The 1,131,517-nt window shown below is 41.4% G+C and overlaps 5 protein-coding genes and 2 pseudogenes across 11 annotated transcripts; 1 reads left to right on the top strand and 6 right to left on the bottom strand.

The window, feature by feature from the left end:
• Nucleotides 1–60,669: 60,669 nt before the first annotated feature.
• NELL1 (neural EGFL like 1) lies at nt 60,670–763,561 on the bottom strand. 2 transcript variants are annotated; one of them, XM_081098633.1, is made up of 20 exons: nt 763,326–763,561; nt 754,477–754,605; nt 703,004–703,154; nt 669,299–669,469; nt 628,909–629,005; nt 612,658–612,730; nt 611,376–611,458; nt 604,406–604,540; nt 603,361–603,463; nt 594,563–594,636; nt 587,903–588,002; nt 582,075–582,203; nt 425,789–425,914; nt 342,918–343,040; nt 238,814–238,909; nt 105,640–105,780; nt 84,705–84,898; nt 65,912–66,088; nt 63,499–63,723; nt 60,670–61,664 (listed from the first exon to the last, which is right to left on the bottom strand). In XM_081098633.1, the coding sequence occupies exons 1-20, from the start codon at nt 763,378–763,380 to the stop codon at nt 61,614–61,616; spliced, it is 2,433 nt and encodes an 810-aa protein (XP_080954759.1). In that variant the 5' UTR covers nt 763,381–763,561; the 3' UTR covers nt 60,670–61,613. The 2 variants fall into 2 exon arrangements, with proteins under 2 accessions (XP_080954759.1, XP_080954760.1); XM_081098634.1 differs by lacking the exon at nt 105,640–105,780 and having other exon boundaries at nt 763,326–763,523.
• Nucleotides 763,562–778,828: 15,267 nt separating this feature from the next.
• SLC6A5 (solute carrier family 6 member 5) lies at nt 778,829–821,064 on the bottom strand (the record flags this gene model as incomplete). Its single annotated transcript, XM_081099349.1, has 15 exons — nt 820,546–821,064; nt 817,744–817,882; nt 815,102–815,233; nt 814,597–814,770; nt 808,986–809,127; nt 806,497–806,629; nt 800,609–800,743; nt 798,845–798,948; nt 795,638–795,762; nt 790,310–790,422; nt 789,445–789,576; nt 788,486–788,585; nt 785,829–785,929; nt 781,611–781,778; nt 778,829–778,984 (listed from the first exon to the last, which is right to left on the bottom strand). Exons 1-15 carry the CDS (start codon nt 821,047–821,049, stop codon nt 778,829–778,831), a joined length of 2,358 nt encoding a protein of 785 aa, XP_080955475.1. The 5' UTR covers nt 821,050–821,064.
• A 47,650-nt stretch (nt 821,065–868,714) lies between these two features.
• PRMT3 (protein arginine methyltransferase 3) lies at nt 868,715–967,710 on the bottom strand. Its single transcript, XM_081098635.1, has 16 exons — nt 967,581–967,710; nt 967,192–967,327; nt 964,296–964,378; nt 962,015–962,064; nt 961,086–961,188; nt 959,790–959,949; nt 958,088–958,232; nt 954,422–954,487; nt 946,165–946,286; nt 937,381–937,480; nt 924,137–924,215; nt 914,697–914,884; nt 911,162–911,248; nt 881,980–882,030; nt 881,696–881,783; nt 868,715–870,267 (listed from the first exon to the last, which is right to left on the bottom strand). The coding sequence occupies exons 1-16, from the start codon at nt 967,606–967,608 to the stop codon at nt 870,158–870,160; spliced, it is 1,596 nt and encodes a 531-aa protein (XP_080954761.1). The 5' UTR covers nt 967,609–967,710; the 3' UTR covers nt 868,715–870,157.
• On the bottom strand, nt 897,809–897,963 carry LOC308524197 (small ribosomal subunit protein eS27-like; annotated as a pseudogene). Its single transcript has one exon. The product of its transcript is annotated as a small ribosomal subunit protein eS27-like (transcript).
• LOC308524678 (ATP-dependent RNA helicase DDX18-like) lies at nt 897,999–900,505 on the bottom strand (annotated as a pseudogene). Its single transcript has 2 exons — nt 900,502–900,505; nt 897,999–900,396 (listed from the first exon to the last, which is right to left on the bottom strand). The product of its transcript is annotated as an ATP-dependent RNA helicase DDX18-like (transcript).
• A 4,489-nt stretch (nt 967,711–972,199) lies between the features above and the next one.
• On the bottom strand, nt 972,200–988,661 carry HTATIP2 (HIV-1 Tat interactive protein 2). 4 transcript variants are annotated; one of them, XM_081098072.1, is made up of 6 exons: nt 988,612–988,661; nt 987,903–988,159; nt 986,092–986,199; nt 977,214–977,351; nt 974,189–974,250; nt 972,200–973,405 (listed from the first exon to the last, which is right to left on the bottom strand). In XM_081098072.1, exons 2-6 carry the CDS (start codon nt 988,095–988,097, stop codon nt 973,180–973,182), a joined length of 729 nt encoding a protein of 242 aa, XP_080954198.1. In that variant the 5' UTR covers nt 988,098–988,159; nt 988,612–988,661; the 3' UTR covers nt 972,200–973,179. The 4 variants fall into 4 exon arrangements, with proteins under 4 accessions (XP_080954198.1, XP_080954200.1, XP_080954197.1 ...); XM_081098074.1 differs by having other exon boundaries at nt 987,903–988,098; nt 988,612–988,651; XM_081098071.1 differs by having other exon boundaries at nt 987,903–988,098; nt 988,397–988,621.
• A 125,181-nt stretch (nt 988,662–1,113,842) lies between these two features.
• Nucleotides 1,113,843–1,117,917, top strand: DBX1 (developing brain homeobox 1; the record flags this gene model as incomplete). The annotated part of the gene is made up of 4 exons (XM_081098830.1): nt 1,113,843–1,114,209; nt 1,114,867–1,114,968; nt 1,116,922–1,117,124; nt 1,117,555–1,117,917. 4 exons carry the CDS (start codon nt 1,113,843–1,113,845, stop codon nt 1,117,915–1,117,917), a joined length of 1,035 nt encoding a protein of 344 aa, XP_080954956.1.
• Between the last annotated feature and the right edge of the window lie 13,600 nt (nt 1,117,918–1,131,517).

Consider the following 1,131,517-nt stretch of genomic DNA (forward strand, 5'->3'; position numbering starts at 1 on the left):
AATCACCATGTTAATATCTTTGGCATATGTTTTAAGATGATTCAGATTATACAAATGGAATTCAAATTAAATTAAATCCTCAAAAATGTTTCTCAAAAATCCTCAAAAAGAGTGTGGCTTTTCTCAAAGAGCACCCAGCTCCATTGCCTGTATTTTAGGTCTCATTAGGATATATCATTACCCTGCAAAGAGATATGGGCAACAGTTACCTAGTGATGACAGAGGCAGAGAAGGAATAAGAGAGCACACACTATCAAACTAAAACACTTAGATTTGAATCCTGGAGTTACAATTGTTAGCTATATGACATTGGGAATTTATTCAATCTTTAGTGTTCAGTTTCCTCACCTGTAATATAGGAGTAACTAGAGGCCCAATGCACAAAATTTGTGCAAGGACCTTGGCCCTCACAGCCTCTTGCAGCCCTGGCTTCATCCAGAGGGTCATCTGGATGGTTATTCTGCTATTTGGTCTAATTAGCATATTAGCTCTTTATTATGTAACTAGTGGCCCAGTGCATGAAATTCGTGCACAGGGGGTAATCCCCTCAGCCCAGCCTGCACCCTCTCCAATCTGGGACTCCTTGAGGGATGTCCGACTGCGGGTTTAGGCCCGACAGTCAGGCATCCCTCTCACACTCCAGGACCACTGGCTCCTGACTGTTCACCTACCTGCCTGATTGCCCCTAACCACCTCTGCCTCCAATCTGATCACCCCTTACTGCCCCCCTCTGCCGGTCTGGTTGCCCCTCACTGTGCCCCCTGCCAGCCTGGTCACCCCTAGAAGCCTGCTGGTCAATCATTTGGTCATCCTTCACTAACCCCCCTGCCAGCCTTGTCGCCCCACTCAGCCTGTTCGATCGTCCATTCAGTTGTTTCGGATGTGACAGCCTCTGGCTCTTTATATATATAGATAATATAACTCAACTCATAGTTTTCTTGAAAGGTTTTTAAAAAGTATTTAAAATAGTGTCATATATACTAAGAACTTAATAAATATTAGTGCATATGATGACATAAGCCAAAGTACTTGGATCATTCACTATCATTTTGAGCCCCAATAATTTGGTAGACATACACCAGAGAAGAAAACATTGTCCTTATAAACAACAAATTTAATCCCATCATAATAAACATGAGGAATCTGAAACCTAGAGTTTGACATTCCCCAAACTCCCCAAATTTGTCATAGAGCTGGGATAAAAATTCACAAGTTTTGACTTTGGTAATGCCCATTTACTAACATTTTTACATTTGTGGACTCTAACCGTTTTTCTTTAAGTGAAACAAACCTACCCAATTTTAGTATACTCATTCACAAATTAAGACATATCACAGTCACTTAACTTGTGTTCACAGAAATTACTCAGGACTCCCCTGGCTTGACAAATTATTTAAAATACTGAAGGTTTACATGTGCTTTTGAATAAAATAAATGTAGGTAAGAATCCTAGATTTTCTATGTAAGAGCTGCATGATCTTTAGTCAACTTATTTAGTTTCTCTAATTTCTGATTTCCTCAACCATGAATTGGTCAATCAATTGACCATGAATTGGTCAATCCTATTATATATGTGGCTCATTAATTTTCTCATAGAATTGACATATGCTAATATATGTAAGTATTTAACATAACAACAGCATGAAAAATTGCTTTTTGATTTTTTAAACCTATTTCTGAATGTGTCTATTTTTTGTTTGTTTCGTAGTCCTGTTACAATCTCATTCTGACTTTAGACTCAGTGCTTGCAATTGATATTCACTCTCAACTTTTTTTACATATATTTTTATTGATTTCAAAGAGGAAAGGAGAGGAAGAGAGAGATCAAAATATCAATGATGACAGAGAATCATTGATCAGCTGCCACATACACACCCACGCTCAGGATTAAGCCCACAACCTGGGAATACCAGGTTTGGTATGCTCTAACTAGAAATCAAACTGTGACATTCTGGTTCATAGATCAAAGCTCAACTGCTGAGCCACACTGGCTGGGCTCAACTTCCTTTAAAAACTTTGGGGCAGTTTTAGTTTTTCTACTGTCTTCCCTCTGGCTCATCTTCCAACCTCCCTGAGATAATCCATTCTCCAACATGATCCATTCACGCACTCCCAGCCACTTGTACAAAAATGACATCATGGAGAAATCAAGTCACCAATCACACAATCAAACACTTTTTTTTTCTTCATTGAGTTTATGAAAACAGAGATCATTGTCACATTGGGTGGTCTCCATTCATGTTATTCATGAAGCACTTCTTCACAATGCTTTTGTTTCCCATGTTCATCTCATAAAATTAAATTGAATTTCACTCCTTTTCTCCAATCAGTGGTAGTGCAGATGGTCTGTTTAATTCCAATTACTTTTTTTCCCAGGGAGATGTTTGGTTAGATTTCAGCTGTTTCCAGTGTAATTAAAAGCACTTTCTCCTTTTTTCATGCTTCTCTTCTAAATAACTGGCTTGGTCATGACCAAGAGTCACTCCTCCTAAATGCATGTCTACCTGCATTGCATGTGATGTAATTTTCAGGTAGGAGGACTTGATTGCTCAAGGTTTCCTTATTAGCTATGATTCTTGGAGCTGGAGAGAGTATGCTGGAGAATGAGTTTAATTTTTATATGCCATTTAAAAATAAACTCAAGTAAAACAGTTTCTAATTCAGAACCAATGGCTATTCCATTCCTAACTAGGTTAAACCCAGAGAACTTCAAAGATCAGTTGGGATTTTAAAAATTAAATAAATAAAGACCTTCATTTTGCCAGGTCAGATTTCCAAAAAAGTAACTCCCAGACATAAACTTGTAGAAAGCAAGGAGAAAGATTATTGAGCAAGCCTGAAATATACAGGCTGCTGATTGGGGTGTTCCTTGTGGTAGCCAACTTAACTGCACACATCTGGATCCCACATTCCTACACAAATTAAATACATATGATGGTTTAGTTTAATCATAAATAACTAAATATTCAAATTATTGAGGGCAGATCCTTGATGGTGATGGAGGTAAAATCTCTGAGAAGTAGGAAAGATTGAGTAATAAGTGAATGTTTTCAGAGAATCAAAACTTTAGTGAAATTTAAAATTCAAATATATAATTGAATTCTTTCACCAGAGATAAAAGAATCTCCAAGGAGAAGAAATGATCATTTCAAACATTAAGGCAAAATTAAATAGGGAGGGAGAAAGAAGAGACACATCAACTTGATATTCCACTTATTCATTGATCGATTGATTGTTGTATGTACCCTGTCTGCGGATCGAACCTGCAACCCTAGTGTATCTGGATGATGTTCTAACCAACTGAGCTACCAGGCCAGGGCATGGTCTAACTCACTTTAAACATGGGTAAGAGTGAGGGAAAATAGATATAAGCAAAGGGAGTACTCTCAGAAGTTTACTTTTGGACATGTTAATTAATTAATGTTAACAAAATTAGAGTTGTACAGGATGTATGAGGGTCTAAAGGGAAAATACTTATTTCTTGGTCAGAAAAAGCAAACTTAAGGTGGTAATCATCTTAATATTAGTATATCATCATAAGCAAAACTCACTCTTAGTTTTCAGATTCCATCAAACCTTCTTTTTACTGTGCCACATCCTAGCCAATCTGACTTCCACATTTTATTCAGGGACTTTCGTAGAAAACCATCCTCCATTATCTCTTCTTCTGAATCCCCAGAAAACCACCCTTCACTTTGCAACTCTTAGGACACACAATCCAGAACTCAATTTGAACCTTCCTTGCTGGTATGTGTTTTATTAGACTTTTCTCTGGTGTTTTCTTGTACCCTACATTAAACTTCCGACCTGACTCCTTCGGAGCAAGAGCATGTATCCAGCATGTTTTCTCCTTTCCTGGGGCCCCTTTGTTGTCTTCTTGTCACTGGTTTTGCTTAACATAAGGCATCTAGCATGTGTCACAAATGTAAAGAGAATGAAAAAGGACACAGCTTTCTCAGAGTTTCTTGGGCAGCTTCATATTTATCTTTCCCCTGCCTTGGCTATTTTTGGCTGCCTCTGAGCTTCAATAGAGGCACTACATACTGGACATTTTGCTCATTTACACAAGGGCAACCAGTTGCTGATTAGAGTCTTCAGTTTCTCCTGCCATGCTCACCCCACAGTGTGTGGGATCTGACTGCCACTTACCATGTAGCTGGATGATGCAAGCCTAAAATGCAGGGCAAATGACTCCCTGAAATGAAATTTTAACCAATGAGAGATAGGAGATGGGAAGACCCAGGGAGATAAATTCTCTTTCTCTTCCCCCTCTAATGAACTGTTTTGTGTTTTCTCAGCACAACATTCCAGAAATCATTCCAAGTAGCCTGATGGATGTAGTGGCCAAGAGATCAGTTGATTTTCTTATAATGCTAAACTATGATATGTGTCAATACTTTACAGGTTCTGAGGAACTTGGCCTTACAAAACCCATTTAATCTTATATATCTTAGAAACTCCCAAATGTATAGGACCACTGGACTGTGGAAAGCATTATTTGTCTCATGACATTTAATATCATCCTGGAGCACAGTTGGGGAAATTGTGCTTTAACTTCTGAGTCAGTCTAGCCAGCTGAGAGGAGCAGCCTGGAGTCTCCATCACCCTCCTGAGTTCTTAGCTTTACCTCCCCTTGTTGCAGTCTGCCCAGCAGCAGCTCTGCAGGAGAATGAGAGGTGGGAAGCAGAAAGATGGGTCATGAGTCTTGCAAAGTCTGCACTGAAGCAAAGTGCTTGCAGGCAACATTGCCTGGGAGAAAAGGGTGGATTGTTAGACCTGATTTACATGCTTCTGACAGATAGTTGCTGTGTTTAGAGACATTATTCACGGAGTAGTTTTTTAAATTTCTGGGTATAAATGAAGATTCTGCTAGTTTATTGGAACAATTCTGGACTTTCACTCCAACCGTTCTGAACAGATGGATGTGAAAGAATGTGGTGTTCGTGGGGGATCCAAAAAAGAATTATGGCACCTTTGACCTTTTTCTGTGTAACATCCAGTGTGGATCACTTTTCACATTGCTGCTTACCCTGGTTGACAGTCTGCAGCTCCCACCTGCAATACATGAATACAGGTGAGCTTCTGCCACAAAGAACAGAGGAAACCCCTTTCTATTAGATCATGGATTCCTCTAATAACCACCAGTGTTTCCCATGAGGGCAATGACTTGTAGAAGAACCATTCATCGATGAGAAAGCATTTCTTAATTATTCTATCACAACCACTTTTACTCACCTTTGTGGGACTGCTCCACTAAACATTTGGCCCCTCATTGGAAGTAGAGACATACTTTTTATGAACCTCTGGATTTGAAAACATTAAATTTTCTTCTTTAGTTCTCAGGCATCTATGTTAAACCATGAATGGGTTTTAAGGACATTTTAAATCTTCTGATCACAGCATGATGGAGGGTGTACGGCTTGTAGCATAGTACAGAGAGAATATTATAGCAGGTTCTACCACAGAATGTTTTCAAATAATTACATAAATAAAACATTAATTGAGAAAACAGAAACATTTTTAATGTCTGTCTCACAAGAGACAGAAATCTGTAGAAGTCATCCTATATGCTTAGCTATTTCTTAACAGTATTGGAATAGTAATACATCAGTGGTAATATGTGCAGAGCACTGACTTAAAAGCTATACAAGTGTGTTCTTATTTGTTCTCTCAAGCAATAATAATCAATGTTTATTTTGTCTTTGCTTCGTGGCACTGCCTGGACTACTAGACACAGGGAAACTCATGTAATTCCCACGGTAGTCTCATGAGATGCCATAATTATCCTTAATGTGCAGATTAGGAAACTAAGCCACTAAGAAGTCAGTGTCATACTAAGAAGTTGTAGAGTGAGAATTCAAATCCAAGAGCCTCCTTACCTATGATGCCAAACAGCCTTCTAAGTAGCTGTGAGTAGCTTTTTACAACATACAATACACTTAATATTCAGCAGCTCTGACGGTTTTATGAGGTTGGGCATGGGTACTATTTTCTCCATTTTACATAGGAAGATTCAAGTGTAATTAAATGACCAGCTCCAGCTTGCATAAGTAGTAAGAGGTTAAAGTCAAACAAACTCTGGTCTTCTTATGTGAAACCCCATTCACTTCCTGGCATGCCATTCTGCCTCTTTTTCTTCTCTAATCTTTCTAGTTCTTAAATTCCTGTCAAATAGAGGATCAGGGTTATCATGGACCCCACTACCCTTAACCCTATTCCAGGGCCACAGGAGTTATTATTTTAAAAATATGTTTTTATTGATTTCAGAGAGGAACGGAGAAGGAGAGAGAGAGAGATAGAAACATCAATGATGAGAGAGAATCACTGATCGGCTGCCTTCTGCACACCTCCTACTGGAGATTGAGCCACAATCCAGGCATGTGTCCTTGACTGGAATCAAACTCGGGACCCTTCAATCTGCAGGCTGATGCTCTATCCACTGAACCAAACCAGCTAGGGCAGGAATTCTTTAATGTACAGCCAAGATAGATGACCTGCCTCAGCCTGGAGAAAAATATTGAGGGCAGATACCATATCAAATATATCATTGGATGAAATAGGAAAATCTAGTGCTAGAAGCAGCGAGGACCCCAAGATACTAGTAAACTAAATGCCATAATATGGCAGAGAAAATAATATGCTACAGAATTTTTAAAAAGAGAAGGTCTTTGTGAGCAAAGGTGACCAAGAATGAATTCACATGAGAAACATCAACTGATATGTAAAGTTCATACTGAATGATGAGGAGTGGAAAGGAGTAGCATTCCATCTGAAAGCTCATGTTTGCCATTTTACGTGTCCAGGCTGAGATAGCTTGTCCACATATTCTCCCAGAATGCTATGGAACCAGTCACTATGGTTTAATTTATGCTCAAACTCCCCAGTACTTAATAGTTGGTTGGCCCCCTCTACCTTCCTCATCTTCCCCCACCCACATTCTCTTCCAGTAACCACCATTCTGTACACAGATTACATATTATAAAATTGTACACCTGAAACTTATAGAATATTGTTATTAACCAATATTAACCCAATACATTTAATTAAAATTTAAAATTAGAAAAAAAAAAAGCTGGTAGGGGCAGCTCTGAACATAGCTTTAAATATTCCTACTGCGGATGAAACCAATACTAACACTTTTTGTCAGGTAAAGGGTGCCAGTCTGGGTCATGGGCCACAGCTTTCATGATAGTACAATAATTAACCTCTTGGCGTTTCATTTAAATAGGCCCTTTCCCATTGCGTGTTAAGCATTATTTCATATTCTATTATCGGTGTCTGTTTGCATTTGGTGCAGTTGTTTCATTATTAATGTACAGGAGCAATTCAGAATTTCATGATTAATTTTAATGTAGATCTTTCTTCTGTAAATAATTGATGAGAAATATGATCACAGCACTACCAAAGCAGAAGCTGATATTCTTTCCGTCAACTCCTATCTTCTCAGTTGCACGCATCTTCAAATCCCCTTTGAGCACCTTCATTTGGTTGCAGATGTTTTGTATTCCCTGACTTCCTGTCACTTAGTTCTTTGGTTATATGCCTACAAATCCTATGATCACTTCATAAAGAAAATAAAACACTATTTCCCCCCATTTTACTCCAACAATTTATAGGAAGAAAACCCGAGGCAGCAGAAATCAAGTTATTTCTATCCTCCTGGGGTGTTGAGACCAGTGGCAAATGAGTTAGGAGAAATCCGAGAGGAAAAACAACTTACATCTCTATAGCCCATTACACAGTGCTTTTAAAATTAAAAACCGAGGTGCCAAGGCTCATAGCTCAGTAGATTGTAGGTTGTTTCTTTCACTCTTCCTCTCTTCGAGGGCCATTCTCCCCTCCCTGTTGAATTGGTAGTCACTGGCATGGGTTCTTTGCCTGAAAAATCTTGTGTGCGCCCCAAGCATTGCTATAAGGAAAGAGAAATTACCAGCCTCTCTGCTGCTGGGCACAGCATCCTTCAAAAGCACACTGTCATTTTCTGTTACAGATTGAAATGGCTAAGAAGTCAGGAACTGTACTCCTTAGGTGCAATGATTGAATGACCTGAGAGGTACGTAAAGGACAACTTCCACATCCCCCTCTGGGCTGACCCAGGGCAGCTCTTCCTCCCACATGCCGCTGGAGCAGGTCTTGGGCTCCTGGGGCTTCCTGGTTCTCACACTTGGATGTTAGTTCTACTTGGCTATCTGCCTCTCCTTGTCCCAATTACAGTAAAGCAGGAATAAAAAGGAAAAATTAGGTTTATGGAAATTATACATTGAAATTGGTGCTGAACAGGGAAAATGAGTTATAGAGTGGGGGAGAGACCTCATTTGTCTCTGGCTTCAGATCTGTTTGCAACAATTAGTTATCCCTCTCTCTTCCACCCTTGTCTCTTTATTCATCTGGACCTACTCACGTTATGTGTGAGGAGTTCAGCTCCAGGCCAACATCCTTTCTGTGATCCTTCAGGCCTGGCCACAGCCTGTTACAAGGCTTAGTCTGGCCCACCTCACGGGGACGCTGCCCTCCCCACACCAAACGTGGTGCATAGCTTTTTTTGGAGGGAGTTGCAATGGTTGACTCAGCCCCCTGGGCACTCCCTCCCAGGCCAGCAGTGCTCATAGGAATGGAATATCTGCCTTCCTAACTCAGGCACCTCCATTTAGGAAACTCTCTGTTAGGGGCCATGGCTCAGGCTTTATTTTTAAATGTCCTATAGTTTTCTAAGTACAGGTCTTTTACCTCCTTGGTTAAGTTCATTCCTAGGTATCTTACCTTTTTTGTTGTTGCAATGGTAAATGGGATTGCTTTTGCACCTCCTCATCAGGGACCTTGACCAAGGCACTTTTCTCCTCTCTGATCAGTACTTTTTCCATTCCTAGCTTGTTACTCTGTCCAACTCCTGTCACCTGGATTCCTAAAAGCCTGAGGCCTTCTGTGTGATGTTCCTTAGTGATGGGCAGTGAGAGAATCCCCAGCTGCTCTGCATGACATCTGGCCCTTGTTCAGTGTTTTATTGTGGAGAAAAATGGACCCCTGAGGAGCAGTGCCTTCTCTCTGTCTTTTGTCTGCCTTGCCACACTAAGGGGGGAAAGGCTTGATTATTCCTTTCAGTTGACTCCTTGTCCTAATTGACAAATGAGCAAGGTAAGCAGGTGGTCATTGAGCACCATGCCATTTTGGAAGTGCAATAAGCTTGAGGGTTTCTCAGAGCACTTTGCCGGTGGAGCCCAGGGAGTGCTAGCAGATTGTGTACAAGCACCTGTCAGGGTACAGAGGCACCGCTGGCCCTTCTCTCTAATCCACAACAACCTGGCTGAGCTCACCCAGTAGATCTAATCACAAATCCAACAAAGGGGCTCTAAGAAAAGTAGGCAGCACTTTCCTCACCATTGCCCATGATTCTCTGACTAGGAGACCAGATATCATTGGAGGCCTTTAGCTGAGATGTGCCCAATAATTCTAAGCAGTTCCCTGAGTGTGAGTAGCCATAGAAGCTCATAAGGAAAAGAGGTTTGGGACAGCCACAAGGTATAGAATGGGCCAAGTGGGAAGGGGGATGGGATGTTGTCAACTCAGAGCCAGAATTACCCACCCAGACAGATGTGAGACTAGCATGCTACTTGCCGAAGCCGCCCCAGTTATTCTTGTCTGCTGTTGCCTAAGGTTTGCACAACCACCAGCACTTATAATCCCCATGCCATATGACTAAGTGAGGAAGACTCCACCAAGTCGTGCTCGTGCAGAACACTATGCAGCTTTGATAACACAGCTTTCACTGAAACACCAGAAGAGGGTCTCACACAGAGTAGGTTCTATACAGAGTTGCAAATGTTTGTTAAAGAAGAAATGAGTAAGCAAAATGATTAAAAGCCTGAGACCAAAAATAATAACTGAGAGACTATCAGGAAGGATGTTTCTCAATGGAATGGAATAGTAGTCTCAGTGAAAGTTGAGAGAGAGAGAGAGAGAGAGAGAGAGAGAGAGAGAGAGAGAGAGAACTGAATTAACTGGTATTGGGGGATAACTAACGCTGGATTAAATAAAATTCAACATATTTTTGTTGTAAAATTTTTTGAAAATCTAAATTATACATTATATAGTGTTTTCCAATCTTATTAAAACAACAACAAACCACTAGCCTCATTTCAAAGAGTAGATTAAGAGGATACTGATATACAGAGCACAAATTGCTTAATTTTTAAAGCTCGGTCCTCTAGATTAGTGTCTTCCATGTATAATCGTGTATATGAATGCATGCATGCATATAAGCCTAACAATGGACACAGGCAACAGGGGGGTGAGGGCATGAGTGGGGAGTTGGGAGGGGGTAATGGGGAATAAGGACACATATGTAATACCTTAATCAATAAAGAAATTAAAAAAGATAAAGTTTTTGTTAAAATGCAGATTCTGGTTAAGTAGGTCTGGCCTAAGATTCTGCATGACTAACAAGCTCCCCAGTGGTGCTAATGCTATGATGCTCAGGAAGTCAATTTCTCCTCTGAATAGTCTAAGGGGAGTGGAAAAGTACAATCAAGAATCTCCATCAGGTTTGGACTTGAACAATTGGGTCAATGTTGGTGCCATTCATTGAGATGGAAAATCCAGATAGAGGAATTGGTGTAAAGAGGGAAATAGATTTTTTTTTTTTTACTTTGAACATATTGAGTTGGCCATAAGGTACTCAAGTGAGACTTTGTGATGTTGATTAGATATATAACTCAGTGAGACCAGGTTTGGGTGTATGAATTCAAGAGTCGATGGCATTGAGATGATACTAAACCATGCGACTGAATGGTGTCATCCACGAATAAAATGTAAATCAGCAAGAGCTTTGAAAACTAAGGGGTCTGACTTCTACAGTGTGAGGTAGCAGCTATCCTATACAACAAAAGCCTAATATGCAAATTGTCCCCTCCACCAGGAATTCAAACACTTGCCGTGAAGTGTGCTGACTACCGGGCAGCTGCGCGGAACATGGCGGGCGTCGGTAATGCACTGCGACCTCTTGCCGGCTACCTGAGAGTAGGGATGATGGGGACACAGGTGCGGTGAGAATGTGGGGTGTCCACCGAGTTCGCTCTCACTCCCCCTGCTACCCCCTGGGATTCCAGAGCTCACATGCTGGAGAAGCCCCCATGCTCAGGTGCCGGGCACCCCGAGGAGCCTGCCCACGCAATGTCTTCCGGGTGAGCTGGGCTGCAGCTGCTGGGACCACAGGGGCCAGTTGGGCTCCCCGTGGGTTCACACACAAGCAGGTCTACGAGGCTGGCTGGGAGAGAGCACACTGCCCGCCCTGCTTCCGTGCGGTGCTGCTGGGTGGCCCAGAGGCTCACACTGTGCCTAGGGCCACAGTGTCCAGCCATGCTCAGTGCATCTTTGTGTGGAGACTTGGGCACCATGACTCAGGTGGAGGGGGGCATGTCGGGGTCCGGGGGCCCAAGTGCTGCCCAGGGCCCAGAGGTCAGCTGGGACCTGCCCTTCCATGACAGATGCTCACGCTTTGATCGCCAAGCCAAGCCTAGGGACTGCACCCTTGCACAATTTTGTGCACCGGTCCTCTAATGAAAAATAAGAGCCAATAAAAGAGGTAGAAGGAAAACCAGGATACTGAGATGTCCTGAAATCCAAGAGATGAAAGCATCTCAAGTAAGGAGAGATCAATTGTCTCAAATACTGCTGAGGACAAATGATCATTGAATTTGGCAAGATTGAAGATGTTGGTAATTGTATTAGTTATTTATCACCAGATAACAAAGTACCCTAAAAATGAACAGCTTAAAACAACAAGCATTTATTATTTGAACATAGTTTCCCGGGGTCAGCAAACTGAGGGCTGTTCAACTGGGTTGTTCTTACTCAAGGTGTTTCTTGAGGTTGTAGTTTAGATATTGGCGAGGGCTGTAGTCTTCTGAAGGTTCTCTCAGAAAGACCTGATGTCATGCTCACTTGTGTGGTCACTGGCAGGCCTTTGTTCCTTGCTACCTGTTGGCCTGAATCATCCGGTTCCTCACCATGTTGGTGGCTTTCCTGTAGGCTGACAGCCGAGCAATCCCAGAGATAGAGAACACACACATCCAACATGAAACCTGCAAGCTTTATAACCCAATCTCTGAAGTGCTATGTCACTATATGTTATCAGTCACACAAACCAAACTTGGTACAATGCAGAAGGGGGCACAGAGACTAAATAGCAGGGTGTGGGGATCACGGGTGTCATTTCAGAGGCTGGCTACCATGGTGACTTTTCCAGACCTGTTTAGTATAGTGTCAGGGGCTATAGTCCATCTAGGTTACGATGAATAAAGAATGAGAGGTGAGGAAGTAGAGACTAATGACATGGATAGATCTCTTATGAAGTTCTATAAACGAGGGAGCAGAATAGTGGGACAGTAGCTGAAGGAAGATATGGAATTGAAAGAAATTTTTGTCTTCCTCTTTCTTAAGCATCCTCAGTGGGACTTATCCAGTAGAGCAAGTATGGGAGGTTAGAGGTTAGGGGAATGAATCACATGTTTCTGAGAGTGATTTGATTAATTGTTAACAGAGGTGGGCTCTAGTTCTTGGCCCATCACTAGCTCAGTAACCTTAGGCAAATTACTTCACTTCTTGAAAGTTAGTTAAAAATCTGCTAAAATATAAGTGCGAATATACCTACATGAAATGACCTTATAAGGCTTAATTGCTGTTATGTATGTGAAAGTGCTTGATGAATAGGAAAGAGCTCTCCTAATGTGAGGGAAAATAGCAGCTATTCATCCATTAGCTTTTATCAATAGTCATTTACCCAAGAGAAATCAGGTTTTATCCATAGGTGCTCTCTCTGCACAGAACTATCTTGATCATCCAGTTTTAGATAAAAACAGTTCTTGCACATGGCTCTTTATTCATCTTGCAATATAATTAGATGTACTTCTGGTACTTTTTATAGAGTAAAATTTCAGAGCCATCATGGCTCATTTTGCAAAATGTGGTTAAAAGGCACTATTGATGGGGCACTGACCAAAGGCTCTGCTGTTCATTAACTCTTCTCAATCATTGCTGGAAACACATTAGACTCATCTGAGAAACTTTTGAAAAAAAATACCTTTCTGTGGTAGTCACCTACAGAGGTTATGATTTAATTTATTGGGAATGGCATGTGTTCATTAGTACATTTTAGTGCACAGTTGGGGCAAGAACCATTGATCTAAATTATATTTTATCTACTTCTGCTCTCAGCTGGATCTTCAGAATTTCATTCTTGTGCTGCATTATATCACTCAAGCTCCTATACTCTCTGGTAAATTATAAGTGGTTTAATGTATTTATAATTGGATTTATGGCTGCTAGCCTATATTGAGAGCAGTTATTTGAAACTCTTTCTGTATTTAGAATAAAGACTTTGCTCATTATGTAACAAGGTATCCTTTCATTAAAAAATACCTGGGAGGAGCCTGGCCAGTGTAGTTCAGTGGTTGAGCATCGACCTATAAACGAGGAGGTCACAGTTTGATTCCCAGTCAGGGCACATACCTGGGTTACGGGCTTGATCCCCAGGAGGTGGCAAATTGATGATTCTCTCTCATCATTGGTGTTTCGATCTCTCTCTCCCTCTCCCTTCCACTTTGAAATCAATAAAAACACATTTTTAAAACCACATGGGAGGAAATATCTTCTTTTGATAACAGGTAAAAGTTGTTTTTCTAAAGTCACTGGTTCATTTTCCATCTTTTGGTCACTCTGAATCATGCAGACAGTAATGTTTCTCTATGACTTTTGGTTGCTAGAAAGCTTGAAGACAACTTTGCTCTCTACCTAATGCAAGTTGAGAAGTGAACAGTTACTGTTTCCAGCTGAGTTTTGATCCCAACTTAATTCTTTACCCTCCATTTCCATCTGCTTCAATTTTCTTCTCTATTTCAAGTTTCTAAATCTACTAAATTGTAGGCATTGCTTTAACTATCCTAAATCCTTTCGACAACAAGGTAGGCTGTTTTCAAACCAACTGATAAAACACACCAAGAAATAGTATAAACAAGAGGCTCTATTGTTTGGGTTATGAATTAAAATATCTGGTCTGACACTCTTTGTATAAATATGATGATCTGCCCTCCAATTTCACAAAGAAATTGCATCCCTTTCCCATGGAAGTTTCCTCTTTTGAAAATGTGTTTTACATATTGAATAGGACTGAATATTGTAAGCAAGAAATAAGCCTAATGGAGATATAAATCTCTTATTTCACAAACACTTAGTACATCTTCTGTCAGAAGTTTACTCTCAGAAGTGAATTTTTAAATCTAATCCTTATCTACTTCAGTCAGGCCTTCTGGAAGCCTTGGGCTAAGTCTGTTCCATGTTAACATGGAGAAATAACTGGCTTATCACCAGGTTTCCAAGCAAAGTTGACCATATGGAGAACAGTGGGTTGATTTTAGACCATCTATATGTATAAAAAGCCAGGGGCCAGAACACTGTAACAACTGGAACAACCGGTTGCTATGACTCCCACTGCAGCTAGTGAACTAACCAATGGGGCAGCTCACCAACCTCCCATGGCCCCTACCCCCCAGCCACCCCATCCCTGATTGGCCTCTCCCACCCCAATTGAGGGTGGGGCAGTTGGTCAACCCCCTGCAGCCCCTCCCCCTGGCTGGCCCCGCCCCTGATTGCCCCCACCACCCCAAGAGGGGGTAGGGTCGGCCAACCTCTTGCAGCCCCTCCCCGAGGCCGCTGGTCCCCTTTCAGCTCCCCTCCCCAATCTGGGGTGGAGCCCACTGGCCAATTGCCCACAGCTCCTTCCTTCCAGCTGGCCGGGCCCTGATTTGGCCCCGATTGGGGCAGGCAGGCCAGCCAACCTTCTGCTGTCTCCTCCTCCCATAGACTCAGCCTCAATCTACCCTGACTGGGGCCAGTCCGGCTGGATGCCACCCATACACAAATTCATGCACTGGACCTCTAGTTTAATTATAAAGCATAGCAAATGTGTGGTGGTGGGCAGTGGTTGGCAAAGGGCTAGGCTAGCACTTTCAGTATAGTATCATCATTTTACTACATGTCACTGGAATGACCTACGCTCCAAAGAGAACAAAATGACACTGCAGGCAGGGAAGTTTAGCATCTGTGTTTATGGAACATGTCTCTGTGGCATGCTGAGTTGAATCTTAGGAGTTGTAGGAAAGGCATTTCATAGCCTTATGCCCTACAAATCTTCCAGAATTTAGGGTGAAAATTTCTCACTCTGCATTTTTTTCTGGCTTTCTGGCAGGAGAGATGGCTGCCTGGCTGAGCAGTTGGGCCTAGCCCTAGGGACTGAACAGGGAATCTCTTTTCATGGATCATCTAACTGGTATCTGCCAAGAAAGCTGTGCTTTCCTTTTCTAATTACCAACCTTTTCTTGTTCCTCTCTGCCTTTTAATACTCCCAGCCTCCCCCAGCTGTGTCAATAGCAGGATTTCCAATGCTCTCAACCACTGTGGTATCACCTAGGTGCCTGATGAGCATCTAAAAGGGCTTCCGGGGACCCCTGAGGAGTGCTAGGGGCTTCCTGACAGTGTCAGGAACTGCCAGGACCAAGGCACAAGGAGATATTCTACCTTATAATTCCATCATCTTTCTGGTTAATACTAATCCACTAATGTCCATTTTTTTCTAATATAAATATTAAAGGAGCAGCCACAAATTCATCTGTTTGTTCGCTTTTCATATCTGTACTGTTATAATATAGGGTAGCTAATTCTAAGTGCTTTTTGGTAACAATTTACCATTTTAAAGGCTCCTTTGCCTGTAAAAATACCTAATTTTTCCATACTTTCCTATGTGTTATTTATTGCTTTTAACTCTTCATTTTACTTTTGAAATTGCACAGATCTTATAGAAATCTAACAAATGCTAATTCTACACATTTATATGTGCAAAAAACAATCCTATTGAGAATAATTCTATTCTGGCAGATTTTCTACACATATTAAGTTTATAAAGATCTGATGAGCGGAGGATAGGGAGAGGTAAAGGAGAGCATAAGGGGGGGTAAATGGTAATGGAAGGAAACTTGACTGGGGCTGGTGAATACACAATACAATATACAGATGATGTAATATAGAATTGTACACCTGATACCTATATGCTTTTATTAACCAATACCATCCTGATAAATTAAATAGAAAGTAAACTAAAATAAAAAGATAAGATGAGCATTATTGATTTAAGTATGCTATTTATTGATCATCTGCTCCCCCAAATCATGTTCTAATTGTAAAAAAAAAAATACATAAAGTGACAGAACACTTGCCTGAAACTAAGTAGCTGTTCAGTTATTTAAACATTGATATAGAATATTATGTTCCCTTGACTGTAATCTATTTGAAATATTATTATTTTAATATTTTCTCAGTTCATTTGATTGATATTCAAGTATCAAGATGCTGGCCACCTTTCCCACATAGGCATAGTAGTTGTCTGGTCAGGGAAGGACTTTGAAAAAAGTGACATTAGAGCTAGATACTGAATAATGAAGCCAGACACTCAAAGGCCAGGGTAAATTTCATTTCAGCTGGAAGGAATACTAGGCCCTTTAGTGGGGTAGAGATTCCTCCCATGAGAGTCAGAAGTAAGCAAAGGGGTGATGTAGAGGAGACAGCATTGGAAAAGGACTAGAGAAAAGCCAGGGAACAGTGTTTGGATTTTATTCTAAGAGCCAAGGTAAGTCCTAGGCAGATAAAATATTCTATTTAAGAAACCCAAGAGATAAAGTCTATTATTTAGGGTCCCATCAGAAGGCAGAAATATTCAATAGGCATGACACCACCAGGTAGTGCAGGTGACAATTTGATTAATTGTGATGCCACTGCCTGTCATGCATTGCTAGCACCCCACTTCTCTCTGGCCAGGTGCTCAGCTCTGCATTCAAATTCAAGGACATTTCCAAACTAATCTACAATATTGTCTTGGATGGTCTATTTTATGGTATCAATTTCTTTAGATGTGAGAAGAGTTAGAAATCACACCGGCAATTTTAATGGGGAAAATTTTACTATAAGGAATGGTTAACTAGATATACAGCTAACTGGGTGAGTGAAAGGGTAAAAAATAATTCTAAGATAATGATTGCAAGAAGCAGATAATCTGCTAGGATTGGGGAACAAAAGCAAGATGTTAGACTAAAATGACTGAAGGAGGGACTAGTTGGAGCTGAAAATCAGTACTTTGAGGACTTTTCCTTGGCATGTGCTGGGTTCCAAACTTCTGAGGTGGGAGGAAGTCCAGGTAGCTGCTGTGGATGTGTGGGAGAGGGCTCGAGGAGGCTGTGAAAGATTGCAAACCAGATTCAATCTGGTTCCGAGGCTGTGAGGGCGGAGAAAGATTGATGGACTGATCACCAGAAGGACGGAAAACAGAAAGAAAGGAGCAAGTCTATTCTTCTCACTCCTGCAAAAATGTGGTTTGCACACCAAAGTCTGTGATGAAAGATAGAAACTTTCATTAGCTGCCCAGGACTGTGATACAGGAAAACTCAAGCAGCAGATGAAGGACTTGTAGATTTTGGCAAAAGCTAAGCTCTGTTTCCCAAGACCTTCTTCACTATATGGCTCCAGGTTAGAGCCAGCCAAAGAGGAAACTGCTTGGGATTAGGAAGGTGAAGGGAAGCAGGAGCCAGTACTTTCTGAAGACTGCCATGAGCAGACCTGGTGATGGGTGAGTGTGGAAATCCCTGGCACTTTCAGCTCGCCCTCTCTGTCCTTCATGCCACAGCTAACTCATTTTACCAGCTGGCCCTGACAACCAACAGTGACACACCCTACAATCAGGCACTTGGCTGTGGACTCACAATAGCAATAGCTACACAGAGGCAGCAGTTTCCCATAGAGCCACCACATTGCAGCCTTACTTCAATGGCCACTTGTGCTTGGCCCCTTACACTTATGTGCAAGCTTGATTTTTCCATCCATATCAGTCTTTCAGGCTGACTGGGTAGTAATGATTTCTCTGATCCCCTCTAAACCTCATCTTCCAGACTTTTATGTTTTTCATATTTGTGTAAGGTTTCATTCGCATAGCAAATGCCTTAATAGTTTAATACTTATAATAACTCTGTTTTCTCATTTTAGCCTTAACTAATTAGGATATCTGTTTGGATGAGGTTGTAAATAACAAAACTTGGCATAAAGTAATGGCACAATAGATGGTACCTGTGATTATTATTATCTAAATGTTGTTATATATCTTACACTTATGGTGTTTCTTTTTGGGCTTCTGCCAACTGTCATTTTTATAACTTCAGCTTGTAAATGGTGTTTAGTGGATGCATTAAGCAAAATCTACTTTAGGAAAAATTGAGCTTCCGCAAACAAATGGTGTTTTGGTCTCTGAGTGTAGCCAATTCCAAGTTCCTAAGAGAGCCATCCGTCTTTATGCAACTGGACTCTATCAACAAGAATCACAAATTACCTGGTCCTCTGAACTAGCATGAAAATAGGCAGATCCCGGTTGCTGGACATAACCAACTTGAATACAAACTCTAGTACAGGAGGTCCTTGAAAAACATTCTTTCATTCAGTGTCAGTGTCATTTCATTATAACATTAATGAGATTCCATAGGAACTTAAGTCTTGTTTATATCAATTGGCAAGTGGAAAAATTGGTTTCATTATATGTCATTTCATGTAATGTTGCGGAACCTATCAAGGATGTTAGATGAGGACTTATTGTATATGATAGCATTCCATTTTCTTACAAAGCAGACAAGCAATATAAAGCAAGCATCCTCCAGATTTTATGCAAAACAATGTGAAAGAGAAACTAAATTAAAAGTGTGACCAGTAGAGAAAATGATGCTTAGGTAGGCTATCTCATAGAGCTGATAAATTCTTATTTTCTCATATTTTTTATTAAGGTATAATTTGCACCCAGTGAAATTAGAGTATAGTTTGATGAGCTTTGACAATTGCACACACAGGTATTCAGTGGTATGCTGGAACCAGCATTTAAATACTAATTATTAAATTTCTAAAAGCTTTGCAAGTCATCTATTAAACCATTTGTGGTTTAAAAGCAGCCATAATGGGGGTATTTATATCAAAAGAAAAATCTAAAATGCCACAAATGAGGACTATTTGTTGCTGAAAGTCAGTTTGTCAGCATACCCCTGTAAATTCTAGATCTTATCAAGGTAGCAAACATACCTTCATACTAGAAAGATCCTCTTGCTCCTTCCCTTTCTAGTCCAACACCCCAGATTCAACTACTGGACTGATTTTCTTCCCTTACATTATTTTAACCTTTTCTAGACATTTACATAAATGTAATAATGCAGGTATGGCTGGTTTTGCTCAATATTTGAGATTGTGTTTGCTCAAGGTTTTTAAGATTTGTCTATGCTGTTCCAAGTAACAGTGGTGCATATCTTTTTGTTGCTATGTAGCATTTCACTTTTATAAATACACCAACAATTTTTAACTAATATCTCGTTGCTAGACACTTGGGTTTCTTCCAGTCTTTACTTATTATGAGTAAAACTGCTATTAACATTCTTGTACAATTTGTTTTGTGAACATATGCTTTTATTTCTCTTGGAATCTATCTAGAACTTGAACTACTGTCTCATAGGACAGGAACATGCTTATCTTTATGAAATATTGTTAGACTTATTGCCAAAGATGTTGGATGATTTTTTCTTTATCCTCACTTGAGGATGTATTTATTGATTTTAGAGAAAGAGAAGGGAGAGAGAAACATCAGTTGCCTCCCATATGCACCCCGACCAGGGAGAATCAAACCCACAACCTTTTGGTATATGGGACAATGCTCCAAGCAACTAAGCCACCCAGCCAGGATGAGGTTGGATAATTTTACACTCATGCCAGTAACGTATGGATGTTCGAGTTGCTCCCATCCTTGCCAGTATCTGTCATTGTTTGTCTTTATTTTAACAATTCTGCTTGATGTGTAATGGTATTTCACTGTGTTTTTAATTTTTGCTTCCCTGGTGACTAATGATACTGAGCACTTTTTTATTTTCTCAGTGGCCATTTACATATATTCCTTTGTTAAGTAACTAAGTATTCTGCCCATTTTTATTGGGTTGTTTGTCTTTATTATAAAATTATAAGATTTTAGTTATATATGCTGAATACGTGTAATTTGTCAGACATATGTATTGTGAATCTTTTTTCCCAGCCGTGGCTCACTTATTCATTGTATTAATGTATTTTAATGAGCATACATTTTTTTATTTTGATAAAATGAATTTTATAAACTTTTTACTTTTATGATAAGTCTTATTTATATATTTATATCCTGCTTATAAAATATTTTCTTATCCCCAAAGTCACAAAATTTTTCTCCTATGTCTTCTTCTGGATGCTTAATATTTTAAATGTTCGTGTTTACTTCTACATTCTTTTATACATACTAGAGGCCTGATGCATGAAATTCATGCATGGGGTGGGGTCCCCTCAACCCAGGCTGCACCATCTCCAATCTGGGACCCCTTGGGGGATGTCCAACTGCCGGTTTAGGTCCAATACTGCGGATCAGGCCTAAACCAGCAGTCAGACATCCCTCTCACAATCCGGGACTGCTGGCTTCTAACTACTCAACTGCCTACCTTATCGCCCCTAACTGCTCTCCCCCCTGCCAGCCTGATCACCCCTAACCACCTCTGCCTGCCAGCCTGATCACCCCTCATTGCCCCCCTTGCTGGCCAGGTCGCCCCCAACTGCCCCCCTGCCGGCCTGGTCACCCTACACAGCCTGCTGTTCAGTTGTTTGGTCATCCCTCACTAACCCCCCTGCTGACTTGGTTGCCCACACAGCCTGCTATTTGGTCATTTGTTTGTCCCTCACTAACCACTCAGCCAGCTTGGTAGCCCCACGCAGCCGGCTGTTCAGTCGCCTGTCTGATTGTTTCAGTTGTGATGGCCCCTGGCTTTTTATATATTAGGATACTAGGGGCCCAATGCATGAAATTCATGCATTGGAGGGGGGTGGGGGCTGTCGTTCAGCCTGGCTTGCTCCCTCTCGCAATCCATGACCCCTTGCTCCTAACCACCCGCCTGCTCATTCCTAACCACCCGCCTGCAAACTCCTCACTGCTTGGCTCGCTGCTCCTTAGCACTGCCGCATAGGTGGGAGAGTCTCCCACCACCACTGCTGTGCTCACCAGTTGTGAGCCCCGCTTTTGGCTGAGCAGTGCTCCCACTGTGGGAGTGCACTGACCACCAGGGGGCAGCTCCTGAGTTGAGCGTCTGCCCCTGGTGGTCAGTGCGCATCATAGTGACCAATCGTGCTGGTCATTCTGCCATAATTGTCGCTGGGCTTTTATATATATACTAGAGGCCTGGTGCACAAAAACTTGTGCACTCGGGGGTAGGGGGGTGGTCCCTCAGCCCGGCCTGTGCCCTCTCGCAGTCTGGGACCCCTCAGGAGATAACGAACTGCTGGCTTAGGCCTGATCCCAGGTGGCAGAGGGCAGGCCCAATCCCTAGGTGCAGCCCCTGGTTGGGCTCAGAGCAGGGCCGATTGGGGAGTTGGGGTGCAACCCCCTGTCATGCACAGAGCAGGGCCAATCAGGAGGTTGGAGCGCTGCCCCCTGTCACTCACAGAGCAGGGCCCATCAGGGGGTTGGGGCTCCGTACCCTGTCATGCACAAAGCAAGGTCGATGAGGGGGTTGGGGAGCTCCCCCCTGTCACACACAGAGCAGGGCCCATCAGGGGGTTGGGGAGCGCCCCCCTGTCACTCACAGAGTAGGGCCGATAGGGGAGTTGGGGCATCGGCCCCTGTCACACACAGAGCAGGGCGGATCAGGAGGTTGGGGCGCCGCACCCTGTCACACTCAGGGCAGGGCTGATGGGGAGGTTATGGCTCTACCCCATCACACACAGAGCAGGGCCCGTGGGGGCTGGTTGGGGCGCCATCCTCTATCACCGACAGAGCAAGGCCAATCAGGGGGTTGGGGCGCCACCACTGTCACACTCAGGGCAGGGCCGATGGGGAGGTTATGGCTCTACCCCGTCACACACAGACAGGGCCTGTGGGGGGGGGGTTGGGGTGTCGCACCCTGTCACACACAGAGCCGCAGGGTGATCAGGGGGTTGGGGCGCCTTCCCCTGTCACGAACAGAGCAGGGCGAATAGGGAGGTTGTGGCCCCGCCTTCTGTCACACACAGAGCCGCAGGGCGATCAAGGGGTTTGGGCGCTGCCCCCTATTATGCTGATCCCGGTGCCGGGAGGACTCGCGGCTCCACTGATCCCGGTGCTGGAAGGCATATTACCCTTTTACTATATAGGGTAGAGGCCTGGTGCACGGGTGGGTGCCGGCTGGTTTGCCCTGAAGGGTGTCCTGGATCAGGGTGGGGGTTCCCACTTGGGTGCCTGGCCAGCCTGGGTGAGGGGATGATGGCTGTTTGCAGCTAGTCACATACCCTTGAGGGTGTGGGTCCCCACTGGGGTGCCTGGCCAGTCTGGGTGAGGGGCTGAGGGCTGTTTTCAGGCTGGCGGGTGACTGAAGCTCCCAGTTGCTCCTTTTTTTCTTTTTTTTTTATTCTGGGCCAGCTTTAGCTCTGAGGCTTGGCTCCAGCTCTGAGGCCTCGGCTGCTGAAAGCAGGTATCTGGTTTGTTTGGGTTCTATAATCGAAACACTGTTTCAACTCCAGCTCTGAGATCCCAACTGGCTGAAAGCAGGTTTCTGGGGTTTTGTTTAGCTTCTATATTTGTAACAATGTTTCAAACTGCAAGCTCAGAGGCCGGCAGTGGCAGGTGGAATGTTGGAGTCCTCTGTCACTGAAGCAAGCAAGCCTCATGTTCGCTTCAAGCTGCCTGGCTGCCGGCCACCATCTTGGCTGGCAATTAATTTGCATATTGCCCTGATTAGCCAATGGGAAGGGTAGCGGATGTAAGGCTAATTACCATGTTTCTCTTTTATTAGATAGGACTAGTATGCCGGTGCATAAAAATTTGTGCACTCGGGGGTGAGGGTGAGGGGTGGGGACAGACCCCTCAGCCCTACCTACACCCTCTGTCATGTTCTGGGACCCCAGCCACTCCTGCCCTAGGCACAGGCCTACGGGCTGGGGCAGCCTAGCTCCCGAGGCCCCATTTTATCAAGAGAACAAAGTCGGCATTAGTTACAGCCCTCACCGAACCCAGTACACTGCATCTGTGCATACAACTTCCTTGTTCATGTGCCTGCTTCACCCTACTGAATTACTAACATCTTGAGGACATAGCTCTGTCTTATCCTGCTTCACCTTCAGTGCCTGGCCTGGTGCCAGGGACCTGAGAGGGTTTGCTGAGTGAGTGAATAATAAGTGTGTGAATGAGTGAATGAATTAGCGAGTAAGTGAATGAGCAAGCAGCTAAGGGGCGGGAACTTCTGCCGCGTTGCCATGACAACACGGCAGAAGTTCCAGCCCCACTCCTGGCTGCCTGAAGCCCACCCCAGGAAAGTTCCAGCCGTGCTCCCAGCGTCCTGGCGCCCCCCTCCTGGCTGCATACTGAATTACTAACATCTTGAGGACATAGCTCTGTCTTATCCTGCTTCAACTTCAGTGCCTGGCCTGGTGCCAGGGACCTGAGAGGGTTTGCTGAGTGAGTGAATGAGTGAATTAATGAGCAAGTAAGTGAATGAGCAAGCCGCTACCGGTCAGGATAGTTCTCACTCCACTCTGGGCTGCCTGATGCTAACCCCGGGCAGTTCCCGCCCTGCTCCCTGCAGCCCCACTCCCCTTTCCCAGCTGCATAGTTTGCACAGGGCAAAGGCAGCCCCGGTGTGTATGTTGGCAGATCGGTGCATTAGCACCTGCCAGCCTCGGATCCCCAAGGGAGGGCCGTTTGTGGGCGTGGCCAGTGGCGGATCTGTGCTTAGCACCCGCCAGCCTGGGATCCCCACAGGAGGGCCATTTGTGGGCGTGGTCGGTGGCAGATTGGTGTATTAGCACCCGCCAGCCCGGGATCTCCGCGTGAGGGCCATTTGTGGGCGTGGCCAGTGGTGGATCTGTGCAGGAGGGCCGTTTGTGGGCATGGCCAGTAGCAGATCACTGTGGTCCTGCCCGCCAGCCCTGGGTCGGGTCCCATACGGGCCGCTGGGGTCGCAGATAGCAGGCTCAGATGGCAGCAGGGCAGGCAGGATGGCGCTGTCCTGCCCTGCTTGCAGTATGCAAATTAGCCGCCATCTTTGTTGGTAGTTAACCGCCATCTTGGTCGGCAATTAATTTGCATACCGTCCTGATTAGCCAATGGGAAGTGTATCAGAGGTACAGTTAATTACCCTATTTGTCTTTTATTAGATAGGACTAGAGGCCCAATGCACCCTCTCCAATCCGGGACCCCTTGCGGGATGTTTGATTGCCAGTAGTCGGACATCCCTCTCGCAATCTGGGACTGCTAGCTCTTAACTGCTCACCTGCCTGCCGGCCTGATAGCCTCTAGCTGCCCTCCCATGCTGGCCTGGTCGCCCCTAACCACCACTGCCTCAGCCCCCACCATCGTGGCTTTGTGCGGAAAGACATCCAGATGGGTGTCTAGAAGATGTCTGGTCTAATTAGCATATTACCTTTTATTAGTATAGATTATACAACATAAGTTTTAAGGTAAAACTGCATTAGTAGAAATAAAGAGACATTTCATTAAAAAATGTATATTGTTTTGATATGATTCAAATCCACTTGTTTATGACAAAAATCCAGTCTTTAAGAATAGGATTGCTTGCCCTACCTGGTTTGGCTCAGTGGCTAGAATTTCAGCCTGAGAACTGAAGGGTTCCAGGTTTGATTCTGGTCAAGGGCACTTGCTTGGGTTGCAGGCTAGATCCCCAGTAGGGTGCATGCAGGAAGCAGCCGATCAATGATTCTCTCTCATCATGGATGTTTCTCTCTCCCTCTCCCTTTCTCTCTGAACTCAATAAAAATCTATTTAAAAAATAAAAGAATAAGATTGCTTTGCTATCAAAGCCAAGTAAGGTGTGTCATTCGTTGTCCCTGATGAAGTCTGAGCAGCTCAGTTGCTAAGTGAATTGGCTGGGTTCTTATAAAATAAAATCCCCGGAGAAGCAACTAAACCCACCATGCATTTAGGCTATAAAGACCGAAAGTTGCAGAGGACAGAGTGTTTCTGGGGTAGGAGACAATGAGGGTCAGTGGCTGGGAGTCAGGGAAGATGCAGAAATGCCCAGTGCCTGGAAGTACCAGAGGGTCTGGGATATGCAAATCTGCTGGGGGCAGGGTCAGGCCCTGTGCTCCCAGAGGACCTGTCGGGAGGGAGGGCAGGGGTGCGGTTCCAGGGAATCCCCTTCCTGCAAAGCTCCTCCTCCTCCCCTTAACCCCCTAACCCAGTGGTTCTCAACCTTGGCTGCACATTAGAACCACCTGGGAATCTTTTTTTTTTAAAAATCCTGATTTCTGGGCCTCATCCTCTGGAAATTCTGTTTCTTTGTTACTAATGTTGTGGCCTCACCCATAACAAAGAAATAGAATTTCTGGAGGAAGAGGCCTGGAAATCAGGATTTTAAAAAGATTCCCAGGTGATTCTAATGTGCAGCCAAGGTTGAGAACCATTGCCCTAACCTGTCCATTTGGATAAAGTGGGTGGGAAGCAGGTACCAATGCCTGGGTGGGACGCCCCTCAGTCCCAGATCTCTCCGGGGCAGGGGAGGGGTTTATTTGATTCTTCTTACACGTTGAAGTGGGTGGCAGGGGAGTGTCTGCCAGACATGGTTTCCTTCTGCTTGCTCGCCAGAGCTGCACCGCGTGATGCCTTTTCCCTTCCTTCCCCGCTGCCCCGAGCTACCATGCATGAGATGGCCAGGGACGAAACTGGGGCCCCCGTTGTATTGTGTGGAGATGGCACTCCACAGGACCCTGCCTGATCCAGGGAGGCTTGGCGTCATTCACTGCTGGAAAGGCTCGATTTAAACCAAGCCTCTACTTGCCACCGCTTAGACAGGCACTGACTGAGCCATTTGCAGAGGGTTTATTATCCCTTCTGGCTGTTTCCTTGGAAACCACAAACTCAAGATAGCAGAGTCTCCTCAGTCAGCTGCTGAATTTACTTAAAAGATGTAGAATAATTTGTAAATGATACTAAAGTGTGTACAATTAGGTCAGAGCATTATGCAATTGTTTCCTATTAATTTGCATGATTGAGGGTCCTGAGTGTTTGAGGATGTCAGCTCTCACAGACCATAGTGATTTTAACTATTGAATTTAACAAAGGTATCCAATGACTCTTTCAGCCAGGTGGCCTCCAGGCCAGGCGCAGCGAGCCTGCTCGCACTGGTGGCCACTTCCGCTGGGGGCTGCTCCTGACTGGTTGTGACTATTATGCTAATTAGCCCAGATAATTAGCATAGCTGGTCTAATTAGCATATCCTTCTTTTATTATATAGGATGTGTGTGTGTGTGTGTGTGTATATATATATATATATATATATTATATATAATCATATATATATATATATATATGATTTCAGAGAGGAAAGGAGAGGGAGAGAGAGATAGAAATATCAATGATGAGAGAGAATCATTGCTAGGCTGCCTCCTCCACATCCCATACTGGGGATGGAGCCCACAACCCAGGCATGTGCCCTTGACCGGAATCTAACCCAGGACCTTTTAGTCTGCAGGCCAATGCTCTATCCACTGAGCCAAACTGGCTGGGGCTCTACATTCTTTTTAAATAAATTTTTGGATATGGTTTGGGATATGAGTCAAATTTTCCTTCTTTGATAACATAGCCAATTGTTTCAGCACCATTTTGTGCAAAAATGCTTTACTTTCCCTTCTGATATGCTTTATGGTCTTAATGAAATAACAAATGAATTTTTATGGTCAAAAGTGGTCTATTTCTGGGCTCTCTATTCTTTTCCATTGCTCTATTTTTCAATCTGTATGCAAGTACCATGCTTTCTTAATTACCATATTTTTTATATAAAACCTAGAAGTAAGATAAGTGCTTCAATTTTTGATGATTTGGTTTACAATTATTTTGGCTTTTTCACATCCTATCTAATAAAGAGGGAATATGCTAATTGACTGTCACACCCTCAAAGATGGCGGTGCCCACAGCCAATAAGGAGGGAATATGCTAATTGAATGCCATGCCCTCAAAGATGGCGGCGCCCACTGCCACAAGATGGCAGCGCCCAATCCCCTCAGCCCCATGTGCCTGCCTCCAGAATCCCCCCAGTCACCTCAGACCCCCGAGCCACCCAGGGCTGCCCGAGGCCTAGGTAACCAGGGCTGCCCGAGGCTCAGGTAACCAGGGCTGGCCGAGGCTTGCACTGCCGGCAGTGGCAGCAGCAGAGGTGTGATGGGGTATCACCTTCCCCTGATCACCGGGTTGCCTCCTGCTCCTGAGGGCTCCCGGACTTTGAGAGGGGGCAGGCCAGGCTGAGGGATCCCCCCTCCAGTGCATGAATTTTTATGCACCAGGCCTCTAGTTTTAGAATAAGCTTGCCAACTTTCACAATAAGAAAAACTTGCAAGGACTTTTATTGGGATTATGCTGAATCTAGAGATGGAGATGAATTTGGGATAATTTGATATCTTAAAATACTGAAGCTCACAATTCATAAAAATTGTATATTGCTTTACTTAAGTCCTATTTAATGTTTTATATCGCTCAGCATCTCACACATATTTTGTAAAGCTTATTTCTAAGTCATGCATGTATTTTGAATCCACTGCAATTTTTTAAATGTCATTTTTTAAATTTTTGTTGTTGCTATTATACAAGAATACAATAGATTGCACATGTTGACCTTGTCTCCTGCCAGGGCCTGCTACATAATTTGCAGAACACAGTGTCTTTCTCTGTATGACTTATTTCACTAAGCATAATACCTTTTAAGTTCATCCATGTTGTCACAAATGACAAGATTCAATCTTTTTATGGATGAGTATTCCATTGTACATTTGTACCACTTCTTCTTGTGTACTCCTCTATGAATGGACACCGAGGTTGATTCCAAATCTTAAGCATTGTAAATAATGGTGCAGTGAACATAGGGATGCATAGATCTTTTCAATTAGGGTTTTTTATTTATTTGGATAAATATCCAGAATTGGAATTACTGAGTCATATGATATTCTATTTTTAGTTTTTGAGAAAACTCCACACTGTTTTCCATAGTGGTTGCTCCAGTCTGCATTCCCATCAACAGTGTATGAAGGTTCCTTTTCTCCACATCCTAGCCAACACATCTTTGTTGTTTTATTGATGATAGCCATTCTGACAGGTGTGAGGTCATATCTCATTGTGGTTTTAATTTGTGTTTCTTTGATGATTAGTGTGCTGTTGAAAATCTTTTCATATGTCTTTAGTCAACTGTATATCCTTTTTGGGGAAATGTCTATTTGAGGCCTCTGACCATTTTTAAATGTAATTATTTGGGGGTTTTTTTTGGGTTAATTTGGGTTAAAAGTCCTAAAAATATTATGTTCACCTATTCTAATGTGTCGTTGAAGGCAACTGGTTTTTGTTTGGTTGGTTGGTTTTCACTATTATTTTTTAATATTTTTCTGTCTAAATTACCTCCCCATTGATGTCATGTGGTGTTGAAGACCCCTATTATGACTTTCAATTACTGTCAATCTCTCCCTTTATGTCCATCAACATTTGCTTTATATATTTAAATGCTCCTATGTTGAGTGCATAGATGTTTATGAGAGTTATATTCTCTTGTTGGATTGATTTTTTTAAAAAATGTCCTTTTTTGTCTCTGGTTACAGTTGTTTTAAAGTCAGTTTTGTCTGATATAAGTATTGCTATGCCGGCTTTATTGTTGTTTGTTTCTATTTGCATAAAATATCTTTTCCACCCTTTACTTTCCGTCTCTGTGTGTGTTTTGATCTGCAGTGATTCTCTGGAAGACAGTATATGTAAGGATCTTGTTTTTTGATCCTCTCAGCCATCCTATGTATTTGATTTGAGCATTTAGTCTATTGACATTTAAAATAATTATTGGTAGGTATGTAATCACTGCCACTTTGTTAATTTTCTTCTCTTGTATATCTCTTGTATATTTTTGGTTTGTGGTTACCATGTACTTCCTATATACCAAGCTAGGTTTATAGCAGTCTATTTTAGGTTAATGGTCACGTAAGTTTGAACATATTACAAAATCACTAAAGTTTTTACTCTTACCCTCTAAATTTATGTTTTGCTCATTATTTTAAACTTCTTTCATGTGTGTGTCCATTAATTTGTTCTAATTACACACAGTTTTCCTACTTTTGCTGTTTTACTATTGTACTACATTTCTAGTTGTTTGATCCACTGTTTTTATGAAGTGTTTTACCTTTGTCAGTGAGCTCGTTTTTCTTTCAGATACAATCCTAGCTAGCTTTCACAGCCATATGTTATGGGGACTCCTCTTCCTGGCACTGGTGCCCCAGGCTGGGGAGCTCAGTCTGGGGTTAGGGCCTTGCTCCTCAGGGGAAACCTCTGAAGGCATGATCTCCCTCTTGATTCTTAATCACCACACTGTGGGTAAGGCCCTGCCTGTTCCACATCTCCATCCCCTCCTACCAGTCTCAACTTGATTTCTTTACATCCTTAGTTATAGGACTTCTGTTCATGGATCTCAGTGATGTTTGTTCTAAAATTTAGTTATAATTTTGATGTGGTCAGGGGAGAGGCAAGCACAGCATTTACCTACTCTGCCATCATGACTGGGAATCCTCTGGATTTTATTTTCAAAGATTGCTCTGTGTATATTTAGAAGACCATATGTTTGCCCCCTCCCCCCATTTTTTTTCACTGAGTGATTTTCAAATGTGAAACTAATCTTGCATTCTTGGAATAAGCCCTACTTATTCATGATGCATTTGCTTTTTATATATCCTGGCATTTCCTACATAATTTGTTTAAGAATTTTTGTGTCTATGTTTTAACTTTTTGAAATGAATGCTTATTGATTTTTATTTGTTATTCTTTTCTAATATATGTACGTAAAGCTTAAATTTCACAGTAGGTTCTGCTTATACTAACACTAGAGGCCCGGTGCACAAAAATTTGTGCACTGGCAGTGGGGGTGGTGTCCCTCATCCCCACTTGTGCCCTCTCACAGTCTGGGACCTCTCGGGAGATAATGACCTGCTGGCTTAGGCCTACTCCCGGGTGGCAGAGGGAAGGCCCAATCCCTAGGTGCCTGCCCCGCAGGCTCAGAGCAGGGCTGATTGGGGAATTGGGGCGCCTCCCCCTGTCATGCACAGAGCAGGGTGGATCGGGAGGTTGCGATGCCACCCCCAGTCATGCTCAGGGAAGGGCCGATTAGGGGGTTGCTCTTCAATTAGGTTATTAACTGGAAGACCAGTGAAAATGTTTACAACCATGACTTACAAGATGAGTGTTTATATTATGAGCTAGAGCAGATCTCTTATTCTCAGACATTTCTTTGTGATGGGTGGCTGTCCTGTGCATTTGGCAGTCTGCTTGGCTTCCAACAATTGCCTAATGTCCTCTGGTGGTTAAATCACCTCTAGTTAAGGACAACTGACAAAGAAACACGCTTTTATAAAACATACATATGTTACAATAAACAATCGGGCTTTTATTGTAAAAGCATGGCTGTATGTTCAACAATAGTTACTCTTTGTGATGGAAGACATGTACAATAGTACTTGCTTAGCAAACAAAGTAATAAACAATTGTAATATATTTTAATTAAAACCAATTTCTGTAACATGAAGCTCTAGAATTCAAGGTAATGTACAAATTAAAGAGGAATGACCATCAATATCCAAATGAAAAATAAATGCTTTAAAACAGCCCCCAGAGAAAGAGAGAATATATCTAAACATGCAGTGCATTTCTCCACTTCAGGTTAGCCTGAAGCATTTAGGAGTCTGTAAACATTCATGATGAGTTTATGAAAAGTTTGATTGTACTAGCTAATACATGTGGTTACAAAGACTATAACAAGTTCTTAATTATTAAGCAATATCTGTATCATCTTGGTACCATGTCCTAAGCCCTCCTTCTGGAAGTCTTGCACTAGAAAAGGGAGTATGTGATTTCAATACAAAATGTTGATTAGATGATATGCAACATATAACAATGCTCCAACAACTGTAAAATTTCAAACAGATGCAAAGTATTCTTACATGTCATGGTTGGGAACCATGAGATGCACTCTATTCCATTCTCCATGCTTTAGCAGATGCCATGATTCAACATGACACTGCTTTCCCACTGAGGCCAGGTGTGTCCCCAGAATCCTTTTCAACAAAAGAACCCTGATGTTACCACCAATAGATCAGAGTGAGGAACTCTTTGTCATCCTTGCATATAGCCTTTAGATTCTTCTCTTCATATTCCACTTCCACCCATTCATTCAATGATCTTCACGAGGAATAGAGGGTAAAGGGCCACCATTTGCTCTCTAAAACAGCACAAACTCTCTGTTTGAGGTTATGTGGACCACCAGGTTGACACAAAGGGTTTGGGAACCCTATTCCGAACAGTGAAATAGTGACAACACTGGGGAATAAACTGATTTTTCAATACAAATCCACTCTTCTGGTTAGAGATGGAAATATTTTACCACCTTCAAAAATAACATTCCAATAATGTGAGTTGTGACTATCAATTGTGGAAACGCTTGTCTTGGCACAAACAGATTGTATAGTCCTGCAACACTCAAAATCATCCTGCTTACAAATAGTGTGCAGACTCGCCCTGACAGGTTTGACTCAGTGGATAGAGCATCGGCCTGCAGACTGAAGGGTCCCAGGTTTGATTCTGGTCAAGGGCATGTACCTTGCTTGTGGGCACATCCCCCGGTAGGCTGTGTGCAGGAGGCAGCTGATCGATGAATGTTTCTCTCTCATCGATGTTTCTAACTCTCTATCCCTCTCCTTTCCTCTCTGTAAAAAAAATCAATAAAATATATTAGAAAAAAAAGTATGCAGTCTCATGGCACCTCCAACAGGCAGAGAGAAAATGTTGAAGAAGTGGCTCAGAGAGGAGTGTATCTCTCTAGCTTCCCCTGACAGAATGCCAAGAGTGTAAGAGGGAAGAGTAAGAGGAAAACCACCATTAAAGAAGAGAGACAGAGTGAAACACAAGTTTTGCTCTAAATCAGCACAAACTCTTTATTCAAGAATTATTTTAAAACTGCATTCCTGTATCTTGATACTCCTTCCTATTATTTTGCTAGGCATCCTTTTTCCCCCAAGAAATGTAAGCCCAGAAAATAACATATTTTGTCACAGAAATGACAAATTGATAAGAACCCCAGAGTACTTCTTGAGTATTGTGAGGTGAAAAACAATTCTACATTATTCCAAAATAACTCTAGCAGCTAAGAGTTGAGGAAGTAATACCTCAATAATGTTGGAAAAGAAACGAGGAGAATTGTGAACTTTTTAATAGGGAGTTTTCAGCCTGAGCTCAGATATAAATATCAGCAAATGTTTCACAGTGCTTCATTGCATTCCTCCAGCGCGATTTGTTTAGTGCTTCGAGATATGAGACAGCCATATATTTTACTCTCACTGCTAGTAGCCAATTTGCAAGAAAGCAAGCAATATAAAAATGGCTATTTACTCTGTTACAAGTGGTACAGTCCATTATCACTCTCCACTGATGCCGTTACAAGGATAGCAAATCAATAATCAGTTCTCATTCCCTCACTCCGTATACCATCTGCTTCCATTATTGTAAACCATGCTCAGTTTGGATCCAACCTTTACTGCTGTGCCAGAAGCTGATTCATTTGCGAAGACCACAAACATCACCACAGGAAAATTATTCCTTAATTACCTTTCTTCAAAATTTAAACAGTTAAGGGCAAGAGAATTTCTTTGCAATAGGAGAAACCCAAATTATAAGACATCCTAAATATATCTGCTAAGAGAAACACATTGTCTGCATTGTCATATTACATAGTCCATCTTGCGCAGCTTTTTCTGAATTAAGATTGCTCAAGTAAATATTGTTTCTGCATGGGGAACCTCAGTTAGACATTTTATCCCAGCCTGTAGGACATAGCTTCCAAGCAGCCATTGAAATCAAGTACACACAGTTCTGAAAACTGAGATGGAAATTGATGAATACATTGCAGGTAAAAAAGCTAACAGCCCCTGCTCAGCCAGCGTTTCTCAGTGGTTGAACATCAACCTATGAACCAGGAGGTCATGATTTGAGTCCCAGTCAGGGCATGTACCCATTGCAGGCTCCATCTCCAGTGTGGGGCTTGCAGGAGGCGGCTGATCAATAATTCTTTATCATCATCATCATCATCATCATCATCATCATCTCTCTCTTTCTCTCTCTCTTCCTTCCTTTCTGAAATCAATAAAAATATATATTTTAAAAAGTTAATGGCCCCAAGCCCAAGTGTATGAAATAATTTCTTTGTTTTATATAATAGTTTAATTAGTGATGTCAGCCTGATTCAGAAAATGTCAACCAGTAACTTCCAAGCAGATTCACTAAAATTCTGTTTTCTTAGTCAATTCACATTTTAAATTCTGTCACTGCCTCTTTCCAAGCCCACTCTTCCCCATCCTCTTGCCAGGGTTCAAAACTAAGTTCTGAAGAAGCTAACACCAATGTGGGAGGAGGGCCTCACTTCCAATCTTATCTATTTGTTTAAACTAGCAAATTTTGAGCTGCTACATGCCCCATCTTATCTCAAGTGTGTCCCCTTTGTCACACAACTAATGCATCAAAATAGAGATACAAAGGCACAGAGATGGGTGAACCTTTTGTGATTTCTTGTCAAGTTCCATGTTCTGAGCCTTCCGGTCTGCAGGCTCCCTCTTTGGGCTAACTTCTGTGCCCCTTCCACAGGCAGGGGAAGAATCAGCTGCAGTTTTGTGTCACCTTGAAACTATAGGTGGATCCGGAGCAAACATACATCCTGGAAATCAATTTTATGAAACCCATAGTAAGTAGCACCCACATCATATCCTCCAAATAGTTCTATTTAACATTTTTTAAAATCTCTCCATTCTTTTTCTTCACTTTTGCTCAATTGCTTCTAAACTCAGGCAGGAAACAGGAGTGCTCATTTATGAGGGCTATTTTTACTGATAGGCATTATCAGTCCTAAGGTATCTCTTTCAATCAGGATTTTCACAATGACAGGAACTATGGGTTTCTATAAAAACAAAATCAGACATTGAGAGCCCAGGGAGGAAAGGAAAATAGGTTTCTGTTTCAGAAATTCAGACAATTTACTTACTATGTAAGCTTTTTCTTACTTCATTGCTATGTCAAATGTTCTCAGGCTGTCTACACAGGCAAAATGAAATATGGAGAAGCTGTAACAGCTCAGCAAATTTAGACTTTTAGAGAAAAAGATGCCACATTAAGATGTCCTGGAACAAATTACTGTTCTGGTTTGAGTTCTAGATTATCCTTAGAAACAGTTTACATTCTTTTGTTGTTGGTGGTGGTGTTAATCCTCACCAGAGGATATTTTTCCATTGATTTTTAGAGAGAGTGAAAAGGAGGGGGAGAGACAGAGAGACAGATAGACACATTAATTGGTTGCCCTCCACACACCCTGACCAGGACCTGTGATCAAACGGCAACCAAGGTATGTGCCCTTGACCGGAATCAAACTCAGGACCCTTCAGTCTGAGGGCCAACACCCTATCCATGGAGCCAATCTGGCTGCCATAGTTGGCAAACTGTGGCTCGCGAGCCACATGCGGCTCTTTGGCCCCTTGAGTGTGGCTCTTCCTAAGCCTTAGGAGTACCTTAATTAAGTTAATAACAATGTACCTATAGAGTTTAAGTTTAAAAAATTTGGCTCTCAAAAGAAATTTCAATCATTGTACTGTTGATCTTTGGCTCTGTTGACGAATGAGTTTGCCAACCACTGGAAAAACAACCTATATTCTTAAGTGTGGTATCCTTCATAGAGGCTTCTGACCAACTGGATTGGAGACTAGTGAACTCAGTCTTTCAAGATGTGCTATTCTATAGCAGTTTGGATGCACATAACCAGAAATGAAAGTTCCTGAAAGTAAAATTGAATGAATAGCATCAGGTCATGATCCAGGATAATGCAACGCTAATAAGGAAGCTTGGTAGGAGGGCTACTTTGTGCATTTTTTAAAAAAAATCAGGACTTTTAGTGACAGCAATACCACCAGCCACAATCAAAAGTGTAAAAGTAGCCAAGCACTAAATTTTTCAGGAGGGTGAGAAAGGGGCCCTTTTATTGAGTCTTATCTCAGACATTCTGAGGTCTCTGAATTACTGCAGAAGGTGACTACTACAAGAAAGTAACTGACTGTCTGTCAAAAGGCTTTAATATACTGTCTATTATCCAATAGTTCCTTTAACTCTCATACATTCACTTTATTTTCCTTATCAAATATTTGCCCATATGAAATGTTGCATGAAAGAATATTTTGTCTTTTTTCCCCCCAAAATAAAAAATATATAAATCAGTTCTGCTATAAATAGTGCTGTCTTTTGGGAACTCCTTTAAAAGTTATTAGGGGGTGAAATACATTAAGAAGTTAATGACCTACTATATCTAACTGTGGTATTGAAAGTGAGACCTAACTTCCTTAGGTCATTAAATTCCAAGGAAGGTACCATTTTCTTTTCTAACTTCTCTCAATGCCATGTGTCACTGGCTACCATCCAAGGGAAAGATGATCGTTTCCCTCAATAGTGCACATATCTGTATTCTGTGTCACCAACCCTATCTTTGAAAATAGATGCTTGACTTTCACCATTTATGAGCAAACAATATCTTTGGTTTGATTGTTAAAATGGGCTCCTCGGGCAATTGCCCACCAGCCATTTGCAGATTTATTCTCATATTTCCTCCAGTCCGTTCCCTGTTCTATTATATTTTCCAAACTTCCTATCCCCTTTCTCTTAGCTAGGAGAAAAGGAAGGAGCCAGTAGAATACTAGAAGGTAGAAGGAGGGAAGAGGCCAGGGTGTTTCTCTTGTCTCTCTGCCTTGGGCAATGTCCTCAACAGTGCCTGTTTTTTCTGTGACTCCCACTCTCTCCCAGCAAACTTGCTCTTCGTGGTCCCTACCCAACAGAGTGGCTCTCACCTTGTTTCTAGCTTCTGCTGGTTGGCCATGGTTCATGGCCACCAGGACCTTACTGGAAAAGTCAACACTGAAACATCTTTTCCCCATTTTTAACTTTCATATTAGATGATCAAATGATTTTTCCTGCTCCATGTCTAATTGCTCCATATATTGACATATAAATCTCTCCAAAACTTGACTCCTGCTTCCTCTTCAAATGTCCTTATCACTTTCCTCTATGTTCCATTTCACACTTCTATCCCTGCAGTATGGAAGTACTTATAGATGCTACCATATCACTTGTAAGGCAAAATGGTTTCTGGTGTTTGACTGGATTGATGCCATCTTAAGAAGCAAATTGCGGGAGGAGCAAGATGGCGGCGGTATAGGCAGACGCGTCCCAGGTCCTGTCCCGGAGCAAATGGAGTGAGCAGCTGAAACTAGTAACATTCACCCCGAATTGGCGAAATTGCTCAGCTGGTGAGACGGTTTGCAGCCGGGAAGAGCAGAACTCCCCTGGAAAGCAGATCCAAGAAACAGCAACCTCCTGAGCACCAACACCCTCTGCTGAGGAACAGAAGCTGTACGTGAAACATCGCCCCACCAGCCAGAAGAGCCACCACAGCTGTGAACAGCACCCACCAGAGGAGCTGCTGCCAACTGAAGAGCAGGTGCTACCGCAACCGCCCGAAGAGCAACCACAGACCAAGGAGTCACTGCCACCAAGGGAGCAACCACTGAACGACTCAACGTCTAGATATGTCAGTGAGATCAAACATGGGTAGACAAAGAAACCCCCAAAGGAAAGAGAAGGAGGACTCTCCAGAAAAGCAGCTAAGTAATACAGAGGCATGCAACATGACAGAAAAAGAATTCAGAATAAGGATCCTAGAGTGCATAAACCGGATGGAGGAAAAAATCGACAACCTCTGCAAGAAGCTAGAAGAAACAGATGAAAAAATCAACAACTTAACTAAGACCCAAGAAGAAATGAAGAGTGATATAGCTGCAATGAAAAACTCCATTGAAAGTATCAACAGTAGACTAGGAGAAGTGGAGGACCGAATTACTGAATTAGAAGACAAGGAAGCAAAACACACCCAAACTGAACTGCAATTGGAGAAAACAATTAAAAGACAGGAGGAGAGCCTAAGGGAGCTTTGGGACAACATGAAACGAAACAACATACGAATAATAGGGGTACCAGAACAACAGAAGGATGAACAAGGATTAGAAAACCTATTAGAAGAAATAATATCAGAAAACTTCCCTGAGGTGGGGAAGAAAAAAGTCACACAAGCCCAGAGAGTCCCAAACAAGGTGAACCCGAAAAGACCCACACCAAGACACATCATAATTACCATGGCAAACGTTCAGGACAAAGAGAGAATCTTACAGGCTGCAAGAGAGAGACGGAAAGTTACATACAAGGGATCCCCCATTAGATTGTCAAATGATTTCTCAACAGAAACACATCAGGCCAGAAAAGAATGGACGGAAATTTACAAAGTGATGCAAAGCAAAGGACTGAATCCAAGAATACTCTATCCAGCAAGGTTATCATTCAAACTTGAAGGGGAAATAAGAAGCTTCAAAGACAAAAAAAGGCTAAGGGAGTTTATCACCACCAAGCCAGCAATGCAAGGAATGCTAAAAGGACTGGTATAAAAATAAGAAATAAAAAGCTCAGAAAGAAAACAGCCACACAAAAACAGAAATGGCTACAAACAAGTACCTTTCAATAATAACTTAAAACGTAAATGGACTAAATGCTCCAAACAAAAGACATCGAGTGGCTGAATGGATAAAAAAACATGACCCATACATCTGCTGTCTACAAGAAACCCACCTCATTAGAAGGGACTCACACAGACTGAAAGTGAAAGGATGGAAAAATATCTTTCAGGCAAATGGAAAGGAAAAGAAAGCTGGGGTAGCAATACTTATATCAGACAAAATAGACCTCAAAGTGAAGGCCATAACAAGAGATAAGGAAGGCCACTTCATAATACTAAAGGGATCAATACAACAAGAAGATATAACTCTGGTAAACATATATGCACCCAATGCAGGAGCACCCAAATTCATAAAAAAACTCCTGGAAGATATCAAAGGAGAGATCGACAACAACACAATCATAGTAGGGGACTTTAATACACCACTGACAACACTGGATAAGCCCTCTAGACAAACAATCAGCAAAGATACAGCAATCCTAAATGACTCACTAGATCAGATGGACTTAATAGACATCTTCAGAACACTTCACCCCAAAGCCAGGGAATATACATTCTACTCAAATGCTCATAAGACATATTCAAAAATAGACCATATATTGGGTCACAAGCAAAGTATCCCCAAATTCAAGAAGATTGAAATCATAAAAAGCGTCTTCACAGACCATGATGGCATAATATTAGAAATAAACTACAATAAAAACAACCCAAAATACTCAAACACTTGGAAGCTGAATAGCATGCTATTAAATATTGATTGGGTTACCAATGAAATCAAAGAAGAAATTCAAAACATCCTGGAAACGAATGACAATGAAAACACAACAATCCAAAACCTATGGGACACAATGAAAGCAGTCCTGAGAGGGAAGTTTATAGCTCTACAGGCCTATCTCAAAAAACAAGAAAAAATGGTAGTAAATCAGCTAACTCTACAACTCAAAGAATTAGAAAGAGAGCAACAAGAAAACCCCAGAGTGAGCAGAAGGAAGGAGATAATAAAGATTAGAGCAGAAATAAATGACATAGAGACCAAAAAAACAATACAGAAAATCAATGAAACCAAGAGCTGGTTCTTTGAAAGGATAAACAAGATTGACAAACCTCTAGCCAGACTCACCAAGAAGCAAAGAGAGAGGACCCAAATAAACAAAATCAGAAATGATAGAGGCGAAATAACAACAGACCCCACAGAAATACAAATGATTGTTAGAAAATACTATGGACAGCTCTACTCCAACAAACTAGACAACCTGGAGGAAATGGACAAATTCCTAGAAAAATACAACATTCCAAAACTCAATCAGGAAGAATCTAAAAATCTCAACAGGCCAATAACTATGGAAGAAATTGAAGCAGTCATCAAAAAGCTTCCAGCAAACAAAAGCCCAGGACCAGACGGCTTCACAGGGGAGTTTTACCAAACATTCAAGGAAGAACTAAAACCTATCCTCCTCAGACTACTACAAAAAATTCAAGAGGAAGGAACACTTCCAAGCTCATTCTATGAAGCCAGCATCACCCTAATACCAAAACCAGGTAAAGACAACACAATGAAAGAGAATTACAGGCCAATATCCCTCATGAACATAGATGCCAAAATCCTCAACAAAATCTTAGCAAATCGGATCCAGCAGTACATCAGAAAGATCATACACGATGACCAAGTAGGATTTATCCCAGGGATGCAAGGATGGTACAATATCCGCAAATCAATAAATGTGATACATCACATAAACAAATTGAAAGAAAAAAACCACATGGTCATATCAATTGATGCAGAAAAAGCATTTGACAAAATTCAACACCCATTTTTGATAAAAGCTCTCAGCAAGGTGGGAGTAGAAGGATCATACCTCAACATAATAAAAGCCATATATGACAGGCCCACAGCCAACATCATACTCAATGGACAAAAACTAACACCATTTCCCCTAAGAACAGGAACAAGACAGGGATGCCCCCTCTCACCACTCCTGTTCAACATAGTACTGGAAGTGTTAGCCATTGCAATTCGGCAAGAAGAAGAAATAGAAGGCATCCAAATTGGAAAAGAGGAAGTAAAACTGTCCTTATTTGCAGACGACATGATATTATACATACAAAACCCTAGAGACTCCATCAAAAAGCTACTAGACTTAATACATGAATTTGGCAATGTAGCAGGATACAAAATTAACCCCAAGAAATCTGAGGCATTTCTATACACCAATAGTGAACTTTCAGAAAGAGAGATTATAAAAACAATCCCCTTTACCATCGCACCAAAAAAATTAAGCTACCTAGGAATAAACTTAACTAAAGAGGTAAAAGACCTCTACTCAGAAAACTACAGGACGTTGAAAAAAGATATAGAGGAAGACATAAACAGATGGAAGAACATACCGTGTTCATGGATTGGTAGAATCAACATCATTAAAATGTCCATACTACCCAAAGCAATCTATAAATTCAATGCACTTCCCATTAAAATACCAACGGCATACTTCAGAGATCTAGAACGAACTCTCCAAAAATTCATCTGGAATAAAAAAAGACCCCGGATAGCTACAGCAATCCTGAAAAAGACCAAAGTAGGTGGGATCTCAATACCAGATATCAAGTTGTATTACAAAGCCGCTGTTCTCAAAACTGCCTGGTACTGGCACAAGAATAGGCATATAGATCAATGGAATAGAATAGAGAGCCCAGAAATCGGCCCGAACCAATATGCTCAATTAATATTTGACCAAGGAGGCAAGAACATACAATGGAGCCAAGATAGTCTCTTCAATAAATGGTGTTGGGAAAATTGGACAGATATATGCAAGAAAATGAAACTAGACCACCAACTTACACCATACACAAAAATAAACTCAAAATGGATAAAGGACTTAAATGTACGACAGGAAACCATAAAAATTCTAGAAGAATTCAAAGGCAACAAAATCTCAGACATATGCCGAAGCAATTTCTTCACTGATACAGCTCCTAGGGCACTTGAAACTAAAGAGAAAATGAACAAATGGGACTACATCAAAATAAAAAGCTTCTGCACAGCAAAAGAAACCATCAACAAAACAACGAGAAAACCCACTGTGTGGGAAAACATATTTGCCAATGTCATATCTGATAAGGGCCTAATCTCCAAAATTTATAGGGAACTCATACAACTCAACAAAAGGAAGATAAACAATCCAATCAAAAAATGGGCAAAGGACCTAAATAGACACCTTTCAAAAGAGGACATTCAGAAAGCCAAGAGACATATGAAAACATGCTCAAAGTCACTAATCATCCGAGAGATGCAAATCAAAACAACAATGAGGTACCATCTCACACCTGTCAGACTGGCTATCATCAACAAATCAACAAACGACAAGTGCTGGAGAGGATGTGGAGAAAAAGGAACACTTGTGCACTGCTGGTGGGAATGCAGACTGGTGCAGCCACTATGGAAGACAGTATGGAGTTTCCTCAAAAAACTTCAAATGGAACTCCCATTTGACCCTGTGATCCCACTTCTAGGAATATATCCCAAGAAACCAGAAACACCAATCAGAAAGGATATATGCACCCCTATGTTCATAGCAGCACAATTCACCATAGCTAAGATCTGGAAACAGCCTAAGTGCCCATCAGTAGATGAATGGATTAGAAAACTGTGGTACATCTACACGATGGAATACTATGCTGCTCTAAAAAGGAAGGAACTCTTACCATTTGCAACGTCATGGATGGAACTGGAGAGCATTATGCTAAGTGAAATAAGCCAGTCAATGAAGGAAAAATACCACATGATCTCACTCATTCATGGATAATAGAGACCATTATAAACTTTTGAACAATAATAGATACAGAGGCAGAGCTGCCTCAAACAGATTGTCAAACTGCAGCGGGAAGGCCGGGGAGGGTTGGGGGGCAGGAGGTAGGGGGGTAAGAGATCAACTAAAGGACTTGTATGCATGCATATAAGCATAACCAGTGGACATAAGACATTGGGGGATAGGGGAGGCTAGGGGACTGTCTAGGGCAGGGGGATAAAATGGACACATATGTAATACCCTTTGTAATACTTTAAGCAATAAATAAAAAAAAAATAAAAAAAAGAAGCAAATTGCTCTCAGTGAATGCCAGTTCATACCCAGATAAGTAGGCCCATTAAATTATTTACTGCTTTGGAAAACACAGCTTTTAACAAGCACATGCCACTTGGCTTGTCCTGCTGCAGCCTGACTCCTCTTAGATCTATAGTTCCCTTAACAAACTCAGTGTTTAAGTTGGAGTTGTCAGCTTCTTTCCTGAGTATCCTGGCCCTATCTTCCTTTGGAGGTCAGTTCCAATACATCTCAGGACATTTTTCCAACAATGACTTCTCCGTGAATTTCCTACGGTTGTTCTCATCTCTTGAATATTTCCAACTCAGTTCAGTCCTCTTGGGACCTTCCCTGACAACTTTCCCCCAAAAGGATGAGTTAGATGCTCCTCCTTTTCATTTCTTAACATCTTATGTTTATCTCCATCAGAACCTTACCACATTGCTTTTAAATTTACCTATATATATAGAAGCCTAAGCAACCAGATGACTAAACAACCAGTTGACTGGTTGCTATGACGTGCACTGACCACCAGGGGCAGATGCTCAACACACAGGATCGGGCTCCCTCCTGTCTGGATTGGGCCTGCGGGGATCAGGCCCAAACGGGCTATCCGACATCCCCCGATGGGTCCTGGATTGCGAGAGGTCACAGGCCAATCCAAGGGACCCCATCAGTGCATGAATCTGTGCACCGGGCCTCTAGTATTCTATAACTACTTATAAGTTTTAAGCTCCTCAAAGATAAGGGTCAGTATTATTTCATTCTTTTCCTTTCTTGATTGACACACAATGTATAACAAACACTTTTGCTGAAAAACAGGTCAAAACATGTGTCCCAAAAATTTTAATCCCAGGGTTTCAATATTCTCCTACAATCTAACTATTTAAGCAATTGCTTTGGTTGTCTTTTCCTTAAATTGTCAAAATAATTGGATGTGAAAGGGATAATTATAATATCTCATGCCTGCTTTTTGAATACTACGTGAGTCACTTCCTTTTCATGAAAACAATATGATAATGTTCACATTTTATCTAATTCTATCCCTGGGAAAAAGTCATTTGTTGATTCTTTCTTTGCCTTATGACAGTGAGTATTAGAATCTGTGTGGGATAGGAAATGACTCACCCGTTTCAGTCACTCATCTGCCATCTTTGAAAAACCAAGGCTTTATTCTCAATACCTGGCTCTTGTTTTAAATATCCTCATGTAATACAGTTCATTAAATAGTGGTTGATCTGGTTGATGGATAAATCTATAGAGAGCACTTGGCAGCCCTCATGGTCTTGAACACATGGTGGAACCTGGGAGTGGATTTGTTGAAGCCGTCAAAATAGCAGAAATTTGAGTCAATCTACGCAAAGACTTCTGTGTAATTTAAAAAGCTCTTTTTGTCCTTTATTATTTGAAAAGTGTCACCCAGTGTATTGTTTCTTCTGAAATTCCCTCCATTTCTTAATTTTGCGGAGGAATAGGGTGCTCTGCATGTAGCTTTAAAGGTAAAATGTTTCTTCCCTAACCCGTTTTCCAAGGGAAACAATACCCAGCTTTTTCAGCACCATAATGTTTATCAGATCAAATGACTTCAAATTACCCAACTGCTCTTTACAGTTGGGTGTTTGGTCCTCTGGCCAGTAGGTAATCATTTCCAATCATTACCTACTTGCTTGCAACCACTTATCTGTAATACACCCCTTTATCATCGTGCCACTTCCCCACACAGCTTGACAGCAGAATTCAACTGCTGAGCAGTTGCAGGATTTACCTGGCTTGTTAGCAGTTTGTCATGCTTTTAGAATATTTTGCCTGAAAGCAACTTTGGATGTTGAAGTTACTCATTCATTTCCTTGGAGGGGAAGAAAACAAATAGGATAAGCTGTGTATTTTCTTGGTGACTCATTAGTACAGCTCAGAGGTTTTGAACTCTGAAGAAGACCATGGCCTAAACCCTGACCAGTTATTTTGTAATTGCCTAAGAGGAGGAGGCAAAAGGGGGCAGGGCATAGGAAGGGGTCAGTATGATAAAGCATCAAAGACAATTCCAATAATTTTATTCACTGAGGATCTGTAAAGTTTATGGACTTCATGAAGTATTTCTTAATCTAATGAAACCTCCTCAAGGTATGTGGTATTAATGTCTTTAAAAACACACACAAGGATGCTGCTATTTAGGCAAAATAGTAACTTGTTCAGTCATCTCAACTCAGTAATGAAACTGGGATTCAAACCCAGGTCTGCCTGGTTCAAAGATGTGTGCACTTTCTACTTTATCTAGTTTATTCTCATTCTTCTTTCACTTGCCACTTTGCTTTCTATTGTCTATGGTGCAAGTAGCTTCATTCAGATGTCTCACTATGGCATCTGAGTCTTATTCTGTGACGTCCTCTCCATGCTCACAGCTAGACACCTCCTACATGAAAACTGTGTAAATCTGGCCAGGTGTCAGAAAATAGGCAGATCTCAGACGCTGACACCAACCCCCTACAAACCTGCTGGCTGTCCTCTGATTATACTCCAGATCTCAGGATTGCTGGCCTAGTCCCAGTCCCCTGTACTCTGACACCACAGCCAGCCACTGCTGAGACCCTCCTTCTTACAGTGCCTTCAAAATAGCCCACATGGCTTTTGTTCTAAACATTAGCACTTGAATGCCAGCCTTAGGAGCTTTTATATACAGAAATGTTTTCTTTCTCAGTGGGAGGCTGTGTAATTACATGCCTTTATCTGGGTGCATCATCTCTTTCTTCTGAATGCCAGTAATATATTTTTTTTCTGTACCTTGTTTGTATTTATCCCTGTTTTCCTAAATAACACTGTCCAAAATAAGTGTTCAGTAAAATAAGTATTCAATACCTAACCTAAATATAAGTTCATAAATGATTGAAAGAATAAGTATGAACCATAGGCAGTTGGTTTCTTTACAATAAAGAGAGCTCTTTGAACCAAGATGTATGTATGTGATTGGGGGACACTCTCAGGACATCTACTGCAATTCCCACTGTCTTCATTTTGGGCTCCAAAGCTTGAGCTAAATACAATGACTTGTAATATTACCTTTTAAGCTACCACATACTGCCTGTTTCAGACTGTTGCAATTGTGCATTTTGTGGGCTGTTCACAAAGGCCAGTCAAATCTTTTTCTCTTGTTCTGAGTTCCTGAGCTTTACGGTTAAATTTTGTCTTACAATATGTCATTTTTTTGTGTGTTTCAAAGAATGGGCATTTTTAGTAGTTTTGCCCATTGTGGAGTGAGAATGATTTCTGGTATTTTCTAAGATTGCTATGTAAAGTGACTAGAAAGATAAATCTCCCCACTGGAAAGCCGTGTGATTGAACCATCAAGATCCAGAGCAAAGAGGCAGATGATAAACAAGCTTCTGTCAGGACTGGACAGAAGCATGCGTTTCACAGCTCACATTGCAGTCCTCCTCATAGAACAAAGGAAGAGTGACGGTCTGCAAAAAGCAGTAGTGGGATGGCTACAGACAGCTGAATGTAACTGCTAACCTCACCCAGAATGAGAAAGTGAAAATTAACATCCATTGAATCATGGGGTAAGAGGGCTCTTCTAAGCATACATGTGCTGGGTACATACTTAAAAAAAAATCAGATGTAGTGTAGCAAAGTCCTACTGAGAATTATAGTAAAAATGGAAGTTCTACAAGAATCAGAGTGAATCTCAGGTCCTGTGCAACCCATCCAAACCACTCAGCCTTCCATAAAAGATCTGCTCTAATCTTTACTCATGTCACATTACTCTCAGTGCCTACTCTTCTCTGAATAATTATTTCATTTTCCTGTCATTATTCTGGAAAACCCTCCTTGTTCTAATTCTTCAAGACAACTTAAGATTTCCTCTTTAAGTGTTTCTTGGTTACTCCATATGGCTTGTTAGCTTTAAAACCACAGAACCTCTACTCACAGCAGTGTTATATGTCAAGGTCATATCTTCATTTCTTCATTAGTAAAATGTGGATCATTATCCCCAGCTTTCAGGATTAGTTTAGGTATGAAATGAGATAACATCTGTGTAATGCTTAGTATAGTCTTTGTCAGGTAGTAAATTAATTCTAGATTCGACTTCTTCTGTCAGCTCCAGAGTTATAGAGCTTGGGTAAGTTGTCCATTAAACACTGATTTGATATTAACTGAAGTGGATTTGTTAGCTCATAGTCTACTTTCTGAGTACAAAATGTCCACATTTCTTCAAATTCCCAGAGATGGATTCTTTCAAATTACCTTTGAACTTAATGAAAAGAAAAATTTATAAGCTATTTTGATTGTAATTTAATATACTCCATTGTATAATCCAAAGATACAATATAGTGCCATTAAGTATTCTAGAGAGATTTATTTTTATCTTGATGGGCAAAGGGAGATATTTGCAATACATACTCATATACAAAGCTTAAAGAGCATTGGTCTCAATCTTTATCTGAATTATTATCCTATCTAATAATAGACAACCATGGTAATTAACTGTACCTCTGACATGCTTCCCATTGGCTAATCAGGGTGATATGCAAATTAACTGCCAACCAAGATGGCGGCCGGCAGCCAGGCAGCTGAAGCAAACAGGAGGCTTGCTTGCTCCAGTGATGGAGGAAGCCAAGCTTCCCCGCCTGCCGCTGCCGGCCTCTGAGCTGCAACTCTAAGCAACTATGTTGCAATTACAGAACCTAAACAAACCCCAGAAACCTGCTTTCAGCCAGCCAGGCTTCAGCCAACAGGATCGCAACAGTGTTACAATTATAGAACCCAAACAAACCCAGATCCCTGCTTTCAGCAGCCCAGGTCTCAGAGCTCAAGCCAAGCCTCAGAGCTAAAGCTGGCTCTCAGCTCCAGTGACAGCCATAGAAGGTAAATAAATCCCAGAATAAAAAAGAAAAAAAGAAAAAAAGGAGAGGTTGGGAACTTCAGTTGCTTGCCAGCCTGAAAACAGCCATCATCCCCTCACCCAGACTGGCCAGGCACCCCAGTGGGGACCCCCACCCTGAAGGGGGTGTGACCAGCTGCACACAGCCATCATCCCCTCACCCAGACTGGCCAGGCACCCCAGTGGGGACCCCCACCCTGAAGCAACAAGATGGTAGCTAATTTGCATACTGAAGGCAGGCGGCAGTGGGCAAGGCTGTCCCCGGTCCGGGACCTGGATCTGTGACTCTGCCGGGCAGGGGGGGGCACCGCGGGAGGCTGTCCGCGGTCCGGACCCGTATCCGTGACCTGACAGGCGGGTGGCAGCGCTTGAGGCTGTCCGCGGTCCCGGGACCCAGATCTGTGACCCTGTCGGGCAGGTGGCAGTGCTTGAGGCTGTCAATGGGACCAAGACATGGATCTGTGACCCTGCCAGGTGGGGGGCAGCGCTTGAGGCTGTCTGCGGTCCTGGGACCCAGATCCGTGACCCTTCCCGGCGGGACAGCAGGTCGCACAGGGGCAGATTGGCCGGGGTTGGGCAGGGCAGGACGCCTGGCTTCTGCCCAGCCCCAGTCACTCTGGGCAGGTGAGCAGAGGGCGGCCTGTACTCCCCACGTGGCGGTGGTGACAGCTGTGAGCACACCAAGTGTAGCCTGCAGGCTGAGCTGAAATAGCGCCTGCAGGCCATCAACACCCAGGAGTGGCTGCGCAAGATCCGCCTCCTGGCCCAGAAGGTGCAGGATCACAGGGACAGCCACCATGCGTAATGGACAGCCACCATTAGTAGAATACCTACTAATTCCAGACTGACGTCCTCCTGGCCGCACCATGGGGGTTGCAGATCTGCAAAGCCAGAGGCCTCTGGTGTGCACATCCCCCCTGGCATGCGAACATCCCCCAGCACACTGTCACCCTCCCACGCCTGCAACAGTTGCAAACCAAGGCGTGCACAAGTTCCCCCCGCCTCTCCACCGCACTTTCATCAACCTGGCATGCCTGACACCCCCACAGGATGTGCACACATCTCCTCTGATGTGCTCACGTCCTTTGGAGAGTATCTGGGTGTTCTGGATGCTGAGGGTGGGTGCCTCTGAGATGACAGTGAGAGGGCGGAGTGGTGATGTCCTGTTCCCATGGAGGCCAGTGCAGCTATGAGATCACCTCTGGGGGGTTAATGCAGGTGCTGAGGCAGGAGCAGGTGCAGACAGACACACCTGGTGGGCACAGACGGCCCTCACTGAGGTGCCTTTGGTCAGCGTTCAAGATCAAGAACCTAGAGGCGGAGAGGAATTCCGTCCTCTTAGTGAAACAGTGGGATAGTCAGGGCAACTGTAGAGGAGGAATGTGCACTTTGGGTGCCAGCACCCATGAGCGAAGGCTGCCCTGACTGAGCCTCGCTTGCTTGGGGCCTAGTGCACTCCTGCCGGGCAGCCGATGACAGGACGTGCTTTTCTGAATTAATGAGAGAAAACGTTGATTCTCCTGCTGCCCACAAAGGTGGAAAGTGAAGTGGGGAGACATGTGGGGAGTGAGCGAGGTTCCCTGTCTGGGGGTTCCAAATCTGCTGTTGGTTTCTTTCACCGCTGACGAGAGATATACAGGGTGTCCCCCCAAAATGTATACACACTTTGAATACCTACTAATTCCAATGGTTCTAAGCATAAGAAACAACAATGGAGCTGTTATCTGTTAAAAGTGTTGGCACAAACAGGTAGTTGGACATTCCCTGAGGAGTCTCAGATTGGAGAGGGTGAAGGGCAGACTGAGGGGCCCCTTTCCCCGCTTACCCCAGTGCATGGATTTCGTGCACTGGGCTACTAGTCTATATATAAAAGCCTAAGCAACCGAACAATGGAATGACTGGTTGCTATGATGCACACTGACCATGTCAGTGTGCTCCCACAGCCAACATCCTGTGGCCGGCCAATCTTCTGTGGTCCCAAACCCTCCCACCCCCTGACCAGCCAACTTCCCGTGGCTCCCTCCACCCCCCACCAGCCAACCTCCCTCGGTCCCTCACCCTGGCAAGCCAGCCCCAATCGGCCTGATTGCTGGCCAAGTGGAGGGAACCCACCTGTGCATGAATTCATGTACCAGGCCTCTAGTCAAGTATAAGGGAAAAACTTGAAATTGACTTCACAAGAGAATTAATGAAGCTATTAGGGTCAGCTTGAAATTCCAGATAAATATCTGATAGACTATTGGTTGTTGTGTGGTCATGGGTCTTTTTTAAAAAGAAAAAGGAGCAGTTAGCTCAATTTTTCATTTTTGAATTTTTGTGATGCCTGTCATGAACTGTGAATGGACACCAAGTACTATTGACTATAGTGTCTTATGTGAAAATGAAGTAGCAATGACCTCCTTACCTCCTTTTTAGCTTTTATAATTGCCCCCTTAACTCCATCCAGGGTTTTAACCCTTCAAGACCTTAAATTTAAGATTCTCCTGAAAACAATTGTGGACAATAGAAGTTCTAGTCTATGGGTCTTTGTAAAAATTTGGATGGAAGGGCATCTTCTCTATACATAGTGAAGTCATGTATCTACTACAGTGCATAAAAAATGAGGAATATCACAACTCAACACATAAAGGGATTAAATCAAGATTTTTTTTAAAAAGCCTTTAGTCAATGTATAGTAAAACAAATCACCATTTGTTATATTCACACCTTAGAATAGCCCCAGAGCCTGGTATTGGTTTCTTATTTGAAAAGACTAGTCTTGGAGAATGCAATTAAGTTAATGATCTTAAAATGAGATTATCCTGAATTGCTGGGTGAACTCTAAATCCAATGACAAGTGTCCCTATAAGAGACACATAAACTAGAGACACAGAGAAAAGAGGAGGCAATGTAACCACGGTGGTGGAGACTGGAGTGTTGTGGCCACAAACCAAAGACCAAGTAGAGTCATCTGAAGCTGGAGAAGGCAAGGAAGGATTTTCCTGTAGAATCTCTGGCAGGAGTATGGCCCTGCTTACATTTTGATTTCAGACTTTTGGTCTGAAAGACTATGAGAAAACAAACTTCTGTTATTTTAAGATAGTAGGTATGTGATAATTTGTTACAGCAGCCACAGGCATCTAGTACACAAGGCTAGTTTATTTTTTATTATTATTTTCTGAGAGAGGAAGGAAGAGGGAAACAGAGTCAGAAAAATCAATGATGAGAGAATCATCTATAAGCTGCCTCCTCCACACCTCCTGCTATGGATTGGGCCCTTAACCTGGGCATGTGCCTTGACTGGGAATCAAACCATAACCTCTTAGTTCCTGGGTCAACAATCACTGAGCCACACGAACTGGGCCACAAGGCTAGTTTTACTTCTAATACTCTTCAATATAATATGGGGTCCCGTTTTTACTCTCTTCAATTATAAAAAAGTTCCAGCCTGCTTTATTTTTATTTATTCTCTGCATTTTTCTTCTCTGCTGAATAACAGAAAGGAATGCCAAACATTGTTTTCTCAGATGTACTGCAGCTGCCAAGATGCTCTGCCATTGCTAATGAGAAGGTGTTGTGTTTCCCTTTCTGCATCTCTGCAGATGCCACTCCAAGCTCCTGCCAGCAGGTCACAAGCTTCCTGTTGTCTTATCCTACCTGGGCTTCCCTGGTCTGCTGCATTCTATCTGCTTGTGAATCAGAGTAAGGTTGGATCCTGGGTCCCACTGTCTTGTTGTTCCCCTAATCTAACACATCACATTTAGTCATCATTACGACACTGTGTGAGTTAATCCTTATCTGTTGTCTTGGCAATGAGCACTTTTGATAAAGAATAAGAAATTATGAGTTAAAGCCTTCTGAATGAGGACTTCCTATGAGAGAAACAAATATTTATGGTGACTGATGATAGCCTTCTAAAAGTTAGGTAGGATGCTGATGTTCCCCTCACCTAAGAAAGGTTTCCAGTTCCAATAGAATTGAACTAATCAATAGGAAAATCAATGCATATACTTCGCAAAAACATGTACAGAACATAACTGAGGAAATTCTGGGGTTTAGGCACCAATAAATTAAATGTGATTAAAGTGAATGATAAATAGGAGGATGATATTAAGGTGTGAAGAAAAGTGATTCACTGACCTATAAACTTGGAAGGAGTAATAGGTAACTTCTAGCATTCCCTGTGGTTCTAAACCAGAGGTCTGTGGCGAATTGATTCTATAGGTCAGATCATTTCACAAACACATTTAGTGTGGCCTGAATGTATTATTTTAAACTTGAATGCAGAACTTAAGACTCATAGTATCACGCATTAAAATCCAAGTTTGTGGCTCCTCTTATAAAATGGAAATGTCTGGGAATACCTAGCCCACAACTTCAACTGACAACAATTGGGTGATAGTCTACTGAGACGTATGAGATACACGCAACTGACACCACTGCAATTCTCATGATTCCCTCCCTCTGACTCTGTGTACTTCTATAAATGACTTTGTCTCTTATAACATTTGATATTTTAAAATCTGTTTCAAGCTGCTGTGACCCAGATTTCTAGTTTAGTGACTCATTCCTTTAATAAGTCATTTTCAAATTTTCTATGTGAAATTAAGAAAATTTCTTTCCTGGGAGTCCACAACAGGATCATCTCAGCTCTGTTCCACATGCATGATTGAAGGCAATACTTCACCATTTGTATTATTTTTTCAAGTACTTTATTGATCTTAGAGAGAGAGAAAGGGAGAGGGAGAGAGAGGAACATCAATGAGAGAGATACATCCATCAGCAGCCTCCTGCACACCCCCTACTGGGGATTGAGCCTGCAACCTGGGTATGTGCCCTGACCAGGAATCGAACCTGTGATCTCTTAGTGCATGGGACAATGTTCAACCCACTGAGAAACAGCGGCCAGGGCTACTGCACCATTTTTAAACATCACAGCATGTAGTACCCCCAGATTTTTGTTTTATTTTCTTTACAGTGTCTTCAAGTTCCCCAAGTTAAGTTAGTGTTTTATGTTTTTGATCAAAAGTATATGTTTTTATTTTGCATTTAAAAAAAGACTTCCCACTTCCCACCTTCACCTTCATTTGGTTCTTTATGTTTTTTTCGCCGTTTAAAAATTATAGTTGCATGCAATATTGTATTAGTTTCAGATATACAACATACCGATTCAACATTTATATATCTTATGTGATCACCACACTAAGTCTAGCAACCATCTGTCACTGTGCAAAGCTATCCAACTGACTGGTTATATTCTCCTGTATCTTTTCCATCCATTTCTCTACCCCCACCACTCTGTGGCAACCATCAGTTGGTTCTTTGTTTCTGAGTTTGTTTTTTGTTTTGTTGTTCTGATTTCTTTAATTCCACATATAAAATGAAATCATGCAGCATTTGTCTCTGAATTATTTCATTTAGTGGAGTACACTGTAGGTCCATCCATGCTGTTGCAAATGGCAGGATTTCATTCTTTTTTATTGCTGAGTAATATTGTTGAGTATAATTCTTTGTTTGAAAGTCTAATTTGTCTGATATGAGTATTGCTACCCCAACTTTCTTTTTGTTTCTAATTGCATGAAATATCTTTTCCCATCCCTTTCCTTTCAGACTATGTGTGTGTATGTCTTTCAATCTAAAGTAAATCTCTGTGGGCAACATATAGATGGGTCTTGTACTTTTTTCCGTTAAGCCAGCCTGTCTTTTGTTTGGAGCATTTAATCCATTTACATTTAAAGAAATTATTGATAGGTCTGAGCTTATAATTTTGTTAATGTTATTTTTGTTATTTTTATAGCTCTTCTCTGTTTCTTTTCTTCTCTTACTTTTTTTTTTTTTCCTTTTGATTTGCTGGTTTTCTTTAGTTTTTGTTCAGGTTGCTTTGTCTTTATTTTTTGTAGGGTTTTTTGTTTCTTTGTTTTGTGTTGGTTTTTTTTGTAGGTGTTTGGTTTGAGGCTCATAGATATTCATCTATTTCAATAGCAGTGTGTTTTGAGCTGATAGGTATTTAAGTTCAAATGTATTATAAGATAAAACAAATTTACTCTCTCCACTGCATTTTGCTTTTAATGTCATATTTTATATCTTCTTGTTTGTGTATTTCTATTATTTATTGTAGTTGTAGCTAATTTTGTATTTTAACCGTTATTTTAGCTTTTTAAGTAGTTTCACTGTGTTGATTATATATTTGCTTTTATCAGTGGTATTTTCCCCTTTACTTTCTTATTTCTGATTATGGCATTTTCTTTTCCTTTTAATATTTCTCGTAAAGCCTGTTTAGTGGTGGTGAACTCCTTTAGTTTTTCCTTGTCTGAGAAACTATACTTCCATTCTGAATGATACCTATCCAAAGTGAGATTAATCAGTTCCCCTCCAGTTTAACACTTTGCCTTTTTTTCTTCTTCTTCCTGGCACTAATGTAGTCTGTAGTGATATTGCTCACTTAATTATTTTCTTGTTTTTCAGTCATATTTTTTATATGAAGCTACAAATGCCATGAAAATAGAGACCAATTTTGTCTAGTCATTTCTATATTTGCAGAGCCTGCCACAGTAATGTTTATTTAATGGGAGATAAATGGGTGAATGAATAACGTTATCAGAAAATAGACCACATACAGGATTACCTTTCAATATCAGATTTCATTATATTCTGAGGTGTGTGTGTTTGGGGGGGGGTGTTTAATCTTAAGAAAGGGAATTACTGTATTTTTAATTTTCCTGCAGTTATTTTTCTATAAAGCATGAGACTGGGGGATTGGATAAAGGACTTATTGCTATTATGGGTTTAGATATGCTGTCTGGGCTTTTAATCTGAACATTTCTTAGTTCCTATTATCATAATTTTTATAAAACAATATCACAATCAGGAGGGATATGTAACAAAGAGACAATAAACAGATATTACAGCTCATCCATGATTGTCTTTTACTGTCACTCATTAAGAAGTAGTAAGAAAAGCTCATTTGAAATTGAAATGTGGAAAAACATTTGGAATCTTTAGAAGGATGGCACAGGGGAAAACTGTGGTTTGGGTGGTAGTTCTAGGTCTATGACTAATTAGTATGAACTTTGGGCAAGTAACTTAACCTCTCTGAGTGCTGGTTTTATTTGCAGAAGTGAAGGGGAGGCATTGGGTCAATGACTTTCAGGTTGTGTTTGGTTAAAGTCTGTGAGTTGTGGTGGGATGTGTAAAGGAACTCTGGTTCTACAACCCCTGTCCAAGCAGAGAAACTCTGCTGTAATCTGATTTTTATATTAGAGCACTGAATGCATTTTTATTTTAAAACAGGTATTACTACTTAAGAACATTTGAAAGCCACTAGAGTTGTTTCCACTATTCCATGATAACTTTGACACTATCATAGAAAATGAATTCAATTTTAAAAATAATTAATTGAAAACCCACACTATGCAAAGCTTTATGCTGGATGCTAGTAGAATTAGATTGTACATAGCCATATCACTTAGCCTATTATAACCATAATACAAGGACAATGTTTATTAAAAGTCCATAAAACTGACGTAAACACTGAACTATAAAGCTCAGAGGAGGGGAAGCTCTGGGATATCCTATATAATCAAAGGCTAATATGCAAATTGTTCCCTTAGGATTTCAACCAACCAGGAGTTCTACCACTCGCTATGACATGTGCTGACCACCAGGGGGCAGTGCAGAACAAAGGAAGGCCCCAGCTGGCATCTAGCGGTAGGGAGGACTGGGGGGGGGGGGGGGGGAGGGGAGGGGAAGGAAGGCCCTGATCACCTGCCAGGCCTAGGGACCCTACCTGTGCATGAATTCTGTGCAGCAGACCTCTAGTATTAACATATATTAATTATACATAATTAACACATATGCATTATAAATTATACAGGGGTATGCAAAAGTAGATTTACTGTGCCATTGTGATTCTTTTGAGTTACTAAAGCCATTGTAATAATCATAACCTGCATATCTTACATACAAATAACTCTAAGCCTACTTTTCCCATCCCTGCATATATTATATATTGATATATCTGTAAAGTGTGTGTGTATATATATTTGCATTTATATATTTTATATTAATAGAGAAGGAAAGAATGAGGCAAAATGTGTATATATTTTTTTGTTAATCCTCACGTTTATTTTCCATTGACTTTTTTCTAGAGAGAGTGAAGGGAGGAGAGACAGAGAGAAAGAAACATCTGAAACAGTCACATTGATTGGTTGCTTCCTGCAGCCCCCCTGATTGAGCCTGTATGAGATAGATGCCCTTCACTGGAATCGAACCCACAATCCTTCAGTCCAAGGGTCAATGCTCTATCCATTGAGTCAAACCAGCTAGGGCACAAAATTTCTATTTACTAGGTGTATCTAGTTAACAAGTATGGCTTTCATCTCTCATATTCTATTCTTCTGAAACATAATGCTATCTGACTATTGATAATTGGAGGGTAGCTATGTATTTGCTTATGTATTCATCATTGTTTCTTCTCAATGCATACATTAGCATCTTTATACTTGTGATGGTGCAGACAGTGGTTATGATCTGTAAGGAGATAGATTTGTCAAATACTGCTTTGGTTCATTAAGTTGACATTCTTTGAAATATGATCATAAATTGGCCATAAATACATCCTAAAAAAATTGACATTATTTTTACACGGCAAATTGCAGCATAAGAGTTAAACAGATTGCATCAGGAGATTTATCACATTATTTTAAAAGTAACTCTTTTTTCAGTGTCTGAATCAAGAAGGTATTTCAAGCAGTAATTTATTTCAATAGGATCTTCTAATGGATTCAGAGATTGTCAGTACTGTCTAAAAGTGATCTTTTTACAGTAAAGACTATTTTGTTCATCCTATTTCCCTGGCAGAGTACCTCATGTATAGAGCACTCAATAGTTTTTAATGAGAAAATGTCACCAATTATTTTATAGGAAGTAAACCCCTTATTGATAGGAGCTGGCAGTAGTTTAAAGTGTGCTAAATATCAATTCCATTTTGTCATTGAGTTAGCAAAGATTAAATTTACCCCACAGGCTCTAATGAAAAGAAGAAAATAATGAGTCTTATGCTTGTCCTTGTAAAATACCAGCATGGCTCTGCAGTGTAGTATAAACATATACATATATTGGATATTAGCCCCTTATTGGAAGGATTGTGTGCAAATATCTATCTTCTCCTATTTGGTTGGTTGTTGATGGTTCTTTTTCAGTGCAGAAGCTTTTAAGTTTAATGGAGTCCCATTCGTTAATTTTTTTTTTTTATGTTACTTTGCTTGCCTTTGAGGCTAGTTCACAAAAACTCCTTGAGAACAAGGCCTGTAAGAGTAGTGCCTGTTTTCTTCTATGTATTTTATTGTTTTATATCTTACATGAAAATATTTCATACATTTTATGTTAGTTTTTGTGTATGGTGTCAAGTAGCAGCCAACTTTCATTCTTTTATATGTTGCATTTCAGTTTTCTAAACAGCATTTATTAAAGACTTTACTTTCTCCATTGTATGTCTTTGGCTCCTTTGTCAAAAATTAGTTACCCACATATGTGTGGCTTTATTTCTGAACTTTTAGTTCTGTTCCATAGGTCTGTGTCTGGTTTTCTGCTCAGACTCGAATGTTTTGATTATTGCAGCTTTGTAGCATAGTTTGAAGCTGGAGAGTGTGATAACTCTGGATTTGTTCTTTTTTCTTAAGCTTGTGTAGGCTCTTCCAGGTCTTGTGGTTGCATACATTTTGAGGTGTTTGTTGTTGTTGTTCTACTTCTATTAAAAATGCCATTAGGACTTTGTTGGGGGTTACATTAAATTTGTATATTATATTAGGTAATATGGCCATCTAATGTTAATTCTTCCAGTCCATGGACACAGATTATCTTTCCATTTCTTTATGTATTTAGTTTCTTTCAATGATGTCTTACAGTTTTCCATGTACAGGTCCATTTCCTCCTTTGTTAATTCCCAGGTATTTTATCCTTTTTATTGTAATTGCAAATGATATTGTTTTGTTTTCTTTTCTGATATTCATTGTTCTTATATAAAAACATCACAGTTTTTTTGTAGATTGATTTGGTATCCTGCAACTTTATTGTATTTGTTTATGGATTCTAATAGCCTTTTGGTGGGGTCTTTAGGGTTTTTTATATATATAGAATCATATCGTCTATAAAAATAACAGTTTTACTTCTTCATTTCTAATTTGGACACCTTTTATTTCTTTACTAGGGGTCCAGTGCACAAATTCATGCACCCTGAAAGGAACTGTGGGCCGCAAGGCTACAGTGGGCACAGGGGTGGGTCTCGGCATCCTTCGCACCCCCTCTGGCCCCTCCTGGCGCAGTCCCTGGTCCCCTCTCTGCCGGCAGCCCCGCTCCTGCTGCCACCACTCCCACACGCTGAAGGCACCAGCCCTGTTCACACCTGCCGATGGCGCACAATGATTGGGGCTGGCACCAGCAGTGGATACAAGCAGGGCTGGCGCCGTCAGTGGGTGTGAGTAGTGACTGCTGCCCTGATCACCCCTCAGGAGCGAAGGGAGGCAGAGACGTCCTGAAGGGCGATCAGGGCTAGCAGCTCCATTCGCACCTGCTGACAGTGCCCAGTGATTGGGTCTGGCACTGAGCACCAGCAGTGGGTGTGAGCAGCGGCTCCAGCGCTGGCTGCAGGTGCAAGCGGGGCCAGCGCTGACAGTGGGTGCAAGCACCGGGCAGGACTGCAGCACGCAGGAGCAAAGAATTTTTAGTAACTACCAGAGGCTCACCCAATAACAGCAACCTGCACCTTGCCTTAATCTGGAGCCCCCTGCTCACCTGCTCCACCATCCCGCCGTTGCTGATGCCCACCATATTCTGCGCACACACTCCCGGGTGGTCAGCGCATGTCAAAGTGACCAGTTGTTTGGTTGTTCAGTTGTTCTGGTCATTCTGCTGTTTGGTCTATTTGCATATTAGCCTTTTATTATATTGGATTGGGCTTGATTGTTCTAGCTAGGGTTTCCAGTACTATGATAAATAACAGTGGCAAGAGCAGGCATGCTTGTCTTGTTACTGATCTGAGGAAAAAAGTTTTCAGCTTTTCACCATTGAGTATGATATTAGGTAAGGGTTTGTCTTATGTGGTCTTATAGGTTGAGGTACTTTCTTTCTATGACCACTTCACTGAGTGTTAATCATATAGGGATGTTGGATTTTGTCAAATGCTTTTCTCTGAATCTATTGATATGATCATACAATTTTTACTTTTATTTGGCATTTCACATCTATTTGTGTGTTTTGCCATCTTTGCATCCCTGGAATGAACTTACTTGATCATGATGTATAATCCTTTTAATACATTATTTGATTTCTGAATGCTTTGTTTATGATTTTTGTGTCTCTGTTCATCAAATATTGGCCTGTAATTTTCTTTTTTTATGTTGTCCTTGCCTGGTTTTGGTATCAAGGTATTGTTGATACCAGCCTCCTGAAATGAGTTAGGAAATATTCCCTATTGGTTCAGTGTTTTGAAAGATTTTGAGAAGAATAGACAATGTTCTTTGAATGTTTGGTAAAATTGACCAGTGAAGCCATCTGGCCCTGGACTTTCATTTCAATTTCCTTACTAGTGATCTATTTAGGTTATTCAATTTTTCATTATTCAATATAGGAAGGTTATATATTTCTATGACTTTTTCCATTATCAAATTTGGTGTCATATAGGCTTCAGATTATTCTTGCATAATCTTTTGTATCTCTACAGTGTCATTGTATCTTCTCTTCTGTTTCTGATTTTACTTATTTGCATCTTTTCTTTTTTCCTTTAGTAAGTCTGGCCAGAGTTTTGTCAATTTTATTTATCTTTTCAAATGTTTCATTCATTTTTCTATTATTTTTTTATACTCTATTTCATTTCTTTTTTCCTACTCTGATTTTTATTTACACCTTTCTACTGATTGGGCTTTGTTTCTTCCTCTTTTTCTTGTTCTTTAAGGTACAAAGTTAGGTTATTTATTTGAGATTTTTTTATTTCTTAAGTTAGGTCTTCCTGTTTTGTTTTGTTTTTAATTTTTTTAATGGGGTGAATTTAATTACTCACATATGCTTTGGTGATAGGAGTTCTCACTGGACGCTGGATAACTTTATTTTAAGACTTTTATTTTAGAGCAAGTTTTAGGAACACTGCAAAATTGAGAGGAAGGTATAGAGATCTCATATACCACCATTCCTCACACATGCAGAGCCTCCCTCATTATCAACATACCCCACCAGCCTTGTACATTTATTATAATTGATGAACCCACATTGATACATCGTGGATATTCAAAGTCCATAGTTTCAATTACAACCCACTCTATGTGTTGTGTTTGCTATAGGTTTGGACAAATGTTTAATGACATATACCCACCATTATAGTATCACAGAGTATATTCACTGCCCTAAAAACCCTCTATGCTCCACCTTTTAATTTCTTCTGCCAACCTCTGATCTTTAAGACTTTTAAAAATTATATTAATTGGGATGACATTAATAACAATTATGTACATTTTAAGTGTACAATTCTATAATACATCATCTGAATATTGTATGTGTGCTCACCACCCAGAGTCTAGTCTCCTTCTGTCAGCATACATTTGATCCCTTTTGCTTTCTTCATCCTCCTCCCAACCCTCTTCCCCTCTGGTAATAACCCTTATGTTGTCTGTGTCTATGAGTCTGTTACTTTCTGTTTTATATTCCACATATGAGTGAAACCATATGGTTCTTATTCTTTGTGTCTGACTTATTTTACTTAGCACAATATTTTCTAGGTTCACTCTTCTTATACAAATGGATGCATTTCTTTCTTTCTTATGGTTAAGTAGTATCCCATTATATATATGGAGGTAGGCCTTTAATGCCATAAACTTCTCTCTTAATATTGTCTTTGCAGCATCCCCAAAATATTGGCATGCCAGACATTCATTTTCCTGTGTCTTTATGTATTTTCAGATCTCTTTTTTTTTCTTTGACCCAATAGTTGTTCAGTAGCATGTTGTTTCATCTCCATATATTTGTGGTTTTCCAGCATTATTCTTATAGTTAATTTCTAGTGTTATACCATTATGATCAGAAAATACGCTTGTGTGATTTCAATCTTCTTTTATTTATTGATACTAGTTTGTGCCCAACTTATGGTCTCTTCTTGAGAATGTTCCATATGCAGTGAAAATAATGTGTATTCTATTGCTTTGGGTAGAAAGTTCTTACATTATAAATTAAGTCGATTTTTGTCTAATGCATCATTTAAAGTTAATATTTCCTCATTGATTTTTCTGTTTGGATGATCTACCCCTTGCTGTCAATGAGGTATTCAGACCCCTACTATAGTTGTATTTTTGTCAGTTTCTCCCTTTAAGTTTGTTAGTAATTGCTTTATACATTGTGATGTTCCCAATTGGGTGCATATATATGAAGTTGATGATTTGTTCCATTATCATTATAAAATGTTAATCTTTGTATCTTATTACAAAGCAAATGTTTGTCTTTTGAGTTCAGACGAGTCTCCTACAGGTTTATATAGTTGTGTCTTATTTTTTAAATCCAGCCCCACTATTCTGTGTTTTTGATTGGTGAGTTCTGTCCATGTAGCATGATAATTGATATATGAGGACTTAACTACAGTCATTTTATCTTTCATTTTCTGGTTGCTGTGCTATGTATCTCCACTGGTTTTTCCCCCACACTTGTGTGCTATTTTAGTTTGGCAGTTTTCTGTGACTTTTTCTTCTTTTCCTCTTTTTTCATGTTTTGCTTCTCAGCTCTTTTTTTATTTTTTATTTTTTTTTAAATATATTCTATTGATTTTCCACAGAGAGGAAAGGAGAGAGACAGAGAGCCAGAAACATCGATGAGAGAGAAACACCGATCAGCCGCCTCCCGCACATCTCCCACTGGGGATATGCCCGCAACCCAGGCACACGCCCCTGACCGGAATCGAACCCGGGACCCCCCAGTCCGCAGGCCGACGCTCCATCCACTGAGCCAAACCGGCTTCGGCTGCTTCTCAGCTCTTAATTTTTGTTTTGTGGTTACCATGAGGTTTGCATAAAATGTCTCACACATACAACTGTCCTTTTTCTTCTGATTGCCTCTTATCCCTCTTATCTCCATTCATATGTACCCATTCCATCCTCTCCATATCTGTTTTTATGATTTTTTATGCAATAGTTATAATTATTTTAATTCCTTCTCTCCACCTTAAAGTTTATGTCATAAAAGTCCCTTGTAAGTTATCAAACATTATATAAAACTGATGCACACAGACTTTCTCTTTCAATGCCAAAAAAATGCATTGCTGTTTCTAAACTGACTTAAGATTTTGTTTCACTTTATCTGGTAGAGGGAGTAGGAAGTTCTTTTTATATTAATTATTTAATTATGTGTGGTCTTTATTATAATTGCTTTCAGCTTGTTTTAGCTGAATGACAGGGCATCTAAGTGTGTTCAATAGTTTGAAATATTAGTAGGATGCAATTAGACTCTACATGCATATTTATCAATACATTTCACAGGGATCTCAATATGAAGTATGGAGTGGATGGGACAATTTCACAACAGGCAACTTTATTTGTAGAATTTGTTCCAAAAATTAAAAATAAATAAATAAATGGAGCAGAGTCTCTATTATGTTAGTACACAAAATAAACCAACAACAACAAAAAATACATCAACGTTTACCATGGGATCATTTAAATGTATTTGCAAATGATCTGATTAGGGAAACGTGATTTACAACACGGGCAACTTCTTTAACAACCATGGACTGAAATGCACTGTACTGTAGGTCACCTAGACTAGTTAGCAAGAATGAGCAAAGTGTCAGGTCCAAGAGGCAACCCCAAACAACTTCCTTAGATGGAGACTTTGGTAACTGTCTGTGGTAAAAATCACACCAACTCCCATTCTTCATCATGTTGGATGGGCATTTGTCCATTTTTCTCCCACAATGATGAGTCCATTTTAAATACTTCAGTTATTATGGAGACACTCCAAATCCACCGAACAGCAGACACTTCCATTCTGTGCAGCAAGACACAAGCATTAGCCAGTTGAGACACAGGGTATAAATAAATTAGCAGGATATACTTTTGTATTCAAAATAAGCATCTACATTTTGAGACAAACTCCATGAATGCTTTGGAAAAAATTACTATGGAAAGAGCAGGAAGGAAGAATGTCTGAGCTCAAAGCATATTTGGGACTTTCCCCCTTGTTTCCAAATTATTCACTAGACTTATTCCAAATGAGATTGTGTGCAAAAACAATTTTCTGAAAGATAATAATTTACCATTAACAATGCTATCCAAAAGTACCTGAAGGGTTCCAAAAAGGTTGGCATATTAGGAAAAATAAACAGTCTCTCATGGTGACAATGAAAGGCAGAGTACGTATTTAGGTATAAAACTGATAAAAAAAAAATCATTAAATACAACCGCTGTAAGTAAATCTCAGACCTAATCTCATAGAAATAATAATCTATAAAAATAAAAGGGTAATATGCTAATTAGAGCAGACGTCTTCTGGATGACCTTCTGGATGTCCATCCTAACAAAGCTAGGCCTGGGTGAAGTTGCCCACCTGGGATCCTGGGCGCCAGTGCCTGAGGTGGCTGCAGCCCAGGAGAGGGAGAAAAGTCACCTGCCCATGGTCCCCTGCAGCTGCGGCTGGCCTGGGCAAAGCTGGCCCAGGTCCCAGGTGCCTGCTGCTGGCCAGAGGGAGGGAAGCCCCAGTCCCGGGTGCCTGCAGCTGGCCAGAGGAGAGAATCCTGGGTCCCAGGTGTGGGGCTGAGTCAGAGGCAGTTAGGGGTGATCAGGCCAGCAAGGGAGCAGTTAGGGGCAATCAGGCAGGCAGAGGTGGTTAGGGTGATCAGGCAGGCAGTTAGGAGCCAGCAGTCCTGGATTATGAGAGACATTCCCCGAGTAGCCCTGGATTGGAGAGGCCGGGCTGAGGGACTCCACCCCCGCCCCATGCACAGATTTCGTGCACTGGGCCTCTAAATAATAAATCTCCTGTCATTTTGTTTGCTGGGCCACAGGTACACATGGAACCATGGCCCTTTGGCTACATAAAGGTTGATGGGGCTGTACCTTAAGATGATATTTTCTGGAAAAAAGGGAAAAATAAATCCACATTTATAAGACCATAAAAAAAACAAGCTGGGAACCTTCCACTGGTGCTGAGGCAGGACTTGATAAAAGCAAATTGACTAGTATAGTTAATAGGCTTAATCATGGGAATTTTAAACAGATGTTTTGGCAGCAATTTGACACTGCCTCACCCCTCCTTCAGGTCACAGCTCTTCAAGAGCTTTGAAGGGAGGAAGGAATGAGTGTTTAATTTTAAAGACATAGGAGGATACCTCTTGGGAACTCCTCCAAAGAGAGAAAAACAATTAAATCCTGCAGCAGAGGGTCACGTCCCAGCATTAAGCACCGTGATAATTAAACAAAGCAAACAACTTCAGAGAGTGCTTTTTTCCTAACTGTGACAGTTTCATGAAAGAGCTGGTAATATTTTCCAGGATGAAATGTCTTTTTGTTCCATTCTTCCTTTTTAATATATAGGTCAAAATAGCTTAAGTCAGCCATCATTGGGACTAGTGTCAATTGTTAAAATTCTGTAATTTAAAGGCAAGGGAGAGGACTATTCTATTCCATGTTCATTTGGAATTTGCCTGAATACACAGTGCAGCTATGACCCATTCAGACATAGACCTCTTGTGAGAGGTCTATGCTACCTCTGTTTCCACCATGGCCCTTGGCACCTGTGCATTCAGAAACCTCAGGCCTTGACCTCCTGCGAGTGTTCTCTGGCAATTGTGGGAGGCATGGTTATCCCCAGGACATCCAGTTACCTTGCACTTGCAGGTTGTGCAGGGAGATCCAGCCATTGTCCATACTGAGCCGCTAAGCCTTGAAACGCCAGAGCTATCCAGGCAAGTTTTCCTGATGTCGTAGGTGATGCTATCAGCCAGGCAGGGGTCACTGACGCAGCGAGGACAACACTCCCCTTCCAAGGTGGCTGAGTACTCACAGCTCAAAGTGGGGCATGCGAGCGGCCAGCAATCTACCTCCCCTTCCTGTAGAGAGAAAGCCAAATATGCCTCATCATTGTTCGTAGGCACAATTCTGTTGCTAACGTCCCAGAGAGGGAAAGAGGCACAATAATTCTCATCATTGTTCTCACTGAATGTTCCCACTTTAGCACCATTATGGGTATAATGTGTCTCTTCCAGGGAACTTTTGATGAACATCTATATTGCAGTCCCAGAAGAGTTAGGTCCCATGTCTGGGTCAATGGCAGCCTGTAATTATTTTGTATCATGATAATTATCATCATTAGCAATACAATTCCACAGTAAGTGTTGAGCTTTCAGGTTGTGGGCTTAGCTCAGTTTTGGTCAAATAAATGCTAATCAAATAAATGAATTGATGGTAAGGTACTGGCTAGTGTGTAAAGAGAAATTCCTTTCTTTGATGGTCAAAGGGAAACCCAAAGCCTTGCAATATTTCAACCATGTTATAAACTGAGTTGTTAGTATCAAATTTAAAGTTAAGGTTGGGCAAATTCAGGTGAACACTTTCACAATGGTTTTAAATGTGCCATGTTAACTAGCAGACTTCCTGTATTACACTTCAAATGGAGTGTTCACGTGTCTCACAGTCTGGTCACTGGGGCTCCACTGGCCCATAGTAGAACCGTTTCTCTAGGTAGCTGCTGCTTCTGTTATCATGGCACTCGTGTCTAATTACTTGGTCAGCTTCACAAGGCTATGGCCTTTGATTAGCCTCATGATGGACTGTGCTCACCATCCAGAGTCTGGCACAGGCAAATACTTCAATGAATATTTCCTAAATCTGACCCACATTATTCTTCAGTAATTATTTGTTCAATAGCTTCAATTTTTTCCCTAAAATAGTAAACTTAGGGCTAGGGATGGAAGAGGAGACATTTCTAAAATTTTGCAAAAATTTCATGTCTAAAACTAGTACCAATTCTTCTGAATGCCTGATGATTGGCATCTTGAAAAGAAAATGGAATTTTCCAGACTGATTTGCAAGCTCGTTCTCTAGTTGTGTTGGGTTTGTTCCTGGATGCAAGTGTGAAAAAATGGCTATGGTTTGAATTTAGCTGAGTTATACTCTTCAGTAGTAGGAATGATTAAGAAGGATGTGTTCTATTAAAATTATCTGTACATTCACCAGGATTGTGGTGGTTCCATGGTGTAATGGTTAGCACTCTGGACTCTGTACATTCACCAGGAGATTTTAGACAACCCAATAGAAATTTGAAGCATAATTTCTTCAAATACTTGTTTCCATATAGTATCCATAGAGTGAATCAAATAATTAACTCTGGAACACAGCTAATAGTTTCCATTAAATTTGACTTAGTTACGACTTAGCTCCAATGGTTATGTATGACTCCACACAGAGGAAACATCATTACTTAGATAATAAAGTATCCCAACAGTCTTTACATTCTTGGAAATCTTTGTTTAAAGTATAATTTAAAACAGAAATTAAGCGTTTTCTCTGGACTATCTCAAATCTGATTATACCATTATTATCACTATATTAAAATCCAAATTAGCATTTTTTTTCTACATGAAGGTTTAGCATCTGAAACACATGTTTTCAAACTAGGAAATATGAACAATAGGAATTATTGTGCAGTAGGTACCTTCTATGTGACAAATATTATATTCCCCCTTCACCTATTCTCTAATATTCATAACAGCCCTACAAAATAGGTAATGTTCCTCCATTTTCGTACATTGACATTTGTAAGAATTGATTAGTGAAATGCTAACACTTGCCCAAGTTAATCACACAGAGCTAACACAAGGGAGAACCAGGGTTGGATTCTCAGCCTCATGACTCAATCCCTGACATTTATGTTCTCTCCCATATTGGAACTTTAATGGGTATGTCCCAAGGAATGAAAGATTTGGCTCTATAAGAACGATAAGTCAATGTTTTGAAACTTTTTATCAAAAAGGGATTTTTCATGATATGGATTTGATAAAAAGTAGCAGTTGTGAGCTAACATAATAACTTGGGTCAAATGTGTCCCATAATTATGTTATTTTTGTCTTGCACAGTGTTTTAAATAGTGGAATCTAAGTGTCTCAGGCAGAGCACGTACTCCTTAGTTAGCGACAGAACCCACAACTCCCTGCGCAGATTGCAAACAGCAGGAAACTAAAGCCCACGGGCCACCCTCAAGAGGAACAGGCTAACCCCCTCGGAAGGAAGCTGACATACCAGGCACCGGCACTGCTGGCAGCTGTGCGTCCAGTTGTCTCCACTTCGATAGAGTTTGTGTCCATTTTGATCTAAACATTGACTCGTGACCCTGGTGTCACACTCCGGGCAACAGAAAAGGTCCACGCTTGGATTCTGGCAATCACAAGCTGTCCGTCGGCAGAATATCTTCCCGTCCTGTTCAGAAATGAGGTTAAGGAGGTTTCATCATGAGGGCTGCAAGATGAAAATCAAACCTCAGGCTTTAGAGAGCTCATAGGAAGCATTTCTTACAGTCACGGTGTGCCCCTGGCTGCCTCCTGATTTTCAAAACAGATACACAGGTGCGTCTTTCATACACATGCCCTTTTCTTTCCCTGACCTTGCCTGCAAAGTGGCGTGAGTGAAAATGGAGACATTGGCAACTTTAAAAAAAGGTCAGTATATTTTTTGAAACCTTTTTGTAAGTGTTCTTTAGTAATCATATTTCTAGAAGTATCATTTCTAAGAACAGTTAGGGAAAAAAAGAGTTTCAAAAAAATAAACAGATAAGAATGCAAATATGAGCAAGAATTCATTTGAGTTCAAAATCATGATATTGTACTTTTCCCAGTTCATAATGATACTGACTAACACTTTCAAATGCATTCATCTAATTTTATCTCTGCCTCAACTCTGGGAGGAAGTCTGACCATCCCTTTTTACAGGAGAAGCAACTGAGGCCCAGAGGGGTTAAATGTCATTCAGTATCACAGAGGTAGTGATTCTCTATGCAGTACCAGGTCTTCTGATTTCATAACAACCTGTCTTCTACAAGACAGTCTTTAGGTTATTGCTGGAGGCCATAATCGGGTGCCACCTTAACGCAGTTAGGTCCCCAAATTATAAACACAGTAAAATTTCTGCAGTAATAGCTCTGGAATTATAAAGGTACTTTATAATGATACTTTTAAAGAACTGCAAGTCAACAGCGCTCAAATATTAAGACTGAACAATTTTCAGCATATCTCTTTTATGTCTGTTGTTCATAGTAACTTTTCACCTCATACAAGGAAGCAGAAAATGTGAGACCTGTGGTCAACCATTTATGATTATAACTGCTTTGCTGGGTATTTATAAAACCATAGAGTCTCAGGGCCAAGGGTACCTTAAAGGACACATAATGAAAACTCTGACCTATCCTTTAATCCTTCCTAAGGCAAAAATATTCAAAAGTCATCAAGCCTGTGCTTGAACCTCTCCAGTCTCCAGGAACTCACTGTTATGGAAGCCATTTAAAGTATATGTCTCTGTACATGTCCGAATGATAAAAATTGGACTTTTTGTTGCCTGTAATCATTGGTCCTTGTTCATAGCCTTGGTAATCATAGAACTACCAACCCATCTGTTACATTTCAACTCTTCTGTTTTTAAAAGAAAGCATTTATGTATCCACTGAATGATCTCATCTCTGGATTAAAGATCTCCAATGTTTTGACCAGTTCCCATAATTTTGAAATCTTTTATAGTTGCCTTCTTCAACAATTTTGAGTATTTCCAATAATATTACTAATGTACCATTACTTATTTTGTAAGTAATGTATCAACACTTATTTTGTATCACACATTGTGCTATCTTTTCTATGCATTATACCATTTAATCCTAATAATTAAATGTAATAATTAATCCTAATAATTATGTATAGTAGAAATTTATATCTCCATTTCTCAAAAAAAGTAGCTCAATTAGAGAACTAAAAAAAAATTCTTCAGTAATGGTCTGACCAACACGGAGTGAAGTGGGATTCATGGTCCTCTTATTTTAAGTGCTGTACTTTCTTACTTACTCTGGTTTGTCACAGTGTTGACTTATATTGAGCTTAATGAAGACTGAAACCCCAGTAAGCCCTATCCCATCTTGCGCAGTTGGTTGTTTGGAGGCAGAAAGTGTAAGACTTGATGTTTATCCATATTGTATTTCACCTTGTTAGATCCATTTCATCTCTGCTGCCTGTCACAATGATTTCTAAATGTTGTTTCTGTCATCCACCATATTTTGTCCTTCACAGCTTAGTGACATCTGTAAACTTGATGGACCTTCCCTCAGGGTCTTCATTTACTTCATCAATAACAGTGTTGAATAAGATAGGACTTACCGATATAAGCTTACAGTCAACTAGAGTGGAAATCTTTAAATGCTTTACACTCTTTATGGAGAATGAAAAGGAAATATGCTAGCTACATATATAATAACTTAACAGGTTGAAAAATGCTCTCTCAAATTCTATGCACCGGATCTATTATATAAGAGATCGTAAGAAATAGGGAGTGACATCAGCATCACAGCAGAATGAGACTCCATTGTTCCTTCCCTTAAATTTACAATTTGGATAACTTTAGCACAAACACACCTGAGAGATCTATGCCTCAGGGAATCTAAAGATGGGTGTATTGAACAGATGGAGGGCAGTGATGATGCCTACCATGGCTTCAGTGAGTGCAGCAGTGGGAGAGGAGTTGGCTACAGCCCTTACACTATGGTCTGGAGTGTAAAAAGGGCAGAAGCAGTCTCCATCTCCCTTCCTGTCCTCCTCATCATATAGGAACTGGGTAAACATGGATGGGAAGCTTTAAACAAAAAGGTGGAGACAAAAGCCATAACCCAAAGAGGGTAGAGCCACTAGATCGTGAACCTGCCTCTTCTTCCCCAAAGGCCTTGGCAAAGCCAAAAACAGCTGCAAAAGAAGGTAGCTCTGGGAGTTAGCAAATCAGTTCTTCACCACCTTCCATATTCCCCCACCACAATGGTGGTGCCCCATAACTGAGTTGAGCTGGTCACAGACAGTACACAAACCATCAAGGTGAATATGAGGCACTCTTCTTAACCAAAGCAAAGCAGCTACACCAAGATCCAAGAAACACAAAAACGTGTGCTATAATAACACCCACTAAAAACCAATAAAGCACTCTCCTTACCAACCTGCTGAATTATTGAGCAAACCAGTATTTACACAAGAAAAGAGAGCACTACCTCCAAATGCACTGACAGTGAAGCAATCCATCAAATACCGAGAACAACCAAGGTTATACTGGAGTAATGTAAGAAAATAAAAAGTGTCTAGAAACCAAGCTCAGAGGCATGAGCTACTGTGGTTTAAATAACAGAGAACTCAAGATTGCAGTCACAAAGAAACTCAACGATATATGAGAAATGAAGGCTTTCCAGGTAAAAGAATTAGCCACCACAAGAACTCCATTACAAGATATGTTGAGAGGAGCTCTCTTACTAGAAACCAAAGACAAAATTATTGGAAACTGCAAATCTACTTCAAAATAAATTACTAAACAATTACAACATAAAGGTTAAAGTGGGAAAGAACATTAAAAATGTAACTGCAGTAATTTGATAATGAATACACAACATAAAAAGGGATAATCTGTGACAAAATCATCAAAGGGGTGGAGGAAAAGGACTGAACAGGTACAGGTGAATGAAGATACACAGAAATTAGAAGAGAAAGGATTATTGTATGTATGAGACATTTTACACAAACATAATGGCAACAAAACAAAATTCCAGAGCTAAGACACAAAACACACAGAAAAAATGAGAGAAAAACCATCAAATTACAATAGAAGACAGAATCACTAGAGAAAAAAAAATAGAGATACAGAGCAACCAGAAAACAAAAGATAAAATAGCTATAGTAAGTCCTCATATATCAACAATTATCCTAAATGTAAATGAACTAAGTTCATCAATCAAAAGGCACAGAACTAAGTTCATCTATCAAGAGGCACAGAGTAGCAAGATAGATTAAAAAAACAAGATCTAATTATGTCACCAACAGGACACTCATCTCAGCTCCAAAGACAAACATAGGTTCAACAAAGTGAAGTCATGGAAGATACTTTAAGCAAATAGCTTCCAGAGAAAAGTGGGTGTGGGGGTACTTAGACAAAGTAGATTTCAAGATACAAACAAAAAGTAACAAGAGACAAAAATAGGCAGTTTATAATGATAAAGATGACAATTCATCTAGATGACATAACATCAATATATTTGCACCCAACTTGGGAGTATCACAATATATTAAAAAAATTACTAAAGAGAGAAAGTGAAAAAAAACACAATTATAGTAGAGGACCTGAATATCCCAATGACAGCAATGGATAGATCACCTAAAAGACAGTCATTAAGGAAATATTGATCTTACATGACATATTAGACCAAATTGACTTAATCGATACTTTTGTTGTTGATGTTAATCCTCACCTGAGAATATTTTTTCCACTGATTTTTCTTTGGAAATGGTGGGAGGGAAGGGAAAGATAGAGACACAGACTGGTGGCCTCCGTTTAGATAAGGAACAAGACAAGATGCCCACTCTTTCCACTGTTATTTATCATAGTGCTGGAAGTCCTAGCTAGAACAATCAGGCCACAGAAAGAAAGAAAAGGCACCCAAATTGGAAATGAGTAAGTAAAACTGTCACTTTTTGCAGAAGATGCAATTATAAATATAGAATATTAAAAACTATTAGAATCTAATAAGTAGCTAATATGCAAAATATATAAAGAACACATACATTTCAACAATAAAATAAAACAATCCGATTAAAAAATAATTGTTTTATTTTGTTGTTGAGATGTATGAGTTCTTTATTATATATTTTCATTAACCAATGTCACTCTGTTAAATTTAAATTTTAAAAAAATGAAAAAAAATAAAAAATGAGCAAAGGACCTGAAGAGACAATTTTCTAAGGAGGACATACAGATGGCCAACAAATATATGAAAAGATGCTCAACTAATTATAAGGGAAATGCAAATCAAAACCATAATGAGATATCACCTGTCAGAATGGCTATCCTAAATAATAAAACCCTAATATGCAAATCAGCTGAACGGCAGAATGACTGTTGCTATTACACACACTAACCATCAGGGGCCAGATGCTCAATGCAGGAGCTGCCCTCTGGTGTTCAGTGCGCTCCCACAGGGGGAGCACTGCTCAGCCAGAAGCCCGGCTTATGGCTGGCGAGAGCAGTGGCAGTGGTGGGAGCCTCTCCAGTGTCTGCTGAAGGCAGGAGGTAAGGAGTGGGGTGTCCAGGACTACAAGAGCCCTGGACTGTGAGAGGGATGTCTGACTGCTGGCTTAGGCCCGATCCCTGGAGGTATCCGGCTTAAGCTGGCAGGTGGACATCCCCCGAGGGGTCCCGGACTGAGAGAGGGCACAAACTGGGCTGAGGGACCCCACCTCCAGTGCACGAATTTCATGCACCAGGCCTCTAGTCTATATATATAAAAGCCTAAGCGACCGGATGACCAGCCAGTAGCTAGGACACACACTGACCACCAGGGGTCAGATGCTCAATGCAGGAACTGCCCCCTGGTGGTCAGTGTGCTCCGACAGCAGGAGTGCCACTCAGCTGACAGACGGGCGCCAGACTCCAGGCTGATGGCTGGCAAGCGCCGCTGCACACCCGATGAACAGGAGCAGTGCAGCACCCAGCCTGGGCTCAAGCTCCTCCCAGCTGCCTGCAAATTCGACACAGACAATGGGCTGGAGCCCGATGAGGTGGTGGGTAAGGCAGGGCTTGCAGGCCAGGCCAAGGGACCCCTGGTTATCAATAAGATAAGAAATGAGTGTTGGTGAGGATGTAGAGAAAAGGGAATCCTTGCACTGCACACTGCTGGTGGAAATGTAAATTGGTGTAGCCACTATGGAAAACAGTATGCTGGTTCCTCAAAAAATTAAGTATATTGCTACCATATTAACCAGCAAGCTCTCTTCTTGGCATCTATCAGAACAATTGGAAAACATCTGTTATATATATATATACTCCTATGTTCATTGCAGGTTTATTAACAATAGCCATGATATGGAAACAATTTCAGTGTCCTTTGATGGAGGGATGAATGAAGAAAAAAATGGTACATATATTCAATAAAATACTACTTAGACAGAAGAAAGAAGAAATATTGCCATGTGTGACAAAATAGATGGATCTTAGAGTATCATGGTAAGTGAAATAAGTCATATGGAAAAGAGCAAGAGCCATATTATTTCAGTCATATCTACACTAACAAAAGAGAAAAATGGTAATTGGCGTACAATGATACCCTTTTCATTGGCTAATCAGGGCTATATGCAAATTAACTGCCAACTAAGATTGGCAGTTAACTGCCAACAAGATGGCGGTTAATTTGCATATGTAGGCACAATGCAGGGAGGCGAAAGGGAAAGCAGGAAGAAGCCCCCTGCCACTGACAGTGATTGGAAACCCAGGGGGGAGCTAAGAGGTGGGGGGCAGGGCAAAGGCGGCCCTGGGGCCACCTTTGCCCTGCTCCCCAGCCATGATCGGAGAATCAGGCACCTTTGCCGCCCTGGCCAGTGATAGCAGGAAGTAGGGGTGGAGCCAGCGATGGGAGCTGGGCACGGTTGAAGCTGGCAGTCCCGGGAGCTAGGGGTCCCTTGCCTGGGCCTAAAGTGAAGCCCACGATCGCGGGGCCGCTGCAGCTGCAGGTCCCCGCTGCCCGGGCCGGACGCCTAGGCCAGAGGCGTTAGGCCTGGGCAGGGGCGGAGCCTGCAACCACGGGGAGCTGGGGGTCCCCTGCCCAGGCCTGACACCTCTGCCGGAGGCCTCAGGCCTGGTCAAGGGGCCGATCCGGTGATTGGTGATCGGAGGGTGATGGGGGTCTACGCCTCTGGCCGAGGCATCAGGCCTGGGCAAGGGGCGGAGCCAGCAATCAGAGGGGTCTGGGGGTCCCCTGCTCAGGCCTGATGCCTGGGCCAGAGGCATCAGGCCTGGGCTGGAGGCAGAACCAGTGATGGGGGGAAATGAGGGTCCCCTGCCCAGGCCTGACGCCTCTGTCAGAGGCGTCAGGCCTGGGCAAGGGGCCGATCCTGCGATTGGAGGGTGATGGGGGTCAACGCCTGAGGGCTCCCAGTATGTGAGAGGGGGCAGGCTGGGCTGAGGGACACCCCCCCCCACACACACACACACCCAGTGCACGAATTTCGTGCACCGGGCCCCTAGTATGGTATATAAAACAAAAAGCCACAAAGGAACAAACAAAAAAACTTCATAGATACAGACAGCAATATGTTGATTACCTGAGAAGGGGGTAGGGGAAGGACAAAGAGGGTAAAGGGAGTTAAACACATGGTGACAGGAGACCAGACTTCAGTTGGTAAGCACACAATAGAATATACAGATGATATGTTATAAAGTTGTAAGCCTGAAATTTATGTAATGTTATTAATCAATGTTACTCCAATAAATTAAAATAAAAATGTCAAGAAATCATAATGTTCCAAAATATTACAGGATACAAGATTTATACGTAAGTGGTAGAAAGATCATTCCATGCTGTGACCACTGTCTGAGCACAGCCAGACCTGCCACCTGGATCCGGGCAGAATACAGATTGTTTCCCTTAAATCCCCACAAAGACAGCCTGATTGACCCCTCCCTGTGCCCCACAGGGTGCTGGTTCCTGCAACAGTCTTTTGCCTTACCCTGGGAAAGCATGGAAGGTGTTTTTCCTCTTATCTGAGGTGAGTGACACCCCAGTACCCCACCCATCCTGCCCTGTCCTCTTAGAACATTCTGCAGTGGTGCAGCTGATATCTATGTCATCTTGTCACCAAGTAAGATGAACTTATGTATATTCTCTTAAGAAACTTATAATGTAATGCTGGAGTTGACAGCCCCTTTCTGGTCTCTTGGCCCCTGGGAAATTTCACATAATAACATATATAAATGCACATGCCTATATACACATATTCATGTATATGTGTTGGTGGAAAGAGAGCAAGAGACTCTAGTTAAGCAATCAGAATTAAGCTAGTCTGAACAAAGAAGTGTCTATCCTAGGAATCTTCCAATAGAGTAATAGCTTATAGCTTATATACCATTATTTTTAGCTCACTAATATATTTTGTTCATGTACCCATTGTCTAAATTACTCCCTAAGGGTTTACTTTAATCAACAGAAGCTAAGAAAAGCAATAATAGCTATGACATGATACGATGTGGTCAGCTCAGCGGGCACAATATTACTCTCCCTCAAATACAGAAGGACCAGGCTTCAGGACCCTGCATGGCTATATCCATGAGTACCAGGAACACAGAAATAGATTCTTTTAGAAGTGGCTGCTATACAATAGGCAATGAGACCCAATCAGAGTGTCAGGATTCTCCCAATGTGCAGACTAAAAGGAAGAATAAGAGTAAGCGAATAGCCTCCAGCTTAGTGTAAAATAAAGCAATTTCACATCTCATCAATTATGTGAAAATGCCAAATGGGCCCCTCTTGGTCTCTAACATGCTCAGAACAATGGCTATGTTCACTTTGGCTTTAAATTACAGGGTAACTGTCAAGAAAATCATTTTTAATAATGAAAATGTCACAGGTGACTTCATTAATTCAATGAGAAAGCCATTATAAAACCTCAGCTCACAGAGCACAATTGCACTAGAATCCAAATTTGGCAAGAGAATGGCTCCAACTGAGGGTGAGTAATTCTTCTTGCCATGATCCCTGGGGTCATTCTCAGAGCTTGACCTTTACCCCAGCTGGAGTGGCCAGAACAATCCCCACTTAAATGCCAAAGATGTATTTTCCAATCCTTCTACCATAGCATCTAAATGCGTGTATGCAGTTTTATACTGAAAGTTCTGCTATAAACAACTAATAAGTATTGTAATATTTAAATTACTTCTGAATTTTAAAAAGCAGGAACACACACTTCCCTAGCAAATAAAAAACTAATTTATTCTTACTCTGTATCAGAAAATTACAGATTTTATTATGTAAATTACACATTTTATTACTGAATAGTCCACACATTGATACACTTACTTCAGATTGCATAATTATTACTAGTTTTCTTTCTGCCAGAGTTTCAGAACTTTTAAATCAAGAAGGTGGACTTAGGTAAAATTATTTATGTAAATTGAATAATAATATAAAGCAGGGTTTGGCAAAGTTGCCACCCAGAGTCCAAATTTAGACAGTCACCTGATTCAATGATAAAGTTTTATTGGAACATAGCCTCCCTTATTCATTTACATACTGACTGTAGCTGCTTTCACACAACAATGTCAGAATTGAATATTTGAGACAGAAACCTTACAGTAAGCAAAGCTTATCTGGCCCTTCACAGAAAAAGTGATTTGACCCCTAATATAAAGTATACAATTAGGCATGGTACTATTGACACATCTGTTCTACCTCCTCAGATATAAATTTATTAAACTGTGATATCCAAATGATTTATAAAATATTAATTATTCCTTCAGGTTACTCCCACAAACTAATCTGTTAGTCCTCTTTAATTAGCTCATAGGGTTGAAAACCTTTAGCCATCATTTAATCCAACTGTCTCACTCTAATGAAGAGGGAACCAGGCCCAGAGAGAGGAAATGACTGTCCCATGCAATAACAAAACAGGAACTAGATCCCAACCTGGAATTTTATAATAATGATTTCATACCATAAGGAGGCGAGAGGGTAGGAAAAAATGATTTCAGACAAACTGAGATAAGAAGGGTTCTTGGGGCTTGGTTCCCAAAGTGCAGTCCTCTCACCAGCACCATTAGAATCTCCCAGGAGCTAGTCAGAAAAGCAAACTGTGCCCCAACCCGGACCTACTGAATCACAGTGTCTGAGAGTAGGTCAGTGATCAATGTTTCACCAGCCCTCCAGGTCATTCTGGTAAGGGAAAGTTTGAGAATCACTGATGGAGAACCAAAGTGTCCAATCAATTAGGGAATTAGCATGGTGTAACCCTCAAGCTCCTGCGATGAAAAGAAAGGATTTGAGACAGCACAGTAGGAAGATGGAGTTGGGGGAATAGACATGGAGACCCTGTTTCCTGACGAAACTAGAGTTTTAAGGGCAGAACTAAAATAGGCAATATGTTCATCTTTCAAAGAAAAGAAAATAATCTTAGAGCTCATATAGCCAACTTCTACCATCAAGAACACCCTAGCCAGGAAGGTACTGACAATGCTGCATGTTAGGCTTAGAGAACAAAGAAAAGCATTTTTCTTTTAATGAGTAGGTTGTAGGATTCCAGAAAGCTAACCTCTACCATGGCCCCAGGCACAATCTGACTCATCCCTGTGCTTTACTCTATGAGTGTGGAGAATGGAAGGACTATATTACTCCTTGCAGACAGGGTTATTCTCTCCTTGCCTGAAGGAAGTGAAGGAGCCCTACCATGGCCATCTTCTTCAGTTGCAGGGCAAAGACTTATATGAGGGCAGGTGAAATGGCCAGCATTCTAGACAATCTTGTGTCAAAGGTCTTCCTCACTTTGCTTCCCCCCTTCTGTGTTGCCACAGCAATTTGGCCCTGACTTTATTATGATGTGATGGGTGAATGGTTATTTATGGTATGCATTTACCTACCTACCCATCTCTGGAATTCCCAGAAAAATTCAAGACCTGGTATTGCTCAGGTCTTCAGTATTATATTTTGTTTTGGGATGGGTGCTATTCACTTCTCTTTTTAATTAAAAAAACACTGCACAAAGCACAGAAATGAAATCTGGTCTTAGTATATTGTTCTCTTTCTCCCACTGGATTTTCCAGTTACTAATGATAGCAGTGGGGAAAGGTGTAGGTGTGAGAGTAAATGTAGGTACTAGAATACCTAACATTTATCGAGTGCATGCAAGCCTAAAGGGCAAACCCTGGCTCTTTCTCTTGTCCGTGGCACCTGAACTCTTTTCCCCTAGGAAAAAGGGCAGCTAAGTCTCAGCGGTGCCACTCTGAAGCTTTCTCTGTGCTCACAGAATGAAGGCACACATCATGACAGAGGCTGAGTGTCTGACATCATCACCCATCAGGACCCGTCATTTCATTTCTGCATTATATTTCATGTGACCTTACCTCTCTCTTCATCTTTCGGGTTCTTTTCTTTACTCTCCTGAGCCTTTACTTCAGCCTATGTGATATCTCTCCATTTAGATTTGAGCTCTTTGGTGTTTCCCTCATGATGTCAATCAGGCTTTGATTGGGCCATGCCAATCCTAAATGAAAACACTCTCATGATCCTCTGCTTCCCATAGGATAAAGCCTAAATTCCATGGCCCGACACTGTCCTGCCAGCCTTTATCTCCAGGCTCATCACCAATTACATCTTTCTCAGACTTTACTTGCTCCTGATATTCTAATCTCATCATTCACTTCAGATTTCCCTTAGCACAACAGATATTGTTATGCTTTTGTATCTTTCTTCTTGCTGTTTTTTCTGTTTGAGATTCACTTTCCTACATCTCTAATTGGTTAAATTTCTTATCTGTTAAGGTCTTACTCAAAGGTCACCTTCTCTGTGAAGTCATTCCCTATTCCATTCTGCATCCTCCCAGAATAGAGCCTACTTCCCCACCCTATGTTCCCACAGCAAACTGTTCATAACTTTACCATGGCACGACAGTTGGTTAATTGTGTTTCCATTTGACTAATCATCTCTGTGATCTCCAATATAAAAACACTGCATTTCCTGGAATCTAATGAATCTAAGATCTCTCCATTTTCCCATGTGGAAAATAAAGATGTCTTCCTAAGGCCATGGATAAATTTTTGAATAAAAGAGCCACACATGGGTATCTATGAAAAGAAGTTGAACTGTAACTAAGATTTAAGAATCAAGCTCAGAGAAGGACCATTTTTCAATCTGGGTTTCTGTGGTATGGGTAATGCTGGAGAAGCATGGGTTCTAAACAATACAGCAATCATTCTGTGCCTAATCAATTACATGGCCAAAAGGTGCACAAAATCATTGTCCCTGCCAAGGAGGCACAAAGCATCTAAATAAAAGCCCAAATCCACTGTGTCAGCATACCTTTATCTTTGAACTCCATTCAGCATTGGACATATTTCAAGAACTTTTTTTCAATCAACATGAAACACTAATCTGGTATGTTGACTCTCAAGGGGAAAGTGGCCTTTGAAAAGAATGCTGACCCTGTTTTATTTGTTTTTTTGTTTGTTTGTTTGTTTTTTAGTAAGCATTGACCCTGTGTTGGCTTGTGTGATTTGGTTTTACTTGAATTTGATACGATTAAAACGCCAGTATTTTATATCCCAACCTTGATTTTATTTCTTAGCCTCCAAAATAGTCAATTTGGCTGATTAAGTACTGGAGATTTTTTTAAATGTATTTTATTGATTTTTTTACAGAGAGGAAGGGAGAGGGTTAGAGAGTTAGAAACATCAATGAAAGAGAAACATCGATCAGCTGCCTCCTGCACACTCCCTACTGGGTATGTGCCTGCAACCAAGGTACATGCCCTTGACCAGAATCAAACCTGGGACCCTTCAGTCCTCAGGCCGATGCTCTATCCACTGAGCCAAACCGGTCAGGGCAATGGAGATTTTTTTTTTTCTTATCAAATTAGAATAGAACTGAACAACACCTACTACTTCCAGCAGAATACATATACTGCCTATGAGAGACCCACTTCAGATAAAAAGGAACACACAGACTGGAAGTAAAAGGATGGAAAAAATCTTTTATGCAACTAGAAATGAAAAAAAAATAAGCTGGGGTAGGGGTAGCAATACTTATGGGACAAAATAGACTTTTAAAAGGGGCTGTAACAGACAAAGAATGGCATTTCATAATGATAAAGGGATCAAGCCAACAAAAGGATATAACTCCCATAAACATTTGCACACCCAATGTAGGAGCACCTGAATATATAAAGCAAATATTGACAGACATAAAGGGAGAGATAGGCAGTAATAGAAAGATACATTAGGGAACTTTAACATACCATAGTTATCAATGGATAGATCATCCAAACAGAAAATCAAGAAGAAAGCAGTAGCCTTATTGACACAAATAGAACCTATGCACATAATTGATATTTTTACATCACTTCACCCAAAAGAATACATTTTTTTCAAACGCACATAGAACATTTTTCAGGTAAAACCACATGTTAGGCCACAAAACAAGTCTCAATAAATTTAAGAAGAATGAAGTCCTACCAAGCATCTTCTCTCGTCACAATGGTATGAAATTAGAAATCAGTTCTAGGAAGAAAGATGAAACACACACAAATATGTGAAGGCTAAATAAAATGCTACTAAATGTTGAATGGGTAAACAATGAGATCAAGGGAGAAATCAAAAGATATCTTGATACAAATGAAAATGAAAACAAAACCACCCCAAATATATGGGACACAGCAGAAGAAAGGGACATTTATAATAATACAGGCCTATCTCAAGAAACAAGAGAAATCTCTAATGTACATCTAAAGAACTATCAAAAATAAAAAAGAACAAACAAAGCCCAAAATGAGTAGAAAGAAGGAAGTAATAAAGATTGGCAAAATAAACAACAACAAACAAACCACAATAGAAATATTAATGAAACCATGAATTGGTTCTTTGAAAAGATAAAACTGATAAAACTTTAGTCAGATTCATCAAGAAAAAAAAAGAGAGGGCCAGAGTAAGTAAAATAAGAAATAAAAGATAAGTGACAACTATCACAACAGAAATGCAATGAATTATGAGGAAATACAAACAATTACTAGTATATGTCAACAAATTGAAAAACCTGGAAAAATTTATAAATTTCTAGAAACATACCAATCTTTCAAAGATGAATCAGGAAGAACAAAAATCTGAAGAGAATGATAACTTTAATAAAATTAAATCCGTAATAAAAAAAACTCCCAACAAATAAAAGATACAGACCACATGGCTTCACAGGTGAATTTTACCAAACATTTAAAGAAGAATTAATACCTATTCTTCTCAAACTATTCCAAAAAATTGAGATGGAAGGAAAAATACCAAGCTCATTTTACAAAGCTAGCATTATACAGATTAAAACACACACACACACACACACACACACACAAACAAAAACAAACAAACAAAAAAAACACTACAAAAATTTTCAGAACAATGTCCATGATGAACATAGATGCAAAAATCCTCAACAAAATATCAGCAAATCAAATTCAACAATACATGAAAAAGATCATATATCGTGATCAAGTAGGACTTATTCCTGGGATGTCAGCCAGGATCAATATCTACAAATTGATTAAGATGATACAACACATAAATAAAATGAAGGATAAATATCATATAATCCCATCCATAGATGCAGAATTTAACATTTGACAGAATCCAATACCGATTTATAATGAAAACTCTTAGGAAAGTGGGAATAAGCAGAATATAACTCAATGTAATAAAGGCCATAAATGCCAAACACACAGCTAACATCATATTCAACAGTGGAAAGCCAAAAGCTTTTTCTTTAAAGCTAGGAACAAGAAAAGGGATATCTTTTATTTAACAAGATATTGGAAGTTCTAGCCATAGCAATCAGACAACAATAAAAATAAATAAGTAGCCGAAACCGGTTTGGCTCAGTGGATAGAGCGTCGGCCTACGGACTGAAAGGTCCCAGGTTCGATTCCGGTCAAGGGCATGTATCTGGGTTGCGGGCATATCCCCAGTAGGAGATGTGCAGGAGGCAGCTGATCGATGTTTCTCTCTCATCGATGTTTCTAACTCTCTATCTCTCTCCCTTCCTCTCTGTAAAAAATCAATAAAATATATTTTTTAAAAAAATAAAATAAAATAAATAAGTAATAGACATTCGAATTGAAAAGGAAAAAGTAAAACTGTCATTATTTGCAGATGACATGATATTATCTATAGAGAATCCCAAAGAATCCACACAAAGAAATATTAGAATAAATGAATTCAGTAAAATAGCAGGACACAAAATTAATATTTGGAAATCAGTTGCATTTATATGCACCAATAATCAACTATCAGAAAAAGACTTTAAGAAAACAATCCAATTTACAATTGTATCAAGAGAAATAAAATACCTAAGAATAAATTTAACCAAGGTGGTAAAAGACCTATACTTAGAAAATTATAAGACACTGAAGAAAGAAATTGAAAAAGAATAAAATAAGTGGAAGGGTATACTATGCTTATGGATAGGAAGAATTAAAATGTCTATACTTCCCAAAGCAATACTGATTCAATAAAATCCCTGTCAAAATACTAATGACATTTTTCACAAAAGTGGAACAAATAATCCTAAAAATTATATGGAGCCGTAAAAAAAACCAAATACTCAAAACAATCTTCAGAAAAAAGGACAAAGTTGGAGGTATCACACCATTTGATATCAAACTACTACAAGTCTGTAGTAGTCAAAACAGAACAGGAAAGGCATAAAAAAAATGACCCATGGGTCAATGCAGAATAGAGAAGGCAGAAAATAAACCCATGCCTATATGATCAATAAATCTATGAAAAAGGAAACAAGAATATACAATGGGGTAAAGCCAGTCTCTTCAATAAATGATGCTGAGAAAATGCACAGATACATGCAAAATAATAAAACTGGATCACTTTCTTATACTGTATACAAGAATAAACTCAAAGTGGACCAAAGACTTAAATGTAAGGCTCAAAACCATAAAATTCCTAAAAGAGAACATTGGCAGTACACTCTTTGACATTGCTCTTAGCAATATTTTTTTTGGATATGTTTCCTTGGGCAAGGGAAACAAAAGGAAAATAAACAAATAGGACTATATGAAACTAAAAAGTTTTACACAGCCAAGGATTCCATCAAACAACCTACTTAATGGACAAAAATATTTGCCAATATTTGCCATTTGCAACATGGATGGACCTAGAGGGTATTGTACTATTAAATCAGACAGATAAAGACAAATAACATATTATTTTACTTATTGTGGAATAAAAAAACCAATATAAATAAACTAAAAACAGATGGTTGTCTGATAGGAGGGAATTTGGAGGATAGATGAAAAAGGAGAAAGGATTAAGAAATACAAATTGCCAGTTATAAAGATAATCACAGGGATTTAAAGTACAGCACAGGGAGTATCCTATATAATAAAAGGGTAATATGCAAATAGACCAAATGGCAGAACAACCAATCAATCAAATCGTGATATGCTAATGATATGCTAAGGCTGCTCAACCACTTGCTATGATGTGCACTGACTACCAAGGGGCAGATGCTCCGACCAGACCAGTAGGTTCACTTGCTGCTGGTGTCTGGCCAATTGGAACTGAGCGAGATGGACTGGACACGTTCTGGAGCCCTCCTGCAGTCCCTTCCCAGCCCAATCGTGCACCGGTGGGGTCCCTCAGCCTGGCCTGTGCCCTCTCACAATCTGAGACCCCTCAGGAGATGTTGGAGAGCCAGTTTCAGCACATCCTGCAGGCCACTCCCCTTGGGAGGGTGCCAGACCTAGGGCTGGCAAGCACTGATGCAGCAGCATGAGCAGCTCCTAATTGATGGGACTGATTGGGCTTGAGCAGGTTTGAGCCCACAGCAGGTACAGTGGGGCCTGGGATGAGCAGGTGAGGCAGGTAGGAGCTTCAGGCAGTATTGGACTGTGGGTTTCAGCCCAATCCCTGCAGGCCACTCAGAGGGACCCCACCCATGCATGAATTCGTGCACCAGGCCTCTAGTACTCAATAATAGTGTAATCACTATGTATGGTGTCAGATGAGTTCTAGACTTACCAGGGCAATCACTTCATGAGTTATATAAATGTTTAATCACTGTTATATACCTGAATCTAATATAGTATTGCATATAAACTGTAATTGAAAAACAATTTAAAAAATCATAATGGAACACCTTCAACTATAAATAATGAAAACAAACAAGAAGAGTCACAAATAAATTCTTTTTTGATGATTATTTATAGAATTTGATTTAAGGATCTTTATTCAGCTCATTAAATAAGACTTTCTTTATCCTCCACAACCTCCTGAAAGATATACTATTAATGAATAATAAATCCAACTAGAAAGAAAAAATATGTATGAAAAGAAATCTGCCTAGTACTTTATAAAGGAGACAGTGGCGATGGGGCTGGCATTATATTAACAAAATAAGATTAAAAATACTGTGGCAACTTCAGTCTAATTCTCTTAAGACTTAAAAGGAACTCTACAAGTGAAAATTAGAATAAATCAACTTAGGCTGGTTGGGTTGTTAGCACAGTTAATGAAGCTTTGGAAAACTTTAAATGATTGATAAGTCCCATGCTTTATCATGGACTTAAATAAAACAAAAACTGAAAAAGAAATGTTGGTTTTACCCTAATCAAGATTCAACTAAAATGTTTTGCCGATTCCAGGGCCTGGGGATCTAGAGGGCATCAAATAAAGATGGGGTCAGGTTGTGATCATCCTCTACAGTTTAGAAAAACAATATTTTCTAGAATAGATCTAGTATAGGAAATTTTCTACATTTTGCTTGCAGGGAGACCTAAGAGCCAATCCCTTCCATAAGCCATACTCAGCTCGTCCAATGCACAACAAGCTTCTCTTCTCTTAAAAATGTTTTGCTTTTGAATCAGTGCCACATGGTTTAATATTTGTACTTAATAACTTGAAAACTTCTTAATGGAAAATGTCCCATACATTCATTAATTTAGTACTGAATTGGGAGTTTGAGCTCAGGCAAGTTGGAGTGACTGATTGCTTAATTGGTTTTACATATGCCAATTACATCACCATATCATCTGTAGAGTGTTATAGGACATAAGGCAAGATGAGAAAACTATGAAATTGGGGGGCAAGCAAGTGGAATTCAACTCCCAGCTTAAACATTTATATCTTGTGATATTTAGGACACATTATTTGCCTGGTGACTTAGAAACTCAGTTTTCTCATCTTTCAAAGTTGAGCTATATTAAACATGATACTGTTTTTAAATTACAGATTGCTTGGAACATGGGTGGTGCTCCATAAGTGGGGGCAGTAGACCTAAGTTTGAATGTACTAAACTAGGTTTATTAATAAGGGGAAAAATGGGTGTTGTGGGTAACGACCTAAAGACTTGATAATAGGTATAGCTCTCCTAAGTAGGTGTCCCAGGTCTCTTGGAGGTATGACCGATTAGAAGGCAGGTAAAAGAATTGCAGCTTTTCAAGATCTTTTTAAACTGTTTCTAGGGAGCAGTTGGAATTTCTCAGGAGACCAGCTCTCTGAGGCTACTCAGCAAGTAATTTATTGTGGTTCCCATGCCCATAAAGCCCAAGATTAAACAGGCTCATCCCAAAAGACATAACTATACAATGCAAGAGCTACAGCAAAGGAAACTGAATCGGCAAGATCAACAAAAACTGAAATAACGCATAAGGAAATCAAACACTTGATAGGCTCATTTTACAAAAGCATAAAGCAAAACCAGTTGATGACAGAATTTTATTTCTATAAGCATTAAAGTCACTTCTGAACAACTTAATGTAAGGAACAGCATGGCGCTGAGAACAACAAGGAATGTATCATTTAAGATGAGGCCTCCATATTATCATTATCATTTGTTCAGCATGGAGGTGGGGCCTGTCTCTGACCACTGGAGGCATGTCTCTGAGCCTCGCTTTTCTGGTTAATGTCACCACGGAAGGGAGCAAGTTCATACGGGTGATCATTTCAGGCAAAGACTAGTTCTAATTAGCAAGTCTGTGTAAGTGTGGGATGAGGGCCCATTAAAGCTCTCAGCCGACCAACCTGAAAGGCACTGCAGGCCCTCATTGGGAGGATTAACTGCCTTCTCGGCCCTGCAGCCCCTTCTCAAGCTCACACCTCACTTTTCCTTAAGAGCAGGTATGCCTGCCACCCAGCATCATCATTAGCTGTTGGGTGGATTAGAAGAGGAGAAGCCTTTTCAGGAACCACAGGACACCCATGGGTCAAGAGGCTGGAGGAAGCAGTGGGGAGGAAGAGAAAAAAGTACCATCACAAGTTCTGCAGTATACATCCATCTTACCTTGCAGGAGCAGACAGAACACCTATCTTCTTTCAGGGTCCACACCTGCCCATTGTGCTTCACTCCTCCTCCATGGGTGCAGTCACCAGAGCAGGAGGGCCCAGAGGGACAGAGGCAGTCAAAGCCTCCTGCCAGGTTGATACAGGCAGAATCGTTCCAGCAGGTATGGGTTCGTAAGGCACATTCATCAATGTCTGCAATAAAGAAAGCATAGAGCTTTTGAATCCAGCCAATTATTAGAAAATACTAATTACTTACAATAACATCAATTAACATTACTGAGCATTTACCTTGTGCCAGGTACTGTGCCAAGCTGCTCACATGCATAATCTCATTTATGCTGCCAGGCAGCTTTGTGGTGGAGGATCTGTTCTTATCTCTATTTTGCAAATAATGGAGCTGAGGTTCATCACCGGAGTTAATTATCATGCCCACTGTCATTTAGCTAATAAGTGGCAGGTCTGAGATTTAAACTTGCAACTATTGCACTCCAATTACTAAATTATCTGGTAGTGGCTCTGTACTAACTTTAGAATAGTTTCAAGAACTATACCATCCTTAACAGTGTAGATGCACCCTATGGAGAATTGGGTCTTTTAGAAAAGATGTGAATAGATTGATTACACCTGAGTTGGAACAAGTGGGTAATTAGGGAAACCCTGAACCAGTAGACTTCAAGCAGATCCTGGGGCCAAGGATGAATGAAGAGGAACAGTTCTTGGGAGGAGCTTTCCTAATCAAGCCTCACCATCATAATGGCCAGCAGCACGTTACCAAGTGAGAAAACATCTCAGAGCTACCGTAGGGAATGTTGTGGATGGTGATGAAAGACACACATTTATTTTGCTTTTTTTTTCATTGATATCCAGGTATGGAAGGAAAGCATAAATCCAGTCAGCCCTCCCCACATTCAAAGCTCAGGTGACCTTAACAATAATCCAGGGAGTTGTTCAGCCCCAGCGGGCAATCTATTACCTCACAAGGTAACCAATTCCATCACTGAATTACTCTTACAAATGTCTTCCTTAAATTGAAATGAAATATATTAAGCAGTAGCTTCTACTTCTTGGTACTAGTTCTGAGACCATCCAAGGAAAGCCTTTTTCTTATTTATGATATTATTTATGCTAGTTGAAGACATTGGTCATTTGTCTATCAGAGTATTCTACTCCACTGATCAGTCTACTGTCATGACCTTCAATTATCCTTCAAATGACAACATTGATTCCAACAAATTGTTGCCAAACGTTTGCTATGCATAAGATTCTTTGCATATATAAGACATTGTCCTCATGAGACGATAAGGAGAAACACAAGTTAGAATAAGGACAATGTAAATTAACTTATTCTACACCCCAAATTTCATATTAAATATGTATAAGGTTGCAAGCACTTGATTATGGGCTAAATTAAAAAAAAATTGTCATTGGTATTAGGGTCACCAAAGGAGGGACACGCAAAGCCAAAGTGGTGAGGGATTATAAATGGATTAGGTCATCTGGATAGCAGATGGGCTGTGCACCAAAATGGCACCAGCCCCAAAAGATAGGAAGTGGGAGGTTTTAAAAGTTCTCTAGGCAGGCTTTTTCTGGGCAGAGAATTCTCTTTGCAAGTCCAGATTCTGGAAACTCCAGAGGCAAGAGATTATGGTCTTAGCAAGTGGAATGTGGTCTAAGCAAGTGGAATATTCCTTGTGAAGTGGCCTAAAGGTTAGTTCCCAAGGGAGAGGGTATCAATTCAATTATTTGATCAGACCTAACAGCTGGCACTTTCCCCTAAAGTGCTCAAAGCAATAAAATGCTCAAAAGCATCAAATAAATTTAACTGCCGCCATTTTTTATATATTGCTTCAAAGTATTTCAAAACCTTTTTTCTCATGAATTATGCCATATAATTAATTGCAAGATGAAAGAGTTATTCACATGATACAAAAGAAGAAACTAAAGTGCAGAGATGGCTAACTGGTCACACAGCTAGCACACGTCAGAGCAAGGATTGTGTCCTGGAGCTTCTGATAGGTGCACTAGAGTTCTTCCCACTATACCATGTCAACTCAAGATCCAAAAGTCTGTGCCACCTTTCAGTGTATTTTCTGGTTTGTCTACTTTCAATGATTTACCCTCTGGACATTGCAACTCATTTTCAAGGATAAGAGCTTATGTGAATCTTCTTCAGTTTAGTTAAAATTTTGAGAATGATACAATAAGTGAAAGTTTGCTAGAATTTTGAAACTACTGTAACTTAAAAATAACGAGAGAGACATGACCTATCTTTTCTGCCTGAAGGCAGGCACTGTATTGGTATAATACTTGGCTTCACAGCACAGGTACAAAGTAGAAGATGTTAAGAAATTCCAATAATATTTCTAGAAGCTAATTCATTCTGAGGTTTAGTTTTTTATTTTGTTCCACCAACTGCAGCCTCAGTCAAGACATTTAGTTGATGAATAATGATTTCTTCTTTGAAAACTGTGGAGATGATCCCAAATTAAGATGCCTAGATTCCAGGTTAACTATAAGACCGCAATTACTCCTCATTGTTCCTGGTCATGCCCATGTCATTGCCAAAGCATTTTACTAGATGATGTTCCTGCCTAAAACCTCTCGCATCTTCCACTACTCCAAATCCTCCTAATTAAAAGTGTGGGAGTCATATTTGAAAGCAAGATCTTTCATTTAATTGAGTGCATACTATAAATATTTTCATACAAGTCATTTGACATATCACACTATGTGCTCTTGATCATATTATCGAGCCTCTTTGACCCCCATTTATCTCTTGTATAAAACCATATCCACTTAATCTAAGGTTGTTTGAAAATAAAAATGTAGATAACATAATAAAGTCTGGCTAAATATTTGGATTTGATTTATTAAATATAAATATTTTAGACAAAATTCAAGCCCCACCTCCTCAGCTAAGTATCTCACAATATGAAGCAAATTCATATTAACCATTCACATCCGAATTCCCACTGTAATGGCATTAAGTGGAATAATACTAAAGTGATCCATTGCATTACTCTGACTCCCAAGTTTTTACTGAAAGAAACAATTAAATTATTTAATCTTATACTTCTCTCATCACATTTATAGTTGAGTTTATATGTTTAGGAGATATAGATAGAGAGTAAATTGATAGCTAGACCAATGGCTCATTACATACATAATCATAACAAATAAAATTTAGATTTTCTCAAACTCTCTATTTGCTCAGATCAACATTCTTATCACTGGGACTATTTCATTAGCCTCCTTTCTGGTCTCCCTGACTTTAGTCACTTCTCACTCTTATTCTTGGAGTTTCAATTGTGGGCCCAATCAAAAGAATTTAGGGAACCTTGAAAAAGTACTGGTGGACAATTCCCACTACTACAGAATGATTTAATTGGTATAAAGTAGCATGCAGACATCTTGGCTCTGTTCAGCCAGATGAGGATCATTGCTCTAAACACTTTCCACATGGGAGTGGTGTTTGCTCTAAAAGCAAATGTGTCCATGTCACTCCTTTGCTGTACACCTCTCAGTGGTTCTCTGGTGCTTAGAATAAAAGGTTCAAACTCCTAGCAAATCCTATAAGCCCCAATCTTACACTTTAATAGTTACCTTCTGCCTTTCTCCCTTTCCACTCAAAAGCCATAGGTGATACACAGACCATGTTGTTTCCTCAGTCTGTGACTTTTCTTATTTGAGCACTCCCCCTTTTCCTAACTCTACTTTTTCTCAGCCCATTTGTAATGGGGGGCGTATAAGTAATTCATTGAAAAGGTAAGCACTTCCCTTCCTGTGGTATCTTAACTGCCATGTATTCATCAAAATTGTGACCAGATATCACCACCCCTCATTCTGCAAGACAGTCACTATTCACATTTTGCTTTCTCTGTACTTCATATACCATGATGTTCCTGCATTCATCTCTCAGGAGTTACATGTTTAATATACCCACCTCCCTAGATAACTAGTAAGCTCATTGAGTGCAGAGACTAAATATTTTTGTTTTTCTTGCCTCAGTGCCAACTACAATGTAATACACTGAGGATGTTTGATGTATTTATTTAAATTACTTAAATTCAAGAAATTTACAGGCTGACACTATTATAGAGCCAAAATTCATTCTCTGGGTTGTTCACTAAGCCTAAGACATAACCACAACCCTCTTCTTTAGGGAATACATTTAATTGTGAAGTTTTTGTGTGGAAAAGTCCTTGGGTTTGGTTCAAAGTATGATAAACACAGCAAAATAGGAACACACTCAAATAGCAAGGCAACTTACCCTCCTCCCTCCCATCCCAGTTTCTTGTCAAATGTTTGAATATAAATACAGAGGAAGGCCCATTAACAAATCACTAAATAAATTGTCTGGGAGAGTAATTTCAACAGATCCACAAACAGTGGCTACAGAAGGATATTTAATTTATGGTCTCCTCTAAAATCTCTAAAGTGGCATTTAATGCCCAACTATAGTATGCTTTCTCAACATTTTGCATCACAAAGTTGCACACATATTGGCAGTGTTTTCCTCTCATAAATTAAGACACCTGAGCATAAAGATGAACACACCTAGTGTGAGCACTAAAAACAAAGTGCAAAACCTGGATTTGCCTTTGTCGTTCCAGAATCAAAGGATTTCAGACTTGAATATAAGACCACATTGCCTACAGAGCTCCATGTAATTGCTGTACTGATGACACAGAAATCTCATTCTGCTTCCATGCAATTTAACAGATTTATGGAAAGCCAGATGTTAGCAATTATGGAAACTGACATTATTCATATTCTTGGTAATACAGACCTGTTTGCTCTGCACAAAACTAAATCTATTATACATGTCCCAAGGCATCCAAATGGAGGAGGCACCCTATTTACATATAGCAACTGTTCTCTGCTGAGCAAACACAAAGACATTCACCCATGATATTTACCCACATCATCAGACCAATGACAAAGGGGTGATGAAACAAAAATCAGGCAAGATATTCCACACTCAGATCTATAATCATTAAAGTATACTTGTTTTTTTTTTCTTATTGTAAGTCATGGCTTTCTGTAATTTTCTTGTTTTTCACTTTGTACATTCACTATTTAAATGGTCCATGCTCAGATAAAGTTTTTTTTCAATAAAATTCCACTGCTAAGCTTACATTAGAGTTAATTTTCTTGCATTGACATTTTCACAATTTCTGAAAGCTATCATTGTACTCAGATTTGCTTTCAAAAAAGTCTGCTTGTGCCTACGACTACTAGATCTGCTTTGTTCTTTAATTTGAGGTTGTTAGATTACTTGAGCATGTAAGAAAATACAATTCAGAGCTATTTATACCAGCAGCAAGTAAACCAAGCCCAGCCTAGCCCCAAACAATCTCCCCACACTTCTAGAAAAAAAAAAAAGTGGCTTTGCAGAAGTTTGAATAACATAACAACTGTAATGGTACCTGCCTCAGGAGCTGAAACTTCTACGAGTTCATTTCAGAGATCCAGGGAAATATTTGTCCTCCAAGTGGTTTGGTAGCGGTTAGGTCAAAGGAGAGAACTTCTTTATTACCCCCTTTCCTTTCTCTTGAGAACTTCTCACAACAAATCTAGTTTTACTTTCAAACTCAAAACAGGTGATATGTCAGAAAACAAAATTGAACGTGGGGTTTGACTATACAGCTGTGTGTTCTGACTTGGAAAGCATTATCAGACATTAGTAGCTTAGAAATGAGCACAGAGCTGGGGGGCTTAGAAACGATAAATAAGACAGAGCACAGGGGCCTTGCCCACAGTTAAAGCAGAATCAGTACTGTTTCCCTTACTGGCAGAGAGAAAATTTCAGAAAAAAAATATATACAGGCTGCACATGAGCAAAGTTAAGTGAAAGAAACAGTAGAGAAATCTGAGGTCTGACGGGGCTTGCAAAATGCAAGGCTGATGAAATTTCAAGCTCCAGAGTATGTTTCAGGTCAGAACAAGAGAGGTTATAGCTGAGCTCTATGTGTGCTAGTCTTACCCCACTTGAATGTCTTATAAGCCTTTTAGAGAAAATTCTATTAGGAGTGGGCTGACACACTTTGGATACATCAGAAGAGACTTACCAGCAAAGTGAGGGGCTCAAACTCATCTTGCTTTAATGACACTGAGGAGTTCTGCCCGAAAAGGCAAAGCCTGAAAGATTAGTGAACTACAGCTTCATCTACTTGAGATGCTATCATGTATCTCTCAGGAGGAAGGTCCAATGCCCCTCCGGTGTTGACTCTACAGTTACTGCCTCTAGTCTCTCTGGAGTAGGAAGGAACCCTGTCCTGTGGCCTTCCTCTTACTGCCCAGTGTGTAATTTTGTTATTCTCCAGTGAGTCATCCCCTTTTCCTTTAACTAAGTAGACTTTCTTGGGCAAAGAAAACACCTTGCTTAGGCTCACTCTTTTTAAAATATATATTTTTGTTGATTTCAGAGAGGAAAGGAAAGGGAGAGAGAGATAGAAACATCAACAATGAGAATCATTGACCAACTGCCTCCTGCATGCCCCCTCTTCCCCCCCCCCCCCCGATTGAGGATGGAGCCCGAAACCCAGGCATGTGTCCTGACTGGGAATTGAACCATGACAACCTGGTTCATAGGTCAATGTTTAACTACTGAGCCACACTGGCCAGGCTTGGGCTCACTCTTACCTGATCCACTCCCTAGATGCAGGTCTTATTTCCGGTGTCTACAACAAGCAGCTACCCACATGGACGCGTCTATCCTCTCCCAACTGTTTGTGACCCTCTCTTCAAAGCCCAAATACTGAAGGTTCTCATGACCATTAGTTTGCACAGTCAGCACCCATCACTTAACAGATATTGTTGTTAATTATTTCAGTTTAAGAGCTGGCTTCTTGACCCTTCCAGGATATAATACTGCCCTATTTATCCTCTTATTTCTTCATTCATCCAGTCACTAGTAATCAATTACCAGTCAATTAACTAATTACACATATATTTATTGAACATCTACCCTGTCTTAGACATTGTGCTATGGACTGGGGATAAAATGGGCAAAGGATACAGACATGATCCTTTAAGTATGGACCTGGTAGTCTTCTCCCATTTTTTAGGTCAGTAACATTTCCTAAGGTTCCATCTCTGGTTTTGGTTCACTTCTCCTCAGTGGAAGCAGTATTACATACCAATTCAAAACTTAGGGTTTGGAACCCAGCAGTTATGGGTGCCAGTTAATGTGACCTGATGTTCCAGTTTTCCTGGGACTGTGGGGAGTGGCGGGTGTTCCTGAGATAGATGACTTTCACAGCTAAAATCAGACAAAGGGGACAAATGAGTCAACTGCATCAGTCCTATCCCTGCAACTTATTGTGTGTATGACTATGGAAAACTTGCCTAATATCTCTAAGCATTGGTCCTATCATCTGAAAAATGTTGATAAAAATCCCCCCTGGGATAATCTGGTAATTTCAGTAAGTACATGAGTATCTTACAATAATGGCTCAAAATGATTAGCTGCTGTTCTTGTTCTTGTTTGTATGGTCTGTATACTTTCCCTCTCATCTCACGAATGCCAAGGTCGCATCTCTTCAGGATATCTTCAAACCTGCACCATTAGCCCTGAGCTCTGTGTATGCAGCCAACCCCACCGCTGCCCGCTAACTGGGGATTGCCACTTGAATTCTGAATTCCCACACAAATTTCCAAGGATTTGATCAGTACTTTGGATAGCCCAGCCCAAGAATGCTGACACTCCACCTTTCTCATGAGCCTCAGTCAGTAGACCTGGGCTCATATTACATGACTCATATTGAAAGAATATAGTTTGCTGACCCTCCATGAACTTGCCTTGGTCACTGACTACATTTTACTTGTAGGCTGTACACATTTAGGTGTTTTACTGCAGATGGAGAAAAGTTTCTTCTAGGCAGGAAAATGAGAGTAAAATAAAAGCAGAGCAGCCTTCTGAACTAACCATTAGTCTACTTTCTGCCATGAACAAATCATGTTTAAGTGATAAAAAATTGTTTAAAATCAATTCAATTCTGACCAATGAGAGAATAAATTTTAAAAAATCTATAAATATAGAAATACCTGATATCCAAAGAGAATTTTACTGTATAGAGGCTACAGTATTGATGCCAAAGATTTTAGATTTATTCATTTTTATAGCTGCTGATAGGTGGGAGGGGGGTTGTATTATTACTGCATCTATATCACAGAGAAGTAGAACAGATATGTTTTTATAAACTAATCAATGCCTAACCCTGGGTTATATGCATTCTGTTGTTATATTCATTGTGTTGTTAATCTCTTTAACAAAAGATCACCCTCAACTGAAAAGAATTATCCCTCCTACTTTTATTTTGTTATTATATATCTTTATGTTGCCTTGTGTACTTAGCTGTGAACATACTGTTCTATTTTTCTTATTCATTCAAAAGTAATATTCTGGTTTATTTATCTTTGTGTCCCCGACCACATGTTTTTAAGAGAGAGAGAATGGAAGGGAGGGGTAGAGACAGAGAGAAACATCAATGTGAGAGAGACATCAATAGGTTGCCTCCTACACATGCCACCAACCAAGACTGGTGATCAAGCCTACAGCCAAGGTACATGTCCTTGACTGGAATCAAACCCAGGACCTTTCTGCCTACAGGGTGATGCTCTGTCCACTGAGTCAAACCAGCTAGGGCTCACCATTCCTTTTACAGTATATTTTACCTACTAAGAAATGGGGAAACATGTATTGAATTTGAATCTGGTTGAGCTGTGATTTAAGAAGGAACCCTGTCCTTTGGATCCTCAGTGTTTTCTTTACATGAGTACTTCTCACCTTTGCAGTACTGAGCTAGAACAGGAGTGGTGACAGATGAAGAGCAGGGTAGAGGTGAATGGCAGAATCCAGCTTCAGGATAACAAAGAGCTTTCCGAGAATTAAATAGCCTTCTCGGACATTCCATATTAATGGAAACATCCACAGTCTCTCTAAGCGAGTATTTACCAGCAGGTGCCAAAGAGAGAAAGCCTGGCATGGAGCAGCGTGGTTTCCTGGTCTGCACTGCAGTGTGGTTAGCGGAATCCTTAGTGACAAATATGCATGGGGAGTCCAGCCAGGGGGAAACCAGAACTAACTCTGGTGTTTTTTTAATACATTTTTATTTATTTCAGAGAAGAAGGGAGAGATGCAGAGAGATAGAAACATCAATGATGAGAGAGAATCACTGATCAGATGCCTCCTGCATGCCCCCTACTGGGGATCGAGCTCACAACCTGGGCATGCACCCTGGACCAGAATCAAACCCTTCAGTCCACAGGCCAATGCTCTATCCACTGAGCCAAATCAGCTAGGGCAGAACTAACTCTGTTTTGACAAATCATTCTCTCAAGCAAGTTGTCAGATGAGAAATAATTTCTTCTCTCTCCCACACCAAGGAAAGGTTTTAGGCACACAGAGGTCACCAAGGAATTTCATTTACTACCAGAAACACCCTGCAACCTACACAGAAAGCAAAGGTGGAAAAACACTGTTAGAGGTGCAATTCTAAAATCATGTCTCAATGAAAATAACAAGAGGGTCACATTATAACCCCCAAGAATTCAAAGACCTTCCATGGCTATTATTTATTGTTTCTTTTCACCACTTCATTTTGGCCCCTGACTTCCAGGAAGTGACAAACCTCTTCCAGAAACTATCCCCAGGTAAGGAGAGTTATGGCATTGATCAAGAACAATAATTGGGACTCCCACAGCCAAGAAGGGCAGTCCCTACAGAGAAGACCGAGGAGCTACAAATAAATCTTAATGGGAATCTCATTATCTCAAAGATTTTTTAGCAGGAAAATGACCCAGTTTGAGTTGCTACAAGGTCATGTATCTAGGGATTGGCGGAATCTTATGTTGGAACCCATATTTTACTTATATGTGTCCCCACTAATGGCTTTAGTAAGCCATATCACAATTTCTCAGCTGTGTGGCAAAAGAAAATTCAGACTGTACTGTTCTTCAAGTTTATGCATCTATAAAATGGGGGATCATAACAAATAGCTGTTATGAGAACTATAGGACAAATTGTTAGCACATACTAGTTTCTTAATGATGATCACAGTCAATAGCTGGCTAATTTTAATGGCTTCCCTTTTATTTTTTTTAAGAAAGGCATTTCAAGCAAAAGGAATCAGAGAACAAATTTGTGCAGGTATACAGAAAATCACATCAATACAAACAGAGGGTAGGAAATTTTGTCAGAGACACTACTATATCTATACAGCTATATTTTATACTAAAAATAGCTTCACACACATATATATAAAAAAGTACCAACATGTTTTCACAACAAAATAAATGTTTCAACAATGTTGAGAAACACTAACATTATGAAATAGGATTCACAACTTTCAAATCATCCTAGAATATAGGGATCTTTATAACCTGGTCTCTATTTCCATATTCAGGGTTCTTTTTTGTCACTCCCCACCCACAACACACCATGTACTAGTATATCAGGAACTTCACCTCCACTGAAGTCTCGCCATCCCTGGGGCACATTCTGATTTCCTTCCTGACTCTGTTCAATCCCAGTGCTATTCCTGCCTGAAATGCTTACTTTAATGCCTGTTTTTCCTTCTCCTCCAATAGACTCAGTGAAAATACATTTTCTGTGAAAGAGTCTCAGACACATTGCCATCCCCACAGGCCCCAACCCCAAGAGGAGTTAGTCACTTTTTTCTTAAAGTCTTTTCGTTTTATTTATTTTATGTACCTAGCTACTCTACAGCTCCACCTGCCCTACCTCCTCTCGCCCCATTCTAGACTGGAAGGATATTCTTCTCTGTGTGCCTTAGGCTCCCACATCGATGAGCACAGACAAGAACCTCTCAAGAAATGCTCGCTGAACAAGTGAACGATGACTTTATGCTCAGAGTGCTTTGTTTGGTCTGAGTACAGCAGGTTAAAATCCCCTACTCATAAACCCACAGGTAAATATTTCAGAGAAACATGAGTAACCTCAACTAAAACAAACAAATCAATATTCATTTCAAAGATGTTGTAGATGCTGATCTTTGAGTTGCTGCAGAGACAGGGTTTTGGTTCTAAGACACTCAAGCCAGACATCTCTCTAATGAAATACTTGCTCACACTGTGCTTCAAGGAGGCAGGAGGCTGACAACTACATGGAATTCATTACCAAGAAGCGCTCAGAAACAAGAAAGCAGGTAACTCTCCCTTGAGACTGAATTGTAGATCCCTAGGTGGAAAACACAGAGAAATTAGGTCACAGTTGTGACTGGAAACACAGAATCTGGATCCTGATATTTCAATAGTAGTTTCTGCATCATTGGGGTCAGTGTCATTCTGAGATCCCAGTGACAACTGGTTCTGCTTCCTCCCAAAGATGCATATACACACATATACAGGGCATTCATGGACACCTCTGAAGGCTTTTAAATAGCCCAAGTAAGTGGTTTTCAAATTTGAGTCCACAATAGAATCAGCTGAAGGGGGCTTGTGGGAAAAAAACCAACCAACGAACCAACCAACAAACAAACAAACACACATCTCTAAGCCTGACCCTCAGATTTGCTGATTCAGTAGGTCTGGGGTAGGGTAGAGAATGTCCATTTCTAACAAATTCCCAAGGGATGCTGGTGCTGAGGGTCTGAGAATCACACTTTGAGAATTATTGCCCTAACCTCCACAGAACACTGAGTTCATAGGCACTAATGTTCAGACAACTATTTTTTTTTCTTAGGAATACCCTACTCATTCTGTTTTCACTCAGTTGTAACTGCCAACTACTCAGGAAAAAAATTAAAGAATAAAGTCATTTAAAACCTATAAATAAGATTTTGCAGGGTAAACGCTTCAAGACGCTGTGCAGAAAAAAAAAAAAAATCAATGTGCTACTATTGTTGCTTGATCTTTCCAAAAATGTCAAGTTCATAGTGAAAAGGAGGCCTTAAAGCAAACCATAACCACAATGCAAAGAACCTTTTAGGGAAAAATGTCAGTCATTTCCTGTGTATCAGCCACATTATTCCTCTAGTGTGCAGTCCACCCCTCCAATAAAGCCTTCCTACAGCGCCCATCTCTTCTTGCTTCCTTTTCCCAGAACTCCCACTGGGCCCGTTCCCACAATACAAAACTGTCATGAGTCCCCCTTACACCCCTAGAGTCTGAATAAGCAACTGGCTTCCAATGACTGTGTCTGAGTTGCTGTGGCCTGAAATATAACATTACCAAGTCTTCACTTACCACAATGAAAAGGAGAGCAGTCGTCAAAATATTATTAAATAATAAGAGGGTAGGCTGGCAAATGAAAAGGAGACAGAATATCTATTCAAAAGAGAATCAAAAACATAGGGAATGACACCATTTAGCTTAGAAACAAAGCAGCTATTCATACCGAAAAAGCCTTTAGAAAAATCACTCAGTACAGTATGGAAGAGTTGAGTGGATTACATTTTTTAATTACAGCAAAAATGAAAGTAACAGATAAAAATTCCCATGTTAATAAGTTCCTTACACCAAAATGAAATGGTATTGTAAAAATTGCTGGCAATGAAAGGACAAGTAGTGTGCTTAATAACTTTTTGTTGCAGAAAAGCACATGCAAAACGTCCTTTGAGCAGCTCATAATTCCATAATACTGAACAAAGAAGGTTTTCTAGAAATCCCTAGAGTAGGCTCTATTCATTCATAAGTTTTCAGTTAATGTATATTGTAGAGTGCCAAGTCCAAAAGGCGCCCGCCAGAAAAAAAGGGTTTTTAAGCCCAATAAATTGGGACACTAACAATGCATCATAAAGGCTCTGAAACTGCAGTTAATAAACTAGCTAAATTCCATTAATTTAGAATATCCCACATATATTTCCTCATAGAACCCATTGTTGAAAAATACCCCAGCATTAGTGTCCTAAGATCCAGAGTTTAATAAATGCTCTGTTGGAGTCACTGCCCCAGCTGGGCTTTTACCACTGATGCCGACTATAAGGCAAAGAACAGGCTTCAATTAGTCAAAATCTCTCTGTTGTTGCTCTCTCTTTGCTAAGCAGAAGCCAGACTCCACTCAAAAATATGTGGCCTGCAGTGCAGAGCTGTGCTTCTTAGTTCCCTGCAGCTGGGGACAGGAGGCAGTGACCACTCAGACCTCAGCTGCGGAGCACAGGTGAGCAAGCTTCCTCACCTGCCTGCCAGGTATGCCTGTCTTTTTGACTCATAAGCTTTTGATCCCCATGATGGTGACTGGACATCATCCCGTAGCAATATTAGACATTCCCATCATCTTGAGGCTGCTTTTCCTAGGGAACATGCTGATGTACTCAAGTGACCTCTTAGATGGCCATCAATCTAGGTCATTTGTTCAGTTATGGGACGGCCCCAGAGGCATAGGCATGAAGCAAAACTTGAATTCCTCTGCACACACACACACATACACACACACACAATAAACTAAATAAGGAGATCAAGCACTTTGTACTAGGGTGTATGTACAAGAACACAATGAAGTAGAAAATGAGGCAATTAACTGAATAATCATCACTGTTTACACCTTAATTTAATCCTTTCATAAGTTATCTCCAGTTAATAAACAACCAGCTGAGGCAATTGTGGGAATGGAAAGATACACGGCTCTCTCACACATGGCTGTGCCACCGGATGTTTCTCCTCATTGGCTACCTATCTCACACGGAGGGTTTGGCTCTTGTATTATCACTGGTACAGCAAGACCTGAGCAGATAATAAAGAAAGAAATATTCCTGTTGCTTAATATTTCAAAAATCGTAAACATGTCTACAGTCCTTAGGAAGGATGTTGAATACCATTTCCTGGAAGAAGAAATCTACATGATTACACCTGATATACTGGACATTTCCCTGCCTCATTGTCTTTGCCCCATAAACAGATATTATAACAGCTCCCACCTGGTGGCCATGTTCTGAGGATAAAAGGAGTTAGAAAGTGCACAACTCTTAGAAGAGTGCCTAGAACATGAAGTAATTGTTTTTTCTTAGCTAGCATTAACATTTATTTTTATAACTATTATATACCTAAACCCTCCCATCCTTCAGGTCTAATCCCCATGCAGTCTGGAAAGACTGCTCTTTAGTGCTCTCTCTTCCCTAATTACCTCCATATTTTACAAGGTGGACAGTTTCACAGTTAATTACAATCATATCAGAGTGCTACTGGTCAGTATGTGCATGTTGATTTTTGTCTCCAACTTGGTGTTTTACACTCCCTGAGGGATGAATTCTCTGCATCCTCCATACCATCTAGATTAGTGGTAAGACCACAGAAGATTTATTTTTATGAATAAAATACATATAACAACATCATGATTATTATGAAGAGTTTTGTTTTAATAGTGTTCTAATTCTCCTCCTCTTTGTTATCACCCACGTTAGTGTCACCTAGACTAGACCGGAGGTCTCCTGGCTCCCCACACACGGAGCACTGCTTCCGAGGCCAAACCTGTTCCCTCTGCTCCAGGGCTGAGCATGACTGCTATTCAAAAGATGTTTGAACAACAGGGAAATTGTCATTGGAAATTTACTAAACAGGGCTGGGCGTGGCCTCCAGAATAGACTCTATAGTTGTTTAATGTTCTGTTAGAATAAGTCCCCAAAATGTCTAGTTTTAGATCCAAAGTTCAAGTGGAGACTAGCACACAGGCCAGGCTGTGTCAGCTGGACAGGCTGAGGGTGAACAAGAACCGTGGGATTGTGACTGAGTTTAGTGAAATGAACTCTTTCCGTTATCATTTTGTGAAGTGTTTACCACCGAACTTGAGGGTGTACATTGACCCTCCCTTAGAAGTCCCAGAATATATCCAGTTTATCCTACATGCTGAGTATCTCCAGGTGCATGTGTGTATGCCTGCACTTGAAGGGGAGCAGAAAGCTCCTAGAGAGTCTCATGGGACAACATCTGCAACGTGTGCTCATGACCACTGTCCCTTTTCTACTCTGGATTCATATCACCCGATGTGCAGGGAAGGTACTGACATCAGTGGATAGCCAGGTGATGTTATTGTCAAGGCTAAGGTGAGATCAGATTAACTGTTAAGAACCTGCTGCCTTGACATCCTGCCCCAGCCCCAAAGCCTGCCCCTGAGTTCAGTGGATAAAGTAACTCCCCAATGCTCTTAGACCAGACTGGATTGAGTATCTCTCCATCTGGGTCACACTCATTTTCTCTCATTCTATCCTTGCCTTATCTCATTGACTTCCAGCTGCTCTATGTAGAGTAGGGTACATAACTCTAGTGGTGGGTTCATCACTGATCTTACTTCCATTAGCATATTAAAAGCAGAAGCTTTGGGATCAAACACACCCAGATTATGGCCTGTGTGCCATTTATGGGCTTTGGAATTTGGAACAAGTCATCTTAATCCTTGGACCCTTTTCTCATCTTTAAAATGGAAATAGTAAGGGGGCTTCCTTCCTACGGTAGTTGTGAGAATTCAAGTAGACAATGCATGCAATTCCCTGGCAGAGTGTCAGGCTCCTACCACAGGGGGCTCAGTGGGTGAGGATGGCTAACATTATGGGGCACTTAGAATGCAAGTGCTGAACCTGCTCTTCTCATGCTAGCTTATTTAATCCTCTCAATTCTGCTGGAGCAATTATGAGGATGGCACTTTTGTGAATTGCTTAGAGCAGTGCCTGGCACAAAGTTAGCTCTCAGTGTTAGCTCTCATAACTATTACTGTTCCTGTCTTCATTTGACAGATGAGGGAGTTGAGGTGAAGGGGGGTTCAATGTTGACTATTAGTACCTACTACTTGCCAGGACATTTGCATAAAGAATACTTATAGCAGGAAACATTTCACCAGCACCTATTACTTTAATCATTGTACGGTAAGGACATGAAGGCTTAGGAAGTTAAATATCTTGCCAAATGCTGCTCAGTTAGAATGTGGCAGAGTTGGGATTTGAACCTATGTGGACTTACCACCTGCCTCTCCACTATACTTCACTGTTATCTCTAAGGCTTCATTGCCCCCCAACCCACCTCCTCAGTGAGGTTAGCCAAGGGAGCATTTCCAGGTTCCAGCCATTTTCATCTCCACTCCTATGAGAACCACACTCTGGACAGGAACAGCAGGACCAAATTCTTCTCAGGCTATTTCAATCAACCCTGACACATCAACACGTTAAAACTGACATCTTCTGGAGACATTCCCTTGCAACCTCTCCTGGCTGGTCTATGTGGCTGTGCATGTTGATGCCAGTTGCTCAGCTACTCTGACCACACTATCCTCACTGAGTCGGTTACAGGCACCAGAGAGCAGGCTCCAGCGTCTGGGAACTGGCTTCCCACAATCCAGTTCTGTGGAGGAGGCAGTACTAGGAGGCCAAGAGGGGCTGTGTCCCATAAGAATAGCTACTGACCAATAAAATGGGGTTTACTTGGATTTGAAAATTTTCTTTGATGCCCAAATTGTAGGACCAATATAATTTAATTCAATACAAGGTTATAAAGGATAGCAAAAGGCCTAAACTGCACTCTGGGCTATTGAGAACTGATGGAAAAGACAAGCCTGATATGTAAGTTTCATAAAAGAGGTACAAACATATAACTGTGGGGATATATAAGAGGGAGGCACTTTTTCATTATTAGAGAAAATCTACACCAGTGATTCTCTACATTAGCTGAATACTCTTTCTAATCATTTGGAGACTAAACAAAAACAATGACCTTCATCTAAATCCTACAATAGATCAATTGAACTAGAATCCCAGATGTGATGTCCCACTGCAGGTATTTTTGAAAAGCTACTCAGGGGAACCCATTGTAAAGCAGGTGTGAACATCACTAGTTTAGGGGAAGGCCCTCATCAGGAATTTGACAAGTGGAAATGGGGATAGAGGGGTGGTCAGGGAAAAGCAGGCAAGAAAAGAAGTATAGAACAGAGAGTACAGGGTTTGGAAAGAGTGCACGATGTATTTGAGTAGGCTTGATGATCCACACAGAGAATGAGGGGGCGCAGAGGAGAACAAAAGATTCATGCACACAAGAAAGATCGTGGAGACAGACTGACATCCGAGGGAGTTGGAATTTATTTTTAAAATATGTAAAAATCCTGCTCTTTATACATGCCACTGTTAACTATATATCAGTTTTCATTGCCAAATGACCCAGATAATTATCTATAATAATAAAGGCATGATATGCAAATTGAACAGCGGAACGACCCTCTGGATTATCTTCTGGACAAAGCCTGGGCTGCTACAAGGGCCCAGGCAGCAGCCAGGGAGGCTGTGAGGGCCTACCCTTGCATGAATTTCATGCATCGGGCTTCTAGTGCCAATATAAAAACGCAATTTCTCACCACTTCTGTTAAAATAAGAACCATTGATCCCCACCATTGTGTCCAAACACAGAGTGCACTGTACCCTAAGGAACAATGAGTCACTGTCATCCTCTTTTGCAAATACCACTTGGCTAATTTTTGTGTGCCCCTCTTTTCTGGAATTATAAAGATACACTAAAAAATGACGAGAGAGAGAGAGAGAGAGAGAGAGGAAGAGACACTTTGCTTAATCTTCAAGAACTCCGATTCTGTCTGTCTAAGACTAGTCATTTGTTCAATAATGTGATCTACTTTAGGAGAAATAGGCAAATCTTAAACACTTTTAGTCACGAAAGAGTAAACCTTGCGTGGTGCTGTTCTTTATGGCATCAATAACATTTGATGCTTACAGTAACTGATGAAGTCAACAGAGCTGGTGTTATTATCCTCATCTAACAAAAAATGGCACGGAGTGCATTCCACTGTTCTCCTAAAAGCCTACAACTGCCACATTTTAGTTTCTACCGTATGCCATTCCTGCTATTATCTGGGGGAAAAGCATAGCTGAGTACATATTGCTAAAACATTTAAAACTAGTTTTAAGGATTGTTTTAGTTGCTATTTTTTAATGTAAGTACTAGTAGCTGATGTTATTAAGGGCTTATTCTGATGTGATAACATTCAGTGCCATTAAGATATGCTCTTGTAATTCATAATACTTCTGGTCATAAATTCCTTAAGAATGAGATCTTACCTCTTTCACACCCATATTCCCAAAGACTGTGCTGATGCAACCGTTATTCTCAATAAATATTTTTTCTGAATGTCAATACTCACATGATTTTGTGATATTTGACATCCTGTGTATGTATCACACTCTATAAAGTGAGTTACGTTAAACGAAATAGAAAATAAACCTGACCTTAATGTGGTTTAGATTGTCTATTCCTCAATCATTTGTGCCTCAAATGCCTACTACTGCATGCCCACAGTGGTCTCGTGGTTGGAGGTGCAGTGGTGAAGGACAGGCAAGGTCTCTGGCCTCAGGGAATTTGCATGTTTGTGGCAGAAGACAATCACACACAGGCATATGCACAATAAACTTGAGCACAGAAAATGGTATAGAAAATGTGGAGGAGAGTGAGTGATACAATGGAAGTGACCGGGGAAGGACTACTTTAGACAAAATGTTTTTTCAAGGGACCATCTCCTTGAAAAGGTGGAACTGTAGCCAAGAATTAAATTTAAAGAACAAAGTCATGTGATAAGACAGGAGTCGAGTGTTCCAGACACAGCGAACAGCAAAGGTCCTGAAAATGGGTGAGTTGACTGTCATGTCCAAGGTGTGAAAAGATAAAAAGGCTAACATACATAGGGCATGAGTCCAAGAGTTAGCCCTGGAGGCCATGTGAAAAAGTTGATAATTTATCTTATATTCAGTGGGAAGGTAATAGAAGGCAGAAACAAGACAGATACATGATCTGATTTATAAACCTCTTTCACCAAGAAATAATTCTGAACCAACAGAGTTCCCTGGACTACCAAAGAAACACTAAATGATGCTCATATTTCTGTTCTTATTAAGACTCATTTAGAAAGATATTTCTAAAAGTGTGGAAATGAAGGGGGATTCAGATGAACAATTAACCAAGTTAGAAATGCCACTAATAAAAACAACTCTGTTCCCTTGGCAAGGAATCCTGTTTGTGAGGTTTTCCTGGAAGATCAGGGATCAGTTCATGGATGAACAAAGTGCCCCCCAGGGATGCAGGAGCTTCTGACCCCACCCTCCATGCCCCAGGCATGCCCCTCAGCAGAGCAGAGAGAAACCAGCAGGTGAGGCCACATGACATCTGTCATCCTATCAGGGACATTTATGAGTGTGACAGGGAACACACTGATGCAATGGATAGTTACATAAGAACAACAGGTGTAAGCAGGGACTGCCCTTGGGACCTGGGCTGCTGAGTCACTCTTGACCCAGGCTTGAGTCTCCACTTGTGTGACAACAGCAATGGGCCAGGGGGCAAGGTGTCATCCTTTCTGTGACTGTGTTTCTTTACCAGCACTTGATGTGGTTGCATTTTTTGCGTTTATTGAACACCGACTACCAAAGGGTGTCATGGGAGAGACAGAAGCATAAAAGCCTATTTCATGCTCACAGTATAGTCTGAGAGCACAAACATTGTGTGGTGGTATAATAAGTCAAGATGTAGAAACACACGCCAGAAACAGCTCTAGTTAGCAGAGGGGAGGAGTGATGACTCCTCTGAAGACATCTAAGAATGCTTCCTTGGGGTGCGGTGGTACACGAGCTGCTTGAACTTGATCTAGTCCTATTCACAGAACACCTGTTTACTAGTATACTGAGCTGCACATTCCAAGCTGTATGTAAAGTAGGAATATGAAGACCCAGTATAAATGCAAACCGCTCCCTGAGGTTACATTAACAATAAAGAATCATGGATAGAGCATGGGGCAGAATATGCAGGAACATTTAAGATCATAATAACTAACGTTTATTGAACATTTAACAGATATGAATACAATTAATTCTCACAACACTCCTATGAGGTACAGACTTGCTAAGACCTTGCCCAGAGTAACCTACTTAGAAGAGGCAGAGCTGGAATATGACTGCGGGGAATCTGGCTCAAGGGTCCACGCTTTTAACAAGGACACTGCAGGCTTCTCAACAGCACCTCTAAACTGTGCTAGATAATTCATGCTGTTGCCTCTTGGCCCCTAATTCATCTTTGCTTTAAGGCAATCTCAGGGGAGAAGTTAAAAAAAACACACAAGTAGATCCCTGTAGCGACCTTTACAAAAAGAGATATGCAATGAGCAGAGACAATGAATTCTAACTCAGCCACCTTGGCTTTGGGAACCCATGGTCAGAATGCCTGCCTGCTGGGTCTGTCCAAATCAGCCTTAAGAATCAGCTGAGTCCACATGACATAAAAGAACTGAACCATCCACAGCTCTCATATCAACAATTACATTTTTTATCAGCTGTTTGGATTTCAGGAAAGTAGTGAGGTCCTGAAGGTGATGAACTCCATTGCTAACTTCCTCCATTCAGTATTTAATAGAAGCGCAAGCAGGGCAGTGATTAAAGGGGACCTTGCAAGGATGGTGGTGGCATTAACAATAATAAGGTTAATGTCACTATATGTTCGTGCATTGATTCAAGCATATCATCTTTAAATATACAGTATCCAATTTAATCCTAACCATGCATGAGTATTACTATTCACATTTTTGCATATTTACAGATGAAGGTTCAGAGAGGCACCGTGACTTTTCCAGTACAAAAGCTCCAATTCAAAAGAAACTTCCAAAGTTCAGCTACAGTTCCTTCTCTCTCACAACTGTGTCTCTAACAGTTAAACATTCCAGCAAGCCGCCCTGATGTCCTTTGGAAAGAACTAAATGCCTTAGCATACAGACCCAGACTCTGCCCTCTGACTCCTCCTGTTTCTGTTTAAAAATTCGAAAACCCCTCACTGCCTAATTCCCAGCCTAATCCCTGAATTGCCGAGGAAGGGAGTTTGAAAACAGATGGGTTTAACCAGCGAGCGGTCATATTTTAACACCAGGAGCTGAAGAGAGTACCAGAGCTGGCTGCCCCTCCTGCAAAGGCCCTGAAGGATGGAGGGCAAGGCTGAAAGCTGCTTACCAACACAGGACTCCCCGGACAGTGAATAGGTCCCATCGTCATGGAAACCGCTTCTGCACTCACAGTGGTACCACCCTGGCAGGTTAACGCAGCGGGAATGGTGGTGGCACTCAATGATTCCCTCTGTACATTCATCAATATCTGCCTCAGAGAAAAACACAAGCCCACCAGGACATTAATTCTTTTGGCACTGACCCTTCAGCAAACACCTAAATATGCTCATGTCAACAAAGCAATTACAACTGCTCAATGACCTAAAATGCAAGTTACAGGAAGAACCAAATCCCATTTTCTCCAGAATCCAAATTGAAAGCTTCATTTGCAGATGCTTTCTCATTTATGGACCAAGGAAGGGGAGCTGATGGCCATGGAGACAGTCCCAACTGCAAGTGCTGTGTAGGCTTCAGAGACACCAAAAACTAAACTGAGGATGTCTGGCCCAGCTCTGTTACTGCATAGGTCTTTTCTCTGATTCAGTAACTCCAAAGTAGTCATTCCAAATATTATTTGGGATTTTCTTATCATATTCATGGACAAATAAGTTGAGGAAACTCTGGATTCACTAGTGTTAAACCAATGTTTCTTATAGTACGGTCTTAGAGGCTTAACACATTTACATGCCCGGCACAGCTTCGAGAGGAGAATAATATAAATGCCCTGTTTCCCAACCACATTTGGCTGGGGGAAGCTTTTCTTTTGGGGGGGATTCCTTAATATCTTGGAAACTGGTGTTCTGGGGAGCAGGGTTTGGAAACTACTGTTCTCATTATTTTAAACCTTCTGATTCACTAGAGGACTTGATTTATGACCGTCAATCAGAGATGCTCATTCTCAGTCATTCCTGACAAAGGAAAGTCCCTTGGGCTGTGTCTGCTCAGCGCTAAGGACCACAGTTTTTAGCCCAGCAAACTCCTGGAGCCGTGCATAGGCTCTCCAGCCCAAAGGCTGTCTCCGGGCTGGAGGGCCTGACCTTTGCAGAAAGAGGAGCTGTCAATAATGAAGCCAAGTGTCAGTTCATTCCCGCCATGTAATTATTTCTTGGAATACAGCCACTATTGGCTGGGAATCATCCCCTCGTTCTCCTGGAAATATCTGAACCTTGGCAGTGTTATAGGAATAGAAATCTAATTAATATTTGGATATAGCACATCATGATTAAAACCCTCTTTGCGGTCTTTTTTAACACTTCCCTGCTGTCAGTGTCAGCTCGGGGCAATCAGCCACCAGTGGTCCTATTATCTAGACAAGTTCTGTACTGTGTGAGGAGCTGTAAATGCAGCTTGAAACCTGTCACTCTCATCATGCCATTTCAGCCAAGAAAAGAGAGAAAAGGGTAGTCTTTATTCCAGGCAACTCTGGCTTTAAGTTTAGCTTTAGCTTTTCCCCACCAACTGCCCTCTTCTTCCTTTATGGCTTTTACCTGGTATGAAGGGTCCGTGCAGTCTTTTGACATACAGTATCTCTTAGGTGTCTAAGATCAGTCTGCCCTCAGGACCCAGGGCTTCTATGGCACCTTCGGCAACTGCAGCCAGGGTGTGTGTACATGTATTATAAATCTCCACAGAATGAATTTGCAATGTCTACTTTGTCATTTCTAAAATTGTACAGGTGTACAGCTTTATAGGACACACCTTGGGTCACTAAAAACTTCAAAAATTGAAACAGAGAAGTGACTGGAGGCGATGTTTCACCAAGAGGCAGGGCTGACCCTAGACTATGGAGGCAGTTCTGTATTTTTAAATATGGGTTACCCAGGGACACACATAACCAGAAGACCGATTTTCAAAGGTAACATCTCTACATTCAGTTCAAAATACTCTCTGCAGCAACAAATTCTACCTCAGGCATTAATTTCCAAAGCTCCTAGGAAGGCAGTCTGGATGCCCACAGACCCTGTCACTTCTAGATCACCAAGAGTGTTTCAGTAGCAACCATCTAGCCATGGTGAGTGTGGTGGGGAACCAGGAGATACCAAAGCAAAGCTTCTTAAATAAACAAAACAAGGCTATGTCCTAGCTGGCCAGAGACAGGCCTCGTTCACATCTGCTGCCCTTTCACACTCAAAACCATCCCCGTGTGGAGGAAAAATCATTGGAAAATGTTACCAATAATTCCTCCAGGCTTCGATTTCAAAGGCAATTCCTAGGAGGAGGAATGGTGGTGAATGATGTGCAAATGTTGAAAAAAAAATGTGGAGATAGTTTTATTCCCAAAATGGAATGATAAGAGAGAGCAGGAGAAGCTTCCGTGGCCCAGCGAGACCGAAGCTTTCTGGGCAGGGCTCTCTCAGGGAGTGAAGAACATTACAGGAACACACCTATGATTTCCCCCAAGACAAGCGATCCCTGCGTGGCATTGAACATGAGATAAGCATGGAGCTGTCCCTTATCTGTGAGCTACATGGCCAGGGACTCGCTGGGAGTAGTAGCCAGAGCTCATCGCACACTGGCACCTGGCAATAAGGCTGCGTGTTGCTGATGTGGGTGCAAAATTTATACCTGAAGCCAAACATTTCATTCCCCATGCAACCAGACTCCTTGAGAGGCGCTCACATTTTCATCGTGCTCCTAAAACCGCCTGTTTCTTCTGCATAGTCACAGCAGGGTGAAAAGCAACCACCACAGACTCCAATCCAGAACACACTCAAAGGCTTTTTGGCAACATTATGGGGGCTTTAGACATTATAAATGGCTGTGGCTGCCTTTGTCCTCAGAGATCCGTTTCTCCTAGCTGGCACTTGCCACAGGCAAACAAACAAGACAGATGCTCTGGGAACGAGGTCTTGGTGAGTTCACTGTGGAATCCAACTCTGTCTCTCAAGGATTTCTGATAAATTACAGTGAGCCTGACTCATCACACAGGTTGTCAGCCATCCCAAGGGAAAGGGACAAACAAAAATAACCATGTTTCCTTCCTATACCAAGTCCTAGGATTGTGTTTAAATTTCAGTTTAATCCAGCACAGACCTGAAAATGTGGCAGAGGAAACAAGAGATCCTGGGGCCTTGAGAGTGGAACCTGTAGTATTCATTTCTGGGCCCTCAGTGCCAAGTGTCGGCAACATAAAAACTCACATTACAACCCAGGTCAAAGGGCTAACAAAAGGTGACACCGGGTTCAGAGTGAGACAGGACCTACATTTGTCACTAGTCTATCAAGAAAGAAAGTTGATCCATCAAGAAAGGAAGTTTTACAAAAGATAACTCTTATTCAAGTCATATTAATTGAATGTGCCAAGGATGGTTTTTGTGCCGTGGTGGCTGGAAAGGTGATAGACACATGATTCCTGAAACCCAAGAACACCCAATCAAGGGGAGGGGGTATACACACTCATCCTTCAAATCCCAGCCAATATCACCTTCCCCAACTCCTCCAGGTACACAGTCCGCCATCCCCAGGGATTCTATATACACACACATCCATGTCAGCATACATCTTACTCTATATCACACCTATTTTCCGTTTGTGCCCATTTTGCAAATGTAAATTTCTCAAAAACCTAAGAGACATCTTAGGTTGACATTTCTTGTGATATTGAGTATCAAGAATATGAAGGTGCCCCCAAAATGTTTGTGGGAATGAATGAATGACAAAATAAATGACAATGAACTAAATGAAAGGAACAATGAAAAAGAGCTATCCCAGAGACTCAAAGGGCCACAAGATTTCCTGGTGTTTGCAAATCACAAAGATGTAATGTCAATTCACAAAACTAAATGTAATGGGGTTAGTTTAATCTTTATATGTTATTTACCGTTAAAAGACGCCATGTGGTTTTATTTAATACTTGCTTCTATGTCTAACCTTTAGAGATTTTTAAGGAGGCACAATAGGCAACAAAAAGACATAGTTATAATTGCCTTCAAGGAAGGATCCTGCCTATACCTGGAGTTTTTTTTTTTATCAATATCGAAAAACAGATGACTACCCAAGGTTTTTTCATAGGATGTGCCCTAAGCAACACACTTAATCCTATTTGGAATGTACAGTGAATTTGCTCCCAAAAGCCATTTGCAAACAAATCCTTCGATTCTTGCAAAATGCTAGTGTCTTGAATTGGATGAACATCTTCCTTTACCTGATATCCTGCCCTCTCAGATTTGCTACTTGACAATTTATAAAAGCAGCCAAGTTTTTCTTAAAGCTTATTTCCAAGGAGATATTTTTTGTATTTCATATTAATTGGTTCACAGTGAAGTACAGGCTTAAGTTGCATTTGAAATATATATTTTATCAGGATTTATGAGGAGGTGGCATCATAAGAAAAACTTTTGATACGTTCATTCATTCAACAAAAGCTTATTGAGCACACATGTATAAAGGATTGGACTACACCCTGTGATACCGAGATGAAAAGGTAAGTTTCCTGTGCTCCTTACACTCAGAGTCTATTAGGGCAACCTGAACTGTAAAAAAATAACTGTGGCTAAGAACATGGGCTTTGGAGACAAACATGACTTCAATTTCCCACTCACCACCACAGGAATACATTGTTTAGATTTTTTCAAATCTTTGTTTTCTCATCTGTAGATTGACGAGAATAAAAATAAACTTCACAGACTTATGAACAAAGAAGACTTTTAAGCAAAATCTATTATGTTTCTTCTTTTGTATAGAATATTCACTTTGGACTCCTTATTGCTGCTAACAATGAGCAGATGGGCAAAAATAACTCATATTAATTTGTAACCAGGAAACTGGTAGGGATTGCAAGATGACTTCTGGATCTTTAAAAACATTCACTTTGCCCTAACCCAGTGGTTGGCAAACTCATTAGTCAACAGAGCCAAATATCAACAGTACAACGATTGAAATTTCTTTGGAGAGCCAAATTTTTTAAACTTAAACTATATAGGTAGGTACATTGGTATTAACTTAATTAGGGTACTCCTAAGGCTTAGGAAGAGCCACACTGAAGGGGACAAAGAGCCGCATGTGGTTCGCGAGCCACAGTTTGCCGACCATGGCCCTAACCGGTTTGACTCAGTGAATAGAGCATCCGCCTGCGAACTGAAAGGTCCCAGGTTTGATTCTGGTCAGGGGCATGTACCTTGGTTGTGGGCACATCCCCAGTTGGGGGTGTGCAGGAGGCAGCTGATCAATGTTTCTCTCTCATCGATGTTTCTAACTCTCTATCCCTCTCCCTTCCTCTCTGTAAAAAATCAATAAAATATATTAAAAAAAACATTCACTTGTATTTTGAGATAATTATAATATTGTAAAACATTCAGGAATAGAATCAATGAATCTATTATATATGCCCCCATTAAAATGTGAATTATCTCCTCCCAAAAGGGGCACAAGTACACTGAACACAAACCTAATTATTATCGAATATTTGCAGAATGCCAGGATTGTACTCAACAAAACATGCATCAGAATGTTTGTGGGAAACTAAAAAGACAAATAAATGAGAGAGAGAGAGAGAGAGAGAGAGAGAGAGAGAGAGAGAGAGAGAGAGAAACTCTGTGGTAGAAAGAGATTAGCTTTCCCATCTCCTCCTCTTCTTGGGCTCCCAAGGCTGTGTCTTGAGCACACCTCCTTTGCCAATGGGTGAGGCCATGTGAGTAAGCCAGGAATAATGTAATTCAGCATGGCTCACAAAAAAAACCCTCCTATGAGCCTCTGCACTGTTTCCACCTGCCCACAGGGGCTAAGGTGCAGGGAACCTTGAAGCCACTTGTTAAAAAATGGCAGTGTCTCTGTCTGCCTGGCTTCCTGCAAGACTGCAGCGCAGACCGGGCCCTGTCATGGACTATTTATGCTATTTATACGAGCAAGAATACATTTCTGTTTTACTGGGCCAGGACACAGTTTGGGGTGCCTTATTGCTACAGCCAGCATTTTCTGTTTGGATAGACTCCTTTCCCTTTCCATAGTCAGGGGAAAGACTGTGCTCTGGTCAGAACTCACACAGACACAAACAAGCAATCTCTGAAAAGAAAACAAGAAAACAAGAAAAGTGGCTCCGCACCAATCACTGACTATTATACTTAAGTCAAAGGCCAGATAACAACATGCAAACAAGACCACACTTTGTAGTCAGCTATGGTTGAGTTTGAGTCCTGGCTCTGTTCCTTCCTGGCGGGGGGTGACTCTGAGCAAGTGATTTATCTTTTTTCAGCTTCACTTTCCTCCGCTCTTAAATGAGGATGCTATTCCCTAGCTCATAGTGTTGTTTTAGGGATTGAATGAGATCAGTGTAGAGCCACTCTACAAAGCAAGGCAGGAAATCATTAGGTATGCGGAAATGAACATTCTCTAGTTTCTGTGTCCATGTCAAGACAGTCCAAGTGTTGGGGCTTCAATTCCCTACATATAAAATGGAAGGATCGTGCTACAGCATACTCCAGTCCTCTCTAAGCTCTAATACCCTAGGACGGGAGACATAGGCTGTGGGCTTATGCCTCCATCTGCTACTGACCAGCTCAATGGCTGCTATAAGGTTTAGGTGGCCTCTTTGAACATTGATTTCTTCATTAGCCAAGTTGTAAGTTAAAAAAAAAAAACACCAGCATGCTTTGTCTGTTTCACAAAGGAAACTCTTGATAAGGTATGAAGCAGCTCTGGAAGTCAATTGACTGCTACACAAAGTATATGGTGATATCATTATTACTGTGTCTTCTTTATAAGTCCTGATTAGCCACTAGCCTTGGCCCATTAAGCTGAAAGGTGCTCGTTATGAATGACAGTGGCAATGGCATGGTTATAGGACTGTCTGCCTTTTGTACATCTTTTTCTTTACTCAGTTGGCATGAGAGACTCAGTCTCTTCTTGGTGTTGCCCTTTTTGTGTTATCTCTAAAGTCTTCCTTTTTTGTCTGTCTATTTTCTAAACACAGCATTGCCAAATCCTTCCAAAGAGGACCAATTTATTTGCACTTCAACTCTTTTCTCTAGTCTGCAGGCTCAATGATAAACATCTCTAAACTGACCTCTAACATAAGTTTGTATACAAACTTGTATCACCTAAGAATTCGCTAATCTCAGAGGCCTCTTCATTTTAAACTCCTTCTGCCCAAACACACAGGGTGGGGCAAAAGTAGGCTTACAGTTGTGAGTATGCAAAACATAGAGTCTCCTCTTGTATTATTTATTAATTATTGTATTATTTTCAATACAAACAACTGCACACCTAATTTTGCCCCACTCTGTGTATCTTTCTATATATCAAACTAATTTTCCTCCCAGCACTGTTCCCTAGCTCTCCTTCCTCATAATCAATGTATTAAAGGTTAAAGTTTCTATAATGGCTTACGTCTTACCTGATCTGCCTTCTCTTATCTCTTTGAATTCATCAAACATTGTTTCTTCGCCTTACCCAGGACACTACACTGACTTTCTAGCTATTCCCCAGGCATATCAGGCATGCTGAGGTCTTGGCATGTGTTTGCATATGCTGTTCCCTCTTAGAATGTTCTCTCAGATGTTCCCATGGCTTTATCTCTCAACTTCCAAGTCTTTACTTGCCTATCCATCTTCTCTGCAAGTCCTTGCCCTGGCTACCATGTCTAAAATTGCCACATACCTACCCACTTCAGCACAAAAATTCCTCATCCTTTTTCTGTTTTTATCCTCTTTGTATGCACTGCCACCTAACATACTTTACATCTTACATGCATATCATATCTTGTGTCTTCTTCCCCTTTCTAGAATTTAAGCCCGATGAGGTGATATGAGAACAAAACAGGACCTGGGACTTGGAGGGCACAGAGTAATTTGAGGGATGAAGGAAAGACAGAGGAAGGGGAGGAAAATACACTGGAAATTCTATCTTTGACATCCATTCTCTAGATCTGTTGCCCACACCCTGCTCCAGTTTCACTTTTTCTGAAACCTGAATGAACACAGTATCTCCAGGCTGGCCTTTCAGCCACTGTCCCCTCCAACCCATAGAAATATTTGGCTACTGTTCCCAAAACCAATTACTCAAAAAATTTAATTAAAGTAACACCAGCTATTCTGGCACTCAGTAGCGAATTCAGCTTGGGGATGTCACTTTCCAACTTTATATTTTAATTATATAATTTCTATATTAAGAAAAAGTTAAATTAGATCTGTATTTTTCATCCTGTACTCTACAGAGCACTCTTTGGTAGAACAAGTGAATCTCAAGACGCACCTACTTGCAGTGACCATGGAGCAACTGAATGTTTCTGTGGCATAGATCAAGTACAGTTTCAACTCTAGGAACCTTGATGATTTTAAAAGCACTGATATAGATCATATTCAACCCCAGCCTGAAAATGCTAAGATTCTGCAATGTTATTACACTGTGCTTCTCTACTACTTACAAATGATCCTTATTATAAAAGTCTTCCACCACGCAAAGTCAGAAATGACAGAATTCCTGACATACTCCTGCTGTTTAGCAAGCTGGATGGAAGGCTTGATGACTGGAGGTGCAGCCAACTTGGTACCATGGGGGAAATCCAATCAAATCACAGACACACAAACTGGCCTTCTGATAACAGTGCGCTACTGAACCAACCCTGCCGCCAGATTTTTTATCATGAGGTAATTTAGGATTTTATAAGTAACTCACAATCACTTGAGTTTCCTGGTCCTTGCGACCAAAAGCAATTCTAATTAGCAGGATATTCTTATCCCTATACTTCAGATAAGGCACCCTGTCCCTAAGAGAGCACATCACTTCCATCTGGTACACAGTATGGTAGATTGAAACTTGTTTTTCTCTGATTCCAAATCATCAATAGGTTAGTCTACCTTTCAATAGGTCACACTGTCACTCTTAACAAAGTTGATCCCTGTGGCCTGATGTGTTCAGGGTACTGAACTGGCTAAGCTTTACTTTTCCCTCTCATGCCATCCTATTGAACCCTGAGAACATTAATCCTTGATTAAGACAGTGGTGAAGCCATCTTGAACAATGCTTTGTTTTCCTGCTTAAAAGGAGGAATGCAAGTTTGTTTTAAATTTATTCTTGCAGAATGTTAAACCTATCCCTTTAAGACAGGTCCACTTTTTTTTTTTTTTTTTACTTTGAGTATTTCAAAAGCCTGCATTATTTGTAATGGAGGTATTTATGCAGACACAATAAATACGATAATTTACCTGCAAATAAAACGGAGAGCTTCAACCCCCAGTGAGAAATGGAGAATTTAAATAAGCCCTTTAGAAACCGTTACCATATTTCTGTCACCATCTGATTATACTGAGAGAAAAATTATTTCATGTTGCGTAATGGCAGACAAGCAACAATTATAATGAAAAAGTTCTTTGGAAAAAAATAAAAGCTTTTATTTGTCACATTCACAAAGTTCTGTGATTTTTTTTTTTTGAAAGAAAGAAAATTATCTTTTTTCCTCTCTTCTGTGAGTTGGGGGGGAAAACATCAAAACAGAAAAGTGAAGTGCACTCTTAGACAGAGGGCCCTGGGTTTAAGATTCCCAAAGGCACGTAGGCTGGTTTGTCTGGCCGTAGCTCCTCAGCATCCTAGATGCCTTTGGTTTGAAAATGTCTTTGCAGGACTGATGCCGCTCACATGCGATCCAGAGACAGGAGTGGCCCCATGAGTCAACCTCAGAATCTTGGTAACTTGAGGAGCTCAGAGCCAGGACCAAGTAACTACAAGAGGAAACAAGGTGTATAAACAATTTCCCTTTGAACAAACAACCACTCAAATCGAGAAAGCTCTTAGGCATCTAGAGAAGACAGGCTACTAAGAGTGTAGATGACATGGGGTGAGGATCACTCAGAAATGAATTAGAGGATGTTATCATTGCCTGTGGTCATGTGCCTTATGTCCTTTCTTAGTGCTTATAAAGAAACAATAGCTCCTTTGAATTGTGTGATTTAGCCATTGTAATGCCTGTGATAACTAAGAAAGTCTAAATTCTATGTGATTAGAAAGCATTGAATCATAGAGGAACAGAGGAATGGAATTTTTATATGCTACCATAGTCAAGGTCATACACTCCAAGGATTAGAGGCTCCCAGCAGGCAGTCTAGTGGATGATATAGCTCAGGCTTCAGTAAACTGGGCAGAGAACATGCCCTGCCATGGGGAGCAGCTAGTACTTAGCTGCAGGAAATGTCCCCACCCCAGGCCATGTTGGAATCCCAGCAAAGACCATTCCTTCATGCAGTTGACGGTTCACTGGCTAATTCTGACTATATGGTTGGTTTTATTACTATTATTATTTTAAATACCAGTAAGGACAACATAGGGCAGGACACATGAAAAGTTATTTTCTTTGAACTTGAGCCTCTGTTGGCAAATGTTGAATCCTATTACCATCCTTTTATACATAGAAAATGTGAAGCTCAATGTAAGAAGTGATTTACCTAAGGTCCTCTACTTGGTAAAAAAAATACCTAATAATATACAGCATGAATCAGTTCAACAATTGTGTTTAAAGTAGTGATTCCAAACTGCTAGACATACTTGGAAGGCACATTCTCTCTCTCTCTCTCTCTCTCTCTCACACACACACACACACAAAGAGAGAGAAATTTATCACCTCACATGTGCCCATAAAGTTTTCTAGATGATGAAACATAAATAAGAGAATGAACATTACTTCGATGTCTATTAAGTGCCCAGGCACTATGATTCGGTCTCCATGGCAGCCCTAAGAAGTACCACTTATTCTCCCCATTTTACAGTTAAGAAAACCAAGAACCCATGTCACTCTCCCAAGGCCACAGGACAGTCCATGAAGGAGCTGAGATTCAAGTGCAGGGTGACTAATATGAAATACTCCTTTTCCTGCTATGCAATACTACCTCTTCATGGTGCCTTCTGTGGAATCTTAGGTAAGCGTACATGAGTACATGGACTCTTTCTTTGAGAACCTCACAGCCTATTGAGGGAAACAGACTTAGAAACAAACATCTCTCTGGCAGAAGCCCTATGCTAACTACACGGAGAAACTACATAATTTTTTGGGGGGGCACACCCAGCACCAGGTCTGCAGGAAGCTACTCACTCAGCTCAGTCAAGCTTCACTTGCTCCTCCCTCACCAACCTGCAATGAAACAAAGTGGAGATGCCAACCTACTCCCTGTAATTTCTAGAGAATGTTCCGGCTTCCCAATCAAACTCAGACCATGAGTTCCTAAGGTGTGTTTTTGCTGTGAAATGCTGTAGGCTTGGCAGCAAGAATGACCCCTTTGGCAGGTGCAGTGTGGCACCATGTCCAATGTGCTGTCAGGTGCCGTATTTTGTTTGATCCTCACACTCCCACAGTGAGCTGGGCGCTTTGGGATTCAGACACTCCCTTCAAACATGATGAAAAGAGGCTGCGAAAGAAACTGCTCAAGGTGGAGAGCCCTGCAGACAAGTTCCGCCTCCTGGATCAGCGTTATCTGTAGCCTTACATGCTGACTATTTAGGCACTTGGTGATAGAGGAGAAAGGATATTAGAGGAAGGAAACGGAAGGAAGTTCCCCCAGAGAGAATTCACTAACATGTTGCAGTGGAATTTGATTGCTGTCAGTGGTATTTCTATAACCTCCTTCATCTCCTGAGCTTCCACTTTTATTGCATCTTTTTGGTTTCAGTAATTTTCTATCAGCTACTCGCATTTCTTTTCCTTGGTTTGCACCAAACACAGAGAATTTCAGAAAGAAGGACAAACACAATAGCCATCAAATCCCCTGACTGTTTAGGTTGAGGACACTGAAGGTCAATACTGTAAAAATGATGCAAATGTCTAAAAACAAACAGGAAAGAAGAATGAGTAAATAACTTAAGCATCCACTCATGATTGCTCAGGAAAAGTAAAGTCATCCTTCATCAGAGCGTTTCACTATTGTTGTTTTTTATCCTCACCCAAGGATATGTTTTTGTGTGTGCTTTTTAATTGATTGCTTCAGAGTGAGGAAGAGAGAGAGAGAGAGAGAGAGAGAGAGAGAGAGAGAGAGAGAGAGAGGAGAGAAACAACAACAACAAAAACACATGTGAGAGAGAAACATTGATCAGTACCTCCTGTACCTGCCCCAACTGGGATCAAACCTGCAACCCAGGCTTGTGCCCTGACCAGGAATTGAACCTGCAACCTTTTGGAGTACAGGACTATGCTCCAACCATCTGATCCACCCTGCCAGGGCTCACCATTTTTTATTATTGCTATTGATTTATCCTCAGTCCTATTCCATCTTTAAGCTACAGGAGAACTTCCTTCTAAGAATGTTTCCATCATCCATTACCATCACCCTGACCATTGGGTTCACCTTCATCTCCTAATTCCTGGCTTCTCAAGAATGAATGACATTGCCAAAGGAACAAATGCATTGAAAGTCGGTCTTCAACAAAATGAACAGGAATGAAACTGTACAAAGAATAGTTTCCCATTTCCTAGGGCAGGGCTTTCTTGTCACAAAGCACAGACCTCTGAGCCAGATCTATTCTGTAGTCTCAGGACAAACGACCCAAACAGTCAGCCCTGGGAACAGAAACAGCCCATGCACACCACGTGCTTTTGCTTGGCATGCAGAGAGTTATATTTAACGACTAACCCAGGTGCCAACAGAAAGAATCTGGAGATTTCGCATACAAATTTTGGATGCCTGGCATCTCTAAAAAAATCTGATCTAGCAACATTGGACCCACATTGCCACATGGCAACCACTGGTTGGAGATGAGCAGCGGCTGCTACCTTTAAAGAGGCCTTAGTTTCTCCATGCAGAGCAGTCCATACATGGTTCATTTTACTCATGCTTGACAGGTGTCAACATCTCAATTTACGGCACCTGCCAGAAGAGGCTGCCCTCATGCTGACAAAGGCAACAAAATTTTTACACTTTCTGTATGGTGCACATCTGATATTACAAATATTCTTAGTATACAATCTCTATGGAGGCATTTTGATATACCAAATAAACACAAGAGTTAAACTAAAATCATAAAGAAATATTTAAAATTAATATAAATTAATGTGCTCAGGATTTCAAGTCAGTGGATCTGGTGAGATGGAATATAATTGGGCTTTGTTGGTCTACATCTGTTGCAAATATTTCTTTCATGATCATGTAGCTTATGTTTTCAGATGGTTTGGGGTTGAATTCATAGACCTGTCCTTTCCTTATTGTGTGGTTTTGGATTCTTTCTCCTCATCTTCCTTACCTTTAAAATAGAGATAATAATTCTTGCCTTGAGATTGTTGTAACTATTAACTGAGAGAACTACTGTTTGTAGCAGGTGAATAAACATGCTGGTTTCCTTTTCCCCCACACCTTTGTTACCAAGGTTACAAAGTAGAATTTGATCTATTCCTGCCTTTTAGGAGAAACATACATATACAACTAAAATATATGACAATAATATAATATAGTTATAAATCAAATACAGTTAACTACAAAATCAGAGCTACCACATTATTCTCTCTAGCAGTAAAATCCTGGGATGGCATACTCCCTGGTAACATGAATTCAAAGATAGTATAGTTTCTGAGCGGACATTACTTCTCATTCTCTGCCTAGCCCTCATGATCAAACATAGGTGAAACAAAGTGTTTATCTTTTGGGGAGATAGAAAGAGAAGAGAAGGTGAGGCCAACAGTAAACAGCAGACAACCTTGTTTCAAGAATGAGAATGTGCCCCATTTGCCCAATATTCTTGTGGGATCCTTTCAACCAAGAGGTTACCAACTTAGTAGGACATTTCAGAAAAACAGCAGCATAAACCAGCCAGGACAAGGAACTAGAACCATCCATCCTCAATGTGAGAGTGAGGTCTGAGGACGATCACCACCAGGTGGCACCAAATAGCAGCTTGGCTTGGGTGAATGTGGATCCTAGAACTGGCTCATCTGGCCAGGCTCATTCCACCCTGTTTCCTCAATTTTGTTATGAAGTATCCTTGCATTTCACACAATTTAACATTTTAGGCCCATTTTCTCTTATGCATGGTTGTTACTGTATTTGGATTTTAATACGACTTGGACTCTATTACCATTCCCTGTAAGATCTGGATGCTCCTTACCTCCTTACTCATCACACCACTTTTCCCTGAGCTCCCCACACTCCAGACACTCTGCCTTTCTCAAATCCATACTGAAGACTGCACTAGCTGTTTCCTCTTCCTATGTTCTTAATACCCACAGCCTGCTTCTTCTATTATTTAGGTCGCAGCTCAAATGCCACCATCACAAATAATCCTTCCTAGACCACCTTTTGAAATAGCTTCACCTCTCTAGTTGCTCCCTGCTCCATCACACTGTGTCTCTTCTTCAACGACACAGGTGAGACTTTGACATCTGGTATATACGTTGGTGTATTACCTCTTTTCCTCCCCTGGCTATAGGCCCACCAGGGCAGGGACTTTTCTGTCTTGCTTACCGCCATGTCCCCCCGGATCACTCTAAATAATTGTTGGTGGGGAGGCAAGCTCAGTGAAAGGCTTCTCTGGGTTACTGCCTGGGCTCTAGGTTAAGCAAATAGATTAAGCCAATTAGTAACCCTAGAGGAAAAGTACAAATAGGGAAGTTTCAGGAAACTAAGCTGGGTTGGAGGATGTAAGAGAGTATTCCAGTGAGTACAGCTGCTGGAATGTATAGGAGCTAACATTTTAATAATAATAGTGATAACAACAACTAGTATACATTGAGGGCTTACTTTGCCAAGCACTCTTCTAAGTCCTTTTCAGGTCTCAACTCATTCAATCCTCTCAAAAACCTGATGGTATAGATATTCTTGTTATTCCTAGTTTACAGATGAGGATACAGAGGTTCAGAGAAATTATGTCACTTGTCCAAGATCACACAGCTAGAAAATGGAGATGAGACCTATTCCACAGTCATCTGTTTGCATTCTCTTAACTGAAACTACCATTTCAAACCAAATCATAAAAATGCCTAACACTCATCAAAGTTATTATTAAAAGAAAGGGAAAGAATAGCCAAGGAGCTAGGAGAGATGGGTCCAAGAGTCTAGTCAACATGAAAGTAGGTCACATAATAAAGAGGAAGATCACATGTACAGTGGGCAAAAGAACAATAAATATGAGGCAATAGGGGTTGGGGATGATTACCAAACTGCTGAGAAGGCTCAAAAGCTCAGTTTGGAAAAAATGTGTTCACACCACAGGTTGATCTTTTCATGCTCCAGGAATTCACACCATCATTTAAACATGCATTTGCCAGGCTGTATCGTGACATTTGGGCAGATTTGGACAAGAGCGAATGCCTTACAATATGTCCTCTCGAGTTATATGTAAGTTTAGCCCTTAACATATGCTCATATTTTATATCATCTATATCTACCAATCAGACAATGTGAGAAGGGAAAGACATCAAGAAAAAAAAAACTAGATTCAACTTTCCTTAGTGTTTCTACACAATTCAATTACCGGGCAAAAATGGGAATTTTCCCAGTTCTGCTTTAAGAAAATGCTGTTCAGATTCCATCGAGCATATCTAAATTGCATTTGGATTCCGTGTTCCACTCCAGCATGGTTATTTATGGTGTTTATTGAATACAGCCACTATTCTCTGCCTCTCTGCACATTTATAAATACAACGTCTAAAAGGCATCCATTAAGCTTTATGATCTATAATTGCAAACAAGATGTGACCAGTCATGCATTCACCAACATTACAGAATCATGTAAAGTCAGCCTGGCCTACTCAGAAAGGGCTGGAGAGGTCTTGTCATTCAACACAAGTGCCCCTGATGTTAATGAGGTCTCAGCCCCTGGACTTTTCAAAAAGACTTCCAGTTCATGGGTTATCACTGTGTACATGCATTCCCTGCCTCTCCTAATAGATCAAACACAAGGATCAACGATATAATCAACAGCAGTAATCCTCAGCAGTTTTGGAATTAATTTTAATCACCATGAAGGCATTGAGAATACTAGTACTCTTTATTGCTCACCTGTCGTTTTTATAAAATACTAAAGTAATTAAAATGATAAAAGATAATACAATAAAAGGATCAATATCCACCACCAAGTTAAGAAGATAGATCATTACTAATAATGTTGACAACACCTCTGTATGCCTACCTCCCTGATGACATTTTCCTAGAATTAACAAACATTTTCATTGCAGTTTTTCCATTCCCATCTATTCTTTTTTTTTAAAGATATTTTATTGATTTTTACAGAGTGAGGAAGGGAGAGGAAGAGAGAAAGAGAAACATTAATGTGAGAAGAAAACATTCATCAGATGCCTCCTGTATGCCCTTGACCAGACATGTGCCCTGACCAGGTTGGCAATCTTTTGGTGCACAGCACGATGCCCAACCAACTGAGCCACACCAGCCAGGGCCCATATATTCTTTTATATATAACTGATTTTTTTTTTTTTTTTTTTTTTTTTTACAGAGAGTAAGAGAGAGGGATAGAGAGTTAGAAACATCCATGAGACAGAAACATTGATCAGCTGCCTCCTGCACGCCACCTGCTGGGGATGTGCCTGAAACCAAGGTATATGCCCTCGACCAGAATCTAACTTGGGACCCTTCAGTCTGCAGGCTCCACTGAGACAAACTGGTTAGGGTAAGGGCCCATATATTCTTTATGTATAAATCCCAACACAATGTATTGCATTTTGAAAATGATATAAATGGCATCAGGCTGCACACGTATTTTGGTAACTTGCTTTTTTTCACTCAAAATTGCTTTGACATTTACGCACATTGAGAGGAGTAAGCCTAATTTGTTCATTTTCTGTGCTATTATTTTTCCTTAATAAGAATTTAGTTCTCAGAATCCTAATATATATAAAGAGCTAGGTGCTGTCATGACCGAAAGGGCGACCAGTCACCTTGAAGTGCATGGAGCACCTCTCGGTCCTCCCCTCCCCCAGCCCCCCCGAGCCGCTCACCATGAGGCAGGTGCTGGCGGTGGGGTGGGACTGGGGACTGTTGAGCGGCGGTGGCGGGCTGCTTTGCAGGGTGGCCGTGAGCTTAGTGGAAGAGTCACCTGGGCAGCAGTGAGTTTTGCAGAGCAGTGGCAGGGCAGGGGGAGTTTCACGTAGCGTCCAGCAGCAAGCTTCTCAGGGTGGCAGCAAGCTTCAGGGAGCAGTTGAGGGGCAGGGGGAGCTTCACATAGCGTCGCAGGGAGGCAAAGGCCATGCGATGGAGGCCAGGCTAGGCCTGGGGACCATAACTGCGCACGATTTCGTGTGCGCTGGGCCTCTAGTTTTGCAATAATAACCAATGAAGCTATGAACATTCCTGTAGATGTATTCTGGTGTACATGTGCAAGAGTGTCTCCCGTATATTTCTATAGGTAGAATTGTTAGGTTCCAGAGCCTGGGCACAGTCACCTTTATTTATTTATTTATTTATTTATTTATTTATTTATTTATTTATTTATTTATTTTTACATACAAACTTTTATTCAAAGGTAATTCCAGAAAGACATGTTTTGGTCATTTTTAAAGTGAGATTAATTGAAGACCTCAGAAAAATGGCTACTCGCAGAAAGTTCTCTCTTCTGTTAATAGCAGCTAAATTTATACACACGGAAAAAATTCTTAAGACCATGCAAATTCAGTTGAATTCCATACATTCATTATATTCATCAAAGACCTGCAGTAATGATCATGCCAAAGTGTTACTTTAAGAAAAAAATTAAAAATACACACCAAAACATGACCAAAATTAAACCAAAGGAAGGAAATAATAAATAAGCATACTTTACATTTTATTTTTAAAAAGTTTGGCATCACACATATTCAAGTGTGTTACACCATGTTCATTCCTCAGAAGTGGCATTTTAAAGTATTAAGCATTGTTAAATATCAAAAAATACAACTCTGTTTTACAATGTAGTACTGGCATAATTCAAAGTACGGGCACAGTCACCTTAATTAAAGTACAAAACAATTTGCCAAAGTGCTTATAAATTTACATAAATATGTGCTGCAGCTAAAAGTGTGGAATTTTTCCTGTTGCTTAATTTCTTTCTCAACACTTGGGATTATTATAAGTTTTGTTACCACAATAGCTGTGAAATAGCAGCTCACTGTGTCTACATTCCCCTGATTACTAGTGAAATAACATCTTTCCACATGGCTTATTGATTTTTCTTGTTTCTGTAAATTATCTGTTTATAATTTTCCTACATTGTTTGCCTTTTTCATATAGATTTTAAAAGTTATTTATATGTTCTACATAAAACCTTTGTTGGTTTATTTCTATTACACATATCTGGTCTCCAGGCATGCAGCTTTATAATTTCACTTTTTCCAGGAGATGGTTTCTTTGATGAACAGAAGTTAATTTTGGCTCATATGAAATGATTTTCAATCTTTTGCTTTATTGTGTTTTTTAAGGGGTAGTTTCTATTGATTCACCATTAAATTTGAGGCTTGATATAGGTTTTAGTATAGGTCCCATATTTCAGTTGCTAAGATTTTCTTTCTATAACACAGTAAATAAATTTTATTGAAAGCTTTTTCTATTTGACATGATCCAATATATTTCTCTCCCTGTCTCATTTAATATAATGAATTGTATTGATATGTTAGGTATTGCTAAACCAATCTTGAATTTGTAAGATAAAAGCAACCTGTCCATGATGTTTTTAAAACACAATCTATATTGAGGTTGTTTTCCTTATATTTGTTCTCAAAAGAATTTTTCATCAAAGTGATATTGAACTGACTATGATTTTCCTTTACTAAATTGATTCTTACTAGTTTGTGAATACATATATACTATATGTATTAAGTGAAAGTGCAAATTTTACCCCTTTTGTATTACCTGGAATATTTTGTAAATATCAGTATTATATATTTCCTGGATGTTCAACTGACTTTGTTGTATAATGTTTATTCTTAGGTTGCAATATCTATGTGGATAGTTTTAACTAGTTGAACAATTTAATTGTTATATATCTACTCAATTTTTACATTTCTGCTTGACTAATTTTGGTAAATTATATTATTCTAAAATATGTACATTTCATCAAAGTTTACAAATTTTAACAGAAACATTTTTTTATTTGCCATTTACACAATGGACTACTACTTGGCCATAAAAAAATAACAAAACCCTACCTTTTGCTATAGCATGGGTGGATCTGGAAATTATTAGCTAAGTGAAATAAGCCAGTCTTGAAAAGACAAATATCATATCATCCCACTTAAATGTGGAATATAATTAGCAAAATGATGTAACATACAAAATAGAATCAGAACTATAAATACATAGAACAGGCTGACAGCTGTCAGAGGGGAGGGAGTTTGATGGGCTGGGTGAAAAATAGGTCAAGAGATTAAGAAAAAAACATATATATAATAAAAGCATAATATGCTAATTAGACCAGACAGCTGGACAACCTGGATGAAGCTGGGGCTGTGAGGGCCAAGCCCCTTGCACAAATTTTGTTCATTGGACCTCTAGTTGTCTATATATAGACAACTACAGTAATAGCCAGAGGGAAAGGGGTGGGGGGTGATGAAAGAGGACAAAGGGGGAATCAAAGGGGTTGGAAAGATACTTTACTTTGAGTGGTGAGTGCATGATGCAGTGTGCAGATGATGTTTTATGGAGCTGTCCATTTGAAACATGTATGGTTTTATTAACCAATGTCACTTAATAAATTCCATTTTAAAAAGAAAATGTATCTAAAATATTGTGTTTTTATTTTTAGAAATAAGTTGTTGTATCAGTGCTTACACTCAAGTCCCCCTTTTATTCCTAATAATGACTGTCGGTGCCTGGTCTCCTTCTCCTTGATTAGTGCCATGAGGGTTTTGTTTACATAACGGATCTTTTCTAAGAAATAACTTTAGCTTTGGATGATCCTCCCTTTTCATTTCTAGTTTTACTTACTTTGGCTATCTTTATTATTTTCCGCTTTGATTTCCTCATTGTTTTTCATTCTGTGGTTCTTTTTGCTAACTTCAGAAGTTGTATACTTTTATCATTAATTTTAGCCTTCCTTCTGTTCTCAGAAAAGATGTGAGGCACCTTAAAAAACATCTAAGCTGAATCCAACAAATTTACTACCATGTTTTAATGCCTGAAATATCTGTTGGGTTCCAAGAGTTCTCTTTTTTGAAACCCTTGAGCAAGTTATTGAGTTTATTATTTTTCTGACTCCCATTCATATTATTTAGAGATTTTTGAGTTGGACGATTGTGTTCAATGGAGCTACACCTATGAGAACCCGGTAAGACCTGAGTTCCTCCAGAAAGAATGAGCCTTTGTTTCTGCCATATGTCCCAAGAGGATAAAAATTTTTTAAAAACATCAATTTTTCAGATTCAGGTTCTCCCCATTCAAAAAAGTAATATAAATCCAAACTTTTATTGTAATATGCTTTTCTTTTATATGAAGGGAAGATATTCAATGAAGAAGAAAAAAAAAACTGCTTAAAAAACTGAAGATACATTTTGATCAGGATGTCCCAGGCATTGTGAATTGATGGAAAGAATTTAGCAGTCCTGAGTTTGAATCCTGACTTTGCTTCCTCCAAATTATGACCTTGAACAAGTTTTTAAAAAATCTTTACTATTGAAAGTATTACTTATGTCCCTTTATTTTTTCTCCATTGACCCCTTATAACCCGCTGAACAAGTCTTTTAGATGTGTAAGAGTATGATCCTGATTCTTTATGTTTAAAGTATGGGGAATATATTACATCAATAGAATGAAGATTACATACACATAGTATAATCCCACCTAACAGAGTACCTAGAAAATAATACATGTTTAATACATGATGTGATAAGCCCTGTCCTTTCTTCTTGCTTTTCTTTCTTGGGCAAGATAGACTGACAGCCGAGTAAATGAAAGGACCCTAGTCTATTGTCTGCCTAGCCATAATCCTAAAACCATGGCATCTATTCCAGCAGTCACCAACCCATGGTCCACGGACCACTGGTGGTCCATGAGGTCTGAAAAGTTGGCAACCGCTGACAACTACTTATTGACTTCATCCATGCTAGGCTATAAAGGATATGGTTACATGGTAGGAAATATTAGAGTGGATCTAACCTCTCTCTCTAGAGCTTCAGATTTTAATGGACTTAAGTTGCAAGATGTTTTGAGGAAATCACTGTGTGCGTGCTTTGCATATATTATCTTCTCAAATCCCCCCCCCCCACCAACCTCATAAAGTGTTTTTCTCATTCCTGATGAGAAACAGAAGTCCCAAATCACACAGTGAGAACACATCAAAGCCGGAGGAAAGCCCAGGCAATTTTACTCCAGATTCTACATCAACTGTCTTAAATAGTGGCTCCTACTAAAAGCATAAGTCATAATGTCACATTGTTTTCTTAAGTGTCTTAGGACCAATTAGGCCAGAAAATCAAAGACACATCATCCCAACCATACTGAGTGCCATGACATTGGGTGAGTGTAGACCTATGAATTGTTGGGGGACCCAGGGGCATTACATTGCTGAACAACAGCCACACTGATATTCTGAGTGTCTGGATCACAATGATCAGGCTGCCTTCAGTATTCTGAGAATGTTGGAGAATAAACTTGTCAATTAGAAAATGACAACCAAATTGACAATTCTTTAAAGGATAATAATCCAACCCTCTTTGGGTGTTGACCTTTCTAAAAAATATTATTTTAAGACAGCACGCTGCACTAACAACACATATTTTAACACATGCACCAGCGTGATTTTTTAAATTAGTTTTCAACCTGTCTCATCATATTAGGATATTTGTATTATGAGATTCTGACATACTGATGGCCCTGAACTAACCAGATGGTGTTGAGATTTTGATGTATCCACTTAGGAAAAGACTCAGAATTCCAACTTTCATTCAGTCATCAATCATTTACTGAAAGGCTACTGTGAGTGAGAAGAAAGCACAAAAGACATACAGAGAAAAGACATGGTCCCCAAATAGAAATTTCATAGTCCAGTGGAGGAGAAATAGACAAATAATTACAACATATTTGAAATCTTAAAGTTGAGGAGATGATGCAAGATGTTTTCAAAGAGATGAAGGGGAGCTACCTGTGGGATAGAGATGAAAATTAGAGAAATGGCATAGATGAGACATCTAAGCAGGGCCTTGAAAGGCAAATAGAGTTTTACCTGATGGAGATAAAAGAGCATGACAAGGCCCAGGAAATGCCATGTGTAAAACACCTGGATGCAGGATAAAGTGCACAGTATTTAGGAAACACCAGGTGGTCAAGGCAGATGGAATGCAGGGCTTATGGAGGAGTGAGAGGAATAGATGAGCTTATAAGGTCCATGGAATTCCTCAATGAAAGACCTTGATTTAAATCCTATGTAATGTTAGTCACCATCACATAGATAGTGGGAAATCATCCAAAGGCTTTTCAGCAAGAGCCTGTCATAATCACATTTCTATTTTGGAAAGCTCACATTGGAGACACAGGATAGCAAAGACTGGAGAAGGATTGGTCACAAACAGGAAAATCATTCAGGAGGCCTTAGAAGACAGATAGTCCTAAAAGGTCATGTCCTAATGTCAGTATGACAAGGAGGTCTTATCCCATTTCTTTTTAAAAAATATATATTTTTATTGATTTCAGAGAGAAAGGGAGAGGGAGAGAGGGACAGAAACATCAATGATGAGAGAAAATCAATGATCAGCTGCCTCCTGCATGCCCCACACTGGGGATAGAGCCAGCAACCCAGGCATGTGCCCTGACCTGAAGGTGACAGCCATAGAGTCTGCAGAGAGGAGAGATTTAAGAGGGGAATCAGTAGTATCTGGTGGCAGCCTGGGGATGAAACAAAGATAATCATGACTTTGGAATTTCTGCTATGAGCTAGTGGAAGGATAAGTTTAAAATAAATAAAAACTCATTCGAATAAAAATTAGAGTAGTATATATGCTCTCTGACAGTCAGAGGAAAAGCAGAAAAATGATCAAACCTACCTGACTAGGGAAAAGATAAAAAAAGAGAGAATCAGAACATTTGAAAATCAAGCTTCCCAATACCTATTACTGGTACATCATGATGAGAATCAAGTTCATTAAGACAAGAATTACAAAGGCACCCTGCAAGTTCATTCACTTAGGCACAAAAATTGGAGTCAGACAGGGGGAGAAGCTGTAGAAGTTGAAAAAAGTAAACAGGCCTTGTGATCAAAAGACATGAGCTCCTGCTGTTTACTCACCTCTCTGAGCTTCTGCCCCTACATCCGAGAACATGAAATAATAGTCCCTGCATGGAGCTCAGGGGAGAATCAATGGATCTGAATGTATTTATAATCTGCAAAGCCCTTGACAAATAGGAGGTATTATTCCGATGGTATTATCACAAGAAAAGTTAAATGCACTTGGGTAAAAGCACCCTAACTTCCAGTTACTCTGTCAAAATATTTATTGGACATTTATGTGCCAGCCTGCTGCTCTAAACCCTGGAGGATGCACAGGTCCCTGTTCTCACAAAGCTCTCATGGAACAAGCATGCTCACAATTTAAAAAAAAACAAAGTCAGAAGTTAGGGTATTCGTGAATTCAATATGGCTTTGGCAAGAGAAAAATTCAGCTAAATGCTTCCTGGATCCAGCATCAGGCAAGGGATGCAGACATGTCTCCCAGTGATGAGACAGTGTTCATTATACTAGTATTCAAGTTGAAGTCAAAGAAAAATTTGGAGGTAAGGAGGGTTCAAAGAGCAATTGCTGGATGTCAAAAATAGGAGCCCTGGCCAGTTGGTTGGAGCATCGTCCCATACACCCAAAGGTTGCGGGTTCAGTTCTCGATCAGGGCACATACCTAAGTTGTGGTTTGATCCCCAGCTTGGGACAAAAGGAGGACAACCAATAGATGTTTCTCTCTCACATAGAATCAGTGATTTTCTCTCTCTTCCTTTCTCTCTCTCTAAAAATCAACAATAAAAAAACAAAACACCTGGGTGAAGATTAAAAAAAAAACGGAAAAAAAAGAGCCAAGTGCTATAGCCATGAAAGAAAATCCAAAATTTAGAACTAGATTGGGTAAGTGAAGAACTAATATATAGAGACTCAGAGAAGCAGAGACACCATCTGAAGTAGACATTATTTGCAGGGTCTACCTGGCTGAAAATAGTAGATTTTACACGACTGGATTTATACTCAAGTTGTAAATGCTGTCTGCTACCCGAGAGCCCCTCAGGAAGGACCGGGGCACAGTAAGGGACGAACTCCAGCCTTGTCATAAACACAGCACAGCTTGCCTGGCCTAACCTTCCTGCAACTCTCCAGACAGCTGTGCAGCTGTCCTCCGGGCTGCAGATGTCAGCCTTGGTGTGGAAGCAGCTCCTGTTCTGTCTAGAGTAGCACTGTCCAAAAGAAATATAACATGAGCCATGTGCAAAGTTTCCAATTTCCTAGAAGACACATGAAAAAAGTTTAAAAAAAGAGGAGTTAATTTCACTGGGCTGGCATGGCTCAGTGGTTGAGTGTCGACCTATGAACCAGAAGGTCATGGTTAGATTCCTGGTCAGGGCACATGCTCCGGTTGCAGGCTCAATCACCAGTGTGGGGTATGCAAGAGGAGGCAATCAATGATCCTCTCTCATCATGATGTTTCTATCTCCCTCTCCATTCCTCTCCAAAATCAATAATATTTTTAATTGAGTTAATTTCCATGCTATATTTTAACTCAAGTATCTAAAATACTATCATTTCAACATGCACTCAATATGGAACAATTATTAATGAGATACTGAGACGGATGATAAGAAGTCAACAGTCACCCTACAACACTGATAATGTCTTACTTAACATAATGTGATGGTTGAAGTGAAGTGCAGTCCTACCAAAACAAAGTTGGGCCAAAGGAAAATATCAAATATTTTTGACATTTTAATTAAAAACTTAAAATTTATAGAAATAAAAAGTTGCTCGTCCGCACTAGTCATATTTCAAATGCTTACCTAGTGGTCATTACTCTGGACAGCACAGATCTAGGGTTTAGAAAGAGTATTAGGACTTCAAGGGAACTTAAGGATCATCAGATTGTACTTTAATACTAGGAGAATTTTTATACCCATTTCCCAGATGAGAAAATTCAGGCTTACACCAATAGGAGGGTTTACCTAAGACACATGGCAACAGTGTGATACACACAAGTCACATCCAGAATTCCTGATTGTTCCTTATTTGATTTTTGTTTTAACATTAGTATATCCATGTGTCTTGATCCTACATCTCAAATGATATGTGGTTTATATGGGGAGTTTCAACTTACTCTTTGGAAAAAAAAATAGCATAAACCTGAGCCTCTATTCATACTCATTCCTGTTTCTATCAATTTCCTATTTATCACTCAAGATATGCTGTGTGTGATCTCTCTTTGAGAACAAAGCACAGAAAATGAATTATTCTATAAACATTAGAAATAGCAGCCAGCTTTCCAATAACCTGCTCGAGGAGGAAAACCATGAACAGTTGTTATATCGGTTTTAGTCCTTCCTTTCATAGCCACCATGTGGATATATAACCAGAAAGGGCCAGCGCGATTTATCTGCTCACTGAGCGAATCCTAAAGCTCAAAACTCTCTGAAAGGCAAGAAACCATAATGAAGACTGTGAAAAACATGATAGAAACAGGGAACAGATATATTATTGACATCACTTCCTTCAAAATCCAATTGAAGAGGATTCTGATGACTCAGGCTGCAGAAACCCCAGGAGTGCTTAAGTCCCCCAGGCCATGTGGTAAATGTGGGTGATAATATAGATGCCAGAGTTAGGCAGAGACAGTGGAAAACGATCAGAGTTGGAATAAACGCGATAACCAGTTTTGTTTAAAGAAAACCTGCACTTTTACGGCAGTATTTTGCAATAAAAGATTGTGGATTTTGGAGCCAGAAGCTCTACTTGAATCCTAACACTCCCGTGTCCTGTGGCCTCTCTATTCTTCAGTTTTCCCATTTAACCCTTGTCAGGAAATCAATAGCAGTCCCTCAACAAAGACTAGTCACTTATCCAGTATCGCACCCTCCTATGCTAAACCGATCATTTTTATTCGCCTCTCCATTCTTTTTGAGTTTTCATGTTACCATCCCCTACTCCATAATTAATAATATTATCAATAAGAAATCAATGCTGTGGCACATGGAGGACATTTGTCAACTCTAAGTCATCAGAGGCCTCCACCATCTGCCTTCTAAGCCATCAGCGAGTTCTTTCCTGGGAGAGAGTTGGCAACATGCATCAGTAAGGACAGAATTTCAAAGCTATGGTCACTGTTTGCCAAAGACCAAAGGCAAGAGTGGTGCTGAGCCTTGTCCAGGGCAGGTGTTAGAACAGATTGAACTATTGGGTCTCGGAAGAAAAGTACAAAATATTGGAGAAGGAGGAAGTGCAGTAAGAAGAGCTATAAAACATAAACATGTTGGCTCCCAGACACTCTTTGTACATAAGACTTACTCTAGTTAGTCCAATTTGACGCCATCACAAGCAGATCGTCAGTCATGTAAATGGTGAACTAAGGGCACACAGAGGAGAACCTGACCTACTCTATAACATCATTGGCTGAAAAATAGCTGTCAATATTCTTTTGTCATTTAGGACAGATTTGTAATAATTAGAGCAGATGGAATAAACCTGTTTAAATCCCAATAATGCACACATTAGTGCCCATAATTGATTACACATTCTTTTGTCTAGTTCATTGGGAGTGACTCGAATAGTGGGGTTTCCTGCTTCTTTGCCTTACAGCATATGCAGATGAGTAGAAATAGTAGTTCTTACAATGTTCTCAATGTTAACAAATACCAAAAAGAAAAGGCAAGCCCTACAAGGTAATTGCTCATGTGAGATTTTAAACACAGTATCCAGGAAGTGTGAGCCAAACTCTAGACAACATCTGGTAAGGTGAGACAACTGCCCCAGCAATTTCCCAGTACAAAATCACACATCTGCCCTAACCGGTTTGGCTCAGGGGATAGAGCGTCGGCCTATGGACTGAAAGTTCCCAGGTTCAATTCCAGTCAAGGGCATGTACCTTGGTTGCGGGCACATACCCAGTAGGAGGTGTGCAGGAGGCAGCTGATCAATGTTTCTCTCTCATTGATGTTTCTAACTCCCTATCCCTCTCCCTTCCTCTCTGTAAAAAATCAATAAAATATATTTTTAAAAAATCAGACATCTGCAGTCACTTTACAGATTGAATAAGAAAAAAAAATTATAGGGAAACTAAACAAGTCTTTATTGAATTGTCAAACTCAGAGACAAAAATGTTTCTCTTCCTTATAAAAGTGTGTGAGATAACTTTAGTAGTAAAAAAAAATTACTGAGTTCTCTCTCTCCTTCTCTCTCTCTCTCTCTCTCTCTCTCTCTCTCTCTCTCTCTCTCACACACACACACACACACACACACACCACACTTAAAAATGCACAGTTTATGCATGTCAAAGTCATCCTTACTTTCAGGGCCTATTTATATTAAAAAACTAGAGGCCTGATGCATGAAAATTCATGCAAAAATGGGCCTTCCTTCCCCTGGCTGCCGTCACCGCCTTCACTCCAGCCCAGAGCCGCGTTTCTGCCTTCGTTCTGGCCCGGAGCCACCTTTCCGCCTTCCCACGCTGCCCAGAGGCCCGGAGAGGCTGCGGCGGTGCAGAATGCCCCTGGCAGCTCAGCACCTGCATATGCAAATTGACCTGTCATCTTTGTCGGGTTAATTTGCATACTCACTCCTGATTGGCTGGTGGGCATCGTGAAGGTACAGTCAAGTTGCATCTTTCTCTTTTATTAGTGTAGATTCTTCCATGACAACATTCATAGACAGCAAACAGTATAAAACACATCTACAAACATCAGGGCCATCATTGGCAAAAATTAATCCTTTACAGTGGTTAAAATATTTAAATGCTCTGGATTTTAAAATCTAACAAAGGGTAGGGGAAGTACTCAACGAAAGTCAGAAAATATAAGTTTTAGTCCTCTCTTACATTTAATAACTTTAAGGATGATGTTGGAGCTCAGTTTCCTCTTATAATGGCGAAAATACTGCCTTCTTTGCAGAGTAGAAAGCAAGTTCATATGAGATTGCACATCAAAAAACACATAGTCAGCAAACTTGCACAAGTTTTCAAACACAACTAAACATTCAACAATACTGAGAAACATAGGATTATGCCACTGTTAACAATAAGGATATATTGTAACAGATGTAAACATTTAAATGAAAGCTTTTGTCTTCTTCTTAAGAAATGAAAAATAATTATTAAATTAAACCAGAAATCAGGAAGATAGAATCAATTTAAAGGCCAAAACTTGTGAATTATAAATAAAAAGATAAGAACAAAAATACTGGATCTATTAAAAGCATAAGAAATGCAAAGGAGGAAAAAAAGAGCAATACAAGTAGGAATGGGAAAAGGCATAATCATAGATACTAAAATATTAAAATAATTACATGGGACACTATAAGTAATATGTATAAATCCTCAGGAAATGTATAATTCTTCAAAACATTAATTACTATAATTGTGCATAAAAGAAGTAAAAATATTTTTAAAAATCTATACTTAGCAGAATTTGGACAAGTAAAAAAAAAATCTGTATTTTCAAAGGCTTCAAGATCACTTGACTTTATAGTCAAGTTTATCTAATTTTTATAAAGCCTATAATCTTATATGTTTTCACATTGGAGTAAAAAAAAAAAAAAGACAGCTCCCAAATATATTTTATAAAGTAGCATTACTAGATATAGATAATAGACAAATAACAAAAGCATCATTCAACTCATGTGAGAACATATGAAAATTCTAAATAAGTATTATAATACGCTAAATACATCAAGGAAAAATAAAACCCAATTTAAAAATGGGCAGAGGACCTGAATAAACATTTCTGCAGAGAAGATACACAAATGGCAAACAAGCACACAGAAAGATGCTCAATATCATCAGCCATCTGAAAAATGCAAACTCAACCCAAAAAAACGTGATACACCTGAAAACCCAGCATTAGATACATAAATCCACATATTATATGATTTGATTAATATGAAGTATCCAGAAAAGGCAAACCCATAGAGACAGAAAGTAGCTTAGTATTTGCCAAAGGTTGAGGAGAAAGAATTACTGGGAGTGACTGCTTAATGGATACAGGTGTTGTTGTTTTTCTTTAGGTGATAAAAATATTCAAAAATTAGTTATTGGTAATGGATGCATAACTCTGTGATTATATTAAAAAACACTGACTTACATACTTTATATGAGGAATTTTATGGCATCTGAATTATATATCAGTAAGATATTATTAATTTAAAAAAGAATAGCAATTGAATACTACACTATGACCAAGTGGGATTTATTTAAAACATAAAAAAGATGTTTCAACTACACTAATAAAACAATCAAAATGATTCTTGATCGATCTCAATATATTATTATAGGAGCAGAGACAATGGATACAGCCTTTTTATGACGCTTTTTTCCCAATAAAATTATATTTAAAAGACTCATCCATATTACCAGAAATACCTAGTGTTCATTTATTTTGTAACAATCTATAATATTACATTGTGTGAATATACCATAATATACTCACCTAGTCTGTTATTGAACATTCAGATCCTTTTCAGATAAGTGCCATTATACACAGTGCTGATGATTAGACATGACTCCTGTACACATATTTATGAGCATCTCTTTGGTGTATATCTAAGAGTAGAATTTCAATGTTGTAAGGGGTGGACATATTTATTTCCCAAAATATATAGAATAATGCCATTTTTATAAAGCTCAAAAACCAGTAAAAATATATAACATTTGTTTAAGTAGATGCTTTGTGTGTGTTGAAATTAAATATATTAAAATGTAAGGGAATAATGAATATGCAATTCTAGAAAGATTTTTGCACGTAAGAATAAGGGACAAAAAGGATAGTGAACAACGGTAATATAAATTCAAATTATGGGTAATGTTTCTTATTTTTAAGTGATTTTATTCATGAGTTTTCACACTATATGCCTCCTAACATGTTTATGAATTACAAATGCTATTTTATTAGAATAATATTCTAACACAATAGATGCTTAAAAGATATCTGACAATTTGTAGTAACTATTCCAAATAACAGATTTACATAAACTAGAAAGATGAGAAAATTAGTGAACTATCTAAAGTCTGACAAAAAACAGCAGGGCCAATATCAATGGATAAACCCTAAAGTTAGTTGTTAAAAAAATCAAGAAAAAGGCAAACATAATCACTATCATCTTTATTATTATTATTCAGGGATGTAAGAAAAATTTTAGCCTAAGACAAGACAAATTGAAAAGTTTTGCAAATATCAAAAATATTATTAAAATATGTCTTTGTTAAAAGTATATGCAAATGCTTCTGTTAAAATCTATATCCTAACAAAAATATATTCTTCATATATAAGAGCATTTGTTATCCAGAATATATATAAAATGATGATTACTGAGGTATTATTGGTTCTGAGAACAACAACAAAATGTTTATCAATAAAGAAAAGGTTCAGTAAATTGAGGTTTCTCCAAACCATCGAATATCATTTTCCAATTTTAAAATCAATGAGTCTGTTGACTTTACACTTGATCTTAGCCAAAAGGCCGAGAAGCGATAGAGTCTGTTGACTTTAAATTGATATTTTTTATACCAAAAGCAGCTGAATATTAGCCATTTCATTTTGTTATTATGACTTTGCATATATTCATACAAATCTGTATAATATGCAGTATATATATATACAGATAATATACACTTACATATGTATACATGGACACATAACTGCTACATACATGTATACCTATGTATATACATAATATAAACATATATGTAAGCACAAGCCTAGACATACATAGTCTTGAAGTGTGTATTTTTAAATTTGTATATTAGATGATTACATGGAGAATAGGTCAAATTACAGGTAGAAGTGGAAGAAAAGAAAAAAGAAAGGAGCAAAATCTAATTAAAAAATTTGCATGCCATAAAGTATTATAAATGCCTTTTAAATAACTGTATAAGAACATGTCTAGTCCTAACCGGTTTGGCTCAGTGGATAGAGCATCGGCCAGCAGACTCAAGGGTCCCAGGTTTGATTCCAGTCAAGGGCATGTACCTTGGTTGCAGGCACATCCCCAGTGGGGAGTGCGCAGGAGGCAACTGATCAATGTTTCTCTCTCATCAATGTTTCTAACTCTCTAGCCCTCTCCTTTCCTCTCTGTAAAAAATCAATAAAGTATATATTTTTTAAAAAAAGAACATGTCTATATGCAAAAAAAATTAATGCTAATGAAAATGATCACCAAAATAATGGCTTCTCAGGGTGTGCAGAGATGGATTTTATTGCATGCTATGTTTGAATTTGTTGTATTGGCAAGTGTTTTTGTTGTTTTAGGAAAAAAAGCAATAAGGCTATTTTCGTCATAGAAGAAAAAGAAATACTATGGAAAACTTGCAAATTTATATAAAAATAAAACGGGGGAAAATTACTCTTAAATTTCACTACCCAAGACAACCACTATGAGCATCTGTATGCATTTTTTTTTTTTTGTACAATGAAAGTATATACTATATACACCATTTGATATGTTCCTTTTGTTATTTAACATTACGTCAAAATATAATAATGGCACAATATTCCATTATTTAGATATCCTAATTTACTTAATCATAGCCCATACTAAACACTTGGTATTTATAAATACTAGTTTACATGTTTCCCTAGGAAATCCTGACTCCAAATGGAATACTGACTCCAGAGGTGTGAAGATATTTGAACATTTCAATACTTACTGCAGATTGCTTTACCAGGAGTTTTACACAGCAGCTAAAGCACTAGGCTAATTACTTCCAAAAGCAGTACCTCTGCCTCAGACATGATATTAAAATCATTGTACTCATGAGATCCAAAGATGCCTAGGTGGGTAGCCATAAATAACCCTGTCTAAGGATTCACTCAGCTTGTTAAAGATGTACTTTGTAGGACGCAAACTGTGGCATGTACTTCAAATGAGAAATTTTTGTTTCCTTTCTTTGGGGTAATGGGGTTCGTGCAGACAACATTGGCTTTGCTAGATGCAACCTTCCAACCACACTTATGCTACAGTGATCCGGCCTCTGAGTAATTAAACAAGTGAAGCTCTTAATCATTAAAAAAAGATTTGATCTATTTTCAGGCACTTGAATCTGGCTTTTAGTTGGGCCATTGATAGGGAACAGCTATACCAACAGGTACCCGTTAGAATTACCTAGAACACTTAATTAATGTCAAAAAGTGCGGTTCTGAATGTTATTTTTCTATAAAGATTATAGACACCTAACAATAAACATTATGGAGTCAATAACTATTTATCAAATGTGGTCTAGAAATCCAGAGGAATCCTGAAATGAATTTCCCAATGTTTAAAAATTCTATAATAATTTTGTTTTCATTTTTTTAATATATTTTTACTGGACGCCTGGTGCACAGATTTGTGCACTGGTGGGGTACCTCCCTCGGCGTGGCCTGCAGGGATTGGGCTGAAACTGACAGTCCTATGCTGCCTGCAACTCCGGCCTGCTGCTCCTGCCTGCCACTTATGTCTGTCACTCCTGCTTTTCCCAGCCCTGCTGTACCTGTCACCACCACTCGGTAGGCTCACTGCTCCTCAGCTGAGGTCTCTGGGCTATTGCTGCCAGCCATGAGCCCTGCACCTGGCGCCAGTAGTTCAGCTGAGTGGGACTCCCGCTGTGGGAGCACACTGACCACCAGGGAGCAGTTCCTGTGTTGAGCGCCTGCCCCCTTGTGGTCAGTGAGTGTCATAGCAACCGGTCAACTAGTCGTTCAGTTAGTCATCACTTAGGCTTTTATATATATACTAGAGGCCCGGTGCACAAAAATTTGTGCACTTGGGGGGGGGGGCCCTCAGCCCACTCTGTGCCCTCTCGCAGTCTGGGACCCCTTGGGGGATAACCACCTGCTGGCTTATCCACAGGAGGTCCCCGATAGCAGCAGGGCGGGCGACGGCTCACGCTGTCCTGCCCGACCACCTCGGGTCACACACAGGAGGCCCGGATGGAGGCAGAGTGGGCAACGGCTTGCACTGTCCTGCCCTGCCACCCCACCCCGCTGCCCCGGGTCGCAGATGGCAGGCCCGGATGGTGGAGGGGCAGGCGGCGGCTCACACTATCCTGCCACGTATGCAGTATGCAAATTTAACAGTCATCTTTGTTGGGTTAATTTGTATACTCTTCTGATTGGCTGATGGGCATAGTGAAGGTACGATCAATTAGCATTTTTATCTTTTATTAGTGTAGATAGATTGATATCAGAGAGAAAGGGAGAGGGAGAGAGAGATAGAAACACCAATGATAAGAGAGAATCATTGATTGGCTGCCTCCTGCATGCCCCCTACTGGGGATCGAGCCTGCAACCTGGGCATGTACCCTTGACTGGAATCAAACCTGGGGCCCTTCAGTCCACAAGCTGAGGCTCTAGGCACTGAGCCAGACTGGCTAGGGCTGTCTTCATTTTTAAAACGCCATGTTCCATAGGTAAAAAGACACTACACTGTCTCTCAGTGGTAAACTGTAACTGAGCAATATTTTTCCTAGCAGCAGAATTTGATTCTTAAGTGTGGAGCTTGGCCATGGCCTAAGGAAATATGAAAACAACAGGAATGAAAGAATACCTTCACATTTCCTCTTCACTGCCAGGATTTGATAATTCCTTTAAGATAGGATGATCTGAATGCCAGAGCTACATGCAGGCTTCTTTCCCCCTTTTCCTATTATTCTAGCTAATTATTTGGAATATCCAGTGTGAGACTGTGTATTTGTCAAATGTTCACACTTTAAGATTCTCCAGATATTGATCACCCAAACATAACATTATGGTCTATAAACTTTTCTTGCCCTAGTAGAAATTCAGATTCCTCTTTGGCATGTAAATTTAGAAAATGCAAAACCTTCTACATTAGATGCTGGCGCTGGCTCTAGAAAATAAGAGATATTAACGGTTGGTTTCTGTTGGGGATGTTTGTCCTAAAAGTCAAGAAGAATGTATAACTTTGCAATAGATGGGTGTCAGAAGCCTTCCTTCCTTACACGTTTGAAAGAAGCAGGTTCTATTATCTACATGAGAGATGAGTAAAAATATTAGAGATTGTAAAACATTTAGACACCAGCTTGAATCTTCTTGTGCCCCTTTTCCATGAGGTTCAATGTTAGGAGGATAAAAAAAATTCCAATGTCATCTAAATAAATTCTACTTTTATTCTTTTCAAGATGATTCTGGAACTTTCAGGACAGGTGCATACTAGCCATGTGTCCTCTATTCTCTTAGTTCTAGTCCTGCATTCAGCTGGAATACTGACTCAAACACCTGGTTGCACCTTGTAAAAATGGCAGTGCCCACGTGCCATACCCAGAGGTTGGAATTCAAATCATTTGGTCTGAGTGCCTGGACTCCGTATTTTTTTTAATGCTTCCTTGCAAATTCTAATGTGCAGTCATCATTTAGAGTCACTGACATCATTGGAGAGTTAGCAATCCCCCCTAAAGGAGATCAAAATTAGAGGAAGATAGAAGTTATCCAGAACCAGACCCTCCTGCACAATTTCTCCTAATACTGCACCACTGCCATAGTTTTTATTAAGGAAACTAGCATTCGTCATGTTAGAATATGTCATGTGCATCAACCATAATGGTAGAATTTTACCTCCATTTTGCGAAAGATAAAAGTCTTTAGCAGGCCTTGTCACACATTCACTGTGAGTCGGGCTCTGTTTGGGTACTAGGGTTCTACCTCAGGTCAAGAGGCAAGACCACAGTCTGTAGGCAGAACTCAGGAAACTGCCTGAAGTCCAAGAGGCAGAGCATTCTCCAAAATGTGCAGCTTCCAGCAGCCCAGATCCTGCCTCTGACAAGTACCCAGGTGGGGGTTTCTTCTTGATTCCAGCATCAGTATCTGTTGTCCTTAGCAATAGGAGCCTTTTTCCACCTGCCTGTGCTCTTAGGAGATATCTAGCAGGTCTTGGGCAAATGGTAAGTATGTGTTTCTACTTTAATGCAACCCTTCCATTACTCTTTCAGTTACTTACATCAATCATGCTTGAAGACCATTATTAAGTTATGCTGTAATCTTCACTTGCCCAGATTAAAGAACCAGTCTCATCTAACCTTTTCCTGGAGGAATGACTCCATGAACTTTTTATTGTATTCACTGCTCTTTTCTGAGCTCTCTTCAACAGTCATTAAGTCTTGTCTGAATAGAAATCATGAATAATACGTATAAACCCTTTAGGAAGGTGCCTTTGTGGGCTTGCCCTATAGGCTCTTTGAATCAGAATTGACATTACCTGTGAGGCATTCCTATTAAAGAAACATGATTTAATATTTCATAATTCTAATTCTGATTTGAACACCATATATTGAGCAGTTACTTATGTGCTGGGCAGTATCCTATGGGACTTTCCCATGTCATCTTACTGATACTTACAATGGCCTTTGGGGGAAGGCATTGTGAATTCCCATTTTATTGAGGAACTAAGGCTCAAAGAGGTTAAGTGACTAGTGATCCGTCTAAGACCATAAAGCCAGGAGCCAGAAAAGAGGCTGGGAAGAAGAAGTAAAAGGCAGCAAGCCACAACAGTAAAATTCAATTCAAGGGATATACTCCCACCCATGCATCCCACTTAATCTAGGAGGGAAATGCTATAGAAAAAAATTAAAACAAACTCTTTTGAGAGGAACAGAATGCCATCTACACTAATAAAAGAGAAATATGAAAATTAACTGTACCTTCACGACGCCCACCAGCCAGTCAGGAGTGAGTATGCAAATTAACCCAACAAAGATGGAAGGTTAATTTGCATACACAGGCACCAAGCGGCCAGGGGCAGGATGCTGGCGCCAGAGCGACGACACCAGTGTCCTGCACCCAGGCTGCAGGGGAAGGGCGGGCTGCGGACACAACACGGGGCTACTGAACTGGGGGCATGCCCCCATGGTGGCTTCCTTTGCATGGAGGTGGTGACGAAGCCCCCATGCCTGGCAAATAGAGAGCGGACAGCAGGGTGTGGTGGCTTCATCACCAAGGCAGCAGCGAAGCCCCCAGGTCTGGCAGACAAAGACAGAGAGTGGACGGCAGGGTGTGGTGTCTTCGTTCATGCAGTGGTGGTGGTGGCAGTGAAGCCCTCAGGCCTCGCAGACAGAGGGCAGCAGGGCAAAGCAGCCAGGCCCCACAGAGAGCAGAGAACCATGGGGAGTGGGCCTAAGGCATCAGTAGAACATCCCCTACTGATTGGAGAGGGTGCAGGTTGGGCTGAGGGACACCCCCCCACCCCGCATGAATTTCATGCACTGGACCTCTAGTAACATTATAATTGGCTGAACTGCCTAATTCCCCTCTCCAGTGCTATTAGTTAGGCACATGTATATGCTAATAAGCAATTTCTGGAGGTGAGAAGATCAGTCTCCTTCCCATTACACACACAGGAACTTTAATCAGGTGTTCTAAAGATCAGTTCACATAGTTTCCCTGTAGACAGAGGTCTAAAAGCTCTTTTCACTCAAAGAAGGAATTTTCTGTGTAGAATTTTCTGTAAGCGACGTGTGGCAATTTAGCACGTCTGTGCTGACATTGTCAAGCCAAACGGACAGTCTAATAGCTTCACTTACAAAGGAGCCTGCCAGGTTGTGTGACATCCAGACTTAAAACTGCCCTTCTTCCTCACCCTGTTTGACCAGGTCCCGCTGCTAGTACAACCTTACACTTGACTGATTTGCATTTCTTCTTGAATGTGAACTAGGGGCAATGTGTAGCAACAGCAGCCCTGGTCTCTTCTTGGTAACTGAACAGTTAAAACAAAAGTAGCCCCTGGGCTTAGAGTGGCTTCAAGTTTCGCTGATTCCCAAACTCATAGTAAAAGCATCAGGAATACTTCTTCTCATGATACTTCAGAAAGGGAAGGGTTTTTGTATTTAGACCAAAGAGAGTTGATCATTAGTCATTTGTTGTTTTCTGAAGTCTCCCATTGTGTACCAATTAAATTTGAGAGACAGGGGGAAAAACGTGAATTTTATACTAGTAGTTTTCAGACAAATACAATTGTTCACACATGAGAAAAATTTTATTTGTTCTCACTTCTGCACCAGAGGGAGGGAACTTGACAGAAGGAGCCTAGCCACAGCCCTAAACCACTCTTTATTGATTTATCTTTCCCTCTTCCTGGTAACAAGGAGTAGGACTCAATTATCTAAGACCTCCTAATAATTTTTGTTAAAAAAAAGAGAGAAAAAGGCCCACAACTGTTGGAATAGAGCACAGCTGGAATTAATAATGTTTCATTTCTATAGTTTGTGTATTTATCAGATGACCTTTGCTTTAAAGCAAGCAACTGAAACCTTTTTGGCAGTGATAACAAGTAGCCTTGTTAATTAATTTATTTAAGGCTTGAATTAAAGAGGAATTATAGGTAATTAATTACACAAGTGCAATTCAGTATCTTTACAATATCACTCCAATAAGATAAGTTCCATGAATGCTTAAGTAGTTGGCTAGATAGCTTCTTGTGGGTAGAGATTTTCAGGCAGTGGCGTGATGGCTGCTTTGTTATATTTTAGAGTTCCATACAGAACTCAATGGTCTCTGATGAATCTTCAACCTTGAGATTTTATAATTCTTTCCTTTCCTTTCCTTGAAACTCTATTATTCAGCTTGTGCTACACTAACAAACAAACACATTTCCCAGTGAATCACAACAAAAACAAAAACAAAACATTTGTTTTTTTGCTCATGCTAATAAGGCTGCCAGTCAGCTCCAGCTCTGTTCCAGGTCTACTATGAATTTGCTCCACATATCTTCCTTTGTGGACAACAGGAAGAGAGAGCAGCCCCTTTGTAAAGCACCTGCCTGGAAGCAATCTACATCCTATTCACTCTCATGCTAACAGCCAAAGCAAGTCCCATGGCCTACAGGGAACACTGGAAGTGATGTGACAAAGGATGCAGATGTATATCCTCATTTAAGGGTGGGAGTAACAGATAGCTATGAATGACACTGCAATTTACCACAGAACCATTCAGGCAGGGGACATGTGGATCATAATTAAAATTTTCCCAGTAGGGCACAACGTCAGACATCAATACATCCAATTAAAATGACACTGAGATCTAGACCTGCCATGTCTTCACATAATTAAAAAAGCATAGATAAAATGAATATAAGAGCTTTCGAGGAAGTTGAGTTATAACAAATGTTAGCACGAGGTAAAGGAAACATTTAAGGCATTAAGATAGATTTAGTTTTTAGTTTTTATCCCTCCTTTTGTGTTTTGCATAGGCAGGTTGTAAGGCTGCTGGCCATGTCAAAAGGAACATGGATACTCACTGCAGGGACACACAAGACCACAGAAAGAATCCCTTTCCACTCTGGTTCTCTCCCTAAGATGTCTTCCAGCTCTGATATTCTTTGAACTGAGATAAGAGATGTGAAAAAAGCTTTGTCAAATAATGGGAGGGAGGGAAAGAGGGATGAATCATCATTAATGTTAGTTGTGTTAGCTAAAGTTAATATACTTTGTGCATTAATCAATGACTACCATGTGTTATTCTACAGAAGATGATAACCCAGATTAGGCTTTATTGAAATGGGAAGTGAGAAAAACAAATACCCAATTATAACAGAGGTATTGTAGAAGGAATGTGGTGTTTACCTCAACCTCTAACAAGAGCTGGGGAGGGTTCACTACAGTGAGCACTTTCAAGGTCTTTTGGAGTACAGGGTTAGAAGCATTCTGGTTTCATTCCCAGCTGTCAGTTACTACCTTGGAATCTTGAGTAAGTTTCCAGTCTCTATTGACCACAATGTGTTCCTCTAAAACAGGGACAGCAATATTTACCAAAAATTTAGTATATTTTGATGAACTGCCCATTATGTGCTGGGCATTGTTCTAGGCTTTGGGTATTCAGTTGTAAGCAAAGCAGAAATCTCTGTTCTATTGATGTTTACAATGTAGAGAGAAACCCAGATTATAAATAAATGTATTAGTATATACCATAATGTTAGGTGGTATTACTTAGGATGGAGAAAACTAAATTGGATGGAAAGCAGCCAAGATCAGTGGTAGAAGTTCTATGTTGCAGCAGGCAGTTAGGGAAGGTCTGTTGGTGCAGAAACCAGAATAAAGAAAGAGTGAGAACCACAGGCTCCTTTTTTTGGGGCGGGGGGTGAGGGGCAGGGTGGGGAATGACCACTCCAGACAGAAGATACACAAAGTGCAAAAACCTTAAAGAAGACATGAAGTTATTATATGAAATAATAACTTGAAGTCAACATGACTAAAGCAATTTAATGGAGGAGACGAGAAGAAAGAGGTCAGTGGAGGCCAGATTATACAGTTTCATAGGCCCAGGCTGAGACTACATGTTGATATGGATGGGATGATATGTCAGGAGACAGCTTTGTAAAGAAGTAACAGCTTTGAAATAGTACATGGTACATAATGTTATTTAGGAAAAACTCTATTTTCTGTCGCTTATCCCTCACATAGTAAAGTAGAGCATCCCACAACTTTGAACCACAAGATTTGGAACAGAGATTTGTGCAATTTTAAGGGATATTTTGTTATCATTAATGCAGAGTTAGTAGAAGAGTTGACTTCTAAGCCTGGTTGGACTAATATATTACAGGTTGCCCATGAAAATATCATAATTTTCCCCTAACTCATTTGTCTGCTCCTCCTCCAAATAGTACTGGTTACATGCAAACTATCTTGTCCGCAAAATCCAGACCTGCTCCAGGTTTTCCTGTGCCAGGTGACATTCAACAAATGAAATGCCAAGTTAGCTATGAAGACAGTCATCTCTCTAACATGGGGCAAAATTAAAAGTATTCCCACCTTCTTAAAAAATATACTCTGATAATCTAATCCTATATGAGTAGAATTTGAGGTCATGTCTCAGAAATTCCTTCTTAAAATATGAACAAGTAACCTCAAATGAATAATATAGTAGACCAATGATATTTTCATGTAGAAAAGTCAATAGATTAGCCAGTTGGTCACCTAAAAGGCCCTAAATATCCTTCTAACACACAGCAAATGAATTTGACCTTGTAAAATAAATAAAAAAGAGTCTGAAAAGGTTAGGGCTCCAGGATTGCTGGCCCAGAGGCCCAGAGTCATGGAGCAGAAATGAGGAAACTAATGCAAACATGATATTTCTCATCTCTCTACTGTTCTATATTCCTCCACCTGGAATGTTGCCCCCATCCCCAACACTCATATGTCTTTTTTTCTGAGTCCGGTTCAAAGGCTGCCACAGTCACGGAGATTCCCTGATTCCCCAGCAGGAAGAATCTCTCATCTGAACTTCCACAGGCCTACCTGTGTCTCTCTATGGCACTGAGCACTTCCAAAGTAGGCATCCCATAACTAGTAATAACACAGATGGTTTAAGTGGAAGGAAGGGAGGAAGGGAACAAGGAAGGAAGGAAGGAAGGAAGGAAGGAAGGAAGGAAGGGAGGGAGGGAGGGAGGGAGGGAGGGAGGGAGGGAGGGAGGGAGGAAAGGAAAGGAAGGGAAGGAAGAAAGGAGGGAGGGGGAACTTCTACTAACATTTCCTATTTGATTGTCTCCTCTTGGACATTCCTGTCACTCATCAGACATCAACAACACAGATTCCACAGATTATCCAAGTAAAGCAGAGCTGTGTCATTTCTTTCTAGGTATCGCTCCCTAATTTTTCATTCCAACCCACCTGCTTTGATTCAAATACTACACTGATCCTTCTCCTCCTCTCAGTATAATGAGAAAACAAGACGTAGCAAGTAGAGGAAATTTTTATTTTCCGAGAGGCATTTCAGAATGTGTTATTAGTAGCTAACAGCAAACCTGGCAGTGGGTAAAGGCCAGGGAGTAATTTATGATTCAATAATAATCAAAGGAGTTATGTACTCAGTGGCAGGAGTTAAAATAACGTAAAGCTTCAAAGCTTTAAAGTTCAACAATTTTCATTAAGGGAAAGCAAGTTGTACTTGATAAGCAGTATCTCCTATATCTGAATGTACAATCACACTAATGATGAACCGAGCTGGAGTCAGGAAGGGGGTTTGCTAATCAGGGAAAGGAGTGAATTGAATTTTTCCAGTGACTGGAGGTGTTAACTGAACAGCCAGCCACCGCTGAGCAAAGTTTCAAAAAAAATACAGAGAGTGAATGTTGTGTAATTTTTTAATACTCTACTTGCAGCTTCATATACTCAGGAGTCTATATCCACTGCTTTCACTCATACATGAAGATGAACATGTCTGTATGTGTATGTGTTTGTTCAGAGAAGTGATGAAGAGCATGAACTTGACAGTCATATAAAATTAGTGAGGTGTCTCATTATACTTTTTAATTTTGGACAAATCCTAAGATGTACAAGCCTCAGTTTCTTTATTCCTATAAGGAGAATAATGATGTATAATTCCTTGTTGAATTGTTGTGATGACTGAATATAATAAGAGATGGAAAAGAAAGTCCTTATCACAACAGGCAAACAATAGATGGTAGTTATTATACTGTTATATCACATTCATCTAATGTTTGCAATTATTTTCAGTTCCTTAAAATCTATATTAAGGGCAATATCATGCTTCCGCAATTTATTTGCCAACATTTCTAGCTCACCAGCTAGGAAACATGGCTCTGTGAATTGGAAAGACCGAGAATAAATCAGAAAAAAAAACACACAGACTGAAATAGTTTTATTACCGAGTGTCCTAGTGTGCAAAACTGATAAATTTATCTTGGGTTCAATTTTATTCATATTCCCCAGGTTACTTTCCCTCAACTTTCTGAATTCATTTCCAAGTCTATAGTCTTTTCTCAGACATAGAGAAAGAGATGATCAAAGAGTAAAAAACGAGTGATACACAATGTGATCCATGTACAGAGGCATTTCCCCATAGTTTCTTGACTATAAGGATTGACAAACACTAGCAAATGGCAGGGAAGGAAATGTGGGAAAAATTTCTCTGAAGGTTTTGTAGTCTTAATCAGATATGCTTTTATATTGGTTTGGGTATGATCTTTTCTAAATATAACGATGAGAACCAATGACCATGAATGTTTCTAAGGGACAATCATGTACAAAAAAACTTGCTATGTATTTAACTTTCATCATTGTGTTTAATTTCCATAACCACCATGGTAAAGATAGTCCTATTTTTGATCATTTCACAAATGAGAACATTGAGACTCAAAGAGTTGAAATCATTTGTCCAGGTGACATAGCAGTGACTGGGAATGCAGGATCTGAAATCTAGAGTTAGAACTCCTAACTGCTGCCCAGCACAACCTCTAGATCAGGACCTTTTAACCAATGTGTCCCGAACATCCACTCTGCTCTACTGTGCCAGATGCTGGCACTATCAAAATGTCCCTGAGGCATTCACAGGCTAGTAAATAAGAGAAACACTTAAGTGAATGTCGATGCAGTGTGGTAACCTCTGGCTATAAAGATGCATACACTGCCAGATACATATACGTAGGATAGGTACCACCGGTGGCCTGAATCTAGCAGAAAATATCCTAGAAGGGGTGACATTGAAGCTAAGTCTTCAAAGAATAGGTAAATAAGAAGTTGGTATCAGGCAATTTAAAATGCTGAGGACAAAAATATAAAAAGAGGTATATTTGGAGATTATATACATATAATATATATACATATGGCTGAAATATATAGTTAGAGGCAAGAGAAAGCAAGAAATGAGAGTGGTGATGTGACCAGATCATAGAGAATCTAAGATAGCACAAGGGGCACTGGATGTTACCCTCTTGATTGTAGGCAAAGGGAGCCATTGAGGCTTTTAGTCAGGAGAGTGATACTATTATATTTGAATTTTAGATGCATGATGACTTTACTAGTAGATGAATCTTGGGTTTGTCTGGGTTAGAGTAAAGCCTCAGTAATGGTTAGGTGTTATTTATTTTTATGAATGGAGGTTAGAAAGCCTTAACTAAGTTCTGTTTTTCATTATACTCTTCAGGTAAAGAATCCAAAGAAGGATGCTAAGTGGCATCATTGGGAATATTTGCATTCAGAAAGGCCTATTGTGTGTCCCAATTCAATTTAAAAAGGGGAGAAATCTGGCTCTCTGGATGCATAGAGATAGATCTAATCTTTCTCTAAACACTTGTAGAGGTACTTATGCTTTGACAATGGCTGTGAATTCAAAGTGCTGAGAACTGACACCCTTTATTTCCATAGTGCACCTTACTATCTCAAACACAGTGCCACCTCATTGCATCATCATGGGACTCACTTGCCTATACCAGGAAGACCCTGGATTCTGACCAACCTGAAACCAGGTTCTCAACCTTTGCATCCAAGGTGAAGAGATTAGCAAAGAACATACATGCATAATCCTTGGACACAGACTACAGCGTGGTGATGGCCAGAGGGGTGGGCAGCTGGGTGGAGGTAGGCAAAGGGGGGATGGGAATGGGGTACATCTATAATAGTGTCAACAATAAAAATAAAGTAAAAAAACAAACAACTAGGTATATGCATAATCTTGAAAAAAATGAACATAAATTCTAAATTTAAGATACAAAAAAGTATGCATAATAAAATAATACATACTCAGTATATAAGAGGCTGGGCATGGCTACCCTAGGAAACATACTAAGGCAGTTGGATGCTTACTCCTGATAAGTTATGATTTAAGTGAAATAGGACAACAGTCAATGATTGATTGTAATGCTTTTTTTCTCATAGTTGATACTTTTAAAGTAGACTTAAATATATATATATTCATACTCATATCATAACCATCAGGAATACAGCTGGGTCTGCAGAACAATGCAGGTATGACTATATCAGAACCACAGACCACATAAATTGCATTGCTGGAGTGACACGATTTCCAAGATCAAGTCACAGCACTAATGTTATACCAGGAAGTGCTCTAAGTACATGCCTTATTGGCTCATTTAATTCTCACAACATTTTAGTATGCACTGTTATTCTCTCCATTTATAGCTAATAAAACAGACATAGAATGGTTAAGCACCTTGGCCAAACTCACACACACAGCTCAGAAGTGTAAGTCTGGGATTAAAAGCCAGGCAGGCTGGCTCCAGAATCCTTTACTTTAACCCTTCTTTCATGTCCCTTAGTGAGCAATTCCCAGTGAAGCACTTAAGAAAACAAAAAAGTACACTCTTCCTCCAAGTACCCCAGTTGTAGCATTTCTGCAAAATGCAGTGCATGTTAAAATTGTATAATAAAATGCTACTTGTCATATGTTAAACAGTGTTGGGTTCTAGGCCCAGTTACTTACAAATTACTTTTTCACATACATAACTGTCTGGGGGATATTCATATAAATCATGGAAGACATGGGGCAAGTCTTCAACATCAGTAACTATCCTCCACTTTGCAAGGCATCTGACATCCCTGGCCACCACCCACTAAATAACAACAGCATCCCCTCTGATCACTATGGAAACCCACAGTACCACCAGAGACTTCCAAAACTCCTCCTAGTGCCAACAGTCTTCCCTGATCATTAGTATCCGAACTTGGCTGACGGGAGCCTCAGAAATGGACATCTATTCTCTCCCCAAAGTCACCCAAAGCAGCTCTGCTTTTATCCGTTTTATTCATTGGAGTTCCAGGTAAGATTTTGTCTTAAAAAAAGTCTTCAAACTACTGCCTCAGACTAGGACTCATTTCTCATCCATTTTCACTGGCCATAATAGAAACACCTGTCTGCAGTCCCTACCATCTGCACCCGTCTTATCTATTTTTTTTTCCAGATGAGCACACTGCTAATGCCCCAATCACTTGTCATAACAAAGATTTACAGTGACAGACTGCTGGCACAGCTAGAGAATGCCGTCCCTGATGCTGCTAGCAGTGCTTCTGTACAGACGCCCACTAGATCTTTGTGACGCTCCAGGCCGGTGTGCGCTCTTGACTTCAGCTAGTTGTGTGCCTTGACTGGTCCAATCATAGGACATCCATGGTCTCCTGGGGTATCGGGAGCCAACGCCTCCACCAGGGTTTCATCTGGAGGGAACTGCGTTAGGCTGGAAACAAAAATACACTTGCTATTGCTGATGGAGCCCTGGACCGGGGATGAGGAAACAAGGTTCTCTGCCACTAATTAGCTCTGTGGACTTAAGCATATGACTCCCTGTCTCAGGGTTTTGATCTCTCCCTGGGTAAAATAAGACTGGATTTCAAGATTCCAGAGTCCTTTCATCTCTGCCCCATTCTGCTTCTCTGATGCACGCAGTAGACTGTAGGTAGAAAGAGAGTGTGCGCAGCTCCAGGGCAAGGTCGGCTGAACAACCAGCTAAAGATGAGCAAGAAAAAACTTTTCTGGGGCTATGGCTTGCATTTTTGACATGCTAACAAGCTACCAGGGTTATTCTGCCACTTTACAAAATCAGCAAGAGATGGCAGCTCACGGAAATGGCTGGAATGGGATGAACAATAGCAATGATAACAATGCTTTAAGGAAAATGTTTTAGAATGAGCTTTTGCCTAGATTGTATTGTCTACTTAGTCACTGCATCCTCCTTGCCCCTTTCCTCTTTATACCAGAACATAACTTGTCTGTGAGGCTGTCCAAGGAACTAAAATGTGAATGAATGAGGTTCAGGGAAGAGGAGAAAAAACTGGGGCCGGAGGAAATTCTATGAGGTGATGATTGAAATGTCAAGAGTGGCTGGTCAGAAACAATCGGAAAGTGCTGTGTTAAGTTCTGGACAGTTGCTAAATGAGATTGTCAGGAGGTGGACAGGGGAACTTCACAGCAAACAGAAGCCAATTTGCCAGGGAATCATTAGCATGTTGCATATTCAAAACAGGTCAGGCCTTGGAGTGGGAAGCTTCCAGTTGGAATGCCAGCTTAGTTTTTAACTAATTGGGTGACTTTGGGCAAATTACATAATGACTTGGGGCTTCAGTTTCCTCATTGATAAACATGATTATTGCCAATATTTTCTATTACTAGCTGCTGATATTCTGTATCAGTAGAACTCCTTTCAAAATTTAAATCTTAATAAGAATCCTAATCTATACTAATAAAAGGGTAATAAGCTAATTAGACCGGGAGACCTTCTGTGGCCAAGGCAGAGGTGGTTAGGAGTGATCAGGCCGGCGGGGTGGGGGATGGGGGGTGGGGGCAGGCAGTTGGGGGCTATCAGGCTGGCAGGCAGAGTGGTTAGGGGTGATCAGGCAGGCAGACAGGTGAGCAGTTAGGAGCCAGCAGTCAGGATTGCAAGAGGGATGTCCAACTATCGACAGTCGGATATCCCCCGAGGAGTCCCTGATTGGAGAGGGTGTAGGCCAGGCTGAGGGACAACCCCCAGCCCCTGTGCACGAATTTTGTGCACTGGGCCACTAGTATCTGAAATAAACAAAAGAGGAGCTGCCCTAGGGCCCCAGCTACTTCCTCTCCACCTATCCCAAAGGTGACTTCTAAATCACCTCTTCAAGAACCTCAGAATGTTTGAAACCCATCAGATGGCATGCTCCCTAAGATCTCTTCTATTCTAAAGTATTCTGTCATGTATTCAACAAGCATTTATTGTGAGCCTCAGCTATAAGAGATACTGCTAGGCACTGAGTATGTAAGATAATCATGACATCATACCTGCCTTCCAGGGTTTTGTCCAATACTTACAAATAGTTTTCTAATTATTAGTTGCTTTGTCATACAGAATGCCTCCAGGGATAGACTGAGAAAGCCAGTGAATGGAAGTATCCCTAGCTAGTGTAGCTCTTCATAAAAATTAGTAAACTTGTATCTTATATACACATAGTCTCCTGAAACTAGCTTCATGTGATCTCATCACCAAAAGCACGTAATAACCAATACTGAATTTCAGATTTTCAAGACTGTGGAGAAGACAGAGCTCAGATGACAGTTAAAATCCCGTCTGCAAGATCTTGTAGCAGCCATACTCCATACCCATGTTTAATATTTCCCTTTTAGGATGTGGTCCACTGGTCCCAACATTTTGTGGTAAATATTTTCAGAGGCAGCAAAACCTCTGTCAAATTTGGAGACAACTAAAATGCATCCCATGAAGTCCAGTGATCAAAACAGCTGATGAAGCTAGGGAATGTCCTTTGGCATCCAAAGAGAAGAATGGCTACAAATTGATGATGCTGGTGTTCTCTGGAGCCTCCCAAACTGGCCCTGAGCCATGACCCTGAGATATTTTTGAGCCATGAATATGTGTCTAGGTCCAAAGTAGATTGTAATAAATAAGCCATATCTATTTGGAGATTACTGGGATCTGTTGAAAAGGAAGTCTCATTACTTTGTGTTGCTGGTCACCAAATGTGGCAGTTTTAAAACATACTTTCCTATAAGAGGTGGGAGTGTATTGTTATCTACTCTTGATTTTGGGCAGGCTATGACGACTTCAACTTTTGGAGTATGAACAGACATGAATATGTGATATTGAAATCGAGATCACAAAGACCATGCAGCTTCTCTCTTGCTTACTGAAACACATGAATTTGGATATCTGCATATCATGGAAGAGATCCTACTACCCTTAAGCCACCATGCTGTGTGAAAGCCCAAGTCCCATGAAGATGCCATGTGTAGTTGTCCTGGTAGACATGTCTCAACTGAGCCCAGCCTTAAAGTCAGCCCAGCCTAGACTCCATTATGTACATAATGGAGCCTTCAAATTATTCCAGACCCAGCCATTCAAGTCACACCTGTCTTTAGAATCTTTCCAGTTGAGGCCCTACAAATCATGGAATAGAGATAAGCCACTTCTGCTTGGCCTTATCTGAAGAACTGACCCAATAATCCATGGGCATCATTAAAGTGTCATTGTTTTATGCCGCTAAGTGGTGGGGTGGTTTGTTAGCAGCAATAGATAAACAGAGCAGAGGAGGTCTGAGTTAGGTATTCTCTCAGGGACAGATAGAGTTCTCAACCCTTGGGAATGAAAAAGACAGATCTTCCTGGGGCAGACTCTCTGCCAAACTAGAGATGACAGATCTGATCTGGAAATTAAAAACCTTCCCCAAACTGTCCACGACTGAGGTACTCAGCCCCCGAGGACTGGAAAGGATAACTTTAGGTTGAAATAAGGAGTCCAGAGCTGTAAAACACAGAGGAGGAGGACCCACATTCATCCGCACTGTTCTGTGATCCTCACTAATGAGGCAGGTTGGTGTGAAGCTCTACTTCAATGTAGCCATACATGAATTTACTACAAATCAATTCATTAAAAATCAAACCACCAAGTGAGCAATTCTCCAAACACCATCCAAGACTTATACCAGGTCTTGGATTGCTTGCCACTCTCATTTCACTACAGAGTAGGAAGTAATAGCTAACTATTGCCCAAATGACAGAAAAGGGTGTTCCTCTTTTGGCACATTCATACTTTATTTTCTCTGCTGGATGGAGATCCACCACCATGCCTTGGAAAGGCAGGCAGAAGAGAGGTTCCTAGACCAGGACTCTGTAGTTAAGATCATTTTGGATAGGTTGTACAGGATTACTCAGCGAGTGTATCCCCATTGAATTAGATCAAGAAACCTATATTGAATCTACGATGCATTCCTAGCCACACTTTTTCTGCATTAGTCCCTCTATCTCATCCAGTCCATCTTAAATGGTATCCAGATCGTGCCTGCACTAGGTGTTTGGTTGCAATTTTGGAGAGTTTTGTTCTTTGGCAACTTTGCTGAGTTTTTCTATGGGGTCAGGAAGGGAGCAGAAGCATCCAACTCTCAAAACTGTGTTGAGTTTGGGTCACAGGGAATGTACAACTTGCCTAAGGTAGCAGATGAGGACAGCTTCATGGATGCATATGAGCACAGGAGTTTGGAGGGGAGGCCGCGCTTAAGTCTGAAAAGTCATCAACTTTGAGAACTCAGCTTCTGACAGTTTGTACATGATGAACAAGGGGTCAAAAAGAAACCAGTACAGGGCAGGTACATTGGCCTTGGGGTGAGAAGGGATGATGGATTGCTTCCTGTCCAAATGTCCTTCTCTAAACCATATGAAACCCTTTGTAAGATGAATAAATTATAAACCCCATTGTTTTACCACTCATATGGTTCCCATATCCCAAAAGGGAAGCCTTCTTAACCCCAGAGAGAATGCCTGGTCTTAAAAATGTATCCATTTTAACATTCTTCTGTAAATTCACAAAGCCATAAACACTGCTAAAATAGGACATGGAAGTTAGCTGTTAGGGTTAAGCTGAGGAGCAGACATGCTCACCCATCACGATGCAGTAAGAAGATTCCTTCACATGAAAGAATTTTTAAACTCCAAATGGAACATAGCAATGACTGCTGCCTTCCTAGATATATTTATTTGACCCAGTATGCTTCCCCTTTATTTAATTCTAATTGTATGAATCTTCACATTGAATAGAGTTCCATGGCCTGATTTAATGAAATTCTCCCATTGAACCAAAATGTCCTCCCTTTCATTGGACTTTTAAACGCAGCAGGCTTGCCCACACACAAGACCATGACTGACAGATAAAAGCAAACCACAGACAGCATGCAGCAGCCCAGAAAAACGCCCCACACTCCTCTCAGTTTATTCTCAGCTCACTGCTCCTGCTTCCGGCTCTGCTTTCATGGTTCCCTAACTCTTTGCCCTGGCTCCCACATTGTCTCTGGCCCTTAGGAATATGCCACTGCAGGGGGCTCTCTCTCTGGTTTCTTGGTCTTCAATTTCCTCGTGGCATCCACTGAACCACATTAGCTGATTGAATCCCCAGATTCGCACTGCGGTCACAGAAACTGTCTGTCTTCAAATCATCTTCCTCTGCTTCTTTGTTGTGTTACCTTAGGCAAGCTGCTGGAATTCTCTGTGCCCTTGTCACATCTGTTACAGGATGGCGATGGTAACAGTACTAACCCCCCAAAAAGACTGTAAGAATTAAGGGAGACTTTATAGTTAAAAATCCGTAAGACAGAACCTAGTTCATAGTGATCCCTTAATAAACATTAATCGGCTACTGCTGTTAACTCCAACTCATGAACGACAGGAGGGGGATTGAAACCTTACAGCAGTGTTTCATAAACTGTTCTGAAGAACTCTGATTCCTTAAGAATTTAATAGGTTTTAAGGGGCAGAAAGGTCTGGCATTGAATCTATTGGGAAATGTTAGGTTAAATAAAGTTAAATTGATTTCTGAAATTCAGGGCTATCCAGAGAAACTTTATTGAAAAGTAGGTTGTCCTTGATCCTCAAAGCAGAAATGTAAGGGTTTAAAGAAAAGCTGAATTATCTTGAGGCTGAACAATCAGTGGATATTGGATACTGATAATAGGGCTGAGTTGTATTACACATATTAACTTAAGTGAATTAATGAGAACTTGCTTGGTGCCAGGCATTGTGCATTGTTCATCCAAATTTTCTCATTTATTTTTCATATCTACCCTGTGAAGCTAAACATTACTTTTGTCCTATAGAAGAGGAAACTAAGGCTAAAGTAGATAGATGCCATCTCCATGCTAGAAAGTGGTGCATCGCAATCCAAACCCAAGGCTTCTACCTCTGACTCAGCCTTCATGCCCCGGACTACCAAACTTCCTGTCACCGAGCACATCTAAGTATTTGGAGGGTTCTGTTCTCTGAACTAGTCAGTGAGCTCTGAGTTGTTTCTGTGTCTCAGAAGTGACTGATATCAATTATGGAATTATTAACAACGCTTCCCATCTGCCTCCAGTTTCCAGCTAAGAATGTTAATTAAAACACAAATCCATCCAAGAAGTTGGGGAATTTATGACTGAAGATGTTTACCAATGATTCTGGTAAAAACACCCAGCATGTGTTCAGTAAATAATACAGATATTGATTTCACAATTCACTAGATGTCGATAATTCTTCCTTTAGAAAATTATATTACCTCCAGGACAATGTGAGGGAGCTGTGGGTGTTCCTCTCCTCCATGATTCATCTAGTTCACCCATCTGCCTCAGAACTACTATATATTACCATGTTTTTATATGCACCATAGTGACATATCAGCTACAGAAAAGAGGTTATATAACCTCAGAGGCTCTCCCCAAATTGTTAAAGCAGGACAATAGAACCAGGCGAGTAACAGAACTTGAGGCTTCAGGCTTTTAGCAACCAGATATCTACCTCTACATCACTGAGGACTAAGGCAATGGAGAAAATAGCAAATTCATCCTCAGCCACATAAAAAAGAACTCTACTGTGCTGGCTAGTTTGCTCAGTGGTTAGATTGTCAGCCTGCAGCAGACTAAGGGGTTGTAGGTTCGATTACCAGTCAAGAGCACATACCTGGGTTGCAGGTTTGATCCCTGGCCTTGGTTAGGGTGGGTTCAGGAGGCAATCAATCTTTCTCTCCCCTCCCTCTCCATCCCCCTCCCTCCCACTCTCTCTCTCAAAAAAAAAAAAAAAAAAAAAAAAAGCTGAGCTCTACTTAAGGGTAGTTTCATCCAAGCTGCTCTATGATACCTAATTCTTGCAAAAAAAAACAACAAAACAAAAAAACAAAAACAAAAAAACCTGTCTGATAGCTACTTCAAGCCAATGATTCCTCTGGGAATGGAGAAGTTTACAGGCCTGCTAATCATTTCCAATAACCAAGGCAGAATTATTATTATTACTAGAGGCGCAATGCATGAATTTTGTGCATGAGTAGGGTCCCTAGGCCTGGCTGGCAATCAGGGCCAATCTGTGGGGTGACTGACAGGGCAATCGGGGGGCGGGGACGGAGAGGGCCGAATGGTACCCGCCTTGGCTGGCCTGGGGCTTGCGGGCTGGGGGTAGCTCCTGCGTTGAGCATCTGCTCCCTGGTGGTCAGTGTGTGTCAGAATGACCAGTTGTTCCATTGTTGGGTCGATTTGCATATTAGCCTTTTATTATATAGGATTATTTTTTGTTAATCCTCACCCGAGAATATTTTTCCATTGATTTTAGGGAGAGTGGAAGAGAAAGGGAAAGACAGAAAGAAACATCAATGTGAGAGAAACACATCGATTGGTTGCCTCCTGCACAAATCCTGACCAGGACCTGGGCTGGGGAGGAGCCTGCAACTGAGGTACATGCCCTTGACTGGAATAGAACCCGGGACCCTTTGGCTTCCAGGCTATGGCTTATCTTTTAAAAAAAACATCATAAAAGTTTGTCCATATATTGCTATTTCAATACTGAGCCGGCTGCTGGCTTTTACCATTCTTAGCTTCTCAGATTACTTAGGTTTCAGCCATCCCAGTTTTATGGACCTCAGAACAGTCAGTGGAAGGCACATCCTTTATGCCAACTATCCCCAGTCACAAGCCAGAACACCAGTCCTTCCAATGAACAGCCTCTATATGACTCACATCCATCATTCTGTGCATTTTCCCACCGTGTTCTTTCATCCATTTCAGGTTTTCTTTACATTTGCTTTCCATTATGACCTCTGGAACCCCCTCTTTCAAGGAAAACAGCCTCTATCATTACATCCTCAACTCTTCTCAGAATCCCTCTATCTCCTGGTGTGGACCACTAATTTTTGTTAAGTCATTTGTCTATATAAGGAGAAAGAGTTTGCATTCAGCATTAATTGTGCATCAGGCCATGTTCCAAGCATGAGACTATAACCTTCTTCAAAGTGGAAATCCTTCTCCTTATACCACAAGGCTACAAAGTCCAGGATCATTCTCTTACTCCTCTTTGCTGACGTTAGGTCTTTATTTCATTGATTTCCATGCACAACCCTTTAATTCTTTCAAGCTGATGACATCCCACTTTCCCACCTTTGCTCAACCTCCCATTTTTATCATCTAGAGGGCTTCTGTCACTCCATTTCATCTACTACGCATTTTAAAACATGCCTCAGTGTCTGTATCTTCATTCTTTGATTTCTACATCATAGCAATGATGTAAGTACTCATTTTTTCCCACAGGAGCTTGGGCAGTTCATCTAACTATATAACCACATAACTTCAAAGTCTTTAATGTTCTTTATACCAAAAAAAAAACTGTATCAGCTTTCCACCTCAGCCCTTTACACTTTATCCCTGACCCACCTCAAGTACTACAGTCCTTCCTTCCATTTCCCTTTGCTCTCATCCCCTATAAAATTCCTGTAGATCCCATTCAGCTTCATTTATTGCTAACACCCTCTCTTTCCCTTGAAATGTCCTACTAAATCATAATTTTCAATTAATCCAATTTTCTTTTTTAAAATATATTTTTATTGATTTCAGAGAGGGAGAGCAAAAAAGAGACAGAAACATCAATGATGACAGAGAATCACTGATTGGCTCCTTTCTGAATGCCCCCTATTGGGGATCGAGCCTGCAACCCAGGCATGTGCCCTTGACTGGAATGGAAACTGGAACCCTTCAGTTTGCAGGCCAACGCTCTCCACTGAGACAAACCAGCTAGGGCAATCCAATCTTCTTTCTTCCCCTCTCCTACATCAAAGCATGTAATTGCATGTGGAGAAAAGAAATATAATGTTGTGACCTGGTGGCATTTCAAACAGATGATCTTAAGAAGACCCTGAGTACCATTCAGCCCTTTCTTTTCTTGTTGTCTCTAGTTAGAGCCCTTCGATTTCCCACAGTTATGATTATGTAAATTTTTAATAGATTTTTATTAATTTCAGAGAGAAAGTTAGAGGGAGAGAGAGATAGAAACATCAATGATGAGAGAGAATAATTTATGGGCTATCTCCTACACACCCCCTATTGGAGATCAAGCCTACAACCCAGGCATGTGCCAGGCCTGACCTGGAATTGAACTGTGACCTCCTGGTTCATAGGTTGATGCTCAACCACTGAGGCAGGCAGGCCTGGCTGTAAGTTTTAAGTCTCTCCTTATCAAGGTTGCCCAACTCCTCTTTCAGCAGAAAGCTCTGAACTAGACTGTGGAGACACGTAGACCTAGGTATGAATCTCAACTTCACCATTTCTGAATGTGTGTAACTTCTTACTTTCTTGATGCCTTGGTTTACTTATCTTTAATAGTAGCTACTGTGAATATTAAAATATATAAAATACAAACTGTGTCACAATTAGTCAGCTATATGTTACTGATTATTGTGGGATTGTGATGAAAAAGGAAGGATTTTCCTCTCATTTAATGGAAAAAAATTAATTTCCTTTCCCACATCTACAAATATTCTATTTTCCCATTTAAGTAGCAGGGTATCTCTACCTAAAACTAACCCTTAGGTAACTGTTGTGATCCAGCCTCTTTAAGGTCTATGCGAAACATTGCTCAGTTTCCTAGTTTTTCCTACTCATTTATATACTTTACCTTTTAAGTTTTACATTTCAATTTTCAATATTTGGGATTACTCTCTATATCCAGCTTTTTTATTTTTGTTTTTCATTTTTCACTCAACAGTGTATTGCAAGAGCATTTCTCCCCTAATAATTTCAAAGCTTTTGAAAACAGGATGTCAATGGTTGTGCAATACTCTAAGAATACACTATAATTTAGATAACTATGCCTTATTTGTTGGACATAAAAATTGTTTCCATTTTTCATTACTAAAATTATGCTGTGATTATTACCTTTGTACATAAACCTTCATCTACATCTATGATTCTACCCACAGGGTAGAATTTCATAAGTGAACTTACATGGTCCAAAGCTATATTTTTAAGGCTCTTTACACACATTTTCAAATTGCTTTTCAAGAAGATTATATGAATTTGTACACCCTCCAGCTGTGTATGAAAGATATGGTCTCACCATACCCTCACTGTCATTAAGAATATTTCCTGTTAAATTTCCCACCTCTCTCTCTACTAGTTCTTACAACAACGGCTAAAAATATATTCAAGTGTTGTGCCTCCTAAAAATAATAATTTTCTCCCCAGTGCCTCACTTTGCAGGCCATCTTATTCTATTCGCAGCCGGGTTTCCTGGCAAGTGATCAGTCTTCAGCCTCGGTCTCTGTCACATGATCGTCCTATTGTCATCTTAATGAGACCCTCACCCCTCCACTAGCAAATATTTCCAGAGACCTCCTAATTACTCAGTCTCGCAGATTGTTCTTGCCATTTACTACACATTAAATGTAAGCACATGACACTGCTAACCTTTTTCTAGAAATTCTTGATTCCTTGGCTTCTGAGACACAATTTTCTTCTGTTTTTCTCTCATTTGTCCTTAAACTTTCTTTTCCAGGGCTAACTACTTTGTAGGATGTCTTCCATTTCTCTTTACATTTCCTCCAGCTTACTTAATATATACTCATGGCTTTGGCAACAACCTATTGCTGATAAATCCCAAATCTTCACCTTTAGTCCAACTTCTTCAATAAACCATAATAAGGACATTACATTTAAATGTGCATTGAATTTATTTAAGTAGATATCCATAGGAACTTAGTCTGAAATTAAATTAATCCTCCCCTCAAGCTCCCAACTCTTTTATTGACTATATTGGTGAAGTGCACCACTATCTACGCCTATCTTTAAGAAGAACATCTAAAAGTAATGGATTTACCTCATGGTTCTTAACCAATAGTCAATAAAATCTTACAAAATAATGTTCAACCCCACACAAATGACCCTTGCAACTGTATCTCTAACACTATTCATCTCCATTGCATTCTGGATTTTCTGCATTTCAAACTTCTCCTAGATTACAGAGCACAACAATATGACACATGTCTCTAAGACTTTTCCATTTTCTCCTACAATGTTCCACCCACATAACACATTATACCAATCTATGCAACAAAGATATATTCAATTTTAAATTAGCACCAAGAAAAATTCCTTAATCAAGACTTCCTGCTTGCTCAGCTAGGTTTGGCCTTTTCTTCCCCTGTGCTTTAAATTGAACACTTGCATATCTCTTCCTATTCAGACCAGAACACTTCCTTAAATTTGCTTATTTATACATTTTTCCTCTGTTCAATTGCCTACCCCTTAAGGTATGCACCATTTCTGTTTATCTTTGTAACCTTAGTTTATGGAATTTATCGAGAGTCTACAGAAATGATCTTGGCACTGTGAAGTCAATATATCAGGTTGAAGAAACTATCTTAAAAATCGCCTTCTTCAAAACATATTTTGGTCTCTGCATCTCATGGAAAACAGGTGTATTTCTTCCTCTGTACCTCCTACATATTTCTGATGAAATTTCCACTATGCTTCTTCCACAAACCCCACCTTATTTTAGAGCATTTTTGATTTACATAGTTATCTTGCTTTTTAAGGATAGACCCAGATTCTTATTCATTTTTTTTTGTTTCTATAAAGCCTATAGAAATAGATTCCCAATAAATATCTGTTTATACAGGTGAAAGTCAAAAGTGATAAGATCAATATGAAGAAAATATCAAAAGCTACTGAGGGACTACTTTTACTCTACCCTAAAAAGAAATGCAATCCTGCATTTAAAAAATAGAAAACTAAATATATATATATATTTACAAAATAAGTCTCTTAGACTATTGAGAATAGGCAGTACAGGGCAGTGATCCCTAAGAAAAAACAGGAAAGCCATATAATTTCCCCTAGCATAATGCCCAGTATCCAGGGCACAGTGCAGAGACAGATAACGCCAAACAGCAGGTTAAACTTTGCAGATGATAAGTCAATAAAACTGAAGACATAACAATAGAATATATGCACAAAGAGAGAAAAACAATGAACAAAGTCTGATTGACCTACGGGAGAATATCAAGCAGTCTAAGACACAAATTACTGAGTTCCGAAAAGAAAAAAAGGATGGAAGAGTATCAGAAAGTAACTTATTTTAAGAAACAATGGCTAAACTCATGGCCATAATTTTTCCAAAGTTGATGAGAACCATAACATTACATACCCAAAAAATTCAACAAACCCTAAGTAGAAGGATATAAATAAAATCTCACGGAGGTTTTATTAATCAAATGGATGAAAACCAGGGATAAAAAACATCTTAGAAAGCCACCAGATTAAAAAAATAATACATTATGTAAAAGAGAGTAATGATAAAATGATCACATATGTCTCTTAAAAAAACAAACAACATTCAAACCAGAAAAACACAGTAACTTTTTAAAGGATTGAAAGGAAAAACTGTCAACCTATAATTCTACATTCAGTGAAAACATCTTTAAATAATGAAAGTATAAGGCATTCTTAGACAAACAAAAGCTGAGAGAATCAATCACCAACCAACTGCAGTGCACTGAATATTTAAGAAAACCCACATAAAGATGAAAGAGCTCTAGAAATGGTAAACATATGAGTAAATATAAAGGGCACTTTTTTCATTTCTTTGAGTTGGCCTTAAAGACCTAATATTTATCTATTTTAGAGTTTACAGCACATGTAGATATACAATTTATGACTAAAATCGCACAAGGGATCAAAAGGAAGGAATAAAAATTTAATGTTACATAAGATATAAAAAAACTGTGAAAAGGTGCTTGTTCTATATGTGAAATAATTTAATATTATCTGAAGGTAGATTGTGATAAGTTAAAGATGTGTATTGTAAACCCTGGAGCAATATCTAAAAGAAATAAAACAGAGAGTTATAGCTAACAAGCCAAAAGTGAAGATAAAATGGAATCATAAAAAACAATCCTAAAGAAGCTGGGAAAAGAGAGGGGGAAAGAAATAAAGAAAAGATGGTATAAATAAAATACAAATAGCAACATGATAGATGAAAAGCCAACCATAAAAATAAATGTTTTAAATGAAGATATCCCGACTATTCTAATATAAAGGTAGAGATTGTGAGATTGGATTTAAAAAATAAGACCCAATTATACGCTACCAAAGTAAGTAATTGAAATATAAAGACATTGATCTAATCTAATAAAAGAGAAACATGCAAATTGATGGCACCTCCGCTACACTACCAAGCCACACCCACCAGCCAATCAGAGTGACTATATGCAAATTAACCCAAACAAGATGGAGGCCAGCGGCCACGGAGCTGGAGCAAGGAGGAGGATTGGTTGCTCGGGTGATGGAGGAAGCCAAGCTTCCCTTCACTCAAGGCAACAAAGTTTCAATTATAGAAGATAAAAAATACAAGATACCTGCTTCCAGCCAGCCTCCACTGGGAGCTTGGGTGGCTGGGGGCCATGGCCAGCCTGCAAACAGCCATCAGTCCCTCACCCAGGATGGCCACACCCTCATGGGGTGAGGGTCCCCGCTCGGGGCCTTGGCCAGCCTGCAAACAGCCATCAGCCCCTCACCCAGGCTGGCCAGCCACCCCAGCAGGACCCCCCTCCCTGAAGGGGGTGTGGCCAGCCTGAAAATGGCCCTCAGCCCTTCACCCAGGCTGGCCAGGCACTCCAGTGGGGACCCCCACCCTGAAGGGGGTGTGGCCAGTCTGAAAATGGCCCTCAGCCCCTCACCCAGGCTAGGCAGGCACCCCAGCGGGATCCCCACCCTGATCTGGGACACCCTTCAGGGCAAACCAGTCAGCCCCCACCCATGCACCAGGCCTCTATCCTATATAACAAAAGGGTAATATGCGAATTGACCCTAACAGCAGAAAGACTGGGAATGACTGGTCACTATGACACACACTGACCACCGGGGGGCAGACGCTCCATGCAGGAGCTGCCCTCTGGTGGCCAGTGTGCTCCCACAGGGGAGCTCTGCTCAGCCACAAGCCAGGCTGATGGCTGCCAGTATAGCGGTGGTGGTGGGAGCCTCTCCTGTCTCCTTTGCAGCACTAAGGATGTCTGACTACAGCTTAGGCCTGCTCCATGCTGGCAAGTGGACATCCACCAAGGGCTCCAGGGTTTCCAGAGGGATGTCTGACTGCCAGCTTAGGCCCACGCCCCAGAGAATGGGCCTAAGCCAGCAGGTGGTCATCCCTCAAGGGGTCCCAGACTGCAAGAGGGCACAGGTCAGAGGGACCCCCCGAGTGTACAAATTTTTGTCCACTGGGCCTCTAGTACTAGTATAAAAAGATATACCATGCACACACAGCAATAAAAATAAATCTAGGCAGAAGATCGGTGGCAGGCAAGAGCTGGGGGGCGGGCAAAGGCAGCCCACAGGGCCGCCTTTGCCCATCCCCCAGCCAGTGATCGCCATCAGAAAGCCGGGCAGCAGGCAAGGTGACACCCCCAGGCTGGGGGTGCCGGCTTGGCCTGCGGCCAGTGATCCCCACGGCGATTAGAGGGAGAAAGAGCCAAGGGCATGCCAGGCGGAACCCCCAGAACCCCGGGGGCCAGGGGTGCCGGCTTGCCTGCGACCAGTGATCGCATGGCAATAGGAGGGAGAGAGAGCTGCATTGCCATCGGAGAGCCTCAGTGCAGGCAAGTTGGCACCCCAGGCCTGTGTGCCGCCTTGCCTGCGCCCCGTGTTTGCCATCAGCACTGAGGCTGCTTCCCCCCCCCCCCCCCCCCCTTGGACTGGCTCCCTTGGCAGTCCTGCAGGTTGAATCTGAAGAGGACAGGCCAGGCACCAAGGGACCAGCGCGGCCAGCACTTGAATGTGAGCAGACAGAAGGAAGAAAGACCTTGAAGGCCTGTCCAAGGCGGTTTGCGTTTAAAACCAAGCGGGGTGGTCCGGAGCTGCAGGCACTGACAACCATGGCCCTGCGGCTGCTTCCCCTCCTAGACGCTCCACAAGGTCACTTGAGCCCGCCCTGCTCCAGATGAAGTGTGATCACTGCACACGGAAGCAATGTAGTAAAAAAATAAAAACCGATGACCAAGGGCCCACCTCCATGAGCTCACGGGAGCCTCTGAACAGTGGGCACACCGACTATGTTAGGGGCTTCAGGTGAGCTGGGGACACAGAAGGGTCAGGAAACCTCCCGGGAGGTCCGGCGGTAGGTCTGATGGCGGATCCATCCGCCCTGCTGTCTGCCAACAGCTGCCTCCTCCGCGGAGAATGGGAGAACAAAGGGAGGGGGAGATTCTGCAAACCCCAGAGAGAATCCAGGGTCCCAGGTACTCTGCCCCACCCGCTGACACTGGCTATGAGGGCACTGCAGCAGCCAACCAGCCTCATCCTCCTCCCCGCCACCCCACAACACACACACACCCCTACTGGTCGCAGACGCAGGGAGTGCCCTTTCTGAGGGGAGAGGCCCACCAGGTATACAGAAGGTATACAGAAGGCGCTCAGCGAGAAGTCTTCACAGGTTGTGTTTTCACCTTCATGCTGTCCCCCCCCCCCCCCTGCAATGCCGAAGGAAGCCTGATTCAGGAACACCCCCCTGTTGACCACCCACATGGAAAACAGCGTGTGATAAACATGTCCCCCCAAGCGCCTGAATCCACCTCAAAAGGAAGACCCTACAAACCCGGAGCAGGAAGATGGGGACTGAGACAGAAGGTCTGGGAAAAGCAGGGCTGCCCCACCTGCTCTCCGTCCCCCTCCCTGTGTGAAGAGCCTGCAATGCCGCCCTTGGACGGAGGCCTGGGAAGGAGTGAAGAACTGTGGCTATGCCTGTGCCTGCTGTCGTGGATAAGCAGGAAACACATTTACGTGCCAAAATCTAAAACCATCTTTATCGGTAACAGAGCAAATAATGCAAGACCCACACGTGTTTCTAAACAGGAGTCTGTCTCGCTGGGTGTGAACCCAGATCGAAGGCCTGCTCTCCACTGAGGAGGCTGCAAAGGCTGCTCCTCTCTCCAACAAAGGCAACCTAGAGGTTTAAAGGGAAAAGGAGATATAAATAAAACAAAACAGAAACAAGCTCTGAAGCCGCTGCTGTCAAATCCACCCCGCGGTGGTGACGTCAGAGCCTGTCTCCCCGCGCTTGGGGCTCAGACAGCCAAGCTGCTGACACTTGCCAGGTCGACTGGCACCGGCCTCATCTACCCACGGCCACTTTCAACCTCCCGCCTGCTCCTGGAGCCCGTGGGCTTGCGGATGGAGGCTTCTGTGTTAAAGCAACCCTATTGGTGGAGCACAGACACGTGTGAGCTTTTTAGTGAGAACCCCTAGCATCACTTCACAAACCTGTTTTTAACTATTCTGAAATCATGCTCCCAGCCTTGGCAACTTTCAAATAGGCCTCAGCGATTCCACTTGCCCGATGCAAAGACTGACCCGGGTTTCATGGAGATGGAACCCTCGGTCTGGAAAAGACCGGGAGAAAAAAACAGGGTCTGATCGCAGCCCCATGGCAGTCAGTGCTGGGTCGGTGTGGTGGAAGTCAATCCTGCAGTCATTGAACATGGGGTCAATTAATATTAAGTGACATAGGGTCAATTAATATCTCTTTGAGAGGAGTTGAGAATATAAAGTACAGTGTAGAGCAATTACTTATATTATTTCACATAAAACTCTTTTCAACTAAGATATTTTTCTTTATTTAAAATGTATCTTTATTGTTGAAAGTATTACAGATGTCCCTTTGTTTTAGGTGTTTTCTTTCCCCATTGATCTCCTCCACCCTGCACCCACCCCTTCCAGGCCTTAGCCAGACTACTGTCTCTGTCCATGGGCTATTCCTAATACATAAAATTCTAGAAAGATTTAGAGAAAATAAAATAAAAGATATGCCAGGTAAATATTGAACAGAAGCGCTGAAGTTGCTGCATGAATACTTGCAGGCTTGAAGCCAAAACACAACTCATTAGATAAAGTTAGTCATTGTAACATAACAAAAGGTTCCTTTCACTAAAGAGATAAGATGGCTCCCAATACTTATACACATAATAGAACAGTGTATGGGTTCAAAATGAGCCTCACCAAGATGTGTCTCAGTGGTATGCAGATTTTTGAGCTAAGGGCAATTTTAGCTTCAGGCTCAAGTGAAAATTCTGCCCTCCCTTTAACTACCTAAAAAAATTTGAATTAGAGGCCTTGCCAATAATAAGACATTATCCTATACAACAAAAGGCTAATATGCAGATCAACAGAACAGCAGAACAACCGGTTGCTACAACACGCACTGACCACCATGGGGCAGATGCTCAATGCAGGAGCTGTCCCCTGGTGGACAGTATGCCCCTGCAGGGGGAGCGCCGCTCAGCCAGAAGCTGGGCTCATGGCTGGCTAGAGCAGTAGCGGTGGTGGGAGCCTCTCTTGCCTCCACAGCAGCACTAAGGATGTCTGACTGATGGCTTAGTCCTGCTCCCCACTGGCAAGTGGACATCCCCCAAGGGCTCCCGGACTGCCAGAGGGATGTCTGACTGCCAGCTTAGGCCCAATCCCCTGGGAAGCGGGCCTAAGCCAGCAGCTGGTCATCCCCCAAGGGGTCCCAGACTGTGAGAGGGCACAGGCCAGGCTGAGGGACCCCCCCAAGTGCACAAATTTTTGTGCACCGGGGCTCTAGTATATATATAAAAGCCTAATATGCTAAGTGTCGAATTGATCAGTTGACTTATATTGAACACCAGGGGACAGACACTCCAACTGGTAGAGTTGCTGCTGGGGTCCAGTGGATCGGGACTGGGTGAGACATCCTGGATACTCACCTTGGAGCCCTCCCACGATCCATCTCCAGCCAGCCAGCTGGCCTCTATCGGCCTGATTGGCACTGGACATAATAGCCCCCGCTAGGCTTCGATCACCTGCCAGGCCGAGGGACCCCACCCATGCATGAATTCGTGCACCAGGCCTCTAGTATTATATAATGCTCAAAAGTGTCAATTAATCAATAAGATATAATGATCCTAAATGTGTATGCACATACTAATTGAGATTCAAAGTACATGAAGAAATACTGATAGACTTAAAGTTAAAACAGAATAATATATAATTATTGTTTGATATATCAAGACTAGTCTCTCTCAAAGAGAAACCAAGATGGCGGCATAGGTAAACACTGGAGATTGCTGTTGCGCACAACCACTTCAAAAATACAACTAAAAGACAGAACAGACATCATCCAGAACCACAGGAAGGCTGGCTGAGTGGAAATTCTACAACTAGAAGGAAAGAGAAAAGCATACCGATACTCAGAGGAGGTGTGGTGCGGAAGTAAAATACAGAGGTACAGAGGTGCATGCGGAGAGGGAAGGCAGCTGAGGACACGGTTGTCTTTTTCAACCGGGAGGGAGACTCAAGCTCTGAGCTCCAGTTCCCAGTGAGTCTCTGGGGACCCAGACTCATACGGGAGAAACTGGACTGTCTGGCATCGGTTGGAACTCGAGGGCAGCTTTCTCTCGGAGGTGCTTGCAGTGATTGCTGGGACACTGAGAAGCAGGGCCTCTGAAGGCAGGACTGAGAGCATCCATAACTGCTCGCTCTGCCCTTTGATCCCCTGGGACCCTGCCCCGCCCAAGCCTTGCACAGAGGCTTTTGCATATGAAAGGCCTGGCCTTTTGCAATCTGATAATTACCTAACAAACTAAAGCTGGCCCAAGGCCCCAGGGAAACTTGCATTGCATCACAGTTGGCTCCTGCTGGATAGCCTCAGGCAGAGGATAGATTAGCACCTCCTTAGAGATCCAGGAGCCAGTGTGCCTGGTGGTCAGAGTGGGACCATCCAGATTGCAGCTCCTCAGATCCATAAAGGACACACTCAGGGGGCAGACTCAGTGAGCACCAAAGCCCCACTGAAGCAAGTCTTGCCCCAGAGGGGTGTCTCCAGCACAGAAGTTTTCCCACTGCAGACACGGCTGATTCTCACAGCCAATTGGCCTGCAGGTCAATCCCTCCCAGTGTTACCTACAACAATCAAGGCTTAACAACAACAAGACTGTGCACAAAGCCCACAAGGGGTTGCACCAAGAGTGTCTACCTCAGGTAATTGGGGAGGCTGAGCCACTGGGCCCTATAGGACACCTAGCACAGAAAGCCACTCTATCAACACAGCGAAGCATAAAAAAAATGCGGAGACAAAAAAAAGTACACAAATGACAGAAATGGAGGAAAGCAAACTACTGGATATAGACTTCAAAACCACACTTTTAAGGTTTTTCAAGAATCTTCTAGAAACTGCCGATAAACTTAATGAGACCCTCAAGAAATCTAGTGAGACCCTCGAGGTTATGATAAAGGACCAACTAGAAATTAAGCATACACTGATTGAAATAAAGAATATTATACAGACTCCCAACAGCAGACTAGAGGATCACAAGAATCAAGTCAAAGATTTGAAATATGAAGAAGCAAAAAACACCCAACCGGAAAAGCAAAATGAAAAAAGAATCCAAAAATATGAAGATAGTGTGAGGAGACTCTGGGACAGCTTCAAGCATACCAACATCAGAATTATAGGGGTGCCAGAAGAAGAGAGAGAGCAAGATATTGAAAACCTATTTGAAGAAATAATGACAGAAAACTTCCCCTACCTGGTGAAAGAAATAGACTTACAAGTCCAGGAAGCGCAGAGAACCCCAAACAAAAGGAATCCAAAGAGGACCACACCAAGACACATCATCATTAAAATGCCAAGAGCAAAAGACAAAGAGAGAATCTTAAAAGTAGCAAGAGAAAGATAGTCAGTTACCTACAAGGGAGTACCCATACAACTGTCAGCTGATTTCTCAACAGAAACTTTGCAGGCCAGAAGGGAGTGGCAAGAAATATTCAAAGTGATGAATACCAAGAACCTACAACCAAGATTACTTTATCCAGCAAAGCTATCATTCAGAAGTGAAGGCCAGATAAAGCGCTTCACAGATAAGAAAAAGCTAAAGTAGTTCATCACCACTAAACCAGTATTATATGAAATGCTGAAAGGTATCCTTTAAGAAGCGGAAGAAGAAGAAAAAGGTAAAGATACACATTATGAACAACAAATACGCATCTATCAACAAGTGAATCTAAAAATCAAGTGAATAAATAATCTGATGAACAGAATAAACTGGTGATTATAATAGAATCAGGGGCATAGAAAGGGAATAAACTGACTATTCTTGGGGGGGAAAGGGGTGTGGGGATGTGGGAAGAGACTGAACAAAAATCGTGCACCTGTGGATGAGGACAGTGGGTGGGGGGTGAGGGCGGAGGGTGGGGTGGGAACCGGGTGGAGGGGAGCTATGGGGGGAAAAAGAGGAACAACTGTAATAATCTGAACAATAAAGATTTAATTTTTTAAAAAAAGACTAGTCTCTCAAAATTAACAGAAAAATCATATATAATAAGAGGGTAATATGCAAATTGACTGAACTGGTTGCTATGATGCATACTGATTACCAGGGGGCAGACGCTCAATGCAGGAGCTGTTCCCTGGTGTTCAGTGCGCTCCCACAGGGGGAGCCGCTCAGCCACAAGCCCGGCTGATGTTTGGTGAGCACAGCTGCAGTGGCTGGAGCCTCTCCCGCCCTCACGGCAGTGCTAAGGATGTCTGACTGCAGCTTAGGCTGACTCCCCACGAATGTCCTGCACTCAGCCTCTAGTTAGACAATATATTAATAATGACAGAAGATTTGAACAACACTATCAACCAACTTTACCTAACTCACATTTATAAAATCCTCCACCTAAAATTCATTTTAAGAGCATATGAAACAAAAAGTTAGATTATATGCTGGACTATTTAACAATTTTAATAGATTTAAAAATACAAATTATAGTGACTTAAGTAATTTTTATTGCAAAGCCAAAATTAAAATAGAACTAAATAATAAAATATATTTGAAATATTCTCAAATATTTAAGAAATTTAAAATGCACAGACACATATAGGGGCTGGCAAATGTAGGTTTGCTATTGTTCATATAAAAAATAATACAAGAATTAATCAACAACAATACAAAAATAAATTCTGTGTTCATGTACTCACAACTGTAAGCCTCCTTCTGCCCCGCCCTATATATCCATGGGTCAAAGAGAAAGTTACAAGTAAAATTGTAACACTGTTTGAATTATATTAAAAGAAAAACAGAAAATACAAAAATTTGTGATATGCTGATAAAGCAGTGATTAAAGGAAGATAGCACTGAATACATAAATACATGAAAAGAAGAAAGATTTCAAATCAATGACCTACAATTGCATGCTAAAATTTTAAAAACAAACAAACTATACTCAGAGTAAACAAAAGGGAGAAAATAATAAAGATAAGCGCAGCAATAGATAATATAAGAAAAGGATAACCAATAGAGGAAAAGCAATAAATCCAAAATCTGGTTCTTTGAATAGCTCAATAAAGCTATTAAACCTTTAGACAGAATTATTAAAAGAAAAACAAAAATGATAACTACAAATTTTAGAGATGTACAATTGATGCCCAGAGAAAATTATGAACCATAAATAAGGGGGGTATCTGCAATACATTCAACAGTAAAGATAAATAAATGAAAAATTATTTGAAAGCACCAACTATCAAGGTCATTGAAGAAAAAAATAGGAGACTTCCACTCTGGCAAAATATAAATTAGGGACTAGTGTTATCCACATGATACCATAAAATTCTCTAGGAAAATACATAACATAACTTGTTTTCATGACATTAGGCATCAGACAATGAATGACAACAAATATTCTGTGCTTTGTATTTTTCATCTCTCAGATAAAAGAAACTTCTTACCTGAGACATAGTGTGAGGAGCAAATGAGGTTGTATATGTAAAACTCTCTAGCAAAACAACACAAAGGTCAGTAAATGCTTCTTTCTTTCCCCACTTCCCCTTTTGTTTCCAGGCATTACTAAACTTCTGCATGCCAAAATAATTTAAAGGCAATTATGTGTGTTACTGTGGAAGCTCTCCCCAGAACACTTCAGGTCCAAAGCAAATTCTAGGTAAAATTAAATACCACTTTTAGATGATGTTATCCTATCTCATACAAATACACAGACACACGTGTGTGCACATGTGTGCCTACATATGCGCAATAAAGAAATTAATTAAGGAACTTCCTAAAAAATTGTGTCCCTTAGAAGAGAAAAATTAGTCTCCCTAACACTTTTGTTAGCTCTAAACATTTTAGCATCTGTCAGGCTGAATTAAACACATATCATACTCTTTTAGTTACCAGATGTCACTTACTGTGAATTCCTGATCCTACTTTCCCAGAATCTTTTATATCTCTTTTAGTGGGCTCAACATAAAAGGAATTACCAAATCAGGAGTCTGAATGTAGCCTCTTAAAAACAGCCTCTTTATTAACTGGCTTGCAGAGATTTTATAATAGTCAATATATTTGAATAATTGTGTAGGAAGAGCATGGGCTTTGGAATCATAAAATCCTGAGACTAAATTCCAGCTTCTCACACTTAACTAGTTTTCTGAGTTCTAAACCCATCTTAGCCTTAATTTCATATTCACTAAAAGGAATATCAGCATTCTGGGGTAAAAGAATTAAATCAGAAGATACAAATGAAATGTCTGGCACAGTGTATGGCACAAAACTTCTGTTCATTCCCCATATATATATATATATACTAGAGGCCCGGTGCACAAAAATTTGTGCACTCGGGGGGAGGGGGGTCCCTCAGCCCGGCTTGTGCCCTCTCACAGTCTGGGACCCCTTGGGAGATAACAACCTGCTGGCTTAGGCCTGCTCCCAGGTGGCAGAGGGCAGGCCCAATCCCTAGGTGCAGCCCCTGGTTGGGCTCAGAGCAGGGCCGATTGGGGAGTTGGGGCGCTGTCCCCTATCATGCACAGAGCAGGGCGGATCGGGAGGTTGTGATGCCACCTTCAGTCATGCTCAGGGTAGGGCCGATTGGGGGGTTGGGGCACCGCCCCCTGTCACACTCAAGGCAGGGTTGATGGGGAGGTTGGGGCACCACCCCCTGTCAAGCACAGAGCAGGGCCAATCAGGGGGTTGGGGCGCTGCCCCTTGTCTCTCACAGAGCAGGGCCCATCAGGGGGGTTGGGGCTCTGTACCCTGTCATGCACAGAGCAGGGTCGATCAAGGGTTGGGGAGCTCCCCCCTGTCACGCACAGAGCAGGGCTGATCAGGGGGTTGAGGAGCTCCTCCCTGTCACAGAGTAGGACCGATAGGGGAGTTGGGGCACTGCCCCCTGTCACACACAGAGCAGGGCGGATCAGGGGATTGGGGTGCCGCACCCTGTCACACTCAGGGCAGGGCCAATGGGGAGGTTATGGCTCTACCCCATCATACACAGAGCAGGGCCTGTGTGTGTGTGTGTGGGGGGGGGGGGGATGGGGCGCTGCACCCTGTCACACACAGAGCAAGGCTAATCAGGGGGTTGGGGCGCCGCACCCTGTTACACACAAAGCCGCAGGGTGATCAGGCAGTTGGGGAGCTCCCCCCTATCAGGCACAAAGCAGGGCTGATCAGGGGGTTGGGGAGCCTTCCCCTGTCACGAACAGAGCAGGGCGGATAGGGAGGTTGTGGCCCCGCCCCCTGTCACACACAGAACTGCAGGGCGATCAGGGGGTTTGGGCGCTGCCCCCTGTCACGCTGATCCCGGTGCTGGCAGGCATATTACCCTTTTACTATATAGGATAGAGGCCTGGTGCACGGGTGGGGGCCGGCTGGTTTGCCCTGATGGGTGTCTTGGATCAGGGTGGGGGTCCCGCTTGGGTGCCTGGCCAGCCTGGATGAGGGGATGATGGCTGTTTGCAGCTGGTCACGCACCCTTCAGGGTGGGGGTCCCCACTGGGGTGCCTGGCCAGTCTGGGTGAGGGGCTGAGAGCTGTTTTCAGGCTGGCGGGTGAGTGAAGCTCCCAACTGCTCCTTTTTTTCTTTTTTTTTTTTATTCTGGGCCAGCTTTAGCTCTGAGGCTTGACTCTAGCTCTAAAGCCTCTGCTGCTGAAAGCAGGTATCTGGTTTGTTTGGGTTCTATAATCAAAACACTGTTTCAACTCCAGCTCTGAGATCCCGGCTGGCTGAAAGAAGGTTTCTGGAGTTTGTTTAGATTCTATATTTGTAACAATGTTTCAAACTGCAAGCTCAGAGGCCGGCAAGGCAGGCGGGGAACGTTGGATTCCTCCGTCACTGAAGCAAGCAAGCCTCATGTTCGCTTCAAGCTGCCTGGCTGCCTGCCGCCATCTTGGCTAGCAGTTAATTTGCATATTGCCCTGATTAGCCAATGGGATGGGTAGCGGATGTATGGCTAATTACCATGTTTCTCTTTTATTAGATAGGATACACACACACACACACACACACACACACATTGTAGAGGCCCAGTGCATGAAATTTGTGCACTGGGGGTTGGGGGTCCCTCAGCCCAATCTGTCCCCTCTCAGAGTCCAGGAGAGCTCAGGGGATGTCCTACTGAGGGCATCCCTTCAGTAGGACATCCCCTACTGGGGAGTGGGCCTAAGCCGCACTCTGGCTGCCAAGGCTCGGAGCAGGAGCCGTGTGTGTGTGTGTGTGTGTGTGTGTGTGTGTGTGTCCGCTGGAGGCCTTCCCCAAGCCATGCCGCAGAGGCTCGGAGTAGGCACCCCATGTGTGTATGTCTGAGTGTGTGTCCGCTAGGGGCCTGCCCCCAGCTGCACCGTGGAGGCTCGGAGCAGGCACCCCTCTGTGTTGATCTCTCAGGCTCAGGGCCGTGCCTGTGTGTTGCTCTCTCAGGCTCAGGGCCACCCCAGCCCCTCCTCCCTAGCTGGTCATGACTGTTATGGGGTCCCAACCTCATTTGCATATTATATATATAAAGCTACATATAGATATATAGATATATAGATAGGTATATAGATATATGGTTATATAATAAAACATATGCATTTCAGTAATAAATCTATTCTAAATAAAATAACATGAAATATTGCTGTAACATGAATTACAAAGAATGGAACTATTCAAAATATTTTATAAGCAATGAGAGATGTAGAAGTGACCCCCAGTGCGTACAGTTCCACCCTTTCTTTTCCTGTGTATAGACATTTTGCTTTCTTCCAGATAAGTCAGTCAACATACAGCCTTTTTCCAAACTCATCAGGTAGACTTGAAATGAACATGATGGAGTTTCAGGAGGGAATTTGGGTCTTTTAGTGACTTTGTGCAAAAGTAACATTTTCTATTTTCCATTGTGCTTTTGAAGTTGTTGGGATTTCTGAGACACAACTCCATCATTTCTCATTTCATCCAGATTGCAATTACTATCATTATAGACATATGATTTACAGCATAAATAATATTTCTATCTATAGCTACAAATATAAATGTTCATAACTGTGAAGCATTTTAAAATATTGCAGACTGAGTCCAGAAGTCTTCTCCATTTAAATTAACAGTGTTTTTTATTGTTTGTTTTCTTCTTCGTTAAGGCTTTGCAGAGAATTCATTGGACATCCCCCAGATTTTTCCCGCAGGGTTATAACAATAAAGTTGTAAGGAAAAAGAGGACACATATGGCATATATATTTTTAATTATACTATCAAGTCAAAATAATCTTTTCACTCTTGGATGAATACTTTATTTTTAAAAAATCAAGTAAACAATAATAGTATGGAAATAAATTTCTACTTTTTTTTCTGACCTTCCAGAAGTAAGCTACAGATGTATCATAACTATTCATTTTCATTAGTGTTAACAGGTCACCAAAAAAGCAAATTGAAATGTTTTGATAGCTTTAAAAAGGATGAAATAATTTTGAAAAAGATGAAGGTTTAACTCTATCTTATTCTAGGATTTATTATCAAGCTACAATGGTAAGTTCACATGGTGATGGTTTAAAGAAAGACCAATAGATCAATGGGAAAGACTAGAATCCAAAAATAGACTTAAGGCACTTCCACAGAGAAAGGGTAATCTTTTCAACAAATGATGATGGAATAATGGGTGTCCATATGAAAAACTAACAAACTTTGATCCATACGTTTCCTCTTTTAAAAAATTAACTCAAAATGTACCATGGACATAAATATAAAACCTACTAAAACATTAAAATTTCCAGGGGAATACATTGGAGAAAATCTTTGTGACATGGCTTAGCCAAACTTTTGTTAGATGCAACGCAATCCATCGAAGAACAAATTGTATTTTATTAAAATTAAAAACTTCTCTTCAAAGAAACTGTTAAAAGAATGAGAAGGCCATCCACACACTAGGAGAAAATATTTGCAAAGCATATATCAGAAAAGGGATTTTATCCAAGCATATAAGAACCTCTAAAAGAAAGAAAGAAAGAAAGAAAGAAAGAAAGAAAGAAAGAAAGAAAGAGAGAAAGAAAGAAAGAAAGAAGCCCATTTTTTAAAAATGGGTAGAACAGTTGAACAGAAAATTCAAAATAAGATACATTTGACCCACTTGGAAGTATGGAAGTATGCAAAACATTATTAATAGTTAGGGAAATACACACACACACACACACACACACACATGATATACCGCTAGTCACCTTAAATAAGTATCCATTGATTGCAAAGTCTAAAAAACTAATATAGAGTGAGTGAAAGCAGATAAGTAGTTTGGTTGCAGGGAAGGCAGAGAAGAGTGAAAAATAAATTACAAAGACAAATGAGGAAACTTTAGGATTGATCAATATTTTCCCCACAGGGATTGCAGTAATGGTTTTGTGGGTACATAACTACATAAAACTTATCAAATTGTAAACTTGAAACAGGTGCTATTTTTTTCTATGTCAATTAGACCTCAATAAAGTGTTAAAAAGAACATATGCACATGTTAAAAAGAATATATACACACAGGGTAGGACAAAAGCAGGTTTACGGTTGTAAGTATGCAAAACACAGTTGATTCTTGTATTATTTATTTGTTATTGTATTATTTTCCACACAAACAGCTGTAAACTTATTTTTGCCCCACCCTGTATCTACATGAACTTAGTACATTATTTGATCAATTTTATGCAACACTTAATATAATAATTATTAATAAATTATAATGACACAGGGAATTCTTAAGATAAGATTTTAAGACAGATTACCAGGTTTTTAAAAAAATGAAAATATTGTACATACGTACTGGGTAGAATAAAATGTGAGCAAAATGAAAAGAAGATATAAGAAACTATAATCAACAGATAGCAGCAAATTTTCTAAGGTCAACAGGATGGGTTATTTTATAATTAGAAACATTATTTTTATCTAATTTCAAAGGTCACATTAACAAAGACTCAAAATAATGACAATAGACAATGTTGGTAAAGTAATAAAATGCCATTCTCTTACCCAGCTGATGGGAGTATTAATGAATATATCACTTATGGAGAACAATTTGTGTAATAGGACCCTTAAACTTGTGTATGCCAGGGAACAATTCCACTTCCAGAAATTTTATCTGAGGACTGATGTGCAAAAAATGTGCAAAGAGAAAATACATAAGTGATCATGGCAGTTCTTATGCTAGAGAACCACCAAGTTTCCCTTTGCTGGTCATCCGTACGGAGCAGCTTAGGGTGACAACATTGTAGGTCTGTCCTCTAAAAATATGCTCATGATATTCTGTGAAGGGGAAAGGTTTGAAATTCTACATAGCATGATCTGTGTATCAGTTTATATGCATTGGAAGGGTGCTCTTGGGAGGAGTGTGTAGGTTCATATATAGATAGAACATGTCTGTAATTATACATAAAATATTAATGTGGGTTATTTGCCAGTTGGAGAAGCAAACAGTGATTATTACTTTTTCCTTTTATGATTTCATATTATCTGCATAATCTACAATAAAACTGCAGCATATTTTAAAATCGGGGGGGAAAAAAACACTTCCATTTTAAATGAAATAAGAACCAGAAAACCCTTCCATTTCCATTTTGAATGGAAAGAAAAGGACAAACGATCCTTCAGTTTCATGACTATCACGTTTTGCTTCTCACCATGATGTCTAAACAACTGAAGTTGCTCAATAATATGAACACTGAAAATCATTCATTAGCCATCCCTCTAAAAGTGTAGAATGAAAATAAATAAAAAGAAGATAAGCACTTCTGCTTACAGGGAGGAGTAAAACTAACAGTGGCCAATTTCCCCTTCAGAGTGTGAATAAAAAAGGGGCCACATCCTCACGCTGACAAATGCAGGAGATGCCTGCATGGCAGGCCTTACAAACTCAGAGACCAAAAGAAACTGCATAGGACGGTCTCAACATAGACATTCCTAACTAATAGTGAGTCACATTCTAGGCCTGTAGCTTCCCTGACAAAGGTCAGTCTTTACATTAACTGAACCTCTCTATTGTCTTTTTGCATGGAAGATAACATATCCTTGGAATGTCAGAGTAATTCCCTTTTCCAGACCCCTCAGGACATAAGCTTCCATCAAAGCAGGAAACCATGGGACCCCCTCACTGTTATCTTGTCCCCCAAAACCCATCTTTATATGCTGCAAATATTAATTAACTATCCTATACTCGCTAACGTAAAAGAAGTATTTGTCTCTCCATTTTATTCTTTATCCAATCTCAGGGATTTCCCCTCTTTGTTTTTTCCTGCCTCCTTAATTTATCACCAATGAATTTCATGTAATTCCCTTTATGTCTCCTCCTTTAATGGTAATCCTAATATATAAAGAGCCAGGGTCTGTCACAACCTAAATGACCAGATGGACGACCAGCGTGGTGGGAGTCAGTCTGGGTCCCGGCCGCCCGTGGTGTAGCAGCAGGAGGGAGCTGTGGGAACAGAACCATACTGCCATCAGACTGGCCTCTTGGTCCCTCCCCCACCCGCAGGCTCTGGGGAACCAGAGCCATGCTGTGATCTGGGAATCTTGGTCCCTCTCCCCCAGCCTGCAGGCCTAGGGAACCAGAGCCATGCTGTGATGGGACTGGACCCTACCTGAGGGGTCCTGGATTGTGAGAGCCTGCAAGCTGGGCTGAGAGACCCCCCACTCTGAGTGCACGAATTTTCATGCACTGGGCCTCTAGTGTATCAAATGAATGCAAAACTGCAAATCTCCAGAGCATTTTTTCAATCCACTGAGATTTTGCTTCCCAGCAATTATTGTCAGTTTGACTCAAATAAACTCATAAAAATTCTCTACAAGTTTGAATGTTTTTTTTTAAATCAACAAGGGTCTTCAATTATTAGTGTTCTCATCCACTTCCACTTTGTTTACACTGTTGGCCTTTACTCTCACTTAGGCAAGCTCTCAACATACCTGATGCTGAGGTTTCAATGTCAAGTTGTACCTCAGCTCCAGTGCTCTGTTATAGACCAGCTTCTTGCAATCCTGTGTTGAGTGCACATTAGTATTATGGATCTCTGAAGACATGAGATGATTCTACTGAACCTATCAGCGGTCTATGCACATAATGGGGGCCTAATTAATATAGGTAAAATAAGTCAATAGGCTTCACATTTGAGGGACCATATTTAAACGCCCCTCCCCAAATTTAATTGAAGTACTTGACACAAATGGATGACCCTGAATAATTTACTTCCATGTTTATTAAAGCTAACTTTGTTCAGCTTCCTTCCTGTTGACCCATCACTTACTGACTTCAAACAAGTGCTTATGGAGTGGCTCCTCTGAGGGGGTCATCGTGCAACGTGGTGGGTGATCATCCCAGATGGAGATGAACAGGAACCATGCAATCATAAATCTTAGTCTCCATTGTTAGATACAGAGGAATCAGGAAGTATTTGGCCAGGGTTAATACCAGGCTCTGAATCACAACCCTAGGCAATCAGAACAAGCTTCTTATCATATATTTATTTTAATTGACACCTGAAGAATAAATAGACATTAACCAAGTAAACAAAGTGACAAGGTGAAACTGTAAATCATTTTAAAAACCAATGTATTTTCTCCTCCAGTTTAGTAAGTGAAACAAAATAAGTCTTTTCTGATGACTTAGGTCAGAGTAAAGAACCTGAAGATGAAGTTATGTAATAGGAATCTGTACATATTCTTTGTTTTGCTAGTTATTTAAATTAAATCATTTATGTGCATCATTAAAATATCTAAGGGATGATAAAAGTAGCAAAGTAAAGTTACTGGTTAAATATGCATTACATTAACTCAGGCTCTTTTTAATCAAGTTTTCATTGTGTATCCAATAAAAAAACAATGTCAAAATAAATTGAATACAGGGCTATCTGTTTAGCCAAGACATTAATGAAACATCTTGAAGATGTATTGCCTACTAATGCCAGATCTGATCAATCAAACAACTGATGAGGCAAGATAACTAAATTTATAAATAAACTAAATTACCCAACTCTTATTATACATTATTGGCATTTTCATAGCTGCTCTGTAATGCAGGTATTTTTATCCCAATTTTATAGCTGGAAAACTGTGGTTTGAGAGTTATGATTTAAATCCAGATTTGTCTAAAGCAAAAGTTACAACATCACACGGACTTCAATGATTGTGCATATGATATCAGTGCAGAATACTGTGAAAATACAAAGTACAAGGCAGCATCCTGACTCCAGAGTACTATGCAATACAGGTGGGAGGATAAAACAGAATGAAAGACAATTCAGAACATAACAAAGTATGCCAAGTGACAAGTGAGTGTACACCTCCCCCCAAAAATTGAGTGATGGCATGGTGGTTCAGGGTTGTCTTGAAAAACATTATAAATATAGAGATTTCAAAGATAGGCAACTTTCTGAAAGGCAAACCAGGGAGAACATTTGAGAAAGAAGAAATAACATGAGTCAAAGTTTGGTTTGGGAAAACTGTATTTTGGAGAATAGAGCCTGTTCAACGTTGGTTTGGAACTAATACTAGTAGGCAAGATGTGGGTGTAAGAAGAAAAAGATTTAACAATAAAGGAGTTTGGAATATTTGCAAAAACACAGCAGGCTCTGTGGAGTTGTGAACTAAGTATAAATAACACCTATAATCCTGCCTTTCATAAACTTTACAGACTTCAACATTCATTCAGGTAAATGTGACTGTCAGAGGGAAAGCCTTTAACATAACTCTGGTCTATAAGAAATGAAAGAGCTGCAGCCTTATTAGGAAGGCAAATAGTCATGGGACCCCAAAACTCTTAAGGCACCAACATCATTGTTCTCCCCAGATCCCAGGACCTTTTTCTCCTTCTCAACCCCTTTGATTGTGCAGTTCTGGATGCTGCCTATCACTCCTCCTTATTTTTTTTCCCTTTTTTAAAATATATTTTTCATTGATTTCAGAGGGGAAGAGAGAGGGAGAGAAAGACAGAAACATCAATGATAAGATAGAATCATTGATTGGCTGCCTCCCGCATGCCTCAAAATAGGGATCCAGACCATAACCTGGGCATGTGCCCTAGCCGGGAATCAAACCCATGACCTCCTTGTTTATAGGTTGATGATCAACCACTGAACCACGCTGTCTGAGTGACTCTTTCTTGACACACAAATTCCTCAGCTTCCAAGACACGTTACTAGTGAATCCATAAACATTTTCCCACCTACTATGTTCCAGACACTAACAATGTTCTTTCCCTGCTCTCTATTCTCCTTTATTTTTGTCATGCCTCTCTTTGGGAAAATGAAAGCTCCTTGAAGGAAAACATTATATCACATTTTTTCTTTCCCAAGAATGCCCAGCTTTGTGCTCTAAATATTGCTTTATTCATCCGTGTGTAAGGCAGCTGAACAGTGCGAAATAAGAAGAGATTGACAACATGGGTAGTGTCTATTGCTAGAAATGAGCGTAGAGCTTTCTATTTTCACAGGTATCTTTAGGGACCACATGAGAGCATCTGCTTTCACAGTGGTTAAAACCAGCCAACCAGGGTACTTCAAGGTGAGAGAATCATTTAGTAAATAGGCATAGCAGAAAGGTCTGAAGCCTGGATGGTCCTTACACTCAAGAAATGTATAGCACACTACTGTCTGCTGGTTGTAGAGTTTTTAGACAAAGTGGTTAAGAGTCCTCAGTTTTCTGATTTACATAAAATAGAAAACGATGTTCACAAGAATTCAGGACATTCTCATTATTCATAAAATGCTATAAAATGTATATATTTGATTAAAATCATAAAAGAATCATCTTTAGTCAAAACAAATACAACTTTAAACTACCCCCAACATGTCAAAATATAGGAGAATAACCAAAGAGATGAAAGAATGGTCAAAAGTGTTGGATTTCAAGTAAGCTCTTAGTTGGATAGGTTGGTCAGAGATTATTTTAACAGGAAGCATAACAAGGCAGGTGTTATGTTTAGTTGTGATACCAAAAGCGTAACATCTTTGTCTTACATGCACTTGCTTCATGGACTTATATTATCTGCCAGATACCACAAAGCAGGCCTAATACCTGTTGAAACGGATGGAAGGAGAGCATGTGACAAGTGTCTGATATGTTCCAAGCATGGCATAGAAGGTTGCTATTTTATTTCATCTGCGCTACCACTCTTTAAGGTAGACAGATGTTATTCTTATCATTTTTCAGATCAACAAATCAAAGGATCAAGGTAGGTAAGTCCTAGGATCCTTCCTGCCTCTAAAGAGGAGGTACCCCTCTGAGGTTTTAGGGTTCCTGGCAAAGAGACTCTGAAATATTGTGAACCCATATCCCAGGCTGGTCAATTTACCTTACAGACAGATACTGCCTCTTCTTACTATTAAATATGCAAAGGCTTTGCCATCAACCCAGTCTGACAAGGGAGAGTACATCATAGTATATGTTCCTCCTCAAAGAAGGTGAAGAGAGTAGCCAAAGCGCATATATGCATAGCCTATGGACACAGACAACAGAGTGGTGAAGGCCAGGGAAGGGGGCTGCAGGGCTGGGTGCAGGTGGGCAACGGAGGAGAAAGGGGGACATAGTGCCAACAATGAAATATAAGTAAACAGAGAAGAAAAAAAACAAAAGGATTTATAAATTATCTGGTACTTGAATTTCAAAGATGCAGCATTTCAGAATGTGTGGGTTTAGAATATCAAACTTGCTTGGAATAGCAAGTCATACTTTTGCTGGGCATTGCACTGAAATTGGGTTATATACTGTCAATACAGGATCAAAGCCCCTTTGCCTGCGATGGTTTCCATGCCTACAACACACTAGCTTCCACATTCATATGCCAGTTCTAATAAAATCAAAAATTTCCCCTTTATCACTTTAATAGCTAAAATAAGAGTCTCAGATTCAAGCACTGGATTGGAAATCAGTTAAGACATATGAATCATCTTTCATTCCGTCTAACTTGTCAGTGTTACTTTACTATTTAAGCCCAAGAGTTTTATCTAATTGTCTTAAAGATGTTTTAAAACATTTTTGACTTTTCAGTTTAATATTAAGTGTTTTTAAATCACTATTTCGGTGAACAAAGCAATCAAATTGTTAAACCAATTTCTTTTCTGCACGAGCAAATGAAAAACAGTACTTGTGAATGCAAAAGTGGAATCCACATCAGTGCTTTAAAAATTCAATGTCATTAGGAATAATAGGACCAGAGCAACAAAATGAATTGGTCTGGGACCTAGTGTTGGCTGTGAATCAGACACTGCAACATGGAGGCTTATAATGGAAGTGGCCATGAGGCTCTTATTACCCACATACAAAATGCCAGTAGCAATGCTTAGCAGGTCTAGAGGCCCCATGTGATCATCCATAGATTTTTCACAGATGATCACAGCCAAGCAAGTCACTGGTGCTGCTGCCTTTCACACCTCTCAGAACTCCTAGATCAAGTGCATGTGCTTTAATAACCTCTGGGCCATATTTTATCATTTGTGAAGTAGACACATTTTTCTTCTCTCCCTTCCTTCCTCAGCACTTTCCCCCAGAGATCACCAAGTCTCTCCTCAACAGTGGCAGGTCAGCTAGGACGGGAGGTCATTAGAGTTCCTTTAAGAAAGTAGAAGGTTCCTAAGCCTTAAATCTTGTGAAAATAAATGCCCCGCGGAGGTTTTCCTTTTAAGTAAATCAGGACAATTCTTGCTTTTCTATCTGAAACATTCTATCAGACAAAAATAAATAAGAAAGTTGGAGGGGAGTAAAAAATCACTATTTTAAAAATGTTTAAAAAGCAGTAACTGAATCCAAAGCCTTTGCCTAGAATAAAAATAATAACTTGATCAGAAATTCCTAAAATGAATTAATGAGTTCAGAGTACTTAAATTGGTTAAGAATGCCATGAAAAACACACTTCTGTTTCACTCCTTTGCCAGGAAACTATTCGCATTAATGATACTCTCCATAAAAGACCTTAGCTCTGGCTCTACGAAGGACTCTAGGAAAACAGAGCACAAAAGATATTCCCCTGCAGGTTTTCCCTGGAGCTCAGAATATAATACTAGCCCTCATTAATGCTCCCTTCCTTCTTTCTCAAGTAAATTTAAACTAGAAAGTTTTTCCAAAGCCAATTGCTTGAAATACCCTATCTGTTCACTGAAAATCTATATCATTTTATCTTCAAGACAACAGTTCTACTTTTGATTGTAGGTACCTCAGGCTTTTCTACCTAGCTTCAGCACCCAGCTTCTTGAAAGCATAAACCAGGTCAAATTCATCAGGGTAACTACCATCCCCCCCACTTTTTTCTCTCCCCACCCCCACTTCTTCTGACTCCCATCTACCACTTTACTAGACCTTAATTGACCAGCTCTTTCCACATGGGTATAAGATCAATTTATTATACCAAAACCCTTATTGCCATAATACTTATAATAGCTCAGTTATCCAATTCAATCCTGACTGATATATACCCCATTGATGTTGGACTTGGCTACATGCTTTGCCCAATAAAAGATTAGACTAAAACACAAGCAAAGAATTTAAATGTTCTTGCAGAGTCGGCTTAGCTCTGTGATTCCGCCACCACCATGGGTAAGAACATGTCGAATAGCTGAAAATTCAAAGGGAATGAATAGATATCTGGAATATATCTAAGCCCAATCAGTACCTGAAGTTAATTCCAGCCATTTTTTTTTTTTTGTGTGTGTGAACAAAACAGAGCCCTAGCCATCCTGCTAGCCAGAAGAAAAGAAATGTTTGCTATTGTAAGCCACTGCTTTTTGTGTTTGTGTTTGGGGTTTTTTTTGGACTTATTAAATAGACTATTGCAACAATAATTGACAAACACACTCACAGAAGTTAATAAGAGATTTATAAAGATGCGATTTGATTCTAGGTTTTCAGAACCAAGTCCAGGATGCCTTTGCTCTGTCTTGGTATCCAATGGCTTGGTAATACTAATCACTGAGAGAGGGGGTAAATATAAATTATTTTTAAAGTATTTTATAATTGCTCTAATAGACTAAAATAGCTGTAATCATCATAAACAGTTTCATATCACTGCCACTTGGCAATTGTTGTGAGGAATGTATCACAACTGAAGACAGGGAAGTCAACTCCAGATAGCTGGTAGTGTGATGCATATCATGGTTAGAGACTGACTGAGATGACCATAGTGATTCAGCTGTGGACTCAACCTACTCAATGCAGTATGAAGGGACATTGTTAAAAGTGTACATAATTATATAATACACTTAAAAGTTTTGAAGGTGAAACAATGTATGTGCCTGTATAGATATAAACACATTTCCTCAAATATGTTTCAAATACTCAATTTTCATGCAAAATCTTTCAAAGTATCTTCTTTCTCATATTAACCTGTGATTTATGATGCTCATAAAATAACAATAATGGTTATGCATTCACTCATTTTTTAGCCAGAATTTCATTTATTCAACCAATACATATTGCTGCCTTGAACTTTTACTAGATTCTGGGATAAGTTGATGAATGGGACCCAGAACTCAGCCCAAGTAGATATGTGCCACTGCTGTCACTGTGCTGGTACTACAGAAGCAGAGCTCAGGGACCAGTGCAGGGAACAGTCCCATGGACATAACATTATGATGTGTGGCATCCAATGGAAAACTCAATTTCAAGGAAAAGTAGAATTATTTAAAAAAAATAGAAATGTGTGGCACATCTACACAATGGAATACTATGCTACTGTAAAAAAAGAAAGAATCTTACCATTCGCAACAGCATGGATGGACATGAAAAGCATTATGCTAAGCAAAATACTATAAGCCAGTCAGAGAAAGATAAATATCACATGATCTCACTCATTTTTGGAATATAATCAACAGCATAAACTTATGAACAATAGATCCAGAGACAGAGAAGCATCGAAGAGACCATCAAACTTCAGAAGGAATGCAGTGGAGGGGGTTTGATAAGAGAGCAACCAAAGGACTTGTATGCATGCATATAAGCATATCCAATGGACACAGACACTAGGAGTGTGAGGGCATGTGCTGGGGCATGGGGGTGGCTGGAGAGAGGTCAATGGGGGAAAAATGAGACCTATGTAATACTTTAAACAATAAAGAATAAAAAAATAGAAATGGACTCTACTTTTGAAAAAAGGGTTTTCTCCTATCCTATCTCATCTCTTTCTATTTCTTTGTGTGTATTTATCGGCCTATATAATCTATAAACAGGCTTTAAAAGTATCAAGTCTTTCTTACTTCTGACTTCCAGTTTCCAAAGGCAAGCATATTCTTCCCCTTTAGCTATGTATACTGTTATTTATGCCCATATTTGCCCATATTTAGAGATAGCTTGCTTTTAATTCCCATTTCTTGATTTTTCTAATGTTGAACTTTTTAAATTGACTTCCTTGTTTGGAAGATGAGGTCACCTTGTGCTCTCTGCTACTTGCACGTCCCAACATAGTTATTACAAATTTTGTCTGCCAATATTCAGTGCTTACATTATGAATATGAAAACACTATCTATGGTTGGCCCAAGTTGATCTTATAATTATGTATCCTATCTTTTAAAATTTTCTCCTGCATATAGATGCTCACTTTGCCAAATTCCCACATATTCCATGATTACCAGCCTCGGTTTTGAGGAGCACATCTCCAGTAGCTTCCTAAGAAAGCAAGCATGGAAGCATTTTGGGGAACTGGCATCAACACCTATACTTGTCTTTATCTTCATAACAGAGTAATATTTAAGTAGCTGCAGAAATGTAGACTATAAATAACTTCTCTCAAAAATGTCTTTATCTTTGTATTAGTTCCCAGTTGCTTCTGTAGCAAATGACCACAAACGTAAAACAACACAAATTTATCATCTTATGGTGCTAAGAGATCAGAAATCTATAATATCTGAGGGGACTGTGCCCCCTCTGGAAGCTCTAGGGGAGGATCCATTGCCTTCCCTTTTCCAGGTAAAGGCTGCCTGCATTCCTGGGTTCACTGCCCCCTTCTGGCAATGACATCACTCAAGCCTTTCCTTCCTTCAGTGTTCAAATCTCCTTATCTGACTCTGAGCCTCCTGCCTCCCTCTTATAAGAATGATGTGATTACATTAGGCCCAACCTGATAATCCAGGATGATGTCTCCTCATCTTAAAATCATTAATTTAATAACATGCGCAAATTCCCTTTTGCTATGGAAAGTAGCCTATTTATAGGTTCAGAGAATTAGGACATGGATATCCTTGGGGAACATTAGTCTGTCTACAACAATCTTCATAACTTACTGATGTTTAGCTGGCTATAGAATTGTAGGCTCTAATTCTCTTAAGATTTTGGACACCTTTTTCTATGGTCTTCCAGTTTCCAATTCCAGTGGTGGGAAGTACATACCATTCAGATTCTATATCCTTGATATGTGTGACCTGTTGTCCCTTCTCTTCTGGAATCATTTAGACCCCTCCCCTTTCCTCTGCTATTTAAAATTTTACAATAATGTGATTTTTAAAAAATTTTACCTAGATATCTAGTGAGTTATTCATGTATGGCAACTCATGTCTGTGAGCTCTGGAAAATTTTATTCATTAAATCTTTGAAAGTGGTTTTCTAATTTATTATGCTTTCTTTCTGAAATTTCTATTGTGCAGAATTAACCTTCTGAATATGCTCTCCGATTTGTTTATTTTTCTCCTTTATTTCCTCCTTATCTTTTTCTTTTTGGCTTTTATTCTCCATTCTTCAGATATCCTCAACTTGACCTTTTAACTAGTGTAATAAACTTCTGTATTTCTATCACACTTTTCTAATTTCCAAAACTTTTTATTTTGGATGTTCTGTTTTATAGCACCATGGTATTGTTTCAGAAAGGCAATGTCTTTTTCCCTTTCTGCAAATATCACAGACTTTCCCTTGGTGTTTTCTTCTATTTTCTCATTCTCTGTGGGTTTCCTTTATCCATTTTGATTGTTTTGTCTCTACCTTTCATCTTTTAGACTTTCCTGGCTACTCTGCTGCAAGACATTAAAATTCCAGTATACCAAAGGGGCTTTTCTTTCGGGGTGGTCAGTGTTTTTAGAGAGGGATTCCCTAATCATCATTTTGAGTAGTAAATAGGAGAGGAAACGGAGTGGGAATGCTGTAATTTTGGAGGTTTCCTTTGATTCTCCTTCTACAACTTCACCTTACCCATTGCTGTGCCTGGTCATCCTGTGTGAGATGTTTTTTCCTAAGAGAAAAACTTCATATTCTGATGGGAGAAAAAAAGATATAGCCTTTGTCTGCAAAAGGGAGGGGAGGGGACCTGGGCATCTAATTGCTCCTCAGACAAGTTTTCATCCAATCATCTGTTCAGCCCATGCTTGATCTTCATCTTCAGAGGTAGCTTGTGGTATCAATAGGAATTGCATGTACAAAGTCAAAGCAATGAGAAAGAAGTTCATATAAGCACATAAGCAACGGGAATGAGAGACATTTTTTAATTGTGATGTGATCTGTATGTGATGAAAGAATTTCTCCTAGGCTGACTGGTCTTTATCATCTTCTAAAATTGTATATTTGCTATCACTTATGTGTACCCTTACTTACATCTTTCAGTTTTTGTCTTCATCAAAGTGACAACCTCAGTGTAGATCCCTTCCCCCTCCCCCAGTACTTAGGTAAAGTTATATTCTGGAGTCACATGATAAATACGTGCATCAGACTAACTGCTTCAGGGAAAACTTCTTCCTTGGGACTAGCAAGAGAGAAAATTCAGAGAAGTGTCAGGTTTCTGAGAGAATTTCAGCACATGCCTTTGATGACAATGGTAGCTGCAAAGATGTATGAGAAAAACTGAATTCATGACTAATTGGGACTCTATTTCTGTGACCCATCAAAGGCTCTTCCTCTGCAACATAGCAGTTTCTCTCTACTAACACCCAGGTTAATATTTATCTCAGCATTATAAAGAAAAAAAAAGGTGATGGATTCCATGACAACTGATAGAAAAACTTAGCTGGTAAGATTTTTCCCCTAATTTTATGTGGCAATTTCAGAACTCTCAAAATTGGCTTTGCAAGATTATAAGAAATCATTTGGAGCTTTTTCTTCATAAAGACCCTTTCTCTCAATTGCTTTTTCCTTTACCAGGATTTGCTGCCTCTATTTTATACTTTTTGGTAGTAAGATAAGCTCTCCAAGTATGAGGACCTTGGTCAGAGGTATTATATTACAGTGTGATGTAACCAGGGGAACATACTATCCACCTGTACCTCAATCCTCTTTACTCATCCAGACTTCCGGGAAGAGGCCAATGTGAGCAGGGGTCATTAAGAGGAAGAATGGGTGGGGATATTCTCTGTCTGCTTTTGGGAATTATATTGGTTATCTCAGGCTAGACATGCTACAGTAATAAACAACTCTAATAACACCTCTGTTTCTACAGCAGTGGTTTAATTCTCACTCACTGCACATGTGTGTTCAAGTGGCCACAGCTCTGCTCTAACCCTTTTCACTCTGGAATCCAGACAGAACAAACAACCTATATTTTGGACATGCCATCCTCATGGCAGAGAGAAAAAAAAAGAGATAGCTGAACCATGCAATGGGTTTTCAAGCTTCTGATCAGAGGTAACACAAGTTCCTCCCATTTATATTCCATTGGCTAAATAAAGTCATATGGCTCAGTTGGATGCCATCAGGGTGGGCATATACTTCTGCCATGGAGAGGAACCCAATAAGGAATAGTTTAGCAACCTGGAAGGAAAAAAAAAGACTAAACAAACATTTTAAACAATAATATAATCTACTTCGGGGAAGAAGGTACTGTTTTTCACTTTGCAGCCCTGGGTCCTCACTGATTTTCTGGCTCAGAAGAGCCCTTATCCTGATGAAAAGATTCTCCCTTTCCATTAATAAGACAATGAGACTTGGGTCTCTGATCCCAACTACAGGATTTAGCAAATATAGTCTGAAAGTTGGCTACTTACAATTGGTGTCCCTGTCCCAGACTAAATCCCTTGAGAGAAGCTGATGGTTTCTTATTCATCCTCGTAATCTACGGTATTACACTCAGTACATGCTGCAATTCAATATTTATTGAACTGAACTGAATTGAACTGAATTGCATGATACTGACCAGAGAAGACATAAATTCTACTACATCTTTATTCATGAATTTATTTATGTAAACATCATTTATTTAAAGGCCACTGAATACCTACTATGCATAAATAAAGACACAGCATCTGCCTTTATGGACCATATAGGCTAGGAGAATCAAACTTATTTTATTTCCTCTAAAGTGTGTCAAACGTTTTATGATTTTTGTGAACAGATATACTGCTCACATTTACCATGGAAAGGTGGCCTCAGGATGAGAGCCTGCAGGTAAACTTCAATTATTAAGTCTGAATTAAGTACATAAACACATATCAAAGTGCCTCTCTTTTGTAAAGTAATAAAGGAAAGCTAGTTGTTTATATATTTACTAGAGGTCCAGTGCACGAAATTTGTGCACAGGGGATGTGGAGGGGGGAATTCCCTCTGCGGAGCCTGCACACTCTCCAATCCGGGACATCCCTCTTACAATCCTGGACCACTGGCTCCTAATTGCTTGCCTGCCTGCCTGGTCTCCCCTAACTGCCCCCTCCCCTGCCAGCCTGATAGCCCCTAACTGCACCCCTGCCAGTCTGGTTGCCCCTAACTGCCCCCCATGCTGGCCTGGTTGCCCCTCATGGCCTACCCGCTGGCCCGGTCACCCTACACAGCCTGCTGTTCAGTCGTTTGTTCATCCCTCACTAACCCCCCTGCTGGCCTGGTTGCCCCATGCAGCCTGCTTGTTTAGTCATTTGGTTATCCTTCACTAACCCCCCCTGCCAGCCTGGTCGTAGGCAGCCATCTTGTGAGGGCATGAGGATTAATTTGCATATTATCTCTTTATTATATAGGATATTCTCCTATTAGACTAAGAGGTAAGGGTAGGGACCTGATTTTCTTCATCTATGTGTCACCAGCGATTTGCACTGTTTTAATACGTGTTTAATTCATGTGTGCAGTGGGATGAATGGTACCCTGCCTCCCCAATTCCATTCACACCTACACTTTGTATTCTGATTTATTCATTTCTATTGGTTCCTCAATTGTTGTAGAGACCATAATGTGACACTAGCTGCAATTAGTAGATAACAGGGCCAAAGTCACACAGTTAGTCACTGGGATCTGAAACTGGCTACTTGGTTTCAAAGGCTATTCCTTCCATAGCTCCCTATAGTGTCCATCTACTTCACTTTCCTAAGTGTTAATAACATATTCATTTGCACGATTGCTTCATGTCCTTCACATTCTTCCCCAGGAGCAGAAACCCTGACTATTTTGTTCCCTCTTGTATATCTAGCATACCTCCCAACATAAGTAGATGCTTAATAAATGTCTGTTGAATACATTAAAGACCAACCAACTGGTTAGAGTGAAGAAAGATATCAGTATATCTCATCAGTAAGAAAATAACAATGCCTAGCTCATCCAAAATTGGGAGGATTAACTGAGGAAATGTATGCAAAAAATCAGCATAGTGTTAGAGAGATAGCAGGCCACTAAATGCACAGTGATTAGAAAGAAGAAAACTCTTAGGAGAAGGTATAGTTGAACAGCTGGGGTTTGGAGAGGACAGACATGTTTTGTTTTGTTATTTCAGAGAAAATAAGGTATTCTATGTGAGGTGCAACAAAGAAGGAGTAGAGGGGGCATTTAGGAATTGGGTCTGAATCTGGTTAGAAATCAAAGGGTCAGATGCAGTTACCCTTGGTAATGATGGAATCCTGAGATAACTAATCAAGCATTTCTAACCCATCAACTCTTTTATTCAACTTTAAAAGGCTTAACATAGGAATGCAATGTGGTAAAAGTCTGATTTAGAACAACTCTAATAGGAACATCAGAGATAATTTATTATCTGAACAGTCATGTTTGAGAGGTGAGCATATTATCCTCTTTTGGTTATGGAAGCTCCTTAAACAAGGATTCTGAGTTCTGTAAAAACCATGAACAATGCTAATGTAAAAATCACCAAATACATGAAAAAATGTGAAACTTTCAATAATGAATGGGAACCTCTCAGTAACTTCTGAGTAAATGTCACAAAGAAGGTACTAAATACAGCAACTTATTTAATGGACAATTGTTTCTGATATGCCACATGGTTAAAATAAATATAGTAATAATTATTATATAGTGATGGAGCATTAGGAGGAGGAGGAGGAGGAGGAGAAAGAGAAAAGGAGGAAGAAGTAGAAGAAGAAGGAAGAGAAAATAAGGAGGTGGGGAAGGGTTGGGGGGGGAGGGAGGAAAATAAGAAGAACCTGCAGAAACAGAAAATACTCATATAACATATCCTACACTATAGGCTCTGTTCCAAGTCCTTTACACATATTAACTCTTTCAATAGTAAGAGGCAGTATGTCAGCCTGTTGAGGTGCATGGACTTGGGGGCATGCTGCCTGGATTTGTGTCTTCACCCTGCCACTTCCCAGCTATGACTCTTTGGAAATTATATAATTTCTTACTGCCTTATTTTCCTGATCCATAAAAAGAGATAAGCTCATAATTTTTTTGTGAGGATTATATACATTAAATATATCACCAGTATGAAATATGAGACAGAATATAAATGAACTAAAATGCAATTTACCCAACTGTTGTTGGGATGCAACTAAATATTGAAAGAAAACAAAGGACTTAGAATTTACTCCAAATGTGTCCCAGCAGGTGAAGATCAATGAGTCAAGTCACCCCCAAGTTGCTTCCAGTGCCATTTCCTGTCAGTAGTCCCCCAGTTTAGATATATGATTGAAGAGCCAATTCCCCATTGTAAAAATCACCGCATTACATTAACATCTTCCAGTTTAAAGCTGGGAAGATAGGAAATCCATTTATCTTGCTCTCATCTCAACTTTCTTCAAAGAATTCCGGCCTGATTATGTGAAATTTAAAGGAGATATTTACAATTAAGAGTCAATTTCACCCCCCCTTTTCTCTTCATTTTTCTTTGCAAATGACCGATTAATGCGGGGAGTAGAGGCACAGAGGCAAAGTGACATTTGAAGGGGAAGTGAATGCCCATAGTGGCCACCATTTGTGAAACCAGCCACTAATTAGTAGGCAAGTGGCCTCACCACAGAGTCAGAAACACTAACTAAACTGTCCTATCCAAGGCAATACTCATTTTAGCATATTACCCAGCAATGAGTACCCATTTTAAGCTCTGGCTTTTCTGAACTGACTCCCAAGCCTGAAATACACAGAAAAACTACAGTCAAGGGGTAAGGGTAGAGAGCAGACAATAATCTTGGTCTTCAGCAGAGAATCAGCATGCACTTGGAAACATCTCGCATGGAGTTTTATTTTCTCTCTGAAGGAATATACTGGCTCCCCGGAGTGTTGTAGCAACAGGGCCTCCAGGAGACCAAAACATTGCATAGCTCAATTGTTGCAAGAGGCATAATTTCTTTGCAGGCACACAGCATCAGAAGTTGGTTTACCAAAAGGCGGCCCTCCCAACTTTCCCATCTCTCCTGCATCTGGAGAGCATGCTGAATTTTAAGGAGTGTGGAAATACCAGTTCCTGGTGGATGGAACCTAATTAGTGACAACTAAAATGTCACCATGGCTCTACTTTTTTTCCAAGTGTTTGTGACAAAGAATAGAAAAACCCTCCCCTCCAACCACTCTCCTTTTACTTAACCTTATTTTCAGTAGAGCAACTGGAAGCAAAGGTTTAGGCAACCCTCTTTTAGAGAGTCAGGGCTTACAAGCCTCAGCCTGGGTGCTCAGTTGTCATCAAAAGGAGGGACATCATAGTGACACAGTGACTGCCCTGGACCATTGTTGTAAAATATAGAAAAATTGGGAATAAAATGAAAGAAAAGGAATACGGAGCCAAACAAACACAAGAAACAGAGATCAATAAATCCAGTATCATCGTTATATTTTTTTATCTCTACATGCCCAGATTCAACATGAAGAGAGTCTTGTCAATCTGCTAAAAACAAACAAACAAACAAAAAACCCAAGATGGTCTGGTGTTATCAACCTCCAATCCTTTATAAATCCTTTATAAATCCCATCCCATCTAAATAATTTGTTCCCCTCCAGAGCAACTGGCTTTAAGGCAGCCACAGACTGAGCGCCTCTGAACACGGCCGACAAGCAAAGGCACATTTACCTGTCTTTTTTCTAATGGCTCTGGCCTTCCCTTCCATAAAATTGCTGAGAGCAAGGGCAAAGGAAGGTGGAGGAAATGATACTGTAATTGTGCTTTCAGGGATAACAGTTTATCTGGCAAATCCAGCTTCCTCTGTCAGAGCTCCCGCTTCGTCTAGTTTCAGAGAGTTCTCCCAGCCCCGAGGAGTGAATGGCACTGCCTTGGCATGGTTAACGGTGTGATTCGGGAGGTACTTTAGAGATTACCTCAGCCCTCTGATTTTCTTCATTTCCTGCTGATGCCTTTCTTTGGGGCATTCCTTCATTCTTTAATGCCTCTTCTGAGGCTAAACAAGGGAGAGGAGAAGATGGAAACTGCTCCCAGTAAATGTAGTTGTCCATTAGAAACTCAGGAGGGGAGGGGAAAACTGTGCATTGACAAAGACAGAAGCTATTCCAGACTGATCGGTGGAGTCTGTTCACCCAAAGTAACCCATATCAAGAGGGTTGATAACCAACGTCCCATTTCCAAATAGCCCCAATCCCACTCCATTAAATGCCCCTTAACATCTAAAAGATGCAGTGAAAAACAACAACATATGGGAAGAAAGGAACAGTGTATTTAGAAAAGGTATGGAGATTTTTCTCATTAAAGAAAAAGAGCTTGGGAGAAGAGAAAGGTTTCTCAGGCCAGTCACACCTGGGTTTGTCTTTTGCTGCATCCATGATTCTTAGGCTGTGGTCCATGGATGCCTAATGTCAGTGGATTGACTTTAATCAGTCACCAAAATCTTTTTCTCATTCTCAAACATGTATACAAATATTTCTGGAGATATTATTTATAAGCTCCCATCAACTTCCCAAAGTGGTGAGTATATGTGTGCATCAAAAAGGTTAAACAAACAAACAAAAAACGCTCTGCATACACTATTCCCACCAGTTCTTGCTTCCTTGACCCACCACCCTGTCACCCACCCCTCCTCCATAAAAATATTCAAATTAGCTTGATTTCCAGAGACCCTTCGCCAGAGCCAGTGGCACAGAACTCTCACGCATCTTCCACCTGCTTCAAGCTCATTAAACACATTAATTAGTCTCTGTGGATGAGCACCACGGTTGCTCAAGTTCATGAATTTCTTTTTCCCTAATCTCTAATTCTGTGTAGGTTTGTGTAGCAAGGCTTCCAAAAGACCAGCCTGTCATTAAATGAAGGGCTGTAAAGATTTTACTACCATCATGAGCAACACAAGCCTTGATCATACTGTTACTGCCTCCATAAAGGAACATAAACCAAAATGCCTTTTCCATGTTCCCACTGAGGCCCCCTACCTCCTGACAGCTGATGAAATATGTCCTGCATTTTGCCTCCAGAGGGACTGATTCAAATTGTGACACGTCATGAGAGGAAATAAGTGTTGCTATCTTGCCATAGCCTCAAAAATGTTTTTGTTTTTGTTTGTTTTTCCTACATCAGAGCAATTGCCCTGTGATTCCTCACAGATAACAAACAACGAAGGTTTGAGGAGGATGGGTGAGAAGGCCGTTCAGGTGCCTTGGACAGGTATGCAGACACATCCAGGCCGCAGTAAGGAGAAAACCTGAAGCCAGAAGTCAGAAGATTCAGGTTCCCATTTAGTGGAGTTAGTAACCCAGGGTGAGTCCCTAGGTAATGGGATTTGATTAAAGATTTATTTAAGCTTCTCTTCATAAGCAGTGTTTTTTTTTTCTTCAAATCTAACCTTATATAGGAGCCTAATGCATGGAACCATAATAGTGAAGCTTCTCTGATTGACCTTGGGATAGCTGCTGAAAGCCCATTACCACATCCATTCCACCCCCAGCCACCGCGTATGATCGTGGGTCAGGGTGTCTCTCCTATCTCATCTCTGGGAATGACAGCCGGCTCAGCAATCCTGAATAGCTGTCAAATGGTAATACTCATCCTTAAAACAGTGACAAGAAGCCACTGAAAGGGTTGGAGGTGCCCTCTGAATTGGCAATCAGAGTCTTACTGGATTTAATAATGTTTCTCATGTGAGTTGTTACTGCCCACATTTTTATTAGCCTATGTACTAGATTATCCAGAATACTACATTCCATATACATGGGAGAGCAGGGAGAGTGTACTATGATCAGCGGCCAGGACCACTGCCCAGTAGGTCTGCAGAACTAGAGATTTACTTCCCACACCTGTGAAACCTCCTAGTTGGCTAAAGGTTGCAAAGTGACACAGAAGCAATAGCCAGGCTCATGCAGGTAGGGCAGGTGAGACTCGGGGGAAGACACAGAACCAGACCCAAACACTGTTCACTCAGGCCTCTGGTCTGGCCCTACATGCCCTTCCTCCCCCATGTCACACACCCTCTCATCAGGAGTCACACTGAAAAGGGTCATATTCCATCCACTGTGTTTCTAGAAGGTTACTTTTGTTTTTTTCTATGTCTGGAAACTTTTCAAAGGAGGTAAACATTTCTGAGGTTGATACCATTTTTCTTCCTGATATTTCATTTTCTGTGAACTCATTTGCCTCTAAATAAAAAGTAGAGATTCTCAAGACTCAATCCTTCCCTTACTTAATACACATGAACATCAGAATTAGGTGCAACCGGGGCTCAAATCCTACCTGTCACTAACTGACTGGGTGATCTTGAACTCAACTTCTCAGGACCTCAATTTCTTTACTTGTATATGACCCATGTTGTGGAGCTCATCTGAGCATTAAAGCCCATAAAGATGAAATGCATTTGGTTCCTTGATTGGTATAGCATAGCCAGGGGTGGGCAAACTTTTTGACTCGAGGGCCACAATGGGTTCTTAAACTGGACCAGAGGGCCGGAACAAAAGCATGGATGGAGTGTTTGTGTGAACTAATATACATTCAAAGTAAACATCATTACATAAAAGGGTACGGTCTTTTTTTTCAATAGTTTTATTCATTTCAAATGGGCCGGATCTGGTTCGTGGGCCGTAGTTTGCCCACGGCTGGCATAGGCACTTAGAAATGATAACTGTTATTATTTATTAAAAATAACATTAATTTCTATTTATCTACAAATTTACAGAATACAACCCAAACAAAATTAACAAGTTTCTAATACCTAGATTTAGAAGAGGAAAACCTCTTTCTCCCGAACACAATTTTAAAAAATGTTTTTATTAATTTCAGAGAGGAAGGGAGAGAGAGAGAGAAATAGAAACTTCAATGATGAGAGAGAATCATTGATCAACTGCCTCCTGCATATCCTCCACTGCAGATCAAGCCAGCAACCTGGGCATGTGCCCCCGACTGGTTCATAGGTCAAGGCTCAACCACTGAGCCATGCCGGGCAGACTGAACATAATTTTTGGTAACTATAAACTCACAGAAAATAAGTAACTAGACAAAAAGCTGCTATTATTTTCCATCAACCAAACTGTTTTGACAATATAAATTAATACTTTCCTTGTATGTGAAAAATGCAAACTTGCTAACATTGTACTAGAAAATTAGTTACCATTAAGTTTCCCTCTCCCACTATGGCGTCTGGTTAAGGTTCCTCACACAAGAAAATCTAGATGGCCACATATTCCTGTTATTGAAAACCAATGGGATAAAAAAGAACATCAATATAAGATAAGCCCCACATTATACTGATAGTCAAAGTCATTGAGTCAAGTTTGTCAAACTGCTTCTTCTTCAAAATCTCCCAACCAACATTTAAAATCTCCAAAAGGAACTAGTTTATAAACTTCATACTTCCATTGACCTTCATACCAGCATTTTCCAACCCATCTCACTTACTGTACCCGAATCCCACTTCTGTTACATGCTTTCTTTATTAGAAACCTGGTATTTTGTTCATAGATTTTTTATATTAATTTCAATTTTAAAACTGCATTAGAATATTATTTCCTTCATTATTGAGGTTTTTGGCAACCTCTTGAATTTTGCATCTCAATTGAGTGCTTCCCCACCTTGCCCTAGTTTCAGTGATGTTATAGAACCCAAATAAAATTTTAACACCAGACTCCACTATTTGTACTCTCTGCTACCTCAACTAAGGTTCATCATTATTTATTGTTATTGATAGGTGCATATTCATGTACATGTGTGAACATTAAAGCCATTGCATGGAAATAAACATTCCTCAAGGTTATGGCTGCAAAAAAGGAATTCCTGAGATCTGTACAACAGAGCAAAGCCCACAAACTGGTTTACAAAACTCAATAAAACTATAAAGCGTCTCTGAGTGCTCATTTCCTCTTCCCCATCCTTCCCCTTTATAGCAGGATAGCAACACTTTTTCCTAAATGCCTACTATATGACAGATAGTACGCCTGGGCATTTTCCAAGTATTGCATTTAATTCTCTCAACCTTGTAAATTAGATATTATTTTCTTCACTTCCAGATGAGCAAATTGAAAAGCAAAAAGTACTCTATTACCCCTGAGGTTATGATACTAATTCATGAGGAAACCAGTATTTGAACTTGGGTAATCTGACTTTCAAATTGGTGCTATCTCTAGCACATTAGGTATAGCAAGAGGGGAAAAAATGGCCAGGTTATATTCTCTTCAAAAGATATCAAAGTATATGCCATCTGTTGGAGTGGGGGGAGGTTGAAGGGGAGCAGAAATTTTTGGTTTGTATTAAACTAATCCCTCCATAACTACATTGCTTTGATCAGCTTCCAGCTATAGCTTCTGTAATCCCACAGATCTGTGCATGCCATATGCTCTGGTGCAGGGTGGGAGCTCACCAGGCACACGACACCACGGGGACTTCATGGTAGGCACACTTGTATCAAATATTCTCTCCACTGAGATAAGGAAGAAGCAAATCATTTTTGTGATCAAACAGCATGAGGCTTTTAAATGGGTAGAGATTACATATTATATCTTATTGCTAAAAATCTCAATAAAGATACCATAAACAGAAATCCACACATATAACAAATCACACTTAACTGCGACTGGTATCTGATTTATGTTAGGTGGTAAATTATTGAATCATGTGAATATACTGCTGGAATGGATCCCAGAACAGGAAATGTGAAAAGGAATTTTAAAAAAAAATAAGGTGGAGAAAAAAATTTATCTCTTTTCTCTCCTCTCTGTTCCTCTCCCTACCCCACTTCCTCTCTGTTTTAAAGCAAAATCCGATGGAATCTGAAATTTACTCAGAATGTATTTCCCCAGTTGGCAATGCACTTTCCAAAATAACTGAAGGTTTCCCAGTTTACTGTGGAATGGAAATGAAATGAATGACATAAGCAGTGCATACACGCTGCACCTCAGATATTAATCATCTTGTTCTCTCACACAGGTTTGTTTTCTTGTATCTACGGGATAGAACAATGGAAGAGAAAGAGCAATCGACATGTCCAGCGTACCAGAAGAGCAAAACCAGCCCCACGTAGAGAAGAAGGGGGATGCCATGCAATGTAGAAAGAAGAGTCATCAAGCAAGCTCTTTTCTAAACAAAACAAAATACAAAATATTCATCTGAAATATGTAATTATTTAAATTACTTTCAACATAAATGAATTCTTAGTGAAATGATTGCATGTCCTAAAATTAAAAGTTCAAAGCCCATTTGAATGGTGCTATCTTTTCCTGACTTGGATTCATTTTTCTCGAATTCTTTCCTTCTTTGTGTGCTCATTGTCATGAGTGTATGCTGATAGTGGCTTCCTGGAGTGTTATGTTAAAAAGGATTCTGAGGTAGTTATTACCTGGGATTTCAGAAAAGAGAGCTGTGGTGAACTCATGGTACCCATCATCGGCGCAATAATAGTATACATGCCAAGTACTTGCCACCCTATTATGTGCAATTAATAACTCTGTGACACAAGCAAAGGAAGGGGGATGGAGGAAGCTACATTAGAAGCATGTAAGAAACATATTCTAAGGGTTCCAGAAGGAAGAGAGACAGAGAGAGCGAGAGCGAGAGCGAGAGCGAGAGCGAGAGAGAGAGAGAGAGAGAGAGAGAGAAGAGTATCCAATGTGAAGAATCAGAAAATACTTTATGGAGGAGAGGGCATTTGAAATGGACCATAGATAGTAAATAAAACTGACTGGTAAAGAAAAGGAGAGGTCTTTGGGGTATAGGAAAATAGAAACAAAGTACCCAACAGCAATGCATAAGGACTCTTTGGAGAAATAATGAGTAGCTTCCTTTATAGGAGGGAGATGAATGCATGAGAGGGATGAGACATGAGGTAGGAAGGGGAATTTGGGGAGATCCTGGATAAGGCATTGACTGCTGGTATGAAAGTATATTATCAATCTTGGCAGGTGATGAGATCTACTGAAGAATGCTAAGGAGGAGAGTCCTGTAATTAAAGTCCGGCTTTGTAACAATGATCTGGAAAACAATTCAGAGGGGGAAAACATGACTGAGACCTTCACAGAAAACAGAGAGACCAGCCACTGCAACACTGTGGACTAGAAGTGTTGGGAGCCTGAGCTAAAGACAGAATTCTCTCAATTCAACAGAGAATTCAGAGAATTTATTTGATGTCAATGATCAAAATAAGTAATTAAAAAAGATTCATCTTTTGAGCCCAAGTGATAAAAGTAGCATTAACAGAAATAAGGAGACAATTTAGTGAGATGGCTAATTGCCTAATTATGAAATCAGATAGTTTAAAATGACCTTGGACAAGAAGCTTGTTTCCCTAAGCCTCATTTCCTCATCTGTACAAAGTATAATCCTGCTCACATCAGGGTGTTTTGAAATTGAGAAGTTAATGAAGATAAAGTACTGAGTAGTACCATAACTGGAAAAAATCAGTCAATAATCTTCTTCTTGTGGTAATTATTATTATTTAAAACTTCAGGAAAAGAAATGCCTTATATGGGAATAATTTGGTTGCCAGATATAAAACATCACTTAAATTTAAGGGAAAGTATGATTATTTAAAAACATATAGAGGACCTTCAATGAACCCAGTGACAGAAAGTGGTGCTGATCTTGCCAGGAGCTAGATAATTTCAAAAATGGACTGTTCCACCCTGGCCATTGTGGTCCCGTGGTTTAGCATAAAACTATGAACTAGGAGGTCACCATTCAATTCCCGGTCAGGGTACATGCCTGGGTTGTGGGCTCGATCCCCAGTAGGGGGTGGGAAGAAGGCAGCCAATCAATGATTCTCCCTCATCATTGATGTTTCTATCTCCCTCTCTCTCTCCCTTCCTTTCTGAAATCAATAAAGATATATTTTAAAAAATTTACTTTTCCCAATCTATTTAAGCAACTTCTTTCTGCTCCTGCTGAAGACTGGCTTACAGTACTCTTATTAATGCTTGCCTATAAGTTTAGTTTTCCTAGTACCAACTCTGCTTCTCAGAGCATCTATCTAATCCAGTGGTCAGCAAACTCATTAGTCAACAGAGCCAAATATCAATAGTATAATGATTGAAATTTCTTTTGAGAGCCAAATGTTTTAAACTTAAACTATATAGGTAGGTACATTGTTATTAACTTAATTAGGGTACTCCGAAGACTTAGGAAGAGCCACACTCAAGGGGCCAAAGACCCACATGTGGCTCGCGAGCCGCAGTTTGCCGACCACAGATCTAATCTAATAAAAGAGAAACATGCAAATTGACTGCACCTCTGCTATACCCCAAGCCATACCCACCAGCCAATCAGAGCAACTATATGCAAATTAACCCAACCAAGATGGTGGCTGGCAGCCATGGAGCTAGAGCAAGCAAGAGGCTTGGTTGCCCTGGCGATGGAGGAAGCCAAGCTTCCCGCCTTCCCTGGTTGGCTGTGGCCTCAGCTCAAGGCAACAAAGTTTCAATTATAGAAGATAAATAAATCCCAGATACCTGCTTCCAGCCAGCCTCCACTGGGAGCTTGGGTGGCTGTGAGCCATGGACAGCCTGCATACAGCCATCAGTCCCTCATCCAGGCTGGCCAGGCACCCCAGCAGGACCCCCCTCCCTGAAGGGGGTGTGGCCAGCCTGAAAATAGCCCTCAGTCCCTCACCCATGCTGGCCAGGCACCCCAGCGGGACCCCCACCCTGATCTGGGACACCTTTCAGGGCAAACCAGCTGGACCCCCCATGCACCAGGGCTCTATCCTATATAATAAAAGGGTAATATGCAAATTGACCCTAACAGCAGAACGACTGAGAATGACACACACTGACCACCAGGGGGCAGACGTTCAATGCAGGAGCTGCCCCCTGGTGGTCAGTGCGCTCCCACAGGGGGAGCTCTGCTCAGCCACAGCCAGGCTGACGACTGCCAGTACAGCGGTGGTGGTGGGAGCCTCTCCCGCCTACTCAGCAGCACTAAGGATGTCTGACTGCAGCTTAGGCCTGCTCCCCGCTGGCAAGTGGACATCCCCCGAGGGCTCCCGGGCCACCAGAGGGATGTCTGACTGCCAGCTTAGGCCCAATCCCCCAGGGATCGGGCCTAAGCCAACAGTTGGTCATCCCCCAAGGGGTCCCAGACTGCGAGTGGGCACAGGCTGGGGTGAGGGACCCCCAAGTGCACAAATTTTTGTGCACCGGGCCTCTAATCTAATCTAATAATAGGGTAATATGCAAATTAGCCATCACTCCATGACAAAGATGGCTGTGCCTATAGTGTCCTGCATCCTGAGCAGCAGCAACAGAGAGATACCAGTGGCGGTGGGTGTGGTGGCCGCGCTGCCCGGCAGCTGGCTTGGGTGGGCTGTACCCCTCGATGCTGGGGCCTGTGCTGAGGTGACTGGTGGTGCGGGCAACTGCGGGGCGCACCGAGGCTGGGGTGCTGGGAGACACTGGACTGCAGCCCAGGAGGCGAGGCGCCAGAGGACCTGGCCACCACCACCCCGGCTTTGAAGCTGCCTCCTACGAGATGTATCCTAGCCTAGGTATGTGGGAAGAAGGTTCAGGGAACCTCTTCCTTTGTAGCACCTAGAGCCTGGCTCAGAGAAATGTGGCAGGGAAAGGCCATGTTTGTTGATCAGGACCAGCAAACCTGCCCTAGGCCGCTTCTCCTTGGGAATTTGGAGAAGACCCACTTCCAGTCCAGAGGCTGACGTGAACGTTGGGTGCGGTTTGAAGAATGATTGTTTTGCTTGGGAATATGGTTTGTCTGTAGAAGGCTGGGAAAGAACAAAATCTGTTACCAGTCCTCCTCCAAACAAACACCCTCTGGAGCTGAAAGCCTCAATAGCAAGCGCCCTCATGCCCCCATCTCTGGTCCTACCAGTGTCCGAGGTGGATCTGGTGAGTTGGAGGCCACCCTGCCTGTCTTCAGTCCGAGGGAGGCATGTCTGGGTGTAGTGAGAAGGGGCATCGTCTAAAAGAAGCTTCTCTGTCATTAACCGTTTCATAAACTTCTCCACTTTGGTAACAAGACATTTACTTTTTATATATTCAGAAGTAGGATACTTCCCACATGCTCCAATCAGTAGTATGCAGCCCCTTGCTCTGCACCAGTCACAGCTGAAAAAAGATGTCCATTAACCATATAACCTTTCCCCACAAACTTCAAAAATTTGGGGGCCCCAGATACACTGGACCTGGTTGCTGTGGAGGAATCTACCTGCTCAAATGACAGGGACAGGATGAGACAGAGGATGTATTTGAGTTTTGTACTGTTTTTTTCCAAAATTTCCTGTTACAAACACTTCTGCAGTAATCCTCAATTGTACTCAAAGCACTGTATTTCCTCCATTTATATGCATACTCCTTTCTACAAATTTTAACATTTTTGAAACCAGATACATTTTAACAGAGAGGTTAAAAGGACTTCCTAGCTGCTAGGCATCTACGTAGAGAATATATATATATATATATATATATATATATATATATATATATTCACTTTGCATAATATATATATTATGCAAAGTGTCCCTTGGGAGTTTGACCAGGAGATCAGGAGTTTGATCAGTTGCTATAACATGCGCTGACCACCATGGGGCAGTGTGGAACAAAGGAATGTTTTAGCTGGCAGCCAGAAGGCCCTGATTGGCCCTGATTGCTAGTCAGGCCTACGGACCCTACCCGTGCATGAATTTCATGCACTGGGCCTCTATTAGGACCATATAATTCCTGTGGCCAGTACAACCTTCCTCACTCAGTCACTGCATTCTGTTTTGGAATCCCTGGAAGACAGAATCCAGTTGGCTCAACATGTGTTCAGGGTCCATCCTGGCCCACTAAGCATCTTCTTAGGTGTCAGAACTTAATTTGGTTATAGGTCCCTCATTCCTGGCAGACTTGCAAAAAAAGGTGTGTGGGTGGGTGGGGAGGAGAGAAGGGCATGGTGGAAAGAAAATTAATAGAAATTTTTAGCAGAAGGAATTACTTGAGGACAAGAAAAGTTACTATGTCCATTTTTGACCAGTTCAAGGGTTCAACAAATTGAGAAACCAATTTCAAAGCAGCATGTGGATCTGCAGTTTGGAAAGGATTAGGCCCAGGAACACAGATTGGTGAGTCATCTGCTTAGAGAGTGATAATTGATGCTGCAGAGGTAGTAATGAAAATTCTACAGAAGCAAATAGTACATGGGGAGAACAGTTTGTTTCGGCCAATTTTCTCATGGCCCAGAATCTAATTTCTCGTATTATCTTCACTGGAAACATTTCCACTGACCTCAATTACTTCAGGCCATAGACCTTCATGTTCCGTTAGTACAGAACATGATGACAGGTCTGAAATAATAAGTACAGCACAAACACACAAGAATTAGAATCTTCTTTCTTTTAAAAAACGAAAGTATAAAAAAACCTAACCAAAGACAAGATAATCTTATATCCTTTACACAATTAGGTTGGGGCCGTCGATTATAGTCATTGTTGGGATACTAAACAAGTCACTGTTAAAATGAGTGATGGTGTTAGTCACGAGGAAGGCATGAAGAAGCAAGGCGGGTGCAGCAATGTGGTAGTGTGATCGAAGAGGAGCTTGGCAGGCCCCGAGGGTCTCAGGGTAGAACCACACAGCCACCAGAAGCCCTTAGAGATCAAGAGACTCGGCCTCTTCCTGGATCCTTCTGCAAAACCTTACTCCATATGTAAGCTTGCTTAACATGCTCTGTCTAAAACAGGAAAAGGCAGAGCAGCTCTGGCTGGAGTCGGAGCGGAGGACTCAGTATTGGCTGATTGGCTCCCATCTCATCCCCAGTAAGTAGTAAGCTGACTCTTTTGAAACCCTGATGGCTCTAAGAAGCAGAATTTGAAAAACATTGACAGAGACTATAGATCATCTGGGCCACCTAGGAAAGTCCCCTGACTGAGATTCAGGAGACCCAGATAGAGATCAATCCCAGCTCTGGGGCATACCAGCTACATTTTGAGTGCCTAAGATTTCTAATCTGCACCATTATTGTTTCCATTTTACATGAGGCTATTGTGATGACTTAGTAGTAAAAAGTATCACCCTATCATGCCAGTGCCTGGCATCACTGCAAGCCCCCAAGAGAGGGGAGTTATAAGCATTCTACCATTTTGAACAAGTCACAGTATGTTTGGTCTTAAATTTGCCTATAAAATGATAGTTAGGACAAGAGTTTCTAGGGGCCTGTGAAGCGGAACTGGACAAGAAATTTTAAATAAGAAAATCTGGTCTTACTTTAATTGCTCTAGTATGGGCCACATACTCCAAAGTTGCCGATAAAGCCTTTGCACTGTAGTATCTGCCCCCTAAATGCTATATGAGAAAAACTACTTGAAAAATGACAAGAATTAAGCCAATAAGCCAGTCCATCCTGAATGTGTGACCTACTGAGGATCAAGAAAAGGATAACGTGAGTATAAAGCAAAAGTATGGAAATATTTGTGGTCTCTTTCTTATATTTTTTCATTCATTCCTTCCAGGAGTAGCCAGGCTCCTGCTACATTTCAGACCTGACAATAAAGTGTCTTGCAGGTCACATTCCTTTTGTGAAAACGAAGTACCACAATGAGATGGAACTAACATGTCTCCAGGGGGAGGAGCCCCGTGCTTTTGATCGCAGAGGTGGGAGCAAGAGGAAGAGGGCTCTTTTCTACAACACCCAGAAAAGGAGGGAGGAAGATGCCTTCCACAGGTAGTGGAAGCCTATGTCCCTCCTTCTCAACACCCCCCCTCCCCTCCCCCAAAAAAAACACAAAAAAAACCCACAAAACCAAAGCTGGAATTAGCAAGATAGTTGAATAGTAAAAGACAACTCTAAAAACTGGGCTCCCAGCTTTGGAAAGACTTCCATTTTCAGTGCTCAGGTAGATACTGGTTGTTTTTGAATGACCACCATCTATTCCCTAGCCTATCTAATAAAGACAGAATATGCAAATTTACCATCACTTTGCAATAAAGATGGTGGCACCCACAGCCAATAAGGAGGGAATATGCAAATTGATGCAACAAAGATGGCAGCGGCCGGGCCAGGGATGCTTGCATTGTCCCCATGGTGATGATGCAGGCATTCTGCCCCACCCCGGCCACTGGAGGCCTCTGGGCAGCGCACAAAGACAGAAACGCAGCTCCAGGCAGAAAGGCGGCTCTGGCCGGAGTGAAGGTGGTGCCGGCAGCCAGGGGAAGGAAGGCCTATTGTTGCAAGAATCTTTGTGCATTGGGCCTCTAGTTCTTTCTATAAGATTCTTGACTTGTTTAGGGACTTCTCTCTCCCTCAGTCCCTGTGATTTGTGCAGAATAACCTATCAACACCCCTTAGTCCAAACAGTGCAATGAGAGCCAATGAAGGTTACCACATTGGTTGGAAGAGCTATTAGGATAACCAGCATGTGAGAATGGGTACCTTGAGTGGCAGGCAGCCAACATTTCACCATGAAGAGCCTGCTGATAATGAAACTAGTCCAGATGAAGACATATATGCGAGAAAGATAATTCACATTCATTGTTTGAGCACCTTTATCTTGCTCTGCCCCGAGACCAGAATCTTCTTTGGGGTTTTCAATAGTATGGAAAACATTTCCCATTTATGAGTAAGGATAGTTAGGTTGGATTTGTGTCACTTGTAAAGCCTCCAATGTTAAAATGTGGTCAGTGAGCATCCCAGCACTGACCACTGTACACTATACGATATGCTCATGTTTTGGGCCTCCTGAGACTTCCTAAGACTCTCAAAAGAAACCCTCTTCAATATGGTAAATAATGAATTCCCACACGTCTAGGAAATGGGGGCTCAGAAAAGAACTATAAATTAATATAATAGGAGAACCAAGATGGCGGCATAGGTTAACGCCGGAGTTTGCTGCTTTGAACAACTACTTCAAAAGTGAAACTAAAAGACAGAACGGACATCACCCAAAACCACTGGAACGCTGGCTGAATGGAAGTCCTACAACTAGGAGGAAAGAGAAACGCATACGGACACTCAGAGGAGGCGCAGTGCTGAAGTCAAATTCTGAGGTGCGGAGTGCGCGCGCGGAGCGGGCTGGCGGCGGAGGGCGCGGTTGGCGTTTTCAATCGGGAGGGAGTCGCAGACTCTGAGCTCCAGATCCGGGCGAGTCTTTAGGGACCCAGACTCAAACGGGAGAAGCGGGACTGCCTGGCTTCGGTCAGAGCGAGTGCAGCTTTCTCTCCGAGCTTTGCAGCGGGTGCTGGGACTCTGAGAGGCAGAGCCCCTGGGGACAGGACTGAGAGCCGCCATAACTGCTCTCTCCGGTCCACCCTGTTGATCCTGTGCGACCCGCCCCGCCCAAGCCCTGCACACAGGCATTCGCCGGATAGCCTCAGGCAAACGCCAGATTAGCACCTCCCTAGAGGACAGAAGTTCTCTCACTACTGACACAGCTGATTCTCATAGCCACTTGGCCTGGAGGTCAAACCCACCCTGGAATTAGCTACAAGATTTAACTATAAGACTGCGCACAAAGACCACTAGGGGGTGCACCAAGGAAGCATAACAAAATGCGGAGACAAAGAAACAGGACAAAATTGTCAATGGAAGATCTAGAGTTCAGAACCACACTTTTAAGGTCTCTCAAGAACTGTTTAGAAGCCGCCGATAAACTTAATGAGATCTACAAGAAAACTAATGAGACCCTCGATGTTATATTGGGGAATCAACTAGAAATTAAGCATACACTGACTGAAATAAAGAATATTATACAGACTCCCGACAGCAGAACAGAGGAGCGCAAGAATCAAGTCAATGATTTGAAATGCGAGGAAGCAAAAAACACCCAACCGGAAAAGCAAAATGAAAAAAGAATCCAAAAATGCGAGGATAGTGTAAGGAGCCTCTGGGACAGCTTCAGGCGTACCAACATCAGAATTATAGGGGTGCCAGAAGATGAGAGAGAGCAAGATATTAAAAACCTATTTGAAGAAATAATGACAGAAAACTTCCCTCACCTGGTGAAAGAAATGGACTTACAGGTCCAAGAAGCGCGGAGAACCCCAAACAAAAGGAATCCAAAGAGGACCACACCAAGACACATCATCATTAAAATGCCAAGAGCAAAAGATAAAGAGAGAATCTTAAAAACAGCAAGAGAAAGAAACTCAGTTACCTACAAGGGAATACCCATACGACTGTCAGCTGATTTCTCAACAGAAACTTTGCAGGCCAGAAGGGAGTGGCAAGAAATATTCAAAGTGATGAATACCAAGAACCTACAACCAAGATTACTTTATCCAGCAAAGCTATCATTCAGAATTGAAGGTCAGATAAAGAGCTTCACAGATAAGGAAAAGCTAAAGGAGTTCATCACCACCAAATCAGGATTATATGAAATGCTGAAAGGTATCCTTTAAGAAGAGGAAGAGGAAGAAAAAGGTAAAGATACAAATTATGAACAACAAATATGCATCTATCAACAAGTGAATCTAAGAATCAAGTGAATAAATAATCCGATGAACAGAATGAACTGGTGATTATAATAGAATGAGGGACATAGAAAGGGAATGGACTGACTATTCTTGGGGGGGAAAGGGGTGTCGGAGATGCGGGAAGAGACTGGACAAAAATCGTGCACCTATGGATGAGGACAGTGGGTGGGGAGTGATTGCGGATGGTGGGGCGGGAACTGGGAGGAGGGGAGTTATGGGGGGAAAAAAGAGGAACAAATGTAATAATCTGAACAATAAAGATTTAATTAAAAAAAAAATTAATATAATAAAAATAGAGTATGCAGCTTTTTGTGTACACCTGAATCTTTGTAGAATAATTTCAGCAGCAAACAGTGGCCCCCACAGGAGGCCAGCTACCTCTTACTTGATCCTGTCAGTACTCCCCTGTAGATACTGATAACTGAGTCACTGCTCAAGTCTTCAGACATTAGCCAGTATCAATAGGTCCAGATAACTCTTGGCTGCTCTCACCTCTGCATCATTATCCAATTCAAACCAAGAGTTGTAATGCTCAGCTCTATTTCAGGGTGACTTTAGAAGTGAATGGGAGGAGTTTAGTTACATGTGCTGCTGATGGAAGACTAAGGAAGACCTTTCTTTCAGATGCTCTCTTATGTTATAGAATTGTAGTTAAACTACCCCTCACATGATGGGAGATAAAGCCTATATATTTACTCTTTAGTAAGTGGTAGAGACCAAGGTACTAAGAACATACATCTAGATTAAAAGGTAAATTACTGAAAATACAATCATTAAAAAAGAATGTAGATTTCCATCATGCATTAGATTAGGGTACTCTGTAGCTGCAATTCTTCTTCTTAATTCTGCCATTTTTCCCCAGATGAGCACAGTTGGCAACCTGATAACAGAGCGAAGAGGCTACATTTTAGGAATACCCAGATGCCTGGGTCATGGCTGACACTACGTACATTTGTGACACTGTACGAGATTACATCATCAGAACACTGCTATTTCATGCCAAAATTGTAATCACTTGTCAAATTCAAATATTGTGGATGGATATCTTGCCTAAAGTCTTAAATATTTTCCAGTAGATGATATTATAAGGTTACTGTCTTCCCCAAGTAGGAAGAGGATGAGGAAAGGAGACTGCAAGAAGTATGGGAAGAGACAAAACAAAACACTGTTCTAGAGTTTAGTTGTCAAACTCATCTGTATAAAAATTTTAGTATGATTGACACCAAGAAACTCAGATGAGAAGCCAAGCATTACAGTGGCCAATTCTTGACAACTGGAAGGACTGATGAGAAGACAGATTGAATTATATGAGCCTGCATATGTTCTTTGAGATTCTAGGTATAAATATTTAAAGATGGTATCAGAATTGAACATCCTTTCTAACATTTAAGTAGTAATATAACTCTTTTCCTGTTCAAAACATTTAAATCAAAAAAGGGATAGAAATTATATCTAAAACTATGCTACGGTTCAAGGCATTGTTGCAATTACTAATCACTGCAAATTTGTGAAGTAGAAGTTATTATCCCCCTTTTGTACTTTAAGTTTTAAAAGCTCATATGAGTTTGCATATATCACAAGTTTATTGGCAGGTGGAGATCAGGTGTACATCCAGGATGTAGGAATTGAATCTCACATTTCTGTTCTAGTATGTTGTCTGCTGTGAGGTCAAACTTGCCTCATGTCCTTAAATCAGAGGCGCTAAGGAGCCTGCCTTGCTCTCTCTGACAGTTCAAACTTGCTACAAGCCCTTTCCTTAAGTGCAGTGAGGCATATTGCCCTGCAGCCTAACATCCTTGGGACAATGCTGAGGTTATGAACGAAGCCTGCCTCCAGCAGGAACTCAGAATAAATATGCAGGTCAGTCTGCACCGTATGGGTCATGTCACCACAGGGGACAGAGTATAACCTGCCTAAATTGCTGACTTCAGTAGGATGCCGGATGCCCGAGTGTGACAGTCCTTCATAGTCTTCATTTAGGCCTTGGTTTGCCAGGTAAGCATTTTGCATTTAAGAATTTGGAAAAAAAGATGCCATTTTTAAATCTGTCAAAGTAACAAAGTCTTCCAATTGCTCCTTTTAATGATCTGTTTCTTATCTTGTATCCTGGACAGCTTTCCGGTTCACAGGTGACTTACACTGTTTAAAATATTCCCCCCCCCCCTCCTCCCAAGGACATCTGGCTGAAGATTTATATCATCATTCCAATAATTTTTATTTTTACATTTGCACTGAAAAGACACTTGTATGTTCTATTAAGACTGCTTCACAGCAAGGAGTCTTTCAGCGTTAACTGTCAATGTTACAGAAAGGGTGGTATAATTTAACGTAGAAAGGAAGGCATAGAGATGGAATGAGGTGCTTTTCTTTGCCATATCCTGTCTATAACTCTGCAACATTCAAAGACACACTGTGAAATTTGTCACTGTGGCCATTACTGGGGTCTGAAATGTGTTATTTTCTGTATGACTGACACAGGGCCTTTCAAAGTCTCTCTCTCTCTCTCTCTCTCTCTCTCTCTCTCTCTCTCTCTCTCTCTCACACACACACACACACACACACACACACACCCCTCTCCTCTTACATTCTCTCTCTTTCTATGACTTCTACATTTAGTGCTTCTCCCTGGCAGGGATGTGGACAGGAGTCATTAACTATGAAACAAGTGGACAGCCAGATAGAGAAGAGCTGAAATCAGTGCAATCATATAGGAAGGTAGGTGCTAAAAGGTGACAAAGTAATGAAACTGATAGTTTAATTTTTTTCCTGTGTTTGTGGTACAGACAAGACATAATACATGATGATTTTCCTTTATAATCTGGTTGATTTTGGCAGAGCAGAAATGAAAGTTTCCCTCAACTCAAAAAATGGAGAGAGAGACAGAGGGTATGACACGTTTATAAACTTTATAGAGAAAATGAAACTGGGAGGCAGACTGTGAGGACACAGGATAGCAGAATTATGACCCAATATGCACGTGACAGCCTGGAGCCGTAGGTCTAATCCAAAAGGGAAGTTAAGTGAGAATAAATTTAAGATATGCCACTTAGCTACTGGGAAGCTGTTACATGGAAGGAGTTAATTTCCTAATTGGTTCCAAGATGGAAAAGTAGGACGAACAGCTAAATTATACAAAAGCTGAGTTATATGAAGACAGATTTTTTTACCTGAATGTAGAAATGACTATAAATATTTGATGAAACGTGCTGCTTTAGTGGGAGTGAGTTCCTTTTCCAGAAAACAGACAAACAACCACCACCACAACAAACAGACTAGAATGAGTTCATAAGAAAACAAGCTCTGGGTGCAGCATGGGGAATGGGGTAGGGATTGAACAAGAGAAAATGATGCTCATCCCCCATTTTGAGATGCTAGGAAAAATTATGTGACCCCAATGAGGGTTTTATTAAAGTTGAAGAAGTGTGAAAATGAGGAGGAAAGAGACACACAGAGCTAGATGTTGTGTTAAAGTCCTATGGAACCTCAGAGTAGGCTACCAGGAATGTGTACAGAAATAATATTCCATCTGTGAGATTCCACACCAGTAGACCAGGAGAAAGAAACTTGCCCAGACTAAGGGCGCTAGTAATGCTCTTTCCTTGAGTTAGCACCGCTGTCTCTGTCAACCTCCATTATCAGTATCACCATTACCTTCCATCAGCAGCATCACCATCATTTCCCATCAGCAGCATCAGGGCTTTCACAGAGGACACATTACCGCACAGGAACAGACAGAAGAGTGCAGTGTCTGTGAACCAGGTTGATTCCAACACGGGTCCACAAGGGGACAGCGCAGGGGCTGTTAATAACAAGGGCTGTGGTCAAGGGGAATTGCAGCTGCCTGGGTTTATTCTGGAGGGAAAATGTACAAGAAAAACCTGATGGAAGCACACTTAGAATACACACTTAGAATACTGCACCATGCAGCATTGCCAATCTGAGTACGTGGACTTTAGGGCAATCAATCTTAATTTTAAATTTATATAAAGATGCTAATTATTTGAGCCCAACAGGAGAGCCGATCCCTGCTCTCTCCCTTCAACTTCCTCTCTGATTTGCAACTAATTCAAATCAGAGCTGAAGCATAATTGTATTTGCTCTTGTTATCCATACAGCATTTAAAATAACCTGTTCTTGATAATTAATAAAAGGGATATTTACTAATCCATTCTAAATGGTACAGCCATAGATTAAATTCTGGTTTTACTCAAAATATAAATAAAGATGCTAAGTTTTTAAAAGGGACGAATCATAGTAAAATGTACAGCGTTATAACATTTAAATAAATTAAAAATGTAAAAAATGCAAAACAAAAAAGAAACTCAACAAATAAATTCACATGGAAAGGAACACATATACGTAAAGAAACACATTAAATCATTATCTGTGAGGTGGAATGAGGCAGGAGAGTAGTGAGCAGTGAGAGAGAGAAAGGATTAAATAAACAAGAGAGAGCATACAATGATAGCATGACAGTGTGCAACAACAGAGAGACATGGCTAACTCATCCTTCTGCATCTAAGCTAAATGCAAAAGTATAATCCCAACTCCCTTGCAAACTAGATTGCTCAACTTTCCCAAGCGGTTTCTGTAATTTCACATTGCAAAATTTTGTACATGCCATTCTCTATGTCTGGAAGGCTGCTTCTCCACTTTGAGTTGGATGTGTCTGAACCATTCTTTAAAGCGCCATCCAAATGCTGTCACGCATGGCCATTTTCTTGATCTCTCCTCTATTCCCCCCAAACAGAAGTAATATCTCTGATCTAAAATTCTACCAAAGCTTTTTATGGCTCTCTTACAGAATGTATCATTTTAAAAACCTGAATTAATAATTATTATGTGGCTCTCATATCCCCTGGTAGCTCATGATCTGGATTTATTTTAAATCATTTCTGTACATAGCAAGTATTTGGGAACCATTGGCCAAATGAGTACATGTGAATTCTGCAATTCACATGAGGCCCTAGAGGCCGGGTCATTGTCTTTTGTTAGTCCTTTCTTTAGAAAGCCGTTGTTTCACTGGGATGAAGTCTGTTTAGGCTCTTGTTTCTAACATTCTGAAACCAATTCTTATTTTCTGGGTGAATTACAGATCATTTTATAATTTTGTATGTGTGAATGAGTTAAGCAATTCTATAAATGGGGGTCATTTCCTTAGCTGACATTGGAAAATCGCTTTAGGAAACATTTGCACCCAACACTTGCTTCTCACAAGCTGCAGTTTCCTATAGATTTCTCTCTTTAGGAAAAAGGTAACACTACAGGTGATGAGCAAAGTCACAGGTTATGATCCATTTAATTACTAATGCTTCTATGACAAGCACTGGGGAAAAAAAATCAATTTATGTGGTGAAGGAAGTCTCATCATCAGATACGTGCAGGTGAACACTGCTTCTGCCATAACTTGCAACTGCGTGGTCCTGGAACTGAAGACCATGGCAAAAAGGCATTTGAAGTCTGCACCAATTGACCTGGTCTCTCTAGGTCAGCTAGTGTTTGGTTTTTCTTTTCCCCTAAATCAATAAATTCTCCTACTTGGTTGATTTTGAGGATTGATGTTTCTTTTTTAATATGTTTTCAGGCTGTTTCATTTTTTTGAGACTTCGATTCAGGTGTTATGTTCAGAGAGGCCAATGTAATTTCTACTGATGTCAAAAAGTAGAATTGTGCTCTTAATATTTCATGCTTTCCAAGGCTGGCTCTATGTGGTAACATGACCTGTGGTATCTCCCATACAGTGTTAAGTAAAGGCGAAATTACTATTACTATAATAATAGAAGGGATTCTATACTCTGCCTGAAGAAATTTCTCCACAATCACTAATGCCATTTTAGTGGGTGAAGTGAGCCCCAGAAACTGAATGAGTCATTTAAGTAATAGTTAGAAAGAAATATATCTTAGGTCTCTTGCCCCAGGGAACAAAACCGGTTTTCTTTCCATGTGCTTTATCTAGCCAAATATAGAGTCAAAAGTTAGGAAGAATAGTCTTGTTACCAGTGCACTAAAGTCATTTCATAACCTGCTTGATCTCTCCCAGCGGGGACACCTGACTTTCCTAAATGTGATTAACTTTGAATTCAGACCACCTCACCTTTATTACAAATACAGAAGCCTCAGGAATTCTGATTAGTTTCAAAGAGGGCAGACATAGAGCCTAAAGCTATCAGTCACCCTAGACATCTCTTCCCACTGATAATCTTCTGGATTTCCCCTCACATCTTGCTCACTTTCCAGTAAAGCTGCCTACAGTTTATCCTTCCATTTGCCCATTTTTTTAGTGTTTTTTGGTACATTTTTCATGGGGAAACTTTCTCATTTTAACTGCTTCCAAATTAAATCATAAAGTGTATCTTAATTCTCTGAAATCTACTGAATTTTTCTTATATTCTGCAGATATCTTCATCAGCTCTAAACAAACCCGCATCATCAGGGTATAGACATTATGAAAAAGAGACTCCTTCACAAATTAAAATACGTAGAGCTGCCATACATTTCAGGCATTTCACTTCTGGGTATTTATCTGAAGATAATGAAAACACTAAAAAAGTAATTCAAAAAAATACATACACTCTTATATGCATTGCAACATTACTATTAATAGCCAAGATATGGAAGAAACATAGATGTCCCTCAATAGATGAATGGATAAAGATGTGTTATATGTATACAATGGGATATTATTTAATAATAACAAAGAATGAAATATTGTCATTTGCAACAACATAAATGAACCTAGTAATGCTAATAAGTCAGAGACAAACACTATATGTATGATCTCTTATTTGTGGAATTTAAAAACAAAAAATAAATGAATAAGCAAAAAAAAAGCACAAACAGACCCATAAATATAGAGAAGACAAACTGATGCCTGCCCAAGAGGGAGCAGGATAAAAATTCACTCAATAAAATAATAATAATAATAATAATAATAATAATAATAATAATACCAATAATAATATAATGGGGGAATAAAATAAAATTGGTGGTCTAGTAGCCTATACACAAGAAATTGGTCATTATTTTTCCTTCTGAGTAGGGAAACTTGTACCTGAAGGACAGATAGACTTTTAATGGATCTCCTTAATTAAGCTTGTAGAATATGTGAATATTCTAACAAGTATTACCTCTTAAAATATTAATTAATACATTTTAAAACATGGTGACTCTTAGGAGTCTATCTAGATGACAACAGTAGGGAATGGCATTGATTATGTAATTTCTGCTACACGTTAATTAGTTAATGCATCTTCCCTCCCTAGACACATAATCAATTAACTCAGGTACAAATCGTTCTTTCTTTAAAATGATTTTGGGTCAGAAATTACAGAGGGAGTTCTGCTCACACACTTTATATACAAGATCAGCTCTGCCAATGAGAGTTGCAGAATAAAAAATGTTTCTCTGCTTAGAACAAGTACCTAAAACTCTGAAGACCAGACAAAATGTATACACACATGAGTTCTGCATATATTATTTATGCTAATATTCTATGAGAGATGGTATAACACAGTTGAAAAGAGAACCATATATAAATCTTAGAAGCAGGCATCACTTGGTTTGAATTCCAATTTCCCTATACTTATTAGGGAAAATTTAACCTTAGGTGAAATTCTTACATTTTTCATGCTTCAGTTTTCTTGAGTGCAAATTGGGGATGAGAATAATGTCTAATTCTGTAGGGTGAGTGTGAGAATTAAAGGAGTTAATTTATGTAAAGTGCTTGGAACAATCTTGACACAGGTGAGGTACTTGATAAATGCTTAACATCTTTTCTACGTGTGTCTTTGCATAGAGATGATTTTCATTCATGATATAATTTAACCCAGGCTACTCTCCAGCCCCCAGATCTTGGTGAGATACTATTCTGTTGACATTGCCACTGAAATCAGACAAGCTATTTCAACACCCAGATCTGAGAGTCTTCCTACCTTGAGTATTACAGGGACAGCATATAAAATTACCCACCAATCTTCTCAACTTTCCATTACATTAACACAAAGAGTCCACATTTGAAAGTTAAACTCAACTACTTTATAGTGTGTCCATTCTCAGTGGTCCCTCCCATGTCATATCATCCTCCCCATCACTTTTTTATCTTGACCTCATTGATCCATTATATATGCATTCTACCTTACTAGAATGTAAGTATATCTGAGAGTTAGAGTAACTCTTACTTGTATTTGTAAAGCCAGCCTGTAACTAAATGTTTTGTGAATATTAGGCATACAATTATACTTAAAAGTGCGTTTTAAAATGAATGTTTTTCTAGAGCCACCAAGCTCTGTTCTTGTTTAAATAACTTACTCATCCGATACAAAATTTCTTTTAGCTTTACTATTTTCTAATCAGCATTAATTGTTTGCAGTTTAACTTCTATTTTTTTCATTGAACAAAGTGTATCTATTGTAATTACCCTCCTCAAGTTTAATTTTATTCTTCTGTGCTCAGAGCTATCAAAGCTCTTGACCCCCAGGTCTTTCTATATTATTTCTCAGTTCTCCCTGGTATTTGTAACTTCCACTAAGGACCATCTGTTGACTTAATTAACTTGTTGAATCCTCCTTCTTCCAGATCATTAATGAAGTTGTTAAATAAGTCTGAGGCCAGTGCTCATCTCTGTGGTATCTAGATGGTCCTACAACCCCAATTATGTACTACATTTCCCTTTATCTTTTCTTGTTATTTATATTCCCTTGATCATTTCCAAAGTCATTGAAAGGCTCACTTCCAAATCATTTGAAATTATATTTTAAATAAAAGTTATGTGAAATAGCTCTTGATTTGTCTTTAAACTGACTTAACTATTCTTGGGAGAATGTCAATTTATAGTCCCAATTTCCCATTATGTCCTACAAATGTAAAGGAATAATTCAGGTAGTTACATCTTAAATAATGCTCTATTGGGCTTTGAAATTAGATAGATACTCTATTTCCAAGTGGGAAATGTCTATTTTCCCCCCAGAAAATATATTCTAATTTTTTTATAAAGGATAATTGTCATGGGATAATTACAAAATAAAACTGTATCCTTTCTTCCAATCATCTTTCTTTAAAAAATACATTTTATGTAATTTGATTTCACAGTCCATTATACAACTATTATTGTATGTACATTTTCATGTTACCCAGGGTTCCTTATGACTTTTCATCTATGGGTTAGAAGATATTTTTAAACGGAGCGGATAGCTTCCAGTTAAAAACACTAGACTAAATACTCACATTTGCCTCTACTTTCTTCACCAAATGCTAAAAGAATAATATTCAAGACAATTATAAAGTCATAAACCTTCAAAGAAAAAGCACATTGGAGAGGAGACAAGAGCAACATAATTTTGGAAATTTGAAAAGAGATATGTGAGTGTTAACTCACTCAGAAGACATGAAAGAAAATGATTCATAGCCCACAGTGAAGAAAGACAAGGATCAACTTGATTTACACCACAGAACTTAGGAATTGGCAGCATCAGCTATCTCTGGAACTGTGGGGAATAGTGAAGCTAAAAGAAAAACTAATTGGAAATTAGATAAAGAAGCAGTTAAGATTCCTTAGAACTGCTCTCTCAACCCAGCCAAACTCCTGCCTTTACCCTGCTCCTGCAAAGACTGGAGGCTTATTCTCAGCAGAAGGTACCATTAAAAACTGAAAGACAGTTGACTGCCTAGTTCCCATACTAAAAACAAGAAAGGTAAGTGAACATTTACATACTGAATTTTGAAAACCCTTGCTTTGTACTCCCCCCTCCCACAACTTGGCTCTCTCAGAATGCTAGAAAACAAGTTTAATTCTCCCAGAAATTTAAATAATTCCTTCCATTAGATTAGAAGAATCTTCTCTGCAAGAACTCTGAATATCTCAAAAGAATGAACCTAAAATCATTTACATCAACATCCCACTTAGGTAAACTAGGTTTTCAACAAATCTTTTGAGGTCTCAGTCATAACAGTGAATAGATAGCCAAGGCTACTTAGATGTTTGACAAAAAAACAAAGACAAAAACAAAGTAGCAGAAAAAAATCAACTTAGATAAAATGAACTCTATTAAGCAATAAGAAAACTTTAAAAAATTCTTATTTTATACACAGAAACATCAAAAAGAGATATACTATCTATAAGAACTGGAAATAATAAAAAAAGAATATTCAGAAAACAATAATAAAATCAGATATCAGAAATGAGTAACAAAATTTAGGATGAAAACATTGATAAAATATCTCTAAATATTCTGAAAAAGAACCAAAAAAAAAAAAAAAGGAAAGATGAAAAATGAGGGAGAAGTAATCAAACAACTAAAAGGCCAGCCTAAAGATCTGACAGCCAAATAATAAGAAATAAAAATCAAAAGATATAAAAACATGCAGGGTTTGCCGAGGCCGCTTTGGCTCAGTGGATAGAGCATCAGCCTGCGGACTGAAAGGTCCCAGGTTCGATTCTGGTCAAGGGCATGTACCTGGGTTGCGGGCACATCCCCAGTAGGAGATGTGCAAGAGGCGGCCGATTGATGTTTCTCTCCCATTGATATTTCTAACTCTTTATCTTTCTCCCTTCCTCTCTGTAGAAAATCAATAAAATATATATTAAAAACAAACAAACAAAAAAACAAACAAACAAAAAACATGCAGGGTAATAGATTATCCAGGGATTTTTTCTAATTCCCGAAATGAAAGCAGTAAATTCCAAATTGAAAGGTTCTTCAATGTGGCCAGAACAGTGTTTTTGGTGTTTTTTAAAAAAATATATTTTATTGATTTTTTACAGAGAGGAAGGGAGAGGGATAGAGAATTAGAAACATCGATGAGAGAGAAACATGGATCGGTTGCCTTATGCACACCCCCCACTGGGGATGTGCCTGCAACTAAGGTACATGCCCTTGACCGGAATCGAACCTGGGACCTTTCAGTCCTCAGGCCAATGTTCTATCCACTGAGCCAAACCGGTTAGGGCGGAATAGTGTTCTAATAACAGACCCTCACAAAGGTACCACATCATCAAATATTATAACACTATGGTTTAAAAAAAAGAGGTTTAATGTTCCGGAAAAAGTAAAGTAGGTGTCATGCAAATGATCAAGAAGAAAATGGCACTGCATTTCTCAAAATTTACATTACAAAATATTACAATCATGTTATTCCTACAACATCCTGAAGAATAATTTTAATTAGCCTACGATTCTGTACCCAACCAAACTATCAATCCTATCTAATAATAGAGAAACATGGTAATTAACTGTAACTTCGCTACTCTTCCCATTGGCTAATCAGCAAGATATGCAAATTAACTGCCAACCAAGATGGCGGCCAGCAGCCAGGCAGCTGAATTGAACAGGAGGCTTGCTTGCTCCAGTGAAGGAGGAAGCCAAGGTTCCCTGCCTGCCACTGCTAGGCTCTGAGCTTGCACTCTAAGAAACAATGTAGCAATTATAGAAGCTAAACAAACCCCAGAAACCTGCTTTCAGCTGTCAGAGCTGGAGCTGCAATAGTGTTTCAATTATAGAAGCCAAACAAACCCAGATACCTGCTTTCAGCAGCCGAGGTCTCAGAGCTGGAGCCGAGCCTCAGAGCTAAAGCCAGCTCTCAGCTCCAGTGACAGCCATAGAAGGTAAATAAATCCCAGAATAAAAAAAGAAAAAGAAAAAAAGGAGAGGTTGGGAGCTTCAGTCACCCGCCAGCCTGAAAACGGCCCTCAGCTCCTCACCTAGACTGGCCATGCACCCCAGTGGGGACCCTCAACCTGAAGGGGGTGTGACCAGCTGCAAACAGCCATCATCCCCTCATCCAGGCTGGCCAGGCTCCCCACCCTGATCCGGGACACCCTTCAGGGCAAACCAGCCAACCCCCACCCGTGCACCAGGCCTCTATCCTATATAGTAAAAGGGTAATATGCAAACTGACCCTAACAGCAGAAAGACTGAGAATGACTGGTCACTATGACACACACTGATCACCAGGGGGCAGACGCTCAATGCAGGAGCTGCCCCCTGGTGGTCAGGGCACTCTCACATGGGAGGAGCTCTGCTCAACCACAAGCCAGGCTGATGGCTGCCAGAACAGCGGTGGTGGTGGGAGCCTCTCCTGCCTCCTCAGCAGTGCTAAGGATGTCTGACTGCAGCTTAGGACTGCTCCCTGCTGGCAAGTGGGCATCCCCCAAGGGCTGCCGGGCTGCCAGAGGGATGTCTGATTTCCAGCTTAGGCCCAATCCCCCGGGGAGCAGGCCTAAGCCAGCAAGTGGTCATCCCCCGAGGTGTCCCAGACTGAGAGAGGGCACAGGCTGGGCTGAGGGACTCCCCCTCCTGCCAAGCGCACAAATTTTTGTGCACCGGGCCTCTAGTTAAATATAAAAGGGGTGTAAAAAGATCTTCAGAATGCAACATTTGAACAATTTTTCTTCTACACACACTTTCTCAAGAAGCTAATGGAGTATCTGCTCAGTAAAAAGTAGGATATAATCCAAAATAAAGGAGAAATAAGCAGTATTCAGGAAATAGGAAATTGAATAAAAAGATATTATGTTTGAAAGAAGATCCAAAGAAAACAGCTGTGTTGTAGATCTAACGAGTTTCCAGCATAAAATTGAGGAGGTCAGAAAGGTCTTGAATAACTTGCCTTATGAAGTTAAAGTTATAAAAAATAAAAAGCATTTCAAAATATTGGGGGATATTATTTGAGGAACATGTGGGGTTGAAATAAAAAACTGAGCAACAATAACAAACTGAGAAAATTGTTAAATCCAGGGAAAGCAACCTTTTGTGTAATAGCGGAGAAATAATGATAGCTAACTCCATAGCTCATTTATAAATATCACTTACATAGACATAATAAGGCAAACAAAAATATTGATCTAAGAAAAATAGAAGAAATAAATGGCCCTAACCAATTTGGCTCGGTTGATAGAGCGTCAGCCTGCAGACTGAAGGGTCCCAGGTTCTATTCCAGTCAAGGACATGTACCTTGGTTGCAGGTACATCCCCAGTGGGGGGTGTGCAGGAGGCAGCTGATCAATGTTTCTCTCTCATCAATGTTTCTACCTCTCTATCCCTCTCCCATCCTCTCTGTAAAAAATTCAATTAAATATATTTAAAAAAAAAAAGAAATGGGAAGTGTTCATGTGTATAAATGTGTGCTTATGCCTGTGCACATGAGCCATGGGTGAGAGGTAAAAATAAAAACTAAATATTTATCTTCCCTGGAGATTAATAGATAATACCTAAAGTGAAGAAATCAAGAATTATTATTATTATTATTATTATTATTATTATTATTATTATAGATGTGGGGAAGTAAATGACTGACTCTGGAGAGCAGGAACAGAGTACTATAGGAGCAGGGACGTGCTGTTTTTTTCATAAGTAGTCATGTAGAACTACTTGACTTTTAAAGCTATATGCATTAGAAAGAACAAACAGGCTCAATACTTAAAGGGCTGAAGGTGACTAGGCACTTCACAAAGCACTAAAATGAAATGGACTATACACATATAGTATAAGACCAACTATATTAGTCATCAGAAAAGTGCAAATAAAACCCCAACAGAATATCACAACAGCAGTATGGTTAAAATGAAAAAGACAGACAGTAAATAAGCACTGACACAATTATGATACAACTGTAATTCTTATTATGTCTTGGAATATTGTTGTAATGTACCCCGTGAATCACAGAAGGACGCCTCAAGAAATTGAATTAAAGAGTCACATTTATTCCAATCCGGGGCTACGAGGGGGCTATGCACTCCAAATCTCGAAGTGCCCTCCCCAACCCCACCACCAGATTTATATAGGCAAAGATCACAAAGGTATTGATTACATCCCAGGGTTTGGAATGAGGACCCTAGTTTGCAAAAAAGCAGTTTACAGAAGCAGACTTAAGCATGTTCATTACAGTTTTGGGTCTCCGGATCACTGAATCAACGGAAACACATTATCTGGAGCCATCGGGTCTTGAGACCACTGAGTTAACAGGAACACATTATCTAGGGCCATCAAGGCAATTTAGAGTAATTGTGCTGTCTTGGTCTTGGGACCACTGAGTCAACCGGAAGGCATTATCTGTGGCCACTGAGGCAATTTAGGATAATTGTGCTGTCCTGGTTCCCAGGTACAGAAGAATGTGCTTCCATAACCAGTATGACCACAACCAATGGGGTATTCACATTACAATCAATAGGGTATTCAATTGAATGGGATGATTTATACAATTCAGAAAATCAAAATAACTTTTCTATTGTTAAACAAAGCAAATACGGACAGAAGCCAAACAGCAGGGTTAAAGTTAAACTGTAGTTTCTACCTGAGATGATTGCTACCATACTTCTATATAAATAGGTACAATGACTTTGGGAAACTGTTTGGCAGTATCTATGAAAACTGAACCTACACAAACCCAGCAAATCTATTCTTTCATATACAAATAGAAATGCTTATATAGGATCACCCAAAGATGTGTACAAGAATATTTATTGTAGCAAAATAACCCAAATTGGAAAAAACTCAAATGTCCAGCAACACATTTTGTCATATTCCAAAAATGAAATACTATTCCATAAGGAGAATTTTAAAATGACAAATACAAGCAACAATGTGGATAAAGCTCACAAATCTAGTGTTGAACAAAAGAAGACAGACACAAAGGAGTTTTTATGGTTTGATTCCATTTGCATGATGCTCGAACAGGCAAAACTAAGCCACAGTATTAGAAGTCAGGACAGTGGTTCGTCTTGGTGGGGTCTTAGAAGAGGCCAGGAGAGGGGGAGTCTGGGACACAGATAATGTTCTATTATTCAAACATGCTTTTAGTTTATAAAAATTCATTGAGGGGTAGAACCATGTCTTCGTGCTTCTCTATCTACTAGCAAAGTTTCAATAAAAGCTCTTTTACTTTTTTTGCTTTCCAGAGCTCCTGCTTTCCCCTTTTCATTCACTGTTAGTGTTATTTCAAAGCTCTAGATACCCCCGTAGATAAGAGGAGACAAAATGTGATATTTACAAATCAAAGATCTGACTTGATAATATCTCTGTTAAATATTTCACAATTGAAGATAGAAAGGGAGGGTGATTTAAATACATAATTCAAGAAATTATTTTTCAGGAATACCTAAAACAGGGCAGATAGCTAAGAACTTATTAAAACAGCAGAAACTGCCAATGTTGCTGTGGAAGCAAATTCCAGTCTCAAGCCTCAGTGTCCTCACCTATAAAATACGGATAATAACAGTATCACTCCTATAATTCCTTTAAGTATTTACAATAGTGGCTGGAACATAGCCACCTCAAAAATACTAGCAATAGATATGTTAGTAGACAGGGGAATAGAGCGAAGGTTCCTCTCAAATGCCCAGCACTTAGGAGCTACTAACTGCTAACAGGTAAGCAAGATGGTTCACTTCATGAAAATGTATTTACTTGCCACTAAAATAGGTTTGAGCATTAAATCAGGGAAATATCTTCAGATGTATACAAAACAGACTTCAGATCTTTCCAGAAACGTCCAAATTGTTTGTATAATACTTACTTGCAAACATCTGTTCAGAGGTCTGGTTTCCTTCTGATTTCTAAAATTTCACTTCTGTGAGGATGTGGTCTGTCATGTACTAACTTGTAGGGGGTGTATTTTGAGATAATATGTAATTACTAGAGGCCTGGTGCACGAATTCATGCATGGGTGGGGTCCCTCGTCCTGGACAGTGATTGGGCCAATCAGGGCTGGCAGGCTCGGGGGAGGGACCACAGGAGGTTGGCTGTGGGAGTACAGTGAACACCAGAGGGCAGCTCCTGCATTGAGATTCTACCCCTGGTGGTCAGTGTGCATCATAGTGACCGGTCAACCGGTTGTTCAGTCGACTGGTCATAATGGTCACTTAGGCTTTTAAATATATAGACTAGTGGCCCAGTATAGGAAATTCATGCATGGGGGGTGTCCCTCAGCCTGGCATGCACCCTATCCAATCTGGGACCCCTCGGACATCCCTCTCACAATCCAGGACTGCTGCTCACCTGCCTGCCTGCCTGATTGCCCCTAACCACTCTGCCTGCCAGCCTGCTTGGCCCCAACTGCCCCCCCCCTGCCAGCCTGCTCGCCCCCAACTGCCCCCCTGCTGGCCTGATCACCCCCAATTGTCCTCCCCTCCTGGCCTGATCTCCCCTAACCACCTCTGCGTCGGCCCCACCACCATGACTTTGTCTGGAAGGACGTCCGGAGGTCTTCTGGAAGGTCTCCCAGTCTAATTGACATATTAACCTTTTATTAGTATAAATTAGTCTCTGTTGGGGTGGTATCACCACCAAGAGACTCACGTTGCCTTTATTGCATTTTGAGTTCAAAAATTGGAAAGGTGTAACTGAACGACTCAGATATTAGAATATCAGCTCAATGCTTACGAATTCTATAAATGTGGACAAGTCACTTTAAACTACATGAATACGTTTCTTTGTCTGTAAGATGAAAATTAATCTATCTTCACAATGCTTTCTTGAGATGCTTCAAAAAGAAAATGCCTTTGAAAGAGTCTGTGATTATAACGTAAATAATAACATTGCCCTCAAATACAAAAGCTGTAGATGACAGTCTGTATAATGTGTCTCTTTACAATCTACTAATTTATCATCACTTGCTATGTACTAATTGGACTTTCTCTAGTCCTTACAACAATGTTGAGAAGTAACTGCAGATTGAAAAGTTATATAACTTGGACAGTGCCCATGGTAAGTGGCTGACCCAGCTTGTGAGGTTATATTGTTCCCCACCATCCTGTGAGAATGCCCAATGGGTAAAAGGGTATTACAATGGCATCCTTCTGGCACTTTTAAAATTAAACCTCTATATTAATGACTTGGGGTCAAGAGAAATGACTACTCCTGTAGAAGGGAGGTTGGGGGGTGGCATGACATAATAATGAAGAAAAAAAAGTAAAGCATAAAATTTTAAACCACCAGAGAATAATTCAATTCCCAGCTGTCCCTCTTATCAGTGTTATAAATATGAACAGTTTCTTAAATCTCTTAGCCTCAGTTTCCTTATCTGTAAAACAAGGATGATGATAATATATACCCTGTGGAGTTGTTAAGAGATTCAAAGAGTGATGATATAGTGCCTGGAAAGAAGTGTTCAAAATTTTTACTACATGAAATATTACTGTTACATGGCCCCCTTCTAAGAAAGGGTGTATTAACTAAAGTATAACAAGAAAAGTTAGTCTCTCAGAACATGAGTGTGGTATAAATGAAATACAGAGGAATAATCATGGCACACAGAATTTAGAGGTCAACTGAGAAAATAACATGCAAGAGATCAGCTCTGACAATTGTCAAAACCCTTTTAATCGTCTGGCCTTTTTGAGAAGGACAGCAAAGGACCATGTTTTAAGCCTGAGCTTTGAGGTACAAAGAACTGTTCAAATCACAACTTTGGCACTTCTTAGGCCTGTGAACTTGGGCATATTACTGTGTGTTCTCATTCTCAGCTTATTCAATAAAGGAGGAAAATCATTCAACCACTCAATAAGTATTTCTTGAGTGAAGACTAAGTTCTAGGCACTAGGCTGAGGGCTGGAGCTATAACAGCAAACATGCACAAAACCCCCAGCCTTCAGGGAAGGGGAACAATAAAACAAGATAGAGGAGTAGTATATTCAGTGTCTTAGAAGGTAATAAGTGCGATGAAAGAAAAAAAAAAGGCAAAGAATTGAGGTACTATCATTTGGGGCAAGATTTGGGGTTGCGATTTTAATAGAGCGGTAGGAAATGTCTCACTTCAAAGTGACATTTGAGTGGAGCCCTAAAGGAAATAAAGAAATGAGTCATGAAGATATGGAGGAAGAAAATTCCATAAAGAGAACACCAGCTAAAAACACCTTCAGTTACACTTATATACATGAAAAAATGGCCAAATGGAGTGGTATAAAATTGTATGATGAAATCAGACAAGTAATATGGGGTTGGAGGATGCTGATTGATCCCAGACTTCTGAGTTGAGAGGTTCAAATAGTAAGGTCCAGCCTAAATTAAGGTCTAGCCTAAGCATTAAAATTGCTAGTAATTTAAACAGTTCCTTCGTTATTCCTACTAAAATTTTCAGAGATTGGGGAGGTATTGATTCTGTAAGAGATACTGGTGAAAATATGTAGGAAAAAAAACATAAACATCTCCAAAATGCTAATGCATAAAGTCAATGGGCAAATGCACAGTGACTGTGGTATTTCCTGGAGACCAAGCACCTGGAAAAAATAAAGCTTGCCATCATTTTAGTAAGAGACAGTGCCATAATAATTTGCTGACAGTAAATCAAAAGTGCTTACAATAGCATTTCACAGTTCAACATTTCCTAACAAGTGATCCGATGAAAAAGGGACTGCTTGGCAATTCAGAACCAGGGAAGAGCCATTTTGGGGCAGGCTTCTCAGTGTCAGATATGGGCTATGACAGGCCAGAGCTTATCTATGACAGGAAGGGAAGAGTTGCTTATCCTCCTGAAATGACCCATCTAGTTAGTGCATGTATATCAAAGTTTCTTCATAGATGCTAAAGAATCTGACATTCAGAAACATGTTATGCAAATCTTATAAAAATGTCATTTATATAAATTATCATTAACACTTGGATGGGGGTCAACAGGACCAGCAAGAAGGAAAGAGATGGGAGAAAAATAGTTAGTTAGAACATATACCATTTTGGTTAGGAGATACTGTATGTTAATAACTGTTATATAAGTTATTATTTTGTATTTTGGGGAGAATAGAAATTAAACATATATGTTGGCTATGCTACAGGGATGGGTGGTAGGAAGGAAGGGGATAAAAGCAGCGATGCAACAATTAAATGTGATACATTTTATGAAAGGGAACACCAGGTTGATATGACAGAACACAGGGGAGGGGACTTAACCTTATTAAGGAGCCTGAAAAATATTTCTGAAGAAAAGATTAAGATCTATGTGAGAGAACAAAGGGAGATGGGGACTGGGTATGGTGGTGGGTGGAGATGGAAGAAGGAAAGTAGAAGAAGAAAAATCAAAGACTTCCCGGTAGAGAAAATACCTCAGGCAGATGCCTGAAGTAGGGAGATTGCTGCTTTGAGAAAATCTGACAAAGTTCAGTGTGTGAGGACCATTGATTATAAGTGAATGAGGAAGAGGCTCAGAGTCATCAATAACTACTGAAAAGAGAGTGGAGTTTATTCCAAGGGCACTGGAAACCATTTAACATTTGTTAGCAGGAAAATAATTTGATTGCATTTGTCTTTTTAGGTATTATATTGGCTGCAATGCAGGAAGAACATTTTTTTGTAAGGGAGGAACAGGACTTGGGGTCTAGAAACTTGCCTTCTGTCATCATTCCAAGAAAACACACACACACACACACACACACACACACACCCCAAAACAAAACAAAACAAAACAAAAAACAGCACCGCACATTTGCCAGTGGTTTAGACTAGGCGGGAGGATGCAGAAAATAGACTGTGGTGATTGATTAAATGGGAAAGTGAGCGAATATGAAAAGTCAAGGAGAACTCTGACTACATAGGACCTAAAAATATCAGGAATGAAGGTGTGTGATTGACAGCAATAATTTGCTCATTCTTCCCAAGACATATCATGATGACAGTAGTGTGGCTTTGGAAACTAAACCAAAAACTAAAAGAGATTTTTATTAAATTATTTATTTATTCAACTTTTGGGCCACTTCTCTGGGCCCTGGAGATACAGTGGCAGTAACACAAAAACACCTTGCCCTCATGGAGGTTATATTCTGGCAAGGCAGTCAGACCACAGACACACAGAAACATTATTGTGTCAGAGAATAATTGTTCTGAAGACAATGAGACAGTCCCAAAAATGGGACTGTATTTAGTTACGGGTGAAGATCTCTCAGAGGAGATAACATCTGAGCAGAAACCTACATGACATGAGGGAACTGACCATGAAAATTCCAAGCAAACCCAACTGTAAAGGAAACATAACTAGCATGTCATAGGACAATCACAAAGACCATTACGACTGTGAGGGAAGGTATACAAGTGAGGGGCGAGCACAAGGACTGAGGGCAGAGAAGTAATAGGAAAGGGGGGCAGAGCCTGGAGAGACTTATAGGCCATTGCAATGACTAGCTTTTGCTGATGGACAATAGGGAGCATGGATAATTTGAAGCAGAAAAGCGACTGAGTCTAACTTATTTTTAAACAATATCCCTTTGACTGTTATGTTGTAAAGAGGCAATAGTTGCACAAGAGTGAAAGGGAGATGAGTTAGGAGGTTTTTACATTAATCTGGATTACAGATTAGGATGTCTTGGGCAAGAGGAGTAGTGGTGGAAATCAGATGAAGATGTGTGAATTCTAGATATATTTAGAAGGTAGAGCAAGGATTTGGGTGTGAGATCTAAAAGATAGGAGAAGTCAAGGATATCAAGATCTCCATCCAGAAAATGTGAAAGGACAGATTTTGTCATTGACTGGAACGAGGAAGACTACAGGAGAAGTGGTTTGAGAGGGGGAAGGTCAGGAGCATTCTAGATTAATGGAGATCCTCAATGACCAATATTTTCTATTATTTTTGAATTAATGTCACATATTTGTAATCAATATATAAGTCTGTTATGAACATTACAAACAAAAGCTGAGAGATTGGAAAAATGAAGGTGGGTTTCAGTGAACAGAAGTACTTTAGAACAGGCTGGAATTTGAAATGTATGTGTAGGAAAAGGAGGAGATAAAGATGGAGAGGTAGGCAGAGACCCATCGAGGAGGTCTTTAATATCACACCTTGAGATTTGGACTTTATCTTATAAGCGCTGAGGAAGTACGGAAAGGTTTTTTCTTAGCAAAATATTCTTTACTGAAATAATCTCCCAGAATTTCCCCTCAGACTCAATCTACTAAGCTAAAATTGCTGTCACCCACAGGTAACTTCAAGTTCTCTTTAAATTAGAGAATGCTTTAAAAACCACATTAGCCCACCAAGCTAGAAGCTGCTTATGTTATCAACCACTGCAAAATGAATGCATAGATCTTGATGTTTGATTCATCATATTTTAGACCCATATGAACATTTTCAGGCAACTACCTTTTCTAATCAGTGGATCCTATTAGGAGAGAATGATGCAAATCGGAAGAGTTATATTCCTTCTCCTCCAGTCTACTGTCTTCAATTAGTCTTTTCCCACATGATTAACAGTGCAGTTCATATTCTTGGATACAAAGATTTCTTGGATAGCAGTTACTAGGGGAAGTTTATAATTCCCAGGCTCTAATTATTCACATTTTCACAGAAACATGGGTTTCCTTTCTGTTTAGCCATTGTGCTGCAAGTTACAGTGATGTCTGCATTCCCCAGGGTATAAAATTAGAAATGAGGGTATGAACCAAATCCTGACTTTCACAGTTCAACAGTAGGAGCTTGCCTGATGGGAAGGAAGAACTTCTTGTTATCTAAATATTCGGGAATTATTTTCTGCATTGCTAACTAGACAAGGTAATCCCTAATAGATTTCCTGTGTTCGACAGGGAAAACCAATCTATTAAAAAATTGGCTTTCCTCTCCTTGCTTTCTGGAAAGGCATGCTGACAAAGCTACTGGAAATACACAACATTTCTATACTATTCTTCTTCATGGCATTCTTCTGAATGGAATTTCTCTCCTCCATCCTCAATATGATATACTTACTAAAGCAGCATATTATTTGAGTCTCAATTTTACCAGCCAGTAAATTGAGGATTCCAAAATAGATATCATCTCTAGATACCTACTGTGTGCTACACACTCTACCAAGTAATTTAATTAGACTATATCATTCAATTTCACAACAATATTATGATGTAGGTAATACTGATATCCATTTTAGTGGCAAACTGAAGCTTAGAAACATTGCATATATCTCATTCAGTATCACAGATTCCAACAAACAGTGGAACTCCAACTCAAACTAAGCTAGTATGGCTTCAAAGATTGTGCTCTTAAACCCTATGTTTTTACACTCTCTTCCTGCCTTAGGCACAATAAAAATATTGAAAGGAAGATAAAAATAATGTCCATAATCAAGTAGAAAAGTATGGCTCATTACTCACAGGAGAGCATCATTTATTTGGCCTCCCCCATAATCTGTTAGGTTTAATTTGCCATGTACACAGGTAATGTGATCAAGAGGCAACTGGTATTGGAAGGTATATAAATTTGGATTCAGTCATACATGGGTTGGAATCCCATTTCCACTAGTGATTGGCTTACTAAACACTTACACAAGTCCTCATAAATTTGATGGTTGTCAGATTAAAGGAGGTGGGGTAGGGTAGCTAAAAATGGACAAATTGCCAGTTATAAAAATAGCCACAGGGATATAAAGCACAGCATAGGGAGTTTGGTTAATAAGATTGTAATAGCTGTATGGTGTCAGATGGGTACTAGACCATTAAGGTGATCACTTCGTATGTTACATAAAAATTGAATTACTGTGCATCTGAAACTAATATCTTGTATATCAACTGTAATTGAAGCATTTAAAAAATTAATTAGAAAAAAAGAAACAGGGCTTTTAAATAGTTCCAAGTAGCCCTGAGAGTTAAGTGGCAACTCCATTTTGGAGCATGGGAAATTGTATTAGGTCTTTAGCTCAGTTTCTCCATCACAGCTTAAAAGAGAAAGTTGAGTGGGTAGAACTGAGGAGAGGGAGGGGGTCCTGAACAAGGCCCTCTAGGTTCCACAGCTGAACTCATTGCTGAGCTGCTCTAAAGATGAGATGTTCTTTGTGTTTGTGAGCTCCTCTCATGATCCAGCAGACTGCCTGTCCTCTTCCTTCTATATCCCTGCAAAGGTCCCGTGCAGGGCATAGCTCCTCACACAAATTCACATCCATATAACTTGGATCAAATTTTAAAAGAACATCTGTGTCCCTTCCTTTTTGGTGGCTTCAACTGCATGAGCAACTCAGACCTCAAATCCTCATATTTTCTTTTTTAAATGATGCCACAAAAGCACTGCTTGCTCTTTTCTGGGCATCTATCAGTTGCGCAACAGCAACAACAGCAATGTTAATAATAGAAATGCCATTTGCTTGTGCCAGAAAACCAGAAAGATCCTGTTGAGAAAAGTTAAATAGATATGTAGACTGCCAAGATGTTGAAGAGGCACATGGGCACTCATCCTCTTCCCAGATGCCTTCCCCACAGTGCTGTGATGGGTGGGGAGAAAGCAGAAGAATATTTTCCATTAACAGAATGGAGCTATTATCTACCTTCTTAAAGGCTCTTATTTTTTCCCCCTGAAACAAGGATGATCAGAGAAACTGCAAATAGATGCATGCCAGTAGACTTATCTGAAAATCAGACAATATTTTAAAATTGGAAGAAAATAGAAGTATTTGTTTCTGACCATTCATTGCACCTGATGGGTGAATAATATGCATAGGGCAAACTATTACCCTCTGTCTACATATCTGCAAGTCCCTGAGGCACAGAAGAAAGAATAGAATAAATTAACTTGTAAAAAGTCATTTCCCTTTAAGAAAAGTTAAAAGATCCTCAGGAACTTTTTAAAAAAATATATTTTATTGATTTTTTTACAGAAAGGAAGGAAGAGGGAAAGAGAGTTAGAAACATTGATGAGAGAGAAACATCCATCAGCTGCCTCTTGCACACCCCCTACTGGGGATGTGCCCACAACCAAGGTACATGCCCTTGACTGGAATCGAACCCAAGACCCCCCCAGTCCGCAGACCAACGCTCCATCCACTAAGCCAAACCGATTAGGGCAATCCTCAGGAACTTTTAAAAAGAAAAGTCCTTTTCATGACTTTTATGTCCTCATAATTTTAAGCTTTAAAAAGTATCACTTCTTATTACAAATCATTTATACTGTATTTACTGTCGAAAAAATAGAAAATTCAGGTAATCAAAATAGAAAAAAATAACTACTGGAAGCCATATTGAGAATGCATCATGCTGTTAAACTTGTTGCTATTATTAATTTCCCAGAATATTCTTGGCCAGATATTTAATACACTTTACAAAGCCTTGGGGACTGTGAGAAGTTCAATGGTTATATGCATTTATTAAATAATATTTACATTCCAAAATGAACCCATTTTGGAAACCAATGGGGAAAAAGTCAAGGTCTGTGATTTTTATAATATCAGTATGTTTTAAACTATTTTTTAATACAACATTATTATAGCTTGACTAATTTTATCCAACTATCCAACTCTCACTGTCTGATTCACAAGGCACTGGTTATAGGTACCTGATGTCTATACAATTGTATTTACACAATTTATATCTCATGTAATATACAAATAGAAAAATGCAGTAAAATTAGCTGTCTGATCTATACCACCACAAATAACCATCTTGATTTATATGCAGTTGAAACTACTAATAAACGTGACTAATTGAGAAGTCTTATATTAAAGAAAGCAATTTACAGCAAAAAAATTATCATCTTACTACATACATTGAGAAAAATTATTCTAACAAAGTAATAATAAAGGATTTTCTTCTTCTTTCAGGAGAATACAAGGGTTAGAGTCACATTGTCCTTGGGTGAGGTTGAAACATCCATGTTTACTCCAACAACAAGAGGGTGAGGACATAGAACTGGCCCAGCTTCTACATCAATCTTGTCCCATAAGAAAATGTTCGCCATACAGCATATATGGATATTAGCCAGTCCCTGGCTCTTGAATGATTAAGAATTCTCTAAATATAGTAATAAGCACTTCTAAGAATGTTCAAGAGATGCTTTAAAAATACTTGTCTACCAAAAGTGCTTATAATGTGCATGTTATCAAATACACTGAAATACATTTGCCTAATATATGTCTGTGTACACACACACACATTTTAAAAATGTTTAAAATGCTACATCTAGACCCGGCATTGCCAAAAGGTAGATTCTGCCTCCCAGGAGACATTGGCAATGTCAGGAGACATTTTTGATCATCATGACTAGGGGTTGGAGTACTAATGCTATCTAGTGGGTAGAGTCCTTTGATGCTGCTAAGCATTAAGAAACCCCTAACTAGACATAGTCTAATACCTTACATTTAATTTCTACTTAATGTTGCTTGCAAATTTGCTTAAGGCCAAGTAGAAAACAGTGTGATTCACATTTCAGAGGATGATGTTCTGCTGTTTTATGGCAGGTAACATACTTATGGATTTAGTGTAGCTACTTGATTTTACACTTGGAGAGTCTCTCAGAAGACTTTGTGTTGTTTCATTTTGTGTGATGGTTGGCTATGTATCTCAGTGTGACATGATATCCTTTCAGTTCTCTTAGGCTAAGAAGAGAGCTTTTGCCAGCAGCCCTTTTCTAAAGAGTAGCAAAACCATTTTTCTTACTGATTTTTCATTCATCTCTCTCATTATACATCTTGATATTAAATGTGAAATGAAATCAAATCTAAGGGAACAGAGACAGAACAAAGGGCAAAAAGACTCAACATAATATGTTATTCAGAAACATATGTTTGCTTATCTTGAATGGGGTTATGAAAAGTTTAAGTTTACTAAAATCTCATCACCATAAAATAAATGGTGTTGTTCATCTTTGAGTTATATGGCAAACACAAGCGGGATTTTTAATGCCAGATAAGCATTTTCTTTAACAAATGATTTCAATAATTTAACTAACAGTACTTGAATTCTGAAAGGCTAAATATCACAAGCAATAAATAAAACCAGTAACAAGGGGAACCAAGGGAAATATTTTTAAGATCAAATATAAGCAGATTCTGTATGGCTCAAAAGGGACTACTTAGTTAGTCTTGAAATTAAAACAAAGCAAATCAGAGATTTAGTGTGATCATGCCATAGATAGTTACAATGCATTTGCATTTTTCCTTTATGCCCTAAGTCTCAAAGCATCTAGCACAGCCGTGGGCAGACTACGGCCCGCGGGCCGAATTCGGCCCGCTTGAAATGAATAAAACTAAAAAAAAAAAAAAAAAAAAAAGACTGTACCCTTTTATGTAATGATGTTTACTTTGAATTTATATTAGTTCACACAAACACTCCATCCATGCTTTTGTTCCGGCACTCCGGTCTAGTTTAAGGAACCCATAGTGACCCTCGAGTCAAAAAGTTTGCCCACCCCTGATTCTAGCATGACTAGTCTATGGCAAATAGCATTACTTAATGCTCACTGCTAATGATCTACATGATAAAATAATTCAAACAAGATATGGAATACATTTTCAGTATTTGTCCTATAATTTTTCTAGATCCCTTACACACAATGGACTGAAATATATGTACTTTATCCTCTCCACAAAAAATTTCATACAATTAGAATATTGGTGAAGATGACATACTGCCATTTACGACAACATAGATGGACCTTGGGAATATTATGCTAAGTGAAACAAGTCAGTCAGAAAAGGCCAATATTTCACTCATGTGTCAGATATAAAACTGAAACTCATAGACACAGACAACAGTATGGTAGTTACCAAAGAGAAGAAGGTGGAGGTAGTAAAGGGTAAAGAGGGCCAAATATATGGTGATGGAAGATGATGTGACTTCAGGTGGTGGGAACACAATGCAATATAGGTCATGTATCACAGAAATGTTCACTTGAAACATACATGATCCTATTAATGTCACCATAATAAATTTAATTAAAAATAATATTGACACAGTGTAGAACAGTATGGAGTTTCCTCAAAAAATTAAAAATGGAACTCCCAATTGACCCAGTGATCCCACTTCTAAGAAACTAAAAACACCAATCAGAAGGGATATATGCACCCCTATGTTCATAGCAGCACAATTTACCATAGCTAAGATTTGGAAACAGCCTAAGTGCACATCAGCAGGTGAGTGGATTAAACACCTGTGGTACATCTACACAATGGAATACTATGCTGTAGAAAAAAAGAAGGAATTCTTATCATTTGCAACAGCATGGTTGGAACTGAGAGCATTATGCTAAGCAAAATAAGCCAGTCAGAGAAAGATAAATATCACATGATCTCACTCATTTATGGAATATAATGAACAACATAAACTGATGAACAAAAACAGATCCAGAGACAGAGAAGCATCGATCAAACCGTCAAACCTCAGAGGGAAAGTAGGGGAGGGTGGGAGTGAGTGGGAGAGACCAACCGAAGGACTTGTATGCATGCATATAAGCCTAACCAAGGGACACAGACAACAGGGGAGTGAGGTCATGAGTGGGAGGAAATGGGGCGATAAGGACACATATGTAATACCTCAATCAATAAAGAAAAAAATAATAGTCTTGGCCAATATGAAATGGAATGGGTTTCATACTGATGGGAGATAATATCACATGCAAAGAGACCTTGTTATTCTATTTTAATTTTACCTTAAAACAACTTTGCAAGAATTCAAGAATATGCAATGCTCAATCTTAACTTTAACTTTTACATGCGAACTCATGTCCTGCCTATCTCTTTTTTACCTTTCCCTCTGACCTTGACTTTCTCCTTTATTTGTAATGTTTCTTGTTTCAGGTAATAAAACAGAATGTAGCATTAATTCAACCAACCTCTTACTGAGCAGAGAAGATATAGTCAAATCAACAAGTCATAAGAAATGATAATTTTTCCTAGGCTTCCACCAATTCATCCCCAAGTCTAAAGTCAATCTTTACCTCAATCCTTATACCTCAATCTTTATAATGTAAAAAGAATACCTCAATCTTTATAATGTAAAAAGAATAAGAACATTAGATTAGATTATCTGGTTAAATATCACACTAATATATCAATAACTGATTTATAACAAGCAACCAGAGGTGCTTGGTGGAAGTTTAGCTTCATGGACCCTCCCTGAGATATTCTGATTGACCAGGTCTAGGTTGGTGGCCCAGGAATCTGGGTTCTAACAGGAAGTCCATGTATTACTTTGAGAAACTCAGGCAAGGGTTTATAACGCAGGCTTTGTGAAATACAATTGGAATTTTATTCTCAGTTCTAATACTGACTGTAGCATTGCAAAAGTTACTTCGCTTGGCTAAGCTTTATTTTGCTATTTATAAAATAGGAGTAATAGTATTTATCTTTGTTGTTTATTCTTCATATATTAAAATATTCATTTAAAAGACCTGACACATAATTAATACATAATAAATGGTGTATCATTACTGGTAGTATCCATTATTATCAACACTATCATCATCACCATTTCTGTCCCCATTAATTCCTGTATGCTCATTTTAGGGAAGCACAGCAGTGCTAGAGGACATAATGAGAAACCTTTACATGTATTTGTTTTTTCACTTTAGAAAACCTAATTAAAAGCCAATGCACTGCAATGAGGGCATGTGTTCGAAGTTACCATTAAGTTTCTTTGCTTTTGGCAAGAATTCTCCAGCTCCATGTGGTAATTCTCATGCTGCTCAGAGGCAGTATTTGGCTCTTTTATGTGTCTTTTTAAAAAACAAACCAATTAATTTTTATTTCATACATGAAATTGGCTTCATTGATAATATCATAAAATATGGAAACAACAGTGCACATATTTTTTGTTATCTTCCTTGTTGAATAATTTACATGTTACATTTTGAACTGTTTTTGAAAGGATCGGCTGCCTTATACAGGCAGTGCAAAGTAACACATAGAACAAGTTGGGGTAAAATAACTAGGATCATTTAAAAATGTATTATCCAATTTCAGAAATCTTTTTACATGAAGGAAAGGAAACCGGAGCTTTGCTTCAAAAGTTGGCATTTAAGCCATCCTCTCTCTTATTGAATAACAGACATAATGACTACATCATCACATTTCCATATTTTTATGCTGTACTATAAGAAGTGTCAAGTGTGATATCTCAGACTCCGGAAAAAACACAATACAGTAATTTTAGGCCAGTAAAACTTATGGGGAAATACACAGAAATATTCAATTTCGCATGACAAGCATTCTCGCTTGCATTGATATGTATGTATACAGTGGCACACTGGCATTGACCGTCAATTTAATTTGTACCCAGGTGGAAAGATGTCTCCAATTAATAAGACAGCTGATTTCACCAAATAGCATCAAGTGTAAACACTACATTTATTGCAAATAGAAGGATGCTCATAATAGAATCTTACAAACACTAAACTGGCTTCTATTATCAGGACCAGGAATAATAATGCTCCTAATAAACCAGTATTAGAACCAAATCCCAAGCACACCAATAAACCTGCTGCCAGAGTTATTTAATGTGCTTTAATTCAAGGAGCATGTGGTTCTAATCTAGATTCTGTGGGCACAGCAGACTGTTAACGCCAATAGTCCTGTGTGATGCTACCCCGAATAGCTGATAATTGGGGCAGGTCAGTTCTTCAGGCTTTATCTCTCATTAGCACTAAAAAGGCACACTCCAAACTATGACAGAGAAAGACTCAATCTTGCTCTATTAGAAACATTGAAGGGAGGACAAATGAAGCTCTATTTTCAGGGGGAGGAAGCCAATTATACAATAATCAAACGTATCCATTTTGGGGAGCTACATCCCCCAGCGAGACATAGTGCATCAAGTCAACCCACAATACTATACTACTAGAAAAAGAGTTTCCCTTCTCTCTGAAACTCTTTCTCCCCACCCCACTCACCCAAAAGGGCTAAGGTTACCTTTCTCACAGTGGCTTCCTGTGAATCCAGAGGGACAAACACATTTGTTAGGCGCCACACATGTTCCACCATATCTGCAGCCTTCTTCGCAGAATGCTGTTGCAAAAGAATGAGGAATTTCTATTAGATAAAATGGGAATAAGAAAACTCATGGTAAATGGCATAAGCATTGAAATCATTCCTTCTTTGTTGCATAGGGAATACATAGCTGTGTTGACATATTTAAAAGTTTTTGCCATGAAAAGAAATAAATGTATTAATACTTACTTCACTGATTTACATAACATCAGTTGTGGTAATGGAGGTAAAGTGTCTAGCACTGGGCTGGAATGTGCTAAATGGTAACTAGTATGAACAGCTATTACTGTTGCTATTGTGACTTATTATTGACACTAGAGGCCCGGTGCACAAAAATTTGTGCACTCAGGGGAAGGGGGGGTCCCTCAGCCCGGCCTGTGCCCTCTCGCAGTCTGGGACCCCTTGGGAGATAACGACCTGCTGGCTTAGGCCTGCTCCCGGGTGGCAGAGGGCAGGCCCAATCCCTAGGTGCAGCCCCTGGTCGGGCTCAGAGCAGGGCTTATTGGGGAGGTTGCGGCGCCACCCCCTGTCATGCACAGAGCAGGGCAGATTGGGAGGTTGCGATGCCACCCTCAGTCATGCTCAGGGTAGGGCCGATAGGGGAGTTGAGGCACCGCCCCCTGTCACACTCAGGGCAGGGCGGATCAGGGGGTTGGGGCACCGCCCTCTATCACCCACAGAGCAGGGCCGATCAGCGGGTTGGGGCTCCGCCACTGTCACACTCAGGGCAGGGCCAATGGGGAGGTTATGGCTCTACCCCATCACACACAGAGCAGGGCCCATGGGGGGGTGGGTTGGGGCGCCGCCACTCTCATACTCAGGGCAGGGCCAATGGGGAGGTTATGGCTCTACCCCGTCACACACAGAGCAGGGCCTGTGGGGGCGGGGGGTTGGGGCCCCACCCCCAGTCACACACAGAGCTGCAGGGCGATCAGGGGGTTTGGGCGCTGCCCCCTGTCACGCTGATCCTGGTGCCGGGAGGCATATTACCCTTTTACTATATAGAATAGAGGCCTGGTGCATGGGTGGGGCTGGCTGGTTTGCCCTGAAGGGTGTCCTGGATCAGGGTTGGGGTTCCCACTGGGGTGCCTGGCCAGCCTGGATGAGGGGATGATGGCTGTTTGCAGTTGGTCACACACCCTTCAGGGTGGGGGTCCCCACTGGGGTGCCTGGCCAGTCTGGCTGAGGGGCTGAGGGCTGTTTTCAGGCTGGGACTGAAGCTCCCAACTGCTCCTTTTTTTTCTTTTTTTTTTCTTTTTTTATTCTGGGCCAGCTTTCGCTCTGAGGCCTTGGCTGCTGAAAACAGGTTTCTGGCCTTTGTTTACCGTCTGTATTTGATATAATGTTGTGGTCCGGCTGGCTGAAGCCCCGCTGAGTAAAGCTGGTTTCTAGGTTTTTTTTAGCTTCTATATTTGCAACATAGTTGCTTAAAGTTGCAGCTGAGAGGCCGGCAAGTCAGGCGGGGAACGTTGGAGTTCTCCCTCACTGAAGCAAGCAAGCCTCCCTGTTCGCATCAGCTGTCTGGCTGCCAGCCGCCATCTTGGCTGCCAGTTAATTTGCATATCTCAGCCCTACTCTGTGAATGACAGGGGGATTAGCCAATGGGAAGGGTAGCGGTCATACACCAATTACCATGTTTCTCTTTTATTAGTGTAGATATTTGAAATCAAATAGGCTAGACCTAGTAACTAGAAAGAATAGGATTGGGATAAAAGCAAAGGCAGGCATTTTAAATACTCATTTTATAACCCCCTTTTTTTGTCTAAACATATTTATTACAATAAAAACATTTTTACATGAGCTTTAAAATAGGTGGACAGGTATAATTTTGATAACATAATAAATTCAACCACTTATTTTTTAAAAAATTTAAGTTGTTTCCAATATTGCCGTACCAAAAGTGATGCCTTTCCAGTATAGCTAGAATGTTTCGTACACCCCAAATTATCCCTTTAGGGAAAAGTGCTCAATGTGAAAATACAATTTTAGAGAGTGTGGAGTTTTTGACAAGCATTGCAAAGTTATGCAACTCCCTCCCAGTGCTACCCTGCTAGCCTTCCCACAATGGGTAAGTTCCCCTCATTACACACCCGAATAGCATAGCATAGCTCCATGCACAGCTCCATACACCTCTCCTTGGTAGTATTAAGTATTATTGTTTATTTATGTATGAATGCTTATCATTTCCTGTCTCACCCATTGGGATTGTACGGCCCATAAGGATAAGTCACATGCTTCTTTTTTTGCACCCCATTGTACATACAAAGCATTAGTAGCTGAATGCATTGTAGATACTCAAAACATATTTGCCTAATGAATTAACTTATATTCTGCAGGTTGTTCTGACAGAAAAACTCTTTCTCCAACAACTCTGCAGCACTTCCATCCAGAACAACTTACTATGCAACCTTGCTGGATAACCGATAATTTAGTGTACTACCGCTGCAAAATGTCTCATTAAGGAAGATGATTGCAACTTGTTAACCCAGGGTTTCTTTTATTCACAGAAGAGCTAGGTGAGAAATTATTTTATTTTTAATTGCAGTTAGAAAATGTCAGCCTGGAAAAATGTCATGATTAAATTTTGCCATCATCACATAAATAATATGGGTTTAACTTCAAAAAAGCCAGTGGACATTTTTAGGTAGTTGAACGCTAGTTCAAATACACAGAAATTCTCACAATATTGTCATTTTTCACATCATTTAATATCTACTATATTATTTAACATTTTGGATCTTAGCAATTAATTGTGAATTCCTTTGTTCCTGCCAATGGACAGATAATGGGTACCTTAGTATTTGAATACCATTTCCTCTTTCCAGCATTTAACTACCATGAGCCTATGTACACACACACACACACACACACACACACACACACACACTGTCTTGCCCCCAAAATTGCACCTTATGGGCTCTGGTGATGGACCTTTCAAAAGTGTAGCTCCATATCAAAGTTAATAAGAGAACAGTAAACAGTAAAGTGTTTTTGAAGCTAAAAGTGACAGGAAGCTATAAAGGAAAGTTTCAAGTGGCACCAAAAGAAGACAGACGTTTGGAAGCAGGAAGTTCAGCATGGGTTTCTTCAGTAATGTAGTCAAAGCAGCACTTGATCTAGATTTGTGTGTGAGCATACATTCAAACATGCATACTCACACACGTGTGCACACACCGACTGTAGAACTTGTTAGGAGACTTGGTGTTGTTTCATGATACATGTGTGCTCTTGATTTATGCAACCCTTAAACAGAAACGATAATAGGAGGTTTTTGAAGAAAGCATGAGATGCTTGTGATGTCCTATGAATGTAAAGATGTGACAATGTACACCCCTATGTTCATAGCAGCACAATTCCTCATAGTTAAGATCTGGAAACAGCCTAAATGCCCATCAGCAGATGAGTGGATTAGAAAACTGTGGTACATCTACACAATGGAATACTACACTTTTGTAAAAGAGAAGGAATTCTTACCATTTTCAACAGCATGGATGGAACTGGTGAGCATTATGCTAAGTGAAATAAGCCAGTCGGAGAAAGAAAAATACCACATGATCTCACTCATTTGTGGAATATAAACAACATTATAAGTTGATGAACAAAAATAGATATAGAGGCAAAGAAGCATTGAACAAACTGTCAAACTACAGCAGGAAGGTTGGGGAGGGTCGGGGGAGGTAAGAGATCAACTGAAGGACTTGTATGCATGCATATAAGCATAACCAATGGATGCAAGACACTGGGGGGGGGGGGTTGAGGGCATGTGCCGGGGGTGGGGTAGGGGAGACCAGGGGAAGGTCAATGGGGGAAAAAAGGAGACATACGTCCTACTATTTTTAATACTTTAAACAATAAAATAAAAATTTAAAAAAAGAACATACCTAATAAATGGGGTGTTACGAGGATGAAATGAGTTAACATTTGTCAGTGACTTTAAATTGTGTTTGGTGCATAGTGTTATGGGCTTTTTGAAATAAAACTAATTATAATGATAGCAATGCTATTATGACTGTGCATCATGGACCCAGAATAAATTTTCCATCTAATACTCAGATAATTAAACCCAGCCTGAAGGTGTCCATTTTCACCAAGATAAGTTGCTATGACCTTGTGATTGATGCTTGCTTTAGTTTCTAATGAAGGCAGTTGTAGCCCTTATCCTGGAACTATCAGAGAGCTGTTACTGTTTCCATTGTACACACCGTGAAGTAGGGGCTCAAAAATCAAGTCGCCTCTAAGGCTACACAGGTAGTACAATGCAGGTTTATCTGCAACCTAATATTCACATAGGCAGGCTTCTTCCTTTTTTGAATAGCTTCATAAGGGCTAATGGAACTGAATACAAGTTTAAAAAAAACAACAATGTGTCACCCTAGCTGATTTGACTCAGTGGATAGACCATCGGCCTGTGGTCTGAAGGGTCCCGTTCGATGCCGGTCAAGTGCACATACCTTGGGTTGCAGGCTCTATCCCCAGTGTAGGACGTGCAGGAGGCAGCCGATCAATGATTCTCACCATTGATGTTTCTATCTGTCTCTGTCTCTCTTCTTCTCTGAATTCATATATATATATATATATATATATATATATATATATATATATGAAACACAATGTGTCAAATTGCACATGTGACATTAAAAAAGGCAGGTAGGGAGCTGTTCAAGTTCATGCACTTGTAATCTAACCTCCATTACGATATGAGCCTAGCGATATTTCACCTAATCTAGGCATATACTATTTTTTTTAATATATTTTATTGATTTTTCACAGAGAGGAAGGGAGAGAGATAGAAAGTTAGAAACATCGATGAGAGAGAAACATCTATCAGCTGCCTCCTGCACATCTCCCACTGGGGATGTGCCCGCAACCCAGGTACATGCCCTTGACCGGAATCGAACCTGGGACCTTTCAGTCCGCAGGCCGACGCTCTATCCACTGAGCCAAACCGGTTTCGGCGGCATATACTATTTTTAATGGAATGGATCTCAAGTAAAGAAGAAATTCATTGCCTACATGCATCTTACATAAAACAACAAAGTCATTTCAAAAAAAAAAATACCAAAAAAAGAAGAAGAAGCATGCCATTGCAAATTTAAACTACTGTGGGGAAATCAAGAACAACACACATTTCTTTTGGATTCCTCATAAAATTTACATCTAAGTATACTGTTGTATCTGAGTCTAAAGCTTGTGGATAGATCATGTGTAACTGGGTAGGTTCTTATTGGTCATTTAGGAACCTAGCAGTTCAGAGAAAAGGACTCTGATACTCTGAGAACCTGTACTTTGCACAGCATTACTTGGCAGATGGCATGACCCAAACAAGTCCCCACTGCATTTTTTTCTAGCGTATGAGGAGATGGGGTGGTAGAAACTACCTGGTCCAAATCCTTGCTCTGTATGTAACAGGTCTGTGACCTACAGCAAATTATTTCACCTCTCTGGACCTAAGTTTTCTCAAAAGCAAAACAGTAAATGATAATAAGTACAACACCCAGGCTGTGCAGGTTAAATTAAATTACGAACGGAAATGAATGTGCTCAAAAGCTACATGTGATTATTGTGATTTATTAATAGGACTCTGCTTTTCCGAATAACAATATCACTGTGCACTAGTGTCTGTTCTAGATTCTGCAGATGCAGTGGTGAGTCAGATAGCAAAGATCCCTGTGCTATGGAACTTAGTCTACTAGTTCAGTGAGGGCACATTACCACTCCTTCCTGGACTTGCTGGCCTTCACAGTGTCATGGGGCTTGCAATGGAACTTGGCCCCTCTGTAGACTCAGGAAAAATCAGGCATCCTGGCATGTTGCTCCTTTGTCAACCAATTTCCAGATTCCCAAGTATGGCTTGAACAGATTGTAGATACACAGTAAGATTACAAACCTGGATCTGCCATTGGTTATTCACTTACACCCCAGGGAGATAATGGATGGGGTCAACTCTAAAATGGCTTGATTTCTATTTCTGAAAGGACTCTTTGCATTGTGTAAGAAAATAAAATCACAGAACTCAAAATTAAGGGAGAGATAATTCACAGAAAGACTACTTTTTTATATTCAAATTTTCTCAGCGTGAGAAATGACACTCAGAGGTTAAGGGAAACAAAATGAGAAGGTGGGTTTGCACATGTCAAGCATGTGGATGCCCAGTATTTCCATCTTGTGCTCAACTGGACAAGAATAGTTTTATACTAACAAAAAGTAATAGCCCTTCAAGTCTAAACACTTTGCATGATCTTCTCAAAGATTTACTGGCATGTGTTTAGTTCCAAGGGACACTTGGAACTATATCCTGATAAAATAAGAAACATACATGTTTCAGCCATCGGTAAGAAGGAAATCCTGCTTTTCACACTGCTTTCCTTCAGGAAGCATTTTCCTTCAGATCATTTCTGACGTCTCTGCCAGCTTTGCTCATTCTGCCACTGGGGAGGTAGAGGAGATTATTCTATTGATAACTCTGGAAAAATCTATATCAGGCTGATGCGAGTCAGATGGGAAAAGCAGGAGGATGGGCTGGGAAGTGCCATATGATGAACATTTCTAGTTTATTTTGGACAGTGAGGTATCAGGTGTGAATTGCATTGTTAAAATAACTATCAGGATGTAAATAAACGCTGTTCACTATGCACAGTTACAGGGTGTCATGAACCAAAGATTGTAATTAATTTGATTACGTGCACCCAAAATCCCAAGGGAGGAGAAGATATTTACAATTTGGTCATGCCTAGCAAAACTCCCTGCCCACCCCACTTCTTGACTTCAGATGGCATCAAGTTTCCCTTCTTCCATGGGATTGGTCTTCATTCTGTGTTCATTCTTAGCAAACTAGCTTGGTTTATAGACTTAAACTTATGTTTCCCCATCCAGCTCTGTCAATAATAGAAGCATCTCCTCCATATTTGCTTTTTGGTTTATTGCTCACCTTGTTACGAATATGATATTTACCATAGTTGCCTCAAATATTTTGATTGTCACAAGAGGCGCGTGGGGTCAGTGTGTTACTGGCATTTGGTGGGCAGAGGACCGGGATGTTGCTAAACATCTTACAATGCACAGGACAGCCCTGCATAACAAAGAATTGCCTGGCTTAAAATGTCAACAGTGTTGAGGCTGAGAAACTTAGAAGTTTACACAATTAAGTCTACTGAGTAGCTTCAGGAGCAAAACTATGTGATTTTAATCCCTTTTCCACCACCCCTTAAATTCTCCCCCCAAACACAGTGTAAAATACAGAGAAAAGGTCAGAGTGAGAAGTATCCAGATGGTTAGTCTGGTATACAAAACCAAACATCCAGATGTCGGCAACGGTCACTTTTCATATCTCCATTCTGGTCTTAAGCCAAAAATACAGTGCATAGTTTAATATTTAATCATTACCCCCCACCCCCAAATCACCTTACAGCTCTACTAGCCATTTCCACTCTACTTTTCAACAGTAACAACAACAACAACAGAAGTAATGGTGATTCCATGTATCAAAGGCCCTTTAAGTGCTGTATAGACAGAATACTCCATTTCAGCCTTACAGTAACTCCGTGCATTATTCATTCGTGTCGTCCTCATTGTCAAAAGAGAAAGATGGCTTTGAGAAGTTAAATAAGTTATCCCAGGCCACTAAGTGGCTTCCTGGGTTTCAAACTCAGAGTTGCAACCACATCGTTACGACATCTCCCTTTAGGGCTTGGCCACCCACTATATGCAGACAATGTGCTGCGGACTAAGAAGCCTACAACTAGGCATGGCACTATCTCCATCCCTAAGAAGCTCACAATCGAGTAGCAGAGAGTGGCATGTCCAAAACCAAGCATAATGAAATGTGATAAATGCCATTGTAACAGTATGAATAAAGTGCTGAGAGCATATGGGGGAAAACATGATTAATTATGCCCAGTGGACTGAGGCAATGCTTTGCAACAATGCTGGCATTTGAGTTAGGCCTGGAAGAATGGATAGGATTTTTGTTAGGCAGAGAAGCACAGGAAATGGGACAGTTCAGGTCAAGGTTTTGTCCTGTGCAAAGGCACTGAATAGAGGAGGAAAATGAACAGGAGTTTATCAATGTTGGAGACTGAATGTAGAAGTCAATGCAGTGGGCCATGCAGGGAAGCAGGGACATTTAAGAATCTGTGAACCACCCTCTCCATCTCCACATCTCCATCCACTTCCCGGAGTTATTAGTTACCTTAAAGCACAATAGTGTAATGCCTGGATATCTGTCTAGAAACTTCTCTTTTCTTCTGTTCATTATTCTAGTTAGCTGAAGACAGTGCTTGGCTAATGTCTTTTTTACTACAAGGAATAGTAAAACATGTTCAATCAGAAACTTTCACACACACTCATAGACATCCAGAAATATAAAACTTATTCTTAGTACATGTAATGCATTCTGATATTTTCCATTGTATTGACTTCCATTGTATTGTATTGAATTGTATTGCATTGCATTGTATTGCATTCTATATTACTTATAGAATGCAGCTATGATCCAATGACTTGCTTTCCCAACCCACTAAACCTGCAGTTTAAACTGTGTATTTGTTTCACACATTCTTGGTAGTTGCCATAGTTTTCTACTCCATAACATTCTGTGATAGGATGGGGGCACAAGGTCACTTTAATTTTGATATCTTCAAATGGGGATGTCGGTCTTAGCTCTAGAAAGACCAATAGGAAAATGGCCATTTTCTGTGGCTGTAGCTGCAAAGTTGAAATACTTACTGTGTAGGTAGGCCTGTATAGATAATCACTGTTACAGATTAACTTAATAGGGTTGATTCAGGTTGAGGAGAGAGATAATGTATCCTTTTGCATTATTTTTGGCCTGTATACATGCTTCTCTAATTATGAGATTCTCGAGGACCAGGGTTATTTTTTTTTTCAAACTCTCCATTCCTCTATATCATCTTGAATGCTGGTGATACTAAACACATATTTATTGCCAGATTATATAGAGAAAAATAACAAGTTTGATAAGACAGTTTTGTCTATAAAACTGTATCATGAAGTCTGAGATAAATACATGGCATGTAGTTATCAAGTCAGATCAATCAGCTTTAAATATTTATCAAGCATTGTCCTGGTAGGGTGGCTCATTTGGCTGGAGCATCATCCCATACACCAAAAGTTGTGAATTCAATTCCCGGTCAAGGTACATACCTAGGTTGTGGGTTCAATCCCAGGTTGGGGCATGTACAGGAGGCAACCGATCAATGTTTCTCTCTCTCTCCCTCCACTTTCTCTTTCTCTGAAATAAATAAGTACATATCCTCAGATGAGGATTTAAAAAAAGATTAAATAAAATTTATCAAGCATCTACTATGTTGATACTCTTAATATGACATGATCCCTGTTCTCCAGGATCTGAGAGACCAATACAGTGTGACTCTTCCTGAAGACAATTCCCCCTCAGGGGACATTTGACAATGTCTGCAGTCATTTTTAGTTGTTTTAGCTGTGGGAGTGCTACCAATGATGCTGCTAAGCATCCTATGTGCATAGAACAGCACCCCAGAAAAGAATTATTCAGACCCAAACTTCAACAGTACCCAAGCTGAGCAAAGACAGGCAGTCATTTACTTAGTCATTCAGCAAATAGTTATTGAGCAGCTTCTCTATCAAGGATTATTCTGAGAACCAAGGTTCATGCAAAACAGCTAAAAATATTTCAAGGTATCGGTTTATATTCTACTGGGAAAATATGAAATGAAAAAATCAATGTGTAAGTTAGATGATAACAAGCTATATGACAAAAGATACAGCAGAGCAGAGGACAGGGTCTGTGCCAGTGGGGGAGATTGTAATTAAACAGGAGGATCGTGACCTGGCCAGCATGGCTCAGTGGTTGAACATCACCTATGAACCAGGAGGTCAGGGTTTGATTCCAGTCAGGGCAAATGCCTGGGTAGTGGACTCGATCCCCAGTGGCGGGGGGGGGGGGGGGAAGGGGGGGGGGAGGCAGCCAATCAATGATTCTCTCTCATTATTCATTATTGATGTTTCTACCTCTTTCTCCCTCTTCCTTCCTCTCTGAAATCAACAAAAATTATATTTTAAACAGGGGGATCATGAAAGGCCTCACTGAGTAAAGGAGAATGAGTGCGTTGGGCAGATATCAAATAAAAGAGTGTTCCAGGCAGAAGTTACAGCAAGTGCAAGGTCCCTGAGGAGGGAGGAGACTGTGCAGATCATGAAGTACCTCACAGATCCCAGCAATACTGCCTGCACAAAGGCAGTAGGAGGTAGACAATAGGAAAGGATTGTTTCTGCCTGGAAAGTCAAGAACAGCCCCTCAGAAGAGCCAAGGCCTCAGCTGAATCAGAACAAAAATAACCAGGCAGATTGGGGCCAAGGATGTTTGAGTCACAGGACAGGGACAGTATGTGTAAAGGGGCAGAGGCCTGGAGAATCCTGGGTAGGTGGAAAATGGCTTCGGCTCTCTGGAGGATCTGCTGTGAGGAAGGAGGATCAGTGACTATAACTGGTGTTTTACAAACCCAGGCTTTTGGCAATTTCACAGAAGAGCCACGTTGCTTGGCCTTTCTCACCAGGTGACTACCAGTCTTAGGAAGGATTTAGGACCGCCAATACTATCTTATTTTTCCACAATTTCAATTTCATTCAGAATAAGAGTGGTTGGCTTTTTCCTAGGAAGTCAGAGTACAAATGCTGAATGAGTCCGTTTTTATGAGTTTAAAATCTCTGCAATGTATACATGGAAGAATCATATAAAAGAAATAGCAATTCAATAGGAAACTGCTAAGAACTTGGGAGTGAGGAATATTCAGCCTTGACTTTGTATACCAAGGCTGTGTGTTTGGGGGTGGGGGGGTGCGTAAATGACTGAAATATTATCCAAATAACCTGATGCCTAGAGAATTCTTCCACATAGAACTTTGTGAGCAGTTAAGCACATGAATCTGGTAACAGAGACCTAGGGGCCAGTCTCAGTTCCAGCCCTTATTAAGCTGATTAATTTATTTCCAGCTTTATTCAGATAGAACTGACATGTAATATTGTGTATGTTTAAGGTGTACAACGTGTTGACTTGATGCATTTATATATTGCGAAATAACTACCAGTATGACTGAATTTGAAAATTTACTTCATCTCCTCTAGCATCAAATCCCCTATTTGTATGACTAGGTCAATAAAAGAATCTATGTCATACAGGTATTACCAGGATTAAATGGGATAGTGGAAGTAAAGTGCCAGGCACAGTGCTCACACATACTAAGTGCTCAATAAAGGTTAGTTCCTCTTTAATCTGTCAGCCTCTTTCTCTCCAGTGTAATTCCCAGAGTGCAGCATTTTCTTCTCAAATATTGAAACACTTTGCCATTTGCCTTCCCTAAGAAGATGCCAGAGTTTGAGAGATGGAGGAGTACTGGAATCAATTGCAAAGAAAAAGATGAGGGATTAAGACAAAAACCTAAGAAGAGAGAGAGAGAGAGAGAGAGAGAGAGAGAGAGAGAGAGAGAGAGAGAGAGAGAGAGAGTGTTATAGAAGCATGGAGACTCCTAGGTAGGACAAAAAGTGGCTTTCAAAAACAGCAAACTTCAAAAAAGCTAACTTCAGGAAGTTAGGTGAGAACTCCTATGATGTAAAAGCTAAGGCAACTGTCAAATAATATCTTTTCAACCAAAACTCGGAGAGCAATTCAAACTTTGGTGCTCAGCAATTATAGGAGCACCAAGAAATGGGAGCTGGAAAGTGCTGTCTGTGAAACGCAGCTGAGGAGAAAGCCAGGGTGAGACGGTCAGAAGGTTGCCAGCTGCACTGTCATATTGGCGCCAACACAGCTATATTAACCCTGAATGAGAGAGGTGGCTTTTATGAAATAAATTTCAGCAAATTTTCCCAGGGAAAAGCATCCTTCTTTTTGTATGTAACCACATGGAATTAGATGCTAAACCCTAGTGAGACAACATGCATGCAAGCTGCAGTGATCCTAGCTGGGTAATGAGGGTAGGCCAGAGCCCGGAGAGGGCTTCTCCACTTCCCACCTCTGTCTTGAAACCTGAGCAATTTCTCAGACTTGTAACACATTTTGTGCTTTTTTAAAAAAAGTGCTTCCCAAGAACCTTAAAAGATGATCTGTAAGGATATCTTCATCTTTTGGTGAATGGGACACTGCAAGGAGAGAAGCTGGATGACTTGCCCAAGAGGAAGTGAATTAGGAAATGGACACTGAGAATTCCAGGCTCCGGGATTCTGACATAGCGTCAGGTGCCTGAGTGGTGAGGCCAGCTTCAACCAATGGGAGAAAACTGTTGGGGAGTTTAGAAAGTGGGGGAGAAAGGAGACAGGGTAGAAATAATGGAAGAGAGAGTTGAAAAGAGAAAAAGAACAGAGGAAAGAAAATGATGAATTACCTTAGCAGCAAATACTGCCCCCCCCCCCCCACCACCACCATTTCAATACTACCACAGACTGACAGCTAGGCTGTCAGGTGACAGACTCTGGGACATGGGCAGTCTGAGTGCAAAGCTCAGGTTCTCCTCCTTCTAGCTGTGCAACCTGGAGCTAATCTAGTAACATCTTGAAACCTTATTTTTCTGATGACAGAACAGGAAGTTAAAAAACACCACCTTCTTGATATGGTTGTTATAAGTAATAGAGGTTTCTGTAGGTTGAGCACTTAGATCCAGGTGCACTCAAAAGATATTGAGTATTATTGACATTATTATTATTATTAGTAGTAGTAGTAGTAGTAGTTATTGTATTTGAAGTAGTCATATGCTCACATACACAGTGGGGGAACCCATTTGGGGAGAAATACATTGACATGGGGAACTAAAGGTAAAAGAAACCATGACTCACAAGGTTACGAGGCTGTCATTTGTATTTTGTGGAAGATGTACTATTTTTCAATTTCCTGCTTAAAGATCTGAACCAAGGAATTCAGAGTTAGAATTATTAATTATCATGTTGCAGAATGCAAAGAATTCCAAAGAGCTCTGCTTGCTAGAGGATTCAAAAAACATACATTTGACCTTTCTTTGGCTGCCTTCAAAGTCAAAACGCAGGGTCCTCCTAAGCGAGCAGGTCTGATTAATGGCCGCTTTCACGCTGCACACGCCCGCTGGGCCTTGATCCTTCACCACTGCCCGGTTATCTGTCTTCCCGGATGTTTAGCGATATCTCATCTATAACATGCGCTGCCCTCATTCTTGAGCTAATGTTATTTTTGAAATATCTAGGCTCAAGTCCCTCCAAGTGTATTTTGAATTTATAGGCAGCAGGGTGGAGGTGAAAAAGCACAGAGGAACCTGGATTAAACCACTAGCTGTGTGACCTTCAGAAACTCACGCACCTTTTCTGAGCCTCAGTTTGGCCACTAGTGAAATAAAGACCTTCAGAGCTCTTCTCTAAGCTGCTATGAAGGTTAAACGGCAGGAGAAACATGAGAACCAGTAGCCCAAAGCCTGATATATTGCCTCCCTCTCCGATTTGTCCCTGGCCACTTTCCACCAGCAGCCTTACCCCAGCAGGTATAGTCCTCCAAACATTCTGAGGTTGCTTTTCTAACCATGTGGTCAGCTCACATGAAACTGGCCATGAAGGGAATAAGCAAGATGCCCCAGCTGACTACTTCCTGAGGATGCTATACAGGAACTTGTATGATGTCCATCTTCCTGCCCGGCTCGGGAGCTGTTCATGGAGAGAACTTTAAAGGATGTTCCTCACATGCACAGTGTGCAGAGAACGCTGAATCTGACCAGTGCACTGATTCCAGCCGAGAAAAGACAGGTACAGAGTACCCAGGGGAGAGGGATGGAAAGAAAGGGCACCTCACAGCCCCAGCCAGCATTCTCTGAGTAGACAGAAGATAAGAGCAAAGCCTCCCATAGAAATCATTGAATAACATTTGGCCTCCAGGACAGAGTAAGAAGGAGAAACTCAAGGAGGGGGCGGGAAGTGCTTTGCAATAAAAACTAGCCTGTGAGGAGTCAGAATACCACTGGACAGGATCCAGAATGAACCAAATCTACTATTAAAACCACACTGATTAAGGATCATCCTCAATTTTTTACTTGCTCATTTGTTTGTTATTTTAGTGAGAAGGCATGTGGGATCAATATAAGAATCCACTGCACGCCTTAGAAATCTGTGTTCTATGATGCCACACTTAAAATTTATTTAGTATTATAATAAAGCATGAGTTCAGCTATTCTCATCAAACATTTTCATTTCTTTTATAAAGTTCTCAGTTAATAAAAATCTAAGAATTGTTCATCCATTGATCTATCAGTTGAAATTCTACTATGCACCCAGTGCTCTGCCGTGCAGTTAACATATCAAAAAACTATCAACTGAAATTCTTCAATGCATCAAGTACTCTGCTAAGCAGTTAACATAAAGCAATGATCAGAGCATGCCATGTCCTTGATCTTATGAAGCTTATCTTTTGGGAAAGGAAAACAAACAATAAGCAAAAGCACAAAAAAATTTCAGATAACAATAAGTGCTATGGGGCAAACGAAACCAGCGTAGGGAGATAAGAAGTGTTTGGAGAGGAATTACTATTTACTTAGGGTAGTCCTTGGAAGGCCTTATAAATTGACATTTGCACAGAAACAAAAATGATGATAGAGTGCAGAGCAGGCAGGTATTGGGGTGATACGTGTCTAGGCAAAGGGAACATGGGACTACACCCACTGTATCCAGGAATTGCAAGCAGGCCAGGTGAGCCAAGAACTGAGTCATAGGAGATGGCAACAGAGAGCTCATGGGAGGTCAGTTCTCCTGGGGTCTTAAGGACACTTAAGGGATTTGTGTGTGTTTTTGCTCTGAAAGAAATTAAGAACCACTGGAATGTTTTGTGCTAAAGAGTGACATAAAGTCACTGAGGTTTTAACAGGATTTTTCTGGCTGCTATGCGGCAGAAAATACAGCATGGGGTGGACAGACAGTAATTAAAGTACCAGTAAGAAAGCTGTTATAACAATTCAAATGAGGTCCCCTGAGCCAGTGCTACAGAAGTGGAGATGTGAGAGAAGTTACTGATGCTTCCAGTATCTACAGACCCAACAGACTGCGTGAGTAGTAGAGGTGAAACCTTTGTCAAGAGAAGGCATGCTAGGCAAGCAGGGTGCCACTTTCCTTCTATAGAATTAGAAACCAAGGAGGCGTCGTTGTTGTGTGTGTGTGTGTGTGTGTGTGTGTGTGTGTGTGTGTTTCCTTCTGACAATAATATGAGCTACATTTACATGTATTTTCTCTGCCTGTAAATAAATTGATAAATAGAGTAAGTGCTACTTGGCCTCCAAATCTCAGCTGAAATATGTCCTGAACTGGGAGGCATTTTATAATGGATGACCCTCCCTAACCCCAGGCCTCCAGTCTAAGTTAAAAGCCTGTCTCAAGTTTCTGAGGGCTGCCACAACAAATCGCCACAGACTTGATGACATAAAACAAGTAAAATCATGCTCTCACAGTCTGCAGTCAGGTTCCTCTACAGGCTCTGAGAAAGAATGTGTTCCAGGCCTCCCTCCTAGCTCGCCGTGGCTGCTAGGGATGCTTGGCTTGTAGTTTTCAAAGTCCACTCTCTACTTTCATCCTTATATTACCTTCCCCATATGTCTCCATGTCAAATCTCCCTCTCATTTCTCTTTTAATGACACCTGCCACTTGGTGTAGGGCTCAAGGTAAATCTAGATTGCTGCTATCACTTCAAGATCGTTAACTAGATCTTCAAAGACCCTATGCCAAATAAGGTCACAATTGCAGGTACTGGGGTTAGGTCTTGGATATTTTGGGGGGCCACTTTTCAACTCACTACAGGTCCCCATTTTTATTCATCTTGTGGGCCAAAAAAGGGAGCTATAATAAATCATAAATTCCTGACTTGGAAGTTCCTGGTGGGTAATATTTAGTGAAAGATTTTTAAGACAGTCCTGTACATTGTTCTTGTGCATCTAGGCTAACATACCTTTGCAGTGAAAGAAGTAATACCCCTTGAAGGTGCAACGACCTTCGAAAGCACACATCATAATTATCCTGTAATCCAATCCCTGCCTTAATTTCTCTCACCTTCCTGTAATATTCCTTACATTCCCTCCTTCATTCTAAATTCACAAGAGAAACTATAAAACTGGTCTTCTCCAAAGCATTTGAGATCTTGCTTCCTGGCAACTGTCATCAGTTTTGGCTCAAATAAACTCTGATACAAATTCTCTATAGGCATCGGCATTTGTTAGGTCTAACTCCTTTGGCACACACACTTCCTCATAGCACTTACCATCCAGTCTTCTAATTGCCTTCTTACTTATCTGTTTGACCTAATAGGTTTGAGCTTCTAAAGCAGACAGACCATGTCTTTTATCACTCTCTCATCCCATATACACTTCCCAGCACAATACATAATCAATAACTCCTTATTGAGTAAATTAATTACAGATCATAAAGCAAACTTATTAAACCAGCAAAAGATTTAGCTGACTCTCACCAGGTAGTTTAAGCTTTCTATTATCATGAGAGAAGACACTCAGGTGTTGGCATCAAACACTGGACTTAGGGCTTTACTATAATCAGCTAGAGCCATACTGACAACACATTCACCAAACTAGGGACTCAGATGATATTCATTACAATAAAGTATGAAGCTAAACTGTAGTCCTACCTAATAAAGATTGAATATGCAAAATAACCATCACTCCACAACAAAGATGGCGGCCCCCACAGCCAATAAGGAGGAAATATGCAAATTGACGTGACAAAGATGGTGGCAGCTAGACCAGGACACTTGCATTGTCGCCATGGCAATGACGCAGGCATTCTGCCCAGCCCCGGCCACTCTGGGCAGAACGTGCACGCAGGCATGGAGCGGCCGGGGCTGGGTGGGATGCCTGCTATGATGGAGGGAGCTACAGGAAGGTGGCAGGGCCAGAGGCAAAGGTGGAAGGCGGCTCCAGCCAGAGTGAAGGCAGAAGGCAGCGGCCAGAGCAAAGGCCTGGATCCCGGGTGCTGGAGGGAAGCCGATGCCAGCAGCCAGGGGAAGAAAGGCCTATTCTTGCACAAATCTTCATGCATTGGGCCTCTAGTATAATAATATATGGAAACCTACAGTTTCACTATACATAAGTAGAAAACATAAAAAGGTACCGCTATCATCAAAGACAATCTAACATACATTCCAAAACTTAAATGCAAATTAATCAGTACAGTTGGTTCATTGCTAAATAAAAAGGGTAACATTTTACTAAGGAAATACAGTAGACTAAGTTTTATGTTTGTTTTTTATTTCCCCCCCAAAGAAAGGCATTTCAGAGTAAGACGAAGCCTTGTGGATATAAAAGAAAAACAACAAAAAAATAAATAGAACACCATTAAACACCAAAAACATTTTTGGAGGGTTTTCAGCAACCTCTTTTCTTAATGTGGTACATTTCCTGAATAGTTTTTCATGCTGATAAAACTGAGGTAGATGCTTCCAGTACATGCCAAATAGACTTATCCAGGTGCTGGTGAATTACATTTTTCTGGAACCATAAAGACCATGAACAGGTTGACTATTCTCAGGCATGGTAACATTGTCAGCTCCTATAAAATAACATCACTGATGAGTGGTAAATTTCATCTCACAGAGTCATCTAAACCATCACATGTATACCTCCTGCTTGCAAAGCAAAAATAATTTGTTCCTCTCATTTTTCTCTTAACATTCATCTAAGAGTTGTAGGTATAATATGGAATCATCCTCCATAATTCTACACTCAAACACAGATATCTTTCAGGCCTCTTCTCTCCATCTCATCATCACTTAAAGAAGTCTTCCTTAGAATGCCACAAAGAGCCATAAATACTTTCATAAAGTTTCTCTCAATATTTCTCAACATGTTGCACGTATTCTACCATCAATATCTCCCCTAGAACACGTCATAGTATTTTGCATGATTTTCCAACCTGTAATGTTATTTCCCACTTATCCATTCATCCTCCAAGACCTAGTTCAAATGGCATCCCTTCTATAGGGATTTTCCCAGGCCTCAAGAAATAAGATATTTCTTCTTCCTTGTTATCCCAAACCTTTGCTGTAATCAGAGGCCCTAGAAAAATCACTGTACTATATTCACATTTACTATATGCAGATAGTGCATTAAGCTCTTAATACTATTTATCTATTTTAATCCCTCTCTAAAATACGATAAGATAGGTGCCATTATTATTTCAACTTAAGGTAATAGAGGCTTTAAGATGACAACTACCTCCTTAAATTTACATAGGTCTTGAGTGGTGGTGTGCCTGCCACATATTTTTTGAAATTGTTGGTTTATAGATCATGTATTGCTTAACAAGCTTATGAAAGAGCAAGAACTGGAAATGCTCATTTCGGTATTTCTTCCAGTATCCAGGCCAGGGTCTGGTACACATTAGATAAATGGAGAGCAGGAGTTTAACAACTGAATGAAAGGATGACAAATACAAAGAACACTATTCGATCTAACATGTTCTGTCCTATTTTTTCAATTCATCTCGTGCTCAAAGTCTTCATCATACTGAAATAAATAAAACAAGGCTTTGGGAAATAGCTCAATCATGTTTCTACCTCTTAATGTGATCTAAATGATTCCATATAAGAAAAAATACCTTATATTAAACAGAAAAATAATACATATCCTAGGAGGCATTTCAACCCAAGTTGCACAGCAATACTTCACCTGGTTTTGAATGCCCAGCCATAGAGGATCATTCTGAAACTCCTTGCTCAGCCACATCAGTGTTGGCTCTCCCTGGTTGGGGTAAAAGACTTTCCTCCACTCTCTTTCTAGCTCCTAAGAGCTTAACCTTCTTCTGAACCAATTATCACAAGTCAAACCAGGACCCTTCTTCCAGACATGTCTTGTTCCAGGGGTTCCACGTACCCCCGTCAGTGTAGAACACTTAGTAAGTACTCTAGTCTCTGGCTTCCAGAGCTCTGACTGCAAAATCCTGTGCTTGGCTCAACTCTAAACTTTCAAGAATGGAGATTCAATTAATAGACATTTCTTGTTCACAACAATGACTCAGTGCTTAATGTTATATGTGTCTATAATAATGTTGAAAGTTAAAAGTGACTATCTTCAGGGAAATGGCACCTCTGATTAATACCTTCTTATGATTCTGTTTCTTAAACAAGACAATTCTTTCCCATTTTAGGGCTTTTCCATTTGTTGTTCCCTTTGCCGAGCATATGCTCCTTCGAGGTGTTCACATGACTCACATCTTCCCTTCATTTTGATCCCCCACTCAAATGCTACCTCCTCAGAAATACCTTCCACAACCAATAACTTCCCAAATGGCACCACTGCACTGTGCCACTCCCCGCTGCCTCTGTTCTGCTTTGTGCTTCTTCACAGCACTCGTCTCTCCAAGATATCGTAGTGTCAGCAGCAGCAGAGTGGCTGACATTCATGGAGCACTTAATTTCACCAAAGACTGTGCTAAGCACTTGGCACAAATTGGTCATAGAATCTGTACAGCTAGCTTAACAGTTGATTATTTCTATTTTGCCCCATGTTGCAGATGAGGTAACTGAAACATATAGAGGTTAAGTAACCACCAAACCATCCCCATAAAAGGCTTTCCAATGCTTTGGAAACTGCAAAGCTGTGTGCAAATGTCCATTATTGTTATTGTCATAAAGAGATCCTGGATTGGGTGTAAGCTTTGGTCCTCAAATTCTGTGTGATCATGAGCAAGTCATTAAACTTTGGGGCTCTCATTTCAGTTCTTTCAAAGATGAGATAGTGGGGGAGATGTGAAAAGATTAATCAAAGAACTTATATATGCATAACCAATGGACACAGACAATAGTGTGGTGAGGGCCTGGGGCGGGGCAGGGCTTGGGAGGAGGCGGGTAAAGGGGGGTGGGAATTGGGGGACATCTGTTATACTGTCAACAATAAAATAAAATTTTAAAAGATGAGATTGAACTCAATGGTGTTGAATGTTCCTTTCAACTACAGCAATATTTTAATCTCCAAGTGTGCACTTTGCTTTTGTGAAAAAGAGGAAAATCACCTAAATTAACAAAGTGGCCAATTGGAATTTTCCAGAAGGCAAAATCCAAGCTACTTAGGAAGCCAAAGCCCAATCACAGGTAAATCCCATAGCCTGTGCACCTACAATTACAGCATGATAACTGACACAGAACTCCCCATGTTAACGCTGAACAGCAAATGGGTTAAATTTGCATCAACTATTTGCTTAACAAAGCAGTCAGTGCATTGTGCAGTCTTAGAGAGATGCTTCCATAAAAAATGTTAAAATTAAACTTCTGGCACTTAACGAATTAAATTACAAGGAAAATTCACTTAGGGTTGACACATCATTCCCTGGAGAAGCAGAATAATTGAGGTGTTCGTAACACAACAACTATCAACGCATGGCATTTTCCCAGCCAAAACCGCTAGAAATTCACTGAAACACTGTGATGAGGCAGTCAGGCATTACCCTCATTGTAAAGATGGAAAACTCCTGATCTGATGCAACCTCACTCACATCCAAAATACACAGTTAGTATGTGAAACACGTGAAATTTGGATACGGGGTCTTTTGACTTCCAATTCTCTGTTAGGTTATATTCCCTCTGGGAATCAACCAGCCCAGGATTACTACCAGGTGCCACTGTTGTTGTTTTTTTTCCTTTATGTTATGCACATACAGGAGACTGTGGAGTTTTTGAATGGGGATAAAAAGAAAGCTGTTATGAGAGATACCTAGACCAGCTGAGTGCCATTCAGCAGATTTCAGATGAGTTTGCTGTCTGGGTTTACACAACCACATACACATCATGCAATACTACTGCTTCTAGGAGAAATTTCAGGCCCGATGCCCACATGTGTGATTGATGGAACTCAATTAATGCTTCTCTCTACTGTCTGATTTGTTAGTGACACCAAGTTATCTCAGCATGCTACCGCTGCTCTGAAATCTCTCCACTGGCTCCTGCTACAATTGGGTATTGATTGGAAAATTCTATTACTGTACTTAGTTACACAGCTTTCAATAAACAGGTCGCAGACAGTGCTGTGGCTGGTTTCAAGGAGAGCTAAAAGACCTGAGGGCAACGGGATGCCTGAAAAAATCAGCAAGAAGCCTTAAATGCTCAGGCATAATGCAGGGATCTTCTTGTTAGAGTGTGACCTGATAAGTTAGCAAGTACTGACTCACTTCTGGTCCTAAAATAAGGGACACCTGCTGTATACAAAATTTAAAAATGTTTAACACTCACCTGATTGTGCTTCAAATAAAACACAAGAATAAACACTGGACATGTGATTTTTTTGGAGGAGCTAACACATGTCCAGTTCAATTAACATTTATTGAGCAACCTCTCTATCTCAGGCACCAAGCTAGACATGATTATCATGATCAAGAGTTTACAAACTATAACCCACAGGCCAAATCTGGCCAGCCATCTATTTTTATAAATAAAGTTTTATTGGAAAATAGTCAAGCTCATTAACTTGTGTATTGTCTTTGGCTGCTCTTGTTCTACCATGGCAGAGTTGAGTAAGTGACAGAGGCCATATATCCCGTATTTACTCCCTGGCTCCTCACAGATAATGTTTACTGTCATGTGGGCTAGACTAGTGTGAGAGCAAAGGTACTCATAGGTGATTTGAATATAAAATCCTGAATTCCTAATAATTGCGCACAGAGTGATAAGAAACCATTAAGGAAAGGTTTCCTAAGCTTTCCTAAGGCTGCCAGGAGGAAGTGAAGCATGCGTTGTTGTTTTTTTTTTTAAAGAATGAGCAGAGTTGCCTAGGTGAAGTTAGATAAGGGAAAAAGAGGAGGTGAAAAACAGAAGGACTTGCACAAGCAAAAGTACAAAGTTGTAGAACAAGGTCACTCATGCATGTGGAAATGCAACCTCCATAGGAGCAGCTGAGCTCTACTGGTCTCAAGAGGAAGTCGGGGGTCTGCTTATGGGAAGTCTTATATGTATACCAGGGGGTCTGGGCTTTATATGCAGGAAATTCCAGGTGATTACAGGGATTAAACAAGAGAATACATAGTCAACTTTCTATTTTGGAGAGATCTCTCTTGGAGCAAAGAGGAAGATGAATTGCAAGAAACAAACTTGAAAGCTGTTAGACTTGTGAGGATAGTCATAGTCCCAATGACAGGTATTAGGGGTGTGGGCTATGGTTGTGGGGAACTTTCCATCGAATAATATCAAAAGGAGGAGACTAATGAAGAGGAACATAGGCCTCATTGATGAATTGCCGGAAAATAATGCTGACCAAAAACATAGCCAACATCTCTGACAAGTTTTTATGCATCTGATCTATATAGGAACAGAAAATTACAGCAAGACATCTTTGGTGGGTTCTGAATATAACAAGGGAAAGTTGAGAAAGGTAACAACAGCTGAGAAAAAGAAGAGAAGGATAACTAACAATGTGCTCTATGCGAGACACAGTGCCAACCTCTTCACGTACATACTATTATTTGAATATTTCTGCTGCCTAAAATAAACAAAAGAAGGAATGAGTGAGTGAATGAATGAATGAGTGCTAGTATACACATTTTAAAATGAAGAAAATGATCTCCCTTACGATTTTTTAAAGAGGCTGCGACATGACAGGAGCTCAACAAAGTTTTGGTATCTTTCCTTATGGGAATGCTCTGAGAAGTTATCCTTACTGAATCCAACCAGAAGTGAGGACTTTCTTATTCAAATGATAATTTTATACATCAACTCTCAACCTAACTTTCTGCCGGTACTCAGGTTCTAATGAGAACAACAGTTTGACTTGGCCTTGACATCACAGAAATTCCAGTCCATGGTACTGCTGTACACATATCTCTTAAGGTAGTGAGAGTAGAGTTTGGAAGCAAATATCAGAGTTTGAGTCAATTCCACATTTTGACTATATATATATATATATATATATATATATATATATATATATATATAGTGCCCCCCAAAATGTATGCCTACACTTTGAATAATTATAAAGGCAGTGTTTATTAAAATACAATTCATTTTCAAAATTGAGTTATCAACTGTTAAAGTGTGTATACATTTTTTTTTGGGGGGGGGGCACCCTGTATATAAACAAATGCTCATGGTCCCCTAACTATGTTGGAAAATCTAAACAGGGAAAATGAGATCTCAATTGGTTTCTTCTTAAGAAAAAAGGTATTATTAAATATGTAAGTTTCTTTATTTGAAATTCTTAACTCCATGTGAAGTTTGCTTGCTTTTTCCCCCCCAAACCTGCATAAATTATACACGTCAAGTGTTAAAGTAATTAAACCAGGACACCATTAGACTGAGGTGATTCTAATGCATCTGCTGCCTGCATAGGCAAATGAAAACCTAAGCCAGAGTCAATTACTATAAATGCCTCAAGATTAAGAAATTGAAACTTAAGAACAACTAAACAAAAACAGTCAACCAACTAGGCTTTCCCAAATAAAGCAAGCACTGGAGCTATAGCCAATCAAATAATTTCCTTGCTTTATGCCCATGTCTTCTCTAAAAAGTCTTCCCTTAGCTCCTGCTTTGGGAACAGTGCTGTTCCATTCGAATAGATGTTTGTCCAAATAAACTCTAGTAAATCTTAATGTACCTCAGTTTATCTTTAAACATAAGAGTGGGGGTTCTAAGAGCTGGTTGGCTCTGCATTTAGCATAGTGTGAGGTGCAAATAAGGACTAAATAAATGCCTTCTGAGGAGGATAATGGCTTGGTGTGGGGAATAGTTTCAGCTACCGGCCATGTGCACTTAGCTGGAGAAATTATATTTCCTTACCCTCCAGTATCAATTCACGCCCAATTAATACAATTCCTCACATACACTCCAGACTCCCACAGTCATAAACACTAATTACTTTGTCTGAATTGCCAACATGGGGCCTTGTTTACAAATGCCTGAGTTTCCCACTTGAAATAAGATTCCCCTTTGCCTCCCACAAACCCACTGGTGAGAATTCAAAAATTTGTACAGAATACACTAGACCTATATTTGTGCTGTTTAGAGATGCTAGGAAACTACAGCAGAAAAACAGGACTCCCATAGTCAATAGTTTATTTTGTAATTCTGGAAGTTTATGGTGTGACTCTCCTTTTACTGACCTCTATCCCAATATAAATATATTAACATGCGGCATTTTGTCTCAGCTAATTGCTGGAGATATACAAATTAGACTAGTCTTGCCCCAAATCATGAGTTTGTTTTTTTGGTTTTGTTTTTTAATGACATATACCTTTTTTTCTATCAATAAATGCCCAATACAGGGATAACTACACACATAGTAAAATCAAAATAGGAGTAACAGTTATATTAGCATAAGTTTATGGAAAAAAAAGGGGGGTGATGGCCCAATTTAGTGAAAACAAGAAAGAGAAATGGAGAAGTGAGGTAGAGAACTAGCTTTATGTGTTTGCTAGCACTGTGCATGAAGGCAATCATATAAATTTGGGGGGTTTTGTTGTTGTTGTTGTTTTTCCCCAAGTGTGATTGTCCTTTCACACAGGTTGATTACATTTATTTCACTTTCTTAACATCTGGTTGATCAAAGTGCTCTGATGAGCTTTTAGCAAATTGTATGACATGTGTTTGTCTGTTTCGGACTGCATTATATACATATCAAATCTCTCTCAAAGACAGTGAACAACCAGAGTTTAGAAATCATGTTTGATTCTGGTATGTTCCTCAACTTAGAAACCACCTGGCACAGAGTGGCTGGGACAAGGGAGAAGCAAGAGAAGCATCTAGGGCACGTAACTTAGGAGTCACTCCCTCTTAGTCTTGTACAGTAGATATAAACTTTGGTACACAGTGGCTGAATGAAGGGAAAACAAAAAACGATCATGTAGGAGCAGCACTGGAAGAAAGAGAGAACGAGAAGAATGAAAAGAGGGAGGGGAAAGAGCAGGGTCGCAGGACTGAGGAAATGAATCAGAGTTAATGGGTCAGAGGCATCATTGACCAAATAACTATTTGCTCTTCTACATTCCTCAGCCTCCCTTTCAACTGGCTGGGGTCATGTTATTTGTTTTAGCCAATTAGCTGTGAGCAGAAATAACATGTGCCATGATTTGATGTGTCTTGTCTATCTGTCCTTTCTGCTGCAGTAATGATGTTAAAAGCCATGTGGGACACATGGTGTAATCATCAGATGGAGGAGGGCAACCCAATGCTCATCAGACTGTACATAAGCAAGAAAAACGTTATAGCAGATGCTACTGAGATTGTGGGGTTTACTATCAGAATGGCACAGTCTTTCTATCCCAGTTAATACAATGACACATCAAATGTGATGGAATTATACAGATTTTCTTTGGTAATTTTGATCATAGGAAAAAAACAAAAGGAGAATAGCCTTTACTATGATATAAATGATATAGACTGATAAGCACTTCCTGGCCCTCCAATGCAGGTCCATTTTAAGGAAATATTGTACTCAGTGGTCCTAAACCAAGTGCCTTGAAAACTGCTCTTTCCCTGAGAAGAGCCTAGCCACCTGCCTAGTCTCAGCTTGCATGAAGAATTCTTTGTATTGAAACAACTTACAGGAGAGTTCCTTCTCCAAACATCATCTATTCTAATGATCACATATTGTTTAACTGAGCATAAAACTTGCTGAGTTTTCACATGCAAAATCGGTCTCAAATTTAAACCCAGTTATCTCTTTATTTTAAGTATTACCCTCTCGGCATCGCAATAAGATCTTCAAAGGGAATACCTTTTATTTGCTGTGATTTTTAGAGTTTAACTTGTTCTTGCTCTAATCCTCGAATGCAATAACTTCAGTAAGTAGAGGTTTTAAAGGGCCATTGGAGTATAGCAATGAAAAACAGATAATAAAACTAAAAATAACTAGCTTGAGTACAAAGAATTTTACGTGTGTATATTATGTGTATGTGTACGAGGCACAGGAAGTGTAGTGCCAAAAGCAACAGATTAGCAGAAAAAAGATCTGAATTCTGGTGCCGCCTCTGCCTATTATTAACTATGCATGTTGAGCAAATCAAACTATTATTTGTTTGTTTGGAAAAATTTGGAGAGAATCAAGCAAAACTAAAAAACAAGGTGGAAGATCCTAAATTCTGAGTACAACAGTCCTGGGAATGAAACCTAGCCTTCCTTATTGGCTGCAGCTTGGGCAAGTCACGGGCCTCTACCAACCTCAAATGGCTCAGGTGTACAAAAGGCGATGAACTTGCACCATATAGTTACTATGAGATTCAATAAGATAATATATGTAAAAGGGCTCAGCATAGAGCCTGGCATATAGAAAACACTCAATAAATGTGTTTCTGTAAGTGCTACACAATTATGGAGTGTTACTATTACTCACCATACACACAAATGTTCTAGTTAATACTCAAGGGCAAGTTTATGTCATAACCTCAGAAGTTTATAAGAAAGTGGGGCTCTGACATCACAATCACAGTTCTGATAATAGACTTAGGTCATATCTAAACAATGTTGAAGGTTTTCTTTTTAATGTATTAAATAACGTGCATTAACTGGTATACAGCAATGCCAGTTGATTTTGCATATGACGAAGACTGAAACAGACTTGGGCTGAGCTGCAGTAAGAGGTGCCAGTCCATCAGAGCTGAAGCACACTGCTCCAGAGTGGAGGCTTTGCGTCTATCACTTCTGCCTTTGGGCTTGCTTCCGATTAGCCACGTGAACTGATCTGACTAGTTATATGAACTTGGACATATTGGTTTAATCTCTATGAGTCTTAGTTTCCTCCTGTGAAAAATGTGGAAAATAGTAGCATGGACTTTGCTAACATTTTTTGGGGGGAGGTGGATATCTTAAAGAAATAATGTAAACCATTGTTTTAGCAGAGGATAGACTCAACACAATAAATATTGACCAGGAGTCATAAAAGTTACTGCTTGTAGTAGTGTGGGGGTTATGATTGCAAACTTCTTATGAGGAGCTTGATCTTGACATGTTGATTAAACTTTCTTTGGACCTGTGTCTATATCTAAAAATTGGGGATAACAATAATATCTGTTTCACCAAGTTCAAGTGAGAATTAAATAAGTTAATACATATAAAATTTTGAGAATAATCAACAAGCAATGTGTGGACTATTATGATCATTAGGACAGGTTAAAAATTACGTGGGGGGAGGGGAGAAGAAAAGTTTTAGATATTCCTCAAAAGGAAACAAAAAATGGCTTCTGTTTCTCATTAGGGAATAAAGAAGAGTTCCACGAAAACAGCAAGGAATTGGGAGGGGGAGGTAAGAGACTCCTGTGGAAAACGTCTGTGAATATCTCATTCTGACACTTACCCTATAGATGGGTCAAAACAGGTACTTAGGGTGAAATCTGGCATTATTAAGTCAATGAAATACTCCAAAGTTCTGTCAGCCACTCTCTGGTGCTACAAAGGGAGTAGATCCTGTGTAACCAATAAAAATGTGTTGTGCCCGGCTGGTGTGGCTCAGTGGTGAGCATAGACCTATAAACCAGAAGGTCATGGTTCCATTCCTAGTCAGGGCACATGCCTGGGTTGTGGGCTTGATCCCCAAAGTGGGGTGTGCAGGAGGCAGCTGATCAATGAATGATTCTCTCTCATCATTGATGTTTTTCTCTCCCTCTCCCTTCCTCTCTGAAATCAATAAAAATGTACATTTTTGAAAAATGCTTTGTAACCTACAAAACAAGATACAAATATTATCTTTGGTGCTATTGTTATACAACATCATACCTGTAGAATATTGTTCATTCATTTCCAACAGATGTTTACTTATTCTTTCCCACTGTGTGCCAGACACCATCCTAGGGAATGCCTCAGTGAACATGCAATCCTGTGCTCATGAACACAGTCATGGGAGGAAATGGACATTACAAAAATATACACAAAGAAATACAGAACTACAAGTTATGAAAACGTGATGAAGAAAGGAGATGGTATAGTGCTTAAGAGCAAAAGCTTTGTTCAAATCCTGGCCCTCCCACTAACAAGGGATGTGGCTTTGGGCTGACAACTTAACTTCTTCATGCCTGAGAAATTCTCCTGTAAAAGAAGAGAATGAATTTCTTACTTCATGAGGTGATTGTGACAAATCAAGTGAGCAAATGTTCAGCAAATATTACCTAGTATTATTTTAATTGCAGGATTTTCATAAAATGGCTCTTTGTTCACTGTTAAACAAATACATCCAGATGGCAAAAAATACACAGTCTCTCTCTCTCTCTCTCTCTCTCTCTCTCTCTCTCTCTCTCTCTCTCTCCATATATATATAAATGTACATAAAGATAATTAGTCACAATTACTCCTCTAATCTGTTAAAATGCATTGTGATTTATATACAAAATATAATGGCTTAATCAAAACTTCCCTCTCTATCTGGATGTTATGTAGAAATGGATGCAAAATTTTAGGGATGAAAAGGACCCAGCAATGTCACTGGCTCTACTTGACTGTCTTAGCAGGCAGTTTCCCAGCTGCCCTGACAGTAGGGATCATCCACTTCTGAAAGATCTCCTGGGAAGGAGACATTTTAATCTCCATTGGCAGATAACAAATAAGTGGCACTGGAAATTTCATACCCAGATGAAGGGCAATGCTTAATCCTAAGTGATTTATGGCTTGAGTCACATGGTTATTATTGACAATTCCTTGATTAGATTTTTGGCATTTTCCCCAGTCATAGGTTTTTTTTTTCTCAGTTTAAATATGATCAGATAAAGTCAAGACACCAAGACAATTAGGGGAAATCAGAAAAGGGGGAAAAAAGAGAGAGAGAGCGCATGCAAAGGAGAAAGAAAGAGGAAAAAAGAAAATGTCTGATAAAGTCAAATTGAATCCATTTGAATTTTTTTATTCTTTTCCACTTCTTGGTGTAACTGCAAAAAAAATATTTAGAGGTATCTATAGGAATATTTGAAGTAAACCTTAGGATAGGCTTATAATAGAATACATCAAATTCTGAATATTTTAAGTGTTTTAGGGATTTTTAAAATATCATTAAAAATCCTGTATTCTGCAATATCATTAATATTATAAGTTTTAAAAGGTAATAAATGTTCTATTTTTTTCTAATTAAATTTGAATCCCCTTTTGGGGCCCATCTGAATAACTTAGTGTGTTCATACAGGATAGTATACCTTTGATTTATTAAATACAAATAGATTTGTTTTAAACTGTGTAACAATGGAGCGTCAAAACTAACATGTTTCTTAATTTTGCTCTGGGACAGCTAGACCTTTTAATTGATCTTTTCTCTTCCCTGTCTGCTCCCTCAGTACCCAACCTCAATGGCCCTCTCCCGCTGCCTCAACAGATACAACACACTGTAGTGATGGACTCACCAGCTACTGCCATGGAATCTACACAGTGCAGTAACTTACCACAAAAGGTGCCAGAACTTTGTATGAAAATTAATGAAAGGCCCTGGTCAGGTGGCTTAGTTGGTTGGAGCACTAACCCATACACCAAAAGGTTGTGGGTTCCATCCCCGGTCAGGGTACTTATGGGAGGCAACTGATTGATGTTTCTCTCTCACCCCAATGTTTCTTTTTCTCTCTCTCCTCCTCTCACTGTAAAAATAATATCAATAAAAGCATGTCCTCAGGTGAAGATTTTTTTATAATTAAAGAATTAAAGGGTTAAATCTGCTCTCAGAAAAGACAAAAGGGCAGCCAAATTAAAATATCAAAAAAGGAATTGGTAAACACGCATGCCATTTACATTTTTTAAGTTTATAGGATAGGATAAAAATATACACATAGAGATAAAAGAGATAAGTGGAAACAGAGACAGGGTGCTATCCCCCACACAGATACTTTAAAAGAATAGGAACCAACCCTAACTGGTTTGGCTCAGTGGATAGAGTGTGGGCCTGTGGACTAAAGGGTTCCAGGTTCGATTCCAGTCAAGGGCATGTGCCTTGGTTGCAGGAACATCCCCAGCAGGGCGTGTGCAGCAAGCAGCTGATTGATGTTTCTCTCTCATCAATGTTTTTAACTCTCTATCCCTCTCCCTTCCTCTCTGTAAAAATCAATAAAATATATTTTAAAAAAATAAATAAAAGAATAGGAACCATTCACAGCACCTGGGTAGAGGTATAGTATCCCGCAGACTGTATCATGTATTATATACTTGGTGTAATTATGGGTAAGTAGACCACAGTTACCACCTGTTTTTGTAAAGTCCATGTGACCTAAGTGTGGTTTTTATTTTTAAATGTGAAAAAGACTATTGGCTCATTGGTAAGTGCAGGTGCTCCATTTTGCCCGTTGGCCCACAAAGCCTAAATATTTCCTCTCTGTCCCACGACAGATACATTTGCTGTTCCCTGGCCCACACTGTGTACCACCCATGGCGCCTTGCACTTTCCTTTGCAGCACTCACCATCCTCACACTCACTTGTTTAATTCTGACTATGCCTCTAAACAAGTTCTTTGAGGGTAAAGACAAGGACAGGTTCTGTGTCCCTGTACAAGATGCGGCATTTAACACACAGAAATCCCTCAATGAGGATTTGATTTGAAAGTTGGTAAATGAACTCAACACACATGCAGGACTTTCTCTGGCCCTTAGGCCAAACACCAAAATAGAAGCCAAAGAGGAGAAGGGACCGTCACCAAATCACACAACTTAACAGTGGAGAAAAGGGAGTTTCAATGCAGTAATTGTTACTCCTACTGCAGTGCATTTTCACTGCAAACTTCCATTGAGCAAAGGAGAAAAGAGCCAATTTTGCCTGATGTGGTTGGTGCATGTGTCCACGAAGAACAGATAAACTGGACAGATCACTTACTCCCCGAGTTACGAAAAGTCGGTCAACATGCTAGCTTCTGTTTCTCCCAGCCCTGCGTCCCCTTCCCCCACCCAATGCTTCAATGCTTAACGAATTTGTACAAAAATCAGGAACCGAAATTGGCTTACAGTCATAACACAAATAAATAATGCAACAAATAATAAATAATAATATAATAATAGACTCTATTTTGCATACTCACAACTGTAAAGTTACTTTTGCCCACCCCTGCATGGTAACTCATGGTAACAATAAGCAGAAAGAGACGGATGTAAGGAAACCACTTAATAATTGCATATATATATGAAATCAAGCTTAGAAGCACATAATTCACACTACCCTACTTGCTTTTTAAATAAATCAAAGCCAGACCATACTCCTTCATCCTTGCCCACTTTTATCACTCAAACTGCATGACCATTTTTTTCAATTATTCTGATTTTCATCACTATAATCACAATGATAATGGCCATGGTACTGATGTGTCAGGAACTCCTTTACCTACACTGTCTGATTTCTCTTAACCGTAACCTAGAAAGTGGAGTTAAAGTTCACAAAGGTAGTAAGTGGTAGATTGAAAATTAAAATGTAGATATTTGACTGCAAGTCTGGTCATTTCAACCATTGCCTTAAAGGAGAACTGCCCACCTTGGCTGCTGCTTTGACCCTTACTGCTTGTCTTTATATCCTCATTTCCATTTTTATTGCTTTTCAGCATATTTTATCTTTTAACTAGAAGCATACAGTATGATTTGTGTTGATCTCATAGTAACCAAGAGTGACCTTCAACTCATGACAGAAGATTAATGTGCACTAATTCTGAAACAATTGACAATACTTAACAAATTTGCAGATATATATATATATTTAACACATTTATTTATACACATTTGTCTAAATATAATTTTAAGGAAATTAGAATAAAAGACTTATAAAACCATCTTATAATAGATACCAAAAGTAATCTCAGTAGAATAACAATTAAATAGAAGAAATGAAGCCTCCCCTCCCCCCCCCAAAAAAAGTCCATAAAACTTAGATAAATGCTTAATCTCTAGTTGGGAGAAATTACAAAAAAAAAAAAAATACCAATATAAAGATGACAAAAACAATGGAAAATAAAGGCAAACTATATTTTTAAGTGGCAGCTAATATAACAAAGGTCAAATTATTAGATTTTTGAAGTGCCACTCAAATAAATAAGAAAAAAACAACACTAAGTTAAAAAAAAAAAAAAAAAGGGCAGGACTTGTACTTCCTGAGCTGACAGTTTAGATAATATAAGACTAGTACTTCTAGACATACCTGTATTGCTATAGCTATATAAAATATATATAAAACAACTCTTTTCAGACATCACACAGTGGGAAGCACAAGAGATAATACCTCACAGAAGGAAAACAAATGAGGTAATTCCTAGGATTGCCTTAGCTTTCTGCCTGGAGGAACTTTCAATACATTATGAGGTAACCCAGGCAGAGCACAGTACTCTTGTTGAGGTTGGAACACAAAGATTAGAGTTCCAGGAAGCAGAAGTGACAGGAATGTGAGGGCAGAGTGTCCCAGAGGAGGAAACCAGAGAAAGTTTAGAAAATCTGCCTAGGGTTCCCCTTGAGTCTTTAAATGCAAAGCTGTGCATCCTTGAAATAGTACTCAAAGAGGCAAGGTCAACACAACCATGGGGCATGCAACCTGAAGAACTTACTAGACCTTAACAGGGTTGGAAGACATTTTAGCGCTAACAGTTGAAAGACCTTATTGAATATCCAGGGCATTTAGTACAGATGCTAGAAAGGCCACATTAAGAAACATTAAGAAACAGGGCTAACTGATCCCTAGGATATAAGGCCATATATCCATATATCACACAAACTAAACTTAAGAACAAGCCTCCAAAGGCCGTAAGAACAGAAAGTTTCAAAGCTCCAAAGATGTAAAAGACCTGTATTTAGAAAATTATGAGACACTGAAAAAGAGAAATTGAAGAAGATCCAAATAAGTTGACACATATACTGTGTTCATGGACAGAAAGAATTAACATAATTAAAATGTCCATATTACCCAAAGCAATCTATAGATTCAATTTAATTCTATCAAGATACCAATGGTATGCTTCACAGAACTAGAACAAATATTTTGAAAATTTATATGGAACTATAAAAGACCCTGAATAGCCACACCAACCTTGAGAAAAATAACAAAGTTGGAGGAATCACATTACCTGACAGCAAACTATACTACAAGTCCATAGTCATCAAAACATTATTACTGGTGTAAAACATGGACACATAGATCAATAGAACGGAATAGAGAGCCCAGAAATAAACTCATGCTTTTATGGTCAATTAATATTCAACCAAAGATGCAAAAATGAGTAAAGAGAGCATATTCAATAAATGGTGTTGGGAAAATTAGAAAGATATGTGAAAAAAATGATATTAGACCACCTTCTTACACCATACACAAGAATAAACTGAAAATGGATTAAAGACTTAAGTGTACCTTGTGAAACCATAAAAATCCCAGAAGAAAGCGTTGGCAGTAAAATTTTGAACACTTTTCATAGCAATATTTTTTATGCTATATCTACTCATCCAAAGGAAACAAAAGAAAACAAATGAGACTACATAAAATTAAAAGGTTTTTGCAGAGCAAAGGAACCCATCAACAAAATTAAAAAACAACCCACAGAATGGGAGAACATATTTTCCAATGATACATCTGATAAAGGGTTAATATCCAAAATGTATAGAGAACTTATACAACTCAACACACACACACATACAAAAACAAATAAACCAATAAAAAATGGACAAGGGACCTAAATAGACACCTCTCCAAAGAGAACATACAGATGGCAAATAGACATATGAAAAGATGCACAACATCACTAATAATCAGAGAAATGCAAATTAAAACCACAATGAAATATCACCTCACTTCTGCAAAAAAGGCTATCATCAATAAACCAGCAAACAACAAGTGTTGGTGAGGATGTGGAGAAAAGGGAACCCTTGTGCACTATTGGTGGCAATGCAGTGGTACAGCCACTGTGATAAACAGCATAGACTTTCCTCAAAAAAATAAAAAATGTAACTGCCTTATCACAGAGCAATTCCACTTCTGCAAATATATATGAAGGATCCCAAAACCCTAATTCAAAAGAATATATGTGCCTCTATGTTCATTGCATTATTTACAATAGCCAAGATTGCAAGCTAAGTGTCCATCAGTAAATGAATAGATAAAAAAAGCAGTGGTACATCCCTAGCCGATAGCTCAGGAGATTGAAACATAGTCCCATGAACCTAAAGCCTGTGGGTTTGAGTCTCTAGTCAGGGTGGGTACGCGGCAACCAACAACCAACTTCTCTCTCTCTCTCTCTCTCTCTCTCTCTCTCTCTCTCTCTCTCTCTCCTCTCCCCCTCGGGTAAGAATTAAAACCAAAAAAGCATTGGTACACTTATGCAATGGAATACTACTTAGCCTGGAGAGTATTATGCTAAGTGAAATAAGCCACTCAGAAATGACAAATTCCATATGATTTCACTTATATGTGGAATCTAATGTACAAAATGAACAAACGAAATAGAAGCAGACTCATAGACACAGAGAACAGACTGACAGCTTTAAGAAGGGAGGAGGGTTGGAGAACTAGGTGAAAAGGGTGAAGGGATTAAGCAAAAAAACAAACTCATAGATGCAGACAACAGTATGGTGTTTACAAAGGGTAAAGGGGATAGTGGGAGGTAGGAGATGTAAAGGGTAGATAAATGTTGATTGAAGGAGCCTTGACTTTGGTGGTGAACATGTAATACAATATATAAATGATGCATTATAGAATTGTACAACTGAAACCTCCATAGTTTTATGTAAAAGACTAGAGGCCTGGTGCACAAAAATTGGTGCACTCAGGGGGGTCCGTCAGCCTGGCCTGTGCCCTCTCGCAGTCTGGGACCCCATGGGGGATGACCACCTGCTGGTTTAGGCCCGCTCCCTGGGGAATTGGGCCTAAGCTGGCAGTCAGACATCACTCTGGCAGCCCGGGAGCCCTTGGGGGATGTCCACTTGGCAGCGGAGAGCAGGCCTAAGCTGCAGTCAGACATCCTTAGCACTGCTGAGGAGGTGGGAGAGGCTCATACCACCACCGCTGTAGCCGTCAGCCTGGCTTGTGGCTGAGCAGAGCTCCCCTTGTGGGAGCGCACTGACCATCATGGGGTAGCTCCTGCATTGAGCGTCTGCCCCCTGGTCAGTGTGTGTCATAGTGACCAGTCATTCCCAGTGGTTCCGCTGTTAGGGTCAGCTTGCATATTACCCTTTTATTATATAGGATAGAGGCCTGATGCACGGGTGGGGACCGGCTGGTTTGCCTTGAAGGGTGTCCCAGATCAGGGTGGGGGTCCCGCTGGGGTGCCTGGCCAGCCTAGGTGATGGGATGATGGGTGTTTGCAGGCTGGTCACACCCACTTCAGGGTGGAGGTCTCCACTGGGGTGCCTGGCCAGCCTGGGTGAGGGGCTGATGGCTGTATGCAGGCTGGTCAAGCCCCTCCCAACCCCAGTGGGGACCCTCACCCATGGAGGTTTGGCCAGCCTGTGTAAGGGGCTGATGGCTGTTCTCAGGATGACCACACCCCCTTTAGGGTGGGAGGTCCCCACTGGGGTGCCTGGCAAGTCTGGGTGAGGGGCTGAGGGCCGTTTCTGGCTGGCCAAGCCCCCCAGGGACAGAAGCTCCCAGCCTCTCCTTTTTTTTTTTTTTTTTTTTTAATTCTGGGATTTATTTACCTTCTATAATTGGAACTTTGTTGCCTTCAGTGGAGCTCAGAGCCGGCCGGGAAGCTTGGCTTCCTCTATCACTGGAGCAACCAAGCCTCCTGCTCGCTTCAGGTCCGTGCCTGCCGGCCGCCATCTTGGTTGGGTTAATTTGCATATAGGCTCTCTGATTGGTGGGTGTGGCTTAAGGCATAGTGAAGGTATGGCCAATTTGCATGTTTGTCTTTTATTAGATTAGATGTCACCCCAATAAATTCAATAAAAATAAAAAGATTTTTTCAGATAGAGAAAAGCTGAGAGGCTTAACCAGCGACTCTGCACTGTATTAAAGGAAGTACTTAATGTAGAGGAAAAATAATACCAGATGGAAAACTGACTCTTAAAAAAGAAATAAATTTACCATGGATGGTAAATATGTGGGCAGATATAGAAAACATTTTAAATTCATTTTTAAATTAAAAAGTAATTAACAATTTAAAGAAAAATAACAATTTGAGGGTTTATAACATGCATAGATATAAAATGTATAACAATAAAAACAGATGTTGGAAGGGAAAACATTGAAATACACTCTTTTAAAGATTTTCATTTCAGCATGAACTAGAATAATAGCATTTGAAGTTTGTAATAATTTAAAAAGAAATGAAGATTGCCATACTGCAAGCAGAGCAACCACTGAAAAAAAGAAAATAGGAAAGGTTAAATGTAATAGTAAAAAAAAAATACTCTAATAATCTAAAAGGGCAGGAAATAAGTAAAAGAGGAGCAAAGGACAGGTGAAACAGATAGAAATAGAGTAGATTTAACCCCCCCCCCAAAACTTACTAGTAGCGTACTAGTAAGTCTTCATTCCAGGTTTATTCATAATAGAAAAAAAAAATGTAGACAGCGCAAATGTCCATTCACAGGAAACTAGATAAACACATATTGGTATGTCTGTGCAATTAAATGCCATTTGGCCATAAGATGGAATAAACTACTGATATACCCGACCATAGATGAACCTCAAAAACGCTATCAAGAGCCAAGGGTTCTTGTTACAAAAGCATTACACATTGTGTGATTCCATTTTTATGAAGTTCTAGGATAGAAAAAACTGTGAGAGAAATCAGAACAGTGGTTGCCTCTGGGTGAGGAGGGGCACAGGGAACTTTCTGGGTTGATGGGAATGATTAGAGCTTGATAAGGATGGAATAAACAAGAGTAGGCATTTTTCATTGTTTGTTGAAAAGTGTAGTTTTGATGTGTGTAATTATATGCAACTAATACCTCAATTTACAAATGCTTTAAAATAGGTAGAAAATTTTAACATATGAAAACATGCAAGAGACCAATACACAAATAGGGGGGAAAACACCAACCTTCTTAGTAATCAAAAGGTTCACTTTAAAACAATGAAATATTAACTTTTTACTCCAAAATTGGCAACAAATTAGGAGATAATATTCAATGCTGGCAAGGTGTGGCAAAATGAGCATTCTTATGCAATACTTGTGAGAAACTAAATTTGTTTAGCTTTTGTGGAAAGCCTTGATCTAATTTTACTTTCAAGAATTTATTCAGAGGAAATAGATCAGAGATGTAGACAAGGATTAATGTAAAAAGATCTTCTGAAGCATGATTTAGAACTGGGTAACATTGGAAATAAACTAAATGCTTAATAAATTCTAAGAGGAACAAGTCAGAAAACAGAATCATATATTCCACATGACAAAATATGCTATACAAAAAAAACCATGAAGTAGTCAGACTGTAAAGGAATTAACAATAGTATTTCCTCTGAAACTATAGTTGTATTTGTACTATTTTGTATTTTTCAAGTTTTCTCAAAGATGTTTCTTTCTCCAACATGAAAAAGAAACTCTTATTTAAAAAAGATACACAGAGTACTAATAAAGAGAAAGTCAGTGTCAATTTACAAAAATTGAATGTAGATATGTTTACAATAAAGAGAAAGAAAATATGATTTGGAAATTTTTAGCAGACAGGAAAGAAAAAGGAAATGTAATACATTATTCTCTGTAACTAAAAGGAGAAATAAAATGCAATTCTTGGTAGAGATTAAATGTTTATAAAACCTTACTCCATAACACCATCTCTTCCTCTTCTTTCTTCTCGTCTCACGCTTAATTTTTCCTTCTTACTTGCCTACTAATGATGCCCCTTTAATTATTTCTGTAATTTAGACAGAACAACCATTGCATTTTGAATGATCCTTCTCTAGCACTTTGGCAAGGGCGTACAAATTGACAGATCACCCAGATTTCTCAGAACATTCAATTAACTACTGGAATGCACTTTGGTTCAGAGCAGATTCTTTTTGCTTAATCTTTTTTCATAAAGCTCACACCACACTATCTGGAATCCACAGGCACTTAGTAAACATTAATGTTGACTGAAAAACTTCAATCTGTTTCATGGGAGTTGCCACTAGGATTTCTCTGGTAAGCAGGTGCTTCTACCACCAGCACCACAGTTATTTGAAGAATATGCAGGGGGAAAAAATAGTAAAATAAAATGTAAGACCCTTTGCAGGAATTAAGAGCAGTACTCTTGAGAATCAAGATTGAAGTGACTTTACTTTAAAATTTCATTCATTAATTTTTGAAACACTTAAAATAATTCTCTACGAGGAGCCCAAAGGACCATAAGAATGAGAAAAGAAAGTAGAAGCAAATGCTCTTTAATGTGAATACCAACTCTGCCACTGACCAGCTAAATGAATTGAACAAATCTCTTAAGCTTTTAAACCTAGCATCCTCGTCTACAAAATGGGGTAATAATAACTACCTCATGGGAGTTGTGGTGAGGTTCCACATAGGTAGATAATAAACGTTAATTCCCTAAATAAGATGTTGTGCTTTCCCTTTGGAGCTAAGAGGTATCAGAAGACTGGAACATTTACATTAGAAATGAACAACTGAGACAGAAAGTAGTACAAGAGCAAGTTCTTTGAGGACTGAGGAAAGTTAACATTATTTTTTGTTTGTTTATTTTACTTTGTTTTTAGATTTTTAGTTTGTAGTTAGGGGGTGGACAGTAAATACCTCGTATGATACCACATATTTTTACCAAGGCCCAAATGCATTAGGCAATGTTCTGGCTCTGGGTTACAGTGGGGAACAGATATAGTCCTTCCCTTCAGATAATCAACATGAATACAAATAAATAAGAAATTTCAGATGATAAAAGCAAAGCTGTACAGTAAGAGAGAGTAACAGAGCCGAGAGACAGGAAACTAGTCCAGAAAAATGGTCAGAGAAGGCTCTTTCGAGGTGACAGTTTAGCTGAGACTTAAATGAAGAGGACAGTCCTCTCAGAGCCATGTCTGTGGTAAAATGAGGGGCACATTCAGAAGTAAATGACCCTGGCTAGAGCAGAACACCCAACAGAGCTAAAGATCTCACTGAATTTAAAGGTGTCTTCTAGACCACTAAGAATTGGGGTAAAAATAAAACGGAACCCATGATGAAGAGAAATGGGGGAGAAAGCCACAATAAAGTGTCCCAGTAGGTTTGGTTAAACGACCACTTCCGTCTCCCCTGACCTTGTCAATAGCCTTATAAGCAACAAAACAGAAGTCCTGGGAGAAAGGACTCCATGGAGAGACCAGCCAGTGAGCTCAAACATTAGCTCCTGATGCAAGGAAGTCACTGTCTGAAACCTCTAGTCTTTAGGGCTCTCAGCCTCAGTTTACAAACCTGTTGAGTAGCACAATAATTTCTCCATCAGGCAAAAGGGAGAACAACTGGCTAATAATAAAGCCACGTCCCAAACTGCGAATGCTTTATGGCATTGCTGTGTACTGACAAAATAAGGGTGATTATTTTTCTCTCCAGTTAAGCTCCCTGCATTAGAGAATTTTAAAGAGCTCTTTGATGATTGAGGGAAGCAGTTTTATTTCAAGCTGAATTGGCTGATCACTTCCTCACACAACAATGGCTTGTGCGTCTATCCTAAGGGGGCACTTTCAATTCACTTAAAGGAGAGCAGAGGGTCTAATGCATCATGGAGGCAAAGCAGGAAATTGGGAGAGATTGTCTGCCTAGTTAAAGAGGGAGGAATGATCATCCCAAAGGCAATGAGGAAATTGCTCTTCAGGATGAAGATATATAATTTTTTAAAATCTTTCAAAGCAAGCAAGAGGCAGATGCAGCTTGACCTTGGAAACTCTCCCTGGTGGTCTGATTCTATAGAACCAGGCACAGGTAGTGGGTTATAAAGTCAATATGAGGTCAACTTGTTAGATCCTGGTCAACACGTCTACAAAAATGAAACAATGAATAGGCTGCAATAAATGGAATACAATAGATTATTGAAGAGTATATTACACAAGTGATGGTATTTTATGAAACGTTTCCCCCCTGATATGTGTGTCTATGTGTATGCTTGTATATTCAGTCACAATGCAAAATGTATATCATATTATTGGTAATAATAATTTTTTTAAAAAAAATAAAAAGCCACTGTAGCATGGGGACATCCCATTCAGGACATATACCTACTGTACTCAAAGTCAGAAGCAGAGCACCGGAGCTAGGACATGCCAAGAATACCATCTACACATGTTATTTGCAGACAGGGAAATAACTAAAGAAATGAAATTACTTTCCCAAGATGACACAGGGTTCAAGACATGAATGAACTTTTCTGTAATTCATAGAATAGTAATCTTTACCCTACACTACAATTCAGGTCATAGTGTAACATTGAAGAGGAGTTGTTCTAAGAATCAGAGTTGTCCATGGATTTTCCTGCCACTGAAAAAGATGGGAGTTAACTTAGATTCTAGGAGCACAAAATCCATCATTCCTTGGGATCTTGCTGCCACACTGTCCCCCAGAAAGTGAGTTTAGTCTGACTCATTTGTCACACATCTGTTTCTTTTAATCACACATCAGAAAGTGTTTGTTATTACGAGCTCTCTTTATCTGTGGTGTTGTTTTAAATTTATCTTTATTTTTGAAAGTATTACAGATGTCCCCCTACTTTCCTCATTGACCCCCTCCACCCTGCACCAGCCCCCACTCAGGCCTTACTGAACTATTGTCTGTATCCATGGGTTATGCAAATATGCATACAAATTCTTCAGTGAATCTCTCCCACCTTCCTCTGCCTCCACCTTCCTTCTGAGATTCAATAGTCTGTTCTGTGCTTCTGTATCTCTGGATCTATTTTGTTCATCAGTTAATTTTGTTCATTAGATTCCACATATGAATGAGATTGTGTGATACCTGTCTTTTTCTGACTGGCTAATTTCACTTAGCATAATACTCTCCAGGTTCCTTCATGCTGACTCAAAGGGTAAGAGACCCTTCTTTTTTATAGCTGCATAGTATTCCATTGTGTAAATGTACCACAGGTGTGTGTTTTTTTTAATCCATTCATGGATTAAATGGGCACTTGGGCTGCTTCTGGTTCTTAGCTTTTATAAATAATAGCTAAGATTTGGAAGCTGCTATGAACACAGGGGTGCATATATTAATTTTGATTGGTGTTTCAGGATTCTTTATTCCTAGAAATGGGATCATTGGGCCAAATGGCAGTCCCATTTTTAAATTTTTTCGAGGAAACTCTATACTGTTTTACATCAGTGTTTTTTCTTATTTTTAACTGAGTATAACTCCCTTTCTTAAAAGATAAAATATTAAATATGAGATAAAATGCAAACCTTTTCAGGAGTGCTGCTAGTAGACTTCCTTCTTGCCCCCAGCAATGACCCCTGAATCACCTCTGAGAATCCCAGGGTGGATCAGAATTCTGCAGGAAAATTACTCCCTGGGCCAAGGCCTTTCCCTCTCTCTGGCAGGATTACTGCTGAGGCTGGTAGGGATTGCTGAGACAGGTTGGAAATGAAGCCCTACAAGGAGCACCTGTCAGAGCCACCTGTCAGAACCACATGATTACAAATCACCTGGGAGACAGCATCCCACTGCTCCTGTATCACACCTAGGATACATCCTTAGAACCAGGGAATTTCTGAGTTGCACAAAACACCACATCCTGTAAAAGAATCCAAGGGAGGAAGGCCTGCTCTAAAACAAAACCTGCAACCTGCAGAAACCAATGGCAGAGGCATGTGCCACTCTGCTACATTTCTGGAATTTATTGATGGCCCCACATCTAACAGCTTCCCCCAGGCACACATTTGCATATGGAAATGTGCAATGCTTTTTATTCATTCTCATTTCTTTCTTAATGTTAAATTAACTGGGCCAATAAACTGCAGGAAGTATTACTTGAAATCTGACTTCAATCACTATTAACATAAAATATTTAAGTGCACGTATGGAAGGCATATTTCAGGGGGCTTGTCCTAGAGAGCAGCAAGTAGACAGAAACATCAGAATTTCATGTGAGGTAAGGGAAGGCGGTTAATGCTGCTCTCGAGCTGCCAAGGGGACCACAGGGAAGCAAAATGGGAGCTTTTTACTTGGCTGAGAGAGCCATTCGGAAGTCTGACTCTGCTGGGATAAACTGTGCAGCTTGAGCCTGTTGCTTTGGTACAGCTTCTCCATCTGTCAAATGGGAACCATACCATCTACTTCCCAGGGATGTCATGAGGACAAGATAATGAATAAGAGAGTACACTGAGTTCCCTGCCAACACAGTGTTGTATTCACACCAAGTATTTTCAGTATTTAATGGGAAACTTCTCCACATCACAGTGAAGCTGTGAGTGCATCTCAGGGTGATGCAAATGCACAATGTTCGGTTTTAAGTGTTTTAATGAAGGATGAAGGCTTCCCCCTCTTTCCATGCTCTCTGGGGCAGTCTGCTGAAGAGTTTGCATTTGATTTCCAGAGGGCAAATACAGATAATTATTACAATTATTATAAGTAATGCCAATGACAGAGGCTCATTCTCAAATATATTTGCTTTGAATGGGAACCGAAACCAGTGTTTTGAGCAGAAACGTGACTTGCCAGCAGCAGGGGAAGAAGCAGAGAATTCCATCCTGCGGATGCTTGGCAGGGAGGCGCTAGCAGGAGCTGAGGGATCTGCAATGATTGAGGATAAATGAAGTGCTGTGACTTACTGGGCAGCATCGTTTGGGGGGGATTGAGGTATATCTGAGCCCCTCTGGCCTCTCCCTCCCATCAGAGCTCTCCTGGGTTCTATTCTCTCCGCTTACTCTAAATCTCATAAACTAGTTCAAATAATATCTGTTCCAAGGCACATTGGTGGCAAGGACAGGTTTTATGTATCTGTAGGTCTTTAGCACAGTGTTTGCCATATGCCATTCAGGCAACCAGTATATGCCAGGCATTATGTTAGTTGCTAAATAAACAAGAGAGGTAAACATTGAAAATAACCTCAGCTCTCCCGGGGTTTGCAGTCCAAAGCAGTTCATGAGGTTGACAAGTGTAACAGTTGCTAGTGCTTTGAAGAGCTGAACGTTCCAAATTTCTATGTCAGTTACATTTGATAAATCCTGCTGAGACCTTATTATTAGTAGAGAATTAAGAGTCAAAGTTGAATGAGGCTCTACTTGAAAGAAGCTTCTCGGTTAACAAATCATATTAACATGCATACTAATAATGATGAAAAAAGCAAGTAACACAAGCTCATTACAAGTTATTATCCCATTTAACCCAAAGAACAGCCTTACAAGGTAACCCCACTTTACAGATGAATAAACTGAGGTACACAGAAGTTGGCCATTTGCCATGGTCAGTCACACAGCTCTTAAGAGCTAGAGCCAGGATTCAAATGCCCACAGTTTGACTCTAGGGCAGGTACTCTCAACTATTATGTTTCAGTTCTATCAGAAACAGAGTATAGTAGGAACACCAAGGGATGGATTCTTCCTGGGAAAATTATTCCATCATTTACTGTATTCATTTAACAAACACTTATTGAATACCTACTATGTTTTGGATGCTGGGAATGCAAAGATGAATGGGATGCATTCTGCACTGTAATTTACATATTAGTGAGGGAGATGAATAAATAAAGAAGAGGGAGATGATATTAAAAAGAGAGGTGTCATGGGGCTAACTTCCTGCCATAGACCAATTCCAGCATGTCATAATTTTAAGAGTTTCATCAAAAGGTTGATGAAACTTAGGGACTCAACAGGGTTGAGTCACACATGTAGTCACCAGCTGGGAATGGCTAAAGCAGTGGTGGGCAAACTTTTTGACTCGAGGGCCACAATGGGTTCTTAAACTGGACCGGAGGGCTGGAACAAAAGCATGGATGGAGTGTTTCTGTGAACTAATATAAATTCAAAGTAAACATCATTACATAAAAGGGTATGGTCTTTTTTTTTTCTTTTTTTTTTTAGTTTTATTCATTTCAACCGGGCTGGATCCAAGAGTGGGCCATAGTTTGCCCATGGCTGGGCTAAAGGCATTTCCCCAAACCTGAATAGGAAACTGATTGTGGCTGCCAGACAGTTAAAGGGCATCTTAATCTACATGTTATTGCCTCCTACTGGCCAAACACCTGAACATAATCCCCCCATTCTTACAATGGACTCTGTACCAAACCCTGACCCTTTGAAGTGTATATCTCCACCTTGCCTTAGGACAAATTGTGTTAATAAAAACAAGAGTCCTAGGCAAGGAGGTAGTCTTCAGTTCCTTTAGCTGAAGGTCCTCTGACCCCCAATGCCTTTCAAAATTATATCTCATCTCTGGACTCTTCATTAGTCCCCAGATTCCTATGTCATCTACACACAGCCTTCTCCAGATTCCTGAACCCTTCTTTGATGCTGGGACAAGAACCCCAACAACTTCCTTCCTAAAAGAAGGAGCACTTCAGAGTACCTTTGAAGGATGAATAAGACATTTATGGTGTGGTAGGGCCACAATGGCCTTGTTTCAAATTACTTACAAAAGTAACAACTTCATGCCCTAACCGGTTTGGCTCAGCGGATAGAGCGTCGGCCTGTGGACTCAAGGGTCCCAGGTTCGATTCCGGTCAAGGGCATGTACCTTGGTTGCGGGCACATACCCAGTAGGGAGTGTGCAGGAGGCAGCTGATCGATGTTTCTATCTCATCGATGTTTCTAACTCTCTATCTCTCTCCCTTCCTCTCTGTAAAAACCAATAAAATATATTTTTTAAAAAAGTAACAACTTTAGAAAGCTGGATTAGTTCCTTTCTAGTCAAAGGGGACCTCTTCTGTGGCCTTCAAATACAAACTTCTAGGGCGAACTACTGTGGCTGCCTTCCAAAAGCAGCAATTTTCAATCTTTTTCACCTCATGGCACACACAAAGTAATTACTAAAATGCTGTGGCACACCAAAATAATATATTTTTGGCCGATCTGACAAAACTAAAGTAGATATCATTTTAATTCACTCACACCAGACAAACGTTGTATTGGCTACTATTATTTATTTATTTGACAATTTAAGGGAAAAGAGATCAGGGCCCCTGTCTAGTCAGGTATTGCATGTTTGAAAAATCTTGCCACATACCAGTTGAAAATTGCTATCCTAAAGCATTGCCTTCATGACCCCAAAGAGCAGATGGTGCCTACAGGACTAAGAACATGGATTTCATACTGCCCTATCTCTATGTGTCAATGTCAGGTTTGGTTTGACTTACGTTTCCTATAATTTTATAAGAAACTCTATCTACATGAACAGAGAAAGAACACCCTGTGCTACCCAATCCAGTCAAGGTCAGGGAAACCAATATCCCCATAGGCTGGAGAGAAAACAAGAACTTTGGGGTTTTCAATTGTTCAAAACTAACATATATCCCCATGAATCATCCAGGATTATTAATTATCTTCTGAAATCCAATAGCTTTTACTTGAAAGTATATAGATCCTCTACCCCCTACCCTATAACCAAGTGACATATTGAATATGTATTGAGATATAGAGAATTTTAATTTATTTAACTTGCATGATTATAGAACAACTAATACTAAAATTTTAAAGATGCTTATAACCATATAATCTAATCTTGTCTTTATAGCCTATGAAGTGAATGCCCAGAGAGCTAAGGTGACTTGCCCAGGGTCAAATCCCCTTGTTTGAGTCACCCAACCCGCAAACATTTAGTCAAACTAAGCCCATGTTCAAAAAAACAATGGTTTTACTTTTCAACAACTGTTTTTGCTAATGTTTCCTTTGCTTAAAATTCATTCCCTCCCCGATGCCTCTTACTTCCCATGGCCAAAATTACCTATAGGATATCAAATACCCCAAGAAAATGTCTAATTCCCTAAAGGAAATAGGACATCTCTTCCCTGAAAGCCAACAGAGTGTCTTCTGCCTTGTAGGCTCCCCATGGTTGCTACAGAGAGAGACAAAATAAAACAGATCTTTTGATGGCAGTGTGAATTAAACCACTTTTGGGGAGGGTGGGCATTTTGGCATATATATCAAAAGCCACAGACTCCTTGCTAAACTTTGAGTCAATAATCCCACTTTGATGAATATATCCTAAAGAAAAACAAATCTAAAGCAATGAATAACAGAGCTCTATGTATCAAGATGATCACAACTGTATTATTTATAATTGGGAACAATTAACTGTAACAGCAGTTCTTCATTCCATTAAGAATAATTAAGTGAATTTTAATTCATACAATCAATGCCATTTTATGAAGTGACTATAATTATGCTTACAAAGAGTTCTGGCAATAGCATTAGTAGCTTAGAGCATGAATTCTGGTTCCAGCTTCAGTTTTACCACTTACTGTGTGGTATTAGGCAAGTTTCCACAAATACTGTATTAAGTGTAAATTACTATGATTATCATCATATATGCTACCCTAAGAAAATGAAACGTTTGTACTGGATAAAATATATTAACTGGAGTAAAGTACTATCTAGGCAAATAATGATATCTTATGATCACCGTCAGAACTACAGAAAATAAGGAACCATTATATCAAGATAATAATTTGTGTCCCCAGCCTTTGTGCTTATGAAATGTTTTCATTACAGCTTGAGAGCTCACTCCTTTCCCTGTCCCTCCCCCACCTCCATCTGCAGGAAGAAGCCATCCCATAACCAGAGATTCAATGGTACACGTGGACACCCAAGCATTTCTCTCCTTGCTGTCCAGTCAGGACCGGCTGCCAGCACTCTTCCTAAAAATGACCTATCATAAATGCCACTCACCAGTATTCTGAGACTTTCCCCAGACCATATCTAACTCATATGTTATCTAAATAACTCTCCATTCAGCGATCTAGGACACTCTTTAGTCCTCAGGATTAGAGAACGAAGCGCTGGCTGGATACTTTAGGGGTACAATAAGGGTGAGGACACCTGACCATGATGGGACTACATCAAATCAGCTTGAAATTTATCATCAAGACAGGGCAGAAGCAGGTCATGTCACCCCTGTAACTGTATCTCCACCATAATTATGATATTAAAGATCAAATTAAAGATTGGAATGAAATATATCAACACAAAAGCTGTGGTATTCTCTAAATAGTAATATTTTACTATGAGTGATTATTTCTTTTCCTTCCTTTTATTTACTCTTCAGTGTTTTCAATAATGGTTTAACTGGCCACATATTTTCTATGTAATTGGGAAAAATAAACTCTTCAAACATGTAAAAAAAAAATGGATGTTCCTCAGTGCTTCAAAGCAGTTCGGATAGCATGATGTCAAATAAAAGTCATTAAGTGGACTTTTTTCATGTTAGAAATGTTCCATAGAAGTCCCCTGGGCACCAGCAGATTTAAAAATCAGGGATTTAGCTGTAGGAACAGGGAGGATTAGAGCTGTGAATGGCACACAGGGAAGAGGAAGCTGGCTTACTGAGGGTATTACTAAAAACCAACATCTTTTTGACACTCATATTCAGAAAATGCCCCAAATATGTACTAAGAAACACTAGGCCCTTTTGAACAAAAACTAAACTTAATATATCCATATGGTAAGAATATAAGATAATAGTTGAAAAGTCATTGTATTTGTAACTTAACTTTGCCTTTTAAACATATATATATATATATATATATATATATATATATATATATATGTATATATATGTATATATATCCTAAATAAAGTAATTCCTTTAACTGGCTGACTGGCCAAAAGTTTTAAAGCTCTGCAACATGTTTAAAGGGGGAAAATTCCACCACCCAATATATGAAGGAGAATGCTGTTTATTATATTCAACTTTGAGAGTGACTGACTGTGGAGAGATAATTGCAAGGCTCTAAATATTCTCCCAAAATGTGACAACCATTTACAGAGAACGTCCCAAGACCTTTGCAAATCTCCAAGATTTAGAGATACTTTCAACATAACTGAGATCACACAATGCAGTGACATCTGAGAAATTTCAGTGACCTCCACAGACCCTTTTACAAGGATTACATTCAGTTGCATCCCATAAAAAAAGCCTGGCTTATCTGGTATATCCAATCCTTCATCAAGTTCTGTCCATTCTTCACCTTAAACACTTGCTGGGTCTGTGTACTGCTCTCCATCATTAATTCCTCTACACTATTCAAGCTACCACTGTCTTGCCTAGATCACTGCACTAAGCAACATCACGTGGCTAAGAATATAGATTACACTCACAGCTTCACCACTTACCAGATGTGTGTCTTTGGGCAATTCATATTTTGATAAACTATGAAATGTTTCTCTTATCCATATACCTGCCAATATCTGTGTTGCATGCAAAAGTGTATACTGCTGGGGCTGCTGCATGTACTGGTTAAGAGCCCTCATGCTGCACCCACTAGACTCGTCCTATAAGTCATCCACTGTCAGCCAGTAATCTTTCCAAATCCTATGTAATAAAAGGATAATATGCAGGTTGACTGAACAGTGGAACGACTGCTTGCTATGATGTACACTGACCACCAGGGTGAAGACGCTCAACGTAGGAGCTGCCCCCAGCCCCCAATCACCCAATTGGGGCCTCCTGGCCAACCTCTAGGTCCCTTCCCCCGGCCAACAGGCTCCAATCACCTGATGGTGAATGGGGAACAGGGGGTGGGTGGCAGCAGACACTGGCAGCACCAGGCCGAGTCCTCTGCCCTGCTGGTTGCCCCATACACAGAGGGTGACCCACGGTGGGGGGTGGGGCCAGCGAGTGGGCGGTTCCTCACCTCCCCTCCCCCCCAGCTGGCAGGCTCCGGATCCCCTGATGGCGAATAGGGAATGCGGGGTGGGGTGGGGTGGGGCTGACTGTGGGCAGCCAGGGAAAATGGCTCTGATCGCAGGCCTAGGAATCATACCTGTGCACAAATTTCGTGTGTTGGGCCTCTAGTGTATATTTAAATTTCACCTTTCTTTCTTAGCCACTTTAATGACATTCCATTCATTGCCTTGAGGATTAAGGCTGTTACATTTACAAGCTCTGGTTTGATCTACCATCTCTTCCCTGCTTCCTGTGCTCCAATCATGCTGTTCTTTCAGCTCCTCAAACACTGGCTTCGTGAGAGCAGGGACCACCTCTGGGCTTGCTCATCATTTTGTCCCAGCACCCTGTAGAGTACCTGGAAAATGATGCTCTTAATAATAACAGCTAACATTTACTGAGCCCTGACTGTGACTCAGATATTGTGCTGAAGTGCTTTATTTATATTATCTCACCACAGCTCTATGACATCAATTCTATCACTACCCACATTTCACAGATGGGGAACTAGGGTTGACAAAGCCAAGGGACGTGCTCAAGGTTGCAGTTAGGAAGTGACAGCGGGGATGTGAACCTAGGAAGGAGGGCACTGGCAGGTGTGCTCTCAGCCACCCCCAGAGATCTCCATAAACCTTTGTGGAATAATTAATCGAGTAACTGTCTGTTTCCAGAGTGCCTAATGACTTGACCCTGAAATGTAACAGATACAAATCAGCACATCAGCAAAATTGAGAATTATCTCATGTTAATGGCCTTTGAAGTTGCCTGAAAATAGTCAAGCAGTTAAAGCCATGAAAATAAGAGTCTTATTATATGGGATCGAAGGTCATATTCCTGATGGAAGTGAATCTTCAACAAGCCACATCTGCTCTCAGTTTTTCTACTTCTTTCATTGAATTTGGTGCTTATTCGAAGAAGGGGCCACTCCTCACACACTTCTCTGAAACCTAAAGGAGAGCTGGCATTGGGTGGGTCCAATGGTAAGTGCTGTGAATTCTGAAGGAGAGAGGACATTGGGCCTGCCCAATGCTAACTAAGTGCTCAGGCTCGGGTAGCCAGATTGTCAGGTTTCCTTACTAGGGAAGATTTTAAGAATCTCAATTTTAAAAAAGAAACCAGACAAATAATTATAGCCATTACCTGCTAGTTCATGAAGATTAAATGAGACAATATGTAAAATACTTAGCATATAGTAGTTGCTCAATAAATGTTAGCTGTTATTTCCTTAGGTATCAGAAGAGGCTATTGAAGTTCTTTTAATGCAGAATCATGGGATTATACACCTTATACAGGATATCTTCAAAATGTCTCTGGGATAGCTCTAGTTTTTACACTGGAAGTTAATGGAGCATGTAAGGCATGGTCTATTTTAGAGGTTTTTAAAGCAGAATCCCAGGTACACAGGATCGTGTTATTAATATTTGCTTTAAATGATAAGAAATATGTATTTAATTTAATTTTATGCCAATATGCAAAAAAGTAATTCCTAAAATGTATATGCCCTCAAAACCCCAATTAGACATATGCAAAACTAAAGGACAACAAGGGCAAAATAATGTACATCTTTTCACAAGCACAGAAAATATATACTTTTGTAAAGAGGTAATTAAAGCCTTCCAATCAATACAGGCTAACAACATAACTTCTTGAAGAAATATATTCCCATGGATTTATGCTGCCTCTTTTGCTCCAATATAATTTTATAACATTTAGTTTACAAAAATTGACTAACTAGATATTTAGTATATTGCCTTGCAATGCAACATTTAATTTTACAGCATAGATAATGCATTTCTTTTTGCAAATGTATTGGTTCCCTGATAGCATCAATAAGTTTCTTCAGAGTCATTAAATTCTATGTGAGAAACCAGTAAAGCTACAGATCTTGCTACTGAAATACACAGATTAATTTTCAGCTCATAAAGCTACTACATGGGTGACTTGCCTGGTGTCTGCAGCCCACACACTGAAGTTTGAAAGGAAAGCTCAGTCAACTTGGATGACAGGTTGTACACAAATTAAACCTTTCAATGGATGCTCATCAGATACTAGTAAAAAATTCTTAACATGCACTCAGGGTCTGCAGGATCCAGCCCCATCACCTCATCAGCTTCCTCCCCTTCAGCTCCAACATGCAAGTCCATCCTGCCCTTGAACCTGCACATCGGCTGTAACACCATTCTCTCAGTGACTGCTACCCTTCCGAACTACCAACCTTTGTGAAATTCCTGTAATATGACATCAACCCTAAGGGATGATAAAAAGGAATATGTTTGACATACAGGGCATAAAGTGGTTCAAGGAGGAAATTAAACCATTTACCTGTGTCTATAATTAGAAATAATGTCAGTGGTTTATGATGTTATCACAAGATATTGTCATAAGAAAATGGTTCCCCACTGCTAGGTAAACTTCTGAGTAAAGTGGAAGAACTAGGAGTGAGTTAGAGAGAAGAGAGATCAAATAAACAGAAATAGGATTTTAGAGGAATGGAAGCAAAGTAAGATCTTGATGTTCCCTTTAAAAACAGTTTTCTTCCTAGAATACATAGTAATCTTAGAAATGGAACCATAAACTTTACGATAAGAGAATAAGACATTTGATTATTCTTTATAGTTGATGCTGCTCCCATCACATTTCCATACCTAGATGCTCTTCACACATGTTTCTTCACACCCTAACAAGGAAATTCAAGGTCTTACAGGCCAGTCTTACAAGTCTTCAGTCTCCCTGATGACCTACTATCAACCCTCAGAGGGAGAGTTTAGGGAGGCTCATTCTCAGCTTTTTCGGTGTCTTCACTTAAAAACTAGATCATCAAATGTGATTGCTTAGCATTTGACTTCACAAGACCTGTTTGTTTAGAAGGTGTATCAGTTAATAATGCGGATTTTTTCAATAGATGGAGTTACACATATGTTGATATACATGCAATTTGATATGTATGCTATTTTGTTGTGTTGACAGCATGCTTCAAAACTTCATACGTCAAATTTGCTGAAGGCGTTAACATCATAGATATTTTTATGCTTAAAAATGTCGAATTTCGTGCCAAAAAAAGAGCATTTGCGGGAAGTTTTAATTCATTACTTTATTTTGAAGAAAAAGTTATTGTATACTTCGGGAAGCTTATGGTGAACATGCTTCATTTCAAGATACTTGTGAGGGATGGTTTAAATGCTTTAAAAGTGATGATTTTGATGTGAAAGATAAAGAACGTCCAGGTCAATTTGAACCACGCTTTGATCGTATTCACCAGACCTTGCCCCTTCAGATTACCACTTGTTCCAATAGATGGCACATGCACTTTCTGAGCAGCACTTCAAAACATACGAAGAAGTAGAAAATTGGGTCTCTGAATGGTATGCATCAAATCAAAAAAAGTTCTATTGGGATGGTATCCACACATTATCTGAAAGATGAGGGATATGTGTAGCTAGCAATGGACATGACTTTGAATAAAGCACTTTTGATGTTTCTCTTGAAATTATCGTGATTTCTTTGATTACAAAATCTGCCATTATTCGCTGGTATACCTAGTAGTTTGGCTCTGATCTATAACAAATAGCCCTGAACACTTAGGTGAAATAAGAATAGAGAATCATACTCCTTGTTTCTATCACTCACTAATAAAATTGGATCTTGGGTTCCTGACCATTTGAGTCATCCAGGCTGCTGAATTGTGGTTCAATCTGCTTGTTTAAAGCAGAGGTTTAGCTGGATCTTTCCTTTGAAATAATATAGAAGGCTTTTGGCTTCTAGCTTAGAATTGAAGCTAGGAAGCTGTGCCCATACTTAATCATAGTGTGGATGCAGAACCAGTGTGTCTGTCTGTCCTGGGCCGGTTTGGGGGGATGTGATTAGATCTCTGCCCCATTGCTGCAGCTGGATGTTCAGAACAGAGAGGAACTACACCTGGCTGAATTGAAAACAATTATAACTTTATTGTGAGCAATTGTTCTTTTGAGGAGAGGTGTTTTGTTGTGTGTGTATCTATAAATATGTGTGAATGTGTCTGAGAATGGGTGTTAAAAACTTTCTAAAAAGGAGAAAGGAATTGTCCATTTTTTTCCTATTATCTTAATTTACTTTTATGAAAAAAACACATACACATTAATATACAGGAGTGGGCAAAAGTAGGTTTATTGTTATTACAAATAAATTATGTGTTAATTAAATAATCAATAATTATGCAAGAATAAACTGCTTCGCATACCCACAACTATAAACCTACTTTTGCCCACCTGTGTATATATGTATTTGAGGCTAGCAGCAAATGGGTTAAATGACTGGAATATTTTCTATAACAGATCAAGAATAACCCAATCTATGCCACATGGATACTAACATCTGTTAAATTTTAATTAGCCAAAGGGCTTTGATGTTGACAGCAGATGACACCTGCCAGGACAAAATAGCATCCCCTGATGCAGGACCCAGGCTCATTCCACCAGAACAAGAATGCAGCAATAATGCATTTAGAGTGTCTATTTTTAGAGCAAATATTTAAAGAAACACATACACAAATTGCATAGCTGAATAGAAAATCCTGGGAAAAGGTACACTCTTCTTTTGGTTTCTGTTTTGTTTTGTTGATTTCAGACAGGAAGGGAGATGGAGAGGAAGAGAGAGATAGAAACAGCAGTGATGAGAGATAATCATTGATTGACTGCCTTCTACATGCCCCCTGGGGATCAAGGTTGCAACTCAGACATGTGCCCTTGGCCAGAATCAAACCTGGGACCGGTCGGTCCACAGGCCTACTCTCTATCCAGTGAGCCACACTGGTTAGGGCAAAAGGTACACTGTTAACACTCAATCCTCTGTCAAACAAACCTATAGTGGAAGCATAAGTTCCCATTCAAGGCATGGGATAAGATGAAAATAACTCAGACCCTTTTTGTGCCTGCTGACCTTGGCTCCTACTGCCCTTAAATGTTATTATCTCTCAGGGTCATAGTGGCAACGATGGGGGATATCACTACTAATAAAAAATCTTCCATAGGGTCAGGTGAAAAAAAATTCCCTCTTTAACCTCCAGTGCAGTAACCTTGAACTCATAATTTCAAATAGTTTCATATCATCTCCTTATCTCTTTATCTGGCATGAATCCAACTGCAGAGTGCAACCATGATAAATGACGAACGAGCTTTCTCATTTATTAAATGAAGTCGATGAGAATTTCATCTGGCGAAGGGTCACTGAAAGGAGAGAGTCAAGGCTGTTAATTTCAAGGGGAAGATTACTCTCAGAACGTCCAACTGGAAAGAAGATAAAAACGGTGACATACTGCAATTAGTGCAGAGGCTCCTCGTGTACGTGGAGAAGCAGCTGTTACCTGAACTTTTTATGATCCTTATTATTATTCCTTGAAAAGAATCGGAAAGGAGGTACGCGTGAACTCACGAGCAAGGCACAAACTGGTTTGTGCAGCTTATCAACTGATTTCAGCTTTCCTGTCTAACATGAGTTGTTGGATGCATCTCTATTCCACCAGATGTTTCACTAAATTGATCCCCTCGTATAGATGAAATGACCCATCATGTCAGGAAACTGACCAACTGTTCCAGTGAATTGATTAATTGTTTCAGTATATTGACCATTTGTCTTGACTGGGAGCCTTGGCCTCTGTATAGACAGAATTCTTGGTGTGATATCCAAATGAAAAACACTAGGCTCCCAGAGATGAAAGGTCCAAGTGCAGGAGCAGGTATTTCAGAGCAGAGGAAACAGTTAAATATCATCTCAACCTCATTAGAAGAAAGAAAGAGATAAAGAAAGAAGAAAGAAAGAAAGAAAGAAAGAAAGAAAGAAAGAAAGAAAGAAGGAAGGAAGGAAGGAAGGAAGGAAGGAAGGAAGGAAGGAAGGAAGGAACTAACGCGTGCCAATTTCCACTCATCAAATTAGCAGACAGAATTGATGCAAAAATAATTCATATCCTTTAACCAACTAATTGCATTGTGAGTATGGTCCCTTTGGAAAATAATCCTTAATACAGAAAAAAAAAAGGTGCATGAAGATATTCATTGCAATATTGGTTATGATGATGAAAACTTGGAAACTGAAATGTCCAAAGGTATGCAGAAGGGCTAAATAGATGGTTGCAAATGCTCAAAATAGAATAATATGCAGCTATTTTCTTAACATGATGCTTATGCAATTTTTAGAATAAGTGTAATATGTACATAAAATCTATATTGTCTAGATCATGCACTGTAGACAGTTTTGTAGCCTGTTCACCACATGGTTTTGTAGCATGGGTCTTTTGCTCTGCTCTTTATCATAATCTTTTCATATCTTTTGGAAGCATCCTTTTGATAAACACATTGCTTCATTTTACTTGCTAGAAAGGCAATTATGATTAATTTGGATGCATTTATGCTTGTCACCCATCAGGAATCAAATGATGTTCTAAGTACCCCTAGAATCTATGTGCTTCTCTAGTCTTTTCCAGTGTAACAATCCTTTAAATAGCAGATTTTTACTGCTAAATTAAATTTAAAATTCAATTACCATAAATAAGGAATAACACATCTGCATCTGCATCTGCACGTTTTTCTCACTGAGCACAGAGTCTAACATCTTTTCTTATTTCCTGGACTGCTCTTGTCATTGCTCAGGAAAAATTGACCAGACAATTGAGCAAAAAGTTAAATGTCACCTCCAAATACAATTAAGTGTCAAAGATTGTCTCTTGGAACCAAGCACTGGGCCCCTAGAATTTTGGTGTCCTAACAAGCATTGGTGATCAAACTGACTTTCTATCACCTAACAAATAAAAACGTGGACTCTCGCCAAAACCGGTTTGGCTCAGTGGATAGAGCGTCGGCCTGCGGACTGAAAGGTCCCAGGTTCGATTCCGGTCAAGGGCATGTACCTGGGTTGCGGGCATATCTCCAGTAGGAGATGTGCAGGAGGCAGCTGATCGATGTTTCTCTCTCATCGATGTTTCTAACTCTCTATCTCTGTCCCTTCCTCTCTGTAAAAAATCAATAAAATATATTTAAAAAAAAAACAACAAAAAAAAAAACAAAAAAAAAAACGTGGACTCTCATGTGTGACATTGAAGTCTGGCTCCATTGTGCATCCTACCTACAGTCTCATCTTCATCCCTCCTTGCTCCCTGACATAAATTAAACTCATCAAAAAACTAAGACACCTAATGTCTTATTGTCCCTTCTCACCCCATATTCTTTACCCTGAAATGCCTCCTCCTATTTTCCACCTTCATAGCCCTTTAAAAAAATGAACACCATGTATTTAATGGAAGTCTTCTCTGTGCTGGAAAGCTTGGGAAGCACTTGACATTCGTCTTTAAGCAAAGCCAAGGACAATCCCTAATTTACTGGAGCTTGTCCTAGAAAGGGTGAGACAAAAAAAATGAAAAAATAAAGAATAATATAGAATATTAGGTGATAAATATTAAGTAAAAAAATAAGAAAAAGTACAACAGAGTGAGGGAGATTAGACATGCAGAAGATACCATGTGAACTGAAGAAAATATAGGCGCTAAGTTAGCATAGAAATGTGGGCTGCAAATGTCTGTGCTTCAGAGAAGGGACTTAACGTTTTCTTTTTCAAGCAGGAGAAGTTGATTTGTCCAAGATCACAGAGCTCCTTAGTTCAGTGCTTAGGACTAGAACTCAAGTTTCCTGAAGAGCATTCCAATATTTTTCCTCTTGCTATTTTTGTGATACAAAAAGGTAAAAAAAAAAAAATGGGCTTGAGAATCTAGAGCAGGGGTGGGCAACCTTTTTGTGAGTGCGTGCCAAAACCAGCAAAATTTCTGACTCAAAACTCTTCTGCGTGCCAACCCTAATTTTTTGAGAACATGTTACACCTACTTGATATCTCTTAAGGTATACGTATGTGAAGAACCTTGAAGAAATAATAAAATTCATTCGAGCGACAAAAACACAGTATATGATGATGAAAAATACATTTATTTTGTAATGTATACATGTACACTGATAGTCCGACAGAAAACTGTATGACTCCGTTTGATATTATCAGTGGGACTTTTGCTGCTGCATCACTGATGACAGAGATTTTACATCAGGTTTATATTTCGTGACCTTCAGAGATATGCACGAGCTACTTTCATCCGTCAGGCTACTCCTATTATGAGACTTAACAAAATTCATCACTGAGAACAAAGATTCACAAGCGTATGTGGATGAAACCAAAACACTGGTCGGATCTAGGCAGGCAGGGAGAGTTAAGGCAGAGGCATAGAAATTGCTCTTCCCCTCTCTAGTCAATCCATGTCTATGGTCTTTAAGATAATTTGTTATGTAAAATTATTTATTTATCTAAGATGCACCTACACTTAATTTATCTGAAAAATAAAAAAGTCAATATTAAGAAAAAAATTGTAAATGGAAGATTATAAGAGAGGGTTTCGCGTGCCAGCAAAAGTTACTGGCGTTCCATGTTTGGCACGCGTGCCAGGGGTTGCCCACCCCTGATCTAAGGATCAAAGTTCAAGCCCTGCTTTTGTGTCTTGAGCAATTTACTTAACTCTTTTACTTAAAACTTTCTTTTCTAGAAAACAAAGATAATTACAGTACCTACATCACAGACATGTACAAAGGTAAGAGGAAATGATACATAGAAGGCATTTAGATAGTGTCTGAAATACTGTATGCACATGTTAAATGGTATTGTTGCTTTTTTTTCTTTGTTTTTAACTCATCAGAATACCAAACACCTTTATTATAATAAGGAACTGCAGGCCTTAGCTTAGACTTTCAAATTAAATGAGCATCTATTTATATGTAACATTTTATATTCTTCAGAGATCTGTCGTACACAAGATGAGTAGATTGAAACTTTTCATTCCAGTGTTTTATGTGTGTGTGTGTGTGTGTGTGTGTGTTGTTGTTGTTGTTGTTGTTGTTGTTGTTTTATTGGAAGCTGACCCTGAAAGATTTCAATGAAAAAAAATCAATACTGCTTAGTGACCAAAACCAGTCAGAGATCAAATAAAGTTGGAGGTCATAGTAGCAGATGAAATTCTACTTCTTCAAACACTGAATTAAACTAGATATTAGTTCATCTTTGAGAAAAATTAACTTTTCACAAAGCCCTCTAATTTTTTGAAAAAATAAATGCTTCAATTCCTTTTATGATGTAGAAAATCATAGCAACCAAGAGAAAAGTATATAGTTTATAAAAAAGAACATGTCTTGGAAGTTTATTGAGCCCTTCACTAAGAGCAATTTGTAATAAATATAAAGTATATATTCTATCCACCAACTTTTGCCTATTTTTTTTAGGTACTTACCTGGTAGCATAATATTTCTTCTAGACTCTAAGCACCTTGGGGAAAGGACCCATATCTTACTCAGTTCTTCACAGTGTTTCACTCATGGTAGGGACGCAATAAATGTCTTATCAACACATGAGTAAATACATATCTGGTACCTTAGCTTATCCTTAGTTACTGAGAAGAGTCTTACTATACCACAAAAGAGGAGCTTCTTCCCATACATTTCTGTATAAAGGCAGAGGCTACAATAACAATGTCATAGGTAATGGTGGATCCTAAAGAATCTGCCTCCCATGTGGAGTCTTTTATTTTTAATGTTGGACTTGTCTACATGACTTGTTCTGAGGTAATGGCATCATCAAGGGTAATACAAGCAGAGCGTGATAAACCCTTGCGCACTGGGGCTTGTCTTTCTGGAATGGTCCCTCTTGGAGCTCATCTAACATAGAGTAAGAAAGCCTGTCTAGCCTAATGGTGGCTGAGATATCACATGCAGAAGAACAGAGACACCTCAGCCACCTGGCACCAGCTGCCAGCCATGGGAGGAGTGAGGTGATCTTGGATAGTCCACGCCCTGATGAGCTCCCATCTGTTTACAGCCCCATGTTACAATCCCAGTCAACAACACATGGAGCAGAAGAACTGCTCACTGAGCCCAGCCAAGCTCCAAATCACGAGAAATAAGAAATCACTGCTGTTTTAAGCTATAACACTTTGATGGGAAGTAACAGGTGACTGAAATATACATGAAAAGATCCCATGAAAAGAACCAGAGAAGCATGGGTCCTAGATTCCCTCCTCCACTTACCAGTTTTGAGACTTCTGGCCCATTGAAGAACCTATTAGCATATTAGTTTTTTCATCTATTAAGTAGGTAAAGGCAATTACAAAATTGCTGTGAGGATTAAATGAAGTAACATCACACCTGGCAAGTACCCCACAAATAGCTATCACTGTGAGCATTACTAAGGTTATATAATCTGGACTTCATCTTTTGGTAGTGTTATTGATGAAAATCTCATTTGGTAGTCTGACCTGAGCTGAATATTATATCACTCTTTTTCCTCAGCTCCAATCAGATGCACATGTTAAGAAAAGTGTTAGAAGAGTCCATGGTCAAGCCTCTATTTTGGACTAGTCCCCTATTGCCCTCCTGGCCTCCACTCTTCTTCCCCATCACAGTCCCTCATCCACACAGCAGCCAAAGGGACCTGTCCAAAGGCCTAAACCATTTCCCATCACTTTCTAGCTTTAAACCTACCTATGGTTTAGCACTAAAATATTAATAAATCCCAGAGTCTGACCTGGCCTAGGATTGCCTTCCTTTCTCATTACACGCCCTCCTCTTCCCCTCTGCAGTGGCCTCTCCAGCCAGACCAATCCTATTGCTTCTTCAAACACCCAAGCTTATCCCAACTCAGGGTTTGCCTTCTCTGATCCTTCTACCTGGGCCAGACATTCTCATGTCTCCCTGGCAACATTCGGAGATCAACTCAGATGCCACCTTGAAGAAGCCTTCCCTGATCACCTATAGCAACCCACACCCCACCATCCCTCTACTGCCAGTTGCCCTCAGTCACTATACCTATATTTTATTTTTATTCTTTATTTTCTTCTTTCTTCCTAGCCCTTACAACTTGACATAACATTCATTATTTATATGTTTCCATGCTCACTGTTTTCCCTCCTGGAAAATGAAAGTCACATGAGATCAAGGCTTCGGTCTTGTTCATTACTTAAGTCCCTTTGCCTAGAGTAGTGGGTCAAAAATTATGGCTCACAGGCTTACTTTTGTATGGCACATGAGCAAAGAACGGCTTTTCCATTTTTTAATGGTTGAAAAGAATCAAAAGAAAAACAGTATTACATGGCATGTGAAGTTCAAATCATAGTATATCCTTGAACAAAGTCTTATTAGAATGCAGCTATGCTTATTATCGACTAGAGGCCCTGTGCACGAATTTGTCCACCGGTGGGGCCCCTCGGCCTGATCTGCATGGATCAGGCCGAAACTGGCTCTCTGACATGCCCCAAGGGGTCCCAGGTTGCGAGAGGGTGCAGTCCAGGCCGAGGGACCCCACTGGTGCATGATTGGGGCTGGGGAGAGACGTGGGAGGTTAGCCAACTGGGGAGAAACCGCGGGAGGGCTCCAGGGCATGTCCAGCCTTTCTTGCTCAGTCCTGATGGGCCAGACCCCAGCAGCAAGCTAACCTACCAGTTGGAGCCTCTGCCCCCTGGTGGCCAGTGTGCATCATAGCGACTGGTCAAACAGTCGAATAAATGGTTGGACACTTAGCATACTAGGCTTTTATTATATAGGATGGCTCTCATTACTTTAAAAATGGGAGAACCGAATAGCTGCAACAGAGACCATACAGCCTGTGATGTGTAAAATATTTACCATCTGACCCTAGTCTCTCCCCACACAAAAATTGCTAACTCTGGTCTACAGTAGTGTCTGATTTATTACAGGTGACCAATCCATATGGGTCCAAGGAACTTTTTAAAAGGAAAACAAACAAAACAACAACAAAAAAAATTCAACAGAAAAAACAAATTTATGCAGACCCAGGCACAGGCAACACCTGACCAGGAATGTGCTTCTTTGTGAAAAGTCAGTTAGGTACAAGTTTGTGACAAGGCCCTTGGATATCTCCCAGGTTCTCTGCTCTTCTCCTAAGACTGTGCATTTCTATGAGGAGCAGGACCTAATGTCTGCATTCTTAATAAGTCTTCCAATTGATCCACACACAGAGAAATGCTAAGTGAACAGCAGAGAAGATGATTGGAAAAATTAAACACAGATTTTTTTTAATAAAGCTGAAAATAGCTTAATAAAGCTGAAAATAGGCTCCTGGCATCCCAAGGCATGTTTATTTTCTGTTGAAATAGATGGCTTCCCATAGACTATTATCAGCTCAGAGGGGATCCTGGGACAGAGTGCTTCCCTCCTCTTGTGCATTTTAAGCTCTTTCCCGATGAAACTCAGCCAGACACTGTGAAAAGCATCTGCCACTCTGAATAAAAACAATAATCGCGGTCAAGTAAGGCTCATACTTTCAGCTGCCCATTCCTGGAGGGCTCCACACAGATCCCAAATAGCTTCAGAGGAGAAGATCGAGAGCTTGAAATCCTTTTGGTAGAAAGGCTACTTGGAAAAAGATGAGCGAATCGGGTAGAAGAGTCATAGAGTCATGCTCATTAAAAATGCTGTCTTTGCAGTTTGTTGTTTATTTAGCTAAACATGGAGTGTGGTGAATGTTTTGGCCATGGGGGAATTGATGGCACTGGGACTATGTCAGACCCCCAGGCAGAGGCTGGCTGGCCTGTGAAGAGCTGCTCCAGGCAATCAGGAGAGTAGAAAGAGGGACAGTTGAGGAGGGTGATAAATAAGATATCAAATGAACTCCAAGACCATTTCCAGTAGGAGTAAGAGATCAAAATGATATCAGGACAAGGAGTTCATTCAAGCAAAGAGGAAGGGGAAACGATCTCTTTCTAGAAATCTGTTTCACTATCAAGAAGGCATTTGAGGAGGCATGAAGAAAGCAGGAGGTGTGAAGGAAAGAACAAAATTATGAAACCCACTTGCTCCCAGAGAGAAATATGAAAAAGAACAAACAGGCTTTGAAGAGGCAGCAATTGGGCTGAGCGGTAGCTTAAGAAAAACAATAAACCTTCTAATCACAAGAATTAGTGCCGCTGCCAACCAATAGATATCTAACCAGGCTAATTAATCAATGTGGCGAGTTCATCATTCCCCCCCAAAATTACTTCATAGAAAAATCGGATGTTCACCTTAAATCTTGAAACTCTCACCTTATAGAAGATCAGAATCAGGGCAAGTTTTTGTAGGTAAAATGAGTTCAACAATAATTATATGCAAGATAAGAAATGATGGGGGGAAAGTAAAAGCTTTGAACACCAGGCAATGAGCAGATGGCGGCCTGTGATGACAGCTCTCCCAGCTGTCAGTGTCTTTGCACCCAGAACGCCCACCCTTTCTCCTCCCCTTTCTTCTCCCTCCCTCTACCTCCCCAGTCCTTTCACTCATCCATTCACTCATTCCTAGAGAGACAGCTTCCTTCGGGCAGCCTTCTGATACCCCTCTTGTGTGCCCTCATAGCACCTGCTTATACTTCCATTACAACTGCCCAAAGACTGCTGATTCCCTCAGCCCCATGAGGTACTGGAAAGAAAGGACATTGATTCTTAAAGCTGCTACCTCTGTGACTTGCAGAGCGCCAGGGTCAGCTCAAAGCAAATACTCAGTGAAGATAAGCAACATTGTGTAAATGCAAGTGAACAAACAAAGAGATGAAGTTACTGTGTAAACAAGGATCTTGCTGCTGACAAAAATAAAGTTGGGGTCAAAATAACCCAATTCCATCACAACATGAATACCTTGAAAGGATCAATCCCAGAGACTTTTCTTATCCTGGGGAAAACAAGATATTTATAAATCGGGCCTTCTAACATCTCTTTTTGATGGCTTAAAGTGAAGTTCATTTTTATACCTTTTCACAGAAATAACACCTTTTATCAATCTGAAAGACCAAAACCAGATGAAGTTACTTTGGTGTGCTCTAGTCATAGCCTTAAATAGTTAAATATCATTTATTTGAATGTCCTTTCCATTTCTTTCCACAATACTACTTGTATGTCCAGATATCTCAATTTCTTCCTTTGCTATTATATATTACTGCTCAATAACTTCAAAATCTCCTTTCCTTTCCCACAGAATGTTCCATTTAGGATGTAATGTAAATGCCTAAATAAGAAGCAACCACCAAAATAAGAAGGATGATTCCCTGTTTATTAATGTTAAGATCTAAATGAAAGAAAAATATGCTGAACAAAGCTGAATGACTTTGAGGAACATATTAACTAGATAAGTATCTGTGTATAATGTTTGATTAATGGATTCACTTATGCACAGGTTATTAAATACATTATTTAACAGACTATATTAAATAATAAACTAATTTAGAAATATTATTTTTTCTTTACCATGATATCATGGAATAATTTCATTTACTCTCTTCCCATGAAACTTTACTACAAGGTCTTTCCCAACCCAAAGCCATTTTTCAACTTCTTTAAAGTTTTCCAAACCTATCCCACTTGTCTAAGTTGTTGAGATAAAGCACTTTATGAATCCATGTTTGATGCTTTCATTGAAACCGTTAAGTGAAGTTGCAAAAATCCAATTGCATCATATTAGGACTAATTGTTTCCCCATTTGTCTAATAGGTATGTTTGTGACCAAAAAATTAAACTGTCTTAAGTGATTTTTTAAAGGCATGTATATAATGGCAACCAATACCCGCAATTGTAAGAACACTCTCTCAAGAATAATGAGTATCATTCCTAATTGAGGGTTTTGCCTCTTATTAAGATTTATTCTCCTGATAATTTCTATAAAAATCCAGAAGTGGCACTGCTAATGTTATTGTTTTCCTCCTTAGAGTAGTTTCTTCTTGTTCAAAACAAACAAACAAACAAAAAAATAAAATAAAAAGCCAAGAGAATAGCTGATAATATAAAAACATTTATAAAGATTTGAATTTAAGGCAATTCCTTTTTTTTTCTGTGGAATAGAAAAAGTATCACCTTGTATTTGGACATTAATATTTTCTCTCTCTTTGTAGCAACATTCATTCATTTATATCCATTCTGCATGGACTAAATTTGCATTAAACTGTAGCAATGCTGATTAGAGCCAGACTAAAGTTTTCCTCCATAGACACTGTTTTGACTCAGGCTGTGTCAGTTTCTAAGCATTTACAAAATTGGTGGCAAGACATTCCAACTTTTTAAATTGCTTTTGTGAAAGTAAGCCTTATTTTTCCCATTGAAATATGTCTCCTTTCACTTTTACATGTGTTTTGGCACAATCACAAGTGCAATACATGGAGCTTCCCATATCAGTGTAAGCAAATTCGTTTTGGTGTGAAGAACACTTTACCATATTGAGTTTCTATGTTGTACAAGTTGTCAGGGAAACCCCAAAGACCAAGCGCCTCTCTTCCAGAAATGTCTAGGTCTGTAATCAGCTTCCAGAAGATATTGTGCATATTCCCAATTGAGCCATTAGTAATATTGTCAGTGTTTAGCAACCACAGTAATGACCCAGAAATGGATCAATTTCTTGCAAATCCCCCTCCTATTTTCAAAAGTCAGCATTGCTTTGTTTCCACTTCATATCATTATTTTACTTTATTCTCTTGCTTTAACAATACATAATTCCTCTAAGTTTTGTCTCTTTTTGTCTGCCATTACTACAAAAAAGTAATTTCACTGCTTGATTTGCCATTTTTTGAGATGTCCTCTCTCTTTAATCTTGGGTTCAAATAGTCTTATTTATCTGGGTAGTCTGCTTTTGTCATCCTGGACTATATAGGTCACCCAATGTTTTGAGAAGCAGCTACAGTAGCAGTAGTTGGGACACTGGTGCCACCAACTTGATTTTCTCCTGGCTCCACTCCCTGACTGACCTTGAGCAAGTCAGCTAACCTTTCTGTGTGTCAGTATCTCTCTCTCTGTTAATATAATTGGTTCATGTGAGGATTAAACAAGTTAATATATGTATACCACTTAGGACAGTAGCTGACACATAGCAGATGCTCAAAATGTGAGCAATTACTTTCCCTATAGGTTACATAGGGCCATGGGATAATGAAAAGAGAACTGTATCTGGGATCAGAAGCACAGTCCACATCCTGACTTTGCAATGGACTAGCTGATAAATTTGCCTTCCAGGATTAATATATAAAATGAGTGAGCATCCTAAAAATGTTTTAGTTTTACACATCTATGGAATTATTTTCACAAGGAAACATTGATCTATGGCTGAAACCTAGTCCGCTTTCCAATAAGTGTATGAGAAATTCACAATGCTCACATCCCCGTGATGAGGTCACACTTGGGTGCTGGAGCTCCTGCTAGAACTGGAACTCAGCATTCACTTCCTGTTACTCGTGTGTCCTCAGGCACATTTCTTAGTCACACTGAGTCTCAGTTTTTATATCATAAGATGAGGATTATAACAATAATTGCCTAATAGGGTTGATATAAGGACTAATAAATGCAAAGCATATAAAATAATGCAAGGCACGTAACAAACAAAAAATTATAAAAAACTATAATCATTATCATATTTACTCCACTTTGGTATGCTTTTACTTAGTACCTACTATATGCAAGGCATTATGCTGAGTATTACAGGATCCAGGCATTGGCTAAAATATGTTCCCTACCTTCAAGAAACATAGAATCGATTAAGGCTCGAGTCAAGTAGATAAACAATGAATACAAGACATCATGTGAAGTAAAGTAGGTCAAAAGTCCAATAAAAGGTTTCTGAGGTTTCAGAGAGAATAAAAGAAGTATATCTGGAAGGGGATTATCAGGGACCTTTTCATTAAGGAGGTGCCATTTGAACTAGGCCTTGACTAATGGACCAAATTGAAATGGCAGAGACTCAATTAAGAATGTTCTTAATGAGGAGAGTCATCACATGGGAGTTAAAGGACAGGTCATATTTAGGTACATGAAAGCATCTATAATGGCTAGAACATATGGCATATCTAGGAAAATTAAACCCTCTAAGAGTGAGAAGAAGACAGTGTGAGCTAAAATTTTGGAGGGCCTTGAATATATCCCCAATTGAGGGAACATTGAAGGAAACTTAACAGGGAAAGGGCAATCTAAACACTGTTTTCAAGAGATGTAGTTGAAGTCAATGTTGAAAATGGACTGGGATGGCCCTAGCCGGTTTGGCTCAGTGGCTAGGGCATAGGCCTGTAGACTGAGGGGTCCGGGTTTGATCCTGGTCAAGGGCACGTGCCCCGGCTGTGGGCTGGATCCCCAGTAGGGGGCATGCAGGAGGCAGCCAATCAATGATTCTCTCTCATCACTGATGCTTCTATCCCTTCTCTCCCTCTCCCTTCCTCTCTGAAATCAATAAAGATATTTTTTTTAAAAAAAAAAAAAAGGAAAGAAAATAGACTGGGATGAAGAAAAGGAATGTGAAAGTGAAAAACCCAGTTTTTCCTTTTGTGTTTAACTTGTGGTTTAAGTGGCTCAATGTAAAACAAAATATAAGAAAATGGAATAAAGTAAAATACATTAAAGTCAAGCAATAATATAGAATGGAAAGAGAAAATTTCACAGAGAAAGAAATGTTCAAGGCTTTTACCTCCATTTCCTAGTAGCCAAAACAATGTGGGAAATTGTGAATGGATTAGACACCTCGCATTTTCTAGCAGGAGGAGGACATAGATGCATGGTAGTCCTCAGTTTTGAGAGGAGTCTTCCCTGCTGGCCTTGAAAACAGATCCATTGCTCTCCCAAAAAATGAGAGATGACCCCCAACAAGATTTTGCATAGCAGATCTTGAGGAAAGCTGTTAAAAGCACTCTTCTATGAAGCAAGTCTATGAAAATGATGGTGAGTAGAGATATTTAAAGGGTGATTCTATCTAGTTGTCCAGCTTTGTACTGATGTCAGAATTTGACATTAGTTAGATACCCTTTTAATAATCCTTCAGAAAGTATACTGATGAGAAGTAGCACCACCCTACAGACTCATATCAAATAATTACTTTTTAAAATTAACTGAGATTGATGGAGTGAGGGAGAGAGGGGGAGAGAAAGAGAGAGGGGAGGGAGGAGAGAGGAAGAGGGAGAGAAAGAGAGAACATTGATTTGTTGTTCTACTTATTTATGCGTTCATTGTTTGATTCTTTTGTTTTTCATGAATGAGTTAAAAAGACAAATTGTTTTTATATCACCGACACCCCTCTACAACTTTAAGGTAAATTTCTGTTTACAGAAATGTAGAAGATAAAATAACAAGTTAAATGACATCATAAGGAAGCAAATAGACAAATCCAGAATGTGAAACATCTCCCAAAACAATTCATCTAATTCCTTCAACAAATCAATAAAACACAGAAAAAGAAAGCAAGGGCAATAGTTCTAGATAAAGACACATGACAACAAAATGTCTGCTGTGGACCTTGATGGACCCTATTTTGAACACTGACTGTAAACAGACATCTTTGAAACAATAGGGGGAATATCTTAATAGGTTAGGGTATTAAATGATCCAGAAATTTACTATTAAATATTTTTAGGTATGATATGGTTATATAATAAAAATATCTTTAATTTTTATAGAGGCATAATGAAGTACATAGTGGTAAAATGAAATAGAGAAAGAGAACAGACAAAGCAAGTGTAGCAAAAATGGCCCCAATATCCATGTTGCATTGAATAAATGGGAATTCATTGTATGATTCTCTCTATTTTTGTATATGTTTAAACTTTTCATAAAAGAAAAAGTTATAAAAATAGTCAATAAAATTACTTTGCTTACCTTTTATGCCTTTTGTGGAAAGCCTCCACATTCTTATAGTAAACTTTCAGGGCTTTATATTATGGACCTAACAATTATGTTTCAGATTTCAATTGGACACTCTAGAAAATACCTCTTTTGGCAGAGATGAATTACCATGTGTAATTTAGACTAGAATATAGTTTAAATTTATACCGTAAACACTGTGGATATTAATAAATGATTTAATAAATTAGTATATCAATTTTAAGCCATTCAGAGGAAAAGTCTGTGAACAAACCAGCTTAGGTTAAGAGCTTAACTCAAATAAGCTTCATGGTGGGGAAAATGAGAACTTACATATCTCATAATAAGCATTTAAATGAATGCAAGGAGGGTCCAGGATAAATTGGTGCTTCTTTCATCTTTATGTTTGCTCTCACTGTATCATGAGCAATAAACACCTCAACTCCCTCTTCTTCCAACATCCCAGTACGCCTTCACTATTGCTCCCTTCTGCATTATTTGATGTTCTTCAGCTTGGGATTCCTTCTTAATGTGACCTAAATTCATCAGTCAGTGAGAGGAAGACTTACACTGGTCACACAACGGTATTATGTGCTCTGACCAGGGATCAATCTGCAACTCTGGCATATCAGGATGGAGTTGTAACTAACTGAGCTACTGGGCCAGGCCAATACTCACTTATTTTAAGCCACTAAGTTTTAAAGTGGTTTCTTATGCAGCCACAGACAACTAAAGCAATGTTATTTAATTTTTACAACAATCCCATGAAGGTAAGCATTTGCCTTTATTTTTCAGGTGAACAAACTGGAGATCAGAGAGGTTAAGGAGCATATCCAATGTCACAGAGCTCCTGCATAGAAGAGCAGGCACAAATGTCAGCTATGCAGCCCGAGTGACTGAGCAATTTGTAAGGCCATGAACTCAGTTACTGAGAAAGAGTTAATTTAGAAAAATACGAGACAATTTATAGTCCACATCAGGACTTTAAAGCAGAGTAAAAGAATAAATAAATAAATAAATAAATAAATAAATAAATAAAGCATTACAGACAGTGAAGCAGTAAGCGTGGAGTTTACATTCTATGGCTCTGTTTGTATAGCAAATAATCCTGGGTCCAGCACCTGTTAACAGGAGATTTAACCTGTAGACTCTCAAGCACAACCAGAAGGAATTTAAGAACCCACTTCCAGGAATGTCCATGTGTGAAAAATTACACAAGTGAAAATACCCTCCTAACATGAACAAGCCCACGGGGGAATATGGGATATCTGGGAGGGAGTGAATGCACTCTGTACAGGTCAGTTTTATAGCACCTTGTTTATTGGTGAGGTTGCAATCTCTATTTCACAGGCAAATTTTATTGCACTAATTAACTCATTACCAACCTCTAGAGCAGTGGTCCTCAACCTTCCTAATGCTGGGACCCTTTAATATAGTTACTCATGTTGTGGTGACCCCCAACCATAAAATTATTTTCGTTGCTACTTTATAACTGTAATTTTGCTACTGTTATGAATCGTAATGTAAATATCTGATATGCAGGATGTATTTTCATTGTTACAAATTGAACATAATTAAAGCATAGTAATTAACCACAAAAACAATATGTAATTATATATGTGTTTTCCGATGGTCTTAGGCGACCCCTGTGAAAGGGTCGTTCGACCCCCAAAGGAGTCGCGACCCACAAGTTGAGAACCGCTGCTCTAGAGAGAAGGCAGACTTCTCTGTAGGCTGGTTTCCTGAATTTTAATGACACACAGAGAAAAATCCATGTGCAAGGTTCTGGGAGATCCCTAGGATTCTCCAAACAGCTTGGATTTATTTAGTGTATCACATCATAAAGAAGTATAAATGGTGGCTTAAAATAGAGAAGAATTTCTCAATATATATACACAACACAATAAGTTTGGCAAATTTAAACAAACAACATTTATGGCATTGATGGCATTTTAGTTTAGTAGAAAAAGACCAGATTTTTCACTCCTCTGCCTTTTCTGAGTTGAGGCAGAAGCTAATAAGCTAATTTTTTCTAGAGTCCACACTAGCCAAGCTGGTGGGGGGTTCAGAGTGGGAAGAGTGAGGTAGAGAGTGAGTAGAAAGGACTTTGGGAGATAGCTCAGCCTCCAAGGCACTGACCATTTAATTGATAGTACTAATTGGTTGACAATATTATTAATGACATCTAATGTGGTACCCTGGCCTCTAATGTACAGACATCTTTGTTCTGTAAAGATGCCAAGACTGCAGTATGAATGGGGGTGGCCTAGGAGTGGAGCTTAAAGTAATCCAGCATAACACAACCTGCCAGCAGCATGCCAGTAGGGCTGGCCATATTCTTATTGGCTATATCCTTGCCTGACTGCCATGCAGCTGTTTCAAACACTGCATATGTGGCACCATAGGTGGCACCAGGCATGAGGCCTGCTCCCCCAACCAACCCGGTGCAGATATTACTGACAATGTTGCCATTAAGATCTGGCCCTTGAGTCTTCTGTTCACCCTCTTGTCAATGCCTCTGGGTTTCTGCTAGTTTCACTTAATTTTGACATGTCGGTCTAACTGGTGCCAGATGAACTTCTTGGTCCTCTTTCTTACATTCTTGAGTTTCATGATGGGTCTGAGGGCAGCCATGATGCCTCGTAGGAGATGGCTTATGTTACCATCTATTTTTGAGAACTTTCTGTATTCATTGATATAATCATGCATTTTTTTTCTTTTTCAGCCTGTTGAAGTGATGGATTACATGAATTGATTTTCTTTTATTTTTCAATTACAGTTTACATTCAGTATTATTTTGGATCAATTTATTTTGAAATGTTGAACCAGCCCTGCATAGCTGGGATAAATTTCACTTGACTGTGATGAATAATTATTTTTATACACTGTTGGATTCAATTTGCCAATATTTTGTTAAGGATTTTTGCATCTGTGCTTGTGAGAAATATTGGCCTGTAGTTTTTTTCTTTTTTTTATAATATCTTCATCTGGTTTTGTCACTAGGGAAATGTTTGTCTCATAGAAAGAGTTACATCATATTCCCTCTGCTTCTATCTCCTGAAATATGTTGTAGAGAACTGGCATAATTTTTTTCTTAGATGTTTGGTAGAATTCTGTTTTGAAAGGCTATTAAATATTGATTCGATGTATACATAAGTATACTCCAGAGATACTGTGGGTTTGGTTCCAGACCATGGCAATAAAGTAAGTCATAATCAGGACCCTGGTAGAGAGTCTTGCCTTCAATTTGTAAGCATCACAACATCTATGAAACACAATAAAGCAAAGCCCAAGATAACAAGGTATGCGTGTACAGGACTATCTCTGTTTCTTCTTGTGTGAGTTTTTGCAAATTGTGTTTTTTAAGGAATTGACCCATTTCATCTAGGTCATCAAATTTGTGGGCTAAAATTGTTCACAGTGTTCCTTTATTTACCGTTTAAAGTCTATAGGATCTATAGTGATGTCCCCTCTTTTGCTTCTGATATGATTAATTTGTATTCTTTCTGTGTTCTTAGCCTGACTAGAGACTTATCAAAGACCAGTGTTTGATTTTGCCGATATTTTCCACTGACTTTTCTCTTTTCAATTTCATCTTGAATTCTTAAGATTTATTCTCTTCTGCTAACTTTGGGCTTAATTTACTCTCCTTTTACTAGTTTTCTAAGGCAGGAGCTTAAATTATTGATTTTAGATCTTTCTTCCTTTCCATTATATTTATTCATTACTATGCATTTCCCTCTGAGCACCTCTTTCACTTCTTTGTACAAACTATGTTAAGTTGTATTTTTATTTTCATTTTGTTCAAAATATTTTTCAAATTTCTCTTGAGTTTTCTTCTTTGACTCAAGTGTTATCTAGAAATGTGCTGTTTACTTTCCACATTTATTTTTGCATTTTCCAGCTATCTTTCAATTATTGATTTCTAGTTTAATTCTCCTGTGGTGTAAGAGCAGATATTGTAAGATTCCAATTCTTTTGAATACGGTAAGGTGTGTTTTATGGACCAGAATGTGTGTGATCTGTTTGGGTGAATGTTCCATGTGAACTTGGGAACATTGTGTATTCGGCTGTTGTTGAGTGAAGTAATCTATAGATGTCAAACATATTCAGTTGATTAATGGTGTTGAGCTCAACTATGTCCTTACTGACTTTCTGCCTGTTGGAGTTGGTTCTTTTTTATTGTTGCTAACTTTTAAAAAAAAATGCCAAATACTTTTCCAAAATGGCTGTACTATTTTATATCCCCACCAGCAATGTAAGAGAATTACAGATTTTTACTTCCTCACCAATACTTGATATTGTCGTATTTTAATTCCTAGCCATTCAAATGGATTGTGGTCATATTTCACTGTTTTTTATTTGCATTTCCCTTTTCACTATTATGTGGTGTCTTAGAGCTACCAATATTAATATCTGATATTTCTAGAAATCAACCAATCAACTCTGCAAAGCAGGCCACTTCTATGCTTCCCAAAGCCATCCCAACTATGCCATTTAATTGAAAATTAAGCATATCTTTAAATATAAACCAGCCACAATCCCATTCTCACTTAACTTTCAGGCACCAGTGGCCCTGATGTAGATTAGCGGTTGTTGGAGGAGGTAGGTGACTTATTTATAAAGACTTTCAAAGGGCTGTTAAAACCCAAAAAGATGAAGATACAGTCCTAATAGGCCTGCCATTATGGTACACTTGCTCCCCCTAGGACGCTATACTGGATATTTTACACCCATCATCATAATCCACCAAGGCAGGCATTACAGTCCCCATTTTATAGGTGAAAAAGCTGGTTCATCACAGATCTCATAAAATCATATTATTGCAAATAAACAGAGAATGGCAATAGCTGAAGTAAGTATTTCTAAGGGTTGGTAGAGGCCAAGGCCAGTACTTCTGGAACTTGATCAACCTGTTACAGGACTTCAGGGCAGGATGAGTAGGGAAACTGAAACAGGAAAAGTAAAACAAGGCCAAACAGTGTGGGCAATTTGCAGCCAGCTTGTAACTAACAAGCCATTATCCTCCTCAGCCAAGGACATGAGTACAAATGCTTACCCCTTCCCCCTAATGAGAGAATTCAGGAAGGGAAGAGAAAGGGGAAAGGGGGAAAAAAAGGCCATTTAATCCCTAAGCAGAGAAGTCAGTAATCTCAAGGCTGGGCAAGATAAAGTTGCCAGGTGCAGGGGGGTATATAACACCTCAGATCCCTACCCAACTTGCTCTTCAGATTAGCTGAGAGCCTGTCTGTACTTCATAAGCCAGATGTATAGGTTTGCTTGCTTTGCTTTTTCAATAAAGATTCATGCTTTGATTGCTATAATCAATTGGCTTTTCACAATGCAGACAAGGATTGGGTTGGGGACAGCGCTCTCCCACTGGCTGAGGGAGCTGTCCTAGCAGATAACACCTCTCTGGTGTAAGTCAGAGGCGCCTATAGCAAACCTAGGTACTCACTGAACTGCAGGTTCGGATTCAGCAGTTCTGTTGAGGAAAGGTGCGGGGAGGAGCTCCCAGTGATACAGATTCCACACGTCCACACTTTGAATCTCAATGGCCTGTCTTTACCTCCTCACAAGGTCCTGTCAGGTCAGGATCAGCACTTGGTGTGCTTGGAGACAGCTGCTCAGAGTTTAAAAAAAAAAAAAGGAAGCAGTGCTGCTTTCTCTTCCTAAAAACTGATATAAAGTGGCTGCAGAGTAAGAGCCAGCTGGGTACCTGTTTGTCACTTAATATGTCAAATAAGATAGATAACAGCTGTCTACCACCAGCGCCAGAGGCAAGAGCAAATGATAATACCAGGAGAGAGCACTGGCAAAAAAATGACCCGGACCCAGCTACACAATTTTGTTTCCACCAATGGGCCACCCTTACATACGCATACACCCCACTCCTCTTCCTAACACTGGAAAAGAGAGAAATCATTTAAAGCTATGATTAAAAAAACAAAGCAAGCCCTGATGGTTAAGATTTTCATAGCCAGACTGACTAAAACTATCCCTGGACCATGGAAAAAGCTCTTAACTTCAATAGAACAGAAATAAGATGCTTGTTGTCCAGGTATACGATGGCAAGATTGCCATGGTTTCCCATATATGAGTAGCAAAAGTTCAACCAAGTCTATTACAAGTGTGATATTGAGATAGTAAAAAAAGGTTTAAGTAAGAGATAGATGTAATCAGACTTGTATTTTTTTAAAAATGATCCTTTGGCAGGGTAATTTGGAGGATAAACAGTAAGGCGGCTAGCTTGGTGGCAGGTGGCCAGTTAAGAGCCTAACACTGTGGTTCTCAAAAAGTGTTCCCAGGGCAAGAGCATCAAGATCACTGGGAACTGGTTAAAAATGCAATTTCATGGAACTCCCCTGGACTTGCTGAATCAGGAAGTGTCGAGTCTGGAGTTGTGGTCTAACAATCTATGTTTTAATGATTCTGATGCATGCTCAAATTTGAGAACCACTGGGCTCTGAAATGGTCCCAGTAGAAAAGGATGAGCAGTTGTGCAAAGGTGGAGGCAGTGAGAACGAAAAGAGATACTTTCAGAGACATTTAAGAGCTACATAAGACTAGGCTATTCACCTGGGAGACATTAAATATTACTCTCTCTTTTTTTTTTTTAAAACAGACTGGCTTAATGATGATGCAACTAATGAAAATGTATAACACTGAAAGAACAGTTTGTGTGGGGGAATAGGTTAGAAATGAGTTCAGTTTCAGATACAATGTGTTTTGTAAGCCTGTTAGAACATCCATGTAAAGATGTCCAGTGGGTGGCTTAATATATAAGTCTATAGCTCCAGAGAAAGAATTGTGGGTGATTATATAGACTCAGAAGTCATCCACCTATGGGAGAGAGTTAACCACACAGGAGTGTATAAAATAGCCTCAAGCAGAAGTTTTCAATTTTTTTTCTCCTATGACAGATGAGAAACGGCATTCATATGAGACACTCCCAGGAGTATACCCAGATTGTAATGAAAACCAACATACTCACATATGAACAAAAATGGCTGGTCAAATAAAGCAAAGAGCTCCCAAGATGTTTTTTTTTTTTTAATATATTTTATTGGTTTTTTACAGAGAGAAAGGGAGAGGGATAGAGAACCAGAAACATCAATGAGAGAGAAACATCAATCAGCTGCCTCCTGCACACCCCTATTGGGGATGTGCTCACAACCAAGGTACATGCCCTTGACTGGAATCGAACATGGGACCTTTCAGTCCGCAGGCCGACGCTCTATCCACTGAGCCAAACCAGCTAGGGCCCAAGATGTTTTTATAGGTCATATTTACAAAAGCATTTTACTAGCAAATGATGAGCAAAATCATCTATTAAATGATCTCAAAACATCACTTTTGGTGAAAAATGTATATGGCTAATCTACTTATATAAAAACCATGGGTGGTGTTCATCACGTCCAGAAGAACTGCTGTGCCCAAGTGGAAGGAAGTCAGTCCTGCAGGGGTTGTCTTGGCAATGGCTGCACCCTCCCCCGAGCTGTTTCCAGTGAGGACGGGGTTTGAGGCAGGAACCCCCCCTCAGAGCATGGAACCACTGAATCCTGGGTCATTTTGCCAAGGGCTGTGCCCTCCCCAGCTGTTTCCCGTGTGGACTGAGGGAAGAACCCACCCTCAGAGCACCAGGAGTGCCCAGCATCAGTCAGTCCTGGGTAGCTGAGGTGGAGGCCACGGTGCGGTAGAACTCTGGGTCTGGCCCAACAGGGAGCATGGCCGACCTTCAAACCAGACCCTGACAGTAGAAAGGAGGGAGCCCTATTCCTCACGGAATCCGCTGTTGGATAGCTTGCTGTCAGTGGCCTGCCAGCCAGGAACCCCATTCACCTGCAATCCAGACCTGACAGGAGGGAGGAGGGAGTCCCTTTCCTCACGGAATTGACAGGTGGCCAGTTTGCTGTCAGGAGCCTTTCCTATAGGAGCTAGCAATCCTATTCACCTGCACCCTGTCCCCTGACAGCAGGGAGGAGAGAATATGTTTAAAGACCAACTATTGGAACAAAGTAGCTCTGAAGCCAAAAGAAGCCACTGTTGGTGACAGAATAGAGAGTTAGAAACATCAATGAGAGAGAAACATCTATCAGCTGCTCCTGCACACTCCCCACTGGGGATGTTCCCGCAACCAAGGTACATGCCCTTGACTGGAATCAAACCCGGGACCCTTGAGTCCACAGGCTGATGCTCTATCCACTGAGCCAAACCGGTTAGGGTAATTAATTCCCTTTTAATGTGCATGGATTTCATGCACTGGGCTACTAGTATAATATAAAAATGATATAAAACTAGTTTTTTAATTATTATTAATGATTTTAGAGAGGAAAGGAGAGAAAGAGATAGAAACATCTATGATAAGAGAGATTCATTAATCCTGCATGCCCCTCCACTGGGGATCGAGCCTGCAATCTGGGCATGTGCCCTGACTGGGAATCGAGCCATGACCTCTTAGTCTATGCTCAACCACTGAGTCATGCTGGCCTGGCTAAAATTATAAAGATCAAAGACAGTCCTCTATAGTTAATATAAACAAAGTAAACATGCATTGATTAAAAAAATAACTAATATTTTGTCATAAAGTTAATATAAGTAATTTCATTGCACATGTCATTTGGATGATCACACTGCCTTTAATTTGAAAACTATAACTATAGTCTCATTCTCATTTCTAGGCCATGCAAATGTAGATGACTACACATGCTTTCTTCATCTCTCTCCTTAGTAAAAATGTATCCAAGAGTAAATCAAAGAAATAAACACAATTGAAATCCACAGTGTACAATTTATAATATTTCAAAATTGCTCTATCAATGACACATCAATAACCATAGTTTATGAATATTTTCAGTCAATATAAAATAGACTATGAATTATGGGCAATTCCCTTCCAGCTCACTCTAATTCCACCTTTCTCCACACAAGCAAGCACACACTATTAAAATGCAAATGAGCAACTGTGACATCCTTATAATGATAACTTTGAGATGAGTCTAATTATTTTAAAAACTAAATCATTCACAAGTGCTTGTAACTTAATGTTTATGAATAAGTGAGTGGTTTTGACACGTCATGACTGACTATAGCACTGTAATGTGTCATGCCTCTAAGGTCAAGAACTACTAGTCTGGGAAGATGGCTCTAGAGAAAGCACAGAAAAATGATGACAAAATTAGGGACCGTTACTATTTGAATTATTACAGGAGGATGACTAGAAAAGAAGTGATTTGGATGGCAGGAGGGCAATGGAGAGAAAATGTCATAGAAGCCAAGAGATGTGAAACACTCAAGGAATGAGTGTTCTGCAGTGTCAATATCTCATTGGGAGGTTAAGTAAAATTAGAAGTGACAATGATGAGGTCACTGACAAACTCCGTGAGGCTGTGTAGGTTAATGATTGAGAACATGGGAGCCAGAGCCAATTGTCTGTCATGTATGACTTCTATGACCTTGGCAACTTTCATGACATCTTTTGGAACTTATATTCCAGTGGGAGGATAGATAGATGATAGATAGACAGACAAGTAATACATAAGTGGATCTCTGAATATCAGTAAAAAGAAATTCCATAAAATAAACATAAAACCTGCTGCCTTCAAGGAGCTTACATTCAGAATTAAACTAAATGTACCTCCATAGAATGTGAATTGCCAGTGGATGCGAACTGGATGCTGAGGGACTTCACTGAGGCATGAAAGTGCAGAGGATGGATTGACTGCATACTTGGGCTATGGTGGTTAGGAAAGGGCTTACATCAAACGTTAAAGAAGGGATAGCAGCAGGTGAGTGCAGAGGGGGAAAAAGGGAATTTCTGAGATGGATGCAAAATTGAAAGGCCTGTAGGGTACACTAAGCATTCCCATTCAGCTGAAAAGAAGGGTTTATGTAGGAAAATAGTGGCAGACAAATAGGGAAAGTAAATTGAGGTCAGAGGGTAGACATCCTTGAATGTCAAACTAAGAAAAATTACAGTACCCTGAAGGCAGAAGAGAAATATCTAAGGTTTTCTTGAAAAGAAGACAGGTGAAGGCTCAAGATTACAGGTAAACTGGAAACAGCTTATCTTTTATCTTTCCTTGTAACTAAACTTTACATCTCCATGAACAACTCAATTAAATGCTTTTCCATTACTACCTCGGCCTTGACTAAGGCACTCTAAATTCTCTCTCCCTATCTACCAGGATGGTGATCTTCCAAGGACTATTCACAAGTGTGATTATTATATAAAATCACATATATTATATGTGATTTTCTACATTTGAGAGGCTTTCCTCTTAACAGGAAATGTCAGGATAACCCTTTTTGGCTAATAATGACTGGGTGTTTCAATTAAGTCCTCTCTATTATGCCAATCTCGGTTTTTAGTTCAACACACACACCTACATCTACACACACACACACACACACACACACACACACTCATCCCACAACTCTTAACACCAGCTCAGGCAACCATACACTGGTTTTCCCAAAAGTTCCCAATTTTAATTCACCCAAAATTGCATTTGAAGATCTGAAAATGCTTATTCCCTATAACGTACACTCCATGATTGTTAAACCAGTGTGAACCAATTTTTATAATAAGATTATTATAATAATTACAGAATCTGGAAATTAGAGAGGGCTATCTGAAGCCAGTTATTTTTGTCAACTGGTTTCTTCCTGGTCAATATTAGAAAGTATGCTCTCAAATGGATTCCCACCAGTCTCTCCCTTCATTCAAGATGGAAAATGGCCTTAATGTGGTACCATATCCAAGGCTGTGTTGAGTATCACCTTATCTCAATTGATTAATAAATAAGAAAAGTGATATGCATAGTGGATTAATAACTCCTGCTAAGTCAGCAGAAGATTCAAACTTGGGCCTCTTCCCCCTAAGCTTGTGCTTCTCTCCAATACCATGCAGCTTTTCTTCTTTTGTTCTTTTATGTCTCCATGTACTACCTTCAGCTCCCACTCCTATGCCTGGGAAGGGAAGGGAGGGTCTCACACAAAAAACCAAATCACCATGGTAGGCTGTCAGGCATCTAACAGAGAGATTGTAGTTATACAAAGTTAAAGATATCCACAAACAAAGTCCCAAGTAAAGATAACTAGTTACATGCAGGTACTTGCATATGCTCCTTCTTGAATTAAATCGCATTTAAGTGTTTTGGATTTTTTTTTTTTAAGATTGTTTACCTACAAGGACAAGGAGAATGACAGAGGAGACAACAAAAATGGAAACCAAGAGTAGATGAAGGAATGAAGACTGACTTTGAAGATCTGAAAATGCTTAATCACAAACACTCCGCAAGAAAAGTTAAAAGACCATTTGTTTTGCACCACAGAACCTAAAACGCTCAGGAGTGAGCAGCACCAGATACCTCTGGGAGTGGCAGGCAAAGAAGGTTAGAAGATCTCTTTAAGAAGTAACACCAGTTACATGACCGCCCCTCAACCAGCCTAGAAGAAGATGGAACATTTATGGTGTACAGCAGGGAACACCATGCACAATTGATTGCAAGTTCAATATTGAATTCAGGGGAAATAAGTTTGTATAGCAAATAAAATGCTGGAAAATGAGTTTAGATTCCCTTGGAAGGGGTTTAGAACAGGATTTTCTAAGGAACCAACGAACTAAAACTAAAATATTTAAAGATATTGACAATCAAGCATTTCCCAAGATAATGTCCAGATCACCCTAAAATGGATTTCACTGTTAACCATCACATACCCATTTGTATAGAACTTCTGACTAGTGTTTTTATAGTTCAGTTCTTTCATATGAGCGAAGAGCCAGGTTCAAATATTTGAGGGAAGGTTCTGATTTTATATAATAAAACCCCAATATGCAAATCAACCAAACGGCGGAACGACCTGCAGAACGACCGGTCACTATGATGTGCACTGACCACCAGGGGGCAGGCACTGTTCATTCAGAAGCCAGGTTCATGGCTGGCAAGTACAGCAGAGGTGGTGGGAATCTCTCCCGCCTCCACTGCAGGCAGGTGGTAAGGAGCAAGGGGTCCTGGACTGCGAGAGCCCCGGACTGTGAGAGGGGTGTTTGACTGCCTGCTTAGACCCAATTAAGCCAGCAGGTGGACATCCCCTGAGGGGTCCCGGACTGCGAGAGGGTGCAGGCCAGGCTGAGGGACCTTCCTCCCCAGTGCATGAATTTCATGCACTGGGCCTCTAGTATCCTATCTAATAAAAGAGTAAGATGCAAATTGACCATCACTCCAAAACAAGATGGCCAACCCCATGTGGTCAAATATGGCTGCCCCCATGTGGACACAAGATGGCCACCACAAGATGGCCAGCAGGGGAGGGCAGTTGGGAGGGATCAGGTCTAAAAGAAAGGGCAGTTGGGGGAAACCAGGCCAGCAGGGGAGGGCAGTTAGAGGTGACCAGGCCAGCAGGGGAGGGCAGTTGGGGGCAATTGGGCTGGCAGGGGAGCAGTTAGGAGTTGATCAGGCTGGCAGGGGAATAGTTAGGGGCAATCAGGCAGGCTGGAAGGTGAGTGGTTGGGAGCCAGCAGTCCTGGATTGTGAGAGGGATGCCCCAGATTGGAGAGGGTGCAGGCTGAGCTGAGGGACACACGCACACACACACACACACACACACACATTCACGAATTTCATGCACTGGGCCTCTAGTAAAATATAAAAGCCCAGTCCTGATCGGTTTGACTCAGTGGTGAGAGTGTCAGCCCTTGGACAGAAAGGCTGTGAGTTCAATTCCTGGCCAAGGGCACATACCTTAATCTTGGTTCAATCCCCGGCCCCAGGTGGGGTGCATGCAGGAGGCAACCAATCAATGTCTCTCTTTCACACTGATGTTTCTCTCTCTGTCTGTCTCTCCCCCTCCCTTCAATTCTCTCTAAAAATCAATGGAAAAATATTCTCTGGTGAAGATTAACAACAACAAAAGGGAAATACACACACACACACACACACAGGATAAAAAGTCAAGTCAGAAAGGTATTGGATTTCTCAAATTCCACATTGGAACCTAGTAGAAAATGGTACAATGCCTTCAAAATTCTAAAAAATATATTTACAACTTAAAACTCAATGCCTTACCCCCAGCCAAAGGATTTATATGCAAGCATATAGGCCTAACCAATGGACACAGACAATGGGGGTGGGGGTGAGGGCATGAGTAGGGGGGATTGGGGGAATGTGGGGATAAGGACACATATGTAATAACTTAATCAATAAAGAAATTTAAAAAAAAAACACAAAAAGACCTCAATGCCTTTTCAAATTATCAAAGATAAAGATAAAAATTATTTACTAGACATCTTTTGCTTGCTATGTACCAGATTATTTTCTAAGCACAGTGCTATTTAAAATAGCCAAGATCTGGAAACAGCCCAAGGGCTCATCAGATGAGCGTATAAAAAAGCTGCGGTACATTTATACAACAGAATACTAAATAGCTGTAAAAAGAAAAAAAAAAAAGGAACTCTTACCCTTTGCAACAGCATGGATGTACTTGGAGATTATTATGCTAAGTGAAATAAGCGAGTCAGAGGAAGACAAATACCATATCATCTCACTTATACGTGAAATCTAATGAACAAAATAAATTGACAAACAAAATAGAACCAGATGCATGGATGCATGGTTCAGATCTTAGAGTGGAGGGGCTAGGGGTGGGAGTGGGGGAACTGGAAGAAAGTAACTAAAGAACATATATGCATGTATGCATTACCCATGAACACAGACAGCAATGTGGCAAAGGCAGGGAGAGAGGTTTCTGTGGAGGGGAGGGGGGAAAATGGGGGACATCTGTAATAGTGTCGACAACAAAAAATAACTCCTTTAATAAAAGATAACTTTCAGAGAAGCAAGTTCCCAAAACGTGTTCTGCCATGTACACTTTGTCATGTAATTCATGAAGAATATGCTCCATCCGGCCAGAGCAGTAAACCAAGAAAGAGTAAGCCTGATGCACAGGAGCAGGGGCTACACCCCAGGAAGAGGTGTAGGGAACTCCCAGACTCGTGCTGAGAAGAGACTCCTACCACATAGGCTATAGTTAGCCTAAAAATCAACCAACATTTGGGGAGATTTATTCAAAAACATGAAAGGGTTAATGTCTTTGAGGTATTCATACAACCGGTGGAAGTTTGGGGATAAATTATGGGAAATCCATAGTAAGCAATAAGACGATAAACTAGATGATTATTAATGACAGGGAACAAAGAGCTGTGTAAGAAAGGAAATCAAATATATTCGATAATTCATTTATCAAGCAAACACAGTCATGATAACATAAATACAGAATATTGACCTAACAAAAAGATGTGTGGAGAGATGTGTGAAAGATGACCAAATCCCCATCTTTTGCGGTGTTAAGTCAATAAAATATGCCAAAATTGGGAACATGAAGAAGTAGCAGAGAAGCATGCTATTTAGAGATATGGAGAAAAACACCAAGTGAATCTGTTGAAAGCATGAAAGTAGTTGCCTCTGGGGATAGGAAATGAGGAGAGTTTTTCAGGGGATTTATCTTTATAAGGCATTCTGATTTACTTCTTTAAACCACATGCATGTATTTAAATTTTGTAGAAACACAAATTAAATTTTTAATGTTAAAAATTGATTTTCCTTTGAGCAGCAAAGTATAAGGGTTAAAAGCCAGCAGATTGCTTGCCTTCTGATTCTGGCTCTTTCATTTATAACTATTTGATCTTGGGAAAATCTTAAATCTCTCCTTGCCTCAGTTTCCTCTCATGTAATAACATGAGGGTAATAATATCTTCCTCAGAAAGTTTTGTGAGAATTAAATGCACGCATTTTGAATAGTGCCTAGATCAACGCATGTTTATAATCATTATTATTGCTGCAAATGCAATATTTAAGGGTATTTTGTATCAGTCTAAAAATAACAAAAGAAATTAAATTACAACATTTGTTCATTCATTTTATTTCAATTCCAAATTAGATATATTGGCCTAAAATTATAATTTAAAAATTCTAGGAACCAACAGACTAACATTCCAAAGAGTAACAATTTATTAAGCAAACATGTGATAACTGCATATAGTTGTTTATTGTATTCACTTGAATGCTTATTCAATAATGTATAGAAGGTTCCTTAATATTATATCCACTTAAAGAATATTTATAGCCCTTAATCTTTTAATCTTCATCCACTTAACCATTTGAGAAATTGATGAAAATATTAATATGTCTTCTAGGGGAAAATGAATTAACTTTCATTCATAATTATGTCCTTATCAAAAAATATTTCTAAATCTATTTCATATTTCACAAGCACTCTCTAATTTTTTAACATTTTAGGGACAATATGAGCTAAATTCATCAATTTGGAATATGCCAAGAAAAAAGAGAGGCTCCTTAATAACCCTCAAGAGGGAAGATCGTTTTCCCTCATGTAGATAGGACTCTAGCTGATGCATATTCATTACTCTGCTCTGTTACCAGCTAGCAGGCAGACAATTCTCCAGCAACTTAAAACACTTCTCTTTACTGAGCTACAGTTTGCTATGGAATCTCAAAGCATGAGAATGCGCATATATAAGTGGTTAATTGAAAGTGAATGTTCTATATGGTTTTTGTCCCAAACTGCCAGAGATGGTGTTAAAAAGGAACTACATCAGGATTCATGAAGCTACTAATGAGCCATGTTTGAATATCCACAGTGCCAGCCACAGGATCCTGGGTTCCTCCAATGGTACGAAGGGACATCTAATGAAGACATTCTCATGATACTAAAACAGCCTCCTGGATAGTCATCTCTGTTTCCTAAGGAGACTGCAATACTGCTTGTCAAATCCAATTACCAACAGAAGAACAGAAACCCATCACTTGTCTAGTACCTTGTTAACATGTCCCCAATGAGCCAATATGAAATGAATGCAGTAACAGTGAAGTCCACTGGAAAAAACCTGGGAAACACTGTCTATGGTATTTCTCAAGGTCTGAGCATCAGAAAGATTATTATGTGATAAAATTGAGTATTTCCAGATAAATATGTAATGTGCTAGGTTTGCCAAAATTAAATTCAGTCACAGGTGAGAATGTTAGTGTTTTCTGTATACCTATGGTCTACTTTACTTAGGTACTACTGGATAAAATTATTTTTGGAAGGTGGTAGTATGTCTGTTCTGAATCTACATACAAAGTGAATGTATCAGTTTGTGCATCTGAAAATTAAAAAGAGCATTTTTTTTTCTTTCATTAATCTCTTCTGGAGAAATGCTAGTTCCTCACATGTAACAGCTAACTCAACCATGGCAGTTAGTATAGTCACTCCCGTGGTCGGCAAACTGCGGCTCGTGAGCCACATGCAGCTCTTTGGCCCCTTGAGTGTGGCTCTTCCTAAGCCTTAGGAGTACCCTAATTAAGTTAACAACAATGTACCTACCTATATAGTTTACGTTTAAAAAATTTGGCTCTCAAAAGAAATTTCAATCGTTGTACTATTGATATTTGGCTCTGTTGACTAATGAGTTTGCCGACCACTGGTATAGTCAATCAAGGAAAAGAGTTCAGCTTACAGTGGAGCAACATTTGTACATTTAATGTCCTGTGAGTAGTAAGGGAAGTGGGTAGGGAGGGAGGAAAGGGGAGAAAGAGGAGAGAGGGAGGGGGGAGGGAGGGAGGGAGGGAGGGAGGGCAATAGGAGAAATATTGTAGCCTGTAGGTGATTCTTTATGCCATTCCACTTTACTTCAATAAATGTTTGCTATAAAATGAGAGAGTACTATATGGAAGATGGGAATCTGTTGTTGTCTAAATCAATCTGCATTATCCCTTCATGCCTATAAATAGCACTGGTATTTTACTGACATAGTTTTCTAAATCAATCTGCATTATCCCTTCATGCCTATAAATAGCACTGGTATTTTACTGACATAGTTTTAATGTTTAAAGACAGTATTTATTTTTGGTTGCCTCCAATGTGGCTCCAAAATATTCATCTGGTGCTTGACTAAAGAAACCTGAATCTCTTTTAACTCTGCATGAGAACTGGTTGTGTTGGACTTACCGAATTCAACAGCTGTTCTTCTTGCTTTCTTGTCCATCTCAATATATGGCTTTTTTTTTTTTTTTTGTGGTGGCGGGGGAGGGAGACTCACACCAAAAGCCTTGGAATCATCACCTTTACACCTTATTGTCTCTTACACTCACACCCAGTCCATCAACAAATTCTTTGATTCTAAATTCAGACTTTGACCCAAATCCAACCACTTTCAAGTCCTCCAGTGCTACACATGAATTACTGTTTCCATTTTGCCTCCTTTCAGTGTAAAATCCTCAGACAGCCAGAATAATCCTTTTAAAAAGACAAACCTAATCATGTTCCTACCCTTCTCAGAAAACCTCTAAAGCAGGGGTGGGCAAACTTTTTGACTCGAGGGCCACAATGGGTTCTTAAACTGGAGCGGAGGGCCGGAACAAAAGCATGGATGGAGTGTTTGTGTGAACTAATATAAATTCAAAGTAAACATCATTACATAAAAGGGTACGGTCTTTTTTTTCAATAGTTTTATTCATTCCGGCCTGCAGGCCGTAGTTTGCCCACGGCTGCTCTAAAGACTTCCCTTGAGACACAAGATAAAATCTGAAGCACATACCTGACCAAGACTTTCCAGTCCCTGGTGATGTGGCCCTAGATCCTCTGAATTTAGCTGCCCATATTATTCTTGATCTCTTTCCTCAGCCAGCCAGGTCTACTTGCAGCTCCTCCAGCCTCAGGGATTTCACAGTAGCGGTTCCCTTTGTGTGGAACAGTCTTCTCTGGTACCTATGGAACCTTCATCCTCACCAGTTCAACTCTCTCAGGTATCACCCTATCAGAAAGGCTGTTTATGTTGAAGAACAGCCTCCCTCTATCCTTCACTCTGTAGTTTCTTACCATCCTTATTTTTCTCCTTGGTACACATCACTAAATGAAAACATTTATATACTTATTTGGTTATTTGTATAATCTAATGGGCCAGCTGCAGAGACTTAATCTGATTTCCTGCTACCCTCACTGTATCTTGAACAAATCTTGCCACTCAATATCTGCTGACTAAATGAACTGAGAAACTCTACCGAGCTGCACGTACTTTATAGGAGAGTTAAAAGACTCAATGGCAAATTTTAATTGTATATAAATTGCATTTCAGGATTTATTTCCCACATATGATTCCACTCTAAGCATATGATAAGGACAACTCAATTTAAATTCAACTTAAATACAAATCTGCTACATAGGGTGAATTGTTCCATTGATATAGGCTGGGTTCCCAAGAGCTAGGCAAGTACAACCCTGGAAATCATTTCTGAGAAGCAGAAAAATAATGAACTAATGGTCTTTTAACTAAGATGATCTAGAGAAACTCATCCCTGGTGTTTTCTATCTTCTTTTCTCTGCAAAACACCAGTGTGACCATCTCAGCTTTTGCCCTGGATACTGGCCCAGCCTATCCCTTGCACCCTTCCTGAAACTCGATTTTCATCTCCTGTTTTTCACTAACCTAGTGACCAGTATCATCACATTAAATTCTGTTCCCCAAAAAGATCATGAGCAATTGTACCTCCATAACTCTGCTCATGCTATTTATTCCTCTGCCCCGAATGTCTATCCCTCATATCCATTTGGCAAACTTCTACCTGTCCCCTAAAATTCAGATAAAATGTGACCACTTTTTTAGAACCTTCCCTGAACTCTTATTTCAGCAAGTCATTCCCACTATGCTTTATAGTGATACCTTCTTTAAAGTATAATCCTATATTATAAAGCCTCATATGAAAATCTACCAAACTGCAGAATGACCAGCAGAACAGCCAGTCTCTATGACACACACTGACCACCAGGGGGCAGATGCTCAATACAGGAGCTTCCCCCAGCCCACAGGCCCCAGGCCAGCCAAGACCGGTGCCAGCAGGGGCCCTCCGATCACCCCACCGGTCACCCCACAGATTGGCCCTGATTGCCAGCCAGGCCTAGGGACCCTACCCATGCAGAAATTTTGTGCACCACGCCTCTAGTAGAATTATAAAGTTATCTAAAGTTTACCCATCATATATTATAACATCCTCAAGGGCAGGGATGACATCTTATTCATCTTGAATCTCCAAATACTAGTGCAGTATTTGGCTTATAACAAATGTTTAAGAGTGTTAATCCATCATTTTTTTCCCTTTCAACAGATACAATATAAGAGGTTCTTTGTCCAAGACCAGATTTACTTTAGGTTTCAATTTCTCTTATCCCAAGGATATTCTTTTCCTCCTCCCCTAACTGCTGGCTCACATTTGATTCTGTGACTATACTCCTCTGAGTTCCCTATTTCCTAAGCTTAGGTCAAATTCTTGCTTCTCTGAATGGCCCCTCATTATTAATAATTATGGTCCCCATTTCCTGAGCCTCTAACTCTGCCCATGCTTCACAACCACTCTCACTTATTCTCTACACAGCCCATGGTGTGACAAAATGGATTCACAGAGTGGGAGTGTGCTGGTTAATCTTACATGTCAACTTGACTGGACCATGGAGTACTCAGATATTTGGTCAAACATTATGTTGGTGTTTCTGTGAGGGTGTCAATGAGTTATATTAACATTTAAATCAGCAAAACACATAAAGCAGATTGCTGTCCATAATGTGGGTGGGCCTTACCCAATCAAGTAAAGGCCTGAGAAAGAACGAAAGGCTGAGCCTTCCTGAATAAGGGAGAATTCTGCTGTCTGACAGCCTTCATACATGAAGGAAGGAGATGTGTTTAAAATTCTATTTTGCTAGCATTTTTGTGGACAAATTAAAAATAGAAAGAATACAATGCGCAATCAGGAAACACAATAATTAGATTGTTTCAGGAAATAGGAAGGGAGAGGAGATACAGATTGATTACTATATAACTGTATGAGAAGCAACTTCCTTAACATGTGTCTTCATTTCCAGTTTCCCAGCTATCCTGAGGTCCTTTCCTCCCCCACACCCTGCCCCAGATGTTTGCCTGGATGTAATCTCATCAGTTGGATCCCAATTCCCCCTCCACATCTAGTTCATAAAAGCTATTTTGCTACCAAACTTGGAGTGTAGTTGTTAGCTCTGTAGTAGATGATCCAAATAGAAAAATCTATTTGCCGTACAATATATCCTGAGGGTTTCGTAAGGAGAGCTCCTCTGTGCTTCAACTACTAAAAGAGCATGGCAATTACTTTCCTAGGAAACAAAGTCTAAAGAGCATAGATGATCAACAAACATAGACAACTGAGGTGTCAGACTGAGCAGTTCAGCTTCTGTGAACAGGCTACCTAGATCAATGTTAAACCCCTGCTAACCATGGTGGGGGGAAATGCTGGCACTCCAAACCATTCTGCCCAGACCATCTACCCATTCCTGAGGATATTCTCACTAGGCTATATGAAAGGCATCCAGATAGTCCATCAGGCTCTTAGTCTCTTGGTTCTTAATTTCCTCTGCAAATCAGTTGATCCTGTCCAGTCTGGCTGTCATTTCAGATCAGTGCCATTCCCTCTGCTCCTTTCCATGTCAGAGAAAAGGGAAGGAATGTGCTTCTGGAAAGTAATTCAGGGAGTGTTTCAAGGTTGCAGGGCTTGCTCAGCTGCTCTCAGATGTCCCTGAGCTATAAGCAGTCACACTGCTTCTTCCCCCCCACCCCCCACCCCCCACCCCAGTGGCCATCTCAGCACAGCTGGGCTCTTTCGGAAATGGCTGTGAAATGTCCTGTGAAAAGAAGAGATGATCAAGCGCCAGTTAATGGCAAAAAGGAAGCTCACCAGCTAGACAGCGTGGTTCAGTTTGCTGGTCTTTTCATCAGTGACCACCAGCGTGTCTGCCTCCTTTATGGCCGTTGAGTTAGCAACAGAGACAAGCCTGGTCTGAGATTGTTGAAAATGGCTGGTGGGCAAAGATGAATATCCAGGGAGTTCAGCTCCCTTGGGAATGTGCCTGCTCTCCTGCTGTCCAATTCAAAGCTCCCTTTTCATCCATCCACCCGCTTCCCTGTGCCAAGTCCTTTTTCTTTACACAGAGAAAATGGAACGTTAATATTAACCTTACTCAAGATAAGAAATTTATGCATTTGTTTGCTGGGGAGTGGGTTTTTTTTTTTTTAAAGACATCTATTAATTCATTCTGATTATGCAATTTCCATAATGCAATTTTGTAGGTAGCAAGGAAATAGCCTTTCTTCCATCATTGCATTTTCTTCAGGTACAGTATGAGTGTTTCATTTAGTCTTGCAATTAGTCTTAGATTTAACACATGCTGACTTCACAGAGACACATTTATTATTTTCATTGCCTAATACTATGAAAAGAAATTCTTGGCATAGATCAGTGGCCAACAAGTCTTAGGTAATTTTGGTAGTTGGTAGAGAGGGAGCAGTTCCATACCCTTCTATGCTTTCTTGCTACTGGTCCACATTGCTCTTTTTACACTATCTTTTTCTCCTTTTCATCCAGGCTACCCCTCTATGCAAACCTCTGATCTCATTTATCTCACGAATGTCTACTCGCCCTCATTTGTCAGTGTAACAATAACCTATTCAGTCCTTCCCAGACCCCTCTCCCAAACTAAGACTGAAGTTTTGCTTTGACAAGCACATCTCTGGTTTTAAACATCTGACATATTCATGATTGACCAAGAAGTATACAATGAATTATAAGATGACTACATGTACTACCCCAGTGTGTCCAATAGGGTACTGCTATATGTACCAATGACATCATTAATAGCTCCCTCTTTTACTCTCAGTAGTGTCAGTTGGGTATTACAGTATCTGGTTGCCTTTATGGTCAGTACATTGTAAGAAGAGTATATTCTCTATTCAAAGAATGTACATTTGACTCTGAGCCCTTTATGTCTTTGGTGTGTGGCCTTGAACAAGTTACTTCCCCACTTTAAACTCAGTTTCAGCACCTATAAAGCAGCGTTGAAGATAATATTTCTCTCAAGGGTTAACTGCAAAATAACAAAGTGAAAATTACTTTGATAACAGGTAAATTGCTGCATAAATCATAGTTACCACTCTATTACTATAGTTGTAATATGTATAGTAGTATATAAAAATAGCTTTGAAACATACTAGTCCAGTAAGAATGTTTTAAAATTTTTGCTTTTATTAAGGCAACGTTTTATTATAAAGTAGTCTTAGTCATTGAAAATGTACTGTTTTTTTAAGTGCTAGCTGTTCTTATCATGGTAGGGGTGGAATGACTTGAGTATGGTGTGCCCATTTCAGTCACGACTCTGGTGACCAAAGTCACATTCAAACAGCGACCAAGTGTACTAGTAGATTACTTGTGCTTCCCAGGAAAATGTAAAACCTTTTTTTCTACATGATACAGATACCTAAAAGTGAATTTTAAAGAAAGTGAAATTAATATTCTCTGGGTTTCTACTATGTGCCAAATAGTAGAGGTAAGTTATCTTACTTAATCCTCATGACAATTTTATTACTTATTTTCCTCAATAAACATTTATTAAATAACCCGAATGTTGACTAGGACATGCTCTCTACCTTCCCCAGCCAGTGAGGAAAGTAGATTAAGCAAATTAGCAATTACATCACAGTGTGAAAAATGCCAAGAAAAAGACTGATATGGAAGAACACAGAGTGGGGTGAAGGCAGATTGCATGAAAGATGTAAATGTTTTTAAATTTTACTTTGAAGAATAGCAAAAAAAAAAAAAATAGGGGGACTATATTTCATCCAAAGAGAAAACACAGCAACTAAAAACATAAGAGGTATAAGCACATTATTTAACCCTCAAATCTGAAAAGTTTAAGAACCTTCCAAGGTCATGAAACTGCTAAGAGCTAGAGACCAGTTTTGAGCCCAGCAGACTGACTTCAAAAATCCATGCACTTTACCATCGAGCTATTCCGTAGCAAGGAACACTGTAAGTAGCTTGACTGAAGTTTTGTTGAGGAGAAAGTGGCAGAAAATAAGGCTACGGAGGTAGGTGGGAGCTGGATCCAGAAAGGCCAGTGTCCCAGGCTAAGAAGTGTGCATTCCATCCTAAAAGTCATGGGGATGCATGGGAGGGTCTTCCACATAGAGTCACAGAGTAGACAGCTAGATACTCAATAACACCCACTCTATGCCAGGAACCACCTTCAGCACTTGCCTCCCCTCCTTAAACTCCTCAAACAGCCTGTGGAAGTAGATACAATTATTTTCCCCACTTGTAAAGTGAGGTACAGATTGGTTGAGTGACTCGCCCAAGATGGCACAGTTAGCTAAGAGGAGTCAGACTCCCAAAAAAGCAGTCTAGCTCCTGAAGCCACGCCACTCACACTCTGTCATGCTGCTGCAGGCAGGCCACGGAGGATCGCTCTGGATGTCTGCTGAATGGATGGAAAAGCAGCCTAACTGCAAAAGACTGGTGGTGCTGATATCTACGCCAGAGTTTGAGTCATTTCCTCCATGTTCCTTAGGCAAGCAAGTCAACTCAGCGCAGTTAAGAGAATTTGCTCTAGATCACACAGTATGTGTCAGAGATGAGATTTAATTTCAAAGCCCTTGTATTTATAGTGTCTGAGGGCTCCTCCTGCTATTTCAATTTCAATAAAATTATCGCAAATTCCAAGTTATCTGGGTCTAAAATAATGAGGTTTTGTTCTCTGTAGATCCAGCATTTGAGTATGATCACACTGTGTTTAAGTGTGTCAGATAATGATCCACAAAAGGCCATGTTTCCCTTCGAGAATGCATGGCTCTCCTCTGGCTAATGGCTGTGACAAGAGACTCTAGAGCATGTCACTATTTAAAGTTGATAGGCATCATTGCACTGAACAGGTCATTATGAAAAGCATTATGTCTGCTCTCTTATGAAGTGTTTTTAATACGAAATTGATCTTGAAATGCAACCAAAGTAAATGCTATAGACTTGTTTTCTTTTTCCCCTCTACTCTTTCATCTGAGTATAATTGGAGTTTTGATGAATGCTCCTCATTTCTATTCAATATCTGACTTCATGGTGAAATTCCATCCTGAGACAGGAAATGTTATACTGTAGAAGGAATTAGACATTCTCAACCCCTGGCATATGGATTCCAGTCATCTGTTTAATAAACACAACTGTTTTTGCATTCAACAGAAAGCTGGACCTGGGTTGCTCAATATGGCAAAGAAAATCACAGCAAGTAGCATTTCTTACCTTATGGGAGCCATACTTCCTCCCCAGGGATCTCTTCTGTGTGCTTAGGGACACAGATGAAAATGTACACCATATTAATTTCTTATTAATTGAAACCTACCCTAAACATTTTAGCACTGCTGAGGTAGCCAGCCACTAGCCACAGGTGGCTGCTGAGCACTTGACTTGAGATGTGTCAAGTATATTTCTTCTCACCCTTGTTAAAGCAGCTTTTAGAAAAGTTAATATGTGTGCTATATATTATATCTTCTAATTTCAGAGCTTACACTTGTGCATGTGCATGTGTGTTTTGTTTTGTTAAACGTAAAGCCAGTCCTCGTCCAAGAAATTTACTGCACATTGCTTTTCCTTTACTTAATATAGTCTTCAAAGAGATACTATGAGTGACTATATGAAGGCCCAATATCCTTATCTCTGAAAAAGGCTGCAAAAACTGCTTTCCACCTGGATGCCAAAGATGGTTTCCTGGTTTTAAACAGCCCAGGAGGCTGAATCCAAACATTTTCCAATCTAGTCACATCTCCAAACACAGTCTATGTTTTAGAGGAATATCTACAATCCCTCCTTCACCTATAAAACAATTTATACAAGCAAAATATCCATACTATGAAATTATATTCTACATACAAAAAGGTAACTTAAACTAGTATATTATCCCTCAATAAAATTAAAAGTATAGTTTAACTAGATTTAAATAAATATTTGAATGCCTGCCTTATCCCTGCCCAATATCTTTCAGAATACGCCACGTTTAAAAAGAGTATTATCTCCAAATGAGTAAGATGTTACAAGAACACTGTGCAAGAGACCCAATACACAATTTATTTCTCTGTTGTAAGTTTAAAAATGGAAAATTCACCAACTAGGGAAGGAACAATCATGATCATTAACCCCAGGAAGAGAATTGTCTTATTAACCAGCGGGATTCCGTTATTTAATAGAATTCTGAGAGGCCCAGGGGGCAGATGGAGAGTTCTGTGTCACTGGCAGTTCTATTCAAGGAAGATGTAATGATTCTGAGTTGTTTGCACTACTTTCAAGTGACCCATGAAGCAGTTTCTCAAATCTTCTAAAAACTGGCAGGATCAGAAGTTTCGATAAGAGGTTAACTGTCTTTAATTTGATTGAAGCCAGACAGAAGTGGTGATGACATGGTTGAAAGGAATGAGTTCACTCAACTGGAGAAAATTTTAAGCCCTGGATACTCCCACAAGTGATCTTCACAGGGTATCAACTAGAATCCACTTCAGAACTGCAAACAGAGGTTTATTTTCCACAATAATAGTTCAGCCACTTTTACTCACTTAGCATTTTATTCATAACAGCAATATTGCAGAGACTGATAGAGCCCACACACAGCTGGGCCTTCCCCTCCTTCCCAAGCACACAGATACCCTGCTCTATTGTCAGGTATCACTATGAACTGAGGTCTACCCAAGGCGATGGGAGCCAAAGCATATGAACCACTTTCAGGTCTGGCCAATAACAGCCTCCCAGGCATGACCTACCTAACTTTCCTTCCCCATCTGCATATCAGAGTGGTGAGGCTCTCTCCCCCTCTCTTTGAAATCAATAAAAAATAAAAAAAACATACTTAAGAAAAAAAAAAAGAGGTTTCTGGGCCAAGCAGAGCCTGCAACAGTACTTGATCTAGGTTCCTGACTGCTTAGTTCTCACAGCACAACAGACATTAAAAGGGACCAGATCTATTGAAGCCAACCTTGCCTTAAAATATGGCACCCAACTAGGTACTACAGTTTCTTTGTTTTTTGTTCTATGTAAGGTGAATATGCTTTGCACAGATTCTGAGCTAGTACTATGGGCATGTTAAGTATAAGTGGCACCATTCTAGAATAGTACCAGTTGTTAAATACTTTGAATTCATTGCTCCTCTAACAGACCATAATCCGGCAGGTAGCCTAGAGATTGCCTATGACATGTTTCAATAATGTTGCCTAAAGAAAGTCTCCTGGTCCACTGAGAATTGTTATTTAGAAAGGAAATACAGTCTTAAATTGATTGCTCAACAGAAAGTCGATGTTCAGTAGCCTGTTATAAAATAAAATTGACTGATATATATTTATTTGGCTCTGTTAATCTCACGAGTCATCTCAGATGTGACAATTATGGATAACAAACACCTATGTACCTCATCAAAGTGCAACCTCAAAATGCACTCAAAAGAATCAGCACTTGTCTAAGTGTCAGAACTCCACACCCTCTGACATACAGGCTGGTTTAACATGTTTTCCTCAAACCCCAAGGGACATCGTTACTGTCCACTGGGCTGCAAACGTTAAAAGGTAAGCACTGGCTCTGGTAAGTGATGGAAAGTGCCTTAAGTGCATCCAAGAGGCTCCTTCTTTGCCCAGTAGAAATGCACTTTAAGGAGAAGAATATTAGTGGCCAGGATGAGACTATATCAAGGTCAGCCTTGTTAAGCCAAAATAACACAACTGATATACTGTGTCCAATGCTACACAAGTTCCCTGGCCTTACAGTCTTGCGGAACTGTTGCTGGTTTCAAGGCTGCAGTATAGCTCCTGTGTTGCCTGTACATCTCTGACAAAGTGATGAACATAATGTCTCTTGATAACTCAGACTAGACCATCAGTTTCATTTTCTTGTTTCAGTCACATTTTTCAAAGAAAGCATTATTAAACTTTAAGCATTATAATCTTCCCTTGGCACAGATAACCTTCCTTATCTTAAAATCAAATCAGCATTATAAAGTGCCCCCCCCCCCCGCCGCCTTTAGCAGTATAACAAATATACCCATGTTTAATTTTAGTGACAGGTAAATATTTGTATGACAATGAGTTTGCACAAAGGTTTGAAGTTATTTAAATACTGCTGAATTGATAACAAATACTCATGGTTATATTACTACCCATCTACTTTTACGATTACTAGTAATAGTGCATGTATAGTCGGCAAGCATTTATGGAGCTGGAGGAGTGGGTTGTGCGAGTCCTTACCTGCCGCATCCCTTTGGAGAAAATGGTAGTGGGATGATGCTTTTAAGTTTCTTTGTTTCTGTACCTAAGTCATAGCTTTTCCCTTTATGAAGAGGAGGGTTGTTTTGGCAAATCTGAGGAAAACTGGTAGAGGTGTGTCAGAGACCATGGCTCAAGCATGGTACAAGCCACCTCTTCTCTCAGACCTCCTGCACTCAGGCAGCGAGATCCCCAGAGTTTTCCATCCCTGTGCCAACACTAGGGCAAAGATCTGACCAGATCTCTGCATCCCATCTTCCCGCTTTAACCCTACGACTGAGAGGATGAGGGGCGATTCCTAAAGTGGGGCCTGATTATCCCAGAGAGACCAAGGTAAAGGCAACACTGTGATTCCCACACTGACCCACAGTTCTTTTCTATTGATTCAACCCTTTCCAAGGATTGGAGAGGAAAATGGCATCATTCCAAACCTCCCACAGGCAGTGGCAGAGTGATACTCCATTTTTATGAAACAAAGTCATCCTAAGTTTATCTATGGTTAAAAGGGAAAGTACCAACAGAGAAACATATTCCATATTGTGTTAATTAACATAATGCAATAATGATCTAAGCCTCATAAATGTTTCCCATTGGTCACAGTGGAGCCACAATATGAAAGGACAACACCCCACTCAACAGCACATGCCACACTGGGATGGGTGAATGTCTACGGAGGTCTCGTAGGACATGAAGGACAGTTATGTCTTGAGTAACTTGTGTTTCCCTTGTTCCCTTGATCGCCCAGCATGTTAAGTGCCTTCTAGCTCTACCCTGAACCTATATTAAGATTGCTGAGTAAATAAGTGAATGAGAATCAAGAGGGTCCAAGTAAAGAAGATTTTGAAATAGATACAAAAAATACATGCAAATGGATGTAAAAAAACAAACAAAAAAAGTAGCCACACCTGGGCTGCTTTGCTTCTCAATTTAGGATAATGGATTTGATCACTGCAGATATAATTATGTTTGGTATTCATAAGATATTCAGTATCCATGTGGTACATTCAGATCTATGGGAATGAAACATAAAATAAATGTTCTATGCACGACAGATATTGTCTTTGAACTTAAATAGCAGACCCATTGATGATTTTCTAAAACAGTAAAATAGAAATGATACTAGCATTTACTTTACAGTTTTAAGTTCCCTTTGATTTTCTGAATGGTGGTGTAGTAGTAATTAATACATCAAGCCACAAGAGCAGAGCTGACCTGTGTCAGAGGAACTGGCCAGTTCTCTTTTGCCATCCATATATGTTTACTGAGCACCCCGGAAGCATAAGGTCTCCTGTCAGTGGAAAAGGCTGATGTATAAACAGCAAAGTCAAATGAGGCATAATGCATTAAATACTATCATCAGAACTGAGAGGAGAAAATTTATTCTGAGGAGATCAAGGAAAAAATGGGATTTGAGCTAGACTAAGAGGGATGAACAGAATTTTAATTAGAAGAGGAGAAACATGGAAAAAGTTGATCCTGTGTATTAAATGATCCCCAGTAAAGGGAAGGGGACTTGAAATCACGTGGGCTGGCCTATTAGGAGAAAGGTTAGCTCCCTCTCCAGAGTGACTGGTGAGGTATTGGGGACAAATGACATTGTAAGAGAAGAAGCTCCAAATATTCAGATGGGGCCAAGTTGTTGCAGGGTCTTGAATGCTAAAGAGTTTATGTTTTATTCATTAGGAAACGGCTTTTCTAGTAGAAAATTGTGTCATCATTCTGTAGCCCACTCCTCGGATCTATACATATTTAAGCATGGCATTATGGTTCTGCATATTCTGAACAAACCATTTCTTACCATTATATGTTAACATTTGTATCCCTGTGTTAAGAACACTTTCTAATAACTGTTTGAACTGAGCTAAAAAGTGTTTTGTCATCCACACCCACATGAGTCCTGTCTTTATGTTTATTTTTGTGTAGTTAAATCATCTAATAATAGTAAAAAATTGATAAAGTCAAATCTCTTATAGTCACCTGACCTGGTCCAATTATTTCAAAATGATCCTGAAAAAAATCTTAAAACACTACCAAAGGGACCCCTTCCACATCATCTTCCACAGGTGGGAAATTTTAAGCGGCTCTAATTGTGAGAGGTATAGTCCACATTTGTTGCAAAGACTTTTTCTATTAACAGAATGTAATCCTGAGCTACCTCTAATCGACCTTCTTTCTAACTTTATAAATGAATCGGTGTAAAGTAGAACTTCAAATCCTACCTCGAAATGTTGTGAAATTGCTCTACAACCAGAGGTGCACTCTTAGAAATACACTCACAACCCTTGTCCATTTATCACTATGAATGTGTTTTTACAAAGGCATGCTCAAAATGGGTTAAGCCATCCTATAACGTCAGTCCACTTTGCCTCCCGCCATTCTCTGTAACATTTTGTCTCTACACCTAAAGGCAGAGTTTTAGATGGAACCTTCCTGAATGCTTCCTCATTACATTAACCGCATTTGAAAACTACATCTAGAGTGCTGTAAGTATTTTTGCCAAAGGCTCTCCTATTCCCCTTGCTATTTGCTTTAAAATCCTCAAATATCATCTTCTCTGATTCACAGCCCAGCAGTTTATCAATTTTATTATTATCAGTGATGTCTTATTAAAACAACTTACCTTTCTATTCTCCCTTTCTACCTCTCATGTTGCCTCTGAGTCTTTGGAAGCATCTTTGTGCATATGAGACACCTATATTATTTAATTCAGGATTTCATTTCCATCTTTAACATGAGCCATCATATGTGATATAATCTTTCTGTTTATATTATACAAACCTTCTCTCACCTTCTGTTCCAGACTACCTGTGTCTTTTTTGAAAATTTTCCCAGCATCCCATCAAACAGCAGCTCCTAGGAAGCAGTGTGTCTGCAGGTGCACCTCAATGTCAGCCAGCACATAATGAATGACTTCAGAGCACGTGGTATTCGGAAGTGCCTTAGAATAAGCATTCACCTATGATGCAGGAACTTCGACAGTGAACTGGGTTTTATTATGATTTTTGAAAACCAGTCATCCATTAGCAATGCAGACTCTACATGAAAGTCAGTTTGCACAGCTACATTTGGGTGTTGTGTTTTCTTCAGGCTGGGTGGGGGTAAGGCTTGAGTGGCCTAAGTACTTCTGTGTCTCAGGAAGACTTTTTCTTTTATGTAAAATCTTCCAGATAAACCATGCATGCTCTATTAGAAAAGAATCTTGAAATGTTCACTCATCAGGAAAATGTTGAGCATCTATAACATCTTTAGTTTTTTTGCTAACTGTTGGCTACACAGAGACACATAGCCTTGGCCTGCAGGAAACAGACAAGTAAACAGTCAAGGAGAACATGGGATTATAGGGACTGGTGTGGTGTTTGGAAGGTGTCTGATGCTCAGAGAAGGGTGGCTCACCCAGGCTGAGGTCGGGGGGGCAGGGGGGGCTTTCAGGACTTGAATGGGCAAGACAAACAAAACTACATGGACATATACTGTAAAATCATTTAAGAGCCCCCTCACGTGGTTTGAAAATAAAACACTGGGCAAGGGAAGTTGAATTAATCTACTTCTCTAGAAAGCAGGAAGGTGAGGGGACACTAGGCATGTGATACCATCCACTGTCTCTGTAAATGCTGAAGTATGTTGGGCAAGGGCGTCACATAGCTTTGCAATAGTCTCTGGAATGATTCTTCCTACAGTAAAGACTGTGGCAGCAGGCAAATGGCTACTCAGATGATGAGCCAATAATACCCCCAGCTGACTCCTTGGCTGTGATTTTCCATTTATATAATTCTGAAATTTTAAAAAATGGGGTCCCTGCATATCTTTTACTTAAGAAAGAAGATGAAACTAGACACAAACATTTTGCCACTTTTTAACAGAATTTGTTAGCAGAGTTGGGGAGGAGGTACTTCCTTTCCATTTATATAATTTCCCAAAGAGCAATTTTCCCTGGGCCTCTTGGCCTACCCTCTCCCTCTCCCCTGACTGTGAGCTGTAGAGAGGAATTGCACATGGGTAACCCTGCTCTTTCCTCACTTGCTCCCGAGGGACCAGGAGACCCTAAAATGTGCAGAGGAAGTCCTGTGTGCACATGCTCTATGGGTTGCCTTGGACACCTGTGATTGGCTGCAGGAGCCTGGTTTAGGGATTCAATATTATCAATACTGTTGTCATGTACATAAGTCATTCTTGGCATGATCTTTATCAGTATTGATATTGATGTTTTGGTCTCCACTTGCTTGATTTGTTTCTCTGTTTCTCTGTTCAGGATGCAGGTAGGAAAAACAAGGGTATCATTTGTAGGCACTACTCAAGCCAGGAAAGCTATCATAATAAATTACTATATTGGTCCATAAGATATTAATCACTTCAGGTACCCTGAGAAGGCCAAGTTTCTGAACCTATAAAACAAGGGTCTGATCTTCAACCGCATGGATGAATAACCATAAAGCAAGCCGGTAATGAGAAAGAACTGTGACACCAATCCTCAGAGAAGCAGAAAGGAGGCAGAGGAGAGCACTAGCAGTACCCCAGCTCCTGCAGTCATCAGCTCCAAAGCCCCCCACTTTTTGCCTTTAGGTTCTATGACACCTGGAAAGCTCACTAATGCTAGTAGACAGCCAACTTCAGAAGCACACAGTGTCTGACATATGGGTGTTGATGCTCTGTGGTCACCATCTTAAAGGTCTCAGTCATTTCATCTTTGAATTTGTGTTTTGTAACAGAGGTCCCATGGGACAATGGAGCACATGATGGGGGTTTAGAGCCTGAGCTCATGTGTAGCCCCACCTCCTACCATCTCCCTGTCTCTCTAGGACGGGTTCTCAGTTCTCCATTTCCGACCCCGGGGCCCCCATGTCCCTCATAGCCTCTCCCTCCCCATGCATCAACAACTGCCTTACTCTGTCCCCAGCAGAGTCCTGTGTACAGACACACAAAGGCTCAGTTTGGGTATGCACTCTTGCTCTGGGTGTGTTTCCAGGTGGAACATAGCTATGCTATCCCTGCCCCTAGCTGGAAGCACTTGGGTGCATTTGCGGGAGATGAGGGAACTGGTAAGGAGGCTACAGTCCTCTTGCGTTGTCCATCTGCTGTGGACTCGGGGTGGAAGGAAAGCTACAGAACGGGCCTTCCCTGCCCCAGCCAGCTCAGAGCGCATGTACACAGGGGAGCACCATAGACCATGGGGGAGGGGCCTGAAGCTCCTATGATGGTCTGTGCTCAACTCAAGACAATCCCCGTGGCCAAGGTAGAGACATTACATAGCAAATTAAAACACCACAACAGGCTGAGGTAGAGACCACAGACGAATGATAAAAGCATTATATTTTATTACGTTTAAACAGCAGAATTTTCCTACTCCTTGAACAAGGACCCCACTTTCATTTTACTCTGGGCTCTCCAAATCACACAGCCACTCCTACCGGTAGATTTCTTTGACCTGAAACCAAAGGAGTCCTAACTGACATCTCATATGCCTTTCATGTGGCTCTATATTAGAAGTAATTCTATATAAGCCTCTTTCCCTAAGATAATACCACGTTGTATATTGTTTTATTGTGTTGAAAGCCCTTGTTCAAATCTTTTTCCTACCCTAAATGGCAAAATCTCCAGTGGCCCTATCTTCAGTTGCTTTTTGCTCTTTGTGTGCCTAAAATTAGTCTCCTGATACAGAATTCCCATTCACCGTATGTTTATGAACTACATGTCAATCTTATCAGTCATTATCAGTTTTCAAGGGTCATCATATCCAGCCCCAATGACAGACAAGAGCACAGGGTTAGCCTATCAGCAACTTATGGACAACTGCCTGCTTAGAGCCCACCTTCAGTTCCAGGCGATCTCAGGACTGGGGAAACAGATCAACACTTCCACAGACAGCCCCAACCCTCGCGTCGGGTTGTGCAAATCTAATTTCACAGTTTGTACGTGTTTTCCTCACTTAACCCCAAATATTTAGCAGCAGCTACTGCCTATTTTCAAAAGTACTTTAGTCTGTTTACAAAAATGTCCACAAAAATATTTTTAATTATAGATTCTCATTGCACTCTCTCTTCCCTTTTTATTTTCTTTACTGTCTCTAGTTAGAATATCAAAAAATGAGGGAGGGAGGGAGGGAGGGAGGGAGGGAGGGAGAGAGAGAGAGAGAGAGAGAGAGAGAGAGAGAGAGAGAGAGAGAAATGATGAACAGCCACAGAGGAAAAGAAAGTGAAAGCATAAATGGAAAAGAAAAAGAGTAGGAAATAGGAAAAAAATGATGAAAGAAAAGAAAAAGGAAGGGAGGGAGAGGAGGGAAGAAACGAAAAGCAGTCACACTAACTGGGTTAAATCAGATTCAACTATGTCTTATTCAGGTTTCACCTGTGAAATAGACTAATGCTAGCAGCCTGCCGGGGATACGGTGGGAACTGAATGAGATGACGCACGTGAACACACCCAGCAAGGTGTCTGGCACGTACATACTTGTGACTGTTTTTGAAGCTGAACTGGCATTTTCCATCCTCGTGAGAAATCAAAAACTCCTCATATGAGCATCAGCCATTAGGAAAGCCCGTCTGAGAGAATTCACACCAATTAGTACTTTTGAGAAGTCACTGCCTTTTGTTTTGGTTGTTAATGGAAGTGTGAGCAGGTAGTCAATTCCATGAACAACATCATGTCTAGAAAAGCTCTTACACATTGCCAGAAAAAAAAGAAAAGAATTAGTTCAAATTGTCTGGTGATCCTTATCCACCCGCCTCTGTCAATGTTTCAGTTACAGGTGGGAAAGTCACCTATCAAATGCCTGCGATGAAACCGAGAGACAAATTTGGGTACAAGTACAGCTCAGAGACATTACAGGCTAGTTCCAGACCACTGTAACAGAGCAAGTATCAATAAAGTGAGCATCACAGTAAAGTGAGTATTGCAATAAAGCATCTCAATCATTTTGGGGGTGGAGGGTCTTCCCTTCAGTTTGTTTTTTAATGCAACATCTGTGATGCATGGTAAAGGGCAGTGCAATAAAATGCAGTCTGACTGTACTTCAGTCAGAAGACTGAGCTTCAAGCAGCTCATGAGCTGCCTCCTCCTTCTTCCTCATCTTTGCACCACTAATAATACTGCCTTCATTTCTTATAGCATTTGCTATTTTAAAACTCTCCCATACATACTCCTTTAATAAGGCTTTGCAGTAGCATTGTTAGATAAACACAGAAGGTGGTACTAACCTGATTTTACTATGTACAAATATAGAATCTGCAACTCACCAGTGATAAAATCAGGTCTAAACCTCAACTCTCCAAACTGTTTGTCTAATTCTTCAACTACACTGCACTGCCTCCCCAAACAACATTTATAAAACATAGGATTCTTCCACCTTACTGAGGTCAACACAATTGGCCATGAAAATCACTTCAGGAAAATTATTTTCCTAATTCATAACTTTCAAGAAAAGATGTATTTCTAGACACCAGAAACATTATTTGAACCCATATTTTTCCCACAGTTGAACTTTCAAATTCCACAAAGGTGAAGTGACCACTTATCACAATGCTGTTAGAGGACTTAGCAAACACAAACTCACTGCACCAGCGCAATTAATATTATTTGACAAGGTAACATAATTCGGAGACAAATGCATTAAAATCAAATCCCTGTGTTGCTCCCTCCTCAGATTTACAGCATGAACGTGCAGTTACTAGCAATGGGCTTTGTAATCTGGGGAACTCTATTAATGTTTATGTGTTTTGTGTTGCTTTGAAAATAGTTTCAGCCTTTTTCTAAAAGCTGAGCACTGGTTTCTTTATTTGCCTCATGGAACTGAAAAAAAAGCAACCCCACAAATATTACATACATAAATTCCCATTGTAAGAGATGCAGACAATATTGAATACATAGCAATGAGTGAATTCTATTTCACACACACACACCCATGGGGAAGATGGAGAGCAGTTTGCATGTTTCCAGTGCCTATGCATTTGCATAAATGTGAGTGCAGACATTTTAAAATAATGAATTAGATATGTGAGGATGCTATATGTATTGTCCTGTAACTTGATTTTATTTATTTTTCTTTTCTTTTTTCTCCAAAATATGTCTTGGAGATCTCTCAGTCTGTATGTATGCATGTGTGCATGTGTATATATATGTGCACATGTATGCATGTATACACGTGTGTGCACATACATACACTTAGAGTTTCTAACCACTCTTTCTATTCCATGATACATCAAATAGACTAAATTATTCCATTACCGAAGATAATTTTGGCATTTTCTGGGTTTTGATGTATACATATGCCACAAAAACATCACTGTGTCTGCATGTCATGACCACATGCTTTTCTAGAACACATTTCAAGAGGTGGAATCAAGAAAATTCCTACATTGCTCTTCAGATTTATAAATATTGATAGGTTTTGTCAAATTACCACTAGAAAGGTTCACCAATTTAAACTCTGTTATGTATGAGGCTATTTACCCCAAGATTACCAATAAAATGAAATTAATCTTTTCAAACTATCCCTTCACCTAATTATGAATGTGGTGAAGTAAGTCATTATTTCTCTCTCATCATCAGGATGTCATCTCTGTAGAGGATAATGTGCTGTGTGTCCTCGGGCAAGGTACTTAAACTTTCTGTATCTCAGTTTTGTCACCTCTGAAATGAGGGTGAAATAATACCTATTTTTTTTTCTGTTTGTTTGTTTGCTTGCTTACTTCAGGGGGTAGCGGGGCTGGGGTTGTACATTTTGCCTCTTCCAATATGTTTGTGTCTCCTTCCCCTTTGGTTGATTCAGTCACTTAACACTTACTTAAGGAGCGCCTACAATATGCCAGGCACCCTTCCAGTTGCTGGGAACAGAGCAGGGAGACAAGACTAAGTGGTCATTCTCATGGAGCTGATATCCCAACGGGGAGACAGACAATGCATAAACATGTAGATGTACAATATTCTATCAGGTTGTGTCAGCGAAGAAAAAATGAAGTATGGCACAGAAGTAAGAGGTAATAGGGGTGTCATTTTAAACAGAATGGTCAAAGAAAGTTCCTGTAATGAGTGACACCGAAAGAAATGAGCCTGGGGGCTGAGGGGACAACAAGCAAAGTCCTGGGACAGGAATGTGATGGACATGTTCCAAGAATAACATGGTCCTGAGAAAGGAATGAGGGGGAGAGAAAAGAGAGAGGCTGAGAGGACACAGGGACCCGATGCTGAGCCAAAGGGAGGAGTTTGAATTTTACACTAAATGCAAATGGGAGCAAGGGCACTGACCTCTGAATTTGCTGAGCTGCTACAAACAGAGAGAGCAGCTGAAATTTTAGGCTTCCTCCCTAAATAGATGCCTCGAGTGTGACCACAAGCAGTGCCCACTTGCTCTCTGAGCAAAGCCTCACAGGGAATGGAGGCAATCAGAGCATCCTTCACCAGCTCAGGCCCAGAGGCAAAGCTGAACAGCCATCCAATTGTGGGACCATGCCCCTGACCCGCACGCATACCTCTTTCATTCAGCCCAAAGGGTACACTCAAAGCATGTCTCCTCTCCTCTGATGCCCAGTGCCCTTTCCAGCTGATAAACCAGGAGCAGGAGCCATGACCATGCCAGAGTGTGAAAGCATTCTGACATGAGTACCGAGAGCCCAGGCAGGGTGGCAGCTCACAGCATTCTCCCAGGGCAGCAAGCCTACCTCTGCAGATGGTCCCGTTCCCCACATAGCCCGGTTTGCAGGTGCAGCTGTGTCCTCGGACAGTGTTGGTGCAGATGGCATTCTCATCACAGTTGTGCTGCCCACTGCCACATTCGTCGTGCTCTGTACACAGAGGGAAAAAGAAAGAGAGACACCTTTATTTAAGTTGGAATCACCGATGTTGAAAAAATTAGTTGGGACTCCCCAAATAGGAACGACAGTGACTACCGTCCGTGAACTGGGACGTTACTGTGTACAATCAGGTTTCTCTGCCTGATGTAGGTGAAATCTCAATGACTCTAAAAGCTGATGTTATTCTCCCCACTTTGCAGGGAAAGTGAGTGTCAGAGAAGTCAGGCGACTTATGCAAGTTCAGGACGGATGTGTGCTTGTCTAAGAACATTGTTTCTTCCACGTTCTGTGAAGGTTTCTGCAAAGGCTTCAAGGCAGTGTTGCTCAACAGGGGGCCATTTGGAGTCCTCTTTACCCCGTGAAACATTTGATGGTGTCTGGAAATATTTTCGATTATCATTATTTGGGATAAAGGATGCCATAAAACCTAGTGGACAGAGGCCAAGGATGCTGCTAAGCATCTTACAATGCACAGGAAAGACCACCACAACAAAGAACTCATTAGTGTAAAATGTCAGTGGTACCAAGGATGGGAAACCTTTCCTCCTAGGTTAGAAAAAGGGACAAACCTACATGAGAGATTCTATGGCTTCTTTCAAACAAAGAGGGTGAGACTAGAAAGGAAGACAGTTACATAGCCTGGCAAAGGAGCATTGACCAAGTACTCCCCAAAGACTAGCTTTGGTCACAGGGAATATTGGCCAGGCCCAGGCTGTGCTCTGAGTAGAAAAGCAATTTACTCACAAGACTCTCTCTAAGGGCTTTCAGCGGTTTAATTTTCCATAGAATCTGTTTACAAAGGGTTCAGAATTTAATCTCTGATTTAAATGTGTAGTACTGTGGTTATATACAGGGTGGGGCAAAAGCAAGTTTATAGTTGTTCGTATATAGAATAATACAATAATTAAATAATAATACAGAATAAATTGTGTTTCACATACTCACAACTGTAAACCTACTTTTGCCCCACCCATATATTCAAATAGTGATGATATCCTTAAACCACAAGATGTGTGTATGGAAGGGAGGGGGGGAGATGTAACAGTACACCATGGACTAAAAGATTCCAAGTATGAAATCAAGATTTCACAGACAACTATACTTTCTACTCATAATAAGAAAGTTTAAAGCATCTAAATGATTACTTTGGAAATAAATAAACAATAAAGGAAAGACTATGTCTTTTAATCTCTTTAACATCTGCTAATATAACATTTTAGAAATTTTAAGAAGAAAAAAATCAAGTAGGGTTATTAAATCATAAAAGGTTCTAAAGTAAGTGTTGAAGTCCCAGGTAAAAACCCCAACAAAATAACACTAATTGAATAAAAATTAAAATTCAATACAATCTGTTAACTATCATGCCCTGTTCGATCAATGTAGAAATATCATGTATCTTCATTAATTTCCATTCTAAATTTCATAACAGAGACCCAGAAATGAGCTGTTTCAGTCATGCAATTAAACTAAAAGCGCACACATTTGACTGGATTTAACACCTTGGCTTTTTCCAAAGGAAAGTCTTTAGGCCTCAAGACCAACCCGAACTGTCAGTGAGAAACGTGCATAGGTTAGCAAGCACTGGGAAGGGAGGAGATTTATGAGCGCACACTTCTAGTCTGTGCTACAGTCATTTCCAGCACCCTCCCAAAATAGCATAACCCTGTGGAAGTCTGACCAAATTTACAGACCTATCAAGCACCTGGTACGGGCAGCTGCAATACCAGATGGTTTTAGGAACAAAAAAAAAAAAAAAAAAGGTCTAAGAGTACAGAATTCGACTCCAAGAGCCTTCCCACCTCCTTATTTAAATTCACTTAATAAATAATTATTAGTGTCTGTACTGGGAACACAAAATGAGTAGATACGATCTCAGCTCACGTGAGCATTTTAATAGGGGCCACCAGACGGTCATATATAACACAAGGGAAGAGAGATAAGATTTATAAGTGGGTGACCTTACATTTTATCATACAAACAAACATATTTCAGAGTCAAAGGGGGTTCTGCTAATAACTATACTGGAATAATAGGCACATAACTCAGGATGACCTAAGCAAACCTGCAAGTGTAGTTACACCAGATAAGAACAAAGATGGACTAAGAATTCGTTACAGGAAATTTCTGTGAATAGGGAGAAAGGGCTTCTTGTAAAACATAGTACTTGGACTAGTCTTTAAAAAATGGTTGTGATTTTATTAGCCAGAATTATCCAAAAATGGCACTCCAGAAAAAAAGAACAGTGTGAAGAAAGGTATTGTTTTATGCAACATTCCAAAAGTTTGGTCCCTCCTTTCCAACGTGGTCTTTTTTTCAGCTTTGTTGAGGCATAACTGACAAATAAAATTCTAAGATATTTAAAGCAGCATCGAACAGACTGTCAAACTACAGCGGGAAGGCTGGGGAGGGTTGGGGACAGGGTGGGGGGTGGGGTGGTAAGAGATCAACCAAAGGACTTGTATGCATGCATATAAGCATAACCAATGGACACAAGACACTGGGGGGTAGGGGAGGCCGGGGGAATGTCAAGGGGGGAAAAATAAAGGAGATATATGTAATACTCTTTGTAATACTTTAAGCAATAAAACAAAATAAAAATAACTGAAAAAAATAAAGTGTATGTTGTGATGATTTGATATATTATACATTGTGAAAGGATTCTCCTCATTGAGTTAATTAACAGATCTACTGTTCCTGGTCTTATCTCCTCATATCATTAAAGCAAAGCTTCTTCTCTAATGAGGAGGCCCCATTCTGTCCTGCAAATGTCTGAGTTCATTCCCATTTTGTCATGGTGTTTCCCTGGCTCAAAATATTATCTCCCAGTTGGAAAAACCTGTGTTCTTGCCTGGCTTCACACACCATTCCACACCCACACTCTTGCCATGAAGCTTTCTTCACCCGCTCCTCAAACCACATGAATTTGACCATCTTGAAACTTTTATTACATTTAATATCTTTACCTCTTTGGAGGCAATCACAGCACAATATGTAGTGATACTTGTGAGTTTTATCATTAATGTCTTATTAAGTAATTAACTTTGAAGAGAGGAATCATATTTTCTACAACCCTGACATTTTCTACAACCATCACTACTTTACATAATTAAAGATGTTGAGCCCAAAGAAAATCCAAGCATAGAGCGAAACATTGTACATACATCATTGAATTATCCCAACAATCATATGAAGTTATGTTTGCTCATTTTACAATGAAGTAACTGAGACAAGAAGACATTAAATAACCTTCCTAAAATCACAAAACTAGTAAGTAGGGGAGCTTGGATTTGTGACTCTAGACACCAGAGGTGACCTCCACATTACTGGGCAGTTGGAAGCAATTTGGGTGTGTTTGAAGCTAAGCCAAGACACAAGGGAATGATTCCATGATGCCAAAAATGAAGACTGTTTTGTGTTTTCTTTCTATACTGGCCCCAAATACCTACTTAAGATGTGATCTATCCCCAAAGGGCACTTACTAGCTTCCTGAAATTGACTCAGCCAATCTATGTCTTAGTTTCCTGGTATGTACAAGTGTGCATAATAATAGAGCTTATCTCCTGGGATGGTTGTGAGGATTAAATTACTACTGCGGGTGAAATACGTACCACAGCGTATCACAGCTAAATGCTCCATATGTGTAAGCTATTTTACTGTCACTATTGCTATTGCCATTACTACAACTAGTAGTACCACTTCTATACCACGAGTACTACTATTACCATTCCTACTGCAATTACTTGTGAAGAGACTTCATTGTTGGGTGGTAGTAAAAACTGGCTAAGAAAATGTTCTCTTTCCTTTAAGGGTGATAATTCAGGTAGAAAGGCTGTGAATAGATATGCTTTTGAAGACAATTAAATTAGAACACCTCTGAAGATCCAAGGAAGTATTTGCTTAGATTCAATTATGGTCCCCAAGAAACAAGACTATGGATTGGGAAGGTGAAAGATGTATGCTTAAGATTGTTGATGTGTGACCTGAGTTTGGAGTGTCAGACCTCCCAGGACAAAGGGTAATGATGATAATAATTACTGTTATGTTGGCTAATACTTACTTAGCGCTCATGAAGCGCTGCCATTGTCACATAGTTCCTTGCTTCTTTCTCTTTTCTCTTTCACAGGGTAGCTCAGAAGGACTCTAACTAATCCACCTCAGTAACATTGCAATCAATTGCAATCAATAGTCACTGTCAATTAACACATTGTTTTCCTTAGAAAACTAATCAGGACCCACACAAGCTACTAAAACAATCAATGCAGCTGTGGCTGCAAATGCCTCATGTGTAGGGACTGGCTGGTGTGTAGCTTTACTTCGTTCAAGGAAATATTTCTTGTACTTTACAAACATATTACAATAACCTCACTGGGATATGCCAAGCTGCTCTTATCAGTCACATTTTACAGATGGAGAAATTGGAATTTGGATCACATTAGAGGCTTTTCTTGTAAGTACATAGGTAATAAGCTTTACATCTGGAACTCAAACTCTCATCTCCTCATTTCTTCTGCATTCTTTCCAAAACCCCACTTAGACCACAGCATAGGTCATATTTACTTAAAAATAATTGAATCAGGCAGTCACAGGAAACTTAGAAGAAAAGAGCTTGTAAATTAAATAGAATCAGGTAATGATATGTTGATGTGTTTATTTACCACAGTGACTTTGTGAGGGGAAGAGAAAGGGATGTGTTTCAGGAGCTCTCTTTGAGGCAGGCCTTTTGTTTCATAAAGAATTGCTAGAGACACAGTCCCTGGACTGTGAGAAAATATGTACAAAGCATATATCTTATTAGTGCCTTGAATCCAGAATATATAAAGAACCTTTAAAACCCAGTCATAAAAATATAACCCAATTAGAATATAGAAAAAAAATACTTAAATAGACAATCTCCAAAGAAGATAGCAAATGGCTAATATGCACATAAAAAGATGCTCAACATCTCCAGTAACCATGGAACTCCAAAGCAAAACCACTGCACAACCACTGGAATGGCTATCATTAAAAAGACAGACAATAAGTATTTATAAGAATGTGGTGAAATTGGATCCCTTGTGCATTGCTAGCGGGGATATAAAATATTCGGGAATACTTTGGCAGTTCTGCAAACTATTAAAGACAGGATTCCCACATATCCCAGCAACTCCATTCCTAGGTATATACCCAAGAAATATGAAACACATGTCCACACAAATACTTGCACACTGATGTTCATATCAGCATGATTCACAATAGCCATGTTGTGGAAACCACCCAAATATTCCACAACTGATGAATGCATCAAGAAAATGTGATAAAGTCATATGACAGTATTCAGTAATAAGACAGAATGCAGCACTGCCACATACTACAACATGTGTCGTGGATTAACCTCAAGAACATTTTGTTGCCCTAACCAGTTTGGCTCAGTGGATAGAGCGCCGGCCTGCAGACTGAAGGGTCTCAGGTTCCATTCCGGTCAAGGGTATGTACCTTGGTTGCAGGCACATCCTCAGTAGGGGGTGTGCAGGAGGCAGCTGATCAATGTTTCTCTCTCATCGATGTTTCTAACTCTTTCTCCCTTCCTCTCTGTAAAAAACCAATAAAATATATATGTTTTTAAAAAAGAACATTTTGTTGAGTGAATAAAGTCAGTCACAAAAGATCATATGCTATGTGATCCCGTTTACATAAAATTTCCAGAATAGGTCAATCTATAGAAATAGAAGTAGATGAGTGGTTACCTAGGACTGAGCTGGAGGTAATGGCGTATGACTGTTAATGCGCACTAGTTTTCTTCTTGGGGTGATGAAAATGTTCTAAAATTAGATTATTAAATGGTTGTACAACTCCAAAAATATCCTTAAGACCACCAAATTATACACTTAAAGGAGGTGAACTTTATGCTATGTAAATTATATCTCAATAAAGCTATTAAAATTATTAAGAAGAAAGTTCTGAAATAAGTTAACACATGAATCTGTGTCATGTTTTAGGAGAGTGATGTAAAGACACAGCAGAAGTCATTCTTGGATTAATTGATGTTACACAAATGAGGATTAGAAATGTTAGTTATATCTAAGAACTATGCCATACTTCCTTAATTGAAAAACAGCATTTATTTAATAGCAATATTTTTGAGAAAAGTAATTATGCATAAAATGTATGCATCAATTACAAATGATCTAGTTTCTTAAATGTGAAATCTGAACATCTTTGCCTTAGGCTCAAGAACATATGTTATTTATAATCCAACACAGTGCTTGAATTCAAGAAACAACTTTCTAAATCAAAATAAATACTACTCTACACACCCTACTTGCCAGAATGGACAACTAAATCTCATTCATTATCAGGCTCCTTGCCACCCCACTTTGCCCTCCACAGGAACCCACTATGGTCCTGGAGATCTTAGACGAGAACTTGTGAAAGAGCTATCTGATTTTTACGCTGGTTATTGACGTACTCTATAAATTGTAGCTTGGAGCCCTGCTAATTCCCTGCTAAACTCAGGTGCTGAGATTTTTGCCAAGAGCAGGTCCTCTAGTGTCAGAGCCCTGATTTTTGGGAATACCACAAATCCATTCTCCCCACTCTTTACACTATGTAAAGAACCTACAGATCTCCATCTTCACTCTCCTGGGTCTAAGCTACTTTAGTTGAGACCACTTTTACCTTCCAAACACCAAACCCAAAACCCCAGTGCCACTGGTTAGCACAGTCTCATTGAAAATGTGGACTAATTCTTTCCATTGGCCAAGAAGCTTTGGGTCCCTGGGAAGCTATCCTTGACTCTAAGACCTAAGGAGGGTTATGGGCAGAATGATTTGATAGTAGGGTTGCAAAGAAGAAGGTGGGGATGAGAAGTGGAAGGAGACTAACTAGTTCCCATCCTTCCTTTGTGTGTGTGTGTGATTTGCATAATATAGTCTTCAATTTTTATTATTATACTTTATATGCATCTTTTCTCATTTCGCCACAGCAGTAAGAAACAAATCACAAAGTAGTAAGTCAATCAAGAGCTTTTCTTCTCAGATATATAGTATTATGTATTAAATATGGCAAGTTCTTTATAGTATTTATTAATCATTTATATGTGATATTTGTACATACATAGAAAGTCTATAAAATGTATGTTAAACTATTAACAATTATTTACAATAGAGGATGGATAGAGGATAAATGGGAGGTACTTATTCTATTTATTCACTTTGTACTATTTTTATTCATTTATTATTTTTAATTTATTTTTATAGAGAGAGAGAGGGAGGGAGAGAAGGAGGGAAGAAGGAACAATGATTTGTTGCTCCACTCATTTGTGCATTTATTGGTTGACTCTTGTATGTGCTGATTGAACCGCAATCTTGGTGCACTGGGACAACACTCTAACCAACTGAGCTACCTGGACAGGACTATTCACCTTGTACTTTTAAATTTTTTACAGTCAACATGTATCTTTTATTACTAAATAATGGATGTTTGGGGTGTGTTTTAATTGTTTGTGTTTAGTTGTTTTGTTTTGTTTTAAGAAAAAAATGGTCTCCAGATATATCCAGAAAAGACAAAGCTTTAGCAGTTGACAGACGGGGATACAAATCCCAGAGATTTGACAAACTGTCTGCGCTGCAGTTTCTGTGTGTGTAAAACGTGGACAATGATGTCATGACCAATGAGTTGAAAACTTGGTTTAGTCTCTGTTTCCTAAGACCTGTACAGGTTTTACTACAGAAATAATCAAGAAGCATTTATATAATGAACGTTTATGGAACGAAATTTTGTAAAGCACCTTGTATCAATTGGGGAATATAGTAGATGCTCCAAAAACTGCTAAGCCCTCACCACCACCACCACCACCATCCCCATCATTATTATGGTGTGGTGTTGGCCTGTATTTTCCATGAACCCTTCCTTAATAATTCCAGGAAGATTTTACTAGGAGCTTTGTTAGTCTCTGATGCCAGAGACCAATTCCAGCATGACAGCAGGGCTGCATCTGGGAATGCATGAAGGCATTTCCCTAAACCTGAATAGGGTACATTAAATTGATTTCTTGGCTGCCAGACAGCTAAAAGGCATCTTAATCTACATGTTATTGCCTCCTACTGGCCAAACACCTGAACAGCCGTAAGATAATTCCCCCATTCTGACAATGGACTCTGTACCAAATCCTGACCCTTTGAAGTGTATGTCTCTGCCTTGCCTCAGGACAAGTTGTATTAATAAAAAGCATGGGGTTCTGGGGACAAGGAGAACCTAAGACCTTAGACTTAGGACCTTAGAACTTAGCTCCTTTAGCTAAGTTCCTCTGACCCCCATATACCCCTCAAAATTATATTTTGTCTCTGGACTCTTTATTAGTCTCTGGATTCCTATTTAACATCTATGCACAGCCTTCTCCAGATTCCTGAATCCTTCTTGATGCTGGAACAAGAGCACCAACACTCTGAGTCCAAACCCAGCATTGCTCACTTTGTGATTTAAGCAAGAACAACTACTGTCTTTGAGCCCTCAAGTTGTCATCTGAAAATGGAAGCAAGAAGAGCCATTGCACAGAGCTGTTGGGAAGATTAACAGAGAGAGCTTGGGACAAGTATCTAACAGCATGCCAGCCAAGTAACACGGATTCGGTAACTGTTAGTTTTGTTCCACGGGGATGCTTAGAAATGTATTGCTAAACTACAAAATTAATGAAAAGCAGAATTGCAGTCGACTGTCTCTGGGTTTCTTTTAAAACACCTAGTCCAATAGGAATATCCAAAACAAGAATAAAAGAAAGAAGTGAAATTGTTGTTTGACTTCGGTTTTATAAAATGGTCACATAGCATCCCCCAAAGTGACCCTTTTTCTGAGGCGCTTTATCTCTCTACTATGAAGAGGTTGGTCTGTGTTTCTTTTGGTTCCACAACCACCCAGAGAAACTCAGAAGAAAACCATCTAAATATAATACATAGCAAGAAAAATAATACTGTGTTTTCTTTATCAAAGAAGTTTGCCATCTCCTTTAGGGAATCTTGGCATGAATGTGTTATTCTTTCCTTTTCTGAAGCACGGTGATGGTGCAAAAACAAATAAACCTAAGAAACCTGGGAGAATGACTGGCACAGGGAAGAAGGTTCTTTTGCTCCCCTTTCACTAGTGGTTGTAACTCCTTAGCCAAGTGATCTGGGGGCCGGTTGACATATGAGGTCCCAAGGCAGACAGAATAGAATCAAAGGGAAACACAGAACCCTGAAAATGTGTAGTCCTATCACCCTGCTTTCCAATACATCCTACTGATGATGTCTTTCTCCACACCCTTCTGTGGGGGGTTGAATAGTGTTCCCCAAAAAGTCATGTCCACTGGAACCTTAGAAGGTGACCTTCTTTGTAGCAGGGTCTTTGCAGATGTAATTAGTTAAGATGAGACCACATTGGATAAAGGTGGGGCTTGTAGCCAATGACTGCTGTCTTTATAAGACAGTGGTTCTCAACCTTGGCTGCACATTAGAATCACCAAGGAATCTTTTTAAAATCCTGATTTCTCCAATATGAGGCCCAGAAATCAGGATTTTAAAAAGATTCCCAGGTGATTCTAATGTGCAGCCGAGTTTGAGAATCACTGTTATAAGAAGAGAAGACACGCAAAATTACACAAGGGAAGAAGGCCAGGTGAAGATGAAGCAGAGGTGGAGTGCGGCTGCCAAAAGTCAAGGAAAACCAGGAGCCACCAGAAGCTGAAAGAGGCAAGGAAGAATTCTCCCCCAGGACTCTTGGAGGAAGTATGGACCTACTGACTCCTTGATTTTTGATTCTGACCTCCAAAATGTGAGAGAGAAAACTTTTGTTGTCTTAAGCCACCCTGTGTGCGAAAATTTGTTACGGCAATGCTAGATATCTAATATACCAACCTCATGTATAATTTCACACCATAAGGTACTGGGAACAGAGAAGAGGCAAGGGGCCATGGAGGACTTCCTGGAGGAAGTGGCACGAAATGATAAGATTGACTGTGAGTAGCCAGGCAAAATGAGGCAGGGGATCACCTTTGAAAATGACTGACTCTGACACGCGAACTCATTTTTTTGGTTGATTTTTCTTTGTTAAATGGCATTTAAATATATAAAATAAATATCAAAAATATAAATCTTTGTTTTACTATGGCTGCAAATATCAAAAAATTTCTATATGTGACACGGCACCAGAGTTAAGTTAGCTGACACGCCAAGCTCAAAAGGTTCGCCATCACTGGACTAGGTGGATAGGGAGACAAACTTAGTACAAAGATGGGGAAATTTCCCTGGCCAGGTAGCTCAGTGGGTTAGAGCATGATCCCAATAGGCTAAGGTTGCTGGTTCCATCCCCGGTCAGGGCACATACAAGGATCAACCAATGAATGCATAAGCAAGTGGAACAACAAATTGATGTTTCTCTCTCCTGCCCTCTGTTGCCTTTTCTCCTTCCAGATTAAACATGTAAAAAGAAAGCAACTCTCTTTAATAACAGGTAATTATTCAGCATGTATTACCTCCCTCCCTCTGAATCCTGGCTGCCTTCAGAAACATGCTTGTAACCAAGGGAATGTGACAAAGTATATTGCATGACTTCTAAGGCAAGGTCAGAAGAAGTCTGGAATGCTCATTATCCGGGTCCCCTATATCTCAGGAAGTTATTTCTTAGAACCCAGCTGCCAGGCTGTGAAAAGCTGAGGACACACAGCCAAGCACAAGTCCATACTCCAGTCAGTGGTCCCAGCTGAACTCAACCCAGGCACAAGACATGTGGGGGAAAAGCTTCAGATTATTCCGTTTCTCAGCTGTCTGTGTCTCCCCAGGTCCTGAAGTCTTCCCAGCTGAGGCCCAGGTAATCAAGGGGATAGCAGCCACCCTTGCTGGACCCTGTCTGGATTATTCATCCACAGAATTTTGAGAAGCAGAGTAGACTGGTGCTTGTCCTACACCAATTGCTGTCCACTACACAGCAATCAATAACCAAGACGGTATCTTTGGCTCTGAGCCCAGGGCCTGGTGAGAATCAGGAGCTCTAAGAGGTCTTGCAGAACTATGCTGAAATGCAATCAAAGACTGTGTGTGTTCCTCCGAGACAGCCTTCCATCTTAAAAAGGAGATGGATTAATGGATGACTCACTAGCTGTCAGTTGTTTCACACTGTCTTTATTCTGCAAAGACTTCAGTTATCATCTAACATGGACGGATCCTAAAAGGAACCCAAACGAGGGCAAGTTTGCAGCAATCAAAATATGTTTTCAACAACATCAACTAAATGATTGCCCTGGGAACTCCAATGCACACGTTGATGGCACTGTCAAAACCTGTCACCAAATTCTACATCCAGTTTCCTGGTTGACGCTGTCTGACAATGCACTCACAGGGGAGGAAGTAGAAAGTCATAGAATCAAATCAAAGGTTTTTCTGGAGAGTTTATAGGAGGCCAGAGCATAGATGAAGGTCAGAGACAAGGTCCTATCCTAATCAAGAATGGGGCTGGGGGGGGTGGGGGAGGGGGGCGGTGCAAAGTGCCGTGATGAGCTCTGGACACACACAGTCAGGTTAGTCTCAATTCTGCTCCTGAATGACTGTGTGAACTTACACTTGTGATGGGTTATCCCTCACACTGTTTCTCCTGGAGTAAGAAAGGCTGGATAAAGAGTAAATTAGATAATATATATGCAATGTTATTCAAATATTTATCATGCACCCACTGGGTTTGCACCACTCCAAGCTCAGAAAACAAGATGGTAAACAAAGACAATTTGCCTGCTGTTATGGAGATCACGCTCTAGTGAGGGAGACAAACAAGAAATATTCATGCAAAGAAATATGTGATGTGATTTGGGGGAGTGATAACTAATATGGGGGAAAAGAAAGCAGGTGAGGGGATGAGGTGTGATGAGGGCACTAAATTAGACAGAGTGGTCTGGGCAATCTTCTCTGACAACATTGTAACATAGACTTGGATGAAACATCTAGGCAGAGAGAATGCCAAGAAAAAGGCTTGTAGAGGGAAAAAGGAAAATCAGGAGGCCTGGGTGGCAGAAGTGGAGTGAGGAAATGGGATGATGATAGAACATAAGGTCTTCCATGTAGCTATGGGTCAAAGCAAGGAGGTCCTTTTAAGCCATCAGGATTGTATTCTCAGTGCAAAGGGAAGCAGTTGGGGAGCTCCCCATCACCTTCTACATGAATTGCTTAGCACAGCACCCAGCATATCACAGCACAAGATGAATAAGCAGTTGGGTTGTCATGTTATTATGGACTAATGTCAAGGTAGGACAGCAGAGACACATTCCCAACCAGCAGGTCTGTGTCAGCCCCACATTCAAAGTGAGCAATAAGGGTCATAGTGTAGGGCCTGCAGACAACAAATGGGGCTGATATTTTTGGCCAGATACACAAGATATAGAAACAAGGGAGCAAAAAGAAGCCTGAAAACATGACAGCCATTCTGCTCTCACACAGACCACATTATTCTGTTCTCCATGAAAATCCAAGCTGGGAAGTGATGATACTTCATGCAAGAAAATATTATTATCTGCTTGTGACTGAGTCACCGAATAAACTCTGAGCTTATTGAAGCTATGACCAGGCCTTGTTTCTGCCCTTCACTTAAAGACTTGGTGTCTCACTGTCTAACACAGCAGCCTCTAGTCACACGTGGGTATTGAGCTCTTAAAATAGGGCTATTCTGGATTGAGATGGGTAAAATACACACTGGATTTCAGGACTCACTTCCATAAACAAGAGTGTAAAATACTGCAATACCTTGATATATTGATTATATATATCGAGATAATAATATGTTGAATATACTGCATTAATATAATTTGTCAAATTTTATTTCACTCATTATATCTAATTTTCTTAATGTGGCTACCAGAACATGTTAAATTATACATGGCAAGCATTGTATAACCATTGGACACTAATGTATCAGGTGCTCCTTAAATGTGGGCAGGAAATAAATAAGGAAAAGAAATATCTCTCTTATTTTTATTATTTTATTTTATTTTTTGCATTTTTAGCCAGGGATGACAAATTAGCTTTATCTCAAAAGCCAGGTCTGTCTGACTGTGATTGCCTCGAGTGCTCTATTAGAAAGCAAACAGTCTCTAGCTTGTTGGAGAGATTGCTAGGGTTGATTTATAATATTTGCCATGTATAGAGGAGGAGGAGACAGTCGTATACAGAGTAATGATTATTTTTATATGGGAATAATAATACCAATAATTTCCTGAGACTGCATTGTGCAGTGGGCATGTGGTAGATATTTAGTCTTGCTAGATATTTTCCAATCACAAGTATGTTCCATTTTTCACAACCTTGAAAGGTGGTAATTACCACCCCTGTTTTAACTATGTGAAAAAATTGAGAGAGGTTATTTTCCTAAACTAACTAAACACCAAGTTCAAGACTCGAACCTAGAGCAGCATCTCTCCAAAGCTCATACTCTAATCACAACTTGCTGGGACCAAATATGACATCCTAACAGCAGAACTCCCCAGAATGCTGGAATCTCCATCCAGACAATATGGATCTCTGTCTTCTGCTCACTTTCAAAAGGTGGCATTTGACTTATTCTTTGACTGGGATCTGTGTGCCCACCTTTTGGATATAAATAATGGCCTTAGTGGAGTGCACCCTCAAGCCTTTTGCCTAATTTAGAAGGTTAGTCTAGACCAGAGGTCCTCAAACTTTGGCCCCCATAAGGATATGGAGAGCTATTGAAACACAAACTGCTGAATCCTACCCTAAAAAGTTTCTGATGCAGATGGTCCTGGGTAGGGTCTGAGAACTTCAATTTCCAACATGATCCTGAACAATGCTGATACTGCTAGTGCAGGAACTACACACGGAGATTCCTAAGTATGGGTCCAGCTCCCAGATATTCTTGGGAATAAATCTTCTGAGGAATGTTTCAAATGAACCAATGTCCAACTAACAGAATCTCAGTGGTAGAATCCAGACATAAACATTTTTAAAATCTCCCAGAATAGATGTGAAGGTTGAAAACCACTAAACTATCTGCTCCTTCTGTTTAATTCTCTTTTCTTTCTGTTCCAGAAGATAAAACTGGGGAAAAAAAACAAAAACAAAAAACAAACAAACACCAAGCCCACTCCAGGGAGGGGGCCAAGCCGACAATGTTTCACTGTGGGCAAGCACAACCTCGGGACTGCGCTCCTGCCTGAGTATTGGTGAGTAAGTGCAGGGGAGTGCGGAAGTCACTGCACATGTAAGGCAGCAGGAGGCAGAGCCCCTAGAAATGCCACTAGGCAGCTGACATTCATCTACCCTATAGAGATACTTTAATAGGGATTAAAGTTCAATATGGGTTTAGTCTCTGTCCTTTGCTTCATAGCTGGAGAATGTTCCAATGTGAAGGACACTGACATTATAACTATCATTTGGCTCAACAGGAACGAAATTGGATGGAATGGAAATCATCTACATCTGTGAGGCTCCCCAAGGAGAAGGTCCAGTGCAGCTTGCATCTAATCCTATAAAATCTACAAAGCCAAGAATTTCAAGTATAAACACCATGCTATTTTTTTTTCATGAAAGTAGGACAAATCCTAGGACTCCAGAAATCTGATGTTGACTTCTCCCTCTGCAGTGCCAAAAGTGAAAACAGCCGACGGTCTCTAAAACCTTTCTTTTATCCCTGTCACTCAAAAAAAAAAATCAAAAACATCAAATGACTTCTTATCTGTGAAATGTCTGGTGTTTGGTAATTTTCACGAAGTGCAACTTAACACCACCCAGCATCTCCTGGACACACAGTCCTGAAATATTTCTAGTTTAGATTCACTTACAGAAGGATTTCCTCCCTCTGCAAAGACATATCCCCTCCTTTTAAATGCTTCTTTATTGCCTTGTGGCTATGCCAAAGATGCTGACTGGATCTAAACTGCAAACACATTTCCAAATATTTATTGATTTGATTTTTCAATACTTCTAAAATGAAATGCCTTTTATTTGCATGGTTCTCTCTATGCGGTCTGCATTCACACCCAATCCTTATCTAGTTCTTGAAAAATGACCCAATTCCCACCATTTGCTGTATTATATATCAAGAGATATTTTCATTCCTTATTTCTGGTTGACTTGAGATTACTGAATTTCAAATTTCAGTTTTCCTGACCCACAGCCTTTTTAAAAAGGAAGCTTATTCTTATAGAAAGCAAACCACTATTTGCAACATTAAAAATTACTCCGTTTACCTATCCAATCTTAACTTGTGGATTGTCACCCATTAGTAGTCAAGTAACCAGATTTTCTTCCTCATATTTCATGTTAGAAGAGAGGGGTGGGTAACAAGAAATAAACTGTCAGGACATGCATTAGAGTCATCTTGATTTTCATTGTTTAAATACTACAAATGTTATCACTCCTTGCAGTGGTTCTCAACCTTCCTAATGCCGTGACCCTTTAATACAGTTCCTCATGTTGTGGTGACCCCCAACCATAAAATTATTTTCGTTGCTATTTCATAACTGTAATTTTTCTACTGTTATGAATCGTAATGTAAATACCTGATATGCTCTATGTGTTTTCCGATGGTCGCAACCCACCGGTTGAGAACTGCTACCTTAGAGATAAATGGTTTAAAAGCATTGAATGAAAGACTTTCAAAAACCTCAGTAATTAAAGACTACAAGACATCCAACTTGTTCTTCTTCTTTGGACTGAAAATTGGGGGAGTACATTTTGTGATAAGTTTGCTCTATGAGGGAGTAGAAATAGCTCAAACACTAGACCTGATGTAACCACTATTGACTACCAGCTGCTGCCAACCTTTCGGACCTCATGGACCACCAGTGGTCTGCGGACCACCGGTTAACAACAGCTGGACTAGACTATTTTCCAGAGAAATATAACCACACCGCCTTCACTGGCATCAAGTTTTAAGTTTCTCTTAGGCTCCTACTAGCAAATCGAAACAATCCTCTATTCATAAAATCTCTATAGGAAGCATCTGTTTTTAAAATCTGTCACTACAAAAGATGCCCTTTAACTATGCCCATGAATTGACTGAAAATTAAGAACCTGAAAACACTGTATCTGCCACAGTGCATACAGCCATGTTTGTGAAAATGTAAATAGAGAAAATCAATTATAATAGCTTTATGTTGACTTTTCATTAATACACATACATGCACCTGATATGCTACTGACCTAGATGAAGCAATACTTTACAAAGCAAACAAAACAAATAAGTCTTAATTTTATCTGTTCAAATTTACCTCTGTAAATGAATATTTAATCAAGATTCACCATAAATATTTGTGAAATTTTTAATCATTAGCAAACAGTACAATTTGGAACACTGCCATCCCACTTAGTGAAAAGTGATACCTCTTTTAAAATACTCAAAATTTATATTAGGGGAGGCATGATAATTATATCCTAGACAAATAAGTGATTCCTCCATTTCATCCTCAGTCATATTAAGTCAATATCATTGTGCTTACATTCAGACATTAGAAGCAAAGGATGCAACTTAAAAAATAATACACATCTTTAAGATTTGGAATAAAGAACCATAATTATTAACCCATAAATAGAAAAAGAAAATGCTACGAATATAGAACATCTAAAAGGAAAAACATCATTCCATTATTTAGTACCAATCATTGGAATTCATACCACCTATTACTCCAACACTCTCCTGTAATCAAATAGTGGTTCGTGTGTAATATTTTGCCTTTTTACATACATCTTTGCCAATCTAAAAAGCCCAATTGAAGTATGTAAGTTAAATTATAACAAGAAGTTGCAGCTGAATAATACTTTAGTTAAAAAATAAAAGTTAAGACATAATTTCATTTGCTTTTCACATCAGTCCCACAGGAAAGGCAAGACCTTATTACTGCCCTCATTTGGCCTGGGACCATAACCCAAGTCTCCTGACTTCTGGTACAAAGATTGAATCTTAACCAAGAAAAAGCAGCGTGCCCTGCACAAGCACTTCCATCTTACAACCAGCATGGGGGGGAAGTTCTACTATAGCCATCATTTTGCCGAATGAGAAACTAAAGCACAGAGAGATAAAGGGCATTGTTTCAGTTTCCTATTGCTACTGCTACAAATTATCAAAAACAGAGCATCTTAAAATAATACAAAGTTAACATCTTTCCATGCCGGAAGTCAGAAGTCCCAAATGGGTCTCTCTGGGCTAAATCCGGGGTGTTGGTAGGGCTGTGTTCTTTCTGGAGGCTCCAAAGGAGACTCTATTTCCCTTCACTTCCTTTTCCAACTTTTAGAGGCTGCCTGCTTGTTTTTGCTTCATGGTCAGATTCATGCACCTTCAAAACAAGCAATATCCAGCCAAATCTTTCTCATGCTACCCTCTGTCTGGCTCTCTGGCTCTCTTCACTGCCCTTTTCCATATATAAGGACCCTTGTGATTACATGGGGCCCACCCAGATAATCCAGGATAATGTAGCCATCTCAAAGTCAGCTGACTAGCAACCTGAATTCCATCTGCATTCTTAATTCTCCTTTACTTTTTTGCCTAATAGAGCAATAGCCTTCAGGGATTAGGATATTGATACCTTCATGGGGACCATTATTCTGCTACCACAGCTAGGAAGTGGTCCAGCCAGGACCTGAGCATGGGCTGGCTTGATTCCAAAGCCCACCCACACTCCCAAACCACCCTATTTTACTGCTACCTTAGAATATGCCCAATATGAAGGGGAAAGTCTTCCTTGCCAGGGAGGCAGAAAGGACATCTCTACTATGTTATCTCTTCCACTGTCTACATGAAATGCTAAGGCTTAGTAAACTGAGACAGCATAACAAGAGTGAACAACTGGGATATAATCTCCTCCCCAAGCCTGAGAGGCTTGAGAAATATGTGGCCCCTGGTTGTACTCTTTGCAATGGTAAGTGAGGGAATGTAATCTTTAGAGATCAATGAGGATTATTGCCATGCACGCCTTATTCCGTTGTCAGATATGGCATTATTTATGCCCACAGTTGCACTTCAGAATGGGAACTGAGCATACTTCCCAAGTCCTAAGGGACTCCCAAGGACCATAATCCCTGGAGCTTCCCTCTTTCATTGTGACCCAGACCAGGGTCAGTTCCCTTACCTTGGAAGCAAAGCAATGGCATTCTATGACTGGCCACCAGAGGCTGGGTCTGGATGGCTAAGGCCACTTTGGGCTGTGGGCTGCGCATCAGCTGTATGCAGACATGTTCCATGTCCTTTCCTCAAGCTGAGTAAGCTTGCTACTGGGTAGAACTATTATGTCCTGTGAATCTGATTGATGGCACAAACTGGAAATGTGGCCTGTTTTCTTGTTCAACATGAGACTGAGCACCTTTCCACCATCCACACAAGAGTCATTCTGGGGACTTCAGGGTCAGTACTGCTAAATATGACAAGCAAACATCGGTATTAAACTCAAACAACACCAGAATGTCTTCTTTCTTTCTCTTGGAATAGATATAACATTCTCTGCAACTAAATGATATAGCCAGAGGACCCACACTTGTAGCCAAGGCAAACTTACTAAAAATTAAAATATATCTGTACTAGTTGGGATACAGAGCACTTCAAGTAAAAAAGTAAAACATGATAGCAGACCAAATGATTTTTAAGGAACTTTGTTTCCACTAAATTTCAAAAAGGTGGTACTAGTAAATTACTGAAGCCCTAAGGACTGAGTAGACATTCTTACATAATAATAATTAGCTGCACATATGGCTTGCCTGCATATAGGATTCGTTGCTATCTGGTTATCGTATCTTTCTGATTTTTATATTTAATCCTGTACAAAGTCAAAATATGCATTAGATAAAGTCAATAAACCTAGGATTCTTAACAGTTGCTGGAGCTACCAAGTAAAACTTATAACAGCAATAAACCTAGAAATAAGCAAGTGGAACTATGGTGCTCTAATCTTTAGAAGCAATTTGACAATTTCAAGGCAAGATAAAGACACATCTAGTAGAATTGTACCAGTGTTTTAATTCCAATACTATTTGCCATTGTGAAAACTAGTCAATAGGAAACAAATAAGTAAATTGTGAACTCTTCATGCAATGAATTACTATACAGCAATTAAAATAAACTACAGCAACATATGTGAACATGGATATATGTCTCAAAAATATTATGTTGAGTGACAAAAGCAAATGACAATTGAATATATGCAGTATTATATAATTTTATAAAGTTAAGAACATGTCAAACAGTACTACATATTGTTTATATGTATATGGATAGACAGTAATATTATAAAAGTATGCATGGAATGATAAGTATCACATTCAAGAAATAGGAGGAATGAGATCCAAGAGAGGTACACAGGCACTTCAAACTCCAATGTTTCTTAAACAAGGTATACACAGTAAGATACCAACATGTTAAAATTTGATAGGATTCAATAGTGGGTATATGATTGTTCCTTACATTATACTATAAATGTTTCTATACATTTACGTAGGTGTTCTGGTTAATAATGCAGATTTTGTAATCAAAGAAACCACGATAATTTCAAGAGAAACATCAAAAGTGCTTTATTCAAAGTCATGTCCACCATTAGCTACACTTTCCCCCCATCTTTCAGGTAATTTGTGGATACTGTCCCAATAGAACTTTTCTTGTTTTGAGGCAAACAATTCAGAGACCCGATTTTCTGCTTCTTCGTATGTTTTTTTTTAATTGCTTAAAGTATTACAAAGGGTATTACATATGTGTCTTTTTTTTCCCCCCGCCCTTGACTATCCCCTGGCCTCCCCCACCCCCCAGCGTCCCATGTCCATTGGTTATGCATATATGCATGCATACAAGTCCTTCGGTTGATCTCTTATACCCCTCCCTCCTGCCCCCCAACTTTCCCCAGCCTTCCCACTGCAGTTTGACAATCTGTTTGAGGCAGCTCTGCCTCTGTATCTATTACTGTTCAAAAGTTTATAATGGTCTCTATTATCCATGAATGAGTGAGATCATGTGGTATTTTTCCTTCATTGACTGGCTTATTTCACTTAGCATAATGCTCTCCAGTTCCATCCATGCCATTGCAAATGGTAGGAGTTCCTTCTTTTTTACAGCAGCATAGTATTCCATCGTGTAGATGTACCACAGTTTTCTAATCCATTCATCTACTCATGGGCACTTAGGCTGTTTCCAGATCTTAGCTATGGTGAATTGTGCTGCTATGAACATATGGGTGCATATATCCTTTCTGATTGGTGTTTCTGGTTTCCTGGGATATATTCCTAGAAGTGGGATCACAGGGTCAAATGGTAGTTCCATTTGTAGTTTTTTGAGGAAACTCCATACTGTCTTCCATAGTGGCTGCACCAGTCTGCATTCCCACCAGCAGTGCACAAGTGTTCCTTTTTCTCCACATCCTCTCCAGCACTTGTTGTTTGTTGATTTGTTGATGATAGCCAGTCTGACAGGTGTGAGATGGTACCTCATTGTTGTTTTGATTTGCATCTCTCGGATGATTAGTGACTTTGAGCATGTTTTCATATGTCTCTTGGCTTTCTGAATGTCCTCTTTTGAAAGGTGTCTATTTAGGTCCTTAGCCCATTTTTTGATTGGATTGTTTATCTTCCTTTTGTTAAGTTGTATGAGTTCCCTATAAATTTTGGAGATTAGACCATCAACAAAACAACAAGAAAACCCACTGTGTGGGAAAACATATTTGCCAATGTCATATCTTCGTACGTTTTGAAGTGCTGCTCAGAAAGTGCATGTGCCATCTATTGGAACAAGTGGTAATCTGAAGGGGCAAGGTCTGGTGAATACAGTGGGTGGGTTAATACTTCCCAGGCAAGATCGTTTACCAGTAACATGTCTTTAACTGGTTTTGAAGTGTGTGATGGTGCATTATCATGAAGCAAAATTACTTTGCCGTGTCTTCTGGCACATTTTGGTCATTTCGCAATCAAAGCATGGTTCAAATTGATTATTTGTTGTCAGTAGCAATCAGTATTAATGGTTTCACCTGGTTTTAGAAGCTCATACTACACTACACCTTCCTGATCCCACCAAACACAGAGCATTGTCTTCTTTCCGAAGCAATTTGGCCTTGCAGTGGATGTTGATGGTTGACCTGGATCAACCCATGATTTTGTGCATTTGGGATTCTCAAAATAAATCCACTTTTCATCGCCAGTAATAATCCGATGCAAAAAAGACTTTCTTTCATGTTGTTGAAGCAACATTTTACTGATGACTTTTTGGTTTTCCATTTGTCTTTTCTTCAGTTGACGTGGCATCCATTTTCCTTCCTTTAAAATATTTCCCATTGCTTGTAAATGATCAGAAATTGTTTGCTGAGCAACATTTAATTTTTCTGTAAGTGGTTTTAGAGTTTGACATGCATCTTCATCCAATAATGCTTGTAATTGTTGGTCTTCAAACTTTTTCGGTTGACCTGGATGTTCTTTGTTTTTCACATCGAAATCATCACTTTTAAAGCATTTAAACCAGCGTTCACAAGTATCTTGAGATAGAGCATGTTCACCATAAGCTTCCCGAAGTATATGATAACTTTTTCTTCAAATTAAAGTAATGAATTAAAACTTCCCGCAAATGCTCTTTTTTTTGGCACGAAATTCAATATTTTCAAGTGTAAAAATATCTATGATGTTAACACCTTCAGCAAATTTGACATATGAAGTTTTGAAGCGTGCTGTCAATACAATAAAATAGCATACATATCAAGTCGCATATATGTCAACATATGTGTAACTTCATCTATTGAAAAAAAAATCCCCATTATTAACTGGCATAAGAATTTGTGAAAATATTATTAAAAGCACATTCTTATGGTGTCACAAAAAGATTATTCTGGAATGGACCCTAGGAAGATCCAAGATCAGATGGCCAAGGTCACACAGCAGAGACCTCAGATCAGATAGGTGGAAACTGGAAACCTAAACTGGAACAACTAAAATCAATCAAGGCCCCTAAGTTTACCAAGATAAAGACTGAGGGCTGATGGATTCAGTCTGCAATCCAGTTTCTCTAATTTGCACACCTGTTTTCTACCCACTCTGCCTTATAGAATAGTATGCTTTACTTTCATTTCTGGTTCTTCTTGATTAAGTGAATTTAAAACAAAAAAATTAATTTGAGAAAAAAAAATCATGCTCAATAGTTCTTCCAGTTGCAGATAACAGCCCGTGTAGCCTTACAGGCTGTAAATTTCAAGACAGTGAGAATATGTAAAGGTGAGAAAAGAAAAAGCCGTAGGATCATCTGAAAGTATCACCATGTCCAAGCTGGAAGGGATCACTTCGCCCAAGCTGCCAGCACATAAACCTTCTATGGGAGCCAGATGCATTTGCAAAGTTGTGGATAAAGGGCTGCAGTGCAGTTCTTCTTAATGGAGATGACAGCCATCTGCCTCACCTTCAAATGTCAGCCTGAGTTTCTCCCCGAATCATGAGAAGTGCCTTGTCCCAACCCCAGATGCAGTGACTAAAGGAAGGTATGCTGTTCACCTGCTTCCCCTAAATGATACCAAGTCTGGAAAAGAAACTGAGCAAAAAAAAAGTATTTATTTACCTTGTAGTTCCTACTGTGGCTTTTCCTTTCCCCTTGATGTTCCTCTCCTAAGGGATGACCCCACACTTTCCTTAAATTCCACAACATGAATCAGTTCCCAAGAATGGGGAAAGGGACTACCATCTACTGATTCTTCTGTGAGGTATTCTCCTAGTTCATCCTCATAATCATCCTTCAAGGCAGGTATTGTCACCCCAACAACACAGAGAGAAAACCGGGGTTCCAAAGGCCAGATAGCATAGCCAAGTTTATGCATTTAGTAAAGTGCAAGGAATCTGCCAAAAATCCATGGCTTTTCTTCTACACCAAGGGTGGGGAACAGCTGGCCTGCAGGCGATATAAGGCCCAGGAAATCATTTGGTCTGGCCCTGCCGACGCATTAGGGGTGAGTTAATTAAATGTTTGACCAAATAGAGCAGGCTAATTTTTAAGCTGATAATTTTGTGTGGCCTGTGAATGATGTCATAAATATCCAAATGGCGCTTGGCAGAAAAAATGGTTCCCCACTTCTGTAGTATACAATGCTTCCAAAAGTCAAAAATCTTTGGTACTTCATGTTTTCTCTAAGATCCTCAGCTTTTTCATCTGAAAATTGCATGGAATGGAATTGTCTGTTGTAAATACATGAGTCTGAATTAAGCAACTCTGGAGCTGACACAGAGTTACAATTCACACAGACAATTTGAAGAGCTTAAGTCAGAACAGAGCCTGGGACAGGTAACAGAGTCAGCACTCTTTATCAGAGATATTGCATGAAATGTAATAATAAATAGGCAGGGATTTGAAAGAAATGTAGTCATTGCTTAATAGAGTACTCAATCTCCTTTTGAAGATAAGTCACATCTTCATGGATGGAATTTATCATCCTAAGTTTACTTTGATTTTATGCTTCCTGGGCACAGAAACCTCCCTTACTCAAACCTCACCTCCTTAGATTGTATCTTATTACCTACCTTCTTCCATCCTTTTCTAACCAGCTACTCTCATCTTCTTGATTTCCAGTTGTCAGACATGTTGACTCATTTCTGCTCATGTTCTCAATCCTTTTCATGAATGCATACCGCTTCCCTCCCTCAAAGAGCACGTGGAGGCTCACCTCTTCTGTAAAGTCTCCCCTCAACTCACCCCAGGAGGATCCAGTGGTTTCAATTATTTCAGATTCCCTTGTCTATTTGATGCAAGGGGAAGAGAAAATTGGGGCTGTTAAATTCTATGTCTACTAGATGCCACAGATTCTGCTAAAGCCTTAATAAACATAATCACAGGAAACCACACTTCATCCTGTCAAGCTAGGGATTTATTATTCCTATTTTACTGATGATTAAACTGAAACTCAGCAACATGAAAGGGACTTATCTAAGGTCATACATTTGGAAAACCAGAACTGACAACCAAATCTTACCTGGATCTAAATCCCAAACCAAAGAGTTTCTGCACTCGAAGACCAGAGGCAGTGTGTACAAATATGGACCTTTGTGTATTTTTCCCCTTCTCTCAAATGGTGTCTAATACAATTGTGTATCCATATTCCTTGGTTTCTAACATACTAGGTCTCCCTAGAGCCAACAAGATTTGCAACCCTGGACGCCCAAGTGATGTAAAAATGAAACTTACTATCCTCCAGTAAATAACATTACTGTTCACCAAGGATATTGGACATAAAACCAAACACATTATCCTCTCCTTGAAACCAATCATACTACATTAGCACGCAAAACACTGTGCAGCTCTGGTTGCCACAGCTCAATAAAGACTTAACTAGACTTGGAGAAGGTCCAGTGATAAGCAATTAAAGCCTCCTAGGAGATGGAAAAGGCTGTCTTAGGAGAACAAACTAAAATCAATCAAGACCCTTAAGTTTACCAAGATAAAGACTGAGAGATGATGGATTCAGAGTCTGCAAAAACATGTTGGGATACATGCATATGCATATGCCTAATGTCATGGACATTGGTGCTTTTTTTTGCCATCCAGCATCCATTTCCTCTTCCCGCTGGTATCTGGGGCTTGCTATGGGAGCTTCGAGTCCTTTGCCACTAGTATATGTATAGTGGTAGAAGGGTAATTCCAGGAACTTCCTTCCTCCTACAGAATCTTAGAGAATGGGGCCTTCTTTTTTAATTTATTTTTTATTTTTTATTGAATAAGGTATTACATATGTGTCCTTATCCCCCCATTGTCACCCCCCACTCATGCCCTCACACCCTGATGTCTGTGTCCATTGGTTATGCTAATGTGCATGCATACAAGTCCTTTGGTTGATCTCTCCCTCTTACCTCTCCCCTCCCCGACCTTCCCTCTGAGGTTTGGGCATCTGATCAATGCTTTTCAGTCTCTGGATCTGTTTTTGTTCATCCATTTATGTTGTTCATTATATTCCATAAATGAGTGAGATCATGTGATATTTATCTTTCTCTGACTCACTTATTTTGCTTAGCATAATGCTCTCCAGTTCCATCCACGCTGTTGCAAATGGTAGGAGATCCTTCCTTTTTACAGCAGCGTAGTATTCCATTGTGTAGATGTACCACAGTGTTTTAATCCACTCATCTGCTGATGGGCACTTAGGCTGTTTCCAAATCTTAGCTATGGTAAATTGTGCTGCGATGAACACAGGGGTGCATATATCCTTCCTGATTGGTGTTTCTAGTTTCAACATGCCTCATAAAGCCAGGAGAAGTCATACGTCATTGATGATACCTTAATATTCTCTTTTTGCCTTTTTAGTCCTTTAATATATAATTCCAGCTTGTTATATTAAATCTCTTTTAAAATAACTGGTAGCCCTGACTGGTTTGGCTCAGTGGATAGAGCGTCGGCCTGCAGACCAAAGGGTCCCGGGTTCAATTTCAGTCAAGGGCATGTACCTTGATTGCAGGCATATCCCCAGTGGGGGGTGTGCAGAAGGCAGCTGATTGATGTTCCTCTCTCATCGATGTTTCTAACTCTCTATCCCTCTCCCTTCCTTGCTGTAAAAAAATCAATAAAAAAATTATATAACTGGTATGGTTTCAGTCTCCTGGGTGAACCCTGATTGCAAATTTTAGTGGAGCCTATTTCCTTCTGTCTAACTGCCACCGTCTGAATCTCCACCATTTCATAGTTGTATGAAGTTCGCTGGGAAGTTAGCTCACCTCTCTGTGTCTCTGTGTTCTCATGTGTTATCTTGGGATAATGGTAGTACCTAGTCAGTAAGGTTATTATGACAATTAAAAGACTCAATATATGAAAGGTATTAGAACAATGCCTGACCCACAGAAGCCATATTAAAAATGTAGCTACTATTCTCACAAGGTGAACCATACACTCAGAAGCCAGCCTCTCCCCTGCGGGGCACTAGAAGGGAAGAAATGAGGATGGTAATGTAAGGTGTTGCATGTTCTCTTCTTTAAATGAAGAGCTGAGGTTGCTGCAATTCTGTTGTGATCCAGTCAAGAAAGTGAGGGCACTTACCTTGCTACAACCGAGAAAAAACAAAGGGGCAAATGTCAACAAAACTAAGCAGAGACACTTTCCATTTCTAATTTTATAAAAATGGAAACTTCTGAGTATGTCCTTCAGAGACAGTGAGAGAAGAGGTGCAATTCCCCAGCTGTTTCCTTAAAGCAGCATGTACTCACTGCTAATGTGACACTGTGGTGGAGAGAGAGAGTGAGCTTTGGAGCCAGAATTGAGTTCCAATCCCAGCTCTGCCCTTTCCTCCCTCTGAGAATGACAAGTGACTAACTCCTCAGGCTCAGATTCCTGGGAGCCGCACAGCCCTGGCTCTTCGCAGGCATTCCATGAATCACAGCCACTTTGCTCCTTTCAATAAATATTCTCTGAATAAATTCACTTGTCTGGTTTCACCTTGTGCTATTTCTTCCGCTTTTCCCCATAAATACAATATGAAAGTCTTGCTCGTTCCCATATATCAGTCAAACGAAAGTGAACAGAATTCAATGATGACTAATAAATTAGGTTTAAAAGGTCTAAAAGTGGTCCAGCTCCTGCAATGCTACCTTGGAGACAGTTTTCAGCTCACCAGAGACTTGTGGACTTTAATGGGGAAAGGCAGGCACCTGAGGCGCCTTCTCACTTTCAGAAAAGCTTCTCCAGCATGCTGCTGACTCTGCCTACTGCGTAAATGGGCAGAGAAATTAGATCTACAGGTGATGTACTATAGAATTGAACACTTAAAATCAACATAACTTTATTAACCAATATCACTCCAGTAAATCTAATGAAGTTTTTTAAAAAGTCCATTAAATATATGTATTTTACTAAACCTAGACTATAAAAAAAATAAGAATAATGAGACAGGATTCAGGATTTTTCTACAAAGTGCAGTTTTTTGAGCAGATATATATTTTTTAAAATAAAGTGTTCAATTATTAGGGGAAACCACTGAGACAGCTTTGACAAAACCACAGAGAAGGCTTAGACCAAAGAAATGGAAAAAAATGGGGTTCCACGGACAGTAACCTCACAGGTTGATCTGATCAGAAATTCCTAACTAGGCAGGTCATGGTGGGTAGTCATGCCCTAGACCAGTGATGGCAAACCTTTTGACCTCGGTGTGTCAGCATTTTGAAAAACCCTAACTTAACTCTGGTGCCGTGTCACATATAGAAATTTTTTTGATATTTTCAATCATAGTAAAACAAAGATTTATATTTTTGATATTTATTTTATATATTTAAATGCCATTTAACAAAGAAAAATCAAACAAAAAAATGAGTTCGCGTGTCACCTCTGATACGCGTGTCATAGGTTCGCCATCACTGCCCTAGACATATAACTGCTTTAGTGAAAGTTTATTTTTTGTATTGATTTTAGAAAGAAATAGGAAGGGAGGGAGAGAAAATGTGTGTGTCTATGTGTGTGTGTGAGCGAGAGAGAGAGGGAGAGAGAGAAAAACATTGATCTATTGCTCTATGCATTTGAGGTATTGCTTCCCAACAATTGGTTCAAATAAAATCTTTAAAAGATTCTTTACAGGTTTGGATGTTTTTATGATAACAGATTTGCAATGTGCCTTCTAGATAACCTGACCAAGACAGTGATGCCTACACCCTGGCCTGGAGACGGGACTGGAAACACGCCAGAGACAAATAGAAGGGAATGTGGAAATCACAAAGAACTTCTGAGAAAATTCAGAGAAAGGACTAGACCAATGTCATTGCTACTCAGCCAGGGGAGGAACACAAAACCTCCCTTCTAAACTGAACCCTACACAGCTCCTAGCTATAAATACATAGAAATGGATAATGTACTTTTACATTATTGGCCAGCTCATTCTCTTCCATGGAAAGGAAAGTTGTCTACTCTTGATCTTAAAGTATTTTCTGATTGCTCAGAAATCCTGTCAGAAGCCAAAAGAGAATCTCCGTGTGGATGCTCTGAGCAGCAGCCTGGCAAACAGAACCAGGCACAAATTAGGAATTCCAGATCAGAACACTCTGCAGTCATCTGAAAATGTGTTTTCTAACCAACACTGCCTAATTTGCACAACAAAAAAAGCATCTACTATAAACTCAGCTTTGGAATCCACCACAGTCTTCCAAATGATAGGATATAAATCGGACAATACAGGTTAATTTAATTCTATAAATATGCAAGCAGAGGCCTAAAATGTGTGTGCAGGTCTATTTGACTTGTCTTGCACTTGGCCTTAGCTGAAAAACAAAACAAAACAAAACAGAACAAACAAACAAAAAGGCATAATTTCGCTCACCTGCTGTTTGTCTCAGCCAGCAGACAGGCCCTTGAGAATAAATGATTTTTCAACGCATGTATATTTTTGAGATGCTTTGTGATGTATCACTATTGTGGCAATAGCCAAATATTATATAATCAAACCATTCTCTCATTGTACTTCAAAACCCTCCAGACACATTATTTGCTCTATGCCTATATTTCTGCTAGTCTCCTGCTTGAAATATCCTCTCTTTAACATTTACATTTTGAAAATATTTTCTATTTTCAGGATGTAGCTCCAGCCCAACTTTTCTAGGGATAAAACTTCACTTGTTGCTCTAGCTGGTTTGGCTCAGTGGATAGAGTGTCGGCCTGCGGACCATGGGATCCCGGGTTTGATTCCAGTCAAGGGCATGTACCTTGGTTGCAGGCTCCTCCCTGACCCCTGCCCTAGTCAGGGCTCATGCAGGAGGCAACCAATTGATGTGCTTCTCTCACATCAATGTTTCTCTCTTTCCCTCTCTCCCACTCTATCTAAAAATCAATGGAAAAATAACCTCAGGTGAGGATTAAAAAACTTCAGTTGTTGATCTGATAATGGTTAAGACTCTTTAAATATTTGACAACTGGTTGCCACAGATAAGGCCAAAAAAATAGAGAAACATCATGGGGAAAAAGGAAATCCTTATGAGAGAAGTAGCACCATAAAAGACGGCCCTTACTAGTTTACTGACCAATTTTAGGCAACTTATATCAGTATCTAAGAATTCAACTTGACTAGATAACAAATTATCACTCCTTAAACCTGGAGTCCATTAATGTTCTTGGAAACCATTAACGTGGCTTTGGGTGAATAAGAGTCAGAATGGAGAAAGAGGATGGTAAATACTCTGATATACAGTCTTTATAAGGAAAGGGCATGAGCTTCAAAGAATGGAGGATCTCGATCTAAATCCCAATTCTATAATTCATTGTTTGAGTGAACTTGGACAAATCCATGACCTCTATAAATTTGTTTCCAGATCTTTCAAACAGAGATGGCAGTACCTATGTCATAATTCTGTAGTGAACATTAAATGAATTAAACAAAGCAGATATAAAATCATAGTATAGATCAGACTCATACTATAAGCTTAATAAATATTCATAGTTCACTCCACCTCCTTATTAAAAAGGCAAAGCATAAAGGGATTCTGGGGGACACATAGATGTTCTCAGACAAGGCTGAGGCACCAGGGTTCATGCGGTTTATTACAGTCGGTGAGGAATTTGATTAAAGGGAATCAATAAGAGAAGCAGACGGCTTTGTGCTTCCCATATTGCTGGCACCAAAACTGCCACAAGCTCTTGGTGCAGTCATTTTAAAAGTGTAGAGAACTTACATTAAAACAGTAGGGGATCATTAAACTACATATTCCTGGGTCTCACCTGCTGTCTACAACTCTAAATGTCTGGGGTGGACGATCCAGAATCAGCATTTCCAACCAGTTCTACAGGTCTGATTATGCCACCTGAAGTCTGTGCATCACTGACATAGTGACCTATTAATATAACTCTCAGGAAGCCTAGAGTCTTAGCCAAAGCACGTGGACTACAGATAATGCTTCTTAGCTTTGGGGAAAAGGCAATGTCAGGCTAGCCCAGGGGTGGGCAAACTTTTTGACTCGAGGGCCACAATGGGTTCTTAAACTGGAGCGGAGGGCCGGAACAAAAGCATGGATGGAGTGTTTGTGTGAACTAATATAAATTCAAAGTAAACATCATTACATAAAAGGGTGCGGTCTTTTATTTCAACAGTTTTATTCATTTCAAATGGGCCGGATCTGGCCCGCGGGCCGTAGTTTGCCCACGGCTGGCTGGGCTAGCCTGTCACCTACCAGGGTCTCTTATTGCATCTGAAGTCAAAAGCCCAGCCACTAGGGGGGGAAAACACATTTAGATAATTAGGGACAGGAAAATGGAGTCTTGGTGCTACTGTCACCACTAGTTTAACAGTATAACTTCAGGCAAATTGTATTTGATTCCCTCCTAGAAGCTCATTATGCCTGGATTTACTATTTGACTTCTCAGTCCTGGGAATTCCTCATTCCTACTACCAATGCTACTGGAGTTTGTAAACACAGACAGAAACACAAGAGTCTATGATGCTTTAGTCATGATTCACATCAGACATTCACAAGTGCTACCAGCTAAACTTCTGATTGACAGCAACCTAAGAGTAGAGAGGACCCATGCTTGCTGTACATTTATTGGCTGTGACATAGATGTAGGCAAAATGCATGAGGAAGCTAGTCTCACCTCTCTTTCTCTTTTGTAAAAAAACCTTCATTGTTCTGGAATTATAATGAGGTAATTTCAGTGGAATCAAATTTAAAGGCCTTAAAATGCTATAATGGCTATTCCAATTCAATAGCAATTACCAACTGGCTTAAGCCTGGAAGGGTGAAACCTGGCAGAAAGCTGTCACCCATTAACACCTTATGCTCAAAACCTCAGGTTGACCAGGTTTGGCTCACAGGCAGATTTTTAAAGCACCCCCCCCCCCCCCAAGCCCCCTGAGACCTGTGATTTGCTAATGGAACTATTATCATATTCCCAGCATCCCACATGAACAAAACAAAGGGACTTTTGAGCCAAGCATCTCCTCCATCACCACAATCCTTTAGGAACAATCTTACTTTGCCTCCTGGGAAAAACACATTTTACTGCAAAGGGAGAACTCAAAATAAAGTGAAGCTGTTGGAATTCTGGACTGGATGGTGCAGAAAGTTCATGGAGACAAAAACTCCTACCTGACTGCTCTACTTAAGTAGCACTTACTATGTTCCAGGCACTATACAAGGTTGTTTTAGCTTATTTAATCCTCACAGCAACCCATGAAAAAGATGAAAAACCTTAGTAATGGGGTATTCTAATAGTGGGGGTGAAATAATGGGGTATTTTAATATCTAGCTTAGCATCCCATGTTTCCACCTTGAAGATGAGAAATGCATACATTTTAAACCAGCACTGTCACACAGCATTTCAATGGATTCCTTCAGAATTCTATATGGGACCAATGAAGGACATGTTCCACCTAATTAACATTCATCGTGAATTCTGTGGATGAAAGGGGCCACATGCTAATCTGACAAGCTCAGGTGAGGCCTGCATGGCGGTCTTGCAAACTCAGAGATCTAAAGTAACCACAAAGGATGGTCTGAAATTAAACTTTAACTAAAAGCAGTTATGTGGGTAGTCTCATCCTAGGCCGGTATCTTCACAAACCAGGTCAACCTTTATCTTAACTGAGCCTATCTCTCTTTTTTCATCTATAATAACATACCCTTTAAATGTCTTGGTAATTTGTAACTTCCCTTTTTCTGGACCCCTCAGGGCACAACAAATGGCACCAGCACATTCTCTCATTGTTATTGTTATCGTTTATTATGTTAAACTATCCTCTATCCATCTGTGTAAAAGAAGCATATGTCCATCATTACACTTTTTACCCAATCCCAGAGGTTTCCCACTTTGCTTTATCCCACCTCCTTAATCTATCACCAATGAATTTCATGTAGCCCACCTACATCCCTTTCCTTTGATTGCTATGTATAAATACAGATGTAACCCACCATTCTCCGGAGCATTATCTCAACTCATAGAGGTTCTGCTTCCTGGCATATGTCAACAGTTTGGCTCAAATAAACTCACAAAAATTCTTTACAGGTTTCAATGGTTTTTTACATTAACAATTTGAATAATAATGGGAAATATTTACAGTGATTAAGTATGCTCTGATAAAAATCCATTCTCATATCTCTCTGTATCAGGATATAGCATATGTGCATTCACAATAAAATCGAGCTCTAGCACTGACTCTTCAGTTAGAGAAAAAGAGAGAGAGAGAACAAACATGAAATTGAAGAATGGTTAGAAATAAAAACCCAGTCATGTGGAAAGGCCCAGAAACTCAACAAAGGAGAAGATGTCATTTACCAGGTGCTAATGGAGCTACTGGCTCACATGCAAGCCAGAGTGTAGAATCGATAGGAAACAGCTAAGTAAATAGGGTATTTCTTTTGGAAATGAGAGAGGGTCAGGATAACCCTGCTTCCAATGTTCAACAGCAACTCAGGAAACTTCCATTTTTGCAAGATCTTTTATTTGTAGCCTGAAGCAGGATTTTCACAGATAGTGCCAAGACATACTTAGCCTAGCCTGGCCTATTTGTATGAGAGATGAATAGCAAGTGATTTGCAAGTACTCAGCAGTAAGGTACAAAAATTTAGAATGATTTACTTCTTGAATGTCAATAAGAAGGGATTCAAGTTGATCCTAATTACCTGTTCCCACTCATCCACTTGAATGGAAAGGGAGGGAAAGAAGTAGAGTCAGATTATAGGGATTAATTACACACAGCCTGCTGCCTTTCTCATCTACTCTGCAGCCCATACTGAGAAATCACAAATGATGTGGAGTGATGGCTAACCTGAGCAGGCCAAAGGATTTTATTCATCATGGGAACTAAAGCACAAAATCAACCAAGAACCACGTGGCTAAGAAGTCTCCCAACCTGAATGGATGAGATGAATTATCACTGCTTCCTTTTCTTCCCCTCCTCTGAGCTCCCTCATGCTGCCACATGCTTTGCCACGACCATGGCACTTTTTCTCTTTCCTTCCATCCCTATTGTCTTTTATTCACTTCTATTATTTGTGATAAAGAATGCACTTAACCAATGATCTTATAATGTGAGAAGACAAATAGGGGTCTAGACCATCTGATAACTTCAACTGGCAGCAAGGTCAGTAGCTACGCTTTAGTTATCTATCTTGTATTCCACCCATCACTCTCAGTGGTACCTGACGCTATGGAGGATGGGGAAGAATAACTCTGAATGTTGGAAAACATTTTGTAAGCTGTGATAAATATTTTGAGAGAAATGTAAAATTTATTAAGCTGGGGCTATTTGGTAGTGTGGCCACACCTTTCAGTTTATCTAGAAGACTCAGTTTTTCTGCCGATTGTCCTGGCTTAGTTATTCAATAGCACTTTTTTCACACTCAGGAATGACTCTGTTTGAATGAAAAATATATCCTATGCAGTAATGAGGATGGTGTCTCTTGGGTTCAAGTCTTGGCTCCAGACTTGTTTGGCCAGATGACCCTGGGCAAGCTTCTTAGTCACTCTAAATATTAGTTTTCTCGATTGTATAGTAGGGATAAAAACAGAGCTTGCATCATTGTGAGCATTATATAAATACACATACATAAAGCATTTAGAATAGCACCTGGTATGCAGAAATAGCCATAATTATTACTATCATGTAAGATACAGATCATGCATTACCTACTCTAAGAACCTTCCTTGAATCTGCTCCCAACCCAAAAACACACCTCCAGACCAGGTCATTACTACATACACACACACACACACACACACACACACACACACACACACCAAAGAGTCAAGCTTTAAAGCCCCATGAACTGCCAACATTAAAAAATACCAAGTTTTCCCTACCCTCTTTACCTAAAAATATTTAGGTTAAGCTGCAAGCTGCCTTTAAAAAACAATTAAATAAGACTTACATTTCTGAAAATATATATAAATGCCCTCAGCCTTAAACACATAAATAAAGCATTTGGCACAGTGTGTGACATATACCAAACAGTCCATAAAGTGTTGGCTTTGTAGTAATGCCATCCTATATAATAAAAGGGTAATATGCAAATTGACCCTACCAGCAGAATGACTGTTCCCTATGACATGCACTGACCACCAGGGGGCAGATGCTCAATGCAGTAGCTGCCCCCTGGTGGTCAGTGTGCTCCCACAGGAGGAGCTCCGCTGAGACACAAGCCAGGCTGATGGCTGCGAGCTGTGAGCACAGCAGCGGTGGAAGGAGCCTCTCCAGCACTAAGGATGTCCAACTGCAGCTTAGGCCTGCTTCCTGCCAGGAGTGGGCCTAAGGTGTCAGTCAGACATCCCCCGAGGGCTCCTGGGCTGCCAGAGGGATGTCTGACTGCCATCTCAGGCCTGATCCCTCTGGGGAGCTGGCCTAAGCTGGCAGGTGGACATCCCCCAAGGGGTCCTGGACTGCAAGAGGGCTTAGCGGGGCTGAGGGACCTCCCCCCTTCCCCCAGTGCACAAATCTGTGCACCAGGCCACTAGTTATTAAATAAAGGAAATAGAAAAAATGACTAACAAGTAGTCCCTGAGACTAATCCTTTAGGAAAGGTACCTGTACACCTGTACACTGTACACTGTACACATTATTACTATCAGGATAAGACTGCAAACAAAACTATCTGGGGAATAATACCTGAAATCAAGGCTATGCTTTCAAAGCCAGGAAAGGAGGAGAGAGAGTGGATTTAGAGTTGGGATCAACCACATGATCACAGAGAAGGAGCATGTGATTGATTGAAAAGAAGCATCACAAAATCAGCCTCTGTCATTATACCCCAGTCTTGGCTGGATGAAATGTTGATTTGTCCCTACCAGTCCACATATGGTACAGGAAACCGGAAACTAAAACAAAACAAAACAAAGGAAAACAAAACAAAAGAAACCTGTGAGCTAACAAGCCTAGGCAACCCCTTGGTCTACTGATCTGGAATTCTCCTGGGGAACTGCTACTAGTTAAAATCTCATAACCCAGAATCTAGAATTTAAGATTTAGAAGGAGCTCAGGAGACAGGCTAGATTAGACATTAGTGACCTTCTGGGGTTCCATAGGTAGGTCTAAAAAATAGCTCAGGGACATACTTTTAAAATGCCCTGGTTGGACTTTCATTCAAAGTAGGGATGGTTGAAAACAAATTTGAAACACAGTTGTTTGGGCCTTTGAAAACCAGATCATCATAAAATCCATTTTACCAGGTTCAAAGGAAGTTCAAACACATGCATATGTAATTTCAGTTGCCAAAGTCATAAGAAAAATACTTTATTTTCATTGTAATAAAAATATCTTTCTCAAAAAAGATCAGTGCAAATGCAATTACAAAGCATTAAGGGAGATGGATCTAATTTAAAGAAAAACTAGGAGAGGAGATTAAGGAGGAAACATGGGAAATCCAGCCGCAGGCCCTGCAGCCCAGAAGAGTAAGCACTGCATTACTGAGCTTAACACAGGGAACTTCCGTTTGGACCCCAAGGAATACCTTACCAACAAGGTAAGTTTCTGGAGGAAAAAGTGACAGCAGCATTCTGACTCAGAAATGAAAAGGAGCCAAAACCTCAGTGGTTTTAGCCTGTAAAGCAAAGGCTAAAAGAATAAAACTGTCTGTCCATGAGTTGTAAGAAGCTCATGTCAATATCCAAAAATAGAGAAAATCCATATAGCATTAACAATGTTAATAAGTGTTAAGTGAAAAGAGCGATTCATTAAATGTTCTATCATGTTTTTTTTGTTTTGTTTTTTTTTAAACAAGGGAATGTTTATTTTGTGCATGGAAAACAATAAAAGCATACATATCAATTAATAATTATCTCTGGAATCAATTAATATCTATATATACATATAAATACACATACATAAAAAGTGACTGCATAGGTAAACACTACACACACACACACACACAGACGAAAAAATTAACAGTTATCTCTGTGTGGGGCTACAGATAAAATTTGCAATCTTCTTTCTATATATTTATATTCACACAAATTCCATGGCAAGCATGTACTTTTTTTTAATATTTTTTATTGATTAAGATATTACACATGTGTACCCTCTACCCCCCCCCCCCGCTCATCCCCTCACCCCCCCGTTGTCCGTGTCCATTGGTTAGGCCTATATGCTTGCATATAAGTCCTTTGGTTGATCTTTCCCCCTTGCCCCCACCCTCCCCTACCTTCCCTCCAAGGCCCGACAGCCCAATCAAAGCCTCTCCGTCTCTGGATCAGTCCTTGTTCATCAGTTTATGTTGTTCATTATATTCCACAAATAAGTGAGATCTTGTGGTATTTATCCGCTCTCCATTCCATCCATGCTGTGGCAAATGGTAAGAGTTCCTTTTTCTTCTTCCTCTTCTTAAAGAATACCTTTCAGCATTTCATATAATGCTGGTTTGGTGGTGATGAACTCCTTTAGCTTTTTCTTATCCGTGAAGCTCTTTATCTGACCTTCCATTCTGAATGATAGCTTTGCTGGATAAAGTAATCTTGGTTGCAGGTTCTTGCTATTCATCTCTTTGAATATTTCTTGCCACTCCCTTCTGGCCTGCATGGTTTCTGTTGAGAAATCAGCTGACAGTCGGATGGGTACTCCCTTGTAGGTAACTGACTGTCTTTCTCTTGCTGCTTTTAAGATTCTCTCTTTATCTTTTGCTCTTGGCATTTTAATTATGATGTGTCTTGGTGTGGTCCTCTTTGGATTCCTTTTGTTTGGGGTTCTCTGTGCTTCCTGGACTTGTAAGTCCATTTCTTTCACCAGGTGGGGGAAGTTTTATGTCATTATTTCTTCAAAAAGGTTTTCAATATCTTGCCCTCTCTCTCCTTCTGGTACCCCTATAATTCTGATGTTGGTACGCTTGAAGTTGTCCCAGAGGTTCCTTACACATTCTTCATATTTTTTGAATCTCTTTTCTTTTTTCTTTTTCGGTTGGGTATTTTTTGTTTCTTTGTATTTCAAATCTTTGACTTGATTCTTGGGTTCCTCTTGTCTGCTGTTGGATCTCTGTAAATTATTCTTTATTTCAGTCAGTGTATGCTTAATTTCTAGTTGGTCCTTTTTCATGTCCTCCATGGTCTCACTATACTCCTTGAGGGATTCATTAAATTTATCGGCGGTTTCCATAAAATTCTTGACAAACCTTATAAACGTGGCCTTGAACTCTATATCCAGTCTTCTGCCCTCCTCCGTTTCTGCCAATTGTGACCTGTTTCTTTGTCTCCGCATTTTGGCTGCTTCCCTGTGTTGATAGAGTGACCCTGCGCGCCAGGTGTCCTGTAGGGCCCAGTGGCTCAGCCTCCCCAGTTACCTGGGGTGGACACTCTTGGTGCACTCTTGGTGCCTTGGTTGTTGTAGGATCACTGGGAGGAATTGACCTCCAGGCCAATTGGCTGTGGGAAGCAGCTGTGTCTGAAGTGAGAGAATGGTCCCCCTCTGACCACTGGGTACAGTGGCTCCTGGATCTAAGGAGGTGCTAATTCAGCCCCTGCCTGAGGCCACACAGCCGGAGCCACGAAGAGGCTCAGCTGTGAAGCAATGCAAGCCGCTGCGGGGCCTTGGGCCTTCTCTTGGAAGTTCCGGGTCTGCCTGGCTGGGCTGTAGTTAGGTACATTCACATGCAAAAGCCTCTGCTGCAGCCTGGGTGGGGCGGGGTCTCAGGGAGTCAAAAGGGCGGAGAAAGAAGCTATGGCTGATTCTCCGCGCCCGGAGTCGCGCGTCTCAGTGTCCCGGTAAGGGCCGCAAGCACCTCTGAGGGAAAGCCTCCCCCAAGTTCGCCCGCCGCCGCCTGACAGACCAGCCTCTCCCCGTATGAGTCCTGGGTCCCCAGAGACTTCCCGGAACCGGAGTTCAGAGCAGTCGGGAGCTTGTGGTTCAAAAAGACAGCCGCGTCCTCAGGAGCCACCCCCTTTCCGCGCTCGCGAGCCGCCGCCGTACCTCTGCACTCAGCCTCCGCAGCTCCTCTGGCTCTCAGCGTGCTTTTCTTTTCTTCTAGTTGTAGAAATTACACTCAGCCAGCCTTCCTGTTGTTCTGGACTATGTTTGCTCCGTCCTTTGGGATATTTTTCAATTGTTGTGTGAGGCGACTATTTCCCGGTGTTTATCTATGCCGCCATCTTAGTTTCTCCAAGCATGTACTTTTTTATAATCATAAACATACATCCACAATAGTGGAGCTAAAAAGTGTATCTTTTAGTTAGGACCCCATACAAACTTTAATAAGATCATCCTATTAGTAGGATGAGGAAATATAGAAAAATGATGTTTCAGAATATCAGCAAACCTTCTAGAGAAGACCGTAAGGTCAAGGTTGGATATGTTTGTATTCACTAATGAAAAATGACCTAATCCAAATCCTGACCATGGGGTGAACCAACCTGTAGTGTGGTCTCTCAAAAGCATGCATGTGACCAAATCTGCTATGTTTATCATTTTGGTCAATGATTTACATGGACATCTACATATATTAACCAGATATAGAGACATATTACATGTTAGTAAGGACAAAAAGTATTAGAAAAGAGAATTTACATCCTAAAGGATCCTAACAGGTCAGGAAAATGGAGATGAGTGCCACAGAATGCACTGATACTTGGATAAGTATAATTTTTTATCATTTACATCTTTAAAAAACAATGGCACATATTTTACACACACACTTTCAACAGTATATTTATTTAAGCTTAGAAAATGCATACAGCATATTAAAAAGACAATTTTATATATTAGGTAAACGTGACAGAAACCAAATTTAATTTGTTTGGGGTAAAAATAGAAATATATTGTTTCATAGAACTGTCACGCATAAGGGTGGATCTGCTTTCAGTCCTTATTGGATTTCAAGTGATGTCTTCACAGTGTTTGTTCTATCTCTATCTCTATCTCATCTTTGTTTGCCTCTGTTTCTATTCGAATGTCAGCCAATTCTCTTATCACAGCATCACAGACAAGCAATGTGGGAGAAAAACATGTGGAAGAAAATATGGCCACCAATGGTTGGAAGCCCACCCCTTTGCAATTATGAACCAAAAGGAAAGAAGTTTTTCCAACATCTCCAATGAGATGATTTGGGTTTATTCTAACTGGCCTCTCTTGAATCAAATGCCCACCTATGTGTTTAAGGTGACCAAAAGAATTATCATTGACTATCCCACTAAGTACAAATGGAGTAAGGGAGGGGTTCTCCAAAGATAATAGAAAAAAGGAGATGAAAAAGTGTGCTCACAGAATAAAATTTCAATTAGCATTGCTCATCACCTAATAGAAAGTTATAAGCCATATCTTATAATTTAATGTTAAAAGAAATATGGGTATGAGATGAGTCACATCAACAGTAATAGCAGCAACAGAAAAGCATAACATATAGTCCTGCATAGTTATTATGTGTGAGCCAAATTGTAGCTGTAAGCTCCTAACAGTCAAATGAAAGAGAAAAACACACACAATTGCCAGATACACAAAATCACAAATAAGAACAATCCATTCTTTAGAGAGAGCTTCATCTTTTCTTCATTTTGATACTGAAACAAACCAAAAAAAAAATTTTCTTAAATCTTCAGAATAAAAAAGGAGAATACTTTGTGTGGTACTCGAAATCACATCCTTAACAACACCCCTTCAACAGAAATAACACATTTCTCTCGGTTGTTCCCTATTACCTTCCTCAGTATTGGTTATAAAACCAAATGCCACTTAACAAAAGCAGCTCAAAGGGAGGGGTGGGTGGGGGAGGGAGCAAGCGCCAAGGTCCCAATAGACTTTGCTCCAATGATCTGGCAAGATTAAAAGGTATAATTTAGAGCATTTGGAATGATAAATAGACTGAATATCTTTCAGGCAATCCTGAGTTTTTCATAAGGATTTTATAATAGTAGTGTCAAGGTCTTATCTTGCACCAGAATTCAGAGAGCGGCTCTACTGCATCACCAATAGAGAATTGAATCATATGCTCTGACAAATATCTGGGAAGAAGGCAGCAATAAAGTCCTCTGGCAGGACTTACAGAGTTTATCTAATGCAAATGCCCGAATGAGCACCTGACCTCCGCAAAAAACAATTCTCTCCCTCTTTCACCAAATAAGAAAGATGAGTCATTAAAAATATGCACAATTTTACAAGTTCATGGCCATGAGGTCTGACAGAAGCACTTGAGGAAAAATACTTAGAAGCGTTCACTGACCACAGGTTCAATTGGAATCAGGAGCTAAGAGATTTTAGGAAAATTTAAGAGGATTACAGTATCTAAAACAAGGCAGGAAAACGTCAAACTCAATAGACAATAATATGGTGGGTACCACTGAGCAGAGCTGAAAATACATAAATTGCAGCATGATAATGGATGAGTCACTACAATGGTGAGGAAAGTAAAAATTTTGTTAGATGAGAAATGAATGGAAACATTGGGGAAAATCTAAATTTAAAGAAAACAAGATACAGAAAGGAAGGAGGGTATGATAGCTATCTTCAATGACTTAACAAATTGGACCCGAAGGAATAGAGCTAGCATCAGCATGTCTGGGTCATGATGAGACACTATTACTTAATTCAATATAAAAGGGAAGAAGGTTTGAATGGTCAGAGATAGCCAAAGATGAAATGCAGTGCCTGGGGAGATCATAAATTCCATGTCACCAGGATTCTTAAGGCAGAGAATGGATGGTCATTTGTCAGAGATGACCTTTTAATTTCCTTCTACCACAGAGATTTTTATGGCTTTAGGAACCCATTCATTTATCACTTATAAATACTTATTAAACACCAATTGTGTTCTTAGACATTTTTCTACATATTAAGCACCTAGCATGGAAAAAGACTGATATAATCTTAAGTGTTAAAATATAAAGGGGAAATAGGCAATAAATATTAAGCAAGCAAGTGAGCTATACCATTACAGATTTTGATGAATACTCTAAAGGAAATGACATAGGATAATGTAAAGTAACTATGGTGGGTCAGCGGTGGGAGAAAGTACAATTTGAGCTATTTTAGGTAGCAAAAAAAAAAGGATATTTTAAAAGGGTGATTTTAAAATGAAATCTAAAAGAATGAGAAAGAAAAAGCCATGAGACTGGGCATAAGAGACTTCTAGCAGAGAAAATAGCCAGTGGAAATGCCCTGAAGAAAGAAAGAGCTCAACTTATCCAAGGAATAAAAAGAAGACCAATGCTACTGGGGAATATTGAGTAAGGGAGAAAACTTGTACTCCAGAAGGTCAAAGACAAGAAGGAACATGTAGCATCTTTGAGGGCATCTATCAATTGCCAACCTCACCACTGAGTCATTCCCTCCTCCCTAACAATATCCTAAATTTTGTATTGTTGGTGTTTGAGAAGAATCCACTCTAGGAGTAAGCCTTGACTGGCTTAAGCCAACCACAATGTTCCACCCCATTGCCTACAGGTACTGTGGAACAGCATGAGACCCAAGTCAGGGCTATTCAGGCCAACAATTAATCCCAGCACTTTTGTTTGAATTGTTCCAGGAGTATAATCTCTCTTCTTAGGAGTTAAAACTAAACAACATGTTGCTGTTCACAGACATTCTCAGACCACAAAATGAGGCTGTGCCTGAGATTGCAGCAATACTGCATAATTAAAACCAAGAAATGAAGTAAAAGAAAACTGGTCATGATATCATTGATTCACTGGATCAACCCTCTCCCCAAATCAGTCTTCACCTGGACTTCTCAGTGTTTGATTCAATACATTTCCTTTGTTACTTAAGTCAGTTTGAGTTGTTTCCTACTACTTATATATACAAAAAATGCCCAATTAATATACAATGTGAGGGGTTGCAATGCTATCCTATGAACAGGGAAAGATATTGGAAACGTTTAACCTTCAAACAGACATGATTTTATTAACACTTTGTGTGTGTGTGTGTGTGTGTGTGTGTGTTTAAGACTACTCTGAAAGTCCTTGTATTTTATAATAAGAAGTCATTCTTTTTACATTCACTGGCCAACTGATATGTTTCACTTACTCCATCAAGATTTGAGATATAAATTTTGAAGTCATCAGCATATATAAAAAGTACTTGAAAATAGTGGTTTGCCACCATCTTTAAGAGATCATCATGACAAGGATGTCCCCACTACTAATCTAAGAAATAAACATATCCCAGGCCATAGACCTCAGCAGTTTGGAATGAAGGACAGAAAACATAGGGGAAGGGTCTGCCTCTGATAATGGCACCAAGAAGCCATCAGCTGGAAAATAATGCCATGCTTTCTGAAGTCAACCTTTGAAAATTAGTAACAACAAACAACTCAACACAAATAGTTAGACATGCTTTATCTTTGGGATGCTATGAATCAAAAGGACTTTTATGGTAAATTGCTTAAAATAAATAATCAAGGCTATATGAGAAATCAGTGAGAGAACAAATGAAGTGGACAGAAATAAGAAAATAAAAAAGCTCCCAGTGAGGAAGGTTTGTGAAAAATAAAGTCATCCAGAGAAGCACCAAGTGATAAGACATATAGGTATGATTCTACTTGCATCCAGAGTAAATCTCTTTAAAATGAGGAACAAACCAAAGGATTTTTCTCTTTCCATGCAAGAATGCATAACAACAGAAAATTCTGAATGCTCCAAAGAACTGTACTTTTTTTTTTTTTTTTACCATACCCTATTTTCTAAAGCCAAAATCATGAATGCATTTGTGTAATACCATAATTTCTTTCAGAAACGGGGCCAGTGGAGCATTTTGGATAAGAGATTAAAAGTGTGGTATCTAGTGTATGCGGTCTAACAGGTGAAAGCAGGATTTGCCCAGTGCAGGTGACTTTGGCTAAGCAGGTTGATGAAGAAACACTCCCTCAGTTATCTAGTACCTGAGATGGGCATACAAACTCTCATATTACCTCATAGAGGTGGAGCAGAAATATCACATGTAAAATTCTGAGACTCACACAATTGTCCTAGTATCCAATAAAACTCTATTACTTTAGCCCTTTTAGCTTCTTACATTTCATAAAGTATTTAAGCAACCTTGTTTCACAACCTCTTACAAAGTAGAGCAAGCATGTCAAACTTGCGGCCAGTGGGTCACATGACTCAAGGAATGTGACCAGTTGGCCATGAGTTTGACATGCTTGAAGTAGAGTGTGGGGAAAATAATGAAAAAGCCCACTAATAAAAAGTATTTATAATTTACATCTACTTGAAATAAGCCATGGTGTTAGTCTGCTAGGACTGCCATAAAAACATACCACATACGGTGGTTTAAATAACAGAAATTTACTTTCTTACAGTCCTGGAGGCTGGAAGTCCAAGATCAAGGTGCTTGCAGGTTTATTTTCTCAAGAAGCCTCTCTCTGGCTTATAAATGACTACCTTCTCTCTATGTCCTCACATGGCCTTTTCTCTATGAGCATGCACTTCTGTGTCTCCTCCTTTTCTTATAAGGATAGTAATCCTATCACATTAGTGCTTCATTAAACCTTAGTTAGCTCCTTAAAGGCCCTATCTCCAAATGTAGTCATGTTGAGGGTTAGGGCTTCAACTTAGGAATTTGGCAGGGAACACAATTCAGTCCATAATAGTCACCAAGCTTTAAATGTCTATCTTTTAAATAACAGCTCACAAATCCATCTTCAATGCCATTGATTTACTTCTGGGCATCATTGTCCTTTAAGACCATCTTTCTTCAGACAACCATCCCTCCCATCATCCTCAAAAAGGTAGCTAAAGCACTGTGATTTAAACTCAATTGTCCAGGATGAAGTATAAGCTTCTAGCGTGATGAATGAGGCCCTGTATGATCCGAGTGCTCCTGTCTCCCCATCTTCCGAGCCAGCCACTTCTCCTTGATGCCGCATACTCCTCTCAGACCAGCTTACCTGAAATTCCCTCACGTTTTCTCCTGACCCCTGTGCTTGGACTACCTTTCCTCATACCTCAAGCACCTTGTCTTTTTTCAGTACTAGGCACCAGTGTCATCAACTAAGTAAAGTCTCACTGTCCCCTAGACAGATTGAATCCTTCCTGTCTCCATATAATCTCTTCAAATTACGCCAATATCCATTATTATACTTTAGCATTATGACATGTCTCTCCCTTCCTGGACTATAAACATCTTGGGTACATAGCAGCTACAATTTATGCCTTTCTGCATCTTCATGATTCAATGAAACTGTTGAATGAATTATTTAAAATATACAATTATACAAACAAAGTACATATCACACAAATTCTTAAACTAGTGGATGTTTTCCATAATACTCAAAAGGTGGCAAATATATGGTCTTTGCCTCTGCTCATTCTTTGGATAAGATTCTGCAATGTCTAACAGGCTCAAGATCTTGAAGGTCAGACTCTATCAATTTCACTGAAATACTAATCCTAAGCATGATGGATTCTTGGGGATATTGCTTCCTGCTTTTTCTCATGGCATAGGAACTATCCAGAATCTTAAACATGGTTATATCTACAAAAAGATAAATACACAAACACATTATACCACTCTAAGACAAGCCAGCCAACCAGTAAAATCCATTTCGAAGGGTGATATCTTTAAGTACATTCAGCTAGTCATCCCCAGTAGATTCCCTGCCCTTCCTTCTCTCACAGATCTCCATCTCACCCCCAACAAATCCACACTCCACCCATGTCCACCTCCTCTCCATTCAGCTCACACTAAAGCAGAAAAACAAAACAAAGCAAGCAAAAATTCCCAGTTAAGTGTGAGATAAAGATTCTCTCCTCAGAGGCAAGCTGGGAGAGGGAAATTTTACTCCTTAACGCTGCATGATCCAATATGCAGCCAAATGTGACTATTCCAAATTGAGATGTGCTACAAATATAAAGTATATACCCGATTTCAAACTTAGTGGAAAAAAAAGAACATATCCTGTTAATAATTCTACATTAATTTACATGTTGAAATTATAACATTTTGAATAGAGTACATTAAGTGAAATGTATTGAAATTGATTGTATCAGGGTTTTGTTTTTTTTTACTTTTTAAAATTTGACTAAGAGAACACTTTACTTACATATGACTCTCACTATGTTTGAAAAGCACTGTCCTATGGAACCTGGGGGAGAGAAGAGTGAAGACGTCGACAGTTCTAACGGAGAAAGAGGAAGATCAGGAGAAATAAATAATAACCCAGATGGAAGGGAAGCAGTAAGCCCTTAGGACATCAGATTTGGCCAGCATCAAACTCTCCTAAGAACAAAGCCTCAGGTCTGCTGACCACAGAAGCGGAGTTTCAGTCAAGCTAAAGGTAACATCTTGACTTCAGTTGTGCTTCAGTCCCAGGCCCTTGAAAACTGAAGGACCCTATGGAACACACCCTCATGAACCCAGACAGAACAGCACCATGGCTGATAATCAGGACCTACAACAAGCATGTCAAACTCATGGCCCATGGGCCGCATGCCTCATTTATTTGGCCCATGCTAGCCTTTGAGTTTGACATGCTTGACCTACAATGATCAATCACTCACTACCCTGGCCCCAACCAATAACAGAGCCCGCGACCACAACTCTTTTAGCTATCCTAATTAATGACTTTCCCCGACATAACCTATGCCCTGGAAGCCATCAGGGAGCAGATCTTTGAACACTGGCTACCTCTGATACAGGCGTGGTGCCATTTCCTCAACTACTAAACCCTTACTTTCTTGGCTACAAACCTCTGTTCACATTTGATTTCACTTTGATGAACACAGGCAAACAGACCCTTTAGTCCAGTGACAAGGGCCAGGGAACAGAGTGGAGTGGAAGGGTCTCTAAGATAACTTGCTCATATTATTATTCTTTATGCCTTTTAGTGTACATATCTTAAATATTTCTAAATTAAAATACTACTAATAAATATGTGTGTGAAGGATAGGTAGCAAGAGGCTAAAATCAGGTAAAATAGCATATCCAGCCTGGCTGGTGTGGCTCAGTAGTTGAGCATTGACCTATGAACCAGGAGGTCATGGTTTGATTCCCAGTCAGGGCACATGCCCGGGTTGCAGGCTCGATCCCAGTGTAGGGCAAGCAGGAGGCAGCTGATCAATAATTCTCTTTCAACACTGATGTTTCTATCTCTCTCTCCCTCTCCCTTCCTCTCTGAAATCAATAAAAATACATGAAAAAAAATCCACAGTAAATCCATGAAAATTATACATGTTTGAATTAAATAAGTTATTTAAAAACAGTATAGTATGATAAAATAATCTTTTGCCCCAAAGTGAGTGCAATAATACACACAAGGAAAAGATGACCTTTCCATCTGTAGCTGAGCTAAAAGAGAACATGAATCCAGTAACAAATATTGCAGAAAAAGTAATGTGTGTTTCGTCTGTTTCCATAAAAACAGGGTATTAGTCTAGTTCTTTTTGCCTTGAAATAAAATATCCATTGCTCAAAACTTGCTAAAATATTCATAAATAAATTACTTTCCCTAAAAGCTCCATTATTTCCCTTTAAACAATAGAATAATGAGATTTCAAATGTTATGATTATATACACACAGATATGTGCCAGTTGTAGAATATCAGAAAGATATAAATTGCTAATGGATTCTAGACTCTATCATAGCTGGGAGAATCCGGTCCCCTTGTAACTAGTATTCAGGAACAAAAGGGCACACTATGAAATTAAAACATGCCACACACTGAAAGTGATTTAAAATAAAAACTCCTTCCCATTCTGAATAATTAACTTAGAGAACATGTCAAGATATTTACAAATAGCAAATGTTCAGAACAATGCCCAGGCATTTGTGACAGGATCTAAAGAAATATTACCTGAGAAAAATGCCTTCCAACCAGGAATAGAAAATAGTCCCCAGCAGAGGATATGCAGCATTTCCCACATGTACAATACTGCAGTTTTTGATACTTTCCCCAAAAGTTTTCACCTGTCCTCAATTTTAAAAGGCAGACTTAGATATGCATTCTTGGTATTCTCTGAAGAGATAAATTTGCTTGTTCTTAATATGGCAGCAAAAGACAGAATCTCATTGTTCTTTGTATTACATGCAGATTAGCTAACAGGACAATAGATGCCTGGAGAAACTGCTAAAACCTTTAGGAATCATTGGGTTCTGATTGTTAGGTCTCGGGACATCATCCAGTCTTGAGAGATGACCACAGTTAGGGCAGATGAAGAGGGTCTGAGTCCTAAAACTAGAAACAGTATGTGGTTCAGGTAGAAGGGACACTATTATAAGCAATGAAAGAATGAATTGTTGGGGCTAGGCTTAACTTTTGTGTTTAAAGATGCTTAGCAGCTAAGCATCTTTAATGTTGACAATTATGTCAAGAATGGTTATAGGCAGAGCACCACCTAGCACTATAGATACCTAAGGGACAGATACCCTCCACCCCCCACACTAGGATAGCTAAAACATGTGACTTCAGCAGAGACAATTACATGCCCTCTCTCAGGGACTTTAGCTCTTGGGTAGTAAAGCCAAGGAATTGGCCAGTTAGACCTACTCACTGCAGAAGAAATTTAGGTTTGAGACTTCAGTGGCATGATTCTGATTATGCAGGTTTGGCAAAATCAGACATTCAGCTGTAAGTATTCAAGTGCAATAGTGCCATCCACAGCATCATAATCAGCCACTCCTAAAGCAATATCACATATGTGCATTTACTCCCTTGATTCATATCTCCCATCTACCCATTCCCACGTCCTTTTAATACATTTATTTTCTGCTTAAATTAATCATAGTTAGATCTATTAACTTCACCCCATTGGAGAACTGAGAAGGATGTATGCATGGAGATCTAAGAAGGCAGCTTCAAGGAATCTGGTCACAAGCAAAAGGAATCAAAGTCTAGGAATTCAGAGTGACTGGTAAGAATAAGGCAGGGGCTCAGCTCATGAGGACACAGAGTAATTGATAAGTTATTGAGATGGAGACTCTGGCAGAGAAACCAGGTCCCAATTCCAACAGAGCTGTGAGAGCCAGGCTCTTGGTCTCAAGAATAAGGCATTAGGTACTAAAAAGGAAGAAATAAAACTATATATTTTTTGCAGATAAAAAATATGAAAGAAAGGCATTAGAGCCAAGGCATGAGGTCAAAGCCAAACCAGCCACGTTGTGCATGGTATGTTGAGCACACACACGAATAAACAACACCATAATGTGCCCTTGGACAAGTCAAGCAACCTCTCAATTCCTTCATTCCTTAGTCTGTCAATACGTTACTACCCACATGCCCTAATTCAGAAAACAAAGGAGATCATATACATGAAAACACAAAGTTTTATGAAAGAAGCAAAACACACCTAGATAACAAGGATGTATTACTATTTAATAAGTAAATATGAATTGAATAAAGGCATCTAAACCAGAAAGTGCATGCCTACTCAGTCCCTTCATAAATGCAGGAAGTTTGAATGAAATGTTAGATATGATATGAAGACTGAAAAAATATTTTCTAAATACAGAAAAAAACACACAACTATGCCATGGTAGGATGGGTTCATTTACTATGGAGATGTGTTCATCTACTATGGATAGCCTGAGAAAGCATATGAGGAGACCAAGAACGAAGATGAAAATATGAAATGTCAAGGTGTGAGAATCACATATAGCATTCAGGTAATTATGCATTGGCATAACGTATAATTAGAAAGTTAACAGCAGGTGACACTCATATGGGATGCCCAGGCTCTGTTTTTAAACAATAATTTAATCCTTACAATTCATTTAATCTTTACAACTATACCATGTGGTGAAACTATTGTTACATTCATTTTAGAGTTAAGAAAACTGAGGCATGGAGAGGTCAAACCACTTGTCCAAGGCCATACAGCTGAAGAGGGGTTTCAGGTAGAATCTGTACCCCAGCAACCAGGCTCCAGAGTTGACGTTCTAAATTACTACATTGTATTGCTTCTTGAAGAAGATAAAATGTTATTGAAGCACAAGGACATCAGAAACATGAATTCAAAATTCAACAACCAACATATATAATCAATTTAAGATTGCAGTTTTCACTGGAGGCCAAGACAATTTGCTTTCTCATGCCTCAGCAAGAACTGTACTGCAAAGACAGATAAAGATAAGTGCATGCACTCTGTCAATCGTCAATGTGCAATTCTAAAAATGCAAAGAAGCTGATGATAAACATGTTAATCATTCAACAAATATCAGGTACCTGCTTTCATACACAATGCATATTGTAATATGCTTGCATCATTTTCCATTACAAATAAATATAGCTAATACTACATGTTCTATTTATGTGAGGAGGAAAATGAAATCCTGTAGAGATATTTATATTGATAAGTCAGCAAGGACAAGCATAATACCAAAGGCAAATATTTCAAAGATGCTGGGAATTTTTCTTTTTTTAAATTCAGCATATGTTAATAACTATCCCAATGATTTTACCCCAGCTCTCAGCATTATCCTAAATCATTTCAATGTCCCTGTAAAGTACCCACTAACCACTGTATATTCAAAGCGTTTTTCAATATATATTTTTTAATCCTCGCCCAAGGATATGTTTATTGACTTGAGAGAGAGAGAGAGAGAGAGAGAGAGAGAGAGAGAGAGAGAAAGAAAGAGAGAGAGAAAAAGAAAAGGAGTTAAATATCGATGTGAGAGAGAAACATAGATTGGTTGCCTCCTGTAACCGCACTGACCGGGGGAACTGAACCTACAACCTAGGTATGTGCCATGACCAGTAATGGCACCCGAGACCTTTGTGATGTACAGAACGATGTTCCAACCAACCCCCTGGCTGGGGCAACATTTTTGATCTTTTCAAATCTAATCATCTTCAATTCCTTTCCATGTTGGTGTCTTCTCATAATCATCTCCTGGGTACTGTTTGGATCTTGGAGTGATCCTTATCAGGAATCTTAAATTCCAATACTCTGGCCCCTGACCACAAATTCCCTCCTCCCAGGTCTCCCCCTTCAATTGTTCTGCTACACGTGTTCTTCAAACTATGTTCCCTGGCCCCATCCCTTTTCTAGCCATCTAGCCTGGATAAGCTCCATAGTCCAGCACATAAATTCCAGTCTCTCCACATGACACACTTCCATGGCCCCAGCCAGTCTCAGTCCTACATTCAGCCTCTTCTACCTGGGCAACAGCAACTGGGCATGCTGGAGAAAGGTCATTTCCTGAGGAAGACTGACTTTGCTCAAAATTTAAGCTTTCTGATTTCATCAGGATCTTCAACACTTCTAATTAACTTTTTAAAATAATTCCTTTTAGCTCCCTTCCCCATATCTTCAGTCAACACATTCTCACTCTCCTCAAATATTTACCCTCCTTTATTTTCAGCAAATGTTTTCAGTGCCAATAGGACCCATTAATAAGTGGCCAGTAGCAGTCTCCTGCATTCTGTCCAACTATAGACATCCATCTCTTTGAGATACCCATAATTCCTCCTTCCCTACTGATTCTCAGGGTGAAGCAGCCCTCTTCTACTCAAGACTGCATTTCCTATGTGGACTCAATCATCTATGGACTCTTCAAACCTGGCCTCTAAACTGTTACTAAAACTTGTCTTCATCTAAAAGCAGGCCCAAGTCTCTCCCAATCTAATCAATCTCAACACTCCTCCCTTTCCCCATATCTCTCTCTTGCTACCATCCATTCTCTCATTTCCTTGTACCCAAGCTCTCTGAAAAAATCAATTTACACTTGCTGTTTCCAATTGCTAATAACCCACTTACCCTTTAATAAGTCCCCAGCTCTTCCCTGGCAAGGGTCACAATTCATACCTAAATGCTAACCTGAGGGACAGTTTACAACAGTGTTACTTGACCTCTCAGTGCCCTGTTCCCTCCTCCTTGAAATTGTTGTCTCTTTTAATTCAAGGACACCACGTTCCTGGTGTTTTCCCTACCTCTTAACTACTTCTCAGTTTCCTTCTTCTTAAATTCCTTAAAGGTTGACTGTCCTGAGTTCTATTCTGTGTTTTCTCCAAAGTTCAGTTTATATATTTCCCCATTTTTAAGTGTGGTTCTTGTTTTGACAACACTCAAACACATATCTCCATGACCAGTGCTTTAGAGTTCTAGACACATCCATTTACCCAACCCCTAGTCATTTCTATAATAGTTTCTAAAATTACCTTTACCCAACCTGTCCAAATTCAACAAATGATCTGTCCCACTCCTGCCTGGTTTATTCCATGTCATCTTACAAAGCTCTCCCTCCAAGATTACATATTATCCTCCCTCCAGGAAGCTGTTCTTCAGTTCCTTCTCTCTTCCTTCATTAATCTCTCTCTCCTCTTGACTAGTTAAGAAATTTGTATGTTTTTATGTTTTTTCCCTGATCACCTTGAAAGAGAATCTATACTTTTACATGTATGCCTCCCCCACTGGGCATGTGCTCCTTAAGGGAAGAAACTGTGGCTTCTCCAATCTCTAGTTCCTCAGAACTTAGCATAATGTCTCATAGATAAGAATCACTCAATAAATGTTTGATGGACTGCATTGAATTGGATTTCACAGTTCAGTTTTTCTTTTCAGAGATAGCTGCAAAGATCAATTTCCCTTGCCACAACAAGTCCAATCACCTTTCAACCCATAGTCAATGCCCCCACCTACCAGCGTGAGAAAATATGCATGCATTTGGTTTTCATCATCAAAAATTTCAGCATATCTAGAAATGGTGTCTTGAAAATAATCTACCTCCCACCTCCCCCAGAAAGGAGAGGTAGAAGTTCATTAAACAGTCTTTAGTAAAGACTAACATATTACCCACAACTGGTCTCAGCTCAAGCAAACCTTTCGGCACCAGCCACAGAGCCATATGGTTTATTACTCGGGCAATCTAATCCATTCTCACAGCTCTTTTTATCTTGTCCACTACCTGAGAAGATGGAAAGAACCATGAGTTTTGTCACACATGAAATCTTTAACGCTGCCCATAGCATGGTTTTCAATCCTGCTAAAAAATAAAAAGACTTCATAAATCAATGGCTACCTCCAGGAGTTGGAAGTAGGATTTCAATGGGGTAAGAATTCTTTCTCACCAGCTAAAGAAAGAGAGCAGTAGGAAGAGTACAGACTTTGGAGTCATATAATCCTAGATCCACCTCTTATTAGTGGTATAACCTTGGGAAACTGACATTAATCTCTGAGCTTCAATTTGTCTCACTGGTAAAATGAAAATCACATCTACATTATTGATTTATAATACTTATAACTCAGATAATGAAGGTGATATAGTAAATTAAATTGTCTAGCAAAGTATCAGGTACATTCTGGGTACCAAATAAGTGATATTTCCTTTCATTTCCCTTATTCTATCTCTTTCCCAAAAGCCCTACTAAGGATGAAGTACATGTTCACTGCAGTATCCCCAATGTGAAGTAGGGTGCTGGGTACAGAGCAAGTCCTCAATAACTATTGATTTAATGCTGGGAAGGAGAACATCTGGCCCATGGACCATTAAAGGCCCATGAAATCATTTGGTCTGATCCTACTAAGCATTAGAGGTGAGTTAATTAGATGTTTGACCAACTATAGAAGGCTAATTTTTAAGTTGATAATTTTGTTTGGCCCTCGAATAATGTTATAAATATGCAAATGACTCTTGGCAGAAGAAAGGTTCTCAACATCTGATTTAATGAAATAAATCTGACAAGTCTCTTCTACCAAAACATATTTTAGGTTTTTCTCAATCACATTAATGCACACTCTCTCTCTTTCTACCAATCCACAACTCACATACACTCACACATGAAAGTGCACACACACAAAAAACATTAACTCATACATAAAACCCCAAACCAAGCTTCTCATTTATGTGAGCTTGTCTGTCGACCCCAGATGGGCTTAATGAATGGTCCATCTGGTTATATCAGAAACATCTATTTAACACACTAGCAATTTTATGATTTATAAAATACCTGATAAAAACACAATTGTATCTCAAATGCCTGGACTAAAATCCATCTTCTCTGAGAAGGTTAAGGGGAACATAAAAAGTCCTAACCATCTAGGTGCCATCTGCATCAACAGGAAGAAGGCAGCTCATGAATTTCAGAAAAACAGTTGAGAAAGGTCATTATAAGGGGCTAAATGGCGATATAAATGAAGATCATAAGAAACACATCTCAACTGAGATCACACTTTTCTGTGGAAAAGTTTATGTAAATACTAGTACAGAAAAACAGGGAACCCATTGAGACCAAAGTATTGAAATCATGCAGGATATAATTAGGTGAAAGCTCATAGGAATAGACAGCTTAAAAAAAGAACACAACAGTATAACGTACTTCGTGGCTGAAATATTTCATTCTCATGCTAATTCTTGAAAGGGGAAAATCCTTATAATTTCTTCTTTGCCTATTTTTCTTTGTTAAAAAAAGAAACGCGTTAGAGGAAATTCTGATTCGAAGGCCCATCTTCCCAACAGTCAAGTGCACAGACAAAAGTTGGGTTTGAGCCTTCATAAGATGGAAATGCTAATAGTTTAACAGCTGAGAGTCCATAGTATTATCATGGCTCATCAAGGTCAATAATATTATCACAAGCCAAGTTCTGTCCTTTCCTTCCTCCAACTCACAACATGCTCAGAACCTTTCTGACAATAAATAAATAAATAAATAAATAAATACATACATACATACAGACTGAACTTTTCAAAAATATATTTTGAAAACATGTCTTGGCCAAGATTGCAGTCATTTTTGCTGGTTCAGTACTTAGTATGCACCTCGTTTTGAGCAATGGAGTTGGAACTTTAATCAATGTCAAGCAAAATCTTACCACCTGTCAAATGGCCACACTGGGGAAAGCGGGCAGAGATGAGGGGTGGTGAGGGGAGAATTGGGATCAGGAAATAGATTAAGAGTATAAATTCTCTCAATCACACGGATGTTACCTTTGCTGGACAAGAAGTGTTTTGTGTAAACAGAGAGCTGTCAACACCCTCCACCCCCTGCCTTCCTTTGCTGGAAAACATGAAATTGTGACAAGAAACAGCAGGCATTAGAAACAGGCCTGCCATGTCCTTCAGAGTGGTCTAAACACTCTATTTGCAAGAGCATGAAATCAGGCACTTCACCTCCAGGGAGCACTGATGTCCACACAGACTTCAACACTGTCAGCCACCGTTATCAGGAGATCAGGGAGAGATCTCAGAACCTTTCTGACAATAAATAAATACATACATACATACATACATACATACATACATACATATATACAGACTGAACTTTTCAAAAATATATTTTGAAAACATGTCTCTCGGCCAAAATTGCAGTCATCTTTGCTGGTTCAGTACTTAGTATGCACCAGATTTCTGTTTATTTGGAAGAAAGAAATCAGACAGGCCTAATGGATGGAGGAAGATGTTCCAATAAGGGACACTGAGAGACCTCCCTCCCTTTGGGCACCGCTTTAACCTGGAGTGGATGTGTGAGGCTACTAAGGCGCTTGATTTTTGACAACGCACTTAGTACCAGTGATTCCCCATTTAACTGATACAGAAAGTAGGATTCACAAGTTAAGCAAATTCATCAAAATTTTGTCACCATCCTGAAACTTGTTCAAGGGCTTGCTCTGTGCTAGCCACTGTGCTAAGAAATTTTATATACATTATTTCATTTAATCCTTAAAGTAAGCATATGAGGCTGAGATATTATTGACATTCCAAATTTTAGATGTGGAAATCAGGAATGAGAGAGGTAAAGAAATATAACTGAGGTCATTACACATAATGGATGCTCAAGTAGTCTGCAGGATCCACTTAAAATTCACACATAGCATGTATACCAAAACACACATCACATCACTCATAGCCACACATACATGCTACACACACACACACACACAGGAGACACACACCACATGCACCCCACAAAAACCCACATCCCACTTACACCGCACACATCTCCACACCATGCATACCTTGTACACACACCACACATATCAACACATCACACACATACCAGACACGCCACCTGCACCACACACATCACATGCACTGTGCACTCACACCATGGACACCTACGACATACACGCCCTTATCCCCCACAAACATTCCACACAGAGCATACAAATGTGCTATGCATATACACTACTCCATGTACACACCGTCACACCACACATACCTTATACATGTACTACATGCATGCCCTCACACTACAACATCTACCATATACACACACTACACACCTGCTTGCAGGTTGCTATCACAAGTCCCTGGGATGCCACCTCTACTCTACTCTCTGAGGTGACTCTGTAACTTGGTAAAGGACCACGGTTATCAAATAAAAGGCAAATAGAAATGTGTTAGTCCAAACAAACAAAGCAGCAAGTATGTCCCTATAGATCAGGGATACACAGCCAAGCTGCATGGCTGGGCCACATGGTATTCCGCCTGTGCTTTAGGAAAAATACCTAAGTCTAGGTCTCATTCTAGACTGATTAAATCTGAAATCTCTGGGTGGGAAGATGGGTCCTTGGTCTCAGCATCTTACAAAGCACCCACCCCAGATGATTCAAACTTCAGCCAGGGGACACTCTGAGTGGCAGCCTTCAGCTCACCTATAGCCATAAAACCAAACCAACCAGGAAGCTTCTATAGTCACCAGGTCCGAGCCTGAGGCCCCTCTGCCCCTATACCAGCCTATGAAGCCCCTCCCTTGGCTGTATTTTTGCTAAGTGATGCTTGACAACTGTGCAGCCACACTTAGATATCGGCAAAGCCAAGGTCAGCCCCTGGCAGTATACAGATCCATCTCTGCTGACACCAACTCTCCTGCCTAGTTCAAATGAGCTCCTAAAGCATCTCTCCAACCTGAGCATCCACCACTCAGCCCACTGCCCCAGGCCTTTATAAGTGCTCTCCTGTCTTCCTGACCTATTCTCCTCCCAGGTCTCTCCATAGCTGGTTCTTTCCAATTCTTTAGCTCAAACGCTATCTCCTCAGAGAAGCCTTCCCTCGCCACCAATCTCACGTGGCCCTCCCCTCAACCCTAGTCACTTGCTAGCTTTAGCCCACTTTGTTTTCTTCACAGCACGTATCACTAGGCATTTTTTTAAAACTAATGGTTGTCATTATTCCTACCCGAAACTGCCATAAATGAAGTAAATGAGTAAACCTGTTTACGTGTCTCCTCTCATCTCCTAAAACATAAGCTCCACAAGAACAGGAATTCTGTGCATCTAGTGCACCTCTATGTACCCAACATACAGCACCTGCCACATAGGAGGTGCTCAATGACTATTTGACCAAATGAAAAAAAGAATGAGTGAGTGAAAAGCAAGGACTGTCCCTTTAAGGTTTAAACTACATACCACAGTGGGAAGGGATGCCTCTCATACTACACGGTCCACTTAAACTTGGCCAGGCCACCAACAGAGCGGGGTCAAACTCAGGTCAACAGGAATGACAGAGCAGGTGCTCTCAACCACTGTTACACAGAACATAAGTCAAAGAGCAGCCCTGCCTCAAAGGTCTCATGATTTTCCCAGATGCTCTTTTCTGTGTGCTGTGACTGGTGCTAGGAAGCAAGGGGATGGAAAAGAACTAGCAAAACCAAACAGATAAGCCCACTATCAATGAGTCATGATTTCTCTACACGCAGGATTAATTATGTTCCAGGATCGCAACGTGGCCCCTCAGCTAATGCAATATAATGAGTTATGCCAACACAGGGTTTTCCCAGACACACGAATTTTAAAACAGAAAACTTTCTGTTCACATCCAGAGACTCATGAGGCTTCCATTTCTCTGCAGAAAGAAAATACCTCCAGTGAAACTCACCCTGGTCCCCAATCCAATTTACCGGCTCCTTACAGATGAATCAGTGTGAAAGGTGTGCGGGGCTGTTTCCTCTAATTAACTTTCAGTGGGCGAAGAGTACGCTAATAGTCCCTGGGGAGAAGCTGAGCCCACACTGCTCATCAGCAACTCGGGGAGCTGATTGAAGCAAGGCTCATAAATCCCCTTTACGTGGAAGCCACCAAGAGCAGAGCCAGCCTGGCTTCAGAAGTAAAACAGTCAGGGCCTGGCTCCCTTCCTCCCATCCAGCCATCACCTGAAGGGAAACATGCTTTCCCTACTAAAACCCTCCGCTTGCCATTTTTGCAGCTTCTCCTGCCTGTACTGTCCTTTTCTCTCAATCTCTCTTAGTCTCTCTCTCTCTCTCTCTCTCTCTCTCTCTCTCTCTCTCTCTCTCTCTCTCTATATATATATATATATATATATATATATATATATCCCACCTTCTGGGAGACCCAGGAGAGGCTGTGCAACTGTGAGGAGCTTTCTTTATCTACATGCACAACCACGAGCAAGTACTGAACGTCCCTTGGTTCTATACGGGATCTTGGCATTTGGTCAAGGGCGATGCGATTGCTTTTCTGAGTGGGTTAGGTGTTTCTACCCCTTTACAACAGCATTTTGAGTTCCCCAATGACAGAGATGGTGTCAAGCCCTTTCTGTATTTTTCAGTGTCATAAAAGCTTTAGACGCTTGTCAAATGGTACCAGGGATGTGAACAGAGCCAGCTTCCCCCAAGGAGGCCCAACAGGACCAAGTCCAGTACATCTTTGTTAGCCCAGGCCTCAGCTTGAAGACCATTTGTACAGCTCAACTCTCCATGAGGATACGCCCGCTACTGCCAAACTAACACAAGGAAGCCACCCTCCTGAGGGACAGAGACATTTTCAATCTTGGGATCTGCCCTGAAGCCTATACCTCACCTGCATTTTTCAGAGCACACAACCCACCCGCCCCCCCCCCAAAATCTCACTAATTGTATACCAGAACTGTATCCCGATGGATAAGCCAAAGCAACCATTTTGACTGTTTTCTTCACTCCCACGGTCAATGATCTTTTTAAGAAATTTTGTTTTTGTATGTATATTTGCTTTAAAAAAAAAAAACAAACAAAAACAGTGCCGATAAATACACAAATACATCTGCCACCAAATGCTGACCCACACGTGGCCACTGAGGGCTCTGACTCAGGAAGTCTGGGCCCTAGCTGCATTCGAGAAGCAGAGGGAAGACGGGAGAGGATGGCCCCTATGCTGTAACTCCCGGACCTCAATTTCCTTCCATATGTTCCAAGGATTGTTTATCCATTAAATGCTCCAAGGATACAGATTTGAGGAATGCTATACAGCTCTCACAGAGAGATTCAAAATGCCTCTGAGTTAGCAAAGGCTCTGAGAAATCCTTCAGTAAATAAATCTGTTTAATTTGTTCAACTCAGCATTTCCCACTTTCATTTGAGCATGGAGAACATTTTTTTTTTCAAGTATCAGCTATTAAAGTCCCACAGAACCACAGTTGCTCTAACTAAAAATATTCTACATAAATCCCTTCAGTACCATTTTTAGAAGCCCGTGCAGTGGGAACTCTTAGTCCCATGAAGCAGGAAATGATGCTTTTCTAGATGATTAAAAGAGAGCTGTATTTTTTTTCCTTACCCTCTTTCTTTACTATTGGGTGCGGGTACTAGTGAGTGAACATTTCCCTCCATCCACCATACTCCCCCCTCTGTTCTCATCCTTCTCTGCCCTGCCCTGGGCTATCTGATGCTCTCTGTTGGCCAGCTATCAGTTGGAGAACAGGAGAGGAAGATGGGAAATTTTCCTGTTTCTTCCCTTATTTGGTACCACTTCTTCTGGCTGCATCTTCATGCCTCCAAGAGGACAGCTCCCACTGGGCAGCCCAGCTCCACCACCCTGGCTCTCTCTCACCTCTGGCATCATGAGTCCCTGCCCTCACCTCTCAGACTCTAGGATGGCAAAGACTGCTAGCACTGAGTGTTTCACTTTGCTTTTTTAAAAAATATATTTTTTTCTTAATCCTCACTCAAGGATGTTTTTATTGATTTTTTGAGAGAGAGGAAGGGAGAGATGGAGAGAGAGAAACGTCAATGTGAGATAGAAACATCCCATATGTGCCCCAACTTGGGATCAAACCCACAACCTAGGTATGTACCCTGACTGGGAATTGAACCCACATCCCTTTGGTGAACCAGACAATGTTCAAATTGACTTAGACACCCGGCCAGGGCTCACCTTGCCTTTTACACCCTTAACCCCACCCATACCTCTGTGCAGCCCCATCATTCGTCTCCTTAGTTGAAGCATGTGGGGAAGAATTCCTGTGTGTTCTTCTATCACCCCTGACTGGGAGAGCAGGGAAGGGAACTGACATCTATTTAGTGCCTTCTATATATCAGCACCACACCAGATAATTTTATACATATTATGTCATTTAATCCTTATGATCTTTGATGATAAGCATTCTTACCCCAGTTGACAAATGAGCAGAATGAAACTGAAAGGCAATGAAATAGCTTGCATTAGCTCATGTAGCCCAGGAGTGGCAGAAGCAGAATCGAGCTTAGAGACTCAGTCTGTCAATATTTTCTGTGAATTTACTTCTAGGCCCTGGGCTAACCCCCAGAAACAGTGAGGAGTGATGTATATAGGAGAGAGGAGAAACAGAGGCCTTCCCCTGGTTGGAAATTACCTCAGCCTTGAAATTCAGTGTTGGAAAATAACATCAAACTCCTGGTATACCTGGCCCACCATACTGATCTTGCCATTGCTTCCATAGAGCACACTGGAGACAATAAGGTCAAGAAGGGATGCCCATAGCCATCTTCTTACTGGATCTGGCCAGTTGAGTGTATCTAAAACATCTGGCCAAGACCCAGTTTAGTTGACTGCTAAATAGAATTTCTTATGTGATTGAATAATTAAGCGATAGCAGCACCATTAACCTATGTACCCACACATTAATTTTGATATTTCTCTTCTGCATCTGATATCTGATTAGTTATTTCATTTTACCAATCCACATCTTTCTATCTCAATTGCTTGGTTTAACTCTTTCCCTCTACCCCACACCAATTCCATTTCAAACTATTACAGTAGTAACTATTGTTCACTGAGCCATTAGTATGTGTTAGGCATCTAACCACTTTATGTAGTTTAGCACTGGGGCTCTAGATTTGGCTTGTCTTTGGTTTAAAATGCAAACCCTCCACTTGCTACTTGAACAAATTATTTAACTTCTTTAAATCTCAGTTCCTTCATTTGTAAAATAGTGATAATAAGAACACCTACTCTTGGAATTTTTATGAAAATTAAATTAGAAGTCTCATATTAAACACTGCCCTCTGTGCCTAGTACATATAATAGAAGTAATAATAATAATAATAATCCTAATATATAAAAACCCTGGGTCTGTCACAATTGGAGGCTTGACCAACTGGAAGTCAGTCCTGCAATCAGCACTGGATTGTCGTGGTGATCCAGCACTGACTGCTGCAGCTGCAGGTGCTGTGACCCAGCAGTGACTGCTGAGGGGGCTGCAAATCAGGCCCAGAGAGAAGCCTGAAGAGAGAAGCCTGAAGAGAGAAGCAGGGTCTGATCCGTAGCCTATGTGGCAGCTGTTGATCAGCACTTGCCTCTCTGTTTCTCTCCCAGCCCCAGCAGCCCTGCCTCCATTCCTCTCTAGACCTCCACCGGGGCTGCTGATCAGCTCAGCCTTTCTGATCAGGCCCCATTGATAGGCCCAATAACGCTGACTGGCATAGAAACTGACCTATCAGAACCAAATCTGGTTCAACTGTGAGGAGCCAATGGCTTCCTAGGAGGTGGAGCTTTTGACGCTGACTGGCATAGAAACTGACCAATCAGAACCAAATTGGCTGGCAGAGGAGGGCAGTAGGGGGCGAGATCAGGCCAGCAGGGGAGGGCAGTTAGGGGTGATCAGGCAGGCAGAGGCAATTAGGGGCGTTCAGGCTGACAGGGAAGGGCAGTTGGGGGCAAGATCAGGCCAGCAAGGGAGGGCCACTGGGGACGAGATCAGGCCAGCAGGGGAGGGCAGTTGGGAGCAACCAGGCAGGCAGGTAGAGGCAGTTAGGGGCAATCAGGCAGGAAGGCAGGTGAGTGGTTATGAGACAGCAGTCCCAGATTGAGAGAGGGATGTCCGACTGCCGGCTTAGACCCTATTCCACCAGCAGTTGGACATACCCCAAGGGGTCCCTGATTAGAGAGGGTGCAGGCTGGGCTGAGGGAACCCCCCCTTCCATACACAAATTTCATGCACCAGGCCACTAGTAATTTATAACAACATAGTACTTCTATATACCTGGCATTTTCCCAAGTACTGTGCATGTATTAACTAATTTAATTATCATAAAAACCCTATATTTTAGGTATTATTAAAGCTTTGTGACTGAGGACACATAATGAAATGATTTGCCTAAAGGTGCAGGCCCGCATGTGATAAAGCAGCTCTCCTAGTAGGTCAGCCTGATCTAGAGCCAGAGGGGAAGAAAAGGCGACCGGCATTTGAAGGCCCTCTCCATCATAGGAAGCCCTACCTTCTCTCTGGTTTCAGTGCCCAGTAGCCTGTCTCTCCCTTGCTCTCCAATTATAGCATGTTCTGCTTCTAAAACCACAGCTCACACGAGGCATTCTATTCAGGCCTATTATTCAGGGACTCTCTCTCTCAGCCTCTGAATGAAGTTTAGCTCTTAAAATGGGCCTCAGGCCTTACACCTGCTGTGACTGCTACCTTCACTCTCATCATGCTCCTAAGTCAACCACACTGAGATCAGCAGACCTCTGGGTGCAAATATCCACTCCCCCTTGTTCCCAGGAGCCTTCCCGTGGGAATGAGGCCCAGTGAGAGGCTAGGAAGGACATACAGTGGTTCTCAACCTTCCTAATGCCGTGACCCTTTAATACAGTTCCTCATGTTGTGGTGACCCCCAACCATAAAATTATTTTCGTTGCTACTTCATAACTGTAATTTTGCTACTGTTATGAATCGTAATATAAATATCTGATATGCAGGATGTATTTTCATTGTTTGCGACCCACAAGTTGAGAACTGCTGAATAGAAGGACAGCATCAGACATAGGAGAGTCCTACTGGCAAGATAAACCTATATCAATCCTATGCTAATTTTCTCTTTCTCTTTCTCCTTGTAGATAGATAGATAGCTATAGAGATGTGACAAATTTGAAAACCGAAAGCCTCACATGTGTTGTTTTTTCAGAACTTATTTTCTCAGTTGTAATCTCTAACACAAAAGCAGATTCAGGGATGTGAGCATGAATGCCTATTTTATACATTGTAAATTATCTGACTTAATCATAATGCAACTCTCCCTACATTAAATACACAAGAAAAAACAGTGGTTTGCTTCTAATTTCCTTTTCGCAGGGACTTGTCCCAATGTGTTTCCTTCATCTTCCATAGCATCGTTTCCTCAACCCATCACATGGTCCACCTGAGGTTTCCTGCAAAAACAGCTAGACGGCTCTGCATGTGTCATGCTAATGCCCTTATAGACTCCCCATCCCCTCAACCCACACATTCTCCCCTGAATGCTCCCAGCATGCTCTACTGTCCCTCGCTCTCTCACTTGCTTTGAGATACCATTTTGAGTTGTAATCTGTATTCTTCCTTTCAGTCCAGACTTTATACTTCTCCCTCTGCTGGTTTTTGGGTCTACTATTTACTTAACTTCTTACCCCCTGCCCCCCTTTCTGGTTTTGGTGGCCCCACGTTCCATCTCCTTGCTCTCTGTCCTTACATTGGTCTTAAGAGAAACTTATTTCACCTGCTCAATACATCATTTCTTTTATCTTTCCAAATCGCACCTTCTGCTCGATTTTCACACACTGCCAGATATTGAAGTCTTCTTGAGACTTTATACTGGACATAATGGACAACCTGCCTGCAAGCAGAGAGCTCCTTGCAAAGAAACATAAGCTAATTGTCAGCTCGAGATTCCCTGACCTACTATTGCACGGCTGTCTGCGTCCCAAGCCCTATGTTAGACTTAAATAAAGTCCAACAAGCTGGGGCTGAGGCACATCATTTTAAAGACTTCATTAAGCTTATGGATAGCTTTACTGTTTGAGGTACACTGTTTTTGTTTCCCGTGAAATACATTTAGATGTGAAACTCAGCCCCTCTGTTGGTTTCTGAAAGAATGAAATAAAAAATAAAAGGGGAAACACCTCCATAATATGTTATTATATGAGTAGATATATTTATTTACTTTGGAAGAGGAGGGCCTTACATCCCCTCTATGCAAACTTAACATAACGAACATAAGCTATCCTTGTTCTTATAAGTCCTTGGGCCATTCCATCACTGAGGATTATTCTGCTAACAGTTTCATGCCACATCATGTTTCAACTTCACATCATCTCCTTCTCCTTCTCCTTCTCCTCTATCAACTTCAAATTCCTGTTCAAGTCTATGGCTGAGCATTCTAATCATCCTTTCCATTCCCTCAATTGCAACCACTTGGTTTATCAAATTATTTTCCTAAGCAAAGATTCCTCTCTAAGAGAAATTCTCTCGCCAGCTATTAAGATAATAAAAATTTTGCTCCGCTACACAGAGTTTATCCAAAATTGTCCTTGAGTTCTAGTGAATTGGGGCAAAGTAACCTTTGACTCTTGTGCTTAATGGCTGAACAGAGACTCAGAAGGCACTGCTAGAGGCATAAGGAGGGTGTGTGAGCTGTAAACACATGCAGACAGCCATTCCATAAACCCTGGCCCAGATCCTCCTCTTCTCCCTGCATCCCACACAGGCTGCACTTCTGAGAATTTTTGTTCATTGGTGTATATGTCAACCTCATTTTACTTACACATAACTCAGGACCCAGAAGGAGCCACCCTTAGCTCCCAGGTGCCCAGGAACAGTTGCGCTGATGCTATCGGGCTCCTTTTCCACAGGGCCTTAGGATGAGGCTCAGCAACAAGAAAGAGTGACTTGACTAAGGGCTTAATTACTGACATTTATTTCTCTCTCCTATAAAACAGTTCAGCAGGCAGGCAGTCCAAGTATGATGCATTGGCTCCACGGTCAGCAGGATCCACGCTACTTCACTACTGCAGGTGAGAAGGAGGAGGCAAGAGGGAAAGGTGGAAAAAACACAATCCAGGCTGAACTTCCAGGAACACTTCCCCAAACCACATCGCAGAGTTGAGACACCACAGAGGACGCCGTCTCTGCCACAATCAGGAGGCTGCAGAACCAAAAAGCTGCCACCTCACCAGGACCCCCAACCAAGTCTGCCCTGATCAGGAAGTGGTCAATCAGACAGGATCCACAAAAAAGCAGGAAGCTGACACTCAACCTCTGCTGTGATTTAAACCACCAACGTGGAAGCCTCCATCATTTCCTTTCTTCCCACACCACTCCGCTCCTCATCAAAGCTGCCAAGAATCCATCTATTTGGCAGACGCTGAGGCACAGTGATCATACTTGGGACCCTGAGAGGAGGGGGATTTGGGATGTAGATTTTAGCTTTCAGGCCTTTCCAGAGTAGGAAGGCATGTGCCTGCAGGGGTTGGAGCAGGTGTGGAGTGAAACAATCCAGTCTTTGCCACCCTAGGATAATGTTATGTATATTCCGTCACCACTCAATGCATGTTTCTTGAAAGGAATGGAAAGTCTCATCCTAACAGGAGACCTTCTACTCACCAGCAGATACACTGCACCAGCAGCATCTGATGGGAATGGAAAAGAAAAGCAAGACCAGAATATGGCTTCAGAGTATATGACCTTTGAGTCATGGCTCTATTCAAGAGTGATAGGAAAGAGATAAAAAGGAAAGAGACAGAGAGAGCGGAAGTCATGAAATCCTGTGCCCACCATTGCTTTCTGCTTTGCTAGGTGCTTGGAGTTTGCCCTCTGTTCTAATCTACTGTCGTTTCCTTAATCATTTCTCTTATCACTCCTCCTTGGATTTATAAGGTTCAAACACTGCTGTCCATTTATCTTCAAAGATTTCTTATTCAAAATTCACTGAAGCATAATTCATCTTTACCATCTCTCTATGTGGTAGGGAGGCACTAATTTTTATTATCCTGGGCTCAGAGAGGTTAACTCCCTCATCCAAGGTCACAGGATAAGGCAGAAGGAGAAAACATCACTAGAAATGTCAACTCAACGGTATGTCCTTCCCAAAGGGCACAAGGGGCGGGGGGGGGGGTGGTGGAACTAGCTTCAGATGGTGTCCTGAAAGAACAATTAACTAATATCAAGGATTAAAAGTTATGTAGTGAGATTCTTTTTTAAAATTCTTTTGAGCTTTCAGATTTCAACTTTGATTTTCCAGATCAGTTGGTTTAATCAAGCAATATTTTTCCCTGCAAAAGCCTTGTGTGTGGGCACGAGATGAAATAAAAGTGAGTCCCCAATTTCTCAAAATGATAACATCAACCATTTTTCACCTGTGAAAGTTAACGTTTTCCAAAGTGCTTGGTTGCTTGCTCTCTTGGGTCATAAGAGCTACTCTGTGAGGGCCTATAAAAGTAGTTGTTCATGTATTTTCCCCAAAGTCAATAACAAAGAGAATTCTGACATATAATCTAGAAAATATTCTATCAGAGACTGATGATCTGGGTTTAAAAGCAGTTCTGTCACTAACTACCTGTGTAATCTTGGAGTAAATTAATTTCTTTGGGCCTCAGTTTTTCATTCATAAAATGATGATAGTTTTATAACCACTAATCTCCCTTGTAACTTAAGAGTCTCCAATTCGGCACTTATATAACTCTGAAGAAAAGGCTTCCACTAAAGAGCTGGCAACATGCTTACAAAAGTGAATCTAAGCAATTCTTCTTTCTTTCTTTTTTTTAGACTCATGACCTAAACAAGAAATAAATAAATGAACAATTTTTACCATGCAAGAGCTTTATGATCTGAAGCAAATGCCTAGGATTAATTAACCAGGCTTTCAGCACTGTAGCCAAATGCTAGTCCAAAGCTAGTGATGGGCAAAAGAGATGAACATCATAACACCCTCCCAAGGCTTCTGTGTATTAAATTAATAACAATGAAAGCAATTTAACAGCAATTATTACACTCCAACGTGTCCAACAGTTCCAGTGCTTTACAAATGTGATCTCATTAAACCCACACATCCATGTTCCCATTTTAGCACAACGCACCTGCGTCTCATTGCATACTTAATTCCTTCAGAAGACCTTGGGCTTGTGAAGCAAGTGATCTTTCCTATTTGAGAGGGCTTTGCAGTTCTCTCTTATCCATTTGTTTTTCTTTTTATCAATAACTTGATTTTCATTAGGGGACCCATACCACAATCCCATTCACTCTCTCTCTCTCTCTCTCTCTCACACACACACACACACACACACACACACACACACACGTACACACACACAAAACTCCGGTGCTTTGGGAGACACCAAGTCCACGCTAGGCTCTTGAGCTAGAGCACTGACTAAAGCTAAGCTAATTGCCACAATGCTTGGTTCTGGGAGTGGTGATATGAGCTGGGACTTTCTGGGGAAGAGCTTTCCAGCACTTCTGACAGAATTTCTAAAAAACCATCCTGTCTCCCCAGACATGAAAGAAGACGTTGCTATTGGCACCCACCCTGGAATCACAAGGAGTCTTAGCATGATGCTCAAACTGTGGCAGTCAGAGCAGAGAGATGGGCAAAAGAAAAAGAATCAGGTCCTTGGTGACATCCCCGTGTTTCTGTGTCCTCAAAACTGCTTGACCTCTGGATGGATGTGTACATGAGCCAGTAACCCCCCCTATTGTTTAGTCTACTTACAGCTGCATTTGTTATTTGCAATAACTGTATCTTTAGCATCTACTGTAGTGCCCAATACACAGAATATTTGTTTGTCACCTACATATTTATTAAGTACCTACTATATACCAGGCACTGTTCTAGACGCTAACATATGGCACAGAAGAAAAATGACAAAAATTCTTGGCCTCATGGAGCCATTCTACAGGGAGAACCAGGCCATAAGTAAGGTAAGTGAGTGAAATATATGGCGTGGTAGATAGTGATACATTTCAAGGAGGAAAAAATAAAACTGAGAAGGGAGAAAGGAAGTGTCAGGAGGGTCTGAAATTTTAGAAAGGTGGCCAGGGAAGTCTCACTGACATGGAGACTTTTGTTAAGAGGCCTGACATAAGCAAGGGAACAAGCCAGGCAGATGTGGGTGGACGAGGCGGGGCGGGAGCTGGATAGGGGGAAAGAACATTCCAGGCAGAGGGAACAGAAAGTGCAGTGGCCCTGAGTCACTGGACTCATGGTACCATTTCAGGCCTCACTGGTCATGATGGCACATTTAGAAAAAAACAACTGAGAGAATGTATGAGAAAAGATCAAACTCTTAATCTAAGAAGAAGGTCCTCTCCCCTACTTTAGTGATGCATGTAGGAGGAACTTGTTCTGCTCTAGCTCTGTCGAAGCCACTCTGCATTACCCACAGGATAGCACTCACTAAACCCTCAATATCCCCGCTGCTGTTACTCTTACAAAAGTACTCTAAAGAGGATACTCATAACAAACTGCACAATCATTAGTTGGCTTAACAGAAATAGAGTCCTGGAGAGTATTATGCTAAGTGAAATAAGCCAGTCTCACTCATATGTAGAATCTAATGAACAAAATAAACTGATGAACAAAATAGATCCGGAGACATAGAAGCATGGAACAGACTGAGGAATCTCAGAGGAAAGGGGAGTGGGGGTGGAGATTAACTTACACGCATAACCCATGGACACAAATAGTAGTGTGGTGAAGGCCTTGAGGGTTGGGGAGGGGAGAAGATGGAGAGGGTCAATGGCGAAAAAGGGGGACATCTGTAATACTTTCAACAATAAAGATAAGTTAAAAAATAGAGTCCAATATTTCCTTGAACATAATGAGCTACATGCTGGGATCGCTGGCAATCCAAAAACCCTGACTCATGGCCACACAAAGGGGAACTTGCATGGATGCCTTGCAAAGAGGGAGGACTCCTCCATTGGGCCTCCTTTCAAACAGAACTGATCACAGCTTCCTAATTACAATTGGGAAGATCCTTGACTTTACTGTTGTTTGAATGTGATTTTTAAAGTTGTTAAGCACTCTGATAAAGCATGCCTAGTCACAGTTGGATTTCAAATTTCATATTTCAACAGCACCAACCCAGCATGCCCCAAGAAGCATTCTTGTCGCATTTTATTTTAAATATTTTTCCAGCAAGGTAGGGGGCAGATTTTTGTTTTTAAGAGAAAATTTCACAATAGGCTCTACAGCCAAAACAACATTTAGGTCACAACAAACCGTATATTCGCTTTCTGTTTTCCTGCTGATGTGTCTTGGGTGATAGATGGGCTGCCTCTGCTCTTGCCCTCGCAGAGAAATCATCATCTCTTTACAAATGCACAGCCTACTGCCATGGAAATGAACATGAGGTAATAAATATGTCATTATGAGTGCCATCATATCTAGTAGGTGGGTAATGACAGCACTTTGCATTTAGAATCTTTCCGGTGATTTATAAAACATTAACTTAGTAATCCCCCTCAGGCCCCAGGGAGGAGAAGGGTGGTTTTATACCAGTTTTGCAGATGGGGAGACTGAGAGAGCAATTATGAGATTTCCCCGAGAGCACGGAAGGAATAAGAATTAAATGCCATTTGTGCAGAGCTTGCAACCCCAGATTTAGTTGCTTACCAATGCCATCAGGTTCTCCCCACCCTCAGAGAGCAAAACACCTTCACAAAACAAAGTGTTGAAAATGTGACAGAGCAATAAGTGTAGAATATATTTCAAAGGTCCCTCCAGGGGAAAACCTAATGTTTCTATAGAAAAAGATATAGTTAGTGCATTCCTGAACATGGGTCTCTACAAGTTTACCTGGCTACCTGGCTTTCACACTAGACCCTCTCCTTGCCTCTTCCCTCTGACCCTTCCCTCCAACCTTAGAATAAAAGGACCCCATCCTCTTCTACAAGGCCAATTCCTCCATCCGTACCCTGTCCACCCACAATGACACATTCCTCTTATGTGTCTTTAATCTACTTCTCCCATGGAGCTTTCAAATATTCTTCATCTTAAAATTCAGTTTGAGGTGGTCAAATTTATCTTTCACTTGACCTTGCTATCCCTTTCAGGTTTCTCAATAATTCTTTGTAAGCACTTGAGTGTCAAAATCCTCCAAACTCTGACAGCTGTGCAAGTTTCTATCAAAATATCTCTTTTAAAATCCTTTATTGGAGACAGCAATGATTCTGTTCTTAGAATATGGCCATTGACTCTCCTATTGTCAAATATAACATCTGTACCCTCCTGAGCCTCCCTCTGATCCTCTAGCAATCCTACTTACCAGCCTCTTTTTCCTCCTTTTATTTCCATTTTATAATGACTTTATTTTATTGCCACTTTTTAAAAAATATATTTTTGTTGATTTCAGAGAGGAAGGGAGAGGGAGAGATAGAAACATCAAGGATAAGAATCATTTATTGCTGCCTCCTACACACCCCCTATTGGGGATCAAGCCTGCCAGGATTCAAACCATGAATGACCTCCTGGTTCATGGGTAGACATTCAACCATTGAGCCACACTGGTCAGGCTTTATTGCCACTTTTAAGGATGTTTCTTCCTCCTCCCCCACCCAAGGCCTCTACCTGGAGTTCTCCCCAAGAACACTAGCCTGATGCATCTTTCTCTCTACTTTGCATCAGGATGACCCAATCCCTTTCTCGAATGTAATTCAGTTCTGTATCTCTATGCACTTATGATTGAATTCACCTTATAAGGAGGGAGCAGATTTCATTGCTTTCTTTACTCCAGGCCTATTCCTCTCTCCTCTGTAAGAGTAGGGCACACCAATCAGACAGAATCATGTTCCAGGGTATCAGTTGGTCCATGTTAATTTGCAGATAGAACTATGCACCTAAAGACAGGCCCACCTAACTTGCCTTCTCTCTTCACTTTCAAAGGCTCTCATGGCCAATGAAGTTAACATACCCGGAGAAGTCTCTCATCACAGGACCAATAATAAAATCCCATTTGGCAGCTCCAAAGCTACAAATTCAAAGAAGCTTTCTTTGGCCATCACAGCCTGAAGCACTGCCTCTCCTCTGGCCCTCTTGATCACTCACAGCACTTAGAATCATAGATTTTCAGAGACCTTAAGACAGAGTCTGCCATCCTCACTGCACCAAAGTAGAAAGGGGACACTTATGTAGAGCATTTTATCCAAAGTCATAAAACCAGCAATAGTCAAATCTGAGACTTGAATGTAGGTCTTCTGATATTTCGCTTCTACTCTGTTCATGATCCTCCATCACCTCTTTTCACCTCCTCTCCCCAACCCACCAAGCCACTCCCAGAGGAAAGGCACCATGGGCACCCACTATCACTACACCACAAGCCTTGCCTTGCTGCTTTGGCTTTTTTGGCACCTGTTTAAACAAAAAGCAGAGTGACTATCAGAGGGGTGACATTTGCCAACAAGCATTCAAAAGTATTTACAAAACAAGGCATGAAAGAACTTCAAAGGGGAGACCAGCTGTCCACCCTGAACCTGTCTCTCGAGCGCTCCTTCCCAGAAATCCCCTGATGGCAAAGGAAGGCTCTTCCATCACTTGTATGCTCACTCCAGGTCACAAGTCAATAGTGGTTAATAAAACATCATATGGCCCAAGTCAATATGCAGAAGTTACATGAAATATTCAGTGCAGCAAACACTAGCAAAGGAGTATGTTGGTATGATGGTCACACATTGTTTGAAACCATCTGTTAAAAAGTTTTAAATATAAAACTAAAAGGCACCTTTAAAATAAAGTTTTACAAATCAAACAAAATGGCAATTGCAATGTTCCACATGATTATAGACATAAATTTAAGCAAAAAAAAAAGAAGAAGAAGAAGAAAGAAAAAATTGGTGCCTGTCATGGCAGGTACTGCAGATAAAGAGATGAAAGGTGATGATTCTCAGCTTCAAAGAGGTAAGAGTTTAATGGGCCCTCTGAAGGTATATTTATAATCTAATATTCTCCTGTTGCAGATGATCAAACTGAAGCCCAAAGAAATAAAATGACTTACCCATGGGCATGTAGTCTGATAGTCTGGATTAAAATAAGTCTCTAGTAACCCATATCAAATGCTTTCTCTCTACTAAGTTCCCTTTGGCAAACTAACAATGAGCATTTATTGTGAATGTTGGCCCAAATTATGTGCTTAATATATGGATAGTACCATTGTTTCTAAACATAAATCATCCAAACAATTAATCATCCACAGATGCCAGCTTTGGACTTTATTTTGTATTAGAGATGACTTTCAGAAGTGAATAAATAGGTCCTGTAGTTGGGTGAGTGTAAACATCCTAGCTGCAGGAGGAAAATTCCAACCTGACATCCCTCCTCCCTTGCCAGCATGCACTGGTTCCATGATGCTCAGGGTGGTACTACAGACCATGTCTGCTTGGGTTGCCAGACAATCACCTGATGTCACCAGGGGTTCTCAAATAACCATTTCTCTGAGCCAACCTGCACAGCCTACCCAAGTCCACCAGTCTATCTATAATATCTTGCTGAGCAAGCCACTTAGGGACTATGACAATGTGACAGCCTTAGTTCTGTGCATCTCATACACCCAGTCCTCACCTTTCTTCTAGCTAAAAGAACAAAGCCAACTGATTACAAAGCCCAGAAGACATGCTGCCCACAAAATACAAAATACTGGCCTTCTTGCCAAAAGCCTGTGGGTGTTTGGAGACCAATGGCATAATGTATTTGTCCTCTGCATTCAAAAGCCAGGGCTGGAGCATTCTTTTCTTTTCTGAATTATTTATCAACAGCAGGGAAAATGGAAAACCACAGATGTAAAAATAAAGGAAAAAGCAAGGCTCTTTCAGGTCCCTGGTTGCTTAGGGATATTTTTTAGCCCTGACTCTCCAGTTGTCACATTTCGCTGTAAAATTAAACGTGGAGGCCTTGTTAACCATAATGGGACTTGGGTGCTGAATTTCCTACATGCTATGTTCCAAGTACCCCTTCTTGAACTCTGTTCTTCTTTGAAAAGGGGTATTGTCCCAGTAATGGCTGAGACCATTAAAGATTTCCTTTCCATTTAAAGGAAAATATAATCACACACCATTTATCCCATAGCTTAACTTCTATCATCTCTAATTCGTAGCAAGACAGCCATGACCCAGACTGTGTGAAAGAAGTCTCTGATGCATATGATGGCCATGAGACCCATATCCTTTATTCCACCAGAATATACTAGAGCAGCCGTGGGCAAACTATGGCCCGCGGGCCGGATCCGGCCCGTTTGAAATTAATAAAACTAAAAAAAAAAAAAAAAAGACCGTATCCTTTTATGTAATAATGTTTACTTTGAATTTATATTAGTTCACACAAACACTCCATCCATGCTTTTGTTCCGGCCCTCCGCTCCAGTTTAAGAACCCATTGTGGCCCTCGAGTCAAAAAGTTTGCCCACCCCTGTACTAGAGACACATGTAAGGTAGAGAAGGAAAGGTCAGAGTTCATTCATTTAGTAAGCTCATTATCTATTTCTGAGTCATTTAGTAGATAGCTAGTCTGTCCATTTCCTGTTCCTACAGCCTAGAACACTTATTTTAGAACTAGCGGGACTTGCTCCTTCGCTCCTCTCCTGTCTTCACTTATATACCCCTTATCAGTGAGATCTTTCCAGACCCCCAGATAAAATCTCACCCATTTCCCTTCCTTCACTCTATTGCTTTCCATAGTTCCTACCTTCTGGCACACTTTCTACTGTTGACTCCCCTCAACTAAAACATAAGCTCCAATGATAGCAAAGTTTTGTCTGTTTTATTCACTGATGTATTGCTGACATCTAGAATAATACCTAATACCTGATGCTTAGAATTATCAATCTGTTATTTAATGAGTGAATCAATAAAATAATGAAGGGATAAATCACTACCAGAGCTATCATATAAGTTGATGCCCAATATGTGGTAGGAAGCAAGGAAAACTGTGTAAATTATTTCTATATTTGGCCTACTAACAGGAAAAGATCTTTTCCTGATGATTATTTTCCCCCAATTTTTTTATTGTGGTAGTAAATAACATAAACTTAACCATCTTAACCATTTCAAATTCAGTGGTATTACCTACATTCATACTGTTGTGAAATAATCACCAGAATTCTTTTCATCTTGTAAAACTGAAACAATTAATTAAACAGTAATTCCCCTCCCCACATCTGTGGCAAACACCATTCCACTTTTTGTCTCTATGAATTTAACTACCCTAGGTATCACATGTAAATAGAATCACACAGTATTTGTCTTTTTGTGATTGCCTTATAACACTTAGTATAATGTTCTCTGTGGTTCATCCATGTTGTGGCATGTGTCAGAATCCCCTTCCTTTTTAAGGCTGAATAATATTCCATTGCATGAATATACCACATTGATCTGTCAAGGGACACTTTGGTTGCTTCCATATTTTAGCTATTGTAAAATAATTCCATTATCAACATGGATATTCAAACACTTCTTCAAGGCTCTGCTTTAAATTATTATGGATATACATCCGAAGTAAAACTGCTAGATCATGTGACTTTTAATTTATTTTTAACTTTTTGAGGAAATGCCAAACTGGTTTTGCAAATAGCTACACCATTTTATAGTCCCACTGACAGTGGACAAAGGTTCCAATTTCTCCCCAGCCTTGCCAACACCTCTCATTTTCTGTTTTATGGCATGTATTACCCTGCATCTCTTATTTAACTCAACACTGTGGGTTTCGGTCATCAGGAAAAATGCACACACATAAATAAAGCTAATGTAAAGGTAAAGGAAATAAGATTCCAGGGGGAAAGATAGATTAACACACCCAAAAGTAGAGTCAAGAGGAAATAAGAGATGAGAGAAGAGATGGAATATATCCTATTCAAACAGTAGTGGAGTAAATTCAAAACTTCAGTAGCTTTGAGAGGCAAGCGTAATATGTTTGTGGTGTTTTATGACTTGTCGGTTCTCTAAATCCTGAAAATAGATAGAGTACTAGGGGCACTCCTCTCTTGACTCCCTCCTGGGCTTTGTTCCAAAGTTGTGAACTACTCCAACTTGTTTTTAAAAAGCGGGGGAGTCTTTGTTTAAGGCCAAGCAAAGCATCACAGGGTGTGTCTTCATTCGCTTGCCTCCCCCTCATTGTAAGCCACTCAGCCTGGGCAGCTGTGACTTAGTCTTTAGTACCACACACTCTGGCTGAAACAAAAATTGTCCCCTCACACTGAAAAGCAGGGATGATGTCTGCCTCCTCCAATCAATGCCATATTTTTAATATAACCACCTGCTTGGGTTTAAAAATATAAGTAGTCTCACCCTAGCTGGTTTGGCTCAGTGGATAGAGCATCAGCTTGCGAAATGAAGGGTCCTGGGTTTGATTGCAGTCAAAGGCACATGCCCAAGTTGTGGGCTCAATCCCCTGTAGGGTGAATGCAGGAGGCAGCCGATAAATGATTATCTCTCATCATTGATGTTTCTCTCTCTCTCCCTCTCTCTTCCTCTCTGAAATCAATAAAAATATATTTTTTTAAAAACTAGCCTCTTTAATGAGAAAATAGCCTAAGGTTTTGGATAATCCACAAAATCTCATTTGCAGGACACCCTGCTTCCATCAGGCTATGTCATGACTGCAGAGGATCCCAAATGACAAGGCACTGGCACAGAGAGAGCAGTCTCTGGTCCTTGGCCCAAGAAACACACAGGTCAGCATGGAATTGTCCCAATTACCTTTAGGCTTGGAGGCTTCATAGCAGTCATGTTCCAATAGGAAATTAGGGATCTCCCCATGAGGCTTCACCTGCATAGGCATCCCACCGGCTTTCTCTCTTCAGAGACCTACACATCCTACAGGGTAGACTCGGAGGAAGGACCCTTCCTCCTGGACACATCCCAGTCTCTGCTTGCAGTCCCTCCTGACCTGTGTATCCGCCATCAGTAAGTACCAGGGCATCCTTTGCTCTTTGCTTGTTTCAAATATATTTTTATTGATTTCAGAGAGGAAGGGAGAGGCAGAGAGGGTAGAAACATCAATGATGAGAGAGAATCATTGATTGGCTGCCTCCTGCACACCTCACATTGGGGATTGAGTTCGAAACCCAATGTGGGGCTTGTGCCCTGACCGGGAAACAAACCGTGATTTCCTGGTTCATAGGTTGACACGCAACCACTGAGCCATGCCAGCTGGGCACCAGGGCATTCTTTTCTGGCCTAAATAGAGAGGGTCATTCTTCTTCCCTCTGATCATTCTTCTTCCCTCTGACTGTCCTCTGATTTTCTCTCCATTCTCCAACCATCTCTGATCCACAAAAGCAGTGGCTCTAAACCTAGAGAGCACATGAGAATCATTTGGAAATTTCAACAAAAGCACTGAAGCCAGGTTATAACCCTAGACAGAGAGAAAATCCAAATCTTAAGGGACAGGTCTCAGGTGTCCACTTTTGTTGTTGCTGCTTGTTCATTTATGTCCCAATGAATGTAACCTAAGTTGAAGGTTGAAAACCTCTGGCCTAAAGATTTAGGATTTTGGAATCCTGCTTTTGGAACTGGCACCTTCCTCCTCTGAAGGGGAAGGAGTGTAACAGAGTCAACTACCTAAAATGAGGAACAAGCCCTGGCCAGGTGGCTGAGTCATTTGGAGTGTTATTTCATAAACCAAAAGGGCATATACGTAGGTTTCAAGTTTGATCCCTGGTTGGGATTGTATGGGAGGCAACCAATCTCTCTTTCTCCCTCTCTCTTTCTTCTCTCTCTCTCTCTGCCCCCTATTCTCTCTTTCTCCCTCCCCCCTTTTCCTCTCTCTCTCAAATCAATAAAGATATCCTCAGGTGATGATAAAAAATAAAATCAGGAACAAAGTAAACGGATGTACGAGCCAAAGAAATCAAAACCAAAGGCAAATGTCTCAAAACGATCATCGGATCTTCTAGTTGGGTTTTGAAATATCCAAAGGTACATGTCTTATTTTGACTTTTTTTACCAACAGATCAATGCATGTTTTCTGGTCTCCTTAATAAAAAGGATTTTTGCATTCTAAAGCAATTGATATAGTATTTTCCACTGAAATAAAAGTAGTCTACATGCTATGTGTTTGAAAGATAAGGGTATTCAGTGGTTCATTTACTACTGTGCTCCATCAAAATAGAGACTATGCTATTTTAGCTCCATCTTAAATGGCTCTGCTCAATGAGAAAGCACCAGGTATCTCATATTTGAACGAGTTCTGTATTTCATCAACCTTTGGAGTAAAGCCTTTTCCAGAGAACTCATCTAAAAATTTTAACAGCTCATTTTTACTCCTAAGTCTTTATACTGTTGCCTAACCTCTTTTCATTACAGGTATTTAATTTAAACCATTAAATTAATAGACGATTATATCTAACTCTTTAAGTTTGCTCAGAGCATTTCAAACATATACTTACTTCCAGCTTTCACCCATGCCAATATCAAGAAAATAAAAATCCTTTTAGCAAGGTAATAAAAATCACATGGGGTATTTGTTATCTCACTTGTTCACTTTATTTCTTACCTTCATGGGCAGTTTTTGGCATAAAAATGAATGCTTACCCATTACTGTCAAGTACCTGTCTCACTGCTGTGTGCTTTTGTCGTAAATCACAAGTATCCTCCTTGAAAGCTGCCCAAGTGCCTAATGATAACATCTTATCAAACAGCCTAAACATGAGAGTTTACATGGAGATAAATGCAAGTCGGGGACCAATAAATCAAGTAGGTTGACCATTCTAGAAATCAAAAGGCATAGAGGAGAGATTAGACCCCCGACACACACTCAATTTCGGGCACTCCTCTGTTTCCAAATTCATAACAGAGCAAGAGTGACTCAGAGATCTCTTATGGGAGAGAACATGATTTAGACTCACATGCAAATCTCAAGGCCAAAACCTCACTCAGAGTTTGGGAACAAGTGTTTTAGATTCACCCTTTCAAAGGCTGAGGGAAACTTTCCTACCCAAAAGCACAGAGCCTCATATAAAATAAATGGTTATGACAGGGAATCCCCCACCCCCTGGGGGGAATAATTACATTAGAACATACTTTTTAAGAGTCAGATAATTATCCTCAATGTTGATCTCTCAGAACTTTATTATCTCACGAAATACAGTTGTTTTCTCTCTTTTAAAAAAACTTTAAAAATATATTTTTATTGATTTCAGAGAGGACAGGAAAGGGAGGGGGAAAGAGAAACATCAATGATGAGAGAGAATCATTGATCAGCTGACTCCTGCATGCCCCACACTGGGGATCAGACCCACAACCCGGCATGTGCCCTGATGGGAATCAAACCCTGACCTTCTGGCCCATAGGTCAACACTCAACCACTAGGCAACACTGGCTGGGCTGTTTTCACTTTCTAACTAGGAAAAAGCTCAGGCTGCTTTTCTGTTCGACACATTGCCTTTCCTCTCCAGCATCTTGCCTGGCACTCACTGTCTCAGGTGGGGTTTTTCTAAAAGGGCTATTGTCAGTGCACAGAATTGGGAAGGGCTATTTTGGAATTCTTTCTGTCAAGGACCACAAGCGTTAGACTTTGAAAGAGATTGATTTGGTAAGCATCTGAACAGTTTTGATGGTGAATGAACATTTGAATTTTCTCATTTGAAGAAGTTGCATCATGAACCCTGAACTCCCTGATTACCGAGATCATTTCCCACTAATCTCAGTGGTCATATTTCCTAACTCTCATAACTGTACATTGGATACAAGAATAAAATGATGAATGAGTAGATGAGTGAATGAATGCATAACTTAATTATTCAATAAATCAATGCATCACCAAAGCTGTTGTGCCTTCTTTAATTCTAGGCTCAATAATTTTGGGACAAATAGAATTTTCAACCTGACTATTGACTTCAAAAAAGTTAGTGTCAGGCTAAATGATATACCAAAAAAAGGGAAAAGAATGATCTTGACATACTTGGAAAACCAACTAATCGGTGGCAGCAGATACTAATTGATCTGGGACAGAGAAGAGAATGATCTTTGGAAATAAGAAATGTCAATAACAATAAATGCTGTGTCAGGAACTCAGGGTGAACAAAGGGTGCCTTCAGGCTTGTCAATTACTCCCAGTAAATTGTCTTCTGGAAATGAAACACTGAAAAGACACAGCAGCAGAACATCTATTATACACCTCATTTATTACACAGGCAAATAACCACTTAGTGGAAAAAGTCTTCTTTGCAGATAAAGAAATGACAGAGATTAGAGGCGGGGGCCTACTCTATTGTAGAAAATAAAGAGCACAATTGGCTAAACAGACTTATTTTCTGGACCCCAGGGTAAATGTCAGAGTTCTAGCTTACCATGAAAGTGTCTAAGAGAGATCATTGAATCTGGTCTAGAAAAGAAATAACTGCAGGGAGAATGCTTGTCTTCAAGGTCTCCTCATTCCCATCGATAGTCCCAACTGTAAAATCCTAACATCCTCCAGGCACCACATGCTCATGTGCCTTGGGAAACTCCATCAGCTCCTCTTGGCTTGTAAAACACAGTCCAAACACTCCATTCTGGCAATCAAGCAACTTTTTCTTTGTTTACCATTTTAATGAATTTATTGGGGTGACATTGGCTAATAAAATGATATAGATTTCAAGTATACCATTCTACCATATATCATCTGTATTATGTGCTCACCACCCCAACTAAGCACATTTTCTTAATTCATTTGGCTTATACTTCCATCATAGTACTTAGTCTAACATGCTTAATATCATAATTATTTTTGAGATGAATTTTCCCATCATATTGTGAATTTCTGTTGAAAAAAAAAAGATTATTTTAATCAACAGCTCCTCATGTCAAAGGAAACAAAATTTGTTGAGAAAATATTCGGTGTCAGTCACTTTGTACTCCTTAGCTCCATTTGCCAAATGTTTCTAGTTCTCTACCCTTCTAGGCACAAGGTAGCGCTACATTTTCTCATCCCCTTGTAGTTTGTTGGGGACTGGGGACTCCAGTCAATGAGTTATGGGTAGAAGGGATATATATCATTCCCTGGTAAGAACATTGAATGGCTGACACACGACCCTCCAGGCTCTCTTTTCCCTGTCTTGATGGCCAGCAATGTTCACAATACTGCTAACTTCAGCATTTAGTAGCCCAAAGTAATAATGATGAGCATCAGCATCCTTCCTATTGACCAATGATAGGCATAATGCATGACCTAGAAATAAAATCTTCTTCTTTTAAGTCCCTCATATTTGGGGTTGTTTATTTCTGCAAAATATCCTATCCTGACTGATAAGTGCCATGGGAAATATTTTCACGTATATAATTTTATTTTTACAATAACCTATAGGCATATAGCACATATAAACAGTATTTTATTTTAAAAAATTACAGAAAGGAATATTGAGCCCCAGGTCAAGTGATTTTATTCATTCCTTCATTTAATAAATATTATTGAGCACTGCTCTGTGCCAGCTTATGTTCTGAGTAACCAAGGTAGAGAAATGAATAAAAGAGAAAAGGGCCCTGCTCCCAGAGCTTACATCCTCAAAGAAAGCCACAATTTTTTAAAAGATCATATATAAATAATAAAATTTCAGATAGTAATAAGTACTGTTCAGAGAATTAAAATCAGGTGATAAGACAGAAAAATGGATGCCTAATTATATTAATCAAAGAAAGCCTCTCTGAGCTGATCACTCTTAGGCTAATATCTGAATGACAAGAAAAGCAGATATCAAGAGGAAAAATCTTTTAAAAAGGATAAAAAGCTCATGCAAAGGTCCTGGGGCAGAACAAGTTTGTTGAATGGGGAAAAAATTTAAAAGTCAGAGTAGCCACTCCATAATGGACAGGGATGGAAATGGTACAAGATAAAGTCAGAGAGGTAGAAAGAAAAACCATATAGGTTTTTATATCAAAATAAGCAGAATGAATTTAATTTCTGTGCAATGGGATACTACTAGTATATGAGAGTTTTAAGTGAATTCGTATAACTTCTGCTTCAAAAGTTTGCTCTAGCTGCTATGTGAAGAAAGGTACAGTGGAGAAAAACTGGGGCAGAAAATGCAGAATGGTTCCCACTGCAGCTGCTCAGCAGGTTGGTGGTACAGGATATGGACAGAAGTGGGCTGACTTAGGATAGGGGATGAAGAGTAGAGTCAACAAGACTGGTACGTGGTCTGACAGTGGAGGAGCAAGAGAACAAAATGAATCAAGTATAATGCCTAGATGTTTAGCTCAAAAACTGGGTAGATGGTGCTTTTATTCGCTGAGATGGAGAAAAGTGGAAGAGGAGATTTGCAGATATGGGAGAAAAAAGATCAAGAGTTTTGTCTGATACATGTTTAACATAAAATGCCTATGAAATAGCTAAGTGTAGATGTCAAGTTGAATCTATGATTCAGAAGCTCAGCAGAAAGATTAAAACTGGATAGAAATTTAAGTGTTATTGACAAAAGTGCTATTAAGTCCTAGGATAGAATTAAGGCATCTAAAAAGAATATAAGAAGACAAACAATCCAATTATAAAATGAGCAAAGGACCTAAATAGACACTTCTCCAAAGTGGACATACAGAAGGCCAAGAGACATAGAAAAAATGCTCAGTCACTGATCATCTGAGAGATGCAAATTAAAATGTCAATGAGGTATCATCTCACACCTGTCAGAATGGCTGTCATCAACAAATCAACAAATAACAAGTGTTGGCAACGATGTGGAGAAAAAGGCACACTAGTACACTGCTGGTGGGAACGCAGACTGGTGCAGCCACTATGGAAAACAGTATGGAGTTCCTCAAAAAAATTAAATATGGAACTTTCATTTGACCCAGTGATCCCACATCTAGGAATATATCCTAAGAAATCAGAAATACCAATCAGAAAGAATATATGCACCCCTATGTTCATAGCCGCACAATTTACAATAGCTAAGATTTGGAAACAGCCTAAGTGCCCAGAGCACCTGTCCTAATAGGCATGCAACAAGCAGCAGCTCCCGCCTTCCTCCCTCAGAGAAAAAAACAAGGGTAGAGCTGGAATGCTGATGTAATTTCCACAGGGCTTTCCACACAGCAGGGCCTGGATTAAGGTTTATTGAGCTATAGGATATGATGCCACTGCCTTGGGAGGATATGCACGGTTCCTTCTAGTTTTAGGATTAAAATAAGTGAAGGTACTGACTTACTATTAAGAACAGAGAATAGTCATCTATAACAACACAGATTTGTACATTGTGTTGGTTTACAGGTCCAAAAGATTTTTGCCCCCTTAAAATGTTTAGATCTCAGCATGTTGTGCTTACTAGTATACAGCCTCTCTCTCTCTCTCTCTCTCTCTCTCTCTCTCTCTCTCTCTCTCTTTCTTTCTCTCTCTCCCTCTCTCTCTCTCCCTCCTTCCCTCCCTCCCTCCCTCCCTTCCTTCATCCATCCAGGAACTTCAGTTATATGAGGTAAAAGATAAATGAGATTTGGCCTTCTGTGGCCATTAGAAACCTCCATCAATATGAGCTCACCAGCCTCTTAGTTAAAGAACAGTAACTTATAAGTATACAACAATCTATGGCAAAGGTATTTGGACATACAAACATTGCTTCCCTAACTTTTAAAAAATATACATTTTTTTCATTGATTTCAGAGAAGTAGGGAGAGGGAGAGAGAGAGAAACATCAATGCTGAGTGAGAATCATTGATCAGCTGCCTCCTGCACACCCCCCTACTGGGGATCAAGCCCACAACCTGGGTATGAGCTCTGACAGGGAATCAAACCATGCCTTCTTGGTTCATAGGTCAACTGAACCACACCAGTGGTGTGGCTGCTTCCCTAACTTGTGCAACTTTTTATTCTTCCCAAAAGGTCACTCGGAATAAAATATATGAAAAAAGGAGTGGCATTCCATTCTCAATGAAGAATCTAGCTTTTATATGCCAATGTTTTCAGGATAAAGAGAAAGATGCAAGAATCAGGAAAAGGTACAACATGACTAAAATCTTGTGTTCACCAGGCCCTTTTCTTATAGGTTTCAGATTGCTCATTGAAAGACATTTGACCAAGAGAAGAAAGCCTCAAAATCTTCCACCACCCTTAACCAATTTACTGTTCATGACTCCATATATGTGATTGAAAGTATATTGGAATCTAAACCAAATGCCCCACAAAGCCAGCATTAATGTCACAAAGGCACCAACACAGTCCCTGGATTCCCATTTTAGTCTTGATTTGATCCCATATGCCCAATCCCTGCCCACCAGGTACTCCTACTTTTCCTTTAAATTTAATCCTAGTCTTTCCCAATGGGGGAACAAAGTTCATCTTCTTAGATGCAAAAACATTTCATTATGATGGAAGGAAAATAGTTTGATACATTTTAGAACTGATGTCTCTATGCCCCTCCATGTTACTACAGTCAACTGGAACTTCAACTTCAAATCATGCGCCCATGCATGCATGCTCACATCGACAGGCAGATGTATAGGGAGTGGAATTAAATTTTGTAGGTAAAATTTTTTATCACTGTTTTTTCTCAAAAGGTTAGGGTAAATAATGCAAGAGAAAGACAATTTAGGCAAAAATTGTACTTAGTACACTTGATGTTAAATGGAACAACACAGATGTGGTGCAGAGAAGGGTTGAATCAGCTTCTTTTTTTTTAGTTACTTTTTATATTGTCTAAAGTTGTACATATGTCTCCTTTTCCCCCAATTGACCCCCTCCCCAGCCATTCCCACCCCGGGCAAGCCCCCACCGACCCAGTGTCTGTGTCCATTGGTTATGGTAATATGCAAGCATACAAGTCCTTTGGTTGTTCTCTAACCCCCACTCCTTTACCATTTGTCTCTGGATCTATTCTTGTTCATCAAATTATGTTGATCATTATATCCCACATATGAGTGAGATCATGTGGTATTTATCTTTCTCCCCCTGGCTTATTTTGCTTAGCACAATTGTCTCCCATTCCATCCATGCTGTTGCAAATGGTAAAAGTTCCTTACTTTTTATAGCAGCATAGTATTCCATTGTGTAGATGTACCACAGTTTTTTAATCCACTCATCTGCTGATGGGCACTTAGGAAGTTTCCAAATCTTAGCTATGGTAAATTGTGCTGCTATGAACATAGGGGTGCATATATCATTTCTGATTGATGTCTGCTCACCTGTACAAGAGAAGTCATCCACGCGAATGTATCCTGGGACACAGTCACAGCGATATAACCCGGGAAGGTTGACACACACGGTATTGGCATGACAGTAATGCATCTTAGCTGCACACTCATCGATATCTGAAAGAGAAAAAAAAGATGCAATATTCTGTTAGTCGAATTATTAAACCAGAGTGGAATCATCTTCCAATGAAATTAGAAGATGTGAATGCTCATTGAAACCAAGAGAAAAAGCAAGATGCATTAAACACAAAAGTTTAAGGCAAATTCGGCTGGAGCATTAGATCCAATCTTGGGCAAAAATTATTTCACAAAAAATGTAAGGTGCAACACAACAATTAAAAGCCCAAGAAATATAAAGACTAAATGTAATATTACTCATCTCTCACCATCAAGAGAGCTTGATTTAATGTCCAAAATCAAATAGTTCTGTGTCCAGTGAGTTGATACTAATTAATATTTATTAGGTATCTACTGCACATGGTATAGCTGTTATCAGCAAGATCAGGGGAATATATCCCCTCCCACTTGTGTGTCTTACTAAGACATGCTTTAGTCCATCTGCTACAAAGTGATGGTACAGCCACTTTCTCTCATGTTGCAATGTGAATACAGATAGCAACTACTGTCTCATGCAAATTAAGGTCTTTCATCTCTTGACCTGGAGATCTATCCCACACGATAGAACAATGGTCTGATTCAATAACAAAAAAACTTTGTTTATAATGGAGGTCAGAGCATCACCTGCTTTCTCATAAAACTCCAGGATAAAAATCAAAATAGCCTACAAACGTAAATACAGAGTTTAGTTTTTTTTGGAGGTTGTGTTCAAAAATGACTTTATATTCATTTTACTCATACTGCTTGTGTGTGATGGCCAGAGAGAGGGGAAGATATAAACCCAGCATGAGAACCCAAGATAGAAAATGTGAGTTCTAGCTCTGGTTCTGTTAGTTACTAGCCTGTGACTTGCACACAACCACTGTGAGTCCCAGAATCCTCATCAGCTTGTCATATGGGTCCATTAGGAACCTACTGCTTTATGTCTATATCTATATATCTATATCTATATATCTATATCTATCTATCCATCTATATACATAGATAGATAGATATAATCTAATTTAATCCACATATAGTTCCATGAGTGAAGTATAGCATTACTCCCATTTTAAAATCTATTTATTTTAAGAGTAAAAGTATATATTCTATTCAATGCTAAAGATCTGTCAGCCTATAAATACTGTGGGCAATTGAGGCCTGGGAGAACCAGCAAGACTTCTGTAACTATGATATAAGAACAAAACAGCAGAAATTAGTGAAATAATTCATGCAATGAACAAAGTGTTCTATCTGCACAATACCATGTACTTCCACTAGTGATCCAAGACAATGCATAATAAAAACAAATGAACAACAGGAATATAAAAACTATATAAGATAACATCAAGCAAGGGTGTGGAGGGAACTTGCCCAGATATTTGAGATAGGATAGTAACTACACAGGAGCATGAGATGGAAGTCAGATCTTTCTGGCAGTCAGGGCATTTGAATTCTTTAACAAGTTGGCTCCTGACGTTCCTTAAACATTTTGCTTCACAGAGGAGTGAATATCATGAAAGTCAAGAAGAAAAGTGTTTCGGGAAAAGTATAATGATCACTTTTGTCAATTGCTGCTATGAAGTTGAATAAAATAAAGGGAGAAGTAACCATTGCCTTTGGCAAGCAGTTCACTGCTAATCTTGACCTAATAAGAGTAGTTTGGGGAAAGGAATGGGGCAAAGTTTGACTGGAGTCAATTAAAGAGAAAATGGAATATGAGGGAGTAGAGACAGAAAAACAAGGCAAACCTTTTGAGATATTTTCCCATAAAGAAAAGTTGGGTAGAAGCTGCAGGGAGACTTGGAGATGAGAGAGAGTCTTGTTCAAAGATGGAAAAGATCACAGCATGATTGTAAGCTGTTTGAAATTATTCCAGACTAGTGGCCTGGTGCATGGAATTCATGCACATTAAAAGGGAATTAATTATAGGAAATATTTTAATATTGATATTTTCCCTTTCTCTATAATAGAAGTGTCAGAGATGAAAGAAAATTAGTAAAATGTATATGGAAATAATACATACATGTATTAATAAACAATCACAGCATGATATAACAACCACAAAGACATGATATAAAAACAACAAAACATGATGTAAAAGCAACACTGATACAATGACTGATAAATTGATTAAACTTATTTTAATATCTCCCTATACACCACATTAAGAGTGAAAACACTTTCAGAGTACTTGACTAATTTCCCTTGTGATGAAGTATTTACAACTTTAACTTTAACATCACACGCTCTTTCGAACTTGAGAGAAAGCAGCATATAACTGACCATGTGCGAAAACAGGTTCAGGTAGGAATATTTTCACTCTGTCTAGAGTTTGCCCTTGTGATTTATTAATAGTCATCACAAATGCTGGCATCACGGGAAACTGTCTTCAAATTAATTTAAGTGGGAGGCCAGTGTCAGATGGGGACAAATCAATTCTTGAAATCAGAACAACCTCTCCTTCTGCAGATCCTGTAATACTTCAGCTTTGATAATGTTAGGTCGCAATCTTTGGATAATATATCTAGTACCATTACAAAGACCCCATTTACTATTAAGATTTCTCAGTAGCATGATGATTGCACCCACTTTCAATTTTAATTTATGACACGGCATTCCCAAAGAAGTAATACTATTAAAGAATTCATTGGAACTAAAGGTCTTGTATGCATGCATATAAGCATAGCCAATGGACATAAGACACTGGGGGATAGGGGAGGCTAGGGGACTGTCTAGGGCGGGGGGATAAAATGGACACATATGTAATACCCTTTGTAATACTTTAAGCAATAAATAAATAAAAAAAAAGAATTCATTGGGAAAATTCTCCTTTTCAGTATTATCTATTGAATCAATGGAATCATCACTCATATATGTGTGAAAATCTCCATCGAGTATATCCAAAATTTATTCATTTAATTTTTGAACGTGCTCATTTTTTGGACAGAGAATTGCACATTTAGACATATTTTTAATATTATCTATAGATATAGTATTTCCAAAGGTAGCTTTAATAATAGATCTGTTACAATAATAGTTCCCTCTCACCACCGTGCCCCAGCGGGGGCCCAGAGCTCCCTCCTGCCGTGCCGGCCAGGACCCAGACTGACTATCCTGCCGTGCTGGCCGGGACCCAGACTGACTCCCACCACCAGCTTGCTGTTCGATTGTCAGTCCGGTCCTTTAAGTCATGACAACCCCTGGATTTTTATATATTAGGATGAGTGAAGAAAAATGGTGATGTAGCAGAGAGAGATCATTGCAGGAGCCAAGTTCTAGACAAGGCAGGAGGAGTTGATCTCCAGTGCACAAATGGAGCAAGTCATCTTTACAAGTTTGAAGGCAAGTACTAAGGGAAGAGGCATATTTGGTGGTAGGGAGTGAAGTGATTCTTCTTTGCTTGTTTTTATTTTCTCAATGAAATGAAAAGAGGGAGTGACATCTGAGAATTGGGAGAAGGAGAGGAGGTGCTGTATGTTTAAGGAAAAGGGAGAAGGTATTAAAGACTCATTCCGGGATGAGGAAAGGAGAATTTACTAGGGTGTGTAATAGGATGGCTAAGGAGCTACATGTGATTTTTGGTCATAAATGTTAAGTGAGCGCATTCAGCATGGTTACATGTTTTTCACCAGTCTCATTCAGATAGTTAGGACAAGTGCAGGGCAATTGGAAGGTTATAGCCAGAGATAAGGTTTTAGGCAAATATGATGAGTAAAAAGAGATACAAGGGAATTGAGTGTGTAAGAAAAGAGGTGATAAGAATGAGGTGCCAAGGAACCTCGGCTATTAAGGGAGGAAGTGAAGACATGAAGAAGGAGGAAGACAGTTGAAATGGACTGGACATTATGGCGGACTCTGTGTTGCACTGCCTAGGTATCTCCACAGAACTAAAGAACAGTATCCTATGGTCTTCAGCTGTTAGCCTTTCAAAAAAATTGTCCTTGATTAAAGAGATATAACTCACCCACAGTCACACTCCCATCCTGAGGGTAAACTACAATTAAGACTGGTTCTCCTTTATCTCAAGGATGAATAATTCTAAAGGACTGCCCCAGGTTCAGAGTACTCAATAGATTGAGCTAACTCACCCCTCTACCCTTCCCATCTCCTGTCTTTCACAGGTGTGCATCCCTATAGCACTCCCTGGTAAATTGCCTTGTATGTCACTTTCCATTTCATGGGATGCTTCCTGGGGAACCAAATATCAGCAAGGATCCTGATGGAGGCAAGGAATTATCACAATGAGGGTACTAGAGTGCGTGAGCTGGAAAACTGGGAAATGGAGCCATAGAGTAGCGTGCTTGGCATTAAGATTTTGGAGGAAATTTAGTTATTGTTGATTACAAGGTCTTTCACATGACTACTGAAGCCTGGAAGAATAGATCACTGTGAGTGTCGGGGAACACCAAGAGAAGTCAGGTATTGAAGGGGGTTGATGGCATTAATGTTATTCATCAAATACCAGTTTTCCTCCTTCTGGGTACATAATGCAACAGTACTAGCTGCTCCTTTTCGAAGTGAAGCCTGGCTTTATGACTGAGCATGAACATTAATTAGCCCTCTACTAAGCCCCACGGAAGAGTGATGAACAAAATGCCATCATGGACCTCACAGCCTGGTAAAGCACTGAGCAAAACTTGCTACGTTCTATTGAGAAGTTAAGACTTTTCACCAGGGGGATTTGACCTACTCTTCTTAGGGTCAGAGAAGGATTCTCAATGGAAAGGATGCTCCATTTGAGACCTGAAATGGAAGTGAAAGAGGTAAAGGGGAGAGGAATAACATACCTGACAGAGAAGAATGTTTGAGAAAAATTAGAGGGAAGGAGTTTGGCTTACTTAAATAGAACCAGGAAGATAAGCTGGAGCTGGAGCCTGCTGGGCCGGGTAAGTCATGTGAAGGCGTCTGGACTTTAATCAGGGCAGTGAGTGACACGATCCAATTTCTGTTTTGAAAATATCACACGGGTGCAGTGAAGAGAATGGACGGGAGCAGGGCCAGCTGAAGGCTAAATCATGTTGGTATTTTACTCACAGAGACACAGCCACACTGAACTGTGTCTCATTCTGCTGGGATGCCCAGCCATTCTTTAAGATGAGAAACGAGTCAGGACTTGCCTTAGAGGCAATTCAATCTTCAGCCCATGGGCCTCCACTGCCAACGAAGCTGCTGACTGCAATGAATGTTTCCCTGTCAAGGACCCTTTTCAGCTCCTCCCAGAAGAAAACCTGGCTCATTTCCCCCAGGCCACTAGCTAACTGCTGCGAGGTGTCTGCCTCATCTCTATTGGAAGGAGTTGCTTGGCTATAACAAGCTTATTTTCATTCCAACAGCCAAGCCATTTCCTTGTTTCACAGGACTCTAAGGCTTTGAATAAAAATATTTTCAAAACCTAGACAAGGAGGTGGTTAGAAAAACCCAGTGAGAATTTCTCACATAGGTTTATCCAACTCCTGCTCTCTGCAGGTCGCCAAGGCCGCCCCCCACCCCCACCAGACATCCCCGCTGCTCTGCTATGTCTCTGAGTAGGTTTGTCTTCAGTTCATACCACTAGTAATTCCGGCTCTTGCATATCTGGTAATTTCCTGGTGGCAGTCCAGAAAGAGACAGCACCAAAATAAAGCAGGAAAGTTGACAAATGTGCAGAAAATTAAACTGTCATAACCTTATCATTGTTGCTTATCTCCCATCATGTAACCACCAGATATAGAAAACTACTTCCTGGTATAAATGAGGCAGAGGGGAGAAAGAAAATGTGGGTGGCCTCCAGCTGGGCCCTGGACACAAGACGATGGAAGGAAGAAACTGACAACTTCCTCAGCATTTTGGGGGGATGGGGATGGGGGTGAGAAGGGAGGTGGAGAGGGGAGGTTGTGGGGATGCGGGTGGGGAGGGGGAAAAGGGAAAGGAAGGGGGAGAAGGAGGGGAGGTGAAGGGGAGGGGGAGGGGCAGGAGAGAGGAGGGAGAGGGGAGGAGGGTGGCCTGGTAACACATTTGCCAAAAGAAAGATTGCCTCTCAGTCCGCAGGGAAAGGCACACCCTGCAGACAGTTTCAATAGGACTCAAGAGTACTTCAAAAGCAAAACTGATTATAGAGAGAATCAAAACAGAATTGACAGCTTCAGAGAGCTGGGATATCCTGAGAAAACAATCTTGAGAAATAGCGAACAACTGAGATTGTAAAAATGAGCCTGGGACAAATACTGCTTTTGGTTCACAGACAAAAGATTCTGAAAGATAATGAATAATTACAAACAAACACAACAAAACCAAAAAGCAGACCTCCCTAATGAAAGAATAAGCTGATACTCAGAGAGAGAGAAAGCGGAATTGGCCCAAAACAATGAGGACTTTATAACCAAGGCCCTGAGAAGCCACCTGACCTTTGCCCAGATGCTGAGAGCACTCTGCCTAAAGCCATCTCTCTCTCTGACAGTGGTCTCTGCCAGTGTGATGTGCACCTGAAAGCCAGGAGGCCAGAAGAGGCTAAGCCCTGGGCTGAACCTCAAGGTGGGAGTTGAACATACTCAAGTTCAGGCTCAAGATAAAGGTCTGAATCAGTGGAGGAAGCTTTTCTAAGAAGAACTACAATTTACATGACATCTACTTGAAGGATAAAAAGATTTTTTTTAAACACCTACATCATTAGGCACAGAGTGATACCAAGATGAGTAAGAGGCTAATGGTATGTGTCTTCTTAAGACAGCGGTTCTCAACATGTGGGTCGCGACCACTTTGGCGGTCGAACGACCCTTTCACAGGGGTTGCCTAAGACCATCCAGCACATCAGATATTTACATTATGATTCATAACAGTAGCAACATTAAAGTTATGAAGTAGCAACGAAAATAATTTTATGGTTGGGTCACAACATGAGGAACTGTATTTAAAGGGCCAGAAGGTTGAGAACCACTGTCCTAAGACCAAGATGAATATTATGTGTCCTCCTACGGTAAAAGTAAGAACAGGACTTGACACCTGTTTAATACTCAATAAAGAGCTGTCGTTTCTCTATATCAGACACTATGTCTCATTCAGGTACAATCTCATCCCTCCACTTATTCTTCCTGACTACTGTAGGAGGTAGGTATCTCTATGTCATAATGAGGAAACCGAAGCTCATGGATTATTAGGTCAGTTGCTCAAGACATGTAGTCAGTAAGCCTAACAGCCTAGGTTCGAATCTGCATGGTCTGACCCAAAGTTGGCATTGTTTTTACAAAGTTGGTGCCAGTTCTGGTCCTTAATAATATTTCAATCCTATGACTTTCAGATAATCTGATGCTATTGCAAAGTGTACAGAAGCAATGCCATCTCCAAATTATATGTCCATGAGCTCGTCATAACATCTGTTCTGGAATAGCACTCTCTGCTAAATGTCAATGCTATCCCGTGCACCTCTGCTTCTTTGGCTCTTTTAAATCAATCCTAATGCTTTCACACTTTGGGCCCATAGTCACCCAGCTCCCCCAAACAGGTAGTAGTATTCTGCTCCCAGCTGGAACCCACAGCATGATACAGTCTTTACTCTGGTTGCTTAAGACTACCAAGTGCCTCCTAGTGGATTAGAAACTAGAGACAAAAAGGCCTGGGTTTGTTTGGTGGTTTTTTTAAATTAAATTTTGTTAGAGAAACTCCTATAAACCCCACTGTAGCATATAGCAGCTCAAGTATAATGGGCTCAAACTGTGATTCATTCATATAGATTGCTTGTCACCTTTGAAATATTAGAGCCCATCTTCTGGTGGTCTTTTGAGGTAATAAAAATACAAGATTTATGTTCCTACCCAAGATGGTGGAGAAGTTTGTTTTGTTCTAAAAAGGTATACTTATGGACTTGGAAATGAAACTCGATGTGGCATAATGATTCTTCACGTATCACCAGCCTCCATCTGCATAAGAGAATTTACAGCACACACAGACCCCAATTTGGCATCATCATTAAATTTGAGAGCAGTGTCTGGTTGCAAAGGGCGAAGCAAATGCAAAGAATTCTCTTAATAAAATGATGTGATCTACTCAGGCTTATTCATAAGAATTACCTAGAAAAAGGCAACCCATGGAGGCTAGGACCAGGGAGGCGGGGTTGGAGATTGGGATGCCCCACTCCCTGTGCACAGTTAAAAAGGAAACAAAGTGGGGAAAGAAACTCAATATACATATTGAGACCACTCTATGCCAAGCACTGTGTGCATCTCATCTCTTTACTCCCAACCATCCCATGGCCTGGCATCAGAACCTACATGTAGAGGACCTAGAATTTCAACCCAGGTCTCTGTTACTCCAAACAAACTTGTTCCACTCTGACTATTGGACCACAGCACTGGATTGATAGTACAGAATCAAGTTCTATTCCTGCTTTCTCTATTCTCTAAGTACTGAGCAATCCAATCACTTCTCATCTCAAGACATCAGTTTTCCTATCGGTAAAATGAGGGAGTTGAGAGCATCTAAATAGTCCCAGGTTCTAAAGTTCATGATGCCTTTAAGTTTCTCTGTCCACTCATCATAAAGCCTGACTGCCTCTGAAGCAGTCTCTTGAACTGCCCCCTCTCCCTCTGTTTTAAGGAGTTCAAAGATGATCCAAATGCCTTTCCCAAGACACGGGTCCTGGAAAATGCTACCAAGATAATCTGAGTCTTCACACTGTTTCTTGATACCTTTGTCAACTGAGTTGGCATCTAGGCTGAAAATAAGGAGAAGCTATGGCTAGCAAACAGATATGCACACAAAACCAATGGGCAAGTTCTCTATGAATCAATAAGAGAAACTGCAGAGAAATTGTGCCAGACTTTTATCTCCTGGCTGCAGAAACCATGAGTTATAAAAACATGGTGGCCTGGACAGTAGTTTGTCATGTTAGAACTATCAACACTTGCCATCTGTGTCATACTGCATATTTTTGAAAGTCAGGGCCCATATGATCTCTGATTTGTAACTTATAAAAATCCAGTGAAACAAACAAGATCTGGATTATAATGCCTCTTTTACGGTGATAAAATGGAGGCCCAGAGAAGATAGAAATAGAGGCCCAAGGAACCCAGATAATCATAGAGCTAGTAATAGAATCAAGGTCTTCAAACTCTGGAATTCATGCTTGATCCAATGTTCCACACTTCTCTACAATTCTAGCTTTCTTCCTAAAGTTAGGGGAGAAAACCCAAATGCCTGCAGAGCTAGGTAGAAGATACACATGTAAAATATGTCCCTTCCACAAGTAAGGTGTCTCTGTTTTTCTTAAAACATATTCCTCTCCCTCTCCCTCCCTCTTTCTCTTTCTCCTTCCAAGAACAAAGAAATGGTTCTCTCTTATAAGGAAAAGGGCACAGCACAAGGCCAATGACACATGGCATGTGACAAGAAACCTCAGTGGAGGAAAGAAGCCTCTGGCAGAAAGACAATAGAAAGAGTTTGTATTGCAGAAAACTAGAGCGCTGCTTTAATAATGCCACGAAGAAGCAATAAGAGATATCATCTGGACAGCACTTACTCTGTGCTAGACACAGTTTTAAGTGTTTCACATACATTAACTAATTTAGAACTCATAACTCTATGAGGCACATATTACATATAATCATCTCTAATTTACAGGTGAGGAAAAAGAGATATAGACAATACAGTACATTGCCTAAGGTCACATAGTCAGGCGGTGGACCTGGGCGGCCAGAACATGAACTCAGGCAGCGCGGCTCCAAGGTCTCTGCACGCTTCACCCTACAGCATTTCCCCGCAGGGACTGTGAGCTAGATCTTTGATCTTTCTAGAGAAGTTGCATTGATTTAATTTTTTTTAAATACTGGCTCCATTTTTGTCAAACATTTTGAGTTTTTTTTCTTTGTTGAGATAATTTACATACCATGCAACTCACTCATTTTACAACAGTGAATTATAGAACATTTTCATGACCTCAAAAACAAACCTGTACCCTTTATATATTACCCTTAGTCCCCACATTCCTCATTCCCTCCCAGCCGAAGGCAACCTGGAATTTACTTTCTGTGGAGGCTGAGTGTGTGTGTGTTTTTTTTTATTGAATTTATTGGGGTGACAATGCTGGTTAACAAATAGGTACAGTTTTTTTCATCTGTACACTGTACTGTGTGTTCACCACCAAAGTCAAGTCTCCATCCATCACCACTTATCCCCCCTTTATTCTCCTACATTTTTCACCAAGCAAAACAGGTCTGTGTATCAGACTCAACCCATGATGTCTGTGCCTTAAAGCATGTCATCACAAAGGGCTGCAATGAGCAAAGAGACAGAAAGAGAGAGGAAAAGAATGGGAAGGAGAGGGGAAGGGAGGAAAGGAAAAGGGATGGAGGAAGAAAGGGAAGGGAAAGTAAGGTGAAGTGAAGACAACAAAATAGAAGAGGGAAAAAATGATGAGACAACCTTCTATGGACTGAAGTTACGTAGTTCCCCAGATTCATATATCAAAGCCCTAACCTCCAATATGATGATACTTGGAGATGGGTCTTTCAGGAGGTGATTATATTGAGATGATGTCATGAAAGTAATGCCCTCATGTTATGATTCCTGCTCTTATGAGAAGAGATCACAGAGCTTGCTCCTGCTTTCTCTCTACAATGTAAGGACATAGGGAGAAGGCACCCATCTGTGAACCAGGAAGACAGCTTTCACCAGAACCCCACCAGAACCTCTTCAGACTTCCAGGCTCCAGAATTGTGAGCTAATACATGTCTGTTGTTTAAGTGGAGGAGTCAATGGTATTTTGTTATGGCAGCCCAAGCTGATTAATACAAGTGGGGCAAAAGTAGGTTTTCAGTTGTTTGTATGAAAAATAATATAATAATTAATAATACAAGAATACAAGAATACAAGAATAAATTCTGGGTTTCACATACTCACAACTGGAAACCTACTTTTGCTGTACCCTGTATAATAACCCTTTAAATTTCTCTGTTGCCTGGTGAAATGGATTTTTACATTGTCTTCTAAGATGTGTGTCAAACAAACATGTTGCCTGCCCGATCAAATATTTGCAGATTAAAAATGCAAATAACCTTTTTGGTCATCCCATGCATAGTAAAGAAGCATTCTTATACAAGGTTAAAAACACCATAAGGAAGAAGTTAGATTACTGGTTTTCTGACATTTTTAAAGTATTTTCCAAATACATAACTAGGTCAGATATTTGGAAATCCATGCTAAGATGTTTTTCTCCCTGAGGGGTTCAATTGCAAAGTCAAACAGTACTGTCATAAAGTAACACACTTCTTTGTGCCCTTGAGAATCCCAGCATACTAATTTCTAGCTGACATTAAAAAAGCATCATAAACACCACTCCTTAACTTTTTTCCCAGCCTGGAATTTCTGCCCTTGGAGAGTCTCCATAAATTGATACAGAGAGTCTACCAGGAAAGATGCATGCTGGGTAAAAGGTGATTACAGCAGCTTTGGCCTCAGATTGTGCCCCACCCTATTTGAATCTACCAGTGCCAGAACCCCACTTCAGCCACTAGTACCAACACAGCCACTGATTGCCTCCAAAAAGGATCAAGGTTTTCTCGTGAGTTGTGACTTAGACCAATCAAAACACAATAGAAATATAGAAGCTAGGATGGTCTTGTCTTCCCTACAATTGGAAAAGGAAAATCAAGATACATTTACACAATAGAGTACTATGCAGCCATAAAAAATATGGAACTCTTACCTTTTGCAATAGCATGGATGGACCTGGAGATTATTATGCCAAGCGAAATAAGCCAGACAGAGAAAGACAAGTATCACGTGATCTAACTTATATGTGGAATATAATTAACAAAATATATGGGCAAACAATATAGAGCCAGAGACATGGATACATGAAATGGACTGACAGATGACAGAAGGGGGTGTGGGAAGAACTGGTGAAAGAAGGTGTAGATGTTAGCCAAAGAACATAAATACATAATCCATGAACACAGACAATAGTGTGGTAAAGACCAGGAGAATAGGGTGGGGCTGGTGGATGTGGGTAAAGGGGTGAGGAAGGGGGATGGGGATATCTGTAATAGTGTCAACAAACAAAATGAATAAGTAAGTAAGTAAGTAAGTAAGTAAGTAAATAAATAAATAAATAAATAAATAAAATGTCCTGCTATCAGGAAAAAAGAAAAAGAGCTATTGAGAGACTGTTGGATTCCACAGGCAGAAAAAGTTCCAAAGGTCAATGGGAAGTGGTCCCTGCCTCCTGCCTTCTATACTAAGTGTAAAAAGCCAGAGCATGCAGAACCTATGCTAATCCAGCTGAGAGGCAATCACATGGCATGAACTTGAAAGCACATTCTGTGTTCTCCTACAGATATTAGAGGCTAATTCCAACAACGGGGACTGGAGAAGGATTTACCCAGAAGATTTTTGTTTTGAGTCTTGAGAAGGCAAGAAAGATACCTTCATAACATGTTGATGTCCTTTGCTTATTACTTTGATTGAACTGAGCAATGCTTCTCCCTCCTCCCATCAGCTTTCTTAAGATATAATTGATATGTAATACTGTATAGTTTAAAATAGATAATGTGTTAATTTTGATATGCCTATATATTATAAAATGATTACCATCATATCATTAGCTAACAACTTCATCGTGTTACATAACTATTAGTTCTTTTTTGTGGTGATAAGATTTAAGATCTGTTCTCAAATATATAATACAGTATTATTATCTACAACCACCATGCTATACATTAGATCCCCAGAACTTACTCATCTTATAACTAAAAGTTTGTAATCTGACCATCAATCCATCATTAGATCAATTGATAAAGAAGATGGTGTGTGTGTGTGTGTGTGTGTGTGTGTGTGTGCGTGTGTGTGTAGTGGATCATATTATTCAGCCATAAGAAAGAAAGAAATCCTGACATTTGCAATAACATGATGGACCCAAGGGCATTATGTTAAATGAAGTAAACCAGACAGAGGAAAACAAATACCGTATGATACCACTTACATGCAGAATATTAAAAAAACAACAACAAAGACTGATGGACTGGGGGTGGAGAAAATGGGGAGATGTTGGTCACCTATTCTTTCATTTTTCAAAGATATCGAAGGCCAGTTGAGAGTGAATGAGATAGGAGGGAGCAACACTCCAAGCAAAGCCATCTATGTCCTCTATCGGTTGCAAGTATTAATTATAATCATAGGTAGCACTTGCTGATCACTACTATGAACCATGTCTTAAGCACTTTGCATGTTTTAATTCATTATATCTTCATAAGTGCCATGCAAGTAGGTATATATAAATATTTTTTATTTTATTTTATGGAGCCTCAAGACGTTAACTAGCTGAAGATTACCTCAGGAAATATGAATTTGGTATCTACTCCATTTTGTCTCTTTATAAGACCACCTTAACTTCCCCACTCTCAATAAGAATACCCACGTTCCTTGGTTAATTAAATAGCAATTTCCTGTAGTCTCTTAGTTGAATCATTCATTCACCACTTCCTCCACACAGTCAAAATAAAGTGTACAGGCTTTAGTTTTTTAAAATAAATGGTTTGTTGCTGGAAGTTTAGACCTCATTCACTACAGCATCAAATTAACCAATAATTAAATACACCAGACTCCCAAATACACAAACAAACAGGGTACTGTGGACCTGTGAGCAGGTAGGTAGTGAGCACTACCTGGATTCAATAAAACCAGGTCCTATCTGCCAGCGCCTGTATGAGGAATGATGACGAGTGGAATGTACCCAGGAAATGAGCTCCTTCTCTGTGCTTCCCCACCTGGAGAGAGTCCTTAGGTAAAAGAATCATTTTGAATTGAAATCAACATTATTCCCAATTCTAGGTCCTTATACATTTGACTGAATCCATGGACTCTAATATGAAAACCAAACCCATCAATTGTCTAAGCTGGTCCTTCAAATACACCAAGTCCAGATGCCAATGCACTGTGATTGTTGAGAAAATAAAAATGAATGAATGGCGAGAAAAGAGGGAAAAAATTAACACAGAATAATGAGTAACCCATTTTCTTCTGAAAAAACAATCTAATGATGAACTAGAAAGCACCACTCAAAAGGTGAAAAATGTAACAGAATCTGGTTCCAAACTACCCACTGGGTTTTTAAACTATTTTTACACAGAGGAACCCTTCCAAAAATAGTAATAGCTAACACTTGTACAGCACTTACTAAAGATCAGGTATTGCCCTACATATCTTGCCATTTAATCCTCAAAAAACCCTTTGAAGCAGGTACTGTTCTATAACATCCCAAGTCTACAAATAAGGAAACTGAGACAAAAAGACTAAGCTACTTGCCCAAGGTCACACAAGCAGTGAGGGCAGAGCTAGAACTCCAGGCCAGGCAGACCTGGCTCCCAATGTGAGGCCTTACTTTCCACCCCACGCTCTCTCACCCAGAGTGACCTCACCCACAGGAGTCAGCAATTAGCTCTTAGAAGAGCAAATGAATCTTAGATATTATAAACAGTTTGCTATTCTCCAAAGGACCACAGTCCATGAATATATATATATGTGTGTGTGTATATATGTGGTATTAAAATTTCATGGGGGACTGATAAGGGAAAAGTGTCTGAAAGATAGGTTAGGCGGGTGATAACGAAAAAGAGATCAAGAAACAACTGAACTGTGTCTATCTAGAATAACATCTAACTTGAAAGCTCAGATTGTAAAATAGAATTAAACAGAGGTTACAGTACAGTAAAAGCTCAGGAACACGGTTGGGATGGAGTGGAAAAAGAACAATCCACAGTTCGCTATTGTGAATAATGTTATAAGGAACAACGGCATAGGTCCAAGTACCCATTCAAGTCCCTGCTTTCAATTCCCTTAGGTATATATCTAAGATTGGGATTGTGGCACAAGCTGGTAATTCTAAGTTTACATTTTTGAGGAACCACCAAGCTATTTTCTAATTCCCAGGGGCTGGGAGGAGGGAGGAATGGGCAGTTAATGCTCAATGGTTACAGAGTTTCTGTGCGGTGATGAGAAAGTTCTAGAAATAAGAGTGATGATGGCTGCACAACATCGTGAATGTAATCAATGATGCTGAGTTGTAGACTTACCAATGGCTACAATGGCAAATTTTATGTTATAGATATTCTATCACTAATGGTAAAACAGTGTAGTATACCCAAAATCATTGATTTGTACACTTTAAAACATGAATTATATCTCAGTAATGCTATTGCTGTTTTTTAAAAAAATGGGAGCAGGGGAATAATTGCAAGCTGGCATTCTCTTTCCTGAGGGGAGAAGAAAGGTGTGCCCATGAGAAGTCTAATGCCATATAGCTTGAAAAAAAATGTGACAGATCTCAATTCAAATCCTAGATTTGCTACTGATTTGTGATACTCGGAAAATTACCTGATGCTTCTGAACTTGGACTCCCACACCTTGCATGCTGACTCTGCTCTTAGGAGCTCAGGTGACCAGGAACTATGCCAGGTGACTGGGTCACAGACATGAGGCCAGTGTGGTCATGGCCTCCACAGTGAATAAGAGAAGCCAGAGGAATAAACAAAGAGGGGCACTGAAGTTGAAGGAAGGAAATATGCACGTAAGAGTCAGAAGGAGGTAATGAGCAATTCTGTCTAGCGAAGGGCATGAGATGAGCTGTAATAAAAGATGAGGAAATGTTGACAAGATTGAAAAGGAAGAAGGCACAGAATGGGAAGGAAAGGAGTCCTTGGAAAAAGAAAAGACCCAGGACAGGAAGTGGATGCATCTGTGGCTGTGACTTCACATAACTGAAAGGTGTTGTTAGGAACCAGACAAAACTTGGAATATAAAGAAGGTGAGCACAGGGCAGATCACAGCAAGCCTTGAATGCCATGCTAAGGAGCATGCATGCACTTCATTTCTGAGGTCCATGAGCTTGCAACTAAAAGATGCTACCAAGAGATGAAAATTTATGATTTTAGGGGATCATGGAGATACAACCCACTTGACAGTAGCAATCTGGGGTGGGGGACAAATTTAAAAAATTTTTATTTCAGTCTTAAAGAAAACAATGATGAAATGTATGCACCTGTCAAGAGCAGCATTTTTTGACTACTTCGTTTATTGGTATAGATCTGTAAATGAGTGAGTAAATTAACGTAGACTTATTTAATTGCATTAAACTACGACATGATCACAGATGTATTTTTTTAAAGATCATTCTGGAAACACATGGTGAGTGGGACTGACAGGAGAGCCCTGGTGGCCACATTAAGAACAGCATGAGAATGAGGGTAGGAGTCTGGCTGCAAAGAGCTGATCAGTGGGGTGAGAGGGCGTGAGCTTGCAGCTGACCTGTGCTACGAAGAGATGGGAGTTGGTGGTTTTAGGAGTAGAGCAGTTAAGTGATGTCAAAGATCAGGAGCATAATGAAGTGATATGGGAGTGAACGTAATTATAGTCCTGAAGATAAAACTTCAAGGCTGGAAGTTTGCCCAGAATGATAGCTGAGCTTAGCATGGAAAAGATGCCTGAACAGCTAGGCATGGAAGACCTCAGTGAATGAGGGGGTAGGGACTGGCCCAGAGATTCATCACTGACAGCGACTAGAAGGGTTAACAGGTGTTATGAGCAGATGGCTGGGACTTCAAAAGAGAAGAGGTTGTTATAAGGAAGGACGAAATTATTCTAGATGCACCGAAGCTGTCTTTGGAGAAGCCGGGTGCTATGTTTGGGCTCCAAGGTACATTAAGTTTCAAAGAAAATGCAGCCTCCACTCAGAGCTCCAGGAGAGCTGCATCCCTAGAGGAACTCAAGGAGGCTGAGACAGAGGGACATTCTGCACAGTTTGTAGATATGAGGGAGCTTGTTTACAAGGCAACAGGAGTTGTGGAGAACACAGTGCAGTGGGAGGAAAAAGAATGGGCAGAAAGAAGAACCAGCTTAAAGGACACACAACACAAGATTAGAAGTGGGATCTACAAGAAGATGGGTGATAAGAAGACCTGGCAGTTCGGCAGTGTGACTCCAGCAAGCCCAGAGGATGATGTTAGGCAATACCCAAGGCCTAATGAAGGTATTCAGTTGACAAGTACAGCCTTAGTTGGGGAACCAAAAGGAAAGCTAGAGAGTTCTTTCTGGCCAAGAAAGAGGCAGACTGCCTGTGACTGCAGCATGGATAACCCCCCAAGAGGACTGTACTCGGTGGTGAGAGATGGAATCTGTGTGTTATAAGGATAACTGCTACAGGTTGGCATCCGGAGTCTCGATCTGGGACGGGACCTTCAGTGGTGGGCTCTAGCTGGCTTGAATGGGCTCAAGAAAGCTGACTGTGCACATATCTCCCCAAATCCACAGTCAGTGACTTAACATTAATCACTTGATGAGAACATTTAAACAATGGGATTCAACAAACTTCACAAATCATGCTCCTGCTCCACTGATCCTGAACCAATGTTAAACACTGACTAGCACACCGCTGCTTGCCTTTCCCTGGTTCCTGTACCTCCTAGGAAACAAATTCTATGCCTCTTCTCCACTGTGATCCCAGCAGACTCCTTTGAAAGGATCTGCCTTCCTACCGTGGCTTCCCCATTGGGACTGCTCTAGGTCTTCCTTCACTTTGGGTACTCCCTCACCCTAGACCTCTCCTTGGGACCCCCAGGTGCCAAAAGCTCCCACTGACTTCCCACCACCACATGTTACAGCCATCAATTCTGTGCATGGTGAGTATTGATAGTAGATGAGTAGATATGGATGCTGATTTTCTTTCTGTACTTTGCTATGTGTATGACCTTGTGCATATTCATCATCTATTTTATTTCCTCTTCTATAAAATCGCTATTTTGTAGAAATAGCCTCACTGGATTTTTTTTTTTTTTTGAGAATTGATCCATTTTTCTCATTTTCTCAAGAGGCAGATGATAGTAGTAGTACACAGTACTTCTGTATGCCAGACACTGTTCTAAGCTCTTTACAGACATTAACTCATTTTATTCTCACTAAATCTTATTTGATAGCACCACTGTTCAAACCATTTTACAGATGGGGAAAACTGAAGCACAGAAGAATTCAGTAACTCACCTAAGATTGTACAGCTAATGCTTACTAGAGCCAGGATCCCAAGCCAGGCAGGCAGCTTCAGAGTGCTCACTCTTAACCACGAATCTATCTTCCCAGTAGTCCCTACACCCTGCACCCTACTTTCTTCCCTCCTACTCCCCATGAATATTTCTAGTCTTCCTAACTTGCCAATCCAATCAAGTCACTACTGGCCAAGATCCTGAACTGCTAAGTCCTAGTAAGAGGCTTGAACCAAGAAAATGATAAAGCTCTATTATGTTTAAACAAACAGAAATAGACTAATCAGGTCACCATATAATACTTGATGACACTTCTCACATTGTTCTTCAATCTGGGGTGCTTTACTCATTTATCTTTTTAGCAAATATATTCTAATCATCCAGAGCTCATTTTCAGTTTCACTCCACAAAAAAGCCTTGCCTTCCCATCCTCTATCCTTCCACTGGGTTCCCTGGGTGCCCTATTCTTACTCCTAACTTAGGACTTACCCTGATTAAGAACCACTGAACCTCTTCAACCTCTTCTATAAAATTGACTTCTGTAAAGTTAATGCATATCATCATTGTTTGTACATTTGCTTACTCCCCTACTGGCCTGATTTTTTTTTTTTCAAATACAGGGGCTGTCTTACATTTCCATGTCCCTAACAACCAGCACAAACAGCACCTAATATCAAACATGGGCCAGGTAACATCTGGAAGCAAGTGATTGAGGATAAATAACTGGACTATAGCAGGATGGATAAACAACACATGCAGCAATAGAAAAGACATATGATAAACATCTTAGATATTAAAAATTAAGTGCAGAATTAAAATCATGATTGCTTTTTCTACTGCCTCATTTCTTTGCTGAAAATTCATCAAGTTTTTAAAAAATGCCTTTGCCCTCTAAAATTGAAAATGAACTTGCATAGATTATCACCCACGCCTGTCCAAGCTCCTACACATTTACTATCAGCTTTAGAAATAACCTCATTTATTCATTAAGCCCTCTTTCTCATATAACTGGGTTATTTAAACCAGAATTATATAAGGTCAGCTTTCAATGAGGTGGAAATTCCTCTAGGTATATTTTATAATGCTAAGAAAATATTCTAAGATTTTTGTTGAAGCTTTTTAAATAGCTAGATAAAATCTACTGAGTAAGGTGATATATTTCCTAGTTCTGGAAGAGGTCTTCAGAGAAGGGAGTGTTTATCAATGAGAAGATATTTACTCCCCAATGAACCACCTACCATTGGCTGAAGTCATGTATTCATCATATAAAATCTACTAGAGTTTATTAGCTACCTATTATGTGCAAGAAAATATACTAGTACATTCATTAACTTTAATCTACATGATTCTGCAAGGCATTAATTTTCCATTTTACAGAAAAGGAAATTAAGATTTGGAAAAGTTAATTAAGTTTCCTAAGATCATGAGATTAGCAGGTGGTGGAGCCAGGGTTGAAATCTGAGCCTATTTTACTGTAAAGCTCCAGCTCTTTCAAAATAGGATTCTCATAAAGAGGTTGTACCTAATAACAGGACAGTTGGCTGGGAGATAATATATTATAATGGTATTCTTTGCACCTTTATCTGGGTGAAACTCTGCCATGTCTCCCAACAGACAAGGATCCCTCAACAGACACAATCATAAAGATCTTTGCTGCCTGGCCAATATGGCTCAGTGTTTGAGCATCAACCAGGAGGTCATGGTTCAAAATATATAATGAAGATGTTTTCTAAGGTCCATATGAAAAGAAATCCATTTCTTTTGCAAGTGAGCAGGGCCAAGAAAGCCAAAGTTTCAGCAGACCTCTCTGCACTTATGACACTGATCTCACCCCTTATAATTTTCCAGGCCTCTCCATGAGCTCAAGGTTACACAGCTAAAAAGTGACAGCTGAGACCAAGTCTCAGACAGCCTGACCCAAGCTTCACTGCTGCTTGTCAGGACTATGCCTCCACACCATCCACCAAAATACCCGTCTCAGACCTTGAGAGAGAAACACTGCACAAGCAAATAAGGAAAGCTCAAATGCTTTTTTCTGTTATTTATGATCCATATCATGGCTGTGTTCTGCTTACCCTCCCAGAGAGGGGTGTTAACCAGAGCTTTGTGGCTAACACCCATGCCATCAACCATGACAAACGATGCCGTTGAACACTGGGAAGATGAACTGGCCTTTATAACCCCAACTGAGACCAAATGTTTCTGGGCCATTTAACACCCATTCTTGGGCCATTCCTCTTCTTTGTGGACTCTCTTTATTTTCTCTATTGTTGTACTTCTCAAACTGCAGAAAGTGGTATGATGGAAGCTGAGCTCAAATAAGAGATGGCGATAGTTGGCTCACGAATACTCTGGTTCCGTGAGAAGCCCTTCCTCCCTCCTCCACCAGTTAGAGAAAAGAGAGCACCGAGAAACTTCCTGCCATGGCAACCTCTCCCCCTCCCAAATAAGAACCAATATGACAATCTGAGCCCCAAACTGCACCCCTTTAGCCCACATTTGTTCCAGGAAATGGCCAGCCATAGAATGCCTTCCTCCCTAACACTGAACACTCCTTCCTCATTTGAAAGATGATTTTGTTCTCTGGCTCCCCTGCCAATCTTCCTGAACAGCAATTAGAAAGTCTCCCCCACTTCCAAAAAAGTCCCACCTAACTAAAATTCTTGCCAATCAGAGACCATCTCAGCCTCTCCTTTTTTTCCTATTTATTTATTTATTTATTTATTTGTCAATCCTCATTTGAGGATATTTTTCCATTGATTTTTAGAGAAAGTGGGAGACAGGGGGAGAGACAGAAAGAGAGAAACATCTGATGTGACAGAAACACATCAATTGGTTACCTCTCACGCATAACCGAGGTACATGCCCTTGACCTGGATCAAACCCAGGACCCTTCAGTCCGTGGACTGATATTCTATTCACCGAGCAAAACCAGCTAAGAGCAGCCTTTCCTCTTTTTACTCGATAAAACTGGCTCTCCTTTGTAATACCTTCAAACCCTACAAAACCAAAGTAAGGGCAGATGGATTCCTTGGCTGCTGTTTATAAATAAACAGCTTTGTTACCTTTGTCTTGAGCTTGGCTTTGTTTCTCACAGAATGTATGCAGTTCGCCATACCAATATGCATACTAAATAAGGTGTTTGCCCACAAGCAAAAGCCATTAAAAGAAAAATGGTATGGTCCAAACATGGGAAGGATTCATTCACAATTATTTTCATTCTAATCTGACCCATAATTTTACTTTAATATTGTTCAAAATTTTAGATGAATTTCAAGGAATCACTATTTTGGTTACTTTTATACATGCCTTTCACCCACCTACAAATGAAAAAAAAGTGAGACATATTAATATCATTAAACCAATTTCCATATGTATTTAATACATATTTTACTTTTGCAATCCATTAGACCCAATTCTGCTATCAGTTCAGAATGAACACAAGCTAATTGTACTTGAAAATGAATAATTCTTGACTTAGCACTGCCTTACTCTGAACAGTTATGGTAAAATAGCTGTACCTCTCAGCATTTTTTTCTACCGCCCATCCCCCATCCATCTGGGAGGGCTTCTCATCTCTCTTTTTTTTTATCTCTAATGCTATTACACTGGCTGAGTCCTATCTCTGTGCTGTGATATTGACTAGTCTCTCTTTAAATTCACATAGATGCTATCTTCAAATGATAAATCGTAGCAGGCTACCCATATAATTGATCTCCAATTCCCTGTGCCCCCAACAACCTTTAGCTGTGGCATTTTGAAGGACTTTGCACCTCTTTGAAAAATTAAATGCTGATGGGAATTCTGAAGGGAGTATGTCTGTCTCTCTCTCTCTCTCTCTCCCTCTCTCTCTAAAAAATGTTGCAAATCTCCCAAGAAGTGTGAACACTGACCTCTAGAACCACTTTGAAGATATACTTTTAAAAAATTAGATGTGAACTATGGATAACAGTCTATGCTAGGAAACTAATATTCTCTCGCTTTACAGCTGGGGGAAAAAATGTATTTACTTGACCTGTACATGCAGCATAAGATAGTGTCAAGTTAAGGAAAAATGACTTGTTGCTACCGGTACAAATCTGTTAAATGTGTCTGGCTTACATCGATAGCTTACCCAGAAAGAGGCAATGAGGTGGTAGAAAGGGCATATATGGACTTCGGGTCAAATTCAGATTTCAATCTAGACTGACTCAGTAGATTTGTTGCTTTAGGCCAGTGGTGGCGGACCTTTTGAGCTCGGCGTGTCAGCATTTTGAAAAACCCTAACTTAACTCTGGTGCCGTGTCACATATAGAAATTTTTTGATATTTGCAACCATAGTAAAACAAAGACTTATATTTTTGATATTTATTTTATATATTTAAATGCCATTTAACAAAGAAAAATCAACCAAAAAAAAATGAGTTCACGTGTCATAGGTTCGCCATCACTGCTTTAGGAAGATAACTTCTCTGAGTCTCACTTTTCTTATATGAAATCATAACCCTACCTTGCAGGGTAACTGTTATAATTACTGAGAAAAAAATATATAACATAAATCCAGACATACAGATGCACTCTGTTAACATCAGTTTACTTCCATCAAGATTACTATTTTTGCTCAGACCACTACTACCGTATGTATCTTTTGAAGCACATACTCTTGAGTCATGTCCCTTGAAGCATGGAGATGGTCATTTATGAACTCCTCCAGCAAGGTATATAAATATCTAGAACAGTAGACTTTATTGGAGCTACAAAAATTATTCAGAAGCATACACACATACAGTCTCTGGGACTCACAGAAAACAAGTTGTCAGCCTAGATGACCGATAAACAATTTGCTTCTTTTTTTTTTTTTGCTTGTTTTTGCTTATGACTATTTATAAATGAAGTTGTAGATTCACAGCAAGATTGACAGGAAAGTAAGGATATTTCCCATGTCCTCCCTCCTCGCACACAAGGCATAGCCTCCCTCCTTATCAACATCTCCCACAAGAAAGGTACCAGTGTTGCAATGGATGAACCTTCATTGACACATCATAATCACCCAAAGTCCATAGTATACTATGGCTCATTCTTGGTGTTTTACATTCTATAGGTTTGAACAAATGTATAATGGCATGCATCCATCATTATGGTGAGATACAGAGTATTTCACTGCCCTCAAATCTTCTAGGCTCCTCCTATTCACCACCTCCCCATCCCCAGCCACTGGCAACCACTGATCTTTTGACTGTCTTCATAGCCTTTTCCAGAATGTTATATAGTTGCAATCATGCAATATGTGACCTTCTTGGATTGGCTTCTTTCACTCAGTAATACACTTTTAAGGTTCTTCCATGTCTTTGCATGTTTTGACAGCTCATTTCTTTTTAGTGCTGAATAACATTCCACTACCTGGATGTACCACGGTTTATTTATCCATTCACCTACTGAAGAAACTTTATTTATAAAAACGAACAGTGAGACAGGTTTGGCACAAGGAGCATAATTTGCTGACTCCTGATCTAAAGAAAGCAGGGTACCTGGAATCAACATTTTTTAAATTCCTTCCTTCCCTCTGGGGTCCAGCTCACCCTGGTACTTACAGCACTTTCACATCTAATCTGTTTCACAGAACATCAAGTTTGGAACATTCATAAATAATATCAGGGCAAAACAAAGAGGTCACATTGGTCTTAAAAGATTCATTTCTCATAAATTATAACATCTTTCAGTATAATAGTGAAAAAAATAGAGAATAAATATTCTCTCTTTCAATGACTTTTGGCAATCTACTATAATTTATAACACTAGTAACTAGGAGTTTACTTCCATTATTTATTTATTATTTTCTTTCCAGATCCCATAGGCACTAAATTTCTTAGGTATAACCTAAGGTGATTCCAACAATATATATATATTTTAGCCCCGGGATATGAACATAAAATTTTCTCACTCTTTGTTCCATACTTGAAGCTTAGTGAAAATTTGATTTTGCTCCTGGCTACAAAATAAAACTAGCATTTTTGTTCTGCTGCTCCTAGTGTCAAAGCCAAGCTTTATCTTTAGTTAAAAACCACTCCATTCAGGCTCAGTAATCTACTGGCTACTCTCTCCTTTTTCTCTCTTATTCAAGATTTTTTTCTATCTACCTTTAAAATTGGTGCTTTTCATTTGAAAGTCAGGCTGAGTTTTATAGGATTTAGAAGCTATTTTAGGGTAAAGGCTGATAAAGGATTAATGGATTATTATGAAAGTGAGTGAAAGCTTCTAGGATTGACAATGATGAAATAAGAATCTCCCAGATGCAATCGGGACCATCATGCTCTCAGGTAAAGTTTATCTAAGCGACAGAAGTCCATGGGTAATAGCTATCTACTGTGGGTGAAAACTATAGTCTCAGACTCGGCTCAAATTTCATCTATTGGTTGCACCAGTAATGACTCAAGAATTCTCCCAATTCCCCCTACTCTATACTTTAAAAATAAAAACACATTTAGTTAAATGAAAACACTACAAAAGCAAAGCTCTTCTTATTCTAAAATAGGCCATATGTCTAAATAGAAAGCAAAACTGTATAATGTTACAAAGTTGATTTTTTTATAGGTGCACTAGAGGTCCAGTGCACGAAATTTGTGCATGGGTAAGGTCCCTAGTGGCTGCCGGCTGCTGGCCAAGGCCTCCTTCCCCCGCCACTGCCAGCCGGGGCCTCCTTTCCCCCTGGTTGAACTCCCAGTCAAACTCCCAGTCAAGGGGACAATTTGCATATTAGGTTTTTTTTTATATAGGATAATTCCCACGCTGTCAGGAAGAGGTCTACAAGCTAAATTGAGGGTCCTTTATCAAAGTGCCTTCAACCTATTTGAGATAGTCCCTGAATCCTATCACAATTTATAAGGCAATTGCCAACAAGAGGAGTTCTGAGGAGTCCTGTATGCCCTGGTGACACTAGTAGCATTAGGAACACAGCTAGAAGTGTGACCTGAAGCAAGAATTTTATTCTCCAAGCCACCTCTTCTTTCAGAAGTCTCTTATAAAAGGAAATGTAGCAGCCAACTTTGGGGAGAGTGAGCCTTGTCTGGGCTTCTGACCTCAGGCCATCTGCCACCTCGCACAGTAACACTCTCCAGGCAATCTGCTGGCTGCCTGCTCCCATTTGTCCACTACACTCATAACCATTTTCTTCTGTCATGTCCACAGTCCTCACCACTGACACTTTTGAACTTCTAAATGGCCTTATAAAAAAAGTACTGACAATTCTCATGTATAACTTGCTCCTTTCTCTCTACTACTCCTGGACCAGATGCCCACTCTTTTTGGATAGCTGGGTGAACATCTATCTATACTCCAAGCCTGAGAGTCTAGCTGCCCAAGTTAATCCTGCTCTCTGCATTCCCATCAACCCATCTGTAGCAAGGACCCTGAACTCTCTCCATCCATGCCTTGCTCTCCACCTTTCTGAACCCCTCTCCTGCTAAGTCATGTTATAAGGAAATTAAATAAAGCATAGCAAAGAATGGCAATAATCTAACATCTACCAAACACTATGCCATATGCTTTCATGCCTTACATAAAGATTTTTTAAAAATAGTCCCCCAAGGATATATTTATTGATGTTAGAGACGGGAGGAGGGGGAGGAGGAAAGAAGGGAGAGAGAGAGAAAAAAACACTGATGTGAGAGAGAAAAATCAATCAGTTGCATCTCATACACACCTTGACCAGGGATGGAGCTGCAACCTAGGCATGTGCTTTGACCGGGAATTGAACACTTTTGGTGTAAAGGACAATGTTCCAACCCACTGAGCCACACAGCCATGGCCATAAAGATTTTTTAAACACAGACACTGGAGAGTACAAAGCATCTTAGATTAAAGAAGCTAAAAGGAGAAAGAAATCTTGAGAAAAATATGAGCTTGTGTAAGAAAAAGCAATTTGTTCATTACTGAGAGCATGGTGTACAGAAAAAGGCAGAGGTAAGTCTGGGGGGAAATGGCACTGGAACCAGATCCTAGAGGGTCCAAAGTCGAGAGTGGGCCTTCCTCCAGCAGGCAGTGGGAGCTGCAGAGGTTTAAACCATGAACTTGCTGAATCTGGACTGTATGTTAGAAAGATGAATTCGGCAGCATAGGGAGGATGGCTTGGAGACAAAGAACTAAAGGTGCTGGTCATTATGCAAACCCCCCTGGGGAACTTGTCATATAAGGACAGGGCTCCACCTCTGCATCTTTGATTACTATGATTAACTGATAAGAGGCCAGTGGGTACTCTGCAGCTGCAGGAAATGTGTGTGTGTCACAATATTATTTCTACAGACTCACCTTGGTGCTTTTCTAAATTAATCTGCATGTTCTGGGGGGCGGGGAGTGTTTTTGTCACACTGACTCCATATCAACAGCTTCTTGAAATATTGTGTATAAAACCACACTCATCTGAATGGAGCCGTCTAGTTCAGGGTGGAGCCCTGATAAGCGTGTCCGAAGTCAGCTGCCTAAAATAAGACTCCCTCTGACACTGAGTGCCAGGAAAATAAATGACCCCCATTGTAAAGAATTCAGCTGTAATTTTCAAGGTCCCCAGAGGCGATACAGATGAAGTATTAAGCTGTAAGAGTTCAAGTTACTGTTAGGAGGAAAATGGTACATTTCTATGAAAGAGCATTGCCTGGTGATTCAGACTATGGGCTCTATAGTCAGTTACTGTGGGTTTAAATCTCAGTTCCTTCACCTGCTTCCCTTGTGACCCAGAGAAAAGTACTTAGCCTCTTGAAGGGGCAATAGTAGTACCTACCTCATAAAATTATTTTAAAAATAAATGCAATAATCCATGGAAATCACTTCACACATAGTGAGTGCACATATGATTTCATTTCTATTTCTTACCAAGGTCACTCTGGCTGCGAGGTATAGACAAGATGGGATGCGGAGAAAGGGGAAAAGTAAAGAACAGAAAGGAAGCTACTTCACTAGCCCACAAAAGAGACCATGGCAGGGGGAGAAGTAGATGAACTTGATTACATTTTCTGAGTAAACTGGATAAAACTTACAGATGGAGACTTCTTTAATGAAGTCAAGACTAACTCTCATGGCTCCAGCATTAGAACTGGCTGGGTTAGTGGTATAATATATTAATATAGCAGGACTGTCAGAGACCTGTTTATAGTAGAAATTCAGGAGAGCCTTTTAGGACACATATTATAACTAGGCAATTAGATACAAACTCAGAGCTCAGAAAACATTTGGGCTGGAGGACTGAATTTGAGATCACCTAATGTGAATGTATAGGGGGAAATGAAGCCAGGTCTCTTGCAAAATATGAAAGGTTTAAATTTGGAGAGTAGGGGAGCCTGCAAAGATGACCAAGAAAAAGTGAGCACAGTTTGGAGAAGGAAATAGAAACAGGTGTTATAACAGAAGAGCAGAGAAGAACGTGTCCCAGCACTGTGGTTGGTGACCAGCCGAAGTGAGATGCTGCTGAGCGATCAAATACGGTGAAAGCAGAGAGCTGCCCCTGGATCTGACAACACGTGCATCAGAGGAGAGTGGTCAGGCTGGCAGTGAGACAGAAACAGACTGCAGAGTGGGAGTGAGAAAAGAATCGGAAAAAACCTAGGGAGACAATTATGAGAAAAGGCCTCCGAAGGACATATGGATAGGTGCAGGGGCTGTTAGAGGATGTGAACAAAGACATTTTTGTAGGGTGAAAGATAATGGTAGCATACTAAAGGAAATATACAAAGAGAGAGAGTGAAATTGATGGTGCAGAATAAAGAGGAAGGCCCCTGGAAAGCTGAGAAGGGGAGGATGCAGAGCACAGAGAGGATGGCCTTTGACAGGCAGGGGAGCACTTGTCACAGCAGGAAAGAGGGGCATTTGGCAGCTGATGTGTGTGGATCAGAGCTGGATGCTGAGGTAGTTCTCTTCTCCCTTTTTCTACTTTTTCTCAGTGCCATAGGAAGGTCACAAACTAAGGGTGGGAATGACAGCAGAAGGAAGGGGGTTGAAAATTTGAGGAGTAAGAGAAAGCATGTAAGCTTACCGGTAAAACATTAGACAGCAGCTGAGAGATGTTGAATTTCTAAGTGAAATTTTGTGATCCTGAGTATAAAATGCAATCAGCTCGCCTGGTTGCATTACGTTCCCCGGTAATGTTCAGCTACTGGCGCACATGTGAAGAAGCTGGAAAACTAAGTTAACAAATACAATGTGGAAGAGAAGGACAAAGGCATTGGGGACTCTCTTCCAGGTGTGATTATAATGATGGGACATGGAATTCAACCTGTCCAAGAAGGAAAGGCATGAAAGGACCTAAGAATCATGGAAAGGTGGAAGCAATAGATTAAACATTTCAGTGAAGTAAAATAATTTAAAAAAAACAAAAACATTTTTTGCTATGGGAGTCGATGAGCAAGGAAGACGGAGAGAGATTTTTCTGCCTAAAGAATGGAATGATTTAACATTTCAGAGGTGTTGCCCTTTCTGATGATACATTTTCAGGCATGGCCATGGAAACCATCAGCATAAAAATATTGCTGAGACCATGAGAAGGGGCATATGGATGGTTAGGGTCGAATGAGATAAGAAGTTCACGAAACTGAGATGTCAACATGCTGGATAGGTTCATCCAAGGAGATGATGAAGTAGTAGCTCAGTTGGTTAGAGCATTGTTCCGATATGCCAAGTTTCTGGGTTCAATACCCAGTCAGGGCACATATAAGAATCAACCAATTAATGCATAAATAAGTGGAACAAATCATCAATCTTTCTTTCTTTCTCTCTCTCTCTCTCTCTCTCTCTCTCTCTCTCTCTCTCTCTCTCTCCCTCTCTCTCTCTCTCTTTCTCATTCTCTCCCTTCCTCTATCTCTCAAATTGATAAACAAAGAAATAATAATGAGAATTGTCATTTAAAGGACAGTGAATCAGAAGTTCCATGAATAATTTACCCTTATATTCATCTGATATAAGGGGAAATTATATCAGAGACAGCAACAAGAGCAGGGAGAGGTTGGTATAGTCAGATAGTGTGGATCCCTAAGATGAGAGAGTCTTTTGTTATAAACTCTTTAGAAGGGAAGTTATCGATATCTACCAAAATTTGAAATGCACATACCTTTGATATAATCCACATATAAGATTTTTTCCTACAAATGAACATAGGCATGTACCATGTGCACAAAGATATAAATGCAAATACTAGAGGCACGGTGCACAAAATTCGTGCATGGGTAGAGTCCCTAGGCCTGGCTGGTGATCAGGGCCAATCGGCCAATTGGGCGCTCAAGGCTGCCAGCGGGGGCCTTCCTTCTGGCTGCCAGCCATGGCCTCCCTTCCCTGGCTGCTGGCTGCTGACTGGGGCCTCCCTTCCCTGGCTGCTGGCTGCTGGCCTGGGCCTTCCTTCATTTCACACTGCCCCCTGGTGGTCAGCACACATCATAGTAAGCAATTGAACTCCCAGTCTTCCAGTCGAACTCCCAAGGGGACACTCCACATATTAGCCTTTTATGTATATAGACTAGAGGCCTGGTGCACGAAATTTGTGCACGGGGGAGGGGGTGTCCCTCAGCCTGGCTTGCACCCTCTCCAATCTGGGACCCCTCGGGGGATGTCCAACTGCTGGTTAAGGCCTGATCCCTAAACCAACAGTTGGACATCCTCTAGCAATCCAGGACTTCTGGCTCCTAAGCACTCACCTGCCTGCTGCCTGATCACCCCTAACCACTTTGCCTGCCTGCCTGATGCCCCTAACTGCTGCCCTGCCTGCCTGACCACCCCTAACCACCTCTGCCTGCCTGGCTGATTACCCCTAACTACCTCTGCCTGGTCACTCTAACTGCTCTCCCCTGCCAGCCTGATCAGCCTAACTGCCTTCCCCAGCCAGTCTGATCCCCCTAACTGCTCTCCCCTGCCAGCCTGATCAGCTCTAACTGCCTCTGCCTCGGCCCCACCATTATGGCTATGTCCGGAAGGACGTACGGAAGATGTCCGGTCTAATTAGCATACTTCCCTTTTATTAATATAGACTAGAGGCCCGGTGCACAAAAATTTGTGCACTCAGGGGGTGGGGGGGGAGGGGGTCCCTCAGCCCGGCCTGTGCCCTCTCGCAGTCTGGGAACCCTCGGGAGATAACGACCTGCTGGCTTAGGCCTGCTCCCGGGTGGCAGAGGGCAGGCCGAATCCCTAGGTGCAGCCTCTGGTCGGGCTCAGAGCAGGGCTGATTGGGGAGTTGGGGCGCCGCCCCCTGTCATGAACAGAGCAGGGCAGATAGGGAGGTTGTGGCCCTGCCCCCTGTAACACAGAGAGCCGCAGGGCAATCAGGGGGTTGGGGAGCTCCCCCTATCAGGCACAGAGCAGGGCTGATCAGGGGGCTGGGGCACTGCCCACTGTCACACACAGAGCAGGGCCGATCAGGGGGTTGGGGCGCCGCACCCTGTCACACACAGAGCCACAAGGCGATCAGGGGGTTGGGGAGCTCCCCCCTATCAGGCACAGAGCAGGGCTGATCAGGGGGTTGGGGCGCCTTCCCCTGTCACGAACAGAGCAGGGCGGATAGGGAGGTTGTGGCCCCGCCCCCTGTCATACACAGAGCTGCAGGGCGATCAGGGGGTTTGGGCGCTGCCTCGTGTCACGCTGATCCCAGTGCCAGAAGGCCTCGCGGCTCCGCTGATCCTGGTGCTGGGAGGCATATTACCCTTTTACTATATAGGATAGAGGCCTGGTGCATGGGTGGGGGCCAGCTGGTTTGCCCTGAAGGGTCCCCATTGGGGTGCCTGGCCAGCCTGGGTGAGGGGATGATGGCTGTTTGCAGCTGGTCACACACCCTTTAGGGTGGGGGTCCCCACTGGGGTGCCTGGCCAGTCTGGGTGAGGGGCTAAGGGCTGTTTTCAGGCTGGCGGGTGAGTGAAGCTCCCAACTGCTCCTTTTTTTTTTTTAATTCTGGGCCAGCTTTAGCTCTGGCTCCAGCTCTGAGGCCTCTGCTGCTGAAAGCAGGTATCTGGTTTGTTTGTGTTCTATAATCGAAACACTGTATCAACTCCAGCTCTGAGATCCCGGCTTGCTGAAAGCAGGTTTCTGGGGTTTTGTTTAGCTTCTATATTTGTAACTATGTTTCAAACTGCAGGCTCAGAGGCCAGCAAGGCAGGCGGGGAACGTTGGTTTCCTCCGTCACTGAAGCAAGCAAGCCTCATGTTAGTTTCAAGCTGCCTGGCTGCTGGCCGCCATCTTGGCTGGCAGTTAATTTGCATATTTCCCTGATTAGCCAATGGGAAGGGTAGCGGACGTACGCTAATTACCATGTTTCTCTTTTATTAGATAGGATTGTTTGTAAAAGCAAACCTGGAAACAGCTGAAATATTCACTATCCATGGTCTAGTTCAATAGTTGGCAAACTGCAGCTCGCGAGCCACATGCAGCTCTTTGGCCTCTTGAGTGTGGCTCTTCCACAAAATACCAACTTCTGCACATGGGCCACGAAGTTTCAATCGCATTGTATGTGCGTGCCCGCACGTGGTATTTTGTGGAAGAGTCACACTCAAGGGGCCAAAGAGCCACATGTGGCTCGCAAGCCGCAGTTTGCCGACCACTGGTCTAATTAAATACAGCACGTCAGACCTGCGTCAACGAATATGATGTAGACAGAAAAGAATAGATGATTCTTCACATTACCAACATGGGACTGTATCCAATGTATACAGTAAAGTGGAAAAGAGGCACTAACTATATGTAACATGATTCCATTTGTGTAAATAAAAAGGGATAGATGCACATTTTCCTAAATATGCATGCCACATCACTGAAGGACACCCAAGAACAGGAAAAGTGGTTACCTGTAAGAAGGATTGTTGAGTCTGAGAGGCAGGAGGGAATTGATTCTAAGAGAGGCAAGAGGGAGATGTACATTTCATTCAATGTTTTCTTAGAAACGTTGAATTTTTAATGATGTACCATATTAGTCTTTTGAAAAATAAAACCATTACATTTTATTTAAAAAGAACAAAATAAGATGGAGACAATGACCCACTTTCTAGTTATAAAAGTACTAGAGGCCTGATGCACAAAATTCATGCAAGAGTAGGCCTTTCTTCCCCTGGCTGCCAGCACCGGCTTCCCTCCGGCACCCAGGACCCAGGCTTCCCTCACAGAGGGAGGCCACGCCCACCCACCACAGTCTGCCAGTCAGTGCCTGGCTTCCCTTTTTGGGGAAATCATGGAGCCTCCCAATTGATCACCCTGCCAGCTGGTGGCCTGGGCCTCCCTCTGCGGGGTGATCAGGGGGCGATGGCCGGGTCCCCGACCAATTGCATCACACCTGCCTTGGCTAGCCTGGTGCCAGTGGGTGTCATAGCATGGTCCCAGATGGTCATCGGGATGGTCATCCGATGGTCATTCCACTGTTGGGCCATTTGGTCTATTTGCATATTACACTTTTATTACATAGGATGATGAGGATTGATTGAGGTAATATTTGTAAATCATTTAGCACCAAGCTCATAATAAAAATATTTACTGCTATAATATTTTATATTGTAGTAATAACTCAGAAGCCAATATATCCAAAACCAAGATCGTCATTTTCTCCACCAGTCATCTTTTCCCCTCCTCATCCAGAAATCACTTTCAAAAGGTGCCACCCTCCCCATTATTAAAAAACCTAATATTTCCCTTATCTAACCAGAATTTATAGCTTTTTAACAATTGAAAACTGACCCCTTCAGTTTTCTTCATCTTTACTCCCCATAGCATACCTTTTGCTCTAATCAGTCCTATGGGCTACCTTCCCTAGAATAACAAAAGTATGTAGAGGTATTACTTTACATCAAAATAAGGTGAGCTCACACAGCATCAATCTAGCATGCAGTGCTGTATTTTCCATATTCTAATAATTCTAAATAAGTTGTTGCTTAAAATTTTAATTCTTCTTTTAGCAAATAGCTATTTAAGAAATTATTTGTAATATATATTCCTGGGTAGTTGAGGTTTTTAGAGCTACTGTCATTCTTTGAGTTTTACTGTGCCAAATGTTTAGAAGTATAGCCTAGCGAATTTCTGGGTTAGGGACTTTACTGGTGTTTTTCTATTATCATCACTAGAACTGCTCCATGAAGATTTGAAAAATAGGCATATTCTCTACAGACTGCACATTTTTAGCTATATCTATGGTTTCGCCTTTATTGTTTAAACCTTATGCACATCTTTTCTGTTTTATTAGCCTCAGACAAAGAGTAGCACATTAAACACTGCCACTATAATTATGTTTCTGTCAATTACTCCTTGCTTGTCCAACAGATTTTGCTTTATGTATTTTGATTTGATGCTTTATTACTAAACACAGATTCATATCTATGATGTGTTTATTATGAGTTTTACCTTTCACCACTATTAAGTGACTATTCTCATTTCTTTTAATGCATTTTGCCTTGAATTTTATTTCAATTGATATTAATATTGCATCCCCACATTCTTTCTGTTCAGATTTGTTTGCTATACCTTGGCCCAATCCTGGAATTTTATTATTTATTTTTAGTTATAGCTCTTATACGTTGAACATTGGTGATTTTCAAAACACAAGTGCAGAATTTTTGCCTTAACCATTTATGTTTAATTTATAATATATGCTTAATTTTTGCCTTAACCATTTATGTTTAATTTATAAAATATGCTTAATTGTTATCTTATGTGTGACTTTCTGTGTTTTAGGCTCCCTTGCCATTTACATGTCTGTTCATTTTATTATGATGATTGTGATTAGTTTGCTTGTACCCTCTGTAGTGATTTGGAAGACTGACCCTCCATCTTTAATTCCACTAGTATTCACTTCTAAGATTTTCAAAACCAGAATCATATCCTTCTCCTGCTCACATATGTGTGTGTAGTAAGTGTGGAGAGAGGGGGGTATATGAAGGGGAGGGAGGAGAAACGTGAATGGGGTAGAAGAATGAAGAGGTCAGGTGAGAAGAAGGACATTCATCAGAGTCACATGTGAAATATAAAATTAAGTTTGCTTTCACTTCCGTTTTTATGGAAGCTTTCTCTCTTTAGGTTATCTATTGAAACTATGTACTTCCTTAACAAATGATTTATATAAAAATGATCTGTTTTCTCCTAAGCAGAATTAGCTTTGAAATTCATTTCTTTTTTTAAAATAAAATGATTACTCCATTCCCAAGCTCCTTATTTTCAATCACTTCCTGGTTATGTGGCATGCCTCTTACAACGTATGAATGCTGAGCCCTTAGACGTTATGCGTCATCATATATAAAGAACAATTTGACTAGAGAGGCATTTCTTGGATCACATAATTTTCTCCATCAAAACCCAACAGAATTTTTCTTTTATCCTTTGATAACTTGTTTTGCAGAGGAAACGTCTGGGACCCACCAGATTTTTGTTTCTTTGAGTCTATACTTTTATTATCATTTTTATCTTGTCCTCTATAGGGTTCTATAGAATTTTTAAATTACTTGTCTTTAGGGAAAAAATCATCGAAATATATTTAAGTGTACAACTGTTTATTTTATTTTCACGTAGAGTCTTTTGTTCTATGAATGAATATATGCTTTAATCTCATAAATGTTTACTACATCATTTACTAATCTATGCTATTTTCAATATTTCATTTGAGAAGCACGATTATGGTTACATCCTATCTACTACATTCTGACCCATTTTTTTGTTGTTCTTTCCCTCTGTTTTCTAAGTCAACTTCTCATGTTTGGAATATCATCCATTACTATTTTCTACCACGGCATTCACTTCTGTTACAGTATGAAAATTTTAATTCTGTTCTTAAATTTTCAGTATTCTTGTAGCAGTTTGCCCTCTCAATTAATATTTCTAGCATCTTGGATAGCACTTCAGCTTTTTATAGCATTCTGACATCTCCTTGTGATGACATACCTTTGCTTCCTTTCTTAATGAGATATCATCTAACATTGCTTTTTGTTTCCTATGGTGCCTCATCTACAAGATGTGCATGTCTTCTATGTCTTTAGAATAAAACTGTCTATGCTATTCTGGCGAATTTTTAAATAAGCTCATTTACTTTCCTCTATATACATCTTTTTTCATTGAAGTTATTGGAGTGACCCTGGATTGCAAAACCATACAGATTTTAAGTGTACAACTCAATAAAACATCATCTGCACACAGCAGTGTGCATCCATTGCCCCAAGCAAAGTCTCTTTCCTCTTTAAATGAACAGAGACTAAGTCAGAACTAGTGACTACTGGGTGTAAGGCACCCTTTCCATCACCACTTTTAACCTCTTGTGTACTTGTTATTTGTCCTTCTGTATTTAAAACTGGAAGGCAGGCTGACATGGACCAAACACAGTCCAGCTTCTACTAACACAAAGCTCTTCCTGGCGTGAGACAGTGTCTTCTCTTATCGCTCCTGGCTGGCCCTGTAATCCTGGGGGGGAAAATTGTCCCAAGAAGCTGAGAGGTTTGTTGTCTTTATACAATGTAATTCAACCTATGAAACCATGCTTCCTAGCACATATACGATTTCCAGGTCATCTTATGCATGAGCCCCTGCCTACTGCGACAGGTGTGAAATAACCAGTGTCCCACACCTTGTTTACTGTATCATTAAGGTATCTGGGAGCCAATGAGGGGCAGCTGAGGAAAAAAAACTCAACTAGATCCAGCTCAGAATATGATATCCTGTCATGTAGGGTCAGCCCATTTCTGGTTGATGGAGTATATACATCCACGCTTAAGGCTAAAAGTGGGGATGAGTTGACGTTGCTTCCAAACTTCTACCTGTTAGCTGTGCTGATCACATACAGAGAATAAAGGGCTGTTCCCACAAGCCAAGCCCATAAGAAGTCACCAGAATTTCCTCTAGACTCTGGAAAACTGTTTTGTCATCTGAAGTTAACTGTTTAAGAGTTCAGTTGTTTCTGTGTTCATGAAACCTCATCAAGAATCAGTAAGAACCCAAGAGAGATACGATCAGGGAACCTAACAGATCCCAATTTGTTCTAGGATCAGGCTTCTCTCCTCTCAGTTCTCAATAACCATGTTTCTTCTGAACTCTGTAGGAGATGAACCATCATAGGAAATTAGTAAGATCAGGAGAACACAGCAGGAAATTCAGATTGCTAGGAGTTTAAGAGTAAAGTGAGCCAAAATACTGTAGAGTTGAGACCTTGGCAAAGACTAAGCTCCCTCCTCTTGCTCATGACATTATAATAAAAACAGGCATATGTAAACAAGCTTTCACACAGGAACAGCACAGGTACTAGACATCTTAACTCACCTTGAGGAAAGGTACAAGGAGGTACTTGGAAGGTTTTATACAACACACAATGGATAGATAAGAAAGGAGATTATCTTTAATTGCAGCTTTAAACGGTACTAAGCTCATGTGTTCAGGAATTTCTTTGGGATGGTATAACTGTTGTTGCTCCTGTTGAATTTAGTCATACTGCAGCTGACATACAGGTCTAAATACTCCATACATCATGTTGTCTCCCTAATTGCTGGTTTAAAAGCGACCCCATATAGGAAAGAAGTATGGGAGTCTACAGGTATATCTCCCCAGTCCGTCAAATAAAATTGACATAATCCTAGACTTGTCCTGAATTACTTGTCTACCCCATGCCAAATTAATCATTAATCCCGTTACTTCAGCCTCAGAGAATTCTCTAAACTCTTCCCCTGCATCGCTGCCTCATATATCCACACACATCTTCACTCAGACTCTGCCAAATTCCAATTCTCTTGCGTCTTCCATCTGGAGAGTGTAACAGCCTCCAGCCAGTCTTCTTCCAAGGGCTCTCAAGCCTGGCTGCACATTAGAATCAACTTTAAAAAATAATCATGTATGGATAAATTTGTGGAACGTAAGTTATATCTTAATAATGCTGTTTAAAAAATACTCATGTATAAATTTCAACCCAAACCAAATTAGTATCTCTGGCCCTAGCATTGGAATTTTTTTTAAGAAACACTACAAGGGATTTTAATGAACTGTCAGGGTTAAGAAATATTGCTGTGGTCTCACAACCATCAATAGCATCCAAACCTGGATTATCAGAATGTCTGAAATGCAGACACCGTAGGGTATGTCTACAACCTCCCAGCATCCCACCAGCCAACTTCTAGTTCATCCGATCTGAGTTACTGCTCTAAAAATATATAATCCAGGTGACTTTAATTCTAATGATTGTCAGTCAGGTGGGTATCACTGCATTACAATGGGCTGCCCACTTGAGAATGCTGCTACCTCATGCAACAGTGCTTCTCAAATGTTGAAGTGCCAACAAACGACCTGAGAGTTTTGTTAATGTGCCATCTTCTTCAGGAGGTATGGAAGGTCCCTAAGATTCTGCATTTCTACTGAACTCCCGGATGATGCTGATCCCACCTGCCCAAGATCACACTTTGAGCAGCTAGGTCCTGATCTCCTAGAAATGCCAACCCTCACAAAAACTCACCCTCAACTACTAAGGCTTAATTACTGGCTTTACCAGCCTTGCTCACATCCTCTAATCTATGATTCCGACGATTTGCCATTTAGATCCCTGACTAGTTTAAATCCAACAGCTACTGGAAGGAGGTAGTTCCACATTTTACCCAGCTTAGATTTTTTTCTGTTTTGCCTAAAAGAATCCTCTTTAAAATTACCTCCACTCTCTTTTTATATTTCATAACAGGTAATAGAGATTTACTTATTCCCTATTCAATAGCACCTAGATTAATTGGTTGAACCTAGCTACAGAATCACTTTATAGAAATACATTACTAAAATGTGAATCAATAGGACAACTGAAATAGTGTTAGTTTTCAAACCTCAGATTAAATGCTACTTCCCCCAGGAAACCTTCCTCGACTGTGTTTACTCATAATAAGCATCCCGTCTGTGAGTTGGTGTATTACCTTCCGACCCCATTGGGTAGCCCTTGCTAGCATATGGCTGTGATGCTATGCATTGACTTTATGCATCAAGGTCTGACCTTATCCACTAAGGTTTGAGATCTGAGGAGCTGGCATCCCCTTTGGCTCAACACTGAACAGTTACACAAGGACTCAACCTGAAAATCATCACCTCCCTCATTAGATGAATTGCACTTATTGACATTCATGTGTATCCAGCCACAGATTCCCAAAATTTTCAAGCTGCAATAGACCAAAATTAGTTCCTATCTGCACTTTTCTCTCTTCCATTCTAGAAACAGACCCAACCCATGCTGGAAATTACACCCTCTGATTCCCTCTTTAAAAATCTCAAGACATTCAGTCTCCAGATCATCCCTGAGTAATCCATTCAAAGATTCTTATGATGATTACCAAAAATTATTTGCCAAGTGCTGGAGCTAATTACGGTTTGTTATCTGCCTCCAGGGTGATGAGACCAGACATGCTTTTAACATAACCGCCAGGTGTTTAAAGGCTCCAAGTCATCTTCTACCAAACTGGCAAAGAGCAGCCTATAATGTCAACAGTAGAGAGAGAGAGAGGGAGAATGCCTTGGAAGAGAGGGTTCTGAAAGCTTTGATGTTATAAATGGAAGAAAATGTTCTAAATGGAAGATGTGGAAATAAAGAAAGAGCAAGCTAGATAAAATGGTCAGGGACATATTTTCGGGTATTGTGTATTTCAGCAGAAAGTAAAACACATGTTAATGAAATGTGGGCTACAGCCTTACTGCTGACTAAAGATGTACACATATGGCTAATGGCACATATTCTGAATAATCAACAGAAAAAGAAATGTTTTGCTTCCGAAACAACAAAATTAGGGCATGCTATTCCTTCCTGATGTTGCCGGAGGCAGCCATGTCTCATTACGGTTCTGAAGCATACGTTTCTCATTCCTCTTCCAGCTCCTCTTTACTGATTTCTCTGGCGTGAACAGTACTTCTGTTTCTCTGTATAAATCCTTGCCAAGCTTTATGTGCTGGGTTTTGTTACAACTTAACCACCTATCTTTAGTCTGTCATTTTTTATATCTCCCAACCATATAAAGAATTGTCACTGTGTTATATTCCTCATAGAAAACGCCAAGGACTTTCAGGCCCAAGAATGCTCTTACACAATAAACTATTGATGTTATAAAGCAAACAGGATACTAGTCAGAGTCCGGAGCTGGGGAGGGGAAGGAGGGAAAAGGGGAGGTTGCAATTGAGCTAAGAATTTTACATCAAATCCAGATGTTGTTCTATATAGGATAATCATAGTGAGAGAACGGTGATGTATCAAGTTCAATATTTCAACTTATATTGTTCTTTCCTTCAAGTAACACTGGAGTAATTTACAAGCATTCAGAGTTTCTATTCCAGGCCATTACACTTGTGTTTAATAAATCCCACATTTACTGACTCGATTATTGTATGCCATTTAGCTATTAGCCGCATCAGCTATCCAGAAGTTCATCATCTGCCATGGTAGAGACTCTAATGGCTTCCAGTACGAAGCTAAACAAGTTAATAGACCAAGCCTTGATAAAGGTACCTTAGTTGCCAGTTTAAATTCATTCACGTCTGTCTATATAGCCAACAAGGCAATCCTATTCTCCTGAGAATGAGAAGACTATGGCTTCCAATTGTCTTTGCTTCTCATCGGCTCCCGCTATCCAATTGGGCAGCACGATGAACACCTGCTTGTTGTGGTGAAATAAACTGAGCCATCAGGGATAAGAGAAACCCTACCCAGATATCAAAGGCGCCAGTCCTGAAAGAGGGCCAAATAGTTTCATTCAAAGATACCCGTCCTACAAGGAAGAAAACAGAAATGCTCTCTGAGTGATCACCTCATTCAGGTACCTATTGAGCTGAGGGACGCTAACAGCTTCCCATCTTCTCCCCTCTTAAAATCAAGCTTTGAATCCAGACGTCTGAATTCATACGCTACCTGCTGCTTCCAAGAGCCATCCTCAACAGTCTGAAACACGAGGCTAAAGAGATAGTAGAAGTCAGGTCATCCTCAAGTTTCTGCCTGATAAAATAACAGTTGGCCAGAGACCTATCCAAAGCCACACTGGTGATAGAAAAGGCCTTTGGATGATAGGAGGATGCTTTGGGAGATGCCATTTTAAATGTATCCATTCCTCCTTTCTGCTACAAAATGTTCTTTGTAATAGTTATTTGGGCAAATGCAGTAACTTAATGCTAATGATACAACTATTATCATTACTACCCTCCTTACATCTTTTATTGAAAGATCAATACATGCCAGGTATATTGATTAACACATATTATTCATTAATTCCCATAAGTAATATTTATTATTGAGTATCGCTATGGGCACTGAGGTTATAGCAATGTTCAAATCAGACTCAATCCCTTCCCCAGAGAGAGCATACATGCTCATTTCTTAATGTATTTATTCAATTTTCACAACACACTTACTAGATAGGTATCATTAGTATTTGTATTTTGCAAATAATGAAATTGCACAGAGAATAAGTGATGGGGCAGGATTTAAAACCCAGGCACTCTAAATGGAATACTACGCAGCTGTAAAAAAGAAAGAACTCTTACCATTTGCAACAGCATGGATGGATCTGGAGAGCATTATGCTAAGCAAAATAAGCCAGTCAGAGAAAGATAAGTATCACATGATCTCACTTATATGTAAAATCTAATGAACAACATATGAACAAAAATAGATCCAGAGACATAGAAGTACCAAACAGACTGCCAAACCTCAGAGGGAAGGCAGGGAAGGGTGGGCAGGTAGGAAGAGAACAACTAATGAACGTGTATGCATAGATGCATAACCCATGGGCACAGACAATAAGGTGGTGAAGGCCTGGCATGGGAGATGAGAGGTGGGTGCAGGCTGGGAGAGGTCAATGGGGGAAACAGGGGACATATGTAATAGTTTCAACAATAAAGATTTTAAACAACTAACTAAATAAATAAAACCAAGGCACTCTAATTTCAAGCCACAACCTTTTAACCCGACTGATGTTCTAAGATCTGAGGCAGACCTGGACTACATAAGATGGGAGGTCTGAAAATAAGGTTAGCTTTTCGAGTACTTAGTGTCTTTACAATGGGAGACATGTTTGTCAGCTTTTAAGCAAGCAGGATAAGTACGGCTTCCAGTTGTCAGAATGACCAAAGAGAAAAAATCCGCCTGGTATTATCCATGGGGCAAGTGAGATAGTGTTAAGAATCTCTCCTACTTGGAGGTGCTGTTTAAGGCACCTTCGGGCTCAGATATAAGACAATGATTTTCAAATACCTCCAGAAGCAAATCTTAATGTCATAGGCCCCTTAAAACTCATCACAAATTACTGCGACATTATAGTCAAATCACACTGTGCTGAATACCAGGCTCCATATAAGATAAGAAATAGCAGGTGCCAACATTAAGAAAACAAATGGAAGCAAATCTTCCACATAAACACATTCTGCTTATTAGTATAATTTTATGCAAATTAGGAAAAGATCAATATCAATCCATTTTAGTAGCAGAATCCTTATGGGGCCCCTGGAGCAGCAATAATAGACTCACTGCTCTCATATCAGCCCCACTGTGTTGCTTCGTAATTCTTTCGCCTCTAATTGTAGCCTCTGAGAACTCAACCTCCTAACTCCATTTGAAAAGAAGAAAGAACTCTAAAGTACATTCAATATCCTCAAACAGCAAGTCTACCAATTCTAAAACCTTCCTCTGTTTACAAGGGCTTCTTAAACTCCTGAAATTTGCCATCTCTGTTAAATAAGAAAGCCCAAGAGGAAAAATCATATGCACAAATATTAGTGTAGAGCCAGTTTCCTTTGAGTTTTCTTCTTATTTAACTTAGCACAATGCTGTATATTGGAATAACTATCAGTATACCCTTGGTATCAGGCTACTTCAATAAAATAGCTGGGGAGTGACCAGGTGTAAGTAAGCTACTTAGGGTGTGAGATGAACATGCTACTTGGAGCAGAAAAATGATTTTGTCCCTTCAATTTAATTGACCAGGTTGTCCCTGACAACACCATAACTATTTTTTAGTACCTACATATCCAAGAAAAGGGGAGAAAGTGACTCTAGAGAGAGCACTAAACCTGTGTTAGGCATTGTGCCCACATAGTTCATCTTTTGAAAATGTACAATGACCTGAAAGAAGCTCATAAAGATTAAATCACTTTCCCAAACAGGGTCACACAGACAGGAAGTAGTCAAGTTGAGATGAAACCCTGAATTTCTATCTCCAAAGCCCATATTTCCCAATATAGTCTCTGGCCCTTAACCAGTGATTCCCAGCCTACAGTATCACAGTCATTTGAAGAAAGAGTCTAAAACTCTCCAAGTAATACTGCAAACAAAAAAATCTAATTTTAAAACCTTTCATAATAAACATCTGCCATGCAACCCTTTGTGCAGAAGAACTGGCTAATTAAATAACATCAGGTTACACAACTTCGTGAAAGGTTAGGATTTGCCAGACTAAATATATAGATTTTACTCTCCAAGTATTCTCCCCCCTGGCTCCTCCTCCCAGAGTAGCACCATTACAGTGAGGTGCCAACTTCACTCCTTGAGATCTTTAAGTGGTGCTGACAGCCTCTAGAAGCCCTCGCCACAACTGAAAGGTACGGTGTGTAAGAACTTTCCATGCAGCAAACCATTCAAAGGCCTTGAAAAACAAACACATCTGCTTCCACATTCTAAGGCCTTCTATTCTTGCCAAGTAGACAGAGATATTCCCTGTTTTCAATTCCACACAGTCAGAGCTAAATGGAGTGTTTCCACAAGAAAGAAAATTCTGAACGAAAGGCAGTGTCTGCCTCTGTTCTGCAGGATTGAGGTCCCTCAGAACCCCAAAGGCATGTGCACATACCTGTACATATGTGTATTTACAACTAATCCATTCCCTCTGCCACGGCCTTCGTTCAGGGGCTCACAGGGACTCAAAAGCCTTATTTAATAAACATCAAGCACTTTAGGGGACCCTGGGGATTTCCCCTGAGGCAAACATAAGGTCTCCTAAAGGCAGTCCGGCACAATTCATCCAACCCCAAGACTGTTTCGGTCATTTCTCCTCCAGCCAAACCGCACTTCTGTGGTGCAGAATCTGTTGGTCAACAGCAGGTCGTCTCTATTGCCGGAAGACTGGCCTCATCTTTTTTCCTTCTTTCCACTCTTCAAGGTTGAGATTTGGATTGTTCTCTCAGCAGCCCCAGCCACTGGCTATACCCATTTATCTTCAGCTGATGAGTAATTAAAACTCTAGAAAACGTGTTTTAATGTTCGTGTGTGAGTGTGTGTGTGTGTGTGTGTGTGTGTTGAGAGTAAAACCCATACAGAACTTCTACATCCATTCTAAGTCAGTCAGTGGCTCTAATTCTTACAGAACTAGCCACTGCTTATCTCATGGAGTGGGAAAAGTAGCCTCTGGACTCAGATTGAGCTGCTTTTAATCCCGGCTCTATTTATTGGCTCAATAGCCTTGGGCAAATTAGTTAACCTCTTTATTTCTGTCTTAAACAGGGAAACTATTTATTGTGAGGATTAGATAAGGTAATAAATGTAAAAGGTAAACAACAGAAAATCCCACATGGTAGCACTCCGGAATGTCAGCCATGGTTCACACCATTCCTCCGTTCTATAAAGCAGGGCCCTTGCTGCTTGCGTTCATGCTGATGACAGGTCCAGAACACACCCAAAGTCCACTGGACACCAGACTAGGAAAAGGACTTACTTACAATAAGAAAGTGACAGATTAGGAGTAAAAGAATATAGATTGTGGAGTTTTAGAAATATATCTTATTTATGGCGTATGCCAAATCAAAGCTTCCCTAAGCATTTGCATTTGCCTCTTGTTCATCCCCCAACTCCTTGGTTAACGTACTTTGCCTCAAAGCAGATCCTGTCTTTGGAAAACTTCTCTGTCACTTTCTTCCCTTGGTCGAAGACATGGCTGAAGATGGTGCCCTGAGCAATAGATGGAAGGTCCCGGCAGAGCAAGCCTTACTCTAATTAGAGGTAGAGTGTTTCATCCCAGCCCACGCCAGGGAGACTGAGCACAACTTCAAAACACGAGACTTTCAGAAAACATCTCGCCTGCAGATGCAGGTTTCAGCTCTCTCACAAGCAGTTAGGATCTATGGCATCTGACTTAACGTGCTGCCTGGAAATCTCCCTTGATCATTTGCTCTCCTTGTACTTACTAGGGACTCTAAGGTTTAAAAACTATGATGTCACTACAAATGCCCCTACAAGACTTGAGAGCAAACCAACAAACAAACAAAAAATAAAATAGTAAGAGAATTAAAAATATACCTTCACTAAGCAAATCCCTTCCTGTGAAGGGAAGGAAGCAGCATTGTATTTAGGAACTATTATGTACCAGACAGTCTCAGGACCTGTCTCTTTCATTCAAGACTTACTATAAGGGAGAATGCAAGGGTGGAAGACTTTTTACTGTCTTATATGCCCAGTGCCTAGAACACTGCCTGGCACACAGTTCTCAATAAATACACATTGAATGACTAAATAATAGCAACTTGTCACTTATAGACGAGTACACTCACGAAGACAAATAAATTAACTTGTCCAAAGTACCCAGAGGAGGGAAAAGCTACAGATTGAAAATTCTAAATCCACTGCCCATATTTTACCCACTATCTCTTGTTGTCCATTTTTATGGTGCATTAAAAACCAAAGCAAAATCAAAAAATCATCCTTTTTAATATAAGTGAAGAATGTAAAACACTTGTTATGGACAACTGTCAATGCAAAATGCGAGATGATCAGACAATGAGGGCAATTCCAGTGCCGACTGTTAAGCTATAAAAGTGATCTCCCAGAAGAACTGGGAGAGAGAATGTCTTTGTGAAGAGGCTGGCAGCTATAAGCAGGGTAAGAAAGAAAAAGGTGTCATCGTTTGTCATTCAGATACCCAGCCTGCAAAGCCTTTGGTTTCGTTACTAGCGAGGACTCCAGAGCAAATGAGCACAAGAGAAAAATCAAATTTGATGAACTGTATTCATTTAAAAGTGGAACAAGGCATCCCACTCAGGAAAGGGCTACAAATCAGAAAAATTGAAATATTCAAAAGTTTAAATGCATTAAGGACACCTAAGGCAGACATGGACGAGTTTCCCTGCAAAGGAATTAAGTGTTTATAAATGGTCCTAGACAGAGAACGCTGACAATAATGGGAAAACATTTGATCTTTAGAGATTGCTAGTTTGATTTTTCAACTGATATTTTCTTTTGTCTGTGGCACACAGAATATCAGAACATTTAATCACATAAGCACTTATTCAGTTGACTGGGGGAAAGACATTTCTTCCCAGATTCACTGTAAAACCTCTAGCCCCTTTTTATAATAACTGAAAGTGGTTTCAAAGTTAAAATGAGCAGTGTCCCTTTAAAATTATTTACTTCACAGTTAACATCTGGCCCTATATAATATAGCTAGGACTAGAGATCTCTTTGAATTCAATACATGTAATCCAATGCCAGGTTACCAGGAAAACAAAAAGGTGGTAAAAACAAAATCAATGCTTTGTATTTTTCTGAAGCCTCCTAATAATTCTCTACACATTCTTGCTGAATCAGGGTGCAAAACAGTTCCATAGTGACATGAACATATTATGTTGTAACAAATTCAGTCAAGAGGCAGACTTATCGACTCCCAGCAAATCCAAGATCAGTGTGTCCAAGAGACACAAGGTGACTTTTGTTAAAAAAAGAAGTAGAAATTCTATAACAAAAGCTAGGACACTGTCTATACTTCCCTAAAATCCTGCTTTCATGAAGCCAGCATGAACCAGATCCTTTTATTTTTTTTTTAAATATATTTTATTGATTTTTTACAGAGAGGAAGGGACAGGGATAGAGAGTCAGAAACATCGATCAGCTGCCTTCTGCACACCCCCCACTAGGGATGTGCCTGCAACCAAGGTACATGACCTTGACCGGAATCGAACCTGGGACCCTTGAATCCGCAGGCTAACGCTCTATCCACTGAGCCAAACTAGTTAGGGCTAAACCAGATCCTTTTAAAAGGTCCTCTCAGATAACAGCTTCCAGTTATCCTGCACCAAGGGTCATTTAATCCATTAGGCTTATGAGCCTATAAGCTTTTTAGAAGTCTATAAAAATCTTTAAGATGTAAAAATAAAAAAATTATGGGCTCAAAAATACAAAAAGAAAACTACACAATCAATATTATGTGTTGATTGGTTTACAAAATGTACCACTATATCAATTTCTTAAAGTATAAAAATGTACATCTGTAAAAATATAATCACATTCTTTGATTTTTCTCACCCTGGGTATTCATTGTGAGTGCTGAGAAATCAAAATAATTCATGAATTAAATGTGTAACCTAAGCCAAATGATTTCAAAAGTTAAACTAATAAACTCCTTTAAAATTTGTATAGCAAAAAGCGCTATTGAATAGAGCGTGTGGGGGTGTTTCAATTTATTCAACATGAATTGGTTTGGGTCCTCCAAGTATGAGCACTTAACACGTACAAGGAGTTTACATGGCCACCCCACCTCCCAGCATCCTCCACTCTCTTCCCCTTCCCCACCCTTCCTCCAGAGTGATGTCTGTGAAATACTAGACTGGGAACTCGTCTGCTTATACTCAGGAGTGGCTTCACACAGTGCTCAGGGTAAAATCCACACTCCTCCCCATAGCCAAGAAGACACACAGTGCCCAGTCTCACCTCAGCAACTCAGTCCCTCACTGTCCACTGTTTGAGGGAATCCTATTAATTCTACCTTCAAAACATCCAGAGTCTGACCATTGTCACCACCTGCTCCACCCTATTCTGCACAACCATCATCTCCTGACTTAATGAGGATTGCCTCAAAGCAAGTATCTCTTCTTCTATCCTGCTGGCCATAGTCAGTTTTTACCAACACAACCTGGGTGAATCTATTTAAAAAGAAGTCAGTTCATGTTAAATTCTCTACTCAAAATTCTCCAGTGGAAGAGTTCGCTCAGAATAAAACCCAAAGGCCACACAATGGTCTACACAACCCTCCATGATCTGGCCCCTTGCTACCTCTGTTTTTCTCCTGGCTGTGTCCTGATCAGACCAGGAACATTTCTGCTTTCAGGCCTTTGCACTGGCTTTCTAGGTCAGAAACGGTCTTCCTCAAGACTTTTGCAGAACCAACTGCCTCACATCCTTCCTTCAAGTCTTTGATTCAATGCCACCCTCTTCCGAAACTGACTCTGACCACCATGTGACAAATTACAACCCAGCATTGCCACTCCCACCACTTCAGTCTGGCAATCCCTGCCCTATTTTTGCTTTCTCTCATTACACCACGTTCTAATATCTTCTACAGTTGATTTATTTCTTAGGGTGTTTTTTTGTTTGGTTAGTGTTTGTCTCTACCCCTACTAGAATATAAGTTTCAAGAGGGCAGGGATGTTAGGTGTTCATAATATATTTCTAGACCAATACCTGGCAGCTCAAAAAATACAGGTTGGATGTTGAATTGATCTCTTTACTCTTTGAGCACTGGCCTTTCAGTCTGTTGTATAACAAAGAAGGTGCCTGGTCTTTGTCCTGGGTTCCTAACACAAGAGTTCTAAAACTCTTGGGATTTCCCAAGTAACAGAAGTGTCTCTGCTATTCATGAGCCCCTGGATCATAACTGAGTTTATGCTAATGAGGCAACACTTGGTGGTTCCCTAGACAAGCGGTTCTCAACCTGTGGGTCGCGACCCCTTTGGCGGTCGAACGACCCTTTCACAGGGATCGCCTAAGACCATCCTGCATATCAGATATTTACATTATGATTCATAACAGTAGCAACATTACAGTTATGAAGTAGCAATGAAAATAATTTTATGGTTGGGTCACAACATGAGGAACTGTATTTAAAGGGCCAGAAGGTTGAGAACCACTGCCCTAGACAATTTCAGGATGGGGCCTGGTCACAAAACCAACCATGTGATTAGGAGGTTGGAGCTTGGGGCCAACCTGACCTCCAGAGAAAGGTGGGCTGCATTTTAAGTTCACTCACATAGCCAATGATTCGGTCATTCATGCCTACATAATAAAACCCCAATACAAATTCTGGCCACCAAGTTCAGTGGACCTTCCTGGTGGCAGGAGGGTGGCACACCCTGACTCCACAAGGAGAGGGCATGGACACTTTGGGTCTTGGATTCTCTCAAACTTCACCTATATAATTTTCATTTTTTTTAGGAACCACTTTTTAAAAAGTAAAGGTAAAATTAATTTTAATTATGTATTTGACTTAATTCAATTTGTCCAAATATTATCCCAAAAAGTAATATAAAAATTATTGAGATATTTTCAATATCTCAATAATTGATCAAAATCACTAATTGATCAAAATCTGTTTATAGCACATTTGAGGATGGAGGGGTGTTGGCCAATTCAAAAGAGCACAGCCCATCCCTGCAGAACAGAGAATAAATCTAGCCTCTACTAGTGAACTATGGCCCAGTGAATGTCTGGAAATCCCAACAGTCAAATAAGAGGGGTAGTTGGGAAGCATGAGAAACCTCAGGACCTCGATTTCTCTAGAGAGGGGGTAAAAGAAAACTTTGCTTCTCTATGGCCCAAGGTAAATCAAGGATATGGATGATTTTCCCCTTTCTCTCACTGTAAAGCCTTTGAAAATGTCAATGACAGCTAATGTTTCTTGAGCAAGGCACCCTATCAAGCAATTTAAGAAACATATTTCACTTAATCTTTACAACAAATCTCTTTTTCAGATAAGGAGACTTAGGCATAGTGAAATTAAATAACTTGTCCACCGCCAGCTAGTAATAATTGAATTTGGATACCAGATCTTTAACTCCAAAGTCTAACTTGCTACTAAAATTCTACAATGTAAGAGCTCTCCCCTTATTTTCATGTGGTCAGCTTCTGTGCATCCCTCAAATCACAACTGAAACATCAATTCTTCCTTGAAGCCTTCTGTGATCTCCTTGCTAATGTAGATCTCACTCCAACTCTGGCCCAATCATTTCTCCATTACTCAGGTTGATTTTGTTAGTGTCTAATCATGACTCAAAATTTTCACTCACACACACATACACACACACACACACACACACACATATGCCATATATTTGTTCATTATATGCCTTCAAGATAACATAATTCCATGAGAGCAAAGACCACCTTTTCTGTCTTATTAACTATTGTGTCCTCAGGGTTTAAATCCATGATTCATGCATGTACAGATACCTTTTTTTCCTGTGCTTTGCTTTACTGTGCTTCACAGACGTATTTTTTTTACAAATTGAAGGTAAGTCCCTCCACCAGCAAAAAGACAATTATGACTCACTTCATTGCTGTGGTCTGAAAACAAACCTGCAATATCCCCAAGGTATGCCTGCAACAGGAAGAACTAAAAACCCCATCAGCAGTGTCCGGCCCATTATTAGATTTTGTGATGTCAAAGTCTCTTTAGGGATAAAAAAGAGAGAGGTCCACAAACTCCACTATTTTCAATGAAGATAAGGGAGGGAGTCCTAGTAGATAATTCAAGATTTTTCTTCTTTTATATTTCACTCTTCCCTATATGCTGGTTCATTATTCGGTACATAATAGGATTCTGAAATCAATAATATAATGTTTTACCAGATGTCAACGTATAGCAATAACTAGATTGAAATCCTATATAATAAAAGCCTAATATGCTAAGTGTCCGGTCTACAGGTCAGCCATTCAACCAATCAAAGCATAATATGCTAATGATATGCTAAGGCTGCTCAATTGCTTGCTATGATGTGCACTGATCACCAGGGGGCAGACGCTCCGACCAGTAGGTTAGCTTGCTGCTGGGGTTCAGCAGATCGGGACTGAGCAAGATGGGCCAGACATGCCCTGGAGCCCTCCCGTGGTCCTTCAAAGGTTGGCCAACCTCCCGTTTCCCTCCCTAGCCCTGATCATGCACCGGTGGGGTCCCTTGGCCTGGCCTGTGACCTCTCACAATCCGGGAACCCTCAGGGATGTCAGAGAGCCAGTTTCGGCCCGATCCCACAGACCAGGCTGAGGGACCCCACTGGTGCATGAATTCATACACTGGGCCTCTAATGTCACATAAAAACACATGTGCATGCAAAGACCATCCCCCATATAATGAAGGTGTAGCTAAACCATAGTTACAGAAAACCAAACGGCATAACTTATCAGTTAAGAATAATAGCTAATATTTTTAAGTGTTTACAATTCCCAAGGTTTTAACATGTATTATATAATTTAATTTAATCCTCAAAAATTGTGATGAAATAAATAATATCATTTCCATTATACAGAAGTTGTATTAGGGCTATCCAGTGAAACAGAACCAATAGGATATATGGAGACAGAGATAACAGGAGATTCATTATACTAGTAGGTGTTGGCTCATACAATTATGGAGGCTGGGAAGACCCACCATCTACCATCTACAAGATGGAGAAACAGGAAAGCTGATGATATAATTCAGTTCAATCCCAAAGGCTTGGGAACTAGGGGAGCCAATGGTCTGATTCCCAAGCCAAGGTGGAAAGCCTGAGAACTTGGAGGCCACTGGTATTAAATCCTAGAGTCTGAAGGCCTGAGAACCAGGAGATCCAACATCCAACAGCAGGAGAAGATAGACCTCCCAGATCAGTAAGACGCAGAAATATCACTAGGTGCTGTGCACCTACTTAGTGTGCCTAATCCCATGTGGTTGGTTCATTGGCATAAAGCATTCTTCACTGCTGTTGGACTGCTGGGCCCAATGCAGGTGGACTCTTGAAGATGTCATAAATGAACTAATTGTTTAAATGTAAGACTACAGGTGCAACTTCTAATCCAGCAACAGCTTACTCCACTTAGTTCATCTCAGGACATCTTCACAAGTCACCCCCTGCAGCGATGGAAGAATCATTAGTAGAAAGCAGACCTATTGATTCATCTTCATGCTCTGTCTTTCCCTGGGTCTCAGAGCAAAGAAGAGATAACGACTGTCCCTGAGATATGAGATGCCAGACATATCATGTTAATTAGTCAGACCCTAGTGTACAACAGAAAGTAGGAGACACTTATTTCCCTGAATTGTTAAATATCATTTTTTCTTTTCCTTGATGAAATAAAATTTTCCATCAGAGTAATTACGAATTGCTTGTTACTCATATGAGATCACCTTGCTTTCCTAGTATAGGATCAGCACAAAGATCATCACTAGAATGTCAGCAATTAGAGGCCTCAGTGTCACTGTGAGATCAGGGTAAAATGCTGAGAAGCCGCTCATGCCACTTCCAAAACAAATCTCAACGCACAGTGCAGTGAAGCAAGAAATGACACGGGTGTGCTTACTGAGAAAAGCAAAAGGAAGCAACAATTTAATTTAAACAGGCTAATCCAAACACTGGCTTCCTTTAAAGCTTGGAAAATGCCATTTCATTAAATCATGTTTTCATTTCAGGAGATGACGGTCAGACCCAAACTATTTTATTATAATAGAAGATAGGAACATGTAAAGATAATACAATTTTGGATTAAGTTAATCAAAATGTATTTGAGTGCCTTTAAAAAAAATTTTATAATGAACTTATAAATTTCTAAGCCTAAACCAGAGACAGCCTTGTACAAATTTGCTGCATATAATATCCATGGACTCATACCCATACAGTTGCTTCTCTGCCCACAAGTCCATCAGTTTCATCTTATGGGAGCTATGCCCATTGGTGTTAAAATCTCCTTGGAGAGAGGACATGTCCTTATACACAATCATGTTGCTTAAACTCTGGGATCGTCTATCTATACCCTAGATTTGAACTCAAACTCAATTTCCTTTAACTAGAAGATGGCAAAGTGACATAGAAGGTTTTAATCAACAAACTCTCTGCATATAAAAGAAGGTATAAGGAAAAATAATTATAGTCTCTTTAACACCTTAAGCACCCAATCAGTCACCAATGACTGACACTATACTTTCTGTCTGGAAGACAAAAAAGACTGGGCACTTAACGTGTTAAACCATTTATATGTCTTTGGGAAGACTTCATATAACTTTTTCTGGGTTATGAAAATAATATATGATCATTATAGAAAAATAAATATAGATAGGTAAAAATTTATAAATCATTTATATTATACTAGAGTCCTGGTGCATGGGATTCGTGCACTGGTGGGGGGTGGCCTGTGGGGATTGGCCCGCTGTGGGAGGCACCACTCATCCTGGTCAGCCAAGCAGTGCTCACACTATGGGACCACCAAGGGGCAGCTCCTGCATTGAGTGTTTGCCCCCTGGTGGTCACTGCGTGTCATAGCGACTAGTTGACTGGTCATTCGGGCCATTCCACCGTTCTATCACTGGGCTTTTATTATATAGGATAGCCAGTAAAGGAAGTAAAATTCCAAATATTTTTATAATTTTTCAAAACAGAAAAATATTATTGAACACCTCATTTGCAGCTTGCTCTTATACATGAGAATAATATATCAACTATTTATTTCTCTTTTATTGCATATTTTCTACAATATTATTTCAAAGTCTACACTTTTTAACTATATGATTATACACTAATTAAATGTGACCAGTTTCTTGTAACTGGACATTGTTCATTTTAATCTTCCTCTATTTTAAACAAGTGGATAAACATAATATACAAGAGGCCCAGTACACCAGTGGGTCCCTCAGGGTGGCCTGCAGAAATAGGGCCAAAACCGGCCGTCCAATGCCGCTTGCCGTTACTGCCTGCCGCATCTGCTCATCCTGGCCCCGCTGCACCTGCCACTGCTGCTGCTTGGTAGGCTCGCTGCTATTCTGCTGCAGTCTCTGGGCTGCAGCAGCCAGCCGTGAGCCCTGCATCTGGTGCCCGCTGGTCAGCTGAGCAGCACTCCCTGAGCAGCACTGGTCAGGGAGTGCACTGACCACCAGGGGGTGGCTTCTGCATTGAGCATTTGCCCCGTGGTGGTCAGTGAGCATCATAGTGACTAGTCGAATGGTCAAAGGGTCGAACCATCACTTAGGCTTTTATATATATAGATTGATGTGGTATCCTAAAGATAAATTCCAGGAGTGAAAATTGCTGGCTCACAGAACATGAAATACTTTAAGACTTGTTGAACACTGACAAATTGCTATGCTGAAAAAGTAGTGCCCATCCATGTCCCCGCTCAAAAAAAAAAAAAAGTGTGAGGTGTCTTTCCCGCTTGATGCTCTGTACTGTAATCTTGATATGTTCACAAAATTGAAAAATGGCATCTAATTATTTTAATTGGCATGAATTTGATTATCAGAAAAGTTTAACAGTTTTTAATGGACTGTGCTCTTCTATGAAATGCCTTTTTAAATGTTTTGTTTTGTGTTATATTTAAATTTCACATTTATCTTTTTCCTTATTGATTTGACACGGTCTTCATATACTAAAATATACTCAGGCATATGTATTACAAATCTGTTTTTTGGACTTCACTTTTAAAACCTTCAAACGTTGAAATTCACAACCCTCCCTTTCTTGCCCTTTTTCCTAGACATTTCTTCAATTTTTCAGACCATTCCTACTCAAATATTTTTACCATGAAAATCACTGACATTATTTAGGCTATAGTTAGATGCCAATTATTGTTTTAAATAACATTTTTATCATCTAGTCTTTGTGTAACCTCAGGAAGTAATTCACCATCCCTGCATTTCAGTTTCCATATCTGTGCTAGACAATTTCTAATATCCTTTCTGCTTCTAAAAGTCAATGATTACATGAACTGGCAAATACTGAAATTTTCATTTTGTATGCATTTGGTTTTAGAGGAGAATTTATTTTTAAATCTAATAAAAATAAAATGGAATTTAATGAAGAGAAAAGCTTGCTAAAGCAACTGACTTATTAAAAGCATGTACTTTCTGCTCAGCATGAAAATCTAGTTGGTCTCAAATGAATGCCCATTTGAAAAGGGGTCCCCCAGAAGGCTATGTTATAATCACAGGTTGTTAGAGTTCCAGAAAAATTCCCTGAAGTTTACATAACCCACCCCTCTCTCATATGATGACCCTGAGGCAGACAGGGAAGCTGACTAATAAGTCACATAGGGAGTCATAGGAAACCTTGAATGGGGACCCAAACCTCCTTTCCTCTGAGGGGAATTCTTCTGCTTCAGTACACCTTTAGCCTTAGATCCCAACTATTAAAAGTTAAACTTTTGAAAATTAGCAAATAAGGTCATATTATTTATATGTCATGTCATACTGCCATGGCCAATATAATGTCATACGATTCACTGGAAGGGAGTTTCTTGGATATACACAGGAATCCATGTAATTCAGCTCAGCACTTAGAGGCAAGGGCTATGGAACTGCACTGGCTGGCTCCACCTCTACTGTCCCTGTGACCTGGGCAAGTAGCTGGACTTCTCTCACTTTGGCTTTCCTATCCTCAAAATGGAGAAAATGAAGTACCTACTCATAACTGTGTTGTGAAGATGAAATGCATTCATGCATGCTCAGTGCTTGGCCCAAAACCCAGGGAGGTGATAGTGCTCATTCAATGTTAGGGGTTTGGACTATTGAGATTTAGATATTACAATATTCCAAAGTGTATGGAGTGGAAAGCAGTATTTTCCTCTATCCCTCTTTTCCAAGTCTCATTATTGGCAGAAGTCAAAAGGGATTATTTGAATAACCAACAAGCACTTTTTACAAAAGTTTTTACTGAGTTTCTATGGGGCGTTCGGAATGATGCTGAGCTGTGTAAGAAACAGCGATAAAAGAGAAAGGATCCATGTCCAATTGTTTCCTCTTATAAGAGGCATCCATGATCCACTGTTCCCCTTCAGGCCACTTAAACAATCCCTCCTCAGTACGTCCTCCACTTAATATGAGAGCAGTTAAAAAATAAAGCCACAGATCAATCTCCTTCCTAAATAGGACCAGTTAGAAAAGTTAAGTGAAGTTTCTACTCATAATAGGAAACCATATAATTAAATACACAGTAACAGATTTACAAAGAAATATATAAGGCCTATAAAAAGAAAATAAACGTAAAAATTTTATTAAGGTATATGAAAGTTGACTTGCAAAAGAGAGATATTATATTCTTGCGAAGATATCAATGCTCTCAAAATTACTTACTTATAAATGTAATGCAATTCCAGTGAAAAACACATCTTTGAAATTTGATATAATTAATAGAACACCTTTGAAAAAATCGATAAGGAAGAAGAGTCAAGCAATATTTAAAGAAGAAAAAAAAAGACAATGATCAGTTCAAAATTTGTATAGCCTGATGTTGAAAGCATAGTGCAAAACTACAAAAACTGAACTACTGACTTAAATATAAGTTTTTTCTTATGATAAAAGGCATTTTAAATTAGCAATAAAATGGGGATTATTAAGTAAACAGTTCTGGTACATTTGATCAACTATTTGAAGAAAAAAAAATAACATTAGACCCCCTACCTCACACCATAAGGTGAGTTAAAGCACAAATAAATAATTGCTTAAAATTAAATTGAAAAACAATGTAGAAATTAAAATAGTCCACCAGTGAGGAATGCTTTTCTAATCACAAAAGCAAAGGCATAGAGCAAAACAGGAAAAAGGAAAAAGAGAGAGAGAGAAAGAACCCATGGACATGGACAATAGTGTGGAAATTGCAGAGGGCAGATAAGGTGGGTAGGAGAGGGTATAGGGGGATGGATAAATGGTGATGGGGGAAAAAATAAAAAAACAAAAGGCGCCAGCCTGCAAACAGCCATCAGCCCCTCACCCAGGCTGGCCATACCCTCATGGGGTAAGAGTCCCCACTGGGGGGCTTGGCCAGCCTGCAAACAGCCATCAGCCACTCAGCCAGGCTGGCCAGGCACCCCAGCAGGACTCCACCCTGATCCAGGACACCCTTCAGGGCAAACCAGCTGGCCCCCACCCATGCACCAGGCCTCTATCCTATATAATAAAAGGGTAATGTGAAAATTGACCCTAACAGCAGAGCGACTGGGAATCACTGGTCACTATGACACACACTGACCACCAGGGGGCAGATGCTCAATGCAGGGGGAGCTCGGCTCAGTCACAAGCCAGGCTGACGGCTGCCAGTACAGCGGTGGTGGTGGGAGCCTCCCCCGCCTCCTCAGCAGCGCTAAGATGTCTGACTGCAGCTAGGCCTGCTCCCCGTTGGCAAGTGGACATCCCCCGAGGGCTCCTGGACTGCCAGAGGGATGTCTGACTGCCAGCTTAGGCCCAATCCCCCGGGGAGCAGGCCTAAGCCAGCAGGTGGTCATTCCCCGAGGGGTCCCAGACTGGGAGAGGGCACAGGCCGGGCTGAAGGACCCTCCCAAGTGCACAAATTTTTGTGCACCAGGCCTCTAGTACATTAATAAAAAATGAGCAAAGGAAATAAATTTGCAACTCACAAAAGAAGACATGCACATGTACAACATGCATATGGAAAACATTTAACACATAGTAATAAGAATCATGTAAATTAAAACAACAGAGAAGGGTTATTTACCCACCAAATTAAAAGGACTCAAAATTCTAATATCCTAAAGATGATCTGCTAGGGCTAAAAGCACTTATATACACTGTGAGGTTTGAACAGTCACACAATTTTTGAGGACTATTTAGCAATATTTCACAAGAACCTTAACACAGTAGTATCTGTTAGATTTAACAATTCTATATGTTTAAGAAAAATAGGTATGTTTACAAAAATGTGTATATAGTCAACACAACAATTATTTTAAAAATAGTAAGCATTAGAGAATTATAATTCACAGAAGGTATAATGTAAGAAGCCATTTAAACTTATGGCCTTGAATATTTAGGGTTGAAGAATATATTATTAAATAGAAAAGTATTTCACCACATAGTAACTGAAAGCATTCACATTAAAGAGAGAAAGAGATAGAAACACAAAAGGAGAGAGACAAAGACAGGGAGGCAGAAATCAGAGAAGTGCACATCAAAATGTTAAATGTGGTGTATCTCTAGGTAACAGGATCATGGATGGCTTTATTTTGTCTTTTGAGATTTTTCTATATTTCAAGTTTTATGAAATGAAAATGTACTCCAGTCAGACCTCTGCATCCTTGTGTTCCACATCCATGGATTCAACCAACCACAGAGCAAAGTTACTGTTTTTAATGTTACATGGTTGCTGACATGTACTATGTAACTAGGCCTGGAGGCTGAGTCTGTATTAAACATGTAGAGACTCTAGTTTACTGTCATTATTCCCTAAACTGTACAGTCTAATAACTGTTCACAAAGCATTCACATTATTAGGCATTATAAGTAATATAGAGATGACAGGGGGATATGTGTAGGTTATGAGCACACCCTTTTATATAAGGGACTTGAGCATCTGAGGATTTTGGTATCGCAGGAGGTTCTGGAACCTAATCCCCCATGGATAGCAAAGAATGCATGTACTTTTAAAATCAGGGATAGAAATCATATCTTGAAAGAGATATAAAAAGTATCTACAAAATACATAGATCACAGGGACAAAAAAGCCACATTAAGGATCGTATTGCTGTTGGTATTCCTATTATTTAGATTTCAAAAACAGCAATTGATTTTGACAAAGAATCTTGTTTATCAGAGAGACACATTCACTCAAGTAAGGCACTCAGTAGCCCAAATGAAACCCATTGTAACCACACAAAAAATGCAACACACAAAGCAATACCAAAAAAAAGCAATTTTGCCAAACAATTAGGGAAGGCTTCCAAGGCCTGACAATTACTCCAATGGCCCCTGTTCCAATGTCCACTAATAAAATGCAACCACTGGATCTCATTGGGTACAGAGTCCAGAAAGTGAAAGAAGCTCCTCCTAGAGACTCTTGTCATTGGGACCCCTGTTCATCAACAGGACCTGGCCCTCAGCAGCAGTGACAGACCTGGAGAACCAGGATGGCGGCTCTTTAGGAGTAGCTCCCTGAACCCCGAGTCTACAGAGACCTAGTCACTTGTCTGCTAGAATAGACCTGAGGCTCATAAAATGACAAAGTCACATGGCATCTTAGTGTCCCAGAGTCCTACCCCCTCACTTAACAGATGAGAAAACTAAGTCCCATAGAAGTTGACAGACTCTGAGGTCACCCTGGTATTTCCTAATCCCAGTTACAGGAGACAACAATCATTAGAGAAAACTTTTAAAAAATCATTTACACCAGAAAGAGGCTCTTGTTGACCCTAAGCTGAGCCGTGTAAGCTGATCAGGGTGTAGGTGTGCATACTGATGTGTCACCGCAGGTTCAGAAATAATTCCTCTGGTCGAAGTCAGATAACACTGCACATTTTAATTCAGGAAGTCCTGTCAGAGTCTGTGCTATCTAACATGCACGTGACACCTTATTAAATCAACTTCCTAAGAAAAAGCGAATTTAAAACAGACTGTCTCAAAACTTACATCTATATAATTTATGAGTTTTAAGTAATCTCTATTCAGATTGTCACTTCCAAGAATCTAATTAAAATTATTAGTATACAGAAGAGAGACAGAAGCAAGCTGGAAAAGGATAAATAGAAAAATTTGCAGATCTTTTCATTTTCCCATCTATCCCTGATACAGCAATGCTAAATAAAACCAAACATATTATCAAGTCAAGTTAACAATACTGCGACAAAAGCAGGCAATATCTTATTTTTATTCATTGGCTCTGAAAGTATTTAAAATGCAGCAGAGCCAGCGCCAGTGACTGACATCAACATCTGTGTTTGCTTGCGGCATCAGTTGTCAAACTAACATTGCATCAACATATACTTTATTTTTTTTCCATTTAACTTTTCATGCATTGGGTTCAGGCCTGCAATGAAGAGCTGCCATGAACTACGAAGCTGTGTGGGTCTTCAAAAGACTTAGCTCATAGGCAGCAACACAGAGCTGAGATCTTTGTTGGGATGGATCTGTATGTTCTGAGACCACCACGCTGCAGGGGAGGCCTAAAAGTGATGCCAGTGAGTGGATATCCAGCCCTAGTCAGTTTCCCTCATCTGATGCCTTAGCAGGAAAACACTTAGAAAGCATGGTATTTATAGTTAAGGCCTGAAAATGCAGCTCAGAGAGCTTAAACACAGTTCACTTCAGTGCGGAAGACAATGAACAGGAGGAAGAGACCACCATAGATGTACAATGTGGTCCGGGCCCACCCACACAGCACACCTTCAGGCAGCACCATTCCCAGGATATTCCCATATTCCATGTGAATAGTGCTCCTAGAGTTATGCAATCCCCTCCCCTTTTCCCTGCTAACCTCCCTCATCCCTTCCCTACTTTCTATTATCAGAATCAAGATACTGATATTTTTAAACCAGTGGGAACATACCCAAAGGGTAAGAACAAGGACTGTGTGCTTTCCTATAAAAAAACAAAAAAAAACAAAAAAAAAAACAAGTACTTGCAGCCCAGCTGGTGTTGCTCAGTGGTTGAGCATCAACCTATGAACTTGGAGGTCACTGTTCAATTCCCTGTCAGGGCACACGCCCAGGTTGCGGGTTCAATCCTGTGTAGGGTGTGCAAGAGGCAGCCAATCAATGATTCTCCTCTTCATTGATGTCCCTATCTCTCCCCCCACCCATCTCTGAAATCAATCAAAAATATAGATTTTTAAAATAAACAGAAATTTTAAAAATAAAAAACAAGTACTGCTATCTATCAGTAATGTCCTTCATTCACTCATTCCCTTCATCCATTTATTAATTCCACATTTACTGACAGCTCACATTTTCCTAGGTGTTGGAGAATCAGAGGATAAAGTTGAATAGGTAAGAGTTCTGCATTACCAAGAAACCATATCCAATGTGCAGAACCACTTGGGACACCAGGTTTCCTGTTGACACAAGGAAAAAACAGGGAGGGGACTCAGAGCATTGTAATTTTGCTCCAGGACATCGCAACTCCAGATTCTTGAACAAAGAAGGAAGAGGTCTGTCTCATCCTCTGAGGATGGTACCTGTGGTAGATTGTTGGCAAAAATGCCCCTAATAATTCTCCTCCATATCGCCAGGCCTCTGGGTAGTCCCCTTCTACACGAATTCTAATCTCGGCCATGTGACTTGCTTTAACTAATAGGATGATAGCAACCATCACAAAAATGGACACATAACAAGTGCTTATATGTTGGGGCTTGCCTTATCTTGCTGCTCTTGGGAACTCTGAAAGCATCACCATGTGAGCAAGCCCAAGACAGTGGAGAATGGCAGATACTCAGCTAATTCACCCCATTGCCCCACCTGACATTAAGTCAATTTCCAGTGATCTGAGTGGGATGTTCCCAGCCAGCGATTTTCAACCAGTGTGCTACAAGAATTTTTAAAACATGACTATTTAGTCAGGACCAGTCATCTTCCTCTTAGATTGTCAAATTTTAAAAAATGACAACAGCCAACACAACAATAGCCACCTGGTGTGAATGAATCAAAATTACACCTAATTTTTTTGGTCAGATGGGCAAAAAAAAAAAAAAAATTTGGTATGCTGCAGACTTTTAGTAATTAGTCTATGTGTGCCATGAGATGAAGAAGGTTGAAAATCACTGTCCTAATCTATCCCTTGACCTAAAGAAACATAAGAAATTATACATATTTTGTTATATGACGGTAAGTTTCAGGGCAGTTTGTCACTTAACAAAAAATAATTGAGTCAGTACTTTAAAGCAGTTGAAACTCCAAAGATGCCCCATGATAGTGGCCCTGGTTAGCAAAGAATCCATTTATGTGCAACAATAGACATTTTAATCTAACACTCCCTAACTCAGATCTTAAGGGAATATGCTTTATGTTTGAATCATGAACACTTCAAGTCGCTAGTTTCTGGCATCACCTAGAACAGCGGTTCTCAACCTGTGGGTCGCGTCTCCTTTAGTAGTCGAACGACCCTTTCACAGGGGTCGCTTAAGACCATCCTGCATATCAGATATTTACATTACGATTCATAACAGTAACAACATTACAGTTATGAAGTAGCAACGAAAATAATTTTATGGTTCGGTCACAACAGGAGGAACTGTATTTAAAGGGCCAGAAGGTTGAGAACCACTGACCTAGAAGGCAAATAAAGCCATTTAGGGAGTGAGAGGTAGCATAGGGAAAACATTTGAAAACATCTGAGACAGGAATGGATGCTCAGAAGTTTCATCAACAAAAGGGAGTGTTGGAAACGGTAACACTGAGACTTCCTGTAATGCCTGTAGGGGCTACACTGCCAGTCCCTCCCCGGGACTGACACTTATGCCTCATTCTGAGAGTTTTGTAGTTGAGTCTCTCTCTCTCTAGGAATTTCTCTCAGCTGAGGGCTCCCTTTCCCAAGGTCAAGGCTCCTTCATTGCATTGCACAAGGTCACATCCAGTGACTGGTCCCTGCCCTGCCCAGTTGATACAATCCTGTTATTCTCATGTAGGACAATTCTGCTAAGCTATCCAACACCATAGCTGCCCATGGAATTGGTGGAGGTTTTTCCTGCAACTGCATATCAGTTCAACTTCTTCCTTTTCCCATCTCGCTTCCTTCCTTTCTTCACAGGTGCTGATCCTGGGAGCACTCACCAATAAAACTTCTGCATACCAGTCTCTATGCTTTCGGGGGAAATGGATCAAAAGACACTCCCAGGAGCACTGCCTTGGCAGATGGGTATAATAACGGGCAGTGGTTGAGGAAGTTTCCATCACCCAACAGGATGGTGGCAGGCAAGGAAAATGACAAGAAGCCATCAGAAGCATGGTATTCTAGAAGTTCATAGAAAGGGAAGAATCCCAAGGAATTAAAAGTAGTTGGTAAACAGTGCCTAACCCCTGTGACTGTGTCCCATGGTTTGTATAGCGCAGAGAAAGCAAGAAACATGTTTGGCCACAACATTCAAAGGTCAACCCTAAGTCGCAGGAGCCAGAAAATTAAAAAAATAAAATAAAATAAAATAAAAACAAGTAAACCCCCTTTCCCTGAAGGGAGATGGGCAGAACAGGAGAGTGCAGCCCTGTTGTCCAAGAGAGGACTGAAGAGGCAGGAGAGGTCAGCAGATTGAGTGAGGCACAAACCTTCACAGTTAGGCATGCAAGTGAGAATCTAACTAACAACCTGAATGTCTGCAAGTTACTTGGGAATTTTCTTGGGAATTTTCTGTGGGAATTTTCTCTATGTTAGTTACCAGAACTTTCTGATGGCAACTAATGTTTTAAAAAATGATAGTGGGCATCCTGTGTGTGTGTTTGTTTGTTCGTTTTATTGGTGATTCTAATGAGAATTCTGTGTTCCAAATATTCAAAAATATTTAGAAATGTTTTGACATTTTTGTTAATTAATATAAACATTTTAAAGAAATAGACTGCTTTCTGGGAAACACATAAGCACAGATTAATTCAGAAGTATAAATTAATCTAGATCAAAAAGTACATTAAAAATGTAAAGGCATCCAATAGTGATTTTCAAAAAAGCTTTCAGACCTACTTTCACCAGCAAATGTTTCAGACTTCGAAGTTATCAATAATCCCTATGCTATGTAACGGGGTGGGAAGGGGGCGTAGATGTTTCCTGACCTGTGCTAGGGCTGATGAAAAAGTAAAATACAGAACACAAAAGAACCTAAGTATGATAGAGCAAGCCTTAGATGGTAAGAGAGAGACCTAGAGAGGTATTGGGGACTATATCCATTCACCTCTATCCTCAGCTATTGTATAACCTTTAGACTACATGTTAACTGGTTTGGTAGACAAACCAAGTAAAACAATCCTGAACTGAGCTGCAACCTAAATCACCCCTCAGCATCTGGCTAAACTCTCTCCCTAATGCATTTTATTAACAAACCTTGATATTACAACACTAACAATTAGAAAAACAGTTCCAAGATAAAAGCCAATTTTATTAAAGTACAATTTATAAACTATTAGAAAGTAGTTATTTTAGAAATTTAGAAATTCTAGAAGTTTTAAACCTGAAATGTTAAATTATATACAACTATTAAAATGATATGCATTTAGTAATGCAAGAATGGCTTAATATTAGAAAATCTATTAATATACTATATGAGATCCTGAATTCATCTATTAATAACCAATAGGATCAAATAATAAATGCCTGAAGTAAACATGATAAAATCTGACAACAGATTATTGTGAAATACTAGGGGAATTTCCATTAAAATCAACCAAATTTCAAAAACAAGATGTCTACTATCTTTTTATTTTCACTATCATTTTTTTAAACATTAATTACCATGGGCCAGTAAACTCACAAATGTCAACTGAAAAGAAAAAAGTATACTTGGTAACATTTTGCATAAAATATAAACTACATGGGGTGCTTTGTTTTATTTTACCTAGATTTCCCAAAATCAATTGGGTTCATAGAACCCTAAAGGTTCATGGGTACATTCTCAGGAAACTCCAGTTCTCAATAGTGGTTTTGTATTTATATTTTTATATCTCTGATCATCTGAAATATAAATATAAGCTTTTTAAAAATCTACAATGGATGAATGGGTAAGGCTAGATTTGGCCTGCAGGACATAGATGATTATAATTGTGAATAACCACATACTTTGGTCACAATTGTCCCCAAGTACTACTGCTTTAATTTTTAAGTCCTCATAAGAAAAAAACAAAGTCAGACAACATATAAGTTTTTCCTTTTCATCAGGTGATGGGAACAATGAAAAGTGGGGAGAGAATGAGCCTTCACAATGAACTTGTTGTCTGAGGCATGCTGACCCCAGCAACCCTGGGTAAGGCAATCAGGACGCTGTCACATCTCAAGCACACTTTTGAATGCAGTAAAATAATTTATAATAACATACAATGAATGCTGTTAATTGTACATTTATTAGTTTTGTGATTTATGATTAAGAGCTACCAGAATAAAAAGTGCATTTTTAGCTATAGGTGTTTCTATTTTCGAACTATTATTCTAATTATCCTCAAAAAATAATTTAAATCATCACAAGTTGTTCAAAATATTTTTTTTCTTTAAAAACGGGTCCAGACCTTACTGAAATTTAAGAAACATGGCCTTAGACAATCAATTAAAATGCCTTTAACACTAATAAAAAAGTTTGGTGATAAAGACAGATACAAAGTGAATATACCAAAATCAATAGCATGCTTAAGCACCAGCAATAAAATGGTAAACAATATAATAGAAAAAGATAATCACCATATTAGAAGCACAACAAAAGATAATGAGAAATAACATTAAGAAGAAATATTAAGTCAAGACATATGTTTGGTGGGGGGGGGGGGGGGGATTATAAAACTTAACCTAGAAACTCAAGAGTACCTGAATAAATGGAACAGCATTTGGAATAAAACTAAATAATGTTTAAAAAGCAATTGTTCTGAAATTTAATTATAGGTTTAATTCAATTCAATTAAAGTCCACACAGAATTATTACTGAAGTGTGACCATGTAGGAGTAGAAAAATAAAATGGTGAGAATAGTTAAGAAAGTCTCGCAAAAAGTAAGAAAGGAAGATGTGGTCAGGAAAAAAGTTACAAAATAGAACTAAAGATAATTAATTTAATTAAACAAGCATCTTTCTACCAGAACTTCCTGGAGTCTTCTACTTCTGTCTGTTTCTGGGAAAGAGGAGTTATTGAAAGGCATGTAGCATTTACCAAGTGTATTTAAACAACCAAACAACCAAAAAACACTTCTCTATAAAACAGTCCCTATACATCTCCAGTACAACATAAAGCACAGTTTGAGAAATGCTCAAAACACTACAAATGCAAGAGCCTCCTGGACTCTCAGTTTCTTGACCTCTGCACCTTCAACTCTTTTCCCTCAATCCACTTTAGCCATTCACACCATTAATCATACCCTGGACTCCTCATCAACAGAAATCATACTGCCTCCAACAATCTCATTTCAAGCCTCTTATATTCAATTCAAACCACTCTCTCATGCTTTTGACTCACTTGCATTGCTTACTTCTGCCACATCCTTCTACCTCATGGGGGCTGCCAATCCTTAACCTACTATCCACGTTCTCACTGTTCATTAGCCTCTCCCCTCTCTTCACTTACCCTGTATAGCTTAAATTCTGTGTCTTTTTTTAATTGAATTTATTGGGGTGACTTGATTAATTAAATTATGTAGGATTCAAGTGTGCAATTCTGATACATCATCTGTATATTGCATTGCGTGCTACCACCCAAAGTCTAATACTCTTCTGTCACCATATACAGGTTGGCTCAAACAAATATATACACACTTTAACAGCTCAATTTTGAAAATAAAATGTATTTTAATAAAACTGTCTTTAAAATTATTCAATATGTGTATTCATTTTGGGGTGACACCCTATATTTGACCCCATTTACCCTTCATTACACCCAAACCCCTATTCCCTCCAGTAATCACTTTTGTCTGGGTCTATGTGAGATTTTGTTTTTCTTGTCTGTTCATTTGTTGCTTTCAGTTTTATATCCCACCCATGAGTGAAATCATAAGGTTCTTAACTTTTCCTGTATGACTTATTTTGCTTAGCATGATATTCTCAAAATCCATTCATGTTGTTGCAAATGTCAGCATTTTATCTTTTCTTATGGCTCAGTTATAGTGGAATACTACTCATCCATGTCCTCTTTTCAATCATTCCCTTAACCTCACTCCACACACGCTCTCATCTTTCCGCCATCAACTGACACTCCATCTGACACCTATCTTTCAACTTTGTGTTAAGAAAAAAATGAATGGCCCCACCAATGGGCAGTTTTTTCTACTTACCGTCCAAATGCCATACCACTTACCCCCTAAAAGATCCCATTTCTTGGACATCACAAATCTCTCCTCTATCTTATCTTTCCCATCCATGTTTGTACATGCTCTGATACCTCTCAGCTTAAAAAATGAACATATTTTTATACAACAAAACAAACTTCATCTGTTCCCTGATCTGTCCTCTGCCACCAATCCATTTTTCTGTTATCCTTTAAATCTTCTCAAAAGAGTTACCTGCATGTGCTTCTCCACAATCTTACTTTTAATTCTGCACCAACCACTCCCAAGGAAACTGCTCTTTGACAAAATCCCCAACAACTGACCTTTTGTCAAATCAAATAGGTACATTTCTGATCCCCTAATGTTTCCTGGCAGCATGTGACAGAAATAACTCCTCTTTAAAACCCTTTCCTAGGCTTCTGCCTTCTCATCAAAGGCGCCTTCTATATCACTGGGCACCATTTATCAGTCTCCTTTGCTGGCTCCTCCATCTCCACCCAAACTCAAATCTTCAATAGTCCCCAGGATTTGGACTAAGCCCATATCATTCTTTCTTGATGATCACAACCATTTTTATGACTTAAAATATCACTTACATCTTGATAACTCCCAAATTTATATCTCTGGTGTGGACTTCTCTTTTGAACTTGATATTCATATGTCCAACCTCCTACTACTTGTCTTCACTTAAATATTTCACAGATATCTCTGACAGAATGCTTGAATGCCCCCTCTTCAAAATGAAACCATCAACCACACAATTACCAAAGCCAGAAATATTGTGATCATCCTTGACACCTTCTTTTATTTTATTCCACTACATTCAATCTATCTGTGAGTATTACCTATTTAAATGTATCTCACTTTTTCTCCACCTTCACTGATCCCACATAATCACCATCCTCTGCCTAGGGTGGTTCTCTGGAGTCCTTGCTCCACTGTGGCCTCCTCCAATGCATTTTTTATGAACAGCCACTGGATCATATAAAAATCTAGGTCACATGTTCTGCCTCTGCTTGGGATCTTTATTAGTAAATCTTACACTAATAAAAAATTTAAAATTACTTAACATAGCTCCCAACCCCTTCAAAATATGGACTCTGGCCATAACCGGTTTGGCTCAGTGGATAGAGCGTCAGCCTGCGAACTAAAAGGTCCCGGGTTCGATTCTGGTCAAGGGCATGTACCTTGGTTGCGGGCACATCTCCAGTAGGGAATGTGCAGGAGGCAGCTGATTGATGTTTCTCTCTCATCGATGTTTCTAACTCTCTATCTTTCTCCCTTCCTCTCTGTAAAAAAAAAATCAATAAAATATATTTTTTTAAAAAATATGGACTCTGCTGGCCTCCTCAATTTCATAATGTGCCCCTTTCCCCCCATTTCTCTAAGCAAAAGACACTTTCCCATTTTGTTTTTTTGTTTTCTCATGTAATATCCATCTGCCACACCAAAATGCAACTTTCACAAATTCAGAGCCAGGCCTTGTCAATCTCTTTACTGTTGTATCCTCTGCAATGAGCAGGGATGCTTGGCCATTGCAGGTTCATAATAAATATTTTTTTTTATTTTATTAGGGTGACATTGCTTAATAATAGTAGATAGGTTTCACATATACAATTCTATAATACATCATCTGTATATTTAATTGTGTAGTGACCACGCAAAGTCACATATGTTTTAAGTTGGTGAATGAACAGAGTACTCTTTTTGCATATACACTACTCTTACCTCAAATGGTGCTACTGAAATTTTTGCAACCATCTTTAGCTCTTTGGAAAAGATAAAATTTTTCATAGTCATGTCCCATTTCCTCCTTGATGAATTATTCATAGCCCCATAAGCAACTCTCAGTGTGCTTATGAGAATTTCAAAAGCTGCTTCCATGCAATATTATTTCTGGGTCCTCAATTTACCAAAAGGCATCTTGCTTCACTAAAAATGCAGGTAGGGTGGTGTATTTCAATGAAATAAAATCTCACAAAGCTTGACCTGTGTCATCCGTGCTACTGCCATGGTGATGAGCCAAATACTACTAGTACAAAATTCATTCCCATGGTGTTGAACATATGGCTTGGAATGTGTGTCAGCAACAGTCCCCTGCCCTCTCATTCACCTCTCACCAGATGTTTTCAAGCATCATCACCCACATGTCCCCCAGGCCTGCATGGCACAGAACTAGCGCTCACCAACAAGAAATGAAAGAAAGGCAGCTGCACTGAGGAAGCCCTGTCTCCAGAGCGGATTTCAATTCAGGCCCCTGGTGCTGAGACTTCTGAGTTCTCCAGGCTCAGCTTTTGGCAATGGTTTAAACTATTTGGACTAAGACCACTGCTGACTCTATCATAGATATGGCTCCCGAGCATGACTAAATTCATTAATACCTATGAATATTTATTTTCCTAGCCCCTGTTCCATTGCCTCCAAGACACTGTCTTTTCTGTGAGCTCAAGAGCATAGCAGTATGGCCCAGTATCCAAAAATAGATCCATGGGACATGAGGAATATATACATGTGTTCGGGGGTCTAAGTCCTATACAGTACAATACATTTGGACAATAATCCTACCATGTTCATGTAAGTATATTTGGGATTATTCAGATGAACTCAGTTACTGAGTTCCACTACACAACTTCTGGCCCATTTTTGTTTCTTATTTCCAATGGGCTGTGCTATAAGATGATACTATAAGTACTATTAGCAAAGAGAGGTGGATATGATTGCTAAAGGATGTGTTTAACCCAAGTGAAGGCCAAATGGTATTTAGAACATGCTTTTCAAAAGAAGACTTCTGCAGCAATCCTGAGAAAGAAGAACAGAGTAGGAGGGATCTCAATATTAAGCTATATTATAAAGCTACTGTTCTCAAAACTGCCTGGCATAAGAACAGACATATAGACCAATGGAACAGAACAAAGAACCCAGAAATCAACCCAAGCCATTATGCTCAATTAATATTTGATAAAGGAGCAAGAGCATACATGGAGTCAAGACAGTCTCTTCAATAAATGGTGTTCGGAAAATTGGACAGATACATGCAAAAAAATGAAAGTAGATCACTAACTTATCCCATACACAAAAATAAACTCAAAATGGATAAAGGACTTAAATGTAAGTCAGGAAACCATAAAAATTTTAGAGGAATCCACAGGCAACAAAATATCAGACATATGTCATAGCAATATCTTTACCGATACAACTCCTAGAACAATGGAAACTAAGGAGAAAATAAACAAATGGGACTACATAAAAATAAAAAGCTTCTGCACAGCAAAAGAAACCATCGACAAAACAACAAGAAAGCCCACTGCATGGGAAAACATATTTGTCAATGTTATCTCTGATAAGGGTTTAATCTCCAAAATTTACAGGGTACTCATACAACTTAACAAAAGGAAGATAATCCAATCAAAAATGGGCAAAGATTCTAAATAAACACTTTTTGAAAGCAGACATATACCTAGTAGAAGGACAAGAGACATATGTAAACCTGCTCAAAGTCACTAATCATCTGAGAGATGCAAGTCAAAACGACAATGAGATATCATCTCACACCTGTCAGAATGGTTATCATCAACAAATCAACAGATGATAAGTGCTGGAAAGGATATGTAGAGGAAAAGGAACTCTCACTCACTTCTGGTGGGAATGCAGACTGGTGCAGCCACTGTGGAAAACAGTAAGGAGTTTCCTCGAAAATTTAAAAATGAAACTCCCAAATAATTCCACTTCTAAGAATATATCTCAAGAAATCCGAAAAGATATATGCACCTCTATGTTCATAGTAGCACAATTTACAATAGCTAAGATTTGGAAACAGCCTAAGTGCCCATTAGTAGATGAGTGGATTAAAAAATGGTGGTACATATACACAATGGAATATTATGCTGCTGTAAAAAAAATAAATAAATAAGGGACTCTTACCATTGGTAACAGCATGGATGGACATGGAGAGCATTATGCTAAGCGAAATAACCCAGTTGGAGAGAGACAAATATCACATGATATCACTCATTTGTGGAATATAATGAAAAACATAAACTGATGAACAAAAATAGATCCAGAGATAGAGAAGCATCGAGTAGACCATCAAACCTCAATAAGAAGGCAGGGAGGAGGGGAGGTAAGAGATCAACCAAAGGACTTGTATGCATGCATATAAGCATAACCAATGGATAAAGACAGTAGTGGGGTAAGGGCATGTCCTGGGGGGTGGGAGTGGCCGGGGAGAGGTCAATAGGGGAAAAAGGAGACATATACAATACTTTAATCAATAAAGAATCTAATCTAATAAAAGACAAACATGCAAATTGACCATACCTTCACTACGCCTTGAGCCACACCCACCAGCCAATTAGAGCAACTATATGCAAATGAACCCAACCAAGATGGCAGCCAGCAGCCACGGAGCTGGAACAAGCAGGAGGCTTGGTTGCTCCAGTGATGGAGGAAGCAGGAAGCCAAGCTTCCTGCCTGCTGCGGCCGGCTCTGAGCTCCACTGAAGGCAACAAAGTTTCAATTATAGAAGGTAAATAAATGCCAGAATTTTAAAAAAAGGGAAAAAAGGAGAGGCTGGGAGCTTCCGTCGCCAGGGGGCTTGGCCAGCCTGAAAACGGCCCTCAGCCCCTCACCCAGACTGGCCAGGCACCCCAGTGGGGACCCCCCACCCTAAAGGGGGTGTGGGCAGCCTGAAAACAGCCACCAGCCCCTCACCCAGGCAGGCCAAACCTCCCTGGGGTGAGGGTCCCCACTGGGGGGCGGGGGGGTTGACCAGCCTGCAAACAGCCATCAGCCCTTCACCCAGGCTGGCCAGGCACCCCAGCGGGACTCCCACCCTGATCCGGGACACCTTTAAGGACAAACCAGCTGGCCTCCATCCATGCACCAGGCCTCTATCCTATATAATAAAAGGGTAATATGCAAACTGACCCTAACAGCAGAACGACTGGGAATGACTGGTCACTATGACACACACTGACCACCAGGGTGCAGATGCTCAATGCAGGAGCTGCCCCCTGGTGGGCAGTGTGCTCCCACAGGGGGAGCTCTGCTCAGCCACAAGCCAGGCTGACGACTGCCAGTACAGCGGTGGTGGTGGGAGCATCTCCCGCCTCCTCAGCAGCACTAAGGATGTCAGACTGCAGCTTAGGCCAGCTCCCCGCTGGCAAGTGGACATCCCCCGAGGGCTCATGGGCTGCCAGAGGGATGTCTGATTGCCAGCTTAGGCCCAATCCCCCGGAGAGCGGGCCTAAGCCAGCAGGTGGTCATCCCCCGAGGGGTCCCTGACTGCAAGAGGGTGCAGGCCGGGCTGAGGGACCCCCCTCCCCGGGTGCACAAATTTTTGTGCACCGGGCCTCTAGTAAATAAATAAATAAGAAAACATTATTTAGTTTCAGGACACACACAAAAAAGATGATGACTTACTAGTAACAGTGGTTCAGATACTGAAAGTGAAGACGAATGAGTCATCAGGCCACAGTGGGGATGTACACCTCATATCCAAAAAGCCTGGGCCTTAGGATCCAAGCTATGTACACACCACCAGCATTGATTTAATTTCAGCTCAATGCTATCCTTGGTCCTGATGCATCAGTGTAATTAATTCATGTTTTATTGGTCTGTGGTTTCATTTACACTTTACTAGTAAATTGGTTTGCCTCAGTAGTTGTTTAAGAGCTGTAATTATCAGGAATATATACCTGAATTTATGTTTGCCCATATTTAAGAACTACTAGAATAAACATATTTAAATTAAGCTCTATGGTTTTGTTTGCTTGCTTTTCCCTTTTAAAAGTTTGTGAATGCTTATGCAGTATAAAAAGCACGATGTTTGGAAAGAGATCAAAACTCAAATCCTAGCTTTGCCAGCAACTTAGCCATACTGTCTTATGGAGCAATTTACACATTCTCTTTGAACCACAGTTTCTCCGGAATGGTCATAAGCATTATGAAAGATAATATGTGCTAAGCACCCAGCCTGCAGACAGTGAGAAATGAAGTTTGCCTTCCCTATGCTTGACTTTCTGCTTACTTAAAATCTTAAATATCCTTTGACTGTTCACCCATAAATACCCACATTACATTAGTTTTAACCCTTTATATTTTTATAACACAAAACTGTGTGATAACTCATAACAATTTTGAAAGGTAAGTAATTAAGACATTATTGGCCTGATCTTGAGGTGGAAAATGAATTTTAAAGCAGGAAAGAGACTGATTGAGGAACATGCGTTGCCTCATGATCAGTGGTATAGCTTGGACTTGGCTCCTACAAGACTTCCACACAAGTGCCACTGTTCTCTCCACTAAACTGTGTCCAGGTTACAGTCAAACGAGACCTCCTCTAAATTCTCTCCATGTAATGTTATACTGTGATTTCCCAACAGATACAAGAAGGGGTCTGGCTATTTCATAAATAATGTACATACAAAATTTATAAAACAGAAGAAAGTTGAAAAGCTGGACAACCTTGACGGGGGACACTGATTTTGTCAGTGTCCTTGACAATTTCATTTTTCCCATCCTTTAATGGTTCTTCTCACAATTGCATCCTTTTAGAGTTTAAGGCCTATTACCAATTCATGCTGCAAAGAGTTTGTGTAATGGTTTTAAAAATTATATTAAGCCAGAGAACAGCTTTTTTTTCCCCTAATTGCCCAAGATAATATGAGTGATAAGTAGTTTAAGCATTGGCCATGAAAGCATAGGTACAGTTGAATGTCCACTGAAATTAGGGGAACCACTCACTCTTGTGTTTTATCCAAGATTAGCTATAAGGGCCAAAGAAGGCAAAGACTGTCTAACATCACTGATAGTGAAATTCTGGTTTCCAAGCAGACATAAAATTCCCTAGGACCGTGGTCGGCAAACTGCGGCTCGCGAGCCATATGTGGCTCTTTGGCCCCTTGAGTGTGGCTCTTCCTAAGCCTTAGGAGTACCCTAATTAAGTTAATAACAATGTACTTACCTATATAGTTTAAGTTTAAAAAATTTGGCTCTCAAAAGAAATTTCAATCGTTGTACTGTTGATATTTGGCTCTGTTAACTAATGAGTTTGCCGACCGAAGAACACCAGATCTTTCTCTGCTCAGATCAAAAAGTGTCCAAGCCAGCACTACCAACAAATCCATGGCTTCAAGAACACAATGGTGATAGCGGTTGAACACGGGGACACTACAAAGATTAGAAACATGTGATGCCACATTTGTATGCATCCACTTAGGTAATATTATTTAATTCTTTCAAAATGTAGATGAAGATGCGTCAAAAGATGTTTACATTTAATAGAGAAAATAATCAAAGTAACTAAAATGTCCAAATAGTAACTATATAGTTTATTCTGTCCTTATGACAGGACATTATTCAGCCATTAAATTTATGTTTACAAAGAATTCTAAGGACATTCTTAGAATCTATCAATAAAATGTTTAGAGGTGTATGTCACTTGATTCCATACCCATGAAAACAGGAAACTTTGTCTGAGTAGCTGTTGATTGGACCAAGGGCAGTGACCATTCCTGGGCTCCTACAACAGGGTCATGTTTAAGACATTCCCAGTCCCTAGCTAGCTGTCAGGGACTCATCAGGTATGCATCTACCCAACTTCCATGTGGAGCCCAGCATGAGCTGAACGGGGCACGGAGGATTTCCTCTCTGTTAGCCCCTGCATGGGGATGCAATAAAGCCAAACCTGCTATCTCACTTCACCTTTCTGTTCTGCACAAGTTTTCCTTGTGGGCAATGATGATATTTGATAGTTTTAATACAGATCTTCCCCAAAACACTGAATTTTTCCCCATCCAGAAAAAAATCATCAAGTAGTGGTAACTTTTTCTTTATAGGTCTTGTATGAAATTTCTCTAAAGGCACAGTAAACATGAGCTTTAAAAATTCCTGGGGGTCTCTCTCATCTGGAACTCTCTCTCAAACAGAGCACCTCCCATTCACCTCTGACCTGCCATCTACATCCCATCTAGTCGTACTCCAACTCCTTGGACCTCCTTGATCTTCAATTCTTCCTCAACCTCTGACCCAGTGTTACTCAGAATGGTTATGTTGAGTATGGTTTGTTATAGTCTAAGTTAAGGAATTTATACCAGAATGTAAACCAGCATGCTATTTCCTTCATAAACAAAGTAAAAAACAACTATATACAAGAAACAAACAAAAATAGCACCTGAAATTAGCGGCATACTTAGTGACTTCATTGGTTTACATTCTGGAGTATGCTCCTTTTCTTGTCATGGACTAGTAACAAACGATTTTGGAGCAGCATCAGTCCACATACCACACTTTGAGTTGCACTGCTCTACCTCTTCCCAGTCTCTCCAAAATTTTAGTTCAGACAGTGATAAACACATTGGCTAAAATAAAACAGGGCAACAAACCAGGATGGTCAAGAAAGAATTCTATTAGAAGGTGACATCTGAGTTAATAAGAAAAAGCTAACCAAGCAAAGATCTGGAGAAAGAATTTCCAGGTAGAAGAAACAGCCAGTGCAGAGGTCCTGAGGTGGGAGATAAAAGTTAAGTAAAAATATGTCAGGATTATGTGCTAGTGGATTATAGAAATCACCTGGGCTAGAGTTTCCCGAAGAAGGTGCTACAGCTCCAAAGGATGGTAAGTGGTTTCACATTTTCACAAAGTTCCCTGGTCAGGCAAGTTTGAGAAAAATTGAATTAATTAAGTTTAAATTGTTTTTTTTTTAATTCAGTTGCTATTGTACATCATGAATCTCCAAGTGTTCCCTAGAAGCAGGTTCAGGCATGCTGTCCAACACTATAATGTTATGAATGAGGATACTAAGGTTCAAAGACATTCGATGACTTGACCCACATCCAGTGGTGCACTGATAAATGTTTCACAATCGTTTCTCCGCCACCGCCTCGCCAACACCAGCAAATAGATGCTTACTGAGATGGGCATGCTTGCTCTCAGGTGTTCATCTCCTGGTGCTCATACCTTTGCATATGCTTTCCCCCTTGAATGTGGGTACGCACAACCTCTGACTTGCACGGGTGATGGGATATCACTTCTGTGATTAATTAACATTATGTAAGAGTCCCCCTTGCTAGTGGACTCTCTCTAGAGACTCTGTTTCTCACGAATTGGCCTTTAAGAAATAAGGCCCACATGGAAGGAGCTAAGGGCGGCCTGCAGGTGACATCCAGAAAGACATCAGAGCCTTCAGTCTTAACACTGCAGGGAAATGAATTCTGCCAACAATGTGAGGGAGCTTGGAAGCAGATCCTTTCCAGTTAAGTCTCCAGATAAGAACACAGCCCAGCTAACACCTTGCCTGCGCCTCGGGAGACCCTGTGTAAAGAGCCCAGCTCATCTGTGCTGGGCTCCCAAGCCACGGAAACTGAGAAGTAATAAATGTGTGCTGTTTTATGCCAATAAGTTTATGGCAAATAATTCTGCAGCAATTCCATTAACTGATACACTCACATCTATGCATATATTTATTATAGTTCTACTGCCATATAGTACTGCTATGTAGTACTAAAAATAATAAAATATGCAATAGTCTTTATTATATATAGCCACTTGCTTCTCAAAAAAAAATGCTTCTGTTGATTTTTGCTGAATTACAGTATCCATAATCTATGGTTGCAAGTGATGAGTAAGTGAAGTTTCAACATGAATGCTGGCTGATATTTTTATTTACACGAATGAGCAGGATGAAAGTGAAACAACACACACGTATTTCAAAACGTCCTTCAATTGCCAGTGCTGAGAGACTTCTGTGCTGAACTGCAAAACAGGTTTTGAATCCTCAAATGCTATTTCCTCCATTGTCGGTACTATTCACAGTGTAACTACTAAGACATGAAAAGCTTTTAAGTTTCCCTGTATTATTAACACTTTCTCCATCACTCTGCTTGGAATGAGCCAGATGTCAAGAAACATTTTCAATAAAAAAAAAAAAAAAAAAAAAAAACACCAGTAAATATTTTAGACTTTGCGGACCACTTATGCCCGTGGCCATATATTCTTTTTTGTGTGTCTGTTGTTGTTGCTGTTTGTTTGCTGTTACAACCTTTAAAAAATATGAAAAAGCATGCCTAACTCTCTGAATATACAAAAAATAGTCCTGGGCTGATTTCTTTCATAGACCATAATTTTTCAAATACTCATCAATGAAACAATAAATCAAAAAAACACTGAATTGTAATATTTGCCAATTTCTGTGATATCGATACTTCCAGCGTGGCCACTTTCAAACTACTGACATGATGTCACTAAATGTGGAGAAACACACAAAAGCCCACCATTTGTCTTAGTCTGCTCAGGCTGCCATGACAAAGTACCAAGGATCAAGTGGCTCAAACAACATAAATTTATTTTCCCACGGTAGTTCTGGAAGCTAAGAAGAAATGGAAGCCAAGATGCTGGCATATTTGGTTTCTGCTGAGGGCTTTCTTCCAGGGAAAGGGCTAGAGAGAGGGAGAAGGAGAGAGGGGAGGGGAGGGAGTGTGAGAGAGAGCTCATGCCAGGTCTTTAATATCTCTTCTTATAAGGACAACTAATCCTGTTCTATCAGGACTCTGATGACTTCATTTATCCTCAATTACCTTCTTATCTATCCCCAAATTCAGGCACATTGGGGATTAGGGCTTCAACGTATGGATTTTATTAGGACACAATTCCATCCATAGTACTTTTATAGAGCATTTCCATGTACAGATACAAGATCATACATAATAATAGTAAAAGTGAGAGAAATAATTAGGAAGTAAATGATGAGTTCTCAGTACTTATTACCTTTTTTCTTTATATAATTTAATTATAAATTGATATAATTTAATTTTAAATATGGACTGTGTTAAACAACTGGCTTTCAAGACTCCTGAAAATCTCCTAAGTGTCCAGTACAAGCCAGTTTCCACCATCCCTGCCAAAGCTTGTTAGCACCAGAGCTGGTCCTAGAACAAATACTTGTAAACCTGGTGTTCTTTCTTCTCTTCCCTTCAGAAAATAGCCAAGACAACACTGTAAGGACATATATTTGTTTACTATCAAAAGGAAATACAACCAAACTCTAGACTTTGTGACAACTCATTTATTTTCCCAGGTTTTAAAAGGTATGAAGACTAATAGATTTTTATCCCACAGCCTATATATAGCTGGCTTGCTCATTAAATACATAATTTCTATACTCATTTACTACCTGCTTTCTTGGTAGGTTCAGAATTTTCTTGGTCAAACTTTGATAAAGTGCCATCTTAAAGAAATATTATAAACCAGTAGTCTCTCAAACATCTATGCATTAGAATCAACAGAGGATGCTTTATAAACGATAGACCACACAAATTTAGTAGCATATCACAATCTGGGAGGAATGGTCCCCAAGAATCACTCATTTTAGCAAGTTCTGATGGTGATTCCAATGTAACTAGACAAGCAGCTGTTGTCCGATAAACATTTGAGAAGTATTAGCATAAATGGTAAAGTTAGTCTAAAGAATGAGCCATCCAGCAAGCCCAGTGTGTCGTATTCTTTCATACACCTTTCCAAGGGTCCTTTTCAATCGTATCTGTATCGATCTTTACAGCACTGCTTTGTTTTAGTCCTGCAGATAATATGAATAAGATATAATTTCACTAGCTTTCTTATAAAGGTTAATGAGGCAAAATTGTAAACATACGATGTTTCTCTGAAATGGTTTCAACCTTTCTGTTTCCATTTCATTTCCCTGAATTCTCTAGCAAATCTGCTCTAAGGAATTAGAAATGCTTATTCCCAGTAACATGTAAATAATTAACCCATTGTACACCATAAGCATCTGTAAATGCAAGCAGCAGACCCCCATGCCACGAGCGTCTATAAAAAAAAAAAATTGTTTTCCATAAGTGGCAGCCCTGACCAACTTTAAAATCATTTTTGGTGAGCTTTTTCAGCTGAAAATATTCAAGAACACCCGAATTGTGACTAATATATTTGTTTTTATAATAGTCATTGCAAATTGATTTTTTTAATTAAATTCAAAATATCCTGGCATGCGGGGGTGGTTTCCGTCTTGGACACGTGCCAGTTAACTGGTTAATATGGGATCAACCTCACTTTCACTCTTTCTCACTCTATCTCCAATCTCACCAACAAACCCAATCAGCTTCATGCTGTATCGATCCAGAAGCCAACCCACCTCTCACCACCTTTTCCACTGGAACCCTAATAACCAGCCACCATCCTCCTGTGCTGAGTAGTTAAAATAGCTTCACAGTGGGTCTTCCTGCTTCTACCTTTGTCTCCCATCAGTCTATGCTTGACACATAGTCAGAATTATACTTTTATTTATTTGACAGTGTTGCAGAGTGTCTTCCAATTACCAGCTACGGAGCAAGTGGGGAATGGAATGGGGACCTCTGCCAGGCTTGCTTTCCCTGCTGTCTCCGAAGCTGGCAGAATATTAACCACTCTCCAGACACAATCCTGGGAGGTTCTGAATTATATTTTAAGGTGTCAGTAAAATATCATTCTTCTACTGGAAACTCTTCAATGACTTCCTATCTTAGAGTTTTGGGGGAACTGGTGAAAGAAGGTAAAGCCAAAAAACATATACAGAGTGTCCCAAAGAATGTACATACACTTTAACAGCTGATAGCTCAATTTTTGAAAATGAAATGTATTTCAGTAAACACCTCCTTGATAATTATTCAAAGCGTGTATACATTTTTGGGGAAACCCTATACAGGTAAAACATATAGACACAGACAACAGGGTGGCGATAACTATAGTGAAAGGGGCTGGGAGGAGGGTGGAGGTGGGCAAAGGAGTGGGGGAAATGGGAATGGAAAGTGACTTTGTTTTGGGCAACAGGTGCACGATGAGGTGCAGATGATGTTTTGCTGAGCTGCACCTTGAAACCTTATGGTTTTGTGAATTATTGTCATCATAATAAACTCAATGAAAAAAAGAAAAAGAAATCCATTGTCCTTACTTACTATGGTCTACCAAGAGCCTCATGATCTCTCTGCTCACTCCTACCCCTGTGCCGGATCCATCTACACAGCCTCGCCTTCCCTGACCAACTTGTGTAAAATGGCACACACCCAACATTTCCCCATCGTCAACTCTCCCACCCTCCTGCATTTATTTCTCACAGCCCTTACCTTACTTCCCCCTTGGCATATTCTGTGTGTCTCCTCCAACTAGAAAGTGGGCTTTGTGAGAGCAGGGATTTGTTGGTTTTGTTCACTATAATTTCCCCATTCCTGGCACGATGTCTGCCATGTATAGTAGTCGCTTTCATAAAGTCGCACTCTCCCTCTCCCTATAGGAGTCGCTATTAATATCAATTTAACATAAATTATTGAATAAAGGTCATTATTGTCACCTTCCCACAGCTACTTCTCCTTTCACAAGTGACCTACAGTACATCTTCTCCATCTACTCTTGAGATCAAGCCACTTAGCATATCCAATTCTTCTCTATTAGAATGGGATTTATACTTGTGAAACCCAGTGCAAAATGAAAACTTGAGGCTCTTGTTCAAAAATTATTACTAAGTATTTCAAGATCACAACAGGAGAATATTAAACCAAGGTGAGGCCTTTCTATGCTTAGAACCCTGTGCAACAGTCCAGGTCACTTGCCTATGAAGCTGGCCCTGCTTTCAGTTCTCTAAACATAACACACTTGCCCTTGTGCCAAACCTACCACCTGCACCTACCACCTTCCCCTTCTCTCCTATCTTTAGGTCCCAAGCTGTCCCTCAGGGAGGATGTCCACGCTCCCTGGGCAAGGCTAGACCACCTTGCATTCCAACTGCATATTACCTCTTTCATAAAACCATCATCCTTATGATAACTGTTGATTTTGGCCTTCTCTGCTAGGCTATAACGTATAAGAAGACAATGTATTATGTAACTATATTCCCACCACCAGGCCTGGAACCTAGTTGGTACCTAATGGCTCCTTGTTAAATTGGCTAACATGAGGAACTTGCTGGTTATAGAGTTTTAGATACCAGAAAGTAGAACGAAAAGCTATTTGGGGCCCTAGCTGGTTTGGCTCAGTGGATACATTATCAGCCTGCGGACTGAAGAGTCCCAGGTTCGATTCTGGTCAAGGGCACATGCCTGAGTTGTGGGCTTGATCCTCAGTGGGGGACATGCAGGAGACAGCCAATCAATGCTTCGTTCTCATCAATGATATTTCTCTCTCCCTCTCCCTTCCTCTCTGAAATCAATAAAAATATATTCTTAAAGAAAAAAAAAAGGTATTTGGGTGATCAGGGCACTCTCAGGTCATGATCAAATTGGCTCCTGTTGAAAGAGACTGGGACCCAAGCAGTCGATTGGGCATCCCTGCCCCAGGTCTGGGAAGGTGTGGGCACAGGAGAACTATGGCACTAAACACTGACAGCGGTGGCAGCCTTGACAGTGAAGCATGTGACAGGAGGAAGAATAAGATGTGAAAGTCAGGACACAGCAAGCCTGGGAAGAGGGCAAATAAAAGGCACGCTATTCCCCAATCATGTTGAACTTGAGACCACCCTGTTGGCATCTCAATGTAATACCTAAGTGGGAGTCCTGACAGCCAGCCAGGCGCGGGAGGTGGCAGTGATGCTGTCATGATTCATTAAACAGCATCGGGGGAAAGGCCTGCATAAATCTCATCCAGGTATCCCAACCTCAGAAGGGTCTGAAGTACAGTCAATAAATCAAGACTGAACACCAGCATAGGATCTAGAGAAACCCTCTGGCATTTAGGAAATAACTAGAACACTCGGCAAATAGGTAGAAGGTAGGGTCTCCCAGCCAGGCCTTCCAGAAGCCTGGTGTTCAGATTCATTCCAGATCCCAGTCCCAAACTGGTGCAAACAGGCGTGGCTGCGGGATTGAATGGGGCTGGGGCTGCACATGGAAGTCCACAGGGCCTACACCAGTGATGGCGAACCTTTTGAGCTCAGCGTGTCAGCATTTTGAAAAACCCTAACTTAACTCTAGTGCCGTGTCACATATAGAAATTTTTTGATCTTTGCAACCATAGTAAAACAAAGACTTATATTTTTGATATTTATTTTATATATTTAAATGCCATTTAACAAAGAAAAATCAACCAAAAAAATGAGTTCGAGTGTCACCTCTGACACGCGTGTCATAGGTTCGCCATCACTGGCCTACAACAATATAAGTGTGAAAAAGGCAGAGCTGATGCAAGTGGGGCTTCTTGGCTCCCACTAATGTGACTTTCTCATCGAGGGGAGTCTCAGAAAGTTCATCTTACCAAATACATTCCAATCTAAGTTTCCAGCACACCACTGGAGCAGACACTGTTATTCAACTATCTTGATACCCATTCCCAACTCCTTCCTTGCCTACCTATTACTATAGAGCAGGGGTCCTCAAACTTTTTAAACAGGGGGCCAGTTCACTGTCCCTCAGACCGTTGGAGGGCCAGACTATAGTTTAAAAAAAAACTATAAACAAATTCCTATGCACACTGCACATATCTTATTTTGAAGTAAAAAAACAAAACAGGAACAAATACAATATTTGTATGTGCATGTGGCCCGCGGGCCGTAGTTTGAGGACCCCTGCTACAGAGTCTGAAAAATGTGAGCTATGCAATTTTCCAGCATCCTTTGCAGCCAGGATGGCCATGTGCTGCAATACCATCCAATGAAACAGAAGAGGCTGTGTCTGTGGGAGCTTTAGGAAAAGACTTTTCTCCCCTGATGCAAGAGGCAGACATAGCTGCCACTACTTCTCCTTTCTCCCTTCCTTGAACAAGAATATGAGGTCGGAAGAACAGAAGCCATCTGGATACCACAGGCAAGACTGAGGATGAAAACAAATATGTGAGAAATGGAAGGAAGAAAACTAAAAGAGCCTGGATCCCTGAAAGCATCACTGAACCAGTATCTAGACATCTTACTATGCAAGAGGCAGGGAAAACAACCTTATTGAGGCAGAAAGCACACCTAAAATGTTTATTCATACCATCGATTCTGTCATCACAGAAATCAGTATGTGCAACATTAGAGAGTATTTCTAAAATGACATACAATGGTTAAGAGTCAGACACTGGAGTCTGGGTTCAAATCCCAGTCTTACTGCTTACCAGCTAAGGTTCTCAATCTCTCTGTGCTTTTGTCCTCAAATGAAAATGGAAATTATAATGGACCCTCCATTATACAGTAGTTGAAGGGTTAAGAAAAGAAGCTTTTTAGAACAGTACCTGGAATATGGTAAGTGCTCAGTGAATTCTGGCAATTACAATGATGATGCTGAAAGCCTAAGAGAAAAGATTCAGAAAATGAACCACCGCTGCTAGCGCTTTTATGTCCTATTAGCCAAACTGCAGTCCTACACTTCTCTTTCTAGTACAAATTAACTCTTGCTTTCTCTTTTTGTATTCTAGAGCTGTTTTTCCTGTGGTTGCATCTAATTCATATATGCAATTTTAAATTGAGAGGGATAGAAATAGATTGCCTACTTATCACCAATAGACTTGTCAAACCAAGATCATCTCGGCAAAACAACCCAAGATGAATATAACAGCAAAGGCATTTATAAACTATCCTCGCTGTTTGAACCTATTCTCTCCGAGACTTCTTGTACAGCTGCAATAAGGGAACCTGGCCTTCATGGTCTCATGACTCACATATAAATAATCCCATGTACCTCCATGCAGCTAGAAGAATAGGATGTTTACAGCTTGCTCATAAACCAAGTATGTTAAACCCTAACTACAAAAAAGTAAACAGTATTCAGCTGACAATACAAAGTATCATGTTTCATCTTTTTTACTCATGAACTTAATGGACCATGAGAAAGACCTATTTACACTCCTGTTCTGTTATTTAATACAAACTAATACCTCTCCCCAAGCGCAGCAATAAAGGCTCCCAATATATCTGTCCTCTACAAAGAAATTAGTCAGAAAAAAAGAGACACTTTAATTTTCAGCCATAAGGCAGAAGAATAAATGTCCCGATAAGTGCCTATTTCATAAGTTAGTAATGTTTGATAAAAATATAACAAATATTTCTCCAAATGACTATCTGAGCTTGCAAGAATGTAGGGGATATTTTCAGGGACCAGAAAAGAAAAGGGAAAAAAAAACAAAACACAAAGATCTAAGTGACTACTGATCAAATGACTGCCAGGTTTCAATGTTTGAGAAAGAGAAAAGGACAAACCATCCAAAGAATGAAAACAAAATTCTTAAGTACAGCTGGGATTCCTAAAGAATTATTCATGCACTAGTGGACTGGTGCACAAAACTCGTATGGGGGGGGGGGGGTCGGAATTCCTTCAGCCCAGCCTGCACCCTCTCCAATTGAGGACCCCTTGGGGGATGTCCGACTGCTGGTTTAGGCCCGACCCCACAGGGATCAGGCCTAAACCAGCAGTCAGACATCCCTCTTGCAATCTGGGACCGCTGGCTCCTAACCGCTCACCTGCCTGCCTGATCACCCCTAACTGCCTCTGCCTGCCTGATTGCCCCTAACTGCCTCTGCCTTCCTGCCTAATTGCCCCTAACTGCCCTCCCCTGCTGGCCTGATCTCACCCCCAACTGCCCTCCCCTGCAAGTCTGATCTTGCCCCCAACTGCCCTCCACTGTTGGCCAATTTGTTTCTGATTGGTTAGTTTCTATGCCAATCAACATCAAAAGCTCTGCCTCCTAGGCAATCATTGGCTCTTCACAGTTGACCCAGATTTGGTTCTGATTGGTCAGTTTCTATGCCAGTTAGTGTCAAAAGCTCCGCCTCCTAGGCAGCCATTGGCTCCTCACACTTCACCAAGATTTGGTTCTGATTGGTCAGTTTTTATGCCAGTCAGCATCAAAAGCTCTGCCTCTTAGGCAGTCATTGGTTCCTCACAGTTGACCTAGATTTGGTTTTGATTGGTCAGTTTCTATGCCAGTCAGCATCAAAAGCTCTGCCTACTGGGCAGCCATTGGCTCCTCACACTTCATCCAGATTTGGTTCTGATTGGTCGGTTTCTGTGCTAGTCAACGTCTCTGGGCCTATCAATGGGGCTGATCAGCAGCCCCAGTGGAGGCCTGGAGAGAAATGGAGGTGCAGCTGTTGGCCAGACTGGAAGAGATAGAGAGAGGCAAGTGCTGATCAAAAGCTGCCACAGAAGCAACAGATCAGTCCCTGCTTCTCTCTTCAGGCCTCTCTCTGGCCCTGATTCACAGCCCCCTCAGCAGTCAGTGCCAGGGCACCACACCTGCAGTGGAAGCAGTCAGCGTTGGGTTGCTCCAGCCACCCAGCACTGACTGCAGGACGGACTGCTGGTTGCTCGAGCCTCAGTCCTACTGGTCGTTACAACCCAGGGTGTTTATATATTAGGACTGGGAAAAGTGTGGACTAAAAATTTATCTGCTCACCAGAAAAAGGAGATGGGTAAGGAATATGCCTCTCCTGTATATATAATAATATCCCAGTGAAATTGTATAACCACCAGCCTCTAATGACAGTACCAGGATCAAATCTATTTATCTGTGTGGTATGGGATACCTCTGGCCAAAAAATTAACATAAAGTGTCCCCAGATTAGTAGTTCCCAGGTGCATCTGGAAGAAGGGGAAAAAATCAAATATTCTGTAGCCCTATGCTGTCTAATAAATTGGCCACTAGCCATATGAGACTAAATTAAATTTATAGGAATTTAAATTTAATTTAATTTAAAATTCAGTTCATCATATTAGACACATTTGAATTGCTCAATATTCAGCCACATGTAACTAGTGGCTACCATAGTAGAAGCAGAGACATAAAATATTTCCATCATTGCAGAAACTTCTATTTAAAAGTACTGGTCTTAATCCAGGCTTCAAAGGATTCCCACAGCTTACTGCTGCTGGAAATTAGTTCACAATCCACAATTACAAAACAAACAAGCCAATCATGAGTGAAAATAATCAGAAAAATAACAGTGGAATATGAGTAATAATAACTTTAAATAAAAATTTCCAACAAATACTATAAAAAATATATATATTAAAAATTTTAATTGAAGATTAACACAAAACTATAACAATGGAAAAAGGTATTATCAAATGGGACCAGGCAGATTTGAAAAAGAACTAACAGAACTTCTAAACATATATAGGGCATATATAAGCATTCTATGTACTATGTATGCTTATGTGTTTGTGTGTGTGTAATTATTAAAATTTTTAAAATTCAGTGACTAAAGAAAGACTTAATTAACTGTCAGATACATCTAAATAAATTACCAACAATGCATCATGGCACTTTCCATGAAGAGCATGGAAATATGGTTAAAGAGACATGGACAACCAAGTAAGAAAATCTAATTGAAGTTCGAAGAGAGAGAAAACAGAAAGAATTGAGGGAGAGAATAGCTGGAAATTGTCCACATTTTAGGACAGTGACCAATGCTCAAATTCAGGAAGTTAATACTAAACAGGATAAATATAAAGAAATCCATACCTGGATAAATCATAATAAAAATGCAACTGACCAAAGAAAGAAGGAAGATTACACAAGTAGAGTAAAAAGCATCACCCACAATAGAATACTGATGGTGATAGCAACAGCCTTCTCCACACCAATAAAGGGAACCCAGAATATCATGGAATAATGCCTTCAAATGCTGAGAGAAAATAAATGACAAGCTAGGATTAAATAATGAGATACATCCTTAATTAAGAATAAGAGTAAAATACCATTTTCAAACAAAAACTAATGTGTTTACCACTAAAGAAACTTCTCACAGATACATTTTGACAAAAGCAAAGTAACATAAAAAAAAAAAAAAAAGATTGAGAGGTAGAGGAATGGTAAGCAAAAACCATGAGGATAAATCACACTGACAATGACTAATTATACTAATAAAAGGGTAATATGCTAATTAGACCGGGTCGACCGGACATCTTCTGGATGTCCGACTTCCTTCCGGACAATGCCACGGTGGCAGGGGCCAAAGCAGAGGCAGTTAGGGTTGCAAGTAGTTAGGGGTGAGATCAGGCTGGTGTGGGGGAGCAAGCAGTTAGGGGGGCGATCAGGCCGGAAGGGGAGGGTATTTGGGAGTGATCAGGCCGGCAGGGGATCAGTTAGGTGGTGATCAGGCTGGCAGGGGTGTGGTTAAGGGGCAATCAGGCCGGCAGGCAGAGGCGGTTAGGGGCAATCAGGCAGGCAGGCGAGCAGTTAGGAGTCAGAGGTCCCGGATTGGAAAGTGATGTCCAAGGGGTCCCAGATTGAAGAGGGTGCAGGCTGGGCTGAGGGACACCGTTTCCCCCCACCCCCACTCCCCTTGCACGGATTTCATGCACTAGGCCTCTAATTCGATATAGAAGTAACAAAAAAAAAAAAAACACAAAAACAAATCTGACCTAAAATTCTGGAAAAGTAACATGAAAGACAGAGGTGTTTGGACTTACATGATCTAAGTAAAATCTGTTCACTATTAATTTTGTTAAGCTAACGCTGGTTGTTACAACTTTAAGAGTAACAACCAGGAATAAGGAAATATAACTTCAGAGCCAGAGAATGCTTGATGAGAGTGATAAAGACAGATACCTGGAGGGCTATTTCTTTGGGGGAGGGAGGGAGAACTCAATGCCTCAACTAGGATTAGTAACTAGTGCATAAAGAAACATGTTCTTTCTTAAAACAGATGTTTCCTTTACAGACTTTCGTATTGAACTTTTTGTATCTTTCCATTTGTCTAGAGCTGTGGTCTGCAAACTGCAGCTCGCGAGCCACATGCGGCTCTTTGGCCCCTTGAGTGTGGCTCTTCCTAAGCCTTAGGAGTACCCTAACTAAGTTAATAACAATGCACCTACCTATATAGTTTAAGTTTAAAAAATTTGGCTCTCAAAAGAAATTTCAATCGTTGTACTGTTGATATTTGGCTCTGTTGACTAATGAGTTTGCCGACCGCTGGTCTAGAGTACTTACTAAATTAAAACCAAACAATGATATGCCCCACTTGAGAATTACTTGCTGTACAAAGAAATAGTAACAAAAGCCCACAAGAGTCAAGTGCTTTAAAGTTTATAAAGTGCTGTATGACTTCCATTGCCTCATTTGATCCTCACAATACACAGAAAAGGAAAGTAAGGTGTTTCATATTCCCCATTTTGCAAACAAGCAAGAAAAAATGACCCGGGCAGTGAACTGCCTTCCTAGAATCATACAACTAAGAAAGAGCAGAACTTGCCTGGCCAGTGTAGCTCAGTGGCTAACCGTCAACCCATGAACCAGAAGGTCATAGTTGGATTCCTGGACAGGTCACATGCCTGGGTTGCAGGCTCAATCCCCAGTATGGGGCGTGCAGGAGGCAGCAGATCAATGATTATCTCTCATCAGTGATGTTTCTCTCTCTCCCCCTCTCCTTTCCTCTTTCTGAAACCAATAAAAACATACTTAAAAAAAAAAAGAAACAGCAGAACTTGTCCTCAATCTGTCTTCTAACCTCTCCTAATCCAGTTTCTTCCCAGAATACAATGCTACCTTGAATCTATCAACAAAGTTTAAAAAAATAAATTACAGAATCTGCAAGCCCTGTAGAAATGGCATTGTACCTGGGAAAAAATCTGAATATTAACAAAGAATATTTTTAATACTTAAAAATATTTATATATGAATTTTATTTTATTTTAAAGTTAATTATATTTAATTTTAAACTTAATAGTTCACATAAGTTAATATTCAAAAAGAGTTAACTATCAAACCTTTGATGTCAGGGATTGAAAGAGATTTATACACAAGGTGAAAGGCTTACACAATCTAAAGAGAAGCCGGAGTATTGACTCGGGGAGGTGAGCATTCAATATAGGGTACAGATGATGTGTTGTAGAACTGTGCACCTGGAACCTGGATAATCAGTTAACAAGGGTCACTCCAATAAATTCAAGAAAAAAGGGGAAAATTTATATATAAGGTTGTTCACTGAAGCAGTACTTAAAAGTAAAAGTTAAGTGGGTGGGTAGGTGGCAAGAGACCAACGGAAGACCTTGTATGCATATATGCATAACTCATGGACACAGACAATAGAGTGGTAAAGGCCTGGGGTGGGTGGCAGGGGTGGGCTAGAAGGGGACAATAGGGGAGAAAGAGGGAACAGATGTAATATTTTCAAAAATAAATTTTTAAAGTTAATAAATAAATAAAATAGAAGTAAAAGTTGAAAATGACCTCGATATCTAACAATAGATCAGTGCTGATCGGTATGTCTGTATAATGCAATGTTACATGGCCATTAAAAGTCATTTTATAAAAAACTGTACCTTAGGAAAATGCTAATGGTATAATATTAAGAGGAAATATAGTATTAAAAGTATGATATCCATTTTATTCAACTATAGATGTTGCCGTATAAATTGACAATGATAAATACATGCATTTTAAGAGCCTGAAGGCAAATATGCCAAAGCATAAATAGAAATTATATCTGGGGTTGGGGAGTTGAAATTACTGGTGATTTTTATCTTCATTCTCTAAAATGAACACATATTGCTGCTGTCATCTGAACAGAACAAAATTAAATAAGTTTTAGAACTTCTTTTCTGTGAAAGCACCAGCAACTTTAAATTTTAATCTTCCTCCCTTATTGAGTTCAACAGGTAAAAGTTAACATGCAGTAAGGAAATGAAGTCAAAAGAAAATAAGCCAAAGACACAGATAAAATGTCTCTGAAACTGATTTATATGAGGCCATAGCCTGGTTCTCATTATCACGGAGTCCAAGTTAAATAAGTTAACTGGCCTCAGCTGTTCAACCGAAAACCAAACACAGAAGGACCCTAATCCCTAAGTTCCTGGTTTAATAAGAACATTAGCTGAATATCAAAGGGCTGGCCCAAAAAACAAACCTCAGCCAAGACATTTCATCTGTAACAGTCATCTGTGCTCCTGAAAGATCAAACTATGTCTCAAAAAGCACAAACCATCCAATCACAGAGATACATCGTATCTTCAGGACCCTTCCAAACTACCCACAGCTCCTAACCTTAGACATGCAAGGAGAGCAACAATTTTCTTATCACACAAACCCGTTCCACCACGTCTCTACTGCTGACCCCTAAAGAAATGTCTAATGTAATCTTAAAGTTCGATTCACAAGCCAGCCTCCACGACTACAGGCTGTCACTTTCCCAAACTTGTGCACACCTATCATCTAATGTATCATGATTAGCCTCCGATCACTCCATTTAGTTCTATACTGGCAAGCTCTCAAGTACCTATTCAGCAGGTCACTGGAGGTCTTGCTGAGGATGGAGGAATTTTAAGATCTTCAATCTTGTTTTCAGGTATAATGTACCTGCCATCAGAATAAAAGCGGTTAATGGTTTTTCCATTTCTTTTCCATTAGATGAATGGAGAGGGGATTGAAAGCTGGAAGCTAAGTCACTAGATTATTCTCCCCTTTATTTCAATCAATTGTTCTTCAGTGCCCTTTATACAACCTCTCTCCTGAACCCTTCTTCCCTTCATGCTTGCCCCCAGAAGTCTGAATCCAAGACTCGTGGCAGCAAGCAGTGCAGGGACAAATAAGTCTGGAGCTCAGAAAAGCCGATGAATCTAGCTAGCTCAAGTCAGTAAAGCGGAGTTTTCAGAGAAAGCCCTGGTAAGTCGGGCTCTTGCTGCTTGGTTTTTCTCGTGCTTTTGGGTGGTCACAGGGAGGCTGGTGGTAGTGATGACAGGATGGGGAGAGGGAGGAGAAAGATGAGGAGGAAGAAATATTATAAGCTGGGAAACTTAGCAAATATAAACCCATGAAACAAAGCAAATATCTTCTACAAGCACTAAACTGACAAAAAAAATGTAAGTCAAAAGAAGACAGTACAAACCTAATTATGATGTGAAGTTTAAATGAAGCTGAATTTTGCCATTTACTTAAGACAAAATCCATCTCTGCCTTCAGTGGATGTCTGTAAAACACAGCCCTACAAGGACATCCCCCCTATCCAAACAAGAGGTGCACAGAAGCAAACAGTTCTGTGATCCACTTAATCCCTTTATTTCCAAAGACAAGTACAAAATCTGTGTAATTCTAGTGCTTGGTTTCTGAAATACTGAAGTTAACACTAACAACCCCACAAAACAGAGGACGAGAAAGGAACAGTGGTAGCTGGCTGGAGGGCTTCTCCTTTACCTTGTGCTGCATTAACCCAGGAAGGAAATCTATTTCCCTTGGACTTCCGCATTTCACAAGAGGGAGAGAGCAGAGTTGGGGGATGTGAACTTTTCAAAGCCACATATAAATTTAAAACATGAGAGCTTTTTAAATTAAAAGAAATATAAACTGTCCAAAGAATTTGCTTTTAAAATAAGCTATGGGTAGCTCAATTGGTTAGAGCATCGTCCCGATACACCGAGATTGGGAGTTCGATGGGGGCACATATAAGAGTCAACCAATGAATGTGTAGATAGGTAGAACAACAAATTAAGGTTTCTCTCTCTCTCTCTCTCTCTCTCTCTCTCTCATCAAATTTTAAAAAATAAATCATTGGAAACATAGACAATTCCTCATAAACATTTCTGACAAAATGCATCTCATCTTGTATGCTCGTCAAATACAGAAAAAAAGAAAAGTGTAGGGGGCAGTGGAGAATAAAAATCAAAGAAGAACGCAAAGAAAGGGAAAAAAAATTAGAGAGAGTGCAGATACAGATGAAAGAGAAGAGAGTGAGGGAAGTACAGAGGGGGGAAAGATAACTGGAATAAAATCAGATGAGGAGACAGTAGATTCTCAGGGAAATGAATTAATGAATAGAACTGGTTTTGTTAATTCCTACTTGTCATTTCATCAGTTATCTCTGACCTTTGAAATATGGATTAAGTCCAGCATGGCATCATTCATGTAAAGCCCCTGTGTTTCCTAAATGGTTTTATTTTACATTTTTTAGTGCTAACTGGGTCATATTTTTTGAGCCAAAGCATGACTCGTCCATGGGAGGAAATGATTCTCTTAGCACCTAGACCAGAGATGGCTTAAAGCACTGGTTCTCAACCCTGCCTGCAAACTAGAATCACAAGGAGAGCTTTAAAAGAAAATACTGATGTCCTCATAAAACACAGATGCCCCATCCTAGCTACCCTGGACCCATTAAATCAGCCTCTCTCAGCAACAGCCTCAAACAAGGGAATCTGCACTGGGTGAAAACCATTTCAACAGCCCCTCAAAAATGTAGAACGGCTTCTAGAGTATAGGTAAATCATATTTTTATATAATTACATTTTGGGTTTTTTGCTCCATTTTCAGCTGGATTCTGCAGGGAAGAAATGTATTTCTGTTAGCATAGGCAGCTAGGAGCTAACAAGAGAAGGGACCTAGACTGGCTGAGCCTGATTAAGTCCGGAAGTTATAGCTTCAGACACCCCAGGGGAAAGCCACATCCTCTACCAAAGGGGACTTAGTCTCCTGAAGATCAGCTTTCCAATCTCCCTGGGGGACACTGGCCATTAGCTGGAATTACTGAGGGAGGCACAGGGGGAAATCTTTTGCTACATGCATGCATAGTAGAAGCCAAGGTGGTATAGGGAGAGGTACGCTCACGTGCAGTAGAAACCAGTAGGTACAGAACTTTGGGGCATGCAGAGTAAAAGCCAAGATGCCACAGGGGGAAGTCCTTCTACTGTGGGGCATGTGCAACAGGAGTCAACTTGGAGACCATAAAGGGGAGGAGTCTAACCTGGAAACCTAGGGAAAAGATTGAATTGAGAAAGTATCAGGAAAGAGATTGGTTAGTTTAAAAGAATGCCCCTCTCTCCCAAGCCCAGGGTAATATAATCAAAGTTTAACAAAGGCCCATCTGGGTAGCACTGGCAGCAGCATGGGCGCCAAGTGCGGGCCTGGGTGGAGCACACTGGGGAGCAGAGACGAAGCTAGCTGAACGGGGACAGAAGCTGAGCCGAGCCGAGCGGAGACATGGACTGACTATAGCAGCTTCGGACGGAGCAACACCTCCAGACCCTGGCCCTTCTGGGCTTGGTGGAGACGAGGCTGGGCCTCTTCCACAGCAGGATGGAGCTGAGCCACCAGGTGGTGAATGAGACACTGCGCACCTGGGGACAGTGCTTTGTGTTTGCTCCAGCTCCAATAAATCTTACCAGCGCACCTCATCCTCCCGGGCATCAGTCCCCCAAATGCTTTTCATGTGACTCCGTGAAAGAACCCTATTTCCACTGGCAACATTTCTAAGAACCAATTTTGAAGACATGTTCTTCCTGCAGACTCGAAGCCGCCTGACTTTTTGTAACCTATGCGGAAGGATTGCTGGAAAAGATAAGCTGCAGCAGGAATTCTGCCTCCAAAGGACCCTAAAGCACACAGCTCAGCCCATTCCCTCTGCTCCACCGCCAGGCCCACCCCAGCAGGCCCGTCCCTGCTGAACTGCCTTTTAACTGCTGATCTTCATCCCCCCAAAAATGAACTGTTCCAGGGAGAGCGCTAAAATTCTAGAGAAACTAAACTGCCTCTTGATAAAAATAAAACAAACAAACAAAAAAAGGTCTTTTAGGAACTGTAAGAAGAAAATTATCTTTAAAACTTAACTTTTGCCCTCTGGTCCCATTTGAAGAATCCCAGAACCTCAGAGGTGGTTATCACTGAGACGACCCAACTCAGAGAGAACCCAAGCATTACTGTCACATAACCCCACGGACTGCTAGGCGAGTGAACAGTGCAGAGGAGGAGTAAACAGGCATGATCAGTGTCAACTCTAGGCCTGGAGTGAAGCGTGGCTATTTAGGAATGGACTCCACACAGTCAAGTTAGTCCTTTATTCTGCAAGTTTCAAATTTAGTTTTGTTTACTTTTGTTAACAGCCTCTAGCGCAGGGGTGGGCAAACTTTTTGACTCGAGGGCCACAATGGGTTCTTAAACTGGACCGGAGGGCCGGAACAAAAGCATGGATGGAGTGTTTGTGTGAACTAATATAAATTCAAAGTAAACATCATGACATAAAAGGGTACGGTCTTTTTTTTTTTTTTAGTTTTATTCATTTCAAACGGACCGGATCCGGCCCGCGGGCCGTAGTTTGCCCACGGGTGCTCTAGCGCATCATTTGCTGCTAATAGAAGACGTGGTGCTTGCTCTGCAGGACCTTGAAAACCAGGTAGAAAAACCAGAAATACAGATGACACAGCCAAGTCAGGTTTCCCCCAGGTACCCAGGGGAGCCGCCTCGTGAGCTCCAATCAGAGGTGTCCTATGAGACTGGCTGGCACTCTCAGATATGGTGGGTTGCTGCCTCATAAGAACTAAAACATTTTTCCTACAAATGTCTTTTGACCCTTTGGGGTCGTATTAAATTTGGACATGGGTGTCGTACTGGTCGGAATTAATTTCCATTGAAAGAGCAGTGATACATAACATGCAAGATTATGAACGATAAACAAGACTTATTCATTCTTTTTTGGAACTACGTCACTACTAGTAGAATCACTCCAAACGTTATCACTTTCTATGTCAGAGTCAGTGCCGGGGTCCAGCCCCAGCGGGTCCAGGGGTCCCCAAAGGCGTAGACGGAGTCTGCGAAGAAGGAAGGACACGGAGACAGTGTTCAGTTGATCAGCAGCCTAGCCAGGATCTCCAGCCAAGTTCTGGTCTGGATCTCCAGAGAGGTTCTGCTTAGGATCTCCAGCGAAGTTCTGTGTCCATGTTCTCTTGCTAGGTTCTCCAGGTTCTCCAGCCAGGTTCTGTAGCCATGTTCCCTCGCTAGGTTCTCCAGCCAGGTTCTGTCCAGGTTCTCCAGCCAGGTTCAGTCACCAAGTTCTAGTCAGGTTCTCTTGCCATATTCTATAGTCAGGTTCAGTCCAGGATCTTTTGCCATGTTCTCTCGCTAGGTTCTGTCTCTAGGTTCTGTTGCCAGTTTCTGTCCAGGATCTTTTGCCATGTTCTCTCCAGCGAAGTTCTTCTGTCTCTAGGTTCTGTGTAGGTTCTGTCTTCTTGGTTCTGTCTTCTAAGTTCTGTGTCCTGTTGTCTTGTTACATCTGTATTTATACCAGTTGATTCCAATCCTATCAATCTCTATTCCAAAGGTTAGGGCGTTTCTTATCTCCATTCCAGGGAGTAAGGATTATGTAGCTTAAGCATGATTGTTTGTAGTTAATTAATTACCCACCTGGCACTTAGTTAAGGGGTTTTATTCCCTCCCTAACTTCAGGGGAAAATCTCTACCTGGGGAAACAACCTTTCTCAGAGAGGTGACCTTGGTTAAAACACAGCGCCAAGAAGGTGAGCAAACATATTAAGAACAGTATGCCATATATGCCAGGTCCCTTGAAACAGCAAGGATGGACCGGCTCCCGGCAAGTCAGTATTCAAGGTGCCAAAATAAAACTCTTCATCGTTACTTTCAGATTCGCAGTACACTTCTTTCGGTAACTTTCTTTTTGCCATTTTGGAGTATTATTTTGAAATATCTTAACAAGCGAGAATGCCTAATTACAGTTAAACGTAATTTGTAAAGCTTTATTTGAAAATCTGCGAGGTATCTCCGAAGCTTTTCGATTTCTTCACTCTCAAAAGGCGACTGACTCGCCACGGTGTTTTGTATGGCGAGTGTGGAACGACCGCGTTTGTTTACATTGAGTTGCAATATCTCCGATTTGTCGGGGCAATGTTTTGGTTCGTGACAAGGTCGCTTAGACACTTAAGAGCTTTCAGAGAAATTATGAACTGATACATGAATGAATAGAGTTAAGATTCGTACGGTTCCTTGCTGTGGTGGCTGAGAGCAGATATACGACCGGAACGGTAAAAAAGCTTTGTTGGCTGAGAGTAGACAAACGACCGCAAAGGGTTAAAATAAATGTTATTCCTAAACCATCCCCCTACCCTCCCAACCCCTTATGCTCAGTGAAAGGAAAATAATCACTAGCCTTGCTTTTCCTCCTCTCCCCCAAAGAATGCTTGCTAATCCTTCACAGGACCGAGTAGGAAATGTCCCAAGAGGACTAAAAATAGCATGTGCTTCTAAGAAAGTGGGGGTCAGGGATCTGGGCTGATATCAAAAGCCAGCAGATGTAACTGTTTGGAGCAGGGGTTAAGCAGACCCATGTCTAACCTTAGCTGTGTAACCTTGAGCAAGGTAATTTAATATCTCTAAGCTCAAGCTTCTCATCTGCAAAGTGTGTACAATAAGATTATTTCATTCAAAGGACCATGGTGAAGATATTTCACAATTGATTACTTTTTCATATATATTTTTATTGTTGCTAGTATTACACATATCTCCCATTTTCCTTCCCTTTCCCCGCCACCTCCTCCCAGTTCCTACCAACACCCCCCCCCCCTTTCCAGGTCTTATTTTACAATTTAATAATGAATGCAAAATGCTCAGCACAGTGTCAGACACAAAGTGCACAATTTATGCATTCATTCAAGAAACATTTCGTGCATGTATTAAATGTGCCAGGCAAGGTTCTAGAGCAGCCGTGGGCAAACTACGGCCCGCGGGCCGGATCTGGCCCGTTTGAAATGAATAAAACTAAAAAAATAAAAAAAAAGACCGTACCCTTTTATGTAATGATGTTTACTTGAATTTATATTAGTTCACACAAACACTCCATCCATGCTTTTGTTCCGGCCCTCCGGTCCAGTTTAAGAACCCATTGTGGCCCTCCAGTCAAAAAGTTTTCCCACCCCTGGTCTAGAGGCTGGGATAATAAACGCAATAGATAAAAACCCCTGCCTTCATGTGGCTTACCATCTACTGTTAATTAAATTGCATAGTGTTTTAAATGGTGCTGGTTGCTATGGAGAATACAGGGATGGGCAAATGTAGGATTATAGTTGCATTGTGACATTCTTTTTTATTATTGTTTACAGTATTACATATGTGCATTGTGACATTATTTTAACTTGGCAAAGCTACTGTAATAATCATAACCTGCATGTCTCTTTCTGCCGGGAGCCGGTCCATGCTTGCTGTTTCAAGGGACCTGGCATATATGGCATACTGTTCTTAATATGTTTGCTCACCTTCTTGGCACTATGTGTTTTAACCAAGGTCTCCTCTCTGAGAAAGGTTGTTTCCCCAGGTAGGGATTTTCCCCTGAAGTTAGGGAGGGAATAAAACCTCTTAACTAAGTGCCAGGTGGGTAATTAATCACTTTAACTATGAACAATCATGCTTAAGCTACATAATCTTTACTCCCTGGAATGGAGATAAGAAACGCCCTAACCTTTGTAATAGAGATTGATAGGATTGAATCAACTGGTATAAATACAGATGTAACAAGACAGCAAGAGACAGAGACAGAGACAGAGACAGAACCTAGGCACAGAACCTACACAGAACGTTCTCTAGAGACAGAAGAACTTCGCTGGAGAGAACATGGCAAAAGATCCTGGACAGAAACTGGCCTCAGAACCTAGAGACAGAACCTAGCGAGAGAACATGGCAAAAGATCCTGGACTGAACCTGACTACAGAAATTGGCAAGAGAACCTGACTAGAACCTGGTGACTGAACCTGGCTGGAGAACCTGGACAGAACCTGGCTGGAGAACCTAGCGAGGGAACATGGCTACAGAGCCTGGCTGGAGAACCTGGAGAACCTAACAAGAGAACATGGACACAGAACCTGGCTGGAGATCCTAAGCAGAACCTCTCTGGAGATCCAGACCAGAACTTGGCTGGAGATCCTGGCTAGGCTGCTGATCAACTGAACACTGTCTCTGTGTCCTTCCTTCTTCGCCGACTCCGTCCACACCTTTGGGGACCCCTGGGCCCGCTGGGGCTGGACCCCAGTATCTTTCTATACGAACCACTGTAAACCTACTTTTGCCAACCCATGTATGGAAGTGGAGAAGGTGGACAGGGAGCCAGGCTGACATGCAATTTTAAATAGACCTTTCTGATTTGGTGATTGATTGTGAGTAAAAAACTGAAAAGATGAGATGAAGGCATGAGCCAAGCAGAAGAAAGTCACTGCAAAGGCCCAGAGGGAGAGCATGTCCAGTGTGTTTGCAGAGCAGCAAGGGGGCCAATATGGCAGGAAGAGGCTAAGTACAGGGAACATTAGGAGGAGATGAGATCTGGGACTTAAGGGCATATCAGACTAGGTAGGGCCTTGACGCTTCCTTTTACAAGGACTGAATTAGGAAGCTGCTGAAGAAGTCTGGGAAGATGAGTGACATGATTGATTTACACTTTAACCTGATCACATCAGCAGCAGCGTCAAATGAGATGGGGAAGGGGAGGGACATATGCAAGAGCAGAAACAGAGAGAGTTGCTAAGAGACTAGTGCAATGATAGAAGTAAGAGTTGATAGTGACTTAAACCAGGTAATGGCAATAGTGATGGTGAGATGTGGTCAGACAGATTGTGGATATATTTTGAAGGTTGAGTTGACAGGATTTGCTAATAAATTAAATGTACAATGTGAGAAATAGGGATCAAGGATGACTCCCACCCAATGTTTTAGCCTGAGCAACTAGAATGACTGGAGGAGAAGCAGGTTGGGGAGGGCGGGTCATGGGGAATACAAGTTTTATATGCCTTCTGCACATCAGAGATATAACATAAGCAGTAAAATATCTGAATCTAGGATGAAGGGGTCATGTCTAGACTCAGATATCCACATGAGCACTCCTAGTACATGGATGCCATTTAAAACCATGAGACTGAATGAGATCACCAAGGGAGTCAAAACAAAGAGAAGTCCATGAAGAAAGTCCCAGAGTGCTTCAATAGGTAGAACTCAGGGAGGTGAGGAAGAGCCAGCAAGGGAGGCTGGGAAGTAGCAGCCAATGAGAAAAACCATACATGACCTAAAGTTTCTTATATGAAATTCATTCATCTAATTATGCATGCTCCCCCCCCCCCCCCCGGTGCATCTATCCATCATCTAGTCTAACATAACATTTCAGCAGATGGATTTCAGAATAAGATAAGCCTGGATTCAAACCAGATTCTTCCACTCACCAGGTCTGGGGCCCTGTGAAGTTATTTAACCTTGTGGAGTCTCTGCTTCCTTGACTAAAATGAGGAGCATAACACTCGCGGAATAGGATTGTCAGGATTCAATGAGACTTTATATATAAAGCACAGAGCTTGGTATACCAAGAGCTCAATAAAGAATGGCTCCAGGTTTTATAATTATTATTCATCAAGTATTTTCTGAGCACCTACAGTGAATTCAAAAAACACCATGTCAGGCACTGAGAAGAGAATTAGATCCCACAGAAGATAAAAGATAATGCATGGAAATTTCAAAACCACTATATAGCCTACGGTCCCAAAGACCTTTCCTGTCTGATTTTATATAGTATCCTCAGCAAGTGGGCTGAGCATGGCACTCTACTGTTTCATGAATGAATGAATGAGAGACTGACACAAACAAAGACTTTGAGTTTGTGACAGATAGAGATCATTGGGAGCTGAAATGGACAAAGAAAATTTCATTACTGATATGGAAAGAAAAGCTTTAGGTGAGTTTTTCCCATTGAATGAACCACAATTTACATAAACAGGCAAGACGAGGTGGAAAAACTCCAGATTATTAAAAACTACATTAAAACTTGATATATTAAATTGTTTTTACTCCCTTGGCATTTGGGATTATTGAATAAGCCTTGGAACCTAAACAGAGGGAGGATCCTGATGCCTTGATCAATCTTGTTTTGGGGAAGTTGGTTTTGATTCACATTTGTCACCCACATAATATCTTTCATGGGGGAATAATAAAAATAAAAACAAACAGCCATAGAAATCTAACTTGTTCCAGGTACTCTTGTAGGAAAATTTAAATGTAATTTACTCTTCAACACAATCTACAAGATAGATACTATTGTTATTTCCACATAATCCATGAGGAAAGGGGGTAATACAATTTTAGCTCACACACTAAGTGGTAGAGAAGAAATTTGCCCCTCTGACTCCAGAAATGAGCCCTTAACTGGTACAATGTATCCTGTGGAGACCATCCAGGTAAGAGGTCAAAATACTGATAGTTCTCAAAGAACCTGTTAGGTAAAGAAAGACATATAACAGTGAATTCAGTCAAATTAATGATGAAGATGATAATCAATATCATTTATGACCTTTGATTTTAAGTCAAGCCATTTTCCTATGTTGATTTCCTAGTTCAAGTATTTGTGAGTACATGAAGAATGATTAGATTAGATTAGATTGATAGATAAAATGCATGCAAGGACACATTCCTAAAGTTTCTGAATCTCTGAGTGAGGCTGAATATGTCTGTTCACACTCTGTTCACACCTCTAGGTCTTTTTTCTTCTCTGTAATGGATGGGAATTGATGTTGCATTTAACTAAATAGCTGTCTTTATCTGTATGAAGGATTTTAGAAAACATTTGCACCTGTTTTAGTAAAGCAGCTTCTATGCAATGCTGTATTGCCTTAGAGAAATGCTTGGTGATTATAGGTACAAGATGAAAAAATAAAATGAGGTGCACTAAAACCCACCAAAGCAACTGAACAAAAAGCCATACCCATCAGTTATCTCCGCCCCCCCCCCCTCCCCCAGTGATGGGCCAGAAAAAAAAAAAGACAGCATTACACCCACCTGTGCACATGCCGCTAGATGGGCATTAGAGTGGGCAGGTGCCATGCATTGTTTTTATTAGCATGGCCCATGGTATATTATCTCTCAGGTACTGGTAGGCAGGCCCAGTAGGATTGCACACCGCCTTCATTCTAAGTCTTAAGACTCACAGGAAGTTTTTTTCCTAGGTAGAAAGTATTTCCCCACTGGATTATTGAATTGGTAGATTTGTAGATTTTTCAAAATGAATTAGCAGCATTAAATATTTTCTGATTTGAAGTGGTACATGTGGATAACAGAATATTTTGTGTTTATACAAATAAACACACACACACACACACACACAAAAAAAGCCATCCATATTGCCACTACACAGGAGGAATCCCTTACATTCACAGAATTTTAAGCTCAAAGTCCAAATGTAAGTAGTAGCAGTGATTTGGAGGGATGACAGTCGTGGTTGAATCTGTAGTTTGTTTTCCAGTTCTTTTTAACATGACTCTGAAGTCATTTTGTGAGTAATTTTTAATGGAAAGGAAGAACTAATAAGAGCTTAGTCCCAATTCCTTTTACAGTGAGAAAACTACGGCTCCAAGGAGGGGGTGCCCCACTCAGCATCACAAAGCTGCTCTTCTGTGAGCAGGGCTGGAGGGCGGGGTTTCTAACAGCAGGTGCAGCGCTCTCCGGACTGAACCATTCAAGGGGAAACCCCCACGGTGCCTGAATTTGGGTCTTTTCAGGGCTCTGTTTTTCCAAAGTGCCCTATAAATCTAAAATATGCTAGGAAGTCAGAGCTTAAGCTTTGGGTAACAACATTTCATTGAGTCTTCTTTCCAGATGCAGGCCTCTCAAAGGAGCCAGGGGGCCCTGACAGGTAACCCAAGTCGCCCCTCAGCTCAGGACCCTTCCTGCCTATCACAGCCCTGGGATTCTGCCTGCTTTCCTTTATATCTTGATATCTATCAACATTTTACTGAGTGCTTAATATATGCCAGCTACCATCCAAACATAGCTAATTTAATCCTAGGGTAGCCTTGCGTTCAGTTTCTTATCTCTATTGCATAGATGCAGAGATAGAGGAGACTTATTTCCAAGGCCCCAGAAAAGTAAATGCTCAGACTCAGACCTGAATTCTAAAACTGTGCAATTCTCAATTCTCTCTTTTCCCTTCTGGATACTGAGAAGGATGAACTCTTCTGGCATCTTGCTGTTATGGCTGGCCTTGAAATTCTTGTAATACCAATAGTTACTATAGCTCACCATGGAGGTGTGAGACAGAAAGATCAAAACAAACAATAGGATTTCAAATTTAAATAGTCCTGATTTCAAGGTTGAGCAACCCAATTTAGTAGCTGTGTATCGTGACCTTTGGCAAATCACTTTGAATTTCTGAGCCTAGTTTCTTTTTTCTGCAATTATGAAAATGTGAATATCTTCCTCAAAACTAGAGTGTTTATAAAATGTATCATTTAAACCTGTACACTTTTGAAAGTGAAAGGGGGAGCTATTAATAAATTCGGTGGAACCACAGATATAAAACAGGGCCTGCCCTTGGAAATCATACATATGGTCCCTATAGATAACCAGGTCAAAGAACCTTGTGCATTGCCCAGCATAAAATCCGCTGTCTTATCGTAATAGGCTCCTGGCTTTTCCGTATAAATGAAGCATCAAATAGCACAGTGGCTTTCTACGGGGGCATTTACCTCCTAGGGAACATTGGCACTATCTGGAGACATTTTTGGTTATCACAGTGACGGGAGGGGATGCTACTGGCATCGAATGGGTAGAAGTCAGGTGTTCCACTAAACACACCACAGCGCACAGAGAAAAAAAAAAAAAAGCAATCATACCAAGGTTGAGAAAGCCTGAACTTGCAGTTTTCATTAAAATTGTAGAACGAAGGGTAGAGAAGGTCTGATGTTGAGGACAGAAAGTTCACTTTGCTTCTCACGGTGTTATCCTGGGCCGGCTAAAACATGGTGCTAATAAAAATCAGTCCCCTTGGAATTCAAGTGAAGTGGTACATTCTTTTAATACTTTAATTACAATAAACAAACTTGCAAACAGACCTATTACCACTCTAGGAATGGTACCACCTCACATCTGAGAGGCAAATTCCTAAACAAGAAAACAAGAGACCAGGTATCATGTACATAATGCAATCTGCCCGTGTATATTCAAAGAACATCGGTTGACGAGCAATCAACACAGGTGTTTCTCTAAAGGCACGAAATTGTAATTAGCAACAACAAAGCCTTCATCTGACTTGCCTTCCCTAGGACAGGCTTGGATGACAAAAATAAATTCAATTTTTAAGCCCCATGCTTAAAATGTAGCCACTATTTGGGGAACAACATTTCTTTGAGAGAGAATGAGCAATCATCCACAACTGTATGGGCCATAATTAATTGATCACTCGCTCACTTTCTCACATCTCAGATAATCATGAAAGTGATTAAAGTTCTCAAAGCTCTTTTCAGATGCACACCCAACCCTTCCTCATCCCAGCCCCAACAAGCCAAGTTCAATATTCAATGTTGCATTCAGCATGAGCAGCTTGGCTCAAAAGACTGGCTGTTAGATTGGATATGTAAATACACTTATCCCAACTCTTAAGGCAAATGTAGCTCATTAAAATACAGTTACAGCCGAAACCGGTTTGGATCAGTGGATAGAGCGTCGGCCTGCGGACTGAAAGGTCCCAGGTTCGATTCCGGTCAAGGGCATGTACCTGGGTTGCGGGCATATCCCCAGTAGGAGATGTGCAGGAGGCAGCTGATCGATGTTTCTCTCTCATCGATGTTTCTAACTCTCTATCTCTCTCTCCCTTCCACTCTGTAAAAAATCAATAAAATATATTTTTTAAAAAAATACAGTTACAAACAAAACATAATCCTCGTTTCTCTATAGAAAAGGCACTTTGTAGTTTGGGTACCCTTCTGAAGGTCTAAAAACTCCAGGAAAGAGACTTTATTTTATTTTTATTTTGAAGTCCTAAGTTTCTCTCTACACTATCAGCTAGCCGATCCCTACCAGGAAGGGGTTTTTCCTGATCTTGAAGGCAACCCAGTTCAAACAGCTCTCCAGACCACTGCTGTCTGGTACAATGTCCTGCTCTTGCATGGGCTCCCACACTGAGTGGCTGTATGGGGGCTTCCTGCAGTGGTATCTGTTCCCAGCAAGGCAAGGATGAAAGGGGCATGTTCAGAGGCTCTCCACACAAAAGTGTCTTTTCTGACACAACCTTTTTATCAAGAAGGAGTGATGTCTTCCTGCTACTGCAGGCCAGAGAGATGAATTCAATGGCTGGTCAGGGAGATCACGCAGCTGAGACCTGGAGAAGGTTCAATGAGATAAGCCATCTTGGGTTTAGACAATGAGGAAAAAGTTTCTGTTTTCTGTCTGGAAAGCCCTTCTCCCCATGAGCTATGTCATCTTTTAAAAATTAAACTTTAGAGGGAAAACATAAATAACCTTTCTTCCCAGATGGCCTTGGGTAGAATGAACCACTCCCAATTTGGAGCTCCCACAGTAGAGTATATACATAGCTCTATTACAATGTAATAAATGTACTTACATGCCTATGGGTTCGTTTAGGACCTTGTCTTATTTCCCACTGCTCAGCACTGTGTCTGGCACAAAGTGAAGCAGGAAGTAAAATTTGGACCAGCTGAATTAAAATGGCATGGGAACCACATAGGGATGCTACATCGCTGTGTACTGACTCTGAAGTATAGCCAGGTACATATCTGCTGAGTACCTACTAAGTGCCAAGCACCATTCTATGTGTTTATTCATTGCCATACAATATTATTATCCCCACATATTAGCTGGACTACACTATATAAAATGGATACTAATATCGCCACTCATAGTCAAGTAAGAGAAGGTACAGAGAGTTGTCTGTGATCACATGGCTAGTCAATGACAGGCCAGGATTCCAAGGGAGCATTCTATCTGTAAAGTCCATATCCTTAACCCTCAGGTTATGCTGATGCAAGAGACTACTCCAGGGCAAACAATGGGCAGAGAAGACTCTAATGCAAGTTCACGTCATAGCAAGTACTGGGCTCTGGCTGAAAACCTGAAGCAGAATTCAGGACTTGGGTCCAGGAATACATCAGAAGAAGCCCTCAGTCAAGCCACTCAAGGTGCCTGTCCCCTCCCTCTGGGTTCTCTGCATCCTGGTGCTGCCCGTCTGATTAGTCTGAAGCCTGGAACAGAACTAAACAGGATGCATCCGTGCTTCTCAACTACAGCACTGTTGGCCCTGGGGGCCAGCTATGTCTGTGTGAACAGCTCGCCCTGTGCACTGTAGGATGTTCAGCACCATGTCTCGCCTCAACCCACTGGATGCCAGTGGCACCCTCTGCCTCTCTCCTGTGGTTATAACAACCAAAACTGTCTTCGACATTGCCAAATGTTCCCCAGGAGACAAAATCCTCTCTCCCCCTCCCCCCGGCCCCTGCCCCAGTTAAGAACCAATAACGTACATGTAGCCCCTAACCAGCTGAGAAGCCCTTGCAGAGTTGAACAATAGGTCTGTTCTCCTTTCTGACATCAGAGTAAATCAGACTGTACCTGGAATGGAGAGAAACCCTTAATTCTCCACCCCCAACTTGGGCCACACATAATGTCACCCTTTCTGCCCCCATTGGACACTGGCAGGATAGGAGGTGAGGGTAAAGTTCAGCAGCGTCTTAATCACTGTTTGTTCCTGGTGGAATGGCACACTCATTTAGAGGAAAAGAAATACTGGTTCTCGTGTTGCCCCAGAACTAGAAAGCATTTAATGAGACTAATACACCCTAGCAGATAAGAAGAGCAGTTGTAATCATTCCCATTTAAGAGAGCATGAACATGACACTCAGAAAGGTTAAGTGATTTGTCTGAAGTCACAAAGCTAGTTTGGGGTAGAGCTAGGAATCAAGCTCAGACCATTATGTCAAACTGCATTACCACTCCCTGCCATCCCCAGGGGAGGAAAGCTTTCCCAAGACCAATTAAAGCAGAAAGAAACGTGAAAATGCCCCAACTGGCTTCTGATGACTGAATCATCTTGAGTGGAGAGGGGGGGATGCCCAAGCATTGGGAATACTTAAAACGAAGCAGGAGACAGAGCCTGAATGGGAAGCAGCCTGTGCAGATGAGAAAGGAGTAAGGGCTCTGCCACCTCCCATCCACTTCAAACTCGGTACCATTTACTAAATAATAGATCTGAGCATTCCTGCCGTAAACCCCCTGGCTAGACATCTCTAACTATAGCCAGAGAGTCAGTGAAAATATACATCTTCTCTTGCACTGGCTCATGGGGAAATCACTATGCTGATTTCACTATGAGAAATTAGGGAAGAGAAAAGATCAAGAATAACTTCAGGCTTCAGACTGGATAACAACTTGAGATGCTGCTAACTAGTAAATGAAGACAATTCTAATCTATCCTTTGCCCAAATTCTTTTGCTCATGTGAAAAAGGAAAGAAGAAAACATGTTTAAAGGCTACTCTCTTCACTTTAATGGGACTAAAAAAAAAATCTTAGTTCATGGTACTTGGACCTTGAAATTGTTCCACACCCGTGACTTCAGTGGCCTGCAGGGAGTGCCAAGACAAACCGATGTGAAAGCTCCTTTAATTGTGCTCTAGGGGGGCACAGCAGAGGCATTGGGGTCAGGTATTGGGAGCTGTCCTTCCCAGGTGTGGGAGAAGGTTACTTTATTAGTCGCAGGATGAAATGGCTTTCCAATTAGACTCCTACTAATACTAACATGAATGGGCAATATCGACCTCTCAAAATAATTTGGCTTTTCTGTTTCATAGACCTTTACTCAAAGTTTTCACCTTGATCAAATTGTTAAGGGACATGAACTTTAAATGCCTCAAGGCTCAAATAACAATGATTCAAATAGATTGTTTCAAAACTTGTAAAATTCCTACAATAAGCTATCATATATAAAACCAATATCTATACTCAACTGAGAGCCTATATAATGCTTGCTTCATTCATTCATTCACTGACATCTCTGTGCCACACATAGTTGCAGGGGCCAAAGCTAAAAAGATGACAGTCACATTCATAGAGACCAAGGGTAAGCAAACGTCCTATAAAGGGTCAGATAGCAAATAATTTTGTTTTTGCATGTAGATCCCTGTTACAACTACTCAACTCTGTCATTGTGGTGTGAAAGCAGCCATAGACAAAGAGAACAAATGGACAGGCTGTTTCCAATAAAACATATTCAAAGACAGGCAGCTGATCAAAGCTGACCTGGAAGCTGCAATTTGCCAACACTGGTCTTGACCACTAGTTTATAAAGTGGTCAAGACCTACAAGACCCCACCCCATCCCCAATCATAAACATCAGCATCACCTAGGAACCTATTAGAAATTCAAATTTTCATGCTCTACCGTAGACCCACGGAATCAGAAACTCTTGGGATGGGCCCTGGAAGTCTGTGCTTTTTAAATAAGTTCTGCGAGAGATACTCATACATGCTCCAGTGCAAAAACCATTCATCTAGACGTGTGCTGTCCACTATGGCAGCAGCAACCAACTATATAAATTACATTAAATTTTCAATTCGTCACTTGCACTAGCCATATCTCAAGTATTTAATAGTCACATGTGGCTGCTGGCCACTATTGTGAACACGTTCCCTTCACTGTGGAGAGTTCTATTGGATAGCATAGGTCTAGACCAGCCATGGGCAAACTACGGCCCGCGGGCCGGATCCGGTCCGTTTGAAATGAATAAAACTAAAAAAAAAAAAAGACCGTACCCTTTTATGTAATGATGTTTACTTTGAATTTATATTAGTTCACACAAACACTCCATCCATGCTTTTGTTCCAGCCCTCCGGTCCAGTTTAAGAACCCATTGTGGCCCTCGAGTCAAAAAGTTTGCCCACCCCTGGTCTAGACAGACACTTGGGCCAAAAACGGACAGGTACCATGACAGGTACAACAATCTATGGAGTGCAGTGTGGCATGAAGATAGAGATAGTCAATTCTATATGTAGGGAAGGGAGTCAGTGAAGGTTTCACAATGAAGGGTGATGAGCCAGTGTATCTGCTGATGGTGCAGGGTGGGAGAATGACACAGGACCAACAGGAGACCATTGTAGGGAAAAGTAACTTAAAGGAAGAGTACAGTGTGTGCAAGGCAACAAGAGGCGAGGCATGGTTTGTTACAGGATCTGCGATTTCTTCATTAAGGCTAGAACAAAGAGTGCTTGTAGCTTAGAATGGAGAAAGGGAAAGATGGAGATGAAGAAACTAAATCATGGCACACTTATGTGCCTTTCTTAGGGGCCTGGGGACCTACCGGCTGTTCAGAGCATGATTGGCTGGTGTTTACGAAGATCACCTGACCAAGTACTTCCAAGGCCTAAGAGAGAGTAAGCAATTTGTTTACTTATCTGATTCATCCCAAGGCTTCTCTGGGTAATTTGTTTACTTTTAGCTCCTGGAAGGGAGGACGTGGGGGAATTAAGCCAAAACTGATTTGTCATTTAAAAGAAAGCATGTAATTATGCTCACCTTGCCCTGAATGGTCCTGACTGTCCTAAGACACAATGGAAGTGGGAAGGCTAGACTTCTGATATATATTCATTATCTGGGATCCATCCATTAGCGCTCAGTGATGCCAATAAGCACCACAATGGAAGCGCCTCTTGCCACCTCAGGATCTGCGGGACACAGTTATGTTCTGCCGATACTAGAAGCACAAAAGGCAAATGCTATACAGGATCCTGCAGCTCAGTGTTCAGACACAAAAGCTCTATACATCGTTTCCACAAAAGGCGGGCCCAAATGGCCATTTATACAGCAAAACAGTCACCCGCAAACTGTGGCAGAAGAAGGATAATTACCAGGAGGTGTGAGGGAATGGAGAACACACTGGGTTTCCAACAGGACGTGCCTACTTAAAATGGGGCCATGGCATGTTGCACTTGAGCGCGATGTTAACACCTGTAAAGAAGAGTCATTTAGAGGAAAACACAGATGGGGCTCCGAAATCGATTCTTGGTAGGAGCGAAAGGAGAAAGGGGCAGGCAGAGGGGGGAAAGAATCTTGAAAATGGGCCTTACATTTCATTACAAACCAAAGGCATTTCAGAAGCTGCTGACCTTTTCATAACCACATTGATTAGGCCACAAGACAAAAAAAAAAAAAAAGCCACAAAGAAAATAAAGTCACCTTAAGGTAACAGGTTAAAGCAAATTGTGAGAGGAAGAAAGAAGGTTGACCTTCAAAGGCTAATACTGTCACACCAACAGAGCCTGGACAGGCATTTATCACCAAGGTCACTCCCAAGTAGCAACTGCTATCCCCGCAGGGAGCAGGTGCTCATTTGCAGATCAAGTTCTGGGCCCAAGATGTGCTCATTACAAGTAACTACAGCAGTGATTTCAACAGAAAAAAATGAATCTCTTCTTCCCTCTTCTGAGGCCTTCATTGACAACCTTGATTTATTCTCACTTGGGTCTCAAGAGACTTGCTCATTCTTTATAGAGGCATCCAGCAATAAACAGAATAAATATATTAATCAAACTCCTTAATGTTAAAACTTAAGAGCAGCATCCTCCCAGAATAAGAAAAAAAGATGGAAAAGAAACAAAACTGGTAAACAGAAAGAAAATTTGTCAATAGATGGCAATCTTAAGAAAAACAGAGTTGACATAACAAGGAAAGATGCAGAGATCTGAAAGAAAGAATAAAAAAAGGACCAAGTTCAAGTCAGTGGACAAATATGTTCAATGGTAAGTGAAAGTCAAGGGGAAAAGTATCTGATAAATACAATTGGAAAGTTTAGCTAAGGAAATCAAGAGCCAACATCAAGGCTATTTTTTCAAAAGTACTTTAAGAGGTTGATAATAAAATAACTACAATGCAGCGAGGGGTAAGGGGTATGTATGACTTTCCTTAAATATCAGTTTTATTATCTAATTTGATTGTAGGATTTGCAGTTCACCAAGTTAGACAGACAAATTACTTTTCCAGACCTGTATTCATTTATTTAATCAACATTGTTAGCCCTATCCTAGCACTATGCTGAACAATAAATCCCAAATATGCCTTTTAGGAGTTCACAATGCCCTGAGATTAGAGCAATCAGCGAGCAAATTACAGAAATATAAGTGCTTAAGCCAAGAGTTAGGCACACATTGAATGATGGGCTTATCAGCCTCATAAATGTCAAACTTACCCAGGAAATAAGCCTGCCTAGTGCTAGTTTAGAAAAAAGACCAGACTACTAATACTTATTTCTTATAATGTCAGAAACACTCCAAGTAAACAAGTGCAAAATAGCCCGGCCCTTGTGACTCAGTGGTTGAGCATCAAACTATGAACCAAGAGATCATGGTTCGATTCTGGTCTGGGCACATGCCAGGCTGCAGGCTCGATCCCAGTAGGGGCCACACAGGAAGCAGCCAATCAATGATTATCTTTCAGTATTGATGTTTCTATCTCTCTCTTTCTCTCCCTTTCCCTTCCTCTCTGAAATCAATAAAAGTATATATTTTTAAATATAAAAAATTAAAGCCCTGATCATTCCGGTCTAATAAGGCATGACTCTGACCTATAATATTTGCTCCTCACCTTTGTCCTGTTGGTGTTAGAACCCCTCCCTCTGCCCAGTCCTGCTTCCTCCCCTTTCCTTTCACAGGGATTGATCGCTAATAAACATTTTATACCCCACACTCCCTCTCCTCAGCATCTGCTTCCAGAGAACCCAACTCGTAACAGGGAGAGAGGGAATCTCCCTTGTCCAGACAAGGGAGAGCACAGGAATCTGGACTTAACTGGGAAGTCCACAAAGGCGTCAGGAAAAAGGAAATTCTGAAGTTGATTTCTGCAGGATGATTAGGTCTTAAGAAGCAAAGAGAAGAGAAATAAGGTTGCCACCTGTAATTAAACTAGTAAAATCCACTTACAATGGGTGAGATCAGCCGTCTGGGGAAATAAAACCAGAGAATGTCTGTAAATGCATGATTGAGGAATTCAGGACACTGTAAACCCCAATCAAGGTGATTTGAGAGTAATTTCAAGAAAGGAGAACTGCTGTGTGATTATAATTTGCTAAGCAGAAGGAAGCCTAATCAATGGCATTGTACCTTGTTTTGAGTCTTTCTCCAAAGGACTGGGTGGGGCAGTCACAGTGGGAAGGCTCTGCAGAAGGTGAGGGTGACATGGCACAAAGCTGAACAAGCTAAGGACAGTTTGCTGAGGTTTATTAAAAAATTACCTGGGCCGAAACCGGTTTGGCTCAGTGGATAGAGCGTCGGCCTGCGGACTGAAGGGTCCCAGGTTCGATTCCGGTCAAGGGCATGTACCTGGGTTGCGGGCACACCCCCAGTGGGGGATGTGCAGGAGGCGGCTGATCGATGTTTCTCTCTCATCGATGTTTCTGACTCTCTGTCTCTCTCCCTTCCTCTCTGTAGAAGATCGGTAAAGTATATTTTAAAAAAAAAAAAAAATTACCTGGGTCCGGAGAGAAGGGTTGGTTGGTTGGTTTGTTTGTTTGTTTCACATGCTTAAAAATGTCTCCAGTAAAAAATGTTTCCCATCAAGCTTTATGGCTCTGCACTATTCATTCAAAAGAGCCCTGCAGGTCCAGGGCAAATATCAAACTTTGACTTTGAGGAGGATGGGACCCAGGGCCCTAAGTTTGAAATGGCTTGTCCACAGTCTCAGTCCTTAGGTCAGAGCGTGGAGAATCCAACCGCACACTCGGCATAGCACAACCATTTCAAAGCCCACCTGAGGGTTCCTGTTAACCCTGGCTCCAAGGGCAGGGCGTGAAGAGGAAGGGCAGGCAAGGTGGGGTGGGGAGTAATTAGCCAACTGAATCCTTGTTGACTGTAAGAGGACAACAGATAATGAATAAAATTGTGTAAAAGACAGCAATATAAGCACATCCTTAAGGAAAAAAAGGAAGCAAATAGTGAAAGAAACTGCAACAGAAACTTCCTTAGGGAAGAGTGGGAAGGGGTGAGCAGTAGACTGTTGTTTTTCATCATTTAACACTTTATCATTCAAAAATATGCTTTATTTTGATCAAAGTAAAGTAGTATGAAATACAATGCTCTAGTAATATATATATATATATATATATATATATATATATATACACACATATATATATACATGTATATATATATATATATGTATATGTATGTATATATAGAGAGAGAGCCTGGTTGCCCCCAACTGCCCTCCCCTACAGGCCTGGATGCCCCCAACTGCCCTCCTCTGCAGGCCTAGTTGCTCCCAACTGTCCTCCCCTGCCGGCCCTGCAGGATCAGGCCTAAACCAGCAGTCGAACATCCCCCAGGAAGTCCCAGATTAGAGAGGGTGCAGGCTGGGCTGAGGACACTCAACCCGTGCACGAATTTCGTGCATCCAGGCCTCTAGTGTGTGTGTGTGTGTGTGTGTGTGTGTGTGTGTGTGTATATATATATATATTTGTGGAGCACTCTCTGAAAAAACACAATCAATCTGTTCTTCTAAATACTTTACACCTAAAAACATCAAACAGCCACATCCCCAGAGCACAAGGGACTGGGGAGGTAGCAGGGCCTGTCCTTCAGAAAGGGGTCTGATGATGGCTTGAGAACCGCCACCTCCATGTACCATCCAGATGGACTGAACAGCCGAAGGAACCTGATACTAATGATACCTTCCTCATTGCACATGCTCGTTAAGGAACCCTCTGATCACTTCCCTTCCCTTCAAGGTGAGAATATCCTGGTCTGTCTGAGATAAACATCTGACCCGCCTGACAGTTACTGTAAATTATTGAATTGACATTCTGAGATATCGTATATAATCAAGTGCTACGAGCATGTCAAATATAAGCCTGCCCTAAGGGAGAGAGCTCTTCTCAGCAAACTGCCAAAATCAGATTTTCTGCGACAGCAAGATGCAGACCCTGGGCAGCGGTGATTTGCACCAGAGCAAATGCCCCCTTGAGTGTGATCTCTGAGTAAGCTATCACACATCTCTCTGCTTCTCTGGGAGCCACAGGCTTGTCAAGGAGATCTTATGAAGTCAAATTAAGGCCTGAGGTCTTATTTCCCTCTTCTCACTACACAGGGAGCACTGTGAACACAGACAAAGGTGTCTTTTCATCTTCATAACCTCAGCAGGTTGCACACCATCTAATAAATAGGAGACCTCCAGTAAATGGTAGTTGAATGAATGAGCATATGGTTGAGTGATGCTCAATATCATGAGACTACTTAGAAGTGGATGTGAGACAACCATGGGGACCAATGCCAGGGAGAATGCTGGAGTGGGTGAACTGGTGTTCCAGGGATGCTGCTGGTAGCAGCTACGAGTCAGAGATGACCATGGATGGAATCCAGCAGAAGTTACAATAATTACAATAATAAACTGAAGAGCAATGGGTTGGGATCCCATGAAATAAACATGGGCCCAAGGACATCAAAGTCTTCATAAACATCCACCTCCCACCAACCAAACTGCCCCATTTGCACTCTATCCCATGAACCTGTCAGGAGCCTGTTAGAGGCTATGTTCCTTGGCATTTTGAATTGCCTGTATTGATGGGATCTTGAGAACAACATTTGAGGAACTTCATCTTCCCCTCCATGTTAAATACCACTTTACCTCTCAAGGGCCCAAGGTTGGTGAGTTAGAACAAATGCATGACAAGATAACAGAGTGGTACCATAGCCCACGCCCCCGAGAGAAACCTCTCAGTCTGCCTGTCACATTCTGGCCCAGGACCCACGTGAGGACGAGCATGGGTATCCTGAAAAGCCAGCCTTTCCTTACAAGCTTGTTCCTCTCCCCACCCTTCTGTTCCATAGCTTTCTTTCCTTATTAATTCTTAACCCAGACTGTTTCATTCACTTACCTATTCATTCATTTGTTCAAAAAACACTTGTATCAGCCCCTACTACATAATTGGAAAATTGCTATAATGCAGACTTTGTGCTGAGATGCCAATCTAGAATCATCCACCAGGCAGAAATCTAAAACGTTCAGATTTTTTTTTTTTAATTTCCTAGTATCCTTTTATTTGGGATCATGTAGATAAAATATCTGGATATTTCAATCCAACAATGAATAATTACTGAATCTTTCCACTAAATGATTCGCTTCAATCTACCTTCATGATGGAACAGCTTTAAGATTCAGCTCTTGCCCTCAACCTATGAAGTCAGTTAGACAAGTCTGCACATATGAAACAATAAGCAAGCAAAGCAAGAAGTTCCAAAATGTGTGAGCCAATCCGTAATTATTTGGGGATTCAGAGCTATACTAAGCTGAGAGAAGGTGGGTGGGAGCAGTTTAGCGAGAGCTGGTGAGTTCCAACTCTTCCACGAAGACGCTCAGGCAAGTTATTTTGCTTCTCTGAGCATTTCTTTTCCCTACCCTACAATGAGAGAGTTGGCTTAAATGATTTACAAAGTCAGTGCTAGCTCTGAACTCTTTGGCATGCTTCTAGTCCAGGTCATAGGAGGTTTCATGTTAGGGCACAAACTTCATCTGAGTCTTTGTAAATAAAGAAATGTAAATCCTTCTGTTCATATTTATAGATTTTGCTCTACATACAGCATGTTACAGAAATTATCTGAGATAGTAGGCCACACCTTGATTTTAAAATTGTTTGTTTTCGAGTAGTCATCTAATCCTATTATCATTGTTCTTTAATTTGAGAATTGGAGGATGCGATAAAAATACTCACTGTTAAATCATAATTACACAGCATCTACAATTGCAAATGAGTGTGAATGTGGGTGCATCCCTCCCACACAAATCCAGCACTGAGACACCAAGAGGATGGCATCTGGCTGCCTTGTTTCTAACAAAACAGAGAAATCTCCAAGAGAGGGGAGAGAATGGCAGCACGGAAGGCTGGCGGGGTGTAAAATACACATGCAAAGAGCTCCCAACAAGAGTTGCAGCAGTTACACTGAGAGCAGCCCCAGGCTAGCAATAACTTTCATCCCAATCATTTCTGCAGTCTCTCACCCCATGCCTGATATATACCCACTGCTTGTGAAGGCCCCGATCCTATCAATATGTCACATGTTATTATGTCTTCTGGGGAGACTATGTCACCAAGAACTGACATTTGTAACAAGTTTAAAGGTTCGAGTAATTTCAAAAACGCCTGCCTCCACCTCAACTTTGGAAAAACAAAATGTAACCAGACAATAAGAGCATACGGGGAAGATACTAGGTGAGTTGACTGCTTTCTCTTGTTTCCCAGGTTAAGGGGCAGGATGGAGGATTAAGTCTGGAACAGAATGCTGCCTTGTTCAAGAGGAGAGGTCTGTGAAGTTCTGCTCTAAATCCAACAATGAAGCAGGATCAGCCCACCTTCCCCACTCCTTGTTATATGTAAATATATCCTCCACTACGCCACCCACAGGCAGGTATTCATAAAGTTAACTCTGCCGTTAATTTTATGTTTTACCTTTCCAGTGACATATAGTGTCAGAGGCTGCTAGAGATTATATATATTTCCTTCCAAGACCAAGGAATTGACTTGCTCAGCCTCCCCACCTCCCTGTGACGTCAGAGAGAGAGAGTCAAGGAAATGGCAATGACAACTGAGACGCAATGGACCAAAGTAGCCAAAACTTCAAGGCGAAGCTCTCAGGTGAATGGGACGTAGGGAAGTCTTGGAATCTTGTTCCTCTGTAGCCAAGGGCATAAGAGTCCATGTCACTGAGAACCTATAAATAGTGATAAAAGGTCAGGAAGGAGGGAAGTGAGCACCAGAGAGGGCTGGGTCTGTTCAGGGAGCAAGGCCTGACTCACTCACCACCTGGAGGGAAGACGAGCAAGAGGAAGGTCATGTGCAGTGACCCTACCTGCTAGAAGAGGTGACTCAATCGCTGAGGTACAATGGACCTAGTTATATCAAAGGCCCTGCTTCTTGAGAAGGAGCAAGGAGGGATTTGGAGAGAGGGCTCAAGACCTCCACATTCTGCATCCTCCACAAGAGTGGAGACTGCCTCGAGAGGCCACATGGAGAGAGCAGGAAGGCTTCTCGCTGGCTACAGTCTACAGGCAAATATTATCTACTGTCTACAGACACAGCCTTTGATTAAAAGGAGTTCTTGGAGTACCACCAGGACGATGACACACAGGACAGAGTCCATCCTAGTACTTTGCTAGATACTAGGCAAATATTGTGTTCTTATTTGACCTTCCCCTGAAATCCATGATATTAGTATAATTACATCGATTTTATAGGTAGAGAAACTGACTCGAGGTTAAGTGAGTATCCCAAGACCACTGGACACAAACAGGTGGGCTTCAAAGTCAGGTCAGCGCAAAGCCTGCTTGACTGCCACTTGGTTATACTAGTGTCATGTGTCATGTGACATGCTCCTAACTTTAAAAACTGTTAGCCAAGAATGAGCTCAGCAAGGAGGCACCCACCACAGGAGCTTGTATCTCCATAGCATCCGCCTCCGTTATGTCTGCCTCTGCAAACCATGATCATTTGAGCTGTGATGAGCCAAACGGGGTGAACAGACAATATTAAAAGTGAAATGCCACGGTGAGATAATGAGACATCGGAAAGCTTTTAACCTCAGGGATGCAAAACTGTGCCGTTAATGCCGATGCTCATGAACACCATCTTCCTCGAGAAAGGAAGAGATTGAAAATATAGGCTATTCATTCATAAAGGCAAGGGCCAAGAGGCAGCGAAATGCCACTGACCAGGCAGCAGCACCCCTTCGCTATGAAGGGGGATCCAAATGCCACCAGCGTGATGACCCATCCATGTTCCCTTCTCAGCACAAGTTGAGAGTCCCATTTAATGGCCACACAGTGGGAATGGCCAAAGCTCAGGGCCAAACCACTGCTTCCAGGATTAGCCTCTGGGTTGCAAAGGGGAAAATCTGTGGCGTTACCTAATTTGTAAACACAGAGAAAAAGGGAATTGTCCAGGATGCTCTGGAAATCATAGAATATTAATTTAAGATGTGGTTTAAATGAGAAGTAGCAATAAAACTCGTTTTAAATCTTATTGTGGAATATCATCAAATAGATGTTTTTAACTACCCCTAAGCATCAGTAAATAAATACCATAATAATAAAAGACAAGCTCATAAGAATAATGTGCGTACAGCTATTATTCTGAATATGAGCCCTTAGTTTCCAGGGCTGAAGCTAAATAAACATGAAAAATTAGATTTGGGATATTCTGATTCCAGGATACACCCCATATGGTTTTGGGGTGGATGTTTTGTCTTGATTAAATTTCTGACACGAGTTTGTTTTCACATCATTCTCTTCCAAAGGCAGATGTGAGGGGAAAATTAACTAGTTGAGATATTCCACCAAGGTAATGGTGATTCCCAGGATTTGCAGTTAGCAAACTGGTAATGCTCCAAAATTTTTAAATAATGTTTGTCTTACAAATTATAGGACAGTAAAGATTTTTTTCAATACACCATATGCTGCCACTATCATTTTATTTTATAAGGGACATTTTTAAAACAAAAACATAAAGAATAATATTTTCTTTTTAATTGAGCATTTTAAACTCAATTTATTACTCTTATTTTTACTATTTTTCTTATTTTTCTCATTTAATCATGAACATGTGAAAAGTATCAAACTGGCATCAGTCCAGGCCTGGTATTTAAAACCTCCATGGAGAGGTTAGATCACTATGGCTCGGAGCCAGAACTCCTGGGCTGCAATCTCAATTCTCCTATTAAAGAACACTAAATACTGCTGTCTGCCTCTAACACTACCTTCTGATGGGTTTGGTATTAGAATCAATTAGGGCAATAAACAAAAACACTGTGTAATAAAAAAGGGGGTGGCTGCATTGATGCTAATTACTGTATATGTTATTACACTTAAGTCAGTCTAATTATTTAGATTTTAGTATCTATTGTTTCAATGGATATATATTGAACACCTACCAGCTCCTAGTATCTGTGATAGGATTTATATCTGTAGAGATAAACATACTCTTCCCTGCCACTCAAACTCACAGCACAGCCAGGAGAAAGGCACAGATATGGGCAGCAAAGTGTCAGTGTCATGAGTGCTACACTGGGCATCATAAGACGTGGTGGGAACACCGATGGGAGGACCCTCAGTCTGCAGGTAAGATCATAGGGCACTAGTGAGGGAGGGATGGACTGGACAAACAAGATGTCTTCTACATGTAGAGAATCTGAGGAAGGGGTTCTGGGGCCACAGAAATGTAAGAGAACATGCAGGGATCCTTGCATGTTTCTCACATTCATCACTCTACAAATATCCAGAGGAAATATTCATCTGTACTTTGTATTTAAAAGCTTCTCTATCTTAAAATGTGAGCCTACAAAGTTTAGAGCAGGGGTCCTCAAACTTTTTAAACAGGGCGCCAGTTCACTGTCCCTCAGACCGTTGGAGGGCCGGACTATAGTTTTAAAAAAAACTATGAACAAATTCCTATGCACACAGTGGCGGCAAAAACACTTGGCGGGCCGGATAAATGTTTTCGGCGGGCTGCATGTGGCCCGCAGGCTGTAGTTTGAGGACCCCTGGTTTAGAGGCTCCTAATTTATAATTTATGTAGAATGCAAAAGGAAATTTGGCTTTAGTCCTCATAGTTTGTTTCCTGGAGTCAGATATATCCTTAGAGCTGAGGATCCTCGGTCCAAACCATCCTGCAGCTTACACAGTGGCAAAATCTCTCCTGGTGTCCTTGACACAAGGCTACTGGTCTCTGCACCAACATGAGTTAGAAAAAAGCAGAGTGTGGAGAAGGAGCTAGAATCCTAAGTCTCACATTTACGGGATCTATGACCTTGGGCAAGTCACTTGCCCTCTCCAAGCTTGGGTCTCTGAGCCATAAAATAAGTGATCTGGGCTAGATGCTCATTAGTGTTCCTGCCATCCTCAACCGTCCAGGCCATCCAATGCATACCATTCATAACAGAAAAATGGCATTTTTAGTAACCACTGCATTGTTGCTGCGGTGGGCTTATTCTTTGCATAGCACATTCTGATGCAGGGGTAGCTGTCCAAATATGGCCCCCTTTGTCAAAGAACCAGGGATCAATCAATAAATTTAAAAGAAAAAAAAACACAGCCCTATCTGGTGTGCCTCCTAATACAGCCAAAGGTTACAGAAGAGAATCCAGCACAAGTGGAAGTGGCAGGAGAGAGCATGTGACAACTGGGAGGGGGGCGAAGGGAGGGAGGAGGAGCAGGGTTTTTAGAAGAGGAAGGACAATGTGCCTCACCAAGGTGACTCAGCAGAGGAGGAAAGTTTTCCACTGGCTGAGAGCCACCAGATCTCAGTCAGGCGGTCCTCAGACAATAGCACCTTCTGCCACACTGAATGTCATCCTTTGTGACAAAGCAGGAGACAGGGTGGGGGAGAGAGGAGGGGAGTGGATGTGGGAGGCAGGTTTGGTACAGGTCCACAAAGACTTTTTCTGAGAAAAGTTCCAAACAAAGTGTAGATCCTCCTTACTCTGCAGCACCCTGTTCTCCTTTATTTGTCAAGATTAAAGCATTCTAACAAAACAGAATGGGATAAACTGGCAAGCAGGAAGACCTTCCAGCTGACCTATACCCCTCCCCGCCCCCCACCCCCACCCCCATCCCCGCCCTCAGCATTTCCAATTCACTGCTGGGATGTAACGTTTACCAAAGGCAGAATGGTCAGAATGCCCAGGCACCTGCAGAGCCTTCCCTTCTGTTCATTCATTATTATGGGCAATTGTTACAGAATATTCTTGATCAGCCTCCATATTCTTCTAGTCAAAAGCCTTTCACGGCCCTAATAGGTGTCTAGATTCCCCTCAGAAATACTTGGTGCGGAAATGCTGGAATGGCTGGAAACGTATGAAGAAGCATTTGCCCTTCCTGGTAGCCATGGAGATGTGCTTTGATCTCTCTTCAAGGAAGGCTGTGTGTCAGTTGCGAAGGCACAGTTAGCTGACAGCCCTCATCGGCATCACCCTGGCTGCAGCACTGGGCAGAGCCACATTCTTCCTGGCTGTCCCCAGCCAGTGACTGAGGACGCAGAGGTGCTAAGGCCAGGCCTTCTGTGCCCAAGATGGGACTCCTCTAATCAACACCCTTCATTTGGGAGTTTCCCACTGACTGTCCGAGACTTCGTCGGGTTCACATGTGGTCTCAGGCTTGCCCTGTCCAGTGCTGCTTCTCCCCACATCATTTTTTACAGGAATGTCCTTCTCCCCCAATAAATCATTTGCTCTTCAGATTCTAGTTCAGCACCTGCTTCCCAGAGAACCCAAATGACATACACGCTTATTTGAAATATGACTCCTGGGGGTGCAGGTCCGTGCCTGTGATTGGAGCCCGTTACCCGGCTGCCCAGGGCTGCCCTGGCCAGCTCTTCCTCTTCAGCTGTGCAAGGTGTGGGTCAGAGCCCAGTCTGCCATCCTCCCCAACCTCCTGGAAACACATGAATTATCCAGGAGTATCTTTGAAGCTCTTCTCACCAGGCTCTCCCATTCCCGATGGTGGGAAGAGTTTATCAACTCTGTCCAAAGAAATGCTGTCTCCACTCACCAACTCCTTTCTTCCTTCCCCAACCTTTTGATGGGATGAAGTGGGTTGTCAAGAGTTCCCAGGCAGCTCTTTGTAAGTCCTGCTTACCTGGTCCAGCATCTGACGCTGGACTGAGGGAGTTGTTGCCTCCTACTGTCTTGTTCTCTGCCTGTGAGCATCCCTCCATGGGACAGAAAGAGTCGTATTTTATCATCCCACTATTTAAAGAACATTTAAGTCCAGAAATAATGGCTATCAAAAGCTTCACACCTTTTGCTGTAGCTTGTAGAAAAGCAATTTATCTGATTTATGTAAACCCTGATCAAATGGACTCCACTGGGAGGAGTCGGTGGCATTACATTATTTTCTCCGAAGGAGTCTCCTGACTTCAAAATAAGATTTTGAAAGTTGCTAAAGCTGACTTTGTCTTTCCTAGGTTTTCTTTAGTTGTTTTTTTTTTTTCCTTTTAAAGTATGTATGTCCATAGCTGCTAAGAGAGAGGATATTAAGAATCTAACACCTTCAGAGGACTCTGGCTAAAGATCAACAACCAATAACCACTCTGAGGCTCTAACTCTGGGCCCGTAAAGCATGATCGGAATGACAGCACAGTTCAAACAGACGCTTTTGAGGAGGTCACACTCAAACACTATACAGGACCTTGAATCTCTCCACCCCTCAATGTCAGAGGACACCAGACTGACAACTGTGAATGTCAGCTGATGAGAAAAGTTCCCCAACGCTAGAGCCACATCTCTCACTGTGGTTTAGTCAGTCACTGCCAACACCTCATATCCAACCCCATTCATCTGCCCCTGAGGGATGCAAGGGACATCATCCATCAACACTCTAAACACCCCCCTCCCCCCAAACACACACTCTCTAAGCCTCCATATGACCTTCCAAGTAATCCTATTTAATAAAAGGCTAATATGCAAATTGTCACCTTGGGAGTTCAACGGACCGGGAGTTTGACCACTCGCTATGATGTGTGCTGACCACCAGGGGGCAGTGCGGAACAAAGGAAGGCCCCAGCTGGCAGCCAGGAGAAGGCAGGCCCCGATTGGCCCTGATCACAGGCCAGGCCTAGGGACCCTACCCGTGCACAAATTTTGTGCACCAGGCCTCTGGTCTAATATAATTAGCAAACACTCTCGAGCACTGATGTTCTTTACAGAGCAGGCAGAAGACCAGAAGCTGACACTTCGATACTAGAATGAACGAAACAGCAACAGAAGCCACATTATTTGAAGCTGAGACACACTTCCAGTTAAAACAGCTTAAACCTCAAATTAAGAAAAGCCCACACACCTAAAGGTAAGGGGAAAAACTCAAGTTAGGGAAATTGAGGCTTTCTGTAGGGGCTTTAAAATTTTTATCAAGAGTGTTTTAAAAAAACAAGGCTCAGAAGAAAGCAAATATTAGTAAGCATGTCATGCTTTAAAAAGCGCCCCCCCCCCCCTCCCTTTCAATGCCACCATCATTGTGGGATGGGGGCATCAGTACTAATTTCGCACCAGCACAGGGGAGGGGTTGGGGAGGGGGACTAATTTTGCAGAGTGAATATGATGATGCTCTTCAACTTCCCTTAAAGGCTTTATATATTTGCCTTGGAAATTAACATTGAATATAACAAAAAGGAAATTCAAAATGGGGCATAGATTTTTAGGATGGAAAGTCAGGAACCAGTTGACTATTTGGGGACACATGTGTTGTCACCACTAAAAATTTCATACATCAGACAGAAGACTGCCAGGATCCCAGCAAAGCTGTGGCATGGCTCATGTGGCTCAGTGGTTGAGCTTCGACCCATGAACTAAGAGGTCACCAGTTTCATTCCTGGTCAGGGCACATGCCCGGGTTGTGGGCTTGATCCCCAGTAAGGGGCATGCAAGAGGCAATCAATGGTTCTCTCTCATCATTGATTTTTCTATCCCTCTTTCCCTCTCCCTTCCTCTCTCTCTCTAACGTCGATAAAACATATTTAAAAAAAAAAAACAAAAAAAAAAACAAAGCTGTGAACAGACTGGCATCAGGATGAGAAGGTAGGTCATGTGAAAGCCTGATAGAGCCTCAACTCAGAAAAGTGAAGACAGAGATGGTCACAGAAGCAATGCATAGAAACAAAGCACTAAGCAGCAGGTTGCAGTAGATTTTTTTATGTATAGTATCCTATCATTTGAGGGTTTATTCCTGTCTTGCAGGCATGATACCCTCACTCTAGCATTTGATGTCCATCAGTGACTTAGAGAAGGAACACAGCATATAATGTAATATATTACAACCACCACATAGTCCAAACTTGGATGCCATGAGTCTTTTTGCAAACCTGAGTCTAGCCCAAAGGATAATAGGAATCTTATTTAATTTGAACTGTCTGGTTACATTTGTAGAGGTTACTAAATTATGGTAGGCATCATCCTTTAATCTGGTTCCCATTGAAAATGTAGATTTCATTTTAAGAAAAGCTGAGTTTACAGAAAGAAAAGTTCCATCAAAGTAGCCTTTACAAGGAGGTAAGAAGACAAGCAATTTTCATCATCCTTAAATACAGATTGAATTTAATGCCATCTCCTCTTACACAGAAGCACGTACTTCATTAGTCTGCGGAGCTCATAATGCTGACCAGCGGGAAGGAGAAAGACAGTTGGCGTTTTCCTACAGGTCAACATTATTGACCAAGCCAAAGCTGTTAAATTAGCTGCTGCTTCGCTTCGGCTCAGTAGCTGGAAAGATGCATTTTGTCGAGGTGCTTACACACCTAGGAAAGAAGATTAATTTTGGTAATGACAGGACTGAGGGTACATAATGAGAGTGGTGGGCAGTTTTAATGAGAATTGAAAATTGTCACCATCATCATTGTGAAAAAAAAAATCATAAACTAAACCTGGAAAAATACATCCTTACAAAAGAAACTTTGGAAACATAACAACAACAAAATCAGCTGTGGCTAAAAGAAAATTCGGGGGGGAAAAAGATGTTATCTTAACTAAATCAATTAAATGCTGGATGGCTTGATCAGACTATCAAAGGTGCTAGAAGAGAGACATTTCTTTTAATCTAAATATATCTAAAGGGCTATTAATTGAAAAAAAAAACACATAAATAAAACAATGAGAAATTTTTATATATCCAAAGAAAGAAACATAGGGTTTTTTAATTACTTAACATTCTTATAATTTTTAAAAATACTCTAAAAATATTCAAGAACAGAAAGTATTTAAAAATATAAGAACAACATTGTAGCCATGTATACAACAGTTTGCATTTTGCTTCTTCCTTTCTGGCTTTGTCCACAGTTACAAATAATTTATTTTAAATGAACTTTCTACTGCAGGACAATTTTAAATTCACACAAAAAGTCACATAGATAGCACAGAGAGCTCCTGAATCCTCTAATCTAGATTCTTCTGATGATAAAATCTTATGTCTCCATTATGCATTTTTAAAAACTATGAAACCCATTGGTACATTATTATTAATTACTCTCTGGACTTTATTCTTCACTGGTTTTTCAACGGATGCCCTTTTTCTGTTCCAGGGTTTCATCAGGAATAACATGTTTATTTAGCATTGTCCTCTTGATCAGGCTAGTTTGGGGAGATGGACTCCATCTCTGATCCTTGTCCTCTGGGTTATAAAATGCAGAGGAACCTGAGCCCTCAGGTGTCATCCTTTAGCTTTTTGATGATGCCCAACATCTAGTCTTATCATATCCCACACATACCACTGACTTGGTATCAGGAAACCCGAAATCTTAAAATCCAAAGCAGTCACCACCTTTCACTATTTGACTGAATTGTAAACCAGAAAAATATTGTTGGGTCATATATTGTATTTATTAGTAGATAAATTTTGTGGAGTACTTCTTAAAGTATCTTTCCTCTTGATTAGCTAATTATTTTGTGGTAGTTTTTCTTTCCTTGTAGCTTTTCACATCATTAAGGATGAGGGCTTTTGTGTGTGTGTGTGTGTGTGTGTTTTGTTTTTGCTAAAGCAAAATGGAAGGTATGCCCACAGGGTAGGAAAAGGGAGAATATGATGGAGGGGAGTTCCTACTAGACACAAAGAGGAATTCGAAGCCTTTTCAAATGGGGCAGCGTGGAGGTAGGAGAGATTAAGAGAGAATATATGATGAATGAAGGCATGAAAGACCTAATACCCCAGATTTTTAGCTTTGTGAGAACTGATTCAAGAAGATAAAATCCTCGGAGAAGGCAGAGAAAGATGAAACAACAAACAATTTCCACTTGCCGAGTGAAGGTCTGGAAGGGGGTCCTCTAAGAGTGGTTCTGAACAGGGCGGGGTTGCAGTGGAACAGAAATGGCGGTACATAATGCAGAGACAATGAGTGGCTCCTCAGATCCTGTGTGTGGGAAGGAAAGGACCCAGGAGGTCCCTGCAATGAGAAGGTTACTAACACCAGGCAGGCCTCACAGGAGTGATCTCAAGGCGGACTGCCCAGGGAGAGGAGCAGACGGGAGCGGCAATGAGGTCTCAGAGAGTCAGCAGCCCCAGGGACAGCAGAGACGGAGCAGTGGTCAAGATGGAAAAGCTCCCTGGGAGCACTCATGGGGAGACCAGACCAGGGTACAGCAAGAACGGAGACCACCACCCAAACACTGGGCAAGATGAACGACATCTCAACCAACAGCAGACAGAGCAAAGTGGCTGGGAAGAATAATGCTCAGACCAGACACCCCAGCCCCACACCAGAATGACACACAAGTATCTCCTTGAGAAGATGGAGTCTCCAAAAGCTGCAAGGGAGCCTAACACTTAGGCTTCCCTAAATGAGAGTGAGTTCACCCAAATAATTTTCAACTAAGAGAGACTCAGTACCACTAATTGGATACTCCCACCCCCTTCTTTTGCCAAGACCAAGATAGGGGAATTAGATCCAAAAAAAGAATATAAATTCTTAATACTGAATTGTATTGATTTCAACCCCAACATAGGAAAACTAACATATTAAGTGTAAGCCTTTGGAGAATAAGCATAACATGTTTCTCTTCTTCTGTCCTTGTACCCAAATCCTGTTCATTGGTCAATTCTCACCTTCTTCATGAAACCCCGTTCAGTGACCTAACATTTCTCTGAAGCCCTCGTCCCCTCAAATGCTTTTGCATTCTAGTGATCCTGATTTGCTCTGAGGAGGTGCTTTAAGGAGGACAGAGACCATGGCGTACTCTTCCTTTGATGTCTTTGATGTCGCACATCGCCCAGCATAGAAATATGTGCTAATTGACTTATTCATTGACAAAGTAAGGCAAAGAGAGCTGGGTGAAGAGATAGCAAAGGGAAGAACTGAGGTAAGAAATGAAGCCCTCTCCTTCTAGGATGTGGAAAGTGAAGCTGATTTCTTAAAAAATGTTTTGCTCCCTCTGAGGCTTAGGCATTCACAGTTACTGAAAGTAGTAACTATTAATCACAGGAAAAGGATGAGCCAAGGTAATTCCTGGGGACAATTCACACGCGCTGTACCTAATGCGATCAATTGTCTTTGCAGCAATTAGGAGTGGGGAAAAAGGTAACAGTAAGTCTGTGGGATATCTGCCTCCTTTGTGGAACTCACGCTTCTAAAAAAATCAAATAACATTGTGTAAGTGAGGAGAAAGAAGAAAGAAAAAAGTTTCCACCAGGGTATCTTCCCTATTGTTATTCCAAGATTTCTAAGGACAGTGTGGAGGAGATACAGGAATGGCTAAAATCCATGTCTAACTCAGGTTGTTAAAATAAGATCTGATTGCCGCAAGGTTGCATTTGTTAGAAACAATAATTATTTATGGCACTTTGTTGCAACACCCTCCAACGCATATGGTTTGCTTTATTAGAAATTAAAATAATTAAAATTCATTTCCATATAAACCTCAGCAGGATATTACACCAGAATAACTAGAATACCTTCAGGGGACAGGGAACAATTCTAGTTTAGCTCTTCTAAGGCCTGACGCTTGCAATATACAATTTAAACTAATTCACTTGCGAGTACAATGTCATATTTGGAAAATGTAGGCCATCTATCCCCTACAAGCACAGGCATAAATAGTACTTCTTTACCACTTTGAGGACATGTGAAATTTACATTTCCACTGCTTGGTTTTACATTTTTGAACATAAAAGAAGACTTTCTGTTCATTAACAATACATTTGCTGTCCTTTCTTTTAACTGTGGATGTTTAGAAAGCACAGCTTTTAGCTGACTGGCTTTCTGCTCCTTCAACCAGTGAACAATGCATCAGATCATAAAAATAGGTGTGCTACTGTGGGCTGTAGAGGCACTGATGCGCTACAAATATTCCTAACCGTTCGATATCACATAGGTTCCATCAAGTCTCTTTTACTGCAGCATTTGACTGCTCAGGGAATCTTCGTGTTTTTTCATAGTGCTCCAAGCTTATTTTCAAAACTGGCCTGCTGCATTTGTATCATGATTGTTTTTGATATTAGGCTGCGTGCGGTGGACATGGGTTGCATGTATCTCCAAACCCGGCCTCCAAATCCTAAACAGCAGCTACGAAACGTGAGGCTCCAAAACTTCTCTATGCTGTGAAAATACTCGAAAGGACATCAGACTCCTTAAAAGTTGTTTCAATTAGACAGGACATTATTTGTAAGCCAGATAGGGATAATAGAATGATCACAGTTTATTTATCTTTGCATGATCAGCTTTGAAAAGATGAAAGGATACAAGAATCACAGGTATTTTGTTATCAGACCTCATTGAGAATACAGAAAATGGTGCATAGAAGAATAACTAACTAAAGCAAAACCTCTCATTTCCTCTACTCACAAAATCCTCCAGACACCAAATGTGTGGGGGTGTTTTCCCACATGACCAGAGCTCTGGACAGCTGCTGGGTGCTCCACAATTCAATTCCACACTGACCTGTCTGTGGAGCTAGCGTCATGTCCCACCAGTGACAGACACATTCCCCCAAGAAAGCCCCTGTTCAGGTGCCAATCACAAACCCGGGCCACCGTACTTCTGACTGGCTATAAATCGGAGTTCCCCTGACCCTGTCCACAATTTCTATTATTTGCTAACATATTCAGCTCACAGGACTCAGGAAGGCGCTTTACTATTCCCAACTTATTACAGAGGATATTTTAAAGGATACAAATGAGCAGCCAGATGAAGAGATGTATCAGGTGAGGGCAGGAAGGGTCCTGAGGCAGGAACTTCTGTCCCATGGAGTTGGGGGTGTCACTCTCCTGGTGCATGGATGTCTCCTTGTTGTCCACCCAGGAGCTCTTGCAATTCTTCAATTGCGGTTTTTATGGAAGATTCAACCTCCTGCCCCTCTCCCTTCCATAGATAGTCAGGGGAGGGCTAACTCGCTAACCACATGGTTGGTTCTCCTGCCAACCAGCCTCCATTCGAGACCACCCAGGAGCCCCCAGCCACCAATCATCTCATTACCATACAAAAACACACATATCACTTCAGAGGCATCCAAAGGTTTCAGGAGCTATGTGCCAAGGGTGCCAGGAAAGGGGATGGGGGACAAAGACCAAATATCTATTTCTTATTATTCACATGGGTGCACACAGATTTTTCTTTAAAAAACAACAACAAACATTTACATATGCTGATTAAAATTATGTTTGCTGGCCACGCTAAAGGGCACTAGCCAAAAGCAGTGCGCCACTGCCAGCCTAAGTAAAGAGTGATGGCAAGCTCCCTGGCTTGCTGCAAGTCTCACCAATATTCTTGCCACAGCCCAGCAATGCTGTGTGTTCATTCAACAGCGGATACCCTAGGCTGGAGACTGCCCTCCAACAACTCAGGTGTCACTCATCATGATTATTTTTAAAAATATATAATTTTATTGATTTCAGAGAGGAAGGGAGAGGGGGAGAGAGATAGAAAAATCAATAATGAGAATCACTGATTGGCTGCCTCCTGCATGCCCCATACTGGGGATAGAGCCTGCAACCTGGGCATGTGCCCTGCCCGGGAATCGAACTGTGACCTCCTGGTTCATAGGTCAACGCTCAATCATTGAGCCACACCTACCAGGCAGATATCATGATTATTACAGGAGAATTATAATGAGTAGAATATATAAAATTACAGAGAATATCAACATCTACCCAGGAAAGTCAAAGAAGGCTTCATGGAAGTGGCATGTAAATGCAGCCAGGATCTTATGGAAGAGTTTGCCAGGCACACATTCTAGACAGACAGAAACCTGCTTCACCAAAAGCTGAAAACGTCACAAGGCAGTGAATGATAAGCTAAGCAGTGGTCAAACAGGACACTCCAGGCCCAGGGAATAGCACTCATTCTGACCCAAGGGCAAGAGCCCCAGACGTGGGTCAGAAGAAGGAGGTTCTGCTCCAGATCCTACCAATCACTATTCCCCTGACCTTGACCCACACCACCTGGAGGGGCCACGGACTTGTGGGTGACAGAAACAACACTTGGAATCCAGGCGCTGGACTCCTTTGGATCTATGTTCCTGATCTACAAACTATGGGGGTTGAGCCAAATAATTGCCAAAGATCTCTGCTGTCTACATTTCCAAAGGCAAAAAGTAAAACACCACTGGCAGCAGCCAAAAAGTACACAGGACCATTCAACCCCCTGGCACCTCAGCCTCCAGCATCCTGGAAAGCAAGGAAATATGTAAAGAGTCCAATTTAACAAAATAGGCCAGAAATTAAAATCACAGACTAAGCAAGAAACCCAGAAACCCCATCTGTTTGTTAGCTCTGAGAGCAGAAATGGAGATGACATTTAAATGGAAACAGTGTCCCGCCCCGCCTCCTCCTCTGTGAAGCCCTGTTTACAGCGCTGCCCGGGGAACTCTCCTTACTTACATATTCAGCAGCCTGTAACTCTGAATTAATGGCCTTGCATGTAAACACCTTTGTCTTCATAAAACTGTTATTGGGTTAAATAAAAATATTTTCAGCATTTTTTTTTTTTGCATCCAACGCAGGCTTTGAAGGAACAAAGGAAGGACGGGGGCCGCCTGCCCTTTCCGCACAATACCTGTCACCTTGGGAATGGGATTCTCCTCAAGCACAACACTCGTGGATGGAGAATAAGAGTTTAATTTCCTTCTGCCAAATTAACTTCCTCTGCTGCTGCGAGTCATGTGCATAACGAGAAGCCTGGAGAATGGGAAGCTGGTGTGGCCCAGCAAGCATGGTCCCCAGAGCGGGTTCCATGCAAGAGCAGCCGCTCCTCAGGCCTGAACAGACCATTCATGTCCGCCCAGGAGGTCAGTGCCAGGGCCAAGAGGTGTTTACCGAAATCCAGGCCAGTTCATGCAAACTACCACCCAAAGGTAGGTAGGTGCCAAAATGCTGGCCTGGCGGGAATGCCTCCTCTTCTGTCTTTTCATGGTGATGTAGGGCAAAAAACTAAGGCTTTGGGAATCAGATCATTTGGGATTTTAATTCTAGCCCAGGCTGTCCCCAGATTGGGCATATGACTTACACTTCTCAGGGCCTCAAAGTACATCTCCTTAAATTGGGAATGGGGTCACTCAGCCCCCAAAGTTGTTGGAAAAATTAAATGATAACATGTGTATGAAGTTTGGAAGGCACTCAGTATAGTTTAATGAATTTGCCTTTCCCTTGTTGAAAACATATCTCAGAAATCTCAGTAGCAGTTACACAGCGACTTTATGAATCAGCACAGCTCATGGATGTGCAGAACAAAGACAGTGTGTTAGCATAAAACCAATAGATGCCAGAAATGTTGTATCAGAGACTGAAATAATAAGACAAGGAAGACATGCTGGGGCCTGCGTTCCCTCAGGAGACAAGACTTGCCTCCCCTGGTGATGGGTACAGGCTTTCTCACCAGGACGTGGTGGCCACTCTGACCCTCTCTGGACAGTTCCCTCTCCTAGGAGTCAGAACACATCCTAAAAAGCTGGGCCTCCTGGGCAGACACCAAAGTTGGTTTTCAGGAACTGGGGCTGGGTTGAGACTATTGTGAGCAGAGAAATCCAGGAGTGGAAAGCACCAGAAGAGAGCCCCAGGGCATGGACAAGGACCCAACTGGAGTTAAGACACAGAGACATCAGTGCTCTAGGATGTTGACCAGGACCTCTCTTCAGAGCCAGAACCAGCCTCAAAGATGAGGATGGAAAGGAGTGGGTGCCAGACACCCTCTGTAGGTTCTGTCTCTGAATCACTGCAACTGCACTCCCCTCCCATCTACAGGAGCAAAAGATTATGGAGCAGGGAGGCAGTGTGTCGTGAGTCATTGGCTTGGGAGGAAGGCCTTGGTCACTGAAGGATGGTTCTGAGAGATTGGGTGCCAGCAAGAAGAAGCTGGAAAGCTCTTCAGCTGGAATGGAGCTTATGCAATGAACCTATTGATCTCCTCTGTGTCTGAACAGCGGGAGAAGAGCATTAGAGAGGAAGGGCCCGGAAGAAGAGAGATCAGCAGAAGAGTAGTCATGTCAAGAATGCACATTCCCTGTGTGTCAGGTGAACACTGGGAAAGGTAACCTTCTGCCAGGGCCACATCCACCAGTTACCAGTTCAGTAGGGAAACCCCAGCAGCAAGAGGTTATTTGGAGGACACTAACGAATGAGGGAGACGAAAGGCAGGGGTGGTTAGACTCTTAGGGACATGCAACCAGAGCAGGACCTGTCATAGATGGTGCACACTGATCCATGAAAGGGCCTGTCTTTGGATCCCCAAGGGGAGGCAAAACCTAAATGCAACCTCCTACTCTTCATCCCCATGACATGCCCTCCGAATAAAGCATGGGTGGTGATAAAAGGGGTGGGAAAAGAGGAGCATTAAATTGGATGTGAGAGTGAAGTCTCAAACTGGACTTTATACGTGGAAATCACTAGAAGGCTGTGGGATCTGCTGCCCAGGATGCTGTTAAGGAAATAATTGAGGGCAAAGAGTAAAGAAAAATCACACTGCTTCTTGCTTTATACTCCAGCTGATTTCAGACTGTCCTACTGACCAGTGGCATCAACTTCGGCTGTGCAGTACTCGGTCTCGGTGAGTTCAAGGCCTAGAAAGGTTAAGGTCAGGGAGATATGGCTGTGAAATAGAGAGGATAAGAGCAAAGCAGGGGAACCAAACCAATGAGAAGGGTTCAGCGCCCAGGCCTAGTTCGTCCTGGTCGCCCTCCCTGTAATGAGTGGTGGGCAGCCTGATTTTCCAGCAGAGTTGGGAAGATGCCCTTACCCAGGGAGGGGCTCCACCCAGCTTATCTGCTGCAACCCACATGCTGGAATGGAAGCTCTTGCTCAGAGAGTCCAGGCCTCATTCAGCCCACAGAGGTCAGGACCAGAGACCACGAACCGCCTCCCTCTCCAGAAACTGAAGAAAACGATAAATGAGAGAGAGGGCTCTGGCAACAGACCTGGATTTGTGCTCTGCTCTGCCTCTCGTTGGCTGTCTGAGTGTAGGCAAGCAGCTCACCACTGATGTACTTCACCAACACCATGATGGAGCACTACTCTTACACATGGAGAAACTGAGGCACAGACAGATTAAGCACTGGACCTGAGTCTAAACAGTTCACTAGTGGGGCAGTCAAGTGACTCAGGTCCTTGTGAATCCATAGCTTTCTGTGACACCAAGTTGAGAAAATAATAGTCTTCCCTGAAGAGTTCTGACAACCCAATAAGAAAAAGGTTCGTTGCCCTGGCCAGTTTGGCTTAGTGGATAGAGCGTCGGCCTGTGGACTGAGGGGTCCCGGGTTCGATTCCGGTCAAGGGCATGTACCTTGGTTGCGGGCACATCCCCGGTGGGAGGTGTGCAGGAGGCAGCTGATCGATGTTTCTCTCTCATCGATGTTTCTAACTCTCTATCCCTCTCCTTCCTCTCTGTAAAAAAATCAATAAAATATATTTTTTTAAAAAAAGAAAAGAAAAAGGTTTGGGAAAAATACGCAAGTATTACAAGCCTAAGATGCTGCTATTATTCTCTATAAGCAGATGATAGTAAGACTCAGGCGGTTAAATTCACAGTTATTATTTACCCTGTTAGGTTATTTGATTCTGCCTCAGATGACTACGGCCTGCTCAGGAGAAGGAACCCAGTTCATCCCCATGGGAGAAAACAGCAGGGAAAGCAAGGGGAATTGATCAAATTAAGGAAACAGTGTTTCTTTACACAACAGGAATTCCAACTACCAAACAGCAGAGTGAAAATACCACATCATATTTATGTTCTCTAATGGGAGTTGTAAATGCAGCTGAGCACTCTAGAAGGCTGAGCTGCGGATGGTTACTTTGTAAGCACAGGCACATCCCAATCTTTTGTGTGCCTTGTTTTTCTATTTTACTATGTGGGAAACAACATATCATGGTTTTCAAAATCACGAAGTCATGTCCACAAAATACTCAGTGTCCTGGGGAAGGCAAGGCTTCCATTATAATGTGAAAATATGTGTTAAGCATTGTTCCAAGCCCTTTGCCTGTATTAACTCATTTTATCCTTCGAGCAATGGTATGATGTAAGTGCTATTATTATCCCCATTACTCAGATAAGAAAAAATGAGGCACAATAATGTAACTCACCCAATACCCACAATTATTAACTGGCAGCGGGAGGGATTTCAACCTGGGTCAACTGTCTTTGCATGGATTTTTATAGACAAGAATAAGTATAACTGGGGTCAAATTAGTTGAAGGGGCTTACAAAGGAAAAATAAATTAAGCAGGTTGTGTCTACAGCAAAATCTACCCAAGTTAAAATGGCTTCAACCTTTTTCATTAGAATTAGACAATATTTCAGCACTATAGGGCTTCTTTCTTATCTATTAAAAAGCCATTTTGATGACTGCCTACCATATGCCAGAGACTGTACTAAGCAAATACTGCATGTGATGTCTCCAGTCACTTGTTTCATTGATGGGGGCTTAAGAAAGGTGAAAAGGCGCCCAAATGTCTAGAACTGTGATTTCCCAAGAATGTTCACGAGGGAAGGAGGCTGCATTGCCTGGGAACTTGTTAAAATGCTAAATCAGCCAGATCTCCTTGGCTCACGGTTGAGCATCAACCTATGAACCAAGAGGTTAAGGTTCAATTCCTGGTCAGGGCACATGCCCAGGTTGTGGGCTCAAACCCCAATGGGGGGCGTGCAAGAGGCTGCTGATCCACAATTCTCTCTCATCATTGATGCATCTATCTCTCTCTCCTTCTCCCTTCCTCTCTGAAATCAATAAAAATATACATATATATTTTTTACACAGTGCCAAATTGTCCAGCCCCACTCCAGAAATAATGAATCAGAAACTGGGGGTGGGGCCCTGCCCTCCGGCTCCAGGTGGTTCTGATACAGTTTGAAATGTGTGAGCCGCTAACACCTGGTAAAACCTGACCCTTCAGGGTCCTTCAGCAGGTGCTGGAGATCACAGTTACCAAGGGCTCAGAGGGTGAAGCCAGGAGAAGACCAACAGGATAAGCATCTCTAAGTCAGGGGTCCTGGTGACAGTGGCCAGCTGGCAGCGCCAACTCTCCTGACAATCTCCACTTCCTTCCCATCTGAGAGGGTGGCAGACATTGTTGTGGGAGAGAACCAGACGTGGGACAGGACTGAAAAATGGTAGAATGTGGAAGAAGGGCCCCCAGACCCTGAAAAGTCCTGATGAAAAGCCCATTCCTTTGACACTAGCTTTAGGTGTCACCTGATCTGCTCTCCAGGGGCTCCCTGGCTTCCAGAGAAGACAGCCAGGTGTATCCCCAGGAGGACTGGAAGGGGATAGGTGGCAAACTAGAGGCCTGCAACCTGTGTCCTGTCAGCCAGAGAGAAATGTCTGCAGACCAAATATGGCCCACAGGACACCAACTTATGACTTCTCATTCTGACTCCAACTTCCTCACCACAAGGAAGGAAGGAGGTCAAAGAGCTGAAGTCCCCTAGTAAAGCCTCACGGAGCAAAGTGGCAGCAGGAGCGTGGTCCTGAATCTAAAAGGCTCCTTCTTCCAAGGAAATGCCACAATCATCCATAAAATGCATGGAGAGTGTGAATTTTGTAAGTGATCAGGGTTCCTCTTTTGCTCCGTAAAATAGACACAGCCCAAATTTACTACCATATAACGCTTAGGCTAACAAATTCAAGTACAAAATTTCCTCCTGTCTTATTCTTCTAGTCTAGAACAGATTATATTGCCTCGTGGAATTTTATTTTAAAATTCACTTCTACTACCTAACTGTTCTTTCATATTCTGGGAAGTCACCTAAAACTCTGTATGGAAAGAAGCAGGATATCTAATAGAAAATAAGTTTATTTATCCTCTTCCTCTTCCTCATGGCACATCCATTCTTCTCCTTTGCAGGTACTCAAGGTTACAAGTTAACCATTCTGTTAAGTTGACCAGGTAAATCAAATCACAAAATTATTTTACTAACATTTTCATGCAAATGGAGCTGTCTTAATCAACCTTGAAGGACTCAGCATAATAGGGAGCAAACCACTCACTTGGTCAGTTCAACAAGGATTCTCTTTATCTATTGAAACCAGGCTTGAAATCAAAGAGAGTCTAAAGCCGAGATGCTATTTGGGGACTCTGAGAAGAAATTTAATCATCAAATCCTAGTAACCAAAACGAGTTAATGTACCTTCAAAACTAAGCAAATTATTCCCATCTCACTGCAAATGGCCCGTCATCATAAATGTTGGCCATTAAGGTGCCCTGCGATTCTGCATGGACCACTGGGAGGATAAGGGATGGTAATGACTTAGCACTAATAAAGTGAACAGCATCCAGGAGGAGTCATGCAGATGCACAGCCCAGGCTGACAAAGGAGATGGCTACAAAGATCATGAAAACATCGAGAAGAGCGTCCCACCGTATGTGAACATAACCCATCCTATCCTGAGGGGCTGGAGAGGAGGAAGAGGGAAATGATGCTAAGTGTCAGTCCTGTACTAGGTGGTTTACTACATTATCTCGTTCAATTCCAACCTGTGCAGTAGAACTACTAGCACATGTTACAGACGAAGGAACTGAGATGCAGAGAATTCAAGTAATTCACTCAAGTCAGGTAACAAGTAAGAAGCAAAACCAGGATATGAATCAAGAACTGTCTGGCTTCAGAAATCATGCATTTTTACAAAAATAAAAGATTCAAATACTTGTTCCTCATCAAATATGTCAAACACTTTAATAGGGACTAGGGATACAATGTTCAGGGGAATAATCAAGAAATCATGCAAACAAATGTAACATCAGTATTCTGAGGACACAACGAAGGAGAGAGATATGGCTCTAGCAGAGCATCTATTAAAAATCTGACTGTGGTTAAGTCCACTGAGAAGGTCGATCTGAGGCCTGAAGAAAGGATGGAAGATAAGTAAGTGAAAGTTTTAAGCAGTGTGGAAAGGATCCTGTGGGGAAAGGGACTAGCAGATCGTTAGCGAGAGATGCATAGTGTGAACAAAGAGAAAGAGAGAGAACTGTGAGAAGTGAGGCCAGAAGCAAGGCCCTAAAGGTGCTTGTGGCTTGTGATAAATATGCACCTTTTTCCTCAGAGCAATGGGAATCCATGCAGCATGACTAGAGGAATGGCATGATCAATTTTGCATATTGCAAAGATTACTCTGCATGCAGCATGCAAAACCAGCAGTCACAGAGATATAAATTACAGCATAGGGAATATAGTCAATAATATTGTAATAACTATGCATGGGCCCAGGTGTGGCTACTTGAAATATCAGGGGGACCACTCTGCAAAGTATATGATTGTCTAACCACTATGCTGTACATATGAAACTAATACAGAATACTATGGAATGTAAAATAAGATGAGGCATTGAAAAAAAGAGAGAGCCAGAATAAAGAAAGTTAAGAGGCTACCGCTGCCCTTAGGATGAGAGACAAGAAAAGCTGGGACTGACAGGAGTCCGAGAATGTGGGGGGAAGTGGATGGATCGAAAAGATACTCGGTTGATAAAATCAAGTGAACTCGGCGATGGATTGGACACTGGGGTGAAGGAGAGGAAAGCATTAAGGATGTCTCATAAATCCGTGGCCTGTGTAACAGGACGGCCAGTGCCATCACTCATACAGAGAGGATGTGCTGGAAGAAGAGCAGGTGTTCCGGGGGGGAGATGATCCATCTGTTTGGCCACATTGCAGTTGCGATGCCTTTGAGACATCCAAGTAGAGCTGTCAAGTATGCAATCAGACATGCAGGCATGGAGTTTAGATAAGAGGCCTCAGTGGGGGTCCAGTTTAAGGGTGTTAATCACTCATCCATCAGAGCCAAACAAATCACTGATCTAGAAGAGGCGGGTGGGATGCAGGGAATGAGAGTGAGCAGAGACAACATCTAGAATCAAGCCTGGAGGAGCTCCATCATTTAATGACTGGGGCAAGGAGCATGAGCCAAGGGGGAGCAAGAATTCCCACAGTGCATTTTAAGAAGGTGCAGGTGGGGTAGGAATTGAACAGTTTAAATGCTGCTGAGGGTGGTAATATAAAGCCACAGGGGATGAAGACCTACAGACTCCCAGAGGTTCAATAACTTGCCCAGAGTCACAAACTTAACAGAAACTGAACCAGAATGGAAGCCCAAGCCTTTCTGATCCCCAAGTTTGTTCTCTTCCCCCTACACTAGACTCACAACAATAAAAATTAAGATTTCACCCTAAAATAACAATAAGCAGATCTGACTTTAAGCAAAGGTGGTATCTGAAAAGTGTTGACCAAAACAAAGGTAAATTGGCTGGAGCTTTTTCACTGAACAAAGAGATCCTAAATAATTAACCACAGACATCCTTTATTGAGTTTACTGAGGTAGAGAGCTCTGCCCTTTTAAAGTTATTTGATTAACAAAAATTCCATACACAAACAACTTTTTAGAAATAGCATATCACACTGGCATATAACATCTTCCGGAGCACTTTCATGACTGCTATGAAAATCTGGCTTTAGTGTGGGAGACAGAGGCTCCACTTCTGGGTCTGCTCTTCATGACTATATGACCTTGGTCAAGTCATTTAATCCTCAGCACCTGTAGAAAGCAGGGGCTGGATAACCTTCCTGTTATCTCTCTGCCTGCACAGCAGCATCTCATACTGTACCATTCTGTCCAACATGCAAGGAATGAAGGAACCTGGGGATTGATTGGGTCACACAGTAGCAAATGGAGATTTCAACCCAGTTCTCCTAAATATCAATTCAGTGCCTTTTACACATAATCATTATCATCAGTTTTTACAGTTCCCACATCCGCAAAATGAAAATACATCACAGTAGAGGATAGCTACTGTCTTTTCCTACCCTGCAACTACCCCTCACTTCCTCTGATGCACCACCCTGAGATTCCTTCGAGGAACTGTTGCTCTCTCTACTCTCAGTCCACATGGATTGAGGGGAGGTGACCCCTGCTGTCACTTTCCAGGCATGGACTGCGCCCCAGGACTGGCTCATCAGTCTGTCATAGCTTCCTGGCTACCATGCGTGGTTCAGAGTCAAGTGCTGGACCCAGTCCAAAGTAATAAGGCTCAATTCTATGACTTGCTAAAAGGACTGGGATTACTTGGTTAGGAAGACAAGCTTGAAGCTTGTGGTAGCAATGAGAAAGGTACGCCTGTGAATAACACCAACAAGAGCCAGAGCTGGAGCCAGAGCCAGAGAGAGAGATAGATAGATATAGATAGGGATAGGGATAGGGATAGGGATAGGGATAGGGATAGGGATAGGGATAGGGATAGGGATAGGGATAGGGATAGGGATAGAGATAGAGATAGAGATAGAGAGAATATCCTGGTGACATTGTTTGAGCCCTGGGTCCAGCCTCACCTGATAATGACACTGAAATGTCAGTTATTGGAGTCCATATATTTTCTTCTCTTAAATCATTTTCAGTTTCCATTTCTGTCACTTGCATGTCAAAGAAACTTCATCAAAACTTATGCACTGGTTCTTTACTACACTGGCTTTTCAGGGGAAATTTTCTGGCTGGAAACTCTGAATCTATTACATAGGTCATTCTCTTAGCTTACTGATATGAGGAAAACCAGAGGCAAGAAATAGGAATAGGGCTGAGGTCAATGCTTTAAGCTCAACAGCGTTTGTCAAAGGTATGATGACTTTGTGGCTAAACAATATTCCACTATGTACAGGTATAGATAAATAGATAAAGTCACATTTCCCTCATCCATTCATCTACTGATGATTATTTAGGTCTTTTCTAGATCTAGGCAATTATAAATAATGCTGCGATGATCATGCGGGTGCCGATATCATTTCGAGTGTTTTCATTTCCTTAGGATACATTCCCAGAAGTAGAATTGCTGAATCATATGGTAGTTCTGTTTTTAATGCTCTGAGGCACCTTCATTCTGTTTTCCATAGTGGCTGCATTCCAAGCACTGTTAACAGCCACAGTTACGAACTTAACTGGCTTCATCTCTTCCCCCTCCCCCCAGATACAATTCACATTCTAGGTAAAATAAGCTCCTCGACTGTATTTCATCATCACGCCATGCCCTGCTCTCCAGCCCATTTTCTGTCATATCTACAAATGCCTTTGATGGCCCCTGAGATACCCACAGATAATAACCCATGCTCCCCACTAATAATTTTCCCCACTCCCCTAAAATCACTTCTAAAAATAAAAAAATAGAATTTGATGAGTAAAGATGTCAAAATACTTATGCCTTACCTTCTGTCTGACATCTTTTTTCCTATCTGCTTGGCAAAATATTAGTTGGCCTCCAAAACTCAGTTTCAAGTGCCTTGCGTACAAGTGGCACTTTCCATGCAGAGTTCTCACAGGTTTTGCTGGGATAACACAACACCCTGATATCTCAGTAGCTTGAAACCACAAAGTTAACTTCATTCACATCACATGTCTGCTGCAGGTCTGGTCACCCTCAAAAACCAAGACTCACGGAGCAGCCTTATCTGGGATTGCTGGCTGCAGCTGCCTAAGAGAGGGAGCTGTGGGGGTTCTTGCCCAGCAATTAAACACTCAGGCTTGGAAGCAACACATATTCCTTTTGCTTATAACTCCTTGGACAAAACTACACGTCCCATAGCAAACATCTTGTGCCTAGCCCTTAGGGAGTAGAACCCAAAATTCTTGGTGAACTGCTCCATCGCTATGCATCAAGACCCCATGGTCTAAAAACTACCGAGTCATGCAGTAGTCAGACGATAGGAGAGAGAGCACCAAGAAAGCAAAGGGTGGGGAGGGAAGAGGGAAACAGAGAGAGTTTTAAAGATAAATTGATATGTAATAATTTTAAAATTCTACAGCAGTTATCATGAGAAAAATTTATAAACTTTATAGAACCTCTTTCTGTTTATTTTATAATTTTATTTTTGAAACTATGCGATGGTTTGGGGGAAGGATAGGTCACAAACGTTTAAGTTGTTGGGGCCTCTAATATTTTGTTCTGAGTCTGGAAAAGATCCCAGGAAACTGAACTTCTTAAGAGACCCTGCGGCTCTGCAACATTCAGAAGTCACAGGAATAAGTGAATAGATATCTATGGGCTGAAACGTCAGTCCTGGCCATCAGCCTTCTGGGATTTACAGCCTTGGTTTTAAAAGTGAGGATTATAAAATCCACTGAGTAGTGAACTATGACCCTTAGACAAGAAGATTGATGTAAAAGCCCCAAATACTCTGTGTGATGTGCAAGATGGACTCAGGAAATCTTAATTCCCTCCTTTCTCAGTAGTCCCAGCACCTAGCCAAGTACCTGAGAACTAGAAGTGCTTAGTAAACTCAGGGGGCGGAAATAGGAGGGAAGAAGGGAGATCAACTCTCAAAATACTTAAAACCTCAGTGGTTCAAATATGTCTATTTCAAATCATTGGGTATTTATAAAAACACTTTCAAAACAATGTGCCATGATGTGAGAGATAAAACCATGAATAGGATATCCTCACACGGCTGGTGTGGCTCAGTGTTTGAGCAACAACCCAGGAACTAAGAGGTCACTGATTCAATTCAGGAACTTAAAGATAATTTTTCAACAATGAAGGTTCCAAGATTTCCTTCTCAGATCATCAAAAATTTCAATTAATCAAAATAATGTGCTCCTCCTTCTCTGAGTACATTATGAATGAGTTTGACTGTGTTTTCTACATACCCAACTTTAAAGTGCCTGGTTTAAAGCAGTATTTCAAAGCAAAGATTCTTTTATTGTTTTGGGAGACCTGATAATACATGTGTTTTACATAGATGATAACACAAGCAGGCCTGGTAGGATTTTTTCTAACACAAAATATATATACTTTTACACACACACACACACACCTTTTCTAGTCAAGAAGCGGTGATACTCACAATTTCTCATTTGGGTAAAGCAATTTTCTTTTTATGGGAGTACGGTTTCTCTTTTTCTAAAAGAAAGCCGTGGGTTTATTATGCTCAGCCCCCATCTAAATGAGCTGAAGGGAGATTTATAAAGCAAATAAACAGGAAGAGTTATGGTTCCTTTCTCAGAACAGCTAAAAATTATGGAAAAACTCATTGACCTTTGAAGAGGAGAACTTGGTTCAGTCGGCCAGAACCTAAGTGCATTGTAAGAGGTTTCCGATTAATCCTTTAATTTAAATCCTTTGTCTGGCAAAGATGCTGGGGGCCTGCTGAATCCCATGTGTTCTTTTTGAAGCGTAACTACCTGTGACCATTATAAACAGCAGGTCTTGTCATGCTAAGCATCAATAATGTTGCCAATAACTAGAAAATGAGGGAATTGGAGGGATTAGGAGAAGGAAAACGGAGCAGACAGCTAAGGGGGAGTAACTGACTTTGCAGGGTAGCCTAGGGAGGACTCTTAGATTTTGAAGGAGGAATGGAGGAGGATGGGAAGGTGTGAAGGTCCAGGTGGAGTTCTCCACAGGGGAGGGACTAGGAAAGGGATCTAGGAAACATGCCTGCATCTAACAGGGGCACTTATTCCTTAGCTGAGTGACCAAAGATGCTGAATTAAGTGCTGCCCAAATTGTTCCCCATCTACGGTATCCACATTATGTTCCCAGGACCCACAAGGAGAAGAGAAAGTAAAAACAAGGCAAAACATTGAAACAAAATTCATGAAAGCCATTATGTTTCTTTGATACCTGCTCTTCATTTTTGTTCTGTTCTGCTTTTTCACGGAGACAAATACAGCCTGGGCTGTGGGCAAACCATTAACAGTGCAACCCTGGGCAAGCCATTTACAGCCTTCTAGCCTCGGTTTAATGGGAATAATAGCTGTGAGAACGAAATGTAATAATGCCTATAAAATGCTCAGCACACTCTCTGTGAATAGGGGCAGTATCATCACATGTGCCCACCACAGAGCTGAATTAGATCTGGAGAAATGGTGTGGTTTGGTACAGAAGCCACTGGAATGGGTATTTAAACAAACTCAAAAACAGGTTTAATTATAACACCGGAGCCTCAGTTCCCGAGATGGGGGCTAGGATTGTAGAATCAAAGAGCTCTGACTTCCACTACTTAACTACCCGGGGAACCTAGGGCAGCCATTTGACTTATCCTAGCCTCAGGTCCTCCTCTGTAAAATGAGAATAGTAGTATTTTTATTAGGGTAGAATATTTTTTAAAAAGTTTAAAAAGTGTTTAAGGTATTTCACATCTAAATCTATAAAATGTATTAATAAATATTATTAGCAGCAAAAATGACTGGGATTCATTCATTCCCTGATGCATGCAACAGTTATTGATCCAGCAGCTGGTATGACCCAGCTGAGCCTTGATGTTAGAAACTGGGTGGGGAAAACAGCCGACAAAAATCCCTAATCTCTCGGAGCCTAATCTCCAAGCTGAGAGTGCCCTGTGCGCTCAGTAAACACCTCGAGAATGTTTTAAGTGAGGACAACCTGCAAAGAGCCCTAACCCTGATTAAGATTTCATTTATTCCCAAGTTTTAGCCAAAACTGGGAATAACCCCAAATCCATTAATGGATGGATAAGTGAAGAATACATTTCTTCAGCCTGGAATACACAAACACTATCCATACAACGAAATGCTACTCAAAAATAAAAAGAATGACTACTGGACATGCAACAACATGATAAATCTCTTAATAGTTATCCTGAGTGCAAGAAACCAGACAGACAAAAAGAGTATATACTGCATAATTCCACTTATATAACATACTGTAAAAGTGCAAACTAATCTACACTGGCAGAAAATAAGTTGGAGGTTGCCTGTGTATGGTAGTGTGGATGGGGAGGGGTAAGACAAAGGATTACGAAGAGTATAAGGACATTTGAGAATGATGGATATATTCATTATCTTAATTGTAATAGTTTCATGGGTATATACATGTGTTAAAACTTAGGAAAATGTACATTTTCAATACATGTAGCTTACAGTACGTCAATTATACTTCAATAAAGCTGATTTAAAAAAACTCATTGAGCCCTAACCGGTTTGGCTCAGTGGATAGAGCTTCGGCCTGCGGACTGAAGGGTCCCAGGTTCGATTCTGGTCAAGGGCATGTGTCTTGGTTGCAGGCACATCCCCAGTGGGAGGTGTGCAGGAGGCAGCTGATCGATGTTTCTCTGTCATCGATGTTTCTAACTCTCTATCCCTCTCCCTTCCTCTCTGTAAAAAAACAATAAAACATATTTTTTTAAAAACTCATTGAACTGTTAAAAAAGAAAAAAAGATTTCATTTAACCGGGTTCAATACCTCGCCCTGAACCTTGAGCAACTCTCCGAACCTCAGTTTCTTCATCTCTAAAATATTCTAAGAATGAGAATCCATACCGATGAGAGTTCATAGGAGATTAAGAAGACAATATATTTTAATGGGCTTTACAAACTGCAATGCACAATGTGAACATCTGTTGTCATCATATGTATTCTACTCATATGCACACTTAGTGGTTAATTATTCACTAACATCACACCCAAACTTTACCAAATAAGAGAAAACACCATAACGAACCAGTCTCTTACTATGATTCAAAAAAACAGGATTTATAATGCAAAGGTCAGGCAACATAAGAAAGAGAAACAGTACATTTTATAGGAATTTGCATTAAATAAAGTTTCTTAAACTTTTACAACTCACTACAGTTATGATAGAAAATCCTGACATTTGCAACATAAATATCCAGAGATTTCTAGGAATCCCCAGATTTGTAAATATTACTAGAACCTTGAATTGTGTAGTAAAATACATTAAGTAAGGACCATTTTCCAAAATGTTCCACAGAAGTACAGTCTTATGGAGTGATCATAAGTTTCATATGTTAATTAGGATGATTCCATGTACAAATAAGTTAAATGGATGTTAGGTTAAATACAGTTTCCTAAGGCATTTTCAAACCCATTATATGCAATTTTGTTATCTGGTATAGACATGTTGCAAACATATAATTGTACTAAGAATCATTTTTTCCCTCCCTTTTTAGGACAAGTGGAATAAACATTAAGAATGTGACAGAAAATACATTGAAACATTTAAGTGATCCCTCTAGATTTTTTAAAAATATATTTTTATTGATTTCAGAGAGGAAAGGAGATGGAAAGATAGATAAAAACATCAATGATGAGGGAGAATCATTGATTGGCTATCTCCTGCATGCCCCACACAGGGGATTGAACCCACAACCTGGGTATATGCCATGACCAGGAATCAAACCATGATCTCCTGAGTCACAGCGGACAGACAATCCCTCTAGATTTTCAACAAAAAGGGCGCAATACCCAGTGACCAGTGCATAACAAAAAGCTGGAAGGGGATGTAGATACTGAATGGCCTGCTTATCACTCAGTAGCCAATAAGAGCCAATATGCTTTGGCCAATTACTACATGTCATAGACACTCATTGCTGATACTAAAATGTATTACAAATTATGTTCAAACGTGAAAAACCCAACCTGAACACTAGATAGATAGATAGATAGATAGATAGATAGATAGATAGAAAGATATAAAGTTATACCAGAACTAATCACAATAAGTGGTAGATTTCAATTATGTCCTCGGGGAGGCCAAGTTCTTACCTTGGACTGGAGGAAAAGGATGGTAACGCACTTAGAAATATCCAAAAACACTTAAAGGAAGCCCCTGAGTTTTATCACCTGCAGGAATAGCATTAGTGAATCATCATTCGCTACAAATGAGTTGTAATTCATCAAAATGGATTTGGGGGGAAAAATCCGCTTTTTGGAAATAGACTAAGATACCAGGTATGTAGAAAATCCCAAAACCAGTTATCTTCTTGAAAATCTAAGTATTTCTAACGTCACATGAAACAGATTCCTTTGACTATCTACACCTCAGCCAACTGGAGATATTGCAGCCTCGATGTGGGAGAAGTCACCCATCTCCTTTGGACTCATGAAAGAGGCACCCAGGAAAGGAGACCTAACTACTAAAGATCCCAAGAATCCTGAGAACTGCTATTTATTACAACTTGCCTGCAATTGAGAAAGGATGCTTTGTTTACCCTGCCTACCATAAAATGCTGAGCTGGTGTGTCAGAAAGACAAATGTACATTCAGAGAAAATATTACTTCTGTGTAGGAAATTGGTCTTAGACTAGAACTGGAGAAAATGTGTGTCCAGCCAGATGTCTCCTGGCAAATAAAGACAGTACTAACGGGAATCAAGTGTAGCTACTTTTTCTTCATAGGACTATGTGAATTACTTTTTGTGTCAGGAGGACCTGAGACGATATCCTGGCCCAGTGGTGTTAGCTGTGCAAAGTTTGGTTTGTTCATTGACCGCGTAGAGAGAGTTAGGATAAAATAAGATAACAAGGATTTAGACCTGTGCACAGTGAGTAGCAATGGACAGAGTGCCAGAGACACAACTGTGAGCAAAGCAACCAGTAATCCCAGCCCTCTCAAGGTGTACATTCAAGTCTTATAAACATAACCCTAAATGAATAAATGTATGACTTTGTCAAAAGCAAAACAAAAATTTGTGCAATGCTGGAAGCATCGACAGGGGAACTATAATATATCGGACACACCAGGTTTCTTTAGCTGGGCTCAGAAAAATTTCTATTAGAACTCCGAGGAGCCAGGTATCAGCATCAAAAGACAAAATTCAGCATTTGGCATCAGCAAGAAAAGTGATAAGTATCCAAAAATGAATAAGAAAAAGTCCATGAATCTTTACAGCAGCTCCTAAGAAGCTATTAGCCAGCACTGGGCTTTCTGCAAATATTTTCACTATTCAAAGGAGGAGGGGAAGGTTCTTGAAAAGATGTGTAAGCCATCATTGGCACACATTTCAAGGGGGCTTTTTCCACTTTGAAACTGGAAAAGAAATGAGCAAAATCTCTCTATGAGACGCTAAATGCCTTAGTAGACAGATGCCATAGAGCACTAGAGTTCACTCATGAAACCACACCTTTGTTTATTCATCGGTTCATCCAGAAAGTATTTGCTTTGCAACCATCATGTTCCAGGCCTTGGACTGGGTCTTGGTTTATAAAGATGAATCAGACACAGCCCTGGCCTTTAAATAGCTCTTAACCCACAAAATAAGTTGGGAAGTAATTAAGATCCTGGGTGCTGGGTACTCTTATAAAGGTTTGAACAAAATGCTATCACAGCCCAGAGGAGAAAGCCACAAAGCAGGTCATTGGAGTTTTATGGGATACAGATAAAATAACAGAGAATTGATTCTAAGTTCACTCTTCACAAACTATCCAATCTGAAATCCATCAGCCAATCCCACTGATTTCACCTCCTGCCCTTTTCCACCTCCGCATCCACCACCATATCTTGCCTAGATTGCTACATCAGACTAACAATCGAGTTCCTGGCTTGCTTTGCCTTCTGTCCAATCACTGGCAGAATGACTTTCCAGATATACAAATCAGATCTCTTAAAACCTGTCAACAACTTCCCACTGCCATTAGAGTAGAATCCAAAAATCATAAAGGCAACCAGACCCCCGAATTCTGCCTCCCTCTACACTCAACCAGTCTCCATCGCCCCCCCCGGGTTCCATACAAAATACATGCTCCTTGGTTCTCTTGTACCTCCAGGTCTCCAGGGATGCTGTGCTCAACTCCTGCGTTAGTCTCCTCCCCCGCCTCTGCTTTTGCTGACTCCATTTAATCCTATAGTCTCAGCTGGATTCACCCATAGCATCCAAGACCTCCCCATCAAAAATGTGTCATCCTCCACAGTCACTGTTGCCCAACCTCAAGACCCCTCTTTTATGCTGTCTTTCTTGCTCATTTCAATCATTAACCCTCTCCTTCCTTACCCTCACTGACACAGTCCTGAACCATATATTATAGGACTTAATTATGTCTAATTGAGCATGCATTATATTCAAGCCTGCTTATTAAAATCCTATTTTATGCAAAATCCTGACTTAGACTGTTATACTCACTTATGTTCTTATAGTTATTCTTAAAAGAGATTGCTAAGTGTTAGCACACTAACTTCACAAAGGGGAAATGCAGAGGGATGATGATCCTGATGAAGTTCACAGAATAATGGCAGAGCCAGGCTGTCTAACCCAGGTGCCCTAAATCTAAGTCAAATCTTCTCCCCATTCCTCTGCTATTTTCCCCTCATTATGATGAGCGTATAATTCTTGAATACCCAGACAAGCTTCAGAAACCACAGCCGGCACCATACCAGTCACAAAAGCAAAGGCACAGTGAAAACGAACTGAATTCAATTCTTCTCAATAGTGTCTAAATACTAGGCATCCTGGGAATAATCAGGGGTTATTATGTTTTAAGTAACCAAAGAAGTTTAAATTTACTAAATTTCCATTTAAAGCTCTAAAAACTCCCTGAAAAGTGAGCAGGGATTTTTTTCCCCCTTCCTTTTTTGTTACATAAAAATGCTAACTACTGTATATAACATAATATATGCACACTGTCTTTCAAGGAGACACTTTAAAGGCCTAACATACGGCACAGTGAGCCAAATGATGTCTCCGTGTAACCCCTTAAGATGAGAGTACATCATTGGAAGAAGACCTCAGGCCAGCCTCAACAGCTTGGCCTCTGGGTACCATCCAGACTCTCTGACAGGTTCACCAAAGAGCAAAACAAGGAAGAATCGCTTGGGGAAATGCCAGGCATGGGAGCTCTCAATCCTCGGAGGGAAGTCATGGCCAAAATCACATGCAATATGTCTGCAAGGATTTGAGGAAAGGCACCGAACAAGACGAGAGAATCTTGTCTTAATGATTCCAATGATGATTTCTCTCCTCAGTACCCACCGTGGCCAAGACTGAGCACCCATTCAGACACCTATTTTTTAAGCAGTGTTGCCTTATCTGGCTCCCTGCGTTCAATGTCTCCCCAGCCAATGTTGCCTCCATGTGGCCATGACCATGACCTTCCTAACATCCTAATCTGATAACATCCTTCCGACTTCAGATCTTCCACGAGATACTCTGTGGCCCATAGCACTGGTTTCTGTTTTGGACCATGCATCCATATTGATAATTTTGAGGCATATACCTCCTACATGGAAATATTCAACTATTTACTAAAACATGTACATATATTATATGAACATACCATGTACACTATAAAACTTACACAAAAATAAAAGGATGAGATGGAAATAAACATAAATAAAAGTTCTAATATTTTTCCATGTACCACTGTGTCCAATTTTTCACCTGTTGTGATGGCTGCATCCTACATGGGTACACACAGGATACAATGGAAACTCCTTAGCATGCATGCAATGCTCTTTGCCACTGGACCATCAGCTGTGTCTCCATTTTCATCTCCTACCAAACTTCTATTCCAGCCGCGTGAGTCATTTCATTCTGTACTTTTATAGATGCTGACCCCTCTGCTGAAGATGGCCCTCCCTCACACCTCCTCCTAAAGAATGTCTCATTCTTTTTTTTTTCCCATTAAAATACCAATGGCATATTTTTTTTATTATTATTAGTTAAGGTATTACAAATGTGTCCACATCCCCATTAACCCCTCCCTCCCCCCCATCATTCTTAAAGACTCGGCTGAAACGTCACCTCCTCTGGGCAGTCTGGGCAGACTCCCATCAGCCAAATGCACTGCTCCCACCAGTGTACTCTGAACACTCTATTCAGATCCTAGGATGGGACAACTCCTATTGTGTTTCATTATCTGATTACAAGGCTATCGTCTCCTTTAGACTGTGAGCTCCTCAAGGATAGGAACTATGACTTAATCACCTCTGAATCCTTGGAGCCCAGCACAGGACTCACCTACAGTAGGTTCTCAATGTTTGCTGAAAAAATGAGACAAGACTCTAGGTCTGATTCTTCATTTTGTCCCTGGTAGGGCCACAATGTGCAACCTTGCAGACTTCACACTGCATAATTCTAGCAGGTGCCATCCACCTAAATTAGCACATGCAGCCTCACTTATAAATTCCGTAGTGACTAACAGAGGGCTCAGCACATAACAGTGGCTCAATATACAGTGGAACCTCATTTCTCAAACTTAATTGGTTCTGAAAGGCTGTTCCAAAACTGAATTATTTTTTCCCATTAGAAATTATGTAAATTGCATTAATCCGTTCCAGACCCCAAAATGATTCCCTGTTTTAACCTTTCTTATTTGTAGTACATGTCCATTATACTGCTTAATCTATAAATAAGCCCTTTAAAAATAAAAAGGGTGTGAAATGTAAATAAAAATTAGAAATGTACAGTAAAAAATGAAAATTTAACAATAATTATAAGCAGCCACAAAAGCAAAAAAACAAAAATACACAGTACAATATCCTGAGATTTTAACAATGGTAAACTGACTCATGTTTGTGCATTCTCTCCTTTGTGTGTCACCTGAGAGAAACATGACTGATCATACAGATATCAGCATGAAAGGGTTGTCGGGTTGAGAAGGGAATTGTTCAAGATGCGAGATGTTGGAAAAATGAGGTTCCACTGTATATGTTGGTAGAGTGAGTCCAGGTTCTCCAGAGAAATGGAACAAATAGGATATACAGAGATACAGATAATAGGAGACTCATTATAGGTGTTGGCTCACACCATTATGGAGGCTGAAAAGTGCCACCACCTGCCATCTACAAGCTGGAGACCCAGGAAAGCAGGTGGCATACCTCAGTCCGAGTCCATAGGTCTGAGAACCAGGGACACTAATGTTCCAGGGCAGAAAAAAGATAGACATCCCAAGTCAAGGAAAGAAAGAACTTGCCCTCTCTTTGCTTCTTTGTTCTATTGAAGCCTTTAGCAGCTTAAATGATACCCACCCATTTGGTGAGGGTGGATCATTTTGCTCAGTCTACCAAATCAAATGTTAATCTCTTCTAGAAGCACACTCACAGACACACATCCCTTAGGTAAAGTGGAGTTGACACATAAAATTTACCTTCACAGATAGATACCGGTGTGTGTGTGTGTGTGTGTGTGTGTGTGTGTGTGTGTATCTGAACTCTGAATAGCTCAAGATCAAGCCCTAGTCCACGTCCATGCACTACAAATGATGACAATACTTATTGCTATTACCATGATGGATAATTATAACACACAATTATATAATTATCATCATAAACAATGTCACAGTACAAGGCTATGTGGCTTCAGCCTTCACAAAATGCTTTCACAATCAATATCTTACTTAACCTTTCCAACCAAGTGGTACTATTTAAGCCTTATTTAAAAGTCCTATTTGCACCATGAGAAAAATCAAGACAGAAGAATTGAGTGACTTGCCAAGGTCACTGGCTGGTAAGTGGTAGAGCCAGGATCAATCAAGATCTTCTTATCCTTAGTTCAATGTTCTTTCACTACATCACTGCCCTGGGAGTTGCCAAGAAATGGAGGTACGGAAAATGCTAGAAAAGAGGGCCATATGAGGACAGCTGACTACCACAGAAAACTTCAAACCAGGGACAATTTGCTAAGTCGCCCTATGAACTCTCTCCTTCACATTCACATTGCTTTCATTTTTCATTTTCTTTTGCTATGCTACTTCACATTGAAATCTGAGGATTTTCTTAATTAACAAGCACCCTCTTTTAAGAACACATTTACCTCTGGGAACAGTTTGTGGCTATCAATCATTTACAAATGTGTGTAGGTTTGTTCCATGAATTGCTTTCCTTCTAGCATAAGATGCATAACTGCAGCACATGAGGGGCTGCGAATTTTGTTTGGAAGAAAAGATGGGGTCGCTTAGGAACATGAGGTTACATTGGGGATGAAACAAATCCAGGTGAGACGCTACAGTGGAGCCACAGGGGAACCTGGAGATAATACAAACAAGAGAGTGGGAGCAAGAGAGCTTGGTTAAATCCTAGCTCGTTTCCAATAAGCAAGATCAGTTAAATCCTAGCTAACTCTCAAATAAGCAAGTTTTAATACAATAAACTAAAGCCCGAGGACCATTTGGTGGGACACAGAAAACAAAAAGTAAAAAGCATAAAACTCATAGGGGATATTTTTTTCATTTATTAACTGTCAAGACTGAAAAACTGTTCATCAAAACAGATTAGTTTTCCTCCCGGGCACAGAGCCAGACATCACTTACCAGCCTCTCTTGCAGTTAGGTGTGGCCAGTGACAAAGTTCTGACTAGTGCAATGTGGCCCAGGCTGGCCCAGGATAACCTCCCATATATCACCTTCTATGCCCTTTCCCTGGCAACCTTGGAAGCCACATATTGCTCATGGTGAGGCAAAGAGGGGCAGAGCCTGGGTCCCTGCCTGGCAGCATTGAGGAAAGCCACCTGCCAAACAGGCCCACTCATTTAAACGTCCATATGAATTTTTCAAAAAATATTTTAAAGCTTCTATTGTGTTTAGCCCCAGAGAATTTTTTTCCCTAAAAGCAGCTGTCCAAAACAATATTTTTTATTGAGGTATAATTCAGATATAACATTATATTAGTTTCAGGTATATGACATGATTTAATATTTGTATATGTTGTGAGATGATCAGCACAATAAGTATAGTTAATATCAATCACCACACATAATTACAAATTATTTTTCTTTTTTGTCTTGTGATAAGAACTTTAAGATCTACTTTCTTAGCAATTTCTAAATATGCAATATAGTATTAGTTACTGTACTCACCATGGTGTACATTATTACCTCCATGACTTGTTTGTTTTATAGCTGTAAGTTTATATATTTTGATCCCCTTCATCCATTTTACTCTCTGCCCACTCTCCCTCTGACAAACCACCAATCTATCCTCCTTATCTTATGAGCTGTTTGTTTTACTTGTTTTTTATATTCTACACATAAGCAAGACCATACAGTATTTGTCATTCTCTGACTTATTTTATTTAGTATAATGCCCTCAAGTTCCATCCATGTTGTTGCAAATTTCATTATTTTCATTATTTTTATGGCTGAGTAGTATTCCATTAGATATACACATAGGTTGTTTCCATATTTTGACTATTGTAATGATGTTGCAATAAACATGGGGGTGAATATATGTTTTCTACTAGTGCATTCATTTTCTTTGGATAAATAGCCAGAAGTGGAATTGGGTCATATAATAACTCTAGTTTTAATTTTTTGAGGCCCTTCCATACTGGTCCAATCTACATTCTCACCAATAGGACACAAGTGTTCCTTTACTCCATATCCTTGACAACATCCGAACGCCTGTTAGAATAATAGCCATTCTAATAGGTGAGAGGTGATGCTTCATAGTGGTTTTGATTTGCATTTCATTGATGATTAGTGATGTTGAACATCTCTTCATATGCCTTTTGGCCTCTCTATGTCTTCTTTGGAAAAAAATTTATATTCATATCTTCTGCACATTTTTTAATTGGATTGTTGGTGGAGGGTTTTTGCTATTGGGTGACCAAAACAATTTTTAAACATTATTCTCTTCTTTCAAAAGTACAATTCTTTTGAGAGCTACAATTTCTCTGTTGCCTTTTGGTGAAGACAGTCAACCTATAGCAAGTAACAACAGTGCAGTTTGCATGGACTAAAGTGAGCAAGCAGCATTTCGGCATCCCATGGACTGGGTAGATGCTTTTGCAAAGTAGGCTTGGGAATAGAAAGGAGCAGAGAAAAGCTAGGCTCAAGAAGAAAGCTCATCTCTACTTGCTGTTGGGTGGGAGGCGGCATGTAGTTTATTGTAGGCAAAGCAAAGGCTACAGATTTCTGTCTTGGAAAACTAGGGGATGGGGAGAGAGGGGAATGACAGATACCTGGGTATCAGATCTCTCCAACAGTCATGCAGGCTAAATAGAGGGAATGTGTGGGGATTTTTGTAATAAAAAATACCATGAGGTATTCTCTTAAGCATTCTGAGTCTCTGGAAATAAATGGGAGTAGGAGCTTACAGTTAAGGTTTTACTAACATGAATAGCTAAGGAGGCTTTTGATGCCTGTGCTGTCCAAAGCAGGACTTTAGGAGATGACACCCAGACGTGAGCATAAATCAGGTTACGCGGATCACAAGGTTCATGTGTTTTGTAAAACTGCAAAACAACTACAGTTACCTGATTAATCTTTGGATAATTAGAAGCGTAATTAAGCACAATAGCCATTTTCCCACGCATTCTCTTAATCAGGAATTTATAGTCTTGTTTCTGTGGAAGCACACTCATGCTAGCCTTTCCATCCAATAAATATCTACCCCTGAGCTATTCTGCATCTGCTTTCTCTTTGAATCTCTGACCTCTCAGCCACTTTCCCAGACACTTAACACTCACAGAGTCAGACCCTTTGTCATCATCTCCACGCCGTAGAAGAAGTTATAAATCACCTTGCTAATCAGTTGTGGTGTCTTAGACATTTCAGTAGCTTTGTTACATGAAATTATGAAATTCGTACCAATACAGGTGACTTTGTTCCACAACACAGTTCTTTAAATACAGTCTCGCTTGTGTTTTTCCTTGAATACAGCTCCAAGTGTGGTTTTCAAGGAAGAAACCACTTCCCCTTATAAATTATAATGTTTGGTACCTCACTGGCAACAATATGCTCCTGGCAGGGATGATGAAACCTGGTCCTCCCAACAAAAAACAATCTCTCCTGCTACCTGCCAATTCTCCCAAAAGATGTGGATGTGGGAAACCCACTTTCTCAAAGTGCTGGCCTCAATGAGTACACACTCTTCCAATTCCAAGAAAGATCCTCAGACACATTAATGAAGTTAGTTGATGATAATGAGGATGAGGGTAACTGCTGTGATCCACTAAATGTTTATTGAATACCATACAGTGAACTAAGTTTTTGACATGCATTTCTCATTATCCCCTTGATTAGGAAATCCAATTGGCATTAACTATAAAAAAAAACACTAATTTACAACTTGTGATCTGCAAACTATCTATTGCCTGGTACCAGGACCACCGTGGACTATTAATGATCCACACAATATGTACTTTTTCTAGGAATTCTTGATACTTGCTCTATAAAAAAAAACTGCTTTCAGTCATGAGCACTGAACTAAAGGTATTTTTCTGAAACCACAATGATTAACTAATTCAGACAGTTATACATAGGCGCAGGCTAAGTTATGCAAAGGTAACAGGAATGGCACTCTCCAAAATTTCAGTGATTTACACAATTTTTTTCTACTCATGCCACATGTCCATCACCAGACAGTTGTCACACTGTTCCATATCATCTTTATTCTGGAAGCCCAGCCCTGCTCTGTAGCATTGCTGGTTTCTTTAGAAAGAAAAGAGAATGAGGTAGACCCCTGTGATAGCTGTTAAGCTTCTACTCTGAAATAGTGCATTTCATGTCCACTCACATTTCATTGGATCAAGAGGAACAATACAACATTGGAACAGGGTGGGATGGGAAGGTAGGGCCTAACACAAGTCATAAACGAGTTGAGTATTATCTTTCTTCATTTCTCCTAGCCTTAGTGTCCACACCCATAAAATGGCATTAATATGGCCAATGTTGCCACTTTCATCACAGGTTTATCAAGAGGCCAAAGAGCACACTAGCTACAAAAGGAGCTTGAAAACTTCAGAGCACTCTGCAAGTATAAAGTATATCATTTAAAGCTAATTGTTGTACTTTCCATGCCTGGCAGATTGCATAGTATATATGATGTCACATTGTTCTTCTTTTTTTTTTTCTTTTCTTTTTTACAGGTCTTTTACCTCCTTAGTTAAGTTTATTCCTAGGTATCTTAATTGTTTTGGTGCGATAGTAAATGGGATGTTTTTTTAGTCTCTCTTTCTGTAAGTTCACTATAGGTCAGTGATGGTGAACCTTTTGAGCTCGGTGTGTCAGCATTTTGAAAAACCTTAACTTAACTCTGGTGCTGTGTCACATATAGAAATTTTTTGATATTTGCAACCATAGTAAAACAAAGACTTATATTTTTAATATTTATTTTATACTAGAGGCCTGGTACATAAAAATTTGTGCACATTGTTCTTTATTCTTCTAAATAACTTTTTATTTCAGGAAGAGAAATGTTTATGACACTCTATTTATGTAGACTCCACATTCAAAAAGAGCTTAAGTAGGCCTCAATTGCTATACTTTGCTCAGACACTACCTGTAATTTAAGCTAATGCATCTGAAACTATGTAAGACCAACCCATTGAAAATGTCTTCAGAAAGGTAAAAAGGCTCAGCATACCAGATTCATAAAACATCAAAATCCAACAAAAGCAGCTTTCAAATGGGGACCATTCCTGTTTGAGTCAGACCAGGCAAAATGAAATGACCTCCCATGAATTGTATCAGAGCTGACAAAGGGTCTTGTTACCTTCTATTGATTGACTTGGAATTCTAATATCTTCTCTATGGCAGTTTCTACAGCAATCTCTGCAGAGAAGGAGTCCTTAACACCATCTCTCTGCTACTACCCCAGGAAGTTAAAAAATCTGAAAGCCTTTTTGCTTCCTTTTCCACCAAGAGAATGAATAGGCTTTTCAAGATGGCCTGGAGAATGTGTATAACATTTTGTTTTAATTTCCAATCCAGTCCTCACAGATTGTACAATATGGGTCATTTTCACTCCATTTACTCAGAGTAAAAAAATAACTTGCCTGAAGCAGTTCATAAGTATCTACTTCTCTCTAGGGCTATGGTGAGACAATGAACTCAGATCTCTGAGTCCCTGGTACCCAAGTGGTACTTGGCGACCTCTCACCTTGTCTATCAGATCATTCCAGAGGGCAATTCTGAGGTCAGAGCTGGGGAAGTGGCCATAAACTAAATTTTATCATAAAAGAATGGAGTCAGCATAGCTTTTTGCCCACCCAAAGCCATTTCTACACTCTTCTTGTTGCCATAACCCAAATTGGTTCAGGTAAAGAACAAAGATCATTTTGTCTCTGGGAAGGAAAAACCCTACTCCAGCTCCAGGGGGTGAACACAGTCAGCCCTAACCAGTGGCAGTCATCTCCCCACCTTTCTCAAGCATTGGTCTAGGGGTGGAAAGGACGAAGCCCCGGTGTGAAAACAATGTTAGTGGGAGTGCTTATGGGGGACCTTCTAGGAAGGACTTTCCTTAAACATGAAAAAACAGATCCTTACACAGAAAAGGTTTGAAACCCTGGCCCTTCTTTCCTTACTTGTTTTGGACACTGGTGAGTGGGGCTATGATAGCAGCCATCATGCAACTATAGGAAAATAAGCCCAAAGTCCAACATGCTGAGGATGGCAGAATTGAGAGAAGGGCAATTGCTCTCAATGCTGATATTCACTCAACATGGTTCTCAGTGCCTCCCATCCAGATGCCCAGTATTTGACTCCCTGGGTTCCATTCTTCTACCATAAGTGAGCTCTAATACTTTGTCATTTCTTTTTAGGTGCTATCCTTCTCTCCATGAACAAGCCCTCTGGAACTTATGGGAAGTCTCCATGATAAGAGAGAAATGAGTGAATCCTAAGCACATCACCATTACCCAAAGTGGTGATGCCCACTGGCCCACAGTTGGGCACATACACTAAGCTGAAAATGAGTATGTAAAAAAAAACCCAGTAATTAATATCTAAAATCATTCAACATAATGAATAAAATAAGGCCTCACACAGGAGAGCAGGTTTAATATCACAAATGGCTCCCAGGAGTTGGTTCTATGGAATAAAGAAATGTATCAACGAGAAGAGAATCAGAGTCCCAAAAAGTATTTGCATCAGCAATTCTCTCCTGAATCCTGCCAGCTCTCAGTATTTTTCCATGGTGAATGGAGAATAGGGTGTTTACATTTTTTTAATTTTTTTAATTATATTAATTTTATGACAAAAATAGAAAATAGCATAGAGATATAAAAATATCAATGTGATGTATTGAAATTAATAGTCATCCAAAACTGACAATAAGTAGTATGTTATTAAAGGGTGGAGAAAAGGTTCATGACCAAAGGGACAACTTCATCCTTCCAAGTAGCATGTCTCCCTAATCAACTTCAAATCTATAAAGGTAAGCAAAAGGAAAAAAAGGTGAAAAGGAGAGGTGGAAAAATCCATTAGCTAAACAATATTGTTCATGAGAACCAAAGCGGCAATGAAGTCTTCCAGGAGAGATGAAAAACAGAGGCACTGCCTACCACATACTAAGCCCTTGCACTGATCAGACACATTTCCGAACAACTGAAAAGGTCTTTAGTCAAAGCCAAAAAGTTAAGCAGGAGTCAACCATCTAAAATAGTAGAACGGAAAGGGATTTACCATTATTGGCACCAGTCGTCTTTACCTCGAGAATACCTGACCCACGTGAGAACCCAGCAATTTGAAAGAGAATGACCAAGACTGTGCAGCATTCATTCCATTCAAAACATCTACTTCCTGACTAGCAGATCACCAAGGCTCAATATATAGTTAGTGAAGATTACAGGAATTATTGGGTCCAACCAGGACAGAGAAACAACTTAGCCATCATTTCTCCTATTAGAGCCTCTCTAAAGTTAAGGAGGGAGCCAGGGAGCACCTGAGAATGAATGGGCGCAGGCATTAGAGTGCTATACACATAGGCCAGGGTCAGAGCTAATCCCTGCTCCTCTGGTATATTAAAGGAGCAGGGGTGAACAATGCTCCCCATGAGCAGGGTTGAGTACTGAGCTTGGAAAGAGGGGTTCTGCTCTCTAGAGTGAAAAGTGGGGTCACTGATGCTTAAGGCCCCTAACCCATAATAATGGCATCAGTCCATGTGCTAAAGTTATGCATCTATCTATCTATCACCTTGACTTTTAGTAGAATTTGTTAATTATTAATCCATGAATCAGTCATTAAAACACAATTGGAAACAAATGCTGACCTTGGGAAGTGAAGAAAATGGCAGTTGGGTATACACTAGTATAAAAGCATCATTCAAAAAAAGGATCCACCACATAACATTTCACTGATCTTGGAGATGACAACATATTCAAAGAAGATAACAGAAATGGATGTGTTTGTGGTTTTGCTGATGATTGTTAAATACAGTGATAGCAGAACATGGGATGTGATATGGCCTGACTGCCTTCGTTGCTTTGCTATGTTTCATGACCACCTTCAAAGGTCTTGCTTTCATGTTTCTAAGCAGCCGAGAAAAAAACAGGAGAATAGATACCCTAGGTCAGTGGTCGACAAACTGCGGCTCACGAGCCACGTGAGGCTCTTTGGCCCCTTGAGTGTGGCCACGAAGTTTCGATCGCACTGTACGTGCACGCCCGCACGTGGTATTTTGTGGAAGAGCCACACTCAAGGGGCCGCAATTTCCCTTCCACTGCCCTAGGTAATTGACAGAATTTCTTACAGGATCCTATAGGTCCAAAGTCAAGTGCTGGCTTTCCACCTTCAACCATGTCTACCAGGAACACATTTCTCACAAGTGACTTCATTACATAGCTCACTTACCTTCACAGTAGGCGGGGTCTCCCTGGACAGAGATGTAACCATTCTTGCACTCACAAGTAGCTTTTGTATTCCAGTTTTTACACTCTGAGTTTTCACCACATTTAGGTCCTTCTGCACAGAAGTTATGACCTAGAAGAAGCGCATATATTTTTACATCATAAACTAAGAGAATAAAAGACTACCAAGTCCTAAATAAAGCATGAAACATCAAAGTATGGGCCCTCAAGGGGTGAAGACATTTAACTGTGGACAGAGGGCTGGGCCATAAGGATGGGTCTGTTAGAGACTGAGCTCTGGACTCTCACATGTTCTGTCTTAGAAAGCATTTAGTTATTGTCTGCAATAGTTGACACATAAGAGTCTTCCTATCCCAGCAGCCTGGCCTTCGTACCTGGTCCCTCTCTGGGGCAATATGCCTCCTTTGGGAGGCTCCCTGGACGCTGGTCCATTGTGGCACTTTCAGTAGCACAGACTTCATGGACTCCCTGAGGCTGCACACTCCTTCAAAAGCCCTGTGCTCTCAGCTCAACAGTGTAATGGGCAGCCCTGTCACTGAGTCCATTTAGCCCAGGGCTGCAGGGATTTTGATCAGATGCCATCTATTGATATGTGGAGGACCTGACCTCTACAAACCACCAGTTCCTCTACTATTTAGGTACTGAATTACATTCTCACGGAGTACCTCTTTTCCAGCCTCTTTCCCCCTCAAACACCCTGAAATCCTCTCTCTAAAACATTTCAATTACAAATTCACCTAAAACGATAAGAAAGACTAGAGGAAAAAATCATATGACTCCAAGACTCTTTGGGAAGATTTAATTGAAGGGCATAAAATCTTAAATAGCACAAATAATCTCAACTAATATCAGTCCAGGCCAGATGACAAGGCAAATGAGCAAGAATTAAAATGACAGATAAACTCACTGGGAACAGATGTCGGAAAGAACTTTTTACCCAACACCGAAAGTTTTAAACACGCAGCAAAACCCTGCAAAGTCATTGGCGACATTGAAGATACAATTAGCGTCCATTACGAGGAAAATGAAACCCTGAGGAGTGTTTCAAGAGTTCGGGGATGGGCCAAATGATGTGTGTTTTCCCAGAGGGATCCTGAAAATGCACGGTCAAGATTGTTGGCTTTTTTTTCCTTCCCCTTTAACTGAGAGCACCAGCAATTCCCGGGCAGTCTCTTTTGCTGGGGCTCCACGCATGCTTTTATTACTTCTTCCCAGGCAGGAGCAGAGATGTCACTGCAGTGCCTACTCCTCCCTTCCCTGCCTCCTGCCTCCCACTGAAGCAAGCAGGCTCCTGCTATATATAGCCATTACTTCAAGGTGATGATGAGGGTAAACAAATTTCATGCTGCCTCAGGCACAAACTGTCCTGAGGCAACAAAGAAAAAAAAATAAAGATGCAGTGATTAGGACCTGGGCCCCAGCAATTGCACAGTGGCCTCTTCCTACCAATGTCCATCACCTTGATCCTTTTTGCATGTCCTCCCTCCTAAAGGTCCTGCAGTTCTTTCCCTAGGGGCATCCTGGATGCACCTACAGCCCACTGGGTTTAACCACCTGTTCAGCTGATTACCTTGCTCTTTCTCTAAAGGATTGGGATATTACTAGCCTTGAGCCTGACCCGAGGTGTCCAAGTCCCTAGTCAGGATGTAAGTTCTATTGACATGGTGAACATCTTAAGTCAGTCACAGCCTATTATTCTTAACTCTAAGGTCTTAGGTTTATTTCCTAAAAACAGACAAACTCAGTGGAAAGCTGTAGTCTTCACCTCTCTTCTTGATTAGTTAATTTGGGGTGGTCAAATATGAAACCACATAAGAAGATGGGCATGACTCGATAAAAAAAAGTTAGCTGCAAAATCAAGCCATGAGTTAGAACTTGAGGAAAACAAGTCCTATCTCAGCAAAATGGGTTCCACCATTATTCACATGTGCATATGTGGAGCCTATCAGCGGGTATGAAACATAATTTCATTCAAAGTCACTGACATAAAAGTAACAGAAATGTAGAATAGGAACATATCTTTATCTACATTGTCTCCTACATTTAAAGAATCAATTTGTTTAATTGTGATGATTAAAACAATTGTCATTTAAAAAAAAGTTGGAGAGCTCTCTGGATATTCCATATATATATATATATATATATATATATATATATATATAATTTCATTTTATTTTTTTGGTTAATCCTCACCTGAGGATATTTTGCCATCTATTTTTTTTTTTTTTTTAGGGAGAATGGAAGAGAGAGGGAAGGACAGAGAGAAACATCAATGTGAGAGAAACACATTGATCGGTTGCCTCTCACATAAGCCCTGACCAGAGCCTGGGCTGGGGAGGAGCCTGCAGCCAAGACATGTGCCCTTGACCAGAATCGAACCCGGGACGCATTGGTCCACAGGCCGACGCTCTATCCACTGAGCCAAACTGGCCAGGGCTGGATATTCTATAATCAGCCAACTGGGATCAGGAAGCAAAAAGCACTGTATTTCCTCAAATTCTTAATCGAAGCCTCCTCACATCTGGTAGCTCATCAGAGTCCTCAGGAAAATAAGCCTTGGAAAAACTTTAGTTTCCTCAGCAGGCGTAAGAAAGGCTTGGACTCTGAGGAATAATACTCCCCTGGGGTGATTTCCCTCAAACTAATGAGCTGATATCCACAGTAAGACAGAGAAATGATAAATATGCTAATTGAAGGGCCTCCCAGGCAAGTATTGAAAGAAGCTACAGCCACTTCATTTCCCATAACCAATAATATCAGAGTGGCAGGAACCAGCCAGCGGAAAACATACACCGTGCTCATCCCTGAACCCTGCTTTCCAGGCCATCGGCATCCCGCCTCCCTGCTCCCCTGCTGCCTGCCAGTCAGGGCTCAATCTCAATCCACAAAGCAAGCGGTGCAGCCTTCCCCATATGAGGGACAAAAATTACTTTACATAGAAATTGAGTGTTTCTCACCTTTTCATTACATTCTGTTTTAGAGTGGGGAGGGAAGGGGGGAGAAGCACTGAATAATTCCCTTAGCTGAGGCACACTGGGCTTTCCAAGGCTCCTCAGAATAGTAATTGTCCAACCCCTCCTCTTCTGGCCAGACTCGCCTCAGAAAACATGAACAGGGAGAAAAGGGTAAAAGACTACCAGAAGTCAAAGGGGAGAAAACATCTCCCACAATATTGTGAGAGACTATTATGTTTTCTGTAAAGATGCCCTGGGAAATAAGTTGGAATGAAGAGATGTGGAGTAAAATTCACAGAGAGCATAGTTTGAGACAATAGGCCTGTGAGCTCATCCGGATTGATTTTTTGTTAATCGTCATATAAATTTTATGTTTTCATGAGAAAAAGAATACCCTGCTGCCCAGATACACATGCCTTTCGCTTTCTGATTGTCCAATGTGCAAAGCAAGCCCCAGCAGGTGGACAGGCAGGTGGGATGTTCTGGGCTCCTCTCTGCCATAGGTCAACACGGAGAAAGGAGGTAATGACAGGAAGTGCTCCTGAAAAGCCTCAGTCAAAAATGTGCCTTCTTCACTCCAGTGTCTGAATTCTGGGATGGGAGGAGGAACCCAAGAGGACCCATGTACTTCAATAGTTTAATTCAACCCACTCCCTAAAAGAGGTACCCTCTACCATATGTTTTCTGAAGACATGCTCTGATTCCTGTCAAAATGTACATAAGTAACTCTCTCTAATACGCACCCCTCCAAAAAACCATCAGCGGCCACAAAAAGAGTTGGTAGCTTCCTGGCTGAGAAGGAAGGAAAAAGAAGAAAATCCTCAATGTCATAGATTAACCCTGGCTATGATCTCATCTCTGAAGCCCTATGCCTGCCTCCCATGTTCCCTCAAGCTGAGTCAGGTTCAGTGAAAGCCACCACGTTGCCAGCAAGGAGAGCCTTGCATGAGTCTGGTGTTTAATGAAATGTCGTGTCTCTCAGCATCTTCATTGGTGAAGAAGCACATGGACTCATAGAAGTGCTGGCAGAAGCAGGAACACCTGGTCCATTGTGAATGGGTCAGAGCAATGAAAGTCCTCTTGAATTTCTGTGGGATAATCAATGATTCTGCTCTAATGAAACCATACATCAGAAAAGATTTAAATAAACTGAGTCCCACTTGGCACTTCAACAAATAGCAGCTGATGGATTTTGCATTAAACTGCAAGACCTCCCTAGCAACCCTATCAGTTCCCAATAAATGCATCCCTCAGAAAATTCCATCAATTGCAAGGTCTTTCTAAAGCATCCTAGTGGCAAATACGCTAGTAACCTTGAAAGCAGAGAAATAAGGGAAGAGGCTCTGAGGGCATGGTTATCATTTCCTTGATTCTAAGAGCTATTCATGCCTATCAACATCCCAAGGTATCCCAGGAATGTTTCCAAAATACTGCTCTCATGACCAACCACAGAGAGAAAGTGCAGCCTCAGCTGAAAACAATCCACGATCAAATACAACATTTTTATGTGTCAGAAGGTGCTAGCGGAGGGGCCAGCACATTGTGGGCTGCCACCTGGATTTTAAATAAATTTGTACTGGAACATAGCCACACTCCTCTATTCATTTACCTATTGGCTGTGCTGCTTTTGTAATACAACAGCAGAGGTAAGTAGATGCAATAAAAAAAAAAAAAAAAAAAAAAAAAACCTTCTGGTCCTGCAAAACCTAGAATATTTACTTTGTGGCCCTTTACAGGAAATACTATATGCCAATGCTGTACTGAAGAAAAGATTTTTAAAAAGTAAAATATGAGGTTAAATGAGCTAACCTGCTATGCTGCTGATTTTTCTTAACTATAGAAGCTTTGAAGTAAGCCAAAAGGGATCTAGCTCCCTGACTATTTGAGGATGTGGTAAAGGATTTGTAGTGGGTAGGCTTTTGAAACAATAGCTGCCGGTTTAACTGGGTTGTTTTTTTTTTAAGGTTTCAATTAAATTTAAGGTTCTCCTAACCTCCTAATTAGACCTCCTCATGTAATTCTGCCTGGGTGAGAAGTTTCAGAGAGGAAGTGATATTTGAGCAGGGGTTTGATATATAAGAGTAAATTTTGGAAAGAAGGTAATTTCAAGAAGAGAAGGCAAACCAATTTCTCTCCAAGAATTAATTAGCAATTAGGTATTACTTACCTGAACTGTTTCTCCTTACAGGAAATATAAATGTTATATGTAAATCCATGAGTAAGGATTTACTGTAAGTCATCCTCTGTTGGATATGGGAATTGACCCATGGAAAGGGCTGAAAAAAAAAATGCTTCCAATCTCAGTCATGAGAAATGTCTATAATAATAAAAGCGTAATGTGCTAATTAGACCAGACATCCTTCCGGACGAAGCAGGGGCTGTGAGGGAAGCCCGGGTCCCGGGTGCCTGCCTGCAGCCAGAAGTCCGGGTCCCGGGTGCCAGAGGGAAGCCAGTGCCGGCAGCCCAGGGGAAGGAAGGCCTACTTTTGCACGAATTTCATGCATCGGGTCTCTAGTGTAATAATAATGATGATGATGGTCATTATTGCAGGATCATTATCATTATCATAGGAATTACTGTGTATTGAAGACTTATCACATGCTAGGCACGATGCTAGATGCTGATGCCTTATCGCATTTAATCCTCACAATAGTCCTAAGAAGGAGATGCTGTCATTATCCTCACTTTACAATTAAGGAGACTAGGACTGAGAAAGGTCATTAGGATATGTTTCTAAGTAGCAGAGCAGACTTTCAGCACTTGTGCTATTATCATCACACAATTCACTCAACCCTGATGTCCCCATGGATACTTGTGCCCTCAGCCCAAGCCCAGGCCCGCCACCAAGCCCTCTTACCTCGACAAACACTACAGCACTGACTCTCTGGGAGGATGTGATCCTTCTCTGAGCAGTTCAAAGGAGGGCATGCTTCTGTAATTTTCACTAAAACTCCACCCTGGAAGTCAAATAATAGGGAAACAAAACTGTTCATTATGTTTAACAGCCTGCAGTGATAACCAGCTACCATAATTAACAGTACTCCCAAGAATTCCACAATCATGACAAAGTCTCAAATTAAACTGATGAATTTCCTGGAGGGGAAGATACAGGTCCCTTTCTATGCCAAAAGAGCCTCAATTTCAACAAACATTTTTGAGTCTAGTCTCTGTCACAGAAGGTCACTGAAGATGGTGTGCTGAGAAATTGTAACAATCAACTATTGGGCAAGTGGGGAAGCCCTCATTTGTAGTATTTGCTGATTTCTGTGGTGCAAATACCCTGATGGTGGCAGATTTTGAACTACCAACCTGATATCACTGAACACACAGGGGGAAGGAATGTACAATGAGCTCACACGAGCTTCTATGAGCCATTTCAGTTATCTACCACATCACTGTGGACCCAAAGATAAATGACATCTTCCTTGCCCTTGATCAGCTCACAGTTTGAGAGAAAAATAAAAATTAAAAAAACACCTTAATCCAGAAACCATAATACATTACAGTAAGTCCTTAAAAATGTGATCTAATTAAGGTTTGATAATGTGCCATGGGAGAATAATTAATTCTGACCAGGTGTGGAGAAATTATGAAGATGCCACATTCCAGGGATCTTGAATAATGGAATAAAAAAAAGGAATAAAATACTTTCCCAGCAGAAGAAACAGAGGAAGAGGCAAGGTATACAGGTAAGAAAGAACTGAAGAGGGTTGTTGACATGAGTGCTAGATTTTTCCCTAGCTATAAATAAAATCACAATAAAATTTGAAATATTCAGCAGGTGAATCTTTATGACCTCACTTCAACAAAGGTAGGTATTATGAGTACCTGTATTTAGATTTGCTCTGAATTTTAAGAATTAGTCCATTAATTATTACAAAAAAGGGTTTGAGAGTCCCTTTTTTTAAATGTTCGGTTTTTCTTTCTTCTTTTGTATAAGTATAGCATATTCTCACTTGTATTTTATTTTATTTTCACTTACAGTTGACATTTAATATTATTTTCTATTAGTTTCAGGTGTACAGCATAGTTGTTAGATAATCATATACTTTACTCTGTTCCATTCTTACGAGGATGTTTAACTCAACCAAAAAGCAAGCTCAAGAAAGAGTCTCATTTAAGGCCAACAAATATGAGAGAACAGGACAGAGCTGGGAGCCAAGAGGGATGAGGAAGACACTGAGTTTTCCATCTCCAGAGACTCTATCATCCCACTGGCCCCACCATTCACTGGTTGGGCAGGAACTCCCATTCATCATGCACATCCATTCTTAGTAAGAACATAAACATAACTTTAAATGTCAAATATAAATTTAATTTCCAACTACTCATCATAAAAATAATTTGCAAAATGGCTTCTTGGCCTTTCATATCATCCTCAGCCCAGACAGTTCAGCCTCTAGCTTTCCTTGGATGTCTTTTCTTTCTCCCCCTTTGTTCTTTACACTTGATCTGCCCAAAGGCAGTTAGATCTCTTATAACGGGCCCTAAGATCTGAGAACTGATTCTGCTAATCACCCTCAGTTCACCTTTTCAGCTACATTCTATTGTGTCTCAATCTAGGCCAAGCCGGGTGGCACGCAGCCTCAAGAGTTAGCACCAGTCTTAAGGCTAGTGTGCCTAGCAGATGTACCTTCCTTTCTGCAACAGGGAATCAAACCAGTTATTACAAACCACAGGAAATGAGTGGCCATACTATTAGGAGCACAAGCTAAGTGCAAAGGAAAACACAATGCTTAATTATTTACCACTATGGCCTCTACTTTTTTATATATATATATATATATATATATATATATATATATATATATATATATATAATGAATGAGAGGCTAAGCGACTGTCCGACGGTCCGACTGGTAGCTATGATGTGCAATGACCACCAGAGGGCAGATGCTCAATGCAGGAGCTGCCAAGCTACGGTGACTAGGTCTCGGGTGATACACCCCAGAACCAGAGAGGAGGGAGCCCAATTCTGGGGTGCATCACCTGAGAACCACCCTCTCACAATCTGGGAGCCCTTGGGGCTGGCCAGGGAGGGACTGCAGGAGGTTGGCTCCAGGGTGTGTCTGGCCCCTCTTGCCCAGTCCCATCCCACCTGCCACCTTCTAATTAATTGCCTTTCAATGTGCACAAATCTGTGCACTGGGGCATTAGTATTAATATATTTATTCATTTCCTACTGCCTCTTTACATAAGTAACAGGAGTGGACACTGTGGGACCTCTTTAATCAGTTCTGGGTGCTCATCCCCCAGCTTCTGAATGCTTCGCTGCTCCTGGCTCATCCCTGCCGCCCTCAGAAGGTTGTCCCTGCACAGAGCCAGAGTTACCAATAAGTTCTACATCTCCCACTTCCAAGGCCCAAAGACAGTGAGTGACAAGCATGGGAGGCTCTTTACCCAGAGGAGAGACAATAGCTGGAGTATAATCCCGTTACCTCAAGGGACCAGGGAATGTCTGCCCTTTCACCTAAACTCCCCCCATGCTCAGTTTCTTGCCCTTCCCTCTCCTGCATCCCCCACCCTCTTGCACTGGTTCTCCTGGGAGCTACCATAATGAATCACTTGTATTGAAATCCTTAGTTTAGGGTCTGTTTCTGGGAGAACCCAAACTAGGATGCTAAGATAAATGTCACTCTTACTATCAAAAATAAACCATTAAAAGAGATCATCTCGAGGTAGTGAGATTCTGGAGTAATTTCCATTTTCTTCCTTATACTTTTCCCTCTATACTGCCAATTTCATATCTTGTGTATATATCTGCTCTTGTAAAAAGAAATATTAAAAATGCTACAGGAGACTTTTTCAAATAATCACTAGGAAAGGTTCTTTTAAGATAAAAAGGGCTTGCTTTGCTGATTAAATCAGTCAACAATGTAATCAACCTTTAGCATATTTGATGAGTACGATCATTCCAAATGTTTAAATAGAGACAAACCCCTTTGCCTGAATTGGAAAATAATTTCAACTGTGATTACAGTCACATAAGTGCCTCCAAATCCATTTAGGCCAGCCACACAATTAGGCACAAACCTTTTTAAACTTTATTTTCAAAACTACCTCTAGCAAAGAAGTAACTCATGATTAACATTTTTTAATCCTGCTGATTACAGTATGTTATATTCTGACTCTTGGAGCTCTACACTGCTGGGAAAATAGATTCTTCCACTTCTTTCTAACTTAGAGCAACCATCTCCATGTCGTTGGTGAACTCTAAACACTTCCAAGTTGCTGATCGCTGTGCTTCAACCTGAAGTTCTAATAACATAAAATTCACATCTTTAAGTAAAACAATTTGTTGCTGGCCTAAACAAATATTGCAGGGTATCAATAATTGAACAAAATTGAGCAAGACAGCTAGAAGATATTATTCATATTGATTTTTAAAAAATATATTGCCCTAACTGGTTTGGCTCAGTGGATAGAACTTCAGCCTAAGGACTGGAGGGTCCTGGGTTTAATTCCGGTCAAGGCACATGTCCAGGTTGCAGGCTCATCCACAGTAGGGGGCATGCAGGAAACAGCCGATCAATGATTCTCTCTCATCATTGACGTTTCTCTCTCTCTCTCTCTCTCTCTCTCTCTCTCTCTCTCTCTCTCTCTCTCTCTCTCCCGCCCTCCTTCCCTTCCCCCTTCCTCTCTGAAATCAATAAAAATATATTTTTTAAAAAATAATATATTAACTTCTAGAAAAACTTGGTGAAAATATTTGAAACAGGGTTGTTTTTCTTTGTTTATTTGTCTGTTTCACTGGTCTTGCTAAAGCTTTAAAATGAATCCAGGAAACTGGAAATGGCTGGATTTCCAGGCAACCTCTTGTCAACTGGGGATATATATGTGTTTGAACCACAGAACACAGAAAATTATCTGAGTAATTATTTGCTCAATTCTCCTAAGGATAGCACTTGCGTAGTACCCTTTTAAATGCCTAGGAGAGAAGTTAATTCATTACATACAACAGGTGCCATAGGGCATTAGGGCTTCTATCTTGAGAAAGGCTGCCAAGGAAAGACCTGAGGCCCTCTGCTCCTATACCTATCACCCTCTCTCCCTGCTGACAACATCTATTAAATGTGTCCCCAGGTGCCCCTGTGCCCTTTTATAATGCTACCCCTTTATCAAGGCAATCAATGAGCCATTCATTGCCTGACCAATCTGGTCTTAGACGGATTAAAAAGTGATAATTCAATCATTCTGAACTTACTCTTCGAAAATTCAGAAATGAGAATTATTTCCAAGTAAGTTTAACACCATGAGAAGTGGCAGAGGAGAGGCTAAGAGCCAGATGACATAGGTTCAGATCCCAGCCAGTTTGCTGACTCGCTCTGTGACTTTGATCTCTTGTGACTCACTTTCCTCATCTGTAAAATGGATATACAAGTAGGACCTAACTCATAGTGTTATTATGATCTTTATATGACGTAAGATGTTTAAAATGTTTTAGTGTCTAGAAAATACTAAGTGATTGAAAATTTTAATTGTTGTCAATAACCCTTCTCTTTATACACAAAGTAAACATTTAGTAAATAACTGTAGAAATACAATAAATTAATGACTCTTTAAAGAGGATGAAATTATTCACAGACACAACACTCACACACACACACACACACCACTTGTGCAAAGACAGTAAGTAATGTCTGTCCCAACTTCTTTCTAAATTGTAAAAATATAACAACAACAACTAACAGTAAAAGGTGAGCTAAAGACTATATATAGGTCACCTACAATCTGCCAACAACACTGGTAAATGCTATTCCAATCATCTGGCATTTGAATTCAGGTCCATATCTTCTAGAAGTCTCCAATGGTGTCTGCCTTGATCCCCTCTGATAATAACAGGGATCAAGTCATAATTGTCACCCCACTGTTTCTGCTCAAAAAGTAAAAGGGGTTGCTAGTTGTAAGCGACAGATACATGGCAGACACTGAGATCATCAGGAGAGTGGGCAAAATTGCCTTTAGTCATCCCAGATGTAGAAGAAAAAGTAGGGGTTTTAGAATCCAAATAATTTCCCCTTCCTTAGAAGGGAAACAATTTACAGAGAACATGACATGTGTCTTACAGTCAGGGGGGACATGTGTGGTCATGTGGGATACCAAGAACAGCTCACAGTTATTGAGGACTTACTTTGTGCCAAGCACTCTGCCAAGTTCTCCACATGGTTTATCTCATTTAATCGGCACTATGTGGTAATATGCCGGCCCCACGTGGGAGACCACCCTCCAGCTCCCTCACTCCCAGGCCTGGTAGCTGGCCCTGTTGATGGAAAGATCACAGAGCCCTGCGGTCACACCATCCCTGCCTCTGCCATAGCCTCAGGAGCCCCTGCCCACAGCATCCCCGGCTGCAGAGACCACTGCACCTGCATTTCCACCAGACTGTCTGGACCCATGGAAACTCTGGCATTCCCAGTAGCAGCCAAGAAAGAGCCGCAACAGGGAAGTTCAAAGTCGTTAACCCCTGGGATCAATTCTGACCGATGAGAGACAGGAAACTGGAAAAAGCCTTCCCTCCATCCAAGTCCCCCATAAAGAACTGAATTCAAGCTTCTTGTGAGAATTCTGCAGGTCTCTAATGCCTCATTCTCCCCTGTCTTTTTCCCAGCAAATGAAATAATGCAGGTAACACCAGGGAGCAATGGTGGCCTATTCTGAGACACAGTGGTTCTGGTCAGTATCTCTGTAGATGCCCCACAAAAGCAGGCTTTTTGGCTGTTCTGATGCACCACATCGCATTGGCTCCCCCTCCTTTCCTTCCTTCCCTCTGTCTCTCATGCTTCCACTCCCGGGGGGACACCTCACTCAAGTAACTGCAAGACCAACTCCCACACTTTATCCAGCACATTGTTCAAACAGCACCTCCTCAGAGAGGCCCTCCCATCCCCACTGTAAAGCTCTCTATTCCTTTGCCTGGTTTATATTGTTTATAGAATTGTAGTGTATACTTACTTGTTTATTTCCTGTCCCCTCCACTAGACTGCCAGTGCTATAAACACAGAGACTTTGTTTTGTTCTCTATTGTACAATCCTGGTATGTATCATTGGCTCAGTGCATGTTTGGCGAATGATAATTGAATGAGATCTATGGTTCTACATATCTGATTTCAAGAAACATATAGGAGGAGGCAGGCAGGAGACAAAGGCATTTTCTCACACTGTACCAGGTACTTGGGAGGAGAGGTGACACTGTCCCCAGCTGGCATGGAAGATTGATTCCAAAACGACTCAAATCATGTTCCCAGGGCCACCTGCCACCCTCCCTGACTCATAATAGCTTCTACTTCCCTTCCCCTTCTCATTGTTTCCTTAATAGCTTTTCCCAAGGCTACCTGACCCACAGCTGACCAACCACAAGCCAACCACACAATGACAGTGGCAAGGACTTCAGTGGACCACAGAGACCCACTCAGTGGCCCACTCAGGCCACATGCTCCACTTCAGAACCCGACCTAAAAACCAACATTTCTGCCTGCAGTTCCCCACCAGTGAGAGGGATCCTATGATTGAAACTCACTCGGCATTCCCGACAGCTCTTGGTTAAAATCCGCTGGCCTTCTGCAAGGACTTTTCCTCCATAGATACATTTTGCTGTAATAAAACAGAAAAATGGGTCAGACAGTCATGCTATGCAACAAAATAACCTCAGAGGTGCCATCAAACTCCAACAGATCCCACAGAGCATAGATGCTCTGATTCTAAGCATTACAAATACCTTTGTCTAGAGTGAGACATGGGAATAGCTTGGGGATAACTGTCGAATACCCCAGTCAGACCACAGCCATAATGATGTTTGTCATGAGCCCTTCACACCAAGGAGACACAACTATTTCCATGTTGCACTTGCAGAAGGAACTAGAGAGTGAACTGATGTGGCTAGAAGTTAAAACAAAGAAGGGGTTATCATCTCCAGGGAGAACAATAGCAGTAGCTTTGATTCAGACACTCCAGCTAGAAGACAAATGACTAGGTAAGAGGGAACTCGTAGACGCTCCATTCATCAGAACCTCAGCCACAATGTAGAATGATGCCATTTTCCCTTGTGACCATGAAAAGTGCATGTCCTTAGCCTATCTGTTCCCGAGAAGCTCAGAGACAACTGAAAAATATAAGCCAAGCCCGTAAAGTGCTTTATCAACGCACTAGAGAGACTGCCCTTAGAAAGGTGAGCTTAACAGGCTAACGGGCATGTGGAACGGATAGGGCCTGTAGAAAAGTGAAAAGAGAAGCGTACTAGTACATGGAGCTCCCACCACTCAACTTACATTCCACTAGGATTCAGTCCTCGACTCAACCTGCTGACCCACTTTTAAGCAAGTGAAGGTGGATGAGGCTGAGTCTCTTCCCGGAAGAGAGAACAGTGTATGCAAATCCCATCAGTTTCAACTGAGGCCTGGCTGCCCCCAAGAAGCTGTTCTTGGTTCTTAACACTGGTACAATGCCTTCACCGTGTGCTTCTGTGGTGCTCTGGACCTAGACTAACACAGTGCATATGATGTTCTATCTCAGTGGCCTAGGTAATTACACATTCCCCTGCCAACTGCAACCCCGTGAAGGTAGGGGTTATGTCTATCCCATATTTTTCTCACCAGCCCCAAGCTCAATGCCTCTCTGGGCTTACTGTTAGTCACAATAAATAATGTTAAAATTGATGAGCCTCTAGTTGGTAGTAAAAGCCAGCCAAATTTCCTGATTCTCAGATAAGAGTTCTTTCTGCTATTCAATGCAATTTTTTGCATTTATTTTTATTTTTCAATTACAGTTTACATTCAGCATTCTTCTTTATGAGCTTCAGATGTACAAAAAAGTGTTCTCCCTGCTGCTCTAAGTACCCACTGGCCCCACACATATGCATCCCAATATTATTGATTCTATTCCCTATGCTGTAATCTACATCTCTATAACATTAAAAGCAGACACCACGGTTTCCTGAACAAAAACAGCAACGATGGCAATAAACAAGTAGAGAGTAGATATAATTTTTTAGATAGCTCCCTAACTCCCCTCATTAGATAGATAGATAGATAGATAGATAGATAGATAGATAGATAGATAGATGATAGATAATAGATGATAGATTTATAAATGATAGATATCTGTCTAGATAGATAGATAGATAGATAGATAGATAGATAGATAGATAGATAGATAGATGATAGATAGATCCCTGATCATCTTTTATGCCTCAGTTTTCTGGACAAATCATGGCTCACTGGTCCTAATGATGATGCGGATTCCCCCATTTACTTGCATGAGGAGACCAGACCTCCCAAAGCCTGGAATTCCTGTCTAATGAACTCCCACACTCCCCAGCACAGCTGCTGCCAACTTGGCAAGACAGCTCCCTCCAGAGTGACAGTCCTGCTAACTGCCCTGCTGTCAAAACTGCCATCTGCTTCGTGGCCCAGGCTGAGAAGCCAAGAAACAGACTTTTCTTCCTGATTTTGCCCCTGGCCACCCCTACAATGGTGGGAGCCCACTTGCTACCCTGGCTTAAGACACAGGCTCAAGTCCTCCCTTCCTCTGATACCCTCATCCCCAAACTCCAAATTCGGAGATGAGCATGTCTTACGGTTTACATTCACAACACACGTGGGGACACATGCAGCCTCAGATCACCAGTCTGGTATAAAAGTTAAATGTCCGCTGAACTTTATGTCCTCCCACAGTAGCGAGCTCTTGGAGCTGGGGGATGAAATCAGCATGATTCCACACACCTCGGCCATTTCACTTTGGCACTGGTGGGGACGTGTCTATGCTTATGATATCAAGTATTGATGAAATTACCTGAGGAGCTGAAACCGGTTTGGCTCAGTGGACAGAGCATCGGCTTACGGACTGAAAGGTCCCAAGTTCGATTCCGGTCAAGGGCATGTACCTGGGTTGCGGGCACATCCCCAGTGGGAGATGTGCAGGAGGCAGCTGATCGATGTTTCTCTCTCATCGATGTTTCTAACTATCTATCTCTCTCCCTTCCTCTCTGTAAAAAATCAATAAAAAATATATTAAAAAAAAAAAAAGAAAGAAAGAAATTACCTGAGGAATGCTTGCGGGATCATCACTGGAGGCCACCAGACTGTCCCCTACTTTCTCATACTCAGCTCACTTCTCTGAGGGTACCCCTCCTTCCCTGCCACTGCCCTGCATATGTCTAACATCAGTCCTCATTATGCAACCTTTTGATCTACAGCCCAAAGGCTCACTTTCAATGTCTCAGGAAATTCAAGCATAAGGTGAGTCAGGCTCCGGTGCCTTTGGCTGGGGCATTTGAGACTCCCACCAAGCCACTGTCGGCAGGAGCAGAGATGTAAATGGATACCTGAAACCCCTCCTATCACACTGGGGACCAGCAAACGAGGATATTTCACAGCCCGACCATGAAACTGAAACTCGGCGCCAACGCACACTTCTCCAAGATGTCAGAAACAAACGGACTGGGGATTTCTGCACCCACAGACCCTTCAAATGTGAACCTGATTTCTCCAGCGCAGTGATTGGAGACTTCTGCCATTTAGGCACATACTGAATAAGTGATTGACAAGTACATCATAGCAGCCCTGTCGGACGTGGGCAGGGGTTGCTCTATCTTTATTTAGGTCTTTGTGCCCTGCATGTACTCACCATCCCTTGGCATTTTGCAGCTTAGAATACCAGAATCAGCCCTCCGTGTTTCAGTATAAAGGAGGGTGGCGGATCAGAAAGGCTGAACACCCACTCACCTTCCTGCCTCTGTGAGCTCATTCACAAAGTGGACTCCAGGTACCACCTCTACAAGTCACATCCAGTGGTTTTGCTGTCAACACCTTTGCCACAAGCATTTTCACCACAAACGTTTTCACCACCTAACTGGTCATTGGCAATTTTACCATAGAAGAGAAAATAACTTTTTGATAATTCAATTTTATTTCTCCATTAATGAATCAACTACCTTCAGCTGACTTAATGTATTTAAGCTAGTTGTCAATTTCATTTCATTTCTCCACTGACAAAGTTCTCACAGTATTCCCATTTTTTTAAAAAAAATATATATACTTTTTATTTCAGAAAGGAAGGGAGTGGTAGAGAGAGATAGAAATTTCAGTGATGAAAGAGAATCACTGATCAGCTGCCTGCTGCATACCCCCTTACTGGGGATTGAGTCACCCAGGCACATGCCCTGACCAGGAATTAACTGTGACCTCCTGTTCATAGTTGGCCACTCAACCACTGAGCCACACTGGCCAAGCAGTACTCTCATTTTTATATCATATATCTTAGCCAGGATGCATCTTATACTAGAAAATGATTATATATAAGTTTGTGCAAATACTTTGGTGACCACAGCCCTCCACTCCCACCCATCAAAACCAAAAGCTTATCAAGCTGTGGCAAGTAGACAAAAAGCAGCTACTAATTTGCAACAGTCTTCGAGAGCATTAATCATTGATTCTTTAATTGGAAAATGATACCTCTCTTAATGAAGGAAGAAATTACTGTGAAAAAACAAAAACAAAAACAAAAAACAACCAAAAAGAAAAACTGCAATGCCAATAGTGGAAACAAATCAGCAAGCAAAACAAACAAAAACAAACCCAGAAGTATAACACTATGGACAAAAATTGACTTCAAAGTCAAAGTATCTTCATTTTAGTCAATGAAGTCTTTTTAATTTTGTTACTAATGTTTCATGTTGCAGTATGGCCTCTTTAATGTCCCTTTTTAATTTTTCATCCTTTTATCTTTCATAGCAAAATAGCCTTCCCGCAATTGCACGAACACAGGTGTGGCGAAGATGTTTATGGGGAAGCTACCTAGAACCCTCTGAGCAAGACACCCACATAAAACTGGTTGCTCCTCGGCATCTCCAACTCAAACACACCAAGCAGAATGTACTGCTCTCTGAACTACTTCTTCCACCTGCCTTATTTCTGTTAATCACACTGTCAGTCCCCCACCAGCTCTTGTTCAAAATCTGGCACCTTCTCCCCTACAGACAATCTGTCCTTGATTCATTTGTCTCTTGAAAAAAGAAATGCTTATGGAGTTCCTACCGTCCGCCAGTCTTTTAGCTCCACTCACATGGCTCTCTTCTCTTCTCCCTAGGCAGTACCTACCTGCCAGCCTCAACGGCACCACCTGGAATACGCTGGAATCCCACACCCACCGCCCTCCAGCTCTCCAGATGCAGCAGGGTTTGTGAAAGCACTTGTTTGATTCTGCCACAACCCTGCTTTAAAATCTTACTTCTCAGTACCAAAACAATGCAATGCTTACTGCCATCATTTTGCATGGGTAATTCCCTGTGGCAAACTCCTAGTCCTTTGTCAACACCCTGCCCAGCTATTATTCCCCTATGAAGTTTTTCCTAGCACACATGCGCACGTGCACACATGCACAAACACACGTTTCTGATGGAGTTAATCTCTCCCTGTGCTACCACTTCTCTGTGCTACCACTGTATCTTCCATACAGTGCATGCTACACAGTTCTCTGCTGTAATGAGACGGCGCATGCATCTGCCTGGACAGCAGAGGGTAGAGGAGACGGATTAAGAGCATCAGACCTGGAGCCAGACTACCTGGGTTTTATTTTGGCTCCACAAAGGCTGAGACCTTGAAAGTTACTTCTCCTCTCTGTGCTTCACTTCATTATCTGTAAAATAATCATGGGGATTACCACTTCTGGGTGCCTGACAAAGCGAAAGATCCATATGCAAGTGCTGCTGCACCCAGGGGTAAGGACAGTGTTTGGGAGAGAAACCTCAGTAAAGACAACAGAACAAATGGAATAGATATGATCATCATTCAGCACATCTTTGCAGCTTTATTTCTACTTACCCATGAGAACCCCCCTGTTATCAGATAAACTATCTCCCTTTCCCTCTGCTACCTCTCTCCTTTGTTAATGCTCTTCTCCATAGCTGAACATTTCCTCTCTGTCTTCCTCAAATCTCTGACAGTTCTCAAATCTGCCTCTAAAAAAAAAAATACAGCGTCCAGGACACCAGGTGAGTCTAATGTGCATCTAGGCACGATCAATGCCTTGAATAGAGCAGACACCCAACAAGCATAACTTCCAACCACTTCCTGGGCTGCATGTCCACAGTTAAGGGAATCTAGAAGGCTCTCAAGTTTTCCCTGATGCCTCCCAAACAAACAGAGGAACATCCTAGTATCAGGACGGATACCTTCACTATCAAAATCTCCTTGCCCTTGAAGAGGACTTCTGTTCAGAAGAGGACTAAGTGCTTTCCTTAGGCAATGAACGGAGACATGGACACTTAGACAAAGTTCTCTCCTATTTCCAATCAGATGCCCTCTTTTGTAAGTGCTGCAGCTCCTGAGGCCATGACAAGGACATGAGCACTTAATAAGACAACAGACAAAACAATTTGCTTTTGTGAACCATATGGTGCCTGTTGCCTGCGCCAGCTCAATACCTTTCCTCCGAGTCCCTAGAATACTGCCCCCACCCAAATCCAGAGAGCAGCTGAAGGAAATTTTATCGGAAAGGGACAACGAAAGTAACTATTTTCCAACCTCTCTCTGATGTGACGATATCTGAAAACTTAATAGAAAATCTACTGGCTGATGTTAGAACTCTGCTTTATCAGTCCTCATTCTCCTCTCCTCCACCCCACTGGTCAACCTGCCACAGTTATCTTCTAGAAGTTAGAAACATTTAACTTGGCTCCACTTCCTCTGGGGAGCATGCCAGGCCCACCACCCGTGCGGGCCGCACGTTTGACATGCTTGGACAGGCTAACAGTGCCCCATCCACATATTACCAGGACTGCACTTACAACCCTGGACACTGAGAATCATGCCTCTAACTTGGAAGTGAGCCCTCTGAAGCAGAGACACCCTTTTACCACATTCCAGGCCCTAGCACCGAGTAACTGCCTAACCCACATTTCTATTTTAAAAAAAAAGGAAAAAAGAAAAACCCTCTAGGTTAAAGGTCTTCAATCTTTTGATTACCAGAGGTTCCTTATATCATTTCTTTTTCATTTTTTAAGTAGTGGTCTTAATAAATTATCTGCATTACCATTTTATTAAACTATAAACATGTCAAACTACCAATCGGAGCTACTGAGAAAATGAGTGCTACCTAGAAAAATGCTATGAATTCTAGATAAAAGGCAAAAAAATATTAAGTTAGCCTGTGGATCAGTATTTAGGTAAAACTGGGTAAGTTACTAAAATGTTTTTTAAAACTTAAACTCTCCAAAAAATTAGAATAGCTAAAGATGACTACCTACACACTTTGAGAGAACAATTTGATGATATGTACCATTTGAAAATGTTAATCTTTGGGCCTCGTAATTCTACTCAGAAGAGTTCTACCTTAAGAAAATATAAAATACAGAAATGTGGTTTTTTATGCAAAACATGTTATTAATGAGTAACTTATCAGAGTGGAAAGTAGGAAACAATCTAGATATCCAACAATTGTGGAATGATTAAATAAGTTATGCAGCAGGCAAACAATGGAACGCTATGATGCTCAGCAGGGAGAGGGGGGTAGGTGGAGGTGGAAAAGGGTATGGGGGTAAATGGTGATAGAAAAAAATGAAATAAAATTTTAAATATGTTTTATACAGTTTTTAAAAAAAAAACAGGACTACATTTAAATGATAATGGTAACTCAACAAACCAGGATAAAATTTATCTACACAATAAGATCCCAATAGTACACAAAATAAAATTTAAAAACTAAAAGTTCAAGTGTTTGTTTCCAAGTAGTGGGTATTATGGGAGATTTTTTTCCATCTTTACCTTTATTCCTCTCTGTGGATTTCAGGTGTTACACAAGACACATTGCTCTCACAATTAGAAAATCAAAAGGTTAAAACACAAAACAGCTAAAAGACAAATCTATCCCATGTCCAAATAATAACTTCTAAGAGACAGCATTCACAGATCTGTCCAGGGAGTTCAAAATAATGGATTTAAAATATCTCATATTTTTTAAATACAAATTCCCAATAGTTTTTCAACTTCTTCCTCTGCTGACTGTTATATAAAATATCAAAAATTGGAAAACATATCTGCACCTACTAAAAACTATCTTTCCACTATGGCATCAGATTATAATCTCTACATCTGGGCACTTGAGCCATTCGCTTTGCCAGATGTGATTTCCAGAATCAAGAAAGTTTCTTTTTTCAGATAACTCCAAGTGCACTCTGCTGAGTAACTGGTGTGCTATGCCAACCACGAGAAAAAGGAAAATTCAAAAGTTCCTTTTGAAAGAGTTCCACAAAGATTTGGGCAGATGGATCAAACTAGCTCTCGCATTTCCAATGTCATATTAGGTGATGTGTTATTCTTGGCAAAAGCTAGACCATTATCTTTTGAATCATAATGATGTTGGTGCTTTTCAACAGAGAAATGACCTTGAAAATTATCTGTAGGATGCCACATTTCTAACCTAAACACTCCTTTTCTAAAGAAGACCATATGGTTTGATGAGAGACTGCAAGCTCTGTAATCAGACAGAACTAGTTTTACATCTCACCTTTGCCACTCACTAGTCTTGTGACCTTGATAAGTTAACTTCCCTAAGCCTACGATTCCTGTAAAACAGGGATAATAATAATCCCCCCACCGCCCCCCAACACACACACACACACACACACACACAAAATGAGGTGAGGATTCAATAAGCTAAGAGAATTCAAGCATCTAGAATAGTAACTGGCACATAACAAGCATTCTAAATGGCAGCTTTTACTCATTGCTTATCTCTATGTTCCCTTCACTATTTCACCTAAAATAGTGCCCTTTGCAATACAGAAGGAAAAGGATTCTTAAATCACTACATAACTTGGACAAGTCAACTTTGAGGGAAATTGTTTTAGTATTAAAACTGAAGTTCATCCCAACATTCATAACAAAGACCTTTTAAGTAACAGGACATCTGGCCAAGACCTCAGAATGCCAATACACTGAATTTGGCCTTTAGCATAATGATTCAGGGTGAGGGGGACCAAACACATGGAGCTTTGGAGTCGTGACTTTAGAGATCGGACCCACCCATTACAAGTTGTTTGACCCTGTACAAGTGAACTTAATCCCTGTCAACACCAGTTCCTCTATAGGGAATGAGAAGAAGTAATTAGGGTTGACGTGAGAATTTTTTTAAGTAGCGTATGTAAAGTGTCTGCCACATCACAGGTGATGAAAATACAGCAGCTCTTCTTACAATACATTTAATATTACATCAACTATGGGTATTTCATTTCATCATTTCATCAGTGTTAATCTGTTGAGGCCTAAAATATAAAAGGGAAAGTCAGTCTCAAAGCCACTCCGACCCTCAGTTAGTACTTACGTCGGCAGACCTTACAGCACTGGCCAGGAATGTGCACAGGGAGGGAGTCTGGGGAGCAGTTGAGAGGGGGGCAGGACATCCTTCGGCATTCCACAGTGCCACTCTGAGGAAGGAAGGACCGGGAAAGGAATCTCAGAAGTGTCCTCTGAAAGCTCCCTCGGGTGGACAGAGCTCACAGCTCATCCCAGAAACCTCATCAGGGAAACAGAAGCCGTGTGAAGAATACCCCGTCTGCTCCAGGACCATACATAAAATATTTCCTCTTGCCTGAATAAACCCGTGCCACCTCAATTACTTTTCTGATATACATCACTGGCTTCATTCCATCTCCCCATGTGGGCTAAGGAGATTAGGCAGAAACCAAAAAGCTTATTTTTTCAAGAACATAAATAACACCTTTTTCAAACCCTGTCAATCATTGTTGAGGCGCTAACAATCTGTTTTGTATTTTCTCAGACAACAATGGCAGTCTTCAGATATGTATCAAATAATTTCAACTGGACAGGGTTTACATATTAATTTGGGAAGAGGGCTTTCGGAATTCTCTGAAACAGATAAAGGAGCCCACTAATGATGGCTACCCTGAAAGTTCAGCAGTTTTGTCATTCTCTGAAACACATGTTGGGTACCTTGTAAAATTCAATAAAAAAACACTTAGGAACTAATTAAACCCCCTTTTAAAATCTGTTCCAGCAGAGAAAAGTTCTGAATGAAGCTGACCAGTAGGTTCTCTGAAAACTCAAAGGAGTTTTTCCTCCTTCTGATAGTCTAACCTCCAAACTCCAAACAGTGAGTTTCTTATAAAATATTCGGTCACATTAGAGTGTGTTGTCAAGGGAAAGTGAATTTTAATTTCCAAGTATTTATATATAAAATGACACTTCTACCAGTTTCCCTTCATAACTCATAGATTACTAAACAGGGCTTAGTAGAAAGGTAATACCTCTTAGTTAGTATTCTATACTGAAGAACCAGATCACACCATAGTCAGTGACACTGCCCCGTTAAAAGTGTCTTTATTTCATTTCTTTACAAAGAGTCTTACTTTGCACGTGCAGTTCCTGCAGTGATCGCCGTCCACCCAGGAGTCTTGGTCTCTATACAGCAGCCCACTCACTTGACAAGTCTTCTCGCAATGACAGTTTTCCAATTGACTGAGTCTCGTCTCTGCATAATTTAGCTGCGAACGAGAGCGACTAGGTGTAACTGCTGTAATTCCATTGCACGGTCCTAACAAAGCTAATAGCAACAAGGAAAAAAATTCAAGTAGGAGGGAAACAATGCTCAGAGCAGCTGATTCTTAGTCAGATCTGTTTTTTGTTCTGAATATTTTTTTCTTTTACATGAGGTGGAATCATTCTAAATTAAAGACATATTGACTCCCATGGTCTAATGAGCACCAAATGAGACATTAAACTGTATCGCAGGGACCTCCTGCGTGTTCAAAAATGTATGTGCTCTCAGCTCCAAGCCCACACGGCAGCACTGTAATGAATGTGTTCTCAAGGACTCATTACACTGTTTACAGGAGATCTAATGAGGAACTCCAATGCACTCACATTTATCTCCCACCTTCCGCTCCGTGTTCTGCACATACTAACCAGAGTGCCATGCTTTACAAGCTGGGAAGTCATTGCTTCCTCTCTGAGGAAAAATTCTGGCGGCAGGGGCCAGAATAGGGGAAAGTCATAGAAGAATCTAGTTTTTCTCCATGTCCCAATCCCCCAAACAGAATGTCCCAAGGATGCACTTTGGTGTTCAGATGAAAGTCAGAAAAGGCAACCAACCCCCAGGTGAGATCAAGATTTGGTGATAGAACCTTTTTTTCATTTTTCTAAGTCACCCAACTGTTGCCATTAACCAAGAGTCATAGAATCTTTGATTGGAGAGGGGATATACAGCTTGAATGTGTTCACAAGTCTTTGCACATGGAGAGTGGTGGGACACTTATTATCCTCTAAGGAAACATTTTTGTTGTTGTTAGCTCTGGATGTCTTAAACACCCTTCTTGGATTGAGTCCTGAAATCTCTCCCTTTTCCCTATTACCTCCAGTTTTGCCTTGTAACCATTCTGAGCAAGTCTACCTCTCTTCAAATACTTGAGGTTATCCTGTCCTCGTGCCTGCTCCTGGCCACAATCAGCCCCACGTGATAGGGTCCCAATCCTCTCCTGATCACCTTCCATGCAACCTACTCCATTTTGCCTTCAAAAATATGGTGTCAAAAAAACTGAACTGTGGTATGATCTGGCTATTGCCACATCCATTCTAAGGAGTAACTCAATCCAATACCAGTATTTCCCTTTCCTTACATCGAGATGCCTTGATTGAGAAACAAATATAACTTCCTTAAAAAAACCATCTAACAGGCTTTCTTCTCCTTCTCAATCATACTTACACCTTTATGTCTTGAATATCTTCCCCATCCAGGAGACCAAGTCAATCCCTGATGCCACCAAGACTATTTCTAACCAGTATTTTAGATATAATGGTTCACCCTAGGTAATGATGACTCCCACCATCCTTCTACATCAACTATGACTCCATTCCATACATGACCCTCTCAATTACTCATAACAGTGCCACTCTCTGGAAATGGAATCCATATTCCAACCTTGGTTTTTAATCACTTATCTCATCCTCTCTCTCCAAGCTTTTGGAATTTCTCATGAAAACTTATTTGTGGTCTGCATTTCATGGGTGATGCCAATGGGCAGGGAAAAGAACAAACAGGATCCTAGACCAACTACATACACTATAATCAGCCCTGAGAAAAGTAGAGTTGACTATGCCTGAAATATTGGCTTCCTCTGACTCTTCTAATATGCAGGTTACATTCCAAAAATTCAGGGTACATTTGAATCTCCAGCCTAATCATAGAGTTTCTAGAAGTTATGATAATTAAGTTCTTTGAGAATTCTTTCAGAAACAATGGGAAAAAATACTTCCAAGACTGGTGAGGTCAAGTGACCAAAACCATGTATAGGTAAGAGATAATAAAAAGGAAGTGACAACATCACACATTATCTTTACTTCATTCCATAGTCCCAATAGTTCCTACAAAAGGTAGTGATTGATGTGACCTGGGATTGAACAAGAGTTGAACTAGATCTGCATTCCTCCTAAAACTGGCTCAGAATGGGGTACCTATGAGAAGAAATGTGCCTGCCTCACTCAAAAAAGCTGGAACAATTCTAGTACCAAGGAGGAAACTTCTTAAAGATTAAAAGACCCAACAGGCAATTCTTCATCTGTCCTGGTTTCCAGAAAATCCAGGAGTTTTCTTGAGGGTCACATTGGCAATTTCCAATAAAGTCCAACAAGCTATGCTCAACCTTAAAACTCAATTCCAAGGAAAACCTCTGTTTTAATATAATGAAACTATTCTCAGGACTAACTCTTATTTACCTTCTGAACTTAGCTTTTATTTTTAATATATTTAGCCTTTTCTGATAACATTGCAAAGCTCTAAACTCTAACATAAAAGTATATCAGACAAACACAAAGACAAAAGAGATATTAAAGCAAAAAGCTAATTTTTCAAAGGCACTTAATATGTAATCCTGCTTTCCTTTTTCTCCCTGCTACATCATGTTGCAACAGTAAAAGATACAAACAACTCTGAATCAAAAATGAATTACATTTTCTGTCACTGATATTAGCATGCTGAATTTACACAAATTTGTTTTCAAGACTATTTCTACACTACCTGCTACTTTCTCCAAGAATGCCTGCAGATCCAAAATAAGATACGGTATCAAATCTACATCTCAATTCTGTTTTACCTTTGCTTGTGCGTTTATATAAATAACCATGGACCAAATCACTTATTCTTAACGATACACATTCAAAGACAGACAGCAGACGCCTTTTCTGCAGTAAGAGGCCACTGAATGGATCTAAGTCCATTAGTCATGTGGTGGATGGCTCTTTGTTTTTTTCCTTGAAATACTACTTATTTGGCATTTGCTAGATGGAAGGGGAAAAAAAGAATTCTTCTATTGTTAAACCTTTAAGCTTAATTGAAAAATCATTACTGAGCCCCTCAAAACAATGAAAGTCTCCAAATTAAATATGTTAAAAACTGAAATGCCACTCCAAATGCTGCTTGATTTGCATAAATAGCTTTGTCAAAGATTTAAACAGAAGTAATCAAGAAATCCCCTGTCTCCAGCATCTTTTCTTCCTGAGCTTGGAGAGCGGGACAGAGCCTGCCCCTATCCCAGTGCACCTGGCCCAGGTGGTGGTGCTTCCCACAATGTCCAGACTACCTGGGAAAACTCCAGCGGAAGCCAGGGAATTAGTGGTCCCTTGGGGGGCAGTTTCCCTGCACCTTCGCTGCCTTGGAAAATAGATGATTTTGCCAGACTGCCAGGACTTCTTCTCAAGCAGGCTCCTGTGTGCCCTGGCTGCTGTCACCTGGAGGTGCATGCAAGCTGTTCCCATGACCCGTCCTGTATCAAGCAAAGGCAGAGTCATTCTCCAGCCTTCCCAGCCCAAAGGTGAAAAGGAACAGCAAGCCCTCCTAGACAGACCCGACCCCTGAGCTCATCTGTTTGGTTTGGTGTGACTGGCTACCACTCCCTGTCCAGCTTGTGCACTGAGCTTGCTCTTTGCTAGGCTTCCATGGCTTCCACTCAGACCCATGTGTGGGACTTTCTGCTGCTTTCCAAGACCTCCTGGCACCTGGCTCTAGACCAGAGCTCTGACATCAATTCGCTGCCTCTGCTAGGCTGTGTGATATAAGCCACTGGGGAAGGTGTACGTTTTCTCAGGGACCATCTTTCCCCCAGAGTTGCCTATTTAACAACAGTCATTGCTTACTGAATGCTCACAGTGTGCCATGCAGCAAACTAGACTTCCAAATCTCTCTTGCCTATCTCATGGAATCCTTATAAAACCAAGAATAATTTTTACCAATTTATATATGGGAAAATTGCAGCTGCAAAAAGTCCAATGAACCCTTGAGCTCCCATCTTGATAGCTGCCCAGGGTGCAGGGGATATAGAGAACACGGTCTGCTCAATAGGGGACGTTCGAAAGGAAACTCCTCCATGAAGACCTGGCCCCAGAGGGCTGCAACCTCAGTTCAAAACTGAACAAAAAGGAAACAAGGCTTGCATAAGGCACAGAAAGGTCTTGCTGTTCAGATTTTGGCACAGTGACTAGAGGGAAGTATATTCCTTGAGAATTCACCTGGCCTACCCTGTGTTTGCAGTTTGATTCTGAGCAGTGTCTGTGATCTGAAAACCCTTAAGGAAATGGCGGGCTATAAGGTGGCCCCGTGAGGTGGTTGGTGGCAGGACTCCATGAGGTGGTGGCAGGACTCAGGTTCAGACTAGGAAAAAATCCACAGATTTCCAAGGAAAACAAGTGGCAGCAGCCAAAAAAGAATGAGTTAAGGGGCCTTTTTTTTGCCCTGACCTTACCCCTTTAAAAGCTGCTGGAAGTTCTATGCCCACTCTTCACTCCCAACTGGTACCATCCTAGCACGCATTCCTCTTGTCCTGTCTTTTTATTGCGCATTCCTCTTCTCACTGATCCCTTCATTCTCCTGCCTGTGGCATCCACCTCCCTCTCTTCATCACTCACTCCTGCTCATATCTCCTCTCTCTCTTCCTAATCCTCTCTCCCCCAACTGTAAACTCAGTCATGATTCAGCTCTCAGAATCTGAGTGTGCATCCCAGCTCTGACATCCACTATCTGAGGAAAAGTTACAGGACTTTCTTGGAACTCAGTCTTCTCATCGGGAAAGAGGGCTAACACATCAAGCCTGGCTCACAGGATGGTTGTGAGGCTTAGAGTGACAGGGACTATAAAAAGGTGAAGCATTGTAAATAACACATAGGAAACACTCAGCCAATATTGCCTAGTATGAGTTTCCTTCCAGCTTCTTCTAGATGTGGGGCTGACAAACTAAGGCCATGGCCCAAATCTGTCCCACAACTTATTTTTTTTTAATATATTTTTATTGATTTCAGAGAGCAAGGGAGAAGGGGAGAGAGAGAGATAGAAACATCAATGACGAGAGAGAATCATTGAGTGGCTGCCTCCTGCTCGCCCCACACTGGGGATCGAGCCTGCAATCCCGGCATGTGCCCTGACCGGGAATCAAATGGTGACCTCCTGGTTCATAGGTCAACATTCAACCACTGACCCAGCTGGGACCACGATTTATTTTTATATGGTCTGTGAACTAAGAATAATTTTTCCATTTTTCAATGGTTATGTTTTAAATGGTTAATTTTAAATAACACAAATATATACATGATATCCTCACCTTTGCCTCTTGGCCTGCAAAACCAGCCATGCACGAGCTGGGCCTTTACAACAAAAGTTTGCCAACTCCTGGTCTTGCTTATCGTAGATTCCAAACTATGCAGTGAAAATGGAAGCGCTCAAGTTTTCTCAGTATAATTCTACTCACAGTTTGGAAGAAACAGACATATAAATCTTCCAAAGTGTGAGGAGTTGGGGGGTGAAACGGTGGATTACATTATTTTCTGCTTGCCACTGCCCACAATTAAATATCTCTACCTCACCAAGGCTCGTTTCACACAATACTGTTCGGAGGACCAAGTGCCATGTGACTCCCGGATAATGTACGACTAAGAAAGAGAAGACTGCCATTCCCCGGGAACAGGCAGGCCCGAGAAGGAAAAGGGCATCCTGGGAGCGAGGGAGGGAGCAGCCACAATCACTGGAGACCGGGTGACATGTTTCTTGTTCCAAAAGTTGGGCAGCGAGCTAACGTAGAATTGATGGTATTGAGATCAAGCTGCTCCACATAATATAAAATAAAAGCCTCCCTCTGCCACAAGCTGGGAAGGCAAATAATTGCCTGCATTTCCCATTTCCACTGCACTCGGCGGTGAACTGCAAACAATGCTTCAGGCTCTCCAGTCCCCGCCTCAGTTTCTTAGAGAAGTGTTCTGTCTCTCCGTTCCCAGACAAAAGGCGACGTGGCCACACACCTAGTTGGAAATAACGTACTGTCTTCAGCAGCACAATCTACGGGGCCAAAAAACAGTCCTATCTCCAAAACATCTCTCCACCCATTTTTTTCCAGGTGCCACGGCTGATGGCAGGGAGCAGTTGTAGCCGCGGGTGGAATAGATTAATGTATCATTTCCACTGTTATTAAAATTCTTCCTTTCGCAGAGTCTACCGCCTCTGAGGCCCAATCTAATTCTTTCTTCGCCCTGGGCCGGAACTCATGTCCGCAACTGATAGGTATCATAACAACATAGCCACATTTTCTATTTATCCGGTGCCTTTTTCCACAAAGCTCAGGGCTTTTCATTACCAATCTAAACTTTATGAATATATATATGAAAGCCCCTAATTGTTTACATGTTTGGCTCTGCCACTCAATATGAACACCTCTGGGGTAGAATCCTGTCTTGCTCACCTGTGTCTCCTTTGTACCTGACACAGCACCTGGCAACTAGCAGATCCTCCGATGATTCTTGTTAAGAGGATGATGAAGAGTGAAAAAGATGCAGAATTATAAACTGAAGGTGCTGAAAGGCAACTTTGCCTCCCTCCCTGTGTAACTCAGGGCCAGTTCTGAAATGAATCATACATTACAAATGCAATACAGGGCCTGGCTGCGACAGTCATCTCTTCCTAACAATAGCTATTTTGCCCTTTCTGATTATTGGCAATTATTCTTACATCTGAAATGCATTAGCTTATGAGCCACCGCGGCTCTGACCATAGATCATCTCACAGTGGCACCAGTTTAATAGCCAATGGGCAAATTCTTTTGCACTCCCAGGGAATCAGCGGTGATACACATGCCTCTTTCTTCCAAACATTTTTCAAGTAAACATTTTGATTCAGCCTAATAGTATTGAAGACAGAAATAGTTATGTTCACTATAGGTAGTGCTATTTCGAGTAATGTATTGCAGATGCCAACGCTAAAAATGTTTCCATTCAAGCACATCACTCTACATTCCAGACAGCATGGCGATAGAAGTGAAACATCACAGGTGAAATTTAGATACCTACTTTTGCAGTCATCTTGGCCAAAAGCTCTTGTAAATCCATTATTCCTTGCACCAGGCTTAAGAAATCACTACAGGTTGGGCAGGCTCAATAAAGAAAAGATAACACCAATGTTGATACAGTGCTAATATAAAAAAGAACATTTTTAAAACAGTAGTTGTTTGGCTATGTAGAAGGCTTTTTGCTTTTCTGTTTAAGTGTTACTTTGAAACTGGCATAAAATCACAGAGGATTTCAGGTCTAGATTTCTCCCTTTTATTAATAAACCAACAGAAAGAAACAGGGGGAAAAAAGACTGCTCACTGAAGAGAAAGGCAGTATGACATTTTTAAGTTAAAATTAAACCCTTGTTTTTATTGAGAGGTGACTGTGAAAATGTAAATTATCATAGAAGAAAAAGAAAACTCAAATCCAGGTCAAGCAGTTTAAAGAATAGTTTTAAAATAAAATACAGCATAAGAAAACATAGTCAAAAATACTGTAATAACTATGTGAGGTGCCAGCTGGGTACTGGAAATATCAGGGGGAACACTTTGTAAAGTATGATTGTCTAACCACTATGCTGTACACCTGAAACTAATACAAAATAGTCAATGTCACTACAAGTTTTAAAAAGTTTTTAAATAAAAAAATGTAAAATATAGCAATAAGGTTGGCAACTATCAAAATTAGATGAAAGAAATAGCAATTCAAAAAAGAATAGCTTTTCAAAATATGTATAATTATATTAAACACTAGTAGCCCTGCACACGATTCTGTGCGCCAGTAGGTCGCTGCCGCCCTCCTGTAGCTCTCTGCCTGCTGCCCCGCCCTCCTTAGCTCCCCCCGCCCCCTTCCGCTTTCACCTCCCCCCCTCCCCCCATAGCTTGCTGCCCTGCCCCCTCCTGTAGCTCTCCATAGCCCACTTGTACCTCTCTGGCCCACCCTCCCGCTGATCCGTGATCTGGTCATGACATGCTTGGTTGTTACGCCCCAGGGCATAACGGCTAATTAGCATATTCCTCTCTTATTATATAGGATATCGTTCTGTACCAAACTACTGAACCCAAACTGCTAATGTAATTTTTCTTACCTTCAAGTTTTAATTCTATAAATAATACATAAGCTTTTCAGAAATTCAAAGACAGAGAAGGATTTAGTACGCTTAGATAAGGCCTCTTTCAACAACCTTACCACCTCATCGGTCAACACGGTACATAGTGTGCAGGTATCCTTCCTGACCTGATTCTCTGATATTATCAACAAAAATGTTACAAATTTACAAATGCTTTACACTGCTACTTACTGCGATTCAGGTTCGGACACTGCGTTATGTACCCATTCGGCATAAAGATGATTTTCCCATCTTGGATGATCCCCTGGGCAACAGAAGAGAAAGCTGGGGGTCAATAATACAGTTCCCAGCAGTTCACGTGGGCCTGACATGTGTTCTCTGCGGGGGAGATTCTTTCCAAACAAGACTGGGAGCCTCATTCAAAAGGTGAGTTGGCCTTAGTCTACATTGAACTACTCCAAACTGTCCTCTTCTAGGAATGTCGAAAAGTACATTCATCTTGAGAAAGCTACAGTTAGTAACCACTGGCTGAGACAAAAGACATCAGAGCACTAAGGATCCATCAATAAATATTCTTTAACTATGGGACTGAAAAGTCACTGAGGTCATAAAAATTCTCTTCAATGCCCTAATCATCCTGGATCATTAAATATTCATGATTTGCAGATTTTTTTAACATGGGAGCAAAAAGATAATAGAAACATATTAAACTAAAATGTTCCTATTGATTCGTTTAGTCACGGAAAAATAAATTTGACATGGGAAAATTTTCCGATCAGTCTTTGCTCTCAGCTACTTAAGTGACATGAGTGTTGGCTGGTAAATCTTAAGAATGGCTCAACAACTCCCTGTGAGTAAAAAGGTGGACTTTTAATTCTGTAACTTATTCAGGAAGTACAGCCCTCATTTAAGAAACTCATTGGGGCTGCTATCTCTCAATGAAAATAATGACCTGGCTTTGGAGTGTGCATGTTGAATTTCAAGATTCTGTTTCTAAGTGGGTGTTTTTTGTTTTTTAACTGATTTGATGGAAGAGATATTACAGAACAGATGGTAAATGGGGAAGCTGATTCAGAATATTGAGCTCAATCTATAAATAAAATATAGGCATAAGATAGTGTGCAAGTCTTTCAGAGGAAGTAACATTTAACACGCACGTGCTCATCTTCTAAACAGCAGATGATAATCAGTACATGCCGTTTTCTGCTTATTCTTTCAGGATAAAATATTAATTGGAAATATTAATAGAAGTAACAGGATCACAGGACCTCTTCCTCAGAGTGAGATAAATGTAGTATTGACTTCTTCCTCTTCATGGATGATGCAGTGCTTATGCAGTGCGATGAGGAGGAGCTAGCCTCACCTTGGGGAGGAAGTCCCTGCCTCTGTTCCTCAACAGGAATCAGAATCTCCTGCAGGAGAATTCCAGGAAGCAATGAATGGAGTGTAATCTGAGTGCATCCGCTTCTTTCTGGTATGAAGTTGCTCAGTTTTGCCAAAGTAAGTTCACTCCCTTAAGAGGACAGGGTATCTTTCAAGCACATTTGAGAACTTTGAGAGCAGCACGGGATTGGAAGCCAGAGGATCTGCGTTCAAGTTCTAGATCTGGGTCTGGTCAACTGGGTGAACTCAGACAATAAGATCCATCTTCTCTGAGCTTTAGATACTTCATCTGGAAGGAGAAATGCTTATGCAACAGCTAAAGATCCTCCCAGCACTTAATGAAACAAGTGACCAAATTGAAATAGATCTCCGTGCATTTGCTACCTTTCAAGGTAAATGAAAAAGGGAATCAAGGACACAAAAGGCTGTAGATTTCCACCAGAGAACAGACCGTCGTAGGAAACTGAATGTCACAGTAGAAAACATCTGTCTAATCAGGTTGAATACGAATGCATTTAGAATGACTGACTATGTGGGTTTTCCTAGGACTTAGGGATTTCAGTGCTAAACTGAGAGAGTCCCAGGCAGACCAGGATGTTTGGTCTTCTGAGGTGATGAGGAAATGGTGAAAGCACATGACCAGGAAAAGATCAGGTACATCTATTATCTGTTTGTTGCAAGATCCTAAATCATTCTTATTTTTATCAGCCACAGAAAGGCACTCAGAAACCTGGAATACATATATGGTGGTATCAATGACCTTTCCCAAAACAAATGGAAAACCCATTTGGAAAAGATACTCCACCCACTCATTCTATAGCAACATAATATAGTACACAACAGCACTTTTGCTTTTTAAAAAGTGACTGCTGATTTTGTTCCATTATACATTACAAATTGCCTCTCTCACACCTTTCTTCCACCTGCCTCCCTCCTCACCTCTCTCTTTTTCCACTATGAATCTCTGGCATGCGCTTGTGCGTTACACTGGTCATTAGGTAAAGGTCAATGATGTTGACTTGAACAAAAACAGAAATAAGGGCTGGCAGCTTCTCAGTGCCCATTAATGCAAAAACTCAAAGCACTTGGTGTTTTTTTTCTAAGGGGAGGTCATGAGGGTCAGCCCACAAATTACATGGAAATGTGTTCTTGCCAAACAAATCAAGATGGAATGTTAATTTATTTGACTGGGTCTAATTCCATACTGGATTAAAAGAAGAGTGGCAATCTATTGTGCAAACTCCAAATGTAACCCAGAGAAGTCCGAGTGCACGTGTGTATGCACGTGAAGACATACCCGTGCGCGTATTCCAGCACCTCCCCCAGAAGAAGAACCCAAAGGCGTTGCATTGAATTGCCATATGGTCTATTCAGAGCATGGACATTTGTCAGTAAAAGGGACATTTGTGAACTACGTAGTTTTCCTTACAAAACGACCCCCAAGAAGGGCATTTTATTCAGTATAAAACTACAAAGTAGCTCCATCAGCCTTATTTCTCCCAGAAAAATCATCTATGAGGATTTCTATAGATAAAAATTCGCCTTCAAGCATTGCAATTTCTCCAAAAAAAAATAATGAAATAAGGGATCAAAAGGTAGAATTTCTATTATTTCTCCTTATTTAACTTCAAATGTATCTACACTTAACACATTGTTTGCGGGTAGTTTTTATCGCGCGCTAACAGGTGGCGCGGGCCATTTTTGCCGTTGAATAGATTGATTACCGTTATATCTGGAAGTACATACATAATTCACCATTGTATGTGTTAGAGACCCAAATTTTGTCCTTTGGAATTCGTATGTATGCATGTTAGCATACCTTTAGAGCAATAAAAAAGTATAAAAATAAACGTATTTATATGTTACCCGCATTCTACCGCTAGTCTATAAAAAACGTATTAATACATGTCCCGCGCTCTACTACCAGTCAATGTAAAACGTATAAATACGTTTCCCGCATACAATGTGTTAAATGCAGCTCTGGTTGAGTGTATATTAGTTGACCTCATTTGATCTCATTTATTCAGACTTAAGCTTGATTTCATATCATTCATCAGAGCAATGTTTCTCAAAAGTTGAGTTTCTTAAGAATCACCTTGAGTATTTAACATTCTGATTCCTGGGTCAACTCCCAGATTCTGTTTTAGTGAGATAGGAGGAGGTCCAGGAATCTCCATTTTTACATTGCTGGTTTGGTGGTAATAAACTCCCGTAGTCCTTTTTTGTCTGTGAAGCTCCTGATTTCACCCTCAATTTTGATTGATAGCCTTGCTGGGTACAGTATTCTTGGATTCAGAACCTTCCTTTGCATGACTTTATATATTTCATTCCATTCTCTTCTTGCCTGATGTGTTTCTATTGAGAAATCAGTCGCTAGTCTGATGGGGGATCCTTTGTAGGTAACTTTCTGTCTCTCTCTAGCCACTTTTAAGATTCTTGCTTTGTCATTGGTGTTTGTCAATTTAATTATAATGTGCCTTGGTGTCAGTCTTTTGGGGTTCATTTTGTTTGGGACTCTGTGAGCTTCTTGTATTTGTGTGAGTTTTTTCTTCCCTATATCAGGGAAGTTTTCTGTCATTATTTTTTCAAACAGGTTTTCTATTCCTTGCTCAGTTTCCTCTCCTTCTGGCACACCTATTATGCGGATGTTGTTTCATTTTGTGTTGTCCCAAAGTTCTCTTAGGCTCTCCTCTTGCTTTTTAATTTCTTTTTTCTAGAAGCTGCTCTGCTTGGGTATTTTTTCCTACCTTGTCTTCTAGCTCACTGATGCGGTCCTCTGCTTCTTCTAGTCTACTGTTGATGCTTTCTATTGAGTTCTTTATAGCAGTAATGTCATTTTTCATTTCTTCTTGGTTCTTCTTCATTTCCTCTTGGTTCTTATACATATTGTTGAATTTGTCTTCCATACTTTTCATCCACCTTATGCCCATTTCTCTGAATTTTTTCTCTGACAGGTTGCTTGCCTCCATTGCCTCCATTTCGTTTACTTCCTTTTCTGGTGATGCCTGTTTTTCTTTCATATGTGGGTTGGTTCTTTGTTTCACCATGATCGCTCTTCTCCAGGTGTTTGGTTATGTAGTTCTCTCTCTGCTGTACTGATTTAAAGGCACAAAATACAACACAACAAGGCACAACACACAAGGCACTGAACACAAATGTATTCACGATACTAATAACCCCAAATAAAGGTGACCACCAGAGCAAAGAGAATTAGGAGATAAGGAAGAAAGAAGAGAAAAAGAAAAAAGAGAAAGAGAATGAAATAGAAGAGGGGAAGAAACTATTTATATGAGGAGAAAACTCCAATAGAACAGCCACTAATCCCAACAAATTCCAGCAACAGATCCCTAGAGATGAATGCAAACTACAAACAACAACTAATATCAAGTGAGGCAAAGGAACACAGAAGCAAAAAAATAACTGGGAGAAAAAAACCAACAGAAAAAGAAAAAGAAGAACAATCTCACAAACAAGCATAAAAAAAAAAACCAATATACTCAAAAATCAAGCAAACAACAACAAAACGACAGAGAGAAAAAAAAAATTGGATAGTGAAGAAAGAGAAGAGAGAGGTGTATATGGATTTAGAGCACGGGATTGGAAATTAGATATATAAGTAGGATGAAAATTTAATAGGGGGTAAAAAGAAGGAATAGGGAAAATCTAAAGCAGGAATAGGGTAAGAGAAACAGGACAACAAAAGGGAAAAGTGAGGAAGAGAGTTTTGGTGTAAAGGTAAAGTTGAGGTAGAGTAAAATGATGCTAAAGGAAAGATGAAAATAGAATGTAGAACACTAATCCCAAAATAAAATAAAGAGAAAATAAAATGACACTATAAAAAAAGGTAAAATGGTAGTAGTAATAATACTAGTTAAAAATAAAAATGTAGTAATTAAAAAGGTAAAATCAGGTGATGAAAAAAGAAAAAAAATCAGTTTCTTGAGTAAAAGGTGAAAAAAAAAATGTGCTGTAGTGAAGGTCCTTCAATTCCTCTACTCTTCTGTTTGGCACGCCTTAGTCCTGTCAGGTATTCAGGAGAGTGTTGAAGTTCCCTGTGATACACTGTTCCTCCGTGTTGTAAACCACAGTCCTGATTTTGAAACAGGCAGTATTTGTTTCCCAGACTGCCTTTATTTGTATTTACAGAAGTGTCAGTTTGTGGTTCAGCCCCTGGGTGGCAGTGTTTCTGGATTGACCTCCAAGGCTATAAGTCCTCTCTAACCAGTAGTTAGGTTTTGGGAGAGTTGACTGCCCCAGAACTGGTTCTTTGATCGTTACTCCCCGCTGTGATTCCCAGATTCCAAAAAAACAACTTTCCCCTGCAGTCTCTGTGAGTGACCCCAATTGGGCGATCCTATGTATTGGGTTTAATAATCAAACACAAAGATTTAAGGGGGAGAGAGAAAAAAGAAAAAGAGCCTGAGAAGGTGCATGAACTGGCAACCCTCCACCATCCAGCTCTGTGCACAGTCTCTTCCGCATGTCCTCTCTCCCCTGGCACTAAGCAGCCGGCACACTGGCAAAATCCGAGGCTGCCTTTTCGCACCCAGTCCAGCTATGGGCTTATTTTTAGAGTTCCCTTCTGCCAGCAGCCCTGCAGGACCCCTTCCACATTCACAGATCACGCTGGCCCCCACGGCCGCAGACTTTGTGGGACGCAGAGTTCCCCCGCGCGTGTTCCTCTCTCCAACCTGGATTGCAAACCGCACCTTTAGGTGAAATCTGACCTTTCCGTGAGGAGGAGCAGGGCTTGTCTGAGTCCACGCAGTCGTGCTGCTTGAGAGGATCCCTGGATGCCGTGGTTCGGAATCTCCATTTTTAAAAATGTTTCATAACTTTATTAACATCTACGTTACATACTATTAATTCATCCATTTTAGAAAGGGAATAAAGGGCTCTGATGCATATGTGAAAAAATTTTAAAACTGTTATGTTAAGGAAAAGAGACACATTAGACTACGTATTGTATGATTCCATTTACTATAGAAAATGTCTTGAAAAAAGATATAACTCGATATAGAAAGCAGATCATTGCTTACTGAGGGCTGGAGAGGGGAATGGGGATTGACTGTAAGCAGTCGTGGAGAATTTTTTGGAGTAATAGAAGTATTCCAAAACTGGACTGTGGTGATGTTTTCAGGAATCTCCATTTTTATTTTTTTAATATATGTTTTTATTGATTTTAGAGAGGAAGGGAGATGGAGAAAGAGATAGAAACATCAGTAATTAGAATAATTGATCAGCTGTCTCCTGCATGTCCCGCACTGGGGATCCAGCCTACAATCTGGGCATATGCCCTGATTGCGAATCAAACCATGATCTCCTGGTTTATAGGTGGATGCTCAACTATTGAGCCATGACAGCCGGACTGGAATCTCCAATTTTAAGGCTGTCCCCAATGACTCAGATGAAAGGTCACTTTGAAAAAAACCCGCTTTACTGTCAATCATTTGTTTCTTTGGGTGCAAGAGGGTTCACTCATTAAAAGTTCATAGTGGTGAAAACAGCATCTAAATCCAATATATCCACTGGGTAAAATCTTCCTGATTTGAAACTGAATGGCAACCCACAGAATTACTAAACTATCAACACCATGAAGGCAAATATCATATATTTTCATCTCAGTATCCCCTGCAGGTCCTATTGTAACACACAGAAAGCACAATAAATACCTTAGAGGCATCATCAAACTCCTGAAAACTATGAATTATACAATATTGAACAATATAATTTTCATGGCTATTAGTCTGATATGTAAACTAGAGATACACATCAGAATTTTAGGGGAGGTTGAGGAAAGACAGTCACCATATTTTGCAAAAGCTTCTAAGGCAATCTTGTTATACCCCCGATGAGGACCACAGATGTGAGGCCTGATCTATGGCCTGATCACCTGGTCATGTGACCTATGGAAAACCTAGCACATTAATACTTTAAGTAGCTTTCCTAAAGGCCACCTTAATCCTTGGCCTTAAACTATAGGTTTCCTAACTCCAACACCAGTGCTGGGCCACTATATAACATGTGTAAGTAATAATGTATCATTTGAGAAAGTTTTAGAGCTACAGGAGCTAACCAGATGTTGCTATAATAAGGTCCTATTATCAAAATAAGGTCCTATCTTAATTGTCTTAATCGATAGATACTACTCACTGTCCATGATGAATTATATGCATTAGATGCTAACAGTTCACTAAAACAGTCCATCAGTACTGGGAAACAGAGGTCTTTTTAAGTAGCTTAACACTCCCCCACCCGCCAACATCTTATTTAATCTATTAATTTGCTAAACCATCCATCTCCTCATTATTAGTGCAATGCTAAAACTCAGCCAATCTGAGTAGCTAAATAAATCCCTAAGATGCAGAGCCCAAATAAATAAACTTTTACTATTAATACTGATGGGAAGGAGACAAATGGATGCTTCCCCCTTTGTTACATCCACCTGTTGCCACCTTCTACCTCCCGCACTCAGCTCACCAGGAGCTGAAAGATAAATTTGCACCAGATAGGTTCTACATGGGTTTTTTGTTTGGAGAACTAATGCTCAATTATTTCCATTGTTCCAAGAACATTTCTCATTTCACAGTAAGAAATACAGGAAGATGCAATTTAAAAAGATTAGAAAAAGTATGCTATTATTACCCTTTTATGTATGGAATAACTAAGATTAAGCAAGTCCATCTAAGACTCAGAGCTTTCTGATACAAATAAAAGTAGCTTTACCACCAAACATGCTAATTCTTTTTTAAGGCTCTTATTTCCCTGCAGATCTCTGTTTACACTGAAGAAAACGGTTGTATTTTTTTGTATGCTAAAACACTGCAACAAATTGCTTTGAAAGGCAAAAGGAAAAGGGGCGGGGAGAGTTCCTGCAGGGCATGTAAATATAGGGATGAAGACATGTTCTGTTTATAAACTGGCAAGGGCCCACGCTTTGGCAACAGGCTAATGAAAAGTAAGACTCCAGGAAACTCACAAGGAGGATTTTCAAAATGCAACCAATTACGTATTTCTGCCCTGAAGACAGTTAATAAAATATTCCAGCTTGCACAAAAGCCAAGAAAGACATTTGTCGACTTTCATGATGATCAATAAACACTGTCAGCTCATTAGCATATCATTAGCTGCCCTGCTGTTTCCAGAGTCTTAATGCACAGAAATATTAATCTACAAATGTATAAGATTCGCCAGCTCTGCGCCTTGGACTTTCTGCATGAAAGGAAAAACGAGAATTAGCGATGGGAGGAATCCGGCAGAGCTGCTTTTTCTAGGTGCCTCTAAACATATGTTTACCATCTGCGGAATCATGAGAACCAGCTGAGGTAAAAAACAACAGCTGTAGCATTAAAAAAAAAAAAATGTCATCCATTTTACTTCCCAGTGACAGCTGAGCTGTTAAGGAGATGGTGATGTCCAGGTAAGGGAAAGGTTTCAGACCCAAGTTCACCCAACAGATAGAGAAATCGAGGGAAACACGGAGAAGAGTGCCTAGGCTCTGGGAAAGGCTTTGCCTTGTAAAATCCTGAGATCTCAGCTATTTTAACTATTTAGAAGCTCCCAGAAGACCAAACCCACCGAAGCATCCTGGACGCACTGCAATTCATCGACACTTGTTCTTTATTTCTTTACCCTCTGGAACTCACAGCCTCATCAGCTCAGAATGATCAAAGAGAAACTGAGTGGTAATCGACCATCCCGATAATGGAAATCTGCGACAAGATTCAGATAAGCCCAGCACTGAGAGCCCGCTATGTTCTCAAAGGGATGCTGTTTTGAGGTGAAAAAAAATCCCCAGCTTGTGTCCTGAGTCTCTGATAAAAATGACCTAATGCTAGCAGCCTTATGCCTTACGTGCCAGGCACCATCCTGTGCTCTTCAATCAGCTGCAGTTTTGTTCTTGTTGTTGTTAATCCTCGTCCGAGGATATTTTTCCATTGATTTTTAGAGAGTGAAAGGGAGAGGGAGAGACACACAGAGAGAGAGAAACATTGATGTGAGAGAAACACATGGATTGGTTGCCTCTCGCATGTGCCCTGACCAGGGTCAGGGATCAAGCCTGCGACTGAGGTATGTGTCCTTGAGGGGGAATCGAACCTGCAACCTTTCGGTCCCTGGGCTAATGCTCTAACCACTGAGCCAAAATGGCCAGAGCAATCAGCAGCACTTTTACTGTGTGTCCATAAGGACCCACCAGGGTCTAGGAATTAGGGTTGACAAGTGAGGAGTTTTTGCTTTGACTTTGCCTATGAAGCAAAGTGTTAATATTTAAAGCAGGGAATAATGCTATTTTAACCTGAAAACACATAATAAGCATTTTTTTTTTTGGAGCAATAAAGCAGGAGTGGTTGGACCCAGGAGGCAGCTTCTACAAGATAAATATTAAAAGCCTGAAGATGTGCTGACTCACCGGAGCAGGGCTGCCTCTTTTACAGGGGCATTAAATTGATCGAGATAATTTCTGTAATGAGACACTGATATATTTTTCCCAAGCCTAGCCATCTCAGCTCACCAAAGGATGGCCAGAGCACTGCCGGACATACAGGACTCTAAGGGGAGGAGGAATTTTGAAAGGTTCCCTTCTAAAGAGCCATTAGATTAGGCTACTCCTATTGGGGAGCAAAGAGATTCACATTGCTTCCTAGGGGGACAGACAGTGTGGAAACACCATCCCTTCTGATGCTTCTCCCTGGGACCACCTATTCCAGTGATGGCGAACCTTTTGAGCTCGGCGTGTCAGCATTTTGAAAAACCCTAACTTAACTCTGGTGCCGTGTCACATATAGAAATATTTTGATATTTGCAACCATAGTAAAGCAAAGATTTATATTTTTGATATTTATTTTATATATTTAAGTGCCATTTAACAAAGAAAAATCAACCAAAAAAATGAGTTCGCGTGTCACCTCTGACACGTGTGTCATAGGTTCGCCATCACTGACCTATTCCTTTGAGCCAAAGCCCTTGAAAAAGACAATAGGGTCTGCCTCCACCATGGGACATGCTGGAGTTACGTGAAATGTCACCACCATCTAACACAGTGACTGGCACATAGTAAGCAAGATCCTAAAAAAAACAACAACACGTTTATTGAATAAAATTATTAAATGAAAGTTTGGATGAATGAGCAAAGACTGAAATAAAAATGGCCTAAACTTAAATCCCACTTCCATCACTTAGACTGGCAAATAGCTTAATCTCTCTGAGTCCTACAGAGAGATTATATAATTGGGATAGTAACAGCTACCTCATTAGGCTTTTCAGAAAGGGAAATGTAATTAACTGAGACAATATACGTAGGACATGGAAAGCAGTCATTCAGTGATTGCTGGCACTCTCTGCCACGCCCTTACAACCCACCTCGAAGCAAATCACTGGCAAGCCTATGAGCATCCTTTGTGCTTTCTGTCTTGACCAGGTATGTGGGCTCTGCAGCACAAGGTTCCTTACCGCTTCCAAGAATCATGAATTCATCAAGCTGGAATAAATAACAGCACTAACTGTTCTCCCTCTTTTTATCACAAACTCCTGCTGAAACAGAAATCCCCCAAAAGGCCAAAAAAGCACCTCTCGTTTCTATAATATAGTGTTAAGCACATAGGGCGCAGTAAACACATAAGAAAAAAGGGAGAAAATACATATTTGCAAACTTACTATGTCATCTGCATTACCATTCTGAGAGCTATCTCTGTCACTTTGCAATAAGAAGACAAATTCATAGCTATTACATTCACTCATTTTAAGAGTATACTGTCTGCCAACTATGTTCCTGGTACTATTGTAAGCATGTGCTGAATAAAATAGAAACAGTTATGATCAAAGGAAAGCTTATAAGAGAGAGTGACCAATAATAAACAAGCAAGACTATCCTTCCCCAGCCTTCTGAAATACTGCAATGTCTACTTTCAGCTTATGCTTTAGGTTTATGCACCTGCAGAATTATTTGTCATTATGTGAGCAACTCTACAGCTTTTAAGTTTGATATTGCCTGAGATTCTACAGTTTTCTCATGTTTGATTTGGTCTATTTTTGTCCTCCTTTGTTCCACTTCACTCTCAGCATTTATGAATCCTTATTTTTTAATTGTTTCAATATAAACAACTAGAGGCCTGGTGCATGAAATTCATGCACTCAGGGGATGGGTCCCTCAGCCCGGCCTGCGCCCTCTCACAGTCCGGGAACCCCGCGATCAATCGCATCCCACGGGGGGGGGGGGGGGCCCACCCACCCACTGCAGCCCGCCAGTTGGTGGCCTGGGCCTCCCTCTTTGGGGCGATCATGGGGTAATGGATAAGCCCCCGACCAATTGCATTGCACCCGCCTTGGCTGGCCTGGCGTCAGTGGGTGTCATAACGTGGTCATCGGGATGGTCATTCCGCTGTTTGGCCCTTCAGTTGATTTGCATATTACACTTTTATTAGTATAGATATACATCAGAATTTGAGTCTTATGAATCCAATAAAATGCTTTGACTTTAAGCACTGAGTGTAAATTACTTAAATCTGATAATAAATATTATGAAATGGAATTACATCTGCTGTATTATTATAGACAGCATTTTCTCTCCTCTTGCCTTAATTTGTGTTGGCAGAATTTTTAAAGAAATCCTCTCATTGTCTCATAATTAAATTTGAAAGTTAAACACTATCTGTTTTTTCAGTGTTAATTTATATTTTTAATATGCAAACTTAAAGTCTACAATTAATCAATTTCTGTACTAATTTTTCTGACCAAAACAAGGCCTTGTAACACTTTACATCAGATCATCCCCTATTATTATTGTCTAATATTTATTTTCAAAATACACCTATTTTTAATTAGACATTATTATGATGATGATTAAATAATGACTATTATTTAATCCAACAATGATTATTCCGGTTTGTGTATGCTCTCAACAATGTTCTCCTTGCATTATATGTCTTTCTTCACCAGTTCTCCTTGCATTATATGTCTTTCTTCTTTAATGAAGATCTATTGGTCATAAACTAAAAGTTTTATTTGTTTATAAGGTCTTTATTTCACACTCATTCTCAAATAATAATTAAGCAGGATATATACAAATACATTTGGGAGTTATTTTATTTCAAAACTTTGAAAACTCTTATTATTATATTTGGGTTTCTGCTTTTACTCTTTAAAAGACAGCTATCCAATCTTTGTTACTCTTTTACGGAAATTTTGCTTTTTCTCACTGGCTACTTTTAAGATATTCTCTGTATCTTAGGGATTCTGCTATTTCACTAAGATGTCTAGGCATGGCTGTCTTTCAATGTATCTTGATTGAGATTATTAAAATGGTCAACACTGGGAGAGACAAGATGGCGGCAAAATAGGCAGACGTGTCCCAAGGCTTGTCCCTGAACAAATAGAATGAGCAGCTGAAACGAATAACATCCACCCCGAACTGGCGAAGGAGACTCAGCTGGTGAGACAGTCTGCCCGGGAAGGGCAGAGTTCCCCAGGAAAGGTAAAAAACAGGGATCTTGGCGGGAAAGTTTGCCAGATCTCTGAGCCCAGAGGGCATCCAGCCATGTCCCTTGGGACAGGGACAGCCTCTGACTGAGGAAAGGAGATCCGCAGGACTGTTGGGGCTGGGGAATTTGAGATCTGGGTTCCATAATTAAAATGGTCAACACTTCTCCTCCTCCTTGCATCCATATCCTTGCAAAACAGTATTGCAAAATTGTTCTTCAAGAGATAGAGTCTATATCTTTACTCCTTGACTGCATTTGGCCATAGAACTTGCTTTGGGTAGTAAATTATTAGCAAATGTGACCAAGCAAATAGAGCATTGAAGAGGATTAGTGCATCCTCTCTTCTTGTACTTGAAACCTCAAGACTGCCATATGGATAAGCCTGAGCTAGACCACTAGAGGATCACAGACCATCTGCAAGAGAACTGAAGCCAGTCAACAGCCAGACTACTACTAGACCTGAAAAGAGGCTTAGGTCATTCTGCCACCTGCTGACCTGTAAATTGACTACAGACACATGAAAGAGCCCAGTAGATAGCTGTATAGCCAGCCAGACCAGGAAAATCATCCAATCAATGCAAATAAGTGTGAGCTAAATAAAATGGCTATTGATTAAGAAACCTTGATACCAAAACCAAATGAGAACACTATAAGAAAAGAAAACTACAGGGCAATAACCCTGATAACTACAGATGCCAACATTTTCAACAAAATATAAGCAAAGTTAATTCAAGAGTGCATTAAAAATCATACGCCATGATTAAGGGAGATTTATCTCTGATATTTAAGGATGGTTCAAGATATGCAAATGAATAAATGTTATATACCACAATAGAATGAAAAACAAAAATCACATGATCATCTCAATAGATGCATAAATAGCATCTGACAAAACCCAACATGATTTAATGATAAAAATTATCATCATATTGGGCAAGAGGCAGAAACTTCAACATAATAAAGGCTATATATGATATGCTCACAACTAACATCATACTCAGTGGTGAGAAGCTGAAAGCTTTTCCTCTAAGATCAGGAAAAAGACAGGGTGCCCACTCTGATATGCCTATTCAACATAGTACTAGAAGTCCTAGGCAAGAAAAAGAAATAAAAGGCATTCAAATTTGAAAGGAAGAAGTAGAATTTTCTTGTTTGCAGATAATATGATCTTATATATGGAAAATCCTAAAGATTCTATTTAAAAACTTTATAACTAATCTATTAATTCAGTGAAATTGTAGAACACAAAACCAGATACAAAAATCTATTTTGTTTCTATACACTATCAATAAAATATGTGACAAAGAAATGAAGAAATGATCCCATTTGCAATATCATCAAAAACAATAAAATTCTCAGGAATAAATTTAACCAAGAAGGTAAAAGATTTGTACACTGAATACTACAATACATTGTGTCTTCTCATGTTTTTTATCAAACAAATGGAAAGATATCCCATGTTCATGGATCAGAATAATTAATATTGTTAAAATGTCCATACTAACCAAAGAAATCTATAGATCCAATCCAATCCCAATCAAAATTCAAATGCCATTTTTTCAAAGAAATAAAAAACAACAATCCTAGAATTTGTATGGAACCACAAAAGACCCTAAAGTAACAAAGTAATCCTGAGAAAAAAGAACAAAGTTGGAAGCATCATACTTCCTGATTTCAAACTATACTACAAAGTTATGCTAATAAAAACAGTATAATACAGACATAAAAAGACACACAAACCAAAGAAATAGAATCAAGAGGTAAGTCATCAGGTGTATGCAAATGAAACCACATGAGATATCACCTCATACCAGCTAACAGGGTTAACATCAAAAAGACAATGGATAAGTTTTCACAAGGGTGTGGAGAAAAGGAAGCCCTTCTGCACTGTTGGTGGGGATGTAAATTGGTACAGCCACTATAGAAAGTGGTACTGAATTCTCTCAAAAAATTAAACTACCATTTGATCCTGCAATCCCACTTCTAGGTAGATTCATATTACAGAGTATACAGCCAAAAGAAATGAAATCACTACCTCAAAGAGATCTCTGCACCCCCATATTCATTACAGCATTATTCACAATAGCAAAGACATAGAAATCACCTAAATGTTTGTCAATAGATGACTGGATAAAGAAGTGGGAGGGAGAGATGGATAGATGATAGCTAGATGATGATGATAGATAGATAGATAGATAGATAGATAGATAGATAGATAGATGATAGATGACAGACAGACAGATAATATTCAGCCACCAGAAAGGAAAACATGAATGTACTTTGAGGGGATTATGTGAAGTCAAATAAGTCAGACTGAGAGACAAATACTGTATAGTACCATTTATATGTGGAATCTAAAAAGCTGAACTCATAGAGAGTAGATGGTGGTTGCCAGGGTCTAAAGGAGGAGGGAATGGGAAGAAGTTGATCAAAGGGTACACGCTTCCAGTTATAATATGAATTCGTTCTGGGTATCTAATGTACAGACAGCATAGTGATTATAGTTAATAATATTGTGTTATATACTTGAAAGTTGCTAAGAGACTAGATCTTAAATATTCTCACCATAAAGAAATAGCAATTACAAGATGGTGATATTAGCTAACGCTATGGTGGTAACCATTTTGCAATATATAAGTTTAACATATGAACCAATCATACACCTTAAACTTACACAGTGCTATAGGTTTATTATATCTCAATAAAGTTGAAAAAATAAATGGGAAATAAACTGAAGTCTCTAAATTCCTGGTATTGGCAGACAACCCTCTGGTTTTCATTTCCCTCCATATATTTGGCCCCTATGAATCTCCCTTTGTAGAAGTGCAATGATAAATCTTAAAAGATTTTGTTGTTTTATCCAGCATTTAGAGGCATTGTGAAGTACAAGGATTGTTAAAATATCTAGTTTACCATATTGCCAGAAGCAAAATTCTGCCATTCTACTGAAGAACAAGACTATCTTAAAATTTCATGATGTTTTTAACTTCTTCAATTCATTTCAACACGGTATCCTTACGTTTTTATAAAGTACAATAATGCAGTCATTGTACTGTCCTCTTTATAGACAAGAAAATCAACACTCCTAGACACTGATATTTGTTTCCTATTGTATACATAAACATCACCCCAAAAATGATTTAATATATATTCTGAGAATGAAAACGAACTTAAAGATAACCTTAAGAATTAGTTTGAAAAACATTGTGAGGATCATTTATATTCTGCATCATTCATACCTGGCACCACAGTGAAATGTGTGACCTTAGGCAAGTCCCATTACTCTCTGCCTCACAGAGAGTTTCAAAGCAGCTACTTCATAAAATCATGAAGATTAAATTATTTCATTCACATCAACACATAAAAAAGCACAGAAGCCGAAACCCGTTTGGCTCAGTGAATAGAGCGTCGGCCTGCGGACTGAAGGGTCCCAGGTTCAATTCCGGTCAAGGGCATGTACCTGGGTTGCATTCTCCCAGTGGGAGATGTGCAGGAGGCAGCTGATCGATGTTTCTCTCTCATTGATGTTTCTAACTCTCGATCTCTCTCCCTTCCTCTCTGTAAAAAATCAATAAAATATATATTTTTTTTAAAAAGCACAGAAGTAGAATGTAGTCCTTACTTTGAATAAGCCATGCTTTTGGTTGCGCTGACCAAGCCATAAGTTGCTTCCTGGGGGAAGGTTGGTCTCAGGAGGGTCTATCACACGTTCATAAATCCTGTAGGGGCAAAGAACACAGTTACTGATAGAGAGGCTCACTGCAGAACTGAACCGTACGCACGCTGCTTGAAGGACTCACAGCAATACTTCTGCTATGGGGAGATGGAGCCAATGTGTGGCATGTTTGAAATGACGGGTAGGTAACCTGAATGCAGACGTACGTTTCTTGACAACACTTGGTGTTATTTCACAACCTCAGGAGTTCCCTGGATGAGATTAAAAACGGGCTCCCATACACAGAGGGCAAGGAGAGACGGAAGAAAGAGGCAGGCCACTCCCGATTGATAGGTGGCAGTTCCTTTAAGCAAGAGAACTGACATAGGAGGCTTGTCTTGGGTGGCCACAGAGGAGATCTCCACACCCACCTGCCAAAATCTTAAGTTTATATAGAAGCCTTAATGGGTTTTAGACATGTATAGGGTCCAGATGCCTCAATCACACACTACGCTCTCAGGGCTACATGCTTGAGTGGCTCCTAGTATGGGAACAGTGGATGGAATGTACATTCTAAGGATAGGGGACAGGGGAGGAGCCTCTAAATTGCCCAGGCCCAGCCTGTGGGTCACCCAGCAGTCCAATCTTGTCAGTGACCTCTTCTAACACCTGGACACATTATCTGGGCCCCTCGTGGCTTTCTGTCTTCATCCTTTGTCAGGGAGTGTCTACTGTGAGCACTGAACATTCCGCTAACTCTGTGAGTAAAGTACTTTTATCCATGTTACAGGTGGGAAAGCTGAGGTTCAGGGAATGTAAAAGGGCCAGTCAGAGAGTAGTGGAGTTGGGATGAGAATCTCCAGCTGCCTGCTTCCAAAGCCCATGTACTTCCTTTTATACTACTTCTGCCTAGCTTGGTTTACTTAGCTGCTACTCATTTCTAAGGTAACCGGCTATACCCCTTTACACATGTGAGTAGCAGCTGCTCAGATCACAATAGGCTTAGTCTACTAAATCAAGCTCTTGAAATCATCATCCAAAAAGCAACTATTGAGCACTTTTATGGTCTGAGCTGCACATGAAGCAACAAGAGATACAGCAATAAAACACATATACAGCCCTAACTGGTTTGGCTCAGTGGATAGAGCATTGGCCTGCAGACTGAAGGGTCCCAGGTTCGATTCCAGTCAAGGGCATGTACCTTGGTTGCGGGCACATCCCCAGTAGGGGGTGTGCAGGAGGCAGCTGGTCGATGTTTGTCTCTCATCGATGTTTCTAACTCTATCCCTCCCCCTTCCTCTCTGTAAAAAATCAATAAAATATATTTAAAACACACACACACACACACACACACACACACACACACACACACATATATATATATATATATATATATATATATATATATATATATATATACAAAGTCCTGCCCTTATGGAACAAAAAGAAATAAGGTAAAATTTTGTGCATGAACAAAATCTTCATATATGATATGATCAGTGAAGACATATGACTAATACAGAGGAGACAGCAATCCCAGGATCTTGGAAGGTACCTACTAAACAACAGAATTATCTCTGCTGTTCTGCCCTACCACACCCCAGTTAGTCAGTCACAAATGTTTAGAATTTTGATCCCTTTAGATATCATCCCTGCCTCTACCAGCAGATCACAGGCCTCTACCCACCCCTGGCAAGGACCTCCTAGCACCTGGGTGCTGAGCAGAGAAAGGACAAGCTTGCCCGAGAACTGAACTTGTTCTTAGATGCTCAGAAGATTCTGGGTGGGGAAAGACAGAGTGATCATCTGTGAAACTCAGTGCACCCTGATGGCCCTGTCCATTCCTTGCATTCTCCAGTTCTTGCTCAGAACAGCTGCAGGAGGAGTCATCACCAGGTAGGTCCAGAGGTCTACCAGCTGCTCAGTCTTCCTTGCTGAGATGGCCCTGGCTGGCTGACCATGGCTAGAGGGGGACGGGCTCCTCCAGCAACTCTCAGAGGGAAAGTGGAAGAACGGAAAGATTGTCCAGCTATGTCAAGGCAGGTGCATGAGTGCAAGACTCTTACAGCCGGGAGCTGCCACACCACAGCCTTGTATCTTAGCCACATCATCCATGACTCTGCTATTCCCCACAGAAGCATGCCGTTTCCTAACTATCCATGCAAGGCATTCACCTGACAAGGCTCTACATATATCAGGTCCTTCTTTACTAATTATATTTTTATTATAAATGGAGGCTCAAGACATAAGTAAACAAAAATACGTTTCCTTTAAAAAGACAGGCTGGCCTCTCTCCACAAGAATTCAGCCAGTATTTTGTCTGTTAGAATGAGCCCTGTTAAATAAAATAGTTTATCAAAACTGCTTTAACAAAAGAATCTGCTAGACACTTCCTTAAGAAAAGTTTTTCCTAAAATTAGGAAGAAGACAAATTTACAACAGGAGAGAAATACATAAGTTAGAGTAGATGAGCTTGATAGAATTTACTACAGTCATTAAGAGTGATAAATATGCAGGCTGTGAAATATGGGAAAGCACGCAAAATAATTTTCACTGGGGGAAAGTAGGATGCAAAATTATTTATGCACTATGGAGATAATGATGCAAAAATTATGTTCAATGTTGGTGAATTTCAGAGGCAGCCAGAGAGAAATGAAGTCACTGTGCTGAGGGGAAGAGGCAGAATTTTTGATACGGCTGTCTTACTAATCAATTGAAAATGTTGTCACAAACTATTTGAAAACATTTGCATCTGTCAGGGTGAGAGGAATCTTCAATGTCAACACTTTTTGGTTTTACAATACATGAGATGGAGAGTTCCAATGAGCAGAGCAGGCCCTTCCTCAATGTGTAGTAAGTGCACCAATGAAAGAAGAATGATCAAAACTTAACTTCCTGACCTGCCCTGTCTTCCACAACCAGAGTAACCATATGTGACGTAGACGCAAACATCTGCGCCCACCCACTGTCAGCTAAGGCAGGGCAGTGACCCACACACCTGTGTTAAAGAGGCAAGTCAATTTCCAGTGTCACAGTTCCCATTAGGAGCCCTGCTTGATTGATCCCTGCAAAATAATCCTGCTGGATGCAGGTCCCAAATTCATTCCAACAGGCAGTCTTCACTAGAGAAGTCCATGCAGCAAGCAGAGCCAACGAACTAGATATGAATATAGCAGAATGCGGAGAGCTTAAAAACATTATATATATATATATATACACACTTATATATACTTATATATATATCACCACACCGGGGAAATCTAATCATGACGAAGTATCAGAAAACCCAATTCGAGGGACATTTCACGAAATAATTGCCTGTGCTCTTGAAAATGTCAGTGTCATGAAAAATAAAGACAGGCTGATTAAAAGAGACCCTAGAGACATAAAAATGATATACAAGACTGGATCCTAGATTGAATCTTGGGGCAGGGGGAAAAAGTCCCATAAAGAACATTAATGGGAAAATTGGTGAAATTTGAATGGGAACTGTAGGTTATATAACAGTATTGTATTGATGCTCAATGTCTTGATTTTGAGAACTGGGTGGTGTACCTTTAAGTAAATGTCTTGTTCTTAGGAAATACACACGAAAGTATTTGGGGTAGAGGGTCATAATGTTTGCAACTTACTCTCAAATTAGCAATGTGTATATATGTAAGTACACACATGTATAAACACACACATTATTATTTTGAAAGAGAGAAAGCAAAACCTGGGCAAAGAGTCTATGATTGTTTTTTGTGCCATTCTTAAAATACTTCTGTAAAATTAAAATTATGTTAAAATAAAAAAAGTTTTAAAAGTAGAGTTAAAAGCCAAAGGGTCTATAAGTTGTGTGAACTAAAAATACACACACGCAAAACAATTCTATATCTATTAGCCAAGGATACAGACAAACTTAAAGTTTCACATAAAGAATACGCTACTGTTTTCTTAAGAGAATTGGAATGGTTAAGGGGGGGAGTAAATGAATGGATGAAACAAGAAAGGATAACTACAGAGTAATGCTGATAACATATCATAAACTAAGAAATAGGATTATCACATCTGTGCTTATACCCCTGCACCAACATGCCGGAGTACATGGCCAGCATTGGTTAGCTTCCCCAGAACGCACTTTCTCTTCCTTCCAGGCTCACACCTGTGCTACATTTCCAGACTCCCCCACAGCTAAGTCTGGCCACGAAATGTGAGTGGAAGGGTGTGCACCACTTCTAGACCTGTTCCCTCCCCCAAATTCCACTGAGCATCTTTCACATTCTCCTCTCCCTTTCAGATGACTAGAGAAGACTGAGGGCAAAGAGGTGGGTGGAGCCACAGCTGAGGACCCTGGTCCCCCAAATGATGACTGAAAGGTCACCTGGCAGCTAGACACATTCAAATGGATGCTATATAAGCAAGAAATAAAATTCTTAGATGCCTGCTTGTGCTTTGGGACACAGTTCAAAGGAATGACAACTCTGTCACATGAAGAAGATATGAGTGTGAGACTTTAATGTTAAAAATCCAAGAATGTAGGGAGCAGCTGGGGAGAGGTCAATAGTGTCCATCCTATATAATAAAAGCCTAATATGCTAAGCGTCCTATCATCCGGTTGGCCATTCAACCAATCAAAGTGTAATATGCTAATGATATGCTAAGGAAGCTCAACCGCTCGCTATGACATGCACTGACCACCAGGGGGCAGACACTTTGACCAGTAGGTTAGCTTGCTCCTGGGGTCCAGCTGATTGGGTCTGAGTGAGACGGGACAGACACGCCCTAGAGCCCTCCCACAGTCCCTCCCTGGCTGGCCAACCTCCTGTATCCCGCCCCAGCCCCAATCATGCACCAGTGGGGTCCCTTAGCCAGGCCTGCACTCTCTCACAATCCAGGATCTTTCAGGGGATGTTGGAGAGCCAGTTTCAGCCTGATCCCACAGGCCAGGCCAAGGGACCCCACTGGCGTACAAATTCATGCACCAGGCCTCTAGTTTTATCATAACCCTCCACCACTTTAAACATTTTAAAGTCCTAAGTTTCTTTTCACCTTCCACAAATTTAAAAGCTAGAACAAGTGAATAGGCAAAAGGAAAAATAAGGAGTTAACAGCACTAATTTTCTTTTACTGTTTAACCTGATTCACTATAGAGCAAACTGACAAACCTTGGGATTGAAAAAAAATTGGGGGGACAAAGTATACTTTCTATGACATCCTAAAATTCTAGCCATAAATTACAACCTCTTCTGTGTGAATTATTCAAAATTCTAAGCAAATGCACTATTTAATACCTTTTACATCCTTCCAAAATATATAATCCTTTGACATTTACAAAAGTTTGACTTTTGCTGAAAGTTCATCATAAACACATAAGAGTTCAGAGAAAAGGGGCTCTGGGGGAAAAAAAAGAAGTAGAAGAAATAATTTATAATTTATTAGACTGTGTGTTTAAGCACACAATCACCAAACCTACAACAACAACAGATGCACTGCTTTTATGGTATATGAGTAAAATATAATAGGACAATGTCCCTAACACTTTCTCTCCGTTCAGTACTGGGCACTTTCCTGGTCCATTTGGGATCATAACTGGATTTAGCCAATCCACAAGTTCCTGGGGAAATGGAAATATCATCAGTCAGCAGATGCCCTCACTCTAAGTTCTTATTTCACACTGCCCTTCATACATGTTTTATACAGTAATTTTTATACATCCTGACTGCCCTACATGTTTGTTCTTTACAGATCTCTGAGTCCCTCCCCACTTGTAGGGCTCATCTGAATATACTCTCCAGAGTTTCAGGCATATGACCCTGGATCCTGGCACTACCCACTGGAACCTAAGACTCTGGTCCTGGCTGGGCCTGCTTCCCCAGACCTCCCTGCTAAAGAAGGAGGCATTGGTCTTTCCTGGCAACCCTGGGCCCAGCATGTTCACCCTCAAGCTGTGCTTGCACTCACTGACTGCTACAACCACTGAGCATCTTCTGAGGGGAGAAATTACACCCTCACACAGCATCCCTGCAACAGCTCAGGTGTCCCCCGCCCTCCTAGGTAAAGTAGCTCCTAACACTCATCACTTGCTGGTTTTACCCTTATCAATGCAAATGACTCTCCAAAATTATCTTAGCTCTTTCCTGACTGTCTGCTCCTACCTGACTGCAAAATCATCTTGAAAGCAGGGACCGTGCTGTCTTCATGTTTGTATCTCTAGCATTTGGAAGAGTGCCTGGTCAGAATAGGTGCCTACTCCATATATTTACTGAAGGAATGAATGAGTGAATGAATGCTCCCTGATACTATCTTTACAATGAGAGGGCTACAGTCAGATAGTTCTACAAGCCCTGAAGTACTATAGGAAAGACTTTATGATGAACAATTCGAAAAACTTAACACTATGCAGATGATCATGAGGGATTAGGTCAGACTTAACACTTTATTCAGATAATCATGAGGGAAATGCAGCCAATGAAAATTAGTGAAATGTGATAACCCTTTTCAACCATCTTCCTCCACCATCCCCAGAGCATGAGATTTACATAAGAAGTCTGAAAGGAAGAGTTCCGTGAACCCTTCTCACTGTTTTCACCCAGAAAGGAGAGAGGGATGGCAAGTTTGAATCAGTCAGGCAGACAACTCACTAACAGGAAAGCCATATGTACAGATGTATTTCAGAAAGAGAAAGAGAAATAGTCAGCAACTTGAAAATTAATTAGATTAAGCACAGTCCTTCTGACAAGCACACCTTGTACTGCATAATTCGACTGCATTATAATATAACATAACAACCTAAATTTTCCCCATTCCCATGTTTTCTAATACAATGTATTTACTGCACAACTATCTACAATCTAACCTCTCTCTTGGCTAAAGACACCTAATTTCCACTTCATCACGTTTCCAGGCCTTACATTCAAAGGTGCTGCCTATTAAGCAGTGTTGAGAAAATTGTGGGAATCTTGCATGCCATTAGTATCCAGTGTTATTTTAAAGGGTAAGTAGTTCATTTCTAATACAATACCATGCAAAATTAAACATCCAGTCAGCTATAAAAACTGCTTGAGAGGAATGAACAACAGAGTAGCTGACACGTCCCTTGTAAAAAAGTCAGTCACTGATCAAGGGCTCACATGAGCAATTTTCTTCACAAGGTACAACCTCCCTTTATTCTCGACTTTGGTTAAGAATGCCCTCCCTAGCAAGTGTCCCGTCTGCTTAAAAACCAGTCAATATTCTACGAAGAACTCGATTTTCTGTTAAAAGATAAAACCCTCAGAGCTCAAGACAAAGCAGACGCAGTGATTCGACAACACTCCATGTAAAGGAATATTGGATTTTTATTTACCTGGATGACGAAAGGCCTCTAAAGGGATTCTGAGGTACCTTTCCCAATTATACAGAAGAATGAATTTCCAATGAAAACCATGTGAATCGACATGTGTTCGCCACTGTTCAATAAGACAATGTGATGCCCAGATGAGATGCTAAATGAAGAGGTTTATCTTGGGCTCTGGTTGGAATTGAAGAAAAGTGTTGCCTCTCTCCCTGAAGAGGAAAGTTGTGATGACCTTCCTTTGCTAGCTGCAGCCACATCCTCACTGCCTTTTAGCTGGCACATGTGATATCAAGGCACTCCTTGGAGAAAGTTCCCCACACAGAACACAAGGCAATTCCCATTCTACTTCCCCCTCACTCACAGGTTGGTGGGTGACTTTGCACAAGAGTCAAAAAAGGGGCATAATGCACCCTTCCCCCCTTGGGCCTCATTGATGTGAAAATAACCAAGTTCTTGATTTCCACCAGAAAAACAAAAGACTTCTGTGGTGTCATCAGCATTATTCTGAGCCCTGACCTGTGTTGAGTGTTCATTCCGTGGCAATCTACAAAAATGGTTCCTCAAAGCTTACTTTCCTCACAGGAACAAATACGCTTGGCAACTGTGCATACTGATGAGCTACTTGTTGAATTTCCATGTCAATTGCCTGGCTGTTGTTAATTATGTGCAAACATGGAATACACATCACACAGGCCTTGTAGCAGAAGAGACATGAAAGGAAGTTCCCCAAAGGGGAGCTTTGCAGTCCCCGCCCACCAATCTGTTTAACAAAACCAGATAACACTTAACAAATGACAAGATTTAAAAATGTACCTCAGGTGAGGTATAGGAGAAAATCGACGGTAATGGGGAGAAGGATTATAGGGATGAATACAGTATGCCTCCAATATGTAAGAATTAAATTCCAGCCTAAATCCATGCAGAGGGAGGATGACAGATAGCAAGACTCAGACGGTTTCCAACCTGCTCCTTAGCAGCTGGCTACAGAGCTAACACAAATGCAAACAAAAAAGAGGTGAAGTTGAAATCTGGAACAAGATACCCTTATTGTGGTAAATGAGAAGGCCAAAGTGTTCAAATGGGATTGGCAAATACTGCTGGCAGGGCAGGGGGTGAACACTCTCCAAAGAGAGAAGAGATCTTCCCAGAGAAGATCAAGTCCTAATGCGAGCTGCTTCATCCACTTAGAATACACTTATCAAACTCAGGCTTTTTCTTTCATTTTACTTTTATTTATTGATTTTAGGGAGGGAGGGAGGGAAGAATAATAATTTCTTATTCTATTTACTTATGTATTCATTGCTTGATTCTTCTATGTGCTGTAACCAGGGATTGAACACCCAACCTTGGCATATTGGGAAGACGCTCTAACTAACTGAGCTAACCAGCCAGGACTCGTGCTTTTTCTTGCCTAGCAACTTTAACTCACTCCTTTCTCTCTCATCTGGAGCTGCATAACAAGGGTACTGCCCTTCTTAGCCCCTAATATCTATCTTCCACTACCTCTTACCATCTCTTACACGCTGCCTAAAGTTCATGATTCAGGTATCATCCCAAGCTGATGCTGATTGGTCAGGGTCAAAGTACAACTCATACAAGTCGTCTCTATTTAGCATTTTACCTATGGTTTGGCAAATGTGCTTATTGAATCTGCAGGAAAATACAAAGTTGGTGTTATAGGTTCAATTATAACAGATTAAGGATGATAACATCAGGATTAAAAGAGACACTACTAGGCAGGAGTTAGGGCCAAGTGAAATTAACTAATTACCATGTAAAAATGAAAGGTCCCATGCTTAGCAACTATGCTTCTCAAAGACAGAATGTGTGATCTAAGGCTGAACAGAAATGCATATTGAAAAAAAAATACTTAGCCATTTTGATCAACATGGAAGCTGTCAATAAAGGATGTTGTGATCTTAAACTGCATCATGAGAAGGGAATTATCTCATTCTACTGAGTCAATCTGCCCAGAGATAATCACATACAGTTGTAGGAATGTCTCAGATGATAAACAGACACACGTTAGAAGGAACCAAGCAAGACTGTGTGTGAGAGCTTCGCAAGCCAAATCAAATGATGAATGGCTGAAGAAACAGAAGATATTTAGTCTGAAGATGTAAAGATTAAAAGTGGCATGATAAAGTCTTCAAATATTTGAAGGACTGTTGTGTGGAAGAGGGATGAGACTCGTCCTACATAGCTAAAAGAGGGAAAATGTGTACCAACAAAGTGTAAGCTACAAGGGGGCACTTTTGAACCAAGATAAGAATTTTCTAACCATCATAAAACACAGAGGGAAGGAACCGCCTGGGGAGGCAGGGAGCATCCCATCTCTGAAGGGAATCCTGGCAGATGACAGAAGGTCACTTGGCAAGGACAGTAAACCTCTTACTCAGAGACACAGAGAGAGACTGACTGCCTGAAAAGTCATAGGAACTGCCTTGAGTGAGAACCTACTGTACGCCAGAATTTTCCATGCTTCATAATCCTTGAAATAACCCTAAAAGCCAGGCGTCACTATACTCAATTGACAGATGTTCACAAAGGCCAAGTGACTTGCCTGAAACCATTCAGTAAATGGTGAAGCCTAAATTCAAATCTAGATGTACATTTCTGCCCTGACATATCCTATCTAATAAAAGAGAAACATGGTAATTGGCGTACAACCGCTACCCTTCCCATTGGCTAATCAGCGAGATATGCAAATTAACTGCCAGCCAAGATGGCGGCCGGCAGCCAGGCAGCTTGAAACTAACATGAGGCTTGCTTGCTTCAGTGACGGAGGACTCCAACATTCCCCGCCTGCCTTGCTGGCCTCTGAGCTTGCAGTTTAAGAAACATTGTAACGAATATAGAAGCTAAACAAAACCCCAGAAACCTGCTTTCAGCAAGCCAGGATCTCAGAGCTGGAGTTATACATTGTTTCGATTATAGAACCGAAACAAACCAGATACCTGCTTTCAGGAGTGGAGGCCTAAGAGCTGGAGCCTCAGAGCTAAAGCTGGCCCAGAATAAAAAAAAAAAGAGAGAGAGAGAGAAAAAGGAGCAGTTGGGAGCTTCCGTCACCTGCCAGCCTGAAAAGAGCCCTCAGCCCCTCACCCAGACTGGCCAGGCACCCCAGTGGGGACTCCCACCCTGATCCAGGACACCCTTCAGTGCAAACCAGCCAGCCCCACCCATGCACCAGGCCTCTATCCTATATAGTAAAAGGGTAATATGCCGCTCAGCACGGGGATCAGCGGAGCTGAGAGGCCTCCCAGCACCGGGATCAGCATGACAGGGGGGAGCTCCCCAACCCCCTGATGGCTCTGCGGCTCTGTGTGTGACAGGGTGCGGCGCCCCAACCCCCTGATCGGCCCTGCTCTGTGTGTGACAGGGTGCGGCTCCCCAACCCCCACCCCCCCACGGTCCCTGCTCTGTGTGTGACAGGGTAGAGCCATAACCTCCCCATTGGCCCTGCCCTGAGTGTGAGAGTGGCGGCGCCCCAACCACCTGATCGGCCCTGCTCTGTGGGTGATAGAGGGTGGCGCCCCAACCTCCCTACCCACGGGCCCTGCTCTGTGTGTGATAGGGTAGAGCCATAACCTCCCCATCAGCCCTGCCCTGAGTGTGACAGTGGCGGCGCCCCAACCCCCTGATCGGCCCTGCTCTGTGGGTGATAGAGGGCGGTGCCCCAGCCCCCTGATCCGCCCTGCTCCATGTGTGACAGGGGGCGGTGCCCCAACTCCCCTATCAGCCCTACTCTGTGAGTGACAGGGGGGAGCTCCCCAACCCCCCTGATGGGCCCTGCTGTGTGTGTGACAGGGGGTGGCGCCACAACCTCCCCATCGACCCTGCCTTCAGTGTGACACGGGGCAGTGCCCCAACCCTCCAATCAGCCCTACCCTGAGCGTGACTGAGGGTGGCATCACAACCTCCCAATCTGCCCTGCTCTGTGCATGACAGGGGGCGGCGCCCCAACTCCCCAATCGGCCCTGCTCTGAGCCTGACCAGGGGCTGCACCTAGGGATTGGGCCTGCCCTCTGCCACCTGGGAGCAGGCCTAAGCCAGCAGGGCATTATCTCCCGAGGGGTCCCAGACTGCGAGAGGGCACAGGCCGGGCTGAGGGACCCCCCCCCTTCCCCCCCGAGTTCACAAATTTTTGTGCATCGGGCCTCTAGTTGCCTTATAATAATCTGTTGATTCAGCTCTTTAAAAGTCCAATATTCAACCAGTGGGTTACATAAACAGAGTGAGACACTGAAAAATCACTGAACAAGATTCAGAAAGCCTCTGTGTGTGTCTTACTTTTACTAATTACACTTTAGGACCTGGGACAAGTTACTGAACCTCTCTGGGCCCTCACTTTATTCATTCACCAGCTTTTAATAATAATACCTAGTGCATAGGTTTTTGATGAACAGCTAAATATATAAAACAGATCACCTAAATAAAATTATGTTGTAAATGCTAAAATGCTTTTTTAAGTGGAACATTATTAATGTTATTAGGTAAGATCAATACTCTTAACTTCAAAGAACAATCAAAAAGATAGTTTAATTTGAAGTATTTTCAGAAAAAAAATAAAAGAGAAGCCTCTCTAAGCTGCTTGGCTCCACTAAGTAGAAAAGAGTACCTAGTGTCAGCTTTATAATTTCTGTAAAATAGGAGCTTAGGGGCAGCAATCTGATAGGAAAGAGAGGAGGGCAACCACCTTCTAAATCACCTCTAGGTATTGCCACTGATGGCACGCTGAAGCCATCGTCACTGGTCCCATTTTTCCTAGAAGTACAGACAGAACTGTGCTAACAGCAGCTGGCCGCCTCCAAAATATTTGCTGAGACTCATGAGTAGGTGGTAATTTAGTGTAAACCATTTTATTCTTCATTTAGATGAAGACTTACCCGTTATGGTAAGTAAAAAAGACTGCAGCTCATAGAAAGCACACACTGATAACCAGGACTCTCAGGGTTGGAAAGGACATCGAAGGTCTTCTGAGCCAACGTCCATCTGCTGCTTGTTATATTAATGTTAAACATCCAAAAGCCATCTGTCATGCATAGAGTGTATGCGACATCCTCACACGTTTTATAGCTTCCCAGAGCAAATGGATGTCTCCCCAAAGACCTGATGATTGACCATTTCCTAACAGCCCATGTGAAATATGTCAGGGTCTAGCAGGTATGGTGAGGTACAAGGAGAATATTTTTCCCTCTCTATCTAATCCTGATGCAACCACAGAGCAACCCCGCACAAAACACTGGCATCCCCAAGATTCAGGGAAGGATCTGTATCCTTTGAACTGTTTTACATTTTTCAGGACCTTGGAAAGCAACAAGAAGGTCCCTTTGCAGTTCCCAAACGTGGCTGTATGACATCCTAGTGAGCTTTTCAAACATACAGATTCCTAGGCCCCTCATAAAATCAGACTTACAGGTGCCAGCCTGGCCCCATTATAGAAAAAAATCTCTCTGTGGAGGAGGTCAAAGTGGGGAAAAAGAGGGACATATGTAATACTTTGAACAGTAAAGAAATTAAAAAAATAAAAAGAATCTCTGATGGAGTCCCTATGTGACATTGTCTACCCTTGAGCAGCAAAGTCAGGTTAGACTGGGAGCTCCTGCCCCAGCCACTCCACACTAGTCAGGCCAGCCTATGAAGGAACCAGCTGGGACTCAGCTTAGGGAATCACCAAGATGAGTGAGAGGCACGTTCTCCTCTGTGGGGACGTTTCTAGAGGTTTTTCTGTTTGAATAAAAAACAAACAAGAACGCAAATACAAAGGAAACTCCTTTAGCATTCCAGATTTTTGTGGTTCAGATAAAGAAGTACAGGAGTTCTAACTATGCGCCATTAATAGTTGTATAGAGGAAGGAAGAGAGGGATAGAAGGGAGGGTAGGTTGGTTGGATAGTTGGATGGATGTACAGATGGACAGATAGATGAGTAATAATAGACAGCCAATTGTATATTTATTTTGACAAGAATAATATTATATCCCCGGCCTTCTGGACTCTGCATCCTAGTGTAGAAGAACAACAACAAACAAGTAAACAAATAGCTTTATAATTTCATATAGTGGCAGGTGCTATGAAGAAATATAAATGAGCTGAACTGGATATCTGCATTTGCCCCTTCCAGATAGACTCTCCGACCCTCTTTGTCTTGCTTTGTGCCAAAGAAGACTGGCAGATGCCTTCTCCTGTAGGTTCCAGTTGGTTTTCAGTCAAGGGGAAATGCCAGCAAGGGGGCGGGAAGGGATTGAGGTTGAGGTACTAGTTAATTGCTATAGAAAGGACTTAGCATGGTGCTGGGCATATGGCACTCACTGGGTAATGGAAGCTGCTCCTACTGACAACACTAGTGAAGAAGGGCCTGGACTACTGAGAGGTGCTTTCTTGTTTATTTCTTTATCCCTCTCTCTCATCTCTGTCTATAGTCTTCCCAATATAAATGTGTCAATACAAACTTGATTGTTTTTTAATAATGTTTACAGAGAGGACAACTTGTGTGCCCTGACTTCTGCTTTGCAGCAAGTACAATGAATTATTCATTTAGTTTGGGGGCTCTTTCTTTTTAAAAGTAATCATCACCTCCTTGAGAGAAAATTTTATTTTTTCCATGCTATCAGTCCTGTCAGACTTTAGAAGTTCACAATCACCAAAGAAGAGCAAAGCAATTTAGATAAAATTTTCCTGTTCTGAGGGAAGACTTTTGTTATTAAATGTGAGGCATTCAATAGTAACTGCCAGCTGTTTAATCAAAAAGTTATTGTTCGCTGTGGAGGGAAAATTGGAGTTTGGAAAACAATAAGGCTACAGTGCCAAGCTCAGAAAGTGTCCTGGTTTCAAATTCTTTTCAAACTCCGCCTGAGCATTTAAACTATAATGGCCCATTTCTGATCAGGTATTTCATGGATGATAATAAGAAAATCACTGAGATGATTGAGATCGCCTACTCATTGTCTTTAATTATCCCCTTTTGTTGTGGCCCCTTCATGTTCTGAGTACAGAGTATAGAGAGTTTTCAGAGATGTCTCAAGCCTATTATTAAGGACATACAGGTGACTCCTTTAATTTCCAAACCAAAATGAATAATAAAAGAAAAATTAAGAAGGTGAGAGAATTACAAGAAGGGAAAAATTCTGTATGCTAGTAAGAGAATAAGGTTTTGAAGAAAACTAATAGGTAAATAATAGATCTAAGAGTCAGAAGGCCTTTGTTCCAAATTCTGGGTTTTACTCCTAAACTTGGGATGATTGTCACACCTTTCACATAAAGAAAATGATGTCTGGCCTGGCCAGTGTGGCTCAGTGGTTGAGCATTGACCCATGAAGCAAGAGTTTCCTGGTTCAATTCCAGGTCAGGGCACATGCCCAGGTTGCAGGCTCGATCCCCAGGAGGAGTGTGCAGGAGGCAGCTGATCAATGTTTCTATCCCTCTATCCCTCTCCCTTCCTCTCTCTAAAATCAATAAAAACATATTTAAAAATAAAAAAGAAGAAAACTATGTCTGCCTTACATATTTTTTAGGCTCAATGAGATACTGTACAGTAATTGCTCTGAAAACTGTTGCCCAATACTGATGTGAAACTGGCATAAGTAAAGTGATATTGAGCTACCTGAAAGGTTGTTGGGTTTCCCCCAGTGACCCAACTATATCCCTTTCCTTAGGTTCACACCGTGAGATAAGCTGGTAACCTTTTTACAATTTTGCATATTTTCATTAAGTTATTCAATTTGATTTCAGTTACTTACAACCTACCTGTCTTAACTAGCTACAACATGTGCAGGAAGATAGACAAAGTCAAACAATTCTGCCCTCAAATGAACTGCCACAAGGCTTGGGACCCCACTCACCAGCGCACATGACAGGTAAAACTTCTGATCTCCTTACCTACATCCTGTGATGTAATCAGTGATTTATGGGCAACTTGAAAGCAGAAACCAGCTCTTATTTGCCATGGCATCCCTAATACCTCAGCCAGGGCCAGACACAGAATATATGCTCCAGAATAATGGTTTTCATTCTACTTATTTTTGCACTCGTGTCCATCTGATCAGTTCCTAGAAGCAGCCATCTCTCTCTGACTGCATGATTACCCAGTGGATGGACTGGCTTGGCTCTCCCTGCCTCTTCAATGGATTAATTGCATATTTAGGTTGATGGAAAAGGTTGAAATGCAAACTTTCAACTGGGACGATGTGTGGAATAATGGAAGCATTATTCAAGTCCAGGCCATGCTACATTTCCACGCATCAATGGAAATCTGCATGCACATTCCCTTTGTTTCCTTAACCTCCTCCTCACCTTCTCATCCAGAGATCATGAACAACTCTCAATGACACAGAACTGACGGCACTGCAGGCACTTAACAATTATACTCAAGAACTATCAATTAAGGGAATCTATACAAATAAAAGGGTAATATGCTAATTAGACCGGATGTCTTCTGGACATCCTTACAAACAAAGCCACGGTGGTGAGGCAAAGGTGGTTATGGGTGATCAGGCCAGTAGGGGAGAGCAGTTAGGGGGATCAGGCTAGTAGGGTAGAGCAGTTAGGGCAATCAGGCCGGCAGGGGAGAGCAGTTAGGGGAATCAGGCTGGCAGGGGAGAACAGTTAGGCAGTTAGGGGGATCAGGCCAACAGGGGAGCAGTTGAGGGCATCTGGCAGTCATGTAGAGTGGTTAGGGGTGATCAGGCAGGCAGGCAGGTGAGCAGTTAGGAGCCAGTGGTCCCGGATTGTAAGAGGGATGTTCCCTGAGGGATCAGGCCTAAATTGGCAATCAGGCATCCCCCAAGGGATCCTAGATTAGAGAGGGTGCAGGGCGGGCTAAGGGACACCACTCCCCCAAAGCATGAATTTCATGCACTGGGCCTCTAGTGAATAAATAAATAACTATGAAATCTATGGCCTTAGTAGTCTCTGCACTTCAAAGAGACTCCAGTCACACTGAACTATTTGCACGTCCGGAAGTTCCATAAACTCTCTAGCTGCTGTGCATCCTAGTCCCTTGGCTCGAGGCACCTTCCTAGCACTTACCTGGCTATGTAACACACCACAACTCAACTAAGCTGGAAAGCCTCTCTCATACTATCTTTCATCCAGTTTTATTGAAAATGCTACATTTTTTCTTGGTTTCTATGTTGCTGAATAAATGTCTGGTGCCAATCTGAATTTCTTTGCTTTGTAAGTGATTTGGTCTTTTTGCCTTGAAGTCCTGAGGATATTTTTCTTTTATTTAAAATTTAATAGTTTTATACTAGGATACTAGTATATCTTAGAATTGTCTTTACATGTCAGTTTTCTCAGATTCATGATTAGCCCACTCAATTTATAGATTTGAATTTTCTTGCATTGTAAATTTTAGTAGTTTGAGATATTATTCACATACAACACAATTTATACATTTAAAGTATATACTTCAAGGTTTTTGGTATATTACATAACTAACTTTGTTATGTTGTGGTTAAATATATATGACATTGTTTTAATTATTTTACATGTACAATTCAGTGGCATTAATTATATTCACAATGTTGTGCAACCACCACCATCCAGTTCAAAAGTTTCTTTATCACCCAAAACAAAAACTCTGTAACCATTAAGCAGTAACTTCATTTTTTCACTGCTCAGCCCCTGTTAACCTCTAACCTTTCTGCCTCTATGAAATGGACTATTTAATACATTTCATGTAAGTAGAACCATATAGTTGTCCTCTATGTCTGGCTTATTTTACTTAACTAGAGGCCTGACGCACAAAATTTATGCAAGAGTAGGCCTTCCTTACCCGGTCTGCCGGCACCGGCTTCCCTCCAGCACCTGGAACCCAGGCTTCCCTCTGGCTGCTGGCACCTGGGACCCGGGGTTCACTCACAGAGGGAGGCCCCGCCTACCCACCGCAGCCTGCCAGTTGGTCGGTGGCCTGGACCTCCCTCTGTGGGGCGATCATGGGCAATGGCCGGGCCCCCGACCAATCGCATCACACCCGCCTTGGCTGGCCTGGCACCAGTGGCTGTCATAGCGTGGTCCTGGATGGTCGTCCAGATGGTTGTTCCGCTGTTCAACCATTTGGTCGATTTGCATTTCGCACTTTTATTATGCTTTTATTATATAGGATATTTTCAAGGCTCATTCATGCTGAAACATATATCAAAACTGCATTTCTTGACATAGCTGAATAATATTCCATTGTATGTATATACCACATTTTATTTAACCATCTGTGATGGACACTGAGTTTCTAATTTTTAGCTATTGTGGAAAATACTGCAATAAACATTGACATGCAAATTTCTGTTCAAGTCTCTGCTTTTAACTCCTTTGGGCATATACTTGCAAATGAAATTGTTGAGCCACATGGCAATTTAGGTTTAGCTCTGTGAACAATTTTGGAGAGAATGTGGAGAGATTCAGATTTAGGCAAGCACGATTTTCCTAGAAAAATCAAGACACAGAGGAAGGTTTCCTGTATCCCCCTCATGATCCACAAGCTAGACTAATAGCAGCATCACCTCAGCAGTCTTACAGCATCCTTTTCCGCATCACAGTGGCACCTAGCACTCAGGTACAGGAATCTCTTACTTACCTGCCTGTCTCCCAACTAACTACACCCTGGGATCCTTAAGAACTTGGACCTTTTCTTCAGTACAGGTGGTTAGAACTTGACTCTTAACCAACTTAACTGAGTTTATAACATGACTCTGCCATTTGCCAGCAATATAATCTTGAGCGTATACATTACTGCACCACTCCTTTCTAGTTTCCTCATCTGAAAATGTAGATAATAACAGTACCTACTTTATATTGTTCTTGTTAGAATTAAGAGAACATATTTAAAGCACTGAGAACAGTGTTCGTCATATTTTAAATATTTAATATTCTTATCACTATCATCATCTCAATATCCCCAGAAACTCGTATGGGACCTAATACATAAAACACAATAAATACATAACTGAAAGAATGTACAGATGTCTCTGTCTCCTGAATTGTAACAGCACTTAAAATGCAATTGATATACAGTTCAACATTGCATTAGATACTAATGTGTATTATAATCTACTAGTCTGTGTGTTGTTTTACTAGTATGTTCCAAGTAAGACCATAAGCTTCTTAGAGAATATGATATATATTAATATATATTTAATTCTATATCCCCTATAGCATTATGCTGGCTCAAAAGAAGAAAAGGTTTGACATGTTTTGAAAAATGTACTAAACACTTAAATCTGAATATTCTGAACAGATGACTGTGTGTTAGAACACACACACACACACGAGCTACTTTCCTATGCCTCACGTTTTCCTCTCCACCAAGGAGATTCCAAGGCCACAATGTCCAGCTCTAACTCTTCTGAGTCTGGAGAATTTGGCACAGTTATTCCATCTCTCTATACAATGAAGTAATAGATGCCTCCTAGGATTTATGTGATATTAAAGTAAACTATTTCTAAATCATGGGCTGGACTTATTAGTAGCTCTTAGTACTCTTCCTCAGCCATGCCCTCCACCTTCTCCCACCTGCTTCATCTGACCAACTCCCCATCACTGATTGGGTCCCAAACAAGGAAGAGACCCAGGAGCACTTCCAATCAGGCCCGCAGATAGTTTATTCTACGTTTATTGCAAAATATCCTCACACATATCCTATGGCCCCGCAATCCTGACTGTTCAAAAAAAAAAAAATCAATGCCATCTGCTTCAGTTTTTTTGTTAGATTTAGATTTGCACCAATTGCATATATAACTCAAAATGCTCAGCAACCAGTGACATAAGATACAAAAGCAGCAATATTATATAGTCCATTCACTCTTTCCTTCAACAGATATTTACTGACTGTCCAAGGTGTGCACTATACTAAGTTCTGAAGATACAGATATGTGAAAAATCCCTGCCATCGTGGGGGAATGTAAAAAGAGAGGGAGGTACTATACAAACACATAATAAGCAAACAAATACAAGAAGTGATGAATGCAAAGAGGAAAAAAACATGGTAAAGGGGGTGGATGCAATATGGTGAGAGGGTTTCTGATAAGGCAGCATTTGAATAATTGAAGGAAGTGAAGAAGTCAAGGAAACAGATAAAGGAAAGGTATCCCAGGCAGAGCAAACAGCAAGCACAATGCCCCAAGACAGAATGCGTGTGGAACGTTGACATAATGTCAAGGACTCATGTGTGTCTGGAGCAAAGGAAGCAGGAAAGGGAGGTATAAGGGATGAGGCTGAAGAAGTGGCAAGAAGCTCCATTTCCTTGGACTTTCAGACCACGCTATGGCTCAGTCTTTTAAGTGAGATGAGAAGAGCTTTGGAGAGTTTTGAGTAGAGGACTGTCATGATCTCATTCACTCTGGCTGACGAGTTGAGAACAGATAGGGAATAGGGACATAGCAAGGTGAAATCAGGGCCACCTGCCGCAGACTACTGCGCCACCACAGATGAGAGACAGTGGTTGGCACAGGCTAACAGTTGTACAGGAAGTGGAAAGTGGTCACAATGTAGATCTATGACGAAGATAAATTTGACAGAAAGTGTGCTGATAAATTATATTGAGAGTGTGAGATAAAGCAAAGAGTACAAGATTACTCCAAGTTTTGGGTGGCCCAAAAACCCAGGGAAGAATAATTTTCAAGTATGGAATGACCAATTATGTCAAGTGCAACTGATGAGAAGATAAAGACTGAGATTGAACCCTTTGGAACTGGTGATGTGGAGGTCTTTGATAAGAGTCTTTGGTATGATGATAGGGACCCAAACCTGACTAAGGTGTATTCAAGAGGGAATGGAAGAAGAGGAAATGAAGACAGTATTCACTAGTTCTTGGGATTTTTAAAAAAATATATTTTATTGATTTTTTTTACAGAGAGGAAGGGAGAGGGATAGAGAGGAACATCGATGACACAGAAACATCAATCAGCTGCCTTCTGCACACCTCCTACTGGGGATGTACCCGCAACCAAGGTACATGCCCTTGACCGGAATCGAACCTGGGACCTTTCAATCCGCAAGCTGGTGCTCTATCCACTGAGCCAAACCAGTTAGGGCTCCTCTTGGGATTTTTACTGGAGAGGTGGGGGGTATCAGCTGTAGAGGAATATGGGATTGAGGGAAGGCTTTTATTAATGTATGGTGGGTTCGGATAATGTATTGCTGCTGCTTAAGATCATCCTGTTGCTGGAAAATCCTGATGATATAGGAGAGGGAAAATGGTTGAAGTGTGTCCTGCACAAGGGAAGGGATGGCCCCAGGCAGGAGCATGTGGAGAATACATTGTAACAGGAGATCCGGAGTCCATGGTCCAGGAGCAGGCCAGCCAGTAGAGGTGCTGATGGGTTATCTTCTGATTGCTTCTATTCCCTGGGTGAGGCAGGAAGCAAGTTCATCCACTGAGTTTATCAACTCACAGGACTAAGTGCTGAGTGTGTGGAGACAAGAGATGTAGAATGATCACCCAGAGGAGGAGAGTATGATGGCTTTGGAGTTATCCAGGTCTGGGTTTCAAGTCCACCTCTAATCTGCCTCCTACTTCTTGGACTTAGATGGGTCAACCCTCCCCAATTCTACCTCCTCGTGATCAGAGTGGAAATAAAGATCTCTTAAGAACACCCAAATCTCATAGGGTTGTTCTGAAGGTTAAATAAGACCTTTGTGTTAAGTCCCAATACATAACAAATACCCGATAAATATTTATTTCTTCCCTACTTTTTCTTTCTTATACCCACTCTCTATTTCCCCCTTTTCAACTAAAGTATATATGGGTGAGGATGAGATAAATGTCTCATTCACAATTTAGAAATTAAAGAATGGAATGATCCTTTACCTTTTCCTTTCTCTCTCTTCTAAACCCCTCAGGGCTCTTTCTAACCCTAACACCAAACCAAATCAGTCAGCCCAGCAACCAATGGGAATTTAGAACTGTCTCCATGCTCAAAGGTTGTGTGTGTGTTGAGGTAAAAGGGGGCACAATCGACATGAGGTTCTTTTCTCTTATTGAAATAACCTTATGGTATAAGCAGAAAAGAATAAAAATCAGAAGGAAAGCTATCCTCCCACATGCAGCTTTCACAAATACACAAATACTGTGCATCCTTCAAGCCCAGGCCTAAGCACATAACCATAGTTTGAGGGCACCCAGAGACCATCCTCAGTTTGCATGATGTCCAGAGAAGGGAAGTTGTGGCTGAAGGCCACAAAGTAGCAGAGTGAGAGCTAGAACCCAAGTCTTCTCATCTACTGGCTGGGATTCACTGACTTTTATTTATTAATATTTTCCTCCTCCTATTATTACTGGTAGTGATGATGATAATAATTAATATTTCCTGAGTGCTTACTATGCAGCAAATATAAATCTATGTATAGGTCCCATGTAATACTTCAATTAAACCCATAATGTAAGGTCAATTATTGTCTTTTTTTAATAAATAAGAAAGCTGTGTCCAATTAATTTAGGCACAGGGAAACCTCTGGTAAATGGAGGAGCTGGGCATGAACACAACAGGCTGGTTCTAATCTAAAGCCTTACTCACAAACCATGGTTCATTCCACCTTCTTCATTCCCACTGGAAGTAGATTCTCCCACTTTAACAGTTGGCCTGTGTCTTTGCTTCCATGTGGTCCTTATAGAAGGACCTGCCAGCTCGGCTTCAAAAGACAATTAAATTGTGGGTTTTTGCCCAGCTCTTCAATGTCATCTCCTTAAAGGCCCAGAATTTTCTCTCATGACTACCACAGCCACTTATAGCATTCCTTCCCTCATTTGTTCATTCATTCATTCATTCATTCATTCAACAAATGCCCAAACAAGTGCCCTCTCTGGGTCAGGTATCTGGCCAGGTGCTGGGGACACTGCATTAAAATAAGACAAGTTCAAGTTGCTGATGCTTGTTACAGGAAGTGAGGGGTACAGATCAGGGAGCATGAGACACACAGTAAAACTGTAAACAGGTAAATGATCAAGATAATTTCCCAAAAGTCCTTCAGTGGCAATCAAAGAGCACAAGATCACTGGTATGATAAAAAGTGATCGGCTAGGGTCAGTACGACATCCCTCTGGAAGCTGGGGCAGAGGCCTTCCAAAGCAATTTCCAGCATAAATGCCATGGCTGTTCCTTTTCAGCAAACAGTGTCAGATTACCAAGAACACAAATAACAAGATTTACGCTTGCCAATACTGCACTCTCTGAAGAGCAAAAACCAAAAGCTAAGGGATCGGCCTTTTCATCTACCTCTCTCAGCACCATTTTGACAACTTCCTCTTTTCTAACCACATAATGATACTTAGCAAAGGCCTCACTGGAGAGTCTATCTTAGCCAAGGCTAATGTCATCTCTAAATAGGGCTGCTAATTGGAAGGATCTCATCTGTATTCCACGTGCAGAGGATCTGTGGGCTGAGGTGAATGGCAAAGCAGGTCCTGCCGGCTGGGCTCCGAAGGACCACCTGTGGGTGCCATCCTCCTGTCTCCTGTTGGATATGCTTCTCCTTAACTGTGCTGGGTAAGAGGGTGAGGATGCAGGGCCCTCTCTGGAGACCTGCAGTCACCATCCTCAAAGCCTCCACTGTCCCAACTCCCACTTCACAGCACCGTTCACATGACATCGTTAGCACGCTTTCTTTCTTCCTGGTGAGGTGGACAGAAGCAAGGATTGCTGCCACCCCGGTTTTATTGACGAGAAATGCAGGACTCTGCTGGGGTCCAACCCCAGCGGGTCCAGGGGTCCCCAAAGGTGTGGACGGAGTCGGTGAAGAAGGAATGACATGGAGACGGAGTTCAGTTGATCAGCAGCCTAGCCAGCATCTCTAGCCAAGTTCTGGTCAGGATCTCCAGCGAAGTTCTGGTTAGGATCTCCAGCCATGTTCTGTGTCCATGTTCTCTTGCTAGGTTCCCCAGCCAGGTTCTGTAGCCATGTTCCCTCGCTAGGTTCTCCAGCCAGGTTCTGTCCAGGTTCTCCAGCCAGGTTCAGTCACCAGGTTCTAGTCAGGTCCTCTTGCCAATTTCTGTAGTCAGGTTCAGTCCAGGATCTTTTGCCATGTTCTGTCTCTAGGTTCTGAGGCCAGTTTCTGTCCAGGATCTTTTGCCATGTTCTCTCCAGCGAAGTTCTTCTGTCCCTAGAGAACGTTCTGTGTAGGTTCTGTGCCTAGGTTCTGTCTCTCTCTCTGTTGTTACATCTGTATTTATACCAGTTGATTCAAATCCTATCAATCTCTATTTCAAAGGTTAGGGCGTTTCTTATCTCCATTCCAGGGAGTAAAGATTATGTAGCTTAAGCATGATTGTTCATAGTTAAAGTGATTAATTTCCCACCTGGCACTTAGTTAAGAGGTTTTATTCCCTCCCTAACTTCAGGGGAAAATCCCTACCTGGGGAAACAACCTTTCTCAGAGACCTTGGTTAAAACACATAGTGCCTAGAAGGTGAGCAAACATATTAAGAACAGTATGCCATATATGCCAGGTCCCTTGAAACAGCAAGCATGGACCGGCTCCCGGCAGGACTCTAAGAGGTTAAGGAACTCACCTGAGTGTACACAGCTGGGAAATGGTGAAGCCCAGGATTGATTCGGGGCTTCTGATTTGGAACCTCTAGCGGTCAGGGTCCCAGTGGCAAATAGCCATTCCAGGTATGCCCTGCTTTCTGAAAGTTTGTGTTACATGACTTCACTTTTATGAAAGGCCTGCATTAGTACAATAATGGCTTTACTGTAATAGTGAAATTCCTCTTTGGATTTCTCTTGGTTAGCAAAAACAGGTACTAATGTAAGACTTTCATAAAGATGAAGTGGGGCAATGCAAACCTTTAGAAAGCGGGGGCTAGTCTTCGCTTTATGCCATTTTTGCTTAGGAAAGTTTTCATAAGAACTCTCTACTTTCAGAGGGCAGAGGAAACCTGTATACTGAGATGTGGCAATTTGAAAAGAGAATACAGTACTCTACTCTCGCCTAGGACACGGTTTCACTTTCTATGATTTCAGTTACCCACAGTCAAATGTGGCCTGGAAATAGTAAGTGGAAAATTCCAGAAATAAATCATAAGTTTTAAATTGTGCACTAGTTTGATAGTGTGATGAAATCTCACACTGTCCCACTCCGTCGCACTTGGGAAGTGAATCATCCCTTTGTCCAGCATGTCCACGCTCTCTATACACTGGCCACCAAGGTATGGCAGTGCGTGTGTTCAAGTCACACTTATTTCATTTAATAATGGCTCCAGAGTGCAAAAGTAGTGATGCTGGCAATTCAGATATGCCCAAGAGAAGCTGTTAAGTGCTTCCTTCTCAGCTTAATAAGAAAAGGGGGGGGGGCGGTGAGAGTGGGAAACATGTTAAGGTTACTGAGTTCTAAAGTAAGAACCAATCTCTGTCCATAAAATTGTAAAGAAGAAAAAAAAAATTTGTGCTAGTTTTGCTGTTGCAATTCAAACTACAAAAGTTATGATCACAGTATGTGGGAAGTGCCTAGTTAATACAGAAAAAGCATTAAATCTGCAGGTGGAAGCCATGCACAGAAAATGTGTTCTAATGGACAGCAGTGCGTTAAGCCAGAGAGCACTGAAGCTACATGAAGACCTCAGCAAGGAAATGAGGGACACCAAGCCAGTTACTGCAGGGAAAAAATTGTCACCATGAAATATTGTGAGTGAGAGAGAAAAGTTATACATGCATATAAGTTTTATTACAGTATATTCTCATAATTGTTTTATTACAGTTTTTAATCTTTTACTGTATCTAATTTATAAATTAAACTTTAGGTATATATGTATAGGAAAAAAACAGTATATATATATGGCTTGCTACTATTCAAGTGTCAGGCTTCCATTTGGGGTCATGGAACATAACCTCCATGGATAAGGTAATTACTATAAGATATTAAAGGAATTATTTACAGAAGTATGGGCAGAAAGTAGGTCAACAAGGAATGGTACACAACTACAGAGTTTGTACTTTTTAATAAAGAACTGGGGAATCTTTTCTTTCTTATGCTTGAAAAGGCAGGGAGCCCAAAAAAGGCCACCTGATAGGACCTATGGCTTACAGTCCTGCCGCACAGCCAACCCAAGGTAACCCCACAGAGAAGGAGCCAGAGGAATAGAGACCCTCTCCTCCCTCCTGCCTATTTTCCCTGCTGATGACATCCAAAGGTCTCTAGGTCGCAAAGGAGCCCCCAGGTGCAGCCCATGCAGGTCAGCCTGCTAGGACACGGGTCAGCCTGCTAGGATACAGAGCAGAGTGGAGAAGATAATAGAGAGAAGACACCATGCCCAGGCTCCAAAGCTTCTCCACCATCCACTGTCTCCCCCTGGAGGGAAGACTGGAGCCAATACCTAAGTACACCCCTTTCTGAAGTGATTGCTCACCTTGCAAATATCGGGTCACCTTTTTCATGTGACACTTAGCAAGCATGAGCTCTAAGGCAAGGCTCAGTCACATAATTTGTATGTTAAACAGCTTCACAGATATGGTAAAGGTTGCATGCATTTTCTTTTCTGTGGAAATCTGGACTGCAGATTTCAGAATCACCCCCAAGCCTTAAACCCATCTGCAGATGTCGACTGCATTGCGGCATGACTCTAACTCCAGAGGAGGTAAGTAGCATCCTTGCCAAGCTGGGGATCCAACTTATAGTTTACATATAGCAGGAAAAATTAAAAAATCGAGATAAGGCAAGGAGTCAACATCAGGGAACTGGCGAAGGCACGTTCTTGATCTCCCTTCAGAACAGAAAGAGCTGTCCTCCCAGGGGGATGCTGTGGAGTGGGGCTGGCAAGGGAGCTGTGAAGCTTTGAGAAGGAATCCAGCAAACCAATCAAATGGAGAAGCAGGCATCAAAAGCCAGGGATCAGCGGACCAAGAAGAGAGGATGAGGAGGCAGAGGATGTGGGAAGGCAGGCCTGGGCAAAGCTGTAATCGGGCACTGGCTGAGATGGGCCTCCATGGCACATTGTGGGAAGGGTCCTGTGTTTACAGGACCAGCCAGAGGGCCACAGCTTCAGGCAGATGAGGAGGGACCAGGTTTCCCAAAGTGACAGCCTAACAAGAGGGTTGATGGATGGCAGAGGCGGGAGCAGGATGGCTTCTCCAACTGGCTCACATTCTCCTCCATTTGATCATGGCCTTGAAGACGGCCTGATGGCAGGAAGAGCCATGTATACTAATGATCACTGATCAACCAGATACTGACATCATCTCCTTGGATTTGTCCTCCTGCTCACTCTGCTTCACAGAAGGAGAATCATCATGGTCAAATTCAGCAGCAGCAGCATGGAGGTGCAGACTGAACTCTAGGCATGGGGCTCAACTATTTACATGCTGGTGCCACTGTTCACAGCCTACCCAAGGGCCACTTCCTCCTCTTCTTTGCTCCAAAGTGCCTCAGTTCTGTGGATGGAGCAATGTGCCAGCCCCATGGTAGGAAGGATGATTGGTCTATGAGGATCAATGGTGACCCCTTCCCCCTCGGCCAGGGGAAAGCATGCCAGGGATGACAGGTAGAAGGATATAAAGGATGCACAGGCCCAGATGACATGTCCGAGCATCAACTCATTTCAGACACTATCTCCACTATACTTCCTGCTTACGGGAACACTATATGCCCCTAGAGTTTAAGCCTCTGTTATTTGCAACCAGGAGAGCCCTATCAAATGCATGAACATTGTCACTTTTCATTCCAATCTCATGAGGGAGGCATTATTATTAGCCATATGTGATGACTGAGGCTTAGAAAAGTTAAGCAATTTGCCAAGGGTCTATGGCAGTGGTTCTCAACCTTCCTAATGCCGTGACCCTTTAATACAGTTCCTCATGTTGCGGTGACCCCCAATTTCATAGTTACAAATTGAACATAATTAAAGCATAGTGATTAATCACAAAAACAGTATGTAATTATATATGTGTTTTCCGATGGTCTTAGGCAACCCCTGTGAAAGGATCGTTCAATCCCCAAAGGGGTCGGGACCCACAGGTTGAGAACCGCTGGTCTATGAAGATCATGGTGACCCCTTCCCCAACGAAGCTAGTGGCAAAGCCAGAGTTGAAGCCCAGGGCTGTCCAACTCCAAAAGCTTGTGCGCTCAGCCACTAAGCACATTGACTCCTTACCTGACCCGGGACAGCATCGGCTTCCCTTCAGCCACACAAAATAAGATGTAGCATGATTCCTGTGCTCAGAGCAACTGACCCTCATCACATACCCGCTTGAATCTTGTAACTCCCATCTCAGCACAGGCTAATTGCCATCGTTGCACCTCGATACACGGCTGAGACAGGGCACGCTGACCCAGAGGCAGGGACACTTGGCCCCTGCCTCGTTTCTATAGTCACTGCTGTGTGTGACTGGCCAGAGGCATGGATTACAGCCCACAGCAGGAGGCTAGAGGCCTGGAGGTGAATGCTGCTCCACGCACCACCCGGCACAGAGCTGCCCAGACTTCCTACAAGAAACAGAGCAGCCCCCATTCCTCCTGAATACATTCCTGCTGCTCATCAATGGTCTATCGGGCTTTATTCAGTGAAATGAAAAAGCATATTGAAGAACAATGCATATAGGTCTGTCTCATTATTGAAAAAAAAAATGTGTTTGCATATGCAAAGAAAAAATCTAGAGAAGGGAAATAAAATTGTTAATAATCACTTCCGTGGAATGGAATAAGGGCAGGGTGACGGGTATTGCATGGTTTTAAATAGCTTGCACCTTTCATATTTTTATGTTACTCAGTAGTCTTATTACATATTTTGTAATTTACATGGGGCATGCATTATAACAAGTTTTAGATATCCCATTACATAAAGCTAAAACATACCTATACTGCAAAAATTTTCACCCCAACCTTCACATTGTTCCTTAGAATTTCTCTTCTTTTAACTTCCTGTATATGTGGTTCTTTTTTTTTTTTTTTCATTTTCTGAAACAGGCAAGCACCATTCATAATTTAAAAACAAATTAAAGAAAAAAATAGGACCAAAAAAAAAGCCAGCATAGGACACTCATGAAACCCTGCCCAAAAATTTACTAGTAATTTAATGAGTTTCAGGGGAGACCCCTACTGTGGGCCCCAAATGCAGTTTTAAGAAGCACACCCACAGAATTTCATGATGGTGATATGCTCACCATGCAGTCAACACACAAACACATGTGCCCAAAAGTGCTTGCTTTCCAGCAGAGGGGGCACGTGCCCCTCATCCTCTGGGGGATGGGCATATGCTCCTACCCTCTCTGTAAATCGCCTCCACTCCCTCATGCCTGCCAGAGCTCCCTCCAACATGTACATTCAACCTGAGAGCAAGGCACAGTTCACCTGGTGCTGTGAATCACACTGGGAAATCACCAAAAGCCTTTTATAGATTAACTGCCTTCCTCAAAAAAAGGATAATCCTCAAAAGTTCAAAGCAGAAACGCTAGGATTACTTCACCATTCCATTCGCTTGATATTTAAAAAGCACATTAAAATTTACAACACACATTCCCATGCAGGTTCTCATTTGATCTTTACAATAACCCTGTATAAGCAGACTGGGTAGAGGTGATGCCCGTTCTGTACAGATGAGGAGATCGAGGCAAAGAACAAGAGGACTGAATTAATGAAATCATCTAGAAGGCTGGAATCACAAGCCAAAAGCCACAAATACAGAGCCCTAGGTCAGAGCTCTTCCATTTATACATTCATCCAGGAATCACCAATCTGTTCACTACCTGTTATGTGGCAGGGCTATAATATACATCGCAGATACAACAGTGAGCTCTCGGGGTGCTTACAGCCCATGGGAAAGGCAGACAGCAATCAAATGATCAAAAACTACTCTGAATAGCCTGGCTGACATGGCTCAGTGGTTGAGTGTCACCCTATGAGCCAGGAGGACACAGTCCGATTCCCAGTCAGGGCACATGCCTGGGTTGCAGGCTCGATCCCCAGTGTGGGGTGTGCATGAGACAGTCAATCAATGATTCTCTCTCACCATTGATATTTCTCGCTTTCTCTCCCTCTCACTTTCTCTCTGAAATCAATAAAATATATTTTTAAAAATTACTCTAAATAAAATGAACACTATTCTATAATAAAAATGTGAAACAAACAAGAGACTTCTTTCTTTTGTCATGAAAATTAAAGATAAGTTAAAGCAAACTTGACATGCTAGAACTAGCATGTACAGCGATCCTGTGGCTTAAATGGACATGATACACTTTAAAACTAAGAGAACTTGAAGTCAAAGGAATGGGAAATCCAATGCAATAAAGAAACACAGACCAGACTGCAAAATTTTCGTACGCTATATTAAGCATTGTGACCTTTAGCCTAAAACTAAAGGAGACCATTAAATGAGCGTATGTGAATATTGGAGTGGGAAAGGAACATGGTGATCATATTTGCAGTGGGAAGTCCTTGTAGATCACCCATTTGCCCAGGAAAAACTGCCATCATGAAAATTCCTCAGAATTCAATGTACTCACCTATTTCCTATGAATTCCTGCAGGCTCTAGGACAGTGATGGCAAACCTATGACATGCATGTCAGAGGTGACACGCGAACTCATTTTTTTGGTTGATTTTTCTTTGTTAAATGGCATTTAAATATATAAAATAAATATCAAAAATATGTCTTTGTTTTACTATGGTTGCAAATATCAAAAAATTTCTATATGTGACACGGCACCAGAGTTAGGTTAGGGATTTTCAAAATGCTGACACGCCGAGCTCAAAAGGTTCGCCATCACTGCTCTAGGATGTATCTAATTAGATAGCAATAAAAGAAGCAATAACAACAAATGCCCACCTAAATGAGGTCCCCCACCACCCAACCATTTACTTCACCACCAGTAGTTTTTAATGTGACCTTGTGATTGTGAAGTCACCTTAAAGAACACAGTTTACCACCTTGAAACAGGAATATCAAAATTTATATTGGAGCTGTGTAAAACCACCCGTGTAACACTGGAGACCAATGTAATGCATCTAGTTCACATTTTAAGAAATAGCCGAACGGCTCATTTGCAGTCAGTCGTGATTTAAGATTAGGGCCTTGGCCATCACACATCAGCACGGAGGCACATACAAGGCATACAAATCATAGGAGGAGGACGGGCCGTCTGAAGGCCTGACCCAACATTATCTCTGTGGTATTGGGGTCGTGAACCTGTCGATCAACACTCTAGATTCTAGGGAAAAGGGAGAGTCTTTAAATCTAAAAATAACACCACATAAGCCTTCTAGAGACTAAAGACCAACAGTGGTTGGAATATATAATGAGGCAGATCTTGATCCAACAGGAAGGTAGCCGCATGAGGTGAGCAGCATCCCCGTCTCAGAAAATAATACATCAAACTTGGCCTTTGTTTCAGTTTATGAATGGGATGCCTTACAGCAGTGATTTTCAACTGGTGTGCTGCAGGAATTTTTAAAACATGCAATACCTTACTATTTAGTCAGGGGCACCGATCTCTTTCCCCTTAGATTATCAAATAAAAAAAATAACAATAGGCAACACAACAATAGCCATCTGGTGGGAATGAGTCAAAATTATACCCATTTTTGATCAGATCAGCAAAAAATATTGTTTGTGTGCCTCAGAATGTTTGTATTTAGTTTATGTGTGCCATGAGATGAAAAGGGTTGAAAATCGCTGCCTCAGACTGTTTTCCATGAGAAGTTAAAAGTGTCACCTTGTCACACGGGGTGCTGACAAGAGGAAGGAAGAGGAGGAAGAGAAGGTTAAAAGAAGGGGGAGGGACTGGTAGAGAATAAACTGCCTAAAAGAGAACTAAGGAAGGACCTCTGATCTCTAGCTGCCCCTGACTTACTGTGAACCCCTGGACAAGTGACTTCTCCCTAATGATGCAATAGCTCACCCCCAAGGGCTATAGGAAAGATCAAGTAAATATAAACATCATCCCTAATGACACAGAAAACACTAACTTCAACTCAGTTAAAAGCTGAGCAAAAAGTCTGAGCTTCCCTTGAAGGGTGTTGGGCTTCTGAGGACAAAATGCAAAGAATTCAAGAAAAGTGTATCATGCATTCCCCAACTCCTTCCTTGCTTATGCTTCAGTGACAGCATCAGAGCTGGAGAGCAGGTGTTAGAAAAAGTGCACTGAGCCACCGAGTGAATCAGGTGTCCTGCCGAGGACATACCAGGACATAACACAGCTGTTTACCTCCAGTGGAAATAAAACCCCATGCTGGGTCATACGGGCACTCTGAGTGTCCCAAAGAAGCCAGCTGATGCCCTCCCACCCCACCCCCGTCAAGCCTGTGAGTTCCTATGTGTGAAATTCGCTGTCAGGAAAGCGATGCCCTCAGACTAATGGACATTAATGAGTACAGATGTAGCGTGACATTCCTGGGGAAGAGTTAGAGATGGCATCACGCAGGCCCTGGGAGGAGAAGGGAAATTATTTCCACTCTAATTGCCTAGGAAAACCCTCAGGTAAGGGCCCGGGCACATTAACCCACTGGTTTAATGGCTCTGGAACTACAGCCGGGAGAGGCACTCACAAGAAGTTCCGAAGGATGAACTGAGGTCCAAAAGTCAATTGGATTTGAGGTCAGAGCTGGGGAAAGAGTGCAGAGAAACTTTTTTCTTCCAAGCCTCACACCCCATCCTTACAAGATCCCCTTAAAGAAGAACAGCAGACAAGGACAGCTATAAATTTGTTTCCTTGCTTCCAACTGCTCTGGCTGTGATTATTTATAACATTAATTTAATTAAAGTTTCCATAGAGATAGATGAATTTCTTTACGGTAGTGTGCAAAATCAATTCCTTTCAATGGCAACATCAGTACCCTTGGTCTAAGTAGAAAACTAATGCATATTTGGAATTTTTTTCAATTAAAAAGTGCTCATGGCTCATGCATTTTTTTATCCCCCCAATGCTCTTTTCTAATGTGTGAGGCATAAAGGAACAGAGACAACTAATGTATAAATGTACATTTTTTTAAATATAGGTTTCATAATATGTATTGTTCTGGTTTGACTTTTTATTTCTCTTTGCTTTCCTGTAAAACAAAAATAACCATGCATATCCATCACAAAAGGACAGAGTAAAATTATAACAATAAAGATGCAAGCATCGATATCTTTTCCTACAAGGAAACATTTATTTCTCTTACAGCCTATTTCCCTTCCATTTGTCCTGTACAGACCAGGTCCATACTGATACAATACAACACAAAATGTGTCTGAAGGCATGTAAATGAAATCACTAGGAGGTTGGCTTAGAGTGAGGACACTGCTATCTTATCTTCCTCTCTATCCTAATATAGCTTGGGCCCCATGTATACAATAAAGTGCCTTCTTGTTAATCCACTCATCGCCTCAGGTAGCCAGCAAACCCCCATGTAAAGTTTTATTCTATTGTATTTCTTTCTATTTGCAACTTTGAAAGCCTGAGAGTACAGGATGCTAGGGTGAGAGGTAGGGCACTCTCTCATCATGCACTTCAATTAACTTTTCACCTCCTACCTCTGTCTGCCATTGAGGCCATGGTTAACCAAAGGTATATTTAAACCCATCAGGGAACAAGTGGAAAAAATAAAGGTTCTTGAAATGAGAAAAGGTCTTCTACTGATGTCATTACAAGACAGGGTAAAGTTAAACTTGGAACCCACCTAAGGAGGTTGAAATTAATAAGCCACAGGGTACACAGCATGGGCAGAAGTGGTAGGGGGAAGTCAGTAGAATAAAACATCCAACACAGTAATGTTTGAACAATTAACAACCACTCCCTACTTTGCCAAAGGATCTATAACTTTGAATGTATTACATTGGCTACCTTGACCTTTAGATTCATTCTCTTCCACTATTTAAATCTCTACAGTTTGGCCGCAAAGTATTTTTTCCCCTTCAGAGGACGTGTTATGTCTTTCAACAGTACAACTATCCATCATCTGCTGGCTACAGTACACTGCTCTATCTTGTAAGTCACCAAACTACCAAGGTCCCCATGGCCAGGGAAGCCTGCATGCCCACACCCCACCCATCCTCAAAGGCTGTCCACTGTCACATGTCTGGGGCAATGAACACTGGAGTACATGGTGGAGAGAACAAGACACCAACATCCCTTAGCCTCCAAAAATGCATATTTGGCATTTACTCCAGCAAGGAGGATGCAAGTGAGAATAAAAGAGATGGTCATCTAGGTTAAGTAGTCTTTGCTCACTAATAGCATGTTGCACTGTCTACCCACATTTCAATTCAGATGATTCAACCCCCCTGGTGGTCTACTACAAAAGTGGCTCTGTGAAGATGGCACGCTGAGTTGCTCTCCACAGTCCTGAGGGTGTGTGGGCAAGGGGGTGGGGGAGAGAGAAGTGCATGCCCTTTACTTAATTAAGTATCTGAGGTGCCCAGGTCAAAGTTGGAAATCACCTAGTCCTAGCCCCTTATTATATACCTAGAGTGAAATAAATAACTTTCCCGGGGCATACAAACTTAATTTCTTCTCAGCTCAAGTTTTCAGTCCAGAATACCTCTGTGCTAAAAGCCAAAATTTCAAAGTAGAAAAGCAAATAGTGCATCTTTTATTTAGGCGACCCAGGAAATTATAACGAATGAATTTTCCCACTCAGTAAAATTTCTCCTGGCAACCTGCACTCCAGGCTTTCAAAGTTGCAAATGGAAAAGACTAAAAAGAAACACAATAGAATCATCACTTTACACAGGGGTTTATTGGGTACTTGCGGCCATGCATAGCTTAACAAGCTGGCACTTTATTGCATACACGGGGCCCAAGCTATATTAGGATAGAGAGGAAGATAAGATGGCATTTCCTACTCCTAGTGATTTCATCTACATACCTTCAGACACATTTTGCGTTGTATTTTATTAGTATGGACAGGAGTCTGTCTCTCCCTACAGGCTTTCCCTCACTGCCAACTTGATACCACTCTCCCATATACACTCTTCTCTCACTGACCCTATGATTGGCTTTGTAATACTTACAACATGAACCTCATTCCAAGTACAATTCTTATGTGACTGGCACACAATCAAATCACACACTGGCAAAACTGAAGCTGCAGAAATTGTCATGCGCTCTCACTTGGGGTGGTAAGAAATGAAGAGGCTCTTCCACGTTCCCAGGAGCTCTCCCTTCTGTGATCTCCCAGACCTGATTGTCTCTACCAAGAATCCAGTAATCCATCATGTATTCCCTTGTGACCTCTACATTGTTACTTAAATTTACACACGGGGATGTCCTGTCTTCCTAGCTCGCTTGTCATATCTTCCTGGACAGAGGGTCTGGAGCTGCTGGGTTAGCTGGACAGGAGGCATACACTGGCTTCTCAATTTAATTTTAGTCCATTTGATGATGAGTCTTGGGCATGTGTTCCTGTTCGTGACATGAATAATATATCAGTGCGGGAATCAGGAGATTGAGAGTCTTGGCCTGGCTCTCTTAGAAGCTGTAACCTTTGACAGTCATTTCTTAACTTCCCTCTCCTGATTGTAAATGAAAATGTTGGTATGAAATCAAAGCAGTACATTATACATGTTGCTTAACTACCTTAGGGAATGGGAGTTCTAACAAGATGTTTGTAAATACTTCAGGAGCTCCCTCGAAAGTAAGATGCCATATCCTCATAGTTCATAATGAAAACCTAGAGCTATAAGCAGATGCTCACATCCTGGAGTTACTCTGAAATGTTAGACAGACACCTTGAATTACTGACTTGTTCAGTGACTTACAGTAAGTTTATTTTTCTGATTCTGCATATGCAAAAATTGAATGTGCTCCTCAGTGAAAAAAACAGCATGTGTTACACGTAAAATCTCATATGTTTATTGTCTAAACTATAATCACTGAGTTAACCCCTTGTCAGAGTGACTGTCAATATGCAGGGGTGCCGAGACCGGTTTGGCTCAGTGGATAGAGCGTCGGCCTGCGGACTGAAAGGTCCCAGGTTCGATTCCGGTCAAGGGCATGTACCTGGGTTGCAGGCACATCCCCAGTGGGGGATGTGCAGGAGGCAGCTGATCGATGTTTCTCTCTCATCAATGTTTCTGACTCTCTATCTCTCTCCCTTCCTCTCTGTAAAAAATCAATAAAATATATTAAAAATTTTTTTAAAAAATTATCTGTTTCCTTAAAAAAAATATATACAGGGGTGTGTGGTGGGGGGGAGGGTGTGCGTGTATGTGTGCACACTGCACACACTTGCACAGTCTGAACTAGTGAGGCGAGAGTTCAGAGCTCGGTTGCAATGTGACTGTGGGAGAGAATTTTTCCCAGCACTGGGGGAAGAGGAGGTTGGCTTAGAGTGAGGACACTGCATACGGCAAAATGTGCTACCGAAGGCTAGGTTAATGTACCATTCAATTACCAACCCTTTGAGTCCAACCCTTAGCTGTCAAGAACCTCAGCTCCACTGTCACTTCAAGACCAGATGCTGGGAGTGACTATTTGCAGTTCTCTCCACTGCTCAGCTGCTAATAGGCGCTGTCAATTCAGCCTGCACACAAGGCTCAGTCCGAGTCCACGCTTTCTCTGAATCCAGGGAACAGGGCTGGTCACTGTTGGGGGCCTGGAGGCTTCAGAATTTAAAAATGACTGAATGAATAAGCTATGAACTTCCCGATGGCAAGGACTCGGTACCCTCCACAACCTGGCAGGGATAGTGCATCCAGTACATTAATGTGATGGGTTGAGGGATCATTAAAAGTCACCAAATAAAGACAAGGAACGAAAATTCCTTTTGTGGTGAAGGAGAAAGAACATTTGGGCACTAATCGCGCATCAATGGATTCTGAGCTTTGAGTTATGGGGACAGGCTGCCGGGTGAGCTGGGAATGGAGAGGGAGAATCTGAGGAAGGTGAGGCCAGGTCTCTCTAGACTTTGTTGGAAACTATTAATATAAAGGTAGTAGGTGGAAAACCCACGGCAGTGGAGATAAGCAGTCTGGCCACCGATTGAATGATTCCTTTCATGTTTCTAGCTTGAGGTAAGCTGCTGCCCACACTTCGGGAGCTTTTAGTTAGGCCCAGCTAAACAGCTGAAGCTGAGAGAAAGGTGTCAGTCTTGGTAGCAGGCAGAAAGTGTTGAACTGCTGACAAAAATAGCAGTCGCTTTCCTTTGACAATTTGTGTAATCAGGTCAAATAAGGCTCTGTTTCTGAATTCTATCCTTAAAAAGGTGGAAAATCCTGCCACACATGCAGTGCCTCAGAGCAATGGAGGTGCCTGGGAAATTATTTCCACCTATTTTCACATGTTCTTATTATCCCCACACCTTCTGCAGCAGCTCTCCCCTGGGAAGGCTCCCTGGTGTGGCCGTGACTATGTCCTGGGAAGTACATGAGTTACACAGGGGGCATGGAGGGGAGGGGAGATCCCAGTTCAAGGTTTTGGCTCTATGCTTATTACATTATGTGATTGAGACAGAGTTGCTTATCTTCTCTGAGCCTTTTAATTCCAAATCTGGGACTAATAAAAGTGTCTCCACATGGATATCCTAAGGAATATCATGCTGAGAACATTAACTAGCCTGTTGTAAGTACCCAATACACGCAGGGTCCTTCGCCACCCCATGACAATGCAATGGGTTCTGTTCATAAGATTCCACATCTTACTGAACAACTCCAATGATCAGCAACAAAAAACATGTAGGAGGAAAATACTAGAGAGGAGCAAACTGCTCACACTGCACCGAGCTCTTGCCTTTTCTCAGTTCCAAGTCCAGGGCCAATGGTCCCCACTGATGTGCTGAAGAGCAGAGGGGCTAGAGCAGACACTTATGCATCAGATTTGGGTCCGGATCCTAGCACTGCCACTGATGAGCAGCTGAATTGCAGACACATAATGCAACCTCAGTTCCATCATTTTAAAATGAGAAAAATAACAGCATTGAATGTGGGGTGAATGAATTATGTAAAATGCTTAATTAGCACTGTGCCTAACACAGTCAACACGCAATAAATCTTCTCCATCACATCACCGTTGATCATCTAGCAGGTAGGACTCTAGCGGATGACAGGTAGAGAAAAATAAGGTAGCATAACTCTAAAGTAAAAGGAATCAAAAAGGAACAATCTTCTGATGGGATGAAATGTATAGCTTAGAGTAAAAATTCAGCTGTAGTGAAATTCATTCTCCTGGGAGGGTGGCCAGGATTAGGAGGAAGAAACCAGTATCTCGACAAGGAAGCCAGAGCTACCGCCACTCTAACTCAGCCAGTGCTGGCCAGGAAGAAATTTGTGTACTTGTTCTGTGCACTAGGCACTACCTTCTCCTTAATCTTTCCTCCTCCTTACTGGGGTCTGCTTCAGGTACTTAGTTTCTGAGGGACCCCCATTTATGTGTTGTACCCCAGCCTCTCCTCTGGCTTATCCCCTCTACTTAACCCCATGGTTTTGAAATGCCAGTCCATGCATCAAGTCTCACTGCCTGCATGAAACACTACATGTAGAGCTTGCTAAAAATATACCTTCTCAGTTTCCAGCCCTCAGGGTCTGATCCAGTGGCTCACATGGGGCCTGGTTTCCCATGTATTTTCTTAGAGGTTCCCCAATAATTCTTACATGCAATCAGGTTTGGGAACTATGTTTCTAGACTTCCTACACCAAAATCAAAATTTACCTCTTCTATGGCCCAGTCATTCCGGGCCTTTCTTTCCCCTGACCTTTCTGAAAAACTCATTTGTGTCTGGGCCCATGAATCATCAACTGGCAGCAACTTTATTTTTCTCCTCCAAGATCTTACACAAAGGACAACATGTTATGGCATGAACCAAAGTATGAAAAACTTCAAGAGAAGGGAAAGAATATTTATAATCCCCTCAGTCCATTCTTTATCAATAGGGCGGACCCTAGAATATGTTGTGGATTCCAGCTCTCCCATACTCTCCCCAACTTTCTAGGTAGAGAGGTCAAGGTAGCCAAGAAGGACATACCATGAATGAAAGTTTGAAGACAAAGAGGCACCAGAGACGTGCAGAATAAATAATCATAATATCAACAGCCACCACGTAATGAACACCAAAGGCCAAGCACCACCCTAAGCACTTTACATGGATCATTTAACATTCCCATCTATGAGAATATGTTAGTATTATTATTTCCAGTTTCCAAATTTAAAAAACTGAGATGCAAAGAAATTAACGTGCCCAAATTCACACAGCTAACATATGGCTGAAGATGGGAGAAGAAGACATCTCGTGGGGACCAGAGAATTGCTGAAGTCATGAGACCTTAGCTAGCAGAGACATAGCCTCTCTCCTCTTTATTCTTCTCCAGGCAGAAGAATATTAGGGGAGGGGAATAAATTTTGGAAGGAGAAAGCAAAAAATTGCATAGCAAGAAAAGAGCAGTGTCTCCAGGAGTTCTCAGTTGGGAATTACTAAGTTAGGGCTTTGAGGCCTCTTTCTGGCTGAGGACATAGGAGGACATGCAAGGCCCTTCATCCACTCTCCCATTTGGGCATCATATGGGTGGGGGGAGGGGGGGCAAGAGAACTACCAGATAGCCTTTGGCTCTAGAGAATTGAAGATGATGAGCTCTTAAAGGTAGAAATGGAGATGGCAGCATGAGGATGGCTTTATTCAAGCTGCCAAGCCCCAGACTACAGGGTAAAAAGCCAGTGGTTTCTATGGAAACTTTGTCCATGCACACATATTATATCTGGATAATTCTTCAGAAATCCAGAAAGTACCTTAAATAGATGACATCAAAACGGACCAAGACTCACTTCACATGGTGGAACTTCCCTTAAGACTGACACTAGTTTCTGTTCCTTGCCCTTGTAGATCTTTTCTGCAAGAGACTACAGACCTAGAGTGGGGAATACATTAAGTATCTCCTCATCAGGAGTGTTGTCTGCCCAGCTGGTATGGCTCAGTGGTTGAGTGTCAACCGATGAACCAAAAGGTCACAGTTCGATTCTCAGTCAGGGTACATGTCTGGGTTGTGGGCTCGATCCCCAGTGTGGGGTGTGTAGGAGGCAGCCAATCAATGATTCTCTCATCACTGATGTTTCTCTCTCTCTTTCTCTCTCTCTCCCTCTCCCTCTCCCTCTCCCTCTTCCTCTCCCTCTCCCTTCCTCTCTAAAATCAATAAAAATATATTTATTTTTTAAAAATAAGTGTAGTAGGGGGCTGAGTGACCTTGGATTATCCCTCCTTCTGTTGGGTTCCAGAAGGGAGGTTGTCCCCAACATGTCTGTTCTTTATTCTGGGCCCAAGGGAGCAAGTCCTGTGGCTGAACAGTTATTTTCACTTTGATGGTAACATTAATGAAAACTAACGATTCATGGGCAGTACTTGCAATACAAACATTTCTCTATAATAGGGCTCAGATCACTATCCAGAAGGATTTTCAGTGGGTTCTGGGGAGATGAAAACATTCCCCTTGACCATCATTACCCAGCTGCCCAGCTGCAAATGCTCCAATGGAGACCAATAGTCTCCTTTCTTCAGCTGGCAGTAAACCTGACCAATGACGGATATGGGGTACAGTATTTCCTTCACACCCCAACCCACCACCTCCTGTGAAACCCTCAGACCTCACAAATAGTCCTGCCATCCTCAAACAAGCTGGACGGCTCATTCCTCTGCAGAGAATGGATGGTATCAAAGATTCAAAGACCAGCCTCTTACAAAGCCTCCATTTGGAAAAGATATTTAAGCAAAGCTGTGCCTGATGAAGTGAAATAGAATTAGCCGCCTCAGTAGCACAGGCTTCTCAGATTCATTCTGAGGCTGGCTGGCTTATTCGCATCCAAGGGGAATGAACTGAACAACAATACATCATAGTTAACTGTGATCACAGCTCCATGGAATTTCTGACGGTGCCTGGAGTACACCGAGGTGCACTTACTGTTCCCCAATCTGTAATCAACCTTTTGTACGTTTGTTCCTAATCACAGGATATGGTTTCATCCTAATGAACTGTTTTCTTAGCGTTTTACAGTTGGTCATTTCAGCACATCTAAATGGCCTACTCGGTAGGTTAAATTACTATGAGGGTCCCTTGGTTTTTGTTTCCTGGCAAAGCTGAGAGGGGCTTGATTTCTCCTGTTTCCCATGGCTCGATTTCCAGGACAGATCATGAAAGATGAAAGATCAAAGGCAAAGACGTACCTGTTGCAGTCAACGTGGAGGAGGAGGTGAGAGGCGCTAACTGACAGCGCGAGCTTGTGCCACTGTCCATCTGCCATCCGGTATGGAAGGGCCTCCGTCCTGGGCTTCCCATTATGTATGTAATGATACCGGATCTCATCCCTCAGACCACTGCTCTCCAGTTCAAAATAGCTGTATGGAGAGCAACAAAAACTGGTATTATTTTTCTTCCAGACATCACAGGCAGAATCAGTCCTTGCTACTTACTAGCTTACAACCACGTTACTCAGAATCTAAAATTAGTGAAACATGACACAATGAGCTACATCCCAAAATCAATGGGACCACATGGAACCCAATTCACCTATTGTCTGAGGGGCCTTTTAGTGACACACCTTGAGCCTCTGAAATGGGCATTGATCCACTGTAATGTAACTGGCCACAAACTAATTAGCAAAGCGCTGGGCAGTGTCTCTTAAATGCCTAAAAACAGTTAGATCCCTCTTTCTATTGTCTAAAAAAGACCACGTGGAATGGACTTGTTATTTTTATTACTGCCCTTTTTACTTTTTCAAGAATTAGAGAAAAACAGAAGTCATGTTGGGTATCAGGGATTCAAATAAACTGTCATAGTGAAGACAGTGAAGAGATTAGTAAGGCTTTTTTATCTTTTACTTCTCCCTGTACAGAAAGCTGTAAGTGACCACTATTCCTAGATATGTAGAGGAGGAAACGCTGAAGCTACTCACATATGGACCAGAATTTCAAATGATCTCATCATGGAATAAAACATGCAATTGAGTTGTTTCTTTGCCCAGATTGTGATCATGTTTCCAGATCCATGAAAAACTCTTAGCACCACCACTGTGGTCGGTGCTTCAGTCATAAAAACAACCGGGACTTGGGGACACTCCTGAGACACACAGCAGGGCTGACACTTTCACAGGTGGCAGACCCATCTGTCTCCTGTGTTCTCCTGAAATGTATCATCATCACTGGGCTTAATCTCACTGTCAAGCATGGCATTGGGCCTTTAACATACACTATCTAACTTATCACTACAAAAACCTACCAGGCTGATATTATTTGTTAACCATTAAAAACTGAGATTCTGGCCCTGACTGGTTTGGCTCAGTGGATAGAGCATCGGCCTGCAGACTAAAGGGTACCAGGTTCGATTACGGTCAAGGTCATGTACCATAGTTGTGGGCACATCCCCAGTGGGGGATGTGTAGGAAGCAGCTGATCGATGTTTCTAACTCTCTATCCCTTTCCCTTCCTCTCTGTAAAAAATCAATAAAATATATATTTTTTAAAAAACTCAAAATAGAAAACAGCAAAGTCTGTTAATACATTCATAAGACTTCAAAAGAAAATAAAACTGAGATTATAGAATTCAACAGCATGCCCAAGTCAGGATTTAAACTCAGGTCTCAAGTTGATGGCCTATGTACTTTCTACCAGTTTTCTGCCCATCTCAGAGGCAGGAGAAAAAGTAGTAAGGATGGTCTCAACTGGCACTATCTCGCAGCAACTCATTCATATAAACTCAAGAACTACTCGCCTAGACAGGTAACCTGGCTCAATCCCCAGACTTGGAAGGACCTACTGCTTCTCCTCTCATCCATTGAGTTGTCCTGACCCCATTAGCCGGATTGTATTTAATCTAAAACATGAAATGCACCTTCTATGAGAACCGAAATGAATATATCATGAAACTCAGCCTCTATTATTCACGACCCCCAAATCTCACATCAGAGAAAAAGGCATATTTCTTGAGCATCTTTCACAGAGATCTTCCCAAGAGAGCAGGGCAAGGGGAAGCAGAGTTAAGACCAGCCTCTGACCCAATGCATTTGCAGGAGGCAAAGAATCAGGCCCAAGGTCAGGTATATGATTGCAGTGGGTTCCTGGGCCCACATACATACTTATTAGTAATAAGAAACAATACATATTTTATAAGACTATAAAAGAAGAAGTCCCTTAACAGAGAAGATACTCATTTTAGAAGGATCCTCCAAGCAGCTAGGACATTAGAAGAATCAAACAATGAGAGAACTCAAAGATCAAGAAGACCTTATAGATTATCTGGTCATTCATTAATTTATTCAAGACATTACTAAACACACAATGAAGGACTAAAAAAAAAAAAAAAAAAAAAAAAAGATTTAAATGTAGATCCTGTTCTCAAGATGCTTTGAGACTAATAAGGAAATAAAATATTTATCTCTTCCATAAAACACTAGAAACTGGCTTAAGAAAAAGGAACGGGAGACATATCATGAGTGACTGTCAAGTGCCAGCAGTGGGCCAAGTGCTTTCATAAACATCTCATTTCATTTCTTCAAAGGGAGATATTATTATCCCTGTATTACAGAGGAGTTCACATATGGTCAGAGATATCAAATACCTCGTGCAAGACAACACAGCTCCTAGACAGAAAATCAGCATGATTTTAAATTTGAGACCTTAACAAGAGTAACATATTGTGAGAAATCTCTGAGTTACTTTACTTCAACAAATAAGCTATTGCTGAGGGAATGAACATGACCTTGAAATGACATCAATAAATAACAATGAAAAAATAAAATAGAAATAAATAATGATGAGAAATGCTCAGAGAGGTCACCTGATGGAATCATTAAAAAAAAAGAGGCAGATCAATCTCACCAGATTTAATCATTATCTCTGGGGTTATGGCCTCATTGAGCAAGTGCTCAATGTATTATAAACAGATCTCTCTTTTTTACATTTTTATTGAATTTATTGGGGTGACATTGGTTAAATAAAATTATATAGGTTTCAGGTGTATAGTTCTATAATGCATCATCTGTATATTGTATTCGTGTTCACCACCCAAAGTCAAGTCTCCTTCTGTCACCATTTACCCCCCTTTTACCCTCTTTTACCTCCTCCACCCACCTCATTTTTTTGATGCGATTGTAAATGGGTCTGTTTTCTTAGTTTCCCTTTCCAATATTTCATTACTGGTGTATAAAAATGCAACTGATTTCTGGATATTTCTTTTGTATTGTGCTACTTTACTCAATTCAATGATCAGTTCCAGTAGTTTTCTGGTGGAATCTTTTAGGGTTCTCTCTATATAGTATCATGTCATCTGCACAAACAAATCTTTTAAAGATCACTTTAGAAAGCAACGGAGTCAGTGGTCACCTTGGGGGAATCACAAATAATCAGAAATCTTCCCTACTGTTAGGCAAATGGATACCTGTGTCTTTATGTAAGTTTCTGACAGCATCACACAATTCAGAGTGCTGTCAAACAACTTGAATGAAAATCAGGATGATGTGTTTTGTATTTTAAAAATATGTAGCTGACTGCTGAAGGGGCCCTAGGGATGACAAAGGCACTAGGCAGCTGAGTTTTATCTGGATAAAATTGTTTCATGGATGCTGGGAGGGGAATGAGACAATATTTCTGAGCAGTAACCCTCAGCTAACAGAGATGCGAGACTGAGTCATAAGAGCAACTTGGAGGAGATGGTCGTCTGGCCTGATGGCTCTGGGCTGTAGCCTTGAGGGAAGACTCAGGATTTATAGCAGAGCTTTGTTATTCAAGGTATGGTCCACAGCTGAGCAGCATCATCACCTGTGAAAAGTCAGATTCTGGGGCCCCCACTCAGACCAACTTGAATAGGGATCTGCATTTTAATAAGACCCCCAGATGATTCATGTGCACTAGAGCTTAAGAAGCACTGCAGTGTGTACACCAGGTGCTGCATGACTTCCTGGCAGATGGTCACGATGGGGGAGCAGAAGCCTGATGCTATGAACAAGTGAGTTCCAGCCCTGTTGTGCTACCAAGGAGATGAAGGTCCTGGAAGAGACTGTAAGCAAGTGCCTACTGAGTTCTCTGACCTGCCTAGTCCTTTCTTCAGGCCTCAAGTGCTTTAGGGTCTTTGAGGGGTTGAGGGAGGGGAACAGCTGGATAAGTGATTAAATCACCAGCCAGGTTGTGTGAGCAGCATTTCTCCCCTTAGCCTTGGACCTCAGCTATGTGTGATGATCCAGTGACCTGCTTGGGCTCCCAGAAAAGCCTGTTCATCCAGCAAATATTTGAAAACAGCAATGATTTCCATTGCTAAGTTCTCTTCTTCAGACTGATCTCCCTGGCGTCTTCCTTTATATTTCTGTCTTCTACCTGGAATAAGAGGCTATCCTGAACAAGGATGCTGCCTTACCCTTTTCAGATGCTTCCCCATGCTGGTCCCATGCCTTAAACACGTCATCCAGGCATAAAGATACTTTCTCTGGGCTACACACAACTGTGCCTGCATTCTAACACTACAGTGGCCTTTCCATCATCTGACCAGCAAGTGTTTTCACACAAAATGCTACTTGTATTAACATACTTAAATTTTGTTAAACCTAAGCCCTTGCTCAAACGCTGGCAGACCCTATCTAGAATCAACGGGATTGCCCACTACTGGGATAATGAAGAGAAAGCACAAAACAGTAGGGCATACTGTGCCCTACTTCACGTCAGGGGCTTCGTGGTCTATGTGGGGAAAGGCGATGGCACAATTTTTAAGTAAATACATAGCAGTGCAAAGAGCACTGACCCCAGGATGCAGAGACTCAATTTCAACCTTAAACCTGTTACAGACATCCATGAAATCTTTGGCAAATATGCCCGTGCCTCTCTGTGCCTCAGTTTCTCCCGTCCAATAAAGTGAGTAGCTCTGATCTCCTGGAAAGGGCCTCAGAATCTAAGGCAGGAAAAAGGGCAGGACAGGAAGAAGCTTCACTCTCATTGGTTCTATAAGCTGCAGTTTCCCCTAAGATCTCACTTGTATAAAAGAGACACCCCCCCCCCCCCGCGTTTTACAGAAATAGTCTGAAACAACGGAACTCAATAAGCTTCAGGGCCCAGCTCAGGTCTAAATTCCTACACTACTTTGCAAAGTGATAAACTCTATAAGAAACCAAATAATTGATTGGTCAGTTAGTTTCATGCTATCTTTGACTCTTCTGACAGGGCTCAGGTTCCAGGCTCGTTAGCAGCCTGGTGATGAGAGGACAGGAGATGGCAGATATAGCTGACATAGATAACATTCAGCCCCCCCTCCGCCTCCCCGCTCCCAGGGCACACATGAGACCATAGTTTCCAGGCCCCTTGACTCTCAGAGGGACCTCACAACTAGTGATGACCAACAAAACATGAGCAGAGGCTCTGTGTGTGGCCAAGGCTAGGGAGCTAAGAGGCTGTGCCTTACCCAGTCAGTTGCAAAGGGTCGAATAGAGGATTCTGAAGCCTTAGTGAGTGGTGGTGTCATTAAATGGAATAAATCTGGGTCCTTAATTAACTGTCTGAAGCAGAAACACCATTCCTAACACTGAACAAAAACTAAACGAAAATAAAGTGTTAACGATAATAATCCACAGAGATTTAGTGGTTCGTAGATTTAGAGGTTACTAGATAGACAACCTTAACTCATTAAAGAGAGATACAGGAACATGAAACTGAGGAAAGGCAACAACTGAGAAGTAACCATGGACACGAAGCTATTGCTAGACTATAAATAGAAAGAAATTGCAGGCGGCATGAATACAGTCATCTCCTGTCCTGTGTAACACAGATAATCTCCATTGTGTGGACTAAATACTCTGTTTGGTGAATGGTATTTTTTTAAAAATACCCACAACATCATCTCCCACCTCACATAGTCTTCTGCAATGTACTCTTAACATTCTTCCAACTGAAAGGTGGAATCTATGCCCCATACCTTGAATTTAGGTGGTCTTGTCAGTGCTTTAAGAACAAACATCATGCTTGGTGACTATTAAGGCTAGGACATAAAGCATGATGCATTTTCTATCTTGTTTGCCAGAACACTTGAGCCTGTAGCCCAGAGTCACTGTAAAAAGTGTGACTACCCTGAGGCTACCATGCTGTAAGGAAGGCCAAACCAGACTTGGGAGGCTGTCTATAGGTGCCCTGGTTGACAGCCAGCTGGTATCCCAGCCAACCACCAGTATAAACCAGACCTATGAGTAAATACACCTCCAGATGGTTTTCCCAGCTGAAAGCACACACTGTGGAATATAGACAAGCCGTCCTTCTGGACTCTGTCCAAAATCTTGACCCATAGAATCTGTGCACATAATAAGTTTGGGGATGGCTTGTTACATGTCAATAGAAATTGGAACACTATAAGTTCACATATACATGTTTTTAACCTTGAAAAATTGAAACTATAGTTTAGATATATCCCTATTAAATGCCTGGGGTCATTGGCCAATGATCAAATCACAAAGTGCCAATTTTCTGCTTACAGCTCCACAGACTTATAACTATGCCTTTTCTCCTAGCATCAGAAATGGAATTCTGCCCAAATAATGCAACTTAAACATCAATAAGTCATATCTTTTAAAATGCATGGATTTCTGTAGCTATTTAAAGAAATGAATATCAAAGGAATACACTGGTAATCTTTCTAACCAATCCATCATTTCTCTTGTGTCAAGTCCCAACATTTTGGCCTCACACTTCATGGAAATGACCACTTCAACAGTCCTTCCATACATAAGATTATCTTCTTTGCTTTCTAGCGCTAAGTTCTCTTCCAGTCTACAGAGTTATCTCAGTTAAAGATATGTCCTAATTTACCTGGACAGACTTCCCTTTATTCCCCAAATCTTTTTCCTTCATTCGAAGCTATACGTTGTAGCATAAAGAATAATCTAGAAAAATTGTGCCTGGTGTACAAGAGGCTTCAAGCCCTGCCTCAGCCACTCAATCCCTGTGTGGATGGAAATAAGACACATCATTTCACTATGCCTTCATTCTCCATCTAGTAGAAAATCATATCTACTTCATAGGTTTCTTTTGAGGAAAGAAATGACCTAACATTGGTGATTATTGGTGATTATAACGCTGGTGATTATGATTACCCTTCCTTCTTCTTTCTGCATCCCTGGAAAGGAACAGCCTCTCAGAGTTGTGATGCTGCCTTTGCTCACAGAAAGGTGTTTCTCTGTCTTCCTCTTTCCCTTGTTTAGACTTTCCCAGGTGATTTTTATTTCAGGTTGTGAACTTCCGTATCTATTCAATCCTCTTAGCAAACATCTGACTAGAGATCAATGGTGACAGCAATTACAAACTGCCTCTGTTATTGAAAATAAAACATTCACTGCTAAATGAAATGTAAAAATAAGTTTCTTTACACCTATTCAAAACAGTTCCATTGCAGCCTTAAAAAGCATGAGAGCAGCCATGCTGTCCTTACCAAAGTAAAGGCTGGCGGCTAACTTTCCCAAATGTTGACAGCCCAGAGAAAGAGCATGGGACTTTGCAAAGTTAAGATAGAAAACAATTTTTAATTGGGGGAAGAAATTTAAAATAAAAGCAACCAACAATGAGCTAGTTTACTAGAACAAAGGAGAGAATGGATCATTTGTTTTTTACTGTGAAAGCCTGCAAATACAGTTGAATATAAATATTCATTAAGCAAACAAGTAGAGAAGATGGAGCTTAGCATCACAAAGCTGCATCTTACCTTATGACTAAGGCAGAGCCTCAGATCCCCAGGAACTCAAAATTAAAATGTTTCTAAATATCAAGATTTAAGAAATAGGAACCAAAATAAAAATTATAGCTGTAGTTGTAGTTATGGCCACACACTTATGGCACTTTCTACATTTCTTCCTAAGTTTTCGTACAGACTTCAAAAGAATATTATTGTTCCCAATCAAGAAATATAAAATCTTCAGTTTTCTTCACATTCTTAAAAATGTTTTTATTCATGGTCCAAAACTAAATTAATTTTTTAAGATACTCAGTGAAATTTTTTTTCTCCCATCCTATATTCCATCTTCCCAGAACCCAATGTCCCTCACAAGCAACCACTGTTATTAGTTTGGTAGGTAATCCTTGCAAAGTTTTGTTAATAAATTTTTAAAAATAGCTTTAGATTGCCAGAAAAATTGCAAAGTAGTAGAGAGTTCTCATATATGCCAGTTTCCCCTATTATTAACACCTCACATTCATATGGTACAATTATCGCAATTAATGAACCAATACTGATACATTAGAATTAACTAAAGTCAACACTTTAATCAGATTATCTGTTTTTACCTAGTATCAGATTTTCCCCACAATTCCACCCAGGATACTACATTAGATTCAGTTATAAAATCTTAGACTCCTTGTATCTGTGATAGTTCAGACTTGACTTATTTTTTTATGACCTTGAGGATTTTGAGAAGTACAGATGAGGAATTTTGTAGAATTTCCCCCAACTGAGATTCGTCTTTTTCTCATGCTTAGACTCGGGTTGTGAGTGTTTGGAAGAAAGGCCACAGAGGTAAAGTGTAATCTCATCACATTAAATCAAGGATACATGCTATCAACATGAATCATCAGTGTTGACATTAATCTTTGTGTTAACCTACCTGGCTGAGATAGCATCTGTCAGGTTTTCTACTGTAAAGGTACCCCTCCCTCTCTTTCCTTTCCCTACTGTCCTCTTAGGAGGGAAACCCCTACATGCATTTAGGATTCATTCATGTCTCCTTTTTAATCACTGAATAGTATGCCATTGTATAGATGTACCATTATTTATTTACCCATTGACCTGTTGAAGAACATTTTGCTTGTGTATAAAAATGCTTCATGATATTTGTATGCAGGTTTGTACAAAAATACATTTTCAAATAAATTAGGTGAATTTCTAGTAGTGTGATTACTGAATTATATAGTAGGACTATGGTTAGCTTTGAAAAGAATTGTCAAACTGTCTTCCAAAGTGGCTGGACTACATTACATTCCCAACAACAATCAATGAGATTAGCCGTACATACTCAACAGCAATTGGTGTTGTCAGTTTTATTTTGTTTGTTTTAGCAATTCAAATCATTTAATCTAAGTGTGTAATGGTATCTCATGTTTAATTTGCATTGCCTTAATGATAAATAATGAGCATCTTTTTATAAGTTTGTCAGTTAAATATCTTCTTTGGTGAACTGTCTCTTCAAATCTTGTACCCTTTTTTAAATGGGTTGTTTGTTTACTCACTATTGAGTTTTAAGAGTTTTTGTATATTTTGGATATAAATCCCTTACCAGATGTGTGTTTTACAAAAATTTCTCCCAATCTGTGACTTGTTTTTTCATTCTCTTAATGTCTTTTGCAGAGCAGGTTTTAGTTTTAGTAAAATTCAACTTATCAACTTTTCCTTTCATAAATTATACTCCTGGTGTTGTATATAAAACTCATCATTGAACCTAAGGTCATGTAGATTTTCTCCTATGCTTTCTTCTACAAGTTTTATAGTTTTGCATTTTACATTCAGGTTTATGATTCATTTTGAGTTAATTTTTGTGCAAAGTATAAGGTCTTTGTCAAAGTTCATTTTTTTTACATAAAGATGTCTAATGGTTTCAGCATAATTTGATAGACTATCCTTTCTTCCAGAGGTTCTAATGCTATAAAAGCAAATATGAATATATTCTCCCCCCACATCTTTCTAACACAGATGGCTGCATAGTAGCCTATCTGTTCTACACCTTAATCTTTTCACTTACTGTAACAAGAGATCCTTCTACACACAGCTTCCTCTTTATCCTTATCGTTTTTGATATTATTTAATACGTATCCTCTCACTCAAACTTAAAATCACTTGCTTCTTTATAGCACAAATCCGGATTACAACTACTAAAAGGCCCATTTTCTCAAGGCGAAGCTAGGCTTACATACTGTGAAAGCAAGATTGAAAATCACATACAAGGGGCGGTACTAAGTGTTGAGATAAGTAAGGATCAAGTGTTGAGTAGTGAAAGACCTTTGGTATACTTGCCTTCCTTCAGGGAATTTATATACCACTTGATGAGGTAAAACAAAAACGACAGAAAAACAGACAACAATACAAGCCTGACTTTCAAAGAAAGGACGTGGGCAGGAGATCCATTCTTGAGTTGCAATTCAGAAAAGCTTCCAAAAGGAGGTAGATAAAAAGAACTACTTAGATGAAGAGAGAGAGATAGGAACGTGCTTCAAGGAGGGGGAAATGGAAGTAAGGATGTGGAAGCAGAAATGTGTCTGGTGTTCTCAGGAAACAGAAAAAGCACATGCATAAAATGGCATTTGTACAGAGCAGAGAGCAGAGGAGTTGGGCAACAGCCAAAGGGCCACATGTCAGAGAATCAATCTCTGACATATGGCTCTTATCTTACAGCCTAGTATTTCTCAAACTGCTTTCTGCTATGACAAAGAGACAGGCATGTTCACAGGCGTGAAATACTCCCAAAAGTGTCAAAATTTTTGATATGTTACCTCTAACTCTGGTCCTTTCTCCCTCCTCTCAGCAAGCACATCAAATCAGTACTCTAATGTACCCTGACTCCACTCTGTTAGATATATCTCCAGTCTAGACCTGTCTTCTAAGCTGTATACTTGTATAGCCAACTGTCTACTCAACATCTCCACATGGATCCTTCACACTCAGTAAGCTCAAGACATAACTCCTGATCTTTCATCCAAAACCTGGTCCTCATCTATTATATCCTTATCCAAATTAAAGCTAGAAACCTAAGTATTGCCTTTGTCACTTTTCTCTCCCATGACAGATGTACAGCACATCAGCAAGTCCTATTGCTTCTGCTCCTAGGTTATCTGTATCCATTTACTCCTCACCTCCTCCGCTGCTACCACCCTTATCTAAACCACCATCCTCTTTTACTAGCAATTGCATAGTCTCCAAACTGATCTACTTGAATCCACTCTGGTCCCCTCCAATCCATTATACAGCCAAAGTCAACTTTTTAAAACAAAAGCCTAACCATGTCATCAATCCGTTTCAACCACCTCCCACCCTCGAGCTTGTAATTCAGCAATGACTTCTCATTGCTAATTGAGCTTATGACTAGAATTCTTAAACCACATGCTCTGGTCCTGCCAATCTTTGCAGCTCCAGCTTATGCACTCTCCACTTTGCTCTCTGCACATCAACCTTCAGTCAAATCTTCAAATATGCCACACTCCCTCCCACCACAATGTATTTGCATATTCCACCCCTACTGTCGGGAACACTCTTACTCCCATTCTTTACCTAGTTAACTTCTACTCATCCTCCATTCACCTTTGGTGTCACTTCCCAGGAAGACTTAACTGATATGAATGCCCCTCCACCACCCAGGATTTTTTAATGGGACGATGTTCCTTTCCTTCCAAGTACTTATCTCTGCTCCTACTTATACAGAAGATCTGTCTCTCCCACTGATTGCAAACTCTATGAATATACAGGCCATTGTATGGTTTTGCTCATCATTGCATCTCAGGGCCTAGAAGATAGTAGAAACTCAATTATTATTTATGGAATAAATGACTATATTATTAAATCTGATTTTTATTAATAGTAATAAATTATAAATGGCACATCTTCAGCTGGTTATGATATATCAAACTGCTTTGACATTGAAGTTGAGAATCACTCTTGTAGAAGAAAGTTCCTTATCAAGGAGGTAATTTAGTAGAGACACCATTTAAATAATATACTATTCATAAAAATTGCTAACATTTATCAAGTTCTCACCATATGCCAGCCTGATAAGTGCTTCATGTAAAATATTTCAGTGAATTCTTGAAACAATCCTATGAACGGGAACTAGCATTATCTTCATTTAACAAGTGAAGAAACCAAGTCACATAGTTCAAATGATTTGACTGAAGACAAAGCTAGGACAGAGATGCCTGAGCCAAACCCACTCACATGAAAGACCATGAGAATCAACACAGACTTACCTGTACATAACTGAAACCAACCCCCAAACTGAAGAGTCACTGGGAAGGCTCGTAGCAAAGTTGCACTGCGAGGAGCCAGCCACTATGAGCTGGAAATAAGTGGCACAGAACAGGCCCATATAGAAGCCTCCTCTGTCCATGGTGCTGATGGTTCCTCAATACTGGAGGCTGAGTGTGAGTGCCCTAGGAAACATAGTCTGTCTAGTGATCCCTGGCTGCCTGTTAGGAAGACTTGAGCTCTCACTGAAATATATAGTGAGGTATAGTGTATGGAAAGTACATACCATAACTGGATTGCTGTAAGAACTCAATAAATTTCAACTATTAATCTTATCATTATTCAAATGTTTCTTTGACAAGGAACTTTATTTTCTACAATAATTCTCAGCTTAAATGTCATACTAATTTATGTGTCGCAATAAGCTGTGAGGTGTGTCATATATAATATATTACACACCATGTAAAAACCAGAGGTTCATTAACTTATTCTTTCATTTACTCCAAAAATAAATATTAAATCTCTATTATATGCTGGGCCCTATGCTAAGCTCTGAAATTGCAATCATAAGCAAAAACAGACATGGCCCATGCATTCATAGAGCTTGCTATCAGTAGAGAGACAAGCATTAACAATATAATCACTCTACTAAATGTAAAGTTGGAAATAGAGAAGTACTGTGAAGGAAAGTTATATGGTTCTATGACAAAGGCAGACCAGCTTAAGTCACCCTGAAATAAGGCAACCTGGTGATAAGCACCAAGTAAATATGAGCATTATAAAGTATCTCTCATGAGTGTGTAGGGTTGCTGAGAAGAACTTCACTTAGGGAAGATCCTAGAAGATGGACCCAGGTGGGTTTAAGAGGTAACATTTGTTCATAACAAGACACCCAATGGGGATGGGCTACATGTTAACTCTCTCAGTGGGTCATTACGAAGACAAGTGTAGCAAGTTCCCACCTAGCACACCAGCCATTACGAAGCTTCCTGATTTGCCATTACCCATGCTAGTAGAAATGACTGAACATTTCCATGGTGAGGTTATTGCCACTACCTATTCTGAATTCCCTGTCCCCTCCTCAAAAGTGGATACCCACACAGGTGTATTTGTCTAAGATCAATTTACCTAGGGCTAACGTATGTAAGTGAAAATTTACTAAAGCAGCTTTATCTAAAACCAAATTTGATTAAAACCACTTGGCCTTCCTATCACATGTGAACTGTTACAAATTTTACAAACATGAATTTTATGTAAGTACTAGAGACCTAGTGCACGAATTCGTGCATGGGTGAGGTCCCGAGGGGGTGGGGGCCAGGACACAATTGGCCCTTCGGGTGGGCGGTGGGATGCCCTTGCCAGCCCGGGATCCAGAACCATCCTGCTGATGTTTGCACTGGTTGTAGGGAGCCACCTGGCAGCTACTTTTATATTCTTTCTTCTTTGCAGAGCATCTAGGGAGGGGAAGTGGCCACGGTGCCCAAGGCCAACTTCCAGGAGGCCAGAGGTGCTGTCAGGATTGTGCCAGTGGCACTGGTCCATCGGTGCCTGGCCCGTTCTCCAGAGATTGGACCTGCAGGACTACTGAGGGAGTGAGTGGCTGCCACCAAGCTGGTGGGCCGCCGGGACTGGTTGGTTAGCTGAGCGGCGCTCCTGCTGTGGGAGTGCACTGGCCACCAGGGGGAAGCTCCTGCGTTCAGCATCTGCCCCCTGGTGGTCATATGCATCATAGCAACTGGTTGACCGGTCATTCTGGTCATTTGGTCATAAGAGTTGCTTAGGCTTTTATATATATAGGCTATATTAGGGAAAATTACCTTTAGTAATCTGTCTGTTAGGTAAGATGGTTTTAAAGTAATTCATTTTTTGGGCAAACATGGAGCATCTAAGCCTAATCTCTGACAGTTCATAAGGCAGATGAGGGGCTTCAGGGCTGCCTCTTGCATTTGATAAATCTTTAGGAAGCTAGTGTAGCCAGAGTTCCCTCACCTTCCACAAACACTAGTAGACTTTAAAATTCATCCATTCTCACTGCACTGCCCGAGCTCCTGTTATGTTCACAATCTCTATCATGCTCACTATGGGCTGAGGATGCTTCCTGCCATCACCATCCTCAAGTTGCCTTCATCCCAATCCCTGACCAGCTCAGATCACCCAGACATCTGAGAGGTGGAGCCACAGAGTATTTTAAGGCCTGGCCAGGTGGCTCAGTTGTTTGAAGTATTGTCCTCATACACCAAGAGTTTGAGGGTTTGAATCCTGATCAGGACATATACCTAGGTTGCAGGTCTGATCCCTAGTCAGGGAGTGTATGGGAGGCAACCAGTTAATGTCTCTCACATCTCTCTCTCTCTCTCTCTCTCTCTCTCTCTCTCTCTCTCTCTCTCCTTCCCTCCCTTCCTCCCTCCCTCTCTCTCTATTGCCCTCTCTCTCTCTCTAAAATCAATAAAAACATATCCTGAGGTGAGGATTTTTAAAAAGTGCTCCACAAACTTTAAGGGTCATGTGAGTCCCCTTGTTAACATGCAGGTTCCAATTCAGTGGGTCTGGGCTGGGGGATACTGCACCCCCAATAAGCCCAGGTGATGCTGCTTTGCTGGTCTGCAGGCCACACCATCAGTATCTAGATCTTACAAGTGGAGTACAGCTGTTAGGACGTGAAGGTTGGACTGGAGGTGAAATGCACTGGGTAGCAGGAGGCATTTCAGAGGTCATCTTCTCTGCTTTTGGAGAAGAAGGCCAAAACAGGAGACAGAGATTGACTCATATGTTCTTGGAGTCAAAAACTGTGCCTAAAACTTTTCTCTGCAACCAGAGAGCATTTGCTACATAATTTCTTTCAAAACGCCAAGAAACTTCAAAATCAAATCTCCTAAAAGATGGTGAAGTAATTGCTTTCCATACCGGGAATTTCACAGTCACATAAAATATACTCCTGCCTACCTTGGAAATGCATTCTAAAGAAGAGTTCCTCCTTTCCCATCACACCCGGAGGCCTAGAAAAACTACATTTCGTGCTAAGCATGTCCTTTAACAGACCTTGCAATGAAATATAAAAAGAAACTCTGCTGGCCTACTTAAACCACAAGGAAGTTAGATAAGTGAGGTGAAGAAAGAGGTTGGGGAGAGCAATGGGGTTAGGATAAGGCTACGTGTTGCTCCCCATCCTAGTCCTTCTTCCACAAACAAGCCAACAGGAGCACACCTTCTCATTCCAATGACTCAAGGCAGTCTCCCATTTCAGGCCTGGGAAAGACCTCTGTGAATTACTGCTTCCTTTAATTACAAAAAGCAAAATAGAGTTTTACAGGGAAGAAAACTGCCAGGCTCCCTTTAACCAACAGATTAAGGTTAACGTGACAGTAATAAGATATATTAACACCAGGAACTCCTTGGCCATAGAGAAGACATAACATCACTTCTATAGTATCCTTGCCCCCAAAATGTATCACAATCACAAGAAAATGTCAGAAATTCAAATTGAGATATATTCTATAACAAAACTGGTCAGTATTCTTCAAAAGTGTCAGTCATGAAAGATAAGGAAAGTCAGAGGAATTGTCACATTTTGGAGATTAAGGAGAAATAGTAACCAAAAGCAATGTGTGATCCTGGGCAAGATCTTACAATAGAGAATATGTGTGTGTGTGTGTGTGTGTGTGTGTGTGTGTGTATGTGTGTGGAGAAACTTGTCAAATTCAAATGAGGTGTGTAATTTGGTTGGTTCGTAGACTGGCAGCAATGTTAATTTCCTGGTTTTTATAATGTTTCCATGGTTATGTAAGATGTTCACATTACAGTACGCTAGGTGAGGGACATACTGTACCACTTTTGCAACTTCCCACTAAGTCTAAAATTAGTTCAAAAGAAAAGGTTATCAAATAAATTAGTTTGCTCGCCCAAAAGGCAGCGCCAAAGAGGCCAGACCTGTGGTTGACATCTCAATGGGAAAGTAACCTTGTTTGTACTTGGGGAAAAGGAAAAGCTGGATCCTCTAGACATTCTCTCTCAAATCTGTTTTTCTCAACAAGACCCTGGTTCTCAGCTTTTCCTCATCTTCCTCTGGCATTGGACCATTCTTACAATAAATCAAGGGAAGCCATAAAGTCACCATGATTCCAACTGTCAAGTCCACAAGTCCACTTTCTGCCTGCCACATAGTTGCAGAAAAGCAAAACCTTAAGAACAACAGCTAGAAAACAAGCTACTAAAACTGTCTGGTAGAAACTTTCTTGGGGGAGAATGGTGAGAAAGAGATAAACACAGCAAGAGGAAGAAAGTAAGGGTTCTCCTACCTGAGATTGGGTAGGCATCTGAAAGTAGGGAAGGTCTGGGGCATGCAGAGGGCAGTAATCAATTACTAAGGAAGAGGAACCCCAAAATAGTTCCATAAAGCCCACATCTCCAGCCATCCCAAGCATGGCATGAATAGGCGCAGGCCTCTATTCTAAACCTTGGGAAAGAGATAGGCAGATATGGCTCATTAGTCACAAAGATAATGACAAGCTGTTATTATTATTATTATTATTATTATTACTATTACTACTACCATTATTGGTTCTTTTCTGGGTCTCTAGTATTTGCAAGTTAAATGCAGAGAACAGATTTCAATAATGATTTTAATAAGTAGTATTGTAAGAATAGAACACACAAGATAAAGCAAGACATTAAAAACAATTTAACCCATGCCCTTTGGGCTTAGAAAAGAAAGCAGAGTGGTTATATAATAGTAATAATAATAATCAACAACCACCAACTATTAAATGCCTACCATGTGCCAGACAGCATCTCAAATCCTCAGAATAAGCCCATAGGGAAGACATTATACCTCATTTATAGAAGAAGAAGCTAACATTGGAAGATATAAAGTGATCTGACCAAGATAACTAAGATCTGACTAAGTGATGGATCCCAGATTTGCATCTGGGTTTATATCACATTAGCAATGACCTTTCTGCTCCATGGAACTGTGTCTAAGATGCTGTGCAGGACATAAAATTGCTGGCACCAGCAAAGACACACACAGACTGTTAGCACTGCATGGCATGAAGGCCTTACATGTTCTTAATGTACTAGTCCCATCACAACAGATGGCAGTCACTTAAGCAAAGTTTGTAATCTTTCACAACCACACCGCTCTCCTCACAGAAAAGAAGGTGTTTTCAAAAGTAAGAAAGATGCTACATATACACTCAGCATGAAAGAGACTGCTAGCTTATCATCAAAACCACATACTCCCCTTGTTGGCACACAGCTAAACTAATTTCCTGACCTCTTGCTGTTAGGTATGGCCATGCACTTGAATTCAGAAGAATGTAAACAGAAGAAACTGACTGATATGCAGCAGGTCCTTGTTCGATGTCATCTCATTATAACTCTGATGAGATGCCATAGGAACTTAACTCTTGTTTATATCATTTAGCCTTTGGTAAAATTAGTTTCATTACAGGTCATTCACTTAAAGTCATATAACTTATCAGTGACATTAAGAGAGGACTTCCATTATGCTGCTTCCGGTTGTCCCTAAGCCTGCCACATGCAGTCCTTCTCTTTCTGGTTGCCGGAATAAAGATGACCCTCAGAACAACCTTGAGTACCACATGTTGAGAGCAGAATGACAAAGTGACTGAAGCTTGGGTCTCTACCTTTCCACTAAAAGATCTGCCCAGGAGAGATGAGAATCCAGAAATACCTGCATCGGTCTATTATGTGAGTAACAAATTAATACAGTGCATCCCTAGCTAAAACTGTCCATGAGAAAACAGTCCCCTAAGATAAGCCCCAGGAATCCCTCTGAGCCGTGCAGAGAGCTTCCTGCCGCTTCATCTGATAGCATAGTAAGCACTGACATTGGCTTCAGTTTTACAGATGTCTCTTTGAATTTAAATCATCATATGAATTATGCTAAGTGACATAAGTCAGTCAGAGAAAGACAAGTATCACATGATCTCACTCATATGTGGAATCTAATTAACAAAATAAACTGATGGACATGAACGGAGTGGATCCAGAGACATGGAAGCATGGAACAGAGTGCAGAATCTTGGAGGGAAGGTGGAGAAGGCTGGGTGGGAAGTAATTAACCAAAGACCTGTATGCATATATGCATAACCCATGGACACAGGTAGAGAGGTGGTGAGAGGTGTGTGAGGGGAGGGGGGGGCGGGGAGGCCGCAGGTGATCTGGAGAGGGTGGATGGGGTAAAAAGAGACCATATGTAATACTTTCAACAATAACAATTTTGTAAAAATGTTTAAAAAATCATCATATGAATGAAAACAGGCTCTTCAGATCATAAGAGAAGATAAGGGGTTTCACGAAATTAGAAATTATGTATTAATCTTAACTGGTACCATTAGAATTCCCATCCTACAGATGAGGACAGAGAAACTAAAATAACCCAAAACATGATTCCTTCTCTCTGTGCTCTCAACCCAAAACCAAGGCCATTTCTTTGCAATTCTAGCATAAGCCCCTCAGGAAAAAAGGGATGGTTAAACTAAAACTGCCAGTAAGCAACAGATCCAGGTTTGAAATTCAGATATTCTGAATGGTTATAAGGTACCATCCCACACAGAATGCAGTTAACTCCCAAAAACCATACCCTCAGCAAATCTAGTTGCCTCTGCCTCCACTCAGCCACAAATAACCTAACTCGAGACCCGCACTCTCTCCCTCTCTTTTATGCAAAGGTCATGTTCACAGAGACAAGAAAATGTAAACTGTATCAGTCAAATACTTAGGAGCCCTTTCCTGCTTGGAGGAGTTTTATGGCGAAAACGTCCAGGGAAGCCAGCTTCCACAGCCAGCCTTTGGATAATTTTCCTGGAGGGTTATTACTCCTTCCAACCAATTCCTCACCCAGAATTGTGAAATAAAAATTAATTCTCCAAGAATTCACACTCACGGGCCCAGAGAGGAGTCCAGGACTCTCAGCAAAGACCTGAAAGATTACTGCAGACAGACAGAGTCAGCTGTCCCCCAAGGTGCACTCTGCCCTCCTTCCCTTAGCGGTGGAATCCCAGTGGGACACATGACCACCAGAATAAAGGCCACATTCCCCACTTCCTTGCAGCGAGGTGTGGCCATGTGACCAAGTATCCAGCCATTAGGATGTGAGTGAAAGTGACATTAGGAGGAGAGGAGCATGCTTAGTGAGCCGCCATGATCCATGGGGCAGAAGGCAAACCCTAGAGATTTCAAGGCCATCAGACAGGACAGCCTAGTTCCCTGACCCTGTGAGGTTGTCACATAAACTCTGGGCTACCTACATGCCTACATTCAAACTGCTGCATGAGAGAGTCCAACTTTCATCTTGTCACACCACTGTCATGTTGGTCCTGGTCTCTGCAGACAAATCTGTTTCTAAGCAGTATGGACTCCTCACAGCAGGCACTGAGAGAGTTCTGAGGGATTTTCATGAGCCTTGGCTTACCTTCCAGCCCTGGCTGGACAGCTCTTTCCTCTCTCTGGCCTTCTGACTGCATAAGGCATAGCTGGAAATTCCTTACAGCCATTCCCACACCTTTGTCCACAGAACGTTTGCATTAGAATCACCTGGAAACTTATTTAAAACTGAGATTCCTAGAGCAAATTCCCATGAACTCAGATTCAAGATATTTATAACAACTCCTAAAATCTGTATTCTAAAAGTTCCCCACCTAATTAAAATATTCAACCAGGTCTTCTGCGGCCTGCAGGTCATGGGGATGTGGGTGTATGTGCAGAAAAGACCTCACTACTTCCTTGAGACCCTTCCAGCATTCCCTGCTGTGGCTTCCCCTCAGATCTTGTTTTTTTTTCCTTTTGGTGAAGTATGTTCCTTCACAGCTCTATTATGGTTTATATCCCTGGGGCAAAGCTGTTCTCTCCAGCTTTCCAGGTCAAGCACCCTAGATGTGCCTCAAGGGACCATCTTTACACTGCAAACTGAACCTGCTCTCTACCCCCACTGCCTACATGAAAAGCTCATCATTCAGTCATTCAAGCCCAAGCTCTTCAAAAAATGTCAAGCATACAAGATTCCTAATGACACCACCAACCTTCCAAGCTTTCATCTCCAACCTTAACCTGCCCACCCGGCATTTGTAACTGCTCTTCTTTCTTTTTTTTCTTTTTTTTTTACATTTTTATTTTTTAATATATTTTATTGATTTTTTACAGAGAGGAAAGGAGAGGGATAGAGAGTTAGAAACATCGATGAGAGAGAAACATTGATCAGCTGCCTCTTGCACACCCCCTACTAGGGATGTGCCCGCAACCAAGGTACATGCCCTTGACCGGAATTGAACCTGGGACCCTTGAGTCCGCAGGCTGATGCTCTATCCACTGAGCCAAGCCGGTTAGAGCATGTAACTGCTCTTCTTTCACCTCTGGATACCTAACCAGTTCGTACCCATCCTTCAACACTCCACTCCAGCATCCACAGGATGGACCGTGAGGGTGGTTACTATCCTGACACTGGTTCCATGTCAAAGTCTGCTGGAAAATCCAGCTTCACAATTCTCCTTTTAAACAGGTGACTCCATTAACACCTCTCTGAGGTGTTTCACTCTCTACATCCGCACGCCCTGTGCAGACCTACCTTATAGGTGACTCTTGACCTAGAAAAAGACTTCCTTTCTCAGGGGAAAAAAATTATCTCATTAATTCAATCAACATATATTAGGCATTTCTGCCATGTTACTCCCTGTTATGGCCTGAGGACAGAAGATTAAATTACCTTGTTGCTAATGGCTTACATCTGCTATACTATTTGATTTCTTTCTATGAGGGATTGATGCCCATTACCCAAGTGCTCTCTGAGTTCTGATTTAACCCGTTTACTGAGCCATCCTATTGACCTTGACCTCTTCAACTTCTGCATGCCCCTGGGAGTCTTTCTGCTTGGCTTCCAACCCACTAATCTCCCTAATAATCCAACTTGTGTGTGCTCCCTGACCCCCAGAGTAGCCTCACTACCAACTCATGACCTGCTCCTTCCACTCCCATCTTGGCCTGGCTCTCTCCTCTCTCGGTTCTAACTTGGGGCCACCCAAACCTGCTATGGACCTGACTAAGCCAGTGACCCAATTAAGCACTTTGATACCCGAGGAATAAGCCTCTTTGAAGAAAAGAACTCTCCAGCACAGAGTTAACAATGTTGTATTGTACATTTAAAACTTTGCTAAGAGGATAGATCTTGGTAAGTATTCTTAACACATACACACACAAAATAAATTAATAATAATGATAATGAGGTGGAAGGAAACTTTGGAGGTGATGGATATGTTTATAGCACAAATTGTAGTGCTGGGTTCACAGATGCATGCTTATCTTCAGACTCATCAAGTTGCATATGCTAAACATGTACAGCTTTTTGTATGTCAATCATATTTCAATAAAGTACATTTTTTTAGAGAGATCAAGAGAGAAGAAGAAAAAGCATCGATGTGAGAGAGAACATCAATTGGTTGCTTTCCATACATGCCCTGACCAGGAATCAAACTTTCAACCTTTAATATATGGGACAATACTCCAACCAACCCAGCCACACTGGCCAGGGCTCAATAAAATGCTTTTTAAAAGAGAGGAAAATAGAAAAAATCTGGACCTCTTATTACTGCCTACCCAGAGAGAGGCCCTCAGCTCATCTATTTGAGGTTATTTAATAACTTTCTGATGGCTCATCCTCCTTTGCTAAGCAAGTGTTCCCCAGTGCACATAAAGGAACAAGAGAACAGCCTTGATATTTAGATTAGCAATACCTGAATCGCTCCAGAATCCAGGCTGAGCCTGTTGGTATCTCAGTTATTGCTGTCCTTTTAAAAAATTTAATTACAGCATTTGAACATTATCTCATTTTAAAGATCTGGCTACAGAGGCTCAATTAAAATTCCAAGTATCAAAGTGAGAAAAAGCCCCAAGTGGAGATAGAACTTCATCCTGAGTTTTCAATGTATGAAAACAGTTGGACATTTTACAATCATAACAAGTCCTTTTGGAGATGGACATTATTACCCTACAATCAATTCAAGATGTTTTACAATCCCTCTGCCAGGATGTGAAACCCCTGTCTACTTCATATAAAAAGCTGGTTATAAGCTGATAACGCTCCCTGCATTAGAATGAATACACCCACCCCTTCCCCAATCTCATCATAATCATGCTTAAGTTCAATCAGGCACTTGACACATCTGACTGTAGTGTGGGAGCCTGAGAACAAGATACTCAGTGATAAACCCTCCGAGAAATAATGCTAGCTAGTAATCTGTATGCTGGAGGCAGCCAGAGGAGGGGGAGAGTAGGAGGGGAGATTAATGCAGTATGCCTTTGCTTTTGTTGTCATGCCCAGAAATACCTCAGTCCCTCCCTCTCACCACCTACCTCCCCAACCCACACATCCTTCACCAGGCAAACTCTCACTCCTGCTTCAAGTTCCAGGTTAAATGCCACCTTCTCTAGGAAGCCTTCCTTGACTGTCCCTGGAAGAGTTAGTGGCTTCCTTCTCTGTGTTTCAACAGGTTTAATTTCCCCTTTTATTCATTTAGTAAGCACTGGATGGTGCCAGGAACTGTTTATGGTGCTGGGGATATAGCAGCGAAGTTTCTGCACGTGAGTTGCTTATGTAATAAAAGAGAGGAGAAACAATTGAACATATTGGTGTAAGATGATGATAAAGTTTACCAAACATAAAGCAGGGTGATGGGGCTAGAGCATGGCAGTGCACATAAAGGCTTCTCTAATAAGGTATAAACACATAAAAGGATTTGAAGGAAGTGAGGCATAAATCCTTCAGGGGAAGGGTGTTCTTTTTTTAAAAAAAAAAATGTATTATATTGATTTTTTACAGAGAGGAAGGGAGAGGGATAGAGAGTTAGAAACATCAATGAGAGAGAAACATCGATCAGCTGCCTCTTGCACACTCCCTACTGGGTATGTGCCCGCAACCAAGGTACATGCCCTTGACCGGAATTGAACCTGGGACCCTTGAGTCCGCAGGCCGATGCTCTATCCACTGAGCCAAACCGGCTAGGGCGAGAGGGTGTTCTTAGACAAGGAAAATGAGTGCAAAAGCCTTGGGGCAGAAGCAAAACAGCTGGACAAGTATGTGGAACAGCAGGGAGGCCACTGTGGCTAAGCCCAGTGGCAGTGTAGGAGGGGCAGGAGGTGAGAGCTGACAGGCAGGCAGAGGCCCAATCACACAGAGCACCGGAATTTTATATTGAACCCACGGGAAGCAAACAAAGGGTGCTGAGCAAAGGCACAACATGAAATGACTTGCCCCTCCTATAAGTCTTACCGGGTGTGTTGTAACTGTTGATGGATCTCAACCTCCCCACCAACTAACACAGCACTTGGCTTGTAAAAGGTGTTTAGTAACTCTTCAGAGATGTAGAGAGCACAGCAGGCGGAAGGCGCTGGACCAGCCGTGGTTGCACACGGCACACAGCACTGGCTGTCTTCCACGGATCTCTCTTGGGCGAGGCTCTGCCTCCCGAGTTCTGCCGCTACCTTGCATCAGGCTTTATTTGGAAACTGTTCTCCAAGCACGGAAATAAGCAATGGTTCTAGTCTTCCAAAAACTACAGAGCACCAAGAGTCAAGACTGAAAAAAGTTGCTCAAAATTTCTGTAACCAGACTTCCTGGGCCATCAAAAAGGCATTGACTACTGTCCTAGGGTTCAAGTTCCAAGGCTACTACAATCTGAATTGAGAGCCTCATCTTGCCCTCCAATAATACCCACCACACATCTTCCTAAACAGTTTTCCTGGAAAGTGCTCAAGGGAGCAGGTGGATTATCTCTGCATCCCTGAGGCACCATAAAGCCACAGTAAATAATCTTCGAGTCCCCCAGGTACTCCAAAAGATGAGAAAGGAACTTATTTTGAACCCCAGCAGTTGCTATACTTACCATATTTCAGAGCCTTTGCAAAAAGAAGTGGGAAACGATTCTTATAAATTCTCGTGGCTTTCCTCAAATGTAAAGTGTCAGGGTTTTACCAGCCAATCCATTCATTTCTGGGATCCACTCTGGCTTAAGGGAATTTGACATCAGGAAAGCCCATGAGTTGCATTTTTCATTGACCAGACAGCTCGGAATGATTTATCTAACCTTCATCTGAAACATTTCAGCAATCCAAAAAGTCTCATCTGACAATTGAGGCTGTCCAGCCCCATCTGCCTGCCTCTGAACCTTGCCAGATGGAGAGAGCACCAGGCATTGCCCTCAGTGCATCACCAAAACCTGGCTGGGCAATGGGCACCATTGCAGAATTGGACAGCAGGCACTGCCCACCACAGAAAGCCAAAGTGTAAGCACCAGTTACTAAGGAGACACCTTAACTTGGCTCAACCCCATCACACCTCACATGACCTCTTACTGCCAGTTCCCTGACACCCTCACCCATTCCACCACGTTCAGGGTTCTAAGACTCTCCAAACTACTTCTTTCTAGACCAACAGCCCAGAGTGGCCTTGAATCAATGTTGTGTGTGCATTTCCCAGTGCTGGGGGCTAATTCCAGCATGTCATAAATGCAAGAAGTTCATCAAAAGGTTGGTGGGCCTTGAGGCTTCAGCAGGGCTGAAGATACATATTGCCTGCTGGAATAGCTAAAAGCATTTCCTCAAACCTAAAGATTTGCATATATTATTGCCTGCTGCCTGACAGTGGAAGGAAGTTCCCCCAACCTGATAATGCCTACTGTACACCAAACCTTACCTTTGATATGTATATATGCTTTGCTTTAGGGCAATTTGTGTTAATAAAAAGCTAAGGGCCCAGAGATTCAGAAAACTTGGTTACTGAAGCTAGGTCTCCTCTGACTCCCCAAAATGCCACCCAAATTTATACTTCATGTCTAGTCTCTTTATCAACTTACAGCCCTTCTCCAGATTCCTGAACCCTTCTAGATGCTGAGAAACACCCCAGTATCCCAGTGTTTGTTAGAATGATAATTCAACCAAATGATATTAAATAACACTCCCCAAAGCACTGCATGATAAAAATAAGTTTGGGAAATGCTACAGATAGCAACTGTAAGGAAGCAATACACTAGATTGGTTAAGAAAATGTGCTGCGGTGCCAGATTTGACTGGCTGGGTTTGACTCCAAGCTCCATCATTTCGCTAGCTGGGTGACCCTTGACAAAGCAACCAACCCTCTATGCTTGTTTCCTCATCCATGAAGTGGGACTAATAATAGAACCTACTTCATCGTTTGTAAGGACACCATGCAACAATGCTTTTGTAGTGCGTAACACAGTGCCTAGTACCTTATTACATGATTTTAAAGAGCCTTTGATATGCTAATATTAATTGTGGTTCTCCAAGAGGATGTGTCATCTCGCTCAAGTTTATTTCATCTCATAACTCTTGTTCTGCAAGACTATCTTGTAGGCTCAGTGACCTTGGAACCTGCTGGAGGAATCCCCTGCCAGTCAGTGTTATGCGCCCTGAGGCAGGCTTGGATTACATCAATCTCTACATGTCCAACTCAGCAAGACTGCAATTCCTCACATGAAGCTTACCAGAGGTGAAAAACGATATGTAAAAATAAGGACTGGGGCCCTAGCCGGTTTTTCTCAGTGGTTAGAGATTCAGCCTGCAGACTAAAGGGTTGTGGGTTCAATTTTGGTCAAAGCCTGTACCTGGGTTACAGGCTTGATCCCCAGGCCCTGGTCGGTGCATGTGTGGGAGGCAACCAATCGATGTGTCTCTCTCACATTGATGTTTCTCTGTGTGTCTCTCCCCTTGCCTTCTACTCTCTTTAAAAAAAAAAAAAATCAATGGAAAAAAATATCCTTGAGTGAGGATTAACAAAACACAAATACATTAGGATTTTGGGTCAAAGCCCTTAAGTACCCTTCTGGGTCATATTTCAAATTCTTCAGACGTGGGCTTTGTATTCTGGCTCTGCCATTTTCTATCCACATAACTTTGGATGAATTACTCAACCTCTCTGACCAGCAGGTTCCTGATCTCAAAGATGGAAAAATAACACCTATCTTATCTTGGATGTGATGTGGACAAAAATGAGATAATGAGGTCAAGCATCTGGCACATTCTAGGTAGCAATCAATTCTGCCTCCCTTTCACTGTGTGTGAGAAGTTCAAATTCAGTCTGACATCTGTCACCATTTAAGTAAGGGTAGCCAGATCAACAGCTCCAGTTTCCAGCCCAAGATTTTTCTGTGAACAGTGCTGAAATCAATACCAAACACACTCATCTGCTCTTTTACAAAGTATAGTCAGGTCCTGAACGCTGGAAACAGTCACCGCACTTTCCCACCTCTTATTGACTTAAATCCAGATAAACTCTAGACACTGAACATACAATTACCAGAAAGAGATAGTTTATTCCTTGTTCCCAAGGACATGCATTCTTCAGATGTCCACAGTCTCTATCTATCCCGATTGTCTCCCTATCACTATGAGGCCCTGTGTTAGTTGCTGGGTGTTTTGTTTTTTGGTTTTTTTTATTAATGTAGCATTAGGAGAAAAGTGAAATGCATGTACCTATGTACAAAAGAAACTGGAAAGTTGAATTTAGGACAGATCACCCAATTTTTAAATGTTGGAAACTAATTCATGATTATTAAAAATTTTAATCAAAAAATACTCTGTCAGCCATTTCAATGTGAGCCAGCCAAATAAAGCACTTCTGCAAGCCAATGACAGGCCTTCAATTTCAACCTTTATCTTATAGCAAAGTCCATGCTCATCCACAAACCCTACAAGGCTACCACTCATAGACAGGAGCCTACCAGTATTAATGCCCCCTGCAGGCTGCACTCCAGCCACAAACCCCTTTTCGCAGTGCCTCACTCCCACACACCACATTCTCCTCCAGCTCCATATCATGCCTGATTTCTGGGGAACGAGGCTTTCCATCTCTCAAGAAAGGCTATTACTGGCTAAAAGAACTTCGTTCTGGCTGTCTCCGGATGAACTGATAACGCTTCCAATGGTGAACTGTGAAATCACACCTATCAGGCTATGATCATTGGCAACCAACTCCATCAATGAAAAGTAGGAACAAGAATCTGAAGAATTAAAAAAGAAATTATTGAGCTTATGTGTTCATTTGTTCTAAAAATTGACATAATTATTATAAAATCACAAATTAAGAAAGTATTTTGATTTCCAAGGAACAATTCTGATGGACGGGTCAACTTTCTTGGCAGATAGCCGGTGCTCAATAAGTGATTTGAACCTGAAATGATATAGCCTGTGTAACTATCACACTTGTCATTTCTGAAGCACTCTCTCCCACACTGTAAAACTGTCAAGGCAACTATTACCATTAGCACCTCACCTCGAACCACTCCTCTCCTATCCTCATTCTCAACTTGCAAAGCTCCATCTACACCAGCCCTCTGTCTATCCCTGAGCACACCAGGCAGGATCCTGCCTGAGGGCCATCAAATGTAGCGTCTCCTCTGCCTGGGACACTCGGTTTTCTGATTGTCTCATGGCTGGCTCTTCCTTGGATTCAGTTCCAGTGTCCCATCCTCTCTGGCCTATTTTCCCCACTCATCCCTGTTTTATTTCCCTGCATGACATTTATCATTTGGTTTCCATGTGTCCATATGTATCCTCTGATTCTCCCCACTGGAATGCTAGCTCCCTGAGGACAGGCCCCTTGCATGTCCTCTTCACTACAGCAGAATCCACCAATGCACCTACCAACAGATTCGAGTCTGACGATGGTTAGTATCTAATGACAAATGAATTTCAATTTGACAGATAAGTACACTGAGGTACAGGGAGGAGTCCGCCCAGGGTCTCCTGGGTATTCAGTGACAGAGCCAAGACTCAAGCCCATATCTCCTGACTCCCAGCCCAGCATCCCAGCTACTGCACCACTCGCATCTATGGACTGACAGTCTGGGTGCCTTCCACCTAGAGCTCAACAAATGAGGGATTAAATCTATCTTTCACCAGTGACAACGCTTGTCCATCCACCTTTCTCTCCACAGAACCAAATATTCTCCTGATATGCGGGTGTTTCACAATTACTAATTCCAAAGAAGGTCAAAGACGACAGTTTCTTTTTTAATTCTCTAGAAGAATTCCACTAAACTTAAATGATTTGATGCATAAATATTAATGAAATTGGGAATTTTTACTAAAAAGTAAAGGTTAATGGCTAAATTTGCTGTTTTTCCATTTCTCAAACATTAAGCAATCTAAAATCTTACATGCATATTACAAGCAGGAGCAATTTGTTCAAAACATTACCCACTATTGCTGTGATACTTCTTGTCTTCAATTAAGGTCAAAAGTCATCTGAACAGCTTCACTTCTTCTGACGAAGATTTAAAATTTACTAAAGTAGTGTGTTCCTGAAAAACTTCATTTCCTTGACATGAGATCCTTCCATTCATTTTCATCTGTCTGAAAATTGCTTTCTTATGCACACTGCAGCCTTTACCCTCGGCCTTGAAGCTGTGTCTACACTCCGCTAGTCATAGAGATAAGAAGGATGGAAACCCAGATTCCAAACCCATTTGGATGCATCTCTGGAGGGGGCACATTTTCAGCTTCTAGAGGCTTCCTTCTTCAAGCAGCAGCCTTGATCCAGAAGTAAGTAATTCCATTCACCAGTGAGTTATTTCCCGTCCTTTGTTGCCCTTTTCAGCTCTTCTCTATTTGGTTAATTTATTCAACTAAAATCTCAAAGTAAATTCAGGGAACCACACTTTGTGACATGAACCACACCACCCTTCTTCTCAGGGCATAGCACTTCCCATAGCCTGAGCCAGAACCCTGGGCATCACCTTTGACTCCTCCCTCTCCACCCTCCAACATGCTACACAGAACTACAATCAGTTCACTCCATCTCCTGATGATCTCTTAATCAACTTCTCTCCATTTGCACCATAATTATCAGACCCACTGGAATGCTAGCTCCCTGAGGACAAGTTCCTTGCATGGATGAGCATGGACTTTGATCAGAGCCAAGACTCATCCTCTTAGCTAGTCTAGATTCTAGGCAGTAGCAGCAACCTAACTGGCCCCCTGTCTCCAATTTTGCCCTCTCCATGGCATTCTCCACTAAGCAGCCCGTGCCATCTTTCTAAAACACAAATCTAATCATGCCACACCTTCACTTACATCTCTTTTATGGCTTTGCACTGACTATACAGCCATTCATGATCTGGCCTCTTGGCCAAACCTTGCTCCTTATTCCCTACTAGGTTCTCCCCACCCTCCAATAACACTGAATTTGTCTTCAGTTCTTTTAATGCACCTGATCTACCTCATCTCGTGCCCCTTCACTCATGTTGCATCCAGAACGCTCTTCCATTCATCTTCTCCTGGCTGATTTCTACTTGTCCTTTGTTGCATAATAAGCATAACTCTCAGTGGAAGGACTTTTGCATTCCTTTGGGGTAAGGCCAGGTACGCTGCCCTGTGCTCCCAGTAGTCCTCCTAGGGCACTAACCATCCATGTGTTGTGTCTCCAGCACTCTATGCTTTACAATGATAGCCCAGCATCTATCACCACACACGATACTGGGTAGGTTTTCATGACTACTTCCTGAATGTTGATAATGGAGCTTACAGATTAACCAATGCATAGTTCTAAAACTAAATCCTCTCCATTTATGTGTAGAATGTGGGGACCATTTCAAAGCAGCATGAATAGACTGTATTAGGGTAAGATTCCAATTTCAACTTTGCTCCCTTCCTTCCCAAATATAAGCAATTTAACAACAGAAAACACCTACTTTTTATGTAATATAAGCCTTATATACTATATCTCCTTGAGGAAGGAATTAAACTTCTAAATATATATAAAAGATTTAATTTCTAGAAATGTACTGCCTTTTTGAAATAAATGCATTGGGGTGGCATTAGTTCATAAAATTATACAGGTTTCAAGTGTACAATTCTCTGTACATCATCTGTATATTGATTGCATTGTATTTACCACCCAAAGACAAATCTCCTTACTGCTAATCACGCAAGGGAAAAGTTCTTTCTTGGGCTGGCTTCATCAAACCTTATGACCCTCTTCTGGAATTTCCCCCCTCACCTCCTACCCTTCATTCTGATATTCTTTGATAAATTATCTGATAGTACCAAATTATTTACATATAAGCTTAAGTAATTCATAATTAGAAAGGTAAACCTGCTGTTTGCCGAATGCATTCCATTACAGACAGCCCTTTTTGCTTATTAACTATAACAAACTCTTGATATGAAAAACCTAATTGCCATGCCAAGTGGTGAGAAGAACCACTCTTCACTTCTGAAGAACTGGGGGAGAAATTAAGAAATACTGAAAGAAGCCACGAGGAGAAGGGACATGGCATGTGTTGAGTGCCTAATAAATAGGGTGTGAGGACCCATTCACATCCTTGCTCTTGTTGACTCCTCCCAATTACTCCAAGATCCTGTAAACCAATACCTTCATGTCACCTGAAGGTTACACTGAGGTGAGGTAAATTAAGAGCAGTTGCAAAAGCTTACACTCTGGCGACTGATAAAGCCACAAATTGAACACATGTCTATCTGGCATCTAAGAGGGAAGTTCTTCCTACCACAAGAACTCAGAAAACTGAAGAATATCTTTTGAAATACAAAATTTTGTTTAAGTAAAAGAGATGCCCTCTTAGGAAGCCCAAAATGTCCTCTTCATCTTCTCACAGATCTGTGCAACAGAAGGTTTTTTCTTAGACCCCTAGATTTCAGCTTCCTATTAATTATGCTTAGATTTCATTTTATCTATCATTTAGGAATAAAATTAAAAAACAGAAAACTTACCATCATATCTTTTAGAGTTTGCGTATACTGGCAGGACATTCCATTATATTTAATCTATGTTAATTAAGCTTTGCATTTTAACAAAGCCCTATATTAACACACTTGAGTTACAAAATATAAACATTAAATCTGCAATGTCATTAAGATAGTTCAGCAAGACAGATTCATCTTTGTTGCTCTTCCAATGTGCTCTATTGGTACTATTAAAAAAAATCCATCAAATTAGAAATATCGATTAAAATTAGAGTGCCCATTCCATTACTTAAAAAAGTCTATTTCAACTGCTATTCCTAGGATGTTTTTCAATCATCTTTATACTTGTTTTCCATTTCATTTTATCTATTCACTTAAGATATCCATGGGAACCTGATTGGCTCGGTTACTAGGAATTTTGCAGGTATAGCTGTGCCAAAAAGTTCACTCTGGTTTAAGGAATCACAGCCTCTCAAACCACCCACCTCTGGCTACTGCATCCCCATCAGGTGAGAGAGATGCCTGCCTTTGCCTGGAAGGGAACTCAGCCACTGAATGAACTCTCCTGCCATTAATTCAATAATGGCCTCATCTGAGAATAGCCAGAAGCCTGGCAGAAATTGGAAACAGTGATTTCCAAAACAGTCAATGTCATTCTTCTGGATGGCAGCTGTGGGAAAGGCAGTTGGATGATGACTTCCTGTGGTGCACATGAAGGCCAAGGCCAGCATTCAGCTCCCGGAGTGCCATTCCGCAAGTTTATCAGCAGGGGGGAACTTGGCCTGGAAACTGAATACAACCATAAAGCCTGGGAGATATTCATTTCCCTCTAACCACAGAACTGGAGAGGAGTGACGGCTGCTTATCTGGCCACTTCTCAGTGTCCTGTTTTCCTTCAGCATCAAATTTCAACATCACCACCAACACTGCCACCAACGTGGCCAGAACCACCTGCACGGCCACTGCCACCAAGTCTTTTTTAATATCAATTTAAAGTTAAAAGGCTTTTCATTAGGTTCCCATTCTGTGCTAGGTGTTTTACAAATATTTCTAATACTTACAAAAATCTCCAGGTATTATTTATTTCAGCCTCCAGATACCAACACCTCTGCCCTTTTCTCTGTCCTGTGCAACCTCTACATGTAGTACATCCAGGGCAACCTCTGTGCCTGGGACAACATACGCCATGACACTAGCCATGAATTTCTGGGCAGCCCTAAACAGAGAGGAAACATCTCAAACAATCAAGACAGAAACTGCCTAGTTATTCCAATATCCATGTTCTCTCAGCCTTCACCCACCGCTAGACCCAATTTCCCAGGACTGGTCAATGAAATGGGGTACAAGTAATGCATGACATATCTAGTCCTGCTGGCTCTCAAACCTACCCAAGGGGAATTACAAAATTCTCATCACAGTGAAAGTTATTAATCAACCTCTCTCAGAATGTCATCATTCAAGTAAAACTAAAAACACCTAGGAGCCAAATAACTGAACAGTACTGCATACAAAGTTGTATCTGTATGTATCTATATACACAATAGCTACCCATTCTTTGAAAATGTGCCCCCAAAATTAAAATATTGAGTGTGGTACACAGCCATCATTTCAGCAAAAACCCAATTTCAGAAAAAAATTTTCAGCAAAATAAAAAGTCTGGGAGTCTTAAAGCACATTTTGATGTCTGTAAATAAAACCAGGTCATGCAATAAATATTTATTTTAATCACTTTGAAATTTTTAAACACTCCCCTAACTTGGATCAAAGAGGATGTCAAATTGAAATTTAAAACTATAGAAAGGTACAGAAAATGAAAACATTATATAGTGACATTAATGTGCTGAATTCAAAGTAATTCTCACAAGAAAAAGCACTCAGTAAACAGAAAATAATGAAAATAAACGAACATTCAAGAAGCTAGTAAAATCACTAAGATGATTGAAAAGGAAATAAGCAGAAATCAATGAACTTAAAATGAAAAGCAGTAGCCTTCATCAACAAAACTAAGAACTGTTTCATTTAAAAGACACCAATAGATTACACAATCCCATGATGAGCCCAGCCAAGAAAAGAAGGAAATACATATGTTTTACACTACAGATTTAAAAAAATATCACCACAAGTATAAATGTTATTACATAAAATATAATGTCCAACTCTTTGCTCCAAAAAATGCAAACATAATGAAATATGATTAACAAAATTTAAGTTTGTCCAAAGAAAAGTTTAAAATTAAATAGAATAACATGAAAGAATTAGAAAATGAACATTTCCAATAATAGAAGATTTCCCAGCCTCCCCAAAATCAAATTATCAGCCCATAATATAGTCATGCTAATTCTATCAGAAACATTTATAAACGAGGTATTACCTATATATTTAAACCAGTCCAAGCATTAAAAATTTCAAAAATCCTTGAACTCACTCACATCCCCCCCCAAAAAAAACCCTACAGTATCTCACGTATTAATGAGTTAAAATATTTTAAGTGTTTAATATTTTAGTGTAAATGTTTAGAACAATGGTTGGCATTGATCAGTGCTCAAAATAACCTTAGTTACTACTATTTTTACCAACCTACCTGTTCCATCTCAAAATCATGGCAACCTCTTTCTGGGATGCTGTTCTTCTGATCCCTTATTCCTTTCCCTTTCAGCCTGTCAAATATCTACTCACTTTTGTCCTTACACAACCATCACCCTTCCTGAAGCCTTTCGTGGTTTACCACAACCCATTCTGAGATTAACCACTACTGCCTTTATTTCCTAAACACAGCGTATTAGCATTGCATCTATAATACTCTGTGATATTTATTTGTCCCACTTCCCCATTAACTTAGGTGATCCTTAGAATAAAAATTCCCTATTAGTCACCTTAATATTCCCAGTGTCAAGCACAGTTCTGCACAATACACACTTATTAAACGTTACTGTTAAATATTACTCATTAGCTTGCGTGATGATCTAAATATGATAGATAGAATGTGGTTTCATATGAGCAAGGTCCACCAGAAGCTAGAGGTCGCTCAGAAAGATACCCGTGAGCGGTCCTTGGAGAGCAAACAAGAAAGCCGCTTGGCCCACAGTAAATTCTTAATGCAAAGTAAATGTACTGACGTGTTCAACAGAAGCAAGGCCTCAGCCAGCTGCACGTTCTCTCGGCGCTACCACCTCTCAATCCCCGGGCATTCATGCAAGTGCATTCCTCCTACCCCGGTTTCTAAGACTGAGCTTTCTCACCTGTGTTCCAGTTCCCGAATGGACAGGATCACTCCTGACGTTGACGGCTTTTGCTGTACAGTGGCCACAAAGGTGAAGTCACTCTTGTTTCGGAACAGCTGAATTAATTTCTCACTCACGTGAGGGGCTGCGTGGATCTCTCTGTGTGTGTCTAGGAGTCAAGAAAGAAGAGCGGGAGAAACAGGAGTGGGGAGGGGCGGGGGGAGAAGAAGGAAAGAAAAAATGCAGAAGAAAAAGAGGAGAGAGAACATGAGAAGGAAGAGGAGAGAAGATGCACAGTTAAAAATGCCGTGTCCAAAGGATCCAGGTTGCATTTTTCATTTCCCCCTCTTGTCAATACTTTCCATTTTCAGACGCCGGCCACCACTCCATACAGCTCTCTCATTCAATGCAAAACCCAGACATGCCATCCCAGCCACCGTGCCCACTTGTCACTTTGACGCGTTCACAACTGGCCAGGGGTGTTCTGATGGGAATTCTGACAGGACACTGAGCGAGTTGGCCTGCTGCAAACAGATTAAGTTGCTGTAAATAAAGTGAGAGGCAGGCAAATAAATGGGGCCCTAACTTCAGAGAATCCTGAGTCTAGGAGGATCCAAACGCCACTCCGCAGACTCCAAGTCCACATTTCCCATGGGCTCTGTGACCTTCTCTCCACAATGCACCTAGGGAAACCCGTCGTTGCTTTGTACCCCACCAAGATTTACTAGCGCTAATAATACCAGACAACTCCGCTTTGCCTAGAGAATAAATACAAGGCATGCTTGTAATCCATACACGTGCCTGGAATTTCTCTGCACATATGCAGTGGGTGACTTTCCTCATGAAATATTTATTCAAGTCCAGGCCTACAGGTGCGAGAGCCCAGACAGGAATCTCTCTCTCTCTCTGCAACATCCGCGTATGAGAGACATTCATCATTTCATACGCAGACTCCCCCTTGTCACGATAAACCGGGTATTATCTCCTCATTTTACACTACGCTGCCTGGCATCAGAAAGTGGCACCAAGGGAGCTGAGCTGGAGAAAACTCTTCAAAGAATGACAAATGAACAGCAAAGGGTTTAGTGGGACTCGTGGTTCCCAGACCGCGTCCTCTGACTGTGTAACTACCCGGTTATTACTCGGGGGCTGCAGGAGGAGCCTTTGAAAACACAGAGCACAAAGGCGGCACCGCTGCACTGCCCACCAACACCCCAGACCTGTGTGCGGACCTTAAAGCACCTCAGCTAAAGAGTGGCTTCTGACAAAAAGAAATCCTTGAATTCTTGACTTTAGTTTGGCCTCAGTCCCTTCATCTGCAAAATGAGGGTATGGACTAGGTCAGTGGTCGGCAAACTGCAGCCCCTTGAGTGTGGCTCTTCCACAGAATACCACGTGCGGGCGCGCATGTACAGTGCGATTGAAACTTCATGGCCACACTCAAGGGGCCAAAGAGCCGCATGTGGCTCGCGAGCCACAGTTTGCCGACCACTGGACTATGCCATTTGTCAAGGCCTCCTGAACTTAACCTTCCATAATCCCATGAGTAGTTGGTTTAAATTTGCAGCACAGAAAAGAACACCACAGTCTACCTACAAAAGTCAGGCTAGGAATGGCATGAAGGTTGGTTCTCCCAACCCAGGGAGATCACTCTACCAGCATAACCCTACTCGGACATCTGCTTTTCTGCCCAAAAGAAGGCCTTCACTACTGTACTGGTAGGTGACCTGCTGTCAGCTTTGGTCAAGGGCTGAGATAAGGAGAAGGTGTGCTTCCAGAATACCTTCTCTCTCCACTCTCCACACAGCAGCCAAAGAGCTCTTTAAAAGCATAAGTCAGAATCATTTCCGTTTCCTGCTTGAAACCTTCTAACGGTTTCCCACTGCTCCCAGGGTAAAATCCAGGCTCTTTAGCATGGCCTGCAAGGTAACATAGAAATTGACTCTTGCCTACCTCTCCCCACAGCATCACACTCTTCTCGGTTGCAAGAGGAGCTCCCCAAGCCCACTCCTGCCTCAGCGTCTTTGTCCTCTCTCTCTACCCACAGTGCTCCTCTCCCATTGTTCACATGCCTGGCCCCTCCGCCTTCAGCTCTGGCTGCAAATGCAACCTCCTGGGCCGTTCCTCCAAAACAGGCTCTCTGCAAATGTCTAACACGCCACTCTGGTTATTCTCTCCATCTCACCTTTCATAATATATATATTGTGATCCGTTTATTATTCCCTTATATCATAATCTTATTTCATATTCCTTACCTAATTTCCCTTCTTTTGCCACGAGACTATAAGCTCCATGAGGGCGGGCATATTTATTTATTCACTGTTCTATCTATAGTTCTTAGTGCCTGGCAGAAAACAGGCAGCCAATAAAAACATATTGAATTAATGTATTTTCCACTTATTTTTGTCATTTACAGTGTTACTTCAAGGAAGCACACATATTAGAATATAGGAATGTCGTTTGGAAAACTAGGGAGTCAGTGGGTACTTCTCAAGTGCCGGCAGCCATGGAATTAAAGAAAATGAGGGTCAGCGTCAATTCAGCCCCTCCTCTTTGTAGGACACCCCTCCTCCGGGTCTAATACATCCCCCCACACCTGCTCGCCCATGGGAACATTCTTCAGCCAGCTTTTCCCGCTTCTCTGTGAGAGCGACTGGCACATTGAAGTAAAGACCCCATTAGCGCTCACCAGAGTGAAATGTAAAAAAATCTATTTTGATACATTGAGACTTTATGTACATTTTCATTCTCAGAAAAGCTCTTTTGAGTAAATGTTTACCATAATTCAGCCACTAAAAAAAACACACGGAAATATTCCCACTTCTTACAGTACAGAGGTGAGCAAACTGGACCAGGTTTCAAGGGACTAATGACTGCTCTGAGTTTCGCAGACACCTCGCTGTGCCCGTAGCATAAGATTCTTTACCCCTCTGAGCCTCGCCCTCCACATCTGAAAACCGGGGGCTGAACTGCACAATCTCCGGGTTCTTTCCTAGTCTCACCATTTTGTTTAACCCATCGTAGCAAAATAGGGTACTGAGGCTATTTAAACACCCAGATTTTTTATCATTTTTCTCCTCTACTGATTTTCCAGATCACCATAAATGTACAGCTGCCAATTACTGACTACAGTGAGATGTCACCTGCCTTGCAGTAGCCTGCTTTTATCCTGGAGTTAAAAGAGCAACCGATGAAAACCAATTGAGAACCTACAGTGAATATTCTACTTCCATATTCAACCACTATAGTGTATGTTTGCTGTATTTCAGAATATTCAATTCTGCGAAAGAAAAACAACTGGGATGGATAAAGCTCATAGGACATGTTAAATATAGATAGCAAGTTAGCAACCTGTGAAACGTGTTAAACATAGATGGAATAAATGAAACGTAAGTGTGTTGAACACACATTAAAAAAGGATTGAGTAAGAGTATGACTTATAAATAGAAAGGGTGGGAGGACCAAGTCATGATGTACAAATCATGACATCTTCAGAGTGATAGCTATGTCATCCCTAAATCCGACACCCATCTTTGACACTCATCCCATTCCCACTGTGGCCCCACGTATACTCTGAGAAATGCTAAATAAAACCCACCGCTGATCACCAAATTAACAGGTGAACTACAGCTGTGGACACATGTGCTTGTCCCTGCTTCTCTCCAATAGATAAAGCATGTTGGCTCCAGGCACCTCCCACCCACTGAACCCTTTTTTTCCTTTTATCCCCCACAAACAGATACTGTAAGCTGACCCAGTCAGTAGCAGCTTAGGAACTAGTCATCCAAAATGCTTTTCTGGGATGCTGGGATGTATCATGGTCTTAGGTGGGTGAGAAGAGATTTTTTTTTTTTATTTAGGCAATACATTTCTATCTGTACTGTACCCCCTTTTTAATAACCTCAGCTCCAATCCATGTAACCACAGCATCAGCAACAAAGCTGATAGGGCAGAGAGGAAATTTGAAGATATGACCAGTGGATAAGCCAGGAATCCAGTGGGGTCTCCTATCCTCCCCCCACCCCACTTGTACCCTTTTCTGAGTGTATCAGCCTACTCCATCTCTTTCCCTTCCTTCTTCCTGGATATGTCTAATTGATTTAATAAGCGAAATGATTCCAGCATTAGAATTTGGTCTGTCTGTGAAGCTTTCTGTTTGTGACCTCTGGGGGTGCACTTGAAGTCTATCACTCATCGCAGTAATTTCCCACACAACCGCCGCTTTGGTGAACACTTTACATTTTGAAAAGAGGGGAAAAGGGAACAGAGTTCCAGATACTCGAGGTGTTGCATGATCTAGTTAAGAAGTGCTAACTCAGCAGCAAGGGTTAAGTGCTTTTTCTCTCCTGGCATGAGGCAGCTCTACCTAGTCATTTTTAAAGAAACACTAAAAATGCTAATGTAGTGATTATGCATCAGTAAAACAGTGTTGAGTGAAGAAGGAAGGAGATTCGGCAGTAGAGAAGAAATTAAACGATGGTACTTGCACCCTTCTCTAAGATACGGGCAACTTCATTTATCTTTTCCCTGATTCCTAGGGTGCAATGGGTATTATTTTCATTGTGGACAAGAATATACTTGTGTTTCCTTTGTGCCAGGCACTGTGCTGGGCACCAGGGAGGTGAAAGTAAAACTGCAATTTCTGCCTTCGAGGATGGCTTCCTGAGCAAGACGTTACCTGTGACAATGCACAAAGGAAGGAGGGAGCCTGTGGAGACTGGGAATGACATCTGTGGAGGATGGGTCTTTGAGCCTAAGTCAAAAAAGATGATGAGCATTTACCAAGCAGGAGAGAGGGGGAGAAGAGGGCCTTTGCTGAGGGATCGCTCTGCGGATGTGAACACCCACGTGCTTCCCATTATCCTTGTTGCATTTTTCTTTCTCTGCAAGCATATCGCTCACTCAAAGTCCAGCAGGAAAGCATCTACTCAACCTATTCTTTTTTTAAAATATATTTTTAGTGATTTCTTAGAGGAAGGGAGAGGGGGAGAAAGATAGAAACATCAATGATGAGAGAGAATCATTGATCAGCTGCCTCCTGCACGCTCCCTACTGGGAACCAAGCCCATAACCCGGGCATATGCCCCGACAGGGAACTGAACTATGACCTCCTGATTCATACGTCAACCACTGAGCCACACCTGCTGGGCTACTCAAATTAATCTTAAATGGAAAGCTCCAACAATTGGTGAATTGAGCAAGCAAACACAGCAGCAACCAGAAACATGACAAAACAAACACACCAGGGCAGCCCACCTCGGCTCTGACTGATGGGGAATCCAGGCAACATCTTAGCGATTATAGCATGTTTACACCGAGAACCTCAACCCAAGTCAGAATCCTGATATAGGACACGGCACAGGCTCCTGGCCTGAGGCCCATGTAAGCTGGTGGGAAGACTGGCCCCAAAAGGTAAAGCAACACTTGTTAATTTGAAATGGTTTTTAGCTATTCATTTCTGAGTACAGAGGAAATTTGCCACTTCAGAACCTGCCAAGCATCCACGGGCGAGTCCTGTTTTCAGGAGAGAAGGGGACATGTGTCCCACTGTTAGGTCCTGCAGCCTTTCTTCGAGAACGTCAGGTGTTATTGATCTAAGCCGCTTGCAAAGAAGCAGAAATCACAATGAGAAACTGGTGGGGATGCCAGGAGACTCCCACTTAACAGGTAGGAATTTCTATCTCCACTAACAAGTTCACAATAGCATCCCATTAAACCGCCATTAGTTCCAGAAGCCAGAATGATAAACAGCCAACGTGTATGGCTTATTATGCTGCCAAGTGCAAACTAACTGTTTTGCACATATAATTTCCCTTACAATACTTTATTCCTCTTCCTGTTTTACGGACAAGAAAGACTAAGGCTTACAGAACTGAAGTAATTTTCTGAAAGACACTGGGCTAGGAAGCCATGGTGCTGAGATCCCAATGTGGCAGGCTGGTTCCACACACCACTTCCCTGTGCTACATCTGCTAGTCACCCACGTGTGTGATCTCGGTGCTAGGGTGTGGAAAAGGGACAAGTCACCATCGTGTACCCAGGACCTGACACATTATATCCACTCAGGAAACATTTATGAACAGTCTATTTGTATAACACTTCTGTGAGCTAAATATCAACATCTCCCCATTTTACAGGTGAAGAAACTGAGGCACAGAGAAGTTTTATGGCTTATCCAGGCTCAAGGTAAGCAAATGAAGATAAAACCGACTCTCGCATGACACTCCATGGCATTCACCTGGCAGCCCTGCTTACTTTTGTATCATCTTCTCTTTCTGCTTCCCCAACCCCCTCGCACCCCGCACTCCAGCCACACAAGCCTTTTCCTTCTTTCCAGGCTCGTGCTCCTCCCCACCTTGGTGCATTCCTATCTGCAGTGACCTCTCTCTTATTTTCCTCTTCTTCGGGTGCAAGCTTAATTGTCCCTCCTTCGGGCTTTCTCTGACTGCCCCAGGCCAGCTCGGGTTCCCTGAATTGTTTCACTGTATTTTCGTCATCATCAAGGTTTCATGCATGTAATCATGTTATTAATGGCTACCATGCCCACTAGACTGGACATTCCACCAGGAATGGTTTCCCAGTATGTACCACCCCGTACACTGCACACTGCCGGGCACATGGTAGAGCGTTACTAGATGTCTATTACATTAATAATTAATATGGCTTGACTCCAAAGTCTGGACCACAACACAGCAAAAGAGGTTTACCAAGGACACTCAGCTATAACCCCAACTTGTTGACAAAAAGTACATTAAAGTAATGAGCTGCCTAAGGAATAAACAAGACAGCTGAGCATCCCCAACTCCTCCATCAGGGACTAAACCTAAGGAACCCTGTGACACATGATAGTAATCAATTTTGTAATTACTATGTTATTCAATCAAAAGAGATTGCAGCACCCCCATAATTTTACTAATTAGGCAGGCCTGGTGAGGCAGCTGAGCTCTGATCATAAACATTTAAAATGCCAGTTAGGAAAAGCCACACTTCCCCTGTCACTAAGAAATTAGCAAACTGTAACCACTCCTCTTTAGGCGGCCTCCCCACATTCCAGTGATCAAGTCGCCCCCTAACCCTCATCCCTCAACCCCCATCCCAGCTGGACGCCTCTGAATACAGAGAGAGGTAAAGCAGGGGTGCCAGCTCTACCTGAATTACAGGGCAGGAGAACCGAAAAGGAAAGACTGGTTAAAAGACTGCATAATAAGACTGCATTGCAAATGGTACAAATTTCCCAGTCATGGGGGTGTAATGTATAACACGGTGCCTAGCGTGAACAGTACTGTGCTGTGTATTTGAAAGATGCTAAGAGAGTAGATGAACCTCTGTCTCTCAGCCCCGTCCATCTAGCTCAGCTCAACCAGTGTTTGAATGCCAGCTCCCCCAGGGAAACTGGGAGATCTTGGATAACTCAGCTTCCTTCCTTCATGCATGAGTTGCCTCACCTGTAACACGGTAGTAAACCCGCCCATCCTGGAGGGTTCAGTAAGGAGGAATGAAAGCATATTTGGACCATGACTAGCACACAGCTGTGCTCAATAAGTATCTCCCATCCCTCAACCTCGCTTTAGGACATTTCTAAGAAGCTTTGCAAAGGCGGCTCAGAAACCGACACCCTAAAGTGTGAGCTTTAACATTTGCCAATGTGTTCTCACACATGACGGCATTTCATGTTCATAGAAGCCCATTGGATAGGCACTGATAGCCTCACTTGAAAGGTAAGGAATTGCTGGCTTATAGAAGAGTGACTTGCCCAAGGTCCCACCTCCAATAAGTAGCAGAGACAGAGCTTCTGACCCCAATTTTGCAGCTTTTTTTATATATTTCTGCGTGGCTTCTCTAATCCCCAGGCGAGAAATAATCCTTCAGCTTGTCCACTCCATTTCCACTCCAAAGCCAGGTCTCCCCTACCTCAGGGGCACCCCGCCTCCAGGACCCAAAACTCTTCCATATGTTAAAGTTTGTTCTCTAGCATGCTTAAAAATCGGAGCAGTGGGCCCTAACTGGTTTGGCTCAGTGGATAGAGCATCGGCCTGTGGACTCAAGGGTCCCAGGTTCAATTCTGGTCAAGGGCATGTACCTTGGTTTGCAGGCACATCCCCAGTAGGGGGTGTGCAGGAGGCACCTGATCGATGTTTCTCTCTCATCGATGTTTCTAATTCTCTATCCCTCTCCCTTCCTCTCTGTAAAAAATTAATAAAATATATTTTTAAAAAAAAATCGGAGCAGTAGGCTGACCTAATTATACTTACTTCCCTTTGGGGCACAGTCCTAATTCTCAGGCATGAAAGAGATATTTTACTTGTGGTATTGGCCTTGACCTTGCCACCAGCTACTCAAATTCAATAGTAAACAGTAGGGTATCATGTTAACCGCCAAGCTAATTCATGATTATTCATTATAAATCATTTTCACATGTTGCTTCAAATGCTGTGTTTCAAGAATAAAAATCTGCCCGCATTGAAATGCACAGTAATTTTAATATGTAAGCCTCCTACAGAGATGATGTCTCATTTTAATTATTGTTTCCGTTTAATAGGTTTTCATTAAATTAGAGGATGGAACAATTACTGGGGTGAACAGCTAATGTTTCAAAGGTAAGCTCCTCGGGTTCATGGGCAAAGATGGAGAAGTAGAAAGCTACTCTTCTGGGGAAACAGCGCTGGCTACTTCTTTTCCCAGCTTCAAAACAGAGCTGGCAGCCCTCATGGTGACATGCAAACAGCTTCAGCGTGTGTTTAACTTAAGGCATCTTAATTACATAACTTTTCTATCAGGAATCCAGGCTCCCCTGTCATCAGAGTAGAAAAAAAATGCTCTTAAAAGTCCACAACCTGCAAAGCTAAGGTGTCAAACCACAGGAAAATACTCCTGATGAAATTGTCTTCTCTCTCACATGTAAGTAATTTAGTTGGTTTAGTGGATTCATCTCTGACTTTCCACCCCTGGGAAATTGGTTCAATTTCAACACAGGCTGCAGTGACCAAAATCATATTAATTAGGAAACTGTCTGAGCCTCGATGAGGAACTACTTCGGTGGCCTCAGCGATATCTTACCCTAGAAACTGCACAAATTTGGCACTTGGGGACCAAGAGGGCAGCATTACATCTCAGACAGAAGTGAAGGAATGAATGAGAAGTAGGGAATGAGGGCAGGGTGGGAGGTAAAATATGCCTTATTGGGGTCCCAGGGGTCAGAGGTGCGGATGCTTGTGATTACATTGAGGGTTTGGGGGCTCTGCACCCAGGGAGAAGGAGGGGGCTTGGCACGCTTCAAATGGGCAATTCTTTTCTCTCCAAATGAGCTGAAGGAGGACAAGAGGGCAGCTAGAGGGGATGCTTGCAGAAATAAAAGGCCTATTAGGTTAGGGCAGGCCTGGTCACTATCTATGCCAAGAAAGTAATGTGGGAACCTCTCCCTATGCTATGGGAAGGGGGAAAATATTTTCCACAACTTTCCACAACAGAGAGTCATCACAAAGCAGCCTCAGTCCCAGGTAAACCAGCAGTCACCAAGTGGTGAACAAGGTACCGTCACTGCTCACCACCACTCCATCCCCAGCTTGATACTGACCACAGGTTAGGACCCACGCTGGCCACGGCTGCTGGAGGAGGTTCTTTTCTCTATCAATGCTAGTATTCTGAATATTTCCAACAGGATTAATAATGTGGAACTCCTCAATGCAACCCTTTCTTTGCAGCTCCTTTATATTCGCTGTCCTAAAAAGCACATCATCAGCTCTTACCTCACGTGCATTGATCTAATTACACGCCTTGTTAGCTAATTAGTTCCAGAGTCACTGCCGGGGAGGTCTCCCTAGCTATCTGTCTATCTGTGCTGGTCGCAGGGTGTCTGTGCTCTCAGCTGCTGGGGAAACTGCAATTACTGGCCTTTCAACCTGAGCAGGGGAGGGGCAGTAAAGCTCTCTGGACACCTGAGACTCCGGGCTTTGAGCGGAAAGGGAGGGAGCTATGGGTGTGATTTCTTGCAGACTTGAAAAGTGACCTCTTCATTAGAGATTTTATTCCAATCAACTTAAGCATTAATGTCACTCTTAAAAAGACTCATTGGAAGTGCTGCTTGCTCCTGAACTCAACTGCCAATGGCTTCCTGGCTACTGGCTCCCTCTCCACCAATTTCTCCCTACAGCCCTCCCAAACAAGATCTACAACCAAAGGCAAAAATGACAATCCCCATTTACTGAAGTTTTTTTAAAGTAATAAAAATGTCAATTTGGGGAGAAATTGGTCTTTGATCATTCCTGCAAGTAACCTGGCTCTTGTATGTCCTAGGCCCTAGACTAGGGTAACAACACTGAGTCAGTGTTCAGTAAATTAAATAGTGTATCAAACAGTGTCTTCATGATAATTCATCTCAAAGGGTGTCTGGTAGGTTCTCAGGGAGTCTATGTGGGTATGATCTGACTTAACTAGCAGATACTCTTTTGGGCTCCCTGAACTACCCCCTCCTCCACGCCTATCCAAACCCTACCTGTCTCTCAAGGCCCAACCCAACCCCTCTAACTCTACAAAGCTTCTGGAGCCCCAACTAAGGGTGGTTTTCCCTCCCCACTTCAAAATTCAGTCATTCATCCATGCCAACACATTTGTAGAGCACATTCTCTGTGGCAGGCTCCGTACCGTGGTGAATGAGACAGACTCGGTCTGGAGAGAGACACCCAGGCAGTATTTAGTACCACTCATGTAGAACCATCTTACAGCCTGCACTGTGCCAGGTCCAGTGGCCAACTCTCTATCCTCAGCCTAATGGACCTCTGGCAACCTCGCAAACAGAGTTCTTCTCTCTCCTTTTGGAAGCACTCTGTCTTTTCACTTTCTTCCGGTTTTCCTCGTAGCTCTGGGACCATCTTAAAACTCCTTCATGTCTTCCTCTGCCTGCTCCCTGATTCTCAGGGTGCCTCTGAGCACTTCCATTTATCAGCAAGCCTGAGTGCCACCTCCATCACCACCGTGACCCTCAATCCTCTTGACTACTGTAATATTGCAGCAAACACCGTATGTCAACTTGCTTCCACTCGTGTCTTTCCTCCTCTCCTCCCTTCTTCTCTTCCCTCTTCTCCCCACTTTCAGACTCTCTGTCCATGTACGTATCAATCAGAGAATCAAGGAGACCTTTTTCAAAATCAAGTCATGTATCAATCACCTCATCCCTTACATTAAACCCTCAAATAACTGCCTGTATTAATTTCCTGATGCTGTTACAACTAATTACTGCAAACTCAGTGGCTTAAAATGACTTAATACATAAATGTATTAACTTACCGTTCTGGAGGTCAGAAGCCTAAAATGGGTTTCACTGGACCAAAACCAAGGTTGCACAGGGCCGCACTCCCTCCGGAGGTCCTAGAGGAGAGTCATTTCCTTGCCTTTTCCAGCTTTCCTTGGTTGTATCCCTTCCTACATCTTCAATGTCAGCAGCCAACAGCTCATAACCAACCGCCCTCTGCTTCCACCTCCTCTCTATCTGACCTTTCTGTTTCCATTTCATGAGGACACTTGCGATTACATTGGGCCCACCTGGATAATCCACGTCATCTCCCCACCTGAAGATCCTTAACTTAATTACATCCATAGTCACTTTTAGCATGTAAAGCAGCGGTTCTCAACCTATGGGTCTCGACCCCTTTGCAGGTTGAACGACCCTTTCACAGGGGTCGCCTAAAACCATCGGAAAACACATATATAATTACATAGTGATTAATCACTATGCTTTAATTATGTTCAATTTGTAACAATGAAAATACATCCTGCATATCAGATATTTATATTATGATTCATAACAATAACAAAATTACAGTTATGAAGTAGCAACGAAAATAGTTTTATGGTTGGGGTCACACAACATGAGGAACTGTATTAAAGGGTCGTGGCATTAGGAAGGTTGAGAACCACTGATGTAAAGTAACATTCACAAGTTCTAGGGATTAGCACATGGTTATCTTTTTTTATTATTATTGATTTTAGAGAGAGGAAGGGGGAGAGGGAGAGAAAGAGAGAGAGAGAGAGAGAGAGAGAGAGAGAGAGAGAGAGAGAGAGTAGTTGCTCTACTTATTTATCTATTCATTGGTTGATTCTTGTGTGTACCCTGAGAGGGGGACCCACAACCTTGGCCTATCAGGATGACACTCTAGCCAACTGAGCTACCCAGCAGGGCGAACATGTATGTCTTTAAGGGTAGGTGATCATTATTCAACCAACCACACAGCCTAATGCAATTTAAATAAAACCCTAACTCCTTAGCATGGCCTGAAAGACCCCTTAGACTCAGGAGGGAAGCTGGGGCTGAAATGAAGACCAAGCTTTGACTCTGGCCCTGGCTGAGCTCTCTGGCCCCCTTGGGTACCTCCACCCACACTGACCATCCTTGAGCCCCTTAAACTTTTTTGATCCTAAGGGCCTTTGTACCAGTTATTCCAAGAATGTGGACTTGGAACAAAACAGCCTGATTCAACTCTTAGCTTTGTCACCTACTGGACCTAAAACCTTGGCCAAGTGATCTAACCTCCCTGCACCTCGTTCTATAAAATGGGGCTCATAATACCGATCTCCCATGCAGGATTAGTAGGGATAACTATAAGGATTAAGTGAGTTAATGAATATAAAGAATGTAATCAGTGCTCAGTACATGAAAAGTGTTCATCATTAAAAATGCATGGCCCTGGTCCAGTAGCTCAATTGGTTAGAGCAGTGGTCGGCAAACTCATTAGTCAACAGAGCCAAATATCAACAGTACAACGATTGAAATTTCTTTTGAGAGCCAAATTTTTTAAACTTAAACTATATAGGTAGGTGCACTGTTATTAACTTAATTAGGGTACTCCAAAGGCTTAGGAAGAGCCACACTCAAGGGGCCAAAGAGCCGCATGTGGCTCTCGAGCTGCAGTTTGCCAACCACTGGGTTAGAGCATCATCCCACTGCACCAAGGTTCAAACCCCGGTGAGGGCACATACAAGATTCAACCACTGAATGCATAAATAAGTGTAACAACAAATCTCTCTCTAAAAAATCAATAAGTAAATAAAATGTAAGTGATCATTAATAATATAATCTTTGCATGGCTGACTCCTTCCTTCAGGCACAAGCTCCAACATCACCTTGTGGGGAAGCCTTCCCCAATAACCTTACCTAAAGTCAATCCTCTCCTTTTTTCCACTCTATAGTATGGCTATTTTATTTCCGTCATAGTATATATTGCTATCTAAAGCTACTAATTTATGTCTCATATAACTACTTGTTTGTTGTGATTGCCAGAACAGAGTTCATGAAGACAGAGACTGCCTTTTCTCTGCTACATCTCCAAGACCCAAAACAGTGCCTGTCACATGGCTGTACAATAAATCTTTATGAATGAATGAATGAATGAGATATATTGCTGGTTCTCTCCTCCCCGCACCTAGACCAAGAGCCCCTCAAGAGGAGGATGTCTGTCAAATTCTTCTGGTACAATTAGGACCCAACAGCGGCAGCCACACAGCAGCAGGGCAGACTCTCAGGCAATGCTTGCTGATTGATCGATATGTAAATGAGCTCTCAGAACATCTTTCAAGATAAAGGCCCCAAAAAAGAAATGATTTTTCTCCAGTCAGTCACTCAAAGATTGAGAGAGAAGGGATTCCAAAGTCACACGTTTTTAATAAGAGAGAATCAAAGCAGGAGTCCCCACACACATTCCACACCAGTGGGCTGGACAGGCTTCTATTATGGTGAGATCTTATTGAAATGAAATATCAAAAAGAATGCTATGGCCAGCTTAGGCATGAATTAGGTAGCTAAAAGCCAAGTGCTGCAGAAAGCTGTGCCAAATACCCACCACCCTGTGTGTCTCCTTTCCAGTGAAACCTGTGGTTCATACATGTTGAGGCAGGTGGAGGCCTTCTCCTATAAGGTGCCTCACCCTGAGACCTGGGGGAAAATCGTCTGGGTTGAAGCCAGCATTAGCATGTATTTGTTTATCCCAAAGGATATAACAAGCAGCCACAGCTGAGAACTGGGTCCTGCGTAGTGTCCTGGTTCCAGGTCAGCAGTGGCAAACTGACCAGTCTCAGGCCAAGTGCAGCATCAGCACGTTGGTTTAGCCCCCAGTGCTATGTGCACCCTCCCAAGCTACACATCAAAGTTCATCAGGTCCAAGATACCATGGACAATAAGATACACCAATATTTTACACACTCTAAGGAAGAAAACCAAAAGCTATCAATTATAACTTCGAGACACTATTGATTATAAGACCATCTATATATATAAAAGGCTAAGTGTCTGTCCATCCAACCGGTAGCTATGATACACACTGACCACCAGGGGGAAGACACTCAATGCAGGAGCTGCCATGACACACACTGGCCATTTAAAAATAAATGGCACCGCCAAAACCAGTTTGGCTCAGTGGATAGAGCGTCGGCCTGAGGACTGAAAGGTCCTAGGTTCAATTCCGGTCAAGGGCATGTACCTGGGTTGCGGGCACATCCCCAGTGGGGGATGTGCAGGAGGCGGCTGATCGATGTTTCTCTCTCATCGATGTTTCTGACTCTCTATCTCTCTCCCTTCCTCTCTGTAAAAAATCAATAAAATATATTTTAAAAAAATAAATAAATAAAAATAAATGGCACCATGGCCCTGGCGCTGAGGAACCAACACCCGACTTTCCCCAAGTGGGACACAGGCCCCGCTACCACCCTAGAGTGACACCCCACCAAATCACAGCCAATGCATCCAAGACCCCGTGGCACAAAATGTGACCCTCAGCCCAGCCCAGCCCAAAATGGTGGCTGTGGCTGCCGGGTAATGACGTCACGTAGCAACACCTGGCTTCTTCTCCCTAGCAACTAGCTAGCCTCCTTGGAGTTTCTTCAGCCCAGGAACCCAATTTGCTTTATAGCCAGATGCAAACATTTTACAGTTTAACCAAATGTTTGTGAAGCATTTTCCCATGCCTCATCTCATTTGATCCTCACAGAAGTCCTAGAGTAGGTAGATAGGAGACTCGGTAGAATCCTATTTTCTTTTCATTAGCAAGACGCAAATAGCGATATTAAAATCTTTCTTCTAATTAATTTCCTTTCAATGTACACAAATCCGTGCACTGTGACACTGGTTTATTACATAATTATGAAAACATGAATAGGTGTGTGTACCTTGGAGTCAATGGAATACAGTATAAAAGTTGGGAGATTTCACATTCTGTCCAGTAAAAAATTTGAACACCTGGCAACACAGAGTCCACATTCCCACAGGCAGTATGCAGTGAAGACTGGCATTGAGGAGATGGGCACAACGCATGACGCCACCAAGTGCTGGCATTCTCCTGCTAGTGCACACTGCTCAGCTGTTACCGGGCTGACCCTCTCTGCATCTGGATTGTGGCTGCTCCCCAGCACATCTCTAGCTTGTGCTAATACCACACACCTTCTATACGCAGGCCCCCTCCACACACACTCCTCTATTCCCTGCCCTCCCAGCTCCTTCCTGGTTCACCCAGGCACTTAGAAGATGCTGCTGGGCCCTGGTAATAATAGGTCTGAGGTTTGGATCCCCTCAACCTTTCGAGTGACCAGCCAGAGCACTTTTGGCAAAAATAGTCCTTTTTCCCCCAGTATAACATATACATATAGCCCTGTGTGTGTGTGTGTGTGTGTGTGTGTGTGTGTGTGTGGCATGCTCTGAAAAAATTTGGGTAACATTGCCCTGTGTCGATGTGGAATTTGGGGTCAGAAGATCTGGCCTCCACCATCGGTCCTGACACTAATTATCTGAGCCACAGGTCCTGTAATCCCTCTGAAACTCACTTTCTCCTCCATTCAATAGCAACAAAGATAAAGTAGATGTCCGTATCACAGAACCTACATGACAAATACATGCCATCAACCAATGAGCAGCTTTGAAAAGGTCTGTCCCTGTCACTTTCCTCCATCATGAGAACGGGGCACATGCAGAGACTCCGGGGGAAGGCTTTCTCTCACCAGCTTTCTCAAGTAGCTCAGAATCCAGCAGTGTCCACGGATGCATAGAATCCAGTGTGATGAAAGTAAGTCCTGAGTGAATAAATATCTTACACGAAAACCATAAGTAATTCGGAGTAGAGAGGGTTGGCCATGAGCATAAGAAGCCGTGGATTGGTAAGTGTCTCGGGATAAATTAGTTAATCCATGCGGAACGGTCTAGCCCTGTGTCAGCAGAGGAAGCCCAGAGAACAACAGTTGGTCTTTTTGGTTGTGTTGTCCAGTGAGGTTGATGTATCTTTTTTTTTTAAGTGCTTCAGCTTACTTTTCAAATTCATGATGTGAACCCACAGCTTCTTTCCTAAACTCTTTGCTGCTGCCCCGCATCGACAGGGCATAGGCATACTTTTATAAGTGGGCTTTTCCTGCCAGCATTCCCCCCAACCTCTCCACACCAATCCAGACCCCACATCTCATTAAAAAAAGGATAAAGACAGGAGAATGCACGCTTTTGATCAACCACATAGTAAAAATGTGAACATGATAGATGCCAAGATGCCTGTCAGCGTTTCTATTTCTATGTAACTACTGCTGGGGCCTCTCCTTAATTATGCTTGTATTCACCATATGCAGAGTCTGTCGGTGTGGGTCTGCGTGGAACTGAGGCTGGGAGCCCCAACCAGCATAAATACACGCCACACACCCAGTCATTCCCGGCAACTTTTTCAAAGAAATTATTATAGAGACTTAAGAATTCTTCAAAAATGTCACAATAATAACTATTTTATCTTTTCTTATGCCATGATGATGATTTGGAGCTTTGCTTTTCTTATTTCACCCAGGCACACCACAACTCATGAATAAAATATGACAAATTTGATAGCAGCTATTGGAGAGGGTTCATCCGTAACCAGAGACGTGCTTGGTGTACAAAGAGCTTTTGTATTCCGACAGCCTTTGTTTCTGGGATAGGCTTTGATCTCAAAGGACCACATGGGTTTTCCCATCTTTCCTGTCCCCCTCCCAACCTCCCGCCATTCCTGCCTTCGGCTTAACACCTGAAACCGTGTTTACTTTATCTTTTAACGAGGACATTTCTAAACAATTAGGGAACAAATCAAAACAACCAAAGAGCACTCTGCTCACGATGCAACTAGCTTGAAACCACACGTCAAACAATTGACTCAGGCACAATCAGAACCACAAACTAGTGCATAAAGTATGTAACCTGACATCTTAAAAAATCACTCCCATGACTGCACCCGCCTGGCAGGATATTTAAAGCGCTCACAAGGTGCTCTTTCGAGAATTTTCCTCTCCCCAGCAAAGGCTGCCGGGCCCCTTCAAAGTTCAGACTCTGGTCTACCTCACAAAGAAATAAATGTGAAAAGAGAGGGAAGGGATGTGTGGCTCCGCAAAACTATCACCATTTATCACGTGGCCCCAGAGACCTCAGTCCTCAAGTTTCAAGGTTTCATTTTTTAAAACAAATCTATAAGCAACTTGTTCTATCACACATGCAGCTGGCTCTCCGAGTTTCCTTCCAAATAGGATTTCTCCCTCTTTGCCTCCCACCCCCAATATATTGGATTCAAAATATTTAAAAGCAAAAAGATATCTTAAAGCCATCGCTTGCCTAGAACTCAGAGGACTGAGATTTCGACCTCCTGGATGAGCTATTTGCCAAACGTCCAAGTTGTGGGTTTGTCCGAGGAGCCTGACGGATCAATCGATGATTAAGCTGAGACAATGAAACATTTCTGGCACTCCTCAAGAAAATGAACCCTGGTATCAGCAAGAAAATCAGAATGCAGACGCTTACGCATATGTTGATTTCTTGTGTTCACTGTGCAAATGCACAGTGATAACTATTTTGGGAAATTACAAGTCTGGGTTGTTTTTTAACTTCACCCAGATACTCCAAGGTATCAGGGAGAGTTGAATTGTGCCCCCCTTCTAGCAACTAGAACCAATCTGAAGCCAAGTGGCTCTCTACATTGAGGCTGTAGGTTCTGACGGGGTCAATTTGGTCATATTGTTTTATCTAATCTCATGTTGCATTAAACTACACCTCACCAACGACTGACATGTCATGACATCAGGCAATCCACAGGTGGTTAGGTGCAGAGGAAAAATACAATTCTTCCTCCATTACCACTCCACGCCCCACACTCGGAAGCCAGACATGTTTGCAGTTACAACAATAAGCTGAGTCTGAATCTTTGGCCGATAAATAAGGCAGCAGCTTGAACACTGATGAAAAACAGCTAATTTTTATCCCCACAGGACAATACACCATAGCAGCGTTTGGCACTCTGAGGAGCTGCTCGTTTGAAGGGGCTGAGCTGAGCCTTCCTTCCGTCCTTCAGACCTGATATGTCAGAGGCCAAATGAAGCAGGGAATTTGGCAGCTGGCATTTAAATCTTTAACACACACTGTTGAGTGGGGTTAGACACCAAACTTTGGATTTAGTGTAAAAACAAAGAAGGAGGATGAAAATATCCCCAATTCAGGCGCATGTCTACCACTATCAACAGTGCTTGAAATCCTGAGAAAAAATTGCCTTTAAGTCAAAGGATCTCAATGGGGAACTCTCAGGGTCTTCCCTGGTAGATCTGGGAGCAGACTTCGGTCACTCTGAGCCTAAATGGGTCACCCCCTCTCTCCTCCATTAGCTGGGCATTCCCTTCCACGCTCCACTTGCCTCCTCCCACCCAGACCTTTGAGGGCAGAGACAGCACAACACACTTCAGATCCACTTTTCCCCAGATAAAGTCTGGGCACTCCTAGCCTGGGACATAAGACTGATCCGCATTTGTGCCAGCAGCAGTGTGCACCCAAATGTTTCTGGGGCTCTCCAGCCACAACTCTGAACCGGCTGATAGGTGGCACCCTAGACCCACCTGAGCAGCAGAGAATTAAACCCGTCGCACTAATCAAGTGAACCAAAAGGATGGGTCACACGCACTTGAGAACATTAGGCTACATGCACTCCAGCCTAAACCTTTCCTTTTAATGGATGGTACAGAAAATGTCGACATTTCTCAGCAGAGAGGAGTGTTACACCTCCTCTCTTGTTGGTGTAAGAGGGCCTGGTGGTCAGCTGAGCAGAGGCCAAGACCCCACAGGTAAAAGCAAGTCCCCATCCCCACCCCACACTCTATATATCTGGGACTTCTGTTTGGCAACTGGAAAGGAAAACGGAAGGGTTTTTGTTGTTATTGGGACAGCAGTCTGAAGACGGAGATGTCTGCTGATGTCTGCTCCCTCCTCCACAGGCCCTTGGGCAGGGTTTGAGCTTCTATGTCTCAAGGGATAAGATTACACAGGAGATGGAGTATTTTCTTGAGAGATTTTGTGGATTCTGGGTGAAGCAAGGATAACTAGGGGCCATGAGGCAAAGTGTGAAGATATTGGAATAACAATTGTCCTCCTACTTAAATGTAGAAGCACTCTGCTCCTGCAAGGGGCTGGGTCCCTGGCCACAGCAGGGGGGCAGCTCTGTCTTCAACCAACTGTTGTGGGCACCTGTTGGATACCTATCCACTAGCACAGGGGTGGGCAAACTTTTTGACTCGAGGGCCACATGGGTTCTTAAACTGGACCGGAGGGCCGGAACAAAAGCATGGATGGAGTGTTTGTGTGAACTAATATAAATTCAAAGTAAACATCATGACATAAAAGGGTACGGTCTTTTTTTTTTTTAGTTTTATTCATTTCAAACAGGCCGGATCCGGCCCGCGGGCCGTAGTTTGCCCACGGCTGCACTAGCATCTCTGTGGCCCATCAAGCACAGAACCTGACCATGGTGGCACCCTGATCTTGGACTTCCCTGCCTTCAGAATGGTGGTGAGAAATAAATATTTGTTGTGTAAGCTGTGGTTCTTGTTATGGCAGCCCGAACCAACACAGCCTGTTAAGAAGATGCAGAAGGAGCTTACCAAAATGTCAAGAAAGTGAGGGCACGGCTCCCACACCAGGTGCTGGAGGCAAGAGACATGACCATAGTCTCAGGTGGGACAATGAGCTTTAGAAATAAAACAACAACAACAACAACAAAAAACATGACCCTCCAAGACAAAACCTAAAGGAGAAGTGATAGTGATAGGGTGAAATTCTGGAGGGGAAAGAGCTTAATAAATTCATATTAGGTAAACTCAATTTGTAGTGATACAAAGACAAGATTATACATAGTATAACAGGGAGATAATGGAGTGGGGCCAAATAAGAGCACTGGAATGGTTTGGAACACCTGCTGGGAATATGAAGGCATTTAGGGTGTGAAGGCATTTAGGATATACATGAACTGAGAGGAAACAGAGCCCAGCTGAGACCTGCTAATAGGAATCCGAAGTCAGCAGCCAAGTCTCACCATCCCTGCTGAGCATGGGGGTTGGGATTCACCCAAGGTCAGGGACTACAGCAAGGCTCTGTGCCCAGTGATGGGGCAGAAGGATAAAACTCAGTGGATGCTGTCTGGAGTGATGAAAATTTTTGGAACAGCAACAGTGGAGGTTGCACCAGTGCTGCCAAATTATACACTTAAAATGGTGAGAATGGCAAGTTTTGTTATGTATATTTCATCACAATAAAAATCTATAATAATAAAAGCATAATATACTAATTAGACTGGACGACCTTCTAGACAAAGCTGGGGCTATGAGGGAAGCCCGGGTCCTGGATGCCAGGGGGAAGCCGGTGCTGGCAGCCGGGGTGGGGGGAGGGCAGGGGGAGGAAGGCCTACTCTTGCACGAATTTCATGCATTGGGCCTCTAGTAGTTATATAAAGTTGATGGAAAGGTAAATGAAGCCAGAGAAAAGGAAACGGGGGGGGGGGGGGGGGGGAAATGATAGGGAAGAGCTACAAAGAAAAATAAATATTGGAGGAAGAAAAAGAAGAGAGGAGGGAAGGATTTAGAGCTGGGCTGTCCTTCTCCAACATACACCATCACCCAGTCCTTCTCTTCCCATCTAAACACTCCAGTCTAAATATTCTCCAATGTTCTAATGACAAGGCTGCTGTACACCTCCCCGTGGTTCATCCTACTCCTCCAGACGTGGTAACCCAGTGTGTGACTGTCCCTCACACAATGGAGAGCCCAGAACCGAACACAGCTCCCCACGTGGCATATGCAGAATAGTGGCTCTTAACTAAGGGCATTTTGCCCCCTCCCCTGGGAATATTGCACAACGTCTGGAGATCTTTTTTGTTTTGTCCTAGAGGGTGCTACTGGCAACAGGTGGGTTTAGGCGAGGGATGCTGCTAATACACAAAACACAAGAAGCCCGCACCCCCCAAAAAATATTATCCATGCAAAATGACCCTGCTCTAGCACATGATCTGGACATTACATTTCTATTAAGGTGGCCTGAGACTAATGGCAGAGGTTCTTCATGCTCAGTCCGAACTCAAGTCCATTAAAAGTCCCAGCCTTTACCACATGGACTGCCCTCATCATGGGCATGTTCTTGTGAAGCTGAGCTCCGAACCACGGGGAAGAACCTCCTATTAATCCCTGTAAAATGCCAGTTCCTGCTTCCAGCCCATGGAGACACTAAGGACCCAGGGAAGGAGCTGTTTCTCCACCAGCATTTCCTAAATAGGGGACTTCAAACAGGATCTGGAATGGCTGGGAGTGGGAGAAGGAGGGTTTGGGTTTTTCCCTCTCATCCCTCTCAGCTCCTTTCCTGCCTCCCTCATTCAAGGCGATCAGGGCCTTGCCTGGGCACCCCAGGTGGGAGCAGCCCCCTAGGTGAGAGCATCCCTCCACAGGCAAAACATCCCTCCTTCATCTGTCAGAATCCTTCCTGTACACCTCAGCACCAGACACCACAGATTATTCCCTGCACCCTGAGGAAAAGAAGGCAGAATGTCTGCGTGTGTCAGGCCAGATACGCGTGTATGCGTCTTAGGCATGGGGGATTTGCTTCCCATCCTGTATACTGCGAAATATTTTAATCAAGTGAAATAGCATTAAGAGTATTGTTCTTGCCCTAGCCGGTTTGGCCCAGTGGATAGAGTGTCAGACTGAAGACCAAAGGGTTCTGGGTTCAATTATGGTCAAGGGCATGGACCTTGGTTGCAGGCTCCTCCCCGGCCCAGGACCTGGTCGGGGCTCATGCAGGAGGCAACCAATCGATGTATTTCTCTCACATTGATATTTCTCTCTGTCTTTCTCTGTCTCTTCCACTCTCTCTAAAAATCAATGGGAAAATATCCTCAGGTGAGGATTAACAACAACAAAAAAAGAGTATTTTTCTTCTATGTTTTTCAGCAGGGCTCTGTGAATCCGAACTTTCCACAATGTCTAAAAAACCAATCAAGCCTAAGGCTGACATTAAACCTCTATGCTATGATTTACTGTCAAATATGAATCTACAAAATGACAAATCTATAGAGAAAACTGCAGAAATTACATTCATTGTCATTTTGAAAATTAAACTTTCATGTTGCAACTTTTGGGGTTACATCTATTACATTATTTTCTTTTAATGTCAGTTTAAGGCAGTCTATTATTCTTTCTTGGGAAGGGCTGTTCCCTATGAGATATGTCCTTCCTCCTTTTTTGATATGAAAATATCTCAGTAAAATATTGGTGACATGAATAGATGGTAGTTATTATATTCACATCTTTACACTTGCCAAAAATAAAAGTCAAAGATTCTGTACCAGATCCTATTTTTTTTTTCTGCAAATTTGCCAGATTATGAAAACCAAAATTCCAGGAGCCATAGACTTAAAGGACTGGTCTGCTGAACAGTGCCAGCCCAGGAAGGACTGGGTACAAAATCAGACAGCATGGCGCTGGGTCAGCACCTTTCTGGTCAACATCAATTCATGAATTGACACTTTCAGGATATGTTTGTTCAGCCAGCTATAACCGCACCCATATATTAACAGCTCACATTTAAACATCTTGCCCAAAAATCCTGTGAGATTGCTAACAGCCCCAATAAAATCAAAGCATAATTGTCTGCGAGATCATAGGTGAGCTGATCAAGAACCCAGAGGTGGCCCTGGCCGGTTTGGCTCAGTAGATAGAGCATTGGCACTCCCAGGCTGCAGAGTGGCAGCAAAGCTCAGGGTGAAGTGGACAGTGTGGACTGGGAAGCCGGGCTGCCAGGACCAGCTCCACCATGTCCATGTGAGTGACCTTGGACAAGTGACGTAACTTCTGAACAGTGGGGTTAGTAATACCAGTATGCATATGCATCTCGTGGGGTGGCTATGGGGCGGAGTGGACCGGGACAGTGTCTGACGTGCAGTTAGGACTCAGGAAGTGTCGGGTCTTCCCTTGCAGCAACAGAGATGCCAAGCGGACCGGGGCGACTGGCTACGACTGGCTGCCACCAGCGTGGTGAAGGGGAACTGCTCAATGAATATTCCCTGAGTGAATGAACTCTCTCTCTCTCTCCCTCCCTCCCTCCCTCCCTCCCTCTCTCTCTCAATCTGCCTCCTAGATTAAGGCTGGTGCTTCAGGGTGGAGTGCCTCAGAGCTGCTGTTTCTTTGTCCTGTTGTCTAGCTCTGGGGGAGTCCAACCTAGGCCGCTTGAGTTTTCTGGGCTTTCCACAACTTCCTTTCTCATTCCGTCCCTCATGGTCTATCAAGCAGACAGTGAGGGGAAGTCACTTTTTCTCTCTGTGCCCAGGGAACTGCTGGGCAGAGGGAGTTGGAGGGAGAGGTCCATTAGCGTGACTGGCAGTTACCCAGCTGAATCCCATCCAGATCCCACCGCACAGCAGCTGGGTGAGGGGCCCCTGTCATTTTCACTTTCCAAGGTTTCTGAGGAGGCACTGGCAGGGGGATGACAGAAATGGAAAGGGGCTTTTACCATGCGGCAGCTCCCAGCCTCTACACCTCAATAGAAAATGCAAATACAGCCAGACAAGTGGCTGGTTATTGCCTGCAGGGAAGTTAAAGAGCTGTACACACAGCACAGCAGGAGGCCAAGAGAAGCATTCATTTCTGGTGAGCATTTGGCTCCCAAGAAACAACCGCACAACATGGTGTGTGTCCCACCCATCCCCAAAGACAGCCTGGGGGTCAGGATGGCATGGATGACGCATGAGTCCACTCTCACCCAAGGGCTCTCTCCCCTGCAGGCCTTCCTGGGCTGTGTCAGCAAGCCCTGGACGCTGCCAAGCCACAGGCATCCTCTCAGCGTTCTCAGCAACCGGTGGCCTCCCGCCCTGCCCCTTCCCAGGCAGCCCCCCCCACCCCCCACAGCGCTCTCTACAATGACTGCTGGGCCGGCCAATACAATAGCCAACACAGCGTGACTACTGAGCACTTGAGATGTGGCTACTGCAGCTGAGAAGCTGAAGTTTTCATTTTATTTAATTTTCATTAATTTAAATTTAAATACCTGCAGTGGCTTATGGCTACTGTATTGAGCAGCCCAGCTCTAAGGTGATAAAGGAGGCCTTCTTGAACTTCTGGCCCCAGTTCTGACACCTGAATGAGTTGCTGCTTCAAGAAAAAACCACACTTTCAAGAGATTCATTAATTGAAGCGAAGTCTGGCTCCGCTTCCTGGGGTTGAAGACCAGGTGCAGTGCCACCTCCAAGAGATAAATATATAAGCCCATCCCTCACATCTCCACCGCTCCTACTAGTTTACAAAGTTCTCCCCCAGACGTTACCTCACTGGCAATTCATAATACCCCAAGAAGCAAGTGGGACATGGCCCAGGGTCATGAAGTTGGTCACAGTCACGCTGCGACTGGAATCCAGGTCCAAGGCCAGAGCCCAGGCTCTTATTCAATTTTACTGGAGAAAAACAGGGCAGGGGTTGGGGGAGGAGGAACTGCCTCTTTGAAAACAGCAGATTTTCTTAGAAGAATCCAAGCAGCAAAGTGACCCCAATTTTGATTCCACAGCAGCTCATTCTATTCTCTCCCAGAGCCTGTGTCTACTAAGCTCAAGCGCTGCTGCTTAAACCAGCAGTGATTGCCCATCACCTGCTCTCCGCAGGCCGGCAAGCCCAGCGCCCTGACCGCAGCTCAGAGCCTTTCCCTTTCATTCACTCTGTCTATGGGCACTGAGCACTCCTAGGCACCAGCGCTCAACACAGAATGTCTCCTGCCTGCTTCTCAACCTGATGAAAGACCCGCACCCACCCAGGCTCAGAACATCCTCTTCTGGGATGCTTTCCCAGAAACATACACACATGCATTCATACATGCATTCATGTGCACACACACACACACACACACACACACCTCCAACCCCCAGCAGAAATATTTGCAATCCTTACAATCCTCTATATTATCTTTTCTCACACTGCATATACTTTGTATAAATACCTCTCTATATGCTACTCAACTGAGTGCTTTGCATTACTTCATTTATTTAACAAATACTGTCCCAATTGCTAGGATATAGTGGTTGAACACCACAAAGAACCTAAATTCATGGAAGATCAACTTTGAACAAATTCACATATGAATATAAACTATAATTCCTGATGGTTCCAATTCAGAGCATTGCGTGCTGCCTAGATAACAGTAGCTTCAGTACATACTTGATTTTTTTCCACTTTGAATTTTTACACTTGGACTATTTATCATGGACTGTTGTAAAGCAATACGTGGAAATAATATTAATAACAATGTTAGTCATGATTGACACTTATTGAACCTTACATGCCAATCACTCACTAATCTCTCCATAGGACTTCTATTTCTTAATCTTTACAACAGTCCTATGAATTGGATACTAGTGCCTCCCTGTTTTACTGCTGGGAAAATTGAGATTTTTTTAACAAAGAAGTTAAAGAATTTGTTCACAGTCATAAGTCATAGTCCTTTGAGCATTATCAGATATTATTGCAATCCTCCTCCTTCTAGCCTCATCTAACTGCCTCTCTCCAGAATTTGAAGCTTACTCTGGCCACCGGTTCCAGGGGCTCCAGCTCTCTCCTCCTCTTTCATTCAGCTTCAACCAACAGCCCAGTAAACCCAATCGAATGATGTCCCCATGTGGTTCAATCTGCACAACAGAATCTCAGCAGCTCATCGCCCAGGGGCTGTGAGCCGTGCAAGCCTGGCAGCTCACCACAGTGGGAAGGGACTCACAGAGCATCTGAGCCCCAGGTGCTCCCGTGGAGGTGCAGACCGCCTCGGGGAACAGCAAAGCTAAGTGGCGTGGGTGTCGAGTGCCCCTGCTGGGCCTGCAGCGGAGGACACCAGACAACCCAGGCCTGGACACGCCAATGAACTCACCACTGGCCTTCGGACATCAGGAGACTTTCATGTGTTTAGAACCACAGAGAAAAAACTGTGACCAAAGGAAGGGTTGTAAGGTCTCTGTGTCCTTCCCCTGATTTCAGACAAAACCACTCACAGCAGATCCCACTCTGACTGCTCAGGAGATTTAACACCTCCTGTTCAGTTCCCCACTCTGAACGCAGGAAGGTCCTCCCTAGGTGTGCACCGCACTCCTCACGCAGCCACGCACGGGCTCTTGTCTCTGTGGACACAGGGACACCAGCCCACCGTCACCCTCATCACACACATTCAGGGACCCACAGGCAGGCCACCCTCAAACGGCTGCTCTCCAGGCCGAGGAGCCCACGGCTCAGGCTTCGCCCTGCAGCACTGACTTCCTGTTCCAAGCAGCTTCCGCACAGCACTGCTGGACACAAATCAGAGCCGGGGGAATGCGCCCGCCACTGCTTGCCTCGGTTTCCCTTCCCAATGCTGTGGGAACACACCGTGGCAAAGTGGGCCACGCATCTGGTTTATGGTCAAAGAGCTCTGGGTTCAAATACGGATTCTGCCACGTAACGTCTCTGGGTCTTAGTTTTCTAATCTGAGAACTATGGCTGCTGTGAGGATGAAATGCAGTAAGTAGAGTGATTAAGTGTGTGAGGGACTGCGTACATTTTTGAGAATATAATCGATCAATAGACCCTTTCGCCAGAGAAATGCATATGATTTGCATGAATTTCAGGCAGTCCAGAGTCAACAAAGCTCATCCATGAACTCCAAGTTGAGATCGTGGAGGTACAACAGGTCCCTCCTAGCCAAGCACGATGATAGTTAGCTATTACTACTCACGAGATAATATTATTAATAATCTTTTACATGTATGCTTATCTTCCAACTACACTGTCACCTGCTAGAAGATAGGAGGCGTAACATGGACCTGCCTGTAATTCAGTTCCTGCACAGTGTCTTCCAGTTTCTGAGCCACCAGGTCCTTGGATGGTTTGGTTCCATGAGGAGACCACGTCTAAGGTCCCATGGAATTCAGAGAAGCCAGGGGTCCTCCTTGGAAATCCCTTTTCTCCCTACATTTCAGAGCTGCTGCCAATACACTGCAGCTCAAGCCAGAGATGGAACAGCTGCCTTCCTCTTCCCTTGGCCTGGACAACTTCAGTCCTTCCAGCTATCACACGTCCCGTGTGCATCCAATTTCCTCCCCGTTGGCTCAGCTCCACAGGCAGTTTGCCTTCCCACCCTCCACAGCAGACGAAGCATAAAGTCAGGAGAAAAGGCAGCTCACAGTTCTTCTCTCCCAGTGCCCCCTTCTCCTGTGAGAGGTGCCCAGCACAGCACAGCACAGCCCCAGATATAGGGGAAGCCTTCAGTAAACGGCAAGCACAGAGATGATGATGATGATGATGATGATGATGATGATGATGATGATGTGTGTGTCTGTGTGTGTGGGGGGGGGGTGGATTGATGAAAATGAGCTGAAACTGAACTGGAGATCAGTTCATATCAAGACACCTCAGAACGAAGGATGCTTCAGAAGACATGGATTCTAGTTTCCATTCTGCAACTAAATAAATCGTTTTTCCCACTGCGCATCAGTGTCCTCACCCTTAACGGAGAAAATGAGACTAAAAGGGTGATTATGTTTATAAGACACACCAGATGCACACACTTTGGATTTCAGGCCAGGGAGGGCCCTCGGGGGCCACCTGCACTATCCCCATGGCAATGCAGCCGGCGGCAGCAGCTACCACCAACCACTGCAGACTCACAGTCTGCCTTACAGGCTGCTTCCAGTTGCTCTTGTTGCTCACGTGGACGCTCCAAGAGTTCCTTGCCTCCTTTCACGCCACGCCATCATCTCCTGTTCTGGGGCCTCCCTGATGCCCCTGATGCCCCTGAGACAGGAGCTGTCACAGGACTCATGTGGCATTCATCTGGGCAACACAGAAGTCTGGGAACACATGCTTCACGAAGGGAATCTGGACCCAGAGCCATTGGGAGTCCACAGATACATTCTTCTCTCCTGTTCTGACTGTATGGACTGTTCGGAGATGCAGTGACTATAGATGACCTCCAGGAACACATCCTGAGAGACTGGACAACCCTTGTCAGGAAAGGTGTGCCCCGATTAGCAATGACCTCCCTCTCATATTTTTTCTCCCTCTTTCTCTGCTTCAGCCCCCATTTTCCTGACTCTGGCTTCTTAGACTTGTACTCTCCAGTAAATTATTAGTGCAGAAAGTGATTATCTTGTATTTATTGCATGCTCACTGTATGTCTGAGACTGTGTATTACCTAGGCTAACTGCAACTACAATTAAAACAATTCTCATTTATTGAGCATTTTCTACGAGCCAGGCAATGGTGTTAAGTGTTTTACATCATTACATCCTTTTTGACAATCTTACAAAAAACATACTATTTCACAGATGAGGAAACTGGGGCATGTATAAGTTAAGTGCCTTGTCCAAGGTTGCACAGTTACCACGTGGGCAGATGAAATACCCAAAACATTCCCGTTAGGTGGGTGATACTGCTATCCCCTTTGACAGATGAAAAACAGACTGAGAGAGGTCAAGTAACTGAACAAAGGTCACACAGCTACTAAGTGGGAGAGCTGCAACCTGAAGTTCTGGAATACAAAGCTTAATATGCCCCCGCCAAGGATTCTTACATGTTAACCTGTTAAATCTCTGATAAAAGAGACTCTGGCGCTAACTCCAGTTAAATCTCAGTACCAAGGCCAAAGTCCTTCTCTTCACCCCTGTCTAGTCTTCCCACCTGCCTAGTCCCAAGGGGTCAACTTCTATATACCAACTCTCTGAACTTTTCTAGAAATATTCAGTCTATTGTGCTAGCTGTAATCACTCACAAATTTTTCCTGCCCCTCCCCACCCGTCAGCTAATGGAGAATTGTACTCTCCATCTCCTTTGACTTGAAGCTTGGCTATATGACTTGCTTTGGCCAAGTAAACTTGAGCAGAAGTGACACATCTCACTTCTCACCCATAGCTTAAAGAGCTAGTGGCTGTTCCCCCTTTCTTTTTTCCCTTTGTCACAGCACTGGTCAGCCCACTGGCAGACTTGGCACTGAGTCTAAAGAGAGAAAAATGTGAATGAGTGAGGTAGCTTGTCTCTGATGGACAAGTGGCATGAGCAAGAAATAAACTCTTGATGCTGTAAGTCATTAGGATTAATGGTTGTTTATTGCCACAACACCCAGCCTTCTTGTCAATACATAAGTTGCTACAAGAATTGGGATGCTATCATAATAATACAACAATAAACTAAAAATATTTGGCATCAGCTTATGGCCGGGGACAGAAGGAAACTGTTATTAGATGCTGGGAAGATGTTTATTCACTGGAATAGTTGGCAAAGCTGTCATCTGAAATAAACTGGAAGAGAAAAATATGCCTAGTAAGCTTGAAAAACAACAGGTTATATGTGTCTTCTTGTGTTCTGCAATGAATTACATTCCCCCAAAATTCACATGTTAAAGTGGACATATTTGAAGTTAAAGATCATTACAAAGCCAACAAGTTAATACGAGGTCTTTAGGGTGAGCCTTAATCCAATACAATTGTTGCCCTTGTAAAAAGGGGAAATTAGACATAGAAATGCACATAGAGAGAAAATAATGTAAGAAGACGGAGAGAAAACAGCCATCTACAAGTCAAGGCAAGGGGCATGGAACAGGGCCTTCTTTTGCAGACCTCAGGGAAAAAAATAACTCTGCCATCACCTTGATTTCACACTTCTAGCCTCCAGAACTGTGAGGCAATACATTTCTGTTGCTTTAGTCACTCAGTCTGTGTTACTTTGTTATAGCAACTCTAGCAAACTAATACAAGGGTTGGGGGGGGGGGGGGGTTGGCCATCTTGTAGCTTAAAATAAAAGGGAACAGAGTCCAGAAATTCTAGAACTTGTAGAGTTGAAAGAGATAAGTTTTTCTATCTCCAAACAATAAAAAAGATAAAACTGAGGAATACTTTCAGCAGGCCAATCAAAACTCAGCCTGAGGCAAGGATCAAATCAAGGGTTCAGACGCTCTACCCCTTGTTAAAACATCTGCACAAATTAAGGTCATGCCAGTGCATCCTCTCAGCTGGAAAAAAACGGCTCAGGCTCTGGCTCATCCATAAGAAGCTGATAGGTTCCAGGTGATCAAAATTAATTGTGAGGGTGGCTCTTGGTACATTACACTGACCAGAATTAAATCAATGAGAAAATGACTCAGTATTATCCTTGCTTTATAGGCAAGGAGCCATACTATCCTTCCTATATAATAAAAAACTAATATGCAAATCGACCAAATGGGGGAACGCTCAATGCAGGAGCTGCCCCGTGGTGGTCAGTGCACTCCCACAGGGGGCATGCCACTCAGCCAGAAGCCAGGCTCACAGCTAGTGAGCGCAGAGGCAGTGGCGGAAGCCTCTCCCATCTCCGTAACAGCGCTGAGGATGTCCAACTGCCAGGAGCGGGCCTAAGGATGTCCGACTGTGGGGAGTGGACCAAAGCCATCAGTCAGTCATTCCCCAAGGGCTCCTGGGCTGAGAGAGGGCACAGGCCGGACTGAGGGAACACCCCTCCCCCCCGAGTGCATGAGTTTTGTGCACCAGGCCTCTAGTCTTAGATAAAAGAGACCATGACTTTTCTGGAAACAAAACAACACCAGGGCCCCCCACCTTCTATGGGGAAGAAGTTGATTGACAAGGCTTTTCAGCCGCCAAAGAGGATCATGGGAGAGAAGGTGAAACCAAGAGCCATGGGAAACAACAGACTGGAAATCTATATCCAGGGAGCAAAAGAACATGCCCACTCCCTAAGGGCTCTTGTAACAGCTCTCTCATTAAATCGCCAAAGCGTTGTGATTGTGTATCTTCCATTCTTCCCCTTTCTAAAAAGATTTAAGTTATTCTAGCCCTGTTATAACATTGTATATTGGGTAAATGAGAAGCAGATCACTTGCCTTTTTAGTTCATGGGCACCTGAAACAAGAGGGGACAAAGGAGCATTCAGATGTAAAGACCCAGCCCACAATCCTTGGCCATTCAGTCCACAGCAGTGACCGGATCGGATTTTTATATGGTCTCCCGAGACAGAGGCAGGGGTGTGAGTGCGTTTTGTAAGCTGAAAGGGACTGAACCAAATATTTGTGATGAGAAGGGAAGATGATAATAAACTGTATTAACATTCCCAAATATTTGCTGCTGTTCCCTGGGGAAGGCCACTTCCTTGCTTGGTCATGGAGGTTGCTTTGAAAAGTGACATGCAGAAGCTTTTGAGGCCAGCGTGGGCTTTGCATGCTCTCCTTCCCTCTGTCACACCCGGCCGTGTCCTGCACAAGGATGCTCGTCAGCCTGTTCACAGGCCCCAGACATCCCTTGAGTGGTTCTCAATCTGTGGGTCACAACCATTGGAAAACACATATAGCATATCATATATTTACATTATGATTCATAACAGTAGCGAAATTACAGTTATGAAATAGTAGCAAAAATAATTTTATGGTTGGGGGTCACCACAACATGAAGAACTGTATTAAAGGGGTCGTGGCATTAGGAAGGTTGAGAACCACTGATAGGGAGACACCAGCTCTTGCTGTTATTAGTCACAGTGAAATCCAGCCATACTGAGTGACACAGCCATAAATTTCCTCTGCCTGGAAGGGTCCAAGCCAATATTCCCTCAACCTCAGAAACATTTGGCTCCTCATTCTTCTCCTCCCACTGGGGCTGAGTTCCAGAGTCTGGATAACTGACCAAGACTACAGATGAACAAAGGACTGAGCAGCCCTGGCCAGTGTGGCTGGGTTGGTTTGAGCGTTGTTCCATGAACCGGAAGGTCGCAGGTTTGGGTTCGATTTCTGGTCAGGGCACATACCTAGGTTGCAAGTTCAATCCACAGTTGGAGTGCATACAGGAGACAACTGATCGATGTATCTCTCGCACATCAATGCTTCTCTTTCTCTTTCTCTCTCTCTCTCTTCCCTTCCTCCCTCCCTCTCTAAACTCAATTTAAAAAAAAAAAAAAAAAAGAGGGGGCCAGGCAGAGAAATCCAATTTGAAGACTCACAATACATTTTGCTAGGAAGTAAAGTTCATGGCTTATCTTGACACGCATGCAGGTTTGACACTATTACACAACAAATAAGACTATGTAACTGATTCCCTGGACCACCATGCTTCAGGCAGTCGTTCCTACTTGGGGAGGGAGGATTGGGTTACATCACAGGAAGTGGAGGCCTTTAGAAGAAGCAGGAAACCTCCCCACCAAAGTGGAACTTTAACCAGGCTTCTCCCCAGCTCCTTCTCAGGAAGGGCGCTTACTCTCCCCTGGACCAGATTCTTAAGCCTGACTGCCAATTAGAGTCACCAGTGGAGTTCTTACATGACTATCGAAGTCCAATGTGGGCCCCACATTAGATGCAAGGACTCCTAATCTCTTAAAGGTTGGTCCTCAGCATCACAATTTTTAAACTTTCCTAAGTGATTCTAATATGAGAGCAGGGCTGGGACCACGACCCCAGGTAGGAAATCCCTTGAGAGCAGGACCATGACTGCCTTCTTCACAGCTGTATCTCTAGCACCTAGTACCGTGCCTAGAACATAGGTGATTCTCCACGAGAAGAAAATGTAAAAGAAAAAATCTATTAAATAAGGAAAAGAAAAAATTAAATAAATAAAAGGCACTGAGTACATGAATCCTGGCCCTGAACAGGCCATTTTAACCCCTTGTTTGCCTCCTCCTATATTCTACACACACAACTTCATCTTTTAAAACTGTGATATGTTTTCTCTAGAACTGCACTTCCAATAGAGTGTCCATTAGGTACATGTAGCTACTTAAATTTAAAATACATAAAATTAAATAAAATTTAAAATTCAGTATCACCATTACACAAGCCATAATTCAGGTGCTCAAGTCACCTGTGGCTGGTGGCTACAGTGCTGCAGGGTTGCTATAGACCAGTGATGGCGAACCTTTTGAGCTCGGTGTGTCAGCATTTTGAAAAACCCTAACTTAACTCTGGTGTCGTGTCACATATAGAAATTTTTTGATATTTGCAACCATAGTAAAACAAATACTTATATTTTTGATGTTTATTTTATATATTTAAATGCCATTTAACAAAGAAAAATCAACCAAAAAAATGAGTTCGTGTGTCACCTCTGACATGCGTGTAATAGGTTCTCCATCACTGCTATAGAACATCCCCATAATCACAGAAGTTCTACTGGACAGTGCTATTCTGAAACAACCAAAATCATTTATTTAAATATATTTTATTGAATTTTTACAAAGAGGAAGGGAGAAGGATAGAGAGTTAGAAACATCGATGAAAGAGAAACATCGATCAGCTGCCTCCTGCACACTCCCTACTGGGGATGTGCCCGCAACCAAGGTACATGCCCTTGACTGGAATCGAACCTGGGACCCTTGAGTCCGCAGGCCGACGCTCTATTCACTGAGCCAAACCAGTTAGGGCCAACATCATTTTTAAGAGCTGCAAGTGGCCTTGGTGATGTAAGCCAACCCTCTCCCTTTATAGATAGTAATGAAGTTTAATGGTAATGAACATAAGGACATAAATGTGGGTACAAAAACAACAACTGCATAAGATTTAAAAAGGGGAGAAGTCGGAGCTTAGCAGTAACATGTAAAAATGACATGCAAACAAACCTCTGTGGGATCATGGTCCACATAAGCTTAATAAGAATTAAGTATGTGATGGGGCTGGACAAATGACCAGGCATTTGAACAGAGAAAATAATGTCAGAAATCTAAACCAAGCCAGATTTCCATCAATAGGCAAATGGATGAATACAGAGTTATGTTTGAACTGTTATGCAGCAGTTCAAACTAATAAACTAGATGTATATGTCCTCATTGGAATAATGGTGAGTGAAATGCTAAGTTTCACAAAGATCCATACTGTATGATGCTATTTATATATTTTTTAAACCATGCAAAGCAATAGCTAATATGCACTGAATGTTCACCATATTTCCAATAATACACTGGAAATGCATTATATATGAATCAACTCTCTTAATCCAGAGAACAATCCTATAAAACAGATGATTTATAATGTTTATATCACACATGGGAAAAAGGAGCAGTTAAAGAAATTGCCCAAGGTTACACAGCCAGTAAGACTCGGAGCTGGGATTTGAATCTAGGCAGTCTGGCCCCAAAGGCTGCCCAGTCAGTCACTATACCTATGCCCTTTCTCTTCTACCTCTTCTATATGCGCACATATAAACATTTACATGTGGTAATGTATAAGTGCACACACACACATTCACATGAACTGAATATTCATCAACTATGTTAGTGATGGCCTTTACGGAGGTTGGGAGAGGAAAGGATCTGGGAGGGGAAAATAGGGATTTCAACTTATTCTGTACTTTTTTTTAAGGTTCTAAGCAAATAGGATGAAATGTTAACATTTGTCGATTCTCAGGAACAGCCACAGCATTGTTCCTTCTGTAATCCTCTGTGCTTGTCTGTATTTGCCTTTTGCTTTGCAAAGTAATTCCTTGTCAAGCTAAAAAATTCTGACTTTAAAGACCTGAGGCCCAGAGAAGTTAGGTAATATACCCCAAAGTCAACCGTGAAGACAGAGATAGAACCTGGGTCCCCAGGCCCACGGCCCCAAGCCAGCTCTGTAACCCTGTGCTGCCTTACTTGTTAACAAACTGTAGGCATGAGAACTGAGCCAGCCTAGCTTATCAGGACATCTTGGCTCCACTTCATGCATTGGCTGCATTCATGAGAAGTTGTATTTAAATAAAACATTTGCATATCAAATCATATTATTCCACTTATTTGCATTATAATTTTAGAGATGTGTCACCACAGAAAAGAATTTATTCCCAATGTGTTAAAATAAATCCCAATTAAGAATCACAGCATTCATCAAAGAGCATCACAGTCGAGGCCGATCCAACTCTCCCACAATGCTCTCTCAAGAAAACCCCGGTCAGCTGGCCACAGAGACTACATCTCCAATGGATACATATTAAAGTGTAGCCCTATGTATTAATTCTGATTTTCTGGCATGCTCCCTCTAGGCAGCCAAACAGATTACCAGGTATTCATCCACAGGTATTCAGCAGGCCCCTCTAGGGGAAAGAATCATAAAATTCTATTAAACGGAATTCACCAGCTGACAAGACGCCATCTGTCCTGGTTGATTTAAAATACCTGCCAAGAGATATTTGGCCAGCTGTCCGTCGGTTACTCTCAGAGAAGCTACATCTCTATCACATTGCCCGTATTTATTCATTCCCACTCTCCTGAGTTAGGAAAACAACTGGGAGGTGGCGTGGGGCAAAGGCAGGCTCTGCAGGTATAAACTCCTGAGTTCAAACCCGAAGTTTGCTTCCACTGACAGTGTGAGTGAAACTCCCTGGGTCTCCAATTTCCTCATCGGTACAATGGATAGGAAACTAGTGCATACACAGGCATGTTAGTGGAAGAATTAAAAGGCAAGTAAATTTTAAAAGTTGAGATAATCCTCCTTTTAAAAAAATCCAGTTTAGACAAGTTATCCATTCTCATTAGGAATTAAGTATAGCGGTAATTGCAAGTGTGTATATACTCCTTTAGAAAAAACAAAACAGAAAGTTTCCTGAACTTATATACATAAGTTTTTTTGAGTTATCTAAACTAACTTTACACTTATTTATTTGCTTATTGTCTGTTTCCACCTTAAGAGCCAGACTTTGCCTGATTTGCTCATTGCTTATATTCCTTGTGCTTGAAAGAGTGCCTAGCATACTGTAGGTGCCCACTAAATATTTATTTAATGGGAAAAACTGTATGCTTTCTGAATAATACTCTTAATAATAATGATTAGCATTTAAATTTCATTTTTATCACTTACAATCTACAGACAGTCCTCGGGTTACGTCAGACTCGACGTACGTGGTTTCATGGTTACATCGCCATCTCCCATTTATTTATAAAAAAAAAAGTTCCGTCATTTTGATGTATGTACATATGTGCTTTATGTTTTTTATTATTTATTTACCACAAGTAACGGTCAGGAATTGTTATCTTTCTTTAAAATTTTTTTACTGTTTCACTTCATTACTGCTGTGTATGTGCTCCATGTGAATGACGTGGGTGCTTATGTAGGTGGGTTCAGACTTACGGCAAAAATCACGTTACATGGCGCTGTAGGAATGGATCTCCGACATAACCCAAGGACCTACTGTAGGACCTACTGTATCCTATCTAATAACAGACAAACATGGTAATTAACCGTACCTCCGACATGCTTCCCATTGGCTAATCAGGGTGATATGCAAATTAACTGCCAACCAAGATGGCGGCTGGCAGCCAGGAAGCTGAAGCAAACAGGAGGCTTGCTTGCTCCAGTGAAGGAGGAAGCCAAGGTTCCCCACCTGCCGCTACTGGGCTCTGAACTTGCACTCTAAGAAACAATGTTGCAATTACAGAAGCTAAACAAAACCCATGCTTTCAGGCAGACGGCTGAGCTGGAGTTGCAACAGTGTTTCAATTATAGAACCCAAACAAACCCAGATACCTGCTTTCAGAAGCCGAGGTCTCAGAGCTGGAGCCGACCCTCAGAGCTAAAGCTGGCTCTCAGTTCCAGTGACAGCCATAGAAGGTTAATAAATCCCAGGGAAAAAAAAAGAAGAAGAAAAGGAGAGGTTGGGAGCTTCAGTCACCCACCAGCCTGAAAACGGCCCTAAGCCCCTCACCCAGACTGGCCAGGCACCCCAGTGAGGACCCCCACCCTGAAGGGGGTGTGACCAGCTGCAAACAGCCATCATCCCCTCATCCAGGCTGGCCAGGCACCCAAGCGGGACCCCTACCCTGATCCAGGACACCCTTCAGGGCAAACCAGCCGGCCCCAACCCGTGCACCAGGCCTCTATCCTATATAGTAGAAGGGTAATATGGCTCCCAGCACCGGAATCAGCAGAGGCGCGAGGCCTCCCGAACCCAGGATCAGCAGAGCCGCGAGACCTCCTGGCCCCTGGAGCAGCGTGACAGGGGCAGCACCCAAACCCCTGATCGCCCTGCGGCTCTGTGTGTGACAGGGGACAGGGACACAACCTCCCTATCCGCCCTGCTCCGTTCGTGACAGGGGAAGGCGCCCCAACCCCCTGATCAGCCCTGCTCTGTGTGTGACAGGGTGCAGAGCACCAACCCCCCCATGGGCCCTGCTCTGTGTGTGACGGGGTGGAGCCACAACCTCCCCATCGGCCCTGCCTTGAGTGTGACAGGAGGGAGTGCCCCAACTCCCTGATCGGCCCTGCTCTGTGGGTGACAGGGGGCAGCGCCCTAATCCCCTGATCCGCCCTGCTCTGTGTGTGACAGGGTACAGAGCCCCAACCCCCCTGATGGGCCCTGCTCTGTATGTGACAGGGGGCAGCGCCCCAACCCCCTGATTGGCCCTACTCTGTGTGTGACAGGGGGACGCTCCCTGCCTTGAGTGTGACAGGGGGCGGTAACCCAGCTCCCCAATCGGCCCTGCTCTGAGCCCAACCAGGGGCTGCACCTAGGGATTGGGCCTGCCCTCTGCCACCCAGGAGCAGGCCTAAGCCAGCAGGTCGTTATCTTCTGAGGGGTCCCAGACTGCGAGAGGGCACAAGTGGGGCTGAGGGACCGGGCTCTCTAGTCCTATCTAATAAAAGAGAAACATGGTAATTAGCATACGACCGCTACCCTTCCCATTGACTAATCAGGGCAATATGCAAATTAACTGCCAGCCAAGATGGCAGCCGGCAGCCAGGCAGCTTAAAGCAAACATGAGGCTTGCTTGCTTCAATGACGGAGGACTCCAACGTTCCCCGCCTGCCGCTGCCAGCCTCTGAGCTGCAACTCTAAGCAACTATGTCACAAATATAGAAGCTAAACAACACCCCCAGAAACCTGCTTTAGTCCGCCGGGCTTCAGCCAGCAGGATCACAACATTGTTTCAAATACAGAAGGTAAACAAAGGCCAGAAACCTGCTTTCAGCAGCAGAGGCCTAAGAGCTGGAGCCAAGGCTCAAAGCTAAAGCTGGCCCAGAATAAAAAAAAAAAAAAGAAAAAAAGGAGCGGTTGGGAGCTTCAGTCACCCACCAGCCTGAAAACAGGCCTCAGCCCCTCACCCAGACTGGTCAGGCACCCCAGTGGGGACCCCCACCCTGAAGGGGGTGTGACCAGCTGCAAACAGCCATCATCCCCTCACCCAGGCTGGCCAGGCACCCCAGTGGGGACCCCCACCCTGATCCAGGACACCCTTCAGGGCAAACCAGCTGTCCCCACCCATGCACCAGGCCTCTATCCTATATAGTAAAAAGGTAATATGCCTCCCAGCACCGGAATCAGCAGAGGCGCGAGGCCTCCCGGCACCGGGATCAGCGTGACGGGGACAGCGCCCAAACCCCCTGATCGCCCTGCGGCTCTGTGTGTGACAGGGGGCGGGGCCACAACCTCCCTATCCGCCCTGCTCTGTTCGTGACAGGGGAAGGCGCCCCAACCCCCTGATCAGCCCTGCTCTGTGCCTGATAGGGGGAGCTCCCCAACCCCCTGATCGCCCTGCGGCTCTGTGTGTGACCGGGTACAGCGCCCCAACCCCCTGATCGGCCCTGCTCTGTGTGTGACAGGGGGCAGAGCCCCAACCCCCTGATCGGCCCTGCTCTGTGTGTGACGGGGTAGAGCCATAACCTCCCCATCGGCCCTGCCCTGAGTGTGAGAGTGGCAGCACCCCAACCCCCTGATCGGCCCTGCTCTGTGGGTGATAGAGGGCGGCACCCCAACCCCCACCCCACGGGCCCTGCTCTGTGTGTGATGGGGTAGAGCCATAACCTCCCCATTGGCCTTGCACTGAATGTGACAGTGGCGGCGCCCCAACCCCCTGATTGGCCCTGCTCTGTGCGTGACAGGGGGTGGCGCCACAACCTCCCCATTGACCCTGCCTTGAGTGTGACAGGGGGCAGTGCCCCAACCCCCCAATTGGCCCTACCCTGAGCATGACTGAGGGTGGCATCGCAACCTCCCAATCCACCCTGCTCTGTGCATGACAGGGGGCAGCGCCCCAACTCCCCAATCAGCCCTGCTCTGAGCCCGACCAGGGGCTGCACCTAGGGATTGGGCCTGCCCTCTGCCACCCGGGAGCAGGCCTAAGGCAGCAGGTCGTTATCTCCCGAGGGGTCCCAGACTGCGAGAGGGCACAGGCTGGGCTGAGGGACACTTCCTCCCCCCGAGTGCACAAATTTTTGTTCACCAGGCCTCTAGTATATATATAAAAGCCTAAGCAACTGAATGACCAAACAACCAAATGACCAGTCAACCAGTTGCTATGACACACATTGACCACCATGGGACAGAAGCTCAATGCACAGAACTGGGCTTCCTCCTGTCTGGATTGGACCTGCAGGGATCGGTCTCCCCCTGTCTGGATTGGGCCTGCAGGGATCGGTCTCCCCCCTGTCTGGATTGGGCCTGTGGGGATCGGGACAAAACTGGCTATCCAACATCCCCCGAGGAGTCCCAGGTTGTGAGAGGGCATAGGCCAGGCCGAGTGACCCCACCAGTGCACAAATCTGTGCATCTGGCCTCTAGTCTAATATATATATATGCCTAAGTGACCGTTCAACTCTTCAACCATTTGACCGGTAGCTATGATGCGCACTGACCACCAGGGGGCAGACGCTCAATGCACAGGAATGGAAACATGGAACAGACTGATGAATCTCAGAGGGAAGTGGGGAGGAAGGAGGAAGGGAAGAGATTAACCAAAGATCTTATATGCATACTAGAGGCCCTGGCCTGTAGGGTTCAGGCTGAATCTGTGCCGTGGGCCTCCAACAACCCCCGAGGGGTCTTGAATTGTGAGAGGGCACAGGTCAGGCTGAGGGACCCCACTGGTGCACTAATCCATTCACCAGGCTGCTAGTAAATTTATATTTTCAAAATTAATCCTTAAAAATGTCTTGTGTCACAGATATTACATTATTACCCAATATAAGGGGTGATAATGTTTGAAGAGGAAACAAAGTCTAAGAAGTAAAGTGATTTGCCAGTGATCAATTTGTTAGTATGAAATTGGCTCATATACCTAACAGTTTCTAAAAGAATGCTTATTTTTTTATATTCTCTGCTGTCTCTCTCCATCTCTGCTTTCTTTACTGCGCTATTTGATGGAGAAGGAGAACGACTGAGAAAATAGACTCAGTGCAGATGTTAGAAGTGCTCAGATTTGGGAAATAAATACAGAGTTTATTTGCTCTATGATATACACTTAGTCACATAACCACTTAATGATTTTCCAAAACATGCCAGCGCAGGTGTTAATTTGCCCGAGAGAGGGACTTGAAAGCCCACTTCACTCCGGCAGCCTGCTCGAGTTTTATTTTGGCAAGAGCAAAAATACCTATATTTGGGAGATGCTGGTATGTGAATTGAATCACCCCACTAATTGATTAAATGCAAAGTTGCACTAAATCACTCCACTCAAAGTGAGGTTGACTCATAAATGCTCCCAGAGGTAATTAGCAACGAAGCGCATCCAATCAACAGGAAAAACAATTCAGACTTGAGCAACGGTGGGTGGCAGGAAATCTGGAAGATCAGCATTAAAGGAACCCTTTGGGTAGCTCCATCTTACTCAAATTTCCAAGCATTAAGAGCGATAGCGCAAGCTTCAAACGTCGCTTTGTGAAAATGATTACACATGGGCAGTGCTCCTGTGCAACAGAAGCCACATATTTAATTCCCGTTCATCTTTCAAGGCCTCGTTCAGGTGCCTCCTCCCTCAAGGAGCCTTCCCTGGGTTATCCAGAGAGAAGAAATTACATACTCGGGACTTTACCCATACCCCACTGCAAGCTAATTCTGTTCTCCTCCGCATTAGAGTGTCTGAGGGCATGCAGTGTCTGCCCTTCTAGACCCAAACCTCACTGAGGTCAAGATCTTCACCTTGTTCACCTGTGTCTTACACAATATCTAGCCTAAAAGCCTAGCATGCCAACAGGTGCTAAAAATCTCAATATTCTCCTGGAAGTATCCCACATTAGCCTTTGTTCTATCTTGTCACATAAAACAAGTTACTTGAAAGATACTATCTAATTTTTTTCTCTTTAGAAAATCCTAAAATAGAACTCCTGAAAGGTGGAGGGAAATAATCAACACAAAGAATTTGCACTCATGCATATCCTAATTCGCTTTTAGAAATGAAACACCAATAGACAGACACATCCTCCCAACTACGTGACAGTAAGGCACTGTTAGTCAAGAAGTACTGCTCCAAACCCTCAGATCTTCTGGGTCCCAGTCAAGGCAAATCAGAAGTATTCCAAAATGATTTTTAAAACTCTAATGTTGGGTTGGGGGAGGAATGGAGAGAGAAATCTCATGGACATGAACAACAGTATGGTGATTGTGAGGGAGGAGGAGTGGGGAGGAGGGTATTGTGAGGATAAATGGTGATGGATGGAGATTTGACTTGGAGTGTTAAACAGTACAGTTACATATGATTTAAAAAACTCTAATGCTGGTATTTAGGATGTTTTTTAGCTTACAGAAGATGGATACCAGTCTTAAACACAGCCATTCATTCTTCCTACCCCTGCCCTCAATCCCTAATACAACATAATTTGTTTCAGGCAAGAAAAAAATAAGAATCTTATTTAATTTTGTGCACTATACAAGGACAGCAATAACAAAGACACCTTAAAATGCTGGCTACCCCAAAGTAAATCCTATCAAACTTTGGAGTTTGGGTTAGAGGAGTGTTTCCAGTTAAGTGAGCTTTCTACTTAAATTTATCAATATTATTAATAGGCTACTATTGAAACAAAGGGTTACACTCTCAATATATGTCAGCTCTGAGCTGGACTTACATAATGAAATATGAGAAGAAATAAAAATTAATGAAGGAAAGAATAATAAATTTGTTTGTTACACTTTATACTTTTCAAAGTGCTTTCTCATTCACTGTCATTTACTTATTGCAGTCAGTCAGTATATTCTTCCCATTTCCGGATGAGAAAACTGATGCTTGAAGACATTAAAGAGACATGTCCACTGGCAACCCTAAGTACTCCCTCAAAGTATTTTCATTTACCCATTGATAAAAGGCAGCAATAATAGTACTTACCTTATATGGCTGTAGTGAGGATGAAATACAATAATACATATAAAGGACTGAGCCCCAATCTTCTGCCCACTCTCCAGACCTCTGCATTCCCCACTATTTCAATCTATCTCTGCAGGTTAAAATCTGGCATTACTAACACACTAGACCAGTGATGGCGAACCTTTTGAGCTCAGCGTGTCAGCATTTTGAAAAACCCTAACTTAACTCTGGTGCCGTGTCACATATAGAAATTTTTTGATATTTGAAACCATAGTAAAACAAAGACATGTTTTTGATATTTATTTTATATATTTAAATTACATTTAACAAAGAAAAATCAACCAAAAAAATGAGTTCGCGTGTCACCTCTGACACGCGTGTCATAGGTTCGCCATCACTGCACTAGACAGTTGATACCCCTAAGAAAAGTAGGCCAAAGTTATACCCTATAACTTAAAAATGTATGGACTCACATTCAATGAGTTAGGGTTGGGATTAGTACTGTTGTAACACTTCATATGTATTAATTTATTTCACCCTCACTATAGCCATATATAGTAGGTACTATTACTACCTCATTATCAATGAATTAATGGCGGTAAAGAGCTTAGGTAGCTTGCTAGTTGTTATGACATATTAACATTGAAAGACAGGATTGTGTAGCCTGCCCATATTAACTGAGTAGTGGTAAAACAATACAATCTGTGAGCCTCTCTGGTCCTGTGCTGTCCAATATGGTAACCCCTAGCCACATATGTCAATTGAGCACTTGAAATATGACTCGTGTGGCTGAGGAAATAAATTTGAATTTGAATTAATTTGAATTTAAATGTAAAATGCATATTCAATGAGACAGCAGTTTTCAAGACACTGGATACGAGTCAATGAAGGGCAGTGATCTCTGAGAGACAGAAAACAAAAGAGATGAGCCTTACAATTACCCAAGCTTACTGCTCTGATAGAGTTCCCACACTGTGGAATGGGGAGAAGGAAATGAGGTAGAGCCCAGTAATCTCCCTGAATTGAAGTGAGGAAGCTGAGAATCTGGGGAGACCAAGGCACCAAGATTTCACAGGACAGGATTCATAAGAGGAGACCCCAGCACACAGAGAAGAAAAATATGGATCTTCCGACAATCAGTATTCAGTGGAGTACTGATAAGTGCATGCGTGTGAGAAAATGTCTCAAGAACAAAGAACCACCATCTAAAAGGTAACAGTGCCCAGTATATATTCAGGACTGAGAACAGTACCTATTCCCACCAGTTAAACTTGAAATCTCATGATTTTGAGGGATTGGGTAGCGTATAGAAGGATGGAAAATAATTGGCTCTATTCTAGCTATTGGCATAGCATTGCCCTTGGTCATCTAAGAAATATTGAAAGTATGATCCAAGAAGATAAAATTGTTTTCCAGTAACTTAACTGTGTCCTAGAGCAAAAGCCAATAATATCTATAAGAATACAAAAATATCCAGCACCAATACACAGAGAGAAAGAAGGAGAATTTTTTAAATGAACCAAGTATCATTGAGCTGTGGAACAACTTCAAGCAGCCTAAGATATATGTAATTGGAGTTCCTAAAGAAGAAAGGGGGGGGGGGCAAAAAAATTTGAAGATATAATGGCCAATTTGTTTTCTAAATTTGATGAGGCTCAATAGATCACACACACAAGGAATATAATGAAAGCCCACACCAAAATACATTATAATCAAATTGTTTAAATCAGTGAAAAAGAGAAAGTCTTAAAAGCAGAGGGAAAAGTTGCATTACCCACAGAGGAACAAAGATAGGATGACAACGAATTTCTCTTCAGAAACAACACAAGTGAGAAGACACTGGATCAACCTCTTCAAAGAATTGGGGAGGAAACTGACAACCCAGTATTCTATACCCAGCAAAAATATATTTCAAAAATGAAAACAAAATAGACTTTCTTAGACATACAAAATCTGAAAGAATTTGTCACCAGTAGACTTGCACTCTAGTAAATGTTAAAGGAAGTCCTTTAGGCTGAATGAAAATGATACCAGATGAAAATGTGAATTAACATAATGGACTAAAGAAGACAGAAAATGATAACTACATGAGCAAATATGTGACTGATTTGTTATTAGCTATAGCTGTTCAAATGATGATTGTTATTACATATAAATAACAACAATGTATGTAGTATGGGGTTTGTAACATAAGTAAAAATAAAGTGTATAGCAATAATAGAACAATGGTCAGGAAGAGAGAAGTAAACTATTAAAATGTTCTTATAATATAGATAAAGTTGTATACTATCACTTTAAGGTAGACTGTTAATTTAAAGATATAAACTATAAGCCCTAAATAATGAAACAGAAAGTTATATATAGCCCACCTGATGTGGCTCAGTGGTTCAGCATTGACCTATGAACCAGGAGTTCACAGTTGGATTCCCAGTCAGGTACATGCCTAGGTTGTGGGCTCGATCCCCAGTAGGGTGCATGCAGGAGGCAGCCAATCAATGAGTCTCTCTCATCACTGATGTTTCTTTCTCTCTCTCCCTCTCCCTTCCTCTCTGAAATTAAGAGGGGAAAAAAAAGATATATATTTTAAAAATTATTAATTTGTATACTTTAAATATGAACAATATATTATAAATCAATTATACCTCAATAAAGATACTTAATCTTTAGTCTCTTCAATAAATGGTGTTGGGAAAATTGGACAGATATATGCAAGAAAATGAAACTAGACCACCAACTTACACCATACACAAAAATAAACTCAAAATGGATAAAGGACTTAAATGTACGACAGGAAACCATAAAAATTCTAGAAGAATCCAAAGGCAACAAAATCTCAGACATATGCCGAAGCAATTTCTTCACTGATACAGCTCCTAGGGCACTTGAAACTAAAGAGAAAATGAACAAATGGGACTACATCAAAATAAAAAGCTTCTGCACAGCAAAAGAAACCATCAACAAAACAACAAGAAAGCCCACTGTGTGGGAAAACATATTTGCCAATGTCATATCAGATAAGGGCCTAATCTCCAAAATCTATAGGGAACTCATACAACTTAACAAAAGGAAGATACACAATCCAATCAAAAAATGGGCAAAGGACCTAAATAGACACCTTTCAAAAGAGGATATTCAGAAAGCCAAGAGACATATGAAAACATGCTCAAAGTCACTAATCATCCGAGAGATGCAAATCAAAACAACAATGAGGTACCATCTCACACCTGTCAGAATGGCTATCATCAACAAATCAACAAACGACAAGTGCTGGAGAGGATGTGGAGAAAAAGGAACACTTGTGCACTGCTGGTGGGAATGCAGACTGGTGCAGCCACTATGGAAGACAGTATGGCGTTTCCTTAAAAAACTGAAAATGGAACTCCCATTTGACCCTGTGATCCCACTTCTAGGAATATATCCCAAGAAACCAGAAACACCAATCAGAAAAGATATATGCACCCCTATGTTCATAGCAGCACAATTCACCATAGCTAAGATCTGGAAACAGCCTAAGTGCCCATCAGCAGATGAATGGATTAGAAAACTGTGGTACATCTACACGATGGAATACTATGCTGCTCTAAAAAGGAAGGAACTCTTACCATTTGCAACGTCATGGATGGAACTGGAGAGCATTATGCTAAGTGAAATAAGCCAGTCAGTGAAGGAAACATACCACATGATCTCACTCATTCATGGATAATAGAGAACATTATAAACTTTTGAACAATAATAGATACAGAGGCAGAGCTGCCTCAAACAGACTGTCAAACTGCAGCGGGAAGGCCGGGGAGGGTTGGGGGGCAGGAGGTAGGGGGGTAAGAGATCAACTAAAGGACTTGTATGCATGCATATAAGTATAACCAATGGACATAAGACACTGGGGGATAGGGGAGGCTGGGGGACTGTCTAGGGCGGGGGGATAAAATGGACACATATGTAATACCCTTTGTAATACTTTAAGCAATAAAAAAAAAATACTAAAAAAAATAAAAAAATAAAAAAATAAAGATACTTAATCTTTAAAATCTGATAATTAAGTATGTATGCAATAACGTGGCAAATAAACTTTTCAAGTTTAAATTTTATTAAATCTAATATAGTGCAATTATTTCAGGTGAAAATTTTGCTTCCAAATTAACATACATTGTAAATATAATATATAAACTAGATGTTAAAGACTGTAAAAAATTGTAAAATATATATTAATAACTTTTGTGGCCATATTTGGACATGATAATATGTTTTATATACTGGGTTAAATAAAATTAATTATATAGGCCCACCCAGATAATTTAATTTAATTTAATTTAATTTCACCTGTTTATTTTTACTTATTTAACATAGTTACTAGAAAAATTAAAATTACAGGTACAGGTCACATTATATTTCTATTGGACTGTGCTGTGCTGCAACGTAGAACTTATTTGGAATACCCTGGAAACATGATAGTGTTCATATTTCTGCCCAATAGTGGGTAACCATCCTATGGCAAACACAATTATGCACCCCAATAAAAAAAATGTCCACATCTTAATCCCAAGGAACTATAAATGTTTAACCTTACTTGGGAACCAGGGTGGGGGCAGGGGAGAGACTTTGTAATGTAATTAAGCTGTAGATCTTGAGATGAGATTACCCTGAATTATCTGTGTGGGCCCAGGATAATTGAAGCATCCTTAGAAGTAAAGAAAAGGGGGCAGAAGAGTCAGTTCCAGAGACGACAATCTGACTACAGAAGCAGAGACAGCCGTAGGCAGGAGCCAAGGAGTGTGGCCACTGGAAAAGGCAATCAACTGATTATCCTGCGGAGGCTCCAGAAGGGACACAGCTCGGCCAACACCTCGATTTTACCCCTGACAGCCCATTTTAGACTTCTGATGCCCGGAACTGTAAGATAATAAGTATGTTTTGTTTTAAGCCACTAATTCGTGGTCATTTGTTATAGCAACAGTAGGAAAGTAATACAGATTTTGGTATCTGGAAGTGGCTCTGTGGAGTAATACAAGACTGAGTCATTTTTGAAGACCACGGTAGAAAAGCCTGACGGCCTTGAACATACTGTTAGTAGAAATCTGGGTGATCAGTGAGGACTCGGAATGAAGTACAGAGCGTGGCCTAAAAAAGAACCCCTCTATTTTCTTAGAGAACATCTAAGTCATTGTCCACAGGCTATTAGAAATATGAACATTAAACATAATGCTTATAAAAATAACACTGCCTGTGAGGGCTAAAAAGGAAATGAGGAACATATTACTGGAATTGGAAACTGGAAGACACAGGATCCTGGTTACATAGTGGCAAAAAACTTAGCCAAATTGTGTCCTGTTTTTATAAGGGAAGCAAAACTTACAAAAGATGAATTTGGACATTTGCCAGAGGGACTTCCCAGCAAAGTGCTGAAGGTGCCGTGTGGGTTCATCTGGCTGTTATAATGAGTTGAGACTTTTGGAGACATTAGGAGGCACCAGACATGAATTTAGGGGGACCAGAGGGCAGACTTTGTGATAAGCAAAATAATGATGCCCCAAAGACGTCCACATCCTCACGCTGTGTTTCCTGCGCAGACCAATTCCAGCATGCCATAATTTCAAGTTTCATCAAAAGGTTGATGAAACTTGGGGACTCAACAGGGTTGAGTCACACATGTAGTCACCTGTTGGGAATGGCTAAAGGCATTTCCCCAAACCTGAATAGGAAACTGATTGTGGCTGCCAGACAGCTAAAGGCATCTTAATCTACATGTTATTGCCTCCTACTGGCCAAACACCTGAACAGCCGTAGGCTATTCCCCAAACTGACAATGCTTCTGTACCCTTTGAAACCTGACCCTTTGAAGTATATTATCTCCACCTTGCCTTAGGACAAATTGTGTTAATAAAAGCAAGGGTCCTAGACAAGGAGGGAGCCTTCAGTTCCTTTAGCTGAAGGTCCTCTGACCCCCAGTGCCTTTCAAAATTATTATCTCTTGCCAAAACCGGTTTGGCTCAGTGGATAGAGCGTCAGCTTGCGGACTGAAAGGTCCCAGGTTCGATTCCGGTCAAGCCGTACCTGGGTTGTGGGCATCTCCCCAGTAGGAGATGTGCAGGAGGCAGCTGATCGATGTTTGTAACTCTCTATCTCTCTCCCTTCCATCTACACGCAGCCCCTTTTCCAGATTGCTGAACCCTTCTTCATGCTGGGACATGAACCCCGGCAGTTTCCTTACATGGCCAAAAGGGACTTCGGCCTATGTGATTAAATTACCCTGAGCTGGAGAGATTATCCTGGTTTACCGTAACCAGGTAGGCACAATGTAATCACAACGGTCCTTACGAGGACCTCAGTCAAATTCCCATAAGGAAGTTACTCTTCCCACCAAAGCAGCCGAGATCCCATCCCTGTGGCTGGAGCCTGGTAGGTATCCCAGAGGCAGTTTCCAAAGTGGAGAAGACAGCAATTAGAGAGCAGAGTTCTAGCCCACTACACCCACACTTGTGGGATAAATAAATGAGTGAATAGTGAGGAAAGCAGGCAAATATCCTCTTATAGTGCTCACTGGACAGAAGGCATTTCTTCTTCATTTCGTAGTTAACTGCATTATGATAAGTTTTAATTCAACTCCAAATGTCTATGTGCCATGCTGAATACAGGCCCTGGAGATGAAGGGGGAACTGGAGAGGCAGACCTCTGCCCTCACGAAGCTCACAGACAGGCCCGGCTCCCACAGAAACCCTGCGGACCGAGTGTCGGCACCTGCCCTGGCGAAGAATGTCAAGGTCACGAAACAACACCTGCGCAGATCCACAGCGAAGAGGAAAGGACTCGTCTGTATTCTCTTCACCACACCCAGCGTGCCTCCTTCAATTCCTCAGTAAGACTAAGTGGAAATGAATATACCTGTCATCTTCTCTTTTTTTAATTTTTTTCTTTATTGATTAAGGTATTACATATGTGTCCTTATCACCCCATTGCCGCCCCACCTCCCACTCATGCCCTCACCACCACCCCCCCCCATGTCTGTGTCCATTGGTTAGGCTTATATGCATGCATACAAGTCCTTTGGTTGATCTCTTCCCCTTACCCCCACCCTCCCCTACTTTCCCTCTGAGGTTTGATGGTCTGATCGATGCTTCTCTGTCTCTCGATCTGTTTTTGTTCATCAGTTTATGTTGTTCATTATATGCCATAAATGAGTGAGATCATGCGATATTTATCTTTCTCTGACTGGCTTATTTCACTTAGCACAATGCTCTGCAGTTCCATCCATGCTGTTGCAAATGGTAAGAATTCCTTTTTTTTTTTTTTTAACCTCAGCATAATATTCCATTGTGTAGATGTACCACAGTTTTTTATTCCACTCATCTGCTGATGGGCACTTAGACTGTTTCCAGATCTTTCTAGGAATATATCCCAAGAAACTAGAAACACCAATCAGAAAGGATATATGCACCTGTCAACTTCTTATGTGTCATCATGTAATAACTGAATGCTTAAGCTTTCTGCACAGTAAATATGTAAATCTCACCCCATCATGCCGGTTCAGTCGCTCTAAAACAATCCTTTTGTTATCTTCACAAAAGGCTCAGAAAACATAAAAACACCCTGGCAGGCATTTTCACAGAGGAATATCCAGGCTGCCTGACCACCACCTCTGATCGGGTCACTCCCTGCTCCAGCCTCCACAAAGCCCCGCCCCACCACCACCACCCCACCACCTCGGGCTCTGAGAGTAAAGTACAAAACCACTAACCTGGCCTCCAGGCTGGAGTAATATTTACAACAGTCGATAACGAAAACATCCCCACCCGCCTATCAGAAAGACACTGCGCCTATCAATCATCAGTCCCCCACACCCATGGCTATCAGCTAAATACCAGTTCTGCCCACAGGGCCCAGTGTGACCCCGGCCCCTGCCTACCTCTCCAGCCACTCACCACCCTCAGCCCTGCTACTCGGCTTTCTGCCTTGAGACCTTCACACATACTAGTTCCTCTCCCACAGTGCTCTGAGCCCCACCCCTTCCTACACCAGGTCTTCTATTCATTTTTCAAGGGACATAGCACTTTCTGAGGATACCTTTCCCTGACCACTACCCTCTCCCACGCCAGTTAAAGCAAGTCTGACTGCCACTCTTACTTGACAGTCTCTACGTCCCTTCATTGTTAAGTATAAACCACTGGAATTCAAGAATCCCTGTGTAATGACTGTGTTCCTCACTCTGTTTAGAGCAGGGGCTGTACCTCGCCTATGACTCTTGCTGGTAACCCTATTAGCATGTTACCTGGTTCGCAGTAGGAGTCCTGTAATGATAGCGAGTACTTCCTGAGGGGTTCCTACGTGCCAGCACTGTTTTAACCACTTCGCTTGATTCGCTTCTTGCAACAGCCTCACGATTCTTTCAGATGAGGACACAAGCAGAGTCAGGCTAAGTAATTGCCCAAAATCTCCAAGCCTGTAAATGAAAGGCTAGGAATCTGATCCTGGGCAGTCAAGCTCTGGAGACCATGCATTTAAGAAGCGCATGATACTGCCTTTGAATGCTTGTGGGATGATTTAGTGAACTGCAGTCAGATGTAGTGGGCGTAACCAACTACACAGCACCCCCAAGAGAACGGAGCCATGAAACACCCTCCGTGCTCATGATCTGTCCATTGGATGGGAGATGCAGGAATAGGTGTAGTTGTAGGTAAATATGCAGATAATAAAGAAAAATATGGCTGGCAATGGCTTTCAAGGACTTTGCAGATTCATTCCACTTTACATCCCCACCAAACTCCCCAGAGAGCCCAGCTACTGTAGCTCAGTGGTTAAGCGTCACCCCATGAACCAGGTCAAGAGCACATGCCTGGGTTGCGGGCTCGATCCCCAGTGAGGGGCATGCAAGAGGCAACTGATCAATGATCCTCCCTCATCATTGATGTTTCTATCTCTCTCTTCTTCTCCCTTCCTCTCTCTGAAATCAATAAAAACATTTTTTTAAATCCCCAGAGAAATTTTTCACTGCAAACCAACTATTTCACCACCATGTCCTGTAGTGCCCCCTCGCACCATCAGAACACCGCCGGGATATCTGAACACCCTCAGCATTTCTGAGCATTCCTTAGGACAATAACACAAGAGACACAGAGATGATCTTCCAACAAATACACGCCAGGTGAGCACCCCCCAGGCGGCCCTCTTCCCCAAGCTCTGCCCTGTGCCAAGGAAGAAGCGCCTTTACCTTGAAATAAAAATGCTTTGCTGGCATTGTGCAGTCCGGACACCTGCGTGACGCCCAGGGTAGTGTTCACGAGGTCAAGCTCAGTGATAATATCCATCTGAAGGTCGGGATCCATCCCAGAGCCCAGCACTGAAAAAGAAACAAAGAGCGGTCTTGACTGGAAATGCGGACGGCTGGCAGAAATGTGGAACAGAAATCAGAGAAGCCAGGAGTGGCCGGGAATACGAGGAAGCCAGTGATGGTGCTTGGGGTGCTCTTGCTGGGTGGAAAAGAAGGCACCTCTGCTCCATTATCCCCCTGACATTATAGTTTCTTGGTCCCTTTTCCCACCCAAACCCCCATTTGTTAAAGACTGATAATCCCTTCTCCTAAACCCTAAGGGCCTAATATAGTTCAGATTCACAATGTATCATACATTAGAAAGGTAATATAATGCTACATGTTATGTAACATCTTCAGCAAAACCCGAATCAGTACCCCATAATCAAAAACAGTATTTCTGGAGCAAAAAGTGTGACATTTTCCTCTAATTGGCTAAATAAAGACTATAAATAGCCTCATATCCATTGAGGTCAAGTTTCACCACCAAATGAGCACAGCTCAGGGTAGGTTTTGCTGTCAGGTGAGTTATGGAGAAACAGTGGGTTTCTTTTGTTTTTAATATATTTTTATCGATTTCAGAGAGGAAGGGAGAGGGGGAGAGAGAGATAGAAACATCAATGATGAAAGAGAATCATTGATCGGCTGCCTCCTGCACGCCCCCACACTGGGGTTCGAGCCCGTAACCCGGGCATGTGCCCTTGACTGATTAGAACCCAGGACCCTTCAGTCCACAGGTCAATGCTCTATCCACTGAGCAAACCGGCTAGGGTGAAACTTTGGGTTTCTGAGATTTTTTAGATCTAGGGTCTGTGGATACAGAATTGCAGCCCTAAGAATCGTGGCATCAGAGACAGATACAGCAGCGAAATCTGACGCCCTGTCACCAGTGAAGGCCTCAGCAGAGCGAGCCCTATTCATCGGGCTCAACCACCTGTGTAAAGAGGGCAATGGAGAGAGATCCTGTCCCTGGTGGAGAAGCGGGGCAGAGGGACTGGCCAAAAAAGAGGATCCCTGGGACAACAAACATACCGTGGGGCCTTGACTTACGAGTTTACGAGCTCGTTAACTCAAATTACTCTATCAACTCAATGCAAAAAATCGGTGGAGAGACAGCTGGTATCTCAAAAAACTCGTTAGTCGGGACACTCGTAAGTCAAGGCCCCACTGTACAACTCCATCCAGGGGACTCCTGACTGGCAGGTTAGACACTGACTACTGTTGGAGAACTTCAATGCACAGAAACATGGCCCTGAGTCCCCTATTGCCCCAGCTAAGAAATGGCAAATCTCTAAGGCTTTCTCAGAGCCACCCCTACCATCACCCCCCTCCCCCGGGGGAGGGCAGTTCTGCAGAATGATACACGCATGGCTGCCAAGTGACTCCCAATTATATACATGAATAAGGCCACATTAATACATTAATAAAGTCACTCGAAGGGACTGTGTTTAAGGCATTCATAAAGGCTGTGTCTGCCTACCCTTAGCATCTCAATAGTGCGATTCTGCTTCCACAGTTGGGAATGTTTTAATCAGCAGCAGCTGTCAACTTTTGTCTTAATGGTAATGCAGTCGCTGAGGCAAGATTTGGAGAGCCTGAGCCCCATGTGTCCCAGAGAGCCTCAGTGGATGTCCCTGGGGACAGCATGAGCCATTACAGCCTCGTCTGTCCTCCCTCCCTCAGCCCGTGCCCCACAGATCTGGGGAGGAAATCTACCCTCTTCGCTCTTCCCATGAGCAGCAATCAGGGCTTCTGTCAACAGAAGGTGGGTCAGCGAAGGGCCTCTGGAGCTAAAGCCTGTCACGGCCAAAGCAGACCAAGGGTTAAGTTAAAGGCAGAGTGCATAAAACTGCCTGCTCAGCTTGTGTCAGGCTTCCCCTTGCCCTCTGCCCTGAAGATTAAAGGTTTCCCCTTGGCAATGCAGCAGATATAAGTCCGGTCTAACCAGAGACCCCTCTTCCATCCATCCATTCATTCCGCATTCATTCGTTCATTCACTACTTTTTCAACAGGTGTTACTGGGGCTTACTGTTAACACGCACATTGCTAGGCCCTGGCGATGCCCGCACTGAGCGTGCATTCCTGGGGCAGGGGGTGAGGAGCGGGCAAGAAAGAGAAGATAATCTGAGATAGCAGTAAATGCTAGCAGAAAGCAAAACAGAGTAATGAAAGAGAAAGCAATTTGCATGGGGCTTCAGAAAGGATGGTCAGGGAAGGCTCTTCTGAGCTGAAACTAAATGATGAGAAGGAACCGGTGATGGGAAACCTGGGGGGCAAGTTCTCCAGGTTGAGAGAACAGCAAGTGCAAACGGAACAAAGCCGGCATGTTCAAGGACCAGAGAAAAGCCTCGTGTGGCTGGAGCGGATTGGGATGGTGGAGGGAAGAGTGGTAGAAAATGAGGCTGAAAATAGGACCTGCCTTGTGAGCCCTGCAATGGGGTGTCATTGGAGGGCTTTAAGGGGTGTGTTTAAGGGGCAGAGGAGTGGGATATGCTGATTTACAGTATGGTCTCATTAAGTGTCCACCCTGCCTGCCTGAACCTGCTCATCCCTCACTCAATTCCCAAAGACTGACTGAGTACCTACTGTGTGCAAAGAAGCACTGAGCTAAATGGGTGTCTACCCTCCACCCAGAAAGGGTTGTGGAGACAACACTAAACTGAGAGCAGCTTGGGCCTCCTGTTGAGAGTGGTGATGCTTTTCTCCAAGTGAGCTGTTAGCAGCAGTTCTGTAAGCGCCTTGAAAAGGCCGGAAAGGAGCTAATATTTCAGTTTGACCTATCGTGTTCCACACCTATATGGCAGCAATTAAATCAAGAGTGATCTCAGCGGACCTCCCTGCTGGTCTTCCTCTGGACAGGAGTTTGGAATGGATCCTTAGCAGGACATGAGAAGAAGGACGCATCCCTGTAGCCCTAGCGCCTTGCCCAGGGCCTGACATGGCAGGCCCTGAATTTAGGACCCAATTAATTAACTGATAAGCTGATGCACGATCACCGCTCTGGGTGCAATGACCTCAGAGAAATATGCATATCTGGGGAAACCACGGGAGGACGGGATGGCATTCGGGCCAAGGAAACTTTCTAAAAGGGCCGTGGTTGACTAAATTATTGGCTTCAAATCTCTACCCCTCCCCTCTTCACAGCCTTAGCCGTGTGGCTTTGCAGTTCCCTCCACTAGGGTGGGAGTGAAGTCCCCACTCTTTGACTTTGAGCCTGGCCGTGTGACTTGCTGGGGTCACTGGGAAGCTAGCGATGTCACACACGCGGAGGCGTGAATGTTCTCTTGTACCTCTGCACAAAGATGAGAGCGCATGGCCCTGCTGGTCCCCTGGTCCAGAGAGACCGAGGCAGGAGGAGCAGATACCCTTCCTGAGTCTGAAACCATGCCCAGCCAAAGCTGGCCTAGATCAGCCAACAGCAAACCAGCCTACAGACACGTGAACCAAATTAAATGTTGTAGGCCCCTGGGTCTTTGGTAGCTTGTTATGCACATTATTGTGGTACAGACGGCATGCAGGGACTAACGACCCACCATTTTGGTCATCCTTACGATGCCCAAATCTCTGAGACTAGGAGCCCTGCAGCTGGACAAGCCCAAGAGGCACCCAAACCGATTCTGTGAAACTGACAGAAGACCCCAGTGGGTGCCCGTGGATCCCTGTCCCCAAATGAGAACACAGCGCCCTCAGCCCAGAAAGTGTTGTGGAGACAACACTAAACGTGTCAACCCTATCTCATCCCCCTACTAACTCCGTGCCCTTGGAAAAAATCCCTTCCCCTCTCAGAGCCTCAGTTCCCTCCTCCAGAAAATGGGATGATCACAGCCGCCTCCCAGCCTCGTGAGGTTGCCGTGATAACTACGTGAACTCTCCCAGCACATCTGGCACGTGCTGCATGTGTCTTTCATAAGCCCAGCTCTCCAGGCCTTTCCAGCTCCCTGGTCCCACACTCCATGGACACGTCCAAAAGGTGCAGGTGGCCCCCTTGCTCCCAACCCCTCCACTTGCCTAGCGACCTGGAAAGGCTCTCGCTCTGGCTTCACTTTGTAAAATCTATACATCAAACCTATATTCACTCCTCCCCCTACAGCCTTTAAGTGAAGGAGCTTCCCTGGCTTAAGATAATTCCATTGCTCTTGTCATGAAAACACCCCACAAAAACAGAACAAGAGAAATCAGTAAAGCTTCCAGATACGGTTCTTTTCTCTCCCTTTAATTGGTCCCCCTCAGGATGGAAATGCCTCGTGCCCACAGCAGCATGTGTAAAAGGCAGCCCTTTGCACACTGCCTGAGGAATCAGAAAATGCATTAATGAGATAGCATTTGCACGGCCTCTCCTGGACCTTGCGTAGTCTGAGTGTGGGTCCCATGAAAAATAATTCTACTTTAATGTTTCTGCTTCTTGTCCGAGCATGGAGCTGCTGCCCTTTTCCAAGGAAACTCTATTAAAGTTTTCCACTTTGGCTGTAAGTGCTCTACAAATGGCTGAAGCTAAGAATTGGCATTAAGCAGGATAAAAATACCTTCTGTGGGAGAAACACGTTTTAAAAGCTGGAAGGCAGAGTGTCAATGTCTCAGAGACACTTGGGGCCTGGCTCTGGGATTCAGGACGTCCACCCTAACCTCCCTAATCTCCCAGGACACCTGCTGCTGCTATTGGCCCAGCCCCAGCCCTGCCCGAGGAGTACTCAGGGCCAGAACCTACTCAGTCCACTTCCAGGGTAACAGGCCTAAGCTCCCAAGCAAATCCTCCTGGGTCTGGCTCACTTCAAATCTAATCTGGCTCATTGTCCATGATGGCAGCTGTTCTCCCCTGGTCCATGCGGAGGGATATGATGCTGCAGAGAAGCTCCAAGACCTCACTTTAGAGCAGGATCTCACAACCACCTGGTAGAACGTGGGTCCCCGGACTCCTACAGAAGTCGTTAATACCCCCAAAGGCAATGTCCTTGCAGAATATGCTCTAGGCCGGTTCCATTCAGCCAATATTTCACATGCTCACTGGAGGCTGAGGGCTCTGTCCACAGATCCATTCAGCTCATAGTTCATCAGCAACACAGGAAGGAATCTCTCCTTTCCAGCCAGTGGCCCCTGGTCCACCTCCGCCCCCTGCCTGGCCACTAAAACACGCTGGAAAGCCAAGGGGGAGCAACCACTGAGTTGATGTCATTCACACTTGCAAGCCATTGGAGAAAGCTCGTGGACACGATGTGGTATTACTGCTATGATTTTAGCCTTCGAATTCTTCATTATTAATAATGTACCTGGAAGTCCCAGAATTCGCTTTCACCCGCAAAAGACTGGAGAACAGCACCTCCTACCTTGACTCCACTTTACTCTGTAAAACAAGTTCTCTGAACAATGGGCAGTTCCAGCAGCTTCCGGGGACACCTATCATTACATTTTCTCCTGTGTCACTGCGACTGCACTGCAGTGCTGCTTTTAATTAAAATGTGCTTGATATCATCTACTCATTTCCATTAAAAGGCAGGGACATCTGAGCAGCTCCCTAAATGGCCCACATGTTTATTTCATCTTGGACTGTTAACAGCCCAGACAACAATTGTCCCACTTGACAAATAAACTTCCCAGGCGCCTGTTTGGATCCTGATAAAGTAATCACAAGCCAGCCTCTGCTACCTCGGAGGATGGATGTGTGAAGCAGAATTGATGGTCAGGGCAAAATCAAAGAGGCTGCCCCCAGAAAGCGGCTAAGCAAACCCCCTCAAGCGACAATAAGTTCTAGTGAAAGAATTGAGATCTAATTCCCTTCCTGCCCCCTCCCCGCCCGCTTCTCTGATTCTTCGGATGAATTTTGCAGAAGACGTGGCCTCTGGTGTTGGAGTGGTGCCAACTGCCACTGGAAGCCGGGCTCCCTCAGCAACTGCCACGACCACAGGGGCAGACCCTGCCATGCTCCCCTGCCTCTGCACAGCTGTGCCCTCTGCCTGGAATGCTTTTCCCACTTTGTCCACCTGCCCCTACAGAGCCTTCAAGACCACTCTCAGTTGTCACCTCCTGATTACAGCCTTCCCTGACCACCAACCACCCCTCCCCAGAATCCATTCCTACGCTCCCTCCTCTGTATTTCCTCAAGACAAACTTATACTCCCACCACCTTCCTAGCCTCCTCCATCAAACTGTAGAATAAGAATAAAATACTTTGGGGGGATGAGAGGATAAAGGGAGTCAAACATATAGTGATGGAAGAGGGCTAGACTTTGGGTGGTGCAATATACAGACAATGCAATATACAGATCATGTATTGTAGAATTGATACCTATATGATGTTAACCAATGTTACCCCAATAAATTTATTTTTTTAAAGCTTTCCAGTTTCTATTTGGATTCTCAGCTAAATTGTAAGTTCCTGAAAGTCAAGGATCAAGTTGTTTCCTCTTCCAGTGGTTCTCCACCTTCTGGCCCTTTAAATACAGCTCCTCATGTTATGGCCCAACCATAAAATTATTTTTGTTGCTACTTCATAACTGTAATGTTGCTACTGTTATGAATCGTAATGTAAATATCTGATATGCAGGATGGTCTTAGGCGACCCCCGTGAAAGGGTCACTCGACTGCCAAAGGGGTGGCGACCCACAGGTTGAGAACCACCGAAGCAATCCTGGCGGCCAGCAAGACACTCAACTGTTTCGGGAATGAGTAATCTTCCCCACAACAGAATGTTCACAAGATGTGAAGGAGTTGGTGTGAGGAAGGGGGGAAGACCTGTTCTGAAAGATCTAACCCCTGCCCTAGCTGGTTTGTCTCAATGGATAGAGTGTCAGCCTGCGGACTGAAGGGTCCCAGGTTGGATTCCCGCCAACTGCCAAGGGCACATGCCTGGGTTGTGGGCTCGACCCCCAGTAGGGGGCGTGCAGGAGGCAGCCAATCAATGAATCTCTCTCATCATTGATGTTTCTATCTCTCCCTCTCCCGTCCTCTCTAAAATCAATAAAATATATTTTTTTAAAATAAGATCTAACCTGGAGGCACAGTCCACCTCCCAAAGGAGGCACTTTTTGCAGACTTTTCGAAGGAGTAATGAGAACAAAGGAGTTGGGCCTGTTCGGCGGGGATGTGCACCTGTGGATGTGAAATGAGCGGTGGGTGCCCTCCCCCCCCTGGTTCCTCCCCCGGGCTCCTCTGTAAGATGCCCGGCAGCACCAGGTTCTCTGCGCACAGGGCGGGGAGCCCACACTCTGCACTAGCCTCTGCCGTCCGGATCTTTTGGGGGCGCATTTCTCCCAGTTTGTTGCGGATTTTTTTTTTTTTTTTTTAGACGAACGCAGCCTGATGGGGCCTGAACTCAACAAGCAGCTGTTCTAAGCGAGATCGAGCCTTGGCGCCTCCGAAGCCTGGGGCCCGCGGATGCAGACAGGAAAGGGGTGGAAACTGTCTGTCCGCGAATAAGTCCACACACGACTCTTCGGTTAAGCAAAAGGGAACCTGCTGCCCGGTCTGTCCTGGCAAGAAGAGCCGGCGGGAATCCTAGACGCCCAACTCCAGTCTCCCCGGGCGGGCGAGCTCACTGCCAGAGGGCGGCGCCGGGGGGCAGGAGGAGGGAACTTTTGAGCCAACCAAGACCAGGCCCCTCTCCCAGCCCTTCCGGATAAACTTGCGGTCTAGCCTGGGAAGCAGGCCATGCCTCCAGGGGAGGGGACGAAGAGCGGTACAAGAGGAACAGATAAACGGACAGGGAATGGCTCCCCACCAGTTCTGGGGCGCAAAATCGGCAGCGCGTACCCAGGTCGGCTGGGTTAGGAATAAACACTCGCCACACACACACACACACACACACACTCACCCGAGAGCCTTAATTTAGCCAATTTCCTACTCCATCCTACCCCATCCCCATCTTTCCACACCTACTAGCCTCTGGGAGAAGGCAGCTGACAGCCGGTCTCCAAACCCCAGGGGGGCCGAGTGAAAGCTGAAGGATGGAGGTGCCCTTCGAGTCCTCACAACTACGTGTCTGGAGGCAGAACGAAGTAAGGACTTCAGAAAATTACGCCAATTAGCCTAGCCCCCACCCCACCCCTCCACAACCTCCAACCGCAATTACGGCGAAGGGAAAGCTGGTGTGGAGCCTGAGAACATCGCCCCGATTGTCCCCGCCGCTCCAAATCCCCAAGAATCATACGTCCAGCACTTGGGCACAGGGGCATGGGGAGGGCGGGGTAAAGGCTCCTGGAGTTCCCCGGGGGAGAGCCAGGAGCGGGCCAGAGGAGAGCGCGGAAACGCGGGTTCACACGCAGCCCGCAGCCCGGGCCGCGCCCTCCGGGGCCCCCGCAGCGCCCGCCGGCCGGAAGCGCTCCCTCTGCGGGTGCGACTCCCGGGGCTGCCCCTTCTCGGCCGGCGGGCGCAGAGAGAGCGGTTTCCAGCGCACCTTCCAAGTTCTGGGGTGCGGGCTCGCGGGCCGGCGCTGCGGTGGGTTTCCACCCGGAAGCCGGTTCCCAGCAGCAGAAGGGTGCGCTCCCGCGGCCGCGCCCCTCGCTCCGGCGTCCGCGAGGCTGCGTCCCCCTGGAAAGGGGCGCTCCTCAGGGGCATCTTCCAGCCTGGGGGTCCCACTTCCCGCCCCTCCACCTGGCGCAGGACAGCGAGGTCTGAGGGACCTGTCCACGCTGCACCGCCCTGACCCGGAGCAGCGCGGGGGTCGGCTCCAGGTCTCCCGGCGCTCGTGTGGGCGCGGGGCACAGCGGAGGGGCTCCCCCCCTTTGCCTGTATTCTTGCGAGCGCCCAGCCGTTCTTACCTGTCCTGGCGGTGCACACACAGAACCACACAACTAAGATCACATCCATCGGCATCGCTCCCGAGGGTCCCCGACACGGGGCGTGCGGAAGGCAGGAGAAAAGCGCCTGCTTCCCGAGGCGCGCAGGGCTCGGAGCGGCCAAACTTGCTAGCGGGCGGCGGGGGAGGTGGCTCGGCTGCGCCGGGTGCTGCGCTCGGGGATCGCGCCCAGGAAGGCGGCCCCGGCCGCCCCGCCCCCAGACCGCCCCCCCACGGCGGGCGGCGACGGTGCGGGGCTCCGACAGCCCCCGCTGCGGCTGCGCCCGCCTCGGAGCCGGCTCGGCCACTCCGGCAGGTTGCCCTCCGCGCGGGGATCGGGCTGTCCTCCGGCGCCCGCTAAGCTGCAGGCGCAGCCGCCGCTGCTCCCGGGAGCCCGGGCGCCGGAGTCCCAGGACCTGCGGCCCAAGGGGAGGCGGGAGGCGCCTGGCGCCCTCGGTTTCACAGGCTCCAGCCCAGGCGAGCTGGCCTCGCCGCCGTTGCCGCCTCCGTCTCGGCGCTGCGGTGGGGGCTCCCGAAGTTGCCACAGATCATCCCGGCCGAGAAGAACCGCTGAGCCCTCACGCGTGGGCTTTTCTCCGGGCAGAACCCTGACGGAGCAGGTGCCACGGAGCGCGCCCAGCGCCTCCCGGGAAACAATTAGTCGGGATTCGCTCCGGCGACTGGGTGGGGAGGGGCGCGTCGGGACCTGCGGGGGAGGATGGCTGAGTCTTGGCTCCCCACGTGCACCTCCCTGTCTGTTCTCTCCCGGGGCCTTCAGACCCGGCGCACGTGAGGGGGGCAGGGGGGTGAGGGGGGGGAGGGCGCTGTGGCAGCGGGTGTAGAAAACAGGTTCCGAAGCCAGAGCGAGCTGCGGATGGGGTCTGGGGAACCTCTCTGCAAGCCTTCCGGTTCTGCAGGGCAAATGCTGCCACATAGGGGAAATTCCTAATCATTTTATTTCCCTTGGATGCCTTTCTGGGTGGTTTTGTCAGAAGCTCTCTTCTGCGTTCATAGTCCCATTTCGGGGCTCTCCCACGGTTTCTCCAGGACCCTTCTCCACCCACCCCCATCCCAACCCCATTCTCCTAAGAGACAAGCTGGGCTTCGTGTTCTATGCGCGCGCTTGCAGGGAGAGAAGTCCTCCTCCCTCTCTGTGACCCCCCTCCAGACCCCGGCCTTCTCAGCACAGATCTCCGGGTTGTCTCACTTCCATCCAGGAATGCTATTTATAACTAGATGCAAAGCCATGAAATCAGATGACGGAACCTCTGGTTTATAGCAAAGGAGCCCCGCAGGCTGTGACGCCCCCCAGTGTGCCCACACTCTCTCTGAGAGCCCACAGCGCCCCTTCCATACACTCAACAGGGGTCCCAAAGCAGAAGAGGGGAACTTCCTGGAACAGCCCTGGCTCAGGTCCTGGGAGCCAAAGTTCCAGAACCCACTTCCCTGATAAGGATCATCTGTCTGCCCTTGTCACCTCGTGCAGCCCCTCTCACCTCCCATAGTCCTAACCCCAGGAGTCCCCACTGGAAGCCATCACCGGGCTAGCGCTGCTTATTAGTAGAGAGCGCTTTACCTGCGTGTTCTGGTCTCTGCCCTATTTTTCTGGATATTTCTGTGTGCAAGTTACTGTCCCACTTGGCCCTTTCCCGTGTGGCCCTGGGGAGGATGAGAGAGAATGAGAACAAGCAGGTCAATTCCAGCTCAGGCAGCCGAGGTCGAAGGAAGGAAACCGACCAAGAAGCGGGCTGCCCACTCCAGAAGCTGAGCTGAGAGAGTAAGAGATAAACTGATGTCCGCCTGAAAGGATTCTCCACATCTTCTGGGATTCAACTCAAGCCCAGGAGGATCTGTCTGCCTTGATTCTGTGTTTTCACCACAGCGTGGGCATCTTTTTCCCAGGCACTTTCCTGGAGCCTATTACATTTACATCTAACAGGAACATCACGCATCTTGAGGGGAACGGGCATGCCCCTCCCTCTGCAGTTTTTTTAAAATATATTTTTATTGATTTCAACGAGGAAGGGAGAGGGAGCGAGAGATAGAAATGATGAGAGAGTACATCGATCAGCTACCTCCTGCATGCCCCCTCGTGGGGATGGAGCCCACAACCCTGGCATGTGCCCTGATTGGAATCCAACCTCCTGGTTCATGTGATGACGTTCAACCACTGAGCCACACATGGCTAGCTCCTCCGCAGTTTTTTAAATAAACCTCAGCAGGAGCAGCCTTTAGTCGCTTTGAACAGTTTATTGATCTCAGACATCCAAGGATCCCTAGACATCCCAGTGACCCCACAACAGGAAAAAGTGGTCTGGGTAAGACCCTTAGAGCTCTATCTTAAAGTCTCTGTATAATTAGTTGGTCCTGTGGGATGGGGCTTTTAGCATGTTCCATTAAAAAAATAAAGCAAGACATATGTCCCGTCAAAGCTTTGCTGCATCGCACCCATTAGCAGTAACAAGGGCTAACCTCAGCAAGGTCGTAAATCTTCCCAGATAACTGAGCACTTCAATCTTCCTCCTCTAAGTGCATTTCTTGAGTGGGGACTTTGAATGTGTCAACCTGTTAGGCTAAGGTCACCTTCATAGAGTTGGCCTGGCAACGAAGGGACTACATGACTGTGGTCATTGTTGGGATGTTGTAATGGGACCTGTACTCGGTGGAAGCAGCAATGAGACTTGGTTTACGCAATGCCTTATCCCATGTCTGCCCTGCCCTTCTGAATGGCCTCCCTCCACAGTTCCCCCAGGAGCCTGGAGCTCCTTTGATCATCCCTTTGTCTCTGTGCCCTCTCCGCTAAATGTGAAGAGCCTTGGGGCTCAGCCTCCCCTGTCTCCCAGCCACACTCACTCCTAGGTGTTCTCAACCAGCCTAATGGTTTCAGCTACTGTCTGTATGGATGATTCTCAACTGTGTGTCTGCAGCCCAGCCTCTCATTTGAAGCCCAGGCTTACATACCCAACTTTTTTTTGGGGGGGGGGGCGGCATCTTAAGTGTAATATGACCACATCATCAAAATTAAAGACATCTGCACTTCAAAGAACACCATAGGAAATGAAAAGACAACACACAGAACAAAAAAAAAAAAAATGGGCAAGTCATATAACTAATTGAAACTTGTACTTATAAAACTTGTACTTATATAACATGTAAGTTATAAAAACAATTATAACTTAATAATAAAAGACAAATATAGCCTAATTTTAAAATGGGTAAAGTCTCTGAGTAGACTTGTCTCCAAAGAAAAATATACAAGCAGCCAATAAATATACGAAAAGATGTTCAACTTCATTAACCACCTGGGAAATGCAGATCAAAACCATAGTGAGCCTGGCGTGGCTCAGTGGTTGAGCATTGATCTATGAACCAGGAGGTCACAGTTCGATTCTCAGTCAGGGCACATGCCCAGGTTACAGGCTCAATCCCTAGTGGGGGGCATGCAGGAGGCAGCCAATCAATGATTCTCTTTCATCATTGATGGTTCTATCTCCCCCTCTCCCTTCCTCTCTGAAATCAATAAAAATATATATTTTTTAAAAAACCATAATGACAAATCACTTCCACCTACTATGGGTGGCTAAAATAAAAAAGACATAATAAACATTGAGAAGGAAGTGGAGAATTTAGAACCCTCATATACTGCTGGTGAGAATGTGAAATGGCTCTTCAGACAAAGTTACCATGTGATCCAGCAATTCTACTCCTGGGTACATATATGAGAGAAATGAAAACATATATCTGTACACTAAGTTGTACATAAATGTTCACAGCAGCATCGTTCATAATAGCCAAAAAGGAAAAACAGCCCAAATATCCATCAACTGATGAATGCATAAATAAAATGTGGTATATTATACAATAGAATATTTTTCAGCAATAAAGAAAAATGAAGTTCTGATTCATGCTACAACATAGAGGAACCTTGAAAACATTATGTTAAGTGGCCGAAGCCAGTCACAAAGGACCACATAGTACCATATTATTCCATTTACATGAAATGTCCAGAATAGGCATATCTATCAAGACACAACGTGCTTGCCTGGGGCTGCGGGATGAAGGATTAGCAGGTGAGGGCTAACGAGTGCAGGGTTTATTTTGGGGGTAATGAAAATGTGCTAAAATTGATTATGGCGAAGGATACAAAACTCATGGATAATCACAACATACTAAAAGCCATTGATTCCTACACTTTAAATAGGTGAACTGTATGATATGTGAATTGTATCTCAATAAAACTTTCTCAAAAACTTCCTCAATGACCATGAAAAAATATCTAATATGACTAAATAAGGACTCTTGATTTTTCCCTCTTCCCAAACTCTCTCCTAAGGGTGCCAGGCTTCAGCAGGTGCTCTAACCAAATAACCTAGAGCCTAGCCCTAGGGCCATCCTAGACTTGCTTTGCTGATACCCCATGTCTGAGCCATCAAGCCCTTCAGAAAACCTTCAAGAAAAATCCCAAATCAACCACTTCTCACCAGCCCTCACTACTCCTGCCTTCCTCCACTCCATCAGTGTCTCTTCCTGGGCTACTGCCCTAGATTCCCATTGTTCTCTCTGCCTCTACTCTTGCCCTTGACAATGTAGACACACACACACACACACACCAGGAGCCATAGTCTCCATTTTAAAACATTTAACAGACCACATTCCCTTGCTCAAAATTCCTTCTGCACTTTTCCATCATATTTTTTAAAAAATCCAAACATCAAACAAGGCCTTTGCCCACCTGCCCACCTTTCGCTCCCCGCCCCCACCCCCTGCTCACCCTAGATCAGATTTCTCACTCATCCTCAAACATTGCAAGTTCATACCATCCTCACTGTCTTTACACTCACTGTCTCCCCTCCCTGGAACATTCTTTCCATCATCTTTGTGTGGTTCCCTTCTGACATGACTCAGATCTCTGCTAAAGTGTCAGCGCCTCTAGGAGGCCCTGCCTAAAGAAGCCTCTCACTGCACCCTGTCACTCTGCCCGCTTCCCCTGCTTTAGTTCGTATAGAGCTCACGAGTATCAGCAATAATGATTTACTCATTGACACTTATCCCGTCTCCCCCGATATAAGGTAAGCCCCACAAGAGAGGATTTTTGTTCTTCTCGCTCACCACTGCTTCTCACCACCTAGAACAGGAGCTGGCACACTGTAGGCGCTCACTGATGTTTGGGGAATGAATCTATGCATGCCATGCTCTCCCAGGAGGCAGCTTGGAGATCTTCTTGTTGGCCTTCACCAACAAGCAGTCTGTCTTGTCCCACTGGCCTCCAGCTGTTGCATTGCTGACTCTATGTGAGGCAGCAAATTCCACAGAGGAAAAGCAAATAAAAAAAAGAAAAGCCTCCTTTTTTGGACCCAAACCAACTTCATAAGCGAGAGGCTGTTCCAAGGCTGAGAAACTCCCCATCTCACTCAGTGAATCCAGTCCCCTTTCCTAAGCCACTCCCTTTCGTCCATGCAACTTCTCAACTGCCTTCACACTGTGGGCACACAACTAGTTTCCTTGTAGAACGGGGGCAGGGGAGAGGAATGAGAGGACAGTGGGTGCTATTATGGATCAGATTGTGTCCCCAAAAAAATATACGTTGAAGTTTTCACTCCCAGTCCTGACTTAACTTGGAAATTGGGTGTTTACAGATGTAGGCAGACTAAGATGGGGTCATTAGTGGGCCCTAACTTCAGCAGGACTGGTGTCCTTATGAGAAGAGGAAAATGCCATATGAGGACAGAGACCTGCAGGGGGAACACCTGTGACACCCAGGGCGGACGTGAAGTGCTACAGTGGCAGGCCAAGGAAGGCCTGGGCCCTGCCAGCACCTTCATCTCAGACTTCTAATCTCCAGATCTGTGAGAGACTCAATTCCTGTTGTTTTAAGCCTTCTGGTTTGTAGTGCTTTGTTATGGCAGCTCTAGGAAACTAATAAAAGAGCAAATTTACTGGCAGAGCAGCCCCAATCGTCTTGGAACTGTGCACACCTGACCTGGGGGCGGGGGTTCATCTCCTGGAATCTGCGTGCAATCAATCATAAGGAGGGGTGAATGAGTATATCCGTGTGTGTACCTCTGTTTTTATATGAATGGATGGGTGAACTCTACGGGGAAAATGGATTCTCAACTCTAATCAACTTCAATGGCATCCAAATCAGAGGGGTCCATACTTTGCTAAGTTAACGACTGTCCTTCTCTCTTGCAGCTTCAAACACTTTCTAGAACAAAGCTAGGTATAAATATGTAGGAAGGCAAATAGAAAAATCTGCAAACATACAGATAAAGGCATCTCATAATTCTTTGGATGAAACTTTCCTAATCCATAGCATCTATAATCTCAGATGCGTTTCCAGTTTCTGATGACAAGAACCAAGGTGTGCACGTGCCAGGTTTTGTTAAGTGTTATGTGTGCACATGTTGTCCATTGCTGTAGACCCTCAAATGGGATTCAGCTCAGCCAGGCTGTCCTCAGCGGGGCATTTGTGCTTCAGGCCAGTGTGGCTGAGCCGACACCACTTCTCACAGCAGGTCTGTGTGTCAGTTGAGTGACTCTCTCTGACTTGTCTTTCCTCTTCCTTGGAACAGGGGCCCAGCAAGAATAAGCTCTTCTCATGGCACAAAGAGGCACAACTGAGCAAGTGAAAATAGGCCAGGTCTCCTACGATCTAGACTCAAAACTGGCACATGGACACTCTTTTCACAGGCTGTGAAGGTCCAGGGACAAGACGTGCAATCACCCACAGTGAGCACAAAGCCTGGCTGGGCCTGGGGGGGGGGGGGGGCGGGGTGCAGGGGGGATGGTGTTTGAAGACATGCAGTTCACCGACCATGCCTGGCGGCAAGGGAACTGGGAAATATCTCATTGTGACTAGGTGCCAAGCCTCGCTACAGTCAGAGGTGTTCCCGAGAAGGAGAAATCCAGTCTCTACAACTCTCCCTCTCTGCAAAATGTCAGTACTGGCCAGTGCAAGTCCATCGTAATTCTTCCCCTCACCTCAAGACACCGGCTGTGTAGATTTATGAAGTACTCGCAAGAAGGCAAGAAAGGAGAGAGAATGTGCATTGAGAATGCGTGGGCCCTCCACTTCTGAGCAGGGGGACAGAGTGATTTTTTTTTTTTTAATATGGTCTATCTCAAAGCCCTCAGCCAAGAAAAAGCAAATTCATGCAACCTTAAAGGTAGGGCCCAAAACTCTCCCTGTGTGTGTTTCCCCAATACCAGCATGGGGTGCAGATGGCAGGCAGTCAGAAGGCAAATTATGCAAATTGAGTATCCCTCAGAAATAACCACAGAACCCCTCAGCCTCTGCTTTCTAAAAAGACAAGGCAGAGGAACCAAGTAATGGGATACAAATACCGAAGCTGAGCCCCCTGAGCCCCACCTGCCCCCAGCACGTCCTCTGAACTCTGAGACTTTGCAGAGATCCACAAACATGGCAGCCCCTGCAGGACAAGGGTCTCCAATGAGTGCTCCAACCTCACTGAGTGTCCTTTCCTATTAGCTGGTGCCACTTCCATACATACTGCTTAACTTTTAAATATATATTTTTATTTATTTCAGAGAGGAAAGGAGATGGAGATAGGAACATAAATGACGAGAGAGAATCATTGATCAGCTATCTCCTGCACATCCCCTATTGAAGATCGAGCTCATAACCCAGGCATATGCCCTAACTTGGAATTGAACTGTGACCTCCTAGTTCATAGGTCACTGAGCCACACTGGCTGGGCACATCTAACTTTTTAAAAAGGCTGGTTTCTTGCACAATCAAACCAGTGTTCTTACTTCAAGTGTCTCCCCACTATGGTTCGTCCTTGGCACTGCGACCTGGTCAGTATTCCAAATGGGCAGGTCTGGCTCTAATGGAAAATACCCAACATTTATCTGCATACTAATTTCTGTGCAATCCTCCTGGCAGCCGTGTGAAATGGGCATCATAGTCCCAGCTCTATCAAGGAGAAAACCAAGAGTGTGTTCCTGAGAAACAAAGCTGGAACGCGAACCTAGCATCTTGTGTCTGACACCGTCGATGCCTCCACCAGGAAACCTTCTCCACTTGGTTCCCTGTGGCCTGCCAGGCAGCGTCTGCACTCTTCCTGTTGGCACTGAAGGTCTTTGACCATCATGTTCTAAACTACATTTTCAGCCTTCGTTCTCACTCCCACGAGCATATACTCTACCCTCTAATTCTGTCCATCCCTCTTTCTTGAGATGGCCTGTCTCACCCATGCCAACACTTACTTGCTCTCATTCACCTGTAAAGCTCACCTCATAGTCAAAGTCCTCTGTGTCACTATGTCACAATGTCCTGCCTAATCCTCCGCAGAAGACCTTCTCCCTCTGCACCCGCTTTATATGTTCCTGTCCTAACTCCTCCTGTGGCCCTCGGTACTTTCCACCGTGTGTACCTCCGTCTGAAAATCCCCCTCACTCTGAGAACCTGGAGGGAGAGACCTGGTCTTACCCATGTTTTTCTTGCACACTATAACATTCAGCTCTGCTCACTGTACAGAGCTGATACTCAATATTTGCTCATTCAATTTAAAAGTGCATTTATTGAGTATCTACTATGTGTCACAAACTGTTAGGTAATAGAAACATATAAATAAGTAAGACACTGAGTAGAGCATAAGAATAAATAAATGAGTGAATGGATCAATGAATGGTGAAAATGTGGATCTACACTATATTCTAGTCATTGTTTTCTTTTCATACTACACATATCTGAAGAAGTTTCCTGGGAAGTGGAATAGCGGTGGGTCAAATGACTTGCAGTATCAAAATGCTCCTAAAATTACAGATTGCACCAAAAGGCAAGAAAGGAGTGGCCCAAGCCACATACCAGCTCTGTTTTACAGAGAAGAATGTGAAAATCAGAGGCGTAAACCCAATTTTTGTAAAGCTGAGCTACTTTAAAGGCACAAGAGGAGTTCTCTGTTGTCAAGATCCCCCAGGGTGCCGCTTTTAGACAGTTATTACTCATCTCACATGCATCTCTTTGTAAATCCAGCTCCCACAAAACAAGCTGTTATAGAAGAGTTTGCATATCAGACATGCTGGAATGAAAGACGTTGGACTTCTGTGCAACTGTGAGGTTCTGAATCTCTGGTTCCAGGAGGGACATCTGGGAAGAAGGAGGAAGGAAGCATAAACAAAAGCAGAGAAGAATCAAAGGCAGCAAGAGTAACTCAGTAAGAAAATCATTGCCCAAATGAAAACCAGATGAAAGATTGGACAGCAGAAGCCAGGGGAGTTATCAGAGCAAACACCACGTGACATGCCCCGAACCCCTCTTTACCTGCCCAGAGTAGGTTGGTCCTGCTAGTGATATGTGAGCTCAAAACTTCCCACATTTTGTCAATGTCCTCACTTAGGGAGGGACTATCCAAAAGGGGTATAAAAAATACATGTGTGATATGAAGTACAGCACAGGGAAGACAGTAATATTGTGATCACTATGTGTGGTGTCACATGGGTACTAGACTTATCAGGGGATCACTTTGTGTGTATACAAATGTCTAACCATTTTGCTATTCACCTGAAACTAATATAACATTGAATGTCAACTGTAATTAAAAAAATTTTAAAAATAATTTTAAAAATCAACAGGTAAGAGATATGAAGAGAAACACACACATAACAGAGCATTTTTAAGTGAAATTCTGTGATATCTGGGATCTACTGGCATACACTCCAAAGAAACGAAGTCTCAGTTCAGCATGGGGAGAGGGCACATGAAATAAACTTGGACAAAAGTTGATCATGGTTGAAACTGAGTAATATGAGCGTGGGAGTTTATTACTCTCTCTCCGCTTGTGTGGATGCTTGAGTTTTCCAAATAAAACATTAAAAGAAAATACAACTGAGCAAAGGGACCTCAGGGCGGAAATTGAGGATGATGAGCCAGCTCTGAACTCTGGGCCCACAGGGCGAACTTCTGCCTCTTTCAGCGTAAGGTTGCGCTGTTTGGTATTTGCTGCTCAGTCTGCCTGTTGAAGGGCGGTGTATGGACAAGCCTTGGCATGTGTGCAAGTCCCATTTCCACGGAATGGACACGGGGGCTCTTGGTGCATGGTTTACAACATCAGAGGGAGGGCATTTCTTTTCCCACTAAAGGCAGCCCAGCTCATCCTGCCATCTGGGAAGCAGAAGATAGGGGGTTGGGGTGGGGGGGCGGGGAGTGTGCCATGTTCATTCGAGAACAGCAGAGACAAGCTTCATGGTTGACAGAATGAAATAGGAAAGCCCAGCAACCAGTCTCTACACAAGACACTGGGGTTCGGGGCTCATCTCTGGGCAGGAAACCAGGGTCTCCACCCACTTAAAAGAGGAGAGATGGCATTGACTGATTTGTATGTTTGTTTAAAATGCTTAGCCTTGCCCTGGCCGTGTTTCTAAGTGCTTAGAGCATCGGCTCATGTACCGGAGGGTTTCGGGTTCAATCCCCGGCCCAGGTCGGGGCACTTGCGGGAGGCAACAAATCAATGTCTCTCTCTTACATTGATGTTTCTCTCTCTCTTCCTCCTCCCTTTCTCTCTTCCACTGTCTCTAAAAATCAGTGGAAAAAATATCCTCAGGCGAGGATTAACAACAACAAAAAACGTATATGAGTGGTCTTATTACTAGTCTCTGAGTCCCTTGAGATCTGGGGCTGTTTTGTTTTTTATTCAGTTTTGCCTAGGGTCTAACTCAGTGCGGGAACTGTGCACATGCTTGCTGAAGTAAAGTGGAATTGAAGATGGACAGTATGATCATTAATACACACCTATTAACACACTGCCCAGTCCCTCTGCTCAGGTTCACTCTTGACTCTCCCTACCTCGTTGACCTTCCCTAGAAGGGGTAATGAATACTTCAGCAAACAATAGCGTATTCTGGTGGTTACGAATATGACAATTTAATTAATATGTGTTTCTTCAATAGTGCCAATCTCATTTACCCAGGAGGGCAGTTTTCCATTTCTGTTCCAGGTTTCTCCCAATAAAAGAGATCAATCCTGCAGTTACCTGAAGGCCATTGATTAAGAAAGGATGTGGGTTTGTAATAGACACAATACTGTGATCATCATGTTTTAAACACGGACATTTATTTAGGGTTTTGTGAACTCATACATTATTAGGGTAAATTCTAATTTATATCAGTATATAATAAGCAAATATAGAATACAATAAATTGCATTTGTGTACATAAATACAAACTTTGAGGTAGGGCCTCAAGAATAATGACTTCTTAAATGAATAGTACACAGTATCTAATATGTACTCTACAAGATATATATATATATGGTGCATCATTTGTAACATAATATATTTTCTTCATGTACAGTTAATGAAAAAATAGGACCTGATTAGCGAACATATCTTTATTTATAGGCAACAGTACTACATTTAGGACATTAGCCAAGTATGCAATTTAAGAATAAACCTACTCCATGATAGGTCCATAATAAAGTGCAAAAAAAGACCCCAAAAATGAGAGACAAAACGGTTCCTATCAATTAGTAAGTATCATCCTAACAATAAAATACACCTATAAGGCAAATGGTTACCTGAAGATGTATTTAAGCCGGCAGATAAATCAGACCACTGCTTGCTTTTCAGTCCATCTGAACACACTTTCTCTTTGGCTGCAGGTTGCTCAGAAATGACCGAGCAGAGACCACAATTCAAAACTACTCGGTCTTCCTGTGCAACTGAAGCAAAATCTGGGAAAGCTAGGAAGCTTCACCTTCACTAATCCTAGGGCCACTTTGGGGAGAAATTAGTACCAGGATTAAATCACCCAAAGCTTTGCTCCCAGCCTGGAAGTTTTGCTCATTCATTGACCCTGAACTTTTTTCCTTGTAAGACAACCTGCCGCACAGCATGCCCTCATGCAAGTCATCTGCCATGAAGAAGTGTGTCCCAAGCCCAAACATGGGTGTGACAGCAGTGGTATGATCTTGCCATCACACAAATGTTAAGCAATAGTTAGTGCCCAAGTCTCTGGGAAGAGGACAATGGCCGATGGCCAAGGGGACAAACAGGAAAGAAAGTTCTCAACTTCAGGCATGGGACAACCATGCTGACGGGTGGAGGTTGTCAGGAAGCACTGAGGCACATGTAGATAACAGATCTTAGAGGAAAACTCAACTCCAAACAGCAGAGAGACAACCCAACTCTGGTATCTATTTAACTCTCACTGTGTCAAATGTCTTTTTAAAGTGCTGCTCACTGGAATACACGTTGATTACACTTCTTACATATTAAAAACACATGGGAAATTTCAAAGACATTGAGGTCATTGATTTGCATTGACCACAGATTTCATGCAATAAATAAATAGAAAGGAAAAAGGAACAAAGACCAGCTTGGACACATTGATACATGACAAACACATAGCCCTAAAGACTAAGTTACTAATATGCTAGACAAGTATTTGCAGAAGTAGCCACAACACCAATAGTTAAGACATATACATGTTTTTCTCCTTTAAGGATATTACAGGGTTACTGTTTTTAACATATGGCTTTTTTTTTTTTTAACTCAGAATGGACTTCTGGCATTTGTTGGTGTTAGGAAATAATCTCCCCGGTGGAAAATACCCCACATTCTGCACAGCGAACCAATAAAGTCTTTTCTCGGCAACTTGGCTTTCTCCTCGGTTTTCAGGGAAACTCTTGAATGGCAGTTTACAACACTGTTCATTTTCTCTTTATTCATTCAATATTTTTTTCTTCCAATTGACTGCATTTTAACAAAACATGGAAACACCCCTCTGGTCACATGCATCTCCCAGCCCTCAGCGTTCCAGCCAAGTCTGCGGGAGGGTAGGTGCGCCATGACTGGGGGTAGCTCAGACACTGGACACATCTGGCAAAGAGAGCCTCGAAGTGGAACATAACTACAGAAATGGGCAAAACCACCTCTCCAAGGTAACCGTTTCCAGCTAATTTCAGAACCTTCGCCTTTAAGGAAAGTGTATGTACAACTTGGAAGTTGGAGAGGAAAGGAAAACAAATCCAGCTGCTCAGGGACCAGCTACTGGGTCCTAACCGGACAAATGGTCATTAACACCAATGGGCTGCTCCGAGCTGCAGAACACCCTGCCTGGGGGGAGGGCCCACTCTCACCAGATGCTCACCTTCAGTTTGCACAAAGCAGATATGGCAGCATCCAGATTCTTTTCATCACAACATCAATAATTAGCTGAAATGGGGTTGGCACCCAACACAAGACTCAAGCTTTAGCCAAGAAGCGAGAGAGAAAATCCAAACACCGTTCATCCTGACGCAAACATACAGATCTCACGAGAGAATGCCAACTCATTTCAGCTCTTTTCTTCAACCTCCAAGTTGGAAAGGCTGCAGATAATTTCCAAGCCTAAGTTATTCTTCCCTGTCCCATCCTACCAGGTGTCAATGGCAGAGGCGGATGTTGGATACCACTCAGCAAGATCTACTCCCATAATGGGGGCCGCTCGTCAGTATGGCTTTCTGTGGAAAGCAGTGTTTATGGCAGACAGGCCACTACGGGAAACACTGGGGCAGGTGAGGCCACAGCTCAGCTTCCTAACACTAAGTCCAGGGGGAGCTCAGTGTTTAGTCTCTGTGAGAGAGTCTAGTAAGTTCTAGCTTTGGGAGCTAGACAGAAAGAGAGACCAGGGAACAGGGAGAACAAACATGCATTGCAGACCAAAGAGATGGAAACCTCCAGTTCAAAACCCATCTTCGTTTCCTTTTCTAAACCTTTCCTCGGGGTGCTCTTGAAAACTGGAAGTTCGCATCTGTGTTTGGCACATGGCAATGATATTTGCCTTAGTAAAGGGGACAGCTCAGTAAAATGACTTGAGACTTTTTCTTTTAACAAATGAAGTCCTTTTTTAACCAATGTTACATTAAGGTCTAGTGTTGGGTCCCATTGCTGTTGAAAGGATAAAAATGTCACATCAATATACAAGATTTGAACTGAGAACTTTGCCTGAGACCCTGTAACATGAAGACAAATAAGAAAATGATTGAAATGATCTCCCCGAAAGGGAACAATTTGAGGTTTTGAAATTCTTACCATCAGAAAACAGAAACCCAGGCTACACTATTCTAAACTCACTTTCTCTACAATGATTTCCAAGATATTTTTAAGGACAGAAAACATCACTAGGGGTACATACTCTATGTGACCACATATCACATTTGAAAAGTTTCATCTACACACATTCAGGATACAAGAATTTAATGAAGTTACAGCTTCACCAACCTCTACAGACACGTGATTCACTCTCATTAGAGTGTGGTTATGAGTACTGTGAATTGGGAACTCTTAAAATTGAATTAGCTAAATGTAGTCTTAAAGGCTATACTTAATTGGCTCACTCACTACTTACCTAAACTGTATTTATCAGGAATTTCTGTAAATACTGTGACCTAAAAGCACAGTGAATATCATGGTTGTTTTCTAGTAAACTCTTCATCTCCTTGGTTTCTCTGTAACTACATTTGGAATTGACTGTGAATGAAAAAGTTGAGAGTAAAAATTGAGAAGTTATCTGTCTTTTAAGAGTTTGTTTCTTATATATAGAATTTATAGACGGACCAGGGTAAGTCTCATTGTCCCAAAGGCTGAGAGGCAAGGTATCTGCCGCTTAAAGAAGGACATGTAGAAAAGAAGAAACACTGGGCCATGACATTGAACCATGGTGCTAAATGTCATGTAGAAACTGGAATGGAGCTCTACTATGAACATACAAAATTAGGCACAACTTATAGGATGGCTTCTTGTGGAGAGGTGGAGGAAATGACCAAAGAACTCACAAATTGGGTTATTTTTTAAAAGACAGCAGCAGGAAGGGAGCTGACCCTTTGTTGAGGTCCATGTGCAGAGTGAAGTATCTGTGTCCCCGCCCACTTGAGACCGTTGTTCCACATGAAGGAAACACCCCCAGTTGTGAATCAAAATAGAAACTTAACCACCTGATGGTGCCCAAACCCGCTGGCCTTGTCTTGCTCTAATGCATGTCCTGACCACCGCTGACCCTCAAAGTGTACCGTGCCCTGGTCTTTCTGTGTCTGAATGAAAGCTCTGTACTGCTCCGCTCATCCCTATGACACCCATGAGTCCGAGTTAATGGTCCTGTGATTCTGCCATTCGGTAGATGCTTTATGGGCACCACGGGTAACACACAGCATATATTTTTCCATTGGCCAATGACACATTCCTCCTTGTGCCATCACCAGAAAGTGCTCACCTAGCTGATCCGCTCCTGTGGGGTAAAGTGCGTGCTAGCAGACCAACCCTACTGCCAACGGACACCACGGAGACAGACGAACAGCGCTTGAGGAGGTCCGTCTAGCTCTTCACTACAGCATGCGACACTAGGTCCTAAGGAACCACTCTCATGCACAGATACGAACTGAGAAGTGGGGAGAAAGCAGCAGCAAAATGGGAAGAAAGCTGGGGAAACCAGTAGGGGGAGGCAGAGAGGGAAAGCAGGATCAAGTCTGGGCCATCTCATGCCATCAGACTAGCACTGGGTGCCCAGTTCCAAATCCTTCACTGGCATTTTGAGTCCCAGGGAGGAGGTTCCCAAGGGGTCGATCATGTTCTTGTAACGCTCCCCACGGTGCTTAGCTAAGAATGGGCCCCAGTCCGGCTGCGGCGAACACACCAACTTTAGCCTCTGCAAAGAAGCCAAAGACACACAGGGTCACAGAAGTACTGCACCTTCTTCCCCAAGGTACCACCCCGCACCCCCAACTGTGTGCAATCACATTTTCCAGGTCCCCTCTTGAGCCAAGAGGTCCCCTACCAGGAGAAGCAGGTGGACAGAAAAGCCATTATTTAACCAAGCCACGGTCTCATTAAAGAGGAGACGTAGTTTGGTTCACTTGAAATTATTTCCATCACCCTGAAAGCAATATTACAATTGCTTAGGATTTGCCTTGTGCAAGATTAATAGAGGAAAAAGGACCCAGATTTTAATTACACATTTTCCCTCCAAATGAACAGAACCCGCATACTTCTCTCGACACAGCCAAACGCAATTTGCAAGGGACACGTGTGCTCTATTACTTTTGCTCTTTAGTTCCAACAGTGGGTTGCTACATCAAAATAATTGGATTTTGTTGAGCATATTTCCCCAAAGTATATAAATGGCCAGAAAAAAAACTATCCCAGCCCCAAAGAGACATTGCCAAGAGTGAGCAAAGATTTTAATTATCTGTTGACAAAAATACATGCTTCTGTCTTGGTTCAGCAGGGTTGGGCTCTTGCAGTCAAGCTGCAAATAATAGGGTGTCTCTAGTCCTTCAACTGAACTTCTCACCCAAAACATAATCTCACTGAAACATATTTTAGAAAGAGGGAGGAAAGAAAACATATTTCTCACTACATAAGAGGGAACAATTATATGTTTATTAACTATTAAAGTGAAGCTGCCTCTTATAGCTGTTAGTTTAATCTCTCCTTAATTATCCGTTTGCAACCTCTGTGTCCCAAATCAACCATAATAAATTTATATAGCCAACTCATCAGTTTAGAGAATTTCAGTCTGACACAAAAATAGTAGTGCTAAGCCATCTTTTGTTCAGGGGGGAAGAGATTTCTGGGTCAGGTGGCGGAGAAGTTCGTCAGGGACACCAGCAAGCTTCCTGGGGGGTCAAGGAGGCCTCGGTACTAACCTCCAGGGGACAACGAATAGCACTTCCTGAGGACAAAAACTGGAGATCTGCCTGAGTAAGCAGACTCCGACTCTCCCTTCGCCCACTCTGCCTCCTCCTTTAGTCCAGCGAAAACCAAGGCTGCCTCACAGCACGTGGACATCTGGCTACACATTTACTCACAGGCTCTATTCCCTTCTCGCTTCTCCCCTCCGGGCCTCCATGGACATCCCAGAGCCCTCTCTCCTTCTCTTCTCAGCCTGGCTGACCCAGAGCAAAGCCCCGACAGCTGCTCAGCACTGCGCGCTGTCTGCAGGTGTGTCTGCCCCTTGCTCTAATCCATTGGTTCTCAACCGTGGCTGCACATTAGAATCGCCTGGGAATCTTTTTAAAATCCTGATTTCTGAGCCTCATCCTCTGGATATTCTGTTTCTTTGTTATGGGGTGGGGCCACAACATTAGTAACAAAGAAACAGAATTTCTGGAGGATGAGGCCCAGAAATCAGGATTTTAAAAAAATTCCCAGGTGATTCTAATGTGCAGCCAAGGTTGAGAACCACTGCTCTAATCCAATACCCCTCACACGTGAGTGCACATTAGAGTCACCTGGGGAGCTTGTTAACTTGTAGACTCCAGGGCAGGGGTCCTCAAACTACGGCCCATGGGCCACATGTGGCCCGCGGAAAACATTTATCCGACCCGCCGGGTGTTTTTGCCGCCGCTGCGTGCATAGGAATTTGTTCATAGTTTTTTTTTAAACTATAGTCCGGCCCTCCAACGGTCTGAGGGACAGTGAACTGGCCCCCTGTTTAAAAAGTTTGAGGACCCCTGCTCCAGGGTCTCACTTCCCCAAGACTCTGGTTCAGTGGAGCCACGCTGGAGTCTCATCACCTGCATCTCCAACGAGCTGGTCCCTGGGCCAAACCCTGAGGAGCACGGGTCTGGTCCAAAATGCCAGGCCTCTGGCTCTCCAAGACGGAGTCCGAGCTGCCCTATGCCAGCATGTCTGAGCAAGTGACTTGTCATAAAGAACAGCAGCCTGGCCACACTTATCTGGTGGCCCAACAAGTGGCAGTCAGCCCCCTTCCCATCCACTCTGTATTTTATTTTTGTTTTGCATTGTAATTAAGAAATTTATCTCATCTCTACCAGCCATGCTCTGGACCTCTTGTTACATTCTATGGGATAGTGACATTTTAACCAGCCTGGACCCCGGCCATCCCTAACCCAGGCACAATGGAAGGGCAGTGATTTTTAATTTAATGGTAATAGATGCTTGGAGGGAAGAGCCTTAAACAGAGGGGAACATTGGGAAGAGGGAATCTGATGTGTGGTTAAAAGCCAAGCACTGGGCTTTAAACCATGGGTGAGAGGGGCGGAGGCACTTCTAGCACTCATTCCCCAGAGCTGTCAACACGCTGAGCGATAGCATAATAACAGCTCAGCCTGCGGATTGGCTCAGCGCCTCCATTAGAGGAATAATACATAATAAAAATGGCTTTAATAGAAACGCTGGCAACTGTAATCACTTAATCATCAAGTCTCCCTCTAGAATCAGTTTGCCGAATCTCTTGTTTCTAACGCACAGGGCTCTCGGGGCTTCTCCCTTGAGAGGGGATGCCAGGAGAGAGTAGCAGGCACACTCACCTCAATAAATCGGCCAGGAGCCAGATGCATTTTTATCACAAACATAATCGGGATCCATATAACGGAACAGGCTAGCATTAGCCATCCGAGCACCATGGACCAGTTAGGGTAGCGATAAGAGCCATAGGTCATGGGCTCCCACTGGTAAAAGCTGAAGCAGAGGATAAACTAGGAGGAAAAGAGAAACACAGGCATCAGGGTGGTGAGGTATCCGTTCATTCCACAGACACATGTTGAACCCCTGCTCTGAGCTGGATGCTTACATATCTATGATGTCACTTTATACCCATAACAACCCTGAAAGGGAAGTGTCAGTAATCCATTTTCCAAATGAAGAAACTGAATCCCAAAGAGGTGAGGAGAACTCGCCTAGCTGCTGACCCTGGGTTTGGCCTCTCCCATAGTAACGGAGGAGCGGAGCATCGCACCTGCAGGTGTGGGCACAGACAGGCTGAGAAGACAAGTTCAGAGGGCATACAGCAAGGCGACTGGTGGGTGGAGGTGGCTGGGGGTGTTTTTAAGGGGTTGTCTGTACTTTCTATAATGGGTCATCAGCTTTTGTTACAAGAAATAAACCTGTTAAGTTTATGTATTTTGTTTTTTAATAATTTTACACATATATATATGAGAGAGAGAGAGAGAGAGAGAGAGAGAGAGAGAGAGAGAGAGAGAGACATCAATGTGATAGAGAAATGTTGATTGGTTGCCTCCACAGGTGCCCCGAGCAGGGATCGAATACACAATTAAACCTGCAACCTGGGTATGTGTCCTGATCGGGAATCGAACCTGCCACCCTTTGGTGTACGGAACGATGCCCCAACCAACTGAGCCACACTGGCAGGGCTGTATTTTAATTTTTAAAACATGAATTGAATCACTACTTCTTCTTATTGAACGGGGAATGCCTGCATCCAGGAGCTGGCTATAAAGCTGGCTGAAACCCTGAGTGGTCCCCACGCAGTGCCTGAGTCAGAAGCCTGGTCCGATAATGAGCTATGGGACAGAGAATGGATGCACAGCCTCCCTTTCAACTGACTCAAGGTGAAGGGCCTCGTCACTGAATGGTGGGCTGAGAGCCAGGAGACCAAGAGGCTAATCTCAGCTTTCCCACTAATTAACTGAGGGACCTGCTATAAAACGGATATATTTCACACCCTATGCAACACGGGAGTTTTCTGGGGATGACAGTCTGGTATTTACTCTAGAGTTCCCCCTTATTTTAAGAGCGGTCAAGATTTATTTTCTGCCCACTATCTCCTATCCTGCACGCTTCCGCTGGCAATGGCAGGGAGAACCCTCTGAGGACTGGTTAGTGCCGCTGAAAAGGAACGAGGGGAGATGTGTGCTGAGAAAAAAAGCACCAAGAAGACAGAACAGGGCCCCAGCTGCTCCGGCCAAGCCTTTGGGGACACTGCCCTGAGAAGCGCGTGTTATTCCCTGGATTCGTCCTGCATCAGCCTGGAGTCACGTACCTGATGATAATGACTAAGTTCTCCCTTCCTCCCCACCTTTCTTCTTCTATCTTAAGCAGTAAAATAACTGCCCCAAAATGATTGGAGCGAATTATGTCAGGAAAGAAAACATATGGAGGTGTTTTGGGGAAATCGTGAAACACTGTACAAATGTGAGGCATCTATATGATTGCTGCAAAGCCCAGGCTGCTAGGGCGTGTGAGTATTTCAATGCAATAATAATTCAATATTTCTATTTGAAGCAACATGAGCCTGAAGACAACTGTTGAAAGAAACTGCTCTTATGGAAAGAGATGCTTTACTCTAGGCCCCCTTTTAAACATTCGCCCCTAGAGTCATAAGCTTTATTAACCCGTCCATTGGAAGTGCGGCCTAATGTATTTATGGTAAGTTGCTCCATTTCATTTACTATATAAACAGCAATACATCCGCTTATGTGTGCACATAATTCAGTGACGTGATCTGACTATGTATACAATGATTGCATGGAAAGTATTTATATAGCCCTATAAATCCAGGAAGGCGCATATAAAAATGATCCATTTTATTTCAGGAGTTTTGAAGTAATTTAAACCCATAATCTAAGCTCGTCTCAGCACACCACAAATATCCATTTTATAGAAGGGCAAAATATAAGAAGTGTTAGGCTTGGTCCTTCGACACCCATTTCCAGTTGGACAAATATCATATCAAAGTTATTTGCAATAAACTCCCCTGGGCCAAGTCAGCTTTGATAAAATGCTGCCCTCGAGTGAGGCTGGCCTCAGAGATGGTAATGTAGCCACGGAGTCAGGCCTGCCCTGAGCTTTGCTGATATCAGCCCGAGACGGCCAGCAGAGGGCTTGTGGTTGGTGATGATGCCATTGACCACTTCTGTTTGTCTGTCGCTTCCCCAGAAGGGGACTCTGGTTCAGGGTATTTTCTGGGACCTCTCCACAGGTCTCTGACAGGAGTTTTATAATGGAAATCAAGTAAAGCACAGCATAGTTGAGGGACTTCCTCAAAAAACACAGCAAGTTCCTAGAATTCCTGTTCCCTGACATTCTGCTCACACAAAAAAAGACTTCTAAAATCCCAAACTGGGATTAAAAGTGTGAAGAGCACTGGGCGTTTAGAATGTATCAGTGTGGCCTAGAAGCGCTGACTTCAATGCTTAGCTCTGCCACCTGCAAGCACTGGGGCCCTGGACAAGCACCTTCGCCTCCCCGTGCCTCAGTGCACACAGGTGCAACAGGGCAAAGAATCACCCCCAAGCGGGGTGGGCAGGAGCTTCAGAGATGGTGTTCGTGCAGTGCCTGCCTCTCATTGACCTCCACAAATAGCATGCTAACTGTTATGATGTGGTATTTCTGCAGAATATAATCAAATTCTTTGACATTTAATCTCTTCTGAGACTGGAGAGAGAGGTAAGGAGAATCTAGAGCAGATTCTAACTTGATTTTGCCCAAGAATAAGTCATGTACAGCAGTTACTGGGGCAGAGCGGGGGGCGAGGGAGAAAAGCGCAACAGAGAGGAAAATGCCAGAGGCAGGAGAGTGTTGCTCTTTCCTCCCACCAATTAGGTAAGTCCGAGTTCTTCACACACATTTCGGTCCTGAATTCAAGAGACTGGAAATTCTATCTTACTGCTTTTCAATTCTCATGCCCCAAGTCTACTGGGACTTTTCAGGCAGATAATAGCCTCTAAAATGTGAGTACAGATGGGGCCCCAGAATGCTACCTGTGTCCGTCCATGCAGAGGGAGATAAATACTGAATAGTTTTTCTGCGAAAGCGTCTGTCTTTTTAAAAGGAAGTTGAGGTATTTTGATTAAAACTCGGTGACATTATTTTTAAAAAGGGAAAGCATATTTTCTTTACAATTTTACTTCCATCCTGGCTTGTTTTCCTTGAGAGAGGTTGGTACTGTGGAGTAAAAGAAGGGTCTTAATCTGGTTTCTACTGCCACCTGCTGGGTACAGGCGGAACTACATCTGGCTTCCTGCCGCCTTGCTGAGTAGACACCCACCTGCCTTAGGCCAGGGAGGAGAAGGGGGAAATGCAAGGTCTCCGTGTAAATGTGCCTGCAGCCTATGGCACAGTAAAAGAGGTGACGGGACATGCACGTAAGTCCCTATGCAGATTTACTGATACATGAAGAGCTCTGATCTTTCAGATGAATATCAGATGATCTCAAAATGTCATCACCACACTTGAGGAAGAAAAAATAGTTCTCAGAGCAATAAAAAGGAACAATTGAGTGTCTGTATTGAGTAGTGGTTAGGAATAAGCGTTTTGCAGCCAGACTGCCTGGATTCGAACCCAGGCTGTTGTTGATCGTTGGTGTGCAATGCTAGGCAAGTCACCACACCTCTGGGCGTCGGTTTCCTCACCTGTAAAATGGAGAGGATTTAATGCCAACCCCACAGAGCTGCTCTGGGAGAGCTGAGGTGAAACACACAAAGCCCCTTGAACAGAGCCTGGACCTTATTTAGCAGTGGGGACTGTGACTGTTGGTGCACGAGGCAGACTGCTACCGTGGGAAACACTCCATAAGGATGCCCCAAACTGTGCATGAGTCCAGCTCTGCACCCAACTGGCTAAGCACCTTTAAGCAAGGTGCTTCACCTCTTTTCCACATCTGAAAGGCAAGACAATTAGTACCCATCCTACCAGCTTCCCAGGCTCTTAAGTAGGCCTAGTCCTTGTTTACGCACAAAGCACCACATACAAGGTCCCATCTGCACAATACAGCATGCGGTCCTTACAGTTAAAATGGTTGGAGTCACAAATGCCCAGCAGACTTTCCAGAAAATGTTTGGCTGAAATCCGATCATCATCTCTATGTCTTCGCAGAATCTCTGCAAGCCTGAGAACAGACAGGTGGAGGCCGAGCATGAGGTGTGGTGGCAGTAAGGGGGAGGGGCAGCGCTAGAGCCCCTCCCTTGGGTGCCCTTGGCCAGGGACAGCCCCAGCCTGGTGTCAACATGACCCCTATTATGTAGGAAACTATCAGACAAATGTTGCTGGAACGCAAGGGACTGTGGCTTCTTGATCACTGATTAACTGAAGCAACATGCAGAGGAGACACTGGTCTCATGGCCACACATAACCCCCATCCCCACACACTCTTGGTTTAGGAGGGCTTCTACACCACTCCTTGAAAGAAAAAGCCATCGAGAATGTTTTCAAATCGAGCAATTTCTTGCATTGTTTCCTGAGCTCATCAGAAACAGGTTTCTCAGACCCGTGGGCTCGCTGAGCTGAAGGGTCCTGAATGACTATGAAGCTCCCTTACAGTCGGCCGTTCTAACAAGTGGACTGGCAGCCTCAGCTTCATTCTTCTCAGTCCTTCATCCTCTGGGTCATTTATGTGGAAAGTGGCACCTCTGCCGTCCCCCCTGCAAAGCGCAGGCTTCTTCCCCGAGACCTCGACCACATGCTCCTCCCGCTTCCGAGCTCATCCAGCCCCCTTGAATTTCTGGGTCATTAATCCCTAACAAATGGGGAATTTAGAGTCTGGGGGCTCCTCTCCAGCCTTCACTCACCATCTCTCACCCTTTGCTACCACCTCCCTGTGTACCACCTGCACCAGCTGCCTCCCCCTGACCAGAGCCCCCCGCTCGCAGCCCAGACTCCTCCTGGTCCTGTGTCCTCGGCGCCTGCTCTCTGCTACAAGAAAGGGGAGAATGATGCAATATGAGGAGACAACCTCTTGCTGGGGTAGAAAGCAGAGAGGTGGCATTCCTTCAGGGAACAGAACAGTTCATTATGTTATGGCAAAAAGTCCAATGGAGCCACCACAGACAAAATAATGCATCCTGAGACTGGTACTGGCCCTTAGGTCCATGCCAAGCTCAGACCCAGAATGCTGCCAAGCCCATGGCCTGTGCTGAGAACAGTGTGGGGGCTCACTGAAGGCCTTTCCAACTCACTCTAACAGTTCTCAGGTTGCAGTGAGCTGCCTGCTCTACGTCAAGGTCAACTATAATGCTGCAGAGGGAATCACCTGACCAGCAGTTAGGGACCAGAGTTAGGGACTGTTCTGCCTCTAATTCCCTGTGAAGCCTTAGGGACAGCATTCCCCTTTCTGAGCTTTGCTGAGGGGACTGGGCCCCAGAAACTCTTAGGGCCCTTCTAGGGAGGTCAGTCCATGGTGAGGAGAGGTTCCAAGTTTCTTCTTGTGTCCACAAGCAAGAAGTGTATGCTTTGAGCAGCGGTCCTGCCCATCTGTGGATGGTAGGTTGTGTATGTCCTTTAATGCTATTAATACCTTCATTGAATGGCCTCCTTATGCTAGAACAGTGGTTCCCAACATGGGGCACATGCCTCACAGGGGGGCAATTTGTTTTTTAAGGGGGGCTATTCGAGAATGAGTTATTAACAGTGGATTTTTGCATTTCTTATCATTCTTATGGTTTTAGGGGGCCTCATATGCAGTATATAAATATATATTGTGATATATTTGCGTATTTAAGTTCTCTATGTTTTGAAACTTTATTTGCTATTTTTTCATATCACTTCATATTATTATTATTAACAGTTTCTTAGTGATTTCTTCCTCAGTACTTCAACTGTCCTTTCGTTCTTTTATTTTTCTCTTTCATGGATACCATGTTCTTTGGAAGCTTGTGTAGAGCAAGGTAGGAGCCTTTTAGGCTTTCTCCATATGAATAGGAGTTCACTTTTTAAATAAGAATTATATGTCATGGGTGGGGGAGCATCAGGATTTTAGAGATGCTTAAGTGGGGTGTGACCAAAAAAAGGTTGGGAACCACTGTGCTAGACCCTTTGGGCATACGGGAGGGGTGAAAACCAAAGGAGTAGAAGTTAAAGCTGTTTCTCTATTAACCCTGCCTCACAGAGGTCCTGAGACAAGCTTGGAATAAAGATGCTGCTTTCCTACATCTCTTAGGTAGCAGCAAGTAAGCCCTTTCATGGTCTTATTAAATACTAGAGGCCTGGTGCACAAAATTCATGCACTGAGGGGTGTCCCCCAGCCCAGCCTGCACCCTTTCCAATCTGGGACCCCTCGGGGGATCTCCTAAACCAGCAGTCAGACATCCCTCTCACAATCCAGGACCACTGGCTCCCAACCACTCACCTGCCTGCCTGTTTGCCCCTAACCACTTCTGCCTGCCAGCCTGATAGCTCCCTAACCACTCCCCTGCCAGCCTGATCAAAGCCTAACTGTTCCCCTGCTGGCCCAGTCGTCCCTAACTGCCCTCCCCTGCTGGCCTGATCACCCACAACTGCCTTCCCCTGCCAGCCATCATATGGTGGCCATCTTGTGACCACATGGGGGCGGCCATCTTGTGCGAGGGTGTGATGGTCAATTTGCATATTACCTCTTCATTATATAGGATGGAAACCTGCTTATCTACACTAAGTTCTACCACAGCAGCAGGCATAATTGTTCCCTTACCGTACACATAGGAGATCCCCACAAGCTCAAAAATGGCAATGATGACGAGGGCATAGGAAGCAGCGTATGTGTCCACCAGCTGAAACATGTAAATCCCACCCTAGCAGGGAAGAGAAACAATTGGAATCAATGGGCCTGGCTTTAGGCTCTGTCCCATTTCTAACAGGAGTCAAAGGATCTTCCCTCCCTAAAGCTGATCCAGCATGCAAGCTGGAGGCCTTCCCATGTTGGCAAAGCCGCCCCAAAGAGACTTGAAGCCCATCAACAGAAAAAGCACAGAAAATGATCTAACATCTTACTCTAAGAAGGCCAAGATCGGCATCTGAAGATGTGCATGTGAGAGCAGCCAGATCGTTTTGTTTTTGCTTTAAGCAATAGATGAACATTTCTACCTATACATCTGCATTTGATTGACCTTCATATAACCTTGAGGCATCTTTGGGCATTTCTCCTGCATCCCCCTGCATCTTGATCTCACTCTGTAAATCTCTCTACAATCGATGAGGCTGAAAGATCATCTCATGCCAAGCCATCATTTTACAGATGAAGACACTAAGGCCCAAAGTGGTGACTCGCTCGAGGTCACCCAGAGAGCAAAAGCAACAGTACACTGAGTGAGCTAACACTCCATTTACCAAGACCCTCAGGCTAGAATGACCTCAAGTGGCTGAAGACACTTGTGTATGAGGAGTAAGCAACTGGACATTTCTCTGGTCAGTAAATTTGGATTTTCTTAAAGTAGGACACACCTGCCTCGTTGGCTTAAGAAGGCTACATCTCAATTAAGAAGATGTAAGAAGTGCCATGAGTAGCCAAGGTGACATATTTCCCTCTGTGGTCAGAATCCCCAATAGCCTGGGGCCGTATGCACAGAAATACCAGTGACTTGGCTACTGTTATGAGATCTGAGCGCTAAGGGTGAAAGGACAGACAGCCACACAGTCCCCACCCCCAGTTACCTGAGTGATCATTGGAAAGCCCATGATGAAGAAACAAATGCAGCAGCCCAAAGTGAAGACCGGCTTGTGGGTACGCAGGTACTTGGGGAACTCGTCCGAGATGGAGGTCACTATGGTCTCGATGGTGGCAAACTGGAATGGGGACAAGGAAAAAGGCGTCTGAGATAGACCACACCATCCTGAAGGCTCCAAAAAACCCTCTGTGCTTCCCATAGGGACCATGGTTCTTGTATCAGGTTTGGCTTTTAGGACTGCCTTCCCTTGATGGGCCTCAAAGGCCTTGTTGGGTCCAGTCCACAAGGCCAGCGAGGGAATGCAAGCAGGATATGAGCTTTAGAAATTACCTGCAGCCCCACAGAGCCTGCACTCATACTCACCCGTCAGGGTAGCTGAAGCTGCACTTTGTATTCATGAGATGTAAATCCTCCTCCAGTTTACCTGCATTTGATCTTCTACTTTAGGAAAAACCCTCTTTGCATCCAACTCCTAAACTCTGAGCGCCTGTCAGCATGATGGGTAGTAGCCTCAGCCCCAGAGCAATTCTCCTAAAAGTGACTTGATATTATTCTCCCTTATCCTGCCCCACAGAATTTGCTTTGGCAAAATGACACCAAAGTGGTAAATACACTAGCTAAATCATGCACAGAAAATGGAGCAAGGAATAAAGGAAGAGAGGGCCGCTCCCTGGCACCATCTCATGAGTCCCTCACAAATGCAAGGTTATCCTGAGTCCTGGGACAGGTGATTCACCATCTCTACATAGCTTGAGAGAAAAATGCAGGTACCACTGCAGGCAGGATGCAGGACCCAGGAGGAGGGGGTCTTCAGAAGGACCCTGGGGCAGGGGTGGAAGAGAGGGGCTCACCATGGTGTCAAGTCCAAGAGTGAGGAGCATCAGGAAAAAGATGATGGCCCAGAACGGAGAAAGGGGCAGCCTGGTTAAGGCTTCCGGGTAAACCACAAACGCAATGCCTGGCCCTGGAAAGAACAAGACAAATGATTGCAGACAGGCCCCCTCTTCCTGGAAGCCCACCGGGCCTTCTCTCCATGGAAATCCTGAATTGTTACTTACATGCTGCTCCCACTGATTTTTGCTTGTTTGGTTGGTTGGTTTTCTTTACTCATTTCTACCCGTTTCCCCAGTTAGATCTTAAGCTCCTTGAGGGCAAGAACCAGGGGAATTAGATCCATATCTTGGGGAGCTGAGCGGAGAGGCCCCCAAATAATGCCAAGACAGAGACTCAGACCCCAAGGCCAGGCCGTGTCCCATGAAAATAACATGAAAACCCATCTTTGTATGGACGAGCAGGGGAAGAATATAATAATTGTCCTCTAGAACAGTGGTTCTCAACAAGGGGTGATTTTGCCCCCTGGGGACATTTGGCAACGGCTGGAGACTTTTTTTAATTTCACGGTGGGGATGGTGGAGGATGGTTATTGGCATTAGTTGGCTGAGGCCAGGGATGCTGTTAAGCATCCTTCACTTCATGGGGCAGTCCCCACAGAAAGAATTATCCAGCCCAAGTGCCAATAGGGCTAAGGTTGAGAACCCTGTTCTAAAGGCTAGAACACGCCCAGAATGGCTTCATTTCAGGAGAAGCCATTTACATAAAATGTAAATCCACCTAACACAGTTCAGATCTTGCCCTACAAAGGCTTGGGAATGATGGGGGTATGTCAGTCCACGGAGCATCAGCTGGGGGGAAGGGGGGCTGAAGCATAGTGTGTGTTAAGAAAGTTTGGGTTCTAATGGTCAGGCAGATCTGGGTCCAAATTCACACTCCATGACTTACCAGCTGTGCAACCCTAGACAAGTCATTTCATTTTTATGAGCTTCAGTTTTCCCATCTGTGCAATGGGAATAACAATAGTACCTCACAGGGTGGTTCCGGGGAACCGATGAGAAAATGCAAGTAAAGCACGGAGACCAAGGCCTCACTTGGAGAACATTAGCTTTCATTATGAGTGAACAATGACCTTGGAAATCAGCATTTCCAATTCAGGTTTTCCCAAGAATACCACATGCTCTTGGTGGAGGACTCTGAGCTGCAGTTTCCTCTACATCATAAAGCCCTGCCAGGGGTTCCTATCTGCCTCAGCCTCGCGGGAGGATTACTGTAACCCAGGATGGCTAATGATCAGCAGTTGTGAATTTCCTTGTCAGTAGAAAAATAAATGATAATGGGCAGAGACAATGCCAGGTAACACACAGCCCACACACGTCTAGGAACCAGAAGTCACAGCACCTGGAGTTTTTACAACTCAAGCCTAACAGCACTTTTAAACTGGAATTTATCAGGTTGCTTGTTCCGAATGATGCCGAGGGCCTTGGGGTATTTAAAGCATAAAGCCCCGAATGCCTCAGATACCCCCTGCTTTATGCATTTATTGAACACACAGCAGAGCCAGCCTCGGAAGGCTCCCTGTATGAACCATAAAAGAAAAGGCTGTATTAAACTTCAGCTCCAAATAGGTCTCGAATGCCTAACGCTGAGGAAGCAGCAGCGCTCCAGCGACAGCTGGGCCCATAAAGTGGGCAAGAGGTCTTAAATGGCCACTTGGAGGACTGGGGCTGGTGGCCGTGGCAGGATCCAGCCCTTGGGGCTTTACTGCTCTTTCAGGATGAAAATGATTTCATGTGTGGCCTGCTTCTGTCTCAGCTGCCTCCCTAAAGTACAAGTGAAGCATCATTTTCAGCGAACTCTGTTCTTCCAAGAGGGCAGGGGAGTGGGTTTTAAAAATACATTGTTTATATTACTTTGTAAAGTTCAGGGGTTTTTTCTCGAAAGATGGATTGTCTGAGCCACAGTGGAGTTTCCCCAGATGAGGCCCATAGGGCTGATAGAGGCCCCGGCATCTCTCCAGTCCCAGGGGAGCCAGTGCTGCCCGGTAGTGGGGTGCAGGCTCCACAGCCCCGTGGATTGGAAAGTGGGACTTGGTGAGACTTGTTCTCTCTGCATAAACCTTATCGATGGCATGAAGATAATAGTACCTACCCTCATCAGGTTTCTGTAAGAATTAAATGCGCAGATATAAGTAAAGGGCTCAGAACAATGGACACTGAGAACTCAGCAAGCATCAACCATTATTGGTCTTCCTATAAGAGGGGATCAGGGGCTCTGTGTGCCAGCAACTCCCAGAGACCTACAGCAATGGCATCCTTTATCCTAGAGTCACTTAAGACACAGCCAGGGGCCCTGGTCACACGGGGAATGGCCGCTCTGCTGGGAAACCTATTAGGATGGATGAGTTCTTAGAAGGGTAAGTCCTGGCGCCCAGGTGATAGTCAGATGACGGCTGGGCAGGCCTGTTTGAGGGTGTTCATTTTGATGAGCCAGGTCTCTGAAGTATTAGGGGTGAGGAAGCGATTCCTGGTGGTCTGGTGACCTGGCAGTTCCCACTGAATTTGGAAAGTCTAAATACACGACTCGCATTTGTGTCCATCTGCTCTGGTCTGGCCCTGGCTTCCTGCTGTGGGAGGAGCATCTTGGTCAGCCCGAGGCTGAATTCTCACCAGGAGTCGAACTCCACAGGCAGCCATGGAGATGGTGCTAACAGGCTGGCTCCCCAGGATGCTGCTTTGGTGGAGTAGACACCTGAGAAGGACGTGTCCCTTCCCTGTGCTCACTGCAAAAGGAGAGCCCAGCACGGTCTCATCGCCAATCCCACCTCCAGGCCCCAAAACTCCCATGTGGCTGAGATTTGGGGAAATGGCCATGACAAAAATGCCTCCCTCAGAAGGAAAAACAGAGTGTTGTTAGGTCACTAAAAAGAACCTAGTTTTAGCCGAAACCGGTTTGGCTCAGTGGATAGAGCGTCGGCCTGTGGACTGAAAGGTCCCAGGTTCGATTCCGGTCAAGGGCATGTACCTGGGTTGCAGGCACATCCCCGGTGGTGGATGTGCAGGAGGCGGCTGATCGATGTTTCTCTCTCATGGATATTTCTGACTCTCTCTCTCTCTCTCCCTTCCTCTCTGTAAAAAATCAATAAAATATATTTTTTAAAAAAAACAACACAAAAAACCTAGTTTTGACTAAAAACCTAAACATACTTACTAACATTGGGTCGGCAAAAATGTACTGCTTGTCTATATGCCAATCCTGTCCAGCGAGGAGGGAGTGGCCAGCATTCAGTATGGGCCCGACCCCAGATCTCCGACCTGTGTCCATAGAACAGCCGTGGGCAAACTATGGCCCGCGGGCCAGATCCGGCCTGTTTGAAATGAATAAAACTAAAAAAAAAAAGACCGTACCCTTTTATGTAATGATGTTTACTTTGAATTTATATTAGTTCACACAAACACTCCATCCATGCTTTTGTTCCAGCCCTCTGGTCCAGTTTAAGAACCCATTGTGGCCCTCGAGTCAAAAAGTTTGCCTACCCTGCCATAGAACCTCTCCTGTACAGGAGAAGCCAGACAAGCCTGCAAACCACACAGAAGCAAGCCATTCAGACGAGCAGGGCCAACTGCCCACGGCTTGGGGAGAAGTCCTAGGGGCAACTGCCCCTCCCCGGGGGGATGAGGCCCGCTGTCCCTGTGCCCAGGACCAACACACGTCAGAGCAAGCTACAAGGGCTCTTGTTGTTCAAATCAGAGGGCATGAAAACAACCCGGAAAGGGGAAGTTTCAGAGAGAAACCTGGGCAATTGTCTGATGTAAAGGAAAAGCAGAATTCCATTTGGGTTTCAGCGACACGCACCCCCAAATTCCTTTCCTGGGGCAGAAAAGAGTTCAGATGTGTTAACTAATGTGGCTTGGCCACTGGTCACAATGAGCACGATAATGTCACAAAAATAACAAAATACACCAGGTCTACCAGAGGGTGGGGCAGGACCCTCCCTGCCCCAGCTGCTCTTCGGGGAGAGAATGAGGACAGCTGGGGTGGCACAGGCACCCCTGAGGACAGAGCCCTCTCTGCCTCTCTCTTGCCCTCTCTGCTCTCCAGGGAGCTGCAGATTTTCCACCAAGAGAGGCCTGGCTCAGCTCAAACCCAGGGCACTGCTGCAGAACCAAAAGCCTGCTCTCCAGGGAGAGATCATTACCCCCTGGAGCAGGCCCCCTCTTTAACTCTTTGAGGCCCGCAATGAACCATCAGTGCCAAGGAAACATTAATTAATTACCCTTTGAGAGCCAGGAAAGATGGGCAGCCCACCAAGAAGGTGACACTTCCAGGGCTTAGTTCTCTCAGGGCTGGCACCTGAGCCATTCGCTGAGAACTGCAGTGAGCTCCTTGAAGAAAGGTAAATGCATGGCGAAGCCTCTCTGGATTATCTAGGGCCACAGTCATGTCCCTATAGCCCCTGGCATGGCCCCACACTGAGGCATCCCCTAAACGTCCGATTAGAGAATGGTCATAATGATAAGCAATAGCCACAACTAAGTTCCTTAATCCCCAAAACCTACCAAACACCCGAATTCTTTGGAGAACAAGGCTGGATGGAAATCAAGAGTTAAATAAAAATATTAAGCACACTCTCTCTCTCTCTCTCTCTGCAAAATGCTGTGCTAGGAATAAGGATTAAATGAGTTAAAAATGTAAGCTCTCTGCAAACTCCGAAGTGCCACACCAATGTTAGTCATGAACATAGGATGACTTGGGTGGAGAGTCAACATTTATTCTACATCCCTCCCACCACCACCATCCAACCTTTCCTCCCACTGGGGAAAACTGCAGGTCTGTCTTGCTGACTAAGCAGAAAGCCCTGAGAGCACATGTGACCCAACAACCAGGAAAGTGCTTCGTCAGGAAAAGGCTGCCCTGAAGGCAATGCTCTTGTGAAGCCAGCACTCAGGTCCTAGCGTCCTCTGCAAGAGACACATCCTGCAGCCACCCGTGTGCACCTCAGCCCTGCTGCCTTGCCTAATGACTCCTCTACCCACACCCATCAGGTGTGACAGGGGCAACCTTCCTTAGGCTGGAGCTGAGGTAAGAGGGGAAAGGAAAAATGGAGCAGAGGAGAGGGGAGCAAGACAGGGGCTTTTATAGCGACCCCTCTGACAAAGGCCCAGCCAGCTCTGACCCTGTGTGAGCTTCTACTGGGGATATATCTCTGTCCCTCCGCAAAGGGGAACCGAGGTGCCCAACCCTCTGTCCTGTTCCAGAGGCCAACTTCCTAGCAGAGCATAACTTAGGGTCTTGTGAGGCGAGCTCGGCACCTGCCCTGCAACAGCAGGGTGACAGCGACACTGTACCTTGGTCCGCCACGTTCTCAATGTTGACCTTGCGCTCGTTGGCCATGAAGCCAATAACTGAGAAGATGACGAAGCCGGCAAAGATGCTCGTGGCACTGTTGGTGCAGGTGACAATTAGAGTGTCCCTGGAGAAGAGATGAGAGGTGGTGGTTAGATGTGCCTGGTGGGCAGGAAGAGACAAGGGGAAGGACACAGCGTGTGCACACACGTGTCTGTGTGTACATGCTATTTCCATACATGCATTTGCTGCAGGCTGGCCTTGTTTTCTTTATTCACAAGGACAGAAACAACCAGTCCTGACCACAGACTCCCTTGGGCTGAACTTATAACCACCAAAGGCGCAAACAGATCTCCCCTAACTGCCCTGTCCTGGGGCCTCTGGCTCCACATGCTGTGAACTGACAGAGGCAAGTCTGTCCATCAGAACAGAAATTGAGGGGGTGGGGCCTTTGGGGGACAGGAACCATGGATGAGAGAAGAGAAGAAAGTGGGACCATGAAATGCCATCCAAGTATGAGGACACCTGGGATTGGGGCACCCAGCTGAAAAGGGCAAGGGGGAGCAGAGAGGAGAGAGACCAGCGCCCTCTGCTGGCAACAGGCTGCAGTTTCCCAGCCTGCCCTGTCCAGCCATCCGAGACTCAAGAGAGGTCACAGCTAGATGGAGCCTCAGGGCAAGTCACTTCTTCCCACTCTGCTTTTAAATGGTGGCAATGGCCCTGCCTCCCTCACAGCTGTTGTGAGGACAGAAGGAGATGATTTCTGCACAGCATAGAGGACGGCACAGACAACTGCTCAGTAAACAACCCACCTTGTCCGGCCCCTTAGTTTACTGATGAGGAAAGTAAAGCCCAGGAAAAGGTAATGGCTAATTAAGGGTAGGTCAGGATTTGAATCCAGACTTCCTGCCTCACTGTCCGTGTTCCTTCTGCCACACCACACTGCCTCATTTCTAACAAAGCACAGAGCAATGCTTCCCCCTTGGACGGTGTTCAGACTGATTCTCAGTTACAAGTTAGTGAGCAGCAGTGGCCAAAGAAGTCCATACACCATAGTCTGACACCACAGTTATGGGCTGGACTATGTGCCCCTAATATTCATATGTTGAATTCCTAACCCCCAGTTCCTTAGAATGTGACTGTATTTGGAGACAGGGTCTTTAAACAAGCAATTAAGTTAAAAAGAAGTCATTAGGGTGGGCCCTAGTGCAGTGTGACTGGTGCCCTTATAAAATTAGGACACATATACACAGGGGGAGGACCATGCGAAGACACAGGGAGAGGTCTACAAACCAAGGGGAGAGGTCTCAGTCTTGTCAACTCCTTGATCTTAGACTGCCAGCCTCCAGAACTATGAGAAAATTCTGTTGTTGATGTCACCCACTTTCAGTATTTGCTGTGGCAGCCCCAGCAGACTAATTCCAAAGGCTCTCTCCAGCCCTCTGGGCACACAGCATCAGCTCCAATCCCACTGCTCCTGCCCCATGTCCCTGTCACTCATTCCCACTCATCCCCACCGCTAGCTGTCCTTGCTACCTGCAAACATTTCCTCCTGCCTACACCTGTTGAAATTTGGCCCAGTCTAGATCTAATTCCTGTGAGGCCGTCCCAACCATCCTAGGCCATAGCTTAGCTACTAGTAAAGTCGTTTCTTCTAGGTTCACAAAATATCCCATACTTTATTAAAAACTAGAGGCCCAGTGCATGAAATTCATGCACAGTGGGGGGGGGGTGGGGGAGGATCCTTCAGCCCAGCCTGCACCCTCTCGCCATCCTGGACATCCCTCTCACGATCCGGGACCACTGGCTTCTAACAGCTCGCTGTCTGCCTGCCTGATTGCCCCTAACCACTCTGCCTGCCTGCCTCATCACTCCTAACCACTTGCCTGCCTGATTGACCACCCTCAACCACTCGCCTTCCTGCCTGATTGCCCCTAACCACTCACCTGCCTGCCTGATCACCTCTAACTGCTCGCCTGCCTGCCTGATCACCCCTAACCGCCTCTGCCTCAGCCCCCGCCACCAAGGCTTCATCCGGAAGAACATCTGGTCTAATTAGCATATTATGTTTTTATTATTATAGATAATAATAATGGCAACTGCCATTTAGTGAGCACCTACTATGTGCACAACATTGCTCTGAAAACTTTGCATACATCATCTCTTACCACTCAACAAAATATAATCGAATTTTATAGATGAGACAGCAAAGGCTCAGAGAAGTGGCGTACCTTACCCACATCTTGGAGTTTTAGTAAATGGTGAAGCAAACTTAAATACAAGTCTGTCTGACTCCAAGATACATCCTTCACTCGATCCTTCCTTCCTTCCTCCCTTCTGCCCCTTCTCCCTCCTACCCTCCCTTTCTTCTCCTACCTCTCCCTCCCTCACTTCTTTTCTCCCTTCTATTCTTTTTTCCTCCTCCTTTCTTTATCCCTTTTTTTCCTTTTTGTACCACCTCCCCAAGAGAATGGGCCTTATTTTCCTATTGCTTGTCATAACATGTCTAACTTTCAATATCATCTCCTGCAAGAACTGGTCAGGCTCTCTCAGGGTCTTTGGGTTCCACAGCATCCCTAACATCACACTATCCAAGCATCACCGTCCTTGACTCCCCTGAGGATCTTGCCTAGATCTGTAGGTTCCTGGGCCTGCCCACCTCCAGACATTCTGATGAATAGATCTTGGAGGGGAACTCAACATTTGCATTTTTTTGGTCAGCTTTACTGAAGTATAGGTGACAGATAAAATTGTATTATATTTAAAGTGTACATGATGATTGGATATATGTAGTCATCGTGACAGGATCCCTATCATCGAATTAACACACCGATCACCAAGGTGCTCTTTTCTTATAGGGTCTCTAGAAAAACATCTGTAGAGTGACTGAGTGACCAGACTTCAGCAGCGACTCCCACACGACTGGACCCAGGGACTGGGCGGCTGGCGGAACAACCATCCCAGGACACAGTTCCCTGCACACAACCTACAGAGGGGCTTGGCTCCATCCCAGGTGCCAGGGTCAGCAGTGCAGTCGGGTGCAGCCACCGGAAGCCAGCAGCCAGGCCTGAGCAGGGTTCACCTGTGCCAGGGCAACTCTCTGGCTCTACTAAGGTGCAGGGTGAGGGTGTGGCGTCAGTCCATTTTCTGTCCCCAGACCTTGTTCCCCCTCGCCAGCTGCCACTGTGACTTGAAAGGCTACAACGTACCTGTAGCAGTTGTTGTGGAATTTGTTGTAAGAAGAGAGCGTGATCAGGCCTCCCCAGGCAGCAGATAAAGAGAAGAAAATCTGAGTGGCAGCGTCTTTCCACACCTAGCAGGCAAAAGGGGAGAGGGGTCAAGGTCACTGAGAGCGGCTGACCCAGGCAGGGGAGTCTGCCAGGCCCCTGGCCTCACCCCTGCCCCAGGCAAAGGCGGTCAGAGATGAGATAAATGTGGCATTGATGCAATGAGAAATATCCTTTGTGCCAGATGTCAAAAAGGCAGTGAATTACCTGGCAGATTTCAGCTGCATTCTAACCAAAGGAGAGGAACTCAATAAACTACGTACACATTTCATCTTCCATTTCCTACCATGGAAAACTATACAGAAGGGAGAGCCCCTTCTTTAGCTGCAATCACTCTCAAAAAACAATTTGCAACAGCAAGATATGTTGGTGGATCCAAAATATCAACCTTTTAAAATTAACATTTCTACAGATTACAACTGCTATTAAAAATCTGAAACTCTATGGCCTCCTTTTGTAGCAAAGCTGCCTCTGCCACAGCGGAGGGGGCTTTATAAGCCACGTGCTTCTTGAACTTGGCTGACATTGCCTCTGTTCTCTTGGTGATTTCTCTTAATTGTCCCCATAAAACTGCAGAAGGCCACTCAAGAGTGTGCGCTGGAGATTCATATGACTCATACGATGGACCTGCCATCATTTTTGTAAAATTGTGCTTACAATATGCAAAGAGAAAGTTCAAAGCTGTGTTTTATTTAAAGGCAGTCATTTGTCTAGCTAAAGAACCACCTCCCAGCATCAAGGGGATATGCAGCTAGAAGAGGATAATCATAGTATTTAGTGTCCGGCCAAGGGTGTGAGAATCAAGTGTGATGTGGGACTTCTGGGGTTTCCGTACTTTTAAAGAGTGAGGGTGCCTATCTCTACCCCTTTCCTCACCCCTTTGTGCTACCTGGAATGCTGCTATGATGGCTGGAGCTCTGGCAGCCACATGGAAGCTATTCCCTAAAGATGGGGAGGCAGAAAGACAGGAGCCTGGGCCCCTGAAGACACCTGCAGCTACCCAGCCAGTGCTTGACTATCTACCATTGAGCTGCTTCAGCGCATGCAAGTGAAGTCAACTCTTACCTGGGGGTTTCCGTTATGTGCAAACTCAATCCTAGCTGTGTGTTCTTAACATTCTGGAAAAGCACATATTTCTTTAAGATGAGAAAACTCAATTCTTATTACACAGACTCCCCTCATTTGGAGGTTTGTTCTGGGAATTTTAGAGTAAGAGGTGCCTGTGCAGAATATGCAAAGAGAAGGTGCAAGTGTGTGCTAGCCCTGTGGCATGTGTTGGAAGTATTCAAATGCGTCTGGGCCCTTTAAAATAGAATTGCCTAAGTGCTATTATTTTCCAACCAGCAAAACTCCATCTCCAACGCACTATAATTAGTAACAGATAAGTAGTGTGAAGTGGCCCAAAGCTATTAAAGGGATTTCATTCTTCATTCCGGCCTCTGCTGCTACCCCAAATGTAGGACAACCATTCCCGGAATCTGAAAACCCCCAGTTGTCCACTTCTCATTAAAGATTTCCTGAGTGTGTACCATTCCCAGATTAGCAGGACCTTGTAAAGGGGACAGTGAGATGCCCTGTGGGAGGAGGTCTGACCCCTTCTGTCAAAGAGTGTCCCGGCGTGAGTCCCCTCCCCATGTGCTGTCCTCCCAGCCCCCATGTACGTCATAAATGAAACTGTAAGCCCACCGTGGCATCCGTGAGCTTCTCCCACTTAGGTGTGATGAAGTACCAGATCCCATCGCCAGCTCCGGGCAGGGTGACCCCTCGGATGAGCAGTATCACAAGCACGACATACGGGAACGTGGCCGTGAAGTACACCACCTGGAAAAGCCATGCAACAGAGGGCTGGGTGGGGCGGGCCTGCAGCGGGTGAGGAGCATCCGCAGAGGCAGGATGGGACCTGCCCCTGGACACGGGTGCCCAATGGAGAGGGCATCAGGTAGTTTCCCCAAACTCTGCTAGGGCTGGGGACACGGGAAAGTCACTGGGACCAAAGGTGATCCAGAGTGAGTCAGCCCCCACAGAGTATGGCTATGGGAGATCTCACCCCACCCAGCAGCTGAATGGACAGCTGCCTCCCTAACACCTACCCTACCCTCTGCTTGAGGCCCCAGATTCCACCATTAGAGATTAATCCTTTTAGCTTAAGCTTCCCATCCTTGTTCTTAGACGCCCTATCAGGTGAAAGACCCTGATCTGATGATCTGACACATGTACTTCAAATGGAATAGCATCCCTGGCGATGCTATTCTGAGGAGCCATGAGAGCCTGGACAAGCTATTGAGCCTCCTGAATCTCTGTTTCTGCCTCTGTAATAGGGGCAAGGGCATCTTTTTAAAAAAATAAGTAATTGTGAGGACCAAATGAACCTCTAGCATAGTGTCTGATTTATAATAGATGGTCATTAAATACAACTAAGTTCAATGAGCATTTACTAAGGGCCTACATGAGCCGGGCACTATGCCAGACATTAGATGCATGAGGATCCAGGGACTCATGACCTGGAAGACTCAGAGACAGCGTCTGAATAATGGGCTAAACCATACGCCCAGGACATGGTGATGTCCGGGGAGGGCACGGTGCTCAACCTGGGAGTTTACTAAAAGGTTCATGGAGATGATGCAGGAGCTGGATTGGAAAGGCCAGTGAGGCGAGGAGAGGGGGGAAGGCAAAGGAAGTGAGTGGGCAGGCAGATGTTTGAGCGCAAAGCACTAATCACTGTTAGGACAAAATAAAAGGTTGAGGCTAAGAGTGATGAAGAACTCCTATGTTCTTGCTTCCCATGCCCCTCCAAGGACCATGTGATCACTCCACCTTACAAGAGGCCTTGAATAGCAGCTGAAGGATGTTCCCAGATTCTGGAGGAGAGGGAGGGGCCAGAGTCAAGAAGCATTTGAGGAGTGATATGAGCAGAACGTGGGGGCTGTGGTTGGATAGGGATGGGGATGCGTGGGAGGTGCTTTCCTTCCTTAACTGTCAATCAAACCTGGGGATGGAGGAAGGGCCTGGGATCAGGACTTGGGATCAGACTAGAGAAGAGCAGGTGGTGAGACAGGTTCTGCAGTCCCACGGGCCTAAGTTCAAATCCCATCTCCCTGACTTATGAGCTGGACCGCCTGGAGAAGTGACTTAACCTCTCTGAGTCTCGGTTTCCACACCTGCAAGTGGTGATAACAGCAGCATATTCCTCACCGGGCTGCAGGAAGAGTACAATGGGACAATCCATTCCAAGTGGCACAGGCCTGGGGGCCCTGGAAATAGAAGTGCCACTTGGTCTTGCCTGGGTCTCACCAGTCTTGATAACACTGACAACCTTCAGCTCACAGGCCAGTTGCAACCCAAACATGCATTAAAAAAACACCATGTTTTTAATGCATTAAAAACATGCATTAAAAAACAGGATGAGGTTAAGCTCCCATCCTGGCCCATCAAACCCTCTCTGAACCATGGGATGGGCATGTACAACCGCTGAGTGAGCACTGTTGGCTCAGAGTCACTCCAGTCTCACCTGCACCTTCCATCCTGGGCATCTGCCTTGGGAGGGAGACATAGACCCCACCATGCACTGGCTGCACAGGCTCTCGGCCTGGCGAGGGGGCTCCAGGGTGGCAGGGACTGGAAGACACTGGAATCTCAGGGATGAGGACTGATTTGGGAACTTGCAGGGAATAGGTTGCGGGGGGTGAGATTAAGACATAACTCTTGGGATCATTTCATTAAGCATGTGGGGTAAACACAACAAAGACCCCTACCCCCAAATAGTTTACATTCCAGATGGGGAGACTGGCAACCAGTAGTAATCATAACATCATTCGTGGCATGTTAGAAGGTGATGTGTGGAAAAGGGAAAAGTAGAGCAAAGCAAAGGGGAGGGGACATGCAGGGGAGGCCTCATTGAAAAGCCCAGATTTGAAGGACGTGAGAGTGAGACACTGGCATCTGGGAGAACACTGGAGCCTGGAACAGCTGGAGAGGCCCTAAGAAGGGCTGCACCTGACCCAGGAACAGCCAGGAGGCCAGAGTGGCTGGGGCAGAGCGCAGCAGGAGAGGCAGGCAGAGGGCAGAGGACGGGGGTGCGGGGGGGGGGGGGGCAGATCCTGCAGAGCTTTTACTCAGTGGGGAATGGGAGCTGCAGTAGGAATTGGGGCAGAGGAGTGAGGTGCTCCAACACTTGAACCACACCCGGTGGCTAGGTGGGAATACACTGCTGACACCAGGGCAGAAGCAGGGGCCCCTGTTGGAGGCCATGGCTGCAATCCAGGCAGGGGAGGGTGACGGTTCCAGCCAGGGTATTTCGCAGGAGCTAGGAGAAATGCTTTGCAGGACGAGCCAACAGGATTTTTTGACCCATTTACTAATAATGTGGAATGAGGGGTGGGAAGGAGGGAGGCAAGGATGACCCCAAAATTTTTGGCCTCAGCAACTGAAAGGGTTGTGCTGCCATTAGCAGAAATGGGGCAGGATGCAGGTTAAGGAAAATGAGTTGTTTCTTCCTCCAAACCCAGTTACTCATCAAGGCCAACCTCGTTCGTTCTGGCTAGACCGGGAATGGGCTGGTCTCCTTTCTCTGCACAGCTACCTCTCCTAGCAGGGGCCTCTTCCCTCCCTCCCCTCTATTCCCACCCCACCCTCCACAGAAGTCACCCCTCCATCCTGCCTAGAAGCTCAGGGGTTGCTAGGGGCTTGGGGGAGGCAGGCCTCCCTCCTATTCCTGCCAAACTGCTTCTCTCCTTCCTCTTAAGGAAGCCCTTCTACACAGAAGTTGTTACGAAACCAAAGGCATCTGACATCTCAGGGGAAGGCTGCCTGCCCCAGGCTGCCCGGGCTGTTCCCCCAGCTGTCAGATGGGGCTGGGAGAGGAGATGCTACAGGGTGGGGCAGGGCCCTGACCAGTCTGACCGCCCCACCCCACCAAGACAGCAGGGGTCACCTCCTGACCACATGGGCTGGTGGGGAGTGAGGATGGAGGAGGCAAAGGAGAGGACATGACCCAGACAGCAGGTGGCAAGAAGAAAACCCCAAGGCTGGTACCGGTCTAACCGGCAGAGACAACGCTTCCCATTTCACTACTGGAGACTGTACAAACATGACCCCCTCTGTGGACCGGCTATTAGTAGTCCCATTTTGCTCAAGAGGAAACTGAGGCTCAGGTTCTGTCTCAAAAGGGGTTAAATATCTCACTCAAGGTCTCCCAGCTGGAGCCAAGATATAAACTTAAAGCTTTCTAACTCCATTGTTCTTCTTTCCCATTAAGGCCCCTCCATGGACCACAAGATCAGAAATGTCTGAGGCAGGGCCAGGGTTAGGAGGAAGCAAGGTGAGTGAGGCACTGACAATTCTGGGGGAAAGGGAGTGTGGGGGGTGCGAGAAGAGATTGGACAAAAATCTTACACCTATGGATGAGGACAGTGGCGGGGGGTAAGGGCATGGGGTGGGGTGGGAACCAGGTGGAGGGGAGCTATGGGGGGAAAAAAGAGGAACATCTGTAATAATCTGAACAATAAAGATTTATTAATTTTTTTAAAAAAGGAAGAAGCAAGGTGAGTGAGGCGCTGAGAGTCGAAAATTTAAGGAGGCACCAACTCTCAGGGTCCAACTGGCACCTGCAGGAACCTGAGAGTGAGAGCCGCCTTAAATTTCACACCCTAAGCACTTGCTTGCCTCACCCAGTTCTGGGCCTATGGTGTGTGGGAGGATGCGCTCACTCTGTGGATCGTGATCTTGCTGAACTAAAAGGGCCCACAGTTTGGCTTATAAATCCTGGGCACGCCTAAGTGTGAGTCAGGTGTGGGAGGGGGCTTTGTACCCATTGATCCCCTGTGCCAGGGCAGCTTCAGGATGCACCTGTTTCAGAAAGTACTGTCAGAGGAATTAAACTTGAACAGTAATGAATTACACTTGGCAGGAGTGGCAATGACTGGCTGGTCTGAGCCTGCTGGCCCGACACCTAACATCTGGCCGCAGCCTCCTCACTGAGGAGTCCTGAACAGGTGGTCAGGTGAGGCCCCACCAGCCTGGGCTAACTAATTAGTTAGCTCCTGAGGAGGAGACATCGCTGCTTAGAGATGGCAGTGTTCATGGAATTTCAGTCACAAAGGAGCTTGGGCTGCATTTGACCTTCAGGCTGCCTGTTGGTCACCCCTGCCTCTGGAATTCTACCTGCTCAAAAGGGAGTGTGAGCCCTGGCTCAGCGGTGGCCCAGGTGGTTGAGCTGTGTCCCATGCACCAAAAAGTCACTGGTTAGATTAACAGACAGGGCACATGCCCAGGTTGCAAGCTCGATCCCCAGTAGGGGGTGGGCATGCAGGACACAGCCAATCAATGTTTCTCTCTCATCCACGTTTCTCTCTCTCTCTCTCTCTCTCTCTCTCTCTCTCTCTCTCTCTCCCCCTCTCCCCCCCCCCTTGCCCTCTCCCTCTCCCTCTCCCTTCCTCTATCTCTAAAATCAATAAAAATATATTTTTAAAAAATAAAAGGAAGAGTGAGATCTCATAGGAAGCAATGAGCCAGTCTTGTCTCCAGGGCACTGAGCAAGAGGAGCTGAGCTTATTTCCCTGCAGGAGGAGGACATCGCTGCTTAGAAATGGCAGTGGAATTTGAGTCACAAAGGAGCCCGGGGTAATAAGAGGCCTCAGCCACCATTCACCCAGGCTTCCAAACCACGCTCCATGATTAACGTCTGCACGCTCCAGGGCAGTGTCATCATTTTTGGTGGTATTCCTCATTTTAAGAAAACTAATCATCAATTCCTAGTTGGCAACCTATCTCAATGAAGCAGATCTAAAAGAAAAATCTGCTCCAAAAGCCCATACAATCTACCACCAAGGGCTGCATTCTAAATTGAGGGAGGCAGTGGCTATAATACCGTCCTAAACCATCACAAAGAACAGTGTGACCCTCCGGCCGTACCCAGCGTGTCCTGAGGGTCCAGACTCCTTGTCTTCATGCCCTGAGCTTGGGTGGGAATCCCATCACCTCCAAAGGGCCAGCCGAGCGATGACTCAGCAAGTCACCAAGTATTTGCTCAACCCAGATCCCACTGCGGGACTGTCAGTGTTGGTGCTGGGGGCACATGGGGCACATGGTTTGGGGGTTGGAAGAAAGGCATGAAAGGCTGAGAGTGTGGTGGTCGGGGTTGAGAAGAAGGGATCGCTTCACAATTTTTATCTTTTTCCAGCATTGTGGTAGCAGCAGTCACAGCCTGGCAGCCAGACCAAGAGGCAAAAGGCCAGCAGCACTCATCTAGTTCAGGAGGGTGACTGAGCCATGTCAGGGAGGGCCACCCGCTGAACAGAGTGGCAGCCGACAGAAAGGAAGGAAACTAACTGTAGTGGCCCCAGGAGCTCTGTGCACATCTGTCTCATTTAAGCCATAAAAAGCCCTGAACGTCAGGTGTTATTATCCCATTTCACAGACAGGAGTGAAGTCACTCCCAAGGCCCACAGCTGCCCGGGGCCAGAATCTGAACAGCACCCACATCTCGGGACTCTCCTTCCAGTGCCCTTTAACCTGCTTGTGACACAATCACCCCTGGGTATCCCAGAGCTTTCTCATAGGTAAACCCAGTTTCTTACTTTTCCTGAAGACTTGATTCCTTTTGCCAGAGACGCATACACAATGACCCAAGCCAGGAATAGGCAGAAGGCTAGCGGCCACCTGATCTCCCCAGGATATTCAATCCCCGCAGAAATCTTCAGCACAAAGTACCTGTGAGTGGGCAAGAGAAAGGAGGGAGGGGTGAGAGTCTTCGGGATCTAATCTCCCAACAGAGTCAGCAGCTTCAAGCCAACTTGGCAACCTCACCTTCCATCAGGGACCTGACCAGATCGGGTTGTGAGGGATTGTCTGCAGAGACCAATGGGATCGACCCTATTGTTATTATGTGCTGGGGAGGCCCCATATGGCCCCAGGCAGGCTCCATACAAGACTATGTCAGCTCCACTGTCACCATGAGATGCCCCAAGAGAAGGGCAACAAATCCCACGGCATTCAGGGGTCCCAACAGAGCCCCTGCAAGGCCTTACCAAGGGTGATGTCTTTACAGAAGGCCACATCACAAACAGAAACTCTAAACTGTCCAGAATGGCTTTGGTGTGTTTTCTCTGTTGTTCTACTTTTTTATGAGAATGCATTCCAATAGTGTTTGCCTAGATTTAAATGTAAAAATCAGTCCAGGGTCTGTGTGTGCTGAAGAAGTCACCACCTGCCTGGAGATCCCACATCCCTGGCAGTAGCTGGGAGCCTGGCCGAAGGTGAGCAAATAGCTTCTCTCCTGGGGATGGGAGGCAGCTATAGGACAGTGAGTTCTAATAAGAGTCGAACCATCCCTGCAACTCTGAAGCAATCCTGTCAGGCCTCCTGGATGAAGGGCAGGGTTGGTGGTTTTCTGTGACCTGAACAAAGGCCCGGCCAGAACCCAGATTCTACGGGACTGCAGACATGACAGCCCAGCACTTTCTGAAGGCAGCAGCACCGGCCCCCACTTTCCCGCAGCCAGCTAGTGAGTGACCACCTGATAGTCTGTTTTGCAAAGCCTGGCCACACTTTTCTGAACAGGGGTGGCCATGCTCTGGGGTGACAGAGCCTGTTTCAGTCTCAGCGTCTGAGGCAACCTGTGCTCCAGAGCTTAGGGGAAGTGACCAAGGGCTGAAGTGAACTGGGCTCCCAGACCTTCCCTGAGCAATGAAAGGACCTCCCCATGTTCAAGGGTAAAGCACTTAATTCCACTGCACCTCAGCCACCTCCCTTTAAAAAGGGCTCTCGGATGAAGCTCCTAATAACATTTCCTCTTGGAAATGAAGGCTGGTCCCAGAGGACGAGTGAAAACCACAGAAAGCTGATTCACAAATATTTAACAGCACGCTCAACCCTGTGGATTATGTGGTCAGACCTCCTCTGACCACCAGTCAGACTCAGTTTCTCAGTGCTCAGGGTGAGTCCACACACACCCTCACTGCTCCTATATCATCTTCAAAGGGATTATTTCAACTCTCGGCCTCACTCCCCCTTCTGTCTGCAGGGACAACCATGTCCCCTCTGAGTCTGCACAGAAGAGAAATCTGACACAGAAATTGACGGCAACCAGACAACCAGTAGAGATATTAGTGACCACTTTTTATCACAACCCAGGGCCCCACTAATACTGCATTTTATTTTATTTTATTTTATTCAGTTCGCTAAATTTAAAGTGGGAGACACATAACAATTCGGATTTTACCTGCAACTTCACCTGTAACATGGAAGCTGAGCTGCACTGCCCACACTCCCACAGGCAGGGATGTGAAGCCGAGCACCAGCAGCCGCCCTTGCTCTTGGCTGACATCCTCTCCAGTTGGCGGTAGTCCCCACCCTTCTCTACAATCCTGCTCATCTGTACTTTGCTCATTAGCCTGGCGAGCAGGCAAACACCCCTGCCAAGGCCCTGAGCACACGAGTGGACAACCCCCAACTTGAGGCCTAACTAGAGAACATTCTTCATGTACCTTCTGCTGGGACGCTGCCTACACTGACCTCCCTTGCGAAATAACTCCATGAACTTGACTAAATCGTCCTGTGGGGGCCGAGGATTTTCCAGTGTCCCTGGACATCAATCCTCAGCGTCTCTCAACACTGATGTAGAAAGTACAAAACTGGGGGAAACTGTTCTTGAAAAATGATTTTGTTTCTTTACATCCTTGACCATGACTTTGGTTTCTGACGTTTTGCCTCTCTTTCCTTCTCAAATGCAGAAGAAAAAAACAACAACTAGTCAACAGAAGGTCTGCTTAGATCACAATGCGTGCAGGTTTTGCAAAGTGTTTGTCACAACATCATGAATTATAGCAGCAGCGATTCTGTCCCCACCAGCACTCTGCCAACTCTCACCTCCAGGCCCAAAGGCACAACAATCTGCTCTCAGAAGCCAAACCGGGGACTATCTCTTCCTCAGTGATCACTTGAATAGGTAGAAAGGGTGCAGAGGGAGGCAACCCACCCCTCGGGCCCCCACACCTCCTCCTTCTGCAAGTCGAGGGTTCATGAACTCACTGGGCTTCTCTTAGAAAGTAACACAGAGCCATCTTACTTGAAGTACTCTTCACTCCCGCTGACAAACGTCTTATTGGCCTGGCTGGTGAAGTTAATCATGGTCAAGTTGGGATAGGCAGTCATACAGAAGGTCGAGTTCTTGATCTGGATTTTGGGATGGTCAGTGATGACACAGGAATCTGTAGGAGAGGACAGGATGGAACACGGTGGCATCTATGCAGAAAATATACCCAGGGGTCTTAGCAATTGAAAACCAAAAGCCAAAAAGATTTGCCAGGTAATGAAGAATAACATCGGGAAAGTGTTAGCTGAACCAGCCTAGATGGAGATGAACCGCAGAATTAGCTTTTATGTGTCACGGACCCCAGAGCCCTGAGTCGTACAGATAACAGTGGTTCTCCTTTATAGACACTCTCCGTGAGGTTCATGCTGCACTGAGCACTTCATATGCAGGCATTATCTCACTTAACGCTCACAACAGCCTATGCAGTGGGTATTATTACCACTGTTTTTAAATTGAGGGAAAAGGCTCAAAGAGGTTAAGTAACTCCTGAAATCATACAGCTAATGAGGAAGAGAATTGGGACTCAAACCCAAGTCCTCAGAACTCCACAGAAAGTAAACGGCTTGCAGAGATTAATTTAATTAGACATAAGCAAACCTCCTGAAGAGCTACTGCCACAGAAGGCTTCCTTATACGTTCACCTTGAATCCACAGCCTGGCAGTAAGAATGACACATAGTACCTACATATGACATTGTTTCCTACACACCCATACGGGCTAGTGGAGGCGGCAACCATGCGGTGTGCTTGTGAGCCTGCAGCAGGACCTAACCCAGGGGTTCCCCGGGGATGAATTTGTTAGTGCCAAATGTCTCCTGCAAAAGCTCCTGGGGCTGAGAACCACTGCTCTTAGCGTCTTCAAAATGCCTTCTTATTCACTGTTTTGTTCTTTAGTCTAATCAAATACCAGAGAGTTCCGGGAGGACTCCGAACTGATAACTATCAAATACCGAGGAAGCATCTGTTTCCCGGCAACAGTCACCTGAATGCAGACACTTAAAGCACCATCCACATCCCTTTTCTCTCCCTAAACACAGTATTTATCTCTTGCCCTCCTGCCCAAAAGTACATCCACCCCCTAAGACTGAAAAGATCCCTAACATGCGGGCAAATGCCAAACTGCTTGTCTCCCAAACTGCCACTGTGAAGCACAAGCACGAAGGCAGCGGCGTGTCTGGGTCACTGCTGCCTGCAGAACCAGGTCACGCGCTCCTGCGGCACTGCAGCAGGGCTCCCGGCAGCCTCCTGCAATACCCCTTCCTGCCGCCAGATGGCAGAAGCGTGCTTCCGCGCCGTCAGGTCGGGCCTGCCGAGTCATCAGAGAGCTCTGCGGCCCAGCAACCCTGAACAAAGAGCTGCGATAATGATCATTCTAAATTGGAAGCTGTTTGAAAGGGATTCTCTTTACTCGGGCAATTATTAATAAATGGAAGCAATGAAAGGCTAGGGAGAAAAGGAGTCATTTAATTAAAGTTCTGATGAAAATTAAGCCATTCCAGAAATAGAAATGGTATTTATGTGGTTTCCGTTTTAAATGGCCCAGCTAAGCTCCTAATTTCACAGAACAGTCGCTGGTCTCACTTGGCAGGGCATGGATTATCCGTGTTCCAATACAGATACCTGGGTGGTGGAGTCCCCCTGAGGAAGAGTCTTTCTTACAGAATACTAGTACACCTTAGAGAGGATGTGTGGCAAATGGCTTCTACCCATGGACTAGGGGAGGGCTCGTCTCTGGGGCTGGTGTGGGTACCTGTTCCCAGCATCTGGATGGTGAGGCAGGGCTCCTGGGGAGTAGGTCCCTAGCAATTCTGAGAAGGACCTGAATTAAATACCTCCCTGCCATGCGTGAAGGTCACAACGGCAGCGATTCATCCCCTTCTCTCCTGGGACTAACTGCCTGCTATCACAGGGTAGGGTGATTATAGGGTTGTGAAGGAGAGGGTGAGCTTGGGAGGTTATTTGTGGAACACTGCATCGGGGAAGGAGTGGTTCTGTTTTCTCTCTCAGAGTGGCCTTTTGGGAGAGAGCCTGAGATACCCTTTGTCTGGATTCCCGACTTGTCCATCAGAGCAGTGGGGCTCTGAAGCCGCCTGTGTCTCTGCAAGTCAGACCATCATCACCTTTCTACGTCACCCCAGGACCCCAAAGGACCAATACTACTTCCGCCTGGCCCCCGTAAGGGAACATGCACGTGTGTAGAGAACAAAGAACAGAGAGGGGGTGCACGCGCGTGTGCACACACACACACATTTGCTTTTTAACAAACAAATGAAAACATTTAAAAATAAGATAAGATCTGCCCAGCCTGTCCATACGTTCCCAGGGCGGGAAATGTCCATTGTCTCTCTGTTGAGAGCTTGCATAGCTTTTCTGGTTTGTACCAGTCCACTAGGAGCTTAGCTGTGCAGTGTCTTTACTCTGCCTTTAAAGCTTCCTGGGTACTGTGAGCCAGACTGGAAACTCCACAAACCCAGAGGTACCATTCACGTGCCCGGCCTAGTCTATGTGCTCAGCTTGCTTTAAAAAAATAACAAAACACATGCATACACATACAGAACTATAAAATAAAAACATGTCCATAACAGATAATGTAGAAAAGAATGGCCCCAAATTGCCAGTGAAACGATTGTGTATCATCTTCCTATATGTCTTCTATCCATGCATATTCTCTTAAGAATAATAAAAGTACCCTATAAGTCTGTATCTTGTTTTTACATTTAACACAATATGGTGAGGATTTCTCCATATTTTATGAATATTCATTTTTAATGACTATAGAAAACTTCATCGTATAGATGCACTATAATTTATTGGAACCATAGAATTATCCAGTAATTACTGAATTTTTATCATATGTGTGTTTCTGATATTTTTCCAAGACTGGAAATGTGGCTGCAATGAACAATCATGTATAGTCCTTAACTGTGTCTCTGACTCAGACAAGCTTCCTTTTTATCCCAACCTCAGCCACAAATAGGTAGGGAACACCTGGGCTGAGGTCACCCTGCAGGACTGAGGGGGTAGAACCTGCTGGGACTCTTCGGGGGCCCTGGCTGAGCAGATAATCAGGAGTCATGAGACCCAAACCCTATTGCTGGCTGTACCTTGTGACTCACAGCCTGACACTCCCACTCTCTGAGCCTTTGAGTCCACTTTCTCACCTGCAAAACAGAGGTCATGTTACCTGCCCCTTGGAACTCTTGGGCACTTATTAGGAATAGCAGGGCCATCATTTATGAAGCTACTTTGTAGATTGGGAAGCATTTAGCATGGTAGTTAGGACCAGGGTCTTGGGAGGAGGGTACTTGGGTTCAAATCCCAGATCTACCACAGAGCTATCTCTATGACCTTGAGCTCCAGTTTTTATCACCTGTAAAGTGAAAATAATATTGCAAGCCATATGTTGGTTTATTGTTCATGTTAACACTGGTAATATGAGTAAAAGGGTTTAACATGGCTCTTGGCATGTAGTAAGTGATGCTGGGTATTATTATTAAGTGTTAAGGTGCCACACAAATATTGGTGGATGTTGTTAGTAGAAGAGAATGGTGTTGCTGAACTACTATCCCACCCGGGGGACAGCTGCAGGCACTGATCACTATGACCCGCATGGTCCCTGAGGGAAGTCCCCAGGGAAGCTCCCACAGACACTGAATCAAGGCAGCAGCCCTCCTCCAGCAGGCACTCCCCTGAAAAGCAACTCCCCTCCCTGGCACAATCTGGAGTGAACAAGCTGGGCTCTGGCATGATGTCGAGGTATTTCTCCATTCCAGGCCCCACATCCTGGGAGATGCCCTTTGCCTACCATGGCCACCGTCTTCAGAGAGCCATCTGGCAGGTGGCTTTCAGTTGTGAATCTGGGGACAGCTGCCCAGTGGGGTTCTCTCTCCAGCAGCTTTGCAGAGGTGACCACCAGGATGTGGGCAAACTGCACCCTAGTGCCTCCTACCCTTGGGTGTGCCTGGGGAACCTTAACAATACAGACTCCTAGGCTCCATCCCCAGATTATCTGAATCCATTGGTCTGGCATGGACACTAGTGACGGTTCAATCTGTTAGTTCCCCGGATGAATTTTATTTATTGGTATATCCCAAACACCTGGAGTCGTGCCTGGTACACAGTAGGTATGCAGCCGATAGGCAGCAGCTTGGGTAGAAAACCACTGCTCAAACCTAAGAATTTGTCAACATGGAGATTACATAGATGAGGACACTGAGACCCAGAGAATCTAAGAGACACTTACTCCTGCTCATACCACTGGTGGGCCCCACACCTGGGAGCTGCCGCAGACCCCCAGCCCCATTCCTGAGCACATCCAGGTAGGTGCACAGGGTTTGAACTGTGGGTATGTGTCCCTAGTTTTAACTCTTCTCCAGTCTTGCCCAAAGCCTCTGCCAGGGGAACGTGGTCAGGTAAGTATGTACGTGATCATGTGTGTGAAAATACTCCAGTGTGAACTACTGTATGTGCTTGTCTCTGGGGGCGTGGGAGGGAAGGACACACCTTTCTCTCTTAAACACACCCCAAGGGTTAAATAATGTCCAAGTTCTGCCAAGGCAAAAGAGCTGATTTGGGGGCCAGAAATAAGAGCCAGTCTGTAGAGATCACAGGATTCTGCCCTCAGCACAGCCCAGCTTAAGGGAAATGACAGATCGCCTGGGGAGAAGACACCACCTGCATATGGGGCCTGTTAAAAGGACCAGAGCCTTGGAAGGTGACTGATAGAATTAGCACCTTCCATTTGTAGAGCTTTATACTTTTTTTCCCAGCTGCCATCATCATATCCTTTCATTTCTTTTCTCCTTGCAGCAATCCCATGAGGTAAGCAGGATGAAGGACATTGTTGCTGTTTCTATTTTGCAAATGAGGGAAACTCAGACTCAGAGGAGAGAAGTTAGGTGACACAGATACACGTGTCCTTGGGGCTGGGATGTTTTATGGACCAAGAAGCCTTGCCCACGAACCAGCCTGTGTCTCCTCACATTTACGACTCGCCCTTGACCCAACAAGCTGACACTTCTCCCAAGTCCTCACGTGCCCGTGGATTTCAGGTCTGAAACCCCAAGAAACACTCCCTTGTCTCCCAGGCAGAATTCCTCTCTTCTATTATTACATTGTGCACATTTCTACCAAGGGCTTTAGTTGAAGTGCCTGTTCTCATATGAGCAGGATTTTGTAAAGTGTAGACCCAGAATCACTTGTACCCCTCCCCCAGACTCTAGGACCTCATTGCTTTTCAAATTGTACTATGCATATGAGTCACCTGGGGACCTTGCTAAAATGCAAATTTCCCAACCCTCCCTACCCCAAATCTAATAAATCAGACTCTGGTGAGCCTGCAAATCTGCATTTTTTTTTAAAACAAACACTCCAGCTATTCCTGAGCACACAAAAATTTTATGACCCCTTTCTGGGCCGTGAGCTCCTTAAATATTAGAATTAAGTATAGTTGGTGTTGTTTTTTTAAATCTCTGTGCCCCCAGCACCTAGCATAAGGCAGGCAAACACAATATGTGCTCAATTAATCTTCATTGAATGAATGAATGAATGAGTACTTCACCTAATGTAGGTATATCCAAACTTACCTAATAAAAGTCTGGTTTTATCTTTGCAGTCTGGCGTGTTCCAAGGGTTGTTGCAGGAGCCCCAGGGCAGCACAGCCACAAAGGAGGCAAACAGGTAGAAAAGTGTGTAGCAAATAATCACGTTGTAGTATATGGCTATTAGGACGGAGATGATCAGCATTGCAATGCCACAGCCTGTGGAAGCAAAATTTCCAGGGATTTATTTCATCCCAAATCCTACGGATTTCTTACAGTGGGGCAGGGTGGGGACAGGTCTTGGTTCTCTTGTACAGAGGGATACACTAATAGTGGTGACCTGTGTGTTTACAAAGGGCATCGAGGCATTCTGCCAGGAAGGGAACGTGCCAGAAGTGGTCATGGGTCATACTTTAGTGAGACCCAGAGGTGAAGTTGATCAAATAAAGAAGGAAGGAGTGAGTTCTACTGATCACCAAAGCAGGTCTCCCTTCCTGTGGCCGGAGGGAGCAATGTGAGTCTGAGGGGGCTGAGAGGCAGGGGGACTCACCTTGCAGGGCTGGGATGGCCTTCCACACGGACACTGGCCCCTGGCTGGCAAACTGACCCAGTGACACTTCTAAGAAGAAGATGGGCAACCCAGCCAGAGCCAGCATCATCAGGTAGGGGATGAGGAAAGCACCTTGGGAAGAGAGAATGGGAGTGAGAGCCCTGGGAGGCCAAGGCTGGGCATGGGCCCACTTTCCCTTTCCTTTACAGAGAGCTTTTGATGGTCCCGCTCAACCACAGGCACCCAGGGACATTGAAGACATTTCACGCTTATAAAAAACACAAGGGTTCCCTGCAAACATACTCCTTTTCTCAACCCCCACTGGATGAGCTGCTAGGATTGTGTGCTGGCTGGGTTTTAGTCTTTTTTTTTTTTTAATTTTAGTACTTCCGTGTCCCAAAATTAAGTTCTTCCTGTGTTCCACAAGTCCATGCCTTTGACTCATTGCTGGAGTCAGATTTGGTGAAATCTCATCATCTCTACAGCACCCCCACCCTCCAAGGACTTAACATTTGGGAAGCGAGACTTTGGGAGCCCTCCTTGGCTTACAACCCAAGTTACCTGGTTACCTGCACACCTTCTACCAGCCAAGGGGGCCTGCTCTGACAGACAGGTGGCCAGGCACCCATTCCTCTCCCACCACCGCAGCCATTACAGACTTCTCAACTTCCCTCTCCACATAAGAAGTCCCTTCCATTCCTCAAGGTCAACTCAAATACCTCCTCCTCCAAGAAGTCTCCCTTGTCTCTCCCCCCAGGCCCTGAGCACTTGACAATATTTATGTGGGTATCTCATCTAGACTATGGCTTTCTTTCCCTTGGAAGATTCTGTGGGGGTTTTTTGAAGGCTTGGGGAATAGCCATGTTCTCTGAAAAGGTTTGGGCCAGGAAGCGCTGCAATATGGGTCAGGCCAATTCCAGGACTAGTGGTGACAGAGCCCAGAACACTGTGCCCAATGGAATTAAGCTGATCTTTCCTAGGGCACTCTTTCTGTTCACCCTCCTCCCAACTTCCTGTCTGGGGGAGAGAACTTTCCTGTCACGGGTGGGGGTGGGGGTGTGGGGGGGTGGGGGGGGGGCGGGGATCACCGAGAGACTCTCCAGGCTAGGAAGGCTTGGTGGCAGGCAGCAGCACTGGGCTGCGGAGGAGTAAAATTAGGGGTCATGATGTGGTTTGTGCAATCCTCTTCTGCTCCTAGGAAGGGGGCGGTGAGCTCTCCACCCCACGCTGAGGGCTTCAGAGCCTGGGAGCCGCAGTGCGGAAAAGTGGGGCTCTCCGGGGCCTGGCTGGGTGCGCAGCTCCACAGCAGCTCCGGAACCTGGGCATGTGCGCTGCCCCGCAGTTTGCAGATCCCAGGCTAACAAAGCCAGGGCACTTTCACTGATCAAACTGGCTTGACTGGAACTCATCCCTTTGTGATCCTGTGTACCCACTGCCCTTCCTGTCACTGAAAGCTTTATTAGAGCACCTTCCTTCCCCCAGTTCCTGCACCCTGGTCTTGGGACTCCCTGAGGAAAACAGCAGAAACCTGGAAACCCGGCTGTGGTGCCCTTATTTGGGTGGCCACACATTTTTTTAGTTTCCAGGGCACCCAGATTGCAAATGCTCTGTAATCCTCATAAGTACTTGTCAACTTGTCCTAATTTGGAATTGGGAGGAGGGGCATTAACATATTTTTCCCTTTCAATTGTCCTGTGGTGCAGTATGTGTCCATTGTCCCTTTGCACCAAATTCCGCCTGGAGCTCATCCAAGAGACAAAAACAAAACAAAACAAAACAAAACAAAACAAAACCCAAAAAACAAACAGAAAAACAGAACAGAACAAAACTTAAGCTGCCTAACCTGATGGGGTGAGAGGCAAGTTTAACAACTGTGGGAGGGAGTTCCAGGTGCAAATTCCTATTATAACAACCAGCAGGGGCCAGCCACTGGCCCTGGGCACCTCAACATCGAGATGGCCAGCCAGGGTCCCTCCTTCAAGGGCACAGAGAGGTTCAGCAGATCCTAGAGGCCTGGCAGCTGGTGCTTGCTCACTGGTGTCCTCACCGTTTCAGAAATGCTTGTCTTTCAAAAGCATTTCTTCCACCCAGTTAGGGCAAATGAAAGGAAACCCACTTTGACTAAAGGATTTTGCTGTGCCGCTGGTGTGGGAATACTTCTGAGAGGGTTTTCAGAGCACAGCTCCTAGCCCCTCTCTGTTCACACCTGGTTTGCCAGCAGCCAGCATTCAGCACCACCCAAGTGCCCATTCCCAAGGTCTCCTGTGTAGGCTGGGATTTCCAAGTCATACTCTTAAAGCATCCTGAATTTGGTGTCCAGCACCACACAGAGTCTGGACTTCCCTGCATCAATGCCCACTTGGCTCGGGACCCAGACCCCCTCCCCACAGAACCAGGGGGGATCGAGGGCCCACCTCTTCCCCAAACTCTCTCCAGGTAAAAGCCTCTTGGATCTAGGGTGAAACAGTTACTGAAGCTCTTGCCCTCTGGCTTAGCCCTGTTGCCTCAGGGGATGGGGCTGGAGTGTGAGGAGGTTGTTCTAAGCCTCCCCTTGGGGCCCATCCTAGGGCTCTGGGTCCCTCCCCCAACCCCCAAGTGCCCACCCCACAGCGCCACAGGCGGAAAGACCGGAAAAGCCATACCTCCCCCGTTCTGGAAGGCCAGGTAGGGAAACCTCCAGACATTGCCCAGCCCTACTGCATACCCCACCATGGACAGGATGAAGTCCAGTTTGCTGGACCAGTTCCCTCGGGCCTTATTCTCATCCCCTTGCTCGTCCTCCTGGGGGCGGAAAAGCACATTGTCGGATAACAGCCCCAGGTTGGTCAGCAAGCAGGTCCCCTTCCAGCCCCCCATCCCTGCTGAGGGTCTTTCCCAGCAAGCAGGCCCCCACTTTTCAACCGAGGATGCATCAGCAAGCAGGACCCCAATTCCGAAGAGGGAATGCACCTACAAGCAGGAACCTCACCCCTCAACTCTACACTGAGACTCTTTCGGCAAGCAGGCTCCCAGCCCTGATCTGAGATCCACCTTAAACAACCCCTGAGCCCCTCTTGCCCAAATCCTGCAGTCAGGACACACCAGCAAGCAGCTTTCCCCAAACCTTGAACCAGTTGGTTGATCGCAAGCAGGTCCCTCCATCCCCAAACCCCTGACCAAGAGTTTATTAGGCAAGCAGGCCCCCAATGTCATGCCCAGAGTCTCCAGCAAGCAGGTCCCTAACCAACCCACCCCTCCCCACCCCAAACCTCTCAACACACCCCTTCCTCAGCTCTTTCTCCCTCTGGAGCTTGTGCTAAGGCCAGAGAGAGAACTGCAATGCCTGAAGCCAGCCAGAGCCCCTGCCTCCCTTTCTCTGCCAAAGCCTGCAGGCAGAATCTGCCTGGTTGGTTAATTTAGGGGAGGGGATACTTTCAGCATGGGGGTAAGGGAAATGGGCAGGAGGGAGATGTGTGGGTTAAAAAGGGGGGATAATAGAGAAGTGGATATGGCAAGAGATAGGACACCTAACACCTTGAATTCTGATCTAAATATCGCCATTAGCCAGCTATATAGTCCCCCGGGCCACTTGCTCTATCTGAGCCTCTGTTCCCATCTGTAAAATGAAGGGCTTAGAACAGCTATGCCCTGAGCACCTTCCCGCTCCAGCTTTGGGGCTCACCTCTGCAAACTCACACTAAGATGCTTTTTTTGGGGGGGGGGGCATACATGATTCTGGAATGTCTAACTACTAAACAGAAAAGCCACCTGAACTAAAACTCTGAAAATGTTCAGGACACCAGGCACCCCATAAAGCTTCTAGGACCCAGCCCCTGCATGGCTTTCATCTCCTCAGTCACCTTCCACCTCTATCCTAGCAACCCAGGATGTCCCATCCTGGTCCACAGGCCGAGGAGGATGAAAAAGCAGCTATCAGGAGGAGAGGAAGTGGTGGGGAGAAAGGCAGGTAGGTGTCAGAAAGGCAACAACAAAAAGATGGGCAGAGCTAAAAATAGGCAAATGCAGGGCTTGATCTACACTGAACATCTTTAGCATGCCCCTACATTCCTTCCCACATGGACTAGCCCCACCCCCACCTCCCGTTCTTCCAGAGCTGGAAGGGTGGGAGTTCCAGCGGCTTTTGCCGCAGTGCGGAGGTTAAGAAGACATGAGAAACAAAATTCTGCCTCCATCTGGGGTTACACTGGTGGGCACATGCTGTCAGAGGCAGTTAATACACACAGACGAACACTCCAGAAGTGGCCCCCAAAAACAAGGACAGGGTGGAAGAGCCAAAGTGTCTGTTCGTTTCTAATTACTCTAACAGCTGAGCTGCTGCATGGGTCTGTGGATAACTGTGTGTGTGTGTGTGTGTGTGTGTGTGTGTGTGTGTGTGTGTGTGAGAGAGAGAGACAGAGAGAGAGACAGAGAGAGAGAGACAGAGAGAGAGAGACAGAGAGAGTGAGAGAACACGAATGAGAACAAACACTAGAGTGACTACAAACAGAAGGGTTATATAAATCCAAAATCTCATCCAGGTGGATGTTCTGGTTTAGGCACCCACCACTGCACACATGCCTAGCCCTTGAGCCCAGGGAGGAGAGGAGACAGTGGAAAGGCAGGAGGGGACGAGCTGAGGCGGGTGGAATGGGACAGAGGAGAGGAGATCAGAGGAAGGAGAGAGACTGGGGGAACTGGAAGACGACGAAGCCTGTGTGGGAGAAGGGGCCACCGGGAATAGTTGCTTATCTTTCACCCAGGATTGGGGTTTGCTCTGTGGGGTTTTCATGCCTCTGGTTGAGCATAAAGGATCAAATGCAGAGCTGGTTCCAGGTTTGTGGAGCCCGAAGCTTATACAATTGAGGGTGGGGGGACCCATACAAAATTATGATGACAAAATTAGGTACCAGATTTTTTCTTTTTTTTAAATTTATTTTTGGAAAACCCCTGAAACTTAACTTTCAGCAGCAGGCTCCTGTGAACCCAGCTCTCATCAAATGAGTTCTCACGTGATAAATGGTAACTCACAGTGAAAAGGCTACAAAACTTAAACGAATATTTATTTCCTCTGGGTTTTTCTTCTTTTTTTTTAATTAAGAAAAGTAATTAAAGACCCAGTTATTGGCAAGTGAGGGTTGTGTCTTCGTAAGGGGGTAGGAATATATCTGCCTCAATTGCTTAATCAGGCTGTGCCCGGTTTCTGCTCCCACCGAGGCTGGGAAGGGACAGGGAGCGGCAGGTCCTGAGGTCGATCCCTCGGGTGGGGCAGGGTCATTACAGCCCTCCTGCCCTGAACTGGAGACCCCAGCGCAGTGCGAGCTTCGAAGCCCCAAAGCTGCTGTCAGCACCCATTACCTGACACTGCCAACCAGTCTCCGCATCAGCACACGTGCACCCGCCACTGCCCGCTCCCCTCGCGCGCCTGGGGAGCAGGAGACTGCGCGGGCCGAGAGCGACCTGCTTACCTGGGCGGCAGTGGTCGCCACGCTGCCAGGCAGCACAGACGTGATTCCATCCGTGCCCAGCACCACGGTGCTCTGGCTCATATTCACCCAGCCCACGGCTGGGGTATTGTTCCGCTCCAGGGTGCCCTTGCCCACACTCACGTCCGCATCCTCCTCCGGGCCCCGAAGGGCCGGAATCTTACAATGCATCGCGTTGCCTGGCCCTGCGCCCCCAGAAGGGGCAGCCTGCGCGCCATGAGTCTCGCTCAAATCCCTCAGAGCCGCGGAGGGGGCCGGCGGCCTTGGTCTCGGGCAAGCCCCCAACCCCAGGCGTTCAGCCTCACAGGCTCGGGGGTCGAGGGACTGGAAAGTTTGGGCGCCGGTGGAAGCCGACCTGGGCACACTGGGCGGCGTGGCCGAGGCTGCGGGAAGGTCCTGCTCCGGGCTGGTCCTGGGCGCGCATGAACCCTCGTGGTGGCCCAGCACCACCGCCGCCTCCAGGCTGTTGGCTGGTTGTTTATTCATTTCCCTGGGAGCACCGCAATCCTGCACATACAACGTGAAATAGGTGCAAAAAAAAAAAAATCAAGGCAGCTTTGAAATTAACCTGTGTCTACATATAGAGCTATGTTCACAGCTCAGGTCCAAACACAATATCTAGGGAACAAATTGAAATCTGGATTTTTCTTTCCTTTTCCAGGAAAAACTGCAGTCAGTATTTTTCAATTTGCCTGTCTGCTCAATAACCAGATGACATAAGGAAGCTAACGTTCTCCTCCCTGACGGAGTGGAACTGAGAAAAGAGGCAGAAATGGTTTTTTGGAGCAGTAAAGGGGAGGGTGAGAATAGCCCTACAGCCATGAGCTCTCCACCCTCTTTGGATTTCACATCACGGCTGTAGGGTGCCCATGTCCCCATCGCCATTGTAGAAAGATTCTTTAATTTTCCGCCCCATTTCCTTTGTCATTCAACAATGCACATTGCCTCTTTTTTTTCTCCCCATAAGCGATAGACAAGCTGCGGCCACAAAGCTGATGCCCTGGCACCTGCGAGGATTTCAGGCGAAATCGTTGGTGCGAATCCCAGTGATCCAAAATCCAGCCCTGCCCGCCAGGTAGCAAAGGCAGGGATAGCAGCAACAACCCAACAACAATGATAAACCACACTTAAAACACTGGACAGTAACCAGGTTTGTTATCTTACACAATCTACATTCACTCCCAGATTCCCAGATATGTAAAAGAACATGCCAAGTGCTCGCCTCCAACCCAGAATACATTCACAGAAGTCTGATATCCTTCATGGACCAAAACTCATGACTAATTTTCATTTGATTTCTCCCAATTGAGGTTCAAATTAAAAAAACTACCAGCGGTGGTTTTTCCGTCCGCTTTCTTCCTTCTCGTTATCTTTCAAGGTTTCCTAAACATTAGTACCAATAATTACTATTATACTGTGAGAATAACCATATTGTCTTCAGCTCATCCACGCACCACTCATCAAATCTTCGTGCACAAGTGCACATAGCAGAACTCCTTAATTTGCACCCATCTAAGTACCTTGACTCCAGCAAGCATTCTTATCTCATCCTCTAGGACCCCGAGCCACTAAGGCTCCTGTGGGCATCTGATTTCAGCACCGAGGACAGTGCTAAGAATCCGCAGGGTAGGTGCTAAGACTCTGCAGGGTAGGTGACCCGCCAACCTCTCAGCTCCGTACCTTCAGAAACCTCTTTTGGACCTCAGGTGATGTTCACAAGTGCAAATACTATGGCTGTGACGACTGTCCTCCCTCCTTCTTCCAAAATGCACAGAACATTTCAGAAAGAAGTATTCAAAACGAATCTGCTCCTCCTAACCCCGCAGCCCCCTCTCCGAAAAGAACGACAAAAAAGCGAACACTCACCATGCCTGACACCGGCAGCAGACTGAATAGGGAGAGAGAGTGAAGCCAGCTATTGACAAGACTGGGTTCGGCTCCAGCAAGAGAGGCGCTTTCTATATCTCCTTAGGAAAGGCGAGGTTTGCGTCAGTGCAAAGCAAGGTGCCCTTCGTTTGACATTTTCTTGATAATACAAGTTTGATAAATCATTACCCCCATGGATTCGAGTTTTAAAGGGACAACAGCCGTGAGTACGCTGGTCCGCTGTTGTCACTCGGGAGGGAGGGGGGCTGCGTGTTCAGCGTGACTCATGTGGGTCTGATTACTAAACCGAAGCCGGCGGCAGGAGATGACAGAAGTTTGCCTCTCCCTAATTACGGAAAACATGGGAAGGACACGTCCCACTGCACCCAAGGCGAGGCGCAGAGCGGATGGGGCTGCCGAGGTGGGCGCGAGGGAAGGAGTTAAATCACCCTCATGTTTCTGTCTTTCTCTGCTACTACATCCGTAGCTGCCTCTCCAAATCTGCAAGCAGTGGATTCCACAATATTACCCCCCAAACAATCGGGGGTCGGCTGGTAGCGCCACAGCTCTGCGATGGCTGCCGCACAGGGGTGCTGCTTGGATAAGGGTGTTGTAACCACCTGCGTGTACGGGGACTTAGATTCTCACTGCCCTACAACCAGTGTTAGAGGGATCCTGGACTTTCGCTTAAAAATTGAGGTCTAACATTTGCATTCCTATTTTATCTCTATTGACACAACAGAAATTCCTGGGTAAAATTACGATTGCTCTCAGTGTATTTGTTAAGCTCCTCTGAACATATTTTAAAGAAATAAAAAGGAAAATATCTTCAACACCGACCTGGTTCTTAGTCACTTTCAAAGTCAAAGGAGACTCATGTTTTCTTCTAAGCCCTCTCAATAAAAACTCACCGCAGCTAGGCCTGGTTTGGAAGCGTGACCCTCCCCCTCCTCCCCCCCCCCCCCTCCCCCGCAGCCAGGTGGCAGGGCTGGCTGTCCTGGAAGCCATGGGAAGATGTGCCGCCCTACTCCAGCTGGGTGGGGGTGGCCGTGGCGGTAAAAAGAGGGACTTTACTTTGGGTGTAAAACAATGGCTATCATCAAAACAGGGAAAACACCTTTACAAATAAGGTCTAGTTAGGAGACTAGAAGGGATTTGTAGGTAAACCGCTTCCCCTCCCTCCTTCCTGGGGGCCTGGTTCGGGAAACCCCTGGTCCCCCGGGATGGGGAGCTACAGACAGCACTCAGTCCATTTCCCGTGGCCACACCAGCATCCCAACCCGCCGCCTTAGGGTCGGCTCGGTTGCACCGGCTGGACCGCCCCCACGCAGCGGAGGGCAATGCCGCAGGGCCCGGGCGGAAGCTGCAGCGGCAGATTGTGGTGGGTGCCTGGGGCGCCGCGAAGGCCCCTCCCGCCACCTTCCAGTGGCTCTCTGGCGTTCCCACGACTCTGCTCCCAGACTCGCCCGCTGGGCCCGCTGATGGAAGAGGGCTGGGGATCCAAGGTCCGCACTGATATTGAGGGAGGACAGGTTCCCTGAAGAGACCCTCCTGGAGAGCTGCCTTGCGCGTTCCAGACCGCGTTTACTGTAGTGTTGAGTTAATATGTACTAAGTTCTCAACATGGAACCACTGCGCAAGAGCTTTCCATGAATTATCTCATTTAGCATTGACAACCTTTGGGAAACTCCCAGTTTTAAAGCCGGGGAAACGGAAAATCATAAAATCTCCTTTGACCCTAGAAAATCTCCCAGCCCCTTTCACAGGGCCGGGCAGGGCGGGGAGAGAAGCTCCTGATTCTCCCCGGAGGCCCGCTCCGCTCCGAAGGAAACCAGGCTCCTGAAGGAGACAGGGGTGGGTCTGGTGGGCTTTGGCTGAGTGTGGTCGGGAGAGCAAGCGGAACCCAGAAGCCTGGGGCGCGAGCTTGGACTCGGTGGGCCCTGGCAAACACCCTGGACTCTGGGAGCCGCGGGGAAACCTGGGGAGAGGGGCCTGTCCAGCGCTTCATTCAGAACAGATCCCAGTTTTCATGGAGCCAAACCAGGATGCGAGCACTTGAAGGGGCGGCCCAGCAGCCCTGGCTTCTGCACCACGAGGCGCCCCCCCCCCGCCCCCCCCCCCCAGGCTCCGCGGGCCCTGGGCCAACTTCCACCAGTCACGACTACGAAAAGTTCTGGCCAGTTCCCTCAATTTGCATTTGAACCACTCCCGCAAAATGCCGCGTGATCGTTGTGCTTCCACCCAGCACATCCACGTTCTGGGCGCACAGATGTCCCAGGCCAGCGCCCCGGAGCAGGGAGAACGCCCCCAGCAGCGACTCTGGGCCGAGTGACGCCAATCCCCACTCGGTCCCCAGGCCTGACGTTTAGCCGGCGGGCCCTCCCCAGCCAAGTGCGCACTTGGGTTCCTGCGCGAGGCCCGCGGTGCTTCTGGCCCGTCAGAGGTAGTTGACGCAGGAGGAATGCAGCCGCCTGGGGAGGGGAGGGCTTTGGCAGGAGCTCAGCTTTGGCTCCCTACCTTCCCCACTTCCCGCCGCAAGATTCTAGAAAGGAGGGGCCACATGGAGAGTGGTGGGAGGGTCCAGCAGCCCCAGAAAGGTCGTTCTGAATCCCAGGTGGGGGCGGAGTGACGGGCACCAGCCGGCCGCAGGGTACGTTAGGCGGGCTGGAGTGGGCGTGCTGGGGCGGGAGGCCAGGGACAGCTTGTGCACCGGGCTGTGAGTCCGTGCTCGCTAAGTGCCAAGGACAGAGCCTCCATGTTAAAGAAAAGAATTAGAATAAAAGGCTCAAGTCCTCGGGATGCGGGCCTCCGCCCCCGCCCTCCACGGCCGCCTGTTTGGAGTGATAATCAGCCCGGTCGGTGCAACGCTGCCGCCGCCGCCGAGCAGGCCGTAAATCCGCATCCATCACGGCGCAGCCATTCGGGCGGAATTAGCAGTCACTATGGCCTTAATTACTTTGTCAAAGATGAAAAATAGTAATTGATTTTGCCCTCGATCATTTTGCGCCCCCCCCCTTTGTAGATAAGCAAATAAATAGCTATTTTTCAAAACCCGTGTGCACCCCGCAGTATGGAGGAGGAAGAGGTAGTCTATTGAAAAACAGGCCATCAGTGGCAGCCCTGATGCCAGTGTCTGTCCCAAGACTGGAGAGGAGCCGTAAGAGGCGGGGAGCAGGAGAGGGCCTGAAGGGCAGACTTTCGCATTCAAGATGCTGCCCTCCTCCGCACTAGGGAAGGGGAGAGGAAGGAGAGGAAAAGGTATCTGACCCACTCCTGCTCTGGTGTGAGTGGGCGCTTGCAGCAGGCGAGAAAGAGCTGCAGGGCCAGGTTGACAGAAAAGCGAGGAAACCTGCTTAAGGTCAGCCCCCAGAGTCAGGATTTGAGGGACTCCATTCCACCCCACCCAGCGGATTTAACGTGCGCACCTGTGCGGGTGCTCAGATGGTTTTGATGTGGGAACCATAAACACCGAAAACCTCTACAGCTAATGGATGCGAGGCCTCTGTGTGGGTTTAGGGTGGCATTGCCAAGAAGCCATGCAGTATTTCTGTCCCACTTGCCCACCACTGCCCAGTTCCACTGCAGTGTCATTTCCTACTGAGAACGTGGGTTCTGCAGCACACCACCTCCTAGCTCTGCACCCACAGGGGACATTCTTGATCTATAAAATGAGGATAATAAGATTAACCTACCTCAAGTGTTGTTCAAGGATTAGATGAGATATGTATGTATGTAAAATGCCTAGACTGAGGCTAGCTGCCTGCCTAGTATGCTTTCCATAAGCAATCGTTGTTATTCAGTCTGGGAGAATCATCTGTTCGAAGCTCCTCTAATTTAGCAAATAAAACAGTTCTTTCTCCTTGGTTCAGAGGGTTTAATATGGGGAGACATGCACAGAATAGAAAGCCTTACCAAGTGGATACTCATTGTGCAACATTTCTCCTCATTCAGTGGTTTAGTCAGGCAATAATCAAGTATGCATCTTCATTAAAAGAAACTTGGGAGCATTCTGAAAAAGTGCTCAAACACAGGCTTCTATGAATGTTTCTCAGGCATCTTTTGTTTAGATTAAGGTAAACCTCAACATAAACGACAGAAGCTTGGAGCTTTGCAATCAGCTGCATTTTCCATTTCTCATCTGGACCCTGGTGTCAGGGAGACAAGCTAATCAAGGCAAGCTTCCCTCATCATAGCATTTCAGAAGAGTTCATACTTAGAAATCAGTGATTCAGCTTAGTACCTAGTCTGCGTGCAGAAAATGTACATCCAAAATTCCGAGAGTGAGACAGGCAGGATGCGTGTCCCTGAGTCAGCAGTAGTGATGATCCTCACTTCACTGCAGCAAAACACGGAACAGTGAGTGCAGGCGCAGAAGCAGAGAAGTTTAGAATAAGCTGTGAAGGACAGTCAAGATCACCTGCTTTAGGAGTGAGAAAACAGGTCCAGAGAGGGAAACTGAGTCTGCAAGGGCGCTTGTAAGTTAGAAACAGTCTAGCAGCATCTCTTCCTTAAAAAGGAAAGAGAGAAAAGAACTACGCTATCCTTTGATCCAGCAGTCCCACTTTTAGGAATCTACCCGTGGCACAGTGCAAGAATGTTTATTATGGCAAAGTTGATAAATGAAAGCCTAGGTAAAGAATATCCATATTCGGTCAATAGTATATCTAAAGCATGGGATAATCTGCAGCTGCTAATAGAATAATTTAGAGCAGGGGTGGTCTGGCCCTGACAAGGCATTAGGGGTGAGTTAATTAAATGTTTGACCAAATATAGCAGGCTAATGTTTAAGTTGATAATTTTGTATGACCCGTGAATGATGTTATAAATATCCAAATGGCCCTTGGCAGAAAAAAAGGGTTTCCTACCTCTGATTTAGAGCCACACAGTTGGCTTGGACAGATTTTCATGAAATATTGAATAAGAAAAGCCAGATGCATGAAAGTGTGTATAATATGATTCCAGTGGGTGTGTGTATGTTGTGTGTGTGAGAGAGAGGTCCAATAAAGAGTGGAAGCACACACAGTAGGTAGCACCTGGGATTATTGGTGGGCAGTCTGGGCATTGATATGGGAGGAGAGGAAAGCTGAGGAAGGAGAAGATCTAAACGAAAAAAGAAAAAGAGAGGGAAAGACTGTACTTTAAAAATGATTGTAATTGTCATATTTATAAACTTATGTAAAACAAATAAAAAGAAAAAATTTAGTACTAGAATCTACTACTTTAATTAATGAGGCTATTCACCAAACAGAGTAGTTTAATTAGGAAGTCTTTCTCTGAAGGGTAGAACTCAGGGGGAAAAAAAAGTCAGTTAATTAAGGATTCAAGTTCCCAATATTTGGCTAACCTTCTTTCTAAAGCCTCCGTGTTTCTGTCTCCAAGCTCTGCTGGGCTGCAACCAGGGCCTGATAAAGACCTTTACAGGACAAAGGCTTGAAAATATGACCATGCTCTGCTCCCCCATCCCCGTTCTTGTTATATGCATTAAACTATAAAATGAACTAAGATTATACTGAACTGAAAATTTCTGATTTCTCACTTTTCCATAATGAGAACATTGATGCTTTTCTGATAAACAACACATTCACCTTTCCTCTGCTTTCTTTTCTTATCATTCTTTGGGTAGCTCTGCTTTACCAGTTGCAAATGTTAGGCATAACTACTTAGTAAGCTCTTTAAGTCTTCTGTGTTTGTGCATCTGCTCAAATTTCCCAAACCCCAATGGGAGATACTAACTCTGAAAGAGAATTAGGTCTCAAATATATTCCTTATTGGCAATAAGAGATTTCTAATACATGGGGTATAAGGAAATTGATATTTTATGTCTACAATGTTCATAAAGGAGATTCCCTCCTTTTTTTCTTGAATGCCCCTTTCCCCCTGGCTTTCTAATACTGAGTTCAACGTCATGCAAACCTAGCAGAAATTCCCACAAGTAGAGCAGAACAGATGTGGGAAGCTTCAGCATATAAGCAGTTGATGGAGTTAACCAATGCTATTGAGTCAGATCTGAACAGGGTTCAAAAAAACACAGTGATGAGGACAATGATCCAGGAAGTGGGACCTTGAAAATTCAAGACCCTTTATACCAGTAGGAAATGCCAGGCAGCACAGATAAATTTCAGGATCTTAGGATTTTGTCACAGGGTGATACCCTTATAAATTGGGCCTAAGGGGCTATGGACATTGACACCAAATTTGGTACTGTTGGTTCTAGTCATCTGCAGCATTCAATACAGAATGAAACCATATCAAGCAATGGCTAGCCCACTCTATCATCTTTGATAGACAACCCAGAGTTAACTAATCATGATGATAGCTGTCTCCTGAGATGTAAACATTAGAGCTTAGAAATATTTTAACATCATCTATTAGGGTCTGCATTCTATTTCAGAGTGTTTCTGTTTCAGTGTAAATATCTTCCTGGGTGAGGGTAACATGAGATAGGGGAAATAGGACTTTTCAATTAGACATAAGTCAAGAGTTTGGATGCAAGTTCTGCAACTTATTAGCAGTGTTTTGGAGCTTTCACTTATCCCACCACTCCAGAACATATCGTATTAACATTTTGGTATAAGGCCTTCTAGATGTTCATGTGCACAGAGATGTAGTTTTTGTTTTTACAAAATGAATATCATGCTGCTCATAGTCATTTGTAATCTGCATTTTTCGCTTATATTGTTGATACAGCTCTGCCCGATTGTCCTGAAACCTACATTATGTTTAACTGCTGCACAGATTTCCATAGTAGAAATACTCCACAATTTAACCAATAAACAATTATTTTACATTTGGATTGTTTCAAGTATTTCTTATAAATAGTACTGCATTACAGGTCTACACCTATCTATATTTGTCTTTGGCCGTATCTCTAATTTGGATTCTTAGCATAGGTTCCTAAATATGGAATTAGTATTTAAAGGAATTGCACATTTTTGAGAATTGGGTCCATTTTATCTGGACCTGTTTTCTTTTTATGTCTGCCTGAAATGCAGACATGGAGCTGTACGTGAAGATGCACCCAAACTCTGAGCCGAGGCTGCCAGGGCTCTGTGCTTTGTTTCCATCCCTCCTTCCAACGATGCCCAGCAATCTGTGAATGCCTCTGGCTACAAAAAGCCACGAGAACAAATATGTTTCCATAAAGGCTAAATCTGTTTTCTCTTTAGCATAAAGGAATTTTTTTAATGAAAAGAATATTATTTGGTAAATACAAATATTTGTAAATGTCACTATGCACAATATCCAAATTTTCCAACTATTAGGACCAAACAAATAAGCTCGTCTGTTTACACAGGATTTAATTAAACAGTTGTGAGAAATAATGCAAACACTGTTGAAATGTGTGCGGGATTTGTAAATGATTCCTCTGCAGTGGCAACACCTGATTCAGGGTGCTCTCTGGTTTCTGCCGATTATATGGATGATGACATGTTTTTCCAAGTCATTAACTTGGGCACAGCTTTGGGGCCAAATGAGAAGCTACATTCAAACTATTCTACGAGTCTGGGTGATTGGTGGAGCTGACAAAGGCAAGACCCTCTGTCATTCACCACTGTGGGAGCATTTGGAGAGTGTGATTATCTGTGACGACTCATGGTTCAATGATCCCATTGTTTCCTGAAGGCCTGGTTTCACTGATATTAAGAGAAAAAGGTGCACTGTGCCCCCGCATTGGCTATTCAAGGTGACACTATTAAAGACATTTCCAATGTTGTTGTTTTTTCCTTTAGAACATTATTCTGTCATACTTGGCATTAAAATGTTGTTGTTTTCTTTATAGAAAAATATAAGCAAAAAGAAGAAAATAAACATCATCCCACCAGGACTCTTTCAATTGCAATGGACAGAAACTCAACTCAAAATTAGCTAAAACTCAAGGTATCAAGTAATGGCTAGGTCAAGGTCAAATGAAGCTAACCTCAAGGTGGGCTGAAGCCAGGCTGCCCACAGCATCAAGATGCTATCTCCGAGTCTAAGGCGCTGTCTGTCCATTTGTCACATGTTTTCAGATTCTCATGTTGTAGAAGTCATGCCACTCAGAGTTTTGGGTTCCCATGCTCATCATTATCATCCTAGGGGAAAGAGATACCACTTCAGTTTGGGGAGTTTTGGGAAAGGACTTTAATAGGCCATACTCTGAGATAAGGCCTTCAGTTCAGATAGATTATTTGGGAAGGGGTCTCAACTAAGGAAGTGAGAAAAGAAAGACAGGGACAGGAGCAGAATCAATAAAGAGACTGTTTATGAGTGAGCTCCACTGTGGGCAATCCGAGTTCAGGCCCCCGCAGGTCCCTCTGAGGCACCATGTAGAGAACATGTCAGAATTCTTCTACCACCCCCTTTGAAATTCCACCAATTCAAAATTCATTTAGTATCACAACCAAGTTTTTTTAAAACAAAAAAACAAACAACATACTCCTCAAATAACTAATTACACATTAGCACCCTGGTGTAAAGTTTATCATATTGCTTTCCTCCTTATATCTAGAAGACACTTTCAGTATCCAGAAATGAGAAGCCTAGTTAGTGAAGGAAGGGAGACAGTGCTATACCACAGGCTATTGTGGTGTAGAGATCTGCATTGCCAGAAGAGAACAGGACATTTCTGGATTTTGGAGAGGTCAGAAGAGAAAAACCAGACACTGCAAAGATCCCTGAGGAAAGTCAACTTTCTTATTTTTCAACTATTTTCAATCACTATTTCCCAAGAATCACGAATAAGACTGAATAAATTTGTTCCAATTGAATTAAGTTCCAATTTCCAGTTTTTCCCCCTATGGATCTAGATCAAGCCTGTCAAAATCAAAGGCTAACATGGGCCAAATAAACAAGGTTTAAATTTATGTGGTCTGCAAAAAAACAAAAGCTTCAATTTTCATAGAAACATAGGCTTATTTTGATAGAGACATTCTGAATACAAAGGGCTGAAATAAATGAGTAATCATTAACATAAAATAATAGAACATTTTTTTATTATTATTAGTTAAGGTATTACAAATGTGTCCTCATCCCCCCCCCCATTAACCCCCAACCTCCCCCCCACCCCCCCGCCCCGCACACTCACGATCCCATCCCCCTGTTGTCCATGTCCATTGGTTTGGCTTATATACATGTATACAAGTCTTCCGGTTGATCTCTTCCCCTTACCCCCGCCCTCCCCTACTTTCCTTCTGGGGATTGATAGCCTGATCGCTGTTTCTCAGTCTTTGGATCTGTCCCTTTTCATCAGTCTATGTTGTTCTCTATAATCCACAAATGAGTGAGATCATGTGGTATTTATCTTTCTCTGACTAGCTTATTTCACTTAGCATAATGCTCTCCATTTCCATCCACGATGTTGCGAAAGGCAAGAGTTCCTTTTTTTTTACTGCAGCATAGTATTCCATTGTGTAGATGTACCACAGTTTTCGAATCCACTCATCTGCTGATGGGCACTTAGGCTGTTTCCAAATCTTAGCTATGGTGAATTGTGCTGCTATGAACATAGGGGTGCATATATCCTTTCTGATTGGCGTTTCTGGTTTCTTGGGATATATTCCTAGTAGTGGGATCACTGGGTCAAATGGGAGTTCCATTTTTAGTTTTTTGAGGTAGCTCCATACTGCTCTCCACAGTGGCTGCACCAGTCTGCATTCCCACCAGCAGTGCAGAAGGGTTCCTTTTTCTCCACATCCTCTCCAACACTTGTTGTTTGTTGATTTGTTGATGATAGCCATTCTGACAGGTGTGAGATGATACCGCATTGTCGTTTTGATTTGCATCTCTCGTATAATTAGTGACTTTGAGCATGTTTTCATATGTCTTTCGGCCTTCTGTATGTCCTCTTTTGAAAAGTGTCTATCTAGGTCCGTTGCCCATTTTTTTATTGGATTGTTTATCTTCCTTTTGTTAAGTTTCATGAGATCCCTGTAAATGTTGGAAATTAAACCCTTATCGGTGGTATCATTGGCAAATATGTTCTCCCATGTAGTGGGTCTTCTTGTTGTTTTGTTGATGGTTTCCTTTGCTGTGCAAAAGCTTTTGATTTTGATGTAGTCCCATTTGTTTATTTTCTCTTTAGTTTCCATTGCCCTAGGAGCATTATCAGAGAAGAAATTCCTTCGGCATATGTTTGCAATTCGCTGCCTGTGGATTCCTCTAGTATTTTTATGGTTTCCCGTCTTACGTTTAACTCTTTTATCCATTTTGAGTTTATTTTTGTGTATGGTGTGAGTTGGTGATCTAGTTTCATCTTTTTGCATGTATCTGTCCAATTTTCCCAGCACCATTTATTGAAGAGACTGTCTTGACTCCATTGTATGCTCTTGCCTCCTTTGTCGAATATTAATTAGGCATAGTGGTTTGGGTCGATTTCTGGGGTCTCTATTCTATTCCATTGATCTATATGTCTGTTCTTGTGCCAGTACCAAGCTGTTTTAAGAACAGTGGCTTTGTAATACAGTTTGATATCTGGTATTGAGATCCCACCTACTTTGTTCTTCTTTCTCAGGATTGCTGCAGCTATTCGGGGTCTTTTTTAATTCCAGATGAATTTTTGGAACGTTCGTTCTAGATTTGTGAAATATGCCATTGGTAATTTAATGGGGATTGCATTGAATCTATAGATTGCTTTGGGTAGTATGGACATTTTGATGATGTTGATTCTACCAATCCATGAACATGGTATGTTCTTCCATCTGTTTATGTCTTCCTCTATCTCTTTTTTCAGTGTCCTGTAGTTTTTGGCATATAAGTCTTTTACCTCCTTAGTTAAGTTTATTCCTAGGTATTTTAATTTTTTTGGTGCAATGGTAAATGGGATTGCTTCTGTAGTTTCACTTTCTGTAAGTTCACTATTGGTGTAAAGAAATGCCATGGATTTCTTAGCATTAATTTTGTATCCTGCTACATTGCCGAATTCATTTATTAAGTCTAATAATTTTTTGATGGAGTCTTTAGGGTTCTGTATGTACAGTATCATGTCATCTGCAAATAAGGACAGTTTTACTTCTTCTTTTCCAATCTGGATGCCTTTTATTTCTTCTTCGTGTCTGATCGCAACGGCTAGTACTTCCAGTACTATGTTGAACAGGAGTGGTGAGAGGGGGCATCCCTGTCTTGTTCCTGTTTTCAGGGGGAATGGTTTTAGTTTTTGCCCATTGATTATGAGGTTGGCTGTGGGTTTGTCATATATGGCTTTTATTATGTTGAGGTATGATCCCTCAATTCCTATCTTGCTGAGAGTTTTTATCAAGAAAGGGTGTTGGATTTTGTGAAATGCTTTTTCTGCATCAATTGATATGACTATGTGGTTTTTTTCTCTCAATTTGTTTATGTGATGTATCACATTTATTGATTTGCGAATATTGTACCATCCTTGCATCCCTGGGATAAATCCTACTTGGTCATGGTGTATGATCTTTTTGATGTACTGCTGGATCCGATTTGCTAGGATTTTGTTGAGGATTTTGGCATCTATGTTCATGAGGGATATTGGCCTATAATTCTCTTTCATTGTATTGTCTTTATCTGGTTTTGGGATTAGGGTGATGTTGGCTTCATAGAATGAGCTGGGAAGTGTTCCTTCCTCTTGGATCTTTTGACATAGTCTGAGGAGGATAGGTTTTAGGTCTTCCTTGAATGTTTGGTAAAACTCCCCTGTGAAGCCATCTGGCCCTGGGCTTTTGTTTGCTGGAAGCTTTTTGATTACTGCTTCGATTTCCTCTATAGTTATTGGCCTGTTGAGATTTTTAGATTCTTCCTGATTAAGCTTTGGAAGGTTGTATTTTTCTAGGAATATGTCCATTTCCTCCAGGTTGTGTAGTGTGTTGGAGTAGAGTTGTTCATAGTATTTTCTAACAATCCTTTGTATTTCTATGGGATCTGTTGTTATTTCTCCTCTTTCATTTCTGATTTTGTTCATTTGGGTCCTCTCTCTTTGTTTCCTGGTGAGCCTGGCTAGAGGTGTATCAATCTTGTTTATCCTTTCAAAGAACCAGCTCTTGGTTTTGTTGATCTTATGTATTGTTTTTTTGGTCTTTATGTCGTTTATCTCCGCTCTGATCTTTGTTATTTCCTTCCTTCTGCTTACTGTGGGCTTTTTTTGTTGCTCTCTTTCCAACTCTTCAAGTTGTAGAGTTAGGTCATTTATTCTCATTGTTTCCTGTTTCCTGCAGTAGGCCTGCAGAGCTATGAACTTCCCTCTCAGGACTGCTTTTGCTGTGTCCCATAGGTTTTGGATTGTTGTGTTTTCATTGTCATTTGTTGCCATGATGTTTTTTATTTCTTCTCTGATCTCACTGGTAACCCAGTCATTGTTTAATAGCATGCTATTTAGTCTCCATGTGTTTGATTTTTCTGGATTATCTTTGTTGTAGTTGATTTCCAGTTTTATGCCTTTGTGGTCTGAGAAGATGCTTAATATGATTTCAATTTTCTTGAATTTAAAGAGACTTTGTCTGTGACCCAATATATGGTCTATCTTTGAAGATGACAAATGTGCACTTGAGGAGAATGTATATTCTGTGGCTTTGGGGTGAAATGTTCTGAAGATGTCAATTAATTCCATCTGATCTAGTGAGTCATTTAGGATTGATGTTTCTTTGCTGAGTTTCTGTTTAGAGGATTTGTCCAGTGGTGATAATGGGGTGTTAAGGTCCCCTACTATGATTGTATTGCTGTCAATCTCTCCCTTGATCTCCTCCAGAAGATTTCTTACGTATTTGGGTGCTCCTATATTGGGTGCATATATATTTACCAGAGTTATTTCTTCTTGTTGGACTGCTCCCTTTAGTATTATGAAGTGGCCTTCTTTATCTCTTTTTATGTCCTTCACTTTGAGATCTAATTTGTCAGATATAAGTATTGCTACCCTGGCTTTTTTTTCACTTCCATTGGCCTGAAAAACCTTTTTCCATCCCTTCACCATCAGTCTGTGTGCGTCTTTTTTTCTGAGGTGGGTTTCCTGTAGACAGCAGATATATGGGTCATGTTTTCTTATCCACTCAGTTACCCTATGCCTTTTGACTGGGGAATTTAATCCATTTACATTTAAAGTTATTATTGATAAAAACTTGTTAGTAGCCATTTTTGTTCTTTACCGCTGCGTTCCTTCTTTGTTTCCTATTTTTTTCCATTTACAGCAGACCCTTTAGCATTTCTTGCATTGCTGGTTTGGTTGTAATAAACTCCCGTAGACCATTTTTGTCTGTGAAGCTCCTGATTTGACCCTCAATTTTGATTGATAGCCTTGCTGGTTACAGTATTCTTGGATTCAGGCCCTTCCTTTGCATGACTTTGTATATTTCATTCCATTCCCTTCTTGCCTGATGTGTTTCTGTTGAGAAATCGGTCGCTAGTCTTATGGGGATCCTTTGTAGGTAACTTTCTGTCTCTCTGTGGCTGCTTTTAAGATTCTTGCTTTGTCATTGGTGTTTGCCAATTTAATTATTATGTGCCTTGGCGTCGGTCTTTTCAGGTTCATTTTGTTTGGGACTCTGTGAGCTTCTTGGATTTGTGTGAGTTTTTTCTTCCCTATATCAGGGAAATTTTCTGTTACTATTTCTTCAAACAGGTTTTCTATTCCTTGCTCAGTTTCCTCTCCTTCTGGCACCCCTATTATTTGGATGTTGTTTCATTTAGCGTTGTCCCAGAGTTCTCTTAGGCTCTCCTGCTTTTAAATTTTTTTTTCTAGAAGCTGTTCTGTTTGGGTGTTTTTTCCTACCTTGTCTTCCAGCTCGCTGATGCGGTCCTCTGCTTCTTCTAGTCTACTGTTGATGCTTTCTATTGAGTTCTTTATAGCAGTGATGTCATTTTTCATTTCTTCTTGGTTTTTCTTCATTTCCTCTTGGTTCCTACACATATTGTTGAATTTGTCTTCCATTCTTTTCATCCACCTTATGGCCATTTCTCTGAATTCTTTCTCTGACAGGTTGCTCGCCTCCATTGCCTCCATTTCGTTTACTTCCTTTTCTGATGATGCCTGTTTTTCTTTCATATGTGGGTTGGTTCTTTGTTTCACCATGATCGCTCTTCTCCAGGTGTTTGGTTATGTAGTTCTCTCTCTGCTTTCCGTGAGAAGAAGCAGTGCTCGTCTGAGTTCACGCAGTCACACTGCTTGAGATCCCTTGTTTCCAGGTTAGAAGCTGATCTCTGGACGCCGGTAACAGCCACTCCAATAATAGAACATTTTAATAAAAATTATTATTTTTTCTTGAACATTAACTTACCAGACACTGAATAACTGCACAAAATAATAAACATAACTCAAATAAACCTATTTTTCTTGTTCTCCAAAAGCGAAATATTTCCTGTTGCGCACACCAAACAAGTCAGTCCAAGACTAATGACCTGGCAATCAGCTGCTAAAATATTCATTGCTAGTAGTAGTGGAGAGAAATGGTGTACCTGTGTGTAAGGCACGTAAGGGAAATGAATGCAATACGATTATAGTAATCAGTCATTAGCGAGCATTGTAGTTCATTATTAAAAACTAGAGACCTAGTGCATGAATACGTGCATGGGTAGGGTCCCGAGGGGGCTGGGACGCAATCAGCCCTCCAGGTGTGTGGTGGGATGCCCTTGTGGGCCAGGATTAGATCCATCCCACTGACATTCACAGGAGCCAGCTGGTGGCTCCTTTTATATCCTTTCTTCCTGGTAGAGCATCTAGGGAGGGGAAGTGACCACAGTGCCTGAGGCCAACTTCCAGGAGGAGGTGGTGCTGTTGGAATCCTGCCTGGTTTGTTCTACAGAGATTGCACCTGCAGGACTACTGAGGAAGTGAGTGGCTGCTGTTGGGCTGGTGGGTCACTGGATGGGTTGGTCAGCTGTGAGAGCGCACTGACCACCAGGAGGCAGCTCCTGCATTGAGCATCTGCCCCCTGGTGATCAGTATGTGTCATAGGGACCAGTGGTTCCAGTCATTTGTTTGGTGTCTGTCACTTAGGCTTTTATATATATAGATTATGTATAACAGGATATTGTAAAAATTAAGTTATGAAATTTTTATTAAAATGTTTCTTACATACTGTTATATTGTCTGGGCCACAAAAATATTCGTTGTGGGCCGCATGCAGCCACGGGTCACAAGTTTGACATGCTTGATCTAGATGGAAGAGAATCATTGATCGGCTGCCTCCTGCACAACCCCACTAGAAATGGAGTTGCAACCTGAGCATGTGCCTTGACTGGGAATCAAACCATGACCTCCTGGTTCATAGGTCAGTGCTCAACCACTGAGCCATGCTGGCTGGGCCAAAAAGCCATGTTCTTATACCACCTAGTTTGCAATGGTTAATGTAAAACTTATCAGATGAACCTTGTTTTAGCTTTTCTTTCTTCCCCCTCCCTTTGCTTCAGAGGTCTGAGGCATCAGACTATTCTGAAGAACTGGCCACCTCTGAAAGATTCCCCTTCTAGAACATGTGGACACTTAAGAAAGGTTTCTTTTTTTTGAAGAAAATAGAAGGAGAAATAGAAGTTTTGAGTCTGTGGCACACTGTGTCTTCAAACAGTTTGGAGGAATGAAAACCTGGAGATTTAAAACCATGAATTAAACATGAGTTAAACATTCCAGTAGAATGTAAAAATGGAATATGCATCACTCTTAACCTTGAACATAGTGACTTGGAGACACTGTTTATCAGTTTTGCCAATAAGACCGTGGACTTCCTGATTGTTGTTGAACTTCTGAGTCAATCTCAAATGAGGTGAATTTTGCCTATAAAGAGTTTATTTGCTAAGAAACAACTTAATAATTCTGAAATAATACAATAATAGATATCAGTACAATTAATTCACATGTTTAACCATTTAGTTTGGGGCTCTGTATTACTTGCATGAGCCTTAAATCAATTTAGTTTTTAAAAAATATATATATTTTTATTGATTTCAGAGAGGACATGAGAGGGAGAGAGAGAGAGAAACATCAATGATGAGAGAGAATCATTTATCAGCTGCCTCCTACACGCCCCCCACCAGGGAATGAGTCTGCAACCTGGGCATGTGCCCTTGACCAGTATTGAACCTGGGACCCTTCAGTCTGCAGGCCAACACTCTATCCACTGAGACAAACCAGATTGGGCAAATCAATGTCATTTTAATGAATGGTATGTTCTGAATGGTTGCTAATACTGTAGATAACCTACTGAGGGCTACCAACATGAAAGTATGGTATTGAACTTCAGGTTTAACTGTTTGAAGCATTATAAATATTCAATTTGTAACTAGGTTGTATAGGGATAGGAGACTCACTGTTATTTTTTTTAGTGTTAAATTTATTAAATCACCCTTACATTCAACAGGCATGTGTTGAAAGAGCATTGTTATTGGTATTAGTGAGGGAATGTGTTCCTTTATTGTAATTGGGCCTTTTGTATCACTCTCTTGATATTAAATTAGAGGTGCCTTGAAACAGAAATAATAAACCAGAAATGAATTATTTAAAAAAAAAAAGGAAGGTCACTTCCCTAAGGAATGGAGTCCATGAGTTTTCCATTGATAGGCCCAGAATGGAAAAAAGATCCCATGAGTTTGATGTACTAGCTGTCTTCCCCACTATTTGTTCTCTTCTTCTTCCATAATAGGTGAGTGTAGCTAAGCACTGGCAATCCATTTAAAGATGTCAGTCCCAAGCCGTCTTACAGCGTGGTGAGCCCTTGGCCACTCCATCTGGCCAATGGGATGTGAATGAGCAAAAGCCTTAAGAAGCTTGAGCATATGCTTTCCTTCCCTGCTGAGCAAGTGGTTGTCCTTGTTGGCTGGGAGGACGAGGACTGCAGCCATGACTTTGGACTGACAAGGAAGAGCCACATGTTAGGAACAGCAGAGCTGCCTGTCAGCACAGTACCTCTTATCTCTTAACTATGGTATAAATAATAAATGAATTCTTATCTAATTTAAGCTGCTGTCATTTGGGGTCTCTTTGTTACAGCAGCTTAGACTGTTCTAACTAACATACTGGATGTCTATACGTCAGTTTGAGCCCACCACAGGTGGGTGCAAGGGCCTTTTGTCAAACTGAGGCAGTGCCCATGCAACTAACTTAAGGGGAGACTGGAAGACCAATGAGCAATTTTTCTCTACTACCCTCAGACTAGACCAATCCTGCCAATGCTCTGATTTCAAACTTTACCCTCTAGAACTGTGAGACAACAAATTTCTATTGTTTAAGCCACCCAGTCTGTGGTACTTTGTTATACCTAGCAGCTCTGGCAAACTAATACACAACTACACATATTCACCAAATTTTAGATACAAAGTCCCAAGAACATCCATGGACCCCTATTGAAGGACCACTGCAAAATTGTATTTCCTGAAAATATTCCAATGCCCATAATAATGATAACATGAAAAAAAACACTGTTTTAAAGCACTGTTTCAAGGGCTTTTTGTGTATTAAATCATTTAATTCTCCCAATAACTCCAGCAGTCACAGGAAACTAAAACAGATTTTGGTACCTAGAAATGAGCTGTCACTGATGTTTTTATTGCTGTTATTTCTCTGTTATGGAGTGATCTCTGGAACTGACATCCTCCCACTACTGTGGCTTAAAGTCTGATTGATCCAGAGACTACAAATATTTTTAAAGGTAAATTCTGCATATGGCTCCAGAACTGTGTTATCCAAAGAATTAAATTCCAGTTCCCTTCTTCAAATTCTTCCTGCAAAGTAATAAGTGAGAATATTAAATAAATTCAATTTTCATCCTTCTGGATCTCACTAAAATGCATACCTTTTCCCCTTTCTCTTCTCGTTCCCTCAGCTCTACAAGTTATTTTTAAAAAATCTTTAGAGAAGAAAAGTGGCCAGATTTGTAAACCAGTTTTCCAATTACTGAGCTCTGCAAAGAAAGATGCCATAATTGCTTAAGGTAAAAGGAAAGGAAAGAGGTAAAAAAGTAAATTACCATGAGGATCAATGGTAGAAGTTTTCTGAAGACCATGGAGTATTTTCCCATTTTACCTGTCAGCACACATGAAGGAATAAAACTGCACACTCACCAGAAGATACTTGTATGCAATCTCTCTTGTGTTAGACTTTCCTTCTCACTTTTACATGCACACACACACACACACACACACACTAACAAAGAATAACATTGTCATGAGCTTCTAGCTCAAGTGAAGGATGAGTTGAAGGTCCACAGAGAAGGAGTTGACTGGCTGACAGTGTGAGTGGCAAGAAAAAGTATGGTGAATCAACATAAAGAAAGATACTGGAGGAATGGTTATCTGGAACTGGTTGACTTTAATAGGTATTTCTCACATTCTATCTTTGATTACAGACTCCATCTTAAGAGGCCAAGGAAAAAGGCTTATGGACAAGTGGTCCAACAACTGACCTTTGAATATCTTTCGGCTTATCTAGTGATTTTTTTCCTTGATTGAGTGAAGCTCGCTAGCCAGGGGCTTTGTGAGCACAAGGGTATTTTGTCCTTTGACCCAACAATGGGAATTCTTCCTGAAGTAGCCTTCTAGAACACACTAAGTTGCTTATTTTTAACTCTCTTCACTGGCTTAATGTGAAGAAAAAGCCTTTCCAATTGGGTTACTGTTTGACTTGGTTTACTTTTCATATACTGTTCACACTGTATGATATATGCTTATGTATTCAATAAACATTTATAGGGCAGTATCTCTAGTATCCATAAGAATATAGCAATAAACTGGAAATATGCAGCCTCTGCCTTCTTTATCTTTACAATCTCTCTGGGAAGAGGACTATTAGGCTACTGTGCTAGAATATGATGAAGCTTATTTTAATAACAGCAAAAATTAATTGAATGATCAGAAACCAATTATAAAGTACATTACATGCATTAACTCATTTAACCCCTGTGACAATTAAGGCTAATAAGATTCTTATCCCCACTTAATAGATGAGGAAACTAAGTCATAGAGAGGATCAATAACTTGCCAAAAGTTACTAACTAGTAGATAGTAGAGCTGGGCTCTGAATTTAGGCAGTCTGGCTTCAGAGCTGGTGCTTTTAATCATCTATATAATAAAAGGCTAATATGCAAATCAACCAAACTGCAGAATGACTGGTCGCTATGACATGCTCTGACCACCAGGGGTCAGATGCTCAATACAGGAGCTGCCTCCTGGGATTGGGCCTAAGCTGTCAGTCAGACATCCCCCAAAGGCTCCTGGACTATGAGAGGGCATGGATCAGGCTGAGGGACCCCCCACCCCGAGTGCACAAATTTTGTGCACCGGGCCTCTAGTTATGCTATAATTAAAGAAGTTATAGAAACTTAGGGTCAGGGATGAGGGTTCTTTAACCTGGTACAGGTATTACAGGTGGTGACTCTGCTGATTCCTGAAGGATGAGCAGGATTTCACTTGGGAAAGGTGGCTATATCCAGCATAAATACTTTTAGCTTCAAGTAATGCCCTGTCAACTGTTGCATAGCAAGAGGGTGTTATTTGTCTACATAAGAAAATGTCTGGTGGTAAGAGTTCCTAGCATTGGTGCAGAGGTTCCAGGAAGCCTGGATTCCAGTCAGTATCTCTTTCTTTTCTCCCACTGGTCTACAGCAGGTCCAGGCCTCACAATCAATTTTCTGGGAAAGAAAGGTAGGGGAGATTGGGGTTGAGAGTTTTTGCTTGTATACCTTCCTATTATCAGGTAGGGAGAATCCTTCCAGGTGTTTCATTGTGACTTCCTCGTACAAATAATTAGTTGAAACGGGATACTATGTCCACCTCTAGACCAGGTCTTGGGCCCACTTTCCCTGAGACCAAGGATTTCCAGGATTCTGTAGGAAAAATGAAAAGAGTAAATTTTGAGTAGGTAGCCAACAGGGACTGCCAAAACAGAAAATAGTATTCCAGATAGAGGGAATCATATGCACAAAGACTTGGCAGAAAACCAAAGCATGACAAAAATGAGGAGTGGGAAGTATAAGTGGAGATGAGCTTGGCTGATGGCAAGAGATGAAGCTGGAAAATGATGGAGAGCCCAAAGCATGAAGGGCCATGTATGAGATCCTGAGTTTATACAGGGTCACTGCTGTTACAAAGATCATTCTGGCAGCTCTGTGAAGAATATTTTAGGGAACAAGAAATATCAGAGGCAGGGAAAATAGGTGAGATGGTGTCCTGAGCTCTTGCAGAGGCATGGTGATTGGAGAGAGCTGGGCTTCAATATTTCAGAGGTAGAATAAAAAATAATGACTGAATTTGGGATTGAATGCCTGATGACTATTGTCTTCATTTCCACTAGTAAAAACAGCACCAAAGTCAGGACTGCTGAAGCCAATTTCAGGGATTCGTGTTTACTATAGCGAGTTGGCAATTACTTCAGAAGAAATCCATAAAATCCATTTCGTTTTTGTAAATTTGAATTTTATTTGTTATACATATAAGTCACATCAAACAGTTCCATAAGGCTTTCAATAAGAAGCTGCAATCCTTTGTCCCAACTCACCCCCTAAGGTTGCTATTCTACATAGACATCTACATAAGCTTTTAGCTGTTTCTTCTAATATTTATCTCTAGGGTTTCAACTAACATGATTATTCTGCTATTTCTTGACTTCTAATTATGGAAGACAGGATTCAAGTTTCTACCCTGTTTCACCTCAATTTCCATCACACATGTATATACCAGTTCCCTCCTCCTGGCCTCTTAACATCATTATATCATAATTTTAGCTTAAAATAATATTAAGCATTTGCTTTATTATGGCTGTGGGAATATTACTCATAGATGAGACATGTAGAACATGATTGCATTTTCTCCCTTGTACAACTTTTTTGATAATAAATTTCCTACTTTTCTGTTAATCTAAAAGTAAATTATTAATTCTCCACTAAGAATGTAAATATTATTTTAAAAAATAAATTTTATTGATTTCAGACAGGAAGGGAGAGGGGAGAGAGAGAGATAGAAACATCAATGATGAGAGAGAATCATTGATTGGCTGCCTCCTGCACTGCATGCCTCACACTGGGGATGGAGCCTGCAACCTGGGCACATGCCCTTGGCTGGAATCAAATCCAGGACCCTTCAGTCCACAGGCTGATGCTTTATCCACTGAGCCAAACCAGCTAGGGCTGTAAATATTCTTTCAACATATTCTAACACATTAGCTTATCTAACATCACTTTTTTTTTCTTGAATACATCCATCTGTGAGCCTTCAATTCTCTTGTTCCAATGTGGACTGGTTGCTCTCTATGCCTGTGTATCAGTTAGCTATTTCTGCATAATAAATCACCCTAAAATTTAATGGTTACAAACAATCATTTAGTTAGCTCACAATTCTGCAGGTTGGCATTCTGGGCTGAGTTCTGCTGGATGGTCCCCCAGGTCTCAGCTTGATTCCCTCAGGCACCTGCAGTTCACTGCAGTTCTGCCTGCTCGGGTGGGGAGCTGGCTATTGGATGGCGCGCCTCATGATCTCATCCTCCAGCAGGTTAGCCCAGATGTCACGGTGGAGATAAGGATCCAAGAGAGAGAAAGGAAAGCGTCAAGGCCTCCTGAGGCTAGGACTGGAACTGGCTCACTGTGACTTCCATCACATTTTATTAGCCAAACAAATCACAAGGCCAGCCCAAAGTCAAGGGGAACAGAAACAGAATCCAAGTCTTGGTGGAAGAATCTGAAAAGTCACTCTGCAAAGAACATGGACACAGGAAGGTCACCAACTATGGCTATTAATTCAAGCAACCTATCCACCTGGGATCTCTTTTCGCTATCATCCTTGGAGTTCTTGTGGTTGTTTTTGTTTGTTTGTTTGTTTGTTTTAACCTGGTATTGGATCCCCTGTATAACTGTCAGACTTTGGAAACCAAGACAGCTATTTTAACCGTGTACGTGTGGATTGAAGGGGTGGCTTAGGTGGTGCTGGTATCTGAGGGAGGACAGGAAAATTGATTCTGCAAGTGCTGGGAAAATTGCAAACTGGATTCAACTGTTGGCTCAAGGAAGGCACTGTTTCAGCCAGGGTGAAGACCTGCCCAAGTGATGCTCTCAAGAACTGCAAGTAGACTGGAAGCAAATAGGAGGGAGCAGGTCTTCCTCCAGCCCTCAGTGTCCCTCTAGTAAAACCCTCCCCATCAGCAGCGCTTCCCAGGGAGCCAGCTGACCAAGGTGAAAGGGATTTTCAGAATCTTGGCCTCAGCATCACAAAGCAGAGTATAGAAGAATGGATTTGCAGCTATGAGACAATAAGGTACTAACTGGCACACCCCGATTTTATCTCTTTTGATTTATTGTTGACCTGGATACCACCTCTATCAACAAAAAGCAACAGAGACATGATCATATTAATTGGGAAATATGGTAAATGTGCTTCAGAGGTTGTGGTAGATGGTGGCACTAATGTTCCCCAAGGACTCTTGTGTAACTTTTCCCACATGGAATTTGGGCTTGGCCACTTTCTATGTTTTGCCAATGTGAAACAAGCAGAGGCTCATGCCCTGAGTTTTGTTCTCTGGCTGCTAGGAATCCTGAGACCACCCGGTGGAGAAGTGAAGGCAAGCCTCCTGGATGGTGAGTGACCACATGGAGAAGCTGTACCATCCCAGCAGAGCCTAGCCCTCAGTCACTCCAGCTACCCACTGACTACAAATGGGTGAGGTTGGTTAATCCCAGTGGAATATCCACCCACCTGAGCCCAGCCCAAATCACTGACACACACAACTGTGAGCAAATAAAATGACTTTTTTTTTTTTTAAAGCAACTAAGTTTTTGGGAGTTTTGTTATGCAAGCAATAACTGACACATGGATGGTACATGGAAGTTTTCTCTGTTTCCTTTGCATTTATAGATCACACAGAGCAAAACTATGCTGTTTTTGTTCTATGTGGCTTTGTAAGTTTACACTTACTTTTATTTCTTCATTGCCATTTTAGCATGGTTTTGGGAAGTAGGAAAAGTAAACATACATGTCACTTCCATCACATTTAACTGGAAGTCTCTATCCACTTTCATCAGCCCAAGAGATATTTATTGAGTATCTTGTAGGTAACAGCCCCAAGCATTTGTAATGCACTCTCACTTAATCTTTACAATAACACTCTGCATTAGGCACTGGTTTCCCCCTTTAACAGATAAGCAACCAGGATTTAATAAGGTTAAGCAATTTGCTGGAGGTCATACAATTAGTAAGCAGCATTTGTAGTTAGAATTTGTGCACAAAGCCCCAAAGGTTCCAATACACTTTGTTGAACCAGGAAATAGGCAGTAGAGATGCAAAAATTGGGAGGGATGTAAGACCCATCACTGAGTAGACTTGACCTGACAACTGACTGGATATGAGACATGAAGAAGGAACAATGTCTGATAATGCCACCTCCTGTTGATGCGCCTTTGATCCATGAATGCTGATGGAAAAGTTTGCTTCCAGGGTCTATCTTGGATATTTCTCTTCCTTCACCTCTGCATCTTCAGACTGAAGCTCTGCAGAGCATGGTTGTCAGCAATGTTTACATTCTTCTTTTATTGGGGAAGATTGGTTGGTGCTACTTACAGGACATTTTCCCAGGGTAAATGGTAGTTTCTGATTGTGTTCCTCGGTGGTGGGTGGGGATCTAAGCCCTGTGAGGCTCAATATGGTTAATGGCTGTCGAATGGTTACAACTCCAGGCATTGCTTAGAAACTATTCCCAGGAGACTGCCAATGTCTTTTGCACTCTGTGTAAGGAAAATTAAGTGCCAAGAAAAGTGTGTTCAATTTAGATCCATCTGGTCTGGGTTGCTTCTTTCCCTTCCTATTCTCCAGGAAAGAGAACTATTCAAAGAGACTTTGTGATCACTTTAACCTGGTAGGAAGTGGGGATGTTTCTGGCCCAGCATTTGAAGAACAAAAAGAAAGATGGTTCTAATTATAATTGGTAGTATTTTAAGCTCAGAGCAGAGCTCATCATCCAGGGTGCTGGCTACTCAGGATATAGAACAGAACTTGGGAGGAAAGAAAGGGTGTCTGGTTTTGAGAGCATTATGTTTAGAAGAATGAAGAAGTGGCCCTTGCATGACAATGGTCTGTTTTGGTACCTGCTAGCCAGCATGTGAATACCAGAAGCTTCGATGAACAATGTCACTGTATTCCAAATAAAACCCAAACCATACATTCTGGATTTCCCAAGGGCCCCCACTTCATATACTCCTTCTGAGTATTAAACCATGAGTTTGGAGTAACTAGTCAGTGAATCTATAAACCACCTAGGTACATAATAAAAGGGCAAATCAAGGGTAAAATACATCTTTTTAAAATAGTTTTAGTGAGTTGTGATTGACATACTCTAAAATTCACTCATTTTTAAAGTATTATCAATAAGTGTTTAATCACTTCATTGAATTTAGTAAATTTGCTAAGTTGAGCAACCATCACCACTGTGCAGTTTCACAGTATTCCCATCACTCCTCACAGTTCCCCTGTGCCTGTTTACCATCAATTCTCATTCCCACCTCCAGCCCCAGGCAATCACTGATCTGCTGTCTCTACAGATTTGGCTTTTCTAGAAATTTCACATAAGTAGAATCATAGAATATATAGTCGTCTGTGTTTCCCTTCTTTTACTTAGCATAATCTTCTTTGAGAATCATCAACATCATGCCCCGGTTCATTAGTTTCCTTTTATTGCTGAATGGTATTCCATTGCAGTATTCCACTTTTTTTTTTTTTTAAATCCATCACCAGTTGGTAAACATTTTGATTGTTTCCATGTTTGGCTGCTATGACTATTGCTACTATGAGCATTCCTGTTCAAGTCTCTGTGTGGACATATCTTTCCATTTCTCTGGGCATGTACTTAGGAGTGACATTTGCTGGGTTTACATTATTATTATCTAATCAAGAGTTGTTTATATTCTTTTGGAACTCATTTTAGTAAATCAACACTGCTCATGGTATATGAGTTAGCAGTACAATACTCTTGCACCCACATGCATTTGGAGCTTCCGCAGTTGCATACATCAAATCATAGGTATAGGCTTCTGACTTCATGATATCTCTACTGGGGTTGTACCCAGACATTTATATATTGCAGTATATATTATTTCTGATATTATAACAATTTTTTAAAAATCAAAGGTAGCTTATATTATTTATGAGTTTCATTTCAGGATAGTAAAGAGGGTATTATATTTTTTATAGAAAGGGAGTCTTGAGACAGATTGAGAAGGACGTGATTTTAAGGGCCCTGATACCTGTGAGTTTTTAATCCTGTGCTTAAAGAAGCTTAATTACAAAGGCAAGTAGTCATCCTGATTCGAAGCAAACAGCAAATGAAAGCAATTGTCTTGCACCAGTTGCTTTGATCATCAGACTGTGGCCCAGTTCTTTCAGGCCAGAATCAGAGATGGAGCAGGATAAGCAAACCCAAGAGAACCATTATGAAAAGGTACAGAAAGACCTTCAGGGTCTAATACTCACCCTGGGTTCAGAATGAACCACAGACTCACAGGCTGACCCAGCAGGCTGGGTCCTGAGGGACCCAAGCAGTCCAGCTCCACACGTACAAATGCAGAGAGAGGCCTGGGGTGAGGGGGGGCGGGGTTGACAAGCTACAACACAGCCAATCTGCTCTGGGGGATCAACCTAGGAGCCTGACATTAAATGTCTCTCCCATAAGATGTTCTTTACTAATTTAGAGAAGAGACTGAGCCCTGCAGGTGGTGGTGGTGGTGGTGGTGGTGGTGGTGGTGGTGGTGGTGGGGGATGTGTCTGTGTGTGGGGGTGGAAGGCTGAGACTGAGAGCACAGAGGACAGAACTCAGTTTCCTTCCTTCCTGCTCAAGCAGCTCTGGTCCATGCTTCCCTTTCCCGCCCCCACCCCCTAATTAATGTGGTCGACTTTCCCAGGGTGAGAAGGCAGCACTTACCTGTTGTTACTCAGGCAGAAGTGTTGGAGAGGTCTCACCACCTCCATCCACTTCAAGTGGTTTATCAAAGCATGTCTGTGGTACTTGACTTCCATGGAGTCGTGGGAAACAGTGACTTCCATCCCATTCTGTGCTTTTTTGCCCCCTCCTTGCAGGGACTGGAGGTAGTTGATTCACCCCTTGTTCTGGCTCTGCACCTGGCTCTGTCACGCGCTTAGCTCTCCTGGGCTCCCATACCACTAGAGCAGCAAATTTAACTCTGGGAGATTAGGCCATGCAGGAAGGAGACCCATACATGGTCCTGGGACCTCCTCTGGATCACCTGTAAGTTTGGTGTGGGCAGAGAATCCCAAGGTTGGGCTCAGCACCCCAGGGGGGTTACCCCTCACTGGAAGGGCATGTGGAAGGGGCAGGAGTCAGTGTTGTTTTGTCACCTCAGGTGAGGTCATCATATGACTCTGGTTTTTAGATTTTGAATTTTTTAAAAACACAAACCCAGACCTTGGCAATATATTCATGCAAGTGCTTGTTATCTGTAAAGGAAGCGTCATTCCAAAGGAGCCTGTGGTGTCCCATGGGGGTCCCTTGAGTCACAGAGACTGGGAAGCGCTCCTAGACACAGCAGCACTGTGGCCTCACCAGGGAGCGGGAAGCAGGCTGGGACCTGGGCAGCACCGAAGCCTGGCCTTGCCTGTTGGGCTGCCCACATGGTGGAGGCCCAGGTGCCCAAATGGAGCTTGGCAGTACTTGTCCAGTGCTAGGCACCACCCTTCCTTACACCTTACGTCCATGGTAGCTCCAAAGCTGTCCTGAGGTTGCCCAGTTGTAAGCACGCCAGAAGCAGACACTAGGGCCTTTCCGTGCAGCCTCCGTGGGGCTTGGGCTTCAGCCTGAGCTGCCGTCTGATAGTAGCATAGGGCTGGCCTGATAGTAGCATTGGGCTGGGCCTCCAGTGTCGCAGGAAGGGGAGGGCTGTGGAGAGGTGAGCACCCGTGCAGCGCAGGCTCTGTGGCCAGGGCAGTCTGCTGTAAAGGCCGGGCCTGCTCAATTTGTTGTCTCCCAACTACTCACTACATTGCCGGAGTCATTTTCTCGTGTTTATGACAGAGGAATCACTGGCTGTGGAAAAATTACTGTGTAGCAAACAACGCCTTATGACTGGAGGTGAGAGAAAAACAAACAGCAGGCACTTTGAAATCTGGCTTCTTTAGGGCTTCTGTAGCAAATTTGGATAGTGGCTGGATTACAGATATTTACAAAAGAAAAAGAAAAAAGAATAATTATCCTGGTTTAGATAAGAGGTGCACATCTAGCTCTTGGGAGCCAGAAGTGTGTATCTTGCAAGCAAATCGCAGTACCTGTCTGGGCATCAAGGAAACTGAACTCAGGGCTTAAAAAAAGACATGATCATCCTCCCTGCTTTCAAGAACTAGAGCAAGAAATTATACATGGGTTATTGAACTAGAGCAAGAAAAAATACTCAGTTACGTGCTCATGGCTGATTAAGCACTTTCCTTGCACACAGATAGATTACAGAGAAAGCAATAAAGTATGGAGAAAGTTAGGCAGGACAGAAAGAGGTAAGGACCACAGGCCTTGTGTTACAGAAAAACCGGAGAAGGACCAAGCAACGCTTAGAGAGATGGAGTTACATTTATTATTATTACGCGCGCGGGCCCAGAGGAAAATGTCTCTCAAATTCTAGGCAAAATCACACAGGAAGTTTCCTGTATTTATACCATTTTACCTCCTTTGTCTCCCAAATATGGGTTTTTTCCGGTTCCCTTTGCAAGTCTTAAAGAGCCCCTATGTGCTGGGGCTTTGAGACTTCGACCAAAGGCTTGGCCTGACACCAGCACTGATAACTTCATCTGGAGAAGGTTTAATGGCCTCTCTGAAATGGGAGTAGTCTTATTTTCCTTATTATTTAAGCCAGCAAGCATTACAGAAGCCAAAATGCAGGGTTAAAATTTCAAACAGCAGTTTTTATATAAGATGTATGCTTCACTTGGAGTCCAGTTGTGTCTGCATTTGCATCTGATCCCTCAACTTCCTGTCTTTGTAATCCTCCGATCCTCAGTTTCTCATCTGAGTTTTTCATCTGAAGACTCATAATGCTGTTATTAGATGAAATCCATGAAAAGTGCTTAGAACAGGACCAGGCATATGATAGTATCTCATCCAACATTGGTAGTTAGGTGCTTGACCACCAATTTTCATATATGGTAGCTGACTTGTGAATTAGCTAATTTTTATAGTAGGGTAGTGGGATTTTGTCACTGCCTACAGGCTAGGTTACCCAGCTCCTTTCCTTCTGTTGTGCACTAACATGAACTTGGGCATTTTTCTGTAGGGACACGCTCCATTTCAGGATGTGCTTCTATTCCATAAAACTTTAAATTGGGCAAGATCCAAATATATCATCTTGTCCAGATGATTTAACTTTTTAAGTGTACAATTTAAACGTTTTTCATATATTTACAGAGTTGACCAATCATCACTATAATTTTAAATCATTTTCATCACCTCCCACAAAAAAAACCTGTACCCATGAGCAATCATTTCCCATTTCCCCTCCAACACTTCCTCTCCAGCCTTAGACAACTATTAATATATATTCTCTCTGACGATTTTGTAAAAATGAATAATAGAATAAGCAGGCATTATTATTACACTTATTTTAAAGATGAGGAAAATGGTGCTCAGAAAGCTTTTAAAGTAATGTGTTCAAAATAACACTGTTAACAATAAGAGGCAGAGCCGAATTTTAAACCCGGGCTGTCACTCTTCTTGTAAGGTTTCCCTATTAGAAAAAACTAATTACAACTAAAACCCTAATAAAGGGCCTCTGACAAGAGAGGAACCTGCTGATGACATGAACTAGATTCCAACTGTCATGCCTATTGCTTGTCACATCTGTTGGTAATTTCTCTTGGTGTGACTGGGTTGATTTGCAGTGGGGAGGACCCAGCCACCACAAAGCATCTGGGCTGCCATGAAGTCCTGATCCTTTTTCTTACATCCAATTTTCCACTTGGTTTGGCTAGGGCAGGAGGATGTCAAATTCTGTGGCAGAGGTCAGTCCTATAAGGTGTTTGTCTCTATTTACATAATGCATTGGAACATTTCGAGGGGGGAAATCCATCTTCACTGACATCAGCCTTGGGAACTCTCCCTGGATGGGAGAGAAGCAATCCCAGCCTTGGATTTCAGTGTTAGCCACTGACAGAGGTCTAAGTTTGCCTTTCCAATCAGGCGTATTTATTTACATGTGGAAATTCCCAGTGGGAAGCTGAAGAACACAACTTAGGAGTGGTCCCCAAGTGGGAAATTGAACAGTACACTGAGCTCCTTTTATTTCCATTTAATTTACCATCAGCATCATTACCATTATTTTGTTAATCATTTCACTAGCAATGATGTAACTGGGGACCAAGGTAATTGCAGCCAAATGGGGAAGCTGCTTCTCTGCAGTATTTAGTTAGCAAAGACTTTCATTCACCTTTTAGGGGGTGGGTATAAGTTCTTTCTTTTACTCATGGAGCCTAGAGCTGCTTTAAAATGCTGAAGATATTAAGTGCCCCCTGGAGCTTAATGAACTCTACACTGGGTTGAAGAGAGCTTTCTGTAATTTTCAACTCCCTGCTGCCTGAAACTGTATCTCACTGCACAGGAAAGTGGCTTCCTGAGACACTAACAAGGCCAAGTGAAACAGACCACACGGGCCCCAGGGTCTGAACAATATGGAGTAAATGATCAGGACTTTGCACTCAGAGACCTGGCTCTATTATTTGATAGCTGTGTGACTTTGGGTAAGTTACTTGTGCTCTCTGAGTCTCTCTTTTCTTATTCAAAAGAAGGTAATACTATTTATCTCACAGGTTGTTGGGCAGTAAATAAGATAAGATGGGTAAAAGACTCAGGGCATGCCTTGGCGTATAATAGGAGTTCAATAAATGTAGTTTCACCCTAGCTGGTTTGGCTCAACGGATAGAGTGTCAGCCTATGGATTCAAAGGATCCTGGGTTTGATTCCCCGGGTTGCGGGGTCAATCCCCAGTAGGGGTGTGCAGGAGGCAGCCAATAAATGATTCACTCTCATCATTGATGTTTCTATCTCTCTCTCTCCTTTCCTCTCTGAAATCAATAAAAATATATTAAATAATAATAATAATAATAAATGCAGTTTCTTTCTTTAAAAAGTGCTGGCGTGGAGGACTTTTCTTCTGGGTCTCAAGATTATTTGGGAGCCAAGTGGATGGAAAGTTTTGAGGAAGTAGTGACTGGATGGGAGGTACATTTTAGTTGGCAAGAAGGAAGAGCTTGGGGGGCTATGAAGTGTTCTTGATGGGACTCCGTCTCCATGCTCACCTTGAGACCCCAAGTCTTGGTTTGAAAGCTAGAGATCCTGTGTGACCTAGCCCAGCCTGCTCTGTACTTCACCCTGTGCCCCTCCTCTCAATCACTTGTCCTATCACTCTCACAGACTTCATTTCCACTTATGTGCTGGGCATCCCCTCCTCAGGGTCTTTCCATAGGCTACTGCCTCTGCCTTGTCTGCCCTCTTCCCTAGCCCCCTTCACTTGGCTGAAGTCTCCAAATCACCTGGCTCTTGGCTTCTTTGTCATTTTCTCTGTCATGTCCTTGCTGGACATGCCCCTGATAGGCTCTGATGGACCACTCTGTGCTTCTCTGCACAGCACAGGTTGGTTTGTAGCCAAATGGGCTTCTGTTTGTGTGGGATTTTAATTTAAAAGACCTCCCACCACCAGGGAGTTTTTGAAGCCTGGGTCTGGGAGTACTTTGTTTACACCATCTCCCTAGGAGGTGTTCAGTAATACCTGCTGAAGAAACCCTTGGGGTAAATGAATAGGGGTCTTTGATGCTGACTGCTGAGCACTCTTCTAGGTGTGAGGATACAGCTGTAACAAGGAGTCTTTATTCCCCTGAGCGTACAGCCTTGAGAAGGGACAAATAACCAATAAGTATGCATTAAGGGGCCTCCATGTTACCCAACCTTGCTGAGCTGGTCTGCACCTGAGCTATCTGTTACCTCATTCATTCAGCTGACAAACACTCTGAGTGCCTAGAAGTGCCAGACTATAAACTGGGAATTTCAAAGCAAGACAATCTGTTTTCAAGATTTAGCCAGACTAATGGGAATGTCAGCATGAAGAACAACGGAATTATGTTGTTATTGCTACCCTATATAATAAAACCCTAATATGCAAATGGACAAAATGGTGGAATGACAGGCAGAACGACCGGTCGCTATGATGTGCACTGGCCACCAGGGGGCAGACGCTTAATGCAGGACCTGCCCCCTGGTAGTCAGTGCACTTCCACAGGGGGAGTGCCACTCAGCCAGAAGCTGGGCTCATAGCTGGTAAGCTCAGTGGCGGTAGCCTCTCCTGCCTCTGTGGCAGCACTAAGGAGCAGTGAGCCGGTGGGCAGTAAGGAGCGAGGGGTCCCAGACTGCAAGAGGGTGCAGGCTGGGCTGAGGGGAACCCCCCCCCAAACACATACACACACACACACACACACACACACACACACACACACAGTGCACAAATTTCATGCACCGGGCCTCTAGTTAGTAAATAATAGCTAATCTTTTTTGGATCTAAATATGTACTAAGTCCTTACAGATAAATCATTTCATTTAACCTAACAGTACCCCTTTGCAGTATGTGTTATTTATCTCCATTGTTCCAGTCAGGAAACTGAGGCAACACAGCACTTCCTCAAGGTGTACATAGTGGAGCCACACCGCCTCCCCACAAGGGAGTGATAGGCAGCCTGGCTGTGGGGAGAGGCAGGCATGTCCCCCAAGCCTTTTGACTTTCTGGCCCCCAGTTCCAATGGAAATTGACCTTTCTCTTAATCAGACGCCTCCCTGTATTAGTTTTTTAAAGTCATGGTGGCTACATCAGGGAAAGATTTTGACTCATCTTCCTTGGAATCTGAAAACCTGGGCTCACAGTCTGACTCAGCCACTCAGCTGAGGGTGGGGAAGTTGTGTTAGTATTACACATCAGATTCTCTGCTGTGCCTCAGTTTCCTCCTCTGTAAAGTGAAATGATCAGATTACAGCAGCTGTAAGATAACTTCTATGTCTGCAACTTATTGATATGAAAGATAATACACATTAGTGGATCCAAAATAATTGAAGACAGAGATAAAGGCCCCCGTAGACAAGATACAGGAAGCAAAATCCTTAGGGAAAAAAAAAATATTGATATATTGGACTATTTCCAATTAAAAATTTCTCTATCCTAAAAGATACCATAAATAACATTAAAATAAAAACACCTGGGGAAAAGTATTTGTAAAACACACAGAGACAAAAGACACCTGCTGAGACCCGGGGTCAGCAAACTGCAGCTCGTGAGCCATATGCAGCTCTTTGGCCCCTTGAGTGTGGATCTACCTAAGCCTTAGGAGTACCCTAATTAAGTTAATAACAATGTACCTACCTATATAGTTAAGTTAAAAAAATTTGGCTCTCAAAAGAAATTTCAATCTTTGTACTGTTGATATTTGGCTCTGTTGACTAATGAGTTTGCCGACCACTGGCTTAGACTACATAAGGAATTCCTCAAATCAATATGAAAAAGTTAACCCAGAAGAAAGATGAGTAGGTCAAGAGTAGGCAATTTACAGCTAAGAAAATTCAATGTAGCACAGAAATATGAGAACACACTCAAATGTACTAGTAACAAGGGAAATGAAAACTATAACACGAATGAAATGCTGTTTTTCATCCACTGGATTGTAATACATAAATATTCAGTATTACCAATGATTGGCACACATGTAAGGAAGCAGTGACTTTGTTGGTGGGAGTAGGAGGGCAATTTGACAACATCTGGTAAAATGTAAAACATTCAAATACTGGGAGTCAGCAGTTCTCTTCCTCAGTATGTGCCTTAGAGAAGCACCCATACCTGCCTTGGGGAAGGCACATATGAGAATGTTTCCCTCAGCACTGCTTGTCATCACTGGGAAACAAAACAACAAAACGGGAGGAGAGGAAGCGGCTTAAATGCCTGTCTACATGAACCTCATTAGTTCTGTTACGTAATAATATGCCAAAAAAAATAAGAGTGTGGTGGAGTTATATACTAACATGGAAAAGTCCATAGGATATACCAATGAGTGAAAAAAAAAGTAAGTTGTGGAACAATACAGAATATGATACTATCAGAGGAAACAATAATCAATTGTTCCCATAGAAACTGCATAAAAGAGTGTCTGGAAACAAATGCCAAATTGACAACATGAATTAGTTCTAGGGAAAGGAAGAGAAGAATTAGTGTTGGGGAGGCCTTATCTATACTGGTTAGGTATCTTTAGAAGGACAATCTAGCTCGGCTGGTGTTGCTCAGTGGTTGAGCATCGACCCATGAACCAGGAGGTCATGGTTTGATTCCTGGTCAGGGCACATGCCCAGGTTTTGGGCTCAATCCCCAGGAGGTGTCATGTAGGAGGCAGCAGATCAATGATTCTCTCTCATCATTGATGTTTCTATCTCTCTCTCCTCTCCCTTCCTCTTTGAAGTCAATAAACATATATTTTTAAAAAGGACAATTTATTCATGCCATTATATGTAATCTTAAAGATTAGTTTTTACAGTATTAAAAAATATTAGTGGTTGATTGCTGGCAGGTTTCCCTTTTCCCAACTTCTAAGGGAATAGAATTCCTATGCCATAAATTATAGGTTCATCCTGAACCAGTCCCTGCTCTCACCCATCCCCCAGCACGTGCCTTGCCTGGTTCGGCCCTGAAATGATCCTGTGTCCCCCTGCAGTCTTAGAGGCCAGGCACTCATCTTCTGCTTTCAAAGATCCCATTAGAGTTGTTCACAGTGCTTTGACATTTATTCAGCCAGAGCTAACTGCAGGGCGATTCTATGATTACAGTGGTATTTATTTTTATATTTTTTTCAAAAAAGAGAAAGGTTGAACATGTAATGTTAACATTCAACCTTGTGTAAAAACATTTCAAAAACTTTGGAAATTGATTTTTTTTGTGGTGAGCAACCTGGAAAACATTTGTTAAAAGTTGCTTTTGTTCAGTTCAACTAGTTGGCAAGAGGTAGCATGCGGTTAATTTAGAGCAGTGGTTCTCAAAGTGTGACCCCCAGGTAAGCAGCAGCAGCATCACCGAGGACTTGTTAGAGTGCACATTGTTGGGCCCCACCCCAGACCTGCCATCAGAAACTGCAGATAAGTCCCAGCAGCCAATGCATTAACAAGCCCTCCAGATGACTCAGGTGCACACTCAAGTTCGAGAACCTCTGATTGACATGGCTAAATGCAAGCTGCCTCTGGGAGAGCTGGTCTAGGAATCTACAAAGTATCAACCTGAATTAAACTCTAAGTTTCTATTCATCCTTCAGATGTCAGCTGAATCATCATTTTCTCAGAAAATATTTTCTGATTCTATGCTTACATAACCCCACGTGCCTCTTCCTTCTGCATTACAGGTGTATTTTACACTTATTTTGTGATTATTTGATTATGAATTGTCCCCCCCCCACCACCACCCACCATCATCTGCTTGAGTATATATACTACAGTGCCAGGCACATAGCAGGCACTCAATAAATAGTGGTAAATGAATGAATGAAAAACAAATCTTTCCTAGAGAGTTTCTCCCTGCCTTTTCAACACAACCCACAATTTAATAATAATGAAGCTTTCGTCATCAAAATTATCACTATTTTTCCAGATTTGAAACCTTGGTGACTTTTTAAATCTGTCACATTCATTCATCTCCAGATACCAGCCATTTGCCTAGTCCTGTGGATCCTCCCACTGGAATGTCTTCCCTGCCCATGGGCATTCCCTGCCAGCCCTTAGCCAAGCTCTCATCGGGGCCTCTTATCTCTCAGTCAACTCCAACCTCAGCCCACCCCATCAATTTTATTGAAATATGGTGCTCACTAAAATTATAGGTTACAACTATAGTGTTTGATTGGAATTTTACTGTTTTCAAGGTGCTTTTACAAAACTATATTAAAATAGTAGCAAACAATTTAATGGCAGCTTGTGTGCCAGGCACTGAAATGATTCCCATGACTATGAGGAAAATATTTATTACTTATAAATCCAGGGCTAGAGGAGTCTAATTAACTGGTACATGATTACTCAGCTCCTAGGTGCAGATGCAGAATATGACCTCAGATTCTGTGACCTCTCCTCTGTGATAACACCCTCCATCTATCCTTTATCTGTAAGAGCTCCCATATTGGGGTTCCATACCTGGTGCCTCCTTGTCCCTCATCCACGTCCCTCCTTCTGCTGAAAACCATGCAGTGAGAATGAGGCTCTGAACTGAAAATAAGTTGGGCTCTGACGACAGACCTGGGTTCAAATCCAAGCTGTGTGATCCACAGCCAATTATTTACCCTCTCTGAACCTCAGTTTCTTTCTCTGTAAAATAAGGAAAGGTAAAATTATGACCTCATAGAGGTGCTAAGAGAACTAAAACAGATAGTTCACTTACTAGCATACTCAGAGTAAGCTATAATCATTGTTAACTATTATTATTTCTAGTTCTAGTTCTTTATATATCAAATCTGAACTCTATCCTACTGTCAGAGCTGCATGTAAACTGGGCTACTCTTTTCCTCTCTAACTGCCTTTCTCTCTTTCTTTTTTTAATGTTTGAAAGCCACAGAAATACATTTTTTTAAAATTTTTTAAAAAAATACATTTTGTTGATATTTTTACAGAGAGGAAGGGAGAAGGATAGAGAGTTAGAAACATTGATCAGCTGCCTCCTTCACACCCCCTACTGGGGATGTGCCCACACCCAAGGTATGCCCTTGACTGGAATCAAACCTGGGACCCTTCAGTTCGCAGGCCGATGCTCTAGCCACTGAGCCAAACCAGTTAGGGCCTGCCTTTCTCTTTATTCTACCAAGATGTGTCTTCCTGGAATCCTCTCAGTACATATCATAATCATTTTCATACTTCTAATTATAAAAAAGATGGATGCTCTTTGAAAAATGAAATCAAACAATACACAAAACTACAGAGCAAAGGAAATTTCCTGACCCCACCCCCCAGAAATAACCAGTTCCTTATATCTTTGTGTATTATTCTGAAATCTAATTTCTTTCACTTAACAATATTGAATAGACATATTTCCATGTCAGTGAATACAGATCATATCATTATTTATAACAGTTGCATAGTATGGCATCACATATGTTTTCTTGATGGAGTGTATTAGTTAATACTGCTCCATAACAAATCAGCCCCAAGCTCAGTGGCTTAAAATAGTTTTTATAAATATTATATATAATATATACTCTATGTAAATGATACAGATCCTATATAAATTCCTTCTAGAGCAGTGGTTCTCAACCTTGGCTGCACATTAGAATCACCTGGAAATCTTTTTAAAATCTAATTTCTGGGCCTCATCCTCCGGAAATTCTGTTTCTTTGTTACTAATGTTGTGACCCCACCCCATAACAAAGAAACAGAATTTCCGGAGGATGAGGCCCAGAAATCAGGATTTTAAAAAGATTCCCAGGTGATTCTAATGTGCAGCCAAGGTTAAGAACCACTGTTCTAGAACTATAGATGGGTATATACATCACATGTCTGAAGATTGGCCAGAGGTTGGCTGACGTGGGCTGGCCTCAGCTGAGCAGTACTGCTTTATTTCATACCTGCTCTGTCTATAGGTTGGCAAGGGTGGCTCTCCTCAGTGTGTGTCTCATCCACTTTCTAGGGCTAAGGAACCAACTGGGACATGCTGTGGAGTTTACAGAAACATAAGAGGGAAAGCAGAAAACACTTGAGGCCTCTTAAAGATTAGGCATAATGTTACTTCTGCCCACAGACCACTGCCCAGAGCTTACCACATGGCCAAGTACAAAGTCAGGCAATGCAGAAACAGACTTTGCTTATGATCAAGACATGTGAGTTCAGATTGGGGTGAAGAGACCAACAATTCAATCTATCACACAGATAGTTTGTTTCTATTTTTTAAAATTATGAGACATTTTGAACCTCTTTAAACATACACTGTTGTTTACTTGCCCAAATTTATATTCTTGTGATAAATTTCTAAAGTCAAATTGCTGTGCCAAAGGGCAATGCATTTCAAATATTGATATATATTGTTTAACAGTATGCTAAAAAGGATCATATAAACATTAGCAAAAATAACAGTGTAAGAGAGTGCTGGTTTCCTCATACTTTTACCACTACTAAATTTTGTTAATTAAAAATAATATCTTTTTGCTCTGATAGAAGAAACGTAACTATAGTTTATTATTAGTGAGGTTAGAAATATTTTTGTCTGTTGGCCTTTTTTTTATTTTTGAATGATCTCTTCATGCCCTTTACTCTTTTAAAAATAAAATCAGATTGTCACAAAACTAGGATGAAGTCACAGATAGCTTCTCTTAACTCAACCTTTGTGGAATTCTGTGTGCTGTTAACTCACCACCAACCCCTTTCCTAAGGCAGAATGCAATTAGCCAAGTTGGAAAGAAGGCAAAGCATTGAAGGGATTCATGCCCTTCACTCGACTGGGAAAAGCTATGGATATGACAGTTAGAAGGTCAGAACCTGGAGCCAGTCTTTGTGAATGGTGACAATTCCTGCTCCTGAGGATGCTGACTCAGAAGGAAAAAGCCTATTGCAAAACCACTGCTATATTTTTTGATGACAAGAGAAAATATCTATGGGCATGGGCATATAAATGGTTTCTAGTTAAGGGTATTCATATTTAAATGTATTCACATCTAAAATCACAGTCCCAGTTGGCAGGTTCTGGTCAGGATGGCAAAACCTAAATCATCCTAGTGTGGCTGGAAATGCTTTGAACTCAGGAAAGAATGTCAAGAGACCCTTCTTTCCCATTCCTTTGCCTTCTTCCATATCACTTGACAGGGAACCTGAGAGTCAAGGACACTGGCATGATTGGGCTGCAGGGCAAGTGGTTATGAGGATAACAACAATGATAACAACAGCTTACAGGCATATAGGAATTTCAGGTGCCTGGCATTGCTCTAAACACTTCGCTTATATGTTAACTCATTTGAGTCTTGCAACAACCATATGAAATAGGCATTATTATTATTATTTTTTATAACCTTTTTAATTAAATCTTTATTGTTCAGATTATTACATTTGTTCCTCTTCCCCCCCTCCCCATAACTCCCCTCCACCCAGTTCCCACCCCACCCTCCTTCCTCACTCCTCACCCACTGTCCTCATCCAATGGTGCACGATTTTTGTCCAGTCTCTTCCCGCACCCCCCTCACCCCTTTACCCCCAAGAATAGCCAGTCCACTCCCTTTCTATGCTCCTGATTCTATTATAATCACCAGTTCATTCTGTTCATCAGATTATTCACTTGATTTTCAGATTCACTTGTTGATAGATGTGTATTTGTTGTTCATAATTTGTATCTTTACCTTTTTCTTCTTCTTCCTCTTCTTAAAGGATACCTTTCAGCATTTCATATAATACTGGTTTATCTTATTATTATTATTGTTATTATTCCTATCTTATAGCTGAGGAAGTTGAAACAGGAAGTTTATATTTGCCCAAAGACCCACAACTAGTAAATGGTGGAGCCAGAATTCAAACTCAGATCTGACTAGAGTCAGTGCTTTTATCTCTTTGCTCCTGCAGGATGCTGACTGCTATTACATGAGAAAGGAAAGTTAGGTTTGAGGTTAATAAGGTCTCTACCTCAGCCTTGAGATTAATAAGGTCTCTACCTCAGCCCTTCTCAGGACCAATAATATGCCAATCTACATGGTTGGTTTTACAGAAGAAATTAACCATGCAGCATTTCCCAAACATATCTGAACCTTTACAATTTTGTTTCAGAAAAAAATTTTAAACAACGTATATTCCACAGACCACATGCTATTAAATACTAGAGAGCTTTTGAATCAGGGCTTGCATCAGCTCATTGAGCCAATTGCTAAATTTTCAGGGATTATGAAACCTAGTTGTTAAACTCAGTCATTATTAAAAACAAGAGGCCCAGTGCATGAAATTTGCGTACAAGTAGGGTCCCTAGGCCTGGCCGGCAATTAGGGCCGATCTGTGGGGCAACCAGCAGGGTGATTGGGGGGGGAGGGGTCCCCGCTGGCACCTGCCTTGGGTGCCTTGGAAGGTCCTGCATTGAGCGTCTGTCCCCCTGGTGGTCAGTGTGCATCATAGCGACTGGTCGTTCCGCCGTTCGGTCAATTTGCATATTAGGCTTTTATTATATAGGATTAAATTATATAAACTTACAATTAAATAAATTATATAACCAAGGTAATGAATACTCAAAACTTACCACTTCTTAATTATTTTACTACACTTTAATATACTCTATGCTTTTAAGGTTATTTATGTCTATAAGTGTCTATGTCAGTGTCTACATGGTGGAAATATCTGTATGCTCTTGAGCATCTCTTCCTAATTCTATGTTCAGTGACATCATTGTTGTAGCTTGAAATCAGCCATGGTGAGTATTTATACCACTGAAATTGGCAAAGGCTCTGAGTCAAAGCTCCATAGAGGGGAGGAGTTCTGTTTTTGGAGAACTAGGTGTTAAACATTTAGCAGCACCCCACTGCAGACACATATGCTTAAAATATTGATGTCACTATAAGTGCAATTTTTGGAAAAATGACTCAATGTTTTTAAATTTTGGTCTTCTATTTCTTAAGATTGCTTTGAGGGTTACCTAAACTAGACTGGATTATATCAGGGGTCCCCATATCTCTTTGCATATCAGAATTACTAGACTCCTGAATGCCACTCAAGACCTATAGCATGAGATTCTCCTTGGAAGGTGCCCAGGGACCTGCACTTTAAATAAAGCTCCCCTAGAAATGCAGACCTGCATTTGGGAACAAGTGGTTAAAACCACCAGCAGAAAAAAATATGTAGACTTCTGGGCTAACAAACTCTGAAGAGTTGTATTCTCTTCCAGCTGCAGCATAAGCAGCAAACACAAAATCAAGATTTCTCTTTCCAAAGTGTGACTTATTACATAGCTGAGGCAGAGAAAGGCCCCCCGCCCCCACGAGAGTTATTTGGTGTCTATATTCTCTACAGCAGCAACTTTCAACCCCTTTCATCTCATGGCACACATAAACTAATTATTGAAATTCTGTAGCACACCCCAAAATTTTTTTGCCAATTTGACCCAAAAAAAGGTACACTTTTGATTCATTCACCCGGGTTGACTATGGTGTTGGCTATTGTCATTTTTTTATTTGACAATTTAAGGGAAAAGAGGTCAGTGCACTAAATACTCAGGTATTGCATGTTTTAAAATTCTGGTGGCACACTGGTTGAAAATCACTGCTCTGTAAGTAACTTGACAAGGAGAGGACCATTTTTATAGGCCATGCAAAGGATGTGGAAAGAACTATTATGACATCACACTTTGTAATGCTCTTTATTATCACAAGCTGTCTTGCATCCTCAAGACACCTGGACCACTGCAGGCTGTGCTAACCCTCTTGCTCATCATCCATACCTGAACAAGGCCAATGGAAAAAGCTGACATACTGCATCAGACCTGTGAGCCAGACATTCCAGACCATGCTCCACTTCTATCCAGCCCAATTCCACATCCCAGACCATGCCCCACCTCTATCCAGCCCTAACTCCACATCTCAGACCATGCTCCACCTCTATCCAGCCCCAAGGCAACTATCCAAGGGGTCAGATGGCACTAGTTTTAGTTCAATTTAAAATGTTTTATTACCATATAGACCAAATCAATGGATACAAGGGATCATAAATAAGAGTCCCTCTATCCAGTCCTCTGTAACCTAACTCCTACCCAGAACGAACCTCTTTTAATTTGTTAAACAATTTTTAAAAATTTTCTCATGGTCACTTTTACATCCCTAAATAATGTTTATATATCTACTTTTTGGTGCATCCATTTTAGACACTGCTATCTTTCTCTGATAGAATTTTGCTTACTTTTACCACCCTAAACTTCCCAGTATCTATTACTCTTATTTCCATAGCTAGAGGCCCAGTGCACAAAATTCATGCACAGAGGTGGGGGAGCCCTCAGCCCAGCCTGCACCCTCTCCAATCTGGGACCCCTTGGGGGATGTCAGGCCTAAACCGGAAGTCGGACATCCCTCTCACAATCTGGGACCACTGGCTCCTAACTGCTCACCTGCCTGCCTGCCTGCCTGATTGCCCCTAACTACCCGGCCCCCTCCCCACTGGCCTGCTCACCCCCAACTGCCCCCCTCACTGGCATGGTCACCCCTTACTGCCCCCCCCCCCAGCCTGGTCGCCCCCAACTGCCCTCCCCTGCAGGCCCAGTTGCCCCCAACTGCCCTCCCTTGCAGGCCCGGTTGCCCCCAACTGCCCTCATTGCCCCTAACTGCCCTCCCCTGCTGGCCTGATCACCCACAATCGCCCTACCCTGCCGACCATCTTGTGGTAGCCATCATGGACCACATGGGGCGGCCATTTTGTGCAAGGGCGTGATGGTCAATTTGCATATTAGCTCTTTATTGTGTATATATATATATATACATATATATATGTATATATGTTATTGTAAACATTTTACATTCACTTTTATCAATTATTCCATCAACACTAGGTTGTTTCAAGTTCTCACTTCATAGGAAAAATTTTAGGGTTTCTACTTTCTTCTCTGCTTTTCTGCAACAACCCATTTCCCCTCCCAGCTAATGTCTTCTGTCTCTACATTATTAATGCTAAATGGATTTCTGTGAGAGGCAATCTGCCCAACCATGCCTGAGATTTTGAGACTAAGTGGCTACTGTGATCTTTCTGGCTCAGCATATTCAGGATTGTCATCAAATGCCAGTCACAATCAAATGGCAGGAAACAGAACACAATTTTGAATTCCCTTAGCTATCCTTTTGTCTATTTAAGGAAAAGACAGGCTTTTTTTCTTTTCTGGATCACAGGAGTTGTCTCATTAAACCAAATACCATAGAACAGCATGAGGATAGGGGCAGAGGAAGGTGTAAGGGGAAGAAATCCTATTAGGGTTCCCAGCAGGAGGGTCATTGGAGACACACACACTAATGAAACAGAGACCTGGGGCTCCATTCATGTTCCTGTGATTTCAGCTTCAGTTTCAAAGAGGGAAAAATGTGCTGTTTGCTTTCAGAAATCACTCCAAGGGCACTCAAACCACACAAAGATTTTGTTCTTTCAAAAACGTTAAGGATGGAGATGAGGATAAAAATACCACTTAAAAAAATCCTTGCTGTTACTAATGTTATAAAACTATTATCCATATGTATAAGTAAGGTTTTAAAAAATTATTTGATCAAGATTTCTCATTAGCTAAAATATTCCTAATTATTGACATTAGTTTATGAAGTTATATGTTGAAGATTTTTGGAGTCACTCCTAATTTTGTCCTTGTTTCCTTACTGTTTAATTCATAAAGAAAATATTAAGTTTTATAAACAATTTGATTTTAAAATAGTGTATCGTGTGCAAGCAATTTTCACACCTATCATTACCCTTTGCCAATTCTAAAATATACCAAATTATTTACTTTGTGAAAAGGATCAAGTGCAAGTAAATTAAAAACTATTTAAATGTGCAAATGTTCACTAAATGATCCACCCATATGTAAACCTAGGGTTTTTATATGGGGTCAAAACCATTTGATGGTCTTAGGCTGTGAATTTTAAAACATCAGTGGTTGGAAAAAAATAAACATTTAAACATGTACTAATCTATTAGAGGTGTCTTAATTCAGAAAGGCAAAATAATTTATAGATAACGAAATAAGTAATTAAAGAGGAGAAACTGCCATAGTATCATTGGTTAATTATAGCGAACCACCAGTCTAGATTATTGGCCAATATCCTTCAACAGATATTGACTAAACTCCTACTATATGCCAGTGCACAATACAGCAATTAATAAAATGAACAAAAATCCCTATCCTCCTGGAGCTCACATTCTAGTGGAAGGAAAAAGAAATAAAAAAGACAAACTGGTAAAATACAGATAGTACACTAAATAGCAATAAGTGCTAGGAGAAAAGGAGGAGGGAGGGGGACGGAGGGGGAGGGGGAGTATGGGTTTTACAACTTTAAATTGGACAGAGAAATCTCATTGAGAAGTAACTTTTAATGACATTTTTTTCCCAAAAATAATATTTAGTAAGAGTAGTGTTATTTAGCATTTTTGCAAATCTCTATTACCTGGTTTAGTAGAAAGGACACAGCTGTATTCTTATACCTGCTTCTGCATTCAGTCTGTTTATGTTTTGGTTGAGATTCATAAGGAAAATATAGCCTCATATAATCTTCTTGAATACTAAGTCCAAGCTTGACAGGTAGTTTCTTAAAGGCCAGTGGCAATGTGAAACCTAAAACTATCAATAAACTTTTATTGTTTCATTAGAATCCAGTAATTTATCTTGTACTTTGAATGGATATTTGTGACATTACACATTTTTTTTGGGGGGGGGGGGGAGCAGGATATTAGTTCTTTGAGTGATGCAGATCTTCAAAATGTTGATTCATTTTGTCATCCAGGATAAAAAAAATCACCAGTTGTTACTGCTGACCAGGTATAGAGCACACTACCACAAAATACAGCAACTTAGCATACTGAATATTTCAAGCTCAAGGAATGTGAGGAATGAAAGATGACCTTTTTTTTTTTCTCTTTTGTTAACTCTTATGACTTGTTGCTTCCCTGTAAACAGGTGAACCCAGTGTTCAACAGCCACCATGAGAACATATATTTGATCTGTCTGTATGATTCCTCTCACCTTCATGAAGGACTTTCTGACCTTCCCCTGAAGCCGCTCATAAAACCCTTCTGTGAGAGGTGCCTCCCTACACCAGCAGGAAAGAAGTATCTCCGAAAATGAAGGGACAGAGAGGAATCTGAATGATCGGGCCTTGCTAAGTTTGCCCCTATTTACTATACTGACCACACCTTTTCCTGTCACATCTTCCCACGACTTGACACTCTTCAGCAAACCTGGCATAAAAAGTCAGGTGCAACTGTTTCTTCAGGTCTTTATTTCCTTCTGAAGGCTCATGTGTCATGTAAAACTTCTATTAAATGCATTTCTCTGGCTAATCTTTGTTACAGAGGTTCCAGTTGAGAGAACTTAAAAGGGTAGAAAAAAAATATTTTTCCTTCCTTGTATGACTATTCTCAGTCTTTTTAAGAGCCAGCAAGCTCATGGTGGTGGATACATGTTTTCCAAAATTCTAATTTGAAAACCTGAATCTTAGTGAAAAATTCTATCGTTTTATTTGAACAAGCTTACTCTTTTCTTTTGCAGGACAATGGCTATCACCGATTGGATCAGAATTATTTGCCCTACGCATCAGACATAAATTCTTTAAGCAATAAATGAGAACTCCATGACTTATTTGTTCCTGGCAGTCGGGGCTACTTTGGACCACTTGTGCAATGCTGCACACCTGCAGAGTTGTTTTCTTGGAAGATTCCTTCCAAAATGCTCTGTTCAGAAAATACTGCTCTACTCAAAAGAGATGACTGTTCTACTTGAATGAACTCCACATATTACAACATTATAATGGTAATGCTCACAAAGTAAAATAGGAAAAAAAAATTTCTTAATGGAAATAAAAGAGAATCCTTGGGACAGAGTAATTTGCTATCAATAAACGCCCATCTGTCACAGCATGAAAGGACATTATGTTACCTCTGTCAAGGGTGACAAAGTACTTATTTTTCACAGCAGTTCAATGGCAGAAATTCCAAATGAAGAGCTAATATTTGGACTCTGAAATTTTCATAAAATGTTTAGGTACACAAACTATGATTGGGCTAGTTATAGTTAGGAGAAAACAATCAAGAGCCACTGGGTAAAAACCCCATGAAAATTAAACAAGAGTTTTGAAGAATAATCATTTTTGATAAAACTTTTTCAAGTAGCAGAAAACAATGGTTATGTACATACAAGAAAGAAAAACAAAATAAAAAATTAGATAGTTTTTGTTACTTTAACAATCTATTAAACTTCTTACAGGCTTCCTTATTTTTGTTTTATCACCCCACCCCACTCAACTTTGTTCATGAAGCCATTCCAAGTACTTTGAGCTGTACTATCTGCACCATACATTTCCAGTAATGGTCTGAATACAAATTCACATTGAAAACAAGCTGGCTGATTTAACCCAGTGAAAAGAAAAATCATGCTCATGAAGAATAACTTAAGAGACTATGGTCTGAAACACCATCGTTTGACGGGTTATAAGTCTAGTTTTCTAATAAAGACCAAAAGACAATTTCTTTTCAATACAATTTTTGCTATATTAAATATTAATTTCAGTTGTAATCTCCCCACCCATTCATGTATTAGGCTAGTTTTTAATGAGGTTGACAATTCTCCAACTGAACTAATGTAAATGTCATATATTCTTTGGAGGGATTCTTGACTATGATGATGATGACACTATCACTTCCATGGACTGTTTCCAATATGGTAACTACTGATCTAAGTAGTTGAAATGCATTAACTCATGAATTGGCACATTCATGGAGGGAGAGAGACGTTAGGAATGTGACTAAGATCACATAGCAAGTAAGACCCAGAACCACGGCTTCAACCTACACACTGACTCCAGAGCTCATACTTCTTACCACTGTGGCCTTGCCTCTGTTTTGTTTTGAAACAAACAAAACGAAAAAACAAAATGCCAGTGATTTAACTGAAAAGAAGCATATGACTCACTTCTTTAAAAATCCCTATTTTTTTTAAAAAAACAATTCCTTTAAGACTTATCAACATCAAAAAATCCCAAACAACCCAATTTAGAAATGGCCAACAGACATATGAACAGATGCTCAACATCACTAATCATCAGAGAAATGCAAATCAAAACTACAATGCGATATCACCTCACACCTGTCAGAATGGCTATTATTAAAAAGTCAACAAATAACAAGTGTTGGTGAGGATGTGGAGAAAAAGGAATCCTCCTGCACTGTTGTATAGAAAACAGTATGGAGATCCCTCAAAATATTAAAAACTGAACTACCATAAGACCCAGAGATTCCACTTCTGGGTATTTACACGAAGAAAAGTAAAAAACTAATTTGAAAAGACGTATGCGCCCCTATGTTCATGGCAGTATTATTTACAACTAGAGGCCCAGTGCACAACACTCGTGCACTGGGGGGTGGAGGGATGTCCCTCAGCCCAGCCTGCGCCTTCTCGCAGTCCGGGACCCCCTCGAGGGATGTCCGGGGCTCTCGCAGTCTGGGATCCCTCACTCCTTACCGCCCACCTGCAGCGGAGGGATGAGAGGCTCCCACCACCACACTCTGCTCGCCAGCCGTGAGCCCGGCTTCTGGCTGAGCAGTGCTTCCCTTGTGGGAGCACATTGACCACGAGGGAGTAGCTCCTGCGTTGAGTGTCTGCCCCCTGATGGTCAGTGCGCATCATAGCGGCCAGTCGTTCCACCATTTGGTAGATTTGCATATTAGGGTTTTATTATATAAGATAGCCAAGATATGGAAGCAACTTAGGTATTCATCAATAAATGAATAAAGAAGATGAAGTATATACACACAATGAAATATTACTTAGAAATACAAAAGAATGAAATCTTACCATTTTTGACAACATGGATGGACCTAGAGGGTATTATGGTAAATGAAATAAGTCAGCTAGAGAAAGATAAACACCAGATGATTTCACTTATATATGGAATCTAAAACAAAACCAGATTCATAGATACAGAGAACTGAGGGTTACCAGAGGGGAGGAGGGCAGGAAGAATGGGTGAAAATGGTGAAGGGGGATGAGATATAAACTTCCAGTTATAAAATAAGCCACAGGAATGTAGTGTACAACACAGGGAATATAGTCAATTACACCATAAGATTTTATGGTGACAGATGGCTACTAGACTTATTGTGAGGATCATTTTATGTTTATAATAAATGTTGCATCACTATATTGCACACCTTCTGAAACTAATGTAATATTGTATGTCAAGTACTTTAATAAAATTTTTATGCTTCTGATTTTATAAAAGGCCTTAATATTTTGAAATGTCATTTTATAATGCTAATGGCTGTTGTATACATTTTATTAAATGTTTTCTATTCTGCGTTTCAAACTGAGTCAACGATAAATGACACAATTGTAAAGAGTGATAGATCAACAGTTACACATTTAGCTTTGCACAAAAATCTAGTTCGAAGAAGGCATTATGTTAGTAAATAAGTACACATTTATCCCAAAATTTAAAAACTTTTGTGAAACCTATAATAAACATATTGAAATTAGATTTCCTGGGCAATGCTAGAAAATTAAATGGCTAAAGAATATTTGCAAAGCTACAAAATGAAAACTACAGCACTACAAAATAATCATATGATTTGTGTGATGCGCTTTTCCATATTTTAGTCCCTTACACTTGTCTTGAATCTATTATATACTGATATTCTAACAAATACTCCTCCTCAGAGAGGAAATCTGCAATAAAATGTGCAATGCCTTCTGTGTAGTTACTGGTTTAATAAAACATTACCCAAATAACAACTAAGTACTGTTTAAAATTTATAATAGGAAACTTTAAACAATAACAAAGACCATGTCTGTTCCATATGTAGGCCAATTTAAATGATTTTCAATAAAGCTAAACTTAATGTAGGGGTCACATTTGGTTTGGTTAAATCTCACCAACTAGACTTCCAAGAATGTGGTTATGTAGCTGGATGACTAGGACCAGTGGATTCCCTTCCTTGGCTGTATTACATTGGATTCCTGCCACAATTCTACTGAGGAGACTCATTAGGAAAGGATCAATCATCCATGTGCTCACATAAAACTGCTCCCCCTACATCCACAACGCTCCCACCCCCACAAAAAAAACCCGGAAAGTTAGTTGTGCTTTCATGGCTTTTTCACTGGAGACCATAAGTTTGAGTTGAATTATTCAATGTCAGGGTCACAATGAGAGAACGTGGATCTTTCTTATTCTTCTGGACCGTGATCTTTCCTTTCAAGGATTCACCTACAGGAGAAAGGCAAAAAGTATGTTTAAGAATTCAAGGAAAACAGTCCTAACAGAAAAGTAATAATGTACACCAGTACTTCTGTTTTTTTGTTGTTGCTGTTGAGATGTTTCACTAATTTTCAAAAACTTTTAAATTGTCAAATTTTTGAGAAAGAGCAAAACTTCAGTGGTCATGTGGGATTGGGGAGTAGTTTTATTGAACTCCTGAATACGAGTTCCTATGGTGAATCCTGAGCACACAGAAAGATACAAGATACGGTTCCTGCCCTCAAAGAGTTCATATGATGTCCAGGTAAAGAGAAATAGCTACACCAACAATTATACAACAGGTTTATGTCTAAAGTATGCTGAGAGTGAAAATTGAGGATGGCTGAAAGGCAGTAAAAGGCATGTTTCACAAGAATTTAATAAAAGAATGACCTGAGGGCTAAAATCATGGTTAACTTAAGGAGTACACATGGAATGGCATTTAAGGGAGAAAACACATGTTATAGAGTGCCTTCAGAACATGACATTCTCAGGTACAGAAAACTATAGCTGAGAAAACATAAATTTATAGAGTCACATGACAAGGCTGTTAGCCTTGAAGGTGCTAACAGTGTAAATGGAAAACAGAACCTACACAGGTGAAACAGTAAACACAAAAAACATTACATACTTGTTTTAAATGTAAAAACTGATTCCCTAAAATCTTATAGAGTATGCTCCAAATTTTATTTTATTCCAAAATGAAATTATATATTATATCTATGTGCTTTTCTGAGTATAAATACTTCTCATTTAAGTTTTTTTTCACTTATTTACCAAGAGCTAATTAAAAATAACAAAAGAGATTATTAAGTTGTAACTGATCGCCATTCCCTGCTTTAATAAGAGTAAGATCACGCCCAATAGCAGCAGGTATAGCTTCACCATCTGGATGAACACACAAAGAGTCCATATAAAGTGACTAAGAGGTCTATATAAAACTACCCAAGGACTGAATAAATATTTTACTTTTTTTTTTTTTTTTAACTGCAAGTCCCCAACATTAAGAGATAATAAATCTGGATGTTTTTCAATATGGTAGTGAAACAGCACCATAAAACATATCAAAACCATCTAATAGTTATATTTATTTTAGAGTATAAAGATATCATTACTGACACATTCTATATATCCCACAAAAATGGTAAAGCTGACATAGTTTTCCATCACTAGACATATCTATCCTATCTAATAATAGAGAAACATGGTAATTAACCATAACTTCGCTACCTTTCCTATTGGCTAATCAGCGAGATATGCAAATTAACTGCCAGCCAAGATGGCGGCCAGCAGCCAGGCAGCTGAAGCAAACAGGAGGCTTGCTTGCTCCAGGTGAAGGAGGAAGCCAAGGTTTCCCGCCTGCCGCTGTCAGCCTCTGAGCTTCCACTCTAAGAAACAATGTTGCAAACATAGAAGATAAACAAACCCCAGAAACCTGCTTTCAGCCAGCCGGCCTCAGAGCTGGAGCTGAAACAGTGTTTCAATTACAGAATCCAAACAAACCCAGAGACCTGCTTTCAGCAGCCAAGGTCTCAGAGCTGGAGCCGGCCTCAGAGCTAAAGCTGGCTCTCAGTTCCAGTGACAGCCATAGAAGGTAAATAAATCCCAGAACAAAAAAAAAGAAAAAAAGGAGAGGTTGGGAGCTTCAGTCACCCGCCAGCCTGAAAACGGCCCTCAGCTCCTCACCCAGACTGGCCAGGCACCCCAGTGGGGACCCCCACCCTGAAGTGGGTGTGACCAGCTGCAAACAGCCATCATCCCCTCATCCAGGCTGGCCAGGCACCCCAGTGGGGACCCCCACCCTGAAGGGGGTGTGACCAGCTGCAAACAGCCATCATCCCCTCACCCAGGCTGGCCAGGCACACAAGCGGGACCCCCACCTTGATCCGGGACACCCACCAGGGCAAACCAGCTGGCCCCCACCCGTGCACCAGGCCTCTATCCTATATAGTAAAAGGGTAATATGCAAACTGACCCTAACAGCAGAAGGACTGGGAATGACTGGTCACTATGACACACACTGACCACCAGGGGGCAGATGCTCAATGCAGGAGCTGCCCTCTGGCGGTCAGGGCACTCTCACATGGGAGTAGCTCTGCTCAGCTACAAGCCAGGCTGATGGCTGCCAGTACAGCGGTGGTGGTGGGAGCCTCTCCTGCCTCCTCAGCAGCGCTAAGGATGTCCGACTGCAGTTTAGGCCTGCTCCCCGCTGGCAAGTGGACATCTCCCAAGGGCTGCTGGGCTGCCAGAGGGATGTCTGATTGCCAGCTTAGGCCCAATCCCCTGAGGGATTGGGCCTAAGCCAGCAGGTGGTCATCCCCTGAGGGGTCCCAGATTGCGAGAGGGCACAGGCCGGGCTGAGGGACCCCTTCTCCCCTCCGAGTGCACAAATTTTTGTGCACCGGGCCTCTAGTCTATATATAATAGAGAAATATGCTAATTAACCAGGGCGCTGTATGTAACGAGTCGACTGGACAGGAGGAAGTTGCGTGCATAGTGTAGTGGGCGGGGTGGCAGGCGTTGGCAGGGGCCTCCGCCTGCCTGCGCTGGGGGAGGGCCTGATCAGCAGCGGCCACGGCTGCTTCAAGGGCAAGAGAGGGAGGCAGGGCCAGGCCAGCAGCGGCTGCGGCTGCTCTGGGGCCTGGGGACCGAGGCAGGGCTGAACTGGCCACTCGAGGTGGGCAGCGCCACGCGATTTTGAATCACACTCTGGGCTCCTAGTCTTTGTGATAAAAGAAGAAACCCTATTAACTAAGAATTCAATATCCAGCAAAAATCTTTTAAAAATTAAAGAAAAATAAGGTCTTTTTCCAGAGAAATAAAAGATAAAACTTTTTCCCAGTAGACCTGCACTACAGGAAATGTTAAAAGAAGTTCTTCAGACAGGAGAAAAATGCTATCAAAAAGAAGCTTGGATCTACACAAAGGAATAAACAAACAATGCCCAAAACATTAGGTAAGTGATAAATATAAGATTTTTTCTTCCTTTTTCAAATTTTTTAAAAGGTAATTGACTGTTTAAAGCAAGAATTGTAACAACATATGTGGGATTAAAACATTTAGGGAAATGTTTTATAACAATAGCACAAAATATGGGAGAGGGTAAATGGAAGCCTATTGCTGTAAGTCTTAACCTCAAATTAAGTGGTGTAATATCATTTGATGGTTGTCTGTAATAATCTAAAGATGCAGGCTGGAAACTCTAGAGCAGCGGTTCTCAACCTGTGGGTCGCGACCCCTTTGGCGGTCGAATGACCCTTTCACAGGGGTCGCCTAAGACCATCCTGCATATCAGATATTTACATTACGATTCATAATAGCAGCAACATTACAGTTATGAAGTAGCAACAAAATGATTTTATGGTTGGGTCACAACATGAGGAACTGTATTTAAAGGGCCAGAAGGTTGAGAACCACTGCTCTAGAGCAACCATTATAAAAACAAACCCAAGAGGTATGGCTAATTAGTCACAGGTAGAGATAAAATAGTAAAGAATGTTTAATAATAAAAAAAAGAAGAAGAAAAGAGGGGTAAAAGACAGAGGAGATTAAAAAAAAACAAACAAATGGCAAACAATAGAGTCAAATTCAATAACATTGGTAATAATATTAAATGTAAACATGTCCAACATACTTTATAAAGATATAGGTTAAAAGTAAAAGAAGAAATTCTATATAAACATTAATCATAAAGAGGTTGGAATGGCTATAATAATTTCAGACAAAGTTGACTTCAGGAAAAAAAATATAACCAGAGATAAAGAGAGACATTTCAATAGAATAAGTTGTTCAAATCATAAATGACACATCATAAATTTTTGTATGCACAGAGCTTCAAAATGCATGACACAAACCTGACAGACCATAAAAAAAAACAGAAAAATATACAATTATGGCTGGAAATTTCTCCTCTTCTTTGTTGATAACTGTAATAATTAGATAAAATCAGAGAGAACATGCAAGACTTGAACTATTACCAACATGACTCGATTGACATCTATAGAACCAAGATAGATCATAGCTGGGTCATAAAACAAATCTTAAACAATGTACAGAAAGCATACATAATATGTTCTCTGACCAAAACGTCTATTCTGACCACTTTTAATTAGTATTCTATTGGATGCCCTAGTAAGGGCACTAAGGTGCACGAGAAGAAAAAAAGAAATATAAATTAGAGAAAAAAAGACATAAAACAATCTGTATTTGTATATCACATTTCTTATATATAGAATATCTTAAAGCAATATGAAATAAGCTACTAGAACTGTAAGATGGTTTAGCAATGTCTTAAGATATAAGGTCAATATAAAAAATTTAGTTTTATTTCTATACATTAGCAATAAGGGATTAGGAATTGAAATAAAAAACCAACATAGCATTTACAATAGTATCATATAAATATACAATACTTGAGATAAATGTCACAACATATGTGCAAGATTTAGAAACATAAAACTATGAAAGAGTGCTAAAGATGATCTAAACTAAATTGAAAGACACATTTTGCTTATGGATGAAAGACCCAATATGGTTAAAATGGCAATTCTTCCCAAAGTAATACATACATTCAACACAATCCCAATCCCAATCCTAACAGGGGTTTTTTTTTGTTTTTTTTTTTGGGGGGGGGGCGGGGTGGTGGTGGTGGAAATTAACAAGTTGACTTTAAAATGTATATAGCAATTTAAGGGTTCTAGAATAACAAAACCAATTTTGAAAAAGAACATACATCTAGATCAATGGGACAAAATAGAGCCCAGAAACAGACCCATCTACACACATATGGTCAATTAGCCAAGGTAATTAAATAGAAAAAGGACAGTCTTTTCAAGAAATGATGGTGGAGCAACCTAATACACATTTGGGAAAAGATAAACTACTAATATTAAAATTAACATAAAATATACCATAGACCTAAATTTAAAAGGCCAAATTATAAAAACTTTTAGACGAAAACATACAAGAAAATCTTCGTAATGTTAGGGTAGCAAAGATTTCTTAAGATAGAAAACTTCAAAAAACATTAAGACCATGAAAAGAAAAGCTGGGAATTGGAATAAATATATTAGCAACACATATATTTGACAAAGGACTTGTATCTATATAAATAAAGATTCTGACAACTCAATAATAAGATGACAAACAACCCACTTAAAAACTGAGCTAAATATTTTAACTGAAACATCACACAAAAAAATATACGAATGGCCAATGAACATATGAAAAGAGGCTCAACATTATTAGTCATCAGGTAAATGAAAATTAAAAGCATAACATCACTGCATATACATTAGCATGGTTTAAATTAAATGAACTGACTTTTTTTGTAAGTGTTGGCAAGGAGGATGTTGAGCAACTGCACATACAGTGGTGGTAGATAATGTTAAATAGTACAGTCATTTTGAAAAAAAATTGCCAGTTTCTTATACAGTTAAACATTCACTTACCATAAGACCTGATAATTCTACTCCCAGGTATTTTCCCAAGAGAAATGAAAACATGTCTGCACAAAGACTTTTAGACGAATGTTCATAGCAACTTTATTAATAATGACCCCTAACGGAAAACAATCCAAAAGTCTAGCAGCAACTGAGTGCATAAGTAAATTGGAATACATACATACAAAGGAATACTACTTGTCAATAAAAAGGAACCAAGTACTGATACACAGATGAAAGCATGCTGAGCAAAAGAAGCAGGAGTACATCCTGTGTAATTCCACTTATATAAAATTCTGAAAGAATACTAATACTTTAATATTAGTGATGCTAATTAGTAATGTTACTATACAGTAAAGCAGACCAGTGTCTGCCTTGCTCTGGGTACTGGAATTGGGGATGTCCACACAAGGGCTCAATAAGGAAACTTTTTAGAGTGACGGAAGTATTTTGTATTTTTTACTAGAGGCCTGGTGCATGACATTCATGCACTGGGGAGGAAGGGTGTCCCTCAGCCCGGACTGCACCCTCTTGCAGTCTGGGATCCCTTGGGGGATGTCCATCTGCTGGCTTAGGCTCCCGGCGGGTATTGGGCCTAAGCCGGCAGGCAGACATCCTTCTCGCAGTCTGGGGCTCTCACAGACCAGGACCCCTTGCTCCTTACTGCCCACCTGCAGTGGAGGCAGGAGAAGCTCCCGCCACCGCCACTGCGCTCACGAACTGTGAGCCCAGCTTCTGGCTGAGTAGTGCCCCCCCCTGTGAGAGCGCACTGACCACCAGGGGGCAGCTCCTGCATTAAGTATCTGCCCACTAGTAGTCAGTGTGTGTTGTAAAGACTGGTCGTTCTGCCGTTCGGTTGATTTGCATATTACCCTTTTATTATATAGGATAAGGGTGGTGTATATATTTGTCAAAACTCATCAAACTGTACAACATAAATGTGAATTTTTATTGCATGTAAATTATAGAATAACAATGTTTTAAAAAATATGGTGCTTTAGAACTAAACACAGATACATATATAATGTAGAAAAATTTAAAAATCTGTTAGGAGATTCAGTACATGGCAAGTTGGGCATTTAGAACCAGTGAGGAAAAGGATTCAATAAAAACGTGTAAACATAGTAATGTTATATTTTAAAATATGAAACCAAAGTCAGAAACCAAAAGGAAAAGGTTGAAGATTTGACAATATGAACAAAAATTCCATAAAGATACTTTAAAGAAAGGCAAACAAATGAAAACAATGTTACTTTCACTTCTTAGAATAGCAAAGAATAAAAAATAAGTCTGAATTTTGAATAAACTCCTTATGATGTATTACTAAAAGTGGGACACCTTAATAAAAGGCACAAATGTATTCATTTTACTCTGCCATTGTCATCAACATTGGGTGTTATTAGAAACCAAACCATCTCCGTAAGTCCACGTGGTGGCCCCATCAGCTTTGCTAGCCTCCCTCAGAGGGAGATGCCAAAAGAAAATACTACCTGTTGTCTTGGCTCCCACTTCAATAAGATACTTTTGTTTATTATTAAATAAATGAATAAATAAAGAACATAAAACAATTAAAAATACCTGATATTGAGATAAACAATCATCAGAATTGGATTGCTTTGATTTGCATGTCAATGATTATCTGTGGTGATGAGTATCATTTAGAATGTCTAACCACTATCTTAAAAAATCCTTTGTGATCTGGCTGTCATGGCTCAGTGGTTGAGTGTCGATCTATGAACCAGAGGTCAGGGTTCGATTCCCAGTCAGGGCACATGCCCAGGTTGTGGGCGGGAACTCTGACAATGCATGTGCAGGAGGCAGCTGATCAATGGTTCTCTCTCATCATTGATGTTTCTATCTCTCTCCCTCTTCCTTCCTCCCTGAAATCAATAAATATTAAAAAAAAAATCATTTGTACATTTATTTTAGGGACTTTCTTGTTGATGTATGTGAGGTATTTTTACAAATATTTCCATTTGGTATGTATATGCTAATGATTGCTCCTCTTTGATTTAAGTTGCCTCCGAAGTGTTAAAAATATCTAAGTTGGCTTGTTTGTAAATGTTCTTTCAATCCTTAGTGTAAGGATCAAAGAGGAATGTTCCAAGTGCTTACAAAGCAGGTTTTCAAGTTCATTTCAGGTTTAGAGGATATGCCTACAAGAGCTCTGTGCATTCCTCAATTTAGACATAGAGCCCAAGTCAAGATAAACTATTAATGGATATTTTTGTTAAATTTTCACACAAAAAATTTTAAGCATCACTATTAAACAAGCAAAACATCTGAATAACTTAAAAGGCAAAACATTGCCTTATAATCTCAGTATAATTTTCATGTCTTAAAGTGAAATACAAGTAAAATAGCTAGTTTTACAATAACCTTAATTTCAAAATGAGGGTGCAAATACCATCTATTTAAGTTAATTAAATAGCAGGAAGGGTCACAGTAATAAATACATAATTCACACTGCTGAACTCCCTTCAATTGTTTAGGACAGTGTCTGTAGCACCAGAATAGATCGGAGTAATTAATCAGTGTCAAATAGATATAAAATGACTGATGTTGTTGAGCGTGTATACTGTGGTGAGAGCTGCAAAAGACATTCTCTATGGAGCTGAGCTGTACCACCTTGTTTAATCATCGGCAGACGGCTATTAGGATACCACAAAGCAGTGCTGCAGTTCAATCAAGAACAAAATTAATTTCATTTCATGTGGTTTAAATTCAGTGGTTTTTAAAAGTTATTTTCATTCAGAGCAATGACATTTCATTTCCCCAGAAGGAACAAAAAAATTCATTATTGTCACTAGTAAAGCTCAAAGTTAAAAAAATGAAAGAAAAAATAAATGGATTCTCCATTTAAAAACTTACTAGGTATATACAGAGAAAGAGAAATAGCCTGATTTTAATCATATTTCCAAAGCCAAATAACACAAAAATGATCTGGGGTTTTTAAGTAAACACTGCCACATAAGTTTGTAAAATAAAATTGTACATTAGTATTTTTAAAGGAAAAAGAAAAACATATAACCGGACTTTAATCTTAAAGTAAATGTTCTCTAACTCTTTTAAGAGTATTCATTCTTATTCTCACAATGCTGGAAGTGCTCAAATGTTTAGAGCACTTCTTTTGGGATTTTTTTTTAAAATTACATTGTAAATAAAATGACAAACAAAACAAAAACAAATTAGACTCATTATTATACAGTTCCATTTTGCTTTTAGCCAAATGTAGAATCTTAGTCTGGGAAAATATTCACATTGTCTTTTCTTACTTTTTTATTTTTTTTAAATTATAAAACATATTTATTGCTTAGAATGTTTATCTTTTTTTTAAAAAATTGTATTTATTGGGGTGACATTGGTTAAAAAAATTATACAGGTTTCAGGAACACAATTCTGCAATACACCATCTGTATATTATGTGCTACTGCTGATTTTGTGTGGATGCCTTTATCAGATTGAGGAAGTTCTTTTATTTCTAGTTTGCTTTAGTATTTATCATGAATGGAAATTGAATTTTATCAAGTGATTTTTCTAGTCATTGGTGTGATCATGTGTGTTTTTTTTTATTCTGGTAGCTTGTGGATCACATTAAATGACTTAAAAATACTGAATAAGCCTTGCATTCCTGGAATAAACCCCTCATATGGTAATGGCATTGTTCTTCTTATAATACTGCTGGATTCAACTTGCTAGTATTTTGTTGAGGATTTATGCATCTATATTCATAATGGGAATTGGTCTGTAGCTTAATTTTCTTGTACTATCTTTGTCTAGTTTTTATTATCAACATAATACTACTCATAATTTTAGCTCTCTTTATTTGAAAGAGACTATATAGATTTTGGTGTTATTTCTTTTTTAAGTGATTGGGAAAATTTGCAATGAAGCAATTGTGCCTGGAGATTTGTTTTATGGAAAAGTTTTGATGCTGGCTACCTGTTTTTGTAAATAAAATTTAATTGGAACATAGTCGCATCCACTCACTTACCTAATAGTGTTTATCTGCATCTACTAAATTCAACTTATGCATCAACAGTGAAATAAAAACTGTAGAATTTTATGAAATATTTTAAATGTATAGAGAATATAATGACTACCTGGGACCCACTACTTAGCTTTGTCAAATACTAACATTCTCCTACAATTCCTTCAATATTAAAAATAAACAGTTCAGATATCTGGCACTGAACCCCCTCCATAGCCTTCCCTGACCTTCTTTCTGTCTTTCCCCAAAGGTAACCACTACACTGAATTCAGCGGTTATCATTCTTAAGTGTTACTTCTTACCTCTACTATGTGTGTATGTATGTTTTTAAAATTCACATAAATGGTATATCGCAGGAATCATTCTGCCACTATTTTTCTGCAATGTTGCTTTCGATAGACACACATATATGATTTATCTACTATATTTTATTGTATGCAACTACCAAATTTATCTATCTTCTACTGGTGGACATTAAGGTTGCTTCTAATTTTTCACCTCTACAAACCACTGTTGTGAAAGTTCTTGTACACAGATTGTGGGAAAGACTGTCAAAACACATGCCTAGAAAAAAACTGTGGTTGTAGGGATGGATCATGTACTCTTAACTTGATGGTATCAAACTGTTTTCTAAAGTAGTTGTACCAATTAAGACTACCAGCAGCAGAGTATAAGTTATATTTGTCTACATTATTGTCAGCACGTGGTGCTGTTAAATTTTATGTATTTCCCATCATAATGATGAATAAGAAACAGTGTCTTGTCGTTTTAGTTATCTTTTTCCTGAGTTACTAGAGATGTTGGACAACTTTTCACTGAAATTTGTTGTACATTCAGCTTTTCTAAGTTGGGGAAGCTTTCAGAAAACGGAAACAAGAAGACTTATGTAATAAGCTGCTTAAATTAAAAAAAAAAAAAAAAAAAAAAAGGCTTTATAACCAAACTCCAACTTTTGGAGCTAAATGTGTAATATGGAAGAACTATGGGTGCTCATATAAGTAAACGACCAATGAGATATAAAACAAAGGAGGGTAGAAGTGACCAGTCCTTGAATACTGTAGGATTTGAGGAGATAGAGACAATTGAGTGAATTCCAGACAAATATATTTTGAATATGCTACCTACTGAAGAACATTCTCTTCTATTTATACTTTACCTTTATGGTAGTATTACTCTTTAGTCAGTTGGGAAATGAAAATATTATATTTTCTTTTGGTTATATTTGCAACTTAGTAAATACTAGTTATTGTTAAAGAAAAGTTTTCTGAATTCTTCTGTGGTACTCAAAATAATAAGTACATAATATGTGACATACATTTTAACTGGCAGATATTAGATGTAAATATAAGTTTTCTTTTAAATTACTTCTTTAAAAGAAATCTTACCCTTAGCAACAGTATGGATGGACATGCAGAATATTATGCTAAGTGAAATAAGTGAGTAGGAGAAAGATAAATACCATAGATTTCACTTATATGTGGAAGTTAATTAACAAAATAAACAAATAAAACAGAAACAGACTCATAGATATAGAGAGCAGACTGACAGCTGTCAGATGGGAGGCAGGTTGGGTAAAAAAGATGAAGGGATTAAGAAAAAAATAGACAGTAGTGTGGTGATTGCCAGAAGGAAAGGAGGGTGGGGTAGGTAGAAGAGAGTAATGGGGGGGATAAATGGTGACAGAAGGAGACTTGACTCTGGGTGGTGGACACACAATGCAACGTACAGGTGATATATTATAGAATTGTATACTTGAAACCTGTATAACTTTATTAACCTATGTCACCCCAATAAATTCAAAAATTTATGTAGATGGTAAGCTCCAAGAACATCTTATTTTAGCATCTATTATACTATTATACTCCTTCAAATAGAGTGGGCACATAAAAAGTGGTTGTAGAATGAATGAATATTGTATGCTTCAGAATAAATAAGACACTTTAGCCCCTTTACATTTCTCTCTCACCTGCTTTAACTGAAAATGGCTTTTCCAATAGAAATATTGTTTGTTTCCAGTGTGTTTCGGTACTCTGGGGGCCCGTAGAGAACACGACCTGCAATGGTGGAGTTCAAAAGTATCTGATGAAGTACAAGATATTTAATATCATGGTACATTAATCTACTACATCAAATACAAGCTCCAATTGCTTACAATAGCAAAATGCTTATGATCAAACACCTTGGGGCACAAAAATAAAATGCAATGTATTTCACATAATTAATTCTTATGAGACAACTCATAATACTTACCCTGTTTTGGCAATTCCTCTCAAAATATATATCAAAGTAGCCAGCAATTGCCTGTTTTTAAAAATAAATGAAATAAATAAATAAACAAACTAATTACATGACATAATTTACTATTCAGTCTTTTAAAACATGGCAAATAAAAAACCATTTCAAAGACCAGATACCTCTTAAACTTATGGCAGGTCACCATTTTTTCTGGAAAAGATGTTATAAGTAAAAATAAAGTAATATAATTTGGCTTTTCCCCACAGAAACAACACAATAATAAAGGTAACAAGGCTAATCAAATAATCAATATGTTTTAATAGAGAAATGATCATGGTAGACTACTGAAAGGTGAGAGACTATAAGGAGAGAGAGGCTCAGCAGCCTTGTGGGTCCAGACTCTCCTGCTGCCATGCGAGGTAAGGCATCCTGGACCCTGTGGTACTAGTCAGGCCTCCAGACAACGGCAGCAGCTCAAGAGACCCAGGAGGGACCAGCAGAAAAACTAGTAGATAAGTCCAGTCCAAACTGCAGAATCATAAACCATAAATCTAAATGATTGTGACCTCAAAGCATTAAGTTTTTGGGTATTGTGTTACACAGCAATAAAGAACTAAAACATACTTTTATACAAAGACAGCTCATTAAATTTCTTCTGATATTATTATGCATCCAATTTTAAAGCAAACCATTATGAATATTTTTGCAATGAGATTATGGAATATTTAAATATTGCTTTTTTTCTTCTGAAAATAAAATAAAGATCAGTAATAGTACTCAAATAAAACTTATGTTTAAGCAAATCGCCAAAAGAGAAACTCGAAGTAACTCTAAGGGTTACTATGATGTACAAAAAGGTCTCGAAAAGAAACTAACATTCAGATGAATATAGAGTTTTCATTTATTTTGTTTAAACTTTAAATACCATTCCTTTTTCTTTCACTACTGGGACTAGCTTAACTTAACCTATTTTTACAACTGGCATTAAATAAAGCTCTTAAAGTGTTAAAAACAGGACACTGCTGCTTTTGTTGGGAACGTGAAGTTTTATTGATCTGTAGGATTAATATGGATTGAATCCAAACCAAATTCAATATTTAACCTTCAGGTTCATTATACTTTAGATACCAAAAGAAAAATCGAAACACTATTTATAATTCTGTCAAATAGGATTATAAAGCAACGTAGTGTTCAGCTACAGGTTATTACAGAAAACCATGTAGCTAACGAGAACATTTCTAAAATATATAACCTTTTTTCCAGCTGATTTCCTGATACTTCTCCAATGACTAATTTAACTGTCTACTTAAATTTATTCCTATGTCTATCATGTTCACCACTATATTCTTCATGGCCAGTGCAGTGCCTGGCCCATAGAACACAATTCATATTTGCTGAGTGAATGTGCTATGATATACAATTTTATTACAGTACTTATCATCTATATTTTAGTTTAGTTTGCCCTATTAGACTGTAACTTATTTATAAGCAAAGCCTATGAGTAATTTATATTTTTATGCCCTTTACCCAGCACAAATCTGTTATACAGCAGGTTCTTAATAAATTTTAAATTAACTTTTCTTAGTCTTTAGTTTCTTAAATTAACTAGTCTCATTAGATAGTGCACTTTATAAAATGATTGGATAACTACACTTAGATGGACCTAATAATTTTCAACTTTGAAAAAAATGGAGAGCGTAGATCAAATATGAGGAAGAAAGAAAGCAGAGGATACCTAATTCTATGTCTAAAGCTGCACAAGTCTCAGGCTAACCCCCTGAACTACACAGCTCAGGTGAGATCCAAACCAACACAATAGAGGCTGAAAAAATTGAACTAAAACTTAAATCACTGGCACAAGTCCTAGGATTAAACCTTGAATAAACGTGTGTGAAAAAAAAAACCCAAATCAAGTGGAAAAGGCTTAGAGAACTGAACTAAGATTTGAAAAACCTGTACAAATCTAAGACTAATTCCTTACGTGCATATACAGAGAGACCCAAAACAACGTAACATATGCTTAGAGAATGACTAAGATTTGATCCACTCTCTGCACAGACACTATTGACAAAACTTGTGTTTTGACTTGAATTGGTCTGATTGCCTGCAAACACTAAACATGAGCATTATCCAGACAGTTATAACATTATGAGAATCCACATGACAAAGGATGTACAACATCTAATAGAAAACACAGTGAAATGAATCAGAAGATAGGAATTCTCATAGAAAAATAGAAACTATCCCATCTAATAAAAGAGAAACATGGTAATTAGCATACGACCGCTACCCTTCCCATTGGCTAATCAGGGCAATATGCAAATTAACTGCCAGCCAAGATGGCGGCCGGCAGCCAGGCAGCTTGAAACTAACATGAGGCTTGGTTGCTTCAGTGATGGAGGACTCCAACGTTCCCCGCTTGCTGCTGCAGGCCTCTGAGCTGCAACTCTAAGCAACTATGTTATAAATACAGAAGCTAAACAAAACCCCAGAAACCTGCTTTAGTCGCCAGGCTTCAGCCAGCAGGATCACAATATTGTTTCAAATACAGAAGGTAAACGAAGGCCAGAAACCTGCTTTCAGCAGCGGAGGCCTAAGAGCTGGAGCCAAGCCTCAAAGCTAAAGCTGGCCCAGAAAAAAAAAAAAGAAAAAGAAAAAAAGGAGCGGTTGGGAGCTTCAGTCACCCGCCAGCCTGAAAACAGCCCTCAGCCCCTCACTCAGACTGGCCAGGCACCCCAGTGGGGACCCCCACCCTGAAGGGTGTGTGACCAGCTGCAAACAGCCATCATCCCCTCACCCAGGCTGGCCAGGCACCCCAGTGGGGATCCCCACCCTGATCCACGACACCCTTCAGGGCAAACCAGCTGGCACCCACCCGTGCACCAGGCCTCTATCCTATATAGTAAAAGGGTAATATGTCTCCCAGCACCGGGATCAGTGTGACAGGGGGCAGCGCCCAAACCCCCTGATCGGCCCTGCTCTGTGTGTGACGGGGTAGAGCCATAACCTCCCCATCGGCCCTGCCCTGAGTGTGACAGTGGCGGTGCCCCAACCCCCTGATCTGCCCTACTCTGTGAGTGACAGGGGGGAGCTCCTCAACCACCTGATCGGCCCTGCTCTGTGCATGACTGGGGGGAGCTCCCCAACCCCTTGACCAGCCATGCTCTGTGCGTGACAGGGTACGGAGCCCCAACCCCCTGATGGGCCCTGCTCTGTGCGTGACAGGGGGTGGCGCCGCAACCTCCCCATTGACCCTGCCTTGAGTGTGACAGGGGGCCGTGCCCCAACCCCCCAATTGGCCCTACCCTGAGCGTGACTGAGGGTGGCATCGCAACCTCCCAATCCGCCCTGCTCTGTGCATGACAGGGGGCGGCGCCCCAACTCCCCAATCGGCCCTGCTCTGAGCCCGACCAGGGGTTGCACCTAGGGATTGGGCCTGCCCTCTGCCACCCAGGAGCAGGCCTAAGCCAGCAGGTTGTTATCTCCCGAGGGGTCCCAGACTGCGAGAGGGCACAGGCCGGGCTAAGGGACCCCCACTCCCACCCGAGTGCACAAATTTTTGTGCACCGTGCCTCTAGTCTATATATATATAAGGCTAAGCAACTGTCTGACCATCCGACCAGCTGATAGGTATGACGTGCACTGACCACCAGGGGGCAGACGCTCAACACAGGAGGAAGCCTGACTCCTTGCAGGGCTGTGTGATTCCACCTTCGACCATGGGTTATGTTGCTGCTGGGGCACTGTCGGCCCCAAATCTGACTTACTACTGAGCTGCGGTGACTGCAGATGCCCTTCGAGCCACAGCATCACCCCAGGTGCAGCCAACCGGGGAGGGACCATGGGAGATTGGCTCCAGGGTGTGTCTGGCCCGTCTCACCAGGTCCCGCCCTGCTGGCCACCTTCTAATGAATTTCCTTTCAATGTGCACGAGTCTGTGCACCGGGCCACCAGTCCTATATAATAAAAGGCTAATATGCAAATCGTCCCCTCAAGAGTTCGACTGCTTGCTATGATATGCGCTGACCATCAGGGCGTGGCGCGGAATAAAGGAAGGTCCCAGCCAGCAGCCAACCGGCAGCCAGGGGAAGGAAGGTCCCAGCCAGCAGCCGGAAGGCCCCAATTGGCTCTGATTGCCAGCCAGGACTATGGACCCTAGCTGTGTATGAATTTTGTGCACCGGGCCTCTAGTTAAAAAAAAAAGAAACATAAGGAATATTGAAAACTAAAAAATAATGGAAACAAAAGAACTCCCTGGGCTGAATTGCAGAATGGAGATAATAAGGAAAAAAGCAGTGAGTTTTAAGATAGATCAATGGAAATTATTTAATTTTAAAAACAAAGGGGAAAAGTTTGATATAGAATGCACAGAGTTGCAGGGAACTATAAAGCTAACATACATGTAATTGGTGGTCATGATGGAAAAGATAAAAATATTGAAGCAGGAAAAAAAAAAAAACCCTTTACATTTCTATATCCAGAAAAAATATCTTTCAGGAATAAAGGTAAAATAAAGACATTTTCAAGTAAAGGAAACAAAAATAATTCACTGCCAGTGGACTTTTTAAAGGAAGTTCTTCGGGCTGATGGGTTACAATACTAGAAGGAAAACCTGAAACATCAAACATAATACAAGAACAACAACAGTAATAAATAATTGGGTTTTACTTTTCCCTTCACAATACTTATAATTGTGTAAGGCAAAATTACAACATCATCTGGTGGGGTTATCAATTTGCACATGTAATCATAAAGATCAGTGCAGTAGGTGGAAGGGTAGGAGGGAGGAAAAGTGAAATCCCACCAACATATGTAAGTGTTTACCAGTATAAAATCTGGAACTGAAGAAGGCTTTTAAAATGCTACACATAGGCAGACTTAATATAAGGGAAATTTAAAACTTTAGTATCAAAATTGAAAGTCAAGAAATCTGAGAATATTTGTAATATATATAAAACAAAGGGTCACGTGTTCTTTGTAAATTAAACTTCTAAATTAGTAAGAAAACAATATGTCAAAAGAAATTAAGACAAAGGACATTTCTGAAAGGAAAATCAACTGATTAATAAGCATGTGAAAAAAGATGTTTGACCTATTTAGAGAAAAGTGAGTAAATTGAAACAACCATTTCCTTGATCAGAACTTTTTAAAATGATAATAACCACAGTTTAGTGGGAAACATGGCACTCATTGTGGGAAAATAAACTGAAATAACCTTTCTAACGGGAACTTAGCAATACATATTAAAAGATATAACATTTGATCAATAAAAACAAAAAGACAAAACATCTGTATTAGAAAGAAGTCATACATGAAATAGTACAAATGATATAATTCCATTTATAGACAGAATATTCAAAAACAGCAAAACTTATGGTATTGTAAGTCAGTATATTAGTTACCCTTATATAGGGATAGAAACTGAAAGGGGTTACATGGTGGGCTCTTGGTTTGCTATTAATATTCTTAAGCTGAGTTGAGTACGTGGTGAATATTCTTCTTTGGGCAATTTTATCACACTACACTTATGATTTCTGCATGTTTTATGTTTTCTAAGTGCCATGTTTACATAATGTATATATTCAATGACCCAGGAATTCTAAAATGTATTCTATGGAAATTATTAAGTATGCCTGCAAAGATTTAGCCATAAGATGTCAATTTTAGCTCAAATTTTCAACAATAGGTGACCAGTTAATAAATCATAATATCTCTATACAATGAAATGCCATTTGGCCATCAAAAGTAATCCTATAGATAAATATTTATTAATTTGGATAAATAGTCACAATATACTATTTTATAGTTCCATTGGAAATGCATCATAACATCTTCAGCTCCTCATGCAGTTCCCTCCTAATGATGTTTGGTTGAGGGTAATGTTAAGATCAGTTCCCCAGCACACATTAAGCAGAAACACGAGGAACATTAGGAAGAAATTCACCAGAGATTAAAAATTATGTGCAACCCTGGCCAGTGTGGCTCAGTTAGTTGGAGCCTTGCCCCATGCACCAGAAGGTTATAGGTTTGATTCCAGGTCAGGACACACATTTAGGGTGTGCATTCCATCCCGGTGGGGCACGTAAGGAAGGTAACCAATCAATGTGTCTCTTTCACATCTATGTTTATCTCTCTATCTCTCTCTCCCCTTTCTCCCTCTCTGGTATCAATTAAAAAATAATAATAATAAATAAATAAATAAAAAGGTATGTGCAGATAATCTTCTTGTCGACTAACATTCATATAACTGAGACAGTGAAAGACTCTTACTCTGAAAAACCAAAGGGAATTTCCGGTTTAAAAAATTGGTAATTACCCTCAAACACAAGCAAGACCTAGAATGCTACTCAAAGAAAACAGTTTTTAAAATATATATATTTTTTGCTGCATAAGTCTTCTTTAATAATTAAAATAGAAATTAGGAGAGAAAAAAAACCTTAACCTTGAAACATAGTTATATAAACCAATTGAACTATGACTAGTGTTTTTATTTCTGCAAAGCCATTATAACCAAATATGTCAGTTGATTTGGGAACAAAACTATTTTGCTTCAGAATATGAATATGCCACCTTTCTGTACTTATAGTTTCACTACCTTATTATCATCATGCCAGGGTATCTCTAGATCTTTTAAATGTTAATTCCAATAAACTTATCCTTTCTCTGTGGGTGTCATTCAACTATAAGAAAAAACAAACAAACAACAAGCATAGGAAATTGAAAATGAAGACTCATAGACAATGGTAATAAATAACTGCAGCACAGCTTGACATGTGCTTGAAAAAGATCAGATATGTTAGAAGACCTGACCACAGAATAAATTCCTCTTTGTTCCACATACATATCTTGTCAGGGGCAAAAGGAACATCTGAGGGGAAAAAAGCATTAAAATCAAATATCTCTAAGAGCTGGGTTAATCTGCAAAGACAAGGTCACAATTAAATAAAGTTTCACTGAATTATACAACAGTCAGAAAAAACTTAGTTATAAAGCCCTTAGATTGAGAGAAGGGAAAATAAGAACAATACTGATGATGATGGAAAAAAATAAAAAACAGAATGAAAGGAAAACACATGCGTACAGTAAATTTCTTGAACAGCTTGATCATACTTGTAATTTGTTGAAAATCCTCCATAATTACTTTGAAGTACATAGGAAAATAAGACATGTAACTTTATTGTGCATCTTAAATATTCCTAACCATCAGAATACAGTTTCAGAATGATCGGTTCGTCTCTTTGTGCACTGCACAAAAAGGGAAAAAAAAAAAAATTCACAGCATTTGTAAATCGAATCATTTAAAAATCTGTTTTAAATCACAATTTGCTTGTTTATCCAACACATATAAAGGTAGATGCAGCTCGTTTTAAGAACAATGCTCATTTGAAGAACAATTATTTGAAAAAAAAAATGAATTACTTTCTCATGTATTTTGGTGCAATGAGTATTTCTTTAAAGAGAACGTATTGTGTATGTGTGTGTAACAGGATGGCAGCCAATGAAATAAGATCAGACTAGACCTTATGAGAAAGAAGGAAATTAAAAATTATCATTATCACTATCACCTGCAGGGAGTAATTTATCATTTCTGTTCTTCATTGGTATCATGTTCCAACAGCGTGTGGTTACAGCAGATACAATTAGGCAGCTGTCCACAGAAGTAGGAGGATAATGTGCTTTTGATGGAGTTTATCCAAGCATGGAGACAGAGTGCTTGTAATCCATGCAGCAGAATCACTATAACAAAAATACAATTCATTTTTTGTGGAAGTATTTCTTTCAGAATCTTAAAATGGAATTCAAAAGCCAACTGCTAGGTCTAAAGCAAGTAAAGAAAGAGTAAGAAGATAATGCAAAAAATGATTACTATAGCTTATATCTCTGTATATAAACCAACCAAATGAAACTACAAACAAAAGACATACAAGCTACTGCAAAAAAACATGAATTCTGCTAGTGATGACTGGCATTAAAACTAAGAAAGCATAATCAACAAATATGAAAATTATATATTAGAATTTTCTCCCAATATTAATTATACCTTAAATTATGAACTCTTTCTTCTTCAATTAATTTTCTATTTTATCCCAAGAGAAAATTTGCATCTTTTCTTTCTTTCATAATTCCTCTAGGGAACAATACACATTAAGTGCCATATACTTCTCAAGGGATATTGCCAAATTGAGTACTTTAGAAACAGACCTAGCAATATGGGAAGTAGCAAAACAGACAATATGTCTAAAATTTCTTAAAGGTACTTTTACTGAAAAACTCAATGTAATTAATTTTTATCTACTTGAAATATTCCCAGATTATAAATAAATTTTAACATTTATTTGGATCACTCCCTTGTAATTTCAAAATTGCTTATTATAGTGATTTTAGGAAGCAGAAGGAATCACCTCTTTAGAGCCTAAAGCAGTACTTTAATCCTAACATTTCATAAATTGATACCTTACATGCCCTAACTACTCTACATTTCTTCCTAGCTATAAGCACAAGATATTGTTTTATACATTTTATATTCATTGATATTTACCAATATTTTCTCTTTTAAATATAGCTGTGAAACCAACACCCAGATCAAGAAATAGAATCTTCAGCACCCTAGTAATCCCCCTTATGTACTTAGCTAATCCTAGGAACCTTAACCCCCGCAAGGCATCTACTATCCTGATTTTTTCTTTCAGCTTTACTGAGATATAATAGACAACATTGTGTAAATTTAAGGTGTGTAATGTGTTGATCTGATACACTTACATATTGCAAAGTGATTATTATCACAGTGTTAGCTGACACCACCATCAGAATCAGACAATGATCAATTTTTTTGGAAGTGAGGACATTTAAATCCATTCTCTTAGCAACTTTTAAGTATATAATATAGTATTATTAACTATAATCACAGTATACCCTAAATCCCCAGAACTTATTCAACCTATAACTTGAAGTTTGTACCCTTTGATCAATGTCTCCTCATTTCCCTCAGCCACTGGTAACTACCTTTCTACTCTCGGTTTCTGTAAGTTTGGCTTTTGTAAAAGATTCCACAAATAAATGATATCATATGGTATTTGTCTTTCTTTGTCTGACTTATTTCATTCAGCATAATACCTTCAAGGTCCATCCTTGTTGTCACAAAAGCAGGATTTCCTTCTTTTTATGGCTGAATATTCCATTCCATCTATATGCCACATCTTTATCCACTCATCTGTTTGACACTTAGGTTGTCTCCACATCGTGGCTACAATGAACATGGGAGTGAAGACATCTCTTCAAGATCTTATTTTAATTTCCTTTGGATATATACCCAGAGTGGGACTGCAGGATCATATGATAATTCTATCTTTAATTTTTTGAGGAACCTCCATACTCTTTTCCATAGTGGTTGCACCAGTTTACATTCCCAAAACAATGCACAAGGGTTCCCTTTTCTCCACATTCTCACCAACACTTATGTTATCTCACTACTATCCTGACTTCTAAGAGCACAGATTAATTTTCGCTATTGTATGCTTCAACTGAACAGTTATTTTCACTGTTTAGGTAGAATACCCAGGCATCTGCTTAGGCAGTGAGGATATGGAGGTGACCATAGACATGATGAGACTGCCCTGAAGAGCCTATAGGAATCCACAGCTGAACACAAGACACTGAACAAAAAACATTATAAGTATGGTGGGTGGTATTACAGGGAGTGCAGCAACATTTAATAGATGTATTAGAATCTACTCTGTGGGATTAGAGAAGGCTGCCTAGGGGAAGTAACATTTAAACTGACATATAACAACTAAGAGGGAAATAGTTTAGAGAATGGGGAAGTGTTATAGACAGAAGACCTTAGGGAGGAAAAAAACAGCACAGTGAAGAATTTGGCTCCTGTAGTGGTGGACTACATAAAATATAATGACCCTTTTGCTGAGAGCAACTATAAGAACTGAAAAAATATAAAATACTATGTGCTTGAAGGCATCAGAGAGATAAATTAAAACATTACCAAGGTAAGACTCAGCAAAGAAAGAAATAAAAAAGAAAAAAATGAGACACATTCAGGACTGCTTTTGCCTTACAGGCATTTGCCAGTTCAGAGGAAGCAGCTAAAAGACTACCTGTGCAACCCTTTTGACAGCATCACATGGGTAGGAATACAAAAATGGGGCCCTCATATTCTCAGTTTGGCCCATCCCATATCCATGGGGTTGGATGCTGAATAAAAGAATGAGAGTGAGAAGAGAAAAGAAAATCAGACTGCACACTATGGTGCAGACTTTGGGGAGAGGTAGGACATATCAGTTGTTAAAGAAAAGAGCATTCTGTAATAGTTATGTCATTGTCATAGTAACCTACAAATTAAAAATGTGACTCTGCAAAACTGTAGGCAGAAAGTGATTTTGCTTTGAGAAACAGCTGATTTGCATAAATGCAGCATTCTGAAAGAAGATCTCATTTTTCCACTACATTAGGATATTCAAGTATACGAAATAGGTCAAAGAGTTTTCACTGCATACCTTTGCCTATAAAAAAAAAACTAGTCAGTTCAATCCTGATGGAGTAAGTAAATTCATCTATGAAATCACACAATACTAAATCCTCAAAAGCAAATGCATGTTAAAAATAAACTTGAACAAACAATTCTTTCTTTAAGGCAAGACAGGAAAGCGAATGGTACATTAATTAGATCATTTTATGAGCATTTTGTATGTGCCAGGTATAGTGGTAAATGCTTTTACATATTATCTCATTTAGCACTCAAAATAATACCAAGGAAGTAGGTACTGGTGTCATTATCTCCACTTTTCACATAAAAAATTTGAAGTCCTGAGAAATCAAACACCTCTTCTAAAGTCATATTGGTAAACTGAGCCCATCAGAGCTAAAGCTTTTAATCACAGTGCTATATTATCACTGTTTAAACTCTCCTCTTTGATTTTAATCACTTTCAGAAAACTCCCTTATATTTCTAAATTAGTCCTTTTCTCATTCAGTCTTCTAGAAAAGCAAAAAATTGACTGGTTTTGGTAAATATTAAGTTATGAGACAACTGGTATATATAATACAGTTTATTTTTCCAATTATTGACTCACTTTCCCATGAGGACTAGTCCTTCCTGTGAAAATATATATATATATCAGACATCTGGAAACATAGGTACTTTAGGATTTTTAGAAAATCTGGATGGCAATATTTACGATGGTTTGTACCAGAGCATTAAATCAAAGGAAATCTGAACTAGGAAGATTACTTCCTTATAGGTCATTACACTAGGGAAAGTGCCTGAATCAAAGAGGAAAATATCTGGTCAAACTCACATTTATTATCACAACCTAATAATTCTAATTGACAGTCTCTGAGATAAGTCTAGGGAGAACTCCCCTGTCATCTCTAATCAAGAGTCCACTCTTATTGATTATTTGATAAATAAACCATTCTTATGCTTATTGCTATGCTTGAGATAAGTATTTCAGTCCTGTTTGAGTGTGATTATTTCTCTCCTAAATATTTTGACCCTTGACATTCTGATTTCAAGTATAACCCTATACATATCTATAATTAAAATATGGTTATAATGTAGCTTAAGAATTTCAACATTCCACTAAGATTATATTTTAGAAAAATTTGATATTCAAGTCCTTTTTAAATATAACTCAATCAGTGTTAATGAATCAATGTTAATGAATTTTTTAAAACGCAGATTCAATGGGGCTATAAGCTGGGCTTTCAAAAGAAGATTAAGCATGATTAGCTTATGTTTTAATTTTAAAACACAAAAAGGCCATCAAGAGTGTTAATATTGTAAGGGTGTGAAGGAAATAATGATCACAGACCACTAAAGAGATAGGAAAACTGTTGTTAATTTGGATAAAGAAAAAGCAATTAGCCAGTGACAGCATTTTGGAGACAGAAATATATGAACAAAGATGCTGCATTCTGACCTAAAAGACACCCTTGGATCTATAGAGTCAATGCACTCCCCATTAAAATACCAATGGCATATTTCACAGACCTAGAACAAACTCCAAAAATTCATCTGGAATAAAAAAAGACCCCGAATAGCTGCAGTCAGTGGTTCTCAACCTTCCTAATGCCACGACCTTTTAATACAGTTCCTCATGTTGTGGTGACCCCCAACCATAAAATTATTTTCGCTGCTACTTCATAACTGTAATTTTGATACTGTTATGAATCGTAATGTAAATATCTGATATGCAGGATGTATTTAGGTGACCTCTGTGAAAGGGTCGTTCGACCCCCAAAGGGGTCATGACCCACGGGTTGAGAACCACTGGCTGCAGCAATCCTGAGAAAGAAGAACAAAGTAGAAGGGATCTCAATACCAGATATCAAGCTGTATTACAAAGCCACTGTTCTCAAAACTGCCTGGTACTGGCACAAGAACAGACATATAGACCAATGGAATAGAATAGAGAACCCAGAAATCGACCCAAGCCATTATGCTCAATTAATATTTGACAAAGAAGGCAAGAACATACAATGGAGTCAAGACAGTCTCTTCAATAATTGGTGTTGCGAAAACTGGACAGATATATGCAAAAAAATGAAACTAGACCAACTTACACCATACACAAAAGTAAACTCAAAATGGATAAAGTACTTAAACATAAGAGAGGAAATCATAAAAATATTAGAGGAATCCACAGGCAGCAAAATCTCAGACATATGTTGTAGCAATATATTTACTGATACAGCTCCTAGGGCAATGGAAACTAAAGAGAAAATAAAGAAATGGGACTACATCAAAATAAAAAGCTTTTGCACAGCAAAAGAAACCATCAACAAATCAAGAAAGCCCACTGCACGGGAGAACATATTTGCCAATGTTATCACTGATAAAGGTTTAATCTCCAATATTTACAGGGAACTCGTACAACTTAACAAAAGGAAGATAAACAACCCAATCAAAAAATGGGCAACGACCTAAATAGATACTTTTGAAAGAGGACATAAGGAGGGCCAAGAGACATACGAAAACATGCTCAAAGTCACTAATCATCCGAGAGATGCATATCAAAACAACAATGAGGTACCATCTCACATCAGAATGGCTATCATCAACAAATCAACAAACGACAAGTGCTGGTGAGGATACAGAGAAAAAAGAATCCTCGTGCACTGCTGGTGGGAATGCAGACTGGTGCAGGCACTGTAAAGAACAGTATGGAGTTTCCTCAAAAAACTAAAAATGGAACTCCCATTTGACCAAGTGATCCCACTTCTAGAAATATATCCCAAGAAAGTAGAAACACCAATCAGAAAGGATATATGCACCCCTATGTTCATAGCAGCACAGTTTACCATAGCTAAGATTTGGAAACAGCCTAAGTGCCCATCAGCAGATGAGTGGATTAAAAAACTGTGGTACATCTACACAATGGAATACTAGGCTGAGGTAAAACAGAAGCAACAGCATGGATGGAACTGGAGAGCATTATGCTAAGCTAAATAAGTCAGTCAGAGAAAGATAAATATCACATGATCTCACTCATTTGTGGAATATAATGATCAACATAAATTGATGAACAAAAACAGATCCAGAGACAAAGCAGCATCAATCAGACAGTCAGACCTCAGAGGGAATGTAAGGGAAGGTCGGGATAAGCGGGAGAGATCAACCAAAGGACTTGTATGATGCATATAAGCCTAACCAATGGACACAGACACCAGAGGGGTGAGGGCATGAGTGGGGGAGTGGGGGAGCACTGGGGGGATAAGGACACATATGTAATACCTTAATCAATAAAGAAAAAAATTTAAAAAAAAAGACATCCCTGGAATGAGGCTAGTAGGTGGCTTGATAAATTTTAGAAAAGTGATTATTTATAGACTGAACAGTACTAAAGATAGCCAATATCCACTTCACGTACCCCTAAATGGGCCCATGTTCACTAAATAAAATGGAGGGTACAATCATCTGTACTATTTAAACCATTATTTCTTTCACAGACTCTTTTTTAAAACATGAATAGTTAATTTAGTTTAAGTTATAATTATTACATGATGCTATTCCATTGGATTTGCTCTTTAATTTTAAAAAATCATTTGTACTTTTCAATTAGAATTGACATACATTATTATATTAGTTTCAGGTATGCATGCCAGTGCTTAGACGTTACATAACTTACCAAGTGATCTGCTGTTAAATCTTGTACCCATCTGACACCTTACATAGTTATTAGAATACTAAAGCCCGGTGCACGAATTTGTGCACACTGAAAAGAAATTAATTAGAAGAAATACTAGTATTTTAATGTCACTATTCACCCTTTCTCTATAATAGAAGTGTCAACCAAATTCATGATCGACAATGACAGATTGAAACACACGCGTGTGACTGGCGCCAGGGAGAGCTTTATATATATTGTGCATGCACAAGTCAACTTAGCCTTTTATATATATAGATAAACTTGCTAAATTAGACCTGCTTTCTGATTTAGCTAAACTTTTTCCAGCCTGGTGAGGCACCCTAACTTCTCTTTCAGGTAATTGTCAGCAACACAGCAGTAAATATCAACACGAAGCAGATTATTGTAGATCACACAGGGAGAACAAAGAGTAAAATATTTAGCTGCAGCAGTGTTTGACTATATTCTGTGCAGTGAGAAAACCTGGTCATTTTCAAGGTCTTACCATTTCTTACTTCTTTTCAGTCAGGCCAAGTTTCTAAACTTTCTAAATCTCCGTTTTCTGGCTAATGAAAAGAAAATAGGATTCCACCGAATCTCTTGTCTACCTACTCCAGGACTTCTGTGTGTATCAAATGAGATGAGGCACAGGAAAACGCTTCACAGAGATTTGGTTAAAATGTGAAATGTTTGCACCTGGCTATAAAGCAAGTCATGTTCCTGGACTAAAGAAACTGCAAGGAGGCTAGTTGTTGCTAGGAAGAGGAAGCCCGGAGTTGCTACGACACGTCATTACCCGGTGCCCACAGCCACTGTTTCCAGGCTGGGCTGGGCCATGGGCAACATTTTGCGCCATGGGGGTCTCAGCAGTGTCGGCTGCAATTTGGTGGGCTGTTGCTCCAGGGCGGTGGCAGGGCTTGTGTCCCACTTGGGGGAAGTCGAGTGTTGCTTTGTGGGTGCCAGGTCCGCCTTGCTGTTTCTCTGTAAATGACCAGTGTGTGTCATGACTCCTCCTGTGTTGAGCATCAGCCCCCTGGTGTCAGTGAGCATCATAGAGACTGGTCAGATGGTCAGACATTTAGCATATTAGCCTTTTATATATACAGACTAGAGGTCCGGTTCATGAAATTTGTGCATTGGGGGGGGGGGGTCCCTCAGCCCAGCCTGCACCCTCTCCAGTCTGAGACATCCCTCTCACATCCGGGACTGCTGGCTCCCAACCACTCGCCTGCCTGCCTGCCTGATTGCCCCTAACTGCTTCTGCCTGCCAGCTTGATCACCCCCTAACCACTCCTCTGCCAGCCTGATCACCCCTTAACACTCCCCTGCCAACCCGATCACCGCCTAACTGCTCCCCTGCCGGCTTGGTCACCCCCAACTGCCCTCCCCTGCTGATCTGGTTGCCCCAACTGCCCTTCCCTGAAGGCCTGGTCCCCCCCAACTGCCCTCCCCTGCAGGCCTGGTCCCCCCCAAATGCCCCCCCCCCCCTCAGGCCTGGTCCCTCCCAACTGCCCTTCCCTGCCGGCCATCTTGTGTGTTGGAGTAATGGTCAATTTGCATATCACCTTTATTAGATAGGATTATTGACTATATTTCCCATGTTGTACTTTATATTTCCATGACTATTCTATAACAACCAATTCTTTTATATTTTAAATCTAAAGTGTGTTTATTGGGATGGTTACCCGTTTGTCAGGGTGCTTTTAGTGCTGCTTCTTTCTGAAGGAGCACCCTCTATCAGCCTTGCTTTTCCTCCTGTAGGCTGAGACAGGACAGTGGAGCAACCAACACATAAAACTACCGTTTGTGCATGGCTAAAGGTGGTGATTTTATAGCATCCTGGGCACTGCACACCCATGAAGTAGAAACTGAGACTCTGCACCAGGCCCTTTTTCTTGCGTTTCCTTTCTCTCCTGGAGAGGGATGAAGGAGATCCTTAGCAAGGTGTCAAGAGGAAGCTGTCACCGCTGGAAAGGCCAATTTGTACTTCTTAATCCCTTTACCTTTTTCATCTATCCCTTAACCACCCTCCCATCTGGCAACCTTCAAAATGTACTCTGTATTTATGAGTATGTTTCTGTTCTGCTTGTTCGTTTATTTTTTTTACATTCAATTGTTTATAGATATGTACTATGTGTTGTAGCATACAGTGAAGTTCATCTTTTTTTTTTTTTTTTTACCTCAAAATATCCTTTAATCACAACAAAGACCAAAAACACCCCTTTGCGCTGTCCTTGGGAAATCAAGAAAAAATGAACTCGCTTTTGTTTTATGACTCAACATAAACAAGACTTGCTGGAAATAGTGCTCATTGCTTGCACTCCATGCCAATTTACACTCTTGTTAGATCAGTCCCAATCCTACAGTCAAAAGTCCTTGTTAGAACAAGAAAAACCACTCCTCTCAGGACTAAGCCCCGAAGGTGGAAGGACGTCTACAGTGAGAGAACTGCCTGCTGTTGGAAGACTTCTTGCTAATGTGCTTGAAGATTTTGGAATTCTCCACTTTCTTGGGCTTCTGGTAGCTGAATCCACCGCCGCCCCCTCTCTTCTTCAGCTTGCCTTCATTGCTGTTCACATTCAGATCAACAAAAGGAGGCACCTTGAAGCCAAATGACAGAGCAATGTGAGGCAAATTTAAGTTAACGTTAAAGATTTGTTCCAGAGAATGGGAGTCATATGCTCGAATGTATGACTTATATGCTTCCTGGGCTGACTTATGAAGGAAGTAGATCTTTTCAATCAATTTTTCAAGCTGAGACTGAATGTCAGAAATTTTGGGCCAGGAAACCTCAAATTCACTTAATGGGACCTTGGATTGCTTCAGGTAACAAAGGAAACCCAATTCTTCAGGACGCAAAATGAGCAAGGCATGCCCCCTTTCGTTTAGGCCCCTGGCAGTTCTTCCCACTAGATGAATGTATTCCCTGGGGTTATCTGGAGGGTCATACTGAACAATCCAGTCGACTTCAGCAATGTCCAGCCCTCTAGCTGCCACGTCCGTGCACAACAATATCCCCATATCCGCATTGCAGAACTGGAAGAATGTGGTTGTATGCTTATTTTGATTCGGCCTTCCAATAATGGCCAAGACAGGCAAATCGATGTAGTTCAGCAAGTAATAGTGGTATTTCACAGACATCAAGATAAGAAGAAGACCATGAGTTTCTTCTTCCGGTTCTTCTTAAGGAATGTGAAGAGCAGGAGGAATCTTTTCTCGGAAGGACAAACAACATATCCCTGCTCAAGACCATCCACTGTTGCATTAGTTTTATCATCATCAACACTAACATACAATGGCTTTTTCAGAGAAATCCTCGCCAGGTCCTCAACTCTTTGAGTTTGTGTGGCAGAAAAGAGCATGGTCTGCCTGTGTGTTGGCAGAAGTTTAATAATTTGCTTTAACTCCTCTTCAAACCCAACATCCAAGATACGATCAGCCTCATCAATAACCAGACACTGCAGGTTTTTATACATAAACCCTGGAGTATTCTGCAGATGGTCCAGGAGGCGGCCTGGTGTGGCCACAATGATGTTGATCCCATTAGCAAGCTTCTGTGCCTCAGCAGACCTGTTGCTGCCGCCCATTATCAACCTGTATGTGTGAATGTGGTGTGTCATCAGCTCTTTAAGAACACCGAAAGTCTGCATGGCCAGTACCCTAGTAGGGGAGAGAATAAGAACTCTGTTCCTGTCAGTCCCCGGGGCAGGCTGGGCACCTCACTCTCCTCTTCCCCATCGCCTGGCTTCCCCACACTGGTTTCGGTTTCTTCAGGGGCCTGGGCACCTTCCTCTGGCTCCACTTTGTCTTCTGTTTTTGCTTTATTGGTATCAGCCCCAGTATCATCCACCATTTTTCTTTTTCTTTTTTTTCTTCTTCTTAGATTCTGAATTGGGCGAGTGCACTGCTGCTTCCCCGTTGATTAATATGGTAGATTTCTTGGGGGACTTTTTAACTTTTACATTTTCCACTGTTTCTTGGGATATATCTCCATTTTGAGCTTTTGACAGGCCCTTATTCATAGATGGCTTTAGGGATTTTTTAACTTTTCCACCTCCCACTGTTTCTTTACATGTATCTCCATTTGGGGCTTCTGACAACATTCACAGACTGTTTCAGGGATTTTTAATTTTTCCACTTGCTACGGTTTCTTGAGACACATCTTCATCTTGAGTTTCTGACAGGCTCACATCCCAGGCCCCCTGCAGCTTTAGGTTCCTCTGCTGCAACTTGAGGTTCCGCTTCTCGATCTTCCTGCGCAGCTGAAGTTCATCATTTTCATTGATGTACACTACTCCATAAATATATTATTACTTATCCATTTTACTAATGATGAATTTTTTGCTTGTTTCCAGTCTGTAGCTACAATGAAGAATGCTGCAATGGACATCGTTACTCATGTGCTTTGGTGAACATATGAACACATTTCTTCTGTTTAAAGACTTAAGATGGTTAAGCCATAGGGTAAACATGTGTTCAGCTTTGGTAGCTACAGCAGGTAGCTGAGTTGTATAGAAATAATTTATCTCAATGGAGTACCTTTGCCTCATCATTCTTATGCATTTCTTAGAATACTTTCACTAGTATGATTGTTTTTAAAAAATCCAACTATTAAAAATTTCAAACACAGACACAAGTATAGAAGCTCTAAGTACCTATATTCAACAGTATTTGGCACACTTGCTTCATCTATTCTTCCTCTGCCCCCTGTCCATGCCCATATTTGCTGAGCTATTTTGAAGCAATGACTGACATCATGTCATTTCTCCCCTGTATACTTCAGTTTATATCTCTAAAAAGTATGGACATTTTCTTATATAACTCAATGCTTTTATCACATGGAATCAAATTCTTAATAACTCTTTGGTTTATCTAATATTCATAAGGTGAATTTTAATATGTCTCCCCATTAATGGCTTGTGAAAGAACTGTCTGCTTGGCTTGTTATTATATTCACAATGCCTTGCAACTCTTAGCACATAATAACACTCAAAAAAACAGAATAAAAGAAGAGATTTAAGTATTCCACCACCATCTAAGCCTAAATAGTCTAAAGAAAAAAATTCAGGACCATGCTCTAGATCAGGGGTGGGCAAACTTTTTGACTCGAGGGCCACAATGGGTTCTTAAACTGGACCGGAGGGCCAGAACAAAAGCATGGATGGAGTGTTTGTGTGAACTAATATAAATTCAAAGCAAACATCATTACATAAAAGGGTACGGTCTTTTTTTTTTTTTAGTTTTATTCATTTCAAACGTACCGGATCCGGCCCGCGGGCCGTAGTTTGCCCACGGCTGCTCTAGATCCTATGGTCATTCATACAAGGAGAAACCTAAAACTGGTTATAGAGGTAGAATGACATCATTAGAAATGCTCTTCCCCTTCAAGACATAAAATTTACTTTATGGAGCCTACTGAAATATATACCAGATGTCCCACTAAAATCTATGATGCAAGTTCAACACAAGTCTTACTATTTCTAAGCAGCACAGATGTGATTTAATAATTAGTTTCTTTAGCTGATTAGCTTTGCAAGGTCAAAATTAGGTCAATATACACCCCAAAGTACTAACAACTGATTTAATACTCAAGAATGAGTTTGGAATTAGTAGGTTTCTATTGACAGAGATTTTCTAAAAGCCTTGAAAGAGACTTAAAGAAAACTATTACAAAGAAATAGGCTCATTTTGATTTTTTTCTTAAGCCATTGGAAAATTTTAAAGCTTAATTAAAAAGTAAAATGAAAACAAAGAGTGCTATGAGTAAGGAATCACTAAAAATTTGAATTGTAAACGTTTAAGTTTCTTTTCATAACATCTGCATTAACCTTAGAAAACAGTAACTCAAAGACTTATTTTTACTCCATTCAAAGATAAATTTATCTTTTGAGTACTTATCAAGTATATGATTGAAAAAAAAAAAAAAAAAAGAGGCCCTAACTGGCTTGGCTTAGTGGATAGAGCGTTGGCCTGCGGACTGAAGGGTCCCAGGTTAGGTTCTGGTCAAGGGCATGTACCTTGGTTGCAAGCACATCACCAGTCGGGGGAGAGCAGGAGGCAGCTGATGGATGTTTCTCTCTCATCGATATTTCTAACTCTCTATCCCTCTCCCTTCCTCTCTGTAAAAAATTAATACAATATATTTTAAAAAAAAAGAAAAAAAAAGAGGGGAAAAAAACCAAAATGAGAATTGGGAGGTAACATACAATTTATTACTGGTTCACTAATAATTTTTGTTTTTTTACTTACTTTTCCTAACTTTAAAAAAGACTCCTGTTTCTAGTGAAGATGTAAGAGAAAGAAAACACTCATATTTTCCATGAAAACCATCAAATAGCCTTGGAAGAAAATAAATTTAAATAAACAATTTTCAGAGCGGGATGAACCCTTTCTAGTTGAGCAGACAGAAATAGTGGCTTTCATAACTGAGGGAATTTATCCAATGTTGGGTCCAAGGGAAAGGAAGAAAGAAGGAATAAATGAATGAATGACCATAAGCACAGGAACGTTACTTGAATAAGGAGAACCCAGCCCATTTTTACGGCCAGGTCTGGGCTAATATGGTGCACAGGAATTTAGAGAAGCCTGAAAGGTAGAGCTAGTCCTTTCTGCAAACTGAGAAAGTAGATGAAGCTGGTGGCTATGCTCCAAAAGCAGGAAGAGAGAGGTCTCCTTCAGCACTTAGATAACAAAGCCAAAATCATCTGCAACTACACAGTTCACCATCACCTTTAACATCACATTATTATTCAACTCTCTGCTATTCCAGAAACTCTTTCCCAAGAAGAGATTCTTTGTTTCAGTCACTCAAATAAACCTATTTATATAAACAAGAGACTTTTCAACTAAACCTGTGAGTAAATACATTTTCTTAAGAACAGATGACTCAGCTAGATTACTTATTCTTCAAAATTCACTCAGAAAGCCAACCCTCACAATGTCCACCAATTCTCAACTAGATAAAGAACCATGCCAAATCCAGACCAGCACCTTTCCTCTCCCTCTTACCCCTTGCTCCACACTGAAAGACCCACCAAAATCAGGTCTCCCAAACATCATAAAATCCCGACTTTGTCTTCTTCCCTAAAACCAGCTTTATTCTGATGGTCTTCCCAGGAAATTGGCAAGAGAAAGAGGCCTAAACCTGAGCTTAAGACACTGGAAACTAACAGTGGTACAAAACTCTGACCAAACTCAACTCGAGTTTAGATAAAAGAATCAGCCCTTTATTCTACCTACCTGGCAGGTGAGTTTAGGCTCTTCCAGGGAAAAATATTAGCTACTACAGTCTGTACTAGTCTTTTATACTAGTCTTTTATACAATGTCTAGCATAAAATATAAAATTACAAAAACAAAACATATTGCCCATAAGTAAAAGAAATAGACTTACAGATAGCTGAGGGAATTGGTAAATAGGCCTTAAAAATTATAAATAGGAGAAACCAAGATGGCGGCATAGGTTAACGCCTGAGATTGCTGCCTCGAACAACCAATCAAAAATACAACTAAAAGATGGAACGGACATCATCCAGAACCACAGGAAGGCTGGCTGAGTGGAAATTCTACAACTAGGAGGAAAGAGAATATCATACCCGGACTCAGAGGAGACGCAGTGCTGAAGTGAAATACTAAGGTGCGGAGTGCGCGCGGAGCGGGCTGGCAGTGGAGGGTGCAGTTGTTGTTTTCAATCAGGAGGGAGTTTCAGATTCTGAGCTTCAGATCCGGTCGAGTCTCTAGTGACCCAGACTCAAACAGGAGAAGCGGGACTGTCTGGCTTCGGTCGGAACTTGAAGGCAGCTTTCTCTCCGAGGTTTGCAGTGGTTGCTGGGATTCTGTGAGGCAGAGCCCCTAGGGACGGAACTGAGAGCAGCCATAACTGCTCGCTCTGGCCACCCTGAAGATCCCCGGGGACCCGCCCCACCCAAGCCCTGCGCAGAGCCATTTGCCAGATAGCCTCAGGCAAACGCTAGATTAGCACCGCCCTAGAGATCCAGCACAGAAGCTCTCCCACTGCAGACACAGCTGACTCTCATAGCCAGTTAGCCTGGAGGTCAAATCACCCCCGGTATTGCCGACAACAATCAAGGCTTAACTACAACAAGACTGTGCACAAAGACCACTAGGGGGTGCACCAAGAAAAGATAAAAAAAGATAAAAAAAAGACAAAGAAACAGGATGCAAATGTCAGAAATGGAAGATATAGAGCTCAAAACCACACTTTTAAGGTCTCTCAAGAACTGTCTAGAAGCTGCCGATAAACTTAGTAAGGCCCTTGAAAAGACTGGTGAGACTGCCGATAAATGTAGTGAGATCCTCAAGAAATCTAATGAGACCCTCGATGTTGTGATAAAGAACCAACTAGAAATTAACACTAGATTGCCCAAGGAAGTTATTTTGACTGTTTTTTAATTTCAATTAGAAAAACAATTATGTATATAAGGACACAATGTCTTAGAATTTTGTGACTTTTTTTACAACATATGAATGAATTTATTAATAATTGTAGTTACCTCCCCCTCCTTCATTTCCAGTATATATAGATGTGTTATACCTATATTGCCCAAAAGCAGTCATTTTGACTGCTTGGGGAAATTATGACTCTTATTATTGAATTGAGTAAATTTCTTATATGACCAGGTCAGCTCTGTATTGAAATAACAGTTTTCATTTTTTTTTCAATTACCGTCACATGATAACATACAAGTACATGATAAATTGTCGATACTTGATAAGTTGCAGTTGCTCAATTAGCTAAACTAGTACTTGTTATTCGAATCTTTATGCAGTGATACTTGTTCTAATAAGTTGTTTATTGTATTTCTTTTGCGCCCTAAATTCATGAAAGAAATGTCGAACAGAAGTGAGTTATTGGAAAAGCTAAGGAACATAAGTGAAGAGTGCTCCGATATTATTCTTTCACGATGCAGTCATTTTGACTGCTTTTGGGCAATCTAGGTATATACTAAATTTCAGTCTTTCTAGTGTTAAGCATACACTGACTGAAATAAAGAATATTATACAGACACCCAACAGCAGACCAGAGGAGCGCAAGAATCAAGTCAAAGATTCAAAATGTGAAGAAGCAAAAAACACCCAACCAGAAAAACAAAATGAAAAAAGAATCCGAAAATACGAAGACAGTGTAAGGAGCCTTTGGGACAGCTTCAAGCGTACCAACATCAGAATTATAGGGGTGCCAGAAGATGAGAGAGACCAAGATACTGGAAACCTATTTGAAGAAATAATGACAGAAAACTTCCCCCACCTGGTGAAAGAAATAGACTTACAGGTCCAGGAAGCGCAGAGAACCCCAAACAAAAGGAATCCAAAGAGGACCACACCAAGACACATCATAATTAAAATGCCAAGAGCAAAAGACAAAGAGAAAATCCTAAAAGCAGCAAGAGAAAGAAACTCAGTTACCTACAAGGGAATACCCATACACTGTCAGCTGATTTCTCAACAGAAACTTTGCAGGCCAGAAGGGAATGGCAAGAAATATTCAAAGTGATGAATACCAAGAACCTACAACCAAGATTACTTTATCCAGCAAAGCTATCATTCAGAACTGAAGGTCAGATAAAGAGCTTCACAGATAAGGAAAAGCTAAAGGAGTTCATCACCACCAAACCAGTATTATATGAAATGCTGAAAGGTATCCTTTAAGAAGAGGAAGAAGAAGAAAAAGGTAAAGATACAAATTATGAACAACAAACATGCATCTATCAACAAGTGAATCTAAGAATCAAGTGAATAAATAATCTGGTCATCATAATAGAATCAGGGACATAGAAAGGGAATGGACTGACTATTCTTGGTGGGGAAAGGGGTGTGGGAAGAGACTGGACAAAAATCGTGCACCTATGGATGAGGACAGTGGGTGGGGAGTGAGGGCGGAGGGTGGGGCGGGAACTGGGAGGAGGGGAGTTATGGGGGGAAAAAAGAGGAACAAATGTAATAATCTGAACAATAAAGATTTAATTAAAAAAATTATAAATATATTAAGGAATATAGGTTTTTAAAAATTGATATAACTAGCGAAAAAGATGAAAAATGATAACTCAAAAAAATTAAAATAGAAATCCTGGAACTAGAAAACATAGTATTTAAAATAAAATATTTATTAGCTAGCAACAGCAGAAAGAATACAGATTAAGAAAACAACAGTGAGCCTGGCTGGTGTGGCTCAGTTGTTGACCATCAACCTATGAACCAGGAGGTCACGGTTCAATTCCCAGTCAGGGCATGTGTTCCAGTTGCGCTTGATCCCCACTAGGGGTTGTGTAGGAGGCAACCAATAGATGATTCTCTCTCATCACTGATGTTTCTCTCTCCCTCGCCCTTCCTCTCTCTAAAATCAATAAAAACATTTTTTTTTAAAAGGAAAACAACAGTGAATTAAAAAACAGATGAATTGAAATTATACAAATGCAAACTGATTAAATGGGCTTTCCTTAAATTTTTTTTTTTTAATATTTGGAAACAGATTAGGCTTCTTTGAAATAAAATCTTTTTTTTTTTTTTTTGAAGGGGTAAACTTTTTTTCTTCCTCATGGAATATTGGCTATAAAACTTAATGACAAACTAATTTTTCCTCCAGAAAATACCTATTTTCTGTGCGCCCAGTCCCAGACCAACCTGTAAATATCTCTCTTCATATCGTTACATTCATACTGAAATGTTCTTAGCACCTACCTCCTTCCTCTCAATTAAGTGCCTTTTCAAGACAAGAACAGGTTTTATGTTTCTTTTGTGTGTGTGTGTGTTCATCCACAGATTTCTGACCAGGCACATACTCAGCATTTAATATTTGTTTAACAAACCGAAATAGCCATTAATATGTTTTATTAATATACAAAATTTAAAAGTTGCAATAAAAAATTAAATGAGTCAAATGCCACTGTACTAATATTTATGAATAGAATCTAAAATAAAAGAGTTTACTGTAAGAGGTTTTTAAGTACAAATATAAAAATGTCTACTATTCATAAGGTACATAAATGACTAATCACTATGTTGTACACCTGAAATTAATATACTTTAACTATAATTTAAAAATAAATTTAAAACAGTTTTAGAAAAAATTGTTTTTAAGTCTCCTGTTTTTTTGGTTTAATTCATTGGTTCATCTTTAACACCTGTAGTAAAAGAAAAATGTCTAGGAAAAATAACATTCTTTTTTAAGTAAGGTTTAAAAACATTAATGAAAGTTTATACAAACTGAACACTGTGTCAGTCATTATCCCAATGCAGGCTAAAAGTAGAATAAAATAAAATATAATGCTGAAGTTAAGATGTAAAAATGATTGCTTTAAGAGATAATATAACAAATAAAACTCTTTACATGTCAAAGTTATTATTTATGTACATGAGCATATAACCTGATAAAACTATCCTAAATCTTTTCATTTTTAAGGTGAACAACGCATTCTAGAAAAGGCAGTATAAAAAGCTAGTTAATATATACCTAAGATTATAAAAAAGGACGCTTGTCTCTATCTTTAAGAAGCTTAAACAGATGCTAATATAAATGCTGATGGGACATAAAGAGAACATTACAAAATTACATAAATGACATTAAAAATAAACTAGAATTCACAAGATAAAACATGTTAGTTCCAAATTGTATAGCCTTAGCCATTTGCTTTTGAAAACCTATAAACTTTCCATTAAAATAATGGACTTTATTGTTCATTTACTGTAAGGTTAGGCAGGCTGATATGACAAAAGTCAGTTGCTAGCTAAGCCTTCATATATCACCATAAAAGCAAAGGTGAAACTGTCAATAATATAATATAATATAGTAGCAAATGCTCAGAAATTACTATGCGTTACTAATATTCATTGGAAGATTAGCCCTTAATCATTATAGACAACCAAACTCAAGACATGTACATATAAATATCACATGTTAACATAAAGTTTGTTAATGTACAGCATTAAATTAAGAATGCTATCAAACTTATTCTTTGGTGGGTGTATGTGTGTGTGTTTTTGTGTCTGTGTTGGGGAAGGACATCATTAAAGATTCGAATAAGCTTAAGGAAGTTGCCTAAAAACACTATCAGTCTATAGCACACATGCTATTGAAATTAAATGCAACAGGGGTGTTCTTAGGATCTTGTTAATTTGAAAAATCCAATTTTCTCTAATATTTTAATTAAGCCACAATTTTAGAATCCCATTAAGAAATAAATGGGTATGTATATACTTAAAATGGCCTTAGCAACTCTGAGACTTTGTCCTTCTTATTTTAAGCTACGCATTCAAGTTTCAAGCACAAGAAAAAAACATTTCATATATTTGAAGGTTGGTACTTAGCAATACAAAACTGGATACTTCTTTCTTCACTTCATCTAAAAAAACCACACCTCTTCCTCCCCAAAGTAACTTCCTCCAACTTTTACCAGGCATTGTTTTTATTTTCACTAATTCTTCTAACTACTATGAGAAAGTTTCAATTAGGCACTCATCCTTTTTAATACCTTTGTTATGAATTATTCCCAAGTAACCAGGGAATAATCTATCATTCAAAAGTAGGCTTAGAGATTAGGTTTGCATAATAATTAGCTGCAGACAGTCATAGAGGAAGAGTGTAAGGAGTTGGCACCAAAAATAGCTGGAGTGGATATGGGTGGATAGTTGGGACTCACAAATAATGAAAATGTACTAAAAGCATTAGGCAACAAACTCTTATTCATGTCAGGCTCACATTAGAGTAATTATGCTGGGAAGGAAAGGAAATTTCTAAAAAAATGTCTATGCTTAACCAAATAACTATAAGCTTACTCTGAAAGTGTAAAGAAAAAAAATTCAAGGTCTACTTTTCTCTGCTACAAAGAAGGTATGTGACTTATTTTATCATATAAATCTGTCAGTCCTATCGCTGAGGAAGAACACATTTTGATCATACACATTCCCATACCCTTTCCCTTCCAACAACTGATAGACTATTGGCCAACAGTAAAATTTTTCAAGTCTGTTTTAAATGTAACTTCCAACCTCGTTTTTTCCACACCTAGAAAATCTCATTCATAACATTTCTTTATGCTCCTTTAAAAGTTTGTACATTCCACTAAGAAGGGGTTTTTTTGGTCAGAAAAGAGTAAGGATATTTCACAAGTAAAACTTTACAGTAATTTTTTCTTCACCCATAAAATGGGGAGTAATAATAGTACCCACTTCAAATTGTTATTATGAGGACTAAATGAAATAATGCTTTTAAAGTGATTAGCACATTGCCTGATATTCAAGCGTCAATGACTCTGAGATATTATCACCATGGGAAAACAATTTATATTGACTAGTTATTTCACAGAATAATCTCAGAAGAGTTAACACTGACTGTTAATTACTAAAATTTACATCGTCAGTGCCTGGCATGCACCCAATAAATATGGTTTGAAACTATACATTCCTCTCAATGTGAGTTACTCAGCAGTAATCAGACAAATACAAATCTACTCCCACTTCCTGATACCTCCTCCCAAACTCTAGGCCTGATTCATTTCCAGAGTTTTATACTAAAACCATTCAGGCAAGTTAGAAATAAAAATCTCTAATAATAAAAGCATAATATGCTTATTAGACCGGATGTTCTTCCTTCCAGACAAAGCTGCAGCAGCAGAGGCCCCCAGCTGCAGAGGTGGCGGGCAGGGGCCGGGGTCAAGGCCCTTGCACAAATTTCGTGCATCGAGTCTCTAGTGTAAATATAAAAGGTTCTTTACACCTACAAGATAACTTTGTTTCTGATTCTTTTTCTTATGGAACTCTGATTGTATAGGGACAAATGCAGCAAGTACCTATTTGATACATTATTCTTCAGTATAAAATTTTTTATAATCTTTGGATTAAACACACTTCATTTTTTTTGTTTTGTTTCTATTTTACTCTTTCAGAATAAAACTAAGATCATCGAAAGATAAATGCAATTATTTAACATAAAGCTTCTTGTACTCTATCTATAACACAACACTATTATAGCTAAAACTACTTTCCAAGACATATTGATAGCCAGGGAACAACATAACCTAGGTTCAACCAAGCAGATGTGCTAAATGAAGATGTGTGTAAGGAGGAACTAGACAGCCTGAGTTGGTAGGAGAAGAACAGGTAGTAGAGTTTTATTCATCTGGGGTTGTCAGTGGTGGCTACCACTTACTGAGTGGGTCAGGAGCATTAGAGTTGGTAGCTTGGTAGCAGGCCAGTGCTGTGGTGTAGTTCTAGTTGTTTTTAGAAATTTAAAATATACTCTTTTCCTTTAGCTCTCCCAATATGTCTGGAAATTATCTCATTCTTTTTAGTAAAGAAATCCCTTTCTGCTTAACTAAGCTGATTTGGACTCTGTTGTCTCAAACTAAGAACGCTGACCAATATCCAGAAAATAAAGAACATACCAATGAAACTCAATAAACTCATCTGTCTATATAAATTTCAAAAACATACATAACTAAAAACAAACACAGTACTTAAAAGTCTTCATTATAGTTTTACATTTGTGAAGGTAACTGAAAGTAGATTTGAAACAATATTATTTAATAATACTGGTGATATGACAACTAATTTCTATGTAAGAATCCCATGCAGGATTGGTCAGTTGTTATTAATCAAGCAGTGGCAGCAGTGGGGGCGGGGCCCGCTGCCAGCAGCCATGGGAAGAAAAGCCCCAATAGGCCCTGATCGCCAGCCAGGCCTAGGGACCCTACCCGAGGGGTCCTGCCCAGATTGCAAGAGGGCGCAGGCCAGGCTGAAGGACACCCGCTCCCATGCATGAATTTCGTACACCAGGCCTCTAGTAGGTAATAATGAATAATCTATTAAGAAAAATCATTATGTAAACATCATTTCCTAATACTTTCTCTTCTGAACTAAACTAACTTTTTAAAAGTCTACTGGCCTATTAAAACAGATCTGTTCAATAGCTTAACCAAGGCAAAGATAGACTGTCAAAGGCAATAATCTTTTTCATTTATCACAAGAGTGGCAATTAATTTATTAGCTTGACAATCAACTACACTGCTAGTTATATTCGCAAAAGTCAAATGACATAACTTACCGTGCACAAGGATGTCTTTGTGATGTTCAGGGTAAAATCTGAAGAAAACTCCAAATCTGAGACAGACGTTTTATGGCAATCTATATGCTACCCATTAAAAGAGTGAAGAGAATAATTTAGTAAAAATAATAAAAACAAAACAAAAATACAGATAAGTACTTCCTTTTGTGCAAAAAAGATTACAGTAAACTAATGTTTCAAAAACTTTAATCATTTACAACCCACTTTTGGGATTGTTTCCAAATTTAAGGGTTACTAGCACTATCACTTAGTTCATTTTTTAAAAAAATCAAATTAGTATTATTTACTTGGACTTCTTGTAAGAATAGTGTAGTGGCTCAAATCATGGCTCTGATGTGGTAAAGTTTTTTCTAAAACATAATAAAGTACTTTCAAATAAAAAAATGTTTCCAATTAAAATTGTGTATACCACTAGTGGAATACATTTGCTAGAAATTGTGTGATAACAGTCATTTCTTATAGGGAATGCCAACTTAAAAACATATCCTCTCTCTATATAAAAAGCCAACAACAAGAACACCATAACGACCAGAATGACTGGTTACTATGACGCCCACTGCAGCCAGTGAACCTGCTGATCAGGGGGTGGGGCCAACCAGCCAACCTCATGCAGCCCCTCCTCCCAGCCTGCCCCACCTCCGATGGGCCCCCACCACCCCTATTGGCCCGTAGCTCCTCCCGTCAGCCGGCCCCACCCCTGATTGGCCCCCCCACTCTGGTCAGGGGCAGGGCCAGCCAGCCAATCACCCATGGCCCCTCCCCCAGGCCGCTGGCCCCTGATCGACCCCCCCACCCCATTCAGGGGTGGGCTGGTTGGCCCACTGCCCACAGCCCCTCCCCCCAGCCAGCTCCACCCCCGATCGCCCTCCCCACACCAATCGGGGTGGGGCTGGCCAGCCAACCTCCCACAGCCCCTCCCCTGGCTGCTGACCCCTGATCGGCCCCCTGTACCCCAATCTGGGGCAGGGCCCACCAGCCAATCACCCACGGCTCCTCCCCCAAGCCAACCCGGCCCTGATCAGGCCAATTGGGGCGGGCTGGCCGGCCAACCTCTTGCCTTCTCCTCCTCCCAACAGGCCCAGCCCCAATTGGGGCAGATCGGGTCTGGGCCGGCTAGACCCCACCAATGCACAAATTCATGCACTGGGTCTCTAGTCCTATATAATAAAAGCCTAATATGCTAAGTGTCCGGTCGTCTGTTTTACTAATCAAAGTGCAATATGCTAATGATATGCTAAGGCCGCTCAACAGCTCACTATGACGTGCACTGACCTCCAGGGGGCAGACACTCCGACTGGTAGGTTAGCTTGATGCTTTGGTCCGGCCGATCGGGACTGAGTGAGACGGGCCGGACATGCCCTGGAGCCCTCCCTCGGTCCCTCCCCGGCTGGCCAACCTCCTGCATCCCTCCCTGGGCCCAATCGTGCACCGGTGGGGTCCCTTGGCCTGGCCTGCGCCCTCTTGCAATCCGGGACCCCTCAGGGGATGTCGAAGAGCCAGTTTCATCCTGATCCCAAAGGCCAGGCCGAGGGACCCCACTGGTGCATGAATTCAAGCACCAGGCCTCTAGTATATAATAAAAACCTAATATGCTAAGTGTCCGGTTGTCCAGTCAACGAATGAAAGTGTAATATGCTAATGATATGCTAAGGTCACTCAACCGCTCACTATGATGTGCACTGACCACCAGTGGGCAGATGCTCTGACCCGTAGGTTAGCTTGCTGCTGCGGTCTGGCCGATTGGGACTATGCGAGATGGGCCGGACACACCCTGGAGCCCTCCCATGGTCCCTTCCCGGCTGGCCAACCTCCTGCATAACCTCCCTGGCCCTGATCATGTACCGGTGGGGTCTCTCGGCCTGGCCTGTGCCCTCTCACAATCCAGGACCCCTCAGGGGATGTCAGCTGGTTTTGGACAGATCCTGCAGGCCAGGCCAAGGGACCCCACTGGTGCACGAATTCGTGCACTGGGCCTCTAGTACTAATGAAAAGAACAGAGTGATTTAGAATTCATTTTGTAATGGCAACTGAAGATAAGTTTGTTAGATATTAACAAACCAACTATGAAGATTCAACTAAAAAAAAAGTCAAATATTCTCATTTTCCCAAACTGCCCTGGTTCAAGTCCTTTTTCATTTATTATGGAGAGTAGATGGAATCAGTTATAGTAGTGTGACCAGAGTATGTTGTAAGATTAACAACTGACTTTACATGCGTAGATTATAACACTGTAGACACAATTCATATGATTATATACCTGAACCATTACTCTATTTTAGATAGTTTTAGAAAAATTGAAAGTTGCAAAGTGGCTGCCTTTTATTTGTAGGGGGTGTGGGAGCACAGAATGAACTGTATTTACTTAAACAAATAAATAACTGATTAATGTTTAAAAAAAGAGAAAGGGTATACTTTTTAAACATCTTCATCTTTCAGTCCTAAATTCTGTATTTCTGCTATTTATTCATAGCATTTTTTGGCACTAAGCAAAGAGATCCCTAGGGTGAGAAATTAGCCCTTCCCTCCCCCCACGTAATCCTCTTCCTTCTGCTCAGCCTTAGGGCTGAGTTGGCTATAACTGTACACTCCTACCCTGAGCCAAAGTATCCAAATAAATCCCTTACTATCAGTACTAGAGCACTAAACAGTCCTATAATCATGAACCAGACTGTATTTTTTTCTTAAAAGCTGAATGCAATTTTAATAAGCTTGCTCTTACTGAAAAACTTTACATGTTTATTATTCTATGCTAATTTTAAATACTTTATCCATCTAAGAGAATTGATAAACATTTACTGAATATCTTCTTTGTGTAGAAAACAATTTTTGATGTTATGAAAGTAACAGTGTGAGTAAAAAGAGGAAACAATGTTTGAACCAAACACCAAACAATCTATATTTATCTAATTGAAACAAACAAATTAAGGAGTTGTAAGAAAGGCAATATGTTATTATTCAACCCATGTAAGTTTGACATAGCAAAATTCATAAAACTGGATATTTACAAGGTGAAAAATAAGATATTAAAACACTAAAGAAATTAACTGAACATTCTAAACATAGTTTAGTTCAGTGGACAAATTCACTGTACTTACTCTGCAAGGGATAGAAGAAGTCTGAGTAGGACAAGCTAAATTGTGTGGAATATATAATATGAATGAATTATCTGGCTATTAAAGGGAAGCTAGAATAAAGCCAGGAGGTGGTGATGAAGCAGAAATGACTATATAGCAGGACAGGACTTTTTACCTTCACTAAGTCAAAAGTAAATCACTCAACCCCTGGAGTATAAGGAACTTCAATATATCAAGAGAAGTGATTTCAAAGAAATGATATAGTCAACTGGTACATATTATGACTTTAAGTTGTTTTATACTGATTAAAATAGGAAGAATAATTACTGTTTGAAATCTCACATATAAAATCAACATTAACTTCAAATACTAATCTCAGAAGTGAAAACTAAGAAATGTGGCAATACTATTAGAGAAAATAAAATTGGTAGAACACCTACCTTAATACTGTAAGCGTCTGAAATAAGAGTCTTTGGATCTAAAATTTCCACAACAGCTTCTGGAATAACTGCTTTCTTCATGCAGGACATGTTGAAGCCATAGACATCATCCCAAAAAGCAATTCTATCAGCATGTTTATTCACATCACTTACTGCCACAAGGCTGATAGTGCAAATATCAGGGTAGACTGCAAGAAATAAAATATCCAACAATTTAGCATTATCTCCCTTTATTACAAAACAGAATTTTAAAAGGCTAAATATAAGTATCAAATCCATCAGTATGGCTCACTAGCAATTGATTACTAACAGTGGGGGATTTATGAAGGTATAGCTCATGGAAAATAACCAAGTCCCATCGTGTAGCTCCCTTAAAAAAAAAAATTTCCATTATTGTGATGGTAAGATTAAAATAAGGATTTCACCAATGGGTTGCTATTAAAATAATTAACAGAGGATGGCATAATTAGGTAATCCTGAAATGAACATATTTATTAATATTAAACTTAGAGTATGATGACTTTTAAAAGGTACTAGATCTTTATATATAGCTTTGGAACATGCAGAGAGGGACAAATCATTTAAAAAGATAATATCTTAAAAATTCATGTGATGGAATATTATAGTTGTGTAGAAGACCACTTCATATCACTGAGGGGATATATTCAAGGAATATTTAGGAGGTCGAATTCATAGTACTTTAAGACTGGCTGGCTATGGAGGTGAGGAATAGGAAAGAGTCAAGGATGACAGTTTTTAGCTTTATAACTGGGCAGAATGTGGTACTAACCATTATAATATGGAATAAATAAGGGCAGATTCAAGAGAAATATGAGAGTTTAATGCTTATGACACAAACGGGTAAAAATATCCACCAAGCAGCTGAATATAGGTCTGAAATTCAAAAGAGAATCTGGGCTCAAGATATAAATTTGGGACCATGAGCATATAAATGAAAATTAAGTTATGGGAGCTCATGAGGTTCCTAAGGAGAATACATGATGAGTAACAATTTAAGAGATGTGTAGAAGAAAAGGATATTGAAAAAAAATGGCTGAGAACCTGGGGTCACAGGAGTAAGAGGAAAACCAAGTGTTAAGAGCATTAAGGGAAGAGAATGATTCAGGAAGAAACTCTCCTCTGATAACAAGGATAAATCTTTATAACAAAAATTTTTAAATAATACTGATTTTTATTAATAAATAAAAAATGAACTTTGTCCTTCAAATGTATCAACATGAATTATCACATTATCATAAATTAAAATATAAATCACATTTTCCTATAACAACAAATTGAAAGCAAGTACATATGTACCAAAGAAATGCACAAAAGAAGTAATTTTATGACTATCACTTAGCCTTCAGACTTAAGCAGTAAAGAAATAACTTTTTCTTTCCCCCAAACTTTGTTTCTATCCATAGCCTTAGGAATTTTATTATTCAGTGACAACAGCACTAAATTATCTTCCAAATAAAGCCCATGATAAGATCTGCTGGCATTAAAGCAATTGCTTCTTCCACACCTGACATGTGAGACTCCAAGAATAAATACTTGGTGCTCTGCCACTGATAAGAAGTTTCTCCAGTCCTCCTTACAGAGGCCTGTCAGGCAGATATGAGAGCTGGGCTAGTCTACTTCCATGTAAATTCAGATACTTCTACTCTCCTCTACAGACTTGGTAAGCCTCTTGCCTGTGCTTAAATTTTGGATACAAATTCTTCCAAGTAACTGATTTGTTATTGAAAATGCTAACTGAGCAAAAATATCAGCTACATGAAAGTATGTTTAGTTTCTTACACCAGATCTTTAAGATAAGAAACACTGAAGAAACAGAATTCTGAAGCAACTTTAGATATTTGGAAACTTCTTTATGCATTCTTTCTGGGACTCAGTATGACAATAGGAGAAGCCTTCCTACATTATGCTGTCACAGACAATCCTATATAATGAAAGTGTAATATGCAAATCGACTGAACAGCAGAACGACCAGTTGGCGGGGGGTGGGGCCGGCAATCAGGCAGCGCCAGGCCAGCCAAGGCACATGCCAGCAGGCAGAGGTAGGGAATGGCAATGTGGGGGTGGGGGGGTGACCACCAGCGGTGGCAGAGAGGCGACCGGGGGCCCACCCAGCGGCCTCCTGCAGAGGGAGACATCCCCTGAGGATTCCTGGACTGTGAGAGGGTACAGGCAAGGCTGAGGGACACCTACCTCCCAGTGCATGAATTTTTGTGCATCGGGCCTCTAGTACATAAATAAATGAGCATGGCTAATGTTCCAATAAAACATTATCTACAAAAACAGTCAGCAGGCAGGCATAGATACCTCTGATATAGAGAAATGGATGAGGGAGGTATCAGGGCCACCATATTGTACTACTTCAGAGAGTGCCACTCACACTGCAGTCTATGGGAAATGAATATCCTCTGGAATGCACAAATATTCAATTCACTTAGCATGGTTCATAGAGTCCTTCTATTTTAGGATATTATTTTAAATCTTAGTGAAATTTAAAAAATATCATCTCTTTATCAGGAGTTGGCAAATGACAGGCCATGGGTCAATTCAGCTCACTGCCTGTTTTTATAAATAAGTTTAATTGAAACACTGCCATGGTCTATGGCTGTTACTGTGGTAAAGCTGAGTAGTTGGGAGAGAAACTGTGTGGCCTATAAAGCTGAAAATATTTACTATCTGCCCTTTGGTAGAAAAAGTATGCTAACTTCTGGCTTTGTATCTATTAAGCAGTATGATCCTATACTAATATAATAAAAGCCTAACATGCAAATTGACTGAATGGTGTAACGACAGGTGGAATGATTGGTTGCTATGACGCGCACTGACCACCAGGGGGAAGACACTCAATGCAGGAGCTGCCCCCAGCCTGCAGGCCCCAGGCCAGCCAAGACGGGTGCCAGCGAGGGACCCTCTGATCGCCCTGCCTGTCTCCCCGCAGAGGGAGGTGACTGGCAGTGGCAGTGGCGGGCAGGGCCAGCAAGTGGGTGGTGCCAGGCCGGCCAAGGTGGGTGCCAGGGGGGTCCCCCAATCATCCTGCCAGTTGCCCCACAGATCAGTCCCGATTGCCAGCCAGGCCTAGGGACCCTGCCTGTGCACGAATTTTGTGCACTGGGTCTCTAGTTTACTAATAATTATTTCTACTAAGAATTAAGGATAACTTTTTCATAAGGAAAAAATGGTATCTCACTAAAAGTAATTTTGAAAGTTTTGAAAATATGTTGATAATAAAGAAATAAAGAGGAATATGATTTTACTTTTTCTAGTGGTGAGCTAATCATATTTCAAGCTAATCACATTTCACAAAAGTACAGAAATATCACAGTTTTTATATCTGTTAGAATTTAGAAATGAAATTACCTTTTAGTTACTAAGTTCTATGAGTATTCATAAAGGACTTGTAATCAGTGTTATAGGTGTGTTTGGTTCTATATCCACCTCCTCACAGCTGGCTAAAATGTTGGGCCACCTGCCCGAATCCTGACTAACCCTTTACCTTCACATTCTGACACATCTGTCATTTGATTTTTGTCAGATAGAAGCATAATTGAATAATTATTCCTCCTTGTAGGTGAAATTAACAAAGCGCTGATTGGACAAAAGCACCCTCTTAACAGACCATTTATAAATTCACAGCTTTGACATCTGTGTCCTTCTCGATTCATTGCCCAGAATTCATTTGTCACTAGAACAGCTCACATTGTGAATAGATAAAGGTGGGAAAGCCTTTATCCCTTAGAAATGCCTCACAAACTTTTGGACACTAAAGGGTAAGACTGAGCTGCATAAAGAAACAATTCTAGTAAACACTAGCATCATTACTTGTATAGAACAAGAGAGTAAAAAGTTTAGAACTAAAGAAGATAAAAATAAAAATAAACTGTCCTTTTTGTAATACCTATATATAAAAGCCTAAGCGATCATCCGACCAGCCAACCGTCTGACCAGCCGAACATCTGGTAGCTCTGATGTGCACTGACTACGAAGGGGCACACGCTCAATGCACAGGCATGGAAACATGAAACAGACTGATGAATCTCAAAGGGAAAGGGGGAGGAGAGATGGCGGGAAGAGATTAACCAAAGATCGTATATGCATACTAGAGGCCCGATGCATGGATTTGTGCACTGGTGGGGTCCCTCGGCCTGGCCTGCAAAGATTGGCTTGAAACCGGCCCAGTGTATGAATTTGTGCACCAGTGGGGTTTCCTCAGCCTGGCCTGTGGGGATTGGGCCAAAACCGGCTCTCCAACATCCCTCAAGGGGTCCCAGATTGTGAGAGGGCACAGGCCAGGCTGAGGGACCCCGCCGGTACACGAATCCATGCACCGGGCCTCTAGTAGAGAAATATTTGATTGAAATAACAGTCAATTATAAAATTATTGATAGGCAGAAGAAAAATGTAGTTCTAAGTCACTAAGTCAGTAAATATTTTGGGAGTTGAACAAGCCTAAAAACTGATTTCCAATTTACATAATAAGGGTATTTTAAAACACTTAAGACTTATTTGGAAATTGGAAACATTTTCCCATCATTAATTTATAATAGTGACTAAGCCACTAAAACTTAGCTAGGCTAAAATGTACTGAAAAATTATGTACTAAAAAAAGTATAAGTTAGTATTACTACAATATCACTGGAAGAAAACAAAATAATAAATCTGAGCAAAGAAGATCTGATGATGAGGAAGCAGACAGCGAGTTCTGGAAACACTAAAGGAAACCTCAAAGCACTATGAACCACTGCCATTAGCTGATGGCACACTGACATAAGTTATGCAAAAGTCAAGTGCTATGTAAAATGCAGGTATTAATACCATGATTGCTTAAATTCATTTCCCACTCGAATAAGGTAAAAACCTAACACTAATCTTTGTTTACCAGCTGTAACTCAGGAGGGAAATTGACATTTATTGAGTAACTATGTTATATCAAGCCATTTAGACTTTTGACTGATTCTATAAAGGTGGATTACAGATTTTTTTACAGATAAGGAAACTGAAGTTCACAAAAATAAACTAACCTGCTCAAATTACTGGTTTAATTAGCTAACCAGATAACTAGTTAATTGACAAACCAGGGATTCAATTTACGATCTATCTGCAAAATCTATGTGCTTTCCATTATGCCACATTTATGTTTTTCCGAAGGAAAACAGAGAAAGAGGAACCCCATTTTCCTAAGGACACTTATTGAAAGAGGAAGAGGAGAAACGGTTGAGAAGAACTGGAGATTAATAAGATTTCAGGGCAAAATGAAGAAAATGGAAATGTTCAGCTTTACTCGGCCTGAGTTAAAAAAAAAATGAGATGGACAAAAAGAAATACTAAAAGGAAAGCAATTAAGCAGAAATTAGAAAGGAGGACAAACTGTACTGCTCAGTTTTCCAGCAGCAAGGACAGCATATTTGCAAATCTGGAATTTATAAGAGGCCATTTTTTAAAAGTGTAGATCAGGCTTCCAATCAAATTACTAGTACAATATAAAACCTTTGTGTAAAACCTTTGAGAGGCACAGATCTATCAGAGAATGGTATATATCTTTACTCTATTTTGCTGCCCCCTTCTGAATTACTTGTGAAATTCCCTGTTATGAGACAGGGCCTGCTTCCCTCTACAGAAGCTGAAAAATGACAGAAACTTGCTTTCCCTCGCTCCCTTGCAGGTGAGGCATGTACACAGAAGCTAGGCCCCACTAATGACATGCACCTAAAGCTCTGTCTACCTTTCAGAGGCCACAAGGTCTACTGTTAGCGAGATCAGCATTGCAATGTGTCAGCTAGTCCTCAGCATTAGAAGTGGTATCACTTCTAAATCAGTAGTATGAGATAATTTTAAGCATCGTTCCTAAGTGTATAAACTTACAGCCTGGTTTTATCCTTCTCACGCAAACTTTTAATCTACCCTATTGTCTTAATAAGTTCCTTTTCTGTTGAACAGCCAGGGTAGAGTTCTATTTCTTCCAACAAGAACCCTATTTATGCAGAGGGAAACATACATTGTAAATAAATTCCTCAAACTGGGCTGTTCCACTAGTTTTGGGTTCAAAAGGCTCTGATGTGGGGCTTGAACATACATTTTTAACAAAAGGTCCATAGAGATTGTGTTGGTCTGTCAATATTAGAAAACAGTGAGCTAGGAAATGGCTATTTCAGTAACTTTATGTTGTATTGGACATTGTCCTCAACTTTATAATCTCAATGGTTATAACTCAAAGAAGGTATATATTCTGAAGGACTCCATTAAAACTTTGAGCTTAGATCTGACTGTGTGTGTGTGTATGGAGGAACCTTTCATTTTGCTTGTAATGAAAGGCAGTGAAAATGACTTTCTTTCCTAGTAATGTGGAAGATGTCTCCTTTAATGGGCCCCTAAATTTTCTATGAAGCAATTGTGATCTCAAAAAACTACTACCAGCTTTATGAATTAAGAAAATGAATTATTTCTACTCAATGAATACTCAAGTTATTGGCTGACTATGTTTTTATAAAGGTTTTATTTACTCTATGCCATTATATATATGAGAATAAAGTGAACCCTAATATAAAAGTAAGCCATGGTCCCTTCATGCATATATGGGTCTTCAATATTCTCCCTCTCTCATAATTCAATCATCTTTCCAAATTCTTTGCACTGCTAATTGCTTAGTAAATCTTTCCATTAGGAAAACGTAACAGAAAACTCTTTTTGCAATAGCAGAATGTGCATCTAGTTGATTTGGTGATACTCATCAAGGCATATTCAAATGCACAAAATAGGCAAAACCACTTCATGTTACTCACTTGACTTCTTCTTTTCTCTTTTTTTTTTTTAAATATATTTTATTGATTTTTTACAGAGAGGAAGGGAGAGAGACAGAGAGTTAGAAACATCGATGAGAGAGAAACATCGATCAGCTGCCTCCTGCACATCTCCCACTGGGGATGTGCCCGCAACCAAGGCACATGCCCCTGACCGGAATCAAACCTGGGACCCTTCAGTCCGCAGGCCGACGCTCTATCCACTGAGCCAAACCGGTTTCGGCCTTCTTTTCTCTTGATTGTGTTAACAAATAACATTCAACAGCACTGCTTAGGCAGGTAATGCTGACCTCTTTTCAGTATACCTCCAGATTATCTTAGTGCTAATATTAGTCATAAAAAAATATAGAAAGAGCTAGACTTATGAGCCTCCATTTTACTAGTAACCCTCTGATGCTGGGAAAAAGCTCTGCCACTACTTCAACTACAACCTCATTATTCACATGCTCTAAGTTCTTAATGAATTTCATCAACAATTCAATTTAAGTACATTAAGTTGCTGTCACTCCTTCAGTAAGATCAATGAGTATCACCGAGGGAGGTATGGAAATAGTTTTCTGAATCTTCCCTAGAACAACTCAAGGCAAAAATCAGATTCAATAAAATACACTTTTAGTAAGGAAATAATGAATAGTGAAAAGAAAGATCCAGCAAATCTGAGATTTAAAAAAAAAAAATCAAGGCCTGACCACTTAATATGTGTCATCCAGGTCACATTTGTTTCTAAAACCTCAAAGAGCTATTGTGAGGTTTACATGTAATAACATAAGTAAAGGTAGAGTATATTATTTGGTAGCTTGTATAGACAATCAACAAATGGTAATATTATTAATTTTTAGTCATGAAGTGTGGTTCTCACTTTTTTTAAAAGCCACTGCATTTATAGAATGATATAGCTAATAAGTTGCAGAGTAAAATATATCTAAAAATTCTAGCCAGGTTCATGTCAGAGACCAGGGACATATCTTAAAATGGTTGCAAGAAATATAGTGATGAGAGCATTTTGAAAAAAGAAAGGCAATCCATTTAAATGTTATTAAAAAAAAAAAAGGACTCTACTATACTGGAGAATTTTCTCTGTTTTATGTTTTGGCCTTATTGATTTCTATTATACCCTTACTACCAAAGTAATTTCATAGACCACAGATCAGCAAGAGGCATAATATGGTCCAGTGCTTTATGTCACTACTTCCAAATATCTCCTTTTCATCTATTTGTATATATACTTTTAGCACTTGTACTCTGGTCATGGATACCATTTGTTGATCCTGAAGCTTTGAGGAAGAGAAGGTGCAGGGAGATATGAATGAAGGGAGACCGATGCTATTCAATTCAGTTTTAATGATTCAATTCAGTAAACATGTATGATGTTCTACCTATGCTGCAGGAGCTATGGAGCTCACTGAAGAGTCAAAGATGAGCAAAACATAGTCTCTGCCCTGAAAGAGAACATTTTGTTTGTATACAATTCTACCCAGCAGAAGGTCTATAAAAACATAATCTCACTCTGAGTAAGCAGAGTTAACATGATTAAAAGTTAATAAAAAGAAAGCCTTCCAAATTTATTGGGGTCCATTTAAAAATACTGATTGGGTATGTTATGTATTAACAACTTAGTAGAAACCAGTCACTATTTAAATTTCTCACTAAATCACACAGAAACCAGGTTTATATATTTAGTGAAGTCATGGAAAATCTGCCATTAAAGTGAACAATCTCCAATCTAGAATGCAATATTCTTTTGGAAAAAAGAAAACTAAATGTCATAAAGATTAAAAATAAAAAACTTTGTGACATTTTGACTTGAGAATCAAAGAACTTCAAAATCTAGTCCTTAATGTTTTTACAAAAAAGTGTTCTTGAGAATATCATTAACTTTGAGTCCTGCATATCTAAACTAATGAAAGGGTAATATGCTAATTAGCGAACATCTTCCAGACAACCTTCTGGACATCCTTCCGGACAAAGCCGCAGCAACTGCAAGGGCCAAAGCTCAGGCAGCCACGGAGGCTGCGTGGGCCCAGGCTCAGGCAGGCAGTGGCAGCAGCAGTGGGGTCATGGGGGCAGCGCCTTCCCCTGATCCACCAGGTCGCCTCCCGCAGAGGGAGGCCAGACTATGGCTTAGGCTGGGGGCCAAGGCACAGGCAGTTAGGGGCGATCCGGCTGGTGGAGGAGCAAGTTAGGGGCGATCAGGCCAGCAGGCAGAGGCAGTTAGGGGGGGATCAGGCAGGCAGGCAGGCAGGCAGAGGGGTTAGGGGTGATCAGGCAGGCAGGCAGGTGAGCGGTTAGGAGCCAGAGGTTCCAGATTGCAAGAGGGATGTCTGACTGCGGATCGGGCCTAAACCGGCAGTCGGACATCCTCCGAAGGGTCCCAGATTGGAGAGGGTGCAGGCCGGGCTGAGGACACCCCACCCCTGTGCACGAATTTCGTATACCGGACCTCTAGTCTTATATAATATTCTACTATCAACAGTATACTGAACGAATGTCTTATAGCTTCATCTAATGGAAACATCTTTAATCTCTATTGGGAACTTTCTCAGTCACGCATAGTTTATTTGAAATCTAAAAGTTCTTTTGGTTCTGTCAGACTAAAATAGGTTATTAAAACTAGAATTTTATACTTACCTGATCCTCCTTTTGTCAAGTATTTGTTCTTTGCATAAAGAACAGAATCTAACATAGATTCGAAAAGAAGAAAATAACCCTGCAGAAAACAGGAAAAAAAAAAAATTGAGTTTGGAAATGTGTAATATCCTTACAGAAAGATCAGTTTAAATATCTGCCTACTCTTTTAATAAAAATATATATACTTTGTCTATGCCACAAAATATTCTGCAAAGTTTGAAATTATTTTTTGTAATAAGTTCTCTACATAATAATTGTTAGAAAACCAGGCCAGGGTATAAAGTGAATCCAGAAAATTTATTACGGTAGAATCTACTGAACCATTTTTTATCTGAGCTTCTACTTTCTAGACTATTGTTTCTTTCTCATTAAAGAAATGTTTCAGATGGAAATTGTTGACAACACCTGTAACTCTCCAGAATATTGCAAAATTAATCTAGAGTGGTTCTTAAGATTTTGCTCTCGGGGGACGTTTGGACACATTTTGATTGTCACAAATGGGGATGGGGTGGAGGGATGCTACTGGCATTTGGTAGAGATAGACAAGGATGCTGATGAGCATCCTATAATGCACTGAAAAGCCCCCATAACAAAGAACTATTTGGCCCCAGATGATATATCCTGGTTGATCTGTTCTGGTCTAGAACATCATTTTCCAAACAGTTTTCATGCCCCAGTGACTTTCTCTTTGGCTAAAAAAAAAAAGGGGGGGGGGGAGTGGGCGGGGAGAGTTGGCTTTAATACAAGAGATTTGAGAAAGACCAGATGCTAGGGATTCATAGTGCACATTGGCACAATAAGAGTTCTAAGAAGTGTTAAGGTAAAGAGCACTGAGGAACATACTTTAACCACTCTTTGACTAGACACCTCTTTTTTTCTATTTAACAACTATCAACACCTTGCACAGCTAGTGTTGTTTGAAACACAGCCCCAATACACTCCAGATTTTAGAGAACAGTAATGAATCCTCTGCCAAGGTAGGAAAATCATAGGTCAAAAGAAAAGATAACTTGTCCCTACTGCTATCACAAGCACAGTGCATTCTAACAGTATGCTATGGTTTATTAAATAAATGACAAAGTAATCATAAGTGAGAAGTTAATGCCAGTTTCAGTTAGTCTTTCTCCTTCTAGGGGCCCATCCGCCAACAGCCCTGATAAGCAAGGAAAATTAAGTGCTCGGTGCAGAGCTTAGCACATACTATATCTATTGGTTAGGGTGAACCAATATGAATTTTACCCTGATGTTAGCATTCTAACTCAAAAACTGTTCTCACTCATTTGCTTTGTGTACAAATAACTGTTTGACAGGATAAATACAACTGTCTTTAACAACAATAAAGTTTTTTTTTAATGGTTTCTCTAGAACAAGAAAATGCAAATCCGAATGGATAATCTTCCCAAGAGATTAACAGCACATTTAAATTACAGAAAACACAGCTCTCATGCTTGAATCACTTATGAAGGAAGCTAATTAAATTGCCGCTAGCAACTCTATTTTGGCATTTACCCCCAACACACTAATTCACTGATAAGAAAATAATTGCCTACAAAAGAAAGATTTTGCAACAAAGCTTTTACCAATCTATTTACATTAGGAAAATTAAGGATTTGGTGGAAAGTCTTTCTCTAGATAGATTTCTTCAGTAATATGTCTAACTCTTACAAGTTAGTTCCCCTTTAACATCATTTGTGTATTCAAAGCATAAGAGATTTTTGGAATTCAAATAAATCTTTATCAATCTGACATGACATACAGATCTATGCACACAAATGCTAATAAATAAGCATTCATCAACTGACTAAGGTGAATAATAATTTATGCTAAGAAATTATTAAAAGAGGAGGCATCACCCTGGCGATTTTTGCTCAGTGGTTAGTCAGCCTTCAGATCAAAGGGTTGTGGGTTCGATTCCAGTCAAGAACATATTACCTTAGTTGCAGGTTCCCTTACTGGGGTACCTGGGGAGGCAACCAATCCATATATCTCTCTCCTATCAATGTTTCTTTCTTTCTTTCTCTTTCTCTCTCTCTCTCTCTCTCTCTCTCTCTCTCTCTCTCTCTCTCTCCCCCTTCCACTCTTTCTAGAAATCAATGGGGGGGAAAAAAAAACACATCCTGAGGTAAGGATTTATAACAACAACAACAACAACAAAACAACAAAAGAAGAGGCATCCATTTGCCCTACAAGGAAAAGATCAGCTGATAAAACATGTTAATAGGCTGAAAAAAAAAATGGTTCCTATTTGTAAGAGTGCTGAAGGTTTAAAGAAAAAATAAAATAAATTCACATTTTGGTACAAATTAAGTACTCATGATAGGCCAATCATTTTTGGAAGGGGGTATTAAAAACTGTTACTGATTTGGCACTGTGTCAAAACTGTTTCTAGTATTACTCTTTCAAAGCAGTTAGCTAAATCTAAGTATTTTGCTTCCATATGCTCAAATACCATCTTACTTTCATGCACTACAAACCAAAAAAAAGTCTTTAATCAACAGATTAAAGTACATCCTTCTAGCAACACATTCCTTTATCGCATTGAAGATAAAGATATTATTAGCCATTCATCAGAGATTAAATTACATTGTATTTTAAATTGATATTATGATCAATACCAATGGTATAGTGGTTGAGAGGATGGATTCCTGGATTTAATCCCAGATGAGCCCCCTTTTCTATTGGCTAAGTTAACATCATTATGCCTCAGTTTCTTCATCTGTAAAGTGACAGTGACAATGACATTGTATTTCATATAGTTGTTGTGAAGATTAAAATGTTCATACATGTAAAAGGTTTAGAACAATAAATTTTACTAGCCCAGATGAAAAAAATTAAGAGCTATGTAAAAAACATATTTGTAAAGGCTAATCAGAATTCTGAAATTATGCTTAATATTAGAGAATAAAGGTTTACCAGACTGTCCAGATTGATGTATTAACATTTATTTAGTGAAGAGTCTTATATTACAATCCAGAGTAAGAAGTAAAATTCCTTTTCCCCCAGGAGTTAATCAGAACACATTTTCTTGTGTCACTTCTTTTTTCACATCAGCCAAGACTATGTGTATGTATATACACACCAAAATATGTAGTAATATATATATCTATAGATACATCTGCTAAAAAATTATTTAAAATTAATAAAATTTTAAAAACCCTGTCAAAACAACTTGATCAGTTGGACACATTAGAGACAATTCCAAGATTCTTCTTAAAAAGATAATCCAGGGATTTTTCCCCTCCCCTGGGCTAAAAAATCAATTTTACTTAATACTCTGAACTGGTATTTATAGCTTAAGACTTTCCCATCCATTTGCTTTCATTTAATAAAATAAAAACCAATAGGCATTTTCCTACTTACCCCTTCATGATTACCTTAGCTAAGATTAGAATCCTGATAAGATAATATTAGAGATGGTTTCTAAAGTTCTAACTATTTAAAACAACCTAATTTTCAGACGAGAGAAATCAGTACTAGAGAGGTTAAGTAACTTATTTTAAGTCATGTTGATGGAAAAATAACACTGGACAATTTTTTTGTTGTTCTTTTTTTTTCTTTTTACTTTCTTTCTTTCTTTTTTTTTATTATTAGTTAAGGTATTACAAATGTGTCCTCATCCCCCCCATTAACCCCCAACCTCCCCCACACTGGACAATTTTTAGCATCTCTTACAAAACAGTGGCCTTAAGATTCAATTCCCAATGCTGCTAAACTCAACAGTGAGATAGACTGCAAACAAACAGAAGAAAGGAATCATCATCCCTGGCACTAAAAATGCCTTCTCATAAATGCCATGTCTTTGCTTCTCATTTTTTAGAATCAGCCAACACAATAGGGTCAGAGAATTTATGAAAGTAAATGATCAAATGCTCTTCCTGATATATATAAAGAAAGCATTCAGCACAGTGCCTGGCACAGAGTTAACACACAGACCATATCACAGAGCTCTTTAATTTGGTGGAAGTCACTATATAGGAGTCAACTACTAGAAGGTAGAACTAGACTAAGCTATATAGAAGAAGGACACAGCAAGTCTTTTCCATTTTTTTATCATTTTTGCTCTTCACTGGTGTATAATTAAAAAATACTGCCTGGTCGGCATGGCTCAGTGGTTGAGCGTCAACCTATGAACCAGGAGGTCACTGTTCAATTCCCAGTCAGGGCACATGCCCGGGTTGTGGGCTCAACCCCCAGTGTGGGGCATACAGGAGGCAGCCGATCAATGATTCTCTCTCATCGTTGATGTTTCTCTCTCCCTCCCTCTCTCTCTCTCTCTCTCTCTCTCTCTCTCTCTCTCTCTCTCTCTCTCTCTCTCTCCTCTCTCTCTCTCCTCCCTCCCCGCCCCCTTCTTCTCTGAAATCAATAGAAATCTTTAAAAAAAAACCAAAACTTTCGTCTGGTGGGTGTTGGTCAGTGGTTGAGCATTGACCTATGAACCAGGAGGTCACAATTCAATTCCTGGTCAGGGCACATGCCAGGTTGCGGGCTTGTTCCCCAGTAGGGGGCATGCAGGAGGCAGCTGATTAATGATTCTCTCTCATCATGGATGTTTCTATTTCTCTCTCCCTCTCCCTCTCCCTTCCTCTCTGAAATCAATAAAAAAATATTTTAAAAACAAACAAAAAACACAATACTTTCCTCTAGAAAGTATGTGTTTTGCTTTCTAAAATTAAAAATTTCAAATAATAGTGGTGATGACTGTTAAAGTTCATTGTGTTAAATGTCTTTATATGAATCATCTTATTTAATTCTTCCCTAAAGCACATTATTATTTCCATTTAACTGATAAGAAAACAAAGCTTAAAAATGTTAAATTACAACTTAAAATAAGAGGACTTAAAAAACAGCTCATAATCATGGAAACAGCTGAATGAGCCAGGATGTGAACCGTGGTGTAAAAACACAGGCCAAGTTCTGAATCATTATTTTATGTTGCTTCTTAAATTGATTTGCTGGATTGAAAATGAGATTTAGTATGTGCATTGTACTAGTTATAATTAAGTACTCAAATGTTCTGAAATAAAAAATTTCCCATAGAGTATATTAAACAAGAACTGAATTTACAGTAGATGTATGATTCATAGTATTTCAAATTGATAGTTTAGTTGGCAACTATTACCACCATTTCATTGTAAAAATTATCAATTTAGGAAAATCAATTGAAGTACCAGAATATATGTAGAATCAATATATATTTGTGAGCTAAATTAATATGCCTAATTAAAAATATTAACAGATGAGAAGATTCATATAATATTGTTAATGGTTATTGTCCTTTCTCTCAACTTTCCACTTTGCTAAACTTCATTTTACTATAGGCTCCCTCCGTGACAGTATAGCCTTTAATTTCCTGGGAATTGTCCTTGGTTCTGACCAAGTCATTCATTACTGATACCAGAGGCTTTGTTCCAAATGCCCTGCTCAAGACTGTAATTTCACAGGCTGCTGCTTCACCTGTAGGGGTGCCATCTGGAAGAGAATTATAGTTGGTATTTTCTCCCATAATGCTCATGGGGCATTCTTCTGTCCAAACTGACATTTACTTTTCAAAATTAAAGTTTGCATTTACACTTAAAAAAATTAATTACTAAAAAAGGAATACATTGATTAAATCTGAGCTAAAAACATTAACATTAGTCATTAAAATGAGAACCTTATTTCCCAGTTCATATCTTCTCGTAATAAACTTAACTTGTGATATCTTCAGAATAAGTTTCTTTTGTTGTCTTAATTTTTTCCCATTCAAATAACTGAATTACTGTTATACCCTTAGGTAGAATTAACTATTTAAAAGAGCGAGGCAAGGGAGAAGCACAGGTACAATGAAGAGTGAATCTGTAGAAAGTTTAGTAACAAATAGTCAATAATCTCAACTTAAAGATAAAAATAAAAGATTGCTTCCAATAAATAAACAAGCCTACAAAATCTAATTCCTAATTCTTAGTATGTTTCTGAAGTATAATCAATATTCGGTAACATTTTTTCCAATACTATTATAAATTCTATAAGATTTACTGTAGATAGAATTTTATCCAATTTAATTAGGACTACTAGTCATTTGTTAGTGGAAAACAGTATACTTTAAGTAAAAATATATAAATGCAAATTTGTTTAACAGTACCCTCTGAGCATGGATCGACTGTTTAGAATCCTCACCATCTTCCTTGCATAATAAACCTCACTCAAAATGAATTGTAAATAATTTCCAGTTTGGGTTATTTTAAAATAGAAAAAGACTTATTAACCAATGTCACCCCAATAAATTAGATAAAAAGTAAAAAAATAACAGAAAAAGAATTTGAGGCCATTTGCCAAGTGAAGAGTCCCTGAATTTAATAACTCTCACCCTCCCACACTTACTTTTTCAGAATTTGTTTTACTGATTATTTTATTCAACATTTTTTACAATCCTGTTCAATATCTATGTTAGTATTAGCTGATTTTACATAAATAAGCAGGTAAACAATGCAATAAGCTCTTGGTAAATGCATAACCCAACTGATAGGACAAAACAGGAACAGCATACTGAAGGTAACTTATTAAATTTTAATGTTTAAGGTAGCCATAAGAATCTAACAGGTGTTTTACAAAATTAATGCAGAACATCAATTCAATTGCATATCCATGTGACAAAAAATCCATGTGATTTCACCTTTCAAGGAAAGTGTTCTTTGACGCCCAAGATTAGGTTAGGTGGCCCTTATAATATCATCTAAATTGGAGGATGTTATTAACAATGCATAGAAATTAGATCTTTAAAGCAGGGTTTCTCAATCCTGGCACTATTGACATTTGGGGCCACATAATACGTTATTGTGGGGACTGTTCTGTACATTGTAAGATGCTTAGCAGCATCCCTGGCTTTACCTGCTGGAGGCCAGCAGTACTCTCCTCCTGTTGCTACCCTTTCCTTCCCCCATTGTAACCTAAGATGTTTCCAGACACTTCTACTGCTCAAATAACCACAGAAGCGCAAAATTGGACAGCCTCCCTCCATGGAGAACCACTGCTCCAGAGATATCCAAAGAAGTAATTAGATAAGCATTTTCTCCCATCTACAGTGCTATTAGCTAAAAATGTACAAAACTTAAAATTTTACAGGATGTGTCTGATCTTGTCGATCTCAGAAGATTTTATAAGGATGTAAAGTTACCTCTTTTTATTTCACTATTATATTTATAATAGCCTTAGATATTGAACACCTGAATTGCAAAGATTTTTAGTGATTTCCCCAGTCTATAATTTGATGCTTTCATTTTAAAATGTACTGATGCTAACCACTTCATCACAAATATAATGAAGCTACATGAGTTTTAAAAGTAATTATGCAAAAATAGGTTATTAAAAGGAAGATTTATATGCCTAGTTATATATGTATGCAATAATGTAAACAGAACACATTCATATCTGTTTATAAATGCTTAGAATAGTACACAATTCTAGTACACAATTAATTAGAAAAATGATAGACTAAAGGGCCAAAAATATTATCTCAGAAAAAACACAATACCTCAGAATAAAAAAGAAGCCAAGCTTAATCAAGATTAGATAACAACCCTAAAACACATAAAAATATCTGATGTGCCTGGCCAGTGTGGCTCAATGGTTAAGCTTTGACCTATGAACCAGGACCTAGTCATGGTTTGATTCCTGATCAAGGCACACGCCTAGGTTGCAGGCTCAATCTCCAGTAGGGGGCATGCAGGAGGCAGCCAATCAATGATTCTCTATCATCACTGATGTTTCTGTCTCTCTCTCCCTCTCCCTTCCTCTCTGAAATTAATTTAAAATTTTTTTAAAAAAATCTGATGCAAAAACTGATTATTGAAAAGGGAAGCAAACAATTCCTATAGGTAGAAACTGCATTATTATTCTTTTAGTACTTAGTAAAACAAGCAAACAATAAATATTTAAAAGACTAAATGATCCAATGGACAATTATATAACATTTCACCGAAGGATTGCAGAATACACATTTATATTCTAAGTGAATGTGGAACATTCAATGAGACATCATATGCTGAGCCAAAAAACAAATCTGAACACATTTAATGGAATGATAACATTTATAGTATGACCTATGATATCAACCAAATCAAACTAGAAATCAGTAACAGAAAGATATATAAAAAATTTCCAAAAACCTAAAATTAAACAACATGCTTCCAAATAATTTGTGAATTAAAGCAGAAATCACTAGGGTAATATTTTGCATTTAATAAAAACAATTGTGGGATGTTGCTATAGCCGTCATAAAGGGAAACCTGAAGGTTTAAGAGTGGTGGGAAAAACAAGGTATAGAAGAAAAATATGTAGAGTATGCTTACCTGCACTAAATATGGTGGGGTTTGTAATCTGTTTTGTTCACTGCTTTATCCTGCCTAGGGCAATGCCCAGCAAATAGCAGCCACACAATATTTGTTAAATGAATGAGTGTCCCAAAGGGTGGGACGACACATACATATTTAAAATAGATTAAAATATTTCAGGTAGGATACACTAGAAACTAGTAACCGACTTTATTGGCAGATTCAAGGTAGGTCCTGAGTGGTAAGAAGGGGCAAAATTTGTAACTTATACGTATTATTACATAGTCCAAAACCAAATTTTATGTATATATCACAAATATTTGTCAGAGCAGCTCCTACTTCATTATTATTTCACTAGTCACTAGCTTCAATGCAAGAAGAATGAGAATAATGGTAATAACTACCAATTATTAAGAGCCTATTCTGTGTACTTGCTATTGTCCTGCATGATTACTTCCTTTTCCTCCTCTCATCCCTTACAACATACAGTTCTCATTTTTCAATGACATGGACTTGTGGAGAACATAACTCAGAACAAGAGCTAATTTCCTCTGCATATTCTTCGAAGAGTTTGAAACACATTTATTAGTTTAAGTCGTTCCTCCACTAGATGGCTCACTTAATCAACAAAAGACTGACCAGTCAAATTAGCCCTTTTCCCCAAAGCTAACTGTCCAATCAGCAAGTTTACAAAAAAAGAAAAAGTAAATCACCTGGAGATCTTCCAAATGTACATGTGGACCTTACTCTAGAATCACAGAATCAGTTTCCAAGGACAAGGGTAGAGGATGAATCTGTTTTTCTAAAACAACTAGCCTGGCGCACAGATTCATCCAGGGCATGTCCATCCCGTCTAGACCAGTCCCAATCAGGTAGACAGGGGCCAGCTGGAGAGGGGACGCGGGAGGGCTCCAAGGCCAATCAGCTGGACCCCAGCAGCAAACTAACCTACTGGTCAGAGCGTCTGCCCCCTGGTGGTCAGTGCGCATCATAGTGACTGTTCGAACAGTGAAATGAATGGTCAAACACTTAGCATATTAGGCTTTGATTATATTGGACTAGAGGCCCAGTGTACGAAATTCGTGCACTGGGAGGGGGTGGTCCCTCAGCCCAGCCTTCACCCTCTCCAATCTGGGACTGCTGGCTCCCAACCGCTCGCCTGCCTGCCTGCCTGATTGCCCCTAACCGCTTTTGCCTGCCAGCTGATCAATGCCTAATTGCTCCTCTGCCAGCCTGATCAATGCCTAACTGCTCCCCTGCCGGCTCGATCGTCCTGAACTGCCCTCCCTTGCCAGCCCGGTCACCCACAACTGCCCTCCCCTGCCGGCCCGGTCGCCCCCAACTGCCCTCCTCTGCAGGCCTTGGTCACCCCCAACTGCCCTCCCCTGCCGGCCATCTTGTGGCTGTGGGCACTGCCATCTTTGAGGGCGGGGCAGTCAATTAGCATATTCCCTCCTTATCGACTGTGGGTGCCACCTTTGCAATGGTGTAAGGGTCAATTAGCATATTCCCTCTTTATGAGGTAGGATTCCCAACCTCCACGGTGGTTGATAAAAATCATTAATTATAACTGGATATTCTCTTTAAAATACCATTACACTATTAGATAGCACTTTATTAAAGAAAATGATGTTAAGGTACCCATATATAACAGAGTGATTCTATAATGCTTATAAATTATATACTTTTAAGGCTACAGAAAAGATGAACAACATTAACAGTCTGATTCAGAATTTAAGAACAAGGTCTCATTCCATTTCCAGCAACAATGCATTTCAGGAGCTAATAATCCTCTAAGTACAACAAATATGATAGAAGAAATAAAAAGAACATCTTGTTAGATGCATCAGTAAGCTGGCTTTCACCTTGAGAGCATTTGCTAAACCTAGTGAATGAACATAGGAAAACAGGAGACAAAACCCCAAACTGGATATCCTTCAAAAGTCAAATGGTTAAGCCATGGTGCATCCATATCATGGAATACTACTCAGAAATAAGGAACATACTATTGATAGATACCATAATTTGGATGAATCTCCAAGGAATTATATTAATTTTAAAAAGCCAATCCCAAAAGGTCACATAATACATGATTCCTTTTGTACCACATTCTTTAAGTGACAAAATTATAGACATTGAGAACAGATTTCTGGTTGCCAGAGATGAAGGTGAGAACTGGAAGAGGTAGGTGGTGTGGCCATAAAAGGACAACAGGTGGGATCGTTATAGGGATGGAACTGTTCTGTATCTCAATGGTATCAATATTAAGATCCTGGTTGTTCTACTGTGTAATAATTTTTCAAGATATTCTCATTGACAGAAACGAGTAAAGAGTATAAGCGATCTCTGTATTATTTCTTATAATGGCGTGTGATAATCTATAATTATCTCAAATAAAAGCTTAATTGAAATAAAAATTTATAAAACAGATAATCAAATGCAATATGTGGACCTAACTCAGATCCTGATTCAAAAAAATGAAGTGTAAAAACAAAATAAAATTCATGAAACAACCAGGGAAATGTAAACACATACTAGATATTAAGGAATTTTTCATGTAACATGGAATTGTGGCTACACTGGTAATTTTGTTAGGCTTCACAATGGCATAAGGAATATATGTATTTTAAAAGTCCTTATTGGTTAGAGATAGCAAGAAAAGGGTAATGGCATGGAGACAGATAAAACAAAAAAAAAAGGGCAAATGCTAATAAGTTAGATGATGGGTGCATGAAGTTCAGTGAAACATTCATTCTATATTTTTTTACATTAAAAATGTTCCTTAGTCAACTGTTTTTATAATATTAAAATTAAATGCAATGGCTTTGCCTTTACTGTATCATTATCCCAGGTACATGGCAATACGGGGGGGGGGGGGGGGGGGGGGAGGAGGGGGAGTGCAAATCATTTAAGGTAAAACCCAGGCATCAAAAAATTTTCCACAGATAATTTCCTTGGAAAATAGATAGCATAACATTAAAGAGTACTAAACACTCAAAATACACAAGAACAAAGCACCATTAGTGAGGGGCAACAGAAACAATAGCACAAGCAGTCCTATGTCCAATACTGCAATCAAAAACACAAAATGTAAAATAAGTATGTTATGATTCATTAAATGAAAAGAAGCTTGAAGATAATAATAATAAGCGAGCAAAATTTTAAAAGAACCAAAAAAAATTCCTAAAACAAAATTGAAATAAAAAACTCAATGGATGAGTTTAACTAATTATTAGAAATAACTTTAGAGCCCTAGCTGGTTGGGGTCAGTGGATAGAGTGTCAGCCTGTGGACTGAAGGGCCCCAGGTTCAATTCTAGACAAGGGCACATGCCCAGGTTGAGGGCTCAATCCCCAGTGGGGGGCATGCAGGAGGCAGCCAATCAATGATTCTCTCTCATCATTGATGTTTCTCTCTCTCTCTCACTCTCCCTTCCTCTCTGAAATCAATAAAATATTTTTTTAAAAGAAAAAAAGAAATAACTTCAGAAAGAATTAGTAAATTGGTGGACTGAAATGAAAAAAAATTATCCAGAGTGCAGCCCAGAAAGTCAAAACATTAGAAACTATAAAAGAGGTTAAGAGGCATTAAAAAATCAACACACTGTTTCATGTACAAAAGAGTAGCAATGATGACTGTCACTGGCTCCAGATTGGAACTTAACACTACATTAAATCTGAACATTTCAAAATCTCCCTGAAACTCCAGCTATTTGGCTAAAATTATGTTTATTCAAAATTTTCAGCGGTAATGAGGAATGGCTTCTTGGTGGTAGGGCTGGCAGGAGATGGTGGTGGTGTAATTTTTTTTTTTTTGGCGGGGGGGGGGGGCGTGGGGAAGAGGATGGGCAGGAGAGAGGAGACTGAGTCCGCAGGTCCCTTATCCATAATTATAAAATAAAACAGATTATTTTTAATTTTTTTGATAAATTCATTTAATGAAAATATATGTATCAAATACAGTTGTTGGTTTTTGTGTGCGTCTTTTTTTTAAAATATATTTTTATTGATATTAGAGAGGAAGGGAGAGGGATAGAAACATCAATGATGAGAGAGAATCATTGATTGGCTGCCTCCTGCACCCCACTACTGGGGATCAAGCCTGCAACCTAGGCATGTGCCTTTGTTCAGAACTGAACCTGGGACCCTTCACTCTGCAGGCCAACGCTCTTATCCACTGAGCCAAACTGGCTAGGGCTGTTTTGTTTTTTCTAAATATATTTCTTTTATTGATTTCAGAGAGGAGGGGAGAGGGAGAGAGAGAAACATCAAATGAGAGAGAATCATTGATTGGCTGCCTCCTGCACATCCCCCCACTGGGGATTGAGCCCACAACCCAGGCATGTGCCCTTGGCCAAAATTGAACCTGGGACCCTGCAGTCTGCAGGCCAATGTTCTATCCACTGAGCCAAACTGGCGAGGGCTCAAATATGGTTTTTTACAAAAGTTTAAAACTGTCTAAATGATTAAAATTTTATCTATGTAGAAATACTATATACCTTATCTTTGTCAAATTGGCATATCAATAAGTCAAATCAGTTGTCAAATAACATTAGTTTTACTTTACACATTTAAAAATAAATATTCTGCTTTGACTTATTTCAAAAGTAAATTACAATAAGTCCTTACTAGTCTTTGGAGTCTTTTACACAAACATATTTAGGTCTCTAAAACTTAGAAAGTAGAAAAATAATACAGTAATTCTTTATTATGACTTTAAAAAGAAAAAAAAAAGTTGATTTATGCTTTTTCAAAAAAGATTATGAATGGCCAGTAAATAAGGGCTATTTCAGAATCAAGTACCACAGAAAAATTACAGCTGCTTTTAAAATAATGCCACCATTCTGCCATTCATCAAATAAAATTAAATGCAGAAAACTGCTATCTTACTGGGGTTTTTTAAACCAATAAAAGCACTTTTTCTACCGATACTTACCATCCACTCAGATATAATAACATCCACTTTTTCTACAGGAAGATGAACTTCTTCAATCTTTCCTTTAATTAGTATGATAGTATCTTCAAGTTTATTTAGTCTGAAAATTACCATAATGAATTTAATTAGTATGTTAAACAGATTCTGAAAACTAGTTAAATTACATAATTTCTTGACAACTTTTCAAATTATTTTGTGGAACTGAAAGTATATTCAAAGTTTATTTCCTGGGCATATAATTACTTTTTGGTCACTTCATGAATGCCCAGGATTATTGTTAGTTAATAATGCAATACAGTGAACCAATATTTAAAACTTCATCCTGAGCCCTGCCGGGTGCCTCAGTTGGTTGGAGCGTTGTCCCCTACACCAAGAGGTTGTGGGTTTGATTTCCGGTCAGGGCACATGGTCAAGGCACATACCTAGCTTTCTGGTGGTATGGTAGGCAACCGATTGATGCCTTGATATCTCTCTCTCTCTCTCCTCTCCCTTCTCTTTCTAAAAATCAATAAAAACATATCCTTGGGTGAGGACTTAAAAAAAACTTCATCCTGAAAAGAAATTCTAATTTTATCAAGAATACATGTCAATAAAGTTACTAGGTCTTTTGTTTAAGGGAGCGGTGGAGACAGACAGACTAGCCAACAAAAGTATGTTTTAAAGGGAAGTGTGTCATATTGAAGAGAGAATTAGAAGCCAGAAGCCCTCACTTTGAATCCCAGATTCTCTAGCACTTGTCAGCTAAGTGATCTTCAGCGAATTATAATAACCTCACAGAACCTATGTGCTCATGTGTAAAAGAGAATAATGATACCTGCCTATCCATGTCACGACTTACTATGAGGATCAAATATTTATGAAAGCTATATATATCTTCAAGCACTACATAATGGTAATGATATCATCATAATAACAATGTGATGTATGCTGTATAAAACTTGAAATTGTGCTCCAATCATAAATTAATTTTGTCCAATGGTGTTTGTAATATGAAATAAGTAATGGAGTTAAAGAGATCATATCAAAATGCTAAAAGCAAGCTACTAAATTTATAACTAGTTAAATAAATTCTTAATCATCAAAGGACGTATATGTCAATTATAAAGGATTTTTTTTCCTGCTAACAAAAAGGAATTTCCCATCTCAACTTCATCGAGGTATTTTTAACATAAAATAAAATACATTCATTGTAAGGGTAAATTTTGTTGAATTTTAAAACTGAGATACTTGGGTGGCCTCCATCATCATCCATATATAGAACATTTCTATCTCCTCAAAAAGATTCATAGGTGCTCCTTCCCAGAAAATCTTCCTATCTACAGGCAACTACCGATTTTCTTCCCTTCCACTATATCTTAGTTTTGTATTTTGAGGAGTTTCATATCAATGGAATCATACTGAATGTATCCTTTTGTGTCTGGTTTCTTTCAACAGGCATACCTTTTAGATTCATACATATTTTTGTGTATATAAGTAGCTCATTCTTTTTTATTGGTGAGTAGTATGTCACTGCATGATAAAATACAATTTTATTTATCCACACCACTGTGAATGGAATTCTGGACTGTCTCCAGCTTTGAGCTATAAAGAATAAAGCTGCTATAAATATTTGTGTGCAAGTAGAATTGCCCTATCGAATGGCAGTGTATAACTAATATTTTAAAGAAACTGCCAATTTGTTTTAAAAAGTGCATGTACAATTTTACATTCCCACCAACAATATATGTGCATTCATGGTTATTCAAATCCTTGTCAACATTTAGCATTATTAATATTTTAAATGTAACTGCATGGTGAGATTTCACCATTGCATTTTCCTAATGACCAAACATATTTTTAATATGCTAAATGGTCATTTTCCTGTACTGTCTTTTGTGCAAATTTTTTGCCCATTTTAAAACTCGGTTCAGTTGTAACATTATTATTTAGTTTTAAAGAGTTCTTTACATGTTCTGGATAAAAACCTTGTCAGATTTATGTATAGTGAAATGGAGGTGGGTGGGATTCTAAAATAAAATAGATTCATTATAGTTCTTGTTAGTTATGCATATTATAACATATTTTTATGTTTCATACACTTAATGTGTGTTATATTTCACACAAAAGTTAAAAAAAGGATGCCTATATCATATTTAAGTTTTTTCAAGGGAATATTTCATATAATTCTTTTTGACAAAATTGCTACAATTGCATACTATTGACTGGAACATTTATTAAGGCTTTAACAGTTACAAACACTTCAAAGAAAACAAAAGCAAGCTTCTTAAAAGAGAAAACTTTTCCCATTGCCTAAAAATATCTTCAGAATGCTTATGCAGAAACAAGATGTGCTCTGTAAGAGGCCATCTGCTCAGGCTGTTTATTGTCTCCTACAAGTCATAATCCTATTTGCATCAGTAATTACTTGTTCAAATATAAATATAGCGGGAAAGATTAAGATTTCAGGGAATACACAGAAAATAAATGACAAAGGCCATAATTCCCAGTAATTCTGTATTAAATAGCTTAATACAGATATTATTTACATAGATAACCTCTTTCATGAGACTATTTACCTTAATCACCATCTAATATCTCATTCATGAAAAAAACTATAGATTTTACTTACTGTTCTCAAGCAGCTCCTCACTAAACCTTACTTTAGCATAAAAACATTCTAAATGAATTCTATCTCTGGAAACACCTGCTCAAATACTACCATAGCTTTAATCTATAGAAATATGACATTGCAATAAAAAAGGTACCTTAAGTAAATCTCTTAACTAATCCAACAGGCAAAGAAATTACTAATTTTTGAGTGTAAATTTGTTAGAAAAATCAACACTTTCCTATCTCATATCGAGATCATAGGTAACTGTCAGTTCTTCTCTATCCTCTCTTATGTCTTCGTAACATAAAAACATCTCCCCTTTCTTTAATTTAAAAGGGAGGAGAATTGGGTAGGGAAGTAAAATTGGCTGCACTAGAGAGAATGAATGACAGAGAGCTGTGGAAGGCAAAGACAAAGAACAAATAACTGAGTCAGTTACATGTAGATGCATTAATTCAGGTGGGAAATGTAAAAATGTGAATTAAGGCATTCACACAGTTATTGGGTAATGGTGCTATCTATTCCATATACCTGAAGCCATCAACCAAGATAAACTAGGATGACAGCATATTTAAAGTAAACATGAAGATTCCTGATGTGCACCTGGTATCTGACATGGATTTACACTACGACTGGTCACAAAGCAAGTATGTGCTGCCTATGTGACCAGCCCTTTGAAAACTATGAACTCTAAAACTCAAGCCAACTTCCTTGGGAAGAGACATCTTACAAGTACCTCTGAAATTCACAGGTACAGAAAAAAGTACATCTGTACTCTTACAGAGAAAGAGGGATTACTTGGGAGCCTGTACATGACCTCTTTCGTGATGGCTCCCCTTTTCTTGCTGCCCCTGGACTATATCCTTTGCTGTAATAAATCTTAGCTGTGAATACAACTTTATATTGAGTCACTGAGTTCTTCTAGGGAGCCACTGAACTAGTTAGGTAGTCATGGGACCCCCCAAGACAGGACCACTGAGTGGACAGGATATTAAGGAGTTGGTAGAGTGGGAGAAGAAATGATTTTAGCTTCCCTGTAAGGTGTCTTGGCAACCTTCATTAGAAATCTGTGTCTTCTGAGCAGCAAAATATTTTTGTCATTTTAGCCTCATCAGTGGTTCAAAATTCTGTTCAGTTTAAACTCACTTTTCTGTAATTTCTATTAAATTTAGAAACAAAGCCCTAGCTGGTTTGGCTCAGTGGATAGAGCGTCGACCTGCAGACTCAAGGGTCCCAGGTTCGATTCAGGTCAAGGGCACATGCCCAGGTTGCATGCTCAATCCCCACTGGGGAGCGTGCAAGAGGCAGCCAATCAATGATTCTCTCTCATCATTGATATTTCTATCTCTCTCTCCCTCTACCTTCCTCCCTGAAATTAATAAAAATATATTAAAAATATTTAAAAAAATAAATTTAGAAACAAAATATAAAGGAACATCCCTTACTTTAAGAATTTTATCCTGATATATTTTGGTCTCTTGTTCCCCATCATATATATATATATATATGTGTATATATATATATATATATATATATATATATACACACACACACACACACATATACATATATATAATATCACAACTTTTTAAATCATTATATTGTTACTTTATTCTTCTAAAAAGCCTTTACTCACCATCTAGCATTTATCAATTTGCTAGGTGTTAGGGATAAAAAGATTAAGAAGATAAAGCTCCTATCCTAGAAACTAAAGAAGGACACGTAAGCATAACAACAGATCAAAATATTCTCTTGGCTTTTCTTAATGTTTCATTTCTAACAGTATCCTAGACACAGGCAATATAAAATATTTCATCTTTAATGTCATACTGAGATTGAAAATACTGCATTGCAGCTACATGATAGATCAACCTTCTTACGAAAACTCCTCTGCAATAACATTCAAAAGTCTGAATGAGCAAGTCCATGACAGAGCTGAAGAAAAACAACCAAAATAATACTAAAAATATTACCAGAAGCTACCTCTGCTTCCTGAGCGTGAAAATGTATAATTATCTGGCGATTGAATGGCTTTGCTATCCTTAGGTAAGTTTATGTTTCTGAAATGATCATTCACTGCAGAGTTCCAACTATGACAGCAAGAATAAAAAACAATTTCTCATTCCTTCTGTGTATCACATTGAGTTCTATTTGGTCCTGCTAATATAACACCTTTGAACATCTATATTCTTCTTTATACATGTCTGCCACCTCAGAACTATAAGTCTTACCTTCTTTTTATTTATATTTAATATATACTATACATATAAGCCCTAAGATATATACATACATATATATGTATATATATATCAGTCTATTAAAAAAACAAAACTTACTCCATTCTAAACTCATTTCTTTAGAGATGTTAGATCTCTTTTCTAAACAGAGAAAAGTGATAAAAATGATTTTGAACACAATTCAAGGATTGTAAATGGAATACTTTTAAAAGAATAATGAAAAATGCATTTAAAAAGTATCCACCTTTTAGCATGTCAAGTGTATTTAAAGATGTAACCATATGGAGTTTTATTGAAATTCTGCTCTGTACAGATTTCTGACAGAGAAAGAAGCTTCAGAAGAGCTAAAGACAACTCACAGTCTGCTAACTGAAGAGCTGTTTTCACTGAATGATGGTAGTTCTAGGAAGCTACAATCTATAATAATAAAAGCATAATATGCTAATTAGACTGGACAGCCAAATGACCTTCCGGACATCATTCTGGAAGACCTTCCGGACAAAGCCGCGGCAGCGGGGGCCAAGGCAGAGGCGGCTGCAGTGGCAGGCGGGGGCCAAGGCAGAGGCAGTTAGGGGCTATCAGGCAGGCAGGCAGAGGTGGTTAGGGGTGATCAGGCAGGCAGGCAGAGAGGTTAGGGGCAATCAGGCAGGCAGGCGAGCAGTTAGGGATGATCAGGCAGGCAGGCAAGGGGTTAGGGGAGATGAGGCAGGCAGGCCAGTGGTTAGGAGCGATGAGGCAGGCAGTCTGAGTGGTTAGGGGTGACCATGTAGGCAGGCAGGCCGGCAGGCCAGAGGTTAAGAGCCAGCGGTCTTGGATTGCAAGAGGGTTGTCTGACTGCTGGTTTAGGCCCAATCCCTACAAGGGGCCCCAGATTGCGAGAGGGTGTAGGCCTTGCTGAAGGACCCCCACCTCCACCCCCCCTCCCCCGCACAAATTTCATGCACCGGGTCTGTAGTATACAATAATAGACAACTGTAAGAGACTTTGAGAGCAGATTTCAAGGGAGGGGAGTGAGTACAGCATAAAACTGGCTAAAGTTTAAAATTTTATAGTATAAGGGAATGGATTTAATCTTTATAAGAATCTTATGAGAGATTCTACCATGAACTTTATAAATGAAGGAACCAGGATTTGAAGAAGTAATTTGCCCATTATTATAAAGCTAGTAAGTGAAAGAGCCAAAATTAGAAATTAAGTCATGTGATTCCAGATGCTGAGAGAAGTATGCTATGCTGCCTCCTAAAATGGTAGAATAATGGGCCAGTATATCCTGGTGATATTAATAATAAACTGTTTCCTGCATATTCTTTTACAGATGCATTCGCAAACAGAATACCAAACGTTAATTAGTGTAAATTTCAAGTTTTTGAATGGAAGACAAAGAGATGCTTATGAACACAATGGAAATAGCTATCTTTCCACAACATAAGAAACAAAGGAGAACATTGCTGAAGAAACGGTACAATGTTGACTTATCCAAACAAAAAGGCGTGATTTTCAAAGTCTATAAGTTCTAAGTAAAATCAAACTATTGAAAGCAACAAATTGACTATGAAGATGGACTGTGGGAGCAGGCTGTCTGGGATCTAACACTGGCTCCATGACAAATAAGGAGAGTGAAACAAAGTGGAACAAAACAATACAAAATAAAATGAGTGTTATCACTATTCTTTTTCTTTTCTTCCATAAAGAAACTAAAATGAGAGCACATCTGATTTTGCCTTATAGAAATAAAAAATGACAAATTAACACATAGACACGGTCTTTCATAAAATGAGAACTTATAATAGGAATTCTTACCATAATCTTATTATCAACAATACATTTTTGATAATCCTCTAAAACAATCTCTTCTTTGGGACATGGTACTCATATTGTTTGGATAGCAATGCACAAGCAAGCGAGGATGCTCTTTATGGCCCTCCCAAAATGATGATGTTATACTAAATGGTAGTATAAGAACTAGAAAAATTTTTTTACTAAATTATAAACTGCATATATATATATATATATACACACACACACACACACACACACATATATATACTCACATGTATATATATAAATAACCACATATGTATATGCATATTCTCCAAAATGAAAATCATAACCACAAACCTATATCAATGAATAATCTAAGCAAGATCAATATAGTTTTTTTCATTAACATTAATTTGGCACTTGTTAATTAACAGTAATAGTAGCTAACTTTTGAATACCTACTACGTGCCAGGGAGTATGCCAAAAATTTGTATGTATACTTCATTCATAACTTATTTACCTTATTCCTAACCAGATGAGGTAGTCATTATTATTTTCATTTTGACAGTGAAACAATATTTCAAAAAGGTTACATATAATGTAATCAAAGTTCAAATGGTAGAGCAAGAACTTGAATCCAAGCCTGACTCAAGCCATGTGTTCTTAACCACAAATCTATACTTTTATATCATGACATAAATCCAAAAATTTAAACATTTTACATAATCATATTTAAATGTTATACTACCCAGAAAAGATAAATGTTATTCAATTTTAAAAAAAGAACATAAGTATCAGTGAAGATCATTTAAGAATCGCTGTTGGGGGTCTAAGGTACAGTGCAGCATGGTGATTACAGCATTAAGTACTTAAGCTTCCTAAGAGAGTAGATCTTAAATGTTATCACCACAAAAGAAAAATGGTAGGTATGTGACACAATGGGGATAATTAGATAATGCTATGGTATAATCATTTTGCAATACATAAATGTATCAAAGCAACACACTGTATACCTCAAACCTACACAGTGCTGTGTGTCAATTCTCAATAAAGTTGGGCAAAAAAAGAATAGCTAAGGGGCCTCCTATTACTTATTTATCCTGAAAATTACTTGTAAGTTCCAAATGTAAGGTGCTTTTGTTAAGTACATAGCTAAAGAAATCTAGTTCTATATGCTGTAGTTCAAATAAGGGTCTTTTTATTAGGACATAAGCCAATCGTAAAATCAATCACCTAACTAACCTCCTCAAAGAGAGGAAATATTTTTAGAGAACAAAATTAAGTTTTAGAGGAAAAATTAAATCCACTCTACTGTGTTTGTAGCCATTTTGGAATTTACATATTTTAATGTGAAGGAATCTAATACCATCAAAAAGAAAAGGATACCCTTAGGGTTTAATCTAATTGCTGTTTATTAAAGGAAATATTACTGATATGAATATTTAGTTCTGTAGAGTCCTCTAACAATATTATCATGTATGCAAATTACTTCTAATTTTATGTTATAACTAGAGGTCTGATGTACAAAAATCATGCAAGAGTAGGCCTTCCTTCCCCAGGCTGCCAGCACTGACTTTCCTCTGGCACCCAGAACCCGGGTTTCCCTCTGGTTGCCAGCAGGCACCCGGGATCCAGGCTTCCCTCCAGCCGTTGGCTTCATCCAGAAGGACATCTGGAAGGATGTCCGGTCTAATTAGCATATTATGCTTTTATTATTATAGATTAGCATACATATAGCCAAGACAGAAAGTTATATAAAAATAATTTTCATCGCCCTGATTACTTTGGCTCAGTGGATAGAGCGTCGGCCTGTGGACTAAAGGGTCCCAAGTTCGATTCCGGTCAAGGGCATGTACGTTGGTTGCGGGCACATCTCCAATAGGGGGTGTGCAGGAGGCAGCTGATCGATGTTTCTCTCTCATCGATGTTTCTAACTCTCTATCCCTCTCCCTTCCTCTCTGTAAAAAATCAATAAAATATATTAAAAAAAATAATAATTTTCATCAATGAGAACAGTGAAAAGATTATTCATAGATCACACATGTCTAGCTCAACTTAAAATCTTATTATTCTGGAATAAATTTTTACTAAAAGATAAATGTCTTGAGTCTGCATTAGACAGCTACTAAAAACAAGAAAACCTGTTAATCATCGAACTTAAAAATAATCTTAAGCCAACCTTTAAAATGCATCTACCTTATGATATCCATTGCCTGGTAAAGGATTTCAGATTGATCAACTCCAAGAACCTTCTTTGCCCCGGCTTTAGCAGCAAACATAGAGAGAATTCCAGTTCCACAACCAACATCCAAAACTACCTAGTGTGATAAAAGTTAAAAAACAAACAAACAGATGTTATTGAAAAGATCTAATATTTTAAATTCTATTTATATAGTATGTCATTTCTGACTAGGAATTGATCATTAAATTTTAAAACTTTATCAAATATGGTAATTTCTAAGGATATCATTAAAATGGGTTGTTTTACATTTATAACAGTGTATCTGGCCATAGTCTGTTGCAATCAGACACAACAATGTAAATTTAAGAGGTGTTTTATATGAAATAAGTAACTTCCACAGACTTCTGAATAGAAAAGTATCTTGCTTTTAATTTCCTTATTATACGCATGCACTAATTTGGGTTTAGTAATTTAACAGAAATAAACTATCTCAAGTTTGAATGGCAGGAATTAACTTAAGCATGATAGCCTGATTCAACAGAATTAAAAATGGTCACAAAAATCCTATATAATAAAAGCCTAATATGCTAAGTGTCTGGTCAACCAGTTGGCCATTCAACGAATCAAAGCATAATATGCTAATGATATGCTAAAGCCACTCAACCGCTTGCTATGATGTGCACTGATCTGGATCAGACAGTTGACTGGTCGACCAGTTGCTATGATGTTAACTGACCACCAGGGGGCAGTCGACCAGTCACTATAACGTGCACTAACCACCAGGGGGGCAGATGCTCCGACCAGTAGGTTAGCTTGCTGCTGGGGTCCAGCTGATCAGGACTGAGCAAGACGGACTGGACATGCCCTGGAACTGTTCCGCAGTCCCTCCCTGGCTAACCAACCTCCCACATCTCTCCCTGGCCCTGATCATGCACTCTCGCAATCCGGGACCCCTTGGGGGATGTTGGAGAGCCAGTTTTGGCCCCATCCCACAGGCCAGGCTGAGGAAACCACTGGTACACGAATTCGTGCACCAGGCCTCTAGTCACGGATATAAAATATCACACATCCCCTCCATTTCCAAAACTAAATATTGAACCTATTTTAATAATAGTTACAATAAAAACAAGTTAACATCTAGAATTCAGTAACTTGAGAATTTAAGTTTTAAAAATGATACTCATTATCATTTGTAAAAGTAATAAGAGAATTTTTATGCATATACAATGCAATGTTTTTGTTTCCCCTTTTTACAAATGGAAGCATATTATGCCCATTGTGCTACATATTGCTTTTTTTTAATTTAACAATATAACGATCTTTGCATATCACTTTTTAATTTAACAATATAACGATCTTTGCATATCTTATGTAACTGGACTCCATATTATGGCGGTAACATAATCTACTAATCCAGTTCTCCATTAATGGGGCATTTGAATAGCTTTTGAAATTTTACTATGACAATGCTGTAAGTAACCTCATATCTAACCCCATTCACACATGAGTAAATCTACAGAATATATTTCTAGAAGTGAAAATATTGTCAGAGAGTATATACATATTTATAACCCTGCTTACCATAACCAAATTGCCCCATCACAGGGCAATTCTACTCATGAAGACTCCAACCAGCAATGTCTAAGTGCCCATTTCCTCATAGGTGAGACTAGCCCATGGAACAGATAAACTTTTGTATTCTGCCAATCTGGCAAATGCAAAATAATGAGATCATAATTTCCATTACTGTGGAGTTTAGCATCATTGTATATATTGTAGTGCCATCTGTAGTTCTTCATTATGTGAACTATCTACTTATATCCTTTCTCCATTGTTCCACTGAGTTACTAGTCCTTTTCTTATCAATTTTCTAATCAAATATTTCTTACCAAGTCTTATCAAATAAGAGTTCTTTGTAAATCAAGGAGATTATACGTCTACAACATGACTTGCAATGGTTTTGCTCAGTATATATTTGTTTTTGATTCTGCTTACAGTGATTTTTTGCTATGAAGAAATTCTTTACTAACAGTCAAACTCATTACTCTTCTTTTATGAATTCTGGATTTTGATCATAATTAGAATGATCTTTCCCATGTTCTCTCCTATTTCATCCTTATACACTTCCTTCTAATACATTTATGGTTTCATTAATAGTTTGTTTTCTTATCATGGTATACGCTGAGGTATGGTTCCAAAATTACTTCTGTTCAGAAGGCTAACCAATTATCCCAACATGTTATTAAAGAGCCTGTTTCCCCTACTGATTTGACATATGGTTGCTATAGTCTGAATGTTTGTGTATGCCATTCCTCCCACCACCAAAATTTATATATTGAAATCCTAAACCCCAAGGTGGTGGTATGAGAAGCTAGGGCCTTTAGAAGGTGATTAGGTCATGAGGACAGAGCCCTTATGAATGGGATTAGTAAATTTATAAAAGAGGCTCTCTCTCTCTCTTTCCTTTCCTGTCTTTCTAAAAATCAATAAAAACATATCCTCTGGTGAGGATTTAAAAAAAAGAATTACCTCTAAGAAAAACTGCTTAGTGATGAAAGCTAAGTACAAAAGGATATATATTATACACTCCAATTAGAGTTTGTATTCTTTTGCAAGACTATCACACACAGACACACACACACACACACACACACACATACACACAATATATATGCCTATATACATATAATTCTTATTTAATCCTCATTTTGTAAATGAGGAAAGTGAACTTCAGAGAGGGAAAGAAACAGGTCCAGGATCATGCAGCTGGTAATTTGTAAAGCTAGCATTCAAACATAGATCAACCTGTTTCTAAAGCCTACAGTATTTTAAATTATATTTTTAATTGTATCTTAATTATCTATCTATCTATCTATCTATCTATCTATCTAAAAGTCTAAGAGACCAAATGACCAGTCGAACGGTGGCTATGAAATGCACTGACCACCAGGGGGCAGATGCTCACCGCGCAGAATCGGGCTCCCTCCTGTCTAGATCAGGCCTTTGGGGATTGGGCCTGCAAGGATCGGGCCTATGGGGATCAGGCTGAAACCTGCTATCCGACATCCCTGGAGGGGTCTTGGATTGTGAGAGGGCACAGGCCAGGCCGAGGGACCCCACTGGTGCACGAATCCATGCACCAGGCCTCTAGCTTATTATATCTAGCTGGGAATTAGATAAGGGAGGAAATAAACTAAAACTTGATAGAATCAAAGAGGTACAAATGATAACAGAATAAACTAACACATAAAATCATGGAGGAATTTGATTCACTTTTTCTAAAAAAAAAGAAAGAAAAAAGTGAATTTTAACTGTAGGTAATAATTAAAAGCATAAAGGAGGCACCTCACTGTGAATTTTTTCAATGGACCACAAATGGAATTAATTACAAATGGGTGATAACACAATTAAATGCCACCCAAAGTTAAATTAAATCTGAGAAGCCATATGGCCTCCACAGGAGCTGTGAACTGAAACAATATTAAGAAAGGAATGAAGGGAAAGTGGCAGGAAGGGAGGGATGGACAGAGAAGGGAAGGAAAGGAAGAAGGAACATATTTTTAAGTATAACATTTTTTTGAAAAATAAATCTCTTCTTGCACTATCTATATATATATAAAACCCTAATATGCAAATAGACTGAACTGGTTTCTATGGCATGTGCTGACCACCAGGGGGCACGCACAGAACATGGCGGGCATTGGCAGTGGTGGGATGGTGGAGCAGGTGAGTGGGGATGCCAGACCAAGGCGGGGTGCTGGTTGCTGTCATCGGGGTGAGCCTCTGGTGGTTACTGAAAATTCTTTGCTCTTGCATGCCACGGTCCCACAGGGTGCTTGCCCATGCTGCTGTCAGCGGGTGCGAGCTGCGGCTGCTGACTCTGATTGCTCCTCAGGGCTTCTCCATCTCCCCCTGCTCCTGAGCGGCGATCGGAGCAGCAGCCACCACTCACACCAGCTGATGGCGCTGGCCCTACTTGCACCCACGCCTGGCACTGGCCCCAATGGCTCCACGCTGTCAGCTGGTGTGACTGGGGCTGGCGCCGTCAGCATGTGGGAGCGGCGGTGGCGGAAGTGGGGCTGGGGCAGACAGGGGATCGGGGGCCATGGTGGGAGGGGCTGGGTGGGAGCATGGAGCATGGGCCAAGACCCCACCCCTGAGCCCACTGCAGCCTCGTGCCCACAGTTTCTTTCAAGGTGCACGAATTCATGCACTGGGCCCCTAGTGTAATATGATATAGAAGCTAGTGTTGTGAAAATAAAGTTTGTCTACCTAATGGAGATAAAGCAAACAAAAACAATGGTAATAAAACTTAGGAGAGCCCTATATCATACATTTTAAAAGAATTATATTTAAGTAATTTCTTGAACAGAAACTATATGACCTATATAAAAAATAGTGTGACTTAAAATATAACTAATGAATGCCACCCTAATTACTCATTCTATTTCAACATAATGGTACTAAAGTGTAGTGGCATAGGGTAAGGGCACTAGACTAGGACTAAAACACTTCATGTTTGTTTATTTTTAATGGCCTATTTTAGGAAAGTCAATTACCCTATTGGCGTCAAGATTCCTCATGTGTGAAATGGAGGTAAATGGAATACTGTATAAAACAATGAGGCAACATGTTTGAAAGTAACCTATAAATTAGCAAATGCTAATTAAATATACGGTAGTATATTTTCTAAATCTGTACCCATAGTATAATAGAAAAGTATCCCAAATCATTGAAAAATATGAAACCCCTAGATGTAATATTTTTAATTACATAAAATCATCCCTTGAATGTGCTTTAAGAAGTTAGAAATTGATGCATGTAATATTTTACATTATAGTATATTTTTGAGAAACCATAAATGCCAAGCAAAACTAATTGCACATCAATAAGTTAAATAAAAGCATCTTAAGCAAAGAATGAAAGAAATATACTCCCAACTTATTAATAAGCTCTTTTCTGACTTTGGCAGATTTATCTTCAATAAGAGCAGCAAACAGAACACAAGATAGTAATAAACATTCTACGTTTTCCTCAGTCATGTATTTTGTCTGAAAATATATATAATATATACAACATTTCTATACTATTACAAACAAAAAACAAGCAGCAGGAAGTGACTGTGTATAAGGTCTATGAACCCAGTAAGATGTGCTCCACATACATAGAAATATTCGTAGTTACGTAATTTTTCAGTGTTTAATCTTGTGATCCTACTTACCTTCACTTAAGTTCTTATGTTATATATACATATCAAAAAGTATTAAGAGCTCTAACCGGTTTTGGCTCAGTGGATAGAGCGTCAGCCTGTGGACCCAAGGGTCCCAGGTTTGATTCCGGTCAAGGGCATGTACCTTGGTTGCGGGCACATCCCCATTAGGGAGTGTGCAGGAGTGTGATCGATGTTTCTCTCTCATCGATCTTTCTAACTCTCTATCCCTCTCCCTTCCTCTCTGTAAAAAAATCAATAAAATATATGTTAAAAAAAAAAAGTATTAAGAAAAGATAAGTCAAAGAGAGACAATGATGGTGCTTTTATTATAACAAAAATAATATAATTTTAGAACCAAAAGGGCTTTAAAAATCATTTTACAGATGAGGCTCAAAAACACTCACCACTTCTTTAAAATTATTAAATAGCTAGTTCCTGAGAAGCCAGGCAAGACTAGTGATTCCCAGACCAGTACATGCTTAATTTCTATCTACACTAATAAAAGAGGAAAATGGTAATTGCCGTACGGCGATACCTTTTTCATTGGCTAATCAGGGCTATATGCAAATTAACTGCCAACTAAGATTGGCAGTTAACTGCCAACAAGATGGCGGCTAATTTGCATATGTAGGCACAATGCAGGGAGGCGAAAGGGAAAGCAGGAAGAAGCCCCCTGCCACTGACAGTGATCGGAAACCCAGGGGGGAGCTACGAGCTGGGGGGCAGGGCAAAGGCGGCCCTGGGGCTGCCTTTGCCCTGCCCCCCAGCCATGATCGGAGAATCAGGCGCCTTTGCCACCCTGGCCAGTGATAGCAGGAAGTAGGGGTGGAGCCAGCGATGGGAGCTGGGCACGGTCGAAGCAGGCAGTCCCAGGAGCTAGGGGTCCCTTGCCTGGGCCTAAAGCGAAGCCCACGATCGCGGCGCCCCCCGCTGCCACTGCAGGTCCCCGCTGCCCGGGCCGGAAGCCTAGGCCAGAGGCGTTAGGCCTGGGCAGGGGCGGAGCCTGCACCCGCGGGGAGCTGGGGGTCCCCTGCCCAGGCCTGACACCTCTGCCGGAGGCGTCAGGCCCGGTCAAGGGGCCGATCCGGTGATTGGTGATCGGAGGGTGATGAGGGTCAACTCCTCTGGCCGAGGCATCAGGCCTGGGTGGGGGGCAGAGCCGGAGATTGGGGGGATATGATGGTCCCCTTGCCCAGGCCTGAAGCCTGGGCCAGAGGCGTCAGGCTTGGGCGGGGGGTGGAGCAAGCGATCAGAGGGAGATGGGGGTCCCCTGCCCAGGCATGATTCCTGGGCCAGAGGCCTCAGGCCTGGGCGGGGGCCAGAGCCAGTGATCGGGGGGAGATGGGGGTCCCCTGTCCAAGCCTGACACCTCTGGCCGAGGCATCAGGCCTGGGCAAGGGACCGATCAGGCGATCGGAGGGTGATGGGGGTCAACGCCTGAGGGCTCCCAGTATGTGAGAGGGGGCAGGCTGGGCTGAGGGACACTCCCCCCCCACCCACCCAGTGCACGAATTTCGTGCACCGGGCCCCTAGTGTTCACATATTAAGAAAAAAAAATAAAATTAAAATCTGAGCATAATCTAACTATAAATATAAAGCAAAATTTCTAATGGTAACATAACTGCTTCACTAAAAACAATCTGTTTTAATTGATTTCAGAGAGGAAGGGAGAGGAATAGAGAGATAGATACATCAATGAGAATCATTGATTGGTTACCTCCTGCATGCCCCCTACTGGGGATGGAGCTGGCACCCCACCCAGGCATATGCCCTGACTGGGAATTGAACCATTCATAGGTCAACACTCAATCACTGAGCCACAATGGCTGGGCCGAAGTGGTTTTTTTAGACACATATATTAAATAAAATTTTTCCAGCACTTGCATGTAAATAGAAAAACTATTAAAAAATTCTGTCTTCCTCAGCGGACATGGCTCAGTGGTCGAGCATCAACCTATGAATCAGGAGGTCACAGTTCGATTCCCTGTCAGAACACATGCCCAGGTTGCAGGCTTGATCCCCAATAGGGGGGATGGGGGAGGTAGCTGATCAATGATCAATGATTGTCTCTTATCGCTGATGTTTCTGTCTCTCTCTCCCTTTCTCTTGCTCTCTGAAATCAGTAAAAATATATTTTAAAAAATTCACAAGGAAAAACAAATTATACAAATTTCAAACATAAACACACAGTGTGAAAGATCATCTTTGAAATAACCTGAGGCAGTATGAAGATTAATTGTAAAATTTAAAGTGCCTCACACAAAGGAGCAAATAAATGAAGTCTTAAAAGAAAGCACATAATATAAATTCTACCTTACATTATTTGTCCCTACACACCAGTAACTTCGTAAGATTATTAATTTTTAACTAAATAACAAACTGGAATATTAATGAAAAGTGTGCTTTGGTATGGGGTTTATCAGATATTTGAAATTCACAAGAAGCACAGTAAATAAAAAATATGGTTTAAGCAATATTATCTGGATAACCAAAGTTTAACTAAGCTATGTCACTGTAATTAATGATTTCAGTTAAAAAAAAGAATACAGTAGGTCCTTGGGTTACAGAGATCCGTTCCTACGGTGCAACTTAACTTTCGCCATATGTCGGAACCCACCTACATAAGCACCTACATCACTCACATGGAGCGCATACAAAGCGGTAATGAAGTGAAACAGTAAAAAAAAAATTAAAAGGAAGATAACAATTCCTGACCTTTACTTGTGGTAAATAAATAATAAAAAACTTAAAGCACATATGTACATACGTTGAAATGATGAAACTTTTTTTTTAATAAATAAATGGGAGATGGTGACATAACCATGAAACGATGTGCATCGAGCCAAAGTAACCCGAGGATTGTCTGTATGCTGAATGACAACAGTACCAATCAGCATTTCTGTTATCAGTATTCTGCACCACAGAGCATCATCATAAAAGTCTCCCATGAAATAAAGCTGGAGTACACTAAATCAATGGCTATCACAATAACTCAAGAGAGGATTTCTACTGGCCAACATCTGCATGAAATGTACAATTCTGTAGCCTATAACACTCACTTTGTCTTTGAAGATATGTGGATTTTGGTATATAAAATCTCGGTAACTTTCTGTTCGTATTTTGTCCTATGGTGGAGAAAAAAAAACTTGTGTTTATAGAATAGTCTAAACAAATAAAAACATTTTTAGAAAGTTATTTGGTATTTTATTACACATTATTAGTTTCCATAGCTACTTTCTGCCTGGAAAACCAAAATTAATTTTATTTTCCTAAAAGAAAACAATAAGAACAGAAATAGCAACAAAACATACACAAAGTTTAAGAATATCACTGAAAGTCAAATAAAATCTAAATTCTTAAAAATGTACACATTTTCATCTTGACATGCATTATCATTATAAGACTTCAACCTTCAACTGATAGTTAAAGTTAATAGAAGATAAACATGATATTTTGCTCCTTTAAATAGGTTCGGAATCTAGAACCTGGCTCCCTGTATTAGAGTTATGGTAAAATATCGAAGAAAAAAACAACAAAATAGGTAACTGTAAAGTTACATATGAAAAATGAAGCTTAAAGTAAATATGGTATTTCTAAGAAAGTCATTTGTCAGCACCTATCTGATTTATAATCCTGTCTTGCTTCTACAAATGTCTGTAGTAGGAAATGATGCTTAAAAGTAAATCATTTGAGCCCTGCAGCTCACATGCTGAGACTTCTGCACTCTGGAGTCTTACATGACCTGTGACAAGGCAGGTACTGAATGCTAACATTTATGTTGGTTCCTGAACAGAGCTGATTTCCTTTTAAATTACCTCACTTGAGATACATACAAACAGCAAAGTAAGCAGCAAAGGGCTCTGTTGCCAAGTGAGTAAAATGAGAATGAAAAAAATATCTCAAACTAGAAATTCTAATTTTGGGTTTCACACTAGGTAAATTAAAACAAAAAATAGTTACACAAAATACTACAATGTAAAATTTATGTAAGGCACATAAGCCCCCAAAAAATTTTATGCCAATATTATGATTTAAAAACAACACACGAAACATTTAAAGGAAGCTTTAAATTAAAAGAAAAGTTGTTTTACTTAAATACTGGATCTAAAAAGGGGGAATTCCATAATTAATTCCACACTTTTTGATGGTTATTACTAATGGCTTTTTAAACATTTTAAATCAGGTTTGTTAAATCTTTCCCTGAAAGATTTTAAGAATTACTAAAAAAAAAATCTGTTTAAATACATTTACACATATTAACTAATTTTAAAACTTAAAAAACATAGCATTTCATACGTTTGTGCCATTTTTATACCCTTCTTATACCATAAGCAGTAATTTTTGCTGACACAATAAAACCTACAAATGGGAACATCAGTCAAGAAGCCAGTCACTTGGAACCCCTCACCAATCACATTGCTTCACCACTGCTCCAACTTAATCACTACCATCCCAACTTCTGTCCTAAGTTCATGCACTGCTGCTCTGCTCAACTATAATCCTTCATCCAGGCTCTTTCTATATATCCATCTGTTACTGTTCATATGCTCGCCCTGGTGCCATGAAATCCAAAGTATACCTAACATAGTACCTCAGACAGAGCAGTTTCAATTTAATAACTGAAGCTTTAAAGAAAAATCCACTGAATACGAAAATGCAAGCATATAAGACTAGCCCTCATAACCATTTCTAAAAATACATTCCATCAAAAGAGTAGCACTTAATTTCAAAATAAGGTACTAAACAGAAATTTAAAAATCATCTTTTGCACCAACATATTGAAACCAAGAAACACACAAAAAAAGAATAAAATTAGAGCTCCAACACTACAAAGCAAGATTGTGTTTTAAGACTGGTAAGAGTCATGGAATTATTCCTATGACTATTTAAAAAAAAATTTTAGACCCTTCTGGGTAGCTGAGTTGGTTGGAGCATTGTCACATACACCAAAAAGGTTGCAGGTTTGATCCCAGTCAGGGCATATACAAGAATCAACCAATGACATAGAAGCATTGAACAGATCGTCAAACCTCAGAGGGAAGGCAGGGGAGGGTTGAGAGAGGAGGGGTGAGAGATCAACCAAAGGATTTGTATGCATGGATAAAAGTATAACCAAAGGACACAGACAGTAGGGGGTGAGGGCATGTGCTGGGGAGTGGGAGTGGCCAGGGAGAGGTCAATGGGGGAAAAAGGAGACATCAACCAATGAAGGCATAAATGGAGTGGACCAATTAATAGATGTTTCTCTGTTTCTCTCTAAAAGTCAATAAATTTTTTTTTTTTTAAAAAAAGATCTTTTAGTTACTGATATATAGTTACAAGTATCCAGGACAGAGTAGTGGAAATAAGTGCTCAAAGTGGAATTCCCTGAATACTGTGTTAAAGACACTCACATGTACTACCTACTGGGAGTCTTAACCTTATCTGTCTGAAAAATGCAACACAATTTCTATGCCAAAGGCATTAAAGGTTTATGGCATTCAGATTGCTGGGGTGATGTAAAAGGACAAACATGGGCTTAGATTAACTACTTTAAGGAAAATATTCTAGACACAATAAAATTAATTTTAACAACCATCACAAAAAAAATGAAGTGAGTTTCTTTTATACAATTTCACTATGGACTTAAAATAATATATTAGTTCTAATAAGATAACCATTATTAACCATTATGCTATGCCATTACCCAAGTGACAACAAGAAGCACAACCATGACATGACATGTGATTACTAAAAAAAAAATGACATGGCACTGCTTTAAAAAAACCTTAAGTAATTAAGTTACTATTAATCAGCAAGCCGTCACTCTTTGAATCTACAAAACTGAATGAACAAAATATATACATTATTAAATCCCCGGGTTATTTCAAATGTATATGTTTTAGGGGAACATAGTCTTGAGGCTTCCATAACAAAACAATCTTTTGAGGAATCATTCAGAAAGGAATTATTTGTTTGTTCGTTTCAAGAAAAGGTTGTGGATTCTAAAATTCAGAGAGATAAACATCTAAAATTTTCAATAAGTTTTATATTTCAACATGTTTTACTCTAGTTAGATATTCTTAGTTTACTAAATGGAAAAATTACATCTTACTAGTTTACAATGTATAGTATAATACATGATGAAATATATAACTAGAAATCTATTTCTAGGTATAACTAGAAATCTACTTGTATTTTATGAATACATTACTATTACAAAAATTAAAACCAGCCAAACTTAAATATCTGATTTAAGCAATTTAGAAAATTTCTCTATATATCAATGATTTCAAATGTAAAAGAGTTATGCCATAACAATTGAAAATTACTTATAAACTTTGTACCATGGAATTATTTGCCTAAACTGAAGTCAGTATAGCTAATTAAAACACTAAAATTAATCGTTTCCTTTGTACACTTTAAGGCAAATGTATAATTTATTCATATTTAATAGTTGTTCTTGAGAAGACTAAAGCAGTTGTTTTTTACCAATGTTCTATTTAAAGCAAAAGTAATTTCATAACAAAGATTAATAATGATCTTAAACAGAAGTTAAATGACTTTGATGCTTCTGCAATCTTTCTAATCCAAGATGAGCTATCAAGCATCAAAGAGATTTGAAAAACAGTTATAAAAAAAAAAAGAACAATAGAAACCAGTTTCCTATAGCATATGTATTAAGGATTTGTCTTATTAAAATTTTCCTTAATTATGGATTTGGTGCATTTGTGCTCTTTTCTAACCTTTAGCATTTCTTCATGTATCCCATAATGCCCGTATGAGCTGAAATAAACACCATCCTCATCCTCCTGAAGGTCTGCAATGGCAGTAGTAGATGCCGACCAGGTTCTGACATCTGCGTTCATCACAAAATCCTGAGCAAATTGTCTGTAATCAATTTGAAATACACCCTTGAGACAGGTTTATTGGACCATGAAAAAGGGAAAGCTAGAGGTTGAGGAAGAGGAAGTGGGGGGGCAGGAGTGAGTAGAGTGTGATGAGCTTTCTAAATAATTCTATCATAAGCAACTGAAAGCTCCCCCTGCTGGATCTCAAGCAATGGCATATTCAAACCCAGTTGTAAAAGCATTCCTTCTGCAAACCACAAAGCCCTGCCAACTGCAGATTATAGCTGTTTATATCTTTCAACTGAATAAAATAAGCACATTACCTTTATTCAACTTTATTATTCTTAATATTCCAAAAGCTTATTTTAGTAGCTAAATCAATGTAATACTATATTTCGACACTATTACTATTAATATTATTTAAAACCTATTATCTCATCAAAGGGTTATATGTGCAGAAAGTGGACCCAAATTGAGATTTACATAAACCAACACCATCCACTTCAGCTCTAAAATTTAGTTCCCTCTCTGATCATATAGTAAGAATCTGTAAGGTATGCATGTGAAAGAAGTGTAAAAATGCAGAGAGTAGAGTTATTGGTGGTTAATAGGTTACCCAGCATAAAATCTCAGAAACAGGCAAGGGAAACTGCAATCAGCTATGCTGTCCTTCCTACTCAACATTCTGGCAAACGATCAAGTGGGTACTCGGGCAACAACTAAATTACAAATCCAGAAGGTAAAGCTAGAGGTATACCTAGTAAAAAGGCCGAATCTCAGGCCCTACTTGAGACCTCCTGAATCAGAATCCACAGTTTAACAAGATCCCCAGGTGATTTACATGCACATTAAATTCTGAGAAGTACTAAGCCAGTAGATTGCTAATTTACTCACTGGAGAAAACCATCATAATTGTCTGGTATTCTGATTAAATACTATACCATAATTATATTTTGATTCTTTAAAAGCAAACATTTTAACCCCGTATTCCTCCCAAACCTAAAAATATTAATCCCACCACTTTAAAAGCCTGGGAGAAGAGCCCCGGCCAGTGTTGCTAGAGCATTGGCCCTCACACCGAAGGGTTGCAGGTTCAACCCCAGCCTCCAGGTTGGGGCATGAGCGGAAGGCAACCAATTGATGTGTCTCCCTCACATCGATATTTCTCTCTCTTTCTCTCTCCCCCTCTCTCCTTCTCTTGCACTCTCTCTAAAAATCAAGGGAGAAAAAGATCCTTGGGTGAGGATTAACAACAACACAAAAGCCTAGGAGAGGAAAAGTAAAATGGAGAAATCTATTAGAAATAGGGTAATTCAAAGGAAGGCAGCATCAAAGAACAAAAACACTTAAGACAACACTCCCCAGAACAATTATCATTAGTATAAAATGATAAAATATATGAGAACTTTATGTTAATCAACAACATCACAATGTATAAAAATATTGTTGCATTGCTGTAATATATTAAAATTAAATATCTACATTGTACTTTCCAGTATATAAAATGCCTTACCATATCCTATCTTATTATTAGTTGTATTATTTTGGGGGGGGGGGGAGGGGGTCTAAACAATTTTTTATAAGACTGATAAATTACCTCATTCTTTGAAGATCCTCACGCGCTTTAGCTAATGCAGCTTCAGCAGACAGTGCCCTGGCTTCCATATGTTTCAATTTTTCAACAACAGAGGTATTTTCACTGAGTCCATTGGGGAATGAGAATGGGACTGACACTGGTTCATAAAGATCTTCTACATCTAAAGATATAAATGGACAATATCAGGACATCTTATAATAAATATATAAATATGTTAGGAATAAATACATACATACTAAATGCCTATTATGCAGCCACTTGAAAAAAATTAGTAAAAGTACTTTAAATCAATGTATAAATCCAAACTGCTTCCATTTGAATTTAAAGAGCATGCTGTTAGTCTATGTTTTTCATTAGTTGGCTAAATTAAAAACATAAATAGGCATTAATTATACGGAACCAAATACCAGAAGAAACAAAAAAGTGGAAGGAAAAAAACCCTAATATTTATTGATTATTAGCTACCTTCCATGTACATGCATTACATCTCAGTTAATCCTCAAAGGAAAGCTAAATTGTAAATAATTATCCCTGGATTAATGCATGGGGAAAATAAATTTTAGAAAAATTAAGCGACTAGCCCAAAGTTATACAGCTGTTTAATGAAGGAACTAAGATTCAAACTCATGCCTGGTTGTGGTCTGCTGGATTCCTCCACTGAAAAGTTTACATCTCCTTTGTAATTAATAAATTGCTTGGGCCCTGCTGGTATTGCTCAGTCCTTAGAACATTGGCCAGTGCACTAAAGGGTTTTGGGTTTGATTTCCAGTCATGGGCATGTATCTGGGTTGCAGGTTTGATCCCAGGCATGTGGGAGGCAACAAAATGATCTCTATCATATCGATGTTTCTCTCTCCCTCTCCCTCTCTCTCCTCACCCCATTCTCTCCCTTCCACCCTCTCTAAAAAAAAAGAAAAGAAAAAAAAAAAGAAAGAAAAATCCATGGAAAAAATATCCTCAGATAAGGATTAACAAAAATAAAAATAAAAATAAATTTCTTGGGACAACACTTTGAACTATGCAAATCATGTTCCACTTTAAATATTTGTACACTAGTAACCCTCAAAACTGTCAAGGTCATCAAAAACAAGGAAAGCCTGAGAAACTGTCATAGCCAAGAGGGGCTTGAGGAGACATAGCAGCTAAATATACTGTGTATCCTACATGGGATCTTGGAACAGAAAGGGAGAGTAGGGAAAAACTAATGAAATCTAAGTGAATAAAATGGAGTTTACTTTTTCTTTAAGTACAGTATAATATTTGACACATATTCCACAAAGGATGTATTCATCTTACCAAACTGAAGTAAAAGGTCATCTTCTAATACTGGCTTCAAATACTCTTCTTTTTCCCAAGGCACTGGATTACATATGGAATTCATATACTCAACTGTAGGATTCTGGATGTAAAATTAATTGCATGTTTTTTCAATGCATATAATCATAAAATTCCCTTAGCAAAAACTAGGAAAATTAGACAAAAAAGGAAATCATGCTGACATTACACAAAATCTCTATTTAAGGAGTCTATGTTCAATTGTCATTTCCTTAACTTGATTGGATGACTGCTTAATCAATGGTATCACTGCACAATTTTATATTGTTGGGATCTGGAGGAAGTGGCAATATAAATACTCATTTGAATAGAACAGAAAGAAGAACAAAGTATTTGAAAAATAGAACAAAGAAAGCAACCACAGTACTTGAAATCGCACTAGAAATTATTTGATTTTCAGAAACCTTCAGTATTTCCCTTTATCTGACTCTGAATTACTTTTTTATATAACACTGATGATTCATCTCTTAGATGCAGTTAAAAATGACACTTATTAAGTATGGTGTGCATCCATTTACTTCAGGGGTGGGGAACATTTCACCCTCCGGCCTCTAAGGCTCGTGAAATCATTTGGTCTGGCCCTGCCAAGGTATTAGGGGTGAGTTAATTAAATGTTTGACCAAATATAGCAGGCTAATTTTTAGGTTGATAATTTTGGCCCACGAATGTTATAAATATCCAAATAGCCCCTGGCAGAAAAAAGGATCCCCAACCCCTGATTTACTTGGTCCTGTATACTGTGGCATTTCCTAATGTCCATGTTTCCAATATGATGACTGACAAATTTAAAACAGTTTCTTGTAAAGTAGTTCTTCGTATTCTTTTAGTCACCACTGGTAGCAGTATTTCTTTAGTTTAAAAACAAAATTGTAAATTAAGCATCAACTTACCTTAAGCCTAATAAAATTTATTAGTTTAATGTATCCATAGAATTCAAGTCCTAAAGGGGGAAAAAAGATAATTTACCTATTTTAACATGAGTTTTGTTTAATTGACCTGTTTTATAGAGGCTTCTCTGGTTAGACAATAAAACATTTCTGTCCTCTAAATCAGCAGTCACCAACCTTTCGGACCTCATAGACCACTGGTTGGCAACTACTGCTCTAAACTAAAACTTATAATATTTTTAATTTCTTATTAAGAACTAGAAATAGTATTTTGATACTTCTGAATATTGTAATTGAGAAACAGCTAGCATAGATGACAATATTATTCTTGCATTTCTAAAATATGGAAAATTAATTTTTAGAACTCTTCTCATTTCTAAGAGCATTACAAATCAGGAAACTTAGGTAACAGACTTTGCCAAGTATAGGGCAGTTGATATTAGAACTGAAAGTTCCTACATCCCAGTTTTTACAGTGCCTATCAAATTATAATTTAGCCAGAATCTGGAGTATACGAAGTATATTAGCTTTAACATTACGTTAAATGATGCATATTGAAAAACAATGAGGCTTGTTATCTGGTTCTCATATATTTCCAGAAATGAAACAGCATTTAAAACAGGGGAAAACAGCCTTGGCTGGTGTGCTCAGTGGTTAGAGCATCAGCCCAAGCACTGAAGGGTCTCGGGTTTGATTTCCAGTCAATAGCATATCTAACAGATTGCTCCTGGAAAATGTTGTATAAGGAACATAATGGCATACAAAATGTTTTTATGTGCATAATCTATAATAATAAAAGCATAATATACAAATTGACCAAATGGCTGAACAGCGGAACGACCGTCCAGACGACCTTCTGAACGAAGCTGGGGCTGCGAGAGCCAAGGCAGCAGCCAGGGCGGCTGCAAGCGCCGAGGCAGCCGGGGCTGCGAGGGCCTACCCTTACAAGAATTTCATGCACTGGGCCTCTAGTAGCATATAAAAACCCCTATGTGGTAAGAAAAAAATCCTATATAATAAAAGCCTAATACGCAAATTGTTCGACCGGAAGTTCGACTGCTTGCTATGATGTACACTGACCACCAGGGGATGGCGCAGAACATGGCAGGAGTCAGTGACATGGTGCTGGCAGCAGGTAGCAGTGGAGGTGCTGCTGACCCTAATGGGCCCTGATGAGAATGGGACTGCAGTGGGATGGTGGAGCAGGTGAGCAGGTGGAACCAGGCCAAGGTGGGTATGAGCAGGGGCCTGATCGCCCCGCCGATCACCCCACAGATGGCATCCAGTGGCGGGGGGCAGGGCCGCCACCCGGCTCCCAGGTGCTGAGGGAGCCAGGCAGGGGCCTGGCCCAGATCGATCACCCCGTAGGTGGGATGGTGGAGCAGGTGAGGGTGCGGCACCAGGCCACGGCAGGATGCCAGGCTGGGTTACAGGGCTGCAAGGATGGGGGCACAAGCTGGGGCCCGATCCCCACAGGCCACCCCGAGGGACTCCACCCGTGCACAAATTCATGCACTGGGCCTCTAGTACAAAGTTATATTTACAGTATGATTCCAAGTCATAATTTAAAAATGCATGTTAAAAACATGAAAAAAATCCAATGAGACTAAGTTATCCATGCCTTTCAAAAGTAGTTGCACTTAAATTTATAAACATATTATGTCACATTTATCTAATGTCCTTTGCAGTTGTTAGTAAATACAGGGGCCAAAAAAATAATTCTGTACGTAATTTTAGTGGAACAGTGCAGGTCTTCTATGTCCATTTAAAGAAGTGGAAAGCTTTATTAGTAAAATAGGTATGATTAAATGCAAGTCTCAAAAGAATCATCTAAATATTTTACTTACCACCTTAATTTCATCAATCCTTTTTCTATAATCTCTTACCAAATTCCTTATAAAACTCGACCTTGTATGCCTTGAATTTCACATGCTTTTTCACATAAGTTGTCTTTTTTCATAATGTTCCACCTCCTTTCCCAAGTCCACCTTTATGCTTGCTCTCATTAATTCTAATATATTCTCTTACTTTCCTTAATTCTAATATGATAAAAATGCAATCATTATATTGACTTCCTTTTGAGTTGTGAAGTCAATATAAGCTTACAGTGAAATCCTATCTAGAAGAATCACTTATATTTAATCTTTCCTCTAAGGGCACTGCCAAAAAAAGACAGGTTGTTACTATATATTTCACTATTGTTTAGAAAAAGAAAGGTCTGGAAAAACAAAGTTTGAACTTAAATTTCACAACTAAAATTTTCCTTATTCTAAAAAATACTCACCATGTTTATGGACCATGGTATCGATATTAAATTGATGCTCAGACTTACAGTGCGAAAATGTTTCTTCAGCAGATGTAAATAACCTGAAAAATCAAGCAATAAATAGCTTCATGAAAAAGTCCCCAAGAAGTCTAAATATTGATTTTATGTTAAACATACACTCCCTTTACCCCCCGGACCTGCTGGTCTCTAGTTTTATTCCCAATTAAGAAAAAACATTCTCTGTAGTCAGGAACCAGGACTTCGCAGTGGTTCTCAACCTGTGGGTCGTGACCATCGGAAAACACATATAGCATATCAGATATTTACATTACAATTCATAACAGTAGCAAAATTACAGCTATGAAGTAGCAACGAAAATAATTTTATGGTTGGGGGTCACCACAACATGAGGAAGCGTATTAAAGGGTCTCAGCATTAGGAAGGTTGAGAACCACTGTAGGGAATCAGTTCTTCTCAGTTCCATTTTACACCTAAAACAAACCAACTCCCCATTAAATGTCAAAGGTAATTTATTTGCCAATTAAAAGCACCGAATTTACCAAAAGGCTTTTAAGAAAGAGAACTCCCTTTGTTAGATTCCATTTCTCTCAAGATATGAAAATTCCCTACATAAGACTTTTCTCTCCTCTTACGTGTCAATTCCGTTTTTGGAGGCTTTGAACTGGCAAAGCTCAGAGTACTTTCAGAAATAAAGCATACAATGTAATTTTACAGCTGGCATATTCCCTAAGTGCCGTACTTCAAAGGTGACCTTGTAGTGTTCCCAAAGTACGTGCATTACCGACACTGTGAGGACCAAGTCTCTCGGTGATGTGACCTGCAAAACTGAAGGACGCAAAGCAGGCACACACAGCACAGAAGCCGTGCGCCTCTTTTCTATGCCTCGCACAGCGCCATGCAGCAATTAGCTCTCAACAAATGTTTACCAAGACCCGTCCTTTTTGCAGTATTGTTGCAGCCTGTCACAGAGAAGTCCATCCCGATGCTCCACAAATGTCACAGTGCCTGGAGGATATGTAGACATTCTACAGCTGCCCCAATGAGGCCACAGGTGCAAACAATGATGAATCCAGAGGCGCTAACCTACCACCAAACCAGCCCCATGCCCAGATTTAAGGAAAACTGGAAAATGTTTATTCAGGTGACCCTGGCCGATGCCACACAGGCCTCTTTCATGCCCACATGCCAGGACAGCAGCCAGAGTCAATGCTTGTGGAGACGAAGAGGCAGAATTGTACGTGGAAAGAACGTGGGTTTGGATAGGACAAACCACAGCTGTGTGACCTTGAGCAAGTTACTGATACCGGAGTTTTTTTTTTTAACCTAAGTGAAAAGGCATCAATTCCATCCCCTTCAACGGGGGGGGGGGGGGGGGGAGCGGGGAGCCCTACCGAAAAAGGGTTACTCTTTAAACTAGAGGCCTGGTGCACGGATTCGTGCATCAATGGGGTCCCTCAGCCTAGCCCAGGGGTCGGCAAAGTCATTAGTCAACAGAGCCAAATATCAACAGTACAACAATTGAAATTTCTTTTGAGAGCCAAATTTTTTAAACTTAAACTATATAGGCTATATAGGTAGATATATTGTTATTAACTTAATTAGGGTACTCCTAAGCTGGCCTTTGCAAAAAACGTCCTCAATCTGATTGAGGTACGTTCGCTGAGGTCGACCCCTTCCAACTCTCCCATCCACACTCGTCTATCTGAAACAAGTATACAAGACGAGTGTGGATGGGAGAGTTGTAAGGGGTCGACCTCAGTGAAAGTACCTCAAAACAATGTACCTCCCCCACGCTGTGTATCCCAGCACCTCGTCTCCCGAAACCAACTTCTGCGCATGGGACACGAAGTTTCAATCGCACTGTATGTGCACGCCCGCACGTAGTATTTTGTGGAAGAGCCACACTCAAGGGGCCAAAGAGCCACATGTGGCTCGCGAGCCGCGGTTTGCCGACCACTGGCCTAGCCTGTGCCCCTCTCAATCCAGGACCCCTCGGGGGATGTCAGACTGCCGGTTTGGGCCCAATCCCTGCAGGCTGGCCTGAAACTGGCAGTCCAGTTGAAAGTGGCATCAATTCCTTCTCCTTCAACAGGGGGGGAGCCCTACCGAAAAAGGGTTTTAAACCTCTTTTCAACCTTTTTTAAGAGCCTACCGGGCGGGCACCACACCATTCCCACTCATCCCGCCTGGCTGCGCCTGCTGCCTCCTCTGCTCAGTAGCACTACCCGAGGTGGGCGAGGCTCCTGCCACCAAAGCTGCGCTTGCCAGCCGTGATCCAGGCGTCTGGAGCCCGACAGCCAGCTGAGTGGTGCTCCCCTGTGGGAGCACACCAACCACCAGGGGGCAGCTCCTGTGTTGAGTGTCTGCCCCCTGGTGGTCAGTGCACATCATAGTGACTGGTCGTTTGGTCACTTAGGCTTTTATACATAGAGATGGTTCAGATGAAGTACTGCACCTGAGAAGCTCTCTGCTGGTCAGGGATCACAGAACGGTAAAGCTGGAAGGGTCCTCCCGAGAGATTATTGTTCAGTGACTCTGAAACCTGTTATTGGTTAGAGTCACCTGAGATCGGGGCCTTTATAAAAAGAGAGATTCCTGGGCCGCAATCCTGACCTAGAAGGACCATGGTGCGGAGTTCCGCATCTGCGTTCTTTCCTAAGTGTTTCAGGTGACACAGGTACACAACCAGTATTGGGAACCACAGATCCAGTGCAAAACCCTCTCGTGTTACACACGGGAAACCGGCCGCCGAAGACCAGCCGGCTTCCAGGCCATGGCTCCTTCCTCCATACCACCTGAGGTCTCCCTTCTCCAAACCACTGGCGGGAGAAGGCGAGGGCAGGGCACGCGGACCCACGTGGCCCGGGCACCACCCGCCGCGGAGCGCACGAACCTGTCACAGAACAGGCAGGGCGTCTGCTGCTTGTCGTGGGGGAGCTCAGCATCGTCCTCGTCCTCCCAGGCGGCCTCGTCCCCACTGTCTGACAGGTCCGGCAGGTCCTCCTCGTCCTCCACGGCGCCCCGGCAGCCTAGCACACGCAAAAGTCAGCCCCGCTTCGGACGCCACGGCCCGCCCGGCCCCGCGCACGAGGAGGAGGGCGGGGAGAGGCTCCACCGCAGGGGAGCGCCGCCCGCGTCCTGCTCCCCGGCACCTCCGGCATCCCCCTCACCCCCAGCAAGGCCCCACCGCCCGGGCTCCGCGCCCCGGAGGCTGCAGCGGGAGGAGAGGGTCTTTCACCAGCCCCTGGGCGGCGCGGGTGCTGAGGGGCCGGGAGTACCCACCGGTAGCGCCCGACGCTCGCGAGCACATGGCTGAGGTGCCCCGGGAGCCCGCGTGCTGGGGGCGGGGACCTGGCTGAGCGGCGCGCGCGGCCGTCGAGGAACTCTCAGACCGGGGCCCAGGAACGAGCGCGCGCACGCGCGCAGCAGGGAAGGAGTTGGGGGCACTTCTCGGGCGCCTGGACACGCGAGAGCGCGCGCGCGGGCTCGGGAGCGCTTCCGGCCCCGACATGGCGGCGCTGGTCACGTGGGCTGGAGGGCGTGGCGAAAGCCCGGGTGGGCGGGGCTGCGGCCCGAGCTCCGCCTCCTCCCGCCGCAGTGTTGTCGCAGTGCCACCGGAATCAGCGCGTTGAAAAGAGGTTTAAGAGTCTCAGCCTTGGACAGACTTTGGTTTCTTCCTCCGGCTGCCACAGGCTTTAGCCGAAGGTGCTCGCCCGCAGCCCTGTGCCCAGAGGTGGGGAGACGCCGCAGTGGTTTTGCAGTGGGCACCCCGCCCTCCGAGCTTCCCCCATTCTGGGTTCGTGGAGGGGAGAGCGGCCCGCGGCGCCCTCTGGTGGCGGAGGAGGCAGAACACAGGCGGGAGCCGGACTCCTCTGGTTCCTGGGCTCCTCCCGCCCCCCATTCCCCTGCGGTGAAGCTGGGGGAGAGGGAACTGCGGGAGCCAGCGTGGGTGTACTACAGACCAAAGCCTTGCAGGCTGCTGTAGGGATTTCAGTCTTGAATGTCCAGTGGTTAAGTGAGAACACGGACTCCAGAGCCAACCTACTTGGTTTGACTTCTTCTTCTGTCACTTTTCCATGGAAAGTAACTTCACAGGGTGATCTGACCATAAATCCCTAACTGGGCAAGTCAGGTTGGGTAATCAACCCCAGGCATGGGCTAGTAACTTTTAGTAAAAGGTTCATCTTTGCCTTAAGCAAGCCCTGTCCGTTGTTTCTGTGCGTCTGGGTTAATACACCTTTGAAATTAACCATAACCACCCTCAAGAAAGCACAGAACCTCGCTAACTATCCTGTAATCCAATCCTGGCCTTGCTTTTTCCCACCTTTATGTAATCTTCCTTACATTCCCTCCTTAATTTTAAACGCATAAAAGAAACTGCAAGACTGTTACTCTCCGGAGCACTTGAGATCTTGTTCCCCAGCCTATGTCATCAGTTTGGCTCAAATAAACTTATAAAAGTTCTCTACAGGTTTGGATGTTTCTTTTGTAGACACTGCCTAATTCTATGATTTTGAGCATGTTACTTGACATCTCCCTACCTCCATTTCCTCAACTACAAAATGGAGATAATGCACTAACCACAGGGTTATTGTAAGGATAAAAATGAGTTAATACATGTACAGTGTTTGGACATAATTGTTAACTTTATCCTCAACAACGGTAAGCAGTTGACCTGTTTGGTTAAGCAAGGAAGTAATACTGTCAGATGTATTTACTTATTTATTTTTATATTTTAAGTTTTTATTTATTGATTTTAGATGGAGAAACATTAACTTGTTCTACTTATTTATGCACTCATTGGTTGATTATTGTATGTGCCCTGACCAGAGATCGAACTGGCAACCTTGGTTGTATCAGACAACACTCTAATCACTTGAGCGACCCGGCCAGAGCTGTCAGATGTGATTAGTACAGCGATTTTCAACCTTTTTCATCTCATGGCACATCAACTAATTACTAATATTCTTCGGCCCACCAAAAAAAATATTTTTTTTGCCTATCTGACAAAAAAAAAAATAGGTATGATTTTTTTTCCTTTCTTTAATCCTCACCCAAAGATATGTTTTCATTGATTTTTTTAGAGAGAAACATTGATGTGAAAAAAAACATCGATGGGTTGCCTCCTGTACACATTCCGACTGGGAATTGAACCTGAAACCTCGGTGTGTGTCCTGACTGGAAATCAAACCCACAACCTTTTGGTGTATGGGGCAATGCTCCATCAACTGAGCCACCCGACCAGGACAAAATAGGTATAATTTTTATTCATTCACATCAGACGGCTATTGTGTTGGTAGTTGTCATTTTTTTATGAAGGAAAAGAGGTCAGTGCCCCTGACTAGTCAGGTATTGCATGTTTTAAAAAATCTTGTGGCACACCAGTTGAAAATCGCTGGTTTAGAAAGTAACTTTCTGGCTGCTGTGTGGGAGGAACACAAACCTTTCTATGCCTCATGTCTTTCTTCCCTCCCCCATCATACCTATTCAAACCATAGACTGCTTCGTTAGGTGAGAGTGGGCAACAGTAATTTCGGTAGGTAATGTCCCAAACTCTAATCCCAGAGGCTAGCATGCTTGTGGCACATGCTTCTAAAATGAAATTGACTACCATGGCTTACCAGGTTCTACATAATCCTGCCGAATGTTCCATCTCAACTCAACCATTCATCTTGGGCCCCCTCCTCCAGCCTTTTCTTTGGACTCATCATTTTCCCACCTCAAGGCCTTTGCTAAGAATACTCTGTAAATAGGTAGGCACTTTTTGTCTCAGCAGAAAGTTCCTCACACCACTATTTCTAAAGTAGGATCCACTGTCATTCCAGCAGCCTCCTGTTAAGTTTCTTAGCACCTACCATTTGCTTGTTTTTCTCTCTTTTTTTTCTTCTTTGTTACCTACAACACTGTTTGCACCATGAGGGTAAGGCCATGTCTCTATTTCATTTCTCTGACACATAACATGTGGCCTAATTCATAATAGGTAATCAATAACATGAATGAAACAGATGCCTTGTATTATTATGAAACTCTTCTGCATATACTTCTGTCCCTTCACTGTAAGCTCCAAGAGGACAGAATTCATCAACTATTAAGTGTGAAGCCCCTTACATCGTAGGGCATTGTCAGAATAGTTGCTGGCTCGGTTGGGATAGACTTTACTGTTCACTGATATATCTGCACTGCCTATGTGCCCCATGGCACATAGGAAGTATTTAATAAACTGAATGAATGCATAAATTCAAGGCCTTTCATTACCAAGGCCCACCCATTTTTTTCCTTCATTTTTCTGACATAAACTCTCCAGCAAGACCCATCTTCTCCCTGTCAGTATAACATTTGAAGGGAAGCCTACAAAACCCCTTAGTGACACCCGATCGTTCAATGTTAACAGTTAAAACAAAAAAGTAACACCGAGTTTAGAGGGGTGACTGGACCAGAATCTTGTCCCTTAAAGTTTGTGCCTCACCATAAAGCTGGGCTTGGGAGGGAGTAGCTCTTTTCTCTGCTCTAAAGATGAGCCCAGATTCTCCCCTATCTTCCCACTCACTATTAAGACCATAATAGAGTGTTGAACAAGGCCCAACAGGTTTGTGGGCAAGGAAATAATATACAGAGAATAACTTAAAACTAGCCACTGGATTTAACTGCCATTACTTTCGGCCTTGCTTCTTGGAGCCCACACTTGTTGTCATCCAAAGACACAGGCTCTTCAGAGTCTGGCCCCAAAGGAACCCCACCTGGCAGGAAGAAGATGGCCCATCTCCTTCCTAAAGCCCACTGGCCCCGGCGCGGGTGGGGCGGGGGGGGGGGACACACCCACTGGCCTTTATCTTCCAGGGCCCACAGAAACTGGAAATGTACTTGGCATCCTGTAGACCCTGTAAAAATTGACTGAACCACTCAAATAACTTTGCTTCCCCCGGCACAAATGTTAAGACAAGTTTCACCACCATCCTTTGTTCCAGGATGGAAATTATCACCGTGTGCTCCTCTTCACGTTGACCCTTCTGCCTTTCCCCTTCCTTTTCCGTAGTTTTTAAGTTGCAGCACTTTGAGAAGTACTTTCACTGCTATGTGAACATTTTGTGGTTAATCATTATAGGGAGAAACCCAAATATTTTTGTTTAATTCACACACAGCACGTACTGATCCAGCAAAAGTTCACTGCAGCTTTCTGGAATTATACAAACAGTGGATGCTCTTACAGAGTGGTTAAAAATACACATCCTGGGATCAGGCTGACTTGGGTTAGAATGCTGGCTCTGCCATTTCCTAGCTTCAGGTCTTTGGCTGTGGCCCCTTGGGCAAGGCACTTACTGACAGTGAGTCTCAGTTCCCTCCACCTAGGATATGAGGATGACAGTGTAACCACAGAGCCTGGTCCTATCCTGTTTCTAACAAGACCCGGAACCAAAGTTTAGACCTGGAATACACCATTTACGAGTAATACTTGGGAAACACCACTCACCAGCAACACCTGTGAACCCTTAACTGCTCCTCCTTAAAACCCACCCAGAGTCCGGGATGGGACAGATTTGAGCCTTGCCTCCTGTCTTCTTCCAGCTGACTTGCAAATAAAGCTCCTTCCTTTTCTTAAAGAAAAGCCTGTGCCATAGTTCAGCTTCTGTGTGCTGTGGGCAGTGAACTTTTGTTCGCTAACAGCAAGTACCACCTATAACCATTGCAAGGATTGTTTGGAGGGTTCAAGGACAGACAGATAGCATGTGTAAAGGCTGACACTTAGCAAGCACTTGATAAATATTAGCCGCTATTATATCATCCCATTGGCCAAAATACTGCATATTACCACTGATACTTGGGCATTTCCTAACAATCTAAGAGGCACCCAGGATTTGTCCATTTATTTTTATTCCTCTATTTAATTAGGAATTATAAAAGCTCAGTTGTATAATAAATTTTATTATATATTCTAAAGAAGTAGTAAGGCACCATGTTCACTGACACAATTATATGCAGTCAGCACTGAGTATCCTGGAGACCCCAATGTCAACAATTTCAGAGCAGAACTCATCTGCATGCTGCGTAAGGTCTGCACTGCGGCCGTCACTCTGCAGACAAGCACTTCAGAGCTGCCTCCGCACCAGCGGCATCAGATTCACCAGGGGAAACTCACACAAAACAGCAGATTCCTGTGCCCATCCCCCCAAAATATTGGATTCAGAAGGTCTGAGTCAGACAGGGCCTGTGAAGCCCCATGTTTGAAAAGCTCCCTGGGTGCTGTACAGTTGACCCTTGAACCACATGTGGGTTAGGGGTGCTACCCTGGTGCAGTTGAAAATCCACATATAACTTTTGACCCCCCCAAACTTTACACTCTGCCCTTCATAGCCACAGGTTTGACACCCACAGATTCAAGCAACTGTGGATTGGAAACAATATTTTCGATCTGAGGTTGGGAATCTGCAGATGTAGAGGGCCAACTGTACTAATAGTGTACCGTTGACCAGAAGACTTCCCAACAACATAAACAGCACAATAATACATATTTTACATGTTATATGTATTATATACTGTATTCTTGCAATAAAATGAGCTAGAACTTGATTTCCCCACCAAAAAAAAAAAATAAGCTAAAGAAAATATTAATAAAACATAAGGAATAGAAAATACACTTGCAGTATTTATTGAAAAAAATCCCCATATAAATGGAACTGCTCAGATCAAACTCATGTTGTTCAAGGGTCAACAACCAGGCTCCCAGCTGCTGTGGCAGAGCACAATCATTTTTTAATTGGACCCGGATGGCTGAAAATAGTGAAACCCAGTTAAAGCATGCTTTTTTTTTTTTTTTTTAGACCTTTAAATTAGCGATTAGGTGATGGGTGCTGAGTTTGTCCAAAAAAGCATTTCTCAGGTGTGATCATGGCTTAAGAGAGCCATCGGCTTTCCCCAGGTCGTGGATGGCCTTGTTCTCCAGCAGTTCCTTCTTCTTGTCACTTGGTGTCACTGCGTTGTTCAGCATCGCTCGAACCACAGTCACCACTGGTACAGAATGCCCACTGGCCCAAGATTCTGGTAAGGAGCCAAAAAATTTCCTAATCAACCATTCACCTGGACGAGATTCTTGTCTGTCACATAACAGAACTCTAAAGAGAAAACAAAAAAGCAGAGGGAAAGATGGTAAACTGCATTCAGATTCAGACCAGAGAATGTGATGGACTAAGCTGTGTCTCCCCTAAACTCATGTTGAAGCCCCAACCCCCATTCCCTAAATTCATGTTGAAGCCCCAACCCCCAGTGTGACTGCACATGAAGACAGTGCCTTTAGGGAGGTAATTAAGGTGGGACCCTAATCTGATAGGACTGGTGTCCTTACAGAAGGGGAAGAGATATCAGATCTCTCTCTCTCTCTCTCTCTCTCTCTCTCTCTCTCTCTCTCTCTCTCTCTCTCTCTCTCCATGCCCACACAGAGGAAAGATCATGCGAGGACACACAGGAGCCTATCTACAAGCCAGGAAGAGAGACCTCACCAGACACTAACCCTGATGGCACCTCGATCTTGGACTTCTAGTCTTCAGAATTGCAAGAAAATGAATTTCTATTGTTTAAGCCACCCAGTCTATGGTGTTATTCTGTTATGGCAGCCTGACAGACTAACACAGTGGGTAAAAGGTTTAACTTGGTGCATGGAAAGGATTTCTTAAAAGAAGGCAGCAAAAGCCACTCAGGAAATTCCACACTATTCTGAACCTGGCACCAACTGTCCCACCCCTTCCTTCAAAGCCAAAAGGTGGGCTCTTCAGAGAATAATCCACCCTAGACAACTTCTTTCATGTCTTAGGTATCTTAGTTGTCAGCCTCTTCAAATGAAAACTCCCTTCCAGGGAATAGCCAGCAGTGGTGTGTTCTTAGGTAGCTTGAATACTCACCCAGGCCTAAATATGGAGTAACGATCAAATTTTAATTCTTCCACCCTATCTTCCACTTCTCCCTGTTTAAAAAAACACACCACAAAAAACAAAACATAGCTTTAGTATTTAATCAAGACCAACTTACTATAATGCTTGAGAAAGAGTAACTGGGTTTTGAAGATAATCTGCTTCTGTGGGTCTCAGTAGAACTGACCCTTAAACAACATGGATTTAAACTGTGTGAGTGGTTTTTCTCAATAGACTCCCACAATTCAAACTCACTGCAAGGCTTCAAGGAAATCCACATATGTGAGGGGCCAACTGTAGTTATACATGGATTTTTTACTACATGTGAAGTCCCACCTTGTTCAAGGGTCCACTATACTTGTAAATGCCCTTATCCAGATTTATCCTTAACTTTCCAGAGAGTCTGGGAAGTTAAGGAAGAGATCATTTAATCTTGACATGAAGTAATTTTTAAAAAAGAAAATGCACTGAATGAGTGAACGTCTGCATAGTCACCTAGCTTCTCATTTGACTGATACTAACAGATCCAGAGAGAATACGTGACATGTTAGCAGTTCAACCATAAAGAATAACCTCCCATTAGTCCAGAATTAATGTTACAGGCTTGCAGACATAAACCTTTTTTGGTTTCCAGGTAATTCCAGTGGGTCAGCAGATCCACAGACCCCCTCTATATTATTCATTTCCTAACAAACCCCACCAAGAAAGGTGGGGTTAGAGACAGTGAGATTACATCTAGATAATGCTTTAAATAAAATTTGTTAAACAAACCATGAATTTTCATGCCAGGCATCTCCATGAACAAAAATGTCTGAGGAGCTCAGTAACAGGTACATCTAAAGGACTGATGAGTTAAGCAGCATGCTCTCCTCCCCTTCTTGGCCTGTTTATACCATTCATTTGGCACTTAGCCTGTCACATTCCATAATCTTAGGTAGCCTTTTTTTTAAATGTTTCATCTTTGATGGTCTTATGCTTAAATATTTTCTTTTTTTTAAAAAAAAATACGTTTTTACTGATTTTAGAGAGAGAGGAAAGGAGAGCGAGAGAAACATTGATGTGAGAAACACCAATTGGTTGCCTCCCACACGCACCCCGACCAGGGATTGAACCCGAAACCTAGGCATGTGCCCTGAGTGGGAATCGAACTGGCAACCTTTCAGTGCTTAGGATGATGCTCAACTACCTGAGCCACACCAACCAGGGCAATCTTAGGTAGCTTTTTTAAAATATATATGTTTTCTATGCCATAGATGGCTAGGTCCATATACAGTAGGCCCGTGGACTGAAGGGTCCTGGGTTCAATTCTGGTCAAGGGCATGTACCTTGGTTGCAGGCTTGATCCCCAGCCCTGGTCGGGGTGCATGCTGGACGCAACCAATCAATGGGTCTCTCTCACATCAATGCTCTCTCTCTGTCTCTCCCCCAACTTCCACTCTCTCGAAAAAATCAATGGAAAAATATCCTCAGATGAGGACTAACTAACTAACTAACTAACTGTTTTCTAGTTTATTCACAAAGTTTTGCCCCCTTCACCTGCTATCTTAGAACATTTTATTACCCCAAAAAGAAACCCAGTACCAAAAGCACTCAGTCCCACCCTTCCCTCTGAGCCTTAGCCAACCACTAGTCTTTGTCTTTATAGATTTGCCTATTCTGGACATTTCATAAATGGAATCATACCTGTTGTGTCCTTTTGTGACTGCCCTCCCTCATTTAGCATAATGTTTTCAGGTTTCACCCGTGTTGTGGCATATATCATTCCCTTTCGTAGTTGAATAATACATTTTGTATGTATATACCACATTTTATCCATCCAGTCATCAGATAATGGGTATTTGGGTTGCTCCTGGCTCTTAGGAATAACGCTTCTATGAACATTCAGATAGAAGTTTTTATGTGGACACGTTTCTCACTTAGCTTTTTACAAAGATGTGCTTTGTCTCTGCTAGCAGGGTGCTTAAGCGTTAACCCAGCAGGCTGAGGCTGCTATCTCAGAAAAGCTTGCTTGCAAGGTTGGCCTTTGGCTTGGGAACTTGGATTTCAGGAATGGTCCCATCATTACCTAATTCAGTGGTTCTCAACCTTCTGGCCCTTTAAATACAGTTCCTCATGTTGTGACCCAACCATAAAATTATTTTCATTGTTACTTCATAACTGCAATTTTGCTACTGTTATGAATCGTGATGTAAATATCTGATATGCAGGATGGTCTTAGGCGACCCCTGTGAAAGGGTCGTTCAACCACCAAAGGGGTCACGACCCACAGGTTGAGAACCGCTGAAATTGATATGGGTCGTTTACTGTTCTTACACTATTTGTACAATGTGGTTTGTGCAGAACACTTGCTTTCCTTCTGGAAGTCTGTAATTGTTTCTAAGCTGAGGGTGCCTACGGGACTGACCCCCATGAAAACCCTGGACTCCTGAGCCCAGGTGAATTTTTCTGGTAGACAATACTCACAGCTGGAGAAATTAAGCACAAGCAACTCCACTGGGAGAGAACTCTTGGAAGCTTGTACCTAGTTTGCTCCAGACTTCATTCCATGCATTTCTTCCCTTTACTGACTTTGCTTTATAGCCTTTCATTGCAATAAGTCATAGCTGGGAGTATGACTATATTCTGAGTCCTGTGAGACCTTCTAGCGAATTACCAAACTTAAGGATCTTCCAAAACAAGCATATTACAAATTCCTTGAGGACAAAAACCATACCAATAAAATATCATCTACTTTGGAAAAGTTTAAGAATCACTGCCTCAAAGTCTCTTCTAATGTTAAGATTCCATGCTGATCATTCAAGATCAGAGCTGCTATATCTCATTTCAGGATTACTGGGTCCTTCCAATCACTCTGTTTACTAAATATATCCCGGCAAACAACAGTCCCTATACCTATAAAAATGTGTAATCTAATGCAATTAGGGCATTTTTGTAATATTTAGCATTCTCTATTATTTAGCACTGCCAATTATCTAGGGTTCTCCAAAGTATATATAAGAGAGAAACACGCACAAACCTTAACTTGCAGATATAAAAAATTGCTCGACTTGTCAGCTCCTTTAGAGGACAGCAGGTTGAAATGTTTGCACCCTCCAGCTTTTGCCAGCTCTGCAGATTTCAGAACATAATCTCGATCAACACGAACAAATCCCTCCTGAGGGGGGAACAGAAATAAGTTATTTCCAAAAAGCTGTGAGTTCATCTTAAAGATTACTGCTCAGCCTGGGTGGCAGGCTAGGAGGTCTGACGGGGGGAGAGGGGTGATAGGATCTAAATAAAATGCATCTACGCAAAGCATGAATGTTGGTCTTAGACCTTGGGAAAGGCTCCAAGTGTGATCCTCAGGATAGACTACCAGCTTTAGCAGCAAGGCCAGGCCGCAATGAAAAACCAAAGCCCGTGGGTGAACTGTTGTTTTTCTTGTTTCAAAAATTTAAATAAAAATTAAAAAACAAACAAAATGGCATTGAAACACAGACACCAAACAAATCATCAAGGAGCAAAAGTAACAATGATATCAGGTTGCAAGACTGTTTTTAGTCACACAGTTCTTTGTCTTTTAACAATTTTACACCTTTACAGTCCTCTCTGTTGTCTCTATTCTGTGTCAACTCTAACATGGTAGGGTCTCAAAGCAGGGCTGAGAACACTGCCCAGGCACTATGAGAACAGTCTATTTAATTCCCAACTTTGTGTATGTTTTACATATTAGTAAACAGTGCATCCTCCATTTTTTTTTTTTTTTTTTTTTTTTTTTACTAACAGGTGCATAATCAAGAATGTTTGGAAATCCCAGTCTAGACTCAGTCCAATGAGGGTAATGGTTGGGTCTTTCTTCTTAATTCGCATCTCAGCATCAGTACATGCCCAGCATCATGGTAGGTGCTCCAAAAATACTTGAAAGTAGAGAAAAGGCAAACCCAATTAGAAAAGAACTAAGAGGCAATAAAAGGAGGAGGGGAGAGAATGGTGCAAACAATAGAATATAAGACTCATTTCCAGGGCCTCTTAAGGACACGTGCCTGTCCCCAGACAAGGAAATTCCATGTAGTAACGCTTCCTGGGATCACCCAAAATCTGGCATCCTCAAACTCAGACAGCTGATGAGAAGTCTAAGGTCTCCTGAATCGTAACTCCAGAGGTACCCACAATTATGTAAATGAGGTTTTATGTCATAAGGATTGTAAATCTGAAGGCTGACTGCTGCCCCAGTGATTTTTTAAAATATATTTTTATTGTTTTTGGAGAGGAAGGGAGAGGGAGAGAGAGAGAGAAACATCAATGATGAGAGGGAATCATTGATTAGCTGCCTTCTGCACACCCCCTACTGGGGATCGAGCCCACAACCTGGGCATGTGTCTTGACCGGAATCGAACCCTGGACCCTTCAGTTTGCAGGCTGATGCTCTATCCATGGAGCCAAACCAGCTAGGGCTGATCCTAAACGTTTTATTTCATATGGAGATGTTAGAAACACCACCTGAGGAAACATCACATCCCCCTGCCCCCCCTGCCCCCCCCTCCTTTACAGAGCTGTGAAAACAAGGCTCAGTGATCTGATGAACTGCCGGCTAATCAGTGAGACAGCTGAGAGCGGAGCGCACATTGTGGACTCCCTGAGCAGTGCTCTCTACTATACCCATGTGCCTTCTTCGCCCACACTATCTCCAGAGAACAAAAATGACTAACTCATGCTTTCAGTAGGCAGACCAGTGTCCCCTCCGAGATGTCTGAGCCCTAATCCCCACACCTGCGAGTATGCTAGTTTCCACAGCAAGATACAGATGACTGCGAAAATGGAGAGAGGGGATGGGGGGAGGGATGGGTGAAAAAGTTGAAGGGATTAACATATACTAGTTGCCAGATACAAAAACAGTCATGGGATGTAAAGTATAGCATAGAGAATGTAGTCAATAGCATTAAACATTGTATGATGTCAGATGGGTGCCAGACATATCAAAGGAATCACTTCATAAGTTATGTAAATGCCTAATCACTATGGTGTATACCTCAAACTAACATAATATTGTATGTCAACTGTAACTGAAAAAAAATTTAAGACTAAAAGGGGAAATTGAGATTACAGGTAGAATTAAGGTTACTAATCAATCAGCTGGCCTAAAATTAAGATTATTCCGTATTATCCAACTGGGCCCAATGCAATAACAAGAGTCCTTAGAAGTAGAAAAGGAAAGCAGAAGGGGTTTGAGTTATTCAATGTGAGAAGCACTTGATCCCCCACAGCTGGCCTTAAAGATGGAAAGAGGGGACCATGAACCAAGGAATGCCGGAGAAACTGGTAAAGGTAAAGAAACGGATTCTCCTCTAGAGCCCTCTCAACACCTTCATTTTATCTCAGCAAAGTTCATGCTGGACTTCTAACTTACAGAACTGTAAGACAATACATTTACATTGTTTTAAGCCACTAAATTTGAGGTAATTTGTTACAGCAGCTGTGGAAAACTAATACCTGGGGCAGGGCAGGAACTGGGTGGAGGAAAGCAATGGGGGAGGGGGGGAGGGGAACATCTGTAATACTCTCAACAATAAAGATTCTTTTTAGAAAAAGGAAGGAAATTATCCTCAAAAAATTAAAAATGGAACTCCCATTTGGCCCACTGATCCCACTTCTAGGAATATATCCCAAGAAATCAGAAACACCAATCAGAAAGGATATATGCACCCCTACATTCATAGCAGCACAATTTATCATAGCTAAGATTTGGAAACAGCCTAAGTGCCCATCAGCAGATGAGTGGATTAGAAAACTGTGGTACATCTACACAATGGAATACGACACTGCAGAAGGAACTCTTAATATTTGCAACAGCATGAATGAAACTGGAGAGCATTATGCTAAGCAAAATAAGCCAGTCAGAGAAAGATAAATATCATATGATCTCACTCATTTGTGGAATATAATGAACAACATAAACTGATGAACAAAAATAGAGCCAGAGGGAGAAAAAAATATTCTAGAATATAATAGAAGCAATCCTGTTATTTGCAGATTTTTAATATTTCCTAGAACTTTTGTGATATCAGACTATGTTAGTACAGTTTGGGTAATATTATTATACTTAAAATCCTTTTATTCTTGAAATATTAATGTTTATTGCATGTAACATTATCATATTTAAAATTGTTTTTTGAGATATTAATGTTTATTGCATGTAACATTATTATATTTAAGATCGTTTTTCTTGCCCTAACTGGTTTGGCTCAGTGGATAGAGCATTGGCCTGTGGGATGAAGGGTCCTGGGTTCGATTTCGGTCAAGGGCATGTACCTTGGTTGCGGGCACATCCCCAGTGGGGAGTGTGTGGGAGGCAGCTGATCGATGTTTCTCTCTCATCGATGTTTCTTTTTTAAAAAAATATATTTTATTGATTCTTTACAGGGAGGAAGGGAGAGGGATAGAGAGTCAGAAACATCGATGAGAGAGAAACATCGATCAGCTGCCTCCCGCACACTCCCCACTGGTTATATGCCCGCAACCAAGGTACATGCCCGTGACCGGAATCGAACCTGGGACCCCTGAGTCCGCAGGCTGATGCTCTATCCACTGAGCAAAACCGGTCAGGGCACTGTTTCTAATTCTCTATCCCTCGCCCTTCCTCTCTGTAAAAAATCAATAGAGTATATATTTTTTTAAAAAGTGTTAAAAAGATCGTTTTTCTTGAAATATTAAGGTTTACTGCATGTAACATTATTATATTTAAGATCGTTTTTCTTGAAATAAAAAAAAAAACTGAAAAAAGGAAGGAAACTAATACAGAATTCAATTTGAAAACAATAGCCCCAAGCAAACATTTTTAACTTTGTACTGAAGTAAACCATAAAAGAAAAGTAAACATATTGTAAGTATAGAGCTTGATGAATTTTCATAAACTGAGCACTACTCTGTAACCAGCTCCTAAAACCAAGAAATAGAGCCCAGCTGGTGTGGCTCAGCAGTTGAGCATATACCATGCACCAAGAGGTCTCTCTCTACTTCGATTTCTAGTCAGGGCACATGCTTGGGTTGTGGGTTTGATCCCCAGCAAGGGGCGTGCAGAAGGCAGCTGATTAATGTTGATGGGATATTTCTCTCTCATCAATGTTTCTATCTCTCCCTCTACTTTCCTCTCTCTAAAAATCAATAATATATATTTAAAGAAAAGAAATAAAACCTTACTATCACCCCAAAAGCCTCTCTTGTCCTCCTTTCTCATTGTTCCCAGCACAACAGCCTCATTTTTCTGCCTTACGTTAGGGAACATAAACTTAAGTCTTAACTAATGAATGAACACCATCTCTTTTTGTATCTATACTTGGACATTCTACCCTGACTTGAAGACCTGTCCTACATACTGATTTGAACGTAGGTTATTGCTTTCTTAAATCAGTGTGAAGCAACCCAATTTTAATTCTGAGCACATCCTAAGAGAGGGATGTGATTCTCCTCCGAGCCATCCTCCGAAATGAGATTTTACATGTGCTGATAGTGTGCCAAGAAAAACAGTCCAAAACTACATAGAAAAATTCTAAAACACTCACTTTCTCTTCCAGGTCTATTTCTTCCCCTCACTGTAATTCACCAGAACTCTGATTTTAATAACAGGTTCGTTGTTCATAGTAAAATGACATAGTTGACTGGTGAAATAAGTTTCTTTTTGTTGTGGCTGTGGTTTTATCACTATTTCTTGGAAGGTGCATTATAGTTGTCTCTGTTAAAATGCTTTTCTTTCATCAGCTTCTTTAAAAAGAAGGGAAAGATTCAGCCAATCACCAGTCTCTAGACCGACGCTGTCTCTCTCACTTAATCCACAGCCAGTAAAGGGATAATTTGATTAAATTGAGACCCTAATTTATTTGGCTTTAGTTCTGGATCAATCTCTCCTTAATAGAGTGCTGTCGGCTCCAATTGTTTGATGAAAATTAAAGTGACATAAATACCATGGGACTTTTTCAATCTGATTAGTCAGCTCAGGCACATCAATACCACCCCAGCCATCAGACTCTGGCGTCCTTCCTTTCACCGGCCTCGCTAACAACTGACAACCGCTCCTTGAAGGAGGAGCACCCACGCTGCTTCGGAGACCCCCACGCTTAACCCATCATCCCTGCTCAATGGGCCCGCTTGACAAGGTGCCCATACCTTTCTCCATCGCTGTTCTCCGGACAAAGCTAAATATTGTTTTATTAGCAACCAATGGCTGTTAATCCAAACCGATTTCACAAATCCTCTGAGCCCTCAAGCTGATTATAAATACGCATTTTTCCAGGCCCACAAATTTTGAATTTCACTTCCCCCACCCTGATGCGTGCCTTTTTAGCTGGTGAATGAAATTCAAAAGCAACAGAGTCAATGGCTTTCAAGGACTTAGAAACCAAACGTAAATGTGGATCCTGCCAACTGATTCAGAGACATCCGCACACATCAATTTCTTTGGAGTGAGGAAGATTCCATTGATAGATAGAAAGGAGACATCTTTAAAATCTTACTAACACCTTTTCTTATTCTTTAATGGCACAAAAAAAGAAAAAAAAGAAAAATAAGCTACTCCATATCCCAGAAACACAATTTCTGGAAAAACTGTATTTAGTTTCCCTAACCATAGGGCAGCAGAAAAGACGTCTCTTCTGAGAGCAGGAAGTCCATTATGCTACTGTGTCTTTATGATTCCAAAGTCAGTGTAGGCCACTCTAAGCTAGAAATCAGAGTTCCTTCTAGAAAAAGGAATTGATCAAATACGTTCCCACTCTACATTTCCTTTCCCAGTACCCACTTGAAAGAATAAACACATGTAAAACGACTCAGCAGAGGTATCTTCATAGGCTCCACAAACATCAAGGGAGACAAACTCTCCAATTACTATTTATTCAAATCTTATTAAAATCCAAAGCTACTAAATATTTCTTCTAGTCTTCTTTACCAATGCCTGAAAACTGGGAACACTGGCTTAAGAACAACTCTCCCTAAAACAGAGTATTTCAGCATTGACTGATGAAACCAGCAAGCATGCCAAAATGACTCTAGGTCAGGGGGATCCTTTTCCAAGAAGGGCAGATCTATCGTTCTATAAAGGGTCCCACTTAGCCATATTTTTGCTTCAGATTCTTTCCCCTTTACTCCAACCCTATCGATCAGACTAAAAAACAGAGATGCTGATGAACAACAAATGCTATCATCTGACACCCCAGCTGTTTGTATCCTGGAGGGCACCTCCGTATTTGATGTGCAGTGGAGGAATCAAGATCTTGGTTAGAGGAAGAGCTCTGGGTAGAAAAATGAAGCCAAACAGGTACTGAGGATTCATGAGTAAATCTCTATACTCTCACAGAATTTTCCCAGTTGGGAATTTCTTTTCTCTGTGTTATAAAAATCAAAGAATTCTGCAGGCCAAATGGGCTTTAGTGGTCACCTGACTCTCAGTACAGACAAGGAGGCAGCGGTCCACAGGAGCTAAGCACACACCTGAGGTCCCACAGCTACCTAGTATCCAGAGCCTATGATCTGGGTCCCTCAAACCACCTAGGACCTTGTCACTTCACATGTCCCCTCCTAGACATCAAATAAAACAGTAGAAATTACAATAGGGGTGGGCAATCTTTTCCTGTAAAGGATGGGATGGTAAATATTTTCAGATTTGCAGGCTTCTGTTGCAATTACATGGCTCTGACACCATGGTGCAAAAGCAGCCATAGATAATAAAGTAAAGAGAATAGCTATGTTCCAATAAAACTTTATGGATACTGAAATTTGAATTTCTTATATTTTCAGGTGCCACAACATATTATGCCTCTTTTGAATTTTTTAATCATTTAAAAGTATAAAAGCATTCTCAGATCGGGGCTGTACAAAACAAGGGCTGTATTTGGCCCACAGTATGTAGTTTACAAACCCTTGGGTTAAAAATTGGCAGCTTACTTTTGGTCACTATCACCTTAAACCACTTAGCCCTAACTCACTTCTGAGACCATCTTTGCCTTAGTAGTCTTTCTCCTGCTTACTTATTCATTATGTTTGTCTTTTCTTTTCAAACAGATTTTGGAAAAGAAAAGATATTGAGCAGCCTGAGAAGTGGGAAACCAAATCCATCTAAGAAAATGTTCTAAATAGGAAAGACACCCAATGCCTCTGATTAAAATTGCATTACACAATTTGGATGCAATAAAGCAGTTTCTTCTTTCCCTATGAGATTTGCCTTATGTCATGAAAATCAGCTGCTCTATGCCTAATGCAGTGTTTTGTTTTCTGTTATTTTTGCTGAGTCACCACCAAAATCAGGTTGGCAATTCAGACAGAACAAAACTTTCTGAATGCTTTTAGAGGACACACCGCTTGTGAGTGTCCCTGGGACAATGAAGACTGCACTAGCCACCAAGCAGGAACATGACCCTTTCTAGGAGAGAGAATGTGCCAAATCCTGGGACACTTTTCAGCACAGAGCTCAGAACCCAGCTGTCTTCCAAAGTGGACATGGTAGAACTGCAGAAGATTTGGAAACAGATCCCTACTGAAAGCATACATGGAATTATTCTTTAGATCACCAGGAGGCCCAGAGAAATACAACTGAGACTAACTCCTTAGTTGATATACACCAATAGTTCTTTATTTTTTTCTTTATTGATTAAGGTATTACATATGTGTCCTTATCCCCTTATTGCCCTCTCCCCCCCCCCCCCATGCTCTCACCCCCCTGGTGTCTGTGTCCATTGGTTAGGCTTATTTGCATGCATACAAGTCCTTTAGGTGATCTCTCTCCCTTAACCTCACCCTCCCCTGCCTTCCCTCTGAGGTTTGATGGTCTGATCGATGCTTCTCTGTCTCTAGATCTATTTTTGTTCATCAGTTTATGTTGTTCATTATATTCCACAAATGAGTGAGATCATATGATAGTTATCTTTCTCTGACTGGCTTATTTCACTTAGCATAATGCTCTCCAGTTCCATCCATGCTGTTGCAAATGGTAAGAATTCCTTCTTTTTTACCACAGCATAGTATTCCATTGTGTAGATGTACCACAATTTTTTAATCCACTCATCTGCTGATAGGCACTTAGGCTATGGTAAATCTTAGCTATGGTAAATTATGCTGCTACCAATAGTTCTTAAATATGTGTTCTCCTAATGATTCTGATGCATGGACCTGTTTATAAACCCACAATAAGCCCCATGGCGGCACTGTGGTCATGCATATTTAATGGACATGTTTAGCTCCAGCAAGTAAATTCTGCTAGAGGGACAAAGTATAAGTAAGATGTATTAACACTTGCTAAAGATCTACGCAGTAAGCTATGACTTCTAACTATGTAGTAAACTATGACTTCTAGATAAGGGCAATGCAATTTAGAGCACCATTAAAAATAAAATAAAATGTGCTGGAACAGTTCTGCGTCAGTTAAGGCTGAATCACCGCTGGGGTTGAATCATTGTTGGGGCTGAGTCATCACTGGAGGCTAGCTGAATCGTGCCTCTGTTCTGAAGTCCTATCCCAGAAGTTTAAAGCTTGGCACAAAAATAGGTTGAAGAAAATCACTCAAGTGAGAGAGAATGCTTTAAGTTGAAAATATTTATAGAGAAAAATTAAAAAAGCTTACTGCTAATAGCATGAGCTAGTTACTTTTATTCTGCTGTAACGGGTTTAGCCAGGGGATGTAGTGACAGCAATATTTGCAAGATGATGTAAATACGCACACAGGCCTGAACTCAAGGATTACTTTGAAGGAAAGATGAACTTATCACTGCTATTCAAAGTACAGCAAAGGCGAGGGCAGCATATGAAATTTTCAATGATAAGAGCTTATTTACAATTAAGCACTGCAAATGTAAAGAAAAAAGAGTAAGTAAGAAAGGAATCTTTGACAGTACTGGCCAATGAACAGGGATACGGATATATTTCTTTCTTACCGCCCCGGCTTTTTTTCTGGTGGTGCCCAGGCAACAGAATCCAACATCATGACCTTGGAAGGCAGAAGCATAGTCGTCCAGCTTTTCAAAGTCCACCACTTTTTGATTCTAGACAAGAACACAGCTGAATAGAACTTGATGTCATTTTTTTAAATAGCCCTCTACATTTAAAGAATAAATTACAGAGCATTAGTGAAGAGTCTGACCACTTAACATCAAATTTTGCAAGCTCATTTTCTCCCACCTATTAATCTGAATTTCAAATCAACAATGCACTAATACAGCCCTGGTACACATAATTGGACTAGGGGTGATCCAGATCTCTAAAGTCAGGTTCCATTATAATTTTCTCTTTGGAAAAATAAGACACCTGTCTGCATATTACCAAGAGGGATACCAATGCAATGAGGTATAATGTGGGTTAAGGATGGTGTTTGGAACCTCACATACCTACATTGGAGTCTTGGGCCTGCTACTTCCTAAACATGTAATTTTGGCCAATTTATTTTTATCATATGCCTCAGTTTTTCAGGAGTAAAATGCAAATTATAATCTTTCCTTCAGCCCAATCCATGAACCACCTGCACTAAAATCAGCCAGTGGGTGGCTTGATAAAAGGGCATATTCTTAGGTCTCACACCAATACTTCTGAGTCAGAAACTGCTCTTTTTTAACTAGCACTCTTAGAAATTCTCATGTTCACTAAAACTTAAGCACCACCATCTAACCTAAGTTTGTTGTGAAGCTTAAAAGTGAAAGTTTGAGAAGCTTTCATCCATCAAATTGGAACTCAAATGCTTTCCTTCCCTACCATCTCCTCTTTCAAAAGGATCTTCCTGGCACTGTACACAGCGCTGAAGGAACATGTTTGCATTAAGTGCCTGACCAAAAGATGCGCCACCAAAACTAGACTATCAAAGCACAGACTCGATTTCAGTCCCTAATTACCAGAAGTATCGGGCACACCCCATGAAGCCAGACTAGGAAGGCTACATGTTACTGCCTGCAAAGATGTCCATTTTAAACAGAAAAGTCCTGAGGGACCAAAGACATATGCAAAATGACCTCAACTTGGACTTGCAGGAGTCAAGAACATTTATTTGTGATACCATTTGTTATCCAAAATGTTCCACCTGTGAAACCTGTGGGACCAAGTTCTTTTATTAGGGGGTCTCAGGATTACACTATAATTTACTGAGTTTCACAAATAACTCAGGACTCTCTACGAAGCTCAGACTTCAAATATTTAGGGTGTTTACACCACACTCAAGTCTGGTGTGTTGTTTGGTTAGCCATGAAAGTGTAAGTGATAGTGAGGGGAAGGAATATTTCACTTACAGACACAACACTGCAGCCCTGGGAAGTCAGGCTGGGCAAATTCTTATATGTGAGCCCTACTTTCAATGCCAGAGGCTGTTTCTGCTGTGCAAAGCATTTCCTGATTCACTGACAAGGTTAGTGTGGAGTGAACAGGGAGACAAAGCAAGCGAAGTGGACTGTCTCTAGAACTCAGATTGAATGACGCTGAAAGCAATGCTGTTCTGTCTCCCCAGCTCCCATTGCAATCTAGGCCCTGCCTTAGACTGCGAGGACTTTGCCCAAGGCTACACAGTGAGGGGAGGCCCGCCTGAACTTACAACCCAGGTCTCCAGCTTCCAGCAACTGGGCTCTCACAGGCCGACCTTGGCCACATTTTGATCACCTCTTGCAGCGCCCACCACTAACCGGCAATGTTCAACCTTAAATTAAACACGAAATTCTGTCCACAAAGCTGAATCACTGCGGGTGCATTTTGAGTCTCAAATACCCACCACATTTTTATAAGCTTCCTCATCAAAGGTCAGCTTCCTCCGGCCAATGACTGTGACCCTGGAAAACAGGCGCTGCTCCAGCAATTCCTTTAACAGCACTTTGCCTGTTTCCCCGGTGGCGCCCAAAATAAAGACGGATTTATTCTGCATCCGGAAGTCTTCCCGAAGCTTGGGCAGCGCCTCTGTCGCAGCCATGCTACAGAAATAACATCAACAGGTGCGGATCTTAGGGTGTGTAAGAGATGGTCTGGCTCACCCTGGGGAACAAGGAATGTGTGTTCATTCTGGAGGAAGATAGTATTATTCTCCGCGGTCTGGGCCCCGGGGAAAGTGCTGAGTCACCTGCAGGGCGGGGTGCCAACCCACCGCTCGGAAGGGCCCACAAACTGCTGGCACCAAGCGGCCCCGTTCCCCCTTGTTACCCCAGGTTCGGATCCCTCCTTCCTCCGCAACAGGGTGCGGGGCCCAGCTCCGTCCTCAGAGCAGTGGGTTACCTGGAGCCGGGCCCCGGCCCCGCGTCCTGGCATCGTAGCAGGAGCAGAGCGGCCACCAGCGCCGCAACCGCAGCCACTGCCCCCGCGCTCAGCCCTGTTGGCAGTTGCATCCGGGCATCCCTCCTTCCCAGGGGTTCCGCGTCCCCTGGCCCCCGACTGTGGGCGCCCCTCCCAGATCCGCCTTGGGGGTCGGCGGCGGCCACGCCCATGCCTACCCGGCTTCTTCTTCCTGGTGACTCCGCTGCGTGGCGCCCTCGCCCCGCCTACAAGGGCGGGACTTGGGGGAAAATGCAAAGTTCTCACTGCAGCCTGGATGCTGGTCGAATGGGCGTGAGAGCATGTGCGCTGCACAGGGGGCAAGGGATGAGGCCCTGACACGTGCAGGACCCGCTCCCCTGCGTTCTTCTTCACCCCCTGGGCTGACCTTACCTATATTTGAGGTCTCAGCCAATAGACTTGACTTTCTCTGGTCCCTTTCTAAAACCTATAATTTCAGTTGGGCATTGGGCATTTTCATCTCAAATTCACCCATGTCAAAATGTAAACCTTCCCACCCAACCACCCCAAAGAAGAATAAAACAAAGCTATTCCTTGCCTTTCCCGGGTGTCACTATTCCTCTGCATTCACACGCTCCTCACCTCTCCCCTTTGGGCCTCCTGGTGATCCAGACCACAGTAATCATCAGCCTGGAAAAACCTTGCTCTGGGAGGTAAGACACCACATCTATCTCATTGCTGTAACCCCAGCTCTTGGGACAGTGTTTAGCACTTAATAGGTGCTCAAAAAATTCCCTTGCATGAAAGAATCTCTCTATAGTCTATACCTTATATATGAGACCTAGTAGGAGAGGAAGGGGTCACCTTGTCAAACATCCTTACTTGACAAATGATGCTCAAGGATGCGGTATGACTCGTTAAGTCTCAGGCATATTCTTTAATGGAGACAACATAGCAAAGGGTTTTAAAAAATAAGGGAAGGAGAAAACATGGCCCCTAACTCGTGGGCAAAGTGCCCTGCCCACAGCACACCCCTGTCCTTCAGAGCTCATCTTTCCCATATCATGCCACCTCAGAGGACAGTTCCCTGCTGAGCGGAAGTCTGCTAAGGTGGCATGTCTTCTTTCCAACGTGAGGGAAGGTACATAAAGGACATGAGGGTCCCATGCAGAAGACAGTGAAGGAGCACCAGGTAGGGCAGAGGGTTTATTCAAGACAGAGGGCCGGATGAGCAGGGAAACCACACATGGCATGATCTCTGAAGTCAAGAAAAGGTGTAGAAATGGTGTATTCATGTCCTTGGGCTGCCATAACAAATTACTACAAACTAGGCAGCTTACAACAACAGGAACTCCTTCCCTCACAGGTCTGGAGGCCAGAAGTCTGAAATCAAGGTGTTGGGGGGCCATGCTCCCTCTGGAGGCTTAGGAGAGAATTTTTCGCTTCTTTCAGCTTCTGGAGGCTCCAGGTGTTCCCTGGTTGTGGCTGCAAGACTCCAATCTCTGCCTCTGTCTTCAAATGGTCTTCTCTTCTGTGTGTCTGTGTCTTTTCTCCTTTCTCTTATAAGGATACTTGTCATGCATGCCCTAACCAGTTTGGCTCAGTGGATAGAGCGTCAGCCTGAGGACTGAAAGGTCCCAGGTTTGATTCCGGTCAAGGGCATGTATCTTGGTTGCGGGCTCATCCCCAGTAGGAGGTGTATAGGAGGCAGCTGATCGATGTTTCTCTCTCATCGATGTTTCTAACTCTCTATCCTTCTCCCTTCCTCTCTGTAAAAAATCAATAAAATGTATTTTTTAAAAAACATATCTATAACAAACTAAAAAAAAAAAAAAGAAGAAGAATACTTGTCATTGGATTTAGGGCCTGCCCATATAATTCAGCATGATCTAATCTGAAGATCCTTAGCTTAATTACATAAAAAAAACCCTTTTCCCACACAAGGTTACATTCACAAGTTCTTGAGGTTAGGAAAAAATATATATATATATATATATATGTATATATATATATAATGGGGGGGGACACTATTCAACCTACTACAGATGACAAATAATACAAATGTTAATCAAATTCTAAACAAAAGGGTTGCTTGATGAGCTACATTTAGTGATTTAGTGGGTAGAGACGGAGCTAGAAGTAGTATGCAGAGAGCAGGTAAAAATAGAAGAAGGCTTTTGGTTGAAGCTCTTGTCAGAGTAACCTATAGGATGAAGGCATGGGCCAAAGCAGGAGAGAGGAAGAGGTAATGCATATGAGAGACCTTATAAAATAACTATCATACTTGGTTACTTGAAGTTCTCTGCAACAATATGGGAAGAGCATAGAACTTCAAATGATAAGACCCAGGTATAAGCCCCAGCTGCTACATTGACTACTGTACATTTGGTCAAGTTTTTAATTTTAGTCTCCTCATCTATACATTGGGGATAATGGCAACACCAGCATACTGCACAGATTTATGGTACAGCTCAAATTAAATACCAAATGTGAAGGCCATATAGGTTGGTAGTTAAGTATATAGGCCATGGCACCAGTCCACCTGGTTTAAAATCCTCACTCCGTCACCAGCTAGCTAAGTAAGTAACTTTGAGCAACTTCCTTAAACTTTCTGTTCCTTGGTTTTCCCATCTGTAAAGTATGACTGATAATTATTACCTAAATCATGACGTTTTTGTTGGAGGGTTAAATGAGATGATCTAAATGAAAGCACTCAGATCTAGTATGTAGTAAGCATGGAATAAATATTATCTTGTTATGGAAAATAACTTGGTAGGTATGTAAGTACTATGGCAGTGACTTGTAAATCTGGCTCCCCATGGGCATCTCTTGAAGCTTTAGAAAAATAAAGATGACGGGGCCTTGCCCTGGTCCTACTGAATCAGGATCAGTGGTTTTTAAAGCTCTTCAGGTGATTCTGCCGCAAACAGGAGAGATTCACCAATGCAGGACATGTTATTAGGATCCATTTCCTGATAATATTCATAAGGAGATAAACATGGTCTTCGCCTCAGGGAAACCGTATAGTGACCTGCCGCATCCTGAGCTTCTCTTCTTTCTGTTTTAGAAGCACTTATATAACCCTTAGTACCATTAATCACTTTGTAAGGATTCAGTTGTTTAACGCCTGCAACTTCCTTATGAAGCAGGAATTATTTTTATTACTGATAAGGAAACTGAGGCACAGAGAGGTTAAGCAGCTCACCAAAAGTCACCCAGTTAGAAAGTGGTAGAATCAGCACTGGAACGACAGTCTTCTGGCTCAGAGAACTACACCAAACAGATTCTTTCAAAGCTGTCGTGTCTCTCAAAGCATGTCACCTCTTTAAACCTCCGTTTCCTTACCTGTAAAGTGAGGATTATAACATTACTGACTTCTTAGGAAACTTGTAAAAATTAAGCAAAGTGCTGCATGTAAAGCACTCAGCAATGTCTTTAGTTCCTACTGAGCGTGAAATGAAAGTCAGCCATTACTGTTAATAATTTTAATATTATCACTAATCACTCAGTTTCATGGAAACATAGTACAGGTTCCAGCTTAAGTCTAAGAATCTGAAACACCTGAGCCTGTTTGTCCAGTGGCCAGGGCAGGACACCTGACTCAAGCCAACGTGGGATCTGACACTTGCTTTCACATCCTGAGCCTCTGTTCCTGCCCAGTGGCCACCCTATAGTGCACAGGGAGAACTGGGAAGCTAACGGGCCATTTCTTGTGAACAAGCAGAAAGCTCTGCAAGACATTGAAGAACAAGGGCCCTTTTAAGTAAAAGAAAAGTGAATGCTTACGTTTTCTTCTTCCCAGAGAACCTGCTGCTTTAATTTCTCAAGGAATTCAGAGTCTTGGAGAGAGAGAGAGAGAGAGAGAGAGAGAGAGAGAGAGAGATCAATGAGAGCAGTTTTGCCAGATTACACACGTGACACATACTTCCCCAAAACACCTAAGTGTGTTTTATAAGTTGTGTGAGTTTCTAGGAACAGAATTGGAAGGAAATTCAAACTGGTAAGGTTCATTACAGCCTAGTGCAGAGGTGAGCAAACTTTTTGACTCGAGGGCCACAATGGGTTCTTAAACTGGACCGAAGGGCCGGAACAAAAGCATGGATGGAGTGTTTGTGTGAACTAATATAAATTCAAAGTAAACATCATTACATAAAAGGGTATGGTCTTTTTTTTTTTTAGTTTTATTCATTTCATAGTTTGCCCACGGCTGGTAGTGGGACTGGGGAAACCCAGGTGACAGAACTTTTTATAATTCCTGACACAAGCACTGATTAGAGTAACATGCAGAGAGGGAAAACAAAAGTTTAATCTGTAAGAGTGTGTGTGTGTGTGTGTGTGCAATCTGAAAATAAATCCAGATTAGGTTTCCTGGAAGCATCAGCACTCTTAATTACTTTCGACCGCAGAGCACAAGGGGGCGCCAGAGAAGGTGGACTATTTTGTTTACCCTGGAAACCACTAGTGTCAGAAAATTCTCTCTGATTTTTTTCTGTGAAGACCCTTACTATTTAGTTCTCTTAATTTTTTTTTTGAAAAATGAAACAACTATGTGTGTAAGTTTACTGACTAATACTTTTGGGCGAGGTGGGTAGCTCACAAATGAAAAAGATAAAATAAGTAAGCAATGTTGGAGAAGACAGACGGTAAAGGAAATTGCTAGTGATGAGTCCATTCCTTTGTCAAACATTGATTAGTTGCTTTCTGTGTGCCTACTAGTTAGATGCTATGGGTGCAAAGAGAAATGAACCCACAATTTTGTGTTGAACTCATTAATAACATCAGAAGTAAAACTTTTCATAATACTTTATTATTTGCAACTCTCCTTATCCTCTTCATCTATTCACCTATTAACATCTTCAGAGGAAGTCTGTGTAATAGTTAAGCACAAAGGATTTGGGTTCAATTCTCAGTTCTGCCACTTTCTACCTATTAACCTCTCTGTGCCCTAGTTTCCTCATTTGTAAAACTGGGTGATTATAATACCTACCTCATTGGGTGCTGGGAAGATTAAATGAGAATCCATGCAAAGTGCTTGAAACCGTGTCATATTTAACAGCTCAGTGTCTATTAATTATTATTCAGATACTACCCATCCTTGGAAATCCAGCTGAAATGAGAGAGGGAGAGAAAGTGAGCCTTTATTTGATAGAATTATTCAGGCCAATAGATTGTCTTTTGTTTCAATGACTTGCAACAGAAAAAATCCTGACTGATAGAGCAGCTATATTTCTTACTGTCCTAATTTGTGTCAGTTACTGTACTAAGTGCTTTCCATATTTTAACTGTTATCTTTTAATCATCACAATAGCTCTATGAGGTAGAGATGAGGTAAATACTAATATTATTCCTATTTTACAGATGAGGAAACTAAGAGTAAAAATCATTAAGTAACTCATCTAAGATCACACAACCAATAAATGGAAGAATTAACACTGGTCCAGACTCTGGGGCTTCTCTGACCCCCAGCTTTGTCAGGACTACCACCTAACAGACTCCAGGACTCACTGGCCACCAGAGGACAGAGGGATAAATATGAGGAACACTAGCCAGGACCTTTCTTCTCTTTCCAGGATTGAGAGTTTCTTTCCACTGGTCATCCTCTTAATCTTATCATTGTCAAACCTTCTTACTTTATAGTAAGAATGGGTCCCAGAAAGCAGAGAACAGGTTCTTGGTATGTAGGACCTGATCCTGTCTTTGGCCTTGGACCATGCTGCTACCTGACCCTCAAGGGTTTGACCCCTAGCCCCAGTTCCCCTTGATAGGTGGACTCTGGTATGGGGATCTGCACTTGCTAAGGTTTCCCATCACAGGGGCTAGGACAGGAATTATCTCAACTCCTCTGGCATATGAGGGTATTGGCCTAATCACGAGGAATTCCTTGCCCTGATTCCTTCCCCACACTCAGAAAAATAGCTGTCTAATTTTGTTTAAAAGAATGTCCTTAGTGTGCATAAATAAATAAGCATCTTTATAACAAAACAAACTGAAACAAGCAAAAAAGTGTTACCACTATGCTTATTCCTATCATCATAGAGTGAAGGATATTTCCATTGTGTAAATTGTAAATTAGTAGACAGCTACACTACCTTTTGTGGAAAGAAGTAAAGGCCAAAAAAACTTTTTATTTAGAATTCTTAACTGACACAGGAGGGAAAGAAGAGAGAGTGATTAAAAATTACTAAGAATTTGATCCTGGTGTTTAGTTATATAATAGATTTAGTTATTTAATTGATTGACACAGGAAACCTAGTGTAAGGACTTCATTTTATGATCATGAGTTTAAATACAGATGTACTGTGTTAAAATAAGAAAAGACATGCATATGCAAGTAGCCATAGAAAACTGGATTCCTTGCATTTATTCATGAATGAAGAAAGTAGAGGTGAAAACTTTGAAATAAGACATAAAGGACTCAGATGTTTAATGAGTCAGACAACCTGCTTCAAGGAAAATGTGGGGTTGGAAACTCTTCGTTTTATGACCTAAGAATCCCTAATATTTTTGCTAGTTGAGAGTAAGCAATTTGGGAGATAGGGCAAGTTAAGGCAAAAATAAGGAATTAGGATAGAAAGGTAGTGATTATGAGATATTAATTCTTTTTTTATTAATTAAATCTTTATTGTTCAGATTATTACATTTGTTCCTCTTTTTCCCCCCCATAACTCCCCTCCTCCCAGTTCCCGCCCCACCATCCGCCCTCACTCCCCACCCACTGTCCTCATCCATAGGTGCACGATTTTTGTCCAGTCTCTTCCCGCATCTCCCACACCCCTTTCCCCCCAAGAATAGTCAATCCATTCCCTTTATATGTCCCTGATTCTATTATGATCACCAGATTATTTATTCACTTGATTCTTAGATTTACTTGTTGATAGATGCATGTTTGTTGTTCATAATTTGTATCTTTACCTTTTTCTTCTTCTTCCTCTTCTTAAAGGATACCTTTCAGCATTTCATATAATACTGGTTTGGTGGTGATGAACTCCTTTAGCTTTTCCTTATCTGTGAAGCTCTTTATCTGACCTTCAATTCTGAATGATAGCTTTGCTGGATAAAGTAATCTTGGTTGTAGGTTCTTGGCATTCATCACTTTGAATATTTCTTGCCATTCCCTTCTGGCCTGCAAAGTTTCTGTTGAGAAATCAGCTGACAGCCGTATGGGCATTCCCTTGTAGGTAACTGAGTTTCTTTCTCTTGCTGCTCTTAAGAGTCTCTCTTTGTCTTTTGCTCTTGGCATTTTAATTATGATGTGTCTTGGTGTGGTCCTCTTTGGATTCCTTTTGTTTGGGGTTCTCCGTGCTTCCTGGACTTGTAAGTCTATTTCTTTCACCAGGTGAGGGAAGTTTTCTGTCATTATTTCTTCAAATAGGTTTTCAATATCTTGCTCTCTCTCATCTTCTGGCACCCCTATAATTCTGATGTTGGTACGTTTGAAGCTGTCCCTTACACTATCTTCGTATTTTCGGATTCTTTTTTCATTTTGCTTTTCCGGTTGGGTGTTTTTAGCTTCTTCGCATTTCAAATCTTTGCCTTGATTCTTGCGGTCCTCTGGTCTGCTGTTGGGAGTCTGTATAATATTCGTTATTTCAGTCCGTGTATGTTTAATTTCTAGTTGGTTCTTTATCATAACATCGAGGGTCTCATTAGATTTGTTGAGGATCTCATTAAGTTTATCAGCGGCTTCTAGACAGTTCTTGAGAGACCTTAAAAGTGTGGTTCTGAACTGAATATCCTCCATTGACAGTTTTGTCCTGTTTCTTTGTCTCTGTATTTTTTTATGCTTTCTTGGTGCACCCCCTAGTGGTCTTTGTGTGCAGTCCTCCTGTAGTTAAGCCTAGATTGTTGTAGTTAATAGTGGGGGGATTTGACCTCCAGGCCAGCTGGCTGTGAGAGTCAGCTGTGTCTGCAGTGGGAAAACTTCTGTCCTCTAGGGAGGTGCTAATCTAGCCTTTGCCTGAGGCTATCTGGCAAATGGCTCTGCACAGGGCTTGGGCGGGGCGGGTGGGTCACTCGGGCTTGGGATCAACAGGGTGGGCCAGAGCGAGCAGTTATGGCGGCTCTCAGTTCCGTCCCTAGATGCTCTGCCTCACAGAGTCCCAGCAACCACTGCAAACCTCGGAGAGAAAGCTGCCTTCGAGTTCCGACTGAAGCCAGATAGTCCTGCTTCTCCCGTTTGAGTCTGGGTCCCTAGAGACTCGCCCGGATCTGGAGCTCAGAATCTGAGACTCCCTCCTGATTGTAAACAACAACCGCGCCCTCCGCCGCCGGCCCGCTCCACGTGCACTCCGTACCTGAGTATTTCACTTCAGCACTGCGCCTCTTCTGAGTCTGGGTATGATATTCTCTTTCCTCCTAGTTGTAGAATTTCCACTCAGCCAGCCTTCCTGTGGTTCTGGATGATGTCCGTTCCGTCTTTTAGGTGTGTTTTGATTTGGTTGTTCAAGGCAGCAATCTCCGGCGTTAACCTATGCTGCCATCTTGGTTCTCTGAGATATTAATTCTTAGATAGTAATCATTTAAAAGGAGGGATGTGGTTTGAGGATAAAATGGCAGCAGCAAGGTTAAACGGTTATCTCTGTGTTAATTGTTCAACAGTTTGATAAAGTTAAAAGTTACAGCCCAGCTGGCATGGTTCATTGGTTGGGCGTGGACTTAAGAACCAGGAGGTCACGTTTTGATTCCCAGTCAGGGCATGTGCCCAGGTTGCAGGCTTGATCCCCACTAGGGAGCATGCAGGAGGCAGCGGATCAATGATTCTCTCATCATTGATGTTTCTCTCCCTCTCTCTCTCTCTCTCTCTCTCTCCCTTCCTCTCTGAAATAAACAAAAACATATTTTTAAAAACCCCACAAATGTGGGTTAGCTTTTCTTTTTTTGTGGGGGAAGATTTTTTTAAATGTATTTTTTTATTGTTGATAGTATTACAGCTATCTCCCATTTTCCTTCCTCCACATCCCCACCCCCCCCCCCCCCCCACTGCCCCAGTGCTTTTCTTGACCACATTGGACAACTTTGGGAGCAAAATACTTGAGAACATTACATACTTGATAACACTGGTCAAAAATCCTTTTTGTTTGCTTCTTCCGTATAGTCATACTGTAGGAGCTAAACACACACACACACACACACACACACACACACACATTGACTGATAGATATAGCCACTCTACCCTTAAAATTAGCTTGTTTCCCTCAGATTCCACAGCCACCCTCTGTTCTAGGCTCCATCTCTAAGGGCAAAGCAAGGTTTTATTTTTGTGATGGAATTGACCTAGAGCTATTAGATCTGGGGTCTCATACTGGTTTTGCAACTTGCCAGCCATTTGGCCTTGGACAAATCCCTTAGTCTCACAAAAGCTCCATATCCTGGGGTGTAAGCCCCAGGAAATATTCTCCCAGTTTTTTTGTGAGGATCAAATAATATGGTTATGAAAAGACTGGAAAACCAAACATGTATATAAGGGAAGATACAAATTGAATTCATATCATTTCAGTAAAAGCAATTTAATCATCTCATTTTGATGACTGCATTCCTTATATTGATTGGCTTGTGTGAGTAGCGTAGGATTTGGCTGAATGCAAATTGGAAACACTTTGGAAGAAAGCAATTTGGTTGACATTAAGTGTGTTCGTAGGACAACTTGGTCACAGTAATATTTTAATTAAGAAAACCTAATTTTCTCAGTTATTGGTTTTACACAAATGGTTATTTTTGTTTACTCTGGGAGAGTCTTTTTACATCTTCTAGCATTTTTGTCATTTTAAAGAACCCAGAGTTTTTATTCTTTTTCCTGTTTAAGTGAATTTTAGGGATGGCTTTGAGTTGGATTTTTTAACTGTTTGGCCATTTGTCAAAATGTGTTTGCTCTCAGGAGATCTGATTAACATTGATTCATTATTTATAACTGGGAATTCATAATTAAGTAATAATAAAAATAAATTGCCAGAACACAGTCAACTTCTCAGCTCGATAAATATTGCAGCTTCTCTTTCAAACATGTGAACTCTTGGAAACCAGCTGCGTTGGGGTCTTTTTACCACTTTTATGCAATTTACTGTTTAGAGAAAGCAATGAAGGGAAGAAAATCTTGAGTGCAGGGGAGGAAGCATTGAGGATTCCAGCATGGACAAAGACACCATTATCTGCTAAGAGCCTTCTAAAACCCCATTTACATTCAAAACTAGCAGGCAAACTCAACTGTTGAAGTGGAAAAGGGAAGTTTGGGTGGGAGGAAGGCAGTGAAGGGATTCATAGTCTTGATGCTGTAAACTCAGTCAAAGCACAAGAGGGCACTGCAGTGCTAAATATCTCAGCACCAACTGTGAAATCTTACAGACTGGCACCGAAACAGGATGCTAAGGGGAACTTCTGTAATACGAGCAGCAATAAAAAAAGATATATTTTTTAAAAAATTAAAAATAAAGTCGAACTCATAGAAACAGTAGAATGGTGTTTGTCAGGGACTGGGAGGTGGGAGGAATGGGAAGGTTGGTCAAAGGGTATAAACATTCCATAAAAATGAAGGTTTTGGGACACGGGGCTCTTGGGACAATGATTAAATGAGACAATGTATGGGAAGCACCTGGGATATCATAGCTGCAACATAACTGATAACAATTATTATCACCAAATTTTATTTTCACATTACTTACCATTTCTGAACAAGACAAGTAATACACAATCTGATTACAACAGCAAACAACTCATTTTCATCCTCATCATGGGTGAAAAGTATAATTAGGTTAGCTCTGCTACATTCATTATCATGATGAAAAAACCATTTCATGACTATGGAGATATGATAATATAACTCATTCAAATATAGAAATTAGAGTTCTTACAGAACCACAACTAATGAAATTGCCCTATTATGTGTAAGGTGATGTTAAAGAAAGATTTATGAGTAGAGTCTGGCAGATCAAGAATTTTTCTTGTCAAAACCCATTTTTTCTTGTGAAATACAAGTACCTGATTGAATAACAATAGTAACTAGTAATGATAGTGGTGGTCCTTACTTTTCCAAATGACAAGACAATTCATTTCATCTTAACTGAAAAAAAAAATTACCTGGGTATCCAATAGTCATCCTGCCATGATGTCAATCATAATAATATTCTACAGATAAATCACTCAGCAAATAAATGTTGCCTGGTGAGAGTTTAATATATGTTTACTAGAGACCCCGTACATGGATTCGTGCACCGGTGGGGTCCCTCAGCCTGGCCTGCAGGGATCGGGCTGAAACCGGCTCTCTGACATCCCCCAAGTGGACCTGGATTGTGAGGGAACAGTTCTCGGGCGATGTACCCCGGGAATCAGGCTCTCTCCTCTCTAGTTCCAGGTATGTCCTAGCCGGTTGGCCGGTCGGTGGTCGCTTAGGCTTCTATTTCTATCTATCTATCTATCTATCTATCTATCTATCTATCTATCTATATTGATTTCAGAGAGGAAGGGAGAGGGAGAGAGAGAGAAAAACATCAATGGTGAGAGAGAAGCATTGATCAGCTGCCTCTTCCACACCCCACACTGGGGATCGAGCCCGCAACCCAGACATGTGCCCTGACCAAGAATCGAACCATGACCTCTTGGTTCATATGTCTAAGCTCAACCACTGAGCCACACCAGCCAGGCCCTGGTGAGAGTTTAAAGAAAAGAGCACCAAAGACTCAAAGGAGTCACTGAAGCTCCCTGATCCACAAAGATTATTGTGCGAGGCCCTGGTTGGTGTGGCTCAGTTAGTTGGGCATCATCCTGTACACTGAAAGGTTGCTGGTTTGAATCCCTGTCAGGATACATGCCCAGGTTTTGGGTTCCATCCCTAGTAGGGAGCATGCAGAAGGCAGCTGATTGATGTTTTGCTCTCACATTGATATTTCTCTTTCCCTCTCTCTCCCCACCTCTTTCTCCAAAAACAAAACAAAACAAAAACAAAAAACCCACAAGAAAATCTAACATTCAATAGCAGTAAGTATTCTGTGGGCTCAGAAAGAGTTCTAACCACCACTAATGTCCTGGACAAATTCAGTCTGAATCAAGAAATCATTTAGGAATTGAAAAGTGGAATGATTTAAGGTCATTCCCAAATTGTATATAAACAATCAAAAAGAAGAGAATGAAGTTATCTGATAGTAGTTTAAGTTTCTTTTGTTGATCTAAAATACACTATGTATGTACATTTTAAAAATATTACTTTTTAATTAAAATATAGCATTCTGCCTCATATCCTTTTTTGGCACAAATTCAGCTAAATATAAATAAATGAAGTAAAATAAACAATAGTAATTTAACGTTAAAATAAACACGTGCTTGTGTTAAAATAATTACATATGCTTTTAAAGAAAAAAACACATCCAAAATGCAAGTATTTATTTGAAGATAACATAGTTTTGGCAATAGTTTTGTTATGCTGATACAACAAAAAATAACCCATATGCCCGTATGTTACATTGAAGATGATTTGCCATCTTCCCCAGTAACTTTAAAAACATCAGACTTAATTAACTCTGCTTATTATAAAATCACCATTCAGTTTCCTAATGTGCTACAAAATCACCATTTTAAATGTATTATGGTTTTGTATTGAAATGCATGCTGCAATGATCTGAGTTGCAACAAAAAGGAAAAAATGTGTTCTTGGTAGGAAAACTAGTGATTTAAATCCAACCTATTCTAATAATAATAATGATAATAATAATAGTAATAATAATAAAATCAACCCTACTTTAATTCAAAGAGAAGAATGGTTATCAACTGGATAACTATGGTTAGTGGCCATATGCATAACTTCATCTGCAAACCAAATTCCTCCGTTTAAAATTGGATCGCTCTTTCTTTTGGAATTGCATGGAGATCACACATTTTAGACAGGGCCAACATGAATTCATTCGGTTGGTATTACTCTCTTTCCCTGGGATAAGAAGGACTGCCAGAGAACATTAGTTCCTTCTGTGGTCATGGTTTAAAAGTGGAGTAAATTGTGAGTAAAATATGCCAATTGTCAGAAACAGATGCTTTAAGATGGGTAAGTCATTCTTGACAAGGTAATCAAAGCTCTTGGGATGATGATATGCCCTTAAAATATGGATTCCAGAATTTAAAAGTTGGATGAGCCTTTAAGTCATTTAATTCCTTCTGCAGCCTTTGTTCAGATTAAGTTAGAGACTCTTCTGAGCTTGTAAAACTCCCCAAAGATGAAGATTCTACTCCTATCTTACCAATTGATTCTAAGTGCTTGCTAACACAGATGTTTAAGTCCTTTCTTAGAGTTCAAAATGAATCTGATATTTTTTTTTGTAGTGGTTCCCATAAATGTCCAAATATATACACCATGCTGTTGTATAAACAGCTTTGAACTTGAGATCCAAAGAGCTGGACTTGACACGTCATATCTGGCCATCAGCAAGTCCTTTATTCTTTCTGGGGCTCAGTTTCCTTATCTGTAAAGTAAAGCTAAAAAATCCTCACCTATCTCTGAGGAGGTTATGAGAATTTAATGAGCTAAGGCATATGAAAATATGCAATAATTATAAAGCTTCAGACTGTTATCTTAAGCCTTATGATATGTAGGAAGTTTAGAAAGAAATAAAGATTTAAGATTTAGTTCTTAAGTGATTATGCTACTAGGAATTTTGGTTATGATTGTTTTCAGTACATTAGACATACTACTCACTCAGGGGTTTGACCCCTATGCCTAAAATCTACAAAATTTCAACATCTATCCATTGCTCTTAGAATTTTTTCAAGCACTTTGTGAACTGTGAATCATTGTACAAATTAAGCTGTTACTAAAATGACTAGTGCTATTATACGAAGAGCCAGTGAGCCACAGGTTTCAGAAAAGCCTGAGGCTAGATTATTTAATAAGGGCTGGGCTGAGGAATTTTTTTTTCTTTGAACCTACAAGGCATATCCTTTATGAATAAATCTGATTTCCAAGACACTTGACTAGACAGAGGATCACAAGATCCCAACATGCTAGTAGTCAGCATCCCCAAGGTCAAAAGACCATGGTGACCAGCAAAGTAGCAAGAAAAGTATTTACTGTGTTATATAGTGCTTCACAGTTTTCTAAGCTCTTCCACCTATTACAAACCAAATGTGTAATATGACCCTCAACATTTCAGAGGTGGCAACAAAAAGGAAGGAAGGAAATATCAGGAGTTAAACCACTTATATATCTTTAAGCAAAACTTATGTATCTTAAAACAAACAACAGTTTAATGTAAGTTCTTAACTCGTCTTCAAAGAATAATGCTTTGGCCCAGCCAGCATGACTCAGTGGTTGAGTGTTGACCTATGAACCAAGAGGGCGCAGTTGGATTCCTGGTCAGGGCTCAATCCTCAGTGGGGGGTGTGCGGGTGGCAGCTCATCAGTGATTCTCTCTCATCATTGATGTTTCTATCTCTCTCTCCCTCTCCCTTCCTCTCTGAAATAAATAAAAATAATGTAAAGTACACAGATGTATATCAAAATGAGCTATAACAATAATATCCATCAACAGATAAAGCTATGCCATTTATACAATGAAATGGAGATTTGTGCCCATGCAGTATTCACCCCTCCCCCGATTTCTAGTTGTCTGTAGGAAAATATCACTCATTCTAGCATCCATGTACTTTGGGTGGTATTGACCTCATGCTTTGGTCTTGGGGTCAGCCCTATGTGTCTGGATAATCCTGACCTTTGTTGTTATTCATAAGTGGTCCAATCACAACAAAACTTAGAACTTTTGTTTGGAGGTTATTAGAAGCATCTTTCTTCCTAGGATGGGAACTAGCCCAGCATCTTGCTGACGATCATCTTAAGACTAAGAATGAAGCCAATCTGATGATAAATGCATCCAATTGGAAGAGCAGAGTAGAGGTGTGTAGTGAAAAGAGGTGAAGCCTAATCCATCTCAGGGGTTTACAGTTAGGAAAGCCAAGACCTATAGTGCTTAAGCTACTTTGAAATTGATTTTCTTTTCTGGCCACACAATTCATTCTAAATGATGTATTTACAACATAAAGTACTTTTGCATCATATATTACATAATTGGACACACACAATAACTCAGTGGAGTGGGTGTTAAGTGTCATCTCCATTTTACAGAAGAGGAAAGAAGTCTCATAGGTTCATGACCTGCCTAAGGTCCATACCAGGTAAGAGTTGGAGCCAGAAATACAATCAGGTGTTCTAGTCTCAAACAATTGCTTCCTATCTATCATGCCATGCCAAATTTGACATGCCAAATTAAGGGCAGATTTTTAAACTTTCATGACCTAGGCAACATATAAGCTTTTGCAACTATTAATGTTAAGACATGATAGGCACATATTACAAAATTTAGAATCTCACTTTGTGGTTTTCAGCAGTGGTTGGATTCCTTAAATTTTTCATCTTTCGGCCATATGGGCTCTAACCTGTGGTGTGGGTATGCTTTAACTTTCACTGAGTGTATTGCAGTTCTTACTCTGTACTATACGACAAGGCAAAAATATGGATCTTGAGTTATATGAAAGTTGGGTTATACACATCTCATGGTTAGTGCTACTAGTACTAATGTTAAGAGTGCCCAGTGGAAATATTTGAATTGCTCTCAATTTCAAAGCATTATTTTTATTTTTTATTGATTTCAGAGAGGAAGGGAGAGGGAGAGAGAAATAGAAACATCAATGATGAGAGAGAATCATTGATCAGCTGCCTCCTGCACACCCCCCACTGAGGATTGAGCCCTGACCAGGAATTCAACTGCGCCCTCTTGGTTCATAGGTCAACACTCAACCACTGAGTCATGCTGGTTGGGCCAAAGCATTATTCTTTGAAGATGAGTTAAGATCCTACATTAAACTGCTGTTTGTTTTAACAATGTTTCCCTAAAAAGCCCATTCTTCAATGTCATTGGTATGGGATCTTATTGTAATAGAAAGGTTCAATTGATATGCATTCATTTGTTTGGCAAAAATTTATTGAGGACAAACTATGTATCAGAAACTACTAGAACTCAGTTACATCTATGAATAAAACTATACCCTTGGGTTACCTGTTCATTTATTTTAATTCAGTCAGCCAGTTAGCAATTACTGAGTGAGCATTGGGACTATGAGGGATTTAAGATGTGGCCTTTGTCTTTGATGAGCTCACAGTAGAGTTGGAGAAAAAAATGGAAATACTGAAACATTAAACTATTTAAGAACAATTAAATTATATGTCTGTAGCACTGAATCTGTTTACAATTGGTAGCCACACAATGAATATCACTGTGGGCCCAATTTTCAGGAAAGACTTCAGAAAGCTAGTGGAATATGAACCCAGTAAGAATAGGGGCAAAAATTCTTATTTTCCCTAAAAAAGGGTTCTATTAGACCTACCTCCAAGAACCTGGCTCTAAAATAAGCTTGATTTAAGCAAGGAGTCCAGCTCCTTTTAGTTGGTGTCAGAATCCACAAAATAGTAATAAAACTAAAACCTTGTTCATGGGTGGTTATGATTTTTCAGTCATATGATATATGAGATGAAAAGTATTTTTGTATCTGTTAGAATGCTTTCTGTTTTAAATAACAGAAAATCAATTTTAATTTTGTTTTAAATCAAGGGTGGTGAACCTTTTTTTCTGCCAACGGCCATTTGGATATTTATAAAATCATTCGAGAGCCATACAAAATTATTAACCTAAAAATTAGCCTGCTCTATTTGGTCAAATATTTAATTGATTTACTCCTAATGCCTTGGCGGGGCCAGACCAACTGATTTTGCGGCCCTTAGAAGTCCCAGCCTGAGGGCCGGTTATTCCCCACCTTGGTTTAAGTGATACAAGGAATGTATTCTCTTTCTTAAATTCCTAGCTTCAGGCACATCTTAATTAGGGCTCTACTTTGTTTCTCTCTGAATTTCTCTAATATCTCCTTTTGTGGGTAATGGTTTTATCTTCAGATTGGCTTCCAGCATTTTTCAGAGGATGGCTCTGAGACCACTCTCATCAGAACAGTCTATTCCAGATTTTCCAGTCACAGCCTGTAATGATTACAGGGCCTTAGCTAACTACTCAGTAGAGCCCAAGTCTGTTTGTTCTTATTCCAAAGGCACCTGGAGGGAAATCGAAGTCTGAGACTCTGTGATGTTTATCTCAGGTCTCTTTTGCCTGTGTCCTTCCTTCAGACATTTGACACATACACCATAGTCTTCACAGGGGAATCTATAGAGGGAGAAGCAGGTGGAAAGCGAACTTGCAGACAATATCATCAGGATTTTTATTGCAGCAACATAACTGGCTCTGGCTTTGTTAGAAAAAGCAAAGAAGTTCCTAAGATAGATATGTGGTACTCACAGAATTGACAGGTAGCTGCAGGACCAGGTCAGGAGACAGTCAAGGAAGCATGGGAGACCTGGAGGGTTAAGCATCAGGAACCAACCCACAGGTCTGGCCACAGCAACAGTCGTCCAAAATCTGCTCTACAATGCAGATGACTTCCAACTCTCCTGAATGCTTGCACTATTTACTCAAGATTTAAAGCCCCTGGGAGATGTTGCCTGATCAAATGGAAGTCACATGTCTGTTCTGTTGTACATGGGATGGAGAGGGGAATATGGTACTTTGGGCTTCTGGGATAAGAGTTAGTTACTACCTCCTACCAAGACTACACACAAAAGGGAAGTGTCCAGGAAGGAAATAAGAAGTGGAACTATAATTCAATAGCAATCAATCAATCAATCGGTAAATAGGCAAAGAGCTTGAATAGACAGACATTTCTCCAAAGAAGACATATGATGGCCACCAGGTACATGAAAAGGTGCTCAACATCTCTAATCATCAGAAAATGCAATCAAATCCACAATGTGGTGTCAACTCACACTAGTTAGGATGGCTATTATAAAAAAAACACACAAAAAATAGTAAGTGTTAGCAAGGATGTGGAGAAATTGGAACCCTTATATCATATTGGTAGGAATGTAAAATAGTGCAGCTTCTATGGAAAACAATATGGAGGTTTCTCAAAAAAATTAAAAATAGAACTACTCTATGATCTAGCAATTCCACTTCTGGGTATATTCAAAAAAATTGAAATTATGATCTGGAAGAGATATCTGTACTCCCATGTACAATGCAGTATTATTTACAATATCCAAGATATGGAAACAGTCCAAATGTCCACCAGCACACCCCCTACTGGGGATCAAGCTTGCAACCCAGGCCTGTGCCCTGACTGGGAATCTAACTGGTGATCTCTTGGTGCATGGTCCGATGTTCAACCAACTGAGCCACACCCACTGGGCTTTATACTATTTTTGATCATTTGACCCTTTACTCTATCTCCAGCACTATGGTAGGTGCTGAGAATACAGCAGCGAACAAGACAAACATGCTCTGTGTCCTCGTGGGACTTACAGCCTGATGGACTTAGGGCCAAGGGCCATATGGTGATTACAATTTTTTTTTAGTCCATTTTTACTGAATGTTCTTTCTGTGCCAGGCCTGTGCTAGGAATATGAGGATTGAAAAACAAAAACAACAACTCATCCTTGCTTGCAGAGCACTCACAGACACATAAACAAGCAGGTAGAATGATGCGTTAAAACTGCTAGCACCCAAGATGCCCTTATAGAACTACAGGGCCCAGATAAAGCTGCTACTACTTCTCACCGGGAAGGTGGAAGTCAGAGAAAGCCACAAGGAGACACTGACATACACTGAGCTTGAAGGACAGAGTGGACTTCCCCAGATGGATCTGCGAATGCTGGGTTGAGACTTACTCCTCGTGCTTAACATTGGACCATTTATGATATGTAGCTTTAGAAAATACTCAAATAAAAACAACTGCAGCAAAGTAGGTTTAGGCTTAATTTGGTTCATTTACAAGCATATTTAAAAATTAGCTTTCCTCCTGATTTTGCTAAATGTCCCCAGTGAGACCCAGTCATCAGTTATGTACCACTCTACACAGAAGGTGTTTGTTGACAAGTTGGCATACAGAATATCCCACTTATTTCCCGATTTTAACTTTATCTCTCCTAAACACTGTTTACCAATACTGCTTACCAATAAGCAATGACAGAGTGAAAGAAAAAGAGAGAGAAAGTGGGGGCAGAAGGGGGGCAATGGGAGAGGAGAAAGAGAGAGAGAGAAAGAAGGAAAGTGGGAAGAAGAGAGGGAGGGAGGGAGAGAGGGAAAGAAGAAAAAAGAGAAGGATTGAGATTGATTCCAGGGGCACAGTTAGAGCAACGGTTCTCAACCTGTGGGTCGCGACCCCTTTGGGGGTCGAACGACCCTTTCACAGGGGTCGCCTAAGACCATCAGAAAACACATATATAATTACATATTGTTTTGTGATGGATCACTATGCTTTAATTATGTTCAATTTGTAACAATGAAAATACATCCTGCATATCAGATATTTACATGACGATTCATAACAGTAGCAAAATTACAGTTATGAAGTAGCAACGAAAATAATTTTATGGTTGGGGGTCACCACAACATGAGGAACTGTATTAAAGGGTCGCGGCATTAGGAAGGTTGAGAACCACTGATTTAGAGACTAGAATCCAGTATAGAAGAGACACTAGTTAAAAACACACACACAAAAAACAAACAAACGAAAAAACAAACCAGCATGGCCCTGCATCCAATAAAGTGTGAGAGTAGCATTTTGAAAGTCAAAAGAATAACAACCAAATAAACTGAGAGGAATAAGTGAGAACAGAAAGGTGATGGAGCAGCACCCGCAGAGAAGACCTAATTCCAAAACCAGGCAGAGACTGGGCTGTTACTCTACTTAACAGGAAAAAGGGTGAAAACCTTTATCCCTGTGCACACAATCACCTGAAAATAAAGATTGCTTCAGCTGAGGGAAATTAGTCAAAATGGGCAGTTTGCAGAGAAAGAAAATGCAATTTCATATCCTGTGTTGTGAGCAGGCTGAAACTGTCTCCCCAGAGCCAGCTGAGACTGTGTGCTGAGGGTTGTTGGCTTTAAAGGCGACCATGGCAGGTGGTTTCCTGGCCCTCGATCAAGCCTTTGGCCAGAACTATTTCCCACTTTGTTAGTAATTCTATTTGTCACTGGCTCTGGTTCCACTAAAACAACATTTTCCAGCTCTTTGCAAGAGAGGAGTCAGAATAGACTCCTGGGAAAGATGACGAGGCCATCCTATTTCTTTCTTGCTTTTTAAAAATTTTTTATTTAATCCTCACTCAAGGATATTTTTTCCATCGATCTTTAGAGAGAGAGAGTGGAAGGAAGAGAAGAGGGGGAGAGAGAAAGAAACATTGATGTGACACTGCTGGTGGGATTGCAGACTGGTGCAGGCCCTGTGGAGAACAGTATGGAGTTTCCTCAAAAAACTAAAAATGGAACTCCCATTTGACCCAGTGATCCCACTTCTAGAAATATATTCCAAGAAATCAGAAACACCAATCAGAAAGGATATATGCACCCCTATGTTCATAGCAGCACAATTTACTAGAGCGAAGATTGGTAAACAGCCTAAGTGCCCATCAGCAGAAGAATGGATTAAAAAACTGTGGTACATCTACACAATGGAATACTACGCTGTTATAAAAAAGGAAGGAACTCCTACCATTTGCAACAGCATGGATGGAGCTGGAGAGCACTATGCTAAGGGAAATAAGCCAGTCACATGATCTCACTCATTTGTGAATATAACGAACAACATAAACTGGTGAACAAAAACAGATCCAGAGTCAGAGAAGCATCGATCAGACCATCAAACCTCGGAAGGAAGGCAGGGGAGGGTCGGGGGAAGGGAGAGAGATCAACCAAAGGACTTGTATGCATGCATATAAGCCTGACCAATGGACACAGACACTAGGGGGAGTGAGGGCACGAACGGGGGGTGTGGTGGGAGTGCAATGGAGGGAATAAGGACACATATGTAATACCTTAATCAATAAAGAAAAAAATATTTTTTAAAAAGAAACATTGATGTGAGAGAGACACATCGACTGGTTGCCTCCGTTGAGCCCTGACAGGATTGAACCCGTAACTGAGGTATATGTGCCCTTGACTGGGAATCGAACCTGAGACACTTTGGTCCACAGGCTTTCACTCTATTCACTGAGAAAAACTGGCCAGGGCAAGGCCATCCTACTTCTGCTTGCTATGGCTGACTCCTAGAAAGTTCCATTCCTTGAAATGTCCGGGTCTCAGGCAGCTGCACGGGACTTGATTTTCAAATAGAGTCCTGGGACCATCAGTTCCCCAGGGGTTTGCCTTTTAAGCTGCAGAGTGACAGGCATCAAATGATACCCATCCTGACACTGGGAGCCCTTGGAGAATTTTTACGTTTCACAGCTGAACCAAACTTCACAATGTGCCAGGGAAGAATTGGCAAAAGGTTAAGCTAGAGCGATGGTCTTGAAATTGGAATACTAATGATGACCTCTAATGAAGCCTGACAGTACAATCTGTTTCTCATTGTGGCTTAAGTGCCGGCTCCCAAGCACACCCCAGCTTTCAAGGAAGGGACAGACTGGGATAAATGGGCCCTGCTGGTGAGCAGGCCTGAGCACAGCTGATCTTTCAGCCCGGATTAAATTAATTAGAGTGATTCTCTCAGCCAAAGAATTAGGCTTTTTATCTGTCGTTATTGTATTGTTTATTAATCTCCAATGAAGGCTAATTGGTATCTGGGCTTTTGGGGGGCGAGGGATCTTGGAGTGATAGGAATGAAATGGTCCTCATTTGGAATGGGAAGAACAGGAAGGGTTGTTTTAGTACTAGATGTGAAATGAGCTTGTTAATTTATCAAAAGGCGACAACAGCCCAAGGCAAGAACAGTAAGGCAAAATGAACCTAGATGGAGCAAGGTTTAGCTGGGCTGGCTTTGCCCCACATTAGTAATCGATGGAATAGTCACTAAGCATGGCATTGTGCCAGGGCATTAGAGGGGCCCATTCATATGCCATGGTCCTCAAGTAGGTACACTTTAATGAATGAAATGCTGAGTCCTGTTCCCCAGACGAATCTGGAAAAATCTTGGATACTCATCTAGTTTGAACTCTTATTTTAACACTTAACAAAGAAATCACAATCAGTAGTGATGAGGTTTATCAAAGCTACGCTATTTCTGAGACTGAGAGAAAGGTGCCAGGCCAGGCTGGGAATGTTACAATGTCAGTTGGGTTCAAAGATAATTTGATCTTTTTTGTTCTCTGCTTTCAGTTTTACTCTTAGGGCCGGGATGAACTTGGAAGGATGACCCTTGGGGCTGGGAATATATGAGAGGAATATCTATCTATAAACATCATCTTGAGACAGCACAGCCAGCGAAAGAGACAGCCAATGTTCTGTTTGTATTGGTAAAGGCTTTTCAGCTTGCAAGTGACGGAAACCCCATTGTCCTTTGCCTTCATGGCCGCTCCAGAGAGATATATTTGAGGGGACATTCCTATTCTGAAAGCTCTACTGCTTTAGCAGTTCTCTCCTACTGGTTTGAGATCTGGCATCCACAGATTACAAAACAAGCTGATCAATTTCAAGACATTATTTTGCAAGCTCGGGATGTCTCTGGCTGTTACTCTGTTAGTATTCTGCCTGTGACTAAGTGGACTAAGGCCCAAAGTCAGAAATCTTGTCTGTGATCCTTGCACGTAGACACCACCTTTGTGGTGTCCGTCTCTTTGCAATAGTCTTGCCACTCTATTTCCCACTCTGATCATTAGGTGGCACCTTGGCCTCTGCTATGCAAAATAATAGCCTGAGGTGGGAAAGAGTTGATGCTCTTTTGCCTCCAGACTGCATCCAGTGGATGGCTGTTCACAACAGAGCCAGATAGGGGGTGCACAGGACTAGAGAGGTCAGGCTCCCCTGTTCCGTGGTTACACCCAGATCCCTATATTGTTTTCTATTCTGTATTCTGTCTCCTTCTTTCATTTGTACTATCTATAGGGTGGATAAAGGTTTCAGCTTTCTCCACTTTGGCCATGGCAGGAAGAGTATCTCAGTACTGCTCGTGGTCCCGGGCGCCTACAGCTGCGGCCTGGGCGAAGCCACCCGCCCATGGTCCCCTGCAGCTGCGGCCAGCCCGGGCAAAGCTGGCCCGGGTCCTGGGTGCCTGTAGCCAGCCAGAGGGAGGGTAGCCTGGGTCCCGGGTGCCTGCGACCAGCTGGAGGAGGGAATCCTGGGTCCTGGGTGTGGGGCAAGGCAGAGGCAGTTAGGGGCGATCAGGCCAGCAGGGGAGCAGTTAGAGGTGATCAGGCCAGTAGGAGAGCAGTTAGGGGTGATCAGGCAGGCAGGCAGAGGTAGTTAAGATAGATCAGGCAAGCAGAGGGATTAGGGGCGATCAAGCAGGCAGGCAGGTGAGCGGTTAGGAGCCAGTGGTCCCAGATTAGGAGAGGCAGTTGGACATCCCCCAAGGGGTCCCAGATTGGAGAGGATGCAGGCCAGGCTGAGGGACACCCCCCCCTCCATGCACGAATTTCATGCACTGGGCCTCTAGTAATGATATAATTGATAAGATGCACATACAGAGCTTAGTATAAGATTCAGCACAAATAATTACATTTTAGCAATCCTTTTGATTCTTTTTTTTTTTTTTAAATAGAAGTTAAGTGTCTGAGTACAAGTATACTTCTCTTCCTCCCTCTTCTCCTATGCTGACTAATGGTAATTCCACATCACCCCCTGTTAGTAAGCACTCGGCATATATAAGCTCATTTAAGCCTCAAAACAAACCAGTGAGGTGGGTACCATTATTATTCCAAGTTCCAGAAAGACAAAGTAACTTGCCCAAGATAACATTTCTTGCAAGGAGTAGAAGAGAAATTTTGTGCATGGACTCTTAATTCCTGAGTAAGAAATACCAAAACCAATCGCAAAATTCTTTTACACCAATTTATTCTGTGGAAAGGTTCAGAAAATATTGACCCAAAACTATGAAGCCCTTTACATCATAAGACACATATCTAGCATTCTAATACCTAGTGAAAAAAAGAGTTGAGGATATAAATTTAGGAACAATGACAATGACGAAGATGAGAGCAAACACATATAGCCCTTACTTTGTATCAGATACTGTTCCAAGCACTTTATATATGCTAACTCCTTCAATTTCCACAATAATCTTTTGCCAGATGGGTCCTATTATTATTCCCATTTTTCAGAAGAAGAAATGGGGCAGAGAGGTTTAGTGACTCATCCAGCATTCTACACAACTTGTAAGTTTTGGGCATGAGATTGAAACTCAGGTAGTCTGACTCTGAGTCCAGTCCCCCTACCCACCATACTACATTGTCCTGAATGGTGCTAACACATAGCTGGTAATGTTGACTACTGAGAAATTCATCCAACTTCAATAACCATTGCATGACAAACTAAAACTTCCCAAAAATTGAGGCTACACAGTCTTTAGCCTTATCTTAAGAGTCTTTAGCCTTATCATCTTAAATATATATATATATTTAAGATGATAAATCCAGTTGCTGTGCATATCCTATTCCCATTGGCTAATGAATTCTTATTCTCTACCACCCCACTCACATATTTTCTTCTTGTTTTTTATCATTCTCATATACACATATATACACCTTCTTTAGAAATACTCAACCACTATGTTGGTCTTTCTGAATTATTCTAACTCTTCCCACTTGAAACTTGTAGCTCTTTGAGCTGCAATGTGCCTGAAACAAAAGACAAGATCGGTTGAAAACCATGAGTGGATTTTCTTAGAAAATGGCATGCTTCCATCACAGGGCTGCTGTGAGGATCAAAGCAAGAACATGCATGATCTCAGTTTGAAAATTCTCAGGACCTTCAGAAACATAAGGGATCATTGCTGTCGCCATACTAAAAACAAAAGCCAAGCTCTTTTCCCAAAACAATTGTCCCAAACACAGAATTCAATGAGAAGGCAGGGCTTGTGGCTCACAGTCTTTATATTGTGTTGGACTTGGAGTTTTTATGTTGTTGTTAATATTTATTTCACTGGGTTGCATAAGACTTGCACAAGCTCGTGAAGACTGTGCAGTTAGATTCATTTATGGATTGGCCAACAGATGACACATTTTTTTCCAGGGGAATTTGCATTTGCCATTGCAATCATTGAATTCACTGCTCAACACATGAATCAATTCCTCAAAGAAGTCTTTGTGTTGTGATTCGGATTAAGAGTATTTCTTTCTGTCAAAGCCAGGCAAATTCTGTCTGAAATGGGTTTCTTTTTGTGGCACACTCACACACAAAATAGTTGGTAAAAAGATGCTAAGATAATCCTTTGGATATCATGACCACACTTGAAACCAATGTGCCCTTTGGTCTGAGTAAAGCCACCAAATTATCTCTGGACATCAGTTTTCCTAGCTACAAAATGGGGAGGGTGGACTAGGATTGTGTGATCGATCCGTTTAGACTCTAATTGTTTATGTTTCTGTAATTATTCCCTTCCAAGGTGCTCAAAAAATTAAATAGAAGTGCACGTAGGCCCTAACAGTGGGTAAACCTTAATGCTCCAAAAGGAGATGTGAGGCTTCATTGTAACCAAAAACATATACCTCTTGCCCAGTCGGTGTGGCCTGGATTGCGGACTTAATCTCCAGTGGGGGGCATGCAGGAGGCAGCCAATTGATGATTCTCTCTCATCATTGATGTTTCTATCTCTCCCTCACCCTGAAATCAATGAAAAACATATTTTAAAAAATATAAACCTCTCACTTTATAGTGAACAGTATTTTCAGATATTTTATTTCATTTGATCCCTATCATAAGCCTTTGAAGTAGCCATTTTCATTTTATTTCAGTTCCACGATGGAACTGAAACTCAGAGTGAGTAGGAAATGTTTCTTCCAAAATTCCACATTAATGAGTGGCAGTGAACTCAAATTGTAAGTTTGGAGTATTGTAATCTCCATTATGCCTGGCAATTTAATAGGGTATTTTTACTCCCTCCCTATGGTTTGCAAATGTTGGCACTGAAAATTGTGCCATTGACCCATATATTCTCTCATGAAAGAATAAGAAACGGATTGACTACAAAAGTTTGAAATCTTACTGGGCCTAATTCATAAGCATTGTGAAGACAAAAGTCCCATGACAGAACTGAATGCTGTATCTCAACTTTCACTCACTCATTCATTCATTCTTTCATGAATTCAGCACATATTTGTCATTTTTAGGCATGGTGTTGGGAGATACAGCACTGAAGAAGGCCAAGTTCCCGCTCTCATAAAATGTATAACAGATGAGAATTGCTGTGAGTGCTCCGAATGCTACAGGAGCACAGAGAACAAGCTCACGAGTGCCGGCTTCCCAGAGGGCATAGGGTCTAACTGAGGCCTGGGGAAAGGGGCGGCGATCACTGGCTGTGTAAAATAATCTTACACAACCTTTCCACGTGGGAGATGTTCCATGTAGAAAGAAGACCATGGGCAAAGGCATTCTTGCTTTGACTTTTGTAAAGATATTGCCTCTTTAAAATGTTTCCAAGATTTAACATTTTTTTCTTTTTCTTTTTCAATTATAATTGACATACAATATTATATTAGTTTCAGGTGTGTGACATAGTGATTAGACATTTCTATAATTTACGGAGAGATCTCCTGAATAAGGTTAGTACCTTCCTGACACCATACATGGTTATTACCATATTATATATTGACTATATTTCTGATGCTATACTTTACATCCCCATGACTGTTTTTATCTCTAACAATTTGTACTTAAAAAAATCTTTATTGTTGTGTATTACATATGTCCCTTTCCCCCCCCAATTGACCCCTTTTAGCCCACAATTTGTACTTCTTAATCCTTCCTCCTTTCACCTATCCTCCCAACCCCCTCATCAGTGGCAACCATTAATTTGTTCTTTGTATCTATGAGTTTGTTTCTGTTTGTTTATTTATTTTGTTTTTTTATATTCCATATGTAAGTGAAATTATATAGTATTTGTCTTTCTCTGTCTGACTTTATTTAACTTAGTTTAACACCCTCTAGGTTCATCCATGTTGTCCCGAGTGGCAAGATTTCATTCTTTTTTATGGCTGAGTAATATTTCATTTTACCACATCTTTATCCATGCTAAGATTTTTAAAGTATAAAAATGAATGAGTTCTGTCATATTAAATAATATAAAGGTCTACAAAAATAAGTTAATATTCTCTTTATCTCCATTCTCATTCCATTTCTATCCAAACAATATGAATTATTTTTGTATATAGTCTTCCTTCCTATCATATTGTTATGATGTAGCTAATTTGTTTTAATATGCTTGGATCCAGACAGTGTGCTATTATGTATGCATTAGTTGGTTTAAATTACAAACCAAGAATAGTCAGTTGCCCTAATCCAGATGTGGCTACTAAAACTGCTTCAGCAATCTTCATCTTTGATTGACACAAGGACACTTTGTTGATTTGTACAGTAAATGTCAGAAGTGGGCTTTTCACAAGTGAAGTTAGTAGCTTGTTAGCATGATATATGTTAGAAATGGGCTCTCACTGATGAAATTGGTGGTATCCAATTTACATGGCTTATCTAAACTCTTTTAGAGATACTCCACTGCCCTGCATGGATGGAGTTTAAGACTCATTCAGTTTATAGCCTACTCCCTTTGGGATGGTATCTGAGACTTTATTCTAAAGCGTTCTGGTCCTATTTGTTTTGAGGGATTTCCAATGCCCTGATATAGATCATAAGGGAAATAGAACCCTGCCCCTATAGTAGTGTCACATCTGGCTCAAGGGAACCTGTCATGTGAGATAGTGATGAGTAAAACAATGAAAAAACAGAGCTGGACTTAATTGTGCTTCCAGAACTGGTGATATGACCTGTTTGTGCTTGTTGCTAATACATGTTCATATATGCAGCAAAATAGAGACTTATTTTTATTGTAGCCCAGTAGTGAGATTGCTGGGAAATGGCTACCTAAAACTTTTAAGAGTTTAATATTATTTACCAACATGACCCTAAGAGTGGTCATGACTAAAATGACCTAGAAAAGTTCACAGTACACACACACACACACACACACACACTTGTAAAGTTTAAGAAAAGTAAAAATGTATCATATCAGATTCATTTCTCTATTTTTTAACAAATATGTCATGGTCTATCTGGGTTAAGAGACAAAGAAATAACTTTGTTTAGATGCTGAAAAATATTCTGTAGAGTAAATACACTAATTCATTTTATCACTTACTATATACCACTATTAGTGAATCATTTCAGTTTTGTTTTATTTTTGTTTTTATAAGCATTGCTATAATAAGTGCCCTTGGACTTAGAACCTTACTATTGATGTTTTCATTTCTATTGAATATATTTTCTAACGTACTATTGCTAGGCTAAATGGAAGTTTAATACATTAAAACAAAATCTATTTCAATATATATTACCAGATGACTTTCCAAAAGTTTCTAGTAATTGACAAATTCCCACATCTTATTAGTTTATGGGAATGCCAGCTTTCTAGCATCCTCTTCAATTCACAACAGTATTGCTCATTTTATGTTTTGCCAATTTGATGAGTCAAAGTGGTACATAGTCGTTACTATATTTGGCATCTTCCTGACTCCTGAGATTAAGCCATTTTTTTTTCTTGTGTTTTAGGACTTTTAGGTATCTTCTTGTGCTTTTTAATTTTGTCATGGTGTATGGTTCCATGTTAAAAAAAAAAAACATGGCTTTTCCTTCATGGCCTCTGGGTATCCAGATTAGGAAGGTCTCCTACATAACTGGTTTCTACAATATATTTTTCTACATTTTCTAAATTTCCAATTTTATTTTAAAACATTGAAATATTTACTGCATCTTTAAACATTCTTTTTCCATAAGATGTGAGTTAAAGGGTCTTTTTCTTGCAAGAGGACAGCCAATACTATATATAAAATGAACCATTTATTTTTACTGATATAGTATGCCACATCTTATATTTTAAGTTCTCAAATGCACCAGATCTTTTTAAAGATTTTCTATTTGGCTCCAATGCTTTGTTTTTCTTTTATTTTTCTATACTCTTGGCAATCCTATACTGTGAGAACAGTAGACTTACAGTGAGTCTCACTTTCCTTAGTTCTTTATTGTTTATTAATAAAAGTGAATTAATCAAGTGAAAAAAACAAATTATTTAAATTTTAGAAGCTTATTATTCAGGTGAAAAAAAAAAAAAACCCACAAGTGAAAACAGGCAATAAACCAGCTTTGCCTAACTGAGCAACTTTGAAAATCTCCTTTAATTCCCTCAACTTCAGTTTGTTCATCTCTAAAACGAACATTTATAATTGGCACCTACTTCATAGGTTAATTGGAAGGAGCTAAGGAAATTAGACATAGAAAATAGCTTATAAAATCTAAAGGGTGTTACCAATGTCAGTTATTATTATTCACATAAGTTAATATGCGGGAGCCTATTTCTTAGTGGCATATGTCTGAGTATGTAAGCATGAGGACATAAAGTGTCATGAGCCTGTTCTTGTTTCTCCCACTCGGAACAGAGGAACAGTTGACAAGCATTAAAATCACACGCATTTTCAAAGCCCTGGAAACTAATTGGGAGGAACTATAGAAAACAAATGGTGATGATGAACAATGCAGAGTGGCAAAGCTGCCTCCCCAAATCCCCATGTTAAATAGACTTAAGCATCCCACATTGTGGCCTCGCCTGCAGAGGATTCTAAGAGGATCATTCCCCCATGGCAGGCTGGGTAAAAGGTGAAGGGTTAACAGGCCAATCCCAAGACAAGGTGTTGGCCCAAATTAGGTGTTTAGAACATTTGCTGAAGGACTTAGTCTGCTGGGTTTTTATTTCCAACAGCAAAAGTATTTAGGGAACAAAAAAAGACTTTTGTGTGGAAGAATTCAAGAAATTTAGTTGGGTCCCCTCTTCTTTATAGGAACCAAAAAGGTAAAAAAATATCTCCCTATTTAAGGAGACAATTACAGATAAAACACACTAAAGCTCATTTTGTATTCTGAGAATCAGCATCATATTGGTATGACTTCCTGTTCAATACTCTTCCTTGAAATGACTCTTTCATTGAGACCAAGCAGAACCACCAAGAAGTGCATATAGTTGCCTGGTACTCTAGAATCTAAATACATCCAATATATGTTTTCTTTTTCTTTTTTACTTTTTAGGGCAATAATTCTCCAATGAAATCTAGGCTTGAGGCAAGGGCAGGTAAAGGAAGACAAATTTAGAGTTTGACGAAGGAAATGTAATTGTACATCTGCCTCCGCCCCTAATCCCACATATTCCAAGGCCAGAAAAATGTCTTCAGCTATCCTGCAAAATACTTAAGCATTGGCTTTGGCTATGTTGTTATCCAAAGATGGACTTCTATAGCAATGAGATCATACATCTGAAAAACAGCATTTTTGAAGGAAGAGAAAAACATTTCCTGAGACATTTGTTTAACATACTCTGAAAAGGCTCCTGGTCACTCTAATCTAGCACCAGAATGCTCACATCACTTTTCTGAATTCCGAAGATGTTGGCATTGATGGAATGTAAAGGATTCACATTAGCAAATTCATATGAAACTGGCACCAATTAAATGTGTTTACCTTAATTTTGCAAGGATAGGCCCAGACACTTTTAAATGCCACTAGCATTTTAAAAACCAAACTACTGCACATGAAACTAACTTCAAATGCTATAAACTACAAAATTTAGAAAATTAAGTGTATGGATCCAGATAAAAGGTCATTGGAGGATGGGGGGGGGGGGGAGTAATGGTGGCAATTATTTAATCTACAGAAGGAACTGCCAATAGAATTCTTTTGGATAGCAAGATGACTAATGCATTTAAATAATAATGGCATACAGAAAACAAAAATGTGAGTCACACACCTTCTGCAGGAGATAAAATAAAATGCCACAAAAGCAACGACAAGCCTGAAACCCCAATCACATGAAATTCTTCTCATGTGAATCAACACAGTTTGTCTATCGGTTGCTCTGTCATGTAAAAAGGGCATTTCATAAAAAAGCAGCTAGTTCAGCTCAGTGACTGTGACTTGAACCTTACCTTGAGGTAACCATCATGCTTTGGTAGGAAGAAGTGTTTTCTATGTACTTCCCAGGGTATCGCACAGAATATTAAAAAGTCATGTATTCAGGGTCAAGAGTCAATAAAATTAATAATTTTTACTGCTTCATCAAGGATATTTGTAAGAGTGCCTGAAACTTTTTATTTCCTGCAAGTGTGCTAGGGTGCCACACCTTGATTTGTGCTAAGCTGCCAGATCACCAACGTAGCTTTTGCAGCATCGGAGCAAATGTCCGCATGGTGGGGAAAAGGAAGTAGCATTTTAGTATAAAGAGGAAATAGTTTTGAGCATACAGACCCACTCTGAGAACCACGGAGCCTGACTGTAAGTTACATGAGGACAAGACCTGTGCAGTTGTACGCTGGAGTGGCTAGCATTGGCTTGCAAGAGCTAATGGTTAACTTTTAAGGTTGCATGGCAGCTAATGTTACATTGGCTGTTTGATATCAGCCTTGGCAGGAGTGTTTACTCCACGGCAATCAGCAGGCATTACAAATCAAGGTCTTCCCCACTTCCTCCCCCCTCCCTCTGCCCCTGCTGCTAGTTAAACATCTACCAACACACCTCGGTCTGTGTCCCTGCTTCTGTGTGAATCGGCATCTCCCACGGTGCCTGCCACGTTTACCTATTCAATGAAAATTTGTTAAATAAATAACAGTAAAGAAGTAAGTCCACTAATGCTTGATTGCCTCTGGGCTAAGAGATTATTCAGTTCCTTAATTCCTTTTCTGAAACCCTTGGGCCAGATATGTTTCCTGATTCAGATTTTTTTTAAAAAAAATCTGAGAATGATAATATCAAACATATAGCCCACATTTACATAAAACCCGCAGCAGTGTCGACAACAGCATCTCAATGAGATGAAAAGGTTATATAAAGTCTCACATCAGTTCATGCCAGGTTTTTCTGCCAGGTAAGTTAGGGAACACAAAACAAAACCCTTTGGTTTTCTGAGCTTGGAGGATTTCAGAATTGCAGAAAAAGAGTGTGGACCTCTCTCAGGCTTTGAGCTGACAATGCCGGGAATTCGGCCCTGTCTGGATGGAAACCGCCCAGGGAAAGCCCATTTCCACAGATAGGCTGTACAGGGTTCATGCTCTATAGGTGGGAAACCAGGTCATAGCTTGGGCCACATAAAAACAAAAAAAGATGGGCTTGGAGGCATCTGTAATACTTTCAACAAAAATTAAAAAAAAAAATTAAAAAGGTGGGGGAAAAACACACACAAACGATGGGCTAGGTGGGACTCCCAGAGGGCGTTGGCCTGACGGAGAGTGGAAAGGCGGCAGTAGGTGGAGACTGACAATGACTGCAATTCCCCCTCCCTGTCCCACTGCATCTTCTCAGGCCCTCTCCCTGCGGGGGAAAGCAAGCCCCTCTCGCGGTCCTGTGTCTGCCTAAACGCCCAACGGCCGGATTTATTAACTTCATATCTTAGCGAGGACTTCACGCCAGACCCACCACAGGCCTGAGGGTGGCTCCCGCTGGGCCCCCAGGATGAGGACAAACGGTGGGGCTAAGAGTGCAGTGGCAGCGTGAATAGGGCCTGAATCAGGCCGGGCCTAATAACGCGTTTACTAACACCTGTATGAGTCCTCCATCACTAGGGGTGAACTGCTGTCGGACAAGCCATAATCCCGTAAGCTTTTCATTTGCATCTCCCTCATTAGCTGATTAAAACTCGAGGCAGGCAGGTTTCTGCAGCTGCTGGGCCCATTCCTTCACACCGCCTGCCTGGGTGGTTTTGGTAATGAAGTCATGTGGGTGGATGTGAGGTTCATATGTATGGAAGGGATTAAGAGTCTTAGAATTTGTGTGAGCCGATGTTGCCATATTCTCTCTACTGGAGCCCAGTAATTGGATGGGAGGAGAAATGGCAGACCCATTAGTGTGTCTGTTTACTCAGGAGCGGGGTGCTAGAGATTCAATTTTGCTTTCTTTGGCTCCCTCGCCTTTGTGAGGCGGGCCTGCTTTGTCTCCTCGGGCCCTGAGCACCTCCAAACCCCAGCCCCGCTAAGGCGATTCTGTCACAAAGGAGGGACAGTGGTGACTAGGGGCCTGGAGAGAAGAAATGCAGGCCCGGCTCAAGTACTACTTGAAGGCAGTCCCATCCCGCGCAGTCCAATCCTGGGCTAGAGAGCAAGAGATAATTGAAATTTATCAACACTTCTGGGTCTTTTCTTATTATTATTTTATTAGTTCTCCACATTTGGGATTAACCATCCTCAGCATCAAAGGGTCCGCAGGCTCCTTATTTGGGAAGTGAGCGGTTAGACATTTCAGAGGCTTCACAAAGCAATTGTTGTACTTGCCCGGTTTGCATAATTTTAATAGAGGAAAAATAACACGAAGAAAAAATCCATTTCCTGTGCTGTTTGTTCAGCTGGAGACAGAGCTCCTTGTGCCTGATGATGTAAGAGATGCTCCATTGTCTCGCCCCTCACCCCGACAATGAGGGCCCACTAATGTCGTTAACAAAACCGGACCAGGCAATTCTGAACACTTTGAAGCTGAACATTGTCTCCAAAGTGTATGGGGCGCCGCAGACAGAACGATGTTTATTCATCAGCAGACTTGGGGTTTGCAAAGTCCAGAGACTAGGACTCGCACCAGCAAAGAGTGAAAAACAGAAATGTGGACTGATCACCAGGCCAGGAGCTTGAAGCTGGAGAATATAGGGGGGAAGTGTGAATTTGGGAATTTTCGTTTTCTTTCTTAAAAATATTGGAGACATAGAGGAGAATATGTCAACTCTAATTTTGTGAAAGTTTATCTTATATTTTTAACTTTTTTACATTAAAAGCCACAGCACCGTTCTATTCGGGTGGCTCTGATGGTTGGAGCATCGTTCCATACACCAAAGGGTTGTGGGTTTGATTCCTGGTCAGGGCACATAGGGGAGGCAACTGATTGATATTTATCTCTCACATTGGTGTTTCTTTCTCTCTCTCTCTCTCTCTCTCTCTCTCTCTCTCTCCCCTCCCTCTCTCCCTCCCTCCCTCCCTCCTTCTCTCTCTACAAATCAATAAAAATATGTCCTCAGGTGAGGATTAAAAAAAAAAAAGCCACAGCCACAACCCCATTCACAAATTCTAATGTGAAACTTACTGTGCCAGTCATCGTACCACTTGTTGAAATATTCCATTTCAATTGCGTTTATGTTTTTAATGTCTTTACTGAAGGAACAAATTAAATGCAATCAAATGCAAGACTGAATGTCTGAGTTAGGTCATTTGCAGGGATTTTAGTGGAATCTTTTAGTGAGATTAAGGGATTCAAATGAGACCCTGATAGGCAATAGCAGAGAAACACAATACTAGTCATTACTAAAGTTTCCCACAGTAAAATCAAATTTTTTTTTTAAAAAATGAACAAAATACAGCAAGCCAGAAAACCAAATAAACAAATGAAACACTACAATAAACATCCTATGTGTATGCTTATGTCGGTAAAACAAAAGTTTTCCATTTCTATCCCCCTCTGCCTTTATTATTTTAATCATTTTTCCCACTCCTGGTAACAGTGTCAGTAAAGTGACTGGATCCCCAGTGCGTGGTGCTGATTCAGCTAACATTTTGGAGCCCCTCCTCTCTGCTGTGTTTAATTTAGAGTTAGAAAGAGCTAACCCGCCGAAACCGGTTTGGCTCAGTGGATAGAGCGTCTGCCTGCGGACTGAGAGGTCCCGGGTTTGATTCCGGTCAAGGGCATGTACCTGGGTTGCGGGCATATCCCCAGTAGGAGATGTGCAGGAGGCAGCTGATCGATGTTTCTCTCTCATCGATGTTTCTAACTCTCTATCTCTCTCCCTTCCTCTCTGTAAAAAATCAATAAAATATATTAAAAAAAAAAAAAAAAAGAAAGAAAGAAAGAGCTAACCCAATAAAATACACCAGATTTTAACCACAACCCAGCATTGACCGTCAGGATTAAAGGAAATCTGGTTAGAAAGATAGTGAGGAAGAGAAAATAGGGGAAAGTTTTATCCTGGCTCAAATAATGATCTTGAAGCCAGAGATTCATTGGATCTGAAGAGTAGAATGATCCTTAAAGATCCTCAAATCCAACGATGCAATCAACATTCTAAGTCAAGCAGGTCAAACTGCGGCCACAGGCCGCATTCGGCCCACAATGAATATTTTTGTGGCCCAGCCAACATAATGGTATGTAAGATGCGTTTTAATAAAAATTTCTTAACTTAATTTTTGCAATATCCTGTTATACATAATTATTAATAACGAACTACAATGTTCGCTAATGACTGATTAACTATAATCGTGTTGCATTCATTTCCCTTCCGTGCTTTCTGCGCAGGCGCACCATTTTTCTCCACTAATACTAGCAGTGAATATTTTAGCAGCCCATTGCCACATCATTAGTCTTGGACTGACTTGTTTGGTGTGCGCAACAGGAAATATTTCGCTTTCGGAGAACAAGAAAAATAGGTTTATTTGCGTTATGCTTATTAATTTGTGCAGTTATTCAGTGTCTGGTAAATTAATGTTCAAGAAAAAAATATTCATTTCTGTTAAAACGTTCTATTACTTTATGTTAATGATTACTCATTTATTTCAGCCCTTTGTATTCAGCATGTCTCTATCAAAATAAACCTATATTTCTATGAAAATTGAAGCTTTTGGTTTTTTGTGGCCCACATAAACTTAAACCTTGTTTATTTGGCCTGTGTTAGCCTTTGAGTTTGACATGCTGCTCTAAGTCCTCTCTTAGCAAAAATTCGATGTAACCCTCTAACTTGTTCCAAACATTTATGACCCATCACATTCTGAAAGTTTGTAATCCTGATCTACAAGCTGATCTTCTGGCCACTTTGCATCCCTCTCAAACTTTACATAATCTTTACATAATATATTCCTCAGGGGAAGGAAATTAACATTTTTGAGCACCTTCTTACTAGATAGCAGGTGCCATATAGCTTAGTATGCTAAGTGGGAATAATTATTCTCATTTATATAAGGAAACTGAGGCTCAGAGAGGTTGAACAGCTTACCCAAGGACACTCAGCCTCTAAGCAGATGAGCCACCCTGGTCTGACCTCTTGCTCCGTAACAAACCATTCCAAACTATGTGGTTTAAAACAACCACCATTTTATTATTTCTCACGAGCCTGTGGTTTGGTTGGAGGTGTTGCTGGACTGGGCTGGTGTGGCTGGAGCCAGATGGTCAGGGATGGCCTCACCCAGGTTTGGCCTCAGCTGGGATGGCTGGGACAGCTGGCCCTGCCTCTACATCATCCTTAAAGAGGCTAATGCATATGGCGGCAGTCTTTCAAGAGAGGGGGAGCAGAAGCTGCAAGGCCTACTGAGATCTAGGCTCTGAACTTGGAGTGACTTCCCATCATTCTAGTGACCAAAAGAAGTCACAAGGCCAGCCAAGGCTCAACAGATGGGGAAACAGATTCTGCCTCTTGATGGGAGGAGCTGTAGAGAATGTTTGGCCATTTGCAATTGAACACATGGCCTCTCGTCTATGCTTTCAACTCTGGAGTCAGTCCATGTTCAAATCCTGATTTTACCAGGCATTAGCTGTGATGCCTTCAGAAAGTTAACTTACCTCTTCCTGTCTATTTCCCAACCTGTTAAACAAAGATAATGACAGGACCCTCTTCTGAGGGTAGTTATGAGAATTAAGTGATTATAAATTTTTCACTTAGAATACTGCTGGTATAAAGTCTGCACAATACTGTAAGTATTAGTGACCATTATTATTGTTATTATTCTGTTGTTGTTAACTGATATGGTGTACTATCTACCTCAATATTTATTAATGTTATGTGCTATGACCTGGGGACATAAAATAAAGGAGTTGGGTGGGAAATATTTGATATTTATTTACCACCTGTTTATGTAGGCTCTACACTAGGTGCTTCACATGGAGTATTTAATTCTTACAAGAATCCAATACCATAGGTGTTATTCTCCCTGGTTACAGGTAAACTAAGGAGAATAAGATATGGTCTCTTATTTTTCAAAATGCTCATACATTAGTGTGGAAAACATTACTCAAAAAATGACATCTGTTTTGTTCTTTTACAACACACTCATGCATATTATTAACTCACTAGAATTCAACATTTTTGTTAGTAAGTAACTGAAGATACTGATGTGCAGAGAAATTAAGCATCAGAGAGATCCAAAGCTAGTATGGAGAAGTGCCTGGATTAGGTCCGATGTCTTCAGCCACTTTGCTGTGGGCTCCTCCATGATGCCCAATGTCTCACTTATTTAAATCAGCAAATGTCATATGAGAAGGAAAAATGTCTCCAGAAATTGTTAAGAAACACTTGACTACGTGAAGGCAGAACATTCAAAAGAAGCACAAGATGGCTGTCCCTGATACATTCTGCACCCTGTTATAAGGCTTCCAGGTATTTACTGACATCAGTTTTGGATGTGGTATGCCTATTAAGCAGATATGGCAACACTAATGCACCATGTCCTTCTCAGGACTAGATTTATAGAGCCCAGTTCATAGCAGGAAACAGTTCCACAGCCGGCTTGGTTTGTAATCAGTTCACAGATGCAAAACATGAATCGAAGTCCAGGATGGCCAAAACTAGAATAGCTTTAGAAAACGGGGACCCTCCACTTAGTTGACAATTACCTCAGATCTCAGTCAAGGCTAGATTAGCACAGGTGGCTCCTTTGCATATTGGAGAGGACCAATATAAGCCATCAGAAAGAGCAGGGGCTGGAGCCAGACAGACCTAGCTTTTGATCCACACCCCAGGCAAGTCCTTCACTCTATGAATCTTGGTTTTCTCATCAATAATAAAAACACGTTTAGAGAAGTGTAGTGTGGACTGTGTGAGGTCCTACCCATAAAATTCTGACCACCGTGCCTGGTACATGGTAACCTCTTCCAACTGGTAAAAGATGAATTCATAGTACCCAAGTGAGGAACCCAAGACATGCTCAAATCCTGCCCTGTAATCACCCCTTCTTTGGAGGGGGCTACACACATGAGGAACAGAAGTGGAATGGAAATCAAAGTTGAATTTTGGCATCAGCTGCTTGCACACCCTTGTCCCGAGTTCTGGGAAAGCTGTACGTGGTTTTAGTTTGAGGATGAGGCAGAGCCTTTGCACTCTCCTCCCAAATTTAAATTTCAGAATTGTCTACCCTCTGGTGGATTCATGGAGGAATAAGGTCAAAGAAAAGAGGAAGAAAAAGTTGGTCAGGTTTGGAAAGAGAAAAAGTAAAAAGGAGACAGAGGAAGAAGATGCAGAAGGAGGAGGGGGCAGAGAGAAGAAGAAGATGAAGAGTTGGGCCCATCTAAATGTGCTGGGCCCTGTCTGGATCTGCTCTTCACACAGAGGTAGGAGGAAATGGTAGGGGGTTAGTAACACGGTGACCCTGTCTATTGGTAACCATGTCCTATTCAATGTTTTAGATTCTCATCATTCAGATTAGCAGCTCTTCATCCCTTGACAGTGGCCATGGAAGAAGGTGAGTGAAGGCAGACCCAGCATTGAGACACCCAGTATTGGAAGACTCACCTACTCTACAGCACATAATTGTAATGACTGTCATTGATGGTGTTGCTGTGGTTATATTCCTGTGATTCAGTGTCCCCACTATTAGAGAAGAGGAAACTGAATAGCGAGGACAATGGTTTCTTTCAGCTCTGAATTAATAACAGTAATATTTTAGAAAAACTATACAGAAATAAAAACCTATAAATCAAAATTTACTTTATTATGCTAATAATGCATTGAGAGATAGTGTGGCATAAAAAGAGCGCAAAGGGTCATACTTGGGCATATTATTTAACCCTTCTGAGTCTTAGTTTCCCCATCTGTAAATAAAATTAATGATATCTCACACCTGCTAGAATGGCTATCATCAACAAATCAACAAACGACAAGTGCTGGAGAGGATGCGGAGAAAAAGGAACCCTCCTGCACTACCGGTGGGAATGCAGACTGGTGCAGCCACTTTGGAAGACAGTATGGAGTTTCCTCAAAAAGTTAAAAATGGAACTCCCATTTGACCCAGTGATCCCACTTCTAGGAACATATCCCAAGAAACCAGAAACACCGATCAGAAAGGATACATGCATCCCTATGTTTATAGCAGCACAATTGACCATAGCTAAGATTTGGAAACAGCCTAAGTGCCCATCAGCAGATGAGTGGATTAAAAAACTGTGGTACATCTGCACAATGGAATACTATGCTGCTGTAAAAAAGAAGGAACTCTTACCATTTGCAACAGCATGGATGGAACTGGAGAGCATTATGCTAAGGGAAATAAGCCAGTCAGAGAAAGATAAATATCACATGATCTCACTCGTTTATGGATAATAAAGACCATTATAAACTGATGAACAAAAATAGATACAGAGGCAGAGCAGCATGGAACAGACTGTCAAACTACAGCAGGAAGGCCGGGGAGGGTTGGGGGGCAGGAGGTAGGGGGGTAAGAGATCAACTGAAGGACTTGTATGCATGCATATAAGCATAACCAATGGGCACAAGACACTGCAGGGTAGGGGAGGCCAGGGGAAGGTCAAGGGGGAAAAAAAAAAGGAGACATATGTAATACTCTTTGTAATACTTTAAGCAATAAAACAAAATAAAAAAACCCAAAACAAAAAACAAAACACACAAAAAAAACCTAATGATAACTACCTTCCAAATTAGGGAGTTTTAATGAGCTAATCTATACTAATAAAAGGGTAATATGCTAATGAAACTGGAGAGACCGGACATCTTCCAGACATCCTTCCAGATGTCCTTCTGGACAAAAGCACAGTGGCTGCAAGGCCAAGGAGGGCCAGCGGCTAGCAGTGGCAGCAGCAGCGGGGTGATGGGGGTAGCACCTTCCTCTGATTGCCCACCTGGTCGCCTCCCACAGAGAGAAGCCATGGGTGGTGGCAGCAGTGGGGCAATTTGGGGTGGGGCTGGCCGCTCACTGTCCCCAGATCTGCCCATTGGGGTTGCCTCCCACAGAGGAAGGCCACCGGCTGTGGTGGTGCAATGGGGGACGGGGCTGGCAACTCTCCACCCACGCTGTCCCCTGATTGGCCTGCCTGCCAGTCGTCTCCCACAGAGGGAGGCCAGACTGTGGCTTAGGCCCACTCCCCATGGGAAGCGGGCCTAAGCCATCAGTAGGACATCCCCTGAGGGCTCCCAGACTATGAGAGGGGGCAGGCTGGGCTGAGGGACCCTCCCCCCCCATGCATAAATTTTCATGCACCAGGCCTCTAGTATGAAATAAAGTCTTGCATGTGGTCAAAGTTCAAGAAATGTAGTTATTTTTATTACTGAAAATATGATATAAGATTATTTTATCAATTCTGATCTTTATTATGCTATTCAATGTACTGCCATTTTTTCAGCTTTAAATTTGTCATTCCTTATCCACTACCTCCCATCATCATTCTGTTCACCCACAGACCATGCCCAGTTGGAGCCCTGTAATAGAAGTAGCTTCAGATTCAGATTCAGGAAGAACTAGAATTTAATTGAGGAGCTATAATTTTAAAATTTTATGACTTGGGGCCTATAATTTACTTTCTCTGAACTGTCTTCTTACTTAGTTAATAATTCTGTGGCAAAATTTCTAGTTGCTGACCCCAGTATCCATTCTCTTCCTTTTATCTAGGCATACTGCTGCCTAAGTATAAGACTACATTTCCCATCTTCCTTTGCAGCTAGTTGTGGTCACATGTCTAAATTTTGGCCAGTGAGATATAATTAGGAGTGTCATATAGCCCTCCTTTAATTGTTCTTATTTCTTGGAACAAAGGTATGATGGCTGGAACTCAACAAACTTCTTGGCCCCTGGGGATGACTTAACAGAGAGCTAAAGGAACCTAATTCCTGAGATAGTAGGGTTCCCATTCCAGCCCAATAATGTCTACCTCTGAACATCTCATGAATGATTTAAAATAATTATCCTTGTTTAAACTAATCCTATTTTGAGTTTTCTGTCACCTGCAGTCAAACCTACATAAGATAACGAATGTTGAAGTTATTGGCATATTATAGGCACTCAATAATTTTAGTCTCTCTCATCTTTCCATCAAATCCACTCCTCTTATTTTAGTGAGAGAGCCTTTCTTAAATTCAAATATCAAACAAGAAATTCCACAGAGGTGCTCACATTATCCCCATTTCAAAATCATAGTTGGGGTTATGAGGAAGATCAAATGAAATAATTCTGTAAAAATATGTGTAAAACTCTATCTAAATGGGAAGCATCAAGATCTTTCTTGCTAAGGCCACACCCCTTCTGACTACCCTTATTCTTGCTCTCTTCTGCGGAATCCCAACCCCTCCTCGCACATACCTCATTTTCCAGTGACACAAAACTGAACACCTGATACCCAAGTCTCAAACTTTTCTACTGATGGCAGAGAAGAATAAGCACAGGCCCAGGGATATCTGAAAACAAAGCCTGAGCAGCCTTATGGAAATACCCCAAATTTCTTGGAAGCATTAGATCTTATCTCAAAAAATTAATTTGGATTTTAAATATCCTCCTATTTACATTGATAAGAATATCCTGTTTCAATCCCTCGACTTTGAGTAGCCTATGGCTTTGAGAACTCCCCAGATCCAGGTCTGGAAAGGAAGCCCAAATTTTCCATATCTTTGTGCTGTTTCTTCTGCCTGAAGTGCCTTTCCTTGAACTTGACCCTCATAGCCTCCTCTGTAAAAGTGCTCATGATTCCTTTAGGCCAGTGGTTCTCAATCTTCCTAATGCCGCGACCCTTTAATACAGTTCCTCATGTTGTGGTGACCCCCAATTTCATTGTTACAAATTGAACATAATTAAAGCATAGTGATTAATCACAAAACCAATATGTAATTATATATGTGTTTTCCGATGGTCTTAGGCGACCCCTGTGGAAGGTTAGTTCGACCCCCAAAGGGGTCTCGACCCACAGGTTAAGAACCGCTGCTTTAGGCAGACCTAGTCACTCTAACATGTTGTACATCCCTCCACTGTAGTACTTAAGAGATTATTTCTAAACTGGTTTTGTGGGTGGGGACATTCAGAGTGGGATGGGCTTTCTTTTCCATTAATCTACAATATCCTCCAGGGAAAGGACTGCAATTTTGTACCATCATCACTACTACAATTACCCAACCCCCCTCCCCATTAGAGCCTAGCACTATGCCTACTCCATAATAGATGCTCATTAAAGTTGAGATAAAATGGATAAATGAATGAATGTTCAACAAATAACTCAAAATTAAGAGGCAACTTTGTGGGCCTTAACCTCAAATTTCACCCACATGCACTGTCTAGTTTGACTGGGGTCAATGCCAGCAGTGCCCTCTCCCATGTACGTGGCTTACCACACTTCTAAATTGGGCCCTGGATCCTTCTACGTGGACAATGCAAGGATAAAGGCAACTACCTCTAACGCAAGTCACCCCAGCCACGAAAATCCACTGCCAATGTCCCAATGGTCTCCGAAATGTCAATACTACGAAGGTTGACGCTAAGCTCCGCACACCCCACATTATCAAATGCCCGTTTGCTTCATGTTTTGTCTGGACTGTCAGCACCATTTAATGCTGAGCGGGTCCCTTATCTTTATTGATCACTTAATTTATCTTTTCTTAACTTCCCTTGCACCGTCTGGTGCCGTGTGTCCGTCTGTTGAGGCTGTCATGACTGGTTTGCTCTTGAAATAATAGGGGCAGCAGGTGGTGTGACTAAGTCGACCCTTTGCAGAATGGGGGACCATTCCCAGTCCCTGTCTCAACCTGCCAGTGTGTCTACACCCTCCCAGCTGTTCCACATTAAAGCAGTCAACTGTGACTTTACAGTCCGAGTTTTACACAACTGTTTTACAAACCGGGAAGAAGGTCTTTTGTGGCAAATCCTTTGTCAGGAAGTACAAGGCGGGTGGGGGGAGAGAAAGCCAGTTACAGACTGGGTGCATTTTAATAACTATGCAGATAGATGCAGACTTCTTTACTTTGGTGAGAAAGGGCTATGGATGGGAGTGGGAGGCTGACTGGCAGGAGAGAGAGAGCAGGCTGACTACTTGCTCTTGGGACGATTTAGTAAGAAGAGCAACTGCTCTTTGAACACTAGCTTCAGCTTCAAATGGACTGTATACTCCATGAAAGCCTTCATTCCTCTTGTAGAGTGAAAATAAGGGCAGTTCGTTAGAGCCCTGTGTCCTGAGGTCAGTACTCTGGGGACAGGTATTATGCAATTGAGAAAATAGCAAGAAAATGATGCCTTTGGGACTCAAAAGCCAAGTTTAAGATTTGGGGCTTGTAATCACATGTGAAAAGAAATGAGACCAAGTGAAAAGAGCACAGAGTTTTGATTCAGACAGATCCAGGCTCCAAAGTTAAGTAACTTTGACATGGTCAGTGTTAATGATATGGAATATTAAAATCTCTATTTCTTAAAACAGAACTCTTTCAGCCTTGCTGATCAAGGAAAAAAGAGGGAAGACACAAATTACCAAAATTAGGAATGAAAGAGAAAGCATTAATATATACCCTATAGAAAATAAAAGGATAATAAGATAATATTATAAACATCTTGTGCCAAAAATGTTGATAGCTTGAATGCAATGGACAAATTCCTTGAAAGACAAACTACTCAAGAAGAAATAGATGATCTGAATTGTCCTGCATTAAAGTAATTACATTTATTATCAAAAACTTTTCCACAAATAATACATGAGGCCTAGATGGGTTCACTGGTGATTTCTACCAAATAGTTAAGAGAGAAATATGACAACTTTATACAAACTCGTGCATAAGATAAAAGAGGAAAAAACATTTTCCAAGTCATTTTTTGAGGCCAGCATTACCCTGATAGTGAACCTAGAGGAAGACATTATAGGAAAAGAAAACAACAAGCGAATATCCCTCATGACACAAAAATTCTTAATAAAATTTTATCAGAATCCATCAATATATGAAAACTATCTATCATGAGAAAACAGAATTTATCCCCAAAATTCAAGGTTGATTCAACATTTAAAAGTTAATCAATCTAACCAATCAGGTAAATGAACTACAAACAAAATGCCCTATGGCCATATTAATAGATACAAAAATAAATTGACAAGATCCAGTATCTATTCATGATGACATTTTTGGCAAGAGAGGAATAGAAGGGCACAACCTCAACTTTAAAAAGGCCATTTATAACCCTCTATTAAAAAACTATAGTTAACATTATATAAAAATTTTAAAAAATCAAAACTATAGGAACAAGGTCAGGGTTGTCAGGGGCTAGCATGAGGTAAGATTTTGGGGATAATTGGAATATTTTATATCTTGGTTGGTTGTTGGTTACATGACTGCATATACAGTAAAACTCACTGAACTGTACATCTAAAAAGGGTGAATTTTCCTGGTTGGTGTGGCTCAATGGTTGAGTGTCAACCCATGAATCAGTCCACTGGTTCAATTCCCGGTTAGGGCACATGCCCAAGTTTTGGGCTCTATTCCCAGTAGGGGGCATGCAGGAGGCAGCCAATCCATGTCTCTCATGGATGTTTCTATCTCCACCTTCTCCTCTCTCTAAAAGCAATAAAAAACACATTTAAAAAATAAAAAAATAATGAATTTTATTCTATATAAGTTGTATCCCAACCAACCTGCTTTATTTTTTAAAAGTATGATGGCTGATGCCTCCTATAAAAAGCTTTGAAACAAAACTAATGTACAAGTGAGTTAAGGCCACCTTTTAAGGAATAAGTATGCTTATGCATTTATACTGTTACAGAGAACAGAAAAAACATGAAGAGTTTCCCAATGTTACACGAAAATAGCCCAAAACTGATAGGTCAACTTCACAAAGATAGCAGTTAAAGAAAACTCCAGTATTGTAATTATAGATGGAAATATATAAAATATTAGCAAACCTACTTGAGCAATATTTGAAAAAAAAATACATTAGAGCCAAATAGGATTTATTCTAAAATTGCAAAAAATGTTTCAATATAAGATAATCAGTGTACTTACATTGATTCCTAATTTTGGAAGAAAACCTCAATAAACAAAAGGTAATAATGAACTAAAATCTCAATAAACCAAAGGTAATTATGCAACTAAAATAGAACATTATAAAGAATTATTTGAAATTATCTGAAATACCAGAAGAAATAAAATATAAAGTAATAAAAGTGGAGATAAAGTTACAATTAATACAGATTATATAATTGTCCAGCTGGAAACCCCCCCCCCCCAAAAAAATGCAAAGAAATCCTATCATATGCTACCACAAGGATGAACCTTGAGAACATTATACTAAATTAAATAAGCCAATTACAAAGAGATAAGTACTGCCTCATTCTTATATGAGGTATCTGAAGTAGTCAAACTCACAGAAAGAGAAAGTAGAATGTACTTACCAGGGTCTGGGGGGAGGAGGGAATGGGAAGTTGTTCCATGGACACAGAGTTTCAGTTTTGCAAGATGAGAAAGTTCTAGAGATCTGGTGCACAACGTGCATTTAGTTAACACTGCTTCAGTAAATTTTATATTATGTGTTTTTACAATAAAAATACTATTGGAACTACTTAGAATTTTTTCTTTTAAAAATAATAATCTATGATTGGAATGCTATAGAAAATTAGCAACCAGTTAGAAATGTAATGGAAAGACAGTGCCAAAATGACAAAACCAACAATATAATACCTTGAATAAACCAAAGCTTGCAGAACCTAAATAAAATAACCATAGGCCCTAGCTGGTTTGGTTCAGTGGATAGAGCATCAGACTGTGGACTGAAGGGTCCCAGGTCCAATTCTGGTCAGGGACACATGCCCGGGTTGTGGGCTCGATCCCCAGTTGGGGGCGTGCAGGAGGCAGCCAGTCAGTGGTTCTTTCTCATCATTGATGTTTCTCTCTCTCTCTCCCTTCCTTTATGAATTCAATAAAAATATAAAAAGAAAAAAAGAGAGTGTGTTGTTAATATTGAAAAAAAATCATAAAACTTTACTGAGGAACTAAAACAAAAAACTTGAATAAATGGTGAGACCTAGCATGTCCTTCAATGATAAGGCTGATTATTATAAAGCTGTAAATTCTTCTCAGAAGTAAATGATATTTCAATAAAAATTCCAAGGAAAAAATAAAAATTTCAATTAGATATTTTAAAAGTACATCCAGAATGTTAAGCTCTGAGAACAGTCTAGAACACTTTAGAAAAGTATCATAATTAATCAGTGTGAAGGGCACAGGGTTAGTTATGCTAGATATTAGATATCAGAACATATTATAAAACTACCATAATTAAAACAGTATGTCATGGTGTACTTTCATTTTCAGAAAAGACAGGAAACTTTTCTGAATTAAAAGGTCAAAACCATACTTAAGCATATAATAAATTTAATACGTGATAAAGGTGACTTTTCAAAATAGTAAGGAAAAGGTCTAAGGTCCATTATTCAATAAATGAAGCTGGGACAACAGGTTCATCACTTGGAGGAAAAAGTTACATATATGTTTATTCCTTATTATATATCCAAATACACTTCAAATGCTTTAACTATTTAAATGTGACGGGTACATATTCAAATAATCATAGAGTGGAAAAGGGTAATTTTCCAGAAGAGCCCTACTGGCAATCTGTGACTAATTCTCAACTCTTTCTGAAATTGGTGTAGAAAGAATATAATTGGCCACATCAAACCCCAACATGAAGATCCTTCCAGTTTTAAAAGTCTAAGATTCTGTCAGGAGTTCATTTAAAACAAACTCGCAATGCTCAGGTTGGTTGGTTGCCAGGGTCAATGCACAGAGAAGTCTCCTTACCCTAGTCCTTTTCCCCTTCAACTCATCAGTGATTACAGATGCCAACTCTCTATATAGCCCCTCCTCAGCTCTATAGTAGGGAAAATAAACAACATAGAGTCTGTGCCCTCAAAGGATTTATAGCTTGTCTTATAATAAGAATTGCTCTTCAAAATGATCATCCCAAAGATAGTGCGATCCAGAATTATCAGGAAAGGTTCAACTGTGTTTCCTTCCTTGGTAACAAAGTGGTGCCAAAGCTGAGAGACCATCTCCATAGAAATCTATGACCTTCTAGAGGGCAGAGCCCAGCCTTATCCATTGCTATATCCCCCCACAGCGCCCAACTTGGTGGATCTCCCAACAGTCCCTCCACAAATGTTACATGGAATGACAGAGGAGCTTGACATGTCATCTTAAATGCCAATAAGCCCTTTTGACTAGTTTCAAAGAAAGCCCAATTTGTATTAAAAAAGATTTTAGACTTAAACAATAGTCAAAATTAAATACTGCAGGAGAAACTAAGATGGCGGCATAGATAAACACCGGGAAATAGTCGCCTCACACAACAATTGAAAAATATTCCAAAGGATGGAGCAAACATCGTCCAGAACAACAGGAAGGCTGGCTGAGTGTAATTTCTACAACTAGAAGAAAAGAAAAGCACGCTGAGAGCCAGAGGAACTGCGGAGGTGAAGTGCAGAGGTACGGCGGCTCGCGCGCACGGAAAGGGGGTGGCACCTGAGGACGCGGCTGTCTTTTTGAATCACAAGCTCCCGACTGCTCTGAACTCCGGTTCCGGGAAGTCTCTGGGGACCCAGGACTCATACGGGGAGAAGCTGGTCTGTCAGGCGGCAGCGGGCGAACTTGAGGGCAGCTTTCCCTCAGAGGTGCTTGCAGCCGTTACCGGGACACTGAGACGCGCAACTCCAGGCGCGGAGAATCACCATAGCTGCTTTCTCCACCCTTTGACTCCCTGAGACCCCGCCCCACCCAGGCTGCGGCAGAGGCTTGTGCATGTGAATGTACCTAACTACAGCCCAGCCAGGCAGACCCGGAACTTCCAAGAGAAGGCCCAAGGCCCCGCAGCGGCTTGCATTGCTTCACAGCTGAGCCTCTTCGAGGCTCCGGCTGTGTGGCCTCAGGCAGGGGCTGAATTAGCACCTCCTTAGATCCAGGAGCCACTGTACCCAGTGGTCAGAGGGGGACCATTCTCCCACTTCAGACACAGCTGATTCCCACAGCCAATTGGCCTGGAGGTCAATTCCTCCCAGTGATCCTACAACAACCAAGGCACCAAGAGTGCACCAAGAGTGTCCACCCCAGGTAACTGGGGAGGCTGAGCCACTGGGCCCTACAGGACACCTGGCGCGCAGGGCCACTCTATCAACACAGGGAAGCAGCCAAAATGCGGAGACAAAAAAACAGGTCACAAATGGCAGAAACGGAGGAAAGCAAATGACTGGATATAGAGTTCAAGGCCACGTTTATAAGGTTTGTCAAGAATTTTATGGAAACCGCCGGTAAATTTAATGAATCCCTCAAGGAGTATAGTGAGACCATGGAGGACATAAAAAAGGACCAACTAGAAATTAAGCATACACTGACTGAAATAAAGAATAATTTACAGAGATCCAACAGCAGACAAGAGGATCCCAAGAATCAAGTCAAAGATTTGAAATACAAAGAAACAAAAAATACCCAACCGAAAAAGAAAAAAGAAAAGAGATTCAAAAAATATGAAGATAGTGTAAGGAACCTCTGGGACAACTTCAAGCGTACCAACATCAGAATTATAGGGGTACCAGAAGGAGAGAGAGGGCAAGATATTGAAAACCTTTTTGAAGAAATAATGACAGAAAACTTCCCCCACCTGGTGAAAGAAATGGACCTACAAGTCCAGGAAGCGCAGAGAACCCCAAACAAAAGGAATCCAAAGAGGACCACACCAAGACACATCATAATTAAAATGCCAAGAGCAAAAGATAAAGAGAGAATCTTAAAAGCAGCAAGAGAAAGACAGTCAGTTACCTACAAGGGAGTACCCATTCGACTGTCAGCTGATTTCTCAACAGAAACCATGCAGGCCAGAAGAGAGTGGCAAGAAATATTCAAAGAGATGAATAGCAAGAACCTGCAACCAAGATTACTTTATCCAGCAAAGCTATCATTCAGAATTGAAGGTCAGATAAAGAGCTTCACGGATAAGAAAAAGCTAAAGGAGTTCATCACCACCAAACCAGCATTATATGAAATGCTGAAAGGTATTCTTTAAGAAGAGGAAGAAGAAAAAGGAACTCTTACCATTTGCCACAGCATGGATGGAACTGGAGAGCGGATAAATACCACAGGATCTCACTTATTTGTGGAATATAATGAACAACATAAACTGATGAACAAGGACTGATCCAGAGACGGAGAGGCATTGATTGGACTGTCGGGCCTTGGAGGGAAGGTAGGGGAGGGTGGGGGCAAGGGGGAAAGATCAACCAAAGGACTTATATGCAAGCATATAGGCCTAACCAATGGACACGGACAACGGGGGGGGGGGGGGGTAGAGGGTACACATATGTAATATCTTAATCAATAAAAAAAAAAAAAATTAGATACTGCAATAACCTTGATTTTGTTATACTAGTATCTCTGTTTTCACTCTTTGGTCTCAGCTCTTTTGCTTAAAAATTTTCTGCATTTATTTGCATACTTATTTATAGGTGTTTCAGTTGAGATAATAGGCATAGCATTCAATTCCTCTGGTGTGTTGATATTTTAAAGTAGTGGGATGCAACGTTTATATAACATTCCTAATTTCCAGGTTTTTTTCCTGCTCAAATGTGAAGGCCAGGCCCTTAAGAGATAATGATCTAAATAATTTTCACTTTGAGACTAAGTTTAAAACTCAACCATCTATAAAAAAAACTCCTTTACAGATTTTCTTTTTTCCAGGAAAAAAATCTGACTCTCCTGATAAACCTGCACACATCCATTTATTATAAAATGGGAGTTATGCAATTTATCCTATTTCTTTTTGGTTTAAGCTAAATAACTTTGTCTCTGGTTCACAATTGTTTTCTCTATGTAATTTTTTTTAACCTCTCATTTTTGAATGTCTTACAATTTTATTTAAATTGCCTCAGAATTTCTCTGGAAATTAGCAGGTATAGAGTACTAAAATGTAAACTGATTAAATTAATAATGGCAGTTTAAGGATAGAGTCCATTAGGTCCTTCCTCTCTTTTCTCTCCTATTTTGTTTAATTACTTAGATCTTGAAGTCTTTCAAGAGCTTTGATTGATTTCTTTTGAAACCCATGTAGTGATATAATCAGATTGAATGCTATTTATTCTTTTTCTCATAATGAAATCAGAAATGACTTCTTTGGTCCCCAAAAAAGAATTTTTATAACAAAAATAAAAAATTTAATAAGCAACCAAAGCCAAGTAGCAGGCAATAGTATTGTCCAAGAAAATACTAGTATGAAAATCTGAAATTCTCCTCGAAGAACAAATATTCAAAATGATATACAAGACAAAATATTGGCACAACCCAAATAATAAGCAACATGTTTTCTTACAGACAGTATCACAAGCTTTAACCAATAATCAAAATCTGGGGTTCAGGTGTACCCCTGAAGACGAATGTCATCAAGCATGATCACATTTCCAATACACCCCTGCATCAGAAATAAAACAATGTGAGAGAGCCGCTGAAATGTCTACCATCACATTGTGGAAGTTGGACTTTCTCTAAACATCTTCAGTTAAAAGTTCTCCAGTTGGCATTATTTACTGTGGGCCGGGCAACCACATAGCAGGACCCGTCACCTCAAGGACCCAGGGTGTAAATTAGAAAGAGTGCACTAGTGAACGGAGTTTGGTGGTCGTTTGAGACCCTGATGGACATTTGTCTACCTCACAAAAGCCTCCGTACAATTGGACACAATTCGTCACAACTGACAGTTTTTCCTCTGAGGAGGCCCAGATCTAGAATGGCACAGATGTCCTAGTTTTTCTCCTTTCTCAGTTGGGATCACAGGGACAAAATTCACCCAGCAGATTCAACAATTCCAAAGCAGTTGCTCTTTTTCCCTATCTCTCTGATGTTCTGAACAGTTTCCTTAGCTTGAGAGAAGCAGCCCCTCGGCCATTGCCAGACCCAACCAGCAGGAGGAGACCTACAGGGACACAATCATTTTATGAACCATTATAAAGGCTCTAAAAACCACAAGCTGAGAGACCATCTCCATAGAAATCTATGACCTTCTAGAGGGCAGAGCCCAGCCTTATCCATTGCTGTATCCCCCGACAGCGCCCAACTTGATCTCCCAACAGTCCCTTCACAAATGTTATATGGAATGACAGAGGAGCTTGACATGTCATCTTAAATGCCAATAAGCCCTTTTGACTCAAGTCTCCCTTACACTAGTTTCAAAGAAAGCCCAATTTGTAGCCAGACTCTACAGCAGGGTCATAAGAAGGTACAACTGCAATAAATCCTTATGGCAAGCATCATCAAACTCTTGTGCTTTTTTTTTTATTATTATTCCCAGAAAAAGGACAGAGGAAAACAAAAAAATTGTTGTGTAGGCACCTTGCAGGGAGTACAGTTTCTATATAATTGTCTTAAGAGTCATTGAAGCTGTCCTTTAACAACTCACAAATTATCTCCTGACAACTTGAAATAATAGATCTTTTTGTTAAAAGGAGAAAGGTTACGGAGACCAAAGGTTAAACAGGTCTTTTCATCATGATAAATCACTGGTTAATGAGGTCACTATTGTTGGGTATTATAGCCATTCCCTTTAATGCCATTACCTCCTGGTTGTAAAGCTGACACTACTAATGGCCTGCATTCTTTGAACTTTTCCACAATATTGACTGGCTTTTCTGAGCAGATGTTCCTTGGATGTGATTGCAAAAAGGTCTACAATTCTTAGTCATGGAAAGAACTTCAAGAAAGCTTATGGAATCCAGGCAGTCTAGGCATTTGCAGAGAGGCAGTAAGAGGCAGCATAAAGACAAGAACCAGCTTTAATTCTGTGATAACCACATCCATTTGCTGTAAGTACCTGAGGAGATACAGTGTGGCAACCAGCACTGGAGAACTTAATGAATGGTCATTAGTTAGAAAGAAGGTGATGGGTGCAATTAATATTTGGGTTACTCCTTATGCATTGCAATAAAATACATCTCACTTGATCCTTAAAAAAACTCTCTAGCCCTACTCGGTTTGGCTCAGTGGCTAGAGCGTCGGCCTGCAGACTGAAGGGTCCCGGGTTCGATTCTGGTGAAGGGCACATGCCCGGGGTTTCAGGTCCATCCCCAGTAGAGGGCGTGCAGGAGGCAGCCAATCAATGATTCTCTCTCATCATTGATGTTTCTCTCTCCCTTTCTCTTCCTCTCTTAAATCAATTAAATATATATATATATATTTAAAAAGTGATCACTAGTCTATTAAAACAAAACAAAGCTCTAAGTTCCATATCTGATTATCCCTTTTAGACGGGGGGACTGAGAACCTGTGGAGAAATCGTTTTCCTAGGTCCTTCAGATATTAGATGATGAGGAAACGCTAACTCCAAACCTTGTGCTCTTTCATACAGTCATTACCACCAGGAGAAGTAAGTAACGAATTCTGCATCAGACTCTGTAGTAAGCATCAGTGGCCACAGATATTTCTTTTACAAATGACAATTCCATGACAGAGTAGTTCTCCATTGTACTTGATGACTGAACAGAAATAGAACTATATTAATTCACAATAGAAAGATTTTAGAGATCAGTTACATAGGGAACAGAGGCCCCGAGGCAGGCAACTAAGAAACACTCCAAAGTAGAAAATGAATGAATTATAATCAATACCATATTTTTCATTCTTAGGGCAGAATGGCTTCCAGGGCCCATTTTCAATTTTTAAATCACAAAATCTCTCTTCCTTTGTTTTGTTGTTGTAGCATTGTTTTTGTTTTTATGTGGATCAAAAATGAAAAACTGGATTAGTAATCCAGATATATAGCTAATATGAAATCAAATATGCACAATGCCCCCCAGATATACACAATTAGTATTGTGCAGACAGGACATCCAGGTATTTTAGCATGAATCATACATCCCATTCAACATCTGATGTCCACTGCCCTTGTGAAAGAAGAAAACAGTGGAACAATGCAATTGCAGTCATGAGAGAGCTGATGAGCACTCAATAAATATGAGTGAATTAAACTGAAAAATGTGTATAGGTTTATACTGTGCTTGTTTCATAAAAAAATTGAAGCATTGAAATAATTGAAATGTTTTACTTTTTGAATTGTTGAGAAAGAACTTTCCTCATAGGGAAATGCAAGAGAAGAGTTTATGTCAAGTATACTTGTCACTCATGAAGGGCAATGACTAGTTTTATGCACTTTTCTACCTGTCAGATAGTAGGCATTCAATACATGTTTATTGAAGAAATACATAAAGATACAAATTATGAATGAAAACTTTACAATACACCTTATAGGTAATGGCGGAGTACTTTCAAGTTCCCTTTTCAAAGCTGGTTCACTTCAAACACTTAAATTGTCATTACAACTCCCATGGGTCATTTACGTAGGGAACGATTTTGTCTATTTTGTCAGATGGGAAAATAGATTCACAGAGCAGACTGCAAACTGCCTAAAAAGGAAATATTGATGTCAAAAGGCAATCATTTTTTTTAAATTGCAAAATTTTACTGTCCAAAGTAAAGTTGATAAAGTTAATGCAAGAAGAGGCAGTCTTAGTTGTCTGCATTCCTGAAAAAAAGGAAAGAGATTTCCATCCTTGGAAAAAGAGTCTTCCCTTTTGCACCACAAAGGGTAAAACATGGTGTTGAAACATTAAGTTAATCTCCCAAGTGCTTTGTTCTGAATCACCAAAGACTCTGAAATAGGAGGAACTCTGGATGTCTGCAATCTCATATCAAAGCCTTAATAATTAGCTGTTTTCCACCTTTTTTTTTTTTTTTAAGAACACAGCCCTGGATTCACAGGGGGGATTAGGCAAATGTTAATTAGTAGGGCTTAATTTCCAAACCAAAGCTCAAACCAGGCCTATTCAACATTGAGATGAAATGTGAAAAAAGTCAGAAACACTTCAGGGTGTTTTGAAATACAGTATATGGATATTAAGTCCTGTATTGGTGAAGCAAAAATTCTGCTTAATTTTATTTTCAACACATTCAGATATCACAGAGAGTATGAATTGAAGATTAAACCTATTCTCTCACTTTCAGGGTTTATAGAGCCCCAATTATTAAATTAACTTGAATAGGTGATTTCAAGAACCTGGGCACAGGTCAATAGACAGACATAAACAGAGGATGGCAATTTCCATTTCACTTGAACTTGTTAGTGTTGGCTGGTATCATTATTTCCATTTTAGCCGAAAAAACAGGATCTGAGAAGTGAAATTAGAGGCTAGTATATAAACCTAATAGGTAAAGACTCCTGCCTCTCTGCTTCCATGATTCTGGAACTTTTCCTGCTGACAGCTCAGGTTAGTGATCAGCAGTATGGGATTATAATGTCTGCAGTGCTTTAAAATGCTTTAGTATAATTGTGTGATAGTATGGATGGGCCAGGTAACTTAACTGTTACTCCAGGGGTGGTCAGTTCACAGGTTGTCAAGAATACACTCTCCAGGAGCCGTCATCTTAATACTATCTCAGAAATGATGCACTCTAGTGAGGGGCAAGGCATTCTTGATCAATAGCTCACACTACTGCTAAATTGCATACATGGTGTCAAAGGGGGATATTATTAGTGAAACTAGTATCCTGCTAAATAGTGCAAATGCAGCTAGAAAATGGGCTCTCATGGGTGGAATGAGAGGCATTCAAGACATAAAGATGGCTAAAATAGTTTGGGGACCCTTCCCATGAACAAGGTATAAGAATCCACTGCTTCTATATTTCGAACTCTTTAGGAATGGCACCACAGGGGCAAAGGGGAAGAGACCCAAAGACCCTGAGAAGCTTGCTTTCAAGGAGGGGTAGAAGACAAGTACATAATCCATCAGACCCTCCTGACTCACCACTGTTTTCATTTAGTACCTATGTTGGCCATAACTTTGTCCCAGTCTATAGGATAAATTCTTTTTTTAAAAAATATGTTTTTATCGACTTTAAAGCAAGAGGAAGGTAGAGGGATATATAGAGAGAAACATTGTTGTCAGAGAGAAAAATCAATTAGTTATCTACTGCGCACCACCTACGGAGGACTGAGCCCTGCAACCAGACACGTGCCTGGACTGGGAATGGAACCGGCAACCTTTTCGTGCATGGGACGACACGCAACCAACTGAGCCACACTGGCCAGGGCAAGAGAATACATTCTGACCTTCAATTTCTCAATCAAAGGAATCCAGGGCACCTTAGTCTAAAGTTTAGGGTTAGAGCATCATCTCCATCCTGCTTATCTAGTCCTGACCTTGGGCTGTCGAAGTTTGATAACTTGGCTTCTGCCTTCTTCCCTGGGACTTGGTAAGTTGGATGCGTGGATGAGTATCTTCTTCAACTGTCATACCAAACTCAGGGTTTGTGTCCTGCTCCTGAAACACAGCCCAGTGGGTGAGGTCCACTAGGATAGTACATCTTCATCAGTTTGCTCAAGGCAGTCTCAATTTACGCCTATTGATACAGTGTAATTCTTAATAGCATTCACTCTAAAAATGTCCTGGTATGCATAAGAAATTATCTGGGCACTCTACGTGTGAGAGAAGATAACCTCTTCTTCAGCAGTACATTCCCAGTAGTTAGCAAAAGGTCTGGCAGAGAGATGGGGTTCATTATGCGTTTGCTGAAAGAATGAATGAGTAAATGACAGAATATGTCACAGTGTGTCACCTGGGACCAATCTTCCTTGATATTATTTCTGCTGATTTAATTTGCAAACATCCCTTTCCTTGCCTTTCAAATACATTATTACATTTTCTGCAGCCTTTTAAATTAGGCAATGGGTTGAACACAGTAAGTATGATTAAAACCATAATTCAAAGTGATAAAATATTCTAAAACAAAACTTCATTTGCAATCTTTGGAAGATCCTAGGGAAACAACTCATTAGTATAAAAACTGGTAAATAAAGAAAAAGAATTCAGCACTGATCCCGCCTTTCTTATAAGACTGGCTGTATCTCACCTTAAGCCATCAGGCACAAGAACTCTAAGATAGTGCCATTGGGGTGAATGTTAAATTAATTAAACAAGGAGGCCATTAGACTGCAGTGGCTCTAAGGCCATGGCAGTCTATATCAGCAAACCAAATCTAAGCCTATACATGCCTCGAGGTTATAAAATCAAAACCCAAGGACAACCAATCAGAAACAGCCATCACAGCTTTAAGCTATAGCCAATCAAATAACTAACTCGCTGGTCATCTGCCTCTCCTTTACAAAGGCCTTTCCTCTAGTTCCTGTGGGCAGAGTACTCCTAGCCACTTCAGGTTCAAATGGATTTTTGCTCAAATAAATGCTTAAAGTTTTTAATATGCCTCAGTTTATCTTTTAACAGGAGGGAAAGACCACATTCCTCCTGACATAAGAAGTCAGGACAGGCTGCATGGAGGAGGAGGGGGCATTTGAATCAGAACATGAAGAGAATGCAGAAGGTTGTGACAGATGGAAAGGCAGACGATAAAGTAGATGAACAAACAGGCAACCAGTGATAGAAGCTACATGGGCAGGGGCAAAGGCTTGGAATCAGGTGAGCTCACAGCCTGGGAAGCTTGAAGGAGATCTAGGAGGTTGACTGAGGGCAAAGAGAGCTCACCACAGCTTGTGTAAGTGTTTTGTTTTTTTCAAAGAACATGCCGTATCCAGAACTTGCCTTATCAATTAATGTATCATTGGCTTGTATAGATCTGGCTAATGCAGGCTCTTTTCTACTCTTCCTTCCTCTTGACACAGAGATAATACCTATCAGCTCCCAATATAGACCATCCTCTCCTCAAATGGGGGGGTGGGGGGAATATTAGTTTCCTTTCCACGAAGACAGCCACTGTAATATTCCCCCGAATGTATAGGACCCCAAGTTGAAGGTCAGACTAAAGAGATTGCAATGCCAGGTGCATTTTGCCAAGTTCCCCCAGCCTGCAGGCATTCCTGACCAAGGCCGCACCAGCTGCGAGCCTCTTCTGAGGAGTGAGGCTGCTCAGGCTCCCTTCATTTATCAGGTTTCCAAGTGAAAGAAGTAAAATTTGTAAAAAATGCTCGTTTCATGTACACTGATTAGCATAAAATTGCTCCTTTGTCTCAGCAGCTAGGGAAGACAATGGTGCTGAGAGTTCTGGCTGGGGAGACTGCCCCTCTCCCTCCACCCTGAGCTCAGCAAGACACACCCAGGGAACCAGCATCAGCCACACTTCCAAGTGGAAAGGCTAAAGGCTGGGTGGGGGGCTGAGTGGAGGATGGGGTGGGGTGAGGGGTGGGGGACTCTGGCCCAAACTCTTTCATCTTTGGGTGAAAATATAAAACAGGACCTGGAGAACTTGGATGGGACCAAAAATATTCCTCCCCAAAGTGTGGTTTCTGCATTCCTTTGGGAGTAGTTTAAAATATCAGACACTTCGTTCACTCATTTATTCTTTTCTATTTATGCAGTGGTTACCATGCTCCAGCGCAGAACCCTGGCATCTGAGAAGGAGATGAGAAATAGCAAATTGAGTGATTGCTTTTTCCAAGAAGAACTTGGGAAAATTCATTGGCCCTATGATGCTGAGATCGAAGTACATATACTTGATTCTAAAATGCACAATTTTCTACATTTTAATCTCTCTCAAATGGGGATAAGTTCTATAATGAATAGCACCCTAAAGTTAAAAATGGCAGGAATTTTCTTTCTTGGTGCCACATAAAATAATGATGTCTCTAATAATTGAGGGAATCTTGGATTGGATAAAAGTTTTACAGTGAAAGTCAATGAAAGAATGTTTGAAATTGATAAACAAAAAAGTCTTGTATTGACAAGCTCTGGTCTCTTAAAGGAATTTTCTTCCCCATCCCAACCTTCCACAGGAATATTTTCCAGGAGGCAGAATTGTATCTTATCAATCTGAGATAATATACATATTATCTTTGAGAAATGAGATTGTATATTTAAAATTCCCTAGGTGTTCCTGGTCCCTAACAAAACAGCCTAGAAACAGAATCAATCTTAGGCAAACAGACTTGGTTCTAAATTGCATTTCTAGTACTTATTATACCCCCTTCCCCTCCCTCCTTTTTTTTTTTTGAAGCTTCACTTAACCTGATCTCTAAAAGGCAGATACATGTTCCTAAGGTTATTGGGAATTAAGTGAGATAAAGCATGGAATGTAGGACATGCTCAATGAATGTTGCTTCCCTCTTTATACTGGAAGTATAGCTCAAAAAAAATCCCATTCAATCTACAAAACTTGCCCATCAGATCTGAGGAACTGATAACTTGAGCAAGGTCACACTGCTGGTGAAAGAGACAGAGCTGGGATTTCTGAACAATCTAGTGCCCTATTTTCTATATAACAGCCACCTCCATGAAAATCCTCCTCACAGGCCACAAGCCCTGGTCTCTGGCTCCTGAAGAACCACGATCCATTCAAAAAACGAAGCTCAGAATAAACAAATCCAGCGACTGACGTTAAAATGACTAGGCTATTTGTAAGACATTGATTGAATCTAGCGAACATCTGTGTGAGTTATTGTGTTAAAAACACAGGGGTCATAATTAGCTCTGATATGATCCAATGCCTGTGACCCTCTCCCCTTGACATCCTCTGGGGGCCACCAGTTCTGGCCTGACACAGCTGCTCTGCTACCCCAGTTTGCAGCTATATTGACACAGCCATTTTCATGGTAGGCCTGTTGTAAATTTGTTGTTACATGGTGCGTCTGCCCCAAATTGCACGGTGTACGTAAATTTTTGTGTGTGTGGTGGGGCTGGCACGGGGGTTGGGGGGGTACCGGGGCTGAATGGAGCGTGTGATGGGGCAACCCGCAGGAGACCTAACCCTGATAAATTGTTTACTTGTTAGTGATGGGGCTCAAGAGCGGGCCAGAGGCTGCAGGCTCAGCGGGACAGACGTAGAAGGTGGACCCACGCCAATTACCAGCCATTGTGGTGTCCCATCCCATGATTGACACCAATGTCTCCCCTCTCACCATGGGTCCTTTTACTATCCCAGACCCAACACAAGCCCCACTGTGCTAATACCACGGTGTCTTCAATTTCCTCGGCAGCCAGCAAAAATTAACCTAGGCCTCCAGCCTGGAGAAGACCCAAGGCCTTTATTTTATTATGCATTTTCCCCCCATTTTTCAAGGATGAGCTAAAAAATAGAGGTTGCTAAGGCCAGTTGGGCAACAAAGGAAGCAAAGGGACAAACATTATCTTTGGATGACTGACTTCAAAGTTAATGATCTTCCCCACTGAATCGTGCCCTCCGCTCCTCAATGAGGTCTTTTCCATCAGATAAAGAAGCGCCTCTTTAATCCACTAACACTTCTTTGTCCCTTTGTGGCGAAATGATCATTTCATCAGTTTCGGGGGACTCTCTGGCCGGAGAGTTTTTTTAGCCTGAGTGATTCAGAGGAGGAGAGACAGAGAAGGGTATTTCTCTACTTCATTTTTCCTCAAGTGACGGCTGAATAACTATGCAAAAAAATTAAGGCATAATGACCCAGCAACAGTGACAAAACCTAATTAGTCACGGAGGCCACTGGGTAATGAGCCGCAAAACCCGGCTCTTGAGTGTGTAATAACTGTATTTTTCTCCATTTCTTCCCCTTTAGTCACAGCCTTGTGTGGCATTTTTAACAAACTAAAATGGCACCAGATGCAACAGGGTTCAGACATTTTAACTTGAATTAAGAAACCATATGTTCCAATGAGTCATGGTCTCTTCTTTCCCACAGACCAGGTCTTCCATCTGTGAGGTAGCACTGCGGTGGTAAGGCAGTGGTGACCACGGGGACAGTCACCCCGCCAAGATGGCAAGGTGTTGGGGTTGGGAGTGGGGCCTCCAGAACCCTCCCTCGACGGAGGTTCAGTTCCCGTGGGTGTCCTGGAAATTCCAGATGTGAGGCTCAGATACTTGCCCTAAGCATGGTGAGAATGAGAAGCTAAAGGAGGAAGAGCCAGCAGGAGGGGTCAGAGGTGGGAAGGACTCTGTGTCCAAATAATAGAGTCTGGGATGCTGAAAACTGCCTTTAACCATTTCTGAGGAGGTATCACTCTCAAGAGGTTTAAGACACACATCAGCCAAGTGAGGCTTCCAAAAACCTTGGGGTGTAGGGCACGTTACCTCCATCTTTCTGAGACGAATACTCAAGGATCAGAGGTTAGGGAAATGCAGGAATCAAGATTGGAAGCCACATCTGTGATCATTATCCCAGTGTATTTCCTATGGTTTGCTGTCATGATTATTACTGTTAATAGTAATTTCTCACCCTTAAAATTAGAAAAATTTAAAGGGTGAGAAGTTTATATAGCCTAGTTTGGCATGATATCTCTCCTCAACCCTAAGGTCGAAAGTCAGTGAGGAAAAATGTCCTTAATACATCATTTTTATTTTGAGCAGGGCATTGTCCAAAAGTGTTAGCTTTTACAGTGTTTCTCTTCTACTTCCATGAATATCATTTTAATTCGAGCCATCACCAACTTTGGGTCTGGGATTGGGCTTATGAAACAACAGGCATTCCATACAGTCTTTGTTCTCTGAGAGATGAGAAGGCCAGCTTTCCTTTTGTCCCTCTCCAAACCCAGCAGACCAAGACAAAGTCTCCCCAAATGAATCCAGGTCCCTGTAGACCTCAACAAGGACCTCATTTCCTCCTGAGCCTCTGGCCATGGAATCCCATAAGGAATCTTGAATGAGGAATCCCGTGTGGAATACGGAGTATAGGAGTAATCAGAGAACACAGACACCGGTTTGGACAAAGACTGTGTTACCTCCTTGTGGAAATGTTAAAGTAGCATGCAGCATGTCAGTTTGGCTCAGTGGATAGCGTGTTGGCCCACAGACTGAAGGGTCACAGGTTCAATTCTGGGCAAGGGCATGTGCCTCAGCTGCAGGATCGATCCCAGGCCCTGGTCAGGGTGCATGCGGAAGGCAACCAATAGATGTGGCTCTCTCACATCGATGTTTCTCTCTTTCTCTACTGCTCCCTTCCACTTTCTCTAAAAATCAATAAAGTGCATGCATTTAAAATAAAAAAACTCAACATGAATTCTGTCCCTATAACAGAAACAATATTTGAAATAAAAACACAAGCAAGAAAAAAAGCACAAATAAACAAACAAAAAAGACCAGGACTGGCTATATAATTTAGGAGTTTATATAACATAAATTATGTTTTTAACTCCCCATAGAATTGTGGCACAGCAAAGTCCTGGTGCCTGGGACTGCATAACGTGACAGCTCTTTGTCTCTCTAATCCAGGACCAGCTGCATAATTTGCTGGGCCCTGTGCAAAATGAGAATGAGGGATCCTTTGTAAAAAAAAAAAATTAGCCCTAACCGGTTTGGCTCAGTGGATAGAGCGTCAGCCTGAGCACTCAAGGGTCCCTGGTTCGATCCCGGTCAAGGGCATGTACGTTGGTTGCGGGTACATACCCAGTAGGGAGTGTGCAGGAGGCAGCTGATCAATGTTTCTCTCTCATGGATGTTTCTAACTCTCTATCCCTCTCCCTTCCTCTCTGTAAAAAATCAATAAAATATATTTTAAAAAATTAAGAATTAAGAATAATTCTTAAGAATTTCAACATGGCTACCGCAAAGCATTAAAACAAGTGCAGAGCCCTTCTAAGCACGGGGTCCTTTGTGACTGCCCAGGTCACACATCACGAAGCCAACCCCACCAGGAAAGCCCATGCACCGGCGCCTGGGGGTAAAGGCAGGCACCCGACCCTGCAAACAGTCCAGCCGAGGAGGCCGCCTCGCAGCATTATTCCAACTTCTCACTCATAACTCTTCAAAGTTGCCTCTTTCTTCTCTAAACTTTGAACTTCAGAAAGTCTACTTCACTGTCTCAGAAGTACTGCATGTAAACTGGGGAGTTTCTCGAGGCAGACAATGCCATTTCTTCTTGACTCTTCTCCAAACTTTCATCTATTCTAGTGCAGGCAAGCTTGGCTGCTCTGCTCATTGGGCCTTTTCCTGTGCTCAAGTCAAGTCATTATCCTCTTTTTATATACTGCACTTCGTGCCCTTGTGAACCTGTTGAAAAATAGTGAAAGAGAGTTGAAAAGTACCACTGGCTCCTAAAAATAGTGCTGACTACGAGGCAGAAAGGGGGAACTCCGGTTTTATTCAGTGCTAAAGATAACACCACCAGAATGATAGACTCCTCCGAATTGTTTGTCCCCACTGGCCATTGTCCCTTGGGCACTGAATGAGCCTCTTAGCAGCTCTTGAGCGCCTGTCACAGGTAGGCACCCAACAGAGATAATTCCCAGCCTATGCTTGACTGCCCCTTTATAGACCCTCACTCATGGTTCTGAAAGGCCTCAGACACTGTTGAATAAACTCCTACTCGCTTCCATAAACTTTTTCTCCCACTGAATTTTCCGGGGATGTGAGCAGCTTCCCAGCCTCACCAGAGGATGCTTCTGAATGCACTCCTGTTCTGAATCAAAGCCTGACAGCCAAGCTTCTTTCCAAAGCAAGAGAGAAAAAGAAAAACGGGGCCATTGGTCCCCAGGAGAATCTCTGGGCTTTCTCCTGCAGGTGAAGGCCAACTCCCGGCAGCTCTGGCCTTCATCCTGCTCTTCTCCTGGGTTTATTTATTTGGGTTGCAGGTGACTTTTTTTTTTTAATGAAAGAACAAAAGTCTCTATCTGTTGCCCAAGCCCTGACTCTTTTGGTTTTGAAAAAGAAGGAATTCCCTTTAGGACATAGAGACTATGGGGCACGCTCGTCTTCAGAATGTCCTAGAAGAGCATGGCTTTAGAGCTGTGCCAAGCTGCACTGGAATCCAAACTCTGTTGCTTACTGATTGTGGGACCTTGGGCAAGTCACTTGCCTTTCTGATCCACGTTTTCTCAACTAAAAAATAGGGCTAATAACAACCTATCTCACAGGCTCTTTTCTTTCAAAGATTAAAACAGGTCATGTATGTCAGGTATTTAGCATGATGCTCAGGAGGAAACAGAGCTCAATAAAATGTAGAATTGATTCCTATCTGATGAATCTCTTTTTCTTACATTATTCCTCTCATTTACTAGATTCCAAATAGCCCTTTTAGGCCAGTCCTTTGCTTCTGAAGGACATTTTTCCACCTTCCATTCAGATCTTCCTCCTTAATACTTACAACCCAGCTCTTGAAGATGTCCCAGGTAAACACATTTGGTTATATTTCCTCATTCAAATAATGGAATGGGAATGAATGTGACCTCAAGGACTGTTTGAAGGTCATTGAAGCAATGGGCATGAGAATGCTTGGGAAGAAAAAGAACTTTTAATCATTGTTCTTTTAATTCAGTACTCTTTGCTCACCATTTATTTCACTCTGTGAAATAAACAAAGTGAACATTTTGTCCCCCTATTCCAGAAAGATTGAGAGATCCTTTTAGCCAGAAAGAGGAAAATGAGTCCCACAGTAGGGCAGCCTTCTCTTCCTTCCCTGTCCCTCCAGCATTTCCACTGAAACATCATCGATAGAATAGTTTTGAAATATCAAGCACCAGCAACACTTCCTCCGTGAAACCACATGGGATTTGATCAGCATGCTGATGAAGTATGGATCTTCAAAAATCAGCAGGATTGGAGGTTAGAGAGGAGCACATTCTTTCTCTTAACAAGAATAAATACATTTGTGCACAATTCTGGTTGTCTCCCCCCTTTTAGGATTAGCACAAAGCTCCCTAATGAGGCAAAGTACTAGGAAAAACTGTTCAAAAGAAATCCTGCCCCACTTCTAACCCACCACCAGAAAGAATCCATTACTCTGAAACATTTTTCCTTCAGTTTCCAAAAGCAGGACTGCTTTTCAGTAATCACTTACTCATTCCACAACCATTTATTGAACATCTACTCTGTGTCTAGTCCCGTTCAACATGTGGGGCTATAGAAATGAGGCAGGAACAAATCCCCACGGCCAAGGACTCACTGTCAAGGTAGGACAATGCGACTATAGGCAAAGAACTCTAAGACATAATTTTTTAAAAACCACTATGGCCCAAAAGAGGCGCATGTAAAATAACATGGAAGGTCAGAAGAAAGGGAGATCAGTTCAATTTTGAAGAGTAGGGAGGAAAGAGGAGAGGATTGGGAAAATTACCTTGAATTGTGTCTTAAAAGATATAAAGTTGGATTTGTCCTTGAGGAGATTGTCTGGGAAGGAGACAAGCTTTCAGTGAAGAAACAGTCAAAACTCGGAAGTGTGAGATCAAGGGGCAAGTTCAGGAACCAGAGACTTAGCACATGTCCATCCAATGTTCAAACAGGACTGAGCTCCGATAGACAGGGACCTTCATTACACACAGCTAGTGGGCTTGTTTGGAGCCACTTTCCTGCTTTTGGTTAGATTCTACAAATGCTCACCTCCTTGCAAATTATATAGAACTCCACCAGGAAGTGTGGGAAGCCAAATCAGGGTGAGACTTGGTCCCTGTCTCCCTCCCCCCAGGGGTCAGAGCTCTACTTCTAGGTCTGCTCCTCCCCCCAAACCAGTGTTAAAATCCTCTTTACTGAATTGAAATTATCTATAGATATTATCATACATGAGATAGTCTACCTGCACATATAATTTCAAAAAAGCAATGTATGCTCTATCAGTGATATGAAGGAGAAATAAAAGGGAAATAATTTATAATAAAACAGCATGCGTTTCAATATGTAAATGCTTGAGGAGACTTAGACCAGTAATCTAAGTGGATCAGAAATGCTCACTCACAGATAGAAGTGGTGTACATGCAATAGGGATAAAAGCAGACTGGCACAGCTATGTTTCGTTAGACTCAAATGCTACACTCATTGTTGCCATCAGTGGATGGAATTATCTGAAATGGTGACAAACTCTTGGCCAAAGGGTTTTCATTTTCTTAACAATGGTTGTTGCATTCCTGGTTAAAAATGTAAAAGATTATTTGGTGTCTATATGTAAAACATAATTAGGTTTGAGCTTTGGATAATTATAAACACGTTTCTAACCTTGAATGTCTAGTGGAACATGACAAAATCTTGTGGGTAATAGGATAATTACTCATTGTCTGGGACTACACGATGCATTGCCCCTGCACAGGAAACAACAATGTTCCTCTCCAATCCATGTGATGACCAGTCCTCATATATGTAAACAGGAAATGACAGTGGTCCTCTCCAATCAATGTGATAACAGTCCCCACATGTGTAAATTCCAAAAATGTCTCCTAGGGGCAGTGCCATCCCACTGAGGATCACTGGTTTAGAGTTTAGTTGAGGAGCGAAGGTTCACACTCCAAAAGACAGTCAATATGATAAGTAATTATCTATTAAATGTCAAATCAGTCATTCAGAACAGACATCAAATACTATTCAAAGGAGGGCAAGAAAACTGTGGGTTCAAGTCACCAAGACGTTCTTCACAACTAACCATGTCAGAAAAATTCTAGACTTCGAAGTCAGACAGACCCTCTCCAGAATCTCAACTTTGACTCTTATTCCCTGCGTGAATTTGGGTAAGTAATTCAATTTCTCCAAGTCCCCCTTTTCCTACCTGTAGGATGGGAGTAATGATACCTACTTGAAAGGCCAGTAGAACCTGGCTGGTGTGGCTCAGTGGTTGAATGTTGACCCATGAACCAAGAGGTCATCTATTCCTGGTCAGGGCACATGCCAGGTTGTTGGCTTGCTCCTCAGTAGGGGGTGTGCAGAAGGCAGCCAATCAATGTTTCTCTCTCATCAATGTATCTATCTCTCCATCTACCTTCCTCTAGCTAAAATCAATAAAAACATATTTTTTAAAAAGACAAGTAGGATTAAATGAGATTGTATGTGTAAAGTAGTTAGAATACCTAAATCATGGGTGATGTTCAACTTTGCATCTATTATTCTTTTATTTAATAAAATAAAGCAGTCATCTTTTCCTGTGCTTAGTGACATACATATCCCCCTTCTCTTTCTTTCTCATTCTAAATATGATTTTTCAGAAGATTGTCTCTTTCATTGATTTTATCACTGAACTATTGCTTCACTGTAAGTCTGTCTCCTCTCTAATTTGGCAATTTCTGTTTTTATCTGCATTATTTCGGTCGGTATCACTTAGTATTCTACCAGGAAAGTAGAAACTACAACAGTTATGTGAACAAAGAACATTTAACTTAAGGATTTAAAGTATTCAAAGACTCAAAGGGCAAATTGGACTCTAAGACGGCACAAAACTAATAAACACAGGAAGTATATCCCCTCTTCCTCCTCGGGCTTCCCAGGCCCCCTCTAATCCCTCCCAATGGGTTTATCCAAAGAGAAAAGTGGATTGCAGAATCTCCACCCCAGCGTCACAAAGCAGGTATCGAAGGATGGGCTGGGCGCTGGAGAGCTCAGTAGCCAGCACACCTTCCTGTGCTCTCCTGTTCGGTTTTCCTTTCTTTTTTTTTTTTTTTTGCATAATTTTTATTGAGATATAATTCACATGCCATAAAATTCCCACTCCTAAAATACACAATTCAGTACTTTTCCACATATTCACAATGTTGTGCAACCATTACTACTGTCTAATCCCTGAACATTTTCATCACTCCAAAAGGGACCCCATGCTGTTAGCAGTCACTTCTCATTCCTCAATGCTCCAAGCCCCTGGCAATCACTAATCTACTATGTGTCTCTGCGGATTTGCCTTTCGTGTCTGGCTTCTTTCACTATGCATAATGTTTTCAAGGTTCATCCATGTTGTAGCCATGTATTAGTACTTCATTCTTTTCATGGCTAATTAATACTCCATTATATGAATATACCACATTTATTTATCCACTCATCAGTTTATGGTAGAGGTGGTGAGGAGAAAGCAAAAGACAGACATAATCTAAAATTCCTCAGGAGGGTATCCCCTGCCCTTTTCATTCATTACTAGCATTGTGTTCCCAAAGGCTGGTACAATGTCGTCTACATAGTAGGTGCTCAGTAAATGTTTTAAAGAAATAAATGGAAATTCACCCAGTGTGTGCGGCTCAGTGGTTGAGCGTTGACCTATGAACCAGGAGGTCAGGTCATATGCGCAGGTTGCTGGCTTGATCCTCAGTGTGGGACATGCAGGAGGCAGCTGATCAATGATTCTCTCTCATCACTGGTGTTTCTCTCTCTCTCTCTCTCTCTCTCTCTCTCTCTCTCTCTCTCTCTCTCTCTCTCTCCCTCCCTCTCCTTCCTCTCTGAAATCAATAAAAATTAAAAAAAAAAAGAAATACCATGGTGTCCTAGTCAAAATATGTGCCTGTCAAGAACAGAGACTCTAGTAATCCATTTAAGTAAAAGTGAGTTTAATGTGAGGATAAAGGCAACTTTCCCATAACCCAATTGCAGAATGTGCAGCAGGGTCTCATGAGAACAGAAAAATTAACCTCTTTTCCCCTGGAGCCATGTGTATCTCTCACTTGGGCTCCTTTGTTCATGTCTAATCTATTCTTCCTCATTATAGATTAATTTCTCCTGCCACGTTTTAAATTTCTATCCTCCCAAAATTCCACTCTGGGTAGCTATGTTGGCTACCTACCTGCCCGCAGCTCCAGCTGCCCACATTGCCAATGACTCTGTCTCTGCCTAAATTTCAAACTCCTGGGAAAGAGGCTCTAATTGGCTAAACTTGGGCCAGGTGTCCACACTGGTTTAAGCAGCTGTGACTAGGCTGTACTTGTGCTGTATTTGTGCAGTTCTTTGTGCTCCCTCTTCTAGACTGTGAGTAAGACGGGTTTTCTAAGGTGAGGCACTGTTTGGGGGAGGAAATGGTGATGCTATGTAGGTCATGGCTAAGTACAAAGTGAAGGAAATTGCTTTTCACCCTTTGAAACTTTAGGCTATCATCCATTGTCCTATGCAAATGCCTTTAGGGTATAAAACACCACTATAAGCACAGAAATACCAGCAGTAAGATGCTCCGGTGATGCACTGCTTTTCAAGCCAATATTTCATATGCATCTAGCCTCCAGGAAGGAGATTAGGCTGTAAGGTTAACCACTTAGTTCTGGCATATACTGTACAGCATCCCCGGTGCTTCTAATAATTGGCATCTCCTCTCCACTACCCATGGGCACTCTCAGACTAACCATTTGGGCCCATGATCAGGCCCATGATCAAGCCAATGATCAAGATCAGAGTGCTTCCCTGACGGAGAAGTACAAATAGCCATCTCCTTTCTGAACTTCTCCAGGATTCCAACTTCTAGGCACATGCACAGAAGCACATAGGAACCAATGTGTTAATTTGAATTAATCAGCTGTGCTGAGGCAGGAAAGAAAATGGTAGCTTTCTGTAGAATACCCACCTGAAGCTGATGGTCTGGAATGGTCTTCAGACTCTTCAAAGCTCCCCTAGTGGCCTGAAGGGGACAAAGCTACCTCCCATGCCTCATCTTGTTTTCACAACAGAAGATAATCTGGTGTTTGTTTTTTACCATTTGGGCCACATGAAAAAGTTTAACACATGTCAAGTTACAAAATTAGATCTAGAAAAAAAATAACCTAAATATAGTATATTTTAATACTTGTTTGTATGTATCATTCTGATAACAGTGAATCAAAATTCAAGTTGACTAGTTTAAAAAACACACACTTGCATTTCCTCATTGTGGCATTCTGTCCTTTTTGCTTAATATGATGATAGAACCCTCAAAAACCATAATGTGAATAAAGTTTTACAAAATGATATATTAGTGAAAGCCTCTAATGCCAAGTTTATATCATATTCATCCCCAAAATGTCTATAACCTGTTGTTTAGTTTCTAAAAACTTAGTCAGTCTGGAATGGAATTTAATCCTGAAAAAAACAACAATAAAAAGACAGAGAAAGTCCAGTTCTTTCCTCAAAACACTTTTTAAAAATTCTTTTTTAAATCTTTAAAGGTTCAGCCTGTTGGTTAACTAAGAGAGTGCCCGGGTTGATTGACAGTATCTGTCAGAGGCAATGAACTCCACTTGGACGTTGCCTTTATGCTGGTGTGTCAAGTTGTTCAACTGTGACCCTTCCATCTGTTCCAGCTAATCTGAAAGTCATTTAGACCCAGTACCCCATTCATTTGAAACACAGCACATTCTCCTGTTAACACACATATGCAAAGTTGTCTGCTGTCAGCAACCTATGGGTTTTCTTGAAAAGTCTCGCTTACAACATCTGTATAAACATTTACACAACAGAAAATCCATTTATTGACCATTACTGCCTCCCTAACTTAATTTTTTCAGACATTTCTAAGTATAGAGTCATTTTTGAACAGACATTAAAAAGTTTACCTCCCCAAATTAACTTTCAAGGAGGAACAGTCAACTGATTTTGATATTTCCAAAAAGAAATCATTGTGTTGTGTCTTAAGACTACTTGAGAATTCATTATCTTATTTTCAAGGATTTGGGTAAACATGAAAATGTTTGCATACTTTTTAAAAGCAACTTTGGGAGGAAATAGTCAAGTCCATCAGATCTACTGAGTCAGAATCTCTGGAAATAGGGCTGGGAATCTGTATACTCAGAAATCCCTCCATGTGATTTTGAGAATCAACCAGGTTCAGAAACAACTGGTCTAATTTACTGACACTTTATAGAGAAGCATTGCATTACTCTACTTTCTTATTTGTATGACTCATATGACTCTATTAAATAAATTACTTAGCTTAAAAAAAGAGTATAATGAATGAAGAAAACAGGAAAGGTATTTGAGTGATTTACACAGATATTTCTTTGCATTATGTGTAAACTGAAATTGCATTTGGATGTAACCCAATAGGAACACTCATATTATGCTAAATGCATTAAGACTTCCTTTGGTCCGAAACTTTTTAAAAAATTGCTTTGCTTTATTTCAGTCTGGTTCCTTCTCTGAACTCTGTCCAGGTCTACCCTGTATATCTCAGGTCTGGCCTCAACCCTGACATTGAATCTCTGTGTGACCTTGAATGAGCCACTTCTCTTCTCTAAGACTTAGTTTGCATGAGGAAGTTAGAGGAGATAATCTCTAAAGACCCTTCTAGCTCTGACATTCTCTGCACATCCAAAACAAGTTCTATATGCATTTAAAACAAGTTCTATAGATCCTTTCCTCTCTGATAAAAATCACCTCTAGCCTAGAATATTATCTCCAACCATACACAATTGGGGGCCCACAAAGGTACAAACTTCTCAAGGTATTTTAAGAAAGTATTTCTAAGCTTTAAGAGCTTAAGGAACACCCTTTGTGAAATGTCCCTAGAATTTAAATTTGCATCACTAGCTCCAAAAGTTTTTTCATTGATCTGTTTACAAAATATGCCACTCTCTTGTTTGAGGTTATACTTCTAATATTCAAAGGCTCTTTTTGTTACATTCATGAACAAATCATTTAATCTCCTCAAGCTTTAGTTTTTTTAAAAATCTGTAATGTGGAAATGAATCTGCTTAAGCACAAAAGAAGAGAATTCTTAAGTACAAAAGGAGATAAGCACTTTCTAAACTGTAAGTTCCACAGCTGCCATCATTATTTTTATTATAATTATTACTACTGCTGCTGCTGCTCATAAGTTGGTCCTCTTCTGTATCACTATTGTGAATAAAGTACCATCCGATAAATTACTGTTTTTGGACACCTATGGAGAAAAATGGAAGGGAATTGCAGACATGTGTCAAAAGTTTTTAAAACATTCAGAACGTTGGGCACAATAATTTGACTTCTAAGGTGGTGTCAAATTATGTATCCTATCTTTGCATAAAGATGTTCGTCAAACTACCATTTTATAATGGCCCATATCAAAACCAATGTGATGTCCATGAGCAAATCATCATCCAGGCAACATTGAAATATGTAGCCATTCAAAATGGTGTTTTGGAAAAATATTTAATGACTTAGAAAAAGCTCATGTTATGTAGTAAGGAGTAAAATAAAGCAAGATGAAAACTTGTGTTTAAATATTATTGCAATTTTGTGGCAAAATATATTGTCTAAATGTATCTTAACGAAAAAAGATATATGGAAGTATTTTTCAGTGACAAGCATTGGAGTATAGATAACATCTGTCTTTTATTTGTTTCTGTGTTTTCTAAATTTTCTTTTAAACATGTATTGTTTATCTTTCTACAAACTGCAGCACCTCCTTCTCTCCCAAATTTCGAATCACATATTCATTCACCCAACAAAAGCATATTGAGTATCTATTGGGTGTCTCCATCCGCTGTTAGGCAAGGTGGAAATGCAGAGGTATATAGGGCATGGTTATAGGCTTTAAAGAGCTTGCAGTCTAGAAGGAGAAATTGTTCCTTAGAACAGTACAAATGAATTGCCAAAGAAGAGAGAAAGTTCCTGTTGTTATTTAATAAACAACCAATAAGTTCTGTATTCAATCCCACAAGAATTGCTATTGAAGTAATAAGGAGTTGATAGAGGTATTTTAATCTGATTAGCATCTGCATAAACTCATCAGAAAATGGAGAGTATTTTAATTTCATTTTTACTTACTGGAATGCTCTTTTCAAATAGATTGGGGTTAGAATCTTCCATTTAGATGTGCACTTCTAGAGCATGGGTCATGAACTGCAGTTGCTTATACTGGCCAGGCAGATTATGCAGATATATCTGTGGACATTTCTGATTGTCACAACTGGCATCTAGTGGGCAGAAGCTGGGGATGCTGCTAAACATCCTACAATGTTCAGGACAGCCCCCACAACTAAGAATGTCAATAGTGTGAAATATGAAGTGAGGGGGCTATTGAGATTGATTGCTGAGAAATAAATCTGGGAGATGACACTTGTCATTGATCCAGAGAAAATCTTCCCCAGGAAGATCTAGGGGCAGAATGGGCCAAGCAGGGGAAAGAGCAGAAGCAAAGGCTCTGGGTGGGAACAAACTTGGTATAGTTGAGACACAGAAATCAGGTTAGTTCTGCTGCCCCTTGCCTAGTTCATGATGGAACTTGCTGGATAAGCTACATGAACTGAAACAAAGAAATTTTAAAATGCTAATAGGGTCTTAATCCTCTGGTCTAACCCTCATTTTACAAATGGGGAAACTGAGGCCGCAGGAGTTAAAGTAAGTGGCAGAGAACTTAGATCTGGCTCTCAGTTTTGTTCTCTTCTTGGGCATTCTGGTTTAACCATCACTGATTTTCTTTTCTATCCTAAAAGTCTGATCTAATTGTTCTTCTAAATACAATTTACCATATACTAGTAAGTACTTCACGTATGCTATTTTATTTTTTAAATATATTTTTATTGATTTCAGAGAGGAAGGGAGAGGGAGAGAAAGATAGAAACATCAATGATGACAGAGAATCATTGATCAGCTGCCTCCTGCATGCCCCCTACTGGGGATCAAACCTGCAACCCAGGCGTGTGTCCTGACTGGAATCAAACTCAGGACCCTTCAGTCCGCAGGCCAACGGTTTACCCACTGAGCCAAACCAGCCCGGGCATGCATGTTATTTTAAAAGTGTTCCCTATAAAAGTGTCCTGCATGATCCATTTATCACCATGATACTCTAAAAGGAGTATAAGATCCCTGCTTTACAGATGGTAACGATTCAGAACACAAATCTAGCCTGTGTTCATGGATTGGAAGAATTAGCATTGTCCATACTACCCAAAGTGATCTACAGATTCAATGCAATCCCTATCAATATTCCAATGGCATTTTTTACAGAAATAGAAAAGATTCTCAAATTCTATTAGAACCACAAAGGACCCCAAATAGTCACAGTGATCTTGAGAAAGAAAAACAAAGATGGGGCCATCACACTTCCAGATTTCAAACTATATCACAAGGCTATAGTAATTAAGAGTATGGTACTGGCATAAAAACAGATACACAGACCAATAGAGAGGTCAGAAATAAACCCATGCATATGCAGTCAACTAATCTGTGACAAGGGCACCAAGAATACTCAATGGGAGAAAGATAGTCTCTTCAGTAAGTGATACTGTAGTGAAGAAAGTGGGGTATGTTCTTAAGAGCCAGGGAGGGACTCTGCCTCAAACTCACCATCTACTTACTCATGCTTTGCATTCCTTAGCCTGAGTCAGTCTCATATTCCAGAGTGAAAGAGCAGGCTGCAAGTTTAAGTCTCTGAGATTGGCAACACAGAGCTTTTTTTTTAAATTTTGTTTTATTGCTTAAAATATTACAAAGAGCGGTACATAGTCTCTTTTTTTCCCCTTGACCTTCCCCCGGTCTCCCCTACCCTCCAGTGTCTTGTGTCCATTGGTTATGCTTATGTGCATGCATACAAGTCCTTTGGTTGATCTCTTACCACAACACCCCCGCCCCCTGCCCCGCAGGATGTATACTCCTCTGCCAGCAAAAGGGGAGGAGGGAGGGAGGGCAGAGGGTGGGAGAAAGGGAGGGAGAGAGAGTGAGAGAGAGCATAGAGCTGCTAAAGCTGGAATAAATATCAGGACATCCCAAATTGACACCTTTTCCCCTTTTTATCCCAGAGTCAGAACAAAAAGGCTCTGTCAATACTGGTAGAGTTGAGTGAAATTGCATTTGGTTGTTTCACAGCAGGATAATTACATGTCCTAGAGTGTCTGGGACAATGCTAGTTTATGCCCATTGTCCCAACGTAAGTATTCCACTCTCACAATTGTCCCAGGTTGGATAATGCATTCTTTGCTCAGGAGCTCTAGGGTCCATAGGCCATAAGCGCAGGGCATCGCCGGGTGCTATCTGGGTGAATCTCAGCCTCTTTCTAGCTAGACTCTGTCTAGGGGGCAATGACCAGACAAAACAACACACCAGCAATTGGCCAAGTAAAGGAAAGATTCTACTAACTATTTGTCACCAGATCAATAATACAGCCATCGGGGACATTTATTGCTTTTACCCATCTATCATTCATTACTACACCTTTTAGTCTCTCTTTCATTCCTCTACCTTCTGGGAAATCTCCCTGACTGTGCTTAGGAAATCTCACTCCCGTTACTATTAAGCCAGGGTCCTCAGGGATGGACATGTGACCCACGCTGGTCAATCACAGCATTTTAAGTCCTTGGTCACAGGTTCAGGAATAGGCATGTGACCTAAGCCTGATGGATGAGAGTTCAACACTGGATTGCCCACATGTGAAAAGTTTTTCTGCTACAGGATGACTGATCATCTTGAAAATCAATTTCAGGATATTTTGGAACCTGGTTGGATTGCTGAGCAGTTAGGAGAGAGCCTGGTCTCATGGGTATCTTTCCACTCTGAGAAGAAAGCCTGTCTGAGAATGGAATCAACACAGAAGAAAGGCAGAATAGAGAGCTGGAGAGGAAAAAAATGCATCCTAAGAACATTGTTTGATTTTCTCTACCCAAAGAGGCCCCAAACTAGGATTTCCCTTAACATTTAGTTGGGAGTGATAAACTATTAAAAAATCAGTAATTCCGCCAAAACCGGTTTGGCTCAGTGGATAGAGCGTCGGCCTGCGGACTGGAGGGTCCCGGGTTCGATTCCGGTCAAGGGCATGTACCTGGGTTGCGGGCACATCCCCAGTAGGGGGTGTGCAGGAGGCAGCTGATCGATGTTTCTCTCTCATCGATGTTTCTAACTCTCTTTCTCTCTCCTTTCCTCCCTGTAAAAAAATCAATAAAATAAAAAAAAAATTAGTAATTCCATTAAAAAACTAGTAATTCCATTGTGACTATTTGGGGTCTTTTGTATTGATTTTTAGAAAAAGAGGAAGGGAGAGGGAGAGAAAGAGAAACGTTGATGTGAGTGAAAATGGATATGAGCAAAATATCAATTGGTTGCTTCCCGCACACCTCCTACCAGGGATCAAGCCCTCAACCCTGTCATGTGCACTGACCTGTAATCGAACCAGTGACCTCTTGGTGCATGGAACAATGCCCAACCAACTGAGCCACACTGGCCAGGGCAATAATTTAATTTTTAAAAATCCAGTTTAAGTTGAGTTACTATCTCTTAAAGACAACAGTGAGGACAGTTCTATCTAATAGAGTACAAGTAAATTATAACTCTCAACCATAAGCCATCAGTAATATAAAAGATCTGGATCAAGCCCTCCACATATACAGTCTTGTAACTGCTAAAATGTAAACCAAACTAGGGACCGTCTATGTCATTGTCAGAGTAGGACACTGGTCTGACAACAGGAATTACCACAGGGGGCTTCCTGGTTCAGAAAGAAAGTTCTGAAATACTGGGTTGAAAATATTTGAAAAAGTTTCTCTCCCACAGGACTTCTCAGAGCCTTTAATATGCTAATGACACTGTGAACCTCCAAGTAGGGATGTGGTCTTCAGTGTTTACCAAGCTTATTTGATTGTAATCAACCTCTCCTCCAGCCCCCTATCTCAAAACTTCTAAGTGTCACAGTTGTTAGCTAGTTACCTGCAGCATAAGGACAAGTGTTGCAAGATGTCTAACCCAACTTCCTCATTGTACTGATTATAATAGTGAAATCCAGAGAAGTTGTTTTGCCAAAATCCCATCATTGGTAGTGGCATAATGAGAGCCATAACCCAGGCCCCCTAACATTCTGTCCAGGGTACCTTCTACTAAGGGATGTGTTAAACATCTAAAAAGAAAACACTAAATGTCATCTTTAAAATAAAGGGAGGAAGTTTCTCCGAAGATGACTTTATTGAAGAGAAACATTTGCAGCTTATAGAACACAGCAATGAGAGATGCGGGAAGGTGGACTTTTCCTGTCTTTTGTTATTGGCATTGACCTGGAGGCCCTCAGTTCTCCTCACAAGCTTAAGGGGCTTAGATCAAGGGCAGATTTTGAAATTGAATTTATTCAGATTAAACAAAACCTTCAGTGAGAGGATTTACTCCCCACAAGCTGTTGCCAAGTTGGGGCTGTCCAGGCCAGGCCCATTTTCCTGAGCTATAATCAATTTGTTCCCAAGTTCCTGGCAGTACCCGGGCAGCCAGTTTCCAGGGACATTCAACATTCAGAGCTTTCTCAGCCTCTTGGATCCTTTTCTATTTCTCCAACATTGTTAGACAGGCTCCCGGTAGGCTGCAGATTTTCTACCATTGTACAAGGAGGTGATCTTAGAAAACACAGCCAGAGATGCAGAGTCTAGAAACAAGTTCCTTTCTCGGTTAGCATTTGACGAGTCACAATGAGATTGATCCTGGCAAACAGGCCGTGTTGTCCTAATAAACAATCCAGATGACAGGGCAGATGAGAATCCCGGGTTACAAGTAGTTGTGTTTTGGGGATTTTCCTTTTAACACCATATCCCTCTGTTTGCTAAATGCTAATTTCATTCTCCAAGTCGGAAAAGTTGGCAGTGATGTTGAGAGGTCTGGATGTGGCAGAGATAACAGTCACAGGTATGTTTCTCAAAGCGGGTGCTCTGCCTTCAGGATACATTATCCACCCTCTATGTCAAACATGCTCAGCCTTTAAGTCTGAGGTTCTCTAAGCATTGGGAGGGGCTCAAGCCTCAAGTTTCTACTTCATGTTTATATTTTTAAATGAGCTTTTATTGCTTGTTTCTTATTATAAAAAGAAATACATAAGTCCTTTAGAAATACTGGAAATATAAGGCAGAAAGAAGGAAATAAAATGATCTGTAATCTCACTACAAAGAGATAAAAGGCATTGACATTTTAGGCTCCAAGTCTTCTCATGTTTAAGTACCTTAACCGAATACTGGCGAGAACAAACTTTGAGTTTAGTTCGTAGCCTGTGTGGTTCAGCATTGCATCAACCTCAAAGAAAATACTTATAATTTATTGAGCTACGATTTAAAAAATTTTTTTTTAGTTTTTCAAGCTGGATAGGTCTGAGAAACCCATTGAACAGATAAGAAAACTGAGCACCAAAGTGTAACTGACTTCCTCATATCAACCCGGCAGCTCAGTGGTAGAGCAGGGATCAAGAAAATCTTCTGGTTCTCAATTTGGCATATTCTTTTCTTCACTGTACCAGCTGTTTCCATGTAGAAAGAATTGTGGTTATAAAATTCAATTTGAGTAAGAACATTTAGCTATGTTGACCTCAAAGCATTGAGGAACTTGTATGCACTAATTATTTGGCATTATGGAGAAGGAAATAATCTCTACATACATACAAACTTCCAAACTATGAAAGGTCAGCTTTTTTAAGCACAAAGACTTTTATCTGAATAATAGCCAATTTCAGGGGAAATTATTCTAAATATGCCCTTTTAAAGATAGTCACATCTAACAACACTTAATCTCATCTTGATGACCCAAAGCTATAATTATGAGCACCCGTTTTTATTCTGTGCTATAATACAGTGAGACCTTCTGGGATTGGTAAATTGTAAAACTCTGAATGGCTCCAGACTGCTAAGCTTTCATAGTTTTATGTTTGCTTTATATGGATTTTCTGTCTCCCCCTTTACAATCAAGCTGTCAGCTATTATTCTTGTTGCTCCCCGTATGTCTGAGATCCTCTCCCCATTTGTTCCCCATCTGCTATGCTGCTTCAATCACTTATGTGCTGCGGAGGCTGATATTCATGTTTGTTAGAAGTGTCTGTAACGTATAAGAAAATAGGCTCTGGGTGAGTAGAGGGGGATCCCTTAGCTATAAAGTTAGTGAGCAGACTTAGGGACATCTATTTTAATTGCTCAGAAGCTATTTTAAGTTTGTTTTCTCTTTAGATTGGCAAATAATGTCCATATAAATGATACAGTATAGTATTTAAAAGCAGATATAGCCGAAGCTGGTTTGGCTCAGTGGATAGAGCGTCGGCCTGCGGACTGGAGGGTCCCGGGTTCGATTCCGGTCAAGGGCATGTACCTGGGTTGCGGGCGCGTCCCCGGTGGGGGATGTGCAGGAGGCAGCTGATCGATGTTTCTCTCTCATGATGTTCCTAGCTCTCTATCTCTCTCCCTTCCTCTCTGTAAAAAATCAATAAAATATATAAAAAATAAATAAATAAATAAAAGCAGATATAAGCAGGCATGAAGAGTTCAGACATCCCTTGCTCATTTATGCGCATCAGTCTTTCCTTGGGAAGAGATCAAAATCTCTAGGCAACACCGTGGGTCTTGGGGATGTTTTCTTCATTTCTTTTAAATTTCTGAAATCACTTTCCAACATAACATTGGTCTTTTCTTAAACTGAAGTGGAGAGCAAATGGGAACACAGCAGAGGCATCCCTCTGGGCCTGACAGGTACAGAGCACAGGCTCCTGGCCCCACGGCCTCCTTCCCCAGGCCTGGTCCCTGGCACCAGGGCTGTCCTTCCCCAGGGGCTCCTATCCCTTCCCCTGAAATACAACCTCAGCCCATGTTTCACTTGTCCACTTGTTGCTCCTGTCTCTTTAAAAAGATTTACTTTTCACAGGTAACTCTGATCTTGCAAGTTAAAACAGATTTCCCTTCATCCAAATTCTAAAATTCTCTCAAGTGATCCGTAAGACTGATTGTCCTACTCTATTACTACATTTTCTCCCAGATTCTAAATTCCTCAAAATACACTCAGCAAGAGTAGACGAGCAAAGGAGACAGACTAGTAACAGCTAACCTCCGAGCTCACGTGATGCTGAGATCATTTTAAAAGCCACCATTGGAGATGGTGCTGTGGGAGCAGCACGGGCTGTAAAAGCCAAGCGATTTGCAAAATTATGCCAAGGCAAGGAGTTACTCAATGCAAACACCTGCTCCGGAGTGATTATCAAATTATCCGCCGCGTAACTACGACCCTGCCAGTTGACTTCCCTTCTCCCCCACTCACCCCCGCCCCCACCTCCACGGTCATTTGTATTTACCAGTAAACACCCGCAAACCCACGGCACTCTGCGAAACCCAAAGGCCAAATTAAAGGACGCAGACTGGAGTTAATGAGGGGTTGTGATAACAACGGCCCGGCAACGTCCGAAGGCGCATTCACAAGCGGCCAAGGACTTCCGCGCGCGGGATCTCACTTACAGTTTGAAATCCCTGCACGCTAAGGCTGTTCCCTGGGAAAGTCGCCACCGATGAGTTTCCCCAAACAATGTGTAAAGCTGGAAAAGAAAAACTGAGGTTAAAATATCACCCTAAGCTTTCCTTCTACTTCGCCTTCCCCTCCCCACCCAACCTCCTCCAGCCACCACCACTACCACCTTTCTTTCCAGCTGTCAGTTTTTAAAGTGTATGTTTTAATTTTTCACGGTTGAGCACATCCAAAGCTGTGTTAAGGGGCATGGGATTCTATTCTTCTCTAAAGTCTACATGCAACCCTGGATTACCACAGCTGGCTCTGCTAACGTTTGCAAAGTCTAACTTACTATCTGAGACTATTTCCAAGGCCATTGTGAGCTCTGTTTCGGGCACGAAATCCTCTCCTTGTAATGTAGACCATCTTAAATGGTCCTTTTGTGACGGTGGTCTCCACCCTTAAACAAATGCAGGGCATATTTTCCCTGATGGGTGTCCCAAGGAGAGCTTGGGAAGAAATCGTTTTTATCTAGGCGGTTCACCCAGACACACAGACTTGCTTGTTACCGTATTTAAAGAAAGTGGCCACAAAGAAATAGTCATTGGATTTACAATAGGGGAAACCTAGTATGCATTTCCAAGGGATCACATTTTGGGGAGAATTACAGAATAATTACACATATGCTTAGATCACGAGCATTCAATGAAGCGGACAGCATTTTGAGGATTTAAGATGTTGGGGCTGTGGTCCTCTCTAAGAAACCGGGATAATTCAGACATTCAAATGCAAAACCGCACCATTTGGAGAGTGTAATGCGGTCTGTTCTGGTCACTGTTACAAATTCGGAAAGGATCCCCTGGCTGCAGACATTAGAGGCACTTAATACTTAAATCTGTTTCCAAATGTAAAGCATAGAACAAAAGTGCTGGGCATTAATGAAACGTATCCTAACACTGGTGTGCTGACACATTTCATTAAAGTGTCACTTGGGGAGAGTAAAAAATAATGACAAGAGCTTTGCTGTAACTTGATAAGGTCCTCAGATGAAATATCACTAACTATAACACATTAAACATCCATTTTAACACTATCAGGGTTTTCAGATGGGGCTGGAATTAATTTCATGCTTAGCGTGTTATCTATAAGCAATTACTATAAATGAATCTCTTTTAGAGGTCTGCATGCTGATTGGTTATTCATGTTAGTTTTATTTTAACCATCAGGAAATCAAATATTGCTGGAAGTTACTGCAATTATCTTAAGAAAAATACTTTAAATACCAAATCTCTTGTTTATTTATAAGGCCAACCATTAGTTAATTCCTGAAAGAATGTATTGTCTGTATTTTTAAAAATATACACTTTTAACATTTTTGTTGGGTGACTGGACTGGAAAAATAGTTTTCTACTGAACTCCAAAAAATTAAAGTGTTCTTCCAAGTTCAAAATGCCTTTTATAATTAGAAAATGGATAACAATAAGAATTCGACAAATGTAGACCAAAAACTCAGCATTTTATGGCTTCAAAAAAGCCTTCCAATTTAATGTTCTAATTTAATTCTAAGTAGTTTTCTATTTTGGAAAAATGTCCCTGTGTAAATACATCTAATTTGTATTTTCAGTAAATTTTTAAAACTTCTCCTAAGATCTTGTGTCCAAAATCTCAAAATCAGAACTTTGCAACTTTGGCAGCCACCTTAATACTCTTAACAAATGGATTTATGTAAGGTGTTTTTCAACATTAATAGATTTGTTTGATTTTTGTAGACCAGTCCTCTACAATGTGGTGAGGCAAGGAATTCTCCCAAGCAGAAATCGAGTTGCAAAGTCACACAAAACAGCAGAGATAAAACAGAGAAATTAGTCCGAAGCAAAACAAGAGAACAGCACAAGAAACTCGGAGCTGGCAATCTCGCAATGTGAAAGGTTAATCACAAGATTTAAAATCTAATCTTGCTTTCAAAGGCAGCTCATGTAATTGCATACATTGTCAAGGGACATGAGAACAGTGGGAACAGGAAAAAAAAATTTTTTTTTTAAACAAGCGGGCTTGATATAAGCCGTAAATTTAATATGGAGAAAGGCAAAAAATTAGCAAGAGCAGGCTCAGACTTCAGTAAAGGGTCAGCGCGGGAACCGAGACAGTAGAAATGGTCACAAAGAACCACTTCTACAGAAAAGGGAACCTTTAATTTTGGACAAATATGTATTCCAATGGGATAGTCCCCAAAGACCTTTGTGCTTCCATTCCATTCATTCATGTTGCCTGACAAATATTTATAGGGGGGTCTATCGTGTGCTGATATTGTGGGAATACAAAGATAAATCCGACACCAGAGGAAGGAAGTCCTAGCTCCATAAGGCACAAAGAACCAAGCGACAGTTAAGAGATGAGAGAAATAATTCCACAGAGGGGACGGCACTTAAACTACGCCTAGAAAAATGGGCAGGAGTTGGCCATAAGCAGGCGAGAATGGCAAGGCACAAATGAGACGGGAAAGCATGGAGTACGTGCAGAAGGCACTGACGACGTCAGGCTGAGTGGAAGCTCATTCCAAACCCAGGAGCAGTGTGAGCTGGAAAGAGAGATGGCATTGAGGTATGGGGCCTGGAGGAGTCTGACTTGATTCTATGGAAAGTGGGAACTCACTGGAGTTTTGGGATCCCAGGAACAGTATGATGCTTCGGGTGTTGGAGAAGGTGAATCTGTGTGGGGCAGTTGAGAAGAGGAAGAAGAAAGCAATCTCAGCAGAATCTATTTCAGGACAGTAAAAACGTAGACCTTTGGTTCTTGGGCTAGAAAGTACCGAAGACATATCTATGAGTTACGTGTTTCTAAATTTCAAGACTGCCACTTCTTGCTAATTGGAAAAGCAGTAAAAGGTGCCACTGAGAAACATGTAGTTTATCAAGGAAGGATGGAAGGCCCCAGCCAGTGGGTGTTACTCAGACCAAATTCACCCGTTTCCCAGGAGAGAGGCGTGTGATCTTTGGGTGCGTATTAAATGCCAGGGACGGAAGAGATAATACCTACCCCTGAGGAGGTATGGAATTCCCTATCACAGCAGGAATATGGGTACATCTCAGGCCTAACCACGACATACAACTGCCAGCAACCCCATGAGCAGCCCCTGTTGCCCGGAAGTGTGCTAACCAGGACAAAACAACCTCCTCATTAACACAGGGAAACAGGCCTCACCGTGTCAGCAAACACAATGAGGGGTTCTCGGTCATAACTGTATGGTGTTAGAGTTTGGGGGAGACATTACTAAAGGGGATAATGTACTAGTGAGTAAAAAAAAATTCTGGTTTGTTTTTGTAGTTTCTTTATCTGTCATATTTCTATCGTATTTTATACTTTTTAAGGTGATTTTAAATATGATATTTTTTCATTTCTCCCAATAACCCCATTATTTTGTTTTACAGAAAGAATTACAGACACCCAGAGAGGATGGGTGGCTTTGGCTCAAATCGCACAGAGGAATGAGCACCCAGAATCCAGTTTCTAGATTCCCCCTCCACTTCATCATCTGGCCTCCTCCTACTTGTAATCAAGAAATGTTCATTCAGCATCTCTTCCACAGAAGGCATGTTTCTAAAGCCTCAGGTTTTTCTGGGAGTTTTAACAAAAAAAATCCCAGCAGGGTTTTAAAGGTGGAATGAAATCTAGCTCGTCTTTCCTACACAGAGCCCCCTGGTGGCAGGTAAAGTAACAGTTTTGAGTTAGGATGTCCTGAGTTTTTAGGATCTGACTTTACGGAAAGATGAGAATACTGAAACATAGAAAATAAATTGTAGAAGGGTTCATCTAATCCAGTGCTCTTACTTGGCATCGTATTAAGAAACTGATGTTCAGAGAGGTCAAGCAATAAGCTCATGGCATCCTGAGCTAGTGCTTCTTTCCAGGAAGAAAGGCACCCCTTAGCATCTTCCTCATTCCCCTTTCTCTTGTGGGTTAACAGTCATGCCCCTAGGCAGTGTCTCCTTAGAGAGCATAAGCTCCTTAGATTTGCATAAATAATTGTACAGATGGACACCTCCTGGCTCCTGCTCTTACTAGTTATGGGACCCATGTGACTTCATCCCCTTTACCCCCTCTGAACCTCAGTTTCCTCATTTATAAACTAGGAATAGAAATCATCTCCACCTCAGTGGGGTGTTTTTTAAGGGTTAAATGAAATACTGCAATGACACACTTTGCGCAATGCCGGGAGCCGGTCCATGCTTGCTGTTTCAAGGGACCTGGCATATATGGCATACTGTTCTTAATATGTTTGCTCACCTTCTTGGCACTATGTGTTTTAACCAAGGTCACCTCTCTGAGAAAGGTTGTTTCCCCAGGTAGGGACTTTCCCCTGAAGTTAGGGAGGGAATAAAACCTCTTAACTAAGTGCCAGGCGGGTAATTAATCACTTTAACTATGAACAATCATGCTTAAGCTACATAATCTTTACTCCCTGGAATGGAGATAAGAAACGCCCTAACCTTTGGAATAGAGATTGATAGGATTGGAATCAACTGGTATAAATACAGATGTAACAAGACAGAACTTAGAAGACAGAACCTACACAGAACCTAGAGACAGAAGAACTTCGCTGGAGAGAACATGGCAAAAGATCCTGGACAGAAACTGGCAACAGAACCTAGAGACAGAACCTAGCGAGAGAACCTGGCTGAAGAACCTAGAGACAGAACCTGGCTACAGAACCTGGATAGAACATGGCAAGAGAACCTGACTAGAACCTGGTGGCTGAACCTGGCTGGAGAACCTGGACAGAACCTGGCTGGAGAACCTAGTGAGGGAACATGGCTACAGAACCTGGCTGGAGAACCTAGCAAGAGAACATGGACACAGAACCTGGCTGGAGATCCTAACCAGAACTTGGCTGGAGATCCTGGCTAGAGATCCTGGCTAGGCTGCTGATCAACTGAACGCTGTCTCCGTGTCATTCCTTCTTCGCCGACTCCGTCCACACCTTTGGGGCCCCCTAGACCTGCTGGGGTTGGACCCCAGCAGCACAAGCCTGGCACATGGTAAAATCTTGATATGTGGCAGTTGTTTCTATGCTTAATCTGCCTTGGTACATCCAGAGCCCTTAGCCCTAAAGTTTTCCTCCTTAGATCCGGAAAAATAATTTTCAGAGGACGTGAGTGCTTTTAAAGATGGTTCCTTCTTCAAGATGAAAATGGCTATCACATAACCTCTGAGACAGCATCTCAGTGTGCCCAGGGAGCCTGGTTCTTCTCCCAGGGTTACCGAGACTGGCCTTTCTCATGGCAGAGCCAAAGGAATTTACTTCCAACCCCTTCTGAATTCACCTCAGCTCCATGGGGACCAGGGGAGAGGAACAGCGACATTTTCCGTAGCCCTCTATCCCTCCCCAGCGGGGGCCCATCTAAGTTTCTCAGTTAAGAGGCATTGTCAGCCCCTGTTACCTTCAGTTGTCAGTGGAAATGAATAAGGATGCCTGCTCCCTCCTCCTCCACATAGTTGTTCTGAGGATCAACTTTCAGTATGTGAAAGTGCCCTGAAAACAATGATTATCAGCAACATTGCTGTGAAGTCACCATTTGCTATTTCACCTGATTTATTGGGTACTTAGTATGTGTGAATATGAGAAACAGGATGGGCGTGGCCCCTGCTCACTTGTAGTTTACAGTCTGTGTTTCTTTAGTTTACTATTATTTTTATTGTTGATTAAAGTAAGAATAACTATAACTTGTATATAAGAATAAAATAACAATTATCAGTAGAATGCCTATTGTGGATTAGATGTTTAATTTATAAACAATAATAGCTCCTTCATTTGAATACCCAGGTAGCATGCAAATATCATGTAATGTAACTCACAAGAAACCAATAGGTAGGTATTTATAGAGAAACCCTTTGAAGCTGAAATAGTGTAACTTGCTAAAGGCCTTATTTCAAATAACTTTCAAAACACAGTTCCAGAAGCTAAATCTAGCATTATTTTTATTGTGCCACTAATAACTACACCATTAAGATTTTTGTTTGCCTTTATATCATGTGGGGATGTTGTGTGGAGCAATCCTGAATGTTACACATGAAAAATTTATCATAACATCACTTGATTGGCACTTCACTCAGTCTGTAATTTTGTATACCTTCAAAGACTAATGTTTTTTGAAATACACCAGAGATGACAAAATAACAAAAGTTTAGGATACTTTCAAGATTATTTAGAGAATTAAATCAAAGAAAGTGCTGGACATTTGTTTTTATAATAAATATGTTGGCCCAAACTTCTCTTCTGCACCCAGAAGTTAATGGAGCTCATCTGGACAGCATGCATTTAAAAGAATGTTTGCTATATCTGTGCTCAGAATCTCAGATGTCTGTGGTACCTACCACAGAATATGACCTCTTGTGCCCATGTAATTTTTAAGAGCACTCTCTTTTACTCTCAAAATAGTCCAGGTTGGGACAATAAATTATACAACAATCGTACCAATAAATCATGGCAGAAAAGAAAATGTCCCATCTTCTTTGAAATTAAAAAATAGAAGTAGAATATTGGACTAACCCTCTTATTATCATAAACTACCCTGAAAACTGGACAGAATATATGAAACAATTACTTTCATACACTGGACAGCAGTCAGCTCAGGAATGTGAGATAAGCGCTGTGACTGTCCCAGATTTCTTTCCATAGGCATTTTTGAAACCTCAGGGCAGATATGGAAAATCCAAGTAGAGCGAAGTAGTTTCACTGACCACAGGAGATAGAGGTCATATTTAAGAGAGGATGAGACAACTAGAATTTGTGGGGGGAAGTACTGGGAAGAAGAAAGCTAGACAGTGAAAGAACTCTAGAAATTTGCACAGGGCCCCGTGAGTCTTTGGCTGAATATTGAGCTGCACATGCAGGGAGCAAGGCTCCACAGTCTAGGCAAAGCACTGCTGATGTGTTATAAGCTGAACAGCCATAGGACCTAGGCAGGGGACATTAGGTTCTCTAGAGTGGTGAGACCTGACAGATTGCCAAGGACATTTAAGAGACTCCAGTAAGATAACTCCTTAAAAGTAATGCTCAATTATCCTAAGGGTAAAAGGTTTTTCTAGTCTCACACTAATATAGCCTTAAAAAAAAAAAGCCTACATCATCACAAACAGGTGCATAACATATTGTGCAACAGGAATTTTTCAGCTCCATTATAATCTTATGGGACCACCATGGTGTTTGTGGTCCGCTGTTGACAGAAACGTCGTTGTGTGGCACATGACTGTGATGTCTGCCACTGATATCAATATAAAGGAAGGAGAAAGCAAAAGAAGTTCCACCCAGAGACCTGTGCAAGCCAACACGAGTGACACGATATAGTTGATGAGCTCTTTGCACCTTTCTTGTCTTCAAGTGAAAACTGGAGCCATGAAATTCCCATTTGGTTAACATTTAGATATGGCCATGCCAAGCTTTCAGGACCATAAGCATGGAAATTGATGAAATTACAGTCTGTTCAGGGAAATAATACGGTGATGAGAGAAAAAGCCTGTGCCACGATCCTGGTGGCAGCTTGTTAAAACAGGTGAACCTTTTCTTCCTTCTCTACTGGAAAGCATCCCTTAGTACAATATGCCAAGTAGATGCTCGGGGAGAGAGGTCAATGGGGGGAAAAAAGGATGACCAAATAATTGAGATATTTTTAAGGGCATGTAAGTCAGTGAACATTTCATTAGTATCATTTCAGCGATTTTCTGCTCTCACAGAAGTAGCCAAATTGAAATCACATCCTTCTACTTAATAAGCAAAAGAATGTGATTATGTTGCCATAACATTTAAGATTTGAGATGGTCATGTGACAGGCATGAAGGAAGTCAGATTTAAAGAATCTAAGTAAAATTAACATGGCCCTTTCCCATGAATGCTTTTCAGCAGAATACATTAAAAAAATAATCACTTCTTTATGAGCTACGAATAGCCACAACTTAATTTTCAGAGGAATGCATTTCTAGCATGTGCTATGTTGAAGTGATTGAAAAAAGAGTTGCTGTAGCTCATCATGGAGCACTCAACTTTCATCTTAAGTACCATCTCCCAAGGTCAAGACTACAGAGTTGTATCAGTTAGTTATTGCTGTTTAACAAATAAGCCCCAAACCTTGTGGCTTAAACAACAACCCTTTATTCATTTTCATGAGTTACACTGATCTGGATGAGATTTAGCTGATCTTGACCAGGCTCAGTCCTGGTCAGCTGGGATGTTGACTGTGGGCTGATTGGTCCAGCATGGCTTTGCCGGGAGTGACTTAGCTCTGCTCTCACATGGTAGCTCGCCCTCCAGCAGGATAGCCCAGTTTATTTTCTTGGCAATGACAAATTCCAAGATAAAGAGTAGAAGCAATCAAGGCCTATTGAGGTCTAAGCTCAGAACTGGCATGTGGTCTCTTTACCACATTCTATTAGCTCAATATAAGACATTCAAAGGGTGGGGAAACAGTCCATCTCTAGAAGGATGGACCTGCAAAGCAACATTGCCAAGGGGAAGAATAGATGCCTCTATAATTATCTAATTGAAAATGGATTGCCCCCAATTTACAAACAGATTGGGATCCAAAAGCATACTTGTCCCCATTGTTTAACTCTAGGGACACATATTCCTAAGGTAACAAATGTTAGATTCCCAAGTTAATCAACCTATTATTCCACAAGATTGAAGAAACAACTATGCACTGGTGATATAATCTAAAAATAAATGATGTCTAGGAAAATACCTAGGAAAATACCAAATAAAGAGGAAATAAACAGCATTAAATCAGAAATTACTTTTTATTTCTTAGATAAAAGTGCCGTAAAGAAGCAAGTTTTGTTACAGGAGGATGATGATAGAAGTATTTGGACTCACCAAGACAGTAAGGGACCTGTGAGAAAATTAGGAGTGCCCGGTCCCCAAGCCCTTCTTTACCATCTACCACTCCCACCATCCCCTACCCACCAAGCACCTAGGGTAGGTTCCAAGCTCCCACCCTGAGAAATCTCATTCCAGTACTTACTACTGGGACAAACAGCTGGAGTAATGTTTAAGCTGGAAGCTTTGATTCCAATGAAGATATTTTTGTGATGATGCTAAAAAGAACTTCAGTTTACTTAGTGCTTAGAACTTAATGCCATTTGTTCCTTTTCTTGAAATTTATTTTTATTTTTTAAACATTTTTATTGATTTCAGAGAGGAAGGGAGAGGTAGAGAGAGCTAGAAACATTGATGATGAGAGAGAATTATTGATTGGCTGCCTCCTGCATGGCCCACATTGGGGATTGAGCCCACAACCTGGGCATGTGCCCTGATCAAGAATTAAACTGTGTCCTTCTGGTTCATAGGGTGATGCTCAACCACTGAACCATGCCAGCTGGGCTGAAATTCATTTTTTATGATGTTTCAAACATACAAAAAATACAGAGAATCACATAACAAACACTTCTGTATCTACTGTTCAGCCCTCTCCCTTCCTCAGAGGACACATGCAGACTCAGCTCCACGCAGTCATTTCTAGAGAAGTTAGTAATAGTTTGAGATTATTCAGTCGGGTACAGCTCATGTCTCTTCCCCCTGTGGTACTATATACTCCTACAGTTAGGCAATAGGTTAAACATAAACAATGACAGCACAGTGATTGTAAAAATGACAACATCACACTTCAGTTATTTTAATCCTGTCATTTTATGAGAACATATGGCGTTTTTATGTCTTTAACACAGTGAAACTTCATATTAAGTGTAACATATAATTCATACTTCAATATTTTACTAAATTTGAATACCTTTACAATTAAAAGTATTCTTTTTAATTGTTACTTTAAAGCTAAAGAATTAACTAAATCTAAAAAAATAGTTTCAATTATTATATGACTGTTATGAAAACTATTTTGTCATATAAAGGAAGAAGTATTAAAAAATGATCCATTCTGGGTGTCAAGCACAGTAAGTGCCACCATTTGAAATACTGAACTATGTACGTACTTCTGCATTTTTGTCTCTAGTCTAGATCTCTCTTACCAGCTCCAAATTGATATATTAGAGAGGCTGCTTGATAACTACTTGGGTATCCTACAGACAACTCAAAATGAGTCATGTAAATGGACATATTGATTTTTCCCCAGCCTGTACCTCTTTCTAGCTTTTCAGTAAATGACACCACCATTATATATCCAATTATTAAAGCTAAATCCCATAAACACTGTTGATACTTCCCCTTCCCTCACTTTCCATATTCAAATAATCCCCAAGGGATTTCCACTAGTATCACCTTAGCGCAAACCATCTAGAACCAAAAGCTTCCAGCCTCCCAGCATTTGCACCCATCTCTTCAATCCATGCCTCCCATGAAGCCCCTGGACCAGGTGATGTTGACTCCTCAGAATCTTTCAGTGACTTCCCATTGCTGAGCATCATTCCCTGGGTCTGCAGGCCTGAGTTTCTTGTCCAACATCATTTCAGCACCCTTTCATCCCCAGTCACTCTCTGCTATCTACAGAGGGCTTGTTTCTGATTCTCAACCCCCACCCCAATCTTTTCCCCAATTCAGAACCTTTTCACTTGCCCTCTCCTTGTCCAGAGAAGCCTGGAAGACTTTTACCCCAGGTCTTGGCAAGGGCTCATTCATTGTCATCCTTCAACTTATAGTTTAAATGTCACTTCTTCAGAGCAGCCTTCATTGATCCCATTTATACCCATTATCAACTTCATAATTATAGTATTTATTTGGATCCTGGTTAATGGTTTACCTCCCTCATTATAATGTAAGCTCTAAGAGAACAGGTTTGCTTGCTCACCACTGTATCTTCAGTGTCCAATGCAGTGTGGACACACATTGGGTACATAGGAAGTAAATCCTTGCTGAGAGCTGAGAGTGAATCAATGAACTCTCCCTCCCTGCTCTGCATCTATGAGATTGCTGCAGAAGCTGCCATGCTCTTCTGAGACATGTTCCCACTGGTCCAGGACAGTACATCTGGCTCACATTGAAGCACCAAGCCTCTGCCTGTGGATTTTGGAACTGGGGTTGAGAGAGAAAGAGAGCTAGCTATTCAATCCCCCTCAGGTAGATAAAGATCCACCATAAAAGCTCAGGGGCCACCAGTGACTTTGTTTTCTACCATGTGAGTCAGAAAAACAAAGACAACAAACTGGCAGGGAGACAAATAAAGCAGAGGAGCATAGAGCAGACAATCAAGAGACGAGAGCACCCTGACGGTGTCACTGTGCCTGGTCCCAGGTGTCCTGGGGCTCCACTGCGGCCTTGTCCTTGGTGTCCACTGGACATGGCAAAATTCACATGGGACATTTGAATGAAATTACCAAACAAATGGATTAAATTATTCTAAAATACAGTACATAGAATGTTGTAACTGGAAAGACCATATGAGACTTTGAGACCATCTGTGATTTTGAGACCGTCTGTGATTGTTACACAAGTCTTTCCCCTAAAAATTTCCTCCAATCCTCAAATGTATGAAGTTCTTCAGAAACTCAAAATCACAGATAGAAAGTTGAGGGTACCTCCACGACACGTGGAGAGAGCAAAACCAATGGATTGTGTCAATTAACACTGACAAAGGAATCTGGTTTCTCCTTCCAAATCCTTTCCTCACCAAGGCCTTCCTGCCTTGGACAGGAACATTTTACAGAAATGTCAGCACCCCCAGGCTCCACGAGGAAGGATTTAAATTATATAATAAGTCAGTAAAGGAACTTTTAATTTTTCATCTACTCATTTGAAGTCAAAACATTCCCAAACAGCCCTAGCAAGTTTTGCCCAGTGGATAGAGCATCGGCCTGTGGACTGAAGGGTCCCGGGTTCAATTCCAGTCAAGGGCACATGCCCGGGTTGCAGGCTCAATCCCTAGTAAGGGGCGTGCAGGAGGCAGCTGATCAATGATTCTCTCTCATCATTGATGTTTCTATCTCTCTCTCTCTCCCTTCCTCTCTGAAATCAATAAAAATATATATAAACAAAACATTCCCAAACATAAAGTAGAAATGTTAGCAGAGAGTGATTAAAAATCACTTTCCACATTTTGGATTTAAAATTAAATGAGAATGATAAGATACACTGAGAACTAGTTTCTCTCATGACCTCTACCACACACTCTGTGTCATACACTCTGTGGTTTCCTAAAATTTAGCATGCTTCCTTAACTAGTCCCCCCGGCCCCTCGCCTCTTGCCCCCGCCAACTCCCCGACCCCCAGCACCCCGGCTGCTGCGCACACACACACCACTGATACACTGATACTGGGACTGAACTTCAGCAAAGAAACAATTTGTCACAGCAACAGCTGAAACAAGAAGTGTCAGCAAGATAGATTAGACTTATTACAGGCTCCACCACTCATTAGAAACACGATGACTGTGCCCTCATCTTACAGAAATGGGCTGTGGAGCCAGAACCAGCCAGAACCTGATGGCCATGCAAGCCCACAGCACTCACTCTCGCCTGGGCCATTGGAGACAGCCCAGGCCCACCGACCGCACTGCTCTCGGGCATGACCACCCTGCCCATTTTGCCCTGTTACCAGCCTCATCAGACTCTCTTGATCCCTGTACAATCCAAACATCGCACAGCAGCACCATCATAATTAAGGAGACCTACCAAGGAACAGTTTTGCTCAAAGAATTGTTTTTTTCAATTCCTTGTTGCACCCTCATCAAGGAGGACCTAGAGCCCTGAAGAGTGTGCCCACTTTCCTCATCTTTAATTGGCTGAGATTTAGAGAGAAAAGAAACCAGGGGAGGAGAATGGGAAAAGTAGAGTGGAAAGTACATAAGCTTGGGTCACTTATCACAGACACTCTGCTACTGATGAGCTATAACCACAGGCAAGATGTTCAACATTCTGATTCCTGAGTCCCTGGTTTCTGAGCCAGAAGTCTGCATGCAATCCTTCTTCTCCTCATTATTCAATCACCCCCATTTCCAACTACATCTTTAACATCTGCTTCAGTTGAAGCCTCTGTTTATGTCCCTCTCTGACTTAAAAATCACTCATTGGCTTCGCAGTGATTATAGCATAAAGACCCACCTCCAGAGTCAGCATACAGCCATTTAGGATCTTGTCCCTAGAACTGGAATAGGAAAATGATTGCAAAACCAGCTGGACTTAGCATTGATCCCTCTGGATTACCCCACATCTGGCTCCATGGCCTCAGGGTGCCATGGTCCACCTGCACAGCTGGATCATGCCCATCTCTCAATACCAAAATGCCCGCACATACTGTCCCCCTGTTGGCCTCAGGATCCCTTTATAATCTTAAAAGTATTGAGAACTTCAAAGAGATTTTGTTTATGTACATTATATCTGCCAGTTATTACACTATTGAAATTAAAACTAGGATATTTTTTAAATACTTGTTAATTCAATATTCTAAAAACTGTGACTTATTAACATAAATAACAGTTGGGTGAAAATAACTATATTTCCAAAATAAAAAAATAAAGGAGAAGAGTAACATTGCTCAGCATTTTTGCTAATCTCTCTTAATGCCTGGCTCAACAGAAGACAGCTGGATTTTCATAGCTACTTCTGCACTGAATCTCTGGCAATATCGCATGTCATGCAGCCTCTGGAAAACTCTACTATACACTCGTGAGAGAATAAGAGTGAACGAATCAAATAGTATTATTAAAAAATAATTTTGAGCTTCTGAAAGACTCTTAGAAGCCCCCAAAAGTTTTGAGATCACATTTTGATCTAGTCTGTGTGGAATGAGTTCAACTTGTCAAGATCAAGGACCATGGGAAACGGTGGAGCTGAGGACACAGCTATTAAGTCAGGCCGACTTGAATTTGAATCTCAGCTCTGCCACTTAGAAGTGTAAGCCCCAGGTTGCTCACTTCTAAGATGGGAATAATGCCATCTATTCCATGGGGTTGTTGTAAAAATAAAACAGGGTATATCTGTGCTTGCCACCATGCCTAGTACATGATAATTACTGGGGAGTGGGGAGACAGGGATAGGGAGAAGGATAGAGAGAGTCACTAAATAGCTTTACAAAGTTATGTGCTGTCCTGACACACTTTGGCTTTTAATATCTAGTTTGAAAGAAAGGTAAAAACATAGATAGCATATTATAGCATGGTATGGCATGGTATCCTATCCTATCCTTTCCTATCCTATTCTATTGTGGAAGCTCCTGCAGCCAGGCTGGTAGTTGGTCAGCCACTTGTCCTTAAGTAAAGGAGATTACCCTTGATGATATGGGTGGGTCTCATCCAGTCAGGTGAAGGTCCTAAGAGCAAAAACAGAATTTTCAAAGAACAAATTCTGCCTTAAGGCTGCAGCATCAGTTCCTGCCTGAGTGTCTACCCTACAGATTTCAGACTTGCCAGCCCCCACAAACACATGAACCAATTCTTTTTTGTTAATCCTCACCCAAGGATATGTTTTTCATTTCAAAACTGGCAACAGTCTAATTGAAGGCACACAAATACTGAACAAAATGATTCTTGATGGTTGCAATTCCATTGCTTCATGCCATGAGCAGAGCCTGGACCAGAACAGTCATCAGTTTGAAAACAGGCATTGACAAAATAGCTATTCATTTCTGTGGATTCTTTTGAAGTTTGAAAATGAACTGTATGTTAATAAACACTGACTTTATTCTCATGACCAGCTCTTCCTTCCCATCTTAGAAAGAAGCACGAAAAGTAAGTCAAGGCTTTGATTCAACTTCTGCAGGGCTTAAAATCACTAATCATATCTTCAGGTTGGCTACTTTTCTGGCCTTCTGTCTGTTTCCCACATTATCAGTCATAAAACTGTTCAAGGTCCAAGTGTCACAGCTAGTTTCCCAAGTGGCATAAAAAGGGCAGTGCATCAGGGTGCACCCTACTCTCTAGCTGCACTTAGCAACTTTGGGGAGAACCCCAAAGGGGAGAGTTGGGGACATGATCTAAAGTCCCAAAGCAGGCTGAGTCCCCAAATCCATGACAAGGGGAAACAAAGTACACAAGAAGGCAAATCCCAAGCGAGGTTCTAGGGCTCAACAGCAGAAAGGTCACTGATGTCTCCCATTTCCCAAGAGTCCTTGGTTTCCAGCATGGTTAGGGGGTGGATAGGATCATATGAATTCTGGACACCGCCTCTCTCTCCTGCACTGACTTATAGGATATGCAGCATCCAGCAGCAAAAAACTACAAACAAGGCTGACAGGTGTGCCCACGACAAATGTAAGCTTTCCCAGGCAGTCATTCTAAGAAAGCATTTATCAGTCAGAGCCAAAGGGACAACTCCAGCAGGTGATCCTTTCATTTCCCACTAATTCAATTTGTGTAGAAATAAGCATAGCTCATTCCCTAAATCTGCCTTTCTCTGGAGGGTAACTTGATATGGCCTGAAATTGCTAACTTAATTCCCATCTCCGGTTACAATCAGGAAGCTATATTTTTACTTGATTAAAATGCAGAAATCTGAGATCTGGAAAGGACCTTAGAATATAGCAAGTTTAGCCTGTTCGTTTGATGGGGAGGAGCTGGAAGGCCACAGAGAAATATGCACATAAAACAGCTCAGCTAATGAATTAGTGGGGATCAGAAACGACACTGTGAGATCAATCCAGGATGCTCTAGCAGGCTGTCCACAATGTGTGGGGTCAGGCGAAGGTGAGGATGGATGTTAGAGGGTGACAGGGTGTTGCTCCCATAGAAATGGCACCGGTGATCTGATCCAACCACTTCCAGGAAGCCCTGGCAGCATTTCAACCTTTGCCTAAATACTTGAACTGATTGGAGTCTCACCATTTCATTAAAGAGACCCCAAAGAAAAGTTCTTTTTTTCTTCTTCTTCTCATAGAACTAAATCTGTTTTCTTAAAACTTCTACACATTACCCGATGGGCTCTCACCTTGGCTAATCATTCGGCTCACCTATGGAACTTCTACAAGGTCCTGATCACCAGGCTATATACCCGGCCAAACAAAATAGAATTTCTGAGGGTAGAAACCAGGGCTTGGTAGTGTCTAAAGCCCCTCAGGTGGTCCCAATAAGGAGCCAAATTTGAAAACCCCTGCATTTGGCTCAGCTAGGAATGCCAGGACAAAGTAGTACAGACTGGGAGGCTTAAGCCACAGAAATTAATTTTCTCACTGTTCTAAAGGCTGGAAGTCCAAGATCAAGGTGTCAGCCGGTGTGGTTTGTCCTAGGCCTCTCTCCTGGGCTTGTAGATTGTTGCCTTCTTGCTGTGTCCTCCTTACACGGCCTTTCCTCTGTGCATGCACAACCTGATATCTCTCTCTCTCTCTCTCTCTCTCTCTCTCTCTCTCTCTCTCTCTCTCTCTCTCTCTCTCTCTCTCTCTTCTTACCAGTAATATCAGATTAGGGCCTCACCCTTATGCTCTCACCTTTACCTCCATAAAGGTCCTATCTTCAAACACAGTCACACTGGGGATTAGGACTTCACAGATTAATTTGGAGGTGGGGTGGGGTATGGTGGGGTCAGGAAGACACAATTCTGTTCATAATCGTTCTGCTCATTGACTAGAACTGGTTGAGTTAGAGCCCTTTACCTGAAGTGCCATAGCACCCACGTGTGCCATGAGATGTCAGATTGTTAGGGTGGACAGTTGGATTCCAGGGCCATTAGAGGCCCTGAGACAGCTGCCTCTGGTTCTAAGCATGCTTTGAAACTAGCACCACTGAGCAGGGTCAGATGCAAGCAATCTCATGAGCCCCAAAATCAGCCAACAAAATGAGCTATGTCTAGCCTTCATTGATCCATCTGATGAACTGAACCTGGCCAAGACTCTCTCCTATGGCAGACAGCTACCTCACAAAATTCAGTGCCTAAGGAGCACACAGCACAAACCAAAGAGACGGGCTGGAGGCCACAAGGTGCAGCTCCCGGGGCTGGCCTCTACCCTCCCTTTACATACATCAGATGGCCTGTTGTAACAGATGAGCTGTAAAGGAGACAAAGAAGCAGCAGTCAGTGGCCTAGAGAACAATCAGGAGATCTGGGGGCCTTGGAAGCTCTCTGAGAAGCTTGTTAAAAACATACATTTTCAAAACTATCTGCTGGAGTTTTCAGTATGAACATAGACACCCCAAAATTGTTTATTTTTTAAAACAAGCACCCCTAGTCTTGTTATTATCAGAGAAGCCAGGGAAACACTGCGCTAGAACTTGGCCCTTTTAAACATGCAAGCATACCTCAGAGATTCGGCAGTTCGGTTCCAGAAGACTGTAAAAAAGCGAGAATTGCCATAAAGCGAGTCGTAATTTTTCTGCTGGTGGAGGGACTTGCCTTTATTAAAAATAAAACAAAACACAACGCTCATGGAGCGCAAGAAAACACGGGATGCCTGTTTCCTTTCCAGGGCCCTCACCTCCAAATACCCTGAACCTGAATCCCCAAGGGACTTAGCATTTAGAAGTTCATCATCCAAACTTCTTGTTTGTTCTTGGGACCTGTTCTAAAACAACCCACAGTTTCGGCTTTGAGCCAATGAACCAGCTCTCGCTTCATTCTCAAAGGCTGAGCATGTCTATCATCTCTTAAACTGGAGGTGCATCCACTAAAACCATGTGGAATTTATTTTAGCACATGTGTGCTACATCAGGGTCTTGGCAAAGAGTTTGAGCTGGAATGAAAACCAACTAACAACCTAGTGGGCATCCTCAAGGGCAGACATAACAGTAACACTACTAGCGAGAGCTCGTCACCCAACTTTCTTAGCTGATTTAGCTCCCAAAGCACATGGGTCATTTTCCCTGAGTCTCAGGAACCCAAAGGGTTCTGATGCTGGCGATGTTAAGATGGCACTTCCCCTGTGGCTGGGTGTCCTCGAGGCTGCCTCTCCCAACCCAACCTGCTCCATCTGACTTTTCAAACTCTGTGTTCAGAGGCTCTTCCTAGATTTCCTTACTAAATGTTCAAAACTTTCCCCATCCATTGGATCAAAACGGGAAACTTCTTGCCCTCTCTGACACAAATCATTTTAGGTTTTGACCACCTGATGGGTATTTGGGGTTAATTAGAAAATCCCCATCAAGAGTTCAGAGGCCAGTATCAGCTGTCAAAATCCCACATTCCCCCCTCACCCCTCTTTCAAGTGCAAAACAACCTGTGTCTGAAGATGTGCGGGAGATAAAAGGGCGCACAGCAGCTCTGGGGGCTTTGACTCAGTCCCATTCAGGGCCCCACCGCCATGAATACGGCAAAACCTCAAATGAAAGTTTTAATCTCCCCACTGCATTCAGCCTAAGGAGAAAAGGGCTTCCTTTTAACAATTTCCCCCTTAAGCCTTTTGTGTTGCAATGCTCCTGAAAAGAAGCAGAGATCTCACTCCGACCGGCGAGGGCTTTACGCCAAAGAAAGCAATGCACCTCAAACCCTTTGTGCTGAAATTAGAAGAAGGGCTCGCCGGCCCCAAGCAACCGGCGCAAAAGCAGCAACCCGTGGGGACTCAGCGCGCGGGGGGCAGAGGGTGCCCGCGTCCCTGCAGGCGCCCGACTCTGGGCCTAATGGCAAGAGTGTGAACACACCGTGGGCCGCACTGCTCCTCAGAACCGAGGAGTCTGGGGTGGGAGTACGACAAGGATGGCTGATTTCCCAGCCGGGACACCGGTCTGAAACGCACCAACATCCGCTTGTTTTTACACTGCGCCCAAGAGAAGGAGAAAGAACAACTCCAATCCTCTCCAAGTCACCTTTTGGGGAGAACCTCGGACCGGGGTTCACAGGACCCTGGCTGATGGCTGGGAAGCAGATCCCGGCTGCCTCAACGTGCCTACTTTTTTTTTTTTTTTTTTTTTTTTTTTTTTTTTTTTAAAGCTTACTTATTAGAGAGAGGACTAGAGAAATAGAAACATCGATGAGAAACATTGATTGGCTGCCTCCTGCACGCCCCCTACTGGGGATCGAGCGGGCAACCAAGGGCCCTTCAGTCCGACGGCCCACGCTCTATCTACTGAGCCAAACCGCCTAGGGCTCGGCGTGCCTACCTGTGGGCGCAGACTTGGGGCCACTGCCAGAGCGGGGCGCCTCCCTCTGCAAACGTCTTTGCGCGCAGCGCTCCTCCCCGGCACCCCGCCTTCCCGCGAGGACCCGAGCGAGCTTGCGTCTTTGCCTGCCTGGCTATTAACCCCTTTGCACGCAATTAACGCTACCCGGGTGCGGGTCACAAGAAACGGAACCCCTCAGCTCTTCTGTCATTAAGAAAACAAAAAGTTTAAAGAGTATAACGTTCCCTTCTTTATTCTTCCAATGGGCTACCCTAAATGTTTGAAATTGGCACCTGTTACTAATTTAAAACGTGGGGATTAACCCCGGAGACGGAGACGCAGTTCTGAGCCCAGCACGGTTTTATTAGCGCCTTAATTTGGTGTCGCTGAATTCTGACAGCCCAGTGAATGCCACCTTTTCAAAAGAGTGGTTTGTTGTTGTTTTTTTGTCCAAAGACACGAGTTCAAAAGGTCCTAAGAGACCAGAGCGCCCGGCTTTCCGCGCGAGTGGCGCACGGGGCGGACGGAGCCGGCCCTACGGCAGCCCCGGCCTGGCCCCCCCTCCCGCCTCCAGAGCGGGGCACGCGCCCCTTCCCTCCGCCATTCTGTCTCCTCCCTTGGACAGTCTGCATCGCCAGCCTTTTCACCATTTCTGAACATCGTTTTTATTGAGGGTCACAGCCGTGGAGCCGTTGCCCCTGTCCATGGCCAAATTGTCTTTGATTTTATATTTTTCTTTTAAAAATCTGTTGTGAAACGCCTTCCTCCCCGCCCCCCCCCCCGTTCTTTTAGGTGGGGTGACTTGGAGTGTAGTCTTCTGGACAGTGAGAGGAGGGGGGGGGGGTGTTTCAAAAGATGTCTCCAACTCAGACGTTTGCAGAAACAGCGCTGAAAACGCGATAGGGGGTGAATCAGAGCCAAATAGTACTTCATGATTACATATATCTGTGTTAAATGGCGTCTATCACTTTTTTTATATATAAAAAAGCACATAGGAACACTTTAAGATTCCTTCCTTTTCATTTGCCACTTGCCGAATCAAGGGCTGTAGAAAATGCTCTGTTGATCATTTTAAGTTGTGAAATTTTAGCCAACTTCTCACTCCAGACACAAGCACACATACATACACACTTCCAAAATGAGAGCAGGAATAAATGATGGTGATCAGTTCCTCTACATCTATGTTCTAGCTGCAAGCTCAATGTTTTAAAAATCAAACAAACAAAAACAAATCGACATGGCTTTATTAAAGCGTTTCTAAGTTCCCTTCCAGTTCTAATGCTCTAGAAGTAGCGTTATTTCTCAATTTCTGGTAGTTGAAGTGAAAGCATATCTTTAAAAAACACACACCATAGCCGAAACCGGTTTGGCTCCGTGGATAGAGCATTGGCCTGCGAACTGAAAGGTCCCGGGTTCGATCCCGGTCAAGGGCATGTACCTGATGTTTCTCTCTCATCGATGTTTCTAACTATCTCTCGCTCTTCCTCTCTGTAAAAAATCAATAAAATATATATTTTTAAAAAAACACACACACCATAATTAGCTGGATGATTAGATGAATGCAATACAATTTAAGTACTAATTTTAATACTAATAAGTACACACTATGGAAATATTTTTATACAAAGTGATATTTCAAATGCACAAAGATTGCTGCTTTTAAAATAACTCTCATGCAAATTTTCTGTAGAGTGAAGACTTTCTAATAGGAATAAACACCCCCTTATTAATCTACTTGTGTGTCTGAGTTTTCTTAAACCAGATTTCTTTAAAAACCAGGCATAGATTTCTCATGCACAAGGTATGGCTATATTAACAGTGCACTAAAATTTACAATTTTCTAGAACCAAATACAAACTGAATAGGTTGGATGGCATTTCTTTTGTAAATGAGAAAAAAAGGGAGCTCTAAATGTCATTTTTATAACTATGTCTTAGAATTTAAAATCATGTATGTTTTTTTAAAGACAAATTACATCTCTTCTCATTAGGGAAAATTAGAAGAGATGTAAAACCTAGAGATATCTCTTGAGCAGTGAAAAAAGTCACCCAGAGAAGATAAAACTATTTTTAACTCCACTAAATAAACGGGTGTCAAATTTACGTTGTTATGAAGAGGAAATAATCACATTAAGATATTCTACATTTTAGCTGAATTATGAGTAATGCCTCTTTTGTGTGGGTCAATTTATGTGGCTCTTTGAGGGAAAGTTTTCATTTGATTTTGATGCTTTCCGTTAAGTTTGAAATTTCAGTTAAGCTAAGGTAGAAGAGGAACAACATTGTAGGATATGGTGATATTTGAGTTTTTATTTTTCTAACACTAAAATCTCCTTCAGAAATCAGCGATTTGAAAATTAATTTGTGAGCCTTGTTACAAACCGTCGTGCTATTTCTCACAAAAATATTTTCTTGCTTGTCTTAAAGCAGAGACAGCCTGGTATAAACCACCTGTTGTGCTATCCACCTACTCCGATTAGACAAGTCTCTTGCCTCTGTGGGAATAATGACCACATGAATCACTACTTTCAGACTAACTGAACCTCAACACCACAGTCAGGGTAGTCTTTTCATGCTCACAAAGTCAGCAGGCATCTTGCCTCTCATAAAGCCTCAAATCTATCAAGCACATGCAGAATAATTCACATCACTGCCCCTGAAACCCTTTGAAGCAAATAACCAGAAAAGAAAAAAAGAAGATTTGATCTCAATTTAAACATGTTAACAGTAACCCTATATTATTCCAGATTTTATCCAGCTGTTTTGGATCTTTAATGAATTTAAACAAGAGAGCAACCCTGTTTTAAGGATTAGAGGATATAAAGGTTCAAAAGGAGTCAAACCCTTTTCTGAACTATGTATCTTCTACCCTGGCTTCTTGCTTGGCAGACTTTTAAGATTCAATGCCATTGATTTCTTTCCCACTTTTCTTTCGCTGCAATGATCTGACTTCCTTATAAATACTTTCCAAACCAGATCTCTCATATTCTTAACTATAAACATTATAGGTCACACAGGGTGGACTCAAAATCATTTGTCTCACAGGGCACTGGGATTTACTTCTGATGCCATCCATAATCATCTATGTCAGGCTCAATGAAAGAGGGCTTATTTAGTTTTATTCTTTTTTAAGGAAGACACGAGAAAGAAAAAAAATAACCAAAATATGACCACATTTAGGGTTAAGTTGCAACCACTTAATCAAATAATTACATCCCTAAAATGTGTGAATGTGCTTAGTTTCCCAGAACTACAGAGAAAAAGATATTCTCATGGATAAGAAAGCATAATGTCCAATAGGAGCTGATTCTGCAGATTAAGTTCAAATGAAGAGCCAGAGGGAGATATAGAGGTGCAACAGCCAAAAAAGAGAGGTTTGCAGGTGAATGTATAGAAGTGAGCTGTTGGTACATAGCAGTCCTCACTCTAACTCAGTGGTTCTCAACCTGTGGGTCGCGATCCCTTTGGGGGTCGAACGACCCTTTCATAGGGGTCGCCTAAGACCATTGGAAAACACATATATGATTACATATTGCTTTGTGATTAATCACTATGCTTTAATTATGTTCAATTTGTAACAATGAAATTGGGGGTCATCACAACATGAGGAACTGTATTAAAGGGTCGCGGCATTAGGAAGGTTGAGAACCACTGTTCTAACTGCTGATTAGAAGGGAGTCTGTCATCATAGTGGGATGAACCAGACCCCCCAGAAGATACTGCTGGGGCTACAATGAAGGGTCATGGTAGAGTGTCCTTAATTTTGCAGTTAAAGTGTTTGGAAAGATACACTTCTTTTGTCATGGGGAGGGAGAAATGAGGGTTTGGGGGTAGCAGTGGAGGGAAATATTTATTGAACAGTGCATTATACAGGTAAGCATCACATGAACTCTCTGATCCCCATTTTTACAGATGAGTAAAAGAGTTTGGAGAATTGAAGTTTCTTTTACAAGGAGACAGCAACTGCTTGGTGGGGCTGACATTCTGATTCAAGCCACTGTTTCCAAAATATCATGCTGCCTCTCTACTCAAGAGTAGGAAGGCATGTTTTAAGTGTTCATAGAAAGTATCCATATATATATGAATGGAAAAAGGTGCTAAGGCCTCTGCCTTTTCCTATTATCTGTTCTTGCATCATTCAGTTCAACAAGTTAATACCTTTTTCATTAAGCATCTTTTACTTGACATCACTCCAAACTATATTTAGTACAGGTTAAATGCCTTAGTTAAGGTCTCACAGAAACAGGCAATTAGACTGGAGTTCATGCTCTTAATTAAGCACCATTCTTGACTACTTCTGCTGTCATCTTGCAAAATAGGTGATCTGGCCAAAAGGAGGAGAGAATATTGCATAAAGATGATTGGACAAGAGGATGTGTATCTCCTAACTTAATAGGAAATATAGTATTTGGACAAGATTCTAGAGGAGCAAGAATAAATCACCAATGGGAAGAGAGCAACAAAGATGGAGACATCCAAGAAAATGGGATTGACTTTCTACAAAACAAAACAATAACATCCATACTTATCTGTTAGATACTTATCTGTTAGATTAAGAATAAGTGGGACATTACAATACCAAAAAATAACATTCATTGTTAATATAGAAAATATGAAAAAATAGAAAATAAAATAATCCATACTAGTAGTCCCATCACCCAGAGATAGTCACTATTTTTGTAATATAAATTTATATCTACTATATAACATACATGTATAGGAACATTTTAAATAGAATTATTATCGTAATATAATTTTTTTAAAAAAATTATTCCTAATTTTTTAAAAAAATACTTTATTGATTTTTTACAGAGAGGAAGGGAGAGGGATAGAGAGTTAGAAACATCGATGAGAGAGAAACATCGATTCAGCTGCCTCCTGCACACTCCCCTTTGGGGATGTGCCTGCAACCAAGGTACATGCCCTTGACCGGAATTGAACCTGGGACCCTTTAGTCCACAGGCCGACCCTCTATCCACTGAGCCAAACCGGTTAGGGCTCTTAATATAATTTTCAATCTTGTTTTTAAATCACTATTATTATGACAAGTACATTTTCCATGCCATTATAAAGTCTTTGAAAACACTCTTCTTAATATTACATATCATAATTTATTAAACCAATTCCCTATAGTTAGGCATCTAGTAATTTTATTTTTGCCACTATAAGTGCTTTAAAAAAGTCTCTGTGGACATTTCTGATGATTTTATCAAGATTAAACAACACTTTCAGGTTCTTGATACATACTGCCATTTTGTTTCCAAAATGGTGGTTGTCATTTACCCTCCATGAATAAGATGTAAAAACAATCTTTCACTGCTGGGTAATAATATTAAAATTTTTTTTCTACCAATGAATGGAAAGGGAAAGAATGTTATTATTTTATGTTCCTTCATTATTACGTTGAATATTTTGACATGTCTTTTGATATTTTTATCTTTTATAAATTATCTTTTATGTCCTTTGGGTTTTTTTGGTTTTTTTTGGTTTGTTTGTTTTTTTGCTATTGATATGCTTGAGTGGTTGATTTTAAAGAGTTCTTTATATATTAACAATAGTAAATGATTGTGTGAAACTATATTTGGACCTTGTTTTTCAAAGTCCAGGCCAAACTATGCATCTTTCATTATGGCTTTCCTGACTCCTTTCACCCTAACTCAAGTCTCCTGATTCTAAAGTCCTAACATAATATTCCTTCCATACTAAATTATGCACTGTTTGCAGCCCTTTAGAGTTTTTCCTTTTGTCTTCTATGGTAACTTTCGTTAGGAGAGTTCGTACCTTTTAACAACTACAAAGATGACCAAGTTGGCACTTGAGTTTTCAGTGTCTTTAGCTCTGACACAGTTGTATGTATCCCCATTTACCGGTGACAGAACTAGGGTTCAGCCCAGATTCCTCAGCTACTATGTGGTTATCCTAAGCACTCGACCAGGCTTTCCACTCCTCCTGTAGTGCTCCTTCTAGTGTTCACGTTAGCATGTTTACATTGAAATAAAACCTTTATCTTACTTTAACATTTTCTCTCAGTGTATTTTAAACATCTGAGACACAACTCAAAGAGCTCATGAAGGAGACTGATAAGAAATAGAAGCAAGTCTGATATTTTGGATTTTTTGTAAGAAAAATAAACTCTTTTTTCTTTCTAAACATATGACTGTAATGATCCTTCACCTTTACAGTAAAGAATATAAAATTTCACCTCAACTTGATTTTATGGGATATACAGATATACTAGTGTGTGTGTGTGTGTGTGTGTGTGTGTGTGTGTGTGTAATTTCCAGGAGTTATTCTAAAATCACAGCACAAGTCAACATCAACAGAAAGGAAATTAAACAGCTTTCAACATCGTGTTTCTCTCAAATTTTGCTCCAGAATTCAGGTCTTTACAAATCACGTGGATGTTCTGAATAAATGGCTTTATTTTTCTTTTCAATAGAATGGGAACTTATTCAGCACTCACTCATAAAAAGCTTTTATTATAAAATAAAATCTCTGAAATGGAAAGGACCCCAGGGATAGCCTAGAATCTGATGGAGAGAAGTCTGATCCACGGTGTATTACTTTCTGTGCTATCCACTATGAATGGCTGGGAAAGGGACAAACAAGGAGGAGGAAAAGGTCCTATGGAAAGGTGAAATTCATGCCTCCTCTCTGGAATTGGGCAGGTATGGAATCTAGAGAGGCCTTCAAACTTCTGAAGAAAAGACCTGATTTGGATGTCATTAACATGGCTGGACTTCCAGGCCTTCTAAAATGGTCTTTTATTTCCATGCGAATATTGGAAAATGCCCTTCCTAAGGAGGTGGGAGCATGCAGGGGGAACAGACCTCTTTGCCTACATCTCAGCTCATTTACATGCTCTCCAATGGAGGTCATATCGATAGGAGACCCCACCTCTGTCAGCTTTGCGGGTCCCTTAACCTGAGAACCTTGAGGCCCATTGAGAGCTATTCATACTTGGCAGATTGATTTCTTCAGTCATTTTGTCATAGTAACTGACAATTCACTGCCATTCAAGTGTATCTGGGAGCACAATGCCCACATAAATATTGTTGGCAATTCTCAGCATATCCCTTTGTGGAAATGGTAGGTTAATTTACTTCTGCCGCTTGACTTTCTATAGCTACGTGGCAGAAGATCATTTCCTCTGCAACCATAGAGGGAACAGACCCAGTTGGGCTTGATTCAAAGAAGCACAGAGTACAGAATCCGCCATCAACGCAGAATGAAGTGAATCAAAACTTCAAACACAGGTTATTCTCAGGGGGGGGGGGGGTAGGTGATAGCACTCATATTGTTGCTGGAAAATAAAATGTCCAAGGAGCATGTGGCAGAAGGCATCGATGAGCAGAGAGAGAACCAAATCACAAAGAGCTTTGTGCATGCCCAATGACGAGGAGTTTAGATTTTAACACAAGGGGCCTTTGAAATACACCTGTCCCAATGAAGCATTTACTATGTACCATGCGCTGTGCTCAATGATTGTGATGTTCTTTGTCTAGTCAGGGGTAATCAAAGACGATGTCACTGTGGAGTTGATTTTCCACTTAGTTCCTTGTGATAAATAGTGAACCAAGTTTATGTATGGTGAGGGGGGGTGGAGGATAAACCTTTTGAAAAATTCTACCATGTCTGGAGTCAAAAGACATGGATCCACTTCCACATGGTTTCTTTATCTCTCTAAACCCACCTCCTTCTCTCTGGTGCATGTGTGTAAATATCATCTGCCAAGTCTCAATGTAGAGCTTTATGACACAAGCTTTTTTAATACCTTAAAGAAAGGAAGTACTATCTAAAGCTGTAATCTGCTCCATTTTTCTCCTTTCTGTCTTTGGAGTGTGTGACCAGGAAACTTAAATATCTGAAGGAGCCCAAGCTCTAACAGAAGGGAGCCCCAAGCCTTCCAAGTCCAACACCCCCTATTTCTGAGGCCCATGTAAAGGAGAGTCAGGACTTTGGGGGAACTTTGAAGACAAATTCTAGAAATCCAGGTACTTGGGCTTTACCTTGGGGGAAGTTACTTGATCCTTGTGAGCTTCAGTTCCCTCATCTCAAAAGTGAGGATAAATGGAGTCTGGTCAAGATGGTGGGGTAGGTAAACACAGCACTTGGAACCTCACATGATCACATTAAAATTACAACTAAGTAACATAGGCATCATTCAGAATACCTGAAATGTAGCTGAACGACGTCCTATCATAAGGATATGAAGAAGAAGCCACTTTGATACATGTAGGAAGGGTGTAGACACAAAATAGTCAGGCAGTTAAAAATCAGGAGGGCAAAAATAAAATAAAAAAATCAGTAGGGCTATCTTGGTTGCGGAAGTCCTCCCTGAGGAGCAAGGTGTCCTAGCCCTACACCAGAACCTGCAGCCCAGGGTTCCAATGCTGGGAAGAGAAATCCCCGTAACATCTGGCTGTGAAAACCTGCTGAACTGTGGCTGAGTGAGACAGAGGGCCGATGGAGTTCCAGGCAGTTTGCCTTAAAGGGACTGCATATGGACTTACTTGGACTCACTCTCTCTGAGTTCCAGCACTCTGCAGCATGGATATATGGGGAGGAACTGAATTGTCCGGATCAAAATGAGGGCTGAAGGGGCAACTTTCTCCCAGGCAGAAGTGCTACAAAAGGCCATTGTTCCTTTGCTGAGCACTTGCCCTACAAGCCAGAAGGCACCATATCTGAGTCTCCATCATCCTGGCTCACACTGTTCACCCAGCCCTGGTGATTCTCTGAGATCCCATTCCACTCAATTTACAGGCCATTCCAAGCTTTTCTAGTGGCTTTTCTATACAAAGAACTTTCTTGGCTCATGCTTTGGACTTTCCTAAAATCTTCCAAACAAGCAGCACCTGGCTTCTGCATACCCCATACCTCTTGCTAAGTGGCCCAAGGCCCAGTCTAGCAACAGCAGCTTTGGTTCACAGTGTGGCCTCTCCCAGACACCTCTAAGCCCAGCCCAAGTAGCAACCATTTTCAGATTGCTCTGTAGCTCATGCTGGGTGGCCCATAGCAGGGCACAGATGGTGGCTGACCTTAGCCTGCACCTCCTGGGAGGCCCCAGAGCCAGTGCATCCAGTAGACAGCTTCAAACCCCAGAATATTACAACCCAACCATCTCCCCAAGTGACATACTCGAGGAGTGGACTCAAGCTGACACCAAAGCCACACTGAAGCAAGTCCTGCTTAGTAGGGGCAGTCCCTGCATAGCAGCTCCTTCTATATAGTCCCAACCTGTCCTCAAAACCAGTTGGCCTGGGGGTGAATCCTTCCCAGTGATGTGCCAATAGCAATCAAGGCTCAACTACAACAGGACAGTGTACCCTGCCCACATAGGGGAAGTACCTGGAGCACCCCGCTCTGGTGACTGGGGAGGCCAAAATGAGGAGACAAAGAAACATGCTACCAAACGAAAGAACAGGAACTATCTCCAGAAAAAGAACTAAATGAAAGAGAGGCAAGGAAACTATCAGATATAGAGTTCAAAACAATGGTTATAAGGGTGCTCAAGGAACTTAGCGAGGATTTCAACAGCATAGAAAAGGACATGAAACCATAAAAAAAAGAGTCAGGAATGAAGGATACACTCACAGAAATGAAGAATAAATTACAGGAAATCAACAGTAGAGTAGATGAACCAGAGAATCAAATCAGCAATTTGGAATATAAGGAATCAGAAAACACACAATCAGAACAGCAAAAAGAAAAACAATCCAAAAAATGAGGATAGTGTAAGGAGCTCTGGGAGAACTTGGATTGTATAGTCAGAGAGATACCTTCCTACCATCTACAACTGATCATAATATAGGTTAGAGTAAGCCAAATGCCTCCCTACTCCAGTGACAGGCTCTTGAAGAGCTCTGTCTTCTTCCTCTATGATTAATCTCTGTATAATATCAAAGCATGGAGCATCAGCAGGTGCTGAATAAGTGCTGTTACTTAGCAAATGATTCTCAGTCTGACAGTGAATACTGCAAACTCCTTCATATCAGACCCCAAAAAGGCAGGCACCCAGGCACTGAGTTAAGAACAAGGAGGCTCCCTGGAACCTGGATGGCACTTCAGTGTGTGGAATGAGAAAGCTGGACCTTTTCAAAGTATGAATGTTCGCTTCTGTGAAATGGGGAAAATTCTACCCAATTACTTCCTGTCTAATTTGTTAAAAATTAATTGCACCAAATCTGAAGTAATCAGCTCCATTAAGCACCCTGTACAAGGACAATATTTGTTGTTGGTTTTGTAAAGGGACCAGTAAGGTGAGGAGGGTAGGATGGCAGGGCTCCAAGGAGAGAAAATCTCAGTGCTGAGATGTACAGTCAGAAAAGAATGTTTGCAGATAGAAAACTTTTTCTTACAGAGTGCACTTCCCAGCAGCCTTCTGGCTGGCTCGCTAGCCAGAGGCTAGAACTGTTTCCAAACGAGTTCTGCATAGACTTTTGAAAGAAAACAACGTGGGCTCTCTGCTGGCAGCTGTTCAGGCTACTGGTATCTTGGAAGTACAATTTTTTTCTCTTTCTTTTTAGCGAAAGACACATTTCTGGGTCCCCAGACACTAGGAGAAGAATGTTTTTTGGGGTTTTTTGTTTGTTTTTTGCAGGTGGGCATTAAGTAAAAGTATCCAAATTCACACTATCATTCACAATTTTCAGGCCTGTTTCATTGTGGTGTCAACTAATAGAAAGATTAAACCATGATCCTCTACATAAATCTCTTCCCATGTGTTTATTCATAATAATTTTTAAAAACTCAAATGACAAGACTTGCTCACCAAAGCACAGGAAAGCATTACAGAGTTAAAAAGGAAGGACCCCCACTTTCTCGACCCATTTCAGCAAATGGCTCACTTTCATAGTAATTCAGCCACTCTAGCAACAAGCGCTGTTTTCAACTGAACTATTATTGATGAGCTACACCTGGCATTTCCATTCACTCATAAGTATTATAATCACACCACAAATTTTTCATCTGACATAAAGCTTGGTGAAATGATTCTTAACCCAGAAACCATCAAAATAGCCACTGAGATGTGAGCAGGCTGGAAACAGGAAGGCAGTTGCAAAGAGAAACTCAAAGACTCAGCAATGTTTCCCTGAAGATGGAAAACTGTGCCATCGAGCCAGGACTCCCCATTTCTCAGAACCCTCACTGTGAGGTGATAGGCAGAACACAGAGAGAGTTCAGGGCAGTGAAAATACTCTGCATGATATTACAATGAGGAATACATGCCATTATACATTTGTCCAAACACACAGAATGTGCAACACCAAGAATGAACCCTAAGATAAACTATGGGCTTTGGATCATCATGATGGGTCAATATAGGTTCATCCTTCATTTTTTAAAAAAAGTACCATTATGATGATGGGGGAGGCTATGCATGTGGTGGGAGCAGGGAAATCTCTGTATCTTCCTGTTCATTTTGTTCTGAGCCTAAAATTGCTCAACAAAAATAAAATATTAAAAAAAAACAAAGCTATTGGAGGCTCCCCCTTGTTAATAGGAAATGGGAGAATATAGACTCCAAAGAAAGGGGGTCCGAGGCTGAGTGGAACCCCCAATGCAGCTGAATTGCATAGAACAGCCTTTCCCTTTCTGCTGTATTTGGCTCTTGTTCCCTGATATTCCTAACTAACAGACCATTTTCTAATTGTCATCTTGGTCATATTCAACTGAAGGGAAAGTGAACATAACATTTGTTGAGCACCTTCCATAGGTATTTCTTTTATAGCAGGATGTTTTCTGATAACATTTGGAATTAACCATGTAATCAATATAGGAGTCCTCAAACTACAGCCTGCAGGCCACATGCGGCCCACCGAAAACATTTATCTGCCCCCCCCCCGGGGGGTTTTTGCTGCTGCTGCCTGTCCTGCTTAGCAGCCGACTCGTCCCGGGCCCACTGTGCGCATGTGTGGAATGTCTGAGGGACAGTGACCTGGCCCCCTGTTTAAAAAGTTTGAGGACCTCTTAGAACATAGGATTTGTTCTGCTATTGTTTTTAATGTATCCCCACCTGTAACTTGTAGAAATAGAAGCATTTTGAGCCAGCATGGCAGCTTCATTTGAATGGAACTGCTGCTTTCTTTATCACAACAATGGATGACGAGGGAATAAAGGTGATAAGAATAAGTAAGAAGTACCAAAAATAATAGCTCTGACTCTATGAAAGAAAGTGCTTTATTCTTGATCAAAAGCTGGATATAATCAAAGCTGGATTTGCTAAGTAATGTTTACCGCAATATTTAAAATTTCCTTTCTCTTAGTGAAATTTCCGTAGGAAAAATAGCTTTGAGATTGAATATCTGAAACCCATGACCCCTGAGCCCCTTTCTTCCATCCTATTACTGTTTTTATCATGTGCCTTCTTAAAATAACCCTGATCCCCCCACCATCACATACTGCACTGTGCTCGGCAGGTGCTTTTTAAATAAATAAGTACTCTGAGTCAAAATAGGTCACAGACGGCATGACGTTTAAAAACCAAGTTACTTTGTTTCTCTATGGGACGGCAAATAGACCTGAAATTCTTCTGAGAAACACCAGTGAACCCGAGTAAATCAGAACTCAGCCTATCTACTTCCTGAAACGATGATGTCCTTTGACCAGAACCTGAACCGAGGGGGTGATTTCCCTCGAGGCAGACCGCCTGTGCCTCCTCTGAACCCGCTACAGCCATCTGGGCCGAGCGCTAAGCTCCCGAAAGCAAACACCAGGAAAGGGCCCCCGAAGAAGGTGGTCTTTCCTGGGAAGAGTTAAACGGGCCCTCGCTCAACTCCAACCCTTCTCACTCCAGAGAGCAGCCCTGGGAGTCCCCGAGGGGGCCTTTGCTGCTCTGACTTCTCACACACTCCGTCTTTCAAATGAATTTAAATCTTTTCTTGTCCAAATCCCTACAGAAGAAGAAGAAGAAAAAAACCAACCACTCTGCAGTTTTTCTACTATTATGCAAATAGATTAATCAGGCAATGCTCCTGTGAGAATTAATTTATACTGAACCCAACGAGGCCTGGACGCTTGCTGACTGAACCCCCAGGCCAAAGCCTTAGCTAGGTAGCACCTCATATTATTCCTTTGACGAAATGTGAACTGACATAAATACTAAGACTCCCTTTCAATCCGATTACCCCGTTACCTCACATCAATGCTACCCCAGCCATCAGATTCTGGCGTCTTTCCTTTCACCGGCTCCAGGGACAACAGACAACTCCTGCTCGATAAACAAGCACCCACGCTGCCACCTCGGACCCCCACTCTTAACCCATCATCCTCACTCAATGGGCCCTATTCGACAAGGTATTTTATTCTGTTTGTAGGAATCAAGGACTGAAACACAGTTCAAAATCAGGCCTGGCTGTGGCTGTTCATTCAAAGCTGCCCTTTCACACAGTCAGTTACTAAGAGCCCCTGGAAATAACACCCCTGAAGTATCCACCCTTTAATAGACGTCATCCCCTAGGGACGCTCCCCCATCCCCTCCGCTGGGCTCCCTCCCTTACAGCTCATGAACTCTTTTTAAAACACACACAAAACAAATAGCAGCACAGGTTCCCTGGGCTTATGCGACCTGAGGCTCAGTCTAAATGAACCTACATTTTAAACCATACCTTTGTACTAAACTCATGTTGACAACCACTAAATTCTTTCCATTGCTCTGCATAGAAACTTTTAAAAAAGTTTATTTCTCCCCCATCTCTCCCCCCACCCCCAAACTCTGCCCATTTATAAAGCTTGGCTAAACAATCCACCAGGTGGGGGGAAAGCTTTTCTATGTGGGCAGCTCGGTTTCTGGAAGCCCTACCTTGGTAATTAGATTAACAGGCAATATGTGAATAGTAGGGACCACAACAGACCCCACTCCCTTCATGCTTTATGCCATTTATTGCACATAATTGATAGCAAAATATCTTGACTGATGGCAGAAAAAACTATGGATTTGTGAGCAACTCGCTGTTGAAAATGGAAATGAGGGAGAAAAAAAACAAAGCAGGCTTTATTTGTCCAAAGCAACCTCAACGCATTGTAGTACTTGGTTTTTGGAGAGAGGGGCAGAAGTTACATGTGATCATAAACTGGGGCTGTTGGTATGTTTGTTAGCCTTGTAGTTAGTTAGTTTAAATATTTCTGTGCCTCCTTTGAGCACTATGTATATACAATAGAGGACAGTGAGCTTAGAGGCAATGCATGTCTTTCTGAATCGAGGAAGGCAGAGGTACCTCGGTAACCGCTGTCCCTCTGAATTTGAGAAGCCCTTTGAAACATATCCTAACTATGCATATGAAGAAACTATTCACGCTGGAGAAATAAGAGAAAGCAAAATAAGTAGTAAGGTGGAAACACACACTCAGCTACCTATGGAGAAAGTTATGGTTTTACCAAATACCATTCATATTTTTTTTTGTGAGGCAATTTGCTTTCTGTCATGCCAGAGGGGGACATCTCTGTTTTGATATAAAGTAAACTTACATTTAAAAGTAGAAGAGGCATTGAGCGAACATATTAGAATTTGTGAATTAATTTTCATTAAAAGTGACACCCTCTTCCTTTCACCCTAACGTTGGTGCCTTTGCCCAAATGTCTAAAACTGGCTGCTTAGGCCTAGCTGGTTTGGCTCAGTGGATAGAGTGCCAGCCTTCGGACTGGAGGGTCCCAGGTTCGATTCTAGTCAAGGGCACATTCCTGGGTTGTGGGCTCTGTCCCCAGTAGGGGGCATGCAAGATACTCTCTCATCATTGATGTTTCTTTTTTAAAAAATATATTTCTTTATTGATTTCAGAGAGGAAGGGAGAGGGGGAGAGAGAGAAACATCAATGATGAGAGAGACTCATTGTTGGGCTGCCTCCTGCACGCCCCCTATTAGGGATGGAGCCCGCAACCCAAGCATGTGCCCTTGGCCGGAATCGAACCTGGGACCCTTCAGTCCACAGGCTGACGCTCTATCCACTGAGCCAAGCTGGCTAGGGCCATCATTGATGTTTCTACCTCTCTCTCCCTCTCCCTTCCTCTCTGAAATCAAAAATATATACAAAAAATAAAATTAAAATAAAATTGGCTGCTTAATGCCCTCCAAGTGCAGGTTTAGTGGCTATTCAGGAATATTTTTTTAAAAATTATTGATTGATTTTGAGAGAGAGAAACATCGATTTGTTTATGCATTCATTGGCCATGACCAGAGCTTGAACCCACAACCTTGGCATATTGGGAGGATTCTCTAACCTATTGAGCTACCCACCAGGGCTTTAGGAATGTTTTCATACCATATTTTCACTCAAAAATAAGGGCAACGGCTTTATTCCTTCCCCTTGGCCTGGTTGTTCACTGTTCATTCAACAAACATTCATTCAGTATCCACGGATTGCGGTGTCTGCAGTGGCAGCTCTCAGTGGCATTCGGGATGACCAGTGTGATTAAAATCCTCACTACACGCCCTTCCTTTACCTACAGGAATCTTCTGCAAGCTCAGCTCTACTTGGAGTCCTGTCCCTCAACAGGAACACCTAGGAAAACTAAATTCATGAGCCTAGGGGACGCAGCCTCTAGTCACTCTCATTGTTGCTGCCTTTTTCCCGGTGACAAAGGTTCCCAGGCTACCCTGATTGACCCTTGCCCCCTAAGTTCCCGTTGTGACCCTTTGTTTCCTTGTCCTCTAGTCCCTTCACAGATCACCTGCCTGCCCAGAACCAGAATTACTCCAAACATGGGATCTTCTTTACTGTAACCCAGCGATTTTTCAACCTTTTTCATCTCACGGTGCACATAAACTAATTTCTAAAATTCTGTGCACACACACACAAAAAATAGTTATAATTTTGATTCATTCACACTGGATGGCTATTGTTGTGTTGGCTGTTATCATTTTTTTCTTTGACAATCTAAGGGAAAAGAGGTCAGTGCCCCTGACTAAATAGTCAGGTATTGCATGCTTTAAAAATTCTTGCAGCACACTGGTTGAAAATTGCTGCTCTAACACAGTGGTTCTCAACCAAGGGCAATGTGGGCCCCCATGGGGACATTTAGCATTATCTGTAGGGTGGAAATAGAATGGTTGATTTTTGTAAACTAAGGAAAACTTTATCAGTTGCTAAATGCCCTCTGGATGTCAGTTTGGCCTTCATGTAGAATGATCTCTTGATCCCTGCAGTGCTTCACAGCAGAAGAGGGCTCCAGACCTGGAATTTAAAACACAGACTAGTCTTGTCAACCTTCAAAATCCCGACTTTCTTCAGAGGATGGTTCTGAGTCAGTACAGAATAGTGGCCATAGGTTCTAGGGTCAGACTGAGTTCCAGGCCTCAGCTCTGGCATTTATCTGTGTCAGGATTCAATCAGCAAAACAGATAGGTGACATTATATATGTGTATACATATGTCATATGTATACATTACACGCATACTCTACACAGTAAGTCCTCACTTAACATCATCAATAAGTTCTGCAACTTTAAGAGAAATGACATATAATGAAACCTATGTAACCATAGGCTAATTGATATAAATAATAGTGAAATTCCTAGGGCATCCCATCAATGCTACAATGAAATGTTTTTCGATAACCTGCTGTTTGTATGAAGAGAGGCTGGAACCCACAAACACAGTCTGGAAGCTCACAAGAACAGACTGAAATCCATGACAGTCCGCACAGCCTCTTACCTGTCGTTGTAGATGTCCTCCTGCGTCAGGGAGGTGAGCACACAAACCTGGCCCAGGAGTCAGAGGAGCTGGGACGGTGGACACCTGCTGCCCAGCGGCTGCCTCACACCAGGCAGGTGAGCCCGCTTATCAGCCACAAAGTGGCCACTGCTTCCCTCCCACGCTCCAAAGCCCTCAAGTCTATTTTGTACCCACCTTACCTGGGATCATGTTGGGAAGAAAATTCTGAAAAATGGACCTCAGCGTAGGCAGGCTGACACAATGCAAAGCCAACATAGTTACATTATTAAATTTCTCTAAGTTTCTCTGTCTTCTCTAGATAAGTGGAAATAGTAATAGTATCTACCCAAAGGGGCTGTTTTGAGGATTATTTTAAATAATACATGGAAAATATTTAACTCAGTACCAGGCATATAGTAAGTACTCCATAAAGCTATCACTATCATTGCTGTTATCGGTTTACATGCTGACATCTAAGAGGAAATCAGGTGTAGGCTTACCTCAGAGATATTACGGGGTTGGTTCCACACCACCACAATAAAGCAAGTATGACAATAAAGCAAGTGGTCATCTTTTTGCCTGTGGAGGGTTTTGCGTTCAATTCGTAAAAAGTGCAACACCTATGGAGCACAATAAAGCAAAGAGCAATAAAGTGAGGTGTGCCTGTACAGGACTAAGATTTTAGCTTCTTGAAGGGAAAGGGCACTACATATCCTCTGTATCTAAATATATCTAGTCACTGGCCCTGGCTGGTATGGCTCAGTTAGTTGGGCATTGTCCTGTGCACTGAAAGGTAGTTGGTTGGATTCCCAGTCAGGGCACATGCCCATGTGGCAGGCTCAATCCCCAGTAGGAGTCGTGCAGGAGGCAGCTGATCAATGTTTTGCTCACATTGGTGTATCGCTCTCCTCCCATCCCCTCTCTCTAAAAATCAATAACAAACAAGCAAATAAATCCACTGTTCTAGATACACACACAAACACACACACACACACGAAGCAAGCAGAGAGAAAGTATATGCAGAGGTAAGAAAGAGCCTGCCATCTTAGAGGAGGAGAGAAGAGATCAGGGAGACAGTAACGCTGTAGAAAGGTGGGGGGCTGGCAGGGGCCTGTTCCTTTTTTATCTTAAATGCAATGGGAAGATCCAGGATGGCACAAACTGTCAATCTTGTTAATTCCAAATGTTCCCAGACCTGGAACATTGCCTGCTAGTACAAGGCAGAACCTCAGTAAGTATTTGTTGATTGAAGGAGAGAGTGGGGTGATAAGATCTGATCTATGTTTCTAAATCTCTCTAGCTGCTGTAAAGTATAGCCCCAGACTCTCTTTGATTCTTTTAGTAACATGACACTTGCTATTTATTTTCTTTCTTTTGGCAGCCCTTCCAGTATTTGAATATGGCAGTCACATCACATCCCTCTAGGTTTCCATTTCCCCAGGCCAACAGCCTCAGCTTTTCGGCAAAAGAACTTCTGGGATGATGGAAGTGTTCTATGTCTGTGCTGTCCAATAGAGTAGCCACTAGTTTCATATGGCTTTTGAGCACTTGAATATGGCTAATGTGACTGAGAAACTAGATTTTCAATTTTATTTTTTAATTTAAATTTTCTAACGAATATGAACTTGCCAGACAATATAATCCCACATATATACATTTATACAATAGTCCCTGTCTAAGAACCTAAGTGAGGGTTGGGTAGGGATTGCCCGTGCATTAATCAAGTACATTGTAAAAACTAAACGTTCGCTTTATTTAATGCTGTGAGGCCAGGTGTTAATACATACATGGTAAGCTGAGCTTGGTTCCCAAGCTATGGAATTTGACTCTCTATTAAACATATTTAGTCTACTAGCATATTTGCTAGTAATATCCACTAATGGCCAACAATAACAACAGAAATCACCACCTAATCATTCAAATCACAAAGAGGACTGGCTCAGGGAATATAAATGAAGATTAGACAGTCTTCTGACAAAATCTGGGAGCTTTCCCATCTGGTTACATTCTAGAGAATCAAACAGCATAAAATGAAGAGCTAATACTGATAAAACTTTGGTGTGACTGTGGAGGGTTTTGCTTTTTAAGAAGAGATTAGAAGGGAGACCTGGGAGTAAATACACTGAATTTTAGAGCAGGAAGGGTCCTTTTAGTTGAGGCAGGAGAGTGCTCCCGGAACCTGAAGGGTTTACACTCCACACAGTCCCAGAATGCACACCTTGTGCCAGGCATCAGGACACAGAGTCCACAGATACAGTGGTTCCCCTCAAGGAGTTCATGGTCTACAGGAAAAACAAACATGTCAACTATTTCAATAGGTACAGTTGCCAGAGTTAGCAAATAAAAATACAGACTATCCAGTTAAATTTAAATTTTCAATAAGCAAGGAATACTTTTTTAGTGTAAGTATACCCCATGCAAGAATTGGGACACGGTTATACTATGAACAATATTTGTTGGTTTAAAATTCAAATGTAATCGTGCATCCAGTATTTTGTCTGGCAACTCTAAATATAGGGTAATAGATTCAATGAGTGTTAAGTACTTCAAGAAAATATCTAAGAGACAGACCTCAGAGCACATGTCAGAGAAGGATCACAGAGGAGGTGAGGCTGAAGCCAAATCTTTTCCAACTAATAGATGTTAGCCAGGTAAAGAGAGGACTTAAGGATTTGGCATGCACAAAGACACTGGGATTTGGGAGGGAATACTTGGGGACATGCAAGTAGCTCAACAGGGATAGAATAAATAATAGGTAGAATTTTTATAACTGTCTGGGAGAAGAGCCAAAGTCAGAACCCAGAATAGCATTATTGTCTAAGTGATAAAGAGAGAAAAGAGAACTCGTGAAGAGAATAGAAAAGAGCAGTCTGAGAAGGAAAAAGAAAACCATGAAGCCAGGAAGGAGGGAGAAGTCCACAGTAACAAATGCTGCAGGCAGGCCAAGTAAGATAAGAGAAATTCATTGACTTCTGACTGGTGTGGCTCAGTGATTGAGCGTCAACCTGTGAACCAGGAGGTCACAGTTCGATTCCTGGTCAGGGCACATACCTGGGTTGCAGGCTCAATACCCAGTGGTGGTGGTGGGGGAGGGGTGGGGCGTGCAGGAGGTAGCCAATCAATGATTCTCTTTCATCAGTAACATTTTTATCTCTCTCTCTCTCTCCCTCCCTCCCTCTCTGAAATCAAGAAAAAATATGTGTGTTTTTTTTTTAAAAAAAGAGAAGTTCATTGACTATGCCAACATGGACAGCATCAGTGATGTTGACAAAAGCCATTTCAGTGGAGTGTGATGGCAGCAGGTTTAGAAAAGTCATGGTGAGAATTGAAGGAAGCAAAGGTAGGAATTGCTTCCAAAAAGTTTGGTTGTGGAAGAAGTACCATGCTTAGACCTGGACAAATAGGGAACTAACCTGGGCCCTGAACTGTAGAGAGACTGGCTCCTCTCTAGCTCCTCCCATGTCCAAGGGCCCACGGGGACAGGCTCACCTAGAGACCATACACTCCCTTTAAGATCCTGGAATTCTTTGTTCAAATGGAACCAAGCCTGTTTCCAAAGACTGTGTAAGCCTCTTCCTAAGTCTCTCTTTCTGAGGGTGGACCATGTCACTAGTGTGCCCATCTCTAAACCTGAGGCATGGACAAGGCATGGCTATTTGGAGGGGACTGGGGGGTGAACGGATCTTGAGCATGTAGACCAGGTGTCCACATCTTGGATACATAGCCCTTTATGACGTGGGATAGAGTTAAGGTGGGAAGTGAAGTAGGGTGCACCTCAGGCTTCCATCTATAGTCTGACTCAAGTCTCACAAAAGTCAGAGGAAATCTGTTAAGAAGATGTAGTTAGAGATGGACATAAAGTCAAGAGAGGGTCCTTGGAAAATGAGCACACTTTTAAAAAATCTTGGTAAAGGGCATATCAAAACTATAGACAGAATAATGGAAAACAAGGCCCCTGTATCAATCAGGAGTTCAGCAGCAAATATTTCCAATGGAGAGACCACTTGGAGAAGTGTGGGCCGGATTAAGGAAATAAACAAGGGATATAAATAAATGCACCCAAACACTAGCAACAGTGGAAGGCCATTGTGTCCGCTTATATCCCTAGGCCTGAAAGGGCAGAAGGGTGGCAAGACATTGCCAGAGCCCAATGAACTTGGGAGCTGAGGCTGCAGCTCATCACAGAAATGCAACAAAGCAACAAGAGGGTGGAAAGAATAAATATCTCAACCTTTCTCTTCTCCTGCCCTTAAGTTGGTGCCACTGCCTCCCACTGACTGAAACCAACAAGAAGAAACCAGACAGCCAGGCATCCTGGGGTCAATGCATTCCCTAGAGGCCAGCCTCCTAAGGCAAAAGCAAGGGAAGAAGGAGTCGGAAGTAGACTTGAGTGTGCACACAGAATAAGCAGGAGAGGACTTAGACTTAACGCAATGGGGATGGGAACAGAATGGAGAGTAAGTTGTCAGGAAGGAAGTGGAGGGCATTTCTGTCTCATGGCCACCTCTTCTCTCTGCAGTTTGAGGGGAAGGTTAATAGTGGATGAGGGTGAGCAGGCAAGGGATGTTTTGATTTTCCTTCTGCAGATGGGAGCTGGCAGTGGTCTTAAGGCCTTTGTGCAGTATATGTAGCACCCTAAGATAAGGCTATTTGCCCCATCCCTTCCCACTGGTAGAGAAATGTCACATTCTCTTAGGTCGCCATCTCCTTTCCCTACACCGACTAAGCAGAACTGCAGAGCAGGTGAAAATCTCCAGGGGCATTTCCTCCTCTTTTTCCTGCAATAACTTCTAGGCCCACCTCAGCCTCAGGTCAGCAAACCTCCAGCAACTCAAAAGCCCACACACTTCAGACTACTTCCCTTTCAAACACTGGCTCATAGCTCATGGTTCAAAACTGATAGATCTCTCTTCTGACCAAGTCAAGGCTCCATGCCTGTTAGAAGAAAACAAATTTTCACTACTTTAATGAAAGAACCAGCAGCCTTGCCTGTAATCCATCCATGACAGAGACAAAATGAGCTAAAGAATTTGGAATGTTATAGAGAGAAGTTCCCCCACCAAACCTTCTCCAAAGAACAGACCCTAGATCTACAAATGACTACTCTTCCTTCCTGTTTTAAAGAAGAGAGAGAGAGAGAGAGAGAGAGAGAGAGAGAGAGAGAGAGAGAGATTCTGGTTTAGAGAAGAAAGCCTCAGTCCATAGGCAAGCATCTTTTTCCCTTGTGGGCCCTTAATTGTTGGACAAGATTAAGTTTTATTATTAATACAAGTGCCAGGAGACAGCTTGACAAATTGGTAGAAACCTTGCAGCACCACTCAACATAAACAGGCCCATTCTTTGTAAAGTCCACCATTGTCATAGGCAAGCATCTTTTTCCCTTGTGGGCCCTTAATTGTTGGACAAGATTAAGTTTTATTATTAATACAAGTGCCAGGAGACAGCTTGACAAATTGGTAGAAACCTTGCAGCACCACTCAACATAAACAGGCCCATTCTTTGTAAAGTCCACCATTGTTCCAGGTGTATGTGTGGTGGTGCAGGGTAGGCGCATTCATTTCTGCAGGATTACCACCCAGCTCACTAGACCACTATCTCCCTGCACCCAAGGGGCCACCTCCACCTGACCATAAAACCAGCCTCACTAAGAGGCATCTGCTCCCATCCCTGAGTCCTTGGGGATCAGAAGGAAGGCGGGGTAAATTTCATATTCTCTCTCTTCTTCCTCCCACCGTCCACAAAACCAGCAGTATCAGGCCCAGAGAAAGATCCCATACGCTTTCCCACTCAGCACCCATCAGCCAACTTCACCTTCATCCAAGCCTCTCTATCCAACAAGAACCTCGGACGCATAATCGATAGTTCCAGCTTGGGGTGAGGGAAGGGAAACAAAGCTGGGGAGTGGGGGTAGTGAGGAAGGGGGTTCATTGTGGGGCCCTGATTGGTAATTAAAGCAGCTGAATGGCATGGCGACAGCCAGGACTCTGGGAGCACACCAGTGGTGCCATCATTCCTGTTGTACACCTGCCGTCGGGCCACACCTTGTGGCAGGGCCAGGACTGTAAAGGAGCCTCGATCAGAGAGGCATTAAGCAGGGAGGCATGTGGGGCAGGAAGTGAGGAACCAGGCCTCAGGGATCTGCTCTCCAAATCCAGTGGCTCTCCAGCCGGGAGGACCAGAAGCTGCATCCTCCCTAAGCCAATGGATTTGCCTAGAAGCCTCCAGCTCACTCCACTCTCCTTCCCTCCACTCAGGGCACACTCCTCACTCCCAGAAATGCTGTCCATTGGGTGGTCCAGCCCAGGTCAGAGGCTGGGAGCAGCTGAGGCTAGCTGAGGGGTGCTGGAGACCCGAGAGTTTTTAAACCTTAGGAGGTCAGAACTGAAAGGCTCTTAAGCACTCGTTAACACAATCACTCCTTTTACACACAGGGACACTGACTTGCCTGGAAGACAAGGACTTTTCCCAAAGTAAAGTGAAGTGGATCCAAATCTGAGTTAAAAATATATCTAACCCTGAAGTCTCAGAGAAGTAAGAAAGAGCAAAGGCAATATATATATATAGTGTGTGTGTGTGTGTGTGTGTGTGAGAGAGAGAGAGAAAAAGAGAGAGAGAGAGAGAGAGAGAGAGAGAGAGAGAGAGAGAGAGAGAGAGAAACATCAGCATTTGAAAAGAAGTAAATTTGCCAAACAAAGGGGTGTGGAGGGGGATGATGGAGAGGAAAAGCACTCAAGGATTGGCTCACCAAAATTTAATTTTTATTCTTTTGATGGGTTTTGGTTGCCTTTGCCCACAACTCACAGTGTGAAGAGCCCTGGGCCGAAGGGTCCAAGCAGCTAGCTAAACTACGACCAAGGCAGCACTGCGCTCCACCCTGCTCTACAGAGATCCTCTTTCTTCGGGTTAAAAAAAAGAAAAAGAAAGAAAGAAAAAAGAAAACACAAAACACCCACAAAAAAACACAACACACAGTTAACCACCTGTCAGGGCTGAGGATACAATGAGGCTCCTGGAAAAAGAGCTTTTCATGCATGCGTAATATATTTGTTCAGCTATTCACTTAATGAAGCTGATAAATGTGATGCAAGACAATAGTCAAGTTAATCTATTTAGTAAAATGTTTTGAGACTTTCAGGCTACGTTAAGGAGGGGAGCTGCCGGCGATATTTTCATTTAAATGCGCTCATCTCCCCTCATTGGCTGCACAAGGGGGTTCAGGCAATCTATGTGAATATAATTTCTTATAAATGTGTCTTTAATGGGTTTAATTCACCCTTGCCAGCTGTTTTGGGGGCTATTTTGTAAGAGCAAAACAAACGTTTCAGGCTTGCAAAGCTAGTTAAAATTAGTTTCGGTCAGCGAGGCCAAGCTATATTTCCTGCAAACCATCTGCTTGATTGGCACAATAGAAGGATTTTCAAGGAAAAGGGGGGTGTGAGTGTGAAAGGAATGGGGGTGGGGGGAGATGCTAGAAAGGGCTGGGCGGCCGGTAGCTCCTTGTGGCCCATTCTAAAGGTGAGCCCTTAGCGGTGTCTTAATAGAGCGGCTTGCCTGGACACTGGGGCGGTAGGACAACTCTTTCAGCCCAAGCCTCGCTCTCCTCCTTTGCCTAGCGTGTCGGCTCTCTCTTTCCCCCTAAAACCACAGAAGCCAGGCGGCGGGTGCTCCCCCCTCCCAACCCCCCACCCCAACGCCGCTACCCGGTGTCCTGCCAAACTTGCAATATCCGCTCTGTTGGAAGCTCCAGCCCGCTATGCGAAGTAGAACCGCAGGGCCCAAACCTTCCCTAACTTAGTCACTGCATCTTTTCGGAGGACGGGAATCTCAAGCCGCTCTCTATTTTGCAGCGCCTTTCACCTCCCTCCTGGGCCAGCGCTCGCCAAGGGCGCTCCCGGCTCAGCCCACTCTGAGGAGGCTCTTGCGAGCAACGAAAGCGCAGCGCATTGGGTTGGGACGCTCCCACTCTCCCCTGTCCTGGGGGAAAGAATCCCTCAGAAGCGGTTCTGAGAGCCCTTCCTGTGGGTCCAGGGAGCCCCCCAGGAGTCCCGCCCGCTCTGCTGCGGCCTCCCGGGCCCAGCAACGCGCTCACGGCACTGGCTAGGATCCGGATAGGGCCTGCGATTCTCTCTTTTCCTCCCCTGACTTCTTTTCCCTTGAAAAAGAAACAGTCAGCCCAGTGCTGGGATAGAGGGCGCGAGTGACTTCTCCGACATAAACTTGAAGATAACGACATTACAATGAATGGCAGGGCGCACAACCCATGGGCTCAGGTCAAACCGCATTAGTCACAGGTCTTAGCCGCAGCCGCCGCGCCGCGCCGCGCGGCCCCTAGGCTATCCAGGAGTTTCAAAAGACGCGTTCAAGGAGATCACGGAAAGTAAGATCCTTTCGTCCCATTTCTGGCTTCCTTCGCATTTATTTTGCCTTTTCACGGGCGGCCAGCCCTCTCTCCCGCCCTCCCTGTTCGTCTTTGGCGCCTTAGGAATGCTTGCAGACCGCTGGAAGTGGGGTCCACGTGGGTCGCAGTAAGGGGTTGACCCACATTCCAAAAAAGAGAAAAGAAAAAAATGTCAGCGCCCCCTTTCCGAAGAAGAGAAGAGGGCAGCGGTTAGTCTGTAATGAGGTCGAGTGGCCGTGTGTGTGTTTGGGGTGGAGCGTGTCAGTGGGCAGGATAGTAACTGTAATAGCTATTCCCAGGAGAAGGTCCCAGCGGGAGAGGAGGCCCAGGGAAGGGGGGGCGCTAGGAAGGCCGCAGGCTGGTTTGAGTTCTCACTGCTCCCCAAAACAGAACCCTGCAAACACAGACTGTATTCTGATCTCCCGAAGTTGATCAAGCACTTCCTAATTGAGAAACCCAGCACCTGTAGTTGCTGCTCCCCGGAGGGAAGAAGAGAAGAAAGGGGAAGGGCAAAACGAAGGGGATGGGCGGCGGGGGGAGGGAGAGAATACAAAAATACAGAGTCCTTCATCTGCCTTCCGGAAAGCAGCTGGGGAGGATGGTGGTGATTGTGATGGAAAAGTTGGTCTTGTGGCAAAGTTAAAGCTCAGGTGTTCACATGCTTTAGATTTTTCTCCCTTACTTTACTGGAAAACTTCAAAAAAAGGTAACTCTTAGAGTTCTTCATAGACCTCCCTGTTCCGGGTTCTCCAATGAACTGGAGCCATGTACTTTCCCTATTTAAATAGTCACTTATTTAAAAGTCGTTCCTTGCCCTCGGCGTTCCCGCAGCCCAGGACGCGTCCACTCGCAGTCAGGGGCGCAGACACTCCACCCTTGCACCGCCTTCCAGTCCTGATTCATGCGGCTCCAGAGCCCGCCCCTCAATAACTTTTTAATTTGAATCAAGGGAGAACTTCAGCAGGCTCCGTTTCTGCCTTAATGTGATATAAATCGCAGATGCACTTTTATTGAATGGTTAAAGCAGCGACATGGAGATCATCAACAAAAAAAGAATGCCTCGAACAAAACCATCCGGAGAAATAAAGCTGGTTAATAAGATTTTTGAGAAAGCTTTGTGTTAAAAAGCAAAAAGGAAAACCAGCTGAAGGTGACAGTTAGTTCATGGTTAATAGGATCAGGGAGGCCTGGCGAGGCTGCACACTTCTCTTGGGGGAGGGTCAGCCTCCCTGCGGAAATGAATGGGACGTTTAACGCATCTGTTACCTCGCAGAGCGGAGAAACCAGGGGATCCAGGCTCAGCGCCCCTTGAGAGGACAGGGAAGGTCTGTCCGCAGGAACAGTCTTGTCTGGGGCCCCAATCAAGGATGGGCTTTCCTGATGTGGACCGACTTTCTTGGGAAGCGCGGCCTTCGCTGTGTTTTCGGGCGTTTGTACACGGCAGTTAGTTAAGAAGCTGCAAAACCTTGACCAAGTTAAGCGCCCCTACACGAGCAGGTAGGGCAACTCCCTATCTTCACTACTGTGGCTTTAAAGTTCAGGCTGTAAGTGAATTCCAACGGAAATGGTGCAAGGCTCCTTGGGGTTGTAGAACCGCCTGCGTAGCCCTGGCCGGACTCCGGCCGCCCTGGGTTAGGCAGCTTCTGGCCCAGGAAGCCCTTTGCAAGCGGACACCCTCCGCGGAGAGGTGCTCCCTTCTGCCCGAACCCCAGGCGAGCTGGTTGGTGACACCCCTAGAGAAAAGTGGCTGAAAATCGTTTTTCAAGTTGCTGGGAGTTTACCTAAGGAGACTTTTTTGACTGCTCAGGTACCCACCAACGTGCTCAAACCCAACGAGTTTCGCATAATGAAATAACTCAAATCAAGACCTCTCCTCTCCACTCCTAGAAGCCAGTAGCCCCTAAGCATCCATTTCAACCCCCCACCCCCACCCCCACCCGGGTTGTTAGAGCGGCACCCCCTCCACCCATTGACTCAACCCACCTCTCACATCTGTTTTGTGCCTCAGCTGCAGTAACGTTTAGGACTAGAGACAGAAGAGGGAGTATATTTTCATGTTCATTGCCTTGAAATTTTCCGTTGCTCTCCCCCCCAAAGAGGGAGGATTATTTTACTGATTGCCTGGAGGTGAATTTCTATGAATATTTATTGATTTATTTTCTAGGCTCAGCAGGGGAGCTGCAAATAAATTTAGTGCGTCCTTTAAATAATTCCTTTTCTATGAGGCAAGATGTCATCTGAAACTCCTAAATAGGCATTTAATTAGCCCGGCGTTGCTTCGGAACAAAAACTCCCGGCCAGAGCTTTGGGGATGCGCTGTCTTGCAAAGAGGCGGTTGATGTGCAGAATTGATGCGCGCCGGCCTTTGTTGCCGGCCCATTGTGCGGGCGATGCTTATGAAGACTAATCCAATCATAAATTGCACCCCTGCGCCAATCAGAGCGCCCAGAGCCTCTGGCGAATGAAGCTCGAGTGGAGAACTTTGTTGAACTTCATTGTCAGAGCTGTCACTTTTCAAAGCGCTTTAACGGGCGGGCCCCTATAAAACCATCACCTCGACGGGAGGACCAAGGAGGACTCGCAGGCGCCCAAGTGGCAGCGTTCGTTATTTGGAGACTTTTGCGAAGCCCAAGAGAGAGGGTACCGCGGGGGCGGGAGGGGCGGGAAGCGAGGCATTTACCCTTCCGCCACTGGAAGAAGGGTTATTACGCCCGCCTCGCGCCTAACATGATGTTCCCTGGGCTCCTCGCGCCCCCCGCCGGGTACCCCAGCCTCCTGCGCCCCACACCCACCTTAACGCTGCCCCAGTCTCTGCAGTCGGCATTTTCCGGACACTCCAGCTTCCTGGTCGAGGATCTGATCCGCATCAGCCGACCCCCTGCCTACCTGCCCCGCAGCGTTCCTACGGCCAGCATGTCGCCCCCCAGGCAGGGGACCCCCGCGAATCTCACAGACACCGTGGCCTCGGACCTGGGCTCCCCTAGTCCGGGCAGCCGGCGGGGCGGATCGCCGCAGACTGCCGTCTCCCCTGCCAGCGAGCCTACGTTTCTGAAGTTTGGAGTGAACGCCATTCTCTCCTCGGCGCCCAGGAACGGTAAGTGAGCGCAAAAGCCGAAGGCCCGGCCAGGTGCGAAGTCCTTCTCGCCTCAGTTTCCTGTACGCGGCGGGTACCCACGCACACACCGGCACACCCGGGTGCGCGCGATCCCGGAGGCCTCACGGGAGACTTAGGTTTGGCGGATTCCCGGGAAGAAAAGTCTCCAGGCTCGCCCCACTCTCAGGATGAACTTGAGCTGTTCAGGCGCCAGGAGCGCACAGTTCTCTGGCGCAGCTCAACTGAGCGCGCGCTGCTCGGCGTCTGCCTTTTGGCCCTCCAGCCTCAGGGAGCCAATGTTTTTTAAAAAATTTTATTTTAACCCAAGACAATATATTTACTAGCTTAGTTGGTATATGGATCTGCAATTCTTATCTCACTCCTACCTATTTCATTAGTGCCTAGGATAAGATGGGGGGGGGGGGGGAGGAGGGAAGAGACAACTCTGAGGACTGTTTTGGGGAAGAAAGGAAGAATTTCCACAAATAAGACATGTTAGGAAAATATTAGATTTTATTCTGTCAACACATTGAGGAAGATGCCTTTGAAACCAGCCTAGGGGTTAATCATATCCTGTATTCAATGAGCAGAGTAATCAAGTGCGTGATCAAATTCCCTTTCTGTCTCCCTCTCTTGTCCTCCTCCCTCCTCTTCCAGAAGCATCCCCCGCCTTGCTCCAGAGTGGCCCTCCCAAGACCTTCGCCTTTCCCTACTTCGAAGGTTCCTTCCAGCCCTTCATCAGATCTTCGTATTTCCCAGGTAGGTCTCGCCCCCCCTCCCCTTCGCGAGGCTGAGCGGCGCCCCAGTTCCAGCCCGTCGCTCCCTGCCCCGAAGCCATATTTCTCTGTCCACCCCGCGGGGTTATGCTCTGGTTCAGAGGTTGCGAGGCGTACAACATTCACGAATCCGTCGCGCCAATTTGATGCCCTATTTAGCACAAGCGGTGACTGCTTGACACTTTGCACCAATTCCCTGCTCTACAAATTAGCAGGAATTGTCATGGTCCCAATTTGAGGCGGTTCCCTCCCCGGCGAGGAGCTGTTGGCATCCCTTCACGCCGCCGTTTTCCCACAGAGTCAGTGCACTTGGCCACGATTCCCCACAAAGGTTTCAGCACCATGACCAATTGGTCAGCTCCTCTGGGCAGCCACCCACAGACCGGCCCTAGTCCCTCCGAACTACCCAGAGACACCTACCAGCCGGGGCTAATTTCCTTTTAAGACTCATTCAGGGCTCTGGGCTTTCCACGAGACCACATGGGGTGCCCTCTTGTGTGGGATGCCTGGGGTCGCCCTGGGTGAGGGAGGCTGGACCCTCCCACAACCCCAAAACTTCTTTATCTAACCTGATTTCTCAACCTCTTCTCATAACAACCCCCCCCCCCCAGGCATATTTTTTAAAAGGACCCTTAGGCTGATAAAATAAGTCTGAGGGAAGCCCGGAATTGTTCCTCGTCTAAAAGAGAAGCACCTTCAACAGGTTCCACGAGGTTTTTTATCCTGGAGCCTCAGGGGTGGCTCAAAAACTCTGCACCTGGTCCAGACTCTGAAGGCCACCGAGGAGCCCCTATGCAGAGAGGAGACGGGCATGGTCGGTGGGGGATGGGAAAGCCAGGACCGCACTCCCAACTATCAGCCAGAGAAACAAGCAATTGCTTTTTAAAAGGGGGAGAGAGAATTCACCAACCACCACCACCACCACCACCATTCATGCTGCGGCCGATAATGGAATTTGCTCCCTTTCTCTCCCAACTCAATGCTCTAACAAAAACAACCCGAGCTTTATAAATAGCTTTTCATGTCCATTTAATGAAAATGATGCGGGAGAGAGAAGCCTCTGCCATCAGTATTCTCCCAGTGGTCTTGGCCTGCAGTTGTGTTTAGTTTGAAAGTGTAAATCTCTTTTGTCCCGGTAATATATGGCTTTCGCTGCTTGTCCTCAGTCTTTTTCTGTTAGTTCATTACTACACAATTACCATTCACGCTTCATTAGAGGCTCTGTTTCTTTTGGGTCCCCCCCCCCTCCCTTAAAGCGAAACTCTCCCCCTTTTTATCATGCCAATACCCATTGGGAATCGGTCAATGTGCTAATTAGCTGCCACTTTTCATGTATTCCGGCCGAATTCTTTACGTTTTGTGGGGGAGGGGAGGAAAGATTAATATTTTTTTAAAAAAAGATGAATACTGATTGGTTTTTTTTAAAAAAAATCCAAAGAGGATTTTCTCCTCGCTATCGAATCAGTAAAGCACCTCATTTTCATCGAAAGAAGGCAAAAGCCGCCGAGGTCATAAACGCTTAAGAGGGAAACCCAGTGGCCTCAGCTGGGCAGTTTATTGTTGTGATTTATTTTTGCTGTTGCTGTGTTAGCTGATGTCCGCAGGTTTGTTTCCCTGAGACCGTTGAATGGAAAAAACCGCAAACAGGCTATTGTGGGAGCTGTTTTCTGTGTTTCCGTAGCTTTACCTAATCCGGGTTTGCACGGTTGAAAGGGGACGTTATTTGGGCGGAAAGCGCCTTTCGCTCTCGAAGGTTTGCGGGTTCATGGCCCGTTCTGCGGGGGGGGGGGGGGGGGGGGGGGGCGGGGGGGAGAAGAAAAGGGAGAACTTTAAAGAGATGAAGGGGTCCGAGAGAAAACCCGGGGTGGTGGCGCTGGGGAGGCAGGTGCCCCGCCCACTCACTCCCCGCCCCCCGCCCCCCGCCTTCCCCGCGCAGCGTCCTCCAGCGTCGTGCCGATCCCCGGGACCTTCTCCTGGCCGCTGGCCGCGCGCGGCAAGCCTCGCCGGGGCATGCTGCGCCGAGCCGTGTTCTCCGACGTGCAGCGCAAGGCGCTGGAGAAGATGTTCCAGAAGCAGAAGTACATCAGCAAGCCCGACCGCAAGAAGCTGGCGGCCAAGCTGGGCTTGAAAGACTCCCAGGTGAGAGCCCTCCCCCACAGCCCCGTCCTCCCGAGCTCCCTCCTCCCCCAGGAATCTCACAGTTTTCTGGAACCCCTTAGGTCCCCTTGTGCAGAAGGGGAAAGTAAGGCCTAGGGAGGGAATGCGTGCAGGACCCAGCTTTCTCGGGGCTGCTCGGGACAGCCCACTCCTCTCCCCACCCTACCTCCCGGGACTCAGCGTCCCCCCTCCAACCCCCCCCCCCGCCCTCCCACCGTCTGGGCCTGGGACCCGTGGGTGCGGCGAGAGGCGCGAGGAATGGAGGCGGCAGTGAGGGGATTTCATGCTGAGACCCACATCAGGGGATGGGGGACAGGAGGAGAAGGACACAGCCCCGCCCCACGCCCTCATCTCCGAGGAAGTGTCTGCGCTCACCTCGGCCTCTGCCCTGCTCTCCCGCCTCGCACACCAGGTGAAAATCTGGTTCCAGAACCGACGCATGAAGTGGCGGAACTCCAAGGAGCGCGAGCTGCTGTCCAGCGGGGGCTGCCGCGAGCAGACCCTTCCCACCAAGCTCAATCCGCACCCGGACCTCAGCGACGTGGGCCAGAAGGGCCCGGGGGACGAGGAGGAGGAAGACGAGGGCCGGGCCAGCCCCCGCCACCGCCTGGCCTATCACGCGTCCCTCGACCCTCGGCACCTGCGCGACCCGCGACTCGCAGGGCCACTGCCCGCCTCCCCCGCGCACTCGAGCAGCCCGGGCAAACCTTCGGACTTCTCGGACTCCGAGGAGGAGGAGGAGGGCGAGGAGGAGGAGGAGATCACGGTGTCTTAGAAGCCCCCCTCGCCCGGGGTACTGTTTCTAAGTGCTTTGAAATGGGAGAGGTGGGTGCAGTGGGGTGTTCACTTAGTTCCCGCGGTGGACCCGTCGCCTTGTCCAGGGCGCTCCAGCCCCTTCCATGGCCCATGGGAACCTTTCCTTCCCAGGCACCACCCCTCAACAGCCCTCTCCCCGCAAGTTAAATGTAGGCCTTAGCCGCAGCCTTAACTTGTACACAAGGGCTCGCCTCCATCTTTCCTGCAAGCTATTTTAAACACGGTGGGGGGTTCCCTCGCAGCCTGGGTTTAGCTGGGAGCCAGGCCCTGCTGGTCCGTAGCAGCGACAACCCTATGAGGTGGGAGACCCTGTGAGGAGGAGGAAACCCAGGTAGGAGCCGCAACAAGCTTCTAAGTCCAAGATCCCTGATTTCCTAGATCCCTCCACCCCCCTGTCTGGGGTAGCAAGGGCCTCCTACCCAACTCCAGATCCTGGTAACCAGTCTTCCCATGACACTGCCCTGAGAAAACTCAAGAATTTCCAAAAAGAAAGAAAGGTATAACATTAACCCTGAGTCGTTTCTGTCGTATTCTAAACACTCTCTGGGCAAAGAATTGAGTTCCCTAAATGGGAGGAAAAGTCAGTCTCTATTTCTGTATGTGTGTGTTAAAGCTTTTTTTTTTTTTTTTAAAGAATTTCTGCATCCATAGTCTATGCACCAAGCACTCTACCTTGTGCCCTTGCATTATTTCTGGGGAGATTTCGCTGACCTGCAAAGCTCCTGAGCACTGGGCATGATGAACAGAGAGAGACCCACAAGCCTCTTTGATATTATTTTCTTTACCTAACGTTGCTGTCTTTGCACAGCTTTTATGAACTGTACACTATTTTGTACACATGTATTGTATGGATATTTTATACCAAGGTTATTGTGAGTGACTCGAAAGGACTGACTAGATTTCCTTCTCTCTCTCTCTCTCTCTCTCTCTCTCTCTCTCTCTCTCTCTCTCTTTGCAATGGTTTTTAAACTTTAAAAAGGTAGCTGTTTAATTGCATAACTTATAAAGAAATATTTTGTATTTTTAACATGTACAGATTTTTATATATGTATATATGTATCAAATGAACAAATGCCAAATAAAAAGTAGACTGCATCCAAGGCACAAGTGATATCATTAAGTCACAGAACGTTAGAGCTGAAACAGAGGAAGTGTCTAGTCTGAGTGCTGCAGGGATTTACAGAAGGTAGGCTGATAGTCAAGAGGGAAGGCACATGTCTAAAGCCACCCAGCTGCTCAGTGGCCAAGCTGGAACTGGACCCATCTCAGACCCCCAGGCCAGCACCTTCTCTGCTTCCCTGTCCCACAAAATAAGCATATTTGCTATGGTTACAAGTAAAGAAGCTCCAGTAAAGTACTAACCAGTTGAGTGGGCAATATTCTTTCTCCTCTTCTCTAAGGACTGAAATGAGGGACTAAGAGAAACCACTGAAAGTGTAAGTCGTTTAAGTTTGTAGTGGTTTTCCTTTCTCTCCTTGAAAGCATAGTTCCCAGTCCCCAGAGAAACTCACAGTTGGTCTTGACTTTTGTGTATGAACTGATTTTATTAGGAATACCACCCACGGGCATGACTGGGGTCCAGATCCAGACTCTGGGCCCCCTCCCCACAAGGGAAACTGAAGTTCTTTCAGAGAGGAAACAACCTAGAGAGTTCAGATCATCAGGCTATAACCCTGCCTGGAGCTTTTGCATCCTTTGAGAGATTGGTTTCTGTCTCATCAGCCACACAGACCACTTTCTTTACTATCATAATCCACACCCCAACAGTCAGGAAACATGTTAAGCTTAAATTTCAGTAGTCGGGATTATATTTGAAGTGTGAATATATTCTTTTCACAATGAACTCTTTCCAAATAACACCTCCATGCTGAGGTTCTCATAACCTCCCCTGCTGAGCCTGTTTCTGTTTTCCTTATTCTTTATCATCATGGGAATTTGAAAAAAAAGACTTTGTTGTCATAATTTTTTAAATTCAAGAAACCTCCCACACTTTTCCTTCCATAGGAAAGTGCCGAGCATGGTGTCCTGCACAGGGTCGGCCTATGTATGTCCTTTCAGGCAGGAACCTTTCTGCTCTGAGTCACTCAGGGTATTTCTCCTTCACTCTGCTGTTGCTCTCAGACAACCAGAGATGGGATCCACGTCCCCTCCCTGCCAGCTCAAGCCTGCCATTTTAGTTATAGTCAAAACCATCTTCAGACATGAGCTGGATTAATGTCTGCATCTGGAGGCAAGCCGTGTTCATTGCAGCATTATCCACAATAGCCCAGAGGTACTCACATCCATGTCACTCACTATTTATAGTAGCTTCCTCAACCCAGATGTCCATCAAAAGATGAATGGATAAAGAAAATGTGGAATACACACACAATGGAATATTATTCAGCCTTAAAAAAGGAAAGAAATCCCATCACATGTTCAACAGGTGAGAACCTTGAGGACATTATGCTAAGTGAAACAAGCTACTAATAAAAAGACAAATACTATCCGATTCCACGTATATGAGGTATCTAACATAGTCAAACCCATAGAAACGAAAAGGACTGTGGTTGCCCAGGGGTGGGGTGAGTGGAAAATAGGAGAGTTGTTATTCAATGGGTACAGAGTTTCAGTTTTTTAAGATGAAACAGGTCTAGAGATCTGTTACACAACAGTCTGAATCTAGTTAGCAGTACTGAGCTGCAACTTAAAAATTATTAAGATGGTAAATTTTATGAATTTTTTAAATCTCAGTTTTAACAAGTAAAAAATTAAGTAAAGTGGAAAAATAACTTACATGTTAGAAGAGATAAAATCCAGCAGTGGCCAAAATTATGGCATGTAAGTGAAAAAAATTTGAGGTAGCAATATTATCGTAAGACAATGTAGAATTCAGAGCAAGAAACATTATATAGCAGTGGTTCTCAACCTTCCTAATGCCGCGACCCTTTAATACAGTTCCTCATGTTGTGGTGACCCCCAATTTCATTGTTACAAATTGAACATAATTAAAGCATAGCGATTAATCACAAAAACAATATGTAATTATATATGTGCTTTCCGATGGTCTTAGGCGACCCTTGTGAAAGGGTCGTTCAACTTCCAAAGGGGTCGTGACCCACAGGTTGAGAACTATTGCTCTAGAGTCTAAACCATGGGTCTGTAAGTTATAATCCTTCAAATGAGTTGAAGGATGACTTAGGCCCATGATAGAAAGAAAGAGAGAAAGAGAGACACTCAAATACCTCTCTCCTCAGATCCAGACCCATATAGTCAACAGCCTTTGGATATCTTGGGTGTCCCAAGAACTTGTTAAATTCCACATGCCTAGGACCAAGTGCCATGTCTTCTAGTTGCAACATTCCATTCAAACAAAACAACAAAAATGAAACCCCCACAGAAACAAAAAACCCACTTTTGTCCCTAACTCCATGAATGCCTTCATTTCTCTTGCTCAAAAATTAGAGACCCAAGTGTCCTCCTGTCCCCTCCCTCTCCTTCCCATTCCATACAAGGAATCAACCACTGAGCCCTGTCCCTGTATGTACTTTCTGGTTTTCTTTCCATTCTCATTGGCACTACCTGAAAGGAAAGCTATTCTTCTTTTTCTTTAGAGTAATGTACCATGAGCTGGATATGATGATTAGCATTTCATATACATTATCTCCTTTCATCCACATTATGACTATTTTCAATCCCATTTTCAGATTCAGAGATCTTCCAGTTATGTCCTCTCCCCAGCACTAGAGCATCTGAGAAGGCTTTGTGGAGACATCTGCTCAAAGCCTTGAAGGATGATATGATTTTTATGGGGTAAGAAGCGGGAAGCATATACCATATCATTTCAAGAAATATCCAGAAAGAGCAGAAGGAAGAATGTATCTGGGCCCAGCTGGTGTGGCTCAGTGGTTGAGCGTCAACCTATGAACCAGGAGGTCACGGTTTCGATTCCAGGTCAGAGCACATGCCCTGGTTGCAGGCTCAATCCCCAGTATGGGGCGTGCAGGAGGCAGCCAATCAATGACTCACTTTCATCATTGAGGTTTCTATCTCTTTCACCTTCTCCCTTCCTCTCTGAAATCAATAAAACTATATTTTAATATATATATCTGGAATGTGGTTGTAGACAGTGATGGTGTAAGAAAATGTTTTTACTTAGAGGCAATAAGTTAAAACAAACAGCTACTAAGCAAAACATTCCCAAAATGCTTCTTTTCCCCTTTTTTCAAATATATATATATATAAAATAACAAAATGGCTCCAGAGTCCTAGTGTGCTGGGCATAGTGCTGCAGCTTTCATTTGCTCTGCACCTAATTTTACTGCAACCCTGCATAGAAGACTCAATATCTGCCTCTGACACAATGGGAAACTGAGGCTGAGTAACTCCCCCCCAATTCCCAGAAGGCAGAGAGTGTAGCACATTCTCTTCCCACTAAGGGCAGGGGCACCATAGAACCCAAATCTCCACCCCTTCCCACACCCCACTACTAACTTCAGACTCCACAGGGAGTCCTCTTGGTAAATAGTTACTTCTTCTGGGAAAAGGTGTCTTTAGCTGAATTTGGAAAGGCAGTACTAATTAACTATAAAATGGCTGTCCTCGCTTAAGACCTACCTAAGTCTAAAACTTTACACTCTCCAAAAAAACAAAATATTTCCTCAATTTTGAGTTGATGGTTTTACTTTAAAATAAATTAAAAAAGACTTTTTAATGCTGATGCGAAAACAAGCCCAATTAAGTGCAATATAGGATCCCAGACGAGATCCTGGAGCAGAAAAAGAACATTAGGTAAAAGCAACAGCAATCTGAATAAAGTGTTGACTTTAGTTAATAATTATGTATTATAATCATGTGTTAAGATGGGTTTATTGATTGTGACAAGTGTAACATGAAATAAGATGTTAATATTGAAGATGAGTGATTAGTACCCAAGATACTCCCTGTACTATCTTTGCAGCTTTTCTGTAAATCCAAAATTATCCCAAAATAAAACATTTATTAAAAAAAAAAACCAAATGTGTTTGTATAGTTAGTTGTATGTGTTTCTATGTGTTACTAGGGAGAAAACACAACCACATTCTTTATAGTTTAAATGACAAAAATACTATAGAGTAAGGTGCTGATTAAAAGGAAAAGTAAAATTTAAATTCATTCTTTGGTAAACCGAACAATGACAATATGCATGCCACCCCCTGCCCCAGCTCTGTGGGGCTGACGATTCTATTATTTACCCTGCTCATCCCTAACCCCCCACCTCCCACCATCAGGGGTAAAGCCTCCTGGAATTCTTCTTGGCACAAACATCTTGTTTTAGGCCCATGTTTAGACTGGGATTAAAATAGGATTATTTACACCACATAGGCACCCCAATGGGAAAGGAAGGCCACCCCTACACGTTACTAAACTTTTCTGTAAATACCACTCCCCAACAATCACTAATAAACTAAGCAAAGCAGATCAAGGGGCGAGAGAGCTGTGTTTTGGTTGTTCTTAGCAAAAAGTTTCCTATCAGCAAGCAGCTGCCTCTAAACTCATTCTCAAGCAAAAAGGACTCATTTGCTGGGACTGATGATGCAAGCAGGGCTAACCTAAGGTTTGTATTTTAAGAAAACTCACCTTTTAAAGCTGTAGTTATGGGGAAAATAACCAGGACTGAACAGTTACTAGTTATTGACAAGGCCTTGAACAGGCTAGTTTTCAGAGGCCTGGTTTATGGAGACATATTTGAGGAAATAGGTTCTCATACAATGTTCTCACATCAGTGTTCTTTGCCTTATATGCCCCCCTGTGTTCATGCAGGGTTATTCACCATAGCTAAGATCTGGAAACAGCCCAAGTGCCCATCAGAAGATGAGTGGATAAAAAAAGCTGTGGGCCGAAACCGGTTTGGCTCAGTGGATAGAGCGTCGGCCTGCGGACTGAAAGGTCCCAGGTTCGATTCCGGTCAAGGGCATGTACCTGGGTTGCGGGCACATCCCCAGTAGGAGATGTGCAGGAGGCAGCTGATCGATGTTTCTCTCTCATCAATGTTTCTAACTATCTCTCTCCCTTCCTCTCTGTAAAAAATCAATAAAAAAATATATTTAAAAAAAGCTATGGTACATTAACACAATGGAATACTATGCAGCTATAAAAAGAAGGCTCTCTTACTCTTTGAGACAGCATGGAGGGACTTGGAGAACATTATGCTAAGTGAAATAAGTCAGTTAGAGAAAGAAATATCACATGATCTCACTTATATGTGGAATCTAATGAACAGAATAAACTGACCAACAAACTAGGTCCTGAGGCATGGATGCAGGGAACAGACTGACAGATCGCAGATGGCAGAGGGAGAGGGGATGGGAAGAGATGAACCAAGCAACTTGTATACATATATGCATAGCTCATGGACACAGACAATCGTGTGGTGAAGGCCTGGGGTGGGACAAGGGCTGGGTGTGGAGGGGTAAAGGTGGGGGTGAAAATGGAGGACATCTGTAATACTGTCAACAATAAAATACATATTTTTTTTTTAGAAGAAAAGAAGGAGAAGCAGCTCCCACTGGTTTAGGGTTTGCTGCCCCTAGGCCCTAGCCTCAGGTTTACAGCTCTATCTCAGCAGGAGGTTCCTCCCTCAGGGAGGATCTGCCTGGCGCTGTTCCCAAAGGCTTGTCACAGCAACCTAGACTCAGGCCAATGCCCTTATTATCTCATTTAACTGCAAGTCCCAAGGGAGGATGAGCTCTCACAAGGATGAGTCAGTGGCTGGACAACATAGAGCAAATCTGGTTCCATCTCTGCCTTGCTCTCCTCAGTTGCTTCATCCTAAGGCTGATCTCCAGATGACAGCACCAAGTCCAGGTTACCTCCAGACATGACAATAGTCAGAGGAAGAGGCATCAGGTCTGCTCTGAGAATCTCTCTTAAGAGCTAAGAAACTTTCCGATAAGTCCTCCCCTCTGCAAAGGCTCCTGCAAGTATGACATGTTTAAGGACCAACCACCTAGGAAACAGACTGGGTTTAACTTTAGACTATATACTCCACCCGGAGTGGGGAGGAGGGGATGGGGTCATCCTCCTTGAATCACATCACCCAGTGGGGGAGGGGCAGATACCTGTGCGATATCAGGGTTCGGTTAGGAAGAAGCAGATGGTAGATGCTGAGAGGGACAGAGCATTTACTGCAGGTGGATACTGGCAGGTTCATTTTATAGATGAGCAAATCGAGGCTCAGGGAATAACAGCTTGCCTAGGAGCACGGCTTGCAAATAGTGGAGCTGGGATTTGAACCCAGTCTGTACAGCTCCAGAGCCTGTGGGCCTCTTCACTTCCGTAGTCACCCAGGAAAGGAAGCCAGGACACACGGTTCTTGTTCTGGCAGCACCATTAGCTCAGTGTGTGTTCTGAGACCATTTCTCTCTCCTCCCTGAGCCCCACTTCCCTCTTCTAAGTGTAATAATGCCTTCAGGATTTCACATGCAGAGCCCAGGCGGACCACCCATGATATGAAGGATGTGAGCACCTAGGCAGCTGCAGGTCCAGGGTGGGGTGCAGTGAATCCGGCAGGCCCTGGGTTCAAGCCCTTACTCTGCCCCTGATTAGTGAGACCTCTGACAAGTCCCTTAACTAGTCATTCTGTAGAGTGGGGATGAGGATGCCAATGTCACATGCTTGTTACGTGGATCACAGAAATCCACGAAGGCAAATTACTTGGCTTAGGAAGATGCCTGGAACACATCAATTCCTTCTCCTATTTTCTTTATAGGGAATTTGATTTCATTCTCCAAGCATGGAGCAGAGGAAAAAATACCACACTCAATTTTTTAAAAATATTTTACCTAAATTAGAGGGGGAAAGGGAGAGAGAGAGAGAGAGAGAGAGAGAGAGGGAGAGAGAGAGAGAGAGAGAGAGAGAGAGAGAGAGAGAGAGAGAATTTTGAAAGGTGAAGCCCATGGATTGGCATTGAATGGCATTGCTTGGGCTTTGCTACCCCCTCGTGGCCACTGTGAGGAATAATGGGCCTGTAATTGCAGCCTGGATTGCAGGAGCTGGGCGAGGCCCTGAGAGCAGGTGGGACTTCTCTGAGGGAGGCAGCCAGGGTAGGAGCCCATAACCCAGCTCTCCAGACCCCAAGGCCCTGCCTGAAGCAATCCGACTTCTTGAGTGTGACAGAAGCTCCAGTGACCATCTGGACTCACCTGCCCAGCAGGGTGGGGGTCCCTCTGCAGCTCCTGTGTTAGGTGGTCCTCCAGCCTTAGCCTGGGGCTCAGATGCCTCTGCTCTGCATCCTCCCCTTGTGGACCCAGTTCCTTCCTCTGAGGGTCCCCAGCCCAGCCTCTGACACTGCAGGGCTACAGGAGTGAGATCCGGAGGACCAGGAAGACGGAGAAAGTGCTTCATGGACGTCGACACTCTGGGTGCATCACCTCTCTGAATCCTGCAAGACAGATGGGTTAGCCCGGGGTAGCGGGTGCTTTTCCAAAACCTCATTGTGAAGTACAACACTCACAGGTACAAAATTTAAGGCAGACTCACTCTAGGAGGGGTGCCCTAGGTGCCTCCTCCTCGGGACAACTCTGAGGGAGCAAAGTGTGACCCCTAACTGCCACCGTGGGCACTTGGGGCTCCATCCCATCGGGGAATCTCTAGGAGCCTATAGCACGTGCCTCCCACTTGTCCCATAGGAGGCAGGGAAAGCAGGGCACTGTCCCTCACTCCTGTGCCTTATTGGCTGCAGGTTGTCTCTGGGGCACTAACTCCCCTGTGAACGTGGACCGAACAAGCGTCTGTGGCACTGGAGGGAGGACTCAGGCAGGGAGAGAGATGGAGGCTGTCGGCGCCAGCTGTCCACTGCAGGCGCAGGGGAAGTCAGGGCCTGGACTGAGGTAGCAGCAGTGATGCATTTGGCTCATTGAGCCCTGTCTGTTACTGATGCTCCAAGGTGGTGGCGGCTGGTCACAACCTCAAAAAAAAAACTTAGAATGGGAGGGCTAGTCTCCACTGTTACAGCTGGCCCGGAGCCAGGACCACTCTCCAGCACCTCCTTCCTCAGTCCCCTTTCTGGGTTGCCCTCCCCCTCAGCCGGCACTTCGTAGGCCTGGATGACCCAGACCTTCACTTCCGAGGGTTCTCAGCAACTGGTTCCTTGGGCCTTGTGGGGCTGTGGTGGCTGCAGATACTCATTCACAGTTGTTGCCAGGCATGGAAAGGGCAAGAGGTATCTCCGAGCTCCAGGCGTGCTCCTTTCTGCTCACATGCTGCAGCCCTCGCTCCTCAGCATAATCAGGGTCAGTTACCTGTCACTCTGAGTGTACGGTCCCAGTGATCAGGGAGCTGGGGTAGTTTTAAACTCAGTGGTAGATGAGACCCTCTTCCCACCTCCACCCGTCTGCCCCTCCCACATCAGGAACAAGCACCTCTAATTTTAGAGCATGCAGTGGTAGGGATGGGAAGCAAGAAATCCCCCAGGTGGGTTGCTGGAGGGGACCACTCCTCATTCCACTTCCCAAATCATGTACCCTAACTACGGGCACTTGGACACCAATGATGTCTAATGGGTGAAAATGTCTACATTTCCTGCAGAACAGGGCCCCATCACAGAATGTTTTACCCAAGCTGGTGTCTTAACTGAGCCTTTAACAGGGCAGTTCAACCTCCAGCTTTACAGCAGGAACCACTAGTGGGATTCCACTGTCACGTGTCCCGTTATTCATAATTCCATGTGGGAGAGCAAACATGTGTTAGGATTATTTGGAAATGTTTATTCTATTCTATTTTCTTGAACTATTTGTCAATTTTCTCAACAAGACCACACTGTCTTAATGGTCTTTATGGCAAGTCTCCCTTCTGGTGGAAAGATCTCTCTATTCTTGATGGGCTGAGCTTCACTCTTTGTATTTCTTTTTTTTAAAAATAATAATAATTTTATTGATTTTTTACAGAGAAAAAGGGAGAGGAATAGAGAGAAACATTGATGAGTCCTAACTGGTTTGGCTCAGTGGATAGAGCATCAGCCTGCGGACTGAAGGGTCCCAGGTTCAATTCCAGTCAAGGGCACATGCCTGGGTTGCAGGCTTGATCCTCAGTAGGCGACATGCAGGAAGCAGCCAATCAATGATTCTCTCTCTCCCTCATCATTGATGTTTCTCTCTTTCCCTCTCCCTTTCTCTCTGAAATCAATAAAGATATATATATATATATATATATATATATATATATATATATATATATGTGTGTGTGTGTGTGTGTGTGTGTATGTGTGTGTGTGTATGTGTATATATATAATTTTTTTAAAAGGAACATTAATGAGAGAGAAACATCGATCAGCTGCCTCCTGTATGCCCCCTACTGGGAATGTGCCCACAACCAAGGTACATGCCCTTGACCAGAATTGAACTGGGTACCCTTCAATCAGCAGGTCGACGCTCTATCCACTGAGCCAAACCAGTTAGGGCAACTCTTTGTATTTCAATATACATATTAAATCATCTTGTCCATTCCATAAAAACTATGTTGGGCTTTTCAGTGGGATTGCATCAAAACTATAGTCCATTTGGAAGGAACTGACATCTTTCCATCAAGTCCTCTAATCCATAAACATACCCATTTCTTTGGGTTCTCTTTAATTTCTCCCAATAATGTCTCATAGATTTCTGTGAAGAGCTCTTGCACATCTTACATTGCACTTATTCCTAGGTGTTGGATATTTTTGATACTCTTAAATTGGAACTTTTTAATTTTTTAAACTTTCGGCTGCATATAGATGTTCAACTGATTTTTGTGTACTGCTTTTATATCCAACACATTTATCCAACTTGTTATTTTTAATTCTTTTGGATTACCTAAGTACATGTGAAGAAAAACAGTCTAATTGCTTCCTTTCCGATCCTCATAATTTTTTTCTCTTGCTTCTTTGCACCGTCTAGGGCAGTGGTTCTCAACCTGTGGGTTGCGACCCCTTTGGCGGTCAAACGATCCTTTCATTAGGGGTAGCCTAAGACCATCCTGCATATCAGATATTTACATTACGATTCATAACAGTAGCAACATTACAGTTATGAAGTAGCAACGAAAATAATTTTATGGTTGGGTCACAACATGAGGAACTATATTTAAAGGGCCAGAAGGTGGAGAGCCACTGGTCTAGGGTCTCTACGTGACAGTGAAGTTATGTGATGAGAGGAGGCATCCTTACCTGTTTCCTAATCAGAAAGAAAAAATATTCGACATTTTACCATTAAATATTGTTTAATATAGTTCTTGCTTTTAAATGTTCCTTGTAAATATTGAAGACATGTTGACTGCAGCCTGTGAGACCCAGCTAGGCCACGCTGGACTCCCAATCCACACAGACTGAGAAAATGTTTGTTGCTTTAGGCTGCTAAGTTTCTGGGGGAACAAGTTACACAACCAATGCGGAAGGGATGTGTAATCCTCCCCTCAACGGTGATGTTAGGAGCACCGTGTGGCAGAAAGGGCACAGGTTTCAGAATCAGGTAGACCGAGAAGTCCACTCCTACCCTATGAGTTATTTGAGAAGTCCACTCCTACCATATGACTCATTTAATATTCGTCATCCAGTTTTCTCCTGGAAAATGGAGATAACATCCCCTCTTAGAGGTGCTGTGATTCCGTGTGATAGGGTGAAATTCTCAGTACAGTGTGGCACACAGTAGGTCTCTATATGCACAGTTCCCTTCTTTTACAAAAGTCCTATCATGCCCTTTACATAAACTGATCATATTTCATAGATGCCATCAGAATATATTGTGTAGCAATGGGGTAGAACATGCTATGGAAAATCTTAGAAATTCAGGACATCTTGTTGCCGAAACATGGCACAAGCTCCCCTTCATTTTTTTTTTGACAGGCATTAAAACTGCCTGTGCGGACCATCCGGATTCTCTCTCTCCCCCTGGTTGGGCCACTGCTGTGCATGACGATGAGTTAGATATCACACGTCATTAGCAGTGGAGCCAGCTGTGTAGGATCCATTTCACTGGGAACCCACAGGCCTCACTTCGAACCAAGCCTTGACAATTCTTGTTGCTGCTGTTAGAAGTAAATGCTAAGACGTAAGGTAATCTCCCACTGCCTACACTCTCTCTTCAATGGATGTCAACAGCAACATGGAACTGGGCCCCCAGTTTAGAAGCTGCCCAGTGAGGCAGGATTTGGGTTGGAACTCCAGATCTTACCTCTTCCCTTATAGGATCCTGGATAAGTTGTTTTTTCTGAGCCTGTTTTCTTTTCTTCTGTAAAATAGGAATAAGAATATTTACCTACCCAGGGTCATTTTACCGATTGTATTGGGGGGTTGGGAAGCATTTGGCAATTAGTAGGTACTCAATACATTTTTTAAAAAGTCTTTCTTGTGCCAAGGGGTCAAAGAGTGGGCTGGCGGGAAACTGATGCTGCTCGTTAGTGTGGTCTAGGGCTCAGAGCACAGGCATCGCCTGGGAGCTTGAGTCTCGGGCCCACCCTGGGCATGCTCACTCAGGATCTGCATTTCTACAAGATCCCCGTGAGTAGCAGTAACTGAGACGAGAAACTGAAAGGATGTAGGATGTTGATGACATCGTGGCAAGGGTGGGTCTGCAAATGTTGTGGGCTCTCCCTGTGTTTGTTGCATCTGAATAAGAATGACTTCCTCCTGGCATGAAACTGAACTCCCAGGAGGAGTTGCTCCAGCACAGAAAAGCCAAACCACTAATCTGAATAAATAAGCATCAATTTTATTGAATCATGAATAATTTAAGACTGGTACAATCATCAGCTTTATTCTCCATGACGTGGGGCATGAACTCCAGCAGATCACTGGCAAATCCAAAAACCTCATGACAAATGAAAATTAAATAGGGAGAGAGGGAGGGGAGGAGGAAGGGAGGGAGGACGGAAACATACCGTACACAAAATACTCAATTCCTAGTTTTCTCTTTAAAAATGGCTAGAAAAAATTCATCAAAATGCAGCACTTTAATCGATTATTTACAATTTCTATGTTACAATGAAAAAATGTACATCTTATAGAACATATTTCATAAACTGCTCCACTGTAAAACAACTAGATCAATACAGCAAACCTCCCGTTGAATATCCACAACGTTGGATTATTTTTTCTTCTTTTTGAAGTAGATTCGCCACAATCAAATTTGAATATACAGAATTCTGAAGTTTAGAGCATCAGCAATTAAATAAAAAATGTTCCCAAGATACAACGAAGGTGTAGGCAAATCCCATTCCTGGTCCCCCCCACCCCCACCCCCCACCTTAAAGGAAAAGGCATTCCCATCTCATTTATGGCCTGTATAAGTCTTGGCAGTTTGGGAAGAAACTTTTGGCTTCCATTGGTAACTCAACATAAATGTTGCATAGAATTTCATACATTTCAAAATCAGCCTAACTGTAGAAAAAGGCAAAATGGAAGCATTTCGGACAGAGCCCTAAATGAGCACAAAGTCACTTTGTCAAAGGTGAGTGACACGAATAAAGTAAAATATGACCAAGAGGAGAAGTGTGCACATCAGACAACCCTGCTTCCGAAGCTCTGGGAAGGTCACTGAGTTGTGAATCACACAAGGGCTACACTACTTGGA

The sequence above is a fragment of the Myotis nattereri genome (assembly GCF_964212035.1).
Source record: "Myotis nattereri genome assembly, chromosome: 9".
NCBI classification, from domain to species: domain Eukaryota; kingdom Metazoa; phylum Chordata; class Mammalia; order Chiroptera; family Vespertilionidae; genus Myotis; species Myotis nattereri.

Bases quoted from the DNA above. Each gene is read 5' to 3' on its own strand.
- NELL1 (XM_081098633.1), bottom strand. From the start codon at position 763,380: ATGCCGATGGATGTGATCTTAGTTGTGTGGTTCTGTGTGTGCACCGCC. The intron at 612,731-628,908 runs GTAAGGACTACA...TCTGTTGCCCAG, and splicing joins AAAAGCATGGCTTATTCAAA to GGGATCATCCAAGATGGGAA. The intron at 604,541-611,375 runs GTAGGTATCTAA...TCTCGTTCGCAG, and splicing joins TGGCCAAGATGACTGCAAAA to CTAAATTATGCAGAGACGAG.
- PRMT3 (XM_081098635.1), bottom strand. From the start codon at position 967,608: ATGTGCTCGCGAGCGTCGGGCGCTACCG. The intron at 914,885-924,136 runs GTAAGTATAAAA...TATTTCTTGCAG, and splicing joins CTTGACAAAAGGAGGATCAG to TCTACCCTGATATTTGCACT. The intron at 911,249-914,696 runs GTAGGTGTTCTA...TTTAATGGGTAG, and splicing joins CAGACGCTTACAGTATTAAG to CATATAGATTGCCATAAAAC.
- HTATIP2 (XM_081098071.1), bottom strand. From the start codon at position 988,605: ATGGGCGTGGCCGCCGCCGACCCCCAAGGCGGATCTGGGAGGGGCGCC. The intron at 988,099-988,396 runs GTAACCCACTGC...TTATTTCTGTAG, and splicing joins GGGCCGGGGCCCGGCTCCAG to CATGGCTGCGACAGAGGCGC. The intron at 977,352-986,091 runs GTAAGAAAGAAA...TTCCCCCCTCAG, and splicing joins CCAGAAAAAAAGCCGGGGCG to GAGGGATTTGTTCGTGTTGA.